General features: G+C 45.5%; 9 protein-coding genes, 6 long non-coding RNA genes and 1 other non-coding gene across 36 annotated transcripts in view; 9 read left to right on the forward strand and 7 right to left on the reverse strand.

Annotated features, from left to right (window-relative positions):
- Nucleotides 1–17,423: 17,423 nt before the first annotated feature.
- Nucleotides 17,424–39,835, forward strand: PWP1 (PWP1 homolog, endonuclein). The gene is made up of 15 exons (XM_023631748.2): nucleotides 17,424–17,675; nucleotides 19,872–19,930; nucleotides 20,058–20,242; nucleotides 21,581–21,666; nucleotides 21,768–21,864; nucleotides 24,547–24,657; nucleotides 25,525–25,655; nucleotides 26,274–26,335; nucleotides 33,198–33,294; nucleotides 33,956–34,017; nucleotides 35,131–35,242; nucleotides 36,961–37,051; nucleotides 37,147–37,268; nucleotides 38,594–38,699; nucleotides 39,481–39,835. Exons 1-15 carry the CDS (start codon nucleotides 17,604–17,606, stop codon nucleotides 39,588–39,590), a joined length of 1,503 nt encoding a protein of 500 aa, XP_023487516.1. The 5' UTR covers nucleotides 17,424–17,603; the 3' UTR covers nucleotides 39,591–39,835.
- A 19,168-nt stretch (nucleotides 39,836–59,003) lies between these two features.
- Nucleotides 59,004–92,408, reverse strand: PRDM4 (PR/SET domain 4). 2 transcript variants are annotated; one of them, XM_023631845.2, is made up of 12 exons: nucleotides 92,362–92,408; nucleotides 91,745–92,011; nucleotides 87,991–88,124; nucleotides 85,959–86,144; nucleotides 77,952–78,746; nucleotides 72,221–72,370; nucleotides 70,822–70,940; nucleotides 69,761–69,846; nucleotides 68,984–69,111; nucleotides 68,028–68,342; nucleotides 66,742–66,910; nucleotides 59,004–60,709 (listed from the first exon to the last, which is right to left on the reverse strand). In XM_023631845.2, exons 2-12 carry the CDS (start codon nucleotides 91,753–91,755, stop codon nucleotides 60,397–60,399), a joined length of 2,406 nt encoding a protein of 801 aa, XP_023487613.1. In that variant the 5' UTR covers nucleotides 91,756–92,011; nucleotides 92,362–92,408; the 3' UTR covers nucleotides 59,004–60,396. The 2 variants fall into 2 exon arrangements, with proteins under 2 accessions (XP_023487613.1, XP_023487614.1); XM_023631846.2 differs by lacking the exons at nucleotides 77,952–78,746; nucleotides 92,362–92,408.
- A 10,779-nt stretch (nucleotides 92,409–103,187) lies between these two features.
- On the forward strand, nucleotides 103,188–104,870 carry ASCL4 (achaete-scute family bHLH transcription factor 4). The gene has a single exon (XM_023631280.2). It carries the CDS (start codon nucleotides 103,924–103,926, stop codon nucleotides 104,413–104,415), a length of 492 nt encoding a protein of 163 aa, XP_023487048.1. The 5' UTR covers nucleotides 103,188–103,923; the 3' UTR covers nucleotides 104,416–104,870.
- An 18,591-nt stretch (nucleotides 104,871–123,461) lies between these two features.
- Nucleotides 123,462–143,651, reverse strand: RTCB (RNA 2',3'-cyclic phosphate and 5'-OH ligase). The gene is given in 12 exon segments (NM_001286858.2): nucleotides 123,462–125,736; nucleotides 129,495–129,614; nucleotides 131,009–131,119; nucleotides 131,796–131,984; nucleotides 132,516–132,691; nucleotides 134,077–134,236; nucleotides 135,238–135,394; nucleotides 137,024–137,180; nucleotides 139,247–139,346; nucleotides 140,474–140,541; nucleotides 141,749–141,827; nucleotides 143,470–143,651. Coding segments are annotated over 12 exon segments (1,518 nt in total). The 5' UTR covers nucleotides 143,563–143,651; the 3' UTR covers nucleotides 123,462–125,628.
- A 1,305-nt stretch (nucleotides 143,652–144,956) lies between these two features.
- Nucleotides 144,957–198,111, reverse strand: BPIFC (BPI fold containing family C). Of its 13 annotated transcripts, none has more exons than XM_070254123.1 (23): nucleotides 197,982–198,111; nucleotides 195,164–195,286; nucleotides 194,521–194,719; nucleotides 188,439–189,053; nucleotides 187,946–187,988; nucleotides 187,734–187,799; nucleotides 186,981–187,080; nucleotides 185,788–185,882; nucleotides 178,619–178,742; nucleotides 176,331–176,451; nucleotides 171,450–171,578; nucleotides 170,089–170,244; nucleotides 169,899–169,962; nucleotides 167,614–167,674; nucleotides 164,431–164,522; nucleotides 163,232–163,408; nucleotides 162,019–162,072; nucleotides 161,043–161,213; nucleotides 160,361–160,428; nucleotides 150,048–150,090; nucleotides 147,509–147,572; nucleotides 146,405–146,481; nucleotides 144,957–145,560 (listed from the first exon to the last, which is right to left on the reverse strand). In XM_070254123.1, the coding sequence occupies exons 9-23, from the start codon at nucleotides 178,740–178,742 to the stop codon at nucleotides 145,438–145,440; spliced, it is 1,524 nt and encodes a 507-aa protein (XP_070110224.1). In that variant the 5' UTR covers nucleotides 185,788–185,882; nucleotides 186,981–187,080; nucleotides 187,734–187,799; nucleotides 187,946–187,988; nucleotides 188,439–189,053; nucleotides 194,521–194,719; nucleotides 195,164–195,286; nucleotides 197,982–198,111; the 3' UTR covers nucleotides 144,957–145,437. The 13 variants fall into 13 exon arrangements, with proteins under 13 accessions (XP_070110224.1, XP_070110222.1, XP_070110223.1 ...); XM_070254121.1 differs by having other exon boundaries at nucleotides 197,939–198,073; XM_070254122.1 differs by having other exon boundaries at nucleotides 187,946–188,067; nucleotides 197,939–198,073.
- Nucleotides 198,082–220,236, forward strand: FBXO7 (F-box protein 7). Of its 3 annotated transcripts, XR_011433624.1 has the most exons (10): nucleotides 198,314–198,448; nucleotides 202,070–202,364; nucleotides 206,471–206,698; nucleotides 207,972–208,113; nucleotides 211,195–211,278; nucleotides 214,574–214,669; nucleotides 216,398–216,574; nucleotides 217,601–218,415; nucleotides 218,512–218,549; nucleotides 219,551–220,236. XR_011433624.1 is itself a non-coding variant. In XM_023631612.2 (9 exons), the coding sequence occupies exons 1-9, from the start codon at nucleotides 198,327–198,329 to the stop codon at nucleotides 219,938–219,940; spliced, it is 1,572 nt and encodes a 523-aa protein (XP_023487380.1). In that variant the 5' UTR covers nucleotides 198,082–198,326; the 3' UTR covers nucleotides 219,941–220,236. The 3 variants fall into 3 exon arrangements, 2 of the variants coding, with proteins under 2 accessions (XP_023487380.1, XP_005606626.1); XM_023631612.2 differs by lacking the exon at nucleotides 217,601–218,415 and having other exon boundaries at nucleotides 198,082–198,448; XM_005606569.4 differs by lacking the exons at nucleotides 198,314–198,448; nucleotides 217,601–218,415 and adding an exon at nucleotides 198,513–198,656 and having other exon boundaries at nucleotides 202,222–202,364.
- A 549-nt stretch (nucleotides 220,237–220,785) lies between these two features.
- On the reverse strand, nucleotides 220,786–681,303 carry SYN3 (synapsin III). Of its 2 annotated transcripts, none has more exons than XM_023631109.2 (14): nucleotides 681,169–681,303; nucleotides 644,656–645,117; nucleotides 626,261–626,318; nucleotides 590,601–590,692; nucleotides 532,707–532,863; nucleotides 529,444–529,533; nucleotides 298,156–298,218; nucleotides 253,031–253,173; nucleotides 248,455–248,529; nucleotides 243,972–244,074; nucleotides 239,334–239,468; nucleotides 238,367–238,454; nucleotides 231,829–232,120; nucleotides 220,786–228,596 (listed from the first exon to the last, which is right to left on the reverse strand). In XM_023631109.2, exons 2-14 carry the CDS (start codon nucleotides 644,964–644,966, stop codon nucleotides 228,464–228,466), a joined length of 1,740 nt encoding a protein of 579 aa, XP_023486877.2. In that variant the 5' UTR covers nucleotides 644,967–645,117; nucleotides 681,169–681,303; the 3' UTR covers nucleotides 220,786–228,463. The 2 variants fall into 2 exon arrangements, with proteins under 2 accessions (XP_023486877.2, XP_023486878.2); XM_023631110.2 differs by lacking the exon at nucleotides 681,169–681,303 and adding an exon at nucleotides 675,310–675,767.
- LOC138921220 (uncharacterized) lies at nucleotides 324,599–327,928 on the forward strand. Its single transcript, XR_011433629.1, has 2 exons — nucleotides 324,599–324,831; nucleotides 327,612–327,928. It is a non-coding gene; the product is annotated as an uncharacterized lncRNA (long non-coding RNA).
- On the reverse strand, nucleotides 327,034–336,962 carry LOC111771002 (uncharacterized). The gene is made up of 3 exons (XR_011433626.1): nucleotides 336,709–336,962; nucleotides 327,583–327,985; nucleotides 327,034–327,118 (listed from the first exon to the last, which is right to left on the reverse strand). It is a non-coding gene; the product is annotated as an uncharacterized lncRNA (long non-coding RNA).
- Nucleotides 460,848–464,345, forward strand: LOC138921218 (uncharacterized). Its single transcript, XR_011433627.1, has 3 exons — nucleotides 460,848–461,135; nucleotides 461,316–461,436; nucleotides 461,727–464,345. It is a non-coding gene; the product is annotated as an uncharacterized lncRNA (long non-coding RNA).
- On the forward strand, nucleotides 469,806–524,314 carry TIMP3 (TIMP metallopeptidase inhibitor 3). Its single transcript, NM_001081870.2, is given in 5 exon segments — nucleotides 469,806–469,926; nucleotides 513,852–513,934; nucleotides 521,627–521,738; nucleotides 522,430–522,551; nucleotides 523,667–524,314. Coding segments are annotated over 5 exon segments (636 nt in total). The 3' UTR covers nucleotides 523,865–524,314.
- On the forward strand, nucleotides 537,042–539,171 carry LOC138921219 (uncharacterized). The gene is made up of 2 exons (XR_011433628.1): nucleotides 537,042–537,606; nucleotides 538,158–539,171. It is a non-coding gene; the product is annotated as an uncharacterized lncRNA (long non-coding RNA).
- A 46,835-nt stretch (nucleotides 681,304–728,138) lies between the features above and the next one.
- On the forward strand, nucleotides 728,139–747,997 carry LOC106782721 (uncharacterized). The gene is made up of 7 exons (XR_011433723.1): nucleotides 728,139–728,230; nucleotides 728,493–728,634; nucleotides 729,014–729,129; nucleotides 729,218–729,383; nucleotides 730,415–730,531; nucleotides 742,328–742,490; nucleotides 745,853–747,997. It is a non-coding gene; the product is annotated as an uncharacterized lncRNA (long non-coding RNA).
- Nucleotides 747,998–783,943: 35,946 nt separating this feature from the next.
- On the forward strand, nucleotides 783,944–785,678 carry LOC111771048 (uncharacterized). Its single transcript, XR_002804659.2, has 3 exons — nucleotides 783,944–784,056; nucleotides 784,409–784,572; nucleotides 785,132–785,678. It is a non-coding gene; the product is annotated as an uncharacterized lncRNA (long non-coding RNA).
- A 15,784-nt stretch (nucleotides 785,679–801,462) lies between these two features.
- LARGE1 (LARGE xylosyl- and glucuronyltransferase 1) overlaps nucleotides 801,463–1,153,433 on the reverse strand; it is a 540,210-nt gene continuing 188,239 nt past the window's right edge. For 3 of the 5 annotated variants that reach the window (XM_023631102.2, XM_005606571.4, XM_005606570.4), the window contains exons 3-15: nucleotides 1,101,054–1,101,355; nucleotides 1,086,214–1,086,296; nucleotides 1,070,684–1,070,807; nucleotides 1,036,833–1,037,004; nucleotides 926,396–926,500; nucleotides 890,022–890,134; nucleotides 888,086–888,211; nucleotides 855,062–855,217; nucleotides 838,996–839,159; nucleotides 828,938–829,216; nucleotides 810,824–810,970; nucleotides 805,410–805,605; nucleotides 801,463–803,066 (exon numbers count right to left, since the gene is read on the reverse strand). In XM_023631102.2, coding sequence (XP_023486870.2) covers nucleotides 802,869–803,066; nucleotides 805,410–805,605; nucleotides 810,824–810,970; nucleotides 828,938–829,216; nucleotides 838,996–839,159; nucleotides 855,062–855,217; nucleotides 888,086–888,211; nucleotides 890,022–890,134; nucleotides 926,396–926,500; nucleotides 1,036,833–1,037,004; nucleotides 1,070,684–1,070,807; nucleotides 1,086,214–1,086,296; nucleotides 1,101,054–1,101,355 — 2,165 coding nt within the window. In that variant the 3' untranslated portion in view covers nucleotides 801,463–802,868. The remainder of the gene's footprint in view (nucleotides 803,067–805,409; nucleotides 805,606–810,823; nucleotides 810,971–828,937; nucleotides 829,217–838,995; nucleotides 839,160–855,061; nucleotides 855,218–888,085; nucleotides 888,212–890,021; nucleotides 890,135–926,395; nucleotides 926,501–1,036,832; nucleotides 1,037,005–1,070,683; nucleotides 1,070,808–1,086,213; nucleotides 1,086,297–1,101,053; nucleotides 1,101,356–1,153,433) is intronic. The other 2 variants (XM_070254456.1, XM_070254457.1) reach the window with 1 other exon arrangement.
- LOC111771150 (small nucleolar RNA SNORA76) lies at nucleotides 1,147,955–1,148,092 on the reverse strand. The gene has a single exon (XR_002804817.1). It is a non-coding gene; the product is annotated as a small nucleolar RNA SNORA76 (small nucleolar RNA).

Consider the following 1,153,433-nt stretch of genomic DNA (forward strand, 5'->3'; position numbering starts at 1 on the left):
GTTCCAAGCCAGTCCAGCCCCTGACCAGCCTTGAGACACTGGGCAAGTTAGTTTGCCTAGTTTTCGTTTTCCTCTTTTGAGAAATTGAATGTAACTAACAGGATTGTTGGGAGGATTAAAGGAAATATTTTGTATGGGTCCTACACAGTTAGTAGCAGAAAAAAGGTATTTCCAAACTTCTAAGACTGAGCAGAGAGAAGGAGAAATTGACGACTCGCACAAGGAAAGGAAGGTTAATGATTTTGCCCATTTCTAGAACTTTCTACTGCAGCAATTCCCATGGTGGTTTGTGATTCTCTAAGATTTTGCTACTTAGTCCAGGGGATGTGGAGAAATTCCCCCAAAACAGCTCCATTGCGAGCCAATACTGATGGCCTAGAGGTTAAAGTTCACCACTCTCACCGCTTCTGCAGCCGGGGTTCACTTCCTGGTCACGGAACCACGCCAGACGTCTGTCAGTTGCCTTGCTGTGGTGGCGGCTCATATAGAAGAACTAGAATGACTTATCACTGGGATATACAACCATGCACTGGGGCTTTGGAGAGAAAAAAAAAGAGGAAGATTGGTAACAGGTGTTAGGGCCAATCTTTCCCTACAAAGGAGAAAAAACCCAGCTCTATTGCAATCCTAGTTCCTAGCACTGTCAGTGATCAAGAAGTGTTTAAGTCAATGAAAGCCAAGTTCAACTAGATTTTCTTTCATATAAATGCTATAAATATTTCATATATTTTCATAGAAATAGTAAACATAAACTATATAATATATAGAAATACTAAACATACTTTCCTATAAATACTATATTTACTAAATATTAGAGTTGCAGGGACCAGCTCTCCCAAACTCCTCATCTACTCAGAAATGTGAGACTCAACATTGGTGACTCATATGACATGAGTCTAAGGCCTGAGGCCCCACAAATGAGTGAGCAGACAGACCCGCTGGGGGACTCTCCGTCCAGCGCTGGGGACCATGGCTCCTTGGAGAGGAGGAGTATAGCCACAAGTCCCCAAATGAAACTAATTGCTAGATGTCAACTCCAGAAAAATCCGGATCGCTGTCCTCATCAAGTCAGCAGCTAAGTCCATGTCCTTTGCTGCCCATTGAGTGTGTGGACACTCATCCCCCTGCCCTCCACTGAGAAATCTCCCTGGTGAAACTTCGTGTCCTTTCTGTTCCTCCCAGCCTGGCCAACGCCTCGAATCAGGCAGCACGTGCCTTCGGACAGGGCTGTTGCAGAAGCCGCTGTGATGCCTATTTTTTCACCCTCTTTAAAAATAACCCAGCAGATTTTAAACTTCCTGCCTGGTGGGAAAAAAAAATAGAACTCGCACTCAGCAATCACAGAGCACGTTATTTCCCATTGCTGATGAGGCAGGCAGATAATGAGTGCCCTGCGAAAGGACACATCTCCGAGTTTAGCTCTGAATGTGAAAAGACAATCTGTCTGCCTGAATAAGCAATTAAAAGAGATGCCCCAATGTCATTGGTGCACTCTTTGGATGTTGCTTTTCAGAGTTAACCTGCAGATGAGTGAAGTTTAACGCCATCTCACACCTCTGGGACTAGGAGCTGCAAAGAGAGGAGGAGGGTAGTGAACAGAGGGCTCTGGGCTGGGCACCAGATGTCAACTCTGGTCGCGTTGCTGCCATTGGCTACTTGGGTGACCTTGGCTGGACCTCTTCTCCACTTTGGACCTGTTTCCTCAACTCTAAATGGGAGTCTTTCTGAGCTGATGTTCTCTGCACCTGCACTGGGACATGTCACACTTCTTTCACTACATTCGTATATTAGAACCTTGCAGTAACACTATTTAGTGTGATAGAACATTCTGGATTGCATCCAGGAAGACTTAGGAAAAGGAACCTCAGATAATGATGATGTCTTCGGTAAAACAGGCAGGAAACTGAATGAGAGCCTTACCACAAGGCTGCAAGGATATTTTATTATAAGGATGCGTCTCACCAGATCATAGCTTCATGACTACCATCTCCTTTCTGTTTTGGTTTTTTTTTTTCACTTTTTGTTTTTAAATAATTTTATTTTATAGATTCATAGGAAGTTGTAAAGATCGCACAGAGAGGTCCCGTCTACCCTTCACCCAGTTTCCCCCAACAGTTACCTCTTAAATACCTCCAGTACAATATCAAAACCAGGAAACTGACATTGGCACAATGTATGTGCATAGTTCTACACCATTTTGTGACGTGTGTAGATTTGTTTAACCACCACAATCACTATTCCATCACCACAAAGATCTTACCCCCTCCCTCCACACATACCATGCCCAACCCCTGGCAACCACTGGTCTGTTTTCCATTTCTACAGTTTTGTCATTTTGAGAATGTTATGTAAATGGAACCGTACAGTAAGTGGCTTTCTTCACTCAGCTCAGTGCCCTTGAGATCCATCCAAGGATGTTGCAGTTATTGAGAGGCTGTTCCTTTTTATTGCTGAGTAATATTCCCCAGTGTCTCATCTCCTTTTAACCAAGTACACGGGAATGGCAGGAAGTATGGCAGTGAGACAGCACGGCTCTGGCAGCCAACTCTGGTTATAGCTCCCAGAAAACAAGTATGTCTCCTGAGAGCTGGACATGACTTTCTCATCCTGTAGCATCAAGAGGAGACTGTCCTATGATGTTAGTCCGACAATTTGGTGTTAGTGATGGATCACAGAGATCCACTGCTCCCACCTGAGCTAAATGGCTTTTCGGCTCTACAGTGAGGTCCTTCTGTGATTGACTGACTTTCCCAAACATCTCACGGATGGCGTAGGGAACACTTCTCAAACTCAATCTGTAAGCACATCCCTGGGGATCCTGTTGAAATACAGGTTCTGAGTCAGTGGGGCTGGGTCAGGCTTGAGACTCAGTGTTTCTAACAAGCATCCAGGTGATGCTGATGCTGCTGGTCCAGGAACCGCTCTTTGAGTAGCGAAGGTGTAGAGTATTGACAAATAGAAATGGCAAGCAATAGGATATGCTGGAGTATAAGAGGAAGGCATTTGGTGTAAACCTAATTTGGCCTGACTGCTTTTTTCCAAAAGGGCCTGAAATGGCCATCAAGCACGCATTGTATATCTGCGTAAACATTTGCCATGTCCCAAAGACAAGAACAAAGGCCCTTAAGATAAAGGTACAACTCCCCCCTCCCAACTTTGGCATTTCCTTAAGGATAAGCATCTTTCCTTAGGCTAGGAACTGACTGCTGTGCTCACCTGTGACCACCCAGCTCAAGACAACAGACCTGCCACCCTGCTGTGTCCACCGAGCCAGCAGACCTACTTGCTGTGTCCATCAATCGCTGTGCTGACAGAGCAGTCTGGTGACTATTGTAAAAGGGACATTTCAATCATATGTGAAACATCCTCTTTGAGGGTATATAACCACTCTGTACACCCCACTTCTTTGGTGCCCTTCCTTCCTTCCTTCGGGAAGAAAGGCCCCAGGCCACGGTCCTCACATTTTGGCTCAGAATAAACTCACCCAAATTTTCATTTATAGATTGGTTATAGATTATTTTCGTTGACCGTATGGAGGTCAGAGTTTCCTCTCAAACCCTGTCTGCTCAAACCGTGCCAGACCCAACCTGTGACTTTTGTCCTGTCACCTGGGCTTTCTGGAATCTCAACCTCATGGGTTATTATGAGCCTTTCCTTCTGCCCCAGACCGTGAAAACATTTTAACAGTATTCTGAGAAAATCATTTGAAAAACCTAATTTTTTCTAGGCAGAGGGTTCAAACAGTCTGAATGAAGCCAAAGGAATTACTCACACACAATCCAATTCTACCCTCACTTTTTCTTGGTCTGCCTTTGGTCTAAAGCAAATGTACTTATTTCATAGGTGTTTACTGATGGCCCAATATGCATGAGGGATCCACCTCGCTGTTATGGCATTAAGCACCCAAACTCTCCCCCTTTTATTCTTCCTTTTTCTGTCAGGGTTCGCAGTAGAGGGAGAGGAGAAAATTCTTGTTTATTTTCAGACTGTTTTCTGTACTCACAGAGGCCCCCTGGGAGTGGTAGGGACACCCGGGAGGATCAGGAAGGGAACAAAGACAGCTGTCCCTTCCACCTTCACTTCAAGGTACTTTGATTGTGGAGAGCGTTGAGCAAAGCATCTGGTTCAAAATGGCTGCCGGGCGACCTTGAGACTTGTCAGCATTTGCCATGGGGAACGCGCGAGTAGAGAAGAAGAAAGAGTGGCAGGATCACATCCATAAGGACTCATTATTTTCTTTCCTTGTCAAGGGAATGACTGTATTTTCAGCACTTCAAAGGAATCACTCTCATACATTAAAGATTCTAGTTGGGGGTCGGGGGAAGCTCAGACATTGTTTTCTGTTGACCAAGGCATAAGAAAGTAAGAAAGTAGGTAAAGTCTGTTTTTCTCGAAATTCCTTAGGTCAGGGAATGATTCCCTACCCCCGGGATGTGAGGATTTCAGTTGACCAGTGAGTTTAATGTAAATCAGCTGAGTGATGTGGCTTCTCAAAAGAGTTAATTTAGTGATAGGCTCCATTAATAGAAGCAGGAGCGATAGAATGAGGAGGTGATGGTTCTCTCTGCACTGGAGAGATCCCTGCTGGAGTTGTGCATTTGGTTCAAGGCCTGGATGAGTCAGGGTTCCTAGCGGCAAGCCACTCTGGCTAATTTAAGAAGAAAGGGGATTTAGTCAAAGGTATTAGGTGATTCATACAGTTGTTCAGAGGGCTAGAGAAACCATTTCAAGGTGGAGCTTTTGGGAATAACTTACGCACCGTGACACAGAAAAGGCCTGATGAGGTCATTGCTGCCCCCAAATACTACCAAGCAGAAATTAATAACAGCAGTTCTGCAGGTACCAGGAGCTTTCCGGGAGTACGCTGGTGCTGCAAACAGCAGTACACTCCTGCGTCAGGAATTCACCCTGCCCCGGAAAACTCAAAGCCTCGCGTGCCCCTGCACCACCAAATGGAGCCCCCATTTCCTCATGTTCCTTTCAGAATCAAAGTGACATTTCTGTGCACCGACCAGCAGAACTTAGGTCCTGTGACTGCATCTCAGCTACAGAGGAGGCTGGGAATTTCCATTCTCTCTGCTACGTTCGGGAGCCAGAACTGGTACCACGGGACTCCTACAAATATAGAAAGATGATGAGGAACCACGAACATGACAGACGTCCCCCATTCTTAATGAAGGTCACAGAGAAATGGCAGCCTCATCAGAAGGAAATAACCAGACAGCGAAAGAACAGCTGAAGGAGCTGGGATGTTTGGCCCATAGAAGGGAAAACTTGGGTGACCGGGATGGTTGTTTTCAAATAGCAGACGTTTCATAGATAAGAGGAATTTGCCTCATTCAGTGTGGGCACAGGGATTACAGCTGTTCCAGGAATGGACAATTCAAGGATTCAGAATTCACCTAAGTGTAGATAAGAACTTTTCAGTCAGAGCAAAACCTTCCAAAGATGGAATGAGCTGTCACGGGGGTAGTGAGTTCCCCATCACAGGAAGCATTCAAGAAAACGCTGGTCAACCACTTGATAGAGATTCAAGCAATAAACAGGGGTAGAATGTAAAGGTCCCTTACAACTCAGGGATATTATCATTATTCATTCTCTTTTTCTGGTATTAATCACCTATTTGGCCTCAGAAAACAGATCAATCTTGATATATCTTATGTAGAATTTGTAATGACCCCCCGGCCTTCATTTTTTTGCCAGTGCTGCATTTTATTAAAACCTGCCACTCTATTTATCCTCATCAAGTTAGGGAGGCAGCAGTTCAATTCATTATTCTTACTTACCTAATACAGAGAGAAGAGAAACAGTCTACGAAACCTCACCAGCTGGGAAGAAAAAAAGTAGCTAGAAGCAATTTAGTCACTGCAAATGTGACTTCTTTTTATCAAGGAAAAAAATAGATTTCAGTAAAGCAATCAAGTCAGGGAAGGGCCGTTTTTGAGAGTAGAATGAAATCCAGGTATGTGAAATTGCACATGTCAACATTGCATCTGTTATGCATTTTTTAAACCAGACTCAATAGAGAATAACCATGAGTCGTGCATCAGTTTGGCCACAAGCGCCTGGTGAGTGAGTTCCGCTGTCAGCCTCAGTCTTCCCACCTCCAGAATGGGAATGTCACTGCACCACACAGTAGGTGCTGGAGAGGCGCTCTCATAGCCATGGTGGGAGGGAGGGAGAGCTCTGTCAAAATGCAGAACGCCATGTTTACCAACGGCTGGGGAAGCAGGGAGAAGCAAGAGGGAAGCTGGGGTCTGTCCCTGCCTGGAGCTGGCTGCCTCCAGTCTCATCTCCAATTGGTTAAAGCCACCTCCCCCTCAGCCCCAGGTCCCCAAAGGCCAGCAGTGGCTCTGTCAACCATCCAGCCCGGAGCAGCCTGACAGCTCACCTCTTTCTACACTGTTGAGCTTGAGGAGTCCTCCCCTAGCTTCCAGTTTGATTCATGACACTCTCTTGACAGCCTCACTCCCTGGAGCCCCCCGGGGACTCCAGCGTTTTGTTCATCTCCTGCGCTGAGCTCTTAGGTAGGAATTTCACTATGTGACTGTCAGCCGCTTGTCACATTTCATCCTGGAGGCAATGGAAACAACACTCAAGTATTGCACACACCCTGTACGTGCCGCATCAGAGATGCATCTGTGTGACTGAAATATCATTTTCAGTACTTGGAAGAGTGGGGTGTTTTCCATTCTTTTTTATTTTGCAATCCTCTTTCATATCTTTGAGTTCAGAAATTGGCATGAAAGGACAGGGCCGGTTTTAGAGAATGATTCCCTGACAGATGAAAGACCACCACAGCTCCATCCTGTATATGCCTACCACGGAAAGACGCTCTGCTGTGTACATAAATATGAAAACAAGTAAAACCCGACATTGCTCTGACTTGGACGTTATAGTGAGATCTCACATTTATTGAGCCTTTATCATGTGATAGACCCTGTACCAAGTGCTTTATGTGCATTATCTCAGTCCTCACAACGAATCCTATGTGATGAGCATTGGTATTCCCATCTTACAGATAGGGAAACTGAGGTGCAGACAGCAAGGCTAAGAAAGTAAGGGCAGAGCTGGAATGTGGACCTGTGTTGGTCTGAGCTCTACGCCAGCCCTTCCGCTTTGTCCCACCTCGTTTATAATTTATAATGCCTCCTTCAAAGAGGGGCGGGAGAGAATTAGATGCTCCTCTCCTCTTCACTGCTTTAAGAAAATGACCATTCAGATAACTACTCAGAAGAGGAAGAAAAAACCTTAGGGGCTCAGACAAAGGTCAATCTTGGGTATCTGTGGTGAGCTGTTATGCCAAGGTCAACTCCTTCTGGATATAGTCTTTTGTTGTGTTTTGTTTGGGGGAGAAAGGGGTGTTGAGTGGTGTATGGGTTCAGTTCAGATTGACCGATATTTAATGGGCATTGATTGTCACTGGGAAGAGAGATGAAGAAGATGGGGTCCCTCAAGGTGCTCCCTGACACACACACACACACAGCCTGGGGACCGAGTTGCTGCCAGGCCAATGCTTGCTGTGAAGTGAGATAGTAGGAGGTGGGCAGACAGCCTCCAAGCACCCACCACTAGGACCACCCCCACATCTCTTTATCAGATGGGCCCAAGGTGACTGATTGTCATGCTCAGGGGGCCGCTGGTCAAACGGGAGATGTGATTGGCCCACTATGCCTCTGAGCCAGCATCTTTCCTGATTTGGATTTTTGGCTTTTATTGGGCCAAGGTCCCACCAACCTGGATCCTCAGTCTTGCTGATAAATAGAGAAAGCATCTGGGGAAAGTTCCCTAAAGGCTGATTTCACCCCAAACAGCACTCAGAGGTGGGCCCCACTTCCCCAGGGGCACACACCCCACGAGGCATCACCTGGCCTCTAAGACTCGCTCTCCATTCCCATGGGGTGAGGAGAGTGTGGCATGCTTGTGTTAACACAAAGCCAGATTTATTCCTCTTTCCAGGCACAGGAAACCATCTGAATTTGGGAGGTTTGGTTTTTTAATCTCTTGTTAGAGCCGAGAAAGACTTCAAAGACGCAACTGCTTCTTAGAGCTTTTTGAACAAGAAAAAGATGAAGGATGCGCGTTCTGTGGCCCAGTTGCTGCAGCGTGCTGACCAAGCTTCTTCCTTTGACTTCCCCATGGAGGATGCAAGGTTTGTTTGCTTTCTGTTGCTGAGACTGCTATGCAACGTTTGCTGCTACTATAACCTTCAGAAGCACCCCAAGAATAAACCACCAAAAACACCTCAAGCTTACATGGGCATTCTAGTTTTTTCATGGTTGTTGGTTTTTCTCAACAAATGGGCCAGTTTGAGCTGAAACACAGTTCTGTTTGCTCCCATTTCCTATTGTACATACAGCATCTTCATCTTAAAAACATCTGTATTCAGGGGAGCTAGAGCACAAGGGCAGATTGAGAAAGCCCAGTACATGCACAGCTTTGTGGGGGTTTTTGCTTTTTAGGGTATTTTTTAGCAAAACCAGGAGATAGGTAAATAGCTCTGATGTCGAGGCAGTGGGAAGTCAGGACGCTGAACAACTTGTGGTTGGGGTGTGGACTCAGAGGGGTCCTCAAGCGGCTTTCAGAAATGCCAGCCTTGAGTTAGCCCGCCCAGCCTTTGTCTGACTTCCTGTGGGGGGGTCGTGTCGCTACTCAGCCCTCACGCGGTTGTGTTGAAGGCAGGGGACGGCTCACTTAGGGAGGATACAACGTGAACTGAGGATTGCTAGGACTGGGCAAAATCCTTTCATCGTCCGATGAGGAAGTTCCAGTCCCGCTGCTGCTCCTTTGTGGCTGCTCCTACTGGGACTGAGAAAAATAGCACATAGAGACTTGAGCACTGGCTCAGGAATCAAGAGCCAGCCCCACACTTCACTCACTCTCGCTGTTGTTGGCAACTCTGGGCAAGTCAGAGAACTTTCTGCTCTGCCGCTGTCGCTGCATCTGTGTAAGCCTTGATAGCTTTTCCTGAAAGAAGTGCTCCACTCCCCTTCTTCTCAAAGTGGGCTCCACAGACAGGAGCAGTGGCCTCGCTGGGAGTTTGTTGGGCATGCAGAATCTCACCCCTCACCCCAGACCTACTGCCCCAGAATCTGCGTTTTAACCCGAGGCCCCGGTGACTGCAGAGCACACCGACGTCTGAGAAGTCCTGCGGTACTCTCCCAGGCCGCTGTGACCGTGTCAGGCTGTCCTGCATCTCTCAAAGGACCCTCCTCCAAAACATGCCTGAAAAGACAATCTACATACGATCAGGACTCGGGGAGCAGGCCAGGGTGGGATGTGGGAGAAGATCCCTAAAATGTCCCATTTATTCAGCTGTAATAAGTCATTTTAAGACCTCTGTGTTCTCTGAGACATTTTCTAATAGTCATTTGTGTTTCCTTTTACTGCCAATAATTTCTCCCCCGACTGGAGGTGTGAGATGCTTTCAAGGCTGCTGTGAGCATCTGATAAATTACCTTCCCCCCATCGGATGGCTTCTTTCCTGCTGTCTCTCTCCAGGGGCCGTCATGAGAAATCTTTGGAACACTGTATTCGCAATCACCCTCTCCAGCCACCTGTTTCTGTGGATAGCTTTAGGAATTAGCTTCTTTAACAAGCATTAGAGAAAAATCATTCCATTCTGGGGAAAGCTGACACAGAAAGTTAAGGGTGTTTTATAAAACCACATACATATGTGTGAGGTTTGCCAAAAGCAGCTTGTGTCCCAAGTGGGACAGACGGGCCACGCAAGGGGCAGGAGCCGAGATGAGGACTGAAGGCAAGGAAGTGCGAAAGGCTTGAAAAGGATGTTTGAATGGTACATCCCAGGGGGACATCTCAATCTGAAACGTTTTCCTTAGAAGTGTCCTTGGAGAGCATAAAAGCGGTGACAAGAAACTGATTTTTACAGAATGCCCCAAACTCCTAGGGTTTCAGCCTTTAGATTATGTCTCTATTATTATCCCTATCGACGAAACAAGGCCTTTTCGCTGGTACGATAAAGCAATTCTTTTCACCCAAAGGAGACCAAGGCCCTGCTTACAATGCAACGTGGACGAGGAGAATGGATCAATTACCCAGATAATTCAAGGCCAACCTCCCACCCCAACTACCTCTGCACACAAGCCATCATCATGGCCTTTTCCAAAAATATCTGACCAGGGGACTTAACCACGTGATTGGAACTTGCTTTAGCAAACCACCCACCCTGCGACTCCCCCTAGTTACTCTACGGCAGGGGCCCTCAGCCAGGGGGAGGGGTATGATTTTGCCCCTTGGGGCCTTTGGCAAGTCTGGAGACATTTCTGGTTGCCACAGCTGAGGAAGGGGGATGCTACTGGCATCTGGTGGGCAGAGGCGGGGACGCCAATAAACATCCCACAACGCACAGGACAGCTCCACCAAGGAATTGTCGGCCCCAAACGTCAGTGGTGCCGACGTTGGGCGATCTGTTCCAGGGAGGCGGGTTTGAGCCTCCGTTCACTGCTCAGCACGGTGGTATTGAAGGAATTTGGGTCAGTACTTCCTCCCGCGGTTTCCTGGATCCCAGGAAAGGCAACCGGAACAGTCTCTAGAGATGAACTCAGATTGCCCCGCTCCCCAGAGCCAAGCCTGGCCACATCCAGCTGTGTCATCAGGGGGCTCCTTGGGCAGCACAGCCCGCTCATTGACATTTTAGTCTCCTGTGAGATTTCTGGGGTTTAGCCTCTCCCAATCCCAGCACCTCGGCATAGATCGGGGCCTCTGGGAGGCGAAGAGAAACCCAGGTCGCGTCCATTTCAGAACCTCCAGGGATAAAAATGAAGAAAGGCAAAAACAGGATGATAAAAATTTCAATTTATTTTAAATATTTGCATGTAAGAAATTAATACGTCTACCTCCAAATAATGGAATGCAATATACTTGTACCACTCGCAACAGAATTACAGTATTTATAAATTCATATATTAATTCATAGTGCCCTACAGGCAGGGTTGCCCATAATGGGATATAATCTTATACTGCACAGTGAAAGGTTTCTTTCTTTCAGTCCTGTGTGTGTCTCTGTAAACTCCAAATATACCTTACTTGGAAAAATATTAAAGATCTAAATTTACAGCTCTTTGAGGCTCCCCTTTGAGGAGCAAAAGGTCAAAGGCAGAAAATAATGTTAAAATATATAAATTGAATACTTACATTTTATATATGTATAACTGTATATTTATAGTTCAAACATATAAATACTTAGTATCCTGGGTAGTATTCTGAGTAAAAATATATATATGTATATAATCTCAACCCTTTGTTGTTGTCAATCCCATTTTACAGACAGGAAAACTGAAATGGAGAGAAATTAAGTGATTTGCCTAAGGTCACATACTTTACAAGTAGGCATGTAAGTGGAATCACGTATGTAAGTAAAGTCAGGATTCAAACTGAGGGAGTTTGGCTCCAGAGGCCACACCCTTAACTCTTTTTTTTTAAGAAGTGGATATATTTCCTCTTTTTTTCTCTTATGCTTTTTTGGTGAGGAAGATCAGCCCTGAGCTAACATCTGTTGCCAATCTTCCTATTTTTTTTTCTCCCTAAAACCCCAGTACATAGCTGTATATCCTAGTTGTAGGTCATTCTAGTCCTTCTATGTGGGATGCCACCACAGCGCTGCTTGATGAGTAGTGTGTAGGTCGGTGCCCAGGATCCCAACCAGAGAACCCCTTGGCGGCCAAAGCAGAGTGAGCAAACTAAACCACTTGGCCATGGGGCTGGCCCCCCTTAACTGTTTTGATATACAGCCTCTCAAAAGGAGAGACGCAGGTTCCAGAAGATGTGTAGAACCATAGAATGGCCTTAGAAAGCATCTAAAGAGGTGGCACACTGCAAAGCCAGCAGTACTGGTGCTGGAGTCAGATCTGAATTCTAATCCTGGTCTGACCACTGTTAGCTGTGAGGTTCTGGGCTCCTTGCTTAATCTAAAGCCAGCTTCCTCAGCTGTAACACGGGTGTGGCAGTCCCCACGTGCTCAGTGAGACTGCGTTGGGATCTGAGGATTAGCCCAGGAGTACAAGGGATACACAGCTATGCGATGATAAAACTGAGGCTCAGAGACAGTGGGTTGCCCAAGGCCACACAGCAAACTAGTGACGGGGGGCACACCTGGTCCAGTATTTGTACAACATCAGCTGCTCTAAGCCATTTCATATATCCAGCCCCTTCCATCTCCTAACAGCATCTTTATCAAATTGCCCATCTCAGGCTCCAGAAAGGCTTCTGCTCACCTGCAGGGCTATGCTGCCATACACAGTGGTCTGTGCCAAACTGGATGAAGTGGGAACAAGCAATGAGAGAAACTGCTGTTCACAATAAGTGGGAAAAAAAACGTTCAAGGTCCAGGCATAATCCTGGAGTGTCCACAAGGTGGAGCCACACTTCTACATTCAGGGGTTCCCCAATTATTTTCTAGAGAAGAGCATGAATTTGGCTCATAAGCGAGGGATTGAGAAGGTTCAGTCATTCACTCACTCCCTCATTCATTCATTCAAGAAATATTACTGAGCACCTACTCTGTGTTAGCTACAGTGACACAATAAACACCGTACTCATGAACACTGTACATAATTAGAATCTGACACCTTCTCTGCTTCTGTAGTGAACCTCATAGCCACGCAACAACTACATCATTCCGGTCACTCCATCCTCACCAAGGGTCCAGAGATGTCATTCTTCCATTTCTTCCTCAAATATTTATTTGGCATGTATCTCCACCAAGCTCTGGGAATAAGATGGATCAGACACCATCTAGCGGAGGGGACCAACACATGACCAGTGAGCGCTCAGCCTGACCTGTGTAATGACCAATGTTTGCAAAGGCTGGCTGGAGGAGCCCACAACTCATCTGCAGGATCCTTTAAAATAAAATCCTTTCTCCTTTGGCATCCTGAAGAGGGGGATCAAAAACTTTGCCCCACCCATCCTTCCCCTGCCTCTTGTGAACATTTGCGTCCATTTCCCTGTCCCCTCAGAAATTTCTGTTAATGCCACCTGGATGGGACTTGAGATGCCAAGGATGTGACTGATTTCATCATATCTGGGGTTTGGTGAAAGCCCTCACTCTTCCTGGACACACACTTCTGCCTCCCCTTCCAAAAGAGGCTGTGTGTGTATAGAGGGAACCGCCTAAGACTGAAGTCGGAAGACCCAGGCCTGACCCCCATCTTGACCCTTATGTGACGTGTGGTCTTGGATCAGTCATGTCCTTTCTCTGGGCCTCAGTCTTCTCATCTGTGGTAGATTAAATATGGCCACAACTTCTTTACAGACACTCCCATCAGGAGATGGCGTGTTTCCCCGCTTGCCTCCATCCACCTGGCTCCCCACCACCTCTCTGCCTGTCTCCTCTTTGTTCATACTGCTCCACCTTCACGTCTGGGATTGTGATCCCAGAACCACAGCTGGTCATCGGGAGAGAAATTGCAGCAGAAAACCAAGGCTTGAGTTGGAGAATTGATGGGATTGAAGTTTCGCTTTAAAGTACACAGTCAAGCTAGGTGAAACAGAACTACTCTTCGAACCTGGGGAAAGACAGTCTCTGGTGGAAGCAAATGGTCAGAAACCTCAGCTGTCACCTGAAACTGGATGGTGAACAGGGTGAGTGAGTCACCAACCAGGTTGCTGCAACCACATGTGCTTGCCTGTCTCATTTTGTTTTCCCTTGGCTAGACACCTCTGATTCTCCAGTAAGAGTCTAAACTCCTTGGTGGGGAAGGACTGGGTCATGTTCATCTTTGTATCTGTCTGCCTCCCAGACAGAGCTCTGCACAAAGATGGCAGAGAAATGTTTGATGAACGTTGTGAGCCACAGTTCTTCTTGCCAGTCCACTCCTGGGAGCAGTACCTTAATTTTCTTCTAGAGAACTCTCTCTTCCCCAAGCTCACCCGTGTGCTTCATGTAAGAGCTGACTTCCTCCCTGGCTCCAGAGCTGGACACACGGCTGAGCCCTCGGCAAGCAAAACCTCACTTTCTCCTGGCCACAGTGACTGCTTCAGAAATGGGCAAGTGACCATTCCAGAACTGAGGAGACAAATGAGACAGAGAAAAGCAGGGATAAAGGCAAGTGCTTTTTTGCATGGGCTGCAAGTGGTAAGGATGCTGCCAGCCTGAAGCTGCCGAAGGCCTGAAATTAGTCTGGAAGATGGAGACAAAAGATGGAAGACAGGTCAAACCATGATGACATGGTTTAAGCCCCTGGATCCAGCTGTGTCTGAAGCCATTTACGTCACTGGCTTCTGGAGTCATCCAAGCATTTAAATCCCATGCCCGGCCTAAGGCAATTAGAGTTGGGTTATCTGTCACTCGCATCCAAAGACATCCTGACAGACAGAAAGAACAAATGAATGAATCTACCAGAAAACTTGTGGCATAGAGGACAGGATTCTGTGCTCAGAGTCAGGACCGAATCTTGCCATTTATTAACTATGTGACACCAAGCAAGTCGCCTAATGCCTCTGGACTTGTTTAGAACTCTGATATCATTCATTTATTCAACAAATATTTATTGGCATTTATTGCACCAGGCACCATGCTAGGTGTTAGTTCTACTGTGGTGACAAAACTCTCTTGGTTCCTATTCTTAAGAAAATGGAAATGAAGTTCAGTTCTAGAAAAATAAAATTCATATTTGTACACCTGATTCGGTCACTGTAAAATCGGTTTGCGGCGATGTCTCTAGCACTTGGTAACTGGAAGCTATTATTATTCCTCCAACTCCTTACCAGCTAATATTGTAGGGTTAGCCAGAGGAGGAGCAAGACCCAGAGCTCGGATAATGGGGGAGGAGGGTACCACAAACTCACTTCCTGCCCAGCGCTCAAGGCCAATCAGAAATCATGTTTTTGAGCCTAATTACACATGGCACTGAGCTACAGGGTATAACGAGAGCCTGGCACGGGCCTGGGTCCAATCCTCTGGGACCTTTAACTCTAAGAATAGCTGACATGCTACCAAGTACATTTTTTCTGGCCTCTGGCAAAGAGACTTTTCTGAGTTAAATATGCTCATCAGTGTTCCCAGGAATCAGGCTTAGAAATGGAGTTACCTAAGCTCGATCTCTTTCAGTTCTTCTTACAAGGAACTAATAATGCCAGCTGCAGTTGGATTTTCATTTTTAAAGGGAATTTACAGCTTGAGTTGAAGTGGAAGAAAGTCAGATATAAGCCCAGTAAAAGAGTGTAAGTTTGGCTGGTCCAAGATAACCAGCGTCGTGTTCTACCGTCTATTTAATTTATTCATTGATTTAACAAATATTTATCAAGTGCCCACTCTTCATTAGGCACCATCATGGAGTAGCAGGTGGTTCATAAGGAGACAGCCCCCAGAGGCAACAGATGCAGAGGCAAATACTCAAACACAAGCCCACTCCCACGTACCAAGTGTGCACACCTGACTAAGTCCAGCCAGGTGTTAATAGAGCAGCCTCTCCTAGTAAATCAGCTCGTGTGCTCTATTCTAAATATAGCACAGGTTCTTGCCTGTACCAGTTTTTGTTGTTGCATGAAAAAAATGACCTCAGAACTTAGCGGTTTGGTACTTAATGCCACTGAACTCTACACCTAAGGTATGGTTAAAATGGTAAATTTTATGTTTTGTACATTTTGCATAATAAAAAAATTATGGAAGGATCCAAAAAACTTAATGGTTTACAACCATTTCACTATGCTCTCAGATCCTAGGGGTCAGAATTTTCAACTGGGCGCAGTGAGGAGGGTTCATGTGTGCTCCACGGTGTCTGGGCCTCAGTTGGGAAAACTCGAAGGCTGGGGTGAATCAGTGTCTGGCCACTGGAATCATTTGGTTCTTTCATTTACGTGTCTGGCTTGACACAAAAAGTAGGACTGACTACCAGCGCACCCACATTTGGCCTCTCCATGTGGTTTGGCTTCCTCATAGAATAGGGGCCTCAGGGTAGTCAAACTTTCCATATGGTAGCTCAGAGCTTCAAACATGAGTGTTTCAGCAAAAAAAGATACAGCAAAACTTGCATCCCGTTCATGGATTAACCTTGGAAGTGTCACTTCTGTCATATTCTGTGGGTCAAAGCAGTCATAACCTTACCCGGACTCAGGTTTGGGGGGTGGGTAGAATTAGACTCCGTGATTTGATGGGGGAGTATCAAGATCACATCCTGTGAAACATATGTGTGAAGGAGGATACTGCCATCTTTGAAAAATATAATCTGCCATACTGTAACCTTTCTACACGGACCAAAAGCAGAGAAACCAGACTCAGTTCAGAGAAAGAGAGCTCCGGAAGTGGCCTTAATGAACACAAAACGCACCCACCCAAACAATGAGCAGTTCACTCCTGAGAGGATCCCGCCTCAGGCTGGTAGAGTGCCAAGGGCATCAGGCCGAGTGTAGAGAGTTGGTGGTGTCTAGTTGTAGTTCTATTAGTCCCTGTGTGTGTGATCTCAGGGTAATAAGGCTTTTCATCACTGGGACCTCTAATTTCCTCATCTGTAAAGTAGAGTTATCATGGTTCATCAGTCTTGTTGTGAGAACAAGTAAAACATTGTATGTGAAGACAAGTTTGTGGCAAACGTGTCCACAAATTGACCCCACCGGTGGACGGCCCACTTTGACAATGCAATTGGGGAAGACCATGCACTGCCAGTTTATCTTTGCCACCAATCTTTCCACAGAGCAGCTACTCTCCTGTTTTTGCCTGCCTGTCTCAGAGGAAGCTCAGAGAGGGCAAATGACCCAGACAGGGTCTCACAGCCAACAGAGAGACCAAAACCAAGATCTTTCTGGGATGTTAAGACTTTCCATCTTAACGTCCTCCAGCCACTGACGTTTTCTAAAAGGTGACTCTGACCTTAGCTGAAAAGCATGTCACAGTAGATTATATCCAGGATCTGGAGTTACACTGCCTGGGTTCATATCCTAGCTACACCACTTACTAGCTGTGTGACCCTGGGAAAGATAATTATTGTTTTCCCATGTGTACAATGGGACTAAAACTTCCCACACAGCATTAAGAAATAACCAAGTTTATAAAAGGCACTTAAAATTGGCACTATATAGTAGTGCCAAATGTTTTAAGGTGAGAAAGTAACATCCAATAACGTAATTAAATGAAACGGCGATGATATCTCCTTGAAATGACAAATTCGTTTTGGAGAAAGCTTTAAAAAAAAAAAAAACCACCATAAATCGCTACCATTCGTCAGCTTTAAGTCTATGGAACTGCAGGCAAAATAAGGGTGGGTGGAAATTTGCCCCTGACAGATCCCTACAATTCTCATTTTATTTCTTTTACTTATTGGCTCCACGAAGCCCGACAGACACCATCACAAGCGAGCCAGTCCTGAAAACCCGATTCATGCCACCCCACGGAGCACAGTCAGTCCCACGTGGATTCCTCTCCTGGCTGCTTCCGCTTACAACTCTTTCCCCGCCCGCTTCCCTTTCGGCGCCTTCGGATGACGTCAGAGCGGGCACCGAAGCCGCAGGAACCGGAACCCGCGCCTGCGCTCTGCCCCGGCGGCGGCCCCTTGGACGGCCCCGAGCGTGCTGGCCGGAGGGCGCGGGCGTCCCAGTCCCGCTGCGTCGAGTCGCTGGCGTGAGGCGTCCTTGAGCTGAGGACCATGAACCGCAGCCGCCAGGTGACGTGCGTGGCCTGGGTCCGCTGTGGCGTGGCCAAGGAGACGCCAGACAAGGTGAGGCCTGGTCGCTCGGAGGAGGGGGAGCGGCTTCTCCTGCAGCATCCTCGGTCCTCCGGCCTGGGAGACCCGGACCTGGAACGCGCGGCCCTGGCCTGCCTGCTGTGACTGGCGGGGGTGAGGCCGGCTGTGGCCTGATGGTCGTGATCGGGCTGCGGCTCTGAGGGTCTGGGTCTCCGGGGGCTGGGGAGTCAGCGGCTGCGCCTCCTCACGGCCCCTTCCCCCAAGCCCAGCCCCAGATACGTACACAGTTGGAAGGGGGCCGATTGTTGCTCGGAGTGGGAAATCCACCCAAAAGCCTTCTTGACGACAGCATAGCTTCACCACCCCCCAGTGCGTCTCCAGGCATAACGGGAAAAGGGAGCACAGAGGTGAAAACTTCACTTTCCGCTCCTCTGCGCGGTGCTGGGAGGAGTAAACTGGATGAAAGCTGTAGTGTAGGAAGACTGATGTGGGGGCTACACTGTCCTGAGGCTGGGAGCTGATTGAGGGATTTCCTGCGGTAATTCAAGGGAGGTGTTGATGGGACAGTTGAGGATGAGGGGTAAATGTGACAGATTATGAGGGGAAAACCTGCAAGAGTTGGAGAGAGTCCTGTAGCAGAGATGAAGATTACTTAAGTTATTCAACAGGTACGTCTGAAGTGCTTTCTGCACGCGAGGCATTGTTCAGGGTGCTGGGATAGGCATGAACGAAACAGAAAAGGCCCCTGCCTGTACGGAGTCCTCACGTGGTTATGTGATTTGTCGGTGGGAATAGATGCCGTGAAAGAAGTGAGGGGGTGGGGAAGTTTGATTTGAATGTAACTGGGCCGGTGATGACAGAGATAAGAAGGTGATATGAACGGTGAGGGGCTCCCTCATGAGGTTAACAGGAATGAGGGATTAGAATAGCCCAGTAAATGTAAATTCCACCGGGGCACACGCTGTTTCATTTGTGAGTTTTCTCTGGTGTTTGGCTCACAGTAGGCACTCAATGCATATTGATAGAATAGGAACAGAAAATTATATTTAAAATGATTGAAGGAGATAACAGCTGTTATTAAAAAGGGACGTACAGCCTTTAAAATTCTTGAGGAAAGTGATTTCCAGACGTTTCTACACATTGGAATCACTTGGGGCACTTCAGAAGATACTGATGCCTGCGCCTGCTCCCAAGTATTGTGGTTAATTGGCCTGGAGTGTAGCCTGAAATTTTTTTAAAGATCCCCCAGGTGATTCTAATATGCAGACAAGCTTGGGAACCATTGCTTGAAGAGTTTATAGGAAGAAGAGATTGGATTTAGACTGAAATCCCAGAAAGGAAACTCAGACCAATAAGAGAAACTAGAAAATAAGTATCTTTTGATTAAACTTAAGAACCTTTAGTTTCTGGAAGTGTCCAACAGTGGAAGGTCAGCGCTCAAGAGGATTTCCGTATTTCTGGAGGCATTTTAGTACAAACTGGGTGATTGATTCACTCCTCATCAGTCAGCAGGCCTCCCTCCTGTGGGCCGAGCCCAATGACAGGTCGGTGTCTGTTTTCCAGGAGCTGACAGTTTAGTAGTGATAGGGGTGTTTTTAAAGGTACCAAAGCTTTGATTAGGTGAGGGAATGCCCGTTTTGAAGTAAAGAGAGTGACTTCAGTTTTGAAGAGGATGCCCAGTAGAGAGTCTTATAGGCAGCTGGAAGAAATGGAACTGCAGAGTAGGGTGAGAGAAGGGAAAGTCTGGAGTAATCAGTTCAGAGGTGGTAGTTTTAGTCTTGAGAATGAATGAGCTTTGCAAGGAAGTGACACCCTGGTGAGGGAATTCTTGGCAGTGATAACAGGGGAAAGAGCAGAGGACCAAGGCAAGGGTGGGTCTGTTTAGGAATACCCACAGGGAAAATGGGGAGAAGTGGCCCAGAAGGAGTCAGAGGAATTGGAAGAAAATGAGATGGGCCCCGACACAAGTCAGTCTTTTCTGAAGAGGCTGGAGAGAGGTAGAGCAAACTGAACATGATTTTTGAACAGATTCAGGTGGGAAGGGATCTTAATTGTAAGGACCTGTAAAAACTCCCTTTACGTTAAATTTAGAGAGTGTGGACTGATAATTTGATTCTAATGATGTCGCTTGAAGTTGTATTTTACATTAGTTTGCAAACTGCTTTTTAATTTAAAGACTTCTAATGATTTCCTTAAATATATTATAATGGCATGTTTCCTCTCTCATAGGTAGAGCTAAGTAAAGAAGAAGTAAAACGTCTCATTGCTGAAGCAAAGGAAAAATTACAGTAAGTTTAGGAATGTTGATGTCTGTAGTAAAGTCCAGAAGAAATGCAAGTCTTAAATAACGACGACAAGGCGGTCTTGTTATTGAATGGTGCCCTTTGGGTGACTTATTTTCCTTTGTTTACATAGAGAAGAAGGTGGCAGTGATGAAGAGGAGGCAGGTGATCCTTCAGAAGATGGCATGCAGAGTGCACGTACCCAGGCACGACCAAGGGAGCCCCTGGAGGATGGCGACCCAGAGGACGACAGGACGCTGGATGAGGATGAGCTGGCTGAGTACGACTTAGATAAATACGATGAGGAGGGCGACCCAGGTTAGAATTCACTCACTTCTGCTGGTTTTTAATCCCAAACTCAGTGCATGAGATCATGCTTCTAGTGTTCCAAAGCTTTACTCTGAGATTTTATTGTCCTTTATGTCGGTCAAATAATCTGGCTCAAGGCTTGAGCAGACAGAACATTTCCTAAACTAGTTTAGAAAATAAACTCTAACCCACTAATCTCAAGATCTAAAAAAAAAAAAAAAAGTATATTTTATTACAAGTAATGAGTATAATAATCTATAACTCATTTTTCTTTATGTGCAATAATGAGAGAGGAATTATTACCTCCGTTTTACAGAAGAGAAAACTGAAAACTCCGTTTTACAGGAGAGAAAACTAAACTGAGGCTTAGAAAGATGGACTCACTTTGCCAGTGTCACATGGCTGGTGAATATGGAGCTGAGTTTGGAGCACTCTCTGGCTCTAAAACCTTCGTCGTTCTTGGTGTACTTCATTAGCTGCCGAGGATAGTGTTTTCCATGGGACTCTGGGTTGTGGGCCCCTCACCTTGCTACTGTCCTGCTAGGACAGAGTGCCCTGGGAATACAGAGAAAGGAAGGGTTAACCCAGCCAGGAGAAATGGCCTTCAGCCGCAGCTTTTTAATATTCTGCACACCCTGCAGATTATTGGTGCTCTCTCATCCAGTAGAAATTCTCTTCTCTGTTGCCTGTCAAATGTTTAAGACCTATTAATCCCGACTCTTTAAAGTAGCTTCCCCTAACAATTAGGAGTATTTTCCTTTTCCTGAGTTTTTTGTTACTCATTATTACTCTCTGTCACCCTTACAGATGTGTCATAAGAGAAGTCTATTTTCAAGTAAGTTTAGTAAAAAAGGCATATAATACCCTGTTTCAGATTCATAAGGCAAGTTATTAGCACATCAACTGTTCTAAAAAATCTTGCAATAGAGAAACGTGTTTAACTTTGTGAAACCCATCACTTTTCAGTTTTATTTGACCGGGCAACCCTTATTTATTGTGTTGATTCCAGTGTTTTAGGGTAATTTTATTTCCAGGTCCTCAAAGTCACCTCTCTGTGGCACTTCTGAATGATTACAAGGAGCAAGCAAGAGAATCTGAGCAGAGTTCTATTTCCTAAAAGGGAGTTTCCTTGGAAGATTGTGAATTCCAAAACTATCAGATATCCATTCCAAGGTCAAATATAAATGGCTTTTAAACTTCTGTTTATTACCCCCCACTATTTCCTTTCCCAACTATGGATGATCCACAATTAGTTATGAAATAGATCTAAGTCTAAAGATGGGATGCCTTAGGAAAAAAAGCTTCTGTCAAAATGACTTACTCATTTCAATTTATGAATTCTTGTAGATACTGAAACTCTTGGTGAATCTCTCTTGGGCCTTACAGTCTATGGGAGTAATGATCAAGATCCTTATGTGACTCTGAAAGATACGGTAAATATTTACATAGCTTTTCTCATTGTGCTCCTTAAGTGTCTGAAAAGCCTTACCAGATGTCTGCTTCTAGTTAATGACGTTTTTTTCTCTCCACTCAGGAGCAGTATGAACGTGATGATTTCTTGATTAAGCCCAGTGACAATCTCATAGTCTGTGGCAGAGCTGAACAGGACCAGTGCAACTTAGAGGTGCATGGTGAGTGAAATACATCCCTTACTAAAAGGTTCTCTCTTTAAGTGATATTAAAATAATATCCATAATAGTTACTGTTAGGAATTTTTAGGCACCAGATCCTGCTGTCTCTCATTTAAGTTGGTTACCAGCCTACAGATTTCCTGATTATTGTGCCTGGGCATCTGTAGTCTTGGTCACTTTGCTGCCTGACTTTATTTATGGAAATAGGTCTCCTGGAACGTTCTAATAGGGGTTTTTAATCTTAAACATTTTTGCCAGTTTTTCACTTTTCCCTCTATTAGAGAAAACCTAGAAGTAAAACTATGAAGAAAATTGGAGGAAAAATGACAGTCCCATTCCCCTGAGGTGACTTGTTACCCTAGGTTTTTACTCCGGTCTCTTCTGGCTGCCTTTTCTTTCTGTGGCGAAGATGATACTCAATAGTTGAGATTTTATCCTGCTTTTTTCACAGTCATCTCAAATATTTCCCCTTTTGCAAAGCATTGTATTTTCATGAAAATTCAGCACAGAGGGCCACATTTCTCTTGTAGAACCAAAACATCTTGGTCAGCTTTCCCAGCTCAGAGAATGTTTGCACCAAAGCCGGAGGTGAATGCTTTCAATCTGAAGTAGGCATTGATCGGAAGTTTTCTTTTTCATTTGAGTTTTTAAATCAGATATGTTTTAATGTTGATATTTATTAATTCAGCAAACATTATTTGAATGACTGTGTTCTTAAAAATAGAGCTTCGAAATGTCTGGAATATCCTGCGTCCAGGTTTTCCCTTGTTTTCCTGCCTCTGCGCACACATCCCGAGGCCCGGCCCTCCTTGCCGAGACATTTCCCTTCCTCAACAGTCTTCTGTTCGCCTGTCTGAAAATTTTGAAGCTTTAAAGCGATTTTAGGCTAAAGCCTTTTATTATGGGAAACACAGTTGCAAAGTTTGAAAATTAAAACCTTTAGGTTGAATGTTTATTGGCATCCTCTGGGTTACTTTGTCGCTCATTCTGTTTATTGGCTTGGATTTCTGTAACTCTTCAGGTCTTCAAGGCTGCGTACAGGAAGCCCATAGACAAGGCTGTTTTAATCCTATGGCCCACAGTGATCTATTTATAAAATCAAAAAGGCTTTTAATAGCATACTTCAATGTGAAGTTATTCTCCTATCTTTGAACTTTTTTTTTTTTTTGGAGGAAGATTAGCCCTGAGCTAACATATGTTGCCAATCCTCCTCTTTTTGCTGAGGAAGACTGGCCCTGAGCTAACATCTGTGCCCGTCTTCCTCTACTTTATATGTGGGATGCCTGCCACAGCATGGCTTGACAAGCGGTGTATAGATTTGCACCCATGATTCGAACCTGCAAACCCCAGGCTGCCAAAGAAGAATATGCGAACTTAACCACTGCGCCACCAGGCCAGCACCTGAATTTTTTACGTATTTCAAATGAAAACCATTTTGGTGAAATTTTTAAAAGACTGATTCAAATTTCAAAAATTGGAACTCTTATTACAGTTTGTCATGATTGATTTTTATATATTCTTATATGAGAACTTGTAGTCATTCCTTTGAATTTAGTGAGTATCAGAGAGGAGTTGAGAAAGTAAAGTAAAGCATTATATTCCTACTTCCTTTTAAGTTGGGTCATTAAAGATATATTTTATTTGGTGTGAATCTCGAAGTTATCCGGCATATCTGTATTCAAGTATAATTTCAAAATTGCATTCTAAAGCTGATCTGAACGTTGATCTGACATGGTTAAAAGAACATTGTTTTAAAGTATTGTCATCATTTTATTTAAAATGGAAGCTGAGTACATTGACCATGGTTGAGGTTCTTGCAGGATCACAAGCAAGCCGTTTTGACGTGCATTCTCACTGTACAGTGATCAGTGAGATGTGAATCACTGTGCTCAAACATTACATGGAGTCTCCTGATCCCAGGATCTATCCAGACGCAGAGGGCTGAAGAATTAAAGAAACCCTTAGCTCATCTTATCATTGCTTCTTTCTAATAAAAAGCATATTGGGGGGAAATTTCTGATTATTTGGGCTCTATTTTATCAGTGTTTCACTGTATAATTTTTTAAAGACTTTTTAGTCATTGATTTTAACAATATTTTAGCTCTTTACTATTATAACTGTGAATGATAAAAAGATAATTCTTTTAGTTGCCATATTCCAAAAGAATGTTCTCAAGAGCTTTATTTGTTGTTGGTCTTCATAAACTTTTTCTAAATATTAAGTCATTTTTGACAAGCATTTATATTTCTAAATATGAGTTATTTCTCTCCAGTGCTGTTTTCTGTTTGTTCTTCCTGACTTAGAACCAAAGAGACCTCTAAAAGATAAAATAATATTGAAGTTCTCCTGATGGAGACCTTACGAGCAGTTGTTTTTTGTAAGGAGTGAACCAGAAGATAGGAGCACTTCAGCCTGGGAACATGCGGTGGAGTCTCCAAGCAGATGTCAGCTCTCTGTCAGTGTTCCTAGTTCCTTTTGGGGCACACCAGCTGATGGGACTGTAGTAGACATGCACAATTTCTACCTAGTGGTATCAACTTTGCGATTTCCTTTTAATGTCATCAAGTTTGTCTCACTTTAAGCGTGTGGCTCCCGTAAGTTTAATAGGGAGAATCTGTTCTTTTGAGTGCGATGTGATTTCTTACTCTGATGGAGTAAAGTCTCTTTTCCTGATCTTTCCAGTTTATAATCAAGAAGAAGATTCTTTCTACGTACACCATGATATACTGTTGTCTGCATACCCTCTGAGTGTGGAATGGCTCAACTTTGATCCTAGCCCAGATGATTCTACTGGTAATTAGAAAACTTCAGATTGCTCAGTGGTTCCTAGTCCTTTGTGTTTTTCCTAGCCTCATACGTTATGTATTCTGTGTGAATATTTTCAGGATTATTGATGTTTTATGAAGTTAGTTATTTTAAGTTATAGTTATATAGTTTTTAGAATGCAATCACTTAGTTGTTTGGGGTCTGTCTCCAGACTTTAGATAGGCTAAAGAGGCAGCCGCTCCACTGTTGGCAGAAGGACAGCCTGAAAGCATTTTGGGGGCTGCAGAACCGTGTGCAGGTCTCATAAAAACCTGGTATAAAATGGCGTGATGTGTCTGTGTTACCAGGTAGAGTTTAGTGGCATGACCTCTTTCAGAAAACGTCAAGTAAAACCAAAATGAAGAGAGAATTAGATTCTCAAGTTAGTCTTTTTAGCCCCAACTGCACACTACTAGTTGCCCCTGTCCTACTTCTTAATGAGGGTAGAAACTAATAATACTCTTAGCTTATATCTCATTTGCAAAGCTTGTACACACTCATGATCTGCTCACATCCTCATCCTCGCAACAGGGTGTGAGGGCAGAAGGTGGTTTTGTTCTCATTACCTAAGTGAGGACTTTCCGGCTAAGAGACTGAGCCCCCATCACTCAAACTGCACTCTGGGGACCAGCAGCACAGCACTGGCATCACCTGGCAGCTGGTTAGAAGTTCAGACTTGGGGCCCCACCCAAGACCTGAAACAGAATCTGCATTTTAACAACACTCAGATGATGTACACATGTAGGAAAGTTTGAGAGAAATTGCTCTAAGCCATTACTCAGTTAATCTACGGTGTGATGTATTTCATTGGAAGTTACTTTTTTAAAATCGTAAATACGTCATTTCCTCCTGTAGGAAATTATATTGCTGTGGGGAACATGACCCCTGTCATTGAGGTGTGGGACCTTGATATAGTGGACTCGCTGGAGCCAGTCTTCACCCTTGGAAGCAAGCTATCAAAGAAGAGGAAAAAGAAAGGAAAGAAGGTAAACAAGTCAACAGATATTTAAACTCAAATGACAAACAGAGATAAGCTTACTAGGGCTGGGGGAACATAGGCTTTTTCAGTTAGACACTTTTGGTGGAACAGGAGGGGTAGTTAATGAAGCTACTGTAGTTCCTAGCTTTGAAAAGCCATTCAAGGAAAAAGTGATTTCTGATTGCATAAAGCTCCGTTGGCACCTTATTCATCCTTACCAAAACAAATTACTCAGGTTATAATTCTCCTGTATACATAGTAGCTATTCACTCTGATATACTAGTTTTGAACTTTAAAAAAATTTCTATTTAGCCTTTAGTACGTTGAATTCTGAATATCTGTGTATTAATTCCTGTAGCTTTTTAAACTTAAATGTGAGGGGGATTGGTATTTATAGAATTACCACACCTGGATTAAGAGCTACTCTAGTTTCTTCCCTGCAGAAAATATTCACCATGAATCTAAAGTGACAGGGGGACAAGTTGTTTCTTTCTCTGGGTCTTCAAGTTTGCTTAGATCAAGACAGTAATCTTAATATTTAAAGAATCTTTCAAATTAACATACGATTTTATTTTGGGAGGGAGATTTTAATACAAAAAGTAATTAAATCAAACAATTATTACAGAGTTCCTCAGCAGAAGGGCATACTGATGCAGTCCTGGACCTTTCTTGGAATAAGCTGATCAGGTAGTAAGCACTAACATTTGAAGGATTGTTAAAGACCATAACCATTGTGATTTTACCTCCTGCCGACCCCTGTCTCTCCGTGTTGTGCACTGTGGGTCTTTGTGTGTGTGTCTTATTTTCCCTTCCTCCAGCATACGCTGCTTGAAGGCAGGAGCTCGGCTGTCTGTCACCTGGCATCCCCTACATCACCTGCCAGCTCTTGGCATGCTAGGTGCTCACATTTGGTGACCGAGTGCCCTTCTCTCCAACATCACTGGAAAAAAACTGTCCTGCAGTGCCAGAGGTGCAGGAGAATTGTGTTTCTTCATGGAAGACATTTTTCTCACTTTTCAGTTTTCACAAAATCTCATCCACATATTTTTTATTTAATTGTGAAATATACATAACTTAAAATTTACCATTTTAACCCGTTTAAGAGTACAGTTGAGTGGACATTGTTGCACACTGTTGTGCAACCGTCGCCACCATCCAACTGCAGAACTTTTTTTATCGTCCAAAACTGAAACGGTGTACCCATTAAACAATAACTCCCCAATCCACACTCCCCATGGGCCCTAGTAACCACCATTCTACTTTCCATCTCTGAATTGACTCCTCCAGGTCCCTCATATAAGTGGAATCATACAGTATTTGTCCTTTTGTGACTGGCTTATTTCACTTAGCACAAGGTTCATCCATGTTGTAACATGTGGCTGAATGATATTCTGTTCTATGTATATACCATATTTTGTTTATGCGTCTGTCAGTGGACACTTAGGTCGCTTCCCCCTCTTGGATGTTGTGAATAATGCTATTATTATCCACATAGCTGTGAATGAATAACATGGATATGCAAGTATCTGTCAGAGCCCGTGCTTTCAGTTCTTTTGTGTATATACCTGAAAGTGGAATTGCTGGATCATATGGTGATTCTATTTTTACCTTTTCCTCCCACATTAAAGTTCTCATTGTATGAGGCTTAAGAATGAAAACATTAAAAAAAAACCAAAAAACTTCTGAACACTACACCAAGAAGAGCACTCCAACAAGAGTAGGAATCAGCAGAGGACATGCGTTTTGTTACTCAGACCATTTTACTGGAAATCAAGGTCCTCACTTGTAACAATGTCAACAGGTTATTCCTCACCATAATCCTAAATTCTATGCACCAGAGTATGGGAAGTATTTTAAGTAGCATTCTGCATCTTTTCAGGAAAGAAAGGAGAACCAGGGTCTAAAATAAGATTGAGAAAGAAGAGTTAAGGAACAAAGAATGTGTGGCATTGAAGTCAGAGATTGACTGTAATTACCTTTTTGAGGAACCGCCATACTGTCTTCTGTAGCAGCTGCACCAGTTTGCATTCCCGCTGGCCGTGCACGAGGGTTCCGATTTCTCCACATTCTAGCCAACACTTGTTACTTTTGGGTTTGTTGTTTTATTCCAATAATAGTCATCCTCATGGGTGTGAAGTGGTATCTCATTGTAGTTTTGATTGGCATTTCCCTAATGAATAGTGATGTTGAGCATCTTTTCCAGAGCTTACTGGCCTTTTGTATATCTTCTTTGGAGAAATGTCTTTCAAGTCCTTTGCCCATTTTTGAATTGGGTTGTTTTTGTTGTAGTTGAGTCGTAGGAGTTCTTTATATATCCTGCTAATTAATCCCTTATCAGATTTATGCTTTGCAAGTATTTTCCCCATTCAGTGGGTTGCCTTTAACTCTGTTGATAGTGTCCTTTGCACAAAAATTTTAATTTTGATGTGGTCTAGTTTATGTTTTCTTTTGTTGCCTGTGCTTTGTGTTATATCCAAGAAATCCTTGCCAAATCTATTGGCATGAAGCTTTTCCCCTAAGAGTTTTATAGTTTAGCTCTTAAGTTTAGGTCTTTGATCATTTTGAGTTAATTTTGTATACAGTGTAAGGTAAAGGTTCAACTTGATTCTTTTTGCATGTGTCATCCACATATTCTTTATACTTATCTTTAAACAGTAGTTACCCAAAAAGGCCATTTTCCTGATAGCATATTTGGTTTGAGGGGCTACTAAGGCAAAGACGGTAAGCATTAGGTAAAGTACAACTTATTTGAGGAGTAAGAACAAACTGGATACCCAAGGCACATTTTCTTAGCGTTTCCATCACACTGGACACTCGGGGATTGTGAGCGTCCTGAGGAGGATCCCAGAGTGCTGGCTTACCAAAGGATTTCCTGTCTTCTTGTTTGTGTTCAAACCTCTTCAGAGTTACAACAGTGTGGGGAAATGGACCTGAGAAAGTGGTTTAGGTTAGTATTTCCCAAACTTAGCTGCAAATCGGAATCTGCTGGGTAACCTTTAAAGTACCTGGGCTCTAATCTCCCAGGATTGAGTAGTAGATCGTGAGCACTTCAGATCATGCCAGCTTTTTTCCTACTCAGTGAATTTCAAAGCTTCCACCATTCAGTCCCATATATAGGTCATAATGTCTCAACTCCTTGGCATTTCATAGATTAAGTGTTCATTTAAATTCCCAATAACTAGTTTATTTATATACAATGCCTGCCAACAGCAAAAAGTTAAAATTTCATAGTACATTTTTCATCCTAGTCATTCCAAAAACATCTGAGATTCCTCCCACATTAAAGTTCTCATTGTATGGAGGCTTAAGAATGAAAACATTAAAAAAAAAAAAAAAAAACCCAAAAACCTTCTGAGCACTACACCAAGAAGAGCACTCCAACAAGAGTAGGAATCAGCAGAGGACATGCGTTTTGTTACTGGGACTAACAGGAATATGTGGTGTGTTTTTCTTTTTGTTTTGTTTTTTTAAGTATCCCAGGTGACGCAGATGCTGCCAGGCTATAGGCAAGTGTTTGGGCTTTGTCTGAATTGGGCCTGGTCCTGACTAATGGGCAGATGAATGAGATCGAATAATAAGTGTCCCAGGCTTTTAGGAACCGCTCTTCCTCACTGTCACAGTAATCACATGTGCTAAATTCTTCTCATATAGCAACTGTTACTCTGACTAACTGAAAGTTCGTTCCAGCCCCTTATCAGTATTCCAGCTGGTTCATGAGTTCCTTTCCCCGGCCACACTTCCCTAGCTCCATTTAGACACTTAGCAGCCCCTGTACTCCTTTCCTGCCCGCTCTGCAGGCACATCTCTTTGACTTCAATGCCACACATTCTTTGTTCCTTAACTCTTCTTTCTCAATCTTATTTTAGACCCTGGTTCTCCTTTCTTTCCTGAAAAGATGCAGAATGCTACTTAAAATACTTCCCATACTCTGGTGCATAGAATTTAGGATTATGGTGAGGAATAACCTGTTGACATTGTTACAAGTGAGGACCTTGATTTCTAGTAAAACGGTCCCAGTAACAAAATGCATGTCCTCTGCTAATTCATCCTCTGGTTGGAGTGCTCTTCTTGGTGTAGTGTTCAGAAGTTGTTTGGGGTTTTTTTAATGTTTTCATTCTTAAGCCTCATACAATGAGAACTTTAATGTGGGAGGAATCTCAGATGTTTTTGGAATGACTAGGATGAAAAATGTACTGTAAGTTCGCGTGCTCCGCTGCAGGCGGCCCAGTGTTTCGTTGGTTCGAATCCTGGGTGCGGACATGGCACTGCTCATCAAACCATGCTGAGGCAGCGTCCCACATGCCACAACTAGAAGGACCCACAACGAAGAATATACAACTCTGTACTGGGGGGCTTTGGGGAGAAAAAGGAAAAAAATAAAATCTTTAAAAAAAAAAAAGAAAACCAGCTACCGAACCATTATAGTGGGCAATGGGCCATTTTGGTGGTACAGAACTACCAGACTCCATGGAGGAACTACCAGACTCCATGGAGATGTGTACGAGCTGCTCTCTTAGGTCAACGACAACGAAAGGCACCAACGCTATGAGAAAAGAACAGATATAAAAGAGGAAATAAACTCAGTGGAGTTGCCAAATTTATTAAAAAAAAAAATACTATGAAATTTTAACTTTTTGCTGTTGGCAGGCATTGTATATAAATAAACTAGTTATTGGGAATTTAAATGAACACTTAATCTGTGAAATGCCCAGGAGTTGAAACATTATAACCTGTATATGGAACTAAATGGTAGAAGCTTTGAAATTCACTGAGTGGAAGAAAGCCAGCATGATCTGAACAGACGTGATCCTCCTAAGAGCCCTTGCATGTCTCATTGAAACGTGAGTTATGAAACTGAAAGTAGTTCATATAATGGACATAACTTCTTGAGGAAATAGTATCCAAAAATGAACCTGTCAACATTTTATCTTAACAGTATGTTGGTTTTCTGAACAAAGACTTGATTCTATGTCAAGCTGTTTTAAAGCTGGATGTTGAAGAATGAGTTCCAGTGTCAGGAGTACGTGTCTGTATCTTTACAGGGAGAAAAGGCAGGCAGCTGACGTTTGCCAGGGGCCTGCTATGCTCCGCTCACTCAGCCAGGTACCTGCACAACAGCCCTTGGAGGTTGGTTGTATCCTTCTCATCAGCAGGCAAAGAAGTGTGACTGACAAATTTTAAGTCTTACAGCTAGTAAGTGGCAGCACCAAGCACCCATTTCAGGTTTCCTGGCTTGAAAGCCTGTGTTCTGTGGTAGAACTACAGTTTTGGCACTTAATCCCTAAGAGGTAGGCATATTGGTTTTTTCCTGTTAATAGCATTTAATGCTTTTAAAAAAAAAAAAGTTGAGATATAAATTCACATATAAAATTCATTTTTTTAAAAGATTTTATTTTTCCTTTTTCTCCCAAAGCCCCCTGGTACATAGTTGTGTATTTTTAGTTGTGAGCCCTTCTAGTTGTGGCATGTGGGACACCGCCTCAGCATGGTCTGATGAGCAGTGCCATGTCTGCAGCCAGGATTCGAACCAGCGAAACCCTGGGCCGCCACAGCAGAGCGCGCAAACCTAACCACTTGGCCACAGGGCTGGCCCCTAAAATTCACTCTTTTAAAGTGTACAATTCACTGGTTTTCAGTATATTCACAAAGTTGTGCAACCATCACCATTCTCTAATTCTGTAACATTTTCACCAATCCAGAAAGCACTCCACGCCCATGAGCAGTCACTCCTCGTCCTCCTGTCCCTCCAGCCCCTGGCAGCCACTGATCTACTTTCAGTCTCTGAATTTGCCTATATGGGAGATTTGCTAGAAATTAAATCATACAATATGTGGCCGTCTGTGTCTGACGTCTGTCGCTTAGCGTAATGTTTTCTTTTCTTTTTGAATTTTTTTTTTTGGTGGAAGATCAGCCCTGAGCTGACATCTGCTGCCAATCTTCCTCTTTTTTTGAGGAAGACTGGTCCTGAGCTAACATCTGTGCCCATCTTCCTCTACTTTATATGTGGGATGCCTACCACAGCATGGCTTGTCAAGCAGTGCCATGTCCGCACCAGGATCCGAACCGGTGAACCCCAGGCCGCTGAAGCGGAACATGTGCAGTTAACCGCTGCACCACTGGGCTGGCCCCTAGCATAATGTTTTCAAGGTCCATCCATGTTGTAGCATGTATCAGTGCATCATTCTTTTTTATTGCAGAATAATATCCCCCTGTATGGATATACCACATTTGTGTATCTATTCACTAGTTAACAGACATTTGGGGTTTTTTTGCCTTTTGTCTATTACGAATAATGCTGTTGTGAACATTCGTGAACAAGTGTATGCATGGGCATACGTTTTCATTTTCTTAGGTATTAAGAGTGTAATTGCTAGATCACACAGTAGTCTGTACCATTTACATTCCCATCAGGAATGTAGGAGGGTCCCAGTTTCTCTACATCTTACACTTGTGATTGTCTTTTTTATTGTAGCCATCCTATGACTATGAAGTGGTAGCCCATTTTTTGATTTTCATTTCCCTAATGACTGATGAGGTTGAGTTCTTTTCACATGCTCATTGCCCATTTGTATATCTTCTTTGGAGAAAAATCTGTTCAGATCCTCTGCCCATCTTCTAATTGAGTTATCTGTCTTTTATATATTCTAGATACAAATCCTCTATCAGATACATGATTTACAAATACTTCCTCCCATTCTGTGGGTTGTCTTTTCACTTTCTTGATGGTCAGTTGCAACACGAAAGTTTTTCATGTTGATGATTGTCCAATTTATCTGTTTCTTTTTTTGTTTATGCTTTGGTGTCATATGTAAGAAACCATTGTCTAACCCAGTGTCATGAAGATTTATACTTGTTTTCCTCTGAGAGTTTTAGACTTTTAGCTCTTATGTTTAGGAGGTCTGCTATCTATTTTGAATTACTTTTTTTGTATAGTGCAAGGTAGGGATCTAATTTCGTTCTTTTGCATGAGGATAGCCAGTTATCCCTGAACCATTTGTTGAAAATACTGTTCTTTTCTCCATTGAACAATGGATAATCTTAGTGCCCTTGTTAAAAACCAGTGACCATAAATTTGAGGGCTTATTTCTGGAGTCTTCATTTTATTCTCTTAATCCTTATGCCAGTACCACATTGTTATGGTTACTGTAACTTTTCAGTCAGTTTTGGAATCAGGAGCTGTGAACTTTCCAACTTTGCTCTTCTTTTTCAAGATTAATTTGGCTGTTCTGGGTTCCTTGCCTTTCCATATAAATTTTAAAACCAGCTTGTCAGTTTTCTGCAAGAGTCAGCTGGGACTGGTTGGATCTGTAGACTGCTCTGTGGATGGCAGTGTGTCTGTTTTAACATTTGTCTTCCAATGCCTGGACGTGGGCTATCTTTCCATTCATTTAGATACTCTTTCTGTTAACAGTCTTTTATAGTTTTCAATATGTCTCTTTTGTCAAATTTATTTCTAAGTGTTCTTTTTGATCCTGTTGTAATTGGAACTCTCACAAGTAATGCTTTTGGTTTTTACAAGATTACCTGACTTGTTTCCTCCCGTTCTCAGAAATGTGCTGGCAAGCGCATCAGCTGACAACACTGTAATTCTGTGGGACATGTCCTTGGGGAAACCAGCAGCGAGCCTTGCTGTACACACAGACAAGGTATGGTGATTTAGTGGATAAAAAGGATTCTAAAAATATGGCACAAATATTGGCTGCAAATAATCACAAACATTTCTATACGGCTCTTTGTGAATTACAAAGTGCTTTGACATGCTCTCACTGGATCTGCACAGAGCTTTATGTGATAGTTGTAATTACCCATCATAGAGATACAAAAATGGGTGCAGAAAACTGAACTGATTAGGACCCTTAGTGCTTTGTAACATGTTGACAGAGGCTCCGAAAAAGGGAAAGGGGGTGTCAGTCACCAAATAGGGTGAAAGAACGTAACAGATCCATTCTCGTCGAACTCAGGGATCTAACATGCCGACGCACGCTGTGGGACTTCTGCGGCATGTGAAGCTTCCTGGAGAAGTTTGACCACTCCTCTTTTTTCCTGTGAATATATTTTAACACATGAGGGACATGTGTATTATGCCAAACACATTTTGGGGAATGATGCATCATATTTTTAAGTGTTATCCTTTATTCAGAAATAGGTTTTGTCCTTCTGATTATGCACTACACTTTGTTTCTTTAAATACTAAGTTTCAAAGGGAAAAATTTATAGGAACACTGCCAAATTGATTCTCACCAAATATTAGGCAGTTTTACCAAAACCAAACAAACAGATCTGTTCATTTATGTTTCCTCCTTTTAGGTCCAGACTCTGCAGTTTCATCCGTTTGAAGCACAGACTCTGATTTCTGGATCATATGATAAGTAAGAAAGCATTTCAGGAATTATTGCTGCTGTTTTTATCCTCTTGAACTAATTCAAAAAGTATCACTTTATGCTCAGACAGACTGTGTTACTGAGGCGCCTATGTGTTGAAATTTTTATTTTTGTCCTTTTCAACTCTGGTCCTTTCAGTCTGCAAGATAATGTGGGTCTGTCATAATATAGTTCCTAACTAGCAACTACTTTGATTTTTAGAGGGTGTATGAATTCACCTTGCTGTGAAACAGGCCATCCCAAATCAGTGACTTAAAACAAGAAACATTTATTTCTTGTGCCTCTGCAAGAGTGAGCTAATCTAGGCTGGATTCAACTGGTAGCTCTGCTGATCTTGGCTTGTTTGGGCTGGGCCAAGGCGACTTGGCTCTCCTCATGTCTCACATCCTCCTAGGAGCAGTGGGCTAGCCCACACATGTTGTCACGGCGAGGTCAGAAGCTCACGCAGTTACGAAGCCCTCACGCGATGTAAGCTCAGAACTAGTGCATTTCTGTCTTCTTCTCTTGGCCCAAACAGATCACACGGGCTGGGAGATGAACTCTTTCTTTATGGGAAGAACTCCCACCTCACTGACAGCATGGATGTAGGCAGAGGTGAAGAATTGGGCCCACTACCGTCCACCACAGGGGGGTTCCAGTCATGGGTGTGCAAAGAGTGATATGTTTACATTTTTTAGATGGAATTCATGCTAAATTACAAAAGTGTATCCACTGGTTCCCCCAACACAGTAACCTGCTGGTAGAGAGTAAGTGTGGCTAAGACTTGGGTTTTCTGGCTCTGAGCACTGCCGGGAAAGGAGAAATTAGAAATTGTCCTGGTCTTTTGGAAATAGGATGCATCTTATCAGTGGAGGATTCTGCCTGGAGAAGGTCAAGGCCACTGTGACATCCAGAGCCACCAGTGCCTTCAAGTGACAGGATCAGAGTCCCTAATTTGTGGAAATCAACTCATCTTTTCCTCTTTATTTTAGACCCTTAAAATAGGCTTTAAATAATTGGATCTTGACTTCACAGCATTTTCCTCTTACCATTTCGTTATAAATTTAAAGCCTGTAGGAGAATTGAACTCTTAAAACTTGAGCTTTGTCTGAATGTGTCCAGGTCAGTGGCTTTGTTTGACTGCCGCAGCCCTGAGGACAGCCATCGAATGTGGCGGTTCAGTGGGCAGATCGAGAGAGTGACCTGGAATCACTTTTCACCGTGTCATTTTCTGGTAAGACTATGCATAGTATTATTTTGCTAATCCAGGTTACTAAGGACTTACCTTCTTTAATTCCATTATAGCGAGAGTTTCTAAAAAGAGTCTCTTTTTCTGTACTAACAGTGTGATGTCCATATTTGAATTTTAGGGTAAAAAAACGTATTTTTAACGAGAACAATGGATCAGCCACAAAAAATACATGTAAAATGATTTTATACAGGATGAAAAACATGTACATGATTTTGCTAATTTCCAACCATTCCAAAGTGTGCCACATTTTATTTTAGTTATTGATTTTGATCATTTTGTTAGTATGTTATTTGAAATATTAAGTATGGTTAATATTCTTTTGATGTTTTTTTAATGGTTAAATCAGTCCAAGAAGATATCCTTTTATTTAAATCCTAATACTTAAATGCAGCTCCAGTAATGAGAATGGTAGCCTACTTAGTTAATATAGCACTATCTCCCAGTAGGAAAAAGTAAAAGATTTTTCTGTAAATACCCTTAATGTCTGTAGGGTGACAGTTTTCCATGCAGCACCCAAAGATTCCACTGATGTTTCAGTCCATGGAGAAATACAATCTCAGCTTTCATCCAGAAGGGAAGATTAATTAAAGAAATTGTGATTTCCTAATTGTCCTAATGTAAATATGTAGTGTTTTTTAATTAAGGGAAAGAGTTTAATTAAAGGAAAGAGTTCTTTAAAAAACAGCTTTCTTCAAATACGTGGACAGTTTTAATCAGGTTCCCGCCCTGATTCTAAGAACTCCTGCCCTAGCTCTGCACAGACGTGTGTGCAGTTCCAGCCGAGCTGCCTGACGCCAGCTTCCACTTTACAGTTATCAGGAGTGAAGGCTCAGTTGTCTTTGGATGTTGTGTTGCACTTTGGCTCTTGGTGGTCAAGCACACATATTCCCTGAGGTTATTTGCTAACCAACGGTCCTCGGTACTAAAATCACAAATATGTAGGGAAATAGGGAGTAACCACAATAAAACGGTGTCCCTCCTGCCCTCCAGTCTCACATGCAGAGACCCGTCCTCTCCTATTTTTGTCCACGTCCACAGCCCAGCCTTCACCACTGCATCAGTTGTCATTGTTCCCTCCCTTTTTCCTGTACTGGCTGTTGCTCTCGGCCTGTTTATAGGCTCAAGTCTCTCTCTCTCTTGACTAGGTCTGTCTTCTAATATCTTTATTTCCTCTCCCTTTCTTGAACATCTAACAACCACCGTAATCTGCCTTTCAGTCCTCATCTGATTGAATCTCTGCCCAAACACTGACGTCGTTCATTACGCCTTTCTTCAGAAGCCCTGTTTCCTGGCTTCTGTGACATTCTTCATCATCCCTTCTGCATCTCTGATTCTTTCTTCTGTGAGCCCTTCCTCACCCTGTGCCTTAAGTGGCCGTGCTCTCCAGACCTCGGCCCTCAACACACTGCTGTGTTGATTCTGCACTCTAGGGCACGTCCCCTCTGTTCCCCCGGAGTCACTACCATCTCTGCTCCCACATCTCTAACCCCGGTGCATACCACTGCCACAGCTTCACACTCACAGCCAGCGCCTAGCAGACGTGTCAGACACGGCTCATCCGCAAGTACATTCTTTATGTGCATGTTGAATAGCTCCTCGGGTAAGTCAGGTATAGAGCTGCTTTTCACTGTGACGTAGACTCTACCCATTGCTAAACACTGTCGTCTAGTGTCACCTTGCCTGTCTTTTACTCTTTCCAGGCCAGTACGGATGACGGCTTTGTATACAATTTGGATGCACGTTCAGATAAGCCAATTTTTACACTTAATGCACACAATGATGAAATCTCTGGTGAGCAAGAATAGTGTTGTGTTTCTATTAACTTCTGATGAAGTAAATCTGTATTTCAAAGTGAGAGTCTCTGAACCAGTCTTACCTGCCTTTAGGTCTTGATCTAAGCAGTCAGATCAAGGGCTGTCTGGTGACGGCATCAGCAGACAAGTATGTGAAGATCTGGGACATACTAGGAGACAGGCCGAGTCTGGTTCACTCCAGGGACATGAAAATGGTAAGAATCTCCCTGAGCACCTTTGTTCTCTGTTTTCTGTTTCTGACCTGTATTGTTTGTATTTGTCTAGACATGATTGCATTAAAAGATATGGATTTGTTGGGAAGTTAATTGTGAGCTTACTCAAATTTGGGGGGGTGTTTTTTGGGGGAAATCAATGACTATCTGGTTCCTTTTCCAACTCACATAATTAACAGTTGCTTGGTAAGAACAAAGATGGGGGGAGGGTTTTCTAGGACACAAGTGGAATGGCCACATTTCTTTACCCTAAAATCAGGGCCAACCCAGGAAATCTTGAACCTTTAGGACTCTAGCTGTTGGGGTCAGTTTATCTATCACTGCCTCTTTGCATGACTAGCTCTAACTGTACTGAAGCTGATTATAGTAGCAAATAATTGAGAAATAACTAAAATTCATTCATTCAGCAGATATTTATTGAGCACCTAGTGTATGCTAGGCACTGAGTTATGTACATTACAGACAGAAGACTGCACAGCTGTTTACAGTGGTGTGTGCGTGAATATTTGGAAAGGCAGGTTGCACAGGCAGTTTTTATAGTACCATCTCATGCTTGTATCGAAATGCTTAAGTGCTCATATTTAACTCTAGAAGACCATAATCCAAAACATCAACACTGCTTATCTTGCTGAGTGATTTTTCTATTTGTTTATATTTTCTATAGTGCATATGTGTTATCTAGTAATAAAAATGTAAATGTTAAAAAAGAAAAGTTTAAGGGGCCGGCCCAGTGGTGCAGCGGTTAAGTTCGTGTGCTCTGCTACAGTGGCCTGGGGTTCGCCAGTTTGGATCCGGGGTGTGGACCTACACACCGCACATCAAGCCATGCTGTGGCAGGCGTCCCACATATAAAGTGGAGGAAGATGGGCACGGATGTTAGCTCAGGGCCAGTCTTCCTCAGCAAAAGGAGGAGGATTGGCAGCAAATGTTAGCTCTTGGCTAATCTTCCTCAAAAAAAAAAAAGTTTAAAAAATGACTTAATAGTGATCTCTGTTATCATCATTGCTTTAAAAGGAGAATTAAAGTTTCTAGGAATACTTAGCAGATTAGATTTATTAGGAAAGCCTTAATAGAATGATAATGGAGATGAGAGGCCTGAGTGGTCAGAGTGTGCAGACTCCTTACAGGACGTCCATTGTGCTGATATTCCTTCCAACTTGACTGAACTGCCTTTGCTGGAGGCTTCACAGAGATACTGGGGAGTTGGTTTTGCGTAACCATTCAAATCATAGGTTCTTGTAGACAGAAGTGAGATCACGATTAGGGTGCTCTAGAAAGACTGAAATCACTGACTTTCTTCTCCCCAGGGTGTTCTCTTCTGTTCTTCCTGTTGCCCTGATTTGCCATTTATTTATGCCTTTGGGGGTCAGAAGGAAGGGCTTCGGGTCTGGGATATAAGCACAGTCTCTTCAGGTAAGGATCTTAATTTCCTGCTCTCTGAATGACTTCTGTAAGGACTAACACAGAACGTGTGGCTTGAATACATCAGGTAGATAGCACAGTGGATCCAGTGTTCACCCTGTGCTGTAGTGTGCTTAGGAAGTAGACAAGATCAAGTGTAATTTGGAAATGTTCATGTTCACAAATTTGGTCTTCACACTTTAAATGTAGATCATTTATCTTATGGGAAAGCTGAAAGGAAAGACAGCATGAATGGCCCTCCCCTTCTTAGTTCCCAGTGTCAATAAATCTGCCTTTTCTCAACAGAATCCAGCTGTACTGAGGCCAGTCCCCTCCCTCGAGGGAGTCTGGCTGCTTATTTATTATTTTGAGGTAGTCTGGTTGGTCCCATGAACATGGAGGATATAGTCCCACTATCTGATTCCTGAATCTTACCTCCCATCTAGAAAAAGGGTCCTCTGCTGGTCATGATACAGAGAAAGATGAAAGAAAGAAAATAGGAAACAGAAGTAGAATAAGGGAAGGATGGAGTCACTGTTATAAGGGATGGGACACATCCAGGACAAGGTAAAGAAAGTACCCAAAAAAAGTGAGTCAGTTTAAAACATAACCTCATTCAGAACATTAACTTGGACTTCTGAGTTGGTTACTTACTTTCCTATTTATGAAGCTTTAAATATATGTTCATAAACAAAATTCCACCCCAGGGTAGAGAACCTCATTGGTCATTTCTACATTTTAGTCTCTTAATTCTCTGATCTGGTAGTTTCTTAACTATTTATTTGTGTTTTAGTAAATGAAGCATTTGGAAGACGAGAGAGGCTTGTTCTCGGCAGTACAAGAAATTCATCTATTTGTGGCCCTTTTGGGAGCAGGAGCTCAGACATACCAATGGAGTCTTAAAGAAGATCATACATTTCCTGTTTTGTTACTGTAACTGTTTTAAAAAGCTGCCTAGAAATGTTCCATGTGTAGCTACAGCCATGCAGTGACTCAAACAAAATTCTTTTCCTACTGCCTGACATTCCTCTCTGCAGCTATGGTGGCAGCACAAACAGGGCTGGTCTTTATGCTCACCTTTTGAGTGTGTGGTATAGAGAGCTCCTGTTGCATTTCTTGGAAAGGATAATAAAAAAGGTTTCTAAAAATTCCTTAAATATGCCATCTGTGTCACAGGCAACCTAAGTTTATAAAATAAGTAGTAATTTATAGAATTGAAGGAACTTATCGAATTTTAAAAGAAGAAAATCCTGTAATCTTGAAAGATGGGTAAACCTAGGCCTGGAAAGATTGTGATTTGGCCAAGATTTGTGGCACAGTAGGCCACAAACAGAGGCAGGTGCCCCAGAACTGCACTGTCCTAATGTTCATGGTTTAGAAGTCTTTTAAGTGTTAAAAGTCGCATGCCTTTTTTTCCCCTAGCATGGTATTCACTGTTATCAAAGAAAAGAGGTATTACATAATGATAAAGAGGTCAATCCAACAAGAGAATATAACATTTGTAAATTTTATGCGCCAAAAGTAGGAGCACTAAATATATAAAGCAAATGTTAACAGACCTAAAGAGGGAGAGAGCAATACGATAATACCTCACTTTCATCAATGGATAGATCATTCAGACAAAATCAATAAGGAAACACTGGCCTTAAATGACACGTTAGACTAGATGGACTTAACAGATATACAGAACATTACATCCAAAACCAAGAGATTACAAGCACACATGGAAAAATCATGTTATACCACAAAACAAGTCTTAATTTACTAAGACTGAAATTATATCAAGCATCTTTTCAAACCACTATGGTATGAAATTAAGAGTCAATTACAAGAAGAAAACTGGAAAATTCACAAATATGTGGAGATTAAACAACATGCTTCTGAACAACCACTAGGTCAAAGAAGAAGTCAAAAGAAAAAAAATACCTTGAGACAAATGAAAATGGAAGTGCAACATACCAAGACTTAGGGGTTGCAGCAAGAGCAGTTCTTCACAGCAATAAATACCTGCGTCAAGAAATAAGAAAGACCTCAAATAGACGACCTAACTTTACACGTCAAGGGACTAGAAAAAGAACAACAAAGCCCAAAGTTAGCAAAAAGAAAGAAAGAAAGAAAGATCAGAGTGGTTTAAATAAAATAGAGACAGAAAAAACTAAACCAAGAGCTGGTTTTTTGGAAAGGTAAACGAAATTGACAAACCTTTAGCTAGACTCAGTAAGGGAAAAAAGACGACGCAAAGTAAGAAATGAAAGAGATGTTACAATTGGTATCACAGAAATACAAAAGCTCCTAAGACACAACTATATGCCAACAAACTGGACAGCCTAGAAGAAATGGAAAATTCCTAGAAACAAACAACCTACTAAGACTAAATCATGAAGAAATAGAACATCTGAACAGACCAATTACTAGTCAGGAGATTGAATCAGTAATCCAAAACCACCCAACAAACAATGTCCAGGACCAGACAGCTTCATTAGTGAATTCTACCAAACATTAAAGAAGAATTAATACCATTCCTCCTTAAACTCTGCCAGACAACAGAAGAGGAGGGAACACTTTCATTTTATGAGGCCAGCATCACCCTGATAGCAAAACCAGACAAGGACACCACAGGAAAAGAAAATTACAGGCCAATATCCTTGATGTACATAGATGCAAAAATCCTCAACAAAATATCAGCAAACCAAATTCAACAATACATTAAAAAGATTATATACCATGATCCATTCAGATTTATTCCAGGGGTATAAGGATGGTTCAACATCTGCAAATCAATGTGTTCTACAACATTAACAAAATGAAGGACAAAAATCATAGGATCATCTCAGTAAGTGTGGAAAAAACAATTCAAATTCAACACCCATTTATGATGAAAACCCTCAACAAAGTCGGTATAGAGGGAACATACCTCAAGGTAATAAAGGTGATATATGACAGGCCCACAGCTAACATCATACTCAATCCTGAAAAGCTAAGCTTTTCCTCTAAGACCAGGAACAAGACAAGAAAGCCCACTCGCCAGTTCTATTTAACATAGTAATATTAAGCAGGAAAAATAAATAAAAAGCAAATCAGAAAGGAAGAAGTAAAACTCACTATTTGCAGATGGCATGATATTACATATAGAAAACCCTAAAGACTCCACCAAAAAACTGTTCGAGCTAATAAATTCAGTGAAGTTGCAGGATACAAAATCAATATACAGAAATCTGTTGTGTTTCTATACACTAATAACAAACTATCAGATATTAAGAAAACAATCCCATTTACAATTGCATCAAAAAGAATAAAATACCTAGGAATAAATTTAACCAAGGAGGTGAAAGACCTATACACTGACAACTATAAAACACTGATGAAAGAAATTGAAGAAGACACAAATAAGTGGAAAGATACTCTGTGCTCAGGGATTGTAAAAATTAATATTGTTGAAATGTCTGTACTACACAAACCAACCTACAGATTCAATTAGAATCTATCAAAATTCCAATGGCATTTTCACAGAAATAGAACAAACAATCCTAAAATTTGTGTGGAACCACAAAAGACCCCAAATGGCCAAAGTAATCTTGAGAAAGAAGTACAAAGTGAGAGGCATCATGCTTCTTAATTCAAACTATATTACAAAGCTATAGTAATCAAAACAGTATGGTCTTAGCATAAAAAAAGACACACAGGTCGATGGAACAGAATAAAGAGTCCAGAAATAAACCCATGCCTATATGGTTAATTTACAACAAAGGGACCAAGAATATACAATGGGGAAAGGATGGCTTCTTCAATAAATGGTGTTGGGGAAACATGACCACTATCTTACACCATTTACAAAAACTAACTCAAAACGGATTAAAGACTTGACCATAAGGCCTAAAACCATAAGACTCCTAGAAGAAAAGATAGGCAGTAATCTGGACATCAGTCTTAGGGATAATTTTTTCCATCTGACACCAAAGCAAAGGCAACAAAAGCAAAAATAAATGAGACTACATCAAACTAAAAAGGCCTGCACGCTAAAGGGAACCTCATCAAAATGAAAAGGCAACCTATGGAGTGGGAGAAAATATTTGCAAATCATACATCTAAGGGGTTAATATCCAAAACATATACAGCTCAATAGCAAAAAAAACCCTCAAAAGATGCGCAGAAGATCTGAATAGACATTTTTTCCAAAGAAGACATACACATGGCTACAGGTGCGTGAAAAGATGCTCAGCATCACTAATCGTCAGGGAAATGCAAATCAAAACCACAATGATATATCACCTAACACCCGTTCAGAATAGCTGTTATCAAAAAGCAAGAAATAAGTGTTGGCAGGAATGAGGGGAAAAGGGAACCCTTGTGCACTATTAGTAGGAATGTAAATTGGTGCAGCCACGGTGGAAAAAAAAAAAAAACTACCACATGATCCAGCAATTCTACTGGGTAGAATCTACCTGAAGGATCTGAAATCACTAACTCACAAAGATGCCTGCACTGCCCTGTGCATACAGCATTGTTTACAATAGCCAGGACACGGAAACAACCTCGGTGTCCACCAGTGGATGAACAGATAAAATGTGGTGTATATATACAATGGAATATTAGTGATAAAAAGGAGGAGATCTTGCCATTTGCAACAGCAGGGATGGACCTTGAGGGCTTTATGCTAAGTGAAATAAGTCAGACAGAGAAAGACAAACACTGGATGATCTCACTTATATGCAGAATCTAAAAAATTTTTAAAAAAACCTCACAGATACAGAGAACAGATTGGTGGTCGCCACAGGTGGAGGGTGGGCAAAATGGGTGTAAGTGGTCAAGAGGTACAAACTTCCAGCTATAAAATCAATGTCCTAGGGATGTAAAGTACAGCATGGTGACTATAGTAATAATTCTGTTGTATATTTGAAAATTAGTAAAAGATGTTCTCATCAGAAAAAATGTGTAACTATGTCTGTGGATGGATGTTAATTAGACTTATTGTGCTCATTTTGCAGTATATACAAAAACATCATTATGTTGTACACCTAAAACTAATATAATGTTATATGTCAATTATGTCTGTTTTTTTTTTTTTTAAGTGAATCTGAACCAAAAAGTAAAGATGTGCCCCCTCAGGCAAAAGACAAGGTCACTATATCTTGATCGCCTCTGTGGCAGCCAAAGTCTTTTACTACTCCCAAATGTTCTACTTCTCCCAACACTAACTTTCTCTCTACAACGAGTTAAATATAACAGGAAAGAAAGAATATGACAATTGTATTAAAAGAAAATCAAACAGCCTCTCATAGGTTTGGTTTCCTAGAACTCTGGAGTAGATTAATTGGGGGGCACTTCCTGAAACAAAACGTGTAAGGAAATTGGGGAAGCAGAATTGGGCAGAGGGAGAAGTTGAACTGGGATGAAGTTTGAACAGACGTCCTGTTCACATCTCTCGCCCTAAGGCTATTATTCTGAAATAACTTCACAGAACTCCTGAGCTGAGGCGCACTGGCTGAGCCCTTGGACCCCAACATGAACCCGTCACGTGGTGTGGGCTGCCCCAAGAATGAGCACTCACCCCAGGCAGTGCCATAAGCTGAGAGCCACTTCCAGAGAAGAATTCATCTGTGAGCATCAGCCAGCACCTCTGGAAAGAGCCTCTTATTCATGAAAGAGATCCTGGTGGTACATCTCAGCATCCATTACACAGTTCAACATCTATTTCCACAAATGCCAGACTAAGAAATGCAGATCAATAGACAGAAAACCCAGAGGCATTGCAAACTAAGTCACTGAGGAAATACTGCACCAATAGCCAGGAGCAAACGTAAACCCACAAAGTAGAACCTGGCAGTTGGAACTATTTTTTCTCTAGGAACGTGTGGGTTCCAGAAAGGTGGCTAAAGGCCTGAGAAGCTGAGCATAGATTGTTTTTAATCACGCAGTGCTAGTGGGAAATGAAACTGGTATTGAGTGGCATCAAGTAGGTGGTGCGTGAATAACCCCCCACGGCTTTGAGTTGGCTTAGAGGTAATGACTAACCAGAAATTATTGCTCCCACAAACAGACTGAAGACCAGTTTTAAATCATCTGAATTATAACTCATTAATGTAATCCAGGATTGCTAATACGCTTAGTTGCCTACCAAAAACACAAATGCTCCCTGGAGGAAATAACATCTTACTGGGCCACACCTTTTATCATTTTTGATCTGCAATAAACAGGGCATAAAAGTAACCAGGTATATAAGGAAACAATAAAACATAACTGAAAACTGAAAAAATCCCAGACAATAGAAACATACAAGAGATCCAAATAAAGGAGCTCTCAGAAACAGATTTTGCAGTAACTATCTTTAATATAATCAATGAAATTAAAAATTGAGAATTTTAGCCAAGAACTAGAAATTATATTTCAAATGGAAAATCTGGAACTGAAAGACAATAATAGGAAGGACAAACTTAATAAATGGCTTTAACAACAGATTAGATGTAACTGAAAAGAGAACTAATAAAAAGATATGTAATTCTCTAGAAGGAGAGAAGAAAAAGCAAATAGGACAGAAGCAATACATATAAAAATATTGGCTAAAAAGTTTCCAAAAGTAAATAATGAGATCAAACCACAGATTTGAAGGCACCAGTAATCATATGCAGAATATACCAAAGAAAACCCCATCTAAACACAATAGGGTAAATGGCTGCAAACTAAGGCACAGCCTAAGGCACAATGATGGCAAGGCAAAGAGGAGCATATTATCTTTAAAGGAGCAAGAAAGCAACTTATAGATGACTTCTTAAAAAAAATAATGGAAGCTGGAAGATAAAAGTATATATTCAAAATGCTGGAAGAAACAGTCAAATTTTAGTTCTATACATAGCAAAACTATCCTTGGAGAACACAGGAGAAAGTTTTTTTCAAATAAACAAAACTGAGAGAACTTCCTATCAGGAGACACAAACTAGAATAAATAGAAAGGTAAATATTAAAATAAATAAAAGAGGGGCCAGCCCCATTGGCCGAGTTCCCGCGCACTCCGCTTTGGTGGCCCAGGGTTTCACTGGTTCGGATCCTGGGCACGGACATGGCGCTGCTCATCAGGCCATGCTGAGGCAGCATGCCACATGCCACAACTAGAAGGACCCACAATTAAAAATATACAATTATGTACTGGGGGCATTTGGGGAGAAAAAGCAGGAAAAAAAAAAAAGATTGGCAACAGTTGTTAGCTCAGGTGCCAATCTTTAAAAATAAAATAAAATACATAAAAGAAAAATAATTCTGTGATAAAGAGAAACCTAATCTAAAGAATGAAAGTGCCCAGAAAGTATACTTGTCCATACGTTTTTCTTGATCACCATGACCTAAAACAGGGGTTGGCAGATTCTCCAAAAAATAGCCAGATAGTAAATATTCCAGCTAGCTAGCTAGTTGCATCTGTCACAAACTCAACTCTGTGGTAGCACAAACGTAGCCACAGACAATACAGAAACAGACATGAAAAGAGAGAGAGAGAAGAGGCAGACTGTTCATTCGTTCTCAAACACCAAACGCCTCTTCTGGGCCCGGGGCTGTGCAAGGCAAAGGGAGACTCAGTGTGAATAAGAAAAGTCTGCTCTCCACCTAACGGGACAGTCCTAATACAGATTAAGTTTTCTAATTAAGTGTGAATTTTACCAAGCAGTACAAATGAGTTTGATTCATGAGACTCCGTCTTAACTTGGTAGAATAAAAGAGCTATCAGTTCATGAACCATTACTGTTTCCCCTGCAATTCATGAATATGACTTCAGTCATTTTAGTGTGAACCCTGCGGAACGTCATCCCAAGTCAGACACTGGTAGAAAGGGGCAGCAACTTGGCTTCACCAAAATCTCTCTTTCTAGAAAGGGGAGCAGCTTGAAGGATGGAGTAATTATTCTGGTTTTCTTTAGGTTTTAATTAGATACCAAAACAAGTCACAGATCACTAAAAATTAGTGACAGCTAGAGGGAGACTCTGTTAGCTTTGAACTCCATAGTTAATTTTCTCTCGAATTTGATGTTTTCTTCTAAAAAGAGTAGCTATGGAAAATTCATCTTTCCTGGACTTCAGTTCTCGGGAAAAGACTCAGCTATGTAAGAAAAATAAAGAACTTTCACTGTTTTATGTAGATATATGGCTTTCTTAAACATACGTATAATAAGAATTCATACCAAAATTTTTAATGGTAAAATAGGGTTGACACTTCTATCTCCAACTTGAAAGTACTAGGCCTGATGAATGTCAAGCAGGGGGGCATGTTCAAAGCCAAGAGAATGTGCCTCTGAAGTTGCTGGTTAGAGTAGATCTGGGTACCTGGGATCAGAATGACACTGGCGTGTGCTTGCAGTTACTCCTAAAAGCCAGCACAAGCAGTGGGTGAGACATCTGAGTAGACAGGCAACAGACATGGTCAAGCCCTGGCAGGGAGGGGCGGCCACGGGGACTCAAATCCAAGTCAGGATTGCAGATTTAAAAGGAAGCTCAACTGTGCCATCTGGGCTGAGAAAAGGGTTCCATCACCTACTGTTGAAATGCCCTGCTCTTCACTGTGGACAGATCTGAGCCTAAAGATTTGTGGCCTGGACAGAATGCCTGTCTGGCAGGGAAAATGGAAGAACAAGATTATTTTCATCATTGAGGGTTTGTTGGTGATTGTGTTCTCATTAGGTAGCACACAAATGCTATGCAGCTGATCATGTCTATCAAAGTGAAAAACTGATACTAACTTTAAAAAAGAAATGGATGTAGATATAGGTAGGCTCCAGTTAATTATATCTTGGAATTCAAATTCACTGAGACCAATTATTTATAAAGCAGAAGTATCAACTTATTTTGAGTGAGGGGGTATTATACAGGTGTAACCATAAGGTCTCAACTGTTCAGGACAACCCCGACTACATGTTATAAAGCTGTTTTCAATAAAGGTGATATATTAAATGTAGTACATACTTTTTTCCTGGTCTTTTGAAGGCAAGAAAATAAAACAGAAAAAAATATATTGTCAGAGCAAACATCCAGAATTTGGATTTGACAATAACTCATTCTATCCTTTCATTTCTAGCTAGGATAGGTTAGCTTGTAATGCTCTGCCACAAAAACAAGAAAGGCTCAACAAAGTGCATGCAACATCTATTTGAAATCATTGGAGAGTTTCTAAGGCAGCCGAGACTAGAGGGGCAAATATGCTGGGAGTAGGGACATGCAGATAACTGACCTAGGCTGGCTTCCTTCTCAGGCATTTACTAATTTTTATGTTGTGTAAGGTGAGAAACTAAAAGGGGAAAAAATGAAGTGAAAAGTGCAAGAGAGCATCTCACAATACTGGAAAAACAAAAAGTGAACTTAAGGACCTCAAAGAGGGAGGTCTCTGAAAACACTTCAGGCTCTCATTGTGACCCCTGGAAGGCTATACCCTAGAAGCTGAGGCGAACCAGAGGCAGAGCCAGCTTTATGACATCTGAAGCCCAGCCTTAAGTAAGATCAGGTCTTGACTGGACTGAGGTGTCCCTGCTCTGGTTGTTGGCCAGAGGATATGGCGAATCCCTCTCGAAGAGGATAATTTCGTCCACACTTTTTCTACAGTTTTTCATATACAATCTCCAGCATCCCATCAAAAATTACCCAGCGAGGTCCGGCTCTGTGGCCGAATGGTTAAGTTCGCATGCTCTGCTGCGGCGGCCCAGGGTTCGGATCCTGGGCGCGGACATGGCACTGCTCGTCAGGCCACATTGAGGCGGTGTCCCACATCCCACAACTAGAAGGACCTGCAACTAAGACATACAACTGTGAACGGGGGGGGGGGGGGCGGGGGGGTGTTGGGAAATAAAGCAGAAAAAGAAAAAAAAAAGATTGGCAACAGTTGTTAGCCCAGGTGCCAATCCTTAAAAATAAATACCCAAAGGAAAAAAAATTACCCAGCATACTAAGAAATAGGACAAAAAGAAACAGACTCAGAAGAAATTCACACAATGGACTTCTATTGGACATGAACTTTAAAATAGCCAACACTGATACATCTAAGAAAGGAGAAAACAAGATTGAAAATTTCGCCAGAGAATTGGAATCTATAAAGAATCAGATGGGAATAATAGAACTGATATATTAAATAGGGAATTTTATATATGAGATTACTGACAAACGAGACACAGGTGAAGAAGGATCAGTGGACTTGAGGGTATTTCAATTATAAATCCAGACTAAAGTACAAAGAGGAAAAAGTATATAAAAAAGCATGAGATGCATATCAGACATGGTGTAAAAGTCCTATATGTAACTGGAATCTGAGAATGGGATGAGAGAGAGCAAAGTTCAAACAGATGATGGCTAAGAATTTTTCCAAAACTGATGAAGACCATCAAGCCAGGAAGCACTTGGGTAAAAATGCTTCACATCACTGGTCATGAGGGAAATGCAAATTAAAGTCACAATAAGATCTCTCTCTGCACCCACTAGAAAGGCTGTAATCAAAGATACACATGAGCAAGTGTTGGTGAGGATGTGGAGAAGCTGGAACCCTCATACATTACTGGTAGGAACGTAAAGTGATGTGGCCACTTTGGAAAACAGTTTGGAGTTTCTGAAAAAGTTAAACAGGGGCCAGCCCTGGTGGCCTAGTGGTTAAGTTCGGCATGCTTCACTTTGGTGTCCTGGTTCAGTTCCCGGGCGTGGACCTACACAACTTGTTGGTGGCCATGCTGTGGCAGTGACCCACATACAAAATAGAGGAAAACTGGCACAGACGTTAGCTCAGGGCAACTCTTCCTCACCAAAAAAAAAAAAAAAAAAACAGAAATTTACCATACAAACCTGCAATTCCACTCCTAAGGAACAGAAATGAAAGAGAACACAAGAGAAATGAAAACATGTCCACACAAGACTTGTATACAAATATTCAGCAGGATTACTCATAATGGCCAAAAAGTGGAAACAACTCAAACATCCATCAGCTGGTGAATGAATAGACAAAATGTGGTATATCCATCCAATGAAATTCTGTTCTGTGATAAAAAAGGAATGAATTACTGATACATGCTGCAACATGACTGGACCTTTAAAACATGCTAAATGAAAGAAGCCAAACACAAGAGACCACCTACTGTATGATTCCATGTATATTAAATTTTTAGAAAAGGGAAATCTAAAGAGACAGTGGATTAATGATTTCCTGGGACTAAGGGTGAGAATGGGGAGTGACTGAAAATGGGCACAAGGGATCTTTGGGGGGTGATGGAAATACTTTAACCATAGTATTACAGTGATGGCTAGACACCTCTGAATATACCAGAAAGCATTGAATTGTATGTTTTAAATGGATGAATTTTATGGTAAGTAAAATATCCTCAATAAAGCTGTTTTGTTTTGTTTTTTTTTAAAGATTTTATTTTTTCCTTTTTCTCCCCAAAGCCCCCTGGTACATAGTTGTGTATTCTTCGTTGTGGGTTCTTCTAGTTGTGGCATGTGGGACGCTGCCTCAGCATGGTCTGATGAGCAGTGCCATGTCCGCACCCAGGATTCGAACTAACGAAACACTGGGCCGCCTGCAGCGGAGCGCGCGAACTTAACCACTCGGCCATGGGGCCAGCCCCAATAAAGCTGTTTTTTTTTAAAGGTGAAATAAAGATATTTTAAGACAGAATGTCTTAAAACTGAGAAAATTCATTGTCTTCAGATGTACATTAAACTTAGGCAAAATGAAAATGATCCCAGATGGGAACATGGAAAGGCACGAAGGAATAATAATGATCAATATGAGTAAATTTAAATAAATATTATTGGGGCCGGCCTGGTGGCACAGCAGTTAAATGCGCATGTTCCGCTTCTCGGCGGCCCAGGATATGCCAATTCGGATCCTGGGTTTGGAGATGGCACTGCCTTGGCACGCCAAGCTGTGGTAGGCGTCCCACATATAAAGTAGAGGAAGATGGGCATGGATGTTAGCTCAGGGCCTGTCTTCCTCAGCAAAAAGAGGAGGATTGGCAGCAGTTAGCTCAGGGCTAATCTTCCTCAAAATAAATAAATAAATAAATATTATTATATAAAACTACAATAATAATAATGTTGTATAGGACTTAAAATGTCTATAAAGTTAAAATGCCGGACAATAACATAAAACTCTGTAAAGAGACGAGTAGAGTATTCTGTGATACCAACATTCTTTCAGAAGGGATAAAAGCAGTAATTGATACCATGCTGTAATAAATCAAGGATGCATGTTGTAATCTCTCAGCTAACCATGAAAGAACACACAAGCCAAAAGTGGGGAGAGGGAAGGAATAATAGATACCTGATTAATCCAAAAGAGGTAAGGAGAGAAAAAGAAATATAGTATGGGTGGAACAAACAGAAAACAATAGTAAGATAGAAGATTTAAACCCAAGTATATCCATAAGTATATTATATATAAATGCTCTAAGTAATTAAATGGCAAATTATGCAAATATATAAAAAATAAAACATAACTATATGCTACTTACAAGAGCCATACTTAAACATAAGGATACAGAAAGATTGAAAGTAAAAGTGGAAAAATATATGCTATGCAAATACCAAAATTAATGTGGTGCAGCTATTTTAATATCAAAGTAGGCTTTAAGGAAGGACTCATTCGAAAAATAGTGTCCTTTTTATAATGATAAAAGGATCAATCCAACATGAAAGATACATTTCTAAATTTTTAAACATCCAGAAACATAGCTTCAAAACATAAAGCAAAAACGACAGCACTAAAAGGAGAAACACAGAAATCTACAGTCAGAGGGGGAGATTTTAATATACCTTTCTCAGTAAATGATAGAACAAGCAGAGACAAAAAATTCAGTAAGGATAAAGGCCTTAATAACGTGATTGTCAAGTTGACTTAACTGTGATTCATAGAACACTATACCCAAGAATAACAGAATACACATCACTCTTTTCAAGTACATGTGGAACATTCTCCAAAATGGATCATATGCAGGGCTGTGACTGCTGCAGGACATCAGAGCAGCATTCTCGCCAGGCTTTAAGCCTAGGAAAAATAAATTCCAAATGGGTAACTGGGAGATCTGCAATCTGATACCAGATTGTTTGAGCCTTGGAATCAAAGGCTGGAAGGGAGTATCTTATCGAGCATGAAGGCAAGGGGCTTAGGAAGGCCCGGCCCTCGCAGGGATGGAACGCCATCTGCATACCTTACTGATTGTCCTTAAGATGCTCCCCAAGTGAATGACGTGGGATGGGCTGGTGTGCTTCGGGGGGATGAAGAATAGAACCTTTGGACTTCGGCTTGCGTGTCCCTGCAGGCGTGAGTTCTGGCTCTTGTACTTGCTTGAGGTTCTTTACCTCCAAATAAATATGTGGTGATCCGAGGGACCTCACCTCAGTCCCTTGAGGCTGATGGTCCCCTGTCCCATTGAATAATACAGATTGTGTCCTGTCTATTAATTCCGTCCGTCCCTTCGGCTGGCTGCCTAGCTGGTCTCGGCAGCATGTGACAAATTTTAAAGAACTGAAATTATTCAGAGTAAGCTTCTGATCACCAGGAAATTAAGCTAGAAATCAATTTGAAAAGATCAACTAGGACGTTCCCCAAAATGTGGAAATTAAGCAACTCGTTTAAAAATAATCCACAGTCAAAGGAGAAAGCACAACAGAAATTAGAAGATATTAACAGAATGACAATGCAAGTATGACATATAAAATCTTGTAGGATGTAACTAAAGCTATACTGAGATGATTGATAGCCTTAAATGCATATTAGTAAAGAAGAAAAAGAAAATCAGTTATTCAAGTAGCTGTCTTAAGAAGAAAAAGAACAGGGGCCAGCCCGGTGGCACAGCGGTTAAGTGTGCATATTGTGCTTCAGCGGCCTGGGGTTTGCCAGTTCGGATCCCAGGTGGGGACATGGCACCGCTTGGCAAGCCATGCTGCGGCAGGCATCCCACATAGAAAGTAGAGGAAGATGGGCACGGATGTTAGCTCAGGGCCAGTCTTCCTGAGCAGAAAGAGGATTGGCGGCAGGTGTTAGCTCAGGGCTAATCTTCCTCAAAGAAACAGAATAAGAAAACAGCAATTTAAACCCAAAAATGTGAACAGAATAACAAAGATAAGAGTAGAAATCAGGGAGCTGGTCCTGTGGCCGCGTGGTTAAGTTCGTGTGCTCCACTTTGGCGGCCCAGGGTTTTGCTGGTTCGGATCCTGGGCACAGACACAGCACTGCTCATTAAGCCATGCTGAGGCAGCATCCCACATGCCACAACTAGAAGGATGCACAACTAAAAATACACAACTATGTACCAGGGGGCTTTGGGGAGAAAAAGGAGGGGGGAAAAAAAAGAAGATTAGCGATAGTTGTTAGCTCAGGTGCCAATCTTTAAAAAAAAAAAAAAGAGTAGAAATTAAATTTTGTAGGCAACATACAATATAGAAAATCATCAAAGCAAAAAATTGATTCTTTAGAATACTAAGAAAGTTGATAAATTTATGAGCAATACTGATCATAAAAAAACACAAGTTATCAACGTCAGAAGCAAAAGAGGGGACATCATTACAGATCCTATAGACACTCAAATAGTAAGTAGATACAACTTTATGTGACTAAATTTGAACGTGTATATAAAATGGACAAATTCGTAGAAAAACATAACTTATCAAAACTGATACAAGAAAAAATAGAAAATCTGAATATTGCAGCACACTTCATATTCATCTCTAACTGCCTGACAGACATATAACTAGGCCAGAGAACCAGGGAGTTATCCATGACTGCCCTGAAATAATTCCTTCCCTCTTGTTGCCACAAGGCTGATACAGTGATAAACCAGAAGCAGATATTTACAACACAGGTTGAATTCACTGCTTCAACAGATTTCTTAAGTGAAAATTATAATATTTGGGGGGAAAGAGCGCAAACCTGAAAAGTGGAATGGTGATATATGAGAAGATTCCAGTAACTCCAAGTACCCCAAATCCCAGACTTCCCTGGTGAAAGCAGCAGCCCCTCCCCATCTAATGAAAGCAGTTCTGCCTTTCCTGAGCGCCCTGGAAAGACCACACCAAAATAAAATTCCAGTTCCCCTCGTTTGCCACTCTTACCACCTCTTATTGCCTCTGACCTATGATTAAGCTAAACCCTCAAATTCTAATTCCAAATTCAAACCTTAGAAAAGGTTTACATGTCAACAGAATTCCAAGAATTTCCTAACTCTTGAGGAATATATGTCAAAAAGATTCTGAGGATGCTAGCCCAGGGGAGGAAAAACATAGTTTATATCAGCCTGTATTTACTGGTATGGGTACATTTCACTGTAAGTGATCACAGGTGATGATCGACCCCGTGTTCCAGCCATGGGTGTCAGGGACAATTCTGTGCCCCAGCCTCTAACAGTAGCTGGACCCTCGCTGCCCTGAGGCCCAGCCGGGTCATAGAACTAATCCAAGATCCCACTTCCTTGAAGAGCTGTTTCCTGCAATGTTTCTCTTACCAATTACGTGATCAGCATTCTTCTTTTAGACAAGAGTCCCCTTCAGACTAGTTTAAGCAAAAGGAATTTATTAAGCAGTATAGATAGCTCACAGAATAACCGGAAAGGCTTGAAATGGAGTCTAGGCTGAATTCTAGGAATGACTCTCCAGCCCATTCCTCAGAAATGAGCTTGCAAAGTACAGCTGCTGCTTCTACGATTGAGAAACTACCTGCCACGTAAGAAAGCCTCCATCTGTCACGGCCACCAGCTCCAGAACCGCATCCTCCTTGGTAAGATCCCAGCCTGCATGATAAATAGAAGCTGCAGGCCCCGCTTCTCTCCCCACATAACTGTTCTGAATCAGTCTCACACAAGCGCATCTGATCAGAGGAACTTTGGTTTTCTTTGGAATTTTAGCTCTAAAGGAATCTGGGAAGCGGTTTTTAGCTTTCCAGCCTGCAGCACAGGAAAGCATGATAAAAGGGGATTGATAACCTATAGTATCATCTTTGTACAATTCAAGTTATTATACAGATATAGATAACAGATGAACAGACCACATGCTTTTTCACGTAACAATACATCTTAAGGATGTTCCTATGTTAACACATGGATTACTTCATCCGTTTTCACAGCAGCACTGTATCGCTAGGTTTGGATGTACCATAATTTATTCAACATTTCCTTTCTGGAGGACACAAGTTTCTTCCATCTTCACTGTTAAAAATGCTGACGTATTCCTTCAGCCTAACCACACACCTGTAAGAAAGGACTAGAATCCTTACCTTCCCTTTTTTTCGCATCTGTGGGTGCTTGTGGGCTTGAAACTGGGTTTCCTGGTCACAAGCCATTGTTTTTCTTTAAATATGCACCTCTCTCTCCCACCCCCTATTAAAGTTTATTACAGTTCCTTTCTCAAAGAGAGCAAATATATGCTGAATGAATGGATCATCCTCCTTTTCCCCAGCTGGGAAACACTGTTTGCATTTTGAGAATTTCAGATGCAAAATGGCTTGGCTCGTTTTCCTTTTTGCTACAGCATATCTGGGTCAGACCTCTTGACAAAGTCCCTAAGAGAATATTATGTCATCTCTCATGCGTTTGAATAATTCATTTTTCATAGCTGAGTGCCAGTTGTCTCTAACCAGTTAAGAACAATGGCCCACAAAGGTGCTCTCTGCTTATAAAAGGACATTTCACAACCCCAGGCAAATATGAGCTACTATAGGCACCGTGTGATGCACCTGAAATAAGGTGTCAGCACAGCAGCATTAGATTAACATGGGAGAGAACCCTGGGGGAGAAATATACACAATTTGAAAAGTGCTCCCCGGAGCAAATCACTGAACATGAAATGTAGGAAATCTTAATTTTTCTGAACTTCATTTTCTTTATCTATAAAGCGGGGGTAAAACCTACTTTCATAATGCTCTATGAGGACTAAACAATGCTAAACTAAAATATACTACTGCTGTCACAGCCCACATCTGCAAGTAAATGTGTCACAAATGCCCCAGACCGTGTTAGCTAAGGGCTGGAAGCTGTCACTGACCAGTGATAGATCATTTGAGAAGTAAACATTCCCCAAGTCAGTACCTTTCTCCTTAAGAGATTTTCTCTCCTCATCCTGGCCATAAACCGACCTTGATAAACTCTTACACTCCCCCAAAGGCCATCTCTAGCCTGTGCCTTGGCAAAAGCACGTGGCAGCACGAAAGCGGGGGTGGGGGGCCCTGCCGCAGAGCAGCAAACACGAAGACCAAAGCTCCCTAATTCCTGCATATAAATATGCTGTGTGTAAATGCAATAGTTTAGATGTTCTGTGCGGTTTCCTTTAAAGGCTTGTAGCCTGGATATCCGCCATGGAGAGATCCCAATTTTAAGTGAGCCACTACTAAAGAATCGATAAAGCTTGGTGGGTTAGGCACGGCCAGCCACTTACTAGCTGTGTAACTGTGTGCCAATTACTTAACCTCTCTGCACCTCAGTCTCTTATGTAAACGAGGGCTAATCACAGGCCTATCGTGCAGACTAAATGTGCTATTATAAAGCATTGAGAACAATGCCTGCCACAAGTAAACACTGTCACTGTAATTAAAAACAATCAGGGGCTACCCCGTGGTATGGTGGTTAAGTTCAGCAAACTCTACGTTGGTAGCCTGTGGTTCGCATCCCCGCAGGGACCCACACACAAAACAGAGGAAGATTGGCACAGATGTTAGCTCAGGGCGAATCTTCCTCAGCAAAAAAAAAAAAAAAAGCAAGAAAAATAAAATAATCAAAAAGCAGCTGTTGATTTGGTAAACTAAGTATTCCAAAATTTTTAGTCCTGTATCTCAAATGTATTGCCTTGAGCTTTACTTCACTGTACCACAGATCCAGGCTTGTCTTACCCACTTTTCTTCACGAGTCTTCTCAGACTGCTCCACTCCTGCTCCTGGGTTTTAATAATACTTGTACCTTAACACTTGCCATGGTCTGACTTGCATTAGGTATAGATGTCTGTTATCTGTGTCTTGCGTGGTCCCCAACATGATTCTCCTGTGGACTGCTTCCAGATCACTGGGGAGCCCAGGAGGCTCACTGGTAGGCCTGATGCCGGCCTGGACACCTGACGTTTCTCAGCTCCTCAGGTGACACAGCTGTGCAGCCAGGTGTCGGCAAGACCTTGAGGTTCCAGAGGGCAGGAGCAGAGTCCTGGTGTCTTTTCTGTTCCCCTACAATGCCTTAAAATGCGCCAGCGCTTAATAAATGGTTTTTGAAAAGAAAGTTGTCTTTGTCTGAGGACTACACAGGGGGCTTCATGACTCTCAAGTGTGTTTATTCGAGAAAAAAGGAGCAAGAACATAGTTGAGGAGCAATTCTACCCCCTTCAGTGATACAGAGATCTGCTGGGGCACTACACACCAGCTGTTCCTGCTATTTATGTTGCTCATTGAGAACTTGTAAAATCGAGATTAAACTGTTAACTCACTATTCTGGAAGCTGCTCCTCTATACCCAATCATCCTCAAGATGCTATGTGTGGTTGGACAGTTTGCCAGGGCTGCCGCAACAAAGTCCTACATTTTGAGGGCTTAAACAACAGAAATCAGTTTTCTCACAATTCTGGAGGCCAGAAGTTTAAGGTCAAGGTGTCAGCAGAGTTGTTTCTTCTGAGGCCTCTCTCTCCTTGGCTTGTAGATAAAATCTTCTGTCTTCACGTGGTCTCCTTCTGCGCATGTCTGTGTCCAAATTTACTCTCCTTATAAGGACACGAGTCACATGCAGGCCCTAAGGACCTCATTCCTAACGTAATCACTGCTTTGAAGACCTTATCTCCAAATACTCATTCTGAGCTACCGGGAGCTGGAACTTCAATATATGAATTTTGGGGGCACGCAGTTCAGCCGCTAACAGACAATAATCACTTGTACACCTGAAGATACGTGTTCTTGAGCATTTGACTCTAAGATGGAGCTTGGTGACCAGATGATGTAAGTTTACAGACACGACGAGGGGCTGACACCTTCTGGCATGTTTATGTCCCTCAAGACCAGGAAGTGTGTATACAGATCAAGATGCTGAAAGGGCTGAAGGAGACTCTAGTTCCTGTCACCTTGCTGCCCTCTGATGTGCTGAGGACCTCCGTTCAGCACCATGCAGGGTTACAAGCAACTCGCCTTTTAAGGAAGGAAACGCCAAGCATACATACACTGATCTACAAGAACACAACAAACTAGTTTCTGGGCTTTGGACTTGAAAACTGAAATCACGCCAGCTTTATTTGCATGACAAAAATCTAGTGCTTCCTGGGTCATCTAAAGGCATTTTTTTTAGGATAGAAACTTATGCTAGGCTCATCTGAAACTTCAGAACATTAGCAAATGCTGTTTACTGTATGTCGAGCACTGCGGTAGCCCTTTACATGTACTAACGAACTTAACATCAAACAGTATCAGGAAATGGGAACGCTCATTATTCTCTATTGACAGCTAAGTAAACAGAGGCACAGAGAGGTTACATAACTTGGCTAAGGTTACACACCATCGTGCAGCACAGCCCAGACTGGAGAACCTTCAGCAGGGCCCCAGAGCCCACACTCATAATAGCCGGCCTCTCAACGTGACCAGCTACCCAACAACAGACTCCTCCCAACAGCAGCCAACAGAGAGGCCACCCGCAATAGGCAGAGAGGGCTGAGTAAAATCTTGTCAAAGGGCAGTCACTAATTTATTCATCTGCAAGGATGACTTAGAATCTGCCATTTAAGTGTGAGAGGTAAAAAACAGAAGAGACACTGTGATAGTAACAGGTACATTCTCACTTAAAATGTCTTCTAGGCTTCCACTTTTTTTTTTTTTTTTTTTGATATTAGGCTTAACTCTCTTGGGCAGCATTTCAACCAGAGTTGGGAAATGAAAACTTTAACTCAGCATGAGCTACAGAGATAAAAGGAGAAAGGGAGCTTGTAGTTCCAGCACCGACAGGCTCCTGGAACAGGCCTGGCGTGCCACTAGGGTGCCTTTGGCAATATGCTGAATTCATAGCTGCCCCAGTCCCACCAGAGCTGCCCTGACGGAGGCTTCAGGATCCAGGGGCAGCAGCGGCCCCTAACCACCCACAGCACCTCTTCCCCTCCCTCCACTGTAGACTGCCACAGTTCTCCAAGGACTAAGGGGACTATCTTAAGGAGGAAGAGGACAGGAGACGAGAGCTGGAAACGCAGGAAGCATGGTTTGTCTAAGCAATGTTATGCAGAAACACATTACAATATGATCTCGAAGCTGTAATATTCAGAAAATGCTTTCCTCTAACCATGGAAAAAATCAAGTTGTACCTGATTTTTCCCTATAAAATTTATTCCTTTCCTTCTTCCACAAAATGAGATTACAAGGGGAATCCTGTATTTTAAAAAAATTTATTTTAATCCTTCCTAGAGGAATACAGATTTGAATGAAATACATTCATTCCATAAATACACTAGCAGCAAAACCTTCCCACCAGCATTCTCTCTGCTCCAGCCCAGAGCTGTGCCTCAGAGCAGGAGAGCATGTCCCACCAACCGTCACCTTAAGGATGTCTCTGCTTCTTGCTGAAAGCAGGATACGCACAGGAGAGACCAGGTCAAAGACAAGATGGATGGACGAATTAACTAAGCTGGGACCCTGAAAACACACCCATGTGACCGTTAAGCCTTCTGTGCCCTCCAAATCCTTTGGCATCCACCACGCTTAACTGATGAGGTCCTTCACCACAGGCAACTGGCAAGGTCTAACTTTGCAAATGCACCAATGTGTTTGGAGTCATTTGTCATTCTGAGTTGGCAACATTTTAATGGTGTCTTGTTCCTTTTCATAGGGTAAGCCAGATAGAAAGGATCATTCTCTCCTTCCTTCCACAGGCCGAGGTACCACTTTGCCAGCTGAGTCCACACGTGCCTGTTGTCAGATTATCCAGCAGACATACTGGCTCACTACACCTCCAGGTCCCCTTTGTCTAGGGGCTGGAGGCTCTACTGGAGACAGAGAGAGACACGTATAAACCTACAAAGATCAGTAGGAACAATAACCAGGTGACTAACCCTGCTTCCGTCACAGCTAGTTTGCTGCATAGCAGCCCGGAAGTCTCCTCTTTTCTTTTCTTCTCTCCATTATTGCCTATTGCCTGGCTGCTCCTTTTTTATTTGCCCTCCAGGCACCTGCTGAAATTCTGGGAAGATCTATCCTAAACTCCCAAACAGCCAGGAGAGATTAAAGCAGGTAGGGCTCTAGACTTGTTAGCTGCAAAGCTAACATTGCTGTGTTCCAATACGTTCTGGGATGAGCTGAGTCATAATAGTCTGAACAAAACACCAGAACCACAATCAGCATCAGGATGACTGTGAGGCAGGGAACAAGTCTAGAGGGCTACAAGTCATAGAGCTGGGAGGAAAAGGGAGTAATGGAAGAATTTAAAATAAATCGGATTTGTTTGGGCAGAGGGCAGCTTTGACTCAGGCATAAATGAATCGCCCAGATTATCATTTAAATAAAGAACAGACTTCAAAAATTGACACCTTCCTCCCCACACATCACTTAAAAATAGGACACACGCTCTCTTTTCCCAATCTGTTTCAGAGTGTTTTCATTAGGATACTCCTCTTTAAGTGCTTTCTCTATTCCCCTTTAGTCTGTTTTGTCTGTTGGCTGGAAGGAACTCAGAAACCGTTTTATATAAAAACCATTGCAGTGGATAACTGGTTATGTGTGTTTTTCCCTTTTGTATTTTCCGTCCAAGACAGCTGGCTTTTCTTCTATTTATGAGCAGAGAGGGACTCCTCTGCCGCATACACAGCACTGCTAAGCCGACAGTCTTCCGGCCCCACCGAGTCCGCCAGTTCTTCCTCCTCGGAGTCGTCCTCCTCTTCCTCCTCTTGAGCTGAGGAACTGGAAGTGGGCCCTTTGCAGGTTTTCAGGTGGCGAGTGAGATGATATTTGGTTAGATAAGCCTTTGTACATTTTTCACAGACATAATCCCGTTTTCCTTCGTGTGAATTGAGATGTTTCTTTAAGTGATTTGTTCTCAAGAACAGCTTATCACATTTGGGACACTTGATCTGGCGTTCTCTGAGGAACACAAGAAAAAACATTTGATTTGGGGTTATAAACGACAACTGAGGCACACACTCTCCACACCCTCAGGCCTTTGTCAGAGACGCTCTACCTGTCGAGAATCACACTTTTTTATATGAGCTGTAGCAGAAGATCATAAAACATCTGTACAGTTGATTTTGCCCGTTTTGGAACTCTATGTCAATGAGATACTATGACATGCATCTCTTTTGTGTTTTGCTTCTTTCACCCAAGGTGTGTGTGAGACTCACTCCGGTTGCTGTGAGTATCAGTAGCTTGTTCCCTTCCAGGGCTGTGCGCTACCCAGGAATACACCACCACTTCTCTGTGGTCCTGGATTTGTCTATTGTTAAGAGATATTTTGGTGGTGTCCAGTTCTTTATGATCGCAGGCAAGACTGCTACGAATATTTCTCTACTGGTATGTTGGTTTGCACATGTATGAGTTTTTCTAGGGCATACGCTCAGGAGCAGTACAGCTGGATCCAAGGACATGCACATCCTCAACTAGATAGGGCTCAACTATTCTCCAGTGTGGTCATATCAATACACACGTCCATCACCAGCCGACTGAGAGTTCCTGTTGCCCTCACTCCAACAACTGGAACACTGAAATTTGAAACTTTTTGCCAACTGGCCACACACAACAGTATCTCACGATGGTATGAATCGTAGGCCCTACAACAAAAAATTATTCTGCTTAAAAGGTCAGTAGTGTCACAAGGTTTGAGTAACCCTGGCCTAGACATTTTAGAGCTGAAAAGAACCTTACAGATCATTTAGACCAGGAATTTTTACACTCCTTTTTTGAGCAGTTGTATATCTTAATAAAAGCCCAATATGTGAAACAGATAAGAGCAAGTTAAAACCCTTGTTTTGAGGTGCAGTGGGAAGTTCTGAAGTCTGGTCTCCTTAGCATTTCTGCCACATTCTCTCAGAAGACGAGAGTGAAGGACTCTGTGGAGCTACAGGATGTGGAAAACTAAGTCCCTACCTTCATGGAGCTTATGTTCTAGTGAGAAGTTACACTACAGACAAATTAAAAAATATATAAGGTGCTATCAAATAGCAATAAGTACTACGGAAAAAAAATGAAGCCAGGTAAGAGGGATGGAGTCCTATTTTAGATAAGATAGTCAAGGAAGGCCATTCTGAGGAGATGACTTTTGAGCAGAAACTTGAATGAAGTGAGGGAGGAGATAGGGAGATACCTAGCGGAGTTTCCGGGCAGAGGCAGTACAGTGCAAAGGCCCTGAGACTCGAGTGTGTTTAGTATGCTGAAGTAGCAGCAAGGGGAGGGCCAAGGTCACTAAAGCAGAAAACGAGGAGAAAAGTAATAGAAGATGAAGTGAGAGAGGTAGCCAAGTACCACTCCCACATCACGGAGGGACGTCCACGCTCTGGTAAAGACCTTTCAATCCAAGTTGACAGAAAGCACTGGAAAATTATGAATGGAGATGGGCACAATCTAACATACTTTTTTTGTTTTTTTTTGTTTTTTGTGAGGAAGATTGGCCCTGAGCTAACATCTGTTGCCAATCTTTCTTTTTTTTCTCCTTCTCTCCCCAAAACCCCAGTACATAGTTGTCGATCCTAGTTGTAGGTCATTCTAGTTCTTCTACGTGGGACGCCACCACAGCATGGCTTGATGAGCAGTGTGTAGGTCCTCACCCAGGATCCGAACTGGCAAACCCCAGGCCACTGAAGCAGAGCGTGCAAACTTAACCACTTGGCCACAGGGCCAGTGCCCTGACTTAGGTTTTAAACAGACCACCCTGGCTACTATGGAAAGAATACAGCGTTTGTGTGTGTGTGCACCTGTGTTTATCTGTGTTGGGGAAGTGATGAGAAGAGAGAAGAGTAGAAACAGGGAGGTCAGCTGCAAAACTAGTGAACTGGTTCACACAAAAGATGCTGGTGGTCTGGACTAGGTGAGGGCGGAATGAAGAAAACAATGGAAGATTGAGTTAAGGATGACTCCAAGGTGTTTGGCTTGAGCCACTGGAACGAATAATGGCGGTGCATTTACTGAGCTGGTGAACACTGGGGGAAAATCAAGTTCGTATGGGTAATATTAAGAGTTGAGTTTTGGACATGTCAAGTTTGACATCCAGAACTCAGGGATGCTGAGTGAATGGTTAGCTATATAAGGCTGGAGATATAAATCACAAAGGTGGTATCTAAAGTTATGCAACTAAGGCGATGACCCAGGGAGTAAGCGTCACCGCTCTGGCTCTCAAGTTCCTCTTTCTCAGAGGAAGGGCAAGGCCAGATTCTGCCATATGGCTTACACTCTCAGTGAACGCTGTGGGAGAGGAACTCCTCCTGCATTTGGTTTTAGGGCTGTAGCTGTTTTCTTTTCTAAGGAGATAAACAGAATGAACTCCAATACTACTATAACCATTTTGAAACGCCTAAAAGTAAAAATATAAACATCTGAAAACTTTACCAATGATCTCTACAGGAAGCCTAAAGTCTCATTCAAAAATATTTTGAGTGAATATTGCTTCTTTTGTGAATGACTTACACTAGCTTAAAGTCTTGACAGTCCAAAAACTTCTTTCTATCCCACGGGAGCTTGGCAAAGAGGCTTATTATATTTCGTCATGCTGACAAACAGTCCAGACCCACATTTGAGAGAACTGTTTTCATTGGCCGATACCTGAGGAAGCCAATTCTCAACCCAAATGGAGAGAAACAGTTTCACAACTAATCTCAAAATAATTTATATTGCATTATGCTGTGAAGTGTCTACAAAAAAGCAAGTGCAGAGCCAGCCCTGACGGCCTAGTGGTTAAAGTTCGTTGCTCTCACCACTTTGGCGACTCAGGTTCATTTCCCAGTTGCAGAACCACACCCCGTCTGCCAGATGCCACACCGTGCTGGTGGCTCACATAGAAGAACGAGAAGGAGTTACAACTAGCATATACAACCACGCACTGGGGCTTTGGGGAGGAAAATAAAACAGAGGAAGATTGGCAACACATGTTAGCTCAGGGCGAAAATTTCCTTGCAAAAAAAAAAAGCAAGCAAGTACAAATTTAGGCATCACTTGAAAGAAGAGAAAGTCAAGGAAAAGAATAACTCCACTTTATTATATACTGAACAGATCATATCTGAATACTGTGCTCACTTCTGGGTACCAAATTTGAAACTAGGTGATAACACAGGATAAGTTGTAGAAGTTAGGGACATTTGGCCTGATGAAAAAAGGGTTTAAAAGAAACATGACAGTGATCATAAGCATAAAAGCCTGTCAATTTAAAGAAATATTAAACTTATGTGCACCATTCCAGAGGGCACACGTAGAATGGAGAGAGCGAGGCTGATATAAGTTTGATTCAAGCAAAACTTTTTCTCAAAATCAAACCGTGTAGTATTCAAGAAGAAACAATGTAACCACTTGCCAGAGACACTGTGGAAACAAGTCTATTTTCTGGGTGAACTCAGCAGCTCTCAACTCTGGCTGGACAGAAGAGTCACTTGGGGAGCTTTTTACAAATACTGTACCAAGGCCAGGGCTCTACCCTCGCTCAGTCAGAAACCCTGGAGGTGGGGCCCTGGCATCAGCTGTTGTTTCTCACATTTCCCAGGTCAGTACTATGAGCGGTGTAAGAAGGTGAATATTTGTGGCTCCCCCCAGTTCCCACGTTGAAGCCCTAACCTGCCATGTGACGGGATCTGGAGGGGGGCCTATGGGAGATAATTAGGTCTGGATGAGGGCATGAGACTGGGATCCCATGACAGGATTAGTGTCCTTACGAAAAGAGCTAGCAAGAGAGACCAGAGCTTGCTTGCTCTCTCCACTATGTGAGGACTCAGCAAGAAGGCGGCCATCTGCAAGCCAGGAAGAGGGCCCTCATCAGAACCCAACCACGCAGGCACCCTGATCTTGGACTCCCAACCTCCAGAAGAGAAAGAAAACTAATTTATGTTGTTTACACCAACTAGTCTATGGTATTTTCTTATGGCAGCTTGAGCTAATACAAGCAGCTAGACTAAATGATCCCAGAGTTCTCTTTCAGCTCTAATAATGTAAAGTCTTATATAATATTTGATAATCTAATTTCTAAGATTTCACACTAATAGCAAAACTATTGAATGAAGACTTTGTTTTAAAAGGTCACTTTGAGGGCCTGCCTGGTGGTGCAGCAGTTAAGTTCGCATGTTCTGCTTCGGTGGCCCAGGGTTCGCCAGTTCGGATCCCGGGTGCAGACATGGTACCAATTGGCAAGCCATGCTGTGGCAGGCATCTCACGTATAAAATAGAGGAAGATGGGCACGGATGTTGGCTCAGGGCCACTTTTCCTCAGCAAAAAGAGGAGGGTTGGCAAGAGATGTTAGTTCAGGGCTAATCTTCCTCAAAAAAAAAAAATAAATAAAAGGTCACTTTGAGAGTTAGGAATGTAGATCCAGGCTCCTTAGATGTTTCAGTGTTTCACGTTGCACTGTGATTAGGAATCAGACAAAAGAGCTGATATCAAAGTATTTATCTAAACTCTACAATAAGAATATAAAGTTTCCAATGAAGATGGAATTCTAAGAGTACCTCCAGAATATAAGCTAATGTTTTCTCCCTCTTCTAACACTTGCTAAAAGCTCACAACCACAAAATCTCTTCCCTTCTCTCTCCCACTACCATGATTAACATAGGCTAGGCATTTAATTACACTTAGATTAATGCAATAAATTTCTAATGGGTCTCCCAATATTTGGCCTTGTCCTCCTTCAATCATCCTGTACGACTGCCAGGGTAATTTTCATAAAAATGGACACCTCACCAGGACATTCTTTTCCTTAAAACCCTTCAATGCTTGTACAACAATGTGAATATCCTTAACATTACTGAACTGTATACTTAAAAATGGTTAAGATAAATTTTACGTTATGTGTTTTTTACTACAATTAAAAATACACACACACACATACATAAAACAGAGAACAGTGCCTGGCACACGGGGAGGAAAAATCCTTCCATCGTTGCCCATTATATCCAGAGTGAAACGTAATTTTCTTAGTTGGATAAAAGGCTCTTCACGATGTGGCTGCTGCCTCTCTCTCCATCGCCCTCTCACATGCACCCTGTGCTCTAACTATAAAGAACCACTTGCGTCCCAGCCCTTTCGGCTTCTGTGTTTCTAATTATGCCATTCCCTCTGTCTAGAATACTCTCCCCATCCCTTCCCCTTCTTGGCCTCCCTGAATAATTCTAATTTATCTTCTTTAACACTTAGCTCAAACCACCAGGAAGCTTTCCCAGGACACCTCCAGGCTGGTTCGGTGACCCTGTTCTACAGTCTTTCAGGATCCAGTGCTGACTCTAACAACTGCATCACAGTATGGTAAATGTTTACTGGTCTGATTCTCTTACTGGACTTTGAGCTCTTTAAAGACAAGGGCGGTGTCTTTCATCTCTGTATGTTCACCACTTAACACAATGCTAACCTTCAAGGAGGTACTTAAAAATATATTTGTTAGGGGCCAGCTCCGTGGCTGAGTGGTTAAGTTCGCAGGCTCCACTCCGGCAGCCCAGGGTTTCACTGGTTTGGATCCTGAGCACAGACATGGCACCGCTCATTAGGCCATGCTGAGGCAGCATGCCACATAGCACAGCCACAAGCACTCACAACCAGAGTATACAACTATGTACTGGGGGATGCGGGGGGTTGGGGAAGAAGACGAAGGAAAAACAGAAAGAAGACTGCCAAAAGATGTTAGCTCAGGAGCCAATCTTTAAAATATATATACATATTTTTGTTAAATAAATGAGATTATATTTTGAAAATATGAATAATATACAGAGAGAAGTGAAAAATAAAGAAAACAAGTGAGAACTCCCAGGACAAAACCAAAAACTTGGTTTTCCAACCCTTATGTGGCTGTGTGGAACACAGGAGATCTCTACCAGGGTGACAAGGGAGGAGACAGACACTGACTCAGCGCTTGCAATCCCTCAAGCTGGCAGGTGTGGCTGCAGCCACACCATGGTTCCCCACCGAGGAGCATCCTGGCTGCAGGGTAACTTACTGTGTATGGATGAGCACATGCTGCTTGAGGTCCTGCCTCCGCATAAACAGCTTGTCACAGTAATCACACTTGAGATTCTTCTCGCCCGTGTGGATAACCATATGGGACTCTAGGTGAGCCTTCTGGGTGAAAGATTTGTCACACAAAGTACACCTGTAGTTCTTCTGACCTGCACATTAACCCAAATGATGACACTGTGAATAAAACACCACCAGCATTCTCAGGAACAGGCACACGTATGGCATGTGGCAGAGGCGGGATCCAAGCAGACCTGACTGGCACTGGAACTGCACTTTGTGGGGCTGTCTTCCTAGAACCACGCAGGGCCGCTGAATTCACACACCACAACCAAAGCTGGCAAACCTAACAAATCTGACCTCCTGCTGGGACAGCTTATCTAAATAGATCTATTTTTAATGTTTATAGCTAACAGGTTATAAAATCTGGAAAAAAACACCCACTTATAATTCTAGCTCCCAACCTAACTCAATTATTTAAAATAAAATCTTATAAATTATAGTACTCGTCTATAGGCAAACATTTTTACCACCTGTATTTTATAGTTCTCACTCTTTCTTAAACATAGAAAATGACTTCATAAACCACAGATGAAATAAAAATCTTAAGAATGCAGAAATAAGCTTAGTCAGGGGTTGGCAAACCTTTTTTTAAAGGCTAGTCAGTATTTTGAGCTTTGAGGGCCACAGAGTCTCTGTTGTGACTACTCAGTCTTAATGCAAAAGGATAAGGATGAATTTTACTTTCAAAGATTTGGAGAACCAATGACCCAGCCAAGGGAGCTAAAACCTCACCAGTTATTTCGTATTTACTTATGAAAAAAATAAGTGCTAAAAGAAAGGTTGGTTTGCCTGGAATTTAGAAAACGGAAACTCCAAAAACAGATTTTGGTAGTGTTTATTTAGCAATATTCAAAGAAGGGAAATTGGCTCTGGCCAGTGACCAGGGGCGAGCTCTAAGGGGAGGCTCAAGCTGTTTCTATAGAATTCCCTTTGCTTTAAGTTAAACACATGGATTAACTTCCCAACTGTTGACTGCATTTTCCCAGTCACCTTCAAACGATGGTGGGGGCACCTGCAAAGTGGAGCATCGTAACACCTGGAAGTAACACCCTCTGAGGAAGCGCATTATCCCACAGACGCAGCCCCAGGCAGGATTCGTTCTCTAACATCTCATCTCAACTCTACCTGAAAGACCAGCTCACTGCAAAGCCTTTCACAATTTCTCATTGTTGCAAAATCCCACTTTGATGGTCCAAGATGACTTACCTGTATGTATCTTGAGGTGAGTCCGCAGGTTGCTGGGATCACTAAAAGCCTTGCTGCAGAAATCGCACTTGTGGGGCTTCATCCCCATGTGGCCCATGAAGTGGACATGAAGTTTGGAAGGAGAGATAAAAGCCTGGGGGCACATGGAGCACTTCCACTTCCTTTCTTTGCTGTGGCTGGGCCCATGGCTGCTGCTGTGGCCCTGGCTAGGGAGATGGTTATGGATGTGGCTGGTGAGGTGGGCTTTGAACTCTGTATAGGAACTGCATTCCTTGCCACAGTTGCAGAGGTGCACATCCGGGTGCTCAGGAACACCTTTAAAAAGAAAAACTAATCAGTGTCTCCTGATACTTAAATTTTAAAACCGTTTCTTGATATTAATAATTGTTGCTTACAATTCTTCCTCCTACCAAAATTTCCAGCCTGCCCACTACCTGTAAAACTAAAATGTCTTATGCAATGCTCTAGTCCCAATATCTATGTGCTCAGTACTTAGAAAGCACTTGGTAAACACTGGATTATAAGCCATCTTTCCTAGGCAAAAAAATCAAAACGTTGTAGCACACACACAAACTCTTAAACATCACTTGTCATCATGACACAGCGCAAAGAAAAAGCCCATGAAGGTTAAACCAATTTAAGGAGCTCTGCTGCCCTTTATGAACTTAAATTAAAAGGGTATTGGCTCAAACAGCAGCCTCAGGAACTTCAAATTCCCCAAATCAAGGTCCTGACACAGGAGTTCATTTCAGAGGAATCTGCTTGGTCAATAAAATTCAGCTTGTGAAGAACCTCACAGATTTTAACACTGAGAACATATAGGTAATATCTTGCTTTTACATACACAGAGGTTTGTGATTTGCTTCAGCTCCCATGTAAATCATTGCCAAAGCTTTACTTCTGGTCCTCGGTGCTTTTACTATGCTAGAGTCATGACTAGTCTTACGTTAACTTACCAATCTGCTGAGCATAATCTCGACTGTAATAAAAAAGCAGCTCGTTTTCAGGAGGAATATCTTGTGAGGTGCAGAAATAGATTTTTCCATCGTGGGGATAAGCCACCAAATTCTGCTCTTCCCGGTTCCTAAGTTATCACATTTAATAGATAAGTATATTAATTTTGAAATATATACTAAACACATCATATCTCTATAGTAAAATCCTATATGAAAACTTAGATATAACTATTCTCTGGGTCATTTTTCTAATTCCCTATCTCACCTATTAGGAAGGACTTGTACAGAGAAAAGAATTCTTACTTCAGCATATCAGTTCAGTACATCAGATTGCCCTTTATAGTCAGAAACACTAGAGTCTGCTACTGGAACCAAGAAAAGTAAATAAAATGAAGTCTTAAAAAAGCAATATGACTGGGGCTGGCCCCGTGGCCGAGTGGTTGAGTTCGAGTGCTCTGCTTCGGTAGTCCAGGGTTTTGCCAGTTCGAATCCTGGGTGCGGATATGGCACCACTCATCAGGCCATGTTAAGGCAGCGTCCCACATGCCACAACTAGAAGGACCCACAACTAAAATATCCAACTATGTACTGGGGGGCTTTGGGGAGAAAAAGGAAATAAATAAAATCTTAAAAAAAAAAAAAAAAGAAAAGCCTTAGGCCTTAAAGTATGTGCAGATACTAGTGTAACTCGGATTCTTTGGCTCTTCCCTATTTTACGCAAAGCTTCCTATCGAAAAACACCTGAATCGTAACTATTTTATCTAAGACCACTCTTACCTAGCTTTGCGCACAAACATCATCCAATTACATTCATTTTCGTCAGTTGTAATGATGCAGAATTCCAGGACACCATTGTGGTATATCTGCCAACAGAAGGGAAACATACATGTCAAATGAACTGACGAGCGATACAAAATGCTACTAAATTTAAGCTAGCAATAATCTATTTATTTGGCAGTAGGTCCCAGCTTTCCTAGTCAGCGTGAAAATACATGGCTGCCTTCTCATGTTTGTCATTTCACCAGTCCCCCTATTTCTGGCAATAAAGACCATCAGAGACCTACAGTTACTGCTCAGTGTATAGAATGACATTGTTCTTGATAATTTACATTTTGGCTTGAATGGAACAGACCAATAAAAAGACAAACCTGTCCACTTGTCTTCATCACCTACAACATGGTGGCACTGAATGGAGATGAAGATCAGAGAACCATCTCTTCTCATTATTTTTCCAATGGACCTAGCATTCTTCTATGTTCTTTTAGATACCAAAATTCAAGTCCCCAATGCCACTGGCACCTTACCTTTCCAGTTATCACAAGACCCACTTTCCTCTCACTTCAATTCTGGCAGCATCATTCCCAGTCTGGTGACCAAGACTCTATATAAACATCTTATAGGAATAGCTGCTTATGTCAAAACCTTGTGTTTCTAGCCCCTCCCATTAGAAAACTAGAGAAATAATCTTAGCTTCTAATTCTAGAGTTGCTTCCCAAGCTAAATATTTGAGGAATGTTTTAGTTGATTACAAAATAAGACTTTCATCACATAAACAAAGTCCATGGCCTCAGCTGCCACAAGTAATTAAAATGAACAATCTTTGGGTTATCTAACAAAACGGAGACCAAAAGAGTTTATGTTCTATATTCCATAGCTGGTGTTTTGCTTGTATTATAACTTGGCTACCAAGAACAGAAAGGATGTAATATTAAATAAATAACTGACAAGCGAATGACACTGTTATCAGTCTTGGCTAATTCTGACTTTCATATTGCTTTTAACTATCTCATTATAATAAAAACATCCAAAAGTCACAGAAGAGTTCCATAAACACTGACCTTCCAGATATGGTTAACTGCCTTGTCTGTCCATTCTGCTACCTCCATAGAGTGACTCTGCTGGCCAATGAGGGGCCCAAAGCAAGTCCGCACAGGAATGGTTTCTCCAGTCCACACACCTATCAGTGGGAGGACACCAACCACACAATCAGTGATTTAAACATCTAACAGGCTAGAGAAGAGACAGTAACTTAACTCATACAAAGAATCTTATTTTCAGTGACCCAACAACTACTGATATTCCAGCATTCCTGACAGGGAGCCAAGTTTTATGGATTCTCTACTGGAAATACGGAAAATGTCACGAACAGATTACATGGGGCTCAGAAGAAAATGCAGAGTAAGATGCAGTATCAGGAATTCCCGAACCCAGTTTTATACACAAGGAACCAAATCATCTCCTTCCAAATGTCATTTTGGAGTTAATACATAAAAAAGCCCAGAGAACATTATTCTGTTACAAAAATATAAAGCAATTACTACAAAATAAATCAAACTTCTAAAATCGTCTGTACTTAAAGCACTGCTCTAAATTATCTAAGCTGTTTAATGCTTTCAATTGACTCATGCCCAAGCTACAGCTGAAAAGAAGAATAAACCCAGATTCCTATTTTCAAAGCAATGGCACAGTAATTCAGAAACCATGTTAAATGCAATTACGGGTAAGCATACTCTGGCAGTCTACGTTCTTTATTTCTTTTTCCTAACAAGTATTAGACAATTTACAAACATTCGATCTAAATATCTTTTGTGATAAATGGTTATCAGTAGTGAATTTTTTTTTTCCTTAAATATTGGCACCTGAGCTAACAACCCTTGCAAATCCTTTTTTTTGGTCTCCTCGCTTTTTCTCCCCAAATCTCCCCAGTACATAGTTGTATACTCTAGTTGTGTGTCCTTCTAGTTGTGGTACGTGGGACACCGCCTCAGCGTGCCCTGACGAGTGGTGCCATGTCCACGACCAGGATTCGAACCAGCAAAACCCTGGGCCGCCAAAGGGGAGCACACGAACTTAACCACTCGGCCATGGGGCCAGCCAAATTTCTCATGTTTCTATAAAAGAAACGAAGTTTCAAGGAGTCTTTTGTCATAATAACTGTTTGTTAGTGGGTGGTACAGCTGAGAGTAAAAGTCAAGTCATCAGAGACTCAGGCCAGCGATCTCTCCTCTATTCAGTTCTGATTCTAAGAAAGGGCAACTTTCCCAGTAATGTTTTCAACTTGATTTACTGCTATCACCATGGAACAAAACAAGTATTCCCTAAAAGGATAAACCTTAAGCCATAAATTGACTTTTGGATCAACGAAATAATCACTAAATTATACACATCCACTTTTACAACTCTATCCTACAAAGAAAGAAGAGACCTGATGGGGTTTTATGGTTCCAAGGTTCTTACCAACTTCTGCTCCGACAATTGACTGGCGGAGAACAAGTTGCTTTGGGAGAGAAAGCCTTGCTCTGCTCTCTATTGGAGTGTCAGGAACAAAAGTCACTGGTCCGTGATCAGGGCAGTCTGAGGGATAGGCTCGGTCACAGAGAGTACACCCTGTAGATGGAAAATTTGAGAAATACAAATGGTTTTAGTTCAAGCAGGCTAAATTAGCAGCTGCTTTTTTTTTTTCTTTTTTTTTCCGCTGAGGAAGATTCTCCCTGAGATAACATCTGTTGCCAATCTTCCTCTTCTTTTGCTTGAGGAAGATTAGCCCTGAGCTAACATCTGTGCCACTCTTCCTCTATTTTGTATGTGGGTTGCTGCCACTGCACGGCTGACAAGTGACGTAGGTCTGTGCCCAGGATCCAAACCAGCACACCTGGGCGGCCAAAGCAGAGCATGCCAAACTTAACCACTCGGCCACTGGGCTGGCCCCACCACCTGCTTTTTTACTTAAATGCTAAATTACTGGTTACTAAAATGTAACCAGTAAGAAGCAAGGTTCCAGTAGAAATACTCTGATCAAAGAACACCTTTCTTACACTAAGATACGTATCCTCTCTTTTATCTCTCTTCAGCAAGATCTGAATTTTTTTCTTTTTATCCAGCAGGACAAGTTTCCTACTCAGTGCATAAGAGAAAGACTGATCAAAAAACAACACTACATTACTTTACAAATCAAGTACATTATTCCTTATATTAAGCAGGTAAGTAATACCTTTAGGTATGATGTTCTAAAATGCGAAAATTTTCAATTCTACCAAACTATCAGAGGAAACTGAGTTGAAATGCTGTTAGTCATGCAAAGCCAAAACAGATGATATTACAGGAGAACGGCACCCGAGCCAGCTGCACCATGTGCTCCCCTGCCTCACTACCAACTAGTCAACCAGATTCTGACGGCAAACTCTTTTAAGACAAAAAAAAATTGCAACCTGCTCTTTGGGACAGCAGGTAGAATCAGGTTCTTGCAGACACATTTGCCTAAAATTCTTAATTTTGTACAGTTCACATGGTCTTTCTTTTTGCATTGTCAGAGGTGACTGCCTTCACATATTATTCTCTACGCTTACTACAACTGCACTTTCACAAGCTTATGAGTGTCCTCCTTCTCCATAAATCTTTTGCTCTATTCTCTTACTTTTCTTTCTCTCTGTTAAGGAATCATATTCATGACCCTATTAGCCAATGACTGAGTTTAAACTTTCCCAATTCATTCACAAAACAGTGGCAACATATAAAACCTTAGAACCACAGCCACCCGAGTGTCTTTTTTCCTAAGCAATGTTAGAAATTTCTATTTAAATGGCATAAGATATCAGCAAGTTCTCATATTTAGACAAAGCAGCAATAATATTACTTCTTCAACTACTAGTTGATTAGAAATTCTTTGAATATCAAAGCTATAGTAATCAAAACAGCGTGGTACTAGCACAAAAACAGACACACAGATCAATGGAACAGAATTGAAAGCCCAGAAATAAAACAACACATCTATAGGCAGTTAATCTTCAACAAACAAGCTAAGAACATAATGGAGAAAGGAAAGTCTCTTCAATAAATGATGTTGGGAAAACTGGACAGCGACATGCAAAAGAATGCAAGTAGACCATTATCTTTCACCCTGCACAAAAATTAACTCAAAATGGATCAAAGACTTGAAGATAAGACCTGAAACCATAAAACTCCTAGAAGAAAATATAGGCAGTACACTCTGACATCGGTCTTAGAAGGATCTTTTCAAATACCACGTCTACTCGGGCAAGGGAAACAAAAGAAAAAACAAACAAGTGGACTTCATCAGACTAAGGAGCTTCTGCAAAGCAAAGGAAACCAGAAACAAAATGAAAAGACAACCCACCAACTGGGAGAAAATATTTACAAATCATATATCCAACAAGAGGTTAATCTCCAAAACATACAAAGAACTTACACAACTCAACAACAAAAAACCCCCAAACAACTCAATCAAAAGATGGGCAGAGGATCTGAACAGACATTTCTCCAAAGAAGATATACAGATGGCAGACAGGCACATGAAAAGATGTTCAACTTCACTAATCATCAGGGAAATGCCAATCAAAACTATACTAAGATATCACCTTTTACCTGTCAGAATGGCTATACTGACCAAGACAAGATGGAGAGGATGTGGAGAAAAGGGAACCCCTCATACACTGCTAGTGGGAATGCAAACTGGTGCAGTCACTATGGAAAAGAGTATGGAGATTTCTCAAAAAACTAAAAATAGAAATACCACATGACCCAGCTATCCAAAGAACTTGAAATCAACAATTTAAAGAGACTTATGCACCCCTATGTTCGCTGCAGAATTATTCACTATATGCAAGTGGAAGCAACCCAAGTGCCCATCAACCGATGAATGGATAAAGATATGGTATATATAGACAATGGAATGCTACTCAGACAAAAAAAAAAAAAGGAAAATCGTCCCATTTGCAACAACATAGATGGACCTTGAGGGTATTATGTTAGGCAAAATAACAGACAAAGCAAGACAAAGACCATATGATTTCACTCATATGTAGAAGATAAACTAACACACAGACAAAGACAACAGCTTCATGGTTACCCGAAGGGAAGGGGGTGGAAGAGTGGGCACAAGGAGTGAAGGGGCACATATATATAATGACTGACACATAATAATGTACAACTGAAATTCCACAATGTTATAAACTATTATGACCTCAATAAAATAAAAAAAGAAAAATTCTTTGAATATCAGATTAGAGATCCACTATACTCAATGAGAATTGATTCTCCAATGCTTTTAACAAGGACAAACACCTCTAAACAGAGGAGTTTCAGATTTCATACAACAAAAAAATGCTTAGAGGTTCTCCAAAGACATATAAATGGCCAATAAGTACACGGAAAGGCATTCAACATCATTAGTCATTAGGGAAACACAAACCAAAACCACAGTGAGATGCCACTTCACACCCATTAGGATGCCTATAACAAAAAATAAGTGTTGGGAAAGATGTGGAGAAATTGAAACCCTCATACACTCATGTTGGGAATGTAAAATGGTGCAGCCACTTTGGAAAACAGTCTGGCAGTTCCTTAAAAAGTTAAACATAGAGTAATTCCGCTCCTAGATATAAATCCAAGAAAATTTAAAGCACACATTCAGAGAAAAACTTGTAAATGAATGGTCATAGCAGCATTATTCATAATAGCCAAAAAGGAGAAACAACCCAAATGCCCATTAAGCGATAAATGGATAAACAAAATGTAGTATATCCATACAATGGAATATTATTGAGCCATGAAAAGGAATGAAGTACTGATACATTCTACAACATGGATGAGCCATGACAACATTATGCTAAAAGAAGCCAGACACAGAAAGCCACATATTGTATGATTCCATTTATATGAACTGTCTAGAACAGGCAAATTCATAGAGATAGAAGGTAAATTTGCGGTTAAGGGAGGGAATGAGGAGTGACTGCTACGAGCTTTCTTTACGGAGCGACAAAAACGGTTTTAGAATTGGATAGTGGTGATGGCTGCACAAGCTTGTCAATATCCTAAAAATCACTAAATTGTACACTTTAAAGTATATATGTGAATATCTCATTTTTCATTTTTTTTTTAGGAAGATTAGCCCTGAACTAACATCCTCCGCCAATCTTCCTCTTTTGGCTGAGGAAGACTGACCCAGAGCTAACACCTGTGTCCATCTTCCTCTACAGTCCTCCTATGTGGGACACCTGTCACAGCATGGCTTGCCAAGTGGTGCCATTTCCGCATCCAGGATCTGAACCGGCGAACCCTGGGCCGCCAAAGCAGAACGTGCAAACTTAACCACTGCACCACTGGGCCGGCCCCAATATCTCATTTTTTAAAAAACACACTTAAAAGCAAGAGGTTCTACTTATGCACTTAAAAAAGGATCAGTAGGCTCATTTAGGACACCCGTTACCTTCTTCTAAATTAATGAACCTATATTAATGACATTCCTAAATTAAAATACTTAAAAATCACAAATTTGAAACTTCCAAGAGGTCTCCCCGCTGCTTGGCTTCGGCAACACCACAAGCTTCCTCCTACTTTCCTGATGCTCCTCTTCAGTCCACTTTGGAAACTCTTCCTCTACTGCTGCATCTTAGTGTCACTAGCCCTCTTGTCATTCCACACTCTTACTAGATGATTTCACCCCACTTTCATGGCCATGATTAACATCTTAATGCTGGGAAACTCTACATATTTCCAGTCAGACTCTGAGCTCCAGATTCAGCTTCTCATTAGACATCTCTACGGGGTATCTTAGACACTGAAATCAACATGTCCAAAAATGGACTCACCATCATCCTCAAAAAAAAGATGCTCGACGACTCCTCCATCATTCATTCTCTTAAGGAACAGTACCACTATCCACCCAATTTCCCATGCCAGAAACCAAGGTTTTCTGCCTAACCCTTCCCTCCCCCAACTTCATTCAATGAACAAGCTCTACTGAATTCTCTGTAATATCTTCCACTTTTCCTCCATCTTACTACTTCTACTATGGGTCAGAAAATCATCACATTTCACTTAAATTATGGCATCATCTTCCTTACCTGTCTACTACCCCTAACAAACTATTATCTTCACATTACAGCAGAATCTCCCATCCCAACTCTCACTCCGTTAACAACCTTGACTGCTGTTAGAAGCCCTCTGTGTTCTGGCTTCTACTTCTCTCTCATCACATACCCCTCTCCTCATCCTCATTTTACGCTTCAGTAATTCTGAACCACTCACGATTCTTTTAGTTCTAGTCACTTATGGGTGCCAGTTCCTGTCTGGGACACTGTTCTTTCTGATTCTCAAATGTGAACATCTCAACGGCCAACATCCTTCTCGTCCTTCGGGTCTGTGCTAACATGTATGCTGCCTCCCCTGGTAAGTCTTCCCTGCCCCTTTCACGCCCTCTTAGATGCTACTCGTCAGGCTCCTTTGGCACCTTGCACTTAATCCATCTTCATGCTTCTCATACCATATTACAATAGCCTGTTTACTTGCCTATGCTTCCCATGAGGCTCTAACTTCCCTAAAGGCATGTGCTATCTCTTATAGTATGTTTTCTCCCCAGCACCTAGCAAAGAAGCTGGCATATACAGTAAGCACTCAATAGGTTTCCTGCATGAATGAAGCATATAGTGACACCAACAAATTGACTGTTTTTATATTGCTTTTTGTTATTATTGCCCCCAAAAAAGAACTTGTATGTGCCTAACTATGGTAACTTATATGCTTCCTGAGGGAAAAAAAAACCTGCATTGGTATCCACCTACATTTCTCCATGGGGATAAAAAAGTATACATGATCTAATAAACTGTGTCTTATGTTGAAAAACCACAAAGCATGTCACACAAAACACCTCACTGAAGTTTACTCATAATTAACTCTATTTGTGAAACCCTGGGAAATATCTTAAATGTTACTGGGCTAAGCTTATCTATAAAATACAGAAACGACTGTTTCCTTACTTCAGTAGGATGCTGTAAGAACCAATGAAATGCTTCTCTATCATCTGGCTTACCTGACTAAGGCAAAGAAAAGTCCACAGTCTAGTTACTTTCTATAATCCCTTAATCCAACACCTGGCTCTGTGACTAAGCCTGTTGGGGATGAGGGCCCTTTCTACCAATATTTCCAAAAGAAAAAGGCTAAGCACACTCACAAATTGTAAACAAGGTTGCCATATTTTCCTTGTTTGAATTGGAGTCTTCCATTTGCAGTGAAGGTGGTACAAAAGAAAGACTGTCTGAAGATACATCTACATGACCTGTCCCCATAGCAACCTCCTGGGTGATGGAGGAGACAGCCACAGGTTCTAGGCTTAGGCCAACTTCATGGAGGGAAACAGATTCTAGGGAGGCGAGGTTGTGTGAGGTAGAGAGTGCCACGCTTACAGAGTTGGAGCTCATGGCCACGGTGTGGATGGAGTCACTGAGGGCACTGTCAGACATCCCGTTGACCCGACTTGCAATGTGGTCTGTCTCCATGACCACAGGCAGCTCCAGGCCATTCCCATGAATGGGTATCACACCACCATGTCCTACAGTGTCTGCTGCAAGGCTGTTGCTCACAGAATCCACAGACAGAGGTTCATGACTTCTGGAGCCATTTGGGATTTGGGAATGCTCGCCTGCAACACCGTCCATTGTAAGCTCTTCTGCCATTCCATCTGTAGAGATTGGGCTGGTAACCCTAGAGACGTTCTCCATAGTGATTGTTGTGTCCAAGGCCACCTCATGGCCATCACTGGGATGAAGACTCTGGGCACCATGTGTGTTCACAGAGCGAGAGTCTATGGAAACAATGCCTGGTTCTAATCCAACATTTCCATTGGACTGATAGGGATCTAGTGCTGAAGGGTTATTGGCGATAGATAATGCTGTATTACTATCAACATTTATGGAGTTGGGGTGGATGTACTGAGGAGGTGGTCTGTCAGCTAAATAAGATAAAATGCCTGAGAAAAGGAAAAAATGAGATATTAGAGACTTTTTAGTACATTGTTAAATATAAAGAATTCCAAATGCTAGAATTTGTTTTCCTTACAAATATAACTGAATTAAAAAAATCTCCTAGTTACTTCTTTGGCTTAATCAATATATATATTTTATAAATAGCAACATACATATACCATAAAATAATCTTCTACCTACTTCTTTGGCTGAATTGATATATATACTTCAAAGTAACAACATAAATATATCATAATTCAATTTTTCCTGTGAAATGGTAAAAAATTAACTATGTTCCTTTGAAGTCACTGGAGGTGCTGGACCCCCCAAGAGGAAGTGGAAGGAGGTAAGGGGGTCTCCTCTCCCGCCCCAGCGGCAACCTAGGGTGCAGGACTGCATGCAGCTCTGAGAAGAGAGGGGGAAGGGGCAGCTCTCTGCAGGGACTCCTTAGATCTCTGAATTGCCCAGAGCCGTGGGTAAGCTCCACAAAGAGGAGGCTAAGCTATTGTGGGGGTGTCTTCATTAAGCCAGAACCCCAGGAGGGCAGAGAGAGAACACCCAGGGACCGTGCACACCAAAGAAAGCATCCCTCCCCTCACCCAGTGCACTAGCTCGGCCAGTCGGCCAAAGCAAGGGACCCCCACCAGAGCACCTGCGCATACATTAGTAAAGCAGTAGCTGTGCAGGCAATCACAGGTGGCCCTGTAAGCACAAATTCCAAAAGAGAGACACAGACACCAGAAATCGCAGAAGGCTCAGAATACACAGCTCCTGTCCACCCCTCAAGTGGTGGCAGGTGGAATCTGTGACCAGATACTACCAATGTGGTAAGGTACAAACCTACCCCATCAAATAATATGAGGAGGTATATAAATACTCCAGACTAGAAGGAAAATGACAAACACCCAGAAATCAATACTGAAGGCACAGAAATTTACAATCCAAATGACAGAAAATTCAAAATAGTTACCATAAAACAAATTACAAAAAAATTAAGTAAGATAGTTCAATGAAATCATGAATAAAATTAGTGAACAGATGAAATTCTTCACAACAGACTGAAATTATAAAAGGAAAAAATCAGAAATGTTGGAGATGAAAAATACAATGGATGAGATAAAGAAAAATCTGGAGTCCTTGAATAACAGAGCTGATATTATGGAGGAGAGAATTAGCAATTTGGAGGATAGAAATATAGAAATGCTTCAGATGGAGGAGTGAGAACTAAGACTAAAAAGAAATGAAGAAATTCTCCAAGAAATGGCCAACTCAAATAGGAAATGCAACATAGGGATTACAGGTACCCCAGAGGGAGAAGGGAGGGAGAAAGGAGCAGAGGGCTTGTTCAAAGAAATAATAGCTGAGAGCTTCCCAAACCTGGGGAAGGCGCTGGAAATATACATAAGAGAAGCTCATAGAACTCCTAATTACATCAATGTACAAAGACCTTCTTCAAGGCATATAGTTGTAAAACTGACAAAAGCCAACAAAAAGAAAAAATATTAGGGGCCAGCTTAGTGGCATAGTGGCTAAATTCACATACTCCGCTTCAGCAGCCCAGGGATCACAGGTTTGGATCCCAGGTGCAGAGCTAACAAACTTGTCAGGCCATGCTGTGGTGACATCCCACATAAAACAGAGGAAGACTGGCACAGATGTTAGCTCAGCGACAATGTTCCTGAAGCAAAAAGAGGAAGATTGGCAACAGATGTTAGTTCAAGGCCAATCTTCCTCAAAAAAAAGAGAAAGAAAAAATATTAAGGGCAGCAAGGCAGAAGAAAATAACTTCCACAGGAACCCCTATCAGGTTTTCAGCAGATTTCTCAGCAGAAACTTTAGAAGCTAGGAGAGAGTGGAATGATATATTCAAAATTCTGAAAGACGAAAACTTTCAGCCAAGAATACTCTATCCAGCAAAAATATCTTTCAGTTATGATGGATAAATAAAAGCTTTCCTAGATAAACAAAAGCTGAGGAAGTTCATCGCCACAAGACCTCCTCTACAAGAAATGATCAAGGCCCTCATACCTGAAAAAAAGAAAGAGTTTACAAAGCCTTCAGAAAGGAGATAAACAGAAAAAATCAGAAAATTGCAGCTATCAGAACAGGTTAGCAAACACTTAATTATAACTTTAAAGATAAAGGGAAGGAAAACATCAAAAGTAACTATAATCTCATCATTTTAACTACAAACTCACAACACAAAACAGAAGAAATTGTGACAACAACAACTTAGCAGGGGCAGAGGGTAGGGATGGAACCTGCTTAGACTAAGGAAATAAGAGGCTACCAGAAAATGGACTCTCATCTACAAGATTTTTTTTATACAAACCTCATGGTAACCACTAAACAAATAATCAGAAGAAAGACACAAATGATAAATAAAGAGAAAACTGAGAGAACCATCATAGGGAATTACCAAACTGAATTGGCAGTCCAAAGTAGCAGTAGGGGACCTTAACACCCTACTTACATCAATAGCTCTATCATCTAGACAGAAAGTCAACAAGGAGATAATGGAATTAAATGAAAAACTAGACCAGATGGACTTAACCGACATATATAGAACACTCCACCAAAAACAGCAAAATACACATTCTTTTCAAGTGCACTTAGAACATTCTCAGACAGACCATATGTTGGGAAACAAGCCAGCCTCAATAAATTTAAGGAGACTGAAATCACATCAAGCATCTTTTCTGATCACAATGCTATGAAACTAGAAATCAACTAGAAGAAAAGAGCTGGCAAGGTGACAAATATGTGGAGACTAAACAACATACTATTGGACAACCAATGGATCACTGAAGAAATTAAACAATAAATCAAAAAATATTGGCAGACAAATGAAAATGAAAAGACACCATACCAATTCATATGGGATGCAGCAAATGCAGTCCTAAAGGGGAAATTCATAGCAATACAAGCCCACTTTAACAAACAAGAAAAATCTCAAATAAGCAACCTTCAACTACACCTAACAGAATTAGAAAAAGAAGAAACCAAGCTCATAGTCAGCAGAAGGAGGGAAATAATAAAAATTAAAGCAGAAATAAATGAAATTGAAACCAAAGAAACACCAGAAAGGATCAACAAAACTAAGAGCTGGTTCTTTAAGAAAATACACAAAACTGACAAACCCTTAGCCAGACTCACTAAGAAAAAAAGAGGGAAGCCTCAAATAAGTAAAATTAGAAGCGAAAGAGGACAAATGACAACAGATACCACAGAAATACAAAGCATTATAAGAGAATACTATGAAAAACCATATGCCAACAAATTAGATAATCTACAAGAAATTGATAAATTCTTAGACTCATACAACCTCCAAAAACTGAATCAAGAAGAAACAGCAAATCTGAATAGACCAATCACAAGTAAAGAGAATGAGACAGTAATGAAAAACCTCCAAAAAATAAAAGTCCAGGACCAGACAGCTTCTCTGAAGAATTCTACCAAACCTTCAAAGAAGACTTAATACCTATCCTTCTCAAACTATTCTAAAAAATTGAAGAAGATGTAACACTTTGTAACACATTTTACAAGGCCAACATCACCCCAAACCCAAAGCCAGAAAAGGGCAACACAAAGAAGGAAAACTACAGGCCAATATCGCTGATGAACACACATGCAAAAATCCTCACAAACGGAATACAGCAATACATTAAAAGGATCATACACCATGGTCAAATGGGATTTATACCAGAGACACAGGGATGGTTCAACATCTGCAAATCAATGTGATACACCACATTAACAAACTGAGGAATAAAAACCACATGATCATCTCAATAGATGCAGAGAAAGCATCTGACAAGATCCAACAGCAATTTATGATAAAAATTCTTAAGAAAATGTGGATAGAAGGAAATTACTGCAACATAATAAAGGCCATATATGATAAACCCACAGCCAATATCATACTGAAAGCCTTCCCTCTGAGAAGAGGAACAAGACACGGGTGCCCACTCTCACCACTCTTAGTCAACATAGTACTGGAGGCTTTGGCCAGAGCAATTAGGCAAGAAAAAGAAATAAAAGGTATCCCAACTGGCAATGAAGAAGTGAAACCTTCAGTGTTTGCAGACAACATGATTTTATATATAGAAAACCCCAAAGAAGTCATCAGAAAACTATTAGAAATAATCAACAGCTACAGCAAAGTTGCAGGTACAAAATCAACTGACAAAAATCAGTTGCATTTCTACACTCTAATAACGAACTAACAGGAAGAAAACTCAAGAATACAATTCATTTATAATCCCAACAAAAAAGAATAAAATATCTAGGAATAAATGTAACCAAGGAGGTCAAAGACCTATACAATGAAAACTATAAGACATTAACAAAAGAAATCGATAAGGACATAAAGAAATGGAAAGATATTCCACATACATGGAGTGAAAGAATAAATATAGTTAAAATGCCCATACTACCTAAAGCAATCCACAGATTCAATGCAATCCCAATCAGAATCCCAATGACATTCTTCACAGAAATAGAACAAAGAATCCTAAAATTCATATGGGGCAACAAAAGACTCCGAATAGGGGCCAGGCCAGTGGTGCAGCGGTTAAGTTCACACGTTCTACTTCTCGGTGGCCCAGGGTTTGCCAGTTTGGATCCCGGATGCAGACATGGCACCACTTGACAAAAAAGCCATGCTGTGGTAGGCGTCCCACATATAAAGTAGAGGAAGATGGGCATGGATGTCAGCTCAGGGCCAGTCTTCCTCAGCAAAAAGAGGAGGATTGGCAGTAGTTAGCTCAGGGCTAATCTTCCTCAAAAAAAAAAAAAAAAAGACTCTGAATAGCTAAAGCAATCCTGAGAAAAAAAGAACAAAAGATAGAGGCATCACAATCCCTGACTTCAAAATATACTACAAAGCCATAGTGATCAAAACAGCGTGGTACTGGTACAAAAATAGACACACAAATCAATGGAACAGAACTGAAAGCTCAGAAATAAAACAACACATCTATAGACAGTTAATCTTTGACAAAGGAGCTAAGATCATATAATGGAGAAAGTTTCTTCAACAAATGGTGTTGGGAAAACTGGACAGCGACATGCAAAAGAATGAAAGTAGACCATTATCTTTCACCCTGCACAAAAATTAACTCAAAATGGATCAAAGACTTAAAGGTAAGACCTGAAACCATAGAAGTGCTAGAAGAAAATATAGGCAGTACACTCTTTGACATTGGTCTTACAAGGATCTTTTCGAATACCATGTCTACTCCGGCAAGGGAAACAAAAGAAAAAATAAACAAGTGGGACTTCATCAGACTAAAGAGCTTCTGCAAGGCAAAGGAAACCAGGAACAAAATGAAAAGCCCACCCACCAACTGGGAGAAAATATTTGTAATTCATACATCCAACAAGAGGTTAATCTCCAAAATATACAAAGAACTCACACAACTCAACAACAAAAAACCCAAACAACCCAATCAAAAAATGGGCAGAGGATCTGAACAGACATTTCTCCAAAGAAGATATACAGAATGACAAGAGACACATGAAAAGATGTTCAACATCACTAATCATCAGGGAAATGCAAATCAAAACTACACTAAGATATCAACTTATACCCGTTAAAATGGGTATAATGACCAAGACAAAAAATAACAAATGTTGGAGAGGTTGTGGGGAAAAGGGAACCTTCACACACTGATGGTGGGAATGCAACTGGTGCAGCCACTATGGAAAAAGAGTAGGGACCTTTCTCAAAAAACTAAAAATAGAGATACCATATGACCCAGCCATCCCACGACTGGGTATTTATCCAAAGAACTTGAAATCAACAATTCAAAGAGACTCATGCACCCCTAGGTCCACTGCAGCATTATTCACTATAGCCCAGAAGTGGAAGCCACCCGCAGAATGATAAACGGATAAAGAAGATGTGGTATATATAGACAATGGAATGCTACTCGGCCATAAAAAAGACAAAATCATTCCATTCACAACAACATGGATGAACCTTGAGGGTATTATGTTAAGCGAAATAAGCTAGATAGAGCAAGCCAAACACTGTATGATTTCACTCATATGCGGAAGATAAACTAACACACAAAGGGAACAGATTAGTGATTACCAGAGGAGAAGGGCGTTGGAGGGTAGATACAAGGGGTAAAGAGGCATATTTATATGGTGACTCACAAATAATAAGGTACAAACTGAAATTTCACGTTATAAACTATTACGACCTCAATAAAATAAAATAACGAAAATAAAAGGATAATTGTGAAAACTATGTAGCAGTTGGGGAAATGGACTACGTAAAAAAAGAGAAAATATTCAGTGAAAAAAATAAGAACACACAATTCTACAGAAAGTATAGTCTTAATCATGAAAAACAGTAAAAACCTATACACCAAAATAAAAGACAGGAAGGAAGTACACCAAGATGGATGATGGGACTAAGAGTGGTTCCCTTCCCTCCTTTGCTAAATTTTCTGAGATGACCATACAATACTTTCATAACAGAATAAAAAATTCGATAACTTTAATGTATAATAAATAAATGTGGTTGGCAGCAATACAATTGCAGAATTATAAAAACTGAACCAAGCAGATCCTGGAAGAAAAAAAAGAGAAACACTGTTTATACATCCTAAGAAATTAAGCTTCGGAGCTGGCCCAGTGGCATAGCAGTTAAGTTCAAGCGCTCCGCTTGAGCAGCCTGGGGTTTGCTGGTTGGGATCCCAGGCACAGACCCATGCACCGCTTATCAAGCCATGCTGTGGCAGCCACCCTACATATAAAGTAGAGGAAGATGGGCACGGATGTTAGCTCAGGGCCAATCTCCCTCAAAAAAAAAAAAAAGGAATTAAGCTTAGTCAAACTGCTATAGTAATAATGTGTTACCTGTGCATTCTAAGAGGAAAAGTACATAAACAAAGGGGTTTTTTTTTTAGCTTTATTGAGGTCATAAGAGTTTACAACATTGTGAAATTTCAGTTGTGCATTATTATTTGTCAGTCACCATACATATGTGCCCTTTACCCCTATGCCCAATCCCGAACCCCTCTCCCCTCTGGTAACCACAGACCTGTTCTCTTTGTCCACGTATTTTACACAAAGATTTTTTCCCCCACCTAGAGATTAACATCTAATAGTGACAAACATAAAGTGTTATTCAAGTCTTCAAGAACTGAGGTTAAGAGTTGGCTCTCTTCTTTCTTCTAACTTCTCAAATAACTGTTAAGACTTACCAGGTAGAATGGTTCTGAAGTAACTGCTCTCCAGGTGGGGGTAAGGTGGTGGAGGTAGGGTGTAGTTTCTTTCAGGTAACCCACACATCACCCCTCGATCCCCAATACCCATTGGGAGCATCAGAGACAAAGCAGAAGGCAGAGAGCTCAGGGAGGGACCCAGGTTTGGAATTGCCACGGGCAGGCCTACAAAAAAATGGTTTTTTCTCAATTAAAAGAAAGTAAGTACTTAAAAATTCTCTGTGTAATCACTGGCTGAACTCTTAGGAAGGTTTCCACATACGGGCAAAATTCTCACCTATTTGCCCGTGACATCCCCAGAGAGGTAGTACTGTGTAGACACCCACAAACAGGTCTTAAAGTTAGTTCTCAAGTTAGTTCTAAAATGCCAGGTTGATCCTCCACTTGTTTGTATTGCTCTTAAATAACAAGACATTTCATTAGAATTAAAAACCTAGTTTAAATACGATTTAAGAAAACAAATTATATAGAGATAAAAAGAACGGGAAGAAAATACATCTAAGTTCACAGGAGTGGTCTCTGAGTAATCATATTACACATTTTTTTTTCACATTTTTTTACTTTATTATATTTTCTATTTCATATGGTGAGAATGTTTCACTTTTAAAAATTCATAGATATGCTTCTATTTGAAAAAAAATCTTATTTATTTATTTTTCTGCTTTTTCTCCCCCACACCCCCCAGCACATAGTTGTATATTTTAGTTGTGGGTCCTTCTAGTTGCGGCATGTGGGATGCTGCCTCAACATGGCCTAATGAGCCGTGCCATGTCCGCACCCAGGATTCGAACCAGCGAAACCCTGGGCCGCTTAAGTGGAACGCGCGAACTCAACCACTTGGCCACAGGGCCGGCCCCGAAAAACAATCTAATTTAAAGGTAGATGTAAAACTGTACATACATAGTTTCATACAGCTTTCGTATACATGCTGTACTCCAGGATTTAAGAAAATTTAAACCTTAGAGTATATCTACCTTGGATTATATCTATCTGCAAAGTGCTGAAGTGACTTACTGTGCCTAACTATCATTAACGAACACTCACCAATTTAGGCAGTGCTAATTTGCATTATTTTTGGAAGCGGCAATATTTCTCTAATAGGCTTTTCTTCCTTAACGAGAGTGTCCACTAAAAGGAATGCCTAAGAGATAACCAAATGGGTTAACAACTTATAAAATTTTTTTAAAATTTCTTTTGTGGACACTTAAAGGAATGTGAAGAGACCCTAGTTTAGATGAACGTTATTGAACTGCTGCGTTTGGTAATTAAGCAGGTAATTCTCTGTAGAGAACTATTTAAACAACTTATACTCAAACATTAACTCCTATTTTGATAAAGTCCAATATATGACAATGTTGTACATCCTTAAGAATCAATAGCTTACCATTTTAAGAATCAATAGGTTACCTGTTTCTTTTCCATTTCAACAGAAAAAGAAAATTAAACTAGGCAGATAAAAAGGTTTTAAAAACATAGTGATGGGGGAAACGACCTTTTCCTATACTCTGATCCTCTCCAAGCTGAGGCTCATGGGGAGTTCCACGTGGAAGCTCCAACTCTGGTCCCTCCTTTCTCCCCATAATTCTAGGCCTGGCACACCTGCAGTTGTTGCCAGTTTCAAGGTAGTGGAAAGTAAAGCTCAATTTCTCATGCTTTCTGGGCATAGATTTTAGAGAAACTTTGATTCTCTTCTATTAACCCAGGGACAGAGTGTCAAGAGTATGCCCAGATGAATGGGTAATCCTAGATAAAATGCCAAGTCAATTATGGCTCTAGACAAAAGGTCACCAGCCCAAGAAGAGGACTATGAGGACAAAGTGCCACTCCTGTCCACCAGGACTCCGGCCTCTACAGAGATGTTTTCTTCCATTATGTTACCACACGCAGAACCGCCATTCCGACCTGCTGGCATCTCCCTTACACTCTTAAAGGGGCTCTGACCCTCTAGGCTCCATTTAGACTCAACAATGCAGTTAAGTGTTGAATTCAGCCGCTGTCCCTTACCACTCACCTGGGGCAGGGATGGCATTGTGAGTGGGTGAGGCAGCCAACCCCAGGTGACTTCCTGAGACTGGCAAGGCATTGCTCACAGAGGATGAAGTCAGTTGCTCCATCCCCACTGGGCTCAGGTTCATCTCATTCATCCTAAGAAAGAGCATATACACAACTAGTCACGCAAAAAATTACCTCAGGGACTCCGTTTAAGGTACAGAGGAACCTGAAACAACGCGGGTGGGGAAATGGGACTTTACCAACTATTACTTCATTTTTTATGCTCACAGCTCTCCAAGATAGCCAGTGTCATATCCTTTCCACTGATGGGAAACTGGGATTCAGAGACGTTAACTCACTCAGCCAACGTCATACAGCAGAAACAGGATTTAACTCGGGTGTGCCTTGTTCCAAACCCTATGCACACCATCTAAAGCAAAGCTGGCAATCCTTAGAGCCCAAGGGCAATGAGGGTGTGTTTGTTTTTTTAAATCACTCAAGTTTTTTCTTTCATGATATTTCCTCCAACTGGCTACTGGGACTTTTATAGGCAGTTTGAATTTTTACTAACTCTTTTTACCAGGAGTTAAAGTGATTCTGGATCTGAATCCGATTATCAATGATGTAAAGAAGATTCATATTTTTTCTATGGATCAGCACTTTATTAAAAGTCTGTATCAACATCTTAATAATTAATTAAACTTTGCTACATACTTTATAAAAATTACTTCATATTCTCTAATTCTTCAAAATAAGGTAGATGAGGAAACTGAGGCCTCAAAAGGGCATGTTCTATGCCCCAGATCACACAGCAATTAAGTGGAAGAGCACAGATCATGTTGCAAAGTACTGCCAAAAAGTTTTCCAGGGGCCAGCCCTGTGGCCTAATGGTTAAGTTCAGCGTGCTCTGCTTCGGCGGCCCAGGTTTGCAGGTTCAGATCCAGGGCGTGGACCTACACCACTCGTCAGCCATGCTGTGGCAGCGACCCATATATAAAGCAGAGGAAGACTGGCACAGATGTTAGTTCAGGGCTAATCTTCCTCCAGCAAAAAAAGGGGAAGATTGGAAACAGATCTTAGCTCAGGGCCAATCTTTCTCAGCAAAAAAAGTTTTTCAATACACCAAATTCTTTTTCTTCTACAGACCATTTTCAGCAGGCTGAAGAATCTGAGAATCACCTTTTCTGTGCAGTCTATCTTGCATTGCCATTAACAACATCAGACTAAGAGTAATACTATATACCTGAAACTCATACAATTTAAAAAAAGTAAGACTGATTTGAACAAGACATCATAGGAAGTTGTTATCAATAAGTATTAGTTCCTATATTAGAATTTAGAGACTGCCATATTATAAGCATTATAATTTCAAGAAGCTGGCCTTGGGGCTGGCTCGGTGGTGCAGCAGTTAAGTGTGCACATTCCGCTTCAGCGGCCCAGGGTTTGCCGGTTCGGATCCCAGGTGTGGACATGGCTTGCTCGGCAAGCCATGCTGTGGTAGGCATCCCACATATACAGCAGAGGAAGATGGGCATGGATGTTAGCTCAGGGACAGTCTTCCTCAGCAAAAAGAGGAGGATTGGCAGCAGTTAGCTCAGGGCTAATCTTCTTCTTCAAAAAAAGAAGCTGGCCAATAGGCTATCCAAAGGAAGTCATCAATGACCTCCAATCCTTACACTGAATAACAGTAATGCAAGTTCTTCGTGTGCCTGTGTACATGGGAGCGTACAGAAGAGGGGGGGGAAATCAAATGGGTCTACTTGTTCCTCAGCAGTGAAAGCAAACCTAAAGAGGTTTTTAATTCCAAAAAATGGTACATCAGCCATCAGTCAACCTGAAAATAATGATAGCTAACACTTATTACTCCCTTACTACATGTGTTAAGCACTGGACTAAGTGATCCACATGTAATTATCTTGCCTAATCCTTCTGACTACTGTGAGGTAGGTATTTTTCTTAACCCCATTTTAGAGATGAGGAAACTGAGCTTCAGAGCAGCTAAGGAACTTAACCCAAGATTACATAACTACTAAGTGGCAGAGTTGGGATTTAAATCTAGGTCTGCCTAATTTAAGAATCCCAAACTCTGAACTACAATTAGAAAATGATGATTACAATAAAAGAACCCATTTTGCCTTTTGCGCAGTTCCAATACATCAGGATCTGTGTATTTATATTGTGGGCTATGTTAGAAGTCCCACATAGACCTGTTCCTGCACTATTCTACACCCACAGGCTTCAACTGTATCCGTGGCCAGGTACCTCATAAAACTAAGCTCCCAGATATTAATAAGGTGTACAAGGCCAACTGAGTACAGTACCCTGTATAGAGCAGGCACTACAAATATTTATTTAATTTGGATGGAGCAGTCCAATCTCATCCTTACTAGAAAGCTAACTAGAAACACATGGCCAATGACGTACATCTTATGCTAATAACAGTATTTAATTACACTATAAAAGAATGCAAAAAATCCTGATAGCCTAAAAGAACCAGAGCTACCTTAATTTTGAAAGTTTCTGGGTTTGGGTTGGTTTAAAACAGACTTTTCCCGTAACTTTTTATAGCTATAAAAATAACTAAACCTCTATCATCACCGGAGTACTAATGACCTACAAAAAATTAGTTACAATAATTTTTTTTAAGTCCAATTAAAAATCTGTAGCTTCAAATTCCATTCTGAAAATTCCTGAATATTAATCTGTGCACCTAACCTCGAGATAAAAATCAAAACGGTGTTTCTAGGTTGACTCCCAGGCCTTCTCAAACCAGTTCAAGCCAGAGTTTAATGTGAGAGGCTCAGCAGATTTCTGCTTCGTTGTGAGTCACTAAAATGTGATGACCTCAGCAGCCATAAACCAAAGGTAACTAGTATCCCACGGAAAGAAGGCCGACGGAGGGAATTTACAACACGAGCCTCACAAGACTCTCATTCTAAAGTGCAATTCTATTCCAACTACCTTTCTCATACAGAATTCCAGGAAGCAATCTTAGAAGGGCCAGAATCAAGACACTAAGCTACGCTGTTCTTCCCTACTCATTCCTCGTAGAAGCACTTCCTTCATACTCGTACACTTTATGTGCGTGTTTCTAACTGACCTGTGTATGAACCATTTGCCAGCTGCTGGTCTTAGAACTCTAGGATGATAGATAAGAAGCTGAAACGCAGCCACTTCGCAATTTCAATAATTGCAAAGCCACTGGACAATTTCAGTAATTCGAATGAATTCGTTTCACCTTTCTTATCCTCCACTACAGCCTAGGAAAGGGCCCTAAGAGAACGACACCTAACTATTTCTTTGACATCCTTCTGTACTGTTCTGGCATGGTACCATAAAGTACTTTAAACATCAGCACGAACCCTGCGGGATTAAGAAATTAACTTCTCCACATGGCCACCCCAGTCAGACGGTAACCAGCACAATTCAAGGGGAAGCATGGTGAGGAGCTAAAAACACACTTTGGAATCCAGATAAAGATATTATTAAAACGTTCAAATAACTCAAAAGCGTAGGCTAAAGGAGTCAACGAGCCAACAATCAACGTGTCGCTATTTGGAACAACTAATCACATTTGGAGTAAATTAGGGTGAATGAGTATATTCGACCCAACCACTAGTTTCTGGATTTCTTGCTCCCTTTGGGACACAAATCCACTTGGAAATCGCACCTGTAACTTTCCCAGTGGCTCCCAAAACAAAGGCTCTCTGAACTCCCCTTTGCCAGATGTTTTCCAAAGACGTCCCCAGCGCTGGGCCCAGCAGGCTACTCACCTGTGATGCATCTGCTTGAGGCCAAGGGTCAGAGAAAAGAGCACTCGGGCGGCGGAGAACCGGCATCAGGGTTTGCGTTCCAGGGTTACGTGCTACCGCATCTTGCTTACAACCGCTGCACGCACGCGGCCACCCGTCCCCGGGGCCGCCCGGGGCCGCCCGCCTCCTCCCGAGGGCCGGCGGCCGCGCACGCCGCCGCGGGACGGGACATGCCGGGGGACACCAGGGGCCTTTCCTCCAGGAGCGTCGGGAGCGGGGCTGCCCAACCTGGGGAGAGGACAAGGGCGGTCACCAAAGCCCGGGGAGGATGCAGCCGCCGTGCCCTCGCCGCCGGGGAGCCCAGGCGCTGCGGACACCGCCTCCCAAGGGCGGCCCCCTCGCCCGCCGGCAAGGGGCCCGCAGGCCGGCCGCCCTCGCCCCGCCCCGGCCGGGCCCGCGCGCAGCCCACCTGCTGGCCGCGCGGGGGGCGCGCGCGCCTGCCCCACCGCTTTGTTCCTCATCCGGGCAGAGCTCGCCTCGGGGCCCTCCCCGCCCGCTCGACCCCCGCGCCCCGGGGGCCGCTCGCCTAACGTTTCCCGCCCGGCCTGGCCCAGCCCGCGGTCTACTCCGGGCCGCACCCTCTGAGGCGCCTTTCCGGCTCCGCTGCCACCCTCGCCGCCCGCCGCCCCGCCCCTCGCGCGTGCGCCCCTCCCCGCCGCCGCCGCCCGCGGAGCCGCTTCCGCGCGTGCGCACCGCGGGCTCCCCGGCCGGCGAGGGGCGGGCCGCTAGAGGAGAGCCCCGCGAGCGCCGCGTCTCCATCCGGCCAGGTCGAGTCGAGCGCCGAGCCATCGACCCACAGTTGCTAGGCAACCAGGGCCGACGTGCACGGAGGGCGTGGCTCTTGAGTCCCCCAAATCCTCCGGACTAGGGTTTCAGGCTTAGCGGCGTTCCCCTCCAAGGAGAGCGTGAGTCCTCGCGAGCCCGCCGGATTCGAAATACGCACTTAGCCCAGCGATGTTGGCGGTGTTGCCGGGAAGGAATTGGGATTGTATCCCGCGTATTTTTCACCATCCCTTACACCTGAAGGTTGCCCACTTTCCCTGCTGCAAGTCCTAAAAGGTGGTGTTTGGAATTTTGTACAAATTTCCTTCCCCTTCTTTCTTTGCCCTTCGTTCCCTCCTGCATGGCAGGCACTGTGCTAAACTCAAGGAAAAGAGTCCCAAATTCACAGGAATTGGTCCTTGAAACAACAACACACTACCTGGTAGCTTCCACACACCAGCAGAACAGCAGAGACCCCTGAATTCCTCCTTTCATTCAGAAAATATTTATTGAATTACATCTCAAACATAGGGATACGAAATAAGGCTTAGGTCTTTCTGGACCTTCAACAGCTTGCAGTCTAGGGGGAACTGGTGAGTTTTGAAAATTCAACCTCTTATGAAAGGCAGAGGGACGCAGGAGAGCCAGGAGTGGTGCCAACCCACATCATGTTTCCCTTCCTTCTCGTAAGGAGAAAGCACATTCCAAGTGAGGGAACTAATCCCTGAGCATTGGCAGGTCACATTGGTTTTGCCTTGTTGACAACAAAGAAATCTAAATCAAGAAAGTGATCATACCACGAGTAAGTGAGAGACGATATTCCCTAAAACGCCACTTCAAACCTGAGGCTTAGAGAATGATGATGTGTCTTACAAAAGGCTGAATGATTCCACTCTGGTTTTCTATGCCTGTTCATTCTGAACAATTTTATTAATATCAAAGCTGTAGGGGCTGGCCCCGTGGCCGAGTGGTTAAGTTCACACGCTCTGCTTCCTTGGCCCAGGGTTTGGCCGTTCAGATCCTGAGCACAGACAAGCCACTGCTCCTCAGGCCATGCTGAGACGTCGTCCCACATGCCACAGCTAGAAGGACTCACAACTAAACATATACAACTATGTACCAGGGGGCTTCGGGGAGAAAAAGGAAAAATGAAATCTTTAAAAATGTCTATATATCAAAGGTGTATGTAAAAATTAGATCAGATATATGTCAGAGCTAAAACTACAATACTTATAGGAGAAAATCTTTGTAACCTTGATAGGACACAAAAATTAGGAACCACTAAAAAATTGGCAAATTGAACTACATCAAAATTAAAACTTTTGGTCTCAAAAAGACACTGCTGACAAAATGAAAAGTCAAGCCAGAGACAGGAAGAAAATATTTTCAAAACAAACATTTGACAAAGGACTTCTATCTGGAATATATAACAAACCCTTTGAACTCAATAATAAGAAGGCCAACAACCCAATTTTTAAAAATGGACAAAATATTGGAATAGCCACTTCACTGAAGAAGATACATGGATGGCAATTAAGCACACAAAAAGATAAGCAACATCATTAGTTATTCAGTAAATGCAAATCAAAACACAATGAGGTAACGTTACATACCTACTAGAGGAGCCCAAATTGAAAAAGACCAACTATAGCAAGTGTTGGTGCAGAGACAAAGCAACTGGAAGCCTCCTCATTTGCTGGTGGCAATGCAGAATGCTGCAGCCACTTCAGAAAACAACTTTGCAATTTCTTATACCATACAATTCAGTAATTACACTCCCAGGTATTTACCTAAGAGAAAATAAAAATATATGTACAGGGGCGGGCCCTGTGGTGCAGAGGTTAAGTTCCCACGTTCCACTTCCGGGGCCTGGGGTCTACCGGTTCGGATCCCAGGTGCGGACATGGCACTGCTTGGCAAGCCATGCTGTGGGAGGTGTCCCACATATAAAGTAGAGGAAGATGGGCACGGATGTTAGCTCAGGGCCAATCTTAGCAAAAGGAGGAGGATTGGCAGCAGATGTTAGCTCAGGGCTAATCTTCGTAAAAAAAAAAATACATATATAAATGTATACATACATATATGTATGTATACATATATACACATATATATATGTGTATATATCTACAGACAAAGACTTATAAACAAAGGTTCATAGAAGCTTTATTGGTAATAGCCCCAAGCTGGAAACAACCCCAATGTCCATGAACTGGTGAATGAATAAACAAATTATAGTATGTCTCATAGTGAAATATTACTCAGCAATAAAAAGGAACAAGCTATTGATACATGGATGAGTCTCAGAAGAACGACGCTAACTGAAAGAAACCATACACAAAAGACTACACATTATATGAGTCCATTTGTATGAAATTCTAGAAAAGACAAAGCTATAATATAGAATGTAGGTAAGTGATTGTCAGGAGTTGGGGATGAGCAGGAAGAGGATGAGACTGCCTGCAAAGGTGCATAAGAGAACTTTTAGGGATGATGGAAATGACCTTGGTTGTGATAGTGGTTACACAACTGCATACATTTGTCAAAATTCATCACATAGTACATTTAAAATTGATGAGTTTTATTATATGTAAAAATACATCAAAAAGTAGATTTAAAAAAAAAAATGATGTCAGGGTCAGCAAAAATTGAAGCAACCTATCCCATTCCACAGGCTAGATTCAGTCCATTGTATGCTCTCCCATCATTCTTATCTTTACTGTAACAATTGTTTAATTTTCTATCTTGCCAAATAGATTTTAAGCTTTGGAAACAAAATCCATGTCTATTTTAGTTAGTGCTATATGAGATAGCACAATACCAAGCACATATTAGGTGCCCTATAAATATTTGTTGAATGAATGAAAGTCAAACTGGCATATTTCTAAGCTATGTTTATTGACTCACATCTATTTACTTAGAGAGGTACAGCCAAACGGATGCCCAAAGGTTCCCTAAGGAGCTAGTTGAAGGTCACTTGCCACTTTAAGAAGACACTAACATGCCATTAAGACAATTAAAACAGGGGCCGGCCCCGTGGCCGAGTGGTTAAGTTTGCACACTCCGCTGCAGGTGGCCCAGTGTTTCGTTGGTTCGAATCCTGGGCGCGGACATGGTACTGCTCGTCAAGCCATGCTGAGGCGGCGTCCCACATGCCACAACTGGAAGGTCCCACAGCTAAGAATATATACAACTATGTACTGGGGGCTTTGGGGAGAAAAAGGAAAAAATAAAATCTTAAAAAAAAAAAGACAATTAAAACAATGAGAAAATTACTGACCAAACAGACGGTAGAAATGAAGAGTATTGCTGCTGTTTTCGAACTCAAGTATTAGAAAGGCTGTGAAACAAAGATGAAAGGTTGCAATTAAGGGCAGACCTTAGATATAATTGTATTTAAGACAAAGCAGCTAACAACCATTAACATTTTGCTAGGTGGCAAAGACAGATGCAGAGAACAAATTACCTTTAAACATTATCTTCTGAGCCCTAAAGACAAGGACAGTGATGGGTAAATTTGGGCCTGGATTGGGCTGCTCAAGACATCTTGCTTTCATTGACTGTAATTAAGGATTAAATCCTGCGTCTGATCTCTCATGTTAAGGAGGGTCTGGAAATTTGACTTTACTGTAAATTGTTGTTACAGTAAATTGTTGGTAAACCTGTTCTTTGGCATTCTTGGGATTCTCCTCTGTAAGCCTGATACATTTATAATTTGTTGTATTAGGTTCTAACTGACTCATTTCTTTATTTAATATTTACAGAAAGGCATGGAAAGAGTTTATTCAACAAATATCTGTTGAGTACCTACCGTGTGCCAGGCACAAAATACCAGTCCTCATGGAGCTTATGTTATAGATAATAAACAAACAAATAATTAAAGTATAAAATATACCAGATTTCAATAAATACCATGAAAAAAAGTATGGCAGGGAAGATAGAAAGTGCTCCAGGATAGGAGCTGCAATTTTTTTTTTCCTGAGGAATATTCGCCCTGAGCTATCATCTGTTGCCAATCTTCCTCTTTTTTTTGCTTGAGAAAGATTTGTCCTGAGCTAATATCTGTGCTAGTCTTCCTCTGTTTTGTATGTGGGTTCCCAAGAAGTGGTGTAGGTCCACACCTGGGAACTGAACCACAGCCACCGAAGTAGAGTGCACTGAACTTAACCACTAGGCCACAGGGCTGGCCCCCGCAATTCTAAATAAGGTAGACAGAGAAGTCATCGTTGAAAAGGTAACATTGAAACCAAAGGAGCAGAGGGAGTGATCCCTGTGGACATCTAGAAGAAGAGTATTTCAGTCAGGGGGAAGTGCCAGTGCAAAGGCCCCGAGGCAGGGGAATGCCTGGCAGGTTTGAGGAATTGCAAGGAGGCCAGCGGTACTAGAACTGGATTGTCCAATATGGTAGCCACTAGCCACAGGTGGCTCTTGAGCCCCTGAAATGTGCCTGGTTCAAACTGTGTAATCATTGTAGGGTGGGAGAGTGATTGTGTTAATGGCCCCAGTTCGTCACTCCTCTTGGGAACCATGCCCTTTGCAAGGTGACTTTATTGTTCATCCCAGAAAGAGTGGGGCCTTTTTTTTCTGCCCCTTGATTCTGAGTTTGTCATGCCAGACGTGCTAGAATTGAGACAAAGTCAGCCTGAAGTACTGCCCCTCTGCCTCAAGAACTAATGAATGCTTATTGTTTTAAGCCGCTGAGTCTTGGGGTGGTTCAGTCGATGGCCATTCTGATGAGGGTGCTTGCTTTTCTTGGATCCACTGATTTTCTGCTCTGATCTTCGGAAACCGTTACATGGATAGAAAAGATTAAGCACTAGTATTGGAACATTATTTCTCTTGGGTTCGTGTTGCAAGTACCCGGTTTAACTCCGCAGGGCTGCAGAATGGTGTGTTTACTAAATGTAGTGGATGTGGAACCAGAACTGAGATACTCTTGTGCGCTCTGTCAACTCTTTGGACTTAAAAAACAGAACATACATGGGGATGAATTAAATTTTTCATATTTGAAGGAATCATACTCATTTCAGTGGAGGATCACCAGCACTGTTCCTGTGGAAGGAAACCTGGCTCTGCTCAGGCTTTGTGTAAGACCCCTCTAGTTGAGACTGATCAGGATAAGAAATTGGGAAGAATGATCTGTAGAGTTTAACCAAAGAAATTTCGATGTTGATATCTTTGAATTTTAACCTACAAGGGTAGAGTTGTTTAAACTTTGGGTTTAACTTATCCCTATCAATTTGATAATGGGAGATTTCTTTCTTTCTTTCTTTCTTTTTTGGTGAGGAAGATTGGCCCTGAGCTAACATCTGTTGCCAATCTTCCTCTTTTTGCTTGAGGAAGATTGTCCCGGTGCCAACATCTGTGTCAATATTCCTCCAGTCTGCACGTGGGATGCAGCCACAGCATGGCCTGATAAGCAGTGTATGGGTCCATGCCCAGGATCCAAACCTGTGAACCCCAGGCCACCAAAGCAGAGCGTGGGAAACCAACCACTTACGCCACTGGGCGGGCCCCAAGGGAGGTGTATTTTTAAATTTGGAGTATCACTCTACCGATCGCATAACCTCTGGCCGGCCATATTGGAATGGTCTTCATTAGAGAAAGGAAAAGAATCAGGAATGAGTTTTTGGCCTAGGGACCACCAGGCTTTGGGGCCAATTTAACTAATGTGTTGTTCTGATCTATTTTAAGGGGCAAAGCAAAACTGCCCATCTGTGATTCTAAGATGATACACAAAGGAGTGGTAGCTGCCATTGAAGGAGGCTGGAAACTGGGGAGGGAAAGATAAGAACGTTGCTAATGGCCTCGAAAAATCCCAAAAGCAATGATAAAAGAAATCTAAGAAGTAACTGAAAATTTAACTCTAAAGAAGTTCCATGTGGCTTTTAGGATGAATTTTAGCAAATCTTCAAGGAATAATTTCCACCTTTTACAGATGTATCCAGAACCTAGAAACAGATGTAAAGCTACGTAAATTATTTTTAAGAGTTTGAAATAACACTGATACCAGAAAAGGAGAGCACAAGAAAATGAAACTCTGAGCCAACGTAACTTGGGACTGTAGGAACAAAATTTCTAAAGGAAATATTAACAAATTGAATCCAGCAGTATATTAAGACAATTACGACTCCATAGGGTTTAATCCCAAGAATGCAAGACAGCTCATTAGCAAATCTATTATTGTAATTTACTGCAATAATAAATTAAAGAAGAAAATACTCATGATTATCTTCACAGATGCATTTGATAAAATTGAAGAGCCATTCCTGATAGTATTCTTAGCAAACTAAGAACAAAATTTTCTTAATTTGACAAAGAATATCTCCTATATGGTGGAACATTGGAAACTTTCCCATAAAAATACGAGGATACTAGCTATTCCTACTACAATTACCATTGGACTGGAGGTCTCAGGCGATGAAATTCAATAAGAAACATAAATGAGTTATATTAGAAAAGAAGAAAGAAAACTGTCATTATTAGCTGACAATATATTACAGTTTAAGAAATCCTAGAAAATCTTCTTTAAAAGATAACTATTAGAACTATCTTGAGAGGGTCTTGTTTCACAAGTGTATAGATTTATCAAATCTGATTGCATTATATATTTAATATATGTGTGGAATTTATCTCAAGTAAAAGCCATTAGAACTAGTACGAGAGATCAGTGAAATGAGTGGATTAAAGATTAACATGGAATAAATCAATAGCTTTGAAAAATAGAAAAAAACTCTATTCACAACAGCAGCCAAACCTAAGAAACATCTGGAGGTAAACGTAAGAAATGTGTAAGCTCTACATGAAGAAAACTCTGAAACTTTATTAAAGGGCAAAAAAGAAAATATGAATAGATAAGTTCTATGATCATATAAAAGAGATCCAGTGTTAAACAAAATGTCAATTCTCTCCAAATTAATCTGTATATTTAACACAATCCCAATGCGAATCCCAAGGGTTTTTTTTCCCTCATGGATATTAAAAATGCATGTTGCTTCCTTTGCTCTTCTTTTCCAAATCTGGGCGTCCTTCCTCAACAGCTCTTCCAGATGAATTGTAGAGTTGGCATCCATTCTTCAAGCCTTGAGTTTGGTGTCTTTTTCTAATTCACACCAAGTTGCCTCATGGACAATGAAAGGCTTTGTAAAGCTTGTAGTAGAAGAAGGTAGCCTTAAACAAGAGAGAAAAGATAAAAATCATAAGGAAAGGATTAATGCATTTGACTCCATTAAAATTTTACATTTCTCTATGACAAAAGACTGCACAGACAAGGTTAAAATGCAAACAGTCTTTGAGAAGAATAGAAAAGATGCTAATAAATTGTACCTATGTATTTGTGGTTCTTTAAATCTCACTGTAAATTATATTATCTTTAAAATGGAATGTAATTACTCTACTGCATGACAATTTGACCTTCAGTTTACTTTCTTATCTGTTTCTCTGAAACGTAATATAGAATGTCAACTATGTCGTCAGGCAAACGTATTTAGATGAAAGCAATCACGTGGCTGGTAAATTGCGTCTGGCCTGGCGCACTATAGAGACCTGATGGCCTTGGGCTTCCCTGAGGGTGAAGGCTTTAACTGGGCTCTGCTGGGGCTCCTGGAAGCTAAGCCGGTGAAGTTGTTACAAGAAATACTGGCTCCTGATGGGTATGAGATTTCTAAGTCAGGCCAGCTGCCACACCAGTCTGATTAAGTCTTCGTTCCTTGCACCTGAGCTGTCACTGGGCTGCAGCGAGGATTAGAGGAGGAGCAGCTGTGTGGATTGCTGCCGCGATTACTGCAAGGACTCCCAGGATGGTAGAACGCCTAATTCTGCCCTGCTCCAAGCGGTCCTTCCTGACCTATACCCTTCCAAACGAATCTGACGCCAAATGTGGCCCATGGTAGTCTCATGAGTCTAGATATGTAGTTGCACCTAAGAAGCCCCTTGGCGGATGTTGCACATGGTAATACAGACAGTTTATACCTGAGCTATAGAGACAAGGACTAATTTGAACAAAATCATGTTAGAGTATCAATTTGAGATTTAGTCAACTACACCTGTGAGAAATCTTCTTTCTAGCCAGGTGATAATATAGGCTTTCTTGTTCTCCTTTGTGGCCGCTGATGCAAATGGCAGGTATGGGGACAGAAGGGTGTGTACGCCCCTGTGCCACGAACCTAGAAAACCAAAATCTATAATGTGATATCAAATATTTCACAAGAAGAGCCAATTTAAGTCTCTGCATCTCTCATGTTTCAAGCAAGTGACGGAGACCTGTCTGAGTTTTAAGGGCGGACCTTGAATGTACACAGCCTGATCCTTCGTGAATCCCATTCCCACTTTTACAAGCAGATCCGAACAGGGCTGCACAAGCCTAGTCCCAAGTGTCCTTGGCAGTTTAGCGTGTCTGTAACTTGATCTAGCCAGTCTTACGGGAGACGCCTTTAAAGTGGGAGAGAACTGTTTGGGTCAAAACTGACTGGAGAATGAGTGCGAGTCAGAACGTTCTCTTTTGATCTTTTATCTAACAAGGAAGGCAGAGCCTGCCCCCTTCACATAGTAAACAAGTACCTCTCTCCCTGGAAAAGCCACTGATTTCCAATGCATTTGTGCCTTGAAAAAGTATATGAAAAACTGTCAGCAGTCTTTATGACCATGTAGATGCATCATAACATTACCTGGACCCTATAAAAAGACCAGTATAGGATCTGACCATTTTTCATTGTGGTATTAGTAGCAAAAAATATATATATCCTGTAGATATGTTTTCCTCAGAGACAGAATTTATAAGAAGCCAAAAAAACCTGGTCCAGGACCTTTAAATTATAGTGATAAATCTGTGGGTTTGGGTCAGATCAGGGTGTCACTTGAGTTTTCTATAAATTTTCCCTTATTATTTTAAACTTCATTAGATTAAAAAATACAAAAGTAACACGAGCTTTTTCTGATAAGTTAAACAGTAGACAGATCCATAAAGAAAAATGAACAACCCCCCCTTTCCCAGTGGCACCCTTTTTAGACAACAAATGACAAAAGTTTAGTCTTTCCACTTCACTCTCTGTGCTCAGGCAAACACATATACAGATATGTACATCACGTAGAATAGTTTGTTTTAACTTCACACTGCATATGTTACTCTGCAATTTGCTTTTCTTCACTTAACATTATGGACATCTCTGCAAGTTCTTACATATAGCTCGAGCTCATTATTTTTAATAATAGCATAATATTCTAAAAGTATTAGCCCTTTCCCTATTGATGGACATTCAGGCTGTTTCCTTTTTAAAATCACTACAAACAATGTTGCAATAGATGTTATAGTTTGTATAAATCCATACTGGTGCATTTATTTTTGTAAGAAAATTGTAGGAATTTCTCAGGTCAAAGCATAGCAGCGTGTACCATTCATTTCAATAGTTATTCTCCTCAAAGCTGGTAGCAATTTATGCTTCCGCCCCTTCTTAAATCCTTGCCTGCCCTGGACGTTAGCAATCTTTTTAATTTTCGCCAATCTGAGGATGAAAAATGGTATTTCTTCACTGTTCTCCTTTTTGCTCCCCTCCAATCAATTCTCCAGTCTGCAGACAGTGAACTTAAAAAGCAAAATCTTATGACGTCACCTCTCTGCTCAAAATACTTCATTTATTTTCGTCACTCAGAATAAAGGCTAACATCTTCGAGATGGCCAAGAAGCACCTTGTGTCTAACAGTCTACCTGCCTCTCTGGTGGGCTTTTCTCCCAATAGGAGGGGCTTTCTTCTGATCTCAACTTTGCTGAGAAATCAAGATGGCATTTTAGGTCGTTTGCCAGTACAAGCCTCATAGGGAGCTACGCCTTCTAAAATGTGACTAACTTATGCCTGAAAGGAATAATTATTTCTATTTTATTTGCCTTGATGGAAGTGTTCTTCCAGTTGCTTCGGGCAGATCGCTTAGAATAAACAGGGAAGCCTAGGACTTGTCAAAACAACATGTTAGGACGACACCTTGGCTCCTGGGGAATAGGCAGAAAAATCTGATCTTAAATGTAGGGGGGTTTTGCTTCTCTTGTTTTTTAAGTTGGACTTTTAAAGTAGAACCTGCCTTTAATGTGCTGGTTTGTAGAACAGGAAATCTGATTGTCAGTGTGATAACACATTCTTTGACATTAACCAGTACAGTTGGATTTTTAATGACACTTTCATCTTCAAAGCCCTTTACCAACACGGGTGGATTAATTATTCATTTTTTGGTTGTGTGTTAAAAAGACAAGTCTTCAAAGCCATCATCCTTTCTCCTTAGAATTGGGGCTCTCCACCTTTCAAATGTTGCTTTCCTGCCCCCAAGGGAGAAAATAAATTGCATCTTTTTAAGACAAAAAGAATACAATAGAAATATACTCTTTACACTATGGACAGATGATGTCCTTATATCCTGGGTGGGATTAGAAGAGGTCGGGAAGCAGTGTTTAAGCTGTGTTTACAGTAAGCACGGTGAGAAATAACTGGCTAAAACTGTTACTGCTGCGTCTTTTGATGTGCTCTTAAAAAGTAGCACAAATACATAAAGCGATCTGCGTTCAACATAAGTTGGAGCATACCATACGGACCCTTATATTCGTTGCTCAAGTATATTTCTTTCCTGTTCCCTTCAAATAATGTCTAATCGGGTTTTTAAAACATTTGGTTTTGGAGAATAAAAATCTCAAGCCTTCCCTGGGGTCCTCCCTGACTTGACACATCTTATAACCACAAGGGAGCAGTCTTCCCTTTGATGAGGTCTTCCCTCCACCTCCCCAGAAATGAAAGAGCAAGTGTAAGTTTGCAAACAGTCTAAAAGCTCTTCCCATTAGCCCTGGACGCCGGAAACCACAAAGAGCAGTCAAGTTTTGATTTTCAAGGAGAAAGCCTCTGGTAAACTTTCGCCCAGCCGCCAGATCTGTGGGTTCCTGGGAGGAGCTCTTCTGAAACCTTGAAGATCCCTACGCTCCTGAAGACCCAGAGCGGTGGATTACAGTCAGTGAAAAGCTTGGGTGCCTTCGGAAGATCACTGTGTTTGGTGAGCTCACATTTCTAGGCTAAGGAACCGACCAGAGGAACTCCTTTTGTTGTCTTTTGAAATAAGAAGATCAGAGAGGAAGACGAGGTTCGAAGTGTGGATCAGTGCGTCCTAAATCTTTGCCGATCACCTCCGTCTGGATCTTTATAAAAAGATCCAGGAGTGCAATGAACTTAGGGAATCATGCCGTGTTTCCTTCAAGCCTGTTCTAGAACCTAGCTTCCGCACCCCGAAACTTCTCCGGAAACAGACCAGGCAGTCTGAATGGACCAGCATCTCCGCTTGGAAGATTTTTCAGTCTCATCTTTTCTGCTGAAAGATTCATCTCTTGGGTGATTTGTTTGCTTTTTCGCCGAATGATGGAGAAACGTAAAGCGGCCGGCCTGCTGGCTTTGCCATCCCACCTCCTCACCGTGCCCCTGGGCGTGCCGGGGACCATGCCCCGCCTCCCTCCGAGGGACCCCTTCAGGGTCTCCTTGCGACTGGACGCCGCGCGCTGCGCCCCGAGACAGCCCTACCTGCCCCCGCCGCTGGACGGCGCCCTCGAGCCCGCCTTCCTCCGCAAGCGCAACGAGCGCGAGCGGCAGCGGGTGCGCTGCGTGAACGAGGGCTACGCGCGCCTGCGGGACCACCTGCCGCGCGAGCTGGGGGGCGAGCGTCTGAGCAAAGTGGAGACGCTTCGCGCCGCCATCGGCTACATCAGGCACCTCCAGGAGCTGCTGGAGCGCCACGCACGGGGCCAGGAGGGCGCCGGCCCCCCGCGCAGGGCCGAATGCAACAGCGACGGCGAGTCCAAGGCGTCGTCGGCGCCTTCGCCGTGCAGCGAGCCGGAGGAGGCGGGCAGCTAGCCGGCGCTGGACCCCGGAGGGACCCCCGCGCCCGCTGCACGGCGCGCCTTTGGAGCCTGGTCTAAGGGTCTCTCCGAAGGTGGTTTGCATTTTTAATCCGGTTTGTTTTCCAGGACTGAATCTTAGGAGAAAGGAATGAGCGTTTTAGGGGCAAAAAAGGTATTTTGACGTTCTGGTTGGTTCCCTCCACTCCTCCCTTATTGTTTATGTGCCCTGCAACTCAAAGGTGCTTATTAAGGAAATTCTTTTCCTGTACTGCTCAAATGCAAACCGTACCAGATTCTGAGCGCCTCGTTCTAAAAACGATTCATCTAAAACCTCAAAGGGCGATAACCAACGGAATTTCCCGCAGTCAAGCGGTATGGGTACATGATGTACATCAACGTTGAAATCAACCTTAACTGAAGAAGAGCTTTCCAAAAATAAATAAATAAAGGACAGCCCCTAAAAAGAAAGGAGCGTTTTCTGCATTCCTTCCTTTGGGAATTGTGTTAGAAATTTAATTGACGCCGTGCTTTGGGTGAAGGTGACTCTAAGCTGACACCTGAGAACACATTTGCCGGAGCGTGCTGCTAGGCCAGTTCATGCTGTTGACTGAATATGTGAATTTGGTGCTAGAGAAGGCGTCCTATATTTGATAGATCCTGTTTTATCAAAAAGTGGCCATTTGGGAACTTCATAGCGTTTAGCAGATAACGTGTGTTGGTGTTAATGATCTCTTTGGAAGAGAACTCCGACTTGTATGAAAACTTATTTTTCCTCTCAGTTGTCTTTGTCCCTTTAAAAAAAATTTTCCTTTTCTTTGCATCCCCCGCCTTGTAGTTCTCACTCTATCTAACCTTTGGTTAAATTAGTGACACTGTGACAAAAAAAAAAAAAAAAAGGGAAGCTTAGATGGTTGGATGGGATAGACTGAGGTTGGTACGTTCTCAAACTTTTATCATTGGTGGGCTTCCCGGTATATTGAAATTATCTTGCAGTGTAGGCTTGTTCTCAGTCTTTTAAAAATGCTTAATTCTGGTCACTTTTTTCTGAAACAATTACAAACTCAGTAGATAAATCAAATGCTTAGTGATAGATAACGTTCTCTAAAATCATTTTTTAATTTGCTGAATTGCACTTTCCACGCAGGCAGCTTTGGTATGGGGTGGGGGTGGGCCCAGGAAATGGAAAAGAACGGAAAACTAACAAGGGCTAGCTATTTCAGGGTATTATTTCACTTAATCCCCATAGTGGCCCCCTGTACCCCCTTTTTACAGATGTGTCAACTGAGGGAAGCTAATATTCAGTGAACATCTTTTACATGGCAGAAGTTTTGTTGGGTGCTTTTCACATCTTGTCCTATTTAATTCTCATAAATCTGTGAGGTGGGTATTACACATATTGTGTGGGTTAAAAAAAAAGAGGCTCAGAGAGGTTACATGCCTTGCCCAGCTTAGTATTACCAGGATACGCTGAGCTGAGGTTGAGTCCAGAGTCAGCCTGACCCAGAGGCCAGGCTTCCTGTCTCGCTTACCGTGCCCGCCCTTGCTGTCATTTGCTAGTTGGGTGATGGGACAAATGTTACTTAACCTCTCAGCAACTCAACTTCCTCATCTGTACTATTTCACAGGAGAAGTGGAGATTAAGGAATTTGGTCATCTGCAAGGTACTATGCAATGATAAATTAGTAGTGTTATCACTATGTGGAGAAAGTCCTATTGCTTGGTTCTGCGGAGAGCAAAGCCTGCTTAAAGAGGATGTCTAGGTAGACTTAGTGTGGTTTCTTCAGTGTTTCAAAAGGAGGACAGACTAACCACATTCCACTGCATTTTACCTTCTATTTTAAGGTTCTAGGGGACATGATTTGACCTGTGGAATGCTGAATCTGTGTTAAAACGTATAATTACTAATATTTGCAACGATGAGTTATAATGGACTTCTGCTGTTTCCAGCTGTGCAGATAAACGCTGTGCAATGATTCATGACCAGATTACTTTTTCTTGAGAAATGGGTGGAGTCTTTTGGTTTGAATGAGCAAGAGGTAACAGCTGTTTTTTCTTGCCCATTGCTTGGTTACAGCCTCACACACTCCTGTGAGGTCTCCATGTTGGTCTCCAGGCTGGTTGTTATTCCAGAGAGGGGTTTGAATGAAGCAAGCCTAAGTGAGATGTATTTCCTAATTAGGGGGAAAAGGTGGGAAAACACCCACAGTTCCCTTCCTAGCGGAGTTGGAGCAGAGGCTAATTAACCAAGTTGTCGAGAAGCTTGAGAGAGGTTTTTTTTAGAATTCTTCCATGGGCAGTAATAATACTCTCTGTCCCTTTATGCTGCTTCAGCCGTGGGCAGACACCTGGCCGTTCTCCTTCCTAAGGTAGGAACAAGAATAATACAGGAGTATATTTTGTTTGATCGCTACAGACTATGTAGTTGCTTTTAAATGCAGGAAAGAAGATTTTCACTTACTTCTTTAAGATAAATGTATAAAATGTGTGAATAAATATAGTTGGCTGAGAGGAGTGGTTTCTGAAGAGGACAAAGGTAGTTTTAAAGAACTTTATTCTGAATAAAATGCCTTGAGAGACTTTTAATGTGGTTTTGTTTGAAGCCCTATTGAGAATAAGGCAATGATTTTGAGAAACTTTTTGAAAAAAAAAAATAATAAAATCCCATCACAATCATGTAATTTTCTTGAGAGAAAAAAAAATCGGGCAGTTTTTCTAGACCCTTTTTGATGACTTACAGGAGGAGCACCGATCCGGGAATGAGAACTTGTAAAAAGTTCAGCCTTCCCTTTTCCTGTGAATGAAGACTCCCAAAAAGAACAAAATTAATTCCCAATAAGTTATATAGAAGCAACAGAGTGAGGGGAGTTTTATGGACGTGATGCCTTCACGAAAGGAGAAACATTTACATGTCCTTCAAGATCTTCCCTGTCTTTTTGGCCACTCAGCCCAGACGTAGCCATTCATTATACTTTATTGCTTTTAGAATATTCCCTGTGGTTCATAACCCTGATTCATTGCAGCGACACCCCAACCCTGTCCGCAGCGTGCAAAGAAGAAGGGGCTATGGCAGAATGTGTCCTGGCCTAGGGCTTGGGCCAGCTCTGCCACTCGCCCACCTGGTGATCTTGGGCGAGTCCCTACCTTGTAAGATCTCAGTTCCCTGTGCTTGGACATGTGAAGATGACACTGCATGATCTTTTAGGCTCTTCCTGTTCTAAAATGCCATTCATCTGGCACGTGCAGAGTCCTAGACTATGGGAAACAAATGTCAGTCGGACATGCTCACTTCCTGCCACAGAGTACAGCTGCTCTGTTTCTGCATCCTCTTTTCCCACTAGAAAGATCCAGCCTCAGGTCTGCAGTGCACTCTTTTTTGAGTCCTAGTGGCTGTTACAATGTCTAATTAAAAAATAAAAATGAAATCCTAGCTTTATAATTTTTTATTGAATGGAATTTGAAGAATCTTACAATCTGGAGGGAAAATGGACCCATTTCTCCTCAATATGAGGAAAAAACGTACAAGTGGTGTAATTGATGTCCAAAATGAAAAATGCTATTAGGATACGGGAGCGGTTCTAGCTTCAAGTGCATAGAACACTAGGAGGAAAGGCTTTTGGGAAGGCAGCCTTTGGCAGGTGAAAATGGAATGAGAATTACAGGCAGAGGGGCCAAGCGGAACAGAGGTGCCTAGAACACAAGAACTGTGTTCAGAGAGTAGAAAAGTCGAGTAAATAGGAGACTACAAGTGGTGGCTGCAACAAGGTTATGGAAGGCCAGGCTAAAAAAAACTTGAACTTTGTTTTTTAGACAATGGGGAACTATTGAAAAAAATTTTTGTTTGTTTGTGGTTGGGAAAGAGGGTGAGCTGTTCAGGGCTGTGGTTGAGGATCCCTCGGGTGGCAGCAAACAGCAGGCCAATAGGGTGTTGCAATCCTTGAGAGAGGAAGTGAGAGCCCAAGCTGAGGCTGTGGCAGTGGGAATGGGAAAGAAGGGATAGGTTGGCAGAGGACGTGGGAGTAGCATTGGTAGATCTTGGTAACTCAGAGGATGGGGTTGGGGGATGAGGAAGAGGAAGACGTAAAGAAAACCCTAGTGAGTGCCTGTCAACTGAAATTGGGAGCACAGAAAGAGCAGTGGATTTCAAAGGTACGAGTCTTGTTTTGGACATACTGGGTTTAACATACTGATAGGCTGCTGCTGTCCACAAGCAGTTGGAAAGGCTGATGTCGAGGTCAGCAGGGAAGTTAAGAAAAGCTGCAGGTTTGAGAGTCATATATAGGTTATAGATGAGATCTCCCAGGGAGAATATCGCTGAGAACAAGAGAAAAAAGCTGCCGCCAGCCTGCATTGAAGGATTTGCCAAAGAAGAAATGTCTTTGAAGAGAACTAAGTTGGAAGGAGAACCAGGCTAGTATGAGATCATGGCAATTAAAGGAGGATGTCATTTTATAAGAAGGAGGGAGTGGTGGCAGCATCCTGTGAGTCAGAGGTGTCAGGGGGTTTACGTGTGAGGGGAACCCATTGGATTTAGCCATTAAAAGATCACTAGAGAGCTTTATAAGAGCAAAGAAGGGACAGGATGAGAAAGCAGAGGTCTGGCTGAAGACTGCCCATTCAAGATGCTTCCCAGTGAGTGGAGAAAGAGAGCTGGGATGATGGAAGCAAAATTAGATGGAAGGAAAGATGGGACATCAAAGATAGTTCTAAGCCTGAGATCTTAGAGGCAAAACAGTTCTAGTCAACTCAGAGGTGACAAGGCTTCGTGGAATCTGAAGTGGAGGTGCAGGTCCTAGGAACTGGAGAAATGAATGAACTGGGTTGGAAAGAATGAGTTAGAACTAAGGTAGGTGTTTAAGTCATTGAGGAAGATGGGGCAGGGCCTGCCATTGGCGGATGCTGGTGATGAAAATGAGAAGAGGATTGTATGAAAAGTGTAACTCTGTGGGTTTAGCGTTGTTCCTGAGGTACCGTCTGCTTTCAAAAGCACGGAGTTAACAGTTTTTAATGACTTGGTTAAAAAGTTGGCACGAGGGGCTGGCCCCGTGGCCGAGTGGTTAAGTTCACGCACTCTGCTGCAGGCGACCCAGTGTTTCGTTGGTTCGAATCCTGGGCGTGGGCATGGCACTGCTCATCAAGCCATGCTGAGGTGGCGTCCCACATGCCACAGCTAGAAGGACCCACAACAAAGAATATACGACTATGTACTGAGGGGCTTTGGGGAGAAAAAGGAAAAAAATAAAGTCTTTAAAAAAAAAAGTTGGCACAAATCTCCTCTGTGATGATACAAAAGTTTAAATGATATCCGTATTTACTCCATATTTTATCACTTGGTGACTATAAGTAACTCTGGAAAGTTCTCCAGAGTTTATTATATAAGATAATGATAATATACGCAGCACATCTTGCCCTAGCGTCTGGCAGCAAATAATAGATGCTCAATAATTTATTAATTTCCTTTTGTCTGTGGTTTCTGGGGCCCCCAAAAAAATACTCTTCTCATGTAGCACAGCTTTGACAGCACCCGGTACAAAGTAAATGCAATGGATCAAGGACTGGAGAGAAAAAAGAAAATAGCACCTTTGCTCCTTTGGCCTAGCACGTTTTGATCTGTGGGCAACATAACTTCAACCCTGGACACTTGAAGGTAATGCTCAGCGTCCTGGCTCCAAGTGCCCTAAGCCTTCAGTGAATTTGAGAGCAGAGACCCACCAGGCAGGGGGAAGCATTTCGCAGGCAAGTCAGCGTCCCCCAGCTATAACCAAGCCGACCAAGGTTTCAGATGGTGCATTTCAAAAGCTTTCCGAGCTATTTCTGTCTAAACAAAGGTTTCTTCAAAGCTCCCAAAGTTAATATTGTCGTCTCCAAAAATGGATAACAATCCCACTTGTCGCCCTGGGAATGAGACTTTTGATGGGAATATGCACTGGTGGAATCCTTCTCTGCAGAGTAATCACTAAAAAGGCAGACTCTACCCCTAGGCGAGCTTTCTCGACCCTGCTCTATCAGCCATCGCCAACCCTTTCATCTCCGCGTCAGGCGGACCAGCTGCTGGGAGAAGGCAGAGGGCCTGAAGTTGCTCGATATTTTCTTTATGGGCCCATGAAACCGTAGAACTATTTCCAGCTTTTTGATTATTATCGCTGAGTTGGGGATGTGTTTGACTTGCAGGCTCTCTGGGTGGTGAGATTGGTTTTTAATCCTTTCGTAGCTATTTAGCCGCGTCTTTTGGTGAAAATCTGTCAGCGGCCTTTTCATGTTGAATTACTCACTGTCATTAACCGCGGCCCAAAGAAACCACAGATGCTGCAGGAGGAAGTACATCCAGACGATAAAACTCTCCCAACTGGTTTTTGCCTACAGAGCAAGCCTTGAGGGGGCCACTCCTGAAGGCGTTTCTCATTACCCTGACAGTGGAAAAAATCTCTGAAGGAATCCTGTCTCAGAGTCATAGGACTAGAAAGGGCCTTGGGAAATTACCTGATTCAACCCTGGAGTTTTAGTGAAATAAAGGATTAAATGATGCAGGGCAGAAGCTTATCTGTTCTCTTAAATGACCTCTCATGACAGAAATTCTCCGCCAGCTGACGTTTCCTGAGGGCCTATTAGATGGCAGGCTAGCACATATATGTATTATTCTCATCTGATCTTACGACTGTCGACGAAAATAATTCATAACCAATCTATAAACGAAAATTTGGGAGAGTTTATTCTGAGCTGAAATCTGAGGACCATGGCCCGGGGCCTTTCTTCCCGAAGGAAGAAAGGGCACCAAAGAAGTGAGGTATACAGAGTGGTTATATACCCCCATACAGGACGTCTCACATATGATTGAAATGTCCCTCCCACAATAGTCACAACATTGCCCTGTCGGCACAGTGCTTGATGGACACAGCAGGTAGTGGGTCTGCTATCTCAGAGGGCGGGCGTAGCAGGAGGCAGGTCTATTGTCTCGAGCTGGGTGGTCACAGGTGAGCGCAGCAGTCAGTTCCTAGCCTAAGGAAAGATGCTTAATCCTTAAAGAAATGCCAACGTTGGGAGGGGGAGGGAAGTTGCACCTTTATCTCAAGGGCCTTTTCTCTTGCCATAGGGAATGTCTAAAGCAGATATACAATGCATGCTCAACGGCCTTGGTCAGGCCATTTTGGAAAGACAAGGTCAGGCCAAATTAGGTTTACACAAAATGGCTTCCTCATATTCTCCAATATATCCTATTACTTGCCATTTTTATTTGTCACGACTATCCTAAGAGGTATGTATTATGCATCACTTCCATTTTAAAGATGAGCAGACTGAACCTTAGAGAGGTTGAGTAATTTATCCTACAGATAAGTGGTAGCAACCACGTCTGGTTGGTCTTCATCTGTCTATCCATACATTCATCAATCAGCAAATATTTACTGATTGCCTACACAGAACTTAATTTTGGGAAAAAGAAGAGAGTTAATAAATAAGCATAAATATGTAATGTTTCAGGTGGTGATAATGACAAAGAAGAAAAATAAAGCAATAATTTTTATAATTTAATTACTTTTCATCTTTATTTTCAACCAGTATTTCTTCTCTTTTGCCTGTTCTGAGACAAACCTGTGCAGATTCAAATAACTGGATAACTTTTTTTTTTTTTTGAGGAAGATCAGCCCTGAGGTAACATCTGCTGCCAATCCTCCTCTTTTTGCTGAGGAAGACTGGCCCTGAGTTGACATCCGTGCCCATCTTCCTCTACTATATATGTGGGACGCCTACCACAGCATGGCTGGCCAAGTGGTGCCATGTCGGCACCCTGGATCTGAACCAGTGAACCCTGGGCTGCCAAAGTGGAACGTGTGCACTTAACCCCTGTGTCACCAGGCGGCCCCTGTTTTTTGACTCTTTAAACGTCATGTCCCATCACCCTTAAGCACTCCACTATGTATGTCTCCCAAACAAGGTCCAATGTGTGTTTTTTCCATCACCACCAAGCAATTCTCCAATTCTCAGTGGACACCGGCTGTTCTGCAATTTAACTCAATCCTGACACTATCTACCTGGAGATAGCGTCAGATCCCACAGGTTAAGAACACAGTCCCACACGACTGTCCCCACTTCAGGTGCAAATCACAAGTCCAGCTTGTTACCTGTGCTTCTGACCAACAGGCTGTAAATCGGAAGTTCCCATGACCCCCTCCTCAGGTTCCATTAATTTGCTAGAGCAGCTCACAGAACTCAGGAAACCAGCTTACTCACTGGATTACTGGTTTATTACAAAGGATATAAATGAACAGCCAGATGAAGAGATACATAGGGCAAGGTCCAGAAGGGTCCTGAGCACAGGAGCTTCTGCCTTGTGGAGTTTGGGGTGTCCCACCCTCCTGCCACATGCATTGTTCTGGTTCACCAACCTGGAAGCTCTCCAAACCCTGTCCTTTTGGGTTTTTAATGCACGCTTCATGACATAGGCATGATTGATTAAATCATTGGCCATTAGTGATTGAACTCAATCCCCAGCCCCTCACCCCTCCCTGGAGGTCGGGGGTGGGGCTGAAAGTTCCTCTCATCACAGGGTTGGTTCCCCTGGCAACCTGCTCCCATCCTTAGGGGCTTTCCAAAAGTCACCTCATTAACATAACCTCAGGCATGGTTGAAAGGGGGTTGTTGTGATCACAGGACACCTTTATCACTCTTATCACTTAGGAAATCCCAAGGGTTTTAGGAGCTCTGTGCCAGAAACAGGGATAGAGACCAAATTTATATTTCTGATTATAAATCACAATATCACACGAACACTACCCCGCATACCCACTAAATCAAGAAACCAACCTTGGCACATCACTACTGACCAATTGACAGATTCTATTCAAGTCTCACCCGCTGTCCCAACAATGTCAGTTTTTCCTTTTCGGTCCAGGATCCTATCCAGGAGTGTTTATTGCCTCTAGTTGTCATGTCTTTTCAGACACTGGAACAGTTTGTCAACCTTCCCCTGTCTTTGATTTCCTTGATGGTTTTGACCATCCAGTCCTTCATCCTGTAGGAGGCCCCTCAACCTGAGTCCATCTGATGTTTGCTCATGACCAGACTCAGGCCATGCATTCTTGATGGGGGCACCTTAGAGATGGCGCTGGGCTCCTCTCAGTGTCTCACACCAGGAGTCGTGACTTGTCCCACTGTTGGCCATGTTTACCGTGGTCACCTGGTTAGGTTGGTGTCTGCCAGGTTTCTCCACCTTCAATTCACTATTTTCCCCTTTGTAATTGATGAGTATTTGGGGGAGGGGGAGGTATTCCGATATTATGCCAATATCCTGTTCTTCATCAATCTTCCACCAACTCGAACTTAGTATTCATTGACAACTCCCATCTGCGTCAGTCACCCCACAGTGGTGGCCAAATGTTGATTCTCTATTTCCGTTAGTCCTTCCGTATTTATTAGTTGGCATTCTCCTATAAGGAAGAGCTTTTCCTACTCGCTCATTAATTTATTAGTTTTTATCACTATGGACTCATTCAGCGAGTTGTAACCTATTAATATTATTTATTTTTGTTAAGTAATGTTCCTAATTGTTCAAATTTTTCCTTATTTGAAGGGGGTGGGGAAGTCCCTTTAAGTTGGTTCCTTTTGACATGTCTCCATCACTCATTGAGCATTTCATTATTTTCTGGCAAAAGAAGGTGTTCGAGTCTTTCTCTTTCTCTCTCTCTTTGTCTCACACACACACGGATTTAGCAAGGATGACTTCAGTAAACCCCGTGAATTATAGGCAAACTTGTGTGATGGTACATTTTTCTGGGGAGAGAGTCTAGCCCAGCTTTTATCAGATTCTCAAAGAAAGTCTCTAACCTCTGACAGTGTAAGGACCACTGCCTAACATCTCCGGGAAAGCCTGGCAATTCTTTCGGATCTGCCATTTTTCCGGTTCCTTCTTATTGGGTAGCTCAGAGGGGCTTAGCTCTCTTGCTATCTCAGTGACTTCCATTCTAAAACAATCTCTCACTTATAGGAAATGCTCAACACATGTAAGCTCTCAGGATTATTAGGGAGGATTCTTGTGCTCCGCGTGAGTTCCCTCAGGGTCTGAATACATTAGTGGAATTTCCAGTTCCCCTGGCTGGAGAACTTAGTAAGATAAAAACAAAGATAAAGGGAAAAAAAGCTGTTGCCTTTTGGACAGGGTGAGGAGGCAGGTGTTAACTTCCTGCAGTGCCCTGGGTGGAGGTCGGTCAAGTCGTCTGAGCTCAGCAGCACTGCGCCTGGCAGCCCTGGGAAGGGAGACGTCTGGTGGAATCATCCAGATGGTCCTGGCAGCCTCAGACTCTCCTGAGGTTGGTAGTGGTTTGGCTCTTTCAGGAAAGAGGAAAACACACGTAGTTCCAGACCTCTCCCACCTGAGGATCTTGCTCTCTCCCTCCTGAAAGGCCAGAGCAAACTCCATGTTCAGTGAGGCGTGAATGCCTCGTGGCCTTCATTTCACTTCACAGACTATTGCTGGAAGCTTTCTGCAGGCAGGACTAGGAGGGTTTTTTGTTAATTGTAAGACAATGTGAGATGTGGGAAAAACTCTCAACCAAAGGTGAGAGCCCTTCCCTCTGGCCCCAGCTCCTCAGCAGCATGCTGTGTGAGGCTGGACAAGTTACTTGAGGTCTCTGGGCCTCGTCTGCTCATCTGTCACAGGCAGCTGGAGTATGGGTGGTCTAGCTTCCTTCAAGCTCCGCATTATGTAACTCTATCTTATTTAGCTCCTGTGGTATTTGAGTTTTCATGTTTGTCCTGTATCCACATGTAAATGAAGAGCACCATTTAAACCTGCTTCCTCTATGAGAAGAGACTTGCTTCCCTTGTTCTCTGCTGGGTCCCCAGGCGCTGGAACAGAACTTACATAGAGCAGACACAGTGAACCAGGCAGGCACGGTTCTGCTCTCATGGTGCTCACATTCTGCTGATGATAAGCGCTGTGTAGAGAATTCAGCTGAGCTGTTGGGTTAGAGTAACCAGGTGGCTGGTCAGGGAATGCTTCTTGTAAGAGGTGAGATTAAATCTGAGATCCAGAGCTCTGTGGATCTTGGCAAAGTGCTCCAGACAGAGGAAATAACACTTGCAAGGGTCTGAGTCCCACATGAGAAGATAGAGAGGACCAGTGTGGTTGCAGTGGAGATGAAGGGGATGAAAGTTTAAGAAATTAGAGTAGGGGGCTGGCCCAGTGGGGCAGTGGTTAAATGTGCATGTTCTGCTTCGGCGGCTGGGGGTTCCCCGATTCAGATCCTGGGTGCAGAAATGGCGCTGCTTGGCAAGCCATGCTGTGGCAGGCATCCCACGTATAAAGCAGAGGAAGATGGGCATGGATGTTAGCTCAGGGCCAGTCTTCCTCAGCAAAAAGAGGAGGATTGGTAGCAGTTAGCTCAGGGCTAATCTTCCTCAAAAAAAAAAAAAAGGAAATTAGAGTAGATGGTAGTCAGATGATCAGATTATATAGAACTCTAGGAGAAGTAAGTAGTTTGGATTTTTTCTGAGCGCACACACACAGAGGCTGTCGTATGGAGAAGGACAGATGGAGAGCGGGTGGGCAATGAAGGATAAGAGGGGAAACTGTTTAAAAAGAGGTAGCAATGAAGATGGAGAGCAGGGAGCAGAGTTGGGACACATTTTGCAGCTGGAGTGAATAGGACTGACTGATGGATTGGATGTGGTGTGAGGAGGAAAGAGAACAACCCAGGCCAGTTCTACCCCGATGGAAAAAGGGTGGGACTGAGACCAGCGGACAGCTAGGTACTTTGCCATAGTTCAGGAGTTGGTGAACTCCACTTTTGGCCCACTGTGTCTTTTGTAAAGAAAGTTTTGTTGCTCATTCCTTTGCATTTTGTCCACAGCTACTTTTGCACTACAACAGCCTTTCATATCAAGAGACAAGTCTGGAAGATTAGAACTTTTCCAAATAAAATCGTGGTCCTATAAGTTAAAAAGAGGAGGAGAATGGAAACCAAAAAGGTGAGATAGCCATAGGGCCCCAGCCCTAGAGACTCTGTTCTCACTGGGGTGGGGCCCAGGATTTTTATTTTATTTATTTACCTATTTTAAGGAAGAGTAGCCCTGAGCAAACATCCGTGCCCATCTTCCTCTACTTTATATGTGGGACCCCTACCACAGCATGGCTTGCCAAGTGGTGCCATGTCTGCACCTGGGATCCGAACTGGCGAACCCCAGGCTGCCAAAGTGGAACATGTGAACCTAACTGCTATGCCACCAGGCCGGCCCCAGGGTTTTTAGTTTTACCAGCTCCCCAGATGATTCCAGTCATCAGCCAGGTTTGGGAACTACTGGCCTAACAGTGGATGAGTCATGGGTTGTCGAGAGCAGAAGGGGAGACAAGAGTGAGTAAAATGAGGGCAGGAACATGAGGGTCCAACTGCATATGTCTTATCCACAACTCCCGTCAGTTCTGGGATTCCCCCATGTGTGCGAAGGGAAAGAAAGGGCAGGAGAGAAAGAGGAAATGGCAGGCAAATATACTAAGATTCAAATTGAAAGGCAAGTAATCCTGGGGTCCTGGTAATTTATGTGGCATAAATGGTATCCAGCTGGCCCTTAGAGCTGCTGCTTGTCATATGTGTCATTTCCACTCACATTTCATTGTCCCAAGCAATCATACGGTCACGCTTGAGTACCACAGGGCTGGGATAGAGTCTCATGTAGGGAGGGGTACTGAATATTTGTGAACAATAATAGAGTCTACCACGTTGGTTGTTTGAATGAAATGATAATCAGTCTCAGATGTGTTTTGGCTTTAAGCTGAGTTATCTGGGTTGTTCTTTTACTCACCCTACATGTTCTGGGTGAGGAAGGGCTCAACTCTGCTCACAGTTTGCAGGGCTGATCTGAGTGAGACTTTGAGATGCTTTCCAGAGGAAAATATTGTTCCTCCCGGGGAGAGCTCAAAAGGGATCCTCATGCGTGGCTGAGGTGAAGGCTTTGAAACAGTTTATAACACATGTTATAAAGGTCCAATTTTCCTTCACTTCTCAAAAACTCTATGACTAGATCCAAATCACTTCAGAAAAATGACTTAATCTTCCTGTTTTCTCATATGTTTATCTCTTCTCCGATAAGGTGGACTGTACTGTTGGTTAAGTAAATGGGACCAAGCTTAAAGGGAAAAGCCACAGTGAAGGATGTGGAGCGTAGGCATATGGAGGAAGTAGGCTAGTGTAGACAATAAAGCATGAGTTTTTGAACAGTCTTGGTTCAAATTCCGACTCTGCCTCTTGTGTGATCTTGAGCAAGTTACCTACCCTTTCTGAGTGGCTTCCTCATCTATGGACTAGGCATACTGTCTGCCTCATAGAGTTTCCATGATGGCTTGATGACACAGTGTTTGCGAAGTGCCTGCCCCTTAATAGATACTCAAGAAGTGTTAGGTGTTGTTTTTACTGTTATCTAAAGAAAGCAATGAATTCAGGAAATGAGGAGTGGCACCAGATGTTCTAAATCTGGCGGCTTCCCGGATTGGTGTTTTGCCTTTGATAAGCCTGTTCACACATCTGTAAGACAGGGAGCCATCAGATGCGTCACTGCCATCACTGTATAAAAGCCCCTTGTGATCCGGTTGCTCGAGGACTGGATTCAGTCCAATAGACAAGTACCAAGACCAGCTTATGATGTATGTACCTAATCGACAGAAGGGTTCACAGTGATCTTCTATGTTACGTGTGGGTCAGGGTCTCTGAGGAGGCCAGGTGATGTGTTTGGATGCAGGAGTGGTCCATCTTACTCAGACTGGCTGAGTTGGACTCCCAAGAGCTACAGGCACAAAGTGGCTGAGAAAGATTCTCTCACAATGAATAGACTCTTGAGAGGGCTACAGACGCAATGGGAGGTTTCCCTTTTCAACACTGAGGGAACTACCACCAGGTGGGTGAGACTGGCAAACCCAAGGTTATTTCTGGCCTAGTTCAGTTGCTAAATCTGGTAATTTAAGAAATAAAGAAGTACAAATATTCAAAGAACATTTTTAGTTGAACCTACACTTAGCAAGTTGAGCTTCCTGGGGATTTTTCATGGGGTTTGTACTGACGCGAAATCTTTAACGGCATAAATCATTTGAGAATCACATGACCACTACTTTGAGGACCTTTTCAACTCATGCTCTTCCAAAAGTTTGGGAGGAGAACATGTACTCTGTTAGGGCAAACAGGTGTAAAAGGAGAATAGTGTGCAAAATGGGAATAACAGCGTCTACTTCATAGAATCGTTCTGAGGATAAAGTGACCTACTCTATGTAAAAGGCTTAGACCAGTGCCTGGAATATAGTAAATATTCACGATGGTAGCTGTTGTTGTTTTTATTATTAAAATAGCCACTTTCCCTAATATGCTATTGAAACTACATTAGTGATTAGCTGATCACTAAATCCAGCGGCTCTTTCTTAGGTCTCCTTTTTCCTGCAGGATCAAACATGGTTTCTTGAGAAATTTGCCCCCATTGATCAGCCCACACTGTTTTATAATAGTCTATATATCTGCTCCCTCTTGGCCCCACCAAATGGTGAGCCGTGAGGGCAGGGGCCACGTCACTAGCCCCCGGCATTCAGGACAGAGCCTGGCTCATTGTCGTGCTTAGGAAGAAAGAGCCATCGAAGCAAAAATGGTCCTGTTTGCTGTTGTGTCGACCTCGGCTTCTCTTTCTTCTCTCACCCCATAAGCAGAGCTGTAGCCTAAGGTTCATTCTCAGCCTATTTCTCATCTCTAAACTAGTTCTTTTGCAAACCTCATTTTCTCTGAAATCTAACGATTCATTTAGAGTCTCTCTTGTGAATTCCTGTCACGCATCTTCAATTGCCACTTAGATGTCCTATAGCACCTGAGATTGAATGTGTTGAACTCAGAGCTCACGGCCTTTTGGAAATCAGTTTTCCTCAGCACATCCCTGTTTCTGAGAGAGGAACCCTCCTTCTTTCACAACCCTGATGCGGGGTCGGTGAGCCGGGGAGTCGAAAGAAAGATTTCTTAGACTCTCAAGATCTGGCAGTAGTGCTCTTTTATTTAGAGAATAGTATAGAATAGCATGGGGACAGGACCCATGGGCAGTCGGAGCTTCTGCTGCCCCAAGTTGAGGGTTAGAGCTAAATTTAAGGCATAGGTATGTGAGTTATCTCTTTACGAGACAAAGAAAAAAAGTTAATATGGTACCAGTGCCGGTAGGGTCCGGCCATTGGGCGATCCCACAACTTTTAGATAAGAATCAAACCGGATTGAGTAAATGGCAGAAGTCACCGCTCAAATATTATCTTCATCTAAAGACAAAGGAGGATTTTGGGGTGGGGGGTCAGTTACATGAGGTTGCCAGACAGTAAACAACTTAAGTTCTTGCCTTCCCCATTAAGAGTTTCCAGAGATAAGGCCATCCTCTCTTCCTCCTGGCGCAGAGAGGGAGGCATGGAGATTTCCTTCACAAATGCAACTGTCTCTGATCAAAGGGCAAGCAAATTCCACTCCTCGGAGCCTGGTTCTCATCTGCAGTTTTAAAATTAAGCAGCCTAAAAATCCTCATCAACCCTAGGTGCAAAATTCTGGATTCTGGGGTGGAGGGCAAAAGGGGTGATTAGGCTCACATGTGAGGGGATGGACTATAATTAGTTTTTGGGTGGTGAACATGAAGTAATGTACACAGAATTCGAAATATATTATGATGTACATCCGAAAGCTATATAATGTTATAATCCAATGCTACTGCAATTAAAAAAAAAAAAATTAAATTTGAAAAAAAAAAAATTGTGGATTTACTGTTGACTCCTCTCTTTCTGGACTTCCGTCATCTTATCACTGTACCAGCCAGGAATCTTGGTTGCAAGAAAAATCAGCTCAAACTGACTTAAGCATAAAGATAATTTTTTTTCCTCTCGCGTAACTGGGATGTCCAAGGGTATCCTGCTTTTAGGCTCAGATGATTTGAACAGAGGAGTTCAAATCTTATGTTACAGGAGCTCCTGCTTTTTCTACTCCTCAGCTCTGCCTTCCTTCACGGGGGCTTCATTCTCAGGCTAGTTTGCTCATGTGGCGAGATGGCTGTCAACAGGCCCAGGCCTACATCATAGCCTTGTAGCAACACCAGGGGAAGGAGAGCACCTTGCTCCTGGGTGAAATAGAATAAGTCTTAGGATTAGCTTTTGTGGGGGCCTGGAATTGGCCACCCCAAGATATGTCTCTTTGGCATGATGATTATTTGGGGCTGGTTACTTTGCAGACAGGAAAGCAACTGAAAAGCAGAATTTACTTACCCTTTTGTTAAGAGACATTTACATTTGTAAGGGAAATCTCCATCTGTAAAAGTGCCTCCTTCTCTGTACCAGGAAGAAGAAAGGGGATGACCTTATCTCTAGAAACTCTTAATCAATACCAAAGGCAAGGACTTAAATCTGCACAATAATCTTATTGCTGTTTCTGGTAACCTCCTGTAACTGACTCCCCCCACCCCCAACATCCTCCTTTGTCTTTAGCTGGATATGATATTTAAGATGGGGGCTTCAGCCATTTTGGCGAGTTGCTCAGCTTGCCTGAGCCTCTCCCAGGTATACATGTTATAAAGCTTTGTTTAATTTTCTCCTGTTACTCCGTCTCATGTGAATTTAATTCATTCTCCGGCCAGACGAACCCAGAGAGGGTAGAGGACATGTCTTCCTCCTCGACACTTTTATTCTAACTGGATGGTGTACCAATTCCTCAAGCAGTTCCTGGGGCTGAGGGCTGGGGGTGGAAGAAGTGATGCTGAGTATCCAGGTTTTGAGTCCAGGGGTGGAGTTAGCCCTCCCAAACCACATGAACAGAGATTGCGGCTGGGATGGTTCTTTAAGAAACATGTGGGTTCTATCACTAGAAGAAAAGAGGATTTATGTGTGGGAGGTTACCAGCTAAAGAGATGCCTGCCATAGTGTGAGAGATGGCAGGTAAGGATGTGAACGGGTAAGAGAGGAAGGATTTTAGAGCTATCCAGGAGTTAGAATTGTCAAGATTAGATGAGGGTAAGAGAGAGGCAGGAGTCAGAGATGACATAATTTCTGGCTTAGGGGATGGTGGGCGGTAGGGTCTTCCCTGAGACTGGGAACAGATTTTAAAGAGGGAAGGATGATGAGCTGAGTTTACATGTCGATCTTGAGATGCTTGTGGGACCTCTAGGTGGAGATGTCTAGCAGATGTGGGTGGGAGGGATGCATGTGGGGTTGCCAGCCATAGGTGATGGTTGAAATCATGGGAGTGGGTGAAAATGAGCCATGAAGGAAGCGCATAGTGAGAAGACCAGGACCTAGCCCAGAGAAAACGTTTTAAGGGAGTGTTTCAAGAGTGATTAATAGTATCAAATACTGCAGAAGGCAAATAAAAATTGGTCCATCTAATTAGCAACTACAAGTTAACTGATGACTTTGGCAAGTAGTTTCATCGGAGTGGTAAGGGCGTAAACCAGGATTATGGAGGATCAAGGACGGGATGAGAGACGAGGAAGTAGAGGATTAGAGCAAAGACATCCCTCTGAAGTAGTTGGCTGTGTAAAAGATGGACCATAATTGTCTTTTCCCCAAGCATGTATTCTTGTGCTTATCAACACGTAAATTGCTGAGTTGCTTTTTGCTTACAAGTATGCACATCTGGTCCACACTCTAGACTAGACTGTGAGTTCTTGAAGGTAGAGTATGACTTATCTTTGTGAACTTCATTCGGACCTAGCACAGTGTTCTGTCCACGGGAAGAATACAGTTCTTGTTAACTGATAAAACACGATCTGGAGTCCAGAGCAAAAGGGTCTCCTGGCATCTGACTATCCAGTTTGTCTCCCATTCTGGGAAAGAAACATGTAGCAACGGAGGTGAGGCAAACTCCAGAAGACCTTCTTAAGCTAACACTCTAAAAGTGGGCAAATGTGACAGGGTCCTGGAGTCCCGGGAGGCACTCAGTGTTTTGAGGGCTACCTGGCATTTAGTTACTGATTTGTCAACTAGAAAACAAGGCCAGAGGGAGGCCTGTTTTATATACTTTCATTAAGCAGAATAAAAACTTCACAGCTCATCACAGAACCCTTTGTGGTGGTCAGGATCCCTGACCCGCCTCAACAGGCCAGCCAAGAGGGCTAATTCCATTTAAAAGAAATTTTTGTGAGTGCTCCATGTTAGAAGTCCCAGACTGGACTTGGCCAGTTCTTGTACTGAATAGGAGAAGCAGCATGAGATGGTTAAATGAGGCCATGTGACATCAGGAAAATGGCATTAAACCTGGGAGTCGAAAGACCTGGCTCTCTACGCCTGGCTTTGTCATTAGTCGGGTGCCCCTTGGGCAAGCTGCTAGACCTTTCTGAGGCTGTATTCTAATTGGTCATGAGGGGATGATACCTACCTTGCCAACCTCATTAAATCCCAGTGAATGGCTCACATAATCCTCCCTCCCTACCTCATTCATTTAGGACTAAAACCGTATGTAAAAATGTTGGGTGAACTGCAAAGCAGGATGTGTGAAGCACCTAACTATATGCTTGGCATTATTTACTACATATCTGCAAGGCACAACTTCAATCACCACTCACTGCTCTGGAACACGTCCCCCTTGCAATATTACCCTCCTCTTGGATCACTGATGTTTCAGGCAACAGTTTCAGAGTGAGATCTTTTAAAGATCAGAGTCTATCCTAATGACGTGGCATACTCCAAGAAGTCTGATTGATAATTAACAGCATCTTCATACTTAACTGATCCAGATGGAGACAAATCATGCTCCCTGGACAGCATGAAAATCCCATATGGGCCAGCACTGGAGCAGATGCAGAGAGAGTAAGGACACAAGTAAGAAATAAGGCCAGTGTGGTCTGAGTTGTTCTTTGGAATATCAGGCAGAGAGTCATAAACATTTCAGCAACATAGCTGATGCTTACAAGCAATTTCCAGAAATAGGAGAGAAACTTTATAATGAGCATGAGGGAAAAACGCAGTCTTAAAGCAGAAAAAACAGGAAAAGTTAAAAAAATGTTTGGTTAACTTATGCTTAAGTTTTCAAAGTTATCTGAAGATCAAAATGGGAGTGTCTTAAGATCTGCAAGATTTTATTCAATATTTAAATCTTTACTTTCCTTGTTGCTCCAGGAAATACTCACAAAATAAGAAAATAAGTGTGTGTTCATATTTTATGTCTCATGAATTGGTTTTCCCATACATATACTGATAACACAAATGACACAGGCCATCATCAGTGTGTGAATGTCAGTGCTTTTGAAAATATTAATTATAAACCTACTGATTTTAGATGCTCTAAAAAAGGACCAAGATGTGCACAGTAATAACACTCACCCTCCTGTGTGAAAGAACCCGACGGCGCCTCATCAGAGGGCATTTCCAGCCGTGTTCACGTGCACAGCCATGAGGTCTTTCTACTCAGGAAATTAAAACACCCGCTTACTACAGCTTCATTCGAACATTTATTTTTAAGTGGCTTTTTTGCCTCAAATGGGAAAATAACATCTTTAGAACAAGGAAAACAATGTTTGTACCTTTCTTTTTGAACTCAAAATATTAACCATTACTTTCTATGGTCATTAATATGGTCAAGTTTGCTGGAAATGCTCCGCATAACAAAAGCTTCTAAAGCAGAGGTCACTGCATAAACCATTCTTCTTTTCTCCTCCTCACCTGCTCCCCTCACTTCCTTGAAGAGTAACTTTCAAAGCATCTAATAAAATTCAACGTACGTATTTAAGATGACCCACTACATTTCTTGCACTAACATCAGTTAGTTTTGGGAGTGGACCTTGCTCTGAATTAGTTGCAGATGACATGCCATTAGGCAGGCCCAGTTAGAGGGAGTCTACACAGACACTCCTCTCCAGAGAATCTAAGCACCTGCCAGAAGCCTGTTTCCCATCTGTAATTGCCCCCAGCCTTCACTGGTAACTTGCACCCTTAGGTCACCCGCGCACAACAGTCAGTGGCCCAGTCTGAAGGCTTCTGTCCTCACTGCATGAAGGTCTCTAACTTCTCTATTGATGTTACCGAGTGCTCTGAGTGCAGACGGGCTGTGCCATTTCACATCAGACATTGTTGGAGGAAGTCTGCTTTTCTCCAGCCTTCCGCACAGCATCTACAGAAACTCTAGTGGGGGTTTGTATTTTAAGTTGAAGTTTTAGGACAGAATATTTTCTTAGGGCGAGTTTCTGAAAGCAACCTGGGAGAAAATCAGAAAACAGCAACACTGTCCAAAGTGGATCAAGTACAAATACTCATTGTCCTAAGCTACATAATACTAAGCACAAAATATAAACAACATATTGCAACTTTATTAGATTTTTCTATTTTACCGGCTGTTTGCACTCAACCAAGGCCTTAATAATCTCTAACTTTAACATCTTCGAGGTGTCACAGTACATAATGTGAAATCTCATTAGTGGCACAAGACTAGTCATTCCTGTCAACACAGAGCAACCGTTAATGTCACAGCTGTGGTCATTTAATGCTTTTATAATAATTCGATAACAAATGAAGAGATATTTAGTATTATGTGAGAGTTCTCTGCTGCTGCTAAGTTATTATTCAAGGAAAGTTTGCAAGACCAGGCCTAATTAGTGACAGATACCAACTGATGCCATTCTGCAGGTAAGTCAAAACTCTGCCTTGGACTGAGAAAGGCAGCAAGTCTATGAAAAATTATTTTCTCTTTTGCATCCCTATTCCTACAGCTCCACACACATCCCCTCCTCAGTGTGTTCCATTATCCATTCATCTGATATCCTGATGTGACCCCGGGGGGACTCTCCAAGAAAGAGTGGTATTAGGGTTTTGCCCAGTGAAGGGCCCGGGGGTAGATGGGCGGATGAATGGACAAAGTGACAAAAGGAGGGCAGAAAGGAAAACATTCCAAAACTTTCCTATTTAATAAAATACTCTTCATGACATCTCTCAGGATGTAAACAGAGCTTGGTGTAGAGAAGTTTATTCTGATGATTAAAGACTTTATGACTGAGTAAGGCAGTTTCTTAACCTATCCCCACTTCCTAATAGATTTTCCTAAAAATCTGTGGGACAGTCCGGGAGGGGGCAATGTGCCCCCCCCGGAAGGCTATTTTAAACACTGGCTCCTGAAGCGGCAGCCTCCCAGTTGGCCATGTGGGAACGGGCAGTTACAGCTGCACGCTGGAACCCGGAGGTCTCTTAAGTCTGATGTCGAAGACCGCGTCAGTCCACTTCCACTTCAGCGAGGGCCAGTGGTGTCGGGGGGCCGTGGCCAGAGTTCTATCCCTTGATAACAGCAATCGGCCTCAGTTTAATGGCCTTCTTACTGATGCCAGCATCATGGCAGGTGTTCACCACATCGGTCACGTTCTTATAGGACTCAGGAGCCTGCAGGGGAGGAGTTAAAAATAGTAAAAGTCTAGGTAAAGTGGAATCTTTAAAAGCATTAAACTTCATCATCTTAAAAAAAAAAAAAAAATGGGGGCCAGCCCCGTGGCCAAGTGGTTAAGTTCGTGCGCTCTGCTTCAGTGGCCCAGGGTTTCACCAGTTCGGATCCTGGGCGCGGACATGGCACTGCTCATCAGGCCACGCTGAGGCGGCGTCCCACATGCCACAACTAGAAGGACCCACAACTAAAAACATACAACTATGTACCAGGGGGCTTTGGGGAGAAAAAGGAAAAATACAATCTTAAAAAAAAAAATTTTAAAGCATTAAACTTCACTTCTAATTCACGAAATGCACATTAAAACAATACTAAGGTTTTTTTGCCTATTAAATAATTAAAGATTAAAAAGATGATTAAGCTCAGCGCTGGTAAGGGGGTAGTAAGATAAATACTCTCATTTAGTTTTATATTTTTTCTGTATTTCTCAAAATTTCCCTAAAGAATATATATCACTTGGATAACTAGGAAAAGCAGTAAATGTAACAGAACAAAACATATACACCAATACCCAACTGGAAGGAAATAAACCAAACCATCCTGTGAGTGGTAATATCTTTGGATGGTGGAATTATTAGCAATTCTGATTTTCTTTCTTTATATATCTGCAGTTGTCAAAATTCCTGGAATGAACATGTATGACCTTCACAGTAAGGAAGAGTTTGTAAGCTCATACATACAACACTGTATGTACGTATATATGTTTCTTTATGTAGACACACACAATTTATTTCTGTTTCTAGCAAGACCTCCCCCCTGCATTCCTACCCACACTCACCATCTTGCCACTATTAGAACAAATTTCATCACACACTCCCTTTATCCCCATTCATGTCAACACAGGAGTCTCAAGCCTCCCAGACTGATTCCCATGGGGCTCCCGACACACCCCTTTCTTGCCCATCTCTCCATTCCCTTCCAATTTCTGAAACTTTTCCACTGTGGCCTCTGGAAGTCCTTGCACTGACTCAAGTGCAGAATCCCCTCCTCCTTCCCTTTTCTGAACGCTCCCTTCATCTTCTTGTTTTGCTGAAACACGGATCTCCCCTGAAGATGTCACTTCTGCCTCCAACCTTCTGCAGTGGCAGCTGTTTTCTCTCCCACACCGGGTCGTGCCCTTAGGCCCAGCAGTGAGACCGGCGTCCTTGCTCTTCATGGTTGTTTCCACACAGTTCTCCCTCCTTCCTCCCTAAGCACTCCCAGTTTTGAGTCTTGCGGCCGTCATTTACACCAGCTACTACCTCTTCTTGTTGCAGTATCTGCTAGAGTCTGAATCACTCTCCATCATTACTTGAAGATTTCTAGCTCCTGGCTCACTGTCACCCTCTCCTGCTATAATTCTGAATGATTTCAATATCCAGAAGATGATGCTTTCAGTTCCTTGGCTTCTTGGTTCCTTGCTTTCTGCTCCTTCAATGCTTGTTACCTCAGCCACTCGCTCCCAGGGTCATACCCCAGACCTTGTCATTACCACTGATTACAACTCCTCCATAACCTCAGTTTCAAGTACCCAGGCTGGTGATCATGGCCCAGGTTTCCAGCTCCCTCCCCCTTATGCTCCATCTCTAACAGTCCTTTAACCCCATGAGACTTACAATCCCTTTGCAACACCCTCAACAACCCTGCTTCTTTCACTGTGCAGTACTTGCAACCCTGATTAAAGGTAACTCAACATCTATTTCACACCTGCATCCATACAGTTGACTGTAGTTGGAAAAAACATTTAACCACTGAATTTAGCTCAAGCGGGCCCTTGGTGCTGTCTGGCAATCACCCAAAATTTCACTAGGCCAATTTCTCCTTCTGTCTCTTAGATGACTGTTTCATACTTTCTCCTGCAGCCTCACTCTCAGTTGTTGGCCCTACTTCCTATTAGGCTGAAAAAATAGAAACTGCCAGAACAGAATCTCCATAAACCCTCACCTTCTTTCCTGACGACCTGCATCTGTACCTTCTCTCTTTTTATTAAGGCTGAATTATGTGAGCTCTTGAGGGCTCCTGAGCACCAACCCCATCTACTTGTACATCAGACCCCATCTCTTCTCATCCAACTCGACTACACTGCTCCAGTAATTCCCTCTTCTTTTGTGCATCACCAGTCTCTCTTCTAGATTCTTCTCATCATGCAAACACATTAGTCAGATCACGTTACTCTTCTGCTCAAAATTCTCCAATGTCTTCCCATCATCTCACTCAGAGTTACAGCAAAAATCTTTTTGTAAAGGGAAAAACAAAGACCCACACGATGTGGTGCCCCCTAACTCGGACCTCACCTCGCTCTTGCTTGCTGTTGTCACATTGGCCCCCTTGCCGTCTCTCGAACATCCAAGCATAGTCTCACCTCATGGTTTTTGCTCTTACTGTTCTCTCTGCCTAGAAAGCGTCCCCCCAGATCCCCACACAGCCTGTTCCCTCACTCCCTTCAGGCCCTCACTCAAACATCACCTCACTACACCTTATCAAAGCTGCACTCGCCCCCAACGGCTCCCTGGCCGTCTTTACTTTGTGGCACTTGTCGTCATCTAACTCTCACCACACATTTAACACTATACACTTTACTATGTGGTCAGTTTCACAAGGAAGGGATTTGTGTTAGTTTTGTTCACTGCAGTATCCCGAGCACCTAGAAAAGTACCTAGCAGTACTTAGAGAACAGTACCTATAGCAGATGTTTAATAAATGTTAGCTGAATGAGTGAATGAAAAAAATCATTTGTAAAACATGCAAGTAAAAAATATACCAAATGTTAACAGTGGGGGTATAGTGGAATCCTAGATGGTTTGTTTTCTTCTTTGTATTCTCCAAAACCTCTTAATTAAATGTGTTATTCTTAAAATCAGGGAGAAGTTGATAGTTACTAAAAAATAAGGTTCTGTCATACTCTTTGACTGTGTAATTCTACTTTTGGGATTTCACTCTAATTATTAAAACATCTGGGAAAAAAGCTTCATGCATGAAGATACTCATTATAACTTAATTTTTAGTAGCAAAATTTGGAAGTTTCTTAAATGTCCAATATAGGCAGAAACTTACGGTATTTAGCTGGTAGACTATTTAGCAATCATTAAAAAGTGACACAAGCAATTTTATAATAATGTGCTAAATTAAAAAAAGGACTACAAAATGTTTGTAAACTATGATTGTAACTAGTTTTAAAAAAAGCATTTAGGGAAAAAACTGGCAATAAATATCCTGAAAAAGAAGGTAAATGTTGGGGCACTGACTTTCTGGAGGATTGTTTTTCTTTTCTCTTGAACTTCTACAATGAGTTATGCTGGTTCTAATTTAAATATGTACATATGCGTACATATACATACATATAATTTAAACAAACTCTTTGCTCCCTTGTGAATCAAATGAAACTGTTTCCCCAGAAATTTCCCCACTGCTTTTTAAATTTGTTTTCAAATTTAAACAGAAGTATAGAGCTGTGCAAAAGAAAGGTTAAAATGAGTCAGCTCAAACTATTTTTAAAGCTTAATATGTAGACAGAGACTACACATGAAAGGAAAAATCATTCTTATGGACTTGGCTTGTAATTAATCTCCATACAAAATAGAAGAGAATGATAGACTGTAATTGAGGATATTTTAAAAAAAATCCAACAATTTCCGTTAGCAATAGCAAAAATTGCCATCTCTGGGCACTAGCATAAATCATAAACAATCTTACACTGAATATTTACCAAAATTTCACTTACCTCCTCCATAACTAGTTTGGGTGAGGCAACACGGATTGCAATTCCCATATCTGCCAATTTGTCTAACACATCCTGGAAATCTAAATTACGTCGAGATTTTGCTCTGGACAATGCACGGCCCTAGAATGGGAAAGGAAGCAACTTGACTTCATAGTTCTAAGCTATAAATTATGTTCAATCTCAGCAATTATCTAAATCCGTAGGATCATATGCTTTTTCCTTGACTCCTTTTAAACTAAAAAAAGAGTTAAAAAGCATCTTTTTCTATTTTATCAACCTTATTATATGCCTTTTGTTATAAGCCTCATCATATCCTTTTGGAAAACAAATTTCCATCTAGACAAAGCACTTAGTATTTAAAGATTTAGTTTTGTGTTTCTAATTACTATTATCAATTCAATAAGTATATTAATTTTTAATTGTAAACAGTATTCATCACAAAAACTTGGTGTTCTTGGTGATTTAAAACAGTTTCTCAACCTTAGCAGTACTGACATTCTGGACCAGATAATTGGTTGTGGGGACTGTCCTATACATAGTAAATTGTAGAATATTAGCAGCATCGTTGGCCTCCAGCCACTAGATGCCAGTAGCAAAACTCCCTCCCCTGCTGTGACAATCAAAACTGCCCCCAGACACTGCTAATGTGCATGTGTGGGATGACCTTGGTTTTGATCACTGGGTTAAAATTAGGAGTTGGGAGGCAGCTGGAAATGAGAAAGGATCAGAGGAAAAAAGCACAGTTAAATATATTTGTGAGGGTCTGTCCAGGAGAAGGTATTCTAGACAGCTTCCATTTTCCACTCCATCACTAGCGAAGTACTTTGCTGGCTTATATCAGGGTTTGGCAAACTGATTTGTAGGCCAAAGCTGGCCTACCACTTGTTTTTGTAAATAAAGTTTTATTGGAACACAGCAATGCCCGTTTGTTTATGTTTTGCCTATGGCTGCTTTTCACTCCAATGGCACCATGGAATAGTTGCCACAGAGACCATATGGTCCAAAAAGCCTAAAATATTTACTGTCTGGCGCTTTATAAAACAAGTTTACTTAGAAGATAAGAGGTAGCACGCCGAAATAGAGTACAGTTTGTGCTTGGGCTCTGATTTGCAAATAGGGCATATCTCCCAAATCTTGAGTGAATCCACTCAATAAGGAGCAAATCGTACAAATTACTAGGTCCGGTGAATCACTGAGATAAGCAGTGATACAAATTTGCATCAGTTAAAGTTCTATCAGTTATGCTAGTGTGACAATTTCTCAGTCTGGATTTTGTGTACTTGCGAAGATTAGGAATAGTCCCTAGTCCCACAATGACCCCACTAAGGTAGAATACTAGGTGACCTCAGTCGGTTCACTACACAGCATATATTACGGGAATAAATTCAGGAAGAAGATAAAACAGACCCAAACTTCAACTTTGTTAATGCTCAATTGAGTACGTTTACATGTTAAAATGCGAAACAACGCCTAAATGGAAGTGAGCATCTCTAAGAAAGTTTCTCTTTTCTTACCGCTCCATGACAGGTTGTTCCAAAGGTCTCAGTCATGCCCTGTTCAGTGCCAGTCAGAACATAACTACAGGTTCCCATGGTGCCACCAATGAGCACTGGCTGTCCCGTGAGCTGAGGACGCACACAAATCACACGTTAGAATGAGCTTCTTACGCCTGAGCTTTAAATTCTCCCTTGCCCTGGAGAGCTGCAGGAGAAACCCGGGCCTCGAATGCACTGTTCTCACAACTATACTAAGACATTACTTCGATTCTTTGCTAACTGAGAGGGGAGAGAAGAGGCAGAGAGTGAAAACGTGAGGACTACGGAGGCAGCAGAAGACAGACTAAGTGTAAGAGCAAAACAAAACTCAAACACACGGGGAAGCGACAGCAGGAAGATCCTGAGCATGGCGCCTGCCCTCTCCAGGCTTTGGTTCCTCGTCTGTGAGAGGGGAGGTGGCAAAGGGTCTAACTCTATCACAGCCAGACACCAAAAGGTAAGAAAAATGAAACAGACTGAGTTTAATCTTAATCCTGTCTTCCAATCATTCAAAGTTCTTAGGAAGATAACCTTAATTCACCTTAACTGAGTAAAGCATTCTCATGCAGCATTTTTTAGACAGCATACTGCAAGCACAGATGATGGGGGAGTCACTGCTCCAGAGAAGACCGGAAATCACTGTTCTCATGGATGACAGATTATTTTCTTTTCACAATTGCTGCCTTCCTGTTTAAATTCATCCATATTTAGAACTATCTAAATCATGCCCCCACTGCTTAAAAACCACAAATGGCTTAGTACGTACTTGGTAATCAACAGCAATGAGGGGATGGTGGGGAGGGAAAGCCCGGGTGGATCCCTTCCTGTGCACCAACAGTGTCCGCTCCTTTCCGTCCACTACATGCTGTTCGACTTTGGCAATGTTGTGAGAGACATCGTAGATCACATGTAGGTCCAAGTCATCGGGGGTTGTGTTGAAGACTTTGGCAAAAGCCTAAGAGAAAAAGCCAAAGTTAAAAGCAGCCAGAATCAGCTCGTTAGAACTTACTTGACTGTTTTCCGCTAGTCTGTTCCTGAATGGAGTGAGGGATTTGACAGTTAGAAAACAGCAGTATTACTAGGCGTCACGTAAGAGACAAAAACTGTCTTTTAGTCCACACAGCAAATTCCACTCCCTAACTCCAGCTGTGGATGAAAAGCTGCTTGGCTCCTCTTGATCATCCTCGGGAACTGCTTCTTCCTCAGCCTTCTGAGTCTCAGGGAACAACACTTCTACCCTCTCTGCTGCTCAAGGCAAATTCTAGGAGTAACTGTGGCCTCTCCTCTTCCCTCATTCCCCACGCCTGACAGCCGCTGAGACAGTTTAAGAGGACAGCAAAAGCTTGGACACTTTGCCACTATCTTAAATATTTATTAGATAAATTTCTAAAACCAAAGTCCACAGGCTTTGATTTGACTATGCTATGCTTTAAAGCACTTAACTTCACCAGGAATAACTCGGAACTGAAGAGCAACCAAACTGTACCTGACGGGTTAAGAAGGTCATGGAGGAGCGGTTGACCCAGGCATAGTTCCCAGCCGCTGCCATTCCCTTCAGGTAGTCCTGACCCTCCGGGGAGGCGATTCGAGCACAAGCCAGCTGACGGTCATTGACTATAATCTTGTCTCTCTTCATGGCTTTTTCCATAGCTACCAGCGCATCTGGAACAAGAGAGCAGCAAGTCCAAACCAGCCAGCTTTCCCTTTATAACTCAGATTTACTGCAGAAAGGTAGGCTACACTCAAAGCCATTCTATAAAAAGACAAGTAAAACACAACTTTCCCTTTAAAGTGTTTCTGAGTTCATCCGTTTGCTTGGCCAACACACATCTATTGAGAATCTTCTCTGTCAGAGCTGTAACAAAACTATGTGGGTTACAAAGACAACACCTGCCCTCCAGGAACTTCTAAGGGAAGGAGATGTGTATATTAGTAGCAACAACAGGGTCTTAGTTACTCCTTTCCTGGCATGTGAATGAATGGAATAGAAGCAGTAAAATACATTTTATTACCACCACAGTTTTTAACAATAACTCTTAATAACTTAATATAAGAGAGTTGAGACAAGTTGCTAGATCTTCTGCAGGAAAATCAAATCCATGACAAAGTGTAGACAAGTACCCAGCAGAAAGTTCAGAAATACTAGTCAATGCTCCATATATTTCCTAGATTAAATATTCTAAAGGGCCAGGCTGGCATGAATGATTAAATTCCCATAAGATGAAATGTACATACACGGATGAACTATAAAATGCAATTTAAAGTTTATAATAAGTTCCATGTGTCTCTATAACTTTTTATATATTCATAAATCCTCTCACACATCCTACAAATCATCCAAAGTGACCTATACATCAAAGTGACCTATTTCCCTGCCCCCTGCTTTTGTTCATGCTGTCTTTTGCCCATGAATATCCTTTGTGTGTGATTATCGAAACTGCAAACGTTGCGTGTCCATGAAGCCATCACTAAAATCTTTTTCTTAACACTTTTTCTCTTCTATATTTTATCAATTACTGTCTTCTGTCTGTATTTTTTCTTTTTAATGAACATGACGTCTCTTTCATGTAACAATTTGGGGGCAGACTCCTTGCCAATTTCATCACTGAATCCACTGTAACACCTAATCTTGCAGTATAGGTACCTAAGAGATATTTGCATACGTTACAGACTCTACTACAATTTACAGTCTTTCTTGCTCTTTCATGGCCGGATAGTAATAGTAATCTGTAAAAGTAAACACAATAACTGGGGCCAATATTTATTGAGTACTTACTAACCGTCAGGCATTGATATAAGTACTTTAAATATATTATTTCATTTAATCTTCTATGACACCATCATATGAAATTATTATTCCCATTTTTTTCAGATAAGAAAGTTAAGGCCTAACGAAGTTAGTTTGTTCAAGGTCACATTGCTCGTCAGGAGAACCAGGGTAAAACCCCATACAGTATAGTTCTAGCTGTCTCTCTCTTAAATCTCTATACAGTTCCCCATAAAATGTACATTTTAGCATCCAACCAAAAATTAGGTCCAGAATATACCTGTGGCTACTTGGTGGCCCAATCCTCTGCTTCCACTGTGGATCATCACACACACTTGTCCCTTATGGTCGATGCCCATTTTCTTAGCAGCGTACTCATTGAAAATCTCATCCACAACCTGGATTTCTGCATAGTGGTTGCCTGCTCCCAGGGTCCCCAACTGCAAATGTAAGAATGTATGATAAAATAGCTTCTATTCAAGTTAAAAAAAAAGTCCATTTAAAAAGCAAATAGATAAAAACAACTAATAACAAAAATATTCACATAGAGTTTTATGTAACAAAAAAATTTTTGAGCCTTAGAAATGCTTCCTTCATTTTAAGTAATACTCTACACAACAAAAATAATGTAGAGCAGCTCCTGAGGTTTAGTGTATCATTATCTGCTTGAGGTACACACTTATCAGAAGCTTCATAAACCAAAACTCAGACCATAATGGCTCACAGAACGTTGTAAACATGGAGAGAAGGGTCAAGTTTTGGGATGAATTCTGGTGAATGTTGTCTCTTAACAAGGTCCAAGTTTAAATGATTTTTGAAACATTTATGAGTTCTGACACCTCCCATTATCCATCACTGAAAGAACAAATCCTGTAACTAGTGCTAACAGATGATTTAGGGAACCAGAGAATGGCAGAGCTGGGAGAGCCTTTAGAGGTTGCCTAGGTTTAACTATCCCAGCTTTCAGCTGAGAAAATGAGACCTGGACAGGCAAGAGAGACCTCCCCAAGGTCACAGGGAATGAGTGGCAAAGCCATCACAATTAGCGGTAAATTTCAAATATCTGGTATATTCTTATCTCATGGACACCATAAACTGATAAAGACATCTTGGACACCAGAAAATTTTCAGCCAAATCTGTAGACTGTCAAAGTATGTACATATGCAATTTTGGCATACATTTTAAGCCTTATAATCATACCCCATTTTTCCCCCATCCACCTCTAATTCATGATATCTTGTTTTATTTTATGAACATCTGCAAGCTCCTGACAAGTTTTTAAAAGAGTAAGAACGAAGCATAAACAAACAAATCTGTGTTCTTGTTGATATACTGTGAAAAAACCTGGGGATGTATTTGCTACATATAAGCCAGATTTTTTTCCCCCAACAAAAACAAAATATGAAAAATCTGAACAAGTCGCCCCTCCAAAAGTGTTACCTGAGGGAGGCCTCTTTTTTTAGCCCTCGCAGAGACCTTATTGGGGTCAGCTTGCAGCATCCTTCCATACTCCTCACAGTGCTCCTTGTCTTCCGCCCAGGCATAGCCTTCTCTTAGGGACCAGTCCACACCCATCTCCAAAGCCTCCTCCAGGTCTCTGAGCGAGTAAGAAGGTGCTGTCATTTCACAGTCAAGGCTGATCAAAACCTAAGGACGATCGCATCTCAAAAGGGCAGAGGAAAACACCACATATCCTGACTACTGCCTGGGTACCAGGCCCTGTGTTCGATACTGTTTATGCTCCTAGCAACTCTAGCTTTTTGAGGAGAGCAGTTACATAAAAACTTGCAATATAACATAGTAAATGTCCTATTAGAGATGATTATAGTTCTTGATATTTATACAGCCCCTTGTACTTTTCAAATCTTACATTAGATTTGCCTCTCTGGTCCTGAATTCTATGAGGTGGTGATTAAGCAGCCAAAGAAAATTTCTAACTATAATCAGATATCACTATCTAACATTAACTTTACCACAACTACTGTCTTTCATTAATAATTTATGAAAAATTACAGTCAAATAATAAAGCTATCTAAATGTCCTGAGGTGACACAGGTTAAACTTTAAGGTCTATTCCCACCCTCACAGAAGTACTGTGCAGCTTTACTACACCTGCATTTTGAAGCTGAGGTGCACAACACACTAAACTCCTAGAAGGAAAAAGCCGTGATCTTGATCTAAGGGCGAGCCCTCTTCCAAAACACGACCAGGAGAGATTACCTTGTTCAATGCTCCCTCCCCGCTACAGCTCATTTCAAACATTATTTATTACAACATTTATTAGATTTATTTATCAGATGAAATTCCCATCTAAAATATTTGTAAAGATGCTTGGAATTTATTTATAAGTTCCATGCATGCTCTTCAAATGGGACTGCAGGTCAGGGACGACATGAAATCAGAGAATGAGCGTCTTCCAAGTGTATCAGTTTTACTGAAGTTTTTTCTTGGTGGAGGGGAGCTGTATAAAAGAACAGGTAATAACTAAAAACACGTTAATAGTAATGTATGTACATGTACTTGAATAGGATGCAAAATCCACGTGAATTTTAAAGATAAAACAGAAGATGTTAACGAAACATACTTGTTAAGCACACCCTTCTGCAAAGTTTAAGATGCACAGCTTTACACGAACTACGACACAGTATAGTCACTGGCTAGCTCAAAGGCAATTACACTATAGCCTGATATTTAATTCTCTACTTTGGAAATACATAACATCTTAGTTGAAGAACACGTTCAGTGCTATCATTCCAAAAGGAAGGTCATGGATAAGTAATGGTTCACTGACAAAAGGCAGTGGGTCGAGCATACAGACTCTAAAGCCAAGCCATCTTTGATTTGAATCCTGACTTCACCTACTAGCTTATTTACTATTATCTCTTTAAATTTCAGTTTCCTCTCTTGCAAATTAGGGATAACGTTAGGATTATTATCTAGGTGAAATGATACGATATACATACACTACAGCACAGTGCCTTGCACAGTAAATGTTGGTGGACATTATTCTAAATTCTACTGCATGTCAAAGGTTGTTAAAAGGAACATCAGTTGACTAATGTCTCCAATAAACGGGCTGGACTTCATGCTTAAATAACCAATTCATTGCTACTTCCTGAAAAGTGACTGCATAATCCCCATCTCCTAAGTGTCCCACTGGAAATTAATGTGAGGGTCATGTGGTTACCATCGCTCTTACTCCATTTACTAGAACTTGTGCTCTTACTTGGCATTCATTGGGATGACACCTTTTGAGCCCACTCCAACAGGAATGTGGTCAAACATAGCTTGGGCAAGCTGCTCCTTCACAGGCTGGACATCACTTTCATCTAAATTGGTTCTTAGCAAGCGGACACCACAATTGATGTCAAATCCCACGCCACCTACAGAGAGAAAAGTTAGTCAGATATTAGCAAAACCAGGTAGGGCACTGTTACCTGTGGTTTTCCACCATTAGTGTAAGGCTTAAAAGATAGCCATCCTTTTAAAGGTAACTACATTTTAAAGTAACCACCAAAGTGGTTCTCTGAGGTGAAGTGTGACGACACCAAAAGAATTCAAAGTTCCATACATATTAAAGGTACTTTGTAGGCCAGGGAGGCAGTAATTAACGAGACAATGAGTAACATCTAGACTAGAGATTAAAATGTGTATTACGTGCTTCCTTTTTCCTTGATCACTCTTGTTGGGGGTTTCTGAATTCTACTAGTCTTTTCAAAGAACAAACTTTTGGCTATGTTTCTCCTTTCTATTGTATATTGTTTCACTAATTTTCCTTTTAATTATTTCCATCTTTCTACCTTTTTTGGGTTTAATTTGTTGTTCTTTCTCTAATTTTTTGAGATGGATGCTTAGATATTGATACTTTAGTCTTTCTTCTTTTCTAATTTGTGCCTTTATATCCATACATAGCATTAACAGTAAACCACAGTTTTTAAACGTCTTTTTTACTAACATTAGTTAAAATTATTTTGCAGTTACTATTACTTTTTTGACTCACGGGTTATTTAAAGGTATACTGCTTAATTTATAAATATATGTGCATTTTTTCAGGTTTTTATCGTTGTTAATGATTTCTAAACTTAATTCCACTGTGGTAGGATAATATCCTCTATACCAGTGGTCCTAAGTGTGGTCCAGAGATCTTTCAGGTCTAAAAGACATATTGTAGAATAAGGCTAAGACATTATTGACCTTTTAAATTTATTCTCTTGAGTGTACAGTGAAGTTTTCCAAAGGCTACAGGACATGTGATAATGTTTGTTCTGATGAATAATGAAACACGTACTTGTGTATTACTGTCTTAAAATTTCTCAGTTTTAATTTCTAGTAAGGTAAACATTGATAAAAGCCTTTGAAATCAACCCTTAAAAATTTTTAAGACTGTAAAGGCATCTTGAGTCCAAAACATTTAAGAAGTGCTACTCTATGATTTTGATGCTTTGCAATTTGAGATCTGCTTTATGGCTCAGCACATGGTCAATTCTGGTAAACATTCTGTGTGCACTTGAAAAAATGTGTATTCTACAGTTCTTGGATGCACTGTAATGTGTGTGCATACACAAGCATGCACGTTTATTAGAGGTCCAGGTGTCAAGTTTAAGTGGATTGTTCAAATCACCTATATCCTTACTGACTGACATCTGCAAGTACCTCAAGAGAAAAACAGTGCTAAATGTTGGGCTCATGTAATTGCACTTTTCCTCTGGATCTTAGCCTCACAAATTCCTATTGCCTTAATAGCTTTCCTATGCTTTCAAATAGATGTGTCTGGTTTTTTGTTTTATTTTTAAAACTTTATCCAGCCTTTCTTGCTACTCTTGGCAGAGGATTGGTCTGAAACAACCTTGTCCACCACTGCTAGTGGCAAAACTCTCAAGATATAATAATTTAAACTTTCACTTTTTTTTTCAGACTTTGAAAGCAAAGATACCACTTCTGACATGAAATAATTTCAGTGAAAGCACCCCCAGCAGAAAAGATGTACACAATTAGAGGTAAGTAACAAGGATGATAACGTGAGCAAACGCACCAAGTACATGCTGTATGCCCAGCACTGTTTTAAGGTTTTACATAGCTTACCTTGTTTAATCCTAACAACAATGCTATGTGGTAAGTAACATCACTAGCTCCGATTTGCCCAAGAGGTAGCTGGGACACACAGAAGACACATAATTTGCCAGGGAAGTGTTTCAGTTTGTTTTTTACTCTATGTCTGGATAGTGTTTGGCATGTAGTGCGGGTTCAAATAATTTTCAATAAACGTATGCTTTATTTGATATTTTAATAGCCTCTGAGTGTCCACAATTAAGTCAGTAAATGAGGAAAAGAAATGATAGAATATGAGATTGAGAGATGCAGACACAAAAAGCAGCCATGTCTGTTTCAGAAAGGCTGTGATTCAGAGAGAAGCTACGCAGCTGACAGGAGACGGGCACAGTGACCTTACCTGGGGATACCACTGCTTCAGGGTCATTCATATCAAAGGCTGCCATATTCCCAATAGCAAACCCGTAACCTGAATGGACATCAGGAAGCCCAATAGATCGCTGGAAGAGAATTAGAAAATGAAATACAGCCTTCTCAACCTGGCACTCTGGTTACCTGATACTAATTCCCAAATGGCTGTGGACTGAAGTCTTCCCCAAATCAAAATTCTGTTTCCATGAAATTTTCTCTGTTGGTGGAAATTAGGTATAAAAACTCCTAACTGTAAAGCTAAATATAGTGGGAAAAAACCTTTTTATAAAGTCTGACCATAAAGGAAACTGAAAGCAGAAAAGCCTCAGTATAACATTACATAGGACTACGACACACTAACTTTAATGTATTGTTACATTTTAAAGATGATCTTTACACAATGACAAATTGTGGTTATGTCAGGTTAAGACAAGGAAAATATCTGAAAATTTATACAGGTCCTTAGTGTTTAAGCAATCATAGACAAATGTAATCCATTTGATGGTAGGAATATTGTATACTTTCTATATCTGGGGCCCAGAAAAGGATCCTGACCCAGGAAGGATACAGATCAAACATGGTAAGGACATATTACAGACACCTAGACACTTACCAGTTCCTTAAATGTACAAGCCATGTCTTTTCATTTCCCCCCGCCCCAAGCATAGTAACTGGCACAAAGACCTCAAAATACGTCTGTTGAATGGATTTATTTTAACATCTTTCTCTATGGTGGAATATGAATGTTAGACTGTGGAGGCGGCCCACATGTACTGTCCAGCTCTACCCTTGTTATTGCCACTGCTTTCCTTTTCCAATCATGTCCAGAATAGCTACACTCTTCTTTCTCCCTCCTCTCAGTCCTAACCCTTAAACTTCTTTCCATTCTTTCTCCCATCATCCTCCTGAATGGGGCCACAGTGAAACTTTCAATGGTGGTGCACTGATCCAAGAATAAAGAAGTATTATGACAAAGAAACAATAAAACAAACACTACTTCAAAGGTTCTGTAGCGCTTACAGATTCTAGCCAAAGGCAATGAGAAACTAAGTTACCCAGACTCAGTTAGTTCTTTAAGTCCCACGGTTATTTCTAGATGTTCAAAAGTCACTGTCTAAATGACATCACTATCAGTTGGGTGTGGCCATTCATCCATTCAACAAACTTCTAGACTAAAACAAAATACAAATGATTAAAGCTCTGAACACAAACTCACATGAACGATCCCAGGCAGGGCTGCCACATTCCCAATTTGTTTCATGGCTGGCAGGAAGCCACCAACACCTGAAGACAAAAATTCAATATTAGAAAAAAGGACACATTTGACTTTTAGCATTAAGTATATTTGTATGTTTCTAGATTGCACTGAATGAAGGAGTAGTGGTTAGGACTACTCAAACAACAAAGCATAAAAGGATGTCTGAGATGGAAGCGGGAAGGGAGCCTCTTCAAAAAGGCAGCACATGCACAGGAATTAGTGAGGGCGACTACACACCACAAACATGCTGTCAGTGTTCTGTGCAGACCACAACAGGGTTGCCTGCAAATACTGTCCTGGGATATGTAACACATAACTACTGAACGTTGCATCGTCAGCACAAAAAATGTATTCTTTTCAATAGTTCATACTACTTATCCAAAAAATCAACTCTGGTTTTATTCCAATTGACAAAGAAGGGCAACGTGGAAGAACGGGGAAAACACCGGATTGCAAGTCAGGGGTATGCGGGTCTAGTCCTAGCTCTGTCACTTGCTGTGTCATTTCAGACAAGTCAGGATACCCTGGTGGGGAGGGGGCTGAGATTCAGTCTGTTGAACTAAAAATTAAAAGGGTTAAAACTAGATTTCTGGTCTACCATCACCATTAGAGCATCATATCATATTAGAGCTTTATGTATTTATCTCTACCTGTCACTGCAGTTCTGCAAGATAGGTGTAATAAACTCTCGTTTATAGACAGACAACTGAAGTTCAATGAGGCCAACCAGTGTACTGGGTAAGAATACTGCCTTTGGAATCAGACATGCCTGGATTTAATTCTGGCTCTGTCACAAGAAGCTGTGCAACCCCAGACAAATTAAAATTACTTAACCTCACTGAGCCTTGACTTACATTTCTATAAAATATAGATGATAATATCTTCCTCTTAGAGTTACTCTAAGAATTACATAAGATAATTTATGTAAAGCAGCTGGTAAAGTGCCTGGCACATAGCAAGTACACAATAATACCATTTGGTAGCTCTTGTTATTAGTGTCCAAGGTTAGCAGTGACACCGACCAGGTCCACCCAGCTCCAAAGGGTTTCTACAAAGCCAGGTGGCTGACAACGTGATCACAAATACCTAACCGTTTTTTGGTCTCATTTCAAGTCTTGGTCATTCCTTGGTAACATTTTTGTGTTTTCAAATTATAGTTATTTGAATTACCATTTTTTGGAGGCCAGGGAAGACACCACTTGTACTGTCAATGTAAAACACTAACATACTTACCACCACCTCGACAGGCATTCCTTAATTCCTCAAACATTAATTTTTCCAGAGCATCATTCACATAGAAAACTCCTTCAACCTGGTACCAAAGAAAAGGAAAAACCATGTCGAGCACGTGAACACAATATATAAGCATTAGACAGAAAACAAACACCGTATGCAATATTCATTTTGCCTTACTCTTTATAAAACACTTTTCTATTACCTTAACCAAGCAGAAAAGTTCCTATCAAAAACTACAAGGCGGATCCATCTTTAAATATATCTTAAAAATGTATTTTGCAAAGTTCACAAATTGTTTGGCTTATTCTCCTCTCAAAGCTACACTTAAGAATTCAACAGGTAAAATATTTTCTGTGTGTGTGTTAACAAAAGTCTTCCAACTACGCTCTCACTAAGGCCAAAAGGTCTCAGTCCTCTTGTGCTTCTAAGATATCAATGGGTTTTGAAGAAAGACAAATCAAAAACTCAAATTCTAAACATAAAAATGCCGTTATCTGACCTTAGTGTACTTTACCTGTGCTCAAGATAACAGCACATTACACGTTACCATGTCCTATGCTGATTTACAGATCTATACTCATGTAAATAGTGAGTAAAAACATTTTAACATGTAGCTATGTGGCTGTGTGCTCAGTTCTGGAATTCATATAATTTAAAGAGGATAAAGAAGCTTAACAATAGAGGCATACGAAGGCAGTGGAGGACATAATCATGTCAACACCAAAGGCCAGAACACTTTGATCAGAGATCAGAGATTATGAAGGAGCAGCAACCAGGAACTTTTACTAAACCTCACCAATGCCTTCCTTCTTCACTTTAATGGAAAATAATGAGCACGAATGGCCATGAAGCCAGAAAGATACAGGAAGCCCAAGATTTCAAACTCTCTGGTACTGGGCTCCCAAGTCGCCATCTGGAATATGTCATCCTGTCAGAGGAAAAGATGGGCACTGGACATCAAGTCCTGGCTGTGTTTCTTACTAGGCGGGTAGAAGCAGCTGTGTCACAAGCTGTGTCCTTCTACATCACTCATGGGTGGCCATGCTGTGGCGGCCAGCCACATACAAAATAAAGGAAGACTGGCACAGATGTTAGCTCAGGGCAATCCCCCTCAGCAAACAACAACAACAACAACAAAAGGTCCTTCTGCGAAGAGAATATTAAAAACCCCTTGCCCTGTGAATTTGCCAAGCTGTTATGAAGAACAAAACTGTTCTACTAAAAACCAAAGTGGACCAGTGAATGCTAAAAACTGGGTTCAGCGACCACAGGTCTATAAATATCACATAAACGACCAGCATGACGCAGAAGGACTAAGTTCCAGTTCCAGTAACTATCTCCGGGACTGGCTGTGCTACCCTGTAACACAGCATTAACGTCTCTGAAGCTTAGGAAATGAACGCATGATACGGCGCATTTATGAGACTTAAGGGTGAAAATGCTCTGCAAACACCAATATCCTATTTCCTCGGATTCCCCAGACACACTCCACCTTGCGGGTGCCGGTGGTTTGGGACCTCTCCAGCAGGGAGGTGGGGCCGGCTAGGTCAGGCAGCCACGAGGCCGAAGGGCGGGGTGGGAGGGACGCCGCTGGGGGCGGGCGCGGGCCCAGGGCCACCCAGGCACCGGGAGGGCGAGGAGGAGGCCGGGTGGGCAGGGAGGCGCCGCGGGCCCCCAGCCGGCAAGGCCCCGCCACCGCTCCTGCTCCCCCGCCTCACCTGCATGTTGGGCACGAAGCCCTTCTTGATTCTCCAGCAGTTTTTATTGATCTTGTCCAAGAACTGCAGCTCATCGTTATAGCTGCGACTCATGGCGGCGACCACGGGGGCGAAAACTCGCGGCTCCTCTTTGAAGAGCAGCTGCCGCGCTGTCCCGTTGCCGAATCACCCTCTTCCTGAACTCATCGCGCAGGCGCGGCCGGCTTGGCAGCAGGACGGGCGACGGCAAGCGCCGAGGCCCGAAACTCGCCGCAACGATCGCTTTTCTCGCAAGTTTTTGGGTACTTGCTAGTTGTTCTTTCCTGGGCTAAAAGCTGAGCTAAATCCAGTAGTTTTTTTGTATGATCTAGTTATTCTTCGTTTCGGAAGTGCTTTTCAGCACTGAAAAACGCACTGGATCTGGATCAGATCCGAATGCGCTAACGAATACATCTATTTGGAGTTTCGGCAGTGAGGGGACAAAGGTGTCTGTAGCTGAGAAAGAGAAAGATGCTTAAGTAAACACAACTGAAAATTCCTAGTGTTTCAGCATGAATTTGGGGACACACACTAAATAACTTTTCTGTCAGAAAGGAGCATTCCAAAGAACGAAACGTGACAGTTGATCATTTATTCCAACAAACACGGATGAGGGCATCTATTATGGCCCAGATGTGCCGCCCCGAAATGAGGAGATGGCAGTCCCTGTGGATAGCAAGGGCTTCCCGGTCCAGACTTCTTGATGACGAGTACTCTGTGATCATACTTTTGTACACAGTGTCTCCTGTTCAGAGTAATAAGTGGGCTTTAAGAGATTTCAGGTTCTCGTCCGACTTCTTGTAAAGAACAGCGACTTTGGAATCAGAAAGACTTAAGGTTCAGTTTCTACCTCTGTTCTTTACCAGCTTTGTGTGACTAGTCTCTCTTAGCCTTTGTTTCCTCATCTGTAAATGAGATCATTATTCTTCGGAGAGTGGCTGTAAAGATTAAATGAAATGACACTTGTGAAGTAACTAGCACAGGGCTTGGCGTACAGTCAGCACTCCAGCCGACAGCTCTCTTCCTTTCCCTCACTGGATTGTCAGTGCTGCAAAGTTAGCGCGTTCTATTCATTTCTTACATTATTCATATGGGTTTCCCTTTCCTCCTCTTCTGCTCCAATTTTACCCCATTGATTAAGTCCCCTAACAACATTAATATCATCAGCTATGAATTATCTAGGTTTAGTATTCTGCACTGCCATTTCATTTAAGCTGGGAGGGAAAACATCCTAAAACTTATAAAAATGATACAACTTCCAGAGCCTCCTGTGATTACTCTGTTTCTTGCTGGAAAGATCTAAGAGGCAAGGTATTCCCTTTTTAAATCAAGCCTTCAAATCTGTACAACTTCAGTTTTCATCAGTGCTAAAGACACTAAATTCTCTCATCTCTGTCTTATTTTACTAAAAAAAAACAAAAAGAAAATCCAGGGCAGGAAATTTCTCAAATAAAAAGACAACATTGACATCGATAGAAAACAATTTTAATTAAATACAGGGGACGGTTACAGTAAATAGAAAACATAAAATCCAACATGTAGGGAAGGGGGGCCCTAGAGAGCTGAGAAGGCAAGAGGGATCCCCACAGATGACAACTGATGCAAATCTGTACGAAGAGTTCCCCACGCACCTCGTCAGAAGTGCATGCCTCACTCTCTGCCCCAGAACCTTATAAACACAGGAACACACAATGTGCATTCAGACATGCACACACATTCAAACATCCAGCCCTCCAAACACATGGAGACACGCCCCCCCCCCCCCCCCATTCAGTTCTTTAACCCAGCTGCCTTACTGTACGTCCCTGAGGGCTTGAGAAAGAAAACTTTCAGTCTAAGCGATTCACAAGGGCTTTACAATTCCAGCATGTACTGTCTTCTCCGTCTGGGTTTACAGTAGCTGTGGGATTAAGGGCCATTTACTTCCTGGAATGGACTCCAAACAGGCGATCAAGGGGCTGGCTTCCCACTCAACTGTCTGCTTATCAGATTCAGATCTGCCCAACCAGGGAAACTTGGCGGCTGCTTTAAGGACGTTTCATACTTCAGGTTGGTGGAAATCAAAAGTAAATCCTGCAAAGGATGCAACGATGAAGATAATGTCAGATTTCGGGCACCTGCAGCCAGAGGATGTCTACGTTTGCCTGAGGGGTGAGGGAGAGATGGCTTCTGTACCAGGTCCTACTGTGTCACACCCTCCCCTACCTCTGTCCCCCTTTGTGAGTGCCTCTGACTTAGGAACAGGCCATTCTGGATTCCTGTCACCTCTAGGTGATTTAAGCAATTATAGCAGGGGAGGTGGGGAGGGAAGAGGGAATGCAGGGTGGTGTATAGGATTGGAGAATTCCATCAGAATCTTATTTCCACCTCCCCAAACAAAAAAACGACAAAACGGAAGAGAACAGGTGTTCTGAAGTTTGTTAATAATAACTAACCAGGAAACAGCTCACAACAGATGCCTGAACAGAGCAAGGTCTTTGGTTCAGGCTAAGGTTTACCGACAGAGAGAATCAGAAAAGCCAGTCTGACCTTAGCCATACACTTTTCCAGCTACATAAACCTCTTCCCCTCGCTGAGTCCTACTTTCCTCACCTATGAAATGGGACTAATAATCCCCGCCTTATAGGTGGTCTTGTGCAATAAAAGAAAACATGCTGGAGTGCATCTTCTTGTACTGTGGTGTGAATAAATTTGGCTGTGAAGGGAAATTAGACTTGCTCTGATTTTTAAACTCAAGTTTAAATGCTTTTCATTGTTAATTGCAAGCTTTAAGAGCTAAACATTTTATTGATAAAATCCCAGGGGCTGGGAAAAAAACAAAGCAGAACAAAATAACACAAAAAGTAAGCAAAATAGGAAGAGACTTATCCTACAATGAAAAGAAATGGGGCAGTTAAGAGAATATGCGCATTCTTACCTCAAGCACTTCGACATCAGAGTTGACGAATGAGATTTTGTGTGGGTGGGGCAGAGGAAATCCTTGCTGCAATTTTGCTAAAATATAGAACAAGATGTAAATTAATTGGGCATGGGCACAGAAGTTTTGGCAAACTTTTTAGTAAGGGACTAACATGCAGCTTTTTGATAATCTCTCTTTTCATTCTTGCTGGTTCTGTGTTGTCATTCTCTCTGGTACGCCTCTGGCATTTTCCTGGAAGAATGGCTAATTAGTCCAAGCTTAACAAACATACACCTGCAGCCATGTGCATTTGGATGGCAGAAAAATGCTGGCAACTTGTCCAAGTTATATTTTGAAAATACCTCAATTAGTGGGTCCTGAGAACACTCTGGTCTCTAATACAGAATGTATTTTAACCCAGCCAAATGCAAGATGCTACAGTTTGTGAACAAGGACAGTGCAGGGAGAGGGTTAGCATTGTCATTCATTAAAACTGTGTCTTGGGCCGGCCTGGTGGCACAGCAGTTAAGTTCGCACTTTCCACTTTGGTGGCCCGGGGTTCGCCGGTTCGGATCCCAGGTGTGGACATGGCACCGCTCATCAAGCCATGTTGTGGTAGGCGTCCCACATATAAAGTGGAGGAAAGTGGGCTCAGATGTTAGCTCAGGGCCAGTCTTCCTCAGCAAAAAGAGGAGGATTGGCAGCAGATCTTAGCTCAGGGCTGATCTTCCTCAAAAAAAAAAACCCCCAAAACAAAAAAGCTGTGTCTCTCCAGATGGAACTTGCACAAGAACCACAGAGATAGCCCCTAGGGAGAATAATCTCATTTCTGGCTGACCTGAAGGAGACACTTTACTGCCTAAGGAGAGTGGTTTCAATCTCCATAACTCAGCCAGATGTAGCTGTTCCTGTTGAGCCTGTAAGTAGGGTTGCTAACATGGCTTGGACCTGGAATGACTAACTTCACAACCATATCGTGGATGGTACAAACTTTGCACATTCTGGCGTTGGCCTGGATTCATAACAACTCTCTAGAAGTACAAGCTTCAGGGAGGAAAGTCCCAAATAATCCCCAGCATTTAGCCAATGTCAGAGTCACACTCTTTCCCAAGAACCCCTTACCGTTGGCCAGTGGGAGGACTCCGAAGTGGATGATGGAAGACAGAATATTCTCGAACCTCAAGACCTAAAATGAAAGGGGGAACCGGATCAGTTGCCAAATCAGCACTTTCCCAAACCTTATGGGGATGGAGAGCAATAACCAGCATCTCCCCATAGAGATGGTCTAGCTTTCCAGACACCGAAAGCTTTTTTGTGGGAAACCATATTACAGAGTTCCCCAACTTTTTTCCCTCCTTGAGGATGGACATCTTGGCTCCCCTCTATGCTGGATCATGGTGACAACAAATGCATAGCGATCCCATGGTGGCAGCAAACATGGCAGCTTAGATATCTACCAAGTAAGACAATCTAGAACAGTGAATGGATTTCTCAATTAGTAGTTTTCCCTTAATTTATTGGGAACCCTGGCCACAGGAGTTCCCTTGCATTATATTATACTCTGAAGTTAATGGTGTCACCAGCTATCCAATTTATCTTTAATAAACTATGGTGGTTGTATAATCTTAGCAAAGTGTTGGTTCCTGAGAAGATTCAGGTATTAAAAATAAATGGACTATGATGAACATCAATTCATTCAAAGAATATTTTTTGAGCATCCTATATGCTTAGCAACAATAAGAACCTCTTTGCAGCTTAGCAATGGTGGCTCTGAAGGCACACTTCCTAGGTTTACCTTTTGTGTTTTTTTTTTTTTGACCACTTTACTGTGTGAAGTTGGGAAAGTTACTTAACCTTTCTGTGCCTCAATTTCCTCAACTGTGAAATGAAAGTAATTATACTAATCTCATAGGGTTGTTGTCAGGATTAAAGAAGTTAATATTATGCAAAATCCCTGGTATGGACCAATGTCATTTTTTCAGAAATTCCATGGTTAAGACACTCTCTTGTTAATACTAAGCAGTTTATCTAGGTCTTTCTGGAAGACTTGGAGTCGTTTAGCCTCCTGTCTGGGCTCAGGAAATACTATTTATGAGAAAGTCAGATGAGCATTCTGATTGACTTTAGTCTGTCATCTACCAAATGGCTATGCCCTGGGGGTTGGGGGGGTGGCTAACAGTGCATGAGACAATACTGATATTTTAGACTTCAATATCTGGCATGAAAGATATGACTTATTTTTCAGCTTGTTGACACTATGCTACTGGCTCCTAATCTTCCCGACCTAGAAATCAGGATGCCTCTGTACAAATAAACAAACATTTTGTCTGGTCTCCTGGCTAAATTCTCTGGCTTCGTGGCTCTTTCCCCAGATCTATTCCTCTCTTAGTAGCTGTTTCTGTTGAACATGGTAACAGTCGAATCCAGAACTCATCATGTCTCAGGCACTACTTTCTGGGAGGTTAAGTGACTTGCCCAAGGCCACACAGCCAGTAAGAGGGAGTTCATTCTCACAGTTTGGCCTCAGAGTTTGTGTACGTAATCATTATGTCATACTGCCCCTTGACATAGACGTGGCAATAAGTGAAATTAATTTTTATAGAAACGATGGCCATCATTTATTTAACGCCTACCTGGAGTCAACGTGCTAAGTGAATTTCACAGGTACTCCCGGCTCATCCTCCCCGCGTCCCCAAGGCTGTAATCCCCAGCTCCATACCCACTTGCACTGCCTATTGTCTTGCTCTGATTTATTTTTCTCTACAGTGTTTTTAAGCACATACAATATAGATTTGCTGTCTGCCACCCCCACCCTGTCACACACACAGACACCCACTCACACACACTCTAGAATAGGCTTCCCGGCAGTGGCACTACTGACATTTGGGGATGGATTATTCTGTGTTGTGGGGGCGGTCTTGTGCACTGGGGGAGGTTTAGCAGCATCCTTGGCCTCTGCCCACCAAATGCCTATAGCATCCCCCCCACTCCCCAGGATGTGGCAGACAAAGATGTCTTCAGACATTGCCCAATGTCCTTGGGGGGCAAGATCGCCCCTAGTCGAGAACCACTGCTCTAGAACATAAGTGCCATGAGGCCGGGGACACCACTTACTGATTTGGCTGATTTTCCCTAACTTGGGGGGAAGAGATTCCCAAGTCACATGTTGGGATGTCCTCTTCCAATCAGGAGGTCACCAGGCTGGGCCCCCCAAAAGGTATCTACACCACCAGGCTTGACCTAATTTTAGGAGATGGGTAGAACGCCTTCGAAGAGCAAACTTAATCACGGCCTTGTAATTGACCTATAGCTTCGTCCTTCGGGAGTCTGCATCTTAAATTCACTCTAGAGCATTATTTTATCCTGAAAAACAAATCTCCCCAAAATGTCTGTTCTTCCAACATTACACAATGTCTTCACAGTCTTCCGAGTTCTTAAAGTCTTTCTGAATAGATAAAAGCGAACTGGAGAGTTCCTCTCTTGTTTGATAGTTAGTGGATGTGGTGGACGAGCAGCTACAGAAAGAATTTTAAAGTTAAAACCTAGACTTGTGGGGGAAACTGAGTCACTAGAGACACAGAAAACAGTCACCCGGCTACCAGACAGGAGGTTGCTCATTCTTTCTTCCTGGACAGGGAACTCCGAGAGCTCTGCTTCCTACCTCAATACTGCCGCGGCTGGACTCCGGCAGGGACAGGCGGAATCTGAAAACAAAACAACAAAAACCAACAGGAAGAGGTTAAAGGAGGGAAGATTTAAACACAGCCCTCTCAGTAGGAAAAAAAGAAAAACAAAAAGGAAAGGGGATTTTTTTTTTTTTTAGCTCAATAAACTCTATTTTAAAAAACAAATACACACAACTTGGTAAGGATATAATATTCTATTACATCTTTCCTTTTTTTTTTGAGGAAGATGTGCCCTGAGCTAACATCTGCTGCCAATCCTCCTCTTTTTGCGGAGGAAGACTGGCCCTGAGCTAACATCTGTGCCCATCTTCCTCTACTTTATATGTGGGACGCCTACCACAGCACGGCCTGCCAAGCGGTGCCATCTCCACACCCAGGATGCAAAGCGGCGAACCCCAGGCCGCCGAGACGGAATGTGTGCACATCACCACTGCGGCACCAGGCCGGTCCACATTACATCCTGACCTCTGTATTTGCCGCTTAAGAAGCAGAGCAGGGTGGCAGAAGGCCTGGATCTGTAATGGGGATGGGTTCCCCACGTGCATTTCCTAGATGGGACTGACGGTTGGCGACTTGGAATGCAGAACAACCTTAAGGAACACTTTTTGGTTTACAGCCACACCACCCTGCATGCACCCAATCTTGTCTGATCTCTGACTACGCAGGGTTGGACCTGGTTAGTACTTGCATGGGAGAAACACTTTTCAAGTCTCGCTCCGAACTCAACCTTGTAACTTCCCTAAGCCAGGCTAGTCCCTTATTAATAAATATGACAATAACAATGATGATGGTAATAATGTGATGACACTGTATGACATGCAATGTTCTAGGAGCTTTATAAACCTTCTTTTTGTTGTTGTTGTTGAGAAAGATTAGCCCTGAGCTAACATCCACCACCAATCCTCCTCTTTTTGCTGAGGAAGACTGGCCCTGAGCTAACATCTGTGCCCATCTTCCTCTACTTTATATGTGGGGCACCTGCCACAGCATGGCTTCATAAGTGGTGTGTAAGTCCATACCCAGGATCTGAACCTGCGAACCCCGGGCTGCCAAAGTGGAGTGTGCAAACTTAACCACTACGGCACCTAAATATTCTAAAATTTAATCTTCACATTGAGCCCATGATAGATGTGATTATTATCACCCTTTTTGCAGACAAGGAAACTGATGATCCGAGAGGGGAAATAAATTACCTAAGTCACTGAGTCAGCAACTGACAGATCCAGAAGACAAATCTCCACTTGACTCTAAATTCTATGCTCAGTCTAGGCTACACCTCTCAGAAGGCTGTCATATCTGTAATACCTGTGTCACTTTTTTAAGCTGCTCAATCATAACATATAAGAGAAACGTTAGCTATCTGCCATGAGAGGCAGGGCAGTGTAATTGTTAAAAAGTAGGGACTCAGCCAAATGCCTGAGTTCGAATCCCATTTCTGCCTCTTACTAGCTGTGTAGACTTACTCAATCCCTCTGGATCTTAGTTTTCTCATCTATAAAATATGAATAAGAATAATACCTACCTTACAGGACTATAGTGGAGATTGAATGAAATAATGCACATGCAATGCTTAGAATTGTTCCTAGCACATCCTTATCACTCTGTAAGAGTGAGCCATTATTATCCCTAGAAGAAAGGCTAACAGCTGGGCCAGCATGTAATGTCCTTGATATTCTGTGTCAAATACCAATCGAACACTTGGTCCCAGTACAGGGAGGGCCCCTGCCCATTCGGTAAGGGTGGGTGACAGCCTATCTGGATGCTTGATATTTTGTGGGGATTTTCATGAGAAAGCTGAAGGCCAACACTGCCTCTTTCTCAGTTCGCCAAGGGCTGACCCATAGGTAGTCCTCCCAACATACACACTTGGTTTTCAATGCAATAGTAACAGTAATAGGAAGCAATAGCAATCGACAGGGAAGACCCCTTCATTTTACAGATGGAGAAACTGAGGTCAAAGAGGGGACATATTGACAGCAGATTTGGACCGGAACGCTGATCTGTTGACGCCCATCCCAAAGCTCCCTTGCATTACAGGATGTTGCCTCATCTTGCAGCCCCTTAACTTTTTATGGATCATTTTTGTCCAGGTCTGGAGCCTCATTTCTGCATCATCCTTCTAATGGATCTCCCAGTCTCCAGTCTCGATCCTCTCCAATCCATCTTCCACACCATCCCTGGCGGGAGCTACGTTACAGGCCTGTCTGAGGAGCACATTCTCCTGTTCGAAATTCTTTAACGGCTTGTGATGAAGTCCAAGTCACTTATATAGCACACGAGACTCTCTGTATCCTGGCTCCCAGTTGCCTCTCTGCTGTCATCTCTTTTCATTCTCTGCCTTGAATTTTATACTCAGTAACCCTGAACTGTTTAGTGCTATGCTGTTTTGTTCATCAGGCACTATACACTGAGCTTAAACAAATGCATGGGCTTCAAAACACATACCAAAAAAATCCCCAAAAATTAAAATTAATAAATGCCCACAACAAGTAACATTATGGCCACTAGTCACTTTAACTCAGCTCCACTCATAGTTAGATTTAAATTATATTTAAGCTGGAATGAATTTGAATATATGCAACATATTTTGGGCTGCAGTCTCCGAAAAGATATGGAGCCTCCCGTAAAGATCTTAAAACAACTGTGAGGAATTTCCTTGCACAATCCATCATACTTTCAGCCTTCGTGCCTTTTCATTCGTGCTCTTCCCTCTTTCTGAAATTGCCCTTCTCCTTTCTTTTTGACTGCTTAACTCCTTTTAACTGCTTAATATTTAACTCAGATCTTACCTCTTCTAAGAATCTTTTTTTTTTTAGATTTTTATTATTTTTTAGATTTTAATTTTTTTTCCTTTTTCTCCCCAAAGCCCCCCAGTACATAGTTGTATGTTCTTAGTTATGGGTCCTTCTAGTTGTGGCATGTGGGATGCCACCTCAGCATGGCTTGATGAGCGGTGCTATGTCGGCGCTCAGGATTCGAACTGGTGAAGCCCCGGGACACTGCAGCAGAGCGTGCGAACTTAACCACTTGGCCACGGGGCCTGCCCCACCAAGAATCTTTATGTTATTACATTTCAGGATCAGATATTCCTGGAAGAGGAAAATTTGCTTTTTATCAGCCAATATCATGTTAGTATGAACTAGGTTTTGAGATTGCTTCAAAGTGACAGCTAAGAGTAAGAACTGGAAGGACCGTGAAGTCTGACAAGGATCAGAGACATTATCAGTGGCACTGTGGCTCAAACTGATCTCAGTGGAAAGTGAGGACCAGAATCCTTAGGGCATCTTGAAAGGAAGTGAGCTGAGCAGTTGAACAAACTCTTGAAGGCACTGCTGGGGAAATGTGAGGTGGATGCAATCTCCTGGTCACACCACCTCTTACGATGGGCAGCCTAGACCAGGTTAGAAATTCGGCCTACATACAGTGGAACACACTGTGAGCTTTCTTTCCTTTCATCATAACCGCAAGCCATGATCGGCCACCTCAGGACCACCTGCTACGAGCAAGCTTGCCTGGGGTTTCCCATGAACCAGACTAGCCTTTCCTCCTAAGGCCATCTTACTCTGTCTCTTTCTTAGTTCTCTAGGCACACTCCCCAGGTTAGTTTACGGATGCGCCTGTCGCACTGACTGCAGAGAAACGGGGGGAGCAGAGCAAGCCCTCCCCACCCAGGTTCTGAAAACACGCAAGCTCAACTCGGACCACTAGATGGCGACGGAGTTCAGTCTTTGATATTCTATCCTCAACCAGGCCCCTAACCTGCTATTTAAAGTCCTGCTACTAGGAAGTAAGTTTTATCACAGAACGACAGAAACGTTGGGAGAAAGTGAGCTCAAATAGCCCTCCCTTGCAGACACATAAGAGTATAGCCTATTTTAAAAGTTTTGGAGAACATTTATTGTCCTGGTTGAAAATCATGCTGACGTGCAAATTCTTAAGCAGGGCAAAAGGCCCTTCGTGCTCTGGGTTGATACAGCAAATACGACATCATGAAGGTCAAGTGGACCAAAGCATGGGCACTCACAATGCCACTCCTCCAACCCTGTGGCTAGGGAAGACATTGAAAATCAATCCTTGCACTCAATGCCCTATAATAATTGTTTACCTCGTTGCCCTCTGACTATGAATTCCTTGAGGATAGAGATTCAGTCTTAACTATCTTGGTATTCCCAGGATTGAGCACAGAGCATGGCACACGTAGGCACTTAGCGTTCATTCATTCATTCATTCGTCCAGCAGATACTCATTGAACACCTAATATATGTTAGCCCTGGGACAGGGGTTGGAGAGACAATTGTGAGCAAAGCCAGACACAGTCACTGTTCTCACGTAGCTTATAGCCTAGTGGGCAGGCAGACATTAATCAAATAATGCCACTGATGAAAGTTTAATTACAGATTGAGACAGATGCTCTGATGGGAAGAAATAAGTTCATTGAGGCAAATGAGAAAGGAACCTGATCTAATTTGGTGGGTGCAGGAAGCTTTCCAAGAAAGGGAAACACGTCCTTGAGCTGACATATGAAGGATGAGTAGGATTAAAAAGGGGGAAGGAAGTGGGAAGGAGTCCAAGCAGAGGTTGCCAAGGCCCTGTGGAGGGACCAGAGAGAGCTGGGAGACAGTGCAGCAAGATGATCCTGGACAGGCAGACAGGGATTGACCAGGCTGGGTTTTTCAGGCCTTGTTAGACTTTTGGTATTTATCCTAAGAGCATGAATCTCTGGAAGGTTTCTAAGCAGGGAGAGGATGCCTGCGTTCTGTACAGATCACTCTGGCTGCAGTATGGAGAAAAGACTGGCAGGCCAAGAGGTTTCCCAGGTGCTCGTTCTATGCTCAGTAATGTGAAGAACTTAATTTATTTCTATATTTATGAGGGATGGAGAGAAGCTGCATGTACAGGAAGCCATTGGAGAACAATGCCAAGTGGTGTGTATTCAGGTGCTCCACTGTGGGTTACACCCCACTTGACTTGCTGCAGGGATTCTGAGAAGGTGCGAAAAGGTGAAGAAGTCAGTGTGGGTTGGAGGGGGTGTGTGTGTGATGTGGAGGGAAAATAAGTCGCTCTTTGAGAGAAGCCCTCTCTATACTGCCATGAACAAGCACTGTACCATGTCCCTTAGCACCCATATTATAACTGCCTGTTAATCTGAGTGTTTCTCTCACCAGGCTGTGGACCTGGAAGGTAGAAACCATTATTCTTCTCTCTACTTTTGTTTGTTTTTTTTAGAAAGATTAGCCCTGAGCTAACATCTGCTGCCAATTCTCCTCTTTTTGTGGAGGAAGACTGGCCCTGAGCTAACATCCATGCCCATCTTCCTCTACTTTATATGTGGGATGCCTACCACAGCATGGCTTGCCAAGTGGTGCCCTGACTGCACCCGGGATCCGAACTGGCGAACCCGAGGCCGCCGAAGTGCAGCGTGTGAACTTAACTGCTGCGCCACCAGGCCAGTCCAACTTGCTACTCTTTGTATCAAGAAGAGTGCAGAGCACTGTTAATGGGTGCTCAATAAACTCTCATTGTATGGACGTACGGATAAATGAGCAGATAAAGGAGATGGGTGGGGGAGCGTTTATTGGAATCGGGGTCACTTTGAGGGTGAGCCGGTCTAAAGCAGAATGTTCATTTTAGGGAGCTATGGGAAGTGAGGTTGGCCGGCCTGACAGGTAGGACCAGTAGTTGAAGAGCTTGACAACCCCTGGCTGTGGATTTAACGAAAGGTTTTAAGGGGGAGAATGTGTTGAACCTGTTCCAGTACTAAAGGACCCTCTTGATGTGAAAGAGGTCCCCAGTGTTTTAACTGCATTGCCTCCTGCAGTCTGGAAATTCCCCCAACAAGTCAGGGAGAAGGGGAAGAAGTCACTTGAGGTTTCCTCCTCTGATGGGGACCACCCTGCAGGGGCATTCCTCTGCCCTGGCTCCCCAGCAGCTCAGAGGGAGGGTGGAGATGGAGGTCAGCCCGGTGCCACACCCGAGCTCTGCTGACCTGTCCAAGCATCATTCCAACAGAAGCTGAACCCATTCCCGGACCTGTGTTCCTTTCTGGGTTTCTCTTCAGACGGCTCATGCTGGGAAATGTGTATCTGCCCAAGCTGGGAGGAGTGGAGCTCGCTGGTGATTTGATCTGCTGGGAATCAGATATATTTGCATTCTCTGATGGTATTGTGTGTGAGGGGTTGCAGGGCGTGTGTGTAGGTGTGCGTGTGTGTGTGTGTGTGTGTGTGTGTGTGTTGATGGCAGTAGAAGGTGCAGTTTCGGAGCATCCAAAGCCTCAATCGTGGCAATGTCAAAAAAAAGGTTCCAATGTTCTAAATGGTTCAACAATAACATACATTTGATTGCTTTGAGCTTTGTATATGATTAAGAAAAAAAAGTTGGAATTGAGTCTTCTGGACGAGGACCAAAAAAGGGGAAAGTATGGTTTAACCTGGCCTCTGAAATAATCTCAAAAAGTCTACTATGTGGACCAACCTGTATCGGGGTTGCCTCCAAATAGAACTGTGCTTGGAACACGAGCCTCAATTGCAGATAGAGCAGGAAGAATCTGGTTTATGACTTTGAGGGCCAACTCCACAGCTTTTGAGAGCATCGTGACTTGTCATGTCTCTTGGGACTAATTTCTCCCTTTTCTTTGGTCAAACTTTGATCTTAGAACGGGGAAAGAGAATGCAATACTGCTACTAGTAATAACAAACATTTCTTGAGCACCGATTTTGTGCTGGACACCGTGATTTTCACACAATATCTCATCGACCCATACAACCACTCTGTGGAGAGGTGCTCTATTTGCTCATGAGGAAACTAGTACGTAGAGAGGTTAATTAACTTACTCATGGTTACACAGCTAGCAAATGACTGAGGCAGAATTCAAACTCACATCTGCCTGACTCCAGGGCCTGTGCCCCTAATTATACCCAAATTTTAAGTAATCGCCATAGTCAACATTTCTTGAATGCTTAACATGCGCTTTGCGTGTATTAATTCATGTATTCCTCATAATAACCCCCTGAAGTAGGCTCTATTCTATCCTCATTTTATAGAGGAGAAAAAGGAGGTCCAGAGAGGTTAAGTAACTTTCCTGAGACCTCACAGCTAATGAAGCTGGGCTGGGATCTGAACCAGCTAGTCTGACTCCAAAACCCATGATCTCACCACCTCTCTAAACTCACCACGCTGGACCTGCCTCTGCTTTCTACATCTCATGTCTATGTGGCCAGCCCTGCGCAGCTCCAGAAAGAGACACATTGAGGCAGGGGAGGGTTGGAAAGGCCGTGGTGTTCTGGGGAGCCGTATTTGGAGACCCTGTGTTCCCTGGTTCTTCTCAGGGATGTTTCACTGATCCCCACCCACTGCCCACCTTTTCCTGCTGTGTGTCTCTGACATCACCTAAGCCCAAACCAGCTCATCCTGAAAAGCAGGACTTGCAAGCCCGGGAGTGGCGGGCTGGCTGGGTGGCCTGGGTGGGAGGCAGGGCGACTGCTCTTGCTGCCAAAGGCTACTGCTGCTCTCCCAGCACAGCCTCTGCTCCCTGGCAAAGTCTTGCCTCTTGGTTTGGCTGCCTGAGGCCTGAGTGATGCTGGGGCCCACCCGCCTTGCCCACAGTCTGCTGCTCAATGCCTGAGGTTTGCTACAGCCCTCCCTGCAGGAGCTACCCTCAGACTCCGTGCCTGCAACCCAGGCAGTGCTCAGAAGGGCCCTGTGCTTGGTTTAATACCATGCTGTCTCCATCCTGAAATTTATCACAATTTTTGAACAAGAGGTCTGTATTTTCATTTTGCACGGGGCCTTGCAAATTATGTACCTGGTCCTGCTCAGACCCTGCTCAAGCCTCAGGGCGCAGGAAGCCTCCCCAGCAAGTGAATCTAAAGGAGATTTCTGGGGAGGTCAGCGGACACTCCAGGAAGACAGGAGTCCTACCTTCAGGTTAGTGTCCACAAGGTCATAGCATGCTTGTGGACCGTAGGAAGCCGGAGAATGGAGTCACACATGTCTTTGGATGATGTGAATGTAACAGATTACAACCAGTTTTTCCAAAGACTCCCATAAACAAACATAACGCCCACTGAATGTGCAGTTTCCTACTAGCAGGAGCATCGGAGATGAGGCTCCGCCCAATTTAAGCAGAGAAGCAAACCTGGCCTCTGCTCCTCGAGGTCTTCCCTCCCTGCCTGCCACGAGCCCGAAGTCCCATCCTTATTAAATCCTTTCTTCGGATCTGGCCAGTTAACCAGCCCCCCGCTCAAGGGCAAATGTTTCTATCTTCTCAAGAGCTTGCTGCCTCAATTAGCAGTCCTGCCCCGCTTCCCCCGTCACTCCAGATTTCCAGCCTCCCCCTTCCCAGAGCCCTTTCTTCTCAGTCTTCAAACAGATGGAGGTCTCACCTGTACTCAGTCCTGCTGCTCAGGCAAAATGCACTCCAAATTCTCTCCTCTCTCTGGTGGCCTGGCTCAGAGACTGCCAACTCCTCACCTTTTGTCCTCTCCCTCCTCATCTCTTGCTCTCTGGCTTCCATCCTCTCAACTATTAAAACAGCCATCCTAAAGATCCCCCATGGAGGTTCAGAGTTTCATCAGCCTTGATCTTCTGGAAATAGGGCCACATTATGGCTTCTGGGGGCCTGAGGCGTTATTGCCTTTGGGAGCCTTTCCTCCATAAAAAAATATTAAAAATTATATTTGAAGACTGTGTTGTTGTAAAGATAAGTATAAAGACAAGCTATAATATAATCTGGTCTGGATTGTATTGTATTGTTTTATTACTTCTTTTTTTTCAAGGAAGATTAGCCCTGAGCTAACTACTGCCAATCCTCCTCTTTTTGCTGAGGAAGACTGGCCCTGAGCTAACATCCATGCCCATCTTCCTCCACTTTATTCATGGGACGCCTACCACAGCATGGCTTTTGCCAAGCCATGCCATGTCTGCACCCGGGATCCGAACTGGCGAAACCCAGACTGGCAAGAAGCAGAACATGTGCACTTAACCACTGCGCCACCGGGCTGGCCCCTCTTTTATTAATTCTTATTTTAAAATTTATTAAAACATTTTCATGGCGCCCTAGACTATTGCAGGCGCTAGGCACACGGTCTTTTAAGCCTAATGGAGAAATCAGGCCTGCCTTGGAAGGCTGGGTAAAGCCTGGTCAAGCCTTCTTGAAATCTTTTATCTCTGGGAAACCATCCTACCTTTTTTTCGTTGTTGCTATTATTCTTTTATTGGGAAAACAATACAATTACAAAGAAAACTTTAAGGAAAAAACCAGTCTCAAAATCTCATAGTCTAATCCACTTGTGATTCACTTCCTTGTCCAAATGGAAAACTATTTCACACAGCTGGCTGCTGTGTTTATGGAGTTCTGTGTTCTGCTTGTTCCATTTAATATTATTTTATGGAAAACGTCTTCCATGATTCTACAATAGTCTTCATAACCATCTAGTTGACTTCAGGTGATTGAATGGATTCTCCCCTCTGTTGGTTTCCTATTCTGTTTGGACTCTGCTTTCTTTGTCTGTTTTACAGCTTCTTCTTCCTCTCGTGGATTTAGTCTGGGCCATCTGATCTTTCTGTTTATCCCTCCCAGGTCGTTTGGTTCATGGCTTCAACTATTGGCTTTATAGGGCTGAGGAAAATGGGCTTTGCAGACGGTTGTCCTGAATGGCAGGACTGGTCCATTGATCTATGTACATGACCTGCTCTAGCCCTTTCACGCTGCGTGGCTTGCATTTGTGAGCCAGCTAAGCCATGGGGCGCAGTCTTCTTAAACTCTACATTCTAGTGATGGGATCAGTGTCAGAGACTGAAGGTAGCTCAGAGATGATCCAGTCTCACTTCTCTCTTTCACAGATAAGGAAACTGAGGCTCAAAGAGGTTGATAGGCTCGATCATGGTTACAGAAGCAGCAAGCAGGGATTTGAAACTTCATCCCTTGACCTCACAGTTTCATGCCTTTCCCCCGTAGCACGCTTTCTGAATTTGTCGAGGAGGAACTTTAATTTACATTGCTGTACCATTAGAATGTACATTTATGTTACGGAATTATATTTACAATTATTTTGCTGCCCATTTTATCTTAATATTATCCAATGGGAAGAAGAAAAGAAAAACTTCGCAATGCATTTTGTAGGTAAGTCCATACCTTGAAATTATCTGGAATGTTAGAGGAGAAGCGCTTAGGGGATTCATGCTCCATCTGGTGGAAACGTCACCCGTTCTGTTAATGTTCACTTTGTCTCTATGGCCTGTTGATTCACTTATTACTGAGGTTTCCAACAGTCAAATTATTTAACCTTACCTGTTCAGAGACAATGAGCAGATGAGTCTTTGTCCCAAAATAACCAGGCCAACACTGGTACTAGCAACCTGCAGACAACAAAAACATTCATTACCCAGAGGAGTGACTCTGTCCATTTTGGCCACAAATATGATTTCCTCTACTTTCTCTCTTATTCTTGGAGATATTGGAAAGAAATAGCTCTGAAAATGTTCTTTCAGGTGGGGAAACTAACTATAAAGACTTTTGGTTTAAGGATTTCCTTTACATTATTTTTCTATTTTCTCCTAATCTCTCTTCTCTATGTACCGTGTGTGCGTGTACGTGTATGTGAGACATTTCACTTAGGTTCATTGTATTAATCCCTTTCTATTGGGTTGCGTTTGGCCTTCCTCTGCTCGAATAAACTTGAATTCCACCTTGACTGATTTTGAGGACAGAAGAAAGTGAGCTCTCAACGTAACTGAAGCAGAGGGAAGGGCACACAGGCAGTGGAGGAGGGTGGGGAGCTAGTTTACAAGGTATGGGGCATGAGCACTGGCCTCCCCTCCCTCGCCCACTCCAGTCTCAACCCTCTGCTCACTTCTGATTGACGTATCACATCCCACCCCTCCAAACACTTAGCAGACCACTGCTGGTCAGAGGTCTGCTGCGGAAACAGGATTGGTATCCACAGGCTGCCTGCCTGCCCCCAGAGACTTACAAAGTCCATGGAAACGATGGTTTCCGCAGTCGAGTTCTCGGCCTGGGTGAGTATGATGATGGAGGCAGGGATGTCCAGGGTGAAGTTACCCGGCAGCAAACTGATCACAGGAGGCTCCGTTGCCATGATCCTTACCATGAGAGGCTGTGACAAGATGTAGATCTCTGCCAACTGCGCATGTTCAGGGAAAGAAATGGAGACCGGGGAGTTGAGTTGACGAGGGGAGATCACAAACTTGGGGTGGCCCATGGCGATTAAATCTTACATCATGCAGTTAGATAGAAAAGAAGCTCTTTGATCATAATAACAAAAACACACAAGAAACAAATGATAATAACAGCTGACATTTACTGAACACATCCTGTGTGCCAGGCACCACGTCAGGGCTTTCTGTATCATCTCATTTAATCTCCACAAACTCCCTGTGAGGCAGGTTCTGTCAGAATCGCTGTTTCACAACTGAAGAAAGTGAGTCTTAGAGAGGGGAAGTAATTTTCTCAAGGCTCCAGGTGAGTAAGCTGTAGAATTGGGATGCAAATCTAGGTCTGTCTGACTCACGATCCTGGCTCTAAAGCCAGGGTGCCACAGGAGCCTCTCTCTGTTCTCAAGGGCGAACCTGAGCCTTTCCGGACGCCATGCCCGACACTCAGAGCTAGGAAGGTGTGATACTCACAGCTGCTTTGCCAGAGTTACAAACATGGGCGCTATTCCTTCATTTCCCATTTGGGCTAATTATTTTAAGGGAAGTGGAGCCTTGTGGGAGGAAGAGTTGATTTATTTTGTAAACGTACAATGCCTTACATAGTAACTTGTTCAGTAAATATTCGCAGGTATTTTAAGAAAAGAAAAAAGCTCTTCAGAATGGAAAGATGGACTCAGGTTTGGAACAAAAAGGAACATAAAGAACCCACCAGAAGTAATTGCAATGAAACCAAATATACTATCCAAACCAAGGGGTCAAGCCCTGAGCACTCACCCGAGACAGCATGCTGCCAAGGCCTTGAGAGTTTGGAATCAAATGGCTGGAAATCTGGAAAATCAGGATCATGACGTCACTGTAAGGTTTTTACCTGGGTTGTCTTTTCAGGGAAAACCTAGCGTTCCCTTTAACCTTTATGAATCATGAGGCTGTTGCACCAAAAAATGTCTAGTGCTTGAAGGTGACTGATCACTTTATAGCCTAACCATAGGAAATCTGAGGCCCAGAGAAGTAAAGTGACTCGTCCTGAGTCACACAGGAAGTTACATTCGTTTTTGAGTAAGTGCCTTTTAACCTTGGGCACATTGTGTATACCACATATGTATGATCAACGTGTAAACATTCTACAGTGGTTAACAATAAGCCTTGTGTTCTTGCTTTCATTTTCAGAGATTACTGAGACATAGGATGCTCAAAGAATTTATCTTCACAGATGAGTATTTTTTAAGTCTGAAGCCAGAAGTATCTCATTCTCAGCACTGTATGGTGGCTGGTGCTGCCACACTTAGCATTTTGAATGCAAGATTTGTAACTACTTGTATAATTAAGACCCATAGAATGAAGATTAATAGGGGATGCTCAATAAGAGTTGTTGCTTGACTGGCTGGAGAAAGCGTTCTCATTATAAAAGTGAGGGGCATGGCAAAGAGAATCAATGACTGTCTGTGATATCACTGGTCACTGGAGATACATCAGTTGCAATTACCAACAGGAGAAATCTTGATGTTGGCATAACACAGAATAATACTAATAATGATAATAAGCAACACTTACAGAGCACTTACTCTGGGCTAGGCATTGGTCTGAATGTTCACATATATTTAAACCTCTTTAATGCCCAAATCAACCCTATGAGTATGGAATTTTTATTCCCCTTTTCCAAATAAGGAAACTTTGGCACAGAAAAGTTAAATAAATCGAAATTGCCCAAAGTCACAGGTAATAAGTAGTGGAGGGGGTCTTGGCATTATTTAAGATCAATCTAGAATGGTAATATCATAAAAAACTGAAATTAGCAGAACTGGAAACCCCACTCCCCAGCTAAGAACAACACTCATTTCACGATTCCTTCATTCATTGTCCTGCTAGGAGTGACGGTCTAAACAGGCCCAGGAATAGAAACTATGACATTAAAAAAATCCCGTAATGGGATACTTATAATAAGACTAAACATTTGTGCTGGTTGTCATCATCCGTTAATTCTCCTCACCTCTTTTGTGGAGAGAGTGACATTGAAAGCCCCAGCTGTAAAGTAAGCAAAGGACGCAGATTTAAAGAAATACTTGGAGAGTCCGATGTAGAGCATAGAGTCACTGCGTTCTGGGAGCACAATAGGGACCGGCGAGAACGGGGGGTCGGTGAGGTTTTCCAACGGGTAGAATACACCCTGTGGGGAACAAAGAGAAAGACCAGTGCATCAGATGAAGACCCAAACGTGCAAGGCTACAGAAGCCGGACCTGCTCAAGTCACAACAAGGAAAATACTAGAAACTCAGGAGGGATGAGAAAACAACAAGGCCTTCTGACTCCTTGACTAGTGACTCTGTTTCAAAGCTCTGATGACGTCTTGAGCATATCTGGGCATGTCTGTCCACCCTGGGGTGGAACACAGTGAGAAGTTCCTCATCAGTCCTTTTCTCAGAGAAAGGAAGGTGGGTGCATATAGCAGGAGGGGACAGCTCTAACAGTTCCTGAGGTGCCATGTCGTGATGTCAAACTCTTGACCTTCAAAATCTGTGACTGCTGAGCATTGGGAGCCATAGAAAGACTCAGAAGGCCCCAGGGCTCTATAGGTTTAAAGCATTTTTGTGGCATTCCTAATGCTGCCCTTATTAGCTATTGGGTGTTATTACAAAATGCTGTCCTGTGTAACGTTTAACTGATTTGAATGACTCTGAGTGATTGAAATATAAGCATTTAAAATAACAATGATATTAACTTTGGGGCAAAACTGAACAGAAGGACAATTAATCACTTTTCTAGAATTAGCAAACTCCATTTTCATATGATAATTGCCCTGACAGAGGTTGCCGGCCCTCCGTTAAATTAACTAACCTGAGAGTTAGGAATGCAAGTATCAATATGTGCAATCTACTGATGTGTTAGTTCTAATAAATGCAGACCTCTCTACTGGCTGCCTCTTAGCCTCAAACCTTCTCCCAGAGACAAAGCCACAATGAGACTTTTCTTGAAGAAGGCAGACATGTGTTGTGCAATTCAAACAATCATTTACCAATCAAGAAAATGTTCAACAGTCTTTTGAAAGAGCATAAACATGAGGGAATTGCTTGAAAGCAAATTAAATTATTTGAAAAGTACGTAGTTATACTTCCTTCTGCACATAATATTTATTCCTTGAAAACTGGCTGTTGATAGCCAGGATGAGGGCTCTGATGATGATAAAGTTACCTTCAAATTCAGGTCAAGGTAATTCTCAGTAATTTCTGGAGAACTGATTAGGGAATAATCCAGCAGAGTATAGTTGTCAATCTTGGTTAAAACTAAATGAAAAAAAAACAAGGAAAAAAAATTTACATGAGTTAAAGGCATAGTATAACATATGATTAATGTTTATCCAGAACAATAGAATTTTAAATTCTCTTTCATTTAAAATAACAATTATCCTATTTCCTAAGTAATACATGCTGACTTTTCAAAACCCAGGAAAAGTAGATAAGTCAAAAGAAGAAAGTAAAAACCCTTCTTCATCACATTATCCCGAGAGAAACCTCAGTAAAATTTTGGTATACCCTTTTATGCACACGTGTGTGCACGCGCACACACACACACACACACACACACACTGCATATATATTTCTTTTTAAAAAAGAAAATTAGACAAGCAAAAATCACTTAACAACATTAAGCCAAATATACTAGGTTGGTATAACGAGAGACTTTCAAGTTCTATGTTATAGCCTTCCGTGTAGTTAGAACTTTATTTTTTACAATGAGTATATGTATTACTGTTGTAATTAGAAATAATTTTTAAAACGAAATATTGAGAAAGAGAGAGAAACACATACAGGAATAAAATTCCCTAAATTGGAGAGGCCAAGAAAATTCTTGCATACTACTAATTCAATTCATTTTTCGTATTATCATTTGCAGATCAAGGCAGAGGGCCAGGGGACAGTAGGCGGGGTTCATAGGAAAGAAGGGTTTCAGTCTGAGACAGGTGCTATGTGTAGTGGTGTAGGGCTCGGGCTTCCAACCCGGCCTGGGAGAGCTGCTTTCCTGACCACAGCCATGTGCTCTGTGACATGAAGACTTCCTCTCTGTTCTGGAGGAAGGGACCTGAGTACATATCTTCTCTTCTTGAATGCCCTGTTTGGTTTATTCCATAGACCATGATGAGAAACAAGAGGAGATGAAGTGATTGGCCAAGGTGAGAGAACAGTATTACCCTGTATCACTACAGTTTTGTAAGATGCTTTCAAATTCACAATCTCAACGGATCCCATCACCACACTGTGAGGGAAGCGGGACCATGCCCATTATACAGGTGAGGGAAGTAAGGCTCCCGGAGGTAAAGAAACTTGCCCAAAGCAAGCTAGGACATGGGAATCCTCAACTTGTTCTTTGCTCACATCATCTTCTTTTTCTTTCCCTACGTCCCCAAGCCATTCTTTTCTTTTTCATCCATCCGCATCTACTCATGAATCCATTTGTCCAGCCACCCATCTCCTTTCATGCCTTCATCAATCCAATATTTATTAACCTAGAGAGGGTTAGGTGCTGTGCCTGGTGCTGGGGACACAGAGATCAGTCAAAGTCCCTGCCCTCATGGAACTCATAGTCTGGAGGAAGAGACAGACATAGAAACAGGTAATTCTAATACAACATAGTAAGAGCAGATCTGAAACTGAGCTCCTGACTGTCCAACTACAAACCTATTCTTACGGTCTTCCCCATCTTGGTAAATGGTAATTCCATTCTTCCAAAATTCTAGCTGCTCCGGGTAAAAACCTGGGGACATGGCTGACTCCCTTCATGGCCCACATTCAATGTGTCAGCACGTACCACTGTCTCTACCTTCAAGGTACATCCAGAACCTGATGGTGTCTCAGCATCTTCATCAATCTGTCCAGGCCAACTGCCATCATTGCTGATATGGGTCACTGCCTCTTAGGTGGTCTCCCTGCTTCCATCCTTGCCCCCTTCATGTCTCTTATGAATAGACAGAAACTGGAGTAATCTCCTTAAAATGTAAGTCAGATCATGCAAGGCTTGCTCAGAACTCTCCAAAGACTTCTCATCTCAGACTAGCAGCCAGCCTTCACAACCACCCCACCTACAGAGCCCTGAAGATCTAACGATCCCCTTCCCCCTCTCTCACCTCATCTCTTGCTGCTTTCTCCCTTGCTCCCTCTGCACCCAGTATGGCCTCCTTACAGTTCCTCCAACACACTTGGTATGCTCCCGCGTGCGCCTTTGGACTTGTGGTTTCACCTACCTGGAATGTTCTTCGTCCAGATCTGGGGCCAGCTCACCCCCTACTTCATTCAGGTTCTTACTCTCACATGACCTGCTCAGTGGTACCTTTCCTGGCCATGCTGTTTTAAACAGAAACCCCTCCCCAGCTCCTGCCCTGCTTTATTTTTCTTCTAACCACTTATTACAATGATACCATGAACTTTACTTATTATCTTGCTTGCTGTCTGTCTCCTCCCACTAGTCCAAGGAAGGCAGGGATATCTATCTCCTAGGCTTACTGCTGCATCCCCAGCACCAAGAGCAGGGCCCAGCCCATTACGGGCGCTCAGTAACTGGTGAATGAATGGAGGGAGTGCAAAGAGAGAGATACGTGCAAATTGTCCTGTGAGCACACAGGAGGCAGAACTTTGGGGTGCAGGCTGTCAGGTAAGAGTCCCTGGAAGAGACTGTGCCTGAGATGAACCTTAAAAGAATAAAGATGAGTGGACAGGACAAAGGATGATTGAGGGGTGGGGAGCGGAAGGGACTCTATCCTTCAGGGCTGAGCACAGTGCTGGCCAAGAAATAGGAACTCAATATCTATCAAGTAGATAAATGGAGGGAGGAGAGAGAAAGCACTTCGAGGCAGAGAGGACAGCAGGAGAGAAGGCAAGGGGTGTTAGGGCAGTAGAAGCGGTTTGATAGCTGGAGCAGAGAAAGGTGAAAGACGAAGCTGAGAGAGGCAAGTGGGAGCCAGAGCCTGGCAGGCGGGTCTTGTAGTTCATGTTAAGGCGTTTGGACTTGATCCTGAAGACAGCGAGGAGCCCCTGAGGGCATTAGAGCCAGGGGATAACCTGCTCAAGACTAGCATTAATCATTCTGAAGAGGATGGATTTAGTGCCAGAGCTGGGATTAAGGCTCATGAGAATTTAATTCTCTGACCCGCACCTAGACTCCGGAAGGCACCCCTTCCTGCAGTGAAGTCGGTCAGCAGCAGGAAAGAGCAGGCTCTATTCACAGGCCGTGTGCTCCCATGCACCTTCCCACGGCTCTAGGCGGCAGAGCGTAAAGCAGACTGGAGAGCCGGAGCTACACTGCATTGAAAAGGACACCTGAAGAGCACCAGAGTTTGAAGGTGGAAGAGAACCATCCAGAAGCAACAGTTCCAGGACTCACCCTCCAGCACGCTGAGATTGGCATTCAGTGCTTCCACCTCACTTGTGATAATGGGACAGAGCTGGCCGTAAAAGGAATGAAAAGAAAAACATGCAGGTTATCATATTGTGCTGGAAACCTCTACTTATGGGCCTAGACCCTATAAACAAAAGCCCTCTGGTTAGGAGACATTCTGCTTTTGGTCATCAAGACTTTCCCTTAAATAAGTTGATGCCTATAGGCCTCAAGTTACCTATGTACAGGCGGTATGTCATTGCTAAACTTCATAGCAACCGGGACTACACCCAGTTAGCCCCATAAAAGAATGAGCCCTTGGCTTTCCTCCCTGTAGCATGACACGACATGTGCCCCAGTCCATGCTGGTGCTGTCACACCTGAGGAACCTGCTGCTGAAGGGCTGTACCTTTCCTGACCGCAGAGGGCATGCGGCCGCCTCCCGCCTCCCACCTCTGCGTCAGTAGTGCTGTGCCCTGCTGGGAGGGGCTAGAGCTGTGGCCTTTACTTTCCCACTGGGCTGGGTTGAGAGCCCATTAGGTCAGACATCTATTCAGATCTACTTAGGCCCTTTGGAATTAGAAAATCAATCTTGAATCAGACTCAAGCACATCTTCGGGAAGGAGGAAGAGTACCAACATGGATGGGTCTGCCACGTGCCAGGTGTGTGCAAAGCACCCAGGATGTGATTATTAGCAGAGGCCCGGGGGCCTGGCTGCCTGGGGTTGAATCCCTTGGCAAGTTGCTTGTACTCTCTGTCCTCAGTTTCCTCATCTGCAACATGGGGATGATAACTGTATCTACCTCATCAGGTTACTGTGAGTAGAAATCGAGGTCATCCACGTAAAATTGCCCAGCTCGTAGTCAGCATTCAGTAAACGTTAGCTGTTGTTGTTTTAACCCCATTTCATCCTCACCGCAGCCCTGAGAGGTAGGCACTACTGTCCCCTCTACAGATGGGAAACAGAAGCTTACAGAGGTTAAGCGAGTTGACAGGGGTTACATCCCTAGGTTTTGAAATCTGGTCTGACATGGCTCGACAGCTGTGGTCTGAGCATGCTCTTCATTTTCCAGCAGCACAGAAGGAATCCTGGAAGCAAAGGTCTGTGATCTCCGAGTCATATATAAACTCCAGGCAAACTTAACTACTGGCTTCTTGTCAGAGCTCAAAGAACCACACCTCGTTTCAAACAAAGGAATGATCTCATGTGGGGTCTTGAAGGTGACAGCCCTATCTAATTCCCAGTCACTCTTTAATACGCACGTTTGCTGGCACTCAGCCTCTGTCAGATGAGGATGGAAAAAGACCGTGAAGCTTCAGAGGCCCCTGGCCAGCTGGGCCACCTCGTTGGACAAGCTGCTTGGTGTCTTTGCATGTTGATTTCCTCACCGACATTCATTAAGCACCTACTCCCTGCCCAGCACTGAGCTGGGCACGAGGGGGATGGAGATGGCCAGACACCATCCTTGCCCCTCTGTTCTAGAAAGGGGTCTCCGTCTTTTCCAGTCCTCCTCATCCCTCTCCTTGTCTCTCCCAAAATATAAGCAAAGAGCTCAGGGAAGGTATGATCAAGTTGGAGAGAGAGCACACAGCTAATTCGGTCTTCCCCTTTCCTCAGACACTGACTTCTGGAATCAAGATACCTGTAGCTTTGGAAGCCATCTTAACTTACACTGTTCCTATTGGCTGGAAATATCCTTTCTTCTTCCTCATTCCTTATCTATCCAAATCATACCTATACTTCCAGGCCCAGTTCAAGTCCTGCATCCGCTAAAAAATATCTCCTAGGATTCTTCCAGGCTCTGTTTATTTAATTCTTCTATTTCTCTGAACCCCTTCAGTTCCACCTAATGATCATGTAAATATGTACTAAATTCAAGTACCTCTTCTGTTATTGTTTCACAAGCCCAAGTCTGGTCTTCCTAAAAAGATAAGTTTATTCCTTTTTCTTATCCTGAACAGACCCTAGCCTAGCGCTGGGCACGCAGTAGGTACATGAGAAATAAACTCTCGTTGATGTTTCCCCACGCTGCGGCGAGCAGTGGAGCGAGGGAACGCTGTTTTATTTGTCTCTGCATCCCCAGCAGCTACCACAATATTTGGCACACAGTAGGCACCTGGGAAACTGTTATTAAATTGCAAAGGATAATGTGTGTGAAAGTGCCTTGGGTGGTGCCTAGCACACAGTAGGTGCTCAGTAAAGGTTTACTGACCCCAAGGATTAATTAAAGCATGGTAGTACTGCGGCTGATGGCATTTCACCATGGTTGTGCAACCTCTAAAGACTTACTATTTCATTTAAGTTCCTTAAAATGGGCTTCTCCATGGGCTCAGCAAAGGAGTTATACAGGACTCTAGGAAAAAAAGACAAAAACAGGGCTTACTCAGGGATCATATCTGCTGGTTATAAACCTCCCCTAGGTGCTGCCCAAGAATCCAGCCCCAGACTAGCGACGGCCCACCATGGTGCTCTCACTCACTTGAGTTCTCCAGAAAATGAGACTTGGGCGTGGCTCACTTGGGCGTAGCAGTCTTGGAGCTTCACTGTTGGCTGACCAAAGTCATTTCGGGCCAGGATAAGGACACCAGTGAAGTAGACCCCAGAGAGAAACAGATCAGCTCCTCCTGTGTCTTGGCTGTTGAGAGAAAAAGTGCAAGGTTATCCAGGCAGGCGTGGTGACGGATCGTTTCTCTGATGACCCACAGACTCTAAGTTTCTGGAGGTCAGTAACTTTCTCACCTCTGGATTCCTGGCACCTACAACAGGCAGGAGCAGAGTAGCTGCTGAATGAATATTAACTAAACAAATGAAGTAACGGATATCCGAATGAAGACAGCATTGGTGACCTTACAGTTATTTCATCCTGAATGCTCTTGCCCGCAGGGTGATTGAGCACCATTCATATAGAACGCTTGTTTGGAGAGAGAACATGGGGGTGAAGTTGGCCACAACTTATTGAGGAAGAGCATAGATGGCGAAGCGACACTCAGATGTAGACTGTGAACTCCCTGAGGGAGTGGACTGTGTGTTATTCATCTCCATGTCCCCAGGACTCAGCTCATGGCCTGACACAGAATAAGCATTCAATATATGGCTGATGAGTCAGCGAAGAAATGAATGGACACTTGAATCTATGTTACTTATAGAAGAATATGTCCTTTTTCTACAGTCTACAAGAGTTCTTGGAGTTCATGAGATGGGGATAAATGGTACACAGTAGGCACTCAATAAATGCTTGTTGAATGGCCAAGTGGATGAAGGAATGTGTTATCCTGGGGCACACACCAAGGCTAGACCTAAACATTACACCCAGGACAGTGACTTGCACATAGTAGGTGGTCTGTATGCATACATTGAATTTGCTCCATCCCTTCTGAAGGAGGCTGCAAACGCCTCTTGAACTGGGTTCAAGATGACTATCATCCTCCAACCTCCTTGTGAGGTAAAAGGGCTCCTTTTCTGTCAGTTGCCCCTACTGATGGGGAAGTGTATTGAATGATTCGCTTAAGATCATATGGTGACTCAGTGGGGGTCTAAATTGTTGAGCACCTGTCTGCTCCTCCAACCGTCAGGGGCTTCTAGCTCTTAGGAAATCATAAAGGACATTTTGATGGGTTGCTCTGCCTTTAAGGGAAGGATGATTTTCAGCTCCTTCTCTGCTCCCTACTCCCAGCAGAGAGATTCTGATTTAAATCTCTTCTGGGAAAAATGCTCTGGAGAAATATTGTTAACAGTTGATGGAAAGAAGCCTAACGTCAAAAACATCAGCAAATTTATAAACTTTCCATTTTTGCTCAATTCCCCCCAGAACAGCAGCAGACTTTCCAGTGGAATACTCACAAAAGGGGAGACTTGACTTCCCAGTCTGTGCTGATGTTGGTGGTGCCATGGTTGGTCAGTACCTTGATTCCTACCCCAGGCACAAATGCTAATGAAGTATTTGGAAATGAAAAGGCATTGATTTTTATGCTGTAAAACAAGAAACAGAGGTGTTAGTGTAATTCTTCTGACGCATCTCTAAGTAAGGCAAAGCCAGAAATGCAGTGCAGAACTCTCGACAGGCAATTGTGAATTCCTATAAAGGAAGGAACGTCAGATCTGCCGTGCTGCCTCTGGGCACTGCCTTCTAATTCCCCTCACACCCTTGGCAGGGAGACTCTTGTCCAGTTGAGGGAGAAATGAGAAAGTTTAGACACAAATTTGTAAATAATCAATGGACTTCTTTAGTTTCTTTAGAGACAGAAGTACAACGTTGCCATCATTATTTTTTCCTTCAGCTATTCCACCATTTCTAAATGGTAGGGGGGACACTAGTATTTGGATGGGACAACTATTTTTTGTAGAAGACCATAATACACATTGCAGGATATTTGGCATATGTGTCAACTAAATGCCAGTAGTGTTCCTCCCCCCCAAATCATTGGGACAATCAAAAGGGTGTCTTCGTCCTATTCCCAAATGCCCTCTATGTATCTTCGCTAGTGGAGAAACTTATTTTAGAGCGCTAACTTCCCCTAGGATTTTCTGAGCTGTCAAACACTAAACTAGGAGGCAGTGGGTTGCGTGTAATCTACATAGGTAGATGGCCACATGCATTATGATAAGTTATCATTATGAACATAGATGAGCGATCACTACCTGCCAGGCACTGTGGTAAGCACTTCACATGCATTAGCTCATTTTTAACCCTCACAATAATCCTATGAGGCCATTACTGTTTTTACAATATGCACTCAGAGGTGAGAAGATAAGGAAATTGGCTGAAGTCATATACATGTGGTAGAACCAGACCTGGGTGCCTCCTCAGCCTGTCTTCAGACTGTGTTCTTCACCAGTAGGCTATGCGACGTCATATATTGTGCAAAGGGCACTCGACTTGGAGCCAAGTGTTGTGTTGGCTGTGTAACCTTGGGTAAGACACTTAACCTCTTTCAGTCAATCACTCAGAGGAACTGTTACTCATGGGTAGTTTGGGAAGACCAAATGAGATCATCTGTATATGGTCATTGCACAAAAGAGAGGCATTCTTATAAAATAAGATTAGAAAAAATTTAAAACATAAATGAGATAGCTGAGAAGAAACGATTATTTGCTCTTTCCTTTATTTTGCATCCTTTCATATCTATTCTTTGTCACACATCCTGAGTCCCACTGTGGGAAGAGGATGGTAGAGATTCCTTTAACACATCTTGGAAATAGTTTCATTTTGATACATATAGGTCTAACCCATTCTTTGTAACTACAGTAGAATATTCCAAGCTGTAAATGTATCATTTTAAAAAAAATCATCCGTTTGTTGGTGGACATCTGGGTTGTTTCCAGCATTTCTGGATTATAAACAACGCTACAACGAACATCCTCATATGTGTTTATGTACGTGTTTCTCTAGGGAGGATGCTGAGAAGTGGAATTGTTGGGTTCAAGGGCATGCAGAAACAAAAGGTCGTTGTAAATCAACCTATAAAATAGCACTGTCCACTAGACATATGATGTTGTGTGAGCCACATATGTAATTTAAAATTTTCTAGTAACCACATTAAAAAAAAAAAAGGAAAAGAGGGCTGGCCTGAGTGGTTAAGTTCGTGCGCTCTGCTTTGGTGGCCCAGGGTTTTGCTGGTTTGGATCCTGGGCGTAGACATGGCACCACTCATCAGGCCATGCTGAGGCAGCATCCCACATAGCAGAACTGGAGGGACCTATGACTAGAATATACAGCTATGTACTAGGGGTCTTTAGGGAGAAGAAGAAGAAAAAAAAGATTGGCAACAGATGTCAGCTCAGGGCCAATCTTTAAAAAAAAAATAAAAAGGTGGGGGTGGCCCCGTGGCTGAGTGGTTGAGTTCGCACGCTCCGCTTCAGTGGCCCAGGATTTCGCCTGTTCAGATCCTGGGCGCGGACATGGCACCACTCGTCAGGCCACGCTGAGGTGGCATCCCACATGCCACAACTAGAAGGACCCACAACTAAAAAACATACAACTATATACTGGGGGGATTTGGGGAGGAAAAAAAGCAGGAAAAAAAAATAAGTAAAAAGGAAAAGAAACAAGTGAAAGTACTTTTATTAATTTTTTTAACTCAATATATCTAGAATATTATCATTTCAACATGTAATCAGTATAAAAATTATTAATGAGATATTCTATTTTCCTTTTTCCAAAAAAAGTCTTCAAAATATGGTACATATTTTACATTCATGATACACCTCAGTCTGGACATTGCATTTGCACCTGAAATACTTGACCATATTTAGATTTGACGTTTTCAACAGAGAAAAGTAAACTTACTCAAATTGTTTCAAGCACATTTAAAAGATTTTCAATAACTGAATCACGTATCAGTTTTTAAATTAAAACTAAATAAATTAAAAATTAAGTCACATTTCAAGTGCTCAATAGCCACACGTGGCTAGTGGCTACTGTTTGGACAGCATGGGTCTAAAATTATTGTACCATTGGGGGCCGGCCCTGTGGCGTAGTGGTTAAGTTCCATGCACTCTGGTTTGGCGGCCTGAGAATCTCAGGTTCAGATCCTGGGCATGGACCTAGAACCACTTGTCAAGCCACACTGTGGCAGCATCCCACACAAAACAGAGGAAGATTGGCACAGATGTTAGTTCAGGGCCAATCTTCCTCACAAAAAAAGTAAAAATAAAAACATAAAATTATTGTATCAGTTTATCTGACCTCGCTAGCAATGGATGAGAACACCTGTTTCTCCTCATCTTTACCTACACTTGATATGATATGATTCGTCCTGGATTCTTCTGCTGTGGCATTATCATCATTGTAATTAAATAATTAATTTTGTAAATATATATTTAACGTCCATCTCTTTCACGAGACATTAAGGGCAGGGGACATATCTGTGTTGTTCATTACAAAATCCCCTATGCCTAGAACAAAGCCCTAGTACATAGTAGGTGCTCAATAAATACTTGTTGAATAGCTGACTTTATTACAGACCAGAGCCTGTCAGGAACTTTCCCTAGACCACTGGGCCTCTTCCTCCACAAAAACCTCTTGGTTTTATAGAATGTTATCCTTAACAGTAGGGAAATTAGTACTCCAAATAATTGGAGTAGCAGGGGATTATCACTGGATTGATAAAGCATTGGGGCAAATTGCAAATCACAGAGAATTCCTCACGAAAGCTTGACTGTCTGCTAACCTTTAAGACTGTGTGCAAGATGGACAAAGACATCCTCTTGCTACATTCCCTCTGGGGATCTTAAAGGCAACAAAGGCAGAGGTTGCCAGTTGCTGTCTGAACATCCATTTCCCCTTCTTCTTTCCTAAACTTTCTGGGATTTGTTCGGGATGACAAAGTTGTCAGGTAGGAAAACTAATTTCCCAGTCTCCCTTGCTTATATATATGGCCATAAGACTAAGTCTTGTCCATTATTGTATAGGCAGAATATTATTAGAGTGGAACTTCAGGAAAAAAACCTCATTGAAGAGGAAACTAACACAGCTTATAAGAGCCCTTTATCCTTGCTTCTTCCTTCTTCCAAGAGCCTGAAATCTGGATTCGATGGCTGGGCTGCAGTGGCCATACTGGACCTTGAGGTAACGTTGAGGATAAAAGCCAGAGCTAAGGATGGTGGAGCAGAAAAATATAAGAAGGCTAGATTCTGATGAAACTGTGCGGCTTCCATAGGATTCCTCCACTGTTTCCTTTGAGCTTCTTATTTGTGAGACAATCTTATTTGTAAGACAAAAATGAACCCCTATTACATCTAAGCCATTGTAATTTTCTGCTACATTCAACTGAACTTTATTCCTAATTCATGGAATCTCAAAACTCCGGGCTGGGTGAAACAAGAATATGAATCAATGTGTCAATTCCATTGTTCTGACAATGATGTCCTTATGCCATCATTACGGTTATCAACTCATACTTGTACAGCAGTTTAAGTTTTATAAAGTATCTTCATATTTGTTACACTATCCGATTTTTACTGTTTACTGATTTTGACTTTTGGTTTTATTACCGTAACATGGAAGAAAAGATTATGGCTACCACCAGAATTCTTCTTAGGAAGAGAAGTTCGTTGGTCAGGCAATTACTTTGAAAAGCATTTAGAGCTTAAAGGAAGATTCTTTGGTACCCAGGAGTGGGTGGAACTGCTATGCATGAGACCAGGGGAAGAAACTCTCGTTGTTCCAGAGAAGGAGAGAAAGTCTAGACAGCAAGAAGGCAGAAGGCCATGTGCCCTGTGACCCATTCTTATGACCTCTGAAATCTTGACTAAACTTCACTAAAACAAGACAAGACTTGACGAGAGTAGATTTATTTTTGAGACTGTGGTTGAATTCTGCATCTAGGTTTATGGGGGTGAGTGCAGCAATGAAATGAACAAGAATTTCATTTAGAATTCAAGGAGCAAGGTGGCCTCAGCTGACATCTGTGTTGAATTGGACTTCTCACTTTAGGAAAGAGACCAGGACATTGAGACACCGAGCAGATTTGCCAGGTGCACACAACTGGTGTGCAGCAGAGATATGATGTGGACCCACGTGTTCTGACCCAAATGCTCCACTCTTTATCAACTTCATGATTCTATTTCTTGAGTCATTTGTCTGAGAAGCCTTTCACGAGAGGTTGTTAACCTCTTCTCTGAAGGTGCTGGTGTTACACCAGAACACATGGTGGCATATTCACAACCCTGAGATTTTAAAGATTAATTTCACTGCTGACAATTCTCTTCTCTTTTACTTACTTTGAAAAATTGTAGTTCACATAATCAATCTTCAGAAATTCAAGAGACTCATTACCCTTTAAATCTGGGATTTTTCTTTCTTTGACCATTTGCTCAATTATCTCCCTCCCAGCTTGAACACCTGTGAAGGAACCAAAGAAGTATTTATTGATAATGACAAAGATGATAATGATGTACTATCATTAAACATACAAGTGAAATTTATCCAGTAAGACATGCTCTTAGATACTTAGAAAACAGCAATCCTACAAAGTGAGTATTATTGTCCTTGTTTTATAGATGAAAACACTGGTCCTCTGGGAGGCTAATGGAATTGCCCAAGACCCCAGAGCTAACAGTATGAGAGATTTTCATTATGTGGCCAGGGCTAAAGAATGTTATCCCAGGACAGTGTGAAAGGAAAAATGCAGGGGCGTAAATAATTGATGAGATGAAAATAATAATAGCTAGTTTGTATCAAATGCCTGTCTATGCCAGGACTGACTACACTGTGCACACTCTCTCCTTTGATCCTGACAGCAACCCAAGGACACAGGTGTCATTATCCTTTTTTTGCATAGGGGGCAGCTGAGCTCAGAGAGGCTCACTAGCCTGCCCAAGAGCCCACAGCTGGTGAGTTTCATTATCCAATGCTTGGAAGAATGGGAAGCAGAGGACAGAGCACAGGTTTTGAGATCCAGCAGAGCAGACCTGAGTGCATATCTTGCCTCGGCCCCTTACTAGTGTGTGACTTGGGAAATTTAGTTCAGGCCGTCTGAGACTCAGATTCTTCCTCTCTAAAATGACTACACCTTCGTTGTAGGGTTATTGTTGGCATTAAACCAACCTGGGGCCCTTTAAGCACATTTTGAAGAGGCTGGCCATGGTGGACACTCAAGAAATGTTCTGACCTCAAAGCCTGTCCTCCACCATGCCATGCTCTATTTCCACAGACGATCTCATCTGACCCTCACATCACATTAGAGGTAGGCACCCTGTTAATCATCATTCCCACTGTCCAGATGAGAAAACCCACTTGCCCAAGGCTGTGCAAGGAGGAAAGGGGCAAAACTGAGATTCACATCCATGCGGACTGACTTCAGATCTGCTCTTTTAACTGCTCTGATCTTGAGGGTGGAATAAACTGTTCTCACAACTTTAATACTGGTACAAGATATCTATTTCTGATATTCATTTCTGTGCACATCAGCACATCAATACAGTAACAAGACACAAACACATACAGATATATATACATAGATAAACACACAAATACATTTCCTGTATGTATTTCTACATACATCACGGTTCACATAACAAGCGTGCAAAAGGGATCAATTTTAGATCCTCTGTGCCAGACAAGGTACTGGGGGATGGACAAGGAGTTTCCCAAAGACCAATCTTTCCTCCTTGCCTTCCCTCCTCCCGTCCTTTATTCTCCCCTCTTCCTTCGTTCCCTCCTCTCTCCTTGTTCCTGCCTTCATTTCTTCATTCATTCGTTTGTTCCTTCCTTCCTTCCTCCCTCCCTTCCTTTATTTCCTTTTTGGTATAGCAGGAGAGGCATTTCTTGGTTACACTTAGGTATTTCTTGGTTAGACAGCAGTGCTTGGGTTGACTGCTTTAGTTAAGGAGGAATGGGAGAGATCTATCAACCTACATTCAGCTCATCGTAGGAAAACATTTACAGGAGGAAAATAGGCCCATACACTTTGATTTTGCAGTCCTTTTTCTCCACACAATCTGCCCCCACCTCAACTTAGCCCAAGGACCGTCTCAAGCCAACATTTTTCTCTCCCTTGTGTTTGTAAATACCTCTAAAGGAGTTGTTAATCTTTCAGTGTCTCAGACTCCTTTGCACATCCAGGAAATGTTGTGGAGCCTCTCTCAAGAAAAACGCACAATCATCACTCATAGTAAATTTTGCCCACAATTTCAGGGGAATCTAAGTGCCTTTTGAAATCAAGCCTTTTCTGAAGCTCTAAGTTGCTGCTTTTACTCTCAAATCTCCTTTGCTCTATCCTGTAACACATTCTTCTTTAGAACCCTGAGATGCTCATTGTGCATGCCTGTGGGAGGCAGAGAGAGAGTGAGAACCTGTGGCTGTGTTCGGCTATCCCTCGCATCAAGTTGATTATTCTTTAGGCAACACTTTCTTCCCAGCCATCTTAGCAGCTTCTGCATAAAGAACTGGATCACTCCACAGTAAAGCTGGTCTCAGTCACGAGACAACCCAATATGAACTTCTGGGTTTGAGGTACAGACTCCAACGAGGGGGCCTGCAGCCTGGCTTCTGAAAGCATCTGACTCACCATAGTCCAGAGCCCGCTGAGTAGCCCTTGCTTTGATTCCAGGGTGAACGGTCTGAGAGGACGCGATGTGGAGATTCCACAGGAGGAAGTATCCCCAGAGGACGTGGACAGTCTTTTCATGCATCTGCAATTAACCAACATTTATGGTTCCTTCATTATTCTTGACTTTCTCAATGGTCAATTCCACTCAGCATTTTATTGCTCACTTCCAGATCTTACTCCATCCAACCATCCGTCCACCCATCCATCCATCCAGTAATCACCGATTGAACACACCAGAACATGTTCTGGGTGCTGATGATGGAGAGATGATCTATGTGTGGCCCCTGACTTCTGCTTCCCACAGACTAGAGGGTGAGTCAGATACACAAACACACACACATAGATGATTATAACACACTACAGTACGATGCAATGCAATACAATACCAGAGTCTTAGAGTAAACATAATGATTGGGATATGCCCCAGGAAGGATACTAGAGTGGGGGTGGGGGATTCTCAACAGTTTTAGAATAAACAAGTCAGTGGTTTAGAAAGATAGCCTTAGTGGCTGTGAGGCAAACACCCATATGCTTAAAGACCCTTGATGACTCTCCTTTGCCCATAGGATGCTCTTAGCGTGGCAATCGGGGCCTTTCACAGTGGGCTCCAAACTTTTTCCTGGCTCCTGTCCCTCCTCTCCTGTCAGGTGGTAGTGTTCTGAGCTGGCCATGCTGAGCTATCTGCTCTTCTTCAAATTGCCAGTTCTTTCATGATTGAGGGGTTTTTGTTTAGCCCTTCCAGTGTAAACACACATGCATGTACATATTCTCTATCTCTCTCTTCCTTCTTCCCCCACCCTCCCCTCTCTCTGCCTCTGGGTCACATATCCACTTTCTGTCTGGTGAATGCATTTCCCAGGGCCAGCTCCACTGTCCCCTGGGCGATAGTCTCCCTCACCATGTCATTTTGCACTGGGCGCATCCCCCCTCCTCTATGCTTCCACTACACTTTGTACAACACATAGGCATCCATTTGAGCATCATTTGACACACACTGTTGTCTGATTGCAGGCAGGCTCACCGCTTCCGCCACCACCTCCACCACCACACCAAGCTGGAATCATTTCACGTGGATGTTTGCATAGCCTCCTGACTGGTCCCTGCTTCCACCCTTGCCCCCTTCTGGCTGCTCCCCACACCACAGCCAGAGTGGGCTTTTAAAAATGAAACTCAGATCTTGTCACTCCTGCCTCCTTCCCCATTAAAGCCCTCCAGTGGTTCCCCATCTTTTTTTTTTTTTAAATATATTTTTTTTATTGAGTTAATGATAGGTTACAATCTTGTGAAATTTCAATTGCACATTAATGTTTGTCAGTCATGTTGTAGGTGCACCACTTCACCCTTTGTGCCCACCCCCCACCCCACCTTTCCCCTGGTATCCACTAAACTGTTCTTGGTCCATAGTTTTAAATTCCTCATATGAGTGGAGTCATACACAGATTATCTTTCTCTTGCTGGCTTATTTCACTTAACATAATTCTCTCAAGGTCCATCCATGTTATTGCAAATGGAATGATTTTGTTCTGTTTTGCAGCTGAGTAGTATTCCATTGTATATATGTACCACATCTTCTTCATCCATTCGTCTGTTGCTGGGCACTTAGGTTGCTTCCACGTCTTGGCTATTGTAAACAGTGCTGCAATAAACATTGGGGTGCACAGGACTTTTGGGATTGCTGACTTCAAGCTCTTTGGATAAATACCCAGTAGTGGGATGGCTGGATCGTATGGTAATTCTATTTTTAGTTTTTTGAGGAATCTCCATACTGTTTTCCATAGTGGCTGCACCAGTTTGCATTCCCACCAGCAGTGTATTAGGGTTCCTTTTTCTCCACAACCTCTCCACAGTGGTTCCCCATCTTAACCAATGTGAAAGCCAGAGCCCTTTCACCATCTATAAGGCTTGGCCTTGCTCCACACCTCTGCCTTCTCATTGACTTCCTTCTTTAACACAAATGCCTGGCTCACGTGGCCCCAGTCTTACTGGCTCACTTGATCTTTCCTGAACAGTCTAAGCAGCCAGTATCCCAGGCTCTTTGCACTTGTTCCCTCTGTCTAGTGCAGTCATCCTCCAGATAACCACATGGCTAAGTCTTTCACTTTCTTCAGCTATCTCAAGTGTTATCTCAGTGAAGCGTTTCCTAACCACTCTATACATAACAAGGACCCTCACCCACGACCCTGGTATTCTCTATGCACCCCCCCCCCAACTTTATTTTTCTCCAAAGCACGTATCACCATCTAGCATAGTCTATAGTTACTTATGCGTTTATTGTCTGTCTCTCCTACTGGAATTTTCAGACTTCATGAGGAAGGACTTCAGCACCTTGAACAGCATCTGGCACATAGTAGGCAATGGGTAAATATTGAATGACTGATTGAATGAACGTCTCTTCCTTGAGACTGTGAGGTTGGCCAGGTATGCCTTCTGAGTTCCCACAGCACTCAGGGCAGTCCTTGATCTTAGTATGCAGCACCCTGTATTGTGGTTGTCTTCTTCACTTGTCTGTCCCTTCATCACGGGGATTGTGTCTTACTTCTATAACGCCAGAGTCTAGCACAATGCCTGGCACATAGTAAATACACACAAAAAATCTTAATTAAATAAACATCTTCTCCAAGGAGAGAGATCACATCTTCTTGACTGTTTTATTGCCAGTACTTGGCTTATGGTAAATGTTCAGTGTGTATTTGTTGAATTAATGGACTCAGTGAATTAATGCCATCCCATTTTCTTGTTGAATGAAGCACAGGTACCAACAGCAACAGTGATGTGGGTTTCTTTTAATGACACCCCAGTGAGTAATACATTCACAGGCCTTGTTTCTAGTTATGAGAGTTTACAATCTGGGTGAGCTGTCATTGCTGCCTTCACACATGGCAAAGACCCAGAGGGGACAGGTACCCACCGAGTTAAAACAAAAACATGAAACAAATCAGAGAAGCATTTGTGGGGGTGGTCAAGGAAGACGAAGTTGTGGCAGCCATGCATTTAGACAGGGGAAGGGGCCAGGCCAGGTGGGGCAGGGAAGGATTCAAAGAGGAGCTGGGATTCAGGAGTAGTCTGATGAAAAAAAAGGTCATTGTAAGAAGAAGTGTGAATGTGTGTGTGTATGTGTGTGTGTGTGTACTTGGCCAAAATAAGTGAGAGGTTGATTAAGTGAGAGGTTTGATAAAGGGGGTCATGTGGGCTTAGGGGAGAAGCCATAGAGGTGGGAATGGGATGATGTAGACAAAGGGGTATTGCAGAGAATTTACTTGAAAGGAACAGAGCAGTGTGACCAGGCAAGGGAGTGTCCAAGCAGGTCTGTTGCCCCTCTATTTTGGGCTTTTGTGTGAAATGGAAAAAGCTGCTCTCTGGAGATATACCTGCCTTCTGGCACAAAGTGGGGTCAGTGGAAAGTGTTTTAGGAAAACCCCACAACAGCATATCCAGCTTGGTGGACAGAACAGGGGGCTGCCTCACTCCCCGGTTGGGCTGGCACGTTGGGTAGTACGCAAACTGCCCAACTCGTACGGTGGACTTGTGCTCAGATTACTGAATGGTCAGGTGGGTATTTTACTGGAGGGCCGTGAGGTTGAGGATTGGGGTCTTGACCTGCCTGTTCTGTAGTGTATAAGTCCACCTTCAGGTCTGAGTAGAGGCTGGCTTGGTCAACCCACTTACGTTTCTCACCTGATTTCCCAGGAGCCCCTCTGTACCCCGCTGTCCAGACAAACTGAATTCCTGGTCCATAAACACATGCTGTGTTTCCTGGCTGATGCCTTTGCTTATGCTGTTCCCTTCACCTAGGCCTGTAGAGACCTTGCACATCCTTAAGGTCCATTTTAAACATAGCCTTCTTTCTGAAGCCATTTCTGATTTTTCTAAGCTAATCTCATTTCCTTTTGAACCCTTGGTCAAAATATATATTTGTTCATGCATGTATGTTTATTTTCTTGCTTATCGTCTGTCTCCCCTACCAGAATGTACACACTGTGAGGGCAGAGACCTCATCTAGTTTGGAGGTCCTGAGCCTGGCTTAGTGTCTCAGATACAGTGCATGATTGATAAATGTTGGTAGAATGAATCGGTGAATTAATAAATGAAGAAATAGCCCTTACTTCACTTGAGATTATATTATAGTTCTTTGCAGAGACGATTAACAAAGCATTTATAGACTAGCAGAGTGTATGCAGCCATCAGAACAAATGTTAACCACAGTCCTGGAGCAGGGTCCAGGAGATCAGGTACTGGATCGTGGGGCAGACAGGGGAAGTCTTGGAGGAGTGGTCACGGGGTAGGAGGGAGGGGACTCAGGGTAGTGAGTATTTACCATTAGATTCTGAGATAGTTCAACATTTTTACCCTGCTACGGCCTTATGCATCCACTGTGATGCTTCACCCCTGTGGAGTGGGTTTGGGTTATAGAGGACAATCTACAAAAGAACCTGGGGGCAGTACTGGGGGCAGGGCTGGGGGGGGGGTGGCTTGAGGATGATCAGGGTGCAGACGACAATAAGGGAAACAGAGGGATGAGAGCGAGAGCTGAGGGGAAGGGACTCAGGTAGGAGAGGGTCTCTGGCCAAGGAATGAGTGATCTGAGGGTGGCAGGAAATGTGAGGAGAGGGACAAGCAGATGTGACGTCGTTCATGCTCAGAGGGATATGAACAACATCTTATACATGGTTAGAATGGAAGCAGGAGCAAGGTGCAGTTGCCATCGCTTCTAGGACTTTCTTGATCCTTTACTTGTCCTGGGAGTTGTCAAGGGGTCCAGGAGAGGGAGAGAGGCAGGGACGGATGGGACCACAGGAGTGAGGGGAACACTCCTGGGGCTCAGGTTAATGGCTACTTACCAATGGTATAGAAGTATTTCCACATTTTAATAAAAGTATTTTAACATTTAACTAAATTTAACAAATTAGATGTCTAGTCACACGAATATCACTGTAGGCAAAGAATTGTAAATGGATGTGTCACACCAAGAGAGCCATAAGACGGATTTTTTAAAAAGAGGAAAACATTTTCATAGCAGTGGAAAGCAATGTGAAAGAATGTTCCACCAAAAAGTCTAGACCCATTAGACTGTATGCAAATTAAGGTAAAAATTATATCTCTGCCTGGCACATAGTAGGACCTTAATAAGTACTTGCTAACTGACAAACTGACTGGCTTACCAGATTCTAAAATAATGAATGTGTATTTATTTACTATTTACAAAACTCACAAGAATCTTCGAGGTAGATGTTACTCTTATCATACCCCTGTTTCAGACATGTGGACAGAGGCTTAGCGTGTGAATGACCTGTCCAAGATCACATTGTAAGTCAGGGACCTGGGAATCAAACCTTGTCCTTCCGGCTCTTAATTCCAGTGCTCATGAATTTTTTCCCTTTAATGACTTGATAAGTTCTAGATTTTTCATTTTCATCTGGGAATTTCAGACAGCAGTTGCTTCATGTCATGTTCTATGTGGAGAAATTCATGAAGCATCTGGAATTTCTCAAGCATCAAGGTGCAAATCCCTTTGTATTTTCTTGGGCACAAATGGAGTTTCTTTTTTTTTTTTTTCCTGCTTTATCTCCCCAACCCCTCCACCCGCCCCCCCACCACCCCGTACACAGTTGTTTATCTTAGTTGCAGGTCCTTCTAGTTGTGGGATGTGGGACGCCGCCTCAACGTGGCCTGACGAGCGGCGCCACGTCCGCGCCCAGGATCCGAACCTTGGGCCACCGCAGCGGAGCGCGCGAACTTAACCACTCGGCCATGGAGCCGGCCCCTGGAGTTTCAAATTCCCTTCTAGCAGCAAAAACCCGTGTTCCCTTCTTGGTTAAAGGAAGTTTCTGAAGTGCTCTCTACTTTGATGGAAGTCCAGGAACTCAAAATTGCACATAGAAAAACATATTTTTCCTCTAGAAATTTTATGAGTGAATGAAATCACTGGGCTATAAAGGGATGGATTGTATGTCACTCTAAGTTGAATTGTTTGGTTAGGATGATACTTTATGGGCAGAGGAGGAAAGAAATCTTGTCAAGCAAGATGACTCCTAAAAGGTTAAGTAATTTGGCTGACAAGTAAGGGCAGGGTGAGTTGCCTGTTAAAAAAAGGGATCCAAGAAGATTTAAAAACCCTGCCAGCAAGTTACCTATTTTGTCACATCTGAGGAATGGCTTCTTTCCAAGATTCAAAGCCTCAGAAGTCATTACATTTCTATACCAATATATGGACAGAATAACACTTCGAAATTAAATGGCCCTTGCCTGAGTCATTCTGGCGACCAGAAACGGGAAAACTCTAGCACAATTTAATTCCTGAGATTCACAGATCTACTCATCATTACTACTCATGGAGGAGAACATTGACAGACTCCGGAAGAATTGATTAAAGGGGTGAGGAGTGAATGAAATGTAGCCTTCAAAACAGAGGCAAAGGTTGAAAAATTAAGTTCAACAGGCTAAGAGAAGCCTAGAGTATAAGAATATGCCAACATAATGGTTAAGACAAGTGTATGTGGAGTCAAAATCAACAGGCATATATGGGCAGAATTAGAAGAATATTTCAAGGGATTCAGCTCACACATCTGATTTTATAGCAAGATCTCTAATGACAAGGACCTTGAAAATTCACGCCAAGTCTTTCCTCCCAAAACTTCACGCTTAACAAAGACAACCTAAACAGTTCAGGCAAGTGGGAGGGTCATTTGCTCTGGCAGGATCTAGGTCACTGAAACGGTTTAGGATGGGGCTCCAAAGAATAGAGACCACAGCAGCTCCTTAGTCCTAACCACCCTGGTTGAGAGACAAGTGAGCATTTTCTGCCACTGTGCTGGGTTCCCTACAGAAGGGGAAGCAAAAACAGGTCCAGACTATCGAGTGACCCTCTTAATATTGCTGAATGATGCAAAACTCAACATATAGTCCAAACTAACTCTCTCGTTTTTCTTAGAGTTGTTCACAGTCTTCACTAAACCTCTTGCCTAAAAAGCCTGAGTGAGCATGACTTAAAAAACAACCAAACAAACAAAACCCAGATAATAACAACTCAGGATATGCGACAGCTGATGTTCAAGGTGTCCAGCGGGACGGTAATTCCCCTTGGGAGATCCAGCACCGGCAGAGACTTGACATTTGTTCATGATTCTTACCTCAAGCAGAGGAAGCGTCCACAGCTGGGGAGCACCTTCTATTCCCTCCGACTTTGAAGTCGATGTGTTCTCCACTTGAGCTGTGAACTCAGCTGCTGTAAGGACAAGATAATTAAGTCTGAATCATCTAGAGGTGGATTTTTTTTTATGCCTCTTTCAAAAGGTGGGACATAATTGCTTCACTTCAATTACCCAATGGCATGAATGAACACTACAGTCTGTACCTAGATGAGCAGACAATGCCACCTATGCAATAATTACCTCCTTGCAACATAGATACACACACACACACACTGACACACTTGTGAAATGGTTATGGCTACTTTACCAGAAAGATTCAGTCAAGAATTCCCACGTGTTGAAAAAGGTGTCAAATTGCATTGAATTGGGAGAGGAAGAATTTTCCTTTCTGAGATAATCAGCTGGCTTCTACTAGTCAGGGTGCCTGCAGTGGATGGCTCTACTACTGCCCAGAATACCTTTCGGACTTTTGGTGGATCCAATTCAGTCTGAAAGCACGAGGCTTGATAAGCAGGCTGACCTAGTTACCATCTTTCTCTTTCAGGGTAGGACCACAGATAGCATCTCTAAGCGTTTGCTCATTTTCAGAAGGTTATCAGTCGCTTCCTGATCCGGCATTCCTTTGATGTGAGTTGGGTGGGTTCGTCAACTATTACATAACTTGACATCTTTAGATTCTGACCCCCATCCCTGCTCCCATGCCCCATGTTTTAGTCATTGCATTTTAGATGGCCAGGGATCTGATTGCACGAGGTGTCTTATGTCTTATTTACAATTTTCTGGGTAAGATAGGGTGAACAACCGTCCTGGTTTTCCCAGGATGCAGGGTTTTCAGTACTAAACACCAGGCAGTCCTGGGAAAACTAGGAAGACTGGTCGCCCTAGTAAGAGAACCAGGCTTGTGCACTTGGCATCGTCCGCACTTCTGATAGCTTCTCAGTGTTCTCAGCCAGTGTAGCTTGAGATACATGTACCTGTTTAACTTGTTTCCTTAGGGGTAAAATGGGGCTAAAAATAGTCTCTACCCCGATAGGTTCTGGTGAAAGAAAAATGTTGATAATTATCTTAGTCTGTTTGTGCTGCTATAATAAAATATCACAGGTGAGTCTCAGCTAAGCTAAGCTTATAAGCTAAGCCGCATAGCTTATAAACAACAGAAATGTATCACTCACAGTCCTGGAGGCTGGGAAGTCCAAGATCAAGGTGCCAGCATGGTCACATTTGGGTTAGGACCCTCTTCCTGGTTTATAGCCAGTGCCTTCCGGCTGTGTCCTTACATGATGGAAAGAGCAAGGGATCTCTCTGGAGCTTCTTTTATAGGGCACTAATCCCATTCATGAGGGTTCCACCCTCATGACTTAAGTATCTCCCAAAGGTCCCACCTACTAATACCATCACCTTTAGGGGTTAGGATTTCAGCATATGAATTGTGAGGGGACACAAACAATCAGGCCATAGCAATAATGTACAAGAATATGCTCTTAAAACTGTAAAGTGGGGGCCGGCCCAGTGGTGTAGTGGTTAGGTTTGCATGCTCTGTTTCAGTGGCCTGGGGTTTGCAGGTTCAGATCCCAGACACGGACCTACACACTGTTCATCAAGCCATGCTGTGGCGGTGTCCCATATACAAAATAGAGGAAGAGGGGCACAGATGTTAGCTCAGGGACAACCTTCCTCAAACAAAAAGAGGAGCATGGCAACACATGTTAGCTCAGGCCAACCTTCCTCACTAAAAAACCCCAAAAAACAAAAAAACCCAAAAAAACAAAATAACCGTGTAAAGTGCTGGGAAATCATATTCATTAGGATTTGGCCATATCAATGGTGATATCAGCCTGCAGACACTCTCCTCATAGAATCATTTATTGTCAGTCATCATAGAGGAATCCATTCATTAAATCAACAAATATTTATTAGGTACCTACCATGTGCAAGTCCTCTTCAGCAAAAGAGACAGAATCCCTGTCCACATGGAGCTTATGTTCTAGCAGCTGGAGATATAAAATAAACAAGCAGACAACAAAAGAAACAAAAATGTAAGGACTATGACACGTGCTGTGAAGGAAAAAAGGGACTGAATTTGGTGGGGTGGACTTGTAATCGGTAGGGTGATTGTAACTGAGGGTGGTGTGCTTACTTTGTTAGGATGATCCAGGAAGGCTTCTCTGAGGAGGTGATATCTGAACAGAGATCAAAGCATTAGAGGCCAGGCAGGCAAAGCATTGGATGGAATGGGCCAGCAAAGGTGGGCCAGTGAGTCTGGAATGTTGTAAAAATGCAACATGACTGTATTTGCCAGCAAATGCTGGCAAAAATGATGGTATTAGACGTCCAAATGGTGATATCAGGTGGGTGGTGGAGTTTGGGGAGAGGTTGGCTAGGAAATACAAATTTCCAAATCGTTATCCTAGAGGCGGAATTAAAGCCACGGAAGTGGATGAGATCCTCTGAGGCTGTTTCCCATGGTGCATGGGCTACTGGAGGGATGCGGAACAATTTCAGATGCTACACAGGTAAACACTTGAAGTCACATTGTGATTATTTTTAGAGTATTAGGAATAAAATACAGGACTAGACACAGAAGAAGATGAATAACATCACACACGACACGGGAAAAATTTACAAAGTACCTCTAAGTATGTCTGTCTTTTCCTCAGGGTTTTCCCTAGACGGCAGCATCAGTTTCCTCCCTCTCTCTCTCTCAGTCTGTGTCAGGTCCTAGCTTTCCTCTTATCTCTTCTTCCCAGAGCAGCTTCTCAGCTCTTCCTCCTCCCCTGCTCCCCACCTTCATTCCTGGCCCCAATTCTTTTCTCTTGTCAGAAAGATTCAGATCTTGCACAGTCTTTTATTTGCATCTCACATCCATTAGCCAGCTGCTTAGGACCTGCTAGATTTAGAAGGAAGCTGAAACTGTAAAACAACAGTATCTTTCCTGATGCAAACAACTAATTTTTCTTTTTGTCACAAGAGACCTGAAAGTCTAATCATATCTTGTTGAAAACCCCAGAGCCATTGCTGCGTATTCCAGGACTGTTGGCCCAGGGTCTGGGCAGAGTTCTCAGGGGGGCTGGCATGGATGAATGATGAGGACAGAGAATGTGAAACGTGGGGACCTGTCCTGCAGTCCTGGAGGGCTCTTGCCTCCTGGAGCAGTCCTTGAGCAGGTCTCACTGGCCCTGCTCTGCCCACCACAACTCTGGGACCTTGGGAAATTTACTCCCTCCTCGAGGTTTCAGAGCCATCATCTGTAAAAGCAGAGACCACATTTACTTTGATGAGTCATTATGAAAATTAAAATAAATGAGTTAGCACATATTAAGTTTTCCATACCGTCGAAAATTAGATGCGCTATTGTATTTCCTTTGTTTTTATTTCAAATTAATAATTTACAAGCTATTTCAAATAACGTTTATTTTTAAGAAGTATACAAAATTTAGCTTTCATGGCATTTATTTTTTTACAGTTACCTTCTACTTGGAAATTAATACAAAATTTTCTCTTAATATAGCTTCCCCTTTTAAATAAATTTATAAACATTTTAAGAAGTAGGTTGATTTACGGGAAAAAAAGTAAATAATAGTACAGCTCATGTGGGACGTGGAAAAACTTTGGAAAAAGGGGCTCAAATAATTGGAGTTTAGGAAACAAAGATCTAAGAAGAGAGTGTGGCTAGTCTGTTTTATCTCATTTGGAAGGGGCCTTAGAAATCAGCTCATTGGGCTTCCTTTCTGTTCAGGGAAACATTTTAGGGCAAATTTGCCAAATTCGTCATTAACAACAACAATGACAAAAGCCAGCAGCACCATATCCAGTTTCACTATTTATTTTAGTTTTCCAGATTTAACTCAAGATTTGCTGGGAACACCTGCTAATCCAGCCTACCCACGATGGCAATCTAGAATGCAAGATTAATTGTTTCACTTACTAATGACTGACAGTGTATTAGTCTCTGCAGATCAAGGGGCACCTTTAATTAAAACTCCAAAAAGAAAAATTGTAATTAACTAGGTAGAATAATTGTTCATTAAAGAAAGATGTCCAGATACAGTGGGAAGGAACTGAGACCCCAGTTCTTAGTTTCTAGAGTGTCTGGGCTATTCCCATACAGAAAGAAGCTATCTGAATCCAGACTTCTTTTGGAACTTGGAAGACAAATTATGTTATTCTTTGTGGGAAACAAAAGCAGGAGGGGACAGGGATCATGGGTATATGGGGGGATGAGCCAGATAAGGCAGTTTTACGGCAAAACACACTTTGAGCTCTGATTCCTTATCTCCCTCCAGCATTTTGTGTTTGTGAAATCTGGTGAAAAGGAAACCCTGAGACAGATATAAGAGGTAGAGAGAAATAAGAGCTAACAAATATTGAAATGTTTGTTATGCTTTGGGTGCTATCCATATATTAACTCATTAAATCCACACCAAGACGGTATGAGGTACTAATACCATCTCCATTTTATAGATGAGGGAACTAGGAGGGGAAGTGATTGCCTAAGCTTAGGGGTCAGAGCCAGTAAGTCATGGAGCCAGGATTCAGGACCCAGGTGTTCTGCTTCCAGGAGTCCATCCTCTTGACCACTATGCTAAGCTGTCTTTTTAGGAAGGTCACTAAAGGGCAACCCACAGCCCAGGGGATGCAGAAGGTGAGGAGAGAGAAGGATGCTGTTGCTAGGCAACCCATCTGGTTTTCCAAGCTGCTAATTGAATCTGTGTAAGTAACACAGATATATGTGTATGTTTGAAATCCCTAGTTTATTCCCCACCAGAGGAAGCTGCCTGGAGTTTGTGTGGCTCTTGAGAGAGATGAGTGACCCTACAGTTACTCGGCAAGGGCTGGGAGAGGTCTGGCAGAATCATCTTATCACCTGGCAGCAGCTCCCCCGCCCCTCCCACTCCGTCCCAGGCCACACTCTCCTGAGTTCTGTGTGATGACGTTTCTGTGTAGTGACTGACTCAGACCATGGCTGCATCCACCAGTCAAATGCGGGAATGGTTTATGGCAATGACTGCCTCTTGGTTTTCAAAAATATACAAACCCACTTACCTCCACATATTATGAGTTATCTAAAAGGGAATTAAAGTTAAAAATGAATTTAAATTCACGCTAAATTTTAAATGTACATACATATAACTTTTTATAAGACATGAGACATATTGTGGAACCAAGCAAACAAGATCATGTGACACAACTCTGGAACGTCTGGGAATCACTGGTGTGAGCCCAATTCAAACAGACAAGGATTTCTCCACATTGGTGCTCCTGACATTTTGGGCTACGTAGTTCTTTGATGTGGGGGCTGTCCTGTGCATTGTAGGATGTTTAACAGCATTCCTGGCCTCTACCTACTAGATATTAGTAGCACCACTCTTTTCTGCCCCACTTGTGACAAAAACGTCTCCAATCTATGCCAAATGTCCCTTAGCAGGCCTCAGTCGAGAACCACATAAATAAAGTAGGTATAGTAAAGCATCCTATCCAGCCCTTACAGTAGAAAATGGCGTTCTTCTTCAGGAGCAGATTCGAATATTCCTAGGAATATTTTTCTTAATTACCCAATAAATATGTGAATACATTCTCTTGGTAAAAGATTCAAACAATACCGGTTTACACATCAAACTGAGAAAATCCTTACCATCCCCCCCTCCCCACTACATCCCTGTCTCCCGTAGGCCTCTTTCTAGTTTGCTTTCCAAGAATAATATTTTTATTTATTTCTCTCAGTGGGTTCCAGAAACTTTCATTTGGTCCGCAGATAGGGTTTTAAGCATTTCAACAACTGCTGAAGATTCTTTTTCTAACTTGCATGGTTTTAATTTCAACTCATAGCATTTTTTAAGGCTCATTTCCATTTCTCACCAAGCACAGACACTCAAAGTCTTTTAAAAGGTGTTAAAAAAAAATACCCAAAACAACTAGAGCAAGACCACATGGTATAGACCAGAAGTTCTCAAAGAGTGGTTTCACAGCAGCGTCACCTGGAGATCATCAGAAGTGTAAATTCTCAAGTCCCCCTCCAGACCGGCTAAATTAGAAACTCTGGAGTCGGAACTCAGCAATTTGTGTTTTAAAAAGCCCTCCAGGTGATTCTGAGACACGTTAACATATGAGAACTATTGGTATGTAGTTTCAAGTTCAAGATTCAGGAAAATGAATTGGAATTGTAAGAAAACACCCCAACAAAGGTCAACCCAACTTCCTCTGTCAGAGACTTTCTCTGGTAGAGACAGAACGAGGGTCTTACTTTTCCAAACAGATATATTAAGAACTCAGAGACAAGCATGAATATATTCATATCATCTTAAATCTTGCTTAACCAGCCTTCACATTGGAAGTGGGGGTTGAGGGGTGTTGAAGATGGGTAAGACCTGCCTTTCCCCTTGAGAAACTCATAACCTAGGACTGGAGAAAGCCTGGTGTACAAATAATCGCACTGTGAGATGATGGATAACACTGAAAAGTTGTTCCAAGTGCTCTTGGAGCAAAAGGAAGGAGCAACACACTCTGCCTGGAAGAAGGGAAGGAAAGGTATTTCAGGTGGAAGGATCAGCATGTGCAAAAGCACAGAGGCACACAAACCAGCTGGGGGGAAAGGATGTAATGGGGAGGGGGAGAGGATTTTGGAATAGTGCAGTGTGAGTAGTCTGTAGGCGTCACTGGGCAGACTGAAGAAAGTGGTTTCCCACTAGATTATGAAGGGTTTTTGTCATGCACAGAAATTTTATTTTTACCCAGAAAACTAAAGGAAACTCAGCAATAAGAAAATAGCACAATTAAAAAGTGAGCAAAAGATCTGAACAGACATATGGTAAATAAGCATAAGAAAAGATGTGCAGCACTGTCATTAGGAATTCAAATTCAAACAATGAGATACAACGACACACCTATTAGAATGGCTAAAATTAAAAAAAAAAAACAACCTGACAATACAAACTGAGGGTGAGGATGCAGAGCAAGAGGAACTCTCATCCATTATTGATGGGAACATGGAATGGTACAGCCTCTTTGGGAAACGGTTTGGCAGTTTCTTATAAAACTAAACCTAGTCTTACCATATGACCCAGGAATAGAGTTCCTAGGTGTTTATAGAACTGATTTGAAAACTTAGGTCCACATAAAAATCTGCACAAACATTATAGCAGCTTTATTCATAATTGCCCCAAACTAGAAGCAACCAAGATGACCTTCAAGAGGTGAATAAACTGTGGTCCAGCCCTACAGTGGAATGCAATTCAGCATTAAAAAGAAATGAGCTATGAGGCCACAAAAAGACCGGGATTAATCTTAAATGGATATTGCTAAGTGAAACAAGCTAGTCATGAAGCCAGAAAATGCTACACACTGTATGATTCCAATTATATGACATTCTGGAAAAGGCAAAACTAAAGAGCTGGTAGAGAGATCAGTGATCGCCAGGGGTTGGGGACTGGTTGTGGAGGAGGGTGACGCATGGGATTTTTCAGGTTGGTGAAACTATTCTGTACGATGCTATAATGTTGAAATAAGACATTAAGCATTTGTCAAAAAACACAGAACTTTACAGCTCAAAGAGCAAACCTTGATGTATGTAAATTTAAAAAAATCACTTAGGAGATTGGGGGATCCAGGATGGAATGCAGAATGTGACAAAATAATCTCAATGTATTACAAATATATGAAACAACCTTGCTGAAGGGGATGGGGGAATAAGGTGCTGACCTGTAGAACTTTGGAAATGACTGGAATTTGTAAGACTAAAGGCAACAGGAACTTGTTTAAGCGCTGTACTCTAGTTGATAATGTTGTTTCCCGCAGGGTTATGTGTTAAGAATTCTGAAACCACTATACATGTATACCGGAATTAAACAACTAGGTAAATAAATGGATGGTGGATGGTGGCAGCCAGGTTTGTCACAGTTGGATTGGAAGGTTACAGATAAGTGAGGGAAGAGGCCAGAATGATCCATGTGGTAATGGATTAGAGCTGGAAACATCAGAATGGAGTCATGCTTAGCTTAACACAGATACAGATGGTTACATATAGAAATAGTATATGCACACAGACATCTCCTCACTCTGTCAGCTGAGAAGGCCTGGAAGCAACACCACCTCAGTAGCAGTGAGCATACCTAGCCCCCAGATCTTGATTTCTAAAACCATTCTCCACTAAAAAGAAACAAGGCTCCTTGGAAAAATGGCTGATTCCAGGGTTGGGACATGGTATAGACAAAGTGATCCTGGAGCATCTTGTAGGGCCATAAAGTAAGAAAGTGCTCAAAGACAGAACAAAAGGGAACAAAGGGACAAAAATCCACAATGATGTGAAATGGATACAGGAGACGACTGAAAGATCTCCCAACGGCCACAGCTGGAAGAACGGGAGCAAATTAAACAAAATGAAGTAGTATTGGATTATAAGCCAAAGTATAAAATAGATATATCCATACTGATACAAATGATTGAATAAATAGAAAATAGACAAATCTCCTGAACAGAAAATATTAAAAGAATTTATGTAAATACTCCACCTTTAAGAGGTGCAGTGTAACTTCCACTCCTTAAGTCTGGGCTACACATAGTGATTTTCTTCCAAAGTGTACGTAGTGTGAAAAGGAGAAAAAAGAGAAGAATTTCACGGTGGAGAAGCCGAGTGATCAGGTTCATGCCAACAGCGAGAAGTCATATTGATAGTAGGTACTGCTGATAGGATGTGATGTGATGGGAACAGGGCTTTACCTCAGTGGGCCTTCTCCCGTGAGCACATCACTTCCGTCTAATCACGAGAAAATCCCAATGGAGGGACATTCTACAAAATACCTGACCAGTAATCCTCAAACTGTCTAGGTCGTAAAGAAGCAAGGAAAGTCTAAGGAACTGTCACAACCAAGTGGAGCCTAAGGAGACGTGAGTGTAACGTGGTGTCCTGGATGGGATCCTGGAAAAGAAAAAGAACATTAGGAAAAAACTGAGGCAATCTGAATAAAGTACGGGCTTTACTTAATAAAAATGTATCAATATTGGTTCATTAAGTGTGAGAAATGTACCTTACTAATCTGTTACTAATAGGGAAAACAGGAATGAGGTATATGGATCTCTCTTCATAATAATTCCATAAATCTAAAACTGTTCTAAAACGAAAAGCTTATTAAGAAAAGCCCCAAGAGAGCCAATGAATGGAGTCGCACAGTAGAGTGACACCATCCCTTTGTTGTATGCTATGAAATGGCCCATTAAGAGAAAAGCAATTTAAATTGCCAAACTTTTGAAAAGTTGCAGTGCCTGTTTCTTGCTGACATTAAGGTGACATCCTGAAAAAAAGAAAAAAAATTCTCAAGGAGGGAGATAGTTGAGAGAAGGGATACGTAATATTCTCACAGACCTTTGAAGTTTTGGAGGATCCTCACTTTAATTCTTGGCGGTCCTTGAGAATGCTCTGGTTCTCTTCCAGGACCCTCCTGCACTCCTGTGGTTGGACTACTTCTGCCATCCCAGTGGTTACACTCTATTGGGCAAAGAATTGAGACAAGGATCCCAGGTAGATTAGTTTTTTATTGTTGCTGTAACAAATTACCACAAACTTAGTGGTTTAAAACAAAAAACAGAACAAAAGGTATTATCTCACTGAATCTTTACAAAATACCTGTCTGATATATTCTTGTCACTGTTTTCATCTTTATAGATAGTAACTTATCCAGGTTTACATAGGACTAAGAGGCTAAGAGGTGGACTGTGGTAGATGGTATCCAAAGACGGCCACCATATCAGCCTTGCACTGCTTCCTCTGCAAATACCATTTCAGAGAGAAATAAACTTATATCTTGTTTAGGTCACTGTTACTTCAGATCTCTCTTAGAGCAGCGGAAGCTATATCCTAACTAATGCAGCCTTGAAACACAATCATTCTCCAAGTTCTATTATTTTTACTTCTGTAACATTGTCCCTGCCCATTCCATTGTCTTCATTCTCACTATCATTCCACTAATTCCTTTCTTCTCTCAGTTACCAAAAGAGCCTCCTGAGCTGGTCTCTAATCCATCAGTTCTCAAAGCAATTTTGCATCCTAGGAGATATTTGGAAAAGCTTAGCGGCATCTTTGGTTCTCATAAATGGGGGAGGGGAGTCCCACTGGCATTTTGTGGACAGAGACCAGGGATGCTGCTAAACATCCTACAAGGTACAGGATAGTCCTCCACAACAAAGACTTAAGAGGCCCCAAATTCAACAGTGCCAAGGTTGAGAAACCCTGATCTAATACATCCCCCACACTCTACCAGTGAGAGATTTACACTTCAGATCTGACCCATGCCCCTTGTGGTATACACCTGTCAGACTCATGGCTTCCTATCATCTTTTGTACAGCTGCCTATTTTTGGGGAAATTCCAATATTATAAGTCTTGCCTCCCTAAGGAAGGAGTTTGGACCCCAAATTCCAGTCATATTTGCAGCCAGGACTCAGGCATGGGTCTCCCTCAACCAGATCATCCCCATGAGCCTTTGATTTAGAAGTGAGAAAGGTGAGGAAAAAGGCTTTTTTGGAAGCTTGGCATTTTCTTGGTGGAAGAGGCTGCAAAATCATGTGGCATTTGAAGGTGGCAGCCATTCCCCAGTGGTTTCTGGCAGTGGTGACAGCAGTTTTCTCCAGGGTGAGGTGGGGTGGCAGCAGCAATCCCAGTCATGGTAGTTTCCTCATCAGGCCAGTTCTTCAGTGTAGTTCCGAGCTTCATTCCTGGAAGCTTACCTAGAATGTGTCCCCAATCCTTTGCTTAGACCAAGGCTCTTCTTTATCTGAGATGTGTCCACTCTATCCTTCGCTCTGGCCACCATGAGCCACCCTGGTCCTGCCACCCTTCTTCAATCCCATATTGCTTGCCACGAAAGAACTCTATTGGCACAGCAACTCTTCTGTAGCTAACCCAATCCCCAGGACTGCTCTTATCTCTGTCGCAAACAAGACACATTTTACGTTCTACGACAAGAGTTGATTCACTCAACTATAAGCTCTGCAGGGTTAGGAACACATCTTTTCAGTCTTTGGGTTCTCAGCACCTAGGATATTATCTGGCACAAAGTAGGTGATCAGCACGTTTATGTACTGAATGAAAGTCAGGATGTGGACAAGTACTGCCACCTATTGGAAGAAACTTTATTCAACCTTTTTATAACGATTTGGACAATGGCTAGCATCCAAGGATGAAACTTGATGATGCTCTCTTCCGCATCTAAGTCATCACCATCATTATTGTCAGACCCTCCATGGTAGCCAGCCTCCCAGATGGCCTCCAATGATCTCTGTCTATTGGTATTGGTGCACTTGGGTTGATTTTTGATCAATAGAATATGACAGAAGTGATGCTATGTGACTTCTGAGGCTAGATTATAAAAGACATTGTGGCTTCTGCCTTGGTCTCTCTGAGATTACTCGCTCTGAGGGAAGCCAGATGCCATATTATGGGGACACTCGAGGGATCCTACGGGGAGGTCATGCAGTGAAAAACTGAGGCCTTCAGCCAACAGTCACGTGAGCGTGCCATCTAGGAAGCAGATGCTCCAGCCTGAGTCAAGACTTCAGATAACGGCAGCCTTGGCCTAGGTCTTGACTATTGTCTCGTGAGAGACCAAGACAGAACCACTCAGTCAAGTCATGCCCAAATTCCTGACCTGTAGAACCTGTGGAACAATCAATGTTTATTTTTTTAAAGATTGGCACCTGAGTTAACAACTGTTGCCGATCTTTTTTTTACTCTCTACTTTTTTCTCCCCAAATCCCCCCAGTACATAGTTGTATATTTTAGTTGTGGGTCCTTCTAGTTGTGGCATGTGGGACGCCGCCTCAACAGGGCCTAGTGAGTGGTGCCACGTCCGTGCCCAGGATCCGAACCCTGGGCCACCAAAGCGGAGTGCGCGAGCTTAACCACTTGGCCACGGGGCTGGCCCCACAAACAATGTTTGTTTTAAGCTGTGATGCTATGAGGTGCTTGTTATGCAGCAACAGGTGACATACACTCTCCGACAGAAATCACGGACTACAAGCTGTTGTACCATTTTGCTACTGTAATAGAAGGAAACCACCAGAGCCCGGGCTCAACCTAGAGTCACGGAGGAAACGGGGTAAGAGTCAGGCACATCTGCGCCTCGCGGAGCGGCGAGCCCTACCGTCTGCAGCATCCCTTCCGGCGCTTACGTGCTCCAGGCACACCTGGAGGGAGCCGGCACTGCCACGGCGGCTGAAGAGCCGGGAGACCCGTCCCGCGGCACCTCGGCGCCTGCGCACTGCGCCCCTCGCGCTCCCAGGCGGCGCCGTTGCGCGCCGAGTCATCGATCGTGAGTTCCGGAGGTGCCCGGCTCGGCGCAGCCGCCCCTCTCCCGCCGGCGGGTGGGCTCCAGGGGGCGCCCTCAGGAGCGCGGCGGAGCGCTCGGGTTCCAGAGACCCGCTAGCCGGACGGCCGCCGTAGCGGGGCCTTCTCCCGGTGACGTCTCAGCACCCCCCACAGCTCCGGGAGCCGCCGCCGCCGGGTCCAGGCCCCGGGGCCCTCCCGCCGCCATGAAGCTGCGCGTCAGGCTTCAGAAGCGGACCTGGCCGCTGGAGATGCCCGAAGCGGAGCCGACGCTGGGGCAGCTGCGCGCGCACCTGAGCCAGGCCCTGCTGCCCACCTGGGGGTACAGGTAGGCGACCGCGGCGGGTGCGCCTCGGGGCCCAGGGGGTGGGGAGGGCGGGTGGCGCGGGCCCGCCCCGGGCCGTCACGTGAGGCGGGCCGGGCCCCGGGGACTGTGACGCGCAGGCCGGCGGGGAGCGGGCGCGGGGCTGTGGTCGCCGGGGGCCCGGCTGCAGAGAAGATGGCCCGGCGCGCGGGAGACTCGGTTCCCGTCCAGGGTGAGCCGCCCCCTCCGTGTTTGCAGGAAGGGAACCCAGGGGTAGGCAGGGATGCGCCGTCCTCGCGCCCTTTAAACGTCAAGTGGGCAATGACGGGCTTGGCTGGGCTTAGGGATTGAAGTTTACCATCTCCAGCAGTTGGAGCATTTCCGGGGAAAAGTTTGGAAAGTGCTGGAAGGAGTTAGAAAGCGGCCCTCTATTCGAGGCCCCCCGTAACTGGTACCGCTGCGGTCTTAAGAGTCGTGGAGTGGTGACGGGCAGGGCGCCGCGGGGACCCTGACCCACCCGCTGCAAAGTTTTCGTGTGTTGGCGTGTTTCAGATCTTTTTATTTTCCTGGGCGAGATGATGCTCTTTTGCTAAAACTAAGGTCAACGTTGGCCTTAGGTGTTGACCCTGAAGAGCTTGCAGTTTGGGAGCAGTGACGTTGAGAAATAAAGGATCACGTTCTGTTATTAATTTATGGGTCCGCAGATGAGGCTGCTTTGTTCCACCGAGGGCATCTTCTGGGGACGATAATCTGGGAGTTAGAGGGACGAAAGTAAGGGTGGTCCTCTTCAAATATTCAGCTGTCGAACTTGGAATTTGAATGTGCCAAAAATTGAAAATGTTCGCTGGGGTTTTTTTAGGTGAATTCTTCAATAGAAAACCTTTCTGTTAATTAAGTGGCTCCTTTTCTAAATTAATTTTAGGGAATTAAGTAAAATGACGCTATGTTATGAACTTCTTATTCTTTCATTTTTGAGGTTAAGGCATTGTTGCGTTAAAAGTAAGCCCGTTTGGTATTGACATAACTCCTTTTAAACATTATATTAAGTGACGTGCCTATTGTTATTTCTTGGTATTAAACATAAGTGTTCTGCATACTGACATCTTTACCCCACCACAGATTTTTCCAAAATAACTTCTCTTTTTAAAATATTTTCATATATATGTGTGTATATTTTATTAGTATTATTTTTTAATCAGGTGGGACAGTCTTGAAAGGATGTGAAACCCAGTATGACTCTATTTATCCAAGAACTCAAGTTAGTTTCTCTTTCAGGTTTGTTTTTACAGTTGAGGCTGGTTAACTGGAAGGAATGTAAGCTTCAGCTTGTGAAAGGAAATTTTATTCTTCTGAAAGTATGTTCATTTTAGAATAAATTGGCAGTTTTAAAATGTGTCCGTATGACATTATTATTTTTAAAGTGTCTTTGCTGAGCAAGTGGATCTGGGGTTGCTGTCAAATATTTTTAAAAGTCCTGAAGTTTCTAGGATGGCATTTCCTGATGAACTTAATTGTTTTTTCACTTTTTCAGAAAACAGAACAATTTTTTAACCTCTCTCTTGGAAAACCATATATTGCTTTAGAAATAGCGCTTTCCTTTTTCTAAAGGGGAGGAAAGGCCAACATTTTTATTAAGCAGACGATTCTCTTTGCATCTTCTATAAAGTAGATATTTGAGCGAACATTGTACTTGATACCGTTAAAAAAACAACCTTTCGCTGTGACAAATGATCCATAAACACACAGTTCATTCGAGATGCTTTTTCTTTTTTTCTGCTGAAGTTGGGATGGTGTTTTTTCTGGGTAGCTGGCAGATTTTCAACCTGTATCAAAGCGTTTTTTAAAAGATTTAATTTAATTAATTTTTTATTGGGTAACATTGGTGTATAATATTATATAAATTTCAGGTGTACATCAGTATATTTCGATTTCTCTGTAGATTACATCATGTTTACCACGCAAAGACTAATTACCATCCATCACCATTGTTATCAAAGTATTTGAAAACAGAAGCATAGGTACTTCTTTTCTAATAAGCAGGAGTAGTTTCTAAAACTTTAATAATTTCCTTACCAAAGACACTTTAATTGGCAAGAAAAATGTATTTACATGTGAGAGGAAAACAGTTGAATTATTTCGAGCACTTTTGAAAATGCACCATTGTAAAAAAGAATAAGCAGAATATGATTTTCAAAAGACTCTTCCTTTGTTAGCTGCGAAAAGTTAATGAAGTCAGCATTGCTGAGTGTAAATATTCTTTAAATTGTTCTACAATGGTTTGTTAATTAATCCTCACCACTGTGTAATGAATTAATGGTTATTTTTTCAAGGTCAGATAATCTGTGATGCAGAAGGATGGGAGTTCATTGCTTCGGGCTAATTGGAGCTCTTAGCTTGGTTAGCAGTGGGTTTTTAGATTTGTGTTGTCTTCCATGGAAAAGACATCATAACTGATCGTCACTAAGAAGGGTGAACTTGAACTTATCAGTAGGAGGGATGAATTTCTATTCATCTGTATACACTCATCTAGCTGTTTGTGATTATGAATATTCATTGAGGACACGGCTCTCATATTTTGGAACCAACATAAGTGAACTGCCTGTAAGGAGATCGAATAGGTAGCCCTGATTTCAGTCTCATCTTGATCTTGCCGACTGATGTTTGTTGGTTGCGTTTATTCCACAGATACTTTTATTTGCCAAGTGCTGGAGATACAGTTTTGAAAACTAGACAGACAAGATACCTGATCTTATGAAACTTAAATTCTAATGGTAGGGGTGGGGGAGAGAGATGATAAACAAGTATGATATTTTTCAAATAGTAGAATTATAATAAAATAAGACATGAGAATAGAATAGAGTGCTGGAGGCTGGATGGAAGGCAGTTCTGAAGAGGTGACATTTGAGTTGAGACCTGATTGATGAGAAGGAGTCAGTCATTTGAAGATCTGGGAGATCACATGTAGAGGCCCAAAGGCTGCGATGAGGTTCATCTGTTCTTAAGAACGGATGGAAAGCTCATAGGAATAGAGAAGAGCGAGTGAGAGGATAGATGGCGCAAGGTGGGTAAGGTAGGAGAAGTGGGTAGGGGTCAGATGTTGGGCTTTCAAGGCGGTGCTAAGGATTCTGTTCCAAGTTCGGAGAGAAGCTGTTGGAGAATTTTCAGCAGAGGAATGATGTGATACCACTTATATTTTAAGAAGACTATATTTCATTGACTCTCAGTTGCTGTCAGTCTTAAGATGCACACTGTTTCATGTAACAATAAATGAAAAAATGCTGTCAGTTAAGCTATGATAATATCATTGATTTTAAGAAGCATCTCTGTTTCAAAGATGTTAAAATATAAAAAATTAGATTAGATTTGATGAAAACATGGATTAATGATGCAGAATTACTGTATCCTATCCCCCAGGCTAGAATTTTAGCCATTAGAAATCTATAACCTAGTAGCATTCGGTGATAAGAATGAATAATTTTGATAGTCTTTCCAAAACTTGGGCTACCTTCTAATTTTTGTTTTGTTTTATTTTCATAACTTAGTTTTTCTAGGGTCATACTGTGTACCTTATTTATGTTCCGAATATATTACTGAGGGTAATGGTAATAGGTAGCTCTTACCATCCTTATCCATCTTTCTTGGCAGTTCTGATACCCGGTTTGCAATTACATTGAACAACAAGGATGCCCTCACTGGAGATGAAGAGACCTTGGCTTCATATGGGATTGTTTCTGGGGACTTGATATGTTTGATTCTTGAAGATGCCATTCCAGCACCTAATTTACCTTCATCCACAGATTCAGAGCATTCCTCACTCCAGAATAATGACCAACCCTCTTTGGCCGCCAGCTCCAGTCAGTCCAGCGTACAGGATGAACAACTGAGTGATTCATTCCAAGGACAGGCAGCCCAATCTGATGTCTGGGGTGATGACAGTATGGTGAGTATTAATATCTAGACAAGAAATAGGGTAGTGGGTAAATCATACTGAACACCTTGGATGAATTCTGTACCAGTCAGGATAATTGTCATCAGTAGATTGCAGATTATATTCTTATAGAATTTTTTTTAAACTACTAAATGCCTGGACCAATATTGGGCTGACATTGAAGAACCCAGTTTTTACCTATTTATTTTGTTCAGACACTCACTCCTTCAAAAAAATTATCCTTTGGCTTCTGTTGTTGCCTCTAACCTCATGATTCCCAGCTTTGCTTTTCTGATCTACCCAACTCATTAAGGCTCTGTGTAGTCCAGTTATTTGCAAATGATTTGCAGGATATGTATACCAGGATTTAAAAATGCCAACATAAATTTGAAAATATATGCACTGATGTTCTCTTCTTCCCAAACCAGCTGCCCTCTCTTGTCAGTGGCACTGCTTTTTTCCTGAGCTTAAAACCTTGGAGTGATTTTTGACTCCTTACATCCAACCCCTTAACAAGCCCTGTCAGTTTTTCCTTTCCATTCCAGGCTTCCAGTGTCTGTTCTTCAGTCTGCTTTCTAGCTTCATCATCTTCCTACACGTCTTTTATTGTGTTGTTCCCTTGCTTTTTAGTAACTCTGTCATAGATACACCTCCGCTCATAATTTTTGAACTGAAAAAGACCAAATATCTTTAATTCAACCCTGTCATGTTACAGAGGAGGAAAATGGTGTCTCTCCTCCTGTACCTAGTTTTTAAGGCTTTCTGAGAACTTGCCCTACAGCCTTCCCAGGGCTAGTTTCTGTTCTGCCCTCCTGTGCACTATCATCTCTAGTCAGACCAGACGCCCTGTCGTTCTCCCTCTACCCGCCAGGACGTTCACACGCGTGCGTGTGCGCACACAACCTTGTGGCTGCTTCATGTCCTTGCCGTTCACCCAGCCTGGAGTCCACTGCCTTTCCTCCCTCTCCTGTCTGTATCTCTGCCCACCTTCCAAGGCCCTGCCAACCACAGCCCAATAATTTTCCTTAATTTCTTTGTGTTAATTGTCTTTATTGCCTTATAAACACCTCATATTTATTATCCTGCCTTTTGATTTCTTGTATGGCACAAATGGTCACTTTTATTACTTCTTTTTTGATGCCAATACATATGCCCTCTTGTTAATTGTTTTGTGTGTGTATACTTATCACTTCAACTTGATTTTTCTTGCAGACCTTATACATTTATGAATATGAATATTCTTAGTGCCAATTATGGCATTAAGTGTAGACAGATACTAAAAATACTTTTGAGCAGATTGGTAAATTATGAAAATTATCTATGTCCAGAGTTTTAGTGATAGTACCCAGAGAGATTAAGCAAGTTAAAAAAAAGTTTTACAAAACTCAAAATATTTTTATGACTTTTTAAAGAAATTATTAGGTATGTCTGTGTTTCTATCTCATAGAGGTAATCTAGGGAATGAGTAAGAATATTTGACCACATATTTAAATTACGTTTCTGAATTTTTTTTTGCTGATAGACTCATTCAGAAATTCTGGTAGAAGGGCCCATTCCCTTTATTTCTGTGTACTGTTAAAATTGTCCAATAAGATGGAACTTTTCTTAGTATATGTGATAGTTACTTTGCTAGTTTCCTCTTGGAAAGTTTTGAGAAATTAATATTGCCTCAAGTTAGTAATTTCCATTCCAAAAGCATGTTGTTTGGTATTCTAAGACTTGTATAGGGTGACTGTAAAATCTTAGTGTGGAAACTGAGCTGGAAATCTCATAAATAATGCTTTAAGTACTTGAAACAGTACGATCTGCTAATTAAATGTAGAAGAGAGCATTAGAAAAGGAAAATGGGTGTGGCAAACTTGAAACAATAGGAAAATTTTACTCTTCTAATTAAATGTAAGTTAATTTTCTTGTTTCATTATATTTGGGAATTCATCTAGTACCTGTTGAGTCTTTAGTGAGAAACAGGGATAACATAATATCAGACCCATGTATTAGCTCTGAACTGCATTTCACTCGCTTGTTCCAGGCATTTGTAAATGACATATGGTCAATGATCTGTTTAGAGAGGTGGTGCCAAACCTTTCCTTTCGTTTCAACGTGTGTGAAGATGATAAATAATTGTATCATATCAGAATGGCTCAGAGAATGTCAGTGGTTCTCGTGGAGTGGGAGTAAGGTTTGATAAGCTCACCAGGGCATCCTGATATCTTCCCCTCATGTCATTATCAGTTTAGGCGAACCCTTTTTTATGTTTTTTCCACGTATATTCTCTCCCGCATAACTGTCAGTAAGTAGTAAATGGCCAAAAGTTAGGCATAATAGATAGGTAAGAAGCAATGAGCCTGAATTCTTTGTGATTTAGTCAGTTGCTGTGTGGTTTTAGTAAGTAGTTTCTGTTTGCTAAGGAATGTGATGGAGCCTCTTTTAGGCAGTGTGAATTGTTGTTGGCCTCTAGTTTCTAACATAAATTTGAATCTTTCCTCTAAGCCAGCAGGCTCAGGTCCTCAGGGGTTGTGGAAGAACAGCCTCCTGCTCCCTGGCAGTTTCCCCCCTTTCTCTCATACTGTGCAGTTTTAATTTCCTCTGCCCCTTCTTTAATGGAAATAGGAACTTAAAAAGAAGAAGCATGTCCTTTGCCTTAAGAATTGAGCTAGCACATGCCTAAGAAACAGACTTTGTGAACAAAATTAACGCAGGCGACTCAGACGCATTGCAGCAGTGTGTCATGTCTAAAAGCCCTGGACTGCGAGTCTGGAGGCCTTGGTTCATTTCAGTCTTTTAGTAGCTAGTAACCTTGATTATGCTGTTCAATCTGAGTCGTAACTACAGCATGTATAAAAAGGCAACATCGTCTGTCGTGCCTGTTTTATAGAATTTTTGTATGGTGCAAATGAGAAAAGATTCAAAAACAAAAACATTATGAAGTTGTAAGATATTATCCTTAAGCATTTGTTCAACTAACAGTTATTCAGTACTTCCTATGTGCCAGGTACAGTACTGGGGTTACAGAAATGGTGACACACAGTCTCTTCCTTTCTAAGCTTGCGGTGATGGTGGGCTGTAGAAGTGGAGTAGGAAAACTGCAGTACAGTGTGACCAAGCGCAACAGTCGAGGCCTTTGCAAGGCAGAGTGGTAGTCTGTGTGACCTCTGGAAGGGTGGGGAATACTAGAGTGGAGAGGAAGCGACTAGCAGAAAGTGCACTTGATGCAGAGTTAGGGATCAGGTCATGGAGGGCCTCGTATGCTAAGCAGTTTAGGAGTTTGGACTTTATTTTGTAGGCCTGCAGTTCTCAGTGTGTCCTCTAGGAAAAACTTGTTTCGTGAGATTATAAGTAAGTGTTAAGGGGATACTGAGCGTTGAGGGAAGAGGATAGTGTTTCTTGGCTGAACGTTATGCACACTTATTATTATTATGGGATTTCTTAGAGCTTTATATGCCAAAATGTATTTTGTGAATATGGAGGGTGAGGTTAGGTGGCTATAGCATGTAGCATTTTCCAAACTTATTTGATTGTAGACCACTTTTTTCCTGAGAACATCTAGGGTCACATTCTAAAGCATGATTTAGGGAAATGCTGCTGTCTGCATTGGGGAAATAGGGGCAAATTTTAAGCTTGGACATAGGACATAATTGGATTCTTAATTGTTAAAAAACTGGCAGCAGTGGGTGGAATATATTGGAAGACAAGAAAGTGGAGTCGGGGATACTTGGGGAGGCTGTTGCTGGAAGTCAGGAGATAAATGAGTCTGAAGGAGCCCCTTCCTAAGCCAAGGGAAGGGCTGGATTTTAGATGGATTTAGGAGATAGATTCAGTGCAAGTTTGAAGACTGATCAGATTGGGGGTGGGGTTTAGTAAGGTAGAGGGAGGAGTGTAGGATGATTTCCAGGTTTTGGGCGTATCAGCCAGGATTAATGGAGATAAGGAATTCTGGATGGAGGAGTAGATTACAGGCTTACTTATTTAGGAGGACTTGCTTAAAATGTCTCCCATTTCTGAACCCAATAATGGGCTTTGGCTTTGAGCACCAATCTCAGTTCACTTTAGGATACAAAATATACTGTGTAAAAATAAAAGTCTACTTAATGAATTCATTGTTTTGTTATCCTTTTTAGTTGGGGCCTAGTCAAAATTTTGAAGCTGAGTCAATTCAAGATGTTGTGGACACGGAAGAAGGCACAGGTTTCTATCCCTCAGAACCAATGCTCTGCAGCGAATCAGCGGAAGGACAGGTGCCACATTCATTAGAGACCCTCTACCAGTCAGCGGACTGCTCTGATCCCAATGATGCCTTGATAGTATCCTTACATCTGCTCATGTTGGAGTCGGGTTACATACCTCAGGTAAGACTACAAGCAGAACAAACATCTTGTTGGGGTTTAAGTTTCCCATTGGGAAAGGGGCTATATCAATAAACATCACTCGGGCGTTGTGCTATTCTAGATTTCTTCATTAAATGTGGTTAGGTGTTAAATGGAATGTGCTGAACTCAGTGGTGGGCATACAGTAGGCAATCAGTAAATGTTCCCTTCTCTCTTTCTGTTCTTTTTTTCTCCTTCATAAAGACAGAAGATTATATATGAAGATATGGAGATAAATGTGGTCAGCAGTGTGGATTGGGCATGGCTAGATAGATGGCTCACTAGGTTATTTTTTATGTTAATGGCTCTATGAATCCCAGAAAGTTAATAAGATGCAGTTTGGAAGAGGGACATTGCTCTTATGCTGTCGTTGCTTACCTTCATTCATTCATTCTCCATTTGATGACTGTCTACCAATGTCACGTGCAGTGCTTTGTCTGTGCCCTCAGGTTGCTGATGGTCCAAGAGTGGGAGAGAGAAAGTAAACAAACCATTATGCTATATTGGTTAAATCCTAGGAGAGACATATACAAATATAGGATGCCAGAGATTCACAGAGAACATTTAGAGTAGAGTTTCTCAGACTTTATTGTGCACAAGAATACCTGGCGCTCTTATTAAAATGCAGACTCTGTTATAAGCCTAGAGGGGAGCCTGCAATTCTGCATACTTCCACACAGTAGTCATGCTGCTGGTCTGTGGGTCATGTTATGAGTAACAAAGGTGTAGAGTAATTCACTGACCATTGAACACCTGCAGCGTGCCATGCGCTGAGCCAGGAATCAGGATGAGTCCGTAAGTTGAGAGAAACAAAAAGAAGATTATGATGTGTTATGGTAAATAACATAATAGAAGTATGCAACATTAGAAATACGAACAGAATGTTAGGGGATAAAGGAGAGGGAATGACAAACAGGATTTTTTTGGAAAAAGGCTTCACAAAGGAAGTGATATTTGAGCTGGGGTCTTGAATAATGATATGGCTTTGCTAGGCACAGAAGTATCTTTGAAGAAAGAAATCGGTCCCTATCTCTGATGTTATTTTATCTATTTGAAGAAAAATTTTGATGGAGGATAATATATTGTAACATTTTTCTATCAAAATTTTATTAATACAATATTAATGATTTGATAAATTTTATTAAGGGAACTTTATGGAATGCTTATTTCTCGATAAGTTAGAGGCCTCTTGGATTTTTAATCTTTTTGGGAGTAACACCTTTATTATCTGTTTCCCTTTCATTTCGTTGCCCAGGGGACTGAAGCCAAGGCTGTGTCCATGCCAGAGAACTGGAGGTCAGGCGGTGTGTATAAGCTGCAGTACACGCATCCTCTCTGCGAGGGTGGCTCTGCTGCCCTCACCTGTGTGCCTTTGGGAAACCTGATCGTGATCAATGGTAAGTGGATGGCATAGTTACGGGTGTTAGTTTGCGACTACTTAACGTGTTTCTCCCTGAAGGTTTTATAGCCACTTCCGTGGTTGGCTATCATGATGTAGTTACGAGTCTTCTCAATTTTGCGTAATCCCTAGTCCACTGATAACAGAAGTCTGAAAGATTATAGAATACGAGGTTGATGTTTAGGTAAGCATCCTTCACTCTTGGGGCAGCCACACTCTGTTGCTGTCTTAACTTTGTGACTGTTTTGCTTTAGGGGGAGTTGTGATAATAGTGAGATGAGTCTATTACATATGAACTCTTTTTTTTTTTTTAAAGATTTTATTTTTCCTTTTTCTCCCCAAAGTCCCCTGGTACATAGTTGTGTATTTTTAGTTGTGGGTCCTTCTAGTTGTGGCATGTGGCATGCTGCCTCAGCATGGCTTGATGAGCAGTGCTGTGTCTGTGCCCAGGATCTGAACCAGTGGAACCCTGGACCACCGAAGCAGAGCGTGTGAACTTAACCACTCGGCCACGGAGCCAGCCCCTGTATGAACTCTTTGAAGAACACTTTTTCTTTATGTCTGTGGATGGCTTTTTTATTTATTTATTTTTTGGTGAGGAAGATTGGCCTTGAGCTAACATCTGTGCCAGTCTTCCTCTACTTTGTATGTGGGATACTGCCACAGCATGGCTTGATGAGCAGTGTGTAGGTCCATGCCCGGGATCTGAACCTGTGAACCCTGGGCCACAGACTTAACCACTACACCCCTGGGCCAGCCCCTGTTTTTTGTCTTTTTGACTGAGGTCTCAGACTAAGAGTGGTAAGAGGTGAGATTGAGCTGGGGTCTCTTTTTACCCCGTTTGGCGTCTCTGAGCAGTAATGCATAGAGACACTGCGAATGGTTCTGAGGCCTTAGAATGTGTTTTATTCCTGCCCTTCCTCCCTCCCCCACCCCCGAGAAAGTCACTCTGCGTAGAGTTTCTTTTTCTAGTTTTCCCCTTTATATTAAGAAATTTCACTGGGATAGCAATCCTTTCCATTTTTGTATTTCATTTTAGCTCAGATGCTACCCAGAGGTCCATACCAACTACCGGCGGTCTGTGTATTGAATAGTCTCGTCATCACACATCCTGGAGATCCATTTGAGTGACGAGAATTTTTGCTCCGTTTTGATTTTGGGTTTATCCTTTTAGCTAGATGGGAGGCACTGCATGCTCTGCCTCGGCTCCGTGGTTTTCAGCATGTTCTGCAGCCCCTGGTTTCTGCTGCGAGGGAAGCAAGGAGGAGCCTTAGTAAAACCCCTGTCGCCACTTAAACCTTGAGCAGCATATGTTTGTCTCTTTCATTTATTGAAGTTCCTTGTAAGATTTTGTTTGAAAAATGTTTTTTTCCTGCTAAAATTTATTTCGAAAGCCACTGACTTACGCTGTCTTGATCTTTGAAATGAAAGATAGTTCTAGGGGCCGTCCCGGTGGTGCAGTGGTTAAGTGCCCACGTTCCTCTTTGGCGGCCTGGGGTTCGTCAGTTCGGATCCCTGGCGCAGACATGGTGCCGCTTGTCAAGCCATGCTGTGGTAGGCGTCCCACATAGAAAGTAGAGGAAGATGGGCACAGTGGTTAGCTCAGGGCCAGTCTTCCTCAGCAAAAAGAGAGAGATTGGCAGCAGTTAGCTCAGGGCTAATCTTCCTCCAAAAAAAAAAAAAAGATCTAGGTCCCTATTATGTAATTTCTGCTATTTCCTTTTAATCACTAGATTCTTTGAAATGTTATTTAAAAGTCTCAAGATTTCAGCTTTCATGGCTTTGGTGGTATTCCACATTTGTCAGGACATTTCTATCTGATGGCACTAGGACCTAGCAACTTCCCTAGAATTGTTCCCTAGCAACAATACATCACAATCAGCAAATGTAACTTTTAGTTGGTCATTCTTATACACAGAGGGTCAACAGTTTCTGCCTTCATCTGATCATTCTACATCACTTCATAACTTGCAAGGTTGAAGTCACCAAATAGTAGATGTGAGGTGGTAATTTTGCCTCAATTTCTTATAAAGGCACTCTAACAACATGTTTACTAGTTTCAGGATACTTAAAGAAAATAACTGCTAAATGTCTTGGTGATTTCTCAGCTTCTGATATGTTGTTCCCTTGGTCCTGCTATTTTTGGCAAATCAGCTGCTTGCAGACTTGCATGGCAGACAGCCATTCCAGGCTTGATTCTTTGAAAAGGAGCAGTGTGTCCTTAAATCTTTCTTTCACCCCACACATCCTGCCCAGTGCACATATGCAAGAGCACATCACTGGCTCTTTCATGGAATGAGATGAAGTGCGCCTTTGTGTATATGAATAAAATTGAACCCTCTGGTGATGTCAAGAGTATTGGTCCTTCAGGTCTAGAGAGAGAGGATGCTGTGAAAACTAGCAGGATTCTTTTAATAAACAAGGGAAGACTCATTGCCAAAGGTTAAATAAAAAATAAATGGAATTTTTAGTGACCTCATTAGCTATAAAGATTTTATTGTGTTCAACTGTCTCCTATTAACCTTGTTGCATAGCTTTCGGTTAGTAATAAGGTCCTGTTGGTAATATGTAGTGGATTTTATATAAATGCTCACTGTAGTGTTTTTTTGTTTTTTTTTTTTTGGAGGAAGATTAGCCCTAAGCTAACTACTTCCAGTCCTCCTCTTTTTCCTGAGGAAGACTGGCCCTGAGCTAACATCTGTGCCTATCTTCCTCTGCTTTCTATGTGGGACGCCTACCACAGCATGGCTTGCCAAGTGGTACCATGTCTGTACCTGGAATCCGAATCAGCGAACCCCGGGCTGCTGAAGCAGAACGTGCGCACTTAACCGCTGTGCCACCTGGCTGGCCCCATCACTGTAGTTTTTAAGGTGGTGTTTCAGAGTAATTTTACTTCATGTGATGGCTAGTTTATACTTTGGACTTACTGTGAGGGAAGGCAGTAGATATTGAGCAGTTTGTTTTGTATAATGTGTCCTTTGTATGTTGGGGACAAGGAAATGCAAACCCATTCTTAAAAACAAAGGCAATTGATGAAGTGACAAAACTTTTTCATCATTTTTCTTCTGCTTATTTACAGCTACACTGAAAATCAACAGTGAGATTAGAAGTGTGAAAAGATTGCAGCTGCTGCCAGCATCTTTTATTTGCAAAGAGGAACTAGGTAATATAACCATGATTTAACTTTTGGGGTGAAGCTTTGAGAGGTTCACTTAAAAAAAAACAACTGAAAGGTAATACTCAAAAGACTGAAGATTTCTGAATGAGATTAAAGCAAGTACAAGACAATGTTGCAGAGTTTCTGTTTCTTTCCTGTTTTTCTTAGGGTCTTGGAGTGCTGAATTATGTTTCTACTGCAATTATGGAATGACACTATGGAAAATAATGCATTGCACACTATTGATGCTTTATCGTTTCTGAATTAATCTTTGTGGGTTTTCCTAGCATTGTATTTAACCAACATGGAGAAGATGTGTGTTTTGTGGAAACCATACAGTCCAACTTCATTATTGAAGATTATTGGAGGAAAAACTGCACTCAGAATGTTTGCTTAAACCTATATAAACTTGGTTGCTATTTGATGCAGATTGGAACTTTACCAAAAGTTTGCATTCCAAGCATGGTTTTGCTTCTATTCTGTGAAATTGTTAATAGATACAAAGAAGGCAAGTTTTCTTTTTTCTTTTTTCAGTTAAGCCCAAAGTCTCCGAGGCTGGCAGGTGGTTGCAGGGGAAGCGATGGGGTAGAGAGGGACTAACAGCTTCTAAGTGCTTGTTTCGTGCTGGACGTGTGCCTTTACAGTTGCTACTCCACTTCATCCTCTGAGTAAACTAAGGAGGGTGGTGTGGCATGGTGGGGAGAGGGCGTTTACAGCAACATCTTTTAAGGGAAGCTGCCTAGATCTAGACCTTTGCTTTGAAGGCCTGGAGACTTCCCCTTGTCAGTTCCCATGGAGATCAGGCCCTGAGAGACTAACCCTGATAGGAAAAGGAGACGGCAGAATGCATGCTTAGGATGGTCTCTGAGCATTTACTGTCATACTAGACCAGTGTTTCTCACCCTTTTTTTCATTATCAATCCCCTAAGGAGCCTTTGTATATGTTTTTCCCCCAATCATTCTCCTCCGTGATATTTTGACACCATAGACATACTGTATATTTGTTTGTATACACTGGCCCTTAGGAGCGACACAAATCAATGTAATAGCTGGAGGTTTTTCCCCCAAGAACCAATTTTTGCCCTATCTGGGGTATTATTACCCCTGTTGAGAATGCATGAAGTAGACTGATAAATCTGTAAAGAGGGTCTTACCTTTAGGATCAGGAAAACTTGAAATTTGTTGGCTACAACACTGAGTATTCATCTCCATGCTAGGGAGCACCTTGCTACGGGAAGTGGAAATAGTCTACATGTTATAGCACTGGAGGTTGTTATGCCCATTTTATAGATGAGGAAACAGGTCTAGAGGGGGTTAAATTACTTTAAGGTTACAGAGCTAATAAATGGTAGAATTTAGCATTGGAATAGATTGGACTCCTAGGCCTGTTTTTTAAAAACAACTTTTATAGGAATGTAGCTCAGATTTGTGTTCTTTATCTGGTTTCTGTTAAATAAGGAAGCGGGAAAGGGGAGGAAGAAAGTTAATACTGTTATAGGTTTATGGACTAAATTAATATAGTATTTTTAATATAGTACTGCTCATTTGACAAGTCATTTTAATTTTTACTGTGGCTTATAGGATAGTACCTAGTACATACTAGGTACTGTTATTTATCCTTTTATTTATAAGTTCCTAATTACTTTTATAATAGGTCACTGGAGGAAAAAATTTGTTTAAAGAAAATGTTTTCACACTTGAAAAAAGGCCATGAACCAAAATGATTTTTAAAATATCTTGATATTTGATTTCAACTCAAAATTGTAGTTCATGCAACAGAGATTTAGAGTTTAGCTGCATATCTTTTTTTATTATCAATCAAGTTATAATGAGTGTTTTATTTATTCTGGATAGTGAAATACGTAAGTATGGAATGGGGAGGGAGCAAGCATGAACTGATTATCTACTCGTATAGTAGGCACTGTGCGTGGAGCTTTAAATTTTAACCACTCTTCTCTGGTGCACTGGTGGTGTCTCCTTTAAACAGGTGAGCAAACAGGTGTGGGTCAGAGGGTTCAAGGTTATACACTTGGTAAATAGATAGGAAAACTGAAGTGGGAACTTCAGGTGCAGTTTGACGGTGCTTCCCATGCTGTAATGTACATGTCAGTCACCTGAGGATCTTGTTAAAATGCAGGTTTGATTAAGTAGGTCTCTGGTGGGGCCTGAGAGTCAATAGTTCTAAACAGTTCCCAGGTGATGTCGCTTGTAGTGATCCATGGACCACACTGTGTAGCAGCTTAGAGGCTAAAACAAGTGCTCTGGGGCCAGACTTAGGTTTGTATCCTGCCCTGCCACTTACTGTGAGACCTTTGACGGGCTCTTGCTACCTTGTCCTGTTTTTAAATGGGGATAATAGTATTTCTCTCTTACTTGGGGAGAACTGCTGATTTGAAAGAAAGCTTGAAAAATGCGTGACAGAGATGCTGATGCATAGTCATCATGTGATAAATACTATTATTATTCTGCTAGGATCTGAGCTCCACAAGAGCAGTTCCCCACTGTACCCCCAGTGCCCAGGAAAGATTCGTAAATATTCAGTAAATCTTTGTTGGGTGTGTGAATCTCACACCACAGTTTTTCCTACTGTAATTGTAGCCTATGAGCTATATAGGTTGGGTACAGCTCTATTAATTTGATGATATGGGATTTTTATTTTTTAAATGTTTTTGGAGTTGGAAACTGCTTTGTTTTATTTCTTTTGTTAATTTTTAAAAAATTTGTTTTACTTTTTTTATCAAGGTAACATTGCTTTATAACATTACATAAATTGCAGATGTATAGCATTGTATTTCAATTTCTTTGTAGATTGCATCATTTTCACTACCCAAAGACTATTATCCATCCCCATACACGTACCTAATCACCCCTTTCGCCCTCCTTTCTCCCTGCTTCCCCTCTGGTAACCACCTATCCAATCTCTGTCTCTTATGTGTTTGTTGTTTTTATCTTCTACGTATGAGTGAGATCATACAGTATTTGACTTTCTCTCTCTGACTTATTTCACTTAGCATTATACCCTCAAAGTCCATGCATGTTGTCACAAATGGCAAGATTGCATCTGTTTTTTTATGGCTTAGCAGTATTCCATTGTGTATATATACCACATTTTCTTTAGCCATTCATCCCTTAATGGGCACTTAGGTTGCTTCCAAGTCTTTAGTTCATGTCTGTCTATGTAGGAATTATTTGTGAAAATTTATTTACTGCTTTGATTTGGTTTGGCAGAAGTAGAGGACACCATTTCAGATTTTTCCACTTGATTCTGTGTTTTGATTTTTTATTTTAAAAAATATTCTAGGGGAAAATGTAGCCAAGATATACAAAGATCTTCAGAAGCTCTCACGTCTCTTCAAAGACCAGCTGGTGTACCCGCTTCTGGCTTTTACCCGACAAGGTGAGAGGTGATAAACTGTTACAGGTTGAATGGCTAGAACAAACAGTAAGTTTATGTACTGTGCTCGTCACTTTATGACATACGACTCTTTCCTCTTTTCTCCTTCTAGTGAAATTCTGCTCTTTTAAGAATAAGTTTAAATGTTAATTCCTTAAATATTATTCATTTCTGCTTTATATTTCCACAACATTTTATACGTATCTTTATTGTAGTTCATTTTCCAGTGTATCATAATTGTTGATATGACCTGTTTCCACCAAAGGTTATGAATACCTTGAAAGCAGGGAATATGTCTTACTCACTTTTGTGTTCTCATGGCCTTCCACAGGGGCTGGCCCATAATAGCTGTTCAATAAATACATAAGTAAATAATATAGAGGTTATAAATTGAGTAAGTTTTTTTTAAACAATATTTATTGGGGCTCTATGCTAGGTACTTTGGATATTTCACAGGCATTCTCATTTAATGCTAACAAATTTGAAGTAGATTTGATTTTGTAGGTGATGAAACTATAATTCAGTGAGTTTTATAATTCACTCAAGATCCTGGTATTTGTCAACTCTCTCTTATCTGTGTTGTAGTTAAAAATATTTTAAAATTTGAGTGACTCGAAGTGGACATTTATTTCTTCTTCATGTACATATTTTGTGTGGAGGAGTAGTCCTTGTCCAAGATGTGTTCTTCTTGGGACAGAGGGAAAGGAGAGTCCATGGCCCAACCCTGTGTTGGTTCTTAAATCTTCTGCTCAGAAATGATATGCCACTTCCACTCACATTCCACTGGACAAAACAAGTCAAAATGGCCAAGCCTGATGGTCGTGGGGTGGAGAAGTATAATTATAGGGTAGAAAATGATTGAGAATCATCATCCACCACAGTCCTTTAGCTGGCATATAATTTCCAGCTTCTGAATTTATCTACCTTCCTTTTTTTAGCCTGTTAGACATCAAATAATAGTAGTTGCTAACACTTGAGTGCTTATTATGTGCAAACATTATTCTAAGCACTCTACAGTCATGTGTCACCTAACAACAGGGATATTGTTCTGCGAAACACATTGTTAGGTGATTTCGTCATTGTGTGAACATCATAGAGTGTACTTATACGAACCTAGATAGTATAGCCTACTACACACCTAGGCTATATGGTACTGATCTTATGGGACCACTGTTGTATATGTGGCCCATTGTTGACCGAAACATGGTTATGCGGTACATGACTGTATATGTATTAACACATTTAATTCTCAACTCACTGAGGTAAGTAATATTATTAACCCATTTTAAAGATGAGGAAATTGAGTTAGAGTTTAAATAACTTGCCCCAGGGCACACAGCTAGTAAGTGGCAGCATTGGGAACCAATTATAAAAGCCAATGAATTACCCATTTTCTGAAGTTGAACGGAGAATTTTTTGTTGCTTTGAATATTGCTTGACACAAAAAGAGGCCATTGGCTAGTATGTAGAAATTGTCATAGTTAGTTATTCTGCATTAAAAAGTATTTGTCTTTCTACTAAAACGTAAAGGGAATAAGGGGCTTAGAGTTAGCAGTAGTGATGTAGTCACCCTGGGGTTGAATGTTCATTGTAGGTGACATATGCTTGAATAATTGAGACTGCCATCTAACCTGTCACCTCTTCAGAAAGGAACGAGTGGCGACTTTTGTTGGCTGTGGGGGCAACCAGATGTTCTTTACTCACTGCTGCCTGTTCTGTTTTTCCTTTTAGCACTGAACCTGCCAGATGTGTTTGGGTTGGTAGTCCTTCCATTGGAGCTGAAACTACGGATCTTCCGACTTTTGGATGTTCGTTCTGTCCTGTCTTTGTCTGCAGTTTGTCATGACCTCTTCATTGCTTCGAATGACCCACTTCTATGGAGGTGTTTATATCTGCGGGATTTTCGAGGTGATTTCCCTGGTGACATATTAACAAGAAAAGGGCTCTTTGTTATTGAGGTCTTAATTACTCAGTTTGCCAAAAGTTTTCTGTTGCAGGCCTTTTTTTTTTTTGAGTTGCAAATAATCGTAACATAGCTGTATTGTAAAGAGATTCTAAGCTTCATATATCCTGCCTATGTTCTAAAAACTCTCCCCATTCATCTTTGTATTTTCCATAACACAAATAGCTATTAGACCAAGTAGACTATTTCAGGATAGGAAAATGGAAGTAAGACAGGTTCATTCTCTCTCTATAGATCATCCTTAGTATCTGACTTAGAAATCTGCTGCTTTTCTAAACTCCTTCCATGGTTGTGACCAGTGTGCAAGTTAGAGAGCCCCGCTCCACTGTGGCGTGCTGCTGGGGAAGCTATGTTTCTGTGTAGTCACATCTGCAGTGACCTGGCGATCATTGCAGCGGTGATGACGGTGGGACTTGGGGATGGGGAGAAGTTATCTAAAACGTGAGAGACCTTTGCCTTGTGTATCAGGATTTCCCGATACAAGGCTGGAAGCCTGATTGTGGAACTTACTTTCTGCCACCACCATTTTACTATGTATCAACGTTCTTTTAAACTGTGGTTTGAACCTGGGGTGGGTCATGAAATCCATTTAATGGATCATTTAAAAAAAAAATCAGTATGGGTTTCATAAAATAGTAAACTTCTCTTTCAATTACATATATGTAGGTATATACTGTGTTGCAATGTAAAATATTTGTGGTTCACATCAAAAAAGTTTGAATGATGGTGCATATATGATAACATAACCCCTATCAACTATAAAAATCTAGTGGGTAGATGCCCTTTTTTTTTCCTTAAATAAGAGTATCAAGTAGAATCATTTGGATTGTTAAAAACCTTTTTTTTCTTTTAAAACTTCAAAATTTAAGAAGTGTGAATGACCTGGTTTTCCCTTTTCTTCCTCCTTGATTCCTAAGTTTCACTTTATTCATGCCCCTGAGTCCAAAGTTTAAAATGTTGTTTTGTTCTAGGAGGCAGCAAGTGTCATCTCAAAAAATTTGAAAAAGCTTAAAATGGAAAGACCAAATGACCAACAGTTATGGAAGAACTAACCCAAAGAAAACAGGCTGTGATAAAATACTCATAAAAGGAACAGAACCCTTTTCCACGTCTATTCACGTTCAGTTTAAAGTACAGCCTGCCTCTGTCCGTCTCCAGACTGTGGTCCTCAAGCTCGTTTGTAATCCGAGTGTTCCGATTTTATCATGAATTTCCCTCTGGATGCAACCTTACCGGCCGGAACCTTTATAAATCTTCCTTTTGTGCCAGTGTAATAACTTCTAGAGAAGACGTCGCTACCTTTTATGCGAACTCTTCATTAGACTTAAAGTTGAAGGGGTTCTTCTTTCCTCATTTCACATATTTCAAGTAAATAAGCACATTAAAAAATACTTAGTCATTGTCATACTTCTGAAAGTCGAGTCATTCAGAACATGATTGAGAGAAAATAACCCAAATATGGAGAAAAGCCTCAAGTCAGCTTTACGTAGTGACCAGACGTTCAGAAGTTGTCACCCAGTTTGGTGTAACGTGAGCCTGGAGGTTAGAAGCAGCCGACACACCTACTTGAGACTTGGGGTGGGGGGGATGTGGTGGGACAGTTAGTGCAGGGGGAGCAGCCTGTGGCCCTCTGCAGCCCTGAGGGAGTCACTGTTGAATTGCCACGGAGCACAGAACCTTGACGATTGCCCTCAGCCATCAAGAGGGCGTTCGAGTTAGGTTCAGGGAAGTCTAAATGATACAGTGCTGGTGAACAGATGATTCATCTTCCTCTTGTGCTTAATGCGTAAGTTTCAGTTTCCTGGGACAAAAGCAAACCTGCTGTTGAATGCTGGCTGAATGAAGCGTTTTTAAGTCCATATTTCTTGTTTTTCCTTTGTAGATAGTACTGTGAGAGTTCGAGACACAGATTGGAAAGAAGTAGGTATTTTTAAATATCAAGGCTAATGTTCATAGCTCAGAAATAACTAATGAATTAATACATTAAGAGCATATTTTCACTTTTATTATTATATAATGAAATCTGTTTTCATTAAGTTTGTTGCTAATTTTCAGTAAATGAAAATGTTTTCAAGTTTTACCTTCGACTTAGTCCTTACTTTCCTGTAATTACACAGGAAGAAAATCTTAACACAATGATTATTTTTCACTTTTACTTAATATAAAACATTCTCCGTTCTTCTTCTGTTGCAAAAAATTTTTGAGTTTTTTGCTGGAGTAGTCTGGCCGTTCAGCTAGTGAGAATAGCGCATTATGAAAAGAATAAATACATTGTTATATTTGCAGATGCTTACTATCAAAGACATTGACAGGACTGAGAAAAACTTGGGACGAAGGACTAGAGAATAGTATTCAATGAAAGTCCTCAAATGTGTACGAAATACGCAGGATTGTTCTTTAGGAATATGTTCCATCCCCTAAAATAGGCATCTAATTTTTGTCGTTTAAATCGGGATCCATTGGGGACATAATTTAGGTGAAAAAGTGAATTTAAGTGCTGCCCCCTCAATACTGTAACTTTACATTTTGTGGCATGGTATTGTCAACAAATATTTAAATTTCCCACTTTCAAAAGAGGCTGATTTAAAATTGCTTATCAACTTGAGGGCTCTAGATTTTAGTCTTAAAAGTACATGTCACACAGTTATCCCTACTTTGGATTTATCGTTACTCCAAATTGGCCATTGCTCTGTTGCGGTGTGATTAAAGAACAGAGTTAATTTGGCATTGTATTCAGAGCTATGACTTGATTCATGCAGATGGAAACTGGTCAGAGTTCTCTTCTGGGCCCTGGTTTCTTTGTTTGTTGCCTTTGTCATGTGAGAAAAGAAAAGTGTGGATAGATCTATACAGTGAAGGCAGACTGGAACTTCGGGGAAATATCCAATCACTTACCATATCTTGTTCTTGTTTTTCTACAGCTATACAAGAAGAGGCACAAACAAAGAAAAGAAGCTCAGAGAGGGCGGCATGTGATGTTCCTGCCATCGTCTCCCCACCCCCTTCCATTCTATCCCAACCCCTTGCACCCCAGGCCTTTTCCTCCCAGCTCTCTCCTTCCTCCAGGAATTATTGGTGGTGAATATGATGAAAGACTAACACTTCCCTATGTTGGGGACCCAATCAATTCACTCATCCCTGGGCCTGGGGAGACACCCAGCCAGTTCCCTCCACTCAGACCACGTTTTGATCCAATTGGCCCACTTCCAGGACCTAGCCCCATCTTGCCAGGGCGAGGTGGCCCCAGTGACAGATTTCCCTTCAGACCCAGCAGGGGTCGGTCAGCTGACAGCCGGCTACCATTCATGTAATTGATTCATGATGTCACTTCTGGAGCTTGTTTTGGTTTTGTGTTTTAAAGCTACGGATGTCATCTTGTTGGGGTGCTGATCCCTAGTGTTTTCTGCTTGTGGTGTTGAGAAATGCACTCAGAGAAGCTTTTCAGTAGATGTACTTAAAGCTCCAGGGGTGGCACGGCCCAAAGGTTACTGCATGATGAGGCTGGCCGGGGGATAGTTGGCTGCTGACTTCCCTCTGAATTCCCCTCTAGAATAAAGGTGGTTCACTGATGATGTTCTGTACCAGATTAAAAATAATTACATGTAAATTACATGGCAGTCTTGATTTTTATTAGAGAAAGATATGTAATAAATATTCAGAACAGCTTCACAACGTTACTTGGACATTTCAGAATGATCAGAGAACCTATTCAGTGTCATCAGATTGTTGTAGGGGATTATTTTTAGTGGCACCCTTTCTTCAAATGAGATTGTTTGCAGAAGGCTGCTACATGAAATGAATAAAAGCAGAGCTGATTTGGTTAAGCGGGACGTGGGGGGTGCTGTGGACAGCCGCCAGCTCGGTCCACTCCTCCCTCTTTCTGCAGCTCTTCCCCAGGTTCCGTGGGGAACCTTCCTGGGCTGGAGCGGCGCTGTTGACGACCACTGGGTTATAGGGACTCTCGTTTCTGGCTTCTCCTGGAGTGGAGTTACAATTTGTTTTCCTTGTGTTTTGAACCCTCGGTGCCTAATTTGTAACCTAAGTAGATGACATCTTTTAAGGACAAAGTTTTACTGCTTTTTGAGTGCTCGTCAGGAACTCGTTCTTCAAAGATGGCCTCTTAGTATTTGAAGAACATGCTGCTTTTAAGACTTGATACACAAAATTCAAGATTTATTTTTCCTACAAGAAAAAGGCCAAACACCAGTGTCTTATCATACAAACAACTATAGAAACATGCTGTAGTGACAAATTAAACTCTGAATCACAACACAGGAATAAAACAGTATCTGGAGAAAATATTTAGGAATATTGCCAGTGTCTTCCTGCTTTTTAAAAAATCTGTTTTGCATATAAGGAAATGGCTTGGAATGTTATGTGCTGCAAGAATGTTTTGAGTCCTACATACATGTGAAAATATTTTTTTGTTGCTACACATATAGTCGTTTTTATTTCTATCACAGTGAAGAAAATTTAGTCAATAATATGATTTCCCAGAGGCCATGTCACCTTTAGTAGCTTACTGTATATGTAAAAGATTGGGGCTGTTGATGTATCTTTCTGTGGTATTTTCTAATATCTGAGCTGTAGGACAGCTTTTAAAAAACAAGTGTCCACTGGGCTTTAATTGGGCCTGGGCTGAAAGAATCATCCTGATGCTTTGATGGGTCCAAATATATCCTAGTTCCTCAATACATGTCTTTGTGACCTTGTAATAGTAGGTTGCAGTGTGCCGGTGTGTGGGTGTGGGTGGACATAGTGATGACCAGAAGCACCAAGCACTATAAAAATGAGTTTGCAAAATGCAGTCATTTTTGAATGGTCCTCGAGATGTCCATGAATGGTGCTGGTGTCCATGGATGCAGGTTCCACTTTCTGACCTCGTCTCAGACTTACTGGCATACGTTACAAATCTTAGTTTAGGATGTTGGCCGTGTGCCATACACCTAAATTTGCAGTCCTTGTAGTAATTCATTCTAAATTTTTAAAACAATCCTCAAAGCTTTTCCTCTTGAATAGCTAAATTTATCGTTAGAAGCCTGTAAAATCCTACATTCTTTTCATTAGACTGAGACTGTTGAGTTTTTATATATTGCTGATGTATAATGAGAACGAAATCATAGTTTGGCAGCAGTCCATTCTGCGCATGGTTTTCTGACATCAGCTTAATAAACTGTAACGGAAGCAGGATAGTTTAGAGCCTTGTGGTATGCGTTTTAGTAAGATGCGGGTCTACATCATTGGCTTGTAGCCTTAACGACTTTCTGTGGCCCCTTATTTTCCCCTTTAGTTATTTTTATTAACAGGAGCTTGCTCTCCCCCACCGCTTCTCACTTTATAAATGAAAGATATGGTTTGGCATGACTGGAAATCAAATCAAATCATGGGAGGCATCTTCTCTTTCCAACTTAAGATTTTGTGATTCCCTGTGGAAAAACAGTTGAATTCTGCCCTCTGTCACCTTGCTTGGCTCTTTCCAATTCCTGAGATCACTGCTCAGCTTACTATCTCGAATCCTTATTCTTATGGAGCTGGACACTCCCCACTTTGCTCCCTACACTTGAGGCCCAGCACCAAGGCCTGCCTTTCTCCTACCCTGGACGGTCGCTCCTGAATCCCAGAGCCTCAGGGAGGAGCCGGGCAGGTCCCTGTTTTCTGCTGTGCCCTATGCACGGTTAGGACTCCTCTGGATAGGCTCTGCTTCATGTGGAAGATGTGGAGTGGGTAAGATTATTGGGAAGTACTAGGTAGGTCACATAAAATAAAGGTTTAATCTTAACTAATTTAGATACCTCTCTGGGATTCCCCAATAGGTGATAGCACTGAAGTTTCTGCTATTCCATAGCAAAACAGGTAAAATGTTAATTGAGAGGCAAGGAAATGTTAGTTTCTGCTCAGTGAAAGACCATAGAGAGCAGAGACTTAAAACATGAGAGTTTGGAAATTGAAGTTAAAATGAAGGGACCAGTCAGAATAAAAATAACAGAAGGTATTCAGGATTTTAAAGGATCAACACACATTGTAGAAGGAATCTTTACTTTTAGATTGGCTTTCCCTTAGAGGAAAGTCTCACTAATTTCAAAAAAACCTTTCCCAGCCATTTTCAGCCTTTCCTCTTGGCCTGCCGGTTGAGAGAGCTTGGAGTACATGGGCTGAGTGTCCAGGTTGCATCTCTTTCGGCTGCATATGTTGTCTGGAAACACAAGGGAGCCTCTGTGCATTGTGTTCGGTTAATGGACTGGTTTCACTTGCTTGTCGCCCAACCTTCTAATTTGTCTCCAACCAAACCAGAAGTGCCGCCTTCTATTAGAGTCTAAACATTAGACTGTAGCCCTGAATGTAATCAGTGACCACTTGGGAGTCCAGGACAGCTTTGACCCTCGTCAGTATAGTCGGTAAGCAGCCAGCATGCTCTCTAGAAAGAAAAACCTGCAATCCACGTGAAAGTACTCTTGGGCCGTGAGTTAGTTCTCCAGTATATTTAAGGTACCACTTGATTCTGCAAGGCTGACTTAACTAGCTTGAACCGTGACTCCAACCTGCATCCTTTCACCAGTTCTAAACACATAAAATGAGTCACCGGCCTGTTTTATGAAGTTGGATGAAGCACAAGAACTCAGTCTACTCTCCAGCGTCCGGAGGGGCAGGGCTCGGAAAGGACACTGTGTGCCTGCGGGATGGCTCGAGCTGGTTGGGAAGCTCTGCTGTGGGCCGCTGTGCGGTGTATGGTCTGGACGGGACTCCTGGGTCCTGGGTCTCTGCTGTACAAGCTTTAGCATTGTCCTGGCCTCGCCACAGCCGCCTCTGACCATGCTGACAATGACACCTCGTCCCTTTGGCTCCCCGCCGTGGCAGCCCTGCAATCAACTCACCTCTTTGTGGGCTGTGCTCACCATGGGGTTCGGGAGGTGGTTCATGACCCCCAGTTCTGCTTGCTCCCATTCCTTCTCAGACTCAGTTTAGAGTCTGAAACCTCTTTCTGAGGTTAAAAAAACTGCCGTAGATTTTCTTCAGCTTCTTACCTGATTTTGCTAATCTCCCCATTGGTTTAATTCTATTCCTGGGCAAGTGACTTCCTCTCATTGATATTCTTAGAAAGCAGCCTTTTTCTTATTTTAACACTTTATTCACATTTTATTAATTTCATAGTTTTCTTGGAAGGCCAACCGAAAACATGTCTGGAACACCTACTGTGTGCCAAGCCATGTGCTCTGTGCCTTATTCTCATAGCTCATTCATGAAATGAATGCACCAGCTGGCTTTCCCCTTGGACACTTTCACAGCAAATTCAAATGAGAACTTCCAGAATGTGGTTGATGAAGTCAGCTCGTGGGCTCTGCTACTGTATTTGTCACCATCTAAGTGAAGGCCCATCGCCCCTGAAATTTCAGAAGGGTAGAACTCACTGCCCCATCAGCAGGGACCGAATGTTAGGAGGGAACGGAGTAATGAAGAGAGCAGAGAATTGATGGAAGAGAAAGGGTGTCTATCCCCGTGTCCCTGGAAAGCTGACTGCGCATTTCATCCGCCTGCAGTACCATTTTATCCTGCTGGTGGGAAAATCTGGAAGAAGACCTTTCCTCTGGCTGGGGGAGGTGTCCACGAGGATGCAGTGTTGAATCCGCCATCTTTGTGCTATACATTGGCACAAACCAAATGGATCTTTGTCATGTTCCAGCCTCACCAAGTCAGCTCGGAGGCAAATGCTAGCCCTTCTTTGGGTCAAAATTGTGAAACAAAGCAAAAAATGACTAATGCGACCTTTCCGAATCTCTGTAGAGTGACTCCTCTCCCCACTTTTTGTCTTTTCCCATTTCAAATTGTCACAATTATTAAAGGTTAAATGTTTGGAAGGGACATGTGCTAGCCTATGTAAGAAAACAGCCCATTTTGGGGACTGTTTCTCCACAAGACCATTCTTGGTCTCTATATTCATACACATGGGAGACCAATGGGAGAAATTGTTTAAATGTGTTGGGTATAAACTAGTGTTACGTCATGGGTCATCTGGCATGGTTGTAAGAATCAGTATGCCTGGCCTGATAAAGGAGTTTGTGCTACTGTAGTCAGTATCTGGGAGATGAGTTCGAATGCTGAGATGCTTTTAGGGACAAAGAACTGAATCTAGGAAAGTGGGAAAATTTAAGCCACGCGGTCATTGCTTATGGAGCCATTAGTTTTGCTCACCAAAGGAGTGGGTCCCTGGCTGTAAGCATCCGTATCAATACCCTTTCTCCTGCGGTGGCTCTCCTACACAGCTCGGCTCAGGGCTGCTGGTCTGTCTTGAATATGCATTCAAAACACTTGGGGAGACTGACAAAGATACATGTTCTGGGCCATATGACCAGCAATTCTGTCTCCTTTGGTCTGAAAGAAGCCAGCTCTGCACATAGCCAGCTCTGCACATGGCCAGCTCTGCACATTGAGAAAATTTGTCTAGCCTGTCACCACTTCGTTGTGTACTTTGAGCTGCGTTTCATTACTAAATGAGAATCAGGTGAGATTGACTTCTTCTGCTCTTAATCTCCAGGGCAGAAGAGTGACACCTGCCTCAAGGATTCCCTGTGTTCCTAACCTCCGACAGCACGGGGCTTCATGGTGTCACACCCTGCCCTACAAGTTTTCTCTCACCCCTTCATTCAGAATGTAGAACAGCATTATTTCTTTGAAAGATCTGCCCCTGAGTAATGTGGGGAATATATAGATATATATTTTAAGTAGAAGAAACCAAACTTCAAATCATGTAACTCTTTGTGCTTGAATCTTACAATAGGCTCCTAGGGGCAGAGCTCCAAAGTCTTTCTACTAGGGCGACCTCAACTGCATTGTCAGGAGAGGAGGGAGGAGCCCTAGAACCTTTACGCCTGAGGCTGGGACTGTGGCTCCCTCAGCATGTGACTTCTCCGAGTGTCTTCAGAGGGCCCCTAGGAAGCGAACTAGGAACTGAAAATTAGGTGATGGGATTATGGGATGTACATTTGTCAATTTCCAGTGATTCTCTAGGCATGTTTTTTTGTGTGTGTGTGTAAATGGGACTCCCAGGATCCTTGACTGGGGTGGCTAATCACCAAACCTCACATTCTCCAATATTTCTACTCTTCTGTTAAATTTCTTTTAACAGAACAGCTTTAGAAGGTAGCCACGTCTGACATTTCGAATTTCACCTCCATGTCTCCTTTCCTTCTGCCTCCCCTGGCTTTCTCCAGAAGTCGCTGGGGAGTGGTGAAAGAATGACATCAGGCAGCAGGAGAAGGACGAAGAAGAAAAGTTCTATGGAATTACAGACTGTCTGATCTCCCTACCCTCAGCTGCCCTCCCCAAAGCATGGGTGTGGGTGTGTTGACCCCAAGGCCCACCCCCACCCACGTTGGGGGTCGAGCAGAATGTGTTGAGAGTAATGCCTGCAAAGTAGCAGCTCCATCTGTCTGACTGTCCACGGGCCATCGCAGCTGCCCCTGGGAAGCATTTCTGGCAGCTCCTGGCCGGCCTGGTTCTGTTGCATTGCAGAGGCTGAGCAAAAAGGAGGGAGGTGTGTCACCGGGCAGAGGGAGCTCCAGCCATGCCGGCAAGGATTGTCCCACAGACACTGAACCAACGGAGCACAGAGACAGAATAGAGAGGACCAGTTCACCACTCACCTGGCACAGTGGCCGTTATATTTGCTGCTGATCCTAGTCAGTACCAGGCAGACCCAAGGCTACCACGGTCTCCAGCTGCCAAATTATGGCTCTCAATGGTCACTGGCAACTGGATCTAACTGATCTCTCTCAAGCTGGAGCTGCTACTTTTTATTTTTTGTTTTTGAGGAAGATTAGCCCTGAGCTAACATCTGTGCCCATCTTCCTCTACTTTATATGTGGGGCACCTGCCACAGCATGGCTTGATGAGCAGTGCATAGGTCTGCACCAGGGATCTGAACCAGTGAACCCTGGGCCACCAAAGCAGAACACATGAACTTAACTGCTGTGCCCCTGGGCCGGCCCTGGGGCTGCTACATTTTACTGCATCCAAGACCAGGGGTCCTGAACAAGAGAAAGAGGACTTCTGAAGTAGCCTAGGTTTTCTTGCTCTTAGTACTGATCTGATCATGAAGGAGGAAAGAGGGCAAGTCAGAAGAGGACAACTCTGAAGGCCAAGTGGATCTCTGACAGCCAGGTACAAAGCCAGACTCTGGATACTGAGCCGGTCTCCAGCTACTAGTCTGTTGGGAAGCCCGCTTGAAGGCAGGTCCTTCTGAGGTCAAGGGTTCTAGGCGACCCAATGCACAGAGAAGGAGGAGGTCTCTGGCCTTGTCCTCACCACACCAATCTGGCTCTGAAGGACCAAAGGACTGCTTTTATGCCCCTGGGAGCCTGGATAGGTCTCAGCTGATTACCAAGCAGTCTATATCTCTTGGGGATGACCAGAAGCTGCTCCAGGCCACGGACACTTTCATTTCTGCCTCCCTCTCTCCCTTCCCTGTGAAGTGAGGCGAAGACACATCTTGAGTGGCAAAGCGGGCCTAGAGGGGATAGCCTGGCTCTGTCCCAGTATTCCGGGCTCCGTGTGGGACCAGGAGGCTGGTCTGGCACCTACAATGGCTCTAGCACCAGGTGCTTGGCGGTTTGGGACAGCCCTGCACCCCGTCTGGTCATGGGGGGTAGTCTGTTATAGGCAGAGAGCTTTGGAAAGGGAGTCAGGACTACGTTCTCCAGCTCCGCAGTTAAATTGTTAGTCAAGTTCGGGTTAAGCAAAGTTAAAGCTAATTTCTTTACTGCAGGAATCCCAACAGACTTTGACGTGTAATGTGTAACATCAACCTCAAAAATAGAAATAAAAACAGTGTTTCCTAAACATGCGTGACCATGAACCCCTTTTGTAATCTTGTAATTTGTAATTTTGTAATTTGTTTGTGAAATGCCGGCCTAGAAGCTACCATCATCACACTCTCTGATCCTGTGTCATCGATCTGCTGATTCTCTCTGGTTCCTCCTATGCTCTTGAGGAGGAAACCACATCCTGGTGGGAATTCAGAGAGAATTCCTGGTGGTGTAACACAGAAGGGGGGAGGAGCCCTACCCTACCTAACGCCCTCCTCGGAAGTGGAGGGCCTTTCCTCTGCGGGGACCAGGAATGACTCCTAAAGAAGCTGTGGTCTGCTCGTGGCTGTCCAGTCTGGGCATGAGCAGCATTCTAAGAGTTTCCCTCTGCTTCTGTTGTGTTCTGAAAGGCCCCACTTGTCACACAGGATCTGGTTTCTTTCCATTGTCCTCGAGATCCCCCCGATGGTCAGGCCTGGTGGGGCCTTGCCTGCGGGTCTGAGGGGCCGTCTCTTGAGCCTGGCTGGAACTAGTGTGGGTCGGTGGTAGGTGCCCCTGGCTGGGCTTTTCTCCTTTTGTTTGCAAAACACTGTCAAAAGATTATTGCCTCCTAAATTGCTGAGGTCCCGACTACAGAGTCTGCATTTGATGTAGAGGGGGACAAGCCTTAGAGGAGACCTTGGCCCAAAGGCAAGCAAAACACCAACAAGAAGTGTGAAAAGTAGCCACACGCAGACATCGCACTTGGTGGTCTGAGGCAGGGAAGCAAGCATCCGGGGAGTGGGGTGATATGACACCCGTCTTTAGGGCCCATTTTGAGGAACCTGGAAGCTCTCAAAGGCCCACCACTCAGCGGGACAACACTGGAACGTCACGGCAAAGGAAAGTGGGGACACGTAAAGATACTCAGCTGCTGGGTCAGAGGCATTTAGACAGTACATTCTCAGGCCCTCCATTCTGTTCCCATCGGGAACCAAGGCTGAGAAGGAAGACGAGGCAGGAGGCGGGAGGGTGTGACGAGCAGCCTGCACGGGGCTAGTCTGAGAAGAGGCTGGCGAATGACTTCCTCAGGTTGCGGATGGTCTCGGCCTTGGCCTCGTCCTCACTGGGGGGCCCACGCTGGGACGCATCAGACGTGCTGAGGCTGTTAGTCAGGGACTGTGATTTGCTGAAACAGAAAGGCGAGAGGGGTTGGGAGCGACAGGGCCTGGACCCCCAAGGAAATGAATTGTGGGGGTCTTGCCTGGAAGCCAGCTGGGTGAGCCTGGTCATCAGGAGGATATTAAGACCAGAAACCAGACACCCCAACGCTTCCGTGACTGACATCACACACATCACTGAGCCTGCCATGTGGTCATGGGTACCCTCCTTTTTTAGGTACAGAAATTGGGGCTCATGCAAGTGATAGGGGAGCAGCCAAGGCTCACATTTTCCACTACACCAGGCTGCTCAGAAGGCAGGGTTACTAGAGAGTAACTTGACCACTCTCCTGCCTGTGTGCACAAACCCGCTTCGTGGAGGGTAACGTGCTGGCTCAGCGTGGGGTCCTGGCTGCTCCTCCCGGGGCTTCCAGCACGAGTCCGGGAACCAAGAGGCCTGTGTTGCAGAGCCCGCTCTGCCATCTGACCCCTCTCGCCGTGGGCAAGCAGTGTACTGCTCAGGCGTCCTCTACCTCGTGGGTAAAAGGGAGGGTGGGTGTAGCCCGCCACAGGCCCTTCCAGCTGTCACTCGGGGCTTCAAGTCCCCCCGCTTCCCCAAAGCCTTTGCCGCGGATTCCAGCCTGCTCTGGGATTCCCACGGTGCCTGCTGTTCGGGGCGCAGCGTGCCAGCCTGCAGCAGCTACTCGCTGAGCATGCCCTTTGCGCTGGTCTAGGGCCAGGGGCCGGGCTGCAGAGTTGAACGTGACTCAGGCCCTGCCCTCAAGAGGCTCACTGTCAGGGGTGGTGGTGATACAGCTGTGTCACGAGTTTAAGAGATCCATGCACAGTCTTGTCATCCCATTAACAAATCGAAATCCTCTTCAAAACAGGGACTATCTTTTTCTACTCCTCGCTTGTTCTGCACGGGTCCTTATCCAGCACTAGGCAAGGAGCGAGTGTTTGATAAACACCTGCTGACTTGACTTGAACCAAATAATACGTGAGAGCAGTAAACCAGGAGGTTTAAGTGTTTCTAGCCAGATTACCATAATGTCAGTGTCCAAACCTGGCTTAAGTCCCACAGCCCTTGCTTGTCCTGGCATTACCTGGGCTGCATCTTCTCACATGGTGAGAGGCTGTCACAGATATGCCTGTATAATGCCAGCAGTGTTCTAAGCACTGACTGTGCATAAACTAATTTTAATCCTTATAATAACCTTGTAGGGTAAGTACTATTGTACCCATTTTGCAAGTGAGGAAGTATAAGCACAGAGAGGGTGAGTAATTTTTCTGAGGTCACGCAGCTTTTAAGTGGCAGAACTGGAATTTGAACCCAGGTAGTCTGACTCCAGAGTCTGTGCTGTCAATCACTATGCCATTTTTCCTGGAGGGCTACTGGTGAATATCTATCAATAAAAATGCATTTATCCTTTGATCCAACAATACCATTTTGCAGGTATTTTCTCTACAGCTGATCCTGCACACATAAGAAATAGCGTGTGCTCAAGGTTATTCACTTTAACTTCTTTGTAAGAGCAAACTGAATTTCTATTTATGGTAGATTAATTAGATAAATTACAGTACAACTATACAGTGGAATACTATACAGCTGTGAAAAGGAGAATAATGAACTCAGTGGAAGAGCTCCAGGATTTATTGTTAAACGTAAAAATCAAGGAGCAGAATGGTGTGGATAGCGAATACCACCATTTGTGTTAAAAAGTGGGGGGAAAGAATCAGAACATATATTTTTGTATTTGCATAAGCAAACACTGGAGGAACAAATACACAAGGAAGTAACAAAAGCGGCCCCCTCTGGGGAGCAGGACGCAGGAAAGCATTGGATGGGAATGAGGTGGGAGTAAGGCTTTTCAGTGCATACTTCTGATATCATTGATATCTTTTAGCACTTTGAACCATGTGAATGTATTACCTATTTGAAACAATATGTTTAGCATGACCTGTGGACTGGACGTCGTGTGTTCAATTCTAGCTCTTCTACTTACTAACCGTGGAAACTTGGCAAGTTATTAATCTCTTTCTCTGATTACTCATCTGTAAAATGGGGATAATAATAGTTATTAACTCCTAAGCTTGTGAGAATTAAAAAAAAGAAAACCGACTAGGTAAAGTGCTTGGCACACAGTAGGAAGACAACAGAAGCCAGTGGTGAAACTATGATTATCCATATTCATGTTTGGAGTTGAAGGAAGGGAGAAACTTTCCAAAGAAAACACATTTGGGATCTTTCTGACCTCAAACCAAGTGACGGGGTCGGGAGGAAAGCGGATGTGCATGTGTATCGTGTTGGTTTGTTTACAGAAATGATGACGACCGTTCCTCCCGGCTCTGTGGTCTGGCCGTTTGCAAGGTGACGTTGCAGGTCCTCCCATCAGAAGTCCACTTCCCCACCTCTGGGATCCGGGCTTGGCCATGTAACTTGCTTTGACCAAAAGCATGAGACGGAATGAAATGACATTGTGAGGCTTCTAAGGCTGGGCCTCGAGAGGCCTTGAAGCTTCTCCTTTACCCTTTTGGGATGGAATTCTACCATGTGAGGAAGCTGGGCCCGGCCTGCTGGAGGACGAGGCCCACAGAGCCAGCCAACACCAACAACCAGATGTGTGTGTGAGGCCCTCTCAGACCATCCAGCCCCAGCTAAGCTGTCAGAAGACTGCAGTCGTACGAATGATCCCAGGAGAGGAGGCTTGCTAGACTTAGTAAATGAAAATACAGGACATTCAGTTAAACCTGAATTTCAGATGAAAAACAAATACGTTTTTAGTATAAGTATATCCCATGCAGTATTGGAGGATGTGCTCAGACTCAAAATTATTCATTGCTTATCTGAAATTCAAATCTAACTGGGCATCCTGTATTTTATCTAGCAACTCTGCAGAAAGAGACCAGCAGAAGAACCTCCCAGCTGAGCCAAACTCAGAACAGATTGCTGGGCCAAAAAATTATGAACAAAGGAAATGGTGGTTTTCTTAAGCCACTAAATTTCAGGGTAGTTTGTTATGCAGCAAGAAATTACAGAGGCAGGTGCATATGGAGGATCATGGTGGGGCCTAGTCTATACTCTCACCTGCTGAGCCCTGCCTGCCCCCCAGTTTCCATCCACTAGGCCCGTTGCTGCCTATTTAAGTCTGGGTGAGGCCTCAGTGGATCTTTGTCTCTGGGTCCCTGACCCTGAGTCAGCCCAGCTCTGCCCACACCCCAGCTCCACCCTAGACCTTTCCCAATTCCCAAAGCACTTACTTGAGATGCGGGTGGGGTGGTGCTGGCTTCTTGGATTCTTCACCTTGTTGGGAGGTGCTGCGGCCTTGAATGGGGGGCCGGGGCTGTGAGGCGAGGGTGGCGCCTGGCTTGGAGGCCTGGTTTGGAGAGCTGCCACTGGATGCCCGGGACAGCTGTGGAGAGCCTGGCGATCTCTGCTGCTGTGGAGATCCGGACGGGGGGCTCAGGGGCTGCTGGCCTTGTGGGGAGAGCCTCTGCTGGGAGGGGCTTCCAGACCTCGCGGGCTGAGGAGACGGAGATTGGCGAGGGCCCCCTACAGGGCAAAAAAATTATTACACCCCCATTTTTCTAGGATAAAGACGGCTGTGTGCCAACATTGCTTCGAGGATGTTCATCACAGTGTTTTTTATAACGGTGCAAAACTGAGAACAGTATAAATGCCTGACCATATGGGAACTGATTAGGGACATTAAGATACATCCATGTAACAAAAGACCCTGTGGTCATCATGTATGATGTGGCTGAATAGTGCTAAATGACATGGGATATTGTTGACAATATATGATAAATATATACTGCTAAACAAAAAAAAAAAAGCAGCTTATAAAACAGCACCTATGGTTTGATTCCATCTTGGTGTGGGGACCTGGAATTGGCCACCCCAGGATATGTCTCTTTGGCATCAGGATTATTTGAGGCTGATTTCTTTTGATAAGCTGGGACAGGGAAGGAGGCTCTGAGGAATGGAACTTGCCCTTCGTTAGGACACATTTACATTTGTAAGGTAAATCTCTATCTGTAAAGGTGCCTCCCTCTCTGTACCAGGAAGAAGAAAGGCGATGACCTTCTTTCTAAAAACTCTTAATCAATACCAAAGGCAAGGACTTAAATCGGCATTTTATTGTGCTAGTCTGGTAACCTCCTGTAACTGACTTCCCTCCCCCTCCCAACGTTGGCATCTCCTTAAAGATTAAGCATCTTTCTTTAGGCTGGGAACTGATTGCGGTGCTCATCTGTGACCCCCCCCCCCACCTCCGCCCAGCCCAAGGCAACACACCTGCCACCCCACGGCGTTCACTGGGACAGCAGACCTATCTGTCGTTTCCATCCAGTTCTGTGCTGACAGAGTGGCCTTGTGACTATTGTAAAAGGGACATTTCAATCACATGTGAAACACCCTGTTTGGGGGTATATAACCACCACGTGCACCCCACTTCTTCGGTGCCCTTTCTTCCTTCGGGAAGAGAGGCCCCGGGCCATGGTTCCTCATAAAGCTTTGTTTAATTTTCTCTTGCTATTCTGTCTCATGTGAATTTAATTCGTTCTCTGGCCAGACGAACCCACATTTGGGAAGAGGAAATGTCTTCCTCCCCTACATTGGCATATATGTATAAAGCCATGTGGGGGCTGGCCCCGTGGCTGAGTGATTAAGTTCGCACGCTCCGCTGCGGCAACCCAGGGTTTGGATCCTGGGCGCCGACATGGCACCGTTCGTCGGGCCACGTTGAGGCAGGCACCCCACATCTCACAACTGGAAGGACCTGCAACTAAGATATACAACTATGTATGGGGGGCGTTGGGGAGATAAAGCAGAAAAAAAACCAAAAAAAAAGATTGGCAACAGTTGCTAGCTCAGGTGCCAATCTTTAAAAAAAAAAAAAGCTATGTAAAAAAGCAAGGGTGGAAGGTTACACAGTAAAATCAGTGGGTCTCCAACTTTAATGTGCATGGGAATCACCGGGATCTTGTCAAAATAAAGATTCTGATACAATAGGTCCGGGTGGTGTTATGGACTGGATTGTGTCCACCCCCAAGCCCCTCCTGAATTCATAACTTCAAGTCCTAACCCTAAGTGTGACTGTATTTGGAGACAGGCCTTTAAGGGAGGTAATTACCATTAAATGAGGTCATGAGGGTGGGGCCCTGATCCCATAGGACTGGTGTCCTTCTAAGAACAGAGAGACACCGGGGTGTGCATACAAACAGAGAAATGGTCACATGAAGGCGCTGTCTGCAAGCATGAGGAGAAGTTTCAACCCTGCCAGCACCTTGATCTTGGATTTCCAGCTGCTAGAACTGTGAGAAAATAGATGTCTGTTCTTGAAACCACTCAGTCTGCGGTGTTCTGTTACAGCAGCCCAAGCCGACTGATACCGGCAGGGTCTGTGATCCTGTACGTCTAAAAAGCTCCGAGGTGATGCTTCTGCTGACCATGCTTCAAGTAATGAGGCACTGAGCAGTGATTACAAAAGTTGGGGGCCGGCGCAGTGGCATAGCACTTTGGCAGCCTGGGGTGTGCAGGTTTGGAACCCAGGTCGGACCTATACACTGCTCATCAAGCCATGCTGTGGCAGTGTCCCACATACAAAATAGAGGAAGATTAGAACAGGTGTTAGCTCAGCGACAATCTCCTTCAAGCAAAAAGAGGAAGACTGGCAACAGATGCTAGCTCAGGGCCAATCTTCCTCACACACACACAAAAAACAAAAGTGGTGGGATTCTGAAGGATTTTAATTCTCTTTCTTTTGCTCACTGATGCTTTTCACACTGAAGATACATTACTTTGGAAACAATGAGAAGAATTATCCCTTACTTTTGGATAGCTCTCCAAACTTTTCTAAGAACTTTCAAAAGCAATATATCATTTGATTTAGAGAGAGGCTGGTCAGAAAGATACCATTCTTCTCATCACATAGAGGTGAGAACTGAGCCTCATTAAGGTTTCATACCAGAAGGAGCAGCCACTTACAGCTGGCAGAGGATCTTGGCTTCTCCCCGTCATTGCACAGAGCGTATCACCTTTTACCGACAAGAACAGGGGCAGCGTAAGCTTGGGGACGGCTAGCCACCCAGAAGTGACTTTGAGTGGAATTCCAAAGCCCTGAGCAAATTAGCAGCACTCTCCTCACCGTCTAATCTGGGGTGTCAGGATTGCGAGGGTGAAGTGCATCTTGCCAGAGCAGACTGGCTGCCTGCTGGTCTCTTCTCCCCAGGACACGCCTGCTCCAGGGAGAGGGAGATGCATCGTGGTTATTCTCGCCATGCTTTGTAGACATCACTTTAGATGGTTAGGGGACTGAGAGTTAAAAGGGGCCAGAGCCCATCTCTGTAGGCCTTTCATAATGTGGCCTCTACATCTGAGCTCCACAAGTCTCTACTGAGCACCGGTTTTGTCCCCGGCCTGTGGCTGTGCATCCTCGGAACAGCTCTGTGAGTTAGGCATTATCATCACCCCCATTTTTACAAAGAAACTGAGTCCCAGATATACTGTGACTTGCTCAAGGTGTCACTTCTAACTAGGAGAAGAGTCAGAATTCAAACCTAGCTCTCTTTGACTCGAAAGCCCTGTTTTGTTTTCTCTTTTTTCCTTTCTTTTACTCTACCACACAGGGCAAGATCTTTGTGCAAATTAAGAAATGAAGAAAATTAAAAATCTCCAGGTGGAGACAGCTCTGAGCCAGGCGCAAGGTGAGGAGGACTAGATTTCAGCCGATCTTCCCCTTCAGATGTCATCTCACCGGGCACATTTGCGGAGGGCACGACCTGCATGTCTGGTGGCCCCACACCATCCTCCAGCAGGAGCCCCAGGTCCTGACTCAAGCCTTGCCATTCACTTGCTCTGTGACGTGGGTAAGTCACTTCTCCTTTCTGAGCTTCTGGGCCCTTGTTTGTAAAGTGAGGTCGTTGGAATAGCCATCAAACATCCCTCCCAATCTGGACAATTTTGTGAGCCTGGCAACACTTCCTACGATGGAACGAATTGCGCCACCAGTTTGGCGTGTGGCTTTGATTCTTTACCTTTTCATGACTATCTGTCCCAGGAGACTGGAGGACCACTGATCTCAAACTCAAACACCGATAGGGCCAGGCAGGTACATAAATAAATAAAACAACTGAGTGTCAGAAAAACTATGGGGCGTTAAAATTTTTTCCCAACCTGAGGTAAAAACATAGTTCAGAGAACTCTTTCTCGAAAGAAGTGCAAGCGTAAAGAAAATAGCAATTTTCTTAGTGACACTAGGGAGGGGTAGGGCCTGAGGCAAATGGTGGAGGCCTTGCCCAGCGCAGCGGAGCAGCTGCTAGTAAATGTCAGCGGACAATTGCTATGTAGGAACACAGGCCCGTTGTTTCTAGAGCTTCTGCTCTATCAAGAGAAGCTGGAAATCTAGATGTTTATGTAAAATCTCTTGATTTTTAAATGTTTGCTTACTTTTTTGTTTTTTAAACCCACTGCAGGTCAAAGAAAATATCTATTTTCTACTTTTATCTTAAGTACCCCCTACTCCCAGAGCCGACAATCTTGAAAAATCTGGATACTCGTTCACTCATTAACTATTCGTTGGGTCCCTATTATACACCTCGGATCCATCAAGAGACACTCTAGTTATTTCTTTCAGCTTCCTGTCAAAGCAAACAATTTAGTATTTTTTATTTGGACACATACAAAAAACCTTAACATATATAGAACGTACTTGCCTAAGCGTAGGATGGGTGCTCAAAAACGATGAGGCTCATTAAAAGAAAACTTCACTTTACTGAGTTGAAAATGAACAGTGAGTTCAGAAACCAGTTAATAATGTGATCTTGTTATTTTGAGAACTCAATGAAAGCATTGTTTTTTAATTAGCCTTGTTATTTTAAATCTGCATGTTAATTCAATGAGCATTTTCTTTAATTATCTTAATTAGTTTTAAATGGATTGTTTTTCAACTCACTAAAAGTGTGTTTGGCCTCATGTCTCTTAAAATAATATCTCTTTATCAAGTATGTCCCTACTCTGGGCTGGAGAGGAAACCAGAACACAGCAGCTCTCTGTTTTAAAAGGGCTCTGTTCAAATGTGTTTTAAAAAGTCAGTCCTGAGGCAGAGGCACAGCCAAGAGGCTGGCAGGGGGAGGAATAAGCCATTTTTGCACATTTATAACTCTAGAATTATCTAGAGTTAGGCACGAGGGCAGTGGGGCTGAATTAATTATAAGGTTTGTTAATGATAATAATCATTAATAATAGCTAGGAAGACACAAGTTAATAGTAAGTTTTTAATTGTAAAAGTTATATAGTTTTTTCTTCTTTTTTTGTGTGGAAGATTGTCCCTGAGCCAACATCTGTGCCAATCTTCCTCTGTTTTGTATGTGGGTTGCCACCACAGCTTGGCTTGACAAGCGGTATGTAGGTCCGAGCCTGGGATCTGAACCTGTGAACCCAGGCCACCAAACTGAGTGTGCTGGACTTAACCACTATGCCACTGGGCTGGCCTTGTACAAATAGTTATTAATAGTAAATATCAGTAGTAAGAGCTAACACATAGTAAGCTTTAGCTCTGTGCTGGACCCCTTACTAACTGCTTCACGTGCAATATCTCATAGACAGCTCCCCAGAACTAAAGAGGGCAGCTGTTATTTCCTCTTTTATCATTGGGGAAACTGAGGCTCAGAGAAGTGTTGTCAGTTGCATAAGACTGTGAAGGTACTGAGACATGGAAGAGAATTCAAACACAGGTTTATCTGCCTGAAGAAGAATCCCAATGTTCATTTGTCCACAATGGAATAAGTTATGCGATTTCCCTCTCCTTGAATGCTTTCTGCTTTCCCAAGAAGAGAAGCTGAGACAAAAAAAAAAAAAAAAAAAAAGATGAATGGGGCATTTTATCTAAGACCTGTGGAAGAGAAGCCATTTAGTGCCCAAGGCCGATTTTCCCGTGAAGCAACGAATCCGTTACTTTAATAAAAGCAGCTGGGAGGACCACCACATGATAGTGATGCTTTCTTTCTGATGGGTTTTAGAGCAGATCCTTAAAAGATTTCCGGGAAACTGCCTGGCCTGGCTTCTTGATGCAAAGCTGCCCTGAAGCTCCGCGCAAAAAAGGTGCAGGCGGACTTTCTTCCCAGGCTGGCAGGCAAGAGCACCAAGCAGCTGACATTCCGCGAGAAAGTTCGTTATTGCTGCGCGTTCTTTTCCTCTTGTCATCAATAGTTTATCCATTTTCTAACAAACGGTGGCATTTACATAGCAATGCTGGAGTACCCTTTGAGGAACAATTTCAGTCTAAGAGGTTAGATAGAAAGGTCCTTGCTTCCTTCCTCACGCCCTCCCTCTGTCTTTCCTTCTCACTCTAGCTGCTTGGCTCATAAGTCTATCATCAGGCACCACTAGTGGCTAAGAAACAGACACTTTCTAGAAGATCTGAGAGGCCAGACTTGTCCACCTACCACTTTCTTGTGCTTCCTTGGACATCCGCCACTGCAAAAAGGAAACACTGAGTTTTCACGGTAGAGGGGTTGGGAGGCTGAAAACGAGAAAATCGATGGGGGAAGTCCCTAGCACAGTGCCTGCCACATATTAGGTACTTTCTGTCTTCCCTTCCTCCTCTCCTGACTTTTAGGGGGTGACAAACCTCACAGTCTCATTCATTCTGCATATGGAGCGAGTGCACATATTCTGTGGATAAAGTATTAAGACGGCTTTTTCCAGAGTGCCTTCTGGAAATCCCACATGGATCCCTCAGTGCATTGCAACATCTTCCCTGGATGGTGTCTCTCGGTGGCTTGTCATGGGTCCTACCTTGGGTGGGTGGGCGTGCCTGGGGCTGTCCAAGCGGAGGCCCCAGCTGGGCTGGCCCGGGGGATTTTGCTGGTTTAGTCTGTGGACCCTAGAGCAGGCGAGGAGAAAAGAAGCCTGTTGTGATCACCACAGCCATTTACTTCCTGGGCGGCAGGGCAGGATTAATAAACATCTTTTCATTATTGAGGTGAAACTTAGATAAAGTGCACAATTCTTAAGTGTACAGCACAATGAATTTTTACATGTATAAACATCCATGCGACCACCACTCAGATCAGGACAGGACATTTCCAGTGGAGAAGGCAGCCCTGTGTCCCCTCCCAGCCAGCAACCCCCTCAAGTATAACCATTATTCTGACGTCTATTATCTTGGATTTGTTTTTGTGGAGAAAAAGAGGAGCAGGTTTTGACAGTTGCTTTTCCAGAAAGCTGGAGAGCTGGCAAATTCTTTGGAGAATGGTCTGGTAATCCATGAAGAGGATGGTGGGGTGGGGGGAGCTTTGCGGGAGCTTGTTGAGGTTGGGGGATGGGGAAACGGAAGACACAATAGTCTCTATTGACTGGTGCCCTGGGAGCACACGAGGGGCATGTGCGTACACGGGGGCGTGCATGCATGCACACAATCACACACACACACTGCTCCCTGCTCAGGCCCAGGATGGAGGGCACAGAAGGGACAAATGGCTTCTCAAGTTCATAGTCTCTGCCCACAGATGCCCAAAGCCCAGTTGAGAACAGGTTTTTCTCCCCAGGGTGGTGGAGGGAGGAAGGGCCCCTCAGCCCCCCAGCTCCCCTGTCAGGAGAAGGTGGAGGCTCTCCCTGGTGCCCAGCCTCCATCCACAGCCCATTCCCTTCTCCCCACAGTGGTCCCCTCCTGGGGTATCTCCTTTGGGTCTGGGGCTCCCCATTCCCAGACAGCCCAGCATGTCTCCTGGCTACAAAGTCTCCTTGCTCCCCAGGACCTCACCCAAGGCCTCAGTGGCGAGGGCACTGTGCCGCCTGGCATCAGGAATTGGCTCATTTTGGAGACAACGAGGTCGGCCATCAGCTGTTTGTCCTCTTCCACGTGCTCGCCAATCAGGGGCATCGAGCTGTCCATCACCTGCGGAAGAGAAAGGAGGCCTGAGGGACCCCTAGCTCGGAGTAGCCGGGCAGCTGGGCAGGGCGTCCCAGCAGCACGGGCTCAGAGCTCTGGACAGAAGTGACCACTAGATGGCGATGTTCTCCACGCAAACACCAGCCCGGCGCCTGCAGCTGGGTGAGCCCGGCGGCGCCCTCCAGTTCCCGTCAGCTCAGTCTAATCCACTCCCTGGATTCGGTTCACTTCAACCCACATTCGCGGCACTACAGAAACGCCACCGAGGGCCAGGGAGCTTTTGCTGACCTTTTCTGCTCTTTTCTTTGGGGAGCCAGTCTCCGGCCCCTCCTTTCCCGCTTTGGCCCCTCGCCCAGGGTCAGGGCCAGCCTCCTGAACTTTGGCCCAAGGTCAAGGCTTTCCACAAAGCCGGAAGCAGTGAAGGTGGGGGTTCGATTATGACAACAACAAAAATGACAGGGGCTGGATTTGACCCGGGGTTCAGAGAAGAGGGAAGAGGAGAGGCCTGTTCTCCCGGGCTCGCCTGGAGAACTCCTTCCCCAGCAAGCAGGCTGCTTCTCAAGGCAGGCAAAGCCTGAGGGGTGCATTTACCCATCCTGCTCTTTTTGCAGCTGGGAAACTGAGGCCCAGAGATGGGAGGGGACTTTTCCAAAGTCACATGGGCCAACGATCTGGGTGGTTCTCCAGTCACTGGCGGCTGCAGAAGGTCTTGGCAGCCCCTCTCTCCTCCTCCGCTGTGCGAGTCCAGTCCTGTTCACCCCCCAGCCCACCAAACGCACTGTCTGTTTCCCCTTTACCCAAGCTGGGGACTCACCACGTCCTCTCTCCCATCCAGGTCCTTATGCACGCTCTTCCCTCCGCTCCCTCTTTACCTGGCTAACTCTCATCCATCAGGAGACACCCAGCGAGCCTTCCTCTGGGAAGCCCTCTCTGACTGAGCAAGCTCTGAGGAGCCGCCTCTCGTCTGTACTCCTGCTGTCCTCACTTTGGTCGTCCCACTGGAGAGCTTACCCCACAGTGCTGTCATCTCCTGTTTACTCGTGTCTCCCCAACCACACTATGGGCCCCTGAGGTCAGGGATGGGCCCTGAGGCCTGTTAAACAGGTAAGCCCTCAATGACTCCCTGTTGAATGGAGGACTAGAAAGTCCTGTCACAAGTCCTGCTCATAACGATCAGGATCCTAATAAGTACTGTATTTTATTGAGCACTTACTATGAGCCAGACCCTGTTCTAAGCACTGGGTGTGGATGATCCACACACATCTCGGAATAACTCTTGGTGGAGGCGACTATCATTATCTTCATCACAAGGATGAGGAAACTGAGGGTCAAAGCAGCAGCAAGGTCAGGGACGCATCACTAGGAAGCGCTGAAACAGCTCCCTGTGGTAAGAACCGGGAATAGGAAAGCCGGGTTCCAGGCCTGGGTTCTTCTACGGGCTTGCTGTGTGATCTTGGGCACGTACTTTTCCTCTGTGGGCCCACTGTTTTCCTCAACGTAAGCTGAGGGGTTTGGGCAGCTGGGAAACCCTTCCGGCTGGGACTTTTAGGGACCCAATGTGGTTGGGAAGCTGGAAAGGAAACTCAAGGATGTGAATGCTGATTCTTGCACGGTCCTGAAAACTGTCCTCGCATTGAGCTCCTCATGGGCTGGGCCTGGGTCCTTGGCATCCTGGATCCCAGTGCCCGGCACACGGACAGTCTCTCGGTCAACGTGGGCCGAGCTGAGTTATAACTGTGGGGTGTGTCTAAATGTGCACAGGTCTGTCCTTCCCCCTGACGCTGCCCACCCCTCTCTGTTCTGGTTTCTGTTTCCGACGTTCCCTGCAGTGGAAAACAGCCACCACGAGGAACCTGAGGTCAGAGGATTTTGGAATCCCCATGGTGGACACAGCCTAAGGAAGTGGACACTCTGGTCTCCCCAGGGAAACATTTTTCCAGTGAGCAATGTCACTCTCTGGACAGGTCATGGAGGTCAAGTTCAAGGGTCTTTCCCCTGAGTATTTCGCTGTGAGGATCTTCACAAAACATGTCACACAAATTTTGTGTTCTCACCACAGAGGTGGATGAAGAAACCAGTATTTTTGCATCTCTTCTGCCTTTTTTTCCCAGCTGGGGAAAATACCTTTTCTCTTCCCGGTAGCAAGCTCCCCATCTCCCACCATCCCACTCCAAACCCCAAAACAAGGGAATCAATGCTGTCATGTTTTTGAGAAAAAAAAAAAAATCTGAAAAGCCATCTTTTTTTTTTTCCTGGAACATTTCTGAGAAGTCGTTTTCTCGTTTTTTGAAGTCCAAACCCACTAATTTTGCCTTTTGTTTTTACGTGAAAGGGCTTTCATCCCTGGCCCTCCGAGCGTCTGGAGGCAGGCAGTCTGGGCCCACGGGTTCAGAGTTTTGCTTCCTAAGAGGCGGAGCCCTTGGGGGAGGAGATAACGCCAATGCCAGGAGAAGGGGCGGAGCCAGGAGAAGGGGCGGAGCCATGGGCCAGGGCTGAAGAGGCCAGGGTCCTGCATCTGCTGCTCGAGGGTCACCTCTCTGGATGGAACTCCGGGAGGCAGGGTCCCTGCTCCCTGGCTCGGGGCCTGTGCCCGGGGTGGGGATTCGATAGTGAAGGAACAAATGAATGCTTGTGTGTGTGCCAAAGCTGAGTTCATGTTGGTGGTCCTGTGAGGGGGTGCAGAGGCAGGAGGCAGGAGGGTCTGGAGAGAGGCAGTGCCCCGGGCAGAAGGCCGGGGCCCACCCTCCATCTGAAGCTCCCAGGGCCTCCTCAAGAAGGTGCAGACTGGTCCCCCAAGGGGCAGCCTGGCTCTGGCTCGGAGGCAAGTGTGCAGGCCAGATGCCGGCCCCTTCGATGTCTCCTCTGAGATGAGGCCCCTGTAGGAATTTCGGGTACAGTGCCCAGTGGAGGCCAGAGGGACAGCGGTGCCTGGACTCGGGGAGAGCTGTTTCCAGAGCAGGACTGAACCCGCAAATACAGATGTACTCCTTGTGGGAGCTCCCCGCCTTTGCCAGGAGGGGGAGGGACCGTGTGTGCCCTGGGCGCCCTCTCCTGCCCCTCCAGGGGTGGCCACTCTCCGGGCACAGGTGTTAATGCCGTCCTGGCAGGGCTGCAGGACAGCAGCAGGGCTCCCACCCGACGAGTCGGCTGCTGCCGCCATGCTGTGGGGCCCGGGGAGGGGCGCGGGCATGCGGGCCTGGAGGATGCACTGGCTCCTGTGGTCACCCCGGCCATGTGCTTCCCATTAGCAGCCCACACCCGGGGGGGTGCAGAGCCCTCCATCACTGGTCTTGGCCTTGTGTCAGTGCTGCCCCTCTGCTGTGGCTTGAGGAGAAGGCCATGGGAGGGGAGGGCTGGGAGGGCTGTGAGTGCCGAGACTGAAGCTGGGGGAGAAGGAAGAACTCTGCGGAAAACCGTGGAGAGCCCTGAGCTGGGGGGGGGGGGGGGGGGGGGGGGGGGCGGGGGCGGCAGGGAACTGAGGAGGGGAGCGGAGAATTGTGGGACCTGGAGACACAGAGGGGTCATGGAGGAGAGGGGCATTGTGGGATAGAGGGAGGCATGGAGAGGAAGTTAGGGGAGAGGCGGATCGTGGGACCAGGAGACACAGAGGGTTCATGGAGGAGAGACGGGGATTGTGGGATTGGGAGAAACACAAAGGGGGATTTATGGGGAGTAGAGGAGGACTGTTGGATCAGGAGAGAAACGGGAGGAGTCACGGAGGAGAGAGGGGGATTGTGGGACTGGGAGAAGCATGGAGAGGAAGTTGGGGGTGGGGCTGGTGTAGGACCACAGAGACGTGTCGGTGGCAGTCCTGGAGGATGGCAGGGGGTGGTAGGGCTGCAAGAGGGTTGGGAGAGAGGGTCTAGGACCCACAGCCCCTGTCGAGCTTCTCTCTCACAACCATCCTTCCCTCCATCCACACCCCTGCAGGGCTGTCCCCTTTCCTAACCCTCAGTGCCCTGCCATTACTTGTTTGTCATCCTTCCCTGCCGGCCTGCACACCCCACGTCTGTCTTGTTCATGGCTGAGTCTCCAGAGCCACGCCCGTGCCTAGCCCACTGTGGCCCCAGAGTACGTGTTTGTTGAATGAACAGACGATGGACTCCCAGCATGGTGACCAGGGAAGTGTGCCCTCTTTATACACTTGGACAGGGAGAAGATTTAAGAGGCCTAGTGGGACAGAGTCTTGCCCACTCCTGGCCTGATGCTCCTCCCCTACCCTTAGGCCCACAGATTGGGGAAAGTTGTCCAACCTCATGCCCGGGCCTCTCGAGGCGCCTGGGTTCTGGAGCTCAGAACCCCCGGGCACGAAGGCTTTAGATACAGCTGGCCGGGGATGGGGAGGTAGTGGGGGCAGCAGATGAGAAGTCTCTAGGGGGAACTGCACACTGAGGCCTGTGCTGCGTGCGCCCCGTCACAAGCCAGACCACAGAGACCACACTCGGGGGCCTTCCCTCTGGCAGGCCTCCCAGGAGCTGTGGCAGTCCAGCCTCCTGCTTCATCCCTCACCTCGATGATGTAATCTCTGCCATCCTTGCTGTGGACGGCCTTGACGGCGCAGATGTCCAGGCCGCCAAACATTTCTGAGCAGCTGTCTACCCACAGCCTGTACCTGCAAGGATGGACAGACAGACCATGAGCGTTAAGGGAGAGGGAGCAGGGAAGAGGGGGCAGAGGGAGAGAGAGGCAGAGAGAGACACACGGAGACACAGAGGCACCCGTCAGAGATGGAGCAAGAAGGTAAGAGATAATGAGAGACAGAGATGCAGCAAAAGAGAGAGAGACACAGAGAGAGACAGGGAGGCAGAGGGAGAGACAGGGACACACAGAGGGAGGAGCAGAGGGAGAGGGAGGAAGGCAGAGAGAGAGACAGAAGGGGTAAAAAGGGAGGCAGAGACATAGATGGGCGGTGAGACAGAGACAGAGAGAAGGACAGAGGAGAGAAAGGGAACCAGGAAGCCAGGATGAGGGGGAGAAGGAATGAGAGTTGGAGAGGTCTCAGAGACATGGCCCCCAGCCCCACCACCCAGAACCTTCCACAGTAGTAGGGGGCTTGCCTTGACCCCCTTGGGAGCCATCCCGGACACCCAGCCACCCCTGCAGTCCTTTTCCCTTGAGAAAGCTGCTCAAGGCTTCCAGAAATACCTCCCAGGCCGCCTCCCAGCCCCAGTGCCCGGGTCAGAGGAGGGACAAAGGGCGCATTCTCCTCTGGGCCTGGGGGCGGGCAGCAGGGCTGCCTGGCGGGCTGCAGGGCTGGGGGCCTGGCCCTCTGGAACTTTGTTCCCTTTCCAGCCACTTGATGGCTGCAAGGCCAGTTTGCTTTGCAGGGGAAAGATCTCAACGCTGGACTTTGACCCTGCAACAAGGGGATGGTTGTATCCGGAGAGTTCTTCCGGGCTTGCACTTGGCTTCCCTTCTGGTGGCTGGATTTGGGAGTCACAGGGGACTTTGTGTCGACGTTCTGGCTTCCATCCCCACTCTCCAGGGTCACACGGGGCATGCCTGCTCTGAGATCTATTTGTGTCTCTGAGCTATAAGGCCTGGAATGAGGAGAGATCATGGCTGAAGTGCTCTTAGAATCAACTCTCTCATCTTATCTGCCAGTGCCTATTGAAGTCCAGAGAGGGAGAGTGGCTTGGCCGTCACACAGCAAGGCAGTAATAGAGCCAGGATTACTGGGATCTCCCGACTCAGTCCAGTTCTTTCTTTCCACTGTAGCAAGGAGCACAGGAGATCACGGAAGTAAAAGGAAGGATGAAAACTCACGCCTTTTGAAGTCCTATTATGCACCAGGCATTCTGTGGGGGGTGGACTCCTCATTCTCTCTAAGCCCCACAACAATCTATCAGGAAGGTTTAACCCATTTTACTGATAGGAGGCTGAGGCTCAGAGGTTACTAAGTGCCTGTGCCTGCTTCCACACCCAGATCCTGTCTGACCCCACAGTCCACGCAGGCCACTCTTCCTCTCAGCTGGAGCGCATCCCAGCCTGTTCTCCCTCAGCGTGGGAGACCGGGGCCCCGGATTCTTGTGTTAATTTCCTCAGTAATTTGGTGTGACCTCTCTCTCTTGCACCTCTCTTCCTTTTCTGTAAAATGGGGAGGCCTGATTCCGGTTGTGCATCAGAATCACCAGGAGAATTAAGCAAATACACAAACAGCTAGATATGGGGGGCTCCGCTCCACGTGAGAATAATCTCTGTGACTTTTTAAAGCTTCCCATGTGATTCTGACATGCAGCCACGTTGGGGACGACCTTTGGTCCTTGGAGCTCTGAGAGCCCCCTGGGATCTCTGATCAGAGTCCCCGTATTTGTCACCAATGGCTGAGTGGTGGGGCACTTCCAGCTTAGGGAGACCTGTGCCCTGAGACACCCTCACAAATCAGGTTTCTTCTCAAGGGAAGATGGGAGTCTGGACTAGGCCCAGAGGCAACTGGTTTCTAGGGGCTGTTTGCGAATGATGAACTTCCAGGTGAGTTACTGGCTGCACCCCATGGGGCAAAGGCCCCCTCATCCCCCACCAGGGCCAAGGAAGGGACTTCAGGGTGGAGCTGTGTGGGAGGGATGGAGAACATGGGGTGGGTGCTCCCCTCCAGCCAGGTGGAACCAGCACCGAGCAAGCAACATCATTGGTTTTCCCAGGAGGCAGGCTACTTGGCGAGCAGGTGAGCCAGGTGGAAGGAGGGCCAGAATCACGGGATTTATGGGCCCCAGGGAATTTTCCCCTGTGGGGATGGAACTGGGGAGCTGGGCCCCAGACCTTAGGGTGCTTCCCATGACTGTGCAGAAGGGAAATGAGTGCCAGGCCTGAGCAGACCACTCCCATGGGACGCCCCTGCAGGGAGGGCCCCTGTGGCCTGGGACAGAGCAGAGCCAGGGAGGTGCGGCCTGCTGGAGACATCCATGAACAGGTCATGAGGCAGTGGAGAACACCGGGCTCACATTCTAGAAAGGCCATGGAGAAAAGGGCCACGGCTGTCCCATGAATGCCCACTGGAGGAAGGATGTGACTGCCCCAGACCAAGCGTCTCAGTTGTGCCAGGTAAGGAGCACAAGCCCTTCGAGAGGAGTTAGCACAGGTGGGTTCCCAGGGTGAAGGGAACAGCTCCCACCTGGGGTTGCCAGGAAGGGAAGGAAGCCATGTTTCCTGGCCCCTCCCTGCCATGGGCCAGTACTGGGTCAGGTCCCGAGCCTCCCTCTCTCATTCAGCCCTCTGACTTGAGTATTATTACCTCCACTTCACAGTTGAAGAAGTTCAGAAATATTAGTTAACTTACCCTAAGTAACACAGCTTGGAAGCGGCAGGACCACTCCCTTTCATTCATGCTGCTTCCTCAACTCAGAGCCCCTGAACTGGAAGTTCCATGAGGGCAGGGACCATGGCAGTCTCGTCTGCCACCATTTCCCCACCTGCCTCAATTACTGCCTCCCAGCTGGTGCTCGACAAATAACCAGCAAAGAAATAAAGGAATGCCTGCCAGCTCCTCTTCATTCTTTACGACGTGATTCTGGCACCACCTCCTTCAGGAAGCCTTCTCTGACCTCACGCCTCCCTAGCCTGCGTTGGGTGCCCCTTCTCTGCGCTCCCACAGCCAGCACCCAAAGCTCACTTTGACCCTAACATCACACTCCACACTCTTGGTCTCTTCTGTTAGCTGGGGAGCCGGGAGCGGACCTGTTGCTTTAGCCGGCACAGCGTTCATTTTCCCTCCTACTAAAGTCTTCTTGGTATTCCTTGGCCTTAAATCCCTTCCTAAGTCTCATTCAGTCATCCTTGCCAGAGCAGGGTGGTCCTGCTCGCATCTCTGGGGCGGAGACAGGACATAGGCCTATCCAATCACAGCCTTCCAGCTCCCTGGGCCATAGTGATTGGTTCAGGCATGATCATGTGACCTAAGCAAGGCCAATCAGTGAATAAGGCTCAATTCAGGCTTTGATTGAAATGGTTGGGCAAGCAGTTTTCTTTCTGCTGGACTCGGCGCTGTCAGGGTGTAACCCTGGAACCACTGTGGGCCACCAGATGAGCCAGCTAGCTGGAATGAAGCCACCATAGAAGACAGCTGAAGTGAAGTGGGTAGAATGAGTTCTCCAGCCTTATCTGGAGCTGAGCTTCTGGAGTTGTCATTGCCACAAGCCAACAAATCCCACTCTGGGCTCAAACCAATCTGCTCTGTGTTCTGACACTTGCCGCTGATAGAGAGTTCTTAAAGGGGAGGATTACATCCTTTCATCTTGGCCTCTTCAGGGCTCAGCACAACGTGGCATGCAGTAGGCACTCAATAAGTGGTCACTGAACAGGCCTTTCTGACGCCAAAGTCCACACTCTGTCCCAACAGTCGCACACTTGCATGCAGAGGTCACTGAGCATGCAGGAAAGAATGCGTGTGTGCTGCTGGCCCTGAGGGCTGGTGACTGGCCCTTCTGCAGGTGGGGATGGCTCACAGCAACGTTAAAGGGCGGAAGACCGGAGGGAGTTTCAGCCAGAGCACCCCCGTGACATTCATGATTCATAAAATCCACCTCTCCCTCCTCACGCTGGGATGGAAGCAAGTCTGAGAGAAGAGTGGACGTTCCAGTAGCCCTGGTGGTGCCCTACGAGCATGCTTCCATGCAGCTGAGAGAGCAGGGAGGGACTGGGGAGGACGCCGTGCTCTCCCTGCAGCAGCTGGGCAGGGTCGGAAAGACCCCTGGGACTGGAGTCTACACATCAGGTTTCTACTCTCAGCTCTGTCTTTGATCAGCTCTGTGACCCTGCACAAGTAACTTTTCCTCTCTGAACTTTCTTCTCCCATCTGTAAAATGGGGTTAGTATTACACCTGCTCTCCAGGTAGTTATGGGCAGTAACGGGGACCATGCTTAGGAAAGTGCTCTGTTGGTGTTGAGATACTGGCCAGAGGGTGAGGTAGCATTCTTTACAGGCTCCTTGTTGTATCCCTCACCCATCTCCCACTGTGGCTGGCATCTCTCTCTATACACCTCCTTTCTCTCTTACCTCTCTGTCATGGCCACCTGCTCCAGCATGGCAGAACCTGTGTTGGCCTTCCAGTTTCCAGAGATGGAGGTTCTCCTGTACCAGAACAAATAATAGAGTGAGGGCATTAGGGATGCTTGGCACTGATTTGCTTTCCTTCTTTGCTTTGGCTGTTAGGAGGCTCTGATTCAAATATCTGGCTCACATTATGTCATGTATTCTTAGCCACACAGCTTTATTTTTCTGTTTTTATTTCCCTGTATGTTGATTGCCTTATTTATTGGATCTTATGTATCTTTTTCTAAGCCACCTTTGAAATCTAAAAGTTAAGTTAAAAAATGGCTACACCATCCGATGAAATCCTTTAAACCTTGGCCTCCTGTTTCTGAGAAGGAGAACTAAGGCAGTATAGCCCCTGGTGATTCTGGAATTTTTTGAGAGCCCTAAAATGTAGGAAAATGATCCATGGAGAGAAGTGATTACTTTTCTACGGTAAGGAGCACGGAGACCTTCTGCCCTCGTCACCCTCTCTGTTCTCTTGCCTTCTCTGCTTCAGCGACAATTGACCTTTCTTCCAATGCCCATGGCTCTTTCCTATGTCAAGGCCTCCACACACCTCCCTCCCTTTGCCTGATCCAGCCGTTGTCTCCATCTTTGCCTCCCTAAGTCCTGCTCATCCTTCAAGTTTCATCTGAAATGTACCTTTCTGAGAGTCCACATTTCCCCAACAAGAGTAGCGCCCCTTACACTATACCCTCTAGTAATGTTTAGTAATGCTCGTTTCACTTGCAATGACTGCTTTGGTGTCCTGTCCTTCCTGAGGGCAGGGGACATCATGTTTGACTCAGCCCCTGTACCCCTACTCTCTAGCGAGAGCTGGCATGTGGTAACTACCTACTAGGAAAGGGACTGTGTATACTGGGGAAGAAATCCAGACAAACTATCTCTAATGGCATATCTGGATTCAGCAAAGACTGAAAGAATTTGAGTGAGATGGCAGAGGTGAAGCGATTTGTTTTGTGGCCAAGAGAAGGCATGTGGCTGAGATTAAAGGGTGAACCAGGGAGAGGAATTACTGCAAAAATACATCTTTCTAAAAGAGAAAACAAGGTGTATCTGAGGGCAGCAGATGCTGAGAATAAATGGTGGCCAATAGGAGCCATAGTTACCAAGGGTGCAGTGATGTTGGTAAGCTTTATGTCAGGTCTGTTTACTTCAGTTCGGCTCAACTCAATTCAATTCAATTTGGGAAACACTCACTGAGCCACTGTATGTCCTGGGAATTGGATTAGTCTGAGTGGGCAGAGATGACCTCTTTCTCAGGCTGCTCACTACCTAGAAAGGTGGACTAGCCTAAAAGCAGAGTATAGGCATGGTAGGGTTAGCAATATACATGAGTGAAGAGCTTCCGGGAAGCAAGGGAGAAACCAGTCACTTAATGTGACCCCAGAAGGTAGCCGCTGCGAGATACCTTGAAGGATGAGTAGGATTTGGTATAGTGGGATCTGTATGGTGGTGAGAGAAGGTAAGAACTGACTTGAGTCAGACAGATGTCAGTTTGAATCTTGATTCTAGCATTTTCTAGCTGTATAACCATGGACGACATCTCTGAGTCTTTATTTTCTCATTGGCAAAATGGGAATAATTACAGTACCATCTTTGTAGGGTGGATTAAAGGAAATGTGGATTAATGGAAATATTCCCATAAATCTCTTAGTCCAGTGGGTGCTACTATTATTTCTCAGTAAGTGGAGGCAAGAAAAGAAGACATCCCAATGCCAGAAGCAGCAGGAACACAAGCCAGCTTGCTCTCCTTCCAAGAAGATAATGATAGTGACAGCTGATGTTTAATGAGTGCTTCCTGTATCTGGGGCCTGAGTCTAAGGACCTTATAAGCACTGGCTTATTTCATCCTCACAAAACCTAATGAGATGAACATTATTATTATCATCATTCCCACTTAGTGGCAGAAGCCACCAAACCATATCTGAGCAACTTCATACTCTTATCCATGACTCTCCACAGCAGAGCCTGTCACAGGCTTGGGGATAACAGTCAGTTGTCCCACATGTGATGCAGCCACTGGAATGTAGACTGTGACAAAAGAATCTGCCTACATCACAAGGGTATGGTGTTGACTCCCTCGTTGAAGAGTGTGGCGGTGGGTGGGAAAGTGCTGACTTAAGTAACCTTGGGAATGAGTGGTGGCTGTATGGCTAAATCTAGAAGGAACTGTACATCAGCCCTGTACTGTAGTTGGTAAAGCTGTTTCTTATGGGGCTACAGGTTAACAGCTCTGTAACTGTACCCGTACACTGGGATTGGACAGATAAGAAAATTGATGGCGGAAGGTGGGAGCCAGGCCTTTCCCTGCTGGAGTGGGAAGTTATAGATAAGCAATCCGGGAAGGTTAAAATGAATCGTGTGCTACTAGATGAAAGTCTGAGGCATCACATGAACTCTATTTAGCTTTAGCTATAGATGGATATATATAGAAATAATTACAGATATGCATGTCTACACGGGTTGAGTTACACACATATACTTCCTAGCTCTGTCTGCTGAGAGGACCTAGAAATGACGACAGCCCAGTAGCAACGAGCACAAAGGCCCGAGTGCAGGGCAGGAAGTGGGTCAAAAAGGAGGTTGAATGGTCAGGGGTAGAGAGGGCATTGTATACTGAGGTCTGACACGAACCCCCTCCCTGGGATGTGGGCCAACCCAGGGTCCAGGAAACGCCATAACTAATGACAAATTGGAGCTGTCAGGGCAGAAAGGCCCAGCATAAAGAATGCGGCAATGAGGTAATCCTCGAGAAGAGAAACTGGGACAAGGTGTCCTCAATGTCAAGTGGAAACTCTAACAATGAGGAGAGGAGGGAAATGATATCATGATGGACAGTGGCGGCCACAGGAATGCACTGGACTGCCACCCGGGAATGTTCCCTAACTTGGAAGGGATGGAGAGGAGGCGATCTTATCACCCTGAGGGCATCTGAGCGTAGTGACAGGTCTGGCCTGGCTCATGGGTGCAAGAGAGTGATTGGCAGGACAGGGCAGAAGTATTCCTTGAGAGCTGGCTCCATCCCTTTTCTGGGAATTTCCTTACAGGTCCACCACCCGCATCTTCTCCAATTTTGCAGGCAATGGCAGAGTGGAGTAGTTGCAACAGAGACTATACAATCTGCAAGACCTAAAATTGCCACCTAGCCCTTATACAGAAAAAGTTTGCTGACCCCTGGTCTAAGCAATCCAGGTAGTCAAAAGCAGCCTTAGATAATACACAAGTGGATGTGTGTGGCTGTGATCAATAAAACTTTATTTACACAAACATGCAACAGCGGGATTTGGCCTGTGGGCTGTGGTTTGCTGACCCTGACCTAGAGTATGACTCCACCACACAGAAGCCCATAGCGGGATTTCCAAGTGTCCAGAGCCAGCCGTTGCAGTCCTCAGATATGGAGCTGTGCACACAGTTAGTGCTCCATAAATGCTTGGCAACAGGCACTGGTAGGCTTTCAGGAGGAACCAACAATAACATTCCAGAGTGAGAAGTGGGCCTTGGAGCAGATAAGACCTCTCCAAAGATGGAGACCTCCCACCTATTCAGGAACTCCCACTCATCCTCATAACCACAGCTCCAGCCTGAGTCACCCTTGGCCCGAACTGCCCCGGGGCTGAATGTGTGTTGGATTTTCTGGCATTTGATCCTTTTCCCTTAGTCACAGCCCCTCTATTTCCACTGGGGAATGACCCTGCCCATATTGCGTGCCATCCTGGTGGGACTCTCCATACTGGTTTTCTGCCTTTCTCTAATCAATAACTTTGTGATCAAAGTTGGACCAATCGGCACTGTTTCCATGGAACCATAATATCGAGTTAAATCCTGAAAGTGATTAGAGCAGATTCACTTCCCAATGGGGGATGCCCTGAAGATTGTCTATTACTTCTGGCTACTCAGATTCCTGGGGCTGCCCTGGATCCTAATATGGATCCAGGCAGGTCAGTGGTTTGTTTTTTAAAGTTTCTAATCACCCATCGTTTTCTAATAAAGTCCTTTAAAAAGCTCCACCAAAATAGTGAGATGTGGTTTCTGTTGCTTGCAGCTAGACAAATCTGATATAATCTCCTAACTGGTCTTATTGGTTCCAGAGAACTCTCTTTGCAGCTGGTGACCCCAGAGCCGTCTTTTTATAAGTACAGATCAGAGGATGCCACTTCTCTGCTCAAAAGAGAACAGAAGAAAATCCGAAACACTCAGCAAGGCATTTAAGGCCCTCCTTGATTGGTCCCCAAGTTCCTATTTCAGTCTTGTCTCCTATGACATACACCCCGAATATACTTGAAGTTCCCCCAAACATGCTAAGCGTCTTTCTTCCTCCGGGGGTAGACAGATTTCTACCCTGGGATGAGCTGTAAAGAACATTAGGCTTCAGCTGTCCTGACCAGAGAAGAAGGGCAGTAGAGGAGACAGACGGGAGAGTCATGGGTGTGCCAGTGGAGTCTCTGGCCATCCTCCCTGGGCGGAGGAGACAGGGCTGGACATGCACCCCCTCCCATCCTTCCTCCCAGCTCCCCAGCCCAAACTGCGAACTCACATGTAAGCCTTGTAGTTGGACCCGATTTTCTGGATGCGGATGTCGTACTTGGAGTCGATGAAGGCCTCCGTGGTGGCGTAGGTCTTGGCCATGGCCACCATGCTGGTGACGTCCTGGTAGTCATGCTGGTTTTCTACTTTGATCTGTGTGGGAGGATGAGGAAGTGAGTGTCACCCACCCAGCGTTCACGGAGCACCTCCCCAGTGCTCCTTATACAGTGACCTTGCGAAGGTTGCCTGCCTGGCAGGGGAGACAGACATAGGAAACAGGGCATTCCACTACATCCCTGTGGAAGAGGAAGGGAGCATTCCATTTGGTTAGTCAAGGGAACCTGTATAGAAGAGCGAGCTCAGAACAGGGTTTGGAAGGGACTACGGAGCAGGGGCATTCTCCGGAGAGGATGGAGGATGGGCAGAGCAGGAGCTGGAGCAGCCTCATGGTGGGCGGGGACAGGCAAGTGGTTCAGACTGGCCAGTGGGGCAGGAGGGTGGGGGATGGCTGAAGGGGGTCATCAGGGGACAGATCATGGAGGGCCTCAATAGCTTTGCAAAGGGGCTAGACTTTTAGCCTGAAGGCTCTGGAAAGCCACTGAAAGAAGGGGAGGAGTTTAAATAAGAAAGTAGCCTAATTTGTGTTTTAGAAAAATCGTTGGAGCAGTTGTATAGAAGGTTGAATGGAGGGATGTGATATGGGATAGAGAGCGACCAGTTAGAAAGAAGGGAGTGTGTATATGTGTATGTGTGTGTAGGGTGTGTGCATGTGGGTTGTGTGTGTGGAATTTGTGGGAGGTGTGTGTGTGCGGTGTGTGGGGTGTGTGTGTGGTGTGTGGTGTATGTGTAGTTTGTGGTATAGTATGTGGTGTGTTTGCATGTGTGTGATGTGCATTGTGTGTTGTATGTGTGGTGTATCGTATGTGGTGCTTGTGTGTGCAATCAGTGTGTGTGCGTGTGTGTGTGCACGTGTGTGCGCACGCACTGGGCAAGGCTAGCTCTGCTTGGCCAAAGGCCTGGGGAAAAAGCTCACACTGTTTACTGGGCTGAGGTCAAGAACACGGGGTGGTGCGCTGGGGTCCGGGAGACGTCCCAGGAGAGCTTCCAGGGCCAAGTGCAGGGGACGAGGCCAAGGCTCCATGATAGCGATCTCAACTCAGAACAGAGGCTGACTCCCAGCAGCTGTGGACAGCTGGGTGGGTGCCCCCTCCCCTGTCACCCTCACCAGACAGCAGAGGAGTTCTGACACTGGGCCAGAGGTGGGCAGAGCCCAGATCCCTTGGAGGGGCCAGGTGGGGGCTGGGTAGCCTGTCTGTGAGGCTGTCCTGTCCTTGCAGCCTGTCCTTCTAGCCCTTTCTTCCCTCCCTTCAAGTCTCAACAGTGGCCTGACAACTCCATCCCTCCATGATGTCACCCACCCACATCTGCCCCAACTTCACAACTTACAAAGCATCCTCATAGCTCTCCCGTGGGGCCCAAAACAGGACTGTGAAGCAGGCATGGTGGGCATTATTATGGCCAATTAACAGATACGAGAACTGGGATTCCTTTCTGGTCCAAGGCCCTGTAGCAGCTAAGCACAGAGCCAGGAACAACGCTCAGGACTCTGAAAGCAGGGCTGTTCTTTGAGCCATCTCAGGATATGTACAAGCGCAAGCCTGCTGTTCCCCCTGAACAGATCATGACCAAGGAGGAGACAGAGGCTTGGCAGCCAGCTTTTCTCTCTTCTCCAGTCTCCGGGAGCCCCAGCCTCGCAGCGATGACTCTGAGCCCCACTTTGCAGAGAAAAGAAAGGTGCCCAGGCAAGAGTTCCCTTTTTGCCATCCTTTTCCAAGCTCATCAGCTTTCCCCCTTTTTCCTCCCAGTGGCAGTGGCAGCATGCCTCTTCCAGCTTGTGGTGGAACCTACCCTCTGTTCTAAGTCCTCCAAGACTCTGACTGCTCGCTGTCCCCTCCTCCTTCAGTAATAGGACCCCTAAGTTTTATCTAGGCATTAGTCTGTCAGCTAAAGATTGCTTTGTTCCAGTCTCCCTTACAGGTAGATGTGGCTGTGTCTCCAAGGCTGGCCAGTGAAAATGTGAGTAGACATAATGTGAGCAACTTCTGAGTGGTGCCTTTAAGACAAAGGGAATCCTCCTTTTCCCTTTTCCTTCTTCTGCCTGGCTGGGATGTGGACATGATGGTGGGAGCTGGAGCAGCCATCTTGGACCACAAGATGGAAGCCCCATGTTGAGGGTGGTTGGTTAATAAGGTGGAAGGAACCCGGATCCCCGACACCATGGAGTCCTCCCTCAGCCCTTGACTGTGTAGGCTCAGACTCTTACGTGAGAGAGAAGTAAATTTCAATCCTTTGAAATTCACTATTATTTCAGTCTTCGTTAAAGCAGCCCAGCTGTATTCTGCTGTGTATTTTTAGTTTCTTGCTCTTCGTTGATTCTTTATCCTTGGATCAACGTGATCATGGATCCACTACTCTCAAATTGTTCCTGCTTTTCCATACCTCAGTTGCTCACTGCTCTCTCTGTCTCTACATCCTTGTTTCCCACTCCTTCCTAAACCCACCCTCTTCCGATTTCACTCCCCCTCGCTCCACTGAAACGTATTTGGCAAAGGTCATCGCTGACCTCCTCATTGGAGAATCCAGCAGACCTCCTTTGATCCTCATCCTGTTTTAGCACTCCATGGCATCTGAAATCGGTGCACTTTTTGAAACTTGGTTTCCAAACCACTATTCTCTTCCTTTTTTTCTAGCAACTTCTTCACAGTCGATATTGCCTCCTCTTCCTCCAACTGTCCCTTGGGTGGTGATAGTGTTTCATCCTCAGCCAACATTTGGGACCCAGTAGAGAGAGTTAGAGCTCCCCAAATGGAAGAACAGGTGTGAGAGCCTACAGGACTTCTGTCACTGGGTGGCTCTGGAAAGGACCAGAACTTCTTCTGCACGTTGGTTTCCCACACAGCACAGCATACCCTGCAGGCTGTCTCAGAGACTTCCAGGTGTCCACAACATCCATTCTCTTCTTCTGTAGTAGTGAAACACCCCAATCTGGGGGCGCATGACCACCCACAAAAGTAGTACACTTCTGCATCTCCCTGGCACTTGTGTGTGGTCATGTGGTCATGTGATCATGTTTTGGCCAATGGGATGTGAGCAGAAGTGGGGTCTGAACTTCTTGTTGGCTGAAGTGTGTACTATCATTGACCTTGTATCTGAAGGGTGATACCCCAGGAATGGCTGATCAACAGGATGGAAGGAGTCTGGGTCTTTAAACTCAAGGAGGATCCACACCAGCCTCGGGCTGCTTTGCCCAGACCATTAAGTGAGAAAGTCCTGGCTTGTTTAAGCCCCCTTAGGTCTTTGTTATAGCAGCTGAACTTTATCCTAATTATTACAGGAGCCCTAAGTAAATATTTGTTACATGCATCATGCATGCATTCGTTTGTTCACAGGATACACAAAAGAGAGCAAAGAAAGACAGTATAGACATGGTGGTTTAATTAATTACTTAGTTAATTAATTCGTAGTCAGCCCAACCTCCCTTTGTCAACCCCTCTCTCCTGCTGTAGTCTGGGTGGTTTGGGGTGGGGGCGCTCATCCTGCCCTCCCCAGGAGTGAGGACGTAACCTAGGTTCCTTGTACGTGGGCTCTTCCAAGCCCCAGGAGAGGCCTCGGCCCAATGTTCCTGGCAAATTTTCTGTTATTTTCCTTACAGAGAGCCTCCCAAGTTTGTAACGTCCGGGCCCTATAAAACCCCGCTCCAGCTTTGGATCCACCCACGTCTCTGTCCTCGTTAGACTGTGAGCTCCTCGAGGACAGAAATGTGTCTCGTTCCCAGCCGTGACACTGGTGCCTGGCACGTTGCAGAGGCTCCAAATGTGTCTGCTGGACTGAATTCGAGAAGGCTGGATAAAGGTCCACTCCCAACTTGAGAGGGGCCAGGGGGGTGGAAGGGAAAATATGGAAGCTTAGAAAAAGGCAAAGAAAATGTGTCTCAGGGAAACATCACTTATAAGGTGAATTTTTCTGTAAATGCTCGGACCGGAGTCTGCACTCTCAGAGGTTTGTGGCTTCCATCGTGAGCCCTTGAGAACATGAAGTCAGGAACCCAGGAGAAGAGGGCAGGTGGCTTGGAGCCCAGGGGCGGGTGGGTGCTGGAGAGGACTCTGGGCTGGTCCTCAGGCATAAAGTGTGGGTGGGGTGAGGGTATTGAGGACGGGCAGCCATGGGGATGGTGAAACGGCTGCTGGCCTGGGGAGGGAGTCTTGGCACTCCGCTTTATTTACTCGCTGGAAACCCCTCCAAGTGTTCACAGAGACAGGCTGAAAACAGGAAGCCTTAAATGAGCTGTGACTCAAGATTACCCATCTGCTGCTCTGGGGACCTGTGACGGGGCCACCGTAAACTCCCTGTCTCTGAAGACTCACACCCACGTCCCGCCTCCCCTCCCGCCTTCTCCCTTCCCTGCCTCTTCTCTTCTTTCCCTCCTTTCTCTGCCTCCCTCACCTTCTCTCTCTCTCTCCTCCTCCCACGCCCCCATCCTTCCTCTCTCCCACGCTTCTTTACCTTCTCTCCTCCTTTCCTCTTACTGTTAATATCATCTATCTCCTCTTTGTTTCTTTCCTTCTTCATTTTTCCTTGTTGCTTCTTTCTTCTCTCCTCTTTCTCCAATCTCTCCCTCTCGCCTCCTTCTCTCCCTCCTTCTGTCAACTTTCCCTGACGCCTTCTCAGTGTTTCTTTCCATCTCTTCTTCATCCCTGCCTGTCTCTCCTACCCCCCTCCCCTTGTCATATCCCCATTCAGTTCCTCACACTTCGCCCTTCTCCTGACTTTAGAATTGCTTTACCTCCCTCACGTGTGCACCTGGGTGTGTGTGTGCACATGTGCTCCGTCCTGAGGGTGAGCAGAAGGAGAGAGTAGAAGCAGAGAGGGAGAGAACCTGGACAGAGGAGTCAGGATGCAATTCTGAATCTCCTCCATGGGATTCACCCCGAGGTTTCTGTTCCAAATTCCAGCCCAGGATGGGAAAGTCATCTTCTACATTCTCAGTAGGTTGTCCGCTATTTGCTTGAACACCCCCAATAACAGGGAGCTCACCATGGGGCAAGGCAGCTCATTCCACTTTAGAGAACGTGTTTTACTGTATATTATATCAAGAGTGAATGAATGCTCCCAATGATTGTTCACGCAGGCTAAGTCTCAGGCTTCTGCCTTGTGTCTGGTCTTCGTCTACTTAAAGAAAGCCACCCATGTGTGCCTAAGTCACTCTTGTCTTTAACCCACCCTAACATGAGCTGGTCCAGACCCTTTGCTACCTTGAAACACTCTCATTTGATAATCTCTTAAATGTTGTGGTGCCCAGAATTACACACTATTCTCCAGATGAGGTTTCACCAGCTGAGACTGGACAAGACTGTGACCTCCGTCTATCTCTGGGATACATCTGGCACAATCCTGCCTCAGGGCCTTTGCACTTGCTGTTCCTTGCTTGCATGGCTCACACCCTAACTTCATTCAGGTCTCTGCTTCAGCATCACCTTCTCAGAGCTGTCTTCCTTGACCATCATATGTGAAGTTACCCCTCCCACCCAGTGCTCCTCATCTGCCTTACCCTGCTTAACTTTCCCCCATAGCACTTCCACTGCCACTTCACACCATTATCTCTTTACTTGCTTGTTGTCTTTCTTCCCTGCCAGTCCACTAGCACGTAAGCTCTGCAGCAGCACCGCTGTGTTTCAAACACCCTATAACAGCGCTCAGTAAATTTGTTCAGTGATTAAATAAATATATCTAAGTATTTACTGATATGTATTGAGTGCCCATTATATCCAGATAATTACTGAGTACTTTTCTGGATACGGTGCTGGGGGCCGGAGATGCAACAGGGAACAAGAGACTTATGTTTCTTATCCAAAGGGAACTTTGACCCCATTAATTGTCTTGCTCCTATTAGTACAGCTAAATACAATGTTCGCTTTTCTAAGGTCCATATGGAGCTTGTTCGAAGCTAACATCTCTGGATCATTTGGAAACACCAGATCCTCGTCATCCACAGCTCTCTGGGCTTGGTCTTGAGTGGCTGTCGTCCATTTACCCCTGTAGATGTGGAGCTCCCATGTTTTCACCTGTCCTGTCATCTTCCAACATTGATGTGTCATCTGCCCGCTAACAGTCCCTCTCAGCTGCGTCGCTCATGACTTTGGCGCACTCTTCCTACACCGAATTCCAACTGTTGGACCTTATTTAAGTCCCTTCTCTGAGCTTTCGTTTTCTTATCTGTTAAATGTGATAATAATAACTACCATGTAGGATTATTGCCATTTTTAAATGAAATTATAGTGACTGTCAAAGGACCCACCTAGCACAGCGTCCGGCACCTTGTACGTGCTCAAGGAAATTGGTTCTCTTTAGCTGGATGACCATTGAGATTCTTTGCTGACGTTAAACCATCAACCAACACTTTTTTTTTTAACATAGTTATTTACACAGTTCATCCAGTTACAAATCTACCTCCTGTATAACTATCCGGACTGATGAGGAGAAGTTCTCCTTTTTAGATGAATTCCAGCTAGTAAAATGCAGAAGGACTAAGAGAAGCAGAGCATCATCCTTCTGCAGCACGCATCCTAATGCAGTAACGGATCTGGGCAACAATGATCCACGCCAAGACCATTGGGAGAGGCTGATGGGGAACTTCCTAACGTGTGGATCGGGCAGACGACGCCTGAACTCACAGATCAGTCTCAAATCTCAAAAGAGAGGCAGTCGGACATGGTTATGTCTACAGATATGCAAGAGAAACACCCCCTACCACCTAGGAAGTGTTCCCGCCGAAACTCAGGACCTGAATGAGATCGAGTCTACAACCACCGATTTAGAGAAAATGCGGGTGATGGAGGAACACCTTGTGCCGTAATCAGCCAAATTCAGAATGTAGGAAATTCGACAGGAAAATGGCCCTTTTTTCCTTCCAACAGATAAAGACAAGAAAAAAAAAGACAACAAAGGGAAATGAACTGTCATAGATCACAAGAGACTTCAGTCATTCCAGCCATGTGAAATATGAAGGCCTTGTTTGGATATAACGAAAATAAATCAGTTACCGAGGGACTGTTGAACACTGACGGTGTGTTCGATGATATTAAATAATTATTGCTAAGTTTTTAGCTGTAATAATGGTATTTGGCTATGTTAAAGAAAAGAAAGAAGCCCTTATGTATCAGAAATATGTCTCGAAATCTTTACGGATGAAATGACGTGAAATTTGAGATTTGCTTTAAAATCATCGGGTGAGCCACAGAGACAGAAAGTAGATGAGTAGTTGCCAGGAGCTGAGGGGAAGGGGGAGTGAGGAGTGACTTCGAGTGGGTATAGGGCGATGAAAATGTCTGGGAGTTAAATATTGGTGATGCTTCCATCTTGTGAATATGCTAGAAAACCACTGAATTGTATACTTTAGAAGGACTAATATTATAGTATGAGAATTAGATTTCGTTTTCTTTCTTTCTTTCTTTTTTTCGGTGAGGAAGATTTGCCCTGAGCTAACATCCGTTGCCAATCTTCCTCTTTTTGCTTGAGGAAGATTGGCCCTGAGCTAACGTCTGTGCCCATCTTCCTCTTTTTTGTATGTGAGATGCTGCCACAGCATGGCTTGATGAGTGGTGTGTAAGTCCATGCCAGGGATCCCAACCTGTGAACGTTGGGCCGCTGAAGCAGAGATGTGAACTTAACCATTACGCCACCAGGCCAGCCCCCTAGATTTCATGTTTTAAAAATGAAGAGAGTATCCAGTAGTGTTTGAGAGGAAGTGAGGAGGTGTACATAAAACAAAATTGGCCATCACTGGATAATGGTTGAAGTTGGGTGATTGGCACATGGGGATCCAGTTTACCATTTTGTCTTCTTTTGTGTATATTTCAAATTTTCATAATAAAAGGTTGAAAAGAAAGCAAGAGTAAGGGAGAAAGACAAATAAGGATGAGGATATAAAGTTGTGCTTAGAATGAGGTCAAAAGTGCATATGGTAACATCCGGTCGGGGTGTGACCCTCTTAGGTTGCGTGCATTGCAGAAAAGAAAACTTTGGTCAGTAACATGATTCAGTTTCTCTCAGAGGAGAAACAACCAGAGAGAATTGCAACCATTCTTGGAATTAAAATCAGCATGACATTCTCCTGGTCTCCTGCGATAGAGGACACCGTGACCTGTAACAAATTCAGCCTCAAAATGCTCTCCACGATTGGATGTTTCTTATAATACCCCCTGGTCCAGGCTCATGTACTTATACTCATGCCTTCTCCTTAAAGCATGATTCGAAGAAAGCAGTTGGCCAATAAAATGCAATCCAATGGTCACTTTGGTCCATTTTTATAGTTTATTTTTTATTTGAAAAACTAATATATATATATATACATGGGAAAAATAGGTCAAAGATGTAAGAAAGGAAATCTAGGAAAAAATAAGTCTCTCTCCTAAGCCTCCCCAAGCCTCCTAGTGATAAGATTTCCTTGTACTCTTTGGGGAATACCCTATGAATATCATAATGTAATAGGATGTAAGATGGGTCTCTTCCTGTCTATGACAGTTAATTTTATGTATCAACTTAGTGGGGCCATGGTGCTCGGTCAAACATTATTCTGGGTGTTTCTACGACGGGGTTTTGGATGAGACCTACATTTAAATTGGTGGACTTTGAGTAAAGCAGAGTGCTCTCCATCATCTAAGTGGGCCTCATCAAATCAGTTGAAGGCTTGAATAGAATGAAAGGCTGACCTCTCCCAAACAAGAGGGAAGTCTGCAGCAGACAGACAGCCTTTGAACTTGGGCTGCTGCAACATTGCCGCCTTCCTGGGTCTTCAGCCTGCCAGCCTACTCTGTGGATTTTGGGCTTCCTGGCCCCCATAATCGTATGAGCCAATTCCTTAAAATAAATCTTTCTCTCCCTTTCTCTCTCCATTTCCTATTGCTTCTGTCTCTCTGGATGACCCTGATGAATGCACTGTCTCAGTTAGAGCTGAAGCAAGAAGATAAAGATGCCACCTCCCACAGTGAGCTGCGACAGAGGCCAAGAACTGATAGACTCACCCACGTTGACATAACAAGATTGGGTTGCTGGAGATTAGACGTTTTGGGATGATGATTTCTTTGGAAAAAGTTGCGCCAGACCACCCCTCCTTTTGATACATCTGGTAAGAGCTTCAGTGGGACACTGAGCAAGACTGACAGGTGTCTGAGCAGTGAGTGAGGCTGGCGCGCTGGTGCTGGATCCCTCCCAGGCCACCTGCAGCTAAGCATCCCAGCCTTCGGTTTACCCAGGTAAGCATGTGAGTGCTTCCTCTGGCCCACGGTGGGCTGTGTGCGAGAAAGGCCGGCTTGAGCCATTTAAGATCCTGCATGGAGGGAGCAAGCGGCAGAAGGACAGACGCCGCCACCTCCACTGCTACCATCCTGGTCCAAGCCACCATCATCCCTCATCGGACCACGGCCATCATCTCCTTTTAAAATTCCTCTTGTGCAAGCCAAACCTCAGACTGATTTCCTCAGAATCTCTGGGCATGGGCCAGGTCATCAGTGTTTTGGGAAGCTCCCCAGGCCGATGTGTGCAGCCCAAGTTGAAAAGCACAGCCCCGTATGATCTGGTTGCTGGTCATCTCTCTGGCATTCAGCCGATCTTGTCCCTGCCTCATTGCCTTTGTACTTTCTATTCCCTCTGCTTGGAACAATTTTCCTGAATACCTTCCCATGGCGCTTTCTTCAGGTCTCAGCCCAGATCACCCTTCAGTGGAAGCTTTTCCAACCACCTGGTGTGAAGGAGCTATTCCTCCCTGCCCATTCTGGGAAGTCTCTACTGAATTACCCTGGTTGTTTATTATTATTATTATTTTTATTTTTATTATTATTATTTTTTTCTTACAACCTTTGACTATCTGAAATTACTTATCTGTTAAGGTGTTTATTGTCTCTCTTCTCCACTAAAGTGTAAGCCCGTAAGATCAGGGACTGCCTGTGTCTTGCCAGGGAGGCAATATAATAGAGTATTTAAGAATGTAAGCTCAAATCCCAGCTCCATTATGTATTAGCTGTGTAACCTTGGGGAAGTTACTTAGCCTCTCTGTGTGTCTCACTTTCTTTATCAGCAAAATGTGGATAACTTGTTGATGTAATGTAGCTACTGCAGGGGCCAGCGCTGTGGCCGAGTGGTTAAGTTCATGTGCTCCACTTTGGCAGCCCAGGGGTTTCCTGGTTTGGATCCTGGGTGTGGACATGGCACCGCTCATTAAGCCATGCAGAGGCAGCGTCCCACATAGCACAGCCAGAAGGACCTACAACTAGAATATACAACTATGTACTGGGGGGCTTTGGGGAGAAGAGGAAGAAAAAAAGAAGATTGGCAACAGATGTTAGCTCAGGTGCCAGTCTTTCAAAAAAAGAAGTTATAAAAAGATTAAAGTGGCTACTCCACATCAGATGTGGATAACTTGCTAGATTATTGTTGAACATTGTTGTTGAGCATTAAATGAGATACTACACGTAAATGAAAGAATGTTGGCTGGTTACAAGCATTTAATGTGAACTATTGTTGCTATCATTCCCCCTTATACCCTTAACGCCCAGCAGAGTGCTTGGCACACAGTAGGTACTCAATAAATATTTGCTGAAAGAGTGAATGAAGGGGCCAGTCGTGGTAATAGCTTGTTGAAGAAAGTCTAGGAAGAGGAAAAAGGAGGTGCAATGGCCCTGGGGCCAATGCTGCTGGTTGAAAAGAGACTCAAGCAGTAACAGAAAACTGAGCCTCAACATCTTGTGGAAGCTGGGGCTAACAAGCATTCATGCTCGAAGACGGGCGATCCTATCTCCTCTTCGAGGTGAATGCAGGGGATGGGGCCAAGATCGTTCCCAGAAAATGGTTTGGAATTAATCTGGATGCAGAGACACAAGAAGAACTGAAGTCCACTGCCCTATTTCAAAGCCTAGAAACACTTAAGGCAAGTGTGACCCGCGGCTCACCTCCGCCAGATCCATCTCCATCCAGTTCCCTTCCTAGAAGGCCCAGCGTGGAGCATGCTGCTTCCTGGTGTGATGGCCCAGACACACTTGGTTTCAGACAGAGATAACTAGAGGAGGCAATTTACCGAACCAGGTTATTTACGAATAAGCTAAAAGCTGGGATGTTCTTTACCAAAAATAATAACCATGGCTTCAGAACGCTTGCTCTGTGGTCTCTCTTTCTGGCAATAATTAGCTGGCAGGGCCAGCTGGATATTTAGGCCACTCCTGGTTCGAGATAATAGAACCATACCCCAGCTCACAAATGGATGCTTGTTTTCCTCTTTTTTGCAACAGAAAGGCATGCATCCAGCTCATTCCAAAGTGGTCTCTGTTCATTAAGAAACCAGTTCGATGTGGGGAAGAGGAACGCGCTTAATCTCTGTTTTACCTCCCAGGAAATTTTTTCCCATCTTGCAGCAACTGGAATCTCAAGGTGGGATTGGGTCTAGGTTCCGTGTGTATGTCCTTAATGTCAGGTGATGCTCACAGAGTCCAGCTCAGAATCGATTCCCAAGCTCAGCATCAAAAGCTTAATGGAGGTAAATGGGAGTTGCCCATAACCTAATGCAGATGTTCCCAGACTTTCTGGGTTCATGGCACCCACCTCAGGAATTATTTCACGGCATTCCTAGGCCAAAAGAATACCAAACAGTTTCCTTTATTAAATAGTTAGAGCTAAATAGCTTAATAAATATTTATGTCCTAACAACTTAGTAACTGGAAAAAATCAATGCACATAATATTTTTATTTCATTCTCAAATAACTGCAATTACGTCTAACGGGATGTGTGTGCTTGCTGGGCACTGCGCAAATTCCCAGACCTTAGAATCAGATGAGACGCCGTCACCCTCATTTCCTGTTCCGCACTGATTTTCATACGGTCCTTGCTTTTTAGCGCAATCACCACCAAAAATCCAGCTTTGCAAAGATGCGACGTCATTGAAAGGAGCATGTTGATGTAATGTCGAAACTGCGAACTACCTCGGCTAGTCATTTGCGTGGTGTGTGGCAGATGTTGAGAATTGCTGTATTTCCCCTGAAAATTTTAAATATACTCTGCTGTCCCAGGGCGTCTGGGTGCAGGGTTTGGGAACTGTGGGCCTCATTTATTGCCTTTGGCATTCTCCCCTAGCGGTAAATAAGAGAAGCCTCGGGAAAGGCTCGCCTGCTCCTCATTTTAAACGTAGGTCTGAGAAACCCGTGGGGGCGGAATATCCAATAAACCCATCGCTACTTTAAACCAGTCCAGACTGTAGGAAAATTAAAAGGATACTGCGCTTTTCAAGATGGTACAAACTCGCTGGGAGATTAACTCATCAGGACCAAGTTCTTAGTGCAAAGGTGGGTTAGTTAGAGAGAGTGGAACAGTCCTCAAGCGTACTTGAAATCAAATAAACGTGGTGCAAGTGCTCCATCAAACAGACAAGCGAGGCACCGTCCCCATTCTTGAGGACTTTGCAGTCCACGGGAGAGGCAGATACACAGACAGACAATTCGATAGAGGGGGGACCGTGCTACAGCCGGGGCCAGCGCAGGCTGCCGTGGGAGGGCAGCAGAGGGACCCATCCACGCCAGGGTGGGCGGGGCAGGGAAGTTTCCAGACGAGGTGATGGATTCCATTCCAACTTTCTTCGCAATGATTACCAAGAGGAGGATGAATTGAAATCCAAACGTTTTTTTCTCTTTTAAATCACGAAATGACAATTCCTCGTGGGTGTTGGCTTCAGGCTTTATAGCTCATTATTTTCACACTCGTTCTCTCACAATATCTATTTCCCATGGAGCACTATGTGCCAGGAGCTGTGTTGCACAGTTTGCGTATATTATCTCATTTAATCTTCAAAGACAGCCCTAAGGGTTTCCGGCCCTGATGTACCCACACAAAGCCCTGTCTCTGTAAAGAACTATAAAATGGAAAAAAATTTATGAGGCAACTGTTTCGAGGCAGTGGGAACAGGCAGTACAAGGCTGCGATCCCCGATCCCTGAGAGGAGGGAAGCCCAGGAGGGGCGCCCCTGTTCATCCCCTTTCCAGCTGTGTCTCCTGTTTCTCTGCCCCGGCCGTGACATTCCCACAGGCTGTCCCCTGGCTCTTCTTCAGCAATCCCAGCTCTTCCCTGCCTTCGTGCCGTTGCGTCTGCTGTTCTGTCTCCCTGGAAGCTTCTTCCCTCTGGTTCCTAGCCTGCCTGGCTCATTCTCATTCTTCATGTCTTTGCTGACGTGTCACCACCTCCGAAGCTGTCCCTGATAACTCCAGCATGTTAGTCTTTCAACAACCTGTTCCTCCCTGCCGGGACTGGGTAAAGTTCCTGACCGCGTATGTATTTGCTCACTCGTGCGTTGTCAGCCTCTCCTCCTACACCATGACTTCCACAACCAGTGCCTAGAATAGCACCCGGCACGCAGTAGGTGCTCAATAAAGAGCTGTCGAATGAATGAAGGAAGGAAGGAGGAATTAGATTGGCCCCTCCCCTTCCTGGGGCAGACGGGGAATGGGGAGTTAGGAGGAAAATGGGGAGAGAGGGAATTCCTCCTCCCATTTTACAGAAGTTATGGGGCAGGTCTGAGAAGGCTTCGTGAAGGATTTGGGACTTGATGACAGCCTGTGTCCGCTCAGTAAATCATCTCAGTAACCTTGAGAGGGAGACGTTGTCCTCATTTCACAGCTGAGGCTCTGAGAAGTGAAGGACTTGTCCAAGGTCACGCGGCTAGTAAATGGACGGGTGGGGACTCAAATCCAGGCCGGCTGAGTTCAGAACCTCACAGTCTATTCAAGACGCTGCCTTGCTTTGAAAGCAAAGGATTGAGGTAACTTTTCTCTTTTCCTATCTTTTCTCTTTCCTATCTTTTTTCCTTTCCCCACTCACCCTTGTCGGGCTCTTCTGCAAGCTCTACTGACAGATGGACTTGAGCTGCCAAAGTGCGGTTCCCGAGGGCACGATGGAGCAGATGCCCAGACTCTTCCTGGAAGGACCTGGGGAGGGCGGGCTCTACCAGCCAAACTCCACAGCCAGGGTATGCCCCAGCTGGAGACTCGGCCCTGATGATTCAGCCCAGGGGCCCCTTGGCCAAGGCAGCCTGTGCCAGAGGACCCCGGCCGGCTGACTCACAGGGCAGGCTGCCACCACCTGAATCACCCGCTCCACCTCTGGCTGGAGAGAAGAGGCAGGGGCGCTGGGGTGGGGCACTGGGCCGGGACCAAGTGACTCATCCCGTGAATAAATAATAATGAGGATTGTAATAACAACAATCATGGATAATGACAGCTACCTTTAATGAGTGCTTTTTATGTGCCAGGTGCTATTCTGACAAATATATTAATTCACTCAGTCTTCACAACAATCCTGTGGTAAGTACTATTATTTCCCCATTTCACACATGAAAAAACTGTGACCCAGCATGGTTAAGTAATTGGCTGCAGGACTTAAAGCTGGAGTATGGAAGAGCTGAGATTCCAACCAAGGTCTGTCTGACTCCAAAGTCCAGCCATTGGTTCAACAAATGTTTATTGAGCCCCTACTGTAAGCCAGGCACTGTGGTAGGCACCAGGGACACAATGACGGGGCTGGATGAGAAGTTAGTAAACGAATAAATATACTATATATTAGGTGGACATGCGTAGTATGGGGAAAATAAATTAGACTAAGAGGGGTAGGGCTACCTAGGGGGGGCATAGGGTGGGGATTTCATATAGAGTTTGTTGGAGTCCTCCCTAATAAGATACGTTGAGCGGAGAGCTGAAGGAAGCTAAAGAATGAGTCACAGGCCTATCCTGGGCAGAGAAGAGCAAGCGTGAGCCCTGAGGTTGATCTGAAATTGCTGAGGGAATTTGATGAGTCGCAGGGAGGCCAGTGTGGATGCAGCAGCAGAGTGGACCAAGGCCAGAGTGACGGATGTAGGTCAGAAGGGTGGGGAAGGGTGCAAGTCACGTGGGGTCTCAGAGCCATTGGGAAGACCTTAGTCCTTACTTCGAACGATGTGGAGATCCAGGGAGGGTTTGGGGCAGGGGCATATCATGATGTGACTTATGGTTTAAAAGGATCGCTGCTGTGAGGAGACCAAAACAAGGGTTGAAAAGCAAGGTGACGAGCTGGAAGGCTAGTTTAATAACACAGGTGAGTGACGACAGTGGCTTGAACCAGGGAGGTAGATTCTAGAAATATTTTGAGGGTAGTCCTGATGGGTAAGACGTGGGATGTGAGAGAAATGCAGGAGTGAAGGATGGCATCAAGGTTTTTGCTTGGAGCAATTGGAAGGAGGGATCCCTCACCTCCTCTTTGTCCCCTCCCTAAATGGGGAAGACTGTGGAAAGAGTAGGTTTGAGGGAAAAACCAACTACCCAGTTGTGTCTACTATGAGGTCCCGGTGGACAGTTGGATGTACAAGTTCAGAAGGGAGGGCTCGCCCAGGGGTTTAAATTCAGGAGTCATGGCTGTTAGATGGTACAGGAAGCTGTGGAACTGAATGAAATAGCCTGTGGAGGGAGGTGAGATAGAGAAGGGGGCAGAGGATTGAGCCTGGGACCCCAGAGTTTAGAGGGTGGGCAGAGTAGAGAGAACCAGCAAAGGAGGGTGGGAGGGGAACTTGGGGAGCTTGAACTCTCTCCATGACACCGTCCTGCTTGAAAAGCCAAGTGGAGCCGAGGCTCCCCAGAACTCTGGACTTTTTCTGTCCAGGAGAATGAGTCTGGGGGGTCCTTCAGGGGCCACGCAATCGCTCATCAGCTCTTTTCTCATCCTTAAGGTGTGTCTAGGCCCTTCCCTCCCATCCTCTCTCCCTCTGTCCTCCTTGCCTTTCTTCTTGACTGACTTGACCAAACACAGGCTCACACCTTCCTTTATGTCCCACTTGTGCCTCCTCCGTGCCAGGCGCCACGTTAGGCATGCAGGTGAACATTGTTGAGAAGATAGGTAGACCAAAACAACTAACTGAAGTCAAATAGGATAAGAGTTGAAGCAAAAGTGTTCCAGAAACTTAGAGGCCAGGGCAGAATTTCTCGTGCTTGTATGGTTTACAAAGTGGCTTCATGTTAAATTCTCTCGTGTGGTTGCTGAGAGGAAGCCAGGGGAGTTCAGAGCAGGGCATCATGGGAAGGACTGCCATGTCCTCCATTGACTCCATCATCAGCTCCTAGCAGAGATAGAGTGAGGCCAAGACAGATCCTCTAAGATGGTTGCTGCCTTCTCTAGTGGATGCTGTGGTGTGCTACCTGAATGCTGCCTTCAGAGTGGAGGTGCTCTGGTGTGGTAGCTGCTGACAGTCACGGCTGAACCTGTCTCCAGGAACTGCCCTCAGCTGAGGGGAGGTCTTGCCCAAGTTTATACCACAATCCCAGGGTGGCCCACATCCAATGACTGATTGGTGCATGAATTCAACAGCCTGGCCCCCTTGCCATGTTTTTGGAGAATTCTGAAGGGCCATCTCAGCTCTAGAGCTCCCTGTGGGATCAACTGAGGTCCCCATTGTAACCACATTGTGGTTCAACTTCTCCATCTGCCTAATCCTGCTTCCCTCACTTCCCAAGGTCATGCCTCCAAGTGCAGAACCCAGTAAACATCCCATATCAAATACCTATCTCAGAGTCTTCCCAACATCCACTGTCCCTTTCCTCCATCTTAACAGAACCCCCCATTGTGTTTGGGTATCTACCCCTCCTCAGGGGAATTGACCCCACTCCCAACACAAGAGGTGGATTCTGATCTTAAGTCAATCAGAAGGCGGTGCTCCTCTCTCAATGACCCAGGGATGGACATGTAATAAATTGGCTCAACTGGAAGAGAACGTCTTACTCCACAATGGAGGTGAACAGGGAAGCGCGAAGAATGTAAGCCAGAATGCCACTAGCAGCCAACCCAGGACAGGAGAACCTGCCCGAGAAGGAAGGTGAGCCTGAGGCCAGCCAGCAGACACAGAATGAGCTGAGGACCTTGGTGACTTCCTGGAGACGCTAATCTCCAGGCTTCAGAGTGTTTAAGCCAGTCTGAGGTGGAATTTTCCATTACTTGCAGCCAAAATTATCCTGATACAGGGTCGATGCATTTATGGGCTCCTGACTGCCCAAACCTGCTTGCTCACCCACAGGTATGTCTGCCGGAAGGTGTTCTCGCTGCGGCTCTTGTCTGAGGCAGAGTTTTTCACTCTGAAGGGACCTGGGGGCCCTGAGTCCGATTCCTCAGCAGCAGAGGACTTTCAGGTTCAGGGGAAGCTATCAGGAGAAATCTCTTATTTCCAAACTCCTGAAGTTTCCTTGCATGTGGAGGGAGCAACTCCCCTGGCCTGTCTGTGCCTTGTCATTCACTCATCGTCAGAGGGAGTGACACACCCAAATCAGAGGGTTCCGAGGAGAAACGGGGCCCATCCTCCTCACCTTTCTCTTTGGGAGCCGTCTTTCCCACCAACAGCATGCCATCTTCTCCGCCTCCCAGACTGTAAGTTTTTCAGGTCAGGCCTCCAACATGGGGAAGCCTGAGGCAGCCCAACGCTGCCTGTTTTGATGGGTAAGTCTGTCTAGTTCTGGGGTTCAGTACTGAAGCCCATTCGCCCTGACCCCTAAGCCACATCCTTCAATATCTTTATTGGTCCTAAGGTGATACACTTGATTTTTCAGATTCCCTCCTTTTCCTACACCAGCACCTCGCATGGAGCCTGCAACATGGCTGCCTGGTTGGAAAAGCATCTCGTAGGAGCAAAGTCAAGGAGGAGGTGGGTAGATGACCTTTAATGCTCCTTCTAATCCAAGACCCAAGGATTCTATTTTCTGACAAAGGGAAGTGCCTCAGTTCTGTTGAAGAGGTGACTTTTTGTCCCCTAACACTTAATTCTGAAAGGCATTATTCAGTGCTTCCTCCTAAGAGACCTTGCACCATGAATAGCAAACAGCGCCATTACTAGAGGTTTCATAAAAGTTGTGGAAACTTCCCCCCGCTCAACCAGAACCTCCCTCCTGCCCTTTCCCACCTTTCTTGCCTGACCCCCGGGCTTTGCGGGTGGAGGAGAGGCCAGCAGGCTCGTCACAGAGCTCATGAAGGTTTGCTTTTTCCTTACTTGAAGTGGTCCGTAGTCAACCTCCCGTTTGGGGTCTGAGAATGCGACCTTCAGGGAGGGCACCGTCTCGGTTGGCTTGGAGGAGCGTTACTCCCTGTGCAATGATTGCCCCTCTGAGTGACAGGCCCTGACAGAGAGCCCGTCTCCCCTGGGACCTCTGCCGAGCATGCCCCTCTGTCTGGGCTTTCACAGGGAGTGTCCCGACCCTGAACTTGAGGCTCCCTGTCAGCACTTCTTAGTTTAGCTGTTCCATCCTATTCTCTTTTCTGCCCAACAGGAGAAGAAAGGAAGCCTGGGTGCCTCCCAGACGGGATCGGATTCCGGATCGTTTGTAATGAAAACACCCCAAGCCAAGCAAACACAGCAGATGCTCCCTTGGCTGTGGTTATTATTTCCTCCTCAGCATAGACCTTCCCTCGCCTCGGGCCGTGTCTGCAGGTGAGCCACCCAGGGTCCCTCCTTCCCTTTGTTGGGCTGGGGGTGGGGGGCAAGGACATATGACCAACCAAAAACAAAAAAAAGAACAGAGACCCAGGAGGCCCAGACTCCAGTTCCAGCTGGGAAGGGATCTCACCGGGTGACCTTGGGCAAATAGTTCCTTCTCTGAACTCTTGACTTCAAAAATTAACCGGGCTGGCTTAGGTTATAAAAGTAAGCCTAGAGCAGCATTATTTACGACAGCCAAGATATGGAAACAGCCGAAGTGTCTGCCAGTGGATGAAGGGATAAAGAAGATGTGGTATGTATACACAGTGGAATATTATTCAGCCTTGAGAAAGAAGGAGATCCTGCCATTTGCGACAACATGGATGGACCTTGAGGGCATCACGTTAAGGGAGAGAAATCAGATAAATCAGACAGAGAAAGACAAATACAGTAAGATCTCACTTATAAGTGGGATCTAAAAAAGCTGAACTCATAAAAAAGGAGACTAAAGTGGTGGTTTCCAGGGGTTTGGGCGTGGGGGAATTGGGAAGATATAGTTGCAAACGTGCAACTAGAAGATGAATACGTTCTGGAGATCTAACACACAGCATAGCGATGATAGTCAACAATACTGTATTATATGCTTCAAAGTTGCTAAGAGACTAGATCTTAAATAGTCTCACCACAGAAAAGAAATGATAATTATGCGATGTGAGAGAGGTGTTGGCTACACAATGGTTGTGATCATATTGCAATACACAAGTGGACCAAATCAACACCTTGTGTTGTGCACCTTGAGCTTACACAAAGTTATATGTCAATTATGCCTCAATTAAAAAAAGTGAGTTGAGGTTGAGTGTGGTCTTTGAAGCCAGACCACCCGGATTTGAACTCTGGCTCACCAAATGCCAGGGGTGAGGGGGTTACTCCAACTCTTTATCTTCCAGCTCCCTTGACTGTAAAGTGGTAGTACCCAGCTCAGAGGTGCTCTAGGTAAGAGGAGTAGGTTAGCCCATGTCCAGTCCTCAGGCAGTGCTGGCACGTAGTATGCTCTCAGTACATTCATTATCAGCATCATCATTATTATTCCTCAGATGCTCGCAGTCTGTAGGGGAGTCAGGCAACTGAAAGGGCTCTAGTGACTTAACATAGACACTGTATGGGCGCAAGGTTGGGGCAGAGGTGGTCACATCCCCTGAGGGAGTTGGGGAGAAGCTCAGGAAATTCTTGAACTTGAGCCGAGTCTGGTGTTGATGAGGCTGACATGGGTATGGTGCGCTCATGGAAGATAAAAGAAGGAGGGAAAGGCAGAGAAGCATGGAACAGTCTGGCATATTGGGGACTGGAGAGGGCTGGGTGTGGCTGGAGCACTGGGTGTGAAGGAGGCGTGTACTGAGAGAGGTCCCTGGAGGATGTGGTGGATCCTGGTGGATCTTGCAGGCTTTTTGCGTGGACAACATGGAGCCACTGTTGAGTTTTAAGCAGAGGAGTGATGTAGCCAGTTCTGGGTTTTGGGACCCGTGCTTCAGCAGCCACTGTGGAAAACGGATGGGAGGGGCCCGCGAGGAGGCAGAGCCATCATTTAGGCAGTGACCGCTGTAGTTTAGACCAGAGTGGGAAGAGAGAGGCAGAAAAATACAGGAAATCCTCAGGGGGAAGCGACAGGCACAAGTGGATGTGAGGGGCCCGGGGGGAAGCCAAAAAATAGAACTGTTGGCTGAGGGCTCACCACGTGGCAGCCATTGCTGGGAGTCCTTCACACCAGGACTCCTGCCGTGTTGCAGATGAGGAAATGGAGGCCCCGGGAGGGCTAAGTAACTTCTTCAAGGTCGCGCAGCTGGTGAACAAAAGAGACGGACACCCATCCAGCAGTCTGATTTCAGAGTCCCACCTGAAACCACTGTGCAAGGTCGCCTCTGTGTAAGAAGGAGGGCCTTCCACACACCGGGCATCGTCCTAGGTAACTTGCCCAAGGTTACTCAGCTCGTAAGTGGCAGAGCTGTGATTCAAACCCAACCAGCGGAGCTCCTGGACACACTTCTTACCGCTACGCCACATTGCGTTGGGTGTCACTGAGATACAGGTGAGACCACACCTGTGTTGGGAGTGGATGCTACTCCCTAAGGCATCGCTGTCCCTAGAGCCACATGTGTAATTCTACGTTTTCTAGTAGCCACATTAAAAAGGAAAAAGAGGTGAAATTAATTTTAAGAACATATTTTATTTAACTCAATATATAAAAATTTTTTATCATTTCCATGTGTAATCTTTATAGACATTATGAATGAGATATGTAGGTTCTCTTTTTTGTACTCTAGTCTTTGAAATTGGATGTGTGTTTTACACTCATGGCTCATCTCAGCTGAGCCACGTGTCCAGTGCTCAGTGGGCACGTGAGGCGAGTGGCCCCCGGCTTGGACAGGGCAGGTCTGAGGGATCTACACACAGTGAGAAGGAGAGAGGGGCACGTGGACAGGAGGGTGGAAGGGGGCCCGCAAAGGAGACACAGAAAGTCTGGTTGGGAAGAAAGGAGGAAAGGTGGCAGGGGTGGTGTTCCAGAAGGTAGGCTGGGACTACGTTTCAGGAGCCAGGTCAACAGCGACAAATGGCCAAGTCGCAAAACAAGGGGCTTACAATGTTATCATGTTTGTCTATCCAGACGTCATGAGCGATCTTTGCCAGGTGAAGTTTTGGGGAGCGGGGTGGGTGCTGATTTAGGGAGCTGGAGAGTGAGTGGAGACAACAACTACAGGCTCTTCTTTCGAGAAACTTGGCTGGAAAAGTGGGGTAGGAGAGGCACTCAGGCTCGATGAAGACATATTTATTCTTTCAAAATCTGAGTGAGACTTGAACCCGCTTCATGTTGAAAAGATGCAGCTGAGAAGCAGCGCGGAGAATGGGGGCGGAGAGGAGGAATGGCCGGGGAGCCGAGTCCCAGAGGATGTGGGTGGAGAGGAGGACCAGAGCTCAGAGGTGGAACAAACTCTGAACAGGAGGAAAGACGCCACTGAGACAGGGCGGAGGGCTGAGGGAGGCAAGGGTGTAGGAGGATGTCCCCGTGGGAGGGCAGAAGGCGATGAGATGATGTCTGCCAGCATCACTGAGTTCTGTGACAGCGGCCTGTGACCTCTTTGTGGGAGAAGGACATGGGGCTGGAAGACAGCAGTGAAGTTCTAGAAACGCCACAGTGGGGATGGGAAAGGCAGCCGACCAGGGAGATGTAAAAGCTTTGCCAAGACCCGCTGGGGCCCCGCTAAGCTGAGACGATACACGTGGAGTTGCGGCATCTGCTTAGTGGAGGGTTTTCCCCAGTGTGCTCAGTAGTCTGGGCTGAGGACACATGAAGGGCCATGGCAGGATCCTCCGAGGATGGGACTTCCAGGGCAAGTGTGACAGAAGGACGAGGTAGATGGGTCATTTCTTCAGCACATATGTGTTAAGTGGCTGTTCTCTGCCGGCGACTGTGCTAGGAGCCGGAGAAAGTACACGGAGCCAAGTGAGACAAGATTCCTGCCTCCAGGGAGCTTATGGGAATGTTCTCTCCAAACTCTCAGTTGGTTCTTGACATAGAAGGGGAGGAGAAGTGTTATGTGTTGGGCCTCGGCATGTCTGACAAAAAATTGCGACTTACTGAAGTTTAACATTCCACACGTGGAGCTGACGTGGTCCACTGTGTGGCCAGGGGACAGGGTGGCTGCTCTGGACAGTGGGTACTGATCTTGAAGTCATGGGAGTAGGGATTACCATTTCCATATCCCTGGATGGGACTGATGAGGCTCAGAGAGGGCATGTGACCGGCCTCAGGTCACACAGCCAGTAAGTGGGAAGATTGGGCCCAGAGCCTGCCGCTTTTACTTCTCCGTATTCCCAAGTTGCTGGAGCCCCAGGAATAACAGGTTTGTTGAGCCCTTTGTGAACGTGGGTTCCCTGCCTCCTTCCTTCCTCTTTTGCCAACCCCGGTTTGGGCCAGAGCCATGGCCATTTTATACACAGATGGAGATGTGAGGACGAAGCTTGCTAATGAGCATGGCCCTCAGTTCCAGAGTGGACTAGACAGTCATAGGTGAATAAAGTCCTCTGGGGGGTTCCAGCCCCTCATGGGAAGGGCAAGGCTCTTAGCGTCTCCCTGGGCTGCAGGGCAGAAGCACAGTCCGAATTTGCTTCTAGCTGTCCTAAGGCAGCTCTGCTCTGGGGTCCCGGATGATGTCAGCCTGCACTCTCTGCGCCTTTGCTCTTGTCTCTTTCCTTCCTGGAACGCTCTCCTTGCTCCTGTACCTAATAGCTACTCATCAAAGCCCTAAACCCATCGCCTCCTCCAGGAAGCCTTTCTGGTCCACTCCAGCTCCTAGGAATTTCTCCTTCCCCCTATGAACCCCCACAGGTCTCCATACCTCTTTAATTGGCTCCATACCCAGTTAATTCTGAGCATGTGCTCATTCACTTAGTCCACAAATATTTATTGAGGGCACTGTGCTAGGCACTGACAATACGGTAATAAAGAAGACAGATACAAGGGAATCTTCTAGTGTGGGGAGGTGGAAAATAAATAAGCAGATAGATAAAGAGGTGGTTAGATAGACAGGTAATAAATAGGTAGGAAACAGCCAGCTTGTAAGTGCTTTGAAAGATACAAGCAGGAGAGTGCGATAGAGGATGTACTGAGCTGTATTGATCGAATTTTTAGGGAGCTCCTGAAGTCGACCAGTCAGGCCAGGTTTGTAGAATTCCATTTAATAGGATTTGGGCTGTACTACAACCATGTTTTTCTTTTTTCCCCATACAAGTCACAAAGTTGTTAGAAAAATCGGATGAAATTCTGCAGGCAGCACAATGAAAGTATAGACGATGGGGTCGGGCTGATCTGGGTTCAAATCCTGGCTTAGGCACTCAGAAATGCCGTGACCTGGAACGAGTTCTTAAATCTTTCCAGGGCTCGATTTCCAAATGCATAAAATGGAGAGGATAATATTTATACCCAACCTCACAGAATTGGGAGGATTAGAAATTACATCTCTATGTCTGTATCTCTATCTAATCTATTAATCTATAATCTATCCACCTATTTCTCTAAGTGATGGTTATTACTACATGCATAAGAGTTCTAAAAAATACGGAATGGCCCACAAGTGAAAGGCATTGCTGCGAGCCTGGATGTGGGAGTCAGGCTTTACCGCTTACCAGCTGTGCGACCTTGGGAAATTTCTTACCTTCTCTAAACTTTGAGTTTCTCACTTGTAAAGTGGGCTTTATAATAGTATACGCCTCACAGAGTTACTACAAAGATTTAGTGAGATAAACCACGTGAACAATTTGAACAGCGTCTGGCCCAAAACAACGAATGTAGGCTGCTTGTCATTAACCCTAACTAAGTACCTTTACGGTCAGGGTATCTGGAGAGTTTGTAAAGTCCTATATACACGAATACAATTCAAGCTATTGCCTTTACTTTTCCGGCCCTGGTGGCCGATCAGTTTTGGGTGTGGGGGCTTCTCCCCTGGTCGTCTACGAGTGGTTTTGAGAGGGGCCAGGCTGCAGGTGTGTCGTCAGGTACAGCAATGCGCTACCCAACGTCGCTCACGTGCAGATTCTGCGGTCGATTAAACATGGTATTGAACGCTCCTCCCTCCACACGCTGCCCTTTTAGGGAGGGTTTGCAGACCTGCTGACTTTCCTGAAGGACTTGGGTGATGTCTGTCCACAGGCAGACAGTGGGGGAGGATGCCGAGAGCGGGGTCCTGCCAGGGCATGGCTAGACTCCTCGTCTGTCTGGCTCCCTTGTGAAACACTGAGATATTCAAGGCCATTGTAAACATTTTTCAAAAACAAGGAAGAGATTCTTTTCTGTCAGTTGGGATGTGACTCCCTGGCAAAGGGGATGGCTCATTTCACCAAAGTTACAGCCGTGAGAGCGCTGGGCTCAGGTGTGGAAAAATGGGAGTGTTTTCTCATTTAAAAAATTTTAATTTTGGGGTCGGGTCTGTGCAGGCTTCTCTCCCAGGTAGATCTGCCTTGCAGCAGGGGAAGAGGGTGTGACAGGATGGTGGGGGAAGTGGGCAGGGTGCTGAGCACTCCGTCCTGGGTGGGCCGTCCTCTGTCAGTCTCACGTATGGAACGAAGGACTCAGTACCTCACGATGTGCTGGGACCCGAGAGGGCACCTGTCAACCATCTCATTTTGCAGATGGGGCAATTGACATCTAGGGAGAGGCAGGTGACGTGCCCAGGGTTGTTCACGAATCAAGGACCAAGATGGCTCCGAGTCCTTTTAGCACCAGGAATGCCAACTTCTCTCTACCAGTGTGCCACAGTGGTGCGGTGTGCACGACATTGGTGGTCCACAGGATGACTTAGAGGGTACACAAATGAACGTTTAAATTTTAACAGGTAGATATTTATTTCATTGTGTGTATTGCAAAAAATTATCTGGCCCATAAAACTCATAATCTATGATAGTGACATAAAACATCACTTAAAAATACATTTATTTAGGGGCTGGCCTAGTGGCACAGCGGTTAAGTGCGCACGTTCAGCTTCGGCGGCCCAGGGTTGGCCGGTTCGGATCCCGGGTATGGACGTGGCACTGCTTGGCAAGCCATGCTGTGGTAGGTGTCCCGCGTATAAAGTAGAGGAAGATGGGCACAGATGTTAGGTCAGGGCCAGTCTTCCTCAGCAAAAAGAGGAAGATTGGCAGCAGTTAGCTTGGGGCTAATCTTCCTCAAAAAAAAAAAAAAGAAAAGAAAAAAATACATTTATTTAAGCAAAGAGAGAGGGAGAGTGTATGTGTGTGTGTGTGGGTTGTTAAAAATGTTGGATAAATAACAGAACGGGTGACCTGTGGGGTTGTTATAAATCATGACTACAGTCCATCCCATCTTTAGGGCTTTTGGTGCTTCAGGGGGAAGAGTGAGGAGGCCCTTTTAGGTTCTCCTAAAATTTAGTATTTTCAGTCTGATTAGGAGCAACCCTCTGCCCACCCTCCCCACCTTTCAGCATCCTCTTCTTCATCTCATCCTCTCTTCTACTCTCTTCTTCTCTATCTCCCCTCCCTTACCCTTGTCCTCTTCCTTCTGAGCCCCAGCGCCCAGAATAACCAGCAGTGGGCAGTGGTAAAGGCTGGCCCTGGGCTCACCTGCGAGCAGTCCCCTGTCCCGGGAGCTGGGATGCATACGGAGCCTGGCTGCTCAGGGGCAGAGCCTTGGGCCTTTCGCTCAGCCTGTCCCCAGGAAATTTCAAGCTTACCCCATCTATTTGCCTTCTTCCCAGGGCTGCCTAACCTGTGAAACAACTCAGCCTGAGACATTACCGGGTTACAGCGGGTAGTATATAACCAGCAGCCTCCGCCTACAACCCCTGGTCTATGACAACGGTACGTTCACAGGCCTTCAGCCATCCCAAAGTCAGAACTAAAAAGTAAAATCGAAAGCCTGCGAAGCTACAGTGACATATCATTTTCACCCAAAGTCTGTAGTTGACCTTGGGGTTCACTCTCTGGGCTTTGACAAATGTATATTGACATGTATCCACCACTATTGTCTCGCACAGACTCCTTTCACTGCCCGAGAAGTCCCCTGACTCTGCCTGTTCATCTTCCCTCCCCCTCGCCCTGAAAACCACTCATCTTTTTCCTGGCTCCTTTCCCTTTTCCAGAATGTCATAGAGTTGGCATCATATGGCATGTAGCCTTTTCAGACCGGCTTCTTTCACTTGGTGATATGCATTTACGTTTCCTCCATGTCTTTTCATGGCTTGACAGCTCGTTTCTTGTTAGCGCTGAATAAAATTCACCAGTTGTAACACATGGACCACTCTAGAGGAGGATGTTGATAAGGAGACAGACTGTGCACATGCGGGGGAAGTCTCTACTTTCAATTTTGCTGTGAACCTAAAACTGCTTTAAAAAATAAATTCTATTTTAAAAAAAGACTGTGAAAGGTGGCCTTGTTGACGTGCAGGTTCCAGGCTAGAGTTAACATAAAATAAATGAAAACTCTCTTTTCCTGGTCTTTCTAAGAGCAGTGGTCATCGGGCACTGACTATGAGACAATAATTTAATATGCATCGAGTGACTTCTAGAATCGAAACCTCAATGAAGACAGGGACTTTTTTCTTTCCCCCTGTATGCTCACCACCCAGTGGCCAGACTACAAACCAGTTCCTGGACTTCATGACTCCAGCTCCAGTGCTCCTCTGCTCTCTGCCCCATCCTAACGGCCCCTCCCCGGTTCCAGCCCCAGGTCTCAGGGCCTTGAGTGCCACTGCAGGTGTGAGGGCATTTGGGTGACGGCATCCCAGGGGCTCTACCCAGAAATACCAGCTACGTCTGAGGGCTAGATGCAGTGCTGTCTTGAAACTGGCTCATGCTGCCTTATGAGAGGCAATTGTTAAATATCTAGAAATGTTGTGAGCCAGTTATTAAACCATTGTTAGCTTGAAATTGTCCGCAGTGGAAATATTTACACCCCAGGCACTACAAACTAGGGCTTTTTTTCCTCCCCCAGAGAGCCAGTTTGCCAGCACACCACTGGCTGGAAGACAGCTTGTGTTGACTGTTTCTCAGTGTTCCATGGAAGGATTTGAAGTGACGCAACAAACGTTTGATTATTGTTTTGTTAAAATAAAATATTTAAAAGCTTGATTTTGAAGCATCCAAAAACCACGCTCCACTGTTTGATGGATATTAACTCGGGCTGCCTGGGCAATGCTTTTTCGCGCAGCCCTCAGAGTAAGGCTCCTCCTTCCATCCTGGTTTATTTGGAGCGAAACCTGAGGTTGCAGAGCGAGCTGGTGAAACGCTGATGATTTTCTCAAGACTGTGCTCCTCAAGGGCGCAAAATATAAAGACCAAGTTCATCAAAAGAGCCTCAATTCAATTATATCTCAATAAAACTGAAACAAAAAAATTATGCTCGTGGCAAACAAGATAATGGAAAGAAGACACTCAGGGTTGCCTAATGAACTTGAGGATAAATGCTGTAAATGAAAAGTTATACAGTGAAATTACAGCTAACATATGCTACTTTTACGTATGTTAGAATTTCAGCTTCCATGGAGGATGTCATTGGAAAGGAGAGTTCTGATGTCGCCCAGTCAACTCATGTTACACTTGAGGAAACTGAAGCCCACAGAGGGCTGAGGTCACTTTGCTTTGGTGGTGCACCCTCTGGAAAGGAAAAGGAAGGGAGCAAAGTCTGGAAGGGAGCAAGTTAGGACTCCTGGCTCCCCCATCCAATGCCCTTTCCTCTGTGACGAAGGAATGTGTTCAAATTTCATTATTTCAGCAGGGTACAAAATCACCATTGTGGTAGGTGCCAGAACCATCTGAACTAAACCCAGGCTCCCTATGGTGTTTCATAAATGTGCACTTACAAGGGCCCACATGCCCTGGCCCTGCTGAGCACTCTGACCTCATCACCTACCACCTGCCCCCTCCCTCTCTTTCAGTTCCTAGAACTTGCCAAGCTCAAAGCTGCCTCAGGGCCTTTGCACTCGTCATTCCCTCTGCCAGCAAAGCCCTTTCTGCAGACAGTCACATAGCTAGCGCCTTCTCATCGTCTCTGTTCCCTTGTCACCTCCTCAGAGAGGCCTCTCTCGATCATCCAGTCTAAAGCAGCTCGTTCACTACCCCTTCATATTCTGTTATGTCACCCTGTCTCACATTCTTTCTTGCACTTATTATGGTCTCAAATTATCTTGTAGTTGTCTATACCCCCCACAAAAATATAAGCTCCGTGAGAGCAGGGACTTATCTGTGAAATTCCCTGTATCCCTTGCTCCTTGCACTCAGTAGGTGTTTGGGAACTATTTTGTGAATGAGTAAGTGGATGCTGACCATAATCCCTGGGCACTCTTTTGACCTAAGGTGTGGTTTTCAAACTGGACTCCCTGCAGTCTCGAGGTATCTCCGAGAAGCCTTAGGGGCTCCTTCTTTGGCGGGATGGTCCCATGCAAGGAGATAGTCGGATGGGACCCTAGGTCTTCCTTTATCTGGGGCTGCTCCACATGCATCTGGTTTATATATTGAGTATTTTCACTGTGCATTGGACAGAGGGCCCAGACACCAAGGAGCTGGGCCGGGCCATTGCTGAGGAAGCATTGGGCGGAAGCTTGGGCTCCGGATCTTCAACCTGATACTTGGAAATTGGTGGATGGGACACAGGTAGAGTAAGCGTTGCTATTGAAGGGTCCAAATTGTCCAGGGGTCCCCCGCAGAGTCTATTCGGGAGGATAGTCTCTTTGGGAGAATGGTGGCCTGATTCTAAGTTTTCCTCAGCCTCTTGCCCCTGAGTCACAAGCTAGCGATGGGCCAGCGGATGCTTTCTGCTGAAGCCACATGTGCGAAACTTTTTCCGACCACGACTTTAAACATAACGTTTGCTTCTTCACTCACCGAGAGAGCAACAGCCTTGCTCTCTGTGGCCTCGTTAAATGGGATTCTATTTTCACAGCACTCACTTTTAGAACATTCTTCTCCGCCGTTCCAAGCTCTCGGAGAGACAGCCTGAGAGGCTCTGCTGATAAAATGGCTCTGGGCACGATAGAGATGGCGAGATGCTGAAATGAATAGCAGCTTTGTTTATTTGGCATTGGAACAGGCGAGAGGAGCTATATTTTGAAAAAATAAATAAAGTTCCCCTTCTCTCCACAAGAAAAAAAAACCTACTCTGGCTGCATGGCCAGCAACATAATTTCCCTCACAGAGCAGAACAAATGCGGGTAGCCTGAGATTAACTTTGGGAGAAGAAATTAAAAAAATAAAATAATTACGGGGCGGGCGTGGGATAGGGCTGAGAATGGGTAAGATCAAGAGGCATTGAGATGCCTAATTAGAGAGCCAAAAATAAAAAGCAGCAACAGACAGTGTATGGGTCTAGTGATATATATATATATATATATATATACACACACACACACTAAGGCATTCATATATACATCCATATATGCTACATACGTCTATATATACTAAGGATATACTAAGATTATAGACATCTACACACACACAGCCTCCTAAATATGACTGGTTCCCCTCTCTGCAGACTTGGCCTGTGTTTCCTTCTCGTGGTGGAGGGCAGATAATAATTAATAATACTGCCATTTTCTGAGCACTCACCGGGTGCCCAGCTCTGTGCAAAGTGGCAGGCGCACACAATAGCAGCCATCATCATTCTTCCCACTTACTTAGCTTCTCCGAGCTTCAGTTTTCCCTTCCGTAAAATGGGGATCATCAGATCGTCCGCCTCCTAGAGCTATTGTGACATTTTATATTTCAGACAATGCTCAGAAAACATGGAGCACAGGGCCCGGCACCCAGCAGGTGCTCAGTAAATGGTTCGTGATTATTATTACTGTTGTTATGAACTCAAAATGTTGAAAACGGAACTCATCATCTTCCCCCTCAAGCCTGTCCTCCTCGATGTCATATCTCAGTGATGGAAGCATCATATTCTCAGTTTTCTTCTCCTGCCCGGCGTCCAGGTGGTACCTGAGTTCTTTCAGTGCTGCTTTTCCCATATCTCTTGGCTGCATCCTTGTGCCCTTCCTCGCTGCCTGGGCTCCTGCCTGGGTTCAAACCCTTATTTCTTCTCGGAATGGCTCCAGTTTCTTCCTTCTGGGTCCCCGGGGGCTCTCACCTCCTGCCTGCTCGCCCCCACTCCTCTCATTTCTCACTCTGCTGCCAGAGTGTCTCCTACCTTAGAAATCCAACAAGGCCCATTCTTTGCTTAAAATCCACCAGAGAGTCTCTCTCTTACTTAGAAGATAAAGTCCAATTGCTAGAGTGCAGCATAAAATGTGTCTATGATGAACCCCTTCCCGGTCTCACCTGCTCTTCCAGGCCCCACTCCAGCCCTGTGAAATCCTGGCTTCACATTGGCATCACCTGGAGGTAACACAATGCCAGGGTTTGGGCCCTACTCCAGCCGATCACAGCAGAGTCTCTGGGGGTGGCCCTGGGTAGGGGTATCAACTCAAAGCTTCCTGGGTGCTTCTGATGCACAGCCGGGCCTCAGAGCCACTGCTCCCACCACACCTGGCAGCTTGCGATGCTCTCCTGGGCCTTGACACCCTTGTGCATGTGGGTCCTGCTGCCTGGGATGCTTTTCTTGGCTTTATCCACCTGCAATATGTCTCCTGATCCTTTGAGATGCAGCTGGAGTTTCCCGCCATGTGGAAGTCTTCCCTGGTACCCCTCAAAGGGGCTCCCATCCCCCCGACATTTCCCTCTCTTATTCGCTCACATGGCCACCATCTCTATTAGAAAAAGTGCTCCTTGGAGGAGGGCCCGTGTTGGTCTGCTGCCTCAGCTCAGTGCCTACACACATCACAATACTTGTTCTTTGGACAAATGAATGAATCGTTGGTGATTTCCCCTCCATCATGGTTCAGTTTTATCTAGACTCCCCTCTCAGCCCTTGGCTGGTATTTCTGCTATAGGGTTTACTTCATTCTGCTTTGATCATAATCAATTGTCTACATGATTTCTTCCACCACTCCTCCCCAACTCTCCAGCCTTACTTCCTATGACTTTTCACCTCAAGCACTCACTCCAGCCCCACTGGCCTTCTGCCTGTTCCTTGACCACACAGAGGCAACTCCTGCCCCAGGGCCTTTGCACATGCTCTTCCCGCTGCTGTCAAGCTCTTCCTCCAGGTGTCCACATAGCTCATTCTCTCCTTCCTTCACATGTCGACTCACAGAAAGCCTTCCCTGATCACACCCCCCAACATGCCCTGTCCCTCTTATCCTGTTTCTGTCTTCAGAGCCCTTTTCATCACCTGGATATCACGGTTTTATTTGTTTATTCTTTTATCTTCTGCCTCCGCACATAGGATGTAAGCTCCATTAGGATGGGGGCTTTATGGGGCTCACTGTTGCTTCCCCAGTGCCTAGAATAGTGCCTGGCATGAAGAAAGCACTCAGTAACTATTTCTTGAATAAAGGAATGAGTGAACATGCTTTGCTTTCCAGGGAACCAGTACTTTTCAAACTGTGGGTTTGAAATGGGTCATCAAATCAATTTAATGGGTCACAACCAACATTTTAAACAATGAAATAGATTGGAACAGAACATATCAGAATGGCTTGCACATAGAAAAGGCAAGCATTCTTTCAAACTCATCTCAATATATATATTTAATATGTGGGAATCAGGTAGAAAGGCAAAATGTATTATTTATTATGGTTGCTATACAAATTTTTGGAAAAGCATTGCACCAGACCAGGAATCAGCAAACTTTTTCTGTAAAGAGTACAATGGTGAATATTTTAGGCTTTGCAGGCCACAAAGACTATTTAACTCAGATGTTGTAGTGTGAGAGCAGCCAGATGGAAAGCAGACAAATGGGCAGGGCTGTGTTACAATAAAACTTTATTAACAAAATCAGGGACTGGATTTGGCCCGTGGGTGGTAGTCTGCCAAGCTCTGCCCTAGATGTACCCTAGGATGTTTTTCGTGTGTAAATTCCCTGCATTCAGGAGCCACGTCTTTTTCATCTCTGGATCTTAACCAAGAGTCCTGCATCCCAGGGTCTAGCCCCTTCTTGCACATAACAAGTGTTCATAAATATTTGCCAAAAGATTCAATAAATATTTACTGAGTCCCTAACTCAGAACAGCAGGGCACCAAATCCTTCAATGTTTGTTGAATGAATACAAGAACCCTTGGCTTCAAATTCCCCAGAGCTTAACCCCTCTTCCAACCCTTCTGAAGGCTGAGACCCAGAGCCCAAAGGATGTCCTCACCCTGGCTGCCTGGGTCATGTGCTGCCAGGGGTCGGAAGGTGATGGGAAGTGATGGGAACAACAGAGGATCTGATGGACTGTTTAGGGAACTGCCTCATTCTCCCGCTTATCAGTGTGCTGGTTCCTTTCCTTTGCTCTTCCCCTTAATAAATCAAAGCTCCTTCTGTTGTTATGGAGCTCCCGGGTCACTGGCTCTTCTGCCCGCTTGTTTCTAGAGTTACAGTGTGGCTGTGAGATTGAATAGAAGGGAAGGGAGGCACCTGACAAGTGTCAGCTCTGAAAGGCAACACCTCGGCTTCCCAGGCCCCTGTGCATTGTGCGGGGTGGAGGAGGGGCCTTGCCGCTGTCGAGGGCGCCGGCCCAGGCCAGGAGGGGAGGTGGAGTCCGTGGGTGCAGCCTGTGCCCCCACAAGCTTTCAGTCCAGCAGGGTACGCTGACCGGGTTCAGAGTTGAAGATGACTCGGAGCGGGGGTCTGCAAACCACAGCCTGAGGGCTACTGCTGACTTCTGTGCGGCCCGTGAGTTAAGAGTGGTTTTTAAATGGTCGGAAAAAAAGTCGAAAGAAGAAGAATATTCCATGACACGTGAAAATTACATAAAATTGAAATTTCAGAGTCCATAACTGAAGTTGCATTGGAACAGTCACGCTCGTTCATTTGTGTCTCGTCTGGGGCTGCTTTCACACTGCGGTGGCAGAGTGGAGTAGTTCCAACAGACCACATGGCCTGAAAGTCTAGAATATTTACCGTCTGGTTCTGTACAGAAAAAGCGTGCTAACCCCTGACTAGCATGACTGGCTGACATGGACCAACAGCATTGACATCACCTGGGAGCTTGTTAGAAATGCAGATTCCCAGGCGGGCCCCACCCACGCCTGGTGAATCAAAATTCCCATTTTAACTGATCCCCAGATGACGTGTAAGCCCCTGAAAGTGTAGAAAGCATCTAGGTCCTAGAGGAAGTGAATTACTATCTCTTAAATATCTATAAATTCCTTAAGTGCTTTGTTTCAATCAGTGTGCAGGGCGAGCCCTCGCCCACTGGGGAGATTTATTAGGGCCATTTTACAGATGAGAAAACAAAGACTCCACGTCAGTGGCTGGGCCCAGTTTACACGCTTGGGAAGTGGCTGGGCTGGGGTTTGGACTCCCAGGTCTATTGCACAACCTGTGGCCTGAGGCTCCACGGCCCCCTGCAAAGACTGGGCAGGACCACACTCAGAGTCTGAAGTCTTGCCCAACTGGGGATCCAACAGATGTGTTTTATTTGGCCTGCATGTTTCAGAAGATTTTTAAATTAGTTGCCAATGTATCAGAATCAGGAGAATTCATATCAGAGACCCAGGGAACTGGCCTCTTATGAAAGAATCAGATGATCAGGCCGCCCGGGGCTGCACGGTCTCCCAGGGCTTGGTCCGCCTGGGGCTGAGTTGTGGTTGCCCGTGGAGGCTGGCCTGGCCTTTCTGGGTCCTCACGGTCCCCATGTGGGCTCTCAACTCATTACGGTAACTGCCTGGATCAGTGGGCATCTGAGTTCGTGTCCTCTGGGTGTGCAGAGCTGCGTGTGAATCACCTGGGTATCTTATTTTGTGTGTGTTTTTTTTAAAGACACTCATTTTTTTTTCTTGAGGAAGATGTACCCTGAGCTAACATCTGTTGCCAATCTTCCTCTTTTTTTTTTTCTCTCCAAAGCCCCAGTGCATAGTTGTATACCCTAGTTGTAAGTCATTCTACTTCGTCTGTGTGGGATGCTGCCACAGCATGTCTTGACGAGCGGTTTGGATCCTGGCACGCACCCAGGATCCGAACTGGTGAAACTGAGGCCACCAAAGCCGAGTGCAGGAACTTAACCACTCAGCCACGGGACCAGTTCCTGGGCATCTTGTTAAAATGCAGACTCTGATTCACCAAGTCTGAGGACAGGTCTGCGTGCTGCATTTTTAAGGGGCTGCTAGGGGCTGCCGGGGCTGCCGGACCTTCCACAGGGCACACTTTGAGTAGTAAGGTTGTTGAGGAGCTCAGCCTGTCTGACTTCACCGGCGACACTCACTTGGCCCGTCACCCGGAGCTTCCCAATGGCGCCCTTGCTGCTGCTCCATGAGGGGTGGCCGAACGTCCCAGGCCCTTCCTCTCAGCTCCCACCCGCCTCCTCCATCAACCTCGCTGAACCCTCCAAATACCGCCATTTCCTACAAGTGTCATGAACGGCACTCGCTGTCCTCCCACACAGCCTCCTTTGCATCTTCTGGCCTCCGTCCTGGAGGACCAGGTATTGGTGTGAAGGTTTCTTGTGGCTGGAGGCAGGAGTTGAGGCAATTGCGAGAACAGGGTCTGCCAATAGTGTCTCGTTTGTCTAGAGGCTTCGTAGAGGCTGCTGATAATTGTGTTCAAGTCATCTGCACACCTGCCCCAAACACTTGTGTGTGCACGAATGCATGCACACACACACACACACACACACACACACACTCCAAAACATAATAAGCCTGCTGTTTGCCTGCTTCTCTGGTTCTCCCCTGCAAACAACCCTGGCACTGCCGCCTGTCAGCAGTGATGCCAGCTGTCCCCAAGTGGAGCTCCTTCCAAGAAGCCAGAGATGTGGCTGGTTTCACTTCCAGGAAGCTCGGGGGGTGCAGTGGCCTCAGTGAGGCAGGCAACCCCTGCCTGTTCTAGGACATCATTTCTCTTGCCTGACAGTAGGAAGAATGGGCTGTGCCTGCACGTTTTGGCCAAGGAAGGCCTCTGTGGACACACAGGCTGGGTTCCAAAGGGGCTGGAGGAGCTCTCTGGAGGCCGCCCTCCCCCGGCACGGGCACCAGGACCGGTGGACAGAACGCACAGCCTTCACAGCACGCAGTGCGCAGCCTGTGCCAACCCTTCTGCCTCCTTGACCTCTGCTATCCCATCTGTTAAACGAGCGTCGAGATAGCGATACCCGCCTCAAAGGACTCTGGGCTGTGCAGGCTCCCAACCGTGGAGGTATTATTTTGTGAATTGTATAGGACAGTCTAACGTTGGGGAAAAAGCAAGGAGCCCGTAGTCAAACTGGAGTAAATGATGCAGAGTGGTCCCCACCCCAACAGGTGATGTGTGCCCCCTCCTCTTTCTAGGGGGCTCCTATGGGGATGACTTCTCTGGCTTTTGTTACGTGCGATGCCAAGATGGGTCAACAGACATGGCCAGGAAAATGGAAGAAAGAGAAAGGAATTCTTCCTGCTTCTCAATGTTTGTCAGTTTAAAAATATTCTGTTTTTCACAGAGGAGCTGTGTGGTGAGTGTACACAGAGCAGGTAATTCATTCTTTCCAGATGAGTCTGTTCCTGTGCCTCTGTTCCTCTTTACGAAATGGGCTCCTAGGCGGTGGGGTGACACAGTCTTTAAGGCACAGTGGCAGGGCGACAGTCTACTTTTTCTTCTCATTCTCTTGCATGAGCGTTCTTGGTCTTGGCTTCAGGCCTGGGGTGAGGTCAGTCCACCAAACAAAAGCGCTTCCTATGCAAAGGTCAGTGCTGGTCTCCGAGGTACTGACATGTTTCTTGGGTGGAGTCCTGCGAAATTCTTTGTAAATCAACTCTCCAATTAAGTTGGCTGGTTGCCTGCTAATGGGAAGAGATGATTCCACCAGGCTGTTCCCGACGGTCCCAGGCAACAGAAGAAAAGGGCTGAAGGACCTGCTGACCTTGGTTCGAATCTTGCCCCCGCCACTTCCCTGTGACCTTGGGCAAAATGACTCTTGGAACCTCTGCCAGGCTGGGATCAGACACCCATCTCAGGGTGCCTCTGAGGGTTAGAGGAGATGTTGAAAGCATGCATCCCAGCTCAGGGGTGCTGGGGAATTCATTCCCTGCCTCTGTTCCTTTGTTCCTCCCATCTAATCTGCCTTGGGTTATCCAAGAGAAGTCAGGGAACTGCTCCAGGTGACAATGCTGGCAAATGGCAGAGCTCCGATCCGAAGGCAGGGAGGTCTCAGCCCGAAGCCCACACTCGCTCCTTCTCTCACTTCCCCATCTCTCATATACATGGAGCTTCATTCTTTTTAATGCACTTCTGCTCACTAGCTGTCCCAAGTGACTAGGTGAGGAAAATCATGTATGTTGGATCTATTTGACACACTGCATTTATGTGTTTAAACGACTTGTCCAGGCGGACACTGCTGGCCCCATGGAGTGTGGGGCTGACCGGAGGACCCAGATTTCTAAACCCAGACCAACACTCTTTCCAGTGAACCAAGCATGGTGCAAGGATGTGGGGCTTGGCAGAGGGGTGCCACCATTAGAGATCTTCGCCCTAAATCCCATTAAGAAAAAAGAGTTGACGATCCAGCTGATTTTGGTCTTCAACATAACAAATGTCAGGCCAGACAGAGTTATAAAGTAACTGTTTTAGTTTGCTTCTGTTTGTGCTTAGAATGATTTCGGTGTCCAAAGGAAGATATGGACCTTTAGGACTCTTTATTGAATATGTGCATGTGTGATATATACACACATATGTACAAATAGTATATGCACACACAGTTGATTCTCGTTGCGTGTGGTGGTTATGTTCCATAATGGTGCAGCAAACACCGAATTAGTGAATACTGCACCATCGCTCCTAGAGGGAAATTTAGGGTTCGGTTCCTGCGAGCCTCCGGTCACAACGGCTTCACCAACTGATCAATACAGAACCTTGTTTTATGTGTGTTTCCGTTTAAAGGCACTTCATTTAACATATACTGTTGATTCACTAATGTTGAATTCATAGGCATCAGCTCTATAACTCATGCTTGTGTGAAGCTCATCGATCACACCTATTTTTCTCCATAAGGCACATCGCAGCCTTCCTGCACCCAGAAACACTAGACAGCACTTCAGTGCTACACTTGGGGGCCATTTCAAACAACGAAATCACCAGCAAGAATGTGAAAATGGGGCTCCAAGTAGACGGAGAAGAGGACTTGTTTGCGGCATGAGAGCTGAAAGGAGAGGGCAGAGCATCGCCTTCTCGACCTCAGTTGGGAACATGCGTCTCAGGCGACCCAAACTACTTGCTGCCCTGCACATGCCTGTGAATGACCAGGAAGAGTGGGGAGAAATGATTTTGGGGTTACAAATAAATTTTAGCGAGTAGCTGAATTCGTAAATATGGAGTCCGTGAATAACGAGGATCACGGGTATATACTGTGCTTCTAGAGAGGATGGCCTCGTGCTGAGGCTCTGAGAAAGGGCGTGGTGCTTAAAGTTTTCATTAAGGCATAAAGCACTGGTAGATCCCCTCCTAAGGACCATTTGGTCGAGAAACAGAGAGGAAATGAGCCCAGTGGTCATCTAAAGGGAGTGGTGGGGTAGGCGAGAGAGAGGACATGGAGGGAGGTGGGAGTTGGGAGGGAGGGCTGTGGGAGAGTGGGATCCCTTCCTTCTCCTCCCTTGGCAGGGACCTTGAACCTCCCTGGAACACCTTGCAGGCTGGAGCCTGGCCCCTGCTCTCGCTTGACTTGGCTTCTGCTGAGCACGAAAGTCAGGGTGGCTCTCCTCTCTGGTGGTCTCCCCGGTGCTGGGGTACCTTCCGATTCCTTAGCTGTTCCCCTGGTCCCACACCTCCATGTGCTCATCTTCTAGTTCTCTCTCTCCATGACTGTGTTATTGGGCCACCTACTCCCACTTAAAAAGCAGATAGTGCTGGGCAGGCTCATTAAGGGAGTCAGCCCAAGAGATGATACCAGAGTCCAGGTGGCTTGGAGCCGATGACAGCAGCAGCCATGGCCGAGCAGGGGTGTGCGAGGCGTCTGGGCTGCTGGAAACATCGTATTTAGGGGCTGCCACCTCGACCCCCTAGAACAGACAGGCTGTCCCCAGGAGGGCCGCCCCCCGTCACTCACCACTCCAGGCATCTCTTGGAAGGGCAAGAAACCCTGTGCATGCTGGGAGAAGTGTTGGGATCTCCAGGGCTGGGCTTATTAACCTGTGACCTTGGCAATGCCTTTCACCTCTCACTTCAGGCGCTGAAGCCAGACTGCCCAGGGTTGTACCCCAACTCTACCACTTACTCCCTGTGTCTCAGTTTCCTCATCTGTAAAATGGGGGTACCCAGAGTACCTACTCCTAGGGTGGTTATAAAGATTGCACTCACTGAGTGAATGTATGTGAAGCACTCAATGCCTACGCAGAGAAAACTCTACAGAGCATTAGCTTTTATTATTATTGTGGTTATCATTATTACTGTTCTTATCTCTAAAGCATGGAATGGGGCCGAATAATCTCAAAAGTCTTCTTTCCCTTCCTGTCCTGTTATTGAGATGCTCCCTCGCTGTGTGGTCTTGGGCAAGATCCTGTTCCCTGGGGCCTCAGGTTCTTATCTTCTAAATGAGATGCTGGGACTCAAGCCTGCAGATTCAGTGAAACCATGAAACTAGGATAAGGCGACTCCCAGGGTGGGGTTAGCTTGTTATCTCGGCCCCTCCTGGGGATGCTGGTGAGACAAGCAGTTAAGTAATCAAAACGACAGTTTCCATTTGCAGTGGGTTTTTAAAGCTCGCTTTCACTGAGCATTTATCAGGCACCCTCCTTAGCCTTGGTTGATTTATTCTACCATCATTACAACCTCAAGAGGGAGCTATTGTCCCCATATTAGAGATGAGAAAATTGAGGTACAGAGAGATTAGGCAACTTGCCCAAGGACACACAACCAGGAAATGGTAAATCTAGATCCAAACCAGGAACTCTGATTCCAGATTCTACAAACTTTACCCCCACACTGTACTGGGAGTTGGCCTTGAAGTTGACTTCTAACGCTATGGTGCTAACATGATAGGGTGGCATTCCTTTCAATGATCTGCTCATAGTCTTGATTAAAACCACAGATCCTCACCATTGGGAGATAATGTAGGAGTCATCTCCAGGGTGTCTTAACCTCTGGAGGGAGTCATAGACCCCTGCGAAAAGCTGAAAGAAGCTATGGACCCCTTCCCCTGCAAAAAGGTTCACGCCATATCCACACATAAACGTGTGCACAGAATTGTCTCAATTTCAGGGACGTTCAAACATCTCAGGTTTAGAATCTCACATGATGCTTCATTTCTCTTGAAACTCGCCAGTGAGTATTCGTCTCTTCTCCCACCCTGCGCCGAGGAGAGCCTCCTACCTAAGGGGCTGTCCATTCCACTCACGTTCACCTCTGATTGTCGGAAAGTTGCTTCTCCAACACAACTGACATCGGTTTCTCCTAACTTTGCTCCCAGCTTTGCCTGCTAAATTTTACATTGAATCAGTCCAATCTATCCTCCCATGACAATTCTCCATGTTTCTGACGATGCTGGCCACATTGTCTCCAGCTCTTCCAGGCTCAGTTCATTTTTCCCTGGACACGCTCCTGTGCAATGGCTCCCTCACACACCCAGAAAGGCTGTACGGCCCAGGACTCAGTGCAATCTTCTGTCCGTGGGCTGCCCGTGCAGAGCAGAGCTCTCACTGTGTCTGGGTATTAGATCTCCATTAATATGTCCTAAGACTGGGTTACATTTTTAAAACCTTATTTTATTTTGAAATATGACACATATATGGAGACTTGCACAATCCAAAAATGACACTTCAATGAGCTATCCCAAAGCAGGCATCCACATCACCATCATCCAGGTCAAGAACTAGAACTTGGACCACTCCTGCATCGTTCCAATGACCGCTCCTCCGTCCTCCACAAAGGTAACTTCTATTCTTTTCTGGTAATAAAGTTCGAGCTTTTCTTAAAAGTTTTATCATGTAAATGTGTATCCCATTTAACACTATCGTTTAATTTTCCTGGTTTTGAATTTTCTATAAACGGAATCAGATAAATAGGCGTTCTTTTATTTCTGATTTATTTCACTCAGTGCCGTGTTTGTGAGAGTCATGCACCTTGTTCTATATATTGTAGTTCATTCATTTTCATTGCTGGAAACGTTCCATTTGTCTGAATATACTGCAATTTATTTATCTATTCTATTAGTAATGGGGCATGGGCTATGTCTGGGTCTTGGCAATTGTGAACAAGCTCGCATAAACATTCATGTACACATGCATACATTTAGTCCGAGTACACCCAAAAGAAGAACTCCTGTGTAACTTAGCTTAGCAGATAATATCAAGCTGTATGCCAAAGCAGTCGTACCAATTCACACTTTCACTAGCTCTGTGTGTGTGTGTGTGTGTGTTCCAACTGTTCCATGTCCTCACCGACACTTAGGATGATTAATCTTTTTTTTCCCCTAAAGATTGGCACCTGAGCTAGCAACTGTTGTCAATCTTCTTTTTTTCCCTCCCTTCTTCTTCTCCCCCACTGCCCCCAGTACATAGTTGTATATCCTAGCCGTGAGTGCCTCTGGTTGTGCTATGTGGGACACTGCCTCAGTGTGGCCTGAGAAGCGGTGCCATGTCCATGCCCAGGATCTGACCCAGTGAAACCCTCAGCTGCCAAAGTGGAGTGCGCAAACTTAACCGCTCGGCCACAGGGCCGGCCCCCAATCTTTTTAATTTCATGTGTTCTTGTGCTTGTATAGTGGCATCTTGCTGTGGTTTTAATTTGCATTTCCCTAATGACTAATGAAATTGAGCTCGTTTTCATGTATTTATTGGGTAACTTTGGATTTGAGTTTTCGGGAAAACTTACTCATCCAACTCATACTGAACTTGTAGCCAAAGGGAATAAAGTCTCTGACGGATGATGCTGTTTAGTTATATCTCCCTTATTGACTTCAGTGGGATTTTGAGTCCCCAGAGCAGGGATGAACATTCTTTATAATAATGACAGCTGATATTTATTGCGCACCCACTGTGTTCCAGGCACCAAGCTATGTGTTTGATGTGCATAAGCTCTCTTAGTCCTCACAACCAGCTTATGTGGGTCATACTATTACTATCTTCATTTTACATAAGAAGAAGCTAAGATGGGGGAGGCCAAGTGATTTACCTAAGGTCTCACAACTAACAAGTGGTGTTACCTAGATTCAAGTCAACACCCTTATCCACTATAACACACTGCCTCCCAAAGATGGAAACATTTGATTACATTTAAAAAAACTTGAAAAATGGTTAAAAGCTGAAATTAAAATGGACATGTAACTGTCAAATGGAGAAAAATAGTTGCAAAGTATGACAAAGGATTAACGTTCTTAATATGTAAAGAGTTTTTACAAATTAATAAAAGGACAAGCATCTCAACTTAAAAAATGGTCAAAACTTTCTGGGGTCAGGTAAATCTGGGAAATTCTGCCTGCTTTTTCATGTTCTTTTCCCCCTAAGTTCTGCACTAAAAACTTACTTTAACACAGAGTTTCTGAAACATTTTTGACCAAAATAGACTTTTTCATCCTGAAAAATTATAATTCTTTGGAAGAGACTTTGAAACAGGTTGCACTCTATAATAACCACTGCTTCCTCTGATTTCTAGTCTGCTAAAACTTCCAACAAAGGAAATGAAATTAGTTTTGTCCAGAGTTTCTCAACCTTGACACTATTGACATCTTGGCCTGGATAATTCTTTGTTGTGGGGCCATCTTAAGCACTGCAGGATGTTCAGCAGCATCCTTGGTCTCCATCTGGTAGATGCCAGATGCCAGTAGCCCCTCTCACAACCCCAGTTGTGACAACCAAAATTGCTTCCAGACATGGCCAAATGCCCCCTAGGGGCAGAGCCCCTCTTCCCCTCGTGAGAACCATTGGTCTAGCCTGGCTGATTTCCAAAGGACTCATGGTGCTCCCCATGATCACCTCCTACCTGTCTAGGTGCTCCTTAAACTGCACAGCGTTTCACTATATCTTGATTTCCGTGCCTTGTGACATCCGCTAGTCTTTGCTTAATATAAGAGGGTATTGGTCCATCTCTTGTCTTCCAGTCTTTCTTGTTTGTTAGGATTCCTTAAATCTCCAGGCCCACCAAACCATATGCAGTTCCCCTGACGTGGAACTTCTTTCCGTCTTTCCATCCTCTGGGTGGAATTAGGTTCTTTCCTTAAACCCTCAGACTCCCTGCACAGTCTCCTATCAGAGCCCCCACAACACATTATACTCATTTATTTATGTGACTGTCTCCCCAATTTCTTGAGAGCAGGGGCTGGTCCCGTTCATCCTCTGATTCTCAGCACAGAGTAGGCATCAATTAACATATATGAACAAAGGAGTGAAATATAGTTGAGGATGGGTCAGCGATTTCATCCACGGGGCCCTAGGTGGATTTCCAGAACACTGAGGTCATCAACAACATTTTCTCGGTCTCCTCTTAGGGACGTTCTCCTTGCTTGCCTCCAGACAGACAATCTTCCTTCTCGAGAGAAGGTGGAAGTACCTTAGAAGATACCAGTTTTGTTTTTCTCCTTCCCAGCCATGAACATGACATCATCTGCTCAGTCGGCATGTCCAGGCCATTCCTGATAGTTTTCTCATTTGAAACAGAAAGAGAAAAGCCCTTTTCCCTTGATCTCAGCATTTTTGTAAACCTCAGTTTATTCCAGTCGGTGACATTTTTTATCCTTGGAGATGTGTCCTCTTTTCCATGTTTTGGGAGTCTCTTTTGGGTCTGAGTTTCTCAGAACCACCCCCCTCTCCCCTAATCATTGCGTCAGTCTCTTTAAGTATTTCCTTATTTTTATTCCATGTCTTGGATTATTTTAAACTTTAGAAACAGAATTTAATCCTTGGAAACTCCCTAACTTTTCTGAAGTTGTCCAAGATGGTGGCAGTGGGTGGGAAGAATGAGACAAGTTTGAGAAACATTGATGAAGGGAAACTGACAAGACTTGATGACCATTTGGACGTGGAGGAGGGGAGACGACGCCCAGGTTTCTGTTTCGAGAACAGAGGGACTGGTGGTTCCTGCTGAGGAGATGGTCCCAGGAGGAGGAGGAGTGGGGGAACAGGCTGTCTGGGAAGATAATGGACGTGCCCTGGGACATTTGGAGTCTGAGGTTTCCATGGGAGACAAGGTGAAGATGCAGAGGAGGTGACTGGAGAGAAGAGCCTGACGCTCTGAGTAGGGAATGTGATTGCGGGCTGTGGCGTGTAGATGGCTGCTGAAGCTGAGAGAGTAGATGAGCACTCAGACAGTGTGTGCTGATGGAACAGAAGCCCTAAAGATGCTGCAGGAAGAAAAGAACTTGAAGGAGCCTGTGAAGGAGTGGCGGGAGAGAGAGGAGGAGAGCCAGGAGAGGAGCAGGAGTCGGAGGCCACTGGAAAAAGAGTTTTGGGACAGAAGGGATGGCCGGCAGCTTTCCATGATAAAGAGAGGTCAATTCAGATATGGACAGAAGAGTGCCCGCTGAATTAGCAGCAGAGGGTCATTGGGGACCACAGGGAGGGAATGGATGGGGAGTGGAGGGGGCTGCAGCCAGATGGCAGGGAGTGGAGGTGGGATTGCGAGGACTGGTAGTAGGGAACAGACACAGGCCGGATCTAAAGGGGGATTCACTCATTCATCCACTCAGCCAACAAACTGAGGGGCTACTGGGCACCAGGGGCCGTTCTGAGCCCTGAGCCACAGTAGCGGGCAAACAGGGAAATCTCCCTGTCCTCACGATGTATGTATATTAGGGAGATGTGGTATGGAGAGAGGATTTGTTTTAAAGACGGTTATTAGAAGCATCATCATTTGCCAGATGAGGAGGCCAAGAAAGGTTAGATGGCAACTCGCTCAAATTCACACAAATGTCAGAGCTGGAGTCAGGGCCTGATCTTCCTGGCCCTTTCCATTCTTGCTGCCTGAAGGGGATGGAGTTTAGGTGGGAAGGCCCAACGGGGTGGGGAAGAACAAAGGAGCAGGGTGCAGGTTATTTACGGCTGGGCTGGGCCTATTCAGGCAAGATCTCTGCTGGCTCCTGTTGTCCTCTATCTAGGCACCCCTGTGATGGGCCTTGTTCTTGGGCTCAGGTCCCTCCAATGGGGATGCAAGCACTGAGATCCACATGTCCTCCTTTGGTTCTCTTTGAGCCAGAAGCTTGAAAGGTGGCCTGAGGTATCCCCTCCACTCTCCCAAGCTCCCACCCCTCTTAGTCAGGAGTAAATCTCCCTTTCCTGTGGGCACGCTGATCCCTATGGTTGGGGCGGGGCTGAATACATCACAACATCCCGGCGGGCACGGGAACTCAAACAAGGCTGATCAATGTCCCTCCATCAGATCAGATATGGACATGCTGGAAAGAGACAGGGTCTTTCTTCCTCTGGGATAGTGAGCTTAGGGACCAGGGTGGGCCACCCACAGCCATCTTGACTAGCTGAAGAAAACAGCAAGTAGAAATGAACAGAACCAAGAAATAGAGAGAGAGACTGAACTCTGCTGGATCCAGCTCTCCCAAATCTACAAAGAACTATCCCGGACTTCTGGATGGCTTGAACCAATGAATTATCTTTCGACCCTGAATTTGAATTGCCTTTCTACACTTGAAGCTGAAAGAATCTGACCAATACAATTTGTTATAATAAGTCGGCGGTGACTGTGAAAAATATATTATTTACTTTTGCAGAAGCAAGTGACTCCAGGGGCTTTCTCCATGGAGCCATATGTACTCGCCACCTTGTAGGTGCTAGTCCTGTAGGTGATACGGAGATGAATAGAACATGATCTCAGCATAAATCGAGATGACGACAGGAACAAAAGAATCACTGTCTATAAAACGCTTTCCATCCATTTCTCTGAATCCACAATCATAGGAAATAATTAACTACCAATTCCAGGTAGGGCTTGGTAGGTGCAGGCTGAGCTGGAGAGGTGTTCCACGCTAAGGGAGCTCAGAGGAGGGCTGGGGAGGGCAGAGACTGTGTGCTGGGTTCCTCTAACACTCTGCTCTGGGGGCCTGGGCTAAAGAGGGGGGAACACAGGGAGAGGGGAAGTCGTCAGGGGGAGCTGTGTGAGTATTAATGTGAGCAGAAGAGCTGTTTCTCATACCTTTCCCATTCCGGCGTGGGCGTGTCCCAACTTGACCACCACAGGGAAGTGCGGGGCTGTGAGCTGAAAGAGACAAGAGGAAATCACTCATTAGCATCCCAGGGCATCCCCACCAAGGGTCTGCGCACGGCCTCTTCTGCAGAAAGATTCAGTCATCTGACACTCCAGGAGTCCCCCAGAAGAATGCTCTGACAGGTGGTCACCCTGAATGCCAGCCCTTTTGGAAGGAAGGGCTCCGAGCACTTAAAACCAGCCTGCCTGGGGCATCCACCAATTTAGATGCAAGCTGACTGCTTTCAAATCCTGGCTCTAACACTCCTGCAATCTCAGACAAGCTACTACGTGGATCTGTGCCTCAGTTTCCTCATCTGTAAAATGGGGAAGATGAGTACCCACCCATAGAGTGGCCGTGAGGATTAAATGAGTTATTACACATGAAACCCTTACATTGTAAGTACTCATTGAAAGGAGCTTCGAGGTTCCTGTCACAGTTCTGCCTTACATTGTTCCCCCCAACAACCTTGGAGTATCTGGAAACTCTTATTCTCTCCCCAAGCCTCTCCAAGCCTATGGGATTTCTTACTAATAGTGGTCACGCCCACCGCAGGGACCGGCATTTATTGGCCACACTGTGTCAGGCACTGTGCTGAGCGACTGCCCTGTGTTATCCACTTTAGAGAGCTATGCTTTTCAAGGGCCGGATGGGTTCCCTATTGTATGTCCAGCTCCCAGAACATTGCTTGACCCAGAGAAGGTGCTCAATGTGGAAGCTGTGCTTCAATCAGTGCTCTGAGCAAGACCTACAAGGCGCGCACACTTCCCCAGTGATGCAGAGGAGGAGAGCGGGGCTGGAAGGCTTGGTGCTTGCCCACGCCCTTGGTCAGGTAGCTAGGAAGGGGGGAACTTAGTTATTTAGTAATAATATCACTCCCCACGTTGGCTCAGCCCCAGCCAGGGGTAGTCATGTCCCACTCTCTGTGGTACGCAGTTATCTGTTCTGGCGCCTGTCGCTCTGTCCTGGATTGTCCCCTGACAGTGCTGTCTGTCCTGACGCTCTGGGTGCCTTGAGAGAAGGAGCCCAGCTGTTCCATCTTGGTGCCCAGCGCCCAGCCTGACACGGAGGAGCTGCAGTAGCTGCTGCGGAAAGGCCTGCCGTGGGTCACAAAGCCATTCGATGGACTTCACCTCATTTCGCCTCTGATCTCATTTCACAGATAAGAAGATTGAGACTCAAGGCAGCTGCTGGGAAGGGGCGGAGCTGGGACTGGAACTCGGGTCTGTCAGACCCCAAGCCGCATGCGAACAGTGTCCTCGAAGTTCCAGCCCAAGGGCTTCCTGCAGTAGAGGCTCAATAAAAAATTCCCCTGATTTCAGGCTAGAATGGACAATATCCTGGAATCTAGAGAGAACAAATGCATCTTTAAAAAAAAGGCAGTATTTGTTTTTGATTCCAAAAGCAATATGAACTTACTATAAAAAGTTTGGAGAATATGATAGGTGTTCTGTTGCTATGCATAAAGAAGACAATAAGAGTCACCCTTGGACTTTTAACAGTTGTGGTGTGTTATCTACTGATCTTCTTCTTTTTTTTTTAATCTATTTTTTCTTTTCATTTGTTCTGCTCTATAAATCTGGGTGTATAGTGCATATCCAAATTTGCTTCCTGCTATTTCCACTTAATGTTATGAGATAAGCATGTTCCCAGTGGTAATTATTTGTCAGTTTAACAGTTATTATGAAATAATCCACATATGAAAAAAGAAAGACTTAGGAGCAATATCATGGGCATTCCCCAGCTTGGGAAATAAACCATCGTCCAAACAGTCGCAGCCCCTGGGGTACTTCTTTCTTACCACCTTCCCATCCCAGAGGTAACCATTATATGAATTCCGTGTTTATTATTCCGTTGCATTTATTCCTATTTTAGCTATTACATATAATTCTCAAGCAATATATATTACACATTTTAAAACTTTATGTAAGTGGTTATCAAAAGAACCTATTCCTCAACAGCTTTTTTCATACATTATGTTTGTGAGATTCATGTATGTTGCTATATATAGCTCTGATTCATTTTTTATTGCTGTGTAGTATTCCATTTTAGGAACACATCACCATTTGTCCGTTTCCTGCTGGTGAACATGTAAGTCATTTCTATTTTGCCAATTATAGAGAGCACTAGTATGGACATTCTTGAACACAATCTCTTCTGCATCCATAGGGGAGCTTCTCTGGGACACAGGCATGGGAGCAGAATTGCTGGGTCAGGGCAATGCTCGTCTCAGCTTTGCTAGAGATTGCCAAATTGCTCGCCAAAGTGGTTGTACTGACTTCTGCTCTCATGGGCAGGGAAAGAACTCTCAACACTTTAGGTTGAAAGACTTAAATTTGACCAACGTGTGGGATGTGAAGTAGAATGACTGGGTGTGTTTTTACCAAGTGGCTTTTGTTCCCCAGCAGAATCGTCACACCTACCCATGCACTCACAGACCCTAGACACCCCCAGCCATCCAAGAATTGCCCAGGTCACTACTGAGGCTTCCCCTCCATCTCATTTAATGTGGAGCTTCAGGTAAGGGGAATAGGCACTCTCTCTCTTCCCCTCCCCTCTCCCAGCCTGTTCCTTTCCCCACACCCTCATGGGTATGGGAAGGAACCTGGATCTTGGAGTTAAACTTACTCTGAACCTTAGTTCTCTAACCTGCAAAATGGGATGAGAATGCCTAATGCACAGGATTGTTGGGGGAAGAAGAAATGAAATGAGGAATGTAAAGCAGCTAGCGCCACGTGGAGGTTCAAACCCAAAGTGCAAAGTAGAATGGAGGGGAGGGAGGGGCTCACGCTGGCCTTGAGGGGCAAGAAAAGGAAGGCTGGATGAGGGAGGAAGGAGAGCAGAGACCCCAGCTTGGCAGCACCTGGTGGTGTGGGAGAGAGGAAACTGAGTCCAATAAAGGAAAATCAGGGGACTACACCAGGGAGAGTAATCAGAGGTGATTACAGCTTGGCAATTTTAATCTGAAAGAAGCTTAGCAGCAATCTTTTCTGGCCCCCATGTTACCACGTGGTGGTAGGTAGAATTTCTAGGAATGCTCCCCAAGATGTCCCCCCTAATCCCTGAGTCTGTCAGTGCAATGAGATCGTCATATAGTGATTGTTCTCTGTTATACGGTACAGGGGAACTTAAAATAGGGAGGTTATCTGGGATGAACTAATCGGATCACGCGAGGCCTTAGAAGCAGAGAGCTTTCTCAGGCTGGCAGCAGAAGAGGAAGGCAGAGAGATTCAAAGCATGAGAAAGACTCAACACACATTGCTGCTTGGAGACAGAGCTGCCTCGTGAGAAGGAATGTGGGCAGCCCCCAGGAGCTGAAGGCAGCCCCCAGTTGGTAGCCCCCAAAGAAGTGGGGACCTCAGACCTACAGCCACAAAGAACTGAAATTGGCCAATAGCAAGACTGAGCTTGGAAGGGAATCTTAAACTCCAGAGGAGGGCGCAGTGAGCCAGCATCTTGATTTTGGCTTTATGAGACCTGGAGCAGAGAACCTGGTCATGCCATCCTGGACCTCTGATCTATAGAACTGTTCTGAGATGCTAAATTTGCTGGAGCATCAACAGGAAACTAACACGTGTCCTCCTAGAAACTAATTGTTTTCATGCTACTGTGTGAGTAGCAGACCAGGAGTCAAGCTCATGGGTTTTGATCCTCAATCCAGCACTCTCTCTACCAAGGCACCCTTCCCTGGGGACCATAGGCATATCCAGGGTGCAGCAAATGCTTTCCCCCGATCATAATGATCAATCAAACACTATCCAATCTAGTCAGTTCAGTGGGTGCTGAGTGAGTGAGAACTATGTGGCTGGCTCTGTGCTTTGTGCTGTGCAGGACACGCAGAAAATGGAGATAAGATTTCTTATTCTGGAGAGGCGGGCTATACAATGAAAGAGCAGAAAAGGGCAGCATGGCAGACAAGGCTGGGCTGGGTGGAGTCGTGAGCAATTCTCTATAGGAAATGAAGGCTCCAAGAAGGATTCTGAAGGATGAGGAGGTTGTAGGTGGGTGGAGGGCAGGCTCCACATTCCTCATGGGGTGAATGGTGCAGAGTCCTGTGGTCTCCCATGGTGGGTATCTAGAGTCTTCATGAGCTCTAACGAACAAAGACCCATAGGAAGCAAGCATTTATTTTATGATACTCAATATGAGTTTATCGGTAACAAAGTTATTTAGGACATGATTGCTAAATAGAATTATATATTAGAACTGAGTGCCCTTTTCCAGCATTCTTAAATAAAATTGGAGGAATATATTAATTGTCAGAAATAGTGGGAGTAGAAATTGTATCTGGATTTATAGGACGCGGAAACTCAATCTAGAAGAATCTGAGAGTTTACGGTAAGATATTTCAAAGAAAATACTTCAAAAATTCGTTTAAAGCAGTGAGTTTTCCTGATCCTGGGGGAAAGTTTCCTTTGCCATTTTTTCCTTTGGTGGAGAACAGCATTTTTTTTTCAGACCAGCTGGCAGGGCTGTGGGCCAATGTTGGGGAGAAGGAAAAGGCAATTTGGGACCAGATTATTGGGGACTTTAAAAGCTAAAGGGAAGAGTTTAGGCTGCTTGGATGGGCCATGGGGAAAAAGCTTGGTTCTGGAACAGGAGAGGGACCTGCCCGCTGTGGGCAAGATGAACCGTATTGGGAGAGACGGAAGGACCAGGGACTAATTTGGAATTGATTAGAACCAACACAAAGTTGGCTGTAATCCCAGTCTGGACTGGGATGGGGATGGTGGAGAGAATGGGGGCACTTCCAAGAGCTTTTCTTTTAAGTGACACTTTTTAAATGAAATAATTCTGATCAAATGACCATAGACATTCAAGATCAAGATTGTCCAAAATCTCACCCTCTAATCAAATCAGTGTTAGTTTTGGTCCACATTACTTTATAATCTCCTTTACACGTCCAATAAAAAAAAATCCCCAAATATTCTGCAATAATATTAGTGACAATTTTATATCTATCTTCTTACATAACCTTACACCGTAAGTTTTTTCTATTTTTGCCGCAAACTTTTTTTCTTATACCCCTTCCCCACTCCCCAGCCCAGGTAACTCATCTCACCTGCCTGCTGTGTCTGGTGTGTATTCCCGCCCATCATCATTTGCCATGTGAGTCTTTGCACACATGTGTACACATACACGGTTGAGACTGATCTTTGTTTTTTCAAAAGTGGCTCTTTTCACTTAATTTCATACCATACACACACCCTGCCTCCTGTGTCAATAGATACAATCCTAACCCACTAGATTGAACAGTTTCACAATATTCCACAGGACTCGTGTGCTACAATTCCTCAGCCATTTTCCTATTGATGGACATTTCTATTATTCTCTCTCTCTCTCTGCTGCTACAAGCAAGACTTCACTAAACATCTTTGTACAGAAGTCCTTATAAACTAGAGTCTGAATTCCTAGAGGTCAGGCTTTTCAAGGGGAGAATGAGCAGAATTTGGGGACTTTCTAAAGTCAGTTGTTAGAGCTCAAGAAATGAAAGTGGGTGCCATGGTATTGCACACTGGGTGGGTCCACCCACGGTATAATCTCTCAGGCTGGGAACAACTATATTTATTGAGTGTCTCATAAAGGCCAGGAGTGGTACCAGGCACTTTATATATGTTAGCATTCTTCCCCTGCCCCATGTGATAGACAAGAAATCAGAGGCAAGCCATCTGTCGGAGGTCAGCAGTTAAGGAACGGTGGAGCATCTCCAGTGCCACCCTTGTCTTCTCCGCCTTCCCCTCCCTTCCCTTCCCAAGCCGTTCAAATGGATTTCAAAGGCCATTCCCACTTCCACTCATTTGCCACATGCCATCCCCTCCCCAAACACAGACAGGTCACAGAGGACAGAACACATCTTGCTGGCTATTTTCTCTCTTCCCTTCCCAACAATAGCTTTATTGAGTTCCCCTGGGGATGTGGAGCCAGCACCAGTCTCTCACAGGCTCCCTGGCCCGGCTCACATGCCCCCGGGGGCTCCAGAGTTCAGCACCGCCCAAAGGCGAGAGAGGCTGCTGTCTGGTTAGCAGGGGCAGCTCAATTTTTGAAACCAGATCCCCACCCTGATAAGGGTCCTATTCAAAAGTCTCCCAAGACACCAAAATGGGGGCGGGGGGGGCCCAGTGCTCATGCTGGGCATTCTCTTGGGGAGTTGCAGTCAGAGCAGTATGGGCTCACATCAGCACTGGATCAATCTCGTCTTCAGGCCACGGAACTGGAGAACCAGGCCCTGAGTGGTCTGGTGCAGCTTCCCACTAAAGGAGACAATTCCCTCTACATCCATGACTCTCTGGAGATTCAGCTATGTACAGTGTCCGGTCCAAGGCCTGGAAGAGTCTGGAGGAGGAAATCAAGGACGAAAGAGTTCTGGGAAGATTCCAGGATGAGCCGGGCCTCTGTTCCATGCCTGTGAGGCCCCACCTGATCTCACTCTTTTCTACCTCTTCAGTCTCATCTTGTGTTTCTCTCTCTTCCCCACCCCAACCTCTGCCTACCGGTTATGTTCCGACCCACAGACCTTTCAGTTCTTTACTGAATGGGCCATGCTCCTACCTGCCACAGGGCCTTTGCACATGCTGCTTCCCTTTCTCTGAAAGACTCTTCCTAATATTCTCTTCTACGCCAATCCCTTCTCCTTGAGGTCTCAGCTGAAATACTCTGTCCCCAGGGAGTGCTCCCCTGACTACTGGTCTGAAGTAGATGCTTCCTGTCATCTTTATCACATCTTCACAGCACTAGCCACCATTCGTAATGATGCATTTATTTCCTCATTGCCCGTCTCCTCCTGCCCCTTTGGGTGCTCTGACAAAGCCAGGTGCTCTGCTCATTTTGTTTCCCGCTGCATCTCCAGGCTCCTCAGAAGGCCCAGCACGCAGCAGACGCCATGTATGCGGCATATTTGTCGAACGGGTGTCAGACGAAGTCTCCCGTGACAGGGAGAGGCGTCATGTGCAGACAGGCAGAGTCTGAAAGAATCTGGGGACAAGTTGCTGATACAGTGGGTTTGAGCAGAGGCTTGTTGGGGAAACAGTGAGATTTCGGGTGGAGATACAGGGAGTGACAAGCTTAGGGGGCCCCTATACCAGAGGTAGGAATTCAGACTGAATTCCACGGGCCCTGGGCGGCCGTGGAGGGTTTGGGTGCGGAGGGTAGACGTGGACAGAGAGGTTGAGGAAGGCCTTACTGGAGGCCATGCTATCAGCAGCTCCCATCTTGGGAGCACTTACAACATAGCAGACAAGGTGCCCAGCACTGCCTCTGTCGCCCCAGGTAAAGCTCCTGACACTTCTATGGGGTGGCCCCTATTTTATCCCCGTTTTACATACTACACAGAAACGGAGGCCAAGAGAGGGGAGGTTTCTTGCCTAGGGTCACTCAGCAAGAAAGTGGAGGAGCTAGGGTTTGACCAGAGCCTACTGGCCTGCGACCACACGGTGCTGCTCCTGGATGATCCTGCCGCCCATCAGCGAGGGCTTCCCGTGCCCAGAACTGTGTCCACGCAGTTGATTTGATGGGGCCGGGGGGGGGGGGGGTGGGGGCAGGAGGAGGCCAGCAGACTCATTAGCACGGGACCAGCGACTGTCACAACCAAGCAGTTCACGGCATGAGCTTTGGAGCCAGAGGACCAGCCAGAGGACACCCAGCTCCATCACCTGTGGTTACGAGCCCTTGAGCAAGTCCCTGACCACTCTGTGACTCAGTTTTCTCATCCGCCAAGTAGGAAGGTGGCTTGAGGAATTGACGTTATAAAAGAAGTTGATCACTAAGTGGTTACTGCTAGTGAAGAGGCTTAAATCGAGTTAGGGGATGGCCAAGGCCTGGCCCGTAGTAGGACAGCAATTTATGCTTGCTCCCATTCCCTTCACATCTGGGATCTCAGGGACACGGGGACAACGGTGGGTAGGGGGCGTCAGAGGCTGATCGACAGGACTGAGTCACTCCTTGGTAACAGGAAGGGGAGAGGAGAGGGGAAGGAAGCCCAGGTTGTGATCAGGGAGCGTGATGAAGCCTTTGACAGACCGGATACAGGGTTTGTTATGGGCATTTTAAAAAGACTCATTCAAAAGAGAAACAGAAACATCCCGGCGGCTGCCTGATAAACCTTTACCTTGGTGGATGGTGTCTGACAGGCTCTCCTTGGAATTTAAGCCCTGCACGCAAAGACATTCCTGTCTGGAGGGAGGACAATGGACAAGATGTCCTTTCACAGTCCTTTCCAATCCTTTAATGTTATGACAGAGCTATGACATGCCACTCAGATGACTGAAACGTGTCAGGACAAAACTCCTGACCACGTTACAGGGCTCTGTAGGAGGAGGAGCTCCTGCCTTCTTCCCCAAGCGCCTCTTCCCCATGCTCCCGTCAGCCTCCCTGTCCCAGCCTTACTGGCTTTCTTTATGACTCTGATACTAGCTTTGCTCCCTCTGGCCACAGGGCCTTTGCACATGCTATTCATATTGCCTGGAGCTCTCCCTAATCCTTCCATTCAAATTGAACCTCCAATCTCACTTCCCAAAGAAGCTGGCTCTCAACTCTTTGTGTAGGTTGTAGCCTGCTCCCCTCTTTCCCCTTAACATTTCTGCCATTTTTCATTTATCCATGTGATTGCTGGATGAATGTCTGACTCCCTCCCTAGACTGTAAGCTCTCTGAGAAGCTGTGGGTCTGTGTCTGTTGTTGCTCATCTCTGAACTCTCAGCCTCTCCTGAGTTACAGACCCGCCTCCTGAACCTGGCCCCCATGTGGTCCCACAGGCATCTCCAACTTGGCTTTTCCCAACAATCTTATGAACTTCTCTCAAAAATGCTCTCTCCTCTTCCTGTATCCTGACCTCAGTCAACAGTCCACCCTCCACCTGGGTGCCCAAGATAGAGATCCTGTCTGCCTTCTTCATTCTAGCTACCCTAGATCCAGGTCTGGCACACAGGAGGGGCGCAGGAAATGTTTGCTGAAGGAGGTCTGTGGTGTCACCGCCCCGCTCAACCCCCTCTGCCCTGAGCATCACCCCCCTGAACCCCCATGATCACCTCCTCCCCTTCATGTGTCTTGGAAAAATACTGGAAGCGTATTTAGAAAAATTAAACTAAACCTGCCCTACCAAAGTACAAACATTCCTTTCTCTTACATTTCCTGTTTCCCTGAGAAACGGAATAGTCAGAAGTAAACACGCTGATAGGATGGCAATATTTGTCTGCAAAGATGCTTTTCTCGTTCTCGCCGTGTGATGTTTAGGGCACAGGACAGGCTCAGGCTGCCAGCCTGTCTCCCGCGAGGATTCTCCTGGGTGAATTCACAATTCAGACAACATCCCAGAGAAACTGTGCCCCTGAGGAGGGTCTCAATGGTCTCCGGGGCCGAAGACCATGAGTACAGGCCATTACAGAATTTCACCCCCCAGGTTTTCCATCATAATTCACTTTTATTCACAAGCTTGTTCCAGCTCCGTCTCTAGGTGGGGAAAAGCCCCCTTGACAAATCAGATGATCCCTAATACAGGGAATTATTGTTCCTCTTCCTTGTGACTTCAGAAAATAGCTAAATAATAATTGCACTACTTCAGGATCCACATTTCTTAGCTTCAGTTTTTGTTCACAATGTAATGTCTTTAAGATTAGAAGTAAATGTAAAATTTTGGTTAAAGGTACTCTTGTTGATGTTGCAAAGAACAAACACTGCTTACGCGGAGCCATAAGCAAAGGGAGATACCATTTCCTCCGGTTCAGGGAAATTCTAGTTGTGGGATGTCACAGAATGAGGAGGGAGAGGAAAGGCAGGCGTGGATTTAAATGTTAGCGTCACTTCCTACCACAGCATCCTCAGGCCAGTCTCCTAGCCCCTTGGGTCTCAGTTGCTTTATCTGGAAATGCATCAGGCGCACCAGCAAGTAAGGGTGCTGTGAAGATTTGAGTTTGCGTGTCAAAGACATGCTACTATACCTGGGTCCGAGCCGGGAATTCTCTGGGGGTAATTTAAACTAAAATTTCCTTAAAATGACTCCAAAAAACCCCAAATTACCACCTGATGCAGCGATGGACATTTTCCTTTTCTTTTTTAAAGCTTTCCTTTTTGTCCTACATATTGTAAAAATCTGCTTAGAAATTATTTTAAAAATTATCATAAATTGATATAATGGATTGAGCTGACATTCCTTATGGCCAGAACGACTCTATGTACTTATTTTCGTTGCAGAAATGTTCTCAGACTTTGATAATTGCATGCTGCCCGGTTTTTATCCTCTAAATCTTGCTTAACCTTTCATTTAATTCAGTGAGATCTGACCTTTCGCAGCCCCAGTGATATTGCCTAAGTTTTTTAAAAATAACAGCTTTCTTGAGATAGAATGCATACCATAAAAATCACCCTTTTTAAAGCGTACAATTCAGTGTTTGTAGCAAATTCACAGAGTTGTACAACTCTGATCGCTATTATCTAATTCCAGAACACTCTCATCACTCAAAAAGAAACCCCACACCCATTACCAGTCACTCCCTAACTCATCTCTCTCTCCAGCCACTGGCAGCCAACCATCTACTTTCTGCGTCTATAGATTTGCATATTCTGGAAAATCATATAAATGGAATCATACAATATGTGACCTTTTGTGGCTGGCCTCTTTCATTTAGCCTATGTGTTCAAGGGTCATCCACGTTAAAGCACATATGAGTACTTCATTCCTTTTTATTGCAAATAATATTCCATTGTACGGATGGTGCCTGACTTTTAAATATATCTTGGAATGGCCTGGATGTGTATTTCCAGTGACTGCAAACTAGGAAGGCAAACGAATGTCTTAGCAAGTTTCAGTGAACAATAATACTACTTTATAGTAGTATTATTACTATATGAACTACATATAATACTACTATATGAACAATAATAATACTTTGGCAATACCATGGATGGGAAATAATTACAATATCCGGCTGGGCATCTCGTGGATTTATAACACTTGGGAGAGAGGAGGATATTTTCCTGGGAAACCAACGCTGGCTTGCAGGTACTTGCATCCTGTGTGTGTCAGACCTTGTCTGCCTCGTTCCCCACTGTTTCTTCAGTCTTTGCAAGCAGAGGGCCCGAATCAGATTGTCAGTCCAATTATTGGAGCAAGCAAGATCTCAGCTTCCGGCACATTCTTGCTGACTTTGTCATCCCATGAACAAGTTGATAAAGAAAAGGGCTAAGAAGGAAGAATGTTTAGGAGCCAAAGAAGGAAGTATCAAGAAACATCGGTATTGGGTACCCACGAGCAGAGCAAAAAAGAGAAAGTTATCTCTGGTTCCCCCTCCTCCTTACAAGATCATTGTCCCTTCTCTTCTGGAAATGACCTTAATTCTCCAAACGCTCATGGCTGACTTTGAAGCAGCTCAGAGAGGAAGTTTGAGGTGTGCATTTTACAATCCTCCAAACAAAGCTACAATTGTGATTGCCCTTATACCTTTCTTTTCGTGTGTTTTTGTTTGAGCTCCGTGAGGGCAAGGCCGCTATTCATTTTGTTCATCATTTGCCCAGCACATAGCAGGCGTTTTGTAAGTATCTGACTAAGTTTGTTGAGTGAATGCAGAAATGTAGAGTACTGAGAGCTGTAGAAACGTTAGGTGCTATTATTACTAGTACCACCAGCATCAGTGTTATTACATATCGATGAGCTGAGTTTAGAGGTGCCCTCTCCCCTCTCTTGAACTTCTGCCACGCCAGGTGACTGGTATTCTCTTGGTGTTTCTGTCCTTATTCAGACCCTGCTAGGGCACCCGCCCTTTCTTTAACCTCTCTTTCCTGCTTCCTGCCTCTCTGGAAGAGGCTGCAGACCATAGTGAGCCCTTAAAGGAACGGGCTGCCTGGGCTGAGCACTGGGCTCCACCACTGCTGAGCTGTGTGTTTTTGGGCAAGTTACTTCGCTTCTCTGTGCCTCAATTTCTGCATTTATAAATAGTGCTAAAAGTAGTATGATCCCCAGGGTTTAAGTGAGTTAATATCCATGGGCACTTATTTGGGCCCAGAGGGAAGGCTAGACTCCTGCTGGCTATGGGTGTTTTGAGTGTAACACACCGCTATGCTTGCAACGGCTGCTCTGTCGCCCTTCCACACTGCTCTAGGCTTTCCAAGGTGACACCTGCCGAGAGGAATCTGGGTTTCCATGCTCGAGGCTGGCAGGGGTTTAATGGGTCACCCGTGTGGGCGTAAATCTGCAGCAGATGGATGTGTGCTGGCAACAGGGAGGATGTCTCGAGGTGACGGCTCTGAGACTGAAGGGAAAGATGGACGAGGGTCATTCCAGCTCCTTCCTGGGTCTGGGGTCAGGCAGCTCTGGACACAGTGGAGAGATCTGATGACCCTTTAGGGTCATCCCAGCCACTAAGATGCCCCACTCTTCTTCATCACGCTGTAACAGGGTCTCCAGCTTGACCTGACAGAGAGAGGAGCCCCACCCTCCCTGAGTGGGTTGGACGAGGGAAGGGACCCAGCACAACACAGCTCCTTCATCGCCTTGAGGAGGAAGGTGAGCCCGGAGGGGCGGAGCCCCACACAAGGTCACGCCTCCAGCTACCATCCTTCAATCTCTGCTTTGCCCCGCCTTGTAGTCAGCACTGATGAGACATAAAAGGCGGCGGCCGTTGCCTCCACTTTACAAATAAGGAAACTGAGGTGCAGAAAGAAGGCAGTTGCCCAAGGCCACAAAATGAAGCTGTGAAACCAAGCTTTCAACTGCAGAGGGAGGGTCCCTTCCAAATCAGGATTACTTCTGTCCCAGCCTGGCTTCTCCACTTTTTAAAAAATTTCTTTCATGGAACACAGGCTGTGCCTGCCCTGTGGAAGCAGCTCCTGACGCCAGGGAGCCTTTTAGTCTGAAAGTTCCGGACAAATGTTGAAAAAGCCCCACCGTTTAATGAGGAAGGATGGTGGGAAGCTTAAAAAAACACACGTACCCTTTATGGGGAGTTGACCGTGATAGACACTCTGCTCAGGGCTGACGAGCGGTTCCCGTGGGAGCCTCACAACAGGGACCACAGACACACAGTCACAGTGATGGTAAGTGGCAGGTCCCGGTTCCATCTCAGGGCTGCCTCCTTCTAGAGGCAGGGAGAACGACCACCAGGTGGAAACCCTGCTCTCCTCTGGGGAGCCGCTCTATGGGAATGCACGCTCTAATAAAGGGATGCTATGGGTCTCAAAGCCTGGCCGTGACGCAGGGTTAAACCCAGCTAACATCACCCCAGGGTTCAGAGAAGAGGAAGACAGTCTCTTTTCCCACGTGCCTGCAGGGAGTGGAGATCTGGGGAGAAGAGGGCCAGTCTGGGGTTCATGCTCATCCTCCCATGCCACATGGCTGGGCCAGAGGAGGCGCCCCTGCACCCCTAGAGAAGGGGTGGGGGCCTAGGCAGGCCTGGGACAGCATCTCAATGCGACAGAGCCTGGAGTCTCCGTAAGTTCTTCAGGTGAAGGTGTGGAAGTGGATGTAGCTGAAAGCAAAGCCTTGAGACCCATCCTGGGTCATGACTGGCCTGCATGATGGAGACTTCCAGGAACACGAAGTTCCCAGGGATGCTGGATGACTAGAGATCTGGGCCAGTCCTGGGGGGCGAGGGAAGCGCTCCTTTGCACCCGGCTGGGAGGTGGAGGGGGAGTGACAGGGCCGAGGGTCTGTGGAGAGGACCCCAAGGGAAGGGTGCAGGGCTCCCAGGACTTGCTGTCCTGCACGGGGGAGCCAGAAGGGGAGGGGTGAGCAGGAGCCCTGGGGCAGCAGAGCTGGTCCATAGCTCTCCACTGCAGCTCAGCACGAGCAGGGAAATTTCCACCATCTCTCGGTGAGGGGAAAACAACTAGGACCCAAACTGACACCAGGACCTCGTGCCAAAGGGCAAGACCTGTCTCTGGAGTGGGGGCTCCTTGAAGGGAGCGGTCGTGCGGCCACCGACGACAGAGGCCCACAGTCATTCAGCGTCCACGTGTGGCAGCTCCACACATCTCATTTAGTCCTCACAAGAACCCTGTCGTGGTGCCGGTACTCTCTCTAATTCACAAACCAGAAAACCAAGACTGAATGAAATCTCTTGCCCAGGTTGGCCGAGGCCAGAATCCATGCTTTGGGACCAGACTGCTTTTCACACAAGCCCTGGGGGCCACAGACGACTCAGGCCCCACCCTCAAGGGGCCCCCAGGCTATTGAGGGCAGCAGATTTATAAAGAGTGATTTTTGACTCAACGAGGTAAACATTCAAGAGAATGATGAAGAAAATGCTGTAGAAGCAAAAAAGAGTGAGTGCTCATCTGCGGGGGAAGGGGGGTTGTTGGAAGAGGTGTCATGGACAAGGGGACTTTTGCATTGGGCTTCACCAGTCAAACAGGAGTTTGTCAAATGGAGGAAAGGGCGTTCCAGGCAGAGGCATTCACAAAGGAAGAGGCACAAAGGTGTGAATGTTCCTGGAGGACTCAGCAAATACCAGGGCCACCACAAGGGTGAGAGGTCAGTAGAGGGTCATCCTGGGAGAGCGGTGCTGGCTGGGGTTTCACATTCGAGACGTTTCACTCAGATTTGGGCTCTTTAATGCTCTCTCCACACAGTCGTTGTCCTATGTGTGTGTTTGTGTTAAAAACATTGGTTTGTTAAACGTACAAATTAAAACTGTGCCACAAATTTGGTTATCCTATTTCGGAATTTTTAAAAACAAACCTAGAGTCTCAAAAAAAAAAAAAAAAAGGCTGTCCTCATCTTTCAGAAGTACATTCTGAAGTATTTTCACATAAAAGGATGTAATGGCTTGGATTTGCTTTAAAATAATCCAGTGTGGGGTGGGGGCTTAGAGGTGACAGGACTGGGCCTGTATTGAAGTGGGGTGATGGGTGCATGGACATCCATCTTCCTGCTCTCTCTACATTTCTGTAATAAAATGATTTTTTAAGAGAGGGCCTCCCTCGCTCTGAGTGGTCCTGGGGAGCCCCGGGGTGTCCCTGTCTCAGAGAGAAGGAGGAATAATGGGGAAGGAGGGGACGCGGGGCTGAAAAGTAGATTGGAGCGAAACTTGTACAAAGCCTTGTAAACTGTTCTGAGAGGTTTGGACTTAATCCTGCAAGTGATGGGAAGCCCAGGGAAGAATTTTAGTAGGGCAACGACACCGTTAGATTCGCACTTGGAAAAGAAGACTTTGAGCTGGTGTCCGGGAGATGGAAGGGGCACGTGCGTGTGTGTTCACGGAGGTGGGCTTGGGGTCCGGCGGACGGCCTGGCCCAGGGCCTGCAGACGGCAGGTCAGCTGTGGATGTAAGTGGTGGACCTACCTTCTCCTCCATGCTGCCTCCAGGCTGTGCCACCAAGGAGGAGCCCAGCTGAGTCAGCTGGCCATGGGACAGAAAGGAGGGATGGACCTGAGCAAGGACTCTAATCTTTGTCTTCCCAACATCACACTCTATGGTGGCTCCTTGTCACAGCAAGTAACTGCTTACTGCAATATGTCAATAGAATTACTTACTGAGTGTCTCTCTGGCTAGATGAGGTGTAGCCCGACCATACCCACCCACCTCCCTCCTTATCCCCAGAGCTGGCACGATGCCTGGCAATAGTCATCTGCTGAGTGAATGGATGCATAGCGCAAGGCTGTCTCTGATCACCGAGTCTTTGATGAATGAACGAATCCAGCACAGCACCTGACACACAGTAGCCCCTCAACAAATGTCTGTGGGTTGGACTGAACTGATGTGAAATTGGAGGACACGGGTGCCGGAGCGGGGCAAGGAGAGGTCGGATCTCTCCTTAGGAAAAAGCAATTTCCTCTCAGCCCAGGAGCTTCCAGAAAGGCAGTGGTTTCTAAGCCGAGAGGGGATGGGAAAAACCAAACCAGGCACAAGATTTGTTCATTAATATGTCAACCCTCGAAACTTATGTCTCCATTTCTCTCTTGGCTCCTTGATGAGGTGCTTCCTCCATTTCAGATGGATGGGTTTTCTTCCCCTCCTTCTAAAAAAAGCTTCTAGATGCTTTTAAATTAGGCAAATGAGCAAGGGCAATGTTCAATTTTTCCTCCTTTCATTTTGAAAACGTGCGGCGTGCCAAAACGCCTTTGGACGGAATGTTCAGGGGCTGCGTAATAGAACAATGGAGACTGCCAAGCTCCCAAATCACTAAGCAGACTGGACAATCTCAGCCCCTGGGACTTAGAGACCCTTGGGCCAGCACCATGAGTCCCCAACAAGTGAAAAGATGGCCCATGGCCTGGGTTCTCAGCAGGAAAGGATGCCCTTACCTCGAGGGACTGGAAATTCAAAGTGGCCCCAGCTCCTTGAGCTCACCTCTCTAGGAGCTGCCTAGTGATGGAGGAAAGTGGGTCCTCTTCTGTACAATCTCAGGAATTGTTTTTTCTCTGAGCTCCAGTTTATACTCATTGGTAAATGAGGGGCTGCAGAGGGCCAAAGAGGCTCTGAATGCAGGTGTCGCCTCCCATCTCTCTGCTGGTCCTCTCTCAGTGGAATCTGGGAAGTCTAGAGCCTTGATACTCAAAGTGTGGTCCCCGGACCACAGCATCATTATGGCCTGAGCTCTTGTTAGAAATGCAGATTCTCAGGCCCCACTCTAGACCTACTGCTCAGATTCCACGTTTTAACAAGATGCTCAGGTGAGTGTGAGAACCACTGCTCTACCTAATCAGATGATCTTGGCTAAGTCACTTTACCCCTTGGCTTTAATTCATACATTTATAAAATGAAAAGTATTCATTTCAATGGCATCTAGATCAGAAGCCCCATAAAGTTCGAGTCCTGCTAACAATGATCAGACTTAGACTCCAAAATGTGCATGGGAGTCCCATCCCTGTTCTGAAAAAACGAGTTTTGAACTGATCAGATAATCAACCGATGTGTGCTCAGCGGAGGTCACCGGGCCAGGCTGTGTTAGAGTGGTGTGGAGGTATAAATGTGACCACGCATCCTGGAGTTTCCAAGGGAGCCCCATTTGAGAATTTTGTGTCACGTTGTCAGCCCTTCAATTCCAAGTTTTGGTTTGGAAAATACAGGCTCCAGCAGCATTAGACACCGTCTCAACTCATGGCATGTTGATTGCATCGATGGTCCCAGGCTAACGATTCCTCTGTGTCCATAACCTTACAATGTGACCTTAAACAAGGAATGGAGTCTATTTCCCAACCTCTGAATCTGGGATGGCCTGTGGCTTTCTTTGGCTAAGACTGTGCACCAGAATTGATGTCAGGGTTCTGAGCCTACTGCCCTCGGGCACAGCATGAGGACAGCGGGGAAGTCTCCCTCTGCTGTGCCACTAGTGTCGAAGGATGGGTACCGCTGCTTTAGGATGGTGAGGCAGGATGGAACTGTCCTGAGGGCCACAAAAGCCTGGGTCCTGGTCACTTTCATCTTTTTCTGCCTCTTTCTTAGGGCAGGAATGAACCAGGAACACACTCACACTAAGATGAAAACGACTTTCTTCCATTTTTAACCCTTGTTAGATATTTTAAAAGGGGATCAATGACTTTGCGAAAAGACTGGAGCTCTAATTTAAAAACTCTCAGCCCAAGAGGTAGGCAGGAGAGCCTTGATTTTGTGGCTGCTGCTCGCACATGGCCGTGTGGGTGGTGGTCTGTGCAAGGGCGCCTGGCTGAGGGGGCGAGAATGGGGACTCAGTCCCTGCTTCCCTGGCTGAGCCAGGCACCTGGGATGGCGACTGCTCCAGCCTGCAGGGAGAGCTGCTCTTTTCCAAACCCTCCCCCTTGTAGGGGTGTGCTTCTTTCCCAGCTCACTCCAGGTCTCCATATATGTTCATCTCTGCTCCAGAGAGACGGATAAAGGAGCTGTGGGGATGGCCGGGAAAGGCTTGTAGCATCTATTGGGGATCAACTCTGATTATTGTGGCCATTTTGCAGATGGGAAAACTGAGGCTCAGCGAGATTAAGAAACACGCCCAATTTTCCCCAGGTGAGAAGAAGGGGAGCAGGCATCCCGGCTCAGATCCATGTCACCATCCTGACGCCCAGGTGAGACTTGCCCGGGTTGAGAGTGGTGACAGACAGGCCTGAGTCCTGGACTCAGATTCAGCTTCTCCCGCCTGAACTTGACACCTGATTGCCTGCCCTACGGAGCGGATGGTGTGAGCTCTGTAAGTACAGGCTGGTGAGGGGGGATCTGAATCTCCACAAAAGGCCCTGTTTACTTACAGGCTCACAGCTGGGCTGGATTAGTCCAGCTTCGTAAATAGCTTTCGAAAACCAACGGGCTGGAAAAGTCCAATTTGTCCTGGAGAATGCACAGAGGCCCCACCCACGCTCATCCCGGTCTCCCTGTGCCTGACCTCTCTATTCTGTGGCCCGTCTCCACCTCCTTCTCTGGGCTTCAATTAAAAAAAATCTCTTAGCACCTTTTTTTCCACTTCTATCCCTACCTTTGTCAAACTCTTGAAAGACCACATTGGAAGGGAAAAGCAGAGAAGAGGAAATTCCTTTTAGGTTGAGCTTCCTGGATTTCCTTTTGCTTCCTCCTCATTTCTGTGAGGCCTACCTGGATTGGTTTGAGGCCTGGGTCTTGAGAAAACGAGGGGCTGTATGTGGGGCCAGAAGTAAAGCCCAGGGCTCCTTCATTCCCAAGGGGCAGCTGAGTGGGGGCCCCGGTGGCCTCAGAGGAGGGCAGCTGGAATGTGTTTTCTCACAGTCACACTTTGGTTAACATTCCAGAAAGTCAGAGCTGGGAGGGACTTACAGATCAGTGAGTCCAAAAGGCTCTGACACTGGGCTCCCTCGCCGGGCTGCGAGGACGCCATGGATTCCAGAAACTGGATGCAGAAATGTTCCTCTGTTCGTGCAAGGAATTGCATTTTTCAGGAGAGCCTCCATCAGCTTCTTCTGTTTCTAAAAGGGGGCTGAGACACTCCCCCCTAAACGTTAAGGACATTGGATACTTCTAGTTTATCTTGTATTTTATGCAGAAGGGGAAACTGAGGCCTGGAGAGGGGAAGTGTCATGCTCAAGGTCACTGAAGTGACCCAGCTCAGATTAGAGCCCAGCAGAAGTACAGTTTAGGCGTGGTGGTGGGGGGGGGGGGGGGACTTTGAATACATTTTCCCAAAGTGGGGCCTTTTCAATAGTGTTTAACCACAAAAGGTTGAACCAGATAGTTGTTAGCAGTAAGATAAACGACGAGCAGAAGCATGAAGGCAAGATTGTGAACCACGGGGGAAGGTAGTCAAAGGTTGTCAAAGGATGGATCCTTTTCGATATATGACACACACCTGCACCGATCAGTGGCAGTCCCCTCATCCCCACCCCAGCCTGCCCGCCAGAGCCTGGCTAGCGGACCTGGAGATGCCCCTGGATCCCTGGAAGCCAGGAGTGTTACTTTCCAGTACATTGCTCTTTCCTCCTTGCCATTAATTCAGCCAATATTTATTGATTTCTCAACTCTGTACCAGACGCCAGGACACAGTAGTGAACAAGGTCCCTGCCTTCATGGAACTTCCTCGAATTGAGAAAACTGGTGACATCTTTATAATAGTAAGAGTGACTTGGGTCGAGTGTGGGGTGGCACAACTCTGTTGGAAAAAGGCTCTTCCTTGAGGTTTGAGGTGCACCCTCCCTCCCCAAGAGAGGGCTCTGACGGGAAGAGATGACACTAATGCTCATTTGTTTCAGAGTCGACATCTTCCATCTCAACAGGGTCCCCGAGGTTTTTCCTGACTCCAAGGACACTGCAGCTTCCCAGCTTATAACAAATGATGCTCACGAGCATGCCAGCCCTTTCCTTCTATGAGGCAATCCTCCGAGGCCTTTGCCAACATAAACTGTTTGGCCTTCTGCCTTGAAAGTTGATCCCCTTCCGAGTCTGATTATTGCTTTTCTGAAACACGGGGACAATGACATCATTGCTCCCTCCCTGGCTTGGGGATTTGATGGTCAGCATGAAGTCAGGGTTTGGAAGAGTGCCTACTGTTTGCCGATGCCCAGGGAGGCCTGGGGTGGGGCCCCGGAGTTAAGCAAGCTTGTGAGGGAGGCGTGGGCTCCGTGAGGTCCCCAGAGACTGGGAGGGGGTTCATTTTTCAATCTGCTGCCGGCAGCCGGGTCTGCCCTGCTGTACACAGGAAGGGCAGCATCCTGATGAGGGCTGAGCTGATGTTCAGTGGCTATGCACCTGCCTGGCTATACCAGTTGTCAAAATATTGAAATACTTTCATTCCTCTTGGTAATCATTTATGGGGATGCCCTCCTGCCATCCCAGCTCCCCTGGCTTTCCCCTGGGCCAGCTCTCCACAATTTCTGCTATCCAGCACCTCCAGGGACGTGTCTACCAGTCCAACAATGGTCAGTGCCTGTGCCACACTGCAGATGAAGAGTGTGGCTGCTACTCCTTGCAAAAGGATGTGAGGACTTTGGCTGGTCCTTTGGAGGCCAGACCCCTGCAGGAAGGCACTGGCATGTGAGTTATGGGCAAGGTCTGCCTCTTAGGCTCCCAGGCCTAGACCCTGCCAATAGGAATTCCTTCTTGCTGCTGCGGGGCTCAGGCCTTGCATAATCAAGGGTTAACGCTTCCTTTCCCGGAGGCTGGAAGGTATCTCAGAGGTGTTCTGGTCCAGCCCACTCTTTGTACAGAAGAGAACCTGCTGCTCAGAAAGAGGAAGTCATCTGTTCAAGTCAGGAAGTTGGTGACCGATCCCAGCCTTCTGACTCCCTTAGGTCACAAAACCCAAGGGAAAGTCTACTCTACCCAGAATAGTCTGAACTTGGGGAGAAAGATCATGGATGCTGAAACGGTCTACTTCTTCCATCTAGAGCACAACCTTCCCAAGAACAAAAAGCAGGACAGTGTCATGTAGTGAGGAGACTCTGGGCCCCAGATGGCAAACTTGAGTGCTCAGGGGGAGCAACGAATAACTGATGTCAGCGGGAAAGAGGTGGCATCATTGCCACAATGCCCTAGGTGAGCGAAAATCTTGGCTTCAAAGACCATGAAGACATTCCAGACTTTCTCTACCCCTTGTTGGCTCCCTTCCTGCACCCATGGTCGGTTCAGCAGAACAGCTGACATTTTCTCTAGTCTCTGGTGAGAGGATTTCAGACTTAGCCTCAGCAGGGAGTCAGTCACACTCCTTTTACTCAATAACCTGGCAGATACCTAAGCAGAGGTCTCCACCTGGCAGCCCATGGGCTGAATGTGGCCTGCAGATCTATTTCATTGGCCTACTCAATGTTGTTGATTTTTTTAAGTTGAATAAGTTGCCAACATTTATGAAGTGGGAGATTTCATCTAAAAACTTGGACACAGGGCTTTTCTTGAATAATTGTTAGGGATCTGGCCAACCATGTGCCTGTGTTTCTGCAGGCAAGGCCAGCTCCTTTTAGACAGAATACATATTCCTGTTTGCCACCGCCCCCACCCCGACCCCCACCGTTTGATTTAAGGATCTTAGTCATGTTGTGGGGAATAGACAAAGACACACATGGATAAAAGGGGAAAAGCCAAATACGCTGTGTCATATGAAAGGTTTCAAAAAGACAGCTCACATCTGCTTGGGGAAGGGGTGGGAGGACGCGGGAAAGGCTTATGAAGGAGACAGTGTTTGAGATGGTCCTTGACGGATGACTAAGATCTCAATGGATGGGAATTGGGTTGGCGTAAAAGGAGGAAGGAGCGTTCAGACAGGCAGAAGGAATGGCTTGAGAAGAGGCAGGGGTGGGGAGGAGGGTGTGTGCAGAGGCTGTGCATGCAGCAGAGGGTGGCCGGCACACAGAGGCAGGTGGCGGATGATGTGGGACCTAAGGTTGGAAAGATGGCTGGAGCCATGCTTGGGAGAGTTTTGATTGCCCAGGTAGGAGCTGGGATGCGATAAAGGCTGGGAACCCCAGTGAAGTGTAGACATGGGAGGGCTTTATCAGTAATTTACACCTTCAAGTGAAGGAGGACTGACAGCTTGTTTTCCAAAGGGGAGGAAGGAAGGGAGGAAAGCAGATGGGCATTTGAGCAGAGGTGGGAGGGAAGGGGACACTGTTGACATGCTCCAAGCAGGGAATGGCGGAGAAGGGAGAAGAAGTATGGGAACACGGAGTCATGAAGTTGCCATCCTAAGAATCATGGAATTTCCAATCTGGAAGAGGTTTGGAGATAGCCAGGTCAACCCCATCATGTCACATTGGAGGACACTGAGAGGCCCGAGACGGGAGTTGGGGGACATGAATCCTGGGAGTGTGTGAATGTGTGTTGCAATGATTAAAATGTTGATTTCTGCCTAGAACAGACCTGGTAAAATGGAAAGTAAGGTCCCCACATGGATGGTTGGTTGGTTATAATTTCCGAGTGAAAGTGTCATGCCTCGTCTTCCCTCCCTTACTCCCAGGGAGCCCCTCTCTGTGGAGGAAGCCCCCAAATGAGGCACTTATGTCCCCACGTGGGCTCTCAATTCCCATATAGGGCCCGACACTGGCTCAGGAGTTGGGGTCCAGTGAACCGTGTGGCTCCCCCTTCCTGCCTCCCGTCCCCCGCATGCCCAGGAATGTTAGGTAAGTGGGCGGTGGTGGCCAGGCAGGCTGGTGGCTTCCTGCAGCAGCGGCAGGGCTGGGCATCCGAGCTGGCATCGTTCAAGTTCACCACTGCTTTCTGAACATTTGGGAACACAGGAAGGGCTGCGTTTTTTAAGCTCCCTTTGTTTTCAAGGAGGGTCCGGAGCCCACGGGGAGGAGAAAAACAAAACCAGGAAAACAGATGACTTGCTTTGCACAGACAGTGTGTACATTTGCTGCGGCTTCTGTGAGTCCTAAGGCACCCCATCCCTGTCCACATATGCGCCCCTGCACACGCAGACACACGCACACCCCTGCACTTACACCTTCCGCAGGCGCACAGAGCAGGCACGCACACCTGGGAGCCGAGACTCTGTCCACGCAGACGCCACCCAAACCTTGTAACAGAGGGACAGCCACACACACAGACGGGAAACCCAAACATGCACTTCTAGAAATGTGGAGATCCCTGTGCACAGAGATACACACAAGACCCCCAGATACACAGCAGCACACGAAGACACCCAGAAATGCGGACACACACAAAGGCACACTTGGAAACTCAGAGACAGCCATTCTCACACACACACACACACACACACACACACACCCCATACACATACACACATGAACACTCACGCACTGATCTCTTCTTTGGACCCCCGGCTCCACCTGTACAAACACAGAGGAGTATTTTTCCAAGGGGCCAGGGAGCCAGCTGGCCCCTGGGGAACCTCTGCATCTTTAAAGAGCCTCGCGGCTCTTGTCCTGCACACCCCTCAGCCCGCTGCCCCGCGGCCTCGGGCTCACAGCCCTCTGGAGAGAGTGGGCAGGCAAGATAACGTTTCAAAGGCTCCCCAGTGCAGAAGACAGCAAGTCCTTTTACCTTTCTCCCTTTCCCTGTGGTGTTTGTGTTTCTAGAATGTTCCACGCAGTGTCCTCATTTAATTGACAAGTTCGAATTCTTCTTTCACAAAGTAAACTCCTTCTGATCGAGGAGAAGCGACGGGAGGGAGGCAGGAGGAGGCCCCAGGGGGAGGCGTCAGGGGCTGTTGGAGCGGCCGTGTCATCTCCCTGGCGTGGGGGAGTTCTGTACAGTGCCGGGTTGGTGCTGATAAAGGGTAGCCCCAAAGGGGCTGGAGAAAAGAGATTTGAGGAGAAGATTTTAGGGGGTGGGGTGGGGGCTCTACAGTTCCTCTGACACCAAAACCAGAAAGGAAGATGAAAAATCACTGGGACCTTTAGCTTCTCCGTCCTGTAACCTGTGCTCTTCCCGGGGGTGTTTTTCCTTTGGGGTGGGTTCAATTTCCTTAATTGAAATGGAAACGTGGGGGCCTCTCTCTGGAGGAAGAGGCTACTTTCTCCCTGAGGAGAGACCCAGTGAGCTGTGGGGCCCCCTAGGCAGGGGACTAGAGCCAGCTGGATCCCACACCTGGGGTCGGTGGCCTTGCTCGGCCTGTTAGAAAGAATCGGTGGTTCTCCAGGAAATCTGGAAGGTTAAGGAGCTCGGAGCCTGGGAGATGGAACATGAAGCCCCCAGATGCGGCTCTTCCCAGTGTGCTCCCCAAATCTTGGGTGAAATCCAGTCTACTCAGGAACTGCTTAGGGTCCGAGTGTGGGGTCCGGGTCAGCGACAGCGGAATAGCAGCCCCAGCGGTGGCAGTGGAGGTTTCCCAATCCATCCTCCAGGAATTTGCATGAATCTCCCAGGAGACTGTGAAACGCATGAAGGTCCAAGAAAATTACCTCTCGATCTCAGAAAGGCAAAGAGAGAGGCCCCCTGACATCTGGGCAACATATGTCAAAGCTTCTGCAAACTCTAAAGTGCTGTGCAATGCAAAGATTTGCTACCCTTGTTACAATATGTACAAAAACCATCATCAGAATGTTCGTGTTGAGTGGTTGATAATTATGAACCTAATTATGAAAGAGGCTGAAAAGGGCAGACTCCCGGCTCAGAGCCCCGGGGCAGCCAGCTCGGGCTTTCTCCGGGAGGCAGCGGATGGGGAGTGAGGAGGTGGTGGGTAGGAGTTTGCTTCTTCCAGGAGCCGCTAACCCGCCTCTAACAGCCAGGCCCCAAACAGCTCCCCCTTCTCTCGCTATCTTCTCTGTCATCCACAGGTTTGTTTAAACACTCGCTCAGTGTTTTTCTTTCTATGTTGCCAGAGCCGCTCCCTGGGAGTCTCTGTTGCAATCCTTCTTCTTGTCCAGCTCCCCAGTCTAAGCATCTCTCTGCACATTCTCCTTCCAAGCTCCTCAAAGCAGGACGGTGCTCCTGACTGCTGACCAGGAGAGGGAGGCTGCACATGGGCTGCTCAAGAGCATGCGCCCTGCGGAGGCATCGGCCCCAGATGGGACATTGAATGGGGCGCCCCAAACTCAGTCGTCAAAATAAATGTTGCAGTGCAATATTTTTAAAAAGAAAAATCAATGCAGATAAATCCATGATGGACGAAATACCGACGTTTTAAATAAAGGCAGGATCCGACCCTGCGCTTGCAACCCCCTCCCTCACCCCCTCGCCCCCATCCTGGCCCTTTCTAGATTTGACTCTTCGCTCGCGTCTTATTAGCTGGAGCCCACTTTTCTTTTTTAAAAAGTTGATGTATAGTTGACATCCTGTACAATGAAAACCTAAATATCTCAAGAGTACACCTCGATAATGGCTTACATATGGGTACAGCTGCGTGAGCACTGCTCGATCAAGATATAGGACCTTTCCATCATTCCAGAAAGTTCCCTCTCAGGATGGCCTTTCTTGCTTAAAATCCTTCAATGGATTTCTGCTGCTGCTGGAAGAAAGATCAGACCTTGTCCTGCCTCCTTCAGGGACTGCTGGTGTGTGTCCTACGTTTCTATGAAAAGCCAGATACGGGGTGTTTGCTCGGAAACTCCGGTCTGTCCAGCACACCATGCTGCTGAGGCTCTCGAGGCCACTTGACCCTAAATTTAACAGCAACACTGCTCCCCAGCCCGACACTAACCCTTGCCCGAGGAGCATTTTAACGTGCCTTCAGAGGCCAGAGGACGTTTGAGGTATCATTTTTTGCCCCCATTTTGAAATCCTCAGCTCTTTGGGCCCTTAGGGCATCTGAGCACATCTTAAGCCCAGCTCTGCCTAAGGCTGATGACTGGGGATCCTCAAGTTCCTTCAGGGGCAAGGGGAAGAGAATCGAAATCCACCTGCAGTCAAATAATTCACAGACCCTTAGAGCAAGAAGGACCTTTGGAAATCAACTGACACAGCCCTGGGTTTTCCAAGATGGGCAGTCTTAAAAGCACTGTGTCTTTCCTAAGGTCTCAGTCATAATTACAGTTTTTATCGAACAGCTACTACATGTCAGACATCAAAGTGCTTTACATTCATTATCTCATTTAATCTTCCTAGTCGACGAGATGGGCACTGTTAAGATTCTTGTTTTATGGATGAAAACACTGAGGCCCAGAAAGGGTAAGTGACTTGCTCAAGGTCACACAGCAACAAGTGGCGACGTAGTGTTTGAACCCAGAGTAATCAGACTCCAGCACGTCTACTCTAAAGCCTGCTTTGCCCAAGCCAGAGCCCTTTTTATGCCACCAAAGGCAGGGAACGAATAGTCTAGGAGGCGAAGAATTTGCTTTTGGCTCTCAGATGGACTTCCTACAAAAACAAGTCAGATAGTGAAGCGCCAGGATCCTGTCGGCCCTTCTGCTGGTTCACCAGGCGCCAGCGAGACGCTGCAGATCGGCAGATGGAGGCTGGCCCAGACAGATAAAGGTGTTACAGCAACTCTTGGACCGACGGCTCTGTTGCACAATGTGGGGGTGTTGGGGGGTGTGTGAGTGGGCGTGCCCCCAGATCACCAGGCCCATGCGGAGCCCTGGGTGTTCCAGCACCGCAGCTGGGATGTGATGGGAGGAGGGGTGACGGCCCTCCCAGGACACTGGAGGTGGCAGCTTGGTGTTAAGAAAGGAGACTTGAACTGGCAACTGGGACATGGGGTCCCGCTCCCAGGGGCAGCGTGCGGTGGCGGTTGGAGCACCTGCTCGGACCTTTGGGATCCCAGCCCTGACACTTTCCAGCTATGAGACCTGGGGCAGGTTACTTTTTCTTTCAGGGTCTCAGGGTCTCATCCATATGTGAGACTGTGTTTGTCAGGGCTCAGCATCTGGTAAGTCCTAAATCAAGGGGAAATAGCAGCATGTGACCTTGGGCAAGAGACTTTGCCCTTGGGGCCCTAGCTTTTTCCTCTGTGAACTATCGGGAACGGGCCAGATGATCCCCAAGGTTCCTTCCTGCCCTGAGGGTTTATGACAGTGCGTCTGCAGCTCTGCGCTCCGGGGTTTGGGGCAGGAAGCTCTGCGCTGGGGCAGGAGCCCTCCAGGCCTTCAATGCTGTTTGGCAAACACCCTCCTGAACCTTCTCCTTCCTATTTTTTTCTCAACTTGGCTCAAGGGTTGATTATATTCCTGGTAGAGAAATAAACCAAAAAGCCGGGGCTGTCGCCGCTTCTCTGTGTTTTCCTAATCTCGTTTTCTATTTATGTAACGCGCACGGGGTTTGCAAGACCCAGGGGCTGCCGTGGATGTCTTTGGCACCACTTCCATTAGTTCACTGTGTAGTTGTGGATAAGAATCCAAAGCCCCTCATTTGGCCAGAACTCGACAGTTTAGACAGTGGTCAAGAGCGCTGGCTGTGAAGCCACAACCCTCGGCTTCTAGCCCAGCTCATCCACATAGCCGCGTACGACTTTAGGCAAATTACTTCTTCCAATCTGGGCCTCGGTTTCCTCATCTACCAAAGGGCAGAAATAACCGCGCTTTGCCCCCGAGGGCTGATGTGGGGATGGACTGATCTGACGTCATGTAAAGCCCTTGGTGGCAGGCCCATAAAAATAATTAAAGTATCGGCTACTAGTTTTATGAAGCACTGCATATTTATTTTCTGATTTGACATCCCTATCGGCTCCATCAAGATGGTATGATTTTATTAGCCCTATTTTTATCTGAGGACACAGGCTCAGAGGGGCCGGGCACATAGTTAGAAAGTGGGAGAGCCCCCGGTTTCTACCCCAGGGTCTCTGAAACAAGAGAGGCCATTTTCCACTGTCCTCCCAGGACCTGAATCTCTGTGGAGTGACGGGGCGGTCCTGGATCCAGTGCCCCCTAAAGGAAGGTTGGTCCCAAGTGCTGAGGCATCAAGACAAGATGGGGAATCCTGGTGGCCTGGGAAAGCCTTTGTGCTGCGGGTGGCACCCTGAGAACAGTGGGCTTGGACATCCTGGGGGAGGAGAGGAAAAGGCATGGCAGGAGGGAACTGCCACTGGCAAAGGCCTGGCTTCAGGGATGAACTTAGCCTATGGACAGGACAGTCCAGGCACTGCCTCCTGGGGCAGAGGGTTCTTGGAGGCAAAGTGCAGATGATAAGAGTGGAAGCAACACTTACTAACATTTACTGAATGCTTATGAGGCGCTCTGCTGAGCACTCTATAGGCAGTAACATTAAATTCTCACAACCACCTTATCAAGTAGGACCAATATTATCCCTCTTTTACAAATAAGGAGACCAAGGCACAGAGAGGTTAAGTAACTTGCCCGAGGTCACAATGCTGATAAACAGCAGGGCCAGGATTCAAATCCAAGTGGCAGTCTAGCACCAGAATCTATGTTCTTAACCACTGTGCTGACCTGCCCGCTCAGTAGGAGCATGATTATCCAAATTCATGATTCTCGGCATCTCCTGCTACGTGCTGTGGCACTGAGTGAAAATACTGGTTCCTGTGTGCACAGAGGCGACACAGACAGAGTACGTTATGGGACAGGGGGTTCAAGGCATCCTGAGAAGGACTTTAGGCTGAGATCGAAACTGCATATCTGACCACTTCACTCTTTTGTTAATTTCACTAGGTGGCCTCCAGCAACACAGGTGTTTGGGTTCCCTCTTCATCCCAAGGGGTTTCCCGGCTATCCTGGCTTTTGCTCCCCTGTTCTCCTTTTACTCTACTCACCACCTAACTAACCCCTACTCATCTTTCAGGACTGCCCCCAGGCATTGCCTCCTCCCCAGGGAGCCCTCCTTGGTTTCCCCAGGCTGGCTTCCACGGCCCGCTCTGTGCTGTCGTTGAAACCTCTGCCACGTCCACCTTACCACTGTGGGCGGAAACGATGTCTATCGGGAGCTCTCAGCTGTTGTTCTTAACTTTGTATTTCTTACTTATCTATAGTTCAATCAATCATCTATCAATCTATCTATCATCTCTCTCTCTCCCATCTTCTATCTTCTTTATTGTCATCTTCAGAATCTGGGACTGTATTTGGTCTATACTCGGGGACTAGTAGATGTTGGTTGAAATAAGTGGATCTGGATTCCCAGGGACTGTGATAGAGGGAGACATTTATTCATAGCTGATGCTGCGTCAACCCACCGACTTCATTTTCTCCACCCAAATCGGGGCATATCTGTAAACAACAGGGCCAAATATTTGAAATCAGGACATCCAGGGAAATCAGAGCAAATATTTGACAGAAGCTTTCAAGGTCCCCGGTATAGTTCTGGGCTCCAGCTGATGGTGAAGTTCCTGGCATCTGGCTCAGGGCAGTGCCGGATGGAGGAACAGATCACCTGATGCAGAAAACCCACAGCTGGAGGGTTTCCTCCAGGAGGCTGCCTTCTAAACCAGACGGAGGCGATGGGCTTACTCAGACTCCAGGATAAGCCCGGCAAATTTCCTGCATCTCCCCATCTGAACCCCAAGCTTACGTTTGTTTTAACTGAATTCATGCTTTTCTTTTAAAAAAATTTAAGAAAGAATGAAAATAGAGAAAGAAAGACCCCTGCTGACCGCTTCCTTGTTTCCGATCATGGGGCAACCTCCCACGGCCTCCAGCAATACAAGGGTTTTTGAGCTTGGAACTCAACTTACATATTTTTTTCCCCTCAAATTATTGATAGAGAAGGACTCTGGAATTTCTGAATATCTTCCCAACTGAAATGAACCATTTTCCATTCTGAGGAAGCCCGCTGAGAACCCTGAGGAGGACCGTTAGAAAGGCAAAATTATTTTGCTGGAACTGGTATTACAACCTTCCCCCAGCCGCTGGGGAGGAGAGAAGATGCAACTGAGAAGTGGCCGCCCATGTGACAGGCCATTGCTAAATGGGCTTGACACTCTGACCTCCCTTCATCTGCACTGGGGTTGGGTGATGCTGAACTCCGTCTTGGGGAGAACCGTGGCTGAACATTCAATACAGTTGGAACTGAACAGAAAAGTTGGCTTGGGGTCTTTGTTTTGTTTCATTTTTCTTTTCCTTGGATATCTCGAAACCCTAGAAAGAGAAATGGGCTCTTTCAATGGGTGTCAGGAAATCTGGACCCTGGGCTCAATTCTGCCACTGACTTGCTGTGTGACCCTGGACTAGCTGCTCAACCTTTCTGGGCCTCAACTTCTTTATCTGTAAAATGAGGTGGTTGGATCAGACATGTGGTTTTCCTTTTTTTTTTTTTTTTTAAAGCAATGGATCTCTTTTTGAAGAATTCAAATTGTACTCAGTGTCCTAGTATGTAAAACAGATAAAAGTGGACCTGTTCCTCCCTGTCCAGCCCCCACCACGAGCCCGAGTCACCCTGAAGAGATTGAAGTGCACAGTCTGAGAACACTGAACCAGAAACAACAACAGTTGTTAACAACAGTTAACATTTACTGGACACCGTTCCATTCTGCACGGGGTGTTTGGGGGGTTCTGAGGTTCTAAATCATACCAGTGTGAACTGTTGGTAACCCACCTTTAACCAAACACAACCTCTCAAACCAGACTGCTCGGTTTATGTCCTGACATTCCTGCTTGCTTGCTGTGTGACCTGGCGCAAGTTGTCTAACCTCTCTGTGCCTCAGGTTCCTCATCTGCAAGATGAGGATGATGATGGTCCCACCTTCGTAGGGAGGCTGTGAGGATGTGACAACGTCTTACACACATGTGTTTACAGCTGGGTACACAGTCTACACTGTGGACATGTCGGGTATTACCGCTAATCTCCACCTTGTCCCTGGGATTTCTTAGGCTGCTTTAATGTCCAGGGATCAAGTTCTTTCTCTTGGGTGAGAGCTGTTGTCAGAACCTGTTAGCTCTGTACTGGACGCTGCTTTGCGTGGCTCTCCGGAGGGAGGGAGAAGGTCCCATTCGCTTCCCTTCCGTTGATCCGCCTCTTCAGTCTCATGTCTTTCTGCCTCTCCCCTCTCCAGACTGTGAGTTCTAGAACCACAAAACAGCTTGCTCTCCGCAGGCACGCAGGCCTCCTCTTGCCTCTTTACCTTTGCACCTGCTGACTCTGTGCCGGAAACGCCCTCTTCCGCCTCCCTCTGCCTGGGGAAGGACCGTTCTGTCTTCAACTTTCAGTTCGGGCCTCACCTCCTCCAGGAAGCCTTCCCTCTCACCCCCAGGCCACATTAGCTGCCTCCTCTGCCCATACTCCCAGGATGAACCTCTGGCATCTCCCATTTATCACGTATATTCTTACCTGCCTCCACACTAGACTATGAGCCCCTTGGGGACAGGGGCTGTGTTTTTTTATTGTGTGCCCAGAATTGCCCCAGTGCCTGGCACCAGGCAGCTGTTTAGAAATGTTTGATGAAATGGTATTAATCTCACTTGGAGGAAAACCTCCTTGAGGGATGACTTAGAGTTTCTAGACCAGTGGTTTTCGAACTGTGTTCCTCAGCGCACCAGGGGTTCCATTAAGTGGGTAGGGAGGGGCTGAGCGGGTAGGACGCCAGCCCCCAGCCCCTCACCATCTCCGTAAATACACTCGTCCTTGTCAGAGCACAAGGATTCATCTCTGATTTAGATGACAGAGTCAGAAGAGGTACTGTGGATAAGCACTGGGCTACAAGTCAGGAGGCTCTGTTTGCCATATAAGCTGTAAGCTGGGTGCACCTGCGGTTTGGCTCACCTCTCTGTCTCTTTGTAGCAATATGGGGGCAATCGCACCCATCTCTCAGACTGGCCGCGAGGGTTAAATGTGGTTCTATGCCCTCATCATCTGTGAGAAAAGCCTAAATCAATTGTGCACAAGTGTCGACAAATGGCAATTGAATCTCAGGCAGTCGGCAGGGCTGGCCTCCATCTGACTTGCCATTTGAAAGTGGAACTCCCCTGTTTAGGACAAGCATTAGCTCATTTGAGTCCAGCACTTCAAAGTTCCTGGGGAGTGTCTTAAAATGAGTATTCCAGGCCTCTTCCCAAAGCGTCTGATTTAGAGGGTCTGGAGGTCCAGCAACCTGCATTTTAAACAAGCACCCTTAACCCAGCAGGTCCACACTCAGTGTCTACCCAAGAGAAATGAAAACACATGTCCACACAAAAAGCCACACACAAGTGTTTATAGCAGCACTATTCATCTTAGCCAAAAGGTGGAAACAGCCTAAATGTCCATTAACTGACAGATAAACAAAATGTGGTATATCCACACAAAGGAATGTTATTCAACCCTGAAAAGGAATAAAGTACCCACACGTGCTACAACATGGATGAACCTTGAAAAGATTATGCTATGTGAAAAAAAGCCAGACACAAAAGGCCACAAGTTGTATGATTCCATTTATATGAACTGTCCAGAAGAGGCAAATCCATAGAGACAGAAAGCACATTAGTGGTTGCTTAGGGCTGGGGGTGGAGGGGAGGAGTGCATGGAGTGACTGCTTCATGGGCATGACGGTTCTTTGCAGGATGAGGAAGATGTTCTGAAGTTGAAGGCGGTGATGGTGGCACCGATCTGTGAACATACTAAAAGCCATCGAATTGCACACTTTAAGTGGGTAAATTGTCCAGGATGTGAATTATTCTCAGAAAAGCCAAACAACTGCCCTCTGAGGGAGGCGGGGAGACCCCACTGTTTGAGAAACCCTTTTTTGGTTTCCCAAGTTAAGCAGCGCTGGATTCACGGGGGTGCAGATGGCCTCTCCTTGGCCCCCAAAGATGGGAACCCCCAATTCCAGCGCATTTCCTCTGGAAAGCCTCCCACGGTCCTTCTGGTTAAGGATTCCCTCCATTTTCCAGAAGGGTGATCACAGGCACAAAGCTGTGAACCATGGTCAGTGTCTCATCCCAAGCTTTTTTGATCAGATAGTCTTTCAAAACAATTTGAGGGTGCATCTCAATATATGACGTTATTTGTGGGTTTTACCTACTTAAAAATTATTATACACGTATCACTACGTGGATCCATTATGAATGTGGTAAAGTATGCACGCAGTTTACATTTTTAAAGGTGAGCTTAAAAAATGGAACAGGGAGGGGCTGGCCTGGTGGCACAGCAGTTAAATTCTCATATTCTGCTTCGGCCGCCCCGGGTTCACCAGTTCAGATCCTGGGTGAGGACCTACATGCTGCTTGTCAAGCCATGCTGTGGCAAGAGTCCCACATATAAAGTAGAGGAAGATGGGCACAGATGTTAGCTCAGGGCCAGTCTTCCTCAGCAAAAAGAGGAGGATTTGCAGCAGTTAGCTCAGGGCTAATCTTCCTCAAAAAAAAAGGAAGGGAACAGGGAAACCTTCTTTGAGGGGGTGGGATTTGAGCAGAGATCTGCATGAAGCTTATTCTCACACTTTCTTCCTGCCACCTAACCTCCTCCCACAGGGGTCTACTGACATCCTCCGTTGGAGGCCCAGGGAGTCCTTGAAATCCTTGAGTGAGGTCTCTAAGAATTTCTAGGAGGGGAATTAGAAATGTGCGTGTAGGGAGGCAGAGCAGACTCAGAAAGGGAGGACAATAAAGGACAGAGAAGGGACTGCGGGGAGAGAGCTGTAGGGGAAAGGAGTCAGAAGGACCCATGTTGAAATCCCAATTTTTCAAAGCTCTGATATATATATAGAGAGAGAGAGAGAGAGAGAGGAAGATTAGCCCTGAGCTAACATCTGCTGCCAATCCTCCTCTTTTTGCTGAGGAAGACTGGCCCTGAGCTAACATCCGTGCCCATCTTCCTCTACTTTATATGGGGGACGCCTACCACAGCATGGCTTGCCAAGCAGTGCCATGTCCGCACCAGGGATCCGAACCAGCGAACCCCAGGCCAGTGAAGCAGAACGTGTGAACTTAACCACTGAACCACTGGGCCGGCCCCAAAGCTCTGATATTTTACTAGCTGGGTGTACTTGACCTTGAGCTTAGCCTCCTCCTTTGTAAAATGAGGATAACAATCCTTACCTTATAGGATTGTTCAGAGCGTTAACTGAGAGGCTGAGCTTAAAGAAAGAGATAAGACAGATGTTGGGAGGAAAGAAATATGAGAGGAGGGAGATGGGAGACAGAGCTGAGTTCCATGAACATATACTGAGTGCCTCCTGTGTGCCAAACTGTGCTAGGCAGGGGGTACGAAGATCGGATGGAGTCACTACCTTCAGGGAGCCCGCAGTTTATTAGGGGACAGGAGACAGAAAGACCACACATCCTGACGGTGGGGGGGAGGAGGCGGAGGGGAGGGAGGAGGTGGAGAGGCAGGGAGATGCCCTCCACCATCCAGGAAGCCATAATTGAGAATAAAGGGCCTTCTTCTGGGTGCCAGGTGGCGGCTGTCCCGCCAGGTGAGAGTCAGGGGCCCTGGGGGTGCCTTTTCAGCAGGCCCTGGCTCCACGCAAGGCTCCCAAATGAATCCCTTCCAGCCCCAACATGGAGGGAGCCCGGCAGCCGTGCAGAGAGACAGACACACACGGATACATGCACAGGAAACAGAGGGAACCGCTGGGCAGATTATTTTTGTTTTCTCCTCACCACCACCAGAGCAATCCGTGACATTCCTTCCCCTCCTAAACAAACACGTTTGTGTCCTGGAGCCTGCCAGGAAGTGAAGAAATTCCCTCTGGAATAGCACAGGCGGCCTCTCTCCACCGCGGCCTCCTCCCTCTTGCCATTCCTGGGGAGGCTGCGTGGGGGCCTCCCGGGGTGATGCCTTCTCCACTTTCTCCTCTTTTTCTGGCTGTTCCCGGAAAGTGGAGGGAGTTGGGGAGAAACTGGGTCCAGGTCTCTGTTTGGAGTCTCTGTTCCTCTGTACCTCGAGAGTTTCACTCACCCCAACCCCAGCCCAATTCTGGAGAATGATTTCAAACATTGTGGTGTAAAGCCATTAGTGGGTAGGATGATGGTGAGAGGTGACAATGTTGGGAGAGGAGGTGTCCCGGTCCTGAGAGAAATGAGAGAAGGTGCCGACTCGGGAGAGGCTCAGAGCTAAAGACGAGTGTTTTGGGGGTGACATTCCTTCCTTCAGAACATTTTTCTCACGAAATTAAGAAAAAAGAACAGGAGATCCAGAATCCTTGCTGAAGCCAAAGACTAGTCAAGAGAGCGCCAGGGGGCGAGGAACGGAACGGCAGAAAAACGCCTCCTTGTATCTTACATTTGGCTGCTTCAACTATTTGCCCTGAAAGTAGCATGGCCTTTCACGTTTGTTCGATGTTTGTGAGGCTGGATAATATTTCTGAAAAATTAACTGGCAATTTCTTTTCACTCCGGTTTGTCCTCTCTCTCTTGAGACCCTCCCCCATTTGAGCCACTTGGCTGTTCTGTGGTCACTGCTGTGGGAAAGGGAAGCGACAGTAGGAAGTAGAGAGAAAAGGAAGCACCTTCTGGTTTTTGAGTTGCAAAAGTCTAAGTCCTTAGGAAAACCAAAATGACTTTTGGCATAGTAGGCCATTGATTTGGGAGGAATATCTCTCATTGAGTGGGAGTAAGGCTTCTCGCCTCTGAGAAGAGGAAAAGAATTTCCTTGTCTGGGGAGAAAGGGGAGATGTGGAGATAAAACTGTATCAGTGGATATTTGGGGCAGGAGGAGGCGACGGGGAGGTGTATCCTGCTTCTGGAGCATGAGTCCTGGGGTGGGCGGCAAATCCCAAGGAGGTTTTGTGGGATGCAGGTGCAGAGGAGACCTGTGCACTATTTTCTGGTAGAACTGTGTCACTGGGGAGGCAGCAAGATGCTAGAGAAGAAGTGGCGACATGGAAACGTCTTGGTGGATGGAGCCTCTCACAGAATTCCCTGTGCCTGATGAGGTCTGAGAATGGCAGAAAGAGTCCTGTGCATCCAGGAGGGGCACAGGAGCAGCAGAGAGACCTGAAAGGGACTACAGGGATGGAATTGACTGGATTCAACCTGTGTGGACTGTCAACCGAGGACTACAGAGCGATGGACATCTCCGTGGATGCCAGTTGGACCAATGACATTGATATTGACCGTTCCCTCTCAATACCTTGGGACTAACTTAAGCTCTAAAACTTTGGCATAACTCTAGGAGAAGGTGAGAGAACCCCAGATTGACTAGGTTTTGTCCATGCCGGTGCTTGAAATAGAAAATAAGCTGCACCCTAGAAAAATCCAGTTCCATTTCTTGAAGAGTTTTCCTGGGATGATGGTGAACTGAGATTCTTACCCACATGCTTGCTTAGTGTTGGCAGTTTTAATAAAGACTTACATCTGAGTTTTCAACATTTCTCGAGCACGTCTCTGAAATTTTGGGAATAATAGATCAGTAAAGACAGAGCAGAATGTATTACAAGAGGTGCTCCAAGAGGGTTGCAAATACAAATTGCAGAAGCAGGAGGACCTTGAGAAGGACGCCCCAGGCCCTGCAAACTCTGAGTGAGGGTTTTCTCAGGTTTCAGTGAAAGACTGAAGCACTCCTGCTGGGACCGCCTTTGTGAGCAGAGTCTGAGAAGCAAAGAAACAGTGGGAAGGATGGAGGTGGATGCCGCAGGGACACAGAGACGCATCACAGTGTCCTCACTCTCCTTCGAGTTCTCTTTCAGAGGAGACGGCTAATGGTGGATGTTTCAAGCAGAGCAGTTGGTGTGAGTGGAGACCTTGGGTCGTGGGAGGGATTTTTGGTGAGCAGGTCTGCCCAGACAGTAAGAAGCCATCGGGATGAAAGACAAGGGCTGACTCTCCTCAAGTCCCCTGTCCTGCGTGGCTGGGGAACCATGTGAACCTTACCTGGGGCTGAGTCAGCCTGGGTCTGCATAACCCTGCAAGTGCCCAAGACTTGGAGCTGGTCTGGTCACCTGTTTTGTGTGCTTGGGTTTTCTCTCTTCCACTTATTCTCTATGTCATAAGAAAACTGGCCTTTGCCCTTGGATGACGCCATCCAGAATGCCCCTCCTTAGGTCTATGCAGACTAGATCCAAGGGGAAGCAGAGAAGGATTGAAGGACCTCTAGGAAGGCCCCTTGGTGGACTTTTCTCAGAACCCACTGAGGGCTCTTCCTGTAAGGCTGCAGGCATACAGGGCTGGGCTGGGGCTCCTGGCGGCCCCTGCAGTGGTTTTTGGTGACATCTAGCTATAGCGTCAAATAGATGGAAGGACATGGTGAGAAGGTTATTGCCTTTTCAAGTAATGGCGGAGCCTTCAGCCGCCTTCAAGGGGAGTCTCGGCTTGGAGCTCTTTAACACCTTCGACCCCTGCAAGCTTCTGACTTTCTCTCGGAGCTCCCGGAAGACAATAGCATCTAGCATGAATTTCATAATGTTGCTTTGTTTTTGTAAACCTCGGGTGACCTTCTTTTGTTTATGTCAGGAGATACTGGTTTTCCCTTTAGGGTAGTCATATAGAGCTTCTTTTATAATACACTTATTTAAGTTAAAATGGATCAAATGGAAGCAATAATCAATAATTATGAATTATAGTTATAGACAATACATAAATATGGTAAAAATTTTAGAGGTTGTGACTGATGATTGAAGTTTGAGGAAACTTGGACTTAAACTTTTGGTCCCAGTGAGAGCCTTGTCCTCAGAGGATTAATGGAAAGAACGTAGAATTGGTGCAATATACTTTATTTTGCAAAACCGTCTTGGGGACACAGTGGCGCGATGACCTGGGGCAGGTTGATTAACTTCTCAAAGCTTTGGTTCCCTGAGCCTTAAAATGAGAAGGTACTACCACCCACCTCACGGGGTGGCTGCAAGGATCAAATGACAGACGAACACAGGGTACAGGCTGAATAGCCAGCCCTGGTAGTCTAGTGCTTAAGATTCAGTGCTCTCACTGTCGTGACCTGGGTTCGTTTCCCGGTCAGGGAACCACACCATCCGTCTGTCGGTTGTCATACTGTCGCAGCTATGTGTTGCTGTGATGCTGAAAGCTATGCCACTGGTTTTTCAAATACCAGCAGGGTCACCCATAGTGGACGAGTTTCAGCAGAGCTTCCAGACTAAGACAGACTGGGAAGAAGGACCTGGCCACCCACTTCCAAAAAAATTGGCCGTGAAAACTCTGTGAACGGCGGCGGAGCACTGTCTGATGCAGCGGCGGAAGGTGAGAGGATGGCGCAAAACGACCGGGTAGGGTTCCACTCTGCTGTCCACAGGGGCCCTGGGACTCGACAGCACTAACAACAAATAGGCTGAACACAGAGCCTGCTGCACAGCAAACACTCAAGGGAACAGTTATGATTTTTGCTGTTGTTAGAAAAGCACCCTTAAACAGGGAGGCGCTATCCCGCAGTCATTAGTCGCTTATACGATGAGTGTGAATTTACACTCTTTCTTCACAGCGAGTTTTCATGAGCCTGCAGTGAAACCAAGAGGCCCCTGGGTGTGGAAGAGAGTTAGGAATAAGGAAACAAATATTTCTTCCCCATCTATTGTAGTAGATCGCATCATTCTTCCTAACTCTTCACCCCTCTCTCTATTGATACCTTCTGCCTGGTGATTTTGTAGTTTCTTCCACTAGAGAAGTATACTTCCCCTGTCCTTAATTTTGGGCTTGGCCCCGTGACTTGCTTTGGCCAACAGGAAACTAGGAGCTGTGATGCAAACGGTGGTTTAAAATGTGCTTGTGCTCTTGGGCGTGGCCCTCTTGTCCTCCTGCACTCGCCACGCTGAGACCATGCCCCCGCTGGCTTGCTGGTCCACTAGGAGCCATGCCCAGTGAGGCTCCATCTAGATCAGCTAATTCCCACCCAACCAGCGAGAACAAGATTAATGGTTATTTTTTAAGCCACTGAGTTTTGGAGTGGTTTGTTACCCATTATAATTGTGGCAATAGATGTTGGTGGCCCTACTACGTACCGGCACAGGCGTTGTCATTTAGGCCTCCATTCACCAGTGAAGAAACTGAGAGTTAGAGAAGCCCTCCTGGTCCAAAATCACCCAGAAAGGAAAGAGTAGAGCGTGGCGGCAACCCCCTTCTGTCTGACGCCCGGAACATGCTCTTTCCACTACATCATGGAAGAATGGGGTGGTGGGAGGTGGAACACAATGTGACTGGTTTCACAGCTGGGCTTGAGGCCGGTCCCGTCTATAGTCATCCCTGAGACCACACTGGCCAACATCATAAATCTGGGATTGTGACATCACGGGATGACTCAGGCAGGAGGTGGCAAGTCAGGGAAGCCCTGGTGAAGGGCTGGTCAGTTATAAAACCTCAGTCTAAATAGGGATAGGGCGGTAACATTAGTAGACAGGGCTGGGCCACAGAAATGGGTGGTTTGGGTCAAATAATGACTTGAAATTTATTTTGGAAAATATTTTCCCAAGTGTCTCACTGAGCCTTGTGGGAAGGAGAAATGGATGAGGAAAGCCACGAGGGAAAGCTGACAAGGTTGAGAAGGCATGATCAGAAGGGCTTGATTTCATAAAATTCAGAGCGTCCGATGTTCCTGGGGGCAAACTCCTACGCATCATTTAGAACTCTTCCCCTAAATCTCCTGCCCTATGATCTGTCCCTATCGTAAGACAACCTCAGTCTCAAACCCCTCTGTTAATTCTTCAGTGATCACAATAACAGCCAACATTTACTGAATGTGTACTAAGCGCCAGACACTGTTCTAAGCACTTTACACCTTTATTTACTTTCTCAATCCTTACAACAACCCTAAGTGGAAGATAGTCCTACTAACCGATTTTACAAATGGAGAAAATGGAGGCACAGAGCAGTGAAGCGAGAAGCCCAAGCTCACACAGCTATTAAGAGACAGAGCTGAGATTTGAACTCTGAAGAGTATGGTCTGAATTGCTATGCTGGGTGTTTATCGCACAGTACCGTAATGATCTGATTCTATTATTAAAATGAGATAATGGACATCAAGCCCTTGGCTCATTGCCTAACATTAGAGAGAGGACAAAAATATTATTATAACACCAAGTGTTACTACACTGCTACGGACTGATTTTATCACCTTATAAAAGCTGCCTCCATAGGTCTCCTTAGGGAGGGAAGTCTTTGCGGGGAAAGAACTTTGGTAGGTGGTTGAGATAGAAGGAGAACCTCCTAACGGCCTGGGGTCAGCTGGTGCCAAGGCCTCAGGGTGGCAGGGAACCTCTGCATAAGAAGATGAGGTGAAATTGGAGATTTTGGCGAACTGGGAGGGGGATGGGAGAGTAGGGAAGGCCAACAAGATGGAGGAAGACGGCGTCAGGAGACGAGAGCCCTTACCTGGGACCTGGCTGGGAGGTCGGTGAGTGTACAAAACACACCAGCCTTGGTGGGAGAGATTGTTGATTGCGGTGGCAGCAGGAGAAAAGGCTGAACCTGGTGCTGGGGTTCATGTGTTGTGGGATGATGGCCACGGGGTAGCCAGTGCCCCAAACAAAGACGGTGGGTACCGGAGAAGATGAGCCTACCAGGCATCAGCAAAAATCTGACAGGGCCGAGGAATTTTCTTCAGATCCTAAAGGGTCAGGAGGTCTCCAGCTGACATCTGGGTAAGGTTGTCACGACCAAGGCCGTTATTAGCATTCGTGTCTCTCTTGATAGAATGCACGCTCTGACAGGCATGGCTGCGCTGCTCATCCATCTTGGCTTCCCAGGGCCAGCTCAGTGCTTGGAAGTCAGCAGGGCTTTGACACACGGTTCTTGAGTTAATGAAAAGAAAGGATCTGAGCTAAGGATCACCGGTGCCTGCTCAGATGTATGCCAACCCAGCCATTCTTGATAGCTCGCCGCAAGGAGGTACTTTGGACATCTCAGTTTGTTAATGTCTGAGGTCATGGATCTGCTTGCCAGGTTCCTGGCTCGGTCCATGCTTCCCTACTGATGCCACACCCAACTCCATCTCTGGGCTCACTCCTTAGACTTGAATTTAAGTGAGGTGTTATTTGGGCCTTGTGGCTGCCATTTTCTCCTCCCACCTTGGGCTATTAGAACAGTGATTCTCACCTGGGGACAACTTTCCCCTTCAGTGGATATTTGCCAATACCCAGATATATTTTAGGTTGTCACAACTAGGCAGATTACTACTGGCGTCTAGTGGCAGGGAGCCAGGGACGCTTCTAAACATGCTATAGAGCATGGGACAGTCCTCCATCTTGGCCAGCTTGGGCTGCTGTAACCAAATGCCATAGACCTGGTGGCTTAAGCAACAGACATTTGTTTCTTGCAGTTGTGGAGTCTGGGAAGTCCAAGATAAGGTGCTGGCGGATCCGATTCCTCGGGAGTGCCTTCTTCTTAGTTTGTAGACAGCTACCTTCTTGCTGTGTGCACACGCGGCCTTTCCTAGGGGTGTGAGTGTGGAGATGGAGAGAAATCTCTCTCTCTTCCTTTTCTTCTAAGGACACTAATCCCATCACGGGGGTCCTAGCCCCTTGTCCTCATCTAAACCTGATTATCTCACAAAGTCCCCACTTTCAAATACCAACACATTGGAGGTTGGGGCTTCAATGGGAATTTTGGGGAGACACAGACATTCAGCCATCACACCCCTACAACAAAGTTACCCAGTCTAAAATATCAATAGTGCCGAGGTGGGGAGACCCTACATCAGCATGTTGTGGCTAAGAACAGACTTACTGGAAGGTAAGAGAACTAGTTTGGGTCCAGATTCTGCCACTTCCTTTAAGACAGAGATGAAAATTGTATCTACCTTTTGGGTCATCGAGAGGATCAAATTGGGTCTGACCAACAACTGGCTCCTGCCCTCTCCTCCCTGAGTCCCTACCCCAACACACACACAATGTATGACTGACAGCCACATTTCTCCATGGTCCAGGGACAACAGACCTCATATGGGTTCATGTGCCTCCAGGTCCGTGTGTTACTGGTTCAGAGGCCAAGCCTGGAGAAGCTAGTTCTTTGCCCCATGAGCCATGACGTGCTTCAGCCCTTCCATGCACCCAAGCCTGGGATGTGGGCACCTTTGCTGGAAGTGACTAATTATCTTGCTTTAATTGTCTTACATCCTGGGGCATAACTAATTGTGAATGCTAATAGTTATATGAGGCTAAGCAAATGAGATTTATATAAAAATCTAGTTTTACTAGAGCAAACATTTTTTGGGTGGGGGTGGGGGAACAGGTAGCTCTATTCTAAGAAATAGAAGCTCAGTCTCACAGAATTTATGCTATAAAAATGTATTGCACGTTGACAGCATGTGAGAACAGGAAGTGACGTCAGAGACCATCTTGTCAAACCCCCTCATTTTACGTTTGAGAAACTGAAGCCCAAAAGGGAGAAGAAACTTTCTCAGGGTCACACCCTAGTTAGTGACGGAGAGAAATGGGAACCGAGGACTCCTGACACCCTGTCCAGCCTGTGTCCACCCCACCATGCTGGATCTTGCTAAAGGGCGTCCCTATCATGTTAGATGACAAAGAAGGGATGATTTCTCCCTAAATTTAAGTTCAAACTTTACCCTAAACAAGAATTTGATTTCCAGAATCATCGCCTGCATTGGGGCTTTAATTGCAGGTCTTTTTCCGTCCCGTGGCCCGGAGGCAAGACTGAGGCAGGCCCCTCTGTGGGTGCCCCGCTCCATACATAAACACATGTCTGCCATATATACACAGGCTCACACATTTGTCATTCCTTCCCAGAATGACTTAATGATTTCCATGTAACCAATATGTTGCAGCTGTTGGCTTCCTTCAGGCTGAAGCACTCAGAAAATCATCAGTTATCAAGTTGCATTCCCGCCTCTGCTTTTTCCCAGCCCCGATACATTTTCTCCCTCTTTCCTTTAAAAAAACAAGGTAAGGAGAAAGCAAGAAAAAGGTAAGAAAACAAGTTAAGAAAAAAATATTAGGACCCTACTTCCAACCAAATTCAGAGTTAGCGTTCCTGGGGAGGGTCTGCAGGACCAGGCTGATGTATTTTTGTGGGAAGCTTCTAGTAGGAGACAATTTTAGGTTGCTCGTACATGGCAGACAGCTTCCGATCAGGAGACGCAGGAGGTGAAAGGTTGGGGGTCGGGAGGTGGGAAGTGCGCTTTGGAGAGGAAAGTGTACAGAGCGCACATGATCAGAAAGACTTGAGTGCAAATTCTGACTCTGCCCCTTGCTAGCTTTGTGACCTTGAGAAAATTGCTCAACATCTCTGAGCCTCAAATTTTTAATCTGCAAATAGCACCTGTGCTTATTGGGTTATCGAGGATCAGAGTGAGTGCTCGACAAAGGTATCTGTCTCTCCCTCCCTGTGTCCTTCCTCATCCCTTGATCTCTGGCTCATGGAATGGAAGAGGTAGGTATGTTCTGTGAATAAGTGACACAGCCTGGCCTTGCCCACCACTTCCAGAAACTGCTTACCTGGACCAGGTGCAGAAGACCATCCTGTCCTGGCCTTAAGGCCAGCTCCTGGGACACACACTGGGGGCTGTAGTGCTCAGGGTGTTTCCTCCTGGGCCCGAGAGATAACACTGGTCACAGCAACAGGTAAGCCAGCCAGGAGCAGCCTGGACCCACCAGGTTGCCTAAAGCGCCTATTGTCTGTTTCATATTTTCCAGTTGCCTTACCACCACTCCCCTCCATCCTCACTATTTTTCTCGGCTGTGCTATTAGTCTCAACTTCATCCTGCTCACTCTGCCGCATTCATCTTCTCAAAGCCTGGCTCCAGTCTTACCCAATTAAAAAAAAAAAAATCTGCCAATGGCGGCCTCCTCAAGTGACCCCCAAATCAAGTTCCTTGGCTCTGCACTGAAAGCCTTTGCAATCTGGCCCCAGCCTAATCTTCCCCTGGCCTCTTCATGTCCCCAAACTCCATCCACACAGGACGACTTGCCCCATGCTTTCCTGCGTCTGAGCCTTCGCCCCCCTGTGTCACTCCCAGACGGGCCTCTCTATCGAGCCTTTGAAATGCTGGTCATCGGTCAATATCCAGCTCAAAGTATGCTCCTTGGGATGCTGTGCCTGGCCCCCGCCCTCTTGTTCAACAGCCATTTGCAGCTCGCTGCTCTGTGCGGGGGGCTGGGGTCCACCCCTTGGACCATCCCACTGCCTGTCCCTTACTCCCTCCTGACATTTACCACTTTCCACCTCACGTTGTAGTTACCTGTGCGTAAGCTGCATTTCTCTGACTACATTGTTAGCTCTTCTAGGCCAGGAAAGTAAGCCTGGTCCCTCTCCCCCTAACCAACAGGTCAAGCATAGAATAGTGGAAGACGCTAGGCCTTGAAATCATATGGAACTGAGTGCAAACCCCAGTTCTGCCACTTCATGACCGTTTGGGTAGCATCCTTGAGTCCAGCTGCCTGCCCATCTTTAAACACGGAGCCAGGACTTTTGAGAAGATGAGAGGACAGGGTATCTGGAAGTCCCCAGCAGGGGGCAGACCTACAAGGAGCATTAAGTTTCTTTCCTTCATACATGGTTTGGAATGGCTCATACACTGCCTTGCATGGTTTCGTGAGTGTCTCTTGTCCTGCAAATTTCTGGCAAGTAGGTCTTACACTCCCCTTCAGGACAGGGGTTATGAGTCAGACAAGCCTGTGCTCTGTTTTGGGCTATCTCATGCTCGTGCTGTTTGACTCTGGGCTAAGGACTTCTCAGTTTGCTCATCTGTAAAATGGGGAAATGATACACCCCCCTCACAGACTGTTAAGAGGATTAAATGAGATGACATAGACCCAATGCTCGGCCCATGGTAAGTGCTCGGTAAACACTGGCTGCTCAAACCAGGATCACAGTTTTGGAGACATAGTAACGCGGAACGTCCTCTCCTTTGCGTCCCTGTGCCTTGCCCAGCATGTGCTTGTCCTGGGGAGGAGGAAGACTTCCCCAGTCCAGAGTCGAAAAGCAAGAACAGGAGAGCGACAGGGGACCGATATCCAACTTTTAATATTCAGAGCAGGAGTTTCTGAGTCTTTTATAGGATCATAGTATCCAGAAAAAGACTTAGAAAAGTTATTTTTGATGTTATTGACATATGGGGAGTGCGAGGTAGGGTTTCTTTTAAGGGAGAGTGGGTATCTCTTCCGTTTTTAAGGTTGAGCCACAAGGCTGAAGGTCCATGGAAGGAAGACATGATGTAGGGAAGTCCCTGCCAGAGAGGACGAAGAATGAAGTTGGCTTTCTCCGCCGCAAGGGATGGTGGGAGGAAGACAGAAACGCAGAGGGAGGGCCCCGTGAGAAGCTGGAGTCAGACACCGCCTCTGAGCTGAAGTGCTGGCTCAGGGGACCTTGTTGGGTTGAGGAGAAAGCTGATGAGGAGGGAGGGGGGCCTCTGCCCCATTCTCGTTTGCAATTCTGGGAAGAGACCCCTTGCAGACGCCCTGCCCTCACTCTGTGTCAGTCTTGGTCTGATTTGCCCTCTGGAGCCAGCTCAATCCTCCTGTGATGGGGAAAGGAACCAGAGGCTTCCACAGCTACCTGAGGGGGGTTGAGAGCTTATTGGAGACTCAGCCTGGGGCTCCTGAGGAAGAAGCTGGCTGCCACCAGGCCCAGGTGACCCTTCAGCCAGGGGGCCATTCACATTCCGTCTGCCCAGGCTGGAAACTTGCCCAGGCAGACCTCAGGGGCATGGGCAGCACCAGCGAGAACAAGGCGGGGCTTGGTCAGCAAGGGCAGCAGGCCATGCTCCTGGGGGTCTTGCCTGTGCTTGGGGCACAGACAGGCTGGAGTCGTGCTCCACGGTCACTCGGCAGCCAGATACCCAGGACAGGATCAGGCTGCCCACTCCTCAACAGTGGGCAGCCTGACATGGCCGGAGTTCAGACCCACAGCACCCAGTGGAGACCAGGCAAGGAGCATCATGAGGTCAGGAGACCTTCACTCTCTCTCCCCGTGCCTTGCCACCCCCAACGCTCCAAAGACACAGTTGGCTCCTATATACCCAGACAGCAGCTTGGGGAGGAGAAGGGGGGAAGGTAGAAATTTGAAAGACTGAACATTTACCTAAAGGGATCAAGTCATCCCAAAGAGACAACGTCACCTAACTCTGCTGGGGAGTCAGACCTGGGATGGACTGACTCCCCCACTGAAAGGAGGCCATTCAAACCACAGAGCCCGAGATGTCATCAACTGACAAGTCGAGGTTTCTCCACCGTCGACGCGGCGAGGAGGCTTATGAAATTCTCGAACAGAAAGAAATGACATTTTTCTTTGCACATCTGAGTGTAGCTATAAGCCTGCCACCCAGATACACAATTGTTATAAAAGGTAATAAATAAAAGGTGTAACAAATTCTTGTAAATGAATGGATGCAAGAAAGAATGTAGCATTGGCTGTAAGACTATTTCTTAGTTCTCGCTAAATATTTGCATTATACTTTCTTCAGGGTCTCCGGAGCACACAACGAAATACAAGCGATTTGTATCAGAAAACAACACGCACCAGAGCATCAGCCAATAGCTAGAGTAGACAGCAGACTAATAGTCTCACTAAATATGGATTAAGTCACATATTCAGGAATAGACAGGTACTATTCTGGGGGACTGTTTCCGAGAACTCCCTCATATGACATCCACTTTTTAAGTTCATTACGAAGTTTCAGAGTTCACTCACTGTCCTCCGTGAGCCCAGGCAATGCAGCTCGGTGGGGAAGTAGGAAAAAAACATCTGAGCCTCCTCAGAATCTAGCCTATGTCGTTGCCAGGCACAAGGGTGGGTGTTGGAAAGCCGGGGTGTGTGCAAAGATGATTAACTTCCCCTGCTGGAGCTATAAAAGACTACAAAGGGGACATTGAGTTGGACCTTGAAGAATGAGCTGTTGTCCATCTGACACAGAAGGTAGGGAAGAGCTTTCCAGGTATAGGGAACAGTATGTGCAAAGGGATGGAAGCATGAGGAAGCACAGTGAATTCAGTGCTGTAACACTTGGCCATATCCAGGGGGACAGACTCAAATAAGAATGCTGTTATTAGATAATGAGTGCTCACGGATAATGCACTTTGCATGTATTAAACCATTCTAATCGGATGACAACTCTGTGAAGTAGATAATATTATCCCCACTCCATAGATGAGAAACTGGGGCACAGAGAAGTAACCTGCCCAAGCTCACACAGCCAGGAAGTGATGGGACCAGGAATCAAACCTAGGCAACATGTCCCACTAGGGTAACCATCTCTCCATATTATCTCATTTAATCCTCACAGTGATGCTTTCAAGTTCAGAGATGTTCGTTAACATGCCCAAGATCACACAGCAGGGAAGTTGAGGAACAGAGATTCTAGCCCAGACAGAATCAGAGCCCACTCCTAACCCTGTACCCCACAGCTTCCAGGGCACTGACTGCTCTATGGTGAAATTGCTAGTTGATAGCTGAATCCCCCTGTAGGCCTTGGGCTACTTTAGGTGGGCCCCATGCATAATTGTTGGCCATTGTGTCTCCAGCGTCCAGCACAGTGCCCCACCCATAGAGTATTTGCATTTAAACCATTAAGAGGCAGTCCCCTAAAGTCACCAAGAGCCCAAACTCCAAACCCAGCCTCTCCGGACTCAAATCCCAGCTTGGCCAGTTCTAGCTGTGCAGTCTTGGGCAAGTTCCTCCCCCTCTCTGTGCCTCAGTTTCTTTATCACTAAAATGGTGATAATAACAGTACCAACTTCATCAGATTGTGTTAACCGTGTTAGCACATATAAAGCATTTCGATGAAACTCTCATGTATAATGCATTCTTTGTAAGTGTTTACCAGCATTCTTGGCACCACCCAGGCCCCTAGTGCCTGGTTCAGGGAACAGGGAGACATCATATAACTAAAATGACAGACGGATCTGTAGTTCAGCCCAGCAAGTCTGGGGCTGAAGAAGACAGGAGAAATTCAGCCATCCTGGGCGTGTGTGATGACAGTTGACAAAGACGGTGTCTGGCTTGATCCTGCCTTCAGAATGCTTAGCACTGGGTTCTGGATCCCACTTGTCTCTGGATTACATGGGTCTCTCTTGCTGTGCCATATGCTGTATGCGGGGATGGGTTAGGGAAACAATGCAGGTTTTAAACATTATCTCCACCACATAGTAGTGGAGTAACGTCGGGCGCGTTCCCTAATCTCAGCTGTGTCCGCGGCAAAGTGGGGATTATATAACAGCACCTACCCTGTGGGGTGTGAATTCAGGGGAATAACCTAAGTATCTGGCATCGTGCTGGCACAGAGCAGGTCCTCAACAAATGTTTGTCACCTCCTCCCCTCCCCCTAGCCTGGTCTTTGCATCTTATTCATCGCTGAATTTCCCATAATGCCTTGCAGAGAGTAAGTGCTTTACACAATGCTCGATGAGTGCACGAAGGAAGGCTTGTTAAAGGCCCTGATTTGAGGACATTAAAGGGAGCTGCGGGGGAGGAGGGAGGAAGAAGGGAGAGTGGGTGGGGAGCGGGGGGGGGGGGGGAGTGGGGACCTTTCCTTTTTTACTGTAAACACAGTCTAAGCCAGGCAGAGGGAGAATAAAGGCAGAGCCTGGGGGGGAAAGGAAGGCAGTCAGGGGGGCCGCCAGAGTCTGGAAGAAACCAGAGGAAGGCGATGGGCAAGATGTGGGTGAGGGCTCCTGGGTGGGCTGTGCTGGCAGCGCAGCCTGGGCTCCCTGTGCTAATAGCCAGCGTGTGACTTCCCGGGAGCCCGGCGGGTGGGTGAGGAGCAGAGCCCCCAGCGTCTGGGAAACAGGCGTGGGCGAGCAGGGCTGGAGACCGAGCTTGTGGGTAGGAGAGGGCTGCGGCCCTGCAGGAGGCTGGGCCTCGGGTCACTGCGGTGGTAGCTAGGCACAGGTTGACCCTGTCCTGGCAGGTCAGAAGCCGGGAAGCTGACATCCCCTCCTTCATTATTAAAATATGCATCTCGCAAGCTTGTGACGGGTTTTGTAATGTGCACAGCCTTCAGGACAACTATGGAGCGGCCCATCTGATCCATGAGGCATCAGGATGAACAGATGCCATTACCCCATGTGATAGATGCGGAGGTTCAGGCGTCGATGGGCCTTCTGGTCAACATGCAGTAGGGGTATGCACAAAGATAAGGGCACAGTTAACTCCCCCTGTGCTAAAAAGGAGACATCAAGCTGGATTTTGAAGAATGAGCTGTTGTCCATCTGAGGGAGAAGGTAGAGAAGGACATTTCAGGCACAGGGAACAGAATGTGCAAAGGGATGGGAGCATGAGGAAGCACAGTGTCTTTAGTGATAGTAGCAGTAACTATTGCTCACGTACACTGAGAGCATATGTGTGCTGGGCACTGTTCAGAATGCTTCACACGCTGAATTTGGTTGATTTTTACAACAACCCATTCCAGTAGATGCCCCTGGGATCTCCATTTTACAGAGGAGGAAGCAGAGGCACAGAAAACTAGGAGTTTTCCTTAAGGTGACAGTGATTACAAGGGGTGGAGCCAAGTCTGGAAGCCACTCAAGACAGGCAGACAGTGTGATCAAGGTGTTAAGGGTTAGGCAGGAAGGGATGAACCATATGGCTGGAGAGGTGGAGTGGGGCCAGAAGATAATGGAAGATGAAAGTGTTTTCTACGGGAAATAGGGTGCCACCGATGGTCTAAGCTGGGGTTTGTTGGAAAGCTCAGTGTGCCACATGGCAGAGGAGGAACTGGAGAGGATGACGTCACTGGGGGTGTGAGGAGGTGGCCAGACCCTTTATTCTTACATGTGGGCCAGACTGCTCTTTCCATCTGGATGACCACCACTTACCCGGAGCTCAAGTTCACACACCATCAGGACATGGGTTATGCTATTTCACAAGCTTTCCCTGGGACACAAGAGCTGTCCATGGCCCTGTGACATGACTGTGGCACCTTCTGCATCACATTCTGTGTGTCCAGTGGCTGTGTGTCAGCTCTTGCTAGATTGCTAGCACTCTTTACCTCTTTAATCCTGCACGAGCTAGGATTCCTTACTTCTCTGGGAGCACAGCCCCTTACTGAGTCCTTGAAAACGTATTTCAGAAATTCTCCATGGAAACTCTTCCACGAGGTATAACTCCAGACAAGCGCCTGCTCTAGACAAATGTGCTGCCTTGCTTTCTTCCTCAAACAAGCGTGGGCTGACCCTGCCGGGCAACTGTAGTAGCAGGTCGGTCGACACGGCTACCAGTGCCAGCTCTGACACCAGCTGTGTGACCTTGAGCAAGTCACTGTACCATTCTGGGATGCACCGAAGCAAAAGGAGGTTCTGCTGGACAATATAGACATTGTCTATATTCTCCTCCAGCAAACAATGTTTGCTGTTCCTAGAACTTTTCTTTCAAGGATCTGATTTCATGCACTCATGCAACATGCATTTGTAGGGCCAGGCACGGTGCTAGGCGCCAGGATGCAGTAGTGCAAGATGGAGCCCTTGCTATCATCTGGCTGGTTGTTTACAGTAATTGATGCCATTTAACATCTGAGTGCTGAGCACCGATACCTTGCTGGCCTTCTGGTAGAAGTTATGAGAGAAGATTAAGATCTGGCGTCTGCTCTAAAGCTTTTTATCCAAATCCACCTCCTTAAGGGGAACCCTCTGCCTGCTGAATATGGACAGGGGAGCTTCTTAAAAGGCGCTCCTTCTACCCGTCCCCTGTAACTACAATCAGATAAGTAGCCACGCCAGACTTTTTTCCAGCGTTGCTTCCAGGTCAACCCATCTCTGATAAGTGCCCCAGGAGCAGTAGAGTTGTCACCTGGCCACGGCCCAGCGTGCCCACAAGGTGGCGGCATTCTTGCATAGTCCTAACAGCTGGGGTCGTCGGGAAACAGCGCCCTCTGTTGGCACGGAGGGGAGAGACCACTTCGTCTCTTAGAGGGGTGGACAGTAGGTCCATCTCCAGTGTTCAGTCAAGGCACTGACCTTCTGGGAAGTCCTGGGGGTGGGGGGATGGTGGTTGGACAAAGGAAAATGGCACTAAAGGCTGCCTTCTCAACCCAGCAGACCTTTCTGGATGCCTTCCCTGAGCTCCCCTGTCCCCAGGGTGGTGTTTGATGGTCTCCTCGGGGCCCCTCCACCAGAGCACTTGCCAGATTGAGTTTGCAAGATTGATTTACCTGTCTTTCTCTTTCATACAGCTGGGACCATGTCCATCCCCAGACTGGGGATTAAAGCTCTCTGGTGAATGAATGAAGCTTATTCCTAGCAAGAACTTAAAAGAGACTCTCACGGGAGCACCATCATCCTGGTGAGGGCATCCTGGGCCATTAATATCCTTGTGCTGAAAGATGGAAAGTGCAAGACGAGAGATGGAGAGATGCAGTCCAAGACACCCTAATGTGAGTTGCTGGTGGAACATCTATGTTTGCCCAAAAGATGTCAGCCTTGACCACATCGGCCAGAGAATCAAAGTGGGGAAGATGGAAAATCCAGATCTGGCTGCGTCTGGTGCCCACTGGAGAAAACTGTGGCCTTTAATCTGGGTTTTTCCTTCACTTCCATCTCTAACCAGGAAGGGAGGCATGAGTTTTAGGGCTGTAAAGGGGTCCACCAGTTGGAACAAGCAGGTCCAACCTGCTTCTCTGCCACCTTCCGTTCGGGCCCCTCCGCCCTGCCGCCTGGCACCTCCACCTCCGCTGCTGGAGCTCCAGCAAAGAGGAAAGCAGTCAGAGGTGCTCTGAAGGGCCCAGCTTCCTTGCATTCCAGCCTTGGCCAAAGCCAGCCCGGGAACAAGTGGAGAGCCCCTCTTGGAGGAAGTGATTCAGAAACCGCCATGGCCTGGCGGCCCGCCGTGACTCACAGCACATCAATGGGGGAATTGTCTGCGAGGCCGAGAATACCAAAGCTCTTTTCTTTCCTTCCTTTTTCTTTTTTTTTGCTTTCTTTTTTGCCCTCCCCTTGGCGGCATTGCGCAACATCAGGGCTGCCCAGAAACATGTGTTTCTCATCATTGGCTCCAACAGCCGCCTTGGAGAACTAGGGAGAAAACAAGAGTGAGAGGGAGCAGACCACGCGGGGAGCTACAGCAATTAGGGGGGGGCTTCTCTTTCACCACACCCGAGTCCTCTTTCACCTTCTCCATCAACACCGAAACCCAAAGAGCTCTAGGAGGGTGAAGAATGGAATTTTGAATCCGAGAGCAAACTTAGAGCATGTCTCTTCCAATATCCTTACCCACAGATGAGGAAACTGAGGCCCCAAGAAGGGAAGTGAGTGGCTTGCCAAATACCCCATGGCCAAGTTATAGCTTGCATTTTGCTGCGCCCCTGTGTTTTCCTGTACCCCAAATCAGGAAATGCGGTTCGACAAAGAAGGATTTTTTTTCTTGAATAGTGAAAAATGAGAACTCATACTAAGTTTCGTTATAAATCTATCAATTATCCCTCTCTCCTTATCTTCCAGTCTCGGGAAACTGGTCTGTACCAGGTCACTTGTGAGGTCATTGGCAGAACCGACAGGGCTTTTTGCAGTCCTCAGTCTGATTGGCTGTCTTTGTAGCGTGTGACAATCATCCGTCTGTTCTCCCCACCTGTCAGTCCCCCTTCTCTTTTTCAGCATCCTTTGCTCCCCCTCTGGCTCTTCAGTGTCCCAGTCGCACAGGGTGCTTCCTCAGCCCTCTTCTCCTCTCACTCACGTCCATATTCATGTTTTCAGCGACTACCAACGAGGTGACAACTCCCAGATCTTAACTACAGCCATTCATCTTTTCCGAGCTAGAGATGTGTATATAGAGCTGCCTTCTCAGCGCCTTCTTTGGATGCCCCAAACTGAACTCAACCATTTCCCCCCAAAGTTCTTTGACTACTTGGATTTTATTGCCAAGCAACTATGGGACAAGTATAGTTAGCGTTTCAAAGCATGTGCTTTGGAATCTCCCATACGGGCTTGACTCCCAAATATGCCACTTAACTCCCTATGGGGCCTTGACTGAGTTACCTAACCCTCCAATTTCCTCATCTGTAAAATGGGGATAATAACAATACCTACTTCATAAGGCCGTCATTAAGAGGAAGTGCGTTAATATAATAGCATTAGCACAATGCCTGGCGTGTAGAAAATGCCCAATGAATCCTGGGCTATTTTTATTATGCATGTCAGCACCCTCCCCATGGGGCCACACTGAATTCTTACCATTTCTTAAAGACAATAGGCCCTTCTATGATGCCAGGCCATTCTCCTGGTTTAGGATGCCCTTCATACTCTTCTCTGAGGCAAACTCCTACTCACCCTTCAGACTGAGTCCAACCATCATTGCCCTTGTAAGAAGTTAGAAGCTCCTTCCTTAGTTCTTGCAGAGCGCTTTGTACCACTGCCATAGCATTCATTACACTGAGTCCTAATCACCTACCTCTCCAGCCTCATCTCTCAGTGCTTCCTCCATCACGTTGTGCTCCAACTGCGTATGACTGCCCAAGATAGCCACATTCTTACATATCCAGATGTCCTTCCATATGCTGCTCTCTCTGCTTGAATGGTGTTTCTTTTCAGGCCACAATATCCTCTAAGAAGACACCTCCTCTGAGAAACCTTTCTGGGTTAGCTTCCTGGGTTAGCTGTCATTTCTTTGCGCCTCCATAGTGCCTTCAATGAGTTTCTATAAAATACAACCCCCTGTACTCCATTTTCAATGCCAAATTATCTGTCTTCTCCATGAGGCTTCACTGTGTCTAACTCATAGCAAATATTCCCTGAACACATGCTGTGTACCAGGCACTGAGCTGGGTACTGAAGTGAATGAATGAATAAATGAATTTTCTGTTTCAACGTCTATTCTCCTTCCAGACTGTGGGCTCCTTGGGAGCACACTAAAGATGCTGAATGAATAAAATGAGAGGAGATGAGAACTGTCAAGGAAAAGATCCACCAATGGTCATGGGCCAGGCGTTAGAGAAGGGCTGTTCTGATAGCGGTATTCATTCCACAAACGCGAGTGCCTGCTGTGTGTCACAGACTGTGGTAGGGACAGGTGCTATAACAGAGCAAGGCGCTTCACAGTTTCAAGACAGACAAAGACAATCAAGCCTCATGGGGCAGTGTGATCAGTGCCGCAGTGTTTGCAGAGGGAGACAGACAGCAGAGTTGGCTTCCTGGGCAGTTGCACTGGTCTAACATTCCGAAGGACCCTGTGCTTGGTTTAATTCTCTGCTGTTGCCATCTTGAAATTCTTAACAACTTCACCTTTGAACTTGTGTTTTGTAAGTGATGACAATGGAGTGTGTACATGAGCAGAGGAGATGGGTGCAGTATGCATGTCCACCGCTGTTCCCTGTCATCCCATTTGCACATAGCGCCTTGATGCCCCATGAGCATAGAATCTCAGTGGATCTGCAACGCACGGGAATTCAGCGAGATTCAAAGCGAGTACTAGGTAAGTGTGTTACACTTACAGCTGAGTAGACAGGGAGCACCGACAGCCCCAAGAGGCCACGCTTTCTGTTTGAACCAGAACTTGCTTCTATTGCAGAAAGAAGGCAAGGGTGTTCTAAGAAAAACAAACCAGGAAGGCTTCTCCTCTTCTTTCTTATTAGCCAACAACTTATGCTGAAAATGATGACACAGAAGGAAAGAGAAAGATAAGGGCACCCGTGATTCCTTCTTCTAGCTAGTCCTTCCTTACTCATCAGTAAGCCCAAAGTAGAGGATGTTGGTAGAATGCACGCATATCAAGAAGCGAAATAAAACAGCTGAGTTAGTTTTGTGCTGCATTTCCACTATTCTGGTAAGAAGGAAATATACGTGCATGTGTTGGCTATGAAATATGAATTGTGTAATTTTGTTGATTCTGCGTATGAAATGCTCTCAGTTTTGCTTTTAAAGTTGGCATTGCACAATATAAAAGGAAATGGTAAAATTCAATCTAATAATTAAAAAATTTATTTATTTGCTTTTGGTACTTTGAACGACAAATAAACGTAGCAAATAAAAAACACCACAGCAAGTTGAGAGTGAGACTATGGAAGAAAGGAAAAAACTTTATACTTTAGTATTTTTTTTAATTGCTTTTTCTCACCAAATCCCCCAAGTACATAGTTATATATATTTTAGTTGTGGGTCCTTCTAGCTGTGGCATGTGGGACACCGCCTCAGCATGGCGTGATGAGCGGTGCCATGTCCACACCCAGGATCCGAACCGGCGAAACCCTGGGCCACCAAAGCGGAACGCGTGAACTTAACCACTCGGCCACAGGGCCGGCCCCTACTTTAGTATTTTTAATGGCACTTTTCCCCTGCATTTTGAACAAGGGACCCTGAAAATTATGTAGCCAGCCCTGACTGAGTGAGAGGGAGGTGTCTTTGAATTTTAGCCTTGAGTAGTGGATATGAAAAGCATCTCAGGGGTCCCCTGGCCAAGCCGCCTCTGTTCACCACCCACCATATTGCACGTGAAGAAGCTGAGAACTCGAGGGAGTCTCAAGGTCACCCAAGACACAAGTGTATAAGCCAAGACTGGAACCCAGGTTGCCTGACCCCATTCCTTCTTAGTCTAGTGTTCCAAACATAATATGTGCTTTTCCTCCTGTCAAGAATCCCATGTTAGGACTTGGAAATAAGATACTCTTTTGCTAGTTAAACCATCCAGTTGGTACATGGAGGATGATATGCTAAGTCATGTGATTTCCATCCAAGGCAAGGAGGCTGGACCGGCACTTGGTTAAAAGTAATACATTGTGTTCAGGGGAAAGTCAAGTGGTAGCGTTTTAGCCCTCATCTTTCTTGACTTAGCAGTGGTATTTAATCACTTGCTCTTCCTTCAAACTCTTGCTTCGCTTGGCTTCCCATGTTCACCTCCCTTAGTCTCCATTGCAGGTTCCTCCACATCTTCCTGGCTTTGTAACATTGCAGTGTCCCAGGGGACAGTTCTCCAACCTTTTCTCTTTTTCTGTCCAAGCTCATTCCTTTAATGATCTCATCCAGTCTAATGACTCTTAAAACTATCTACATGCTGATGACTCATCTATTTATATTTCTAGCTCTGACCTCTCCCTGAATTCCTTCAAACATATCCGACCGCCTACTTGACATCTCCACTCGGGTGTCTAAGAGGAATCACACGTTTCATATCCACATCGGAGCCCAACCCCACCCCCAGCCCCAAACAGCTCCGGCCTCAGTTGATGGCAGCTCAGACCCTCCAGTTTCTCAGCTCAACCTTCGCGTTGTCCTGACTCCACCTTGTCTTTCACAACCTATGTCCAATCCACGGGCAAATCCTAAAGACGCTGCCCTTGAAATACATCCAGAATCTGAGCATTTCCCACCACCATCCCCGCCTTGCCTTGGTCCGAGTCATTGCCATCACTCACCTGGATTACTGCCATTACCTCTGAACTGGTCTCCCCACCCCGTTTTAGCCCTCATCTCCCTTTCAGCCAGAATGATCTCCTTAAATCGAAGTCAGACTATGTCACCCCTCTTCTCCAAACCTCCAGCTGGTTTCTCATCTTGCTCTGAAAAGCAGCCTACACCTTACACCGGCCACAGAGCCTATGGCATCCAGTCCTGGGGAATCTGGCCTCCCAGCTCTCACTTGGCCCCCTCATTTGCTCTCCCGCTCTGCTCTAGCCACGTGGCCTCCTTGCTCTTCCTCCATTTCCCCAGACTCTCCCATCTTAGGGCCTTGGTCCTTGCTGTACCCTCTCCTGGAATGCTCTTTCCACAGAAATCTGCCAGGCTCACTCCCTCACTCCCTACGAGTCTTTGCTAAATATCACCTTCTCATGAGGCCTTCCCCAATCACCTTATTGAAAACCGCAGCCTGTTCCCCTCCCCGTGCACATTCTCTTATCACCACCTAACATGCCATATAGTGGCTTTACATTCTGTTGATTGTCTATTTTCCCCCATTAGAATGTAACTGTGTATTTCTCTATTTTTTTTTTTTTTTGAGGAAGATTAGCCCTGAGCTAACATCCGTGCCCATCTTCCTCTACTTTATATGTGGGACGCCTGCCACAGCATGGCTTGCCAAGCGGTGCATGGATCCGCACCCGGGATCTGAACTGGCAAACCTCAGGTCGCCGAAGCAGAATGTGCAAACTTCACCGCTGTGCTACCTGGCTGGCCCCTGTATTTCTCTATTTTTGCACACTTTTTTCAAGAGTCTGAGCCTGCCCTGCTGAGGGCTGGGCCCAGACCACCTTATGGCTAACCATTTGCCATGGGATAATGGACCACTCAGCCATGCCCCACGAGCCTCTTTGAATTCATATCCCAGCCTCTACCTGGAACGCCCTCTGCCTGTTTCTCTGGGTTGAAAATCGTGCCATTTTTCAAGGTCTGGTTTAACAACTCATCTTGGCCCCCCCCTTCCCTGACCTTGAGTGACCTTCACTCTACAAGAAAACGAAGCAAAATACAAGACAGGTAAGACCCTTCATGTGACTGCTCATGGAGATAAAAATGAAGACACACCAGAGCATATACTGGTATAGATTTGGAAGGCAATCTGGCCATTTAGCAAATTAAAATGTGCATACCCTTTGACCCAGCAATCCACTTCAAGGAACTTATTCTACAAAAAACTCGAGCAAATGTACAAAGATATGTGTGCCAAGACTTTGCAACACTTTTGTACTGTCAGCAGGGGCGGGTTTAATAGATTTTAATTCTATAGACTACACCATGCTGATGGAAAAATACGTCAAGATATTTATTAGGTGAAAACTAACTGCCAAATAGTATGCACAGTATTATCCCATTGATATTCAAGAAAGAATGGTGGGAGAAAGGGAAGAAGAAAGGAAGGGGGGAAAGAAGGTGGGAGAGAGGAGGGAGGGAGGGAAGGAAGGGATGAAGGGATTGTATGTTATTCTGGGATTTAGTTCTAAAATATGAGAAGAAACAAAAGATACATATGATCAAAATTACCCTTGAAAAACTCTAACATCACCTATAAAAGATAATGCAATTTTCTTCATCTCTCAATGTGTTCTTCCAATATTGGAAAGAATTTCTTGTTTTTTCATTGCGCACGAGATAAAGTAATTATTAGACTGTATTTTGGGGCCATGCTGCATGAAAAATATCCACTCTGTTGTAAAATGCTAGAATGTCCCTCAGTCGGTATCAGTTCCTGTGGGAACAGCAGGTCCACGTTTCTCTTCCTGGGCTTCCCTCCGAGTACACGTTCATTGAGGGGAAAGGATGGAGGGATTTCCTGCGTTATCTAAATTATTTATCTCTGTCTCTCTCCATTTCAGTCTGTCTTTCCTCTGAGCATATTAAAGACGTGTTTGGTGTGACTCTACTGGATGTACGTATGTGCTATTTGCTTTTTACTTTATACTTCTTTTCAGTGTCTGAATTTTATATGAGTATGTATTACTTTTATATGACCAATCTCATAGCTGCAGAAAATAAAGTATACATCAAGATTCTAAATTAGTTTATTTTTAAAGTAGTTAATTGTTTAGAAGTATTAAAAAGACAGTGTGGAAGTTAAATCGTTATTGTCTTTTCAATGAGAATCACAACTGGTTTTGTTTCTTCTCCCTCCCTGCCTGCCTTCCTCCCTCTTCCCTCTTTCCTCTCTTCCCTCTTCCTGCTTCCTTCCTTCTTACCTTCCTTCCTTCCTTCCTCCCTCCCTCCCTCCCGCCCTCCTTTCCTCCCTCCCTCCCTCCCTCCCTTGTCCCTCCCTTCCTTTCTTCCCTCCTGTGGTTTTCAATGTTGTTGGAAGCTGCTAGTATTTCAAGGAGGCAGCAAGTCACTTGCAGAACTGATGTAAAAGGACCAACTGAGCACGGTATGAGGACCATCCAAACATAACACACACAGAGTACACAAAAATGCTTTGGGTGATCTATTTAGGGATGAGGGCAGGGAAAAGGGAGTCTGGATTGTCGCTTCACGTCATCCATGTGCCCTCCGGGATCTTGCTGCCTGCACCATGAAAAGCCTCAGTGTTCAGATTTTGCTGCTGATTGTCCCCACTGGCTGCAGAGTGGCCCGAGCTCACGGTGCCCTATGTTTCCAGGACCCACATAACCGCAAGGACTCACTCTTGTATTTCACACACTCTTACACTCTCCTGGAACATAGTAGGCACTTAATAGTTGGCATTGATTGAGTTCTTATTCTGATATGCTCGACCCTGGGTTACCTGACACAATCTCTCAAAAATCCTATGAGGCAGGGACATAAATCTATAGTTTTCAGATAAGGAAACCAAGTCATAGACAGGTTGAGTGATTTCCCCAGGCTTATAGGTCTGGCATTTGAAATCAGGATCTTAGACTCCAGGGCTAGTCCTTTTAACCACTATCCTGTCTCCAAAAACTATGTGTTCAATAAATAAATGAAGGATGAATGGGTCAGGCCTGCCCTTATGAAGGTCAGTCCGAAGATATTTCTCTAATAAAATGGGGGTGGGAGTCGTATGTGTAGGAACTGAGTCATTCACACTTTCTGGCTTGTCATCCCTTAGGAGCCAGCAGGCTGGCTATGGTTAGGGCCAAAAATCTTTGGGGAAGAGACAAACTGAACCCTGGAGACTGTTCCAGAGTTCTCTAACAGATCCATTTGGCCCCAACCTCCAAGTGATGTTCATTCTACTCTTCCCAGCTCTGCAAACTACTAGTTTGGAGTCATAAACACTAGTTGTGTGCAAAGAAGGCAGTGGGAAAAGAAGGAGCTGTGAGAAAACCACTCTTTCCACTCGGCAACAGTTGGAGTAACCACTAGAAAGATGGCAGAACTGTTAAAAGTAAAAACAATAACAATAATGGTGGGCATGTTGCTTTTTTAATATCTGTTCTCTTCTTCTTCCATGGTTAGAGAACTACTAATTTGTAGTTGTGCATATGGCTGCCCAGAGTCTGGGCCAGATTTCCCAGGCTCATTTCAAATTAGATATGGCCATATAACTGTGTTCTGGCAAGTGAGATTTAAGTTCAGTGTCATATGACAGCTTCTGAGAAACTTACTTAAGGGGGAACTGACACATATCTTTCCCTCCTCCTCTTCGTCTTTTCCTCCTTCCTGCTGGCTGAAATGCAGATGTGATGGCATGGAGCAGCCAGATGGGGCCATGAGGCAAGTATATTGAGATCTAAATTTTGTAGATAAGAAAACTAAGAGCAAAATGAAGGCAATAAGCTGGAAGGAGCTTGAGTCCTTGAGGCCTTCATGGAGCAGAGCCACCATACTAGCCTTGGACTGCCTACTTCTGGGCTTCAATGCACAAGAGAATTAAACCTTCATCATATTTAAGGCATATTATTTTGGGTCTCTGTAACTCATACCAATTAATCTACATCATCATGGTTTCTTGGAAAGACTCTAAATTAATACTAAGAAGACTTGTTTTATTTCCACCCTTGCCTGTAACTTATTATATACTTCCCAGTTCTCTTGTCCTAATCTAGAAGTTAGAACTAAATATAGCTCCTTCACATGCACTGATTTCTATAGTAAAATATATTTAATAAAAGAAGTGGATGCCAAAGGTGAGGGGATATGGTTACACTGTTGTTCTCTGGCTTTGGGTCACCAGGGGGAAGAGACCTCACTTTAGTCAATTAATTGAAGTGCAAAGGAGAGTGTACTGTTTCACAAAATCCAAGGGAGGCTTAAACATTCAAGCTGCAGGAAGCCCAGTGATGAAGCCGGGCCTCAGAAAAGCTGGAAACAGGGGTTCTCTGCGTCCCTTAACTCTCCTTCTCCGTATTTCAGATTCAGTCTCTGTTGCAGTGGACTGGCTCCTAACACCAGGCAAGTTTCACGGCTTACAGCCGACAAGGATGGTTCCCTTTCTCCATTCTGTTGTCAAGACTCTCAGGGAAGAACTCCGAGTGGCCTGTCTTGGTTCAGCTGCTCTCTCTGGGGACCAATCGGTTGTTGCCAGAAAGCATGTCGTGCAAGAGGACGGCTCCCGCAGAATGTGCACGTGTGGATTTCATACAGCGCGGAGAATGAATTTCATACGATTGAGCATGTGTTACTGTCGTAAAGAATGATGGGATAAGTGTTTGGAGTAACGAGGTAAGCGTAGGAAGTCAGGAGTAGGATCCCATGAGAGGATGGGCACTTTCTAAAAAGGTGAAGCCGGACAGCACACCCCTCAGGTGACCACTACAGATGATCAAGAGTGATGAGAGCAAGTTCACTGGTGATGGAGCAAAGCATGGTGGGCTTGGGGGGAAGTCAGGAGACCTGGTTTTTTGCCCTGGCAACAGAAAGCTATTGGGCACAGCTCTGTCTACAGTGGGTCACAGTGTCCATGAAGTGATGAGGTTAAACTAGCTTGAGTTTGCTTGGTTGTTTTCAAAGTTTTTTTAATTTCAGAGGTTCTTGGGGTCGTGGGTTGGGAGCTGAGGATCCCCATTAGATCTTCTTTCTATTCCCCACAAAAACATACTCACACACTGACACACTCACTCACACATACTTGCTCTCACATACACTTACACACTCACCCACCCATTCACACACACATTGAGACTCACACATTCACACACACTTACTCTCGTATCTACTTACACACATACACTCACACATACACACTTGGGGACCATGAATCGTGTTTGTCCTTCAGAGTTTGCTGAGTTGGATGATCTCAAGTGTCCCTTACAAGTTCTAAATTTCCGAGGAGCTATACAAATTGAGAACTGTCTGGGGCTTTGAGCCTTAAAGTCTAGAGAACAGCATTTGATAGAGAGAACAGTAATAATTATGAAGGTCCTAAGAGAGGTCTAGGACTTTCCGCTCTCCTGTGCTCTCCCTCTCTTGTCTGCCGTAGCTGGTGTCCTTTCACTAGTGTGGAGGACAAGGCATAATCTACAGACGCCTGGGGAGCTGCACTTATGAAGAAAGGTCGGTAGGAGCCCTGTGTATACACAATATCTTGCCCATCTAAGGGCATCTCTAGCTCTATCTTTAAATATATGTAGATTAGGAACAAAATAAAGATGTATAGTATTTTCTGGTTTGGGACTATTTTCGGGATTGACAGTTATTAGAGAAAGCCAGCCCTGGTCGTCTAGGGGTTAAGATTCGGTGCTCTCGCCACAGCAGCCCAGGTCTGTTTCTTGGTCAGGGAACCACGTCTCCCATCTGTGGGTTATCATACTGTGGAGGCTGCATGTTGCTGTGATGCTGACAGCTACGCCACCAGTGTTTCAAATACCAGCAGGGTCACCCACGGTGGACAGGCTTCAGCGGAGCTTCCAGACTAAGACAGACTGGGAAGAAGGACCTGGCCACCCACTTCTGAGAAAATTGGCCATGAAAACCCTGTGAACGGCGGCAGTGGAGCATTGTCTGATGTAGCGCTGGAAGGTGAGAGGACGGTGCAGAAAGACCGGGCAGGGTTCTGCTCTGCTGTCCACAGGGTTGCTAGGAGTCAGAATCGACTCAACAGCACAAGCAACAACGAAGGAAAGAAACTTGGGTGTGGGATTGGAGAGAAAGTTTGATTGTCTTGGAGAAGGCTGGGAATGGGTTTTCTCAGAGTTAAGTTTTGGGTCAGGAGTCTTCTCGCCTCGAGCACTGTGCGTTTCCCATGTGTCTGTTGCTTGGGGCAGGGACGACCCTGCCATCCCTCGCTGCTCCCTCCGATCCCTCCACAGGACACGATTCCCCTCTGCCTGGTGAGAAGACAGATTCTCCCCAGCACAAAGCCATGCTGTCTCGGGCTGGCACCTTCCTGCGTGGGAACTCAAAGCCACTGTCAACAGCCCTTTCTTTCTCTCTGCGGCCTGAGAGCCAGGGAGGCGGCCAGCTGGGTGGTTCCCACATTGAGAAACTGGGTGGGGCCTGGGGAGCCCTTTGGCCTTGCTTGAGAAGCCAGACCCAGGTCCCTCCCTGGGAATTCTATATAATGTAGAAATGGCCAGAGAAAGAGAGCTTTGTGGAGAAGGTCCCCTCCCATCAGGCCAAGACTGGTTTGCCACTGACACTGATGTGGGTGGAGAAAAGTGGCTGGCTGTTTTATCAGGGCTTGCACTTGGCTAGGCTGGGGCCCGATCCTCTTTCAAGAGCCCCAGATGGTGTGCAAATGGGGCAAAAAGGATGTCCATGGAGATTCTGACGTGGATCCCCTTCTGGGCGATGTGAAAAGACAAACCCAAATCCCCCTTTCTCCTCCAGGGAAATAGAGGAGGTTCAGCAAAACAAATGAAGTTGCTTGGGATTGAGGGGGGTGTGGGATGTTCTTTGGCAAAGGGGCAGGGGTGTCATGCTTTGGAAAGGGGGGTGCTCTATGGATAGCTGGTGGGGGAGAGAGAGGAGGAGAAGTCTCCATGTATTAGACACTGTGTCAGAAAGGGAGATGGAGAAGCCATCGTCCCCTCTTCCTGAAAGGGACCCAGCAGCCTGAGTCAAAGATTGCCCACCCAACACGGTCAAACAGGACCCTTACCACTCTGGGTGTTTGGTCATTGCACATGGATGACATGACCGAGTCTGTCTTCCGTGTTCCAGGCACAATGCATGAGTGATTTCCCCTGACTCAAGGAGCTCTCTGTCTAGGACAGAGGGCAGACAAGCCAACAGGCAAATAAGATACAGCACCATGATAGAGGAGCCCAGGGTGCTACAGAGGTCCCAGCAGGGGGAACTCACCAGGACTTGGGGAGCCAGAAGTCTTTCTGGAGGAAGTGAGGTTTTAGCTGAGACTTCAAGGATGAATAGGGTTACTCAGATGAGGGAAGCATATGGGAAGTATTCTAGACAGAAGGAATTGCACATGCAAAGGCTTGGGGATGAGAGAAACATGGTGAGCTCCAGGAATTCAATATGGCTGAAGATTTTACCATATGTAAGTTGAGGAACAATAAGAAGATGCCAGAGAAACAAGACTGAGCCTGATCATGCAGGATGGTGCCAAGGAGTCTGGACTTCCTCCTGGGAGCAAAGGGGACCCCCCGATGAGTACTGAGCTCCAGGGGCATGAGCAGATGTGAGCTATGGGAGCTTCACTGTGACTGCCTTCTGGATGTTGGATTCAAAAGGGGTAAGACTAAAGGCTGGAGGCCATTGCTGAAACCCAGGCAAGAGATGGTGAGGACATGAGGACCAATCTAGGTCTGGCCATCGGCTCATGATCATTTTATGACTACCCTCTCTCCTAGTTGATGCTGGGCAGTGTGACAGCTCCACTAGAACTTTCAAAAAGCTGCCAGGAGGCACTGTCCTCCCGGTGTTACATAAACTGTCAGTGGCAGTGGGAGGTGGACCCCAGATGAGGGGCAGGCTGGATGTGGGGGTGGGGGGAGGGCAAAGGGGGAGTCAAAGATGATACCAGGTTTCTGGCTTAGTAGAGATTGAGGTTTCCAAACTGCAAAGTATACCCTTACGGATCTGATGAAGCCAACTCTGCAGCCCATCCACCCCTAAGGAATGGTTCTGGAGTCGAGGTCGGGGGTGGAAGGGACAGGGGAAGGCATGTTCCAATAAAGAGAGTGGCCCCAACAGAACGACGAGACTATGGTTTGCATATTTATCGCCTGTCTCTCCCACTAGGATGTTCGTGCCAGGAGGGTAGAGACTTTGTGTTGTTCTCCATCGTACCTCAATTGCTACAATAATGCCGGGCGCCCAGGAACTCACAGAAAGTATTTGCTGAGTGGAAAAATGACAGAGGCTACAGATACAGGATCAGGCGATTTGCCATTCCAATTGGTGGGATAGAATGATTAGACTCTTTTGAGATGTCACAGGAATGTCATAAAATGGCTCTGGTTTCATCACTCCCTTTTATCAAAGGGTGACTAGGATGGCGGAAATGCCCAGGACGGGAAGAAGAAGGACGATGGCATATGTGTGCACAGAAGAACATATGAAGCGCATAGCCTAGACGATAAGTAAGTTCATACACACGCAATGATAACCTAAGAACAATTGTTTCATTGTTGCCATCAGCATCATCACCATCACTAGCTTTGACTGAGACCTAGTATGCACCAGGAACCACACTCACAGGCACTTTATAGACATTATCTCACGTCCTTGTCACGGTAACTTCATGGAGTAGATCCTGTTGTGAACACAGGTCTCTCTGATTCTGAAGCCACCTTCCCCCTATTCTGAGCTCCCATCTCCTGTAAGAAACAAAAACACGGTTGAAACAGAGATGATGGGCAGAGAGAAGACCTTGAGATGTCCCAGGAGGCCTCCAGCTCTGTCAGCGTCCAATTGGGCTGAGAAACTGGGCTCCAGCCCCCATCTGGCTGGGCAGTCAGTGGGAAGTAGCATCCCCTTAGTTGGTTTCTTTATCATCCACCCTCCAGGCCTTGTCATATAGTTTCCAGGCCTGACAAAACACCGAGACATCCCCACATAACACAACACTTAGTGTCTTACCAAAAACATGCCCAATTCTGAGCGCCCCACTGGGAAGAGCCAGGAACAGGTGCCTGTGATGTTCCCCGTGGGGGTCAGAGGGTGGCCACTTGGGTTGTTTTCCAGTTGCCTCGGTTTGGGCAGCTGAGGCTGGGGCAATTCTGGGGCCGGGCAACTGGAGGATGGCTGATGTCTAGGGTGCTGGGCTGACACCGGAGATGTTATTAACAGTGTGCTTTGTGCCACCCTGCACCCCTACCCTGGCCCAGATCATTGAATTTCTTCCCTTTGCACCCAAGGGCAGCCTCTACAGAGATGAGTCCCTCCTTTGGGGGAAGGAGGTTACTGTGGAACCTGAAATCGAAGGTGCCGCATTTATGAGTACTAAGCTAGAAGTTGGCTGGCTAAGTGAAGGCTGACAGATCCACTTGCCTGCTTGAGTTCTTTTTGTTCTCACCGCAGACTTGATGAAAACTTCCCTGAGCTAGTGGCGAGGGGGGAGGCAAGACTGCAGACAGGGCCCAAGTTTGGGGGGCAGATTGCCACCTCAGCCCTGGGATCCCCACGTGGGGCCAGAAGCTGAATCGGGGCTCAGGTGTCCTGATTTTGCTGTCCTATAAGGACCATGAGTGGATTGTCCAGCAGGAGGAAGTACTTGTCCCCAAGACATTGCTCAGCTCTTATCCAAATTGCTATTGTGTGATCAGTCCTACCCAGTGGTCCAGGACACTCTTAAGCCCCCAGAAAAGTCTCTGACGAAGAGATGGTGGAGTGAAAAGGGACAGCCCCAGCTGGATCAATACCTGACGGGTATCTCCAATGACAACCCCCCATGATCTCCCCTGAGGACCCTCCCCAGCTCCTGCCCCAGTGGCATCCATATCAAAAGCAATATTGATCGCCCTTCATCAAGTGTTCCACCTTCAGAGCACGGTGTGTCACTTGGTGAGGAGTTTCGGGGGATGTCCACAGTGCTTGCCCATCGAGGTGTGTCTCAAGGATTGGAAGCCAGTCATCTCCACTTGAGAAGGACTTGGGTATTTAGAAGGAGCCGGGCAGAGCCAATAGGTCCCAGACAGCTTGGCACCTGCAAGATTTATCTGGGCACTTGTCAGGAAACTGTCAGCCCGTTCTAGGGAGTTTCCCTATCTGCGAAGCCCGGAGGCGCATGAAAAGGGCCCAGTGCCAACCCAAACTCTCCATCCGGCCTCCTTCTCCATGCACACACCAATCATAATAGCGTCCATCTTCTAACACCACGCCTGCGCCAGGCCGAGCGCAACGTGATCTCACTTCGTCCTTCCAACAACTATACACAGCTGGGGATTATTCTCCCCCTTTACATAGATGAGGAAACTAAGCTCAGAGGCTAAATATATAGTAAATGACAGACCCACGACGATTCGAACTCCAGCCAGTCTGGTTTCAGAGCCCAAATACTTTGCAGTTAATTCAACAAATTCTTATTGGACACCCCTTGTGGCAGGCATGGTGCTCGACTCAGGGCATCAGGGATGAAGAGCATTGTCCCGGCCCTCAGGGAGCTTCCTGTCGAATAGACTTTTCCTAGAAATTTCAATACACCCTTGAAAATGCTACAGCAGAAACGTCAGCACATACAACTAAGGGCTGAGAGGAGGGAGGGACTCACTCTTTCTGAGTGATCAAGGATGCTTTTTTAGAAGCAGAGATCCTCGAACTGACTTTTAATAAATGAGTAGGAGTGTGCAAGGGGAAGAAAAACCTTCCAAATGCACTGGTGTGTGAAACATACATCCTAGGACGTTTACTGCACCATTGTTCATGGAAGACTTGGTGGGCTCGCTGGCAGAAGGGTGGCTGAATAAACTATGGTCAGTCCACACCAAGGGATATTTTGAAACGATGAAAAGGAATGGGTGAGAGTCATATCAAAATGCCCCAAGATTTGTTGAGTGCAAAGCAAGTTGCATAAAAGTGTTTTGCGTGTATGTGTATGTATGGACACACACATCCAGACACGTTGATGTGAATTCAGAGTAAGAGATTCCCTGCGGGAGACACGGCATGGTCAAAGGCAAGGATGGAAACCACTGTTTGGGGAACTGCCAAGAGCTCAGTTCTGCTGGAGTGTCAAAGGAAGGTGAGCCCTCGGAGGGAAGCAGGAGGTTCCCAGGAATTGAAAGGCAGGTGTGGTTGGAACCACGGTTTGATTTGGCAATTGGATAGGCATCTTCTGGTGCTGGCCTGAGCTGGGGAGACTCAAGGCTGGATTCCAACAGGGATTTGGTGCTGCCGTGGTCACAGTCACACGGAGGGGGTCGGAACTGAATTTAGAATGGGAGACAGGGGTGGTGAAGCAGAGGCATTACGTCAGGAGAGTCCAGACATCTGTGGCCCAGCCCAGTCCAGCACAAACTCCCTGGGGCTCTCAGAGTCCCTTCCCCTTTCTAGACCTTTATCTACTCCCAACTCTCTCAAGTTGTGGGGTGTCAGATCCCACATGACATCCTGGTCACACCCAGGCAAGATCCTTCAGCCCAGGCAACACAATGAGCTTCAACCACATCTCTGTCCCCACTGCTCCACGGAAAATGCTCCTGCTAAGATCATCAATGTCACCAAAAGACCTTCTTCTTCTTATGCCTTCCCTCAAAAGCGTCTGACTCAAAGGCTGTGCCTTCCTTGCCAAAATGCTTTTCACTCTTGACTGTGTGACAGGACACCCTCCTGGTTTTTCTTCTCCTTCGCAGGCCTCTCTTCCTTGATTTTCTGCGCTGACTTCTTTCTTTATCTGAAGTCTCAGTGCTGCCTGCTCTCAATGTGATTCTGAGCCCTCTGCACTCTCCTGAGGGGATCCTATCTAGTCTTTTGGGAGGGGGGCCAAAGAATGTTTTTTCTTATTCCTCTCTGGCCACGAGGAGGAAAATTTCCAGAATATTCTGAGCCTCTTGCCCCACTCTGTCCTACTGAGATGGAGTGTGCTACTTGGTGAGCTGGGGCGGGGAACTACGCTTCCACAGCAGTTTTCTTAGTGCTTATTGCTCTTTGAAATTATCTTAATTCTCTAGATCTTTCTTTTCTATTTCTGCCACTAGGATATAAGCTCCATGAGGACAGGAGTCTAGTCTGTCTTATTCGTCACTGTATCCTCAGCACCTCAATGCCTACACATAAGAAGAGTTCAGTAAATATTTCCTAATTGAATGAATGAATACATGATCCTTAGTCCCTATGTCTAAAGGGTCCTTCTTTCCTCAGGGAGGTGTCAGGATTACTAACTTCTAAACCACAGCTCCCTGTGGCCCTGTGGTTCTTTGGACAAATCTCTCATCCCAGCCAAGTCCTCATATGTTTTTCCTGCTTTTCTGTGGCTCCAGCTCAAATGCGAGCTTCTCTGGGCAGTCTTCTTTCATTCTTTACAGCAGAATTATTCACTCCCTTCTCTATGCTCCTATAGCACTTTGCCTCTGCCTGAATTCTTGCAATTATTTAATTCTACGTGATAGTAGAGTTTGTTGTTTCCTTGTGTGTCTCCCCTGCCAGACTGTAAACTCCTTGAGGACGAAAGCCATGCCCCACTTTTCTCTGTATTCCTCCCCACTCCCACCCCCCCCGCCAGCAACAGTTCAGTGTGTCTTTCCATTCAATGTACCTTTTGAATGGGATGGAATCTGGCTGACAGTACGTCCATGGCATTGCTTGCACAGACTGGCCAACTGGTTTACCTGCTTTGTCCAACAAAGCCTTCTTAGGTCCAGGTTGACTCTCTGTTCCAGAAAGCAATCCTCTCTGCTCAACTTGCCAGATGTGTTTTGTCCTTTTGGATTCAGATTTTCCTATTTGTTTAGACTTATAAATTTCAGTGGCCAAGCTACAAGTCCAACTCCATTCATTGTCCTCTCTCTAATGCTCACGGCATATTTCCAAATCATCATCTAAAGTCAAGAATCAAAGGATTGCCAAATCCATTTTTTTCTTTTTTCTTTAGGTTCCTTCCACGCTTCGAGGCTGTCACTAACATCAAACATCCCAGTTCTAGAAATGTAGGCTGGGCAAGACAACTCCTTCCATCTCCAGAAGAAAGTTGTGAAGTTCAGCAAAACATGGTTCCTCTTCTTCTTCACACATCTTCTCTTGTTGAATTCTACTCTTCCTTTAGGGCTCAGCACAATGTAATCCTTTCCAGGTTTCACTTACCTCTTTTGTCATAATAATCTTAGCATTTATTGAGCACCTACTGTGTGCCTGACCTTGCCCTAAATGCTTTCATCTACACGACTGCTAATCTTTCCAACAACCATGGACACACATATTATCCGATTTACCATATGAGAAAACCAAGACTCAGAGAGGCAGTGGTACTCAACACTGTTACCCAGCTAGTGTGTGACCAGAGCAAGACTGGAATCCAGCTCTGCCTGACTGCAAAGACTGTGCTTTCTCCACCATATTAAGGTGTCAGAACCGCTGCTGACTCAATCCACTATCACATTATTCAACAAATATTTCTTGAACATTCCTATGTTCCAGGAACTGTTCTAAGTACTCAGGATGCAGCAAACAAAATCCCCCACCTTCACAGAGGTTATATTCTAGTGGAAGGAGATACACAAAAATGATAAGCAGAATAAAAAGTTATGAAGTAGTAGAAAGTAATAAGTGGTATGGAAAAAATAGCAGAGTGAGGGGGATAGAGAGTCCTGAGGGTGTGGAGTGGTAAATGCAATTTCAAATACAGTTGTCAAGGAGCCCCATTGAGATAGTGATGTTTGAGCAAAGACTTGAAAGAGGAAAGACAGTTAGTCATGTAAGATTGGAGAAAGAGTCTGGGGAACTCAGTCTGGGGACAGAGCATCACAAGCAGACAGCCTGTGCAAAGGCTCTGAGGTGGGAGCTCGCCTGGCCGATCGAGGAATGGCAAAAAGGCTAATGCAGCTGGGTGGAGAGAGCGAGCAGAGGGTATAGGAGAGGACGGCACAGAGGTAACAGGGGCTGGGATGGTGGAGAGCAATGGTTCTCAATCAGGGGCGATTCTTACCCCCAGGGGATATTTGGCAGTGTCTGCGGACACTTTGAGTTGTCACAGCTCTGGAAGGGGAGGTTACTGGCATCTAGTGATTGAAGGCCAAGGATGCTGCCAAACATCCCACAGTGCATACAACACCCCTCTCCCCCACAAAAAGAATTGTCCAGCTCCAAATATCAATAGTGTTAAGAGTAAGAAACTGGCTCAGAGCCTTATACGACTTTGGCTTTTGCTGTGAGTAAGATGGGGCCCCTTTTGAGGCTCCTGAACAGAGGAGGGACATAATTTGATTTCTATTTGACTCTGGATACCATGTTGAGAATAAATAGACTGTGGGGAAGGGGCAAGGGAGGAAGAAGAGATCCAGCCTGAAGGTTACTGCCATGATCCAGGCGTGAGATATGAGTGACTCATCCCCCTCTACGGTGGAAGGTTCTGGAAGCCAGGTAGGAAGGGAATTAGCATTACTGAGCACCTAGAGGTTGACAGGCTTCACATTCATTTTCTTTGTAGACTGTATCTGAGCTTTATTAACCTTAACACTTAGAGTGGAGTTTGGCTATTTAAGTGGTTTGACACCTCTGAATGCAAACTAGGCTTTGAGAAGAAAGAAGAGAGTGCTTTTATTTCACACCTGCTGACCATTCAGTGCTTGTTCTGGATGATGCTATTTCTCCACCAATAGAGCAGATGCCTAGGCTGCAGGTAGGCACACGCCCTTCTAGAGGCACCTGAAGAAACGTCTTGGAGATGCCCAGGCGGAGCTCTCCGGCAGTCCCCTTGTGTTATCCATGCAATAGAAACGCCCTTGGGAAGTGTCTTGATGAGGTTGTCTGTTATACATTCTGTTAAAGATGTTTGCACTGGGCATCTGGAGCCAAGCAGTTGTTGCCATTCTTCCTGCCAGAGCCAAGCCCTTGAAAATGTCTATATTAGGGTCTTTCCACCAAAAACTCGGAGGTCATCTATACAAGAGTGGACAAGTAGAGGAGAGGGGGTTGCAGGGGAGCAAGAAGCTGGGCCAAGAAAATCCCGGAATGGTGACTCATAGCAAGTGGTGATGAAGAGTGAACTTGTCTTGGTTGTGCCAATGATGTTATTCATGGCTACGTGAATACTGTGGTCCCTCTCTGCCTCTGTCAGGAGAGGACTAGTGCAGTAGATGATGGTGACGCACCTTTTCTCCCTCTTTATTGCCAACCACACTCCTAGGACAGGTGCTCAGGCTGACCCAGCCCTTCCTTCTTGGAACCCTCTCCTTCCAAGGCTTCCATGGCCACACACTTTTTATCCTCTCAGCCCCAACTTCTGCATAGAATGGCTATGTTAATTTCTAGGGCTGCTGCAACAGATCGAACAGCTTGAAAGAGCAGAAATTTATTGTCTCACAGTTCTGGAGGCTAGAATTCTGAGCCCCCTCTGAAACCTGTGGGGAATCCTTCTTTGCCTCTTCCTGGCTTCTGGTGGTTTGCCAGTGATCTCAGGTGTTCCTTGGCTTCTAGCTGCATCCCTCCAATCTCCGCCTTTGTCATCACATGGTGCTCTTCCTGTGTGTCTGTCTTCACACGGCCATCTTCCTATAAGGACACCAGTCATATCAGAGGTGGGACGCCCCCCTGCTCTAGCAGAACCTCATCCTAACTTAACAAATTACATCTGCAGCAACACTGCAGTCACGTCTCACTTAACAACAGAGATGCGTTCTGAGAAATGCATCGTTAGGTGATGTCACTGTGTGAACATCGCAGAATGCACTTACACAAACCTAGATGGTCTAGCCTACTACACACCGAGGCTCCATGGTAGTAATCTTATGGGACCATCATGGTACATGTGGTCCATCATTGACCGAAACATCATGATGTGGCACATGACTGTATTTCCAAATAAGGTCAGCTTCTGAAGTACTGGGAGTTAGGACTTCAACATATCTTTTTGGGGGAACAATTCAACCCTCGGTGATGCCCTTCTCCACTTTTCCCTCATGGTTAGAAGTACATGAGCAAGGCGAGAGAGCCTTGCAGACTCTGAGGGAATTCTTAGGCTCTCTTGTTATTGGGGTCTTTGGTGAATGGATGGATGTAGATCTCTTAAAATTGTTGCTTTGCTGAGTTAGTGTTTTTTTGGTAGCTATTATTCCTTCCTAAGGGGAACAACCCCTTCCCCACCCCATGTGGTCCTGATGCGGCAGCAAGCATGATGGCAGATTCCCTGATAACAGTGGTCAATCAGAGGGCTGCATGCACCTGGGCACAAGGACTAATCCATTGGTGAGCACAGGACCCAAGAAGGGATAATCAGAGTCCTTCCGTGAAATTTTGAAATATGGTGTCAAGAGGGTGGGTCTCCCTTTCTTTTGAACACAATTGGACTTGGCAGAGGGCTTCTTGTCTGCCACATAAAGACTGATGCAGGGATAAGCAGGACAGAGAGAGGAGAGAATGAGAGCACCCTGATGACATCATTTCAGGTCCTGGATCCAGCTATGCCTGAAGCCATTACCTCTGGGTCTGAGATACAGGAACTAATGAATTTCCTTTTCCTCTTAACCATCTCTGTTACTTTCAATGGAAAGAGTTTATTAATTCAGCTGCCTTCCACCATCATCAAGCTCTTTTCAGAAAGAGGACCACATCATCACCAAACATTGCCATTAAGACTAACTCTTCACAGCTCATGGCACTTTGCAAAGCACTTCCCTGCACTTTAAAGCATTGAACTATGATCGTACCCTCAAACTCTGAGACCTCAAGCAGTCTATGTATTTGGCAAAATGCCCTTTGCACTTTTTTTTTTTTTTTGCATTAATGGCTATTTATTTAAATCACATTGCTACACATTCATGAACAAGGGTTCCTATGCAGTAGAGAAAACTCTAAATTAGGAGTCAGAAAATCTGGGTTCAAATTTCCAGCTTTTCCAATTGTGAGCTGTGTGGCCATGAACAAGTTACTTGGTTCCTCCGAGGTTCAATGTCTCCGTGTAACAGGTGCACTCAATCCTGCCCCACCTACGTCTCAGGATGGTTAGAAGGGTGAAATGAGATAAGGCCAGAGCTGGCAAACTATGGCCCTGAGACTGTTTTTGTAAATACAGTTTTATTGGAACGCAGCCACGCCCCTTCATTTACATATTGTCTACAGGCGCTTTCTCAGGACAACGGAATTGAGTAGTTGCTACAGAGACTTTGTGGTCCCACAAGCAGAAAACCAACATTATATCAGGGGCATTTTCCTATTCCATTTTCTATCCGTCCTTTTCAGAAGAAATCTACCAATCCCTCCTCTCAACAAGGCATGGTTTCTGTTGACAGAGAGGTTTCTTCATCTGCCTCCTATTTCCCACCTGGAAATCTCCCTGAGGGAATCTTTCTAAAGTGATAACATCCAGTATTGGCAAGATGTGATGGATGACGAATGATGAAAGTGGGGACAAACTTTCTGGAGGGCAATTTGACAACACTTTTCAAAAGCCTTAAAAATACATCACCCCCCCTTGACCCCATTATCCCACTTCTAAGAAGTCATCTTAAGAAATAAGCAGAGTTGAGATGCATCTACAAAGTTCAGAAATGATGGTGGAATAATGACCTAAATTACCAGTATACTATACACTCAAACTCTTGTTTTCAAAGACTCTTTAATAATATGGGGAAAAGGTTCTGTTATGGTATACTAAAAAAAGCATCATAAAAAATGTTATATATAGTATCATCCCTAAATGAGGGATTTCAGTTATATATAGCATGATAAAACAAGGCTAGCAGGAAGCACACTCAAATTTAATGGTGATTTTCTCTGGATGGTGGAATCACAAGGGGATTTTATATTGTCAGTTTCATTTTTCTTTCAAAAATTTCTTTTTCAATCAGAAAAGGAATAATTTAGTGAATAATTCTTGGTTGGATAAACTTGAGAGATAGGTAATGATTTGAGCTGCCCTCTTATCATGACCTCGAGAGAGGGTCCTCCCCTGAACCGGGCCAGGCAGGGCATGCACGCGAGTGGGAGGGGACAGTGTGACCACAGCCCCTCCAGGAGCAGTTCAACTGACCCCGTCTCTTATCAACAGTATGATTAAGAATTGCCTTTCAGAAAATCTGCGAAGTCACGTAGCCAGAGCATGCACAAAAGAAGAAATCATGACCTGAAACAAACTTGGAACTAAGGATCCTCTTCCCCATGGAACCCAAGGACCAGGACACAACTAGAACTTGAAAGTCGGACTCTTACCAGAAGTGAAGGATCCCTCATTCAGGAAGATCTGGTGTTAAAATTCCTTCCCCACCTCATCAAAAATGTTTAGAACCCCATCACAAAGGTTTGGAACCTCATCATAAATGTTCAGGACCCTGTCATAAATGTTTAGAACCTTACCATAAACGCTTGAAGCCCACCAACCAAAACCTGTCCCACCAGCGTGTCTGTGTGCCAGCCTGTTCTCCCTAACCTCAAATTTTGCCCCAAATCCTGAATCAGCGAGACAGATCTGAGGCCACACACCCTCTGTTCTCCCTGCAGATCAATCTCGCAGAATAAAGCTGATCTCTTTTCCCAAATGTTGATGCCATAATTAATTGGCTATTTCTGTGCATGGGGCAGAGACCCCCAACTTTGCGCGGTAACGATAGGTGGGCACCGGGGTGAGAGTCAGAGCTCTCCAAAGCATCAGCTGCTACTCAACTCCTGCTGACCATTGCCATGTGGGGATCTGATTCAGACCCAGTGCTGTAGATCTTTTTTTCAAGAAAATCCAGAAATCTGGATTGTGACGGGAATTTACCAATGATTAAACTCTGTGTGGGTCAAATAGAACACTTACGTGTCTTGAACCCAGCCTTCAAGTCACCCATTTGATGTGACTCCATCTAGAACCTGATGGAGAACCATGAGACTTTAGAGCTGGAAGGACAGTTGCAGCTGATCCAGTCTAATTCCCACATTTGATTTCAACGCTGTGAAACGTCTTATCCAGGGTCACGCAACTAAATATTGGCAGAGCCGGAACTAGAACAAAGGGATTCTGATTCTCAGACCAGTGCTGTTTTCTGCCATGCCATTACTGAAATGGCATTTTTCCCACCATCCCTGTCCTCCTCCAGCTTTCCCCATCTCAGGGAACTGGCATCAGCACCCCATCAGGTGCCCAGGACAGAAGGCTGGGTGTGATCCTTGGCACTGATTAAGCACGAAGACCCATTACGTCTACCTCCTAAATATATTTTGTATCCATCCCGTTTCTCTTTCTTTCCATCGCTACCACCTAAGTCCCACTGCAAAAGCTTCCTAACTACTTTCTGATCTCATCACATCTCTGCTTAAAACATTTCCTGGTTTCCAAAATTTATAAGACCCTGCATTCCCCACCTCCCTCTTGGATCCCATATTGTAGCTCTCTCCCTCACTCCAGCCTTTCAGCAACTCTACCTGTCATTTTCCTCACCTCTGAAGGACTTCATCCACTCCATTCCACTTGTCTGAAATTCTCTCTCCACATCGCTTCTAGTGTTAATCCTAACTGATCTTTGAGGTCTGAGAACAGTGCTGGCCCATCCTAAATGCTATACAAGTGTTAGCTCTTGTGATTTTTCTTCTTATCATCTTAGCCCAAATGTCACCTCTTTGAGGAATGCTTCCTGGGTCAGGTCATCCCGTGATTCACCTTCATAGCACTGAGCATAATCATGGTTCAGTAAGGAACTGCTTTTATTTGTTTCCTATCCACCGCCTCCAGGAGACTTCAGGGCACCCCCAGGATAAAGGCTGTGTCCGTCTTATTCAAATCCAACTCTTTATATCCCCAGTGATTGTCAGAGCGCATATTATAACACTCAATAAATTGTTGACTGACGCTAAGTAAATGCTTGTTTATATTTGGACACTTCTATCAATCAGAACATCCAGTGAAGCCTTCAACATCACTTCCATGTTGGCCATTTTACAGATGAGGAAACTGAGGGTCAGTGGGCCAATAATTGACTCCATAGGTCTGTGGCACATGAGAATATAAAACCCCCATCTCCGAGACCTTTGCCTGGTGTCCTGTCCCGTGCTTCTGGTTCTGATGGCTGGGTGGATATTTGACTTCTGCTATTTCCTAATTCAGAACTGGCACACATATATATTTTTCAGAGGCAGGAAGTCTCGCCCCAGGGGAATGCAACTTGGTTAACGTCTGGCAAAAGAGAAATATTTTTTCCCTTTGTTAGCTGGCTCTGGGCAGCCTGAAAACTCTTGATCCTCACTGTCTGCTGCTTGGGACCTAATGACCTGCTTTCAATCCCTTTTAATTATGGGATTTCTGATAGGAATTCAGAAAACAACTCCTAAACCCAGAGGCTTGGATGCCAGCCCGTGTTTCATCTCCACGTCTCTGCACTCGGTTTTGCAGAAAGACTTTTTCTGCCTGGCCCTCAGGCAAGCCCCGTCGTCTGTCACGCCCATTCCTCTGGAACTCCCTACTTGGGGGCCAGCTAGCCATGTTTGTTTCCCAGCTTACTTTCTGGATGGAGCGTCCCTTTGCCTCCATGCTGGGCTGTATTTTCAGTCCTGGGGCTGTCCTGAGGCGGTCTCGGAGGATAAAATGCCTGGGCTGGTGTCCCCTGAGAGGCAGCCTAAGATAGTGGCCTGGGAGCGAGCAAAGCCTGCCTTGAGTCCTTGCTCTTCCCAGCATTAGTGCTGAGGCCTTGGGCAACTGCCCTCAGCTCCAAGCCTCAACTTCCTTAACTATAAAATGGGAATGATAATGTTTCTTTGAGGGTTAGTGGTGGCAACACCCAGCAAATAATAGGCACTCAAAAAAATTCTTTTCTTTCTTCCTGTGGCTTTTGGTAGGGCTAGGGGTGGAGGGTGGGGGCGCGTAGAAGATTGTAGAGATGAGTTAGGGAAGGGAGAGTCTCTGCTAAGATTGGCAGCTGAAAAGTCCAGTCTAGGGAAGTGGTGAAGGCACCCTTGCTGGGTGTTGGTATGAGTGCCAGCGAGGGGCAGAGAGTGAACAGCCTCTGGGCATTAGAGCCAGACAGACCTGGTTTGAATCCCAGCTCTGCCAGCTAATAGCTGGGTGGCTGGGTGACTGAACTACTTGGAGTCTCACTGGCTGCATCCGTAAAATGGGAACAAGGATTCCTATTCCGTGGGGCATCCTTAGCACTGGAGCTAAGACCCTGGAAGCCATTCATTCTGCCCAGTGACCTTTGCTCTGGGATCTTCTCCCACCCTAAACACCTAGGGGCCACCTGGTCCTGAGTTTGTGCCAGGGGATGTCCTGGCACAAAGAAGCATTGGAATTCACACCCGCTTTCTCTGTCTCCTAAATAACAAAAATTACAGCAGTTCCCGTTTATTGGGTACCCGCTGTTCTCAGCCCTTTTTTATATGTGAGAAAACTAAAGCTCAGAGACTGTCCCTTGCCCAAGGTCACCAAGCAGGTTGATGAGAGCTGGACTGTCTGGTCCCAAAGCCCATCCTCTTTCCCCCACACCCACCTCCTTCCTGACCCCCTTCTCTCTGCTCTGGGCTTCCTGGATTCCTGAAGCTCAGATGGACCCAAGCCAGCTGTTAGGAGCTTATTTGGATTGGGGCCACTCCTACAGGAGGAGCAGCTTCACCGATTTTCCTGCACTCATGGACACCCTTCCAGCTCCCAATGCCCTAGATTCACTTCCTGCGTTGTTCCAGCATGTCAAGCAGGAGACGTGGGGTCGGGGGGCAGGTTCTCCCGTGCCCCTCCACGGGGTGGATCAGGTACTCCCAGGAAGGCAGGGGCTGACAAGTTAAAGATTCCCAGGGAGGGGCAACAGGGAGCGTCCTGATTTGGGGGCAGAGGCCACTCTACCTGTTTCTTCTGCCCACGTGGGATGACAATGGCGTATGCGACTGCACCCTCCAAAGGGGGAGAGAGAGGCCCGCAGGTATGACACTCCAGAGGCAGAAGCCTGGACTATCGGAAAGAGGAGATGGCATTGAATTTGAGCCCCACGGGATGGGGAGGGTGCGGGCTCAGACTGCAGAGGGAGCCAACATGGCGATGAAGGGGGAGCGCGGGGGTGGTGCATTGGTGCAATTAGCCCCTCCTGAAAGCTGGGTTTCTCAGCCCATGGCTGCTTTCCTCATTTCTCCTCCAGAACTTCCCCTCCTCCCTCTGCAGTCTCACAGAGACTGACCAGTGGGACCTCGCTGGGAGCTCAAGCCTCCTCACCCATACCCTCGACTCTGTGAAACATCAATGCACCTTGATGCAAAATCAGGAAGAAAACCCCAGCCCAGACAGGGCTGTGCTTGTCAGACAGGCCAGGAGAATGCCACCCGTGAAGGCCAAGCTAGAGGCAGCTAGTGATCCTCTTGAGCTACTGTTTAGCTGTGAGGAAGAACTTCCCTTTGGGGGAGAATTCAGGAATGAGTGGCTATGGGTGCTTGTAGTCCTTTCTTTCCTGGGAGGCTTGAGAAAGAAGCCAGGGGCTCATGTGTCCGCAAGGTTTAGGAAAGGTCATGCTAACAGAAGGGAAGTAGATTTTTGCCGTCTGGGAAAGTGTGGACATTTTTATGTCCACCTGGAGCCCATCTCAGGGCATCTCAGTGAAACCAGTGATGGTGGAGCTGGGGATGGGGAGACTTCTCAGGAGCCCTTTAGACTTGAGGACAAAGAGAGAGGAAGGGAGATATGGGGGCAGCTTGGCTGAAGTGCCCCCCCAGAATGCTGTGAGCCAGGCTGGGGTCTGTGATGGAAAAGGGGGCACTAAGGATAAGTGGAGCCTGGATCAGAGAGAGCGGGACAAAGAGGAAGGGAGGTAGCCACCATGTTAACGTGCCCACCAACAGGGACAGAGTCTAGAAGGCGTCTTGAGGCCCTTACTACGTTCTCCAAAAACCGTCCCTCACCACTGTGCACCGCGCAGGCTCCTGGGGCCACATTTCTATTCCTGGACCTCAGACCCCTGGCTGTAGCCAATCGGACTAGACTGGACCCTTGACTCCTGCTGGCCAATCAGATGGTCTCTCTCGAGAATCCCTAGCAGCCAAGGTGGGTGGGTGGGGGGGGGGGGCGTGGGAAACGAGCTGAGCAGGAGCACAGTGAGACCCTGAGAATCGGCCTCTGCGTGCCCGCCCTCCTGCTGGAGCTCAGAAGATGCCAGCCGCGGTCCTCCCTGCCTCCCCCTGGAAACGCCCTCTTCTTTCTGCTGTGTTCTTTCCAGACTTCTGCATGGCTTGTTAATTAGCATGCATCCATCCCAGGGAGGAGCGGACCCAAACTTCCAGCGCCACACTATGCGCTCCCATTGCCCCGGCACTGCTCATCACTTGTGAAGAATACATGGGCTTGTCCGCCTCTGTTGCCTCTGCCTTGTCTGCCTGATCTGTACCTCGAAAAATTCTTTAAGGCCCAGCCGGCGTGTCATCTACTTTCTGAAGCCTTTTCGCACTCCCTCAGGCATAATTAGTTCTTCCATCTTGTCACCGTCCAAAGCCCTTTGTACACTCTGCCACTGTGGCATTTTTCATATCGTACATGCTTACTTGATATTTAAGTTACATTTCAAAATACAGATATAACACGTTTTCTGTATAAAGTGAAGAACAGAATTCCTCTCCTCCTCCAATTCTTCCAGCATCATCCCCCAAAGCTAATCACCATTAGCAATTTCTTGGGAGGGCTTCCAGAAATTTCTATGTCTAAGTAAACATATATGAGGATGTGTTAGGTATAGTTAGTTATTTGATCCTAAATGGGTTAGATAAAGTTGTTTTGCAACTTGCACTTTTCACTATTGGGCATCTTTATTTTTGTAGAAATGCACGTTATGTTTACATTAATGCTCTATCAATATATTTAGCCTAAAATCTACCTTATTTTATTTTTTAAAAATAAAATACTTAATTATATTCAAAATTAAATTAATTCAAATTAAATTAAAAAATAAAATACTTTTGGGGGCTGGCCCCGTGGCCGAGTGGTTAAGTTCGCGCGCTCCGCTGCAGGCGGCCCAGTGTTTCGTTGGTTCGAATCCTGGGCGCGGACATGGCACTGCTCATCAAACCACGCTGAGGTAGCGTCCCACATGCCACAACTACAGGGACCCACAACGAAGAATATACAACTATGTACTGGGGGGCTTTGGGGAGAAAAAGGAAAAAATAAAATCTTTAAAAAAAAATAAATAAAATATTTTTTGACTTTGTTTTCTATCTTTTGCTACGTGGTCTCCTTTCCTAGGATCCGTCCTCCTTCCCTCCTTCCTTCCTTCCTTCCTTTCTCCTCTCCCTCCTCCTTCTTCTCCTTCTTCTCTTTCTCTCTCTCATTTTATTTAGGAGGTTTCTTCCCCGCCCCCACCCCATTCTTCTAATGATTTGGAAGGTTTATAGTCTGTTTCTAGTCCTTGAAGTGGTCACCGTTATAACTTTAAACGGTATACTGGAACGTGAATTTCTTGATTTACCAATTTTATCCCATATCCAATCCACAGTCTCCGCCATATGAGATGTGAAACTCGGGGTATGTGTATGTCTCCCCAGATCTCTCCCTCCACCACTGTGGTGGGTTAAGCTATTTCTTTTTATGCTGCTGTGGTTTAGAACATTCCCATTCTGTTCTGTAACCGTAACTCTCACGGCCGTTAGCCTCAGGTCTCCATTTAAGTGAATTATACTGTTCACCACCAACTCATGCATTTCCATTCCTAAATTGGTAATTTTGATATATCTTTTGGGGGACTAGATTTCATTACCAAATCCCCTACGTCCTCATGAACTTGTGGGTGCCATTTTCCCTCAGTCTGTGTGTTGGTGAATGTCTTTCAGCTTTTATACAGTCTTGAGTCACTTAACGACACGGATGTATTCTGAGAAATGCGTCATTAGGTGATTTCGTCATTGGGCCAACATCATAGTGTGCACTTACACAAACCTAGATGGTACAGCCTACCGCACACCTAGGCTATATGGTACTAATCTCATGGGACCACTGTCATATATATGGCCCATCATTGACCTAAACGTCACTATGCAGCACATGACTGTACATGAAAGACAACCATACTGGCTATCAAATTTAAGAACACGCTCATTACCTCCAGAACTTTGTACCCATTGCTACCATGTCTTTTGGCACTAAATAATAAAGTTGCAGGCCAGCCTTTAGATTTTTCCTTTGGAATATCTCTTGATCTTACTATGTGAATATTCTCCATCAAACTTCTGTGATACATTAAGGCTATTTTTGTGTTCTGTAGATTCAGGCATTTCTTTAATCCAAAAAAAGTTTTCTTCTATAATATCTTTGAATATGTTTGTGTCCCATTGTTCTCTCCTTTTCTTCAGGAATGCCCAGTATGCATATTTAAATACCCTTTGTATTTCCTGAGTATTGCCTTCTATTTTATTTCATTGTCTTTATTATTTTCCCTTTGTTTTTCACTTTTTATCCCTACTTTCTATATTACTGGGTCTGCTCTCAACTCAATAAATTCTACATCTTGCTGATGCTAATTTTTTCCCCCTATAAGAGTTTTATTATTATTTTCAATTTTTTCACCCCATGTTGGATCCTGTCTGCTTATTTGTAGCTTCACTGTGGAAATATTTTACTCTGGTCTGTTCTTTTTTCAGGGATGTAGTGGGGTGGGATAGGGGAGTGAGTGGGGGCTGCCAGCCGATTCCCCTTGAGTTTCCTGCCTCAGAATTTTTTGCCAAATATGCTGTGCCCTGGGGGGTGCATCTATCCTGGTTTCCAAGCATCCCCACAGGGTTGAGTCAGTGTGGGTCATGAGGAAGACCCACAGCTCCTGTGTCATTTAACATTTATGCATCTCTTCCAGCGATTAACTGCAAGGCTGAGTGTTGCTTCCCTCTCTCTTCTACCTCACCTCTAAGACATTTCAGGGATGAGGGTCACGGTTGAAAAAATAAAACTAGCTACCCACATAGTGCCTCCTTTGGCCCTGTCTCCCTTGCCCTCCCACTCTGTGGAACTGAATCACTGTGGGGAACTTCATTCTTCCACGGCCCACCCACACCTCTGCTCCTTTGCTCTCCAGCAACTGATCATTTATCCAGCCTTTAGGGACCCTCTTTCTTACTTTCAAGGAAATCTGGCAACGTATATGACTCCTCTTGTTGTCTTTGTTGATGAAGTTCAAGCTTCGCTGAATGTGGCAGATACATTTTAGCCTCTTGTGTTTGGAGTTACATTAGCTTCCATAACAAACAACCTCACCTGCAACTTTCAATGGTTTAGCAGGATGTAAGTTCATTTCTCGCCTGCGTAAGAGTCCAAGGCAGATGTTCCTGGTCTGTGGGCAGCCTGCCACATGGTGATACTGGGGCCTCAGCCCCTGCTATTTTGTGGGATCTTGGAGGTTCCCTACCAAGAAAGATGAGGAGGAGGGAGGGAAGGAGAGAGGGAGGAAGACAGAGAGAGAGAGAGAGAAGGCACACCAACCTCTTAACCACCTTGGCCCAGAAGTGACACATATCACTTCTGGCCACACTCCAACTACGAAAACCAGTCACATGGCTCATTGAAATGCAATGAAGAGGCTGGGAAATGTGGTCCCTGCCTGGGCAGCTGTTCCTGACGACCTACTCCTCTCTATCACGGAAAGCCAAGAAGGAACTCTGGTAAGAAGTTAATCATCTCAGTCCCATAGCAATTTCCTAGTTTTATTGAAGATGGAATTTTCTTGAGTATTTTCATTCTTTGTGTTGCTTTCAGCAGGTTTCAGAGAAGGGAGTATAGTAAACATCTTTAACTTGTTTACAAGTCTGTCTCTCCCACTAATGTGTGCTCTCCTCTAAATGGGGGCCATGACTTAACCGTTTGATGTTTCCCAGCACCCAGCATGATGGCGGACACAGAGTAGATGCTCGATAAATGCTTCTTGGATGAAAGAATGAATGAAATTCTGTCTTAAGTGGGAGAAAACTGTTCTTCCTACCTTCCTCGTTTTCAACCTAATCTTTCCATCCTCTCTCTCTCTTCTCTCTTTAGGAGAAAGGAAAGAGGAGGGATGGTCAGGGCTGCTCCATTCTCTTTTCCCACTTACCTTCCTATCACACGGTTTGGCTAAGGGCTGTGTCTCCCATCTCCCTGTACTAATTCAACCCTGACCTGGAAGAGATCTGGTTAGAGCCTGGCTCATGGCTCAGCCAGCTTCATGCTGCCAAGTCAACATTTAAAAATGTGTTTCCTTGCAGCTTGGCTGTAAGATTTGACACTGGGGAAAGAAAAATCTCTGTCTGGGGAAACATAACTCACTGGTGAGGATGCTAGGTGTGCTACCACTTCAGCTGGTGTTAAAAGTCACGGACATTAAGTGGGACTAGGGTGTGGATCAAATATGTGTGAGGGAGCCTGACCAAGGAAAAGACTCTTTCCTGCTTAAAACGCCCTGACCTAAGTTGTCCACTATATTCAAATCTGCTTCCCATAGCAAGTTACTTTTCTGAAATGGACAGTCTCCTGGAAGGGGCATCAATATAAAAATAGTAGAATAGAGTAGCTACGAGTTCAATCATTGGAATCCAATTGACTTGTGTTTAAATCCTGCTCTGCCATTTACCGGCTGTATGACATTGGACAAATTGCTTAAGCAATTTGAGCTTCAGTTTCTTCACCTATAACACCAAGATAAGAATATCTATCCTGCTGGGCTGTTATGAGGATGAACTGAGTTCAATCTTAGACATGAAAGAGATATTCAATATTTGTTGCATGAATAAATACCAAACGTACATAAAGTTCTTAACCTAGTACCTGGCTCCTTATAAGCAATCAATATAAGATGGCTATGTCAGGAATGATAGGCTGGGTTTGCTGAGTTTGCTGTGATAACAAAACTCTGAAATCTCATATCTTAAAACAAGAAAGGTTCACTTTTTGCTCCTACTACATGTCCAGAGAGGGTCAGGTGGGGACTCTGCTCCAAGTAATCCTCAGGCTGGTGGGACAGCCACCACATGGAATGCTTTCAGTCACTGTCCATTAGCAGGCAAAGTGTATTTCCCTCTCTTTGATGCCGAGTTTGGTCATCTGACTTACTCTGGCCAATAGGATATTAAGAGACTTGAAGTGAGTAGACACCTGACAAGCTCTTGAACATTTCTGCTTGAGCTCTTGCAACTGCCATCAACGTGGGAACATGCCTGAACTAGCCTGCTGCAGCAAGAGAGACATGTGGAGCAGAGCCAAGATGCCCCAGTCACTGAGCAAGACCAGGCAAGATCAGAAGACCCTTTTAGCCAACCCCAGCTGACCCCAGATTCATAAACAATAAACAATTACTACTGTAGTTGAAGCTCAGGGGTTGTTTGTTATTCACCATTATTGTGGCAATGGAGAATTGATTTCCCTGTTTTGGCCTTGAGCTGTCCAGTACACAGGCCTCTGCACCTCTTCACAGTCCTCAGAAAAAACCTCAGATGGTAGATTTTACTGAAGACTTTAAGGGGAAGTCTAAAGGGCATTTGACACCACGTAACTTCATGAATTTCTACTCAGCATGGCCTCTCTCCTCTGTTTCTTCGGCTGAGATGCTAACCAGGGCTTCTCCTTTACTCTTCCTTCACACAGGACACTTATTCTCATCTGTTCATCCCCTCCCTAACATCTTTCACTCTTTCTTCCATAGAACAATTCAAACTTGTTCCAGATATTCCAGACCCGAGCACTTGGCAAAGGCTTCTGTTTGTGGGAACTACACTCCTTACGAGCCAGTGGTTTATAAATAATAATAATCCTTGTTTGTTTTTCTTCATCATTAGAAGCCCCTTGAGGGCCATGACGGTGCATTAGTAGTTCTGTTATCCTTAGTACCTAGCAAAGCTCCTGGATCATTTTAGGCAGTTAGTAAACGGGTTTGGAAAGACTCATTGTTATTGGAAGAATTCTGGAGCATCCATACCCTTAACACCACTTTCTAACTGAGAGCTACCTATAGAGAGTAAATATTATTTATACTGTCTGTAGGTAAGGAAGATATGGGACATTAGACTTCTGCAGTTATTCAGTAATGTAAGACGGGAGAAAGTGGATAACGTGTTCCAAGATGGCAAGGTGACATTGTCTCGATTTTATCCACACAAGGTCATGAGGCTTCAACAGGTCATCTAGTTTCAAGGTCAGAAAGCCAATAAGAGGTCCACTGGAGACAGGCATCTGAACCTCTTACTTTCTCCACTAAACCAGACATTGAGCCTTGGCGCTGGACACTCTGAAAGTTGGCCTGGCCTCACGCAAAGCTTGGCCCGGGGTCTCTAGTGGCTCCACTGAGCTTGGCGGGATGCACTGACAGAGTTGGCCCAGAAAGGCTCCAGGACAACACCCAAACTCAGCAGTGCCCCCGGCACAGAGCATTTTGGGGCCTTTACCTGACACAGAGCAGCGTGTGGACAGCCCTGGCATGTGGACTGAAGTTGGTTCTGACAACCCAGGGCTGCACACCCAGGCTGGGTGGCTGGATTCCCCAGAGCCAAGGCCTGCTGGGCTCGGTTCAGGAGAAAGGCTATTGCCAATGGGCTGGGAGATTTAGCATTCCATCCCTGCTCCTTTAATCCCCTCTGCTCAGGAATGTTCCACTGCAGAGACAGCAGAGGTTGCGGAGACAGGAGGTGGTGCCAAAAGGGAGGGGGTGGTGGAGACACAGCTTTGTGGGACTTAGGGTGATGCGTGGCGGGGCTGGGGGAGCTGGGTTAGCTTCAACCACCGACTCCCTGTGTGACCTTAGACAAGTCACATGCCCTCTCGGGACCACATTTCTTCATCATCAAAAGATGAGGATATACTAAAAATATGTTTAAGATTCATTTCAAGATAAAGTTCTAAGATTCTAAGGGCTGTTTCAGTTGTGAAGTCCAAGAGGGGATTTTCGTTTTTAATCTACAAGGCCTCTCCAGATTTATACAAGCACATTTGCAGGAAATAGAATGTCTTAGTGGGACATCAGAGGGACAGTCCACCCCTCAATTCAATTCTAGGATTTTAAGCACCTCGAGGCAGGGCCGATGACTCATACTGCCCAGCACATAGAATTCTTCTGAATGCCAGAAATGGAAGGGCACTTAGAGGTCATCTAGTCCAATCTTCCCTAGTTTTAGGAAGGGGAACTGAAAACTGGACACAAGAAGTTATTTTCTCAACATTGTATGATGAATCTCAGGCCCAGAACTTGGGTTCTCTGATGCCCAGAATAAAATTCTTTCTAATAATTAAAATTTCCATCTGAAATTTCATATAAGGCCTCTGAATTCCAAGGCTTTCAGATGCTCCATCTTTTAAAACATGTTTGGCTCTTCCGTCCTTAGGGCAACTTCCAGGGTTAACTCAGAGATTGACCATGGAGACTGTGAGAGTCTTAGGCTTATGTGAAATCCGTGAAATCCAAAGGCATGTGTCCACTGGGGATCCTGGCGACTTCTCCAAGGCTTGGACAGCAGCCACCCTGTCCTCCTGCATAGCTGGTCACTGCTCTAGCTCCAGGATAGGACACGAGACTGAAGTTGACATGGCATAAGCCCTATTGTGAACAAGAGAGAGTCACGGCCCCCTACTGATGACTAACATGCTAATTTGAAAAGTCTGCTGCGACCAGAAAAAACAAACAAGAACAATGAAATTTAAGGCAAACTTTTAGACAACCAGGAGGCAATGGGAAGCTCAGAAGCATGAAGGAAGGAAAACCAACATTCGTCGCCCCTTTCACAAACACTCACTAAGCACCTACCACGTGCATCCAATGTGTCAGGCACTTTGGGGGATACAAAGAAGAAAGAAAATCAAGCCTGCCCCCTAAAACCTCACAATTTAAGGGGATTAGACAAACACTCATATGGCTAATGGTTCCAGGCAGTAAGTGAAAAACCTCTCATCCATCCCCTGCAGCTTTAAATACCATATAATATTAAGCAGCTCCAGCCTGGATCTCTCTTTTGAGCTTCAGACCGGAATCCTACACAACACCACTGCTTGAGGTCTCACAGGCAACATCACTTCTTCAAACAGAACTTGTGGTCTTTCACCCCAAATTTCCATTGTGCCGTTAGAGTAAACGACACTACAATTTACTCAGTTTTTCATTCCGGGGTTGGGAGTCATCCTTGATAACTACCTCTCCCTCATCAATCCCTCACGTCAATCAATCACTGAGTCCTGTAAATTCAAAGCATTTTAAATAGGCCTCAATCTGTCCCATCTTGACTGCTGCTTCCCTGAGTGTAAGCCTACACAACCTCTGGCCTCAACAGACTCAGAATTGGCCATCCAGAATCCACTATTGCTTCTGATCCACTCTGCACCGAGTACTTCTGAATTTTTTTCAAACACACATTTGATTCGCTCACACTCCTGCTTAAAAAGTGTCAATGGAGACTTCTGATTCCACAAGAGAATGATTTAAGTGTTATGGGAATTGTGCTAGAACCACAAGCAAGTAGAAAACTTGGAAGAACATATAAAACAACCTTTTTTCAGACATCGGACAACAGGCAGCGCAGGACTGTGACCTCTGAGAGAAAAGAAGCAAACTGGGTGAGCCCTACAATTGCCCCAGCTTACTGCTTGCAGCCACTTTCCAGGCTGCAGCACGGGGAGGGGGAATGGAACAGAACCTGACAGTATTATGAGTTAAGAAGAAGAAAGTTAAGTTAGAGGATGCTGAGACAACTGGAATTTGTGGGCAGAACATTGAAGAGGAGGGAACTACAGAGAGAGAGGCAAAGAGAGATGGATCCCAAGATCTTCAGACGGGTCCCCTTGTATCTTTGACCGAATACTGATCTGAGCACACATGAGAGGAAACTCCTGGACATTAGGGGGAAAACACTGGAAAGTAGTATGCTGAACAATTCCCCGGGCCCACACAAGGATGGGAATAGTTTGTGTTCCCAACAGCCAGTGCAGAGAAACCTTGTCATTCAGAGGCAATGAATAGAGTCCTGAGAAGGAAGGGTCACATCTTAGTAATGAAGTTAAATTGGTCCCCAAATAAAGGCTGATCTAGATACATCACAGCAAAGCTTAAAAGAAATCCCCTAAAAGATAAAACTAACCCAAAGTTTCTTAACTAGTCATCAGTACAAGATCCAATGCTCTTGAAATACAAAATGCCAATACAAAATCCAGACCCCAACAGCAGAAAATTCACAATATTTAGCATCCAATAAAAAAATACCAGGTGCTGTTTTGTCTTTTCATTTTGTTCATGGTTTCCTTTGCCTTGCAGAAGTTCTTTAGTCTAATGAAGCCCCATTTGTTTACATTTTCTTTTGTTTCCCTTGCCCAAGTAAACATAGTATTCGAAAAGATCCTTCTAAGACCGATGTCAGAATGTATTGCCTATATTTTCTTGTAGGAGTTTTATGGTTTCATGTCTTACCTTCAAGTCTTTAATGCATTTTGAGTTAATTTTTGTGTTTGGTGAAAGATAAGGGTCTACTTTCATTCTTTCACATGTGGCTGTCCAGTTGTCCCAACATTGTTTATTGAAGAGAATTTCCATTCTCCATGGTATATTCTTGGCTCTTTTGTCAAAGATTAGCTGTCCAGAGATGTGTGGGTCAATTTCTGGGCTTTCAATTATGTTCCATTGATCTGTGTGCCTGCTTTTGCACCAGTACCATGCTGTTTTGATTACTATAACTTTGTAGTATATTTTGAAGTCAGGGATTGTGATGCCTCCAGCTTTGTTATTTTTTCTCAGGATTACTATAGCTGTTCAGGGTCTTTTGTTGCCCCATATGAATCACCAACTGGGAGGAAATATTTGAAACTCATATATCTGACAAGGGGTTAATCTTCAAAATATATAAAGAACTCACACAACTCAACAACAAAAAAACAAACCACTCAATCAAAGAATGGGCATGAGATATAAATGGACATTTTTCCAAAGAAGATATACAGATGGCAAACAGGCACATGAAAAGATGTTCAGCATCGCTAATCATCAGGGAAATGCAAATCAAAACTACAATGAGATAGCACCTTACACCCAACAGAATGGCTATAATTATCAAGACAAAAAATAACAAATGTTGGAGAGGATGTGGAGAAAAGGGAACCTTCATACACTGCTCGTGGGAATGCAAACTGGTGCCGCCACTATGGAAAGCAGTATGGAGATTTCTCAAAAAATTAAAAATAGAAATACCATATGACCCTGCTATCCTACTACTGGGTATTTATCCAAAGAATTTGAAATCAGCAATTTGAAGAGACTTATGTACCCCAATGTTCACTGCAGCATTATTCACAATAGCCAAGAAACAAAGTGCCCATTGACTGATGAATGAATAAAGAAGATGTGGTGTATATGTATACACACACACACACACACACACACACACACACACACACACAATGGAATACTACTCAGCCGTAAAAAAGACAAAATCGTCCCATTTGTAACAACATGGATGGACCTTGAGGGCATCATGTTAAGCAAAATAAGCCAGACAAAGCAAGACAAACACTGTATGATTTCACTCATATGTGGGAGATAAACAAACACATGGACAAAGAGAATAGATTAGTCATTACCAGAGGGGAAAGGGGGTTGGGGAGTGGGCATAAGGGGTAAAGGGGCACACATGTATGGTGACAGATAAAAAGTAAACTATTGGTGGTGAGCATGATGCAGTCTATACAGAAACTGATATATAATAATGTACACCTGAAATTATACAATGTTATAAACTATTATGACCTCAATAAGATAAAAAAATTTCCAGATATACAAAGGAGAAGGAATATATGACCCATAACCAGGAGAAAAAAATCAATCAATACAATCAGATCTAGAAAAGATAAAGATGGGTGAATTAGCAGAATTATTAAAAAGGTCTTATAAGTCTTATATATATATACGTCCAAAGACACAAAGAAAAATATGAATGTGGTGAAGAAATGAAAGGAAGATGTAGAAAGAATGTACGTGGAACTTCTAGAGATGAAAAATCCACTATTTGAAATGAAAAAATACATCAAATGAGATTAAAAGCAGATTATAACTACAGAAGAGAAGATTAGTGAACTTGAAGAATCTAATATAAAATATGGCGAGAAAAGGAAAGCAAACAGTCCCTCAGTGAGCCACAGGACAACATCATGCCGTCTAACATATGTGTAATTAGAGTCCCTGAAGAAGAGATGAGTGCCGAAAAAATTTTGAAAATCAATAGACAAATTATCCCAAATTTGATTGAAATTTTAAACCCAAGAAGCTCAAAAAACCTCAAATAGGAAAAAAACGTAAGGAAAACCATGCTGAGGAACTTATCATCCAATTGCAGAAAACCAGTGAGAAAAAAGGAAATTTTAAAAACAGTCAGAGAAAAGGACACAGTAAGAACAGAGAAACAAAGACAAGAAGGACAGCAGACTTCTCGACAGAAACCACATAGGCCAGAAGAGAATGGAACAATGTATTTAAAGAGCTGAAACAGAAAATGGTCCAATTAGGGTTCTGTATCTAAAAAAAAAAAACTTTAAAAATTATGACAAAATGAAGACTTTTACACATCAAAAAGAAGCTGAGATAATTCATCGCTAGCAGATCTGCATGAAAAGAAATATTAAAGGGAGTTCTTCTGGCAGAAGGGAGAGACCCAGGGTAGAAAAGAGAGACTGAGAAGAAGAGAGGGGGTAACCGAGGGGCAGATGGAGGATCTGAGCAGGGAGATGGAGAAGGCATTAATATGCAGCCAATTGGCGTCACTCGATTGACTTAGAGCCCTTTGGTGCTGAGGCTGTCTTTGCCTTCTGAGCAGCCATGCTCACCTGCACCTCGTGGTTTCCTGTTGCTTCTTCTTCAGGAGAGTCCTGCGTCTTGTCCCAGCCCTGCTCCCTCTTCTCCTCTCTGCTCCAAAATCACTCGCCTCAACTGTGTTGGCCCTTTGCCTCCTTTCCTGACCCCTGTCACTCCCTGGAGGGCTGCACACTCCTGGCCTCCCTCCTTCACTTCTCCGAGAGGCCATCTTCCTCCCTCTGCCTCTGTTGTCATCCCACCCATATTTGAATGCTCATTCTCCCTTTAGGATGATCTCCTTCTGTGACTTTTGCTTTTTGCTGTCTTCCCTTCAGCATCTTTTGAGTTTTTAATATGAGCATATATGACTTCAATAATAATAATAACATTGATAAAAACTCAGGTTGGGTAATGCATGAATGAATGAATGAATATTCCCAATGGTGCAAATTCAGAATCTACGAGCGGATGTGAACGTGCCTCTTAACCTCCCCAGGAGCCGTGGGCACCGGCCACGCAACTGATGAGGCCCTCGTGGTCGTGCAAGTCAGGAAAAACCCAGGCCAGATGGAGAAAACTTGAGTCATCTCTTTCACCCCCAGGCCTCGCTGTGGAACCACTAGTTACTCTGAGAAGTATGGGACTCAGCATTCCTTTTCCCAAACACCCCTTGCTCAGAAGCTGGCAATCTTCACCCCCTTCCCAGGCAACCATGCTGTCAAGCCTTCCCTGTGCTCAGGGCCACTGCAGTAAGAGGGAGAAGCAGGGTGTGAGTCTCGAATTGTCCAGGCTTTACTTTTTGGCTCTGCCTTTTATTTGTCTGTGTGCTTCCAGGTAAGTAAATTTTATCTTCCTGAGCCCTGGTATCACTTCCTGTGGATTGGGGATAATAGTACCCACCTCTTGCGGCTTACGTGAGTCCCAAATGAGATAACAAGTGGGTTATCCGGTGTGATACAGGAACGTTTCCCCTTCCTCCTCTCTCCATCAGTTAGCTCCAAGTGCTGACGGTTCGGTCTGCTCTCTCCCTCTTGGTATCTCCGGAGATAATGCCTTATTCCCGGGTCACCATGGAGGGCTGGTGGGAACCGGGTTTGGAGGCACTGTGTCTAATTTCCATAAATGCCCCTGGGCTGGTCACATCACCTACTGAGGAAGCATCTGTCTCCTCTGTAAGATGGCACAACTGCACCTACCTCATCGGGCCAGCGTGAGAATGAGGAGGGAATACGTCTGTGAACTCATTCTGTAAATTGCCAGTGCTCTGCAACTCAGATGAAAAACTACACTTTAGAGCCATCAGATGATCTACTCAGGACCTCCTCATCTGTGATATTACAGCTTAGCATTCACATCTGAAAAACGGATTACTGTTATATATGAACGAGAGTCCAGTATATACAATTGTTAACAACATCTACTGACAAAAGAGCAGCAATCTGTGGCAGGCAGTGGTGTGTCCAGGTCGGGGGTGGTTGGCACAGTCAACGTGGATGATGAAGGCTATTTATCACTGACGTTTAGAAATGTTGATGTGTGGGGATCATAAAAAGCAAATGGACTGTAGTCAGCTTTATAATGGTTTTTAAATTATCTTCAGGCAATGCGGCCCCTTCTGCCTGCACCCCGGGTGGACCATTCCCACTGCCCTTGGGACAGCACGGGTGGCAGGCTATCGAGTGGGCAATTTCAGAAAGATTCTTCCATTTAACGTTCGTGTCAACCCTGGGAGGGAGGTGTGCTTCTCCTCTGTCTGTTCACAAATCAGGAAAATGAGGTGCAGTGGAACACCCTTTCCCAAGGTCACCCACCCGGTGGTTCCAGGGGAACACAGCTCCAAAACCATGCTGGCTGAGGCTCAGATGGCCTCTAGGAAAGCATCCAGGAGGGCCCTTTGGGGACAGTGTCTGGTGGCTGGGAGAACGTGCTGCTCAGCTCACTCCACAGAAGCAACTCGTCTGAGGCAGGGGCTGACTTTCATCACGCTTGCCTCCCTCTCCTCCCCTTTACGGCTCTTTCTAAGAGCAGGGTACCCAGTCCTCCACACAGCTGGGGGACACACCTTAAAAAAACGTTAAAAAAGGAGCAAGATGCATGCTTTGCTGGCAAGGAGCTCCGGTCAACACTCCGTCCTCCTCAAGCCATTTCCTGGCGTGCGCAGCTTTGGCCCAACGATTCCCTCATGCTGCAGGAATTTCACCACTGTGTGCACAGCCCAGATCAAGCTGCTTTGGTGACTACGTGCGGGCCTGGCACAGAAGAGGGCAGCCCCCAGGCCCTGCTGGGCAACGAGGCCAGCTGCTGTCTTGTGGGAGCAAGCGGAGGTTAAGAGCCGCAGTGAAGCCAAGGTCCCAGGAGTGTGGCTCTGGCCACACCATGGTCAGGGCCAACAGGCCTTCTGGAAATGTCCCAGCTGTGGCTTCATTCTGTGCCCTGGGGAAGTGGCCGCTTGCAGGCCCTCCAGGCTGAGAGACAGAAATTTTCTGGATAATTCAGGCTCCAAATCTCTCTCTGCCTTCATACCAATTATTCAGGGTTATTGTGGGAATTCTGAGGAATGGCTTGAACTGCATCAAACTGTCGTCCGTGAATAGGAACCACCGCTTGACTGACCGAATCCTAAACCAGACTCCAACATTAATTTTCCATAAATGCAATTCAGATGGAATCAATGTTGTTTTTGTTTTTAAGCACAACCAAACCCAAGTGCATCGGTTAGAACTGAACCAAACCTCTCAGTGTTCTAAAATTAATGGACCAGCACAAAATTGGAAAATAAAAACATTTTTTGAATGAAAACACCATTTCATTGGGTTTGTTGGACTGGGATTTTTTATGTCTTTAAAATATGGGAGATAATCCAAATATGGAAATAACAATTACTCATTGCAAAACATCCAGAAAAATCAAAACAGTTTAAAGACGAATGTTGTCTGCAATCTCACCACTGGGATATTTCCACAACTTTTTTCAACCCATTTTGTCCCCCTTTTTACATAAATTTGATTATATTATACGGGTTATTTAATCACTTCCTCTTTTTGTTAAGAATATCTCATGAAAAACTTCCATATTAATATACAGAAAGCCACATCATTATCTTTATTGGTCGCGAAGTACTCATTGGCTATATCCTGGTTTATTTCACGAATTCTCTAATGGGAGTTATTTAGGTTACATCCATTATTCTACTTTTACAAATAATGTTTCAGTGAATGGCTTTGCAGCATGAATCTTTGCACCCTGGGCTGATTATTTTGGATAAGCTATCAAAATGTTTCTAAGTCAGAGAATATACCTATTTCTTACTTCTCATACTTATTTCTGGATTTTTTCCCCTAGAAAAATCATAACAATTTCACTGCCACTATCAGTGGATAAACATGCTGATTTCCCCACGCCCTAGCTATCACTGACGTGCTCAAGTTGTCCGTTGCTCTATCTGTCCTTCCAGAACTGCAAAGGGAATAGCCCCATCCACAACTGTGGGGTGATGAAATGTCCTAGTTTGTCCACAGCTGAGGAGGATCCTGGGACTTGAGATTTCCAGTTTTAAAAGCTGGACAGTCCTGGGAAAACTGGGATAAACTGGTCACCCTACACAACCCTTGAAAGCCACACAGCCAGGATTTTTGTGAGAAGCCCTCTTGCCCCAGTGCTGAGGTTGGTGGAGCTTTTGGGCCAGGAGTGGACCCCTGGGCTGAGCATGGCTGATCACTTGTTATGAAGAGAGAATTGGAGTCAATCAGATTCGTTCTCTTGGGAATTTGCCTTGGGAACAAGCAAATAATTTATCAGAGAGCAGCAGGAAATAGGTCTGAAAGTTCATCAACTAAAGAGTGGACAAAAGAGGTCAGTTAGCCACACACCAGCCAAAGCAACGTAGGAGAAAAAACTAGGAGTAAGGAAGAGGAGCTGGCCGTAAGAGGCAGGCAGAGCAGCAGAGTACCTGTGTTGCGTTAATGCAGAAGCAAGATTCTTCAACGTTCCCGCGCTTCCCGAGGGCTTTCCTGCCCCCCTTCTCTGGGTTCCTGAGCAACTGTCCTCGCAATAACTGCTTATGCCCCCTCTCTCTTGTTAACTTGCCATCACTCGAAGGAATCTCAGTTCCTTGCAAGCCAAGAGGCCTGCTCAACCCTCCTGGGTACGATCCGTCACTTTCATCTTTGCCAACCAACACGATTGGCCAAAATGGACTTCTCATCTAATTTTGTTAAAACTTGTAGATCTTGAAGAATACCAAGTTTGAACATCTTTTTGGAAATGCGTGCTTCCAGGATTTAGTCTGTGGGCCGGGGGCAGGTGAGGAGTGAGGCACAGGAGAAAACTCGCTGGATCCTCTGATGGGCTGATGCCTGGTCTTCAGAACGGCAGCTGCCTCCCCTTTCCAGCGCTGCCTCTGGCCTGGTAGCCTGACTGTGGTCACGTGGGCACCTGCCCTACTTCCAGGTCCTTCTGGCTTTTTAACCTCAGTCCGATAACCTCTCACCCAGATTAAACCCATCTCTGTAGCTGAGCGGGAAGAACTTCACCCTGATCTTCCAGCCAAGGCTGCCTGTGCACCGGCTCTGTCCTCTCCGAGGAGCCCTCTCTAGGTATCCCACAGCCAGAGGCTTCTTTTCACTCCCATTTCAGCTCAGATATCGCCTCCTCAGAGGAGCCACCCAGATTGTCTCATTTAATGTGTCTTCCTCCCCCACCCCACGCACTCTCCGTAGCATTACTGTTTTCTTTTCCATAGAAAACGTACCACAATTTCATATTATATGATTAATTTTTATTGTTTGTCTCCCTCGCTAGATGTCAGCTCCTTGGCACTTGTCTAGCATGTTCTGCTCACTGCATTCCCAGAGTCTAGGACAACCCCTCGCAGGTGAGCAGGTATGGACTGACTGAGTTAATTAATTAATGACGGGGGAAGAAAATTCCTTGCAGCAAAGTGGGTTGGCCCCCTTATCCTGGTCAGCCTGAAGGGGACAGCTGGTGAGCTCCCTAGCTTACAAGTCCATGTGATTTGAGGTCCCAGTGTATTTCTAAGGACATCTAGCATGGTTTGTCATGCTCTGGTGGCTTCCCACTACGCTCGGAATAAGCAGGCCTGCGGCGCCTGACCCCCGCTCATTTACCCAACATCACCTCCTTCCCTGGGCCCCTTTCTCACTCTGCTTCAGCCCCACTGGCCTTCTCTTTTGAGTTCCTTGAGTCAAGCTCTGTTCTTCCTCTGGGCCTTTGCACACACTGTTGCCTCTGCTTGGTATGTCCTTCCCCTCATTTTATCTGCAGCCCAGAGAACTTTTATGTGACCCTCACACCAAAGTACCCTCCCCTTGGGCTGGGCCTCCATCACTTCCTTCACGGCATGTGTCCGCTACTATATTTCCTTATTCATTTGCTCATTCGCTTTTCTATCATGTGACTCTCCCCTGTTCCCCTCCCCACAGATTTTAAGCTTCATGAATGGAGAGACCATATTTTCATTTTTTGTCCATCACTATCTCCTCAAACTCAGAAAGATGCTTGATGAATATTTATTGAATGGCTGAATGAATGAATGAGCTACTTTAACATCAAAGCCAGCCACTGCAGTATACCATCTCCAACATTTAACTGACTTGCTGTCAATAATTCTGTACCTCAAATTAACTCATTCAGTCACCAGATAATTCCGCACTCCAATCATCTTCAGGGGTACACTGGAAAGTTATATGCTCAAGGTTAAAACACTGTGTGCTTTACAGAAAAGATTTTATGGGTTTCAAGCTTTCCCTACATTTAAAAGTTTTCTGCCCCTAAAGCTTCCGGGTTGTGTAGGGAGCACTTTCGGGGTCCTGTTTTGCTTCTCCTGCCTTCACTGGGCTCCTGCTTATTTCTGGAGATCACTTGGGCTCTGTGGACGGAGCCTCCATTCAGGCTTGACAGCATGTTGCAGCAAATAGATGCTCCCGGGAGCAACCAAAATCGGCCTCAGTATCAAGGGAATCCACACCACAGAAAGAAAGATTCTGGACACATCTCCTCGGGGCGACCTTCCCGGGACCCAGGCATCTGAGGCTAGCAAGCAGGCTTCCTCTAGCGTGAGTGTGGGGAGCACGGAAAGACTGTGGCCTGATTCTGTATGCAGCTCAGGATAACGGTCTTCTTGCAAGGGAGAGCATCTTTTCTTGTACACCCTCCGCTAATAAGGTTAGCTTTCCTTTAGTGGAAAAGTCACCAACTCTCAGTTATCCAAGCTGAGTTTGGATTTCAGCTGAAATAATCTCTTTTTAAGCAGTGAGTTCTGAAGATCCTTCGTGCTAAGTGGAAAGAGAATCACACAGGAGCTAAGGGGCCCAGATTCTAGTCTGACATTCTGCAACGGACTGCTGTGTGACTCTGGACAGGCCACTTCCCCTCTGTGGGCCTCAGTTTCCCCATCTATAAAATGAGAGTTAGTCTGCCTGGTCTAAGGGCCTTCTGTGTCAGTTTCGGTGGTTTTCAATCCTGGCTGCAGGTTAGAATTGCCTTGGGGCATGGGTAGACCTCTGGTGCTGGCATTTTTAAAAGATTTCCCAGGAAATTCTGAAATCTGGGATGTTCTGCAGTGTCAGCCCATGGCAGAGATGACAAGTAGTAAGAAGACAGGATGTGGACCAGCTGAGATTTTTAGTAACTCCTCTTTTATTTTCTAGAAGGGTCTCTGGCAACTCCAGATGTCTAGATTCTAAGTATAGCTCATGATCTGTTGACTAATCATTTTACAGACTCTTCTAAAACTATTTCCTAAGTCTTGTTGCAAATACTCCCCCATTGGACATTACAGTCCCTGATCGAGATGGGCATTGTGCTGCCATTTCCTGCCTCTGCGATGCTGGGAAGGAAAATTCTTTGATCTTTCATGTCCTCATTTGTAAAATGTGAGTAATATTTGTACCTCTTCCAGGGTTGTTGTGAAAATTAAATAAAGTAATGTACATGAAGCCTCAACATCATACAGGGCACACAGTAGATGCTCAATTAATGTAGGTTCCTCTCACTCATCTCCTTTGGCATTTAGTTAAAGAATCTTTGCATAGGACAGCTTTCCTCAAAGTAAGTTCCATGGAACACTACTTCCCATGAGATGATAAAGGTATTTTATGGCCAAATACATTAAGAAAACCTGCATGCCATAGTTTTTTCTTGAAGTGAAGTGGTATTCAGGAATGTGCTGGTAAACCAGCTCCCTGAAAAAAACAAAAGCCCAGACTCATAGCATTTGCTGATTTCCCTGGTGTCAATACTCCCATCTTGACCCATTTCAGGTTAGCAGTGTTGCATCATTGAATGTAGAATTGGGAAGAGATGTGCAGAATTGGCTGTCTTGAGCTGGTAAGAGCTGGCCTCAGCACACTACTAAAATAATTGTTAGCATGCCATGGTCTCTGATATGTCCTGTAATAAATAAACCTATTAACTTTACTTGGCTCAGTGTTTTCCAAATATGTTAGACTACGGAACGCTCTGTTCTCATAGTACTTCTTGACATCTTATGGAACTAGTGTTCCATCAAAAAAGTGGAAGTGTGGTCTGCGCAATTAGGGTCAGGGTGCAAGGAGCGGAGTGCAGAGCAAAAAAAGGCCCCAGCCTTCATCTTTAAGGAGGAGACACAACTGACACACATGGAGTGACTGGTGAACAACAGCTGAGCTGGAACTGAGAAATACATTGAGGGTCTGACGCTCTGTGCAGAGAATGGGCCCTGGGAGGGCCAGAGCCGACAGAACCCTCTGCAGGCGGTAGCTGTCAGCTGAGCCCGAGAGCACAGGAGGGCTTTGCAGGTGCTGGAGAGGATCAGAGGAGAGAAAGGCTACTGTGAGGGGGCAGAGCCTGCACTAAGACCCGGGCAATATAATGAGCATGTGGTTGGTCACCCACCCCGACCCCATCCAGTTTCCTTCAGGGTCTGACCTGGAGCAGTTGGAGCACCCATTCCAGAGACCAAAGTTCTCTCCTACATCAATCCATCCTTTCAGGGGCCCCCTGTCTCCCTCCTTGGGCATGTTTCTATGCGCCCATCTCCTTCATATGTCTGTGTGTATGTGTGTCTAATTGTCTGTGATTTTGAGGGCTCCAAAAGTTTCCTTGGTGGAATCCCTTGAAGGCTGGAGAGTTTAATCCTCTTCAGCGACAGAAGGTGCTGGAGCCCAACGTGGAACCTAAACTCCATACTGGAGGTGAAGATGCCCTGTATACTCTAGAGCTCCATGACGAGCTGAAGGTGGCCCCACCAAATAATAATAATAGCTGTTACTTTAAAAAAAATTGTGGTAACATATATATAGATAACATTTACCCTTTTAACCATTTTTAAGTGTACACTTCAGTGGCATTAAGCACATTCACATTTTTATGCAACCATCAGCAGCATTCATCTCCAGAACTTTTACATCTCCCCAAACTGAAGCTGTGTACCCATCAAATCCCAACTCCCCATTTACCTCTCCTGCTATTACTTATTGACCATTCTTTAGGTCCTAAGCACTGTTCTAAGAAATTTATATGTATCAACTCATTTAACCCTGATAGCACCCTACAAGGTAACTATCTCCACTTTACATAATGAATGAAGAACTGGAGGTTAAGTGACTTACCCAAGGCCATAGAGACAGGAACGGCAGAGCCAGAATGTGAACTCAAATATATCCAAGCCCTGAGCCCATGATGCTATGTCTCCTGTCTCCTTCAGGGCCAAGGCTGGATTCATCCCAGAGTCAAGAAGAGGAAAGACCTCCTGTGAGATCCCTTGAGGCTCTTAGGTGCATAGGGCTGGAACCCCTTTGTCTTTGGGGGACCAGTACTTGACATCATCCATCCCTCCCATATCAGATGAATGAGGCCCCCAGCAGAGGCAACCTGGATTAGCCAGGCCACCCTGAGCAGTGAGGGCTGTGTATGGGGCTGGGAGGGATTCTGCACCTCTGAGAGGTGTCAGCAAGAAGCACCGGGACAGAGTGGGGCCAGGTCTGGCCATCACAGCCTCTGAGGTGGCTCTTTAATCAGGGGATGGTGATGGGGGATTAAGGGTGATGTCAGAGTTGGGCAAGCTGGAGGCTGGGGCCAAGGAAGTGATTGGCAAGACAAACTCTTGGCAGAGATGGCTCTTTCTGCACTTGGAAACAGCCATCTCGGAGCCACCTCCGATGCACAAGAATAGTCAAGCTGGAGAGTGGGGACAGACGTGAAGGATTCTTGGCTGTGAAGACAGATTTTTGGAATCTGAGTAGCAAGGCCTGTCAAACGCCCTGCATTGGGGATCGAAGCCTTGGTCTCAGATCCTGTATGGAGACCTATATGGCCTTGCTCCTTTGGTGGCCTCGTCTTAAACTTTCCTGTTTGTGCGTGCAAATGTGTGTGTATCTTTGTGAGTTCAAAATGTCTAATAATGAGGCTCTCTGTAGCTATTTCAGACCCAATCACGTCAAGGCCAGACAGAGATCTGAGGCGACTAGCTTGTGTTGTTTCCTGTCAAATTCCTTGGCCGTCTTGGAATTAGACTCATGAGGTTAGCTTACACAGCCAGGATGTCTTTCCCAGCTGGAGCAGGGTGGAGTGGAAAGTGATTGATGCTGTACTGCTCCCAGTCTGGCTAGTAGGCAATGACTACAAAGGGGGCACAGGCTGGAGAGTCCACACCCTGGTCACCCTCATTCTTCCACATCTACTTTCTGAAACCCTCCTTGCTGTCCTGTCCTCTCCATCAGAATCTCCCCAGATTCTGCCCCATCAAATAAGTCAATCATGGTGTCCACCATGTCCATCAGGCCCTTTGAAGGAAGACTGCTCTGTCCTCAGTGTTCTGCCAAGGAAAAGATTCTAGACTGTTTCTTTGAGCAAGAGGTGGTCACTAATAGATATCTGACCCAAAGGCAGCCAAGCATACTAGGAGACAAGATCAAAGGACTGAAAAAAACAAAGGAAAAAGTAGACAATATAAACAGATCCACAGGTGGCGATCCATATGTTAGTGTTACCAGCCATAGACTGTGAAATAACTGACTAATATGTTCAAGAAAATAGAAGAAAAGGTGGGAAATTTTTACATAGAGATGAAACTGATGAAAAATCAACTGGAAATTCCAGAATGAAAAGATGAAATAACTCATTTTAAGTACCCAAAAGATAGGTTTAACATCTGTTTAAATAGAGTTGGAGAAAGAATTAGTGAAGAGGAAGATAGGTGAGCAAAACACATCTGTGACTGGGTCATTGCTCTTCCTTGGATATTTTCTATGATTCTTCATTACTTACCTGATGGCACCCAGATTCCCTATAATACTCTCCAGTCTCATTTCTCTCCTACATTCGCCTGTTCTTCATCTGCATAGGAATGAATACTTTGTGTTCCCAAACACGTTGTGCCTATTTTTGCTTTTATATCTGCTCTTTTTTTCCAGGAACTCTTTCTCTATATTTCTGGCTGGTGAAATCACACTTATCTTTACCAGCTCAGATGTGACCTCCTCTGGGAAGCCTTCCTCAGGCTCCTCCTGGTTCTTCCCTCATCCCCTCTTTGAGGTACTGGGGGAAATTCCTCTAAAATAGCTCTTAGCACCATGTATAAAAATTACTTAATATGTCTATTTCTCCTTCTAGAATAGGACTTCACTAAAGGCAAAGCACATGTGTTTATTCATCTTTTTAATTCAGTTCCTACTATAAGGCTGGGTACAAAGTTGGTGTTAAATAATTATAATAAGTAATGCAACGACCAAATTATGTTAGGGTCCCACTTGAGTATCTCACTAACCTTTAATACACTAATCCTGGTGATACTGTGACTTGATGTTTAATATTTTCACTGGTCCATTTGTCCATTTTCTTTCCTCTCCACCTCCAGAATATAAGCTCCATGAAGGCAGGGATTTTCTTTTTCTGTTCTATTCACTGTTGTATCCCAAATGCCCAGCATATAGTAAGTGTTCAAGAAATGCTCATTGAATGAAGGAAATACTCCTTCTAACACCCTAGAGAGGAAGGAGGGGCAAGGGGACCAGCTAGCTATCGAGCTTGGGCACTTTGAGTCCACTGAAAATTGGACACAGATTGGGCTTCAGGAGGCAGGCAAGGCACCCAGAGGAGAAGGGAGAAGACCAAAGAGGGAAGCTTTGAAGAATAGATGTGTGACTTAGCACGTCTTCTGGAGTCCAACATTCTCTAAGTCCTGGTCCTAGCTATTTAAGGAAAACAGACAGATGAAGATCCTGAACACAGAGCATGGGATATTGCAATCACTCTACTATTGTTACCTTTAGTGTATTGTTTGACCATGGGTCTGGCTTAGGTTTGTCTTCCAGTTCGGTCACAGATTGTCCTGTTCTTTCTAAGCCCGTTGCACAAACCAGGCTCCATCCTTGTCCTCAAGTACCTACTAAATGCTAGTAGTTTATATGTTTCTTCCTATTTAATCTTCACCCCATGCCCATGAGGTTGATATTATTGGTGCTGGTTACAAATGAGGAATCAGAAGCTCAGAAGTGCCCAGCGACTTATCCAAGCCCTCCCCACAAAGTGAGAAGAAGAACCAGAATTTGAACTTAGGTCTTTTTTGTTACTCAAGGCTCATCACCCCAGCCTGCCTTGCCCAAGGTCACATGCCCAGTTGGAGTGTGTGAACCAAGGCTTCTGGGCCTCAACCTAGTATTATTGTCACTGTATGATGGACAGCAATGTCGGGATTCTCAGTGATTGCCACCAGTGTGCTCATTGGACAACTGAGAAGACTGAAGCCCAGAGTCCACCAACCAGATCTTGTGGCCTCAAAGCCAGTGGCCGTCCCATTGTGCCAGCCCACAGCCGGCACCTTGGCAGCCCTCAGAACAAGGAAGCTATTGTTCTTATTAAGTCTTGCTCAATTTGGCTTCCAGGTCTAAAACGAAAAGAATTCAGCATGATTGGAAGGCCCACAGCTCAGAAGCTCCCCTCCCCAAGGCCCTTCTCAACCACCTATGGGACTCTGCCCTTGTCCCCTCCCTAACCTCTCCACAACCCCTTTCCTCTGCTGGTGAGACAGCTCTGTGGCCCCAGAGAGAAGGGGAGGAAAAGGCCCTGCAGTGCAGATGTTCACATCCGGGTTCTTGGGGTTCTTGGGGGCTTTCCTTTGCCTCCTGGGAGCTCAGAGCTGCAGCTAGGGCCAGAGAATCTGTTTCTCATTAGCTGTACTTTTGCTGTGAAATGAAGAGCTCTTTGAACCTGTGGGAGCAAGAGAGCCATTTACACCCCTGAGAGGACAGGGACGCCAGACTTGCCAGCACATTCCTTCGGTTCCTTTTATCTCCTGGGTGGAGTTCTTGGCAGGCGGCTGCTGCTGCCACCTCCCTGGTGCAGCCATGGGGAAAGGTGGTCTGTGGGGTGAGCAGGAGGGATAGGAGGTGATTGTGCCCCTCTCTCAATTGCGGGAGGAGAAGCAGACACCCACCGGAGTTATCTATCCCCTTTCCTTGCTCCCATCTTCTTCCAGATACTTCCTTTGTCCTGAGTGGCTTCAATAAAACCCCCAGAAATCATTCTTCTGTCTCTGTATCTGTCCATCTGTCTATCTATCCATCCATCCATCCATCCATCATCCATCCATCATCCATCTATCATCCATTCATCATCCATCCATCGTCCATCCGTTCTATCCATCCATCTGTCATCCATCCATCCTGATGGGAACTTGTGAGTCTGGGTTCTCCCTCATTTTACCAAGGGGGAAACTGAAGCTGAGAGAGTTAACTTATTCCAGTCACACAGCAAGTTTCATGGATTTATTTGACAAATTTTTATTGAGTGCTTTCCCTGTACCGGATCTCCACTTCTCCTGCCACTATGATACAGCCACAAAAACATACACACGTCTCAGCCTTCATGATCATTCTAACGATGGGGGCAGATTGTGAATGAGTGAACAAATAAGTGGACATGATAACGTCAGATTATGGTAAATGCTCTGAAGAAAACCCAACAGAGGTGTTTCTTGAGAGGAGTGGTTGGGGAGCAGGAAATGCAATTAGACAAGGTGGTTGGGGAAGGCTTTCTGAGAAGGTAACATTTGAACTAAAACTTGAGTGATGACAAAGGGTCAGTCAAAGGAACAGGTGACGGCAGAACATTCTAGGCAGTGGAGTCACTTGGTGCAAAGATCCCGAGGTGGGAATGAGCTTGGCTTGTTTGAGAAACAGAAAGAAGGCCAGTGCGGCAGGAGTAGATGAGCAAGAAGGGGGAGAGTGGTACAAGATGAGGCCTGATAGTTACGTACCTTCCAAAGGGTCTGGAAATCATGTAAGGAGTTTAATCTTTGTCCAGATGGAAGCAATGGAGGGGGCTGACACGATCATATTTTGTGTTCTCAAAGGATCGCTTCGGCTGTGGTAAGAACAGATTTGAGGGAGGCGGTGGGCAAGGTGCATGTGGGGAGGCCGATTGGAGGCTACTGAGGTAGACCAAGCACAAGACGATGGTGGCTCCCACCATCTCTCACCTGGCCCGTGGTGGTGGCAGCCAGGTAGACAGAAGAGGGCAGAGTCAGGAAACATTTGGGAGATAGAGTCAAAGAGTTGACATCATTTGGTCATGGACTGGAAATGGGCTGGGAAGAAAAAAGAGGGATGGAGGGTTTTAGCCTGAGCAACCTGGGTAGACGGTCATGACACTTAATGAGATGGGGGAAGACTCGGAGGGACAGGTTTCAAGAGGGAAATCAAGCGTTCTGCTGGGGTCGATTAAATTGGAGATGCCTCTTAGATACTCAGGTGGTGCCAGGAAGGCAGAAGAATAGAAGTCTGGAGTCAGTGGCCAAGGCTGGTCACGTAGAAGCCCATACACAGGTGCCGCGCACTAAACTCACAGGGGTCGGGGGAGGCACCCAGCCCTCCCTCAGCCTGCCCTCAGCCCTCCTGCCCGCCCACCTGGCTCTGACTCGAGGCTGCTAAGAAGGCCCTGGCCTCCTCCCTTCTAGGCCAGGGAGGGGGCTTTGGAACTGTCAGGATTTCCCCTGGCGTGGCTGCCTAGTAGAAGCAGACCTGGGTGACGGTGGGGGTGGAGGTGGGGGCAGGCGGGGGGTGAGGAGGTCAGACTCCTGTGGGAGTAATAATAACAATAATAAAAGCCTCTGTTAGGAGACTGCTTATCTTGTTGCTGAGCTTTTTCACAGGCCCAGGGAGATTAGCAGCCTGGGTCCGACAGCCCCATTTTATAGATGAAGAAACCGAGGCTCCACAGAATCCAGTGAGGTCTCCAAGGTCACCCGATGATGGATCCAGGACTCAAACCTGGGTCCTCTCAGACCAATCTGACTGTGCTCTGCTCAGGATTAAGCTGTCTGCCCCCAGAAAGGTCTTATTTCAAGAGGGCTGGCAGAGGGGTCCTCTGAAGCCAGACTCCAGGGTTCAAATCCTGACTTGACTGCTTACAGGGAACGTGACCGGGGGGCAAGCGAGTCAGCCTCACTTCTGTGTCCTGTCTATAAAGCGGGGATAGTACGTGTGCCCACTTCAGAGCCTTGTGACGACTGCAAAGAGAATCGATATCACAAAGTACTTAGAACAGCACAGACGTGCCACACATGCGTGCACTACTTCTCTATAATTACTTTTCCTACACTGAGCAGACTCACCCGGAGACCCGGGAGTGCCTAGAGCCTAGAAGGAGGATCCGACCCCCTCATGGAACAGATGGGGAAACTGAGGCCCAGAGAGGGGAAGTGAGGCAGCCTCCCAAGCAAGTTGGGCCCGTGAATCTGGCTGCCAGAGGAACTCGCTCTACTCCCGGAAAGTCACCTCCCGCCAGACTGTCTGTTCTCCAGGAGACGGGCTTCCAAGCTTGATATACCCTTAATTCATGTGGAATTTCTGCTCTGGGCTAGGCTCCCCGGAGGAGCCCCTCCACCCCTTTATGAAAATAGAGTGGAGTCATTCGGCAAAACCTCAACCTAATGCTTTTAAGGAACTGGCAGGTTGAAATAGGAAACTGTTCTAAGTCGAAACCACAGAAACAGCACATGATTGCGGGCTGGCGGCTGCTGCCTGCATCCTCGCCCGAGGCCCAGGGACTGGGGGAGCTGTCGGCAGCGCCACGTGAAGGGGCCTCAGGAGCCTGGCCTTGGTGCTGCTGAACGTACATGGCCATGTGACAGCAAACACCACATCTCATGGGCATAGTATTTTCAGGTCAAAGCAAGGTGAGGTGGCCCAACAGGCTACCAGCTTTAAAACATGGAATGCCAGCGTCAGATCAAAACTACTCTTTTCTGTGTAAGCCCCTCATGCTGTATCTGTTGAAACGGAAGCCCAGAGAGGGGAAGCAACTTTCCAAAGTCATCCAGCAAAGAGTGGTGAAGCAGGGAAAGAATCTCCATCTTCCAGCACCTAATCCGATGTTGTTTAACAAAATCCCTTTGCTTAATATGGCCCATTCACCCCTTCCAGTATAGAGTAATTGCTCCAGAGTATAAACTCTGTGTCAGAAGACCAGAGTTCAACCTAGGCTCTGCCTTTTCCTAGCTGGGTGGTCTTAGGCAAGTTACTTAACCTCTCTGTGCCTCAGTGTTTTGTTTTGTTTTTTAATAATACGGGAGGATAATAAGATTACTTACCTATTAGAATTTTGGAAAGATTAAAGGTGATAATCCACATGAAGCTCTTAGTATGGTGCCTGACAAATTGTAAGAGCTCAATAAGGTTGTTATTTTGTAATGTATTAAATGCCCAGTAAGTGCCAGCCCCTTTGCCCCCAAAGAGCTATGTCAAGTGGGGGAGACACAAAAGTGAATTTTGATAGGTTGCTAGAAATGCTATGACAGTGGCAAGCAAGGATGCCCTCACCTAGGTGAAGGGCCTGACCCCATGAACAGGCAGACACTGAGAGGAGTGGGCAGGGCAAATATTTGTCAAACAGTGTGCATGGAGATTAGAACTCAGGTCCAGGGCTGTCTTCCCCCAACATCAGGTTTTTTCCTGCTTTTGAGGATGATGCCAGTAGGACATGCCTTGGTTTCCCAGGAGTGAGGATACATTGCACAGACCCATCCCGACTCTTTCGCCTGCCACCTCAACTGTCTGGCTAGTGCTAGGATGTCATTTGAGGCCATAAAACAGAATCTATTTCTTACGAAGTTCAGCACAAAATTTAGGTTCCAATCTCTACATCTAAAAGTCCACTTACTTGGTGTAGGAGACAGAACAATGATGTCTACAGCCTAATGTCCAGAAGCTGTGAGTACGTTCTTACATGCCCAAAGGGATTTTGCAGGTGTGATTAAATCGAAGGTCTTGAGATGGGGAGATTTTCTCGGATTATGTGGGTGGGCGCAATGTAGTAACAAGGGTCCTCGTAAGAGGGAGGCAGATGTGAGGATGCAAGCAGAGGTTGGAGCGATGCTAAGAAGGGGCCATGAGCCAAGGAATGCAGGAGGCCTCCAGAAGCTGGAAAAGATGAAGAAAGGGATCTTCCCTAGAGCCTTTGGAAGGAGCCAGCCCTGCAGACCCATCTCAGACTTCTGACCGCTCAAACTGCAAGAGAATAAACTCGCACTGGTGTAAGCCACCACGTTTCTGGCAAGTCGCTACAGCAGCCACAGGAAACTCATACACGTAGCCAACTTTTGGCCTGACGGCTTTAATCTGACCTTGGCCGTCTCAGCCCTGTCCTTTGTTATGGGTAGTTTGGGTCTTATTTTTAGCACAATCCCGAAATAGCAACAAGTGCTGCTGAGTATGACATAAGAGGCCCTGCTCCATCTGGTTCCTTCCTGGAACTCGCCCCCCTTCACCTCTCTCTTATCCTAGGAGAGGGTCGGGGGAGAAGGGGTATGTACAAGGTGTGCGATGTGAGCTCTCTTCTCCGTCTTTCCTATGACATATTCAGTGAAGCCTAGACGTCTCACTAATAGCCCCGTGTGGATTCTTTTGGGAGTACTCAGAGGGGTTCTGAATTCTGTATCCATGTTGACCTTAGAGGGTCACGCCCATGAGATGTGGTCTTTGCTGTCATGTGGCCAGATATGGGCAGCCATGACAGCAGAGTGTGTACAACACAGGACTTGGAGGAAAGGCAGGTGACACTGGATTACCAACACAATGAGGCATTGTGGTTTGGTTATTGCTAGTACCGCTCACAGGTCCCCCACCACATACACCTGCATCAGTCTGCATTTTCCTACATGGGAGATAAGGTGGAGGGGGCTGTAGGAGGATACGGTTAGGAAAACAGAAGATGGAAAGGCATAGAATGGCATTTGGGTTCTTCCGGTCTCTGTCTGGATTACATCCTCAAAGGAGAGGGGACGTTAGAGGCAAAAGCCAATGGAACTATTTAAGGGCAACTTTGAGACTCGGGTCACAGCAGAACTAGCCTCTTGAGTGGTCCCCTGGCTTCCACTCTTACCATCCCACAACCTCTTCTCAACAAAGCACCCAGAGAAATCCTCTAAAAATGTAAATCAGATGGGGTCCCTCCCTGGTTTACCATCCTCCAACACTTCCATTAAACTTGGAATGAAACCCGAGCTCCCTATCACAGCCTGTCCTTTCCTGCCTCTCCAGCTTCATCTCCCACCAGCTCCTCCCTGTCTGCGTGCTCCGGCCACATGCAGCATGCTCTGTGCCCTGAGCACACCAGCTCCTTCATTCTTTAGGGCTGTGCCTCCTGCTCCTCCTTCCCCTGGAAAGTCCTCCCTTCCAGACCTTTGCATCTTGGTTGCTTCATCTAATTTGGATCTCAGCTCAAGCATCACTTTCTCAGTGAGGTTGTTCTTGACCATTTAGCTCAGTTTGGTCCCCTACAACTAGATACCAAAAGAGACTTGGAGCCGGTGGCTTATTCGCAGGGTGATCCCAGGAAGAACATGCGAGGGAGTTGGGAAAGTGTAAGCCAGCTTCTCCACCAAGAGATGGAGAAGTTGGCTCTTGCCTTCCTTGGTGCAAGGTTAGCCTGAGGGTGGTCAATCCCTGTGTTGGCTGAAGCACGCTCCTGTGGTACCAGAGAAAGCCCTCAGAAGGAGAGGTGGGGAGATGCAGGTGGGATGATGTCTATGTACCTGGGAACTGACCACTGCAGGTACCAGGGAACTCAGAGGTGTGCCGAGGAGACGTGGGCATCAACAGTGTCTACCATCCTATCTAGAGCTTGTTCACCCTGGCAGTCTTACGTCTTTTCTTTCTATTTCTTATCTCTATCGGAAATTTTCTTGTTTATTTATTCAGGCACATTGTTTACTGTCTATTCTTCACACCCCAACTAGAACATTGGCTACACAAAAGCAGGGACCTATCAGTCTTATACACCATTCTCACCCCAGGCCTGAGAACAGTGCCTGATACAAAGTAGACCATCAATAAATATTAGTTGAATGAATGAATGTATGAATGAGTGAGTGAATGAATGTATGAATGAATGAGTGAATGAATGTGCTGCTTCATGACCCAGGTACAAAAGCACGTTCCTGGTCCTATAGGGCATTGACTCCAGGCAGCCATGTGGCTGATGTATGTAAACCAGTGGAAGGCAGAGACAGCGAGCGAGAAAAAGCTAACTGGTGCCCACATACGATTACAGCTGATAGGCTGTTTTATGGGCAGATGGGAGGCACCTTTGTGGAACCCTCCAAAATGATGGGGGACTGCACTGATGGTGACGGAGATCCTACTAACGTGTATTCAGGAGATTTCAAGCCAGCAGTCACTCTATTAGTAAGAGTACTGAGGGTTGTACAAACACTTCCTCTTTCAGTAAATTAAAGTGGGTTCAAGGTTATCCCTATAATGACATCATTTTCACTGACTCGCCATCCAATCTACTTTCGTGAGTGGCAGAGAAGAGGCTGAATTTACAGCAGGCACTCGCTCAGCAGGCAGGCCAAGCATGATGTATCTTATCTGTGCTGCAGAAGGGCGGTGTGTTGAATGTAATTGGAATCCCTTCTCTTCCACTGGCTTGGTGAGCGACCTTGGGCAAGTTACACTACCTCTTCGAACCTCAGTTTCTTCTTCATTCATCTGCAAGTTGAGAGTGAGAACAACTACCTAATAGGTTATTGTGAGGATTTAATGAGATACTGTCAGCGGTGCTTAATAGCGTGTCCTAACGTACGCGGGAGTCCACAGAGAATGACCGCTTTCCATAATACTGCTACTCATGATGATGATGTTGATGATGCTGGTAAAGGCTTAGATTGTTCGTGTGCACAGTGTGCTCAGGCTCCAGACTACACTCCAGGATACATGATGGCTGCCCTTGGAATCACAGCCCATCAGCACTGTAAGGGAACTTAGAAGTTACCTAGTCTAATGTCCTTGGACAATGACATTGTCTAAGACAAGAATAGTCATTGTAACAGTGGCTACCATTTACTGAGGGATACCATTTACCAATACTGTTGAGTATTTTCCATCCCATTGGCCCAACTAAACCTACTAAAAGGTGGCTGCATCAGGACGTCTTAGTCTGGTACCGTCAAACATTCAATTCCACTGATTCCCTTCACGCCGACACTTCTAAGACATGTGCTAAACAGCCAGCCGCGTATGCCGTGGCCGCATGTTTCTGCTTTCAGAGAATGGATCAGACAGGCAGATTCTAGGATTTTCTTATTTCAGCTGATTTTCTCATCATGACTTAATAGTTTGGCGTTCTGACCTCGATTTGGTTTCCTATAGATCTTGATGGGAGAAGATGAACTGACAGCGTCTTCAAGAGTGTTCTGGTCTAAGTGTTAATTAACTACATTTCTCATTTCACTTTTATACTGATATAATGTTACTTGTGTAGCGTTGTGAGTTTAGCGAACATGTATCCACTCCTGAATGACGTATTTGCTCAGGAGTTGCTGATAAATTTGGGTTTTGGTGCCTCCTGACTCACAGAAACTGTGATGTACTAAGTGGGTATTGTCTTAAGCTGATAAATTTGTGGTAATTTGTTATGAGGCATAGAAAACTAATACAGATCTCAAAGCCTTCCTTGTCTTGCCTTTACCTACCCACCAGCCACATCTCTTGCCCTTCTCCCTTTCACTGTGCTTCACCTTCTTGAATGAGCCCCTCTCTGGTTGTACACGTAGTAGCTCTGCCTGGAGTACCCCTCACTACCCCTCACCTGAAAGACTCTCTCTCATCGTCATGTGTCACTATAAACATCACTTTCCAGGATGGCCTTTTCTGACCCCCTGGACAAGGAATGCTACTTGATACATGGTCCCAGAGCCTGCTGTACTTTCCTCTTTGTAACATCCATTACAGTTGTAATTACTTGTTAACCAGCTGTCTGCCCTGCTGGCCTGTGAGCTCTGTAATGGCAGGGACCCCATCTGCTTCACTCGCTTTGGGGTCCCTAGTACCTCCTGAGGCACATAGTAGGTCATCCACGATATCTGTTCAGTGGAAGAACGAAGGCAGCGCTGTGTGGGAGAAGGGTCTCAGATTAAGAGTCAGGAACACAGACTTCCTCTCTGACCTCTACCCCCCCCCGCCGCCCCCCCACCGCTGCGGGACTTGAGGTCTCTTGCCATTTATGCTTCAGATGACATTTTGGAATTGAGATTCAGGAACCCTGGGTGTTGGAGGCATCTCTGCACCCAATGACTGGGCAACCTTGAAAAGGTCACTTCCTCTTTCTGGATCCTCCAGCTCCACGATCTATAAATCTGGGATGAGGCTGCCGGCCACGGTTTCTGGGGAAGTTGATAGAGGACAAGTGAGGTAATGCCCAGGAAGTTCTCAGAAAGATACAGCTCCATAAAAGCCTATGGTCAGGCTTTTCGATTCAAGACACAACCCAGGCTCTTGGCTTGGCCAACAGTGATGTAAAGGCCAGTGGTGAGGTCACTGCCAAGGCTGAGAGGCCTTGCCAGTAATGCCATGGCACTCTGCTACCCAGGCCTGCAGCTGAGCATCTGTCTTATGTCGGAAGTGGGTGTAGGATCAAGACCAGGCTTGACTAGACGATGGAGTCTTGTGGGCTAACTCCCCCACACTTGACGATAAAGCCCTTTACAAGACTTCCAGATGTTTCTAAATACATGACTGAGCTATAAGTAACCAGAGGCAGTAGTAAGATGCCGTAGAAGCCATATGGTGTGATATTTAGGACTAGAGGCTCTGAAAGCAGACTGCCTCGGCTTGAAAACCAGCTCTACTGCTCAACTGGCTGTTAGTTAACAAACTCTCTGGGCTTCAGGTTTCTCATGTGTAAAGTGGGGACTAATTAGGATGCCTATGTGCAAAGTTTTGAGGGGATTACCGAGAAAACCCATGCAAAGAGCCTGGCACAGAGAAGATGGTTAATATGTGTTAACTGTTATTATTATTGTTGTCGTTTTGGTTTTATTGAGTCCCTTTAGAGCTGCAAGCACTTTGACTTGCTTAATACTAATGACAAACCTCTGTTTGGGAAGTACTTCCAAGTACATAATCTTATTAACCTCTTTAGACAGTAAGGCAGGGACCCGCTTGGAGAGCAGCTCATGCCTCTTGCTCAAGGCTTCATCCCAGCACCTAGGACAGTGCCTGACACATTGCAGGCTTCCAATGACCCCTGGTTGAACCAGTGGATCTAAAGTTCTATACAAGAAGTCTCAGGCAGAGGGTATTACTGGTACCATTTTGCAAATGAGGATATGGAGTGATCTGCCCACAGTCATCGTCACTGTGAAGTTAGATTCCAACCTGCCTGACTCCAGATCTGACCCTCTTTCCACCACCTTCTGCTTCCTGGTGACTCACCTAGCTGAGGAAGAGGGAGCAGGCAACAGAGTGAAGTGACAAGAGCCTTCTCCTGTGCCTTCTCTTCGCACCACAATGGCATTCAATAGAGTCTGCGCCAATTCACTTGGTGAACTGGTTGTCCTTCTGAAGCCAGAAGGACAGGTTCAAATCCCACCAATAGTACTTCCCAGCTCTGTGACCATGATGAGTCACTCAATCTCTGCGCCTCCTTATCTTATCAGTGAAGTGGGGATTAATGTGCCTACATATCCTATGGGGTAGATCTTGCTGCCTGATCTATAGATAGGGCTGTTTCACAGGTGGGTCTAATTACTCACTTTTATGATAAAGAACCACTTATCTTTATGATAAGGATCACATGTCTCTTGAAGGTGGGAACCATGTCCACTTACTTGACCAAGCTTGCTTAGGACCTACAGATAGGAATCATATTCATTGAGCAACTAATAGGTATCAGGCAACTTGCTTGGGGATTTAGATATACTGTTTAATATAATCTTGACATCAACTCTGCAAAGGTGTTTCTATAAGTCTTATTTTACACATTGGACAAAAACCTGAGGTTCAGAGAGGTTAATAAAATTGTCTAAGCCTTTACAGCTGGTAAAATGATTCAAACTCGGGGCAGTTAAACATCAGAGGCTGTGCCTTCTCCTCACATCACAATGCCATTCAGTAGAGCCTGCACCAATTCACTTGGTGAAATGGTTGACCACTTTACATGGTGGCAGAAAATAGGGGACGAGATAGATGGAAGGAAGTGGCCTCCAGATTTCCAGCTCCTTGGAAGGGCAAATCAAAGGCCACCGAAGGAAGCTTGATTGATGGTGTCCACAGCAGTGAAAGCACGAACAGAACTTTATCTTGCCTAACCAGGCTATGTCAAGGGGTGGGGTGGAAAGAGGGCAGCCATATTACACAATTATGATGACGCACAAAACTTTCTTGGGCCTAAAATGCTTCCCAAGTCCCGAGGGGAATAGCATTGTGAATATCTCATTGTACCCATGGAGGAGGAACCAACAAAGACTTCTTATCTTCCAGCTTCCTATGTCAGGATCAGAATTATCTCTGACATTCTGGGCTGTCATGAGTTCTCCTTTGGCTGTCTGGGTGCAAGGGAGCGGTTCCTTGTAGCTGGCTCTTGGTTGTTAGCCAACGTTTAACATGGCCAATGCCTGCTGGAGCTCCACCTTTGCTTTATCTGTGGTCTCCTTGAAGGGCAGCCTTATATTCCTCATCTCTGTGTTCCATTGTCTGGCATCGGGCTGAGTCCAAATCACAGAATGCTGAACCAAAGCCCAAGAGTTTGGCCAAGTACAAATGACGAGAGCCCATGTGATGTTCTTGAAGTCCTCGAGATGGGCATCTCAGATTGGCCCAGCCAGGTTGCTGGGCAACAAGAGCTGAAGGCTGAGTGTTAAGGCGGTGGACCATGGCCTTCCTGAGGACACTCTGGACACGGAAGGACACTATAGGATTGCAGGCCACGCTTAGTCAAAGCCTGGTTGAGAGAGCAGAGATTTACAGTGTGGAAACCAAAAATTGACAATTAGTCTAAAGAGCCAGCAGCCAAGATTGCGTCGAGCAAAGAGCCAAGACTCTAGAGGAGATGTGATCTGAGTGAGAAAAGGTCCAGAAATAAACGAAGATTGTCTAGGGCTGATGCTGCCGTGGCCCGCGGGTGTACGGAGAATGGCTGAATCTGCTGCCTTAAAGGGCCTGAGGCGGGAGAACAGGTGCAATCCCTCGTCTGGTGTCTGAGGGTCAACAGCTCAGAGGCATCTCTGCACATGGGAGCGATCTGAAAAATCCCTGAGCCCTGACGAAGCCAGTGAACGACGTGTAGTAGATATATGATTGTAGGATATATCTTAGGGAGCGTTCTTAGCCTATGGACCAATGCCTCCCCCTTCCCACCAACTCAACTGCCCCTCTTTATCTCCAGTGGCAGGGGGTGGCTGGGGAAAGAGGACAGGCAGCTGCTGCTTTGTGCAACACGTCCCCAGCCGTCTGGCCTTCACACTTGTGACCAGGTGGGCATGTGACCCAAGCTCAACCAAGTCTCTACCCTGGGCACTTGGAATTGATGGGGGGAAAGAGAAAGAGATCGACAGACAGACAGACAGACAATTAGTCTGTGACGCTAGGCAGCCATGCTTCCTGCCGCCCAGGTCTGAGAAGCAAAGGAACTTGAACTTCAAGGAAGCAGGAGGATAAAGCAGATGCACAGAGTGCGCTGAGACCAGAGATGAAGGGAAAATCTGACCACGTTTCCTGGTTCCAGACCATTCCTAGGCTTATTGTTGCCTTTGGATTCCGTGAGACGTTCTCCCTAGGTCTTAGGCTAAATCCTCGTTTAAGTGTGCTTACTTATGTTGCTTTCTGCTACCTCTCATCCAAGAGTCCCACCTAATACCCTCCAAGCATCCCCTCCACGGCCTTTGACTCCCCCAGCTCAAAGTTGCCTCTCAGCGGAGAAGTGGGCTTCAGCCTCCATCCCACTCTCCTTCCAATGTGCCTACCTGTTCCAGAAGAACCGGGAAAAGCTAAAACTACCCTCCTAGACTTTTTTGGAGCTAGGGCTCCATGAGTGGTTTAGGTTTCCCCGACCAGGTGCGCCTGTGCAGGTTCAGGAGGCAGAAGTGGGGGAAGGCCACACTCCTGCTGCTTCTGCTCGGCCACTGGCTTCTTCCGTGGAAGCATTTACAGAGGCCCCTGTTTCTGTCGCTAGCTTCATGTGTGTTGAGGGGCAGGATGCGAGGCATCTGCTTTTGGCAGGCTCTGGCATCAGACAGACTGGGTTCGAGTCCCAGCTCTGCCACTTCTGGCTGTGAGACCTTGGGCGAGCTATTTAACTTCTCTGTGCTCTCACATCCTCATCAGCAAAATGCAGATAAGGATGGGATCTATGTCACAGGGTTGTTACAAGGATTAGCTGAGGTAATGAAAGTGCTTAAGGAAGTGCCTGGTGCATAGTACATTCTCAGTTACAGCCAGCTGTTATTATCACTATTTCTACCATGAGCAGCTCAAACCCAGAATGTCACAGTGGGAAGCAAATGAATTTGTGTAAATCACCTAGCATGGGCTGGAACATCATCCCATCCCCTTTCCAACTTCCCTTTACATCTAGCCCTGGAATTTGGTGGCTCTGGGTGTTCAGATGACCTAAAAGGCAGGTCTCTCTTGTTCCCAGCATAGCTGCTAATGATCGTAAGAAGGCGGCCAGACCCAAAATTGTCAGCCTATGCTGACTCCTCTGCTGCCTCCCACGCTGGCTTGTGAGTCATGGTCAGCAGACCCTAGCACCCAGAGGGGTCACTGGGTCCCCTAGCCCAGTGAGGAGGAGCTGCCTACGTTTTTATCCCATTATGAGCTAATATCTGGGGCTCCCACTCATGTCGAGGATTCTACCGCTCCAGCCTGCACCCCAACTTGGACCAGGATGTGCAAAGATGAGGCAGAGGCCCAGAGGAAGGGAGGATGGAGAAAAAGTGCTCCTGGCCAGCAAGCCCTGTTCAGTGGGCAGAGCAGGGGCCAGACCTGGCAGCACATCTTAGAATCAGAGTTAGAACTCATTTAGTCCAACCCTCTCATTTTTTCGTTTTGTTAATTTTTACATCTACTGAAGTGTAATTTACATGCATTGATTTTAAGTGTTCCGGTCCATGAGTGTGGGCAAATGGATACACCCATGTGACCATTCTCATAATCAAGATATAGAACACTTCCATCACCCCCAAAATTCCCTCGTGCCTTTACAGTGAGACCCTGTTTTAGTCAATGTTCTCCAGAGAGACGAGCAAGGATATTTATGGATATACATGAGAGGAGAGCCATGATAGAAGTTGGCTCATGCAATTACAGAGGCGAGAACTCCCACGATCTGCCGTCTGCAAGTAGGAGACCCAGGAAAGCTAGTGGTGTAATTCAGTATCGGTCCAAAGGCCTGAGGACCAGCGGAGCTGATGGTGTAAAACCTGATCTGAGTCTGACCAGGAAGGCCAACATCTGGGGACAGAAGATGGATGTCCCAGCTCAAGTAAAGAGAGCAAATTCACCCTTCCTCACCTTTTTGTGCTATTTAGGCCCTCAATGCATTGGATGATGCCGGCTGCATTGGTGAGGGCCAACTTCTTTACTCAGTCCGCTGACTGAAATGCTAATCTCTGTTAGAAACACCCTCACAGACACATCCAGAAAGAATGTTTTACGACCTAGCTGGGCATCCCTTAGCCCAGTCAGGTTGACATATAAAATTAACCATCCCAGACCCCATCACTCCAAGTTGGTTGCGCCAGGCAGCCATTTATCTGCTTTCTGCCACTATAGGTTAGTTTTATCTTTTCTAAGTTTCGTAAAAATAGAATGACATAGTATGTACTCTTGCACCTGGCTTCTTTTACTCAACATAAAGTTTTTGAGATTCATCCATATTGTTGCTTGTATCAATGGTTCATTCTCTTTTGTTGCTAAATAGTATTCCAGAGTATAGAATATCTACTCCTTCATTTTAATAATTTTACCCAACATTATTGGATCCACGTCAGACAAATGCAGTGCTAATGTTTTGTGCAAATTTGCTCCCTGAGTCCCACAACCATCTGATAAGATAGGCACCATTAATATGCCCTGTTCATGGATGGGGAAACTGAGGCTCAAGAGAGATAATGTAATTGTCTGAAAACACACCATGGGTAAAAGTTAAACCAACATTTGAACCAAAGCAGTCTGACTCCACAATCTATATCTTTAAGAATCACGCTCTACTGTCTCCCATTTTACAGATGGAGAAACAGAGGCAGGGATGGACAAAATTTGATCAGCATTACGCTGCAAGTCAGAAGCAGAATATTTGCTATTTTGAGAAGCCAAGGGCCCAGATTCCCAACATATCCTGTAGCCTCCTTTGAAGGAGACCCAAAGACTCTGCCAGTCCCTTCCTCACTCTCCTGAAGCTTGTGCATTCTTCAATGTCAAACTCAAATGCTACCCCACTGTTTACTCACCAAACACGGACTGAGGACCAGCTCAGGGCCAGGCAGTGTGCCAGACCCTGGTCACACCAGTAAGGAAGCGGACACAGCTCTCTGAAAATAAATCAATGGGTCCAAAAAACCAGCTACAGAGCATAGAAAGGAGAGAATTTCAAACAACAGCTCAGGGTTTTGTGTATGCTAAATTCAATATGTTCAATAATGTTACAGACCCGAAGAGCCAATTTGAGCTGAGCACTGGACCCAACTAATATTTTTATAGAACAGTCATAATAGGTTATATATCATATTGGCATATAATATGTAACACATGGCCTATTATAGGCCATGATAGCCTGGTCCTATGTCCTGTCATATTCATCACCCAAACCTCACAACAACCCCACGAGGGAGGTACTCTTAGCATCTCCATTTTGCCAAAGAGGAAACTAAGGATCAGTGGGGCTCAGTCACGTCACCGAGCCATTCTTATGAATCTTTTCTCTTCATAGTCTCATTGTTCCCAAATCTTTTTGAAATGAGATGAGGGAGCAAATCTATTCCTACCCACCTAAATATCGTGGCAGAGATGGTATTAACCACCATACACCCCGTGCTTCTCTACCTTTCCCATCCTCCCCTGAAGTCAGGCGTGGGCCCTTTGACCAGCTCTGGCTGATGGACTATGAGCTAAGGGGCTGGGTGTCATTTCCAGGCAGAGGCAGTTAAGAGGTCATGCAGCCCCTTCTTTCCTGCGGTGGTGACCGTGGAGTCAACATGTTCCAGATGGTGTGGTCACCAGATGGGGAGGACTGCCTGACCCATATCCGATGTCACATGAGCAAGAAGTTAGCCTTTACTGTGGTAAGCCACTGAGATTTCAAGGGTTCGTCTGTTGTAGCAACTGAGCATTAATTACCCTAATACAGTCATAATAACCACAACTACTATTACTAGTTTAATGTTTACTCTAGCAGGCACTGTGCGCTAAGCACTCTACATCTGTCCTTTTCTTGAAGTTCTTCTTATCTTTGTAGCTCACCTACGGACTTGAGAGGCACGGGGTCTCCAGTCCGCTCTATCTGTCACCAACCTAGGAGGGAACGACCCTCCCTGGGAGGCAGAATTCTCAGGCCTAAGCAACTCCATTACCAGAGGTAATAGAAACAGTTGCACAAGGCTGAAAAACACACTCCCACAGTGTGGACACTATGTCTCTTAAGTTGAATCCACACTTATTTCATCAGGAACGAGAAACACAGGGCCCCCACGGGAAATAGAAATGGAAAGACTTTTGAATATACCGGATGGAAGAGAAAAGCACCTCATTGGCGGAATCTCTCCCCCGCCTCCCCCCACGGGTAGATGCAGAGTGCCAGAATGAAGCCCTCACCGCATGGCTCTGGATACAAAGAAAATTCTTCCTGAGATCTGATTTCCCGTAAGAGCACATCCCATCAGGTTATTCCCTGTGGGCTCCCTACTGCTCCCAGGATAAAGCACGACATCCAGGGCTCCCAGTCTAAGTTCAAAGGCAGGGTTAGGCTCTGGAGGAAGGGACTTGTGAGCCAGTTTTAATAAACGAGTAGGAGTTTGTCTGCCAGAGAAGGGAAGACAGAGCACTCCAGGAAAAAAAAGGACAGCAGGTGAGGGTTGGGTCATCAGAGAGCGGGCGCGTTTAGGAACTGTCAAAAAGCTCAGTGAGGCTGGAGCATAAGGTGTGACAGAGGTGAGGCTGGGGACTGAGGGGGGGGACCACATTGTGGTGGAGAACCCACCGCAGAGAAGGCCGATCCTGGTCCAGGGCAGCCTGTGACCTTGAAGGGGAGTGGGTCTAGTCCTGGGGTCAGTTAGGAGCCCGCCCCCCTGCAGATATAAGCCAAATCTTCTAACGTAACCTGCCTCAGGTTGTGAAGGTGATATTTTCATCCCCATCTGCTCACTCTTTTTCCTTATTCCTTAATTAGTGCCGAGTTTTGTCAGGGAAGAGGGGTGTTACTTTACGTCCCTTCAAAGACCCCAACAGCAAGTACTACTTTCAACTCCATTTCACAGATGAGGAAACTGAGGCTCAGAGCCCTGCAGACACTCGAATCTGGCTATATCCAGGGCTGATATCCAGCCGATACACACAGGTGTGGCTGCACCAGCTGTTAAAATATCCAGATATTTCTGTAATGGTTGCTAATTAGTTGCTACCCTGACTACCCCCCACCCCATCCCATGATCCAAAAACTAAAGGGATAACATCAGGCACAGCAGGGGTTTTCCGAGCCTGCTGTACAGCCATAGCTGACTGGTCAACTCCTGGGCCATGGCGGTTTTTAAATATTTTGAATTTTATCACTCTGGTTACATGGCTGATGGATGTAGAAATAGAGTTTGAACCCAGGTCCAGCTGGTTCTAATGTCAGTGTTGTTTCCATGCTATGAGTCACTTCACACCCAGAACAAGTGGGGACAGTCCTGCCGGCCCCTGCACATGCCAGGCCACCACGGGGGCCGAGGGTTCAGCTTTGGAAGACATACATTGATTAAGGACACGAAAGATCTGGAATTTGTCCAGAGGAGAGGCACAGGGCTGAAGGGGACTTGAAACCACATCATATAAGGAGAGGCTGGCAGAACTGGGGTCGTGAGCTCGGAGAAGAGATTTCCAGGGGACATGAGGCCTGTCTTCAAATATTTGAAGGGCAGTCATGTGAAGAGGGAGGGAACCTGCACTAGTGGTTGGAATAACCAGCCACTAAGTCCTCACGTGGTCACCGGGTAAATCCTTTCTGGACGCCCATGCTTTGCAGGTGTTTAACCAGGCCCGGGAGGTCCAGCGTTGAAAACAAACAAGGAGCTGCCACCAGTGGGGGAGACAGACTTGTGAAGACATGATTACAGTGCAAAACGAGAAGTACTGGAGGAGACTGAAACCCTTTGGGGAGCTGGCAGAGCTCCTCGAGGACATGGGTTTTGATCTGAGACTTAGAGAATGTGTAGGAGATTGTCAGTCAGAGAAGGGAAGAGAGAGGGAACAGCATATGCAAAGTAATGGAGTTGTGAAACAGTCAGCAATGTTTAAAAATAGGTGAGACCCGGAGCGCGCCTGGAGCCTAAGGCTGGGGGTAGGGGTGCAGCTGCAGACGACGGGTGTGAGGAGTCTTAGGCGTGGGGCCATAACCCCGGGGGCAACGAGGAAAGAGCAGAGGGATGATCTGATCAGAGTTGTGTCTGCAGTGACTCAGAGTTGAGCTCAGGTCAGGAGGAAGCTTGCTCCCAGTTAAACCTTCCAGAGGTGAGGTGGGGTGCCCAGGATGTGATGAGTTCTCGTCACCGAGGCACTCGAGGGCAGACGGGAGGGCGGCTTTGAAGAGAGTTAGCCAACAGACCTTAGCATCCAAAGAGTGGTCACAGGCCATGACCTTGATGGTCCGTGCCAACCTTGGGCTTCTCTGAGAGCTAAAAATCACAGTCTCATGGGGGCAGGAAAAGGGATGGAAGGAGAGGGTTGGGGGCCACGAGGCTGAGCCCTGTAGATAAATGTTCCCATGTGGGTTTGGGTGAATTTTATTTCCAGGTGGCTGAGAACAAGAGAGACTCTGGCTCTCCATCCTGGGCCTCAAGAATAGGTCCCAGGGTCTTCCACCAAAACAGTGGGGAGAAGAGGGGTGGTGCCGCGGAGACGGTAACAGGCTGGTACTTAGGGGAACTGGTCAAGCATTTTACTCTGCTCGACTCATTCAGTCCCCACACAACCACACACAGCAATACTACTGCCCCCATTTTACAGATGAGGAAACTGAGGCACAGAGTGGTCATGCTACTTGCTGAAAGTGCCAGATCTGTGACTCAAGACTGAGGATTGTGGCTCTGGAGGTCATTTCTTAACCATTATACCATACTAGTCTGTGCCCTTCCCTTGTGGGTCACACTTTTAAAAACTTACTAACCAGAACTCTAAGCATTAATACAAGCCTTTATTCACCAACGATGAATTAGCGGGAGACAGTGTTCACTCTATGGACGAATTACTCACAGGGTTTCTTTAAGGAACATCCTCCCAAAGTCTGGTGTGGACCAGATTATAGAAAAGTGTTCCAAGCCCCACTGATAAACTTTAAAGATAAAGCCAATCTGAAATTCATTTTTTAACCCAGATATTTATCTTTCTCATTTAAAACTTTCCATTTTACCAGACAGGAAGTTAAAATACCACAGAGCCCAGAGTGGCTGTTGGGCCCGGGCTTGGCTCTCATAGGGTCTTATGGAAACTTCCAGAAGACCCAGAGGACAGAAGGGCAGGAGAGCTGGCTCAAATCAAACCTTCAATACTTGCTAGCTTGGCAGCGGAGGCAAAGGGAGAAAGGTCAGGAGGAGTGGGAAGGGACATGGTCATTGTCACCACAGAAGCTGTTGCCTGAATGTCTCCTCTGGGCCAAGAGCTGACTCGCTCTGTCTCACTTCACAGATGAGGAAACAGAGGCTCAGAGAAGCAAAGCGATTTACCTGAGGGGGCCCAGCGAGGAAGCAGGGCACCGGGAAGTGAATGTTGCTCTGCCCGAGTGCAAAGCCCATTTCACCTCCTTGGGCTGATTTTCTCAACCGCAGACAGTCTACTCCATTGCCAGGTCTCCCACAAGGCACAGCGTTCTTTAAGATATTCCATCTATTCGCGACATTAACAGCAGCACAAACAACAAAAACAGCTAGCATTGAAAAGTTACCAGGTCCCTGGAACCGTTCTAAGTATTTTGTAAGTATTAGCTCATTAAATCCTCACGAGAACCCTGTGAAGCACAACTTCCATTTATAGAGGAGGAAACAGAGACCCTCAGTGACTTACCCAAAGTAGCACAGCTAATTGTATATTAAAAAATAACGAATAGGGCCAGTCTGGTGGCATAGTGGTTAAGTTTGCATGCTCCACTTCAGCAGCCTGGGGTTCATGAGCTTGGATCCTGGGTGTGGACCTACGCACCGCCCATCTAGCCAAGCTGTGGCAGTGACCCACGTACAAAATAGAGGAAGACGGGCACAGATGTTAGCTCAAGGCCAATCTTTCTCACCAAAAAAAAAAAAAAAAACCTATGACAAAAAAGAATAATTACAAATCAATCAAACCCTTTGTATTAATCAAAGACCTCTACAACTATCAATCAGTTGATCAATATGAGATAATCAGCATTTTTAATGCTAGCTGTTTCAGTAATCCCCTGCATGGGTATAAAGGGATGATGCATACATGGCTTTGAGAAATAGAGGAAATTGCTAACTGATTCCTAAGGGCTGGTGGAGTGGGTGGGACCGTGTTGGAAATTGAAGTGGTCTAATGCCTAACCTGTTCTGGCTCTGATTCTGAGCATTCAGTGTCTCACCAGCAGGACAGGACGAAAGGAACAATTCTTGACTGGCCTCTGCAGACAACTCCGACCTGTCCCAGTGCCCCAAGCCAGCTGGTAACCTAGATCCCCTTCTAATGAGAGGGGCAGAGGGGCAGTGCACACAGGAGAAGCAATATAAGAGGCAGGGGAGAGGGAGGGAGCATCAGGAGAAGAGCGGGACAGAGGAGAGAGGCTGCAGGCTGGGCCAGCTGTTGCTGCTGGCAGCCACTGACCTGCTAGAGAAGATGTAAGTCTCATGGGTTCTGAGAATGTCACCAAACTGGCTGCATGCTTGAAAACGAGAGCTGCGGAGAGAAAGCACTTTCCCACTGCAGCAGACGGAGTGGGCTGTCGGTATCCCCAGGCTTCAGGTGACCAGGGTCTTTAGCTCCCTCACCGTGGGCTCCAATTAGCACAGGTGAGCTCGAGCACCCACCTGGGCTGTCAGCTTCTTCCAGCTGCCCCCACCATCCCTGTTCCTTCTGTCTCGGAGACTGGGCAAACTGAGGCACCCGGGGGAGGTGGTGAGTTGGTCTTTCTGGGGTTTAAGCCTCTTCTTTGGGGCCCCTTTTCTACTTGGTGACATCTGGAGGCAGCAGGTGTCATGGAAAATCCAGTTCTGGGGGTTCAGGCAGACCTAGGTTGAAATCTCAGCTCTGTGTACTTCCAGTTGTGTGATCTTGGGCAAGTGAACTTCTCAAAAAGAATAGGATGCACTCTGCCAGCTTGGGGAAGGGATTATTAATAAGGTGACCAATTTGGTGCCCTCTCAGGCCACTCCTTGCTCTCGCTCCCTCTCCTCTGTGCAAACCTGCTGTCAGAGAGTGGCTGGTACATCACTACCCTCCCCTCAGGAGTTGGGGACCAATGAAGCCCAGATCCTAGCTCCTCTTTGTGTTAATAGAGAACAAACAACTCTATGAATGTGTTTACCAGAAGTTTAAGCAAAACTCTTTTTCTCTTAGGGGCCTCATCTTTCTCTAAACGTGGAAATGGGTGGCAGCCCCAGATGCTTCCTGAAAGCCTTCTGAGTTTGGGAAGCTGGGCCTTCCCAGGGGCCCTGGCCCACGCCAAACTGTAATAGAAAAGTCACTCGTGGAGACAATCGATCTGTGACGTCTGTTCCATTCTATTCCATCTCTGCTTACTGAAGGCCTAGCACCTTAGACCCAGCACTGTGCTAGGCACCGAGGGAGCCAAGATGCTGCGTAATAACAGCTGCAAGTCAGACCCCTGATTCACGGACGGCTCACTGCGTGCCCACTGTGCAGAGCTCTTCACCATACTTCATCTTTAGGGCCCAATCCTGCCCCCATTATCGCTATATTACAGGTACGTCATTGCTCAAGCACATGACTAATAGGCAGAGAAGGTCCAATCCCAACCGGGGTCCAGTTGACCCTCAAGTCCACACTTTCACCCAAACCTCTATGGTGAGTGCTTCCCCTTTAGTGTAAGACACATCGCCAGGAACCAGTGGCTCGCCATGTCAGTGAGAGGACAGGCACCAGCAGAAAACAGTCTGAGAACAAGCAACAACAACAATGGCAATAGCAGTAATAGTAATGGTGTGGCTATTGCCTGTGCAGTGAGGCAGCCTGGAGGGAGGACCAGCAGGGTGGTAAAGACAAACAATGAGCTGTTGGGAGCAGACAGTGGGAAAGCAGGGGGATAAGGGATTGTCCAGGAAGGCTTTCTGGAAGGTAGAGGAAGGGACAAAAGTGCACTGAGTGCCCAGTACCTGCCAAGCTTTGTCTAGGTCCTTTAGAGAAGTAACTATTACAGCCACTCAGGGAGGGAAGACTCATGCTTCCCATCTGGCGGGTAAGGAACTAAGGGCCAAGGAAGGAAGTCCAGTGGTCCAGAGGCACGCTGCTATGAATGGGAGAAGCCAGGATGGGAACTCAGCTCGTGGGGATGAAGGGCTTGTTGGATTTCTGGTCCTTTCCCTCTCAACCCTGAGCTCCCAGCACCCAGCTCCACATCCAGAGCAGACAGAGCCTGGACTTCTGCTTTTTGCTAACATCGACGCCTGCTTCTCCATCTACGCCCTCTGATCATCTTGCTTGGGCCTGCTGTGAAGTCACTGCCCATCTGTCCTGCAAGCTGATCCAGCCTCAGGTCACTCACCTGGAGGGCTGGACTCCACCGTCCCTCAAACCAGATGTTAGGGGATGGAGCGGCTGGGAGGTAGACCGTCACTGACCAGTGCCTCCTGCTTGTCTCTTCTCTGGAACTTCTCTTTCCTTTCTTGCCAAGGGAATGCGCAGCTTTGAGCAGGGGCCCGGTCAGATTTCTTGGTGGCTCCCCCCTCCCACTGGCCCAGGAACTGGGGGCTGGGAACCAGAGAGTTCTGCAAGAGGCAGCCACTGTGCAACTCTGGGCTGGTCATAGCAAAGCTACGTGGTGCCTCTGGATACCTGCATAGCCTTCCTGGGAGGAGAAGGGACAGGGAGGAGAGAAAAGAGAGACAGAGATGGACAGATAGACACCTACACACACACACAGCAGAAAAAGAGACAGAGAGACAGAGACAGACAGAAAAGAGAGAGAGAGAGGGAAAGAGACAGAGAGAGAAAGGATGGTGAAGAGAGAGACAGAGACAGAGAGGCAGAGAAGTACTGGAGAGACAGACTGAGAGACAAACACAGAAAGAAAGAGGGACAGTCAGCTGTGAAGGCAGGGACGAGAGGGATGATGGAGGCAGGACCAAAAGGTAGAAAAGACAGAACAAGTCCAGAGACCACACTGAGCCACGTGCCAACTAGTAATTCCTGCTTCTTAGAAGGCACTTTTATAAAAGGATAAGAATGACGGGGAGAAGAGGAGACGGTAAAGAAATATTTCCACACTCCTAAGTATTAAAACGGACCTCCAGGTGGAAATCATGACGTTGACGCAGGGATCCCTAACTTCTGAAATCAAGTTCTCAGCTCCACGCTCACATCTTAAAGATTTTGTCCAGCCTCAGTCTCCTTGTCTGTAAAATAGATTAAATGATAGCTGTCCCACAGGGAGGTCTGTGACAGCCTGTGAAAACTGTAAAGTGCTGTGCGAGGATAACAGGCAGAAGAAAGGGGAGCTCTAAGATTCTCCCTCTGGATTTATGTTTAAGACCGATTGGTGTCCTTTCCCAGGGAGTTGCTCTGATTGGAAATGGATGCCCAAGAAGAAACACTGCTCTTCATAAAAGTTGCCCAATATTTCCAGCAGCCCTAGCTGGGTGACCTGAGAAAGTTGCTTTGGCTCTCTGAGCCTCTTTGTAATGACAACTGGATGAGATAACATTTTAAAGCTTCCTGTAGTGTGGAGTGTTGACAAGTCTATGACCACAGGGAGGAGGAGGTTCTAGTACGTGACGGCTTTCCTATTTGGACATGACTGGGTGAGGGTTGTGCTCCTCTCAGATGTCGCCTCCTCCAGGAAGCCTTCTCTGATTCTCCCAAGCAACAGACAGTGCCCTCCTCTGGGCTCCCAGTCATGGCACTACCCTATCCTATTGCACCGTACTGTCTTTGTCTGTGATGTGACTGCTTCTCCACTAGGCTAGGAGCTTCGGAGGGCAGAGACCATCTTGCTCATCCCCTGATCCTCGGTGCCCAGCACCTGGCACAGAGCAGAGGCTCTGGGGCTGCTTGTGGACTCAAATGGGACTGAACTGCCAGCCCGCATTCTTTCCCATTAGGCCAGACCTTTTCAAGGAGGAAGGGCTGGGGCCAGCCTCAGCCGCCGGAGGCTTTGGAAGCAACCTTTGGACAATTTGTGCTGTGCTCCGAATCCTTTCTGGGAGTCAGCTGAGATTCCAGGGCAGCTGAGAGCCAAAAATGGGGGGAGGTAGGCTTGCTGGCTGGGGAGAGCCTGGGTGGGGTGGGGACAAGAAAGGAAAACCAGCTTAGCATAATAGCTAACTTTTCTCCAGCATTTGACGCTTTACATAATATTTCCACATCCACGATTTCATTCACGCCTCATGGGAATCCTGGGGACTAAACAGGGCAGCTTCCAATATCGCAACTTTTCTTTTTCAATTGAGTCGGACTAGACTGAGAGGTGGAATGACTTGCTGGGGGCCACGCAGCCACATCTGAAGTTGGGTCTTTGGACTCCAGGTCTGGTGTTCGTGTTTCAAAACCAAGAAAAAGGTGGGAGGTGGTGTCCATGAGGTCTGGATTATTTTCCTCATTCACTGGTGGCTTAAGAAATTGTTTAGTCTTTCTTAACCCAAGTGTATTAAAAAATGGTTATAATTGCGACTGCCATTGATTGGACACTGGTACAGTGCTTTGTTGCAAACACATTATCAGTATCGTCTCCTTTAATCTGATCTATGACCCTATGAGATGGGTTCTCTTACTAACCTCATTTTACAGACGAGGGAAGTGAGGCTCAGAAGGAAGGAGGAACCAAATGAAGATCACACAGCCAGTGAGTAGCCTAGATTGAACCCAAGAACTCAGATTCTAGAGCCTGAGCTCCCAATCACCCCGCATCCTGCTAAGATTGCATCCTCTGTGCCAAGGCTGGAACCCTGCAGCAAGCGGCCTCCAGCGCCCAGAGATCAACCCAGGAGCCACTGTCTGAGGGGAGGCATGCTCTTGGCTCTGTTCCTCCAGATGTGGAGACTGACCTGCCCTGGGCCTGCCATGGCCACTGATTTCTGTGATTCTCCCCTGGGCCTGGCCAGAGGGAGTGTACATTGGGCACAATTTGCAGAGCTGGGACAGCACAAAGTTAACAGGTGCAAGGGAGAAGCAAACTGAGGCCTTGCTCTCAACAGCCTGTCCCCATCACCAGGAGTCCACCAGCCTGGGCACCGCCTCGGGGCCCGGGATTGTGGTGCAGTGGAAAGAGCTTAACGTTGGGATCAAACAAAGCTGGGTTCGAATCCAGCTCTGAAACTAGCAGCTGGATGCCCTTGGGCAGGGTAGGTAACGGTGTGAAAAGGGATAGCATGGAGATTAAACAGGACAACCTACCCGAGGTGTCTTACAGCAGTAGATGCTCCATAACTCTTCATTCAAGAGAGAGTGGCCCAGAAAGAGCATGGGACCTGAGGTTACACAGCTCTGGTTTCAAACGCTGGTTCTGCCACCTTCAAGCCCTATAAGCTTGGGCAGATGGCACCCTCTCTGAGCTTCAGCTTTCTCATCAGTAAAACAACGCTGACAGCAACCACCTTAGAAAGGACTGTTGTGAAAGCAAGAACTAGCGGGGGTATGATCAGGGTGCAATGAAGTGTGTCTAACACCAACAGTAACAAAATCGATTCCTCCCCTTCCTTTCCTTGGAGTGGGGAATGGCAGTATTCATTCATTCATTCATTCATTCATCCATCCATCCATCCAACATTTAGGAATGCTATCTATGTTACAGGCCCTGGGCTCATTCTTGGGGAAATCAAGAGGAGCTCCTAGGGCTCACTATCTTTGGGGAGGAGACTAACTGCCATGTAGATAATCGTGACACCACGTGGAAGATGCCTAGACTGACAGAGTTGTGTGCAAAGTGCCTTTACCAAGCTAGGAACAGAGTGACAACGGACCCACGCCTTATCCTCTGCCAGCATGGAGGCAGCCCATAAGCGACACAGGGTCAACCCCAGCGGAACATTAGCAGTGCCCGCTCTTTGGCTCAGATGCCTCCCCAGGAACAGTTGTGACCTTTGTGTCCCCCAGTCTTCCTGAGCCAGCCTATGGCACTGTTCTGGCTTAGTGGATGACCAGAACTCCATTCCGGTGACATTCTTGGGTCCCCTTTCCTGGGCTTCCCTGCCCTGTGGTTTATTGAAACCTCCGGGACATTCTGCCCCTCCCCCTAATTCCCTCTCCAAACAGCTGTCCCTGCTCTGCTCTCTTGGACTGTGTCACTTTAGATTTACCTGAAGAGTCCTGCTTTCCAGTACTGTAGGCCTAATCCCCAACCCAGCCTCGCTCTGGCAGATGATAGGCATTAGCAGGGTTTGAAATGTGGTCGGAGACAGGAGCGAGGTGAGCAGTCCCAGGTCAAACTTGGGATGCCAAGCTTCTCTTGGGGCAACTAGTCAGGGCCAAACAGGCATCTGTTTGATGAGAGTCTGAGGACGTCCCTGTATGCAGTGAGAGCCAACACTCGCACGTGGAATTCAAGAAAACGAGCCAGGATTGGAGAGGGGACAGGGTGGTGTCAACATCCCGAGTGGTATCTTTCAGAAACCCATTCTTTAAACACCCACTACATGCTGGCCCAGTTCTAGGTGCTAGAGATACAGTGGTGAATAAGGTAGATGAGGCAGGAGACAGACAATAGACATACAGATATGTCATTATATAGTGTGTTAGCTGGGCTATGGGCTACAGAAAAAAATAAAGCAGAAGAAGGGGATAGGGAATGCCACAGATTGGAATGAGTTCAAGTTAAAATGGTGTGACCAGGGAAGGTCTTGAGAAAGTGATGAGTAAAAATCTGAACTGGGTGAGGGGTAGAGCCAGGTGAGTATCTGGGAGATCATTCCAGGCAGGAGAGAGCAAAGGAAATGGCCCTGAAGTTAGAGGACACCTGTGGTGTTCAAACTACAGCCAGTGCCTGGGCTCCTTTGGCTCTGAGTCCCTTTCACGTTGTGGGGATGAGGTCAGAGAAATAATAGAGTGGCGTAGAAATAACAGGAGGTGTAGATCATGTAGTATCTGGTTGGACCCGGCAATGACTTTGCCTCTGACTCAATGTGAGATGGGAGGCACCGGAGGTTTTGGAGCAGTGGAAGGGCAGATCTACATTTTTCAGGGTCATTCTGCTCTGCTGGGCATATACTGAGTGGATGAGGGCAGGAGAACAAGTTAGAAGGTGACAGCAACAGCCAGTGAGAGCTGGTCAGACCCTGGATGCTGGACAGATTTTGACAGTAAGGATCGTAGATTGGCTGATGGATTAGATTGGGAATGAGGAGGGACAGCGAGAGAAGGAGCATTCTGGTAAGGCTCCAAGGTTTGGGGCGGAAGACGGAGCTGCCTAAGTTACCTTGGAGGGGGAAGCTGAGGGAGAAGTGAGTTTGGGGGGCAGATCAGGAATTCAGTTTCAGACAAGCGAACTTGAATGCCTATCGGATGTCCCAAGGAGACACTGCATAGCAACCTTGCATACACGAGCCTGGAGTTTTGGCTTTTAAAACCATGCCACCGCATGAGATGAACAAAGGAGTCAAGGTGTGGGGACAGGTAGAGAAGAGAAGAGGACAGCACTGAGCCCTGACCCCAGCCCCCAGCCAATGTGAGGAGGTAGAGAGATGGTCAGGAACGAGCAGAGGAGACTAAGAAGAAACAGCCAATGAAGCAAGGGGAAACGAGGTACGCGTCCCAAAGACACATCTGATAGATGACTGTTCTCCAAAATATGCGAAGAACTCTTAAAACCCAACAATAAGAGAACAAACAACAAAAATCTTAAAAATGGGCCAAAGACCTTAACAGACACCTCACAAGAAAAGACAGACAGATGGCAAATAAGCATATGAAAAGACGCTCCACATTGTATGCCATCAGGGAAACGCAAAGTAAAGCAACAGTGAGACACCACTACACACCTATTAGAATGGCCAAAATCTGGAACACTGACATCACCAAATTCTGGCAAGAGTATGGAACAACATGAACTCTTATTCATTGCTGGGTATAATGCAAGATGGTGAAGCCACTTTGGAAGACAGTTTGGCAGTTTCTTATGAAACTAAACTTACTCTTACTACGTGACCCAGCAATGCTCTCCTTGGTATTTACTCAGATGAGTTGAAAACTTACGTCTACACGAAAAAATGCACATGGATAGCAGCTTTATCTATAACTGCCAAAACTTAGAAGCAATCAAGATGTCTCTCAGTAGGCGAAAGGCTAAATAAACTGTGGTACATCCAGACAATGGAATATTATGCCGTGTTAAAAAGAAACGAGCTATCAAGCCACAAAAAGATGTAGAAGAAACTTAAATGCATATTACTAAGTGAAAGAAGCCAGTCTGAAAAGGCTACATACTGTGTGATTCCAACTATATGACATACATCTGAGAAGGGGTTAATTTCCAAAATATATAAAGAACTCACACATCTCGACAACAAAAAAGCAAACGACCCAAACAAAAAATGGGCAGAGGATCTGAACAGACATTTTTCCAAAGAAGATATACAGATGGCCAACAGGCACATGAAAAGATTTTTGCTAATTATTAGGGAAATGCAAATCAAAACTACAATGAGATATCACCTCACATCCATCAGAACGGCTATTATTAAAAACACAAGAAATAACAAGTGTTGAGGAGGATGTGGAGAAAAGGCAATTCTCGTACACTGCTGGTGGGAATGCAAACTGGTGCAGCCGCTATGGAAAACAGAATGGAGATTCCTCAATAAATCAAAAATAGAAATACCATTTGATACAGCTATTCCACTTCTGGGTACCCAAAGAACATGAAAACACTAATTTGAAAAGATGTATGCACTTCTATGTCCATCACAGCCTTATTCACAATAGCCAAGACTTGGATGCAACCTAGGTGCCCATCAAGGGATGAATGGATAATGGATAAAGAAGATGGGGTATATATATATATATATATGTATACATACATACATACATATAATGGAATTCTACTCAGCCGTAAAAAAGACAAAGTCATGTCATTTGCAACAACATGGATGGATCTTGAGGGTATTATGCTAAGCAAAGTAAGTCAGAGAAAGACAAATATCATATGATTTTACTCATATGTCGAAGATAAACAAACAAACACATAGATATGGAGAACAGATTGGCGGTTACCAGGGGACGGGGGTGGGGAGGAGGGTAAAGGGGCGAAGGGACACGTGTACATGATGTGGATGGACACTAGACTACTGGTGGTGAACACGATGCAGTCTATACAGAAGCTGAAATATAATAATGTCTACCTGAAATTTACACAATGTTATAAACCAACGTGACCTCAATAAAATAATTTTTAAAAATCACAATATGGCTTTCTAGAAAAGGCAAAATTACAGAAACAATAAAAAGCTCAGGGGGTTGCTGGGGGGACAAGGGAAGGGAAGGGATGAATGGGCAGAGCAGAGAGGATTTTTAGGACGGTGAAAATATTCCGTATGATACTACAACGATGGATACACACCAAGCCCGAACCATGATGTAAACTATGGACGGGAGATTACGATGCATCAGTGTAGGTTCATCTTTGGTAACATATGTACCACTCTGCTGAGTGACGTTAACCATGGGGGAGGCTATGCAGGTGCGAGGGCAGGAGTTATATGGGAAATCTCTGTACATTTCTCTCAATTTTGTTATGAACCTAAAACTGCTCTAAAAAAATAGTCTTTAATGAAAAACAGTTTAGTAGATACTGAGTAAATATTTGTTGAATGATTGCCTGAATGCAGGTTCCCTAGGCAGTGGACAGAATCCTTTCTGAGCGGAACTCCAGGAACATCAGTAAGCCTTTATTATGCACTGACTGTATACAGTGCCAGGCTTCCGCTCTCTAAATATGGGTCCATGTCCGCCAGCCACCCAGGGCTGCTGTTTCGGAGCCACTGACTCAGTTTAGAACATCCTTTTCCCTCCTCCTCACCTAGCAGCCTCCTCCTCACTTCCAAAATCTTGCTCCGTTATGAGCTCCCCTCCTCCACGGAACTACGTGTGATTGGGCTTGCCTGTCTCTGGCCCCAGCCTCCCTGTGGTCTCCTCAGGACAAGGACGCAGATCTGAACTGCCTGACTGCAGTTCCTTAGGTGTCTTCGTGTTCCTACATTTTTATTTCTCTAGCGCCTCTCATTCTACCTCAGCAAATGATAAAAAAACTGCTACTACTAATGCTGCTGTTGTTGCTGCGGCCATCACTACTACTACTACTGTTACTACTGCTAATACTACTATTACTACCATTCCTATTACTACTACCACAACTGTTACTACTACCACAACTGTTACTACTACAATTACTACTGCTACTACTATAATTACCACTACTAACACTATCACTGCCACTGCTACTACTATGATTACTACTACCATTGTTACTACTACTACTACTACCGTTACTACTGCTAATACTACTATTACTACCATTCCTATTACTACTACCACGACTGTTACTACTACTACTGTTACTACTACAATTACTACTGCTACTACTAACACTATCACTGCCACTACTGCTACTATGATTACTACTACCACTGTTACTACTACTACTACTGTTGCTACTACCCGCCTTTTTGCTGAGCACTTGCCAGGTGCCAGCTCTCCGCCACCCCTCTCCAGGCCTCATCTCACTGAATCCTCACAGCAGCCCTCAGAAGAGCCCTCTGGTTCCTAGCTTGCACACAACCAGGGAGCCCATGCTCTTGACCAATAATTTATACTCGCTCTGGAGTCCTGATTCCTTCGTCCATCTCTTCTGCATCCGGGAGAGGCTCTGAAACAGAGACGGGGCCGGGCAAAGCTGAAGCACAGCGTGCGGTGGACACCCCGTTTTGCTGTGGGGAGCGCATGAGTTGGCTTCCCTGATGCAGGGGTGTAGGAGCAGAGAAATGGAGGGAAGGGAGTGGAAGCTCCAGGACCCATCAAGGCGGAAGCTGAGGACTCTGGGGAAAGCCATGGCTGCTTAAGCCATGAGAAGGGTGAGGGGTTGGGCCCAAAGAACATGGATTTCCTCCTGGTGGTGAGCCCAACCTGAGAGCCCCAGCTGAGGTCGAGAGGAGCCCCAGGGCCCCCAAGTAAGACACATGCGACAGAAGTGATCGGCAGCACTGCTCCACCCATCTCAGCCTGAGCCCTTCTCTCCTCAAAGCAAACCAAACACTGGAACCTGGCAGGGTCAAGACCTTTGACATGGAAAGGTCAAAGGTCATGGGTCCTGCAGGCCTGTGGATGCTGGTCCTGTGACTTCTAGTCAGGCAGTGGGTGCTTCTTCCCAGTCCCAGGACCAACCCGAGGGGTCGGCATTGGATCACATGCAGAAATTCCCAATTCCTGACTCAGGCTGTCTCCAGAGGCGCCTCCGGAAGACCTTGACTGCCCTGTGACAATGACACGTGGGGAGCTTCCTGGGAAGGGTCTCGGGGAAGATTGGCTCCAGCACAAGAAGGGCTCCAGGGACCATCAGACTCCCCAGCAGGGGCTTACACTAGTGACTCCGGGGCCCGTCAGAGACCTCCGCTGCGCCCCCTGCTTACAGAAAAGTTCGCGTTTCCGGCATCCGAGGTCCCCACCACCTTATCATTCCCATCTACAGAACCCATGCTCCATGGTGAACCCCACGCTTCAAAAGCTTCTCTATTCTTGAGCATCTGCTCTGTACCACACACTTTAAGGCCATGTGACCTTCATCCAGTCATCCATTCAGCAAACACAGCCTGAGGGATCACCCTGGGCCAGGCGTTGTTCCAGGCCTTGGGCTTACAGGAGCGAACAAGTGAGATGAGGACCTGCCCTCATGGAGCTCACATTCTGGTGAGGAATCATCCCCATTTTACGGGTGAGAAACTGAGGCTCAGAGAGGGTGATGGGCTGTAGGCAGCGGAGCAGTAATTTGAACACAGGAGCGTCTGACTTCAAAGCGGTTCCTTTCATCCTCATACTTTCCCACAACCACTTGAAGCCCCCAGACCGTGGTGGTGGCCTCACCTCTCGGGCTTTGCATGAGCTGCCCTCTCAGCCTGGAATGCCCTCCTCACCTCCTCACCAAGTAGCTGATACTTGTTCTTTCTTCACGACTCTTCTCAAGCCTCACCTCCTCCAGAAGCCTTTCCTAGCCCCTGCTCCCTCCCCAGACACCTCAAGTTGAAGGCCATGGATGGAGTCCCTCACGCTCTTCTTTGACTGTCAGTCTCCACTGGAAGGCGGGTCCCTGTGGGCAGGACTGTGTCTCCTCAGCTCCGAGTCACCAATGTCCACTGTCACACGGGGTCAGGAGCCCCAGGCCTGTCAGCTCAACCTCCCCCTCATCCTAAGACGCTTCCCCACGGCTCAGCCGGGCATAGTTGGCAAACCACTTCCCTAGAAGAAAGTCTTGATGCCTGCTGGAATAAAATGGCTCTGGAAGAGCTGACCTGACTCTCTTGCCCCTCAGTGGGAGCAAGGCCTCCCGAGCCAGCCTGGACAGGAGGAGCTCCCATCTGAAGGCTTTGGGACCAAGGGTGCCCTGTAGGGGGCGCTGCAGGAGAGGGGCTGTCTGGTGGTGGGCGCCTGTGTTTCCTCTCACTTCCCTACACCCTGGTCATCCTTCCAGTCTGGACTAGTGAACATTTCCCAAGCCAACTGGGCCATCCTCTGGGGCTGTAGACCCTGTGCCACGTGAAGATTCAGGCATTGAGCAAGACAAGCAAGGATCTCCCGGATCTGGCCTTGTCTTAGCTCCTCCACCTGGCTCCCCTCCCCTCCCTCAGATCTACGTTATGAATTCTGACAGCTTCTCCAATGTTTTCTGAACATACCTCGCAGTTCACACTGTGATGCCTTTGCACGTTGGCACTCACTGAAAGGGAAGTTGAGCATCTCCGTGTGCCGTCGATCAAGCCCTTGTCCAGATTCTCCAGGCTGAGAAACTGCTTTTCCCAGTGACAGGGCCTTGGGCCAGGGCCAGAGAGGACTCCAGAAATTCTCTCGATCTTAGTCACTTTTCTCCCCATGGACCCCACAGCTGGCCAGAGCGGGAAGTGGAAACTCCCTGGCGTAGGGGGCCTTCTAACCTCTGCTCTCTGTGTGAGGACAAGGTGGAGACTCAGCACGACTCCGCTTCCTTCCCTCCCCAGACTGGCTGTGGGATGGAAGGGACAGGAGTGCAGGGCAGGGGCAGAGGTTTGGAATCCGTCTGGGGACTATGGGGAAGGTGGGGGAGGTCAGAGGAGGGAACTAACATCTAACATTTACTGAGAACTACTGAGGCCCAGTACCACTTGTTTTAAAGATTGGCCCTGAGCTAACATCTGTTGCCTATCTTCCTCTTTCTTTTCTTCTTCTTCTCCCCAAAGCCCCCAGTACATAGTTGTACATTCTAGCTGTAGGTCCTTCTAGTTGTGCTATGTGGGACGCCACCTCAGCATGGCCTGATGAGCAGTGCTAGGTCTGCGCCCGGGATCCGAACCACTGAACCCGTGGGCTGCCGAAGTGGAGCACACAAACTTAACCACTCGGCCACGGGCCAGCCCCCTCCATCCTAGTACCTTTTGCAGAAGCTATCTTATAAACCCCAAATGCCACCGTAACCCTGACAAGGTAGAACTATGCTAATTCCCATTTTGCTGAGGCTAAAACCTAGGCTCAGAGACATAAAACGGCCTGTCCGAGGTGGCATGCCCAGATTCAATCTGGGTGGATACTCCTGTCTCCTCCACCTCTTTGCCTCCAGACCCACCGCACTGCCTGTTCCAGAAGCAGAAGGAATCTTGAGAGCCCTTGAAGACTGATCCCAGAGCCATGGAATACTACATCACAAGATCACCTCGCTCTGGTCCAAGGTGCTCCCTTTACCACATAGGAACAAAGGCCAGGGTGGCTTTGCCCAGTTTTAACACCACGAAGTGGCAGAACCAAGATTCAAATTCACATCTTTGATGCCGACCTCAGTGCTCTCTCCATTCAGCCATCTACTCTAATGAGAAGCAGCTTTCTTGGTCAGGAAATCATGCCCTAATCTACTCCAAGTCCCATAAGCACAGCTTCCACCCTCTGTCCTCAGGTGAGTGACAAAGTGACAAAGAAGAGCTCATTGCCCTTCTGCTGTAAGCGGTGACCCTGCACCTACTGCCGTGGCCCCACCCCACCTTCTCACACCCAATGCCCCTTTCTGTAACCAATATCCTGTAATGCCCCTTGTACAATGCTGAAATGAAATTTTATACCTATATACACAATGTTAAAAAATTAATACAGTGCCCTGATTAAAATATAAAGGAGAAATTAAATAGAAATAATTTATAATAAAATTACATGCTTCCCTTTGTAAATACTGGCCCACGGCTACACTGGAAGACACAGTGAAATAGTCTGACCCCTGAAGTTCTGCATAGAATCGCCATGAATTTCACGGATTCCGACGTTTTATTAGCAACTCAAAGGCCAGGGGTAGGGTTGCTGTGATGACATGATTTTTTAAAATGATCAACTACTCTTGGTAAGTTTCAAATCAAACAAAGTGGAATCTTCCCTGAATTGACAAAAACTCCCTATTCAAACGCTCTGTGTTTGAATTTAATGTGGAGTTAGGTTCTAGGTTTGGATAATCATAAACCCACTCATATCTGGTGTCTGGCGGGATACTCAAGGGTCCTTTGGGATGCGGGACAGCTCTTGGCTGTGCAGGACTGTCCCGTGCACATCTCTGGTCCTTCCCACTATGTGCCCATCGTGCCCGTGGCTTGTGAGGACAATCAAAAGTCTGCTCACCAGTTTCCAAACTGCACTCTGAGGGACGGTACTGTCTCTGCGGAGAGCCACTGATCATGGTTTCAAGCCTTCCTCAAAGATTATATCCCAACCTCTTAATGTCTTTCTAAGCTGTCCAAGCCCTGTATTTAGTTGTGGAGTCCAGACGGAAGAGGCAGCAAGCAAAAGGAAGCAGAAAGAGTTCCAGAATCAGTTGGGAAACCAGGTTACCTTGCTTACTGCCCTATTTCCAGGCCTACCTGACACATACTAGACACTCAATAAATATTTGTGAAAGGAAATTATTCGCTGTGCGGCCTTGGGAAAATTATTTAACCTTCCTGACCCTTAATTCCCTCACAGTGAAAGGATGGTCATACTCGGGGGCTCTGGAGAGGATTAAATGAAACCAAATGTGAGAAAGCCCAGGATGCATAGAATGAGCTTGGCAACAAGGAGTTGACAATGAAAATCCCAATCCTGGGATGATTGACTGGTATGAAATTAGGGATCACGGAAAAGCTAATAGAAGATTGTTTTTGAATCAGCCTCTGACAAGACTACTTGACCTTTGGGAAAGGTGGTTCCTTCCGACCTCGAGATCCGGCAATTCTGAGGCGCTTGTCTAGACAGAGCTGGTGGTGAGGAGAGAGGTTCCCGCCCATGCCTGCCTGCCCCGTGCACGCCCACCACCGGCCAGCGCCTTGCACATCCCTGAGGCCCTCTTTCACTTCAGTCTAAACATTCCAGAAGGGAGCTCTCCTTCTGCCCCACAGTTCAGGTGAAGGAGGAGAGAAGCCACGTTTCCTGAGCACTTCCATGTGCCAGGAGCTTTACTTGTCCCTAAGCTACACCATTACCTCTCCTCCCCACAATGGGATGAGGTGGGGAGCCATATCCCACACTGAGGAAGTGAGGCTCAGAGACGGTGAGCGACTTGGCCAGGGGCTTGGAGTGGATGTGGGGTGGTGCCTCTGGGAGCTGGCCTTCCTTCCAACACAGCAGGAGAGGTTGACAGAGGCACACGCAGGGTACCCGTGGGCACATCCACGCCCAGCCCACTCCCCACGGTCCTGGGATTCACCAGGCAGAGAATTTGGTTCCTCTGCCTCCACCACTCATTCAGAGGGGCAGGGTTAAGACAGAGCGGGAGAGAAGAAGGGGAAAATGTCAGAAGGCCTTGAATGCCGGGGATACTGGGAATGGACTGGGACTGAAGCAATGGAAGGATTTGGAGTGGGACAAAAGAGATGCTCAGTGAGATGCTTTAAGAAGCCTCTACGCACAGTGATGGACCAGGAAACTTCAAAGCTGGTCAGGAGGCTGCAAATTGACTATTTCTCTCAATCTCCCATTTCTCTGCCCTTTCCCCCTAGCAAGGGGAGCTCCCAGGGCACATGGAGGCCCAGCCAGCTCTCCCACCCAAAGAACGGCGGCTGCCGCCAGCCTCTGGAGGTCGGGGTCCACTGACTCTCTGTCTTCAGTTCTAGCCTGGATTCTGCACAAAGGTGCCGTGGGACCCGGGGTCAGCTGCTGCTGTTCGTCTGGCCTCGGTCTCCATGTCTGCAAGATGAGGGGACTGGACCAGTCGATTAGCAAGAGCTTTGTGTTCTTTGCTTTTCATGGAGAGAAGAGCCCAGGGCAGTAATGGGACATGAGTGAGAGGCAAGGTGTGGCCTGTGGAAGCCCTGTGCACAAGTCGCCAGAAAGGGTGGCAATTCCCAAAGGAAGCCCAGCACATTCCCAGGATGTCAGGCCCCAGGCGCAGGTCACTCCAGGTTCTTCTCCTATCCTGGGGAGAAGGAAGGGAAGACAACAGCAAGGTCGGGCCACCCAGAGGCCCTGGGACGCGGCCAGCTTGCCTTTGAGGGTTGGCAGCCCAGGGCTGAGCACCACTTAGAGAGACTGGGCGGGTTCTTCTCTGGTGGGGGGGCCTCGGAACCCCGAGGATGAAGCATGATCCCAGGGAGGTTGGGTCCTGCAGGCTCCTTTGGTGATGACAGTGCTTTGTTTCTTTGGAAAGGCAACAGAATTCCTTTGGAGCAAGATTTCCTTCCTCCATGTATTTATTTACTTTTTGCCGAGTGATTCAGCGAAACAACCTCAAAACCAGTCTCCAACGGGAGGCAGGAAGAACCAAACCCTCAAACATCAATGTCCCTGTGAGGTTTGGCCTTGTGGAACTTTCCTTAAAATAACTGCATCAGGAGGCGATCAGGGTGGGGTAGGGAAACCTGAAAGCAGAGTCCTGTGGGGCTTCTGAAGGACTCAGAGAAGTGGATTGACTCCCAACAGCATCCCAGTGCCTTCTCACCACAGCGAGGGCTTGGATGGGTGTCCTAGCATTGCTTTCCCCATCTCACGGATTCCAAAGGGTGCCATCTTCCTGAAGAAGGAATGAGCCAGGAGGTTGAAATGCATGATGCAAGAGAAGCGACTGGAATGACAGGCACTGTGGTTGTACCAGCGGAATATGAACTGGAACCTTCCTGCCCCGTGTCCGTCTGTTCTTCAGCCAAGCTCTAATAGATCCCAATTCCTGATGCAATGGCTTTTTCCTTTAATTCAGTGGGAAAAACAAACAAGCCCTAAAGTCTTTCTCTTTGTTATAATGCATCTCAATTGGAAACAGGCCAACAAGATAAAAGGTTGCGGCGGAAATATTGCCAGACTGGAAATTGAGGAGACATGGGTTCTATTTCGGCTTTGGCATCCCATTCAGCCATGGGACCTTGCGTAGGTCACTTCCCTAAGGACACAGAAATCCCCAGGTTCTGGGAGACCTGGTGTCTAACCAGGAAGTCGGGTTGGATCTGAGAGCAGAATTGCTGATGGGCAGAGCAAGGAAGGGCGGACTTGGGGGCACGTCCTGATTCTCCACTTACTGGCTGGGTGATCTTGGCAAGTCAACTCCATCTCTGAGCCTCAGCTTCCCCTTCTGTAAAGTGGGGGACAACAGTAGCCATCTCAAAGGGCTGTTGTGATAACCAAAAGTGAGAGAATGCGTGGCAAAGTGCTCAGTCAACTGGAAAGCATGAGTCATATCTGAGAGATTATCTTTACTCTAAATACTTAGGAACAAGGAGTATCAGTTCTCAGAGAGATCAAGGTTAAATAATAATAGCTACTATAACAACAAGTATCACTACTGAGTACTTACTTTGTGCCAGACACTGAGTACTTTAAACGTATGAACTAATTTAAATGTATGAACTCATTTAATTTTTTTCAAGTATAACATATATATAGTAAATGAATAAAGTGCCCTAATCTTAAGATTCCTGCTTAATGAGTTTTTACACTTGTAGATATCATGTGAACTCTTCACAAGAGCCCTACACTGTTTATTCCCATTTTACAGATGTGGAAACTGAGGCAGAGCTGGAACTCAGATCCAGACAGTCCATCAGCATGCTGTTAGCCACACGGTATTGACATGGGGATCCAGCACATCAAAAGAGTGGCTGGGGTCCCCAGTGGCTGGGCGACTGAGAGGTCCCCGTGAAGCCACTGGGAGATTCTGCCCCAGCAGGAACCTTATATTTACTTCCCCAGGTGAGGAAAGCCCCAGGTCCAAAACAGAGGGCAGGAAGTAGGTAGGAGTCCAGGGCAGAGAAAAAGCAAGTTCAAATAGTCAGGAAGACTGTGAGGAGAGCAGACAGTTGCTGATGCTGGTCAGGGAGGGTTTGACGCCTAATGTCTCCAAAATTTGGTGTAGAAGATCCAGTTCTTAATTAGCTTTCCTGATGCACTGGCAGAGACAAAGATCAAGCACAGAAATGGCATGTCCCTCTTTCTCTGTAAGCGCTCGCCGCACCCAGTCTGGGGCCCGTGGCAGGTGGGCCGCTCATTTCCCCATGGACCTCACTTCCTCTCAGAGTCTCCACTTCACCGTCCGTCAATGGGCAGCCAAAGGCTGTGCTGTGTGCTTGGGAGGGAGGCACCCATGGCCCCACTGCTGGTGATGTCGGAGGAATCAGGGACCTGCTCTCAAACGACAAGAAATGGACCTGAACCACAGCTGGAAGGCAGCCTGGTGTCTCAAAAGCCCAGAGCTGGAGGGCAGGAGGCCCCGGCTCTGGCCTCGCATAACTCGCACTCAGACCCGATCTTGAGGAAGTCGCATCTCCTCTCTGAACCTCGGTTCCCCCCACTGTGGAAGGAGAGGCACGAACAAGATGACAACTGTCTTTTCCACTTTAAAATGCAGTGAAATTTCTACCTTGTGATGGGCGAACCCAGTGAGATTCTGAGCTGGGCTACGCCAGCAGGCTCAGGTTCACGTGCTGTGTAAATACTGGGGGTGTGGGGGGAAGCAGTGGCAGGCATCCCCCTGTCTGTCTTCATTCTCATTCCCGCCCCTCCATCCTCCCTTGTAGTCTCTCTCTCTTAGAATCTCTAAGACAGTTGCAGCTTGGCCATAAACATCATCTCCTTATTTGGAGGCAGGAAGTTGCTCCCCTCCCTTTTTGTCCTTCCAGGATTCCCATCCCACAAGTCCCCTCTATTCAGTTTCCTGCTTCCTGAGGGTCTTTGAGCTGGTGGGGGGGACCTGGATTACAATAATTCCTCCCTCCTTTGAAAGCGAGAGCGAGTGTGGATTGCGTGAGCCAGAGGGTCAGAATGAATACTCGGAGGGAACGGGAAAGGCGGGGGCCAGGGTCAGAACAAGCCAGTCCCAAGAACCTAAAATTAGCTCTGGGAACTGGAATGTTAGGGCTCCAAGGAACCGCGGCTGTGAAAGGAAAGCACAAGACAAGGAAGGAAAGCGCACCCCGCCCCACACCCACCACAAACTTCGCTCGCCTACTCCATCTGCCCTGGGGTCTCCACCGCCTGGAGCCCACCCCCACAATACCTCTGGCCAAGTCCACCAGGCTGCTCAGTGGGAATCCCCCGCCCTCCGCATGCTGTCGTTTTCCTCTCTCGAGACCGCAGAACAACGCGGCCTCCGATTCCTGTTAGAATGAGGTTTAATTGGAAACAGGAAAGTGGAGGACAAGTTGGGCCTGGGGTGGTGACGATAATGAGAAAATGACAGGTCCATCCAGGCGAGAGGGTGACAGCGGAGGAGGGTCACATGGCGAAGAGGGCGCACCACACACTGGAAGACCCCCTGGGAGAGCCGGACATGTGGGAGAGAGGGCAGCCGTGCTGACAAGGGGAAGTGGCCTGGGAAAGGGCTTGGGGAAGGGGAGGGGAGGACGGAGGTCTGGGGGGTTGTGCACCGCTTTGCACAGACACAAAGATTGGGTGTTTAAAAAAAAAAAGCACCACATACAACTGTGTGTGTTTCCAAGTGACGGGAGCTCATGCATCAAACACAGGCCATGGGGAAGAACCTCTGAGAAGGACAAAGAACCAAACCCGAGACCAGACACACTGGGAGCGATCCCTTACAAGCTGGGCTTGAGATTCCCGTCCTGGAAACCCGGGGCTCCACGCACTAGGCTTCCTTCTCCAGCTCCTGGTCCACAGGAGAGAGCTTGGTTTTCAAGGATGTTTGCTGAAAATGGAGGAAGCTCGCACCTTTGTGGTGTGGAGATTGGGGAGAGGTATTCAGAGCCATACAGATCTGCCAACCTGTATGGCGAGGAGGGCTGGGTGTGTGTGTGCAGGTGGGGGGGGGGGGCCCTGTGAAGGGGGATAGGGTGGGAGTGATATCTGTTGACACCTTTTGTCTTTCCTTGCCCCAGGCTCTGTGCCAGCAGCTTCTCTTGCTCTACTTTGTACATTACCTAGAATGCAAGCTCCAGGAAGGAGAAGCACTGGAATATTTTCTTGACCAAGGCATCCCCAGCCGTGCCACAAAGCCTGGCACATAGCGGGCCCTCCACAACAAGCTGCGGAATGAACACGATATTCACAAAAGCTCTGCAAGGTCTGTATTCTCCTCCTCTTCTGTAGATGAGGAAGCTGATGCTCAGAGAAGCAGAAGCATTTTCTCAAGCTCCCACAGCAAATAAGAGCCAAGATTTGAATCTCTGCAGCTCCGAAGGCCAGGCCCTGTGCATCAGGCAGCCAGCCCCATCCTTATGCAGTGCTGTTTTTAGAAAGTTACCTGATTTTGTCCTGCGTTCCCCTCGCTGGCTCCATGGGGCTTCCCCACTTTTGTCATGCCCCCAAGAACCAAATGTCTCGATGCTTTTCCCCCGGTGCCCAGACTAAGACTTCCAGATATGCTTTCATTCATCCTTCCTCAAGAAAATGATCAGTCCTTCACGTCCTTCCTTCAGGGGTCTATGCTAGTTATGTGGCCATGGGTAATGAAAGACAGATCCCAGCCAAATGATGTGCCCACTGGGCTATCATCCCAGATTAGAGTTAAATACACTTGCATGAAAATACATGCTTTATGGATGCAATTCTGACGGATGTTTGGGTATCTGTAGTAAATTGTTTTCTTCACCTCTCTTCCCTTTCTCACCCTTTCTTCTTTCTCTCCTTCTTCCAACCAATCGTATATTTCTCCCTCCCTCCCAAATCCAAGCTAGTCAAAGGCCTGCGCCTTCTGGAATAGAAGGCGTCCTATTCTCAATTTGTCAGCATTAACTTAATCCTTACTGTGTGTCAGGGCTGGCACATGTGTTTGTACACCTTCCACTCTGCCTGCTCACAACTCCTTTTCCTCTGCTTAAAAATGTGCTTGGGTTTTGCATTTATAAATAAAGCCAAGAATTCTTTTGATCTCTTAAGTGATCTTCCCTTCTTGTATTATCTCCATGTCGCTTGAAGGAGTGTTCTCTGGCTGCTACTTTCGTATCCCCTGAAATCCAGCTTCTGCTCCCAGTACTTTCCTAAGATTGCTCCCCCAGTACATTGCTGGTGACTTTAGATACACACACAGACACACATACACAGAATTTACTTGTATGCTTTGTCTTCCCTCATTTGAGATCTTCGTTCTGATTGATTTTTCATCTGACTGGAGTACATCCCTAAGTAATTCTCTCAGAAAGGTAGATGGATGGTATGCTTTGAATCCTTATATATTAGAGCCCCTTTAATATGAAGGTGTCATGGCTGGGTAAGGGAATCCTGGATTACATTCATTTCTCTCATTTGTCTGAGAAAGCAGTTCCACTGTCTTTGAGCTTCCAGGACTGCAGAAGTGTGGTCTGGTGCCAGTGTCCTTTTTCTTTTGTAAGTAAGCTGCAATCTCTCTTTCTCTGAAAGCTTTTCAGGTTTTTCTTTACTCTGGAGCTCAGAATTGTCCCTGGATTTTGTCTTTGTACTTATTTTATCACTAATCTTTCTAGGGCTCAGAGATCCCCTTTGATCAGAAGACTCAGGTCTTTCTCTAGTTCAGAGACATTTTCTTCTATTATATCTTTAAAGTATCTCTTCTCATCCAGTAACCCCTTTTTCTCCTACCAAAGCTCTTCTTATTAGCACATAGGTCTCCGGGTCTTTTCTTTTATGTCCCTTATGTTTTTCTCATGGTTGCCTTTTCTTTGCATTTCTGCTCAGTACTCTGAGAAAACCCAGTACTGGCTTCCTTCTGGGCAAATCTGGGGTCTCTCTTCTTCTTCCTGACCTCCCTGAATGACTTCCCTTCCTTTTCTTTGAACTGTCTCATTTCTAGGCTTGAGGAAAAACACGCCTCACCCATGTTTTCAGCTCCTTTCTCGGCCTCTTGTGATGGATCCATTTCTTCTTTCTAACCCCTAATGTGGAGGTGCTTCCCGAGTTTATGCCCAACCCTCTTCTCTTTATACTTCCTTCCTTAGAGACCACTTACCTTCTCTGATGGCCACCACTTTGCTGATGACTCTGCCTTTCCCCCACACCTTCTCCTGAGCTCCAGGTCGTACATACAATCACCTGCCTCCTGGCCATCTCATCCCACAGGCACTCAAACACATGTTCAAAACTGGTCTTGCCCCCCTCCTTCAAATCTCACTCTGTTTCACCTTATTTCGCCCTCAGCTGCAAGGGTGATCCTAGTCTAACACACGTGAACACGGCTGGAGAAAAACAGGACCATTCACTTCAGGACTCAGGGCTGCCGTGTCATCCTCTTACACTTCCCTGCTCCATCCACTCTCCCACTCTTAGGAGACTATTTAGCATTGTATCCTTCCTTCTCACACTTTTAAAATGTCCTCCTCCTCCAGGTTCTCAGTGATAATGACCTTGCTTCATATTTCATTGAAAACATCAGAAGCAATCAGAAGAGATCTGCCAAAGCTCCTGCCGACACATCTACTCACCTCCCAGTATCTATCGCCGTACACTGTGCCTTCTCTCTTGCTCCTTTGGATGAACTCTGCTCCTACTCATGGGAACCCATCACTTGTGCTCTAGATAGCCTTCTCTTTCATCAGTTCTAGGACATTGCTCCACCAATTTCTCCTCTCTCTCCTGCATCAACTTTTCTTTTCTGATTGGATATTCCCATCTTCATTCAAACACGCTATTGTAATATCTCCCTAAAAAACAAAAACCCTTGGGGCCAGCCCCATGGTGTAGTGTTTAAGTCTGGTGTGCTCTGCTCTGGTGGCCCAAGTTCTCAGGTTTGGATCCTGGGTGTGGATCTACACCACTTGTCAAGCCATGCTGTGGCTGTGACTCACATAAAATAGAGGAAGATTGGCACAGATGTTAGCTCAGGACTAATCTTCCTCAAGGAAAAAAAAAGAGGAAGTTTGGCAACAGATATTAGCTCAGAGTGAATCTTCCTCACCAAAACACAGGAAAAATAAATAAATAAAAACCCTTTCTTGACCCTATATTTTCCTCCAATTACCATCCAGTTTTTCTATTCACCTTTATAGAAAAAAGTCTACACTTCTGGACTCAGCTTCCTCTCTTCCATTCTCTCTTGAATTCACTCCCACACCTCTCCTTGTGAAGGTCTTCAATGACTTCCACGTTGCTAAATGCAATGATCAAATCTTAGTTTACTTTACCATTTTACTCAACCAAGCAGCTGCATTTGACATAGTTTCTCACTCCACCTCCTTGAAACACTTTCCTCACTTGGCCTCTGGGACACTACTCTTCATTCTCACCAGCTGCTTGATCTCAGTCACCCCTGCAGATTCTGTCTCATCTTCCTGACCTCTGGGCTCTGCTCTTCTCTACCCACACTCTCTCCCATGGTGACATCATTCAGTCTCATGACTTTAAATATCACTATATACTGATGACTCCCAAATTTATATCCCTGGACAATCCTCTCCCTCTACCCCAGATTCAACTGCCTCTTTACCATCTCCACTTGGATGCTTAGTAGGCGCTGCTGGTTTAATATGTCAGCATTCAAACTCTGATTTCCAATTCCTCTGACGGCTCAAGCTGCAGACTTCCCCGTCTCAGTTAAGGGTAACTCCTTTTATTTGATCAGCCCCAAAGACTTGGTGGCAGCCTTAACTTTTCTCTTTCTCTCATATCCTACAAACCATCTGTGGGCAATTTTGCCAGCCACACCTTCAAAATAAAATCAGAACTGACCACATTTTACCATGTCTCTTGCTGCCCGCCCTGGTCCAAGTCACCTTCATTTCTCTCCTGGATCATGGCAAGTACTTCCATCTGCTTTGTTCCTGCCCTTGCCCCCCACCAGTCTCTTCTCCTCAAGGCAGACGGAGTGATGCTTTCAAACGTAAGTCGAATGCCACTCTTCTGCTCAAAGCCCGGCAATGACTTCCCATCTCACTCTGAACATAAGCCAAATGCCTTACTGTAAACCACGGGGGCCTACCCGACCTGCCCCTGGCCATGCCATCCCATCTCTGACCTCATCTCCTGCTCTTCCCTCTCACTTTCTCTGCTCTCTTGCTGCTCCTTGAACACACCAAGGATGCCCCCATCTCAGGGCCTTTCCACTTGACAGTCTCTTGGTCTAAAATCTTTTCTCCTAGATATCCACATGGCTCTCTCTCTCTACCTTTGTTCATGTGTCTGCCTCATCAGAGAGACCTTCCCTCACCCATCTATATAATAGAGCAACTTCCTTATTCCTGGCACTCCAAATTCCCCAATTAATAGGTGTGGGACCTTGAATCAAGGTTCTTAACTAATCTATACCTCACTTTTCTTCTCTGTAAAGTGGCTATAATAAGAGCACTCATCTTTTAAGGATGCCATGAGGATTAAATGAGTTAATCCATGTAAAGTACATAGAATATTGCCTGGCACATAGTAAGTGCTCAACTAAATGGTACCGATGATGATGATGATGATGATGTAACCAGCCTGGCCCCATGAAGTTGTCCACCACACAGATGTTAAAATTCTACAAGTTGAGTGCCAGAAAGAAAAAGTCCACCCACAGATTTAGTGACAGAGAAGACACGAGAAGCAGCCTTCTAACGCCCAGGTCAGGCTCTTGGCACCTTCCACGTTGCCTCTGTTATTCAGCAGACCCTGCCCAGGCCAGTGAAAACAACACCAGGTGGACAATGGGCTCCAGGACCAAGTCTGCCAAATACTAGCTGTTTGACATTTGGCCAGTTTCCTGACCTTTCTGAGCCCCAGTTTCCCTGCTTTAAAATGGAGATGAGATCTGCCTGCCTTTCTCGCAGGGGAGGATCACACAATGTACTGATCCCTAGAACTTTGATGCCCGGACTCGGTGTACGATTGGCCATTTCAAGTACCACAACAACAGATGAAATTTCCTTTGTTCACGCTCAAGCTTGCGGACACTGCAAAAGGATGCACATCTCACTTGGAGCAGATCACCCACGAGCTTGTGTGGCATTCGTTCATTCCCATGACAAACATTCACTTATCAACACGTTTGTGCTAGTTTTACCCATCAAGGAGGACACCCAAAAATTAACGTATCTCTGTTTCCCTGGTCAAACTTCGAAAGAGGAGGGAGAGCACACTTCTTAGCGAGCTGCTGTACGAGGCTCTGGGAGCAGAGCACTTCAACTTGGGAAGGATGGTTGCTTGCACGAGGCCCAATAGGATGCCTGGGGATCAGTTTTAGCCCTGAGAGGATGGCGCACAGTTCTCCTAGGACATCTGGAGAAGCCATCAAGCCTGCAAAAGAAGGTGCAGAAAGGGCTCTACACTGGAAAACAGAACTTGTCTGCTGAAAACCTCTCTCATTCTTTCTGTCCCTGAGGACACCGCTGGGCCATGGGGGAGATAAAAGCAGAACCAGAAGGTCAAAAACTGTTGCAGATGTTGGTGTTATTTTGTTTTATTTTTATTTTTTTGCAAGGGTTGGGGGGGGGGCAGTGTGGGACATAGGCGGCCCTAGGAAGAAGAGTTTAACAAAATGGAGATGGTGTGGGCCAGAGGGAGATGGAGACTGAGCTGAGGGGCCTCGAGAAGGCAAATTCCGAGGGTGGGAGCTGAGCTTCCTCATCTTTCTAGAACAGTGCCAGCAAATTTGTCTGTAAAGGGCCATGTGACGTGATACGCTGAAAATGCCACGGTTCCACCCCCCACACCCTCCCCCCAAACGTAACCCATGAAACCTGTAAATGTGCCTTAGTTGGAAAAAGGGTCTTTGCAGATGTGATTAAGTCAAGCATTTTGAGATGAGGAGATTATCCTGGATTATCTGGGTGGGCCCACATGCCATCACTTGTATCCTTACAAGAGGAAGGCAGAGGTAGGTTTCACATGCACACAGAGGAGAAGGCCCCCTGAAGATGGAAGCAGAGGTTGGAGAGATGTGGCCACAAGCCAGGGAATGTGGACAGCCCCCAGAAACTGGAAGAGGCAAGGAAGGGACTTGCCTCTGGAGCCCCCAGGGGGAGCGCAGCCCTGCAGACACCTCGATTTCACCCAGGGATGCTGACTTTGGACTTCCGGCCTCTAGAACTGTGAGGGAATAAATTTCTGTTCTTTTAACCCACCCAGTTTGGGGTACTTTGTTGCGGCAGCTCTGGGAAACGAATACACCCCTTATCTCGCTAAATCCTTACAGTGACCTGGGATGTGATAAAATACGATCACTTACTTTGTGCCAGATGGTGTTCATTCAGTACTCCCAACAGCCTCACAAGGCACGTTCCGTGATTGCCCCATTTTGCAGATGAGAAAACCACAGCCCAGAGGAGAGATGAGCTTTCCTAGGGTTACCCAGCAGGCACCTGGTAGAGGTGGACTTTGAACGCAGGGGTCTGACTCCAAGTCCCGTAACTCGGGTCACCTTGAGGTGAGCGCTCTGCCCCACAGCTGGTGTTCTGTCTACTGAGCCACACAGCCTTCAGCATTTGGTTTTACTGTGTGCTCTCCACGATCCCTAAGTGGCCTCGTCTGGGATCCCGTGGGGACCAGATGGGACATAGGACGTGATAAGCATTCAGTAACCTGTAAAGTGCAGTCCTAGAGGGAAGCATACGAATTCAAAGTGGAAGCAAGGCTGCCCTGACCATTGCTCTGAGGGAGCTGGGGGCCCTAGCAGCAGAAGCCACTCCCGTCCCCCAGTTACACACAGCAAAGTCCCTAAACCAGGGAGTGCCCAGGTGACACCACCTGGAACCACCCATGACACTGACCACAGAGATGGTCACTGGACATCACGGCGTCAGTTCTGCAAGCCTGAGTCTGGCCTTGCACCAGTGCATCAGCACCTCCTCCCCTCTGCCTTCCCCGTAGACTTCCAGTTCAGACCCGATCTCTCCCAGAATCACAGAATTTCTTTCTCTGTAATGACTGCTTTATTCCGCAGAGAAAGAGCCATTAAGTGACCTGTCCCAGGCCACCCCGCTAGTCTGTTCTGTCCAACAGGCCCATTGTGCCCCAGCTAGTGGGCTTCTCGTGGATTTGCGTATTCTCAGCAATGCCTTCATTCCAGGCAGCTGGAAATGCTGTCTGGCGGGGAGAATCCGAGAAGAAGGAAGCTGGCAATGGGCACATTAGATTTCATTTCAGGGCCTGGAGCCAGCCTGACTCTCCTTTTACCAATTATTATCACACAGAAACCCGTTTAGGAAGAAAAGCCCTCACTCGGCACACGGCTGCTCCTGTTGACACAGAATAATCAATAACCATTCTACAGATAAGAGAGACAGGGAGTCTCACAGGAGCCAGGGTGAGGATCATAACCCGGGAAGGGCTTTTCCAGAAAGGAAGAAAGCATTCTGGAGAAGCATGATTTTCAGTACACCCTTGTATCTTTTTAGAACAAAAAACATACATTAAATACACCCAGGATACATATTCATCAAAGTTTCAAAGAGGTACTTGGTTGCAAGTTAGTGGATCAACAGAACCCTGAGGTCAGGAAAGGGACTGATACTGGGCGTTACTGACAGGGCGATAGGCGTAGGAGGGGAAATAGGCCTTCTTATCTTAAGAGAGTGCCTTCTTTAATGTTACAGCAGATGTACAATGTATGTTTGATGGCCCAAAAGTCAGCCTTTTTAGTTTAAGACGAATCAGTTTTAAACCCAAATAGTTACCCCATGTACCTCAATATGTGAAAATTCTTGTCATTCCCAGTGCACTGGGAAGACCCCAACCTCAGTGGATTTGTCAGAGCCCAGGGCGCCAAGCCTGTCCCGCCATTCAGTCAGCCAGTCATCATTTTTGCATCCATGCATCCCACATTCACTGAATTCATTGAGGTTCTGTGTGTCAGACCCTGTGCTGGTGCTTGGGACATAATGAATCAAAGACAGTCTTTATCCCAAAGGAACTCAGAGATTAACAGGAGGAGAGACAAGAAAATAAATACTTGGTGCAATCCCGAAACTCACACATCAGCTTTTCATGTTCATGATTTTTGCCATTTTCTTGTAACAGTTTACTATTAATATTTACTTTGTATTTTCTCTGAGTTGACTTATTTTTCTTCTCTTACTTGAATGCCAGCTTTGGGTTTATCCTAAGCAATAATATCCATGAATTCATGGATTTAATTTGCTAATTAAATTTTTTATAGTATATATTGTACTAAAAAGTCAACTATTGGAAAAGTTCTTGGAGGGGCCGGCCCGGTGGTGCAGCAGCTAAGTGTGCACGTTCCCCTTTGGTGGCCTGGGGTTCGCCGGTTCAGATCCCAGGTACAGACATGGCACCGCATGGCAAGCCATGCTGTGACAGGCGTCCCACATATAAAGTAGAGGAAGATGGACACGGATGTTAGCTCAGGGCCAGTCTTCCTCAGAAAAAAAGAGGAGGATTGGCAGATGTTAGCTCAGGGCTAATCTTCCTTGGGAAAAAAAAAAGAAAAAAGAAAAGAAAAGTTCATGGAGATGACACCTAAAACCTGTGGGAAACACTAAATTATTGCCAAAGAGGGAGGGATGTGTTATAATAGAGGTCTGCAGGCTGCCACACCAAGAGGAAAATGCTTTTCTCCTATCGGTTCCCTGCTGGTCAAGACACTTTAGGGTTAACGGGTTGATAAGCAGCATCTCCAGGCAGGAAGTTTTACGGCAGGAAGCAGATAATTCTGTGCTCTCACCCGAGGATCTTAGAAGCATTAACTTTTCAATGTTCACGTCATCTGAGGGAGAGACAAGGCCATTCCCATTTCCAGTCTTCTAGACCAGAGGCTACAGGCAAAGGGGATCTGTGATATGAGACCACATTTTTCAAACTTCTGTTTCCATCAAGACCCAATGACAGATGGCTTTCCCGTGAGAGACTGTCTTATGAGTTACGCTGGGTGGAGTGTAATCCTCAGGGCTTGCATTTAACTGCAGCCTCACCCAAGAAAGCACATTGAAAAGCAAGCAAAACAGGATGGCACCATTTAAAAGATCGTCTTGAACACGATTTAATTATTCCTTAAAAAGGAAATAATAAACAAACTCCAGGACTTTCACTATCAATAACAAAAACTTATTTATAACACTCCCTTCCAAACAAATGGAATACACCAGCATATTGGGGTGCTGCTCATTGCCTGCATTAATTTACTCTGCAAATGTTTACTGAGCACCTTATGTGCCAGGCCTGTGTTACACACTGGAGATACAGTGATGGCCCAAGAAGGACATGGTCTCTGCCTGCACGTGGCCAGTGAAGGAGGGTGATGTTAATCAAATTGTCATCCAAATAAATGTAAAATATGATGTGGGCTACAAAGCATCCATACATTGTGCTGGCTTCTAATGGAGGATTTTGATCTGGTCTTGGAGGTCAGAGAAGGCCGCTCTGAGCGAATAACAAGGCTGGGAAACTGTGGATGAAAGACATGGATTACTACTCCCTCGTCATTAAGTTTCTTCCCTGAGCCAGGTGCTGTCTCATTTAACCCTCACAGCGACTCTCTGAAGTGGGCATGATTAGTCCCCCTTCACAGGAGAGGAAACCCTGGCACAGAGAAGTGCAATGACATACCCAAGGGCACAGAGCTGGCTAGTGGTAGAGCTGGGTGTCAAACCCAGGTCTCTGTGACCCTCACACTGTGCATTTGCCCAAGACACATTGCCTCCCCAGGAAATGCATTAATAGGAAAAGTATGATTACCAGCTGTTTGCGCTTTGCAGATTACAACTGTGACGTCATCTACACCAACTCCTTTAATCCCGAGTACCAGCAAAGACATACGTTGGGCAACAACTGGCACCCCCACCCTACAACAGGATGACCAGGGCAGAAAAGCAAAACCTGGCAGAGGGACCCGGAACAACGTGCTCCCTCTGACGGGAAGGCTGCGCAAAACTCCACGATCTGCCTCCGGCACTGCCACGTCCCATGCAGGAATGACATGCTCTCACTGAGCCCCCTGAAGCCTTCTGCCTTGATTTCTGTTTTCCTTTGCCCACCTGCCTGAGTACAAACTAAACAGCCGCCAGCTCACTGGTGTGGGATGCTGAATCTGGTTGGTGCTGTGCTGAACGGGGCTGAAATTTCATGGGCCGCCGCTGGTCCTGGGGTGATGAGGAGGTAAAGGAGATGGGTGTCTCCGGAGTGTGTCCTGGGGAGTAAGATTACAGATGACCCGGAGTCCTGTGGCACAGGACGGTAGTCTCTGAGGGCCCCTGCATGCTGTCGGCCGCTCTGGTTTCCGTTTCACCTCTCTGCACACCTTGGCCCTTTTCATCTAAGTGTTAGCTGAGCATCGCTGGCTAAGAACCCCGGAAATTTCTGTCCCCATCTCCACCCTTGGAAACCTCACCGCAAAGACTTTTGTAATCCACCAAGCACCCTGCAAATGGGAGCGATTACACCTTGACCTCAAATATTTACTGTTTTTGTTACTGGCTAAGAGTCTGGGCACTAAAATTGCACGGCCTGGTGGGAATTCTGGCTCCCTAAGTTATCAGCCGCATGAACGTAGACAAGCTCTGAGCTTCCCGTGCCTCAGTTTCTTTGTCCTTCAAATGGGGGCAATAATATGAAGCACGCCATAGGGTCGTATTATGAGGATTAAATGACATAATGTGAGTAAAGCACTTAGCAATCCTCGGCATAATAGAGCTGGCTGCTGTTATAATTATGAGTTATTATTGCTTCTATTTCTTTTCTTCCTTCCTTCCTCACTCTCTCCCTCCATCTCTCCCTTTCTCCTTCCTTCCATCAATTGTTTTTTAATTCTCTAAGTCGCTGGAACTACCAAGACCCACAAGACCCAGTTGCTCACTGTCTTGCCCGAGTCCCACAGCCAGAAAGCGGACTAGCTAGGAAGACTCAACTTTCAAGGTCTTGCTCTTTCTTCATGCCTCCCTGCTCCTGCCTCTCACCCTGATGGTACCTCCCATGACGGCTTGCCCACCCACCTGCTCAATGAATCCTTGAGGGTCTGACTAGGTCAGGATTAAGGGCACAAGTCTTAGAACGAGACTACAAGGGTTTGAATCCTGGCTCTGCCGCTGACAGGCTGTGTGGCCTTGGGCAAGTTATCTAACCTCTCTGGGTTTCAGTTTCCCCAACTCTCAAATGGGATTAAGATAGTGTGTTTGCCTCACAGGGCTGGGCTGAAATTTAAAGGAATTAATAATAAAGTATTTACATCAGTGCCTGGCACATAGTAGGTGCTACTTAAGTGTTAGCTATTATTATTATTGTTGTTGTTGTTGATAGGCTGAGGCAGGGTCTAGGCACAACAGCTATTTAAGGGTTTCTTGGCTCCTTTTCTGCTGCATTTTCCCTTCTCTAGGGGCTGCCGTGGGATTCTTGGGCAGGGGGTTAAATTTCTGAGTAGATCTAAACAGCCCATGCTTCTTTCCCTCCTTTTTCTTTTCCTTCTCTTGAGGAATGACTTTCTTTTTTAAACAGAACAAAAAAGCATCAGCAAAGAATGATGCTTTCCCTTGATGAGTCCTCCCCTTCCTATTTTCTCAAAGGGTTAGGTTTTTTTTCCCCCTCAAAACTATTTCTGAAGGAAAATTCCATAACAAGACAGGAAACAAATGAGTTTTCAGGTCTTGTAGTTCTAACACAAGCAATCCGGCTTCCCTCAGTCTGTAGATCTGGGCCTCGAAGGATGTTTAGGAGGTAGTTAATCCGTTCCCCAGGATCTCACCGGATCCTCCTCAGGGCCAGTGGGACCAGAAACCGCCATTGCCATTATACAGGTAAGAGGGCTAAAGACCTGGGGAGGGGAGGGGCTTGGTCTCAGTTCACAACAGAGTCCGACCCTCTTGATAATTGAATCCTTGTCCTATGGCTCCCTTCCTACATTTTCTGAACTTCTCACATGGTCACTAAGGCATAGGCCTGGCTCCTTCTTTGCTTTCTCTCATGAGTACACATTTATGTTGCCTGAATGCCTGGCCTAGGAGTTCATGGTGCAGTCTGGGGCCTCGAAATAGGAGTATGACAAATAACAGAACTACAGCTTCAGATGGAGAGGCAATAGGGAGTGGTAGGGACTGTGGTGGGCAGGAGCACACTTACCTAGTCTAACCTGGACAGCTGCTCCTCAGCACCTGCTAATTACGCCCTGGCTAGGTGGACTCAGAGACTCTGGGAAGCCCTAAATCTTCCACTTGTAGCTTTTACACTTTGGTTCTAGCATCTTTTGGGGGAAACTCAACCATGTTTTCTAACAACTGACAATCCCTGCTGGGCATGAAATCTGGAGGCAGACTGCCTGGGTTCAACTCCCAGCAATACTACTCAATAGCTGTGTCAACTTGGCACGCCACTTGAACTATCTGTGCCCTAGTTCCCTTATCTATAAAATGAGAATGATAATGGTATCTACCTTATAGGGCTGTATGAGGGTCGAATGAGCTAACATATGAAAAGTCCTCAGTTAAAGCAATATAAGTGTTTATTATTATTATTATTTCCCTCTCTCCCAGGTTAAACTTTTTAAGTGCTTTTAACTGTTCTCCATACTCCATGATTTTTAGGGTTTTCTGATCTCTCTGTTTGGAGGGCGAGCCAATGTAGCTCCCACGATCCCCTCCTCTTGGTATTCACATCCTTGCATGATTCCCTTCCTGAATGTGGGCAGGGGCGTAGGACACGCTTTTGACCAATAGAACACGGCAAAGCTGACAGGATGTACGTGATCACGCCACTTAAGACTGCAATGCTGGGAGCAGACTCTCTTCTCTGCTGGCTTTGAAGAAGGAAGTTGCCACACAGTGAGCTGCCCATGGATGGAGTCCTGTGGCGAGGAACTGAGGGTGAACTCCAGCCCACAGCCAGCAAGAAACTCAGTCCACAGGCAAATGAATGTCACCAAAAATCACACGAGTGAGGAGGTAGATTCTTCCTCAGTCGAGTCCCAGATGAAACTGCAGCCTGAGTCAACATCTTGATTGCAGCCTTGCAGAGGACCCAGTAAAGCCTTGCCTGGACTAACCGTGAGATAATAACCGTGTGTTGTTTTAAGCTACTAAGTGTGTGATAATATTATCACACAGCAATAGATAACTAATGCAGTCAACTAACCACAAGGATAATTCTCCTCTATCCTCCCCCCTTTGGAAACTGTCTAACATGTCACTGGTCTGCTTAACACAGGAGTCTTGGAATAGAACAGTGTATCACACAAACAGCCATTATCTGAACGTTGCATGAGGCGTGGCCATAAATAACATCACTGCTTTTCTCACTGGCATAAGAGAACAGATGTGCTTGTTCATACAAGAGCAGAGCTTGAGCCCTTACTGTGTGCAAAGCACTGGGCTGGATGTCACGAGGCCAAGGAGTCATCTCTCTGGTCTCTGCCCTCCTCACCTGGTACAGGTGATACCTTCAGCTCATCTGTTTTCCTCCTAATTCTCTTCCCTCTTTGTGTTACTTTTCTCCATCAAAGAGGAGAAAGAGGAAGAAAAAAGCAGATGAACCACCTGTTGGGGGGCGGGGCAGAGTGGGGAATGCGAGGGAGCATCCAGTACCGCTCTGCGTTATGGAGGGTTATACCAAGATTCTGTGGCTTACAGTGGCAGAGCCAGGGTTAGAACCGTGCCTTCTGACACCTAGCACAGCGCTCTTTCCTCAAATTAAAACCTGCTATTTTCTTCCTTGCGAGCAGTAAGAGGCTGACATTGTGGTCCCAGGAGGAATTTTGGTGCTAGGTGCCATCAGAGGGGCCCCTCCTTCCTTTCTCTTTGCTCTGGGGCAAATGAACTTGCTTCTCTGAACCTCAGTCACCTCATCTATAAAATGAGACTAATAATACCTACTTCATAGGGAGTCCAGGAAGACTGTGGGATGATAGCTGTAAAGTGCACGGCTGCAAGCAAGTGTAAGCTCCCACGATTCTCTTCTTTCGGGTGGATTTAAAACTCTCCTGCATCCGACTATGCGCTCAGTCACCGAGCAACTAAATTGTGCCTGACACCTTCCCAGAAGGCATCTTCTTGGATTAAGGATCCAGCAGAACTTTTGCCTCACCCAGGCAGTCTTCTCTTGTTACCCTAAGCGAAGGAGCCCCCTCATGCTCCCCGGCTCCCAAGTCACTCAGTTTTCTTGTCTTCATTGCACTTACGACCCACTGAAATGGTTCATCCACTTGTTTCCACACCTACTATCTGCCTCCACCACACAAACACAAGCTGTGAGGATGGACCCGGCTTCTGTCCTGCTTGCTGCTCTACCCCAGTACCCAGAACGGGGTCAGATCTGGCAGAGCTGCTCAGTAAATAAGATGCGAATGAATGACAGAGCCCGTCTTGCTTTTTCCTACGAGAACTGGCCTGAAGAACACGGAGAAAGAGAAATCCAAGGAATTCAAACCACTTCAAAGAAGAAAAAGTACAGCCTCTAGCAAAACACGCTCCCACTTACTTATTGTGCATTCTCCACGGCCCCAGCATCCCTCGGCAGGGGGTATCTCATTCAGTTCCCCCGTGGGCCTTATGAGGCAGGGGACCTTAGTGCCCCCAGTTCGTAGATGAGGAAGCTGAAGTTCAGGGAAGAGAAATCTTCTGTATAAATGCACACAGTTAGGAGGAGGCACAGTGAGATGTGGAATGCAAACCCCGCGTGCCAACTCCAGGGGGCGAGCTGCTTCCCATGGCAAAGCTGATGGTGGCCTTGTGATTAGGAAATACACACTGGAATACTGAAGCATGAAGGCGCATCATGTCTACTCATCAACAGTTGTGCATGTGTGCGTGTGTGTGTGTGAGAGAGAGACAGAGAGACAGAGGGAGAGAGACAGAAAGACAGAGGGAGAGGGCAGTGAGGGAGGGAAGAGAGGAAATGTGGTACTACGTTAACATTTGGGGAATCTGGGTGAAAGGTATCTGATGATGCTTTGAACTATTCTTGCAACTTTTCTATAAGTTGGAATTACGTCAAAATAAAACACTTTTTAAAAAGCCGATGGTGGGAAGAAGACACAAGTCGTCTATTGGTGAGGATGGGCTCAGATGGCACTTGGTTAGAATGAAGCAGGGAGCCGGGCGAGGCTGGACAGACTCTGGGCCCAAAGCCCAGGCTGAGCACTCAGGCTTTGTTGGGGAGGCAGTGCACGAACACTGGGAGGGGCAGTGACAACACTCCGCTTTTAACCAAGTCTGCCCATCCTCAAGCACCCCAAAGGCTTGACAAGCCAACTTCTGCATGCAGTTGCTTATTCCTGAAGTTATCCACAGGCCGGCACACGTACACGGTCAGGGATGGCATCTTTCCCTCCCAGTGTGGTTTCCACTCAAGGTCCGTGCAACACGCCACCCTCTCCATCCCAGGACAGGAGGGGACACTGTCATGTAATCGTCCCCTGGGGAAGTGGAAGCAGACACCCTCTGCACATTCCAAAAAGTGCCCAGAGAGGGTAATTAACTCATCTAAGGTCACAAAGGTGGCAGAATTTGGACTAGAACACCAGTGTTGTGGGTTCCTATCAAGTCCTTACATTCTTACTTCTTGGTGCCGCCATCACTATATCATCAAAGGGCTCACGGTTAACCTTGAGTCCTGGTTCCTTGCCTTGAAATACAGACACCCTCTTTCCACTATTTTCTAGAGTAGCTGTCCATGGGAGAAGGTTGTGCATACCCATCCCAAAATATGGGCTTTGAAGTCAGACACAATTTGCTGACGTCACTTCCTATGGGATGACCTCAGGCAAGTGAGTTAACCTCCCCGAGCTTGTTTTCTCATCTGAAAGATGAGGACAATGATGTCTACCTTATTGGGATGTTGTGAAGATTCATTATCTTCAAGTATTTATTGGACACTGCTCCAGGTGCTGCAAGTAGAGTGGTGAGGGCCCTGGCCTCAAGGAGATTCCATTCTAGTTGGAAAAGACAATGAATACAAAATAAACACATACGGTTTTTTCAGATAGTGATAGGTACTGAAAAGAAAATAAATCTGGAACGTGGGACAATGGGAGGTACCGGGACAAAGGGAATGACCAGGGATGGTTGTGCCACTTCAGCTAGGACAGACGTCACTGAGAGGTGATAGACATCTGAGCTAGAAGCTGAATAACAAGAAGGAACTGGCCCGTGGCAAGATATGGGGGAGGCTGAGCGAGAAGGAGGGCAGCCCCGGAGCAGGGCCTGAGCTCGGCTTGGTGAAAGGACGGAAGGAGGCCAGCCAGGTGGGCATGTGATGAGCTCGAGGGAGAGCGGGGGTACAAGGGCAGTGATAGCAGGGGCTACGTAGTGCTGGGTAATGAAAGGGGAGGCATTTAGCATTTATTTTAACTGCACTAGGGATCTACAGCGAGGTTTGAGCAGGAAAGTATATATGCAACATTAGTCCAGGACCTGGCAGAGGGTAGATATTTAAGGAAGAATAGCTTTATCATTGTTTATCATTCCTAGGCAGCACCACCAACCATTACAGACTTCCAAGAGGTGGGTGGCCCATGCATATCTTCCTTCTAGAGGCCCGGTGCCTGGAAGCACCTGCCCAGGGAAGGGCAAGAGCAGAAGGAGCCACTCCTGACCCCTCTGACTTCCTCCCTCCTCGCCACCGTCCCCTCCACCCCAAAGCAGATGCCAGCCGCCTTTGCCAGGCTGAGGGGCAGCCAGGGTAGGATCGCTGGGCCCCCTCCAGCTGGCTCCAGCTCCAGGCCTCCGAGCCGCCTTCACGTTGCCGTAAAAATGCAAAGCATTCCAGCCATTTTAATTACTGGGCGTTGCATAAGCCGGCAACCAGTTCATACAAAGGAACAACAGACAAAAAAATGATTTTTCAACATGCCTTCAGCCTCTCCCCTCCTTTTCTGCAGAAATCAGCCTCCAATCACTGGCTCCCAGCCTTGAAAAGCACTCCAGGTATGCGCAATCTCGCATAGAGTTTGTTGATGTAACATCAGGAGCTTTTTTTCTCTAAATACTTGAGGCAAAGGCAGTTCCAGCTACCTTCGAGCGGTTTGGAAAGTTCCGGGTCATATTCTTACTTCACACGCTAAGACTGTCGCAGGGGTTCCATATTATACACACCGAGAATTTTGTTATAAAACAGAGTTCAGTGTGCAGGGAGTCTGCCTGGGCACCAAGGCAGGGGGCTTTTAGTTCCTGAAATTCCAAAATGACCTCATTAGAAGATTTTTCCAAAGCTTGAACCCCAAACACAATATTCCAGTAACGCCTGGATGTGGAGAAGATTTTCTTAAAAGTTTGTAATGTGACTAGAGAAGACTTCAGGTTTCCTAATTCTGATTTTTCAGTGCTTCTGAACTCTTTCCTCACAAATAATCTAGCAGTTTGTTGAGGACCTACTATGTGCTGAGTTCTCAGAAGAGAAAACTCAATTAGCCTTTGTCAATTAACTCACTTTCTAAAACAGGGAAAATGACACAGAAACTGACAATCCCAGCGTAGCCCGATGAGTATCAAGTCAGAGATAACCTCTGATGGGTGGCACGCAGCTTGAGGGGAAGGAGAGGCTCCTTGTAGGGGTTGATGCCTAGTAATAATACTGACAGAGTCCATTCATTGATGGCTGACTGTGCCAGCATCCTGCTAAATCCTTTCCATGTATCATCTTGTTTACTCCTCACAACTCTGTGAGGTAGGCACTAATGCTATCCCTGTTTTACAGAAGAGGAAACTGAGGCACAGAAAGCTTACTTGACTAAGATCACACAGTGAAGAAACAGCAGTGGTGTGCTGGTAAATATTTAACCAGTGCTCCAGGACAAAAAGCCCTCTTTGTAGCATCCACCAATTGCTATGGTGTAAATACTCCCATCATGGCCAATTTTAAGTTACTATGTGATGTCACTGAATGCGGAGCTGGGAAGAACATGCAGAAGCAGTCCATTATATAATATTTCCACCATGCAGATACAATAGATGGAAATAACTTCAAAGCATCAATAGCAGTGTAATGTAATAAAATAATTAAGAAGTGATGAGTTTTAAGTATTCATTACTCTTGTTTTTAATATAATTTATTTAACTGTAAGTTTATATAATTAAATTTGTAATAATTGCTGTGATTAACAACTGTCTTGCAAAATTCCAGAAATTTAACATCAGCTCTCACAAGGCAGTGTGAGCCGGCTCCAGCACACCACTGGGGGCTCCAGAACCTCACTCTTCACCCCTCTAGACAAGTAAGAGGTAGGCAGACGAAAGGAGGAAAGAGCACGAACGAAGACCGAAGACATGGCTACGAGAGAACAGAACCACAATAACATTTAGTATTAGCAAAATGTTTTCAACCAACGCCCAGAGTGCAAGGAGGTGGTGAGAAGCACAGAATCGAACACCGAACTTCAAATTCTGGTTCCACCATTTATTAACTGTGTGATCTCGACCAAGTTACTGAACCTCTCTGTGCCTCAGCTTTCTTTTCTGTGAAATGGGCATGATAATAGTTGTGAGAATGAAATACATTTATGCCTGTAAAGTACACAGAAGTGGGCCTGGCACATAACAAAGACTCAATGTTAGTGATTTATTATTTAATGGTTGAAATTACCTCTGTGAATTAGATGCTTGTCCTCACTTTATAGAGAATAAATATAAGTTTAGAGAGAAGCTTAGATGGAGGAGATGGGACTCAGACAAGTGTTCCGATTCTAGCTTCTGTGCTCATGCCAAGTGTGGAAATCACCTTGACCCCCCTGAGTACTGTCTTTGGGAGGCTTGCGGATGGACTCACTGCCCGCTCAGAGTCTCTTCTGATTCACGTTCTCACACACACCTTGATCCATGGGTGCAAGGCATTCTGGGAAGGAAGACCCACCTGGTGACAGACCCCGGGCATCTGCCCCAGGATCCTTGTATTTTCTGCATGTTCACCTTCTCCGTGAACAGGCAGGCCAGCAGGGTGGTTAAAAGCATGCACTCTTGGGCCATTCTGCTCTGATTCAGATCCCTGCACAGCAGCAACCTGGCCACGAAATCCTAAGCAAGTTATGTAACCTCTCTGTACCTTTGTTTCCATGCCTGAAGAAAAAGGATGGTGAGGACAACCCCATCGACCTCACAGCTCTTGCTATAAGGATTCACATGAATTAATATACACGAACCGCCTAGAAGAAAGCCCGGCACCCAGTAGGTCCTCTATAAGAATTAGCTCTTGCCATCAAGTTTTTCTTTTCTTTTCCTCCTCCTTTCTCCCCTTCTTTGGGTATTACTTACATGGTCAAAGGGGATATGGGAATATGCTCTTCTTTTTTTTTTTTTCTGCTTTCTCTCCCCAAACCCCCCCTGTACACAGTTGTATATCTTAGTTGCAGGTCCTTCTAGTTGTGGGATAGGCTCTTCTTGAATAAACACAGATCATAGACTGCTTGAGGGCAGGGGTTAGTCTCATTCATCTCTGTACCTGGGGGCCACACCCTGGTACACACGGGCTCCCAGTGAGAATTGCTCTGTGCCAGGTACTATGTCAAGGGCTTTATTCACATTCTTTGTTTGATCCTCATGAAGATCCTATGAGGCATGAATCTCTCCTCATTGTATCGTTAGACATCTGAGGCTCAGAAAGGTTAAGGAAATGGTTTAAGGTCACAGCGAAAAAGCGAAGACGGATCAAAACCAAGATTTGTTGATATCACAAGCCTTGGTCCCTAATCCCCTTGTCAGTCTGCCTTCCAGAATATTCCATGGGAAGTTTTGAGATCATAAAATCCAACACTCTGGTTTTACATTTGAAGAAAGGGGGTTCATTGATTTATTCAAGGTTACCCAGCTATTGTGTATGGCAGAACTGGGACAAAAACCTGGTATATTGCTTCAATCTCCTGCTTGAAATTTCAGAAGGAAATGAAGCCACATTCAGTAGTTGTTAAAATGTACCGATCAGTATTCTCTCAGCCTTCCTCTGGATTCTGGGCCCTTTCTTTGTAATACAAATGTAATTTTCCTGTGGCATCCATCCAAATTCCAACTAAAGACAGGCACACCCACACCCCCAGGAATGGCCTGCCATGTGATTTCTCCTGCCTTCTCTCCACTGCAGACCAGGCAGAGCAAGAGACGCATCTCACTTGTCTGCTGATAAAGCCCCCTCGCTGGCCCTTGGTGGGGCGGTACTCTCTCCCTCTACTTGGTTGCATCGCACAATGATCAAGAGTTCTGAGCGCTCCATTGGAACCCCAAAGACGAAGAGGAAATCACCAGCACTTCAAACGCCCCCTTGAACCTATGGGCAGAGCGACTTTGCAGTTTCCAGAAAGAGCACTGGTTTGGAAAGAGACCTTTAGGTCTGAATTACAGCTCTGCCACTTCCTTGCTTGTAAGAAACTGGACATGCAGTTTAACTTCTTTGAGCCTCAATTTTCTTACTACAAAATGGGCATAAAGTAATGTCTGTTATTTAGGGTTATGAAGATGAGAGGAAATACTGCCTTGAAAGTGCCTTGTACATAGTTGATACTCAACTAATATGAGTTCCCTTCTTTGTTTCTTGTCCTAGAACCTTTTTCAGCATATCATCCTAAGGTTGATGAATGTTACAGGGAAGGAAAATGATGATTTACTATATCTTTCTCATGAGATGAATCAGAGAAGCCTGCAGTGATGGGAAGATTGACAAGGTAATAAAGTGTCTGATCTCTTGTTTTGCCTTTGCCGATAATCCTGTGTGACCATATGATAGTCTTCCTTTCTGGGCCTTTTTCCATGTCTGAAAATGAGGGGGGATTGGATTTGGTGACCCACAGTTCTCTTCTAGCTCCTGACTCTCTGTCTTACCATAATATGGGTTCCCAAACATCTCCCCACTCCCCAATTGGGGGACCCAGCTCTGTCGCCTCATGGCATGCTTGACCCTCCTGTTGTAGTTTGCACCAACCACCATTGTTTTCTTGTCTTTCTCTCCCACTAGACAGGAAACTCCTTGAGGGCAGGTCTGTGCCTTGCTCACCGTTAGACCCTGAGTGCCTGGTGTGGAGCAGTGGACACTCAGTGAATGTCTGGGAATATCTGAAGGAAGGAGGGAATGAAGGGAAGAACCCTGTCCCTTTCCTCCAAAGAGTTGATAATCATACTGCGACACACAAACTGTGCGGCACATAGAGACCGTGGGTGGAGGAATGATAATGAAGGCCCCATCCACGACTTGGAAAGAAGGCTGGCTGTCTTCTGAGTACTGAAGCCATGCATTCACACACCCTGCAAGTGCTTAGCCATCTGTGATTGTAAATCAAGACATTAAGGGTAGGGCTCAAAATCCAGAACCCAAACTAGCTGACAAGAGGGTAATCACTGGATGGAGACTGCAATTTAAAACACGGAAACCAGATGGATTGTAATATTCCCAGTGCAAAAAGTCTGGGCAAAAGAAGGGAGGAGTGGCAAGCTTGGAGCAGAGAACCAGGAAGACCCAAGGGCACAAAACTGGCAATGTGTGTCCAGCACTGTCATTGTCCAGCAAGAGGGGCTCTTGCCAGTGGGCGTGAACATTGTCACTCCCTTGGCAAGAGCCTTCGCTTCAGGGAGAAGGAGAATTCCGAAGTATCTCAGCTGAAAGACCCTTCTTATGTGATGACCTCAATCATACTCACACACTAAAGTAACCTTCTGATGTGAAACTAGCTTGGCACAAAGCTTTCTATGATTATCGGGAGGAAAATATGGGGATCACGTTAACTTCAGTGCCCTAGCCTATGTGACTATTAAATATCTCATGGGAAACAAAGACAATGGAATTGTGGTTGGCTTGTTGGTCTGCTATGAATCATAGTGTCCCTGGGACTGCTCAACTCTGGGAACTGAATCCAGTTAAGTTTCTGGACCCAAGAAGCTGGATACCAGAACCTCTGTTATGGTGACTTTGAGAAGGTGAGACTCTGATCACCCCCACCCTTCTTTTCCCTGTCACTCATTGGTTAGCTTATTCTTTCAACGTTTGGTAAGTGTCTAGATGTGCAGGTGCTGTGCTAGGCATCAGAGAAGCTCCTGGAATTGCTTGCTGTCTAGAGGAGAGAAAATCATATCAATCACTAGGGGCAACAGACTGAGGGAGGTGCTGGGTGGAAATCTGGGGGAAATTATGTGAGTGGGAAGGGAATGAGAGAGGAGAGGCCTCGGAGGGGTGGTCAATTCTGTTGAGGGAAAGAGACGGTCAAGAAAACATCCATGAGGTGGTGACTCTCACTGAATCCTGAAAGATTAAAGAATCCTGACAGATGAGACAGAGACGGGTGGGGAATATATCGGGGGAGGGTGGATTCCAGGCAGCGTGCAGTGTGAACAAGCCTCGGAGGCATGAAACTGATACCCGGAAATAAAGGGCTGGAGATGGGAATGAGGTTATAGGTTTGGAGAGATAAGCAAGGACAGGGCCCCAGGGTGTAAGTGTGGGGATAGCGACCACGATGTATTCCATGTGAATGGTCCCCCGGGAAAAGCCTCATCACAGAGGACCTCATATGCCTTTCTTTGGAGTTTAAGACTGTTCAGAAAGCCGTGGAGAACAAATGGATCATTTTAAGCAAAGGACAGCATAATTTCAGATTTATCTTTGAAAAAACTTTACACGGGCAGCAGTGCAAAAATTGAATTTGCTAGAGAAAGACTCTGGACAGGCTGCCCAATTACATGACTACTGAAATTGTCAGGAAAGAATCGACAGGGGCCTGATCCAAGGCAGAAATGGTGTGAATGGAGAGAAAGGGATGGTTAGAAGAGGTGTGTGGAGTGAGAATCTATGGGACTTGGTGAATGATGGTGCCATTGGTGGCAGTGGGTAACATTGCAGGGGGGCTGGGGGAAAAGACAAGGAGTGTTGGACCCTTGGAGTCTAAGGAGGCCATGGAACTTCCAGGTGAAATTATCCAGCTCAGCAGGATGTGGCTGTGTGCAGTGCCCATTCCAGAACACACAGCGTGGTGGTAGGACAACCAGGGGAGAGGGTGGGGTTAGCCGGGAGAGTGTGGAGACTAGATGAGAAGGGGAGGCAGCCAAGGACAGAAAATTGGGGAACACCTACATTTTAGTGACAAGAAGAGCCTGAAGAGTCTGCCAAGAAGACTGGGAAGGTACCCAGTTGGAGAGGTAGAAAGCAAAAACCCAGAGAAATTGAGTCTCAGCAGCCAAGGAAGAAGGCGATGGATGTCAAACGCCCTTTGGCCATCTCCATAGCACTGGACAAGTCAGTTTCAGCTCCAGCAGGTTCCCCTGGAGAGAGCTCAAGGGCCTTGGCAGAAACAGGATCTCCAGGCCAGTCTGACAGGAGACCAGCCACACGTCCATCCCATTCCCACCCAAGCCACAAGGGCACCCGGTGGAGACACGCGTGTGCGTCTTCTGTGCAAAGCCAAGCACACAACCTTCAAAGAAACCACAAAGGAGCTACTCATTTTTAAAGGAAAAACATACGAACTCCACAGGCATAAGGAAGACATTAAGACAGGGTCGAGGAGAATTTCTCCCTCTACTTCATATTACCCTGAACAGAAATAATCGACTGACTGAGCAAATAGTCATTAAAAAAAAAAAGAAAGGCAAGAGCTGGCATATTAATTCTGTTTGCCATCTCCCACCACCCCAGAAACCTGGGGCACAAAACGTCTCTACACAATGTGCACGTGTGTTTTCTGGCTTAAAATCCCTGGGAGGGGCTCTCGGGGGAAAGAAAAGGGAAAACCTCAGGATTGAGATGAACACAGCAAGAGACCCTTACTGAGGGGTCTTCACTCCACGGCAGGGCTGGAAAGGGCTGGGCAGGAGATGCTCTGCAATTTTACTGCCATGAAATTGGCTCCAGATGGAAGGGAGGGAAGGTGTTTACTCCCTGTCGGTGCCAGACGCAGAGAGAACCTGAAGCACCTACCCTCTTAGGTTCGTAATTCCCCAGGGCTGGCAGCAACCCCACTGAGGGTCTGGCCCGGGCCCATGGTGATGGGTGGACCAGGCTGTCTATTGCTTGGAAAAGGCTCTTTTGAATGTAATGACTTTCAGATGGACTGTGGGTTTGGGGGAGGCATTGTGGCTAGGAGGGGAAGGTAGGGAAGAAAAGAGGTGTTTCCCTCTGAGGCAACAGAAGTGACAGTCTCATCAGTGCCTTCTCCAGGTTTAATTACCAGAGGCCAGCTCTGCCCTGGAAGAGGGGCACCGTGGCATCCTCTGCCGTGTTCCCAGATCTCCCAGGTGCCCCCCAACTCATGATTCACAAATATGTAGCTTCCAGAGAGGATGTCTCCCCTCAGGCTGACATGTGGCCAGCTCGGGGGTGGAGGAGCTGGGCAGCTGCGGACCCAGACAGGATGCTGACTGAGAGCTTTGTGGCCATTGCAGACGGGAGGGGTGAGCTTCACCCACTCAAAGCACCCGCACCCCACTGACTAGTGTGGAATTGTGCCTCTCCCACCTTCTCCGCGAGACTGGCGAGAATGCCGGCTGACGGAACCGGTGTTCTCTGGCTTACAGCGCCCCCTAGCACTGGTCAGAGGGATAGGGCTCCACGCAGTTTCCCAAGGACTGCCACCTGCCTGTCTGAAGACCCACTGGGAAGGGGTGGCTGGTGCCAATCACTTCGACTCATTTAACCAATACTCACTGACTTCTTTGTCACCAACATTCAATCTCTGTGTTCAAGGGGCTTACAGTCCAGAAAGGGAAACAGATGGGCCAACAATCACATTACAGTAAGGTAAATCGTGTGAAGGAAGAAAGCACAGGATGCTGTAGGGATACATGCGAGGGGGCTGACAAAGACTGGGCAGGGGAATCAGATAAGGCTTCCTGGAGGAGGTGACATTTAAGCTGTGACTTAAAGGCAGTATAGGAGTTCAATGAATTTTGGAAATAAGTTATGGGGACAATAAAAGACATATTTCCTGTCTTTTTAGCGCTTATGATCAGAGGCAAATGGACAGATAAACAAGTAATTACAACAGGGCTCTATCAGATGCCTTTGCTGTCACAATCTTTGTTTTCAGCTTGAGTCTTCGAGGAGAGAGCAGAATAGGAACTCAATAAGTGTTGATCAAGAGATTGATGGACGGGCTTCACTTTCAGGCACATTCGATTTGTCTCAAACCTTTTAAATGGCAAGATCTATCTTCCCTTCAGAAACACCTTGTCCTTGAGAATTTTCCATGGAATCTTAGACTTTTTGAACCAAAGGGGATCTTGGGGACCATTGAATTGTATCTTTCATCCAATAAACACGGAAATTGAGGCCTGGACAGGTAAGCAGATTTTTCCATACAGGCAACTCTTCTGCAGCAACCTTTAAAGCAAATCTCAGGTCTTTTGCTTTTTTTTTTAACCCCAGCGTCTCTGGTTCCCCGGGAACAAAGTTTTCATGCGTCTCTTTGCAGCGATATGTTCGGAATGTTTTCAAAAGGTATTAGATAATTTAGAAAGGGAAAAAATAAACACATAAGAGATACACTTCTGAGGAGTACAGAGCTGTATTCATTCTGATCGGCTCCAAGAGAACTATTCAGTCAGTGCAGGTGGAATTCCCGATGTGCTGGGCACTGTACAAAGAGACTCTGAGACAAACTGGTCTACTGATCTGAACTGCAGATCCAGGACTGTGAGTGGCTGGGGTTTCCATGGCCAGAATGCAAGCATTAGGTCACAGGCTATTGTCTTAGGGAGACTGCAACACAAGCTCGGCTCTGCCGATAGCTGACTGTGAGACTTAGGGCAAATTCCTTCACCTGTCTGAATGTCGCTTTCCCCACCTATAAAATGAGGATGGGACGTCTCTGAGCTCCTTTTTCAGGACTTCTAAATGTCCATGAGAGACTTCTCATAGATTCCAACGTCCTATAACTTGACATGAAGGGGGCGCGCACGGCCTCTCCTTTCCTAGAGAAGTTTCACAAAAGGGAATATCGGGTCAGCCTGGTAGGTCTGAGGACAGGCCAGGCAGATTTGGCAATTTCTTCAGTTCTTCTGAGGTTTATAAATCTATCATTGTTCTTAGCTGTCAAGAGAAAGTGGGAGAGCCAGTCTCTTCCGTCTTACTATTAGCCCCAGGTCCATTCCATCCAGCTTATAAAGTGGCCTTGAAAAAGCAATTCTTACATATTATTAGATCCATGGACACCGTGACATCCTGATTGATGGCTGTGAGGTCTGCCTGCTGGAGGGGCTGACCCTGGCAGTAGGGCCCTCCTCCACCGGGATTCACCGGGCTCACTCTTTCTCTTCCTCAAGATGGGGACTGAGCTGACCTCACACGGGTGGGCAGATGCGAGTTCCCTCAGGTTAGACATTAGGGAAAACTTCCCACCTGAAAGGGAAGCTGAATACAAAGATGCTGCATGGACCAGCTTAGGATAGGGAGCAAGAGGAAATAAACCAAAAGGCAATTTTATTATCTTTCAGCTGGAAAAACAATCAGATGACTCTTGCGCTTACGTAATTAAGTACGAGCCGTCATCAAATGCCTCAGATGCTTCTATACAGAACCTGCTGCTCAAAGTTCAGCAACAGTTATACGTCTGATACTCATATTCTGGGTAAGCCTTCCCTTGGAGAAAATATTGGCATTTTGGACAAAATCATAAAGTGAAAGGAAAATAGAGAAGAGAGGACCTCTCTCACTTAAGATGCTTATCCAAAGTGGATTTGGTCTGGAAAGGCTTATAAAACCTTCCACATGACTGGCACGGTGCAGGCATAAGCGAAACTCTCAAATCCCACCAAGCATGCCCTCATTCAACCTGTAGCCTTGGAATGGCCTCTGGAGGGTCCATTGCTCAAGACTCACCCGGCTGGGCACGCCCACACCCAAGTCCTCTGGGACCCTACTTTGTGCAATGAGGGCTGAAAAGCTGTGTGGGCACGTACCTCAGACCTCAAAGCGCTTCTCGTGTGGTTGGGGAAGTAACACAATCATCCCCCAGAAAACAATGAGCAACGTGCTGGAGTAAACGTCCACGGAGGGAGAAATGTCTACGGGTCAGACTATAGTCAGAGTCGAGGCCGGAAGGGTCCTAAAAGTTGCAAAGGGGACAAGATAGGAAAATGTGGAAACTAGATTCCCTTCCTTACAGCTAAAATTTCTAAGTGGGGGCAAGGAGTTTAAAAAATCTTGGAAATACCATTTCCAATGAAATGTTCTGCTTCTGCCCTCCCGATGTCACTTCTCCGAGGTGGAAGCAGAGAAGTTTCTGAGAAAGAAGTTGAACTTGCATTTCTGAGCAGTATTCCCAGTGCTTATTTTATTCCAAACGTTTAGCATTTCTGCAGCCAAAACATTCAAGTCTCTTTCTAGATGAGATGAATTGGGAGAGATAGGGGAAGAGGCTCAGGAGTAGAAAGATAGACACTCCAGCTGCAAAAGGATGTTTGCACAGCAAGAGCGAACGGCGGCGGCTAAAGTCCAGGGAAATAAATGTTGCTCTTAAGGTGGAAACAAGTGAATTGAGTTCCTGGCTGGTTGCCAAGTCATGTCACCTTTCTGCGCCAGTTTCCTAATCTGGAAAGTGTGAATGATATTTTGTGTTTTTCCTATCTAAGAGGATTCTTGTGAGATATAGCGAGGTGAGGTATGGAAAATATAAGGCAGGATCAAGATGTTACTTCATAATGACAGTCCTAGTATTAGTTAATAGCAATCATCTATTAGAGCTAGTCATCTAGGATCCTGGATAGTTCTCTAGAATCTGGTTTTACTCCAGGTTTAGATCGGTTCACTCCCAAATTCCTTGCTGGACAGTGGAGACCCGTCCGCCCTAGGTGGGGTTACCATTTTCTCTGGCCCTGTCTACTTGTTTTTCAAATAACCTCAGGGTCTTTGCACTTGCTGTTCTCTCTGGTGGTCTCTCCTCCCAGATCACCACCTGACTGAGCCTTCTTGTTCACATCTCAGCTAGGAAGCCTCCTCTTCAGAGACTTTCTCTTATTATCCTATAGAAAGCAGTGCACCCCTCAGTCATTTCTAACCCATTACTCTGTCTTGTTTTCTTCATAGCACTGCCACCATCTAAAATTACCCTATGTATTCATGGATTTACTGATGGATTGCCTGCAAGTTCCATGGGCGCAAGGACTCTGTTCTGCTCATCCCAGCATCCAGAACAGTGTTTGTTGAATGACTTCACAATTTACTCCCGGTGAGCCCAGGGAAACGATCGTCTATTACAGCCAGCTCCCGAAGGCAGATGGCTTTCTCATATCCAGGAGAGTCCGGGGCAGGGGTGGGGCAGTTGGGGAGGTAGGTCATCTACCTAGTTCCTTCCCTTCTGGCCCTGCTCCTTCCAGAGAAGGCGGACAGTTAGCCGCTTCCCTAGCCTTTCTACCAGGCGCAGTTAACGTCTCCAGGACCAGGGCCCCTCTGACCTGTCAAAGGGTTGGTGCTGGGGTAGGTGGTCGTTGATTCTGCTTTGGGTCAGAGGCTCCCAATGGGCAGGGTGGGCGTGTGGCGAGGGTGCAGGCGAGAGGGGCGCCGCTCGGGGGACACTCGGTCGGAGGCGCGCCCCAGCCCACCTACTCGCGCGCGCACAGCCGCATTATTCCCTATAAGGATCTGAACGGTCCGGGGCCGCCCCGCCCGGTCGCCCCGCGCCCCCGGCCCCGCCCCCTTTTCGGAGGGCCGATGAGGTAATGCGGCCCTGCCATTGGTCGGAGGGGGCGGGCCCCGAGGGCCCCGCGGGGGTGCCGGGGGGACCCGCGCTATATCACTCGGCCGCCGGGCAGCGGCGCAGAGCGGGCAGCGGGCGGGCGCTCGGACGGCTTCTCCTGCTCCTGCTCCTCCGGCTCCGGCTCCGGCTCCCGCTCCTTCGCCCGGAGACACCTCCTGCCCGCAGAGTCGTGCGCCAGCGCCCGGGCAGCCTCGCCGCGCCCCATCCCGTCCCGCTGGGCACTCGGGGGACAGCGCGCCCGAAGCCAAAGTTGCCCCGCACGGCCGGGCGGGTGAACTCGGGCTGCAGCGGCCCCGCGGGCGGCGCGCACCGCAACTTTGGAGAGGCGAGCAGCAGCCCCAGCAGCGGCCGCGGCGATGACTCCCTGGCTTGGGCTCGTCGTGCTCCTGGGCAGCTGGAGCCTGGGGGACTGGGGCGCCGAGGCGTGCACATGCTCGCCCAGCCACCCCCAGGACGCCTTCTGCAACTCTGACATCGGTAAGCGCTCCTGGTGTCCCCGCCAGAGCCCCCGCGGTGCCCGCTCGCGCGCTGCAGCCCGGACTGGGTCGCTGCGCCGGGTGGCGTGGCGAACCCCGCTCCTTTTCTCTGCCTGGGCTTAGGGTGGGGTGGTGAGCCTCAGTTTCCTCGGGCTGGGGCTCTGGCATAACCGAGAGGGGAGCTGCCCTGCAGAGAAACCCCACACTGGCCGAGTGAACTGCAGCTTTTGCTCTCCTTTTAGGGCGTGAGGTCCCTACCGCTCCTTTGACATCTGGAAAATTTCCCTTTTCACTATTGCAGGAGGAGGGGCTGGAGGAGAAGGCTGGGAGAGAGGGTTCCTAAAACTTGCAATGCCAACTAAAGTGCTGGGATGTTAAGTAGTTAAAGGAAAAACAAAAGTTGCCAGCCATGTGCACAGAAAGTTGCAGGAGAAACTTTCAGTTCTCTGAGTTTGCATCATCTCCCCCGTCCATGAAGTTCATTCTTTTCATTGAGACCCAACCCAGCCTCAGCTTCCCAGGCAAGTGCTAACCCAGCTTCTTGGACTGCCAAGTCTGGGTGGATTTAAGGAGAAAAATGGGAAGAAAGCCGTGGGGTTGACCTTCCCCCGGAGGAACTGTATTTGACAGTGTTGATAGCAAGCAGGAGGTGGCGTGTGTGAGGGATCGCTTATCACGTAGCTGCGAGAATTTGCAGGAAGGCTGTTTTTTTTTTCCCTTGAATATGTGTGGGGAGGGGGAGAATGAGCAGGAAAAATAGATTTGTCATCAAAAGAACAAAGATGCCCAGGGTCACATCGTGGTGACAATTCCAAGCTGGACCTCGAGTCTTGATTAGAGAGACTCAGTAAGAAGCCTAACCAGTTTTTATCAAGGGCTTCCAGAGTGTCCTGGGAGAGCTTGTCTGGGAGTGTTCGGGACACTTGTGTTTGGATGGCCAGAGGTGGAGGAGCAGCTGGAAAACATCTCTCTCCTCCTTTCCAGCTCATAAAGCATGCAAGTCCAGTGGCCTCTGCTGTGTGTGTGTGTGTGTGTGTGTGTGTGTGTGTGTGCGTGTGTGTGTGTGTGTGTGTGTGTGTGTACGCACGGGCTGGGGGTGGGGTGGAACACAGTCTGGCCGCCCTCTGCCTGTGTCGATTCAGAGGTGAAGAATGGAGCGTGTGTGTTTTAAGTACAGTCATAAAGGGGAAGGAAAATTTTCCACTGGGTCCTGGGTGAGGGCCTCCACAAGTGTGCTGCAGGGGAGGGGGGAGGAGACCGGAGCCTGGCAGAGGAGGCAGCTGAGGTTGGGAGGGGCGCTGCTGGTGGGCCCAGCCAAGCCTAGGAGAAGTCAGGGAGGTGGCTGTGGTGACCAGGAGGTCAGTCCAGTTGGCAGGCGTGGGTGTTTGTGTGACCTGGGGTCACCCTTGTTAGAGGTCCCCTGGGGCTCATGTTGTACGCACTGCCCTTCCCTCTCCCGGGGGATTCTGGCTGGTCCCTGGGTTTGTGAGTTGCCTGGGAGGATCCTTTTGGGCTGCCTGAGGCCCGGAAGGGTTTTCTCCCTTCTCCTTTGACTGCCCCCACCCAAATTCCACTTGGCCTGTCCCATCTCATCCCTTGGTGACATTCCCACCTGAGTCATGTTGGGAGCTGCTGCTGCTGGCGGTGGTGGGTTCTGGTCCTGCTCAGTGAGGAGCACACACTCGGGGCCAGGGCGCTGACAGGTGGAGTCAAGGCGCCCTCTTCTGCTTGACAATGGCTTGGATGTGTTCACTGGGATTGTTTTGGGTGTGTGGGGAGAGGGAGACCTCATGCCTCCCCCCTTGCCCTTGACTTTGGGATTTCCACCCTGGAAGGTCACCAGGGAACAGTGGAAACAGGAGCAAGGAGACCCTGCTTCCAATGGGGGCGCTGCTTGACTCAGTTTCCTGTTTAGCTTTCCTGCTGTGGGTCTGGGCTGATGCAGAAAGTTTCTTGTGATTTCTCTGGATTTATTCAAGAATAAATCCCCCTGCCACCCTCTTCAAGAAAGGGGGCCCAGAGAAAAGCTGAGTTACCAGAAAGTATCCAAAGCCCAGAACATTGTGGTAGCAAGAAGAAAAAAAGAGACAAAAAATCTTCGATGCCCTGGCACCGATCCAACACTGTTCTGCCTGCGTTTGGTGCACTGCACTGGTGGCAAGGATGAGATAATGCTTTTAAAAATGGGAGGTGTGGATGTGGGCTGCTTGCTTGTTGACCTCCGCCGCCTTACAGCACCCTGCTGGTGTCCAGTAGGTGGCTCCCAGTTTTCCCAGCTCGCGGCCTTTCTGGTTTACGTCTGGGTTGAAGCTCTGCTCAGAAATGTGTAGGAGCTCCCCATTCCCCGTGACCTCCAGGAGCCACCCCCAGCCAACGCTGTAGCCCATTAAAGATGCTCAAGCCAGTCCACCAGCTTCTAGAACCTTCTTGGCTGTTTTCTCTTCGTGACCAGGTGCCGTGTTGCTGGGTGAAGGGCACAGTGTCCTGGCTTGGCCCTTGTTAAGGAACCCCCCGTGGCCTTCCCTCTCCTTCCTCCTTATCCACAGGTGTCTCTTTTTGCCTTTCTCCCCCAAAGCCCCCGGGGACTTGCATTGCCTTCTGGGTGAGGAGGAGTTAAAAGGTGTTTCTATGGCAACTCCAGGCCCTGCACCCTAGCGAAATGTTTAGGAGAAGAATAAACTACATGCTGGCTTATAAAACATACTGTGGGGAAAGAAAAGGGCTTGGCAGCCGCCACAATGTCTATGGCCCCCTCCCCACCAGCCATTGCCCCTGAAACTCTTGACAAAACCTTGCCTCGGGAGGAGGGGTGGGAGGGAGCTAGGAATGAAGGAGCCTGCCTCAGCCGGGCAAATCCTGCTCCAGCAGCTCTGTCCAGCCCAGGAAGAGGTGGGCAGTGCCAATTTTCAGAGCCTTCTGAAAATCAGGGTGTGCGTGTGTGTGTGTGTGTGTGTGTGTGTGGTTTCTGCAGGGGGGCCGGGCGGTAGAGAGAGAGAAATTTGTTTCAGAACGCCAAGCCCTCCTCTTTCCCTCCCTGGCAAAGAGGAATGAGGCTGTGGGACGGAGTGTTGGGGGCCTGCCCCCTGAGCCTGTTGGGAATTCGAGAGCGAGGCTCTGCTTGGGGGCCCGCTGCCAGCCCTGGAGGATGGTCCCTGGATATCTGCGAATTGTTTTGGCAGGGACCAGTGCCAGTGGATTCTTTCAGTATCAGATCTGAGGTTGTGGTTTTAGCCAAGAAGCCATTTGCAAAGAAGTCAGATCCATTGCCTGTCACTCACACATACACAATTGCACTCTACACCGGGCTTTGTGACTTAAGGAAAATAAAAAGGATCAGACTTCAGAGAGGAGCTGGCCCCTTGGGGAGGGGTCCCAGGCAGGCTGTTGACCTCTTGGGAACCTTGGAGAGAGGAGAGCTGCTCTTCACAGGAAGAAGGAAGGGACATCTCAGACTCCCACTGGGTGTAACCACTTCACAGACCCTGTGTCTTTCATCCACCCAGCAACCTTAAGAGTGGTATTATGCCAATTTTTCAGATGGAAAACACTGAATCTGAGAGAGGTTGTGCTTTCCCAAGGTCCCCCAGCTACTAAATGGTAAGGCTCGGTTCATCCTTAGTTAATGCCATTCTTCAAAAAGTTTTCAAGTTGCATTTATCTTGGATATTCTAAGGCAGACAACCCCTCCTAGGACGGAAATGGAATGGACAGTTAACACTTGAGAGTGCTTTATTTATTGACCTGAGAAGTTTTCATTAAAAATAGAAAGATAGCCAAAATGGCCAGCGGTTTTAATTAAACATCACTTTATGGGAGGGAGAAATTATTATTATTACTGTTATTATTATATTAGGGTATAAATAGAGAAAAATAAAGGAAAATTCCTAATGTTCTTCGGCTATTAGAACTGGAAGAGACCATCAAAACCACCAAGTCAAAGTTAAAAAATGGCTCAGTTTGTCTCACTGAGGCCCCGGGGGATAAGGACAGCTAATGGAGACGAGACATCTTGAGCTTGCATACTCCTCCTCTTCCAGGCGGGGATGCGTTGGGGCTGCCCAGGGCGAGGTGCCCAGTCTATGCAGACGGCCAGTGTGGTGGAAGAAAACCAGAGGCAGAGTCAGGAGACGGGGTCCTGGCTGGCAGGCGAAGGTGCCTCTCCCACAGCTCTGTGCCCCTGTCGCAGTCCCTGGATAGATAAGGCTGGAAGCATGGCCACAGGAGTGGCTTGGGTGGAGGGACTTTTGTTTGTTTTGCAAGAACAGCAGGAACCATTCAGCTCCACTGCTGAACGGCACATTCCAACAGGTTCATTAATTAAAAACAAAAACAACAACACAATTCTCCTTGCGTTTGACTTTTACCATTCCAGCCGGTATGGACAAGGAGGCCCCTTCTTCTAGGCTTTGTCATAGTCAACGCCTGCGTGGCCTCAAGAGGCAGGGTGGGGTGGTGGAAAGGCCGTGGGGCGGGCAGAGCTGGGCTTCATTCCTTCCTCTGGGGCTTGGTGGCTGTGTTGCTTGGGCATGTTACTGGACGTCTTTAAGCTTTCGTTTCCTCATTTATAAAAGGGGAATCATAATTTGTTCCATTTCAACCGTTTCATTTTATTCTACATATTTAAAGTTACAAGTATTATGTGAATACATTCCATGTCCATGTGTGTATCTGTGTGTATATCTATATCCATCCATCCATACTCCATCCATCTATCCATCACCCATCCATGTCTATCTATCTATCTATCTATCTGTCTGTCTGTCTAAAATCAGATAAGGGGGAAGTCTTTTTTGATCACTTCTTCTAATTCTAGCTCCTTCTCCAGACCATTTCCTCCCTGTGCATTTACATACATAGGTACCTATAGAAAATTTATAGTAGTTTTTTCCCTTAAAAACATGAATAATAGAACACTATAAATAGTGGAAAACCGTATATAGCATTCTGCTTTTTTTTCATTGAACAATGTATATTAGAGATTGTTCTGAGATATACGTATGGATCTAGTTCATTCTTTTTGTGTATAGTATTCCATAGGGTCATAATTTTTTTTTTTCCTTTTGAGGAAGATTAGCCCTGAGCTAACATCTGCCACCAATCCTCCTCCTTTTACTGAGGAAGACTGGCCCTGAGTTAACATCCGTGCCCATCTTCCTTTACTTTATGTGGGATGCCTGCCACAGCATGGCTTGCCAAGCCGTGCATAGGTCTGCACCCGGGATCCGAACTGGCGAACCCCGGGCTGCCGAAGCCGAACGCGGGAACTTAACTGCTGCACCACCGGGCTGGCCCCTAGGGTCATAATTTTAAAAACCTAATTATGGAGTGATTACTATGGGCTAGGCATCATTCCATACAATTAACATGCATTAACTCATTTAATTCTCTTAATAGTCCTGTGAGGCAGCTGTGTTACTGTTGTCTCCACTTTACAGATGAGGAAATTGAGTCTTAGAAAAATTAGGTAACTTGTTCAAGGTTACTACAGAGCCTGCATTTAAACCCCTGCAGCCTGGCATTAAAATATAATCAATACTATCTATTAAATTACATTACATTATATTATATTATACTATATGTTATATTGTATATATTACTATATACTATTATATTGCTATAATAACATAATATCCCTATAGGTATAGGTATATATCTATTTAACCATCCCCCATTGATAGATGTCTAGGTTTCTAACAGCTGTTCACCCTTACAAAGAGCACTGCAACAGTCATTGTACAATCCTCTTGTTCACATGTTACAAATATTTCTCTATGGGAAACATACCATTGGAATTATTGCGCATAAGTAAGTGCATTTTACATTTTAATAGTTCCTGCCAGTTTGCCCTCCAGAGTGGCTGTGTTAACATAGTTCTTTTCAGATGTGCAACATGAAGCGATGGAGGAACTATTCCGGCCCTGTGTAATACTTCCATGCTTCTCTCAAATGGGAAAGCAATCTATAATTTTTATTGACTTTCTAGGGTTTTTCCTCCTTTCGCTTATCCCTTTGTCCCTTCTAAAGTGAGCAAACTTAGGGCTACTTAGACCAAGTTGAGGGAGCATTGTTATAGGGAGCGAGGGGCTTCAGTGCCAGGAAAGCTGTGGTCCTTGAATTGTGGCAGTTTGGAGTAATTCAGTTGAAGATGCTGTGGTTCTTTTGCTTTCATAATAAGCAATGGGCCTTTCGTTCCATGAAGCTGTTTGACTTTGGGGTTTCACATGAACCCACGTTTAAGCATATGTGGCTATATTTTGAAGACACAGGGCACAGGGTTTTGTTTGGTGACTCAAAGATGCCCCATAGTAGACCGGCCTGGCCCAGTTCATGGTGGCACCAGGGGACTCAACCTTTTGTCACCCTACTCCCCTTGTTGTTGCATTTGGATGGCACTTGGATGGGAGTGGTGGGATGGCCATGGAGATGCACATGGACTGTGGAGAGGGAGGCAAGGTGGCTCCCAAACAGGAAAGATGCTGGGGTCTCGTCAGTCATTATGGGAGCAGCAAGGGCTGGTTTAAGAGAGAGTTCACTGTCCTGATTAAAACCCTTCAGTGGACTCTTGAAATAAAGTGTCATAAAATGACTCTTACAAGGACTGATCTGGCCCCTGCCTAATTCTTCATCCTCTCATCACTGCACCTTCCAGCTCCAGCTGTTCATGTATTCTCTTTCTGGCTCTTGGCCCATGCTGTCCCCTTGGTTTTGAACATTCCTCATTAACTTCTCATTCTCCAGGTCACATGCGGTCCCATTTCCTGGCCCACTCCTTGGCATTGGTGCGGAAGAACAGTCACGCCTTGCCCAAATTTTAAACACGTTGAAAAACACCATCTTTAGTAAAAGCCAAATTCTCCAAAGCTATGTGGGAAATTCCCAGAGGGGGCCATTCTTGGGTTGGGCGAGACCTAAGGGCTGTGTACCACCCAAAGGGATGCATCTAACCCCCCTGAGAGGGGAGGGACCTGCTATGCTGTCTACATTACTTGATAAGCCCAGTCCCATCTTCTGGACATTATACTCCACCACCATCCCAGAGAAAAATGTAGAGATTTCTAAATGCCATCCCAGCAGGAGAGGACCAAAAATGATAACTACCTTTCATTGAGGTGCACTTACTATGTGCCAGGCACTGTACCAAACTCCTTACTTGCATATCCTGTGAAGTGGGGACTGCCCATCCCAGCTGCCTGGTGAGTGATTTGAGGCTAGAGAGGTGAAATCCTTATCCAAGATCACACTGCTAGGAAACAGACAAGCCGGAACCTCCACTTGCTTGGTCTGTCTCCAAAACTTGTATTGCAAATTAGTCTCTTATATAGACCAAGGGCTGGGAATCTTTGGACGTGGGAAGTTGCTACTCCTTTGCAACTTCCCCCACCTTGGTTTTCTGATGCCACACTGTCGGGGGTCCCCTTGGTATGCTTCTCTGATTTTTTCTGTAGCCAGCCTCTCCAGCCCTTGCCTCCTCTGCTACCCCCAATTTTATTACAGTACAGTCCTAATGAAAGCAAGCCTGGAACCCCATTTCTAATTTCTATCCCAGTGCTCTTTCCACTGAATCAGTGGTTCCCAGCCTTTTCAACACCATGGACTATTGGCTATTAATTTTCCGTCAGTGGGTTCCATGTTTGGAAAAATTATCCATCACTACTTCATGTGTTGAGTGTTGATTATTTTTCCATTAGAAGAACTAATTAAAATATATCTATAACGACTGATACTAGCCGGTCATTATTCTGACACAGTCAGCTAGTATGTCAATTAATTGTAGCCCAAAGCACAGAAACTTGGTGCTTTCTTAAGCCTGGGGAGCATTCTCATGGGCTGTTGGATGACTGTAGGGTATGGGTTGGGCTGGCTTACTGAAATGCTGAAAATAGCTCATGGAGCCCTTCGTCATCACTGTTCTTCACACCTCTGAGAATGGCCCTTTAGTTTTACATGGGTTTACCATCTCTCCTCCTTGTGGGCAGGTCCACACATTGACCCTCCCTTGCCATATTCCTATGACCTCACAGTGCTGAGAACGGGGCTGGCGGAGGTGGCAGGGAAACAATGTGCCCTCGTTGGGTTGCACACCCTTTCAGAGGAGGTGACGTGGCTTCAGGTATTGTTTTCCTGTATTAACCTCTGATAGGCTGGAGCAGATGAATGTTGATTCTAGCTAAAGGGACTCGCTAAACCGTGTAAGACAGGAGGTCACCTGGTGTCTTTCCAAGCTGTAATGGAACGGAGGCCTTTTTGCTTCGTCGCTAAAAAATTAGAGTCTAGAGGAGGCGAGGGGACCCATTGAACCTTTCCTGTCCATTTATAAGCTCTCTGTGAGGCTGGGGTGGTTTGGCTGCCCCAGAAGGGATGGTCCCTGCTGCCCAGCACGCAGTTCTGATTCACATCGATGTAAATCTTATCACCTAAGGGTGGCATGCACGGCACAGAGAGTGGAGACGTTAAGTGTTCCCAGGCCTGCGGCCACCTGGCTTTTTGTGGGGGTGGGGAAGAGAAGGAGAGCTGTAAGATTTGGTCTCAGAGCCCAAGGTAAAGTTCAGCGAGTGGAAAAACAGAGCCCTGGGAGGACAGGGGGTGGAGGGGTGGGGAGAGGGGAAATCCTGAGCAGACCAGATCATTCTGGAACCAGAGACCTTAAATATTGCCTGCAGTTACCCTGCCCCCTCCACCCAACTTTGATCCCTCTGGGAGTGGGGGCCCCAGGCATGGAATCGCCCAGTGGCCTGCAGAGAAGGACTGTTGCGTTCAGAAATCTTAGAGCTCCTGCACTCCCCAGAATAGGGCGTGGGGAAGGCGAGCCTTGCACCCTGGCTCAGACTTCACGAGGATGTGGGTTCGTCACTTGAGGGATCATGGATATTTGCCTAAACTGCTTCCGGTTCACGAGTTAGGAGGGGTCTCCTTTTCACTTAGACTTTATCGTTGTGTATAGATGCATAACCTTTGAGATTTGGAAACAGAGCAGCTCTGGTGAGCTCTGCTGCTCAGAAGCTTGGGCCTCAGTTTCCTCATCTGCAAAATGGGGGAACTAATAGTATGTAGTACCACATTGGGTTGGTGATTAAGTGAAATAATTCATGGACAACGTTTAGCACATGGTAGCAGGGTTGTTCAATTATATGCAAGAGCGGGTATTCTCAGTTTATTTTTTGGTGAGGAAAATGGGACCCCGAGGGGCGATGTGACATTTTTCAGGATCACATACAGAAAGCTGAGTTTCAAAATCATGGTTGTTTGACGCCCCCCACCGCCCCCGCCATCTGATGCTTTCCCACTTTGTCACACTGCCTCCCACAGGACAGAGAAACAAACAACTAAGTTCCCTACTCTGTATTTTCATAACTCTCCGCATTTTAGAGTCTTAAGTTCACTTGATCTTATTTGATGATCACAACATCCCACTGAGGAAGGCAGGACGGTGGGAGTCATCGTTCCCATTAAACAGATGTCAATAGTGAGAATCGGTGTGGTTCTGGAGCATGGCCACCAGCCCATACATGGACTTGGGAGTGGAACCCATGTCTTCAGAGGGCAAGTCCTACACTCTTTTCAAGGGTCAGGTGCCGCCCTTTCCTCTCTAGACCAGCACTCTCTAGACTGCTCTGGCATGTTTGCCTCTGATAGGCACAGGTCGAAGATGCTGGGGTAGCCAACGGGAGGGCCTGGGAAATGGACTGATACTATGATACGGATACTGATACTGATATGGAAATGGGTAATACTGAACTTGGATGTCAAATCCATGCCCCCTGTCCCTGTCTACACCCGGGGCTGGGAGATGCAGCGTGGGGCACAGGAGTGAGCACTGGCCTCAAGTTGGGACACCTGGGTTCTAGTTCTGGTTTACCACTTGATTGGGGAATCACCTTGGTGATGTCAACCTCCCTGGATTTCAAGCTCTTATCTGTAAAATGGCAGGATTGGTTCTATGTGGCCTGTACACATATACATTTTTCTCACATCTATTTATAGTAATTAATATTTTCCTGAATGCCTACTATGTGTCCAGTGTTTCTGGCTCTAAGCTCCCTTGGGAGGGGCTCTCTAGCTGAATAATTGAGCACTGAAATCCATCAGCGACACCTTTTAGGAGGTAACTTCTGTAGAAAAATATGGTCTATTAAGATAAGAGCCAGGACTCTGTGGTTGTAAAAGTGGATGAGGGCTTCGACTGAACAAAACCACTAATGAGCTGACATCCTTTATCGGATGACATATTTGACCACCAAACTTCCTGTTGGAGCAGAGCTGATTTGCCAAACAGATAGCAACCTTGCAGACCTAGTTGATGGCTAGAATTAAAAATCAAGGTCACTTTGGTGTCTGTCATTGATCACTGAAGGGCTTAGTAAAAATTCTGATGAACCCCATTAACACCACTACAGAAGCTAATGGACAAGAGGTGGGGTTGAGAATCAATACTCATCAAAAATAAGGCCTTCCTGATCCACAGTCCACCTGAGCAGTCCCTGGCCCCAGCAAATTTGGTTAATGGGTTGGTTCAACCATCTGTAGCTGAGAAGACTTCTCTCATGGAAGACCAGCTCGGATGAAGACCTGTGATGAAGACGTATGGGATCTGATGGAACGTTTGTTTCCATGAATGAGGAGGGAGTTTGGGAGCCCTAAGCTCAAACCTATGTCCTGTTGGGCACCCACCATCCAGTCCCCCTCCGCAACAACAGGACACAGACCACCAAAGAGCCCTCCACTGTAGCTTCCTGACACAAATGGCCACCAGGACTGAGCAATGTGGAGAACCCCAACATCCCAGGTTGTTCTCCAGGGTGCAGTTCTGAGCAAATGGGTACCGGGGAAAAAGGCTGCACTGAGGCAGGCAGGTGTAGGTGTGAGTTCTAGTTCCTTCTTTGATTGATTCTCTCTTTGCCTGGGTTTCCTCACCTGTCATCTAGATCAGATCACAAACCCAAATGCCTACAGAGGCTAGTCACAGAAGTTGGATGTTTGCATATGAAACATATTGAAATATTACTCACTTCTACCAAAAAAAATATACATGTGTTCCCTCAGTCTCTTCCCACTTTGGAGAATAAATGGGTACTAAAAGTTATTTCTTTGGTATAGACAAATAACAAAACAGTGGGCAAATGTGATGATAACTAGCAACGTATCTTTGGCTTTGGAGTGGGGGAGGCAATAGAGAATGGTGGCAACTGTGGCAAACAGAACAGTTCACATCCTTTCTGAAGGGGACAGCTGCTGTCCAGCTCCAGTCTGTCAGAATGTGGGTCCAGTGTTGCCAGATTTCCAGTCTCTTAGGATAAGCTAAAAATCCAAAATTTTAGTGTGAAATTTTCTGATTTTTAAATGCTGGCATAATTAAAAAGCAACACACACACACACATACACGTGTATGGGCCACAAAAAAACATGTCCCTGGGCCCGATTCAGTGCTGTGGGTCATCAGTTTTGTGACATAGAGTCCAGATGATCTCTTGAATTTCCTTTGGGTTGTAGGATCTCTCAGTGAATAAGACCAACTGCTTTTTCAGGCAAAGCAATGTACCCTATCCTCAGTGTCCCCAGAGAACACTGCTCATAGGCTTGTTATTGCACTTTCCACACTTTCTGAGCCGGTTAAGAGCACAGATGCTGGCGTGAAATGCTGGTTCAAACGTCTGGCTGCATTAATTGCTAGCTGTATGGTGCTGGACAACTCAATCCTTCTCAGCCTCATTTTTCTTATCTGTAAAATGGAGTGTGCGATAATAGTCCTCTTAACCTCACAGGGTTGTGGCAGAATTCATTGAGATAATGGGAATCACAGGCTTGGCCCGAGGCCTGGCATGTAGTAAGGGCTTGATAAATGTCAGCCATCATATTATTACTACTTAGTGCCTCCCCCCAGATGGTGAGCCAGCTGGTGGACAGCGAGTCATGTCTTACTCACCAGCTCATTGCCTGATGCATAGTAGGCATGCGATAAAAGCACCTCCAATGAATGAAGACTTTCAAGAAAGAGAGCATTCCAGCCTCTCCAGGCCATAGGGCACTTAGCTCTCTGTGTGTGTCAGAGAGAGAGAGAAAAGAAACATCAGTCTGGACATGCTGGGCACTGACCAGCTCAATGAGAAAAAGCTGTTGTAAGCTGCTTAGCGTGCTCAAGAGTGGCGATTGTTTTGGAAAATGAAACAAAAGCCCTCGCCCGTCCTTGTCTACCAGAGAAGGCAAGAGACGGCTGGGGAAACCGGAGCGCAGCTGCCAGACCTCAGGTGCGGACAAGTGTGCTCACATCATCGGGCGCCTTGGCGGCTTGACGGGTTTTATTCATTGAGGGCCCCTCTAAGGCAGAGGAGATTCCTGGATCTCTTAAAATTTAATGCCCCACCTGGATAGTTAACATCTGTGTTTTATTCTCTTTTAAAAAGTTAACCCCAAATAGTTCAAATTCCTTCTGGATCCCTCAGAGAAGAGTTTCTTACCGGGCGACTCACAAGGAGGGAGACAGAAAGGGTAAGGCTAGACCAGCACTGTCCAGAAGAAACAATTGTTGCGAGTCACAAAAGTAAGCCGCATATGTCATTTTAAATGTTCTTATAGCCACATTAAAAAAAAGGAAAAATAATCAATGAAATTAATTTTAGTTCTATTCTTAACCCAATATGTCCAAAATATTATTTCAACATGTCATCATTAAAAAAAAATTGTTCGCGAGATTTAATTTTTTTTTTTTAAAGACATATTGTGGTTTCCCTTCTTTTTGGTGGAGAAGATGGGCCCTGAGCTAACATCTGTTCCCAATCTTCCTCTTTTTTTCATTTTTCTCCCCAAAGCCCAAGTACATAGTTGTGTATCCTAGTTGTAAGTCCTTCTAGTTCTTCTATGTGGGACGCTGCCACAGCACGGCTTGATGAGCGGTGTGTAGGTCCACGCCCAGGATCTGAACCGGCGAGCCCCAGGCCACCAAAGTGGGGCATGCAATCTTAACCACTAGGTCAGTGGGCCTGCCCCAAAGATTTTAAATTTTTTAAGTTTTTGAAATCCAATATATATTTTCCACTCCCAGCACATCTCAGTTTGGACTAGTCACATTTCCGGTGCTTAATAGCCTCTGGTGGTTAATGGCCACCACACTAACAGGACAGTACAGGTCAAGATAATATTTGTGAATGCAAAGCATCCTTTTTTTCCCCTCCTTCTAGTTGTTTTATGAGTTGTGCACAGAGATGTGGGGAAACTGGAGGTGTGTTGGGGCTGATCAAGGCTCTGAGGCTACTGACTCCACTTGGCTGCAAGAGACGTTCAGGCCGTGTGGGTCCCAGGGTAGGGAACCCGTGCTCTGTGACACTGTAGAAGCCATCTGACTCAGTGCTCTCACTTGACAAGTGGGGCAACTGAGATTCAGAGAGTTGGAGTATTTTAGCCTAAGAAAGCTGGAACTGGAATAAAATTAATGATAATATTTGGTAATATCTAACATTTATTGAGTCATTTTTATATTCCAAGACCTTTTCGTGCATTGTCTCCTTAAACTCTCATAACCACTGAGTCAGGAGGCACTAGTTCCTGATCTGCAGATGAAGTACTCTGGGCTTAGACGAATTAAATATTAAAGCAGCTAATATTTATTGATAGCTGTTCTAAGAAGTTTATATACATATATATTAATTCTAGTATTTACTCTAAACCTACATATTGGGAATTATCATCCTCACCATCATTCCACTTCAAAGATGAGAAGACTGGGGTTGAGAGAGGCTCAGTCACTTGCCTAAAATGCAGCTCGTATGTGGTGGAGCCAGGATCTGAGCCCAGGCTGCCTGACGCCAGAGCCCGAGCTCTGAATCACAGATTATGCCCGAGGTCGCCCAGCTGTGCGACGGCAAAGCTGTATGTGAGCTGGTTACATCTGTTCCCTGGTCCACGGGCTTTCTTCACCGACTTGACTGCCTGGCTCACACTCCCCTTGATTCCTAGCACTTTCTGCCTCACTGTGCTGTCGGTAAGGACCAGAACAGAGAGGCTGCGGACTTCAGCACTGACTGAAGGGTCCAGCAGAGCAGGCACATCTCCTCCGGCTTGGCTGATTCCCAGGCTGGTCTAGCCCACGAAGCCAAATTCCTGGCCCGGTGGAGGAGGGTGGGAGGAACACTTGTCCATCCTGCCTTCCCTGTTGGGCGAGGTCAGTGTACCAGGTTGGAAAGTGGTATCTGTCTAATTGCAGGGGGGGGCGGTGGCTAGGAGGATTAACACTCTTTAAATAGACACCAGAAAACTAAGAATAGCCTTGCTGCCTGGAAATTGATGGGTATCCCTGACCACAGGCCATCCCCTTTAGTAGATGCTCAATAAATGCAGGTCAACTACGGCATAAACAAATGCTAAAAAGGGGTCATTGGGGGAGCCCTTAGCCAGGAAGACTCTGTGCTCTGTATAAAAAGAACTTCGGCTGGAGGTCATTTGAGTCTCCATGCAGGCCGGAGACCTCTGCTACCTTTCCTTGTCCACTGTTGTTGACTTGAGGCCAACGCCTTTATTTTTGGCCAGGGGAACGGCAGGCAGTGGAATGCCAGGGAAAGACCAGTTCAGTTTTATTTTTCCTTATCTTGAGCTTGTTCCCTGCTATCCCACTGGGCTAGAAAGAAGGGAATTACTTCCTTTTGTCCTATTATCAAGACCGTGGTGTTCCCTAAAGAGTACTGTGCAGATTCCAGGCCCTCGGCACCTTAAGATGGAAACCTCCAAATTTGCCATCAGGCCTTGATCCGTCCTCTGATGTGGAGCTCCTGGGTCCTTACTGAAGGCTGCCTCACTGTCTGGCTCAGGAGAACTGAGGTTGCCTTCCTGGTAGAAATTCTGCACCACCACCTCTTGTAATTCATCAGGTGGGCTGTGAAGACAGGGGCAGGAAAAATTTCTTTGTAACTGTGGGAAAGCCTAAAGCAGTGTTTCCCAGGGTTTGATCCTCCGAATACCAGTCTTAAGAAATGTCCTTTCGGCTGCCACATGTAGGAAAGCTGTTTATTGTCTTCCCCTCTTAGAGATACGTGCAGTGACTATTAGCATCGCAAAGGCTCTGAGAAGTCCTGCAAAGGCTCTGAGAAGTCCTGCAGCATGCTAACCTATTTAGCTCTGTTTAATCCAGTGTTTCCTAAACATGTCTGATCAAGGAACTAATTTTTCCCTGAGAAGCATGGATTCTGAAAACCACTTTTGCCCGTTTGTCTGCCCTGTGCTTGCTGGGCAGGGAAGGGGAAAGTAAGAAATATCATCAGCATTATATCCAGGGAAGCTGCTCATGTGGGATTCCTAAACAGAAATGGCTGCAGTAGTACGAGGGGGCACTTATAGGGGCTGGAAGAATAAGGAGGAAGGTAGGAGTGACCCTTCAGGCCAAATGTTGGCCAGACTTAAGGATCCACCCTATGCCCGTGACTTGTGTTCTAATCCTAATTGACTCAGTTCTAGGCACACATCAGATTTTTAAATCCTAGTACCTTGTTTATACATTAGGGGCTTGGTGGAAGGAACATGTGGCTGGTGTGACGGTGAGGGATTTAAGACTTGAAGGCAGGGGACAAGTACTGTGGAGAGAAGGTGATCCGTAGCAAGGGGACATTCCCATGTGTCCCCACCCCTGGTCCCTAAGTGGTCTTAGCCTAAGCTCTCAGCTCTCTGCTCTATCTTTCTCTTAGATGAGCATCTTAACCATTGTACAGACAGGAGCCTCTCTGAGAATCTGATTAAAGCTGTACATCCAAATTTCTAGACTTTCTGACACCCTCCTGAAGGCTGTCTGTCATCATCTCCCATCCATCCACTTCAGAACCCTTGTAGAGAATCCCTGAGCTGGTGACGGTGTGTTACAGCAAAACGAAAACCAAAACAAACAAAAAGAACCACCTAACTGAATCCGAAACGGTCTGAAAGTTAGTGGTGCTACAAATTCGGCAGTTGGCTTGGAATGTTTTGGTGAATGGACCGATTGATGGACGGTTTGCATCAGTCCACACAGGATGTGAGGTGGCGGTCGGAATTCCATGTCCTAGTTCATGGCTCTGGGCAGAGCAAGGATGGATGCTCCCAGCCTGTGCAGGACGTCAAATACATTCACATTTGTAGCAGAGGGGTCTTGGCTAGCCAGGATCCTGGGGGTCCGCGTGGGAGTGTAGAAAATGGGGCCAGTGTCCCCAAGGGAGAGGGCCCCAGGCCTGGCTCTGCTCCCTCTGGCGGTATGATTCTGGGTCCCAGTCGCTTCCTTTTTGAGGCCCCTTGAGGCAGTTAATGAGAGGTCTTGGGTCCTAAGCCTTGACCATTCAGAGTCTGGCTTTCAGGGTATTTAAGCAGAGAGGGAACGAAAGAGAGCAGGGTGGGGCTGGCGGAGGTGAAAGGCTGGGCGTTTGCCCACCCACCCTCAGGGCTGGGCCCCCAGCTCCTGCACCATTAACTCCAGTCGGAGAAGCCCGCGTGCCTGTGGCAAGACTAGGAGAAGCCTCAGGATGAAACTCTGCCACCTGGGCCTGGAGAAGGGGCCGGGGCTGGCGAGGGAGCAGCAGGTAGGGCTCCAAGGCCAGGAGGAATGTGGGCTGGGAAACATTCCCTGTCATGGGGCTCTGACGCCAGGGCCACCGCCCGGTGGATTCTGAGCCAGCGGGGTCACTGGGCCCTGCCACTCCTCCTTGCCCCCTCCTTCATAATTTCCTATTTCCTGCCTCCTCCTCCTCTGACACGGGTTATAAATAACCCCAAGGCCGGCCTCTGGGCTTAAGTCTAGGTGAGCCAGAGGAAAGTGGAGGGGACGAAGGTGCAGCTGGATCCTGCCACTTGGCCGGGGGGTCACAGGGTTTCAGGTTGCCCCGGGGAATTTTGTCTTCTTGTTTTTTCCACTAGGGAGTGAGGTAGCGAAAGAGGGAATAATCTATGTTGGCTTGAGGAGGCTTGCCCTCCCTTGGGGCGGTGCTGGGTTACGCCTGCAAGGAGCTGCCCCTCTGCTGGCTGCGAATTCCAGGGCCACGGGGCTGGAGAGGCTCAGAGAGAAGGCATCTCAGGATACTCGGAGGACTGGGCGCCATGTTGGCAGGAGCTGTGGCCTCCTTCCCAGGCCCAGCCTGATCCCAAGTGGGAGGCCAAACATGCAGAAGGCTGTGTCTCAGTTTCCACCTTCTTCCTCGACTGTCAGTCATGTTGTGCATTGAGACCACCAGGCACGGGCCTCAGTGATCATCATCTCCCAATCTGGCCATCTCCCACCCAACCGGGTACCTGGCTTCCATGACTGTGTAGTAGTCCTATGAATACATTTGCTGTGGACACATCCCTTCCTTGAACAAAGATTTATTGAGCATCTGCTATGGTCCGGGCACTGGGTGAGGTGCTGAGCCCACAAGGATGGACTGGCTATGGCCCCTATTCTCAAGGCCAAGGCTCAGCCTGTCCCCCTCCCTCCTCGACAGCTCTAGCTTAGACAGTTGAAGACCTCCAGGAAGCACCCTCAAGGGGCCCCGTTTCCCACCACATCTTTTGTTTTTAAAGGTTCAGAAAAAAAAATGAGGGATTCTGAAGTGGCCAGTGTATCAGCTTCCTTGAAGCCCACTCATTGCTTGACCTTGTCTTCTGTCCCTGGGCCCATGGGAAGTTCTTGCCACCACGATGGCTTTCTGTGGTACCCATCCTACCACAAGGCTTCCTTGGAAACCCATCAACTTATTTTTTTTCTGGAACCCAAGAGCATTGGGACCCTGGAGATATTTTTCGGTGTGGTGTGTGGGGCAGGTTGCCAACACCTGGAGGGGGTGCGTTTTTCTGATTCACATAAAGGTGCGATGTAGGTGTTGCTCCTGGCTCATCTAGGGGAATGAGACCTCTCGCCTGGCCAGGCCCTCTTGGAGGCTGGCTTTGTGCCCAAGGTCATCCTCATTCCCTCTGGGCATGACAAGTTATTTTCCAGCATCTCCTTCTTTCTCTGGTGTGTACGTAGGTGTGTGCGCCCTGCCCTGCTCTGCCCATCCACCCACTCTACTAGCACCATTGGCAGGCCTGGCAAACCTGAGCCTGGGGACAAGACCTGGCATCAGGGATCAATGGACATTCTCCTTGTTGGTATTTTTTTTTTTTAACCTCCTTTACTTTTAGGATGAGGGGCAGTCTTCAGAGTTAGCCTGAGATTTTTCCTGACTCATATTTCATTGGAATATCTTGATTCTGCCACATGCTTGCTTGGGGATGGACACAGGCCCCTGGGAATTGAAGACCTGGCATCACCACGACCTGGTTTCCTCTGGGTGCCAGAAGCACCTGGGACTGAGGTGGGGGAGGATTTGGGGGTTTGGGATATGTTCTGGGTAGAGGGTTGCAGAAGCTCGCGCACACCTATTTGTCATCCAGATCTATAGCTCTTGGCTCTTGCAAGAAGGAGAGGAGACTCAGTCCTGAATGAGAAGTACTGGATGAATGACAAGAGGCAGAGCAGGTTTTGCCAGACATTGCTAATTAATTCTCTCACTGCTTTTTTTATAGATGATAAAAGTTAGGGAGAGACATGTTAATTGGCTTCGAGGTCCCTGCGCCAAGCATGACCAATCTGAGAAATCCAGGTGACCTCATGCTTTTCCAACTCTCAGCCCTGCACTAGAGGATTTCATGTTTCTGGGCATGAAGAATCCTTTCGTAGGGATGGTTGGAGAGACAGTGGAGGGTGTTAGAAAGAGATGGAACTTAGAGTCAAATAGGCTTGAGGTTGAATCTCAGTTCTGCCTTTTACCCATGGGGTAAGTTTGACTACTGTGTAAATTCTGAGCCTCAGTTTCCCCAACTGCAATGGGCAAGATCCCATTTATCATGCAGGGGCAATGTGAAGGTGGGTGAGATATGTCAGCAGTACCAGGGGCTCTCGGCCAATGTTGAACTGAGGCTCAATTTGAAAAGCATGTTCTTTACTTTCCAACAAAGGTCCGCTCTCTCTCTCCTGCTGACTGCCACAATGGCATCAGTGCTATGCTAACAAAAACAGAAGCCAAAAAAAGGTTGGTGTGGCTCTTGTTGCAGGTAGGGTTTATAAAAATGGATCTAATGGAGAAATCAAAGAAAGGTAAATGACTTGGTGAATGGAGATGGATGGAGATCTGTCTGCTCTGGTCTTAAGGCTGAGATCAAAGAACTAAGAATGTTGGATCAGATGGAAAAACAGAGGCCCAGAGAGGGGAAGCCCTTTCCCAGGTCACACAGCTGGCTGGGGAGTGATTAGATTCCGGGCTGGGTATTTATCACTGCCGCAGGTAGCCCTTCTTATCACCTTATGCCCCACTCAGTGGAGGGACACTTGGAGGAGACAAAGGGAGCCTTGTGTGGCCCCCTGGCACTCCCAGCCTCAGGCTGCCTGCTTCTGATTACTGGGAGAGAAGCTGCAGCCCCTCCCCTCTGTCCCCAACTCCCAGCAACTAGTTTGTTTCGTGCGCTGATGCATTTGGGGATTTCCAGATGATGTCCCTGGACTGGGCAGAGCATTGTGGGAATCCTGGCGCTTGCACTTCCCATCCTCACAGAGTGTGATCTCTCACCTTTATAAGCTGCTGCTGTATAAGCAATTGGTGTGACCTCGCTGGAGGACAGTCTGGCCCCAGGAATCAAGAGCCTCAAAACTGTGGCTACCTTGTAACCAGAAATCTCATTATCTAGAAATTCAGTCCAAAGAATAATTAAGCAACAGGGTCCATGGCTGCATGATTTATAATGACACACACAAAAAAGATTAATCTCAGTGTCTATCATAAATAGATTGCTTAAATTATGGTGCATTCATACAGTGGACTACTGGATAGCCGTGAAATAGCTTGAAGTAGTCTCTATGTATTGATGTGGGGATATTCCCATGATGCACAGTTGAGTACCAGAAGCCAGTTTGCAAGGAAAAAAAAAAAAAAAGATATGAATATGTATATAGATGCTTAGAGAAAAGTCTGAATGTCTATATACCAAAATATCAGCACTAGTTATCTTTGCTTTTGCAGATTTTGGGTGATTTTAATTTTGACCTGTATTTTCTGGAAAATAAAATTTCACAATGGTGACACATTATTTTTACAATCAGATAAAAGAACAATGGTGGGAAAGCAAGGACTCAGCAGGTCCCCTGGATTTGGGGCTACAGCACATTGTGGGAAGCCAGCAGCATCCTGCCCCTTTCACTGGTACTCACCTTTGGCTCCCAGGGGAGTGCCTATGTCCTGTGGTCAGTTCCCTGGGAGCCCCTATTGCCCATGTGTCCTGCTCTTGAGGACCTGAGCTGGATTTCCTCTGTCTCTGAGGGACCTGCAGTGGGTGGGACCTGCTGGCACTTGCCACAGGGATGCAGGAGGGGGTGTTCCCACTGGGGGCTATGGGTGGGGTGAGCTTCCTCTGCTTCTCTTCTAAATAGATGAGCCAGATTTGTACCTGGGGGGTTGCCAAAGAGAGTTACCTCTGAGAAACCAGGATGCAGTGGGCCCTCCCTGTCCTAAGCCAGAAATAGCCAGGGTCCTGGGGCTTGACACAGAGCTGGCCAGGCTTGGAGGGGAGTGGTCTGGGACTGGGTGAGCAACTACCAGCGGGAATAGCAACTGGAGAGAAGGAGAAGCATCACCAAGAGCAACTTGGGCCACAAGGACTGGGCTCTGGACACGGAGCCTGATGCCGGAAGAGATTTGGTGGGCTCTCATGGGGGCGGCACTCCCCCATGAGGCGAAAAGACCTGGGTTGCACTCATATTGGAATCCTCAGTCATCCGTGCTGTCTTAGAGCCCCCATCGCCACACCTATGAAACGGGGTACCCCTACAATCCCTTGTCCCATGGTGATGGCAGGGGAAGATCTTTTGACACCTATGGATGTAAAGAAGTGGCGTCTGATAAAATCAGCACAGAGAAAGGCCAAATGTCACATTTAGAAACTTTAGAGAGCCCTTAAATTCCTCTCGAATACAGCACCGTCTCTCAGGAACTCCGTCTGAGCCGGGTCTTCCTTCGGCCTTGGTACAGATCAGTGCTTCTTTGGGGAGCAGCCCCGGAGGGAGCAGCTGGGTTGTTTTGGGGAGAGAGGGGAGGCACAATCTAAGACCATCACGTGCTGTATCTTTGAAGCCCAGAGTCATACAGGGACTGGTGCCACCTGAGACGGCAGAGCCATGGCTGAAGCTCATGCAGGAATCAGGGATGGGAGAAACTGGGCAGATCTTTTAAAATTGAGAATATATATATATATATATTATAGTGAAATATACATAAGTTTATGCCAAACAGAATCACTGAATTCAGATTGGTTCGAGGCGTGTGTGTATGGTGCAAATTCCCTATACCCATATAGAAGGATGTTACTCATTGTTGAATGGGTTATTATTATGTCTGACTTCGCAAGAAACGTTCCGACCTGTTTCCTCTCTTTCGATGTCATTCTTTGGCTTCAGGACCAGTGTTTGAGGCAAATGCCTTTGCTACTGAGCAGAGAGGAGAGGCCAGTTTGCATTCTCTCTTTGACTGAAGGAGATGCTCTCTACCTGTGCAGCATGCTAAAACTGCCCATGACAAGCAGAGAGCTTTTGTAAGTAGCGAGGGGCATGCAGAGGCAGGAAGGGAACTTGTTTGGGGAGGTGGCCTTGACCAGTGACTTTATGGCATAAACAGTTGGGCTCCTCTTAGCCCTGCCTGTCCTGGGATGTTTACTCAGGCCTTATAAAAACTTTGAGAGAGCAGGCTAGGTCCAACGAGGCAGAGAAGGGATGACACTCAGAAAGACAGGATTTCTTTCAGATTTGATCATCAGCTGGAATAGATAGCTTAAGGACAGGGGCTGAGGGTGGGAGCATGGGGGGAGGCAGGAGTGAGCCTGTGGGACCTGAGAAACCATGCCTCATGCTTCCTTAGTTATGCCCAGAGCAAGACTTAGGTATCTGCAGAGTAGCCGGCTCCTGAGTGGGAAGCGTCTGCTGACTTGGATTCAAATAATATTAAAATGGCAAGTTTAAAAAGTGGTGATAACTTCCGGATCCAGAGGCAATTATCAGGTAAGTATGCTAAGATGTGTGTATGTGTACATATATGTTTGCATATACATAAATTTATATGTATATATGTGCATGTATATACAAACACACAAGGATGTTTCTCATAGAGTTGTTTATAAAAATGTCCAATGAATTGTTGTATATCTATGCAACTGAAAACAATACAGCTATTCAAAGGGATAAGGCAGAGCTATATGGACTGACATATTAGGATTGAAAAAATCCAAGATCACCAACAAATATGTCCTATATGATTCTATTATGGGGGAAAAACATAGGCACAGCTTTATATGAGCATAGGCAACATTCTTGAAGGTAACATATGAATATGAAGCATAGTTATAACTGGGGAGTGGGAATTTAGGTTATTTAAAAAAAATTATCAGATGGTTTTCTTTTTGTTTACTCCTTTTTTCCTGCCAACTTTTCTTAAGTAAATTTATATTACTTGTGTAAAAAAGAAATAGCACAAGAAAATAAAAAGCATAGAGAAAGCCCCAGAAAACGTATAGCTACCTGTGGACCAGAAGCTGCAGTAGAAAAACAGACATCTTGATCTCATTTTGTCAAATTCCAGCTGTGAGGCCTCAGGAAATTTCAGTGTCCCTACAGATGACAGGCAATGAGGTCCTGAGAAGTTAACACAATTTTTTTTTTTAAGATTGGCATCTGAGCTAACAACTGTTGCCAATCTTTTTTGTTTTTCCTGCTTTTTCTCCCCAACCCCCACCCCTACCCCAGTATATAGTTGTATATTTTAGTTGTGGGTCCTTCCAGTTGTGGCATATGGGACGCCGCCTCTGCATGGCCTGACGAGCGGTGCCATATCTGTGCCCAGGATCCGAACCGGCAAAACCCCGGGCCGCTGAAGCGGAGCGCAAGAACTTAACCACTAGGCCACGGGGCCGGCCCCTAATTTTTTTTTTTTTTTAACTAGATATTCAGTACATGCCATCCTGTTCATGATTCTCTTCTGTGAACTTCCTGGCATTTCACATAGTATTCCATTTTAGCTGGAATACACCTTACTGTGCATCTTCAGGGACCCCAAACATTTACTGAGCACCAGGGTGTCCACTATTGAGCCCGAAGCTTGTCACCCCGAAGGAGTGAGTGAGTGAATGAAGGTGGGCAGTGAGGGGGTCTTTTCAAGTCTGCCCTCCCACTCAGTCCCCATGACAGCCCTGCGAGATCCCTGCTGCTATCTCTTAGTCTCCACTTAAGGAAACCTCGAGATAGAGACAGGATTTGAATCCAGACGTCCGGCTTCCAAGCCAGTGCTCCAAACCCCTGCAGAAGGAAGAGGGCTGGAACTCCTGAAGCTTTAAAACCTGCTTCTCTGAGCCCCAGGATGCCATCTCTCAGGGCGCCAGGGCTGGGTCATCACCATCCTTGCAAGGGGCCACTCTGAAATAAAAAATCCCTAAGCGAACAGATCTCTAGCTCTTCTCTTTCCTTCCCAGTCTTGACAGCGAGGCCAGGAGAGAGGAACTTTGGCCAGGAATTCAGCGAGCGAATTTGCGTGGAGTGTCAGCTTCTCCGCATTGCTGGGTGTTAGCTTACCCCCGTCCGGCACCAGCCCCAAAAGCAGAGTCAGGCGTGGCCGAGGGCAAAGCTCCCGGGTTAAATATGTGAATTCATCTAGGCCTGGACAGCTGCATCGCTCAGGCAAGGCAGAATCTGCTGCCCTACCCTATTTCCTTGAAATCCATACAGGGATACAGTTCCAAATAGTTGGGTGCCAGGCCCTGCAAGCTCCTACTTGTAAAAATGGATTTGAAAACATGTGAGGATACATACATACCTCCTCCTGTGCCTCTGAACTTTTCTAGGTGTCAGCATGAGTCTCCTGGGAGCCTTACAGTGACCCTGGGAGGTGGGCAGGGGAGGGGTGGTTAAGACTATTATTAATTACCTTGCTATCACTCCAGTCTCCTTTCCAATCTAGTCTTCAAAAAGCAGCTAGAGTGACCTTTTTAAAATGTCATTCAGATCTCGGCAATGCCCTGTTCAAAGCCTTCCAGTGGCTTCCCAATTTCTTAACAAGTTCTAGAAGGTTCTGTGGGACCTGGCCACTGTCCCCCTTTGCCTTGCTGTGGTCACATTGGCCTTCTAGCTGTTCCTTGACTGCTCTGGCCTCCAAGTTTGTCCCTGTCTCCTGGTCTTTGAACCTGCTGTTCCCTCTCCCTGGGACACATTTCCCCTAGATTTTCATTGCCTGGCTCCTTTTCATCATGAAGGTGTCCACTTCAATGTCACCTTCCCAGAGAGGCCTTCCCTGCCACCCCTATCTTAAAATACCACCCACCACGACCACTCTCTAGTCCTTTTTTGTGGTAGCATCTGACATCAGTTGAGTATTCATTTATTGTTTTGTCTGTCTCCTCCATCGTTATTTTAGCACCAAGAGAGCAGAGACCTCATTTGTCTTGTTCACTGCCTAGAACATACTTGAGACTCTAAAATTTGTTAAACGCATGAACGAACACCCTTTGATAGTTGAGGAATTGAGGCTCAGACAGGTGCAGTGTGTCCTGCCCCAGTTTACCCAGCTAGTGAGCAGGACTCCAACTTAGTTCCTGTGCTCTGGCCTAGAGTGGGCAACACTCAAGAAGGAAGGTTCTCCCAGGGCCCCTTAGGAGCAGACAGCCTCCCAGGACAGCATTCTTTTATGTTGATGGGAAGCAGCAGATCCTTCAGAGATACAAGCTTCTGGGAGGTTCTGCTGTCTGTCAGCTGCTGTGTTAGAGAGAGCCTCGGAAGGAGGTCAGACAACCAGCCCCTGGCCGAGTGGGGTGCACCCAGGAAGGAAGGACCAGAATTTAAAGAAGCTTTCCTGCCCATCTAGATGAGCTTTCTGGATCACAGGCAGGGCCATATGGACTCATCGATTTTTAAGGGCCTTTATTCAATCTCTTTGCTTCCCATCTGGGGAAACAGGCCCAGGGAAGGGAAGCGACTTGCCCAAAGCTACCCCACGAGTTAGTGGTCCAGGCGGCTAGCGCCAAGGTTTCCCAACTCAACCAGGAGTTCTTGTCTACCCATAGCAGATGCGCTGGGCTGGCCCTGGGAGACAGAGGGCATCATCTCCCTCCCACACGCATTGCTTCCATGTGTTCCACTCATCAGCACGCTGGATTGAGCCTTCCTAGAGTCCCAGATTCACTGCTGGGGCTGGCAGAGGGGAATGGTGTTGGGGCCGAAGAGTCCATTGGCCAAGCAGTGGGGAGCTAGTCACATAAGTAAATTCACACTCTTCCTATCTTGTTAGGGGTCTCCATGATGGGGAGGGGGAGGACAGACACAAGGATTGCTGAGGCAACTGGGTCTTCACCTCCCCACTGCCCCGGAGGTAGCCTTGGGGGTGGGAGGAACCCCTTGGCTTGCTCCCGTAGTGGACTTGAACTTGGCACCAGGAACCAGCTGAAACTGGCACCGTGGCCACCCGCCAGAGTGTACTGCTGAAGAAGAGGGGGCAGGGGTAAAAAAGGAACTGCTAAATTCAGCTCGCACTTCTTGGCAGCCCCCCATCCCCCAACCATGGCTGACTTCAGTCCCAAGCCACAGGGGCATGAATTGTGGACACTGAATTGTTGAACATTAAAACTGGTGCCCTCTTTGATCTGAACCTTCCTTTCGTGATCACGCCTGGTGGTTCAAAGAACGGCCCCCAGCTTACTGTTTCTGGTGGTGCTGGAAGAATACCCATAATTGTTACCAAACAGCGTGCAGAGCAAGGAAACACGTCTTCTCTGCCCAGCTGGCTCCCAGCTTGCACTTCATTACAGAGGAGGCCATGGGGCGTGGGGCGCCCTTGCATTTCAAAATCTGCACCCACGTCTAGGCTTACTGACCTGGGGATTGATGGGTGCTAGATGCTCTGTCTGGCCAGCGTCCCTACCATAGCAGGCCCGTCCCCCTCCTGGTTCATGAAAAGCAGCCCCGGTTTCCTTCAGACCCTAATTGGACCTCGTCTGGCCTTCGCTCTACCACAGCCTCCCCACGGAGTGCTGGCTGCTGGCCGTTCCCTCCTCCGGCCAGAACAATGCCGGACTCTGGCCTTGACCCTGGCCCGAGCAGGCCTGCCAGCTCCATGGCTCTCAGGCCTCACTTTGCACATCAGGGCTGGCTTCCCACACCCACGGCTTCTCCTCAAGGAAGATTTGGGGGGGGGGGTACCCACACACTCTGCTGGACCACTTTGGGCCCGTCCCAACTCCCTTGCCCCCTGGGTAGAAGGGACTGAGATGTGACCCTGAAGGACTTAACTACTCATTAGCGTTTCTAGTGATGTTTCCTCTCCCTGTCTCTTGCACTGCTCTGGGATCTTCATTCCACTTGGACTCATACCAGTTAATGTCTCTCGCTTCCACCTGACCTGAAATTGCAATGCCCTGAACAAGAGTAAGTGGGGCAGCCGACATTTCGCGAGGGAAAGGTTGGCAGCCAGGCTGTGAGCTCGCAAAGCCCCATATGGGTCCCGGCTAGTACTCTGCATTTCCCTTTCTCTCTTCTTAGAACTGCTTCATTCTTTCTCCTACTCCCCTCTGGCCTCTTCATTGCCTTGGGAAAGAGGACCTCTTGTGAAATCATGATCACTCCCACTGTTTACTGAGAGGTCACTGCGTGCCCAGGCTCTGTGCTGAGTTCCTTACGTTCAGTGTCTCACTTCATCCTCACAGCAACGTTACCGGGCATCTCCACTTCCAAGGCTAAGAGGGTTAACGATTTGCCCAGGAGTTTACAGCTGTTGCAGCTGAGTCAGAGCTGCGATTCAACCTCAGGTTCTTTGATGCCCAAGTCCTCATGTTTTTGACCACTGCACTGGGTGTAGAAAATGCACTGCTACAGAAAATGTGGCTAAACCCTGGAACAGAAGACCCCTGGGAAGCTGCCTTTGGCCTTTCTATTGAGTGCCCTCCAGACAGATCATGCACAGGCAGTTGGGAACAGATAATGCAAGTAAAAGGAATTCCCAATGGAAAACACCAGAGGATCTGCGAGGCACCCCCCACAGCTGTGTGTTTGCCCTTCTGAGGCCTGGAATCCCAAAGCCATTTCCTGTACCCAAGGCCTCGAGAGCCAGAGCCAGTCACACGGACCGAGAGTGTATCCGCCTTTCGCTTCTCGGCGGCCTCTCCTTCTCCCGGTGGATTCTGCAAGGTGTTTCCTGTAGATCTTGCTGATGGTCTTTGCTGGCACGTAGCGAAATCCGCCCAGAACATCACGATCTGTTGCCCTCAGCCTGGACAGGGTTTTGTTTTTGTTTGGCCTTTTAAAAAAAAAATCTTTTTTTTCCAACCAGGGGCATGAGGGCAGGAGGGAGGAGGAGGGAGATGAAGGTAAACATATTGACAGAGTGAAAAATAGTGAATATTCCTTCTGTTTCAAAAATAGAAAGCTGCAGGGCTGGGATGCAGTTTGGTTGGGTTCAGGCTGGACTGAGGTTGAAGTTGGGATCCAGAGGGCAGCTTGACCTTTCTGCCTCGAAGTATGCCCTTCCGGGGGTGTGGGGCCTGAGGCTGGGTAGAAGCGAAGAGAGCTCTCTCCTGATTTAAAAAGAGGTTTTTCTGAGCAGCTCAAGGAGCATTTGAAATAAGCCATCCAGGGAAGATGGTGCCCCTGTGCACAGGAGAACTGGAGGGCCCCAGAGGAGAGGTGAGTGGTTTAAAGTTACTTGGAACATGTAAAGAGTGAGCCGGACGATCTACCTATTAGATCCCTGTCTTAGCTACCTTTAAACTAAATCATCAGGTCATGGGTAGCTGAATTTTGTCTCCATGGATTTGGGATATCCCCGCTTGGTATGTGTGAGGTCATTGGAGCACAGTTCTCACGGAGGTGCCATCCTGGGACCGTTTTTATTACCTTAGATTAATATACATTTGGGAGATTAAGGCAGAAGCCGTCTTCTCAGCACTCTCGAGAATTCTTCTGTGGGCAGATATGGGAACAGACAGAGCAGGAGACCCTACCTGGCGTTAATGTCAAAGTCCGTCCGACCCTCCGTGGCATTAATTTCCAGCACTCCCATAATGTACTTTAACCACTGAAATTATTCCAGGCTTACTTAAACTTTTGGAAATAAACTCTTTGCTGGACTATCAGCCTGAGAAATAGGATGTTACTGTAAAAGAAAAAAAAAAAGATAGTGGCTCATAAATAAAACAGATTGGTGAGAGCCATTCAATTGTGCAGTCAATGGACCAGGGCGGGGTGACTTGGGAGCCAGTTCTGTACTTGCTGCGGTCCCTAGTGTTGGCAACTGAAAATCATCTAGACAGATTACAGACCAAGAAAGACCCTTAGGACAAGGCCAGAGGAGGCACCTGAAGCATCCTGATTACTTACTCAAGTTTGATCATCTTTTCAGAGACGTGATTCTAGACCCAACAAAGGGAGAGAACATGGTCCTGGACCATTACCAATGGAGAGAGTAGAACCCAGGGGAAATGCGTGAATTAGAAATATAAGGTGACGGCAAAATAACCTTAGCCTCTTAGGTTGTAAGGGGCCCCAGAATACAGCCGGTCCAACTCCTTCATTTTTCAGAATAAAAAACACTCTCCAAGGTGGAAGTGATTTGTAGAACTCACATAACAAATGAATGGAAGACTCAGATAGAGAACCCAGCTCCCACGCTTGGCCCGTTGCTCTTCCTGCTAAAGAAATTATTCCTTTACTTCCACTCTCAAATAGGTACAATTATTTAGTGGAGTAGGTAGAGTTATTTATTAAATCATGTCAAAGCTGGGAGACAGGATCTGTTTTGAGAACACTAGGCATTTTTAATGGATGGTGGTGAAGACTGCATTGCCAGTAGTAGAAAGATCCAGAGTAGGGAAGGTGAAGTCTCTCTCAACTTTGTACACTGAGTGACAACCCCTGGGAAATGTGTGTTCATCCCTGACCAACACAATGAGAGAGCTAAAGGCCCCGAGGGAGACCAAGATGGCGGGGGGACTTGGAACTACTTCAGAGGTGGGGAAGGGCCATCAAAATCTATGAAAATCCTTTTCCTGGAGACAGTTTAGGGAACATGACCACATTCTTCCAATAGCTTGTTTTCTGTAAGCCTAAGATGTCAACTAGTTTGGGGAAGGCCACAGAGAGGCAGTAGAAAGAAGAATTTGGGTGGAGTCAAAAATGGCTCCACATGGAACAGGCTGACTGAGGTTACAGATGTTTGCATAGTTGCCAGATTAATCCTGGGATGAGACCATAGAAGAAACTCAAAGGAGGTTACACTGAGTGACTGTGAAGGTCCCACCCAGCCTAGAGTCTGTGGCCTATGACATGTGCCCGTCCCAGTGTGCTGTGGTCAAACATGTGCTTCTGGAAGGGAACCATGACCCAGTGGTGAGAAGCTCCAGAGTCAGGCTGCCTGGACTGGCATGCTGGTCCACCGCATCCAGGTTACATGACCCTGGGAAAGTCACTTGTTCTCTACAAGCTTCAGTTTCTGCAGGATGGGGCTAATAACAGCACTTACTTTATGGAGTCTTAATGAGGCTCAAATGAGATAGTACAGTAAAGCATTTGGCACTGAATGTGCATAGTCACATTGGATATGGCGTCTATTATAATTAATGACTATTATAATTAGCACTATAATCAATGACAACAGTATTCTTGTCAATAGGGAAAGTTGGGCACTGCCCCCAGTGACCATTCTCCTGCTTTTCATGGCAGTGTCTGGCCAAACGTGTTCATCTCTGATACCCTCATTACTTATTCTCTGAGTACACTGGCACATCAAGGAGAACATGTCCGTCTTTGCTCTGTGTTATTCCAGTTGGGAACATGTATGAGCACTGGTTGGGGATGTGCTTCAGAGAGTATGTCAGCCCACCTGTTAGTAGAAGCCGCCCATGGACAGGCTGAGTAAGCAGCTCTGGGTCATATGTGGCAGTCGCTCTGCGACGCCTGCCAGCCCTCAGATGTGCGGCAGAGGTCAGGGGAGGTTGCCTGTGCTGGGGATGCTCTGTGGCATGGGAATTGGCCTTGAAGGCGGCCCAGCATCCAGCAACAGAGCTAGCTGTGGTCAAGCACATGCACTGTTTATCGGGACAGCCCTCCTTCAGAGAATGCAGCCAGACAGATGCTCTGTCGGGAGAGGTGCACTCTGGGTAGTCCACAGAACCAGAAAACGTGACTGAGTCTGGTCTGGTGCAGGGTGCCATCCCGGCAGCTGGACAGGGACCCACATGGGATCTGAAAACCACCGGTGGAGTTGTCCACCTTCCTAAATCTCATTGGTCCCATTTGGTCCACAGGCAACTCTACTGAGAAAGAATGATCCTGCACATTGGGAAGTGACTGGGGGTGGAAGGGAAGAGGGGCTTGTGTTTATTTTGGAAAACTTGTGCCAGGTGGTTTCCATCTTTATTATTTTCTGTCCTCACAAATATACTATCCACCTTTCTTCAGAATGAGGAAACTGAGGCTCATAGAGTTTATGTATCTTGCCCAGCTGGGACGAGTTGGTGGGCTGGGTTCAGAAGTCCATTCTCCAAGACACTCAAGCCTGAGCATGGCCAGCGTAAGCTTATCAGCACAGGACCAGGTGGGGGCTCAGGGGGCTGAGGATCCTGGGCACAGAGAAACTGTGCTGTTGTGCACAGACCCTGATTGTGGGACAGTCCTGAGAAGTCCCCCATTTAAGCTCCTATCACCCAGAGAACCTGATGTTTTTTGGGGTCAGGATGAGCTAATGGGCCTCCTCTGCCTTTTGCCAGGCACAGTTTTCAGTCCCTTAACCACATGACCTTGGACACTCCAGGCTCAGTGTGACTGCTGTGCCCTTGTGCATGCTATTCCCCCTGCCTGGAATATTCCCCTTCTTTTCTTTCCACGATCAAAACCGAACACATTCTTCTTGGTCAGCTCCTGGGGGTGCAATGGGCCATGGAAAGCTGCAGCTAGATCTAGCGGGTGAGATCACTGCACGGCAGAGGAAGACGGAGCGCGAGATTCTTGGGAAGCCGTCAGTAGGTGCTAAGATGGAAAAGACATCTTCTTTTACCAGAAACTGTGTACTAAGCACCTACTGTGTTCCAGGCACTATGTGAGATGTTGGGGATATAATGGCAAGCAAAAGAAGTCGTGATCCCAGCATAACTTACTGTGTGTGTAAAGAGACGTTATTCAAACAAATGCACAAACATATACTTACAAACTGGGGACTATGCAAATATATAACAGGAGTCCTGTTCTAGTCTGAGGGGCCAGGGAAGGCTCCCTCTGAGGAAGTGTCCTTTGAGTTGACATATGAAGGATGAATGGGAGCTGTTAGGCAAAGGGGAGGAGAAGAGGGTTCCATGTGGAGGAATGGCATGTTCAAAGGCCCTGAGGCCTTGCAGCTGAGCAGAGTTGGACCAAGGCTGCCCATCAGGTATCCAGAAAAGGCTACTTGTCTTCCTTTGTCACTCTCCTTGGTCCTAAGGCCTGTGCTCCCCACCCCCATACCATGGATGGGCCTTAGGCCAATTACTTCTCTTTTGCGGAGTTAACCCCACCTGAAAGTTCTCACCCTCTGTAGCTTAACTCAGTCCTTCTCTGATAATTCAGCCTTGGGAATTTTCCTTTTCTCTGCATTTCTGATGCATTTGACGTGTTGGCTGATTGTTTCAGATTTGGGAAATATCGAGTAGTAGAAGATATGCTTTGCTATGAGGTGTATGTGGGTTTAATTCCTAGCTGTGTGACCTCTGACAAAGTTTCTTATCTATCTTGAGTCTTGTTTTCCTTATCTAACCCAATGAAAATCATGCTCGTATCTTACAAGTGAGTTTGAGGAATTAGATTTAATAGGCATAAGATGCGTCTCTTTTGTTCACCGCGGGTTTCCCCCACCCCACACAGTGCCTGAACTCCTAGTAGCCGCTCAGGAAATATTTCCTGGCTGAACAATAGGCTCGGGCAGTGTGGGTTGTATTCAGAAGGTCTTTGGGGGAGGGGGGGGTGTGTGTCTTTTTCTTCGTTACCGCTGACATCATGTCCCCATCATGCTGTCAGCTGGGCCAGGTTGTTCACAGTGCCCAGGGATTGGCTTTATAATTCTGCCATTACTCACTTTGACCAGAGAGGGCAGCATTTAGCATTCTTTATTTATATTTTCTTTAAAACAGAGGTTGGCCTCCTTGAAAGGCACTTGACTCTTATCTCCAGGCCCTGCTCCACACCCTCAGCATTGGCTATCCCTCATAACTGTCTTGGGGCTTGAAGATCTACAGTCTGGCCTTGTTTATCCTCATACCTGTTTCTGCCTGGACACTGAGGTGGTGAACTGGTGCGGAGGCTCTGAGCGTGCCGGGCGGGGGAGCACCTGCTTTCAATGTGACCCTCCCAGCTGGGTCCACTTAGTGTCCACTGTCATCCTGGCTGAAGTTAGGTAAGTTAAAGAGGGACGAGAGAAACCTTGGTTGTTTTAAAATCCACCTGAAGGGTAAGTTATAAACATACAAGGGTCCTCTTGGCTTCTGTGCTGTATAATCCCAGAGAGAGACCAGAAAGCAGACATTGCTGCTTGTTCAAAACACAGCAAAGTTTCCCGCCCATCCCTGGTGCATTCTGAGAACAGATTCGCTGTCTGTCTGCAAAGACACATCTGTGGGTCTGGCGTGCAAATGAGGTGCGGTGGGGTGAGGGGGGGGTCCCTTAGCTTAATGGCCCCTTGGTTTTCCTGCTCCTGGACCCATCCTGGAATTGCTCAGCTCACCCAGCAAACAAAATCCCAATTAGCAGAAAAATAAAATACTCCAGACAGCTCCTGAGATGTTGCCAGCTGTTCTGGTCCCACAAACTGACCTGACCTGCAAGCTCGAAGTTCTGAGAACCATTCGTCGGCACGGTATTTTTCTGGGCACTGCTTCAAAGAGGCTGCGGTTGAAGACCAGGCTGCTATTCTGGTGGCCTCTTGTGGGGGATAAAGTTTCCCATGGGCCCCCGGGGAGGGCTGGAGCACTTGGCGGGGGGTGGGTTCCGAGCACCTCTGGCCGGTGTGTCCGCATGACCATGAGCAGGTCGGCGCCTCTGAACTTGAGTCGGGTAGAGCTTTCTGGAGGTCAGCATGCACCCTAGATTCTGGGATGTGCTGGAGCTTAGCGGGTCAAAACATGCAAGGCCAAAACCATTCTAAAGGTTAAGGGGCTTGTGGGGTGGGGGTGGGGGAGACAAAGATTCATTAAATCTTGACTCTGAAGATCAAAAATGGGATTTGAACTGAAAGGATGTGAATAGGACCATTGGTGGGCCTGGTGCAAAGTAGGGCAAGCCTGGACTTGTTTCTAGGGATTTTCGAGGCTCTGGGGGCCTCCTGTCAGCTGACCATTCAGGCACCCATTTGGGCCCATTATCCTAAGGGACATGGCAGGGTCAGAGTGGCAAGTTCATCCCTGCCTTCAAAGAGTGGAAACCCACCTGAGCAATGGCACGGGTTGGATCAAGACCCAACCTACAAAGGTGGACATCCCTGCCTACCTCTTGGCTTCCACCTCTCTGCCCTTTGTCACACTGTCATCCAGCAGATGCTTTCCATCACTCTAATGGGTCAGGCTCTCAGCCTCCAGGCCTCTGCTCCCTCCTCTCCCTGAGGCCTTGTCCTTCTCTTTCTCTTGGCTGACCAGTGGTGATTTCTCAGATCCCAGTTCAGGCAGTACTTCTCCCCCAGCACGTGCCCATAGCACCTTCCAGCCTGGCTGGGTGCGCCTGCTGCATGCTCCTCTGGCTCCCTGGACTATAACTGCCCATCTTTTTGTCTCATAAGACAGAAATAAGCTTCCTGAAGGTAGGGACATTGTCTACCAGCTGATTGCTGAATCCCCAAGACATAGCAGAAGATCTGAGGCACAGAGACCCTCAAACACTTCTGAGTGAATAGTGAATGAATTAATTCCAAGGACCCATGACAGGAGGGGAAGGAAGAGGGAGAATGAGGAGGAGAAGGCGGCCCCACTGACCTCCTGCAGGATGCTGCATCTTGGGTTTCTCATCTGCAGGTGGAGTCTGGGTACTTCCCCTCTGCAGAGATATCGATGTGTTAACTGGGGCCACCTGTAACAGGATCCCACAACTCACCTCTCTTTGGATGTGAATCTTCAGTATTTGGGGATCAAGGCCCCTTTTGGCTTCTCAGATCACACTCTTACCAGCCTCTCTCTTCTTTTATGGGTGACTGTTAGGAACTAGGACTCCTGACCCCTCGCTCCAAGAGCCTAAACATGAAACCATCTCTGTCTGCCTTCATTGTATTACCTTCGATTCCCTCCTGCGGATTCATTCATTCATTCAACAAACATTTTGGGAAGTCCTGCCACATTCTAAGTACTGTGCCAGGGGCTGGAGTCCCAGATGCAGCCCCTACTGTCTAGTAACTCAGGCTAGTGAATGCCAAGGAACTGATCATTAAGGAGAACATGTGCAGGAAGAAAGGAAGCTGTGCAGAAGACAGGAGGATTAGGTTGGCCTGGGATGGGCAGAAGGCTTCCTGGAGGAGGTGGCATTTCATCTGGGTGGGTCTTGTAGGAAGACAGATGTGTGGGCAGGTGTATGGGGAGGAAGTCATTCTCATGGAGACAAGGGGAATCACAGGACAGGTCAGTATAGCGGGCGTGGGGGTGTGATGGGGAGCCCTGGAAGCTTAACAGTGGTAGGACTTGGGGTGGGGTCTCAGCTCCAGAGAGCCGTGTATACACTGATGAGCTACTCAGGATAATCCTGTAGATGCTGTGAAGCCAAGGGAGGTTTAGGTGGGGATGTGTGTGAGGTTGTTGCTCTCATTTGTTCCTGAGAGAAAGAGGGAGATGATGGGAAAAGGACACCTTTCTCACTTTTTGGGTTTGATATTCCCCTCCTGACTATGCCTTGTGGAGTGCAAGCCTCAGCAATTCTAATCGTGCTTGGTGAACACACTGGGGCAGTCACCTTACTGGCCTCTTAGAAACCCAGGTCACAGAAACACCGTCTCCCTTCGAAGATGGTCCTCACTCCCCAGGTAAGTCAGCCCCGAATCCAGGAACCAGCCAGCCTGGGACTTTGGCCCTGTCCTGGACCAAATGATCCATATCTTTCTCCCAAATTGGCTGTGGCCACTGGAAGAAATGGAGAGTGGCTGACTTTAAAAGTGGTCAGATTAGAAATGAAGTGTATGCCTAGGTAGCGACTCTTAAATTTTATCTTTTAATGTTTTAACATTTGAGGTCATCACTTAAAACATGAAAGGGAGTGAGATGTAGATTTTGTCTGTGTTCCTTTTGGGATAATCTCGATGTTCCAGGCATCTTGACCTTTCTGGGCCCATGTCCCCTTTCCTCCCTTCTCTGGCCCCTTCATCTCATACAACAGACGTCAGCTGGGCCCCTGTGTGTCCCCTGGCCTGCTCAAGCAGAAATTCCCCGTGCTAACAAGGCGAGGAGAGCTAGAAGCCGGCACGTGCCCCTTCTCCTCCTCTGCCAGGAGGCCTAGCACGGGGCACCCCCAGGACAGCCTTGCCCGAGGGACCCCAGAACACAAGGCAGGCACTGAGAAACAAGAGTCTCTGTGCAGAGAGAGGTTTTAATATCCTCCCGCTTTTAATAGCTTTCCCTGAGATGGAAACTTGGGTTGAAATGATTTGCAGCTCTCCAGATTTTTCTGAGTGTGTGTGTGTATTTGGGTTTATTTTTAGCCACAGGGGTTCATTTCTTGCCAAAAAACCTGCTTAAATAAAACCAAGATTAATATTTTTACTTAACGGAAAGAGTTCGGACAAGCTTTGAACTGGAGACTCCCTGTCTTGATGGAGAGCGCATCTAAACTGTCTGGCTGCGGCTTTGACATCAACAAAAAGGGCCTTTGAAACTGATGAGAGAAGTGCCCTCAGGGGACCAGGGTCGGATGCAGGAAGAGCCTATTTGCAAGACAGCTCCGAGGAGCATTCTTCCTCACACAGGCTGCCCTGCACCCCTCACGTTCTCCCCGGCCATTTTCCCGGAAAGGCAGGAGGTCAGATCTGCCCTGGCTTTGCTCAGAGCCGGGCTGGGATTCAGCCTTGCTCCCAGCTGCCTCCTTAGCCCCTCCCCACCAGGTCAGCTCCAGGCTTCTGCTTCCTCTGGATGCAGATAAAGCAAACTGAATCTCTTCTCCAGGATGGGCTGAGGCCCAGATCTCTGTCACCTCCAGGGAGCTCCTGACGCCCCTCCCTGGGACAGCCTTCACCCCTCTTTGTGGCATACCCGCTCTTTGTTCTTGCTCCATCTGCTGTGTTTGCCAGACTTGAATGTCCTTCACCTGTTTCCTTATTTGTCTTTCTTAACTCTGACCCCTGAGTTCCTCAGGGCCTCATTTATCTGCCGGGGCCCTGTGAGCGCAGCACAATACTCAATAAATGACGGCCGAACACATGTGTATCTGACCCTGCGGACTGAGAACGGCCATTATCCCTTTCGGATCAAATAAGGCTCAGAAGCACTTGGTCATTTGCCAGAGCTTACCCAGGGGAGTTATCTATTTTTTAAGTGGCCCTCCCTGTGTGTGGCACTTTTAGCTTCATGTGTTCAGCGGTTACACATCAGGGGCCTTCTATGTGCCAGGCTCTCTTCTGGTTGCCCCGGCTACAGCAGTTGGTAAAACAGAGACCGTGCCCTCTCATGAGGCATATGTTCTAGTGAGGAGAGACCATCGTAGGACAAACAAGTGGCTATATCATAGGGCAGGGGTGGCCCGTGCGATGGAGCACGGTACAGCTGGCCAGGGGACATAGGAAATGCATGGGGAGGGATGTGAGGGGATCACGGCAGGCCCCCTGGCCAGGTCATGTTTGAAACAGGCAAGGGAGGGGGCCGTGTGGCTACTGAAGGGAGAGTGTTTCAGCAGGGGGACTGCAAGGACAGAGGGCCTGGTGGGGCGTTTGGGGTGACACAGTGGAGCAAGCTGCCAATTCCTGAGATGGGGAAGGCCATCGGAGGCCCCGGTGTGGGTGAGGGCCATTATCAGGAGCTTGGTTTGGGATGGTTGAATTTGAGATATCTTATTAGACTTCTAGCTGTACAGGTAGACTGAATGTAGATGCTTGGATATGTGTGTTAAAGGTCATGGGAGTTCTGGGTTGGAGGTTGCAAAACTGTGGGAGCTGTCAGTTGTACAGATGGGATGAAAGCCACAAGCTGGATGTGAAGAAGAGGAGGATGGAGACCCCACTGCTGCCTGGACCGAGCACCATGGAGCTCATAACACATAACAAGAGCTCCTTTGGTGGAGTCGGGGAGGGGGCGTAGGTCATGGCAAGAACCTGTCTAGGTTGGTAATCATCAACCCAATTTATAGTCTGGGATGGGAGGTGACTTGCCTAAGGTCACACAGTGACAGGGCAGTGACTTTATCCAGGCCCCACGTGCTCCGAGCCTGTTCATTCCAGTGTATCACAGCCACTTCTCCAGGGGTTTTCTTGGTCTGACCTATCAGCTTCTGAGTCTTTTTTGAGGGTCTTTTGGGGTTTGGGGTTGTGGTGACAAATAGACTGGGAACCAGAAGGACCCAGTGAGGGTGGGCTTAATTCCTAAGGCTCCTTCCTCAAACATGGACATCATCGAAGTGTCCCCAAAGAGGCAGCCGCTAATTGAGGAGGACATTGAAAAGGGCCGTGGAGGTGGATATTAAAGATCCTCAGGGGAGGAGGAAATGCTGAATCGCAAGAATTCTCTTGGGTCCCTTGCCGGCTTCCTCTGATTAGTGCACTTAAGAATCTACAAGTAATCACTGACAGCAACCTAACAGTCTATCATCTGTTTCGCTTCAGGGTTACAAAGTGCCTTTTTACATATACATTGTCTCATTTGATTAATCAGTCTAACTAACCTCAGCCTTAGGGATCAGTGAGTTTTTGTGGTTTCTAAGTTATTTTTCTCCCATGAAAGCCTTGCTGGGGAGCACAGTATGCTAAACAGATGATATTCTGTTATATCGCTGATGGTGATTCCTTGTCGATTCTTATTACCAATCAGAGGATGTATGCGTGTGAATGATTGGGAAAGGGCGGTGGCGTGGTCAAGGGGATGTGGGGATCATTGGGGGCTTATCGGGGGATCCTTCTTCCTAGGGACCACTCCTCCTCTCTGATCCTTAGCAGAGCTGATAGTGGGGGTGGAGAGGTGCAGAGAAATTATGAACTATTTTGCAATCAGTACAGATCTCGTGGGAAGGTTTTTAGGCAGTCTACTTTCCTGGGGGACCCACCAATTTTTTTTTCCCCCACTGGGATGCAAAACTGCCCTTGCGGTACCTGATAGCTTTTTTTTTTTTTAGTTGGAAAATGGGGACAATTGTAGCCACCTGATAGGGTTATTGCGAGGATAGAGCAAGATTGCATGCACACACTGCTTGGCACATAGGAGGGGTTTCAAGAAATGGTAGTTGTCGTTATCACTGTGTTCTACTTCCTTCCCTCTCCTCTAGACTTACTGATGTGATGAAATGAAATGCAGGGAGCTGATGATTGATTAGCAGATGGGTGGCCGGAAGAGCATGGAAGCCTGGCTTTGCCTTTCTCAGACAGGCTGCAATGCAGGCTGTCCACAGTGCACAGGATCAGGGTATTGCTTAGTGGGCTGAGCCAGACGGGCTGTGAGGTCTCTTGCTTATCGTCGTTGGCCATGAGCACTCTGGCTTCAGCAAAGACCCTTCCTTTGTCATCCTGTGGGGATGACAACCGGGAAATAAACATCTATTAACTATTAGACAAGCTGGGTTACAGGCTTCCCTCCTTCCTTGTTTCTGGTGGGCTTCCATGGGGGTGGGCATCATTTTGACACTCCCAGACCCCTCTTTTCCTCCAAGTCCAAGCCTAAGAAGACAGGTGAGCCCACAGTCCAGGCTTTTCTGCCTTCCTAGATCCTGCCTGCTGGGGTCCCGTCTGAACAGCCTCCTCCCTGGGGTTGACACTAACAGTGACTTCTGTTTTGGGAGAAATTCATTCTACCTGCAGGCAAGGTGTGACTTATTTATCCTCACTGTCCTCCTGAAAACATATTTAAACCAGCAAAATCATTCTCCAGGGCCTTTGGAGAGACAGGAATGGGGCTCTGTGTGTGTGTGTGTGTGTGTGTGTGTGTGTGTGTGTGTGTGTGGCAGTGGTAGCATCTGACCCGCTACATGGCTGAATCAACTCCTGTATCACGGAGAGCATCTGTACGGCCCCTGACAGGATGCTCAGATGAGCAGAATCTGGAGTCCTGAGTTGGTGTACATTCATTCAGTTAAGGGATCCTTGATCTAAAACCCAGGCAGACTTGGTCTTCCAGCCTGCCAGTAGGAAAGTCCAGCCACCAGCTTGGGGTAGAAAGGTCTGGATTTGATTGAAGATGGATGGTTGGCAGGTGGAAGGAGAGGGTGAGGGGGGCCCAGCTCATGGGTGTTTTTTCCCCATCTGAATATGCTGGTGAACAGCAATAACATGTAATTTCTGGACACACCCGTAAGCTGTATTGGAAGCTGAGTCCTGTTTGCCATCAGAATTGGTTTTTGTTCAAAACTCGTGCTGGTTGTGGTCTATATTACTATGGATGGAGGTGCTAGCAGGCAGCACATAATTATTTTTGGAAAGGATGTGCCTTGTTTCGCCTATGTTTGCAAGCTCTTATTAGCCTTTCCCCTCAAAATTATTTAAAGAAGACAAGATAATTCTATAGAAATACACCTTTACACCTGGAACCTCAGGTGTATGATGTATTTAAGAGGGCCACACCTATATTTATAGATCTACGTGCCAATTACAGAAGCACACAAAGCCTGGTCTGTTTCTTCTTACATACTTTTAAGTTAAAATACTGTTTCCTCTGTTTTCTTTTCACCTCCTTATCCCGATAAGTCCACATTCCCTTCTGAGGAGCATAAGAAGCTCCAAGACGGAGACCTGGGCTGCACCTCATCCTCCCCTTTCTCTGACTGGTGCTTCTGTACCTGGGAGATGCACCCTCTAGCCATGAACTTTTAAACTCTGTCTTCCCACTAGACAGCCCTCGGTGGACGTAGGAAATAGGACTTCTATTTCTTGTACCTCCACCAGCACCCAACCCAATTTCCCAGACACCAACCCAGTGCACGCCCACATTGGTTTACCCACACACGGGTAGACGGTGTGGGGGCCACTCTCACATGGAGGAGAATAAAGAAAACCTGTGTCCAGCCCAGCCCATCTGTAAAGCTGGCTGCTAGCTGCCACATCAAGGTGGCAAGAACGGCCCGACGTGCTGCCAGCTCCAAGTTTGGAAACCATCTTCTGTTGTTGGAGAACCGCGACCTCCCCTCCCCTTTCTCGTCCACTTGGCCCCAGGGCCAGCGAATGCCTCGGGAGCACGCTTATTGCCAAACAGGAAAGTACAAAACAGCACGCATTTGAATTGCAGAGGAGAATCTGAAGTAAATAAAGACATATGAATTCACAGACCAAATAGGCAGATTTGGGGCTGGCCGGCGATTCTGCTTTGGAAGGACTATGGGAATCCATTTGGGAGAGCAGAAGGTTATTTAATTTTAGTTCAGTTTAGTGCAGTTTTGTTTTTATAAGGAAAACACTGGGGTGGCCTCTCTGCTGGGCCGTCTTTGCCTCAGTCTTTCTGCACCATGACCACGGGATCTTCTTTGGGCCTGGGGGGCTGCTCTTGGGTTACGCGTGGGTGATGAGCTGGGACAGGTACCTGTGAGGGAGTGAGTGTTCCAGGCCTGAAAGCATCTCATGCGTTTGTTTTGACCAGTTCACGTGTGCTCCCCCACCTCTCCCTGAAATTTCGCAAGGCCAGAGCATTTTGATGAGCTGGCCTTTCTTCTCATCCCAGGGCGTCCTCCCAGGCCTTCGCTTACAGTGCATGTTAGGAGCCTAAGAATGCTCAGGATGGACAAATAATGACGGAATTCATGGTCCTGGTGGTCATGCTAATGACAGTGACGGCAAACACATGCGGCTGGGGATGGGCCACCCACTGTTCTCGGGGCTTATACTTCACCCTCACTGCAACTTTAGGAGGTATTGTTGTTCTCATCCCTGTTTTACAGATTAAGAATTGAAGGCACAAAGGGGTTTAGTAACTTCCCTAAGGTCACACGGCTCCAGTGCCGGGATTTGAACCCAGGCAGTCAGGCTCCAATGCTATGCCATGTTGTTGCTGCTCCGCTAGTAACAAGTACATCACTTATAAGCCACGTGAAGGGCACTGGGCCAAGACAATCAGAGAGATTTAGGAGGGAAGAGCTCCAGGGACACTGGGGTTTGCCTGAGGCCACATGGTAATGGTGGAACTCAAACTTAAATGTGGCTTCTTGACTACAAAAACACACTCTCTTTTCACTGAACTATTCTCAGATGAAAAGGTTCCAAGCCCAGGCCATTTCAGGGTAAGGAAGGAATTGGCTCGCCGCGCATGCAGAAGCTTCCAGAAGTACCCAGCTTTATGGGACAGGTCTGCTTATGACATGTTATGTCTAAATGAAGTCAAGCCATTTTTGAGCCAGGAAAGGGTAGATGTTGCTATTTAAAGGAACCTCTTTTGCTCCCCCCCCCCCCCCACCCCAAGGCAAAGACTCACTCCCTAGTCTACCTTCTGTGTTAATGAAGAAGCAGAAGATGGAGCCAAATCAATTCAGGAAGAATCAATAGGAAAGTCCTGGCAGATATGCTTTCTGCCCAACAGTTAAGCTGTTACAACTTGCCTGTGGGAGTTAATGTAGAGGAAATCGTCCCTGGGCCTCTGGGAAGATGGCTCCCTGCCGAGGATGCTGCTGTGAAGTTAGACGCAGAGGTGGATGCAGAATCTTGAGGGAGCTTGGCCTGAGATCTTGCCAACCTCTCGTTTTTACAGCAGACTTGGAAACAGCCGCTCACCTCCTCCCAGTTTGAGCTGCCTCTGCTAAATTGCTAACTTTGCCAATGGGCTCCGTTTTTGCCATCCTTGGCCAGGAAGGTCTGGAGGGGCTGTTATTCATCTGGGTCTTGACTTTACGTCTGACTGGGAGAGTAGGATCCAAGCTCATTTGGGGGGAAACAGGACAGAATCCAGTTGGGATGGGGGAATTGGTTCCTAGTAAAGATTATTTTAAAGAGGTTAGAGTCGAAGAATTGAGAAACGTGATGGGACATCCAAAATGGGGAAGGATACAGAGCTACCAGAATGGATAGAGGGGTGTGTATGTGTGTGTGTGTGAAGAGTATTCTGCTTAACAAACATTATTTAAGCACCTACTCTTTTTTGGGCTAAGTGCAACCTGAGGTGGGAAGGAGTGACAGGATCTTAGAGCTGGAAGAGTTCAACTTGTGATTCAAAATATGGCTCCTATACTTGCAAAATCCATTCCCTTCTGGTTAAGGTCCTAGCAGGAGAGCATCTGGCTCCCCTTGATGGAGACTTTCTCTGCCCCTGTGGCAGTACCACCCCCGCCCCACCACTTTCGTTGCTAGTTCTTGTTATTAGTTGTCTTTTTCTTGGATTGAGCCAATGAATATGACTTCTCTGCAATTTCTGAATTGTCTTCGAGACCCGTCCATTTGTTCCTCCATGTGCCGGTTTTATGAATATTTGAAGATAGCTATTGGGTGCTTCTTTTTCGCATAAAATAGGAAGAGAAGACAAAGCCTCTTATAATCTCAAAGCCAATCCCTCCTTCCCCGTGATCCCACTGCTTGTAGTAAATGCCTCTCTTCCAGCCTTCGTCACACTGGGTCTGTCTAAGTATTTTCGCCTTCATAGTCAACTAATAGTTGCAGAGCAACTCCTTTCTGCTACATTGTAGCAAGAAATTTCATAAGATCTTCTCTTTAACCCTCATTCCAATTCTCTGACATCGGTAGAGTTACACCCTCTTTACAGATGAGAAAATTGAGGCTCAGAAAGAGGAAGTGGCTTCACTTCTCTGTCAGTTTCCTCATCTGTACAGTGTGGATGCTAATACTGCTCTCGTAAGGTGGTTGTGAGGAGTAAATAAGTGACATGTACCATTGTACCTAGTAGGTGTGTGATAAATGGGAGCTACTTTTCTGGTGACAATCCTTCCACAGTCAGCCCATCTCATTTTTGGCAATGACGATGATAATAATGATGATATTAATAACTTTTATCTAATGTACACTACATCCAAGACATGGTGCCAGGAGTTTCCCATGCGTTCTCTTGCCTAATCCCTTCAGTTGAGGAGATTGGTACCGTTGTTATCCTGGTTTTATAGAAGAGGAAAGTGGAGGCCAGAAACAAAGTTGCTTGCCCACAGTCATAATGGCCATAGAGAGAAGAGCTGGGATTGGAACAGTTTAGTTGGCTCCTGAGTTCCCACTTCCAACTGCTCCCTCCTCCACCACACCCTAATTGAGCTACACTCTGCTGCATCCCTTGCCATCTAAGTGCTGGGTACTGAGGGCCCCATTGGAATGCTGACTGGCGCAAGGAAAGAAGCTGGGGTATATCACAACCCTGTGGCCATGTCAAGACATGGTGAATTATGCGTGCAAATGAAAAGCCCCAAATGAGGTGGCGCTCAGGAAAGGGTCCTGTAGAAAGAGAACAGGTCTGGGAGGCCATGTGATTATCAGATGGGCAATGGAGGGAGGGCAAAAGGCTTTAACGGGAGAAGTAGATTTTGGATTATGGTGAAACCACAGAGTCAAGAAACTCCTCCAGGGGTGAGTGCAGCCTAGGAATTTCCGGAGTCGGCAATTGTGAACATTTGGGGTAATTAACTCAAATGATGACAGCCTTCCTTTTCTCCTCCATTCCTCCCCCCTCCCAGTGTTTCTCATCTGAATTCTCGCTCTTATAAACACAATCATCTATTCGAGTTGGCTCAGAGGTAAGAAAGCAATTCCAGGCACCCTAGGGGCTGGATGCCCAAGCTGAGATGTGGTCTCTGATGTGGTTCAGGCCTCTCTAACCTCCTCGCTGTCTCTGTCTTGCCTTTTTCTGCAGTGATCCGGGCCAAGGTGGTGGGGAAGAAGCTGGTGAAGGAGGGGCCCTTTGGCACACTGGTCTACACCATCAAGCAGATGAAGGTGAGTGACAGCAGCTCAGCTCCAGGAGGGTTCCTAGTTTTTTGCCAGAAGAGTCCTGGCCAAGGGAGGCAAGGTGGGTGTGCATTTGCTCAGTGTCTGAGTCCCAGACCCAGCCCTGCCCCGCTGCTGGAGAGGGCATTGCTGAGGCAGCAGAAAGGGATGGGCAGGGAGTGGGGGAATGATGACTCCTTCATCCCAGAGCCAGCGCAGGTTGAGTCCTGCAGAGGTCATTGTTAAGAGGCTGGGTTCTGGCGCCAGACAGCAGACAGTTTTGTTACCTGCTAACTATGAGACCTTGGCCAAGTCACTGCTTCTCTCTGGGCCTCAGTCTTCCCATCTGTAAAATGAGGAGGTTGGACTAGATTGTCTTATGGGTTCTTCCAAGTTCTGACTTTTTGAGTTTCAACGATGCCTACTGGTCTGTGCAGTCACGAGTTGACAGTTCAGGTTTAACCCCTTGAGTCTTTACACGAAACTTTTGCTGATCACAGGAGCCACACCCCGAGGTGGGACGCACCCTCTTTCCTGATTTTCCCAGCTGTAATGCTCTTCTTGCATCCCAGCTAGTTAGCACCGTTTACTAAGCCTGTTCATACAATCGAACAGATTCCTGAGCATACTAACATTAGGAAGCACATTAAGGAAGCATGCTTAAGAAAAAGAACATCAGATTTGAAACCTAGAAAACCTGCTTCCTGGTCTCAGCTGCACTCCCACGTGGCTCACTTACCTTGGAATCGTCCCTTTTCCTGTGCTTCAGTTTTGCCATCTGGTAACAGCATGGCGTTGGGCTTGTGCCCCTAACAGCCCTTCCCTCTCAGGCATTTCAGGATTCCAAGTGTCCCAGGACACTGACTGTGTTACTTCGAAGCAAGAGCTGCTGTGGGTGCTGGAAGGGGAAACTTACATTTGGCTCAGCACAGAGGACGGGGGCTTTACCCCGAATAGCTCAGCAGCTGGTCCATCACCCCAACTTTTGTAAGCACCTCCCTATGTGCCGTGCTCTCTACCAGGAGCTGTGGAGGCCACAAGGAAGATGCGCTTCCATGCTTAGGAAGGAGAGAAGAAACCTGTGCGAGAATCCTGAGACGCTCACGACAGGGTGTGCTCAGGTCCCGGGGAAGTGCAAGCCCCTTTGCTCACCGCTTACATCTGCATCCCCAGCAATTAGGGTGGGACCCGGCGTGCCACAGGGACTTGGCAAATGCGTGTCCATCTAATGAGGGAATGAGGGTGAGACCCCACTGGCCTGAAAACTCCCCAGAGGAGACCAGCCTTGGTGCTCAGATAGAATTGAGTGGGGGGAGTGACACAGCCCACGAGTGGTACCCAACCATCCCGGAGGCAGCTGTGCGGGCCTCACTGTTCCTGCGTCCTGAGGCCTGAGGTTAGCTGTACTAAATTTGTGGAACCTGTTGCTTTGGATTCAATTTTGGAAACATCCACAGCCTTCTGGTTATGTAATATCCAGAGTCAGCCCTGGCCAGCTGCCCTTGGCTGCCCAAGCTAGGTCATGGGACCAGCTTATGTCTTCAGACGGCCATGGGGAGAGAAGGGTGGGTGGAGGGGGGAACCAACAAGATCAACAACAACCCAGAAAACCCACTGTGCAACCCCTGGCAGCTGGCAAGCGGATGCCAAAGCACATTAGACAAAAGCAGAGGTTCAGGAAACACATTCCCCGCCTGCTCTGGAACAATCCCTCATATTATGAGATACTCTGTGGCCAGCAGAGAGCTGCCAGGGGAAGAGCTGGGAGGCAGTGGCTCCTAAGCTTGCCTTGCTTCCCTGCTTCCTTCAGGACCAGGGTGACCAGAGGCCCTTCCTGTGGGCAGAATGTCCCATTCCCTGCTCACTGGTGTCAGACCAGCCACTGGGGGGTGTTTAGAGGCCAAATGACATTTATTCACCCATCAGCTTCAGAGTGTGCACACCCACTCCCAGGCCAGGGGTCTCATGCTGTCCATTCACCATCCTTCACCCGGGGTCATGGAATCAGGATGCCGGGCATTAGGAAGGAAAATCCCTTGTTTTACATCTGACAGAGGCTCAAAGGGGAAATGACTTGCCAGAGCCATGCTTTTAATTCAAGGCAGATCTGGTTCCCAAGCTGAGGTGTCGGGATTCCTTCTCAATCCTCTATGTTCTTTACATGACTCCCCAAATCTCCCTGCCATCTTACTTTGATCATCAATTACTACCTAATGCCTTTTATTAATTCTGCCCCTCCTACCAGCCCAATATTAGATAACCCATAGAACTGGTCACTGTCCTTCCATCTCAAGAGGCCAGTGGATTCTGCTGGTCTCTGGGTACCGGTCTGCTAATCAGAGTGGGAGTAGACCATCTGACCCCCCACCCCACCCACCCCCTGTGCTTAGCACTGTGCTTTGAGCTATGGATACAAAGATAAAATTTGTTATAATGAATGTAAGACTCCATACGAGTAATGTTTATTGAGCATTTCCTGTGCGCCAGGCATTCTGCTCAGCCTTTGCACCGACAGGTCCTCACAACACCCTATGAAATGGATACACATTATCCTCTATTTATAGGTAAGGCAGTTGAGCCTGGGAAAGGTTCTATAACAGTCCAGCTCATGGGGCTAGAAAGTGGCAAAGCGGAGTGAAGCTAGAGAGCCTTTGCCAGCAAAGAGATGACACAGCAGTAGTGCTGATTCAGCATTCCTGCCCACTTTGGGGGCTCCCCCCACCCCGTTTGTATCTAGTTCCCTTGGGGAACAAAAAGAGGTTAGCTTGAGTTTGTAGGTTTGTCATCCAGCAGTGTATCTCTTGACTTGCAGCATCCTGCAAAGGGTGTATTGAAAACTCTTTGTAGGAGGGAAGGGGGAGAGGCCAGAGAGGAGAGCCTGCAGGAGTTTTGGCAATGATCCCTCAGCGGCTTTGTTCTAGCAGATTAGAGAGTCTACCCAGAGAGGCAGACGGGTTAAGCAAGGGCTCCCTTCGAGCAGGACGAAAGGAACTCAGAGAACGTGAGAATTCGAGCCGCCCTGTCTGACCTCTCTCTTCTCTCTCAGAGTCCACCCCTGCCCCCCGAACTTCTCACCCAGATGAAAGGTGGGCAGATGCTCTTCCATATGCTAATTCTAGAACCTCTGGTCCACCTCTCGGGCATATTTTGAGTGTGCAGAGACCCACAGGTGTGTAGTGGAGTGGAGGGGGGGGGGGTGTATTTGAATGTTGAGGGAGCTTACTGCAAAGCCAAACTTGGAGATTAGCTGGAGCTGAAGTGCTGGGCTATGGTGCATAGGTGGAAGTTTCCAGAATTGGCACTCTAATCTATTGAGACCTTATCTCCTATCAGGACCATGAGAAAGCAGTCTGCTTTCCAGGAGCTGTAGTTTGTGCAGTGGAGACATTCTTTCAGGCTGGCTGCAGGGGACAGCACGTGGGGAACATTATGTCCCAGCTAGTCCTAGGAGGGTCCCATGGGGAGGTCCGCTGGTCATGTGCTTTGCATGTCCTGACTCTGAGCAGGACAGATCTGCTGGGCAATCAGAATACTTGGCCCCCAGGAACTTCCTTCAGTGGTTTGTCTAATCAAATGAGCAATAGCAGGGTCTCGCCTTGAAGCTCCAGCTGGAAAGCTTTGTGACTTCCCAGCCCACAGAGAACTATTGAGCTAACTAATGGAACCTCCCATTGCCTGTAACTCTTTATGGTCTAGGTCTCTCCTCTAGCCCTCTGCAGAGACTGCCTCATTCCCACAGGCTCTGCTCCCCCACTAGACAGCCCGTTCTGTGAAAGAAAGACCATACACTTGGTATCTCGGTCAAGTCGCCAAAACTCGGTTGCTTGGTCTGTAAATGAGAATAAGTTGTGGGTTTAAATGAGTTCGCGCTATAAAGCAGCATGCAGCAAGGTGCTGGTCTTCAGCAGGCATGCCAGAGATATTTGACATAATGGTGACATTTCAGGGCAGCAGTGTAGAGTGAAGACCAGATATTCCCTAAGAAATATGCAAATCCCCCAGACTCAGAAACTTCTTTCTCACATCATGTGTCCCATCACCCTATAGGAAGCTAACTTCTTAGAACTTTGTGTAGATACTACCAAGAAGCGAGGCCCAGAGGCTTGTAGACTCCAATGTGAGATAGATACACGTGCGTGTATGTGCGTGCGTGTGCATGCGTGCACACACACACACACACACACACACACACACAGAATGGAATATTACTCAGCCTTGAAAAAGAAGAAAATCTTGTCATTTGTGACGATGTGGATGAACCTGGAGGATAGTATGCTAAGTGAAATAAGCCACACACAGAAAGACAAATACTGTATGATCTCACTTATATGTGAAATCTAAAAAAGCCAAACTCTTAGAAGCAGAGAGTAGAACAGTGGTTCCCAGGGGCTGGGAGGTGGGGGAAATGAGGAAGTGTTGGCCAAAGGGTACAGAGTCACAGTTCTGGAGATCTAATGCACAGCATAGTGACAGAATAAGTTCTGGAGATCTAATGCACAGCATAGTGACTCTAGTTAACAATACTGTATACCAGGAATTTGCAAAGAGAGTAGATGTTAGGTGTTCTCACACATGAAAAGGTAACTATGTGAGGTGATGGATATGTTAACTAGCTTGATACTGGTAATCGCTTCACAGTGTATACATATATCAAAACATCATATTGTGTACCTTAAAGAGATACACTTTTTATCGGTCAATCATACCTCAATAAAGCTGGAGGAAAAAAGAAAAGAACAACCTGCCTATGTCTGAAGTTCCGAACCAGCTTTAACTCCTTGCACTAAGAGGTGAGGTCGGGCAAGACACATAGGAAGAAGACTAGATCCTTTCCTCTGCTCATTACGAATTTTACTGTGACTCGTTTTAAACTAACTTTTACTAAATGTTTTGTGCCAAGTGCTAGTCTATGTCATTTAATTCTCAAAAACTCCTTAGGAAGTAAGTACTTTGCCCCATTTTACAGATGAAGAAACCAAGGCCCAAAGAGGTTAAGTAACTTTGCAAGTGGCTAATAAGTGGCAGAGACAAGACTGAGACTCTGGCTGTCAGTCTCCAGAACGTGGGTTTACCGCTAATCCTCCATCACATTGGCTGGATTAGATTATCTTTAACACCCTTTCCAATTCTGAGATTCTAGGATTCTCTGGTTTCAGGACATTATAAACCCATTATAACCTTCCTAAACTTCTCAAGCCAGTTCTGGGTCTCTGTGATGACAGACCTAATGATACTTTTAGGATCCATATTTAGGTCAAGATAGAATTATTATAAAGAAAAGACAACTGAGTGAGGAAAAAACTGCCTTTACCATACATTTCTCATATTATTTTCAGAATTGACCCTAAAAGGCAGCGCTGTGTTTGTCAGACCCAGTTATCTGTCATTTATTAAAATCTTCTTCATGCAAGTGCCAGAAGCCATGTTAAAACAAGGGTTCCTTCGAACTCAGAAGTAGCAGTGACGTGAAGCTGGCTGCGGCCAGTTGAGTTCATAGTGAGCAGCTGAAGTCACCGGCCTCTAAGCAGAGGTTTGATTTCTCACCCATAAAGCAGAGAGGAGATAAAGGGGAAAGACTGATCTGGAATGAACTGAGATTCCAGTAGGCTGGGCCCCAAACACCTGGAGCAAACAAGAACTGAGTTGAACCATTTGCCCAAAACTCAAGGAACATCCACACCCACATGAGAAGTCACCGGGCACAGGAGTGAGCGCAGGGGCTGCTGTTGGAAGGCTACTCGTGATGGCATGCACACAGCAGCACTCTTACGCATGGTTCCTCTTAAAGCCAGAGAGACACCATCCATCACCGAGGAAGTGGGGGGTACGATTTGACACACCCCTGCTCCCCTGCGGCATAACCGAACACCAAGTGTAGACAGCACTTCTTGCTCTTGGCTGCGTTTCCTCCTTCAGCTGGCGATCCCGCGGGAGAAGAGGGTGAGGAAGGGAGGCCGGGTAAATGAGAACCATCTGTACTGATGGTTGCACACAATTAGAGCAGCGCGCCCCTTACACAAGGCAGAGGCGCCCCAACTCTGTAGGTCCAACACACCTTCTTTGATGGCAGAGGTCCTCATGGACCACCTACCCCCGGCCAGCCAGTCGCCACTTAAAAGAAGATGAGGAGGAAAAAACAGCCCATTAGACCGAATGGAGGCACTTAAATGAGACACCAATGAGGCGATGTCTGGCTTTTTATTAATTACCATAAGTAAATTAATAACGCATGCCAGGACCTAAAGGAGAGACATTGTCCCATTGTAAACCCTTGGGATAAGCCCAGAGACCACCAGCTGTCCAGGGCCCATGTGCTCTGAGCACTGGGGGACAATGGGATTGGGCAACACCTCGGTAACCCCTGCCACCCCTACCAGCTCACACCGTAGCAGAGTTGTCTCGACAGACCCTCGGAGACTTGAGCTGGAACCAACAAGTGGGTTCAGCTTCTGTTATGTTCACATCAGTGGCTCTGAGCACGTGCTGATAAAGGAGGCACAAGAGCCATAAATGGCATTTGCCTGTGTCAGACGCCCTTGGGCATGAATTTGAGAGGGTGCACGGGGAGCCAGCATGGGATAATGGTTAAGGGCCTAGACTCTGGAGCGTATTCTCCTGCCTGGAATCCCAGTTCTGCCATTTGCCAACCGTCTGGCCTTAGGCAAGCCACTTAACCTGCCTGAAGCTCAGGCTCCTCGTCTAGAAAATGGGCACAATAGGCCCCTGTCTCCCAGGGCTGTCATGGGGACTAAATGGGTTAATATGAGCGCAGGATTTCTCAACCTTGGTAGCACTGACATTTGGGGCCTGATAACTGGTTGCTGTGGGGGCCGTCCTGTGCATCATCGGCTATTTAGCAGCATCCCTGACCTCTACCCACAGATGGCAGGAGCAACTGCGCCACCTCTGAATTGTGACAACCAAAAATGTCTCCAGACGTTGCCAAATGTCTCCTGAGGTGGGAGTAAAATTGCTTCCACTTGAGAATCACCATACTAGATTATGTTGTAGATAAAAATGGCCAAATAGCAATTTCCTACAGTTCAACCCAATAATTATAAAGTGTTTAGTTGAAAACCTATGAATTTTATATACATGTTTATATACCCCTTTATCGGGGTAAAGGAACCCAGTGCTTTCATCAGATGCTCAGAAGAATAAAATCTTGGAGCGTCCCGGGCCTGAGCTCAACTTTTGCCAGCCAAACAGAATTTCTCCCAGAGTCCGCGTCTATAAAGTGGCCATAATAATAGCTCCCTCCTAGGGTTCTTGTCAGGATACGGTGAGGCGGATGTAAATGAGAAAGCTTTCATACCCTGGAAAATGGCCCAGGGATGTCACGAGAATGCTGGCTGCGTGTCTTCTCGGAGCTCAGGTCTGGAGGTTGACAAGGCAGGCAGGACCCCCTTCACAGCAAATTCTCTGGATTTCTGAAAAGGTGTTGGGATTTGAGAAAACTATGTGCCTGGAGGAGCGTTGTGGGGGTGTTGGAAGGGGAGGTGTGACTGGCTGGATGAGAAGGTACCAACCCTGGCTCAGACGAGAGGAGAACAGGACATCTGGAGTGAAGGTCCTGGGGTGGGCAGGTCGGTGACCATCCAGGAACGATGGCTGATGAGGGCAATCTGATGCCCACAGACCAAATGACAGCGTGCTTTCTGAGCCCTGCTCCTCCTCTCATGACATTCCTTCTGCCCACAGATGTACCGAGGCTTCACCAAGATGCCCCATGTGCAGTACATCCACACGGAAGCTTCCGAAAGTCTCTGTGGCCTTAAGCTGGAGGTCAACAAGTACCAGTACCTGCTGACAGGTAACAGCCAACTGTAGCATCTAGGCCAGGGTTTGGCCAAGGTCCACCATTCCTTCACTTCAGAAGGGTGGGAAGGAGTAGTTGACCCAGAAGTGTCCTTAGGAGCTTTGCCACATGCCCAGTGGATTATAAGGAGTAGCCAGTGTTGAGTCTATCTTGCTCGGCCAGCGGTGGGAGCTTGAGGCCCTCCATGGAGACTGGGTTTCAGTCTTGGCTCCACCACGAACGCCATGGAGGACATCTAGTTTTGCCATTTCTCAGCTTTGCTATAAATAAAAAGTGATTGCCTGTACCTGGTCCTCTCCACCTCTCGGTCAACCTATCAGGTCTATCTTTGAAAGTTACGCACCTTCAGGCAGTCAGCGTAGGAAAGGAGAAAACAAAACTGAAACCAAAGAACTATTGACGAAGGAAGTGAAGCACTGGCCTTAGTCTCAGCTCCAGCGTGTCATGGGCTTGAGACCTTCTGCAAATCGCTTCACCTCCCTGAGCTTCATTTTCCTCATCTGGAAAATGGGGATGCAGTTTGCCTTAAAAGTTGTTGGGGAGGATGAACTAAAAGCCCAGGACTGAAAGGTACTTAGCATCGTCCCTGGGCTAAGGTGGGTACTCAGTCGGTGAGAATTCTTTCCCTTCTGGCTGGACTTGGGACAGAACCACTTTCCCCTTGTCATCCTCTTTCCTCCTCTAGGCCGTGTCTACGACGGAAAGATGTACACAGGACTCTGCAACTTCGTGGAGAGGTGGGACCAGCTCACCCTCTCCCAGCGCAAGGGGCTGAACTATCGGTATCACCTGGGTTGTAACTGCAAGGTAAGCCCCGGGGAGGGCCGGCAGGGGAGGTGCTGGCTCGCAGCCCCAGAACGTCAGCTCGTGCTCTGCTGGGCGCTGGGCGCTTGTGCTGGGAGGGGCACGCGTGGCTGGCCAAGGCAGAGGGTCAGGTCGGAGCAGGGGCACTAAGGAATGTTGCCCCCAGGCTGAGCAGTGAAGAAAGGAGGCAGGGGAGAGTGCCTTTTTGCTGTCATCTGCCACCTCCGTGCTGCCCACTTGGCAGCTGCTGGGATGTGAGGGCCCTTCAGCATCCCCGGCCCCTCCCGCGGTGCAAGGTTATGGCAGGTACGGGATCTTCACACTGGCAGGTGCTGCGAAGCAGTCCCAACTGGGTTCACTTGGGCAGCTGACTCATTGGCGGTTGGGGCCGGCTGGCACAGGACTGCTGATACCACATGTGCAGAAGGTCACTCTTCAGCCAGGCCCAACTCCTTGACCCAAGCCCTGGGCCGAGACACACAGCCTTCCTGCTGTGGGAGGGAGGTGGGCCATTCTCTCACTGAATTCTCACAACTCGGTGCAGTTTTAATTATGACTATCCCCATTTTGCAGGTGAGGAAATAAAGGCTCAGAGAGCTTCAGTAACTAGCCCTAGGTCACACAGCTCACGAAGTCTGATTTCCAGCCTAGGGCAGCTGGACTCCAAAGTTTATGCTTTAATCTTTCCTATTCCTCAATTCCCTACCACAGCTGAGAGTTTCATCCTTTCCTGTTAGCATTTGAGAGGAAAAAAGCTCACTCAAATGTCTAATTCTACCACTTTCTGACTGTGTGACCTGGAGCAAGCTACTTAACTTCTCTGAGCCTCTATTTTGTTGTCCATAAAAGGGAGATAAATCTGCTATGAGAGTTATGGAGAATAACATAGAGGCACTTAGCAGAATGTCTGGTACACAGAAGTTGCTCAGTAAGTGTTAGTGAATGTTATTTATATTATTTTCACTAAGGGACTGGTGTGGCTGGGCTCCACCTGAGTGGTCCCAGGTTCTGAGACGGGGTCTGGAGGTCTGGAGACTGGGGCAAGCCTCAGGTCTGGGTCGGCCATGGCGAGCATCACGGCCCGAGTCCACCAACCCTTGGTGGTTATCTCATTGCAGATCAAATCCTGCTATTACCTGCCTTGCTACGTGACCTCCAAGAACGAGTGTCTCTGGACCGACATGCTCTCCAATTTCGGCTACCCTGGCTACCAGTCCAAACACTACGCCTGCATCCGGCAGAAGGGTGGCTACTGCAGCTGGTACCGAGGCTGGGCCCCCCCGGACAAGAGCATCATCAATGCCACAGACCCCTGAGCACCAGCCCCAGCCCCACCTCACCTCCCTCCCTCCCCACTGAGCTTCCCTCGGACACTAACTCTTCCCAGATGATGACAATGAAATTAGTGCCTGTTTTCTCGCAAATTTAGTACTTCGAACACTTAAAGAAAAGTCTATGCTGTCATATGGAGTTTCTTTGGAACCATCCTCCTGGCCCCACCCTACTCCTTCTCTTTGGTTTTGACATCACCTATTTCCACCCGGGAATTTTTGGTGCCATGCCAAAAAGAATGAGGAATGTACACGCCTCTTCTTCGTGAGAATATAATCTATATTTTTTTAGGAAAACAAAAATCGAGAAACTACCCCATTTGGGCATTGTAATACCTACTGCTTTTCCTTCTTCCCCAACTCCCCATCTCGCAGACCCTCCTGCTTTTGCCATTCTTCTCCACCACATAAAGGACACAGACCAGGAAGTTGCTGAAAGGCCAGCTGTTTCAGGATCAGTCAAGGGCAGCGAGCAGATAGACTCAAGGTACGCAGAAGATCTTACACCGAGGAGATGCTACTGCATGTCCTGACCAGACTGTGTCTGTGTCTGCGTGTACCATTGAGGGACGGAGGGAGGAAACTGGGGAGGGTCTGAGATGATGCAGCAAACACACACTCAATTCCCCCAGCCCAGTGATGCTTGGGTTGACCAGATGTTTCTGGGCCTGGAGCAAGCGGCCAGGCCAGAAGAACAGAACTTTCTTAGTTGAAGACTTAAACATCTGCCTGAGGTCAGGAGGCCGTTTGCCTGCCTTGTACAAAAGCTCAGGTGAAAGACTGAGATGAATGTCTTTCCTCTCCCCACCTCCCACAAGATTTCCTCCTGGAAAACTTTTCAGGAGATTTGGCCAGGAGCTTGCCTTTATGTAAATTGGAGAAATACACACACCGCACACTATCCACAGATATAGCCAAGTAGTTTTGGGGTAGAGAATACTATTTCCAAAGTAGTGTTTAGTTCACCTAGGGGGATGTGTTTGTATACACATGTGCATATACCCACACGGGGACATAAGCTAATTTTTTACAGGACACAGAATTCTGTTCAATGCTGTTAAATACGCCAATAGTTTAATCTCTTCTATTTTGTTGTCGTTGCTTGTTTGAAGAAAATCATGACATTCCAAGTTGATTTTTTTTTCATTTTAATTAAAATTTGAAATTCTGAACACCCTTGGCATCCTTCTAACTGGGGTCGTCTGACCTCTACCCCTCTCCTTTTCTCGTGCTTCATGTTTGGGGCCTTCTTTGAACTGCCTTACTGGCTTGGCTCAGATGGGAGATGAGAGTTAGTGTGGGTCAGGGGCCTGGGCACAGGAGGGAAAGCGGAGGGATATCCTGCCTTGGCTAGACAGCTACCTTTCCTGGGTTTGGGGACAGCTTGCTCCCCTTCCCTCAGCTCACTAGGGGGTAAATGCCACCTCCTGAGGTCCTCACCTTATGGAATTAAAATTCGCGGTCACTGGGGAAGCCTGACTTTGCAATCAGCTATAGGGTTTTTGTTGTGTTTTTTGAAATAAAATTATAATATAAATTGTCCAATGAAATAAAATTATTTTAAGTTTTAGTGTTGAAAGTGAGATGCCGAGAGTAGGTGACAATGGATATTTTACAGAGTTGGGACGGTAGGATGGTGACATTTAACATGATTGCTCTTGTCTCTGTCTCCTTTTTTTAGATTATGGGTATTTATCCTCTATTAGTATTTGTATCTTCAGTTCATTCCACTTTAGGAAACGGAGCTGCCAATTGAAACAGGAGAAAAAAAAAAAAGACGCAGACAACACATTGTGATGTCTGGCACACACACACAAATGCCCAGGCAAGGTGTTTGGCAGAACCCCAGAGCGGGAAGAGAGTGCAGGCATCCGGTTTCCTTGGGATCGATTTCATTACATTGTACCTTTCACATTGTGGTCATGCCATTTGGCAGACAAGAAATGGGAGGCTTTGCCCTCTCAGTGGGGCAATGTGAGCAGAAGGAGCTGAGGTCAGAGGGCCAGTGGTTTTAAGGGGTGAGCCCCAGACTTGGTGTTTTAAGACTTTTTTCATTTCGACTTCAAAATCTTGCAAGGTGGAACCACTGACCCAACCCGCATAGGTGCTCTTCCACAATCAGACATCAGCGTGTCCTCTATGAGGCATCCGGCCATTCTTGGTCCCTGGGGGGGTCCCCTCCACTCACACAAGGAGGGACTTGGGGTCAGGCCCGAGCATGAGTCACCTGAAGTTTCCCTGCGGAGTAGAAAAGTTGGCAAAACCATAGTCCCATCTGCCAGGCCCTGATGAGGAGAACGGCAGGTCCTGGGCAAAGAAGGGTCCTTTGCAAAGCGACATTGTCGGAGGGCGGTTTTTGAGCTTTCTGTAAGCTATAGCTTTGTTTATTTCACCTGTTCACTTACTGTATAATTTAAAATCATTTATGTAGCTGAGACACTTCCGTATTTCAATCATATTGCGAGCGTTTTATTTTGCTAAATCTTGTGTCATGTGTAGGCTGTAATATGTGTACATTGTGTTTAAGAGAAAAACAAAAATAAAACCCACATGCCGCCATTTTCCTGAATCAAATTCTATAGTGGAATGGAGGGTGAAACACTTCTGTGCAGGCAGCTAGACTGGCCAACTGGGGAAACCAGGAAGAGCTAGCGCTGGAGATTCCCCCAGCCTCCTCCTGTTGGCATCCCAGGGCTTTCTGGAGTAGGAAGGAGGAGGGAAAAAATAGCAAGCACGTTCACATCCTTGCTCTGTATCAACTGGCCCTGGGCAGACTGCTGGTCATTCCCATTCTTTTTCCCCCTAGTCCCTTTGTCCACCCAATTGGGAAGCCATGATATTTCCTAAAAATCCAGGGCCATGGGGGCTATGATTTCAAGATCTCTTGGCCTCCCCTGGCCATCTCTTTTGCCTCCCTATCCAGAGAGTGCCACACCCAGGCTCTTGCCTCTCAGACCAGTGCTGCATCTGGCCAGGGTAGGAAACGCTAGGAAACGCGGGTCCTTTACCCTCATCCAGACCCAGACCTACCACATGGTGGTCCAGCCATAGCCCACGGGCACCATATTTCATGCTGTGGTTCTTGAACAATTAAAGAAGCAAATGACTTATTGGAACAGCTCTGTCTTGGGGATACTGTGGCCCCCAGGAGACAGCACCCTCCCCTGCCCCAGCCATTCATCTTGTGCTTGACGATCACCAATATGGATTACCCCAAGATGACACCCAAGTGTTTGGCTCCTGGCTACCTAAAGTAAAAAATCACTAAAATAATTTTACAAAAGAAAAACACTTTGGAAATCTGACAGCAAAAGCAAAACAGAATGGGGGAGGAAGTAGGAAGGGGAGTGTGGATATCAACACGTGAGAGGTGCTTGGGAAATGTGCAGAGAGGAAGAACTTAGAGATGGTTCAGGCTCTGAGGGGAGGAGCTTTGTAGATCCTCCTGTGCCCCCTACTTCCCCATTAGCCAGTCTGCTATCCTGAGACCCAGAAGTGATGGAGAGAAACCAACCAGAGAAAACCCTGTCTGGAAGGAATGTATTTGTTGCTAAATTTTGTAGCACTGTTTACAGTTTTCCTCCATGTTATTTATGAATTTTATATTCCGTGAATGTATATTGTCTTGTAATGTTGCATAATGTTCACTTTTTATAGTGTGTCCTTTATTCTAAACAGTAAAGTGGTTTTATTTCTATCACACACCTGCAGTCTCTCACCTTCTTGTGTCCTGACCGTCGTTGCGGGTTCTATAGACAGCAGAGGACCTTGGAAGCCGGTCCTGTCTGCCTGGCTGCAGGCCATGCACACTCCCCTCCCTCCACTGACTTCTATGGTGTGGGCCCACCCTGCCCCAGGCCTTTCCCCAGGCAGGAGGAATTTCAGGAGGCATCTTTCTGGCTGCTAATCCAGCCTTGACCTGGCTCCCTGGGTTCAGGCCAGGGTTCTCCCCAGTTCTACAGAATCTGGATCTCTAATTTACCTTATTAGTGGTACAGGTATTCCCAGACTGGGGCCCTGACTTAGCCTCCCTTGTTTTCTTCCTAAGAATTTCAGCCTGGTGGAAGTGGGAGGGGAAGGCTGTAAACAGCAGTCCTCGATGCCAAATGCCTGCCTGAAATTCCCAGTGTGGCTCGGCCGAGTTGGGTATGCCAGGAACTCATGAGGCCCCACTACAGCCGGAGAGCCCCCCGCCCCCCCAGAGCTTACAGCTGGGCCTATCACCCTCAATGGGCTGCGCTGGTTGATGGCACACCCCTCACCCAACTTTCATCCCATCGTTGACAATGTTCCAGGTTCCAGCTTTGCCCTTATTTTACAGGTATTCTACGTTGAGCGTCTACTATGTGTTGGGCACAGGGCTCTTTATACACGTGATTACATTAAATCTCAACAGCCTGATGAGGTTTTGCCACTCCCATGCATGGTTTTCAGCTGAGGAAGCTGAGGTGCACAGAGCTTAATTTCACTGCCCGAGACCTAGGAAGTAGGCAGACGTGGGATTCAAACCCAGGCTGGTTTGATGATAGACCTCAAATTTCCTCCACTGTGTTGACACTTTATTGGAATAGGCTGGGTTCCCCATGCCCTTCTTATTCCACCCAGCACAGCCTGGATCCCGTGACTCTCAATGGGTCAGACAATAGGGAAGGATAATCCATGGGCAACCTCTCTGCCTGGTCAGCCTGCTCCCACCTGCAGCCTGCAGCCCTACCCATCAGTGACTCCAAAGAGAACTGTCCGGTTCTGCTGCCTGAGCTTGGGATTCCACACACAGACCTCACTCCCCAGCTGGGACTATCAGAAACCCTGTTAACTGTCCTGTTCCCCAAAACTCACATTCCTCCCAAGGCAACTTTGGGACCACAGCCTTGAACTCCTTTGACCAGTTTGAGAAGACCACCAACCATGTAAACAGGCACGTCATGGGCTATATCCAGCTGCCGGGAACTCCTCCGCCCATCTCCTTCCGGCTGCAGGATGGAGAGCTCTCCACCCCATTCAAAAAGACGTTAACCTCTCCCACCCAGCTATCCTCCAAATGGGAGGCTATTCCACGTACCAAGCTAAGCTCCAACTACCTCCCAGAGACATCCTCAGGTATATTCAAACGTCAGAATGTAAAGAGGACATGAAAGAAAACTGTCCTCCAACAATCAATGCAAATCAAATATTACTGCTTTTATTAAAATACGAGTTGAAACCAGGTCCCACAGAGGGCTGAAGGGAAATAACATCCCACATTGACAATCTTTTATCTTTATATCAACCTTTGGCTCCAACATGCCAGCTCAAGTTGTCCCCTGATTTGCAGAAAATTCCCGATGTCCCAAGGAATGCCGTCCACCTTTGTCACTTGCCCTGCTGCCTGAAATTTCACCCAGAGAGATCCCTCTTTCCTTGGGAAAGCCAGGCATTCCCAGAGGACGTCACAGCTCTTCCTCAGAGCCAGGTGGTCAGGGAGCAGCCCCTGAGCCCAGCTCCTCTGTCCAGAAGGACCGAGATGTGAACATCTGTGTTTGTTCCGTATCACAAAAATAAGCAGAGTAAAAACAGGCACTCACCATCGGCTTATGGTTGGGGAAGAACGTTTGCTCTACAAGTGGGAACTTCTCAGGACCCAGGGAGTGGAAGATCTTAATGAGCTGAGAGAACTGGGACAGAAGAGGAGAGAACATTGGTCAACTGTTGCTACCTGGCATGGCGAAACTGCCCATGTGATGCCTTAGGCATCTGACTGCTCAGAGCTAAGCTCCAGTGGGTCTTCCCAGCCTATGGGATAAAAGCCAGAGTCCTTGGCTGGACATTCATCCCCTCCATCATCTGGCTGCATCAAGCCCTTCCTTCCTGCCAGACCACTGAGTTCAGCTCAATCACATTTAACGAGCATTGACTAAACCCTCGGCATCTCACACAAGCATTGCTGACATTCACACCACGGCCCCAGCCTTCAATGCCCTTCTTTCTCGAGAGGCACAGCGTGTAGTAGTTTATGGCGTAGCCTCTGGGTTCAAATTCTCCACCACTTACTAGCTGTGCAACCTGGGAAGTCACTTTAGGTTTCTGAGCTTCAGTTTCCTTATTTGTAAATGGGGAAAACAGGACTGTTGTAAGGATTAAACATACTGGGTATTAAAAGCAGTGCCTGGTCCATAGAAGTACTCAAATGTTAGCACTCAAATGTTAATAATAAAGATTTTCACTGCTTTTGCGCCCCTCTTGTTTCCAACAGCTCAAGCTGCATCCCTTCTACGCTGTGCTGCTCCTGCTTTGGCACTTCCTTGTTTTGCCATGGAAGGAGCTACTGTCCCCAGAGCTGGGGGTAAGCTCCCAAAAGGCAGGCCTTGGACTCATTCTTCTCCACCACCTGACACCACTCAGCATCCTTGGGAGCTCACTTTGTGCATGACATTGCACTTTAATATTGGGGCACCAAGCTGAACATGGCAGACCAGGCCTTGAGAGAAGACAGACTGTGGGCAGATGGTGGGGATACCAATGTCTTGCTGGAGGGAAGCAAGGGAGGTTGTGGGACCTGGGAGAGGGACAGAGGGGGCATCAGGATGACTACTTGGAGCAGATGACATAAGAGAAGGAGAAAGGGCATTCCAGTGCGCAGTGAGACTAGTGTGTGCTGAACACACTCGGGAGCAGTTGCCATGGTTGTGGCCTTGGGTATGGAGGATGGTGACAGAGGAGGCTGGAAGATGATCCATCACAGAACACCAGGAGCCTTAAAGGCTGGACCAAGGAGCTGGGAATTCACCCAGAAGGTGAAGGGGAGCAAGCAGGGAAGAGCAAGGTAGATTCTGATCGGAAAGAAGGAATAAACTGCAACTTGTGGCCTCATGTGGATGCCCAATGGCTAGAGGAGGAGCCAAGTCTTGTGCCAGACAGGCTTGGGGTAACTCAACACTACGAGCTCAGACAGCGAGAATGGGGTAACTTAGGAAGGTTCTGCATCAGACCAGTATTGGTCTGCAAACTCTTGGGCTGTGGCATGCAGCTGTGGTGCAACATGGAGTCAACTTAGAGGGTTAGCAAGACCTCAGAAATATGGGAAATGATGGGGAAGGGGTCCCTCACTTTGCAGATAAGGAAACGGAAGTGCAGAGAAGGAGAGGAATTCCCTGATCAAGCACCCGAGTTTGGGAGATGCCCAGCTCCACCACTTACTATCAGCTACACGCGTCTCAATTTCCTTATCTGTACAATGGAGATATTACAAGTACCTACTCGTCAGGGTGGTTCTGAGGATTAAACACAATATGCGTGTTAAGGGCTCAGCGCAGAGCACAGTTAGTGCTAATGGATGATAGCTGCCACCATCGTGATGACGATGTGGAAAATGAGGAGGGTGGGCTCATGCTATCTAGGACCCTTTTTGAACAGTGGCACTTGAATCTGGGATGTCACAGGCCAAAAACCTCAGTTAGGGCAGGATGAGAAGGAGACCAGAGCTATGGTAATAGTGGTTAAAGACCATCCCTATCTATTAAAGTAATGCACAAATTGATTCAATAAATACTGAATGCCAACTCTGCAGAGACCTTGTTCCAAGCACTAGGGACAACAATAATTGTCACCATTTACTGAGTGTGTATTTGATGCCACCCACTGTTCTAAGCACTTTACATGTATCAACTCATAACCCTCCCAGGAAGGCCCTATTATTATGGTCATTTTACAAATATGGAAAATCAACTCAGAGAGGTTAAACAAGTTTCTCAAGGCTACACAGCTCATACATGGAGAAAACTGGACCTAGGCAGTCTGGGTCCAGAGCCCATGTTCTCATGCACTGCCCTCCCACCAGGAGACCACACAGAGAGACAGCTAAAGAAGAGACAAGCTGGCTAAGAGCTTAGAGCACACTTCCATCCATCAACCTCCACGTTTCCTGTTCCCCTTCTCTGCTTTATTTTCCCCTTGGCAGTTACCATATGTCATATTACATATTGGGCATATTTATTAATGTACTAGGGTGCCCCTGCTCCCTAGAATGTAAGATCCAAGGGTGGGAATTTTGGTCTGATCCGCTCACTGCCATGTTCCTAGGACTTAGAACAGTGCCTGGGACATTGTAGGTGCTCAATAAATATTAGTTTCATGAATGAATTCCTTCTAGTAGGGGAGCCAGATAATGTACAAATGAATGGATAAACAGATCATTCCAGGTAGAGATAAGTCTTTGGGGGAAAATAAAGCAAGGTAAGAGATTTGAGAGTATTGGGGAATAAAGGGGTGGCATTTTAGGAAAAGCCTCTCTTACAGGTAACATTTGAGCGGAAACTCAACAAAATCAAGTGAATGAATGAGACTAATGAATAAAAGGCGGGGGAATCAAGTCTTGGGGGTTGGAAAGCGATGGCTTCAAGTTCTGGTTTCACCTCTCACCGGCCAAATGACCCTGGACAGGCCCCTTAACTGCTCTGAAGCTGAGCTTCCTTCTCTGTAAAGTGGAGCGATGATGCCCATTCACATGAGAGTGATGGCAGGAGCACTGGGAGGCACGGATTTCTGGTATACAGTAAGTGCTCAGTAAATGAAGTCTGCTGTTAACATGATGATCTGATAGAATATTGCTAAGAAGAATATGGTACCCTTCTTACCACTAATATTATGATAACATAACACTGTATCATAATATATTATTATATAATACTTGTTAGGTGAGAATTATAAGAAGGGGTCTGGGGTCCGAGCGGCTGATTCAATTGCTCCTTTCATTACTGAGGCCTCCATGCTGGGGAATGGGCCCATTTCAGGGCTGGGTGGCCACCCGCTGCTCCCACTTTGCTCCAGGTCAGCCTGGCCCGTCACCTACCACCCAGGGCTTGCTGCAGAAGTTGTACACGGAGTAGAGAGAGTTGACAGCGGGCAGCCCTCCATACTGGAGGCCGATGACCAGGCTGCGGTAGTCTTCACCCAGGGCCATGCTGTAGGCGTGCTGGCGGACCAGGATGAAGTCTGGCTTGAAGGATCTGCCAAGAGAGGGGCCGACAGCAGCGTTACCACACCGTACATTGATGGAAAACCAGGGCATCAGGGACAGCACTGACCCAGCATGTCTGCTGCCCACAGGGAACCCTCAGTTCAGAATGGGGATGGGGTGGGGGAGTGCGGATGAGGAGGGTCAGATGGAAACACAGCAACTACCAAGTAAGTGGAAGAAAATAACTCACTATCTTCTGTTCTTTTTCAGTTGTTTTCTAAATTTTCTATATTGAACAAGTATTTTATTTGCAATCAGAAAACAATGTATCAAATAAGTCAGTGAAGATGCTGCAATTTTACTAGGCACTGTGGTGAATGCACATATCACCTTACTGAATCCACACAGCTGCCCCAGGACATGAGTACTGCTGCCATCAACTCCATTTTATAGATGAGCAACCGGAGGTTCAGGAAGATGAAGTCACTCCCTCCAAAAGACGCTCAGTGGGTAAGCGGCAGGGCCAGGTCTATGCAGGCTCATGGCCCTGTTCGCCACCACCATGCAGCAAGGCTTACCTCTCATCTATTTCAAATGTGTCCTGTTCTTTTCAAGTAGCAACCTCTGGAAAGCAGTTAAGAATACTAATGCAATGGTGAGGACATGCCAAGCTCTTTGCTAGGTCCTCCTGGAGATCCGATCCTGATTGATGCTCACAAGCAGACCTGGATAAGCTCGGGATTATGTCCCCAATTTATAGATGGGAATACCGCAACTCAGAGAAGCTGTGAACTTCCCCAAGTCACAAAGCTGGAAGCAGGAGAGCCACATTTGAACTCAGGTCATTGGGCTCCAAGTCCATACACTTTTCCCTCCATCACACGGCTCCAGGTGGATTCACACATTGTTTTATTCACACCGTGAAGGATCCATCTATTTCAGGATTCCTCACGTGTAAGTCACACAAGAAAATCAGCCTCACGTTAGGAGGCGGTTCACACTCAAAATGGTGTGATCCATTTGGCTCACCCAGAGTGGGCCCTTATAAGGCGTCAGATAAATTGCATCTCCTTAAAATAATTCAAATGTAAATTAAAACAACTGTCAAAGGAAAGGACTCTGCTCCCCTGAAGACAGAAGGAAAGAATGCGCTGCAGGTGCAGACGCTTCTCAGATTGTTGAGCTTGGGCCTCATTGTGCACCCCTCCCAGGGTCTGGAGCCGCGGGAGCAGGGGTGTGATAAGCACGTGTGGAAGGAATGAATGATGCACATGAACATCATCTCCTCATCCCCAAAGGAAATGGCAAGGGTCTTCCCCGCTAAGTTCTCACTCATGCCGACGGGGACCACATGGACGGTGACAGCGCAAGTATGGCTGACACTGTGCTCACAGAAGTGGTCAATCATGTCACTTTGTGGTTAGGATTAGGGTTGGGTTAGAAGCTTGGAATGGCTATGCCTGTGTCCTTATTGCATTCTTAGAGATGAGCTAGTCCAAGTCGAGAATTTTACAGATGGGGAGACCGAGGTCTGCAGCAAGGCAGTGACATGTCCAAGGTCACCAGGGAAAACCGTGGCAGAGCAGGAGGTCACGCCCAGGTCCCTGCTCCCACTTTCCTGTTCTTTGGGCTCAGCTTTGATGCCTCCTACAGCAACACAGATGGAAGGAAGAGATGAAGGTGGTGCGCATGTGTCTCTAAGGGGACAATAGGGAGCACTGTCTTGAAATATCACCATTTTCTGCTTTTATCTGGTTTTTAAAGTAATGCGTGTTCCTCATGCAAAATATGAAGTTAAATAAAAATTTGGAAAACATAAAGAAGTAAACAAAATTACCCATAATCCTCAACTCAGAGAAAATCTCTAATAAGCTTTCTATGTGCATGTTTCCTTATATGCATATTACAATCCAATTACCTATTTTAATATACATAATATGCATTCATACTCATATTTGATTTCAAGCTTTCTAGAAATTGTGATTTTTCTGTTTTCCACATATAGTGTGAGCATTTCTTCTACTATCGAAATCTCTTCAAAAATATCACTTCTAACGGCTAAGAGTCCGCTGAATGGGTATGCCACAATTCAGTCAACCGACCATCTACTTTTATCAAGTGGGCTGTTACCAATATTTCACACACATACATCTCTGCACACAAATCAATGCCTTCATTTTCAACTATTTCCTTAAAACAGATTCTAAGAATTGGGATCACTGGGTTAAAGGGTATGAACTCTTTTTTTCAGGTATTCAAAAAAGTACCCCCTTTTAAAGGCGCCCGTCACCAATTGCACATGACAGCATGCATCTCACCTCAGCCTCACCAGCATTGTGGTTTTTAAAAACTACATTTTTCAATTTGATAAGCAATTTTCCCCAAAAGATACCCTGTATCCCACTGCTGTTTTAGTTTGCACTCCTGATTTTAGTGAGATTGAGTACTTTTATTAACCATTTGCATTTTCTTTTCTGCAAAAGTCTGCTCACATCTTTCCCCATTTTTAAAAACGGGGTCTTACTGTTTCCTCATGGATGGAGCTCTGTACTATATCAGGATGCTTCCTTTTATCTGTCGTGTGTGGCAATGTTTTTACTAGTTGTTTTCTTGTCTTTTCATTTTTTTTAATGTCCGTGCATCTTAAAAAAACACGTAAACACATTTCCTATTCCTTCCGAGTCGAATCTATCAGTCTTTCCCTTTTGATTTTTCTCTCTGCTTTGATGCTCAGAGGCTCCTCCGGGGCCTGGATTCTGACAACGGGATGCCCCCTCCTCCTGGGATGTGGTTTCCCTCACCGACAGCAGTTGTGGTAAACTTAGTGTCTCACTACGGGTAACTCCACTCTGCTCCAAGAGGAAGTAATTAAAGGTCTCATGCTGGCTGGCCTGCCAGTTTGTTACTGCTTGTGCAGAACTCAAAAGAGGCACAGAGCCTAGGGGCGAAAAATCTGGCTACCTCGAAAAAGAGGGTGCCCTTCCAAGAGGAGCATCCAATGGCCTGTCCTGGGATACGCCAACTCCAGTCCCAGATATTATGGTGCTTTCTCACGAGGACTTCTAGAACTCACCGCTAAACTGGAACCTTTTTCATTCTTTGAAATAAGAGTAGTGATCACCTCCTCTTTGTCTTTAAGGATCTGAAAATCCACCTCAAGATTCCATACTCAAAGTGCTCTTTCAAAAGTATGCATCACTTCCCTGTTTAAAACCCTCTGAAGGCTTCCTCTTTCTGACAGCAGAGCCTCAGCTCCTTACGATGGCTCAAGGCCCCAGCCTACCTCTCCATCCTCACACCTACCTTTCTCTCCTCCCTCACCTCCACTAGAGCCACACTGACACCCTCCCTTCCTCTAATTCTCTCCCTGGAAGCTCTTCTCCCAAATTGTGCATGGGTGTCTCATTCTTATCACTCTCTCATCAGCTCAAGTTCATTTCCTCAAAGACACCTGTCCTGTTCACTCCATCAAAATTTGCCCCAATTCTCATGGTGTCCTATTTTCCTTTCTTCACAGCTCTTGTGACAATCGTATTTCTCCTGTTTATCTGTTTAGATGTTTCTTGTCTGTCCCTTCCCTCTAAACACATCAGCTCAGTGAGAAGAGGGGACCTGCCCATCTTGGACAAACTAGGCCACCCCAATGTTTTTAAATGTGTGATTGAGTTAATGAACGCACGTATAAAGGAATGAATAAATGAACGGACACAAAGTGGAATGGCCACTGGAAAAGGGAGGGACCTCTTTCCTTGTGGTCCTAGAGAAGAGAACGAGGGCTGACAGCCACGTTGCCACGAGACACCACGTGGCCTCTAATAACCAGGGGCTGCCTTACAAGCTAATGAGTTCTGTCTTCCTGGAGATATATTAGCATCACCAAGAACGTTTTAACTCCAGGGAACTCAAGTTGGACCCCACGACCCCTCAAGATGCTCAGATATGATATGTAGAAAGATAAACACTTTCTTTGAGGGATATATCTGGGCAAACTGGGCATGTGTTCCACTTCAAATCCTGCCATTCACTGCTACATAGAATGCACAGGGTCCTGACAGCCCGGGGTTGAGGGGTTTGCAAGGAATGCAGAGAAATTAGTGGCTCAAGCCAGGCGACCTGTGGCATACGGTTCCTCCCTCCATATCCAGCACCCCAGGTTCTCTATCTGGTCAGGGAAGGGCCAAGTCCTCCATGTCACCCCAGCATCCAAGGACGTGGCTGCCAGCAGTTATCAGGCCCTGACAGTGGGCTGAGTCCCCTGTCTGGAGGCTGGAGATCCTGAGATGACCCCTGTTTTCAGGAAACTCACAATTTGAGAGGACTTGGGTACGATTCTAAAGGACAAGGAATTGCTAAATGAACAAATGAATAAGTGAGTGAAATAATAGAGGCATGTACAAGGTATGAGAGTGGACTGAAGAGTGTATTCAACTCTGTCTGGGGGTGGGTGTGAATGAGTGTGTGCTGGAAGGCACGGGGCTTGAGAGAAAAGGAGCGGTTTGTCATGTGGGCATGGTTTTGCGGGTATCTCAGGTAAGGGATCAAGACCTGCAGACGAATGGATGGACCCTCGTAGCAGGGAGCATAGTGGACAGTGCTGGTTTTTGTTTTATCTGCTCAGTATCCTCCTTTTCTTTTTTTTGAAAACAGAGCCCGTGATAAAATCTTCTCCAATCAAAGAACCACATTTCCCTGGGCAGTAACTGGTCTAAGGATTGCATCTCTGATGTAAAATGGACCCATCAGAATCTCTCTGAGTGCTGGGAGAGGGGAGTGGCCGGCTGAGCCACGTGAGGTAAACTGGGGTTGACGGACACCATTTTCTCCATATGTGGAGGGATCCCATCGGTAGGAGAAGTGCCACTGAGAACAGAGACAGGGAGGGAGGCAAAAGCCCTGTCTACATCAGTTGAGTCCCTGAATCCTGCTGAGCCTGACACCAGAGCCCTCTCTATCTTCTGAGTTATGTGAGATAGGAAGTATCCTGTTTTGCCCGCAGTAGTTTGAACTGGGTCTGTTGCTTGCCATCACTATTGCTCTGACTGATATCAGGAGGACGTGGCAAAGTGTGCACCTGATTAGATGGCTGAAGTGTAAGGTCTGATGAGGTGGTGGCAAGAGATGAGGTTGGGCACAAAATCCCAACAACTCTCATGAACCCCTTCCCGCCCTTTGGTCTCCGCAGCCCCGCTGGGCCCAAGCCCTGTGCCTCTTATGCGTGGGCAGGACGGCCTCCTTCAATGCTACACAAGCTGGCACATCCTGGCTGCATGCTGTATCTGGATTTTCTTGTTATTTCAGCTTTACACTTAACAGGAGCAGTATTATTTGGGTTTCTCATTGCAGGTATTTCTCAGAAGAGGCTGGCGGCGCTGGAGAGGAAATCAAGGACAACGTATAATTAAATAGTAGAGATGGGACAGGTGATGTGTTGCAGGGACATTACTGGGTGCTTCAGGCAGCATCAAGACACGGGGGGCCAAAGGCTAAGTGACTTTTAACCATGGGAGAAGTGTAATAATTCCCTCAAATATGCCGAAGCCTGTGGCGGCAAGAACAGCTCTTGGCTGGGCTTTGCCTGGGACCTAAGTTAATAAGCAGGAGCCTCATTATTCTCGGCCGCTTGACTGCTCTTTGTAATGGTTCCCTGTTCCCCAAGAGCTGGGTTGACAAAGGGGGATGCGGATGCTGATTTTGTTCACATGGCTGACCCATCACCCCAGCCCTGACCCCAGCCATGCCTGGGAAGGCTCTGGACTTTCCGGCGTCTGCGCCCACCAGTAGAGAGACTTCAGGTTTTCCTCTTCACTGTCTCCACACTCCCCACACCCCTTCTCCATGTCCCTCCACATCTGAAAATTCAACCTCAGGTACCGAATCTGGGGGAAGGAAACCAAGAGAGCTGAGCAAACCAGCAAAAACAGGTGTCACAAGGAAAAGGAGAGGGGAGATCAAAACATTGAATTGGTCTCCACACTCCTGAAGGCTTATGGACCACTGTCCCTCTGCAAAGAAGGGAGCAGAGGAGATGTGCACGCTTTGCAGACGGAGCACTTCAAACGGGCCATATGGAAGGACTTTGGGAATTAGTGATGCTTCCCGCCAGTCCGAGGACTGCAAGAAATTAGTCCATGCCGAAAAGAAATTAGGTGGCAGCCAACCAAGAATCTGGCAAAGAGCGGACAACAGGATGCTGCATGGAGGCCTGTGGGGCCCGCACGGCAGCTGCCAGCTGCACGGCGTGTGACGGTGGGGAAGGGGCCCAGCGGGGTTTACGGACAGCAGGGCTCTCTGATGAATCCCAGGGCCCTCTTTGTAAACTACTAGGAGGTTAATAAAACACAGACATGAGTTACCGGAGGAAGTTGACTTCCTCATCTCTCTTCTCTGCCTCAGAATCTCCGTCTCTTTATCCTGGTCTCTTCCTTCCCTTTCATTCCAGAAAAGGAGTCCTCATGGCCCCATGCTTGCTCCATCCTCCTCCTCCACCACCCTGGGGATCCCACATGTTATGGGCTGAATTGTGTCCCCGAGAAAGATACGTTGACATCCTAAGCCCTGTTACCTAACCTTATTTGGAAATAGGTCTTTGCACATTTAATCAAGTTAAGATGAGATCATACTGGAGTAGAGTGAGCCCTACTCCAATGATGGGTGTCTTTATAGGAAGAGGGAAATGTGGACACAGACACACAGAGAGGAAGAGGAGAATGCCATGTGAGGAAGGACTCAAAGACTGGAGGGATACGCCTACACACCAAGGAACGCAAATGATTGCTGGCAACCACGAGAAGCCAGGAGGAGGAAGGCAAGGACCCCCACTTCGATCCTTGAGAGGGAGCCGGGCCCTGCTGACACCTTGATCTCAGACTTCCGGCCTGCAGAATTGTGGGAGAATAAATTTCTGTTGTTGACGTCACCCAGCCCATGGTACTCAGTTACCGCAGCCTTGGGAAACGGACACAAGGCACATCCCCAATATTTCCTCTTGCTGGCAGCTTTCAGAGCTTTCTCGCTTCCTTTGTGCTTGTGTGTATCCATCCACAGCCCCCTCTCCAGTTCCCCAAACCATGATCTCAGCGCCAACAATAGGAATACCCTCTCTTCAAGGTTGAAAACGAATCAACAGTTAAGCGATGCTCATGTCTACATAAGAGAATTAACAAATCGACACATCGAGAAACGCATGGAGACTAGTTTGGAAGGTTGTTCATCAAAATGCTGACCGGATTACCCTGAAAGGTGAAATGGGGAAAGGCATTGTTACATTCTTCTTCAGACTTTGTGGTACTCTCTGAATTGAAAAAAAAAGAAAAGCACAGAGAAGTTTTATAAGCAGGAAAAAACAATGAGGTTATCTTCATTTTGGAAAAAATGATAGATGTAACAATGATGTCACATCATGGAAAATGCTTTTGGGACAATTTCACATGGATAAAACAATAAAGAAGAGAATCTGTGTTATGAGAAAAGCGCTATAAACATGATGGGCTTGGAAGGGGAGATGGAACATTGCTCATATGTTAAGGTGGTGAGGCAGCAGGTGATTTCTTTTATTCTGAAAAATTTCCATTTTTGTTACAATGTGGTTTGGGAGTTAACCAAAACTTCCAGTTGGCGTCACTAAATAAGTGGACGTGAAGCAAGTCCCCTCCACTTGGTCCGGCAGCCATAAGCAGCCTGTTCTCTTCCTTCCATTGCTACACCTGTTGGACAAGCCAGTCTATGCCTGCCAGCCCCCATTCCCAGGTCCCCATCTCCATAACTCTCTGCATCTGGCTGCCAGCGCGCTTTCCACCCCAGCGACATCGCATTGAGGTCACTCCTAAATGCCAGACTCTGAGATGAAACGGGCTCTGCTATGCCCCCTTTCCCTGACTGCTAATAACAGCTAATGTCCTACGAGCCTCTCTTCTAAGCCCTCTGTGTATCTCCACTCATTTAAGCCTGAACAGTCCTATGAAGCAAGTATTATTATCATCCCCATTTTCCAGATAAGGAAACTGAGGCACAGAGTGGTTACAGAACTTGCCAAGATCACACATCTGTTCATGGTGAAACCATGAGTCAAACCCAGAAGCCTGCTGGCTCCAGAGAAGGGTTTCCAAACCTCTGGACTTCTGACGTTTGGAGGTGGGTCATTCTTTGTTATGGGGGGGCTGTCCTGTGCCTTGGAGGGTGTTAGGAACATCCCTGGCCTCTACCCACTAGAGGCAATAGCACCCCCGTGCCCAGTTGTGACAACTAAAAATGTCTTGAGACATTGCCAAGAGTCCTCTGGGGGGCAAGTTCCCTCAGGTGGACGACACTTCTGTCCTCAGTGGGCTCCGTGGCATGATCTCCATCCTCTCCCTCCACACCTTTTCCTCCCTGCCTTGAAGATGCCCTCTCCCCTTGTTTTCCACCTGCTTCCCTCTGGCTCCTCACTACACCATCTTCTCTCCTCCTGTGACTCTTCTGCAAGGCTTGGTGTTGATTCTCTACCTCGTGGAATCATCTCCATTCAGTGGGTTTGCCCACCTTGTCCTCACAGGCGATAGCGAAAATGACTCTGATTTATAGAGCACTTCCTCTGTGCCAGGGATCATTTTTAGGCTTTTAATTATGCTATCTTTAACCTTCGCAATGACCCTATAAGGAGGAGAGCGTTTTCAAGAAACGAAGGCACCAAGAGATTAAGCACAGCAAGAACAAGGTCCACAGGAGACGTGCTTCAAACCCAACGTGCATAACAAGCACCGTGCAACCAGCACCACCCACCCACCCGGCTGCCTCATCATCAACTCAGCTCACTGTGCCTGGACCCCACGTCATCAGTCTCCCCGAGTGTGGCTCTCCTGGCTTGTATTATCCAAGATGCTCCCAGGAACCCAGGATCTGTCACCCTGAAGTCATCTGCGATTCTTCTCTCGACACCCCCTATGTAAGGAGCCTAGGATTTTTCCCTACACTTCTCGCTCGCTCCTCTCACTCTGGTTTTCCCTTCCATTGCCTCATGCCCAGGACACCTCGACAGACCCTCAGCTCCTAATGCCCAGGGTCACAAGTCCCTCATCTTATTCTTCTCTGTAGCACAGGGTCTGACTCCGAATCCAGACTGCTGGGTTGTGAGTGAGTTCCCTGCCTCTGCCCCAGGGATGCCCAGCCTAAATTCTACAGAGCCTGAGAAAGTAACACCAGGGCTTAGTGAAGCGGGCCCCTCAGCGCTATTCCTCCAACACATTTGTTACTGCCGTTCAGGCAATTCCGAGTCCTAGTTACTTCTACCTGTCTTGTTGACCCATCCTCTCACCTTCCGGTTCTGTATCAGATGATGCTCTGCTGCTATTACACAGCCAAGTTTTTCGGAACTGGGTGGCCAAGTCCTTCTTCCTAGTCTGTGTTAGTCTGGCAGCTCCGCTGAAACCCATCCACCATGGGTGACCCTGCTGGTACCTGAAATACCAGTGGCATAGCTTTCAGCATCACAGCAACGTGCAGCTGCCACAGCATGACAACTGACAGATTGGTGGTGTGGTTCCCTGACTGGGAAATGCACCCGGGTCGCTGCACTGAGAGCGCCGAATCTTAACAGCTAGACACCAGGGCTGGCCCTTCTAACACACACTCTCTTTGTTTCCATATTAAACACATAGGAATATTCTTAATTTCCACAGTGCTCCCTCCAACCTCTTTCGGAAGCTTGCACATCCCTACTCTATCTTTCATTTTCCCACTTTTGATAACTTGAGTACAAGAAACATTTCATTTTCTGTCGGAGACCACAACCTCTGATAAATGGCAGCTAACACAGGCCTCTGTGGAGAGCAAGGAGGAGAAGTGGGGGCTGGTGAAGCGAAAAATGGCCTGAGCGCCAGCCATTATGGCCACACAGGAATGAGGTCCCATAGCCCTAATGACTTTTTTAAAGAAGCCAAAATCTAGGTATTCATATGAAATTCGCAATTACCTAAAAGTTGATGACTCATTCGAAAGAATTTTTTTAAATCACCATGAAGGCTGGCACCAAAAACAAATGAAGCAGGACCAGTATGGGAAAAATTCCAACGAAACTCAAAGCTGCAGCTTAACGGGGCGGTTGCGACCCAACTCCAGCATATGGTGGCCACGTGGAAAGACTCGGTCCAGGTTTACCAAATCCTCTGATTTTTTCAAATGAAGCCAGAAACCTGTCTTTTACGTGAAACCTTTTGTTTCAAATCTCTCCTTTTAAAAAATACTGGTCCACATTGTATGGGCAAACCAAACTTGTCTGGACAGGGCATGTGGCCTGAAAGCAGTCACTGCGTGGTCTCCATCTTGGGGAGGTAACTCTCCCTCTAACAACCTATTCTGCATTCTGCTCCTGGACTAATCTTAAAATCCTGCTTTCCTCAGGCCACCATGCTGTTCAAAACCCTCCCGCAGCCTCCACTGCCTACAGGTAGGAGTTCATACTTCTTTTCCTGATGCTCAGTCAGTGCTCCCCAGAAGGCCGTCTGGGCCTCCTCTTAGCTCCATCTCATCTGCGCTCCTAAGAAACCCTTTTGCCCAGGTCCACTGGCCGTGCCGTCTTCCACACTCATCTACCATCCATTCATATTGCACTCTGCCACACCAATCCCCATGCTTAGGAAATTGCCCCTTGAAAAGCCCCCCAACTTGAATCCCACTTCCTCAGCGATTTCTCTCTATCCTCCATTCCTGTCACCCTCAGCATGTCTCTCTCACGTGGAAATTACCCACACCACATTTCCTGACAGCTCACAAGTCATGGCCTCTTACTGAACTCTTCACCTGTCGGAGGTTGTCTCCAGCTGGGGGCAGGGGTCTTGCCTTGCGTCTCAAGTCTCCTCTCCACACGGCCCAGAGAGACCTTTGTAGGACACACATCTGAGCATGTCACTCTCCTGGACAAAGGATTTTGGAGGCTGCCCACCGTTTGCAGATTGAAGCCCAAAAGATTCAGCATGGTACAGGAGTCTTGTGTCTGGTATGGTTTTGGTCTACTCCTCAAGTTCCGCTGTGGCCATCCCCCATCACGCACCCTACCTTCCCATGCCATGGGACGATAGCTGTTCCCTAGAAGCCGCGATCTGTCTCTCGTTCGTAACTCTGTACGTACTTGGGGAAAATGAAAGGGACAGTATTCAGGGGGATCCTTCAGAGGGAGCACTGTGGAAATTAAGAATACTCCTATGTGTTTGATATGGAAACAAAGTGAGTCCAGGAATGCTCTTGCCCATCTTCCTGCTTTTCCTGGGCTTTCAAAGCTCGCTCTTAATAAATCCTCCCATGTAGAATGGGCTGGTACTATTTACTTCCTGGGATAAAGTTAGCCAACACACACACACACACTCTGAAAACAGTGATGCTCTCTGCAACAACCAGGGGTTGCTATACACCTTTGTGGATCCTTCCCTGTGTGGCCAGCAGGTGCCCAGCCTATAGGAGGTGCCCATGTGGAAATGAAGTGTGCGCTGGTTTCACTTCTCAGGGCCCTGGCCCATCTAAAGGAAACAACTAGCAGAGAAAGAGGATCAGAAGATGCCAAAATAGCACGTGGAGTGGAGGGAAAAAGCAAGACACAGTTTAGTCCAGTTCTGCCCCATGGGCACCTGCCAGTGCCGCTTCTCTCTGGGCCTCAGTCTTCTCATGGGTACAAAGAGAGTTGGGCTAGGTGACCTCTGAGGGCCCATCCTGGGATGACTGCCTCCAATTCCAGACTGGGACCCAAGGCTTTCCACACCCGTTGTATCTCCGTGTATCTGTCCGTGTTCCCTTGTGACATTCTGTCACGTAGCAGTAGTTTATAAGAATCGTGATTACTGACTCCTGGGGACTTGCCAAGTGCCAGGCACCTACAAGGGGCTTTTCAAGCCTTATCTCATCGAGTCCTCACACAGAGTCCCCGTGAAGCAGGCACTTCTCTTGGGCTGGGTCCCCTAGAAGCGGAGCCCAAAACAGGCTTCCGAAAGCCTGTGATTCACGGAGGGAGGGCGTGTGTTGAGGAAAAGCTGTAAGGCGTGAGGGAAGCAGGACAGGAAGAGGAAGGGGCCCAGGAGGAGTGTAGTGGTGGGTCAAGTCTAGTCTTGGCCTCATGCACAGGGGGCCCCGGAGCATCAGTAGTCCCACCAAGTTGTCCCACCTTGAGGAAAGAGGACTGAGTGTCCCCAATATCAGTCAGTTACCGACTCCCCTGATGGGAGGGGGCATGGTCATGGAGGAAGTTAGCCTTTGGGATGTCTCAGGGATGCAGTTACCGTCAGCAAAGGCTGTGGAGAAGGCTGGAGGTACAGCCGTTACCACGGCACTCACAGCACTGGGGGATGGAAGCCCTGGCTGGCATGGCACAGGTGGTCAGAGAACCACAGCATCTGTACAACATGTTAGCCCACTCTGCAGATGAGGAAAACCCAGACCTGGAGTGATTACACACACCCTCAAGGACACAGAACTACCAAGTATAGAGGTCTGTCCTATTACGTACAAATCACATCCCCCATAAACACTCCTCACTCCTGAGGGGCAGGACCCATGTGCCTCTGTTTCCCCAGCACCCAGAATGGTGACTGAGCACTGAGATGGGCTCAGCACGGCTGAGTGTGTGAGCTGCTGCTAGCCAGGGCTGTGGGACTCTAGTGGCACATCTCTGTGAGGCAGGGGGCTTAGCCATCTCCCCACGCAGGGGTAAGGTGGGGGCCGCCCCAGTCTCTGCTCTCTGACAGCTGCCTGGACTCCAAGCGCTGTCAGCGGCCTGTTCCACGCCGGGCGGGCCTCCTGCCAGGCTGCCGCTGCTCCGGGAAGGGGAACATTATTCATCAGGGAGATAAGGCAGCTGATGAGAGATGGGCCTCAGAGCAGCTGTTCCTCAGCAGCGGCTGGAACGGATGCTGGAGAAGCGGAGGGGAGGGGAAGATGGGGGGAAGCCCATTTCGAGATAAAAAATGATGGTACTGCTCGGGGGTGACGGGAGAGCACATTTCTAACTGAGGCTGGGCACTCGTATATACTTAGACCCACTGCTCTCCCCGCAAATATCCATGCCTGGCAAGCCACATAGGCGCTTCTGTCAGGTTAACTGTTGAACGAGTCAGGGACTCTCTTATCAGCTCACTCAGCAAGAAATATCCACCTGGTGGGGTGCATAGCTCCCCAAGCTAATTGCTCAGCTCAAGAAACTTGGGGCCAAGCAAAGCAAAATGCTCCTAGCCTGGCTGCGGCCCTAAATCACTCATTTCCTGCCCCCAGGACACTCAGGTGGCAATGACTTCAGGGGGGCTAAGTCCTCGGGGTCTCCCCTCATTTGTTAAAGCTGGCCCGCACACGGTGGAATTTTCCAGATTGGGGTGCAAGTGTGGGTGAGGTTTCTTTATTTTATCTTTTGCTTTTTGTTGATTTTTTGAAGGGAGCCATTAAAAAAGGACCCTGACGGTTTCCTGGGAGAGAAGAGAGAGTTGGATGTGATGGTCTGTGAAGGGAAATGAGCTCCCAGGTGGGTTCACGGACAGTGCCCGAACTCCTGACTGTCTTTCCTGACGGGCTCCGGCCACCTCTCCAGCCTCCTCCCCTGCGCATCAGTCGCCTTCCTTTCTGAGCACACTGGAGGGTTTCCTTAGAAGCCAGCGCCTCCCCTGGCCCGTGCCCTGCAGTGGACTTTCCCACCCTGAGTCCTGCCTCTTCCGTAGCAGGAAGAGGGAGAGAGAGGCATAGAGGGGTCTTTAAAAGCCTCAAAACAGCACAGTTTTGGCACAAAAGAAGACACACAGATCAACAGTACAGAATCGAGAGCCCAGAAATAAACCCACACATCTGTGGACAGCTGATTATGACAAAGGAGCCAAGAACATACAGTGGAGAAAGGAAAGCCTCTTCAATAAATGGTGTTGGGAACACTGGACAGCCATGTGCAAAAGAATGAAAGTAGACCATTATCTTACACCATGCACAAAAATTAACTCTAAATGAGTTGACGTGAATGTAAGACCTGAAACCATGAAACTCCTAGAAGAAAACATAGGCAGTACACTCTTTGACATCAGTCTTAGCAACATCTTTTTGAATACCATGTTTACTCAGGCAAGGGAAACAAAAGAAAAAATAAACAACTGGGATCACATCAAACTAAAACGCTTCTGCATAGCAAAGGAAACTATCAACAAAATGAAAAGATAACCTAACCATTGGGAGAAGATATTTGCAAACAATACATCTGATAAGGGGTTAACATCCAAAATATATAAAGAACTCATGCAACTCAACAACAAAGAAACAAACAACCCAATTGAAAAATGGGCAGAGGATCTGAACAGACATTTTTCCAAAGAAGAGATACAGATGGCCAACAGGCACTGAAAAGATGTTCAACAACACTAACCATGAGGGAAATGCAAATCAAAACTACGAGATATCACCTCACGCTCATCTGAACTGCTATATTTAACAAGACAAGAAGTAAGTGTTGGCAAGGACACGGAGAAAAGGGAACCTTCATACACTGCTGACGGGAATGCAAACTGGTGCAGCCACTATGGAAAACAGTATGGAGATTTCTCAAAAAATTATGAATAGAAATACCATATGATCCAGCTATTCCATTTCTGGGTATTTATCCAAAGAACATGAAAACATTAATTTGAAAAGATATTTGCACCCCTATGTCCACTGCAGCATTATTCACAATGGTTAAGACTTGGAAACAACCTAAGTGCCCATCAATGGATGAATGGATAAAGAAGATGTGGTATGCACAGTGGAATACTACTCAGCTATAAAAACGATGAAATCTTGACATTTGCGACAACACGGACAGACCTTGAGGGCGTTACGGTAAGGGAAATAAGTCAGATGGAGAAAGTCAAATACCGTATAATTTCACTCATAAGTGGAAGATATCAACACACAAACACACAGAGACAGAGATTAGACTGGTGGTGACCAGAGGGGAAGGGAGACGGGGGAGGGCAAGAGGAGTAAAGGAGCACATGTGGATGATGATGGATGGCAATTAGATTTCGGGTGGTGAACATGACGTAGTCTACATAGAAACTGAAATATAACGATGTACACCTGAAATTTATATAATGTTATAAAACTATGTGACCTCAATAAAAAAACTATCTATGATATTATACTTCTCTTTATAAAAAAATCTAAAACAAATGTGGCAGAATGTTAAGAATGACAAGCAGGGTCATGACCACACGGGTAACAACAGTTAAAGTTCATTAAGTGCATAGTGTGTCTAAGGCACTTTTGTCTTTTTAAGAGCTTTACCTCAATTAATCCTGACAATTACCTCTTGAGGAAGGTGTTTGTTTTTTTTAAAATAAGACAGAGGCCCAGAGAGGTTAAGTAAGCTTTCCAATGTCACACCGCAGAGCCAGGTAGCCTGGCTCCAGAGCAGGCACTCTTAATTACCTCAGGATTTGGGTGTTTGTTCTATTATTCTCTGTACTTTTTGTATGCTTGAAATGGTTTAGAATTGTTTTTTTTTAAAGGATCTGAAGTAAATACTGCAACGAGTTAATATTTGTTAAATTGTTGTGTTCAACTATATATGTTTAAAATTATTCCAAGCTTTAAAAAATATATGTGAATATTTCAAAAGAAAAAGAAAAAAGGCTCCGTGTTGTTACCCCTTCTCCTCAGAAGCCTTCTGGAGGCTGCTGAGTCCCCCCACCCCGCCCCCTCTTCCTTTAAGCTCTCACTCTCTGTACTACTCTCCATCATGGCCCTTGTCACACCACATCCTAGCTGTGGATTTACTTTCTTTGTCTCCCTCTGGGCTATGAACCCCACCAGCGAAGGGGGACGTTGGATTTATATCTCTATTTCCAAGACCTGGCCTTTTGCAAGGAACATGGACGCTCCATAAAATTATTCAACTAAATGGAGCCACTCCGGGGCCCCCACGGGTGAGGACTGAGCAGCTGATGGAAGAGAGGCTGTGGAGGGCGGAGGGACTCCTGCCGGCCTTGTCCTCTCTGCTGGAGACATATGGCAATAATTTTGAGGAGTATCACCCAGCCAGGGTTTCCAGCATAAACGCTTCCAGCTGCACCTTCCACTGTGCACAGGAACTTCTTAAGACAGGGTCTTGGCTGCCTGCAGCTCAGCTCACATGCCCATCACAGAAGTGGAGGGCAGCCTTCGAGGAAGCCGGCCAGGTTTTACTCAGTGTGTCTTGAACTGTGACTCTGTGCTGGTTTGGCAGTTGCCAGATCAACCCTGTGCACTTGGCTGCTTCATTCTAGCTTAGGGGCTCTCGATCTTAGCCGCACCTTGGAATCACCTGGGGACCTCTCGAAACCATTCATACCTAGTCCTTCTCCCTTTTCCTCTACCCCCCAATGTTCTGATGGGATTGGCCTGAGGCTGGGGGTTTTTAGAAGCTCTCCCAGTGATTGTAACAGACAGCCAAGGCTGAGAAACTCCTGAAAAGGCAGCCAGTAGGTGAACTGTGAGGGCCTCTTCCTTCAATGCACTGTTACTGAGCATCTATTAGGTGACTGGCATTGAGGAAGGAAGGAAGGAGTTTGAGACCTCTGTCCCATGGAACAGCTAAGTGGAGGAGAGAAATGATTTAGCTGGTTTCAGTGTGCAGAGATCAAACAGCCAGCCTGGGAATGGTAGGGTCTTGCTACCTCCTAAGTCTGGGTAGGACATCAATGATTGATCACAGCCTAACTTCCTGCTGAGTCCTTAGTGGTGGCTGCTGGACAAGAACAAAGTGGCACCTATGTGCACAATACATGGGTATGTTTCCCCAAGGTTAGCGGAGCGTGGATTTATTCTTTCCCCCGCTGAGTAGGACTTCCCGTACCCACGCCAGCCAAGAAGCACGTTAGCATGCAGTGATCACGTAAACCAGGTCTGGCTGAACCTGGGCCACGTTTCTAAATATTTAACTAGACTAACAAATTTCTAACACTGCTGGTGCACGGACTACTCTTTGAGAACCGCTGGTTAAGGCAAATGCCAGCTAAAACACATGAGCTCATTTCATCCTTCCAGTAACCCCAGATGTTGATTAGTGGAGTGTTTAGGGCATGCACTTTGTGCTCAAGCCCTGGTTCTAGCACTTAGCAGCTGTGTGATCTTGGAACACCAGCTAGCATTTCTGTGTCTCAGTTTACCCATCTGCAAACACTAGGTTGGTAACAATAACACGTACCCGATAGAGTTGCTGCACGGATGGAATACATCAATCTAGATAAGGAGGTGAGGCCAGCGTCAGGCACACAGTGAGCCTTGGATTAAAGTCAGTGATGTGAGCTAAATCTTGATGCTGCCAAGTAGGCAGCATTTATTGTGAGACTTGCCAGAGTTTCTATGCATACAATTTTTTTAAAAATGTCTTTAATATCTTAAAAATAGGTAACTCACGTACGTGAGATCACATACAGCAGTTTTCTTCAAACCCACCCAATCCTTGATGCTTTTGCCTCAAGGTAGTTGATCTTGAGAGCAATGTCCATGTTGTAGGTTCCCCAGCAGGTTTCACAGCTTTCCTGCTGTTACGGGCAACCTGGCTTCGCACAGTCCCTCCATCCCTTAATGTCCCCAGTGGGCCCATCCATGGTGAAATTTCTGTTTAGGGTCTTGCGTCCACCTTCCAAGTTCCTTTCCTGTACCACAATAGTCCTGGCAATGAACTTCAGAGGCTTTTCCATGACCATGGACTTCAAAGTCTTCTGTAGACTGTTCTGATTCTTGTTTTTCTACTCAGCAAGCATATCTTGGAAATCATTTCATATCGGCACAAATGGAGACGCTCTTTTATTTTTAATCGTATCTCATTATATGGCTATACCCTAATTGATGTAACCAATCCCCTACAGATGGATGGTTAGGTTGTTTCTAATCTTTAGCTATGAACAAACACTTCAGAGAATAAAACTAATGTTAGCATTCACACAGTTGTACACCAGCAACTGCCTTCCACCAATTTTGAAGGTACTGCAGTGCAGACAAGTGTTTAGAACTTTACACACCATGAGGTTGAGTGCAAAAAAGACCTCTGATAGTATTTGCTTATATCTTCAGCATATAGGATGATTTTGGAAGCAAATAAGAGTGATGACTAAATCAATAAAGAAAAGGTATCACTCACATCACTGAGATGGGGCCATCACAGGGGTGAGTAAATCAGAGGCTCAGTGTCATCTTCAAGGACCTAAATGCTTTGTGCCCTCCTGACTCTTATTCTCAGGGACGGATTTTGTCCTCCACTGTCTCTTCACATCATCAGTGAGTCGCCCGGGCTCCTGGGGTCACACCCTCATGCCTGTGAGAAAAGAGCCCTTTTCTTGTGTTGCTTTTAAGAACTGTGGTGGACTTTGCAGAATCCTGGCAGACGCCTCACTGGTCAGAACTGTGTCTCAAGCCCTTTTCTAAACACATCTCTCAGTGGGAACAGAATGACCACAACTGGCTGAAATGAACCAAGATTCATCCCCTGGTACCAGGGAGGGGCCTGCGTTTCTTAGAAGTCTATGGTCATCAAACCTCTGAATAAACTCAGGATTTGGTAGGCAAGAAAGAAGGCAGAGAACACAAAGTACACAGCACACCTTCTGAAACCTTCATTTTCATGGGCGACCATATATTGCTCTTTTAAAGAACTGGCTCACAGGATTATGTGTTTTAAGAGAACAATACTGTGAAGTATATCTACGAAGACACATATGGATCAATTTTAAAAGGCAACCATAACTTTAAATCTGCTACAAGGCTTTAATGAGGTCTGGCGGACCTAGTGACACAAAGGACTCTTGACTTGGAATCAGAAAACACAAGCTTGAGACCCTGCCACTTCCGCGAGGCCCGGGGAACCTTTCCCCAGCTCTCCAGGCCTCTGTTTTTCTCCTTTGTGAAGATGGCAGATTGGAGAAAAATGAGGTGTTGTGCATAGAGGAAAAGAGAACGGGCTTTGCCGTTATGCCTGACTTAGAATCCCAGTTCCAAGAGCTGATTTGGACCTCAGTTTTCCTCGTAGGGAAAATGGTGATAAAAATTTGCAATTCAAAGGGCCGTTTAAAAAATATCCTTTATAGAGGTATAATTTGCATAAAATAAAATATACCCACTTACAATGTACAGTTTGATGAGCTCTGACAAATGTATCCGTGCACATAACCATCACACCAGCCAAGATATTTGCGTTCATCACCTGGAAAGCCTTGCACCTTTCTACGGCCGAGCCCCTCCCCTGCCCTTGGCCCTAGGCAACTGCTGATCTTTCACTGACTGTAGAGGTTAGTTTTGTCTGTACTAGAATTTCATATAAATGGAATCATAAGGTGTGTAATTTTTTGTGTCTAGCTTCTCTTGCTCAACATAATCTCTTTGAGACTCGTCTGGGTTACGTGTGTTAGAGGATGGACTGGAAAGCAGCCCGCATGACCCCTGACTCCTGGTATTCATGCCCTTATATAATCCCCTCCCTGAGCGTGGGCAGGACCTGTGACCTGCTTCTAGAATGTGGCAAAGGTGATGGACTGTCACCCTCATGATCACGTTACATCATATAAGTCTCTGGCTCCCTTGCTTGCTTTGAAGAGGCAAGCTGCCAGGTTGTGAGAGGACCTATGGAAAGGGGCCTGTGACAAGAAACTGCTGGCAGCTTCTAGGAGCTGAGGGTGGCCTCCGGGCTGACAACCAGCAAGAAGCCAGAGCCCTCAGTCTCACAACCACAAGGAAATGAATTCTGCCAGCAACTCGCATGAGCTTGCAACTGGTTCCATTGCCAGTCTGGCTTCCAGATAAGAACCAAGCCCTGGAGGAAAGCCTTGCAGAAGACCTGGCTCAGCGGTGCCCAGACTCCTGAACCACAGAGACCGTGAGCTAATGGATATGTGTTATCTTAAGTCAGTAAGTTTGTGGTGACTTGTTATGCAGCATAGAAAACTAATACACGTCTCCCAGTAGTTTATTCCTTTTGATCACTGAGAAGCATTCCATCGTGTGGACGTACCACATCTTGTTTATCCATTCACCAGTTGATGGATATTTGGATTGTCTCCAGTTTGGGGCTATTACGAATGAAGTTGCTGTGAAAATTCTTGTACAAGTCATTTAGTGGACATGCTTCCCTTCTCTTGGGGAAAAACCTGGTAGGAGAATGGTTGGATTCTATGATACGTATATACTTAACTTTATAAGAAATTTTCAAACTGTTTTTCAAAGAGTGGTACCATTTCACCCTCCCACGAGCAGTGTTTGGGGGTTCCAGTTGCTCCACATGCTCGCCAATGGTCTGCATCATCAGTCTTTTTAATTTGATACCTCATTATAGTTTTTATCTGCATTTTCCTGATGATTAATGATGTCTGGCATCATTTCATGCACTTATTGGCCACTTTTTGTACACCTTCTTTTGTCAAGTGCCTGTTTAAATCTTAAGGTGTTGCCATCCCATAGGGTTGCTCTAAGAAAGCAATATGTAGGTAATGTGATTGGCATTTTATAGGCACTAAATAAAAGAAAGCCATTAGTATTTATATTATTTTTAAGGTCACTTAAGAAATAAAGTTCTATGATTCTATAAAGGCCCCCAAAATATACTTTTAAGAATGTATTCTAAATCCTTGGCCTGAAGAAGGGGAGACGGAGAAAGAGGAGAGGTCAAATAATAGAAGGGATGGAGCAGGCGTGCAAGAGCCCCCAAGATTTGAGCTGGAGGACTCCATGGGCAGGAGGTATCGGCCGATGTAGGGGTGATCAGGAATTTTGCCTTAGAGATGCTGAAGTTGAAGGGAAAACTGGTATCCAAGTGCCCTCATCGCCTTAAACTATGGTGAGTGCTGAGGCCCCAGCTCTGCCAGACCTGCCATCCAAAAGGGAGCCCAACACCTCTATTTAAAGCAGCAGAGATTGCCAGCATTTTCTTGCCATCTCAAGTCTGTTAGTGCCTGTGTTGGCCCTGCGGTTGCTGGGGCGGGGGCTGGGGGACGGAACTAAGCATGTGGGAGGGGACATTATAGGAATCTTGGGACAACTCTCTATCAGGGATGCTAAAATTAGCACATCTCCCTCCTCTCTGCTCCTCCTGGCCCAACTCGAGTTACTCACCTTTGCCCCAAGCTCCATTCCTGGGTTCTAAATACTTTGCTTCAAGGGGCCTCATAAGGTTGGTTTTCTAAAACCTCTGGAGATGGGTAAGGGCAGTGACTGTGCCCAACGAGCTTCTCAGGACCCCAAATTTTCCCCAAAAGGAAAAACAACTTTTATAGGGATTTTTCTGTTAATAAATGTGACACATGCTTATTTAAAGAAAAAAAATAGCAGAGAGCACAGCAACATAGAAAGGACAGGGTCAAACAATGCTGTAGTCCCAAGATTCAGAGACAATGTTCATATTCCAATCTATTTCTTCCCATATTTTCAATATGTAGACGTAACTATAAATGCAGATGTTTCCGAATAAAATGGAATTATACATACAAGCCATTTTCTAATCTTTTTTCATTTACTATTTCACAGCCATCTTTTCATGCCAACATGTAAACAGCTACACCTTTTTATTGACTACCTGTATTCTATACTTGATGGGTACTTAGATTTTAAAAAATTGTTACAAAGAGTCCTGGGCAAAATACCCCTGTAATATATCTTTTGGGCTTTTCCTGACTTTTTCCATACCAGAAGTCTTTAGTAGGGAACATATTGGGTCAAAGGCTATGAACATTTAAATTTATATTGTCCTCCAGAAACCTTGTATTAATTTTCACTTTTATCAATAGGTTATTGGAAGGCCTCTACTCTCAGAAACATTAAGTCAGTCTGTTTAATCTTTTTGATTCTGAAAAAAAAAGTGTCCTGGTTTCCTTCCTGTATTCTTTGATAATTACTGCGATTTAGCATCTTTTTACTTATTTGTTCACAGCCCATTTCTTATTTTTGGTGAATTACATGTACATCTACTGCTTATTTTTATATTGGGATATTCACATTTGCTGATTTATAAGAACTATTTACATATTGGGGTGGGACTCCGCCATAATTTGCAGTATCCTCTCCAAATTCCTTATTTCTCTGAATAGGCTTTTTCCTTCCAAGGGGGCTGTGGGGTTGAGGTTATAGAAAGGTCCAAGGTGGTAGCCAGGAGGCATTCTAGCTTTTCTGGCTCTTACTGTCCCCCTGGTGCGAGATGTAGCAAAGCTTCTTTGTGCCTCCTGGGATGGATGCACACAGCTTGCAGTCCATCCTCCTGCTAATGTGTCTTCTTGTCCTGCAGAGCATGGAATGCTGGGAACTTATTTCCCAGACTCCCTTGTGGCTAGGATTCTAAATATAAAGCAGATTTGGCCCAATGGAAGCACCTGCTGAACTTTGGAGAGCAGAAGTGAGGCGGCGGTCATCTTCCTGCCCGCTTTGGCTGTTCCCTGTTGGCAGAGAAGTTTCTGGAGGCATGAGCAAGTGTGTCTGTGGTTTCTCCAGGGCCCTGCTCCAGGTTCTTGGGTGCCGAGAGGCAGCTGAGGTGGCAGCAGCTGCCAGATCCTGGGTCTCTGAATCCCAGCTACAGCAGAGTGCTCTTTAACTGAGACAATGGCCATCTGGTGGGTCACTTCCGCAGAGCTCTAGAAGCTTCCTGGAGGCCCAGACTGGAGGCCACTTCTCCAGTCCTTCCAATGACAGTCTAGATACCTAAATCCCTATATTAAGTTCCTTTCTGCTTAAAAATTCCTACAATACTTTCTGTTGCCCGCACTGAACTCTGATGGATTTTTCTAGTATCTCCCATGGCTTCTAAACCCTGCCAGTTTTTTGTACATGCACAGGTTTTTTCTCATCCTTTTCCAGGCACAGAGCAACGTCCTCCTCTCTGCAGGCAGACCAGAATGTTCATTGCAGTGCCTCCAGCATCCTCTAAGAATTTATATAACTCTTTGCACGCAGGTTTCTTTGCGAATGATATAGTAGAAATGAATGAGTTTGCCATCCTGCTTGGGTTCCAATTCTGGCTCAGCCATTCCTGCTTAAGCAAGTTGTTGAGATTCTCTGTGCCTCAGTCAGCTTATCTCTAAAAATCTTACCATTGGGATGCCAATGCCTGGTACAGGGGACTGTTCTCAAGGCCATGCATGCTAAGACAGCAGCAGGCACTCAAGACCTACCTCCATATAATTCACTCAGCCGCCTTTCCTTGTATTAGCATGACCCTAGGCAGGTTACCAAGCCCTCTGAGCATCAGCTTCCTTCCACACAAACCAGGAACCCTAACACCTACCTCATAGAATTGCTGTGAAGATCAGAGGAGATGGTACAATTGCAAGTAAATTCCAGTCTATGTAAAAGGCATTATTTGAAGACGAGGCATTGTTTGAAGACTACTTTTTAGCTAAGAACAAAAGCCATACTATGCACAATACAACAAATATTTGCTGTGCACCTATTCTGTGCCAGGCCGTGTGCTGGAAGCTGAGAATATGGAGGTAAACAGGATAGATAAGATCCTGGCTCTTATGGGAGAGTGGGTGGACAGACAAACCCAAGTGAACACACATATACAATTGTGAACTGCGATGAGTGTTGCGAAAGAAACAGTTAGGGGTTTGTAAGAAGTAAAAGCTGGACGCTGGTAGAGGAATGGGAGAGCTTTCAGCTATAAGATGATTAAGTTCTGGGGATCGGAAGCACAGCATGGTGACTATAGCTGGCAATATTACATACCTGAAAGCTGCTGAAAGAGTAGATATGAAATGTTCTCATCACACAAAAAATGATAACTATGTGAGGTGATGGATGTGTTAACTGACCTTACTGTGGTAATCACTCCACAAATATATATGTATATCAAATCATCATGCTGTACGCCTTAAACTTACACAATGCTATTTGTCAAATATATCTCCATAAAGCTGGAAAAGATGGGGAAAAAAGAAGTGGTCTAGGAATTCATTTCTGAGAAAGGGACATTTAGGCTGGTTTGTCACAGCTGCCCTCAGATCATCTGCCCCATCTCCATGCTCGTCGTCAGGAAGTTTCAGGAAGTAGAAATGTAGATCTTGGCCAGGAAGTTGATGAAAAGTTCTTTGCCCTTGGGTTATCCAGAAGGCTTCAGGAATGCTGGCTTGTTACAGCCTGGAGATCATCTGGGAGAAGCTGCCCATTTCTGGAGTGGAGTCGGCGGTGGGGAGAGATGGGTGAGGAGTGAGAACTTAAAGAGGCGAGTTTAAGGAAAAAGGAGAGGAGAAGCTTAGAGAATATGAGAAATGGGAATTAAGAGAGAAGCTTGGGAGAAGGTGTAGCTGCTTAGGATACTAGGAAATGGCCAGGAAATCTGGAATCTATTCCTGGTCCTTACAAAATAAAAAAGATGGGCCCTGCTTCCTTCTGGAGGCAACATGGTGGAACAGAAAGAAGCTGGATCAGGGCTGACCTAGGTTGTGGTGCCACTATGTGGGGCTTCTCCATCCGTATACGGGAATAATCATGTCTGCCCTGCCAACCTCCAGGGTTTACCATGCACTCCACCTTCAGCTAATTATCGGGTAGTGACTGGTATCAGGCACAGTGCCAGGCGCTGGGCTGTGGGAGTGAACGAGACGCAGTCCTTGCCCTCATGGAGCTCGCAGAGTGTGGGAAGAGACTCATGTAAAGATGGAGACTGCTAAAATGATAAGGGACATGGTAGAAATAACACAAGAGCACAGAGAAGGGAGGCCTACATCAGTCAGGAACAGGTCCCTGGAGGAGTCGGCCCTTGAATAGAGTCTCAAAAATGGGGTGAGTTGTGCACTTCAGTGGAGGAGATTGGAAATCTCCAGTGAGAGGATGCTGCTGCAAACACTTGGTACTGCATGATGGTACGTGTGTGGAGAAGGAGCATTTTCACTCCAGAGTCAGCTGACCCTGACTAGTTCACCCTCCACATCCTCCACATGCTGCTCCCTTGGCCTGGAATGGCCTTCTCCACCTGGTCTGCCTGGCAAATACCCACTCATCCTTTCAGACTTGGCTCAAACATCACCTTGTTTGTAACGAAAGCCTTTCCTGAGCCCTGCAGGCGAGCTGGCCTCTCTCTCTGCTGTGCTCCGCTCTCCCTTATACTCTGCTCTCTCATAGCCCTCAGGCCCTCGATGGTGCACATTTGCTTCCCAACTTGGGTTTCCACCAGGTTGGGAACCCATCCAGAGCACGGATGGTTCTTGTAATGGTATCACACCCTATTACTGCGACAGTCAGATAGTAGGCGCTCAGTAGGTATTTATTCAACTGGATGAGTCTTGATCTAGAGTGGGACTAGATCCTGATCCCCTGTTCCTGGCCTGCTTGTGTATAGTTTATCCTCTGATAGTCTCCGTCTTGTAATAAATACCTGATGCTGGGAGCTAGGGGCTGGTGAGTCACTGCTGAGAAACAGAAATGGAAAGAATCATGGGGTGAGGGCTTCAGGCACCAAATTGTATCCTAGAGAATAAAATGTCATTCTCTTTGATCTATTATAGAAAGACGGAAACAGTCCAGGGTCCCAATTCTGACTTTTCTATTACTGATTCTGTGACTATGCACAGGTTACCATGACAAATGCTGCTGGTTGGCCCACCCAACAATTCAGCCTTCTCTTTTGTCTTTTCGGGATTGTCAAGGCTGGACAGCCAGATACTTAATTTTCCCACCTCCCCTGTTGCTAGTTCTGGTCATGTGACCCAATTCTGGCCAATGAGGCAAAAGTGGAAATCTGTGAGGGTCTTCTTAAACAGAAGGGGAATGAAAGGAGAAGAGCTCCCTGGCACCGCCTCTTCTTCCTGACCCGATCATTGACACCATTTCTTGGACTATGGCAGCTAAGTTGGGATAGTGTGATGGTTCCTTTTATGTGTCAACTTGGCTGGGCCATGGTGTGCCCAGATAATCTGGTTAAACAGTATTCTGGTTGTGTCTGTGAGGGTGTTTCTGGATGAGACGAACATTTGAATTGATGGACTGAGTGAAACAGATTACCCTCCCATTGTGGGTGAGCCTCATCCAATCTGTTGGAAGCCTGAAGAGAATAAAAGGCTAAGAAAGAATTCTTTCTCTCCACCTGACTGTCTTTGAGCTGGGACATCGGTCTCCTCCTGCCTTTGGACTCGAACTTGGACTGGAATTTACACCATTGGCTCTCCTGCTTCTCAAGACTGTGGGCTCAGGTTGGAAGGACATTATCAGCTCTCCTGGGTCTCCAGCTTGATGACTGCAGATCTTGGACCTCTCAGATTCCATGATCGTCTGAGTCAATTTCTTCTATCATGCATGTGTATATATATATACATATTGCTCCTATTGGTCCTGTTTCCCTGGAGAACCCAGACTAATACAGACACTGAGGTGTTGAGTATGAGAACAGAAAGTGAATATGCTCAGAATGGCCAGGCAGAAAGACAAGAAGAGCCTTGATCCTCAACATCAAATCCTCTCACTGCTCCCAGTCGGGAAATGCCTACATCTAGACTCCTATCATGTGAGAAAAAGAAATGCCTTTATTGCTCACACTGCTACACATCAGGTTTTCTGTTACATGCAGTGAAAGCATTCCTGACCCACTCAATTATCTCACATCGCTGAGCCTCATTCCCCCAGTTACACAATGAGAGTAAGACTGGGGATGGAAATGGCCTTAAATGAAACCATCAAGCATTTTTGAGTGCTTCCCAGATGCAGGGTTCTGAGCGAGCGGCTCTAAAGGAGGCAGTGGAGTCAGTGGCTAAGAGTGGGGACTCCGGGCCCAGATCACCTGGCCTGGAAGCCTAGCTCCACCACCCACTTAGACATTATTTAGCCTCTCTGTGTGTCAGTTTCCTTGCTTGTAAAGTAGGGATCATAGCAGTATTGTTTAATAGGGTTGTTGGGAGGATTCAATGAACTAATTCACGTAAGGCACTGAGAATAGTGCCCGGGACATAGGAAAATGCTCAATAAATGGTAATCATTGCTAAGAATTAGACACGGGTTAGGCCCTTGGGAGTTCAGAGTCCAGCTTGGAAGTCAAGAAACAGACACCAATACAAATACGACACTGAAACTTTAAAGATGTACATTTCATGATTGAAAAAAGGAAGAATCCCATTATTTCTTTAATTCTAAAGCAGTTCATTATCATATGAGATGGGAGGCTAAAAACTTATTTGCCTTCAAGGAAGATTTAGATAAATCTGTGGATGACAAACCCATAAGAATAAGCTGATGAAAGAAGCAAGGCATTTGGGGCATAACCTCAGGATTTGACATTAATTGTAATAATATAAAATAGCAAAAGATAATACTTTATAGCTTTTTTTTTTTTTTTTTTTACAGTTTTTAAAGTATTTTCTTGAATTCAAACAACTTGGAGAGGAAAGGGCAAATACTACGTGAAATTCTTTCCAAACCTGACCTCCTTGTGATTCTCACCTCATTTAATAATGGGCGTAATTCTCGTTTTACAGATGAGAGACCACGGGCTTATTCTGAGGCTCACAGGAGACGAGGCAAGTGAACACTCTTAACTTTTCCAGAAACAGCTTTTAAAAAATGCACAAGGTTATCACCACGTGGTGGCTCAGAAATCATGTATTGTCCAGTGATGTTTGGTAACTTGTCCTCCCATTGCAGCCCCCTCAAAAGGGCCCTATAGCCCTCCTCATGGCCTTGTGTAACACACCTCTCTCTGAGAGACCTCGGGCTGCAGGCACTGCCCCTGGGAGAACCTTTTCTGGGTCTCTTTGGGTCTGCAAATTCTCCATCCCTATCCCTGGGGCCAGGCAGGTTGTGAAGGACCTGCTCTCAACCCCACCCTGGCCAAGCCACCTGTCCAGCCGCAGAGCACCCGCGGCCCTTCAGGAATGTGAGCGCCTGGATCTGGCGCCTGCCAGCGTGAGATAAAAGTGCGCTGGCGGCAGGAACATTGCTTTCCCCTCCTCTGAGGTCTCAGATTCCTAAAGCATGAATCTGCCTCTAATCGCATGGGATCTGAGGCCCAAACTCGAGGAGCACCGCTTACTCAGGGAGGTGCTTCAGGAGCCAGGCTGTGCTGCAGGATGCTGTTTGGGGGCTATCCCTGCTCGGGAAGGGTGTCCTCACATTCCTGGAGGAGAGCTTTCCATCATGACAACTACACAGTTACACGTAGAGGAGGTTCCCAGGACGTCCCAAAAGGGCAGGGACTCTAAACCTGCTTTCACCTCTCAGCGCCTGCAGAAACAGCGGCCGTGGAGTCAGTTGGACCTGAATTCAAATGGCCGAGAACACAGGCTCTGGAGCCAGCCTTCCTGGGTTCAAATCCCGACTCAGCCACTTCCCAGCCCTGAGATCTAAGGAAGTTACTGCCACGCTCTCTGACTCAGGTTCCTTTGGGAAAACGAAGAGAATAACAGTACTTACTTCATAGGGTTCTTAAGAGGATTTAAGTGAGTTCCTGAAAAATGCCTGGTGTGTCAGTAGCACACAACAAATTTCAGCTATTTTTGTCATTTGCCCTGTGATGATGAGCAAGTCTTTAACCTACCTGAGCCTCAGTTTCTCCATCTGTATAATGGAGATAACAACATATGCCCCGAGTTCACTCTCTTCTCTCCCTTTGGTAACACTCATCATGCTTGCAATTACTCACGGATGTCTGTCCACCTGTCTATGCTGCACATGCTTGCCACAGGGCTTCCTAGAGTGCCTGGCACGTGGCAGGTGCTCAGTGAATATTCACTGAATGAAGAAACGGCACTGTTGTCAGCACTGAATCAAACAATGATAGGCAGTTTGGTCTGACAGAAAGAACACTGAATTCACTGTGTGTTCATGCATGTGTGTTTGTATGTGTGTGCACACGTGTGTCCTGGGGAGGGAAGGATTTGGGCTGGTGTCCTAGCTTAGTCCTTAGTACCTGTGGGACCACTGGCAAGTAGCTGACCTCTCTGAGTTTCAGCGTCCTCAGCTGTAAAGTGGCATTGGAGTATTGACCTGGTTAGGAAGATCCAACAAGGTAAGCTATGGTAAGTGTTGAGTCCTGTGCCTGGCTCAGAGCAGGTGGCCCACAGGCAGCAGCTCCCTTCCCCACTCTTCTGATTTCTATGGACTCAGCCAAATGCACAATAAAAATGACAATAATGAACATTTCTTGAGCTCTTACTGTGTTCTAGGCACTGTGCTAAGAGCTTTATTGATATAACCTACAGTGCACTGGTTTTGAAATGGGACTTAGGAGAAGAAATCTTTCTGTATGCAGGAGTCGGGTGGGAATTGAGGCAGCATCTACATGTACTTTCGTAAGACTGAGAAAATGTTAACTTTCTCTATCAAAGGAAGACTGTTTGTAGGGAGGGGCAGCTGGTCTGTGATGGAGATTATGAGCCCACCACTGGCCCTCCATGTGGCTTTATCTGGGGCAGCTCTGATTATCCACATAAGCTTTTATTGGGGGAAAAAAAGGGTTCTTCTGCTTGAAATAAAAATAAATAACGTAAAAAGGCTTGGAAACCCCTCATATAATGGAAAGAACATAGGGCTGGAGTTAAAAATCTGGCTTCCTGTCCTGGTCTTGATACTAACCAGCCCGAGACCTTGAACACTTTAATTCCCCTCTTGAGCCTTAGTCCCTTTATGGGTAAAATGAGGAGGTTAGCTGGGACAACGTCTGAGGCCTTTTTTAGCTAAAATACTCTGAGAGAGTGTGACCTTCTGGCTCTTTCTCCAATGGAACTTTCCAATCAAAACCCAGAGACTGGTCCATAAAAATGAACTTGAGCCAAGAGAGGGTTGAAATGGAATAGATCTTAGGCTGCCACTCCGCCCGGGACCATCTTCACAGGTGCTTGTTCTGAGCAGATCCTCTTCCATCTTTAGTCCTAAAGGAATTGCTCAGATCTGGGCCACAGCCAAGTTCTAAGAAATTTCCTGACAAAATTCTACTCATCCTTCAAAATCTAGTGCAGATGTCATGGTTATCTGTTCACTCAATAACTATGTATTAGATACCTACCATGTGCCACACACTCTTATAAGGGATATACAGTGGACAAAACAAAACCCATGTCCTATATATTTTAATGGGAAGAGCTTTTTCTAACCAACTAGTCCTTTGCACAGACTTCTTGAAATGGACTACTATGTTGTAAATTATATGCCAGCCTCCCTATTAGACTATGCTCTATGAGAGCAATAGCTACATACAATCCTTACTTCACTCCTACTTCCCCTGTTGAATGCCTGGCAGATAGCCGGCACTTAACATACATTTTTTTCCTGAGGATATAAAGACCGGAGAGTGTATACCATAGTCATTATCACCCTACCCCAGACAATTAACTGACATTTATTGACTATTTTTCCTGGGCAAGACTCAGAGCCTAATACTCTCCTACTTAGATGCTAAGATGGCACATTTGATTATTCGATTAATATCTGTCCCTTGCCCATGACACTATAAGCTACATGAGGGCAGGGAATATGTCCATACGGTTTACTGATGTAGCAATAGCATCCAATAGATGTATTTAGCACCTAGTTAGCACTCAAAAATGTTTGTTGAATGAATGGGTGTTAGGGGATGGAGAGGAAAATGCAGCAGATGTAAAAAGATGCAGGTTGTGGTCTTCAGTACTAGTCAATCTCATTGGGTCCCGGAAGCATGGCAGACACCATGGGCTTAGAAGGCACTTATGAACATGAGTTGACCTTCTAGTACAGTAACAAGTGCTTGAACGTTGATTAAGACAGCACTGTGAGCAACAAAGTGGCACATTCCGGGTCCAGATAAGTGTCAGGAAACGGGCTTTGGAGCCAGAGAGATCTGGATTCAAATCTCAATTCTGCTACTTACTGGCTGAGTCTTGGGTGGTACTTACCCCATCTGAACATCCGTTTCCTCACTGGGAATATGAGCCCTGAATGAGCAAATGCACGCCAAGCACATAGCACAGTGTCTGGCTTTCAGTTGATGCTGCATAAGTGTCAGCTCTTATTATTTCCTGCTGCCAAAGCAGATTCCACTATTCTTCCAGATCCAGGCCACTTTCCTTAGTCTTGGAGAACCTTTCCCCAACTGCGCAGCTTGCCACCATCCTTCCTTCTTCCAGCTTCTCTCACAAGGATCGGCCATGCATCTTGATTCGCCTGTTTCATTTTTTTATTTGGCAAATACTTTTATTATACCTACTATGCACTATATCCTATTCTAAGAGCTTAACAGATTTTTTCCCAGTTTTAATGAGATAGAATTGACATACAGCACTGTACACGTTTAAGGTGTACAGCATAATAATTCGAATTACACATGTCATGAAATGATTACCACAGTAAGTTTAGTTAATGTCCATCATCTCATATAGACACACTAAAAAAAAAAGAAAACAAATTTTTTTCCTTGTGATGAGAACTCAGGATTTACTCCCTTAACAACTTTCATATTTACTGTATGGCAGTATTAACTATAGTCATCATGTTGTACATTACATCCTTAGTACTAACTTATCTTATAACTGGAAGTTTGCAGATTTTAATTTCTTAATCCCCAGAGCAACCTTCTGAAGTCAGTTACCATTTTACAGATGAGGAAGCTGAGGCCAGGGAGACTGCAGTTACTTGCTCAAGGGCACACGGGAGTCGCATCCAGGCAGTCAAGTTATCAACGCTGCATTTTGGAACCGAAGAGCCACATGGCTTTCTGCCTTACGATGTCATGTTCTGAGCTGAGCCCTGCCTGCTAGAGCTGAAGTTGTTGGAGGGAGGGACAGCCAGGCATCTGAGTTCTTCTGAGGAGAGCAGAGCCACAGAATAGTGCAGCCCCCCTCTTAGGAGGGGCCCAGAGATCCCTATAAGAACTGGGAGGCTGCACAGCTTCGTTGGGGAGGATGATGAGGGAACCAGCAGCCCTCCATCTCTGCTCCAAATTCTCCAGCAATGGGAAGGGAACGGAGGCACATTCCATGCCACCTCCTAGGTTGTTACTGCTGCCAACACACATTTATTTTGCATCAGCACAGGGCTTGGTGCTGGAGATAAAGTCTTGAGCAAGACATACACAGCCCTTGAATCCAGGATGGTGTTGGAAGACAAGCAAGGACACAGGCTGTTTCAAAACAATGTGATGAGTGTCGCCCATGCGGTCCCCAAATCCCATGCTTGGCTGAGTTGAGGGAGAGTGTAGCCAGAGTGGACTTCTAAATGCAAGAGAGTTTCAAGAGGGAATCAGCAAGAAGGGTGAGAGTTGTCCATGCCAAAAATATTTCCTGGGGTGAGGTGGCAAAACCAATATTTCAGGCAATATTGGCTAATAACTCCAAAGCCTGGAGACAGAGGAAGCAGTTTGACATAGCTTCTCTCATTCAATCCCCACAAACTTGTGGAAAGTAAATAGCTTTTTTCTCTTTTTTTTTGGTGAGGAAGATTGGTCCTGAGATAATATTTGTTGCCAATCTTCCTCTTTTTGCTTGAGGAAGATTGTCACTGAGCTAACATCTCTGCCAGTCTTCCTCTATTTTGTATGTGGCATGCCGCCACAGCATGGCTTGATGAGTGGTGTGTAGGTCCATGCCCAAGATCTGAACCTGCAAACTCCAGGCTGCTGAAGTGGAGTGTGCGAACTTAACCACTACACCACCTGGCTGGCCCTGTAAATAGCTTTTATTAGCCCATTTTTCAGATGAGAAAATTAAGGCTCAGGAAGTACCTTGTTCAAGGTCCCCCTCCTAATAAGTGGTAGAGCTGTTCACTCCAAAGTATCCATATCAGGTTCTGGGAATAGAAGCTTCTACAAAACATGCAAATAAAAAGATGATGGAGCTAGCAGGAAGATTTACAGACCTAGGTTCTCATGGAAGATCTTGTACCCTCTCTGACCACAGGAAATTTACCTGAACTTTCTGACCAACAATGTCCATATCTATCACCATCTGTTGCAAGGTCATTTTCACTTCCATTGGCATATAGAGCAGAATTGAATATGCCTCAAGTCAGAGAATGCAAACTAGTAGCCTGGATTAAATACAGCCCTGGGAGGCAAAAAGAGCCAGTGATTTTAGACATACTTTACATATATTTAGAGCGGTTAATAACTTGCCCAAGTTTGCATAGCTAAAATGTGGCAGAGCCAGGATTTAAACTATGGTGGTCTGGAGTCAGTGCCCATAGTCTTAAGCAACATCCTCTCTACTGCTTTTCAAGTACAGAGAAATGGCAACTGACTCTCAGTCCCCATGTCTGGGAGACATTAGGGAGTGGTGGGAACTGCAGTAAGCTACAGAGTCCACGCCCTAACGAAAGGAACACTCCTGTGATTGACCTTGGGTAAGGCCAGTGAATGTTGTGTGTCCCAATTTCCTCCTCTACAAAATTGGCATATAATTATACCTATCTCATAGGGTTAGCTTGAAGACTAAATTAATTAATGTGCTTAGCACATAGTAAACATTATATAAGCATAAGTTATTACCGCTGTTACCATCTGAGGGGTGACCTTCATCTTAAACATTCAAAATGTCCACTTAAATATTTTACTAGGAGTTGGGCAGGCCACTGAGGATCAAGTTATGACAGCATCTCTGGGGCCTTTTCCTCTTCCTTCCGAGCAACACTGGGGCTCACAGAGGGGCTAGGGAGAAGAATCAGGGTCTCCAGGCCACAAGCCACAGGCTTCACGCATCAGCAGCAGCCTCCAGAGCTGGCTGCGGTAGCCCCTCAATGAGCTCCTGGTTACCATCGGCCTCTAGGCTGAAAAGAATGTGAGGTGCAACGGGCAGCCTTCCAGGGACCCAAGAAAGGAGGCCTCATCCTTTCAGGATGTCTCAGGCTTCAGATAAAACCCTTCCTGTGTTCCAGCTCATAGCTGGCAGGGGCAATCGGCAATGACTGATTGCAACGGGTGAGTTGTCAAAAAGATGTGTGTGTGAACCAAACGCCAGCTAGCTGAGGCAAAACACCCATTCAGGAGGCTGGTGGGAAGACCACCAACTGCACAATGGGTTGTTTTGCACCTACTATGTACTCGGCCCTGGGCCAGGCATGCAGGAGGTGGTGAAGTTAAATAATGGTGGCAGTTCACCTGTTTCCTCCTTCTGAGCACTGGAACAGCCATTATCCCTCTTGATCCTTGGCACAATCCTACAACAAAGCAAGCCTCATTTCCTGCGTTTAAAAATGGGAAATAGAAGAGACTTGTTCAAAGTTACAAAGTGTAGCGGAGACTGGATACTTGTTGGCTAAACTTGTTTCCCTTTTCACCTGGGTACCTAGCTGGACTACATTTCCCAGCAGCCCTTGTGGTTGGGTGCAGCCATGTGACTGAGTTCTGACCAATGGAATGAATGAAATGCTGGTGATAATGATGTAGGGTTCTGCCAGGCCTGGCCCATAAAAATCTTTCCAAGCAGTTCTCTACCCTCTCTTTCTCATCTGCTAGCAGATGCAGACAGCCTGCAGAGGATTCTGAGGAACTAGGAGTGATGGAGCCACGAGATGGAAGGGGCCTGGCTGGACTCCCGAGTAACCAACTTTGCTGAAGTTCTGCCAGATTGAACTCTTAAGTGAATGAGAAATGGGCTTCTTCTGTGTTAGGCCATCTAGTTTTTTTTTTTTTTTTTTTGCTTTTCTACAATAGTTAGCCTACCCCAATATACACAATTGGGGTATACACAATAAAACCAGAACTTGGGTTTTAGATGCATTTTCCCTCTACATCTAGTAGTTTTTCTACCCTGTTCCCAACAAGCAGACAAAACCCCTTATGCTTGTAGGCTCTTCGGATTTTACAAAGCCAATAGACAAGAAATGGGACAGCATCTTCCTTCCGCACCACTAACCATTGAGCTGTGACTCTCATCCACTGTGGGAAGCTTTCAGATGGGGTAAAGTGCCTGGGCTAGCCACAGCTCTGTACCCATTAGTTCAGCCTTTCTCAACTAGTTCTGGGACAAAATTAAGCCCCAGTGTTCAAAGGCATCCTTTGTACATAATGAAGTAACTTCTCTCCTGTCCATCTACAATGGGACAAGTTATGTACCGTGCCTGGGAGAACGACGAAAACAGCCACTCACATCATTTTCTGTGTTCTGTGATTCACACGAGGATCCCTAACTGCAAGCCACTTCCTCTCTCTGAGCCTCAGTTTTCTCATCTAAAAAACCACAGGGTCGGGGCTGGCCCGGTGGCGTGATGGTTAAGTTCATGTGCTCTGCTTTGGCGGCTCAGGGTTCACAGGTTCGGATCCCAGGTACGTACCTAGCACTGCTCATCAAGCCATGCTGTGGCGGCATCCCACATAAAATAGAGGAAGATTGGCACAGATGTCAGCTCAGGGACAATCTCCCTCAAGCAAAAAGAGGAAGACTGGCAACAGATGTTACCTCAGGGCCAGTCTTCCTCACAAAAAAACAAACAAATCAAAAAAACCACAGGGTGGAATCAGGTGAACTTGGAGTTTCTTGCCAGCTAGAATTTGCTATAATCTCATTTTAAAAAGCAATATTCTGGGCCTAGGATGGGTCAGGCACTTTTCCATGTTATTTCAGTTAGTCATAAAATGAAGAGGGATGCAAACAAGGTCTTGGGGAGAAATAAAAGGGAAACTGGAATTCCCCACCATTAGTTGTTTTCACAAAGTCAGTATTCAACAGACTTTAGGTGAGAGGGAAACTGACGCAGAGCACCACTCCAGCTTGTGACTTCACCGGGCCTAGCTGGGAGGACAAGAACCTCATGTGCAAAACCAAGAAACGCCCTCATGACTGGGGCACAGAGTCTAAATGGTCAGGTGGCGGGGGTGGGGTGGGGGTGAGCAGAGGGGAAGACATCTACCCATCTCCCCGCAACCTGCCTCAGCTCCCTGACTCTCCACAGACACAATTCCGCTCCGAGCACTTGCTGTGTGCCAGACACTAGTTTGGCACTTTGTCTTCACGCTTCATGTAATTCTCACGGGAGCTCTGCCAGGAGGGCATGACTGTCCTCTGAAAGAGGATCCAAGAGGCACATGGATATTAAGCCTCTTACCCAAGGCCCCCACGTAGGTGAAAATCACCAGAGCCGAGGGATGTGAAGTGGGTCGGGTGGCTGCAGAGGCTGTGTCTCTTCCTTTGCCTCTGCTCTCCTCTAAGCACAGCTCTGTCCCAAGCTTCCGGCTGTCCTCACTTCCTAGTCCTCACTTCCTAGCCCTTGAAGAACAGATGCTGGTGTCCTGCCCTTTGACAGTCAAGAATCACAGGGTCAGATCTCCTGGGGAAACCTCAGCTTGCAGAGCATCCCTGGCAGAGAGACCCCACATTCAGCTGAGGGGTGCAGCAGGGTGGGCATCTTCAGCAGAGCCCTGGGTACCTGAGCTGGGAAGTTCCTGAGACAAGAGGGCCAGAGGTTTGCACAGCTGGAGGCCCTGGGGAAAAGCCTGAGAGCAGCTGAAAGTAACTGACCCCATCTGGAAGCAGAGCCCCATCCAGGGCCATGGAGGGAGGAAAGGAGACAGGAAGTGGCTGATCTGCTTGTTCTCAGGAAGCCGCACGGCCTGAGAGAGACGCCTTTCCCTGGAAACCAAAGATCTGGTCTATCTCAGCGTGTGCTCCTGGGAGCTCTCACCTGGCGTGTCGGAAAAGGGGATTCTTGGACCGCAAATGGCATGAATCCCAATCCCTGGGAGGGGGGGACAGGAATCTGCATGTAGACAAGCTCATCAGATAGTTGTGATGCTCACCAAGGCTTAAGAACTGAAAACCCTACTTCTCTGAAACAGCTCTACCTCTTTCTTCCTTAGATGCCCTACTCATTTCTGCCATTTTGCTCCTCAGTCACCCTTAACCCCAGGAGAAAAACAATAGAGAGGTTAATATCTATTGTGTGCTCACGATGTGCCCCACTCTCTTCTAAGCACTTTAGATGCATTAACTCACTTAAAATCCTTAGAGCATCCTTATAAGGTAGGCATTCTCATTAGCCTCATATTACGTATAAGGGAACTGAGGCACAGAGGGGCTAAGAAATCTAAAAAAGCCACACAGTAAGTGGCTGGGCCTGAATATGGACCCAGGCAGTCTGACTCCCAAACTGGAGCTCTTAACTCCTGTGGCACACAAACACTCTGGGAGGTTCTATCTATTTGAAGATCTACTCAGTGCCAGACCCTGTGTCCAGGCACTTCACGAGTTCAGCAAACATTACTTGAACGTCTACTATGTGCCAAGAATGGCTCTGAGCTCTGGCCGGGCTGGGACTAGGATGAGGTGAGTGTAGCATCCACCTTGGGCACAAAATTTGAGGGAGAGATGCTCAAAAGTTCAGCAATCAAGATAAATAATATTTTAATGCAATATTTAAAAAAAAACAAATGGGCAAGCTATAGCCCATGGGCTGGCCACCTGTTTTCATAAATAAAGTTTTATTAGAGGGGCATAAAGTAGGAAGAAAATACTCAAAAACCCATGTCCTAATGGAGCTCAGGTAAATGACATCATCCAGCCCTTACCATCCATGGCCCCAAACGGCAGCTATTAACATCACCACTGTTTCACGTAAACTTTTCTCCCTATGGGCAGCTAACGAGGATGCAGGCTGACCGCATGCCAGACACTGTTTTTTAAGTGCCTCACAAGTAGTATTTTATTCTTCAGAACCTCCCTTTAAGGAAAGGATCATTATTGTCCCCCTTTTACAAATGGTGAAACTAAAGCACAGAGAAGTTTTATCATTTGTCCAAGGTCAACACAGCCTGTGAAGGGCAGAGCTAGGATTTGAACCCAGGCAGCCACACTCCAGAGGCCACACCCTTAACCAGAGGTTAGCAAACTCCAACCCAGACGCCAGATCTGGTCGAATCCAGCCCAGCATCTGATTTTGTGGATAAAGTTTTATTGGCACACAGTTACATTCATTCATTTATGTATTGTCTGTCTGCTTTCATGCCACAACCACAGGGTGAGTAGTAGTGATAGAGACCGTATGGGCTGCAAAGCTGAAAATTTGCTAGCTGGCCTTTTACAGAGAAAGCGTGCTGACCCCTGCCCTTAACCACTGTGGGACACCCTGTGATCAGCTCTGCTGCTTAGAGAGTGGAGTAATGCCCACAGTCAAAAGGAAAGAGAGATGTGATCTGAACCCAGCTGTGTCTCTGAAGACCGTGACTTTTCAGCTCTGCCTGGTTATGTCCAACCCCGCCCCCACCCCACCCCGCCCCCTGCTCTACAGGCGCCAGCGCCTCCTTGTTTCCCAGGGTTTAGCACGCTGCCAGGCCCAGGGAAGGTGCCCTGCAAACGTTTACTGAATGACTGAATGGATGAATGTGAGCATATCACGTTGCGATGAGGCCAGTCAAGCCTAGAGAAACAATTAGACGGACCCTCCCTGCCTGGGAATGTCCAGCCTTTCCGTTACACCCGTTACAAGCCAAGACTCTTGGGGTCTTAATTACTACGGTAACCTGCCCTAACAGACTAAATTAACAGGCAGAGTTTGAGGCTGTCTTAATTACTTTTGCACCTACTATGCCGCCCATCCCAAGAAAGAGTTTCTCAATGGTCACCATCTCAATCTGATGATCCGTCTCAACACCCGGTGGAAACTGCTTTGCCCTTGACTCCAGAGGTCAGGGTCCCAGTCTAAGGACCCAGTCTCTTTTTTCTTTTTTGGTGAGGAAGCTCATCCCTGAGCTAACATCCATGCCAATCTTCTTCTACTTTGTATGTGGGATGCCTCCACAGCATGGCTGATGAGTGGAGTACGTCTGTGCCTGGGATCTGAACTCACGAACCTGAGTTGCCAAAGCAGAGTGTGCAGAACTTGAACCACTTGGCCATGGGACCAGCCCAGGACCCAGTCTTAATTAAAAGAGTGGGGATTTGGGAGTTGGAGAAATTTGGTAAAATCCTGCGCCTTCTCACCCACCAGCTGTGTGACCTTGAGCAGGCTCCTTCACCTATCTGAACTTCAGCTCCCTAACCTGTGCTGTACAGTTTCCTGCAGAAGGAGGATCTGTGCAAAGCTGCCCAGCACCCAGCAGGCCTCCGGGGACAACCACAATTCTGTATGACGGTGACGGAGACGGTTTAGGAGAGCTGTCTGCTGACAGACCCCAAATCCATTATGCATGTTTTATCTTGGTGCTCCCAGGGTCTCGAATAAACAATGTCTTCATCCAGTTTTTAAAGGACACTAATTCCGCCTCAGGATAACCACCCCCTCCCACCCCAGCTGAAATTTGGCCGGCTCTGTGCCTGGCCGCTGGCCTGAATTTCCAAACACTGTTGGTTTAGCATTTCTCAAATGTATCCCATTAACACTATGAACCTGTCAGCCTCCTCTCCTCTCTGAGCTCAGGTCTGACCGGCGCAGCGAGAGACAACGGAGCCGGCAGTGCGAGGCCAGCCTCCGGGACTCGCCTTTGTGAAGCAGGGTGGTGGCGGGGTCGGTCCTCCTGGGACTGGGGGCACCTGTCAGCTTTTGCACGGGGGGTGCACCCAGGTTAGACGCTGACACAGGCGCTTTGCTCGGAGACTAGGAGAAAGTGCACTGGAATGAGGGGCTCCAGGAAATGTGAGCAAAATACATTCCCTGGGTTGCCACTTGAGGGGAAAAACAAGACCTTGAGCGAGCGAGCGAGGCTTAGCAAAAGCAACAGCTCTGGGAATCAGGAAATAGCTCTGCCCTCGCATGGTCTCCAACTCACTCGCTGTGCGTCTTTGAGCAAGATCCTTGCCCTCTCTGTAGCATATTTATTTAATGATGAATGGGTTAGGCTGGGCCACGTGTTTTTAAACTCTTGCTTGGCAGCAGAACTCTTTTTCAAGCAAGCTTTTACTTGGAATTTTAATATATAAATAGATGACAGTGGATCTGATTCTCTGAGTGAAAGTGGTGGGGTGGGACAGGGGGAGCTGGCATCCTGCTCACTCGGACCCTCAAGAATCTGAAAGAGACCAGGAGGCACCTCTGTGGAACAGGGTTTGAGAACCACACGACATGGTGGAGAGCTATAGACGTTCCTCCTGCGTTGGCAGCCTCTGAGCCCGGTAGCTGCAGCTGACACTGCTGACAACAGTAACGGCTTTTATTTATCGAGCACTTTCTTTGTGCCAGGGGCCAAATGGGACTTCTCCGTGTTTTACTTTGAGAGTCAGTGGAGAGCCCTGGTTCAAACCCCGACTTCACCAATTTAGCAGCTGTGTGACCCTAGGCAAGTTAGTGAATCTCTCTGTGCCTCAGATTCTTCATCTGGAAAATAGCTTGTGCAGAGGATTAAAGGAATTAATCTCTATAAAGTGCCCAGAACAGTGGCAGGCACATAGTAAGGAACTGGCATTAGCCATTTTTATCACTTCTGCATAAATTATTATAGCTAATCTTTATAAGTGCTGCTCCATTTCACAGCTGAGGGAAATGAGGTTCAGAGAGGTGAAGTGAGTGTCCCTAGGTCACACAGCTAGTAAGTGATGTAAGCTAGTAAGGAAAGAGGACCTGAATCCAGGTTTGGTCAACTACACAGCCTGTGGTCTTAACCCCCAGCCAAAACTGCTTTGCTCTTGACCCTAGAGGTCAGGGTCTTGGTCCTCGTAATTTGCTTATGGAGTTCCAAGCCTAGATGGAAGAGTCGTTAACGAGGGCTACACTGATTTATGCTTCCAGGAGCCCTGGTGTCAGCAGGGTCTGAAATCTGGGTATCATAGTGAATGCAGATCCCAAACAGAAAGGAGGTGCTTGGTAGCCAGAACCCAGGGCTCTCTGACAGTCTTTTCTCCAAGTCATAGTCTCCAGCCTTTCCTACTGACCTATAAAACATCTTTGTGCAAATTAGAAAAAGGGCAGAGGCAGCCCCAAACTAGAGCACAGGTGAGCAGAGAACAGGCTTCCAGCCCCCATTTGGAAGGCGCCATAAGCCTTTGAGCAGTGCACAATCTGCCCAACCTTACACAATGACCCTTACTCTTCTCCTGCCTCAGTGTTTGGTGGGGAGAAGCCCGGGGAGAGAAGTAATTTGGCTGGATGGGAGACAAAGAATGGTTTTTGCCTGGGCCTGATGCATGTGAGAGCACCGGAGGAGGGGAGGGAGCATGGAGGCTGTGCAGTCAGGAAGTTCTGTGAGATCGCCCCGAAGCAAATGCAAGCTGTGGAGTCACTTTATCTCTTTATGTTTCTTTCTCTCCTGCACAGAGGGTGGTAATAAAAGATGGCTGCATGGCTCTCTCTGGGGAGCTGAATGGGAGCCAAGCCATCATATGGTGAACAAACGCTGTGCTTGCCCAACTGCAGAGCTGCTGCGGCATGTTATTAAAATGGCAACAACCTCCCCCCGACCCCTGACCCGTGGAGATGGGCAGCCACCAGCCCACCCACCCAGAGAGCCCCAGTCCCCTGCCACCAACAGAGGCCCTGACGCTGGCTCCAGCATTAAGAAAAAGCAGGCGGCGTGGTACAGTTGCAAGAACACGGCTTTAAACGCAGGCAGGGCCGGATTCAAACACCAACTCCAGCCCTCATGAGCTGTGCCACTTAGGGTAAGATACTGACTCTCTCTGAGCCTCCATTTCCCATCTATAAAATACAGCTTATTGTACTGACTGTGCAGGGAGGATGAAAGAATTAGAAATAAGAAATGCAAAGAGCCCAGCACAACACCAAGTAAGTGCTTAAAATAGCTACATATGTAGCTACTAGGACCCGTTAGTTTTTCTATTTTCTTGCTGGTCCCCTTGGGTCAAGTTACAAAAGCTCTGAGAGCTTCAATTTCTTCATCTGTGACATGGGGACAAGAACATAAAGTGACACAGTGTACAGAAAGTGCCTCACAGAAAGCCCGGCCCAGGGCAGGCGTTCAGTTCACCCCGACTGAATGTGAAAGAATGAATATGACAATGGGAAGAAGAGAAAAGGTGTCAGGATGCTCAGCTCTTTGTGGGGCAGTGGGCGTCCTGGGATGGCGTTTTGTACAGGTAAAAATTCTCACTGTTTATTGGCAGAGGCAAAAGTATTTATCAGAGTGTAATGTGTCCCAGGGCCATAGCTGTGTTTCGTGCTTTGGGGAAAAGAAATAACAACAATAATAGCTAAGATTCATTGAGAGCTCACTATATGGCAGGTACTATTACAAGCGCTTTTTGTGAATTACCTCTTTTCATTCTCTCAACCACACCTTGGGTTAGGCACTATTATTATCTCCATTTTGTATCTGGGGAAACTGAGGCACAGAAAGGTTCATCAACCTGCTCAATGTAAGTAACAGAGCTGATCAAAAGTTAACTGAGTTGGGGCCAGCCTGGTGGTGTAGTGGTTAAGTTTGCATGCTCTGCTTTGGTGGCCTGGGGTTTGTGGGTTCGGATTCCATGTGTGGACCTACACACTGCACATCAAGCCATGCTGTTGGGGTGTCCCACAAACAAAATAGAGGAAGATTGGCATAGATGTTAGCTCAGGCACAATCTTCCTCAAGAAAAAAGGAGAAGATCAGAAACAGATGTTAGCTCAAGGCCAATCTTCCTCACCAAAAAAAAAAAAAGTTAACTGAGTCAAGTGAAGAAATAGGTCAGGTAAGCATACAATAGTTATGAAATGACACAAGACAGACTAGCCATGACCAACGACTCAATCACGTGGGAAGAAGCATGGTATAGCCACTAAGAGCATGGGTTCAGAATTAGAATTAGCCTGCCTGAGTTTAATCCTGCCTCCTCCACTTTCTCAGTGACCTTAGGCAAGTGAATTAGCTACTCTGTGACTCAGTTTTCCCATCTGTAATGTGGGGACAGTGACAGGACACATCACGCGGAGTCATTTTGAGGACTAAATAAGAAAACACATGTAACTCATTAGCTTATCACATTATATGGCAAAAAGGAAGAGCTCAACATATGTTTCAAAGCAAAAGAGGACAACAGGAATTTCTAAAAGAGTAAGCTTGGGGTTTTACACAAAGGATGGGGCTCAAACCCAGCACCCAACCAACAGTGACCAAGTACCACGCTAGGTGCCCGCTGGCTGCAAGGATGAAAGCCACGTGACCTCCACCCCCCCACCCCCCCTCCCCCCCCCGCCCCAGGACCTCCCTGTCGGGAGGTGGGGAGGTAGGTTCAAATGCAGAAAATAAAACAAAGGCAGGAGGGAAGAATCAGTCACTCATTCTACCAGGATGGGGCCAGCCACCCTTCTGGGCACTTGGGATGCAGTGATTTGCAAAACAGACACGATCCCGGCCCTCCAAGAGTGTATGTTCTGTGCTGGAGATGGGCTGGGGGCAGGCACGACACAGCAGCAGGATGAGAGCTGTTGAAAGATAAAGCAGGGGGCACAGAGATCCACAGGGGAGGTGACGTGGGATAAGACGGTCAGAGAAGGAAGTGGTAACGTTTGAGCAAGGCCAAAAGTTCTTATCTGGGAGAAAAGCTTCCCAGGCTGAGGGAACAGCAAGTGCTGTTCCTGTGGACAGGAGAATATGCTTGACCTGTTTAAAGAACAGCAAGAAATAGGAATGGCTGTGTGGCTGAGGGGGAAGAAGGTGGAGAGAGAGGGGAAGTCCAGACCATATGGCGCCTTGCAGACCACGGTCAGGGCTGTGAGTGTCACTTGAAGAGGGATGGGAAGCCCTTGGAGGGTTTTAGACATGGGCTGCGTATCTGAGTTAATTTCAGAAGAAGCACTCTGGTTGCCGTGCGGAGAAGACACTGAAGCGGGACACGGAGCGTCGCCGTATCCTCAAATCCTTTGCCGCTCCTTTCATGGAGAGGTAGGGTCTCTAAGTCTAGTTTTCCCCTGTGCCTGTCTTTGGCCACTAGAATGTGGCAGAAGAGATGCCGTACTTCCAACTCTGGCCCTTATGACAGCCACACCTTCTATCCCTCTTGTAACTCACCCTCTTGCAAACCAGCTGCCACATAAGAAGGCTGATGATCCTGAGCCGTGTTGCTGTGAGGAAGTGCAATAGCCACGTGGAGAAAGAGACCACATGGAGGGGCATGGAGGCATCAGACGTGAGCATGAAGCCTCCTTGGACCTTCTAGCCCAGCCAAGCCACCAGCTGAATGCAGCCAGGCCAACAATGCATGCAGCAGAAGAACCGTGCAGTCGAGCCCTGTCTAAATTCCCGACCCGCTGACCACAAGGAAACAAAAGGATTGTTGCCACCAGACTTTGGGGCAGTTTGCTACACAGCAATTGACAATAGACAGGAGAAATGGCAGAAGCAAGGAGACCAGTGAGGGGGGACACTGCAGAAATCCAGGTGAGAGAGAAAGGTGAGTTGGTCTACGGTAGACATGGTGGCGGAGAATCAGAAAATGCTGATAAGAGAAAAAGTTATACACACACACACACATGCACACCATTGTCATCAGCAGCAGCAGGAGAAACTCAGGGGTCCGGAGACCCTACATCCCCCAGTGATGGTGGCCCTGGTTCCCTCTCTGATGCTGCCACTTCCAGTGAAGGGCTGATTGCCCAAGGGGTGACTTCGTTGTCAGAAACTTACTTCACTGCCATCAGGATAAACACTACAGAAGGTAAAAGGGTATATTCCAGAATGCCAGGAAATAGGTTGAATGGCACAGAAATAGCATTTCTTAACAAAAGGAAGAAATGTCCCAGAAAAAATTGTTTATCTTAATATAACATCTAACGTCCATACACCACTTCATAATTTTTCAAATATACTCATACACGTGACCTCTTTTGATTCTATCAACTGTGTGAGAAGTTGGAATTCCCAGTCTCAACTACAAAGACTCAGAAAGAAAATAATGACTCTTCTAAAGCCCCACACTCAGCAACTGGTAGAGCCGGACTCTGAGCCCGTAACTTCTCCAGGGAAGTTCAACTTTGTGCGTGTGTGTATATTACTGTTGCTAAAATGTCCACATTTATTGTAAAAGTACGAAGAACAAAGTCAAATAACGTATCATCCTGTGCCTTAGTATCTGCCTGCCGCTCTTCCTCACAGGCTAGTTGTGCAATGGTTTTTAAAGTGGGATCTTTGAGCTCCTGGTCTTGGAATTTCATAGGTTAGAGTTTGACAACATGCAGATTCCCGAGCCCCACCCAGGAATCAGACTTTCTGGTAATGGGCCCTAAGCATCTGCATTTTAATAAGTAGGGCAGGGCGTCCAAATGATTCGCCTTCATGGGAAAGTTTGAAAGTCACTGAACCAACGAGCCCTCGGGAATCAGATGGGCATGCTTAAATGAAGAGAGTCTGAAAACAGTTTAGCAAACTGTGAATGGATCACTCCACCATGTTGCCTGGGGTGGGGAGGGGCCCCAGACAGCCTCCCCCTATCTCCCCCTTCCCCGAGGCTCACCCTGGGGAGCCAGGAAAGGAAGGGTGTGAAAGACTAGTCGTGGGTGGAGGGTGCGGACGGGGCCGAGTGAACACTTAGCACCCGCCATGTTTCACGCACTAGCAGACTTTTCCTCTTCTGGTCCTCAAAGTAGGCATTATTGCCATTTTACAGTTGAAGAACCCAGGCATCAGGAGGCGAGGTTGCTTGTGCAGGCACTCAGCTAGGGAGGAGTCAGGGTTTGAACCCAGGACCGCCTGACACCAAAGCTACTGTTTTTTCCAGTATCTAGCTGTGCCTTCCAGGTGGAAGGATAGTGTGATATGAAATCATGGGAGTTTGAACCTCACTCCCATCCTCATCAGCTGTGTGACCTTGGACTAGGCGTCATGCCTCTCGGAAAGGGTTCCTTGATTTCTTTCAAAAGAGGGTGAAGTTAACTGCCATTGAGAAGTCCCAGGTACCCAGTAGCCTTTTAGTAAAAGGGAATGGCTTCTGAATGAGAAAAGAACAGGACACCAAAGCCAAAAGGGTGAAGGGACCATTGGAGCAACTTCTCCCACAGTGGACTGTCAGGTCTGGAGCAGGTCTGTGGGGGGACAGTGGCGTGGGACCCCCGCTGGAGCCATCCCTGAGAGCGGCTGCAGCAGGTGGGAAGGTGCGCGGGGTTGGCCAGGGCTAGCCGGTGCCCCCGCAGGTCTTTCCCATCCCCAGTTTCTAGGACTCTGGGAATCAGGAGCCACACTGTTTTTCTCCATCTGAGCGCCGCTCCCTCTCCTGGGGGAGTTGGCAGATGTGCCGCCGGCCTGTTGGCTGGAGACGCATGGGCAGCGGAGCCTGGCATGTCTTTACAGACTCTCACTGTCTCTTTCTTGTGCTGCTTTCTTCCCGTTCCCACGCCCCACCTCTGCAAGTCCCCAGGGATCCTGCTTTCTCCCGCAGTGGCGAGGGCAAAGGCCCTGGGCGAAGAGATAGATCGGGGCCTTCCCCCTCCAAGGCTGCTCCGCTGGGACCCTCAATGACTCATTGTCCCTGCCTCCCAGACCCCGTCCCCTCCTCCCGGGGAGAGGAGGCGGAGGGTGTGTGCCGGTCAGCAAGTCCGCGCCTGGTGCAAGCTCCGGCTGGAGTCCTCACAGCCGCGAGCCTTTTACTTTGCAAAGTTGTGGGGTTCCTATTCATTGGAAGAGCCGGCCGGGGTCCTGAATGCTTTCAGCAAAGATCTGGGCACCGTGCCAGACGCTGGGGGTACGATTTGGAAAAACAGCCCTTAACCTGATCCTCAAGGCAGGTCCAGGCCAGTGGGAGACATGAGAAGAAAATAATGATCATCACCCTCCAGAATCGGTCACCATGCAGGACGAGCAGCAAGAAGAGGAACACACAGCCATTGGCTAAAGGCTGGTTCATTTGTTCATTCACTGAACAAATACTAATTGAGAACCTGATACGGGGCAGGCACTGTTCTCGCAGCTGGGAATACAGTGGGAACATAACAAAGTCCCCACCTGCATGGTCGTCTGTTCTAGAAAATAATACAATAGAATAAATTACACATAGCATATCTTATCTATACCTACAATATAATATTGCATATATATATAGCATAATAGAGAATATATATATAGAATACATATAATAATATATATATTCTATACATAATATGTAATACAATATTTATATAATCTATTAGATATGCACATTAATACATTATATTAAATATATTAAATATGCACAATTATATATAGTGATGCATACTTTAATATATTATATATTATTATATTATACTAATGTATATATCTAATCTAATTACACAATAGCATATCTTATCTACATATAATATATTATTATATATTTTAATTATATTATATTACTGCATCTATCTAATCTATCCATCATCTTCTATCTGCCTATCTATCTATAATTTCAGGCAGTGATAAATGCTTGAAGGAAAAAATGCACAGTTGGGCCTTGAGTGTGGGGACGGAATGGTCTGGCTGGGTCTCTGAGGAGGGGGCATCTGGTCAGAGGTTTGGAAGGCGGGGAGCGTGAGACATGGCAACATCTGCAGAAGGGTTCCAGGAAGGCGGAGATGCATGCAGACGGCCCTCCAGACGCCACTCGGCCTAGTTTACACACACCACTCTCTGAAGTACGATGACTTCTTCCCACTTTACAGATGGGGAACCAAGAGTCAGGAGGGTGGAGAGACTTCTGCAGGGCCACACAGAAGGCAGAGCTGGGGTGGTCTGCTCTGCCCCCAGAGGTGGGCTCTTGGCCTGAAGCCACGCTGCCTACCTGGGCGAGTCCTGGATGCGTGAGCACAGAGGAGGGGCGCCAGACTCAACCTCAGGGGAGAAGGCAGAGACTGGGACGTGGAAGCACGACCTTGATGGACCTGAGGAGTGCGCCAAGCCAAGGGGGCAGGAGGGTCTCTGCCTTTCTTCTTCGCCTCTTCTGGCCCCAAAGCTGTCCCTTCCCTGGGTGCATGTCCACGCAAAGTCAAGAGAGCTAGGGACGCTCCTCCCTAAATCCAATCCCGTGATTTAGGTTTCTGCACAGAGAGGCCTTCCCTGCTCGCCCCACCTCACATGCCAGGCTCTCTTTACCTCCGCTGCTGTTTCAACCACCTCACCATCTGCCATTAGAGCACATATTTGTTTACTTGTTTGTGGTCCGTTTCCCGCCGCTTAAATCTGGGCTCCACAAGAGCCACTGTCTGTTTGTTCTCTGCCGTATCCTCTGTGCCTGGCGCATCTTTAATGAACGAAGGAAAGGAAGGTAGGAAGAGGCTCAAGCGGTGTGTAACCATTTAGGAGAGTTAAAGGGAGCGTTTCCAAACAGACACAGGCGCCGGGAAGCGAGAGCAGAAACTGCGCTCTGTAATATTTGCTGGAGCGTGCCTGGGACTCCGAATGTGCTCAATAAATACCTATGGAATGAATGAATATCTGGACTTTGAAATTCCGAGTGCAGGAAGCTCAGAAGGCTCTGGGCAATTACGTGTGAAATAAAGAGTAAGGACACATTATTTATAATGTTCTTTCATGGGACGTTTGAGAGTTCCCAGGATAGAGACTCAGGAAAGTCGAGAGCAGCTCCTGGCTCAGGAGCTGGTGTGCCGGGAGCATTTGGCCAAGTCCCCCTCCTCCCTTCTCCCAGCCACAGTTTGCCCATCTGTAAAATGGGGACACACAGAAAACTGGAACGGACTCCTCTAACTCTGGACCTCTAGGATTTTATAAAATATCCTCTCCTCTGGGACAGGCTCATGTATCTCCTAAACATCCTCACTGGGAATAGTAAGTCTGGGGTGGGTACCAGGGGGAGTTTCTGAAAGTCTTTGATGCCTTTCCTCAAGGTCTTGTGTTACTTATGCTTTCTGGCTCCCTCTTTTCAACCCTCTCTGAGGTCTGACCTTCTAATGAGCGGATGCACATTATCAGCCGCTGTGGTTTGAACGGGTGCCTGTAATTTAGTGTTGCCTAATGCTGGAGCCCGAGAACAGGCCTTGCGTAATTAGGCTGGGGCCTCATTAACGTCTGCCTCCTTGGGTGTTTTTCATTCTTGGTTTCTGCTGTCCTGCATTTTGAATCCCATCTGTCTGTATGGACACGGCTGCCCTTTTTTTTTTTTTTTTTTTTTTTTATTGCTCCATTGTGGAGCCAGGCTTGAATCCGGGCCCAGAATGGCCACGGCCATCCACAAAGCATGAATCTTAACATGCCCTGGAATGGCCCCTGCTCTGCTTTCTAAATAGGATTTTGCAACTTTACTGAGAACCTGGATGTCTGGCTTGCTTTTAAGCACCTCGAGCTGGCCGACAGTCCACCCTTAGTTTGGGTGTTTGACAGAAACCAGAGGAAGGGGCGCTACCAATTTAATTACTGCAATTACTGATGATTTAACCAACTCGTGTGTAATAGTTGGCTATTTACAAAGCACTAGTAAAATCTGACCTTGAGCACAGTCTTGGTCTGTTTGGTTCATTGGTGATTTCCTAAGAGAGTTATTCTCTTTCTGTGCCATCCTGCCCCCATGCCACTCATCTCTGCCCTGCCCTGAGCCCCGGGAGGCTGACCTCTGCAGACAGCATCGACCCTGCTCTCTTGCTGGCTGGTCTCTGCTTGGCTTGGGCCAAAGCGAGGCTCCAACAGGACACTTAGGGCAGGGGAAAGAAGGGTGGTGGTGTTGCTTCCCAGTGCCCACCCTGCTCCAGGGCCACGACCTTGGAGACAGCTGAGCTCCTCCACAACTCCTGCTCAAGTCTAGATGAAACCTACTAGCTCTAGTCTAGGAATCCTGGTCCTCGCCTTGTCCCTTCATCCCGAGGGATGACAATGGCTTCCTGCTTTTATTAGATACAGGATGCCTCATGTCCCCTACCCCCACACACTTCTCCTAAGTGGTTCCAATTTACATTCCCACCAACAGTGTATAAGGGTCCCTTTTCTCCACATTCTTACCAACACTGTTTATCTTTTGAGTTTTTGACAATAGCCCTTCTAACAGGTGTGGAGTGACATCTCATTGTGGTTTTGATTTCCATTTCCCTGATGATTAGTGATGTTAAGCATCGTTTTATACCAGTTGGCCATTTGTACGTCTCCTTTGGAAAAACGTCTATTCGGGTCCTTTGTCTATTTTTTAAATCAGGCGGGGTTTTTTTGCTATTGAGTTGGCTGAGTTCTTCATATATTTTCGATATTAATCCCTTATCAGATACATTGTTTGTAAATATTTTCTCTCATTTTGTATGTTGCCTCTTCATTTTGTCGGTTGTTTCCTTTGCTGTGCAGAAATTTTTTTAGTTTTAGTTTAATTTTCCTCCTGTTGTTTATTTCTAGTTTCATACAACTGTGGTCTGAAAAGATACTTGATATGATTTCTTTTTTTTCCCAAAAGATTGGCCAAGAGCTAACATCTGTTGCCAATTTTCTTTTTCTTCTTCTCTCCAAAGCCCCCCAGTACATAGTTGTATATTCTAGTTCTAGGCTCTTCTAATTTTGCTACGTGGGATGCTGCCTCAGCATGGCTTGATGGGTGGTGCTAACTCTACACCCAGGATCTGAACCCGTGAAACCCTGGGCCTCCGAAGCAGAGCACGCAAACTTAACCTCTCGGCCACAGGGCCAGCCCCATGGTATGATTTCAATCTTTTTAAATTTATTAAGACTTGTTTTGTGTCCTAACATGTGATCTATCCTGGAGAATGTTCCTTGTGCACTTGAGAAGCATGCGTATTCTGCTACTGTTGGGTGAAATGTTCTGTGAATGTCTGTTAGGTCCATTTGGTCTAAAGTGTAGTTCAAGCCCAATATTATCTTATTGATTGTCTGTCTGGATGATCTATGCATTGTTGAAATTGGGGTATTGAAGTTCTCTAATATTATTGTATTGCTATTTCTGCCTTCAGATTTGTTAATATTTGCTTTATATGTTTAGTGCTCTGATGTTGAGTGCATATATATTTACAATTGTTATATCCTCTTGATGAACTGACCCCTTTATCCTTATATATATATATAAGGATATATATGCACTTATGTGCAATTCAATTATATAATGTCCCTCATTGTCTCTTGCTACAGTTTTTGACTTAAAGTCTATTTTGTCTGATATGAGTATAGCTATCCCTGCTCTCTTTTGATTTCTATTTGCATGGAATATATTTTCCATCCCTTCACTTTCAACCCATCTGTGTCTTTAAAGCTAAAGTAAGTCTCTCGTATGCAGCATATTGTTGAATCTTGTTTTGTTTTATGTTTTTAATTTTTCAGCTACTCTGTGTCTTTTGATTGCAGAATTTAATCCATTTACATTTAAAGTAGTTATTGATAGGCAAGGACTTCCTATTGCCATTTTGTTAATTGTTTTCTGACTGGTTGCAGTTCCTTTGTTCCTTTCTTCCTCTCTTGCTGTGTTCCTTTGTGATCTGATGATTTTCTGTAGTGGTACACTTTGATTCTTTTCTTTTTCTATTTTTGCTATAGGTTTTTGCTTTATGGTTACCACGAGGCTTACATAAGACATCTGATAGTTATAACAGTCTATTTTAAGCTGGCAACAACTTAACTTTAATCGCATCCAAAAACTCTAACCTTTTACTTCCCCCTCCCTACATTTTATGTTTTTGATGTCACAATTTACATTTTTTTCATTTACAAAATCACTGCAGCTAATGATTTTTAACACTTTTGTCTTTTAACCTCTATACTAGAGTTACAAGCGATTTACGCACCATCATTACAGTTTTAGAGTATTCTTAATCTGACTAAATACTTACCTTTATCTATGAGTTTTATGCTTTCTATGTTTTACTTTATTAATTAGTGTCCTTTCATATTTCATTAAATGCCCACTGTCTAACAGTCAGATGCTTGGATCTCTTCAATATTTTACTACCAAATGATGGTTGTGCATGACACTCATAATGGGGAACTCACTGTCTCTTTAAGCAGCTCTGACTATGAAACAGTTTCCTCTTTGTTAAAGAGGTAGTTCAGTGCAGTGGTGACACACGCAGGCTCTGGGACCACACTGCCTAGGCTTGAATCCTAGCTTTGCCACTTCCATCAAGTGGAGACCTTGATTCCATTATCCAACCTATTGGTGCTTCAGCCTCCTTATCTAGAAAAAGTGGATTATAATAATGCATCTTATAGGGTTGTTGAAAGGATGAAATGAGTTAATCCATGTTAAGTGCTTGGAACAGTGCCTAGCACGTAGGAAAGGCTACAAAGTGTTTGTTAAGTAAATAAAAATTCATGAATTCTGTATGTGCAATTCAAGCTGGCTTAATCAAAAAGGGATTTTTTTTTGGCTCAGATTTGGAGATGAGTCTGGATCCAGGACCTTGAATAACATTGTCAGGTCACTGACTCTCTCTCTCTCAGCTGTGTTTTCCTTTGCCTTGGCTTCATTCTTAGCAATCCTTCCCTGGATGAGAAAGAGAGATGGCCATCAGCAGCTGCAGGCATGCATCCCACCAGCTCAGCAGCCCTGGGAGAACACATGTGTCTCTCACCTAAGAGTTTCAGCAAAAATCTCACAATGACTTCTCATTGGCCTGGTTTGGGTCCCAGTGTAATATTCCGATTTTAGAGCTGTTTATGTACCATCAGCTCCAGACACTATACAGACTGCAAGTTGAGGAGGGTCACCCCAGTGAAACGTCTAGATGCTGTTCCCCATAGCAGAAGGAATGAATGCCAGAGAAAACCAGCAGTGGTCTGCTGTACCACCCATCCTGGTCACCTTTCCTGAAGGTGCTCCCCAGGAGCGAGACTTCAGAAAGCCTAGGCCTTACTCATAATGTACACTTGCAAGTGCTTAGTGGCATTTTCAATGCAACACCTAAGTCTCTTTGAAAGAATGTACTGCCAGTCAAGAGCACGCTACTCAACATTCCTACTTGGCAGACCACAGCTAGGGCTTGGAGTAGCACTATATGCCTATGGAAGATTCTCCTGACTCCCCAGCTGCAGGACACACTGTGAGTCAGGCTGGAGCTACCTGGTTTGTGTGCATGTTCTCGCAGGGCTGTAACCTGTGACTTGCCAAAACAAGGTGCCTGGCCGAGATTGTAAGCACTAACCTGGGCATGGACAGGAAAAATCTCAACAGTGCCATGGGTTCCTGAACCCAGAACTTTAGCTATATTGGTGCTGCTCTCACATCCCTGACTACAAGGTATAGTCTCCCACCAGCATCACTAGCAGCATCTGGGAGCTTGTCACACCCCTGCTGCTCAAATTGAGGTCTGCAGGACTGGTAGCATTGGCTTCATCTGGGAGCTCATAGGAAATTCAGAATCTCAGGTCCTACCTGGAGACCTAATGGATGAGAAGCTGCATTTTAACAAGCTCTCTGGGGGAGGGGGGGGGGGTTGTATGCACATTAACACTTGAGAAGCACTACTGTCTTAGATTTTTAGGACTACCTGACCTAAGTACCACGAACTGGATGGCTCAAAACAACAGAGATCTATTCCCTCACACGTCTGAGGCCTGGAATCCTGAAATCAAGGTGTCAGCAGGGTTGGTTTCCTCTGAGGGCTGAGGGACAATCTGTCCCACGCCTGTCTCCTAGCTTCTGGCGACTGACGGCAATCTTTGCCGCTTTATGGCCTGTAGATGCATCATTGCCACCTGTGCCTCCACCACCACATAGCATTTTTCCTGTGTCTCCAGGTCCAAATTTCCCCTTTTCTTATAAGGACACCAGTTGTATGGGATTAAGGGCCCACCCTACTCCAGTATGATCTCATCTTAACTTAACTAATTACATTTGCAATAACCCTATTTCCAAATAAGATCACATTTTGAGGTACCAGGGGTTAAGACTTCAACACATCTTTGTGAGGGGGAACACAATTCAACCCATAACAGCTGTCTTCAAAGCCTGCCATTCCCAAATGCTAGGAGACTGACTAGCTGATTAAGAAACGCTTGGAACAGTTTTGTAAGTTTACATTTGTAAACAATTTTTATAAATTCAGGAAGAAGATGGTATGTCTAGAATAGGCTTCGGATGTCTATTATCCCAAGGGGATTCTTATTCAGACAGCACATCCAGCAGGATCCTCAGCTTTGCAGATGCCCCAGCCTCAGTTCAGGGCCACTGTGAGAGCAATCTGGGGAGGTTTTCCGTCAGGCTTCTCCCAGAAATCACCTGGGGAGTTTAAAACTAATGATACCTAAGTCCTCCCATCAGAGATTTTAGTGTAATTGGTCTTTCATGTTCCCTGGGCATCAGTATTCTAAGGCACTTCCCAGGTGATTCTAGTCTGTAGACAAATTTGAGGACTAACGGGATAGATGTTCTCATTTCTACATATTACAAAAGAAGACATAAGCACAAATAATTGCCCAAATGAACATATACAGATTCCTAAATATTACATTTTATGTTTTTTACAGTTCTTATGGGCAAAATGAGACTACTGTGAGAACCAATGAACATATATATCTAGCACCATTCTCAAAATCTCCCATGATGGAGGACTTGTTTATTTCTCCTCATAGCTTTGCCAATTGTTGATGTGTATTTTGAGGTATTTTTATTTGGTGCTTCTAAATTTAAAATGATCTCTTCTTGGTAAATGAATCCTTTATCATAACGGATTACTTTCTTTTCCCTAGTAATGCTTTTCACCTGCAAGTCTATTTTTTCCCCAATATATATACAGCTACATTGGCTAGTTTTCTTTTGCCCAGTAGTTACATTAGATATATATATTTGCATCTTTAACTTTCAGTTTTCCATATTCTTGTTTTCAGATGAATCTCTTGAATAGAATATGGTTGGATTTTAAAAAATCTACTCTGACAGTCTTGCTGTAGATACTCTGTAAATTAGAGAATTTAGTCCATTTACGTTTAACGTAATGATATTAATGTAATGATATCTATTGGTGACATAATAAATATTTAACAACTCATAGGGGACTTTGTGGAGGCTGCAGTTCTCACAAGTAAGCAGGAGAAGGCAACTCCAGGGGACTCATAGGCATTTACAGCCTTGAAGAGACAGGGGGAACCAGGCATTGGCTCTCGGGAATTCTACTACTGCTTCCAAGGCTGTGTCTCTCCTAGACATGCCTAGACATCCTCTGACCATGGGAGGAACAAAGATATGGGATAGGGGACAGAATGGCGACCTGGAGGACAAAAGAGCAGTCCAATGACCATGCCTATCTATGGAGTGAGGGTGGCTGAAGGCATTCGGTGGGCTCAGAGCAGAGGCTACTTATCAACTTATATAGAAAAATTTCAATATTTTAATAGCCTGTACTACTATACAAGCCATTCAGAATGATATCAGCCCTGCTGATATATTTGCATTTAAATCTACCATCTTTTGTGTTATTTATAATACCTGTTCTATGTTGGTTTTCCCCTCCTGTCTTTATTTCTTTTATTTTTTCCCCTCTCTTATAGTTTTTAAGTACTACGTTCTGTCTCTTGTTTTTAGTAATTACCCTAGAAATTACCTCACACATCTTTGACTTTTCAAAGCCTGTTATTAATACATTTACTTTCCTCCCTGACAATACAAGGGCCTCAGAACACCTTAATTCCATTTACCCTCAACCCCCACTAACCTACTGTCATGTATTTTAATCCTTCATATATTTTTAAATCCATAAGACCTTATTACTATTATTGTTTTTTTGAAGACAATGTTTATGAACATTTACCACCTTCTTTGCTCTTCATGTCTTCTTGTAACTCTACGTTACTCTGGGATCGTTTTCTTTCTGCCTAAAGCACATACTTTACAATTTCTTTTAGTCAGGGTCTTCTCTTTGTAAATGAGAAGATGTGCCTTCATTCATAAAAGACATTTCCCTGAGGATGGAATTATAGGTTGGCAATTATTTTCTTTCAGCACAATGAAGATGTCATTCTACTCCTGCTGTGTGGGAGATGCCAGTCAGTCTGTTACTATATAAGAGTAATCTGCCTTTTTTTCTCTGGCTACTTTTAAGATGTTTTTCTTCATCTTTCTGCACTTACACTATTGTGTCTTGGCACAGAATTCTTTTTATCGATCCTGCTTGAAATTTATTGAGCTTCTGGTTTTCGTGATTTGGTGTCTTTCTGAAAGATTCTCGACCATCATGTCTGAAAATACTGTCTCTGCTCCATTCTCTTTTCCCCTTTTGCAGACTCTGATTAAAGGAATGCTAGACCTTCCCATGAGATCTATCCATCTCTTCTACGCTTCCAATCTTTTTCTCTCTGTGCTTCAATTGGGGTAATTTCTTCAGCTCTACCTTTCACTTCATTAACACCTTTTCAAAAGTGTCTAATAGGCTGTTAAACACAACACATCTGATAATTTGGGTTACTATAATTTTCATTCCTAGAACCTATGTTTGGTTTTTTAAAAACTTGGTTGTGTCAATTTTCTAGTTCCCTATTCCCTGAAGGTATTTTTAAACCTGATTTTTTTCAACTTAACATGTGTGATTTTTTCTTTTAAGAATCTGTGTGTGATAATTCCAGTATCTGATGTCTCTGAGGGTCTCTTGCTGTTGTCCATTGTTCCTGTTTCTTCTCATTCCTGGTGTCTGCACCTGGTTATCTTTGACTGTGTGCTAGCTATTGTACAAAAATGGTTTGAATAATTATTTGAAGCCTAGGATGAAAATGGCTTCTTCTACAGAGGAGTTGCTTTTACTTCTGGCATGTCTGGGAGCACCATCAACCAAGTCTAATGTTTGAGGTTCCCGGGAAGGCCACTCAAACTACGATTCAAGTTGAAATTACTAGTAAGGGCACATCTACTTTTAATTCACATTCACCTTGAAGGCATTGTCCTTCAGGGTCTCAGCTTATTGTGGGGAGGGTCTACCATTACATTCCCCACTCTGAGTGGCCCTGGCTGTAGATTTCTGTCTCCCTTACCCCTGCTAGGCTATCAAACCCAATTTTAAAATTTGCTGGACTTAGTAAATACTCAGAAAAAAAGGTAGCTTTTGTACTCATTGATCTCTCTGGGTTTCCATTTCCCCATCATTTTCTTCCTGGTAATTCCTTACTGTCATGCCAACTCTGTGATGGCTTTGAAGATAATCATTATTTAAAGCCAGGTTTTAAGTTGTTTTCAGTGGAAGAGTTGGTCCAAATAATCTAGCCACCTTTATTAAAAATAGAAGCCACATAATGTTTTTTTCATACACAGTAGGCACTCAGTAAATGATTTTATTTGGTGATTTTATTTGGCTGAATTAGTTGAATTATCATAATTTCCCAAACATACTCCTCTTTTTTTTTTGGCCTGTCTGCATTTACAAAGACTGTTTCCTATTCTCAGAATGCACAGTATGCCCATATTCCACCATTTAACAAGGCTCAGAACAAATGCCACATTCCTCTCAAAGTTCTTCCTGTTTTCTCTACTTCCTCAAATCTGAATCCTATTTTTTCCCCATCCAAACCCTCAGAGGACCTAGTGTGTATCACTCTCTGGGTACTTAACTAGATAGACATATATTAATACAACTATTTTTCTCTCCTGTGGATTTATACTTTCTTGTCATTTCTGGGCTTCTGAAGAATTCCCTCACTTCCCCTCCAGCTCAGCATATATTATAAACAGATTTTCTGGGAAAATATTAAATCTAGTACTTTTAGGTTTGATGTCCTGGGGTAGGATTCTCTGAACACGTAGTCTGCCATATTGCTGGAAGCAGGATACAGCTCATTCTAATAAACCCCCACATTTGTGCATACTGTAGAATTCACAGGGTGTTTTCACATACAGTCTTCCACTTCAGTGTGGTTATCATCATGCTGCTGATGAGAATCAGAGGGCAAGAGAGCCTAAAGAACATGCTGAATGGAGCCACAAAGCCAGAAATGGAACCCAACTCTTTTCTCTGCAAGCCTACGGCTCATTTGGGGATGCCACGGTTTCTTCCTCATATTATTGGTCCCCCTAGCCACTCCTATCACAACAAGACCTGGAACTCCTGGGAAGAAGACAGTCTGTTTGTGGAAGTGCACGTAGTGGAGGAGTCAGGTTGTAGGCAGTAGATAGAGTGGTTGCTTATGCGAGGCATCCCATAAACACCTCTCAAATGAAGATTTTTCTGTATCTCCATCCTCCTTACCTCACCACCTTGGTCCCATTCCTCACGACTTGCATGTCCACCATACAGCCCCCAGTAACATAGGCAGCTAGGTTCAACTCTGAGAATTCAGCCTGAAGGAGAAAGCAAAACAAAAAAGGGTTCATCAAATACTAATGATGCTAATAACTACTAACATTTATTGGATACTAACAGGTGCCAAATAAATGTTTATACCGCACCTGAAACTTAGGACGTTTGCAATATTATTTACTTCCCTTTTTGAAAGATGAGGAAGCTGAGGTGCAGAGATGCATGGTGACATGTCCAAGGTTACATAATTAATAAAAGGCAAAGTTGGATTAAAACCCACGTATCTCTGATTCTAGGACTCATGCTTTTAACCACTAGTAATTTCCACCTCCTTGACGACGGAAGACACGACTCTAACTCCAGGACTAAAAGAGGCCAAAAGCTGTTCAATATGGCATTTGCTCTAGACTTCTTCAGCTTCAGGCTCAGCAGTGGTATGGCATGACAGCTAAGTGATCACTCATCAGTGTTGACGGGCCCTTCTCAAGTTATCTGCCACCTGTTTCCTTTTTTGGTGGCGGCCCATCCCTTCACTCCACACATATGGTCACAATAGAAGCAGCATGTTGGTGCACTGAAATACTGGTCCCAGTTGATGGGGTTGGCCCCTGACCCAGGGTGGAGGAATATGATGCCCTTCCATTAGATTTGAAACTGCTGCATGATTCATGCAGTGTCTTTCTAGGGAGTTGTGTCTATAATACACAAACCTGGGTGCGATTGGGGACCATGTTTTCTGCCATCTGGATTGGGGAAGCACAAAAAACCGGGGGCGGGGGGGGGGGGGAGATAGGGAGAGAGGGAGAGAGGGAGAGAGAGAGGAATGTCACCGTCACAAAGAGAGGGGCAGAGGCAAGAGATGAGAATTGCTCTTGATGTTTATGGGCCAGCTACAATCCTACCCTTGGAATTTATGAGATACTTTCGCATTCTCATAAGTTCATCTTTTAGTTTTCTTATTTGTTTAAGCTATATTTAGTGAATTTCTGTGGCTTGCGACCAGAGTCCTGTGGAATACACACATCCCTTCTACCAGTTGCATGCTTCCCTGGGGATGGCGATTTGATGATGTAACCATCTGCATGGGTTTCCTAGGGCTGCAAGAACAAAGTACCACCAGCAGGTGGCTTAAACAGCAGAAATTTCTTTTCTCGGCTCTGGAAGCTAGAAGTCCAAAACCAAGATGTCAACAGGGTTGGTTCCTTCTGAGGGCTGTGAGGGAAGGATCTGTTCCAGGCCTCTTTCCTTGGCTTGTAGATGGCCTTCTCCCTCTGTGTCATCACGTTGTTTTTCCTCTCTGTGTGTCTCCTTATCCAAAGTTCCTCCTTTTATAAGGACACCAGTCCTACTGGATCAGGGCCCACCCTAATGACCTCACTTCAATTTGATTACCCCTGTACAGAGCCTATCTCCAAATAATGTCACATTCTGAGGTCCCAGGGGTTAGGACCTCAACATATGAATTTTGGGGAGACACAATTCAACCTGTAACCCCATCTTAGAAAGCATATAGGACAAAACTGTGCCTTATATGCAACAGAGGTCAAAAGCTATTTCTCTGACTTAATGAATACAAAATAACTGCTCACATATATAAAACACTCACCGTGTGCCAGATACCATCCTAAGCATTTTACGCATATGAGCTCATTTCATCCTCACATTCATCCCGATGAAAATACCGAGGCACAGAGAGAGATTAAATAACTTGCACCATGTCACACAGTAAGTAGCAGAGCCAGGACTTAAACCCAGGCAGGCTGGCTCCAGCCTGTACTTTTAACTGCTGCCCCCATTGCCCCCACTGTTTAGCTAAATAAGGCACTGGATGGATTACAACTGGGAATTTTATGGACTTAAAAATAACCCATTTAAAGAGAAAAACAAGCTTACATTGAAGGAGAACATCACTTCATGGTGATTGAAATATATCGCCTTGGAAACATTTACCAGGAATGATGACCGATGACCTAGCCATCTCCCTAGATGGCACTAAAGCAAACCCAGAGTGCTTATGTTTCTTGCTCTAATTAATAACCTCATTATGCTGTGGCCAGGTGAAAGGCAAAGAGCCCTGTTAATGAGTCCAGGTTAGTAAACAGTGGTAACGACCTAGTTATTATTCTAATGCCTTAAAAACTCAGTCTCATCATGTTTAAGATACTTCATTGGCGAGATTACAGAGAAAAATTAGCAAGAAAAGTTGTTGCTTGTGTGTGTGGAGAAAAAGAAGTTACAAGAGAGTTGCAACACAGCATAGCTGAGCACCAAATATATGAAGAAAGGGAGTGAATCAGAATCTTGGATGGTAGACACTCTGACTCAAAGCTGGCAAAGACCCAGGAGCTGTCTTGCTGCCCAAATGGAAAGAGAAATACCTGGAGAGAAGACACAGTCGGGCTTAGATATACAAGCTGGAAGTTCATCTTGTTCAGATCTGGGTGTCTAGAGTTATTCCTAGTCACGGTTTATGAGTAATTACAGGAGGTAAATGCCTGGGTTGTAGGGGAGAAAGCCTCTGCTGGATTAAGCACAGAGAGCTGGGATAGCAAAGAAGGGGCATTCTTCTGTATTTAACTTTCTAAAAACTTCAACAACCATGGAAATGAACAGAGAAGCATCCAAGCTCCTTCTTCAAGATAGCATCATGACCCTCCTGGGAGAATCTTAAGGAGCAGCCAATTTTGAAGAGCCTCAGAGCTCTCATAGACACTGTAGCGGTTGAACTGACCACCCCCCCCCCCCCCCCCAAATATCCCCATCCTAACCCCTCATACCTGTAAATGGGACCTTTTGTGGAAGTAGGGTCTTGGCAGATGTAACTAAGGATCTCAAGATGAATCCATCCTGGATTAGGGTAGCTCCTAAATCCAGTACAAGTCCTTATAAAAGAAGAGAAGAAGAGACAGAGAGATACAGGAAAGAAGGCTATCTGAAGATGGAGGCAGAGATTGGAGTTCCACCGTCAAAAGCCAAGGAACACCAGGAAGCCGGGAGAGGCAAGGACAGATATTCCCTCGGAGCCTTCGGGGGGACTGCAGCCCTGCCAACACCTTAATTCCAGATTTCTGGCCTCCAGAACTGTGAGAGAATAAATTTCTGTTGTTTTAAGTCACTAAGTTTGTGGTAATTTGTTATGACAGTCCTAGGAAACTAATACAATAATTTGGGGAATTGGATACGATTTCAGTATTGCATGCAAAGGCATCAGGGTTCGAAGAAGGTCAATGTGGTTAGCCAAGCCTGCTTTATCCACTTCACCAAACATAAACATATGCATATAAATACACACATACACCCTCTCCTGCACACAGACACAGTTACACACAAAGTAATACATTGTCTATGCACCTATACTGTAAAACACTATCCTCAAAGTCACAGAAACTTTGTGCAGATGTTAACCTTTTGACCTCAAAAACATTTTGGTCGCAACTGTTTTTGACGTGCTATCTGCTTAAATACTACACATTAGGCATTATGGTATGGATAAAGGAATATTCAGAGAGACTGCATTCAAAAGTAAGCTGCTCAATACACTAAGCTGATGAGTTTGGTCAAGTGACCAGCTGCTTTGAATCTCAGTTTTGACATATCTAAAACGGAGACAATAATATCGACAATACCTATCTCTAAAAGTTTTGGTAAAGATTCAAGATAATGTACATGAAATGCTAGCAACAGGAGTGAGACATGGAAAGAAGACCTCTGTAAACAGTTGCCATTATTATTTTCAAATATTTCATTGTCTTGGTGACGATACACCAAATGTGCAAAAAATGGTGTAACCAGAAAAAGAGCAACACCTTCAAGTATTTATAACATAAACATTTTTTTAAATATTGAGGTATAAAATATAGAGTAAGGACTTCTGCTTATGGCCACAATGAAGTAACAGGGACTATATTTACACTCTCATCTTTAACAACTAGAAAACCAGACCAAATACATTAAGTAATAGTTTTCAGACATTGGACAACAGGCATTGCAGGACTATGACCTCTGTAAAAAGGAAACAGACAAAATTACGCCTATGATTACCCTAGCTTACCGCCCGGAGGCAGTTTCCAGGCAGTGGAGAAGTGTGGAAGAATGCCAACAGAGCTCGGCAGCTTCAATTAGCTGAGGAGTTAGAAATTAGAGTTCAAGGAGGTCAAGGTGGCTAGAACTTGCAGGACAGAGTATAGGAGAACACACTGCACGGAAAAAGACCACCAGGGAGACCTGCAAGCCTCTGGCTGAGGACTGATCGGAGCACGCATGAGAGTAACCAAGGAAAGAGACATCACAAAGGAGTAGCCTCAGCAATCTCCAGAGCTCACACAGGGCCAGGAATAGTTTATGCTCTCACTAGACAGAGTGTCATGATTTTATAAGATGAGTAGGGTCCTCAAAATTTAGTAGTGGGACTCAGTTAGCTCAGGACTACAGCATGGTCTGGATCCAGGGTGACAAAGTTGTCCTAGTTTGCTTAGAGTTTCCCAGTCTTAAAACTGGAAGCCCTGCTTCCCAGAAGTCCCCTCAGTTCTACTTTTTAAGTAGAAGTCTCATGTCCTGGCAACCTCCTTAGTCCCAAGCAGACTAGGATAATTAATCATTCTATCCTAAGAAAAGCTTCAAAACATGCCCTGAAGGGAGCAAGCTTGTTTAGAGTAACTTGACTGCATCCCCAAACAAAGTACAACACTATTTAAAGAAATATAACAAAATCCAGCACATGATACATAAAATCTGCAATGTAAAATTTATGGCACTTGACCATAAATTACCAGGCATGCAAGGATGCATGAAAATATGACCCATAATAAGGAGAAATCAATCCAGAAGAACAGATCCAGAAATGAGGGATGATGGGAAGAGCAAAAGTGAAAGTTAAAACAACTACTATAAATATGTTCCACTTTCTCAAGAATGTAGAGGAAAAAACATTAACATGACGAGAAGTGGAAAATTTAAAAATGAAAAAATAGAACTTCTAGAGATAAAAATATAAAATCTTAAATGGAAAATGCACTGTATTAGATTAAAAGCAGATTAGACACTACAGAAGAGAATACTGGTGAACTTAAAGAGAAAGCAATACAAACTATACAAAATGACAGCCATGCAGCCGGCCCAGTGGCACAGCAGTTAAGTGCACATGTTCTGCTTTGGCAGCCCGGGGTTCAAATCCTGGGTGTGGACATGGCAACACTTGGCAGGCCATGCTGTGGTAGGCATCCCACATATAAAGTAGAGGAAGATGGGCATGGATGTTAGCTCAGGGCCAGTCTTCCTCAGCAAAAAGAGGACGATTGGCAGCTGATGTTAGCTCAGTGCTAATCTTCCTCAAAAAAAAAAAAAAGAAAAAAATGAAGGCCAGGAACAAAAGCAATGAAAAAATAAAGAGCCTCACTGAGCTATGAGATAATATCAAGCAGTCTAATTGTGTAACTGAAGTCCCAGGAGCAGAAGAGGGAAGAACATAAAGAAATTTTTAAAGAAAAATGGCCAAAATTTTTCCAAATTTGATGAAAAATATAAGCCCACAGACCCAAGATATTCATAAATCCCAAGTAGAAGAAACATAAAGAAAATCATACTACAGCATATGATAATCAACTTACTAAAAACCAGTGATGAAGAGGAAAAAGCTTCAAAGTGGCCAGAGGGGGAAAATATACTTTATATAAAGAGGAACAAAGATAAGAAGGACAGCCAACTTCTTGTCAGAAAACAGCAAACTAGAAGACAGTAGAACAACTTTAAAATACTGCAAGAAAAAATTTTGTCAACCTAGAACTTTACATCCAGCAAAGTTATCTTTTAAAAACGAAGGCACACTAAAGACTTCTTCAGGCCAACAAAAGTTGAGAAAACTTATTGCAAGTCTGAACAATGTTAAAGGAAGTTCTTCAGGCAGAAGAAAAATAATACCAGGTGGAAAGCTGTATTGGCACAAAATGAAGAATTTTGCATATGGTAAATATAAAACATAGTTTTTTTTTCAGTTTTAAAATCTGTGTAAAAGACAATTAAGTATTTAAAGCAAAACAGTAGCACTGTATTATGGGAGTTTATGACACATGTGGAAGTAAACTCTATAACAAGAAAACAAAAGATGGGAATGGGAAACGGAAATACACTGTTAAGGTTCTTACACTGTATGTGAAAGGATATAATATTATTTAGACATAGATGTTGATATATTAAAGACATATCTTGCCAACTTTATAAGAATGCCTCAAAGAAAGAGGGAAAGCTAAAATAAATGCAGTCAAGTTCATAAATATGAAGTTGACAGCTCGATGATTTTTAATTGACTTACACTTATATAATCAACATCCAGATCAAGATATGGAACATTTCCAGCATCCCTGAATGCTCCATCATCCTCATTATAGCGGATATCAATTCTCACACCATGATGCTATCAGTTTAACGTCTTCCATTTCCATAGCTTAGTTTTGCTTGTTCTTGAACTTCATATAAATGGAATCTCACAGTATGTTCTCTTTGGTATTTGCCTTCTTTCACTCATCTTACATAAAGACAAACTGTGAGATTCATCCTTGCTGTTGTGGTTTTTATTTTTATGTAGTGTTTCATTGTCTGGGTATGAAAATAATATATTTATCCATTTGGCTGATGATGGACACTTGGACTAATTTTAGTCATTGGCTATTAAGAAAAAAGTTGTGTACATTCTTGCACATCTCTTTTGGTGGACATATACACTCGTTTCTCTTGGGTATACACCTAGGAGCGGAATTGCTAGGTCATAGGATGGCATATACTTAGCTTTAGAAGATACCATTGAAGAATTTTCCAAAGCGGTTTAGTCGATTTAAACACCTATTAGCGATATGAGAATTATAGTTGTCACGTCCTCTTCAGCACTTGGTGTGGTCAATGTTTTTAATTTTAGCTATTCTGAAGAGTGTTCAATGGTAGCACACTGTGGTTTTAATTTGCACTTCTCTGGTGACTAGTGATATGGAGCACCTTTTCATGTGCTAATTAACAATTTAGATAATCTCCTTGGTGAAATGTCAGTTCAAATCTTTGTCCCTATTTGTAGTTTTTGTTTGCATTTTTCTTATTAATATGTAAGGGGTATGTTAAAATATATTCTACATACAAATTCTTTGTTGGATACATTCATTTGCAAATTTCTTCTTCCAGTCTGTGGCATGTCTCTTTACTTTCATATTTTTTAAATGAAGACTATATATACATATATATTCATATAGATAAAGTATAATTTAATAATTTTTAGAGTTAATGTTTTTATTTTATCTAACTTAAGGAATTTTTGCCCATCCCAAGGTCAATAGTGACTCTCCAATGTTTTCTGCTGAAATTTTACGTTTTATATTCACATTTAGGTCTATAATTCATCTAGAATTAAGTGTTTGTATAAAATGTGAGACAAGACTCAAAGTGAACTCAAGGTTCAATTTTTCCATATCGTTATTCAAATAACCGGGCACTAGTTATTCAAAAGATCGTTCTTTCCTGATGGAATTTCATGGGTGGCTTTGCCAAACATCAAGTCATTTTATATGTGGCAGTCTATTTCTAAACTCTCTATTCTATTGATCTATTTGTCTATCCTTGAATGTGTTTCAAGTTGTCTCAATAACTGTAGCTTTACAGTGAGCCTTGACATCAGGTATTATAATATTCTAAGAACGAATCAACCCAAATAGTCCCCAGCAATAACAGGTCCAAAGACAAGGTAGGATGACCACACCCCTTGTCCCCTCAACCTACTGATCAGAGAAAACATCTTCCTACTCACCCATTCCAAGATACCCACAGACACCGGGCAACTGGACCACCTCAAAGGCTCTTTCCTGCATAAACTGGATGTTTTCCGAGTGGCATGATTGTCTGGACAGAATGAGCTCTATTATTCCCTGATCCAGACTGCAACTCACCATTTCAGCCAGACCCCTCAAAGAGCCCACCAGGAAAATACCCAACTTAAAGGTAAAAAAAAAATAATAAAAATCAAGAGCTCAGCCACTCCAGCTTTGCTGACAGTGCAAACAACTCTCACCAGCTTATTAGCGTGGCCTTCTGGTTGGGAAGTTAATAAATGGAGAAGCACAAGCACTTCTATCACTTTGGGTCCTCACCTAATCCAAGAATGGTGCCTGTGGCATTCCGCTATTGCCATACGCACCTACTCTACAAATTTCTCTTTGCTTTATAAGTGAACTTTCAAGTTTCAGCACAGTTCTAAGCATTCCCTATTATTTTAACTTCTTCCCACTTTGTTGAAAGCTTGAGCCCACTATCTCATTTGCATTTCTTTTTGCTTATTTGTTGGCCAGCAGAGGCATTTTAAAGAATTTCTTTCCCTTATTTTTTTTTTTTTCCTTTTTCTCCCCCAAGCCCTCCAGTACATAGTTGTATATTCTTCGTTGTGGGTCTTTCTAGTTGTGGTATGTGGGACGCTGCCTCAGCGTGGTTTGATGAGCAGTGCCATGTCCGCGCCCAGGACTCGAACCAACGAAACACTGGGCCGCCTGCAGCGGAGCGCGCGAACTTAACCACTCGGCCACGGGGCCAGCCCCTCTTTCCCTTATTTTTAACAGGAAAAGCAATGTCATAATGTATGGCTTTGGAAAATGAAGAAGGCTGCATGTGATCTCGATTGCCAAAATTCTGTTTTAGGAGGGAAAATAGCCATGTTATATGTTAGTAGGACATTACATCTTGATGCCATTAAAGAAAGGCAGGTTTTCACAACATTACGCATATATGTATGTATTTTGTTTCTCTTGTTAAAACCAGGTGTGGGAGGTTTTCAACATTGATCTCAATGGTAATCGAAACTTCTGGACTATCTGAGTGTTCCTATTTGTTTCACTTTTATTAAACACGTACCTGGAGGTATAAAGGAATTGGCCTTTAAGTCTGGGGACAAGGGTTCTAAATCTTGGATTTTACATTGACCCAGCGTATGACCTTAGGCAAACCCCTCACTCTCTCTCCACTTTAATTTTCTTCATCTTTAAAATGAAAGAGTTATCATCAGTTGAGTCCATTATCTCCATATTCCCTTTCATTTTTATAGATCTCTCTTTCTCAACCAGTGTCCCTCAGTTATCACCAAAGGAAAAAAAGTCTATTATCATAGCACAACTTATGAAAAGGAATGCCAAGCAATAATATTTTTGTTAAAATGCTGTTCACTGCTTTATAGGCAGCTTCTGACACACAGTAGGTATTCCAAAAATACTTGTAGAATGAAGTGTTATTTTTATATTTTACAGATAAATGGATACCTACACATGCTAAGTAACTTGCCTTCTGAGACTCTTTCCATTGCCAGATCCACTAGATCATGGAATGAGGATGGTGTTTCCAGGCAGAGAGGAGGGAAAGACCCAATCTAAGTTTCTATGAATAAAAGCACAGATGAGAACACAGAGCTAGTCAATGGGTCAGTGGAATAGCGGGTCAATGTCTTTTGTATCTGGGGCATGGAGTATATGGAGGAACATAATGTGAGACATTATGTTAGGTTATGGGCTAGAAAGGTGGGCCAGATACCAGTTCATGATGCTTTTGACTTCCCTGTGAAGGAACAGGGATATCATTCTATAGGGCATTAGTCTTCTATGGCTACCACAACAAATTACCACTAACTTAACAACTTCGAAAAACACAAATTTATCATCTCACTGCTTTATAGGTCAGAAGACCATATGAGCTAGGCTGGTTCCTCTGTTCTGGGTTTCACAAGGTCAGCCATCTGGGCTCTCAAGGAGGCCCTGGGAAGAATCTGCTCCCAAGCTCATTCAGGTGATGGGCAGAATTCAGCTCTTTGTGGTTGTAGGACTGAAGTCCCCACTTCCTTGCTGGATGTCAACCGGGAACCTCACCCAGCTCAAGGTCATCTGATTCCTTGTCATGTTACACTCTCCATCTTCAAACTAGTAGTGGCACATTGAGTCCTTCTTATTTTTCTAACTTTTCTGCCACACTTCCATATCTAGCCAAAGAAAGTTCTCTGTTTTAAAGGTTTGAGTGGTTAGACTGGGCCCATTGGGATAATCAGGGATACTCTCCCTATCTTAAGGTCCATAACTGTATTCACATCTGCAAATCCCATTTGAGTAACATTTTCTCAGTTTCCAGGGATTAGGGCGTAGACATCTTTGGGGGGCCATTGGGAAACACTAAAGACTGCAGAGGAGGAGAGTGATTAAATACTTAACCACAAATATTTATGCAGCACTTCCTAAGTCTCAGGCTCTTTTATCAGGACTAGATATGCTTGGAATCACATCCACCAACAAAATCTCTTCTATAGCCCCCTAGATCAGAAGGAGATACAAGCACCTGTTTATAATTAAACTCATGTCTAGTTCCAAAACACACATGCATGCACATGCGTGCGTGTGCATGCATGCACACACACACACACAGGAACGAGATGGAATGCATTCACTCTCCTGTAGGGTCTTTGGCTGCATTCTCACTGGAACTGGCACCTGGCAAGCATGTGATGCCAAGTAGATAGTATTACTGAAAGCATGGGGTATTCATGTTTAGTTACTAATAATTGCATTTGCGATGATAATGATATTGATGACAGAATGGAAAATGGTGATTGCAATCATTATGACAGTAAGTTGAAAGATGCTATTAGACCCACAGATTGATGGGAAAGAAACTGAAATTGGGACTTGGAATTAGATGACTGACTGGAATGTACACAAGAAACCAAGAATGTGTGGGAATGCAGAGGTAGGAGCTATCAGCCTTGACCGTGAAGCCTGACTGAAGAAGGATTTCGACACAAAGAGATGTTGTCCAGAGTTCCTGAGAAAGGCAAGACGCTGGCAGACAGATTATTCTGGAATCCAAGGGTGGCTGATAAGATACTGGAAATTCCTGTCAGTTAGTGAAGACTACCTGATCCGGACTGTACCCTTAAACACGTAGAGCGTACCCCTTTCCACAGCCTTAGACACTTTGTATATTTTGCAGGAGGAGAGAGAGAAAAAGACAGAGAGACAGACAGACAGCTACCAAGTTCATAAGAGAAGGTGGGCAGCATCGGTACCTTTCCTAATGTAGCACAACTTCTGACCCTCTTTCCTGGTCTCTAACCCTTCTTACCCTCCCTCATAAAGAGGAACTGTTAATCCACCGGTCAGGACATCACAACGCTATAGTCAATAGCGGGCAGAGTCATTGCTAGGTTGAAAAGCCAGGCAACCATGTGTGATTCTGGCTTCCATGGTCTGCTCCTCGGGAGCTGAGTGTCTGCTGATCTGGGTGGGTCATCAAGCTAACTTCCTCTCTCCTGCCTTGTAGCCCCTCGAAGAAGCCAACTTCGGCATCCGTCTTCCTCTCTGCCACTCTCTCTTCCATGAGTTGGCAGCAGTGAACTCTGATTCCCAGACGGGCAAGATGGCCTGCTCTCTCTTCTCAGAATTGTGCTCACTGTACCTAAGGAACTATCTAGTAATAATAGCCACAAATTTAGTAAGGAACGTCCACAAATAAGATGTTGCCTTAAAGGAGGGTAAGAAGTGGCACTCCTTCAGTCTAGAGCCTAAACTGAGAGATTCGGGCCAGCTTGAGCAGAGGCCCCTGCCCTGGGGTTGGTGGGCCTAGGCCAGCTAACTTGTAGTGGTATTTCGACTATTATTTGCTATTCCTCCTTGTGTTTTGGGCTACCTTAGGAACGTGGAAATGGGTGGTGGTGGTGATTGTCGAGGCAGGATTAGGGCATTCCTGAATCCTCCAGCAAGTTATCATCAAAATTCCACCCTAATCCCTAGGAGATTGTTATGTTTCCTCTTGGGAACGCAACCGTGTCATTAACAAATTCCTTTTAAAAAATCAGCATTCTGTGTGTACTACGATCTTCTTCAAGTCTTAAGTTCCTTCACAGGGTCTCACAGAGTCTAAGAGACTCATTGAAAGGATAAACAACAACAGAAATAATAATAAAGTAGCACTAAACATACAAACCCTAAGCCCTACACAGCCTATACGGTCCCACGAGATTTAGACTCTGACGACCTCCTTGACATAGCCTCCCACCATCCCCTGTCCCCAGTTCTGACTCACGCTGCCGTGCCACACTGGCCCCCTTTCCATTGTCAAACACACTGCACAAGCTGCAGCCTCCTGTCCCCCAGCCGCTTCCTCACGCCACTCACACCTCATAAATATTGACGTCCCTCCCGTCTACGTACCTAACTGTCCATCTCTCTCCCTAGAATAGGAGCTCCGAGGAGGCAGAGATTCTGTGTTCTGCTCACGGCTCTCTCCCAGCACCCAGACCAGTGCCTGGGTTACATCACTGAACGAACGAATGCCCATTTCACAGATATCAGAGGTGAGGCCCAGGGCGGCAGAATGACTTTGCCCAAAGTTCCACCCTGGTAATTACATCAGCTGGGATGTAATTATACAAACACAGGCTAACCCCGTTCACACGGCACCAAGTGGCTTATTTGAGGTGATGCGGGTTCTAATGCGTAGAGCTGGGCCGACTGGCCGGCCTTGGGTTTCCCCTACGTGTGGCCACCCTCATTTTCACACCTTCCCGTGTCTTCTCTGTGTCAGTTTACAGCCTCTGTCAGGGAAGCCACGGGCCCTGCCCCTCCTTCACTCTGCCTCTTTCAACTGCCCCGCTGCTGGTAAACACTTGGCAGGCGGCCCACGGCCTGCTGTCGGCAAGAACTGCTTCCTGTCGGTTTCCCAGCACACACCGTGTTTTGAGCTCCGAGGGCCTGGTGGGCTCAGTGACTTCCTTGGCTGGCATCTTGGGGCTGAGCTCTTTTCCACCAGTACAGACTCACCTTGCAGACAAAAGAGGCTTTGACAGTCTGCAGACTCACTCAGTGGCAGATTCCAGACCAGGAAATCTCACTCAGGAGCACGGTCTGGCATCTCAGCGAAGGCCTGGGCCACCCCGTCAGGGTGTGCTGCCCGGCAGGACCGCGTGGCTGCCATGCTTAGCACCCAGCTCCTGCGGGCAGAGCAGATGCAAAGGCACCTCTGCTCACCCCTAAACCATAACATGCCTCTGTGTGTGTGTATGTGTGAGTGTGTGGGGGGTGTGTGGGTGGGTGGATGGAGAAGGCACGGCAAGGAGAGAGAAATACATAAAACATATCAAAATAAATATAAAAATACAGGAAAAAGTAAAATGATAAAACCCGCATTCCTAAATGTTCAAGAAATGGAATACCCAAAATTAGGTAGAGTTTACCTATTACGAGAAAAAAAAAATCAACAGCAGTGATTTTCAGTTTAAGTAAATAGTGGTTTTTGGAATCAGACCGCATGACTTTGAATCTGAACTCTACCCCTTACTTGCTGTACAGCTTGAGGAAAGTTAATCAGTTTTTCTATGCCTCGGTCCCTTATGTGAAAAATGGGCTAAGAATGGTGCTTTCCTAGGGCGCTTGTGAGCATGAAATGAATTAACCCACTTAAAAGCCCTTAGCAAGGTGCCTATGTGAAAATAAGTATGTAATGAATGTTAGCTAGCCCGGTTATGTTATTTAATTTGATCATTACCATCACCTCTCGGTAGGAGGGAGGTATTAGCACCCTCATTAAGGGGTGAGAGAACTGACAAGCAGAGAGAAGAAAGGACTCAGCCAAGATCACAAAGCTACTGAGCAAGAGAGCCAGAACTTCATCTCCCATCTGACTGTGTTCATCCATCCATTCATTCATGCAACGACTTATTTTTGAGCAATTACAAAGCCAAGGGTAGGACCTGATGACGGCAGTGAAAGTAAGAGACAAAAATCCTGTTCTCATGGAACTTTGTCTAGTTGGGGAGACAGACCATTAACAATAAACAATATGTCAAGAGAGGAAAAATAGATCCTGGTAAGAGGATAGAGTGCCGGGAAGTGAGTGTTACGGCAAATAATGGGGCCCAGGGGAGGTGGTGCTTGATCAGTGATATGAGCAGAGGGAGCAAACCATGCCAATAAGGAGAGGGGGCTTCCAAGGCAGAGACAACAGCAAGTGCAAAGGCCCTGAAGCTGGAGCACATGCGCAGAGTTCAAGGAACAGCAAGGAAGCCATTGTGGCTGGAACAGGGCTAGTGAGGGGGTGAGTGGAAGGAGACAAGGTCAGAGAGAGGACAGTGGACTAGATCATGGTAAGGATCTGGTAAGGATTTTATTCTGCATGAGACGGTAAGATGTTAGCACCATCACCATCCTCATCACCAACATCATCATCTTCACTAATGTCAATGAAGATAATGATGATCCATCATCACCATGACCATCATCAACACCATCATCATCACACTTGGCAATACAAGAAGTCAAGGAGTCAAGTTTGAGAAAAATCACCAGTAGATGCATCATTCTGATTTTTAAGGAATTTCTTAATGGCTAAGTTTTATTCTCCGAAGTCTAGATGTACATTTGTCAAGGGTTAAGGTGGGGTTTCTGAGGCTGAAAAACAGAGGACCCAGGCATGCCCTAATTCTGTCCTGACAGTCACCCCTTCCTGCTCAGGTTCCCGAGAGAGCTGTACACACAAGAAACAACAGCACCTATAAACCTCAAAGTAGAACATCCATTGTCCTTCCCCACCCCACCCCACCCCCGCCCGCCAAGGGAAACCTCAAGGGTGGAGAGAGCTTTTGATAATGTCCTGAGGCTGGGGAGGGTGTTCATCGAAGGAGAGAAGGAGAAGGAGGGATGGGGGTGGGAGGGCAAAGGAGGAGGAGGAGTCTTTAAGGAGGACAGACATGTGGGACCACCCCAGCTTCACCTCTCCCCATGTCCAGAGCTTTTATAAGGTTAAGAGACCTAGAAACCAATTTTGCCACCTGCAACCAATTGTTGGTACCTGCAACAGATCTGGCAAATGTTCCAAGATTTGAAGCCCACAGCTTAGCTACACAGAAAAGAATGATGGTTCATGTCCCCTTGACGTCGTCTTCTCCTCACTGCTGAGCTGGGCTCCACATGTTTAAACACCATTCTGCTGAATGGTCAGAAAAGTGTGTTTACAGAATTAAGCCAATTAGATGGGAAAGTCTCCCCACGTTTCTCCAGATGGCTGATGGACAAGTTGGGGGGCTTGGAGATTGGGATGTGGAAGCAAAGTCCACTGAGGGGCAGTTACGCCCGATCAGATCAGGTGGGCGCGAAACTGAAGGTGCAGCAGGCGACTGTGGCTGGAGCTCCGGGAGGAAATGTTTGGGGTGAGACGAGGCGAGGGATGTGGCACGCACCACCCAGCTGGGAACAGTGAGGGGACATACCAAAGGAGCTTAAATAGAGCTGATGTAATTTAATTTCCGTAGATTTGTTTCCAAATTGAAAATTGAAAGTTATTATGTGATGACAGGAACATCTATCAAAGCTCTGAGCAATTCAAATGCTCTATCCTACCTTAACGCTTTTCCTTTTTTCACTTTAAAGGTTTAAAACCATTTTCAGGGTTGTGGGAATGAAAAAAGCATTCAACCTTCCTTTTCTACACACTGTTCCCCACGGTGTGGACCTCGCCTTCTCGTCCCAGAACTGCCTCTAGCTGTCCCTCTGTGTCTCCTCTCCCTCTATTGAACCCAATCTGCACATCCGGGGGACAGGCCTGCACCCCCAGATGGGGACCTGCCACTTCCTCCCACTGGGGCCTCCAGACACATGGCCAGCTTTGAGCCCCAGACACAGATGCCCTGCTGTTCCATGGCAGCTCCAGCTCAGGCTGGAGACTTTGGAAAGTCCAGCATTCAGGGTGCTAAATGCCATGAAGAAAAATAAGTCAGGTAAAGTTGTTGAAAGTGATAGAGAAGTGTGTATGGGGGTGCCAATTCAGAGAGGGTGGCCAAGCCTCTCTGAGGAGTGACCTTTGCCCAAATAATCTAAATGCAGTGGGGGCATGAGCCATGTGGAAACCTGGGGGAAGAGGATTCCAGGCAAAGAGAGCAGCAAGAGCAAAGGCCCTGAGGCAGGGTGTGCTTGCTTGAGTTTTTCAAAGTTAGTTTTCACTGTGGTAAAATACACACGACATAAAACTTACCATTTTAGCCACTATTTAAGTGTTTGGAGGCATTAAGTGCATTCACATCGTTGCACAACCATCACCACCATTCATCTCCAGAACTCTTTTATCATCCTCAACAAAAATCCATAAAACACTAACTCCCCATTCCCCCTGGCCCCTGGTAACCACTACACTACTTTCTGTCTCTGAATTTGACTGCTCTAGGTACCTCATATAAGTGGAATCATCCAATATTTATCCTTTTATATCTGGCTTATTTCACTTAGCATAATGTCTTCAAGGTTCATCCATGTTGTAGCACATGTCAGATTTCATTCCTTTTGAAGGCTGACTAATATTCTATGATGCGGATATACAGTCATGCACCGCATAACAAAGTTTCAGTCAACGATGGACCGCATATGTGACAGTGGTCCCATAAGATTAGTACCATGTAGCCTAGGTGTGTAGTGGCCTATACCACCTAGGTTCATGCAAGCACATTCTGTGATGCTCACACAATCACAAAATCACATACCGATGCATTTCTCAGAACGTATCTTCATTGTTAAGCGACGCACGACTCAACCACGTTTTGTTTACCCATTCATCTCTCAATGAACACTTGGGTTACTTCTACCTTTAGGCCATTGTGAATGCTGAAGCTATAAATGTGGATTTACGAAGATCTGTTTGAGTCCCTGCTTTCAATCCTTTTGGGTATATACCCAGGAGTGGAATTGCTTGGTCATATGGCAATTCTATGTTTAACTTTTTGAGGAACCACCCACTGTTTCCCACAGTGGCTGCACCATTTGACATCCCTACCAGCAATGCACAAGAGTTCCAATTTCTCCACCTCCTCACCAACGCTTACTGTTTTTGGTCGCTTGATTTTAAGGAACAGCGAGAAGGCCAATGTGGCTGGATCAGAGTAAGCCAGAAAGACAGGGGCAGGAAGAAGGCCAGAGAAGTCTAACCACGAAGGGCATAAAGCCATGGGAAGGACTTTGGCTATTCCTTGGGGCGAGACTGGGAGCCTTTGGAGAGATGTGAGCCATGGAGGGTCATAATCCCATTTCCAATAAGCAAGCTAAACCACGTGCTTCCAGCTCCAGAAGCATGGGGCCTCCAAGGCGAGCACAATCGTCCTTCCTCCCAAGCTGCCAAAGGGTTAAGTAAGTGCAAACACCGGTAAATGCAGCGAAAGGAGAGACTTCCTTCCCCTGGCTGACACACCTGATGCAGGAAGCAGGCTTGTGCTCCCTGGGAATGGGAGGTCTGGCCAGACTTGTGCTTCAAGAAGAAAATGAACGTCGCCTGGACACAGGATGGCTTAGCACTTCCCACGTTGGTTTCTGAGAGCTACTGAACAGCCTAAGGCCCCATCTGTTTTCAATCTCATTAAAAGGGCCTCGTGCGCTGGCGTCTATTTAAAATAATGCACACATGGAGTTTCTAAAATGAAGAAGAAAAAAGGCCTGTGCGGACCTGCCGGCACAGCTCATGTTTATTTTGGAGCAGGTTTTGGGAGTTCGGAGACAAGACATAGCTAATTTCTCTTCCCGAGGTTGATTTGCAAGTCCCCGTAGGTTTTTGCTCCAAGCATTTAAGGCAGCTAGGTATGAACCGGTCACCGGTTCCAAAGACCTCTGTGAAATACCTCCAAATTCAGCCTGGGCTCAACAAAGGGGGCGCTCAAGGGCCACCTTCCCCCGATTCCTTCTCCTCAATAGGGACTCATGTTTCTAAAGGCCAAGTTCCTCTTCTCAGATGCTCATTTTCTTCCCCAGGGGCCACAAGTAGTTCCAAGACAGCATGACCCAACTAGGACTCAGAGCCCATGTGACCTTAATCCCCAAATGGGGCCTGCAAGGGGCAGTGTCATGGAAAAGGACCCCCCTGTGCTCACGCATTCCCGTGTCAAGAAACAAAGGCAAGGAGGTATCTCTGTCCAGGTTCCGGGGAGCAGGCAGGCCCCCGAGCTGCTGAACCACAGACATTCTTGACCCACAATGGCACGTGCAGGTCCAGTGCCACAAATAGCTGCCGGAGGACATTTCTGACCTTGCAGATTCAGAGAAAACACCTCATAAATGCAGAATCACACCCACAACCTCATCAACCATGACCCCACAGGTCTGAGGACTTCATAAATAACTTCCCCTAACCCCAGAGAGAGAGATGTGCAAAGAGGATACAAAAGAAATGAGTGTGTCAGAGGTGGCCCCGCAGGGATGGCTCATGTCATTTTCTACACCCTCACACCATCTTTGACTCTAAGGAGCCAGTTGACCTTGTTTTCACTTGGTGGTAGCAATGCCCAATGGCCGTGGTGGCAAAGGTTATCCCAGTAGAAACAATGACAGAAACAGCAGGAACAGAAGCAAAAATAGGAGAATTAGTCGCTGTAGATTTCAGAGAAGTAGAAACAAAAGTGGTGACACTACTAAAAGATGACCAGTCATACTGGGACCAGATGTGGGAGCTGTGTGAATACCACTGGTCATGCCAGTAGCAATGTAATAATTACAATATACTATATTTATAATTTAACATCATAAATTACATTTGTATTTGGATTAAAGTTTATCATAGTTTTTTGAGTACTTACTATGTGCCAGGCACTGTTCTAAGGGCTCTGCATGTGTTAACTCAAGTAATTCTGACAGTAACCCCATAAGGTAGGTCCTATTATTATGATGCCCATTTTATAGCTAGGAGCACTAAGGAAGGATGAGATTAAATATATTTCCCAAGGGCTCACAGCTGGGAGGGGACAGACGGAGAATGCAAACACAAGCAGTCCAGCTCCAGGGTCCTTGCCCTTAACTATCCAACGAGGCTCCTTCCACCCCATGGCAGAACCTGAGGCAAAGGAAGCAGCGACTGGAGGTCTGGTAGAATGACAGCAGGGGAATTGCTCTGAAGAGGCAGTCTAAGGACGGGCCTCAGATGCTGTTTCTGGACATTCAAAGGGTTCAGGGTCTTCCAACTACGCCTCAAACAGAGTATTAATTTCTATTTTTTAATTTGCTTAAATATTGTTTTTTTTATATAATATTTAATCGGAAACAAAGGAATTCTGTTTTAACAGACTGTTAAAAAGCAGCAGAGGGGCTGACCCAGTAGTTATGTTCGCGCACTCTGCTTTGCCAGCCCGGGGTTCACCGGTTCAGATCCCAGGTGCAGACCTACACACCGCTCATCAACCCATGCTGTGGAAGGTGTTGCACATATAAAGTAGAGGAAGATGGGCACAGATGTTAGCTCAGGGCCAGTCTTCCTCAGCAAAAAGAGGAGGATTGGCGGCAGATGTTAGCTCAGGGCTAATCTTCCTCAAAAAAAAAATAAAGCAGCAGAGTGGTGAGGCCTTGGAGTTGGATGGGAGTATTCACTACATCTTATTTATTTTCCGTATGCTGGTGCTTTGACACCATGGGGTCTTGCCGACACTGGAGGGACTGCCCCTCACAGAGTTGGCCAGTTCCGAGAGACAGTAAAGGACCTGCCATAGAGAGTGCCCTTCAAATGCAATCCAATCCAGAACCACACTCCCAAGCTATATTGGGCTCTCAGCTCCAGGCTGCTACGCCCCTGCCCTGATCACCCCAGGGCCAGGTACCAGACAACCAGGGACAGACCCTACACCCCAGAGTCCACTGAAGTTATTCAGCCTAGCCAATCCTCAGCCTGCTTACCCTGCCTCGCCCTTTCCTTGACGAGAAACCATAATAAAGGCTCTTGCTCATGTTTTCCCTGCATTCTTACTGCCTCCTGACCAGCCCTGGTGCTTCCCCACATGGCCCCCCAATGTGGCATGCTGTGCTCCCCGGCTTTTAGGGGACTATGAGTACAATAAACTTCTTTCTTCATGGCTGTCTTCTCCATGTCTGCATGTCTTACCGTGCTCGACTATGACAGATCCCCAGGCCCTTTACACAACAGGCTTGCTCCAGCCCCGTAGGGCTGCAACTGGCTCTGGGCCTCTGCTGGGCTACTGTGGACACATCTACTGGTGTGGGGTCATGTTGCAAAAATCACTGAGCATGGGGTAAGATAGACGCAGGTTTCAATTCCATTCTTGGAACTTCCCAGCTGTGAGACCTTGGGGAAATCACAGAAACTTCTGCCTCAGTGTCTTTGCCCTTAAGAATGAGGGAGAAGGTCCCTCCTTGTTTCTGTCCCAGTGATGACTAAAAGGGGGAGTGAAGAGGAAGTTCCTTCGGAGTGGTCTAGGAAGCCCACATCATCACAAACTGGATTGCAATCTCCTGACTTTAGAGTCCCAGAGGGCTCCCCACGCAAAAGGAGTAGTCTTGGAGTTGTTTCAGTCCATAACAGGCTTTCTCAGCCTGGGCACTATTGACATTTTGAGCTGGATGATTCCTTGTTGCGGGAGGCTGTCTTGCGTATTGTAAGATGTTTAGCAGCATTCCTGGCCTCTACCCACAGATGTCAATAGCATTCTCCCTTGTGACAACCGAAAATGTTTCCAGGCATTGCTAAATGTTCCCTGGGGGACAAAATTGCCCCTGGTTGGGAATTACTGCTATAGAAGAAGGGCTGTTAACCTCTCTCCCTCTTCTCTTTTCTGCTCCTCCTTCTTTCTTTGTCTCATTCTCTCTCTGTCTCTCTCTTTCCCTCCCCTCCCCGATTCTCTCCCTGCCTCCCTCTCTTCTTCCGAAGATGCTCAACAGTTTGCAACCCCAGGTAGCCCTGCCGATCATCTGGGCTCTAAGGAATACGATCAGAAAACAGTTGCTCTAGTACACAACTCCAGGATAGAGATCGCCGGAATAGAATTCAGAGTTCTGTCCTCGGTGGGTCTTGGTTTGATTCCCATCTTATATTTACCGACTAAGCTCATGTGTCCAGGATCCAACCACCTTATCCATAATTTACCATCCTTTTCAAGTAGGCTCGTATCAAACCCACAGAATGTGAGAACTGAAAGTTCCTTTGGGGTCACCCAGAGGGTTTCACCTTGCTGCCAGCTCTGGTTGCTGTGCGCAGAATAATGAGGCTGCCCTAAGCTCAGCTGGAAAGTGAGCTTTCATTGAGCAGTGGTGTCTGTCACAGCTGGGGAGGGCTGGGGGCAGAACATGCCCTGTGCATTTGCCAGTTCCTCTTTTTACAAATGAATCAACCCAGATCCAGGGTCCCCTCTGATTTAACTAAAATGGACCAAATTCTTAGAATGTGCTGAGCAGAGCAGTATTGCTCTTTCTATCTCTATTTTGCAAATAAAGAAACTGAAGTTGAGAACATGGAGCCACTTGCCCGCAGCCCCATAGGGAATAAGAAGCAGGGCCAGGATTCGATCCCTTGCTCTTGGGAGCCAGGAGTTCAAATCCTGGCTTTGCCAAATGTAAGCTGCATTGCTGGACCTCTCTGAACCTCAGTTTCTTCATCTCTAACGGTAATGATAACTCACAAGGTCACCGTGAGGATAAAGTGAGGTTAGTCACAGCAAAATCCTGGCAGAGTATCGGGCATGTATGTGTGTGTGTATAGTGAGTGCTTAATATCTGGGAGTCATTATTATGACTACCACTATTATTGGTATTATGAAATACTAAATTTCATGAAGGTGTTTAGGGGAAAAGAAGCCGAGTTCTAAACTGATGAGAGACCACAAAAAAAGGAGTGGAGAGAATTAGGTTTCAGAGACACGGGTGAATGCATAAACAGTTAGGTATGTGGATGGATGGATGGAAGAATGGACAGATGGATAGAGACTCATACAAATAACATTTTTGGGACCTGAGATGCAGAACCTAAGGGAAAGCCACTGTAAACAAGAGGCCATCTAAATTAAGCATTGGCTCCTCCAGAGACTCTTGGGGACACCAGTGAGCAGATTGAGGAAAAGAGAGGTGGTGAGAAGGCTGGGCTAGTGCTGGGTTGGTGTAGCCTAAAGGACTTTGGCCTTCATCTCATAGACATTGAGGGGACTGGACCATGGAGAGCGAAGGGAGGCAGAGAGACCAGAGCAGCTGTACAAGAATAAGCAAATTAAGACTAGTGATCAAAACCTAGTTCTGTCCATGAACGCAAAGCTGGGGTTCCTGGCACTTGGCTGGCCCAGCCAGGGGAGGTTCAACCTCTCTGTTTCCCTTGCTTTTCCTGGCAGCCAGAGGGGTGGGCGGCCAGTCTCCTCCCTGTCTGGACAGAATGTAGGCCTCGAGGTGGGGTGGTGGGAGGTCACTTGGTTCAGTTCCATCTTAAACAGGCTGAGAACCCATTCATGAGCTCATGAGGGGAAGCTCACGGTTGCTGCCCAGAGTGCAAAGAAAGGTTCCAGCAGCACAGATAACGGGAGGTCACAAAACCCAGATGAGCTGTCTGTGGTCTCCAGGACAACTGATCTAAAAAACTGCTGTAGGCCAGAGGAAGAAGCCATCATTCCAGGTCTGGCTGGGCAACAGGTGAGTTCAGGGGAAACTACAGGCTTTGGAACGAGGCAGACACAGTTCCAATCATAATTCTGCCCCTAACTGTGCAAATCGCTATTCTACCTCTCCCAGCCTTAATTTCCTCCTCTGGATGATGATGAGACTTACGGCTCACGCGCTGCCCAAGGACTAAAGACAGTGATATGCAAGAAGCATTAGAGCTGGGCTTCCACTGTTAATTCTCCTTCTTTTCTTTAACACATACTCAGAACTCCCCAAATGCAACCCTGGATGGGACTCAGTTCCGTTTCCTGTCAGGCGCTGCCCTCTTGTCATGGCCAAGTTCTTCCTCTGAGAACGCCCGAAGCCAGGCTTGACAAGGAGGAGACAAGGGTAGGGGGTAGCTTGGCTTTACAGTAACCAGCAGTGCAACCTTGGGTAAGGAAGTGCATCGTGATGAGCCTCAGCTCCAGAGAAGATGGAGAGAGGCGGTAAGATGCGGGGATCACTCGTGTGGGCTCCAGTGCATCTGGAGCATCACATCTCAGTTCTGCCACCTGCCAGCTGTGTGGCCTTGGGCAGGAAATTTAACCTCTCTGAGTCTCAGTTCCATCAGTATTTACTGGGTGGGGTTGCAGTGAGGATTCAATGAATTAATGAAGATAAACTCTTAGACAGTGGCTGGCACATTGCATTCACTAAACAGTAATGTCAAGCATCGCTCTACCTATATTGTGTCATTGCTTCACCTGTGTCATCGGTGTCAGACTAGCGCTTCACCCGTGTCATTTACCACGCAAAAGGACATTTGGGTGGGTCTGTCTACTGTGAAGTTCTTAGCGTAGATGTAATATTTTCTCTGTAGCGTATTCATTTTTCTCTACTTTAGATAAGTTTGAATGATACTTATGGAGCACAGGTTATGTATCTAGGTACATGGAGCACCTGCTATGTACCTGAATGAGTGTGCGGTGCTAGCTCACCCACCACATGCTACCATAACACTGTATCTTTCTTTTATTGCTCCTAATGCAGTGAGTAATTATGGTGTGTGTGTGGGTGTGTGTGTGAGATTATGTGATCAATATCTGTCTCTCCCATTAGACGTTAAGCTTCCATCAGGTCAAGACTACAGCTGTTTTGAATCACCATTGTAGCCCTAGCACCTAGCACATAGTAGGCATTCAATAAATATCTGTAGGATGAATAAAGATACAGTCCATGTTCTCTATGACCCCAGAGTCTAGAGGGAATGATAGGCAGGTGAACTAGTAATGTCAGGGTAATCTGGTAAGTGTACTGGTAGAAACGTGCATGAGTTTCTATGAGAGATTGGATAAGAGGCACCTTGTCCTGCTTGGATAGAAGTGGTGGTCGGGGGAAGCGGAAAAGAAATAACAGCTGAGCTAAGTCTTGAGGAATTTACAGCAAAGTTTGGGAAAGGCTGGCCCAGGAGAAGAGACTTGAATAAGCAAAGGCATGCAGATGTGAATACAAGATGGCAGGTGGGGAACCACAGCGGGTTGCTAGGACTATGGGCTGAGGTAGACAGAGGAGGGGATGAGGAGGGAAGGCTGGGCAGGGGCTGGCTCACAGAGGACCTTGTAGGCCAAGCTTGAGTCCCACGGAACAAGTCTAATGCATAAGCCAGCCCTGCACACATGAAAAGAAACGCACCACTTCTTCTCCGGATTTTACTTCTCCAGGATACACCTCCCAGGTAAAATGGCAACTGGAGTTAGACTGAATTTCAGCTCTGCCGCTTGTGAGCTGCGGGGGCCTTGAGTAAGCCACATAATCTCTCTTAGCCTTAGTTTGCTCATCTGGAGAATGGGGACACCTACAGTATCTACTCTTCATAGCACAGTGCTGAGGATTAAATAAAAAAATGATACGAAGTGCTCAGTGTATGCCTGGCACTTAGTAAGCACGTAATTAGACACTGGCTATTATCATGGATCTCTTCAGGGCCCAGGCTGCAGAGTTGACATCTATATGACAACACCATCCATGGAAATTCTCTCATGTCACCCTCTAAACACCCTGAGAGAAGTGGTCCAAGACAGGTTCAGCTTAGGCTGAATTGTATTCTAAAGTAAGTAGTGCCTTAGAAAAGCTCCTATGTGATGTTAAAGATAGACACTGGAGGACATATAAACTCATTCTCAGATATCAGCCTCCCCTCGCTTTCCCAGGCAGCCAGATTGGATACGATCCAAAAGAAGTCATTTCAAAGCATAAGTCCTGTTTATGTGTCGGCCCCACTCCCCTCCTCAGGAGATTCTGGTCAGGGTGGGCTGGGAGATCCCATAGACAATCTAATAGATTAATTTCCAGTTTAGCATAACAGCCAGACAGATTTTTGTGGTGAAGGCATCCAAGTCAATTAAAAGGCATTTTTCCCTGCTGTGAGTTCAGAAGTCCCTCCGGTTTGTTCCAGCTTTCTGGGATGTTTCATAATAGGTTCCACCCTGGGTTAATTAATAACCCTTGATTCCTACCGAAATGCAAAGGCTGAAATTCTGTGTGTAAGCGCATCCAGGCAGGGGCTGCTGGCAGGACCAGGGTGAACCCAGGGTGGGCTCCTCTCAACAGGGAGCGAGCCGGACCCCGAATGGTGGAGATGACGGCGGAGCTGGCAGCAAATGTAAAGAGCGGCCAAGCAAAAGCTGAAGGTCAAAGCTGGAGAAGTGGCGCGAGGAGGGGCAGAAGGAGGCAGAGGAGGGAGATCATAAGCAGTCAAAGGAGTCACACCGCCAGAGATTAGGGAGGTTGGTAGTAAGTTGGAATGTGGGGTGTGAACTGGGTCAAGGCAAGTGGCTGGGAGTAAGGTGGTGACTAAGATGTGGTTGACAGTGGCTTGCTTTTATGTGATGCCAGCCAGCTCTGACACATCCTGTGGGTCTAGTTCCATCCTCTCTGTTTTAAGGAAAATAGGTCATCTCTTCTATTCTCAAATACAAGTTACAGGAATGAGAATAAAGCTTGAACGACTAAAGAACACAGGCGCAGGGATACGCATGTAGTCACTTCATGCCTATGAAGGCCTTTCCATGGGCCTCATTCCCAAGCCTAATATTCAAGGATAAGATGCCTTTTCACCCAACCCAGAGCTGAGTTTCCCTGCCTCCAGTCTCCTGCCTCCATTCCAGCCCAGTCCATCTTCTAAAACCACTATCAGCATGTGCATCCTAAAATGAAAACATCATCACATCACTCCATGGCTTAAAAAGTACAATAAATAGACTGTCTCTGTCTTCTCTTCCAGCTTCATCTCCCATCGCCTCCTCTCATGCACTCCTTACTCTGGTCATATTTCCCACATGTGACAAGCTAAGATTTAAAACACGCTCTTTAGCTGGAAGGCTGCTGTGCACATCTGCCCCCTTCTCGGCCTGACACTCAGCTAATTCTCTTTTCCAAACCCCCACTGAGCATCAGCTTCTCTGTGAAGGCTTTCCTAAGAACGTCTCAAGGCAAGGTTGGCGATCCCTCTTCTGTGCCTCACCGTGCTTTGGACAGATCTCTATGACAGCCCTCACCCCGATATATGACAGTCACCGCCCTCAAGGTCTACCTTTCCACCAGTAGGCAAACACTTTGGAAGTGGAGGGCTCCGTCATCAGGGCCAAGTACAGAGCAGGTGCTCAGTAAGTGTTTCTTGAATGAAGGAGCAGGTTGAGATAAGACAAGTTCTGTTTATTTTTTTATTACACATCTCTCAAGAAGTTAAAGGACTTATTGAGTTCTTCTTCAAAGCTTCTACTTAATTTCCACTGGAGTCTCATTTATCTATGACACTAACAGGGGGCAGGGAACATGCTGACGGAGAGGGGTGGCAGTAAGGAAGGGTAAATTATAGAACATAGCAGGTAGAAGTTAATGAACTATGAGCTGGCCTGCCCAGTGCAAGAAGATGGACTCACTTTCATTCCCACCTTTTATCTTCCCACCGTTGGTTAAGGTGCCAATGAGTGGGACTGCCAAACCAGGATGCTAGAGTCTCCTCCAGCAGAGAAGACAAGAAGGGCCCCCAAGGATCGTCCAACCAGCAAAGCAGTCCCAGTTGGATCTAGAATCAGTGGGGTTCATCCAACCACGGTCTCAATATTCCTCCAGCCCTCACCATTTGGAGCTCTTCTTTGGCATCAGCTGAGGCTCAGCACGCCATCCCAGACTTCCTCAAGAAGAGGGCCTCTTGTAGGTAAACATGGAAAAGACGAACTTCATGACTAGAAGATTAGATTACTTTGTTGGGTATTAAAACCATCAGAAGGGAGTAATGGCTTCTTAAAAGAGGAAGACAAAAAGATAACACTGGCAGGTGGAGAAATGTACTGAGAACGACAATGACATGGGAGACGGGAGCCTGGTCCTCCACACTTTGGATCCAACAATAATGCGGTGAGCGTGCTAGGTCTAGTCACTTCCCCTCTCTGCATCTCTTGGCTGTTAAACAAAGAGGTTGGATTGGATGGTCTCCAAGGTCCCTTTCTGGCTCCACCCTTCTAAGACTATATCACATCATCTATTCCCTCACACATTCACTCAACAAACATTCATTGAACACCTTGACCGGGAGCTGTGATATCTCCAACAAGGAAAATTAGAAGTTTATACCAGGTGCCAGTTGAGTACCACATATCAATGAGAAATATGATTGGACACATACGTAATTAATAAAAACACACATATAAACATGCCATTTTATATTTCTTACCCCTGCCCCTGACTACACAGCAAACTTCTTTAAAGCATGGATTATATCCTTTCCATTTCTGAATAATCCCAGATACTGACACCTAGAAACTACTCAGGCAACATGTGTTCAGTGATGGGAAAGTGACAGTAAAAACAGCTACTGACACTTATTGAGCACTTTCTATACGCCAGCCTCTGCTTTGAGGTCATCACACGTGGTAATTTCTTTCAACCTCATGACAACTCTCAAGGTACATCTTATTATTACTATTACTATTTTCATTTTACATATGAGGAAATAGCGGCACCGAGAGGTCAAAATACTTGCTCAAGTTCACTCAGGAAGCGGCAGAGCCCAGATTCAAACCCAGGAGGTCTGGCTCCAGAGTCTGAGCTGTTATACTAATCATATAATCTAAAGACACAGAGCTACACTTAAAGATAAACAGTGAACATTAACTCTTGGGGGAAAACAAAGAACAAACAGAACTGTTAACAGGGGAACTACGCAGCAATAAGCCAGAAACATCAAATGATGAGTAAGAGTCTCAGGGTTAGTCAGGAAAGGAGAGGTCTTCGGCTGGAAGAAGGTCTCACAAGAATTTGTATTTTATCCAGTAGATCCAAAGAGTGGGGCGAGAGAGGAAAGGACAGTGAGATACAAGCTCAAGGAACCCGAGCTAAGAAAGGCAAATGAGCTTGATGGAAACAAATTCGAGACCCAACATACACTCTGATAGCTTGACTTTGGTTAAGAACTATGGCCCCGGAGTCAGCTGAGCCTGGGTTCAAATCCCAGCTTCCCCACATTCTTACTGCTGTGTGACCTTTCCTGGGCAATTTATTTAAGCTCTCTGAGCCTCAGCTTCCTCAGCAACAGGCATATTGTGTGGGTTAAAAGAGTTAATTCACGAGAAGCACTTAACATGGTACCTAGCACACAGTTCATGTTCAATAAAAGTTTGCTACCATCACCAATACTCTTGTTTCTCCATTTCTCTATTGTCTTCTTAAATTGGTAAGCCTAACGGTAGATCCAAGATGGCGATAAACAGACAGTAATCAACACCACGGTTAAGGAGAGAAACACTTGCTCCTCTAATGAGTTATGTTTCAGCTAATACATCCTAGTGTCCCATCTGCTTTTTTCTATTCCCCCCAGCTGGTTCTTAGATTTGAAAAGAAAAAGGCCTCCATGGAGACCTGCACGCTTTTAAAAATAATACAAAACAGAACGTCTGAGGTCAGGGTAAGCCAAGCCAAACAAATAAATCTTGCAGGATTGTGTTAACAAAACAAGGCTTAGTGATGAGAGCGGGTAGAGTTCTGCCGAACTCAGCCCTGCAGAGAAACGCCCAGCTCTGGTGAATTTCAAACACAAGGAGGTCAAATGGGAAGATCAAATTATGGAGCACTTCAGAGTTCAGCATCAATGCTCGGGCTGTAACTAGGAGAGCATTCTGCGCAGGATGGACTCCAGAACCCATGGGTCACACGGAGTCCTAGAAATCCAGACCAGAAGGGTCTTATAGATCATCTGTACAACCTCCATGGAGGGTAATTTGGCAATATCTATCGGGATTTTAAGTGACCTGGGAGGTAGACTCTGAGATGGACGTCAGCCTGCGGGAGGTTCATTAGCAAGTGCTCAGGGGGGAATCACCCCCACTGGAAGAAAAGAAAAGGAAGGAAGAACTGGAAGAAGGAGAAGGCGGGCTGTACTCTGTCTCGGCAGAAGCCTCTGCCAGCCCCACAAAGAGCTCTGAAGCTGGGATGGCTCTTCAGGGTTGTCCCAAATTGGGGTAAAGGAGCTGGGTCTTTCTACCCTGTGCCAGGCAGTGATTGAGAGCAGCTGCCCCCAGGAAAGAGCTGTGACCTTGGGCGAGGCAGCTCTCTCCACCTGAGGCACTTCCAAAAGAGGGCTGACAGCTGAGGGCTGTCTTCTGGTAGCAATTCCAGCAGCTGGAATAAAGTCCTCCATTCCTCAAGGTGCATTAGAGCAGCCACTATACGCAATGCTTTTGGAACCAGTTATTCTATTTCTAGGAAGGAATCCTACGGATATACTAACAAATGTTTGAAATGACATAGGTTTAGTACTGTTTATAACAGTAAGATTATGGAAAATAAATTATGGGATATCCATATGACAGCACTCTAGGCAATCATTAACAAGAATGAGGCAGCTCTCACGGAATAAACACATACTCTCATGGAATAAACTCCAAGATATATGAAGTGAACAGTCAGAGTGCAGAATAGTATGGCTAAGCACAATGGTATGTGTGGGTGTTGAGCAACTAAAGGTGATGGGCTGTGCTCACTGTCTATTGCCACTCAGCCCCACACCCATCTTTCTACATTTTCTCCTGCACTATGGGGGCTGAAAGCCTAAATCTACACCTCCCAGATTCTTCTGATACATGGTTCCAGTTAATTTCTAGCAATGGGAGGCATTCATGCAGTGAAGGAAGTTAGGAAGAAGGTAGCAACTACCTTGCTTCTGGCGGTAGCTACAGAAACTCTACCAACAGCAACAGCAGATGGGGAGCAGGTCGGTGACAATTCCTGCAGTATCAGTGGGTTTGCAGGCTCATGGTTCTCCACTGGCCATGGTGGCAGTCCCAACAGCAGCAGTGGCAGTGACAACAGTGACTGTAGGATTGTTAGGGCTCTGGGTAATATGCGGTCCCATTTTTACTCGCCTGCAATCAATCCTCCTTATTAAACCCTCCTCTGAAATACCTGCACCACTACACTTCTGACCAACTACCATTTGTGAAAAGCAAAGGAAAAGAAACACATATGTGTATTAGATCATTGTATTTAAAGTCTCTCCGGAAAGTTGCCTAAGGAACTAGTGATAATGGTTAAATGAACTGATAAACAAAAGGTTAAGGAGAACTAGGCTGGTGGGGGTAGGATAGGAGGTAGAATTTTCACCAGATACCATTTTTTAACTTTTTAATTTTTGACTATTTGAATATATTAATTTTATCCAAAAAATAAATAAAAAAAAATAATAAAAGTTATCTCTTATTAAGTACATAAATTTGTGTGAAATATTCCCCAAATTAACCATCCAATTTCTGCTGGAGTATTCCAGCACAGATGACTCCATACCTACCAAAGGGACCTGGCCCATTCATCATTATCAGCACTGCTTAAGAACGTCTGTTGCGATCCACCTTGTTGTAGGTTGTACCACTAGCCTGAGCTCTGATCCCAGTGAAACAATACAGGGTTGTGGTTCAGCACACGTGCAGATGAAAACTGCACTCAAATTCCTCCTCTATCGCTCATTTCAAACAGCATGTTTAACCTTTCAGAGCCTCAGTTTCTTTATCTGCAAAATGGGGAGAGCCATAGCATCCATCTCAAAGGGTTGTGGCGAGGTTGAGAAAAGATTGTGCATGTAAAGTGATTTAACCGACACCCTTGGTTATTGTTCTTGATATCTCCAACAGTGGCAGAAAACAATGTTGGACAAGAGGAGAGCCCTGAAGTCAGACTGGACGGGTTCAAAAAACAGGCTCCTGCCAACTGTAAGTTGGGCAACCTTGGGAAAGCCACTTAGTCCCTCTGAGTTTCAGTTTCTGTAGGATGGAGGCAACGGTAATGCCCATCCAACAATAAAAAGCAGTTAGCCTTATCTTGTAAGGACTCAACATATAGTAGCTCTTACTATTTTCAATCCACTTTTTCAGGTAGTAGATATTTGCAAAGAGCAGACTGGTCCTATCAAAGACCTTTCTTTCTTTGCACTGAACATCTCCACTTCCTTACACTGATCCTCTTTTCTCATAGATGTGAGTCTCCACTCTGTACTTTGATAATGCAGCCTGAAGTGGCATCAGATTTGGGGTTTGTGACAACCATAACTATCGTTCACTGAGCACCTAACATATGTGCCAGAAGCTCTGCTAAGGATAATTACTTACACTAACTCATTTAATCCACACAATAATTCTAGAGGGTAGAAATTATTACCCTCATTTTTCAGATGAGGAAACTGATGTTTAGAGACGTTATAAGTGGAAGGTCAACACAGCTAACATATGGTGGAGATGACATTTTTCTCCAGTCTATCTTACTCTGGAGCCATAATCTTAACCTCTACACCATACTTCCTCCCACAAATATTAAGAATTTATTCAACTCCAATCTTAGGTCTTTTTTTTCTCCTTACGTGATTTTAATAAGCTAAGTGTTCCCAGTCTGGCTCCTCTTCAGCTGAGTTTTTGAATAGGACCTTATATTGTATCCCCCATTCAATTTGATCGTATCAGATTTAATCCAGCATATTCCCTCTCATTCAGCTTCAAGGGATCTGCAACTTTAATCTGATGAGGTGCTATTAAGAAGGAGGAGGAGAACAAAGCCAGGGGCAGAGATTTTTGGCAAGCCGTTAGATGTATTTCCCTCAAGGTATTTCCATCAAGTAGTCATTTCCTAATAGGAGTAACGTTCAACCTTTTACCAACCCACCAAACTGAATTAACATCCAACCTCCATTTCTCTATTGTTGACAATTATTTCTTGAAATATCACACGGTCTTTATGGTTTATATCTGCAGCAAATGTCCTTTCTAGGAAAGGTTGCTCCAGAAAGAATTGTGGACGGAAGGCTGAAGTGGGTATGAGAAAAAATATACATGATGGTCTTGAGTGTTTAAAATACTTTAAGGGAAAAAAATCCCACTTTTGCTTCCAGAAGACATTTAAGCTGAGGAAATAAAGGGCAGAAGATGAACAGGATTCCAACCAACAGCCTTCCCTAGGATCCACCTACACCCACCTGAACCCATCCCAACTGTAATATCACACAACGACGGGACTCAGAGGGAGCCACTGGCATTCGTATATGAATCTGTGACTTGTCCAGCTTCCTTCCTCGGATTCAAGGACAGGGTCTTCACCTCCTCTTGCCTTTCTCTCCATCTGCTACAGCGAGGCATCGTTGTTCCTTACCCCTTGGTTCCTCCATTAACACCAAGGAAAGACTGACCATGGTAATTTCCGTCTTTTTTTCATTAGAGAAGAACGAAGTCTGAGGCTCTATCTCACCAAGTCCTAGTCCGCTGGTATCTCAGAACTGTGAGTTTACTTGGTGTTAACCCATTCATTAACCTCAGTGCTTAGTCCCACAGAGGCGTCAATTATACTTATGGAGTAAAAGACCCTTTGCCTCAAGTCTAAACAGAGGGGAGCTTGACGTGCCAACCACCCTGGCCGGAACCTCTCAGTCCCTACTAGGACAGTGCCGTGAGGCTCTGCAGAGCCAACAGGGCATTCTGGGTAATGGAATGCAATATGGCACAGTTCCCCTGACTGGCCACCCCAGGGTTTCTTCATTCCTGGCCCTGCGAGAGCCCAGGCAAACAGTTTTTGAACTGGGGGGAAGAGGGTGGAGAGAAGGGGCGGAGGCTTCCTCTAGGCCAACCACAACTAACTCATTCACTCTGTCCAGCAAAACCCAGACAGTGCAATTATTGGTTAATTTGGCCTTCAGTTGGGAGACAGACATCCAAAATGTGAGGCCAGCTCAGACTAAACAGTGGCTTCCATCCTAAGACTTTTCTCAAGAGCTAGAAGCTGCGTGTGAAATTCCTGGGGGGTTGCTTATGTGACCCACCCATTGATCCAGATGGGAAAAGACAAACGACTCAGACTCCAACATGGGTCTAGGAAGGCATGTCTTCCAGGGAAAAATGCCCAAATGACCTCCTAATTGGTCTCCTGGCTAATTTGCCTTCCGGCTTCCATGGAGGGGGATGGCTGGAAATCAGGATGACTCTAAATTAGCCAACATTTTCCAGTGTGATTGGAGCCCTCACAGACTGGCTGAGAGTCCCTATAGCCCTCCGATGAATTATTCTAAGGGCAATTCCCGCCGACGTTTCTGCTCATAGATTTTGTACCCATAAGTTGGGCCAGGAGTAGCACTGAGATAAAAGGGTAAATTAATACATGCCTCTGGGGTTGTCACCAATGGGACGACACAGGGAAGTTAAGCTGGCTGCTGAGCATTAACCAAATGGTTTATGAAAAACCCAGATTTTTGAGGGTAGATTAAGGAGCAGTGATTTATCTCCCTTGGAAACTGAGAAGCAGCCTGGAATCTGTGGAATCTATCAGTTATTCATTCTGCAAATATTTTCTTCAGTTCTAGTAGGTGCCAGGCCCTGTGCTACTTAGCAGAGCAAGATCCAAGCAGCCATGGTCCCCACCTTCATGCAAAGAACCCTACACCTAAATATATGCATAAGGACTAGAGAGGAAAAGTTGGGGTGCTATGGAAGTGATTCACCAGGTTAGCTGATTTAGATCAGGGTGTGAGGGCTCAGAGAAGGAGTCTTTGAGGAAGGGATTTAAACGCTAACACTTCAAAAAGTCTAATTTGCCTTTTTAGAAAGATCACTCTGGATTTAAGACAAAAATTAAATTGGGGGGCTGGCCCCGTGGCCGAGTGGTTAAGTTCGTGTGCTCCGCTGCAGGCGGCCCAGTGTTTCGTTAGTTCGAATCCTGGGCGCGGACATGGCACTGCTCATCAGACCACGCTGAGGCAGCGTCCCACATGCCACAACTAGAAGAACCCACAATGAAGAATACACAACTATGTACCGGGGGGCTTTGGGGAGAAAAAGGAAAAAATAAAATCTTAAAAAAAAAAAAATTAAATTGGAAGTGGGTGAAGACATGGAGTTGGGAGGCTATTGGTTAGGAAGATTGGATGAGGGGTGATGATGGCATATCCAAGGATCTAGGCAATGGGGATGAAGAGAAGTAGAGGGACCAGAGAGATACAGAATGTGGAGTCAATAGGATTTGGTACTGAATGGGTATAGTGGTGGTTTCTGGCTAAGGTCGAAGGTAGATGGTGACACTCTTCACCGAGACAGGGAACTTGGGAGGACAAGTAGGTTGGGGACCAGGGGAAGATGATGTGTCCTGTTTGGGAGTCAACCACACTGGACTCCCCATCATTCCATACCCTGTACTTCTGGTCTCCTTAGCTTTGCTCATACTGCTTCTTTCTCACATACTCTTCATGTCGCCATCTGCAAGTGCAGAAATCCTACTCATCCTCCCAGATCCATTTCACATACCGCCCCCTGCTCGGAACCACTTCTGACTCCCTCAATTAGTTGTGGCCTCTGCTGCCCATAGTGCTAAGTCTGGATCGCTCTTTCCTGGACTTCACCTGTGTTGAGGTTCTGTGAAGACCTACCTTGCCTCCCTTCCTAGACCACAAGCGTTTTGGACAGAGCCTCTGCTTCCACATCCTCGTTGTCCACATGTTAGCTAGCTAGCATAGTAGACGTTTGACAAATATTTATTAAGTGAGTAAAAATAACCTGCTCTCTGCCATGGAAGGAAAACCAGTAGACATTGGACTCAGTTGAAAGCCACAGGATCAAATTGAAATTCAAGCTGTAGGTGTCTTAATACTAAGCCAACTCAACTCTGATGCTCAGAAAGGCTTTCTGTTCCTCCAACACACCAAACTCAAAGAGTGCTGGAAGAGCCATAGCCCTCTATTCTTTTATTATGCTTTTCTGAGGTCATCTTATAGCAGGGACCTTTTCTATCTTAACTGCTTGCCTGTGGTGATGATGATGATAATAAATGGGCAACATTTACTAAGGGTTGGTATGTACCAGGCAGTGTTCTAAGTACATTTCATGGACTAAAAATTGATGCTTTTATGACCCCAAGTGTACATATGAAGAAACTGAGCTGCAGAGGGCTTAAGTGTTGCTCAACCAAAGTCACAAGGTTAGCTGGGATTTGAATCTAGAGTCTGGTTCCAGTGCCCACGCTCTGACATGCTCTCCTAAGGCCAAGCACAGTGTTTGGCACTGAGTAGGTGTCTAACAAGTGCTCACTGAATGAATGGGAGGAGCCCTAGATCTGGTGACTACAAGTTCTAGTCCTAATTCTGCCAGTGACTTCCTATGTAGCCTTGAGCCACATGTCCTTCTTTCCCCATTAAATGAGGGGTCTGGATATTGAAATTGGTGGTAATAACAAGAGCCAGTATTTGAGATTCTAATTTCTTTTGAAGTTTTAAGTAATTTAATCCCAACAAAAACAATACAAGGAAAATGGGACTCAGAGAGATGAAGTCACTTTCCCGATATCTAGAAAATGAAGGAGTCAGGATTCAAACCCACCGTGCTCCCAAGTTCAAGTGATTCAAGAAGCCTTTGGGACCATGCTGGGGATGGGAGGAGATGGGACAGGATGGAGGAGACAGACTTTTGGGCTCCCCGTGCCCATTTCCATCAGAGAAGCTCTACTTGTCTCTATTTTGTAGAATGGGATCCTACTTAAGATTACCTTTGAAGAACGGTTCTGCTGCTAAAACAGAAAGGGTTGAAAACCATTGGGCCAAATAATTCTGGAACTTAATAAGACTCCAAAGTATCAGCCAGGATTTGTCTGGTAATCTTGGCTCATTATGGCTCCAGCTGTAGAAAAGGTCAGGACGATAGCGCTAAAGACTCAGCTTCAACCTACCTGCTCCACTCGGATCTCAATCTCTCCGTTCACCTTTTTCCCATGGAAGTACTTGGCCCTGTGAAGGAGAGGAAGAAATGATGACGATTCTGAGTAAGGATGCAGACCGCTTTACTCTTTCCTCCCTCCTGGCCTTACCCCCAGAGGTGCATATCCAAACATTCTCTATCTTCCTGCTCTCTCTTCCCACCTTGACTGTTGATTTTCTCAATATTTATCCACATTGTGTGGGAGAGAGGAAAGAGTACTGTATGGGAGGACTGGAGACTCAGGTTCTGGTTCTGCTAAGTCATTTGACCTCCCTGTGTCTCAGTTTTATCCTCTGTAAAAGGAAGATATTAATACCTGCATAATGTATTTCTAAGGATTATGTTAAGGATCAAATGAGATAAAGAATTCTATATAATAGTGCAGAATTATTTTATTCAGTTACATCCTACGTACTTCAAAAAGGACTTATTAAATTGATCTATCCATCTGTTCATTTCTCTATTTGTCCATGTGTCCAGTGAAGCACATTTCATCTACCCCTTTGTCCATCCATCCATCCGTCCACCCTTCCATCATCTTTCCCCTACACCCCTACATCTGTCTTCCTATTATCAGTAAATGGCATCCCGTCTACTCAATTACTCAAGGCAGAAACACAGACATCATTCTTGTTTCCTTTTTCTCTCTCTCTATCCCCATTGATTCTATATTCTAATTATTTCTCAAATCCATCCATTTGCCCATTTTTCTCTATAATCACCCTAATTTTGACCTCCTTCATCTCTATTCTCATACAGATTCTCTTTTCATACTCTATTTTTCTTTGATAGCACTTACTACAATTATAATTAGTTATAATTAACAACTGTGTTTAGTGCCTGTGTCCCACCAAACTATGAACACAGTTCCTTGAGGTCAGGAACAATCTATCTAATTCATCATTGTATTCCCAGCACCTCCCAGAGTGCTTAACACATACTAGGAGCCCAATTAATATTTGTTGAACGAATAAAGATTGAAGAGATAGGTGAAGAAAAAACCCCACTTGTTGACTACTTACTCTGTGCCAGAAACTGTGCTGTTGGCTTTAACCTGGAGTCTTTCTCATTTAACACTTACAACCACCACCATGACATGGGTATTATTATTTCCATCCTATGGACAAGGAAACTGAAACCCAGAGAGATGAAATACTTTGCCTACGCACCTTGAATCTTGGTCTCCTAATTCCACATCTATGTATTTGTTCAACCCTGAAAACTAGCAGCGAATGTTGGGGTGCTCCTGGGTTTAGATGTCCTCCCACAAAGCAAAAGTAATAAAAGTTTCCACTTGCCCTTTTTGATTGTTGGTGTGATGAAAACAATGGTTCTTAGTCACTTGCTGTAAGCATTTCCATAAACCTTCTCTTGGGAAGAGACAGCTCTTTGCTCCCAATACCCATCCTCCTCTTTTCCCACAATGAGAGACTTTATAGATTGACACCAAAAAATGTATATTCCAACTCTCCATTCAGCTAGGTGTGTCACAAGGTTGAGTTCTAATCAATAATTTACAAGCATGACACCAAAGAAGCTTCTTCGTACTTTCTTCTTCTATTCTTTTCCCCAGAACATCAACATTGCCATCAATTTTTCAACCTTCCATTTGTGAAAGAAAGAATCCTTTCTACAAGTTCTCTGACCAAGCTTCGTCTGTCTGCTTCCAAAGTCTCTCTGTCTACACTTAGCCAATGCCAGTGGAATTCATCTCTTTCCAACACCGCCTGAATCACTGACTGACAGCTCTAATACTAACGTCACCTTTGCTTACAATGTTCACAGGCTCAGGTGTAAACCAGGCAGGATTTTAGTGGGACACAAGCTGTTAGCGTGACTTGAAAGCAAGATTTTGGTTTTTTTCTCCCATGATGGTCTTAGACAAAATGTGTGTGCAGCCAGCCTCATGCAAAGGGAGCCTTTTCACATAGTTTGTGAATTTTATCACCAATCCTTAAAGGTAGTGTCGCAGACTCCAGACACTGTGATAAGCCCATCTCTAATATTTGTGGGGCCTGGGGCAAAAGAACAAATAGAGGCCTATGTCTCATATGCTTAAAATTTGAAGTTGATAAACAAAGCTGGCAAACATTTAAATAAAACAGGTCTGTCTTCCTTCCTGGACAAACACAACTTCATAAAGACTTGGAAGGGTCAGAATTTCGACTTCTCAGAATTCTTGGAGTTCTACCCATAACATGGCGGAATGGGGCTTGCCAGCTCCTGGTTGCCACTGTCCTCCTTAATTCTCTTCCCACCTCCTCTCTGTCCTGCACCGCTGGGGCTTCTTGTTCAGGCTCGTGGATAGCCTAGGCCATGTGGCCAAGCTTCTTCTCCTCACTCACGCCCTCATCAACAGTCGTCCCTTGGCCATGTCTTGGGAGAGAGGACCAGGGAATTGGCCTACAAAGGCCCTGGAGTTGGGTCTGGGTCCCCTTAGGCAGGGAATTCTAGGGTTCAGGGTCCCCAGCACATGGTCTAAGGGTGAAGTTTGCAGGTCCCTGGTACAGCGCCCTCCTTGCTATCAGGAGGGGTATAGCAAAGGGCCAGAACAGGACTTAAGTCAACGTTCCTCTAGCTTAGATTTAATAGAAGTCTTGGGTAGGCCTGGGACCTCGGGATGGTAACTCATGAGTGCCATCACTAGTATTCTGGAAAAAGCATGGATTTGGAATCATACAAGCTTGGGTGAAATCTTAGCTCTCCTACTTACTCACCACGTGTTCTAAGACAAGGAACTTAACTCCTCTAGGTCATATTTTTCTCATTTGTCAAGTGGTGATAACATCTTCCAGCCAAGGTGGTGGTGAGAAATCACTTGATCCTCCACACAACAAGGCATAGAGTGTAGTGGACACAGGGCTGGACTGCCCAGATACAATCCCAGGTCCGCCATGCACTTGCTGTGCAACCTTAGGTAATTCACTCAACGTCCGTGTGTCTCAGCTTCCACATCTGGGAAGTGGGGATAATAACAGTAGCTATCTCACAGGGTTGCTGTGAGGATTAAATGAGGCAAGACATAGAAAGCACTTAGAACAGTTCCTGGCACATAGTAAGCGCCAAAGTATACAGCCCAGGGCCTGAAACGGAATCAACAACAACAACAAAGAACGATTGACTGTTTACTCTGTGCCTACGGGTGCCGTGTAGTGGGGACCCCCAAATAAAACATCATCTTGCCCTCATGGAGGTTACACAACACAATAATGACTCACCTCACTTTGATCTGTCCCATCAGTGCAATAAGTGATGGATGATGATAATAATAATAATAAATAGACAACATTGGTATTTAAGGCCTGCAAGCCCCTTCACACCCCTCCCCCTATTTGACCCTAATGTCAGCCCTGAGAGGTGGCAGGGCAGGGAGCAGTCCTCACATGTTCCAGATGGAGAAGTCCCTGTTCAAAGTCACACGAAACCTCTAAGTGGCAACAGTGAGTTAGATCTCATGCTTTCAGATTCAGTCCAGACCCTCTGGGCCCTTCATGATCCAGACCCTGGCGACGTATAGCCCATTTTTCCTCCAGTTCTCCACCTACCACGTGGACACACTCAGCTTTCTGTGATCCCCTACACATGTCCTAGGCTTTTACTCCTCTGGGCCTTTGCATATGCTCTTCTCTCTGCTTGGGATGGCTTCCTACTCTTCTCTGCTTGGCTGCTTCTCTCTCATATTCCAAGATCCTTCCCTACTCTATCAAGCTTTCCTTGAAAGCGCCTCCCTCACGAGGCTGGGCTAGATGGCCCTCCTCTGGGTTCCCACAGTGTGCCACACCTAACAAGCATCATAACACACATCACTCCGTGTTGGAATTACACAAGGTTTGTCTGTCCCCTGCCCCCCATCCACCTAGTCTCTGAGAGCCTGGAAACCTGAAACTGCATCTCTATGCTCACTGAATCGCCAGTATCCGGCACAAAATGCCAGGGCACAGGCACATGGTTAACAAATGTTTGCTGACTGGGTAAATGAATAATGTCTTCCAGGGACAGGCCATAGGGTAGCCCGTCCTTGAGACACTTTACTGCCATCTACTGGTACACTGTTATAATACACTTACCAATATACTCTCTGGGGTCATGGTACAGTGTCCAACCTGAACAACTGGCAGCCCTTGGGCTTGAGCCTATCCTGGAACTCAGAGCACTTTGCACTACACCAATACCACCCAAGCAGCTCTGGCCTTCACAAGGCCCCACCTTCCCAGAAGAAACACTTGTTTTGCCCATCTCTGGAATTTTTACTGCAGAGCCTGGCAGACAGACTCAGGCTGAAGCTGAGGGTCAGGTGGTCCATCCCCCTGCCTGGCTGGGAGTCAGAAGTCTGTCTCCTGACGGGCCACACAGACTGCTGCCTCCTTGCCGGGGGCTCATTCAGGCTTGAGCTGCCTTTGAACAGTTCTGTCTGGCAGAGGGAAGGGTAGGGATGGTCTGGAATTCTAGATGCCTTGGGGGCTGGGGTTGCTGCCTCTGTAATTGCCCGGCTGTTTGACCTCAGGCGAAATGGACAATCCCACCATGCCTGAAGGCTGCATCTCCATAATGGGACCACTTCCTAATGCCCTAGTATGTTTATTCTCATAACGAGCTCCTTCAATATCCTGACCAATCCGTCAAGCCCTCAGCCTTGGGAAGGGGGTGGGGGCAGCTCTTGATTCCACCAAGCTTCCATCTCTGTGGGTGGTCTCATTTTTTTACCGCCACATCAGAGGCACCAGGAAGGAGAATATTATAAACCCGGTGCCGCCTGGGGTGGGAAATCCCTAGTTTGGGGAGGCGGTATGTGGTGTGTGAGAGAGATTTATGAGGAGCGGGTACCCAGTTCTTTCCTGGCTACAGCAGGAGCAGGAGGAAGAGGAGAATTAGCACAAACAGGATCCACCTGTGTCCAACCAGCGCCCATCTAATAAATCCATCTGGGATGTAGAGTCAATGCGGCCAGGTCTCGGCAATGCCCTGCCCAGGGGGTGGGGTCAGGAACATTCTGTCTCAGGCACAGCTGTGTCCCCACGGGTTGCCCCTCCTGGGGGAGTGGATGGTGAGGGCGGAGAGGCAGGGATCCAGTTCCAGAAAGAGACTTTTATTTTTCTGATGCAAGAGGTCCGTTGCTCATTTGTGGCATGGACAGAGGCAGGTGGAGATGGGCAACGGACCACGCAGGAGACTGCTGAAGGTAGACACCCTCAGGCCTTTCCCAGTTAGCAAGATCAGGAGAGTCACGTGGCAGCTTGGATGGATGGACGCATGGCAAAAGCAGGCACTTAGAACACAGAGGTCTAATTTGGAGATCCAATTTTAGCTCCATCATTTACTCCCACAAATGAGCTAACCCTCCTGGCTCCTTCCCACTGCAGAGGGGACCCTCCACTGAATGGGGCAGGCTCTCCACACCTCCTTGCCATTAGGGGACTCTAGTGAATTAGGAAGGGGAGAAACCTCTGAAGGTGACAAGATCCCTTGCACCTGCACAGGGATCTGTGAAGGTAAGGAACTGAGATGCACGAGGGCCCGAGCCACAGGATGTGACAAATATCCCCTCACTGGCTTCTGACAGCAATAGGGAAGGAGATTTTAGTGGGTAGGTCTGGCCACAATTCACCTCATTTATTCATTCCCTCATTTAACCTCTATTTACTGGGCACCCTTCTGGGCACTGGGCGGAAGGCTGATAGAGACCTTGCTCTTGTGGAGCTAACATGCTCTTGGAAAAGTGAGAAAACTAAGCAGGTGAAAAAAGAAGTGCTGAGTGCTATGAATACAATGCACAAAGTGATAGAGGATAAGAGGTGGGGGGCAGGGGCGATGTGACTCCGGTTGGTCAGGAAAGGCTTCTTGGGAAGACACTCAGCACACCTTGATGGACCACCTACTACGCCCCCGAGCCTGCAGGCCCTGAGGAAGTAAGTATGAAGACAACATAGTCTTGGCCTCAGGGGGCTTCTACCTAACAGGAGGGAGAGACACATTAATGGACAATGACCACACAGAGCATTAGCCTGAAGATCCAGGTCAGCCCACAGAAGGGACACCCAGACCAGTCTGAGGGCCAGGAGCTGCTTCCCTGGGGAAGCAGTCGAGTTCATCCATCATTCCACCCAATATTTGGTACCTATTCTTTGTCAGAGCCAAGGGCTGCAGAGATGAATGTGAGAGGGTCTGGATGTGTTTATTCTCAAGGGCAAATGAGTTGGGCAGGTGCTGGGGGACTGAGGCGGCTGACGAGTTCTCCTGGGGCATGTCCCTAAGTGTGCAGGAAAAATGAGGGGCAGGCATAGAGTGGAAGACCTAGCCTTCAGTTGGCAGCTCTGGCACCTGCTACACGATTTCGGACAAGCCACTGCTTCCTCCTCTGCAGAATGGTGGCAGGATGATCTACCCATAGGGTTGTCATGAGGATTAAATGAGGATGCAGATTTGAAGGCCTCTGGGAACCTGCCAAAAATGTGCTGGCAAGTGGGCTGTTCACCGGTGGACTGCCGGGCAGGACTTCATCTCTCTGGGTGGGTGGGAGCTGCTGGCCTTAGAGACGGACCCAGGTCCCGTCTGGCTCTGCTGTTTATTTCCTAGGGCCTCAGACAAACACCAACCTTCCCGAGCCCCAGTTTCATTTGTAAAAATAAGGACATGACTGTGTCTGCCATGAGGCCCCCATGAATGACATCCCTGACACACGGCAGTTGCTTAACGTTCATCTCTTTCCCTCTTGTCCTTAAACAGGAAGATAGAGGGCTGACATCAGTTGGGTGTGTCCCTGGGGAAGTGACATGTCACTTCCTCTTTCCAAGAGGAGGAAGGAGGCAGTATCTTCCTTGCTCTAAATGGAACTCCTTCTTCAAGTCTAGAGTGATGGAAACCTGGCCTGGCTGCTCCCTGGGAGCTCCTCTTCCTCCCCAGCACGGGCCTTTAGGGTCAACAAACTCATCAGTCACCCACCCACTGTGACTACAGAAGTGGGGCTAGAATGTTATCTTCTAGCCACTACCCCTCTTCTTTCCAAAAACCCAACACTTTGTCACCCTCATTCCCACAGATATCGCAAAGTCCACAACCTTCATTCCACAAAGAGAGTTAACATTGAGAGGGCTAAGCCATTTCGTCAGCAAACATATAATGAGCATCTACTAAGAGCCCTACATGGGGAAATGCCCATGAGAAAGGTAAACACTGAAAGGTAATTCATACCGAGATGCAAGTGACTAAAATCCAATCATTCCACAAAAGGGGTTTAGATGGTATAAGGAGGATGAGAAGAAGGGGACCAGGAGAATACTGAGTGTTTGATTTAGAAAGGGAGGTGGGGTCTGTCAAGGTGAGAAGGGCAGGGCAGAGAAGAAGGCTGAGAAAAGTTATTTTCTCTCCCTCCATCCACTAATTCTTCCATCCATCCATCCATCCATCCATCCATCCACTTATCCATCCACTTATTCATCTGTCCATCTACTTATCCATCCATCCTTCCATCCATCCATCCATCCATTTATCCATCCACTAATTCATCCATCCATCTATCCATCCATCCATCTACTTATCCATCCATCCATCAATCTATCATCCATCCATCCATCAATCCATCCATCCATCAATCTATCCATCCAACTATCCAGGGTCTAGCATGTGCTCAGCACTCTGCTAGTCCCTAGGAATTGCATTCAACAAAACAGCCCCCTTTCCATCTGGTGCTTACAGTCTAAACAAGAGACAGGCCCAGATGAGGAGCCAAACTGAATATTTACCCTGACTCCTGTCTTCTTTATCAAAAGTTGCCAAGGGGCAAACCTCACGGAGTCCACAGTCTTGTTTTGTTAGATTTAAATTGTATATTTTTAATTTTAAAATAGAAAATTCACATAAAAAATTCAGATTTCTGGCTTCCCTTGAAAATCCATAATGGCAACATCAGGCCATTATTCTTACATGGTAAAAATTCGCTCCGTGGTTCTTGTGTCAGTTGCTGCTGCCTTCGGGGGGGCGTCAGTTCTCACACCCACCACAGTCCCCACTGCTCCCTGTCGTCTCTCTGGGAGCTAAAACCAAGTGGCAGATACATTTGTCCTAGAGCTTGTGCTGTTTTCCTAATAGCAGAGAAATACTTCTCTATGCCTGTGCCTTTTCCTACACCTGCCCCTTCATGCACCGACCGCCTTGTCTCCTGTGAGCAGCTGCACAGGCAACCCCTAATTTAGCTGATTCCATTCCGAGGATGGCAATTAGCTCAGCGCAAATCTTCAGGAAACCCTTTCCCTTCCTACAAACCCAGGGTGGGAGGTCAGAAAAATGGACACGAAGCACCATCCCCTCTCCTTCCATCACAGACGGCCTCCCTCCTGCTGAGGAAACGTGTCCCAGGCAGGCTTCCACAGGCCCCGGGAGAAGAGACGTTCTGTAATGAGGCTGGCATCTGCCCAGCGACCTGCCTCCCCCAGGGCAAGGCAGTAACCGGGCGGGTGAAGTCTGCAGGAACAGGAACAGTTATTGCTAAAAGAGCCCATGGCATGTGAGGGACTCCTTCGAAAGAAGGTCACCCAGAGGGTCTGGGTGAGAAAACCACATTTTGAAAGATGAGGAAAGACTCCTGAGTTAACAGCTGAACTCCTCAGAGAAAGGCAAGGCCAGAACAGGAAAAATAACCAAGACACAAAGTCAGAGAGGAAAACAGGAGAAGCTTCAGGTCCAAGACTCCTTTGAGGGCTGTAGGCTGACCCCTTTACAGTCTGAGACTCCTTTGCATTTTTCCTCCCAAATGGCCAGCCCCACTGTGCTTGAATACCTGCATGTGACAGGGAGCTCACTCCCTCACCAGGCAGCCCACTTGATCTTTGGACAACGCTCCCCTTCTGTATACTGAGCTGAAATGTGTCTGCCTCTTGGTTTGCCTCAGTGGTCCCAGTTCTACCCATTGGGAGCCACACGAAACTAGCCCTCTAACTTGATGGCTTCTAAACTTGGCTCTTCATTATTTAACAAAAAACATTTTTCCAAGTTCTACTCTAAATAATCTGATTCAGTACATCTGGCGGGACATTCAGTACGTGTGGCCTGTCCTGCATCTGTTCTGACTTCTTCTAGTAACAGCATTTGCATTTGCACGGATGGCACCAAGCTTCTCTTGCACAAGGTCTTGGTGGGACTGTCCCCAGGACACACTGTGGATCAGCCAGGTTTGCTCCTCCCCGAGAAATGTGATTTTTGGACAGAGAGGCACAAGGCTGGGAAGACAGAGAATCTGACTTCTCCAGAGACTGTCCACCAGTCCTTGCCTCCTCGATCCCGGCAGAGCCCTGGGTCCCGACCTCTCCAAAACTCAGGTCTTCATGTTTTCTTTTGGCTTCTATGAGCCTCCCACATATTTCCAATAAATCCCCATTTTGCCTAAGTCAGCCAAAGTCCATTTCTTTTCCTTGCAAACAGAGAACTCTACCCAATACAGAAGGTGTATGGTAGTGGCTGGGAAGCTGAATGTCATTTGATGGAAATAGTCTTTTGAGGACAGTGATCTTAGTCCATCGTCATGGTTTGACTTATGAGGAAGCAGGCCCAGAGGGGAAAGTGGCTCGGCCAAGATCCCACAGCATCAGCAGAGAAGGGAGAAATTAGGAGGAAACAGCATCCATCAGATGTCCCCCCACCTTCCCTTCTGCTCAAAGACATTTCCCCCGGATTTTCTAGCCACAGCTTCAGAGGGTGAAGACTCTACCGGGACGGGAGACAACTCCTCACTGTTTTCCCCCTCCCTCCCTCTCTCCCCTCCTGAGCCGGGTAGGAAGCGGCAGGGCCACCGGGCCTCTGGATTGGATGGCAGGAAGACCTCACGGAGAGAGGTCAGTACTTGAAAAATTCCTCAAGTCAAAGGGCTTTGGGCTTGGGTGCCACACAAGGCCCTCACTGTGTGCGCACATTGTCTCCCTGATAAAAGGGGCCGGGCCTGGGAAAAGGGAGCCCGTCTCCAGGCGACTGGGCAGGCGGCTGGGGAATGCCCCAGGCCCCTCCTCTCCCCCAGGCACCAGGGCAGGAGGCGAGGGGGAGGGGCAAGGGGGCCCAGAGTGAGAGGGATGAGTCCAGGAGTTCAGAGCCCAACCAGGTGGTGCTGGGTGGCCTCTGTGGGACTGTGAAGGAAGCGAGGAGGAAGGCAGCCTGCTTGTCTCCCACTTCTTTCCACCTCTGCGTTTCCCCACAGGACATAGGCAGAACCTGTCCTTGTTCAAGGAGAGTTTTAGGGGGAGGGCAGTGGTAGGGAGAAGCGGAAGGATTTTGTTTCCTGGAGCCAAGGGTCTTCAACAGAGAGGTGTGTGTCTCAGCTTTGAGCCCCCACAGCTCTTGGAGGAGGGGACCGACTCTGGCCCCCATCTTCTCATCTTCAGAGTAGAGTGTCTGCCAGCCTACCAGCATCCAGACGCCCCTCCTCCTGGGCTTCTGGAAGACAGCCCTCAAGCATATCCAGCTGAACTGAGAAGCATGCCAAGTGGCTTCCTTCCCCCTGGCTCCCTATGCTATTATATTCACCAGCAATTAGTAATTGCAATTAATCGTTAATAACAGTTACCATTTCAGTGCTTGTTATGACAGGCTAAGCCCTCTACAAGCCCCACCCATGCCATCATCTCTAATCTTTTCAATGACCCTTCAAGAAAGATACCCCACGGTCCTGTCTTACCGCTGAGGAATGTGAGGGTGAGGTGAGACTTGCCCAAGGTCACATGAATGGGAGGGAAAACAGGGACCCAGGCAGTCTGCCTCCAGACTGTCCACTCCCTGCTGGTGACTGACAGTTCTCAGTCCGCATGACAGGCAGGGAAAGCTGCTCCCTGAGAGTGGGGTGAATTGGATGGCCTGGTTTGGCTCCCCAATCAGAAAGCAAGAGAGCTCAAATGCCAGCCTCTCTCTGGGCCCATCTTAGCAGGGCTGGGCAGTCTCTCACTGCCATCCCCCATAAGGAGGGTGGCCAGATAAAATACAGGACACCCAGTCAAACTGGAATTCCCGATAAACAAATAACTTTGTAGCATAAGTCTGTACCAAATAGTGCATGGGATATACTTCTACTGATTCATTGTTTATCTAAGTATTACCTGGGCATCTTGTATTTTATTTGCTAAATCAGGCAACTCTACCCAAAAGCCACTGCGGGTGATGCCAGCTCTGAGTTCAAAGCCCCTGCAGGTGGCACAGGGGAAGCAGAAGGTCTTGCTCACCCTGGGGGCAATGCCAGGATGCCCAGCAGTCCTCACACCTCCACTCCAAGCAAGCTGAAGCAGTTCAGCCCCTATGGTGGAGGCTGGAGACACGGAGTTATCAGCCGGACGGGTAGGAGGAGGGGAGCTGTGGGGATAGCATGGACATGTGGGGTGCTCTTCCTGAATTCCAGCTGCCCTGGAATTCAGTGTTTTCTGAGACACATTCTCCCCCAGGGCATCCTCAATCCTGAACTTTGCCTTAATAATAACCACTGCCTTGGCAAGAGCATCCATTTATTCATTAAATCACCCATCTGTCCTATCTCACCACATGCCAGGCATTGTGCTAGGCTCCGAGGATACAGCAGCTAAACAAGGGTGGCGTAAGCTCCACCCTCCTGGAAATTATGTTCTAGAACAGACCAAGCACATCACAGGGAAACAAGCCGCGCACATGGAAAAGGAGAGGCACAAAGCGCTCTCACTGGAGCCTCTTAACATCCCTGGGCACCCAGTGGCATGGGAAGGTGGTGGCATTATGATCCCCACTTTACAGATGGGGAAACTGAGACTCAGAAGGGAAAAGTGGCTTGGACAAGACCACAGAGCTGATGAGTGACAGAACTGGGACTTCCACCCCAACCTGCCCCCTGCGAGCTCTCAATTCTCTGCACTTCGTCTTCTTTCCCATTTCAACTCTCTTGGGAAACATGTCTGACATGTGTTAGGAAATTACATCTTTAATATCAAAACACAGGAAAAAAGAACAGAAAAGATCCTGTCTGAGCTCCCTTGGTGCTTAAAAAAGAGGAAAATATTCCAAGGGCAAATTAATTCCAAGGGCAATTGCTATGAAGGGTCCAATTTCCAAACCTCTGAGATCATGAGTGTCTGGATGGCCACAGGAACCCCCTGTTCTCCTGGCCATTCCTGCTGCCCGAGGCCTCCAGCAGGGCAGGGCCGCCTGGCTTGAGGTGGGGCGCTTTCCTCTGAGGGTGAGGTCACCGGGACCCTGTGCTCGGCCTCAGTGTCGTACATGGAGTCCTGCCACCGGCTTCCCTCCCACTGCTCTCAGATGCTGGGTGTGTGTGGGCGTGTGTACCCGTGTGAGGCTGCAGAGCCCTGCTCCACAGGCCAACATCCTCGCTCAAAGCACAGGAGGGCCTGTGCTCAGGTGGGACAGGAAAACACACATGTCCAGGATGCTCTGAGCCAGATCCCAGAGGCCACTGGCATCTGTTTTGATTTTGGGCCCAGAGCTTCAGTTTTCTTTATTTATAAAATAAGAATAGTCGTAGTACTCCATACGGCTGTTGGGAGGATTAAATTAGAGAAGCCACAAAAACCATTTAGCACGATATGTGCTCAGGGAAAGTGCACAAATGTTTGCCAAATGCCAATGATGAAGACAGGACCCCATCCTCAGGCAGTTCCTGGTTTATTCCTTAGCGTGTTCATTCATTTTTCGACCCCGACTTTCCAGCATCTACTTCGTGCCAAACACTGAAGCCCCGGGTGGTGGTCAGGAGGAGGCGTGGACCCGGAAATGCCATTTAAGAAGTTAGTCCCGTGCAAGACCCAGGCTGGCCACTCTCCTGTTTGGGCTCCTGGAGCAGGCGCAGGGGCTCTCTGTGCTCTGCTTCCTCACCTATGAAAAGCCCCCCGGTGAAATCAGGAAGGGCCAACGAGCAGTGGCGTGTTGGCGAGCAATGGCGTGTTGGCAAGCGCTTAACAACCGGCTCTCTGGGGAGCCCTGAAAGCCGTGCTTCGTAGCCTCTGCCAATTTCCACGGTCTAAATGCTCTCACCGTGGCCACTGTGCCTTTCTCTGTTGAACCGAGTATGAGATGCGAGGGAAAAAGAGGATTTAAGAACGCAACCAAGGTCACTCCTCAGTTTCACTGTCACACCCCTACCCGTGTCATTACCAGTCACTCATACCCTCCAAAGTCACTCAGTCAATCAAGAGATGTTTTCCGAGCACCTGTTATCTGCCTGCCCTGTTCTTGGCGCTGGGATACAAAGACAGCATCCAGGAGAGGGTGGGTGGAGGTGATGGTGGGGACACAAATGATCACACAGCGTAATGGCTCTCAGTAGATCCAGAAATGCACAGGTGCTTTAGTGGGTATCATTAGCCATTACTCAGTAGGACGGTGTCGGCCGATATGCTCCAGGCCGGAAGGATGGCAGCTGAGGGGTGTTTCAAACCAAGAATACCCTTTTCATTTCCTCCCCAACAAATAAAAGAAGAAAGGAACCATAGGGAAGGTAACAATAGGTCGTTGTTGAAATGGAATAGCAGACATTCTGGGAACGAGGCCATGGTGAGGTGAGAGGAGAGGAGAGCCAGGGTTCCAGAGGACACCAGGGGAGGGGCTCGGGCAAAGCCACAGCTGCTTCTCTTCCCCCATCCCCCACCCCCACCCCAAGCCCCATCCAGAATCCAGAGACCTTGTGGGAAAAACGGAGAGTAGGCAGTTGTACCGAAATCCCAACCTGGTCATGAGCAATCTTTTTTTGTCATGTTCAATGTTTTGATTTTGAAAAACCTGGGGTTTTCAAAACCTGGAGTTCTGGTACATTCTGTGGGCAATAGTAAAAAATGTGCCTATTTTTTTTTTTTTAACTATCTCAAATAGCAGCCCTACAGTTCCACTAGTATACAGAAAAAGAAAGAGCCAAGATTTTATACACAGGTGAGTAAAAACAGCAACACCTCAACTGTGTGTCTATATGGCTGACCCCTGAGAAAGGGTGCATCTCGGGCCCATTATGCCCACCAAGAGTCATCCTGATTAGACTGGGTGGGGGCAGTGACATGTGCTAATTGAACACTTATGCGTGTTGAGCATCAGGGACATAAAGCAGAATAAGACATGGGCCTCGTTCCTGCAGAAGAGTCAGCCACCTAACAGCCAGTTATAACACAGTGTGATATGTGCTGCCAGGGCACCATGAAATATGTTTTAAGTTATACAAACAAGGTAGTTATTAGCACTGTTGGCAGTGTAGGGTGTATCAGGGAATACTTCACAGAAGAGGTGACACCCAAGCAGGCTTTTAAGGATGAATGGAAATTGGCCAAGGGAACAAGATAGGGAAGGGTATTCAGGGAGAAGGGAACAGAATGTGCTAAGGCCAAAAGATGTGTTTGAGAACTATATGGTGTTCGCTATTCCTACAGAAGGAACAGCAAAGCAGGAAACGGAGCTGGAGCCAGAGCCATAGGGAGGGCAGACATGCTTATGGGGACTTTGAATTTGAACTTGAGGGCGGTCATCCACCACCAAAGGATTATAACAGTGGGAGCAAAGTTTGCTGGCCTGTGCTCAGAAAGATGACACCTTGGTGGCAACATGGAAGGTAACCAGGAGGCAAGGTCAAGACTGGATGCCTGAGGCCAGTGAAGCTGCTGGAAAATTCTAGGCAGGACAATTAGTGGAGCGGCAGTAGGGCTGAAGAAAAGTGAACTTGAGATCCAGTTCTTTTATTTCTCCTTTCCCTTGTGGCTCTCGGGACTGACTGATGTCCCCTCATCGCAGAGGACAGCACCAACTTCAGTTCAGACCGACTACTGAGCCAGACGTTATGTGGGGCTGGGCCAAAGCTCCCCAAACACCCTTGCCCTGGCCAGGTTCACCCCAAAAGGTGGTGAGATCTTAAAACACTTCCCATGAGTCCTTCTTCCCAGCAAAGGTGGCCTTGGGACCCTCTGTTTCTCCTCAGAAGGTGAAAAGTCCTTCCTCCTAGGTCACTGGCCAGGTATCAGATCGTCCTTGGGGGGCCCAGCTAGCTCCCCGGGTCTGCAAGCTGGCCTCAGATAGGACGGGAAGAGTGAGGGGTTCAACTCCCTCACCCACAAGAAACCTGATTCTGCAGAAAGGCCCTGGACCTGGAAGGGAAGGGCAAGACAGAGGGGAGGATGTGGGGCTCAGAAGGGAGAAAAGGCAGCAGCATTGTTCCTGGTGGGGTCACCCTCCGTCCAGACGGTGGGCCCTCTCTCCCCTCATTATCATCTCAAAGGGGGAAGAAAGGGGCTGTGTGGGCCAGCTTCTCCCTCTTTAACAACTTCTTCCTCTCAGGAGACAGTCCGCACAATGAGGGAGGGGCTGACCCAAGCAGCCCAGGCTGTGCTAATGCTGCTCGGGGACAGTGGGGCTAGCCCGCCACCTGCCGGCCACTCCTGGTAGTGGCGGATGCGTATCCCTGGGAGCTCTGCTGGGGAGGATGGAGAAGCCATGGCAGCCAGCATCAATTTGGAGAAAGTCGGGAAAGTCCTGAGATTCAGAGAGGTTAGGAAGTTCATGAAGAATCTCGGACGGAGTTCTCCAACAGAAGCTGACGTGTGTGTGGGTAAGAAGTCTCTATCACAAACATCCCACAGAGACAGAGCCAACTTCCACGTGAGTTACCGAGCGTCAGGGTCTCACTTCCTTTTTTACGCACTGAGGGGCCAGAAAAACATTGCTGGTCTCAAGACCTAATTAACGATTGGGCATATGAGGCATGATCAAAACAGACTGAGAGAAATTCCTCTGGCCAAAATTGTGTCCCCCACCAGTGTGCAGCCTAAAATTCACACATTGGTCATCCCTGTGGAGGAGAGACTGAAGACCAATGTCAAATTTACACGGTACCTGGCTGAAGCCATTCATTGCATTTCAACCTCACTTACTGTGCCCTACACTAGACTCACACCATATGGACGCTGCGGGGACAGAGACCAATACGACCCAACTTTATCACCGAGGGCCAGCAGGGAAGAGTGACCAGTAGAAGGCTCTAGTGCAAGGGGGTAAATCCTAATCCATTCTACCCAATATTGGGCATGAAGAGATTAAATAGGCCTCCTAAGATGGGCTGCTGTCAAGGTGATTAATGTTGCACAGGAGGTCACAATAGTCTGCAATAATGATACACACTTAAATAGCACTTACTGTTTACCAGACACATCCTAAGCACTTTCACATTAACTCAGATTTTAACTCTATGTATATATATTAACTCCACAAGGTAGGTGTTATTTTATTTATTTTATTCCCATTTAGGTGCAGTAACTTGCAAAGGTCATATAGCTACTATGGGGTAGAGATGGGATTTGAACCCAGACAGTCTAGCTCTGAAGTCTGAGTTCCTAACCAGGGTACCATCCCATTTATTAGCTTAACCTCCATACAGGAAGGAGCTTTTCTCACAACCAGGTTTTTAAATACCACCCCCCGCCCTGCCAATTCCATATCATGGCAAACCTGGACTGAGCCCAGGATAACACAGTCAGCAGAGTAAGGTCAAGCACTGGGTTAAAGAGAAACAGAAGACTACAAAGGCCATGAAGGCATTGTGATCACCGGGTGGACAGGCACAGGACCGCGCAGGCCAGAGAACGTGGGAGCAACACCTCTGCAGAAATCAACCTGGAAGCTCGAAACCTAAAGATGGTGCTTCACACAAGCACATAAGCAGAGATGCAAGGGGCTTCAGGAGGAGAGCCTTCAAGCAAGCAGCAACAGCACAGATGCTGCAGACCGGCTCAGAACAGAGGCCATACATGTGACCGCCCCGGGTAAGATGCAGTGATTTCCTAACAGGACAGGAGAGACTGCCGTCTGAACAGTCTTTAATGCTGACCATATGGAATATGTATTATAAACTACAAATATCTCCCAATCCAAACTATAGGCTCGATCATTTCCACCCTGAGCGAACATCTCAAGGAATGAATGGGAGTGTACACACGCATGTAACAATGACAGAGCCCCTGGCTGCTTAGTGAACTGGATGCAGGAATTTGTTCATTTCATACATATTTACTGAGTGCCTGTTACACAGCAGCCTCTGGAGACACACGCATGCCACCTTGCCCTCCAGCCGCCATGACCGTCCTTGGGTCCACTGTCAGAACTCCTCTGGTTCCCACCCATGCATTCCTTTGCCCTGGATGGGGTGCTTCCATATCTCCACCCGTGGGCTTACTTCGTGGACTGCAAAGTCTGTCTCCAGCTGGATTGATAATATTTTTCACCCCTCTCTACCAACAATTTGGAGTAAAGGTCTGTTCTCCAACTGCAGCTCCGTGTGAGCGGCACCTGTTCACCACTTACCTGAGCCCCTGAGGCTGGGACTTGCACTCTGCTGGTGCTCGGTAACTATCCGTCGAACAACTTCTGCCCATGACTTTGACACAGTTGTCCAGTCTCTGCCCTTGGAGAGCTTACCATCTACTGGGGCCTGAGAAGAGGCTGGAAGGTACATCATCTCCGCCCACCTTTGGTGTTAAAAGGACAAGTTCTGGAGCCAGTCCAGGAAAGAGCTGGGGTACAGACTCACGCAGACTGGTCCCAAGGGTTTTAGATAAGGACTGTGGACTTGTCCACATTTACCCTCATAACCTCACTTCATGGAGGGAGGGGAGGCTGGCTGAGGCTGAAAGAAGTTAAGCAACTTGCCAGAATTATTTTAGATTTAAAAAATTTTCCGTTTTTAGAAAGGCAATACAGTGCATATACCATATGCTATATTAACACTTGCAGTGGGCTCTGGGCAGCACCCCACAGCAAACACATGAAGATGTTTGCAGCAAATCATATGAACAAGCACAGTCAGTGGCATAATGAAGATTATTACAGTCTCGCTTCCCTTCAGGTCAGGCTTTGCTGCCAAATGGATTATAAAACATTTTCTAGGGGCTGGCCTGGTGGCACAGCAGTTAAGTGCACACATTCTGCTTTGGCGGCCTGGGGTTCACCGGTTCGGGTCCCGGGTACAGACATGGCACCGCTTGGCAAGCCATGCTGTGGTAGGCGTCCCACATATAAAGTAGAGGAAGATGGGCATAGATGTTAGCTCAGGGCCAGTCTTCCTCAGCAAAAAGAGGAGGATTGACAGCAGATGTTAGCTCAGGGCTAAGCTTCCTCAAAAAAAAAAATTTCTAGTTTTCAGGGGTTTTTGGACTTTAGATTTGCAGGTGAGGGGTTGTGGATCTATACATGCCAACCCTTAGGAGAGAGTGTGGCACAAAGTGGTGACTGCCACGCAGTAGCCATGCGGTAAATGTGTTTCCTTCCCTCAGTCCAGTCTCTGATACCGCAGAACCTCTCATAGCTCCACCCCTCCCTCCCCCCAAGAGAGAGGTAAGCCCCACCTCCTTTCTTGCCCCTCGGTGAGAGCCCCTGCAGACTCCGGCTTACCAGTCTGTGTGGGCATCATCAATCACCAACAGGATCCTGGGCCTTTGAACAACAGGTGTGGAGGGGCCTGGAGGCTCCATCAGCCCCGAGGGGGCCTGTGAGGTCTGCTTCATGGCACTGGAGAAGGAGCTAAAGAGGCTGGATCCTGGAGAGGAAAAGGAGGCTGCCAGGGGCTGGGGGTGCCTCCTCTCCATGGCCGGGGAAGCCGGGGAGCTGGTGGAACTGTCTGGGCGCTGCAGGTCTGTCATGTAGCCATTGGGCAGGTTGGCCACGAAGCTGCTATCAGAGAGTCGCCGCCGGAGGAAATTCATGGCTGTGGATGGACGCGATGGCTTTGTTCCTACTCAGACTTGTCTAGGTGAGGCCCAGAACACAGGCTGCCGGGGATAGGGGGCGGGAGGGTCTTGGGCCCCCAGAGCCAGGGGGATCCTGCTCCAGTCGTCCTCAGCTGTCCTTGCTTACCTGTGGCAACAAGCCAACACACACATTAGTGGAAACGCCCCCCCGTGCCTACAGCAAGCAGAGAGGTCACCTTCCTGCCCCACTGCTGGGGGCAGTGTAAAGTGGGACATCCTTGTGGAGAGGAATTTGGCAACATGTAATTAGAGCACACCCTTTTAACCTACAATTTCCATTTTCTGGAATTCTATCCCAAGAAAGGAATCTGAGTTCCAGAAAAAGCCTCTTGCACAAATATATTTCTCAGAGCATTATTTCCACTAGCAAATTACTGGAAAGTATCTCAGCATTCGATCACAGGAGACCAAATAAATAAACTACAACACGGTCACGGGGAAACCTTCTGTGGCTATTAAAAAAGGGGGACTTAAGAAGGGATTTTAGTAACATAGAGTAAATTTCATGCTGTAATTAAATTAAAAAGATCATGATACAAGATTACAAGTACAGAATGACTACAACCCCATAAATGTTGAAATAACAAAACTTTGGAAGCAAAATCCATCGGAATGTGAACAGCAATGGGTAATGCGATTTGGGTAACGCAATGACATGGTTTTTTTTTTCTCTTTCCACTTACCTATATTTACCAGATTTTCTAGAAGATATATTGCTGTGGACTGAATTGTGTCCCCCAAATTCATATGCTGAAGCTCTAACCCCTAGTGTTCTCGTATTTGTAGGTGGGGCCCTTGAGGGGTGATTAAGATTAGATGAGGTCATGAGGGTGGGGTCCTTGTGATGCAGTTAGCACCCTTGTAAGAAGAGACACCAGAGTTTGCTTTCCCTCGGCCACATGAGGACACAGGCCAAAGCCAGGAAGACAGCTGTCACCAGAAATCACGACGGCACCCCCATCTCAGACATCCAGCATCCAGAATTGTGAGAATAAATTCTGTTGTTTAAGACAGAGTGTGGTATTTTGTTACGGCAGACCGAGCAGACTGATAAACATATGTATTGCTTTTCTGAACAGAATAAAAATAAGTTTTAAAAAAACCCAAATGGTTCAAACGACATCAAAATATCCCACTGGGAAAAAGGATTATTTAAACCATGTGATTCAACCCCGCTTATATTATTTGTTAAGATTATTTTATATTTTTGCTGGGGTAAAATTTACTTAAGGTGAGACATACCGTACGTAAGCATACAATTCTTTGAGTTTGGATAAATGTATACACTGGCACAAGATTTATTATATTCCTGTTACCTCAGAGTGTTCTCTTGTGCCCCTTTCTGGTCAATCCACACATCCTCATAGGCAAACCCTCTTCTAACATCTGTCACCATATATTAATTTGACCTATTCTTGAACTTCAGATAAATGTAATCATGCATTATTCTTTTGTGAATGGCTTCTTTCCCTCAACATAATGGATTTGAGACTCAGCTATGGTGTGCGTCAAGAGCCATTCTGTTTGTTACTGCTGAGAAGCATTGCACTGATGAATAAACCACAAATTGTCACTGCATTCTCCTGTTGATGGACATCTGAAATGTTTCCAGTTTGGAGGGTATTGTGAATAGAATTGCTCTAAGGATTTTTTACTTGAATATTTTTGTGCAGTTGGGGGGGTGCTTTTCTTTGGGAAAATACTTATGAGTTAATTTGTTGGATCATATTGTAGGAATATGTTGAACTTAATAAGAAACTGTCAAAAAGTTCCCCATAGTGGTTGTGCTATTTTGCACACTTCATTTCAGAGTTCTGGTTGTTCCACATCCTTACCAACATTTGGTTGTTGTCTGTCTTTTTATTCTTAGCCATTCTCCTGGGTGTAAAATAGAATCTCACTGTGTTTTCAGTTTATTTTCTCTGATACCTAATAAGGATGAGCAACTTTCATGGTCTACTGGCCATTGATACACCTTCTGTGAAATATCTGTTCAAGTCTTTGGCCCATTTTAAAAAGGAGGGTTGCTTATATTTTTGTTATTTATTTGCGCAAGTTCTTTATACGTTCTGGACATAAGTCTTTCGTGAGATATGTATATTGTGAACATTTTCTCTCACTCTCCGGCTTGCCATTTCATTTCCTTCGTGAGCAGAAGTTCGACAGAATAAAATAACTCTTACAAAAAGTGAATTGTTACTTGAGATAGAAACACCCAAGTGACAAAAAAAATCATACCCTAGGATGAGACCACACTTCCACATTTTGTTATTAGGAATGTTTTATATATACATGCAAAAATGTATATAGGCATATGTATACATATTTATTTGTACATATGTGAAACTTGGTACATATATCTACAGATGTTTTGCTAAACAGAAATTTAAAATTTTATGAAGTCCAATTTACCAAATCTTTCTTTTATGATTAGTCCTTTTTATGTCTGCTCTTAAAATCTTTACCAACCCCAAGGTCACAATGATACTGTCATAATTTCTTATAGAAGCTTTATAGTGTTAGCTCTTCTGTTTAGGGCTACAATCCATCCAAACTGGATTTTTGAAGGGTGTGAGATAAGGTTCATTTATGTAGTTTTCCAGAGCTATTTATGAAAATATTTTTTGCCCAACAACTTGCTTTCGTGGCTTTGTTGGCACCAATGGACTGTACATGTGTGGGTCTTCTTCTGGACTCTTTATTATGCTCCATTGATCTGTTTGTTTATTCTCACACTGTCTGGATTACCGTGGTTTTACAGAAAGTCCTAAAATCAGGTAAAGTGAATCCTCCAACTTAGACGTTCTTTCTCAAGCTTGTTTTGGGTATTCTATGTCCTATCTTCGTATGCATTTTAACGTCAACTTGTATGAAAAAGCCTGTCGGGATATTGTTGGGATCACATTGAATCTATGGCTCACTTTGGGCAGAACTGACATCGCAACAATATTGAACTTTCCACTTCATGAACATGGTAGAGCTCTCGACTTAGTCGACCTTCTTTAGTTTTTCTCCAAAATGTTTTGTGATTTCCAATATAGAGGTGTTGCACGTATTTTGTTAAACTGATTCCTAACAATTTCTTCTGGTTTTTTTTTTGAATGGTATTTTAAAAGATACTGTTTTCTAAGTTTCATTTTCCAATTGTTTGCTGCTAGTACCATATATTTGCCAATTATTGTCAATATACTGACCTGATAAATTCAATTATTGTTTCTAGTGGTTGTTGACAGATTTCTTAAGATTTTCTATTTAAACAATCACATCATCTACCGATAGAGACATCTTTCCTTCTCCTTTCCAACCTTAATGCCTATCATCTCTTTCACTTCTCTTATTACAGTAGCGAGGACCTCCACTACCAACTAGAAATGATGAAGGCAGACACTTCACCTTGTTCCCAATCTTAGGGCGAAAATGTTCACTATCTCCCATTAAGAAGACGTTAGCTGTAAGTTCTTGTAAATGTACTTTATCAGATTGAGACAGTTTGCTTGCAGTCTTAGCTCGCTGAGAGCTTTTATCATGAATAGATGTTGAATTTGCCAAGTGATTTTCTAAATTGATTGAGAGGATTATGTTTTTAAAAATCATTTATTTGCTTACTGTGCTGAATTACATTGATTGACTTTCAAATGTTAAACCAAACTTGCATTCCTAGGATAAATCCCACGTAGTCACAGTGAATTAACCTTTTTACATATTGCCGGATTCGATCTGATAATATTTTGTTGGGGATTTTTGTGTCCACCTCCATGAGAAAAGTTGTCTGTAATTTTCTTTTTTGGTAATGTATTTGCCAGGTTTTGGTACCAGGTATTGACCTCACAAAATATATTGGGAAGTGTTCCTGCCTTTTCTATTTTCTGAAAGAGTTTATGTAATATCGGTAATTTTTTTTCTTAAATTATTGGCAGAATTCAATAGTGAAGCCATCTGGGGTGGATTTTTTTCTTTGTTGGAAAGTTTTTAATTATGAACCAAGCTCTTTTATAAATCTATTCATAGTCTCTGTTTCTTGTTATTTCAGTATCAGCAATATGTGATTTCAAGCAATTTGTCCATTTCATCTCAGTTGTAAAATTTATTGGTATAAAGTTGTTGATAATGTTTTCCTATTATTCTTTCATTTTCTGTAAGATCTGTAGTGATTTCCCTGGTTATTTCTGATACTGGTAATTTGCTTTTTCTCTCTTTTTGATTAATTTATATTGCTAGGAAATTATAAATTTTATTAAATCTTTTAAAGAATCAACTTGCAGGTTCTTCTATTTTCTCCATTATTTGTATTCTAATTCACCTTCTTCTGCTCTTTATTACTTTCTCTCTTCTCCTTACTTTGGGTTTAAGGGTTTAATTTGTTCTTCTTTTCTCTAGATTATTAAGAGAAAAACATAGGTCATTAATTTTAAATCTTTCTTCTTTCTAATATAAGCATTTTAAAGCAATGCATTTCCCTCTATGCACCATTTTAGCTGCATCTCAGAAATTTGACATGTTGTATTTCCATTATCATTCAAGTTATTCTTAATTTGTGATTCTTTTTTGACTCCTGTATTATTTAAACATATGTTTAATTTTCAAATTCCAGTGTTCTTTCAGGTATTTTATTGTTATTGCTTTTAATATGATTCATTTGTGTTTAATGAACATAGTCTATAAGGTTTTAATCCTTTGGCATTCATTGAGATTAATTTTATGCCTCAAAATGCTCTATCTTGACGAATATTCTATTTGCACTAAAGAAGAACATATATCCTGCAGTTTGGGGGTGTAAAGATCTATAAACATCAATTTATATTGTAAGTCAATTTCCCCAGCCAGGAAGCTGGCTCTGCCAGGATGATTTGCAGGCAGGAGGTTTACAGGAAAGTGTTCCCATGATTAACAACTGTGGGCAAGCGTGAAAAGCAGAAATGGGCTGAAAGAGGGGTGGAACTGGACACAGTTTTAACAGAGGCCTCAGTTGATCTTATGGGGAGCAAGGAGCTGGGGCATCTCTTTAGATTTCCTCATTTTCCAGCCACTCTGCCAGCCTGTACTCTGTCCACTGACTTGTCAAACCAATCAAACTGCAGCTTCTGCTTGGTTCTAGCTGCTCCACACCATGTGCACTGGGAGTGCTTTCAGGGAAGAGCCATAAAAACATGGATTTCACATAGTGGGTGTGGTTCCCTTCTTTCAGGGGTCAAGTCCCCTCCAGATTCTACCTACTTTTAGTTTCTCTCCAGGAACCCCAAACAGTTGTTTTTAAATATTTTATACTAAGTTTATAATTATCTCCTATGAGAGGGTTAGTCCAACACAAGCTACTGAGTCATTCCTGGAAGTAAACCTCTTCCGTTTCTTAAATACTGGATGGAAAAGTTAACAAAAATGTTAGAGTTGGAGAGTCCTTAGAGACTATTTAACAATCCCTTCTTTAGGAACTCTGGTCAACCTTACACTGGTGGGAATTCTCCACCTTCAGAAGAATCACCTCATTATCTTCTAACCAACTCCAATGTTAGTCAGAGGCTCCTCCTGTAACTTCTCCCCTCTGCAGGCCCCAGGGGAGGTTATAGTCAAGTAAAGGGAGGCAGATAATGAACAATGAACAAATATTTATGGATCGGGGCAAGCGCTAGTGAGGAATACACAGAGTAGTGCCATGGAGATCAACATAGGGGAGGGTCAAGGAAGGCCTCTCTGAGGAGGTGACCTTTAAATTGAGACATAGAAGATGAGGGGAAAAGGAAGTGCATGTGCAAAGGCCCTGAGGTAGGAACAAGCTAGGCACTTTTGTAGAATAAAGGCCAGCTCAACCAGGAAACAAAAAGGAGATTTTTGTAAGAGAATGCTTAGAGAAGTAGAGAGGGGCCAGATCATGAAGGGCCATACTGAAAATAATTTTGATTTTAATCCAAGTGTGAAAGTAAGCCAGTGGAGGCTGAAAAACAAGAGAGAGACATAATCTAGTCTAGCCAGCCACTGTGTGGGAAACAGACTGTGGAGGATGTGTATGGAACGGCCAGACAAGTTAGGAGGCTGTTGCAGTAATTTGTGTCCTTAGACATGAAAGAAGAGAGTTGGATTACGCAATTTGTAAGGTGTCCTTCTGTTCCGTGAGTCACTCACTTCTTGTGCCATTAGACTCTGGATATCTCTTCAATGCTAAGCTTAATCTGATGGCAGGACAAGGCGGGGATGAGACGGATTCTGGGAGGAAAAGAGGGGCAGGAAGAGTCTCTAGGACTGAATCCAGTGGGCTGGCGCAGTACTCAGCCCCAGGCAGCCCCACTAATGGCCACTAGAGGGCAGGAGTGACCGCACCAGACAGGAAAAAGAAAAAGTACTTTACAAAGCAACTTTGCAAGCTTACTTCATGGAGGATGTGGCATGAAGGGAGACTTTCCTGGGAAGGGTAAAAAAATGGCTGGAGTCTTCTCAGACTTGGTGGAGCCACAAGACAGAAGTGAGATGTAAATCACAGAGACACAGGTCTTGCATCAAAGAAGGAAAAACTCCGTAAGAAGGAGAGCCGCCCACAGGGGCACGAGCTACATTGGGAAAAGACGAGCAGTTGATCAGCCTGGACAGGAGAGTCTCATAGACACTCCAGATTCATTTCCTTGCTCATCCTCAGATGAATTTATGCACCTGGGCCCCCGAATTCCGCCCAGAAGTACCGCTATCCATCCACTGACTTAGGCCAGAAACCTGAGTCTCATACTTCGCTCCTTCTTAACCCTCACTGGTTTCAGCCACTCAGTCACCAGGCCTTGCCAATTACGTCTCCCCAAACATCTCTCATATCTTCCTCTCCTCTCCATCATTCCTACCATAGTCTTGCTTTACGTGCTGCTAAACTAAAAACCAGGCCAAAGACCTTAACAGACACGTCACAAAAGAAGATGTACAGATGGCAAATAAGCACATGAAAAGATGCTCCACATCACACGTCATCACGGAAATGCAAATTAAAACAACAATGAAACACCACTACACACCTATTAGATTGACTACAAGCTGACAACACTGACAACACCAAACGCTGACGAGGATGTGGAGCAACAGGAACTCTCCTTCATTGCTCCGAGAATGAATGATAGTCCAGCCACTCTGGAAGACAGTTTGGCAGTTTCTTCCAAAGCTACACATATTCTGACCACATGATCCAGCAACTGCACTCCTTGATATTTACCCAAAAGAGTTGAGAACTTATATCCACACAAAACCCTACAGACGTAATTGCCCAAACTTGGAACGAACCAAGACATCCTTCAGAAGGTGAATGAATAAACGAACTGTGGTACATCCAGACAATGGAATATCATTCAGCAATAAAAATAATAACAATAAAAAAATGAGCTAGGAAGCCATGAAAACACATGGAGGAAACTCAAACGCATATCACTGAGTGAAAGAAGCTAATCTGAAAAGGCTACATACTGTATCATTCCCACCATATGACACTCTGGAAAAGCCAAAACTATGGAGATGGTAAAATGGTCAATGGTTGCCAGGGATTGCAAAGGGGGTGGGGGTGGGGTGGTGAATAGGCACTGCACAAAGGATTTTTAGGGCAGTGAAAATACTCTGTATTACTATGATGATGATTACATGTTATTATACATTTGTCCAAACCTATAGAATATACAACACCAAGAGTGAACCATAATGTAAACTATGGACTTGGGGTGATTACAATGTGTCAGTGTAGGTTCATCAATTGTAACAAACGTTCCACTCTGGTGGGGATGTTGATAACAAGGGAGGCCATGCGCTTAGGGGCAGGGAGCATATGAGAAATCTCTGTACCTTCCCCTCAATTTGCTATGAATCTTAAACTAAAACTATGTATTACTGAAAAGAAAAAAAAAGAGAGATCCTTCAAGTGTAAGACTTCTGCCAAAGCCAGGCTAAGGACCACCATGGCCTCAGTACTCTGGTGCTGGACCCAGCTGGACAGTGAGTGAGCCTGAAGGTTAAGCTCACAGACCTTGGATCCAGACTAACTGTGTTCTAATCCCAGCCCTGCTACTTACTACCTTCACGGCCTCAGGTAAGCTTGCCCACCTCTCTGTGCCTCAGTTTCCTCATCTGTAAAATGGGACTAGTACCTACCTCATAGGGTTCTTGAGAAAATTGTGTCTTAATATATGTAAAGTATCTAGAACAATGCCTGGCCATGGTGAGCAATCCGTGTTAGCTGCTGTTATTCTGACTGCTTTTTAGACAGTGAGTTTCCCAGATCCAGAAGGTTTGACAGTGGGGACAGCTTTGGTTTGGGAGGCGATGTGGCAGGGGCTGCACTATTTATACGAGAACGGGCTTTGGACAGATCTAACTTTGAGACCCAGTCTGCCTCTTGTGGCTGAGTAATGTCCTGGCCACAGATTCTTTTTTTTTAATTATTTTATTAAGGTCATAATGGTTAATAACTGTGAAATTTCAGGTGTACATTATTATTTATCAGTTTCTATATAGACTGCATCGTGCTCACCACCAATAGTCTAATTTTTATCCATCAACATACACATGTGCCCCTTCACCCCTTTTGCCCACCCCCAACCCCCTTCCCCTCTGGTAACCAGTAAACTGTTCTTTTTGTCTGTGTGTTAGTTTATCTTCCACACGTGAGTGAAATCATACTGAGTTTGTCTTTCTCTGTCTGGCTTATTTCACTTAACATCATACCCCCAAGGTCAATCCATGATTCTGTCTTTTTTATGGCTGAGTAGTATTCCATTGTATACATATAGCACATCTTCTTTATCCATTCATCACTTGATGGGCACTTGGGTTGCTTCCACGTCTCGGCTATTGTGAGTAATGCAGTGAACACAGGGGTGCATAAGTCTCTTTGAATTGTTGATTTCAAGTTCTCTGGATAACTATCCAGTAGTGGGATAGCTGGGTCGTATGGTCAGGCCACAGGTTCTTAATCTGTGAAGTGGGCCTACTTAGTAAATCTCTGCCCTTCCTACTCCACAGGTGTTTGAGCAAACTTCACTAAACATTTAATTTTTTTTAAGTTAACATAGAGTAAAATTGACTTTTGGGTGTACAGTTCTATGAATTTTAATAAGTTCATGTTCCCACCAGCACAAGGAGGGTACAGAACAGTTCCATCGCCCCACATGAAACTGCTTTTTCATCTTTAAAGCAGTCTGCAAATGTCAGTGGCGTGGTGTTTCCCAGACTGACACCTGGATCTCCTATAATGATACATTGGATAAAGAATATTCCAGGCCAGGAGCATTTCTTAGAAAATAAAGGAAGAAGATAAATTCCAATGATTGAACTTCCTGCTCATCGAATGGCTTTGCACAGGCTGTTCCTTCATCTGGAACACTCTTTCTACGTACACCAGCATGGCCCAGCCCCTGCTGTCCCTTAGATCTTTGGCAAATGTCACCTTCTCAGCAAGGCGTCCCCTGACCAAGCACAGTTAAACTGTCTGGAAGCTCAGACCTCTCCTACCTTACTCCACTTGTTCCTTTTTCCATAGCATGCATTGCCTCCTATAAACTACATAATTTACTTATTTTGCTTACTGTGGACTCTCTGCTCCCTCTGATAGAATGCAAGCCCCTCGAGAACAGAGATCATTGTCTGATTTGTTCCCTGATGCATCCCAAGCACATAGAAAGATGCCTAGCACACAGTAGGGGCTTAATAAATATTTGTTGAGTGAAATGCTTTCGAAAATAACATGAATGAAATTAAACGATCCTTGCCTTCTGTTTGTGAAGACTAGATGTGTGGTTACATAAAAGAAAGCAGCCATCCCAGTTCCTGACAACAAGCCTAAATTGAATCCAAGTTGGGACAATGCGAAGGACTATCTGATTTCATTCCTCAGTGAGTTCATCCCCTGTGTAAACACACCAGGACTCAGAAATTCTCTCTCCATCTGCTGCTCAATGAGCGCTGAAAGATTTCCTTTCTCCTCCCCCATTAGGAGCCGGCATTTGGGTAATTAACAGCTGCTAGAACTCTTTCTGCAGGAGCAGACAGTTTAAAAATTCATGGAGACAACATGGGCTGGGCTTCATCAATATATTGATGAGCACAGGCAGCGTGGGAGTCTAGGGTGAGCCTGAGAACCCAGGGCGTGTGCCACTCAAGTTGCAAAGCTAAGAGATGCTTAACTTCTTGAAAACATGTCAATCGCGCATCTGCTGAGGGAGCAGCGCCATTTCCACATACAGACCTGCTGGGCCTTTCACCCTCAGAGCTCATTTCCAGCCACATCTACATGAAAGTGTGCACTGTCTTTGATGAGTTCAGATCCACTCACAGAGGCCTTGATCTCCGTGAATGGCAACACTCTCACTCCCACAGACACCGTGGGTCCCCAGCCAAAGAGGATTCGGGCTTCGGAGCTAGGATTTGTCAATGAGTGAGGCTTCCTCACCAACGACTCCCTCCCTTTGTTGGAGAACACCCCAGGGTGCCAGGAAATTCTGTGGGATAGAGTCTCCTAGAGATCAAGAGAAGTGAGAGTCTTCCATTCATTCGAGACCTTCCTCCCCAAGCCACAAATGCCAAAACAGGGTCCAAAATAATGGTCATGTTGACAAACATTTACATCTAGCAAATTAAAGCTTTTAACCTAAAGTCATAAAGCAATGATAATTGTATTATCCACAGAATAATCACAGGGTTTATTTACAAACAGAATTTACAGAGCTCTCCAGGCAGTGCTAGGTAGGATCCGGACACAAGCTTGGCGCTATCTGACAATCATGCCGGCTTGCCTCTGATTTACCAAGACCTTCCTCGGAAGGTCACATCAAAAACCTAAACGGAGGCTCTTGATAACCTGAGGCCTGGAGCTAAATGGTCATCTTGGGCCCCTCTGTGATTGCTGCCCACGAGAGGACCTTCAAAATAAATTAAGGTGATCTTTAGTGACGTTAACTTGCTGTAAAATAAACCCTAGGTGGGTTTTTGAGGTATATTTTTCAATATTATTTCTAGGCTTTTTCATTCTAAACTGGGGCCAGACAGGGGCCCACCTTGGTGATCATCTAGAATGCTGGCCCCCCTGGGCAAGATCCGCTCCTGAGGGTGCCCAGCTCTGCCTCCGTCTCCGCTTCGTACTCGCGCCAGCCAGGCTCGACCCCAAAGGCACCATTGAGCTCACGGTCCTCTAGTTCTTCGGTTCTTCTTCCGTCCTCCATGGATTCTCTCTTACCTGGCTCTGGGATCCAATCCCATCTCTCTCCTCCCCTCATTGCCAGGCCACCTTCATCTCTCACAGGTGCAAGTGCTACAGCCCGCAGGAACATCTTCCCTCTCCAGTCCCTTCCTCACCTCTCGGGCACTTAGACTAGACATATCACATCACTTCCTGCAGAAAACTTTCCGGTGGTTGCCCGTGGCCTCCAAGATAAGGTCCTTCACATTCAGGCTTGAAACTCCAGCCCTCTCACCTCCTGCTTGGAGCAGACCACTCCTTCCCCACCCCGTCCTCATCGCCCTTCTCTGCCTAAAGCTCATCTGTTGACTCACTCTTCAGGATGCCTTCCTTGAACCTCTGCTCTACAGACGCCAAACGTATGGGGCTCGCTGAACGTGGCGGGCCCTCTGTCAAGGACCACTCTCACACATGCAGCCATCTCCGCTTGAGACAGCCTTTTTCTCCTTCGCAGCACGGTTAACTTGTCTCTCCTTCCTTCAGAACTCATCTCCTACATCACTTACTCAGGACAGCCTTCCTGACCAGCCCCAGCATGCTCCAGGCTGGGGAAGTTCGAGTTCCTAGAAACCACTCTTGGGTTTCTTTCCATGATAGGCTGATTGCTCAGGTCTCAAACTCTAACATGCTCCCCTATGACCTGGGATGCTTTCTAACAACACAAATTCCCAGGCTTCACCCTCAGAGGCTCTGACTCTGTAGGGTGGAAAAATGGTCCAGAATCTGCATTTAACCAGCTCTCCAAATGATCCAAACGATTTGCCGCAGTTGGTCCGTGCGCAGCCTTCTGAGAAACGCTTCTCCAGACCAGATCTCCAAAATGGGAAGTGCACCCTGTGGGGACTTCCAAGAGGAGACATTGGACCGCAGGAAAAAAATTGTTTGAACTCTTATTTCAAAATCTTTGATCTCTCTCCTAAATTTCTTTTTTGTGTGTACCTTTTATGGACACAATATATTAGTGAAGTATTCATGATTTGTAAAAAAATAAATATGCCAATTTCATAGTTTCAATTATCAGCCACAAGTCTTTACTCCTCCCAGGATCTACACAGTTTGCAAAGTGACTTTGCGGTTCCTTCCGCTAGAAGCTAAGTGACTCCTTTGCCCACTGACTTTGGGCCCGGCCATGGGACTAGTTTTGGCTGATGGAATAAGGGAGACCTAACCGTGCACCACTTCTGCGCCACGGACCTAAGAGACCCCATGTGTTTCTACTTGCCGTCTTGTACTTCTGCCATTGCCGTGACCTGTCCATGGGTTGGCCCAAGGATCCAAAAAGGAGGAGAGACTCATGAAGACCTGGGCTGGAGCTGCCCCTCAGAGCCACCCAGATGAGCCCAGCCAAGATTAGTCAACTCCCAGTCTACCTGAAGAGATATGAGCAGAAAAAACGCTTATCACCCATGCCATTGAGAGTTCATGGCTGTTTGTTATGTTGTGGCTCCTGATACAGCGATGATTGGTTCAGACTTCAAGGTCACTGAGGGGAGAGTCTGTATTTCAGCTCTGCATCCACAGCAACTTGTGGGCCCTCAGTAAATAATGAAATGAATGAATGAATGAATGAATGAAGGGAGTCTTTCTTTATTTCCTGAGAAAATTCTAATCAATACTCTCTGTGGCTCTGTTTGAAAGGATTTAGGATTGACTCACTTTTCCAAAACCAACTACAAGGGCTGAGCTCCTGGAAGTCCTCATGTCACCTTTTCTGCCAGTCAGACTCTAAGCTTAGTGTCCAAGGATAGCCCAGGCTCACGTATAATCCTGAGTCAAACTACTACCCCTATTACTCCTAAAATTAAATCTCTGAGTGGCCCAAGGGCTGACCTTGGCCTGGATTCTTTTCTTTTCTTTGACCAGTTGGGCTCTCCATTTCACCAGATCCCACTGTCCAATTTCTCCCTTGAATCTGTAAGTGGGGTCCTGGAACCCTTCCTCAAGGACTGGCCCTGCTGGGGTCCTGTTGCCTCTGGGAGGATCAACCTCACAACTCCTGAGAGCATCTGAGATGCCTAGAGGTACAGCTGCCATGCCCATCTACCTGCTTGGAAACACAAGCCCTAGCCACTTCCAGAATCAGAGCTGACAACCCTCTGCCCCTTCCATCTCTGCCAAAGAAAACCCAGAAAGCCTCTGTGTCCTGATTTTGGTGAGAAAACCTGGCTATTGTATATATTGGGAAAAATTAGCGTCCAAGGGAACATCTTAGTCTCTGGGACATATCACTGTGGGCTGACTGTTGCCCATGCTCACAGCCCTGGAGCAGCATCTGCCTGAAGGTCTTCCTGCCCAGACTTCACTCTGCAGCAACAGACCAGAAAACAGAACACTTGGATTATCTCCAAATGAAGTCAGGAAGGTCTGAGGTTTGGCTAGGCCGCTGAGGTGCAGAGTGTCTGGGAGAAGGGGGATGCAGTGGGAGTCTCTTGACATTGGGCAAGAAGGACCTGGAATATTCCCCCAGCAGAGCTCCCCGTGCCTCATCTTGCATGGGGCCTGCTCAGAAAATGCAAGTTGGGCAGCATCAACTCCATCCATCTACAAAGGGCACTTGCAAGGAGGCTCCTTCTTGGAAAAGGAACCTGGACTTTCCTTCCTTCCTTCCATCTTCCCTCCATCACATCTTCCTTCCCCTCCTGCTTTTCCTCCTTCCTGGTTCTTCTCCCAATTCTCCATCAAATCAGAGCTACTGCTTTTTCAGGAACTAATTTTGAATTTGAAAGGGACTTGGGAGTTGATACTGTTTCTTACTCAATTCAGAACTCCCTTCTATAGTGTTTGCGACGTAAAATTAATTGCTATCATTCGCTGAGCACCTATGAAGTGCTGCTAGAAGATATCTGTCTATATATTCCAATTCAGATATTAATTAGAATCCATCATATAGGTACCATCATTTCCTTTTAATGAATAAAATGATACCCTCGGAGGGGTTAAGTTACTTATCCAAGATCAAACAGCAGGTCAGTGGCAGGAGCAGAGTGTTCCTGTCTATGTATGACAGTGCCTAAAATTCTGAAGTAGAATATGAAAGAGGATCCAGTTCAACAACCTCATGTTATGAATAAGGAGACAAGAGCCGAGCAGAAAGAAGTGAGTTTCATTTAACATGGGATCATTCAATCACCCTAACAACCTTAGGAGATATCAACCACTGTTAACATCATCTCCACTTTATAGATATGGACACTGAGGCACAGGGAGATGAAGGTATTGCCCAAGGCCTTATTAAATAGTGGAGCTGGGATCCAAGCCATTTCATTCAATGGTTTCAGACCATTTCAGACCATTCAAACCAAGCAGTCTGGGTCCTGGGTCCCATTTTAACTACACTATCTTGCCTTCCCAAGATGCACACCGGATCAGAAGCAGCCAAGGACAAGCATCGAGGGTGCCCTGTAGTGACATCCAGGAACCTGCCCCGTCCTCTCCAGTTTTGTTATCAGCAGGGACCACAGGGGGAAATCAAATTGCACGTGAGTGGAGGGAGCAGAGTGGCATGGCATCAGGATTTCATCGTGCTTATTATAGCTCCCTCCTAGTCACTCCTGGGCCCAGAAGTCATCTCTGCAATGCTAATCTGCACCAGCTTCAGAGAGAGCCATGCTGCTGGCCTTTCATGTGACCTAGGGGGAAGCTGAGAACGCAGCTGCCAGTGCGACCAGCAAAGCATTTGAACCCCTGCTGCCCAGCAAAAGGCAGACAGTCTTTTCAGGGCAACTGTGGTCAGATTGATAGCACTTAATTTCCAGCCTGCAGGCTGGGTGACCTATGATGCTGACTGGGCAGAGGGAAGGAGTATGTAAGCAGGGAGTCCATGCAGGTACAGCCCACGTGGAGGGATGATAACAAGGTGATGAGGGTGGCGTTGGTGGCGTCGACTACCTTTTACTGAGCCTCTTCAAGGAGCCAAGGACTGCACGGATGGCCCATAGATGGTCCCCGACCTTCACAACAACCTTGCCCAGGAAGTGCTAACACTCCTATTTTACAGAGGAAGAAGCTAAAGTCCAGATGAGGAATAACTTACTCATGGTCCCTCAACTTGTAAATAATAATTACAGTTCCATCAGGCACGGGTCGAAGCACTTGATACATAGTAACTCATGCCATCCTTCCTCCACCCTCATGAGGTAGGTGTGCTGTTCCGACCTGCACTGTACAGATGTGAACACTGAGGCCCAAGGTCACACTGCTGATAAATGGCAGAGCTGCGATTCAAACCCAGGCAACCTGGTTCTGGTGGGCGTGGTCCCTCCATGGTATGAGGATGCAAACCCCAGTCTGTCTGGGGCCAGAGTGTACTGATTTTCCATCACATTGTGGGCCCTCTGGCCTCCATGAGCTGGAATCTGTCTTCTTGGGGGCCTTGCTGCTTAGTTCAGCTATACAGGGCTGCTTAGAGTTCCCTGGCCCCCATGCCCTGCCCCCACACCAGGGTTTCACATCTCTGCTCCCTCTGCCTGGCATGACCTCTTTGCTCTCCTACGTTCTTCAGCTGGTTCCTTCTGACTCAGCTCATCTCCTTCTCCTCTGGGGAGGCTTCCCTGACTCGTCTCACCAACCAATTAGGACTAAGAGAGCTCTCTGTGCCCCTGCAGAGCCTGGTGCATGGCCGTCACTGCGGCTTTGGGGAGGGACTAAGTCTAGCTGCGGACTCATTGAGTTGGAGATGGTGGTAGACAGAGCTGGGCACCCAGAATCAAGCAGAGCTGCCAGTATTGCCAAGGTCTGGGAAGCAGATGTGGCGTTCCTTCCTGCTGGGTCAGAAAATACAGGGAGCTGAATAAGTAACTTTCTTCCTATAGACAAAGGAGACCTGTGGGAGGCTCCCTGAGGCCCAAAGGGTTCCTGAGGATGCAGAGGGAGGGCTGCAGTGAGGGGGACCACCAGCCACCGGGAACACCTGGATGAAGCCATTGACAGCTGAGAGAGTGAGAGAGACAGAGACAGGGAGACACAGAGACAGAGAGACAGAGAAAGAGGCAGAGAGTCAGAGACACAGAGAAAGAGAGAGAGACAGAGAGACACAGAGACAGAGAAGAGAGGCAGAGAAACACACAGAGAGAGACATGCAGAGACAGAGAGATAAAGAGGCAGAGACATAGAGAAAGACAGACAGAGAGACACAGAGAGAGAGAGAAACAAAGAGAAGATAGATACACAGAGACAGAGAGAGACAAAGACAGAGACCAAAAGAGAGGGACACACACAGAGACAAGATTCGAAAGAGACAGAAAGAGAGAAAGATAGACACAGGGAGAGAAAGACAGAGATAGAAAGAGACAGGGATACAGGGAGAGAGAGAGAGACAGAGAGACACAGAGAGAGACACACAGAAAGACAGAGACAGGGAGATGCAGAGAAAGAGAAACAGAGATGCAGAGACAGAGAGAGACATAGAGAGATAGAGACAGAGAGAAGAAGACAGGGAGATACAGAGAGAGACAGAGGGGGAGAGACAGAGAGGGAGAGACAGATACAGAGACAGAGAGAGATAGAGACAGAGAGAGCTAGGGACAGGGAGACAGGGAGACAGAGACACACAGAGAGAGATGGAGACAGAGACAGAGAGAGGCACACCACCGCTGCGCTGAGGCTGTGAGGACCGCAGCACTCAATCTTATCACCTTCAGTTGCCCACGGCCTCCCGCCGCAGCCTCGACAGGGCAGATGGCCAGCCTGGCAGGGCTGCTGGCGCCAGGTGCGCCCTAATGAGGAATTTAGCAAGTTCACTCTGGAGAGCACCGTGACACTATTAGCCATCTTCAATTTATCGTGTCCAGTACAGAGCTCCTGATTTCCTGCCATCTCCCCTGCCCCAAACCACCACTTTTCCATCCTCCCCCCTCAGTAAATACCCACCCAGTTGTTTAAACTAGATTTGTGGGAATAGCCCATGACCCCTCCCCCTCCAGCCTTCCACACCCAGGCCATCATCAACTGTGTCTCCAACACAGCCCCTCAACCCACCTACTTCTTTCAACTCCAGTCACCGCTAGGGTCCAAGCCACAGTCATCTCTCACCTGGACCAACGTGGAAGCTCTCTTCTGGCCTCCCCGCCTCCCCACCTGCTCCCTTGCCATGACTCCTCAACTCCAGTGGCCCCACTGGACTCTGGATGGCATTCAAGCTTCTTTCATGGCCTGTGGGCCAACATCATCTGGACCCCCTTCCCCCTGGCTCACTTTCTACAGCCAAACTGGCCTTCTTTCTATTTCTCAAAGAGCCCACCTCACTCCCCAGCACCTCTGCCCTCCACCCTCAGGCCTTTGCACATGCTGTTCCCCTGGTGGAATGTTCTTCCCTTCCCACTCCCCTTGCCACCTCCTTGTCACTCAGGTCCCACCTCCAATGCCACTTCCTCAAAGTTGTTCCCCGACTGCTCCATTTAGTGTTGACCTCAGTCCCTCCAACCCCACCAACTATATCTTCTTCCCTTATCCTGTGCATTTGTAGTGGGAATGGTTTCACTTCCCGCCAGACATCCCCATGACCTTGCCCACCTAGCCCTCTATTCCTGGCACCTCACATAGGACCCAGGTGCAGCACCGTGCACGCTGTTATTTGGTAATTACACTCAGTAATTGTCTGTTGAAGGGCTCCAGGACCCTAGGCAGGTGTGGGTTGTGCCCTGGCAGAAACACGGTTACCTAGTGGGGCTGGACCTGGGAGGAGGGTGCCTCTGGAATCACACACAACCGTGCGCATGGCACCCCTGCTCCCACGACCTTGCCTGATGGGGACACTGGCACAGACAAGGAATTGACTTGTCCCAGGTCACTCAGCAAAGTGGAGGCCAGGCCAAGCCCAGAACACAGCTCTCCTGAGTCTTTAGCCAGCGTTTTTTCTGACTCCAAAATTATTGCAATTAAAATACAAGATTCTCAGGGTCTCAGTGCCTCCCTGCTAGTCATTCACTTCACCCTCTGCAGACAGGGGGACCTTCTCTCCTAAATAACAAGATAACAATAACCTCCATGTGGCCGCCTGCTTACTCGAGGACGGAGCTGATTACAAGCACCATCTCATTAATCCTTGCACACCCCTGTGAGGCAAATACTACTCTTAACGTCATTTCAAAGATTAGGAAACTGAGGCTCAGAGGGGTTCAGCAACTTGCAGAACCTCATGTGCCAGGTAAGTGGCAAATTGAATCTTGCTTCTAGATCAGCCTAGCTTATCTCCAGATGCAGCCTGTCAACCACTGTGATACCCTGGTTTGCTGGCCCACCCTCCTCCTGGCACCAAGCATCACTAGGTACCCCTTGAACACCTGGTGTCTACTAGGCGCACTCTGTGGCCGACTCTGTAGGGCCTGTCGCCTTGGAGAGCCTGAGACCGGGCACTGGCTCAGAAAGTTCCGGGAACACCCCCTCTTGTAGGCTAGGGACACTGGCAGGCTCACTGCTCACTAAAGGAGCAGGTGTGGGCAAGGCTAGCATGCACATGTTCATCAAAGGAGGGGGGCTACCACCCCCTACTTGTTGTGTGACCCTGACAATAATGATGATGATGATGATAGCATCTAGTATTTATATAACCCTTCCTATGTGCTAGGTACTGTTGGAAGCCCTCTTTGTATACTAAGCCAACTAGTCCTAATACAAATCCTTCATTATCATCCCCTCTACACACAGAGGAAACGGAGGCCCAGAAAGGGAGAGCAACTTGCCTAACCGCCAGGTGATTCAGTGTGGAGTCAGGATTCGGCCCAGAGGGCTTGGATCCTCGAGCCACACTGTCAGCATCCCCCTCGGCAGGCCATTCCATCACCCAACCACCCAAGGTCTTCTTCTCTCATTTGTAAGATGAGGGGTTCAATCCTGAAGAATTCAGATGCACATCTTTGATTCTCACTTTCAAGGGAAGGAACAAGACACAGTAAAGTGGTTTCTTCCCCTGCTTTCCTTTATCCTGATTTCTTTTTTTTTCTTTTAAAGATCGGCACCTGAGCTAACATCTGTTGCCAATCTTTTTTTCTTCTTCTTCTTCTTCTCCCCAAAGCCCCCCCAGTACACAGTTGTATATTCTAGTTGTAGGTCCTTCTGGTTGTGCTATGTGGGATGCCACCTCAGCATGGCCTGATGAGCGGTGCCATGTCTGCGCCCAGGATCCAAACCAGCGAAACCCTGGGCCACTGAAGTGGAGCATGTGAACTTAATCACTCGGCCACAGGGCCAGCCCCTATTCTGATTTCTAACAATACTCTTCAGACTATATTAATAACCACAACGTGGACTGAATTCTTGCTACTTGCCACACACTTGGGGAAGCGCTTCACCTGCACTCTCCCTCCCTTCTGTACTTCTAGCAATCCTATGCAGATGGTTCTAGCATCCTGATTTTAGAGCTGATGCATCTAAGGCTCAGAGAGGGTCAGTAACTTGCCCAAGGTAACACAGCAAGGAAGCAGCTACACTCCAGACAGGGTGGTCTGACTACAGAGTCTGGGCCCTTACCCACAAGTTTCCACATTTCTCCTCTCTCCTTCCTCCTCCCTCTTCAGGAGCAACTGAGCTGGAATGCAGGAAAGGTGTGCCCTGTGCGCAGTGCTAGCTGGGGGCTGAGAGGGAGTGATACTGAATTAACAAATGAATGAGCAGATGAAAAGAAGGAAAGAAGAGGGGGCAGAAAAAGAGAGCAGAAAATCAGGATGGAAGGAAGGAAAGAAGAAAAAGAATGGAGTGAATAAATAAAATAATAAAAGTGAATAACGAAAAGAAAAAAAAGGATAAAAACAGAAGATTCAGAAAATGAAAAAAGAAAAAAGGTATAGATTAGAATGCCCGAGTTGCCTGTGAGCCTTGAGAAGTGGCTGGCTTTAGCCAAGCAGCAGTAATGCCCCCTTAGGCCATTCACTATGATACCTAATGGTTGATGACAGGCGACAGAAGGAGGGAAGAGCCAGCAGGAAGCAGAGCTTTCATGTCCTGGCATCAGGCTTCCACCGAAAGATCCCCAGCCAGCCTCTTAACTCCTTCCAGGGTGCTGCCCACTCTTAAAGGCGGTCTTGTTCACAGCCGGGACGGAGATGGCTGCTGAGGCAGGCTCCTCCTCCAGCCCCTGCAAGAAACAGCCGTTCCTGCCGCCCTCAGTGGTCCAGCTGATGAAGAAGAGCCAGACTTGCCTTCATGGCTGCTGATGCTCTCTTTCACCACCACTGACTTTTTTAATCACAAAAAGCTTTTTCCACATCCTTTCCCAGAGGGTTTGGACCTGCCTGGGGGCAGAACTCTCCTCAGGATGCTAGGAGACAGAATGTGGCATGACACTGGGCCCATGGCTCCCCCGTCCCAGAGGCCACAGCCCCTCCGTTACTGGAGAAGCAGCAGGAGGGGAGGGAAGAATGGAGCGATCCCTCAGGCAGCCTGTCAGTCATCCCATTTTACAAGTGAGTCAAGGTAGGAATCCTGGCCAGGAATTAGGTTAGAACTCAGGCGTTCTCACCTTCCTGAATGGTTTGAACATTACTTGAGGTAGTGAAGGACCCCTGAGCTGCTGGAGGAAGCCCCAGGCCCATGCTGGGACTTGTCCTGCCTCTCCGCCCCAAGGCCCCAGGACTCTGTTCTGCAGAGCCTGCAGCAGTAGAGCAGAGAGCCCTGGCCAGGAAATCAGGCTTCAAGCCTCCCCAGTTCACCTCCCAGGGCCCCTTTCCCATAAAAGGTGATGCCCCGCCAGGGTCATCCTCATCACCATGGATGCGTACTGGCGCACAGTGAGCCATTCTCAGCGCGCCAGGCTTGGTGCTGAGCAGCGAGGGTCTCTTTCCAGCCTCCCGGCAATCCTGGGAGAAGGGCATCCCCAGCCCCATTTCAAGGACAGAGAAATCCATGTTCAGGACGTGAGAGGACCTATCCAAGCCAGTACCCATGGAGCCAGGATTCCAATTTAGGTCGGCCCCACCCCAGAGCCCGTGCTCCAAGCTGCTATCCCACAATGCCTCCAGGGAGGTGTTTTAGCCTCTACGTTTGTATATTTACTTACAATCGCGCTCCCTCACCTCTTCTAGCTCCTCATTCAAATACCCCTTTTTAAAATTGCAGTCCTTCTTCCAACACCCCTTCCCCGGTTCCCTGCTTCGGTTTTCTCTGTAATACCCGTTGCCATCCAACAATACACACCTAACTCTTGTAGTGTACCATATCTGTGCCCCGTCCTCCCCAACTTGAATGTGATCCCACGAGGACAGGGATTTTTCCATATCTTTTTTAGCGTCATCTCTCCAGCACCGACCAGAAAGGGCTGGCCCTTGGTAAGCATTTAAAAGACAGTTGTGAATCAAAGAAACTGAGTGAGTCCATCTCTTGTACTGGTGATGGCTTCTTAGATGCGCCTAGATTATAAACTTTCTGAGGAGGGGATCGTACCAAATTCGTCTTCACATAGCCCCATAACAGAGAAAAGAGGTTTATGCTGGGTGTGGCATGAATGAAGGGGATGCCTTGACACTCCGTTCCTCTCTCTCAACCTCTCGCTTAGATATGCATAATCTCTTCCATGGACCACTGAGAACCCCTCCTTCCTGGGCTCCCTACATCCAATTAGCTCTCCTCCCAATCCATTTCCACAGCAGAGACTGTCAGAGACATTTCTAACACACAATCCTGACGTCACCGCCCAGCTCAAACACGGCAGTTGCTCCCCAATGTACGTCTGACTCTTCCATGTGGCACTGAGACCCTCTCTGACCTGGGCCAGCTTCATCTCCCACCTCATCTCGCACCACAGTGCCCTTGCACGTTATGTTCACTAACACTTGTCTGCTCACCTGCCCTGTGGCCTCATGCCTTTGCACATGCTGTTCCCGCTTACTGGAATGCCATCCTGTTTTATTCTCCTCTAAACCCCTCCCCACCCCATTGGATCAGTGACTCCGTTCATCTTTCAAAACTCAGCTCAGACATTCCTCGCTCAGGGAGCCTCCCCTGAACTCCCTCTCCCTCCACCAAGGAAACTTCAAACTCTCCCAGATCACGTCCACTCCTTCTGCACCGTCGTGAGGTTTTTTGCACAGCAAACCCAACAACCCAACTGCAGTGGACTGAATATTTGTGTTCTCCCGAAATCATATGTTAAGGCCTGATTCCCCGACGTGATGGTATTTGGAGACGGGGCCTTCGGGAGACAATGAGGTCATGAGGATGGAGCCCTCATGATGGGATTAGTGCCCTTATAAGAAGAGACCCCAGAGACAGCTTGCTTCCTCTCGTCCTGCTGTCTGCCACATGAGGACGGCCACCTACACAGCAGGAAGAAGGCCTCGCCAGAACCAACCAGGCTGGCACCCTGATCGCGGACTTCCCAGCCTCCAGAACTGTGAGAAATAAATGTCTGCTGTTTAAGCCCCAGGCTGGGGTCATGTGTTATAGCAGCCTGAACTTCCTGAGACACCAACACAGTTGAGAACCTCGAAATAAGGGGGCAAGGGCTCCAGATCCCCAGTTCACAGCATCCCTCTCTGAACTTTACAAAAAGGAGAAAACCTCTTTCGTCAGATCCTATTGGTTCCTCCTTAGGAAACAATATTTGGTCATTTGCCTTCTCTGACTTCAGCCAAACAAACGTGGTAAATCAGGAAGATTTGCTGGAGGAAAGTACTGGCTGCTTGAAGCAGGGGAAGTTAAGGAAAAGGACAAATTTGGAAGAACTCTGAAAACATAATAATCTAGAGCCATTTAGTTTAAGAGCAAACAGTCTCACACATAACAACTTTTAGGAGCATCATGATATTATAACACTTTATGTTGCTCTTTCAAATCTCACAAAAAATATATCATCATTATTAACCAGACAAGAAAAATAAAAATAGTAAGTTTTAACTCAAAGGCTAAAATCAAAAAAGAAAAATCTTTTGACATAAAATTTTATTATTGAAGTAGTCCCTACATGGAATAATTCTGAGAATAACACGCAACAGTGACTGGTCCATAGTAAACACTGTATGTGTGGTATTGCTGCTATCACTACTTCTCCTCCTTCTAAAACTCTGAAGATGCTCCTAGAAGGTTTATGCATTATAATAGTTCAAAGCATGGCCTGAAGTCAAAACTACCTGGATTAATATCCCAGCTCTTCTACTTCCTAGCACCGTGACCTTGGGCCAGTCACTCACCTTTCTGTGCCTCAGTTTGCTCATCAAAAAACAGGGCTAATGATTCTATCTTATCCTTAGGCTTGTTATGAGAATGAAATGAGTTAATCCATGTAAAGTGTCTTGAATTGTGCTTGGCATGCAGTGAATGTGCAGTAAATTAGTAGTTAAGCCACAGGAAGATGTAGCTCCGGCGTCCTTGGAAAGGAAGCAGGATGATGTGCAAGAAGGAGAGGCAGAGTCTGTGAGCTTTGAGGATGCCTGACGTGGTCCCAAGTACAGGGCAGCCTTCTGCAAACCTCTGCACACAACACCCCCAGCCAGCTCGTACCCTATGGCAGCAGCTTTCCTCAAAGGCGTTTCATCACATGAAACCTTAAAAGCACAACAGCCACTCTGCACACCCAGCTCTCAGACTGCCTGGTACCTTTCACCATGGCAGGCCCCTTGTTAGTAACTAGGGAGCTGAGGAGTAGCTGCAATCACTTCAGACTCATTGAGCACAGGACGTCACGTGACCCCCACCCATCACTAACAGACATGCACTCTTTGGTCCATAACCATCCTCATCACCCAACCTATACTTCTCTAAGCTCCAGCCATTCTCTATCATTCTTCCAACCATCTGCTTTTCTCTCTGCCTGGCTGCCCTTTCCCCAGCTTTCTCCAAGTCACAATTCCTCCCAAATACTGACACCCCCACTTCCAACATCACCTCTTCTGTAAAGTTATCCCAGCTCCTCCAAGGGTTTCTCATAGTGTGCTCAACCACTCACCTATGCAGAATGATTTGTGGTGCTTGCTAACCATAGACCAGCTATTTTGGGGGTGAGAGCCCAGCCAGCTGCATTTTCAACAACCTCCCCAGCTGATTCTTATATATGCTAGAGTTCGAGAGCAGCCATCCAGACAGCTGGCCTTGCAAACCTTAAAGATGGCCATTTCTCCGTCATCTGTGCTCCCCCAATACTTTCCACACGAGCTCTGGGAGCACAGCCGGTCTTATTCCAGGTAACCGCTTACAGTAAATCTCCTCTCACTAGACTGAGCGTTACTGCAGGGCAGAGACCATGCCTGAATTAGATTTAAATTCTCAAGATTTAAATTCTCAGCCCCTGCAGCAGTGTTGCCATCCTTGATGCATCTTTTCCCTCAATTCCACATCCACCCATCACCACGCTCAGATGGTTCCACTTTCAAAAGACTTCTTGATTTTGACCTCTTCTCACCCCTTCCTCCCCAATAACCTTAGTCCAAACTACCATCATCTCTCCCCATGGACTACTGCAATAGTCCACTCACTGATCCTTCTGTGTCCACCCCTGTCCACTACAGCTTCCTTCCCACACAGCATTCAGAATGATTCGTTAAAAACAAGTTAAATATTTCCAAATCACATATTCAAGAAAGCCCTGGTATCCAGAAGACATAAAGAATACTCAAAACAAGAAACACAAAAGCAATTTTAAAAATGAGTAATAGACCTGGTCAGACACTTCATCAAAGAGGAGATATAAGGATGGAAAACACACATGTAAAAAGATATTCGACATCATTAACCATTAGGGAAATGCAAATTAAAACCATAGTGAGATACCACTATACTATTAGAATGGCTAAAATAAAAAATACTGAAAATGCCAAGTGCTGACAAGGATGCAAAGCAACTGGAACTTTCATACGTTGCTCCTGGAAACAGAAAATGGTACAGCCACACTGGAAAACAGTTTGGCAGTTTCTTATAAAGTTAAATGTAAATTTGCCATACGTCCCAGGCATCTGACTCCTGGGCATTTACCCTAGTAAAGCAAAAATGCATATTCACACAAAAACCTGAACACAAATGTTTATAGAGGCTCTATTCATAATTGCCAAAAGCTGAAATGACCCAAGAGTCCTTTGGGGGTGAATGAATAGACTAACTGTAGTCCTTCTATACAATGGAATACTAGACAGCAATAAAAATGAACAAGGTATTAATACTCACTACATTGATGGATCTCAAAGGCATTGGGCTGAGAGAAAGAAGCCAGCCTCAAAGGTAACATACTGTACGATTCCATCCACACGACATTCTCATAAAGATAAAGCGGTAGTGACGGAGAGCAGAGCTGTAGTCGCCAAATGTCAGAAGTGGGGAGCCAGTGGCCAAAGAGGGAGAGGAGGTTTTTGGATGATGGAACCATTCTGCATCCTCATTGTGGTGTTGGTAGTTCCACGAATCTATACACATGTTAAAAGTCATAGAACTGAACACCAAAACAAATTTACCATATGGCGATCTAAAAAGTAAAATGAGTTAAAAGAATAAGTCAAACCACGTAAATTCATTGCTCAAAACCTCCAGCTTGGAAGAGAGTCCAAACTTCACTCCACAGCCCAGGAGTCCCCACCAGACCTGGTTTCAGTACCTCTCTGGTCACATCTTCTCAAACTCTCCCTCGGTCCTCTCTACCTACCCTGAGGCTCACTCGCTGTTCCCTCTGTTTGGAATTCTCTTCCATAGCTATTTCTCAAACCCATTCCCAAACCTCATTCAAGCCTACGTTGCAATATCAGATCCTCAGAGCAACCTTCTTTAGCTGGCTTTGCTATAAAGGCATCTTCCTGTGCCCTTCCACTGCTTCATTTTTCGTCATGGCTCTCATCACTAACTGATCCCACACAATGTATCTGTCTTAAGGTTACTTTCTATTTCCCCACCAGAATATAGGATCCACCAGGAGAGGGATCCTGTCTGCTCTGTTCATGGATATGTCCCCTGCACCTCGGACGCTGCCTGTCACAAGATAAGAACTCCCGTAAATATTTGTTAACTGGATGAATGAGTAAACCTAAGAGATGAACATTCAATGATGAAACTCCCAATGCTTCGAACTCGGAGCCATACTTTGCCACCCCTCAAAGCACCTATCCGGGTGGCCCCTGAGTAAAGCAGCCCCAGCCCAGATATTTGATTCAGCTCCTGGTGTTTTAAAAATGGATTAAGGGGACCGGCCCAGTGGCGCAGCAGTTAAGTTCACACGTTCCTCTCCGGCGGCCTAGGGTTTGCTGGGTCGGATCCCGGGTGCGGACATGGCACCGCTTGGCAAAAAAGCCATGCTGTGGTAGGCGTCCCACATATAACGTAGAGGAAGATGAGCACGGATGTTAGCTCAGGGCCAGTCTTCCTCAGAAAAAAGGAGGAGGATTGGCAGCAGATGTTAGCTCAGGACTAATCTTCCTCAAAAAAATAAATAAATAAATAAAAATGGATTAAGTTCAACATCTCCCTTCTGAGCACAGCTTTCTGGTGCCTGGTTAAGTAAGTGGCCTGAGGACGAGCTAGGAGGGGGCAAGGCTGCAAGCATGCATTCTTAGAGCAACACCACGTGAGGTTTCCTGAGGGCTGGGAGAGAGCCACCTAGAATGCCACTAATGTGGGCAAAGAAGTTTGAGGTGAGATTGAAGAAAGAAAAACCCCCACCTCTCTGCAACACCTTTTAAGGAGAAGGAATAAATTAGCATTTATAGACACCTACTCTGTATGTTCCAGGCGCTCTCGAAAGATTCGCATTTAATCCTCCATCCGCCCCTCAAGGCGGGTTCTATTGATCCCATTTTCATAAGCGAAAAAACCAAACAGAGAGGTTAAGTAACATGCCCAGTGTCACACAAGGAGAGGTAATGCCTGGTGTTTTAACTCAGGTCTGTGCAGCTTCCAACCTCATTCACGTCCCACTTGGGCTTTCAGAAGCAACAGTCAGGGGCCCCAGGGTGAGCACTGTCCAGAGGAGTGGAACAGGACACGCCAACCTCAAACAGGACGTGCCCACCTGGACACAGGTGACTGGTTCTTATCTAAAATTTTTCACAGACCAGCCTAGACAAGTCGGCTAAAGCAAGCTGCTGATTCTATCTCATTTAATTTTCATTCCCATTAAAAAAAACAGTTACCATGGACGAACGTATTAGAGGCTGTTTATCCAAGCAGAACGGCATCAACCCCACAAGCAGGCAAGACTGCCTGAGAATTCTCTAGCCCCTCACTCCATGCCAGTTAGAAATTGTACAGTGACCTTAAAGACAGGACAGTAGGAAGACCCAGACAACTCATATAGAATTTCTCTTGCTAACTCTCTCTTTTAGTCTAAACCAGCATTTCTCACACTAGTTAGGATAGATGTTCAGGGTTGCATTCACAAAAACCATGTATAATGCAATTTTTTGGCAATTAAAATGTTTTCAAGAGTATTTTTGGCTATGAGTGATTTTTCACCCCATACTACAGCTTTGGAATCTAAAGAAGGAGTGAGATGCAGCTTATGATCCCCCAGGCCTCCTCTCACTTCCTCCTGCTTGATAGATAACCAAGAAATCTTAGATCTCGAAGGGAAGTTAGAAGGTACCTTTGGCAGAGCAGCCAACCCTGAGGGTTACCACCCACTTCTGATGACAGGGGCATAGAAAGGGAAGTCTTACCCACTGGACAGCTCCCACCATCCGCACACCCTCCATCTATCTGCTATCTGCTCCCCTCCGACTTCTACCCAATGCTGCTGGCTTTGCTCTCCAGCCCTGCAGAATAATTATAATCCCTCTTTCTTAGAATAATCATTTGAATATTTGAAGCCTGACATTAGGATGATTCTTTCTTAACATTATAGTGATCAAGAAAAGAGTCAAGCATCTGAACTGTGCTTTTTAATAAATATTTGATGGTTTTTACTTCTGGGTGTACATCTCTGCACATCCAAAATATTGACACCCACCTCTCCTAGAAGGCAGCTCCACCGATTAATTAAGCTCCACATTTTGTGAGCTGTGCCCTAGAAACATGCAGCTTAGTTGGGAAGACAGAACAGAGACCACAGGTCATGTGGCAAGTGTTCTTACAGTGGTATAAATTAGGGGCCAGCCACGTGCAGAGAGAATGGTCAGAGTCTCAGCCCATCCACTGGGAAACACTGGTCACCTATGAGCTAGGCCCTCATGAGGCACGGCTTGCATCCTGAGACGCCTCAGGGAAACTGGCCAGGTCTCACACTCGGCTTGCTTACCACCCCCTTTCACTTCTCAGACACCTGCCACAATGCCAAGCACAGAGTAGGGGTTCAAAGAGTCTTACTCCAACCCTCTGGCACTTCAAAAAGGCCTGGAGGTAAGAATAGCTAAATTCAAATGATCTCAAAGTTCTCAAATGAAAGTTTAAAGAAAAACTCATCAACACAATTTCAAACACCTAGGACAACGAGGCTTGGTGTCCATCTCTTGCTGTCTATCGACTCACTGAGTGACATGGAACCAGTCACCTCACCTCTCTGGACCTCCATTTCCTCAGTTATAAACTGAGAGGCCTGGTCCAAAGGATTGTAAGGTCCCTTTTGGACCCAGAGTCCCCTGATTTTCTACTGTCCCAGACAGTAAACTGGGTAATCCACAATAATCTGGCTGAACTAGTCGATCCCAAAACCAGTGCGTGCTTTCTACTAGAAAGAAGAGCACACCAGGAAGCAAAGGCAGACAAGGATTCCAGCTTCATCCCTTCCATTCTCCTGCCACGTTCTGCCACCCCAGTACCTTCGCCTGCACAGCTTTAAATACCAGTCTCAACAGGTACAAAGTGATGAACTTGGGTAAGTCACGGAAGCTCCTTCAGCCTTGAATTTCACATCTGTTGGGTGGGGTTCATTCCACCTATTCCCAGGGCTACTGGGAGGGTGACATGAATTAAAACATGTGTAAAGCTCGAGCACCCAGACGACACAGGCTGCACGTCCCTTTATTCAAACACGTTTCCATCCAACCCACTTAATTGACAGACTCAGATTCCAATGGCTTTCCACAACCCAAAGCACAGACAGACAGAGCCAGAGGGGCTCTAAATTCAGCTAGTCCAGCTCCCTCCTACCTCTGTGATTGACAAATGAGGGAACTGAGGCTCAGGGACACACAGTGACCCTCTCAGGGACCTACATGTTCTTCAGCAGCAAAGCCTGACCCAGAACACAGAGCGGCAGACGCCAAGGGTCATACAGACACAGAGAGAACCCTCTGCAAGCTCCACCTTCCCCAAAGAAACTGAGAACTCTCCGCTCATAACCAAATTCTGACACACAAAAATAACAGAACTTTTTATTCATGTATTTTTCGGAGGGTTGCAAGGGAGAAGTGGCATCATAGTCTGACTATGAAATGCAAGGTTTCCTTGAATTACCTCTGTGAGGAAGGCAGAGCTTCTGGCTAGCGGCCTCTCCCAGTTCCTCTGCGCCCCTCCCCCTCCCCACTCTGCTCTTTTTCAATTTACACCTTGAAGCAGACGTGCTTGCACTGGATCCTCTCTGGGCAAGGTGAGAAGTCTCGGGCTGGGGCAATAATCCATACTCCATTAAACACAAACGAGAAAATCATCATAACTGTGCTATCCATAATACAAAAAGAATTCCCCTCTCCCCCGACAAGAGCTCCAGTATGGGACAACCAGGAAAGTGCCCAGATTTATTAAGGCGCACCGATAACTCAAAGGTCAGGGACGCAAAAGTCCCCCCAGGTGACATGATCAAGATCTCTGAGATCATTCAGGTGTTTCTGGAGAAAGCTCACCCCAGAGTCTACCAAGGGCCACTTGGCTGAGCGAGAGCACTGCAGAGGGAGTCAGACATTATAAGGAGGGCCTGGGTTACAGCTGGCTCCAGGCAGACAGCCCTAACCATGCTCCCCTGCTGCCCAAGATTCCCAGAGTGAGGCATCTTGACAGAAAGCTACACGGAGAGCATGCTGGTTTATGGCTCCTGGTCAGCGCACTCCCAGTCAGTGTCTCCCAGAACTCGGAGGGCCCTAATTCAAGCCTTATATTGTGCACTGGAGCAAACAGACTCAGAGAGGGAGACCATCGTGCCCAAGCTCACACAGCATGCTGGGGCAGCCACACGATGGAGACTGCGGCTGACCTTCAGTCCAGAGCTGCTCCCTCCCACTGCCCCAGGGCTCCTCTCTGCCAAGCCCACTCCCTCTTCCAAAACCCTGGGCTCACCTCCCGGGTCTGAGGATCCCGCCAAGTTGAACAATGCTCAGAAGCAGGTGGCGGTTTAGCAATTCATCCGGTGGGAGCTCTGCAGGCCAGAGCAGCTGGGGCTGTGCCTGTCCCCAGTGGCAAGGAGAGACTGCAGCGGGGAACTTTGCAAGGGCTCTCTCTTCCCCAAAGGACCCTCCTCTCCTCCTCCTCTTCCCCCTCCACCCTCCCCCTCTCCCTCTGCTCCTCCCCCTCCTCCTCCGTAGTACTACGGAGACATGTGCTCTGCTTAGAAGGAGGTAAGGAGGAAGGGGCAGCTGCTTATTGGAAAGGGAAGGGCAACAATCTGCTGAGCCCTGCTGTACATTCACACCTAGCAGAAGAGGAATGAAAAAAAACAGCTCTATCTGCTGCCACAGAATTATTAACCCATGGGCGCCAGTCTGCTGCTCACACAGCTGAAGCAAGAGAAACAATACACTTAACCAATGGAGTGCCAGCCAAAGACATTACATCATCGGTCAGCTCCGTCATTGGCTAATAATTCCTAGAAGGCAACATTCTGCTTCTAGCTGCTTAACCCTTTCACGTCGTCACAGCCATGACTCAAGTATTTGGTCTCAACCAGGGGTGTCTGGACCTTGCTTTTATCAGGATCATCTGGGGTGTTTTCTAAACAGACAAATTGCTACGTTCCATCCCAAACCATCTAAGTCAGACTCTAGAAGGAGCATGGATATCTGTATTTTAAATAGTGTACAGAGTGCGGGGACCATTGGTCTATTCAGAAACTCTTCCTCTCCACGAGATAAATGAGATAACATTTTTCTGAGCATTTATTCCGTCCCCAAGACTTTACTACACATCTCTTTTATTTCCTACACTGAGCAGTGGACGTTGGTGGCTCCATTTCACAGGTATCAAAAGTAAAGTTCAGACAGAATAAGTCGCTTGATCAAGAGATGGAACCCGGCTTTGAAAGCCAGGCTGTTTGCACCCTACCTTGCTATTCCTTTGAAGCTCCCACTTGACAACAAGCCAAGCTATTTGTCTACTTATTGCCTCCAGGATCATAGAAAACAAAAAAGGCCCTCTTGATGAGCTGGAAAATGCCACTAACCTTGCAGAACTGGGGAAGGAAGAGAATGGTGAATTCCCACAGCAGGTATTCAGAGATCATGAACCCTCCAGAGAATCATTCTCTTTCTTAGGCTCAATCCTTCCGCTTCTGCTGCAAATCTCAGCTTAGCTGTCACTTTTCTCTAAGAAGCCTCCTCCCACCCTCAAACCTGCAATAGATGTCCCCGCGCCAGGCTCCTACGGCCCTTGTGTCAGTGGGCTGTAGCTGCTTATTTATTAGGTAAATTCCACAAGATCAGAGCCATTTCTACATTCTCCACAAACACATGCCCAGCACAGTGCCTGCCACATGTGAGAACTCAACCAGGACTGTGGAAATAAGAAACGGAAGGAGGGAGGGAGGGAGAGACGGAGGGAAAGGCTTTGCTGAAGTTCTAAATGGCATCACGCTGAGATGGGAAAAGCAAAGGGCTGGCAGCCAGGAGATCCACATGAACAAATTGTCTGACTTTGGCCAAGTGCATTGGTGGGGAGCCTTGGTTTCCTCAGTTGAAAATGAGGACAACAGCACCTTCCTCGTAGGTAGTCATGAGGATCAAATTAAAGAATGATCCAGGCTCCAGTGTGCTCTTCTACACTCTCTCCTTAGATCTCCTCCATTTTGTTGGCTGACATCTAAGTGCTGACAACTCCCATATTTCTATCTCCAGCCCAGACATCCCCCCTGGTCTCCATGAGGATGTCTAACGGGCATCTCCATGACAGCATTTGAATTTTCTCTCTAACCACAACCTGCTCCTCACCCAGTCTCCTCCACTCTGTGGTTGGCGCCCCCATCCACCCAATCTTTGTTTTTAGGTGAGGTGAAATTCATATAACATAAAATTAAGCATTTTAAAGTGTATAATTCAGCGGCATTTGGTACATTCATAATGTTGTGCAACCAACACCTCTATCCAGTTCCAAAACATTTTCATCACCCCCAGAGGACACCATTTACCCTTTAAACAGCCATACCGCATCTCCACCCCCGCCCCCCCCCCCCCCCCCCGGGCTAAGCCCCTGGCAAATACCAATCTTCTTCCTGTCTCTGTGGATTTACCTATTCTGGATAGTTCATATAAATTGAATCATACAATATGCGACCATTTGTGTCTGGCTTCTTTCATTTGGCACGTTCTCAAGACCCATCCGTGTAGTAACATGTATCAGCACTTCATTCCTCTTTAGGGCTGAGTGCTATTCCCCTGGAAGTATACACCACATTTTGTCGATCCATTCACCTGTCAATGGACATTTGGCACCCCTCCAGTCTTAAACCATAAGCCCAAGGGTCATCCTTGATCCTTTCCTTTCCCATATTCCTGACATATGATGTATCAGCAAGTCCTGTCCATTTATATCCCAAATATATCTCCAATCCTTCTACATTTCTCCAACACCATTGCTATCCTGTAGCCAAGACATAAACATCTCTCTCACCCAACTCCTAATTAGTGACAGGATCCCATTCTCCTCTCTTCTCCATTTTTCACCTGATAGTCGCATAAACTATCATCCATGCTCTTCAGCAATACTTACAAGCACTTTCCTTCATGGAGTTTGCCTCCTGGAGGCATGACACACAACAAACAAATACATACGATAACATCAAGTCATTACTAGGCTTAAAATCCTTCAGTGACTTTTCATTGCACTTTGAGTAAAATCCAAGCTCAGTATGGCCTTCCAAGGCCCCATCTACTTCTCCAAACTCACCTCAGGCTGCTCCCCAATCACGCCGGGCTCCATTCCTCCACCTTAGGGTCCTTGAACAAGCTGCTCTCTTTGCCTCTTGATCTTGGTATTGCTGGATTGTTCTTATCCCTCAGATCTCAGTGTAAACGTCACTCTTGGGAGTGACCTTCCCTGGCTACTCCGTTATGTAGATTCCACCCTTCATTCATTTTACTAATTCAAGAAATATGCTAACCACTGTGCTCGGCTCTTAGGACAAACCAACTTATGATCTCCCGGAGCCTTCAGTCTAGTGGAGAGCGCCAACAACATGGGAGTAAATAAAATGGATGAACGGACGCATGAAGGGGGATACAAGGGAGGGGTACACAGGATGGTCCAAAAGGCCATTCTGAGGAGGTTATATTGAGACTGAAGGATTGGAAGGAGTCAACTGGGAAAAAGGCTTATGACTCTCTACCGCATCCCGGCTATGCACTGCCACGTTCCATCCTTCAGTGCTTGCTTCTGAAGAATCAAAGCATTTAATGTCTCTCTCAGTCTCCCCTAACAGACTGAACTGTATCCCCAGCACGTAGGACGGCACCCACCATTCGGGAGGCACTCACTCACTGCACATTCTTGAATTAATAATTGATTAATTAATTAATCGAGCCACCAATGAAATCACTTCATAGAGTGTAACAAGTCATATAGTTGTGATTGTTCTTGCTGTCATTGTTATTATTTTACGGCCAAAGGACACCTGGTCTGTTGGGATTTGGAAAAGACTGGATTGACTGTAAAATGAGAATACAAGTACCCTGGATTATTACTGGATAACTAAGAGAGAATGCACGTCCATAAGAGGCACTCAGTAACAGGAAGTAGTAGTCATTGTGCCTGTTATTATTAAAAGGTGATGATAAATTAAAGGTTCTTTCCTCACAAAAGCTGACTTTCTCAATTCAATCTCCAAAATTCATTTTCAGACGTACTGAAGAAGTTTAAAGGCAAGAAAAACGAACACTTTTTAAATGCCTGCTCTGCACTGGGCACAGGGCAAAGCACTCTGTCAGTCTTCTCATTTACTTCCTAAGCTCATCCTCTGAGCTGGCTGCTGCGGGACAGCTCTCAGTGCCCCTCCAGGACCAAGGCACTCCTTCCTCCCCCAGGCCCAGCTGCCAGGCGTGTTGGCTGCTCCCCGCTCACGGCTGAGCTCCTCTTCAGGAGCTGTCCTGCTGGAGGGACACCCAAAGTTATGCCCCCTCCCTGGGGACAGCCTGCACCCACTGGCTGGTCCACACAGGGTTTCAAAGGCCCCCTGCCTCAGGGGATCAACCGAGGCCACTCTTGCGCTACATCAACATCAACTTCTCTCTCTGCCCAGTCCTGCCTCCCTCCCCCGCCTCGGAGAGCGAGACCATGCCCACGAAGCCTCCCACACACAAATCTCAGAGCGTCTGAGTCTTTTCCAGGGAACCCGACCTATGACAAGTAGGTATGATGACTTCCTTTTAAATCAGAAAAATGAGGTTCAGAAAGGTCGATACTGTCCCCAAGGCACACAGCTAAAGTGACTTTCTGGCCTGACTCCCCAGCAAGACTTTGCTCTTCATGCAGCCTCTAACATCTGAGGCAGCGTCTCTGTGAGACAGATTGGGGAGCCGAGGGAGAGGGGATGACCAGAAGATAAGAAAAGGGGGGCAGAGGTACCCTTCACAATCCTCTGGGGTGCATCCCTGATGACAAGGTTGAGGTCCAAACCTCCAGAAACAATATAAAAATGACCTGCAGGTTGCAGAAGCAAGCAATAGCGGGCAACAGCTCCCACCGGAATGAATCCATGCCCGGAAGCCAGGGAGCAGAGCTCCTGGGCAGACCCAGCTGCCTTAAGGGGCCAGAGTATTACAGCCACATCTGAAATGGTAACTACAGCTGCTTTCTACCGCTCCAGTCTCCATCTATTTTCCACAGAGCTGCCAGAGGGACTTGATCCCTGATGAGACTTCTTCCACTGCCCTCCTTCCTCCCAGGACAAAAATCTAAATAGCCTATAGCTGCATTTTCAGGCCTGTGCATGTTTTAGCCCCTGCCATGTTGACAGCTCATTTCCTACCCACAATAAGCCCCAGTCCTACTTGACAACGTGATGGAGGATTATCTGATGTTTTAAGTCAGGATCCTGGACTTTTTCAGTTTCTTTACCTTTGCACAAGAAAATCTATCGGGAATTCCTGCTATCCCAGCAAGGCTCCCCGACCCAGGACTCCCCAACACACACACTTCAGCCTGGCAAACCCTGCTGTCCTCTAGTCTCCACTCAGTGGCCACTTCCTCTCTGAAGCCTGCCTGGCTGGCTCTGGGTCCTCCTCTCTCCCGCGTGCCCCCTGTACTACAGTGCACTATAATTGTTCTTCCTACTGTCCTTCTTATCCCAGGAGCTCCTCCAAGGTCCTTCTTCGGGCCGCTAGTGCTTAAAACAGTGTCTGGCACACAACAGGAGCCCAATAAATGCTGGATAAATACTAGGGGCGCCGTATCAAGTGCTGGTCTCTAGGCTCCTAGCTTGGCCAGGGAGCTACTGTGAGATTTTTTCCTGCGCCCCAGGATGACTGGGCATAGGACACAGCATGACAAATCTGACCCCTAGGCCCCAGGGCCACAGGTCCTTAGGGGTCTGAAGAGCTAGGTTGGAGCAGAGGTCCGGTCCCTGCGGTCCCCGGGTCCCCGCAAGTTCCTCCCCCGTCCCCTGGCGCTGGGTGAAGATAATCTTAGGAGCCACTATCGTGAGCACCTCTGGCTCCCGGGCCCCTCAGGCATTTCTGGCACGCGGGTCGGTCTGTCCCAGGGCGGGCCCGGAGCCGGGCAGCGGCAGCCCGGGGGGGAAGAGCAGCGCGGCGGCTCCTCGCCTGCCTCCCGGCCCCGCCGCGCGCCCGCATCCCCCGGGCACCGAGCAGGAGGGAGCGCTCGGGGACGCAGCCGGGTGCGAGAACGCCCCAGCAGCCCTGGCTTGGGCGAGGGGGAGGACTCCCTGCTGCCGGAAAACCCACGAAGTCTACTTCGCTGCGGGACTCTGCTTACCGCGCGAGCCGCCAGGAGCCGGGAGCCCGCTGGGTGGCTTGGCCGCTGCGCCCGCCTGCGGAGCCGCTCCGGGTCCCGAGCTCAGCCTCCGCATCCACCGCGCGCCAGCGTCTCCCCTCGGCGGCCCGGCCTCCCCGCGCCGCGGCGCCCCATTGGCTGGGGCAGCCAGGCCCCGCCCCGACGGCCACGCCCCTGCCACCCCTCCCCGGGTCTCCCCACCACCCGCCTCCGCAGCTCGCCACCGGGGAAAAGTTGCTTCTGGGCTCTGAGCTCTCACTTGGCTCAGGCAGCCGAGTGAGGTGATAACGCGTCCCGAGAGCTTCTAGACGCCCCTCGGGGAGTGCGGAGAGTGCAGCGTCCTTGGAAGCCAGCTTTGAGAAGCCACCTGACCTCGCTGGACCTCAGGAGGCGCCTCGGAGAAACCGGGCAGCCACTATCCGCAAATGTCCCAGGCAGTGTGCTAGACACTTAGCACCAAAAGAGCAACAGGGTGAAGTCTATCGCCCTTATGGAGTTTGCATGGGGTGGGGGTGGGGCAGGCAGTATGCAAGTAAACAAAGAAAGAAAGAAAGTAATGTCGGATTGTTAGAAGCATTATGGGGGGCGAGGGGAAGGTGGCCATAAATAAGAAAGGGGGCCAGGGATGCTATAAATAGAATAGTCTCCAGAGGCATCTCGGGAAGGCGATATTTGAACAGAGAGTTGAAGGAAAAAGCAATTCCGGGGCTGGAGGAAGTGCCTCGTCGACAAGGGAACAGCAAATGCACCGTGGTTCTGAGTCTGGACCCGGAGCCTAAGATGGCTGAGTGTAGAGACCTGGGGAAAGGGCGCTATGGCCAGGGGTGGACCAGAGCTAAGTGGTGGAACTGTGTGGGCCAACGTGAAGAGCTTCAGTTTTGTTATAAGGACAAAGATAAGCCATTAAAGGGTTTTTTTTCTTTTTTTTGCGGGGGGGGGGGGGCCGGCTATGACAGTTTTAAATGACCACTCTGGCTGATGTGTGGAGAATGGATGTTGGAGGAGAAAGAAGGGAAGCAGGGAGACTAGCTAGGAAGTGTCTTAGTTGGCTTGGGCTCCCACAGCAAAATACCACAGGCTGGGTGACTTAAACAACAGAAATTTATTTTCTCACAGTTCTGGAGGCTAGAAGTCCAAGATCAAGGTGCCAGCATAGTCTTTTTCTGGTGAGAGCTCTCTTTCTGGCGTGGAGATATATGGCTGTCTTCTCCCTGTGTCCTCACGTGGTGAGGAGAGAAAGGGAGCTGGCTCTCTGGTGTCTCTTCATGTAAGGACTAACACCATCATGGGGCCCCTGCCCCCATAACCTCATCTAAGTCCAATTACCTCCCAAAGGCCCCATCTCTGGACACCATCCCATTGTGGGTGAGGGCTATAACATGTGAATCTGGGAGGGCATAATTCAGGCCATAGCACGAGGCTATTGCAGAAGTCTAGGCAAGAGATGATGATGACTTAGACCAAGGTGATGACAGCAGAGATGGGGAAGTGGACCCATTGAAGTATATTTTGAGAATATCAAAAGGCTTGATGATGGATTGGCTTTAGGAGATGAGGAAAACGGATAAATGAAGAATGACTCCTGGGTGTTTAGCTTGAGCCACCCTGGAGCAATAATGCTATTAGTAACATGGAGAAGGAAGAGTTTGGAGGCAAAGGGAAATTAAAGGCTCCAATTTAGACACAGACAGGAGTGCTGGACTCTCTTCAAATGGTTTTACGTATATTAACTAATAGTCTATATAATTCTCATAATAACTGTTCGATGGAAAAGTACTCTAATTATCTCCATTCTACAGATGAGGAAACAAGGTGCTGAAAGGTTATGCAACTTGCCCAAGGTGATGGCTGAGTACGCAAGTCTAGAGCACAGGTGATATATCCAGCAGCTAGAGATAAGCACTGGGGAGTACCCTGACCTGGGACTCTACGGGGCCACCTAGAGGGAGCCTGCAGCGTGAGAAGAGAGGAGAGCCAAGGGCTGAGCCATTGGAAGGGTCTCTTCCAGCACCTCCACTTACTGCATGACCCTTAGTAAGTGACCTCAGTCAATAAGGGGGACTGACTCAACATTAGTAACTAGAGGGAAGAAGGCTAGCTCAGGGCTTGCACACTGACGGGTACAGGCAGTAATGTAACAAGTGAAGTTGGTCGGGTGTGATAGAACAGGGAGGGGTGGGGACTGTGGCACCTTGAGGTGTCACACTTGCCTAAGGGGGCAATTGTTTCTCAGCAACACCTGATTTTTGCCATATGGGAATATGGACCCTGAGTTGCCAGATGCTCTGATTTTTATCAAAGGGCCAGAAACTCAGATTATGTTAAATCTCCAGATTTTTTAATGTTGGCAATTAATTAAAACTTTTTTTTAAAGGCTGTGTGGGCTAAGACTGTTAGGAAAACCAAAACCAAGCTTTGGACCTTTGGCTACTAATTTCCACCTCTGGATTAGACAAAAACTCAGATCCTTTCAAGAAACTCCCTCACAGTTTCTGTCCAGACATGGATGATGACAATAGTGGGACATAAAAGCATGCAGGAAATCTCAACTCAGGCACCCAGCATAGTCTTTGATGGCGTTGGCCGGCCTCTGCCTCAACCTGCCTGGCGTATCCTTTCTAAACTTCAGTTTCCCTATAAAATTCTATAAAATTCCTCCGAATTTTAACATTTGGAGTTATATCATCATAATGGTTTTTAAAAAAACTATTGGTTTTCAAATATGCACAGGAAAACTGCTTGGGGAAAAATGCAAAGAGTGTTCTTGTCTGGGTCTAAATTTAAAAGGCCTCACTAGTATTAGTTTTAAACAAAGAAGAAAAGAGGAAACAGGGAGTGAGATAGAGGTTTAGATGAGAAACCAGGCAAATGATGGCATGCAAAATTATTTTTTTATTGTACTATGAATAAGAAAAAAAAGGCAATTAGATGCAGGAGTGCTTAATGGTTTCTATTAAAAATTCGATGTATCATAGCCAGTTAATATATATCACCAACGGTTTTACAATAATGAGATTCTCCCATCATATATTGGAGGTCAGCTGCATTCTAGCGTTATTTATTCTTATGTGCTGGGCTTATGTAATGAAAAGAACCTGAAAACAGATAATTGCTCTCCATAGAGTGAGTCCCTTTTGTCCCCACTTGATATATCATTTAAAGCTGGAGAAACAGCTTGTGACTTTATAAATCACTGGATTTTGAGTAGGAGAGTGAATGTGGGGTTGGGAGCCAGGACACCTGACCTGCAGTCATTGAACAACCTCTCTGATTCTTCTTCATTCGTAAAATGAGAGCTGGACAAAAGGTGGCTTCCTAGAAGATATTTGTATTCATGCCTCCACATTCCTCTTGGGGGAATTTTTCATTATGTGGAGATCTGGCAATTCCCAGAGCCAGATCCTTCCATAATTCGCCATCTTCCAGTCCCCAAAAAGTCCTTGAGGCAGGCATGCCACCTAAGTTAGGCCAATTAGATGTTCACTCCTGGGACTTTGTCTCTCCAGAAAGTGACAAGGATAGAGAGAGAGAGATTGGCCATGAGATTTATCAGTGTGATGGTGGCAGTAAGAGTGTCCTGAAGAGGCTGGACCAGTGGTTGCTGCTCAGCCATGAATCTTGTTGGCCAACCTCCAGAATTCCCTCAGTTTCTCAAGCCTGCTGCTTCATGCCATCCTTATCCTCCATTCAATTTTATTTTGTGAATCCCCCATCTCTGCTAAACTCCCTTCTTGTGTTAGCAGCCCAAATTGTTTCTCTTGCTTTTAACCGAGAATCCTGATGGATCTAGGAAGGAAAGAAGCACATTGCATCATAGGACCCTTTCCCTCGGGAACAATTCATTGCAGGAATTTGCATACACGTGGATGCACACATGGCGACAGGCAGGCACATCCTCTCACCACTCAGTAGGAAATCCAACCACACAAGGATGTTTGTTTTTGATAAGAAGAACCCAGATCTGCTATTCTTAACTGATCTAAAAAAAAGTGAGCAAGTCCTTACGATAACACAAATATCTGTAGAAATAAGTCCTCTTGTGTGTAAATTTTGTAGTTTGTTAAGTCCTTTCACATATTTTCCCTCATTTCATAGGCACTCCTGTGAGGTAGGCAGATTAGATAGTATTCATGGTTTATAAATTATTTAAAAAATAACTATCATTTTTTGGACACTTTTTGTGTACTGGGCACTATGCTAAATGCTTTACATACCTACATACCAACCCTATTCAGGAGATATTATCCCCATTTTATAGGTGAAGAAACTGAGGCTTGCACAAGGTCATATAGGTAATGCATAGTTGAGGTAAGAATTCAAACTCAGTTCTGTCTGACGACAAAGGCCACACATGATTTTTTGTGTGAGTGTGTGAGGAAGATTGGTCCTGAGCTAACATCTGTGCCAACCCTCCTCCATCTTGTATATGGGGCGCCAGCACAGCATGGCTTGGTGAGGGCTGTGCAGGTCCATGCCCGGGATCTGAACCCGCAGCCCCCCAGCCACTGAAGCAGAGACCACGCGTGCTTTGAACACACACAATTTGATGTCATGTGAGAGCTGGTGAGTGACAGAGCTGTAACTGGAATCCAGTCCTGAGTCAGGAAAGTTTCCATTCCACTCAGCCACGGCTTGTTCAAACTTGCCCACAAGGGCAGTGTTGCTTACGGTTGTTCATCCATGGCGAGATTTTTTAAGATTATAGGAAAGATCTTGTAATATTTTCCCCTCTCTGCCTATCATGGTGCCTAAAATCCACACAATCAAAAATGAATTGTTATGTTTGAAGATTGGTGGGGGGAGGAAATGCAATTATGCCTCGAGGGGGAAAATGCTGTCTTATCAGAGGGATGAAGTGAAGGGTACTCCAGTCTATCCATACGGGGTTGATGCAGCAATCACTTCACTGTGCATATGTATATCAAATAATCGTTTTGTACACCTTAAATATATACAATTTTTGTTAAAAGAATTAATCAATTTTAAAAACATAAAAAATAAATTTGGCTTTCAAAAAATAAAAAAAGTAGGAGAACTTTTCAATTTCACCTATTTCCTCTTTGGATTAAATGAATTCTTTTAGGAAGATGTGGACGTAGGGCATAGAATAAAAGAAAGTCTGAGAATATTAATTTACTCCTCATCCTGAGACAATTCACTTTATCTCTGAACCCTGGTGAAATGAGGGGAGGGTTCAGAAAGTTCTGACGTCTCTGGTTCTTTTCTAGAATCCCTAGGTAAAGGCTCAGAGGTGACAGACCCAGGTCTGGAGCTGAGGCGGATTCTTAGCAGAAGATTTGGAGAGGTTTTATTCCCTCTTGTTTGTAGCACAGAGCTTTTTTGCTGACATTGCAAAAGATTGTCATGGCAACCAGGGAAATAAGTTTCCAAGTCCTTGGAGCCCCCCTTAAGGGGAGGCAGATGTCAGTGAGTGTTCCTTTGTGATTAAGGGCTCTTGAAGGTTTTAGCTGATCAGGTCACTTTCAAGGTAGTGTTCTGATACATCTGACTCCACAACTCACCAGGAAGCAGCTGCAGCGAGGCGAAGAGACCAGCTCCGCTGGGACAGGCAATGAAAACACCTAGGCAGCGGTCTTCACCAATGGCTGCACAGTAGGATCAGCTCTGGGGATTAAAATGCACCAATGCCTGGGCCCCTGGTGCCCCAACCAAATCAGTTGACAGGGCATGATGCCTGGGTATCAGTAGGTGTATATGTTGTCAGCCTCCCAGGTGACATCACTGTGTAGTCAAGGGATCCGCTGAGCAGGAGTTTGAGTTCCAGGTCCTCAGCTGCCTGTCTGGCTGTGTGGTCTCAAGTCAGTCTCTTCACTTCTACAAGATTTGGGTTCTTCGCCTTAAAACAGGTTTATGTAACTAGCTTTGTAGGACTGTTGTGAAGCTTAAACGTGAACATGCCTGGCAAAGACCGGGACCTCCAAATTAGCTGCATTTGAGTTAGAACCAGCGTGGGATTGGGAAATTCAAAGCCACTTTCTTTTGGATTAAAATCTCACTCTCCACTTCCATTTTGAGTTTCTCAGGTCTGTCAGCACAGGGACACAACAAAAGAGCTACCCCTTCCATGTCATCTTCCTTTCTTCCTAAACCCCACCTAATTATGACTCTGCATAGGTTGATCTCTGCATAGATCCCTGTCATTTCGGCCAAGCTTGGTCACCAGAAGAATAGCCAGGACCCAGTAAAAACTGTAGTGGTTAAGAACATGAAAGCTGAAACTAGACCGTCTGTGTTTGAATCCTTGCTCTGCTACTTGTTGTGTGACTTTGGGGAAGCTATTTGCCTCAGCTTCCTTATCTATAAAATGGGAATAATAACAATAATACCTACCTTCTGTGGTTGTGTTGAGGATGAAATCTACTAAAACACATAAAGTTCTTAGAGCGTGCCTGGCACATAGTAGGTACTCTTCAAGTGTTACCCATTTTATTTGCATCAAAATGATCAATTCCTAGATCTCCCCAAAAACTCACATACATCTTATTTAAAGCTCAGTGAGCACATCCCTTGATCTCCGGGTTATGAAGAAGTGTGGAGCCCAGCATTAAGCACCACTGGTTTCTATCTTATTTGTCCCAAACCACAGCTGTTTTATTGGAGTAAGAGGCATGGGTTTTACAACAGCATCCATCAAGCTGGCGTCTGCCTCTGTCCCCACTCTCCTGGAGCCAGCTATGAAGACAGCAAATGTGGTCCTCTTGTGCCTCCCTCCTTCATCTTTCTTCTCCTACCTCTGACCCCTTAGAGATTTTGGGATGACTGTGGCATTCTACCCTAGCCCATATTCTCTGGCAGGTACCCATATTGCAGGCAGACCTCTTGGAGAATAGTGAGAATCACAGTAATTGTCATCATCATCATCATCATCCCAACAACCCTGAGAAGTAGGCACATACATTATTACTGTTTCACGGATTATGAAAACTGAGACCTCCAGTGGTAAGTCAACTTGCTAAGATCACACAGCTGTTCTAGAAGGCATCAGGGATTTAAACACATGATTCAGAGCCCTTCACCACCATGCCCTCTGTCAGTTGAGCTCTGGGTCACTTCCCTGGAATTACAAGCCCTTCTCCAGCTTCCTATAGTATAGGGATTTAGCCCACGTTCCCTGCCTCTTTAGTGCTGCTAGCAACAGTTTTGTTTCCCTGATTCCTTCCTCCCCAGGTCTGACTGATGGGCAGACTTGGCCTCCCCACCTTCTCTCTGTCTTATTACTTCTGAAGATAATTTCAACTGTCCACGTTAGTCTGAAGAGGTTTAACTCTAGTTATTCCAAGGTAACAAACACTGGGAGATTAGAAAACCTTCAGAATCCTGTCAATTTCTTGTATTTGAATGGTAGCCCAGTAAGGAAAAAGGAGAAGGGGCTTTGAAACCATACAAACCTTGGTTTGGGTCCCAACTCTGAACTTCCTAGCTGTGAGACACTTTGTGTGAGTCAGTTTCCTCATAAAATGTTGGTTCACAAACTGGCCCCCATACACGGAGGGCAAAGAGAAACTGAAGAAAGAGGCAGACCACTCCTGATTGGTAGATGGCAGCTTTAATAAGCAAGGGAACTTACGAGGCTAGTGTGGGGGGCCGCAAGACAAGCAGATCTCTGCACCCACCCGCTACAATCTTCAAAGTTATGCAGAGGCCTTAACTGGGTTTAGTTATGTACGCAGTCCAGACAGTCTCAACGACACCTTACTCTCAAGGCTGTGTCCTTGAAATAGCTTCAGCCATGGGAACAGTGGGGGGAATGTACATTCCAAGGACACGGAAGCAGGTAAGGAGCATCCGATTGCCCAGATCCAGCTCTTGGGTCAACCAGTGGTCACGTCCTCTCCATGACCTCCCCCGACATAATAATAGCTGCTTCTCAGGGTTTGGGGGCTGAAGGAGCCATTAGCCCTGGAACAATGGGTGTGAACTACTCGAGTATCCTCTGAAGTTAGGGTGACCACACTCAGAGAAGATCAATTTAGGACATATCCTTACCAGATATTTTCCAATCCCAACCTGTTTTCCAGTTTAAATTTTATCTATTCTGGTCCTCATTTCTCTGAGCCAGTACCAAAATCTACATTATATCAAGCATGTACTATTTGTGAGGTCCTTTCCAAGGCATTTTGCATATTTTATTTTATTTGACTTAACAGAACCCTCTGAAGTTAGAGTTATTATTGTTCAGAGAAATGAACTTGTTTGCTCAAGTTCTTACACTTCTTTGTTGGGTAAACTCATTAATCCACGCTAGTGGCTCCATGTGTCTTCCTTATAAGATAGAATATTTATGTTTTCACGAGAGCCTAATACTTTTTCCCAAAGGAGGGCCACCAACAAGGGAAGTCTCGGGCACTGTTGCAGGCTGGTTGGGGTTGTGCTTCAGGCTGGGCCTCCGGCCACCTTTCAAATAAGTCACCTTCCACTTACACATAATCTCATCCCTTCTGTGCATTCTCTATTTTCCAGACCCATCTGTTCCTGTGCATGTGGTATTATTCAATCAAGAAAATATTTTATCTCATATCCTCTTTGCTGTGGAAGGAATAATTTGGCAGGAGTAACCCTCAAAAGACCAATGTGCATCAATAGAAAAGATTTGAGGCTATATCAAAATTAAAAATGTTATATCCCACCTTCCAGCTATTTCTTCTCTAGGAACCTTCCCTAATGACAGGTTTGCTCATGCGCAGAAAGGGGCATGTACAGTACGAAGATGTCCATCATGGCATGATGAACCACCTACTGTTCAACGGCAGGTGAATGGCTAAGTGTAAAATAGCATATCCATATATGTGGAATACTATAAAGTACTAAAAAGAGTGAGGTAGGGCCATATGTGCTAATAATGGTCAAGGAAAATTGCTGAGTGAACAAAGCAGATTGAAAAAAGTGAGTATAATATGTGTGTGTATATCTATCTATAGATAGATGTAGTATACTTATATAGACGTATAGTATATATAGACACACAGTCATACGTTGCTTAGCAACAGGAATACGTTCTGAGAAATGTATTGTTAGGCAGTTTCACGGTTGAGAGAACATCATAGAGTGCACTTACTCAAACCTAGATGGTATAGCCTGCTACACACCTAGGCTATACGGTGCTAATCTTACAGGACCACCATTGTATGCGCTGTTCGTCACAGACACAAACACCATTATGGAGCCCATGACTATATCTGCATATGTTCGCATTTTACATTTTTAATTTTATTTGTATATATGTATACACATAGTATCTATATCTGTCTATCTCTATACACACACTATACATACATATGTGTGTGAACACACACACACGTATATATACTGTAAGAGCACAAAAAAATTGCTACCAATGGTTATCTTTAAGGAAAGCAAGGAGAGAACCTCATTATATGTGTGTTTGTGTGGGTGGGTTTCAAAGGGATCTTTAGCCTTATCCATAATGTTTAAGTTTGTATGAGACTATAGCCATATTATTGATATAATTAAAACAATTTAAAAACCCAAACCTTTGTATTTTCTTTTCTAAAAACAATTTGAACAATGCAGTACGATATTTTAATGTGGGAAGTTTGAGAATGCAAACTTGGAAATGTTTCCATATTTAGTGCTGTGCGCAGAAGGAAGAGCCCTGACTGGGAGTCAGGGTGTCTGGCTGTGTGACCTTGGGTGAGTCACTTGCCCTCTCTGGGTCTCTGGCCCTCCTCTTTAGAGTGAGGAGTTTGGACCTAGGCAGTGGTTTTCTTTTTAATTTTTTTCTTTTTCTTAAGGCTGGCCCTGAGCTAACATCTGTTGCCAATCTTTTCTTCCTCTTCTTCTTCTCCTCCCCAAATCCCCCAGTACATAGTTGTATATTCTAGTAGTAGGTCCCTCTAGTTCTCCGACATGGGATGCTGCTTCAGCACGGCCTGATGATCAGTGCTGGGTTCCGCCCAGGATCTGAACGGCAAAACCCTGGGCCACCCAAGCGAAGCACATGAACTTAACCACTTGGCCACAGGGCCGGCCCCAGTGGTTTTCTAACTGAACTGCCCAGTGTCCTAGAGTTTCCAGAGGTGGCTCAGGAGCCATTGCAGGGTGTGTATATGTAGGGGAGGGGTGTGGTGCAGGGCTTAGATAGACAGAGAAAGAGATGGGGGGAAGAAGAGAGGAAGAGAGAGAGGGAAGAAGGAAAGGATGGAGTGAAGGAGGGAGCAAGACAGAGAAAGCTTGTGAGAGAGGGAGGGAGGATTTCTAAGATTCCATTCAGCTCCGCTATTCTGAGCAGAGGCAAGTTAACGGGAGAAACTAGATGACTGGATTAAAATCTTTGTGTGAGTGTTGGGGGATGGCAGCAAAGAGGATCCTAGCTGAATATTTCTGACTTGTCATCAGCTCAGACTCCAGACATCTGGCCCCATGGTGGTCCCTCCATGATGGACTTCGAGTCCTTTATGTGGGTCAGAGCACACATAAGAGAGAAGGATTAGCTGAGCACCCCTTCCATGAGTCCGTGAGCCTGGATGCTGGAACCCCTAGGGCTGGCTCAGTGCACTGGGGGAGGGGGCTCCCTCTCCTTGCTTTCAAACCTCTGGGAGAAGAGTAGAGTTTAATTTCCAGAGGCAGACTATTGTTTTTTCCCAAACCATCTCCATCTGGACATCAGAGAAGTGACCATCACATTCAGTGAGAGGATGCATGTGAAAGCACTACTTGGTCTATGAAACGTTGTATAAAAGTCAGGCATGATTTTCATTACCATTACACAGTGGCGCAAAAATATTTGTTGAAAGAGCACATTCTTCTGGCTTTTCCTTTCAAAGGAAGAAGGAGGTAACAACAAAAATTTACCTTGGCATTCCTAGAGACCTGGATTCAAATCCCAGCTTTATCACTTAAGTGGTGTATGTGATCATAAGCAATAACAATGTCAATAATAATAATTATTATGCTCTTATGTACCAGCCTCTGTGCTAAGTGTTTAATAACTTCCATTATCTTATTTCTTTCAATGACACTTTGAGATAGGTATTAATATCCCCATTTTACAGCTGGAGAAACTGAGGCTCAGAGAAGCTAAGAAACTTATGCAAATTGGCACACTTTATAAGTGGCAGAGTCAGGAACTGAACCCTGATCTACAGTTTTTCCAAAGCTCTGCGCTTAGCCTGTCTAAAGGTTTCCCTATCTGCTGACTTCAGTTCTGCCTGTTTTCAGGGTGACCATGGGGATCAACTGGGCCAATTTAATGACCTGTCCTGTAATTCAGCACCTGGGATGTACATTGAAAGGCAGCTAGAACAGAGGAGACGGTAGTTTTTTACACGGAAGAGAGCAGGAGATTTAAAAAAAAAATTTGTATTGTGGTCTAAATAGTTTATAACATTGTGAAATTTCAGTTGTACATTAATATTTGTCAAACATCATATAAATGTGTCCCTATACCCCTTGTGCCCACCCATCTCTCCCTTCCCCCGGTAATCAGGTAATCACTAAATTGTTCTCTTTGTCTATAAGTTTGTTTATGTTCCACGTATGAGTGAAATCATATAGTGTTTGTCTTTCTCTGTCTGGCTTATTTTGCCTAACATGATGCCCTCAAGGTCCTTCCATGTGGTTGTGAATGGGACGATTATGTCTTTTTTATGGCTGAGTAGTATTCCATTGTATATGCATACCACATCTTAAGATCTTTTATTAGCCATACCAAAACACGCATCTGTGCTTGTGATTTTTGTGATAGGGTCACCTCCTTATGGGTGGGTGGGATTGTGCACAATCCCCTGAGATCATGCATGAGGAGTTTTGCCACCTCCAGAATGGAAATTCTTTTTCTTCCCCCCTCCAAATATTTCCCATTAGGCTGCTCTATCAGCATGATGGGAAAAGAACATTCAGGACAGGTGGAGTTACAAATTCTGCAATGCACTACTCTGGCTATGACCACTGCTCCCAGCATGAATATCTCTGCTCGTTCATTTATTGCTCCTCTGGGAATTGGCAATCTCCATCACCGTGTTGCCAGGCAACCAAAACAGCACCTGCATCAGAAGGTTGACAAACCAATCAGGACACTCAGAGGAGGAGCTTTACCTGGTTGGCCTCCAAGTTGGAAAAAGGGCTCTCTGGGATGATTTGGGATCAGGACTGGGGCTGCAGGAATCAGCACCAAAGCTGGAGGGAACTCAAGAAATCTGAGACCTTCCATTTTGAATGGCTAAGTGGGGGCATGGTTGGGTGGGAGTGAAGTCTTCAAGGTCACGCAGCAACTCTGAATCAGAGCCAGAAGGACAAGTCAGATCTGATTCCTAGGCTAGTGTCTCCTCCCCTGTACGTCATTGCCATCATTTCAAAACTCATGAGTGGGACACCATCTATGTATCGGGGTCTCTGATTGCTAGTGTGGGAGATGCAGAATGCATTTAGACGCTATTCCTCATTCAATCATCTAACAACTAGGTATTATGCTTCCATAATCGAGGCATGGTGGTTAGTAGAGCATGGCAGTTAAGGGCACAGGCCCCCACAGTCAGATGGAGCACAAATGGCAGCTCAGGTGCTTATCACTTACGGGAAAATGCAGGTTACTTAGCCTTTCTGTGCTTCAAGTTTTCTCAAATAACATGATGGGAAGGATAAGAATAAAAGAAATAGCTTATTGTGTTATTGTTATGCCTAGCACAAAACAGGGTTTGATCAATATTGGCCATCCTTGCTAATAACACATGAGCGCTTGAGCTTGGACTCTGGAACCAGGGTGCCTGGGTTCAAGTCTTTGGTTCTTCCTTGCACTCATTACATGATCACTGTCAAGTTACTCACAATTTCTACGCTTTAGTTTGCTTATCTGTAAAATGAGTGTTATCATAGAATGTCATAGCTTCAGTATGGAGCTAAAATAATTTAATATACATAAAGTGTGTGGAGCGATTTCCAGCACATAATAAGCACTCTATAAATTTTAGCAAATATGATACATCAACAAGTATTTATTGAGCAGTTGGTATGTACCAGGAACTACCCCAGGAGCTGGGGACATAAACATGAACAAAATAGGCAAGTCTCTCTCAGTCTTCATGGAGCCATGACTATTATTTCTTTCTTAACAATGTCTGTTTAATTCTCGATTCCCACAACTAGATTAATACCATCTTAAAGGCAGGGGCATGGGAACTGTGCCTGGCACAGGGCCTCATATGTAGCCCATGTTCAGTGAATATTTGTTCAATGAATGCCTGGCACTGTGCTAGATACAGGATAGTGGTTCTTAACCAGGGAGGATTTTGTTCCTCCAGGGAATAGCAAACAATGTCCCGAGACATCTTTGGTTCTCACAACTTTGGGGCGGTTGGGGGAGGTGGTGGTGGTGCTATTGGCATCTAGGAGGTAGGGGCGAAGATGCTAACCATCCTACAGTACGTAGGACAGCCCCCCATCATAAAGTATGATCCAGCCCTAAATGTCAATGGTGCCAAGGTTGAGAAACTCTGGTGGAGATCAGAGATCAATAAAGCCTTGTAAAGACTCCTTGCCTACAAAAGCTCGTGGTCTAGTGAGACCATAATAATATAGCACATCGAGTTCCGTGTGACAGAAGGGAGAGAGCACTGTCAGGACATAGCGAAGAGCACCCGAACAGCAGAGGCTCCTGGTGGAGCCTCTTCCAGGACAGGTATAGTCTTCAGGCAAATTCTGGCTGTGCTGCGAAAGGTTCCGGGACTTGGGGAACGTGAGGGGAAGGGGACCAGCATGAGCCAAGGCTTGGGAATAAGAAAGGGTTTGGTTTTGTTAAAGTGCAAGAACAAGAGTGGGGAGCAGAGTCTTGGGCAGGACATCATGGGGGATCCTGTGGTGCATGGTGTGGCAGTTGGGCATGATGTGCTCAGCCAGAACTTCCCAAAGTCTGTTCTCGAAGCACTAATCCTTCAAGAAGCGTCAAAAAAGAGCCACAAAAAACAATGAGGAAGTTCTGCACGCTACTCCCACCTCTTTTGGAGATTTACGATGCTCGTTGGTATATAGTCTCTGACAAATTCTGCATTAAAGAAACTTGATTTATTTCATTTACTTTAACCCAGAACCTCCCAAAGCTATTGACCATGAAAACTTCTTTCCCAGACGTCTATCCCCATGAGGTCTACAGACCCCTCTCAGGGAGGAGGAGCCACAGGAGAAGTATTGATTGTCTTTAAGCAACACAGTGGCTGGATTTGCGTTTTGCTATAACCTCCCTGGTTCCTGTGCGGGGGAGGTTCAGAAGCTAAGAAACGTTTACACTTGTTGTTAAGGCACTTATCACGTTGCAGTGATTTATTGACCCGTGGGCTGTCTCCACGACTAGACTCAGTCCAGGAATGTATTTATTAATCACTGTGGCCCAGAGCCTAGTTCAGCCTGGCAGGTAGTAAGCACTGACTACAGTTTTTTGAATGAATGGGTATTGTTTTCAGGCATTGTGCTAGACACCGAGGCGAATAAGAGAGATGCAATCCCTGTTCTCATGCAGTTAACAGACCAGCAAGCACACAGTAGCACTTTATACATGTTTATGGACTGACCAAATGAGCATAAATAAAGCAGAAGGAGGCAAAGATCACAAATAAGGCATAGCCTGGGAGTCTGGATTTTGATCTAGTTTCTTGGCTGCTTCTGATGTCCAGCGTGTTTGAAGCACTGTGCTGCCAAGTACACATGATGTCTCTTTGATGGGCCAACTGAGATCAAGACCTCAGCCTTCTTAACCTAGCTGTTCCTGACTCTCACCACTCTGGGCCTTTAAGCTGCAGGACTCACTGCCTCTGAGCCATCACCTGCCTTTCCTGATCCTGCTTGGATCCTCTGAATGGAGCCTGGAGCACTAGGGGCCCCTGATAGCCCAAATCCTAATGGGAACCATCTCTACTTGACCGTGAGGGAGATGTTTGTTTCTGGTTTCGCCTCTCTGCACTCCCCCCAACACTCAGGACTCGCTCATGGAGTAACACTCTGTGCCCGAGCCTAGAAGAACGTCTCTAAGACCTGCCTGAAGATACCTACAAGGCAGAACGCATTTATGTTTTAGTGTAGGCTGTGAGCACATTAAAGCTCTGTTTTGTGTTTGATGTGAAATTAAAAAAAAGAAGATGATGAAGAATACTTCATGGTCTTTTGAGAGAGACTGTGAGGTTTTTCTTCATTTTGTCCTGGAGAGAATTTATGGTGGAAATGAAAAAAAAAAAGTCCCTGACTGACTAGTTTGTGTGGCAAGTGGAATCGTTTTCTTAAGGGGTTGGTCAGAGAGGGAAGGGTTGTGATTGACTTAACCGGTAGCTCTCAGATTCTGACATGTGGATAAGCTTCACCAGAGTCATCTGAGAAGCTTATGAAAAGGTCATGCCCAGGCCTCACCTGAGATCTGAATCAGGGTCCCCACAGGTGAGACACAGGAATGTGCATTTCTGAAAATATTCCCTGGAGATTCTGATATATAGTCCAGATTGGTAGGTACTAGACTAACGTAGAAGGGCAATGGACAGCTTCTCAGTCTGGCGTAATATCGTCCTCTCATTAAGTCAGCTCCGACTCTCTCCATCCCAACTCTAAGTCTCAGCCCAGCATCACCACCCCAGGCCACAGTCCATAGCCCCAAGATCCTTTCTCATCACTTCTTGGTCCCAGCTCATGCCAGCGAAGGTTGCTCACAGTCCTGGCTGCCAAACGCTGTTCTACAGAGCCCCAGGGCTGGCCCCCGTTCCAGCTGCACCCCCCTGTGAATCCTCAGCACAGATATTTCTGGGCTCAGGGAGAAAACCAATTTTCCTGCAGCTGTCTCAAGGGATATACATTTCCTATCATTGGAGTTGGTAATTTTCCTGATGATGCGAACATCGTGTCAACCCTCATCCAATTTAAGCAGGTCATCTATTGACTGGCTTTTCTTCTCCATAGAGGATAGAGGTGGTAGTGAAATGTCTCCTATTTCTGCTCAGGAAAAGACTGAGGATTTTGTTTTATTCCCTTTTAAACTTTATTCTCAAAGTTTAAATAAACTTTGCTGATATTTTCTCATTTGCCTTCACCAACAACTCTTAAGTAGAACAAAGGGCTTGCCTTTAATAGACTGAATGGGCTTACATGTCCCAGTCTTTGCCCTTAGTGAGTGGGGGTAAAGTTCTAGAGCTCGGTATACACATATGTAACCCTAATTATTGGACCCCAGATCAGTCTCTAAATAAAGTCATATTTTAAAATGTTAACCTGGCCATCAAAAGGAGCTTTAAATTATGTCTGGCTCTCTTGATGACCAATAAACGGAGTCCATGTTACAACCTGGAACAACTTTCTAAAACCCGCTCTAATCCTCCTCTCTGTTCTTTCTCACCCCATGGATGCTCTGGAACCCACCCTCATGAAATCCCTCAGACTCTAACGCCCCAGACCTTGCAGATTTTATTTTTATTTCTTTTTTCCCTTTCTTTTGGATCTCCAGGCCTGTCTCTCCATTTACATTCTTTATATTCTTCTGAATCTGTATCACAAAACCCTAATAACTGGAATAGCAAGCCAAAACTCCACTAATTGCAAGTAAGCAAAGTAAAAAAAACTGTTTCAGTGGAGGAAAGTAGAGGATATGAAGGCCAGGAATATGTACACACTAAGAAATCTTATCTCCTTTGCCTGTGTGTTTGGGGTATTGTCTGTACTACAGATCGCAGTCCTGTAGAGAGCGGCTGTAATAGCATTTCTATAGCCCTCCCAAGCAGCATGAGGGCATTCAGATCTCCTCTCTCTCCTAACTAGAAGCTTCCTTCCTTGTTCTTTCTCTCTCTTTTTTTGTCTTAAGCTCCTCCAGATCCAATGTCTGCTCATTCTGGTGATTCACGTTGTGTTATTATGCTCTGGACTGATGTCAACAGGAAGGTAGAGTGAACTGACTGAATCAGCGAAGGTCTAGGTTAGCATTTGTAAATGTTAGGAGGAGCCAGCATGGCTTTGTTTCAAGTCTTCTTCTCCACTCTTCTGCTTTATAGCCTGGGTCTCCTGCTCGCTCCCTGGGACCTCCTTCCACCTCTCGTTCTCTTCCGTAGAATTCCACTCTTTCATATATCATTGTAACAAGCAGTGAAATATCTTTGATGTGATTCCCCCCACCATGATCCTGATCACAATATAAGCATCATCTGAGCAAGAAAGAGCCTTAAGAAAAATAAATAAATGAAAACTAAGATATGATTTAATAGTAAGCAGATCCACAGAGGAGAAAGGATCCTCTGTTTTAATCTTCTGTCTGGGAAGTAAGTAAAGAGGGCGCCCACCCCAAGGGCCTGGACTACTTTATGTCTGGTCTGGCACATTCTTTATATATCTGACATTTATTGAGTCCTTATTATGAGCCAGATACTGTTCTGAGCACTTTATACCTATTACCGTTTTTAATCATCATAACATCCTCATGAGATGGTTATTGATATTCCCATTTTACTGATGAGTAAGTCCAGGCTCAGAGAGATTAAGAAACGTGCCCAAAGTCCCTCAGTTTGTGAGTGGTGGAATCAGAATTTAAACCCTAACCACTGCAAGGCTGTGCTGTTCACCACTATGCAACACTCCTTCTCTACCTCCTCACCCAAGTTGCTGATTGGATGCTTTACCAAAATGTAGTGATAACCACATTCCAGCGAAAGAGCTGTATTTCTGCAGCCTGAAGAAGTAAATGTTTGGGAAGGAGGAAGATATGGCAGCTAATATGTGGTGGAGATGGAATTTGAGGCCAGTTCTTTCTCCAAATCTCACGGCTTTTTAACATTGGGGTAGTTGAAGAATTTCATTGGCAGCAACAAGGAAAATCCTTATGCCAATCTTCAGGGGGATTTCCTTCATTCTTTTTCTCAAAACAATGTATTTCAGGGGCCGGCCCTGTCGTGTGCTCCACTACGGGAGCCCAGGGTTTCACTGGTTCAGATCGTGGGTGTGGACCTAGCACCTCTCGTCAAGCCATGCTGAGGTGGTGTCCCACATAGCACAACCAGAAGGACCCACAGCTAAAGTATACAACTATGTGCTGGGGCTTTGGGGAGAAGAAGAAGAAAAAAAAAAAAGAGGAAGATTGGCAACAGATGTTAGCTCAGGGACAGTCTTTAAAAAAAATATATGTATTTCGTCTCCCTAGGTGAGTCAGTCACCTGTGCCCCCTTCCCTCTGCTTCTGCTTGCCACAGTTCTACGCCATGTGACGACAACTTATCTCATTATTCCTCCCAGTGCCCCAATGAGGAACTATAAGTAAAACAGCCCTCATTATGTAGAAGAGGGGACCGAGGCTCCGAGAACTTTAGTAACTTTCCATGATTACATAGCTAGTAGGTGGTAGAACTTCAATAATTGTTGCAAGGATCTTGGAGGAGAAAGACATGGTGATCCTTATTTATATCATGGAGACTTCCTTGAAGAGCTTTGCACTGACTATTATAATAAACATAGTCTTGAGTGATTAATTCTATAATTCTATATTCCTTCACTGAGTCACATTCTCTTCCCTCTCAGCCTCTCATAGCTGCTCTAGCTGAATGGGATTAGAGAAGCAAGCCAATGGAAAGTTTTCCTTCCAGGAGCTCGGGGGACTATCCACCTAAATGTATCTTCCAGACAAGATGATGTCATCCAGATTAGACATGTCCTTGGAGACTGACAAGACGCTTACTGTGAGTGAGTCACCTTCCTTTGGGATGTCAGAATTAGGCAGCATCAAATCTAATAAACATTGATAGGCCGGAAAGAATTCTAATGTACTCAGTGAGGTCAAAGAAAGTCAGTGTCTGAGGCAGAGGCAATAGTAACTAGGATCTGTTTCTCCTCCAACGAACCTTGAAACTTCTCTCACCCATGCTTTCAACTGTATTAGAAAATATGCCTGAAGTAGGAAATAATAATATTAGGAAATAAATCTTCCTAACAGACTAAATAAGGCTTCTTCTGGAGCTTAAATCAGAGTACCTGACTTCTTCCTTGATTTCTACTTAAGGAACTGTCACCACATACCAACCACACCCATGTCACTGAATGTACACACAATTCTTCTGCTTGATGGTGACAGTACTCTTGAGATGGGATGAATTATAAATAGACAAGTTCTGAATACTTAGTTCCTAGCTTCAGCTCTGCAGCCTTGTGGACGTAAATGTCCCTCTCTGTTCTGGGGACTTGTGTTTGGTAATTTCTAGGATTCTTCCTAAGATCTTTTTGAATAGCTAATGTGTGTACGTGTGTGTGTGTGTTCTAGAGTACCAGATTTTCATGAATTCTAAAAGGAAAACTTCAGATCTATTTCCAGTGCCAATAGGATTTGTCTGCTGTCCCTGGTGCTGAATTATACAAGACATGAGGATTCCAAGTGAGGATACCTGCAGTTGGAGTGGGAAAGGTAAAAGCACAAAACCAAATGTTTAGACTTCATAAAGACTATAGACTTGGCAAGTAGTAATTACCCATATGCCTATGAGCAAAATAAACACGGACAAGCTTAAAGGAAATAATATTTGTTAAATATAGTAAACATTTGTGAGGGGAAGACCCTGTGTCTCCCCACTTTAGTAATGTATCTCAAGAGCTGGAATGTTACTTGGCCTAAAGTAGATTCTCGGCGAATGCTTTTTGAGTGGATGGTGAATAAATGCAGTCACAGTGCTCAAAAGAAGTGAATGTAGATTTAATGCTCAACAGCAAGGGCTCTGGAGTCAGACTGCCGGCGTTCACATTCTGGGGTGCTACTCACTAGCTGTGTGACCCTAGGTAAGTCATTTCACCTCTATGCTATGGGACTACCTCAAAGGGTTATTATGAGGATCAAAAGACGTAATGTACAAAAAATGCTCAAAACTAAACCTGAAACGTTGAAAGTGCTATGAATTATTGTTATTATTACTTTTTCTTTCCATCCATTTTGTTAAGGATATTTATGAATAATATATACAAGATACATCAACAATGATTAAAATTTATTGAGGGGGACCTGCCCGGTGATGTAGTGATTAAGTTCATGTGCTCTGCTTTGGCTGCCCCGGTTTATGGGTTCAGATCCTGGGCATGGACCTATACATCACTCATCAAGCCATGCTGAGGCAGCATCCCACATACAAAATAGAGGAGGATGGACACAGATCTCAGCTTAGGAACAATCTTCCTCAAGCAAAAAGAGGAAGATTGGCAACAGATGTTAGCTATGGGCCAATCTTCCTCGCCAAAAAAAAAAAAAAATTATTGAGAGCTTATTATGTATCAGACATATTAATTTACTAATTCTTTACAACAGTACCATGATCTATGTACTATTATTATTTCCATTATAAAGTGAGGAACCTCACAGACAGAGAGCTTAAGTAATATTCCCACGGCCACACAGCAATTTTAGAATTAAGATTTGAACCTAGGCTAACTAGGTCTGAAATCTGGACCCTTAAACACAATACTTTGCTGCTTCTCCATATTTGGATTCCTTGACATTGGTAATGTAGAGGGCAGGCTGCATATGGAAGGGGCATTTTCTGTAGATGAGAAGGTGGTGGCTCGAAGAGAGTTTGTAGGCTTAAAGAGAATTTTTGTGTTCAAAATCTCCCTTCAATATTGAGGCATAATAGCCTCACATAAAGCAAGATGAATTTCCTCCATTTTTATCTTTTTTCTTTGAGGGGATAGGAAGGGAAGAGGTTTTTTTCCATTCCTTTTCCAATTAGCACAACTAGTGTGTAGATCCTAAACGCATTCTATTTATATTTTATGTGTTAATCTTGACACAAAGATTAGAACACGTTATGCTTTTTGGTTTACTGCCTTCACCTCTAATCCAGTTATAAAAATGATTTTGAGAATCCATTTTTAGTTTATTGGGTCAATAGTCTAAAGTTGAATACTGAACACTCTTCATTTGAAATTTCACTTGCACAATGACTATAATAAACTGTAGTTCATGTCCAACCAGGATGGATGTGCTTACACACCATTGCTTTGTTTCCATTTCTTTTCAAAACTAGGCTTCTTTTCACAGATATCTGAATTGCATGTACTATTTTCAATTTGCAGCAGGAGACTGGCATATAAAAGAAATAATAAAAGCTACATTATTACGGTTCCAGAAAATAACTGGTAATGGTGTAATCAATTTTCTCAGGGTTATTTCTTTTTTCCCATTTTTGACTGCTAAACCTCCATCCATCTGAATGGAAAAAATGTTAAGCACATGCTGATCGCTGTTGGGCATGGACTAAATGACTAAAGTACAGCATCTTTACAGATAAATTGGTTTACACCTCTCAGTCTGCCAAGCTGTCGTCATGTAGCCATATTCATATGAGCTCTTTTCTCATTAGTCAGTGATGGCCATAGCTGTCATGCATCTTCCGTGAGAAATGTACCAGGGTGCTCAGGCAGTAGGAGCTAACATTTATTAAGTACTTACAATGTGCCAGGACCCATTATCTCATTTAATCCGTGCAACGGCCCACTGCGGTATGTACTGTTATTGTCCCCATTGCATAGACGAACAAACTGAGGCACAGAAAAATAAACTAACATGCTGATCGTCACACTTGTTAGTTGTGAAAATTGATGGCTGGGGTTTGAAGCCAGGCAGGCTGACTCCAGAGTCGATGCTCTGTTACTATGTTCTACTGCCTTCTGTGTACTCATGGTTTTCAAATCCTTACGCATCAATCCAATAGCATTAAATTAGTCTTTATTTTGTGCCAGGGACTGTGTCAGACATCAAGGATGCTAAGATTATTAAGATGCATTCTCTGCCCCTAAGATACTCATGGCTTAGTGTGAAATTTGTGGTAAGGAAGGCAGAGAGAGTCACAGAAAAGAAAGTGACAGACTCAAAGGAGAGGGCAAGGGAGAGATCAGGGCAAGCTCCATGGAGGAGATGGCCCTGGATCTAAGGTTTACAAATTCAGGGCAAATGGCATGTGCAAAGGCACGGAAGCATGAAACTGCATTACACAACACTGGTGAGAGACAGTCCAGCACCAGGATTGAAAGCACAGCCCCTGGAGCCAGACTGCATGGATTTGAATCCTGGCTCTACCTGGTGACGGGGTTGGGGCAAGTTCCTTAGCTTATGTGTGCCTCAATTTCTCATCTCTACAAAGAAGATGGTAATACTAGTAACTCCCTCTAGTGCAGTGAGGATTAAATGGGTTAAGGCACACAAACCACTCAGAGCAGGACCTCGCATGTTTATTATAACCACTCCACAGTAGCTAATTATCACTCATTACCCAGAACCTTTCCCATTTTTGACGCTTACTAATTCCTCATGGTTATCTTAAAGATAATGCAGAGTAGACTGCACCACATGCTATTATTTCCAGAGGCATCAACCCAAACACAATTTCCTCACAAAACAGGCAAGAAATGGCCTTACCCTCTCTTCAAACATGAGAGAACAGTGGCACTTTGAACTGTCCATTCTGCTGAGACGAGCCCAGCCACTGAGTGCTGCTTGGAGATTACCCCTCAAGGCATAATTGTACTCCGGGCCCTAAGAAGAGAGGGAGGCAGGGAAAAGATGGGTGAGGATGCTCTGCTGAGGGAGAAACCCAGGAAAATTGGTCTCCGTGCTTCTCCCCAACTACGAAATCGTCGGCTTGGCAGGGCACACAAGAGCTGCCGGAGAAGGCCTGCTCTTACGTGTTCAAGAACTTGCCTTTGGGAGCAACCATCCCTCCCAGTGCTGGGTTTCTTGGAACCAGAGGCAGCAGGTATGGGGCGGGGGGGAAGACTTATGCTTAACCTCTCCCTCTTCCTCTCAAGCGTCCCATCAGAGATTTTGGAATAACAAAATGCAGTGAAAATCACATCATAGTTACTTCCAGGAAACCTGGCTTCCAGTCCCAGCTTTGACGTTAACTGGGTAATCATAATGGCAAGAGCTGATAGAGTGACTACTATGTGCCAGACGCGGTTCTAAACATGTTACTTTCCTCAACTCATTTATCCTCACAAGAGCTCAGTGATTTGGTACATGCGTGAGTTGGGCTAATCTAGGTTATGCTGTGATAACAAACAACAACCAAATCTCAGCGATTTGTTTCTTACTCATATGTTCATTGTCTGTGGGAATTCTGTTCCATGCTGTCTTTACCCCAGGATCCAAGCTAATAGAGTGGCCCCCATGTGAAATGTTTAGATTTCATGTCAGGGAAAAGGAAAGGGTAAATCATACGTTGGCTTTTAAAAGCTTCCACGTGGAAACCACACAAGTCACTTCAGCTCACATGTCATGGCCATACCTAACTTCCAGGGGGCGTGGAAGAGATGTCTTATTATGTGCCTGAAAGAGGAGAATCAGAATATTGGTGAAGAGCAATGAGGCGACCATAATACACTATTATTACCAACATTTTACAGATGAAGAAACTGAAGAACAGAGAGGTTAAGTCAGTCACTCAAACTTACACAGTTTGTAAGTGGCAAAGCTGGGATTGGAACTCAGGTGGGCAGCTCCAGAGACTTCTTTGAACCATTGTGCATAAACCTTTTCCAAGGCACTAAACATGTCCAACTTTCAGTTTTCCCATATGTAAAGATGGGGGAAAACCCCCCCTTACTTTCATGTCTCACAAGGATGCACTTAGAAGTCATCCATCCATCCATCCATCCATCCATCCATCCATCCATCCTTGCAGAAGTTGGCATATCTACAATGTGCCAATTATTGTTCTAATTGTTGTGAATTGATAGCAAATAAGACTAAGTCCCTGTGTTCATGGAGGGTACATTCCTCCACACCCCATGAGGCATAGGGTAAAGAATAAAATGAATAAAGGGATGAATCAATGAACAAGGTAAAAATAAATGCTCTGAGCTCAATAAAATACAGTGATATTGCCATGGTCTGGATTATGTTCCCCTAAAATTCATACATTGAAGCCCTAACACACAATGCGATGGTATTTGGCAATGGGGCCTTCGGGTGGTGATTAGAGTTAGATGAATTCATGAGGGTGGGGCCTTCACGATGGGATTAGTGGCTTTATAAGAAGAGGACAAGAGAGAGAGATCACACTTTCTCCACCATGAGAGGACACAGTGAGAAGGCAGCCATGTGCAAACTAGGAAGAGGGTTCTCCCCAGAAACTGAATTGGCCGTCACCTTGATCTCGGACTTCCCCAACACCAAAACTGTGAGAAATAAATGTGTGTTGTTTAAGCCACCCCGTCTATGCAGCAGTCTATAACAGCCTGAGTAAACTAATTACGAGTATGAGAGAAAGTGACTGGGAGACGTGGTTTGGATTGGGATCAGGGAAGCACAATCTCAACAAGTGACATTTGGGCTGAGTTTATCCCATGAAGATCTAGGGAGCAGAGAGCATTACAAGCAAAAGGCTCTGACGCAGGAATGAGCTTGGCATGTTCGAGGAACAGAGATGGTCAGAGTGGCTGGAGTACAGGGAATGAGGAGGAAAATGGTAGGCAAGAAAGGTGCAGAGGAAGACATGAATTAGACCATAAAAGAAAGATGGAGCCCAGTGATTTTCAACCTTGTTTTTGGTTAAAAACCCCTTTGGGAATCTGCTGAAAGCTATGGACAGGCTCACCAGAAAAGACCACACTTATACATCATTTTACACATAATGTCAGGAATTTGGCAGTCCCTGATCCTCAGGTCTATCCGAACCTCAGATTGGGAACTTCTGAAACATGCAAAGACATTTTGAACACTACTTAGAGAAAAGGAAGAGAGAAAGAAACTGACACTGTTTGCAAGCTTTCTCTGTGTTGGAAACTTTGCCAGTTACTTATTTAACATATTTTTCATTATCCCCTTTGATAAATGATGAAACCAAGAGTTAGGGATGCTAAGCAATATGCTTAAGGCTATACAGGTATTAAATAACTGACAAAGAATTTGAATTGAAGTTGGCTTCACTCCAGAGACATTACTATTATTAAATGTGGGGTCTAGTTTCACCCCGCCAAGGATATTTTTATTACTAGGTGAAGGGTCTATATTTTCAACCAGCTGAGGGAGTATCCGTTTCCTTTTCACTGGCTCTAGCTGAATAGCAGTTCAGATTCTAAGGTTCCGTTTCTTTACTGCCACGTTGGTTATAATGTCAGCCTTTATTACTCCCAGCAGAGCAGTGAAATATAATCCCTATACCACTACCAATGAAGGCAGCATCACTCTATCCACACATGCTCCCTTTGTGTGCATGCCAGAGGACCTGCTCCAAGACTTTTCCAGCGGTTTAGTATTCTTCTCAAAGGACTCATTTGCTGAGCATCATCTTTCTTAATTAGGGACCCAATGTATTGCAGCTGATCCTTTGAACAAGAGGAGAATGGAGACCTAAGAAGGAGGCGTGACTATTCATTTCACGGTAATCAGCTTTGAAGCTGCTTGACAATGGATATTGATTTCCTAGTGCCTGGAAAATCTCCTGAGAGAGGTTTCTGATCTCAACCGCCTGAGCAATCTATGCATTTCCTTATTCACCCACCATACGAGGCCAGGAAATGGCTTATCATGCAATGACAAAGAAGCTACCTTCTCTGGAAGACAGCGTGCAGGAGAATGATTGGAAGTCTCCTCCTAGACCAAGATGAAGGAGGAATAGTTTGCAACAGACAAGGTCACAAACCACTCACTCTCCATTTTCCTACCTCTTATAGCCTTATGTAGAAGCTAACACTAGCTATCCTTTTTAGAACACACTCTAAACATATTATTTCCAACCAAAACACTGTTCATGTTATTACCCCTTTTTATGGATGAAGAAATTGAGGCTCAGAGATGTGAGTTACTTTTCACAGTGTCGCACAGCAAGTAAAAAGCCTGAGCTGAGAGTTGAAACCTCTATCAGTCTCAGTCTGAAGTCTCTGTTCTTCCACTACGCTAGGCTGCCTTGTTTTCCTAGATATGCATTTTCCTGCCTTGACTTTCCTCTTGCTGTAATTTTTTGAGCCAGTTAAGTCAGCATCATTCAGAGATAGTGATGCCTTGTTGGGGAAATTTGGCTTCCTTCGGCATCTTAATCAAGGTATCTGCAGACTGCAATAGAGCTAGGTTGCAATTCTATGTGTTGCCAGTAGGTGTCACCATCTTATGTAATGTGCTATTTATTCAAAAACGTTTACTGAGCACCTATTTTGAAAGGCTCTATTGTAGATGCCAGGGATACAGTCGTGAACAAGGCAATCTCTGCTTCATGAAACTTATATTGCAGTGGGGAAATCTGAACCATAAACAAATATTTAATATAACAGACAGCAATCAGTGGAATAAATAAATGCTAAAATTTACGGCTTCAGGCTCTGAAATTAATCAACTGTGTGAATTTGAAATATATTATATGTGGAAGGCCTGAATCTAGCGACATGAAACCAGCTGCCATACAATAGAAGAGTTCATCTCTCGAGAAAGGCCTGCACCTGACCCCATTCAACCAACCGGTGAAAACAATCAGCGTTCCCATTGCCCCAGTGAAACAGATCAGGAAAGGAAAATCTCCAGGGACTGCAGTTCACAGAGTCAGCTGCCTGAGTGTCAATCTTAAAGCCCTCTACCATCACCTATAAATAAGTCCCAATCCTAGAACAGTCTACGAGGCTCATGATGATCACACTGACCTCTCCAGCTGGATCCCGGGCCACATCCTCCTCACACTTTACACGCTAGTAAACCAGATCTGCTTTTCATCCTCATGTAAGTATATTATTTCACCCCTTCAGGGCTTTGTTGACCGCATCCATTCCAATAGAAAGCCATTTTTATTTTTTATCATTTATATAGTCCCTACTCCTCTTTTAAAGCCATATCCAGCTGTCACCTCCTCCAAGAAGTCTTCCTTGTTTCCCCCAGTCTGAGTTAGGTGTTCTGTCTGAGACCTCTTCCACATCTTTTGGATTCCATCACTTGACTCCACCTTGTTTTACAATAGGATGTCTCTGTGTTTTGTATTCTTCTCGAGGAAAGGAATTAGGCCTTATTCTCCTCTATATCCTCTTTGATTAATTCAGCACTGTCCAACAAAAATGTAATGAAAGTAATTTTAAATTTTCTAGTAGTCACACTAAAAAGTAAAAAGGAACAGGTGAAATTCGTTTTCCTAATGTGTTTTACTTAACACAATATACCCAAAACATTACCGTTTCTACGTGTAATTAATATAGAAAATAAACAGTGAGATATTTTACTTTCTTTTTATGACACTAAGTCTTCAAACTCTGATAGGTATTTTTTACTTACGGTACATCTCTACTCCAGAAACTAAATTCTCATCAGAAATACTTGAGCTATGTTTAGATTTACTAAACTTATTCTCAAAAAGTATAATTGCATGTTCAAACTGTTCCAAACATACTTAAAATTTTTCTAAAAACTCAATTTAATATCAAAAAATCATTTTTCTGTGATATTCAAATCCACATTGACAAAACTGGCTCATCATTTTTAGAACAACTAACTTGACTTTGAAAGTACAGCCATTTCAAAACTGTGTCTGCCCACAATAAATTCATTAACCTGTGTCAACTCAGTGTCAACAGTGGGTTCAAAAAGGTACTGCATAAATTAAAAGCAGCTCTAAATTTGCCAATAACAATAAAATAGTCTTCAAATTCTTCTTGTAGTTTTTGTAGCCAAACTACATAATTCTGTCAATTAAAATATTCTGCATATTGATTATCGTTGGAGAAATGTATAAAATAATTTTTATTGATCTATGTAAGAACTTTTTTTTTAAGATTGGCACCTGAGCTAACATCTGTTGCCAATCTTCTTTCTTCTCTCTTTTTTTTCCCTTCTTTTCCCCAAAGCCCCCCAGTACATAGTTGTATATTCTAGCTGTAGGTCCTTCTGGTTGTGCTGTGTGGGATGCTGCCTCAGCATGGCCTGATGAGCGGTGCCGTGTCCCCTCCTGGGATCCGAACCCGTGAAACCCTTGGCCCCCAAAGCAGACCAGGCAGACTTAACCACTCGGCCACAGGGCCAGCCCTCAAATTTTTTTGATTAATATCTATGATGTCAGGTGACTAATTTACTCAATTATTTTTGGACTATTGAGAAGGAACTTCTTATCAAATTCACCGTATTTACTGTAAATATCTCTAATATTATCTATCATCTTTTTTTAACAAAACTGAGAGCTTCTTTGTTTTATTCTGCTGCAGTAAATTGCAATTGCCATTCACTGTAAAATTTCCAATATACTTTCTTCCAGTATCTTGTTTTCTTTTCTATTCTGATCACAGTATCAGCTTCTGCATCTCCATTCCATTCTGCATCAGTAGCCTGCTTTTATTTTAAATTTTAAAACATTTTCGGTAATTATCTTTTATTTTAAAAATTGTATTATAATTAAAATAATAGCAAGTATTTCAACTTAATTTTCAATTAAGATTTATCACAGTACTGTTATCACAGTAACTGGAGCTGTAAGCATAAAATATTCCAAGAAATACATTACAATGTTGCATGGATAGAAAAAAATCGTTCAAATTGAATCAATCCATTTACTCCAACTAGATCAGTAATGTGTTTATGTGCATTAGAGGGAATAATACGTGCACCTGATAAGTGCATTACTCTTTAACAGCTCTATCTTATGCAACGCAAACCTGAAGTGGAACGTCCTTCTACCAAAACAACAAAGCCGTGTTTAATAGAAAAATACTTTATATTATTTCCATTTGAAAATTTTAATTTAGGGGCAAGCCCAGTGGCATAGTGCTTTAGTTCCCATGCTCCACATCAACAGCCCGAGGCACATGAGTTTGGATCCCGGGCATGAACCCACACATTGCTCATCAAGCCGTGCTGTAGCAGTGACCCACACACAAAATAGAGGAAGATTGGCACAGATGTTAGCTCGGGGCCAATCTTCCTCACCAAAAAGGAAAAAATTTAATTCAAAGTAATGAAAACTAAATAATATTAAAAATTCTGTTCCTTAGTAATAGTAGTCCTATATCAACTGCTCAAAAACCACATGTGGCCAATGGCAACTATATTGGACAGCACAGGCCTAACACATTGTATGCAATCAACAAAAATCCTTTGAATAAATAGGCCCACATATATATCTTTCACTAACTTTACATTTGAAGCCTAGAAATTAAGATCTAAATATAGGTGCATCATACTCAACTTGTCTCTAATCTAAGGTCAATGGTACAGAGACAGTATCTGATTTTTAATAGACTAGTGGGGATTCTGGAGGGTGGCGTGCTACAGACAACAACCTGGAGTTGAAGGCAACGTGGTGTAATTCAGAAAAGCATCGGACCTTGGGCCAGATGATGGGGGTGGAGTCCCCTGTGTCTGTCAGATTTCTCCTGTTTAAAAGAGACTGCCTAAATACTCCACATACTTGCTGTGAGGGATCAAATGAAAATATTTCTAAGTTTTAAAACGCTGTCCAAATGTTAGTGTTTTTGTCTTGTCTGTGACAGTGGGAAGTCTGTCTCGGGCTGAAGGCTACACCATTGAGGAAGCATCTGAGTCACAGACAGCGGGACAGCTTTGTTAAGCACCTGGGGCAGCCCATGCTCTTGGCAGACTATGCACAGGCACCGTCCATACCAGGAAGATGTCTTACTATTAGCCAATCACAGTTACACATAAAATTCAGAGACGAGTGCTTAATTGTTCTTTATATTTTTCAGGCAGAGGAACTGAATAGCTAAGAGTGCAGGCTTCTGAACCAGGCTACCTGGCCTTGAATCCCCGGCTGTGCTAGGGCATTTAAGATTTAGGATTTAGGATTTAGCAGCTGTATGACTTTGGGCTCATTAATTAACTTGCCATGCCCCATTTTTCGTGTCTGTAAAATGGGGGTAACAATAGACCTGTCTCATAGGGTTGATTGAAGAGTGAAACAATCCTTGTCAAGTGTTTAAAACAGTGTGTGGCACATATTAAGCTCCCATTAAATGATTAATGACAGTTACATCCATGCTGAGGGCACCGTGGATGAGTTTCTAGGAATTCTCTTCTTTTTATGATTTTTCTCCATCTACTTCCCCACGAATCCCTCTGTCCTCTATACTGTATCTGGTTCTAACCTAGGACATCACAAATCCTTCAGATTCAGCTCATCATTGGAGCAGACAATAAGTTTTCCATTTTCTGCAGAATGGAATATCTGTTAAGACAACTCTCCTTGCTGACTTTGACCATCGTTCCCGGCTGAATTTAGGTGTGTTATCATGCTAGGTAGGTGTGCCTCTTAGGCTTACCAAAAACCTTCTCCCAAGAAGGAGCGTGAGAACGAAAGGAAATCTCATTCATTCCAAAAATATTTATTGAGCACTTACTTTGTGTCAGACACTGTTTATGTGCTTGGGAGTCAGCTGTGAACAAAATGGTAAAACAATTCCTGCCCTTGGGAAGCTTGCGTCCTAGTGAGGGGAGGTGGGCAACAAATAATAGCATGATGAATAAGCAAAAGATTCAGCATGTTAGAAAATTATAAACGCCATGAAAAAAATTGAGCAGACTAAGGTGGAATTGGAGGTGTGGGATGTACAGGTGGGAAATAATTTTCAACAGAATTCTCAAGGAAGCTGTCATTGAGACTGGGGCACTTGGGCAACTACTTGAAGGGGGCCAGGGAGACGAAATAATCACAGGGTTATTTGGGTGAAGAGTGTGCTTTGAGAAGGAACAGCCACGGGAAATTTCCTAGGGTCGGGTGCATCTGGACTGTTTGAAGCATAGCAAGGAGACCATCTCGTCTGGAGTGCAAGAACAGAGGTGGGGCTGTAGCATGTAGGCCCCTGTAGGACATTGTAAAGACTGTGACTTTTATTTCCAGTAAAGTTACTTAGGGGTATGGAATGTATGGCGCTAGAGTTACCAATTGCGCAGTTATTTGAAGTCAGATTTGGGCACTGAGAGTATAAATAGACCACAAAATTGGATTCTCTGAGCTATCAGAGGCCTTTCAGAGAACCGAGTTCTCTTGCTCCTCAATCCTTGAATTTCTTCCGCAGCATTGCCACCACAGAATCAACTTGCCTGTTCTTGGAGACCCTGACAACAGGGAGCTCTTGTCTTCCCAAGACAGCCCATCTTTCTAGTTCTGCCTGGTGGGAGAGTCGCTCTTTTATTGAGCTGACGTATGACTGCCTGTCATTGTCACTCGTCACCTTTATTTCTGCCCCCAGAGGCCTTCCAGCATAAGTCTAATCTCTCTTCCTCATGGCAGCCCTTCAAATATGTGAAGACAGCTGTCGCATCCCCAGAGTTTTCTCTTCCCGAAGCCAATAGTCTCCAGTTCCAGCTATCACTTCTCATATGACAAACATAGTCAACTTCTGCTCAATCTCCTCTGACTCTGCTCCAGATCTATTTGATGCCCAGAAGGGAGCCCACATGTGCCTGCCTGGAGAAGACCAGGCCAGAGCCATCCCATCCTTGGCCTGGACCAGGTTCTGGGTGGTAGTGCAATGAAGGGAAAAGACTTTGGAAGTGATCGGCAAGGATTCGAATCCCAGCTCTGCCCCTTCCACGCTGTGTGGCTCTGGAGGGAGGTATAGTCTCTCTGAACCTTTATTTCTGCATCTGTGAAGTGGAAGTGGTAATACCAACTGTGGAGATATGTTGCGAGAGTTTAGTGATTTGATGAATTTGAGGTTGTTTGGCACCTCATACAGGCTCAAAGTTGATTTTTAATCTCTTCTATACCTTTCACAGTATTTTCCTCCTCTATCCACTTAGCATTTTATTCCCAGAGCCAAATCTCACAAAATCCAGCCTCCTGAGTCCCTAGCAGAAATATTCTTTACGCTCTTCTTTTAATTCCTTAATAAAAGATACATAGAGTCTAGAGGGGTTTCCCCCCCTATTTTTTCAGCAAATTAATAAATACAGTGGAGAAATTTAATTGGCCCAACGTGCAGCCCCTCAAAGGCTGTAGAGGTGGTTTTGGGAATCGTTCTAGTGGGCCATGGGCAAGAACTGTGGGGAGGAATGGATGGAGCGATCCACCTACGTTCTGTCTCCTAAACTCGTAGCAAACAAAGTGTGTTCTTATTCTAAATCCAGGAGAGTGGACTCTTTCTTTGTAGTTTGGTATAAAGATGTAACCAGAACTTTCTAACCATCGCAGAGCATCATAGACACAGCTCCGCAATGAATATGACTCTCACTGCTCATCTGAAGCTGAGGGATAAGGGAAAACACTATCCTTAAATGGTCATATCTATTCTGATGTGGAGGATAGGGAGTTGGGGAGAAGACTGTGGCATATCTGGGCCATTCTGAGGACCGGCTATTTGGCCAAATCAAGCCGTCCTCTCTACAATCCTGGTCAAGAGGCTCCCCATCTCTTGCATGAACTATGGCACTAAGCAATCTCCTGACCAGAGCCCTGCCTCCCGTCTCACCTCTAGTTCTCTCTGTGATCTGCTGATGGCATTACTCTCAGAGGCTCCCCTGGCAATCAGGTTCCTACACACTTCATGCTCCAGGCTCAGCGGAAATTCCCAACCTCACACCCAGCCCCCTCTCAGCTGTAGTCTTTCAAAATTATTTGCCATCCCTAAAAACGCCATTCAGGTCCAAGCCTACTATCCTTTGGATGTGCTGTCAATTCCTCCTGAAATATTCTTGTCCACTTTTTTGGTTAATGAATGCTCATCCATCCTTTAAGATCCTACTCAAATATCACTTCATTTATGAGGACTTCCCTGGTCCCTTCAGGAAGAGTTTATTACTCCTTCCCCTGTGGTCTTACAACACTTCGCACACACTTCCATTGTCTAAGTCACGCGTTGTAATACAATGAACTGTTAATACCTCTGTCTCCTCCACCACAGGAGGAAGACTCATCTATTGCTTTCCTGGGGCTGCCATAACAAACTACCAGAAACTGGCTTAAAACAACAGAAATTTATTCTCTCACGAAGTCTGAAGTCAAGGTATCAGGGCCAGCTCCCTCTGCAGGCCCGAGAAGAGGATCCTTCCTTGCCTCTTCCAGCTTCTGGTCGTTCACAATCCTTGGTGTTCCTCAGTTTGTAAGTGCATCACTCCGATCTCTGCCTCTGTTGTCATGTGGCCTTCTTCCCTGTGTCTCTGTGCCCAAATCCCCCTCTCCTTTCTTTTATAAAGACACCAGTCACTGGATTAGGCTCCACCCTACTGGTCACCCAGGATGACCTCACTTTAACTTGATTATATCTGCAAAGACCCTATTTCCAAATAAGGTCACATTTACAGGTGGGGAGGATTAAGACTTCAAAATATCTTTGAGGGGGACACAATCCAACCTTTAACACTAGGTTTTATGTGTTTGTGTATTGTCACTGCCTGGCATATAAGAAGTGCATAAAAATGCTGCTTAAACGATGCAGGGATAAATGATGAGTGAAAGGAAGAAGGAGTTATCCCAATACGCACTCATTCACCATGTGCCTCCATCTACGCCACGCCCTGTGCTAGGTGCTGAGTTGACAGAGAGAACGAGATGTGGCTTCGACCAACATTCCCTCTCCACGATGTGCCTGAGCTTCCCAGCCAAGTATCTTTGCAGTCCTCAGCTCAACCCAAGTTCTTTAGCTTTAAATAGATCTACCAGTGTGTCTGATGCCAGAGTGCTCATGACTAATTCAGGACCTTCCTGGCAGCGAGGTTAGGGGTGTGGGAGTCCAGCTGGGACCCCCTCACTCCCCTAGGAGCAGTGGGTCCTGCTGCCATTCAGCGGGTGTGAGCATTTTACTCTCTGCATCTAGACACAGAATAAATACGTCAGCTCTTTTAAAACAAGTGCCCACTTCTCCCCTCCTATTCTGCCCTAAGTTTTATTTCCTGACTCATAAAATGGGGATAATACCCAATTTCTCACGATTGCTGAGATAGTCGACATGAAAGTAATGTATTAAGCTATTTATTAGTATTTAACATTCAAACTTTATTTTGATGCATATTTTTCCTAACCCTGTTTTCTCGCCCCTTTGTAACGTGACCTTGCAGCTTCTCCTATGAAAAGGTAGAGACTAGTTGAAAAGCACTTAATGTTGGCACTCGCTCTTGTGGTTCTTGGCAGTCTTTAAAAAATTTCTTTGGGGACTCTGAAAAATGGTGGACCCCACTTTCCTTCTGGACAGTCCCCAATAGTTCCGACATGCTCTTGGAGTCCAGTAACCTCAGATATCCTGAACCTTATCATTAGTGCCATATTCACATATTAATGGGTCTCTTTCTTCAGACTATGTGCATTACTGAGCAAATCAAAACTGGCCATGGCTTCTGGGGACCCTGGGCCTAAGAACAGTTACCCTTTGCATAGTCTGCAAACACAGCCTGAAACAGTGGTGGATACACATGCTGATTAAATATATCAAAATAAGCACCCTGCTTATAAATTAATCGCAGTTTAGAAAGAGATTTTAAAATTATATTTCAACTGACCCTCATGACAGTCCTGTGGGCCAGGATGGAGATGCTATCCCTTTTTATTTATGAAGAATCTGAGACCTAGAGAGGTAATGCTACTTCCTCAAGATCACACAGCTAGTGTATTAGTTAGTGTTTGCTGTATAACAACCATCCCAATACTTGGTTTAAAAACCACAATGATTTATTAGCTCATGTTCCTGCGGGTTGGCAACCTGATTTGAGATCCTGTGGGTAGTTCTTCTGTTGGTCTTGCTTGGGCTCACTCAAGCAGCTATAGTCCACGGACAGGTCAGCTGAGGACTGATTGTTTTAGGCTTGTCTCACTCATGTGTCAGACAGTTGGTGCTGGCTGCTGGTGGGGGGATGGGGATCATTGGGACATATGTCTCCAGTAGACTAGCCTGGGCTTATTCATACAGCAGCTGTCACAGAATTTCCAAAAGCCACAAAGGCAAGTACTAATGTTCAAGTGTTTTTCAACCTATGTTTGTGTGGTATTTACTACTCTCTCACTGGTCAACGCAAATCACATGGTCAAAGTTATATTCAAGGAGTGGGAAGTGCCTCACCTTTTGATGGGAGAAGTTGCAAGATCACCTCACAGGGGTCAAGAATACAGGGATAGGAAGACATGTGTCTGTTTTTACGATCTACTACAGCTACTAAGTGGATGGGAACTAAAGATTATTCAGTACTCCTCCCGCTTTGGGAGAGATACAGGAATGGGCTCAAATAATGCTCGGCTGATGGATGTCTTTTTTTTCTCTTGCTCAACGAGTTATAATTATGATTCTGCCCTATGTGTATAGCACATTACAATCTTACAAACAGGTTTATCTCCTAGTCCACATACAGGCACATAAATGAGGGCTGGTTGTAAACAGGCAGCATGAGAGGTGCAAGCTGAGAGAAGGTGTCAACCCAGTTGCTGGTTTGGGCAACTAGGTCTGCAGGAGCTGGGACAATGAAGACTGACAAAGAAGCAGGTCATGGGGAGTGAGGGATAGACGGGGAAAAGGGTGGGAGCATGGATGGCAGAGTCAAACGGTGCCATGTTCAGTGGAGGGACTGTGAGGATCTCCAGCGAATTATCCACATAAATAAGTCACCGAAGCTCAGGAAGGACATAGGGGTAGGTGATGTCAAGCTGGAAGTCATCTATGTAGAAATGGAAAATTTGTTAGAATTCATTTGATGGTGATTGTTGGAACATCTAATTCACGCTACCCTAAAACAAAACAGTAAAAAAACGTGGAGTTTTGAATTCTATCAACAATATCACTGGAACGTCCTAGAACAGTCTTGCTTCGAGCATGGTTGGATCCAAGGGTCCCAATGATATAGTCGAGTCTTGGTCTCGCTCCAACTCTTTGCCCTGCTTTCTTCTGTATGCTGGCTTTAGTCCAGGCAAGTTTTTTTCCCTAGATCGTAGCAGCATGCTCTCAATCAATCACTCATTCATGATATTTTATCAGTCCATCCAGACTCAGAGGACATAGTTTCAGGACCTGTGCTAGGCAAGCCCAGGACACCCCCAGGGAACCCTCGGGAGGCGTCTGGACTCATTTGGCTTGGAGCCTTCTGGACCATCTGCAGGGTTTTAAAAGTATCTTGGTCCATTCAGTGGGATGACTGGTCATATTTAAATCACAGTTCTTTTTCGGGAGCCAGCTGGCTCTAGTTCTACTCTGGGCAAGGCTGGGGAACCCCAAAGAACTCTCTTGAGGTTAGTAGTAATGGAATCCCAGGATTTCCCACAAAAACAGAAAGAAAGAGGGAGTGTGTGCTTAAATATCAGTCCTGGGTGCCTTGGGTTATTTATGCCCCTCACCTGGGCCCCCTTACCTTGCCTCCTGAGACACAGGATGGATGAGATGGTCCACGGAGGGAAGACGGCCCTGGAGGAAGGGATGGCCAAAGATGAACCTTGGGAACATCCACATTTAAGCGGTCAACAAAGAAAGAGAAAACAGCGAAAGGAAATGAGAGAGGTCAGTGAGTTTGGAGGAGAATTAGGAGAAAGCTACTTCATTAATCCCCTTTCCAGAAGAACCCCAGAATTCTCAGACATGCTAACCATCTCTTGCTCATTTGTTCTCCAGAGTCCTCTACACCAGACAGTTAATTTCTTTAGAATGTTAAGTACTTCACCAGCTGCTGTAAACAGCCCCAAGGTGCACATCCAACACCTATCATGCAGATTAAACTATTAATATGGAGGAAGGGAGAGACAAGAAGAGATAATCAAGTTTAATTCGATTTTTTTTCCCCCAAGAAAAGTATAAGTTGGCAAGGAGTGCTGTGTCTTAATAGCCTCTGAAGGTACACCTATCCATGAGAATTAGCCTATTTTCTCTAGATTTTAGGATTAGGAGCTCCCACGCCTCCTACAAGCTCTTTTGTTTTCTTGATTATTTCCAACATGCCTATGGCTAACTCAAGAATTAAGAGTTTAGGTCAAGTAAGAGGAAGGTGAGTGCGCTCATTCTGATTGTCAGTTTCTTCATCTAAAATAATGGGTATAATACCACCAAGGTCTCAGGGATACTGTACAAATTAAATGGCACAATGTTCGTCAAGGGCTTGGAATGGTCCCGGTATACGGCAGCCAACTTAATTACACACTAGCTACTGCTAGATAACTAGATACAGGAAACCCTTGGAAGGTGTCTTTCATTTTTCTAGCATCTACCATTGGCTTTCATGAAGCTTTTGTTGAAGTAAGACCATACACAAATAAGCAAGTAAAATATATAGCCTGTGTAGGGGATCAAAATATATCACCCCAAAATACATCACTTTGACATAAGGATTATTTTGAGCTAGAGGCAAATGAGAAAGACGTCTTCCAGGAGCTTCCCTTATCTGGCCAAAGGCAGAAACTTCTAGAAATGAGGACTGCCATAAATCCCTTCTTCCAGGGACATTTCCTGATCATGAAGAAGACAGAAAATCAGCAATGAGACAGACCTGCACAAACAAACCTTTCTCCATTAGTTTCCTGCATGTATTACCTTCCCACAGTTTGTCACCCTTGGGAGTCTAAAACTGTTTTCTTTGTCTTGTCACTTCTCTACACATTTATTGTTTTTTGTTAAGATGCTATATGCCCAAGTCCTAACCACCCCTTTGAGTTACTCATCACTGGGTTTCTCCTGCACGTATGCATGCTGCACGTGAATAAAAGCTGTTTATTTTCCTCTTGTTAATCTCTGTTTTGTCAGTTTAATTTGCAAAGCCACAGCAGGGCCTCCTAGGAGGGCAGAGGAGAAAGTGTTTTCCTGCCACACATGTGTCAAATGGGAGTAAATGATTTGGAGAAAAATAAGGTATGGAAGATGGATAAAGAGTGTGGAGGAGGAGGGTGGTAATTTAAAATGGGAAGGTAGGCAAGTGGTGAACATTTTTTCCTGTTACTTACAGCTGAGGGTATCCTGAGGGCTATAGAAGTTGCCTAATAAGGCTTGCTTGGTGTCTTCGTAGACCTTGCAGTTGGCGGTGAATACAGATGAGTAACCAGAAGATGATACTACCTATGTGAGCACAGGAGAATGCACAGACTGCTGAAGAAGCACATAGGCATGTCGTGCAGGCGACAAAATCGGCCAGATCCTGGAATGCCCTGTGCTACGATGTCTTGCCTCCACTAACGCCCTGACCCAAGCCAAGAGGAGACAAAAATCCGCCACTATATTCCCTTAACACAGCTGTTTCAAGACAAGACTCTCTTGACGAGACTTTACAAAGGGTTATAGGATCAGAGTGAAATAAACACAGAGGAGCAATGTCTAGAATCCGTCTCGTCCAGTATGGTAACCACCAGTCACATAGCCCTGGTGGTTTAGATTTGGTGCTTTCACAGCCATGGCCAGGGTTTGTTTCCAGGTGAGGGAACCACACCACCCTCTGTTGGTTATACTGTGGCAGCTGTGTGTTGCTGTGACGCTGAAAGCTGTACCACTGGTATTTCAAATACCAGCAGAGTCACCCATGGTGGACGGGTTTCAGCGGAGCTTCCAGACTAGACAGACTAGGAAGAAGGACCTGGCCACCCGCTTCTGAAAAAATTGGCCAGGAAAACCCTGTAAGCAGCAGCAGAGCACTGTCTGATAACAGCACCAGAAGACGAGAGGATGGAGCAAAAAGACCGGGCAGGGGTCCACCGTGCTATACACAGGGTGGTGAGGAGTCAGGATCCACTCGGCAGCACTAACAACAAAACCATACGCTGCCATTTAAAACAAAATTTATCAAAATTACATAAAATAAAAAATTCCTTTCCTCAGTCATACTAGCCGCATGTGGCTAGTGGTTACTAGATTGGACAGTGCAGCTAGAAAACATTTCCATCGTTATAGAAAGTTTCATTGGACTGCCCCGGCCTGGGGAGTATGGATCAAGCAGTGGTAATCAAATTTGAATGTGCCTCAAATATGAACCACCTGGAGATCTTGTTAAGATTTTGATTCATTAGGTCTGGAGGTGTCCAAGATTCTGCATTTCTGATAAGCTCCCTGGTGGTGCCCACGCTGTTGGTTCACCAGTCACCCCGTAGGAGCAAGAACTCAGAGGTTGGGGCATGGTCTCCAGAGCTTGTAGGAAACAGATGGTGGCCAGGGAGCTTCCACATTAACTCCTTCCACATCCACCCTAGGTCTTATTTCTCCCTTGAAGGGAGAAGACAGTATATTAACTCCACTGTCCCTTACTGGAGATTCATAGCTTATGGACAAGTGCGTGGGCTAAAGATTCAGAATGCCTCTGTTAAATTCTTGGCTTTAGGATTTACCAGCTGTGTGAACTTGAGCCAGTCACTTAACCTTTCCGTGCCTCAGTTTCCATCTCCAAAAGATGGAAAATAATAATATCTTAGAATGTTGTCTGAAACTTTGTAAGCGCTCTATAAATGTTAGCTATTATATTTACTAATCAAATAGATTTGGTTGCAAGGCACATTTTCTCATATATCCACTCTCTGCTAGGGACTAGGAAATATAGATACGATCAAGACACAGCCCCTGACCTTGAAGGGCCCCCAGGTAGGATTGTAGGTGGCTGGCACTGGCATCATCTTTGGGAATGAGATATTCTGTACTTTGTTTAATAAATAAATAAGACGTCTCATGATGTTCGATGCACATTTCCATGAAAACCTATGCTTCTCTTTTAACTTGCTGCTCAGTATTTCTGTTGACATTATAGGGCAACCCTGCTTAAGGCTTAACTAGTAAAACAAGGTACCTACGTATGCAACTGGGAGATATGTCAGCAGGCCCAGTCTCTGCACAGTGCTATATGCAAAAAGGAGATGTGCTGTAACTAACATTATTATGGGAAATTTGTGTTTTTACTGGTTTCTCCTAAAGGGTCCCCAGAGGATGTAATTTATAACTCAAAGCAGTGCTCCTTAAAATCTTTTTTCCCTACTCCTCTGAATTCCTTTTCTCGTCTTTCTGCCAAATCTCTACCTGAAATCAAGCCTGTGATACTTTCCTGTCTCTTTCTCCCGGTTTCCCACTCATGTAGGAGGCCCGAACCTTGCCTCTCTCCTCTGCCCATCCCCTCACTCACAGGTTGTTCCCTCTGACGCCCTCTTCCTCCAGTCTTGATGTTCACAGCCCCACTTCCTTTCTGAGAGCCTGCGCTCCTGGCCCTCTCCACATCTTGCCACCCGCTGGGAGAGTATGTGTGGCTCTAGCTCTCACTGCTTCCGGGTGGAAATCTGTTTAGTTCCCAGATAACAAAGGAGAGTTGAGAAACTCACCCTGAAAGCAAAAATCCTTCCTCTGTAGAAAGGAGCTTGGAGGGTGAGGCAGACAGAATTGTAAGACGTCCCCTAGGATCCCTGCCTCCTGGTGTACATGCCCTGCATAATCCTGGGGACCTTGAGCATGCTGGATTTTACTCCTTTGATTGGGTTACGTTATATGGCACATTGACTTTAAGAAATGGAGATCATCCAAGGGGACCTTGACCGAATCAAGTGAGCACTTTAAAAGCAGGAAGTCTTCACAATATGACACTGGCATAGCTATGGACTTACTTATTAGGCAGTGGAACAGAATGTAGAACCCAAAAGCAGATCCTAGCATATATGATAATTTAATACTTGACTAAAGTTGTGATTTTACCAGATGAAAATGGTGGGTAATTTAATACATGCAGCTGTCACTATTAGCCATCCAAATGGAAAATAACATTGGATCTTGTTCATAAACTATTCAAACAAACCTTCTAGATTCATGGCACACATAAAGGTAGAAATAATAATTGCTTTCCAATATAACCTAAGAGACTACGTGTACAATCTAAGGGAGAGAAGATCTTAAACAAGACTGGAAATGCAGAATTTATTAAAAATGTGTAGATATATTTGAGTCTTTAAAATTAAACTCTTATGGCAATAAAACCAAAGATAAAATGAAAAAAAAATCACGTAATGATACTTCAGTCATTAATATCTACAATAAAAAAAAGAGCTCCAGCAAGTAGACAAGAAAAGATAAATAACCCAAGAGAAAAATGGTTAAAAAATATGAATAGTAATTTAAATAAGAGAAAATAACCAAGAAACATGTGAAAATGTTTCAAGGTAATATAAAAATGCATATTAAAATAATAACATAATCCCTTTTCTCCAAAGAGACTGGAAAAAAATTAAAAACTCTTATCTTTAATTGTTACTATGGATGTAGGGAGATACATACTCTCAAACATTGCTGATGGTAATAGGAATTGCTATAACCTTTTTAGAAACAAATCATTGAATTATACATATACTAAGTTCAATAGTATATATATATAGTATATACTAAGTTTAATAGTATATGTATACTACTAATAGAATATGTATAATTTGTAATTTTCAAATTGCAATCTACTATATGAATGCATAATGTGCATTTATATTTAAAATGTGCATTATTTAAAAAAATAGACCACATGGCAAAGAAAAAGCAAACAAAAGCAGAGGGTTTTCTCTGGTTGGTTAGAGAGATGTGCTCCTACAGGCCTGGAAAAAGAAGCAACAACCATGTTGTGAACCACTCATGGTGGCCACATAGCAAGGAATGAGGGTGACCTCTAGGAGCTGAGAGAAGCCCTTGACAAGGAAACAGGGTCTCAGTCCCACACCCACAAAGAACTGATTTTGACCAATAACTTCAATGAGTTTGGAAGTGGCTTCTTTCCCCAAAGCATCCAAAAAGGAACGCAGCCTGGCCAGCACCCTGATTTCAGCCTTGTGAGAAGAGACCTGGGGAAAGACCCCAGCTATGCTATGGCTGGACATCTGACCTGGAGAACTGGGGGCTAAGAAGCGCGTGTTGTTCTAAACCTCTGAGTTCGCGGTAATTTGTTACCTAGCAAGTAACCTAGAAAACTAACACAGAGGGAGAGCGGGGACAGATTAGATATGGAAGCTCATACATGAACAATTTTTGTTTCTGTCCTAGATAAATATATTACTGGTCACACAGAGCAGACGCTAAGGGCTGAATGGAACACGGATGGTAAGTGGTGACAGAGGCCAGTTGAGGGGACCTGTGGCAGTAAGAAATGCCCCATAGGAGAGGGTCACCATAGGTGCTGATGGTGGATGGTAGGATTTGGTAGCTGGAGGGAACAAGGAAGCCTTCAGGTGAGGAGCTGATCTAAGGAAAAGTGTGTGCAGGAAGATGTATGCTGTGTTCCGGGAAGAGCCAGGAGGCTGCTCCAGACCTGCCTGTCTTCCCTCCTTCCTTTCCAGATGACTCGCTGAACAGGTCATGCACTTTCACACCTCCAGGAATTTGCATGTGCTCCTTCCTCTGCCTGTAACTCCCTTTCCCCCTTTCCCGCTTGTCTTTCAAGACCCAACCCAAGCCTCCTCTTCCGTATACCCCGCAATTTCCCAATCTCAGAAAGGCTAAGCCCAAACCCAAGGTTTTATAGCTCATAAATGGAAGCTGACACTCCAACACATTGCTCATTCTATTCCACAATTAGTGAAGAAAGAACAGAAACTCTTTGCTAGGTCAATAATCAATCTCAAATTCAATTCTTTTGCCCAATTCTCATTTCCAGATGGCAGATTTTCTTAAAGAGGGGCATACCCGTAACCCGCCAGGTTGGCGGCCCCAATTCTACAGGAGCCCCTGGTTGCAGATTTCTAAAGCAGCTGGAGCTAGGAGTTGCTGCCTGAGGCCCCCAATGAGAACTGGAGGGCCCCAGGCTCTTCCCACGGGATCCTTGATCATGTTCTCAGTTCCTCCTCCAGAAACGTGGGGCTAAAATAAGCCCAGAGGCTGAGGAATGGGTGAGTCAGAGCTCTCAGAGTGGAGCAATCACTGCGAGGCTGCTCCTTGTAGAAACACCCCCCTTGAGCCTGAGTTGTTTATGCCAAGAGCTGTAAGGCTGAAAAATGAGCTCTCCTAAGACAGGCTGGCAGCAGGCCCCCTTCCTGGAGATGGCATGGTGCTTCATAGCATGGACACTTTCTGTGCCAGTATAAAGGGAGGGGCACATGCCCCTCTGAGCCTAGAAGCCTGGTGACAAAGGAGGGGGAGCCTGGGCTGGAAGCCAGGTGACATGAGGTTTACTCCCAGCTTCACTGCTTGCCAGATAAGTCAGATCAGGTAACACCCATCACCCCTCTGAGTCTCCTTTTTCTCAGTTGCAAAATGAAAACGTGAGCCCAGATGATTTTCAAGTTTCCCTCTGGCCCTGGCATTCTCTCGGTTTATCTGAGTCACCCCTCAGGTGCCAGGTCTCCAAGCTCACTCTCAGGCCCCGGTCAGTGTGGGACATTAAAGGTGGAGAAAGGGATTCTGACGTGGCCTGTGGCAGCCATTGCTCTACTGAGCCAGGCTCAAATGGTACTCGCTGATCAGGCACCTCCACTGTGCAGGCATCCGGGAGTTGACTGGGGATGCAGAGGTGAAAGAGACAGGGTCCCTTCCAGAGCTCACTGTCCAGCAGGTGAGAGTGTGGACAGAAGACGTGGACAAGAAGATGACCAGCTGTACAAATTCTTTGCTGAGTCCTGATTGAATGATACACACGAATAGCTCAGAATGAGGAGGAGTCCACAACAGTCCAAGTGGGAGGGGACTTCAGCTGAGAATTCACTTCTGTTGCTAGAGTTTCCCCCAACTCAGTCAAAAGTTGTATTGAGAAAGAGGTCAGTAGGAAATGACCAGAGAGGTCAAAATTCATTTTCTTCCAATGATCCAAAATTTTAACATCTATGTAATTTTCTCCAGGCAGCGAGAATAATTCCAGATTGGTTATGCATCCCGGTGTCTCCACATAATTGAGAGAAAAATCATTCACACACAGTGATGGGGGCCACTCAACCGAGAAAATTTCCAATACCAAGAGCAAGAGACTGAATAATTCCTAAGAGTTAAGATGCTATTCCTATTATGCTCGCCATCTCATATATTTACCACATCCAGCACTTCCAAAATGTCTTTCAGTCATTTGAAAACATTTATTATTTATGACATTGCATTTTAAACCATATTTAAAACAAATCTTAAAATTTAATCACATATTTTAATATTCTCAATCACCATGAGACTTTATCTAATTTTATGATTTTCTCAGTAATGAGATTTTTTGGCTTTCAACTTTTTGTTTTGAAACTTTAAAAATAAAATAAGTTAAAATTAAGATATGCATACAGAAGATGAATAAAACATACATAAAGAAGACTGAATAAAATGTTATATATATATATATATATATGTAATTATTTATATAATTTAAAGTAAACACTATATAACCACCAATCAAGTTATACGGTTCTATAGATTCCCTTCTTTCCCATGTAAGCTCATCTAAGAGGCATGTTTGTCATTTGTAACCATAGCTGTAACACAGCAGATGAAGCATCTAGGAGGTACCTGGTACACAGTTGGTGCTCAATAGGTGCTCATTCCAATTGTGATTCAGTGATTCATTCAATAAACATCAGCTGAGTTTGTATCAGGTGCCAGCTCTGTATCAAGCACTGGAGAAGGAAAGATGGCTGGGATGGGTTGTCCCATCCTGGGACTGAGAGGGAGACAGATGTATAAATAGACGAAACTGAAATTGACTACAATCCCTGCTAATGGAGAGCTCTGCCCAGTGTTTCCCGGACACAGAGGAAGGAGTGATTCATCTAAGAAGGAGCTGGCCAATCAGCATGGGGGCAGGAGAGCTGCTTTTTCCACCACAGGGAAGAGCCTGAGTGGGGCATGGAGGCCTGGGTGAGCCGGGTGAGTCAAGGTGCACGGTAGGGAGGGCAAGATGAGAAGAGGGGAGAATTGGGGAGGGAACCGGACTTTTTCCTCGGGGGACAGAACAACTGACAGTCCTATCAGTGCATCAAATCTAGGGGGGCAGTTCCCCTCACAGTGGGGTGCAAGTTTGGGGCTCACGTAAAAATATCTTTCATCATCATGTGACAAATAATGATAATTCACAATTTTATAGAGGCTGCTGGGCGCTGCATAAGCATTATAACATTTAATCGCCACAAAATCCCCTGGGGGATATACTATTATTACTGAGAGGCAGGAGAATTAATTATGATGACACATGCTCTGAGGCTGCGCCACTTGCATTACAATCCTGGCTCCCCACTTACTAAATGCGGACTTTTAGGCAAGTAACTTAACCTTCCCATGTCTCAGTTTCCTTATGTTTATAGTAGAGTAATAAAAGAGCCACTGTGATGGGGTCGTAGAAAGGATTAAATGAAATTCTACCTGTAGCGTGTTTAGACAACGCTTGTCCCGTGCATGCCGTTTAATGGGTGTTACCTCTTATTGACCCATTTCACGGAGGAGGAAGTTGAAGCTTGGGGAGAGAAGGCCATGTTTCCAAGGTGACACAGCCAGCAGGTTAAAAATTCTGGATTCAAACCTAGGAAGTCTAACCAGAGAGCCCGAGCTCTTTATCATCAATCAAGTCAGCTTTGGTCCCTCAAGTGTGGGTGGATTTTTGACCCGCTTAACTCTGTTTCAAGGACTTTCTTATTTGCCCTAAAATGTCCAGCCAGAAGGCGATGAGGGCATGATAATCTATTTGTCATTGCCCCCCTCAGGAAACTGATTAATTAATTAATGGGTTTATCAAACATTTATTCATTGGTTGAGCCCTGCTAAGTGTCAAGCACAGTGTTTGTCATTTCACATGAATTATCTCAAGTCCTCTCCACCGCAAAATCTGCATGACTGTTCCCATTTTATAAGCGAGAGTGTTGATGCTCAGAAGAGTTAAATAACTCGTCCGAGACCACACATGTGCTGTTGACTTCCCGACGTCCACTCCATCTGCAAGGGCAGGGCTTATTAGTCCGAGCTAATCATACAAATTGTATCCCAATTTACAGTGGGAGAACGCAGGCCAAAGCCAATTAATACAGAGGATTCCGTTGGCCACGGGATTAGTTCAGAAATGAGCATCAATTTGAATAAAAAAGATGCAAGAGAAAATTTTCTGTGGTTCTACAAATATTGTCGTCACTCTAGAGACAGCCTCAGCAGGAGACGATCTCTGGCACAGTCGTGCGTGGATTGAGGTCTGCAGGTGCTGCGGCCACCTCACTATCAGCCTGAGGATGACACTGGTGCAGGAGGTGGGCATGGCCAGGAGAATAAGTGACCACTGGATTAAGCCAGTCCTGAAGCTTCCAGCTCTGTGGGTCGGTGGATATCCTTATTGTTCCAACCAGTCTGAGTAAGGATTTCTGCACAGCCAGCAAGGCAGGGAGCTGGGCTGCAAGTCCAAGTCCAAACTGGGGCACCTCCCCAATCCGTGCCTCCCGACTGGGCCTGGCTGCAGACATGGCTCTTCTACCCAAGTTGTTTACCATCTGGCAGGAGGCTCTTGGCATTCTGCTCTGGTGGCAGATTTCATCATCAGTCACAATGCCAACGAGATGGTGGTTTGAGTCATTGTTTATCTGTTGGTCCAACTCTTCCATAATAAATACGCATCGCTTAGATAATAAAAACAACAAAGGGGAAAACTCCATGTGAGGCTGAGATAAACAAAAAAGCTCTGCTAGAAAAGAAGACTTATCTAAAGATAAAGCTGAATGATGTGTGTTTTAAAGAATGCTAAACAGACAGAGCAAGGCTCTGAGCCTTTTATCACAACGAGGCGCCAGTTCCCTTTGAGACCTGATTATTAATCAAGAGGAGCTGGGTGTCGCTATTATCAAACTTCCCTGATTTTCTTCAATCAGTAAAGGAACTTACATCAGAATGCCCTAATCAACACAGCTTCTGGGGGCGATGGGTCCAGCTAAGAGAGGTCCTAGGACTTTAAGAAGAGACGTCCTACAAATTCATGTAATTCTCAAGACGGAGAAAGCCAGACAGGAGATCAGCCATCCATTGGAAAGTTGGTTGAATGCTGTGTTTCTATACAGATTTGTCCACCTCCCTCGCTCAGCAGTGAGATCTTCAGGCACAACGAAGCTCCCTCTCCACATGGAAGAGAGCTCCTAACACCCAGGGCTAGGCTCAATGTGTGTGAGGTTGTACCATAGAGACAGAGAATGATAGAGGGGGTTGAGACCACAGAGAGTGGGGCCCTCTGAAGAGGTAGAGGGTCCTGCTCAGCTGCCAATCAGTTCTGGGGAGTTAGCACCAGCTTCCAAGAGGGGCGGAGTCATTTTGGGAAGAGGAAAACCGTATGAGTCAAGGTCTTTGGGAAGCTGGTGGAGTCTGTCTGTTGTAAAGTTGCGGTACAGGCTGTTTTAAGGCTTTGGTTAGCCTTAGGCTTTCTGACTTTGGTTCCTCACCTGTAATATATTCAAATGCCCCCGCATCCCATGTTAAATGGAATTTATATATTATAATTTATAAAATTGTTATAAAAGCTTTTTAAAAGTTGATATGACACATTTTGTAGACACACTAAGTGAAACATTTATTAATTTACATGTTATTGCTTTCATGTTTCAGAGCCAATAATTCTGTATTTGAGATCTCAAAGATTTCTCTAGGCCCTTGCAAAGCTTGTAGGCCCCAGCTACTGTTACCATGGAGCCTGATAGATGAAACAGCCCTAGTGGACGAGAAGGACGGTTGTTCCTCTGCTGGGCAGGTAGGCAAGGAGCAGATATATTCAGCTCTGTTTTTCTCAGTGCATGGAAAATGGAGGGCAATCACGGATTGTGAACAGATTGATGCTCAGATAGGAGGGGAGGCTGGGGTCAGATCAGGGCTGGCCTTTCGGGAAAATCGGGGGGGGGGGGGTGGTTTAGGCCAAAAGCTATGGACACAAGGGGGGGGCCATCCTACACAGGAATCCCCTGCATTTTCCTAATTCCATCTTTGTAGGTTTAGGGCAGTTGGCAACATAGATAACTTACAAAAACCAACTCTCTGTGTCAGGTGCTGTGCTAGTCCCTTTTACATGTAATGATTTCAATGAAATCACAAACAACTGTGTGCAGTAGGTGGCATCTTTGTATATTTTACAGATGAGGAATCTGAAGCTGGACAGGGGAAGGGACGTGGAGAAAGTCGCACAGCAGAGCAGGAGCTCAAAGAGTTTTGTCAGACACCAAGGACCCAGTCTTTCCTAGAAAGTTTGCAAGTGAGTGGGTGAGTGTTGGTTTGAGGAGGGTGAGGGAGAGGAGGTGAGAACTCCGTGGAGCTGGTTTCTGGAACCCTGGTTTCTCCAGAGCCCTGCCTCCTTGGTAGATTTCCTTTCTGCTCTCCTGCAAGTGCCCTGCTGAGCCTCTGGGTAGACCTGACTGGGTTGCCCCTTCGTTGCCAAGGACGGATCATCTTGCTGGGCTTTCCCAGGGGCATTAATGAAACAGCTCCTGTGGTTGCAGCCACACAAAGGTAGGCAAGGAAATCACTCTGATTCAAAAAGCAGAAACTCACTCTCCAGCTAGAGCCCGGTTCCTGACCTTCCCCCACCCCCCCGACCAAGGGCACAGGCTGAGATTCCTTTTCTCCCCATTTACTGGATTCATTCCAGCCTCGTAGACAAGCCCTCCCTCCAGCCTCGTTTACCTGCTGTTGTTTTTAACTTCAAAACAGTCATAGCATCAAAGCACAGAGGAAAGATCAGTGTCTGGAGTCAGACAGACCTGCGCTCTACATCTCAGCTCTGCCACTTGCTAGAAATCTGATTTTGAGCAGGTCGCTTGAGGTCAGCTTCCTCATCTGTAGAGGGTTTGGGAAGAATTAAATGATGCAATAAAAGCCTTATGAATGCATTCAATTACCTGGGAATTCATGTGCTTTTGGAGGAAGTATGAAGCAGAGAAGCAAGACAGATGCCTTTATTTTCTCCCACGGATGAGGGTGGAAGGCAAGGAACAGTGTTTGAGCTGAAGAACAGACAGTGCAAGGCATAGGACAAATGAAGTCTAATACAGGTGGATCACAGACTATGGGGAAGGGATTAGGGAGAAGTAAATTAAGGCTTGAGAGCTCAGGCTGATCCAGATAGTTCAAAGCCATGTAAGTACTTAGCACGTTATCATAAAAGATATGAGGAGCCACTGAAGGGTTTTAAACAAGGGACTACCATGACTTATGTTTTTATAACTTCACTTTTCTGGGGTAGAGAATAGATTGCAGGGCGTCAAGGCTGGAGACAGGCGGCCTGGTTAGGAGGCTGGTGAACCAGCCCAGGTGATGGGGTGGCAGGCTTGACTAAGGAGATGGAGGTGGGGATAGAGAGAAGTGGACGACTGTGCCGTTTGCTTGTTCTGTGGCTTCAAGTGAGCTATTTAACCTCTCTAAGCCTCAGGTTTTTTTCAGTCGTTTCTTGAGGATAATAATAGCATCCTCATCCCAGAGTTGTTAGGGGATTAAATGAGATCATGCACACAGAGTACATAACGGCATCTGCTCATACCCAGCACAGTCAAGATGGAAGTAATTGCTGTCATCGCTCATGGTGGAAGTAGTGGTCCTGGAAACATTACAGGATGCTCTCAGAGAATGCTGCTGTCACAAAGGAATGAAACGAATGGACAGTGAGTACAAGAAAAGGCCCTCTGCAACAATGAAATCCTGGTTAAAAGGTACAATGGTCCTGGTGAGGAAGGAAGTAAGCAAGTGGGGAGAGTTGTTGTCTAAAGAGGTCAATGTGCCAGCTTGGTGAGCTCTCCTAAGAGTGAGGACACAAGGAAGATGTGTCCGAAAGGTGGGTCGGGGGTGGGCAGGCTGGAACCTCTTTCAAGAGGGTCAGGAAACAAAGCCCGAAAAACACCGAGGTTTGTGGAAGGGTTTTTTGTTTGTAGAGAAAGCCCACAGAAGAAGTATAACCTGTGACCTGAGTCCTCCCGCCCCATCCTCCCTGCCAGGAAAACTCATAGCTGAGTCAGGACGGTGCGAGCTCAAACTGGTGGGAGGAAATAAAAAAAAAAAAAAATCCAAGAGGAATGGAAAGATGGTGAGACAGCATCTTGCTGTGTTAAATGTGTTCAAGTCTCATTGCTCAGACAAATGGCATGTGAGGATTCATTTCAAAATGGGAATGTTTTGATTGTTTTTGCTGATTTTAAAGGAATATATGCTCATTATAAAACTCTCAAACTGGGGACTATTTTGAGCGCTAACTTTGTGGCAGGAACTTGGCGTAGAGCTTTATATGCATTTATGTCGTTTAATTATCACTCAAACTTATTTTGTAGGTAGTATCATTTACCCATTTAACAGCTGGTGAAACTGAGGCCAAGAGAGGAGCAGTGACTTGCCCAGAGTCACACGGCTATTTCTGTGACTTGCTAGCTATGGAAAGTTACTTAACCTCCCTAAACCTCGTTTTTTCCCAATTGTTTAGGGAGATAATAACCAAACTGTGCACTCAGACACTGGAGCTGTACTCTGTTCAGAACTGGATTCTGCAACTTACTAATTTTATGTCTTTGGGGAAAAATCACATAACCATGTGCCTCCGCACCTGGTCTGTGAAATGGAGATGTTAATAGGACCCGTGGTTGTTGGGAGGATACAATTAGCTAATACACGCTAAGGGCTTAGAGCAGTACCTGGTGTGCAGTGACTGTTAGCTCCCAGTAATATGCCTGGTAGTGGTTAGTGTTCCTATGCTGTTTTGCTGGGACAATGCCACTTATCCTACAAGGTTCAATAGAGGGAAAAGAATGGGTTTTTAAGGGCAGGCAGATCTATTCTGAGGATTAAAGGAGGTAACACCTGTGAAACAGACCAGCGCCTGGAAAAGGGGAAGTGGTAGGTCCATGGCAGCTCTTGTGATCTGTCGACTCTCAAGCACAAGCTCTTAGCTGCTCTTTGCTACTTCTTCACGCTATGTTATTGTGCCTAAAATCCTATCATCCAGAGGAGCAGATCGTTAATAGCTTCTTGTGCATCCTTCCATACTTTTGAAACAACCACATAAACTTGTTTCTGTGTGATTTTCACTTTTGACTACGGGTTAGATATAGCGGGTGTGGATTCTAGCTTTGGCACATAGTAACTGCATGACCTCAGGAAAGCTACTTAGCTGGCCTATGTCTTAGTTTCTTCATCTGCAAAATGGGAATAATAATATCTATCTCACACAGTGGTGGTGAGGACAAAATACAGCCATTTAAGGCTCTTAGAACCTTGTCATGTAGGTTTTAAAAGACAGTCGTTTAAAATAGATACCCCACACAATACCCAGGGCAATCCTTGTAAATCAGATCGTGTTGCTTTCCTGCTTAAACTCTGAAATGTTCCCATTGCATTTGGAATTAAATTCGTATGCCTTACCTTAGTCTATGTGAGGGTTTGGGTGGCCTGGAAAATGTTATTTCCATTCTCCACCTGAGTTCAGGACTGAGGGAGCTCTAGATAAATATCTCTTGCAAATCTCTGTGGAGTATGTGGCTTAAATCTGTGGAAAAATAGGTTGAAATCTGTGGGAATGATGGACTGAATTGTGTCTCTCCCAGTTCATGTGGTGAAACCCTGACCCCCAATATGATTGTATTCGGAGACAGGGCTTCTAAGGAGGTAAATAAGGTTAAATGAGGTCATAAGGGTGGGGTCCTAATCCATTAGGACTAGTGTGCTTCTAAGAAGAGGAAGAGACACCAGGGATGTGAGTGTGCACAGAGGAAAGACCTTGTGAAGACACAGCAGGAAGGAGGCCATGTGCAAAGCAGGGTTCAGCAGACCCCGACCCTGCTGACACCCCGATCTGGGACTTCTGGCCTCCAGAACTCTGAGAAGATAATTACGGTTGTTTAAGCCACTTAGTCTGTGGCATTTTGCTATGGGGGCCCTAACAAACTAATACAGGAGGTTTGCGAAGGAGCACCCAAGAAATAATCTGATTGACAGGTTCGTAGGCAGAGGCAGGTAACCTCAGGCTTCCTCCCTAAGGGTTGCCCATGTGAAATCCGTGGCAAAGAGGAGCAGAGAATGTGTGCCTCCCATGGGTACCCTGGATGCTAAAGAAGAGACAGGAAGGACTAGGGTTCATTTTCTCAAAGTCACACACTGGTTAAGTCATCCTCCTTCTAAGGAAGAGCCGGTGAGGGACAGAGGGAGCCCAGAGCTACTTCTCCAATTGCAGTCTCCTCATATGAAGTCATGAGGAGTGGGGGAGATGACTTTCCCTACTAAGAACCTACAAGGCCGAGCATGATGGGCCTCTTGACTCTTCCTCTAACTTCATCTCACCTCCATTCTTCTCTTTCACCATACTCCAGGCACACGAATCTCCTTTCTGTTCTGAGTTCTCTCAAGCCCTTCGTCCACTTCAGCTTCTTTGCACTTGCTGTTCCCTCTGCCTGAAATGTCTCCCTCATTCTCATCCTTCAGGTCTCAGCCCCTATGTCACCTTCCCAGTGAGCTCTTTCCCTAATCATCTGCCTTCAAGTGGCCACCTGAAGTTACTCTCTAGTTGAAGGTCATGCTATTTAATTCCTTCCTTGATAGAACTTAACCGAATCTGTAATTACCTTTTACAACATTTTATGTGCGTATATATTCTCTGTCTCTCTCAGAGAATGCCAATCTTCCGAAATATCTGGAATATAGTTGGTGTTCAATAAGTTGGACATGCAAGTTGAGAAAGAGGCGAGCAATTCCTGACATCCAGGGGCTGGCCCGGTGCTGTTGGGGAGGGCTTGGTGTTGCTATGAGCCAGCTTGGCACTCACAGCCAGGCCTGTTGAACCTAAACAATGTCTTAGATACACCAATAGCAGGCAAAGTCACTCTGTAACTGTCCTGGGACAAGATAAAAACAAGATCACAAAAATCACCAACATCCTGACTAATATGAATGACGGCTGCTTCTTTTCCAATTACTGCTTTAGCCTTGCCCTGGAATTCCCTCCCTACAGACAAGATTTATTAAGATATTTAAGCATAAAATAACTTTTGCTTCCTGATGACCTCCAATCCAGAGCAAAGCCTCACTTCCTTAAATCCTTTCCCAAATCACACAACCAAAGCCAAATCCTGTAAGTCCTTTCTAAGAACCATTTACTGAGACAGTCCACAGCTCCCCCAGTGTCCCTCCTTTCTCAATGCAGTGATCAATAACCCCAACTTATTCAACTATAGGTGTGTCCCTGGTGGTCTTTGGCTGGAGGGCATTCACAATATGAATTGCAATTTCAAGGACACATCTGGCTTCAGACTCATCTGGATGTACCAGTTTACACAATGTATCAGGACACTGTCTTTCCCTCCATATTTTAGATCCACAGTCCTCTTGTGTTGGCTTCATCTTCTGGTAGGATCTTTCTTTGTAGCAGGTCAGGTGGCCACTGGGACCCCTAGCTCTACATCCTTACAGTCTGTCATGCAGATGAGGAGAAATCTACCGTTTTTCAGTGGCCTAACATCAAAACTTAAAATACTCTGATTTTCTCTGCTTGTTTAGATACTTACCCCTAGATCGGTCACTGACCTGGAGGGGGGTGCACTGGTTGGCCAATCTGGGCACAAGCCTGCTGTTGGGGTAGAAGAAAAGCCCCCTTGATTGTCAGTCCCATGAGGTTTATGTGGAGTGGAGGAAGATTGCTTCCCATATCAGAGTTTGGTTAGGAGAACAGAAAACGCTCCATATTTTATAAGCAGTAAGGGATTTTATATGGAGAATGAGATGCTTATAAAACTATAGTGAGAGCCAGAGGGAAAAAAATAAAAGAAGGTTTCAGCTTGTTTTCAGTTATGCTGCTAGTTTTCAAAGCAATCAGAAAGGCAAAGGACCTCAGGAAACAGCTGACAATGACTACAGACACCCTCGGTCCTGATGTGGGTGGTTCACAGGAAAACACCCAGAGGCTCCTCAAACTCTCACGTCTGCTGCAGCCCACAGATCTTCTTTCTGTCTTTCTGTTTCTAAAGGAGCGGCAATTATCTACCTATCTATCTATCTATCTATCTACCTACCTGTCTGTCTGTCTATCTATCTATCTATCTATCTATCTATCTATCTATCTATCTACCTATCTATCTATCTATCTATCTGTGTATCTATTTATATCTATCATTATCTATTCCAGTCTTTCAAAACTTGTGGAAATTCCTCACATTGGCAGACTAGTTGTCAGGGACTCTGGGGAAAGCAGTTCACATTCACAGGTCTCTGGCCTCTATGACACAGGAGGGGGGAATGACATTGACTTGCCAGCAGATAGTCTGGCACAGATCCTCAGAGTAAGGGATGTTGGACAAATGACATGTACAGTACCCTTGGTCGTAGATGCTGTAAGTACTTTTCTCAGATTATCCTTTTTTATTTTTTTAACTTGTAAGGGTTCAAAGGAAGCTTAATTTGTTTGAACAGCTTTGGGGCTCTTGGGAGCATTGAGGAGACTGGATTCCTGAGGATACAGGAAAAAGTTTCCATTTTCAAATAGAGGCGGACACTGAAAGTCATGAACTACAGTTGGTGAGCTTGCTGGAAATTTTGGAAGAGTGTCTAGATAGAAATACCAAGAAGATGGCTCATGAAGACTTGGAAAATAAAACTGATTGCAAAGCGGCGTCAGGGGTTTACTAAGAACAAATCATGCCAACTTCTTTTAGTTGTTGGTTTGTTTATAAATGAATTACTGAGGAGATTGCTAGAGACATAAGGCTGTAGATTTTAGTGTGGCATTTACCAAAATCTTATTATGTCTTTGTGAAAATGACCAACCATTGATGGTATTACTGCTGAGTGGAATCATTAGTGAACGGCTGTGTCCTGAGGATGCTGACTAATGGATCAATGTCAACCTAGAAAAATGGTCTCTGCTAAGGAGTCCTGGGTTTGGTCTTATCTGGTTCAACATTTTTATCACCGTTTCATGTGAGACCATTGATGGCCCTTTAATCAAATCTGAGGATGCAGCGAGCCAGAGAGCGAGAACAAATGGGTTTTTGATAGAATCAGGATTCACAAAACGATCGATAGATTAGCATGAAAGGAATGAAAGAATAAGGTGAATCGTGCTAGAAATAAATCTAAAACATTGCCTCTAGACCTCCAAATGCTACCGTGAGGGCAAGTGAAACGGATGGGTTAATAGCACACTCTGGGAAAAATGACTAAGGTCTTGTCTTCATTGTAAACTACCTGAGAAAGCTGGGTCACACGGAACTGTCAAAATGAGGAAATGACACTTTGGGTTGCATTTATAGAACTGTTTTAAGTAGAATAATGCCATGCACATAGTATATACTCAGCAGATACTATTTAAAATAATGCACGATTTAATGTTTTCCCTGGAACACTATGTTGAGTAATTCATGCATTCATTCAGCAAGTATTTTTTGACAATTAGAACTAAGCTCTGGTTAGGTGCTGGATACACATTAGTGAACAAAGCACAGATACAATCTCTGCCATGGGGGAGCTGAAACATTTATTGAACATCCAATACGTACCAGACATTGTGTTGAGGTTATAAAGACAAATATAGTTTGTGCCTTCAAAATTTTGTTAAAGAAACATATATGAACATATAATCACAACCCAGAAATGTTATGTGTCACTACAATGCTAGAAAGAGGAGTGGTTCTGAGAAGGGTACAAGGAACTCAATATAGAGGGGTGTCTGGGAAAGAGTTGCCATCGACGGGACATAGGTGGGTTGTTCCGTGTGTGCATGTGCTGGATAGATACTTGCTCATTCTTGGTACCCACTTTTAGGAATGTATCCTGAGTAAGGCAACTAGAATTGTGGGTAAACCTCGAACCTCTATCCTATAAGGTAAGAGAGGCAGAACCTGGATTTTTCTTTGAACCTGGGGATAAGAAATCCTAGGAGGAGAACCAGCATGCATGGGCATGCAATATGTGATATGGCATTACATAAAATGAAGAATGGTCTAGCACTGTGTGGCTGCAAAGGATGACGTTAGGACACAGCTGGAAGTTTCAGGGCAGCAGACTTGGGGTCACACAAGGAAAATCTTTCTGACAGAGTAGTTCATCAGTGGAAGAACATTTTGTGGTGGAGGGGGTTCCTTCTCATTCGAGTCACTCAAGCAGAAGCTGGAGAGGCCTCTTCAACATGTGATGAAGATTGACTCATTGATTTGTGTTTTGGACTGAATGGCCTCTGAGGCCAGGTAGCCCTGAAATTCTCCTGCTTTTATGAACTTCCATATGCCGCATTTAAAAGTTCTTATCATGCCTTGCTACTTTGCTCTTTGTGTATAAATCATTGCTTACTTAACTCACTTATGAGCCTCAGAAGAGGGCTGGAGGGTGTATTGGCGAAGTCAGGGATTTGAAATTTGTGCCAATACCAAAAAGCCATGTTCCTTTTGGGCAGGCTGTTCACTTACTCTGCAACTCCATTTCCACATCTACAAAATGAACATAATAAAACTTATCCTGTCCTTTTGCTGTGAGGATAAGATATAGTAAAACATCTTGAACAGAATAACACACACCGTGGATGTATATTTCATGGTAGTTACATTTTTCCCATTCTTGTATATTGCTATCCCTTTGGCGTCTGGCATTGAAGAATGCACAGATCAATTCTGTCTCCAAAGATACTTGTTGCATGAAGGCCAAATACTCATTGAAATCCTGTGGCTCAAAAAGTCAGAGAATCAATGGTCACTGATTCCTTCCCCAAAGCGAGGAGGATGTTGCTCTATACTCTGTTCTTTTGTAGCTCTCTCTGCTCCTTCTTTGCATTATTCTTTCTCTGGCTCTTCGGTGTTTTTCACTTTAGGTTCTGAAGCCGCTTGGGTCTAGATCAGTGGATTCTGAGCACCCTCTAGGGACAACAGAGGGATGTGTCTCACTTGAGAGAAGATTTTTCTCAGGCAGTTACTGGCACAAATGAAAAGGGCCAGGAGTAAGAGAGAGGCAGAGGGTGGGAACAAGCATGGGAGGATCCAGCTTTTCTTAACCCACCCCTCCCTCTCCATGCACTTCTCTGGCTGCCATCTCTTATATATCCACCTCCCAGGTGGATCTGAAGACAGTGAGCCACCTAGGATTCAGAAAAAGTATTCCCTTCTATTCTTGAGCACAGGTAGTCAGTAGAAAGTGTGTTCCAATGAGGCCATTACTGAATTTCTAGTGAATTCTGAATAGACCAATGACTCAGATCTAGGGTTAAAGATGATGCCTGAATTACCTCCTCTGAACATGTTGGCCACATGTCCTGCTCAATTGCCAGAAGGGAGGGGAGAACTTCCTCAAGCACAATGAACCACAGAAAGCCATTTTAATTATAAAATGCATCTCCAAATTTGTCATCTCCAGTTCTTTCTCACACCCAGCTCTTTTAAAGTTTCACACCAATTCTGTCCCTAAATAAACTTAAAGAACAACAACTTTCCGTACAAATGATGGATCATTATGTCTTCGTGCCTCATTGACCTTTTAGTATTGTGGAATGTCTCTACTGAGAGTAATATTTCTCACCAAATTCTGCTTTGTCAGATGTTAGTATAGTCACGTAATTTTTTGCAAATAATTACATATTGTTCTGTTCTTTTACTTTCAATATAAATGTGCTTCTGGAACACTGGCGGCATGTATGCTAGACTTTATCACCCGTCCCACATATATCTAACAGTCTTCCTCCCCCCAATTTTTCCTCTGTTCCTCAGTTTGAATCGTTCTCATTTTCAATTCACTACTCCTTCGTGCTTCTGTGTGTGATCTGCCACCAAACCCGTCTGCCGATTTCAGCCGTTGTAATTCTCAGATCAAGATTTACCACGTGACTTTATTGTTACGGATCCCAAAGCCTCAGCTGAAATGTTCAATATTTTCCTGCATATTCTTAAGCATAATAATCAGAGTTGTTTAAAGTTGCCTTCTAATGACTTCAATAACTGAATTATTTGAAGCTATATTTATTTCATCTAGTGTTTCTCTTGGTTTTGGGAGAAATTGTTCTTGTTTTGATTTTGCCTTTTTTTTTAATGCACCATAATGTGTAATTAGATGTCAAATTTTGTGGATGAAAAGTTTCTTTCTCACAAAGTGTTCCACTTCCTTGTGGCAGGCAGATGGAGTATCACCAGGTCACCCAGATCCTCTTAAATTCTGCTTCCAACTTTTTTTGAGATAGTGTATTTGGCTCGTGTGTCTACTCCTGGGATGTGGCCTTTCTGGGGTCTCTGCAGAGAAAGCTGCCCTTAAAATATATTTTTTTGCAGTTCTCAAAAGAAACCAAGCATCAGGACACATGGGAGCTGTGGTGCATGTTACAGAACTTCATGAATTCCGTGCACGGTCACTTCAAATCATCAGAACACAATGCTTTGTAATAGGAAAGCACTATAAACATCTAACACTAAGTACATATGTCCAAGGACAAAACTAGGATGCTAACCAGGTATTGTCAGCTATTCATAAATATTAAAATTAATATTATTTACTATATGAATATCCAATTTCCCCTCTGTTTCTACTAATTAATAGGGATTTACAAGCAAGTTTTATAACATAAAGTTACATTTTTGGATTAGCTTTTTGGCTGATAACTTTTCTTTCCCTTACTCCCAATACAGTATTTTTCTATAATATAACTTTGCCCCTATTTTTTCAATGATATAAATATTATTGCTCCAAAATTACTACACATCTTGTCAGGAGAAAATATATTTTTTTATATATGACTTTATGTTCATGCAAGGATCAATAGGTAGTTCCTTGGGATCCAAATGTATTTCTCCTGAAATCGTAGATCTCAGAAAGTAAGACACCATATATTTACAATAAAACAAATCCTACATATCAAAAATGTCTCATGTATTCTATTCTAAGTCTTCCTCTCCAATACCAGCTATATTTCCAGGGAATTCTTCCCAAAATATTTTAATTTCAGAGCAAGATTTACTCTTAAAAGCAGGTCTCCTTGAGAATGGGAAGAATGCCGTTGCTCCCCAGCCTTCTTAATTTCCATAGGGTAAAGGCCCAAAGAACACGGTTGGGTGCCTTTCTCATAATCTGCTTCCTGTAGCTTAGACTCCAGCCGGACCCTGACCCCTCTCTCCAGCTGCAAGATGGCAGTTCCTGATGCTTCCTCGTGGCCATCCTTGGCCTCGGGTTGCGTACTTCTGATAAATACGCCATTCCTCATGAGACTCACATTTACAGAGCGCTGGAACAGCTCAAATTCAAAGCCAACTTTGTACATACCAGGGGCGGTCCAAGCAAATACTCCATTGGAGACGTTGAAATGGACTTGAATCTTATAACGGGCTTCTTGGAAGACAAGGGGCTGGAAGGGCGCTGGGAGGGATCCAACCAGCTTCACTAGAAAAGGAGATATTAGTGGGCATGGATGCTTCTCAATATTTCCTTCTTTTCCTATTGGCCCTCGTTCTCCAATGTAACCAGGAAGTCCTGGATTCCAAAATAAACAGGAGATGGAATTAGGCAATTTTGAAACCATACATTTTATGCTCAACATATTTCTCCCTCCCTTTCTACTTTCTCCTTCCAATTCAAGGCTCAGCTTAGCATCATCTCTCCTAGGAAGGCTTTTTTGCCTTTTCCTTATTGGGTGAGTCTCTCTCCTCTGTGTCCTGGTAATAGCAGGACTTTGTGCTGACTTTTGTCACAGCCCTCAAACCACAATGAATTGTCAGCCCTCTTTTAAATGCCTGATTCCTTGACTGGGCTGTGAGCCTGTGCTTTACTCAGTGTTGTATCTTAAGCGCCCACACAGTGTCTGGCATATAGTTGACAGTCTATACGTGTTTACTAAATGAATTATTGAATAAATTCATGAATTGCTCTTTCAAAGTTATTTCACATCCATGCCCATAGGTTTTCATAACTTCAAACATAGATTTAAAGATGAATATTGGGATATATGACAGAGAAAAATATAGTAATCTAGGAAGTACGTTCTGTTGGAACTAAAGGACAACTTAACAGTATTTCCCAAATTTACTTCATTAGAATCATTTGTAGAGACACTGAAAAAGAAAATAGAGTCTTGGCTAGTGCTTGGATTTTCTGTATCAGAATCTCTGGGGTGGTGTCCAGGAACCAACATGTTTAATGAGCTCCATGTTTAATAAGGTCCCTAGGTGAGTCTGACGCACAGCCAGGTTCGAGAACCCCTGTTTAGGGCTCATGCTGTTCAGCAGTTTTCAAAGGGGCTCAGTGGTAGGTAGATCAGATATGTTGAAGAGAAGAAAGACCTCCAGCTTCCTGGTCCACGGGAGCTCATCCGTATCAGCACTGTGTAGCGATACACACGGACGATACTGACTGAGCAATGCGCTAACTCCCATGGACTAGACAAGTAGCAGATGCTGTTTGTCTTCGTCCCTTTGGGCTGCTAGAACAGAATACCACCGACGGGGTGGACTGTAAACAAGACACTTATTTCTCATAGTTCTGGAGGCTGCAAGTCCAAGATCAAGGTACCAGCAGAGTCAGTGTCTGGTGAGGGTTCACTTCCTGGCTCATAGATGACTGTCTCCTCACTGTGTCCTCACATGGCAGAAGGGACAAGGGAGCTCTCTGGGCTCTCTTTTATAAGGGCACTAATACCATTCATGAGGACTGCACCCTCAGGACCTAATCACCTCCCAAAGACTCCTCCTCTTAATATCATCACACTGGGGATTAGGGTTTCAACATATTACTAAGGTGGGGGGGGCATAAACAGCCTACAGCATGGGTCAAAGGTTGGCATATGGTGCTGGCAGGGTGAGCCCAGATAAAACCATGCCACTCTCAGGGTGCACCTCTGTGAGTGCTACAAGGGTACTCTGAGAGGTGTGTAGAAGGATTGTGTAGGCATCAGTGAGTGTCCATGTTTCTTTGTCCAAAATACATGACAGAAACTATTTAAAACCTTAAATATTAAAAATTAAACAAAATGGATCATGCCAACCTATTTCTTATGACATGTTCCCTAAGTTCACCGTCCTCGATTTCCCTTCTAACATATCAACATGGATTCTGTCCTTGAATATTTTAGAACTGAGCTCTTATTTTATTTCAAGCACAATTAGAAATCTTTTCCTGAGGATTTTTTATATGAGAACCGCACATTAACTATGCCAAAATGTGCTCATTATATTTCCCATTTTGAGTTGTGTCAAAACAAACATCTTCTAGTTTAGTCCGTTGATTTTAAGAAAACTACTTTAAAAACTAATTTTAGTTTCTATTGTCTCTAAGAGGTAAATGTGGTGACTGCGTGAAATGATGTGGAGGAGTTTCATATACTGTTAAGGGCAATATAAGTAAAAAGTATTATTATCTGCCATTTTAGAAGTGAGGGAACTGAGACATGGGAAAACTAAGTGTTTTGACCAGTATCCCACTTGTGTGGTTAATGTGCTTGATCATAACTCTCCTTGTGCTCTATCCAGACCACCTCTCGTTAAGAGAACTTCTTCATTCAGGCTCCCTGTTGAAGCGAACTCTGCACATTGGACCACTGGCATGTCTCTCCCATTTCTAAATGATGGGTGGTGGAAAATTCAGTTCTGCCCCTCCACAACACTGCAGCACGGCCTTCAGAACGCAAACTAAGTAGGTTTCTTTTCTGACTTCACCATTCACAGGCAGTGTGACCATGGGCAAATTAACACACCCTTAAACCACGGGAAGTCAAGATGGATTCAAGGTTTAGAGGGGATCTAGGTAGTGTATTCAGGAAAGAACTTTCTATCTCTTGGGTGTCCTAGAGGATGGTGCTGGAGGCTCTTTCCTTTTCCCCTTTTGGTGACTTGGCAAGGAGATGCCTCAGCAGAACTAAGTTCACTCATTGGAGACACACAGCTCTCTAACTGATGGCTACAGCAGTGAACGGAAATTCTCCTAGCTAAACTCTAGACTAGTAAGGTTATTCCTCCAGCCAGGAAGCTTTCTTTGTTACACAGGTGACAGACCGTTTCCTCTTTCTTTCTGAAATTCCCTGTAACTTTGTACAAAGTTATGTATTCCTTCTACTGGAATAATTTCCTTGGTGCTTCCAGGGTGGCCAGGGCTGTCCACATACTTCTAAGCAGACCAGCAAGAGGATAAAGGAACAATACACCATGCTGATCCATCTGTCTGAACTATTTACCCCAATAAACCCTACTTTACATTTATACTGCATGACACACATGTGTATGTTTGTGTGTGTATGTGTGTGTTCCTGACCCTTGCAAAATATGTTGCACATCAACCAGAGCTGGAATTGCAGGTCTCAATTCTGCTTGCACTTAAAAAGTCATCCAGAAAAGGGGCTGGCCCCGTGGCCGAGTGCTTAAGTTCACGTGCTCCACTTCAGTGGCCCAGGGTTTCACCGGTTTGGATCCTGGGTGCAGACCTAGCACCGCTCATCAAGCCATGCTGAGGCGTCATCCCATATGGCAGAATTAGAAGGACCTACAACTAGAATATACAACTATGTACTGAGGGCTTTGGGGAGAAGAAGAAGAAAAAAAAGACCGCCAACAGATGTTAGCTCAGGACCAATCTTAAAAAAAAAAATCATCCAGAGAGCTTTTCAAATGTACAGATACTTTGGGCCCTCTCCAAAGTTGTGATGTGGGAAATGTGGGGTGAGTTCTTGGCATCTGATTTAAAAGCTCCCAGCTGACTCAGTGCCTTGAGAAATGGAATCTGTAGCCATTATCTCATGAAATGGCTTGCTCCAGGGGTCACTGGCCATCAGGGCCACTTGGAATATTTCCCTGGGTCTGTGAACAGTTCAATCCAAGAGAAACAAGAAAAGGTAAACAGAACAGATGAAATCATTTCTTACCTTCCTGGCCAGGTGGACCTCTAGGAACGGGGGGCCCTGGAAGTCCTGGGGGTCCTTCTTCACAGGACTTAGAACTTTCTGGAGACCCAATACCAGCCAGGACTGATAGCACAAAGAGGGCCCATAACTAGCAACTTAGAGCAAAAAAAGTAATTAATAAATTTCACAGAGACTGGATGTTGACACCACAGCTCGTAAGATAGCATATTCCTGACTCTGTCGGAGAGCAGTAGATACTAAGAAGCCAAAGAAACAAACATTTATTGGCCTGTAGGTCCCTGAAATGCCAAGAATCACTGGCAGTGAAAAGACTTAATTGTATTATATTGTCTTTTCAAATTTTGGCCTTTTGGTCATTGCTTAAGTTGAAATTTTCAACTGAAATTTTAAAACTGTATAGATATCTCAGTGTGAAAAACTACATTTTAATTTTCCCATTTGTCTTAGATCTTTATTTTGGTTTTTTTCTCCACTCATAATTTTTTTTCTGCTTATGGTGTGTGTGTGCATGCGTGGGTGTGTGCATGCATGCGTGTGTGTGTGCGTGCACGTGTGCATGTGTGTGTAATACTCTGTGGAATGGACTGAGGGAAAAAGAAGAGAGAGAGTGAGGAGGGCAGTTGGTAGACAAACGAACGAAAAAGTAGAGTTTCTCTGTTTTCTTAATTTCTGAAAATTGCAATCTAAATCATTAAGTACAACATAGTCTACAAGAGATGTTTCTTTTTTCATAATCGGTTAAAAAGTAAGATTGTTTAAGGAAAGAATTGGCAGGACCCAGTGCAAAGAATGTAGGAGGAAAGAGAAAAGAGAGACAGTAAACGGCATGAAAGGGAGAAATTATCAAATGGAGGAAAGTCACAGCAAATCACAGCTGGGTAGAGAAAGAGAAAGGAGCAGAGGGAGATACGGAAAAACGCAAACAGAATCTGAATGTATTAATGTATGGTGCAATGCATTACATAGCTGGCTGATATGAACTATAGACATCATAGTATTAAAATGTAATACATTTCCAAAGCAAATTATAATGACTTTTTTGCACCATCTGCTCTTCCTCTTTATTCATGTCATGGAGTTCCTACATTGATTTTTATAATTCAGAGTTGTTTCCATACGGGGACACGAGTATTGGCCTCAGTTTGGCTTCCCTCATTGCTCCCTTCTGCTTCAAAATCCATTGGCAAGGCTGAAATGAAATCTGTTTCTTTGTGCACCGTTATGGTGGAATTGTCATCTCCTGGGGTCGTGATGGGCATAAATTAGATTGCAGAAGAAAGTGCTTTGAAAAGAGCTCTGAAATGGTTTATTGCATTATGGTAGGCGTGAATGTGCAATTGTACCTGAGAATCCCACAGAGAGGGCCCTTAGTCTTTCTCCAGGCATCCGGACTTAAGGATGGAAGGCCATTTGCTGAGTTTGGTTCAGCTGTCCTTTTCCTGTCCCATCAACTTGATTTTCAACATTTGGGGCAGTGAGTTTATTCAATTAATTACTCCAAATATTTGGATTTTGTTTCCCTCCTGATTTTGATGATGGGATTATATTTCAACTACAGCGTATTAGGAAAAGTTGGCGTTCCACATTAGGAACGTCCATCCACCCAGTTTGTGCAGCCTCCATGAAGCCTCATGGCCGAAGCTGGGCCTCCAAAGCAGATGACATTTGATTTGTTGCTTCTCCTCTGGCCTCTTCTCAAACCCAACACTGTAGGCCACGCTTTTGAGATTCCAGGGTCACAGACTCATCTGTGCTGAAAGGCTCATAAGCGTCTATGTTCTAATTGCATAACTTTACAAAAACGGAAATAGAGAGCCAGAGGGAGGGAGGGACTTTTCCAGACAAGTCACAGTTAAATCCAGGTTGATAACAAGAGTGCATAGCCTGACTTCCGGCCCAGGAGATTCTCCTTCTGCTTGCTCCCAAAATCTCCAGACACTTGGTTGCTGTTGTATTTTAACTCCTCTGTCAACATCCTCAAATTAGCCATGAGGCTCCACCCTCATGAGCTAATTACCTCCCAAAGACCCCATGTCCTAATACCATCACCCTGGGGATTAGGGTTTCAACATCTGAATTTTGGGGGAACACAAACATTCGGTCCATAGCATGTGCTTATTATGTGCTGACTCTCTTCTAGGTGCGAGGAAGCATCCATGAACCAAAAGCTCAAAGATCCCTGCCTTTAAGAGCTGCCATTCCAGTGGGGAGAAACAGATAAGTGTCATAAATAAGTAAATAATATAGAATGTAAAAAAAAATTACAAATCACAATGCGATCCCATTTCACATCCACTAGGATGGCTATAATAAAAAAGACAGACAAAAACACATTGTGGCAGGGATGTGGAGAAATCAGAATCCTCATACACTGCTGGTGGGACGTAAAATGGGACAGCCACTTTAGAAAAGTTCCTGAAAAAGTTAAACATGGAGTTACCATATGATCCAGAAATTCTACTCCTACTTATAGACCCAAGAGATTGAAAATATGTCTACACAAAAACTTGTCACAACTATTCATAGCAGCATTAGTCATGATAGCCAAAAAGTGGGAACAACCCAAATGTTCATCAACTGATGAATGGATAAATAAAATGTGGTATATCTATGCAATAGAATATTATTCAGGCAAAAAAACTAATCAAGTATTGACATATAATACAACATGGATGAACCTTAAAAACATTACGCTAAGTGAAAAAAGCTAGACCCAAAAGACCACACACTGTATCATTCAATTTATATGAAATGTCCATAATAGGCAAATCCATACAGACAGAAAGTAAATCACTGGTTACCAGGGGCCGAGAGAAGGGGGAATTGGAGAGTGACTGCTACTGGGTCCAGATTTTCTTTTGGGGATGACGAAACTGTTCTGGAATTAGCTAGCAGTGACACTGGCACAACTTTGTGAATATCCTAAAAATCACTTAATTGTACACTTTAAAAGCGTTATTTTATGGTATAGGAATTATTTCAATTTTTTTAAAAAAGGGTTATGGTTGCTATGAAATAAAAGAAAAAATAGAACAGGTTAGGGGTATATGGAGTGAGTCAGGCAGGCAGGTTGCAATTTTAAATAGAGTGGTCAAAATAGTTCTGAGAAGAGAACATTTAGGCAAGAATTTGGAAGGGGTATGGGAGATAGTCGTGTGATCATGAGGCAGAGGTCTTCCAGGCAAAGCAGAGAAGCAGCGCGCAGGAGGGAGCGTGCCTTTGGTGGTTGGGGAACAAGAAGAGGCCTGTGTGGCTAGAGTGAAGGAAATAAGGCGGTGGGGAGCGGTGCAGTCAGATCCTGTTGGGTCTTGTAGGCCATTATCAGGACTTTGGCTTTTACCCTGAGTGAAATGGGGATCCACTGAAGGATGTTGAGCAGAGGAGTGACCTGATCTACCTTATAGTTTAAAGGATTACTCTGGCTGCTGTGCTGAGAAGCATAATAATTGTTATCAATTAGGAGCCAAGATCTGCTCTGGCATGAAGCACTGGGATGCTGGGAGAGAGAGGAATACTCTCCCTGCTCCAACCCTTCCTTTAGGAACCCCTCCCTGACCAGTGGACACAGGGCGCCATTTCTATAACTCCTCTCATGGTTGTGGGCAGGGTCCAATCCGAGTTCAGGGAGAGTGTCACGCCTCCTTGACGCCAGCACTTCCTGAGGTGGACAGACCGTGGCCATCTTCGCCTTCCAAATAGACCTGGACTTCCTCCTTCCAGCACTGAAACCACATGGCAGCTTGGCCTTTTAGGCAGAAGAGCCCCCGAATGGGAAACAGACATTCCTGGATTCTCTGAATAAGGATTTGAAGCCATGAACTTCATTACCAGAAAAGATATAAACTTAGATTTGACCCCAAGCCAATAAAGGAAGACATCAATTTCTTGGACTTATAATAATTCCTGCCTTTGGAAACTTTTCTGAGATCTAAATGACCTAAAATATGCTGTCTGGTGCAGTGGAGATCCACAGTGGCTGCTCAATAAGCAATAGTGCCGTTCTTCGAGTCCCTCTCTCCTTTGCCTCATTTTCCTTTGGCTCTGGATCCTCAGAGAATGTGACTGGTAACTGGAAGCCCCAAGAAATCCCACAGCACTGACATCAGTACCTCAAATCCGGCCGCCTTAGAGACTGACAGCCAGGGTCCTGCCAGCTTCCCCAGAAAATGGCTGCCCTGAGGAAGAGCATTGTGAGAAGGAAAGATGGCACCTAGAGGGGCAGCGTGGATGGGAGGGGAAAGTTCCTGGACAGCAAGATATTAACAGGAATTAGCTAAGTTCTTGTCCTCTCTTGGCTGGTGATAGTTCATTTTTGTATGATAGCAATAGAATATGGCTTTAGAAAATAGATTGGAGGTAAAAAAGAATCTCTGAGGAGTTTAGCAGGCAAGACAGAACTTAGAAAAATAGATTCTAAACTCTGTCTGTGTGTGTCTGTGTGTTTGTGAGAGAGAGAATGAGAGAGTCCTGGTGATATGAGATGCTAATTCAGAAAGACAGGTTTCCACTTTCTCCTCTCCAAACAAAGTCAGATTTTTTATTCCTACCCTTCATTAAAATTCAGTGCAGGCTGCATAACTGTCATACATGTTCCTCGAGCGGGATGATTAGAGTCTTAGCTCCCAAGAAAATGATGGCTGAAAATATCTGGCTTCAAAATGAGCCTTTCCCCCGTGATGGGTGGACAGCGCCACTCAGTGTTCCAAAGGGGAACTGCAGAGCAATGAACCTTTTCTTTGCAGACTCATCTCTTGCTCAGTCAATTCCCAGGTGTGCTAACGCTATCTATATTTATCGGCTATGGTTGTGAAGGCTTCCCCGGCTGACAACGCTTCTCACTGAGGGATGGAGAGATTGTTTATAGCGAGGGGAGAGTGTCATGAGCTGAAACTGAAAAAGCAAGCAGAGGTGATGAAATACAGGCTAAGATGAGAACCCCCTGGAGATGCTCATTATTTCCCCCAGCATCTCAAGCATTTTGGGTTTCTGTTACTTTCTCCATGCTTCCCAGAATGCTTTCCCCATCCACTCCACCTTGCCAATGCCTACTTCTCTTGGAAGGTTCAGCTGGAGCATCTCCTTCTCTATGAAGCACTGCCTGACCACCACCCCCTGCCCTTCTCTGGTGGAATCATTTCTTTCTGCCCCCACCAAGTGCTCTTCCCTTTACACTTAAATGTGTGTCTCAGTGTTGATCCCTTTGTCTGGCATGTAGACTCTAGGTCCTGGAGTGTGATGGACCATGTCTTATTATGCTGTTATGTCCCCAAGGATCAGCAGGGGATCTTGCGATTAATATTACCAAGTCTATGAATGAGCGAAAGAATAAATGAACAAAGGGAAAGTATGCACATATTGTTTTGAAGATTCAGATTAAAAGCTCTTAGGGGCAGAAAAATCATTGTCATTAGGCAAGAGGGAAGAAATACCAGAACCCTGAGGCTGGACAGAGCTGAAAGCTAACAAGGAGGGATAGCAAGTTGCAGGAAAGGGAGAGAGAGCTATTTGTGTAATACTAAAATTAATATAATAATGATCATTCTCCTCATTATTTCAGAAGCACAAGAGAGCTGCAGGATGGCTTATGGTGAGATTAAAGGCCTGCAATTCAGCAGATCACTGAAACCCTTAAATAGGATTCTAACTTTGCATTTCATGAAAAATAAGATATATTTAATATATTTATATTTCTAAGTATAAGATTTCTTGCTTGGCAATGTCTCATTTGATGGACTCGTCAGCCACCCAAGCGAGAAACCTTCAAGACATCTTCAACCCTCTCTCTCCTGAATTCCCAACACCCAACTCATTGTCAAGGTCAAGTGCTGTAACCCCAGAAATGTCTCTTAAGTCTATCGGCTCCCGTCCATGCACACTGCCAGCACCCTGGCCAGGCCCTCCTCGTTTCTCACTGAGACAATTTTGACAGGCTCCTGACCTGCTCGGCTCCCATTTTCCCCTTTCCAATCTATCATCCATTCCAAGATCATTCTGTCAGAGTCATCTTTCCAAAACACAAATGTCATTGTGACACTCCCCCAGTGAATATTCTCACTTGTCTAAAAGATGAAGCCCAGATTTCTTGGTGTGGCACAAAGGACTTTCGGGATCTTCCCTTTGCCCACATCATAGCCTCACTCTCTGCACTGCTGGGCGGCATCCTCAGTTCAAGGACTCTCAGAACCAGTCATGCCCCTTCCATCCTCCAAACACTTACACTTCTCCACACCTTCGAACATGCTGCTTCTCTGCCGGGAGTATCCTTGAATCTCTTTTCAAAGAAGCCTAAGTTAGAGTCTTCCTTGGAGACTCAGCTCCGGGAAGAGACCGTCCCAACTTCACAAAGCAGAGGTGGCCCCTTCACAGCTGTGTCCCCACCGCTCATTGTTCATACACTTATTCCTATATGTTTACGAGACTCTATTACAGAAATTCTTAGGTTCTCTTGGACGTATCTTGGTCACCTCCCCACTGGCTGAAAGCAACTTCAGGGAGGAGGCGGTATGAAGCTTTGATCTCTTTGTAGTATTCATTTCCAGCACTGGGATGGAATACGGCAAATACTCAAAATGTGTTTGTGAAATGAATGAGTAAAGCATTGAAAACAAATGAATGGGCAGGTATGAAGGAAATATTAGGGAGGAAATCAAAGCTTTCCCAGTCTTGTAGCTCATGGTCACAACAGTATTCACGGGTCACTTGCCCCCTGCCACCCCCTCCACCTTTCCCCATTTTTTCCATTCAAGACAATACTCATTCCTGAAGATCTAGCTCAAATGCTCCGCCCGCCAAGCTCCATGATTAATCAACCTGCAGCTCTTTGCTTCTTGGCAATGCTCACAGGACACGCATCATTTGCTACTTTTTATGAGAACATTTTCATTAAAAACATTGAGAAACTGTTATGTCCAGGCACAGTTCTAGATGCTAGGCACAGAGAATTGGACAAAATAGAAAAGGTCTCTGTTCTTTTGGAGCCTATATTTCAGTGGGAGAAGATAGATAATAAATACATCAACAAACAAATAGAGTTTCTGTCTTTTAAGGATGATAAAACTGGATAATGTAGTCATGCATCCTTCAGGATTCTCACTTGCAGCCAGCAGAATTCACCTTCCCAAAAGGGGGATTTATAAAACAACGTTAACTCAAAAACTCTTGGGAAAGGCTAAAGGAACAGGCTCTGGTCAAGCTTATCAAGGACTATCTCCCAGAGCCACCCTGAAGAACTGCCTACTAAGTGATCCTCTGCCGGTGCTCATTCCAGAACCGCATGGTCAATATGGCCTCATCAACGCCTGTCTCTGTTCCTTCCAAGCCCAGAACTACAGTGCATTCACAGAAAAGTGGCAGCTGACCTCTAGACCACGATACATGCAGAAGCTCATTGAAAGATTTAGTACTAGCTCCAAGAGAGGAGAAAACATTCGCTGAGATCTGATGACCTTTTATGACTTTTCCTTTCAATTTTCGTATGTAAGTTCTCCCCTCCTTATTGCCTTAAATATCTACAGATTCACGTTTTTAAGAGGGAGTTTTTGCTTTCAATGACCTTTTGCACTGGGACAAAAGCCTTTAGCCACTAACTCCTTTGGGACAGATCACTTACTAAGGGTCTAGAACAAATTACCAGCCACCCAAGGACACATGTGCAGATGTGCGCGCCTGGGCCAAAAAGAAGTCATGTGGAAGACGTAGGCCAGTCAAATGGGCCCCTGCTCCTCTGTAATATTCTCTTGGTATAAAGTGGATGCTGTGCCGACTGAGAAACTCTCATAAATGGTTTATTGAACTGTCTGTACTACATGGGTTACAAGACAAAAATGACCTTATTTTTCACCCATCACTCTTCAAACAAGTGCTGTTGGCTCCTTTCCTGCTCCTTTGTGGCATTTTGGGTAGATCTCACAGTTTTCCAGACACTTGATCACATTAAACAGTCCAGCCCGGTTAGCCCAGTTTGAAACTTTATTCTTATATCCAATTCAAAGCCTTTCCCGTCTCCACCAGCCCAGACCTGCCTTGCACAGTGGGGAGTGGACCCTTTTGCTTCTCCTTCTTGTCTCTTCCCCCTTCTTCCTGATGCTTTGGACTTCTCCAAGATTATGATCTGAAAGAGGGATTAGAGGAAAGTCACGAAAGCATATTTACTTGGCACCGTACAGTTGGTGGTTCTGCCGTGGCATGGCGGACTTCCAAATAAGGCACATATTTCAGTGCTTCCAGAGGTCCCTGGGGCCTCCCCACTACACAGGTCCCTGATGTGGGAGGACCCTTTTGACCTGACCTTCCCCAAAGGGTCCCCTCCCTCCTGTCCCACAAGATACACTCCAGAGTACCTTATTACTATGGCTCCCCTCACCTGCTTGTAGGTGGGAAGGAGGGGCACTGGCAAACAAGGTTAACACTGGCTGACTCTTGATTTCTGTGACCCGCTGAAGATTCACGATTCTTGCCACACCAGATAGTGAGAATGCAGACTGCGCTACTTCCAGCCCCTCTGCTCACCCTGCCATCACTCTACTTCTTTCTTTGTCCCTTACACAAATGCACACAGAGGAAGGAAATGGAGAAGCATTGGTCAAAGGGTACTAAGCTTCAGTTCTGCAGGATGAATAACTTCTGGGGATCTAATCTACAGCGTGGGGACCATCGCTAACAATACTGCATTGCAGACTTGAAATTTGCTAAGATAGTAGATTGTAAGGGTGACCCCACAACAAATGAAGGAAAGGAAGAAAGAAGGAAAGAAAGAAAGAGAGAGAGAGAGGAACAGTGAGAGAAAGAAAATGGTGACTATGTGAGGTGACAGATGTGTTAATTAGTTGACGTGGTCATCATTTCACAATATATCAAAATATCAATTTGTACACCTTAAATATATAATTCCTATTTGTCAATTACACCTCGATAAAGCTGAAAACTTTTTAAAAACAGACACAGATGAAAGATAGGCAAATCCACTGCTCCGGCAGATATCCAACAGGGATGGCAGGCTTCCATCTTTCAGGCACATGCCGTCTCCGCCAGTGGTTCTCTCAGAGCACCCTCTAGTTTGATTTGGGTGAGGAGTGAGCACTGTAAAGACAGGAGGGGAGAGGAAAAAAATACAGCCTTTCTCCCCTAAAGGCAATGATTCCATATTCTAACAAATTCTACTTGGTCAAGCCACCATTTTCAAGTTTCTACTTTTTTTTTATATAGACTGGAGAGGGCATGGATGAGTGTTGGTCGTAGGACTGGCGTGGCCTCATCGTAGAAAGCCTGGAGAGGAAAGTGATGCCTCTGCGCTGCAGTGTGGGATGCCTGGTGCTCATCATGCTCAGTTTCAGGGCATCAGTTTTCCGTCTCAGCAGCAAGTCCATTTTCCATCCTATTATACTTGTTCAGATGCAGGCAACCTAGAAGAAAGAAAAATTAAGGGTGAAGATCTTAGAAATGGAAGGCCAACGAACTGAAATCCACGAAAATTTTACAGACCATGTAGAATACGCTGGAAGATCTCCCTCTATTTTTTCCTCCTGGAAAATAAGGACATGTCTGTTCTTTTCACCATGCATGGATGTTTTCTGTTTCAAGCCATCCAAGTCTTTGAAGCTGCTTGAGTTCCTTAGCAGTTCACAGGAGAAGTACATGGTAACTACGTCACAAAGCCGAAACATCATATTCTTTGTAGTCAACTGCATTCCAAGCTAGCCCAGTATGATGGCCATCGGAAGTCTCTGAGCATCCTTCTGCAAAAATAATGGCAAGAGAATCTATGGCAACAATGACCGCTCTTTCCTGATCACCTCTTTTCTTTACAGTTTCCATTTCCTAGCTGTCTCCCTATAGGTTTTTCCACCATCAGCCATGCAGAACTGAAACTACATCGGTAGCAGATGGGGTCTATAGTCATTGTGCCTTCCCCACTGGCGGTCTTCAGATCCATTGCGCGTTATGTGACTCACACAAGATGCGACATAAAATGAATGCTCAGTAGATAACATACAAATTGAACTCAAACATAGGAAAATGTGGTGAAGTGGTGTCAGTTCCTCCCCCAAATTCCACTGACTTTCCTTTATTCTCTTTTGTTCATAAAAGCAAGTACCCAGAGTAGATTTCAACCATGATTCAATTGATAAACATTTGCTTTACATACAAAATCCGGATTCACAAGAATAGCCTACAGCAGGGGTTCTCGATCTTAACCTCGTCCCTACATTAAAAACACCTGGGGAGCTTTCAAAACTCCCAATGCCCCTGCCACACACCTAACCACTTCACACAGAAGATCTTGAGGGTGGGACCAGGGATCAGTTTTTAAAGCTTTCCGGAAGTTTCTGCTATGCAGTTAAAGTTGAGAAACACTGTTGTAAAGTAATCCAGAGCTGTGTGCTCCAAATCCAGGAGTCTATTGCTTTTCTTTTAATTCCTTCTCAACCTTGGTCCTTGAGGAGGGGTCCCTGACTGTCCCCCCCTCCCAAACCTCCACGGACCTTTGGGAAGTAGTGACCTGATCCTCTTTGCCCCTCTATGGAAAATGCCTTGGAGAAGACAGAAACCCGAGTGGCACAAGGGTGGCATCTAGTGGTGAAAAGGATTTTATTTTCCAATTGTCCCATTCCTTGAAAAATTACAGGAGAAAGTCACGGGTGGAATCCAGTCTGTGCAGCTCCTTGCATTGGCGCAGCCAGGGTTTTCTGTCCCATGTACCTTATGATGCTCTGGGAAGATCACCAGGATAAACTGCATTCTCGGAAACCTCAGAGAGGAGGTTTTGGGCTTTGCTGAACTCAGTCTTCACCTGCGCCCTGCCAACAGACCCACTGTGGTGTTCTTCCCAGCCCTTATATCACTCCCAGGCGTGGCCTGTGGCCCCTTGCCTTGAGCCTGGCACCCATACCACCTATGCTTCCCCTGTATCACCCCCTGTTGCCACTGAGGAACTTGAAGTGCTCGCACACACATTGGCTCACCCGGCCGGGCGCCTCAGGTCACAGGCAGACGAGAGGGGTGTTCCCAGATTCTCAGCTGCTCACAGGCTCTCCCCGTGCTCTGTGCCTCCTTCCTCTGATACCGCTGCTGTTCCCCCAAAATGTGGGGGAGTTGATGCCCATGGACGTTATATTGGTTTGCTAGGGCTGCCATAACAAATGCCACCGTGGGGGCTTAAACGACAGAAGTTTATTTTCTCACAGTTCTGGAGGCTGGAAGTCCAAGATCAAGGTGTCGGCAGGGTTGTTTCTTCTGAGGGCTCTCTCCGTGGCTTGTAGATTGCTGCCTTCTCCCTGTGTCTTTATATGGTCTTCCTTCGCTGTGGGTCTGTGTCCTGAGGTCTTCTTATAAGGACACCAGCCATATTGGATTGGGGCTCACCCTAATAACCCCATTTTAACTCAGTCACCTTTTTAAAGGCGCTGTCTCCAAATACAGTCACTGTCTGAGGTCCGGGGGTTGGGCTTCAACTTATGAATTTTGGGGAGGGACACCATCCAGCTGAGAACAGGCCACCAATATGTTTGGCCAATATGAGAGATGGGATCCAGTAGATAAATTCTTCTCCCTTCTTTCTCCCATTGACTATTTGGAGATATAGTCATATTAGGCAGCCTCTCTGAGGATGACCTCGGAGACCATGTGATCTCCTGGCCCCTTCCTTACACAGCTGTGGCCAGCTCGCTAATGCACTCTGTTCTATTTGCTCTCCCTCCATCCTTGCCACTCATCCCCGTTCACCTCACTCCTACTTCCCTGAGATAGTGCTCCCTAGTGAGGTCTTTGCATGTAAGATTTTCCTTCAGGTTCTATACTCTAGTGAGCCCAGTCTTTCATATGAAATTCAGTTTCACCAAGCTAAGGCACAATGAGAAGTTTCTGGGCATTGATGCTGCAAATTTTCTCCGCTCTATCGTGAAAGATTAGTTCCATGCAGCCAACCTTAAGTCCTTTAATATATACAAGACGATACAGAAATTTGAAAACATATGAGACATGGTACTTAGATAATACAGGGCTTTTCAAAGAGGCATAGGTAAAAAATTGATCTCAACACAGTGGAAAATTATTATTATATTCTTATAAATAGATTTCCAAAAACTCAAAATACTAAGAATCATGAAAGGAATAAACTGAAGATGCTGTCACAACAATTATGAGATGAGAATGAGAGATGAATCCATGGACTTAAAGAAAGCTCTCCAGAAGTGATGCCTGGAAAATAAATAGGGTTAAACAAGTGGAGATGTGGAAGAAAGAGAGAAAGTTCCAGGCAGAGGAGACGTGTGAGTGAAGGCATGAGGTTGATAAAGCTTGGGTCCTGGCGGGAACTACAGTCAGTTTTGTTTGGTGGAGGGTAGAGGACAAGGCAGCAAGTGGCAGGGGGTTGATCTGGAAAGGAAAGCACGGGCTACACTATGAATGGCCGTGTACACCCAGATAAGAGCTTGGGTCCATCCTTGGGGAAGGGAACGAGGAGCCAGTGGAGGGTTCTAAGCAAGAGAGGGGCAGCAGGAGATTCACTTTTTAGGTAAAGTGCTAACAATCCCTAAAAGATGGATTAGAATGAGATAAGGCTAAAGACAGGCAAAACTTATTAAAACTCTATAATAAGTAGTATAAGGTGGTATTATCAGTACAGGAATGGGTCCATCAGTCTACATGTCTGTCTCTATGGTGGTACCACACTGTTTTGATGACTGTTGCTTTGTAATAGGTCTTGAAATCAGGAAATGTGAGCCCTCCAACTTAGTTTTTATTTTTCCCAAAATTGTTTTAACTATTCAGGATGCTTTGAGATTTCATATGAATTTTAGGCTGGACTTTTCCATTTCTGTAAAAAGAATGCTGTTGGGATTTTGATCGGGATTGCATTGAATCTGTAGATTGCTTTGGGTGGTATTGACATCTTAACAGTATTAATTCTTCCCATCCATGAACACAGGATGTTTTGTAGTTTTCATTGTACAAATATTTCACCTTGGTTGGGCTTCTTCATAAGTGTTTTGTTCTTTTTGATGTTATTATAAATGGAATTGTTTTCTTAATTTCCTTTTCAGGTTGTTTATTGCTGGTATATAGAAATGCAACAGATTTTTATGTGTTGATTTTGCATCCTGCAACTTCACTGAAATCGTTTATTCTAACAGTTTTTGGGTGAATCTTTACAGTTTTCTACATATAAGATCATGTCATTTGCAAACAGAGGATTTTACTTCTTCTTTTCCAGTTTGGATGCCTTTATTTCTTTTTCTTGCCTAATTGCTCTGGCTAGGAGTTCCAAAACTATGTTGAATAGAAATGGAAAGAGTAGGCACCCCTGATCTTAGAAGGAAAGCTTTCAGTCTTTCACCCCTGAGTATGAGGTTAGCTGTCGGCTTCTCATATATGGCCTGTTTTATGTTGAGGTAGTTTTCTTCTACTCCTCATTTGTAGGGTATTTTTATCATGAAAGAGTGTTGAATCTTGTCAAATGCTTTTTCTGCATCAATGCAGATGATCATTTGTTTTCCCTTTCATTCTGTTAGTGTGGTATATTATATTGATGGATTATCATATCTTGAAGCATCCTTGCACTCTAGGAATAAGTCCTACTTGGCAGTGATGTGTAATCCTTATAATGTGCTGTGGAATTCAGTTTATTGAGGACTTTTCACTCAGTTCTTGTAATGGTTAATTTTATGTGTCTACTTGACTGGGTCGCAAGGTGAACTGACATCTGGTCAAACATTTTCTGGGTGTGTCTGTCAGGGTGTTTGTGGATGAGATTAACATTTGAGTCAGTCCACTGAGTAAAGTAGAGTAAAGTAAAGCCCTCCCCAGTGTGGATGGGACTTATCCAGTCAGTTACGGTCTTAAACAGAACAAAAAACCTGACCATCCTGGGTAACAGGGAGCTCCTTCTGCCTGCTGTCTTCAAGCTGGGACATCAATTCTTTTCCTGCCTTCAAACTGGAACTACACCATCAGCTCTCTTGGGTCTCCAGCTTGCTGACTGCACATCTTGGGATCTAGCCTCCATAATTGCCTGAGCCAATTCCTTATAATTAAGTCTCTCTCTATATATATACATCCCACTGATTCTATTTCTCTGGAGAACACTGACTAATACAATATTCATCAGAGCTGAAGTTTGTAGTTTTCTTTTCTTGTATTATCTTTGCCTGGCTTTGGTAGCAGAATAATGCTAGCTTCATAGAATGAATTTGGAAGTGTTCCTTCCTCTTCAATTTTTTTCGTAAGAGTTTAAGGAGGATTGGTGTCAGTTCTTTAAACTTATGGTAGAATTCTCTAGTGAAGCCATCTGGTCCTGGGTTTTTTTTGTTGGAGGGTTTTTGATTACTGATTCAAACTCCTTACTAGTTACTGGTCTGTTCAGATTTTCTATTTCTTCATTATTCAGTCTTGGTATGTTATGTGTTTCCAAGAATTCATCAATTTCTTCTAGGCTATACAATTTGTTGGCATACAAATGTTCACAGTCTTCTCTTACAATCCTTTTTGTGTGTGTGAGGAAGATTCACCCTGAGCTAACATCCATCGCCAATCCTCCTCTCTCTCTTTTTTTTTCTTGAGGAACATTAGCCCTGAACTAACATCCATGCCAATCTTCTTCCACTTTGTATGAGGGATGCCTCCACAGTATGGCTGATGAGTGGAGTAGGTCCACACCCGGGATCTGAACCCACGAACCTGGGCTGCTGAAGCGGAGCATGCAGAACTTTACCACTTGGCCACGGGGCCAGCCCTGTTATACTCCTTTTCATTTCTGTGGCATTGGTTGTATTGTCTTCTCTTTCATTTCTGATTTTATTTGAGTATTTTTTTTCATAGTTAATCTGGCTAAGGATTGTCAATTTTGTTAATCCTTTTGAAAGACCAATTCTTACTTTCACTGGCTTTTTTCTCTTATCTTTCTATTCTCTAGTTCTTTTATCTTTGCTCTAATGTTTTTTATTTCCTTCCTTCTGCTAGATTTGGGTTTAGTTTTTTTCTTCTTTTTCTGGTTCCTTGAATAAAGCTAGGCTGTTGATTTGAGACCTTTCTCGCATTTTACTGTAAGCATTTACAGCTATGAACTTCCCTTCTATCCCTGCTTTTGCTGCATCCTGTCTATTTATAGATTTAAATTGTTTTATAATTAAATAATTGCAATGCATTCATATTTGTGATTTCATTTCTTCCTCACAGCTCATCAATGAGGTAGGAAAGTTGAGAACTTATAGACTAGAGATAAGAAAAAACTGTAGCTCAAAGAGTTGAGTACCTTTCTAATGATCACACACCTTTAATGTCGTGCATCCAGGATTCCAATCAAGGTCCGCCGACTTCAAGCCCAATGCTCTTTTCACTGTAGCTCTGCCCTCTCTTCCAGCCCACCCTCCAGAAAGCTCTAATATTCCGAAGCCCCTAAGAGGGGTGACATTCCCGAGGGATAATCTCAGCCCACAAATAGCCTTCTGAGACCTCATTATCTCTTGCCCAATCCATTGCACGAGCCTCCCCACAGGTTCTTCCAACGGCAGCAATATTCTTTCCAGTTCATCTCATGCCAGGTTAATACTCCTGAACCAAGCATTCCTAACAGCCCTTCTGTAACCAAAACTTCTTGATTAACTTCTTGAATTTTCTTTGTTTGCCTGACATTCAAGGCACCATCGCTCACCTACACTCCGACCACATTGTATGCCCACTGCACATTCTCTCCTCTGACGCCATGAATACTATTCTTTCTGCCTAGAATGCCCTCCCCCTGTACCCCCACATGCAAAATCCTCTCCATTCTCCAAGACCCAGTTCAGAGATCAATTCTTTGAAGCCTTCACTGATCCCAATGTTTACACATGATCTCTCCCCTCTTCCAAATAACCATAACCCTAGCTTCTCCTTTCTCAGGGCACTAACAGCTCACTCCCTTGCTGTCCCTACATGCCATGGGCTCCTTGGGGACAGGGTTCATAATAAATAATAGCTATAATGTATTGGATGGTTCCTGTGTGCCAGCCACTGTATATGCAGTGTTACCATCATTTGCAACCTGATGAGGTAGGTGCTATTAGCTCCACTTTAAAGATAAGGACAGTGAGATTTAGAAAGGTTCAGAAACTTGGCCAAGGTTACATGGTGTAGCAAGGAGAGCACTTTCTGCAAAATTCATGTTTCCACTGCCGTAATACAGAGTGGTTGTTTGGAAGCAGGTACCCAGCCTGTGACTATTTCCCAGCCTCCCTTGCAGCCAGGTAGGACATGTGACTGGTTCTAACCAATGGAATCCAAGTGGAAGTGATGCGTGGCACTTCCAGGCAAAGGCATTTAGGAAGCAAGTGTGCCTTCCAGCCCCTCTGCCTTTCTCTGCTGTCTGGTTGCAGAGGACTCTAAGAAGGACCCAGGAAATGGGAGACTCCTGAGTCTCTCTCACTATACCCGCCAACCAGGAATGTCTACACAGTGAGAAACATGTACTCAACCACTGAAATTCTGGGGTTTATCCAGCAGCTGGCATTACCTTAACTAATTCAAACAGCTAATGAGAGGTGGAACTTGGGTTCTAATCCAGGAAAGCTAATTTTAGAGGCTACGATTTTGATTACAGAAATAATATGAAGATATGAACCTATATCTATAGGATCGAAAGCCACCCTTCTAATCACTAAAACCCAGTGTCTCTCACAATGTTGGCAAAGACCCACGTTTACAAGGCTTACTTGAGGTGCCTGTAACAGATGTGGACTCAGGACCTCACCTCAAATTTTCTGAATTAAAATTTCTAGTATTTGTGACAAGAAATCTGCAATGTTAACAACCTCCCCTGGAGAACTGGGTGTGTGCTCACCGTTAAGAAACTCTTCTCCAAGCTATACTGTCTCCTTCATAGTGGTTAGCATAGTGCTTTGCACAAAGTGGGGACCAAAAAGCATTGCATAAGTCAGTGAACAAAAGTGTGAGCCAATAGGGCATTTATTTGGAAAAGGACCCCAGACCTTCCATACCTTCTTGACTCCAAACCCAGTGCCACTTCCCCAAACCCAATCAGACAGGACTCCTTAGGATTCCTTCTCAAGTTAGGAAGGCATTAAACCATTGTGAGAAATGGTCCTCTGCTGTCCTTGATTACGGAGTTTCTCTTTCAAGCTGCCAGAACTCAGATGCCTTGCCTGCTAGACTTATTGTCCAGCCTGCCCACGGAGCAGGTAATTAGCCTGAAGCTTCGAGCAGCAGTTAAGGTCAAACTCCCCCACTGTCACCAGGGACAGTTTGTTCCCAATAACATCTTTCATAAAGGACCCGAAATCCTCCCCATCAAATAGCCTTAGTCCTGAGAAGAGAAAAAAACTTTGAGATTGCTTTCTAATAACAGTCCACGGTAACCTTGATTTTTGTTGTAGCATTCTCTGCGGGCTGGTAACCTCAGGGACCATCCAACTGATGGCGAATTTGATTCAATCTTGAATTCCACTACGGTGGGCTCTGGGGAGAAGTGCTAACCCGCCTTAATGGAAAGGGACATAGAAAGGCCATCTTTGGATTTGTCAGGTCACGCACAGCTCAGGCAGCACAGAATTTATTGAGTTTGCTGCCAGCTCAAGCCATTTTCTCAAAATGACATTCTCTCTAGGGAGATATTACGCTAATGTTGTTAGAAGCTCAGAGGTTAGGTTATAAAACCATATTTGTCTGCTGTTATGTCAACTTTATTTTTTGTTTTGTTTTAATGGTTGTTTAAAATGTGGAAAAATCAAGGAAGAAAAAAACCCCACATCCAATAAAAAGGCTAAAGAAAGAACGGGAGGCAAGTGGAGAGTCAGCATAGAAAAAGAGAGTGGAGTAAATAAAGAGATGGATTAAAAAAGATAAAAAAAACAGTAGTGGAAGGGGAAGACAATTTAGGTCCTGCCTCCCTCCTTTTTTATTTGAAGAGAGCATGGGCATAAGCTTTTCACTTTCCTGACCCAAAGAAATCGTCAGTGATTCTGTTTTTTTCTTTCCTCTGAGCCTGAAACAGGTATTGAAGGATAATCTTAGAAAGTTTCAAATTGCCTGAGCACAGCTCTGAGGCCGTCCATAGATACTGTGAGGCTGGTACTGTGCAGCGGAGGGTGTAAGCACACAGAAAGGATCAATCTCGGGATCTTGTACGTTTTAACAGCCCATGCTGGCTGCCTTCCTCCCTCTCCCACCTTCTCCTGGAAAAGCTTTCAGCTGAGTCCTTCATGCTCACCCGCTTAGAAATACAGTGGCCCGTAATCTCCTACTACTTAGGGCACAGAGTTTCAGCCTCGCATGGGTAGAGCAGGGATTCTGGGCTCTGATCTGCCTCCATTCTTCTCTCTCCTACTCCCACAGGAGGGAGACCCTGAAAAACTGGAACATCGGGGAAGACTTCCCATGAGGCCCGCAGGTTTCCATGCCCCACCACACCTTCCTTGCCATACACACCTAGAAGAAGAAGTATAGGGCATCTTGCTACCATCAAGAAACTCGTTAAAATTATAAAGCGCAATCTTCTGCTCAACACTTTGCCCTTGTTAAAAAGAGAAAGGAAAGAGCAAAAAGGAATTAATTGAAAAGGCTATTTCCACATGCAATTCTGGTTACAAATACCATGTTGTTTGCATCTCTAGCAAGGTCAATTATAAACATCCAGGGGAAATGGCTGTGCCATCTCTTCCTATATCTTCACTCTCTCGCCACTGCTGTCTTGGTATTCTTCTGCAAGAGGCTACCTGCCAGTGAAGGTCAGGACAGTGTTTTCAGGTCAAAATTTTGCTTCTTCTTTAAAAAAAATGCTAATTATAAAAGATGAGTATGGTTTGATGTAGTCCACTTGTTTATTTTTGCTTTTGTTGTCAAACCCAAAAAGATCACTGCTAAGACCAATGTCAAGGAGCTCATCCTTTATCTTTCCTTCTAGGAGTTTTACAGTTTTAGGTCTTCCATTCAAGTCTTTAATCCATTTTGAGTTGATTTTTGTGTGTAGTGTAAGATAGGGATCAGTTTTGTATCCTTCATTTGCATGTGGATATCCAGTTTCCTCCAAACCATTTATCAAAGAGATCATTCTTTCCCCACTGTGTATTCTTGGTGCCTTTGTCATAAATTAATTGATCATATATGTCTGCATGAGTTTATTTCTGGGCTCTGTATTCTGTTCCATTGATCTCTGTGTCTGTTTTTATGCCAATAACATACTGTTTTGTTTTACATAACTTTATAATATAGTTTGAAGTCAGGAAGTATGATGACTCAAGCTTTATTTTTCTTTCTCAAGATTGCTTTGGCTATTCAGGGTCTTTTGTGGTTTCATACAAATTTTAGGATTGTATTTTCTTTCTTTTTTTCTTTAAAAGACTTAATTTTTTCCCTTTTTCTCCCCAAAGCCCCCGGTACATAGTTGTATAGTCTTCGTTGTGGGTCCTTCTAGTTGTGGCATGTGGGACGCTGCCTCAGCGTGGTTTGAAGAGCAGTGCCATGTCCGCGCCCAGGATTCGAACCAACGAAACACTGGGCTGCCTGCAGCGGAGCATGTGAACTTAACCACTCGGCCACGGGGCCAGCCCTGAGGATTGTATTTTCTATTTCTGTGAAAAATGCCATTGGAATTTTGACAGGGATTGCATGGAATCTGCGGATTACTTTGGATGGCAGGAACATTTGAGTAACATTCCTGCCCTTTTTTCCCCACAGGAGGCAAAATGACATATTAGGGAGTTTTCAGACCCTCCTTCTTCCCCCTATATGGGATCTGCCTACCTGGATGCCTTTTCTCACCTGCTCCCTGCTGTGTTGTAAAGGGCCTGCCCTATCCGGGAAGGCCTGTGAGTGGGGAGAAGTTGTGCCAGTGTCAGGACGAATAAGCACGTCTGACTCGGGGTTAATTAGCAAGAACACTTTGCAACAGGCCTGATCCACTTTATTCCAGTTTCATCAGTATCAAGGGTGACATTTTGACCACTATCTGCCTGACTTCTTTGCCCATCTCTCAGGTGGAGAAAGTAGACTCTTACTTATTCAGTTCCTAAAACCTTGATGTCAAGGGGCAAGGCAGAGCCATGACCAGAAAATGGTCCACGAATTTTGATGGTGGGAAAAACCCAGATCAAAAGGAACAAGACGCTCAGTGTGATCAGCTCAGGTTTTTGCCAAGGGTGGCCCTTCCCTGAGACACTACTTCCATCTACTGGAAAATGGTCTTAATATGCCGATTTAGGTAGAACAAGGCAGTTTACTAGCATCTGCCTGGAAATTGCCACGATTCAGGTGCAAATGGACAATGCCTAAGATGAAAGTGACACCCTCCAGGGTACTGCAGTCCCCAGTGTGTCCTCCAGTCAGAGCCAGTAAATGTTGGTGTCCTGCACTATGTCAGGGGACAGGGGACACACATACACCGGCTTCCTTCTTCCCTCATTCAGTAGAAGCTGCCTTCATATAAATCAGCCCGTCAAAGACCACCAACCAGATTGACCTTGCCCTGCTGTGACTCAGTTTGGGCTCAAGGAACCATACATGTCCTGTCTAACTGAAGATGTCCAAATTCTGCAGGGACCAACCTTTCACAGCATTCTATTTTAGGTTGTGGTACAAGATCTTTCTCAGAACTACCAAGCACCCGGACCTGCAGCTTTTTATTGCTAAATGCCAGTCACCCAATCCTGAAACAATTCATTCATTGATGCTCACATGGCCCAGCCATTGGTCAGCATCCTTGGATGATCACCACTTTGACACTCCCCATTGGCAACAGCCCTAGCATAGAGGGTACTCAAAAAGCTGTGGAATGAAAGGATAAATGAATCCATTCCCCAAGTGTGTACACAGTATAGCTCCCTCCCTGAGTCAGATTTGCCTCAAGTTTATTCACTTGCATATTACCTTTGTGACTTCTTCCATACCCATGTTCTGCCAGTACTATTATATTGTTGGTATATTCCTTAAATTGCTCACTTTTTCCCTTAAATGTTTGGAGCAAAAATCCTAACTTGAAGAGATGCTTTATATTCTAAATGAAAAGCATTCTCTGTGTGCTATGGTAAAATGTTCAAACCTCACATCACCAAGAACCATGTCATGTCTTAACTATTGTGCAAATATCACAGTTTGGGAAGCATTGCCCTAGGTCCTGGGGTCCACTGTGACCTGAATCGAGATCCAACAAGCTCCCTGGTGCCAGCTGAACAATGCATCTGATCCCAGCCTGCAGGCCTTGTCAAAGGCAGTACAGATTGTGACACTTATTAGCAACAGGACAGGGAGAGCTGCTGTCTAGAAGAACCAGAAGAGGCAGGCCACAGGCTCACAGGCTGCCGACCCTCTTCAAAGAAGACAGAGCCAGGCCTGCCAACAAGAACAATTATTCAGAGTCGTTTGTTGGGAGGAGAAAGGGGAAGAGATTTTTTTTTCTTCTTTTGCAGGAAATGCTTAGGTGAGCATGGACCCTGCTGGGTGGGCAAGTGCCTGCCAGGACGCTGGCTGGAAACCTGGAGAATTCCATACTCCACACTTCCTGATGAAGTCCCCTCAGCATTGGTTGTCAGGGCTGTCAAATGGCTCATTGAGAAGGCGTCTGCTCAGCATCCCAACAGAACATACTGCTTCCCTATATCTGCTTAGTTGTCAGGGAACAGGTGTCCCTGGGTGGTGTAGCCCTGGGCAACAGAGAGACTAGCCAGGAGAGGCAGCCCAGAGTGACTGGCTTAGCAAAGCCGTGGAGGCTGCTCTGGACCTAGGAGCAGGGCTGGAGGAAGCCGCCACCCTGTTGGTCCTAATTCTGGGATGCCTTGGGAGTACGTTAGTCCACAAAGGATCGAAAATTAAGGGGACAAAAATGACCGATGATTTTGAGCATCTGCAATGTGTAGCACTGTGTGGCTGCTTTGGGGACAGATACCGTATGTCCATCATTTACAAAATTTTAGAGCAAGCCTTTATTTTTTTATTTTTTATTTTTTTTAAAGATTTTATTTTTTGTTTTTTATCCCCAAAGCCCCCCAGTACATAGTTGTGTATTCTTCGTTGTGGGTTCTTCTAGTTGTGGCATGTGGGACGCTGCCTCAGCGTGGTCTGACGAGCAGTGCCATGTCCGCGCCCAGGATTCGAACTAACGAAACACTGGGCCGCCTGCAGCAGAGCGCGCAAACTTAACCACTCGGCCACGGGGCCAGCCCCAGCAAGCCTTTATTTTTAAATACCCAAATAATATAAGCAGTCATCCTGCAGCTTGCTGGAAGGTCAGGGCATTTCCCAGGCATTCCTGAGAGTTCCCAAGGACCACTTGATGTTCCAGAAACCCATTTGTTGCTTGTTACCTCTCCCTCTGGGATGCTTTCTGAACTGAAGTCCGTTCACGTTGGCTGGCTCAAAAATCATATCTCCGTGGTGCCACCAGCCTCTTGGGGCCACTTTGCACATTGCCACACACAACTCACCAACAGAGCAGATGCAGGACCCTCCTTGAAGTCCCAAAGCACAGCAAACGCAAGGTTGCCATGCTGGATGCGACTGACTGAAGTTTAAGAATAGAATGAGGACACAGTACTGCAACTGGATGTCTGTTATCCCTGCTCCTAGCACACTGCAGCCCTGCCCCTGCCCAGGAGGCTCCACCTGTCACTGTGACCCCGAGCCGCTGACCTCAGGCCATGATGTGGGGGCTCATTCTATCCAGACAAGAATCTTCTTTTTCAAGTCCTGTCATGACAATTCCAGCCCCCTCCTCTTTCTCCCATTTCTCAGGGCTTTACAAGAAGAAGTAAAAAAATTTTAAAAATAAGAAAATTAATCACTGGAGATACACCACCCATGATAAAGAGAGCCCTATAATTATGAAACAGAAAGTTTGACCATCCAGTCTAAAGCAGATGCATTAGAAATTTGCCATTTGTCTTTACCTCTGAGTGTCTAAATTATTTATGTATGTATGCATGTATTTCTGTATGTATTCATTTATTTAGCAGACCAGCATAATACCTACTGACTGCCAGGCACTGTGCTGTCCAAATCTTAGCTCATTTAATCCTTGTAACAACCGCATTAGGTAGCATCTGCTTTTATCCCCATTTGACAGACAAAGGCACTGAGGCACAGAGAGCCTGGGTGACTTGCCTGATGTCACACAACCAGCAAGTAGCAGAGCAGAATTTAACCCAGGTCATTTGGTTCTGTAGTCAGTGCTCTTAACCACTGGACCACGCTTCCCTGCAGTGGGCCCCTTCCACACAGAGAAAGACACAGTCCCAAAGATAAGCCCGAACTTACATGGTGGGGCTTTAGAAAAGAAATGCTGTCTGGTGTGTCCCCTTTTCCCGCCATCAACGGTTCAGAAATATTGTTGTCTAGATATGGAACCCCTCCCCCAATTACACTCTCTAAATTCGTCTTCTGAACAACCCTAGTTGCTAGTTATATTTTCTCTCCATTTTAGAACTGGGAAAACTGAGACACAGTAAGTAGTGGAGCTTGGATGTGACCCCACACCTGTCTGACTTTAAAAAATATGCTCTTTTCACAATACAGAGCACTGTATCTACATGGTGCTACCAAAGATAGTTTTGAAATTTGCTTCATTTTAAACCTTTTATCTGCAGTTCAGAAGGAGAAAAACTAGATTTCAAAGAAAAGCTTCCTGCAATGATCAGTTGTGTAAATGGTGTGCTTGGAGCCACATGTGAAAGAAAAGAGCAATTTGCCACAGTTCTAATCAGAGATGGAAACCTCTGGGCTGGGCGCCTTCCTGCACAGCTCCCTTAACATGATTCCTGCCTCCAGCTTCTCTTGCTCATCAATCGTTCGCTCACAGTCACCGAGGATCTCGCTCAAGTGCATTCTTCTTCTCCAAATAGGATGATGATGATAGTGATAGTAGTAACCTCAACATATTTCTATTCATTCAATGGATATTGATGTAGGTGCTCACTAGAGGTGCTCATCTATCAGGATGCCTGGATTTGAATACTGGCTCCACCACTTACTAGCTATGTGACCATCAGCAAGTTATTTAACCTCTCTGTGCCTCAGTTCTTTGTTGTAAAGATAAAATGGAATTATCTATGTGAAGTATTTAGAGCAGTACCGGGCACACAGATAAGAGCTCTATAAATGTTGGCTGTTATAGTTGTTATTATAATTTGCCAACCATAGTGATAGGTACCAGTGACACAGATAAAAGATAAACATAGTGTAGCTGCAACTCAAATTAAATCATTTTAACTGAGATGGAAGTGCCTCCTTACCATGACTGCTATGTCGTTAGGCAAACATTAGATGGGGGTAAATATTTACTCAGCACAATGTTCTGTTTCTTGACTAGTGCCTCAAAATCAGAGGGATGCTATGGAAGCGACTCTGAAATTAACCCTGTATACTTTTTAAACATTGCTCCATCTAGAAACTAAGTATCCATGATGCCAGGTGAGGGCAACTTCTGATAATGTGTCAGACTGAGCTCATGTGGCAGGGCTTCCTTTGTACTACAAATACTGGCTAAATTAAAACCAGAAAAAAAGAGTACTCCGTAGCCTTTTAAATAGATACACTTTCTGTGTTATACTAGTCATGTGCCTGGCCTTATGTTGAGCTCAGATGGAAGAAAAAGAAATATTTTGATCCTAGAAACAAAATAAGAAACTGAGGCAAGAGTGTTAAGTAAGAAATGATGCTGCACTGGTCCACAGGGTTACTACTCTTCTATATGAGCTGGTGACTGGGATTTTGACAACCACATAAGGGCAAGAGATTTGGCTTTGGAGAGAGAGAAAGAGAGAAGGAAATTGAGTTGTAGTGGAACCCTGGCATAAGGCTGGGAGCCTTGAATGCTGTTCCATATGTAAAAAGGAGATAAAAGTTCATTCTTCAGCTCAGGGAAGTTCCTCTGTAACTGTGGGTGAGAAAACAAAATCACCACGAGAAATATAAATGTTGAGCTTGAAGCACATACGGTAGGTGATGTGAATTCACATTATTACCATAATTCAGAAAACTCCAAGCAGGAAATAAAGGCAAAATTTGTTTTGGAATTAGTGTGACCACAAGGATCTTAGCAGCTAAAAATTCAAAACCTCCCTGTGAAGATGCTTCCAGGACACATGGGCTCCCACAGAAAAAAACAACATCACCTGAACATGAGTTTCCAGCTAAAATTATAAAATAAATAAAAAATTATCCTGAGGGAAATTCAGCAGGTAATGAGGGGAGAATTAGCACTCACACAAAGTGAAAAAAGAAAACAACCTGAAAAAAGATACATAAAATAACAAACAATATGTAAAATAATTAAAGAGACAAAAAGATAAAGCAGAAGTTATATATGAAGACAAAGAGTATGAACCAAAGAATATGCATATTTGAAAAATAATCAAATAAAACTTTGAGGAATAAAATATATAGTCATTACGATTGAACACAGCATGGTGGATTTAAATAGAAGATTAGATACAGCTGAAAAAAGAATCAGTAAACTGGAAGATAAACCTAGGGAAATAAAATAGATTGTGTCACAGAGAAATAAAATTATGAGGCATTTTTAGATGAAGACATAAGAAGAAGGCCCAAGGACACATTTAATAGAAATTTCAGAAAGAGGGAATATAAGAATTCCAGAAGGAGAGAATAGAAAGACTGCAGGAGAGGCAATATTTGAAGAGATAACGGCTGAGAATTTTTATGAAATGAACAAAGATGGCTTGAAAAGGCATACTGAGTCCTGAGAAGAATAAATAAAAACCAACCCATACCTTGACACATTGTGGTAGAACTTCTGAACATCAAAGACGAAAAGAAAACCTTAAAAGCAATGAGAGAGAAAAAAAGATTACCCTGTAAAAGACTGTGATTAGATTGACAGAAGAGTTCTTATGAACAACAGAGACCATAGAACCGTAGAATGATATCTTCAAAGTTCTTAAGTAAAATAACTTCGGTACTGGACTTCAGTGCCAGCTCCCTTATATTCAAGAGCAGTGATGAAACACTGCATTGGTGAGCATCCTGGAGCATAGGTGCACAGACCAGCAGATTAAAAGGACCCTGGAAATCAGAGTGTAAACCAGTATTTATGGACCTAGAATTTCCCAAAAGAAAATAAATGCATCTTTTTCTTTCTAGAAAAATATACAAAACCCATGGTAGATAAGTTTGAGCTGATTTTAGATTCTTAATTTCCTCCAACCTCTGAGAGCAAATCCCTACTCAGTAACAGGCTGGGCTCATATTATGGACAGCCGATAGAACTGGCCTGAGAGGCTCTGATGGAAGACACACATGGTTGTCTGGACTGGTCAGGAGAACTTAGAAATTGTCACAGATCTCAAAGAGCTTACAAGATACTGAATGAAATAGGTCAGTTCATAATCATTATAAAGAGTGAGTGTTTTGGGCTGGCCCCATGGCCAAATGGTTAAGTTCTTGTGCTCTGCCTCAGCGGCACGGGGTTTGCTGGTTCGGATCCCAGGCATGGACCTATACACCACTCTTCAAGCTGTGCTGTGTGGCATCCCACATAGAAGAACTAGAATGACTTCCAACTAGGATATACAACTATGTACTGAGGCTTTGGGGAGAGAAATAAAAAGAGGAAGACTGGCAACAGATATTAGCTCAGGGCCAATCTTCCTCACCAAAAATAAATTACTTTAAAAACAAAAAAAGAGTGCGTGCTCTCTGAAGGAGGAAAGTGGGATGCTATGTCCACACAGAGAGCAGATGTTTAATTCCTCGCTGTCTCTGGTTCAGACCTAGCTTGACATACTAGGTCTTTCACCATCATGTCCTGTCATAACTTCTCCTAAATAATCCTTCACTAGTTTCCAAACTAACCCTCCCCTCAAAATGGTCCGTTCACTAATACTTGAAAACAAGTCACGTTTTAAGAACTATGTATTAATAAATATTGGTCATCTGCTGGTTGATCCATTGACTTGTTGAATAAACAAAGCAATTCATATCTCCTTAGGTCTTGGTATCCCAGCTGTGCTAAACCACTGTGGATAGATTATAGCACCAGGTCACACATAGAAAGAGAAATCTTCTCCATCATACAAGCCAGGTGCCCTAACCTCCAGGCTCTGACAACTTTCATTGACCAGTGTAGTATAGCACAGGAGGTTAGACTGAAGCTTTGGAACCAGGTTTTCTGAAATCTAATTCTGATTCTACCACTAGCCCTGTGACCTTGGATAAGATATTTAATTTCTTCATGTCCCAATCCCAAACTATAGGAATAAAATTAAAACATAGCTCAAAGAGTACTTGCAAGAATTTAATGAAGCAATATGTGTAAAACGGAAATGTGCCTGATACATGGCACACGCTCAATATAAGTTACTGTGGATTGCTATTATTTTTATGAACACTTAAATCACACAGAACAAGCAAGAAACATCTGCTATTCAAGTTATATATTATTGCAGGTAAGAGAAGGGCGTCTAAATGAAGATTTGGTGAGGATCATAAAATCTCCCAGTTTTCTGTAACTCTACACGGACTCACAAAACATTAAGGAACTACTGAGACTAGACATCAGGCCTCTTGATTCTCAATCTACTACCCATTTAATTAACTCCATCATTGCTACAATCCCAGCCTCCTGGCTCAAAACCAGCACTTTCATCATTTTATTATTATTACAACAATTACTACTATAAATACTTAGACTACACTTACTGCTATTATCGCTGCTCTTACTATGACCATAACTAATACTGCTGCTGTGCCATCCTCGCTGCCTCACTAGCAGAAACCATCTATGCACCCACTTTGTGTCAGACACGTAAAAAAAGTATTATCTCTAATCATTAGAGCAACTCTGCAAGAATTGTATTTATGGCCCCATTTTACAGATGATGGGATTGTTAAGTAACTTGCCCACCTCTCACAGCCAGTGAGCAGAAGGCTGAGGATTCAAACCTGGATCTCTCCAGCTACCAAGATCATGCCTTTCCCACTTCACCAGTCCACCTCTCTACCTCAAAGGTATTCGAACACAATAGAACAGACTTTTACTAGAATTTTACAGCTGTTTCTCTCAGCCTGCAAAACAGATTGCTCCCAGTTGCTGAGCCTGACGATTGGTGCCAATTTGTCAAAATGCCAGTGGCGTTTTAATGATTTAGAAAAAGCACAGGCTGATGGCTTTTTCTACACCCAGCAGATGCCTCTGTTTGAAGAACTGTAACAGCATCAAAGTGGAGCGCACCCACTGACTTGCAATGATTCCCACAAATGACAAGTCCGTGGACATTATCTGGGGACCAGGGGCAAGGATGAGCTCTGTCATGCTCATCTGCCCGAGAAAGGGAACAAAAACATGTCTAAGATAAAACTACCATGGGGCTGGGAATCTGGCAGAGGAGGACCTGAAAATTAGTTTAAGATGAGTCCTGTCTCCCTTCTGGTATTTGGAAAGCCTTGCCATTCAGCTTTCTCACATTGGCTTCTCCGTTCCAACTCTTGGCATGATTATTTAGATGAAGTGCATCCCTCAATGATGGCCTCACTGGAATCTAATTGACAGAAATGCAAGGCAGTAAAAGGAAGACAAAAGCTGTGCAGCATGGAAGCCGCAGATAAATGGGGTCTGTTTGCAAGAGGGGGTGAAAAACGGGAGAGTGATGGCAGCCATTTTGTAAGGTGCTTGACTTATGGACTCATAAGTCTTTTAGAACTTGGCAATCGTGCTTCAAAACAATGGAGAAAAATGAGAAAGCGGCTGCACACCAAATATAACCTACCTTCCTGAGAGCGGGAAGCAGGAGCCCATGCTGATGCCTCGTGTGGGGTTCCGGTGCCCATGCATCATCGGGTCTGGGGGATTCTCAGGCCTTGGAAGCCCCTGCAGAGCTTCAGAGGCAGGATGTGCTTTGAATTCTGAGTTATTACAGCTCATTCAAATTCTCGTTTTTTCCAAGGGTTGTTAAGCATTATCAGGAGCTGGTTTTCTAAGGCAGGTCCAGACATCTGAGCATATGAGGGAGCAACGAGGAATTCTGAGAGGCTCCAGGGAGAGAGAACATAATGAGGGTGTACGAGTGGTAAACTTCCAGGGAGAGCGAGCTGCCTAAGTTAGGTCGATAGCATGCACCTATGTGGTGGTGATGATGATGACGACGATATTGATGATGACCATACAATAATGGCAGCTACCACTCATGGAGCACTTACTCCGTGCCAAAACTATGCTAAGAACCTCCCTACGTGACAGGTGTCATATGTCTACAGGTGTCATGTTTTCTCCCACCACCTGTCCTCCCTCTGGCTTCCATCCCACATCCTTTGTTTTCAGCACCCTCCCCCTCTTTATGTTACGGCCTCAGGATTGAAAATTCTAGGATGTGAAGGCGTCAGACCATGGAGAAAGCATGATGAGGTGACAGAGGTACGGTTACAGATGGGAAAAACAGTTCCCAGATGAGGGCTAAGGGAGACAGAGGGGACACAAGACTTGGGTACCGGTGAGGGTGTCTAAGAAAAGACTCATAGCTGGACACCCTGACAGATGGCTATATTAGTTTTCCAGGGCTGCCATAAGAAAACACCCCAGACAGGGTGGCTTAAATGACAGCAATTGATTTTCTCATGATTCTGGAGGCTAGAAGTTCAAGATCAGGGCATCAGCAGAGTTGGTGTCTCCTGAGGCCTCTCTCCTTGGCTTGTAGATGGCCGTCTTCTCCCTGTGTCTTCACACGGTCTTCCTTCTGTGTGTGTGTGTGTCTGTCCTAATCTCCTCTTCTTACAAGGACACCAGTCATGTTGGACTAGCGTCCATCCCAATGACCTCATTTGGACTTAATTATCTCTTTAAAGACCCTATCTCCAAATATGGTCCCATTCGAAGGAACTGAGGCTTAGTACTTTAACATATGAATATTGGCGGGGGGGGGGGGCACAATTCAGCCCATAACAATGGCCTAAGGGACAAGAAGCACAGTAAAACCACAAATAATTGGAGGAGTAGAAGGGAAAGTATGAGGGATTTCCTAGATCCTCTTTTCCAAGTAGTCTAGCAAAGCAACCAGACCCCGTAGTAGAAATGGATGTGTCGCATCTATTCAGGAAAGCATGAACTCACCTCACGAAGTTTGTCAAACCCAGAGTGTCCAAGCCCTTTGTACCAAGAGCACAGAGAGGTGGAGGACCTAAAAAAACTGTCATCAGGAAAAGGGAAAATGAAACAATGACACGCCACCTAAGATCAGACATGAACAAGGACATCTCAGAGAATATCAGCATGTATAGATGTCGATAACCAATATTGCCAAACGTCTATGTAACCCTTACTACATGCTGGGCACTGTTACAGGCACTTCATTTGAATTAGATCATTTAACTCTATCATCAACCCTACACAAAAGCTACTATTATTACCCCCATTGCACAGATAAGAAAGCTGAGTCAGAGAGAGAACTTGCCCTAGGTCATGGGCAAGGAAGTGGCAGAACCAGGATTCAAACCATAGGCCAAGCTCTTAACCGGAGCTAATATTAATCACTGCCCAACAATATGTTCACACTGATTATAAAAAGATCAAAATGCTTCTACATCTGTTGGCATACAACTGCTGGCCCAAGACTCCCGAAAACACTCTTGCTGCCCTGTCCACCCAGGCTCCTCCCCTAGGACCCCTCGACTAGAACCCACAAACTAAAAGGTTAATTCCCGGGTCCCCCAGGCCACTATTTCTGCTCTACAGGTCCCATCATTCAGAGCACTGGTGAGTGCTTGTGCCATAGAGGCTGTTAAATATTTTGAACACTATTCCTGCCTTATACCCCTGTATTATATGGCCCGTCATGGCCCCCATCAATGCCTTGGTGCTAGGAAACACAGTACATCCTTCAAGATGGGCTGCAGTAACAGCCTCCGCATCCAGTGGGTTCATCTACAAAAGTCTTGGTCGTTCTACATGTCCAACATGTGTCAGTAAGGAGTCTTGGTTTATTGTAGTCACTAAGGGATCCAGCTGATGAAGTCTCCATCCTAATGTGTGCTGGGAGATGGAGACTGTGGCTTTTCAAACACTGACTCTTAGTGCTCCTACCAGGAGGTGACACATGCCATGTCTGCTTACATTTCACTGGGCAATGTGAATCACATGGTCATGTCTGTCTTCAAAGGGGCCAATCCTACCACATGTCTGGAGGAAAGAAAGAGGAAATGTTCGGCCAAGAGCACTAGTGACTACCACACAGGCCCAGCACTTAGTGACAACGCAAAGGAAGCTGAGACCACAAGGGTTATGAGATCACGTTTCTGATGCAGGGGATTTATAATAAAAAATCAAGTTCCAATGAAATAAGTAATTGTATTCAAAAAAACCCTGAGTTCCCCAAGTGAGATTTGTACATGCTACACATAAGTTATTTCATCAAATAATTACAAATACACTTTGAGATGTATATTTTACTCCTGTTTTATAGATGAGGAAACTTGGCTCAGAAAAGCTCAGTAACTTGCATGAGGACACTAATAAATACTACAGCTGAGATTTGAACTCCTGTCTGCTTGACTCCAAAACGCTTCCAACTTTACAACACGTGCCGTCATTTATTCATTCACTCAACAGTTATCTATTGAGAGCCAACTATATGTCAGGCACTGTTATGGAGCTGAGAATACAGCAGCGAACAAGAAGCAGCTCTCTCCTGCATGGATGTATCTCTAGATTATTATGTTCCATTGCTCTATTTGTCTCTCCTCACATCAATAACACTCTGTCTTGATACTGGTAAGTTTTGAAATCCAGATTATGTCCTCACTTTTTCTTTAGTTTTCAAATTGCTCTGTCTTGTCAAAATTCCTTGTATTTCCATATATATGTTAGAATAAGCTTGTCCATAGTATTTTGATTGGAATTGCATTGAATTTATAGATCACTTTGGGGAGAATGGACATGCTTACATATTGATCATAAAGCCATCGACTTTGATGAATCGTTTTTTGTCCATTTCTAACCCATTCTAGGTCTAGGTGATACTTATTTTCTGCTTGTTCCATATTTGAACGCCCTATACTCTTCACTTTGTCGTCCAATTAAACTCAGATTTGTACCAATGCTATCTCTTGCCTTGATATCTCTTACCTCCCCTCTAATGACCCATCCATAACTTATGTCCAAGATTGTGGCTTGCCTCCTTCTTCCTGAGTGAGTGCTGCTCAGACCATCTGCTTAGTATTATCACCTCTCTGTCTTGGCATCAAGGCATTCTCATTTCAAGCTTCCATAGGATGCCTTGACATCATGAGAACGGCCATCTTGCCAAGTCCCTAAAAAGCTTCACCTGGCCTACAAGCCGTTGCATGGTCAAGCTCCTTCATACCTCCTAAGCTTCACCACTTAAACTCACTGTCTTATACTCCTGCTTCAGCTGTAATGAGCCACCAGTAGTTCCTTGAACACATGTGCTCTATCTCATATCTGGATCTTTGCACATCCTATTACTGCCAACGGAAACAATATGTTCCCCCAGACACACCCACTCCGCATCCGGTCAGCTGTGAAATCTCCCCTGATTCTCCAAGCCTGGTTTAGATGGCCACTCTCTGAGCTCTGATAACAACAGCTTGCAATTCCTCATGGCAGCACTTACAAGACTGTGCCCCTTGAAGGCAGGGAGTGGGTCTTTCTCATTCTTGAATTTCCAGCATTTAGCACAGTGCCTGGCACACACAAAGTTCTCTATCAATATTTGTGAAACGAATAGGTAAATAAAAGAATTAATAATAAGTACACACTGTTAGTATGTCCATGGTGTACTCCTAGGGGATGGGAATCCTGACTCACCAAGACCTTGAGGCAGTTAAGTACTGTGGTGGAGACAGGTGACTCATTCTGCTCCCAGCACTTGTTAAAAATATCCCTTATCCAAATTCAGTTCATAGGCACTGATCAATCTTCTATTCTTACTGCACTTCCCAAGTATATTTCTTAAACTGAAACAGAAATGTGTTGGCTGGTTGCTACATTCTTAGCCTATTGATAGATAGATTGCACATAGTAAATGAGTATTTAGGCTCTCTACTTTTTAAAGCAATCTTATATAATTTTGGTTGACATGGATATAATCTCAGAACTCTTGCTGGGAACTGAAAGAACTAAGTCTCTCTCTCCCTTTTTTTCATATATACATTCCACAGAGAGGGAAGTCCTTAGTTCTCATGTTTTCCCCCACAGGGCCTAAAATAGTATGGAACACCTTGATGGTGCTCAGTCAACATAAGCTGATTTAACAATCAGCAAGACTGAGAACTAAAATCTAGGGACATGTATTACGTTGCTAGGGCTGTCGTAACACAGTACTGCAAACCGAGTGGCTCATCGACAGAAATATATTGTCGCCCAGTTCTGGAGGCTAGAAGCCTGAGATGTTGGCAGAGTCACTTCTTTCTGAGGCTGTGAGGAAGAATCTGTTCCATGCCTCTCTCCTAGCTTCTGGTGGTTCGCTGGCCATGTTTGGCATTCCTTGCCTTATTGCAGGCATCACACTGATCCATGCCTTCATCTTCACATGGTGTCCTCCTTGTGCATATTTCTGTGTTCAAACTGCCCCTATTTATAAGGAGACCAGTCACATTGGATTAGGGGCCTGTCCTACTCCAGTGTGACTTCATCTAAACTTATCTAATTACCCCTGCAATGACCCTGTTTCCAAATAGTCACATTCTGAGGTACCCGGCGTTAGGATTCACTATAGGAATTTGGGGGATATAGACCTCGGCACCTACCACTTGCAGACTATGAGATTTTTAGCATCTCAAACACTCTGAACCTCAGTCTTACTCATTCATTCATTTAACCAATTTTTACTAAGCTCTATTCTTTTAACCAAGCACTGTCTAAGGTACTAGGGATCTAACACTGATTGAACAGAACAGACACAGTCACTACCTTCGTAAAGCAGGGATCCAGTGGGGACTAGAGATAATTAAATAAGCATTAACAAGCAGTTGAGATAAGTGCCATGAGGTAGAAATGACAGAATTAAAGGGGAGCATCGAACAGAATCATCTAACCTTGTTTGGGGACTGGGGTGAGAGCTGTGAAGACTTCCCCTAAGAAGTGACATTTAAAGTAAGCCCTTGAGGATATGCAGCAGTCAGCCAGTGAGCAGAATGTAGAACCAAGCTTATGGGGTTATAGGGAAGATTAAATTGGATAAAATAATTTAGGTAAATATTATCCTCCTGCTCCCATTTACTCCAACGGATTCAACTCTTTTTTGATTCTATTGTCATTTATGAAGCTGCTCACCGTGTACCAGGCTCTGTGTTGACTTCCCATATCTTATCTAATTTCTTTATGACAACCTCATGAACACAACTCTTAAAGTGCTATTATCTTTTAATAAATGACCACAAAAACTATCCCATTTTGGACTAAATTATGCAAAGTGCAATGGGAAAACACAAAAAGTGTGAAAATCTTTTGCTAACGGTATATTGTGAAATTATAAGCCATTATTATTACTTCTTCGTTACATATTTATGTCTGAACACGATGATTAGTGTAGCCTGCCGTTTCGTTAATATTTTAGATGCTGAATTGGTGCCACTGAATTTGTGGTCCTACAAATATCTTCCCTTTTGTTCTTTCAAGAATTCCGTCAGTTTAGGTCTCCTTCCCATCCACACTTATGCAGTTCATTTTTAGAGACTAAATACACACATTTTCATGTGACCCTACACAATTTTCCTTGGTTGATTCGGACACTTCATTCGAGTCTCTCAGGATAATACTGAGTCCTGCTTTTGTCCTTCACATGAGCTCTTTCCCAGTAGACTGGATCAGTTTCCCTTCTGAGTGCATCTGAGATTCTGCTAATAGGATAATGGCCTGACTTTATTTCCTTTGCTTCTGCTGAGTCCACGTTCAGGAAACTAGAGCCACTGGCAGTTTTCACCTGTCTTGAGCTCCTGAGAAGATACAGGGTGAAGCAAGATTCAATAGCCTTCTTCCCTCCCTTTTCATAGGTGGGGCTTATTATTAAATCGTTCTCTCAGACTCCAGGACTTGGTGGTCTAGTCATGACATTTGGGTCCTTCCTTCCGCCCCGATTCTGAGGGCATCCTTAAGAGGACAGGATGCCTGTTCCTGTCACAGCACATCCCATTCCATGTCCTGACTTCCCTATTCTCCCATCCCGTCATCCCCATCCCTGTGCTGAGGGTACACCCCCTGCCCACAGTGTCAGAGATCAAAGCCAGGAAATTATTTTGTTCACACTCTTCAAATTAATTATAATTAATTACGCTTTGTATAGAAATCTCATTGTTGCTTAAAATCGCTACATTCTTAAAAAGTTTTATGCATACCACATGGCCATAATATAACATTTTATATCATTTACATCCTTGGGGTGATTGTTTACATTTATTAAATTTTCATTTTTCAGTGTTAGGCTACCATGGTACATTATGTTCCAAAATGGCCTTTAAAAAATGTACCATTGACTCAAAGTACTTCTTTGAAACATAAAAGTAATGAGAATAGTAATGATATTATAAATGTAAATTGTGGAAAGACCGCCATACAATATAGAGTGAAGAGAAACACAAAATAATATTATAAATATAAATTATGGAAAGGTCTCTATACAACATAGAGTGAAGAGTAAACCTTCAGCCAAAAAATATAAATATAAACTATAATAATAAGTATCTGAAAATGTATTTTATTGAACTTGCAATCTATTTGCTTTTCTCCTGCCAAGAAACTGTCAGTTTTGAATCCTTGCAAATTCTGGCAGATAGCCACAGAAATGAACCATTTTCAAATAAAATAGTGACCTCTTTGGTAATCCAGTCAAGTTTTTTCCCCCAGTCCTTGCACCAAATAATGCTTGCTAGTATGATATAAGTGAATTTTATGTTTATATAAAATTTTATCTTTATTAAAATATATATATATATTTTTTAAAGATTGGCACCTGAGCTACCGTCTGTTGCCAATCTTCTTCCTCTTTTTTTTCCTTCTTCTTCCTCTCCCCAAAGCCTCCCTGGTGCATAGTTATATATTCTAGTTGTAGGTCCTTCTGGTTGTGTAAAGTTTATATTTTATAAGTGAAGGTAGAAAAGAATTCAAAACTCCAGAGGCATTATTCAAAATATGTACCAATCACACCATTGCTGAAAGTCCTGTTGAACTAATCAGAAAGTTAATGAAAATTTTGCAGAATTCTTTAATCAAAGGACACTTTTGGATGTTACATACTATCAATGGTAAAAATTGTGAAGAGAAATTACTAGGTGTGAATTTCCAGCATAAATTTTGCTTTACATGTAGATCAAACCACAGATATGCAGAGTGTGAATCAACTCCTTGAATATGTGTAGTGCATATATGACAGAGACGTCTTCAACTTTTTATCATTGGAAGCCTGTGCCATCAGAAGACTTTTTTCATTTAAATCAAAATACTTTCGTGAGCCATGAGGAAGACTGTCCAAATGCACTGGCATCCAGACCAACAGTGGACACAGACTTTCTTGAATATTTTATTCACAGACACTAATCAGTAGGCAACAATATGCCTCCCAATCTTGATCCAAGGTTGAAAAGAACTGGAAATGTTTACTGTGATTGAATCATAGCCAATATATGTGCATATTTTCAGCGTGATGTGTGGAAAAATGATTGGCAAATACAAAACTCCATTTTTTTCAACAATACTGACACATCATGCTTGATAAAAAACAAAATGTCCTTATTTTTTTAAGTTAAGGATAAAAAGAAAACATTTCTTTGTGACTTGATTACTTCAATTGTGTAGAATGGACTGATGTATTTCAAAACTGGAGTCATTATCTGCAATAATCTGTCATTTCAGAGCTAAGGGATTATCATTTCTAACGTTCAGGACAAGATATTAGAATTTCTTAAGACCAAACTGTGAAGAAATTCTTCAATCATAATGGCTAATAATTTTCTTCCATTGTCTGAGGGAGAAACTGATGATATATTATTGATGATGTTTGAAAAAAATCACATCCAAATGCTTCCACAAACCTTGTAGAAATATTTTCAAGAGACACATTCAACCAAAGAATGAATTGGCATTCATCTTTTAAGTTGAAAGACTAGTTCGAAGTTAAAACTTTGCATATGATGTGTTTATGTCTAATGGAACATGGAAAGCAATCCTCAGTGATAAATCTATTCTTTCTGAGTAAACGTTTTATTTGAAGATCCATAATTATCTAAATATCCTTACAATAATGAATTAAAATCTTCCAATTTAGAAGGAATAAAGAGCAAAAAAATATATTGATTCTGGAACTCAGATCTGTCTCAAGCTATTCATTATCGAGATGGATATAGATAACGTAAAATTGGTGCCTTGTGTGCCACAAATCCCCATGAAGTGGTCTGCAAATGCTGAGAAATTAAGACACACTGTGCTAGAAATTCTGACTTTCTGTTTCTTCAGAAAGCCCCACCCTTGGAACAAGGAATTACCCTGAATCACAGACTGTTGACTAAGTTAACATCAGTGCTCATTTTTGCCATTTCTTTTTTTTTCAAGATTAGAAACTCATCTTTGATTTTTGACCCATGACTCCATCTGATTGCTTACTGTTGCTCACTACCTGGGTCCTTGACCATATTGAATATCCTAGAGCCAACCGCTCCATCTTTGGCAGTATGATAGACTACTTGTTCCCTTGAGTATAAACTGCCTATGTGCTCCTTCCGGAGCTCATTGTTAAGAAAGGTCTACTTCTTCCTTACTCCTGATGGGTCCTTCCATGTGGAGGTAGCTCAGCTAGTGAAACCCACACTTGGCCTTAACTATCTTCCTTGATCAGATTTGTGGTTTTTGAAGAAGAAACTGGGCATGAGTAACCCAGTGCCTTTCTCTCTTGTTTCCTCTTGGACCACGCCAAACATGGAGCAGAGGTGGCTCTCACATGGGCAATCTGGCCCACGTCCAACACTGCCTGTGACAAGGTGGCTGAATCTGTCTAATTCTAGGTGTCAGTATCAGGGATTCAGGCGGCCTGCAAATGTGTCACACTTACCAATATCAACTTTTCTTGGTAATAAATGTGGCATTTTGGTTCTCCCTTCACCTAGTATTTACACATCTCTCAACTAACTCAAAGTGCTGGAAAAGGGGGTGCTATTACTTACCTCTGCTCAAATTCCAACACCAGTCTCTATTGCCACATTACTTTCCTCCAGTGCTGTCCCACCTCGGTGACAGGAGCCTACGGTCCTTCAGCTCACTCCTTCCCCCCACCAGCTGGGAAACAATATGCTTGGACCTCAAAGAAGCTCAAACTATGATAAGACTGACAATTAGTCAACCACCTCTGTCTCTGGTGATTTACCCAGTTATGAAAACATTTAACAACTACCAGCCAGGCCACATTACTCGATCTTGTCCATAAGCTACTGGAATCCATTTCAAAGAGTTTGCTGAAATTTAAATTTGACCAGTTCTACCAGACTGGTCAAAGTATCGAAAAAGAAAGTGAGGCTAGTTTATTCTGAATATTTGTTAATGCTCCTAGATTGACGGTAAAGCCGAATCTTACATATTTTTATAATCTCTGTGTCTGCCATGTATTGCATACTCAATAAATATTTTGACAAATGAATAAATTAATTAATAAAATAAGCCTTTGATAACTCCTAATTATCTTTTCATTTTATAAATGTTTACAAGCTCTCTTTTAAATGATAATTCCTTTCAGTTTTTTCTTGCTCTAATTTAAATCTCATTAGGATATATTTCTAGAATCCCTCCTTTTTACCTCATTGGTAAAACAGAACAATGTTTACCCTCCCCTAGTCTTCCAGCCTAACTTTCCTTCTCTGTCATTTCTTTTTCTTTTTCTTTTTTTCTTTGTGAGGAAGATTGGCCCTGAGCTAACATCTGTTGCTAATCTTCCTCTTTTTTTGCTAGAGGAAGATTGTCACTGAGCTAACATCTGTGCCCATCTTCCTCTATTTTTCGTGGTACGCCACCACAGCATGGCTTGATGAGTGGTGCTAGTCCGTGAACGGGATCCGAACGTGTGAACCCTGGGCTACGGAAGCAGTGCATGCAAACTTAATCACTACACCACTGGGCCAGCCCCGCTTCTCCATCATTTCTTAAAGAGCAGAAACATCAGCTCTATCAACATTTTATTAATACATTCTGTGCCCTGAGATGTAATTATTCTGGTTCTGAGAATTTAAATGCATTTAAAGCATATTAAATTCTCTCTTATTATCTTTTATCTTCGGGGAAGTATCCTCTTAAAGATAGCTTTCCCACCATTTATTGTTAGGAATTATTCCCCTTGGCAGTAAAGCAAAGGAGGAATTGAGTCATTTACTATTCTCTCTTTCATGCGTTAACATTTTACTATCTGCCCAAAGAAGTGAGTCTTTATCTATGTTTGTTTCCTTAGGAGCATTATTTACGACTTTGCCAGCCTCTCCTCTTCCTGGCCATATTCTTTTGGGTTTAATAATTTGTTGTTGTTTGGCTGCGATTCCCTTCTCCTGTATTTTGTACATGTGCTTCTATTTTAAAATAAAGCCTAGGAGACACATTTTGAGGTCATGGCCTTTCTCTGAGAGCCCACGGCTAGATTTGGGGTTTGTGTGAGGTCATTATCGTCCTTGACCACAGTCAACTGGACAAGGGACGAACAGCTGGAATGTCAGACTCTCGCCGCAGTTTGGAGCTGAGACTGAATTGCTGTTTTAGTCCCAGTTGGCCACTTGAATGGAGAGATTAGGACCTCAGAAGTAGTGAAATGAAGTATAGTGGGACTGCACACAATGAAATGGTGAGAGAGGAGAATGGAAAGACGTATAGAGATGTGAAGCCCAAGAGATGAGCCCCTGATGGTTTACCAGGTCCTCATAAGTTATGGAAGGATAAGTCTTTGAAATTTCAATTGCATTCTCTGCTCCTCACTACTTCCACTATGAGGAGGTGGCTGGAGCATTGATATTCCCTTGACTCTCAAACGTTACAGGTTAGAAAGCAAAAGCCGCAACAACACAGAGAAGCACTGTGGGGCTGTGGGTAGTGGCAGTTCTCGAGTCAGGTCATCTGCTTTCGGAGAATCTCGTGTCACTTCCGGTCTGTGAGACCCTGGGCAAGTGGCTTCATCACCCTATTGTCTCATCTGTTAAATGGGGATAATACTGCCTATCTCATAGTATTGTGATAATTAAATTAACTAAAAATGTAAAGTCCTTGGAACAATTACCATCCAGTCATAAAGGAACTAATACGTGCAAGTTATTTTTATTATCTTAGTTTTTTTTCCAAAGCCCAAAACTAATTGAAGAGCAGCACTGCATGTTCCAGAGGGTGAAAGGAGAGAGGAACGCCGCCAAGGACTTGGAGTGTGTCTGGAGGAAGCAGAGCAGGTAGAGAGTAGAGATTAGAATGGCCTGGAAGGGCAGCAGCTTATGCAACGTTCAGAAGCAGTATCTGAGGACAGAGCTGATCCTCGGAGGGGAGGGAGGGCTGTCACAAGAGTCTGAGACAGAGGAACACTGCTCCCAAGCTTCATCAGACGTCCCCATGCCAGAGGATGGCAGGGAGGACAGACTGGGGTTTCCCAATTTCTATTCTTTTCTTCTTTTTAGTAAAATATGCCAAATTTTAGCTGGCCACCCATGTAAAAAGTGGCTGGATTTTTTTGTTTTATATGAGAAGGGAAATAGACTTCTATCTTCGTTAAGCCCGTGCTATTTTGCTTTTAATTTTTGTATGCAGCCAAAGTGAATCCTATCTGATTCTGCAAGAAAATAACAGAGCTTACAGATCCAAAGTACAAACTAGGACAATGGGAAAAATGGAACAATGGGTGGAAACTCTGAGGACTGTTGACAAAAGACTGGAGAGGCCTCTTCTGTTCTCGGGGGCTCGCCTGGACAAAGGTGGGCAAGGATGCCCCCAAGTAACCCAGATTTTATATCCCTCCATATTGGCAAAATGGGAGAATCAAAACTAGACATAAGTCGATGTAATACGTCTCACAAATCTGAGTTTATTGTTTGATAGTCACAATCACAAAAGAGGCTTGCTGCCCTTGGGTTTTGTGATTCATTCCAAAATCCTTTTAATGTATTCCTCTTTATTTGAGTTTTTCAAGTTAATTCAAAGTGATTTGTTCCTTGCACCCAAAAGGACCCTACCTAGGACAAAGACCCTACGTGTGCAGCCACATTAATTTCTTAAGGTGTCTCTTTCTTTCATCTCTGGCTTGGAATATTTTAAATTATATTGTCAGATTTCATTTTTAGGGTCCTTCTGTCTTATGTGTTTTGCTTTTTTGAAGAGTCAGTTCCTGGGATCCTGTCCATTTTTTTCTCACGTTCGACATCTGCATTATCAAAGTTTAGAGCCTGGGGAGGTGGGGGCGGGGGTGGGGCTTCCCCGCTTCACTCTCTGCTGGTCCAGGCTGACCTGTTTCTTTCATTTCATCGTTATTTCCAGATAAGCAGTCAGTTGTTCCTTATTGATCTGAATCCAGTCCGGAATGGCAGTTCTTGCTGCTTCCTCTACCAGCTGAGCGGAGACCATCAGCGAGGCAAGCCAAGAACTTAGCATCTGCAATTCTTCCAGCAGTTAGTCCACCTAAAGCTGCAGAGCTCCTTGAGTCTTTCAAATGTGGTTTTTACACCTCTGGGGGACAATAGAAGAGATTCTTCGGCATGGTGTGGATAACGCCTATAGAGACTGCCTTTGTTATTTAAATCATTCACAGAGCCCATTGTTCTTTGAAACTGGTCGACTGTGCAATTGAACTGAAGCCATACACTGAAGTGGCGAGAAGGAACACAGAGAAATGGGCACAAGGAGTGTGAAACTCACAACGCCCACTTTGCCATGGATTCGCTCTGTGATTCTGTACAAGCTGCTCTAACTTGCTGGATTTTACTCTTGCCATCTATAAAATGGGGATAATTATGTCTCTTCTGGATAGCTCACAAAAGTGTCTGGTACGGTGCTTGAAAACATAATGAAGTTCTGTTCGAACGGACGATATTGTCATGATCTTAATGTGCCCCAAATCCCAGCCTCCCATTCCCATATTAATTATTGTTCCAGCCATGCAAAAGGAAGAGGAGGAAAGGAAATGAGCATCTCTTGAGCGCCAAGTATGCACCAAGTACCATGCTAAGGATATTACATGTGCATTTTCATTTAACCTTCCCAGAAGCCCAGTGTGGCATATATTAATGTATATTTCTGTGTTCATTTTGCTCATAAGATCCCAGGCATTTAAGTGATTACTTGCTTGAAGTCTCATAAATGGCAAGTTTCAGAGACTACATTCAAGTTTTAGGTTTACTCCAAAGTTGGTGCATGTTTGTATAAACCATACACACAGAGGTCAAAGGAAAGGAAGGTAAAGGAATAGGTGGTTGGAATTCCAAGGCCATCTATTTTTTTTAAAAGCATACACTTGTGTTTTTTTGTTTTCTTCAGTAATTGCAGTATCTTTATGGCATAACATGGATTTATGGAAATGGAACTCCAGAGAATTTACACCTCTAGGAAATATAAGCTGTCTACAAGAGCTAATCTTTTCACCGTCATCCAGGAAACCAGTTAAGTCCTAAGTTTATGTCACTCCTTTGCTCAAAGCCCTCCAGTGGTTTCTCATCTCACTCTCTATAAAAGCCATAGTCTTACAATGGCCTACCAGGCCCTATGTGGTCTGCCCCTCCCACCCTTTCTTCTTGGTCCTCATTGCTTATCATCATTCCCCAGCCCACTCTGCTCCAACCATCCTTGCCTTCTTGCTAACCCTTCAACCTGCTGAGGATTCTCCTGCCTCAGGGTCTTTTCATCAGCTGTTTCTTTCTACCTGGACTGCTCTTTCCCAGATATCCCTGTCTCACTTTCTTACTTCCTTCAAGTCTCTTTTTGAATATCACCTTATCAGTGAGGACTTCCCTGAACTCTCTTTCACACTGCAAGTACCTCTCTCCTCCCAGCCTTCTCTATGTTAAATAAGCCCTTTTGTCCCTGCCATGATGAGGAAAGGGACCTCCCTAGGAGATAACACTTCTCCCCACAGAACATAGAAAGCCTTTAAACAGCTCTCAATAGCATAGAAACAGGACAGGCTTTAGAAATCATTGCAATCAACTCTTCCATTTTATAGATGGAGAAAGAAAGGCTCAGGGAGGGAAAATGACTTGCTTGAGAAGGAAAAGCTGTGCAGACATGGGTCTGGGAAGAGAATCCAAGTTCATTCATTATTATTTAACAAATATCTATTTAGGATCTACTATATATTAGGATCCTGAGCTACCCTGGTGAATAAAAACAGTTTTAGTTTTTACCTACCTGTAGAGTTTACAGCCTTATAAGAGAGGTAGCCATTGAACGAATTGTTACATAAGCAAATGTGGAAGTCAACTGTGACAGGTGTTATGAAGAAGAGGTAATTGGTGTCATGAGAGCATAGTTTGGGGGGTTGACTCTGACCGGGAGGTCACTGAATTCTTTCTTGAGGGAGAGGTGCTAGACCTCAGAACTGAAGAATGACTGAGAGAGAGCTGAATGAAGGAGCAAAGACCATTGTAGGCAGTGGGGTAGAGTGCAGTGTGAGATGAGGTTAGAAATGGAGGTAGAACTTAGAGTCTACAGCATCCTATAAGCCATGATAAGAAATTTTATCTTTAGTCTAAGAAATGCTGACAGGTTTATCTGATTCCTATTTCCATTCCTTACCTTTATTGGCACTGACAAATACTGTTAAGGATAAGTCATAGAGGAGGCAGATTCAATTTCTATTTATATCCGTGAACCATTCAAAGGGCAAAAAATAAACTTGGGAGAACAATTCTTCAGTCCATTGCCGCATCATATTTTCCTGGCCACCTCAAATGCCTTTTGTTTTTCTGCAAGCCTGATTTGTGTGTACACTGTACACACACACACACACACACACACACACACACATGCTTTACATGCAATTCTTCATTTTGGCAAACAATGTCTTGACGTTCCTGATACAGGAATAACAGAGCTTACTCTGATTAATCTCATTTAATGCTAATTAGTTTATCCACTTGGGTCATTTGATCTGCAATTACTTGCTGTCTGGATGCTGAAAATAATGCCCATCCTGCCTTCTATAAATGATGGTAATTCTATTGAGAGGTTTCTCCTGCTGTTATGAAGTTCCACTCTGTGGTTCCAGAACATAGAGAAGACCCAGGAGCACCATTAGTAGCCACTTTGGAGGGTTTGTGATGCAACCTGTTTGGCTGGTTGAACGTTGCTCTTCTGTAAGAACCATGTGTTTCTGATATCTGGGGATTTCTTGGCCCTCCCAGAGCTAGCCTTTCATATGCAAATCAACCAATCCAAAGCTTACATCCTTACCACCTCCTTTATGGAATTCCTACAGTCTGGACTGCTATTCCCCTGCTCCGGTCATCCCATGGCCAAGTACAGACGATTATAGACAACTCTGACTCCAGAGCCCACTGAAATGATTCAAACTAGCTAATCCTAAGCCTGCTTACAATGCCTCACCTGTTCCTTCCCTTGGAAACCACAATAAAGGCTCTTGTCCACATTTTTCTCCCACTTCCTCTGCCTCCTGACTGATCCTGGTGCTTCTCCAGGTGGCGCTGCGTGGGGTGGCATGCCTCCTCCTCTTGGGAACTGTGAGCAAGTATCTTTTCAATGACAATCATCTCCTGATCTGTTGGCCTCATCATACCTAAATAATATAGAACCTACATTTTCAAACATCTTCCTCAGACTCTCTTCTTTCATTTCCTTCTGAGAAATCCCACGTGAAATCCCTCTGGCCTCCCCAGGGCATGCACTAGTGGAAAGGCATGGGTTTCAGAGCCTGGCAGATCTAAATTGATTGCCCTGTTGCATCCTTACCAGTTGCAAGCCTGTGGGTCTTTTGCATCACCTCTTTGACCCTTAGTCCCCCACGCCCAGACATGAGGATCCCGGCATCTATCTCCCAGGGTTGGTTGAGGATTAAATTAGATAATGCAGGTCATATACCTAGCAAGGACCTAGTGCACGGTGGCTGCCTAACACAAGTTAGTTCCCTCCTCCCTTCAGTATCTGAGACCCTCCTCTGCCGTCTGCTTTCTGCCTGTCAGTTTCATTGTTCAGTCAACCAGGAATCTTGAAGAAAATCCGAAGATGATTTATTGCAAGCTTTTCAACCTTTGCTTCCTTTATTTGTTAGCCTCCAGCCAACTAGAGCCTTCTATTTTCCCCTCCACAAGCCCCTTGCAGACACTGACAGGGTCTGAGAATGTGCTTCTGATGAACTCCTTGGACCCGGCGCTCTCTCTAGCTGCTCTCTCTTGCCGATGGCTTGTCAAAGAGTGCTCCCAATGGTGCAGAACTGGGAGTCAGGCCTAGATTCCGGCTCATTCTGCTTCTTATGCGTGACCTGGGGCAAGTTGGTTAACCACACTCAGCTTTCACTTCCTCATTTGTAAAATCAGGATGGAGGTGTACACGCTGCCGAGGTCTCAGGACTGTTGTGTGAAGCAGATGGGATGATGTATGTGAGAAGTGTAAAGTGTAAAGTGTTGTAACACCAGGAGGGACTATAATTCAAAATGCAGAGGCATTGGGGGCCGCCCTCTGTTTCCCTCCTCTGTGTATACTGTGCTCCCCTCTCTGCATCCTGGTATCCTTATATCCTGCCCCTACATCCCAGGCCTCTCACTGCCCAACCCTTCCTTTCTCCCTCCCATCTCACCCGCTGGTGGCTCTCAGAGTCACCAGGAAGTCTTCAAGGCCTTTCTTTCTCCCTTCTCTCAAAGATCTGTAGAGGAAACACCTGTGAAAGGGGCAGGGAAAACCACAGGGAAGATGAAAGGAAAAGAAAGCAACTCTGTGTGTGTGTGTGTGTGTGCACATGCATTTACTGTCCCAGGTCCAATATCATGCAAACTTCTTAGCCCTGGAAGGTGGGCTTACAAATGAGGAAATGGAAGCTCAGAGCGGTGCAACAACCAGCAGGGAGGAAGCCCGTCCAGGATTCAAAATGAGGACTTTTTTGAGTCTGATTTCTTGACAACTCTGATATCTTGCTCCCCAGGCAATAAGTATTTATTGAGCGTCTACTAGGTCCTGGGCACAGTGCTAGGTGCTGGGGATATCACTTCTTTCTAAAGGAAAACAACTTCCACAGGACCACCCTCAGGTTACAATATAAAAATGATCCCATTCAGCCAATCACAGGAAGGAAGCATCTCCCTTGGAGCCAGTCCTATTCCTGGTGTTCATTTCTGCTCTCATACATGACCCTGATGGTTTCTCTGTTCATCTTCTGCACTGAACAGGGAGCGTCTTCTGTCCTCCTTCAATGCCTGTGGGGCTGAAGCCAGCATGCACACAAGGTTCTCACTGAATGTTTGTTGCATTTAATTAAAGAAAAAGGAACATCCCTGCCCCACCCAGGAAGAGAGTGAACCCAAGGGTATGAGAGAAAAGATGGTGAAGGAACTGCTGGGGAATAAAGATGTCTGTAGATTTCTCCTTTCAGAAATGTCAGTGTTGTCAAAAAGAAATGTTAGTGTCCAGTGCATGTTGGGACCACAGCGAGTACCGCCGAAGCCTGGCAGTACCCAAAGAAAGAGCAGTACCGTCTCTGCGACATCTTGTAATTTACAGTGAGCGTGTAAATTTTTGGAGCTCCCCTTTGTGCTGGACAATGTGCCAGCGATGGGACACAGTGGTGGCCCTTTCTCTCAAGGGGCACCCAGTCTAGCCCGGAGAGAGGAGAGCGACGGTAATCACTTGGTTGTGCCAACCAGAGGCTTCTCCACATCAGTGTTGTAACTGATACTCTCCTAGTTTTTCTTTGATTTTATCTTCTATCTTGATGGAAGTCTTGCAATGTTTAAACTTCCAGAGAACGATGAGAACTGGGACTTGCATAAGTGCTCTGGTGTTCTCACTCAGACTCTTGTCTCTTCTTTATCCACGCTCTCTCCTTAGACGATCTCGTGCTACTGCTGACCCAAGGCATTGGGACCACTTTTCTGTGCCCCAAATTCAAATTGGGTTTCCAAAGTGGCTCTTGGAAGGAAAGTGTGTGATAAGATTATTTCTTTTATAAAAAGTATGGGAAAGAAAAAAGGACCCAAAGCCAAGAGTACAAAACAAAATGAAAGAAGAAGAAAAAAACCATTCAAACCGAAACAAACACTCAACCCTGTAGCTGATTCTAGAATTTCCATGAGGTGAGTATACCTCCGACGGCCTGTCAGCGTGTTGAGGTGTGAAGGAAACGAGTCCTGGGATCAGAAGACTGTGACTGCTTTGCCATGAATTTGGGAATTAACTCTCTTTTAGCCTCGGTTTCTTTTAGCCACGTCTAAAATGATTCGTCCTTTCACTAAAGAATTAAACTGTGCAGCAACCAGCAACGAGGCCGGTTGTGGCGTTTGCCCCAGCTCCTCAGGACAAATGCCCCAGAGGAATATCTGTTTCAGGGATGTTCATAATAACTAACCTCTTGGCTCCCTTTTCCTACACGGTGAAGCCTGAAAGCAGAACTGGAAGAAAACATTCATGAAGAGTTCTCAGCAAACGATGCTTTGCACTGATGCTTCAAATTGACACGGATATCCACTCATGTTAACTCCTTTAATGTTCACAAAAACCTTAAGAGACAGGCAGGAGGTTTTTACAGTTTTTTACGGTTGAGTAAACACAGGGCAGAGATGCTAACTCGTCTCGCCAACACCTGGTGCTTAAGCGGTCCCGTGGAGATAAGGGCTCAGGTGGGTCTGACCTGAAGGACAGAGCTCTGATGACCAGGCCACACTGCCTCTGGTCTGGGACATTCTAAAAGAACTTCTGGAAATTCTCCCCACTGCTTTTCTTCCATCAAACCCTTCCTGGGCACATGGCCAGGAGAGTCACGTTCTTTTCTGTTTAAGGCCTGAAGTCGGTCATGGCTGGGGTCACCAGTGGTTGTTCTGCAACCAGGAGACACAGGTTTGAGAGGCCCCTGGCCATTGCTCTTCCTGAGCACACTAGGTGATGCTCATGTCATCCCACCTCCCCATGGACTGGTTCCTCCAGAGGCAGGCCTTTGGTCCTCCCCACCTCTCAAAGTTAAACTCAAGCGTTACCTCCTTAGGAAGCCTGAAGTGATGCTCATCTGTGCCCCCAGCATTCTGTGCCTCTCAGTATAACCGATTATTTCTTCTTCTCTCAAGGGCAGAGGACTCACTCTACAGAAATCCTTTCTTTGACACAGATTCCTATCAGAAGTCCCTTGCTATGGTAGGCGGAATTCTAAGGAGGCCCTGAAGTTTCCACCGCGCATGCCTTGTATAGACCCCTCCCCTTGAGTGTGGGCAGGACGTGGGAATACGATGGGATATCACCCCACGATCATGTTGCCTTCTAATAGACACTGTCTAAGCAGGCTGGAGGGAGAGCTTCTCCTGCTGGGTTTGAAGTCGTGAACTGCCATGCTGCAGAGAGGACCCCCTGGCAGAAAAGGCTGGGTGTGCTCTAGTTGCTGAGAATGGCCACGGGCCAACAGCCAGCCAGAAAGTGGGGTTCTCAGTCTCACGACCACAAGGAACTGAATCCTCCCAACAAACAGGGAGAGGACCCTGAGTTCCAGATGAGCCCCACAGCATGGCTGACACCTTGACTGTGGCCTGGTGAGACCCTGATCAGAGGACCCAGCCAACTCCTATCTGGCCTCCTGACCCATGGAAACAATGAGGTAATACATGTGTGTTGTTTTAAGTCACCTAGTTTGTGGAATTTTGTTGCACAGGCACAGAAAATAGATACACCCCCTCAAAGAGATTAAACGCACGGTGAGGGATCTGTTATTTCATCCCCTCAGGCAGGCAGCAGAGCACGGTGGTTAAGAATGGGAACTCTGGGGTCAACCTGCTTGGGTCCAAATCCCAGCTCTGCTACTCACTGTGTGACTTTGGACAAATTACTTAACCTCTCTGTGCCTCAATTTGCCCCTTTGTAGGATAGGTAGTAATAGTACCTGCCTTAGGTTCCTACTTAAACTAATTTACTATTGATGGAATAAATGAAAAGCAATAAGAAAAGTTAATATATATTGAGGTATATGAGGAAGCCATTTGGTTTAAAACCAATTTGGCCTGACCTTGTTTTTCCAGAATGGCCTGACGTGGCCTGTTGAGCATGCGTTTTACGTCTGCTGCAAACATTTACAGTGTCCCAAAGCAAAGAACGTGGCCTTTAAAGATAGGGGAAAATGCCTCCTCCCCCTGACCCGACATCAGCATTTATTTAAAATAAGCACTTCTTCCCAAAATCTAGGGTCAAATGACCTGCTGTGTCCGTCTTGTGACCACCGACCTGCTGTGCTAGCCAAACATCTTGCGACTGAGGTAAAAGAGAAAAAAAGGTGCTCCTTTCCTATTTGATGTCTGTTCCTTGTTCCAAAATGGCACATAACCATGCTGTTCACCTCAATTCTCTGGAGTGCCTCCTACCCTGGTGGAGGTCGCTTCCCCTGGGCTATTGTCCTCAGACTGGCTCATATAATGAACTCACCCCGATTTTGATTTGTAGATTGATGATGGATTATTTGTGTTGACACTATTGAACTTACTAAATGGAAAACACTTAGAACTATGACCGATGCCTAGCCAGTACTACCCAAGGGTTTCCTAAAATCATCGGTAAATCAAAAACAAAACAGAATCTGTGTTTAGAGACACAGAAGATCAACCGCCTCGTATTATAGACTTAGAAACTGAGCTCCAGAGAGATGGAGTGTTTTGTTTGAGGTCGGAGGGATAGTTCTAAATTCACAAACTACATTTAATCCTGAAGGTACAGGCTCCTGGAGTCCACAGGATAAAGTCACCTCCTAACCCATTCATGGGGAAGTCAGGGCTGAATCAGGGTCAAGAAAAATGGGGCAGTTTCAGGCCTCTCCATGCGAGGTGGGACACTTAAATCAGGTTTGCCTCCTCGTTCTTTAGGACAATGAAGTCCTTCTTCAGGTGTGACAAAGACCCTCTCCTTGACCAAACGTTATACAGGCTCCTCTGAGCCCTCTTTTCGACTTGGTCCTCATCCTGTCTTTGGGAGCCCAGCCCAGTCTTAGCAAAGAATCCTGCTAAGTCAGTTGCATAAGAACCCTCCCCCTGACCTATGATAGCTGATCACCTTGATGTTGGATCAAATTCTTCACTCCCTCTCTTTTGATGTATAAGTCAGTCCTTGACTTGCCTTCAGCAAGAATTCCCCTTCTGTTGACGTATCCTCCTAGTGGATTTCCAACTACCCATCCCCCACTCTGCTCATTGTGTCTAAATCTCCCTGGTACTCAGAGTTGAGCCCAATCACTCTTGACACCTCAGCAGTCTTGACACCTACCGCCACAGTCCTGAGTCAAGTCTTCTGTACCATTTTAACAAGTGTCAATCAATAATTTTTCTTTTAACGGGTGTCCTCTGTCTTGGAAGCCTTCTGTGACCTCATTCTGGAGTGAGCACCCTCTGCCAAGCTCCCATCACACCCCGGGCTCCCTTTCCCATTATCTCCCTGTAGGTTACTATCCACGTATCTGTCTGTCTTCCCCACTGCACTGGGGGTCCATGAGGGCAAGAACTACGTCTGACTCATCTTTGAATTATTACCGCCTGGCACAGTTGCTAAATCCTAGTAACTGTTTTTTTTAAACAGTGAACCAATCAGTTGCTTAAATGGTGGGTTTTCTGCAGTATTTAATGATAACTGCTAAACACGCTCTCAGGGCCTCTTGAATATTTGGAAATAACCTGATTGATTATTAAGGGTATGAAGAGTCCATATTATGTGTGATCCATGAGCCAGTAGCCTCTGCACCACATGGGGGCTTGTTAGAAATGCACTCTCAGGCTGCACGTACTGAATCAGAATTTAATGAGATCCTCACAAGTCATTCACGTACACGTCCAAGTTTGAGAAGTGCTGGTGTAGGCCAAAGAAAAAGAAAAAAGAAATATCCCCCATGACAAGGTTTAGTCTTACTATTAAGTTCCTTTCAAAAGCAAAGATTCTATAATCTTGTGCTTATCTGAGTCTCTGGGAAACAGTGCGGACAATTGGAGCATCATGAGCTTTGGAGCCACACAGATCTTGGTTCGATTTTCAGGGCTCTTATTTAACCTCTCTGAGCTTCTGTTTCCTTATCCTTAAAATGGAGATGACACTTACGTCATACTTGCTATTGCTGATTAAATGTTGCATATTGTTCACCAAATGTTCCATTCTCGTTCTTCTCATTTCTAGACCCATCATTGCCTGCGTTATTCACAATGGTTCATGAATACCAAGCAGCAGCATGAAAGGACTTAGACTCTAAGGAGGGAGACCGTGTGCTCTGGCTTGGTCGAAGACAGGCTTGGGAATGTCACATGAGACTAGCAGACAGACTCCTGCCTGCTGATTCGCCTCAAGCTCATTGTCGCCGTACTCCACACTCACTTCACTTCCATCCACCCAAACGGTAGCGAACTGTCCTTGGAGTCAGAAAAAAATAGCATTTGAGATGTGGCTCCACTAATTACTTAATTTCACTGAGACTTGGTTTCCTCCCCTATGAGAATAATAATCCCTCTTCTCATGGGATTCCTATAGGCAACAGAAGCAACACGTTTAGCATGCCAGCACATAAGTGCTCCTTACCTGGCAGCTGTGATTGGTGACAGGTATCTCTGAACAATATTAGAATGTTCGAAGCAGATCTGTTGTCAGACATGATTAAATAGAGGTCTTTCATCAGTCTTTTCTGCTGGATTAGACATGGATTTTTATGTTTATAGGTTTTAGGTTTTATGTTCTAAATAACTCAGAGTTGAAGAAATGCCCAAGCTCAGAATTGCCTTTTGTTTAGGAATATATACAAGTGCACTAGACTGCAGAGTGCCTCTCTGATGTAGGTATTCCTGGGGTTTTGGAATCTGAGAGGGACCAGCCTGGTATGACACAATGACCGTGGACCACCAAGAAAACAGAGGCTTTTGGGAGAGACTTCTGAGGGGAGGTTTTGAGGCCAGACGGCCAAGCCACTGTACAAAAAGAGGGCTCTTCGCCCTTCTGATCGGGGGTGTTGGTATCACTGGGGTGGGGTGGTTTTCTCTCACCTAGTGAGAAGATGTTTCTGAGCTTCTAAAGGTCTGAAGATTGGATGTTGATCTTAACATTCATGGGGAAGAAAACCAACTGCTCAGTTCTATCTAAGGATAAATAGTCTTCGGGGAGGGTGGAATTATTCATGAACTAGCTAGTGTGGGTCCATACATAAGGAAGTTGGGGGAAGGTAAGAATCCCCGTATTGTTGTTTTAATTTATCTTTTTCCTGGTGGATCTGGGGAACTGAAAAAACTAAAAAGGTTCACATTTGTATCCATGCATAATATACAACCATCCTAAATCCACAAAGCATTTCAAGGAATGAACATGTCTTAAAAGTTGCTACAAGGGCCGGCCCCGTGGCCGAGTGGTTAAGTTCATGTGCTCCACTTCAGCGGCCCAGGTTTCACTGGTTTGGATCCTGGGTGCGGACATGGCAGAGCTCATCAGGCCAGGTTGAGGCAGCGTCCCACATCCCACAACTAGAAGGACCCACAACTAAAAATACACAACTATGTGCTGGGAGGGATTTGGGGAGATAAAACAGGAAAAAAAAAAAAGATGAAGATTGGCAACAGTTATTAGCTCAGGTGCCAATCTTTTACAAAAAAAAGTCTTAAAAAGTTGCTACAAAACTTTTAAGCAGGTAGAAGATGATCACTGTCATTGTCTGGTGACAAGGCAACTATGTGGGGTTAGTGAAGTGTCCTGTGATGGTAGGTACTGCCACAGGTCACGCCTATGGGACTGTCTCAGTGATGCATATGCATACACCTCGATGGTGAACCTGCCGAGTCCTGGCGTCTTTAACACCACCTGCCATAAAATTCTATCACATTAAATGCTATGTAATATTAATGAACTCAAAAAGTCACATTTAGGGGCTGGCCCAGTGGCACAGCAGTTAAGTTCACACGTTCCGCATTGGCGGCCAGGGGTTCACCAGTTCAGATTCCTAGTGCGGACATGGCACTGCTTGGCAAGCCATACTGTGGCAGGCATCCCACATATAAAGTAGAGGAAGATGGGCACTGATGTTAGCTCAGGGCCAGTCTTCCTCAGCAAAAAAAGAGGATGATTGACAACAGATGTTAGCTCAGGGCTAATATTCCTCAAAAAATAAAAAAGGCACATATACATATATACCGATTTTATGGATTGCTCTGTACCTATTTCTCATTTAAAACATTAAACTAGCAAAACAGCTGTCTGTACTCTATAAAAATGTCATTGTCATAAAGAACAAAGAAGGACCAAGGAATTGCCCCTGATTAGAGATTATAGGCAACTAAATGCAATAGGTCTTGGATTGGATCCTGGAATAGCAGGCAGGGTTGGGGGTGGATGAGGGGGTGTGGCCTGGGGTTCTCCAGTTCGTATCCCGAGTGTGGACCCACACACCGCTCATCAAGCCTTGCTGTGGTGGCGTCCCACATAGAAGAACTAGAAGGACTTACAACTAGGACACACAACTATGCACTGGGGCTTTGGGGAGAAACAAAAAAAGGAAGATTGGCAACAGATATTAGCTCAGGGCCAATTTTCCTTACCCCAAAAAAGTATACCTTAAAAAAAGATATTAAAAAATTTAAAAAATAAGCTTGTATAAACCTTAAAAAATAAAAAGTCATTTGTATAAAGACATTATTAGAACAACTGGCAAACTTTGAATATAGATTGCGTATTAGATGATAGTATTCTATTACTATTAAATTTCTTGAATTTGATCATTGCATTGTGGTTATATAAGAGAATGTCCTTGTTTTTATAAAAATACATACTAAAGTCTTCAGATTTAAAGGAATGTGACATCCACAATTCACTTTCAAATGTTTCAAAAAATATTATAGACAGAGAAATATAAAACATATGTGGCCAAACGTTAACAACTGGTGAATCCAAGGAAGGGTGTAAAAAAGTTATTTCTATCATTCTTGCAACTCTTCTGTTTGAAACTATACATTGAAAAATAAAAATAGGGGCTGACCCAGTGGAGTAGCGGTTAAGTTCATGTGCTCAGCTTCAGTGGCCTGGGGTTCACTGGTTCATTTCCTGAACATGGACCTACATGCTGCTCATCAAGCCATGCTGTGGTGGCGTCCCATACAGAAGAACTTACAACTAGGATATACAACTATGTACTGGGTCTTTTGGGAGAAAAAAAGAGGAAGATTGGCAACAGATGTTAGCTCAGGGCCAATCTTCCTCACCCAAAAAAAAGTATACCTTAAAAAAAATATTAAAAAAATTTAAAAAAATAAGCTAAAATAGTTTACATGAGTGTAATAAGGTGAAACCTATCTTAGCATTATCTGTTTAGTTTTCAGCTAACTAGATAATTCTACATTACATGAAAGTAGACTGTGCACGGTTCATTGTTGTATTCACAGTGCCCATCTCAGAGTAGACGCTCAATTAATTACTGGTGGAATGCAGAAAGAAATGATAAAAAGTGCAATGAGATTATGCCATCACAGGCTTACGTTCTTCCTCTGGAACCACAGCAGCACAACTTACCCAGGAGTCTGTTGAAGAGTTTTGCTCTGAGCAAGCTCTGCCAATCATTTCATGGCATCGTTCTGGCCTCATTATCAGATGAACTTGGTAGCACACCTTGGGAAACACTTTCCCAGAACTGATCGACATCCTTTCATTACAGAAGATACTGTCTCTTAAGACTATCTGAGTGTGTTGGGACAAACCAATGACCAAATCCATCAAATATTCACAATCAGAAACCCTACATTTTCGTGGGGCCCCATTATCTCCCTTCAGATATCACCAATCGTTCCTTGGAATTAGACGGCACTCACTAAGAACATCTTTGTTAAATGGATGAGAACAAAGACCGTGGTATCCCTGACACTACAGTCTATGGGTCTGAAACTCCTTAGAATGCATTTGGGAGACAACTGACATTTCATAAACTTTAATGGCATTAAACTGGAAAAGAAGCCCTTCCGATTAAAAAGCAAGAGAAAAAAAAAATATCACGATGAACTACAAGAAGATATGATGGTATTAATAGCCCAGAAGCCAAGCTGATTTCAGTATCATATGAGGAGACGGCCACATATAGTGGAAGGACATGGGTTTTTGAAACTAGCCAGATTTTGGTTCAAATTCCAGCCATTAAAATCCTGTGTGATTTTGGGCAGTTTCACAATCTCTTTCAGGACTAGTTCCATGAGCTAAATAATAGAAACAGAAATACCTTCCTTATATAATGTTGCTGTGAGGATCCTTCAGCGCCAACTCCCATGCGAGTCTTGGCTCGGTGCATGGTAGCTCTATAATCTTCACCAAGAGTGGGAAGGAGCTGTGTCTGAGAGGGGATTTTAATCATGTTTCTTCCACGAACACAGGGATCCTTGGTGACCACAAATGAAGCCTTAACTCAAAGACAGTAGAGTCTTTGAAAGGAACAGAATTAAAGTAGGGTCTGTCCTTTCATGATGGGGTACAAAGAAGCTATTAGTCAATTCAGCAAATATGTGTTCTGTAAATCAGCCCACGGCATTCGGAGAGGTCACTTGGAAGCAGCAGGCTGAGGTGCCGTCCAAGGGGGAGTTTAAAATTTAGAGTTTCTACCTGTGCCTTGTAATCTAGGAAATAACCCAGGAGAAGCAGTCAGGGGTTCAATTACTGCCCCCTAGAGTCGATCTCAGCCGTCTGAATATGATTACAGGTTGCCCAGGTCTATTTCAAGTGAGTTTTCAGAAAGTCCATGAGCTTGGCCAGATTCAGAGCATCTAGGAGATGTTGCTGTCTAGGTTGCGTGTGTTATTGGGTGGATGTTGAAGACTAGAAACCTAATAATCTTCCTACAGAGGTTCAAATCCACAGGTCTGCCAATACTTCACATCTGTTTCTTTCTTATTCAGAAGGCAGCAGTGTTGCAGGTTATGTGGCTTTGGACTCAAACAAGTAGGCCTGGGTTTAAATTCTGGTTCTGCCATATAGCGACTATGTGAATTTGGGGAACTTACCAGAGCTCATTCAGTTTGCTCATCTATAAACAGTAATATCCACTTTGCAGTTTTGCTGCAAGGATTCAATGAGCGAAGAATGCATGCAAAAGGTCCTTTCACATAGTGGTTATGAAATAAATTTTAACTCTCCTGGAGACTGAATATTATGGGGGATAATTTAGAGAACTCTGTCCTTCCTCTCACCTGAAAGTCAAGATGGTATTGACTTACTTAAGGATGAAAACATCAATGTGACCCATTTATACACTTGTTTTACCCTAGGTAAGTGACATGAAGGAGTCAACATTATGGCCATGGCCTCTGCCCAAATGGTTGCAGCCCACTACATGCGAGCTGGGACTGGCAGTGAGCTGCGGCTCCCAACATAAGTTCTGGGAATTCACGCTGGGGCTCTGCAGACCTCAGCCTCCATCGGATCGGCAGCCTCTGTGTTGAACTTGGGCATCAGCCAAAATTTGAGCTCTGGCCTTAAGTGAGATTGTCTTCAGAGTGTCAGGCACCTGTCTGGGGAAATAGGATTTTCTCCCATAGATGTGGAGTGTCAGTTTCTGGCTTTAATAAATTCAGTGTACATGCAACTATATCGTCCTCCAATTTATACCTATTGTCTGAAAGTCATTAGCACCTTCGATCCTTCTCAGAGGTAACCCAGGCTGGATGATAAATTATATGGTCACTACTATACCCATAGAAACGCAAGTGAAGGCAAGGTGACTGGGCATGATTTAGGTGCCACAAAAAACTAAAAAAAAAAAAGGCTCGAGGGAATTAAAAATTGATTCTTAACATTGAGGAACCAGTGTTGCTAGCATATTTTCACTTGGATCAAGTAGCTGGTAATGATTAATTCAAAAACTGTATCAGTGCAACTATTAGCAGCGGTCTTCTCCAGAGAAGGAAGGGAAATATTGAGTGTGTGTGTGTTGTACATAAGGGAGGGGAAGACTCGGTGGTGTGCTGGTAAATGTTTAACAACTAGCTCTTGGGGTGGTGTACCCTGATTTGTGGGGTTTTCCAAATTCCATGGTGTAGATACTCCCATCATGGCTATTCCCAGCTGTAACTGTGACGTCAGTGAATACAGGCGTTGGAAGGGATGGATACAATAAGTTCTCGTGAGCTAGGAGGAGCTGACTCCCACACACCAATGGAGAACACAGACTTTAACATGTGCTTTGAATGCTTTTGTAATGTTTAGCTTTTTTACTGTACGTATGTTCACTGTATGTATTACTTTTGTAATATAAATGCTGCATATATGCTATATATGTAATATATGTATGTATATGTGTATACATTTATATGCACACACACACACACACACATAATCTTACCTACATCTGTGTGAGGATTAGTCCTAATAGTTTTCCTAAATGTTTCCATAAATGTGAGTGAAATATCCGCTTGAGACATACCATATTGAGGGGGTCTCATAAACCAGATTGTTGCAGGGTTTCAGATGACCACCAGGACAAAGGGTGGGGGTGTTCACGTTACTGTTGATTGCCCTGGTTCACCTTGCTGGCTCACATCTGGTATATAAAACATCTGGCTTCGACGCTGAGACAGAAGCTAAATGGAAAATGTGAAAATGCTTCGAGGGTTAGAGAATAAAGGGAGATCTAACCTCAGGCAAGGAGGAAAAGAAGATCAAAGTTCAAATGATGAGAAAAAGAAAACAAGGGAACAGAAAGTGTAAAGTTGTCATTTATCGATTTCGCTTTCTACACTGAAGTGTGTCTCAGTAGCTTCTTACAAGAGTGGGAGGGGGAGTGGGAAGAAACAGTCTGTACTTTCTTTATTGAATGCAACGTTCGCTGGTCACATTGCAGCTCCGAACAAACAGCCCGGCAGAGACTAGGGCACTGACTCTTGTTCTCATCAATGTAAACACGACATTAATATTGAAGATTCAAGAAAATGGGTAAAAAGTCCAGTGTCTCCTCAATCTGTGAAACGGTGAAGGTGCTCGCCTACCCTTGGACACATTCCAAAGGGCGCGTGAGGCCCTGACCTCGTCCCAGCTGCAGTTAAATGGGCGTGAACACAGAGGAACCCAACACGTTCTTCTGGAAAGTCCCCGAACGGACATACGAATCTTCAGAACTGGGCTCGCACGAATCATTAAAGTTCTTCTAAAGGCCTGAGAGGTTCGTACCTTTTGTCTGCACAGAAAGAGTCCCTTCAAAGCCCTTGCTCCATGAATCAGTCACTGCCAATAGAAAATGTAACTGGTTGTAAAGCAGTCGATCTTTGTATTTCTGCAGTCCCCATCGTAGCCCCTGGATTCTGGAGAGTAGGGAACCCAAGGTCATGGGGGCCTCAGCGATAATCCTGAAGGAAGCTGCCCATGTTGAGATATTGGCTGAAGACTCTGGTCCTTCCTGCTGGACCACTGCTCATAAAGGGATGTTGGTTGTGGAGCTGATTTCCCCTAAAAGATCAGATTTTCTAGTTTGGATTCCCAGACCAAAAACAAACACAAATTAAATCCCCCAACACAAAAATAAATCAAAACAAAACAAGAATGATCTTGAGGATAAAGAACCAACCAATTCCACCTCTAGGTCGCGCCAGGTACAACGTCCCCATTGGGTTTTTCCAAATGGTTGGTTCTGATCATTGGTTTGCCCTCCCCATGGATACCCAGCTAGATTGCAGGGCAAAGCAGACAGTTGCTTCTGACTGAAGAGGGATTTTTGCTTTTACTCCCTGGGATGGCTAGCCCCCAGCACCCTGACTTCCCTTTCTTAAAAAGCAACAAGAACATCCTGAAGCCTTGCTTAGTTGTGTGGCTCTGTGCTGGTCCAACCCCGTTGCTCCCTCTCACCCCTCCAAGAATGGCCCATTCTTGAAGAGACTGTGTAGAGGAAGGATTTTTCCACCTTCTGGGAATGCCAGGTCATGGAGCAGAGAAGGGCTGGCTGGATCCTTGTCCCAGATCTCTGTAGTGAGGGCAGCTTCGTTGGGCCAAAGAAACAGATAAAAACAAACCAAACAAGCAGTGCTCCATTTTGAGTTTGAAGGCTGGGCCCCAAACAGCAAGTGGCTCTCCCCCTGTAGAATGTCTCTCCCTGGTGGCGGGCTTCCTGGTGCTAGCTGTTGTTCTCGGCCGTGAGATATTTGAGGGCGGCAAAGCCGTAGCGGCGGGACATGTCCTGCTGAAACTCTTCCTTCAGGGTTTTGAGACAGATGCGGTATTGCTTGTTGGACCGGAACTTGGTGATGTCGAAGCTGGGGGCATGAGGCATGTGGATCATGTAGGCATTGGGTAGCACGATGAATTCATATTCCTGGAAGAAGACGAGAGCAGCGTAAGCACGTGCAAGAAGCTTCAGTCATGTAGGATGAATGCCCAAGTGGATGATCGAATGACTAAGTGAATGAATGAAGTGGGGAATGACACCAACAAACAGGGCAGCACCATGGAGAGCACAACCATGTTGGAGCGGGGAGAGTTCAGGGCTGTTTCCATGACCTTGGACTTCTCTGAGCTTTTGTTTTCTCACCTATAGTGAAAGTAATAATACCTCCCTTGAAAGATGACCAATAATGTATGGATAGTGCTGGGCAGGGCTCATGGCCCATGACGGTTCTTGATAAATGTGAGCACACACCCATGTGGTTGCTCTAGAATGATGCAAGCTGTGAGAGAATCTTTCGCTCAATTAAATGACATCTGTTTACGTGATTTCGCATTGATCAGATGTGACAGCCTCAACAGATTAGTACAAAAAGAGGGGACAAAAAAGAAGTAAAGGAAAAAAAGGTTCCACTGGACTGGAGCTCATTGAGAACAAAATCCTCAGTAAAAGTCACAGTGTCATATGGTACCCTCCACTTGGCAGAATATAGATGAAAACTCAGACCAAAAATAAAAGGCCTCTGAATAGCCAAAGCAGGCGACACAAATTTAGGACATGTAACTCAAAGGAGAACCCAGCACATCTCCACCCAGAATCTATGCGCTCTGATTTTGGACATGATGTCTGATAAACTTGGGTCATCAGTTTCCCAGCTCAGAGCAGATCAGAACAAGCTCAGAAAGGGAACATCAGGACGGAGAAAGGCAGCTGTTACAGATGGAGGAATACTGACAGCAGCCAGAAATGACAGCTGATGGGGAGGAAGGAGTGAGAAAAACCACAGCAAGGAAATACAGCAACTCCCAGAGCTTAGCTGTCTGGGACATTTCGTGTGGGGACAGAGAACCCTATCAACCCCACCAGCCCCTGCAGGTGTGGCTGGATTACCTGTCAGGTGTGTACTCATTATTTCTTTAATCACTGGAAAGGGTAAAATTATGTTTGCCATGTGAATTGGCAAAGAAAGGAAAATATGCACTCAATTTTCAAGAGTTCTGTCAAAATTGCTGAAAACAAAGTTCAGGCCTCAGGGCTGGGAAATTAACTTTATTTGAACCAGTTCATATCACCACATTGCTGGAAGCATGAATATTATGATATTTCTTTTCTTTCAACCAGAAGCTGAGGCAGACGAAACATTTCTGTCTGTGAGCAGCACTGAACCACCTCCAAGTATTATTGAAAAAACAGATAATAAAGGTCATGCTTTCTATTGTTAAATATGGACACTATTCTATGACCTTCTACCTATATCAGTGGTTCGCAACCCTGGGTATTTATTAAAATCACCTTGGACTGCTCTCAAACACAGTGAAACTGTTGGAAAGTTCTCCAGGTGATTCTCAGGGCAGCCAGCACTGAGGATCCAACCTTGCTTTTCCTGAATTTGGGGTGCTCTTGTCAGGAAATATATACACTGTGCTCCATGAGGAGGTGCCTGGGAGAAAAGCATACAAGAAGAAAAAAGGGTGGGGTGGAGGAGCGCGGGCATCCTCCTCCTAATTTAACCAGAGAGGTTTGCTTTTGGCTTTTTAACATAGTGGTTGACAAACTATGGCATGTCTGGCCACTGCATGCTTTTGTAAATCGAGTTTTATTGGAACATAGCGACACGAATTTGTTTAGATACTGTCTGTCATCGAACTATAATGGCAGAGTTGAGTAGTTGAAAAGGAGACTTGTAGGCCCCCCAAGAGCCCCCAAATTTATTATCTGGTCCTTTACAAAAAAAGTTGGCAGCCCCCTGGTTTAACCTATTAGAATTCTGCAGGAGATTCCTTTTGAAGTAGGTGTTCAGTGAGTATTAGTTGAATGAATGAAAGGGTTTCATGACTAAACACAGCCTAAAAATCATCAGTCTTTTAGCTGTAGTGTGGAATACTTAGCTGCATGCTTTGTGTCATTTACATGGAACTCCCAGGATGCCTTGTGTCAATTATATGACTCACAGGCAAAGTGATGAATGGGCATTATTTGCTTGTCTTCATCACTGGGTTGAGTCAGGATGAGGGAGTGACACGGTTTGTCACTAGGTCCTGGCCAGGAACCCAACTCTCATCCAAGGGTAGAAGAAAGAGGAATGGTTTGGGACTTAACAGCCCTGAAAATTAGTACTGCCACATCCCCATTCTAGGTCCCTTACCACGTCTTGTTCCCTCTCAGGTCTCTGCTTTCTTATCTCCAAGGTCCCCTTGCAGCTCTAAGACCTAGGCCTCTCCTCCCTCCCTGTTAGCCCGCAGCACCAGGTCCATGATGTCCCATTCTTCTCACCTGCGCATCCAGTTCCATGATATGAGCCACCTTATTCCAGCCAAAGCCCACAAACCTCCGGTCGTACTCAGGGCAGTCCCGTCTGACGACAACGTATGGCTCAAAATCAGCCTCCCACTCAACCCGGTAAGGCGTGGTGGCGGTCCGCCACTTGGCAAAGTTTGTGGGTGCATGGCCTTTCGTCCAGACATGGTACCTGGGACACATGGAGAAAAGCCATTGGGTGGAGAGAAGGAAGCTGAGCTTTTCAAACGCTGCTGATTTGGAGGCAGAAGAGTTATATGCTGATAAAGTCCTTGTTGTGGGTTGCGTTGTGTCCCCCAAAAAGATATGTTCGAAGTCCTGATCACCAGTATTTGTGAATGTGATCTATTTGGAAAGAGGGTGTTTGCAAATGTAAACATGATGAGGTCATAGTGGATTAGGGTGGGCTCTAATCCAAAGACTGGTGTCCTTATAACAAGAGGGAAATTTGGATACAGAGACACACAGGGAGAATGCCACATGAAGACAGAGGCAGAAATTGAAGTGATGGGTACACAAGCCAAGGAATGCTCAGGATTGCCAGTAATCACCAGAAGCTAGAAAGAGGCAAGGAAGGAGTCTTCCTTAGAGCCTTTGGAGGAAGTAAGGGCTGCCAACACCTTGATTTTGGACTTCTGGCCTCCAGAACTGTGAGAGACTAAATTTCCGTTGTTTTAAGCAACTAGTTTGTAGTATTTTGTTATGGTAGCCCTAAGAAACAAATGAGTCCATTATCTCCATCTTTCACTAACGAGGAGACTCCCACTATGAAAGGGTAAGTGAACTTCTGGAGTGCTCTGTGTCATTTATATGGAACTAACTGCAGGTTAGTCTGTATCAGAGCTATTCCTACCAGAGACTGCTGTGGAAGGCAGAAGTCTAAACTGACCCTGAATGACCCTGCCTTTGCTAATGTCTCTGCCTTGAGGCAGAACCTGTGAATACAACACCACTCCTGTAATTATCTTACATTACATGGTGAAAAGGATTTTTGTAAATGTAATTAAGGTTACTAATCAGCTGACTTCGGGTTATTTAAAAGGGAGACTATTGGGGTGGGCCTGACCTACTCATGTAAACCTTTAGATCTGGGTCTGGAAGAAAGCAAAGAGCCATGTGTGAGCTGCCTATGGGGACCACCTGGCAAAGAACCAGCAGGAAAACGGAGACCTCGGTCCTCCAATCACAAGGAAAGGAATTCTGCCGACAGCCAGTGAGCCTGGAGGAGGACCACATGCTCTGGAAGAGAACTGCAGTCTTGCCCACACCTTGATTTCAGCCCGTGAGAATCCAGCCATTCTGTGCCTGGACCTCTGACTCTCAGAGACTGCGAGATAATTTGTATTGTTCTGAGCTTCTAAATCTGTGGTAATTTGTTATACAGCAATAGAAAATGAATACAACCATAAAAGAACAATGATAATAAGCTAATATTTATTAAGTACTCACTATATACTGGTTATATTGCAAATGCTATACCTATAGTTTTAAATTCTTATAATTTACCCAACATCAAGTTACAAATAGTAAGAGGTGGAGCTGGGATTCAAACTTAAGCAGCCTGGCTCAAGGGCCAGGACACTTAACCACCGTGCTGGGTTACCTCTTTTGTATGTTGCTGTCACTCACTCTCTCTGGCCTATATATAGAGCAACTAGTCAATGATGTACAATAGCAACTTGTACACTAAGTCGAATAAATGAACGAATGAATGAGTATCTAAAAACTGGAGAGGCACCTAAATCAGAAGCCAGTTAGTGGGGCAGGAGGATGCCTCTGGAAGCTACAAAGAGATGGCAGGATGCTGGGAGTCTATTGAAGCAGCAGATATGACTTAAGAGAAATGGGTTAGGGGAAAAGAACATTCTAGAAAGAAAAGCTTCATAAAATGAAAGCAAGATGGAAGGATGGGAACCCAACAATTTAGCTGTCGGGGGAAAGGAGCTTGGAGTCCTGGGTTCCACCTCCACCTCAGGGAGGGCTCTCTAAACAGGGGAGGGTTTGAGTAGTGTTCAGTGTGGCTTGTGGAACCCTCTGGTTGGGGATGCGGCTGCTTCTTTATTTTGCTCCTTCACCACCGAGGCTGGACATCCCCGGGACCCTCAGGGAGCCGTCCAGTGTGGTTGAATGGGCACTTGCCCACTAGGTGGCCTTTCAGTAGGCTGTGTGGTTGGGTGAGATGGCCAGGCTGGGGGAAGGCAGGGACTTGAATTTCCGCCTCCACCAATTCAGCGACCTCTCCCAAAACCAATTTCACTTGAATGAAAGAAAAATGAAAGGTGGAGGAAGGCCACTGGAACGAGTGTGAGAAGGAGGGATATTGCAAGATGTTGGGACTAATCCAAAAATCAGGCTGGAAGGAGTTGGTTTCCCATTTGCGAACTTGTGGAACAGGCAGTTTTGACATCTGACACCTTTGACAGCACTGGCCTAGCACAACCGACGGACGGCTGTGAACGTGCATTAGGTTCAAAGCACAGCACGCTGGAGCCACTGCCCCAGGGTTCAAACACCGCCTCGGCCACTTAGGAGCTATGGAACTTGTACAACAAAGCATTTACACTGGGCTCTACTCTCCTCTTGTGTCCACTCGGGCAAAGAATACCATCTTCTTTAACTGCTGAGGAGCTTAAAAGAGAATGTTTGTAAACAGCTTGGCACAGTGCCGGCACACAGGAGGTTTCAATAACTGCTCTGTCCCTAACAGGCAGTGTGACAAGGTGGCTAAAAACACTGGTCCTGGTGCCAGGCTGTCTGAGTTTGAATTCTGTCGCTCGATAGGTGCAGAGAAGTTACTCAACTCCTCTGTACCTTTGCTTCCTTCTCTTGGTAAAACAGATAATAACAATACCTACTTCATGGATTTATGACAATTTATGTGGATTAATTCACAGAAAGTACTCAAGAGCAGTGTCCGATACATAATAAATCCTCAGAAAATGAAGATAGTCTCATTTTGTCCCTTTTTTTGCAATTCGTGGTGGTCTAACTGTTAGTGACATCAATGTATCAATACTCATCTTATTTGTCCTTCATCTTTAGAATCTAAACTCTCGGCCTATTATGATGTGAAAAAGAAGAAAAAAGAGAGGGGGACGGGGACAGCTGGGTCAGTTCTGTCCCCCTGGGTGGGGAGGCAGCTTCCATTATTCAGCCCGGAAGACTGACAGCACGGCGAGTGGTGGGGAAGTTACAGTTGACCTGCCATTCAAATAAACCACAGCCTGAAAATGCCCCGAGGAACCTACTGTCCGACCAGGATGCACTGGACCCCAGAGCTTGCTCTCTGAGATCAGCAACACCAGGTAATACCCAAAAAAATAGTGATGAGAGAGGTGTCCAGGGTGTACCCTGTAGGATGCTACTTTGAAGAGATTTGGGGCACTTCGCTTTGAGCAGTGGCTCTCGAACTCCAGTGTGTATCAGAATCACTTGGAAAACTATTTTTTAACAGTCGGATCACTGGGTTCCACCTCTAGACTTCCCGACCCAGTAGGTCTGGATTGGGGCTGGAGACTCTGCCTTTCTTAAGTTCCCGGGGGATGCTGGTCCTGCTGGTCCTGCTGGTCCGGGGACCACACTCTGAGAACCGATGTCCTGGAGGATTAGCAGCCGTGTGCATGACTGCCCTATCCAGGTGCAGTGGGCAGCAGGTTTCAGCTGCTAGGAGGTTTAAGAGGTCATCATGTGGAGGGAAAGTGACAAAAGCAATTTCTTGGAGGGGAGGTCTGGAATTTAATATTTGGCGCGGTAGCTTGTGAGCCTCTGGCCAGAGCGGCAATCACGGACACAGCAGGCCACACCCCGGCTCTCAGGCCTTCACCTTGAAATGAGTTCTCAAATCATGTGGGGATGAAGATGGAAGGAAGGAGGCCTTGGAAATTTGCCAGGTGGTCAGCCGCCAGGCTCTGGCGTCTGTGGGAGAATCAGACTGAGGTTTGGTCTGAGAGTCCAAGTTTTCCCTACTTCTTCAAACACTGATTGGTAAGAAAATTCAGGACTTGATCAGCGGTCCAGTGGTATTTTGGTTCAGAGCTCTGTGGTTCCTCAGACCTGGGCTGAACCCAGGCTCTGCCACGTACTGGCTGTGTGGCCTTAGGCAAGTTATTTAGCTTCTCAGAGCCTCAGTTCCTTTAACTGTAAAATGGGGCTAATAGCACCTGCCTCATGGATTTGCTGTGAGGATTAAATGAGTGGATTAAATGAGCCTGGCACACGTTAAGTACTCAATAAAAGGTAATTACTATTTCTTTCTGAAAAGAAAGAAGGATTGGTCTGTGGGGCTATTAACTCTTTCGGGTCACTTTCCAGAATTCCAGATAGCGGAAGAAGGCTGGAATTTGAGTGCTGGCTCCATCAGGGCCCCTCCACTCCTCTGTTTTTCAATCTGTGTAAAATGTGAAAAGGGATACTCTCTGAATTGTTGAATGAATAACCTATCTCATAAAGTTATGTTCACAAAGTTTGAGAAAACCTTCTAGGAACTTATAGTAACTTGATAGTGGTACGAAAACCTCAGTTATTATTACAATCTTTTCAGTAAAATTCAGATTGCCTAGAAATGTACATTGTTTAGCTCCAAGGAAGCGTGGGCCATTCTTTGAAATGGAAGGCTCTCTTTAAAATAGGAGCATATGGAAGCAATGGTGCCCTCTTCAGAATGTTCTGTCTAGAGACCCACAGGACTCCTGCTTCCCCAGGGGTGTGACACTTAATGCGGTGGCCCATCCTAGAAGACGGACCCCATTCGCGCCTGGGCAGTTGGACAGACAGGGAGGGTAGCCCCTCTAGGTTGTTCCTGTAGGACTCAGGGGCCTGAGAAATCAGGACAACGATGGGTTTGTTTGAAACGGTCACCTGGGCAACGGGAAAGTCAGCTTCCACATCTGCTGTGTGCAACCCTGAAGTCACCTTAATGACTTTGGTTGTCGAAGCCACGGCTGCCCATCCCAGGCCTGAGGACCTTGCAGAACAGACCGCTCACAAAAAAAGAAAAAGGGTAACAGCAGTGATGGTGCTAATAGGATGAAACCCACTTACCAAATGAATGAATGAATAAGCAAATTAAAGAGAGAATTCAGAGCAGGATATAGGGTCAGGAGCCTCAACTGAGTAAAACACAAAAAGATGAAGCTGAACTCCCTACTCAGCATCCAGATCCTTCCATCTGGACACGTGACGTCTATTACCCATGCACAGAACAAGTACACGGCATGTGAGAAGACAAAGAATATTCCAAACACGTAGTTTGGGGCCAGTGGGGCTTTTTTTGGCCTTAAAATGGTCTGAAGCTAGCAACAAACTTCTGGGCCAACAGCTTTGGCATCTGGCTTCCCAGGAGCGAGAAGGCCTCTGGGTGCCCCCAGGGGACAGCAGTGTGGGCTACTCACCTGAACGTGAAGAGAGTCCCCATGTCCAGCATGGACAGCAACTCCGCTTTTGACTTGGGGAACGAGAGCCGGTATCGCAGCGTCTCGAATGCGGGGACGATCATCGCCTTCTTGGTATTGGCGAGGTCGAGCTGGATGACAGACTTCCTGATAAGAAAGGGGAGGCAGAGAATGGGTCCCGTGATGCCGAGGAAAGACCTATCCCACGTGAAGGCAGGGAGGTGGTTGGCACAGGGAGGTGGAGGAGAGAAAGCCTGAGTTGACTTCTCAGTTTAAAGATGGGGATACCGAGGCCTGGGGAGGCCCAGCATTTTGCCCAATAACACTCAGGAGTCAAGTCAGAACTGCTGCCGCTGAACCAGAGAGCAGAGTCTTCTTGGGGGAGTGAACGGAGGACAGGCCAGACAGGAGGGGCTGAGGGACCCTTCCTCCCTTTCACAGTGTGTGTGACTGTCAGAGGCAAGTGCAGAAGGCAGGTCTCCGAGGATTCACACGGATTGGAGCCCAGCCTGTTGGGACCACCGGGCTGACCACACACTCTTACTGCATCGCTGGCCCCATGGGAGCAGCTAGATCAAAGCTGACAAGCGAATCACCGACCTGGGCATTTTCTGGGTGAGGTGACTCGTCAACTCCATGACTCCTCCAGACCCCGAGCCTTTGAACTAGCCAGACCCGTCCGGGCAGCCAGCACCCAGTACAGTGCATCACTCATATCCCACTTATGGGTGGAAAGTCCGCCATCCTCTCACTCCTTCCTGCCTTTGAGCCTGGCCTTCTGCTCCACTCCTCTGAGACCCAGCTCCTACGATTCTGGATTTATCTACCTAGTCCCAGCTCTGTGGCTATCACTCGGAAAGCGAGAAAGGTCCAGAGAGGGCCATAGAGCATGAGGTTTGTCATGAACTCAGACAGGATTTGAATCCTGGCTCTGTCACTTTATGAGTCTTGCCACCCTGGGTAAGTAATTTAGCTTCTCGCTACCTCACTTCCTCCTCCCTAAAATGAGGCAAGAATATTTCCCTCCTGGAGCTTCTGTGGACACTGAACAAGGTAATATGAACACTGCTTGGCACAGCTGGCACATGGCAGGCTTGTAGCAACAAATGGCCACTATAATATGGACTGCCAGTGCCATCACGATTCCCTGGCTTGATCTTCCGTGATCTCTTTTGGCCATGACCTTGGGACTTCGTTCTGGCTTCCTGCTCAGACCACTGACCCTTGGGTCTCTGCCAGCATGGACCATCTGCTTGTTCTCTCTAAAGGAGAGAAAGCAGGCTCCCTTGGGGTACTGTGAGGCATTGAAAGGCATTTTGTAAAATACTGGAAGAAGCAGCTCTCTGTAGCGATACAACTGCTTACTGCTGTATTATTAAAATCACTTCATTCAACAAAACTTTGAACCTGGGCATAAGCAGGGACTAAGGCTGGTCTGCAAAGAGTAGTCACGCTACCTGAAGTAACTGTGTCAGCCCAGGCCAGCGCGGGCCACGAGCAGAGAGGCAGCTCAAGAAGGACGTCAGCAGGGTTTCGTATCAATGACTGATGAGGGGGAGTCCGGACCAGGTCAAAATAAGCACAGCCCTCAGAAACCACCCTTGATTAAGGGGTCTCACCAGTTCCCACTGGAGAGGAGGTGGGTGAGAGATGGACTGAGGTTCATTTTAGAATCTTCTGAATATACTCGTAGTTCACTCTTTATAATTATGCTCACGTCAACTATCTACCAAATGTTATATGGCCCTCATGTCACTATTTCAGGGGAGATTCAAAAAGGATGACACCAAGATAGAATCCGGGCGAGCTATACTTAGCCAATTGGAGGACGGAGGTCTAAGTCAGCCTGCTCCGGCCTGCATTCCTCTCTCCTTTTGTCTCTCTGAACAATGACTTCACAGTTCTCAACACCCAAGATTCCCTCATCCGTGGCCAGGCATTCATATCAGTCCTACATTAGACACAGAGCTGGGGCTCGTCACCTTTTCTCCAGGAAAAGTATTACCCTATCTCTTGATTCTGGGTGTCGGGGATGGGACATATGGGTCTATAGAATATTTTTGGACCCACCAGATGGCCAAGCCCCTGGAACCACCGGGGAGGAGGGGAGGGAGGTATCCCAGCATTGAGGGGTGGTTGCTGTTCATTCACCCATCACTGAGCACCTACTGTGTGCCAGGGACCATGCTGGGCACTTGAAGACACAGAGTGAACAAAACAGCCGAATTCTCTCCCTGCTTGGCACTTACATTCTTGTCTTAAATGTCTCAGGATGCTGAAGCCCAAGACTGCATTTGCAGCTAATTGTTTTAAGATATGAATGCTATGGAAATGGAGTGGGAGGCTAGGAGGGCTGAACTATGAAGAGAATGGGCCAAGTATACATACACACACACCCCCCACCTACAGAGATCTATAAATGTGGATGTCTCTATCTATATAAGCCCTCACAGCCCCTGTACACAGTGGCAGCTCCCAGAGCTATACTATCCTACACGAAGCCCTGGCCAGGGCAGTGTGTTCCAGAGTAAACACTTGACTCAAGCTGAGTAAATCAGTTTCTCACTCTTGGGAGTTTGAACAGAGATGCAGAGACTGGAATCCCAAGGGCTGACTTGCATTAATGTCAAGCAGCACTCGAGCGGCTTCTGAACTGCTGCTGCAGAGGGGCCCAGAGCGGTCTGGGTTAATTATGGTCTCAAGGATTGGTTTTCCAAAGCCTCCTCTGATTCCATAAGAAATGCCACTCAACTGTTTTCTTGTCTTGTTTTCCTCTGATTTCTTTTCATTTTCATTAAGCTGCCTACTGTTGGTTTCTGTTGCTTGCAACCAAATCACTCTGACCAAGATATTGAAAAAGGCTCAGAGTCAGCAGACCCGGGAAGCAGCACGCCTTAGAAAATGGAGTCCTAGAAAGCCTTCTTTCCCCACTGCATAGAGACCGTCAGATTCAGGAGTGCTTTCTGCAAACTCCCTTTAATCTCACAGACACACACACTGCCAGGAACATGGATTAGTCACTAGATAGGTCTATTTCAGACTCAGTTCAAGGAGATTTCCATACTGGTCTCATTATGAAGTTGTTCAGCAATAAAGTGGCTTCAGGGTACTAACTCTGAGTGCATCTCCTCATTGAGGTGGCCGTGGAAGCCGGGGCCCTTGTGTACTGTGTCATGTGAGTACACCCCACCCCCCCAGGGGCTTGCCGACCACCTAGGGTTGCACAATTCACTGCCATCATTTATCTAGAGAATGAGTCCTGCAGGGGATGGAGTGTTTCAAAGGTAGAATCTTCTGGGAACAGAGGGGCAGTACGGTGAGATGAGAAGGCTGGACTGGGAGCCCAGGGACCTGAGTTCTGGAGCCAGCCCTGACAAGCTGAGTGACTGGGTCTCTTCATTCATTCCTCTTAGATGGCTAAATCTAGTGATTAAAACTGAAGATTTTGGAAGGCAGCTTGGTGTAGCAATCAGACAAACCTGTTTCTAGCTCTGACTCCACCACTCCTCCTGGACACATCACTTTCACCATTCTGAGTCTCAAGTTCATGTTCTTATGAAACATTCTGACAAGGAAAAGCACAAGTGCATGTGGAAGTGCTTGGTGCAATGCTTGGCACAGATTAAGCACTAGGTACCTGATGATTATGCCTGTGGTGGTTAATTTTATGTGTCAACTGGGCTAGGCTATGGTGCCCAGCTGTTTGGTCAAACACTTGTCTAGCTGTTGCTGTGAAGGTATTTTGTGAATACAATTAACATTCTGTGGATTTCAGACTTGACAGTCCTCACAATTCCTAAATAACTATCTATCTATCTATCCATCCATCCATCAACCCATCCATCCATCCATCCTATTGCTTCTGTTTCCCTGAAGAACCCTGATTGATACACTATCCTTGCTTCCTGTTCAAGACTCCTTCAAAAATATTCACAAACCTACTACAACATTTTCAGACTGAGTAGCTCTTAAAAGAAGCCTCAGGTATCTACTGAAGGAATTCAGAACCTGCTAGTATAAGAAAAAGCACAGCAAATACAAGTGACCTGGAGCCAGCCAGCATTGGGCTCCAATCCTGCCTGCCACTCTCTCTTAAGACCTTGGGCACGATGCTCAATTCTCCTGGTCACAGGCTCCCCACCTGTAAAACGGAGATGACAACGCTCACCTCCTATCAATCAGGATTGCTGTGAGGACGAAATGAAACGATCCCCCCAGAGCCTGACACAGTGCCCAACTTACAATAACCGATTAACAAATGAGCCCCCTTCCCTTTCGGGCTCAGCTTACTGGTGGGCCTGTAGCAAGAGAACGGGCGAATGCGGAGGATTCAGAAAAGGCGATAGATTCTTACAAGCAGGAGAGATCTTTGGCTTGCTAGCGTGCTTGTCTATGAAAACAGAGTTTATTAGATTTCACTCTCCAGCCAGCTCTGAGTCCTTCTTTGTGTCAAAAACAATTAAGGTGTTCCAGACAGAGTAAATTCACCCTCTTCCAGCCTGGAGGAGCTGACCAGAGCGAAAACTGTGAGCTGGGCAGCGTCCATCTTTGAAGTCCCTGAGTGTCCTCTCCTGGGCATCTTCTTCCCTCAGCCTCTCAATTTGCTTAAGTACGCAAAGACTTCATAGCCTGTTTTGCTCCTACCTGGTAAAGCTGGTGAGCAGGGGAGACAAGGTGAGTGAGTAGCGAGGCTTCCTACGCCAACTGAAGGGAGGAGGTGGGCAGGGACTGTAGACTCTCACGGGGCTCAGTGTAAAGTCAAAGAAACAGCACAAAAGGGGAGACTGTTAGGTAGATGGGCTCCCTGGTGTTTAAAATTACCAAACCCCAAGACGGATCCTGGCAGTTGACTGTGCATATGCACACACACCCCCTCTCCCTCCCCCTTCTTTTTAACCCTATCCTTCACCCTAGAGGCAAGTCTCTGTCACCAGGGAAACAGCCCAGGTGCCTGGCATGAAGAGCTTATGGGAAAGTATCTCAGAGAAATAAGGAAGAAGGACGTACTGCATGGCTCTTACGACTTCCCCTCATCAGTGGTGAAGACAAGGGCCCTGGGGCCGGGCTGCTGAGGCTCACATCCTGGCTGATTACCTAACCTCTTTGTTCCACAGTTTCTGTATCTGTGAAGATGGGGATGGTGACGACAGCATGAACCTCAGAGGGTGTTTGTGAGGATGCAGTGAGTTCCCATATGTAAAGTGCTTAAACTGCCTGGCAGAGAATAAGCACTCCATGCATGGTGGCCATCAATAGGATTGCCTGCCCACCTTCTCGTGTCGGTTTGACTGCAGTCACAAAGGCTGGCATCAATACTGGCCTTTCCCCACTGTCCGAGGTCCAGCCAGAGCCGACTGAAGCACTTTATTCTTTCATTTGTTCATGTCCTCACTCATTCCACCCTGTGCCAGGCATTGTGTAAGCACTTGGGATCCATCAGTGAATAGAACAGGCAGAAATTCCTGTTCTCATGGAGCTGACATTTTAGTGGGGGTGGGGGGAGAGAGACAATAAGAACAGTGAGTGAATTGCATAGTATGTTAGAAAGTGAGAATTGCTGTGAGAGAGAATGGAGCTGGCTAAGGGGCGGTAGGAAGGCGAGAGGTGGGGAATGGGTTGCAATTTTAAATACGGTGGTCTAGACAGGCCCCATGGAGAAGGGATATTTAAGCAAATGCCTGGAGCAGGTGAGGGAGCCAGTCATGTGGTGATCTGGGGCAAAAAAAGGCCCTAATGACAAGAGCACAGCAAGGAACAGGGAGGGTACCTAGAAATGGGGCAGGAGGCGGCGGGGCGGGGGCGGGGTGCTGCAGATCATACAGGGCCTTGCAGATCATTGAAGGTTGTGGTGGGCAACAGAAATTCCCCTCGCTCCCCACAAATATCCAAGCCCTAATTCCAGAAACCCGTGGGCATCTTACCTCACATGGAAAAAGGGACTTTGCAGATGTGAGTAACTGAAGGATGTTGAGATAGGAAGCTTATCCTGGATTGTCTGGGTGGGTACAATGTAATCGTAAGGGTCCTTATAAGAGGGAAGCAGGAGGGTTAGTGTCAGAAGAGACAAGATGATGGAAGCAGAGGCTGGAGTGATGCAGCTGTGAGTCAAAGAATGTGGATGGCCTCTAGGAGGCAAGAAAACAAATTCTGCCCTAGGGTCTCCAGAAAACGCACACCTGCCGACACCTTGATTTCAGCCCTGTAAGACCCTTCTCAGAGTCCTGCCCTTCAGAACTGAAAGATAGTACATCTGTGTCGTTTAAAGCCATCATGTTCGTGGTAATTTGTTACAGCAGCCACAGGAGACTAACACAGAGTTCTTGGGATGGTACTCTTAGTGAGATGAGGAGACACGGAGGAACTCTGAGCGAGCAGTGAGGTGATCTGTCTTTCACATTAAAAGAATTCCTCTGGCTGCCGTGTTGATAGCAGACTGTAGTGTTGCACGGGCAGATGCTGGGAGGTCATTTGGGAGGCCCTTGAGGTAATACAGGTAAGATATCCTGGGTCAGTATAACAACAATGAAGGAGAGAAGAACTGGCCTGGTCCCAGAGCCAAGAGGATGTCCTCATCCACTGGATGTGGGGTGTGAAAAAGCAGGAGCAAAGGATGACCCAAGGCTCTTGGTTTATATAATGGGAAGGCTGGAGTGGCCATCAACTGGGATGGAGGAGTACGCTTTTGGGGGAAGATCAGAACTTAGGTTTTGAACAGTTCATTTGAGATGTTTATGAGAATTAAGTGAAGATGCTGAGGAGGCTGGTGGACATGTGAGTTCTGAAGTCAAGAGACAGGGCTAGCTGGAGATATTCGGGGCATGAGTGGCAGATATATTTAAAGTCACGAGACGGAACTATATCACCAAGGGAGCGAGGGTAGAACGAGAAGAGAAGTGGCTGGCAATGGGAACTACATGGAGGGATGATGAGGCTGAAAACCAAACTGAGACAGTCATGTATTTCTATAAGCCAAGAGAAAAACAGTGTGTCCCTAGGGGGGAGTTATCAGCAGTCAAATGCCGTGAGAAGTCAAGTAAGATGAGAAGTGCGGCTGACCACTGGATTTTGGCAATGTGGAGGTCACTGGGGCTTCTTCCTTGGTCACTGGCACCTAGAAGAGGACCTGAAGCACCAGCCAAGACCAGTTAATGGGGGTGTGTGAGGGCAATGGCCATTTAGAGGAGCATTCCCCTAGTTCTGCGGAAACAAACTAAGTCAACACGAGGGCAGATTGAACCGCCATGTCACCATGCTGGCCCCTCATTTCCCATCCCGGAACATACTGGTGGCCAGACAGGGGCTGGCTACAGTGGCAGAACCAGGGATGTTTAGAGAGGCCAGGATAATCGACTGAGAAGTGGGAACCTTACATACCACAAAAACATACAACCTCGTGATAAGCACCTTTGTCATAAAAAACATTTGGTTTCATCTTCAGTGACTAGAGGTCTGGGAAAACTGACTCGCAAGCTTCAGAGGGGAGGAATTAAGTAAAACCCCATGACTAATACCCGACCCTTAACAATGAGCTAGGGGCTAGGAGAAGAGGCCCATGTTTTCCAATTAGACACATCTAGGGGCCCTACAAATGGTCGCAATTTGCCTGAAAATGGGATTCGAAGCTTCCATCAAAGGATTAACTAACTCCCTTCTCTCTACTCCTGTGCATTCTACTCTACTCAGAATTCCCTGAAACAAAATTCTTCCTCTTTCACTTGGTGTAGATTAGGTATTGCCCACCCAAGCTGGTGTCGTCTTCACAGAACAAAATTAAAAAAAACCATCTACCTCTGATGTAAAGAAAAATGAGGAAGCCCAGTTGAGTTCAAACAGGAAGAAGTGGTTCTGGAATTATCTCCTGTTTAGATCTGCCTATATTGGGCGGGAGGGGGCAAACTCAGACAGCTGCGGGGCCAGGGCACGCAGGATGATCAATGGCAGTGGACACCAGACTTCAGTGTTGGAGAGACAAAAGGGAGAAAAGGGCAGAGGATGGGACGACCCGGGAGTCCATGCCCGGCATCTTTATGCTCTTCATGTCCAGCTGCGTGGCTGCCATATGGGATCGTGGAATCAATGCGGCCAGGTATTCTGATGTTTCAAGAGAAGCCAACTAAAATTATTTCCAACAGATGTAAGGGCTGGATACCTCTCAGGGGATGGCAGTTTGAAAGGAGGCTGAAGAGTGAGAAAAAGAGCATGATCTTTTACATCAGATGATGTAAATGCTATCTTAACTCCATCACTTCACTAATTGTCTAATCATGGGCAATTTTCTTAACTCTCTCAGCTTTTGTTTCCTTATCTGGATAATAATAAATACTTCATGGACTTGGTTATTAAGAGAACTAATATATTCATTAATTGATGAATATTTATGAAGCCAGACATAGATGTTGGGTACAGAGCTGAATGAACAGATAGAACCTTTGTCCTTACAGAGCTCAAAGTGTAGGGAGGGAGGAAGGCAGAGGTGTAGGCACTCTGGTGCCCCGTCATGAAGAGCTTCCCACCACTGTGTTCTGACTAAGAAGCAGGAGCTAGCCATTCAGGAGAGGGGTTCTAGGTATTTGCAAAGCTTTGGAACTAAGAAAGCACATAGGATGGGAGAAATTAAATTTCTTAGAGCATGCCCGGTACATTGTACATGGTCAATACATCGTAACAAAAAGTGCTTTCGTGTATTCAGTAGCAAGCACTATGCATTACTTCTCCAATCACTGCAACCTACGACAAAGGTACTAGTGTTCCCAGTTTACCAATGAAGACATGAAAACTCGGAGAGGTTAACTAATTTGCCTCATAAACAGCTAATAGTTACTCTCATCAGATGATAATAATCATTATCTTCTTAATTAAGGCTGCACTAGCTTAGAAATAACCTGGAAAGATCAATAATTGCAGGATCTATTTGGGCCAAGTCTGTTAATATGGTGACTCTGCACTCCAGCAACGAGCTCCTTGCAGTTCACGGATCAAGGCAGCTGGTTGGGAGAGTGGCTAGGAACGGAATGGAGGGGGATGGCAGCAGGCTACTGTCTGTAGGCTTGTGCTCCTTAAATGGCACTCTCCTCCCCAGGGCAGAGCCTACCTCTTAGCAGCTAACTGGGGCAGAGGCCAGAACACAGGCGGTGTTTGGAGATGCAGAGACACGTGCACCGACCTCTTGGCTTACTGAGCTTCTGACACTGACGATTTCCTTTCTTTACAGCCCATGAGCTTCTCAAACTACCATAGTCTACCGGTTGACTCCTTGGATTTGGCCAAGGTCAGCAATGTCTCCAACACTGTCAATTTAACAGACTTCTCTATTCTCATCTTTCTTGACTCCTCTCTGCCTTTGGTGCTAACCACCACTCCCTCCGCTCTTAGCTTGAGAACACCATCCCCAGCTTCTGGAGGGCATCTTCCCACTCTCTCTGGCTTTGATCAGGGTCATTGCTTTGTGCATCAGCCCTCTTGATGCTGGTTACCATTTGGGTACCTCTTGTTGCCTCTGCTCCTTGAGTGGAAGTGGGGGATCCTCCATCTCTGCCCACGTGCGCTTCTGCTCCTGTAATAGAATTGGCTGAACTGATTTCTTTGTGGTGCTGCAGTGAACAGCTGAGGCCAATGCTGACAAGTGACAAACTGCTGGCAACCACAGGCCTCGGGCACTGGGGCTGCTGTCAGAAGGCCAGGAGAAAACAAGACTCGTCAGCTCTCAGAGCCCTGGATTTCTACAGCCCAGCTCCATAGCCTCAAATGTCAGAGATCCCACTGTTTAATCAAACCTGAGATGTAAGAAAGCCAAGCGGTTCTCGTACAAGTTCCCCGGGACTCACTCATATCAAAGATATATTAAGAGGGCATGGGAAGAGGGAAGGAAACTTGTGCCGGAGTGTACACCTGTTTCAGAAGCCCCCGAACAGCATCACTCCTCACTCTTCGTGCACAGCCAATGAGAGGATTTTGCCTCTGCACCTCCCTGGCCCACCTCTGCTGGCTTTGATGCGTTGCCCTTGATGACGGTCCTGCCTCTTCTTTGGGACTGGCTCATCCTGGGCTGCTTCACTCACTGGGGATGGTGGGTGATACTGGTGGTAATAACATGCAGATTGCTTGCTTATGAAACTATCAGCTCTGCTAGGCTTGACATCAGAGACGAGCCTTGTTCATGGTTCTGTTTCTAGCTCCAGCACCGTGTCAGCCAAATAGTAGGCACTCAATAAATGCACAGGGAAAGAGGGAATCAATCTGTAGTTGTCATATGTGGGAGAGAGGATGGTTCTATAAAGGCCCTTTGTAAATGACAGAGAGCTGGGTTGAAATTGTAGTTCTGCAGCTTTAAATACTTAGGACCTTTGGGCAAATTTATCTTGTGCATTTTAATCTTCTCACTTGTATAATGGGAATAAAAGCACTTATCATTGCCTAGGTTGTCATAAAAAAGATAACATTTGTCAGGGGCTTAGCACAGCGCCTGGTCCATGGAGGGCACTTGTAATCACGTATTTCTTCCTTCCTTGGTCCTTCACAGACTGTAGGTCATGCATATTCTCCTGTGATGCTCACAAGGAGTACATGGGCACCGTCGGGGTGATCCCTGTTTGAAGAGAAAGCTGAGGGATGGGTCCGAGATTCACCCATACTTTTCTGATTCCAGCTTATTCCTGGAACTGGTGTGTGGGCCTGGTGCAAACTGAACCCGTGAGTGAGCTGGCAGATGGTGAGGGGCAGCAGGGCTAATGTGGTCACAGATATTATGAATCAGTGAGGGGCAAGGAAGGGTGTTTGTGTGTGTGTCTATGCATGTGTGCATGTGCGAGGCTAGGAGAAGCCCCTTTGCCTCCAGCTGCCCCCTACACTTCTTTAAACTGCCTAGCTTCAACAGTGGTAGATGTAATCTTGACTTTGAACCAGAGCCATGGGAAACCATCTGAATAACACCTCTGAGGACTTAGCAACCTACCTCAGGGCACAGAGGAAGGAAGAGCAGAGTTAAGCTGTGCTTGTTATCTGCGCTGATAACTGATAATGTGGAGGCAGACCAGGCACAGCCCTCCCCGGCCTCTCCTCCCATCCCCTGACATGGAGGCCAGGTAACAGGGTTTGCTCTGATTCTACTACAGTCGCCTAGGAAATGAGTTCCTGGTGGACAGGCTGCCAGGAGATGTGTGGGGACAACAGCAAGGACTTGCAAATGAGGGCGATAAGGCTGCCCACAGAGAGTGTAACCATAAAATACACACATAATGGATGTGGTCAGAGATAGGCAGAATCATCTGGAGAGCCAGGAGGGCTCCCAGGCCCCAGCAAGATGGGGTAGCTCCTAAACTGATGGTATTAACATATCCAGAGAGAGAACCTGTCAGTCAGAGGGGGTAGAAAAGGAAGAGAAGCTAAGAATGAGCTTTGGGGGCAAATTAAAAAAAAAAAACCACACAACTATAGTTTATGATGCCACCCTCTGTGCTATGGGCTCCATATTCATCATCTACTGTAATTGTCAACATCCCTATTCATCCCTATTTAATGACCCCGTTGCCCGCTGATGTTTACCTAAACATCAGGGAGTGTTTTCTCTGAGATGGCACCGTGTTAATTGCAGGCTGTGGGCCACAGGAGGGGCAGTCAACAGTTCCGTGGTTAGACGGGCAGCTCTGGAGGAGACTGCCCGGATTCAGGTCCTACCTGGACACTCACCAGCTTCTACTCTCGAGTAAGTTGCATGCACACCACAGTTCTCTCCTCTGTGATATGGGGACAGTATTAGCACCTGGGCTGTGGGGTTTTGTGAGGATTAAAGGAATCATCTCACGTAGAGGTTAAGACAGTCCTCCAATACGCAGCACGCACTTGATAAATACAACCTGTGATGATGGTCACGGCCATCCCGAGGATGGTGGAGATGTGCCCATCAGGCAGCTGGATCAATAAAGAGGTTAAGCATAGAACACCTCTGAATATGCCCAGGACACACTCGTTGTCCACTTGGTAATGCTCTGCTTGTGAGCATTACTTAGCCTAAACATTCTCGTCTGTGAAATGAATTATGGTTGAGGTTAAATGACAAAATCCATGCGAAAGTGCTTGTAACAGAGCTTGGCACACAGTAAGTGCTCAATAAATGTTAAATGTTATAGAGACAGTGGAATTAAAATGATGAATTAACCCAGGGAAATGCCACCTGGTAATGTCCCTTGGCAGGCAGCCAGCTGGCCTTGCTCAGTGCCACCTCTACCTGGCCTTGTTCAAATTTCTGCAGTCGTTCAACAAATATTTATAGAGCAGCCATTAGGTGCCAGGGGAAATGTGATGGGGGAGGGTGGTTAGATGTCATCCCCGAGAGAGCAGAATAAAACTGAAATTTGTCATTCCCATCCACGGTGAGAATATTAGTCCCCGCCGAGGGTGGCACGTTTGTCCCCAGAAAGCAAAGGCAACGTTTGCAAAACAAAGCAGAGACATTTTGAGCCTCAGGCATTGAACACAGAGGAGGATTCTGCAGGGTTAGTGAAAGAGCTGAGACCTGCCCCAGGCTTCTGGACGTGGAAAGTCTCAGCTGAGGGGAGCTGCCCAGGCCTCCCACCTTCGATCCTTCTGCCATTCTGGAATGTTCCTTTGAACATGCCATGACATTTCATGCCTTTACATCCATTAGTCCTTCAAGCCTAAAGTCAACCACCACCTCTTTTCGAGGCCTTCCCTGCCCACCTGCACTGGGTCATCTGCTTTGAGATCCTTTATCCTGTCTCTCTGTATCTGTAATGATAACAAGAAGAGCAGCAGCACTGACAGCTGGAGCGCCCCCTAGAATGTAAACTCCGTGAGGGCAGGAATCTGGCTTGTGCTGTTCACCGCAAGAGCCTTAGGGCCTAGAACAGTGCCTGGCCACAGCAGACATGTCATATATATTTGTGGAATGAGGAGTGTTCCAGGCATTGTGCTGGGTGCTTCCCAAATCTTATTACATTTAATCTTCCCAGGACCTTAAGAGGGAAGAAGTAATACAATCCCCATTTCATAGACGAAGAAAGTGAAGTTAAGCACCTTTCCCAAGGACAAGTAAAGGCTGGGTGAGGAGTAGTCAGCGCTGAAATGCAGGTCTGAAGGAGTCCAGGGTCAGCACTGTCCCAGTGCAGCACACAGCCTGGCACACAGCAGGTGCTCACTGAAGATTTTTTTGAATGAATGAACACGAGTAGATAGTTTCTCATTTTATAAGAAAAAAACCAGAGATGGTTCTATGAAGTTACCCTGGCTGCACTGAAGGTGGCAGAGTTTGCAGTGGCAGCGGTTATGGGTGTGAGCTGGCAAAGAAGTTCAAGTCTGAGTGCTGTGAATAGGCCAAAGGCCAGAAAACTAACTCCTGTTGAACACCTAATATCCTCCCACGAGAGGCTACTATTACCCCTTTATTAATTGAGGAAACACAGCATTGGGGAGACCAGTAAGCTGCCCCAAGTCACATACTTGATAAGTGTGGCGGAACGTGGATTCAAAGGCAGGTCTGTGTGACGTCTGCCATGCCCACTGAATCCCACTTGACATTTCTCCCATCAAGAGTGAAAGCTGTGCATCTTCAAGCTCATTCTTTAGAAGAAAGAGGTGAAGGGGTGGGAGAGAGATTTTAGTGAAACTCTGCAGCTATGTCCATGCATATAACTGATGTCATTATTTTCCAATTGATCTGTTTGTTTTTGCTGTAATCTTAGCTGGTTGCTAAGCAACTACTCAGGGAGCTATGATGCTGAACTTTTTTTGGTAACCAAGTAGGCCCCCCAAAAAGGGTGATATGAGTAAGTATTTGGGGGTACAATCAGCTCTTGTATCCTGGGGTGAAGAGTGATCGGGCCTCTTCCATTAGTGAGAGGCCACCTTCCTCCTCTGACACTGACAGGGAACCTCCCTGGGGCCTCAGTTTGGTCACCTGTAGTAGCACTTACTTCATGGAGAAGTGTGACAAATAGGGGCAATATATACAAAGCAGCTGGCAGGGCTGCTGGCACAGAGTAAGGGCTCAATAAATTGCAACTATCATCAGTTTTAATATCAATATTTTAACAAAGCTTGAGTAGAGCATGTTGTTACATAGCCATGCTGAAAAAGTCAGTCTCTAGGAGGGTCCACTGGCCTTGTTGGGGTCCACAGCTACCCTAACCTCATCCCAAACCCAGGATGTAATACTGGTCATGAAACACCCCTGCTTTTAGTGTTTGGATCAGAAACAAGTCCACACCACTCACTGGAAGAAATGTTCCTTGAGTCAATGTCAAGCCAATATGGTTATCCTCATACAGAAAGGACAGTGCACATTTATTTGAGGCTTATGAATCATACCCATTTCCAGTTCTCAAAATTCTGGTGCCTAGGCGTTATCTAGGTCAGAGGTCACAAACTGGTGGTCTGGAGTCGGGGTAGAATTTTCTGTTCAGCTAAAGACACGTTTGGTCTGGCTCCACAGTTTAAGTTTTTTTAAAAAATTAATCGTCCACATTAACAATCAAAACATACGAAAATCTTGATTTCTAGCTCCTCTTGAAAAATGTGAAGACCTTAGCCCTGACCCTTCTCCCCGCAACCCAGACCAATAATTCCCCATTTGCAATGACTGAGATGGGAGCTATGGTTTCCCTAGTGAAGGATACTCAGCATTCTTGGCTCCATCAGGCCAAGATCCTAGTAAGTCCATTTCTACATTTTACAATGAGGAAAAAACCAGAATTGCTGGAAGTCACACAGTTCGCTAAGGCAAAGAGTGTGATCGGGAACAAGGATTCCTGGGTCTCAGCCAGTGCCCCAGCCACTGAAACACTCAAAAGGTAATGCCATGATATCCTGCTCAGGCCATGAAGGATGTGGGCACAGCAGACCAAGACGGGGCCGGCATGAGAAACGGGCCAAAGCAGGCAGGACTTCTGGGCACAGGCATGGAAAGGAAGTCTCAGGTGGCAGCATCTGAACGAGCTTCCCCGTCTTCCCTTTCAAAGTCCAGACACCGCAGCAGACAGTTATTGATTTCAGCTGCAGACTCTCTCTGGTCCATCTACCTGCCTCCACTGCTGTTTCCAATCCCTTCCCCAGGCCTCCATCATCTCTCACTGGGATTAGGGCAAGAGTCCCCTAACTTAACTCCCCTCCTCTGGTCCCACTGATGCGATCCTTCCATGATGCAACTAGAACGATCTTCCTTAAATGCACATCCAACCATGCCATCCTCTCAGTGATGCTCCCTTGCCCCCTGCCTCATCAAGTCCGGACTCCCCAGCACATTTTTATGAGAAGTCCTGTGGGACCCACCCTGGCTTATGTTTCTGGCCACGTCATCTCTTTCTGTTCTCCCCATCAAGGCTCTGGAATGGCTGTCTCCCTCTACCCAGAGCATCGCCACCTCTACTGGCTAACTCTAACCAGCCTTCAGGCATCTGTTTAGATCTAACTTCTTCAGAACATCCTTTCCTGAGCTCCCTCCACCCCCAGATTAGGATAATACCACCCGGACACCCCCATCACAGTACTCCAAGAACTTTATTGAATTTGCCTCTTTAATTAACTGTTGTTCCTGCTGGTCTATAAGTTCTGGGATTCACAGATCCTATCTGTGCAGTTCACAGACACGGGGGAGCACATAGTAGGTGCCTTATAAATGTTTACCCACTAAATGAATGAAAAGATGAATGGATACTGTGGATGGAGGAGAAAAAACAATCAGGAAAGTCACTCTATCTTTTCAGTCTAGATGGGCAAGCCACTTCACTTCTCTGGTCTCAGTTTCTACAAGTGTATTAAAAGAGGACTGGACCAAGATCATTTATTCTCAACCCAGGGTCTCTGGAATCCTATAGCGCGTGTGAAGAAAGTAGTGGAGTTTTAGGAACAATTTATAATATTTCAAAGCCTCTGAGGGGAACCACACACCTTACTGTGATGAGCTGGCTAAGGCCAAGTAAACCCTCAGGGGGGTCTGCATTAAGAAAATGTTAATTAACGGGCAACACCAGGTACCTCACATGGACTAAGGTCTTCATGAGCAATTCATGACGTCTTTGATCAATACAACATAGGGAGACAACATAAAAACACAGTCTGTTCACGTGTAAGGCTTTTCAGAACATGATGCTCATGAAGTAAAACGATTAAATAGTGCTTGGATGGGGAGAGTAGAGACCACAGACTTTTAAGATTGGGTGAGTTTACTATTAACTGGTTGGAGTGAAGGCCCCTCAGGTGTTCCCGAGAAAAGCCCCAGAAGGGCAGATGATGGGCCGTGGTCCAGTCCTGAAGCTCTCTCTTCTTGGCTGAGGGAGGCCCTCACCCCTCCCATCTGTTCCTCTGGGAGCCCTGCCTGACACCCAGAGCCTGTCAGCCTGCAAGCGGCTGAGGTTTCAGAATCTACAGGAATCCGGGCTGAAAGCCCTGTTTGGCCACATGGGGGCGCCCTCACTCCACACACTGGGATTCCGAGGCCCAGCTGGAGAGGAAGCTGGGGTACTGATCGGTTCCTAGAGCCCCGTGGGGTCAGAAGATGGGGTTCTCAGTGCTCCCTACCACATTGCTCCTGGGGAAGATGCCTCCTATCCTCCCTGCCCCGGGGTTGCCCAGTTTGCTGTTCTTAACAGAGATTGACTGGAAGGGGCTCCTCCTGCTCACAGGGGAGGGGTTGATGCTATGAACCCCCAAAGAACCCTGGAAGGAAACCCGATTTAGAAGATGGACGGAGAACACAGCTGCCTTCCCTGGAGGGAGCAGGACAGGGAGCACACACATGTCACATTATGCTCTGCCTTCAGGACAAAGTTTAAACTCTTTTGGAAGCTCTTTGAAGAGTGAAAGAGACAGAGATAGTAAGACAGAGAAAGACAAGGAGAGAGAGAGACAGACAGACACTCACATGCACACACATGGAGGGAGGGAGGCCAAGAGAGAAAGAAATCAGATTCTGGCCCATCTGGGAAAGCCAGACACTCCAGAGCAGCCAGACAGGTACGCAGAAGGGGGACCTGCAGACTGGGAGTCCGACAGACACTGGTTCAAATCCGAGAGCAAGCTCTGTGGACTTGGGTGGGTTACTTTGCTTCTCTGAGCCTCACTGTTCCCCACAGTAAAAGGGGGGTAACCATGTCTGCCTTCTGAGCTTGACGTGTGGATCCAGCGGGATAATTAACATGTGCAAACCACCCCTCATGGTACCTGGATCCGGGCAAGCACTCACTTGGTAGCAGAGAGAATTCATGCTGACAAATGACAGTAATAAAGGATTTTAAACAAGTGTTTGATCATTTACACCTTGTGACTCTAGTTTTCTCACGTGGGGACTGTACGGCTATATGAATTTGAAAGTCCCTTTCCATTGAGGTTATTTATCATTCCATCATAAATGCCACTCCCCACACAGCCAGCTAAGCCTTTCACGAGCAGAGTGCTCTCTCCCACCACTGGACACCCGCCCCTCCACGCCGGGAGAGCTGGGAGGGGTCACTGGAGCGTCACCGAGGCAGCCTTGGATGTGACTAAGCACATGGCTCTGGAGTCAGGCTGGTGGTGCTGTGATCCTGGCTCTCACTTGACTAGGCATGTAACCTTGGCTCCCGCAGGCTCCCATTGGAAAATGAAGATGATAATAGTACCCAAGGCAGGGCCTGGGCGGTGAGGGGATGAAATCCTACTCGTCATGCACTCAGAACAGTGCCTGGCACTCAGCATGCACATCAATAAATGTTAGCCATTGCCATCATGGAGGTTTGTTCTACAGAATAGGCAGGGATCTTTCTAGAATGGTTAGATGAAGGTTGTCTGATCCAAAATGAGAAGAGGGATGATACGTTTTCATAGAAGCTATAGAAAGAGTATTAGATTGGGAGACAAAAGAGGTTTCCTAGACCAAGCTCTGCCACTAAAATTTCATTATGAAAACTGGGGTTCCAGTCTGTTCATCGGGCAAACGAAGACCCTTCAGGCCCCTCCAAACCCGGCAGCCAGGAGCTCTATCTCTGGGTGGACTTGGGCATGCCCCGTCCCCTTTCTGGGTCTTGGCTGCGCCATCTATAAGAGGAAAGAGTCGGACTGGATGATGATCCTAGGGGGCATTCTGCTCCCGGCACCGCACGAGCCTGTGTCCCCGTGGGTCCTCACCTGAGGTACTCATAGAGCCCGTACATGGGCAGGAAGTCGATGTCGGACAGGAACATGTAGGGCGTGCCGACGTGCTTCATGGCCACGTTGCGCAGCAGGTTCACAGGGTAGAACTGGCCCTCCTTGTACACGATGTGGTAGGCCACGTTGTGCCGGCTCATGAGCACCTCGGAGCCCTGTGCGTAGCGCAGGAACTGCTGGGCCTCGGCATCCGACAGGTAGAGGGCCAGGCTGATGGGCCCCTCCCAGTGCTTGCAGATGGCCTCGAGCATCTGGAGCCTGGAGGAGACAGGGGAGGTGAGCCACGGGGGAGGTGAGCCACGGGGATCCGACCCCATCATCTGCCCAGCCTGCTGGGGGTACTCTGCCTCCATCCACACTCGGTGGACCAGGTCTGAATCCAAATCCCTCCTCTAAACTTTAATCACCATGTGATGGGGGCAAATCACCAAATCTCAGTTCCTGTATCTATAAAATGGGTATAAAAACACTTACCCTGCTGGTTCTCATCTTTGTCTACCTCCAACTGAATGAGTGATATCGAGAGTTACATGTCACTATAAGCCTTTTCTTTTCAGACTCCTTCTCTTTTCAGCGGGGGGTGGGGAAGATTATATTAATGATGTAAAGATGCCCTTCCAGCTCAAAACTCCTAGCCCTCTCCTTCACTCTCAGCAAAGGCGTACGACAGCTCTACACTCTCCTAAAGCAGTGGCCAAAGCATCTCCTAACGATGTGGCCAAACTGAGGCCATGAGCTACAAGGAGCATTAAAACAAGCAGTAAGAAGAGGAGTAATAATAACCACAGTTATCGACTCATCACCATGCACCGCATGACTTTCCAGAATTCTCCCAACAACCCTGTGCACCAGCTGTCATTTTCCCCACTTTCCTGATGAAGGAATTGAGGCTCCAGATGTCTGGTCAGCTTTGATTCCTGGACGTGGCCCAGACACGTGGAGATAGGTACCTGGACAGGGCCCTGGAGACGGTGAGAGGAAAATTACACCGGGTGTTTGGCAGAGGGGATGGAAAAACTACATGACTGCTGGGGACAAAGGGCGCCTGGGGTGAAGCTGTCTTCATTTTCAGAGCCCTTCCTGCCCCAGGGCTCCAGCCAGTTCTGCAGGGCCATGTGACAGGCCCCCAGCCACGGAGAGTGGAGGAGGAAGAAGTCCAGAGAAAAAACAAAGGTGCTTCCAGCAGAGACGGTTCTGCAGAAATGTCTGAAGCGAAATCTATAAAGACGTTTTTCTTTTCAAAGGTACTAGAAGTGCCTAGTATATAAAATCTATGGTTAAGAAACAGCAAAAACCTATTTCAATTTTTTTCCCCTACCCAGCAAGAGGTACATAATCAGCAGACTCCTGGTCAGAATGCCCACTTTATTCGGACAATTACCAGGAAATAGACTCCATGCATTTCCATGCTTTTAAACAAAAGAAAATGGGCACCCCTATCTGTGCCAATGGTTTTCTTGATGGACTTTCAGTCGTTCCGTGAATTGGTATTGCCCGGATTTGCATGCTCTTTCCCTAGGAGGATTAAGATATTCATCGGGGTAAAATGTCCTCCATTTCTTATACTTTATAACACTTGTTAATCAAATTGACCAAAGCCGGTTTTTTGAAGAGGCATGACATTCTCCACAATGCCTAATCTCACAGAAATTTGTGTTTGGCCTCTGCTGCAGGGCCCTGGTCTCTGCTGGGCTCTGAGAATCTGGGGTGTTGAACCATCCCACCTGTACCTCAGTTTCATCGTCTGCAAAATAGCGGAACTCTGAATTTTGAAGGGAGGGCGGTTTGTCCAAATCCTGTGAGATGTGGGGAGCAGAAGGCAAGAACAACTTCTAATATGTGGCTAAGAGCTGCTGGAGGGAGTGGCATGTAGGAGGCATGTTTGCTTGTGAAGAGAGGCCAGCTTCTGCCATGGATTCTCTCTTCTGCCATTGGCTCCATTTTGGACCCTGTGTCTGGGTTTTCCAAGCTGGGAGCAAGCCTGGCCTGGGGCAGCCCCTTCTTTTGAGCTCTGCAAAGTGTTTAGAGTGAGAACAGAGACACAAAATACCTAAGGCTCTCAGGAGAAAAGTGCTGCTGATGTCACAAACATCACAGCCACAGGGGCTTTCCAGCAAATGGGGCCAGATGTTCCGTGGAACCTCAGCGAGCGAGAACTAACGATGACACAACCCACTTCTGTTTCTCTGCCACCGGCCCCGATCGCTCCAACCTTTTCTCCCTTAAAACCAAGCTTTCTGCAGGACCCGAACAACAGTGACAAACAGGTTTGTCATGATGATGCTAATATATAAAATGGGATAATGATACAATAAATCTCTACCATTTATCTGCCGCTTACAGTGTGCCAGCCACATTTTGGCTGTTATCCTTTTTAACATTCACAGTAACTCTGTAAAGTTGAGATTCTCATCACTGTTTTGCAGGTCAGGAAGCTCAAGGAGGTGAGGTGACTTTTCAAGTCACATAGTCCCAAAGCAGAGGAGCTGGATTCACACCCAGGTCCGTCCGACCCCAGTGACGAGGACCCAGACCATTATTCAATATGCACTCAAGTTAGGCTGAGGAAAATGTCCCCACATATCTTCTCCTCATTGCCTGTGTCCCAAACAAGAATGTGTTCTCCGCTGCGTGTCGGCTTCTCTCTATTCCTTTCACCTCCTCCTCAGTCTCTCTTGGGTCTGCCTCAAAGATCCGCCATTCTCTTGACCTTTCTCTGCTGTCTCTCCCCACACCCGTTCCTGAAGATTCACCCCTGCGTAGCTCCTGTGGACCCCCAGTTCTGTGCCGAGTCTCTATTCTCTTACATAGGAAGACAAAGCTCCTGGCACAGCAAGGACCTGAGCCAATGGAGAGTCTCTCAAGAGACAAAGATTAATTCTAAAACTACAGAATTACCAGTTTGGAAAGAGTCAGAGATTTTTCAGTCTGATTATACCTTTTTTAGGATGAAAGAGCTCAGCCCCAGAGAGGGGCGTGACTTGCTCAAGAGCACATGATGCGTCAGCGGAAGGGCTAGGACACACAGTCCTGACTCCTTCCTACGCTTTCCTCCACCTCCCCAGAGAGCCCACCATCGCTTCATGCTGGGAGGAGGAGGGCAAAGGCTCAGGAGAGATGTCTGGAAGATCTAGACACGGGCAGAGGTTACCCCAGGAAGTCCTACTGAGACAGGAAGGCGCACGCAATCTGTGTGCAGGCACAGAATCTGGGAGCAGGCAGGGAAGATGGCGAGTCAGAACCTAAAAGAGCAGGGTTGGAAGGAATTCTAGAACCTCAGTCAGCCCAAGCAACCCAGGCAGGTGGCCACTCAGCCTCTGCTGTCATGGGAAACTCACTCCCTACAAGGCAGCTGATTCTAATCTGGCATGCAAGAGCAAGGTGGCCTGCACGGTACAGCAGGTGCAACTGTGGGTCCTGGGGTCAGACAGACCTGGGTTTGAACTCCCAGCTGTGTCAGCATCCCTGAGCAAGTGATGATGGCTCTCGAGCTTCCATTGTCACATATGCCTATTGAGGATAATAACGCCTTTGTAGATTAAAAAATGGCTCTAAATCATTCCTCTCTCTCTAGCTACATCCTTTGGCGATATCCTCCCACACTGATTCTGGACTGGCCATGTCACTTGCTTTGGTCCATGGGACATGAGCAAACATGACACAAGCAGGGATATTAAAAAGGGCTCGTTGGTGGGCTTGCCCCTAGCTGCCCTGGGAAGCTTGTGACTGCCACCTTGTGACTGCAAAGTGTTTGTCGCAAACTAGATAAGCAGCACTCAGCCTATGACAGCACGGGTTCTACTTCCGCCTTTCAAACATGTACTCCTCCAACAAATACTTATCGAGTATTTGCACCAGGCAGGTATTGCGCTGGGCCCCAGAAAGAACAAGACAGACAAGGTTCCTGTACCTCTGGAGCTTCTTTCTAGCAGAGGGAGAGGACAATAAGCAAACCGAGATAAATTCAGAGGGAACTAAGAGCTACAGAGGCAACTGGACAGGAAACAGGATCAAGAGGAACGGGGGGCAAGCGCTGGCCTGGGAAGGCTTGCCGGGGAGGTGAAATTTGACACCTGGATAACGCGAAGGATCTGGCCTTGAGAAAGTCTGGGTGAAAAGCTTTCTAAGAAGAGGGAACAGCCCCTGGGATAAAATTTAGCTTAGCATGTTCAAGTCAGAAGAAACAGGACCAGTGGGGATGGAACACGGGCGAGTGAGGGACAAACAGATGCTGGTGAGCAGGCAGGTGCCAGGTCACATGGGCCTCGAGCATGCTGGGAGCTGTACCACTATTCTAAACGTAACGAGACATCATCAGAGTGTCTCAATGATGTGACCGGATGTGTAACTTTTAAAGATCACTCTGGCTGTTAACATGGCGAATTCCCTTTCACTCTCTAGAATGCTGCTTTTCAAACATAAGCAGGCTCAGGATCACCCGGGAGGTTTATTACAACACAGATTCCTGGGCCCCACTCTAGAGATTCCTGTTTGGTAGGTCTGGTGTGGGGCCTGAGAATCCGTATTTCTAACAAGCTCCCGGTGATGCTCTGCTGCCTGTCAGAGCAGCGCGGCTCTCAAGGATGGGACCCTGTCAGCTCAGCTCACATTCTCTTTCCTCCACTCACAGGAGACAGGGAAAAGACCATCAGCTCCTTGTACTAACTACAGTTTAGTATGTCCACGACTTGGTCAAAGGAACACGAAAGAGCAATCATCTCTTGGCCAGGCGCAAGGATGCTGTGATCAGGATTCCTCCTGACCAGCCCGCTCTGTCCTTTTGACCATGCTCATCTGCTGCCAGGACGGGAGGGAGGTCTCCTGAGCGGCTGGGAGAGGAGCAGACCTTTGGCTCCACAGCTGTGGCAGCAACATTCATTCTTGCTGAACGGAATTCTAGAGGGAGCCGGGCCCAGAAGCTGGCACGCCAGCTGTTCTAATTTGCTGTGGCATTCACGTAGGGCCTACCTCTGACTCGAAGGTTTACAAACACAGCCAAAATGTTTCTTCAATTAAAAATCAATGCAACAGGCACCCGTCAGCCTGCTGTATCATAACTGGATGCGGAGGCCGGAGCGGAAGGGGGGATTTCTACCATCTTCATCAGCTTACAGTGCCGCTTTCTAATTTTTGATGATGTCCTGCGAAGTGTCTCTCGTTAGAGTGTGGAATTCCTTGGGTTCTCTGAGGTATTGTCGGGATGGCAATCCGTGTCACAATGCGTTAGGGGGGAACATGTGCCTGCCACGCTGGGGAGCGTGTGTGCTTTGAAGGGACGGCCTCTGCGGTTAGTGTTTGCTACAGATCAGAGAGGTGTGGGAGCTTTCTTTAAGGCGGGCTGTGAAGGAAGGTCCTGCCAGAGTTTCTTGCAGCCCAGGCCAGGGGGCTGCTTCCGGCCGGCAACAGAAGGAGGGGCTCTGTTTTGCCTGTATTCTTTTGTTGATAACAAGTGTAGACAAAAGGATAGATCTGGGTTGTTAATAATTTAAAGTTTTCTAATTGTTTGTAATTCCAGATAGCAAATTCCATAACCAGCACAGAGGTAAAAACAACGACAACAACAACAACAAAAACCCCAAAAAACATTAAGGGAAGAAAAACTGATATTTGTTGCACACCAAGTACTCAACTGGGCACTTTCCAGCCTCTTGTTATATCAAACCTAGACAGCAATCTGTGAATGTGACAGTAGCATCGCCACTTCACAGATAAAAAAAGTGAGGTTCAAAAAGCCTAAGGAACTTGCCCAAATTCACACAGCTAGTGAGTGGTGCAACTGGACTCGAAACGCAGGTCTTTCTCTCTCTTTTTTTCCCACATCACGTTCCCTCTCGTAAATACCCACCGTGTGCAGACACTGTGGTCAGGGTGTGCAGATCTAGTAAATACGGGCCAAGGGCTTTCACAGAGCCCTCGTTTAATCCTAACCAGGACACTAAGAGGCAAATATTTTTAATCCTCTTTATAGAAGGACAAAGAGACCCACAGGAGTTAAGTGACTTGCCCAAGACCATGAGCTGAGGAGTAAAGGAGCTGGTGGGATTTGACCCCGGAGCTCTTTGTAAGTCTACTGTCCTTTTGTGCAATACCACAAATATTAAGATTTTGGCCAACAGTGCCCGCATCATTGAGGGAGCCTTTGAATGCACACCCAGGGCGAAGTCCTTGGCACACATGATCTCATCGGATGCTCACAACAACCTTAGGGGAGAGCTACTGTAATGATCATTCCCAGGTTACAGATGAGGCAACCGAGGCTGAGAGAGGTTAAGCGACTCGTCCCAGGGTCAAACTCAAGAAGTGGCAGAGCCACAAAGACCTCACAGTGTCTGACTCCAGGGACCAAGTCACTCACTGTCGGGCCACTTTTTATTGTGATTAGAAAGTATGTCCGATCTCTTTGTCTCCTTCATTTTCGCTCAAGTTTAGAGGCAGCCACTGGCTATCAAACTTTTTGTTTTTTTAAAGATTGGCACCTGAGCTAACAACTGTTGCCAATCTAATTTTTTTTTTATTTCTACTTTTTCTACCCAAATCCCCCCAGCACATAGTTGTATATCTTAGTTGTGGGTCCTTCTAGTTGTGGCATGTGGGATGCCACCTCAGCATGGCCTGATGAGTGGTGCCATGTCCATGCCCAGGATCCAAACCAGCGAAACCCTGGGCCACCACAGCGGAGCATGTGAACTTAACCACTTGGCCACAGGGCCGGCCCCTGGCTATCAAACTTGATTCAGAATATTTTGCTGATATGATAAGGATGCATTATTAGGAGGCGTGAATGTGACTGAGGAGAGCCAGGGATGCTCTGAGAGAAGGGAACCTGGGATTATCTAGAACTCATCCTGGGCAGATTACAGTACCTGAGCTTCAGGGACCTCACTGAGGGGCCTGAGGTGCATTTATGCGGCCTGGAGAACAGAATACCAACTAGACCATCACGGAGTGTCACTATCAAGGACTAGATTTTATTTTCATTTTAAATGGCACAGAGGAGAAGGAGAAAGAAATGTGAAAAGAGGATTGTCATGGCCAGGTGACTTTTATTGTGCTGCTTGGTGCGGGAGAGCGTGTGCACCCAAACCGAAAGCTGGGTGAGAAGCCAAAGGGACGCAGAAGGTTAGGGGTGACTCTGGGACACTGGTTTAGGTCAGCCCCTTAGGGAGCCTCACTGGGAGCCTGACAGGTTTGAGCTGGAAGGGCTGGCAACCGCGTCTGGTTTCCCGAAGCCCCTGTGTCATCCAGCCCTGCCCACTTGGCCAAGTTCACCTGCTCTCCTCATCTTCACCCACACTCAACCTGTGTGTGCCCCATGGGCCTGCTGTCCTTTCTGTCTTGTGAGTACGCTGCGTGCTCCACCTCGGGGAGCCCTCCTTCTCTCTCTGTGTGCTTTCGACTGTCAGTCTACTCAGCCTCCAAGTCAACGCGGGGGCCGCCTTCCCTCAGACACATTCCTCATCTTTTCCTTTTTCTGTCCCAGCTGGGATGGGGGCTCCTCCCATGGGCTCTCACAGCATCTCTCTATTATACTGACTGACCTGTTACCTGTCTGTGGCAGCAGAACTCTAAGCTGGCCAAGACTCCTGCCTCCTGGCGCATATGCCTTATACAGCTCCATCCTTTGAGTCGGAGCAGAATGTGGGAATATGATGGACGATTACACCTGTGATTATGTGATAACAGACTGGAGAGATCCTCTTGCTTGCTTTGAAGACGTAAGCTGCCACACCATGAGAGGGCCACACGGCTAAGACCTGAGGGTGGCCTCCAGGAGCTCAGAAGGACCCCAGCCAACAGCCAGCAAGGAAGCGGGCACTTCAGTCCTTGACCTGAATTCTGCCAAAACATGAATGAGCTTGGACATGGACCCTGACTTCCAGAGGAGATCCCAGCTCCAGCCCACACCTAGATTTCAGTCCTGAGACCCCAAGCCGAGGACCCTGCTGACACGGATCCAGACTCCTGACCCACGAAACTCTAAGACAATAAATGTGTTTTTTAAGCTGCTAAATCTGCGCTAATTTGTTATACAACCAGTGAGAACTAATATGCTGTCTGAGCCCTGAATACACTATATTCTCCTTCAAGGGCAGGAATCGGCTCTTCTTATAAATATTCCAGGCCCCACAAAAGCCTGGCACACAATAGTAATAGACGCTTACGTAATATTTGCTGAGTGGTCATGTGAATTTTGGAGACGAGAAAACAGGCCGTGAGAAGAGAAAGACCTTGCTTGAGATCACACAGCCGGTCCAGGATGGAGCAGGTGCTAGAACCTCTGTGTTTTCCCTTCCGTCTCATTTGTCTGTACCTGTCACCTGGTAGGTCAGCAAGTTCTCTGTGCTTCTGCACAGGAGTCCTGGAGGCCTGTAAATCTCCAGGAAACAACCAGCCAACAAAGCCACTGGATCCCGCCAGCGATCATTCGCTAATAAGCGGTGGGACTCAGGGAGCCAGGAGTCTGCTTTCATAAGCCACACTCAACACGAGCCATTCCCGGATGCCGGGTTCCGGTCCCTCCTCGGAACTCCAGACCACTGACTGTACGTGAACTGTCTCGTGTCTGAGTTTGTGTTCCTTCACTTGTTTGCTCATCCATCAATCATTTGTGACTAATAACAAGTGACATTTACTGAACCCTTAATATATGTGCCAGGGACTCTCAGCCCTTTACAGGCATTAACTCATTTAATCCCAAAAACAACGCCATGGAATCTCATCCAACCGCTGGACAGGCATCTCTGAGGTGGCTCAAAGACAGAATGAGCCAACCAAACTCCCTTCCTAATTGAGGGAGCTGAGGCGGGATGACATGAAGGAAATCGGGGCAAGAGCAGCCACTGTGGGCCATGTGTAAATTGAAGAGGATGCTGGTCAGCTGAGGCGGGAGAGGGGCACACAGGACCCAGATACGGAAAAACTGCATAGCCCTGAATGAGTGACCTCGGAGCTTTGAATCCATTCGTCTCTTAGCAGCCAGAGAGACGTTTTCAAAAGCATAAAATAGACCACGTAACTTTGTGTAAACTTCTTCAATGACTTTTTGCCACAATTAGAATAAAATCCAAATATTTTATGAGTTTCTAATGTCCTATAATGTTAATCTCACGCTACTTTCCTCTCAATCCTCTGCTATGCTTCAGCCACACTGGTCTTCTATCAGGTTTTTGAATCGGCAAAGCCCTCCCCACCACAGGGCCTTTGCACTTGCTCTCTCATTTGCCTGGGAAACTCTTTTCTTGCAACTCACATGCCTGACTCCTTTTTTCATCCTTAAGGTCTCTGCAGAAACATCCCCTCCTTAGAAAGACTTCCCCTGACCGTACCACCTAAAGAAGGCCCCTCACTTGACATTATTATCTATCTCAGTTGCTTCAAGGCACTTGTTGAAAATATAATCATTTTCCTACTTATTTACTGTTGTTTATACCACTAGCCCCATGTTCTCAACCCTGGCTGCACACTGTGAACTTAAAACAATGAAAGGTCTCCAGTCCACAAAGATTCCTACTTAACTGGTCTGCAGTGGAGCCTGAACATGAATTTGTTTCAAAAGCTCTCTAGATGATTCAATTTGTCCCCAGCCAAGGTTGGGAACCAGTGCAGTAGACTCCAAGCCACAGAAGGGCAGGGGTCAGGTCAGAACTGCCTGCTAAAGGCTCGATGATGGTTGTTGCATCAGTACACGTACAAGGGAACAGCATGCATCAGTACATGCAACAGAACAGCAACTGCTTTCCAGTGGCGACTGTCCTTCCAGTCTATGTGATTCCCTAGAATGCACCCTCTTTTCTTGGAGGTGATTTGAGGAGAGCTCTATTTTTTAGAATCAGTTCTTCCTCTATCCTCAACAACCACCACCACCACTAAAAGACAAGAGCCCCTGGTTTTCAGGGCTGGAGAGGGGAGGAGACGCAAGCCCTCCCTCATTAGGCTTCAATATTCTAAGCCTGTGAGGCCATCGCTCCCTTCTCCATCAGACCAGGTGATGGGCAGCAGGGAGGGGACTGTGAGGAGGGCGGGCCCATGTGCCATACCTGTCCATGGAGAGCTGAGCGACCAGGGTGACGTCCGTGTGGTCCGAGGCGGGCTCATACTCATAGTGCAAGAAGTACAGGTGGGTTCTGTGGACGGTGAACCGCTCTCGCCGGAACTCGTAACACAGGTCGTCCTCATCCAGCTCAGAGAGCTGCTTCTGGAGCTGGAAGGTAGGAAAGGGGGTGTGAAACAAGAAGGAAAGCCCCGAGGGGCCCCAGAAGGTGCAGGACGTGCCCCGCCCTCCCGAGTCTGTTTCCCACTGGACGTTGTGGATGGGCCACACAGAGAAGGACAGCATTGCTGTTTGCATTTTCCTCTGCAATTTATTCTAATTGCAAAAAGGCCACGATGAAGGGCAGCTGAACCTCACCACCTGAGACATGGGTCCCCTCTGAGCCGAGAATGATAGTAGTGATCACTGACAAAGGTACAATCAATCACAAACTCCTTATAAACAAACAATGTTCTCCTAGGTGACCCAGCACAACAATTTTCTCTGACAGTCTGACTTCACTAATCTGCTAGTGGCAGTTCTTTATCTAGCTCTACCCTTCTTCCTAGCCACTGGTGAAAGGGCAGGCCGACCTGCTAATAGGGAACTAAGCACTTGGCATTTGACATAAGCAGATGCAGAGACACGGGTATCCAGATTTGCCGCTACGCAGCTGCCCGACATACAACCATCTCACGTAAACCCCACCAAACCCTGCTAGGCAGGTGGGACGATGTTTTATAGCTGAAGAATTGCAATGAAAAGGTAACGGAACTTCCACAGTGATGGGAATCAGATCAGAGGATGTGTGGTCCCAGAGTGAACGGACCGGGAAGAGGCAAGAGAGCAGCTTTTTGGGTGACGGACATGTTCTATGAATAATTCAAGGCATGATCGTTACATGGGCGTGCACATTTGTGAAAATTCAACAAGCTGTACACTTAGAATGGGTGGTCTCATCATTTGCAAATTATATTTCAATAAAATTGACTTTTAAAAAATAGTAATTTGCCAAAGGTCACATGGCAGGTTCCAATATTTTTTCTGCTGCATCAGCCTTGTGCATCGCACAATGCTGTATAGTTGAACACAGATTAAAGTTTACATGACTAGAGTTACTGACCTGGCTGACTGTAAGAGAACATTTTTCCAAGAAGAAGGTATATATATTTTTTAAATCTCCAAACCAACAGTGTCGTCATCAATAAGAAATTATTAACTCCCTTCTGCATAACCGTCTAGCAGTTAAGACCACTGTCTTGATAGATTAAGCGACGGCATTTTTTCTCAGGCTGTGTGCTACGGCAGACGATTATATTAACCGCTCCTAGTCCTCACCCCTCTCATAGCCCTACCCTTTGTCATATGACTTTCCCTACAGCTTACTAAAGAGGCAGAGCCTGCCTCGCTAACCTTTGAATCTGGGCTGGACTTGGGACTCGCTTTGGCTGACAGAATGGCGGGGAAGCAATGCCCCAATCCTGAGGCTAGGCTTCAGAGGAAGCGTGTGCTTCTTGCACCTCTCCCATTACCATGAGAAAGTGCCTGGGCTAGCCTACTGAAGGATGAGAGACACCTGGAGCAGGGCGGAGTCGCCCCAAGTGCCCCAGCCACGGGAGCCCAGCAGAGCTGCTGCAATAAACACTTCTCCTTGTGTACCACGATGGTTCACGGGTTTGGAGCAAAAGACAACAGACACAGCGCCACTGGCATTTCGTGGGGGTTGCTTTTCCATTATGTGAGCCTGTCCTACCTATCACAGGATGGTTAGCCTCCAGGGCCTGGCCCAATAAACGCTTGTAGCATTCTCCAGGTGGCTGTGTACAACTCCAAGGCACCCACATATTTCCAAATGCCGCGTGGGGAATCACTGAGATCCAGTGAGCTATGAGACATTCCCCACTATCTAAGATTTTTAACTGCTAAAAAAGGATGCAATCAGGGATACTCTTTAGCTTTTCAAGCCCAATTTGACGTCCTTGCCTATTTGAAGATTCCAGCTATGCCGACAGTGTAACTATTCTAAGGCCAGGAAACTGGAATTCTCATGCCACCTAAGATCCCATGAGCCAAGCAACCCCTTCTGACCTGCAGGATTAAGCCCAGATCCTCAGTGATGATCATGTACTCTCTCTCTGACTCACCGATCCCGCATTCCCTGTACTTGCACCAATGATCTCTCTGCTCCCCAGACCTGCCTTTCCTCCAAACCTCCGTGACTTTGCATATGCTCTTCTCTCTCTGCATACCCTGCCTCACCTCACCCACTCTTCTCCACCTGGGGACCTTCCATTTACCTTCCAAGATTCAGCTTAGATGCTGCCTTCTCTGTGAGACCTTTGCTGGCCCTGCCAGGTTGAGCTGTTCCATTTCTTCTCTGAGCTCCAAGAGCACTCAATTCACTAACTCCACTAAAGAAAGCACTTGTCAGTTTGAACTGAAATTATTTAAGGGCAACTCCCCCGGGGAGACTGTGACTTCCTCCCACTGCCCCCAGCACTGGGCCTACTGCAGGGCAGGTGCCTGTCATGCTGCATGCACGAGAAACACGTGCTGCACACAACAAGGCTGTCGTCACTGTGACCTTCAGGCCTCTCTTTCTAATTCTCCTTTTGTATCCCCTAATATTATGCACGGAAAGTGATCATTCTGAAGCCCACTATTTGCTCCTGTATTTGCAGTTCAAGGGTCTGTGATGGCTGAAAAGGTTCTGAACAGCACGCAAGCACGCGCCAGGCTCCGTGCAAGGTGCTGGGCGCACATGACTCCCTTTCCTCAGAGCCCTCCAGTGAGGCGTGTGCAGCTTCATTTGACAGCTGAAAAAGCAGTTTCGAGATCCTCAGGTCCCTCAGGGAGGCCAAACCTGGGTCTGTGTCCCTCCACCATCAAGCTGCCTCTTTAGGAAAGATGCTCGTTCAGCCTCAGGTCAAGAAGCAGACGCATCACAGTGACTGAGGGGACCTGATCTATCGCACTCCTGCCTGTGCCATCTTGGCAAGTGGGTGAGTTAGTTAAGCCTTCCAAGCTTCGATTTCCTCAACTGTAAAATGGGGATATAATAGTAATTACCCCAGTGGATTGTAGGGGGACGCTGAGATTCTGTATAGGAGGAGTACCATGTTTGGGGTGAAATAAAGACTCAACAGATATCACATTAGGAAAGAGAGACCCTTGGGCCCCTGAAGACAACTATGTGGATGCTTTCTCTCCCCAAACATCACCTGAAGGAGATGGCATGGTGAGGGCTGGAGAGAAGGGACGGCAGGGGCTGGATGAGCCTCTGTTGCATGAGTGTCAGTGACAGTCCCTACGTCTTTCTCCTTGAGGAAACCACAATGTTGCTCCCAGGAGGAAACTTAACCCACTGAGACCCTCCTTCCCTTTCTCATCCCCACTGCAAAAGAACACAGCGATTATCCTCCTTTAGAGAAGAAACATCTGCAAAGTTCTTTGCAAAAGCAGGGATGTTTGGGGGCGGTTTGCTTGGTGTTGTGTTTTTAATGTGTTGACAGGAGTGCATGGCTTCCAGTTCAGCAAAGAGAGGAGCAGGAATGTGTGGGGGGATGTGTGTGTGTGAGCGTGGCCGGGGATGTCTGTGTGGTGAAAAGGGTCTTTCTTTAACGAGACCTCAAAGGAGAAGGTTATCCTCATCGTGTGAGAAGGAAAATTAGTGACCAGAACATGAGAAGTGCATGTGTATATGGGGGGGGTCTCTCTTCCCTCTTATGCACATCCTTGAGTGAGGGGAGAATGAGATTCCAAGGTAAATGATTCCAAGAGGCATGTGCTAAAAAAAAAAAGCACCCATTTAGTGGATTCCTAAAGGCAGGAGCTGTATCCCATTCTTCTTTGAAGCCCCTGTACCTAGACTATCTAGGGCGTCTTGTATGCTCAACAAGCCTCCATTGGATGTTCTCAGCCAATGCATATTAAGAAAGGGAAGAGGGCCCAATGAAAGTGCTCCCAGGACTACCCAAGTATGGCCTGCTGTACAAGGGAGGTCTACCAGCAGTCCTGGGGGGTAAGGAGCCTCCATCTATGAACTTCATGGTACCAATAACGTGGTTCAGTGGCATCCACATCCCAAGGTCACCTGTGTCCATCACAGTGCTTAGGGGTGGGATCTAGAGAATACTGCTGTCTATCAACCACACGGCGTATTGTGGAAAGCACATCAGGTATGATGTCAAACATGTGATGCTGGAGTCTATGGGACTCTGGACCAACCAGACGCCTTCCGTAAGCTTTGATATTATATTTATTGTCAAGAGGGTGGTTTGCACCTTTGCTCAGCTAATGTGGACTGAGCACCCACTGTGAGCAGGTAGAGTGCTAAATGTTTTCAGGTGCATGGCTTAATTAATTTAATCCTTCAGCACACATCTCTGTTCTACGAAGGAGGAAACTGAGGCTCAGAGGGTTTCCATAATCTGCCAGTTACACAGCTAGACAGCAGCCGTCTGGATGGGGAATCCAGTCTTCGGACCTCACACCAGGGACATTTTCTCAACACCACTGCTTTTCTCCCGGGGGACGGATGTGAGGATCAAATGAGCTGGTGGAAGATACAATGCTCCGTGAACAAAGCAGGCCATAAAAATGCATATGCAGTATAATCCCAATACAGCAAAAAGACAAACAAAAAACCACACAGAAAACAGACCAAAGGAAACACATTACGACGTTAACAAAGCTTTTCTCTGAGCGGTGGATTCACAGATGAATTTTATTGGCTTCTTTATACTTTTCGGTACTTAACTAATTCCCTACAATTTTCTCAAATGAGCTAATGCATGTAAAAGGGCTTTGCAAACTGTAAAGTGCTGCAGGAACCTAAGCAATGTCATTATGATTACATTATGCACCTTTTCAAATTCTAATCTAGGACTGCTTATTGCTGACTGCATGGCTGATGTTATCTCAAGGGGGAGACTCGAGCAGCTTAAAAACTGCCTTCTTTCCACCCAGGGTACCAGCGATTTCTCCAGGGAGATGCTGAGCTGGAGGAAAGGTTTTTTTCATTAAGAGAGCCTGAATGCTACCACACTCTGGCCACACCACGGCGGGGAGCAGGGGGCTCCTGACAAGCCAGTCACAGAAACAAAAGACAGATTTCTCTTGAGTTAAAATGCATTTGCTAAATTGTTTCTTTGGGCAGCCAGCTGAGGCACAGGGAGATTTGGACTCAGGGGAAATGGTCCTATACGCAGTTTGCATTTATTTCTTCCTATCCTTCAGGACAGTGGCCTAGATTGACCTCTGAGCTGCCAGAGATGATGGCTGGTCCTGCATGAGGATCCAGAGGGGTTGGAAGTGTGTCCCTGGGCTCTGGCTGAACGGACTTCTGTTCAAAGTCAGAAAAAGGTACACAGAGAGATTACGGGCATAAGTGAAGACTGAGACCCAATTCCTTTGATGCTCATTTTCTAGGTGACCTTGAGCAAGTCATTTCTCCCAATAGTAAGATAAAGAGGCTAGGCTTCATAAAATAACTTTAAGGATCACATGCTTACAGGCCAGGTAACGTGCTGAGAGCTTTAGAGGCGTCTTCTCATTTAATGCTCACAGCGACTCCATGGGTTAGGGTTTGCTATCAGTCCTGTTTTTGAGATGAAGACGTTTATCATCTGGAAGGTTTAGCCGCTTGTTCAAGGCCTTATAATGAGTGAACAGAGCAGCTGAGATTCAAACCCAGGTGTATCTCCTCTGCATTCTTGTATGTAATCAAGTCACTACAATGCCTCGGTCATCAATCTCTGGGCATATTTCTAGTTCTAATTCGAGATGGTTCTATGACTGTAGAGGACTAACTGATGTCTTCCCCTCAGTGGCAGAGACCTTCTGTGCTCACCATTATTCACATTCTCCCCTCTTCCTGGGAGCACAGCTAGGCTGTATTTCCAACCTTCCTGCAGTTAGGGGTAATTGTGTGTGCAAGTTCTGGTGAGTGGAATGTGGGCAGATTCTGGCTACTGCAGGGTCCCCTTTCAAGGCTGGCTCATGCACAATCCTCACTCTGTTAAGAGCAAGAGCAACCAGTAGATGAGTTTAAGACTCTGTGGAGGGAAGAGCCACAAGATGGAAGGAGTCTGGGCCCCTGAACCTGTAGAAAAGACACCTGCCAACAGGAACACCCATTTGGACTTTATGTGAATAATAAACTTCTTGCCTGCTGAGCCCATTTTATAATTGCTCATGTTCCCTTAACTGACATGCCCACTAGAACTCTTCTAGCTGGGAGGTGATGAAGACTGAGTACAAGGGACCAAGTAAGGCATCTCTGGGGCCACCCATTTCTTCTTGCGACATCTCCCCATCTGATAGCTTAGAACAATGGGTGGAGACATCTGATGGGTAAAATAACACTCAAGAATGTTGCTTTATACTTTCAACTTGCTTTCACTTTTCAGCGGCCTTGATATCCATGACTTCACCTGTTCCTCCCAAGGTCTGTATGAGACAGGCCCTACTGCCCTCAGCTGACAGATGAGGAAAGCGGGCATCAGAGGTGTTCTCAGAAAAGCTGGGGCTCTAACTCACCTCTCTGGCAACCCACTTCAGAGCTCTTCCCTGTGGTTTCCATGAAGCAGTTAAGTTTTATTAAACCACACAGACAGGCAGAGAAAGATTACCAGCTCATGGGTAGCCTGCTGTGTGTATCAATCAACAAAGGTCCAGGAACCCAAAACACTTTTTACCAACAACACCAAACCATGGGCCCTTTTCATTCTTTTGTGGGAGGGGCGAGGCATGGGCTTAGGTCTGTTCAGTGAAGGTTCGATCTGCCCAGCGCTGATCTAGGCTGTGAGGAAATGAGAAAAAGGCATGGTCTCCTCCCTCCCAGGTATCAGTATTAATTTGTACACTGCGTCCAATTAATAGGCCCTGACTTGATGCCAAGCCCTGTGTTCAGAATGGGGAATGAACCCAGCTTCTGTACTTAAATTGTTCCTATAGTCTGGGTGGGGGAACAATGAAGCAAGATAGCAATTATAATAGTGTATATTCCTAATACAAACAGAACTTAATTTTGGGGGGCATGTGCCATGCTGAACTAAGCTCCTGACCTGTCTTACTTTATTTACTCCTCATTAAGCCTATCGGGTTGGGCCAATCATGATTCCCATTTTACAGATGAGAAAACCGAGGCACGGAGTGTTGACGTAAACGGCCTGAAATCCCACAGCTAGTGGTCCCGTGATTCTTCACAAGGCAGTCTTGCCCCAGAGCTGCCCTCTTACGTACTGCACAAGGAGGCAGTCGGTGGAGGAAGATTCAGGCAAACAGAGGAGAGGGCAGGGAGCTGCTGTAGAGGCAGAGGAGGGCAGGGCATCTGGCACAACCAGAACCTAGGGGCAGGAGGGAGGGATGTGTGCAAGCTGGAGCTGCACAGGAACAAAGCAGACACTCCACAATGGCGAGCCTCTGGCCCAGACGGCCACTGAGAATCTCGACCCCATGGCTCCTTCTTTTATCCCCTCCCCAGCCTCCCAGGCAAATGCTGTGATCCTTCAGCCTCTGGGACTTAAGGCACCTGTGGAGGGTCACTCGGGACTGGCCGTGGCCAGCCTGTCACAGGGCTCTGGGTGCTGCCCACCGTCTGATTAAAGAGCTGGTGACACGCGGCTCGCACGTGAGAGCAATAATGCATTCTGGCTTTTCTCTGGGGTTTCTCCGGGATACAGCTGTTTCCACAAAGCCATCTGCTCCCTGGCATTGCCGTGCAGAGTGATGCCGTAAAGCGTTTACTGAATCTGTTTATATGTGTCTTATTTTTAACTTCTAATTGAGCCACGATGAGGCTGTTATCTCTCCCTCTTAGTGGGCTTAGTATCAGGGAATGCGGTCCCGCAGGTGGCCCATCGCCCTTGTAGCCTGAGGCAGATGTGCGTAGGAGTCCTCGTTTCAGAGGCAAGGCAGGGATCCCAGAGCAGTTGGAAGGGAAGGTGACCAGGATGAGCTTTCTGGCCAACGCTTGTAAGGACACTTCCTGTGGCCTGTGGCACTCAGCACACCTTGACCCCTTCAGCCTCATAACAGCCTGGCATGGGTTTCTCTACTAACCCTTTTATAGGTGAGAAGACCGAGGCTCGTGAAAGGTAAGAGTTACGCCCAGAGTCAAGATCTAGTCCCAGGGCCAGGGTTCCTGATTTCAAGTATGCGGGACTTTCTAGCACACCACAAATGCTTCCAGAAAAGGACTTGTAATAGTTCATTTGTTCCACAAATTTACGGAGCACATACTAGGTTCCAGGCATAAAAATATATTGATGAATAAAACAAATAAAAATCCTTGCAGTCCTAGAGCCTCCATTCTAGTGGGGGAGACATAATCAACAAAGTAAGAAAGTCAAGAATATGATACATTGATTGGTGACAAGCGATGGAGAAAAATAAAGGCAGGAGCCTTGGGAGATAGGAGTGCTGGGTTAGGGGGCAGGGGTGGCAATTTCATTTCATTTTTGTTTTTTTGAGGAAGATTAGCCCTGAACTAACATCTACCGCCAATCCTCCTTTTTTTGCTGAGGAAGACTGGCCTTGAGCTAACATCTGTGTCCATCTTCCTCTACTTTATATGTGGGACGCCTATCACAGCATGGCATGCCAAGCAGTGCCACGTCCGCACCCGGGATCCAAACCAGCAAATCCCGGGCCGCCAAAGCGGAATGTGCGAACTTAACCACTGCGCCATTGGGCCGGTAACAGGGATGGCAATTTCAGATCGGGGATGTTTCACATAGTTGTAGAAAGACCACTCAGCTGTGGGTCAAGTTTGATACCAGTTAACAGTGCTGCCACCAACCCATCCTATGATTTCAATTCTCTGAGCATCCTTTTCCTCTTCTATAAAATGGAGATGATTATCGCTGCCTTGCAGGGTTTGTGAGAGTAAGAACGATTATACAAGTAAAAATAGCTAAGAGAATCACTGAACAACTTGTAGTTATTGTGTTCATTTTGAATATGGAGTTACATCCACTTGAGAAGCACGGCCCTGCCTTGTTACTTGCGTGTCGGGCCGACCTGGTTTCCATCACGGCCCCACCATTGACGTGCTGTTTGAGTTTGAGCAAGTAACTCACCTTCTCTGACCTTTGGTTTCCTCGTCTGTGAAGTGTGACTCATAATGCCTACCTCCCTCGATTGTGGGGAAAATTAAAGTTGTATTTCCCCGCAGGAAACCGCCAATTGTCAAAGGCCAGAAGAAAGCAGAGAAAAGTCTTGAAACAGCACAGAGAGCTGTCCAAATGCAGGTGACGCTAGAGTGACGAATGCCTAGTGCAGAGAGGCCCAACAGGCTTCAGCATCTCCAGTGTCATTGCTTGGAGATTGGCACTGGTTCCCCGGAGCGCTGTCTTGGCGAGGACACTAGGGTTGGGGCTAAGCCCAGGCAGAAAGAGTGGGGTCATCAATTAGTGATGTCTGCTGCGGGCATGGGATAAGGAAGCTTGAAGTCTGCAGACACCGTCTATTGACTCACAATTCCATATAAATGTGAAAACTCATTGGTGCCCATCTTTTTTTTCTTTTTTGCACTTTTTGGATGCTTGCTGTTTCACCGTTTAACTTCTAATACGACAGTGGGTAATTCTTTTACCATTGGTCTTTCTGACTTCAATACCATTGGTTTTTCTTTTTTCGGCTGCCAGGGGAAGGATGAACATGGAGGTGAGCCCAGAAAGGGTTGTTCTGAGGCTGATAAACTGAAAGTGACAGCTGTCAGAAAGGAATCTGCGGAATAAGCAGCAAATCGTCCGAGGCCATTTCCTGCCAGGATAAACAGCATCTTCCCTGCTCTGGCCAATTCCCGCCTCCGCAGCCTACTCAGTGCAACCTTAGTCATCGAAAATTGTAAATTGAGTTTAGGACACTTCGGTTACTAAAGGAAGGGCATGTGCTTTAGCAAGATTCCCACCCAAATTGGTCAAAATATATGTATTTTAATGGTTTTGCATTTAACAAGGTGAGCTTCCTTTATCTGGAAAATTCCCTTGGGTGGAGCAAGGCCCTCGTGATGATAAGGCATCACCCTATCAATACCAGGTTTAGGAAGAGTTGTGTTTCTGAATAACACACTGCATGGACACACGCTACGCTATCTGCTGGGCTGTCAGGGACAACGGGGGTTGTTCTTATGTTTCATTGCTCCGAAGACAGGACTCAGATTAACGGACTCCTTACAGAAGGAAAGATTTCAGTTCAAAATGGGGAAATACGGGTTAGCATCTGGAGCTTTCCAACAGTGGGATAAGCCACCGGAGGTGGTGAGCTCCCTGTCTTTGGGAGGATTCCAGCAGAAGCCAGATGCAAGCCTGCTAGGGATGCTGTAGAAGGATTTTCATATGGAGTAGGGGGTGGAGAACATCCAGGATTATCTAACTCCATTCTGTGGAGCCCCGTGGTTTCTTGGATACACTTGAGGGGCTGGGTTGCTGAGGAAAAGGGAGGGAAATGCTGATGTATAGAATTCTAGTCTCCATCGCTACCTCAATCAAATAGTGATAACTAATGCCTACTGAATGCTGATTGCTGTACACAAATTAAAGTGTTGGTTACAGGGAGAGACGCCCACACAAACTATGGGACAGGAGTGGCTGTGTCCCCTCAGCTACTGTCACTCAACACCACTGATGGAGCCTGCTCTTCGAACCAAGCCGTCTTATCGTAGAGTCAGGACCCCAAACAGGGGCTCTAAAATGGGGGCCTGCTCCTGCTATCTTAGCTCCTTACTGCAGAGCTGAATCCCCCGACTTCCTTATTTATTTATCCTTTTTGTCAGCAAGGCCAACCAAACGACCTCTCCTTCCTACCTGGAGTCTCCCAATCGGTAGGAAACCCACCTGGGATTGTTTGAGGCAGAGCAAATGCAACCGCCCCTCCCATGCTTCACAGACAGATTTCTGTGTGACTCTGCAGGCTCCTCTCTCTGCCAGGCCTTCCTAGGAGAAATGTTAATAAAACCCCAAAACCATTCATGGAACAACAGATTTGAACCCAACATTAGATGGGTTGGGGACTGTGGTTTATGAAGAAAATGCATCCCAATGCACACTGTGTTCCTGGGGCCGAAGTCCCATTTTTGGCGACTGAACATAAATTATCCATGAAACGCTATGACAAAGGCATCACTGTCGCCATTTATCAGACAGCGAACCCGAGGCTCAGAGCATTCATGCGACTTCTCTGAGGTCATATGTCTATTAAATGAGTGATCTGGGATGACTAGAGAGCTCACAGTCTTATCATCACTATCACCTCCCTGTGAAGAAATAATAATGCAAAAATGAGGCCGTGCAGTCCTTTATGGTTCTCACATCGCCTTCATCTGAATCTGAATGTGCCATGCTCGTGTTTACCTCTGGCCCCCACCTCTTGTGCTGCTCCCTCCCCACCACTAAAAGCCCATTCTCCCGACCCCATCCCCATCACGCCTCCTTATTCATCCTTCAAATCTCACTTCCTCCAGGAAGTCTTCCTGGATGCATTTTCTTTCCCCTAGTGTGTGAAATGCCCTTCTCACGTGCTCTCAAAGCAGCGCCACTGTCCCAGCGCTGTGACTAGATAACAACCCCTGCTTGTCTGCATCCCTCATCAGACGGGGAGAGCCAGGCTTCCATCTGCAAGGCTTCCTCTGGATCACTAGCCCCGTGGCCGGCAGTTTGAAAGACCATCTGCCGAGTGGATGAGACTTAGATAGTGCCATCCGAGCCCTTCCCCACCTGGGATCTGCAGTCCAATGAAAAGGTTCTTGACTTCATTTCTTTGAGACTACCGCCATCTGTGTACTTGTCACAGCTCTAATGACCTCTTCCCACAGAGCTGGGAGCATCGGGCTCTGGGCTGGATCCAAGATCTTACCCTTTCCCTCTGGTTGTATCTGCAGATAACACTTGACACGCTGCAAAGAACCAGGGGGTGGAACTCCCCACAGAGTCGCGGTTCCAGGGGTGTGATGTCCAGACTCCCTCCTTGCTCCAGGCCCCGCGGGCCGGCCCGGCCAGAGGAACCTGGCTGGAGCAGGGCATGGAACCCACTGTCTTGCTTCATGAGCGCTAGCTGCACCTGCTCCCCTATTCTCAGCACCCACAAAACAGCCCACCTGTTCTCTCCATCCTCACCACTGCAGCGCAGGTCAGAGCCCCAGGGCCATCTTTTTGCCTGCCAACGGTCTCTAAGTGGTCTCCCTGCTTCCAGCCTGACCCTTTCAACGTATTCTCCACATGGAGTGATTTTTCTCGAATGTAAATCTGACTGTGATTAAAGCCCTTCGGTTGCTCCTCACTGTCGCAGGATGAAGTCTAGTCTCCTAAGCACAGCCAGGGCCCTTCCAGTCAGCTTCCTCCTGGCCTCTCTCCCCACACCTGTGCCCGAGTAGACACACTACCAGCATGTTTTCTGTCAACCCTCTGCTTCATCTGCTCTGCCCTCTACCTAGCTTCATTACCTACCTTCACTCTTCTCTCTCATTTGTTCCATTCATTCAATAAGCATTTATGAAGCACTCACTATGCACTTACTTCTACTCTAGGAGAGGGGACCCCAGAGGTGAATGGTACAGGCAATGTCTCCAATCTAACGGTCTTATAGTCTGGTCTCATATTTGGGGAAAAAAACTAGGAACAACTACATGAGCCAAATAATTGTGGATAGTAGTGTATGCTCTGATGAAAAGAAAATAGGGCACGTCCCAGAGAGAGACTCAAAGGTTACTTGAGGCTGGGGAGCGTCTAGGGAAGTTCCTGAAGATGCCCCATCTGAGACGTTTAAACCCCGGGCAGGGTGTTCCAGACACTGGGAAAGCAGGCACAGAGGCCTGCCCGTGGGAGTGAGCCTGGAATGCAGAAGGAACAGGAAGGTGGTGGGTGTGGCTCCTCTCCTGCCCGGTGGTCGAGGGGAGGGCGTTCAAAGAAAGGTGCTCGCTTGTTCACGACTCTCTCTGTATCCAGACTATCCTCTTGGCATCTCTAACACTTGTTACGCGGCAAGAGACTTCACGTACTAGGTCTGGGTCAACCTCTTATTTCAACCCCAGTGCCCTGCACGGTGTCTGGCAGATGGCGGGCATTCACGTGTGCTTCCTGAGCAAATAAATGCAGACTCGGATTCCGAGAAGGACCACCGAGGACTTCTGCTCCCGGTGACCCACCAGGGGAATCTGGTGGGAGGAAAAGCTGGTGAGTCATCTATAAAGGGAGTCCCCCTTCGTAAGACACTGAAGAGCGCGCCACGGGAACTCACTGATACGGATGATAAACTGATGGGTTTGTCCTGCAAGGCTCTTTATATGGCCTCTTCAGGGGAGGGAAACAAAAAAGAGGCAAGAGAACAGCTTTCATTTAGCGGTTGGAAAAAAGTGCCAAACGGGCTCTCAAATATTGATGATGATGACAAATACTGATCTGAGTAAAGAGAACTGAAGGAAAAACCACAAGAACACAGTGTTTGCTGCAACCTCTAAGTGCTTCCCAGAAGTGGAGACAGAGTTCAAGTGCTTAATGGTTTTCTTTTCTCTGTCATCAGTGGTAAAGAAGGGCAGACACCGAGAAAGGCATGGAGGGTGACACGGAGAAGGGCCGGAGCTGGGGGCAACGCCACTGTGACTTGGGGGCCAAATGACAGACAGTAGGGGTGGCCTTGTGACCAGTCGTCCTGATAAAGGCCAGGTGAGTGCATGCCTCCAGACCTTCCACAGATGCCCTTTCCTACCACTGGGAACCTAGAGGGTATCTTGTGACATCCAAGAAAAGAATATAAACAATAACAATAATGGTAACCAAACAAAATTCTGATTCTTAATCCAGTTCACAACATCCTTCCACTCTGGCTCCTGCTCACCTGCTGCCCAACTGTCTCCCATGCCCTCCTTCCCCACTAGCTCCTGGGCACACGGGCCATCCTTCAGTTCCTCACAACAAACCTGCCCTACCTCAGGGCCTTTGCACCAGCTGCTTCCTCCATCTGGAATGTACTTCCTTTGATCCCCCCCCACCCCAGATTTATTGAGGTATATAACTGGTACACAAAAAATTGCACGTAGTTAATGTATATAATATGGTGAGTCTGGACATACAGATACATGCATGCTACTATCATCACAATCAAGGTAATAAACATATCCATCACCTCCAAAAGTTTCTCTGTTCTTTTTCTTTTTGGAGTGAGAACGTTTAACGTAAGACTAGCCCTCTTAAAATTTTTTTAAGTGCACAATCCTCTGTGAACTATAAGCGCTATGTGGTACAGTGGATCTCTGGAACTTCCTCACCTTGTATACCTGTAACTTTGTGCCCACTGAACAAAAATTTCCTCTCCCATCCCCGGTAACCACCATTCTGTTGTTGACTTCTATACGTTTGCCTCTTTGAGATGCCTCACGTGAGAGGAATCGTGCAGTACGTGTCCCTCTGTGACTGACTTATTTCTCTTAGCCTAATGTCCTCCAGGTCCACCCATGCTGTCACAGATGGTAAGATTCCCCTCTTTTTTAGGGCTGAGTAATATTCCACTGTGTAGGTACCGCATCTCCCTTCTCCCTTCATCTGTCAGTGGGCATTTTCTTCTTTCCCCTCTTGGCTACTGTGAGTAACACTGCAGTGAACATGGGGCACAGATACCACCTTGAGATCCTGATTTCAGTCCCTTTGCATCTATACCCAGACGCGGCATTGCTGGATCACACGAGAGTTCTATATTTAATTTTTTGAGGAGCCTCTGGACTATTTCCACAGCAGCTGTTCCAGTTTCTCCACATCCTCGCTAACTCGTTATCTTTTGTTTTTTTGATAACGGCCGTTCCAACAGGTACAAAGTACGATCTCATTGTGGCTTTGATTTGTACTATCTCTTGCTCTTCTAAGGCTGGCTGTTTCTTGTATTCGGGTCTCAGATTAAATGTCACCTCCTCAGAGAGGCCCTCTCCGACCTCCCAAGGCAGTGGAGCTGCCCAGCTGCTCACTAATATGTCACGATGTAGCACTTGCCACTGGCTGATAAATTTTCCCGACAGTTTGTGTACTTATTGTGTCTCCCCTACTAGAATAACAGCACCATGAGAGCAGGGACCGTGGTTCTTTACCAATGAATACTCAGTGCTCAGAGGACCACCCTCTGTAAATGTTTGTTGACTGACTGAATGAACCAGTTACTTCTGTGTGTAATACTAAGGGTCAAGGAAAGGGCAGGGAAATATTTATCGAGCATGGCAGACACTGAGCTAGGTGCTTTACATGCAATTTCTTGCTTAGTCTCAAAACATCCCTATAACAGTTTTTCATCCCCATTTGACAGTTGGGAAAACTGAAGCACAGAGAGGTTGAGTGACTTGCCCGAGGTCACACAGGTGGTAACTGGAAGGGATTAAAGTCAAAGCCAGGTCAGCCTGACCCCACATGCCCTGCTTTTTCCACTATAAGGCGCTGCTTCCCCACATCCTGCTCCTCAGAACTTCAAATCAGTCTCAACTTTTTGCACGCTGTGTGACCGTGAGCAACCTGCTTCACCTCTCTGTGCCTCAATGTCTTCAACTCTCATTGAGGGGAAAAAAGAGGGCTTCTGTGAGCAGCAAATGAGATACAGCATATGAAAAAAAATTATAAACAGTGAAGAAACAGGAAAATACAGTAGATGTTAGCTATGCCTGTGACCACTTACCTAACACTATTTCCACCTGTGCTAACCCCTAGAGGAGCCAGTTATTGCGAAAATCTGTGATGCCACCCCATGCATTGACCACACTGAATCCCAGGTCTTCCATGTGGATGCCAAGACGCCCACGAAGACCTCGAATTTCTGGCTTTGGAGAGACACCTTATCTGTGGTTTGACCGGGGGTTTTGCTCACTCTGATTCCACTTCCGACTTTACCTTGTCTGGACCAAGCGTGCCCCCTCTGCATCCACAGTGATGAGCAGAGACGTCCCCTCCCCACCGCCAGATGGCAGGTTCCCAGGGCGGGGATGGCATCTAGTGCTCCTCGGGCACGCCCTGAGCCTGGCACGGAGCCGGCGCACGGGAGGTCCCTGGCGGGCCAGCCGAGAGGCCGCCCCTGCCCTGCCGAGCCCGCGGGCCACTTACGTTTTCACTGTTGACGTCAGCTTCGCTGGGGCAGCCAAACAGTTCCCGCCGCAGGAGGTTCCCGTCGTACTCCAGGAAGGTCAGGTAGAGGTTGCGGAAGAACTCCACATGCTTGTTCTTCACCCGAAGCTTCTTGGGGGAGTTCCAGTGAATGACCTGGCAGGGCGACAAGGGGGCAGTCAGGCCGGGGTGGGACCTCGTGGCTGCAGGAAGCGCGGCTGGGCACTGTTCTAAGTGGTATCTGTGGCTTGCCCATTCATTCATTCATTCATTGGTTCAACATTTATGGTAGAGTGCTTAAGAGTAAGGGTGCTGAGGCCAGACTGCCTGCATTCAAATCCCAGCTCTGCTCTGGGTAGCCATTTAATCTCGGGCAAGTTACTTAACCTCTCTGTGCCTCAGTTTCCTCATCTGCCAAATGGGAACCATAACAGCTCCTGCCTGTGCCAGCGTCTAAGCTTTCGTCTCTCAGCTCCAAACTCGCTTTGAGATGCTGAGGCAGGGACCTGCGAACCCTATCTCTGCTCTGCCAGCCGCTCCCTGTTAGGCACACGGGGCCGGGAGAGGGATACTGTGAGCCTGGAGGAGGAGAAAGGAACTTGCTCCTTCCTGTTGCTTTCTGCTCCTCTGAGCATCACGCCAGCCTCCTTTCTTCATCCCAGCAGTGGCACTTCCTTCCTTTAGCAGCAGCAAAATCCATTTTGCAGCTTTTCCAATGCTCAGAAGCAGCTTCCTTGTCCTCGCATCCCCGCCCACTCCTGCTGCCCCTGCAGCTGCCCGGTGACCAGAGGTCCGGGTTCCCGCCCTGAGTTATCATAATTGCACTTCTTCCCTCTGTTCCTTCGGCTCCAGGGGTGGTAACCATTTCCTGCAATTTTCTATTTTTGCTTTTTTAGTTACCAAGTCAACACTTTATGTCTAGTTATTATTTTTAAAGATTAAATTCTCTGTTCAAATAATTGCTATGGTTTGTGCCTCCAGCCAGGACTGACAGATGCGCTGTCTCACTGAGCTGCTGAGAAATCAACTAGTTTACACATGGAAAGCATGTAAGTAGTGCCTGGCCTAGGAGGAGCGATCAATAATTGCTGACTATTAAGTGCCTACAGTATACCGAGTTGGGAGATGGCAAGAGGCCCCGGTCGGCAGCGCCTGCCCTTGGCCAGTTATGGTCTGCTGGGGAGATGTGTCCAAAAACAGGTAATAGAAAGAATAACGGAGAGAGGATCAAGAAGAAATGGTAGCTCTAGAATGCTCAGAGAAGCATCTAGAAGGAGAGGCCTGTGTCAGGGTTTGAAGGATGAGCAGGAGTTCTCTGGACATATGGGGCCTGGGACAGAGGGATGGTGGTGACACAATCCAGGCAGAGGGAAGACGCGTGGGACAGTGTGGTTCATTAGGAAATGAGAAGTCATGTGTTGCAGTTGCCTGGGTGGGACGGGTGGGAGATGTGACCGCAGAGGAAAGCAGGGGTAGTCCTCGCCTCACGGGGACCACGCTCAGAACCCAGATTGCATCACTGGAGAGTTTTCAGGAGGGGGGAAAATGACTAATGCTGGGTTTTAGGAGGATGACTCCGATTACAATGGAGAAGATGTGAGTGGCAGGGTGGGAGGCCCAAAAGTCTCCACTTTTGGAACCAGAAATGCCAATTATGGGTCAGCTGTAATTTCCAGTGGGCACTGCTCACCCCCTTGGCCAGGGAGCTGTCTGTCAGCGGACACTTCCTTGTTCCACGTTGTTTTACATTCACTGTCTTCTTTTAATCCTCACAACGACCCTAACAAGGAATGCGATTTTAAAGATGAAGAAACTCGAGAAGCAACTTGCCGGGGACCACAGAGCTGGTAAATGTGGGAGGTAGGATTCAAACTTAAACCTGAATAAATCTGAGTCCAAAACCCACGTTCCTTCCTCTCTCCACTGTGGAGAACAGGAGGAACCAGGTTTTAAAAGCTTCCCTTTTCATGCTTTGTCCCATTACAGAGGAAACAAGATAGCTCTCACTTTCCCTTTCCAGCCTCCAAGGCAAGGCCCTCTCTCTTCTCCCACACCGGGCAGAAGAGCCGATCTGAGCACTGAGACTGAGGAATAAGGCCAGGTAGCCAGAGCTCAGCGACTTCCTGGCTCCCTCCTTCGGCAGCATTCTGTCTGTGAAAGCCTGGACAGGGTCTGCCATCTGGAGAGGGGTCTGGAAGACCCATCTCCCACTCCCTCAGGGTCCCATAGATGTTAGGCAGCAACGGCCCTTGAAGCTGGCTGGGTAAGTACTGCTGTGCAAGACCAGTTCCCTCTCTCCTGGCACAAGGAATAATAGGAAACCTATTTGGTCCAAACCACATGCCCTGCCCTCCCGTGACCAGCAATGGCATAACAGCCCACCAAGAACCGGGGACGGCAGGCCAGCCGAGGTTTGAATCCCGCTGTGCTCTTCACTAGCTGTGTGTGTCCCTGGGCAACATGTTTCATTTCTTGGGACCTCAGTTTACTCTTGCAAGGTGGGGATCCGTAACCTCGACTTTACAAAGTCGTTAGGAGAGTTAAACGGATGTCTAGCACAAGAGCCTGTGTGTCAGGTGGTTCCACAGACGTGGGTTCTCTCCTCCCCTCAGAGCTGGGGCCACCAGCCTGCAGCGCCAGTGTCTGCCCACCTTTCCCCTCCTGCCAGCAGTCTGCTGCAGCAGTCAGGAAGGAAGCAGGCGTTCAGCATCCAGGAGAGTGCAGGCAAGGCCGGCACATCCTCCTTGGAAGGAGGCCACTCGGTGGCGCTTGCATGTCAGAGAAGGATGAGGTACAGGATGCGGTTTTCTTCCTGTGCCTTTTGAAGAGTGTAAGAGGGAAGACTTCCCCCTGAGAATACACCCATCCTGGACACGAGAAGGTCCTGGGCCACGCATTAAAATAATTGCATGCGAGTGGTGTCACTCACACTCAGGGGGGATCATGTCTTCGCTAGGAAAGATTTTCCCAAGTGCTGAGCTGGCACGAAGGCTGATGGATGTGTATCTGACTCAGGAAACCCGGCCTCCTCAACAGGGAGAAACTGAAACTCAGTGAAAATAAGGGCTGGCCTATGGGTCCCCAGACAAACAAATCTTAACTTACTGTGTATAAATCTGCCAGGCATGGGATACACTGTCTCAAATCCTCCACTAATCCTCCATTTTAATCCTACTGTCTGTTTTATGGAGATAGTACTGACTGGCCCGTATCCCAAAGCTGGTAAGTTAGAGCTGAGCCACGCAGCCAGCTCTAAGCCCCAACCCCCAGCTTCCCAACTGCTACTGGGTACCGCGTCAATGGGCTGACCACTTCACAGATGAGGAGAGTGAGGCTGACAGAGCAGAGGGACCTGCCCAAGATCACATGGTGAGTTTGGGCGAGGTCAAGGCTAGGATGAGTACCCAGGGCTCCCGGTGCCCGCCGGCCATCTCTTACTCCATCACGTCTCATTCTGTTCCATGTCCGCCCAGGGATCTGGGTTGGTGTATCGCCTACAGCAAATGCTGCTGTTATATAAAAAGCAGCAAAGGTTTAAGGAAGGTAGGGGGAGAAGATGATGGGACATTAACAGGCCAAAGGGATTTTGCAAAATACTTTGCAACCTACTGCCCTCTTATAGGTAAGCCCACTTAAAGTCTATTAATGTATATTGATACTTACCTTTTTCTCCTTAGGTGGTTTTTTTTTTTTGAGGAAGATTAGCCCAGAGCTACCTACTGCCAATCCCCCTCTTTCTGCTGAGGAAGATTGGCCTTGAGCTAACATCCATGCCCATCTTCCTCTACTTTATATGTGGGACGCCTACCACAGCATGGCTTTTGCCAAGCAGTGACATGTCCGCACCTGGGATCCGAATCGGTGAACCCCCAGCTGCCAAGAAGTGGAACATATGAACTTAACCACTGCGCCACAGGGCTGGCCCCTCTCCTTAGTTTTTAATCATCAGAATGCAGAATACTCCATTTTCCTGTGCTGGGCTCTAGTGAAATAAATCATAGCTATTGTTTACCTAATACTCATTATATGCTAGATATTAGGCCAGGGGTGTGTGTGTGTGTTCACATTTGATCCTCAAACCAACCTAGTAAGGTTGTTTCTGTTATCCCCATTTTACAGATGATAATCCTGAGGCTCAGACTAGTGCAGAATCACTCAGCTTGTAAGTAGCCAAGCCTAATACAAAATCAGGTCTGCCTTGCTCCCACATCTGTTTCTTTCTGGTACCTTATTCATTCATTGACCAAATTTTAAAATAAGCACTGGCTATGTGCCATGCACTGAAAGGGGCTGTGAATTCAGAGATGAACATAACAGATTATGGCTCTCTTTCTGGAACTTACAACTTAGAGAGAGAGGCAGACACTACATAACTGCCCATTTTAAATTACAAGGATGATGTGTGCTTTTAAAGAGATGTTAAAGAGAGGTTGCTCGTGATTGTTCCCAGGCTGGGCCACGTCAAGTAAAAAGAAACCAAGGCCCAGGACGACAAAGTGACTTGCCCAGAGTCACACAGCAGAGGGGGAGGTCGAGCCCAGCTCTGTTTCCCGGGCCACTGCTCTTTCCACTAAACCACGTGTCTGCTGCTGAAACTCCGACTCAGGATTAGTCCCGCTGATAATTTTGATCAGCGCTTGTCTGATTACTGAGAAATGTCATTTCCTGGTCCCCTGAGAGATGGAATCACCCATTGTGGCAGCTTCAGGGCAGCAAGCAGGTGGTGTAGATGACATTTACTGACAAGCTTTCACACACGAGACGGAGTGACACTGGGGAATGTGCCCAAAATAGAGTTTTGTGAGGAGCTAGTAAGTAAATGTGAGTCAACGAGGCTTGTGGAGAAAACCTCTCATAGCTTTTTCTGTTTGCTGAGGCACAATACCCTAGTAATAATAATTATTATTATTAGCAGCTAACAAATAATGGATGTTTGCTATCTGCCAAGCGCTGCTCTGAATACTCCTTTTGTCACAGCTCATTCGTTCTTTACTCAATACTATGAATGATGTTCTCATTATCCCATCCCACAGGTGAGGAAAGGACGGCAGGACCCCCAATTTACACGGCTAGAAAGTGGGGGAGTCGGGACTTGAGCCCACAGGGATAGAGACGGTAGGAATCTCTCTTATTTCTCCCACGTCTGTAATCATTAAATGACTTCCTTTACAGAAATGAACATGACAATTACAGAAGATTACGGGATTAGAAACGAAACCTGAGATCTCATCAAGGTGGTGGCATAGGCGGACTCTGAACTCACCTCCTCCCATGAACACAACCGGGTTACAACTATTCTTGGAAAAATTATGCCAGAAAGAGAACTGAAAACTGGATAAAAAGAACCCCCACAACAAGGGACAGTCTTGAGTGAGGGGGAAGAGGCAGAAATTCCTTCTGGAGGGAGAAAAGCCAGCTTCATGAGCTGCAGAACTTCAGAGCTAAGCAGGAGCCACCCTAAGGTATGCAGCCTTCCCTGGAGAAGTGGGGACCTGAGTCGGGGCACATTACCACTATAAGCATCCTTCAGACTCAGCACAACTGAGACAAGTGTCATACTATCTGGCTTCCCTGTCTACTAACTAAATGGGGAACAATCCCAGAAAAGCTATCAACATAAGCAGAATAAAGCCAGCTCTTAAAGGGCTCACACTCAAATTCACCCATCTCAGAGAGCAACCTAAAAATCACCAGAAAGAAAGGTGCACAGTCCTTCAGGGAAAAGAGACTCACTGCTAGGCTCTGGGTGGATCTTGGTGAGAGGTGAGACCTCTCCAGAGACTGAGACATTGGTGGCAGCCATTGTTGTTACCTAGTTCAGGCGTGCTGACACAGACACTGGCAGATGCCATCAGAATTCTTTCCCTGGCCTGTTAGCCCAGGGGTTTGCCACACTCACTAGAGTACAGATTTAATCCAGTTCAGCCAGGGCAGGCAGCCTTCCCTATGGACTGGCCCCACCCAACAGCAAACCCTCGGGCAACTTTTCAGCCTGCATAGACTGGGTGCCTGGATCCTCTAAAGGCAGGCAAGTGTGTCCGCCTCTGTGGGGCAGGGCCTGGGTGAGTACCAGGTGAACTGTGGGGGGCGTGACTGGAGAGGTGGGGGCCTCTGCAGTGGGGCAACTGGGTACACTCCAGTGGCTCAGGAAGGGGCCAGCACTGCGATGACATTGTGTGTGGAACTGTGGGGGGTGGGGCTTATCAGTGGCAGAAGACCTGTGCTTCACAAACAGCCACAAAGCCTGAAACAAGTGGGTGCTCCCATGCCTGGGATCAGCCCCTCAGCTGCAACCCTAAGAGAGGTGACAACAGCCTTGCAGGCCTGAGGCCTACAACAACTGTAAGCCCCTGAGCCTACCAATCAGCTGAACTGGGTGCCTACTCATTTAACAGGAAAACTGCAACAGGAGTGTGTTATTAGACCTTTTAGCCACTGGTGCTACGGCTCCCCAAACCTGATTTACAAAGAGCCTGCCAGGGTGGGAAAGACTAGACTCCCTGGAACCTGCAGTAAGAGCAACCCTGCCACAGCAGAAGGACACAAGCAACTCACACAAGGGTCACTCCTGGAGTGATGAGAGGGAAGCACACTGCTGGGCCTCAAAAGGCATCTCCTACATAAGGCCACTTCTCCCAGAACAGGAGACACAGCTAACTCACCTAATACATAGCTATAAGTACAGAGAAACAGGCATAATGAGGAGGCAAAGGAATACATTCCAAACAAGGGAACAGGACAACTCCCCCCCAAAAGAACTAAACAAAACAGAAATAAGCAATCTACTCTACAAGGAGTTCAAACAAAAACTCACAAGGATGCTCACAGATATTGGGAGAAGACTGGATGAACACAGTGAGAACGTCAACAAAGAATTGGAAAATAAAAAAAGGAACCAATCAGAAATGAAGAATACAATACTGGAAATGAAAAATTTACTAGAGGGACTCAATAGCAGAGTAGACGATACAGAAGAACGGATCAGTGAGCTAGATGAAAGAACTCACCCAAGCTGAACAGAAAAAAGAATTAGGCAGAATGAGAACAGTCTAAGGGAACTCTGAGACAATATCAAGTGCACTAACATTCATATAATAGGTGTCTCAGAAGTAGAAGAGAGAGACAAAGGGGCAGAGAATCTATTTGAAGAAATAATAGCTGAAAACTTTCCTAACCTAAGGAAGGAAACAGACATCCATATACAGGAAGCACAGAGAGCACCAAACAAGATAAGCCCAAAGAGGCCCACACCAAGAAACATTATAATTAAAATGGCCAAAATTAAAGAGAAAGAGAGAATCCTAAAAGGTGCAAGAGAAAGGTAACAAATGACACACAAAGGAAAGCCCATAAGGCTATCAGCAGACTTCTCAGCCTAAACCCTACAGGCTAGAAAAGAGTGGCACGACTTATTTAAAGTGCTGACAGGAGAAAAACTTACAGCCAGGAATGCTCTATCCAGCAAGGTTATCATTCAGAATGGAAGGAGAGAGAAAATGTTTCCGAGACAAGCAAAAATTAAAGGAGCTTATCACCAAAAAATGAGTTCTACAAGAAATGCAGAAGGGATATATTTAAGTGGAAAAGAAAAGACCACAAATAAGGATAAGAAAATTATCAAAAAAAACCCCCACAAGAAACAAAAAACAAACCAGCCAATAAAACTGCTGGTAAAGACAAAAATACAGTAAATATAGCAGACCAACTAACTATGAAGATATTATGAAGGTTAAAAGGCAAAAGTACTAAAATTACCTATTTCCATGATAAGAGGGTAATGGGTAGACACACACAAAATAAGAGATTAGATATGTTTTCAAAAGCATAAAATGTGGGAGGAGGGGGGTAAAAGAGTAGAGATTTTAGAAAGAGGTCTAACTAAAGAGACTATCAACTCAATATAGATTGCTATATACATAGAATATTATATATGAACCCCATGGTAATCACAAAGCAGAAACCTATAATAAACAAATAAGTAAGAGGAAAAAATCAAACATATTACTAAAGAAAGCCGTCAAACCACCAGGGAAGAGAGCAAGAGAAGAATAAAGCAACAGAGAAGAACTACTAAAACATCCATAAAAAAAGTAACAAAGTGGCAATAAGTACATACTTATCAATAGCTTCTTTAAATGTCAATGGACTAAATGCTCCAATCAGGGGGCTGGCCTGTTGGCGCAGCAGTTAAGTGTGCACCTTCTGCTTTGGCAGCCCAGGGTTTGCCAGTTAGGATCCTGGGTGCAGACCTATGCACTGATTGTCAAGCCATGCTGTGGCAGGTGTCCCACATATAAAATAGAGGTAGATAGGCATGGATGTTAGCTCAGGGCCAGTCTTCCTCAGCAAAAAGAGGAGGCTTGGTGGCACATGTTATTAGCTCAGGGCTAATCTTCCATAAAAAAAAAAAGGCATAGGTGGCTGATTGGATAAAAAACAAGACCCATATTTATGCTTCATACAAGAGACACACTTCAGACCTAAAGACACCCACAAACTGAAAGTGAAAGGATAGAAAAGGAGACTCTATACAAATGGCAAAGGAAAGAAAGCTGGGGTAGCATTACTTACATCAGACAAAATAGACTTTAAAACAAAAACTGTAACAAGCGCCAGAGAAGGGCACTACATAATGATAAAGGGAACAATCCAACAAGAGGATATAATATTTGTAACTATCTATGCACCCAACATAGGAGCACCTAAATATATAAAGTAATTATTAAGAGACATAAAAGGAGAAATAGACAGTAAGCCAATAATAGTAGGAGAATTTAATACTCCACTTACACCAATGGATAGATCATCCAAACAGAAGATCAATAAGGAAACACTGGCCTTAAATGACACATTTGGCCAGATGGACTTAGTGGATATATATAGAACATTCCATCCCCAAACCACAGAATACACATCCTCACATTCTTTTCAAATGCTCATGGATCATTCTCCAGGATTGATCAGATATTAGGCTACAAAACAAGTCTCAATAAACTTAAGAAGATCAAAATAACACCAAGCACCTTTTCTGACCACAAAGGTATAAAATTAGAAACTGACTACAGGAAGAAAATCAGAAAAATCACAAAAATGTGGAGATTAAACAAAATGCTACTGAACAACAATTGAATCAATGAAGAAATCAAAGGAGAAATAAAAAAATACCTGGAGACAAATGAAAATGAAAATATGACATGCCAAAATCTATGGGATACAGCAAGGCAGTTCTAATAGGGAAGTTTATAGCAATTCAGGCCTACCTCAACAAACAGGAAAAATCCCAATAAACAATCTAACGGTGCACTTAAAGGAACTGGAAATAGAAGAACAAAGCCCTAAATCAGCAGAAAGAAGGAAATAATAAAAATCAGAGCAGAAATAAATGAAATAGAGACTAAAAAAAAATATTAAAACATCAATGAAACCAAGAGTTGGTTGTTTGAAAAGATAAACAAAATCAACAAACCTTTAGCTAGACTCACCAAGAAAAAAAGAGAGAAGGCTCAGGTAAGTAAAATCAGAAATTGAAGAGGAGAAATTACAATGGACACCTCAGAAATACAAAAGATTATAAGAGAATACTATGAAAAGCTATATGCCAACAAATTGGATAATCTAGAAGAAATAGATAAATTCTTAGAATCATACAACCTTCCAAAACTGAATCAAGAAGAAGTAGAGAATTTGAATAAAACAAGCACCAGTAAGGAGATCAAAATAGTAATAAAAAACCTTCCAAAAAATAAAAGTCTAGGACCAGTCAGCCTCCCTGTTGAATTTTACCAAACATTCAAAAAAGACTTAATACTTATTCTTTTCAAACTCTTCCAAAAAGTTGAAGAGGAGGGGAAGCTTCCTAACTCATTGTACAAAGCCAACATTACCCTGATACCAAAACCAAACAAGGACATCACAAAAAAAGAAAATTACAGGCCAATAGCACTGATGAACATAAATGCAAAAATCCTCAACAAAATACTAGCAAATTGAATACAACAATACATTAAGAGGATCATATACCATGATCAAGTGGGATTTATTCCAGAGATGCAGGGATGGTTCAATATCCTCAAATCAATCAATGTGATACACCACATTAACAAAATGAAGAATGAAAATCACATGATCGTCTCAACAGATGCACAGAAAGCATTTGACAAGATACAGCATCCATTTATGATAAAAACTCTAAATAAAATGGGGATAGAAGGAAAGTACCTCCACATAATAAAGGCCGTATATGACAAACCCATAGCTACTATCATTCTCAATGCAGAGAAACTGAAAGCTATCCCTCTAAGAACAGGAACCAGACAAGGATGCCCACTTTCACGACTCTTACTTAACATAGTATTGAATGTCCTTGCCAGAACATTCAGGCAAGAAAAAGAAAGAAAAGGGATCCAAATTGGAAAAGATGAAGTAAAACTGTCATTATGTGCAGATGACATGATTTTATATATAGAAAACCCGAAAGAATCCACTAAAAAACTTTTAGAAATGATAGATGAATATAGTCAATTTGCAGGATACAAAATCAACATACAAAAATCAGCTGCATTTCTATACACTAACAACAAAGTAGCAGAAAGAGAAATTAAGAATACAATCCCTAAGGGAAACAAAAGAAAAAATAAACAAGTGGGAGTTCATCAGATAAAGAGCTTTTGCAAGGCAAAAGAAACTAGGATCAAAACCAAAAGACAACCCACCAACTGGGAAAAAATTTTTGCCTATCATATATCCAATAAGGGGTTAATCTCCATAATATGTAAGGAATTCACACAACTGAACAACAGAAAAACAAACAGCCTGATCAAAAAATGGGCAGAGGAGAGGAACAGACATTTTTCCAAAGAAGATATACAGATGGCCAATAAACACATGAAAAGATGTTCAACATCAGTAATCATCAGGGAAATACAAATCAAAGCTACACTAAAATACCACCGTATGCCTGTTAAAATGGCTATAATCACCAAGACTAAAAATAACAAATGTTGGAGAGGGTGTGGAGAGAAGGGAACCCTCATACACTGCTGGTGGGAATGCAAACTGGTGCAGCCACTATGGAAAACAGTATGGAGATTCCACAAAAAACTAAAAATAGAACTACCATGTGACCCAGCTATCCCACTACTGGGTATCTACCCAAACAACTTCAATCAACAATCCAAATTAACATATGCACCCCTATGTTCATTGCAGCATTATTCACAACAGCCAAGACATGGAAACAATCCAAGTGCCCATCAACTGATGATTGGATAAAGAAGATGTGGTGTATATATATATATATATATACACACACACACACACACACACACAATGGAATACTACTCAGCCATAAAAAAAGACAACATCATCCCATTTGCAACAACATGGATGGACCTGGAGGGAATTATGCTAAGGGAAATAAGCCAGACTGAGAATGACAAACAGCAGATGATTTCACTCATGTGGAATATAAACAAGCACATGGACAAAGAAAACAGTTCAGTGGTTACCAGGGGAAGGGGAAGGGGGGTGGGCACAGGAGGTGAAGGGGAGCACCTTTGTGGGGACAGACAAGAAATAATGTACAACTGAAATTTCACAATCATGTAATCTATTATGAATTCAAATTTAAAAAAACAGACACAAAACTTTGATACGTCACATCTAGTTATGACAATTTTGAGCACGATCTCTTTAAGTGAAGAATAATGAATTATATTGGAGAACTTGATATTAACAAGTAAATAAATTCCAGCTAAGAAAAAAAATAATACATCCCATTTACAATTGTAACAAAAAGAATTGAATACCTAGGAATAAACTTAATCAAAGAGGTGAAAGATCTGTACACTGAAAACTATAAAACATTGTTGAAAGAAATTGAAAAAGACACAAAGACACGGAAAGACATTCTGTGCTCTTGGATTGGAAGAATTAACATAGTTAAAATGCCCATACTTCCTAAAGCAATCCATAGACTCAATGCAATCCCTATCAAACTTTCAACAACATTTTTCACAGAAATAGAACAAAGAATCCTAAAATTTTTATGGAACAATAAAAGACTCCTGAATAGCCAAAGGAATCCTGAGAAAAAAGAACAAACCTGGAGGTATCACACTCCCTGATTTCAAAATGTACTACAAAGCTATAGTAACCAAAACAGCATGGTACTGGCACAAAAACAGACACACAGATCAATGGAACAGAATTGAGAGGCCAGACGTAAACCCACACATTTATGGACGGCTAATTCTCGACAAGGGAGCCAAGGGCATACAATGGAGAAAGGAGAGTCTCTTCAATAAATGGTGTTGGCAAAACTGGACAGCCACATGCAAAAGAATGAAAAGTAGACCATTATCTTACACCATGCACAAAAGTCAACTCAAAATGGAGAAAGGCTTGAATGTAAGACCTGAAACCATGAAACTTTTAGAAGAAAAGATAGGCAGTACACTCTTTGACATTGGTCTTAGCAGCATTTTTTCAAATACCATGTCTGACCAGGCAAAGGAAACAGAAAAAATAAACAAATGGGGCTACATCAAAGCAAGAAGCTTCTGCACAGCAAAGGAAACCATCAACAAAACAAAAGGACAACTTAACAATTAGGAGAAGATATTTGCAAACCATATATCAGATAAGGGGTTAATATCCAAAATACACAAAGAACTCATACGTCTCAACAACAAAAACCAACAACCCAATCAAAAAATGGCCAAAAGATGTGAACACAGATTTCTCCAAAGAAAATATATGGATGGGCAACAGGCACAGGAAAAGATGTTCAACATTATTAACTATCAGAGAAATGCAAACCAAAACTACAATGAGATATCACCTCACTCCTGTCAGAATGGCTATAATTAACAAGTCAGGAAACAACAACAAGTGTTGGAGAGGATGTGGAAAGAAGGGAACCCTCATACACTGCTGGTGGGAGTGCAAACTGGTGCAGCCACTATGGAAAACAGTATGGAGATTCCTCAGAAAATTAAGAATAGATCTACCATATGATCCAGCTATTCCACTGCTGGGTATTTATCCAAAGAACTTGAAAACACAAATGCATAAAGATACATGCACCCCTATGTTCATCGCAGCCTTATTCACAATAGCCAAGACTTGGAAGCAACCTAGGTGTCCATCAAGGGACGAATGGATAAAGAAGATGTGGTATATATACACAATGGAATACTACGCAGCCATTAGAAATGATGAAATCTGGCCATTTGTGACAACATGGATGGACCTTGAGGATATTACGCTAAGTGAAATGAGTCAGAGGGAGAAAGTCAAATACCATATGATCTCACTCATAAGTAGAAGATAAAAACAATGACAAATACATAGCAACAGAGATTGGATTGTTATTACCAGAGGTGAAGTGGGGAGGGAGGAGGGCAAAAGGGTGATTAGGCACACGTATGTGGTGATGGATGGTAATGAGTCTTTGGGTGGTGAACATTATGTAATTACACAGAATTCAAAATATATTACGATGTATACCTGAAAGTTATATAATGTTATAATCCAATGTTATTGCAAAAATATAAATAGATAGATAGATAGATAGATATCAAGGGGGGAAAAAAGAAAAGAAATGATACCTACTTTCCCCTCCCAAACATAGGGACCTCACCCATCCCTGGGAATCGAAGGCTGCAGGGTGATTCAGGACTTCCCAGACACACAGGCTGGACCTCTGGCTCTGCAGGAAGCAGAGAGGGAGGCATCCAGGTTGCATGCCAAGTGGGCTGCAGAAGCTGCCAGGCTTCAGGTTCCCCAGAGGTGTGATCTGACTAGATCTGAAATGTCTGTACAGGCTGAGTCTGTGTGCAGATTTCGAGTCAGCCTGCAGCGAGCCAGAGAAACTGACGGAAATTGATTACTGCCCAGGAACCTCAAACATCATCTGGGAAGACGGCGGAAGTCAATGTGATGAAAGGAGAAACGAGAAACTCCATCACCCATCAAGGGCACAGTGAAAAGCATTTCAAAGGCAGAAGCAAGACCTCTGTACAAGGACAAGGCTATATGGAAAGAGTTTAGCCAAAACTTTGGTTTCTAAAGTACTTAGAACCCAGAAGGTTCATAAAAATAATTCATGGTGAGAAAGTGCTTAGAAATCAGAGCCTGTGTGCAGATGCCAGGTGAATGAGAACATGGGCCCATGTCTTCCAAGTTACTGGGATAAGGGGTATTTGGAAAGTGGGTCTCTGTCTCAAGACCTCCACTGACTTTCTATGATCCACAGAATGACATCTATCCTCCTTAGCCTGGTAGTTAAGCCTGTCACAAACTGGTTCCCATTTAAATCCCAGGTCTATCTCCAGGCTAAAAGCACTTCCTGTCTTGAACCTGTCTTTCATGACTTGATAGCTTTGCAGGTGCAGACGCATGTGAAGGACGGGCAGGCCTTCACATGATAGAGAAGAGGATGTTCTAGGGAGGGGAAAAACTTCTAGCCTCACTTCTTCTCTACCATGTAAACGCCTGCTCATCGTTCATGGCTGAGGTCAAATGCACCTCTCTCTTGTAAATCTTTCCCCGACCACTCATGGCAGAAGGTTGCTTCCTGGTATGTTTTTCTCTTCACTTCATTCTTCATTCCTAAGGGAACATTAATTTTGTTTGTATTTGCAAAGTTCCCAGCTCCTGTGAATGGATCATGATGCATTTAAGATCTAAGCTAATCATGACGATCCTAGTCTCTGATTTCCTAGACTCCCTTACAGCTAGAGGTGACCATGTGACCTAGGATTGCCCCAAGAGATACATGGGGAAGCACCTATGTGATTTCCTAATAATAAGATTCAGGTAAGCTGCCATCCTCCTCCCACCCCACTCACCTTTCTGTTGTGAACAGAGATGTGATGACTGGAACCAAGACAGCCATCCTGTGACTTCAAATGAGGGAGAGGTCAACACATTGCCTTCTAGAAACCAATGTCTATAGCTGCCTACTCCAGAATTCTTAGGTCAGAAATTCAGAGCCCCTATTTTATTTTAAGCCTCTGCATATTGGGTTTTCTGATTCTTTTTGTAAGCATTCCTAATATAATACCCAAGGAGGTTGCTGAGTCTTTCCTCAGTGCTCCATAGACTCTTGCACTTAACTGTATTAGAGAACTCATTGAACGCTCTTGTAGTTATTTATTTACATGCCTGTACCTGGTAGCCTTGGAATGCGAATTTTCGGCCTGGCAGGGAGCATGACTTATTATTCTTCTTGAGTGCCACAGTACCTGGCAGGTAGTTAGTATTCAATAGCTGCTCTTTGGTTCAAGAATGGAAATGATCATGATGACATTCTCAATAATCCTCACATTCTGTCTGTCTACAGCAAATCAGTTATAAAAGCTGTACTAATGGGGCTTTAGGTTGGAGAAACATATTTCCCTTTTCTTTGTCTAAGGGCCAAACAGCTTGTCATTTTCTCTTGAAGGAGTTTAAGCTCCCTCTGTTCTCCCCTTGTTTGGTATTTCAACGAGAAGGACAATAGTCTCACAAACCCCTTTCCTTGTCATCTTCAAGATTACGATGCATGTGGAAAGGGGCGAGCAGACAGACCCACGTGCCAGTCCCAGCTCCCGCACTTATCAGCTGGGTGGCCTGACTAAGTTGTCTAATATCACGGAGACAGTCCTCATCCATAAAAGGGTCATAACAGCGACTGCCCTGAGGTTTGTGGTCAAGTTTAGGACTGATGGGTTGATGGACCTGAGGGCTATTGCACATTCTTGTTAAATTAAAAAAGAAATCTGGTTTTAGTCTTCACCAAACAGCCAGCTTACTGATAAGGAAGGCTGGATGAAAACAGGGCCTCTGTGCAGGAAGAAAGAATAACGACGAGATTTAACATGAGGACCTGCAGCTGTCGCGGCCCGGGGCAGAAGGGCAGGATGGGTACAGACAATACAGCCCAGAGAAGATGCCATGCCAGGGGCAGTCTCCTCCCAACCAGACCTCAAGGAGAGCCTGAAGAAGGCTATTCAGGAGGGCAAATACGTTAAGTTGGGTTTAACACTGTAGGCAGAGGTGAGAGAGTGCTAATTGGCAGGGGAGCAAGGCAAATTTCAGCCCTGCTTCTTCCCAACTCTGTCACCCAAACAACTTAATGTATTTGAATCTCTATCTTCTAATCTGTTACAAGGAAATAATAATATCGGCTTGTGAGGACAACGAGACAAGAATGTAAAGGAGTCTACCACGGAGCCTGGAACAGACTGGTGCTCAGCACGTGTGAGCCTCTGGAATACACAAACTCTGCTCCCATGGGATGTTCTCTAAAGTAAACAGCAGTATCCCTCAGTCTCTATTTAAAACCTGGACTGTTGGCTCCTTGAATACAAGACCTGTGTTTTGTCCAACTTTACATGCACAGTGACAGGCCTGGTCAATGTTTGCTGACTGCCAATGGAATCCACTCCAGCTTTTTTATTCCCCCCATCAACTGCTGAATATTCTATTCCATCTCTCTTCCTTCTCCTTCCCTATTTCTGACAATTACCAGGTAGTGGCTATGAAATCAAAACAGTGTCCTTGATACTCAGACTTCAAGTCACAAAGACTCTGTGACTCCTTTTACACAGCTTCCGGTTGCTTCTTGGTTTTCACAAGTCCCAGGAAAAAAAAAAGTTCTCCCCAGACAAAAATGCATCATTACCCAGGAAAAGAAAAGAAAACAGACCAAACTCAGTGATTATTTAGATCCCTCATCTGGAAAATGTAGACACTCCGGCCAGTGCATGATTCTGAGGCCCTGTTCTACAGCCTATCATTTCTTATTTTTCCCTGCCTGACAAGGTAGAGGTCGGGGAGAGAAAAAAATGACCACAGGAAAATGGAAATCTTTGATAATACTCAGGGCTGCGAGGGTCATGAATCCACGAGATCTAGCTATATGCTCTAACTTTCATCGTGTTCAATGTTTTTGGTTCTTTTTTGCTATAAAATAGGGGTAACAATCGATTTGAACCAGATTGTGGTATGTGTGAAGGATTCCTGATGGACCAGTGATAGCAGGAAATGGGAAAGTGATGTAAACGGTGTAAGAATCCTCAATGAATGTGGCCTTAATGTAGCTGTTCTGCAGACTCCCAATGTAAGACGTGTGGATGATTACCAGCACTGTATTCTTCCTCTCTCTACAGAATTAATTACTAAGACGTTATCCACATTTCACTGAGTCCCCACGGTGTCCTCCTGGGGAATGTCTCCATTGATTCGGGGAGGGAGGACAGGGGGAAGCGGGTTCCATCTCTAGAGATCACATGGAATCTTCAGCTGAGGGGTTCTACAAGACTGGCTGAGGAGCAGCTGGGTATGAAGTCTAGGGGAGTTTTGCCAGTTTGGGGGAATGTTAGTAATGCCCTTGGTGCACGGGCACCATATGATCCACTGCTTGGAAACTCCGAGAGAGACAGCTAGCAGCCGGGTTTCCAGCAGGTACCTTCCATAGTGGCCCACGATTGCTTTTCCGTGTGTCCTGCATTGTTCCTTCACAGAACAAGACCCTGCCTTCCTCCTATGATTCTAATGGGGCCATGGGTCATGGCTGCTCTGCCTGAAGCATGAGCATGCGACTCAGGCAGAGAGTCATTCCTGACTATTCCTAAGAACATAGAGATTGGTTCAAGCATGGGCATGTGTCCCATGAGGGGTCAACAGAGTCATTTTGCAGACTCATGGAGAGAAAGAGGGTTTCTCTCTTCAACCTCGGATCATGAATGCTGGTCATGCTTACATTACCCTGCTTTGATTTTTTCATAGCACATTTACTAGTGGAAATGACCAATTGGACCACTTGTTTTCTTATTTGATCTCTGTATTCTGCCCCAGAATATAAGCTCAGGGGGAGCAGGGCCCTGCACTATCTCATTCACTACTATATAACCAGTGACAGAAACAGTGCGTGGCTCGTAGGAAGTGTGCAATGCATATTTGCTGAATGACTGAGCTCTACATACTGACTGGGGGGCTGTCACACTGGCATAACAGATAAAGTGGAGGCAGAGAGAGAGGGAAGAAGGGAGGCAGAGATTGATCAAGATCGATTGAGATGTGTTACATCTCTTAAGCACCCATATCTAACTGTGTCAATGCAGATGGGGTGATACGGCGCCCTCACATATAGAGCTGATCTGTACTGAGGTTGAAAGCTGCCTAGTAAGAGTTCTACCAACCATACTAACATCTATTTTTAATGCATTAATATTATTTAATAATAACAATAATAACATTTAACTGATAATATTTAATAATAATATCCAACAAAAATAATAATAATATTTAACAAAACAACACATGGCTTAAAAAGAGTCCTGCGTTATAACCCAAAGTATAAAAGAAATATATGTGACTCCATATGAATATAAATAAGAGATTTAATAAATTAATAAATAAACAAAAATGAGGGAAAGAGATAAATCTCCTTACAGAAAAACCCCAATAATCTAGGCAGATGCTGCCCCCTCCCCAGAAAGTGGAGCTTCATCTACCCCGGCAGAGTGGGGCGGACGTAGTGACTCACTTTCAAACAATGAAGTAGGAAAGGGGAAAACAATAACTTTACAGTACAGGAAGCTGGCAGACACTGCCCTAACCAAGGGAGGAACGTCAAGCAGCCCTAGGGCTGTGGCGTGCGGAAATCAGGTCCTTCCCGACATGATGGGACGAGGAGGGCACGTTACTTCTGTGATATTCTTTCGAGCAACCTGTAACCTCAGTCTGTTCACGAGAACGTACATGGGGCAAGCCAAATTTGAGAGACGCTTTATCAACTACCTGACCAGGACGCCTCAAAGCTATCAAGGTTGGTCACACCAAAGAAGGAGAGACTGAGAAACTGTCAGAGAACAGAGGAGACTAAGGGAACAGGAAATTATGGGAAAACTGGTGAAAAGCAGCTAAAGCATCAAGGTTAGTTAACAGCAATACACCAACGCTCGTCTGGAGCTTTAACAGGGTCGCCATTGTTGGGTGAGGTGCTCACATCAGAGGAAACTGAAACTGGATGAGGGGTACACGGGACTCTCAGCACCACGGGAGTCCTACAGAGCAATGACAGATTGAGAATACCAAGAAGACAAGCTCATGTGACCAGCAAGGAAACAGCTGAGCTGACACTTCTGCTCCCAATACCACCTCTCTTAGCCACGGTCCCAAGTACGGAAATGCCTACCTAATTAGATCTGACAAGAAGCTGGCAAAAAAAATTAAAATTCTCAAGACCATTTCAAAGATGGATTTACAACCACAATCGTTAAAGAAGAACTTCACCCCAAGTGTATATGATGCCTTGCGATATTATTTCATGTTAGTACAGAGAAGATTAGCAAGACGTTTAAGAACAAAGAATCTGGAAGACGGAGACGAGCCCCCACAGCTTTTTGATGATGTTTAAGATCTTGTGACAGTCAGTCTAGAACTTTGCAATGTTTTGCTAAACGCCAGGAAAAGAGTTTAGCAGTCTCTTTGGAGATTTCCTATAGAAAAACAAAAGATAATAAAATCCAATAAGGGAAACACTTGTTTTTCCTGCCTGGGCAAAAATGCCTAAAAAAATACACGAAAGATAATATGGTTCCAAAACAACGTATATTCCTTTGTCAGCAAATATTGTGGGAAGAGTCACAGAAGGCAAATGCTGAAGGCCTGAAGAAACTTGTGTCAGAACAAATTACACGGGAGATTTCCTATAGGGTTTAATCAGAGTACAGAGGATTTTGATGTGTGTCAGCTTATGCTATTAGCAAGATTCTCTTTAGATAATGAAATACACAAAGAACAAGTTTTCAGTGAGCACTCAAGGAAAGATGCCCTGGAGAAGTTATATTTTGAACAGTAAATTCCTACTTTAATGATACGTGTGTTTTCTGGAAAGTGCATACCTGTAATCACTGAAGATACTGTTGCTTTAATTGGAATAATAAAAGGATTTCGAGTAAGGTGACAGAGCGAGTGCCCCATATTGAATTCCTTTATAGCATTATTGACAGAAAAGTTTGCATCAAAGGCCTTGAAGCCAGCATGCACAACTGGATGTCATTGATTTGGTTAATTTTATAAAGGCAAGACTGACTGTATCAGGGAATTTTTACAATACTTTCTACTGACATGAGGAATGACAAAGAAAATCTGTACAACATAGAGCTTCGCTGTTTAACTCAGGGCACACGTAAAGATGATTTACGTATTTTTGTTTTTATGAAAAATGGTTGCCAGTGGTATGCTATTTCACACATTTAAAAAAAATTTCACATCTTTAATCTGACCATTCAAGGTAAAGATGATAAATGGGAAAATAACTACTTTTAGAAAGAACCTGTGATATAAATAAAGCTTTTAGAAAATAAATACTTAAAACTGTTTGCATCGGGGCTGGCCTGGTGGTGCAGCGGTTAAGTGCACACGTTCTGCTTTGGTGGCCTGGGGTTCGCCGGTTCGGATCCCGGGTGCGGACATGGCACCGCTTGGCATGCCATGCTGTGGTAGGCGTCCCACGTATACATTGGAGGAGGGTGGGCACGGATGTTAGCTCAGGGCCAGTCTTCTTCAGCAAAAAGAGGGAGACTGGCAGCAGTTAGCTCAGGGCTAGTCTTCACCAAAAAACGAGAACAACAAATAAAATTGTTTGCATAGTCATGGGATTTTGAGGTAAAAAATGATGTTACTTATTAAAACTATCATTTCTACATGCTTAGAAACTTCAGTGGTTCAATATCCTTGACCATCAAATACTGCTTAATTGGTACTTCCCTCTCTCAAAATCCTTTTCTTCTTGATAGAGGCCGGATTACCCAGGGAAGTGTTTCTTACAGTGGGCTTCTAAAGAACCTATCCCACAAGGTATTCCAGGGTCAAAGGGGTCTGCTGTGTGTGTGGACAGAGAATACGTGTGGGAAACGCTGGGATCAACTAAATCAATCCGCTTTCCTTGCTGCAGGACTCCACAATTTGGTATCTGGTATATAGAGTACAGAGAACTCTCCTCTGCCACCCCCTCCCCAGCTCTCCTGTTTTAAAGGAATCTCCTTAACAGTTCTTAGAAGCGTTTGGATACATACTCCAAAAGGTGCTATCACAGGGGAGATCTTCCAGAGGCATCCCTTTGCTTCTAGGAATCTTGTTGATGTTTCCAAGAATCACTGCATCTGAATGTCATCAGCTATGTGTAACAAAGCCTTTGACAGGTACCTTAAATCGATAACACCCAGAGGAGTTAGGTTCTGAAAATGACCCTACAAGCACAGAATGGGTGAGGTTGTGGGAAGACAAACGACTAAAGCTTAAATGATCCAAAGTCCCCTCCGCCAAGCATGCCCTTCTCCAGCCCAATACTGGGGCACAAGATGATATGCCACAAACCAGTGCTTAACCGCGGCGAGCTACTTTCCCTCTGTGGGTTCCTATTTCCTTCGAGTGTGTGAAATGAGAGCATTGGAATGGATGAGGAAGAAGATCTCTTTGGGGGATGGCCTGGTGGCATAGTGGTTAAGTTCATGTGCTCCCCTTCAGTGACCCAGGGTTCTCAGGTTTGGATCCCGGGAGCAGACCGACAGACTGCTCATCAAGCCATGCTGTGGTGGCATCCCACATACAAAACAGAGGAAGAGTGGCACAGATGTTAGCTCAGTGACAATCTTCCTCAAGCAAAAAGAGGAAGATGGGCAACAGATGTTAGCTCAGAGCCAATCTTCCTCACCAAAAAAAGAAAAAAAAATCTCTTATTTACATGTTTTGTCCACCAGTTGACTGAAAATTACTCCGAGAGAGAGTGGCAACAATACCAATGTATCATGAATAATAAGAACACTAGGCATGTCTTACAGCCTGGTACTAACTGCTTTATCTATCACCCCTTTTAATCTTTACATCTTGTAGAGTGGTGACTATTTCCCGGCTTTCTCAGATGAGGACACTGGTGAAGAGAGGTTAAGGAACCCAATGACAGCCTCACAGCCTGGCCCACCGTGGGTGCTCTGCAGTGTTTGCTAGGTCAACGAGCAACTCCATGAGCCACAGAGCAACAGTGCCAACAGACAGGCTGCTTGAACAGGGGCCAGCTGCCTCGTCTTTAATCTGGGGACTCCTGGAATTTACTAGCCTGGCGGTGAGCAGAGACAATAAAACACTGAGCGCCCTTGGCCTCGGGTCATGCAGTGAAATTAAACAGGCACTGGCCTGAAGCAAAGAGAAGTCTGGCTGGGAGGTGGTAATTCTAGATTTTACATCTTCTCCCCCAAAGCAACTGTTTTTTCTTCCTCGATCCATCCTAATCCTCCAAAATCAACCTTACCATTCATCATTCTTATTACCCTCTCGCTGGTTCCCCCACCTCATTTTTCACTGTAGTCTGCTTAATGATGGCGTGCTCGATATGCTAATACACGGCGGCCCCTCGTCTTCCTCAAAAGATGTGAAAACTGACACCTCTCTAAGTATTATAAAATGTTTTAAAACTTGAGTTATGCGCTACTCCCTTTATGCAAATGCTACAGATTGCCTGCAGGAACATACAGCATTTCCCCATATGGATGGTGTGCTTTCTCTTGTTTTTTTCTTCTCCTTTTGGATTTTTCTTTTAAGTGCACTCGGTTCCCGATTCATGAATGGATGGCAGTCAAAAATTCAGCCTCTGAGTCTGCTGCTTACAATTTGAATTTTCTTTCAAGGAGTGTAACAATGTTATATTCAGGGTCTCTGTTCTGGGGTTAGGTCTTAAAAAACCCATTTAATCCAGAGAAGGTTCACAGAACAATCCTACAGAATCATTCTCTCATGTGAAATGTTCTCCTGGGAAAACATATTCAGGTGGGAACTCAGCCCAGTGTCAGAGGAAAGAGCTCTGGACTCAGTGTTGGACAGACACGAGTTTGAACCGCAGCTGTCACATTTTGCTGTGTGATTCTGGGCAAGTAAGTGACTTAATCTGTACAGCCCTTAATTTTCTGATGTATAAAAAAGAGACCAAATAATAATCGCCTTGTGAGACTTTTGTAAAGATTAAGTGCCGCCCTGCCTGGAACACCATTCCCACCCAATCGACCTGAACAACTCCATTTCATCCTTTGAGGTCCTGGTTCCAGCTTGCTTCCTTGGAAATGTATTTCCTGTCAATCCCAGAAAGGCATCAGTGCATTCTGGATAAAGGTTTCTGAAGCGATGGTGCGGCCCCGTTGCTTGCCTACCTGGCACCCAGTCCACCGTTCCCAACCTGCATGTGAATTTCCACCTCTTCCTTTTCTCCAGGGGCACGTGCAGAGGAGGAACAGTGGTTTCGACAGCAGTGGGAAGACGGGCAGAAAACAAGGAAGGAGTAGAGCTTGATGTCAAGACTCAGCTCAGACCTCCTAGAGAAATCCCTCCAAGACAGAGTGTGTCACATTCCAACCAGACATGGGCTTCCTCCTGCCCTCTCAGCCCCTTTATTTCCTTACGTCACAGCGCTTAGCAGGCTGTAATGGAATTTTCTGTTTATTTACCAGTTACTTCTCACTAGACTGTGACGTTCCTGAGGGCAGGACCTCCAGCTGACTCAGCTCAGGGGCTCCAGGAACTCTTAGACACCCAAGGACGGAGCCCTCTGCTTGCCACTTCCTGGCCACTACCCCCTGTTTCCCGGCAGGCCTTCCACCTCTAACAACCCACTGAAGACTCAAGGACTAGAACAAAGTTTCACAGACTCTCTCCCATTCCCCATTCTCTGAACCAGCACACAGTCCCTTTGCTGATCCCCTAAGAGTCTGTGCTCCGGCTGAAGGAATAAGAAGATGCTCCTTTGGGTCCTTCTCTTTTTGTTTAAGACTCAGCCGGGGAAGGCTGAGTCATCAAGCCTTAGGACCAAAGAGATAAAAATGAAGGTCTTCGAAACACAAAAGACTGAGAAAAAGTCAAGTGCATTTCTACGGAGCACTCAAGGGGCCTGGCTGAGAACCGGGCCAAGAATAACGGCCTCCATTTTATCGAGAATGTAACCGAGCCGGGGAGAGGTTAAGTGATTTACTCAAGTCCTTCAGCTGGCAAGAAGTAGAACTGTCATTAGAATTTACAGGATTGCTTGGCTCCAAGAGCTTATACAGTTGTTCTGCCTGCTTAGTGAATCCATTTACCCCCTTAGAAGTTCTCTTAACCAACCTATACTTAGCACAAAGTTCTCTGTTGACACCCAGGGCAGGCTAGCTGCCCAAGGCTTCAGTAAGCTCCTCTCTAGTAGCATGTGGGAGCACGTCTGCTCCTCCACACTGAGCTCTATGCTAACCAGGAGGGAGTGTGTTTGTTACCAAATGCGTTTTTATGCCACCTGTATTCCTAATGTAATTGGAAATGTAATTAAATATTCTCTGAATTAGCTGAGTGCAAAAAGAGAGTTGTAGTTCCATGAAAGGCAAGTTAAACACTCTGGAACAATTTGATAAAAAGAAGTCCCTAAAAAACCTGGCTGTTGGATTGGGTGTAGGTGAGATGACTATAAAAGAGCAGGGAAAATTCAAAAATGCAGGACTGCCCTTCAATTGCTTTGTGAGAGTCCTTAAGGTCTTGCCCCACTTTAAAGGAAAGGACCCTGAGAACCATAGAAGATGCATAAGGAGAGTCATTTATGCAAGATCATACAGCACAATCAGCAGACAAAGGACGTGGTCCCTGGATAAAAAGACAGGCAAGTCAAAGTTAACATTTTTATGATTCTTGCTTGAAGAATCAACATTTTCAATCAGCTGACCCAACACAGGTCCCCTGTGTGTCTCACAGGTGGGCGTCTCAGGTTGGCCACCCTTTGGAGCAATAGACTGAGAGCTGATGGACAGAGCAGAATTCACAGTACATCTGTTTATTCCCCAGGGAGGAACATAATAACCAGCAAATAGGAGGTCCTTCATAAATGTTGGATGATGGGTGAAATAAAGGATGGCAGGAAGAAGAGAAGAAAGATAAGAAAAAATGACAAAGATATACCTTTACCTGGACTCTGAGGCCTAGGGTGGCCTGGAAGGACCTACAGACATCCTGCATTCCTGGACCAGGACTTCGGGTGCCATGGCAATGACCAGGTACTGATACGACCCAGAGGGTGGGGCTCACGACTGCCAACCCCTCTCTCAAGACCTTTAACCCTCCGTCCACCTCCAGGGCAACTCCTCTTTTACACATTAGCTGTATTTTGGGGTTTTGTGTAAGATTTTGTTGATAAGATATTAGTGGATAAATGACTTCCAGATCCTTATTTAGGTTTATCTAAAAAGATACGTGTTAAATTTGGTTTGACTCTATCTTTGTGGTTTTGCTGTTTGATAGAAATTCCTCTCCTTATACATACAGTAGGCTGCCACAGAGAGTTGACAAATTATTTTGTTTTACAGGATCAAAGTGACAATAATTGAGCGACCACTGAGCAATACCAAAGTGGCGTAGCCATCTGCCACACCAACACGTAAGCTCTACGTGACCCATGGCTTGGTCATCTTTGTTTCCCACCCATCACTAGGGCCACAGTGCCTGGCATATAGTAACTACTCGATAAATACAGGTGCGTGAACGCACAGGTATGTCTGTGGTGGGTAGATATGACACACTTACTTTCACTTGAAGACCTAGCTTTGTTGGCATCTACAAAACGCCTCAGTTGAAAGTCCACAAATGAAGAGTCTCATCTGATTTCTGGAGACGTTTCTTTTCCTTTCTGGGGCTGCCAAGTTTGAGGCTCTCAGGTACCATGCCAAATATACCGGCTTATGAAAACCTGTCTGGTTTCTTTAACGAAATCCATATTAATCCTCCCAAGAGCAACCAATTTCACAGGACACCTGCTAAGGATCCCCTCCCTGCCCTGGATTTTTTTTGTTGTGATAAAACACACAAAAAATGTACCATCTTGACCACTTTAAAGTGTATAGTACAGTGCCACTAAGGCCACTCACTCTGTTATGCAACCATCACCACTATCCATCTCCAGAACTTTTCCATCATCCCACACTGACAGTTGGTACCCATTAGCTCCACATTTCCTCCTCAGCCCAGCCCCGGGGAACCACTCTTCTACTTTCTGTCTCTATCAACATGACTGTTCTAGGTATCTCATGTAATTGGATTCATACAATGTCTGTCCTTTTACGTTTGGCTTATTTCACTTAGCATGTCTTCAAGGTTCATCCACGTTGTAGCACGTGTCAGAATCTCCTTCCTTTTCAAGCCTGCCGAGGTGTTTAGTTGCACTGATTTTTGTGGAAGGTTCATATTTTTATTTTTGATATGAAAATAAGACTTGAGAGTTTAGAAGTCTCCTGTGCCCCTGCCTGGTCAAGAAATGTCATTCATCGTGAGGATACAGGCAGGGCTTCAATCTGTCATCCCCTGCTCACTGGGAGCTGAACGTGGAGCGCTTTCTCCAGAAAGTCATCCACTTCTCAATTTTTGACCAATTACTTCCAAGCCCTAGATTGTAGAATATGCAGTACTTCAATTTTACAGTATGGTGCCAAAATATTTTTCCAATTTGGTTGTATCCATTTATACTGCTAGCAATAGTATCGGAGATTTTCTACTGATCAAATGAGACTTGATAGTACCACTCTTCCAATTTGGTGGGTGGGAAATTCTTCGTGGTGTTAATTCTCACTTTCCTGATTAACAAAGAGGTTGTACATCTTTTCAACTGTTTATTAGCCATTTTCTCTGTAATTCAGTGAAACGACTGTTATATCTTTTACACATTTTTCTTCTTAATTCGTAAGAGTTGTTTATATATTTTGTTTACTAGTTCTTTGTCAGTTAGAAGTGTTGAAAATATCTTTTTCTTTTGTCTTTTTGATGCTACTTCGATGGAGTTGTTAATTTCAATGTGGTTGAATTGATCGATCCTTTCATTTATGATAGACGCTTTTGGCGTCTTCTTGAATAAATTCTTCCCTATTCTGAGGTCATAGGCTAGTTACCTAATTTTTTTAAAATAAAGGTTTAATTTGGCCTTTTATTTAAGCCTCTAATCCATCAGAACTGATTTTGTGCACGGTGTGAGACAGGGATCCACTATCACTTCTTCCACATAGATAATCAGGTGTCTTAGCGCCACTTGTGGAAAATTCCATCGTTTCTCCAATGGCTGGGAAGGCCACCTCTTCACATATCAAATTTCCAAAAATGTGAGGATGTTCTTGGGCTCTCTCTTCTTTTCTCTTAACCAATTAGCATAACCCTAAGTAAAGGCTCAGCAAAAGTTTGCTGTGGGTTTTCAGTTGATACTATTTACGAGTTGTTGTCATGAATGAATGGTCGATTTTATCAGATAATTTTCCTGCATCTCTTTAGATGATTATATGGTGTTTCTCCTTTAATCTATTAACATGCTGAATGACACTTGTGAGTTTTTCAATGTTAAATTACTCGTCTTTCCTGGAATAAACCCAACTTGGCCATGATGTATTATCTATTTTATATATGGCTGGGTTCAGTTTACTAATATCTTGCTAAGGATTTTTGCATTTATATTCATGAGTAAGACAGGACTGCATTTTTCCTTTCTTGTACTCTCCTTGTCTGATTTTGGTATCATGGATATCCCGGCCTCATTGAATGGGTCAGAAAAAAAGTTTTCTTAAAATTAGAAATATCTTTGATTATTTAAAAAAAAATTGGTAGAGCTTTTCTCTACTCACCATCTAAGGGTGCCATTTTCTTTGTAAGAAGGTTTAACAGCTAGAAGATAATCCAGACATTATAGTTTTTCCTAAAGTCAGTTTTGGTAAATTATACATTGCTAGGAATCTGTTCATTTCACATCAGTTTTCAAATTTAGTGACGTAATTTGATCACAGTGTTCTCTTATTAGCTCCTACAATTCTGCTTTATCTGTTGGATCGAAAGCTCCGCAAGGTGAGAGATTTTTGTTTGCTTTAATCTTTTCTGTATTCCTAGAATTCAGAAGAATCACTGACTCAGAAACATTTGGAGAAGGAACAAACGAATCTACATTTATGCCCCCATTCATTTATTGGCGAGTTTGCTGGCTTTTTCTCAGCGAGTCCTGCCATAGCTTTGTCTATTTTATTGGTCCTTTTCAAAGAACCAACCCTTGACTTTGCTGAAGAATTTGTTGATCAATTTCTGCTTCTATCTTTTTTATGTCCTGCTTTTATTTTCTTTGAATTTATTCTAACATTCTTTATATATCATCTTAAGTTGTAAACTTGGCTTATTAATTTTCAAACTTTCTTCTTTTTAATATAAATTTTAAGGTTATAAATGTCCCTCATGTTTGTTCCATTCCACAGTCTTGGCATGTATTATTTTTATTTCCATTCAGTTCTAAGTAGTCAGTTTCAATCATGATTTTATTTAGAATCATGAATAATTTAGAAGTGTGCTCTCAATTTTAATCAAATAGATTTTTAAAAAATCTGATTGCTACTGTGTTCAGTATACTGTGCTCAGAGAAATATATATACTGTGTTCAGAGAAATACACATATAACAAAATTCTTGAAATGTACTGAGATTTGCCTTATGCTCTAGTGCATGGTTACTTTTTAATAAACGTCTCACATGAGCTTGAGAAGGACGTATATTCTCTGTTAGGTACAAGGTTCCTTATCTGCCCAAATCAAGATTTTTAACTGTGTAGTTCAGATCTTCCATATTTTCTAAAAATTATTTTTTTCTGTTTGATCTTTTAATATTTGAAAAAGATATGTTAGAATATTCTACTATGAGAGGAGACTTGTCAGTTTCTCTCTGGTGTTCACAGATACGCTACAGCATGAGATGTATATAACTTTAGAATTCTTGTATCTTCTTGGTGAACTTTTGAAGTTGTGACCATCTCTATAGCTACCAATGCTTTGGCTGGTATCAAGATACTTATTCCAGTTTTCTTTCGGATGATACTTGCCTGATAATCTTTTTTCCATAATTTTACTGTCAACCTTTCCAGGTTTTTATGGGTTAGGTATGTCTCTTGTAAACAGCATATGTTGGATATCATTTCCTATTTAATCTGGCAATCTGTCTTCTCATCCCCAAAATTAGTTTATTTGATTATTGATATATTCGGACTTATTTCTATCATCTTGGTTTCCTGCTTTCTATTTTCCCCCACTTTTTCCATGCTGTTATTTATTTTTTCCTTTCTTGTATTCTAATTTTTTTAAATGACTGAGATATTTTGGTTGGTTTTTTTTTTATTTCATTGACCATCCTACTCACCTTAGATTTATAAGTTATATACCCTTTTCCAATTCTTTTAGAGCTTAACCTTGAAATGTTAGCATGCCTATCTAGCTTAGCAGCTAAAGTTAATACCTCATCCCCCTCCTCAACAAAACAATGATCTCAGAATAGTTTACTTCTAACCACGTCCCTCCTGACTGGCATGATGTCATTGTCTGATATTTTAGGTACAACCTTTTCAAACCTACAAATTTTACATTACTATTATTTAGATGTTGTTTGGAGTTCCCACATATTTCTAATTTGTTTGTTCAACGTTCCTTCTAGAATCTGGAACCACATTCCTTATTCCTAAAGTACAATCTTTAGAAGTCTCTTTGCATCAGTATGTTGGTGGTAAATTCTCATTGTTTTTGCTCATCTGAGTATTCCTCTCTCATGCCTGAAAGATTGCTTTGCCAGGCAAAATTGTTATTGTCTCTCAGCACATTAAAGATATTATTTCTACTCTTTTCTGGCTTCTACGGCTGCTGCTAAGAACTTTCATCACATACGTGCAATTTCTTTGTAGAGAATCTGTCTTTTCTCTCTGGCTATATTAAAGTCACTTTTCTTGACGTGCTGTAATCTCACTACTGTAGGTCTCCGTATGGCTTTCTCTTTATTGAACCTGCTTGGTAAATACTATCCTTCTTATATCTACGAAGACCATTTAACAGTTCTGGAAAATTCCTATTCGCTACCTCATCCAACAATGCCACACTTCTAATTTTCTCTATGACCTCCTTCTGATAGTCTAATTAGACATATCCCAATTTCTTCTCTTTCAGTTTTTCTATCTCTTTTTCTCTCTGTGCCGTGTTTTGGGTAATTTCTTCAGATATTTCTTTCAGTTCATTAATTCTCTCTTCAGCTGGGCCTAATTTACTGCTTAACACATTCATTTAAGATGTAATTTCCATAATTATATTCTTCACTTCTCAAAGTACTATTTGATCCAAATAGGTCTATTCATCTTTGAGACTCTGTTGTTCCTCCATCCTACTTTCAATATTCTTTATTTCTTACACAGTAAAATTACTTATATAGGCATATCTCAGAGATATTGTGGATTTGGTTCCAGACCACCCCAATAAAGCAAGTCACACAAATATTGTGGTTTCCTAGTGCATGTAAAAGTTATGTTTGTGCTATACTGTAGTCTATTAAATTTGCAATAGCATTATGTCTTAAAAAAACAAAGCATATATCTTAATTAAAAATACTTTACTGCTAAAAAATGCAAACCATCATCTGAGCCTTCAGCGAGTCACAATCTTTTTGCCAACGGAGGGTCTTGTAAAAAACACAGTATCTGCAGAGCTCAATAAGGTGAGGTTATGCTTGTACTATGTGTTATGTCTGATAAGTCTAATACCTGCAGCCTTTGAGATTTAATTCTCCAGTCTGCCGTTCCTGCTCTCTCTCATGGTGGCTTATTTCCTTGTGTGTTCAGTGATCACTGATTGAGAATTCATTTTTCTTGAAACTCCACCTAAAGACTTCTGGTCTTGTTTTTGAGAGTATTCTTCCAAATCAGATTTCTGTTGATTTCTGCCAAATGCCTGGCAAATTTTCACTTTTTTCTTTATATTTCTGCCCCACCCATATAATTGCAGCCCTCAAAACAATATGAGCAGAGCTTGAAATTAGAAATTCTCAGGGGAAACATTTCCCCCTTATTTCATCTAAAACCAAGGATGAAACGCAACAATCTCTATTGTCTCCTTCTTCTCTATGAGTTTTTCAACTTTCTATCCAGTGAGGATCACTCTTCACGGATCCTGACTTTATGCAATGGTCTTCTAATTGTCTTTCTTCCCATTGGGACCCAAGTCTCATCCATAACCTTGCACTAGAATAGTTACACATAGGGTTTGCCTGACTTCGATTTAGGCCTCTGGTCCCAGTATAACTCATGATAGCATTCCCTCATTTGAACAATCAGGTCTATAGTTACCTACCTTTAAACCAGGCTCCTGGCCACCAAGGATCAGCACATGCCCCTAGGAGCAAAGGTCAGATACAGCTGCTTTTTGTTTATCCTTTTAGAGTCACACTTTGTCACTGTTTCTGGCCTCTGTTTACTTCATTTATTTCACGGACTGATCAACTATGCATTCAAAACATTAAAAATTTTCTTATCCAGCATATTCAGGGATGGTTTTATTTGCCTCCCCTTTGGACTTCTAATTTATGCTATTCTTGGAAATATTCCTGTGTATTTCATCTATTTTCCTTGCGGCTAACAAGTACATGACATATTGATGGAACTGCATAAACGCCGATTAAAAGAATGAATGATACAGGCACTTCTGCCTCATTAAATAGTTTCTAATACTTTTCAATGAACTTCAAGGGCATTAAATCAAGTTTTTCCTTTTTGACTCTGTAATTTCACTCCTGGGAAGGTGTGAACTTTAAGCCATTCATTGTGACACAGTTTATATTTGTGAAAATTTGAAAACAACTAGGGTAACAGAAATGGGTAAGTAACGGAAGGGTATAAAATTCCATGTCCGTCATGACTATAAATAAGATATAATATGCATGTGTGGACATGGACCAGGAGCCAATTAGGAAAGACTGACTTACCAGGAAGGCAAGGTTTGGGTTCCTTTTCCCTTCTGAAAACTTGCAATTCTCGTTACTGGAGTGCCACATGGGCAATGGATATAAATTTTAAATGAAGTAAACTCTATGGATGCATATATCCACTCCATCTTTGATACAGGCAGAGGGGTAAACACACTTGGTGTCAGACAGGCCTGGGTTCAAATTCTTGATCTGACATTTAACAGTTGAGGTCAGTTCTTCATTCCTCCTATGGTAGGCAGGGAATTCTGACACATCCCTTCACTCTGGGCTCAGCCATATGGCTACTTTGGCCAATAGGCTATCAGCAACAAGGACTCAAGGTTTCCTTGCGTGCACTAGGGCTTCCTCTTCCACCTCTGCTTTGCCATGACAACAAGCCAGACCGGCCTGCTGATGGGATATGGAGGAGAGCCAAGCTGCCCCAGCCACCGGCCATCCCATCTGAAGCTGACCACAGACATGTGGTTAAGTCAGTGAAAATCAGACAACCATCCAGCCAACCTGTAGAATCACCAATTAAATAAACGGTGTTGATTTAAGCCACTGTTAGAATAGTGTGTTACGCAGCATCACCTATGGCAGCAGATAACTGATACATCCCGTCTTCTTCGTCTGTCTACTGCCAGGACCTACCGCTGTGTTTGGTACCTAGAGACCAATGATGAAAACTTTTCTGTCACTGTCCCTTCTCCCTGAGGTAGAACGAGACATTTATGCTTGCATCTCACCCTCCCCACACCTACAATAGTGCTTGTGATAATTTTTTTTTGCATTTATCTCCGTACACATTTTTCAACTCGGCTAAGCCATAAATGAGTTGAAGGTAGCAAGTAAGTTATTCATATCCATATCTACGGCACCTGGCTCAGCGTAGTCCCTCAATAAATATTTTTGTTTGAACTAAATAACTGGATCTGGGGAGCTGACATGAACCAAAACAGCTGGCAGCAGGCGGCAAGACAAAGAACCACACAGGCTGGTTCTTATGCTTGGAGGCCTTATGCTTTCCAGAAAGCCTAAATGAGAGGGAAACAAAAGCAAAGAAGAAAAGAGCATCTCTCCTGCTCTTCTGCGCCCTTATCTCTCTCACCACACTGCACACAAAGCTCAGAGCCATTCATCCCCATGAAGAGTCCTCCCGATGCAGCTTTCCTCCGCCACCCCGGAGCACCTCACTCTACGGCCGCAGACGTGCCCGACGCCCACAGAGGCCTGTCTTTACCTTTAGATCAGACACGTCTCTATAGCACTGCTCGGAGCGGGTGTGGTCCGACAGCTGCACATTCCAGAAGCAGGGGAGCTTGTGCACGAGGAAGGGGTTCTGTTTGATGACAGCGTTGAAAATATCCTGGGGGAGAAAACCCACAGACACAGTCAAAACAGTCGGGCGGGTTCCATTTCTGATGCTGGCTCTCGAGGCCCCGTGTCCTCTGTGCAAGGGCTTCTCTTGAGCCTCTTGCTCTGAACACAGGCTGGCTTGCACTGCAGGGCATTTCCCTCACCTCTTATCTCTAGGAACCAAGCAACGATGTTCGGATGGAGATGGGGGAATGCCCCATGCTGACTTGGAGCTCATAGGTCCCGCTGCTCTTGCCACACATCATCCGGCAAGTTTACGTGGGGGCAGATGGGGAGCATCTTTTCCACCCGAGCTGAGCCGGCAGATAATAAATGAAGTCACTTTTCCGCCCCTCTTCCCACCTCATCCAGGAGCCCCATGTCATCCATCCTGAGCCTCCTGGAGAGGAAACTGCATGATGACAAGTGGCTCTGCTCATTCAGGGGCTGAGACAAATTATAGATCCTGTTTTCAGCAGCTCTTCCTGGGGCTTTTGGCAGACTCGGTGATGGATGCATCCTGGGTTCCTGCGGGCCATGGTGCCCGAGTTTGCACTCCCCATTTCCAAATCCAGCTCTGACTTTCCTGAGGAGGCCTTGCCTCTTTCGGGCTCTTTTCCAAGCTCCCGTACCAGGCCATACTTATTAAGTAGCTACTGACAGGTGGTGCTGGGAGGTGAATTATGGGCCTTTGCAGCAGGAGATGGCTGAATAAACTATCATCATTGGACGTGGACATGCAATTGCTAGCTTTTGGGGACACACTCGAGTCATTGTGACCTGACTTAAAATATGACAATGGAGGACAATTTTCCCCTCAGGTTTAAAACAGCTACCTGGGTAATTTTTAACTCATTCATTATACCATATCTCATGTTTGAAAAAGGAAATTAGTTTCTGGCTGCTTGGGAAATACTGAATAATAACAATGCTAAAAAAAATAGTAAAGTAACCCTACGGACTTTCTTGTTTCCTTTTTATTAGAAAACTTTGCAAAAATTCAACGAATCAGACAATTGCACATTGAACAATAACACAGAGGTTGCTTTTTCGATGAAAAGGAAAGGATAAAATGTGGAGAAGCCAGAGGAATCATCTTTACATTTCAAAACGGCTATGTGCACCACAGGAAACCTGAAATGACCCTGGTAGATCAAGGTCAAAGGCTCAGGCCCCTGCATTTCCTAGTCAAAATGAGAAATGGGGTTTTAATGAATTTTAGTTCATAGTTTGGTGGTGTTCATGGACCTTTTTCAGATTGCATGGATTAAAAGTTCCTACAGCCAGGCAATTTGTCCCTTACATTTAAATGCATTTCCCTTGAGGACGGGGTCATGGTATAGGATTGAAGCAAAAGGCTTTGTTTTAAAAGTTAGGCTCTATTTGCCAGAGAGGCAAATGAAATCTTGTCTGGGAAATGTGCTGTGGCATTCTGGAATCTCAGGGAGTAGGCACGGGGCATTCCACACTGAGATGAAGATGCCAACCTCCTCTTAAACACCAAATTATCATTTAGTTATGAGCCTGCTTCAATAAACTATGAGCTCTCTGAGGCCAAGGTCTGTGTCCTTCATTGATCTCTGGAATCCTATTTCTGAACCCAGTCCCTGGCATACACAGTGTGCAGTGCAAGTCTGCTAAATGAACAAAGAGAATGAACTGAGTTGAGCTGTTGTCTTAGACTGGCAAGTATAAGGCAGATCTATCAAGTGTACAGTCACAAAATAGGTAGGAAATAATTCCGATCCATTCACTTTCAAGTTTGAGAAGGAGCACCAGGGCACTCAGGAATAACCATGCCCTCTAACCTGGCCACTCACCTGGTCAGCTAAGGATGTGGAGAGCATGCCCATCAGCTCCCTCTCTGCGGTCAGCCTCCACATCTGCTCCCATTTCATCTTCCGCAGCTTATCTAGAAGCAGCAGGATCACCCCTGGGTAAGAGCATTGGATGGAGAAGGAAAAAACAATGGTAAGACAGAGAGCCAGGCACACCCATCCACATGTTTTGGAGATAAACACACCTGGGTTCAACCCGAGGCTGTGCCAGTTACTCCGTATGAGACTTCAAACAATCTCTCTGAAACATTGTCATCGCATGGAGCACGTTAATCCAGACCTCAAAGGCTGCTGCAGGCACTAAATGAGATGGGCAAAAGTGCCTAGTACTTTCTGGAGATAGACAGTGACGATGGCTGCACAACAGTGTGAATGTGCTTAATGCCACTGAACCGTGCACTTAAAGATGGTTAAAATGGCATATTCATGTTATGTAGATTTGACCACAATTTAAAAAACAACTTACCACTGCACATTCCCTGTAAGCATTAGATTCTCTCCTAGGCTTTTCCCCAGAGAGATGAGAACCTATCTAGGTTTAGCTGATGGATGATATTTGCACAAAGCACGCCATTTATCTTTACAGACAAAAAGCAGCTCCTCGATGACTTTATTCTGGGTAAGTCTTGCCAATTTGCTTTATACTTACTGACAAGCATATGAGCTCATTTCAGCGTTCCTGATTTCCATAGTCTACTTGAGTCCGCCACAATCAACACATACGTAAACTATGGTGAAGGCAGCGCTGATGCTGGATCATTAAGATGAGCTCCAAAAGCCTCTGGGCTCATAGAAGCTAATAATAAGAGGTTGTTGCCTCTTCTTCTCCACTTTCTTTTTTTTTGTTATTAGTATTTATGAGGAGGGACCTGGGTGGATGGGGGATTGTGTAGCGAGGAAAATTGCCATTGTATACCCTTCTGTATTTTTTAAAATGTTAAAACAAATATATTACTCAGGCAAAAATAAACTAACTAAATAAAAATCTAAAAAGAAAAGTACATTGTGGCTTAGTTGAATGACTTAGAAGCAGCTGTCTCCTACCAGGTCAGTTAGAGCATGCAGAGAGAACACAGAGCAAAGAACACGAAGGGCCAAGAGAATTTCCCCAAAGGCCACTGCAGTTAATTTGGTGGATGGAACTGTAGCACCCATGGGCTCCCCAGTCAATCCTTCTCAGCATGCTGAGCTCAGCAGAGCGGTCGGTGGAGAAAACGCCAGGCAGTTGAAAAATGAACTTAGTTGATACCTAGTACCTACCTTTCTAAGACTGTTGGAAAGAAACTGATTCCCCAAATCACACATAAATGCCAACTCTGAGACTTTTGACTTATTCCAGTGGCGCCTATCTGGAGCGAAAAGTATATCTACTACTTAGGGAAACGTGTTTGGTCTGGTGAAGTTGAAATAAAAAAATATCTGGCTATGGGAAGAATGGGATAACACACCAATCTGACCTTTTCTGTGAGAAGGGTGAATTATATCTATTGCATATCTCCTGTGTGCTTTGTAAGGCTTTTTGGCACATATTTCACTTATGGCTCACAAGATCACTACAAGCTAGATACTGTCATCCTTATTTTGTAAGTAGGGAAACTGAGGGGCTGAGTAAGACTCTTGAACAATGCACAGTATACGAGTGGCGAAACCAGATTCAAACTCGGATCCGCCTGACTCCAAAGCCAGCGCTTCTTCATCTGCACCACACTGACCAGAGCCCCAGCGATGCCTCTTTGGAGCCTGTGACTCAGGCCAAGACTTTTTCCTCTTTTGACTTTTGGTTTCTACATGTGTAAAATGCAGAAAATGCTACTTGCCCTGCAAACCCAGAAAACTGTCCCGCCCCCTAGTGGTAGGCTGGTAAATGATTAACTCCCAGCTCTCCAGGGGAAGAACTAAAACCAAAAACTTAATTTGTAGCATCTGCCGATTCCCATGGTGTAAATACTCCCAGCGTGGCTGCTTTCAAGTTACCAACGTGACATCAGCGAACGCTCAGGGGGAAGCAATGTGCTCGATTAGCCATCCCGAGTCAGTGTGAGTGAGCTCCAGCACACCACTGAAATTGTTCCCCAAACCCGGGAGATATTTCAGAAATGGTAAAATTCACCACAAGCATATCATTTGATTGCTTCTTTTGGGGAGAAAGGAAAGAAAAATTGAGAAAGTCACAAACCAAGAGAATACAGTGATGGATTCCAGAAAATAGATTCCAACCATGTGAAAGAGAATTTCATTAAACCTTATTGCAGAAACTATTTCTAATTAGCCTGGAGAGATGCTCCAACATGTAGAGAGAATGGGGGCGGGGGAGGGGGTGGTGGAAGCTATAAACAATGATGAAAGATATTTCTGCACATTTGGAAGCTTCTAGAGATGTCAATGGTAGATCTGTCTGTCTCTGGGGACTGAGCTAAGAACCGATGCTTTTAAACGGTGCTGAGACTCGGCGAGTCCTAAGTGGCAGATGCAATTTCACCCTGTCTGCCAGGCTAGTTAACAAAAGGGGAGCGTCTAGAACAGAAAACTAAATGCAGAAATGTGGCATCATTGCACCTGTTACCCAGTCTTTTCTTCTGTGTAATTTTAATTTAATTTTTAAAAGCATAAACTATTTCAAACCAACGGAACACTTCAGAAACTAATCAAACAAATAGCACCTAATTTAATAAATGCTAATATATGGCCACATTAACTGTTAATAATAAAAAGTCATAGATAAAGCAAAAGCTCCTCCATCTCATCCTAGCCCCTTGTCCTTCCCCAAGGGTAACGAGGGTCTTGAGGTGGTTGGGTCTCATTTCTATGCATGTTTTTGTACTTTTATTCTCTATGCATACAGTAATAAACAATATATGGTGTTTTTAGTGTTTCGAGGTGCAACGTTTCTATTCTAATTTACCTTGTCACCCAATGTTATGTCTTTAAGATTGAACTATGTTAAGATTGACCATCTAGTTTATTCATTGTAATCACTTTATCCACTGTATAAATAATACCACCATTCATGTATGCATTCCTCTACTGAAGACATTTTGGCAGTTTCCAATGTTTCTGCTATTATAAACAATGCTGCAGTAAACATCCTAATCCCAGTTCACTGGGCACACTTCTGAGAGCTCAGCTGGGGCACATACAACCTCTAAAGTTGTGCAAAGATTGCTGTGTTGACAGCACTGCCTGTCTTGAAACATCTTGAACCGCTCCATCTTCCTTCTCTCTTACATTCAGGCCACCACAGAGTCTCATGGAGTCTATATTCAAAATGCTTTTCACATCTCTTCTTTCACTCATCCATTCAAGAGTTATTTACTGAGCACCTACTATGTGCAAGCTAACTGAAATAGACTTGTACTGTCATTCTTTCTGACTTTTCCCAGTCTCATGGGTTTTATTCAAAATATGAATTCAGCATGCATTTACTGAATGTAGAACATTCAGTCTTGGCCAGGCCCTTTTGTGGGAGACACACAAATCATTACGATTCAATGCTATGACTGCAAACACTGAGAATGTGCTCGGTTTATTCAGGAACACAGAGGAGGGAGGCTGATGCCAGCCTGGGCTAGGGCTCGGTCAGGCAAACAAGGTGGGGCTGTCTGGGGAAACAACATGGACAGAGGCAGCGTGGCAGGACTGGGCTATGCAGGAACCAGAGTGTGCGACAGCTTGACGGTTGCAACAGAATGCTCTGGAGCAAATGCAAAGACATGAGCTGGTACAGGTGAGCAGGCAATGGATCAGGAAGGGCCTTGTATCTATGCAAAAGAGGTGCTTTCCAGCCATTTCACGTCATTTCCTACACAGAAAATGATATCTTTATAACCCACTGGAGGAGAGGGAGGAAGCTGCTTGTGGCTGGAAGGGCTGATCCCGGCCTCCCTTAGGTGCCCGCAGGGCTGAGGGGATCACTAGCTTGGCACATCTGTCACCCATATGTGCCACACTGGTTGGACAGTCCTGCTGAGGCAAGTGGGAGGTAGTGAAGGATTTTGAGGAAGGGCATGCCCATGACTGAATCTGTTTCAGAGAAACCAACCTATAATGTTGTCTACCATGTCACACTTCCCAGGATGGAAGGCCTCCCGTATCTCAGGGAGCCTAAAGAACAAGCCATAATTCCTTAGCCTGGAATTTATTTTGGAGTCTTGCCACAGTTTACTTTCTTCCCTTTCATCAGACCCTTCCTTCCAGCAAAACCGGCACAAGGACACTTTGTCACTTAAACACTTCTTTCTTTGCAAACGTGACAGGCCAATATGTGACAGCCTGGTTTCCACTTCAGAATCCCAGAATGTTGACTAAATCTCCTTCTCTCCATTCCCCAATTCAACCAAGAAACAGAATCCAAAACAAACATGACAATTTACGATCCGGCTTGTCACAAAGCTTCTGACTTCCACTCTCAGCTTCTGCATTTCAGAGCTGTCGTATTCATCGTCTCTTCTGACTTCGCCACAATCTCAGAAAGGAGACAGGGTAATCATTATTACCGCCTTTGGAGAGATGCGGAAGTGAGTTGTGGACAAGGGAGGTGACGTTTCCAATGTCACAGTGCTGGCAAGTGCTTCCTACTGCCCTGTCTGGAAGAGGGTCTTCATCCTGGAACGTCAGGACTAACGCAGACTGCGTGCATCCCGTGCCAGCAGGGCCAATGGGAAGGATTTCCTTCGTGCCTTGACATTTTAAAAGACTGCTTCACATTAAACAGGAATGCCAGACATGTACTTGGCCAACACAGGCCAACGTGCGCTCACGGGAATCAGAGTTCCCAGGACCCACCGCCTGGCTATATGTGAGCTGCCCTTGACATGTCAAACAAACCACTGGGGACTCTGCCTGGCCTTTAATCTTGGGTCCTGCATTCAGAAGTTATTTTCTCCTATAATTCATTTTAGAGGTATGTTTTGAACACCTCCTATGGTTCTATTCATTGGGTTAACTGTAGACTTAGCAGTTTGTGAAACACAGTCCTTGTTTTCAGGGAGCAAGGCCTTACAGGGATGGGAGATGAGTAACCAAGAAAACACAAAACACCACAGTAGATAGGAGATGTGGTAAGAACGATGGGGGCCAGTACAGGGAGACTGATGGTGAGCCGGGTGTAGAGGGAAGCATTAGGGAGAAGCTTCCTGAAATAACCGATGTCTAAACTGAAGCCTGAAGGATGCTAAGGATTACCTACATGAAGGTCAAGGCAGACAGGCTTCTGCCCTCAGGCCTGTGAATGTCTACCAGGTAGGAAATATCTCCCACCACATTTGAACAGCAGACTTTCAAAGGTAACGACCCATTTCCCTTCTTCTTCCAAAAAAGAGAATTCAAAAGAGGCTACATAAAGTTACCTAGCATGGGTGAAAATGCTTGTCTTTGCTCATAAATCTATAATTAACCGCTGGTTATTCATACAATAAGTATCCCCACGACCTCATGCTGATGCAGTAGAATGAATTCTGGGAACACGGGCAGTTCTGTAGCCATCACAGAAGAGGGAGCTGCACGTAACATGCAAATTGAAACAGACTTAGAAACATAAGCCCTGAGTTTGAGTCCTGATATTACTGCTTTATGAGCAACATCTCTTAAAAAAAACTCACTGGAATCCTGAGTCTCAGTTCCTTACTTGTAATATGGGGACATTCTCACATTAACTCCAAGGTGATTATGAGGATTAAAACATTGCATCTTTAAAAGTATCTGGTATATGCCATGATCTATTATTTCCTACCTTGAAGTAAAAATCCCATGACATTAACAAAAAGGGTACAATAGGAACAGCACTAGATATTGCTGACTTAAAAAAATTAATTGAAAATAAATATCTATACCCAGTAATTCATTCACTAGCCTGGATTCACTCGTCTTTCTAAAAATCTTAAAAATGCCCTTGTGTGTAGAATACACAGGACACTTAAAAATTTTGAAATAGTTTCAGGCCCATATTCCTTCTCTGTCAGTTTATTGTGTCACAACCAGCATGATTAGGAGGTCCCCTGGGGTTTATTCCAAGTGGCAGGTAAGGGATACAACCCACGGGAAGAAAAAAAAAAAAACAAAGGAAAGAAAATCCACAAGTAAAATTATGTGCATAAATTACGGTCTTAAGCAGCAAAGGGGTCTGCTTAGGCTGTTAAACTGAATCACCTGGATACACATTTATACGAGAACCTGCCTGTGTCTTCAAAGGTTCAGAGTTTGCCCCTAGATGGTACCAGAGCCAGAAAACATTTCTAAGAGAAACATAATTCTAACTATTTATTGACCTCACTCCTGTGGTGCTGGGGAGATATTCTAATTCATGATGGTGAAGGCCTTTGGAAATATGAAGCTTATAAATAACAGTTGCAGAATCCATACATTTCCTCATTAAGGTGCCTAATTATCACTCCCTGAACTTGCAGATTCCCACTAGAATGAACACCAATTATGTACACACATGCAACATGGGAACAAGCTTTGTACGTGAACATTACTCAAAATGATGAAAATGGCTCCTTTTGAAATTGGACCCTTTCAAGCTGAAACAACACAGATCTGGCTTGGGGAAGCATGCCCTGAGTCAGACCCTGACACTTCATTCCTGCTGTCAGGGGGACAGTGGTGCCAAAAAGCTTGACTCTGGCCTTTGCCTGGCATTTGCTGCTGCACGATCCGCCCATTTCCATACTTGCTGTCGGGCTCTGGGAGCGCGGAGCGAGCCCTTCACCCTGGAGGCCGGCGCTCTGCACAGAGGCAGCCGGCCTTAAATTTGACAGGGACTCCTGGCAGAGCTGGCTGGGCCACCTGGGGCGGGCAGGGCTTTACTTCAGCCGTTGTGCCAGGAGCATAAGCGACCAACACTAAATAAATGAATAAGTAAATAAAAAATCAAAGGCTTCTCCTGTGAACATCTGGTCCAGCGGTAGGGCGTTTCATCTGCGGATCAGAGGGCAATGTGTCTTTTTCCCAAACTGAATGTGTAGCAATGGCTCGGGAGCCAAGAGGGCAGGGAAAGAAAGGTGAATGTCTATGTAGAGAGGAGAGAGAAAATAATGCTTTTTTTTTTTTTTATGAGCTAGATATTGATTTTACCAATGCAACTGCAAAAGGGAGAACAGACTAAAGATGGCGACAATGCTGATGATACCTACCATTTATCAAGCAATTGCTGTATACTGGGATGCGCTACTTTATTAGATGACCTCCGATTCTTATGACAAACCTGCAAGGTGGATAGAGTTACCCCCATTTTACAGATGAAGAAACTAAGGCTCATATATAGCTAGTGAGTGGCAAAATTAGTCTCACTCTCTGACCTGTGGTCTTTCAACCAGGCCATGCTGCCTCCTGTGTACATGTGTGTCTGTGTACATGCACATTGCTAAACACAGCAAGACCTAGTTGAATCAGTGGCTTAAAGCCAAAACAAGTCTGCTGGCTCCTGGAGGAACAGTAAGTAAATGTCTGAAGGGCACTGAGAAGACCACAGGCCATAACCAGACTGCCTATGTCAAATCCTGGTGGGAGACCAAGCATAAAAAAGGCCAGGAAAGGCAGGGCTCCTCAAAGACCATCCTGTGTGAAACTGAAGCTGCACACGGAAGGTGGGGCCTGACCTAGTGTATGTGAGCATGGGTAACCAGCTGGAGCCAAGAAAGATTTCAGTCAGCACACTGTTTCAGGGCTAACTAAGGTCAACCTTCCCTCCTGTGTAGCACAGAGATCCTCTCTTTCTGCATCTGAGCCCACTGGGCATGTGTCGTACCACCTCTTGCAGGCAAGGAGAACCCCCTGAAGCTTTCTCAGCAAAGGGAGTACCTTAAGCTGGCATTATGAAGACCTTCTGTTTAAGAGAAGATTCCACCACTATCTTATTTCTTTCTTTCCATGCAGCTGGCTAATATGGCTACAATCGGCTTGGTCAATTCAGACCACGTGCTTCCTCAACTCAGGAGGAGAAACTGAGGTTGAAAGCGGCTGCGTGCCTCCTTCCGGCCAGTTCAGAGCAGGTTTCAGAGTAAACCTTTTATTCCCACACCCAGTGTTTCCCAGTGTGTTACATGGTGCTCTGCAGGATACCCATAGGTGTTGTGGGAATCAGGGTGAACGAAGTTAAAAGTTTAGGAGGCGGTGAGTTCAAGAAAGTTCAACAGTGTCGGACATATCAACGCACACGTGAATCTCAAAGGGCGCTGCTGCATCCAACGTTTTCCAGATTCATCTTCCAGGACCTTTTCCTCCTTGCCCCCAGGAATCTGAAGGAATGGATATTGCCTCTTCCCTTCACCTTGATTGCTCCCTGCCTTCTGTCTGCACCTTCTCAGCTCGCCACCTGCACTGCAAGGGCCGTTCCATGAAAATAAAGATTTGTTCCTTACTCCTTCAGCGTTTTCTGTGCTAGTTTGACCCAGAGAAATGAAAGCTGAAGTGGGCACCGAGTGGGCTGCCACGCAGGAGGCTCTGGGGAACAGGCTGTCATCCAGAAATGTTTACGAAAATGATCCTCATAATCGCGACTTTCCTCTGTCTTGCTTTGAAGCGCTAGAGTTCCCTTCTCACATGTGACCCAATAGAAGGGGATTTTATTAAAAATCACTTAATTTAAAATCTCCTGCTGATTTTGCCTGGGACACTTTTGATCATATAAATTGAAAGGTTTTACTTTTTTGCTTTTTAAAGTTTTTCCTTCCTGAAAGCTCTTTGTCAGAGAAAGAACATGGAAATCCTTCTACCCGAAGCCATCCCTGACATGGCTGGGATTTCTGAAAGTGTGGATGGAGTACAAAGGGCTGCTCAGACCTTATAAAAGGCTGGTGGTAATTTACTCACTCGTTCATTCACTCAGTAAATACTGAGTGACTTCTATGTGCCAGGCACCAGATCCACAGAGATGGAAAACACAGTGGTCACTGCTGTCAAGAGTCTGGAGGTACTATGGGTATTCCAATAGAGAGATGTGTTCTGGGAAGGCAGGGCTGGCTCAAAAGGAGAGTGGGGTCAGATCTCATGTTGTGGGGAGTGGCCCTTTAAGAGAACAAAATTTCACCATTCCCCTTTCAAACACAAATGTATTTGGACAAGACTGTGATAGGGCTAAGAGCAGGAAGGGTTTGGTGGCTGGTAAACACTTTTTAACAACACTTGCAGAGTACTTTTATTTTTCTGCTTTAATAAGCAAACTTTTTACTGAAGTATATATTCAGAAAGGTGCACAGATCATAAGTGCACGGCTTGATGAATTTATACAAAGTGAACTCACTGTCGTAATCAGAGCCGAGACCAAGAAACAGAACATCACTAAGAGCAGAATGCCCTTTGCAATCACACATACACACATTATCTTGCCATTATCCCAAATTCTTACACCATAGTTTAATCAATTTCTGAATTTTACATAAATTGGATCATATCGTATGTCCCCTTTTTATGACTGGCCTTTTGGCTCAATAATGTCTGTGCAATCCATTCCTATTATTGCATGCAGGTGTAGTTTGATCATTTAATGCTCCATAATAACCTATAATAGGAATATATCTCATCCTAGTTATCCATTATATTGCTGATGGACATTTGGGTTGTTTCCAGTTTTGAAAGCTGGTATAACCATTCTCAAACACGTCTTTTGGTGTCATATGTCTGCATTTCTGTTGGGTGCAAACCTAGGAGTGGAACTTCTGGGTCAGAGAGAGTGTCTCTGTTCAGCTTAAGTAGATATTGCAAAGTGGTTCTTCCTATTTACACTCTTGCTAACAGTGTATGAGAGTTCCAACTGATCCATATCCCCACTAATAACTGGCATTGCCTGCCTCTCTGCATTTTAGACCTTTTGGTAGGTACACAGTGGTGTTGAATTATGGATTGTAGTTTGCATTTTTTCATGATTAATGACTCGGCACCTTTTCAGATGTTAACTGCCCAGTCGGGTATCCTCTTCTAGGAAGTGCCCATTCAAGTCTTTTGCTTATTTTTCTATTGGGTTGCCTGCCTTTCTCTTGCTGAATTGCAGGAGCTATTTATAGATTCATCAGGCAGAGACCCAATGCTCAGTGCTGGCTGCTTTCCTGAGTAGGTGGTGCCCACCGACTACTTTGCTAGTTTTTGTGGAATCAAAGAAGATTAAGCCGGAAGAAGCCTCAGAAGGTCATCAGATCCCTGTCCGACCCCCATCCTCATTTCCCTGAGGAAAGTGAGGCTCAGAAAGGCTGAGTGGCTCAAAGTAAAACAACAAACACAAAGTAAACAAAGCTCAAGGACCCCCAAAGCCCCACCTCTCCCCTGTGCTTTTCTTTCTCTTCTTCCTCCAACTCTCCACTTCTCTCTAACCCATCGTTTAAACTCATCTGTTTTCCTTAGTCCTCCTAGACTCATTTGTCAAATGAGGGGGATAATTTCTGGTCAACTGTACAGAGAGCTCCTCTTAACCAGAGAGAGCTTTGTAAATAACAAGTTGATGAAAAGTGCCACTGTGGGTTGAACTGGGTACCACAAAAAGATACAGTCAAGTCCTACCCCCAAGGACCTGTGAATGGGACCTCATTTGGAAATAGGGTCTTTGCAGATGTAATCAAGTTAAGATGAGCCATGTTAAATTAGGGCGGGTCCTAATCCAACGACTGGTGTCCTTATAAGAGGAGAAGAGACAGAACCAGATGCACAGGGAAGAAGACCGAACCAGACGCAGAGGGAAGGAGGCCACGTGAAGATGGAGGCAGACACTGGAGTGATGCTGCTGCAGGCCAAGAAATGCCTGGGGCTACCAGAAGCTGGAAGAGGTGAGGAAGGATCCTCCCCTAGAGACTTTGGAGGGTGGAAGTTCTGGCCAACATCTTGATTTTGGACTTCTAGCCTCCAGAACCACGAAAGAATAAATTTCTGTTTAACCCACCCAGTTTATGGCACTCTGTTACAGCAGTCTTAGGAAACCAACAAGCGCCAACTCCTCAAATCCACTTACTTTGCCTAAAGAAACACATATTAATTTCCAAGCACCCTAGGCTGCTGTCTTGGGCCAAACTTATTATTGCCATTTTCCAGATTTTTTGACAAATTTTCAGAGAATCATTAAATCATAGAAGGTAAGTGATTTTGCCCATTTTAGACAGCAAGTGATAAGAAAAACCTAAAGCAGAAACCATGCTCACTGAGCTGTGGTTCTGGCTTTCCTCCCACCCAGGAAACCCAGCAGGGGATCAAGTCTCTTGCAGGACCAGCTCTGAGACAAGACAGCCTTTCACAGCCAGTCCATCCAAAAGCAGGAGATAACAGATACTGAATAAATACACTCTAGCCATGCCCAGGTCACTGCAGTGAGGGTAATCATTGAAGACTTTCCAGCCTGTCTCTTCCAGTAAGAAGAAAGCATTTTCTGGAGCTGTATGGGGGAAAAATAGAGAGTGTCGAAAACTTTGGTCTTAAAATTACCACAGAACAGAATGAAGCATATTATGATGCTTAGAAGCCAGAAGTAGATGCAAAAGCCTAGACAGCACCACAGAGCCTGCCTGGGGGTCTGGAGCCCCACAGACTTTCTATCAGGCACTGAAAAATAACTACTCTCTGAATAGAAGTCAGATCTGCTGACCAGCTTGTTGGCATGGAGATTTTAATTTTTTACGAATAATGAGCCTGCCTCTCCCCACCAGTCTGGCTGGATGCTTCGCTGCACAAGATGATGTCTCATTTGCTTACCAAGAAGGGCGAGACGGCTTGGATAGCCAAGCAATTCTGACCAGTTGAACGTGCCCTAGAGCCCGCCTGAATGCGGAGCTGACGGACTGCGGAAAGGGCAAGAAGCTTTTTGCAATTTCAAAGGTAAACAACGTGAGCCCACGTGGAATGGCACACAACCTGTCTTTTCGTTATTCACTCGTTCACACGCTCAAAGAAAAAACCTGCACTGGGAAACCACCAGTGAGGTGTGTAGAACTCACAGCCTTCTTTACTTTTCACCTCCTATTCAGGAAGTGGAAAGAACTAGCACTTCTGGAGTGTCTCTTAGGGGTCTGGGGTCACGCTGTGTATTCTGTTTGTCCACTCCAGGTCCACTCTCTGCCCTTCTCTGCCTTCATCTGTGCCCTGGCAGACTCACTGCCACAGACTGCATCACCTGGGATCCCTGGTGGCTGTTTCCTGGTTGGAAGCACCAGCCACAGACTGGAAGGTTGCAGGAAGGAGAGGGGATTCCATCCCGGGGCACTGTCGAGTTTGGGCAGTGTTTCCAGCACTGCCTGGGTCCTGTGTCCTGTGTCCTCTCTCACTCCAGCTTCTTTCGGCTGGGCAGCCATCCTCCACGATTCTAGCTCTCACTGGTTTCTGGCAGCATTACCTCTTCCCTTTACATCTTGTTATGGGCTGAACTGTGTCCCGCTAAAATTCATGGGTCGAAGTTCTAACCCCCGCCCAGTACCTCAGAATGTGACTGTATTTGGAGATAGGGTCTTGAAAGGGGTGTTAAAATGAGGTCCGTAAGGTGGACCCTAATCCAGTATGACTGCTGTCTTTATAAGAAGAGGAAATTTGGACAGACAGGTACAGAGGGATGACCCTGTAGAGATAGGGAGAAGACAACCATCTACAAAGGAAGGAGAGAGGCCTCAGAAGAAACCAACCCTGTGGATGCCTTAATCTTGGACTTCCAGCCTCCAGAACTGTGAGAAAATAAATTTCTGCTGCTAAGCCACCCGGGTTGTGGTATTTAGTTACAGCAGCCTTAAGAAATTAATACATGTCTCTTGGCCCAGAGCTGGTGACAGCTCACTGCTTCTGTATTCAGCATCCTTCATATCTTCAATGCTGTCCACTCACCCCATAAACGGTCCCGTCATTAAAATATCTTGAATTATCTGATGAGACGTTGGGATCCTGACTATTACATGTATATTATTTCATTTAATCCCCTGAACTGCCTCCATGAAACTGGGATGGTTCTGGTTTACATTTAAATCAGTTTAAGTAAGTTTAAATAAGAAAACTGAAGGTCAAAGAGGTTACATAGCTAGTGAATGGCAGAGGGGGGATTTCAACCAAGGTCCTTGCGACTCCAGTGGCAAAGTGTGCTGATTCTGATAGACCTGGAACACGCTTAATGAACAAACCATCTCACAGAATCAGAGGCCCAGGGAGGGGAAGGACCCTTGGACATCTAGAGTTATCTCTTTATTTTACAGATGGAGAAACCAAGACTCAGAGAAGGGAGCTCAACGTCCTAAGGTCAGGAAGCTTGCCCAGTGGCAGAATTAGGACTTGAATCTAAGTCTCTCGATTCCAGCTTTGGTACTTTGTGTCGCTCCCCTGACTGGTTTCAGAATGACGGCAAGAATAGAGGCACCTCTCAAGTCTCGTACTTGGATTACCTGGGGACCTGACCATAAACATTAAGGGTCCTAGCATCAATCCATATGTCAGCTCCACATGACCTTGGGCAAGGGACTTAATTACTGCTCTGTGGTTCAGTGTACTCTTCTGTAAAACGGGTATGAATAATGACTCATAGGGCTGTTGTGAGGACTAAGTAAGATAAAATAAAACACTTAGCACAGTGACTAACACACAGGATAGTCTTAATTAAATAATGAGCTACTCCTATCAGCTGGGATAGATTTTTTAAAACTAAACTAAGTTCCTACTGACTTGTAGGCATTGAATTCACTGCTTAGAAGCTGAATAATCACAATAAATGAAGACACTGATAACCAACAATGATGGCAGCAGCCCACTACTGGTCCCCTGCCAGGCCCTAGGCACTGTGCCCACCACCTTTACATCTTATAACATCCCAGAAATGCTGAGTCAGTAACTAAGAAGCTAATAAGTAAGCTCAGATCCAAACACATTTGCATGTGGCTTCCAAGCCCATGCATCTTCCAACACCATTGTTGATGAGATGAAGTCTGACGCGACTAGGACAGGAAACTGGCTGCAAAAAGCACTAGGCAATCCACTCTAGGCCTGTGACTTTAGGATCTACAGTTTTTGTAGACATGTAGAGACAGCCATGTTGGAAGCTGTGGGTGCAGCTTTCAACACAGTCTATGGCACACAGTAGGTCTGCTTGTGACAAGTATAATGACCTGCATTGGTATGGAACTTCAGTGAACTCTGAAGAGCTGGATCTCAGTAAGCTAGTGTCTGGAGCAGAGGAGAGGTTAGAGATGGCCCGTCTGTTAACGTGAATCCCTACAATACTGAAAGCGACTTCAAGGGAAGACTTTAACGGGGTGAGCAGGCAGTTCCATCTCCTTATTTCCTAGCACAGCCATAGTTCTAGAGAAGGCTCTGGACTTGGCCAAGTGCTGGCACTGTAGTGTTGTAAAGACCTGGAGGCCTGAGATGCAGGTTAATTCTGGATCCATTACTTATTTTCTGTATAACCCAGGGCATGTTAGCAAATTTCTATAAAAGTCTCTTTCCTAGTCTGTAAAATGGTTATGGTGATATTACACTTATTTTTTCATTCACCCAATATCTGTTGAGAGATTCCCATGGACCAGAACCCCTGCTGAAAACAGAAATCCTTATCCTCATGGGGACTATATGCTTACAGAGGACAGACAACAAAAAAAGTAAGCAGGTTGGACAGGTAGTATGTTATATGATGCTAATGATAAAGCAGGGAAGGGAGACAGGAGTGCTCAGGCGGGGGGCCTGTTGAAATTTTAAACGGGTGTATTTAAAGAAGCAAAGGCTTCTCTGAGAAGGCGATATTTAAGCAAAGACCTGCAGGAGGCGAGGGAGCATGCCAAGCTGCCGATAAGGGGGAAGAATTCAGGCAGCATCAGCTCCACGTGCAAGGTCCCTGAGCGAGCTGATACACTGCAGGAAGAGCAAGGAGTGCCTGCCTCCTGGGCTGCTGTGAAAGTTAAACAAGATAATGATCCATTCGAAAGATCACATTCATAACAAGTGCTCAATAAATGTTAGCCAGGACTATTAACATTATTCCCGTGGGCCCAGGAAGGCCGCTATCCACTGGAAAGCGACTCCGGCAGGCAGAAGGCAACAGTAAACCTTTGGGGTCTGAACTTGTGCTAATGAATGAGCCTACTGGCTCTCGGCCAGCCTGATTTGGGGAAACCCACAGGCCGTCCTGTTCCTGGGAGAGGATTTCTATAAATTGGATTAGTGGCGCACGCATTGAGTGCTGAGGAGAAAGAAGGAGAACTAAATCCAGCTTTGTCGTGGTGTCAACCATTTAAAAAGAATGTGCAAAAGTACCCTGGTTCAAGCATTCAGGCAAGAGTGATGAATATCCTTGCCTTGATAACTTTTCCAGCATTCAGTAACACAGGAAGACAGAAGGGCGGTGGAGGAAGATGGAGCCAATCTGCATTATCCTTTTAAGGACCTATTTAATGCAGGTGAAATTTCCCCCAGAAACTAATTTCTGCTTCTGTTAAGTGGGAGAGAGGAGGCGTGGTGAACACTGTACCTGTGAGCAATTATCCAGGGTGACTTTTAGCTATCACCATAACCAAAGAGGACCACAGATGGATGGACTCCACACTGGGACAGTAGGAATTGCAAAATAAAGGAATCCAGTGGCTTCCTCACATTGGCCTTTAAGGGCACGCAGTCATCCTAAGCCATGCATACTTTTCTTTTTTTAGTCCTCTTGTAATTGGATCCCTTCAAAACCAATATGGATCTCTAAAATCACGGAATTCTGAGCTCTAATTCAGCTAAATATAATTTTATACTCTTCCAGTACTTTCATCACTTGCTCTTTCTTCCTCATCCCTCCATTTACCCTCTACTCTCTCTACCCTGCATCCTTCCTAGCTTTCTCTTCCGAAGCCTTCCTGGATTGCCCAGCCACCCACCTGCCTGCCTCTTCTCCACCCAGAAGCTAGTCAGTTATAACCCTCATCTTGTTGCTTGACAGTTCCCCGCTAGATGCTGAGTTCTCTAGGGCAGGGATGGTGTCATCTCCACAGACACCAGTACTGATCGCAGGCCCAGCAGACAGACTCAGAGAATGTTTATGAATGAGCTGACAAATAAATGAACAAGTTCAGAAATAAATGCCCTGCCCAGCAGTATCTAACAGAAGTTCATTAATGTTTGCCAAAGGACTAATTGTAAAAAAGGCTTTGGTACACAAATAAACTGGTTAAACACGAAGATCCTAGAGACGCTTGAGAGCGCAGTTTGTCCCGCAGGAATGCAGTTGGGGCCTGTCTAGCCCCTGCCTTCAGCCGAGACAAATCAGGCAATGAGGTCCAAAAACTGATCTTGAGTTAAAGGACTGCGCATCTCCAATCATAGGAAAAGATCTCATAAAGTCTGCTGTCAGCAAGTTCTCTCTGGCTTAACTCCTTGGCCCATCTGCTTCCTCTGGGCCAAAGCAGAGAATGTTGGAAAGAGCTAGGGCTTGGAGTCAGACAGCCTGTGTCTCTGACACTTCCAGGCTGTGTGACCCCGAGATAGTCCCTTAACTTCTCTGCGTCTCTGTGGTCAGCTCTTTTCTCCAGAGGCAAGTTTCTCTTGGGGAATACTCTACTCTGGGCAGAATTGCTTCTATGGATCTTTTCCTCAAATACAAGCTTTTTCCTTTAATTATATAAAGATTTTGAGAACCTCTATTGGTGATAATTCCAAAAAAGGGAGGAAATGAGAGAGTAGGGTGGTAAGGTAAAGCAGTAGAAGGTGCTAGAACAGCCATAGCCACATTCCAGAGTCATCTGGACTATTCCACCTATGTGTTAGAAGCCCTGAGGGGCCAGGGAGTGAGGGTGTGAGACGAAGCAAATATCTGTCTGAGAAATACCGAATGGTCAATAAACACTACTGGGAGTGCCCTTTGTCCCAGTCATCTAAGCCACAATTAGAACATAGAATTAGGAACATGTCACTCATAGTCCTACAATTATATGAACATTTGGTGAGAGGACCAGACCCAAGGTGTGTGTGTGGGGGGGCCTCTTAGTGTGCATGCCAAGCACATTAATAAAGAATTTATTGAAATGAAAGGGGGGAGCCTTAAAATTAGTATGGACCAAGAAATGATAAATGGAAATTATACAATGGTCATTATTACTAATTTATAATGTACAAATGATCACTGATGTTCTGTGTTTACCGCAGTGTTACAGAACAAAACCCCAACTCCACATCATCATAGCACAGCCCAGGAGGTTCTCAGCAAGCCCCCTAGTCTCATCTCAAGTTACTCCTGCCCCTCGCACCTCCACTCCGTGTCAGAACAGGCCAAGCGAGTGCCCACCTCGGGGCTGCCGTGTTCTTGTCGCCAGCTTAGGTACACAGCTGGTTCCAGGTCTCAGCTGAAATGTCACCTCCTCAGAGAGGTCTGTCCCTGATATCCTCGATCACAGAATCCCAGTTAATTACTTTAAGGAGCCATCACAACATGAAATCCCATCCTTTCCTCCTTCCCTCTCGCCTCCCTCCCTCCTCCATAGGCGGGGAGTGAAGATTTCAACAGATGACATACATAAAATACTACAGGGTTAGGAACCCTTGCTTTCAAGATAGAAAGATCTGTGTTCCAACCTTAGCTTTGCTACCGACCCACAGTGAGATTTTGAATAATCATGTAATCCTTACAAGGATGTAGTGAGAATTAAATGAGATAAAGCATGAAAAGCACTTAGCATATGGCTTGGCATGAAGAAATTGCTCAATGAATGTTAGCCAGTGATATTAACACAATACTGGGCCCTCAATATATGTGAATTCCTTCCTTGATCCTCTGTGAAGATGGATGGTCTCTGTTTACCAATCTATGGTTATGTTAACCTGTTAATTTAAATGAAGGCCACTAAAAATCAGTATAAGGGATCTTCGGAAACATCAATAACTTCATTAGGAAGGAACTGCCATTATTCTTCCATATATACTTCCTTTGCCCTATCATCCAAATTCTACAGAATGGCCCGTCCCCCTCTACCTGCAGAAGGTCTTCCTACCCCCTACTCTTTAAACAGTTCATGTGTCCACTTCCCTGAAGACCCATCTCACGAAGCTGCCCCTTAAATTTGACTCCTGTCATTATGCCAGATTTGCATCTTGGATTTTTTCTCATCTTCTCTCCACAGTAAGACCCTGCCAGGACTTCCTTCTTACTACCACACCAACAAGACAAGATTTCAAAGAAGCCTGTGTCTGGAAACATCAGCATTCCCACTTGGAAGCCCATCAAGACCACTCAGTTGTCGTGCCTTCCCTCCTTTGGGCTGCAGAGGTGTCTTGCATGCCCTAAATCTCACGCAGTCTTTACAACAATACTATGCGAAGTTTTCCCATTTGCTACGTTTTCAGGCGTGGACATAGGCAGAGGAGCTGGAACGTCTAAGGTGCTGTGATGATGTGTCGAGGAGCAGAATTTGAGACCTAATTTTGATTGATTCCATAAATGTTTGACAAGTGTACCAGTTATTAGGAAGACTGAACGTGAAAATGCATTCCTTTTATTAGGTAACGTTTATTGAACCGTGAGCATCAGCCAGGGATGACTCTAAGCGCTGGAGAATAGAGGGTTGAACAAGGGAAATAAGACTCTGCTCTTACATACAGAAAGCATCTCACATGGGGTGACTAGAACATGCAAAGTATCCAATCCATGTGTCAGTCCCATTCTTTTCCCTTTATCGTTTGCGCACATCTCTCTCCAGTTAAGAGCGGGGTAAGGTCTCATGCCATTTTGTCCTTCTTTCAGTGCCTATATAGGAAATTACATCTGCATATAATTAAGGGGGGGTGAAGACTCACTGAGTATCTATGCTATTTCTAGATCATTGGGTTTTATGTTATATTTACAACAGCTTACTTAATCCTCACGAAAGCCTAGTAAGAATGTGTTATTATTCCCATTTTCCAGATGTGGAAAGCTACGTGACACAGGCAAGATTGTACCTAACCCAAGTCTGCAGGATAGCCACAAACCATACTCTTCCTGTGAAGCTGCAAACTGTGGCCGGTCAACTTTTTCTAAAAGGCCAGACAGGATATATTTTTGGCTTTGTGAGCCAAAAGGTCTCTGTTGCAACTATTCAGCTTCTGCCATTGTAGCCCCAAAGCAGCCACAGACAAAACAAATATGAACAGCGTGGCTGTGTGTCAATCAAACTTTAATAATGGACACTGAAATTTGAATTTCATATTTTTATGTGCCACAAAGCATACTTGTCTGTTTGACTGTTTTCCCTAAATTATTTAAAAATGTAAAAGCCATTCCTAGCTTGAGACAAACAAAAGCAGGTGGCAGTGAGATTTGGCATGCTCCAACCCCTGCTGTCAACAGGTGAACAAGCATTAGGAAGATACTAAATGGACTTGGAGTAAGATTAAGAAGTAAATGTTCCCTCAGTATCCATGCCTGGTCATTCCAATTTGATCTTGAAGACACAGCCACGTTTTCTACTTCTTTTGTCATGTCCATTGAGCACAGCTAAAGACGAGCCTGTGTGTGCCGTGCTGGGCATGCAGACTGTGCTGAACACACGTGGGCCCAATGAGCAAAGCTCGCCTTGGTGGAATAGCGATGTGGGCTGAGAGATGGGCGATTTCTCTCGGTTAATTGTCTGAGCTGAGATTCTCTTCCTTGCAGCAGTCCCACAGGGCTCTGCTAACCAATGCAGGCTCCTCTGTGCCTTTCTGATTCAAATACATCTGACCTGCTGTGGTGGAATGTCAAATACACTCTAAAAGGAGATCCGGCAACTGAGGGCTCAGGGGGATAAGCGGAGGCGGGGTGGGGGGGGATGTTTAAGCATAAGGTGGATGACAGGAACAGCTCTCAAGGAGACGGGAAGACTAGGAGGCTGGTCTCTCTCTTTATGATGTCACTGGCATTTTTTTGCTGGGTTCTGTCAGTGCCTGGGAAAGTACAGGATAATGGGCCATAATCCAGGCAACAACAGGGGTACAAATAAACCATTGGAAGTGCACCCCCGCACCCTCTCTTCCCTGCAGGCCAAGGACTTTCTCTATCCGGGCACTTATGCACTATAATCTTTTGTAATTTCTCTTAGGTCTTTTTCTTTTTTTATATTTATTTTATTTAACTTTATTGAGGAATAAGTGACACATAATTGTATATGTTTAAAGTGTACAACGTGATGATTTGATATACATATACATTACAGAACGATTACTAATGTCAAGATAATTAAACATTCATCATGTCACGTAGCTAACATAGGTAACTCTCCAAAGCAAATGAAATCCGTATCTCAAAGAGATATCTGCATACCTATGCTCATTGTGGCACTATTGTCAATAGCCAAGATATGGAAACAACCTATATGTCCTTCGATGGATGAAGGTGTAAGAAAATGTGTTGTGTATATATATAATGGAATATTATTCAGCCATAAAAAAGAAAAAAATTCTGCCATTTGTGACAACATGGATGGATCTGGAGAGCATCATCCTACATCCTTCTTGACAGCAGGCTGAGGCCAGGATTCTGGTTTCCCTCGAGCATGCCCAGAGCCTAGCATGGGGCCTGATATTATGCACAGCTAACACTCAAAATATCTTTGCTGAATGAATGCACACAAATTCAAATAGCAATTGAATCCTAGAGGCTGGTGATGGTTAGGAAAGCAGGGTATAGAGGATAATGAAGACAAAGAAAGGTACTACAGTGGGAGTGGGTGTCTTTATAATGCAGCTTTGGAAAAATAAGGGAGAATTCCCACCCAATAGACAGGAATCATCTGCTTGGTTTTAGGAACTATTGATGGAGGGGGTCCCACATCAGAGATTCTAATTTGTTTGAGGTGAACCCTGGACCCCAGGTGATTTCAATGCGCAGCCATGATTCTGAAGTACTGTTCTCAAGTGAGATTTCGAATAATCATGTAAACCTTATAAAGGATGTACTGAGAATTGAATGAGATAAAGCATGAAAAGCACTCAGCATAGGGCTTGGCATGGATAAATTGTGAAGGAATGTTAGTTGGTGACATTAACACAATCTTGGGCCTTGACTACATGGTTATAAGACGGTCCACGGCTGTCCAGCCCTGTGGACTGGGGAAGGGGCTGGACAAATCCCTCTGGGCAGATCTCAGCACCCGCTCTACCAACCTCAAGCACTGGTGCCCTGAGAGGAGACTGGAAGGCAGGCTTAACACTGAGCTCTGTCAGTTACCGGCTCTGCTAACTTCTGAAATCAATTAGCCTCTTTGAGCCTCCATCAGTTCCTCTGTAAAATGGGGATTATGTGAGCTAATGCACATGAATGCACGAGTCAAGTCTAAGAGATGGGGACTGTGAACTCGGGAGACTGCCAGGAAATCAGATGCCTCATCTCACCATAAAATCTGTCTTCAAGGAAACTGTGCACTGAATGAATGCCAGATTATTTTCTTCATGGCGGGAAGATTTAGGATCACATCCTCCCTTCTTTCCCTTCCACTGCAAACTGAACGACACAGGCGTCTGGCTGGCCGGGTCATAGCTCCTGTTATGCTAAGACCTGAGTGAGTGTCACAGAAACCAGTGACCTTACATGGATCAGCAGACTGGGGCAGAAACATTTTCAGGAAATAGCCATTCCCTGTGTCCACTAACAGGCCAGGTCAATTCACTTAGTCCCGGTGCTGAAACTCCAGAGTCAGGTAGGGCGACCCACAGCAGGGGAGGGGCTCTGTTTCACTCGGCCATGGGTCCCTGCTTCGTGGCTTCAAAGGCCTGGCTGGACCTCTGAGTCAGAGCCCATCTGCCTACATGGAAAGAAGCTGAAGTTAGGTTCTGTGTTGGGTGGCTCAGGCTGCTGTAGCAAAACACCACTGGCTGGGTGGTTTAAATAAGACAGATTCATTTCTCATAGTTCTGAAGGCGGAAGCCCAAGGTCCAGGTGCCAGGAGGGCTGCTTTCTGGTGAGGACTCTCTTCTTGGCTTGTAGACGACAACTTTCTTGCTGTGTCTCTTCTTACAAGGGCACTAATGCTGTCTTGAGGGCCCCATCCCCTTGACTTTCTCTAAACCTAATTACCTCCCAAAGGCCCCATTTCTAAATAACATCACATGGGGATTTAAGGCGTCAACAAATGAATTTTGGGGGGACACAATTCAGTTCATAGCAGATTCCTATTAAGCAACTACACTGCAAAATACTGATGCTTCTGCAATTTACAGACTGTGTTCCTAGCACAGAAAACCAACAAGCAAAACACACACACACCTGTTTAATTTTAAAACTGTTTACTTGTAAATATTAGCTCTGTTTTTACCTATCTGACCTCTGACACACTTGGCATTTTCTAATCTATAAAAATGTAAAACATCTATAATGTTTGATATAGCAGTACCATTTCTGAGAATCCACTGTGTATAATGGATACTTGCACAACCAAACAAAGATGAATGCAAAGGATGTTCATGTGTGATGTTATTTATAATGTGGAAGAGAACCTAGGAACAACTAAAATACCAATAAATAGGAAACTAAATAAATAAATTATGGTACATCCATCCAATGGAAAAACTATGCCAGTCTTAAAAGGAAATACAACTTCATGTACCAAGGTAGAAAGATACCCAACATTTTAAGTAAATTGGAGCATGTAACAATTAAAAAGGAGAGGCAGGGCCAGCCCGGTGGCGCAGCAGTTAAGTGCACACATTCTGCTTTGGCAGCCTGGGGTTCGCCGGTTCGGATCCCGGGTGCGCACATGGCACCGCTTGGCAAGCCATGCTGTGGCAGGCATCCCACATATAAAGTAGAGGAAGATGGGCATGGATGTTGGTTCAGGGCCAGTCTTCCTCAGCTAAAAGAGGAGGATTGGCAGCAGATTTTAGCTCAGGGCTAATCTTCCTCAAAAAAAAAAAAAAAAAAAGGACATGCATATATAGAGATAAACAGATAATTATACATGTGGAAAGAGGAAAGTCAAGAATATACTGCAAATTATCAAGAGTGTTTAACTTTGGGGAACGTCATGGGGAGAGGGGATTTCATAGATTGTTATTATTTCAGGGGTATGCTGGTAAATGTTCAACAACTGGATCTCCAGAAAGAAAGAAAGAGAAGTCCTGATTTGCAGTGTTCACCAATTTCCATGGTGTAAATACTCCCATGGTGGCAGATTTCAAGCTACAAATGCAACACAGCTACGAAGAGATAGGCATCATTGAACAGAATTTCCGCCATACAGACACAGCAGATATAAATAACCTTAAGAGCACAGGTAATAGTATAATGATTAGGAAGTAATGAGTTTTGAGTATTTATTACCTTTGTTTTAAAAATAATTTATTTAATGGTAAGCTTATATAATTTGATTTTTAATAGTAGCTGTGTTTAAACAAGCAGTTCTCATATTTCCTGAAAATTTAACAACCGCTTCTCACAAGCCAGGGTTCCAGTACATCATTACAGTACAAATTTCTATATTATTTGTCCTTCACAACAAATGTGGATTTAAATTGTTGTCAAATTTTTTAAAATGTAGCTTTAAAAAAAATATCCTATTCTTTGGCAGTAATCTATTACTCTTATAACAACTGGTAAAGTCTATAAAAGAATTTTAAAGCAATTGAACCCACTCTTTCTGAGGGGCCTACTATGTGCCAGGCTCTGCAAACAGACCTGGTTTATTAAGCACCTGCTATGTAACAGAATATGCATTTTTCATCCACACACCTTCCAATCTCTCCACTTCTCCCCTGAAACACCTTGGGGTAGGTATCTTGACTTGGAGCTTTTTGAAAGTGCTGACTGCTCTCTTGAACATCAAGCCCTGTTGATGAAGGGCAAATGTCATGTGCCTTGGAGAGAAAGGGTTTCTGGATGCAGGCACAATGAAGAATGGCTAAAGATAAGCTGAAAATACAGGTGGGATTAGGGCGCCATGAGCAAGCGGTAGCATGTAATTAACAAAGAGGCAGCAGGATTAGCAATGTGTGTTCAGATGTTAAGAAAATGCTGCCGCTGCTAATTTTGTCCAGCTCTCTAGATCCGTATCCTTTTACCTTCTCAGCAATACTGTGATTTTTCAGGGAGGCCATTTATGATAGACGGTTTGTGTCTCTCCCAAATCCAGATGTTGAATCCTAACCCCCAGTGTGATGGTAAAAGGAGGTGGGGGCTTTGGGAGGTGATGAGGTCATGAGGGTGAGGCCCTCAGGAATGGGATTAGTGCCCTAGAAAGAGACCTCAGGGAGCTCCCTTGCCTTTTCCACCATGTGAGGACACAGCGAGAAGATGGCCAGCTGTGAATTAGGAAGCAGGTTCCTCACCAGACACTGAATCTGCTGGTACCTTGATCTTGGACTTCCCAGTCTCCAGAACTGTGAGAAATAAATTTGTGTTTATAAGGCTCCTAGTCTATGGTATTCTGTTATAGCAGCCTAAACAGACTAAGACGGCATTATTACTCTCAATTCACAGGAGAGGACACAGGGGTTTGGAGAGGTGGCTTGACTACCTCCAGTTCAGGATGCACCAGCAGGAAGTGAGGAAGTCAGGAGGAGCAGCCAGCGCCCCGTTTTCCTGCTTGATAGTTCTGGTTCACCTGGGCAACTGCAGGCGAGGCCCAGCTCCCTGGAAAAGTTTTGTTTCTGCTTTTGGTTTCTTTTTGTGATTTACTTAGCAAAGAGGGAGAAAAACCACGAGAATCTGTTGTCAGAGCTACCCAGGAAATAGAAAGAATCATTTCTAAGGAAAACAGTTCGGGCGAAAAGGGCTCAGAGTGAGAGAAGCTTGGGAGCAGGCTTCTTGCACTTCAGGTCAGATTCTGGAAGGCTTAAATTAAATACACATTCCCTCCTGTGAGGCCGTGCCTGGGGAAAGGAGGAGGCAATGACACAGTAACTCTTCTAGAACGGTGGCTTTTGCTCAGGAAGGTGGGGGATGGGAAATCTTGCCATCTTTTCAGGATGCAGCTGGGAAATCTCTTCAGCAGCTCAGTTTAATTAGAGGCTCCCCACCAAGTCTGATAAGTGTGGGGCTCTTGCTTGGCTGCCTTGCTAGGGTACTTCAGAGAATCCAGTGCTGCCCTGGGCCTGCTGACGGGTGCTACGGCATAGTGTGGGACTAGGCTGGAGCCACACCACTGAAAGATGAAAACTTGGCTCAGGAACAAGACATAAATGGAGACAATAAAAAGAAAAGGGATGCTGGGGGAGGATGGTTTCTCCCTAGGGCTGGGAGGGCAACTGCATATTGTTTAAAAACCTCCCAGCCTGCTGGATAAAGCTGAACTGCCTCTTTACCATTCAGACCTTAGACCTACCCAGCTCCCAGCCTCAGTGGTTACCCTGCATGCATCTCTGATCCCATGCTCTCTATGGCTGTGCCAGGAGGCTTAGCTACCATTTATTGAGTGCTTACTGTTTGCCAGGCATTTTCCATTCACTTGATCTTTCCAGCAATCCTGTGGGTCGATGCTGACACTCTCATTTTACAAGTGAGGAAGGTCAGGCCAAAAAAAAAAAAAAAGTGGGGGTGACGATTTTCCCAGGCCACTCTACTAGTAAAGGATGGACCAGAATTTGGGTTCTTCACTGCTCTCCGTATACTGGGCCTATACTCCACAAGTTGTACCTTTGATTAAACTAAAAACCCAATGTGTGTGCTATTCTCTGCTTGTGCCAGGAATTTCCACATCTCCCAGCCTGGGTACGGGGGCTTGCTGCTCTGTTGACCTGGAATGTCCACCCCACCCTCCCCACCTCCAGTCCTCCTGGCTCTGAAACCTTTCTTAACACATCCAAACAGCCCTCCACTCTAGCTCTCAGTGCTGTGGACACACCCCTCCATCATTGCACCTGACCACATTCATTGCATTTAATTGTCCTTAACTTCCTGATCTTTAAGTCTACAGTGGACCACTCGGGGGATGGGGTGACAGTGATGGAAGCAGGCACTACACCTTATTTTTAATTTCTACTCCACTCCTGGTGCAGGGCCCAATGCCAGGCACCCAGGACCTGTGGAGCACTTGCCTACCAAAAGGGCACACTGTAAGAGCTGGGAATATGGAATGGTGCCCATCAGCAGCTTTGCAAGCTCTCTTCCATACCTAGAAAGGCAGGGGTGAGGGAAACTGGGATTCATTTATTTTTTCAACAAATATTTATTGAGAGCTTTCCATGTCCCTGACAGCAACATAGGAATAAACAGAATAAGATCCTTGCTCTCATGGAGCCTGCATTCTTGTGGGGAAAGATGGGAATATGAGTTTCCCATTGCTGCCCTAACAGATTACTGAAGCAGCTTAAACCATATACATTTATTATTTCACAGTTGTATAGGTCAGAAGTTTAAGGGCTGGGCTGGGTTCTCTGCTTCGAGTCCCCCAAGGCCAAGATCAAGGTGCTGGCCAGCCTGGGATCTTATCTGGAGGTTCTAGGGGAGAAGCTACTTCCAAGCTCATCAGGCTGTTGGCGGAATTCAGTTCCTGGCGGTTGTAGGACTGAGCTCCCCTCTTCCTTGCTGGCTGTCAGCTGGGAGCCTCTCTGAGCTCATAAAGGCCACCGGCGTTCCTTGTCCCTTTGTCCTCTCCATCTTCAAACCAGCAAATACGTCCTTCTCATGCTTCAAATCTCCCTGACTTTCGCTCTGAAATATCTGTTTTGCTTCCCGGTGGAGGAAGTTCTTTGCTTTTAAGGGCTTGCGTGATTAGATTGGGCTCATCGGATAATCCAGGATAATCTCCCTATTTTAAGGTCTGTAATTACAGCTGCAAAGTCTCTTTTGCCATGTCACACAACATAATCACAGGTTCCAGAGATTAAGGTCTGGACGTCTTTGAGGGGCCATTCTGCCCATCACAATAGGCAGCAGTCAAATAATCACAACCGTGTATTTTATAACATTGATGGAAAGCGCAAAGAAGAAAAACAAATTAGAGTGAGAGGATGGAGAGTGTTCTTGGATAAGACAGTCAGGAAGTCCACTGTGAGGAGATGACGTCTGAGCTGAGGACGGAAGGCAGCAATGGGATGAGCTGGGGGCAGCTGGCAGAAGAGCACTACAGACAGGCGGCTGAGGTGCAGGGGTGGGAATGCATGTGGGCAACAGTCAGGAGGCCAGCGTGGCTGAAGAGGAGTGCGTAGGGAAAAGCAAGGCCCACATTTCTGGAGAGATTGCCAAGGCCAGTCCAGGACAACTCCTTTCCCAAGACACTGCCCTTTGCCATGATTCACTCTGGGCTGGTGGCCATCTTTATAAATCCTAGAACTGAGGCAGGAGAACAGGACCAGTTGTGGGGCCCTAAAACTTATTAATGTGAGTCTGAGAGCTCACAGGGCACGGAGGGAAGAAGCGATGGCATTCAGAATTCAAACACATGGAGAAATCTGATTGGAGCATTAGGAGATTGTAGGCAAGGGGACAGACTCTGCAGGGTGAGGAATGGCCTGGAGATGGGGTCATCATCTGAAACCTGGTGAGGGCCTGTTTGCTGGCTCTGACCAGGGTGGTGTGGGGCATGACCCTGTGAGGGGAACACAAACATCCAGGTCCATCCCTGCTCAGGAGCCTCTGCCCTTGCTGTTCTCTCTTCCTGGAATGCTACTATTTTAGATCTCAGCATAGCTGCCAACTCCCCTTCCTTCAACTCTTTAGCTCAAATGCTCTCCTCTCAGAGAAGTCTTCCCTAAAGTATGGCTCTTTCTAGAAGAATCCAACTCACTCCCATGCTTCCCAGAATATCACATTGTCAGGGTTTCTCAAACTCGTAAAGACTGACATTTTGGGCTGGATAATTCTTTGTTGTAGGGGACTCTCCTGTGCATTGTAGGATGTTTAGCAGCATCCCTGGCCTCCACCTACTAAATGCCAGGACCATCCCCATAGCTATGATAACTGAAAATGTCTCCAGACATTGCCAATATCCCCTGGGGCGCCAAATTTCCCAGCAACTCCTGTTGATAACTGCTGCTCTGTTACTGTCTTCCAAACACTTACCATCTTCCAAAATTATTTATTTCATTCAACAACAAATACTCAACGCCTAATATATGCCAGGCATGACTCTAGGTACAGGAAAAAAAGCAGGGAAATAGACAGAAATTACTCCCCTTGAGGAACTTGTCCTCAGGGAAAGAGACAGAAAATTAAAAAGGAAATAAGCAAAAATTATCATAGGAGGGATGGTGATTAATGCAATGGAGAAGAATGAGACAGGGAAGGGTGTAGAGTGAGGCTGTAGTTTGGCGATGGAGAGGCTCATAGGTTTAAATAGGTGTGTTCAAGAACAGCAGGGAAGGCAGAATGGCTGGAGCTGAGTGAGTGTGGGAGCACCAGGAGGAGATGGCATCAGAGGATACATGGGGAGGATTGCTTCTCTCCCACAGTAACAAATCACCTCCCAGGAATAGGGCTTGTTGTTTTGTTCAGTGGCATCCCCATGGCCTAGAAAGGTGCCTGGCAAGTCGCATATGCTAGATGCCTGATGAACTTGTGTCTAAGGAACGAATGAGCCAATGGATGGTCAGCACTGGGGAGGGAGCGCTCAGCCCTAGATATCCCCAACCAACAAAAGACAGCGTTACTGTCAAAAGATGCTGAAGAGCCACCAATTGTCTTTCCCTGTTTGTGAACCTCCAACATAAAAGGAAAGGGAACATACTACCATCTGACATTTATTGATCCAGAGATTGTCCCAAGCACTCTACAAATATCTCATTTTCTCCTCAAAGCAACCCAGTGGGGTGGAAACTCTTCTTGTCCTGATATGATAAAGTCAGACAAGATTGTTAGTTGCCCAGAATCACGCGGCTGGTACCAGACGTAGGCAGGACTTGAATCCAGGATTTTTCATTTCCAGAACATAAGTAATACAGTCTTCTAATGGGAAAAAATGAAATAGGAGCTCGAGGAGCACAGAGTGACCAATACGGGAGGAGGCTGCACACCCCGCAGTCCCTCAGTCTACCTCTTAAAGAACGACAAGAGGCAACCGCTCCTGTAGTCACTGAGCACTGACTGCATGCCCAACCCTGTCTTACATTAAATGTACTAGATTATCTCCTGTACTTCTCACGACAATCCTTTGTAAGGCAGATCCTACAACCCTCCACATCTCATTTATGAATAAACTCAGGCTCAGAACCAGTGACGTGAGGGAACTAGGGCTGTAAGACCACAGAAGAGAAGTCTAGGGTGCGCTAATTTCTTTCTTTCATTTACCTATCTGAAGGGTTATCAGGTGGAGGAGGGAGTAGATTTCCGGTGTGAACCCGGAAGGTAGAACTAAGGCCAAGGGAGGTTCTGGTTCTGGATATGAAGAGGACAAGCTTTGGGTAATGTCACTGAACCTTAGATAAAGGTTAAGTGGAGAGAAGTTGCTGGATGGCAGTATTGCTGCACAGACTTCCAGCTGGCTGACTACCACCCTCCGTGAGCAGGGAGCATTCTCTTAATCACTGACGCCAACCTCGAGGGGGACCTTGAGCACATCACGCCTTTGTGTTGGAGTCAGCCTGTTGAACACCTGCAGCCCCTTGGACTCATGACTCTTAAGAGGGACAGAAACCCTTCTCAGGACAGTCTAGCACAATGAAAAATATTCCTGCATCCCACCTGGGTCCCACTGGACATTGGTGTTTGTAATTGTAGACAACTGTTACAACTCTCTGAGCCTGAAATGAACACTTCTTACAGGAAAGAAAAAGTGCTTTTTCTGTATGATTTTAATAGACACTGAACTTGGAGTAAAAATCAAGGGAAGAGGGTACTTCCTGCTCTCTGATACTTTACCAAGAGTGCTTCACTAGTTTGCAAAAGATTCTCACGGATGGCAAACACCACTCATGGAATCTGGATTGCCAGTACCCCACCAGTCCCATTCCGCATTTGCAGTAATCACACTGCAGACAGTTCTCTCCCGAACCAGGCGTAGAAGCATCTGACTACTTTGTTAGTGCCTTCCACTGCAGTCAAGCCTGAGCAATTACACAGGAAGTCAATATTATTTTATAGTAAATTAATTTCCTTTTATTTCTTCTTCATATTATAGCCAGGGCACTATATTGATTTTTTTTAATTATGTTTGTAGACAATGTAATATAGTCATCTTTGAATTTTATTCCAGGATTGTAAAAGAGGCATTCAAAATATTTGTTACAAAAATCGGGCAAGGCCAAGGGCTGGATAAACAGAAGGCATTTTCAGTATTTTTGTGAATGACCCCAAGTTGAGGACCAAAATGAAGTCAAATAAAATGATGCAAAGATTGGCCTAAATCTGAAAAAACCCACCAGAGATAAATATAAAGTCTGTGGTTTAGGCTCAATAAATCTACTACGGAAGTACAGAATGGTGAACCTCTGGCTGAATAATTATTCATGAAGCTTTTCAGTTAAACTCAAGTTCAATTTGAGCTTGATGTGCAAATGGTAATTAAAGTCTGTACTAGGAGGCTGGTTCTCAAACTTAGTATGCCTCAGAATCACGTAGGGAGCATGTTTAAAATAACGGTTACTTGGCCTCATCTCTAGAGATTCAGATCCACTCTCTCTGGATTAGGGCTTGAAAGGTGACATTTCAGACAGGCATTCTAGGTGATTTAGGAAAGTAGGCAAAGTGTCCAGGTGGAGGCGTGAGCCTCTGACAGTTTGATAACATCCAGAGCATATCACTCAGGCTAGAGTGTCATTCTCAGAAAGAAATTGAAGCCATCTAGAGGTGGTCGACCAATCACGATGGTGAAAGGTTTAGAAGCCATCTCACATCCCATTCCTTCCTATGGAAAGAAGGTTTTGGAGGGCTGCTGCCTGACTGGCTTCAGATACGCAATGACACACAGGATCTTGATTAAGAAGAGACAACGATATGGTGTCTATATCCTTGAAGTAGAAAGATGAATGAAAACCTGCAGTAGAAAATGAGTAGACTTTTCTATTGAACGTGGTGTCAGATGAACCATTTCTAGAATGGCAAGCATCTTTCAATGAGATTATTCCAGAAACCTATGCCAAGAGCTTGGGATACAGAACTGAAAAAGTGATAATCCTTGTCCTCAGAGTTAGTGTAGGGGCCGTTCTTTCCAAACTCGTTTCCATAGCTCTAGGATCAATAAGAGTGGAGAATCCTGCTGGGTTTAACAGCTTTCGTTTTACTTCTGGACTTTTCAGGATCTCTAATACGCCAATGTGCAATCTGAATCTCTAAGGGAGCAACAGAGCACGCAGATTTATCAGGTGTATCTGTCCACAGTTTCTAAACACATATTAAGATCTCCTGCAATATGTTCTGGAATTAGTCTAGAAAATGCCGGTCCAGGATTACTGCAGGGCTGACATTCAACTCTGAATCTCAATCACGCTAGAGGTTCAAGTCATACTAAATTTATTTGCAGATATGCAAAGATATAGTCTTCTCGGAAGAAAGGTTCTTGGTATCACATGTTTAAAAATCATTTTCTACCCAGAATAACAGGCATTCGGTAGCATGTGCTGAACCAACTACACTTAAATCTCGTTTCTCCGGATGCAATTATGACAGACAGAAATCATCCAATCACAACATTCCTTCAGAGCAAGAAGAGGTCTTAGCTCTTGACCCAAGAGACAGGAGGGCTCAAAGAAATGAAGGGAATTGCATAGGGCTGCCAAACGCTAGATGTCAAAGCCAGAGCAAAGGATCAGTCAACATTCCACACTTCTCGTCCCACTAAAGCTATCTGTTTAACAGTTCTTTGACAAGTTGTCAAATGTTTGCTCCTTTTGAATCTCCGCTGCGGAGTCCACCATGGTGCCCAACTTTACTGTGCATCACATTCCACTTCTTCAAGGCCCAGAATTTGCTCCAACCTCAGAGGTGAGTCAGTCCTTGAACGTCCCAATTTTGTTATTCTACAGATAAGGATTCCTAGATCAATTCTTCCTCTCTCTCTAGAGAGCCAGGTCTCCATCTGCCTGTCTCTGGCCTAATTTGAAGACCGAAAGGAACAGGGTACATTTTATTTTTAAATTGTTTCTTAAAGCACATCCTCTGGTTGAATATTATGTCTTTCATCTCGGAGAGGAGACATCTTCTCCTTGAGTAACCTCTGGGATCCTACGCCAACAAATCCCTCGGTAAACCTGCCATCTTCTCTCTACTGGCCTGCCTTCCGTCACTTCATTCTCCTATCACCTGCTCCTTTTAGCTCTCCTTCTCTTCTTTGCTAGTGTTTGTTTTTAAGATATTCACCACCAGCATATGAACTGAAGTGGGCTGAATCTTAATGAGCCTGTCACAATCTTGTTTCTTTAAAAAAAAAAAGAAAAAAAAAGTCCTGCAGACAGCTGAATGCCAGGTGAATGACAGCTTCTTGCACCTAGATGATGAATGGAGAGAATGGTTGGGAATGAGCCCATCTCTGTGCAAGGCTGTGGGAGCTGCCTTTAATTCCACCTGAGCGGCGATAGCGAGGGCCCCGTGCTGGGATCTGCCCGGTCATCTGCAGCTGCTGTGGCTTAGCAGCTCCGTGAAGATGGAATTAAGCTGTAAACCGCTAGAGTAAGAAGGGGGGGTGGTGAGTGGGAGAAGGGGAGTAGATCCTCCCTGGTCTTTTAGGGCTCCGGGAGCTTTGGGCAAGCAGATTGGGAAAGAACAACAAAAAGAGGAAGGGGGAAGCTGGCTGGCTCTTTGCGGGGGAATGTCTACCTTACAAGACAGTTCTAGGAATTAATGAAGATAATACATGGTGAGGTGTCTGGTCTGATGCCTGGTGAATGCAGCTGAACTTGATAAATGTGGCTCCATCTAAATGACCCGAAAACAGCTACTCAGCTAGGCTGCGCTCAGGGGGAGAAATAAAAACTACAACCAACTTCCTAATGCACCGTGGTTTCCCAGGCCCCTGTGGCAGCCTGGGGTGGGATTATCCTTCTCAGTTTGCAGATGAGGAACCCAAGGCTGACAGAGCTTGAGTCACTTTCCAACAGGCACAAAGTTGAAAAGCAACAGAGTCAGGTCTCGAAGGTGGATCTTCCAACTCAAACATCTCATGCTTTTTCTAGGGATTTTCAAAGTAAAACACAGTTTGGAAGCTGATAAACGAACTAATGCCGTCATTTTTTACTAAAATAATATGAAAGGCTAACCTTCTTCAGGTAGTGGAGAGATAGGAGCAAAACTGCTGGGTGGCTGCATTGTATTTGGGGAAAAGCAGAAAACTGACTGACTGTTTCTGACCAGGGTTTAGGGGATCTTAGTTCAACTTAGCCAATCATGAAAACACCATCTTTAAAGCAGGTGGATTCTATCTCTGATAGAATCAGTGGCAGAAAAACGCAAGAGGACACAGGCTAAGATTGACTAAGTACTTTGTGCCGGACACCAGGCGAGGCTCATTGAACAAATTACCTTGTTAATCTTCACGCACTAGATACTATGACTGTTCTATTTACAAGGGAGTGAACTAAGGTTTAAGGAGGTGAAGCAGCTGGGCCAAGCTACAGAGACTAAGTGGTGAAATTACATTCCATCCAGCTCTGCCTCAGTTTCCCAACATCGAACTGAAGGCGCCACATGGGGCTCTGCTGGAGACACCCCCTTTGGAGGCTTGAGATGTCCTGGGATTTGGGGTGGCAGGTGCCCTCCAGCAGAGTCCTCAACTTCCACGAGAATCTACGTGTCTCGATGACTCAGCCACTGATATGTGGCACCGTCCTTAAGTCTTAAAATAACAAATCCCCATCATGAAAGCTAATGCATTCTGACATCGCAGAAATCCTTTCATAATGATCACTTCGTGTCACGGGCTTATTTAAATGGACACATCACTTCGAACAGAGCTTTCTCCCTTCAGCTCTGCCCTTTCAGTGGCAGCAAGAAGGGAAGGAACTCAGTGCCGTGGCATATCAAGTAGAAGCTGGAGGAGGGTTAGAGACCGGTCAGTCTCCTGACCTCACATTCTAAGGCAAACCGGGAGGGGACGTGTCATTTTTGTCACAGTAAATTCCCCAGTGTGCTACATTTTTCTTCTCCCTGCAAACCTGGATTGATGACCAGTGGTCTTTGTTTTACGCAGACAACCACGACCCCGATGCTGTGTCCTCGAGGCACTGCAGTATTTCTCTGTGTGACATTTTCTATTATTTTATGTTGTGGAAGACAGAAACTAAACACACAGCAGGGTTTACCTGAGACCGCCCTTCTCCCATCCACAAACGTGGGTGTCTCCAGCTTTACGAAAGCCTGGGGTGAATGTGTCTGGGATGCAGGCACAAAAGATCAACAGGGGTGACCATGTGCTTCCCAAAGGAAAGCAGGGGGAGCCCTCTCATTGGCCCGCTGTGGGTTCCTGGGGCTCCAGCCTTGAAGACACTGAGACGACAGCTCCCGGGAAAGCTTGCGGGGAGGGGAGGCAGAGAGGCACGTTTTATCAGAGCCGACCCTTGGACCTCCTGCTCCAGGAACATCCTGGAGGCTTCTTACTGGGCAGAATCCTGGGCCCCTCTGCACACCGTTCAAGGGAGAGAGTCCAGGATTCTACATTTTAAAAAAGTCTTCTTGATCCCGAAGACACTAAAGTTCAAGCTAGTGAGGTTAGGTTAGTAGTTAACACAGCAGGTTCCTTACTTATCAGACGACAGCCTTAAACTCGCTAAGCTTTCGTTTCCTATGTATAAATGGAGACAAGAATAGCACCTGCCTCCTGGGGTTAGGGTGAGGATCAGATGAGATTAACACGTAGAAAGCACCTGGCCCAGAGCCTGGCCAACACTCAGCTGGTATGCAGAAGCACAACTTTATCCCTTATTAAAACGCTGAAATACTTCTAAACTGGCTAATAAAGAGCGGCTTCTCTGAGGCCCTTCGGTCTCCCTCCTCCAAATTCCCCACTATCCAGCAACTCAAGGGTTCACGCCAGGCATAGCAGGTGGGCCTCCAGGATGCAGCCCCGGGGCTGTGAAGGGCTGGTGGTTAAAATTCTTCCACTGCAACCTCCGCTGACTGTCATGCCTAGTGGGTGTTACAGGGAAAAGTTACACCGAGCGAGGCATGCCTGGATGCTCTGGCAAATGTCAGCTAAGGAATGTCCCCCAGCTCAAAGGATGGCCTTCAGTACAGAGCTCCCTAACTGCCACCTCTGGCTGCTCAGGACATTGACTCTGGCCCTTTCTTTCCTTGTCCTATGTCAGCTTTGACCCTGCTCTGACCCCATCTCTGACCTCACCTCTGGACTAACTCTCATCCTTTTTCCTTTGGCCTCTGGGGCCCCATGTTTGCATCTGACCTCTCTGGAATCTGACCTTCAGCTCTCAGAGTTGACTTTTGGGCTCTTCCCACTACAGACTGGCCTTAGCCTCCAGGACAGGCTTTACCTTTGGGTAGTGCCATCCCCAGACACCAGCCCTAACCCAGGACAGTTGGTCTCAGATGCCAGGTCTCAGCCTTTCTTGGGCTGACCCAACCTACTGCTCCCTGAGCTCCAAGTTCTAGTAACACAGACTGGAAGTTTTCATCCTTTGAGAACAGGGTACCAAAGCAGACGCAAAAAGAATGGAGGGGCAGAGGCGAAAGGATACAGAGGCATTTCAAAGATGGACACTGGCAGGACCTGAGCCTAAGGCGAGGTTCATTGTTTATACGCTCCATGAGGTCACAGGCTGTGTCTGGTGCACCTGGCATAGGGCCTCACATACAGCAAGCATTCAACAGGCAGTTGTTGAACAAAGAATGAATGAATGAACGATATTATTAACAGAGATGGAAAGGAAAAAGAGGAAACGCAGGTTTCGGGTTACCAACAAGGGAGAACAATGCACTTGATTTTGGAGACGTGGTGTTTAAAGGCTGTGGTGCTCCTAAGTCCCAATCACCAAACATTTCTGCCTTTTCTCCTGGGCACATGGTCAGGATGCACTCGCCCACACCCCTTGAAGGCAGGCATGGCCACATGACATGCTTTAGCCAAGGAAATATTAGCAGAAATGATGTCACTTCTGACCTGAAACTTTCAGAGTCACCAGGACATCTGTTACTTTCCTCCCCGTACACGAAGTACGCATCCAGATGAATTCTGAATACCTACACTGAGCCCAGATCCCGGGCAACTGACGACAGATGTGGAGCGTGAGTTAATGAAAATAAATGTCTGCTGAGTTAAGAAACTGAGATGTTGAGGTTCGTTGTCACTGCAGGATGATCTCTGTACATTAACGGAGCCAAGGAACCTACAGGTCATCCTCATAAAGATGCCCAGCTGGATGCAGGACTGAAGATCAGCCAGGAGAGAGGCTTTTTGGCGAGGTTGCCACAGATTAGCAAGGCCCAATAGCTACTCTGCCCAGCGCTGCAGCACTAAGAAAGAACTAGAACATCAACCGCCCCCATATTGCCCACTGCAGAATTCAGGCAACCAGGTGGCCTTCTTGTATGCTTCAGCCCACCTCCTCAGCCCTGAGGAAGGACACTGAGTCCTCACATCACCCTTTGTAACCCCCATCCCGCCTCCCTCATGATTTACCTGTGTTGTAGCCCCTTCCAAGGGCAGGCCAAGGGCGGTGATTTTTCCACAGGTTTCCAAGGTACCAGTCACTCTGGTTCTCTACCAAGCCCAGGACCTGCTGACCTGTGAAGGACAGAGAATGCAAAGGTCTTAAAAGAAGCTGAGCCAAGGGGATCAGTATAATAACAGAAATCATCCTTACAGTAGCTTCCAGTATTGGCAGTTTTTATTAAGTGCTAGGCCCTGATTTAAATGCTTAACTTGTATTAACATATTTATTTCTCACACTTATGCAGCCCAGCCATTTTTATCATTCCCATTTTATAGAGAAGAAATGAGGCTACCCAGAGTAGTTAATTAACTTGCCTAAGGTCACTCAGTTAATCTGTGATAAAGCCAGAATCCCAAATCATTCATCCATCCATCCATTTATCCATCTGTCTGTCCATCCATCCATCTGTCCGTCCACCCATCCATCCACCCATTTATCTGTCCATCCATCCATCCATTTATCTGTCTATCTATCCATCCATCCATCCGTCTGTCCATCCATCCATTTATCTGTCTATCCATCCATCCATCCATTCCTTAACTCATGCAACATGTATTTATTTCCTGACGTACTATCCTTCAGGTGTTCCAGTTCTAATCTTTCCCATTGTATATTAATTTACTAGCTTTCTGGGCATGAGATGAGATAATTTTCTCACATCAGAGAGGAAGAAATGACCCTTGGTTAATGAGATGGGAGCCCACAGAGAAGAGCCACCTTTTGGCCACCTTTTCATGGTGTTTTTAACTCTCATATTCACTTTATCTTGTGTCAACAAGCATCACGTCAATGCAGGAGTGTTTTCTAGAGGAATAATGGCGCCTCTGTCCCCAGAGCTCGGCTTTGATACTGGCCTCAGTCTCGAGGGCACTGAGGCCAACGTCGGAGGTGAGTCAGGTCTCTTAGTCAATTTCTTAGCATCTTAGGCGAGTCAGTCACTCACCTCAATTTCTTAGAGCATCAACGTTCCTGAGACTCAGGCAGGAATAAGTCTCCAGGCCTTCTAAGTAGGACAAGTCGGGCAACAGAATCAACTACCTTCTGCCAGACAACCCTATGATGCCATTTGCAGAAGGCGTTCTCTCGAAATTCTTAACACCACCATTTTACAGACTAAGAAACTGAGGCTCACATAGAACCGTGATTGGCACAACTAGAGATGGAGCCAGGATATGGATCTATATTTGTCTGACATCCAGGTTCTTTCCACTGTCTCAACGCATTATTGCTTAACTTTCTAACAAATATTTCAGGGAGGAATTGTAAATCCACATTTTGTAGAAAGAGAAACTGAGGCTCGGAAAGTTTAAATAACTCACTGAAGGTCACACGCCTAATAATCACTGTGTTCCCCAGCTAACCAATGCCTCCTGGAGCTAAAATCCTGATACTGTTGGCGAGTCTGAGGAATAAAGACCTTTCTGACCAAATGAAGGCCCAGCAGCATGTTAAGAAAACACAGTGGTTCTCCTGGAACACCACACTGGGTGATATAGAATCTCCTTGGTGTGATGACAGCTCCCTGAAATGATGGTGTGTGGGTTTGGTGTAATTTATTTGATCAATTTATCGGGCTCCTATCTAAATCATCACCCCAGAACAAATACATAAATTAGAGGCATGGGAAAAATACTACCTCCCACTTTGTCACTGTATATGATCGTATCCAAAACTTGGAGAGTCCCTCAGAAAAACGCATCACCAATTCAGGAAGTGCAAGCGCCAATCAATTCTACAGGCAACAAGCTTGGGATGTTTGAGCAAAACAATTAGATCTGAAAGGCAGGGTGCCTTCGGTTGAGAAAACAGCGAGCCGGGTCCCGATGCTGTGACCTCATTAGAGAGCTCAGTTAATAAGCGCACCCCGAGGTTGGGATGCAAAAGGCATGTGGGGTCCTTAGGGAGCTGGTTCATTATAACTAATGACCCCAGGTTGGTATCACAATGTGTTTTTTTTGGTATGAGGAAGTGTGTCATGTGCCCAGAACTGACAAAAAGGGAATAAGATTCCATTGAGTTTAGAGTGGACATCTGAATCTCCAGTACTTCTGTAGCTTTTCGAAAGTCCCAATTCTGTATTCTGGCATTCCATGCTTTGTATTCTACCTCAATCTGCTTCTTTAGGCAGATTCTCCAGTAGCCACACTTCCTTCCTGCCACACAAAAAGGCAGAGTTTTGTTGCTTGTGTTCCCATCTCTGCGTCTTACTCCTATAGCTCTTGCTTAGCAGGACCTGCCTCTGGCCCCTGCCAGCTTCGGTCTGTAATCCTTTAGGGCCCAGCTCGAAGCTGCTTATGAACACCCTCAAGTCTGAATGATTACTTTACCTTCACTCCCACAGGAGAGGGGAGACATCTCTCTTTAGAACTTCCTCTGGGTATTTTTGCCATCAGCTGACGTATGCCCCGTAAAGGCCAGCGTGGGTGACGTTCAGGCACACCCACACCTCATCTGTAAATATCCATGTCTATATTAGTCCAACGGCGAGGACTGTGTAGTATCTAACACACTAATAGGAGCTAATAAATGTCTGCTAAGTAAATGATGCCTGGTGGGTAAATCTCTCTTGATTGGGAGACCACCAATATTAGTGTATTAATGTCCCCACACTTCTGAGGCTGTAAAGCATTTCACCTGCTCCCCATTCACCAACATCAACACATTCTTCCACTCAGCTCCCGGAACTCTGGCATCTTCCTCACCTGCATGGAAAACTGCAAAGATGCAGGCGCAACACCTAAAAGCATCTTTTGTATCGGTTGCTCTACTGAAGGCTTGAAACTCAAGGTCTTAATCTCCAGAGAAGGAGTAATTTGCATGGTTAACCTGAAGTCACATTATCCCCAAGAATAACACCCAAATTCTCCTTCGCTCAGTTTGCACCTGGGCTGCATTTCTTATGATGGGGGCATGCAGTCCCTTCACGGATGCCAGTCCTCTACAAGGTGAGGAAAATAAAACCCTTAATTAGCAACACGGTAGCCGTAATTTTAATATCCACTGGTTGAGAAAGCAAAGTAACAAACAGCTACTAGGACTTCCTTTTGCTTTTTCAGACGGATTCATTAGCTGCTCTGTTGATGATTAAATGGTAGCTGGATTTTGTAAGTGATTACCCTGAGCTAACTTCTCAAGAGTCCCACCTCTGCAGAGGTCTGTGTCCGTGGACAAGGAGCCATGAGCAGCAGTGTAGACAGAGGTGGTGAGTGTAGACTGAAGCCAGACTCCCTGGTTCCAATTCCTAGCCCTGCCACTTTCTAGCTGTGTAACCTTGAGAAAATTGCTTAACCTCTCTCTGCCTCAGCATCTAACTCTTATGGCTGTTGTGAATTCCCATGTGTTCCATGCTCAGCACAGGGGCTGGGACACATCAAGCGCTATATAAGGAATAGCTCTTTTTAAATACCACCATCCAAGCTCACCTGTGAGCATCTGAAAGACAGTGAGCCCATGCAGTGGCTTTCCTGGGAGGTCATAGGGCGCGACGATTAGGTCTTTCCAGAACTTTGTTTCTCTAAGTGTGGTCTGAGGATTGTCTGCTTCAGAAATAGCTGGGCTTCTCGTTAAAAGTGCAGGTTCCTGGGCCTCAACCTAGAAGTCCATTGTGACCAGGAGCCTACTTCTCCTGACCTCTCTGGTTTCTAGAAGGGATTCCCTGGCTCCTTGCCCCAATCCTTTCTGTCTCCCACGGGCGTGGAATGAGTTACCTGACCAGTGAGTTTCAGAGAGCACTGAGTTTATGAAGCTCAGCCCCTCCTCCATCCCTTCCCAGGAGCCAGCAGAGGGCCCACATGGAATCTTCTTTCCATGCTGTCAATTGTCCAGGGCAGGCTCCCTCCCGACAAGGGTGCAGGTGCCCACCATCCTCTGACAGGCTGGGTAATTCCGGCTCCGGGTTGTGGTGCTATGAATATTCCTTGCAGATGCCCATCGAAGTGAAGCCCTCCAATTGAACTTTTATCCGTAAAGGTGACATTTGCTCTCATTCCTCTGTCTTATCTCTAAATTGGTTCAGAACCTGGGTGATAGTATATATTAAATTTCTAAATAAGAATTCTAGCCACTGGGTCTAGTAATCTGCACTTAAAAAAAATTCCTGGATAATTCAGATGCACATTAAAGCCTGAGAATTATTGCTCAGGGTCTGGAAGCTCTGTCCTTGCTTCACTCAGGGGCAAAGTTCACTTGCAGGGCCACCAGCACACAATAAACTCATGTGGCGTCTAAAGCCAGCTCATAAACCAGCAGAATTCAGTGACGGCCTCCAGTGCTACACTTCTTGAGTATAGGAAAGCAGTGAAGAAAATGAATGCCAGAGCCAGACTGCCCAAGTTCAAATCCTGGCTCCTCACCCTCGGACAGGTTACTTCACCTCTCTGTGCTTGTTTCTTCATTCATTTACAGAGTGGAGTTAATAAATAGTGAAAATGCGGCTGTGCTCTTTGCTTAGTCAAACAGCACCACTAACAGTGCCTAGAAACTAGTAAAATGTTCAGGAAGCTTTGGCTCTTCACTGCACCCAGAATTCCCCGGCCCTATATTCTGCCCCATCTGCCCGGATTCAGGCATCTGCAGTCTGAGCGTCGCCTCCCTTCCTTAGCTGACATGATCCTCCCTCAGCCCAGACTTCAGTTTAGTTTAATATCGATTGAGAGTTCGCTTTGTGTCAGATACCACACAAAATACTGAAAATCAAAGACAATAAAACAGAGTCCTTGCCCTGGAGGCGGCCAGAAGAGGAGACAGATAAACAATTATGAAGCAGCGTGGTCCCTGCAGTGACAGAAAAACACTGATAAGGCAGAGGGACGGAGGGCAGGGAGGAAGAATTGATGCTCTGGGGAAAGTGGGGGATGCCTGCTTGGCGGCTCCTCAGAGGCATCTGCCACATCCTCTCCCTCACCGCAGGTTGGGCCTGCCCCTTCCACACACAGCTCCAAGCTCCCAAGCTTCCTTCAAAGCTTTTCTGATAATGGTGCTGCCCCCCAACACCTTTCTAGGCAGACAGTCCCTCTGGTCCCTGGTGACATCGCCTACGAGACAGGTCATCTTTTACAGCTCTGCCGATCCCAGTTCATCCCGTGTGGCATCTATACCCTGGTCCCCAGAGGTCAAAGTCTAAAGCCTTAACTTTGAGCATGCAAGCACATCCTTGGCCTGCCATCCCCCTGAGAGGTAAAGTCCCAAGGGCTTCCTCCTGGGGAGACGACAGGGCTGCCAAAGTGCTGCCTCCCTCAGCATTCCCCACCACCTGCCTCGCCTTCTTAGGAGTTATTATAATAAAACACTGCGACTAAGAGAAAAGGCTTTGTCATTGCTTTCTGTGCTGGCCCTGTGGTTATGATTAAGTGCTCTGCTCCCTGTCTTTCTTACTCCAGGCACAAGTTAACTTATGAAAATGAAGCTGTCTTCTTTGCTTATTCATACATCACCACTAACAGCCAGACAAGAGCAAACAAGCTTGCTCTTCGGCTGGGGCCCTGGTGTGGGTGTCACCAGCCAGCAGACGGATGTTCCCCAGGCTGGGAACTCCCCTGCTCCCTCCTTCTGTGGCTTTTGGCTCCAGGCAGGGCTCCTGCTGTTCAGGAGGTGAGGCCCCAGAAGCAGGGAATGGTGATGCTCCCCCATGGCACATGGGCATGGAAAGGGCAGGGTGGGCACTGGCCCACCAGGTATGAGGAAGGCAGCAGGGTAAATTAGAGACAAAGGGTTTTTTAACCCAGACAAAACAGGGTTCTAGCCCCAGGTCCGTATGGCTTGACCAACTTCTCTGAGCATCAATTTCCTTATGGAAAAAGGTCAAGAATAGAATCTACCTCCTGCCTGCAAGAATGGAGGTGCAGATCAAATAAGGTAACGTGCAAAGTGCCTGGCTCATGGTGGATGCTTGACTAAAGGCATTTCTCTTGCTCCCTTTAGTGATGGTCATTGTTTACAATGTCTAAGTTTTCCTATTCAAGCACTGACATTACCTGCAAAATTTGGCCCTACTGACCCCCGGTCCCGCCCTGCTGGCCTTGCCCCCACCACACTGCACCTTTTTGAAGCCTTCAGCTCCTGAGACACCAGTCTCTTGGCTGTTTTCCTCCCTCTGAACGTTCTTTCCCTGCCTCCTTCATGGGGCTCCTCTCTCTCTGCCTCCCTTTTAGTGCTGGGGCTCCCTAACTCCCATCCTTGGTACTCTTTTCTTCTTGTTCTCCAGTTGATCCCTGGATGATGGGATCTATTCCAATGACTTCAAATACTATTGATAGGAAGATACCCACCCATCTCCATCCCCAGCTCAGACTACTTTCCTGAGCTTCTTTCTCTTAAATCCAACTGTCTGCTCACCATCTTAATCGGGCTATTTCACAGTGAAGTTCAACTCAAACTGACCAAAACCAAATTCACAATCTTCTCCCCCTAAATAATGGTCTGACCCCTGACATCTTGTTGGTTGATAGCATCAAGATCTAAGTTGTCACTGAAGCTTAGAAACCTTGGAATCAACCTTGACATCTCCGTCTCCTCATTCCTCACATCCTCATCATAATCACATCCTACAGATTTGATCTGCTCTTTCTGCAGTTCATTCCCTCCCTTGCTCTACCCCACCCTCATTATCTCCCATTCCTAGGTTACCTTAGCAGAGTCCTACTCGATCACCCTTCCCTTAGGAGAACCCCCTGCCATTCCATTCTGCTTACCCAGCCGCAGAAATATTTTGCAAGTGCAAATCTGATGATTTTGCTTCCTTGACTAAAATGCTTAAATGCTTCTGGGGCCCAGTATAGGAAGGAAGGATGGATGGATGGATGGATGGATGGATGGACGGACGGACGGACGGATGGGTGGGTGGGTGGATGGATGGATGGATGGACGGACGGACAGATGGGTGGGTGGACGGATGGATGGAAAAAACCATATTATCTATAACCCACCATCCTAGATTATCTGGAACTGGTGAATTCTATCTGAATGGGGTGGAAGTGGATGTGTACTAGTTAAGCTCTCCAGGTAAACACCAGGAACACGTTGCTGTAGCTCTGATCACAGATGCTTCCAGTGCTATCTCCTTTGTCCCACCCCCAGGAAAGCTCCTGGGCACACAGAGGGAGCCTGCCAACCACTGCTGCATATCAAACAGTTGTGCTTATACCAGCAGGTGAATATTAAAATGTTATAACCGGGGGCTGTCCTGAATATCAGCAGAGAAAGCAACAATGCCCTCCCAACCTCATATTTATTCTAATAAGCTATTTTAAAATCGAAAAGCCTTGAATAGGACCATTGAATGCCACGTCTGAGTACAGGACGGCTATAATAAGGAAACCATATAGTATCACATTACCATTTACTAAACATCCTGAAGGAACTGCTCCACAGCCCTAGGTGCCCCCTGCTAGTGGGTGTAGAATAATAAAGCACCTCCTGAGAAGATGCGACACAAAAGGGTATATTTAAACAACCATAAATGGGTTGAAAAGGGCTATTTCTGAACTTGCATGTTTCACAGCTCCTACTTCTTCAGTTCAGCTCCAGCTAAAAGCGCTCTAGGATCACAGAAGTTCACGGGAGCTGCCAAGATCTTAGTCATCACTCAGAACCACGTCCCTTTACAGAGGAAGCCCAGAGAAGGAAGCGAGGCGTTTAGGAACACAGCGTCAACGCAAGAGCTGGGACTCCACCGCTGACTCTAGGCTCGGTGTTTCTTCTATGCAGAAGATTCTCCAGCATGGCTTCCTCTTCTTAAGACCCTTGAACTTTAAGATAATTCTCACCTGGTTCAAATGCTAGCTCTCTACACTTGACTGGTTATCCCGGGGAAACCCTCAGTTCCTCAGTTTCCTCCTCTGCAAAATGGTAAACACAGCTGCTTCATGGGGCTTCACTGGGGCTTTTAACAAGGTTTATGGACCTCGAATTTATCCGCCTCCTTGAGATGGAATCCATATCCTCTCATCAGAAAGGTCCTTTTGTCAATCATTCTGTTCTCTTGGGTTTCAGTTCCATGAAGCACCTTCACTCAATTGTTTCATTGTTCAGCCAGCCCTGATTTCATTGGGAGAAAAATACCCCACCCTTACTGAGCTCTCTAGCTGAGGGATAATCCCTTCTGAGAGGAATTAGAATCTGTGTCACTCGAGAAGGGAGAATTAGGCCGAATGAGCGAAGACCGAAGGAAGATAGATTTTGCTTATTATAAGCAAGACCTTAAGTAACATTATCGACAAAAATGGAAACGAAGCTGCCTTTCTGGGGAGAAGCTTCCGAGTATGGGGCGGTTCTGGAAGAGGCTGTGATTGAGCCCTCATCCAGCAGGTATTCAGTGAGCCTCCACTGTGCACTGGGCTCTGTGCCAACTGCTGGAGACACAGGAGTGAGGAAAGCAGACCCAGTCCCCACCTTCTGGATGTCATGATCTCTACAAAAACCTTCTCGAATGGTTTGGGAACTGTCACCCAGGGCCCATCGCAAACCTCACGGAAGCAGATTCTCCCTGGGTGAGTCCTAGGGAATTTCTTTTCGAACAACAACCTCATTAATTCTGATGCATGACAGATTTGGGGACCTTTGGGAGTGGGAGGTCACCTGCCAGGCATGCTGTGGGAGAGGGATTTCTGCACTGAGCAGAAGACTAGATTTGATGGCCTCAAAGCTTCCTTCCAACCTGATTGTGAGACCTCCTTATTCTAAGCCAGCAATGAGTTTTCTTAGCATCCTCTTCCTTCTGGACCGTCCCCCCATACGTTCTTCTTCCACTTGTGCTGTATGTGTGTGCACCTGCCTGCCCCATGATGGGAGCCTGCTGTTCTCAGGGCAGCCCGTCTCCAGGAGCACTCTGCCCAGGCCCTGGGATCTGTGCTTTCCAGGCATCGTCTCAGAGTACTCTACAACAGTCCCATGAGGTGGGCACTATGCTTATCTCGTCTTTCGGAAGGGAAACTGAGGTTCAGAGAGGGAAAGTCTCTTGTCAAGGGCAAGTGGCTGCGAACCAGAGTCAGGGCTTGTGTTCAGGTCTCTCTGCTGCAAAAGCCAGTATTTTTATGCCTATGTAGACGCACAGTTGGGAACAATCAACAAGGCCTTTCTCCCCCAGGGGAAGGGCTGCATCTGGCACCGCTGTGGGCAGAGCTCCAAAGGACAGGGAGAGGACGGTGGAAAAGCCAGTTAAGATGTATTTGACCAGCCCACCTGCTCTTGCCCACACTGCCGCCTGGGGCTGCAGGCAGGGGTCCAGGACACTGCAGAGTCCTCTGATCCCTGTGAGGCACTCGGAGCTTAACTGCCTTCAGCATTAATCCCAGGGCACTGAGCTGAGAGCACATGCTACCCAGGGGCACCTGAAGAGCAGAAAAGGCAGGCCTGGGACTCAGAAAAGAGTCTCCAATCCAATAAAGGTCCAGATAACGATCCCATCTGCCAAGAGGCAGGAACGAGTGCCCCCACCAAGTCAGCCCCCAGTGGGCTCCCATTAACTTAATTTATGGTTTAAAAACTCTTGCTCAGCCTCAGATAATGATTTCTCTCTTCTTCCTTCCACGATCTTTGGTCTCTGGAAATGGGAAAAACTAAAAAGGAACGTGGGGCTAGCCGCTGGGCTCTCTTCCAAAGCTGCTTTTATCACACCGACTCCCAGGACGCCTGGCTGCCGTCACCTCTCAGACGAGGTCTCCGCTAGGGAGCGGAATTGGCCTGGATCCAGCTACAAATTCCATCCGTGGACTTCTTAGGTCTGTCTCCTTTAGAAACACAATTTATTGACATCTTTTGGATAGTTCGCTCACGGACACTCCTTTGACTCACTCATAATAGTGTCTTGGAGCACCCATCCGACCTTTCCTACTGGAGCTGCAGAAAAAGCACCTGTCTGCAGAATTCTAAGGCCAACATTCAAGTTCTAGCTTCTCCAGTCATTAACTGTGTGGCCAAAAGGGTCAATACTACTTGATTTTTAAGCTTTAGTTTTTACTTCTTTAAAATGGATGATGGGAGCCAGCCTGGTAGCATAGCGGTTAAGTTTGTGTGCTCCGTTTGGGTGGCCTGGGGTTCATGGCTTCAGATCCCAGGTGTGGACCTATCCACTGCTTGGCAAGCTATGCTGTGGCAGCATCCCACATACCAAATAGAGGAAGACTGGCACAGATGTTAGCTCAGCGACAATCTTCCTCAAGCAAAAAGAGGAAGATTGGAACAGATGTGAGCAGGGACAATCTTCCTCACCAAAAGAAAAAAAAAAAAGATGATGATAAAATTCACCCTATTTCCAGCATAAGGTTGTTTGAAGAGTGAAATGAAATATTGTAAACTGCACGACACTGTTCAACGTTAAGTACTATCATCCTCACCAAATATTTCTGGGTCTTATGGAACTGTTACTTAATTTTCCCCCACTTACAGCGTCTCTGAGATTATAGCATTATTGCTCATTGATACGCTACTTACACAGAGGCCAGATGTTGAGCAAACTTAACTCTCTGAAAGATAGACTGGAAGGTGGAAGTCACCAGTAGAGAGGCCCCTGTGGGGCTGAGAAGCACTCAGGAAGCTTTTGAGCACAAAATCTCATTGTATTTCTAAGGCTGGTCCTTGGGCAGATTATAGAGATGTTGTAACGCTCGTTTAGTGAGGAATGATAGGGAGGAAATTCAAGACAGAGATGCTAAAAGGATAAAGATCATTGGCCTGTAACCTCAGTACAGGGTTAGTGAAACTTTCATATTTCAAAGGTCTCTGTCATCACCACGAGGTAAGTCACTCATCCATTCAACAAATATTTATGAAGAGATATTAGAGTCAAGCATCATGCTGGGCTGTGGGGATGCGAGGATGGATAACTCCTGAGACGGTCCCTGTCCTCAGTGGCGCTTACAGACTTGTAGGGTGTTCGTTTGCTAGAGATGCTGTAACAAGTACCACAGGCTGAGCGGGTTACACATCAGAAATTCGTTTTATCATAATTCTGGAGGTTGGAAGTCTGAGATCTAGGTTTTGGCAGGGTTGTTTCTTTGTTCCTGAGGCCTCTCTCCTTGGCCTGTAGATGGCTGTCTTCTCCCTAGGTCTTCACATGGTCTCCCCCTGTTTGTGTCTGTGTCCTAATCTCCTCCTCTTATAAGGACACCAGTCACATTGGATTAGGGCCCACCATATGACCTCATTTTACCTAATTACCTTCTAAAGATCCTATCTCCAAATACAGCCATATTCTGAGGTCTTGGGGGTTAGCACTTCAACATATGAAATTTGGGGGGCATAAGTCAGCCTATAACATAGGACGAGGTCACTAACATCACACCAACAGACGTGGAACTGTGACTCTGAAAGGGCTGGGAGGGAGAGGTCCAGAGTGACATCAGGGTCCCTAAAAGGGGAGGTCAGCTAAGGAGGTTGTCTGAGGAAATCAGGATTAAGTTGAGAGCTGAAGGAAGATGCAAGAGCATCAAGGAAGGGGAACAGTGTGTGTTAAAACCCTGCAGTGGGAAGCTTGACTAGGATGAGGGCTGTGGTGTCACAGAAAGATAGTTGCTGATTGTCCCTGGTTCCTGGCACAGGGCTCCTAAAATCCTTAGAATTTCCTGAGTGATAAGAACATTTTTTGTTCTAATGAGGCAACTCTTGGCAAGCCCATGGACAGCTTCAGGATGGGAACTAGCTGCCAGAAAAGCCAAGCCTTGATTAGAAGCTTGGAAGTTTCAGCCCCATTCCCCTAACTCCAGGTGAGAGAGAAAAGGGGCTGGAGATTGAGTCAATCACCAATGGCCAATGATTTAATCAATCATGCCTATGAAATGGAACCTCCATATACACCCCTAACCTGTCGACAGGGTTTGGAGAGCTTCTGAGTTGGTGAACACACGAAGGATCTGGGAGGGTAGTGGGACTGCAGAGGACGTGGAAGCTCTAGACTCCTCCCCCATACCACGCTCCAGGCATCTCTTCCATTTGGCTATTCTTCAGTTACGTCCTTTATAATAAACCAGTAATAGTAAAGCACTTTGCTGAGCTCTGTGAATTGTTCCGGAAAATTAGTGAACCCACCTGAGGAGGGGGGATGTGGAAACCCCCGACTTTGTACCCAAGTTGAACAGAAGTTGGGTAACCTGGGGGGTCTGATCCTTGTAACTGGCGTCTGAGGTACAGGAGGTCTTGAGCCCTTCAACCTGTGGTGTCTAACGCTAACTCCAGGTGGTAGAGGCAGAATGGAAATGAATTGTAGGACACCCCGTTGGTGTCCTTAGAGAATCAGAGAATTGGCTGGTGTCAGGAGGAAAAATTACCCCTCAAGGAACTAAAGGCCAGAATGGCCAAGACACACAGACCAAGGAGAGGATGGCGGGGGAGATGAGGCTGAAACCGGCAGGGCAGACCCATGGGGCCTGCAGGTGAAGGTCCAGAGTAAGGAGGCTTCCTCATACAGGATCAGCAGGGGGCGCAACTACAGGGTCTTAGGCAGGCAGGCCCATCATGTCACAATACCAGGGCACCATTTGCAAAGCAGACAATGCAAACAGGGCCCCTTGGAGTCATGCAATGTGGTGACACTGTATGTAAGGGGCCAATGTGATCAGAATTCTGTTCTGAAAAGAACATTCTCGCTGCTGTGTAGGGGAATGGATCGGGGGATCTGGGGGGAGGCAGAAATCAAGGTTTTATTTTTCTTTCTTTTAGAAATACCACGTTAGAGATACACAAGCCTGAAGATGATGGAAAAGGTAAGAGCTAGAGACATACATCACGGTCAACAAACATCTCCTGAGGGACGTGCGTGCAGCAGACATGCCTGGGCAGAGGCCATACCAAGAGGCAGAAGCCAGAGCACTTAGCTCCCTTATAATCCAATAAGAGCATGGGCCGTGTGGGCAAAGGGTGCAGACTGTGCCCCCTGTAACCCTGGACCTCCCAGGGCTCAGCGTGGGGTAGAGAGCATCCAAGAGCCCTCTTCCTGCTTGCTGAATGGTACTGCTGGAAGAACAATAATTTAGCCTGTGTCTGGAGCAAATCAGGCTCTAGGAAAGAGGTAGGAAAGGCAACTTAAAGAAATTATTGTATGTGTCTTAGGGGATGTAGAAGAGGTGCTGCTGGGTATGGGGTAAGTATCCAAGGAGAAGGTGGATTGGACTACTAAGACAAAAGGCAGGTGGAACTCAAATCAGCACAGGCAGGAGGAGGAAGGAACGGCCAGGTAGAGGATGAGAGGAGAAAAGTTCTCAGGCAGGAACACTCATGCATGCTCTGGAGTCGGTGTGGCGAAAGGCATGGAATAATAAAACGTATTCAGCCATAACAAGGAACAAAGCACTGATACATGCTACAACTTGGATAAAATGCAGACACATTATGCTCCATGAAAGAAGCCAGACACAAGAGGTCACATATTGTATGGTTCCTTTATACGATATACCCAGAATAGGCAAATGCACAAAGAGAGAAAGCAGATTAGTGGTTAACAAAGGATAGAGGGAGGGGGAATGAGGAGTGATTATTTGATAGGTATGAGATGTTTTTGTGGAGAGATGAAAAAGTCTTGAAACCACAGAGGCGACAGTTGCATAATGTGAATACACTAAATGCCACTGAATTGCATACTTCAACATGGTTAATTGTATGAAATCCTGTGAATTTTGCATCAATAAAAAATGAGGCTATAACTAGCATGGAAGTAAAACCTGGTAAATGCCAATAATATCTTTAGATAGTTTATCCCACTGAATGTTCACCACACCACTGATGCTGGAGCGCCCAGGACTCAGTCCCAGAGCTCTCCCGTTCTCCATTCACCCTTCTGTGTCCTTGGTGATTTTCTCCAGGCCACTGCTTTAAACACCACCTACAGTTGATAACTTCGCATTTATACCTCCAGTCTGACCTCTACACTGAGTTCCGGAATCATAAATTCAACCGCTCACCTGACACTTCTACTTTGGACATATAATAGGCACATCGGACTTGACATGTCCTAGATTGAACTCGATTTTTCTCCTCTGCACCTGCTCTTCCTCCAGCGTTTCCCATGTCAGGAAATAGCACTTCATTCTCTCCATCTTCCCAGTTGCTTAGACCAGAAACTATGGAGTCATTCTTTTTCCCCCAAGCTTTACTGAAGTATAATAAAATTCAGTAGATTCATCTATTTAATAAGTGCAGTTTGACAAATTTTGGTAATTGTGTGCAGTCGCGTAACCATCATCACATCAAGATATAGAACTGTTCCAGATCCTAAAGCTATCCTGTGCCCCTTTTGTGGTCCATCCACTTCCCCGAGCCCCACCTCTAGGCCACCGCTGGTTTTCTTTCTGTGACTACGGGTTAGCCTTTTCTAGAATTGCACATAAACAGAATCACAATCATATAGTATGTAGTGTTTCATGTTTCACTTCCTGGACTCAGCACAATGTTTCTGAAATTTATCCAAGTTGTTCCGTGTATTGACAGTGTATTCTTTTTTATTGCTGTGTGGTATTCCAAAGTATGGATATACCATGATTTGGGGGAAGTCAAGAGTTCTGTTTTTCCTAAGTTAAGCCTGAGATGCATGCTGCAGATTTGGGCATCACTGGAATATGAATGGTATTTAAGAACATGAGCTCATCTAAAGGAGAGGCTAATGGAGAAGACTAGGGGGAGCACTGGGGCACCCCAGTGCTTAGCTGCTGATCAGGGAGGAAGAGAAGCCAGAAAAGGAGTCTTCCCAAATGAAGATGAGCATGGCCTTCCCTGTATAACAGCAGAAGGCTGTCATGTGGTATTGTGTCAAGGGAAGCCAACAACGAACCTGAAGGGAGGGATTCTACTGTCAGTGTATTGGATCTTTCTAGATCTAAAATTCGCAATGGAGCAGTCTTGACTCCAAAGCCCACATTTACTGTCACTCCATTATAGCTGCCACAACCTTTCTTTCACAAGATGCTCTATCTATGGGGAGATGCATAATTGGCTTCCTTAGCATCCTCGGTGAAACACCAAGGTCTCTATCACTCTCACCGCGTTTGGGTTGAAATGCTGGGTGTACGTGTGTCATGATGCACTTCTTCCAGGAGAGAAACCAAAGCCAGTCTTTCTCCATAAAGCCATATGCTGGCCGAGCCAGCCCACTACTAAAGGAAAGCTGAGCCCCAAACCACACTCCTCATTGTTGACAACCTGCAGGCAACTGCTCATGCAAGAAGACTGTGCCTTTCACGTTTGGAAAATCCCCTCTGTATCTAGGGAAACTCTTGCACCAAGAATGAGGCTTTTGTACTTTAAAAAATCCTGGTGCAGCATCACAGCACAGAGTATCAAAGCTGTAAGGGCCGGCGGAGATATCGTGGACCAAACTCTTCCTTTGAATGATGACAAAATGGAAGCAGAGAGGGCCTGATACCTAACCAAAGCCACATGGTGCAAATGTTCCTTTCTTCGTGCTGTCCTGTCTCCTTCGCTATCGCATGATTATTGTCCATTTTGCAAAAGTCAGTTCAGATGTCCCAAGATAAATAACAACAGAGGTATCATATCCTACAATCCTTAAGAAGAATCACCTAGGGCTGGCTGGGAAAGCTCTGAAGAAAAGGGGCGTCTTGAAGCAAGCCCTGGAGGGAACTCCCACATTTCTTTAGTGCCTGTTAGGCACTGGGCTAGAGGCTGCCTTTGTAATCAACCCTGCAGAGTTAGTATAAAATTGTTCCAATTTACAGGTAGGACACCTGAGGCCCAAAAATGGACGTAACTATGTAACTAGCCCAGTTTCACACAGCTAAGCAGTAAGAGATGGAGCTGGGATCCACATGTGACCCCAAAGCCTACATGTTTATTTTCTGTGATGAAGATAAAAGAAGATGACAGGGGATTAAAAGAAGTTTATATACCCAACAGGTGTTAGAGATGGATGAGAGTGATCAGATTCTGAGAATGTATGCATGGATGATTTATGAATTTTGCACAAGTTACCTGTCTTTTGGGGGCATTTCACTGCACATTTACGGCTCAGTCGTAAGCAAGTGCATGGACAAGAGGTGGGTGGCATTGTTCACCGAATGTACAAGTTCGGGGCAGTGTGCCAGACTCTGGGTGACAAACCCGTAGACAAGATAGCGTCCTCCCCTTCAGAAAGGCTGAAGTATTATCAGTGAGACAAAGCATATGATCACATAGAGAGATCGAAACGTGTGTTATAATAGACGCATGCTAACAAATGGCAGACTTCAAAAGGATATTAGAACACCATATAAGCAGAATACCAAAACGCTATTTTTAATATGCTTAAAAATAGTACACCTGGAAAAAACCTCAGCAAGCCTCTAGTCCAACCTTTTCACAGCACAACTGATGAAAGTGGGTTGCAGCGAAGGAAAATGACAGTTTCAAGATCACAGAGCTGAGAAGAGGCTAGAGCCTTTGTTTCTTAAATTATGCTTATTGACTGCTCAATATCAACTTGGAAATGAAAGCTACTGAAATTAATAGGTAGAATGGGGTGTACATGACTCAGACTCTTCTTACCCAACACCCCCAAATGCTGAACAGCAAACACACCACACAAACTACTGGGGTAAAGCAGATGGAGTTTCTGCTACTGAGGCCACTCTCTAGAAGCCTGTTCATTGCTGTCCTCCTTGGAGAGAGTCATCCCTTCGCAAGCCAAGGACAACACACCTATAACAGTCAGCTAATGGTCTTCTCTTGGCACAGCATTAAATCACCAACAATAACAATGCACAAGACCTTGCCTTTTAAGAGTTCTCATGTCCTTTCTGATGGAAACTAAATGGAGGCTTCTAAGTTCAAGGCAGAAAATAATTTTGTCTGGCAAAGTCACAGATGGTTGGCCAGTGGTGGGAGAGGGCAAGAGGCGGGATGCATCTGTGCGCAGATGACCACGAAGCAAAGAATTCTTAACAGGAGCTAGAGACTGCATTCCAATCTAACTTCACTCACTCATTCACTTATCCATTTGCTCAGTCATCCACTCACGCCTTCTTCCAACAGCTATTTATTGAGTGCTGATCATGTGCCAGGCACTGTGCTGGGCTCTGAGTTGGAAACAACAACAAAGTCAAAAAACAGTCCCCACGTCTTGTTGGCACGTTGATTCCAGTGGGGGAGCTAGACCACAAAGAGATATACAATAAAATGCCAAGTGGTACTAAGAGATACCACGAAAGCAAAGTGGACAAAGAGGTAGAGAGTGATGAGGACAGGGGCCAGGGGCCTACTAGAGAAGACAGGGGGCTGGGAAAGCACAGCTGTGCAAACATTTCAAGAGAAGGGAAAGTTTCCTTGCTCAGAGGAATGCCAGGGAGAGAAGAAAGACTGGCAGATGAACAGGAGGCTGTGGTGCTGAGGCCTCTAGGAAAGGGACTCGTGGCAGCTCTGGGGTGCCTGTCCCAGGTGAGCTGGCTGCATAAGAAAGCTGTTGTTGCAGGCTCAATGTGGAACAGATCACCAATTCAGCAGTGAGTGGTGGGTGAAAGTCAGCCTGGGATGACATTTGTCCCTTATTTAGGCGCCAGGCTGCTTGAGAATGAAGAGGTCAGGAAGGCATCAGCTGTGTGGTGCGGGTGCCGGAATAACATTTCAGAGCCATAAAGGGGGGAAAGCAGGCCTGTCGCAGGTACAGAGAGAGAACTGCAGAAAAAGGGCACACTCCTGTGGACCGGAGGTTGAGAAGTTTAAGTGGGACTCCCTTGAAGATGGCTGCAGCTTTCCCATCCTCTTTTCTTAGTCAAAAGTATTACCATTTCAGGGCCGGCCCAGTGGCGTAGTGGTTAAGTTTGCACGTTCCGTTTCAGCGGCCTGGGGTTCGCTGGTTTGGATTCCAGATGCAGATCTATGCACCGCTTGTCAAGCCATGCTGTGGCAGGCATCCCACATATAAAGTAGAGGAAGATGGGCACAGATGTTAACTCAGGGCCAGTCTTCCTCAGCAAAAAGAGGAGGATTGGCGGCAGATGTTAGCTCAGGGCTAATCTTCCTCAAAAAAAAAAGAAAAGTATTGCTATTCCAATTTACTCTATAGCTTACAAAATGCTCATTTGTTTTGCTATACGAAGTTAACCCTGAACACTCTATTATGAGGTCTTGTGGAAGGCCCAATAGAGAGGGGTCAGAGTGATGGATGACCATTTGAAGGCCAGTCGGGGAAGTGCATAAGGCTGCTGTGTGCTTGAGCCATACTGCCTGGGTCCATGTTAAAGTCCTATGGCCAGCCTCTAGCTTTCCCCTAAGGACACTGAACAGAAGAGCTTTATAAAACTCTCGATTGCATTTACTGCAGGGATATTGCTGAGGACACTGTCCACTGCAGCGCTAGGTCAATATTCCTTTTGGGAAGTCTCAGGTGAGAAATTCTTTTGAAGACTAAACAATAAAATAAATGATATATTCTCTTGCGGAGTTAAGAATACTTTAACTGACCAAGTAGACTTTTTACTTTGGCTGCCAGGAAGCTCAGAGCTCAACTGTAAAAAGAGTGTAGGATACAATGATCCTTGTATAAAAATTATTCTATCTTTTCTCACAAGTTGCCTAGAACTCTTTGTAGGATAAAGTAGGCTATACATGAGTAATAAATAAAACAGAGTGTTTGCACAAACACAGGGTCTGTGAGGTTCCTGTTTGTTTAAGCTTCTTGCACAGTCTCTGATTATGATTTGTAGTACATGAATTTTTGAAAATTGTTTCCCATTTTCTAGTTTCTAGTAGCAGGCCAGGGACAAGCTGACTTCATCATCACCATATAAAGGTTTGGAACTTTCTCATAGCTAAGACTTTGAGACGTCCTTTCACTGACTTCCTAACCAGGACAGCTCCATATGCTCCGTCTAGTCTAGAGCAACCAAAATAACCAGTTGTGGTTAGAGTTTATAAAGATACAACTGATGTACAGAGAGCCAATTATAGTGAAGAAGAAAAGAGTTCACCTGGATCCCCAAGGAGCCAGGTCCCACACATTAACCTTGATCGGGAGCACATCTGACTAGAAGACTGCGGCCAGTCCATCCTCCTTCTGTCTCTGGTTCCTCTGTGTCTATCTGTCTGTCTCTTTCCCTTGAATCCTGGATTTTTCATTGGTTCTGGCTAAACTCACACAGGAGTAACTTGGTTCTAACCTCTAGTTCCTACTACCATTTCACTTCCTGTAGCTTCCAGTATATGTTTGGATTCTCTCAAAGTTTTCTCAGAAATCTGAGAAATGGAAAAAACACTCATTTTATCCCTTTCCCAGTGCATTCTGAACATACATCAGAGGGTCTCTTCATTGAGCTATATTTAATCCAAGCAATGGAGTAAGCAACCAAAATGACATAAAGGACCCAACTCACAAAAATCAGAGCTCCTACCTAGGGTCAAGTACTCATGAGGCACAGGCGAGGCAGAGAGAAGCCCAGGACCGCCAAGGTCACGTCCCCAGTCCTTGCTGCACAGAGAAGTGCTCCGGTCCATACTGAACACACAAGGTCTCCGAGCTAGGTACTCATCATCACTTGCACTAAAGGGAGCTATGTCAGGCACAAAGCATCTCTATTTTATACTCCACCAGTTACATACTTTACCTGCTATTGTCCAAAGAACCATGCCCCATAAATCCATTGATTAGATTTGTTAACATATGCTATAACTGAATATTTGTGGCCACCCAAATTCATATGCTGAAACCTAATCTCCAATGTGATGATATCTGAAGGTGGGGCCTTTAGGAGGTGACTAACCCATGAGGATGGCCCCCTCGTGAATGGGATTAGTGTTCTTATAAAAGAGACTCCAGAGAGATCCCTTGCTCCTTCCGCCACATAAAGACACAGCAAGAAGACAGCCATCTGTGAACTAGGAAGCGGGCCCTCACCAGACACCAAGTCTGTTGGCACCTTGATTTTGGACTTTCCAGCCTCTAGAACTGTGAGCAAGAAATGTGTTCTTTATAAGCCATCCAGCCTATGGTATTCTGACATAGCAGCCCAAATGGACTAACACACCATACCAATCCTGGACAGACCAGCTATGTACAGCTAAAAGCAGTCCACAGACAAGAACTCTCATCTATCAAGTACTATTAGTGTGTTTGACAGAAGATCCATCACGAGAATGAGACTTGACCGGTCACCTTTCTCTCTTTCCTGGGTCTGTAAAGGGAGGGAACGGACTGCAATACATTGAGGGCCTCCTGAATCCTTCCTGTCTTTCCCGGGAGTGTCTTTATACTGACCGATGCACAAGGTACGCAGAGCAAAGTTCACAAGGAGCACTTCTCCAGCATGTCCACACATTCTCTTCCCACCCATTGGGCTGTGTGTTTGCCAAGAGTGAGTTGTGGTTGTTCCTAAGCCTGTGTATGCCCATTCTTCCTGTTGCAATTAAGTATGCTAAGTAAATATTACATAAAGTGATTAATTATGAATGTGAAAAGAGAGCTTTTCCTCTGAAAACTAAATTGAATTCTTGAGAAAGATTTGATAATGGGGAGTTACTAGGAAAAAAGGCTATATTGTATTAGACAACTCAGAAAGGTAGTAAAAATCTAGTTGCATTCTGCATTCCTGTGCTTGAGGAATGTCTTTAAATACTAACTCTGCTTTAAATAACTGAAATTGGAAATAACATCACGGGTGTAGGCTAGATAAGAAAAATGCCACATGATGCTGATCAGTGGACTCTAACTCAAAGAAAAGGCATTACAGCAATTCTCCTGTCACACGGCAATGATTTGTTTGTACATTTTCTTCCTATATTATGGCCAGCTTTGTGACAGTCTGAGCAATTACTACAGACAGTATTAGAAATAAGCAACGAGACCCAAGTTCGAGGTCAGGCTTCATGATTCTGAGACCTGGACCTCCATTTTTGTGAAATAATTCCACAAAATAATCCCAAAGGCCCCACTGAGTTCTGACAGTCAGGATTCCATGGCTGCCAACGCCTTCATAGCTGCTTAAGATCTAGACACAATCACTAATCCATCTGCCCCAAAAATCTCCCGCACGATCTAAGGACTCTGACACCTACCTTATTTGCCAAATCAACACTCCTCACTGTTCAATACTTTGGGTACTTTTAATCTTTCCGAGACGCAGGAAGATTTTGGACCTATCATTGTTTTAATAGTTTTCAAACATAAAGTTTTGGCTTGCCTGTGACTTCTAAATCCACGCCTAATCAAAGCTTGGAATAATCCTAAACACCTTATCAAGTCCTTTTTGCTTTTTGTGCTTGATGTTTTCCATTTCAATTAACTTTCCACTGAAGTGTCATTGAATGAAAGGCATCAGAGAAATGGAAGAACCGGTTATAAATGCAACCTTTTAGCCCCTGAGAGATTCTAACTCCATTCCACTTATGCAACCGGTGACGGATCGTGACCCGGTAACTTAGGTGTAAGGCTCCTCATGAGGAATCCTTTTGAAGAGCTTGCACGTGGGGGCAGCTGCAGCTCTGAGCTAATAAAACTCAACATGCTGTCCAGTCACCTTTTGTAGAGTTGGAATAATGTGCCAGGTGAGAATGAAGAAGCCGAAGGGGGCCAGAAAGAAAGACCTGGACTGGGAACAGGAGATCCGATCACGTCAAATAAACTTCTGTGACTTACAAAACTTGGGTAGAGAGAAGCTCTTCTACTCGCATACTTAACAATTTGAGAACTTTCGTAGCTAGCAACAAAGCTAAGCATGAGGGCAAGAGTGTGTCAACTTTGTCCTCCATCAACAGTCACTTGTACAGCATCACTAAAGATTTCAGGAAAAGCATACTGAAGAATGGACCTAATAACAACCTTTCTGGACAGAATTTTTATTCTTTAATAAACATTTAAGGGACATCTATGATGTATGGTGGATAGTTCTTATTAAACAAAAAATGAGTAAGATGTAATTGCTGACTTCAAACATATTACAAATAAGTATAGGAGACATTTATGTGCATAAGAGACATAAGACAATATCAAATGTGCCAAAAATGAACCCTAAGTAAAATCTCATGGAAATACTGCAATAGAGCCATTCTTTGCAATTGAGAGAGCCAGTGCGCGCACAGGGGGAGGTGGCATTTGTGTTCTGTCTTAAAGGCTGAGAAAGATTTTAGTGGGCAGAGTAGTTGGTGGAAGGCCATTCCAGGCTGAGGAGAGGCCTTGAGCATCACAACCACATGGAGATGCACATGGTGAAGGGGAGGCTGTGTGCCTATTGAGAACAACATCATCCTGGCTTCAAGACCCAGCTGAGCTGCTAGCCACCCATGTGACCTTGCAAAGTCCTATTCCCTCTGAACTTCAGTTTGCTCTTTGTCAAATAGAGCTAATAAAATCTACCTGCAGGTTATTGTAAGGACTAGAGATAATATATGTAAAGACTCTAGATGGGTGCCTGGTACTTAGAGTTGCTCAACAAATGAGCTGTGATTTTCATTGTTATTATTAGGAACTAAATCTGGAAAGGTAGATGGGGTTAGCATGGATACAGAAGCCTGATCTTGACTTGTACGCAGTGGTGAGTGGGCTTCAAATTTGCTAAACAGGAGAAGAATATGAAAAATAATCCTTGTCCTATTTATCCCTGAGGATTTTTAAGAACCTCAACAGCAACAGCAAAAATAACAAACAGAAGGGTCCACTAGACACTGCACAGGCCATTTAAAACACATCGCTTCATTTAAGTTTTCCAATAACATGGAAGCTCGATATTATTACCTTGCATTTAACAGAAATGGAAACCGAGGCTCAGAGGAATGGAAGTCCCTTGCCTGTGGTCAGGCTGCTAATAAGCTGGAGAGCTGGGATTCAAACCCAGGTATTCCCGACTCCAGATATGCATGCCTCTTGAACCGTTGAGCATCTCTTTTCATGGCGGATCTAGGGATGTGGTCCATTGAGAAAGCCTTGGTCAAGTGAAACAAAACTCTTCCAACATCAAAGGGTTTGGTACAACTTGGGGTTGTGCAAGAATGGGATCCCACCTTCTGAGAGTTATCTCCTGTATAGAATCCTTCTTGCCCAGCCAGTACATCTGAAATTCTCTGACTTTCCTGCTGTACCTGTCAGCTCAGACAGCCCACTCACTCCATACCCTGACAGTAGGACCAGGGGATGATGCAGGTGGGGTCTTGCTGTAAGCTGGGCAACTGGTGGGTCTGAGCCCACGAAATGGGCAGACGTGTGGATGGGCATCAGAAAGTGCCAGGGAACCTGATACTGCAAGGAAGGCCAAGTCACGTGATCTTGCTACACACACAATGAGAAGGTGCCTTTTCCCTGGGGGCCTTCAGATACATGGACTCATGCTGATGTTGGGGTGCTTACATACCGCAAAGCTAACAGCAGCATCAGAGGATGAGAGGGAATGTTAAAAAAGGGTAAAAAGCAATTTCCTCCTCTAAAAGCCTTCCTCAACTTCGTGGGCCAAATTTAGCTCTCTTGCTGCGCTTCCACTTGCTTCTGGACCATGTCTTCATTAAAATAATTATCTCTTAGCAGTGGCAGGCATCAGGACCCTCTGGGGGAGATTTTTTAAAAATACATGCATTTGGCCACCATCTCAAGGGATTCTAATTTGCTAAGTCTGAATTGGTCCAGGGAATTAGTATTTTTAAAGAGCTCCCTTGTACATCGGTAGCTAATACTATGGAAGATAATATGCTGAAAAACAAAACAACACCCTGGTAGAAAACACCTAAAAATGCTGGATCAAAAAAAAAAAAAAGGATGTATGCATATATGTACCTGTGTACGTGTGTGTGTATGTGTGTGTGTGTGAAAGAAAAAGATGAGTGGGCAAGAACATAAGGCAAATCCTCAGAATCAGTAAAGAACATTGATAAGAAAGCACAAATCCCGAGAGGTAAGGATGCTGAAGACAGAACCTGAACTCGGGAACCTACCCATCACCAGCATCATGAAGCATTGGTTTTAATGAGCCAAACACAGGAAAAGGAGATCAGGACTATGCAAAAGCAGCCTGGATAACAAAGCACAAAGCCAGGATCCCCCTGAAAGTCATCCCCTTGGTGGGTGAAGTAGTGGAGAGCCAGGCCCTTAGAAGGAGAGTATAAGGAAACTTGGCTGTCTTGGCTTTGGGTCTGGGTGAAAGACAGTGATAAAGAGTTCTCTACTGAGACTTCTTAACTCGAGGCCAATCCTCAGGTAGTTTGGGGGCCAGAATTCATGGCTATCTTTTTGATCTGAAAACCACCATAAAACTTGCTGTTTGCCAGAAGTCAAACCAAATTCTCTCTGGAAGACTGTGTTTTAAAACCTGACCTCAAAGAATTCCCACAGATAAATTTACAAAGAACATGAGCTCACACACACACACACACACACACACACACACACACACACAAAGGCATAAAATCTCTCAGGAAATAAAGGCTGCAGAAGTAAGAATGAATTTGACCCCAAAAGACTGATCATTGGAATTATACACACAGAACACAAGGCATATCTGTCTAATATATTTAAAAAAAACAGGTGGTGGTTTTAAAAATGTATCCTCAAATTCTTTCTCTCTCTTTCTGTAAAAAGATAGAATCTAATCCCCCTCCCCTCCTCCACTGAATGATTCATTTCAGTGACTCATTTCTGATGAAATGAGTGTGACAGAAGTGATGCTATGTGACTTCTGAATTTAGGTGATAAAAAGGATACAACCTCTACCTGGTTCATAATCTCTCTCACACAAGCACATGTGCGTCATCTGCTCTCTTTGAGAGACAAATCTCCACGTCGTGAGGACATTCAAGATGCACTATGGGGCTGGCCTGGTGGTACAACAGTTAAGTCCATGGGCTCCACTTTGGCAGCCTGGGGTTCGCCAGTTCAGATCCAGGGCATGGACCTATGCACCACTTATCAAGCCATGCTGTGGCAGGTGTCACACATGTAAAGTAGAGAAGGATGGGCATGGATGTTAGCTCAGGGCCAATCCTCCTCAACAAAAAGAGGAGGATTGGTGGCAGATGTTAACTCAGGGCTAATCGTCCTCAAAAAAAAACCAAAACAAAAACAAAGATGCACTATGGAGAGGCCCCCAAGGAAAGAAAATGAAGCCCCTAGCCTACAGCTGGTCTCCAACTTCCCAGCCACGTGAGTGTACCTTAAAAGTCAACTATCCAGTCACTTCAATAAATGGTGATGGGAAAACTGGATAACCACATGTAGAAGAATGAAATTAGATCACTATCTTACACAACTCACAAAAATTAACTCAAAGTGGATTAAGGACTTAAAAGTAAGAACTAAGACTGTAAAGCTCCTAGAAGAAAACAGAGGGACAAAGCTCCTTGACATTGGTCTTGGCAGAGACTTTTTGGATATGACACCCAAAACACAAGCAACAAAAGCGAAAATTAATGAGTGGGACTATATCAAGCCACAAAGCTTACACACAGTGAAAGAAACAACAAAATGAAAAGGCAAGCTATGAAATGGAAGAAAATACTTGTAAATCATATATCTGATAAGGGGCTAATATCCAAAATATATAAAGAACTCACAGAACTCAGCAGCAAAAAAACAAACAATCTGATTTAAAAACGGGGGGGAGGAACTGAGTAGACATTTTTCCAAAGAAGATATACAAGGTACATTAAAACCACCTTAATGTTACTAATCATCAGGGAAATACAAATCAAAACCACAATGAGATATCACCTCACACCTGTTAGGATGGCTATCATCAAAAAGAAAGGAAATAAGTTAAGAGAGAAGTGTGGCGAGGATGTGGAGAAAAGGGGACCCTTTCAGTGGGAATGTAAATCGGTGCAGCCACTATGCAAAACGGTATAGGGGTTCCTCAAAAAAATAAAAACAGAACTACCATATGACCCAGCAATCCCACTTCTGGGTATATATCCAAAGGAAATGAAAACAGGATCTCAAAGAGAGATTTGCATTTCTATGTTCATTGCAGCACTATTCACAACAGCCAAGACATGGAAACAACCTAAGTGTTCATCTACTAATAAATGGATAAAGAAAATGTGGAACATTTATATATATGTATATATAATGGACTATTATTCATTCATAAAAAAGAGGGAAACCCTGCCATTTGCAACAACATGGATGGACCTTGAGAGCATTATGCCAAACGAAATAAGTCAGAAAAAAAAGAACACTGTTTGATGTCACTTATATATGAAATCTGAAACAGCTGAACGCACAGCAACAGAGAGTGAAACAGTGGTTTCCAGAGACTGTGGGGCAGTGGCGGGGGTCGGATGGATGGGGAGATACTGATCAAACAGTACAAACTTCCAGTTATAAGAGAAATACGTTTTGGGGATCTATTGCACACTCATGTACCACTTAACGATGGGGATTTGTTCTGAGAAACGCGTTGCTAGGTGATTTCATCACTGTGCAAACACCACAGAGCGCACTGACACAAACCCAGATGGTGCAGCCTACTACACACCTAGGCTGCATGGTACTAATCTTATGTGATCACCGTTGTATATGTAGCCTGTCGTTGACCGAAACGTGGTTATGCGATGAATAACTTTACAGCATGGTGATCATAGTTAATAATACTGTATTATATACTAAGTTGCTAAGGGAGTAAATCTTAAATGTTCACACCACAAAAGGAAATGGTAATGATGTGACGTGATGGAGGTGTTACTTAACACAACGGTGGTAATCATTTTGCAATATATAAATGTATCAAATCAACACGTTGTACATCTTAAACTTACACAATATTATAAGTCAATCATAGCTCAATAAAGCTGAAAATAAAACAAACAGAAAACAAAATACCAACACCATAACAGAGTAAAATATTTTGGACGTAAAAAAAGTATTTTGTATATAAAAAAACACCCAAAACAGTCAATTATCCAGTCCAAACTGCCATATGACTGTAACTGCATGAGAGTTCCCAAATGAGAATTACCTAGCTGAGCCCTCCCTGCCTTTGTGTCTGACAGAAATCACGAGATCCAATAAGTGACTTGTTTTAAGTTGCTAAGTTTTATCGTAATTTGTTATTCGTGAATAGATAATATACAGACTACAAAAAGTACAACAAAAAACCAGAAAACTGTCAAAATGACCAGCCAGACTTGAAAAGGCACCAAGTAAAAGGGGCAGAAGTGAAAAATGACTGACACTTGACTGATCAACAGAAATAATGGAAGCCTTAAGAGAGTGGAATAATATCTTCAGTGTGCCGAGAGAAATAACTGTCAACCTAGAATTGTAGATCCAGTGAAAGCATCCTTTAAGATGGCAAAATAACGACATTTTTCAGAGAATCAAAACCAGATTTTACTAGCAGCAGACACTCACTAAAGGAAATTTTAAAAGATATATTTCAAGAAGAAGGAAAATAATCCTAGAAGGAAAGCCTGAAATGTGAGAAAAAATAGTGAGAAAAGAAAATAGGAAATCTATAGATAGAATTTTTAAAATATACCAACTGAAAATCAACAATGCTATCTAATTAATGAAATTAGAACAAAAACACAATAAGCAAGCGCACTTTAAATAGGCATATAATTCAAGAGGAGGTGATTATATAGATAAAGCATTCTAAAGTTCTTATATTGTTTAGGAGAGGGAAGATATTAATTTCAGACTTTAAGCTAAGTATTCATGTTTGGATTTCTAGTATATAAGTATCAGTCTAGTAGAGGTTAAAACTGGAATGAGAAATAAAAACCTATCATCAAACCAAAGAACGTAAGAAAGGAGAAATGAAGTAACCTAAAAAGTGAGACACATAGGAAACACAAGATTGCACGGCAGAAACAACACCAAGCATATTCCTAACGTACACTTCTGGGTGAAAGAAAGACTTTCATACAGAAATTCTAAAAATCCAGCTATATGTCGTTTAAAAGAAAAAAGCTGGAAAATAAAAAGATGAAAAAGATGCAAAAGGCAAATACGAAATATGTCTATTGATAATACACAGAAAAGACTTCAGGGTAAAACATATTACTAGATGGAGTCTTTATATTCTAAAAATTGCAATCTATTGATAAATTATTAGAATCAATAAGAGGGTTTAGTAGGTTTCTGGTAATAAAAGTTAATAATTGCCTTGTTATATACCAGCAATAGGTAAAGAATACACTAAAATATCATTTCCAATGGCAACAAGATATATTAGGTGCCCAGGAATACATCTGACAAAAGATGCACAAGACTTATGGGAAACATCGTAAAATGTTACTGGAAGATATTAAAGAAGAACAAACCAAAAGAATAACAAATCATATTTATAGATAGGAAAACTTACTATCATGAAGATAACAATTCTCATCAAATTGATTTATGGATTACAATCTCTAAAATTTCAATCAAAATCCCAATGTGTGTGTGTGTGTACATGCATGGAACTTGACAAACTTATTCTGAAATACACATATTTAAGAATAGCCAAGACCGTGAACTATATATATATATATTCATCGAACTATACACTTATATGCACTGTATTTTTGTTATAGCCCAATTTTTAAAAGCTTTTAGAAAAGGAGAATGGGTGAGAGGACTAGCACTACCAGCTATCAAGATTTATTAGTAGAGGTATAACAATATAAAGATAATGTGGTACTGACATCAGGATACACAAGCAGACCTATGGAACATAGTCATGCATATGTAAGAACTTAAGGTAATTTGAAAAATTATCTTGGAACAAATGGTTACCATGCACAAAATAAATAAACTTCATATATGAATCAATTCCATATAAATGAAGGAGTTAAATGTGAAAGGCAAAACCCTAAAAAATTTAGAATAAAATATGGAGAATATTTTTATGACCCCAAGGTATGCGTTATTTTCTAAAACCAAATACAGAAACATGCAAGCCATAAAGGAAAACCCTGATAAATTCAACACGACAATTAAGAACTTCAGTGTATCAACTGACACCATAAAAAATTGGAAAGACATGCAATAAACTGAGAGATGATATTTGCAGCATACAAAATTGGCAAAAGCTTAGTATCCAGAACATATAAAGAGTGGCTGTGAATCAATAAGGAAAAGAGGAGCAACTCAATAGAAAAACGGGCAAGAGATATGAAGAAATATTTCTTGAATAGAAAATTCAACCAGCCAATAAACATATTAAAAATGTGCAACCTCAGTAGTAATAGAAAAATGCAAAATAACACGCCAGTGACATATCATTCTTCACTCACTAGACTGGCAAATATTTTAACAAGGAAAACAACAATGATTAAATACTAGTGAAGATGGGTAGCCATGGGAACTGTCATTCACTAGGGTAGGCGTGTACATTGTAACAACCACTTTGCTAAACAACTGGCTGCCACTCGTAAGGTTGAACATACATACTCTATAACCCACTCCTATGTGTAACCTCTCAGAAAAAACCCAGGAGATACATGTGCTAGGAGACGTGTAAATAATAATCATAGAAGTATTACTGAGAATAGCCAAAAATGGTAAACACTTAAGTGATCTGTGACAAAAGAATGGTTATACTGTGACATTCATACATAGCAGTGAAAATCAATGACCTCGATTTACATGCCACAACATTGATACATCTCACTAACACAATGTAAGCAAAAAAGGAAGTCACAGAAGCATATATGGAGAATGCTTCCATTTCCATAAAGTTAAAAGAGGCAAAATAAATAGAATATTATTTGAGAACATGGCTGTTAAACTACAAAGAGCATGGAAATGATAAATCCAGAATAATGTTTAACCCTGGGGCAAAGAGTACATAGGGCTTCAAAAAGTTTGATGAAGGTTTATTTCTTCAGCTAGATGGTGGATACATGGATGCTGGATTTATTATGCTTTAAACAGAATGTAAATACTATACATATTCTCTCCCATGTAGAGTATGTGTTATATATTTTAAATATATAAGCAAAAGCAAAAATGACAACAATTGCTACAAAACACATAAACAAAACCGGTGAGGGGGAGAGAGGGAGAATAAATTTCACAGGGGATTCTGCCAAATACCTTCAGTTGTGTGCCAGCACGTCTTGTTGTCCTATTGAGTGTTGATCTACACATCTGTGTTCCTGTTTCGACTGTGAAGCCAGTGAAGGCAGGGACTGAGTTCCCCCCATGGCCACTTCCCCAGCCCTGGCATTGCTACTGTGCCACGAGCATTTGTTGAAAGGAGCACTAACGGTGACTGCATCCTTCTCGTGTCACTTAAGCCAGGAAGCTGGAAGTCAACCCTGCTTCCTTCCTCTCCCTCACCAACCACAGCCTAGCATCCAAAGTGTATCTGAGATCTAGACATCTCGCTCTGCAGATGTGGCTAGACCAATGGCTCCTAACCGGTTGCCCTGCTTCCACGCTTGTTTCCTCCAATCCACGCCACACACTGTAAACATCTCCACACATATAAGCATCCCTGGAAAGCAAATCAGCTCTCACCAGTGAGTCTCCTACTACAAAACTCTCTTTAAACATAAAAAGCAAACTCGTTATTGTCGCTCACTGTCCTCCAGTCACAAGGGACTTTTCTTTCCTCCGCGGCCACCAGCTCTTTCCCACCTCAGGCTCCACACATGCAGAAATGCTCTCCGCCACCCCCTCCCCTACTCCTCAGGGTCAACTCCTCTGCACTCTTTCAAGCTTAACTTTCTCCTCCTCAGAGAAGCCTTCCTTCATGCCCCTCTCTCCAAAGTTGCTCCCTCTCCTTATTCTCTCTCTCATGTTTCCTTCACAGCACCCATCGCGTTTGTGTTTTTCTCTGGCCTCTCTCTTCCATGCTTGGACATGAGCTTCTGAGGGGAGGCTGTGAGTTGTTATTCTGTATCTAGAGCCCAGAAGTGTCTGGAATCTAGTAAATGCTCAAAAAATATTTGTTGAAGGAAAAAGAAAGGAAGTCTGGATTAAAATGGAAGATACTCCTTAGATGGGCCATGAACCTTAACTGTGATCCTAGATGTTTCTCCTTCTTTCCCGATCCTCTCACTTAAATCCAACACGCACTTTCCCAAGGAAAAGATGCTTCCTTGTAGCCAAGGGCGGCAGAATAACCAGCCCTTGCCTCCTTCTTCCCGAATTTTTGTCTTTCTTCCCCATTCTGCTACACACACACCTTAAGAGGTGGTTCTCTCACACTGATCCTGTTTCTTCATCACTTCTAAAGGAATGACATTATTGTTTCAATGGTCTCTTTCAGTCTCCAAGGGGCAGGTGCCAACTTGAAGGAATACTGGAGACACCCCCCCACCCCCCCCAGCGACCCTTGTGTGCTCACCCACCCAATGGTGGTCTCTGAATCTGTGCAAATTGTGACATTCAGCTCAGCGTGCTCAGTATGGAGATGATCTTCAGAAGGAAAGAACAACTCAAAGGAAATAGTGTTGGCTCATAGGGGACCCGGTGATTATTAGAGAAAGTCCTCTAATCTCATGAACGATTTTCCTAATTAACTGGCCCCTTTTCCCCTTAACTGAGGCATATTCCAATTTTGTATTACAGCTCATTCATAAAGAGGCAGAATCCAAAGAGAAGGCCTTCTGAGTTTTGTTCAAAGGATTCAAATTTAAAAGCAAACAGGTGAAGGATTACGAGAAGGTTCGAGTTTCATTAAGTAGATGTGTTGACGTTACCGGAAAGCAAAGTACAGAGGGCCAAGCCTTTCCATCCCCGGGAACACAGCGTCGCCCGTAATGAATTCTGTACAGCATCGCTTTCAACCCTGCGATATTTCACTCATTGATTTTATTGTCAAATGAAAAGGCACTGGTTCCAAGTGGCATTTAGCAAGACAGACGGAGAGTGACCCAGACTTCATTACTTGGCGTTTGCTCTCTGGATAATTTTAATGCTACATAGGCGGAAAGCAACCGAAGAGCAGGCTGCTCTGAGTCCAACATCTGGAATTGCTTTGGTTGAGTTCCCAGCTACCAAAAGCCTCACTCTTCAGTTTCATCTGTCTACGGAAATTGGCGTAGATCAGCCTAGCCTGGAAACCAGCTCTTCTCCCGTCACTCTGAGGCTCCTAGGGGTGACCCACACGTGCAGACAATAGCGCTAGCTGTGGCAGAAGAGGAGGAATCTGATGGAGCTCAGAAGTGACAGTAACACCTGGGAAGCGTCCCGTCAAGTGGAATTAAACAGCCCGTTCCCTAAAGTGTGGCGATGCTGACGAGTAACCACAAAGAGATGGTCTCTCTTTTGATCTTGTCACTCTCTCATCAGAAACTTCGTGTCTTTGCCAAGGACTCTGCACGTCAACGTCTCTAGCGCTACTCCCTCCTATCAAATGTCATCTGAGTTTCAGTCCCTTAACAGCAACTCCATAGCAGACATTTCAAGGAGGCTGTCACTCAAATTCAACATGTCAAAAACCCAAACTCCTGAGCCAGCCCTGAGGGCCTTGTGGTTAAAGTTCGGCACTCTCACTGCTTTGTGGCCTGGGTTTGGTTCCTGGTCACGGAAGCACACCACTCGTCTGTCAGTTGCCAGGCTGTGGTGGCGGCTCACATAGAAGAACTAGAGGAACTTACAACTAGGATATGTAACCATGCCCCGGGGCTTTGTGGGAAAAAAAGAGAGGAGATTGGCAGTAGATGTTAGCTCAGAGTGAATCTTCCCCTGGGGGAAAAAAAAAACAACCCAAACTCCTAATTTTTCTAACCTAGTCACTGTTTTTAGGCAATATATCTGGGGCCTTGAATTCAATTAATTAACAAATTCTAATCAGTAATTTCTTTGAAAAAAAGGACAAAAAAGGCATAATATAAATTGGCTATTTCCTGGGAACAGGTGCACTGCATATATTATCTATTTTATTTCTCCCAGTAGCTCTCTGGGGCACATATCTTAATCCCTGTTTTTTACAGATGGGAAAACCGAAGCTACTTGCCTAGGGACACACAGCGAGAAAGTGGCAGAGCCAGGATTCAAACCCAGGTTTGTACGATTACAAAGCCCCGTTCTTTCCATTACCCAAAGCTGCCTCCTGAGAAGTCTCAAGGAATCTCATCTCTTCTCTTCTCCAGTGACTCCTTATGAGCCCAGCCTCCATCAGGACCTGCCTCTGACTCAGACTCTTTCTCCAATTATACTTCTGCCTGATCCTTCTTCCTATAATACCACGTTCACCGTCCATCATTCTCTGAGGGTTGTGAGTTTCATTAATTAGAAACCACAGTATTATTAATGGGCTCAAAAAGGAAGATAGCCCTCTCTTGCTGACAGCTTCAAGGCTAAACTCCTTGGCTGGGCTTCAACCTGCCCATACAACCTTCAAGGGAACATTTATTAGGTACCCACTCTGTTTCAGGAAACTATGTCCCAGGTCCTGGGAATATAAACGTGGACAGATAGTCTTTGCCCTTAAAGACCTCAGAATCTGTTCCTTTTGTTCCAAGTTCCCCCCTCTGTCAAACGCACACACAAGTGCCTACTGGCCCAATAAGCCTGGTCTCAGATTGAGCCTCCCAGCTCCCTGTGGGCATGAGCTCTCCTCACCTCCCAGGAAGAGCCCTCGTTCCTCTCTACAAATCTTCCCCACATTTCTGGGTCTTGTTTGAGTTCCGCTTCTCCCATAAGGGTGAGCACTTTCTTCTCTGAACACCCTCCTGTCTCTCTTCTGGTCTAGCCCCCACGTCTAATTAGAACTTAGATTCACTTCCACAAACACTCCCTGAGTAAAAGATAGTGGAGTGTCGTGGAGGTGACATCGGTGGATCTGAGTCAATTAATTTCTGGTTGTGGGACCTTAGCCAAATCACCCAACCTCACTGAGCCTCAGGTTACACTTCTGTAAAACAGGGATATGAAGCAGGTTGTTGTGAGAACTGCATATGATAATACTTCTAAAAGCGATTTCTAAATGTGACGAGATTTGACATTTAAGAGTCTGTTTTCTGGCAATGAGATGTGGATTCTGCAAAGTCCAAAAACAACCCCTTAAAGCATAAACACAACAATAACAATAATAATTATTATTACTATTACATTAATCCATAATAATAATTATTATTTTTTTGTGAAGAAGATTGACCCTGAGCTAACATCTGTGCCAATCTCCCTGTATTTCGTATATGGGATGCCACCACAGCACGGCTTGATGAGTAGTGTGTAGGTCCATGCCCGGGATCCAAACTGTGAAGCCCAGGCTGCCAAAACAGAGTGTGCAAACTTAACCATTATGCCACTGGGCTGGCCTCTAATTATTTTATTAATAATTTATTATTATTATTATTATTATTCTAACTGTTGCTTCTATGTACAAAGCATCTGCTCAAGTTCTCAATGCATTTCTTGAATAATTTCTTACTGCTGTCTTCTCTCTCCAATTGCTAATTTCTTGTGTCTTAGCCATCTCTTGTTTCCTACGACCATGCCTCACCCACAAGAATGCCAATATGTACCATGGTGAATAACTGGTTGAGACCAAACATAAGACTGCCCAGAAACTCTTCCACTCTGGGAGGTGTGGGCCTTGCTCCTTCCCTCTCTCCTACTGTCAGGCCAGCGGACAAAAAGAGGCTGAAAACACTGGGCTGACTTTATGATTAATAAAAGATAAGAAGTGGAGTCTCAGCTGAGAGCCACAGGGAGCGATGGAAAGACCACCCAATCAATTCAGCTACCGTTGAAGGTGAGCAGACATTCCTGACTCAGGGCCGTGGGTTACCTCAGAGTTGATCCTTTTGGTTGGTTTGATATGTCCAAGCCTACTTAACACTGTTTGCAGACGAACATGGTAGCTGTCTGCAGACTTTCCCAAGCACTTTGTGGGATGGTGTACATGGAGAAAACTTCAACAGTTTATGGTTGGTAAAGGAGCAAAAAAGAGAGAACAAGGAGAAGAAAAAAGGAGGATAGCAGAAGGATCCAGCTATACCTTATCTCTTCTTCAGTATTTATTTCTTCTCAAATATCTAGTACAGTGAGGGCACTACTGCCTCGTAGGGGATAGTTTCGAAATCTGTGCAAGTGATTTTTGTTGTTGCTATGATTGGAGGATGCCATTAACTCCATTGAGAAGGTGAAGTCAAGGGATGATCAATATTCTGCAGCATACAGGGCAATTTCACAAAACAAAGAATTGCGCCTTGCCTCTCATGACTTTCAAATAGCTCACGAGACGTTCATTTAAGTGGAAAAGGTGTCAATAACCACCTGTGTATAAAATCTACATCATATTTTACATTTTAGCTCCAAACGTTTCTGTACACGTTAATAGATGCTGAATTTTCTAGCAACACAGCTACTGTGTAAATTGAGGGGAGACTGTACTCTGTTTTGTTTGGCATTTTACCAGTTCTTCATCATTTTGTAAAATAATGACACCAACAGCAGTGCTACCTGGGGTATCTGAGTCACCAACACGACAGACCTGTGTCCTTCTGCATTTGTGGCTGTCACATGCACAGGAATTCTACCTACCGATGATGGCACAAGACTACTCCATCATGTCTTCTAGACTAGTCATTTCTGATCATTAAGAGTGACTAACTGTCCTGAGGGAGATCCTGGACATAGGAGATTTAATCTAAATTGGGAAAGTTTCAGACAAACCTGGATGAGTGGGACATCCTATTGAACATGAACATATTAAAATATACTGTACTTTCAAAGTCATACTACCTATTCTTCTTTATATGTCTCCCTCCATACACACAGAGTGCCTGCCACATGCAAAGTGCTGAATAAATATTAAATAAATGGGAGGAGAGGGAGAGGAAAAAAAAGAAAAGAGGTCATTTTCTCAGAGTTACAAAAATTAACCCTAGTCCATATTCATGATCCTTTGTAGAAACGTGTGGCTGATATCAAGGCTCACCGTCCTGCCTCCCCACAATCTGAAGATATCTCATATTCTTATAGTTTTCTGCAAAGTTGTTCCCTAACACTTCTTTGGAGGGCAAAGTAGGTTGATCTTGTTTTTACAAAGGAATCGTAATAGCACAGGATCACAGATTTTCAAGGAACTTCAAGGTCATTCAATCTGAATAATCATTTTTACCCAAAGAGTCTCAGACATGTACCGTTAGCCATTGGGTATAGCCTGCCTTTTAAAAGGCAACATAACTCAACAGGTGACACAGTTACAATTCCCAAGACCTACTACCCACCAACTTACACTTGGGAAGTTTTGTGTATTGACGTTACATGCCTTCTGCCTGCATACATATGAGTTCGAGACCTTGCTCTATGCCTTTGAGGCACAAGTAAATTCTACGTTTTTGATAAGGGATCCTGAGCCTCACCTTGAATATATGCTTTGAGATAACAAGCAGTAACAAAAAAAAAAATGGTTCTCTATTACATTAAGTTGTAGTCACAAGAGGAAACCAACTAAAGCGTACAGGAAAATAAGGAGAGCACAGAAAGAGCAGGGTGCTGGAGGTCAGCTGATGTCCCCAGAGAAAACTCAGCTGTCAGCAAGATGCTAAAGCTCCTGCACTCAAAACACAGCTGCTTATCTGCAATCTTGAAGCAATTTTGTTCAAGGGAGGAGTGGATGAAAAGGAAGACAGGAGGATGGAAGTGAGGAGCCAGGAACATGTGTTTCTGAAGGTAACATCAGGACTCCCTGAGACCTAATGCCCTCTTCTGTCAAAGCACACTCTCTCTACCCCACCCACCTTTGGGAACCACAAGGAGTGCAACCAGGGAGGGGCAGAAGACCTGAATTTGGATATAGGGAATGATGGAGTCAACTTCCCCGAAAAGAGCTGTAGGGTGAAAACAGTGCGTTTAGAAGAAGTTTTTTTCTGAAATGTTGCCCAGCCCAAGAGTGAAAGTGAATTCTAGAGTTGGACTGCCAGGGTTCGAATCCCTGTTTCATCTCTTCCTACTTGCATAACCCTACCTGTCAAGGCCAAGTTGCGTTATCTCCTCATTTGTTGGGTAAGGATGATAAGAGAATTTACATTACAGAGATTATTCTGAACACAGATGGAGGGAGATAACACAGAGAAAATGTTTAGTCCGGTTCCTGGTCTATTCTGGATACTCAGTATCAGTTAATCATTATTTTTTTATAGCTTTATTAAGATATAATTAACATACTGAACAATTAGTCATTTTTGTAAACAACATTTTTCCTGTCTATATATTATCCGGAGACCATAGTGTGGATAAGCGCAATTAGAGTTATGTTGTCATTTAAACAGGTAGCATTTCATTCCTATCCTGTTCTATACCTCCACCCCAGGGAGCAGTTGGGTATTAATCATGCAGGCCCCAAATTCATGGCAAGGTCACGAGCAAGGAGGGCAGAATCAGAGACCCAAATGGTGACATTAGGGTGTGGATAACAAAGGATTTTCTTCCCCAGTGCTGACATCAAGCTTTAGCTACATTACTTGAAAATGCATTATATGATATGCTACCCGGCTGTTATGGATGGAATGTTTGCATCCTCCCAAAATTCTTATGTTGAAGGCCCAACCTCCAATGCAATGATATTTAGAAATTGGGTCTTGGGAGGGAATTAAGGTTAGATGAGGTCAGGGGGGTGGGCCCTGGTCTGATGGGATTAGTGCCCTTATAATAACCTAACAAGAAGAGACATCAGAGAGCTTATCTTCCCCCCAACTCCCACGGGGAGGAGGCACACAAAGAGGTTATGTAAGCACACAGTGAGACGGCAGCCGCCTCCAAGCCAAGAGGAGAGGCCTCAGGATGAAACCTACCTTGCCAGCACCTAGATCTTGGACTTCTGAGCCTCTAGAGAAAATCAATGTGTAAGCCACCCGATTTACAGTATTTTGTCATGGCGGCCGAGCAGACTAACACACCTGCTATTCCTCAGCTAAGTTTGCTTGAAACGAAGGATGGTGGGGAGGCTCAGGGCAGCCCAGGACATGAAGAAACAATTTCTTGTCAGGGCTGCCTTATGGGTCTGCCGCAAGTTCTCTTTTCTCAAGCCAGGCAGAAATAACTTTCCTGAAAAAAGTTTTCAAAGAGATGAAAAAGAAGAGGTAAGAGCTGCTCTACGACTTAGAGTTTTCAAAGTGCCCCCGGTGACAAAGGGATTCTGTGAGGAATAGTCTTAGAAGAAGCCCCACCAGGGCTTGAGAGATCCTGACGCTTGAGTGTATAGATTCTTCCTTCTCACAGGAATCAGCAGGGGCTCAACAGACTGTAATTAGGATACTTATGCAAAAGTAAAGCAAGGCCAGTGGGTCCCTTCCAAGAAAGCTTTTGCTTGTCAGTCATAAGGAAAGGGGAATTTTCCAATCTCTAAAGCGCTCTGTTGAAAGTTTTCATTTAATAATTATGCTATCTAAAGTTCTTTGTCGAAAGTCCCTCTGTGTTTAGAAATCATTCAGACTTACTCTTTTGGGTTCAACAAAAGATTAGGGAAACTTCTGTCTATCAGTATTCCAAATAAGGTAAAGGAAAATTGCTTGTCCTCATGGAAGCTCAATTTCGTGTCCAAGAAAAACCATACAAGGGATCAGAAAACACCCCCCAGAAGCTTGTCCGTGGTTATGGACAACTCCCCCTAGTCATGGGTATACATCACCCCCCCCCACCCCCCCACCCCCCCCCCTCCCCCGCCGCAAAATGTCAGTGAGCTCCTCCACTTCTACGGCTCAGTTTAACAATTCCACCTTCAAGCAGTGGGCTAGAAGCAGCATGGCTGTGACCTAGCTAATGCTAAGCATTGCAGCGAATGGGTAATAAATGGAGGATTAAAGCCTTTGATCGGCATTTGTCTTTTGATGTCTTACAAAGTCCATTTCATTGCAATAAAAATAGTCCAAATGTCCAGAGAAAGCATCTCAGACTGCCACAGAGTCTAAACTACTCACCCTGTGCCTCATCCAAACCTCTTTCTGCATTTCCCCAACACGCAGCATCTCCAGTTCGTGTGTCTGAGTCGCAGGTCCTATGACTTCTTTTTCCTGGAAGCCCTCTTCTGGGTCCACGACTATTTCTTCTACTTTCTTCAGGGTCAAGGTCAAGGCCCATTTCACTCACCCACTCAGATATGGATTAAGCTGTAACTATGAGAAGTTCAGTGAGCACTGGGGGGAGGGGCAGGAATATGGCGCAATCTCTGCACACAACCACGAGAGGCAAGAGCAGGGACCTCAGGTGCTATTCTTGGGCTAGAAGCTCATCAGGTGCTTGTTAAATGACTGATACTTCCCAAACTGGCTTCCACGGGACACTAGTGCCATGAGGCACTGTGTGTTCATCTACGCCTGCCACAATTTTGTCTCTGAGCTTCAAAATAGATGGAAGTATCCTAAGGCATGACAGAGCTCCCTACTTAAACCTGTTTAACCCAGCATTTCTCCAACGTATTTGCCCGTGGAGGATTTTTCTGGCTAGAACACCTATTAACATCTTGTGTTTTACAGAATGGTCCGGGAACCAGCTCTGCCTGACCAAGTAGGATGAAATAATTGCCGGAGAGAACTTCAAATAAAGTGCCAGAGGGTAAACCTTCTTCCATGCTGCTTTCCTAATTGCAGAAGGATGAAGAGGTCAGGCAGCTCTGTTTGGGAACTCAGTTTTGCAGTTTGGTACCTGTGACCTTGGCCAAGTCAATTAACCTCTGTGAACCACAATTTCTTCATCCGTGGAAACACAACAAAGTGTTTGTCATAGGATTTCTGTGAAAATTAAATGAGATAGCACATGGAAGCCTCTGGAACAATACCTGGGAGGAATTTAACAGGTGCTCCATAAGAGTTCATGTCTTCCCCCTCTTATTTCATGGAATTCCCATAAGAGGAACCGTCTGAGTCACTGACTTGGCACTTCAAGGTGTTAGTGAGTACTGCTGGCTATCTTCTCCAGGGGATGCTCCTTGGGGCTTAGACTGTGGGTCTTCTGAGACTTACACTTTCTATTTGACCCCCAGAATGAAGCAGGTGGTTCAGTATGTGGCTGACATCAAGGACTTCACCAATTTCCTCAAGGAACCTTACGATTTGCATCCTGAGATGCACGTTTCAGCAGCTCCCTCCTCAAGGAAGTTTCCTCTTCACCAGCCTGTCTTGGCAGCAAGATGAGGTCTCTTAACTTCTTTATGCCTGATGTTTGAGGCCAACTTTCCTCCCAGAGCAGGTGAGCTGCAGAAATGACAGGTACCTTTGTGGCCAGCAAAGAGATGATTTGCAGCTGGCAGGGGTGCTCCCATGTGCCCTGCTTGGCACCCTGGAGTTACGCCTGGCATAGCACTTATGGGACAGTCCTGACCTCGTCTCACTTCCTCACTAGACCCTACGCTCTTTCAGCATAGCAACAGGGTCTCATTTATTGGTATCCTCCAACATCCAGCATAGTACCAGGCATGTGATGAACACCCAGAGATGATGGGTGAATGGATGGATGGACAGATAGATGGAAGAAGGAGGAAGGATGGGGGGAGAAAGGGAGGGAGGGAAAGAAGGAATAAAGGAATGAACTGACCTCAATTCTACAGGAATATAAACTCCATAAAAACAGCGCCTTTGTCCGCTGTTAGCTACTGCTGTATCCAGTGGGACTAGAAGAGTGCCTACCACTAATAGAAACCAAATAAATATTTGTTGAATGAACAGATGAGTGATTGAATAAATTAAACCAAGATACCATTTGGAAAATTGGCTATAAATGTTTACTACTCCCTGACAAATCAAATCACTCTCAGATTCCTGCCTGATCCATTTATTCTGCAAAATTATTAGGGTATTTTAATATTCATGCAATTCAAAGTGAGTGGTGAGGGATAGTAACAAAAACGAATGTCTCCTATGGGCCCAGCAATGTACAAAGTTCAGGGAAAACAACAGACACTGTCCTTGTCTTCTAGGAGCTACAAAGACCCAGAACGCTGTCTCACCTGAACACAGCAGGGTGATACAACAGGGGAAGAAGGCAGGCACCCTCAGTGGCTTCACGGATTGCAGAGCAGGGCCGTGCCATCCCAGCCAAAATGCACTCCGCTGGAAGGGCGGAGAGTGACTGTATCAATTAATCCCTTCCTGATCCTAATGTCAGAAATGTAAGCCTTTTATGATGCAGTAAAACAATTTTTATGGGTATTTCCACCCGTCTCATGTCTTGACGTATTTTTTAATCAAAAAGGATAAGACCAAGAAGTCAAGTGGGTATAAATCTCCTGCTCATTTTCCTGGTTCTCTGCCCAGAGAGGAGAGGCGAGCCCCACAGTGCCCTACAGCCGGCTTTAGTGGCTCCTGTCCTCTCTGGGAGTAGTTTCCAGAAAGAAGCCTTATTCCAGTTGTAAACAGCTGGGCCTTGCTTTAAACAACAGACACATTCTCCAAAGGCTGCATGTAAATGGAAACTCAGTAAATCAAATCTCACGTTTCCAATAACTTTAGATGTATATTATCTTGATTTTTGATGACAAAACAAAAAAAAGTGTTCTTTGCATGAAATGTGCAAAGCAGAAAAAAGCACAAACAAGAAAACAAAAATTACCTGCAATCTTATTGCCTAGAGGTAATTTTAGAATGTAATCTTAGACTTTTATTCCATGTTTAGATATACAAATATATATTTTGACAAAAATAGGATAACGGCAGAATTATTATGTAACCTACTTTTACAGCTGACCTATAAATATGTTGTCAACATTTACTCATGTCAAGATGCTACAGTTTATTTACTAGCTCCATATTATTCTACTGTATGGATGTACCAAAATTTAACAAATCCTTGTTTTTGGAAGTTGGGTTTGTTCTAAAATTTTTCTTGTCATAAGCAATGCTAAAACCTTCTTAATCTCATCTCCTATAATTTCCTAGAAATGAAATTGCTATGGCACATATATGCATATTTTAAAAATTAGATATATTTTGTCAGGTTGCCCTGCAAAAATGCTTTTGTGATTTATAATCCCTCCAGCAAGCAGTGTTTACATTTTTCTTATCTTTTCTATCACTAGTACTATATATATAAAACACTGCCAGTGTTTAATTCCTGTTTTATTTCCCGTTTTTCGATTACTTGTAAAGTAGAATTTTTTCATGTGTTAATTAACCTCTCTGTGTTTTCTTCTTCAGCAAAGAACATCCATGTTCTTTGCCCATTCTTCTACTTTTTTGTTATTGATTTGTAGGAATATTTTACATATTGAAATACTGATCCATAATTTTTCATCTATGATGTCCATTTTCCCTAGAGCAGTTTGTTTCAATACTTTTCTTAATGGCATTTGTTTCTTTTCCTCATCCATCCTCCCGGTTTTTCACCTGTAGTCTCGTCTCCTAACTTGTCAAATCGTTATTGGTAAAGCGACACTCAGGCTGAAGAGAAAAACACCACCATTCACTCTAGTTATATCACTAATTTATCTATTGGATGATCAAAGGAATTTTCTTCAAGGTACTCTATCTTGCCCCTTAGAACAACCACCAACCCAGGCAGAGCTGGCAGTTAACGTAGAAATTGGTCCTAGAGAAACCATGCCAGTTCTCCTAGCCAAGTCAGGCAGTGGCAGCCTCATTGAGGACAATGAAATTTTGAGTGACATGGAGGTCACAGACAGTGTGAAGAATCTGGAATCCCTCACAGGACTCACAGTTCTTGGAACAGTAAGGCCACTTCCTGTATATTAAAGAAGGGACACACCAGTAGGGAGATGTTAATCAATGGGTCACTTCCCCTAAAGGAAACATCTTCCTTGAAACTAGAGCTAAAGGACTCTTGTCTCTGTCTGGGGGTGGGCAAGCAAAATGGAAAGCTGGCTCCACGGTTTGTGGCGATGATCATGCATTGGAACAGCTTCCAGATGGTGGCGGTGGGTATGGTGCCCTCTGCACATGGTGCTGAGCAATTAGCAGAGAGACTGCATGTGAGACAGGACAGGACTTACAAGGCCTTGCAGCAAACCAACCACTGCAGCACCAGAAGCTTGCACCTTTTATCGCCTTTAGATTGTTGTTATGCCTCATGTTCCATTTAGGAATATCATTTCCCTACCACTTTCTAACTGCAAAATCTCAATCTTTTTGAAACTTTTGGCTGGTCTGCATCAAGTGCGGCTCACACTTGAGTCAGGGCATTAAGGGTTAAGTGGTATCATGCCAAGGGCCAGCAGGATGGCTGCAGTGAAAATGGGGAGAAAGGCCCCACGGCGAAAGGTCAAATTCGAAGGGCCTCTCTCACTTCTCAGAAAGATGCATTTTTACTTCCAGAGCCACCCTGGAGATCCAAGATTTCATTGTATTAGTGGAAATGCTTTCCTGCACAACCAGCAGTCCAGAAGAGCTTGGGGATACACTGATACGAGGGTGGGGTGGGAGGTCATGCATGACTGGCCACTGAGTTCCCATGTCCAGAGGACTGAGAGCTGCGAGGAGCAGATGGGGAGGAAAGGATGGATGGTAAGAGGATACCGGCAGTGAAGAGGCAGGCTGGTGAAACGGAAGCTCTAGGGACTTAAAGAAAGACGGAGATCGCTGAGAGTGGACAGGGAAGTAGCCACTGGGAGTAAAGGAGGGGACTGCACTGGGATAACGAATGCTTATAATGATCGCTGATGCTTTTAATTATAACCAGGAGGCACTGAGGATCTTGCCTCGTTAAAGAACGATTAAATTATCTTCACTCTGTTAAACTAATGAAGGCAAGCCAGTGGGCTACTGGCTTTTAGAATCCTCTTCAGAAACAGGGATGACACACCAAAGGATTGGAGATCTGGAAGGGGTAACATGCTAGGAGAGAAAATCCTGGCATCCAGTACAGCCCATTCCTTGTGAATTTCAGTCTGCTGCTGGGCAACGCCTGGAGGTCGGTGCAGTCATCACGGTGGTTTGGCAAAGTGAGACCCACAACCAAGATGGCGGCAAGTTTAGATGTTCTGGTAATCCTTGAACTCAGCTGAGGAGACAGTGGATGCAAACAGAGGAGAGCAGTGATTCAGGCTGACGACCACTGCTTCATTCCTACAAATATGTTTATCTCACTGGACTGCGAATGCGACACCTTTCGATTGTGCTCCTCACCAAATAGACAAAGAAATTGGAATGACAGACAACTTGGGGGAGGTTCTGATGTTCAAGTGTATAAAAAATTAGTAAGCTATAGTTCCATTGTTCCTTTCACTTTATCAATCTTTCCCAACAAAATCAAAAAATATTTATGGGGCTAGGTGTGATACAAGAAAGATGAGCCATGCTCCCCAACCCCGAGGAGTTTCATCTTAATGACTATTTAAGGGTCTTCTTTTGGTTAAAACCAATGTCATCATGATTTAAATGCAGGAATGGGACTTACTCAATAAATCTTACTGTGAATCATACTTGGAAAAGGCAATAATGTTTCTGGAAAACAAACGTTAAAGGATGATAAATTCCCCTCTTCCCATCTTCTCAGAGTTTCTGCATCCTAAGGTGGAGCAATGTTAAAGGGTCCGAGGATGCTCAGATCTTAAACTGAGGAGGCAAGGGAATGTACGAAGGCACTGGGGGAGCTTTGAACTGGAGAACACAACGTAGGAGAGGGCTCAGGCCCCACTCTCTTCCTGACTTTAAATTAAGATTCAATCATATGAGTGATCAAGAAGACATGGTATATATACATAATGGAATACTACTCAGCCATTAAAAAAAGACGAAATCTTGTCATTTGTGACAACATGGACAGACCTTGAGGGTATTATGCTAAGTGAAATAAGTCAGATGGAGAAAGTCAAATACTGTATGATTTCACTCATAAGTAAGAGATAAAAGCAACAACAAACAAACAAGCAAACACATAGATACAGAGATTAGATTGGTGGGTACCAGAGTGGAAGGGGGAAGAGAGGAGGGAGAAAGGAGTGGTAGGGCACATGTGTACAGTGATGGATGGTAATTAGTCTTTGGGAGGTAAACATGAGGTAGTCTACACAGAAATCAAAATATAATGATATACACCTGAAATTTATTTAATGTTATAAACCAATGTGACCTCAAAAAAAAAAAAAGAGAGCCAATCATAAAGGTTGTTTACTTTCCTTCTCCCAAATTCTTTCAGTTAAACTTGTCAATAGATGCTGTTTCAGGACTAAAAGCCATGCCCCTCACCTGGTTATTCTCGTTCAATCCTCTTTCCCACAGAGCCTCACCTCTCACACACACCCTAGCCCAATGTAATCAACATCTTTGTTTTTTTTATTACAAAGGTAATACATATTCCTTGTTGGAAATTCAGGAAATAAAAATATACAAAATAGAAATAATTGTAGCCCCATGAATTAGAGATTGGCACTGTTAACATTTTAGTGGAGATTCAATGATTTTCTGTTAATTAGATACTCAGTTATTATCATTATTTTTAATTGTGTCCTGATTTCCCCAAAATTATTATTTTGAATTTGGGTTGTCAGACCACCACCAAAGCTCAACCATCAGCTCCGATGCCACGTTCGCAGGAGGCCTCTCTGATCCACACCTCCCATCTACCATATGACTCCTCTCCCCCAGCACCCTGGCGCTCTCAACCCTCGTAACTCCACCTTATTTTTCACCAGGGCAGAAATCACCATCTAACATACTGTATATAGACAGATGTGTTTTCCTGGGGGAGAATGTAAGCCTCGTCAGGACAGGGATTTCCATCTGTTTTGTCTGCTGCTCTGTCACTCGTGCCCAAGGACAAAGGAATGCTGAAGACAAGTCTCAGTTGTCTCAAGAAAAGCAAGTGCTTCTCTTTTCCCGCAGTAAAGAACTGTTAGGGACGAAGACCACTGCTCCAGACGACGGCCGTTGTAGGTTTGCCACTTGGCTCTTCTGCTAGCAGAGGGGAGGAGCGAAGAGAACAGGAAAGAGAACCGGATCCCTGCTGCCCGTGTTGGCCCTGCTGCTAATTTTCCGATTGGGCTTGAGCATGTGGCTTGTCCACTCTGAGCCTCAGTCTCCCTCTTCTGTAAATGAGAGGGTTGCATGTACGTGATACCCAAAGGCTCTTCCACCTCTTTGTTCTTTGATTTGACACATACCATACGGAGAAAATAACATGAACCCAAAGAAAGCAGGGTGTACGTCTAACCACTACCACGACCACCCACCCAATCCACCTCCTTCCACTGCCACAGCACTCGACAGTTTACAAAGTGCTTTCATTTAGATCATCTCATTAATTTTATCCACTGGCTAATCAGCCCGAGCATCTCAAACAGAGCATCTCAAAATGAAGCACGGAGTGCCCCCAAGATGGCATGACAAACTCAGCAGGTCTAAAGGGGAGAGACAGCCAGAGAAAGATCGAAAAACTCCATCAATGAGATTAAACATAACTTTGAAGAGAGAGAGAGAAAGAGAGCACCAAAAGGCAGGGCAGCTAATATTCACATAATTCATGCACATCTGATTTAGATACTGCTTAGGCAACTGCCACACTCGACCAGTCCCATGGGGATCACACAAACTGGTGTGGATCTAGCCGTACATGTTTACTCCTGGCGCCGCCTCCTCCCCCTTTCTGATGGAGACTGTGAAACTAGGTGGGTTTTTCCAGCTACCACTCCCCAAACTTGTCTTGAAGGTGGCAGGATCCCCAAAAAGCTGCTACTAAAACTCCTGTATCTCATTTAGGGGAATATATCTAGCTTCCTATTGAGTCTATTTACTGGGTTACATGACTGTATCTTATTGCAATTCTGTGACTTTTATCAAAAGGCTAGATCTGAATTGCAGACGCAAATATTCCTTTTCACATTCTCTCCAGATGAGCGACTGCAGCCTGAGTTTATTCTCCAGTCCTCCTAGATTGTTGTAGGTTTGCAGGAGCAAACATCTTTTTTCTTTTTTTTTTTTTTTAGGAGGAGAGCTTTAGGGCAATAGTAAACTTATGCTCATCAAATTATTCATTCATTCACCTGCTCATCCACCCGACAGATCATTACTGAGCATCTCCTATCAACAAGACACTGATCCAGGCAATGGAGATAAAGAATCTCTTTCTAACTGGAGAGAAAGATGCATTTCACTAGCACCAGGGGTTCGAGGAAGACTGCCTCCTGTCCTCATCAAAGGTCTGCTGAATTCCCTGGTCCCCACTCCACATTGGGGATGGAGATCATCAATTCCTCTCACTCTGATTGGCATCAGCCCAATGGGTTTCTCTGCAGCAGCCTAAGGTCTTTCTCCTCTTCTCTTCCAAGTCCTTTCCCCCATAAACTCCCCTCTGGCTCTTTTCTGGCTCATGATTTATTCAAGTCAGGATCTTTGGAGAACACTTTGGTTTTAAAGGCTTTTCCTTCCAGCTGCCAAGCTGGGTAATCAGAGAAAGTGCCTATCCATCTCGCAGAGCCAGCACATGTATCGAATATGCGAGATATGAGAAAATGCTGCAAAGGATGCAGTGTTTGCGCTGTTGTTGTTAAGAAGTGACCTCAGTTAGCAGAATAAGGGGAGAAAACTCATGAAAATCTGGAAAATAAGTCTGCTTTTTTGGCCTACTCTATAGGAAAGCACAGACAGACTTGGATAGGGAATTTCTGTTCTGCTACTCAGTGGCTGCAAGACCCTCTTGGGCACTTGATTTAAAACTTTGAGTTTCAGTTTCCCTATCTGCAAAATAGGCATAATGACATCGCCCCTTAGGGCTACTGCAAGGTATAGCATGAAATGGATGCCACCTTTATTGAGCATTTACTATGGTCCAGGCAGTGTGTGAACCACTCTTACAAACAGAACCTTATTTAATCCAGTCATTCTAACTCCTGTTAGCTTCACATTAAGGTACTGGTGAAGGATTTTGCCATTTCTGTTCCCCAGTAAGAGAGTTTATTAGGAGCGACTAGGATAGTTCTGGGCTTACATACGTCAATGGTGACAAAAGATTCGGTGACATTTCAGACAGAGTTGACCCAAACGTCTAGAGCTGCCTAATATGCTAGCCACCAGTGACATGCAGCTACTTAAATTTAAATTAATCAAAATTAGATTAAAAATCAGTTTTTTACATTGGCCACATCTCAAATGCTTAATGACCAACATGGCTAGTGACTATCTTATCGAAAAGTGCAGATAGAAAAGATTTCCATCACTGCACAAAGTTCTATTGGACAGAGGTGGGAGAGGGCAAATCAGTGATGGGAGGAGCAATAAGAGAAAATTCCACACAAGGGCACGAGCGTCAATTCCACAGAGGCTTGTGGCATTTCAGCACGTTTTTGATAATTCCTCAGGGCTAACAGGGCAAGGCTGTTCTCATTTGGGGGCTGTCCTGACAAAGGACTTTTGGGGCATTTGGATGACTTCAAAGGACAGTTTTAGTAGCAATGGTTACTAATAGTTCAGCACCATTCAAAAGCATTAAATTTTCAGGTCTTTTACTAATTAGCAAAGATTTTTAACAAGCCATACAGAATCCACTCCCATAAGTCAAATGGCTCTCCTACCATTGGTCCTGACAATGTTAATCTTGATAACCTAGCATGAAGGAGCCACTTCCCCAAAATAAATCGTGTGCTAATCATCATGACCTGGGGAAATGCTTTGTAATATTCCCAGATGCAAGGAGGGTTATAGGTATAACCTAGTCTATACTAGTCTATAGCTAATCTATATGAGTGCTCTGTAACACGCTCCCAACCTCCCTCAGGCCACACACAAGGCTCCTTGTAAAATGCAAATGGGATCCCACTGCCCAGCTTCGAAATTTTCACAAAGCACTCTATTCCCTAGAGTACCTATCTGAAGCCCTTGGCTTGGCATAGGATCTCCTTCCAACCTGGCCATAGTTTGCCAAACCTACCACCATCACTCCTCTGCCCCAGGGCCCTAACCACCCCTCTCCACTCAGTCCCCAGGGGCAGCCTCATTCAGTCATCCATTCAGCCAACAAATACTTACCGAGCACTGCTACATGTCAAATTTTATGCTAGGTACTAGCGACACAGCAATGAAGAAAACAGAAAACAAGATCAGATGCCTACCCTCACAGAACTTACACTGCAGGAGGAGAAGACAGACAGCAGATAAAGAAACATATTAAGATATATAGAATGCCAAATGGTGACAGAGGCTACAGACGACAAAAAATTGGTGGTGGTGTGTGGGGATACTTTCTCTATATATAGAGGTTATATCAATTATTTTCTTAAATCCTTTGAAATTGTCATTTACTCAATCATCCACTCAATACACTTGTATTGAATATGCACCATGTGCAGGGAGGTGTTCTGAGCACCGGGGCTGGAACAGAACAGACCAGAGCCCCGACCTGATGGAGCTTACATTCTAGTGGCAGAGAGAGAAGATAAACAAGACAACACTGTAGCAGCTTGACACTGTAGCAGCTCGGATGAAGGGAAGTGCCCAGGAGGATGAGGCAGGTGAAGGGAGATGGGAGTGCCGGGAGGGGCTGGTGGTATTCCCATCTATACAGAAGACGGCTGCTCCTGGACACGCACACTGTGCATGCATGTTCTGCTGTTTGCTGGAATCTACTTTTCCTATCTTGCACACGTGGCCACTCCCTTCTCCTCTTTTTCTTCCTCTAAGTCCTGCCTACAGTAGCATTTTCTTGAGCTTTTCTGATTCTCCTCAAGTGGGTCCTCCTGTACATTGCAAAGCTCTTGATTCACCTAGTATCATGCACTATTACATTATATTGACGTATTTAGGTCTAGGTTAATCCCACTTGGTTCAAATTCCTGAAGGGCGGAGACTGTGTCTTATCTATTTTCATTCATTCATTCCAGCGGCTTTCACGGAACCCCAGCTATGAAGCCTGCCCGGCTTCCCTACCATAGAGAATAAAAAAAGGAGAATCCTTGCTGTTTTGTTCTTCTTTGAAAAGGATCTGCTTTTCTTTCCACCTCATTCATCTCCGACAAAGGACTGATGTGCCATTTAAATGAAATAATGCACGCAAAGTGTTTCAAACAGCATCAAGAACATGGAAGCTGCTCTGTAAACAGGAATTGTTGCTACAATTATTATTACTAATCTAAACCAATTTTTAGTATGTCAACTATAATAAGGTACTGCTATCCAGTACGTTCTTGAAATGCTTCTGATTTTAGTCTCTGACTAGAGTAAGATGAAAACCTAGCGTGCCCTGTCTAGTAAACCCGACAGTGGGTGCTACGGTCCCTGGGAATCCTGTGTAGCTTGTATGCCCACTAAAGAAGACAGCTCATATGTGAAGGCTTTGCGCTGACTTAGAGGTGGTTACTGACCCTCTACATCATCTGCAACACTCTCGATACTCAAATATGGTGGAGAAGCTCTTTGCTTTCAAAGCCCATAGTGCTGACATTTCGGTGGCTCTTTGTCCTCTACCCTGAGCTGCCCCATGTTGTAAGTCTTCTCTTCTGTTCACCTCTTCAAACCACTGCCACCAACTCCCTGCATGCTTTTCCGTCTTATTTCCATGTTTCTTCTTTTTTATGTTGCCTACCTACTGTCCGTGAAAATGGGGAAAGAACCTCAGTAGCTTGGCCAGACAAAACTGCGCCTTGCATCCACATGTCCCACTTAAATAGCTGAGGGACCACCTCGGGCAGAGATGTCTCTGGCTCTTGGGATGTTCTCTTGTAAAGAGGGGACAACACCGGCTTTCAAGGCAGTTGAGAGGATGTACACTGAGCGGATGTATCTTAATACAATAGTGCTGGCACATAGTCTCCACAATTGTTATTAGTACTGTGGTTATTCTACACCTACTGCCAAGTTTTGGGACATTCTGGAAGCTTGATGGCACAAAAATGCTCTTTTCTGAATAGCTGGCCATCTACTTCATGTGGTTATGTAAGACGCAGCTCAGGAGTGATTAATTAGGCATGAGCAGGAACCGTGTTTTTATATATAGCCGTATGTGGCTAGGAAGACTGAGGTCATTAGACCTGCATCTGTGGAGGGTCAGACAGAACCTCTGATAAAGGTAGTTAAAAAGATGAATGCACATTCTCAACTGCGCCATCCTGGCCAGCCAGGACTCAATAATTTAAAAGACAATGCCGGATGCTCATTTCAAGGTGAGAGAAAATTCTGAAGATGAAAGTATCTTCTCAAAACTTCCTTTTAATTAAAGTGTTGGTTGGCTGCATTTCCCCTGAGCTTAGCTGTTTGTCTATGCAGGGGAAATCATGTAGGGCTTTGCTAGACAATAAGCCACTTAATCTGAAATTGGAACTCAATCATAAGTCTTATAGCCTCATTTTTGTGCCCAGCATTGGGTAGGTTTGAAAAGCTTTTGAATAGTATGAATTCATCAGTCTTTTTGGCTAGCGCTGCCTGCATAGCTGAAACTAAGCAAAATTGTCCAATTGACACAGAAAAGAGGAGGAATTCAAGATGTGGCTGAAATACTATGAAATACAGACAAGGTCGGGGTGAAAGAAAACCATTCCAGAGCCAGCTGTAATGCAAAATTTCTGCTGAGATGGGGGATGACTCACTGATGGGGCTGTAGGACTCAATAAATGATAAGAAGAGTTTCAGGGAATTATTTGAAAACAAAATGGATGCAAAAGATACTGTGTTCTGTGCAGAGTGGGTGCCAGAAAAGTGCTGAGTGACTAAATGGGTGATGACAGAAGAGAGAAAAAGCAGGTGACGGATACGTAAAGCAAGACTGATGCGGAGTGGCCAACCACTGGCAGGTGACAGATGAGCCAATGCATCACCAAGGGAGAGGCATCGAAATATTCCAAGCTCCCAATATTCCAAGCTTTGTGCCTCTCTGGCTCAGAGGCACAAAGAGCCAGGAGCTTGGGCTGCAGAAGCCAAGGCCCAGGGAGCAGAGCGGGCCTAGCTTGATTCCTGAATCCCAAGTGAAGCCAAAGGAGGGTGGGAGATAATGTCAGGCATAAACCACCTGCTGGACACTGTGCTCCACCTTTACATATGTTATCTCCTTGGATTCTCCCCCAAAGCCACTGAAGTAGAAAGCAATACCATCTTGATGTTATAGCAGAGGAAAATGAGTCGCTCAGTAAGAAACTATGGTAATACAGCAAGCTGGGAGCAGAGCAGGGACTTATCGCTGGTCTGTCTGAAGGCATACGTGGTGGTACACTTCCAGATCTTTTCAAATTCTTTCACTACTGTAATTCCTAAGAGTCCTGGAGAATGAATAACAAACAGCCCAAATTGGCATGCCAGTAAGTGAGTGATTTCTTTGAAGTCTCAATTCTTATCTTAATCATTTGCGCACATTTTAAATTTTATCTCATAATAGATTTGCTTCTGTTTTAATTGAAAGGTAATGTTTTAGGTTGCTTCCTATATGGAAGGACGTGCTGTTTTTGTCCTGGGAGCTTGGAACAGAGTCTGGCATAATAGCTGGTACCCAAAGGGACTAGGGAGGGCAATGGGTGGGGATGCGCACCCCGTCTTGAAAGGCATCATATTCTACCATGCTGCCTTCTCTCTAACATCCCATTTTCAGGGCAAAATAGGAAATATCAGAGTACTCCATTAAAATCAAAATTATATTTAACGGCTGGGTAAGTGAGGAGAGTAGGAACGTTCTGGCAAATAACTCGAGTATACTCTCTCAAATGGAGAAATGACCTAGCTGTGCTAGCTTCCTGGTAAAACTCATCTCTGTTCACGTGGATACCCTTGTGGGAAGGTGTTTTCTTACATGCCCATGTACATCAGTGTCATTTGTGGAGGCGGCACAATTGCTCAGCCTAATGGTGATGACAGTTGACCCTGAGTGCTGGTCCGCATGCTGGCCAAAGGGCTTCTTTACATGGGTTATTTCCAATTAACCCCTCTCAACAACCCTATGAAGTAGGCAGTACTAGCACACCCATTTTGCAGATGAGGAAACTGAGGACGGAGAGGTTGAACCACTTGCCCAAGGTGAGCCAAACTGGGACATCTTGGGGCTGGGATTCATATCCATGTAATTCAAGAGACTTCATTTTAACCAATGGCCCCAGGTCGCCTGGCTTCTTGGTCCACATTTGCATAGTACAAAGCTAATAAATATCAGAGTGCTCATTCTCTTGATGTAATTAAGAAGCTCTCCTAACCCATTTGCTGACTGGTGCCCTCCATCTTCCGACCGGGTAGCAGTCATGAGGCACTTGGTATTTGCAAAGGAACAGCAGGCGCTCAATCCCTGCTGAAGGTTCTCATCTAAAAGATGCTACTCTGAGCATGGCAATGGCACCCTCAGTTTACCACAGGTACAAGGGTAAATGCCCCGGTGAAGCGTGCTTTTTAAGCTCCTCAGCCCAGAAACCAAGTTTGAGCGCTGGCTCATTTACAGATACTGGTGATGCTTACAGCTGTATAAAACTCTGCCGAGAGAAGGCAGTGCTGCATCATGGTTCAACGATCAGCTTCGAAGCCTAACGGCCCTGGGTGTAAATGTGGAATTTTCCCACTTACAAGTTGCACGGCTCTCAGCACTGAATCTAACTGACATGTCTCAGTTTCCCCCACATGTACAATGGAGACAGCAAGACCTGCCTCTTGGTGCTGTTGTAAAGATTAACTGAGATAAGCTTCCCTAGGTTAAAGGTTACTTGATGGCTTGTTAAATGACTAAAATGACTGAGCTGCCACTAAAATACAACACAGATTAATGTACGTGCAAGTGTGTAGCACAGTGCCTAAGACGTAGGGAGTGTGCGATAAATGATGAGGATGATGATGATTGCATCAAAATATTAGACGCTCTGCTACCACATTCTATTTTTAATTGGTCAGATCAATGACATCAGTGCCTTCCAAATTTCTCCCTTTTAAATTGTTTCAAATTGCTTTGCCACCAGTTTTTCCAATTGATAGTCACAGCCCCCCTGGCAGACAGGTAGCTCAACTGATATTATATAGTCATGCGTTGCTTAAGGATGGGGACATGCTCTGAGAAATATATTGCTGGGTGATTTCAGTGTTGTGCAAACATCATCGAGTGCACTTCCACAAACCTAGACAGTCTAGCCTTCTACACTCCTAGGCTATATGGTACTAATCTTGTGGGACCATTGCTGTCTATGCGGTCTGTCATTAACTGAAACGTCGTTATGCAGTGCGTGACTGTACTCATTTTGCAGATGAGAAATGTGAGGTTCGGAGAGATTAAAGAAGTTGCTTAAAGCCATTAAGTTGGTTGGTATCGCTGTTGTAGCAAAGACCGGAAATCAAATCCTCCTTTTTCCTCTGCTGTTACTGCTTTGTCAACACCTACAAGTTCTGGAAAATCACAATGAAGAAAGACAGCTGGCTTCTGCGGGATCACACAGCAAGTCCATGAGAAGGCAGGAAACTGCTCAAGTCTCTACCCTCTCGCTGTCCTGCCTTTATGCATAGAACTGCACCCTAGAGTTCAGGGGGAGCCAAACTCCACTCAGGAATGCCATCCAAGCCCCAAGTCGAGGAACAAGCGCTGATTTCCTCTCTTCTCTCCGTCCTCGCCTCCGGTCCACCCGAAAGTCCTCTAGGATAGCCACTAACACCCCACCCCACCCCCTACACTTCAGTGACGCCGGCTTCCTTTCTCTCCATCAAACATCACAAACGCTCTCTTGCTTTTTGCATATGCTGTTCCTTCTGCTTAGAACACTCTTCCTCTTGGAGGAGCTGGTGCCTTCTCTTGGCCAAACCTTCGCCATCTATCCTTCCTGACTTTCTGCAGTAGCCTCTTACCCACACCTCACCCATCGCCATCATGTTGCTCTTCTGGCGTCTGTCACAGCACTTCATAGCATGTTGTCCTTCACAGCACTGACCACTATCTGAATTATCTTGCTTATTTATGGTCTGTTTCCCCCAATGAGAAATCTATGCTCCACGAGGGCGTGCCCCTTGCCTGTGTTCATCTTATGCAATACGCAGACTATAGCATAAAAAGAAAATTTTCCACCCCAGCAGCACCTGCCTAGGAGAGATCAAAACTGAAGTTTGCATTTCAATACAACTGGTTTTAAACAGCTGGAGCTGCAAGGAGCTCACGATCACGGCAGACTCTAACTGGACCTAAACGAACGCTCTCTCTTCTTTCCTAGCCAGTGAGCTCTGTTATTTGCTTTTAACAACTTTGTACAAACCTATGAGCTCATTCCATCCTACTGACAACACGGTTTTCAAGCTCCATTTCCCACCTACCCTCCCCCTTTTGCACTTAAAAACTCCGAACTTTTCTCTCTGCCGTCGATTCAGTAAATCTTTTTCATTGGCGTGTGTTCCCTCGCCTGACAAGGAAATAAATAAATTCAACCTCGTTTTGTTTCTTTTTTCATTTCTGTTGCTATTTCTATGTTTTCTTTTTCTGCTATTTATTTTGTTTTTTGCTCTTGTCAATGAAAACAGGACTGCTTCTGAAGTATTCTGAGATACCTGCAGCGGCAGGCTACGGAGGGACGCAGATCCCAGACTCAGGAGCAAGACGGCTGAGTTGCAATCGTGGTTCTGCTATTTTCTTAGGCAAAGGAAGCAACCACTCTCTGCCTCAGTTTCCTCACAACAAACTCAGGACAGTAACAATAATGCCCGCCTCCTGGTGACTGGCCCAGAGGAAGGACGATGGAAGGGCCAGCTCTCATAACTATTCTGCACAATGTCTAGAAAGAGTCTCATACTTCAGTAGAGACGATTTACATAAGATCGCTGCCAGAAGCTTAGGGCCGTATTCTTGTCAGCTTTTCAACATGATGAAACACAGTGTCCAGTATGTCGAATAAATGACAGCAACTCTTCTTCTAGAGAAACCCATGAATATCAATGCAATATATTATTAATAACTTTCAACTTTGTACTAATGCTTTGCTACAGAACTGAAGTTAATATAAGTAGCTAATGTGAATGATAACCAACTTAGTGTCTTAGACGTGTTTTTACATATTTGATCTCAATCTACACCGTACAAAGCAAGGCTCACTGGGTGCTTATTTCACAGACAGGAAAGCTCAGGGTCAGAAATGGAACTGTGGCTTGTCCCTGGCCCCACAGCGCAGGGGGCTGAATTTAACTTTTTTGCTGATTGCATTTCCTTAAACCTCAAGTAAGGGTATCAGTCCTGTAAGCAGAATTGTTCTCTTAGAATAATTTCTAGAATTCCTTAGAATGACTTGGTAGGAGAAAACGAGCTGTGATTAGGATATTTTCTCCTTCAGAACAGTCATCTGGGAGGCTGGATATGTATACTAATGATGCTGCTGTTTTTAGAATTACTGTTGCAGTAGCCAAGTGTCTCAGAACTGCCCTCGGATCCTAAAGCATGTTCTGAACGCCAAAAGGTTGGCATATCTTTCCCTTTGAGAGTTGACTGCATTTTCATAAAAAGCCAAGGATACCATGCACCTCTAAATCTTGTACATAAGATGGGAGGTAAAGGAAGGTTAAGAAAGGTTTGTTCTTTTTTAAAAACAAAACTGACTATAAAACAGACTCGTGTGGTTTAAAAGGTAATTTTGTATTTCACTTTGGGACGATGGACATTTAAAGCAGTCTCTTTGATATGCCATTTTGCCTGCCGTGTTCCACTGAAATCAGGTGAGTGCTTTGTAGTGGGGTGGACTCTGGGGTCAGAGTGGACCCCAAGCCCAGAGCTTTCTGCCCTGAACGTGGTAAAGGGAACGCAAGGGAGGTGATCTGTAGCAGGATAGTGCTTGCAGCTTCGTCTTATCTCCTCTCTCTTCTTCCATTTTGTGGCAGCCACTCAGTTTAGATGGGATTGATCCCACCCGTACTCAAAGTGTGGACCCTGTCTGATTAAGGCAATCAGCCTAACCCACTTATTCAGCCATACGGATTGGATAAGGAGTGGGCGTGTCACCTGAGATGGCACATTTAGAGTAAAGCAGAGGACTTTTTCTCCCCCAGAGGTTAATGAGGAAGCCTGCAGCCCAAGGGGTAGATGGAAACCATGTGCTACTAAAAGGGGAGTCAGCCTGAGGACAAAGATGAAGAATCTTTGAGAAATGAACCAAAGCTCCTCTGACACCTGCAATTACTAAGGTAATCTATTCATTATTTAAGCCCGTTTGGTACAGATTTTCCTATAGCATGACTCCCCTCTCTGTTCCCACAGCATCTTATGCCATCACACCTTACAACAGATACTAGATATGTAAACACAGAATACACAATTTTGTATCACAAATATACTACATACACATTAAAACACACATATAACGTACATCTGTAAGATACTATGTCAATCGGCTTATATGTTTCTTTCTTCTTCTACACAGAAGCTTCTCAAAGCAGAAAGCAGGTCTAGTTCATCTGTGAATCCCCAGGGCATACTTGGCACCCAGCTTTGCCAACAGTTAGGTGCTAAGTGGGAGATGCTTCTCTCAAAAGATCATTCCAGGGGCCGCCCCGTGGCCGAGTGGTTAAGTTCGTGTGCTCCGCTGCAGGCAGCCCAGTGTTCCGTTGGTTCGAATCCTGGGCACAGACATGGCACTGCTCATCAAACCACGCTGAGGCAGCGTCCCACATGCCACAACTAGAAGGACCCACAACGAAGAATATACAACTACGTACCGGGAGGCTTTGGGGAGAAAAAGGAAAAAAGTAAAATCTTTAAAAAAAAAAAAAAAAAGATCATTCCATTTAAGCTTTGAAGCATCTTCAGGCAGCAAAGGAATGAACAAAGCACTTCATCTCCATCTTCCAAAACCTCAAATCTGACCTGTCCAATCACAGCTACACACACCCTTTGACAACCATGATGTTGACAATTACAGAGAGGGAAAAACATCATTAAAGGGCAGAATCTCCCGTGGGAGACCATTCGGACACACAAATTCTAGTGTTTTTGTTAAAGAAAAATAAATCTCATAGCTTCCTGGTTTAGAGGTGGTTATGTGCACGTGTTTATCTGAGTCTGCCTGATTCTAACTGCAGATTCTCTCCTTGCTGACCATGTAACTCTAAGTCTCTGAGTCCTCATCCATGATATGGGGTAAATGAAACCCCCTTCCTGACATGACTGTTGGGAGATTAAATAAAGCAACATGCGTGAAGCCATTAGTCTAACGACTGGCATTATCAGTAACTGGAAGGTATTATTACTAAGATTATTATTACTTTAGCATTTGCTAACACAGAAGCTGATCCAACCAAGTAGCTCCATGGAAATTTGTAGATAAACTAAAGGAAGAGTTGCCATCCTCAGAAGCACTGGAGGAGGAACATTTGCTCTCAGCACAGCTGCCAGCTCCGTGGAGAGGGGCCAACCACCATTCCTGGACCACTGAAAAGATGGAGGCTTCTGGGGGAGCTCACGGAAGGCTTCCCGGACAAGCCCAGGACCCTCCACTCACAGGCCTGGAACAGAAAGAGGAACCAAGAGAGTGGGGAGGAGGTGGAGGGGCGGGCTGTGTCACTTCAAAGAAGCTCCAGGGCTGTCTTTGAGAGGTCCAGAATTGGGAACGATACATTAAAGAGCGGGGCTCAGAAGACGAGTAGATTAGAGCCACTCTCCAAGCCAGGGCCGAAGCTAATGAGGCTTTTCTTTTCACCATCTGTAAAAGTTTATTACTGATACTTCAAAGGCAGCGAGCAGCGCACGGGCTGGCGAGAGGCACTGTTGCTCACGAGAACAGGAACAGGAAACAGAAGATGCTGTCTTGGGGAGAGGGCGAGAGGTCGTCCTGCATCTTTGCTGCCAAAGGAGCCAAGCCTCAGGGGGCGTTAATCTGAAGGCACGCACCTGTGATGATCACAAGCTGGCAGTGGTCACAGGGCGGGAGGAGGATGGGTCAGAGGGAGGATTAACTTTATTATGGAGTAGGAGATGGGCTGTGCTCCCTGAAATTGCCCGCCGGCAGCCCTCAGTTCTGATAAGTGCTGCGAAGGTGAAATGTGTGATAAAAGAGGAGGCATCAATCTAAACATGTGAGGCTCTCCTAAGGCAGTGATGGGAGGGCTGAGGTTGGGAGAATGTGTAGGATCAACCAAGCAAAGGTGGGGAGGTTAGAACGCAGGGAAGAAAGTTCCAGTGTGAAGGAAGAGCATGTGCAAAGGCCCTGAGGTGGTAGGGAGAACAATTCACTCCAGAAACACAGAACACGAATCCTTCTAGAGTGAGCCTGGGAGAGGCAATGTGTGGAGAGATGAAGGTTAATAGGCAGGCAGGCACAGACTTTTGTTTGTATCATTCACGACTTACACCTTTGGCTCCTACTTTGTGCTTTTATAGCACATAGTAGGAGTTCAAGAATTAATGTTCAATGAATGAAAGACTTCCTATGATGCTCTAGGCCCTGTGCCAGGATTTTTATATCCTGTATCTCACTGAATCCTCCAACTGAATGATTCTCACTGAATCAATTCATTTTGTTGATAGAGAAAGAATAGTTGATAAACTCAAGGTTGCAGAAGTGGTCAGCCCCAGAGTTGAAATCCCAATCAGGTAGCCTTCAGAAACTTTACAGCCAGGCTGCTTTGTGCAATGGAGGAAGAAATCACAAGGTGAGTTACTGCACTAGGATAACGAGGTGGGAAGAGTTTGCTCAGAACGCCTAAGACAGGATTCCTGCACTTGCAAAAGCAGTCAAGGACAGTGACTAAGAAACGGTTCAGCAGCTCCTCAAAACGCTACACATGGAGTTACTCCATGACCAAGAAACTGTACTCCCAAGTAGATCCCAAGAGAAACGAAAACAAAACAAAGTCCATGCAAAAACTTGTACACGAATGTTCACAGTAGCATTTTTTTTTTACAATAGAAGAAAAAATTGCAATTTTATGTGAAGACATGATTGTCTGCATAAAAATTCAAGGAAATCTACAGATAAACAGAACTAAGAAGAGCTCAGTAAGATGGCTGGGTATAAGGTCAACATACGAATGTGATATAAAAATCTTAACTGTTATCTCCAGGACAGAAGATGGGGAACAGGATGGAGGACGAGCTTTAGCCAAATGTCTGATGATTGTTTCTTAAAAGAAAAAAAGAATGAGGAGATCTGAAGCAAATAAAATAAAATCTTATTAACAAATCTGGATGATGGGTACAAATACGTTACGTTGTTTTCTCTAAAAAGATGTTTCTGTATGTGTACATAATACATATAGAATGATTTATGCAACATGTATGTGATTCATGAAGGACAACTTAAGAATGAGCCCCGTGACCCCTCCGTTCACCACCTGTACCTTCCTTCTTCACCCTTTGTCTCTCAGCCCAGAGGTAAGCCCTACCCTGGATGTTGCATTCATAAATTCTTTGCTTTTTTTTTTTTATTAAGAATATGATAGTTAACAACCTTGTGAAATTCCAGTTGTACATCATTATTAGTCATGTTGTAGGTCACAGTAGTATTTTTCATGAACAGTCAAAAAGCGGTAACAACCTAAACGTCCACTAGCAGATGGATGGATACACAAACCGTGGCATACCTGTGCAATGGAACATTGTGCAGTCATGAAAAGGAATGTCACACCAACACATGCTAGAACACAGACGAACCTTGAAAACACTATGCTAAGTCAAAGAAGCCCGTCACAAAGGCTACATATTGTATAACTCCACTTGTATGAAATGTTCAGAATAGGCCAATCCACAGACACAGAAAGTAGATTAGGAGTTACTTAGGGCTCGAGAGATGGGGGGGACTGCTAATGGGTATGGGTTTCTTTTTGGAGTGTTGAAAAAGTTCTAAAATTAGATTGTGGTGATGGTCGCACAACTCTGTGACTCCACTAAAAACCACTGAGCTGTACCCTATAAATGGGTGAACTTTCTGGTATGTGAAATATATCTAAAAAAAAAAAAAAATGACTAACAGTTCAAACATCAGAAGCCAGCAGAGTGGACTCTGAATCCTAGCCTGAGTGATCGCGAGGTCACGTGCAACAGGGCAGGTGAACTTCTCTCTCCAGGCTCCAGTTCCCACATCTGTGGAAAAGGCGTAAACCCAACTCATGGGGCTGCCATGACTGCAAAATCTCACGTGCAGTGTTAGCATCACATTTGCCATACGATATCCACATTTAAAAGAATAGAGCAGTTAACAAAACTTAACCCTGACGCGGATGCTGTGATGACTGAAACAACAAATGGCATTCAAAAAGCACAATTAATCACATTTTCAGGCAGATGCTCCGTGACTTAAGGGTTTGCCATCTCTCCTGGTTTGGACGTGGTGACAGAGCTCAGGCGGCCACCCCAGGTGAGAAGGTAACTGGTGGCCAAAGGTGTCAGATGTGAAGAGGCAACGAATGGCTGACCCCCAGAACCAGACAGAGCTGCTCCATTTCTAATGGTTCAATTATAAAAGGTTAAAGTGCTCAGAACCCAGGGTGTTTCTAAACAGCCTCTGTTCACAGACTCGTCAGGACTGAACAGGCACACGGCTTCAAGAACTCTCTGTGCCCTTTCCTGCCCTCTCCCACGTCCTGTGGTGCACGGAGGAACCCTGGGCTTGGGCGCGGACTACGATGAAGGGAAGCAGCAGCCCGCCAGAGCAGCACGGTCTTCCTGTGGCCCATCCAGATGCTGGACTGAGCCAAGGCTTCGGGCTGTTGGGTTTTCAGCGGCATCCCGGGCTTCTACCTGGAGTTGTTGCTAATACCATTATCATAGTAGAGATGAGAGGATCCAAATGGGCTTTACGGATCCCTTGCCAGCTCACACGTCATCCCCACCCCAGAAGGGCTGCATGGACTGAGGATGGGTTCCCCGGAAGAAGAGAAAGCTCACCAGGTCCATTATACACGCCCCAGACATCTGAAGGGTAACGCTGGGAAGAGGGATTTATTCTGCACGGTGAGAGGTAAAACCTGGAACAAAGGGAGAAGCTACAGGAGGAGATGTGGGGCTGAATAGGGAGAACTTTCAAAGGCCAGAGCTCTTTTGAGGCATGATGGGCTGTGGTGAGAGGTAGTGAGTTCCCCGTCATTGCGGGGGGGGGTGTGTGCACAGGCTGACTGATGACCTGGGTAAGGCGAGTGGGTATCCGAGGCCTTCAGGATTCCTTGCCATGCTGAGATTGTATTATTTTAGGCATCAGCTCTTGGTTCCTGTCATTTGGAATCAATTTCCCTTCTCTTCTCTCACTTACCAACGCTCAATACAAATGATGGATCTGACAACAACTTTATTCCCAGTGCAACCTGCGCTCTGCTCTATGATGCAGTGGTCATTCTACGCTGGATTAATTATCGTGCTGTCTTCCTTGCAGGGTCTGCTCCCGTCATCCCAGACATCCCAGGGCCCTGGAGCACAGCAGGAGCTGAATATGTAGGTAAGGGAGCAGCGTCCCCCATGCTTTATAATTACGGATTGTTTCCGCTCAGTTATAAGACAGGGCGATGTATCCTCCCTGACACTTGCCTGACTGCCCTCTGAGATCAGATCTTCCCTGAAGGGAGGAATAGTGTCACATTTCAAACCTCTTCGCCCTACAGGATGCCTTGAACATAGTATGTGCTGCATAAAATTTCTTTTTTTTCAAATCAGAGAAAGACATAATCTTCTTATGCAGGGCTGAGGAGGCAGCCGCTGCTTCTGAATAATTTTCCATTTAAACAACAATAAATGATAATTCTGAACCAGGCAGAGAAACCACACAGCTCCTGGGGCAGAGATCAAGCCCCTCCACCTCAGGGCTCTGGCATCAAGAGACATACAATCACCGAAGTGTCCTTCAGGCACCCTTTCTCTCTGCCTAGGCCAGACTCAACTTGCAAAATACCCCTCAGGGAGGAGCTGAGATAGTAATGGAGCGAGATTGTGTGGTCCCAAATGGATCTCCTTCTTTAGCAAAAATTCTAGCAGAATTTCTGAGTCTTCTGGCTTCCAGCTAGCAAACTGCTCAACAAAGGTTACTGAGCACAGATCATGCACCAGGGCTTTATGCCAGATATTTTGGAGACACTTCAGCAAGAGTCTCTGCTCCCAGAGTACCCACACACTGAAGGCACAAGGAGCAAGAAGTCATGAAGCAGCAGGGGAACTGACGATGACGACAGTGTCACATCCCAGGATCCATGTAAACACAGGCTGTGAGCACCTAGCCCATGGTGACACCCGAGGGAAGCCTTAAGAATGAGCTGGAATTTAGCAGGCTGAAGACATGGGTATCCTAGGCCCCAGGATTAGCTTCTGCAAAGGCACAGAGACCTGAGAGCTCGCGAGCTGTCTGGTTTAGTAAACTGCAAATAGAAACAAAGCGTCTGTGTGGGCAGCTGGGGCTGGAAGTTAATCCTAGAGAGGATCCTGCAAGCACATGGCTAAGGATGCTGATGGTCCTTAAGTGCTTGCCCAGAGGAATGAAACTGGGACACATGCACAACGTGGATGAAGCCTGAAGACATTACAGTAAGTGAAGTAAGCCAGACACAAAAGGACAAATGCGGTATGATTCCATTTTTACGAGGTACCTCGAATAACCAAATGTATAGGGACAGAAAGTAGAATGGTGGTTGCCAGGAGCTGGGAAAGGGGGAATGGGGAGATACTGTTTAATGGGGACAGAGTCTCAGTTTGGGACAACGAAAAAGCCCTGGAGATGGATGGTGGTGATGGCTACACAGCAGTATGAACGTACTTAATGCCACACTGAACTGTACACTTAAAAATGGTTAAAATAGTAAATTTTGTCATGTATATTTTACCACAATAAATTTTTAAAAATATGCCCAGAAAGCATGGAATTCTGGCAGATCCACGTTCAGGCCCACCCTTCCCTAATCTATAGAAGTCTGGGAAACTCAGCTTGTTCTGCAATGATTTGGTCCCGGAATCATACGCCCATGGGAACTGGCCCAGACTCACGCTTTACAGATAATCTTAGCCGTTTTAAAGAACTGTCACCTCCCGAAAGAGGTGCACCTTGAAATCACACAGTTTTCCCCTCCTCCCCAAGTTTTTAACAAACTTTCCTCATTTTATACCTTTGGGTTGAGGGAAGAAAGGAGACAGAGCTGAGACAGCCAGGCTTCCCTTTGATAACTTGCTCCCTCTCCTAATTAACAAGACCCCACACAACTGAACATCTGCCAACTTCAAAAACTTTCACAGCGATGAGCTTTGATCATGGGTGGAGCACACAGGATCTGGACCGAATGGGAGAATTTCGCACAGCCAAAATTAGACACCGTTCCATCCAACTCTGCTCAACTCAGTCCAACCGTCTGAAGACTATGGGGAAAGTCAGCTTTGGGCAAGGCCTCGGGGGGCGGGGGGTGCACAACAGGAGACTGGCAATGATACTGGATTCATAATCACTGCCATCTTGAAGGAGCACCATGAGTTCCAAAGTCATCCTTGCCTTCTTCCAACACACACCATATTCATGGACACGCAGATGGGAGGAGCGTGTTAATTCTAACCTTAAGCATTTCCTGGAAGAAGTTTCCTAGGTCTGGTAACGCAACACTGAAATTTACATATTTGACTTTCCATTTGAAAATCTTCCTTTCTTGGTTTCTCTTCTTTCTCTTTGGTTCTATTCTCACAAAATTCAATGAGAACTGTCATTTCGTGAGCTCATCCAATAATTTCTGTCATGCCTATAAATCACTTTCTGCTTCCCAGAGAAAGTTACAATGTACATCCTGACATCGCCATAGGAATTACGCAGGTGTATCCAAAAGGTTGATTCACAGCTTTCATATATACCTCAACGGGATCAGCTCATCCTGGCAAGCATCAAAAACCACCACCGCATATTATTACTTCCTGTGATCTTGTCTCTGGAGAAGTGCGTCCATCCACCAAGTGCGATGGTGTTTGCATGTAAAGGACAAACACGGCAGGAAAATGTTGAAAAAACTCAGAGTGAATTCAAATGGTGGGGATGTCTTTGAACCACAACAGTTTTCCTCTCTAGAGTCATTAGTGCTAATTACTAACAACTACCCTAGTGACAAGTGCTGGCAGTTACTTAGCTGCTAATTGGCTTCAATTTACCGCTCTGATTGTGTGGTCACAGGTATATATTTGCCTGGGGAGTGAGGAAAAAGAACACGTATATCAGGCTGTAGGCTGCCCTCACAAAAGGCATCACGTGCCTGATGCTCAGCCTACCCCAGTGGGTCTCAAACCCTCCCAGCATCAGAATTACCTGGAGGGCTTGTCAAAGCACAGACTGCTGGGCCCCACCCCCAGAAATTCTGATTCAGTTGGGGTGAAGCCCAAGAATGAGACTATCTAACAAGTTCCCGAGTGATGCATGGGTCCCAAGGCCACCTGTTGAGAACTACTGGCCTCACCCATTCTCAGCCAAGACAGGTTCAGCGTCTCTGGCCTCAGGACTCCCACCTGGAAAACAGAGTCGGCCCAAGAAGAACAAGAGCCATGTAGGTTTCAGAGTACACCACAGTGCACAGGTGAACGGGGCCATGTTTAAGACGTATGTTGAAAGATGGGGATTTTAGAAATGAATTACTTCTTTGTTCCCCCACCCCCCACCCCCGACCCCCGCCAAAACCTAACTGGGCATTTTACAATCTCTCTAGTCTTGCTTTTCATTTGGGCAGAATGAAACACAGAGGGAGTAAAGGAAAAGTAAATGATGCTTATTTACCTCGGCTTCAGCTAGCTACGGCACCTTGGCAATTAGACAAAAGTCCTGTGCTTCACTGCTGGGAGTCATTTTAGCCTAAAGACCCAGAATGTGTGAAGACTATCACAAAATAAAGATTCTAGCCCCTTCCTAGCAGATTAGAGAATAAACCTGAGGAATGAGCTCATTATTTGCCATTCAACAAATTACGATACGCAGACGGTGTGCTGGGAGTAAAGGATATGACCATGATAATAGTAACTACCACGGTACCCCACCATGCACCAGGCAGTGTCAGGGTATTAGTCTTAATCCCTGCAGCCCCTCTGGAAGGATGCGACAGTGGCAGCGGTGTCAGCAAAGGCATATCCAGTGTCTGCTAGGTTCAAGTTTCCACAAATCACTTTGCACATATTTATTTCATCACCACAACAACACTGTGAGTTAGGAACTTTACAGAGGAGGAAACTGAGCCACACAGAGGTTAAATATCTTGGCCAATGCCACTCTGCTAATAAAAGGTGAAGGTAAAATTTGCACCCACATCGCCTGGCTCCCAAGGATGGAGTAACTGCCTCTGCTGCTCAGTGACACCACCCAGGTTTCAATAGATAAGAAACCCAAAGCCCACAGTGGTTACAAACTGACTTAGCTTTGGATTTTGAAGTCTGTGCTACATGCCCCGGGCTCTCCAATGATTGCCATGTGGTCCCCGTTCTTGGGAGGAGGCACATAAAGAAACACAACTCAAGGTGGTGGATGTCATGATAGCGCTATAATGTCAAGCCATCCGTCATGCACAAAGCGACTTTCTTCCTGTTCTACTGATGGGCTATTAAATGACTAATGAGCCCAATCTGGGGCAGCCAGATTTTGCTCCCATTTGGACAGATGTTTCCACATGTGGCAGCTGCACTTGGGCATCTTCACACGCAGCTTTTATTGCTACTACTTCATTATGTTGGCGGTGCACCCACACTAGGTGTACCTGTGTACGCACTTCCTTATGCCTTTATGTCGAGTCATCTGGAAGCTTAATATCCTGGGTGGTAATATTTATTGAGTATCCTTTAAACTGTTAAGGAGACCGAAAGGCTTTGACACCGACAACATCGGTGGTATTTCTCTGGCATTTAAAGAGGTTTTCTACATGTTATCCATGTTGCCACTACAGAGAGCAAAGCAGGAATCAGCTTTGCATCATAAACCCACAGCATTTCCGGCTCTGTTATCATAGCTTGCAAATGTTCTAAGGATTTAAGTGAACTAAGCAGTTGCACCACTGAGATTAATCCCACAAAGATAGGATGACGCCAGTTTAGGGAACAAACTCTCTCAAAGCTGGGACGTTTGCAGGACCCTATGACAGGGATGGAATGCTTCACCCTGGAAAAGGAGTTGGTAGAAGGAATGCATTTACAAGGAGTGTGTCTTCTGCCCGTGGCTGCCTCAGTTGTGTCCTGTATCTCTTATGAGGCAGTTTCTGCTCACTCCATCTCGGTAAGACAAATCTGAGTAATGTCAAGGTTGCTTTTTCCTCATGAAACGGAATGTCATTTTTCTATTTAGTGGTCAGCCTTTCCCCCTTCGATTCCACCAGAAGAGATAGATGGTTTCTGTCAAACTGTCGAGCTGTCAGGGTCACCCATGCACGTGGATGGGACCACAGTGCATGGTCTTGTCTGATCTCTTTATTTTATAGGTAGGAAAACTGAGGCCCAGGAAAAGGAACCATTTATTTGTGTGTTGGTGGGCAGGTCATGCAATTAAAATAATTTCTTAAAAAGTCATTTTTTTCTTTTTTATCAAAACGTCCCGTGGAAAAAAATTCAAAGTCATGGGCAGAACTTCATTATGAGTCAAAATATTAAATTTACCTCTGCTAGGGCCCTCTCTGATGTCAGTGGTTGCATTGTAAAGTGACATAGACCTTTTAAGAAGAAAACTGACAATGTAGATTAAGAACCTCAGGAAAATCCAAATACTTTGACCCACAAATCACACTTTGCTAATTTATACAAAAGAATGAATCTGAAAGAAGGAATGCCATACGCCAAAGAAATTCAACAAAGTCTTAACTAAACCTTCAAAAGATCAGAAACAACCTAACTGGCCCCAAATAGGAGAATGTCTTAAAAAAATAATGATGTGGGGCCGGCTCCATGGCCGAGTGGTTAAGTTCGAGCACTCCGCTGTCGCGGCCCAGGGTTCGGATCCTGGGCGCGGACATGGCACCACTCGTCAGGCCACGTTGAGGCGGCGTCCCACATCCCACAACTAGAAGGACCTGCAACTAAGATATACAACTGTGTACTGGGGGGTTTGGGGAGATAAAGCAGGAAAAAAAAAAAAAAGATTGGCAACAGTTGTTAGCCCAGGTGCCAGTCTTTAAAAAAAAAAAAGAAAATAATGATGCTGTATCACTAGATGGAACATTACGTAACCAGTGAAAGCGGAAGTTATGAAGACCAATAATGCTAAGTGAAAATAAAAAGCAGGAATCAGAAGTGTAATATCTTTAAAAATATACAGGAAAATAAATTGGCAGTAAGTAGCCAAATAGTGGTGATGTCTAGACAGTAGGAGATGCAGGATTCCCGTCTCTCTCTCCTCATTTTCTCTAGTCTCCAACATATTCTGTGATGCACACACTTTAGTCTACAATGAGAAAACACACTCACTGTTATTTTTTAATATTATTTGTAAATGCCAGAGCTAGATGTGTTCTATCACAGTGACCAAGGCTTTGGCAGAAAGAGGTACCTGATACCCAAGGACCCCAGAAGAAGCAAACGTTGCATCCAGATGGCTTTGCCAGTGAAACACAGACAGACCCATGGCTGTCAGGATGTGCTCTGATGTGACCATTAATCAAGTGCTCAAATAAAAGGAAAGAACGAAAAAAAAAAAAAGGCACTGAAGGAGAAGAACCTTTTTGCAGAAAAGGAATCATGCACCGGCTATGAAAAAAAGATTTGTAACAAATGCAGCCAGTTAGTAGGACTAATGAAAGGAGAAACCAGTTTGCATGGCGGTCAACCTTCAATAATTTAAGGGTAATCGAGACTAATTTCTCGGTAATAGGAAAAGGTACCCATGTCTAAATTTTGGCTGACATTCCTTTGTGTGCTAAACGGGCTAACCCTTGTGAACTCAGAGTATTATTGAGAACAGAGTAATTCAGGCACTTTTTGGTTCCTATTCTAGACTGTTCTATGGCCAGGGTCCTGAATCTTACAAATGGCACGCAGAGGATGGAGGTCACCAGCAAGAAAAAGCTTCTGCCCGAGGAAATTAGTAAATGGTAAGCAGGCTGATGAATAGATCCAGGAGGGAGGGAGAGGCAATTCTCAAATAAAGAGAAATAAAACACACACATGCAAAACAGGAAATTAAGTAAAATCTCCCTGGATCACAATAGGATTGACAGGATCCTTACATTGGAAAGGGCAGGAATTCATTTTTCGGACCCTGGAACATTCCCACATACGTGAAAAAGCAGCCTGTCTCAGGGGCTAGAACACTGGCTGGAAGATTGCAATGACCAATGTAGAAAGCTCTGGAGACTTAAAAGTCGATGTCTATCAGGGCTGGCCCCGTGGCCGAGTGGTTAAGTTCGCGCGCTCTGCTGCAGGCGGCCCAGTGTTTCGTTAGTTCGAACCCTGGGCACGGACATGGCACTGCTCATCTAAACCACGCTGAGGCAGCGTCCCACATGCCACAACTAGAAGAACCCACAACGAAGAATACACAACTATGTACCGGGGGGCTTTGGGGAGAAAAAGGAAAACATAAAATCTTTAAAAAAAAAAAAAAAAAGTCGATGTCTATCTATATCTATATCCACACAAAATGATGATGTATATACATACATATGCATGCACATGCATTTATGCATAGACTTAGTACATATGTATGATATCTATCCATATGCACCTCATACAGCCATATATCACTCGGCCAGTCTATGTGTGGAGGAGACACAATCATCTGAGTTCCAACACTATTTAACTGAGTCTGAAACACAGTCCCACAGAGAGCTGAGACAAGCACTTCATTTTATAGAAGGCAAGTGTCAAGGTCCAAAGAAAGTGGCTTACTGAGGCTTCACTGAGGGTGCGAATAACATGGATGAAGAGCCAGCATCATGTGAACAGGAGAACCAGGCACTGGGCTGAGTGCCTCACGCGCAGTATCTCCTTGGTGACAGGTGGTGATCCTATCCCTGTCTACAGATGAAAACAAAAACAAAAGCAAACGGATGATGAGAAGGTATTTGCTCAAGGTCTCAGCAAACAGCAGAGCTGAGATTGGACCCTGTGTGGCGTGACTTCAGAGCACAAGCTCTTGATCCCCAAACCACTGTTGTTGGTAGTGAGGCCTGGATGTTAATCCAGGCCTCTAGACTTTGGGCCCAAATTTTCCTTCTTTTCTACAATTACAAGTGGCTTTTCTGGTGCCAACGGATGCATCGAGACCTCGACAGACAGCACAACCATCCATGCCATGTTGTTCATCCTGGACACCGATAAAAAGGAAAGCTCCAGAGGACAGAGGTTGGTTTGTCTGTGTTCACTGCTGTCTTCTGAGGGCCTAGAAGACTCCCCGGCATGTGGCAGGTGCTTACCACATATTTGCTAAGTCAATGAATTAATTTCGACAGGGAACGGAGAATAAAAAGCCAGAGTTTTCTTTTCCAGAATGTTAGAGCTGGGCTCACCCAGCACACATTCAACAGTAAGACCATTAGAAAAGCTGCCCTCATTTTATAACCTGAAGAACCCAGGGAGAGAAGGTAGTGGTCCCTTGACTTAATCTGCCCAGAAGGTAGTGCTGAGGCCAGGATGGGACTCAGTCTCCTGACGTGTAGACAAGAGCATCTCCCACAACAGCAGGTTCCCAAGGAATACCTCACAGATGAAAGGGGCCCTGATGCACTTGGGAATCAGAAGTCCCTGTGGCCTGGAAAGTTTGTGAAACTCAATGCATATTAGCATATAAAGGGCTCCGAGAAGCCCGGAAGTCAAGAAATCCAAGTACCTTGTTTAATCCACACTGCCTCCCACATACTTGACCTCAGAACCCTCCTACACAACAGCTGATAACAAGCTCTGGAAAGGAGTACATTTCAGCATATTCTTAAAAATCAGTGGTGAACTTGGCCTCTTTTACACCAAGGCGTTTTCTCTGTTTCATGTTCAGCATCCTGAATCTTACACACGGCATCCAGAAGGATGGAGACCAGGAGGAAGAAAATGCTTCTGCTTAAGAAGATCAGTGATGAGCAGGCACAGTCAGGAGCAAACCCTCAGCCTCCCCCTGAGCTCTCAGCCTTGGCTTCCCTTAACTGGATGGCAAAGAGCTCTCGCACGGGGCACCCCACAAGAACCAAGCAACAGCTGCATACCTGGCACTGTGCTGGGCCCAGAGAGTACGGCAGGGAGCAATGCCAGCCGAGTCCCAGCCCTCCAAGAGCTGACACGTTACTAGGGGGAGAATGGCAATAAATGATAAACAAATCAATATATAAACACATAGTGAGCATGTCTTTGTCACAAAGGTGCTGGGAGAGTGTGAAGGGGTGCTGTTTGAAAGAGTGTTGTCAGGGGAGGCCCTTCTGCTAAGGTGACACCTGAGCAAAAGCCCAAAGGAAAGGAGGGAGTGACCTATAGGACGATCTGGGGACACAGAGTTCCAGGCAGAGGAATAGCAAGTGCAAAGCAACGAGGCAGGCATGTGCCTGGTGTGATGAAGGCACAGCAAGATGCCTAGCAGGCCACCCTGGAGTGAGGATAGGGGAGCAGCCCCACATCCTAGTACCTTGCCACAGCTGGCCTCAAGGTCCTGTGATCTGTGCCGTCACATAAGGCCCCGGGCTGAGAAGACCCCTGCTTGGTTTAAAGCTCTGCTGTTGCCATTTTGAAATTCATATCAGTTTTTGTAGAAGGGGACCCACAAATTACATCGTTGGTGCTGTCCCCCGCTATACCATTCATGGAAGACTGGCCAAGATTACCCTCAAGAACAAGGGCTGATGACCAGGGGAGGCGCTCCCCACCTCCTCCTATTTGAGCACCTCTGGCCCTCGTTCACTAGCGAGTGATGGCAATGGCCCCCAGCAGTGCCCATGAGGACGTCATCCTTTTTGTTTTAAATGTTTCCTGGGACCTGAAAAAGAAAACAAACACTCTTGTGTTGGGGCCTGGGCCTCTCAAATGCCACCAACTCTTTATTATCTACATTAATAAAGGGAATGAGGAGTGTGAATAATTCAAAAGAGCTGATGAAAATCCCCAGCTCTGGAAGGCGGCATGTGGCTTTTTTCCTGCATATTCCCCTTTGTTGTGAATAAGTACTGACTATAATCCCGAGGCCATACAACCTGAGCCACAGGAAAGCAAACCAGATTACCTAGAAAAGCTCCTGTAGGATGACAAATCGGGAAGTGGCTACAAGCTTATGTCCCTCACCACCAACGCTCCCTTCTCCTATCACTACCCGTCAAGGATGGGGACAGGCTCCAAGCTGAAGGACAGTTTCCCTTTAAGAAAATGACGACGTAGGTGGAGTCATTCCATAAAAAAAAATGTACCTAATATACAAAGAATTCTGTACATAGCTTCTGAGGGAGTCTGAGAACCACTACATCTATGAGGACCCCAGAGAAGCACCCCGACTTAGGAATGGGGGTGCACGGCAAAGGACTGGCCCAGCCCTTGCCCTATGTGTGCATACAAGAGATGCAGCACACCCTAAGGAGAAGGGGTGGACTGGGGTCAATAATACTGGCTTCTTCTGGAAAAATCAGGCCACAAAGATGGAGCCCAGGAATTAGGTCCTAGAGATTATAAATGGAATGAAACAAGGCTGAAAATTCACTTTCCTTGCTATCTTTAGATAACTGCAACCATTATAGACTTTTCTGCGATCTGGGGTTCCCTCTTCCCAAGGCAATGGGATCCAGGACAGGACTTGAAGAAATATAGCCAAGAAGACAACCACAGGATAACTCTAAGCCTTAAGCTAAGGAACTAGAATAAGGGCCAACATGTACTGACTACTTTATGCTAATCACCGTTCCGAACATATGACATATATTAACTCATGGGATTCTCACACTAACCCTATGAGTTAGACTCTGTTATCATCATCCCCATTTCATATACAAGGAAACTGACACCCAAATAAGTTATATCACCTGCCCAAGGTCACACAGCCAGTAAGTGGCAGATTCAGGATTTGAATCCAGGCAGAGAGGCCCTTCTCCACTAGTGTTGACTGTTACAGGATCCCATATACTGCCTACCCAAAAGGGCCTCCTGGGTCACCAGCCATGGACAGTGGACGAGGATAGGAGCCGATACGTGAGAAATGAGGCCCATACTCTGCAGTAGAGGGGGTGCCAGATATATCCTGGGGGACCCTGCTGGGGGACTGGTGCAGAGAAAGGGATGTGGCAGCAAACAGTGGTAAAGGTTTAGATTCTGATCATATTTCAATACTCCTAGCAAGGAACACACAGACACCCAAACAGAAAATTCCACTTAGTCAGCTAGCTGTGACGCTCTTTTGGGAAAAAGAAAATGAAAGGTTTCACTTGTTGCCACCTTTCCATGGTCAAACGATACTGTGGTTTTCTGCAGGACGAAAGAAATCCCACAGATATGCTTACGATGGTGAATGAACATCCAGGATGGAAGCACTCCTTACAGGGACCTCTGGCAAAACTCACAGGTCCCTGAGCCGCCCACATGTCAGGAGGACACACATGCCCCAGAGAGGGGCTCGTCCCAAGGAGATGAGGGGCTCCAGGAGGAGAAGGGCTAAGGCATGGATTCCACCCCTAGAGACGGAGGGAAAAGCTCCACTCGGCTCAGGATTTGCAAGTTACACGTAAAAACCACTTGTGCCAGAAGGGGGCACTGTTACCTCTAAAACTCACGTTCGGCTACAGGTCCTGAGGCAGGTTACTGGAGCTGATAAAATGAAGCTCCAGACCCCACAGGGGTGCCCACAGATCTTCCACATTCCCTACCAGACTCTAGGCTCCCCGATTCCACCCGCAAGTATTTTACTTTCTAAATTTTTTAAAAAATCGATGGTTCTTACCTATGTTTCTTCTAAATCACCGACTGCTCTACGAAAGTCTGTCATTTAACCAAAAGAAGAAACTTAGCATTTTAGAAGAAAAAGGAAAAAAAGAAAGAAAATAACTGTTTCTTTCGGAGGCCTGACCTCAACGGCTGCATCACCAGCCCACATTCTGTTTGTTATGTTGGGCACAAAAAACAACGTTTCTAAGTTGTGTTCTCAAGGAAAGGGGGATTTATTTCCTCTTGATATTCATTTAAAGAGCTTTTCTTTTCCTTAGGGTTAAAAAGTTGCTCTGGTGGGCCTTCTCTCGTAGAGAGGCTGAGAGGCGGTTTGTCCATCTACTCCAGGGGTTGGTAAACTGCTGTATACCTGAGATGCTCACAAGTACTTGGTAAAGCGCAGCTTCCTGGATCCCACAGCGACTAGGGAGGAGCCCCCAGGTTTCTGCATGTCCAACAGCATCACATGTAACTGAGACCTCACTCTGCTGAGCAGGGCAGTCCTAAACTACCTTATCTCTAGAACTCATGCCCAAACTAACCCCTGGGGCATTAGGCTGAACCACTGTCGGCTCCCTGAGGGCTTCTCCAGTCCACATCTGCATTCTAATCCTGGCCATGCTCTGCCTGACTCTCTAAAGTTTCTGCATCTTTCTGTCCTGGGTTCTGTAATGTTCTGTGAAACACGGCCTGCCAGAAATTCACAGAATTACTGTGCCAAACACGAGCTATGGCTTTGTGACTTGCTCTGTCTGGGCTTCTCTTCCTTCATTTGTATAAGGCAACTGTTGAGTGCTAAGCATCCTGTTTCCCTCTTTGTCAGTTAGGGAAGGCACACCAACCTGCCTGCTTTATTCTCATCGTTGCACAATTCGGTACCTGAAACAAATGTTTGTATTTCTCTCTTTCGTGGTTTGCATGTGCCCCTCATTACTGGAGGGTAAGCTTCTTGAGGCCAGGGCATCTGACTGTTAGTCCCCAGCACCTGGCAAAGTGGAGTCTTAATGAGTATTCTTTGGTCCTGCCTGCCTGACTGAGAAATGAGAAATTCCACTGGCTTTGAACTTTGAGCTATCTCAGGAATGACTACAGCATGGTGAAGAGAGCGCGGAGGGGGCATATGTGGTTCTCAGAAACCTCATCCCAAAGTAGCACATTGTATCAGTTAGCTTTGCTGTGTGACGAATTACCCCAAAACATAGTGGCTCCCAAGTGTAGCTGGCCTGCTCTGGATCAGGCTGGGTGTGGCCAATCTCCTGGCTGGGCTGTGTAGTCACCTGGTGGATCCACTGGGGCTGGCTACAACAGATGACCTCAACAGCCCTCAGAGGACAGCTCAGAGGACACGGGCTTCTCTCTGCATGGCCTCTCATCCTTGGCAGGCTGGTGAAGGCTTGTTCACATTGAGGCAGAGAGTAAGCTCTGAAGCTGAAACACTTTCAGCTCTCTGTGTGTGTCACAGTTGCCACTGTCCCATTGGCCAAAACAAGTGACAAGGGCAGCCCAGATTCAGGAAGTTAAGACAGACTCCTCCCTTTATGGGAAGGGCTGCAAAGTCACGGTGTAGGACACAGACACAGGGAAGGGAAGAACTTGTGGCCATTTTTGCACACACGCACACACATGCACAAACTTCTTTCCTACTCACATCCTACTGGAAAGTACTAGCAATACAGCCACAAGGGGAGCTGGGAAGTGTAGCCCTTAGCTGCTTAGCTACTTTCCAGCTGTAACTGAATTCCTATGCAAGAGGAAAATGAATTTGGGTGAACAGTTAGCCACCTCTCCTCCAGGAATTTTGTCAATACCGCCAAGTCACAGACCACACGGGCTGTACCCACTGGCGCTCCCACCAGCAAAGCCTGAGAAGGCCTTTCTCTCACAGCATCACCAACAGAGTGTGCTAGGAAACTTAGAGATTTTCACTAATCTGAGAGTTAAAAAATGGCATCTCGGTATATATTTTATTTGCACTACTATTTTCTTTTATTTTGGAGAGGGAGAAGTTGAGTCTCTTTTTATGCCTAAGGACCGTTTGTATTCCCTCTTCTGTGAACTATGTATTCACATTCTTTCACCATGGTTATTGGTCTTTTTCATATTAATTTCTAGGAGTTCTTTGTACATAATTTTGCGGTTAGCCCATTGTCTGTGACGTGAGTCACAAACAGTGTTCTCTTGGGAAATCTTAATGAAGGCCACCACATTCTCCACAGTGTGGCTGCTCTCCTGTTTTAAATGTCATCATCTGTGAGAAGTCTAATAGAGGTTACACCTACTTAGACGTTACGCCATTATTTGCATGGTCCATCATATCATTTAGTTTTTTTTTTTCTGTTTGCATTACTATTTCCTTTTTTTCCTCCCAGGTTAAAAAAATATATTTTTCATTTTGAAATAATTATAGATGCACAGGGAGTTGCAAAATACTGCAGAGAGGTCCCATGTACCGTTCACTTGTTTTCCCCCAATGGCGACACCTAACTGTAGTACAAGATCCAAATCAGGAAACTGACGTCAGTACAATATGTGGATAATGCTATACCACTTTACCATATGTGTAGATTCATAGAGCTGCCACGGCAACCAAGACGCAGAACTGTTCCATTGCCACAAACATCCCCCCCAGTGCTACCCCTTTAAAAATCACAGCCACTCCCTTGCGCTCCCCGACCCCCACCATCTCTAACTCCTGGCAACCACTAATACTATTTTCTTTCTAATCTATTTTCTCTTCACAGTCTCATCATCTTATGAAATCTTCCCTAACGCTCCAAAGATAGGATCAGATGTAAAATTTGTTTACCTGAACAGGAAAAACTTCTGACTCAATTCTGGGACCACATAACATCTCAACCATCATCACATTTCTGTGTTCTCCAATTCTCTCCAACACAGCCCTTTCCAGAATTACCGCAGGTGTCAGACAACTGTCTTCTGTCCCAAAGGTCTTGCAGTCAGCCCATCTCTCTCCTCACTCCAATATGGGTGTGAGGAAATGGAAATAAGTGTTATCCCTGGAGGTCTGAGAAAGACACTTCCGTCTCCCTGGTTGGCTAGAGTCGCTGGTCTCCCAAAACTTGCAAGGGAGAGTTCAAAAGAACCTTAAGTCACAGAGAAGCCATAAATAAAGCTCAGCTCTTTCTCTCCCAGTACATCTACTGAATTTATCTCTGGTTGGCAGAGGTGGTTTGTTGTGGCAAAGAAACCCAACAAGAGGGATTCCAGAGAATTCTGTCTGAAATGCAGCAAAGTTGCTCTGAGATGGTTTAGCATTCATTAATTTAGTACACAGATCTCCTGGTTAGGAAGTGTCTAAATGTTTAATCTTTTGTTTAAAATCTTTCCATTAAGCAATGTGTTGTTGCCATAAAGATAGAGGTTCTATCTGAGTTGAGACAAATAATAATTAGGGCAGGGAGAAAGGAGGACAAGAGTCAAACCTGCCCCATTCTTCAGAAGGTCTCACACTACATGCTCTGCCATCCAGAACAGAGGGGTCCCTTGACATTCCAGCAAGAATATCCACGGCTTGATCCTTTAAGATCAAGCCCCGAGGAATCACGTCTTCAATGAAACTGTCTCCTGCACAAATTCCACCACTGCCACCCTAGGGCCACGGTATCAGGATGATTTGTAGCATAGAAGGTGTGACCTCCAATAAGAGATTGGACATATTAAGAATCTTTATGCTTGGGCAGGCCCGGTGGTGCAGCGGTTAAGTGCACACATTCCACTTCAGCGGCCCAGGGTTCGCCAGTTTGGATCCTGGGTGCAGACATGGCACCGCTTGGCAAGCCATGCTGTGGTAAGCGTCCCACATATCAAGCAGAGGAAGATGGGCACGGATGTTAGCTCAGGGCCAGCCTTCCTCAGCAAAAAGAGGAGGATTGGCAGCAGATGTTAGCTCAGGGCTAATCTTCCTCAAAAAAAAAAAAAAAGAAAAAAAAAAAAAACCAATCTTGATGCCACAGAGACCAGAGCAAGCTGAAAGCTGCGGGAAATAGCCTCTCAAATAATTCTGTTGCACATGACTGAAAGTAAAGAAATACAAACGCAAGGGATATATGACATATGATTAGGATGCAGGCTCCAGATGGGTAAATTTCTCTGTTAAACATCCTGCCTTTAGTTCACAGTTCAACAACTTCATCTCTTCCTGGCTGACCCCTAAGCCCTGGAGCCTCAGTGTCTTTACCCAGCACACTGGACCCATTCGTTCTCTCTGAACCAGTGTCCAGAGTGGCTGCAGTGACAGGAAGATCCTGCAGGCCTTTGCTCTACCTCCATAACCTGTCTGCCACCTGTCGTTCAGCTGGCGTTCAGTGAAGGCACAGGGCATTGGGATTCTTAGCACATGAACGGCTAAGTCTAGGATACAGGCTTGCAAACGGAGCAGCCACTTGGAAAACGGTTTGGCAGTTCCTCAAAATGTTAAACAGCGAGTGTTCACACTCCATGGAATGACTTAGCAATTCTACTCTTAACTCTGTTCCCAAGAGAACTGAAAATATATGTCCACAGAAAAACTACGTATGCGAATATTCAACACAGCATTATTCACGAGAGCCAAAAAGTGGAAACAACCTCAATGTCTATTGGCTGATAAACGCGTTAAAAAATGTGGTATATCCATACAGTGGAATAGGAGTTGGTCATAAAAAGAAATGAAGTACAGATACATGAAAACATTACGCTAGGTGAGAGAAGCAAGTCCCAAAAGATCACATACTGTGCGATTCTATTATGTGAAATATCCAGAACAGGCAAATTCTAGAGACAGAAAGTAGGTTAGTGGTTGCCAAGGCTGGCGGGGAGAGAAATGATGGGTAGTGACTGCTAATGGGTAAGAGGTATCTATTTTGGGGTAATTAACATGTTCTAAAATTAGAAAGTAGTGATAGTGGCACAACTCTTTGAGTCTTTGAATATGCTAAAAATCACTGAATGGCATACTTTAAAGGGGTAAGTTCTATGGTATATGAATTATACCTTCATAAAGCTGCTATAAAAAAAAGATATGGGCTCGGCCAGTAAAATCCTTGAGGAAAGACCCAGTCAATGAATGCCTGCTAAAAAAATTAGTACTTAGCAAAAAAGACAATCAAAACAAAGCTAACCAATATGTTTACAACTCTGGAGGATGAGCTCAGGTAACTGCTCTCTGTGCTATATGTTATAAATGACAATAATGCCCTTCAGCCCACCAGCATCTCTCCCATTCACAGCATGACCCACGGCTTAATCATTCATTTTCTGATATTCAAGAAAATCAGATGCAGGGAGATGAAGTCAGGGAGTTCCTAGGAAGCAGAGCCGGCATCGGAATCTGGCCACTCGGTTAACCATTTATTCCCAAAAGATTTACATGCCTACTATGCGCACAACGCTTGGAGTTCTCTCTTCAAGAGCTTCAAGTCTAATGAGGAGACAGACACGTGAATATTTTATAGAAGTGCAATGTGAAGCCTTCAAAGAGGTCTGTTGTAGAAACAGATGACCCAAGTTAAGGGGAGATGGACCCTGCTTGGCTTGCGGGAAAAAGAACGGACTTCAGAGAGGAGGCGATACTCCATCTTGACTTCGGGCCTATGGAGGTGTTTAGCAGATGAATAAATCTGATACAGGTGTCTGTTCAGTTAGGTTCCAAGACTAAGAGTTTGGCTTGAGATTGGACTTCTGCAGAGCACAAGATCCAGAGGGTGCAGTCACAGTGTGCACGACTCAGGAGAGAGCCTGCACCGGACGGGGCCTTGGGAAGAGCTCACACGAGAACACCCAACACAAGCCCTTAAATCGCAAAGGCCCTTTGGATTGTTCAGGGCAACTTTGATTTATTGTTTTCCTTTACTCTTAGGAAACTAGAACTTTCCATTTCCTGGACCTCCGTCTGTTCTCTTTGTTTACTAATTAATCAAATACTCAATTAACCCACCATTCAATTAAAAAAATACAGCAGGAGAGATGCTGAGAATGTACAGACAGAGTTGCAGACTTGCTCCCATGCAGCTCACGGTTGAGTGCGGTGCTTCTCAAAGCATGCTCCAAAGACGGCACCCACATCACCACGGGAATTGGTCACAAATATGGATCCTGAGGACAAACCCTAGGAGGTCTGGGGAGGTAGACCTGGAAGTCTGCTTTCCCAGCGATGCCCCACATGCTTCTGGGCCGGTAGGCCTCAGAACACACTTTGAGAAAAACTGGCACAGTGACAATGACACCGTCCTGTGATCGGGGCTCCAAAGGGCCAGGTGGGTGATACAGTGGGAGCAACAGAGCAAAGGCGGAGGAGACTTATCTTCCCAGGGGAGACCAATTGTGAGATGACACCTTTCTTAGGTGGGTGGTACTGGGATGGAGATCAGTTCAGAGACTCCTTCAAAGATGAGTCAGCTGTAACCACCACTGTCGTCTTTCTCCATCCAGATGACTTAATGTGCCCCTGTACCACATGTGACAGCTTCTGACCCAGACTCTGAGGGCCACAGAATCTGAGGTTCCCTGGTTCCTTTGTGGAAGGTACAAATCATCTGCCCAGAGGCTCACTCCACTAAAGCAAGGCGACAACACAAAGAAAGAGTAACTGTCTGGCCACTTGGACAAAAGGAACTGTAAAAGCAAAAGGCAAAAATAAGGAGACGGAGAAGGCCCAGCAGAGAGCCGAGGAAGTGGGAACTGGTGTGCCTAGATGATGACGCAAACCCTACCCCAGAGCAGGACACGCCAGCTGTAGGCAGACATGCGTTGCTTGCACGCAAGAGCAGAACAAACATCAGCTTTGATGTCAACGTATTTCTGGACTTGAACGAATTAGCTTGATCATTTTTTTTTTCCCCTGAGGAAGATTCGCCCTGAGCTAACATCTGTTGCCTATCTTCTTCTATTTTGTATGTGGGTCGCTGCCACAGTATGGCTGCCTACGAGTGGTGTAGGTCCACACCCAGGAACCAAACCTGGGCCACCATAGCACAGCCTGCCGAACTTAACCCCTAGGCCATAGGGACGGCCTCAGCTTAATCTTTTTGGGTCCCCCAAACTTTCTGCTCTGTAAAATCAGAAGACTAACATCCTTAGGCTGTTGGAAGGATTAAACATGAAAAAAAGTTCTAGCAACAGACATTTGCACAAAGTGATGTACTCACTTTTTTCTCCTTCAAATATGGGTTCTAGAGGGCCAAATCCCTCAAAATTTCCAATTTTAACAAAAATAGTAGTTAACATTTACTGAGTGTCTACTAAGTGCCAGGTAGTGTGCTAAGCATTCTGCGTATGTGGAGTCATTTAGTCTTTTTCTTTATTTTTCTTTTTTTTTTTGGAGGAAGATTAGCCCTGAGCTAACATCTGCTGCCAATCCTCCTCTTTTTGCTGAGGAAGACTGGCTCTGAGCTAACATCTGTGCCCATCTTCCTCTACTTTATATGTGGGACGCCTGCCACAGCATGGCGTGTCAAGCAGTGTGTAGATCCGTACCCGGGATCCAAACTGGCGAACGCTGGGCCGCCGAAGCAGAACCTGCGCACTTAACTGCTGCGCCACTGGGCCGACCCCTCATTTAGTCTTTAGAGCAATCCTGAGAGATAGTTACTTTTATTATCCCCGTTTTCCAAGGTGGAGAAACTCATCAACTATAACAATTATTGTCCACCCACCATGAACAAGTTACAATGTTCCACTTCCTTTGTCCCACTCCCTAAACATGGGATGGCAACTTTTATTATCCTCTCTTATTTCCTACCCCAGTACCTCTTCTACCAGCCATGCCTTACCAAAAAAGCACTCTCCAAAGAGTTGGAGGAAGAGGAATTTCAAAGGTTATCTTGCACATTTTCTCAGGAGAGGAAATGGCAATCCCTCTCTAAGCCCTGGCCACTGAGCGCCATGATGCCCTGTTGCCTTGGCAACCCAACGCCTTTGCTCTCTCCCCTTCCCACAGTTTATGTGTCCCTCAGGTTGAACCAGCACAGTGTAACCACAACTCCACCACTGAGGTCCATCCAAATGCAAGAGCTGAAATCATCTCCCTGATTTACTCTGGACACCTCGTTACCTACTGGGAATCCAGACAAGAGCCTTTACCAAGTGGACATCTGGTGCCAAAAACGATGGTGGACAATAAAGTAGACACAAGACCAAAAGCCAGGATGCGCATAGCTGTGGCAGGGCGGAAGGCACTAAATACCAAAAAGGAGAAGGGACGTGGTACACAGCCCACCAAATAGCTGAGGGAACTTAGGTACATTGCTTCCCTGATGTCAGCCTTGATCTTCCCATCTGTGAAATGAGGGCAGGGGCTTAGGTCATTTCTAAGGTTTGCTGGAACAGAAAGCATCTCTGATTTACTACAAGACTATGTGGTGTGAGATGCAGGATAGAGAAACAGGAAGCATACAGGCTTCAAAGGCAAACCTCAGCTTGACCACTGACTCTCTTTGCTGTCTGTGTGTCCTTGGGAAAGTTACTTATCCTTTCTGAGCTTCAGGGGAGATACTGTCATCTATCCAAAAGCCTTCCCCCTTCCCTCCTGCTCAAAGAACCAAGTTTTGTATGTAGGCAGCAGGGAGAGATTCCTGACTTCAAGGAAGGCAGGGCTCTCCTTCTCATCAGGGAATGAGAGTTTGTATAAATCAATTATGGTAATCCCCTTCCTTACGAGCAGTGATAGGGTTCAGGATTCAGTTTGTGACCCATTTCTAAAACCGTGAGAGGTAAAGGGAAGTCTGCTGTGGAGGTTCTTACCCTGAATAAAAGGCAGGACCTCCTGAGGAGATAGGCCTTGCTTCTTCCTTCCTGCTTGAGACCCTGGAGTACAGAGAAGATGTCTGGGGCTAAGGCAACCTTCTTGCAACTATGAGGCAAGAAGCATGAAGACAAAAAGCCAATATGCTAAGAAGGGAAAAAAGACGGACAGAATCTTGGATCTTGATGACACTGTTGAGCTGCTGCACAGGCACTGGACTCCCCACCTTCTTAAGGCTTACAGCACTGTTACCTGCAGCCAAAAGCTCTCCTAATGAAATGATATAAATCGCATTTGGCCCAGAACTTGGCAAACCAGAGATGCACATTTCCTGTTGGGAAAGACTGTTTTGCTGAGGCATCTTTTCAAGCTATCAGATAAGCCTCCGAATGATGCTGTTTTTACATTTCTCCACTAAACTAAAAATGAAAACAAAACACTCAGGTGGAAAATTTCCTTCTTCTCCAGGCCTCCGTCTTCTCTGTTCTCACACGATTCAACTCTCTTAGGCACTGAGAAGCCAGGGCGTGTTCACCCTCCGGTGCCCCCGAAGACAACTGGGCAGCTTGGTAAGAGTACAGTCCCCACTCCAGCACCCGCACAATCTGAATCTTCAAGGATGGGGATCAGGATCTGAAAGCTCCCTGGGGGGCGGACTCGGACGCACATTCCGATTTGAGAAACACCAGCCTACAGGATGGACCTAGGATGGGGATGCAATTGTTTGGTGGTCTGGTCTTTTCTCTGCTGTTGGAAGGACAGTATCTTGTTGACTGGCCCTTGAGTACCATAGTGTGCACACCAGCCGTTCAGGCATTGCAGAGACTGACCCTCCACCTAGTGTTTAGCGGAGACAGGGCATTGATATCCAGTCCCACCCCTGATCTTCCCACTAACAGATGTGCTCCTCTGGGAGACTCTCCTGCAATTGCCTGATAGAGCTTCAGCCTCCTCACCTATAACCTGAGACCCAGAACACAGAGCCAGAAGCACTGCACTTGTCACCTGAGACCCCCCACTCTAGGTACAGCACTCTTATGTAAAACTACATCCTTAAATCCTCTGACTACCCAGGGCTGGATACCATTGTGACCTCCACTTCTTTTTGAGGAGTCTAATGGAGATTAATTCACTGGCTCAGGTCACACAGCTGGAAAATGGCAGAATGGAACATGAGTAAGTTCCTATGCTGGTTTTGTGGCTGTGTGCTGCTGCCCCCAGGCAGAGATCCTGATGAACCTGGAATCCTTTTCCTAGAGGAATGTTTGGCCTGGAGCTGTGGCCTGGCAGTTTTGAAGGCAGCCTTCAATTACCTGAAGGGGATCTTCAGAGGAGAATCGCTCAGCCTCAGCTGCAGGGTCTCAAGGAGAGAACTCAAACCAGGGGGAGGAAGCTATACAGACATTGGTTTAGGCTTCGACAAGGTTTTCTCAAGATGCCCAGAAAGAGAGAAAAATGTCTTGCCAGCTGAGCTTCCTTCCAAGAGATGCATGCATCAGAGGCTGTATGCCTGCAAGGCAGGGGTTACAGGGAAGGGCTTGAGGCCTCAGGGGCACCAAAATGATTCAGTAAACTGTTTTAGCACAATTTTGCAATGAACTTAGATGCAGCAGCAGTATACAACTCTGATATGCTTGGGATATAGTAGGCATTTAATTAATATTTGCTGGATGAATGAACGTAACAGAGATGAGGAGGACCAGATATATCCCTGACTTTATCTCCATCACATAATAATTGTATTAACCTCTCGAAGTCTTTCTTTTCTTGTACAATAAGATCCATGGGCTTGTTGATCTCTCAACATCCCATTTTTCCCCACCTATACCACCTGTTACACTTGTCTCTATATAAGCTCTAGGATGGGTCTGTGCATGTAACAGGTGAAAGCAAAGATATACAAGTTCTAAAAAGCAGGAGAGTAGGGAACACCCATTTACTGAGCCCCTACTCTTCTGCCAGGTGCCGACCTGTGTATTTCACATGGATTAACTCAAATAACCCAGGCACCAACACACTAAGGCAGAGATTTTTCATCCCCAATTTACAGATATAAAAACTGAAGCTAAGTGAGGCTGAAGGTCATTGACTCAAGAGTTGACAGCTAATAGGTGGCCTAGTTTTTGTCTGCAAATGATTGTCATCATCATTATTAATAGCTGCTAACTTCTAGGCATCTCGAGTCCTTCTGCTATTTCTAAGACACAACATTCAGACTGTGCTGATTTATCAGAATGAAAGAGAGAATTTAGTCCTAAGACCCTTTGCCCTTATACCATCAATAAGTATGTGTCCATTCTTCTGTGAGTGCCAATCACAGTGTTAGGGACAACTGGCTGGAAAACAGCTGCTAGATCACGTCCAGTTATTAATTCACTAGAAATGGCCTCAGAGTACGAACTAGAATACTGAAGGGCCAATACAGGGCAAGATATGTAACAGATTAGAGCTCACGATGTACTTATTGGATCCGCATGCTTGATTTCAAGGGTTTTCAGTGGAGGTAATGAAAAAAAAGTAAAAATATTTAGAAAAAAGAAACATCAAGCCGATATAGGGACCATGTGAGAGAAGGGGCAAGAATCCAATACATCATTGAGCATCCTGAGAGGAGTGAGGGACTGAGGTCCAGCCACTAGGCATGGGTACCAGTCTTTCAGGAGCTAACAGATGTTCATTTTATGAGCAAAGACAAGAGTTGTTCAGCCTCTTTAGGTACCTATAAAAACCTGGATAATTTTAAGCTATTCTAATAGCTGCCTGACAATTTTATTAACGTTGTCAGCTGCCGGGTGGCCCTGTCCATGCCTGAAAGAACGAGTCCTCACTTGGGACTATTCATACCAGCCGAGTTCTACTCGGAACACCTTCCTGTTTTTAAATCAGCTAGACAATGGAGATGCTGTCTGCCCATATGGGCCCTTGGAAACTTTGCGGCAGGCTGCCTCTGTCGGCATGCAAATCCCCTTCTCAGAGGCAAAGAGGCCACAGGAGCTTTGAAATCAGGCAGCGCTCTGAGCCTCCGTTTCCTAATACAATGGATGCAAAGCACCCAGACTTTGCGGATTTTTACCAGCAATAAGTGGGATAATGTAAAGTGGAGAAAAGTTAGCCAGGGGCCTGGCACTTTGTGTTCACTAAAGGATTGTGCTTCTTTCTCATGAATCTAAAGCCCTTTCAAAGGACCTAGATGGTGAGGCTCCATGTTAAGCAGTGATAGGAAGCTTAAGAATCTCCTGAATTATGCTACTATGTATTATTGTTAGTAATAAGATATTTATGTATTACTGTGCCAAGAACTAAGTTAGACGTTTGTGTGCATTATATGATGTAAGCTGACAATTTTATGAGGGACTAAGTATTGTCATCCCCATTTTATTTGCAAGAAAACAGAAGCCCAGAATTATTTAGTAACTTTCTTAAGACCAAAAGTTGGTTAAGTGCCAAGGTCAGAATCTCCCATCCAAGGATATGCTTCAGTGTTTTTTAATTATTCGTTGTGCCGAGCATTTGATGAGCCCATGCAGTCTAGAAAGGCAAGCTTTAAAAAAAAAAAAAAAAAGACTTCCTCATCTATTAATTGGATGTGGGAAACCCCAGTTAATCCTCTGTCTCCCATCTTCTACTTTCTAGATCTTTGTCTTTTGGTATTATTTTAAGGAGAACTCTCCACCTTGTCTTCTAACTTTTGAGCTTTTTTTTACTGTCAGCTCTCATATCTTTAATTTCCAAGAGTTCTTCCTTACTTTTTGAATGTTCCATTTTTTTTAATTGTGGGATCTTGTTCACGTTTTATGAGTGAAATAGCTGTTTTCACTCTCTGAGGACATTAATTTCAGCTTTTTGAAGTTTTCTGCTCCTCTCTGCCTCATCCCTGCTTTGTACCCATTCCTTTTTTCAATTTTAATTTGTCCTTTTCAGTTTCAAGACTGACCTCTGACTTTTACATGAGTTTTTCCTCAGTGCCCATTGACTCTTCACATACAAGCAAGGCACTAAAAATAGCCTGACAGCTTTGAGTTTGTGGGCGGACTTAACTTTTTTTCCAGCTTTATTGAAATCTAATTGACACAAAACATTGTGTAAGTTTAAGGTGTACAATGTGTTGACTGAATACATTCATAAACTGCAAAATGTTTACTATCAAAGTGTTAGCTACCACTTCCATCTCATCACATAGTTACTATTTCTTTTTTGTGGTGAGAACGTTTAAGATCTACTCTCTCAGCAACATTCAAGTATACAATACAGTATTATTAGCTACAATCACCAATCACATTAGATCCCCAAACTTGATAATCTTACAACCGGAAATTTGTACCCTTTGACCAATACCTCACACAGGTGGGCTTCTTGGCTGTTGGCCTTCACTAAAGGGTGATGAAGCAAGTCATGGCCTTTTCCCGAGTCCATCCATCAGGGTCCCAACACAGAGGGACCCCACGCAGAGGGACCTTAATAAAGGGCTGGCTGGGTAAGTGGGACTATAAATGCCAGAAGGGAATACTGAGAGATCACGTAAATAGCACCTGTAAGCGACGACCGCCATTCCTAGGGCTGGGACAACAAAGCGAAGGGATTGGGATGACTAGACTTTAGGCGCTTGGAAGGGTGGCGGGGGCCCAGACTTAGGACGTGGGCCTCTGAGAAGGGGGCATCACAATGTGGGCATGGAAAGGGGATGGACTGAAACTGGAATGAACTGTACACTAGGTGAGGAAACCCTGTGGGATGGTTTTGCCAGAAACAGAAAGCAGAAAAGCAGGAGCAAGTCCTTTCTTACCTCCAACCTCAGTTTCCCTTTAGTGCCCCTATTTTCAGAACCCCACAAGAGCCACTGGCAACACAGTCATGCATCACTTAATGATGGGGATACGTTCTGAGAAGAGTCATTAGGTGATTCCGCCATGAAAACATCACAGAGGGTTCCACAAACCTAGATGGTGTAGCCTACTACACATCTAGGCTATATGGGGCCAATCTTATGGGACCACTGTCATATATGTGGTCTGTCACTGACCGAAACATTGTTAGGTGGCACACAACTATACTGAAATGTTAGCAGAGACCCAGCGCCGGTATCTCAGATCAGAGTCCAGAAGGGTAGCTTTGAAGCTGAAATTACCTCATGTGAGCACAGTGGTGCATCCCAAATTGTCACTACCAGACTCGTGGGCCGGGCTCTTTCCCCAGAGACGTGCAGTTTCTTGTCTGGCGGATTTGAAGCTGGCCTCAACTCTTCTGAGCTCTGAGCAGAGGAGGAGGCTGAAGGGTCTTCCCTTTTAGGTCACAGACATTCAGGCCACCTCCCTATTCTCACTCCAACGCTTTGCCCCAATCCCATCTGTGCATGATGAGCTATGTCCAGAGCCACATAGGTTCACTGTGTCCCCAGAGAAAAGCTCTAGCTCTGTGTGGGTCTCAGGGAGGAATATCTGCCTGGCTGCACGGGCTGAAGGAAGGGTTAGGCTTCCAACTGTTTCTTACATAGACCAGGGAGCAATTGTTTCACACTCAGACCCATTCCAAACTGCATGTGGGGGTACCCTGGAGCCTCATGGCTGAGCCTCATCTGGGGTGAGCAGAGTCAAGCAGCTCATTTGCTGTCTCATTGCCCAAGCGGATCATGCTCTGTGATGCCAGTCCCAGCTCCACCATCTGCATCCCAGCTCCCCAAACTTACTGACATCCCTTGTCTGCTGTTCTCATCTCCCATTATCTTTGTCCTTCCGAACTTATGTCTTTTTTTTTATTCCTTTCTATTTTAGTGGACTTTGGGAAGGCATGGAAACAAGCTCATGTGTCCAATCTGCTCTGTTTTATAATTCACATTTAAAAAAAAATGTACGTGTGGGTCACTTAAAACACACGTGCAAGCCAAATTTGTCCTCTGGGCCATTGCCGGCAACATCTGCAAGGCATTACAATACTGCACTCTGAACAAGGGAAAGCGAAAATAATTTGGGTCATTTTGCTTGGAAAGAGAAGGCTGAAGAACAAACTAATGGTTGAGAAGAGACCATTCGAGGACACTTTGCAGCTGTTCTCTTGCTCTGAGAACACAATTAAAGGGCGTGAGCATCAAAGTACAACATGAGGGGTTTTAACCAGATATGAAAAATCATCTCTCACCTGCCTTGTTGTGGCAGCCACCCCGGTCTCCCTGTCTGTAATCTCTCCCTCTATAAACACCTTCTGTGCTGTTCACTTCCCTTCTCGGATGGAGAACTTTTAAATACAACAGAGCAGGCATTTGGGTTTTCAATCGTTTATCAATTCATTATGGAATGCTAACCATGCTGGGGCCCGTGCTCTGCACTGGGGAGACAGAATAAATCAGAGAGATGGGGTTCTTCCTCTTCAGCGCTTATCGCTTAGCCAGAAACAAAGACAAGTCAACGGCACTTTCAATAAGACGTAAATCCCACCTGTGATTACCTCTCTTATCTCATCTTCATTTATGTCCAAAGATAAAGTTGGCCACGTGCCAGGTAGTTGGTTAAGCGCCACGTTAAAGTCTATGTACATGATCCTCACTGTAACCCAGTGAGGTTGCTACTTCAGGGAAAATTATTCCCATTAACGCCCATTTTTACATGTGAGGCTTAAACAAGTACATTCCAAAGGCCATTTAGGTATTGTATTAATTTCCGAATTGCTGTAACAAATTGCCACCATCTCAGTGGCTGAAAACCACACCAACTGATCACCTTACAGTTCTGGGGGTAAGTATGAAACCTCACTAGGCTAGAGTCAAGGTGTGGCAGGGCTGCGTGCTTCTGGAGGCTCCCAGGGGAGAATGCAACTCCTTGCCCTTTTCAGCTTCTGGTGGCTGCCTGCATCCCTTGGCACGAGGCCACTTTGTCCATCTTTGGAGAGCATCACTCCAATCTCTGCTTCCATCATCACATCGCTTTTCTCTGCAGTCAGATCTCCCGCTGTTTCCCTTCTAGAAGGACACACTCAACTGTTTGTATTCATGACACAACCTACATCAAACATGTAGGTTTTTTCCTCACACGAGCCAATTCTACGATCTCCAAACACCAACGGGGTGTCTGACAATCCAATTCAATTCTGACACGAACCACCCAGAGTTAGCAGACCCCACAGGTCTAAGCGCTCAGTCCCACACGACTGCGCTCACTTCAGACACCAGTTGCAAGTACTGGGTCCCCAGGTGACCCACACTTCTGTCCAACTTGGCTACAAAGTCAGGGGTTCGCACAACCCTGACTCTCCAGGTTTGATGATCCACTAGAAAGACTTACAGAACTCAGGAAAGCGCTTTACTTACGCTCGATGGTTTATTACAAAAGGTTCAGCTCATGAACAGCCAAATGGAAGAGATGCATAGGGCAAGGCAGGTGGGGAGGGGCATCGAATGTCCATGCCTTCTCTGAGCGCACCACCCTTCCAGCACCTCCATGTGTTCACCAACCCAGAAGCTCACTGAATCCCCTCATCTAGACGGTTTTATGGAGGGTCCATTATGTAGGATTGATTAAGTCATTGGCCTTTGGTGATTAGCTCAATCTCCAGCCCCTCTCTCCTTCCTGGAGGTGAGGGTAGGGTCGGGCTGAAGGTTCCAACCTTCTAATCATGCCTTGGTCTTTCTGGCAGCCAGACCCATCCTAAAGCTATCCAGGGGTCCACTGAGAGTGGCCTCATTAGAATAAAAGATATTCCTATTACCCAGGAAATTCCAAGAAGTTTAGGAGCTCTGTGTCAGGAAATGGGGACAAAGATCTATATATATATTTTAATTATATCACAGACACTCATTACGTACAGAGCTCACCCATATGGTCCGGGACAATCTCCCCATCTCAAGATCCTTCACTTAATCTCATCTGCAAGTCCCTTAGGCCATACAGGTTAACCTTCCCAGGTCTCAGGCATTAGGATGAGGACATCTTTGGCGGGGGGGTATGATTCAGCCTCCCACAGGTAGAAAGAGGAGGGCCTGGACTCAGACCTGAGTCTGCGGCCAAGTATTTAACAACCCTGCTTGCCTGCTCCCCCATAAACCCTGAGCTTGAGCCGCATCCACCATCACTGTGCCCCAAATCTACCCTGCAGGACATTCCTCCATGCCTTTTCCAAGGTGTTCCTTTTACCTGGAATTCCATTCTAGTTAGCCCCCTCACAAACTCCTACTTAACCCTCAAAACCCAGCTCAAGTGCTCCCCCTCTGTATCCTTTCCCTGCCACTCCTGAGGAGAACTTGTTCTCCATCTTCAGTGCCTCCACAGCACTTTAGTAGATTGTCTGCACGGGCAGTGACCACATAACTTGGCAGCTGTTTCTGCTTCTTCCCTTCCCTTCTCCATTTATACAGGAATTCCTTAGAAACAAGAATCCCTCCCTTTCTGGTGCATCATTTAGCATCTTCCATGTCCAACATTACCTGGTGTACAGTAGGCGCTCAATAAATGTTCCCGAATTGAAGCTAGTTAAAAAATAAATGAATTGCATTACCAAGGCAGATTGTACAATCTTCCCCAAAGCTTAATAAAAAGAGAGAATTGAGCCACATTTTTTTCCCCATCAATTTACTGTGCCCAATGCTGAGCATTAGACCAGCTGCTAGGAATACAGAGATGAAAGAAACATAACACCTGCCTGGGAAGAAAGAAAAGCGAGACACATGTAGTGTCCTACTATGTGCCAGCCACTGTGCTCGACACCACCACGCACATCAACTCACTTAAGCGGAGGTCTGCCAGACGAGAGGGAAGCAACCTCAATGGCGATCCCTACGGCCCCTTCCAGCACATGGACTCTAGAAAATGAGTTTATGGTCTCCTCTCTGATTACTGGCAGCTTTGGCAAATTTCAGAATGCTTAATACAGAGTTAAAAGGCATCTTAAGAGAAATTCCAGTCCAATGTTTCTGAAACTAGGGTTTGCAACACATTAGGGCGTTGTGAAAATAATTCAGTGGGTTTGATGAGCCTTTTAAAAATTGAAATACATCAACTAAATTGGAAGGGAAATATAAAAGTTCATTGAACATAGTATGGTTAAGAACTGTTTCATGAAAATATTGGTTTAGTTGCACAGCTACGTAACATGTCTGTACATATATATACACACACATATGTGTATATATATATATATGCATAGATCTACACACATACACATACATGCATATATTCTTTGCATTGTGATGCAAAATGTATTTCTTACTGTAGGATACAGCCAAAAAGTAAGAAAAGTACTCATGGTCCTCTGTTTACACTTAGATATAAATAGCAAGCAAGGGAGCAATGGACACCTGCCAAGCGTTTTAATAAGAGGCCTGGCAGGTAAACAGCCCAAGCCCACAGGCACACGCACTTCACACTCGCTCCACTGCATCCCCGAGGATTGGGGCATTCTTTTATTAAAGGAGCCAATGGGGTTTCCACGTGAGCTCAAGGTGGGTATAGACCTGCTCAATTATACTTCCTTCTATTACCCAAGCTGGCCTGACACATTTATGTGGAAAGTTCCTTTAAATAGCCTACCAGCGGATTTCCTTCTCATTGTCACAGTCAAGATCTGACTATCCTGAAAAAGTCTAACTAAATCCCTGGAACTCTAAAGATGTGTAGTTCTGAGGAAAAAATACAGGCTTGGAAGTGCTGACCTGGGATAAAATTCCCATCTCTGCCACTTGCTGGCCATGTGACCTCAGGGCCCGCATCTGGCGTATGGGCAGTGGGCCTGGCAGGAGGGGGATATCCCTTTAGTCCTGGGAAGACCTACACAAAATAACAAACTCAGTAAACACGCACACCTCCTGCCTTCCACTCCCCTTCTCTTTCTATGAACATTTGCAGAGAAGTTAAAAAATAACCACATGTCAACTACACTAATGAGTCAAGGAGGACGACCGCTGAGAAAACGGCATCTCTCCTCCTTCGGCAAGAGCAACAGAGCCACGTAAATCTCCATTCTGTGGCTGGGGCGCCATGTGCCCGGGCCTTGTTGCCAAGTCCCCCCATGCTGTGTGCCAGCTAAAAGTTCGCAGCTGCCCAAGTGCCAACCCCAGCTCGGCTGTGTGTGCTGGATTCCACGAGCAGCCCAGTCCTGACCTTTCCTGGCATTTATGATGTTGGATTGGATTTTGATCACTGTTTGAGCTCTTGACACAAAATAAACAGGTTGGCACTTTTCCCTGGGAGGCACAAGTGCCAGGATTTTCATCCTGTCTCCAAACACTTCTCCCAAACACTCCGCTGCCCCATCGTTCCCGTGACAAAACAGCCAAGACACATCATCGTTTTGCTGCAGTCGCCAGCAGATTCCAGGTCAATCACTTTGGGGGAGTGAGTCTCAACCCCGGCTGCACGTTAGCATTATACAAGGAGCTTGTAAAGATATGGATGTCCGGTGCCCAGACCAGAGAGTCTGACTTGGTTGGTACAGGGGAGGCCTGGGCATCATTCTTCTTAAAGGGCTCCCCAGACAATTCTAACTTGAAGCCAGTGTTGAAGACAAATTGCATTTGGGAGAAGCGAAGGGAACGGAGAGGTAGATGATGTGGTCCAATCCTTAGGTGAGGCTGTGTGAACTGGCAGAGAAGGTGCCTAGTCTCCCTTGAGGGATGTACAGCACAGAGAGGTTAAGTGGCTTATCCAAGATCACACAGTCAGAGCTGGGACTTGAACAGAGGGCTATCTGACCCTTTTTGCAGGCATGACGTGGCACTGTTGAGCTCAGAGCATCTACAGACATCTGTATGTGAGCAGCCTCAGGGCCATAGCCTTACAATGTTCAAAAGAGAGGGCTACTGTTTTGCTATTCTTTAGAATACCAAAAACAGCTGGAAACGGCCCAAGAATCCAAAACAGAAGGCCTGAAAAGACAAATAATAATACAGCCATACCACAGAATACCAGAAAGCAGAAAAAAGGATACAGTGCTTAACAAGGGAAAACGTAATATGTAAAATGAAATATGTGGTTAAAAAGAAAAAAATTAGTATGCAAACAGTATTATAATATGATCCTAATTTTATAAAAAAATAATTTTTATGCACAGAAAAATGTCTGAAAGGAAATACACTAAAATGTTAACAACATTCAACTCTAGGTAGTAGAAATAGAGGAGGAGTTTTATTTTTTTCGTGCTGATACGGACACACATTGTTTTATTCATGACACACACACATAAAGTGGACCAGTCCAGTGAACCTTAATGATGCCCAAGACAGACCAGTCTGCTCTTGAAAGGGTCTAGTAAATTCTTCTTTTTGCCTCTGGAGATGAAGCTCTTTTCCTACGACCATAATGCGCAGAGGGCATCTTTATGCTGCCTGTCCTCTGTCTTGTCTTGAATCCTCTTCTTACAGTTCCATAAAGAAAACATATTTTCTTCCACAAAATTAAAAAAAAATTGAGAGCCCATGTCACAGGCTATCAATGCCTCTCTAAAACACTAAGTCAGAGAAACAAACATTGGTTGATGGATACCTGCTGTGTGCTGCTATGAAAAGCATCAGGAGGTATACAAAAGCCTGCCTCCCAGTGCAACTGCTTCCAGGCCTCTCTCTAGGGACGGAGGCTAGAATCCAGCACAGATCTGGAAGCCAAATGTGATGTTTTGAGATTCTCGCTGGGCTGAGCCAGTGGGTTATCCTTCACTATTAGGAGATCTAAATTGTCAGAGGAACCCCGTGTTGGGGCCGACTTCATCACTCTCCTTCACTGTGTCTCCATTCCTGCCCTAGACCGTGTTTCATGCCTGGAGATAACCTCAGTCCTTCAAGTCCCCTTGGTGACCCCAGGGCATCTGTGATTTGCTACTTCATAGGAGCAGAAAGGGGAAAAAAGTCTTGTAGAATCCAGAGCCAGAGAGGCTGAAGATCTCATTTTGTTTCTTCAATCACTAATTTTTGAGCATCTACTAGGCTTGACTGGGATACACGTTGACGGCAGAGCAGCAGGACTTACTGGCAGATAGATGCAGGGTGTGAGGCAAGAGAAACACCAAAGGGACTCCTCCTTTACATGGTTCTGGCTCTGCCTCTGACAGTGTGGATCTGTATACGATTCACACAACTGAAAGGAACCTTGAGATCACCAATCAAATCCATTTATTTCTCCAGATGCATTCACTCCTTCACCAGTCATTCAACACATACTTATTGAACAGATATCATTGGATCAGAAAGATAGAGTGACTTGCCTAAGGGTAGTAATGATGAAACAGAGACTTCCTTCCAGGTTAAGCCCTCTGACAACTGCATCACACAAACTAAAGACCTTCTGGACCTTTCTTTACCTTTGCAACAAAAAGCACTGAACTAGTTCACGATCTCTAAGATCCTTCCAGTTCGTACTTTCTACACGTGTTCCCGCCAGTGAGGTCACCACGAAACCTTCTTTGTTTCCGGCTGCTTCAGTACAAGACTGGGAAGAAATTTTACCTTTCCACATGTCACCTTTCCACTTTGACAAACATCGATTTATTTTTTAATCGATGTCCCAGGAAGGCACACATCTAATCTGCTTGAATGATGACACAGTTAATTAGGCCAAACAAGGAAGAAAGCACAGGACAGAGCTCAAGCTGGAGGCACTACCTACCCTGACAGAGGGCAATTTCTCAGGCAAAGTGATTTGTCAAAGGGAAGATCAAGGAGATATTCAGCTAGGCCGAACTTTTAATTTAGGTCACACTCGTGGATAAAGAGACTCTAAAATCTACCTTTTTCACCTAGACAGAATAATCCTCTAAAATGCTACAAAAAATTTGTTCAAGCACCCAAAATTTACAGTTTTCTATTACGGGCCAGTCCTGGTCACCAAGGAGTCAAAGAGAATGCCTCATTTAGAATGAGTTCTATTAGCGAGCGTGCTGCTTAAAGCTGCAAGTGACAGAAATTTAAACTGACTTAAGAAATAAAAAAAGGGGAAATTTGGCTTCAGGCCTGGCTAGAACTAAGGACTGCAATACAATAGAATCTGGAATCTGTCTCTCTTCTCAGGCTTTCAGATCTGCCTCAGTCTCAGACAAAGTGGCTGTGCAGAGAAGAGGTAACAGCCAGCCTGAGGCTGCCGTCCTTAGAAAGGCCGACTTGCAAAGTGGGCCTGGCATGTGTGAACTTGGGTTCCAGGAAGGCTCCCACTGTTCCCTGGTAAGAAAGGCCCACTGTGTCTAAACTGTTTGTGCAAACATTATAGTTTATGAAGGACACTTGCTTTCCTTCCAGGAGGCTGGAGTTTTGGTATGCACCAGGTAGAGGGTGCCCATGTGACCAGCCCCCAGGAAAACTCCTGGGTGCTGAGTTTCTAACGAGTTTCCCAGGTGGACAGCTTTTCACACATGTGCCCACAACTCATTGCTAGAAGAAATAAGCGTGTCCGTGTGACTCCAGTGGAAGAGGACTCTGGAAGCCGGAGCCTGGTTACCTCTGGACTCCACCCCATAAGCCTTTAGTCTCTGCTGATTTTGCTCTAGGTCCTTTCGCTGTAATAAGTCACAGCCACGAGGAGGACTCTCTCTGCTGAGTCCTGAGTCCTCCTAGTAAACCACTGAATCTAGGGGTGGTCTCAGGGACCTCTGACACAGTGGCAAAATGCCTGATGGAGGTTCCAGTCTCACCTCCTCATAGTTTAGCAACTGCAGTGGAAAATCTTCCCCAGGAGTTCCAGCAATAGTGCTTGGCCTAATGCTCATTAGTGCTGATTGACTCAGCTTGGGGCACAGAACCACCCTGAACTGATCACCAGAGCCAGGGAGACGGCTGTGGTCCTCTTGCTGGCAGACTGGGTCACGTCTTTATCCCTGCAGCCAGGGATGGGCTCACCACCCCTTAGGCACACTGAAGTCCAATGAAGACATGGAGAGGCATGGTCTTCGAAAGAAAAAGAGACATTCCACTGATGGTAGTAGAAGGGGGACACGGATGCTGAGCAGGGAAAATAGAACTTCTATCAGAGTGGAGCACAAATGGAGAAGAATCTGCTATAGTTAAAACATCAACCACCACACAACAAAATCACAGAGACAGCAGAGCTGAACTCATTTTCTCACCTAAAACTAAGCTTCCTCTTGTATTCCCCACCCAATCTGCTAAACTAGAAAACTAGGGTCATCTACAAATCTGTTCTCTCTTATACCATATCTTATCTGGACACCCATTTCTAATCTTTAAACAGAACTTGACTATGTTGCCGTATCCTACCTCCACCTTAGTTCAGACAAGGAGCATTTCTTACTTGGATTAACATGGCTGCCTAACTGGACTCTGTTTTGGTTTTCCACCATCCAACCCATTCCCTCACTGCAGCACAACCACCTTTCTATACGGAGAACTGACTGGTCAGTCCTCTTAGACATTGTCAATGGATTCTGTCTTCTGGAAAAGCCCAAACTCAGTGGCGTGGCATGCCACACCAAACCCTCCAGGATTCAGCTCCTGCCTACTTTTCAATCTTCCATCACCTTCCCAATCCATCCTCCCATACACAATCCTTTGTACAAAATATTGCAGCCACAGGGAACTCTCTGAAGTTCAGGTAACATGCCATGCTACTTCATGCATGGCTTTGTGACTTTGGTCCAATCTGTGCTCCCTGCTTGAAACATCCCATCCGTTTTTTTTCCAGGTGGAGATCTCCAGCCAACCCACAAGACCAATTTATCTTACTTTGTGGGGGACGTCTTTCCCAGTCCCCAATGTTAATTACTCTCTCCATGGTGGCACCACCATGCTTGGTACATGCCTGCCTATCTTTTACCAAACTCCTTTCTTTCTTTTCGTTTTGAGGAAGATTAGCCCTGAGCTAACATCTGCCACCAGTCCTCCTCTTTTTGCTGAGGAAGACTGACCCTGAGCTAACATCTGTGCCCATTTTCCTCTAATTTAGGTGGGACACCTGCCACAGCAGGCTTGATAAGCGGTGATAAGTCTGCACCCAGGATCCAAACCGGTGAACCCTGGGCTGCCAAAGCAGAACGTGCAAACTCAACTGCTGCACCACCAGGCCGGCCCCCCACACTCTTTTCTTAGTATTTGCTTTTCCTACCAAATTCTCAATTAGAGTGTAATTTCCATGAAGGTAGGAGTACCATCTTATCCATCCACACAACTCAGTACTGACTTAGAGACTGACAAGAGGTACTTACAAACCTATTGAATGAATCAACAAATGAAAGAGACAGGCTGTGATCCTGGCACTCCCACTTACTAGTCAGAAAATTTGGGTATGTTATTTAACCTTTTTAAGCATTGGTTTCCTCTCTTGTGGAATGAGGATTAGACTATGCGTCTGTCAGGACTGTTGTGAGCACGAAAGGGGCTAATATGTGTAGAACATCCAGACTGTGCTCAGAGTCTGGACTGTACCAACCATCTTATAAAAGCAAATTGCTCGCCAAATGTCCCATCCTAATGTAAGATATTAATAATAAGGGAAACTGGGTACAAGGTAGATGGGAACTCAGTGCTGTCTTCATAATTTTTACGTAAATAGAAATCTGCTCCAAGATTGAAAAGTTCACTTAAAAAAAGAAAAAAGTAAGTTCCATCCCTGCCAACCAACCCTCCCTTCCCCTTCCTCCCAAAGCCCTTCCAGGGCTCCCTCCTTTGTTTATATCCTGGTATCACATCATTTCAAAAATAAAAAGAGGATTATTGGCTGGATTTGGGACATCTTTTCTTTTTTAGTCTTATCAATTTTTGCCGTCATAGGACATGACCTGGGGTCTCTTGACATCCTAGCAGTAAAGAAGAGAAGCCCCAAATCGTCACACTTTCTTTGTCCCTGAGATCCATCCATTTCTAATGGAGATGGTTGTTAATGAAAAAAAAAATTCCTTTGCTTCTGAGGAAGCTGGTGATTCTACCCGGTCCTATGCTGGCTGACAGTGTTCCCTTAAACGGCCCCTCCATCCATCTCAATAAGAAAACTGCACACACAACTATGCCCACTGCACTCTTCCAGATGGGCAAGCCCAGCGCACCGCGCAGAGAAGAGAAGGACTATTTATCTTTCTTGACAGGACATGTCTGTCCTTGTCATATATTGGATGCTGCTAATAATCTATGTACATGCATTTAGCAGAAAAAAAATTTGTGTCCTTGTGATAGTCAGAGAACGACACATGCCAATTTCCTCTCTTTGTGAGTATGTGGATGTGCAGTAAGTTGGTCCCTCTTGTAATTTTGAGGGAAGATCATAAACTCCAGTGGGTTCTACCTGAATCTGTGGTTTTCTATGGAAAGGAATGCATTTGAGTCCGGTTAATTCAATCACAGTTCCCTTTGGTAGCATGTACCCTTCCAGATACAGGAGAATGAATGCTTCTATTTATCTTCTGAAAGAAGAAATTCACTCCTGGCTGTTTAACTATCTGTAGCCTTAGAAGAAGAGGAAATTCACAGTTCAAGCATCTTTGAGGCTAGTGTGGAGTATAAACAAGAAGGGCAAGGAAGTCTGAAGCACACAATAGGAGCTTGAGCAGAGGGAGGATTCAGAAAGTCATTCAAAGGGCACATGGTTAGCAGATCTCCAAGATACGAACTGATAAACAAGCTGTAGAAAGTTCAGATTTCATTTTTTCCTTTCGGCCAGTCATTATCAACCATTTACAACTGCCACCACCACCACCTCACTGACCCTGCTTGGAACACATTTTCATCAGTAATGGCGGGCCACGAAGGATGTGATTCTCACCAGAGAAAGATTTTGCCCCCTAGGAGACATCTGGTAACGCCTGGAGATATTTTTGGTTGTCACAGATGGGGAGGGAGTGCTACTGGCATCTGATGGGTAGAGGCAAGGGATGCTGCAAAACATCCTACAGTGCACAGGGCAGCCCCCTACAGTGAAGAATTATCCAGCCCCAAATGTCCATAGCACCAAATGGAGAAACCCTGCATTGAAGCAATGATTCTCCAGTCACTGGTGGTATCCAGGCCGTTGTTGGGGGATGGAAGTGGGTCTTGGACCTGTGCAATTTGGAAAGACTCTACAGGTAATTCTGATACTGAAAGCCACCTTCTACTCTGCAATTCAGATACTGCTCATAGAACACAGTTGTAAACGATCATCAGGTTACCGCTTGGCTCTCACACTCCTATTAATCCAATTTGGTATATGGACTAAGAGTAGAGCTAACCTTCCTATAAGGCCCCTTTGGCCAAGACGCTTGTAGAACAAACAAGAAAAAAAATACCAGCTTCTTTTCTGAGTTCATGATTCTAAAGATGGGCTTTGTCTTTTTCTCCATAAATTCATTCAACAAGTATTTGCTTCTTGCCTCCTCCCACTATCTGTCTCTCATTGTCAGCCCCGCTAAGTCCCTCATGCTTTTACTTGGTCTCAATCTGCTCCTCCACCCTCACTTCCCCAAGAATGACCTAGCGCAACCCTATCCCCTCTATGCATCCACAGAAGCTACCACCACAATCAAAATCTCCTTGACTCAAGGATGCTGATATCAGCTAAATGTTAGACAAGCAATCTAGCTAAATAATTCACATTAATGGCAGGTAACTCTACATGTTCTCAGAACTATCTGATTTTTTCAAAGAATGATGCATTAGTCACATGAATTTCTAATAGACCAAGCATTAGAGAGCATAACTTGTGTCTAGTACTAAGTACCTGCTCAATAAATATTTATTGACTGTCTGAGCGAATGAGAAAAGATATCTGGACAGAGCAGCTTCCTGTAGTTTTAGGTCTAATCCTTAAGCTTTTCAATCTCTCTCCCTAAAATTTTCAAAACATCCAAAACGTTTCTGTTCCATGACTCCACGTCCCTCGACTTCCCCTCTCTCCATGCCCACAACATATATAAAGATTTGCTTCCAGGAAACAAGCAGTGGGTCTCCACAATGGGAGGCCCATCAGGAGATGGCAACCGTTCCCTACTGTGAGACACAAGCGAAGTATTTACCAAAAATAGCAATAGCACAAATGTCCCAACACCCTGTGGTCACACATTAAAAGATAACCGAGCAGTGGCCTACTAAGACCCCAAACTCCTTCTCTTTGACTGATTCTAACCAGCCTCCCAATTCAGCTCACTCTTGAGCAGTCGAGGGCCCTCCCTATGCTCCCTCTCTCCTCCACCACTCCAAGATAAAAGGAAAAGCTAGAGAAATAATACTGATAAAATAATAACACCACATCTTCTGGATTCTAAGAGGCCACTGATTGTAGGATAGATCAAAACATTTTCCAGGAGAAAAAGACCATCTGTCAAGTTGCTTTTCTAAGTCACATCTCAATTTCAGAAATGGTAAAATGTGAAAAATCCTACATTGAAGAACTGAGATAATAGAACAAATATGTGCAAAGTACTAGGTGAATTACATATTTTGCTTCCGAAGTAGCCTTCCCATGGAGATTGAGAAATTGAAGTGTAAATTGCATGGCAGAGCCAGGCCTCAAACCTAGGTGCCGAGACGGTCACCCTCCACAGCCTGTGCTCTCCCCACTGAGATGCATTGCCAACGCTTTCCAATTAGGACAAAATCCTCTTATTCTTACGTGACCCTCCTCCTGGGGCCCCCTCCTCCATCTTGATTGAGGATATTTGGGGAAATTTCCTTAAGTCATGGAGGACTAACATTGTCTCCTCTAACATCCAGGGCCCCATCCATCCTGAATCTTCTAGGTATGTAGACAGCTGCTTATTGTGATGACGCTGAAATGACTCAGATGTTAGTAACAGCGGCAGCCAAATACTGCTGACGCTCACTCTGCGCCGGCCACTGTGCTAAGACCTTTGTGTGCCTCATCTGTCATCACCCTCACAGCAAGGAACATACCCGAAGAGCATTATTATCCCCATTTTGCCAGTAGGAAACAGAGCTTCAGAGATCTGAATAGCGCCGAGCTTACAAAGATGGTAAGAGGATGAGGAGCAACCCAAAGGAAAGGCCCTGGACTTCTCCGTCCCACCACCCCAAGAGTGGACACTTAAGTTGGGTAAGGAAGAGAGAGAAGAAACATTCACAGCCACTTCTAGAAACGTGTCTTTCTTCTCCTTCCTTAGGAGCCTCCAAGTGTCTTCCAGGTCACTTATCAGAGAGCCTGAGCCCATGTGCACTTAGGAAAGCCACACAATTGACAGAGGTCCCATGTGCCCAGGAAGGGGGCTCCTGGAGATGTATCAGTGTGGCTGTTGTGCCCTACCCCGAGGGCAGGGCAGACACACACCAGGACATGGCTGGCTGGAAGATGCAGCGGTGACATCACTCACTGGCCATGGGCCCCACAGTCAGGGCCTCCTGACACAATGAGGGTGAGCTCTGTGATCCTCTCTCTGACGAATTCTGCTCAACCTTCCTTCTGCTCTTCCCCCTCGCTAAGCACATCTTGCCAACTGCACCTCACTCGGCCTTTGTACTCGCTGATTACAGCCCACCGCTGCCCAGACAGCCTTCTCTTAGATACAGCAAACCCAGCCACTCTCTCCAGGGCCAGGAGCCATGGGATGAGCACCCCCGGATACTACACTGGGACACACCTGGAAGTCCAGCAAAGGAAATTGTAATAACCTGGTGAGAACATCTATTTTAATACCAGAAAGCTCTATTTTCATCCCAAAAAGGAAACACCTAAAGATACCTCCAGCCCATGTTTTTGTTGTAAGATCCAGACCTGCTCATCCTGTCTCCACACATCCAAAACTGATCATCACCCACTGTGATCCATTCTACTTCCCTGGCTCATCGCTGGTCCATGTCCTTTGCTTCCCCCCAAGGTCAATATCCTGCTATAGGCCACTATCACATCTTGCTTGGACAGGATCAGTCGTTAATCTCTTACGTGCTGCCAAAACTTTCTTTCAAGGTACTGGCTTCCTGCAGCATCTTCCAGAGCATCCTCAACACTGCAGCCACAGGGAAATGCTCAAATCTGAAAATCAGAGCATACTTCTCTGGACCTGAAAGACTGAACCGTCTTTCAGTTTCCTTAGGATAAAACCCAAAGCTGAAATTTAAAAGACCCTTCACACTTGCCTTATTTCCCACCCTGCACATCACCTAGAATCATATGATTTGTTCATTAATTCGACTATTTACAAGCACCTACTATCTGCCAGAGACTGCTCCAGGTGCTGGGAACACATCGGGAACAAGACAGACAAAGATCCCTGCCCTCTAGTATTTCCATATTAGCAGGAAAGACGCACAATAACCAGGGGACGCCAGCCAGGTCCCGGGTACCTGGGTCTGCACTGCCGACTGGATGGGGTGGAGCAGCCGTCTTGATAAGTAATTATAAACTGGATTAGAAGTTTGTAATTCTAATTATAATTCTGATGGGTGCTCTAGAAAACATGAAAAGAGCAGGAGAAGCGGGATGGGCTGGTGTCTCAGGTCACAGGATTAAAGGGAAGTCAGGGAAAAATCTCACTGAGAAGCGGAGATTTGAGCCGAGACTTGAAGGGGGTTATAGCAGGAAGACAGGGAGAGGTCTGGGACAAGCATGCCCGGCAGAGTGACATCAGAGCAAAAGACCAAAGGCAGGAGCCCGCCCAGTCTGTTTGAGGAGATTTAATGTTTTTTTCAGTGTCTGTTGGCACACTCCTCTCTCTGGATCTCAGGCCTCTGCGTACGGCAGCCCCTCTAAGAGGGGGCACGGAGCTACTCTCTCCAGACCTCTTCCCTTCAAAAGCCTTCTGGACCCTCCCAACCGCCCGGCCAGGACTGCTTTCCACAAAACGTGCTTCTAGCTCACCCCGAACTCTCCCTTTCCAGGCACTTCCTGCACTTAACGCAATTGTGCATTCAGCTGGATCCAGAATGGAGCGGTTAAGAGCGTGGGCTCTGAGGTCAGCCTGGCTTCGGTCCAGGCTCTGCCACTAACTCACCGGAGGATCGTGGGCAAGACTCTTAAAGACTTACAGGGCTGAATGGGACAGCCCAGTATCTGCACATAAAAGCACTGCACAGAAATTAGCAACGTGAGGGCAGGATGGGGTCTGTCTCAGTTACTCTGTTATCCCCAGGGACTCAAAAGATACTAATTAATGAAAGAACGAGGGATTGGATGAAAATGTGGAAGGCAAGGGAGGCAGGGGGCAGGGGAGGAGGGAGCAGGGAGGACGGGGGACAGGGAGGAAGGGAGGACGGGGGACAGGGAGGAAGGGAGGACAGGGAGGGAGAGATCAGGCAGCCTTATGTTTCTCTAACCCTCAGGATTTCAGCTTGGAGAACAAGAAGGAACAAGAAGGAAAGGAAGAGAATTATCATTTATTAAGTACTGTGCAAGGCAGAGCCATGTCCCAACTCCACCGTCAAAATGAAGCCGATGGGGGAGTTACTACTGTATCATTCCTTCATTTTCATAGAACAACAACAAAAAAGATGCTCAGGGAGGTTAAAACATTTTTCTAAGATAGTAAGAGAAGGTGGATCCAAACCCTAGTTCAGCTGAAAAATAATCAAAACCTCTTCCCCAATTTTTCCAGGAACACAATTCCTGATGTTCCCCCAATGGCGAGCATCTCAGCTCGTCAAATGCGAGAACCCCTCGTCTAAGGAGGGAATCAAAGCGCTAGTTCCTGGATTCTGCATGGAAGCAGAGCGGACAACAGATGCAAAGAAGGAAGGAGAGTATGAAGAGGAAAGAAAGTAGGAGGCCATCACAATTTTCCAAGTGGAAAATCAACGAGGAATGAGAAGTTAAAAAAACAAAACAAAATGACAATTAGCGGACAGGAAGGAACTTAACAATACGACGAGCACAGGAGAATGTTGAAAACCATGGTGCAGATGAAAAAGAAATGCCCCCGCCTCTTAGTGGGACTGCATGATTGATGGACAAGGACCACCGGCGAGCTCGCTCTTTCCCAGCAGAATTCCAGCATCTTCTGTACTGACAGCACATCCCCCACACAGACACTGGCTGCAGAAGTCATTGTACAGCGCTTTATTTCTATCTTTCAAGACTTCTGTTTTTCTTCCCTGCAGTGAAACAGTCTCTCAAGTCTAGGAACTGTCAGGAGCAGATGAGGTGAGTGGAAGCCTGTCTGCGGACAGCTCTGGCTCGGAGGGCCCACGTGCATCTGGCAAGCATCTGGCAAACTTGACGGATGCAAGGTTATGTGGTCGTGTTGAAAGGCCTTCTTTGATTCCATTCATCCCAGCCAAAGTACAGGGCTGCAGGGGAGGGAAGTAAAGCTTCATTTGGAGAGGGGGAGCCAGGGCAAGATAAGAAAGACAACACCTGAAGAAATGTCAGAGTGTTTAAAAGCTCCTTCAAGGCAAGTGATTAGAATCACAAAAGTTCTACACGTATCTTTTCAAAAGTAACACTTTCAATGTTCTTCATATTCAGCTTTTCTACATTTTACGCTTATAGCCACCCCAGCCCCAACGGCTCTGTGAACAGAGCTGCGAGGTAATGGAGCAGACACGCATTAATGATGTCCAGCATTATCCCTTACCCTCGGGCGGGAGTGCTTAGAGAAAATGGGACATGGGGAGAATAATCCATGTTATCTTGTGCACTTCTCACAATGATGCTGTTGGCACCGTCCTCGTACATGTAGGCCCAGAGAAGTGGGGTAACCTGCCCATGGTCACAGAGTCACTGAATGAGACTCAATTCTGGCTTATTCTACTGGACCACGATGAGTGCGTGGGGAGAGCTCTTGGGGTTCACAGCTACTTTAAAGATGATGTTCTGGGAAGTCACAAGCTGGGCCAGGATTCTGGTGACAGGTTTTATTTCTCGAATCCTGGAAAAACTACACTTTCCAATGCCTCTGATTTTGCCTCAATGCTTCTGTTTTCTGAATGCCTTTATCACGTTGGGATGGTCCTCTCCAAACCGGTTTATATCGTCGCTTGGAGTTCTTTCATATATCCAAGTTTCGTCTCTCCAAAGAGACTCTAAGCCCATCAACAACTCCTCTTTTTTCTTTTGTTTTTGAGGAAGATTAATTGAGCTAACATCTGCTGCCAATCCTCCTCTTTTTTTTTTGCTGAGGAAGAATGGCCCTGAGCTAACATCCGTGCCCATCTTCCTCCACTTTATATGTGGGACGCCTATCACAGCATGGCTTGCCAAGCAGTGCCATGTCCGCACCCAGGATCCAAACTGGCAAACCCGGGTCACCAGAGTGGAATGTGCAAACTTAACCACCGCACCACGGGGCCAGCCCCTAACAACTCTTATACAAGGTGTAGGGCGCAGGGTAAAGGGTATTGGATTTAGAGTTGGACTATCTGAGTTCCAATCCCAGTTCTACAGTTTAAGAGCTGAGGCTCTGGGCGAGCAGCTTTGCCTCCCTAAGCATCGGTTCCCAAATCTTTAAAACAGGAACACTGACAGTAATTACTTCATGGGAGTGTTGTGAGGATTAAATGAGTTCACCCATAAAGTGCTCAACAGTGTGGTTGGCACAGAGTAAGTGCTTAAAAATCTTAGCTGTAATTAGTCCACAGTGAGTCATTAGGTTCTTAAAACATATCCAGTGGTGTGACACACCTGCCCGCATTGTGGGGCTATGAGGGTGAGCAGGGTCATGCCCACCTGTGTTTCATAGTTGGTCAGAACATAGTTTTGGGGTCAGAACTTCACACTATGGCAATATGGGCTTTTTAAAGGGAAGGCACTTGTCCTTATGAATAAAAATACTATCTCGAATATTCAGCACGGCTTTCTTCTAAAAGCTTCAAATTATGGGTGTGCATTTATTCTTTATGCCTTCACAACGGCCTCCTCAAATTGCTAACATCAGATGTTATCTCCAAATTTTTGTGCAGGAAAACTATGGCACTCAAGGGGTCGTGGGTGACTCATGATGAGCAGTCACACCTGAACCAAGAGGCAGACCCTGCCTCCCAGGTCAGTGGATGTCCCCTGCCCCACGCCATCAGGAAGCCTGGGGAGAAGGCAGGAGGTAGCAGAAAGAGCACAAGTCTGAAGCCAAATGGTCTGGGGCTCAGCTCTGCTATGCAATAGCTCTTTGAGCACCAAAAGTATTCAGCCTCTCTTGGGCCCACTTTATTTTGCTTTTCGAATGTGCAAAGCTTCTAGCTGAGTGCCTGGGAACAGAAGAAATGGTACTTTCCATTCGCTTTACAAATACTACTGATCTGCCGCCCCCTCACCGTGTCCTTGTGGATGTCCAATTAGGCATTTCAATTTTAAACTGTCCCAAACCACACTCCTGATGTTCCCCATCACCTGTTCTCCCTGCAGGCTTCTCCAAAGGCCAGCTCAGCCCTCCAGCCACCTTGGGTCATCCTCACCTCTGATCTCTTACTCCCCGCATCCCATCAACAGAACGTCCTGACGACCGGACCTTCACAATGCAGCCCTAACACACCTTTCACCTCCACTGCTCCAGCTGGGTCTGAGCCAAGCACGTGCCTCACCTGGATGACTGCAACAGTCTCCTAAGTGGTTTCCCTGCTTCCTCTTATTCTCAAAAGGGCCGCCAGGGTGACCCCGTTAAATCATCAATCGGATCCTGTCACTCCTGCTCAAAGCTGGACAATGGCTTCCCCTATCAGTGAAGGGAGAGGGAAAATCCTCCCAGTGCCCTACAGACGAGGCCTCAGTGACCTGCCCTCAGCAGCCCCCAACCTTCTCCTGGGCACCCTCTGCTCTCACTCCATCCTGTTCCTCAAACAACGAGGCCACATCACTTCTGAAACCTCATACTTGCTGTTCCTTATGCCTAGGACACTATTCCATTCTTCCCCTAGACACCTGGCACACTTGTTCTCCCAATTTCTTCAGTGTTTGGCTTAAATGTCACCTTTCTTGTAAGACCTTCCATTACTAACCTATTTGAATACTAAAACAGCGTGTGCACGTGCACACACACACACAGGCATCCTTCCTGTCATTTCCTCCAGAGCACTAATCACCATCTAATAATCTATATATTTTACTTGTTTGTTTCTTGTCTGTCTCCCCCAACTCAAATACACCCTCACAGGAATAGGACTTGGGTTTCTTTTATTCTTGCAACATTCCCAACAGTCAGAAAACTCTGGCAACTAGTAAGCTCAGTATGTATGACCCAATGAGTGACTCCTAATTCTAGGCACCAATGGCATGTCTGAGGCTCCCTGCTAAGAACTAGTGGCTCTGAAAATCCTCCAGGGGTTGCAGCTGCCTTGATAAGGTGCAGACTGCTGATGTGGGGAGGGAGGCTCAGGGAGCATGGGGACACCGTCAAGAGGCACAGAGCAGCCCACTGCAGAGGTGGAGGATGGGTCTAATCTTACTGGATTCTCCACGTAATGAACGTAGGTAAGGGGGTTTCATAGCACCACTGCTGACTCAAGTGCATATGTGATCTGAACACAAGAGCTGCTGCAGCCCCAGAGAACTAAACAAAACCAAACTGCATCGACGTCACTCAAAATGTTTACAGTGAAAGATGTCAACTACAATTGCCTTTAGGGAGAAGGGAACTCTCCTTCTTGGATCAGAATGTTCTGCGTTTATGGGTTTGTCTGAAGGGGCTTTCTGTCTGTTCCATGACCTGGCTTCTAATTGTTTCGGTTTAGAAAAAAATAATCACCAAAAAAAAGTAGACAAACGAGTGCCATATGGAAAAGGGTAGAGCTTACTTATTTCCTTTTCACCTCTGTATTTTCCAGGAAGATGGGGGCGGGGGGGGGGGGGCACGGGGAAACCTCAGATGTTCTTACACTCCTTTGCTGGTGACAGATAAAAATGTAATGCAGTCGGCATTGTTTGTGAGCACCTTGAAGGCAGGCGCTGTGTTCTGGACGGTTTTAGATAACAGCAGCATCTAATATATTCCTCTGCATGGTGGGGGCCTAACAAATGCTATAAATGAACCAATCAAAGAATGAACAAATGAAATGCAGCCCATTAACTCAGCTCCTTGCCCTCAAATGCCCCCTGCCCTGACCTTGGCCCATATGCTCGGCTCTGCCCCAGGAACTGCCTTGAATCTCAGAGCCCAAACCCATTCCTTGGGCAGCCCTGGAAGCAGCCAGAGCCTAGGGAGCCTTGCCTTCCACAGAACCCAGGGGACTTAGCAGCACGATTGTACTGCGGTTGTTATTGGCTACAGGAGCCCACGAGCACCATGGCAGGTCCTAGCTGGGACGGAATAAATGTGATTTCCTAGCTACACCGCTACAATTAGCAGCCACCTGTTCCAGTGATGTTGCTGAGTTACATTCATCCAAGGGTAGCTCTGTGGGCACAATGCAGGTTGCTTCTCTCGGGAAGCAGACTGACATGAAGTTAGCACGCAGCAGGTTAATTTAGAGAGAGCTCCTGGAGCAGCAGGTGTGACAGGGAAGGGAAGAAAGCAGGACTGGACACCCGAGGGAGTGCCACAGCAGATCCTGCAAGAGCCCACGTTCACCAGTCATTCCACCATGTGGCGTGCCCCAGGAAGGGGGCGTGGCCGCGGGCCCCTAACTCTCTTGGCCTGAGGCCATCCCCAAAGGGAGCTGAGGGCCATCTGCAGGCAGCGATCCCAGCAGCTGGAGCAATACATCCTTTATTCTCAAAGGGGAATGTGGGCGTCCGCTGCACACACCTCTACTATCGGGCGGGACAGAGCATGAGGACCACCTCCTGCATGGTGCCCTCCTGGCTGCCCTCTCCGACCCTTTCAGGAGATGGGATAACTCTCACTTCCCTCCACTGCTCATCTCCTTATTTCCAGAGCCCAGTGCATCGCCGGACACCCAGTAGGGATGCAGTAAGTGCCTGATGAACAAATACACACTGAATACTGGATATGAGCATAAAAATATGAATAAAATGCGATGTAATGACAAAAAAATAACTGCCCCCAAGGAGTTCAATGGGATCAGAAAAACAAGCAGAAATGATAGGGGAATTTAAAAAGAGATGCACATGGAAGCCAACACCTGTGCATTCTGGTCTCAACTCTGCACCAAACCCTGCATCCTGTCAAGCTTCAGTTTCTTTATTTCCATAATAAAAGGACGGATCCAAGCATTCTATGAGGAAGGGATTAGAAAGCTGAAACACATTCAGTTGCGACAGTTTTGCTAAATGATGTCTTTATTAGTGTCATTATTTCATTATTGACTTGTAAGGAAAGTAAGTTTTGACCTAGACAAGAGAAAGAGTCCGAGGGTCTGAGTGTCTCCCCCATGATATGCTAAGGACTTTTTTTCAATTAGCTCAGAGCTAAAAGGCTCCCAGAAGGAAGCAAGCAAAGGCTGGAGTGAGCAAGGAATTCACCCTTCTGTCCATGAATGGAAACAGAAACCAACTGGAATATCCTGTGATTTATGAAAACATGTGATTTAAAATCACTAAGTAGTATCTCACCTTCACAGGATAAGGAGTTATAGAGAAGAGGCAGCAGGAATCTTAAACACAGAAGCCAGAGTGCAATTAAAAAAAAAAAAGAAACAGAAAAAAAAATCTCACTGCCAAATTTCTCTCATTGTTTTTGTCTAATATAGAGAAGAATTTTAAAAATAATGCAGTTTTAAGGAAGACATCTGAAAGAGGGGTATTAAAATAACAGTCCAAGAGTTGTGCTAACCTGTCACTTCTCTTAAGTATCCACAACCAGAGTGAACTACACCTATTGGGCTCACAATTTCCCACAGACACTCTCCCACACCTTGGGGCATTGACAAGAGCCAAATACCAGCTAAGAAGAAATGACCCAGACCAGAAGGGACATCTTGTAATGCCAAACTTATACACCTCCTTAAAATGATAAACCACAATGTTAATGAAAGCAAAAGCCAGAAGAACATTTTCAAACACTCTAATCAATAACCATCTCCGTCATCTCACAGGCTTTCTCAGCAAAGTAGCATTTGATAAGAAGAGAAAACCGATAAATGCATGTCTCTACACAAGTAAGTCAACACTCAATTATCTGCATACAAAATAGACACATTTGATATATATATATTTTTTAAGGTCCTTTTGGTTGTGCTATTTGTGATGCCGCCTCAGCATGGCCTGATGAGTGGTGCCACTTTCGTGCCCAGGATCTGAACCAGCGAAACCCTGGGCCGCTAAAGCAGAGCACGCGGGAACTCAACCACTCGGCCACGGGGCCGGCCCCTAATATTATTTCTTACAAAACAATTCAGCAACCCTAAATTGGGTTCTTCCAATGAACACAGACCTAATCTCCTAGTCTACTAAAGAAATGCTAAGAAATCCCAGTTTTACTCTAACACATTTCCAATGGCCGCAGAGTTGATACTCAACTGTATTTGCAATTCCTTATCCGTTTCATTAGCATGACCTTATCAAGAGTCAACTTCCTATTTTTTAAAAATAGGGTCACTATTCTTGGCAAGCTGTCACCTTCAAAGATAGCAGAAAACATGGGCTACAATTACCTTTGAACTTGTGGAACACAGCCCACAGCTCTGCAATGTCGGTTGCAAATGTGATATCTGTGTCAAGGACGATGACCCTCTCCAGGTTGGGAGGAAGAGTCTTGGTCAGGACGAGCTTCATCAGACCATAAATCCCAGAATAATGTTTGTTGGGGATCCAGGAAACTTCAGACTAGACAAGGTGGCAAAGAGAGGGAGCAGGAGAAAGAAAAAGAAATTACTGTATTAATTTTTTGCATAAACATTATAAATTGCCTGGTACATAAAAAGTATCCAATAAAAATTTGTTGAATAAATAAATGAATATTTTCTTAAAGATTTGTTCATGTAATTCACAGTTTGGCATGTGAAGGTTTTTGGAAGAAAATATTGTATCTGAATCCAGGAAGAAGAAAAGTAATATTTATGAAATAACTATTACATGCAAACACTCTGCTCAGATTTTTTAAAAATAAGATGGTTGTTATTACAGAAATTATATAGGCTCACTGGAGAAAACAAGAATATGCACAAAAGAAGAAATAAAAGGACAAAAACTGAATCAGACTATGTGTATTTTTTGCAACCAGTACCTAATTGTTTCTAGTTAGATATATTTCTTTAAGTTATATTCCATTTCTGTGATATTAGACATTACTACTTAATGATATTGTTAAAGCTTATGCTTATCTATTTGTTTTAAGCTGTAATTGGACGGATTAGTGTTACTGTCTTCTCTTGGTTCTCAGACAAACATATAAGAAAGACCTGCTCATAATCTGTGCAACACTCCTAACTGGGTAGCAAAAGAGGAGAAACACACAAGGAGGAATAGAAATCAACAACCCACGGAGTGCTAAGACTGAAATTCCTCATGTGATATAAAGGAACAATAAATGTCCCACAAGTGGGTAGAATCATTAGCAAGTCACCCACCTTGGTACCACTTGGTACCCAAAAGCAAGGCTAGTAATAATACATAACACCAGTGTGATAAGAATTTTCTAAGGTCCAGGTCATTTATGAAGGTCACTATGGGTAGGGGCCCTGTCTCAGCTGCCAGTGAATCTCCATGGAAGTCAAAGCACAATTATTTTCAAGAAATTAACACTCATAAAGGAATCCTTAATAGAAAATGTGGCCACCTTATCAAGATTCCAAAAACTACTCATCTCTTTTGTCCTTATAATTCCATTTTGAAGACAGTGTTCTTAAAAAAAAAAGAGTCAAACTTAAAAATGAGAAATCCAAGTTTTACTCCCAAAGATGTTCATCAACGTGTTATAAAAGTAAAGAAATAGCAACAATCCAAATGCCCCAAAATTGAATAATTAAAAATGGTATTTTTTTCATTTGATAGCATATTATGCAATGGCTAGAAACAATGTAGATTAAGATGTAAGAAAGTTGCATATGATGTCAAAAGAAAAAAAGTTTTTAAGTTGCTTTTGCTTAATAACCACTATGTATAATCAAACCACACGAAAACACATCCACCCAAATTTATGCAAAGAAAGAAGAAATGCAAGCACAGCATTGAATTACTAATAGCGATCATTTTGGGATCATGGGAATATCACTATCTCGCTCTGTCTCTATATGAACATATATATGTATGTTCATACACATATTTCACTCATCTATACTTTTCAACTTTTTTTTTTTTTTTTAAAGATTTTATTTTTTCCTTTTTCTCCCCAAAGCCCCCCAGTACATAGTTGTATATTCTTTGTTGTGTGTCCTTCTAGTTGTGGCATGTGGGACGCTGCCTCAGCGTGGTTTAATGAGCAGTGCCATGTCCGCGCCCAGGATTCGAACCAACGAAACACTGGGCCGCCTGCAGCGGAGCACGCGAACTTAACCACTCGGCCACGGGGCCAGCCCCCACTTTTCAACTTTTTTTAATGAGCAACTAGTACTGTTGTAAAGAAAAACAAAGTATTACATTCTTCTTAAACGTATCAAGATCTGGTGATGATGGGAAAACAGGAATGCAAGAAGCTGATGTCGGAAAGCTATGAAAAAGGATGCCCTGTGATAACTCATGATCCATTCCATCTCTCAAACTCACTTCATGTTATGCTTTCATCTTCAGTTTATTTGAAAATGTCACCTTTGCTACCGCTATTCTCATCTCAGTTCGGCAATGGTCCTTTGCATAACTAAGTACAATTTTGACCAGGAAAAAAAAGCAAACCTAAACTGAGGGACTACACTCCTCCCGATGTGTCAGTCTCAACAAAAAGAATCATCAACTCTATCCACATCCCTGTCACTTTGTTCCTGGGCAGCATGGAGGAGGGAAAAAAAGAGGTAACAGTTAAAACGTGGACTCCAGCCCTAAGCAAGCTGTTGCTCTCTCTCACCCTCAGTTTCTTTACCTGTGAAATAGAGATGCTGCCGACATCACACAGTTGATGTAAAAAAAAGAGATTAAAGGGGTCAAGTGCTGGGTACACGGAAGACCCTCCGCAAATGTATGCTCCACCCTTCTTCCTGATGCCCCCTCCTTATCTCGAGTGTTTAGGTAGCCAGGCCTCAAACTGCTTCATAAAATGTGTGTGGGGCGGGGATCTCTGGGATATACTAGAGCATTAAACTTTGGGTTCTGGAGCAGACACACCTGGGTTCAGATTCTGACATCGTTACTCAATCGCCACTTCTCCTTGGACAAGCTTGTTCAGCCTTTCTGAGCCTCTGCCATGTATAAAAGACAGTTAACTCTAGCGGTCACTGCATTGTTATCAGTCAGGGTGTGGGTAGAAATAGTCACTCAAACTGGGTAACCTGAGGAAAATGTAATTAAAGAAAAAAAAAAGGACTATTCACTGAAGTGTGTGCAGAATTTAGGGGCAGTAACAAGGAACTATGCAGCACTAAGGGATGGGGAGAGTAAGGGGCCATTTCTACCCAAGGCCTGAAGGGCCAATGCCAGCAGCTGCTGGAGCCCAGAGAGGGCAGCCAAATGAATAAGCCACCTGTCAGGAGCAATGGCCTTCAGCAGAGGGACACGGCCGACCTGTGGCAATCCCACAAGAGGAAACAGGGAGAGATCTCGCCTCCTGTCCACTGGTCCCCTGCTTTGGAGCACCATTGGACAAACCCACATGGAAGCCAGCGGGAAAGTAAGCACCAGGACTCAGCCCTTATGAATCAGCCTCATGGGGCACAAAGCAGAGTGGAGGAGGGTGAGAGACGACCTGGAGAGACAAACCAGCACAGTCATTATATTACAAAGGATGGCAAGATCAAAGCACAATGCCTTATACAAAATAGATGCAAAATGCATCTCTGTGGGGTGGGTGGGTGGATGGCTGGATAGACGGAAGGATGGATAGAAGGACAGATGGCAGAGGAAGACAAGTCATTTGTCTATAATCCCGCAGCAAGCAAGATACAAAGGTATAGTTGGAATCTGCTAGGGGAATGTTTGTGACTTTCCCCCAAACACCATTATCCTCCCTTTGGAGCCAGCTTCCGGACTGGCCATCACCTTCAGATCTGCGACCTGAGAACTGGGTGAGTAATTCCCTCCAGTGGGCTTTATAAAACTCTTTCTCAGAAAGCTCCGCCTTTGGAACTCAGATCGGTTTCTTCTCTTCCCCTGAGAATTTGCCTGAACTGAAGCCGGGCAATCATCGGTCCATGCTGTAGAGCCATGCCATTTAATCAGACCTTTGATTAACTTCTTCATCTATTTCGGTTCCCATCAAGGCAGGACAGCTTGGTGAAGACTGCACACGAGAGTCGGGGGTGAAGCCGTCTAATGAGATTGCCCTGTTGCTCCGCTGCATGTTTCCCTCACATGTCAGGCCCTCGGATGCACCGCGGAACAGTAGGGCTACAGAGATAAATTAATCTCAACATGAGCCCAGGCCTGAATGCCACCCCAAGTCCCCGGCTTAATACATAATCAATTAAGTCAGAGTGTTCAATTAGAGGTAAAGGAAGCATTCAAAAGAGTTTATATTCAGAAGGAAGATCCCAGGAAAGGGGAGAAAACTAAGGAATCTTTTGGGAGAACGAACGTGTGGTAATCAGCAGATACATTTATTATAAATGGCTCTCTCTCACAGAACTAGCATATAACATGCCCTCCTCCCGTCTTCTTCCAAATCCTCTTCCCTCAACTTACACGGTGACAACCTCCAGACGCCACCTCCCTGCTGCCTCAGGCTGGGTGAGGGCTCCTGAGGGAAGTCGTGTCACTTCCTCTTGCCCAGCATGCGATCACGCTGTGTCTAACTTTCCATGTCTCTCTCCTGCTCTGGACTGGATTCTTACTGTGGTAACAACACAGTCATTACTCAAAAAATCTTTGATAATGTGCATGACTGTGGAGTTAGCCAGTCCTTGGTTCAAAGCCAACCTTTGACCTTTTCCGCCACTAGGAGCTGGAGCATCCATAACTGCTTAAGTCCAGGGTCAGTCCAGTACAATGCAAGGGGTGTGGCTCATTGAGCCCCAAATCCTGGGCGTTAGCACCAGTTCCACTTCTAATGAGCCGTGTGACCTCAGGCAAGTCATCTAACCTCTATGAGCCTTAGTTTTCTCATCTGCAAAATGTGGGCTTAGAACATTTGCTTCACAATATTGCTGGGAGGATTGCAAAGCTGCTGGTGTAGTGCTGGGCACCCAGGGGACCTCTGTAAAGCCCACTTCCTTTCTCCTAGTGAATATGTGCCAGCACTATCCAGGCTCAGATGGTCCTGGATTTGGAGCTTGAAAAAAGCAAGAAATTATAGTACCTTTGACACTAAAGGGGAAGCCGGGAATGGAGATCGTTTTGTCATGGGGAAATACGTCACCCATCACCTTTTCCTATATTTCTACATAAATGATTAACAAAATCACAAACTGAGATCCGCTGGGAAACTCAGGGCTTCCACGGGTAGATCTCCAAATTGGACAGCACATCCTTGGTTTCAGGAGGAGGAAAATTGGGTGGGAGGGGCCACCCATGTCTTGGGGCTGTCTCTTGGTACAATCCAGACTGGTACTCATCTCATTCCCATCCTGCAATAAACTTCAATCCAACCAGGGACACTAAGCCATGGGGCCAATGGAGAAAAGACCATCCTCTGAGGAAAGTCACGGAAACCTGGAGGGCATCATGCAGATTTACCCCAGAGTATCCTATAGAGACCACAACACCTAGCAGAGCAATATCCTAGTATGTACTCCATCATTATAAACACGTCAAAAGGCTCATGTAATTAAAACGATCATAAAAATGCAGGCTAGGCTTATCTTAATGGATAGATTATTATTCTTGCAATGGCTGTTAATAATTCTAAGCAGCATGTTCTAAGATTTAATTAGCAAAAATGCAATCGTGCTCAAGAATACCACCTAATGCAGTCACACAAAGGGACATAAGCAATCCAGGTTTTAATGGTTTCTGGTTAAAGTTGAGGGGATGGGGGGTGCTCTCAAGGGGAAATTCACTTTCCAGAAGCTGCCAGTTCCTTGGTGGACAGACCCTAAGGGAGTTTCTATGAAGCGCTGCAAGTGATTCCAAGGTTCATCTGACGCTGGGTGGGCCATAGAAAAGGATTTACTCTGAAGATTTACGTAGGAAATCTGACCAGGGTAGTGAAATGAGCATGGAGGCGAAGGGTTGGAGAGAAGACACCTCTCTGAAGGTGACTGTGTAAAACCCAGGGCATGAAGGAAAGTGATGTCTCGAGGGGGACACCAGGTTTTGGCCTTTGACAGACAGGGGAAAGCAGGACAAGAGGATGGCTTTGTCAGGAAATGGTGCCCATTTCTTCTGGAAGATGATGATTTTCAGGAGGTGTTGGGATGCCCCCAGTCATGACAACAAGAGAATACAATATCTAGCATCTGTTGAATGCTTTGTGGGCTTCAGGTGTTGTCCTAAGAGATTTCTATGGGATCTCTTCCTTAAACCCCTCCAGACGAGTCTAAAGGTTGGGTTAAGTTATTATCCTAGTGCCTAAAGTTTGGGAGAAGAGGACCGCGTCCTTTCCTACCCCAACTTTCAATCCTCCTGCCCTAGACATTCCACTTTGAAACAATGCAGGTGTTTCTCTTCTCCCTTCCCATGGCCCAAGCCACTCAGATGTGCTCTTCACCCCTCTAGCCTACTGTAGGGTCATAACTGAGGCCATGCCTCCATCCAGCCAAATCTTCTTTCACCAAGAAGCAATTTTTCATGGCAATTAGCTACCAAGGTCTTGGAGTTGGGTATTCCTGGCTCCTAAGTCTCTCTGGCCTTTCATTTTCTCATTTGTAAAATAGGGTAACAGCAGCATGCCCTGCTCTCCTTCTAGGAAGTTATTACATTTGTAGTCTGTGAGCTTTCCTCCACCATCCTGGAAATATTTATCGCTCTAAATAGATTTCTTACTCATATCAACATTTTCCTGTGGATTACAAATCACCTTGACACATTTTTTAAAATTAAAAAAAGAAGTCATCCTACTGCACAACGTTTGAAAAGTCATTTGCCTTTCATGTTGTTTCTCAGTCGTCGTCTTGGCAACCCACCCTATGTTCAGAATGTAATTGTTGAGAAATGGAGGGCGAGGAGCTCAGGCGGGCAGGGACTCTGGGAGATCCATGGGGGAGGACTGTGCAATGAGCCCAACCTGGGGAGTCTGACTGGCTGGATTCCAAATCCTGACTCCACCACGTCTACACTGTCGAGCTCATCTCTTTAAACCTCCACCTTCTCACCCGTAAAACAGAGAAAATAAAATCATCCATATCACACAAGGTTTGGAAAAGCATTAAATGAGGCAAGAGAACTAAGGCCATTAGAGGACTTGGCCCATGGTCAGGCCTCAACGTTAGCTTTTAAATTGGTTAACAGCCTTCCCTTCACTCTGGATTCTGACCGCCTGGGTGTGGATCCTGGCTCTCTCACTCACTAGCTGGGCTCCTTTGGACAAGTAATTACTAGGTGCCTCAGTTCTTCCATCTGGAAAATGGCATACTTACAGCACGTCCTCCACAGGGCTATGAGCATTCTCGTGCCGTACATAAGTACTGACTATTGTCGTTCACTGTTAATAGTATTACCAACGATATTTACAGCAACCAAAGACGCGATTCCTATCTACCAGATAAAGTCATCTGTCTTTACATTTACCCTTGCCAGCAAAGAAAAACTCCAGTTTAGTGCAGTTGGGATTATTTCAGTGAGCATCTATGGAACACTTAATGTGGGCCAGGTACTGAGGAGGGGCTAGGGACCAGAGTCCATGATGAATAAAACATGGCTGACGTCCTCGCGGAGTCTATGGTCTAGTGGATATTCATTATCCATTGCTGCATAACAAGCTACCTCAAAACAGAGCAGCTTAACACAGCAATAATTATTTATCGTCTCACAGTTTCTGTGTCAGGAATTTGGGAGCATATGAGCTGGGTGGTTCTAGTTCAGGATTTCTCAGGAGGTTGCAGTCAAGACATCAGTCGAGGCTGCAGACATCTGAATGCTTGAGATGCGCTTCTAAGATGGCTCCCTCAGACACGCCTGGTAGTTGATTGGAAACCTAGTTCCTTGTCACCACCCATAGGGCTGCTTGACTGTCTTTACAACACGGTAGATGGCTTTTCCCAGAGTGAGTAATCCAAGAGACAGCAAGACAGAAGCAGGGACGTCTTTTAAGACTTGGCCTCAGAAGTCACATGGTATCATTTCCGCAATGTCTCATTGGTTATACAGGTCAGCCCTATGCAGTGCAGGAAGGGACTAAACAAGGGTGTGATTACTAGCAGCTGGGGATTATTGGGGGCCATCTGGGGAACCAGCTACCACAGCTGTAAATTACCGTATGGTGTGAACTGGATTATGACAAAGTCTAAGGACGTGTACAGCAGCAGCCTGGTAGGAGGACATTTAAAGGGGAGTGTGAGGAAGGGAAGGAGGATAATCAGAGAAGTGCCTTAAATTTGGTGTTGAAAATTGAGTTTCCCAAATATTGAGAGAAAAGCAGGAGACATATTAGTATCAGTGAAGGCACAGAGATAGAAATAAGCGATCGTGTGTGTGTGTGTGTGTGTGTGTGTGTGTGTGTGTGTGTAAAATAACTACAGTCTGAAACAGCTAGGTAGAGCTTAGAGTTGGAAGTGATGGACAGGCAGGAAAGGGTGCAACACTGGAGACCACTGCATGCCCCGCTAAAGAACACTGGACAATATCCTAGAAACAGTGGGAAGAAACAAAAAGGTTTTCATTAGCAAAGAAACATAACCTCAACTGTATTTGTGGAATATACCTCAGCAACCTATGGAGGAGAAGATTACAGGCAGCTGACAGACTTGAGAACCTTGGAGGGTGCCTACAGAAAATGCAGATTCCCAGAATCAAACGCAGAGGTGATACTTCCCCAGGTCTGGGGAGGGGCCCAGAAATTTGTCTTGTTAACCAGCACCCTATGTGATCCTATAGCAGGTGTCCCCAGACTACACTCTAAGAAACCAAGTCAGCAGATACAGAAAGTACATTATTTCCCAAGGTCTGGTTGGCCAAATCATTTACACTAGATTGCCAACCAGTTTACTGTTCAGAAACAAGACATGAGATAGCCCCAAACTCAAGTGTCCTACTTGAACTTGACATGGTTGGAAGGACAAGGAGAGAAGACCTTTCTCAAAGATTAATAAGAGAAAGTGTTGATGAAAGATGAGGAGTTCTTTAGATAACCCTAAACCTCATGGGCAGTTTATGACTGTGAAGCCAACAAAGTTTCCTGGCTGTCCTTCTCTTTAAACTTAGAAATCCCATTTTTCAATAAAAGCGGCTCTAGGTGAGCTTCTGTAAATTCTACGGAGCCAGTATGAACAGGAGGGCTGAGTTACATATTTCACATCTTCCCACAATGGAAACTTGGAAGGAAACCTTGTAAGAGCCCCCAGCTGGTCTTTACAGGTGACAGTGATCTGTACTAAGTATCAATGAGCATTTACTCGGAATGTACAAGCCCAGCCTAAAGTAAGTTAGCTGGCTCCCACCTGAAATGCTCATTATTCAGAAACCTACTGAGAAACCATCTTCCACAAACATAATTAATTCTAGAAGGATGACAAAGTTACAGTGAATCAAGAGGAATGTGATCATGGAACTAGAAACACATTCCTCCCCTTATCGGTGGCAACAAAGCCCCTTCCTCTCTCAAGTCTGGCAAGAAGCATCCTCTGTGTAGCTTTGTGAAGCTTGGCGGACTGGTCACGGAGCATTCACGGATTGCCTGAACGTTCCTCAGCACTTCATGCTATGAAATGGAGCATTTCAAAGCACGGGGAGTCCTGATTTGTGAACTGGACTGTTACAGCGGTTTAATTTCCTGAAATATAGCTGCCTTCCTAACTAATAGATTTTTCAATGCACTAAAGAGAAAATTGCATTAGCTCCTGAGTAGCCTCGACTTCATATTTTTAGAAGCTGCAATTCTTCTTATTATAGTGCGCAGTATGTATTTATGTATGTGTACTTACCACAGTGTCTGACACAGAGAAGGCACTCAACGGATGGTTTTGAAAAAGTTAAACAATCCATGTACGTGAGCAATGCTTATTCAGAACCATTCTTCGTGAGGGGGATGTTGGTGAACCTACTTCATTCATTCATCATTCATTCGTTCAAACACTATAGGATTGCTTTCAGGAAATTATTGTACAGCTTGGGGAGACATACAAATAATTTCAAAAAGCATTATTAAAGCATTCAGAATAGTGATTTATCTTGATGGGGGTTGGGGAAGTTGGGTGAGGGGATGGGAAAGACACCCAGGTGGCTCTAAGATAGACAGTGTGGTGTTTCATCAGCATATGTCATAGCCTATTTATCTGCAGTCCTTACATGTGTGCATGCACCTGTGTGAAAAGGAAGACCTCACACGTGATGGGGGGTTGAGAACGTGATCCAGAGATAACAAAGGACTTCGAGTTGGCGGACCCACCCTCACCAGCTAAAAGTAACACACACCCCCACACCCTCACACACACATATTCAACTACTGCTCAAAGTGCTTAGAATGGAGATAGCCATTTTGCTTGTAAATGCAAGGGAAAAAAAAATAAAATTCTTAATTGTTTCCCTGTTACTATAAATTTACTCTTCAGCCTGCATTTTTTTTAAAGATTTTATTTTTCCTTTTTCTCCCAAAGCCCCCCAGTACAAAGTTGTGCATTTTTAGTTGTGGGTCCTTCTAGTTGTGGCATGTGGGATGCTGCCTCAGCATGGCTTGGTGACTGGTGCCATGTCCACACCCAGGATTCGAACTGGCAAAACTCTGGGCTGCTGAAGCAGAGTGCGCAAACTTAACCACTCAGCCACGGGGCTGGCCCCAGCATGCATTCTTAGTGGGGCAAAAATTGCTTGTTGTGGGGCGAAAAATCTCAGATATTACTAGAATTTGTTATTAAAACCTCAAGGAGGGGACAAAATTAGAAAAAAAAATCTACAAAGGCTCCTGGGGGGAGGGAGATGATAAATTTTTTTTAAAAGGGGGAGAAACTTTGCTCTACAGGATTAGACGACACCAAACTAGCCACAGAACAGAGAAGTGCGTAGAAAGACACAAATAAATCAAAACCCTTCACCTGCTGAGTCCAGCTGTTCTTCCTGCCTTCCTGAATTTAATCAGAAGGCAGTTTAATCAGAAAACATTACAGTGATCTGTTCTCAAGTTCATCTGGAGATGTGGGCGGCACTTGGCCATGCTCTCTCACCCCCATTCCGTCTTTCCCACTGTCTCCGCCTCCTTCGCATAGAATCATCTAAAGGGCAGCCTCATGGGCTGCAATTAACGAGGCACCATGCTGCTCAGCATTAATGAGGTGCTTTTCATTTTCAGAGGGCTTTGTAATCCTTCAGAGGCAAAGCCCTTGCCTGTGACACTCTTCCCAGCTCCTGAGATCCACTCTGTGGGTCAATTTAGCTCTAAATGCCTGGGAAGGCAACCCTGAGCAGGTGAAGAGGGTTAAGGGAGATGATGAACCAGAGGGGCGGCTTAATTAATATCTGGTTGGTTTAAAAACTGTTTTCTTTCACAAAATACGGACAGCGAAACTCTCTTGGTGCAGTAAAAAGATCCAAAGGAAAACCTTGTCAACATCGATCACAATTTCTCCTCTTCACTGGTCACCCCAGAAAAGATGATGCCTTTACTCAGCTCTTGTAACACATCTAACAAACATTAACCAAAGGTCTTATTGTAATTTCAAATATTTTAATCTTGACCTTGAAACCTTGTTTCAGAGGACTTAGAATGTGATTATATTGACATTCACTCCCCATAACAGGCCTTTACTATTTATATGAAGGGTTGTCAAGGAAACCAGGTGCTGAGTATAGCTGTCTAACTTGTCTAGATTTAGAATTTATCATACATGAGAACGCAGAAGGGAAAGTATGTCACCTTTAGAAACTACTATAGAGGATGCTGTGGGGTACAAGATAATTCCAGTAAGCCTTTACTTCCACTTGGGGATTTGGTTACTGATCAAAGAAATTCCTAATGCTCTAAATCCCCGTTCAGAAAAAAAAAAAAAAATCACCTAATACTGAAACTGACTCATTTATCCAAACATTCATTGTGTGTGCCAAACTCCATACTAGATGCTAAGGAAGAAGAGCAAATGGGGAATGTTCCTATTTTTTAGGCGATCACAGTTAAAGGAAAAGAGTATTATTATATTTATGATAATAATATCACCTTTTTTGAATGCTAACTATGTAAAGACACTATAAGCAATTTACAAATATTCTTTTTTTTTTTTTAAAGATTTTTATTTTTTCCTTTTTCTCCCCAAAGCCCCCCAGTACATAGCTGTATATTCTTCGTTGTGGGTCCTTCTAGTTGTGGCATGTGGGACGCTGCCTCAGCTTGGCTTGATGAGCAGTGCCATGTCCGCACCCAGGATTCGAACCAACGAAACACTGGGCCGCCTGCAGCGGAGCGCACGAACTTAACCACTGGGCCACGGGGCCAGCCCCTACAAATATTCTTTTAATTCACACAATACTCTATAAAGGAAACATCAAGGAAATCATGTGATAGTAAAGATTTATAGGAGCTGTGACTGAAAATCAGATTCACCTCATTCTAAAAATCTTAATAGTTTTGGATACTGACTCAAAACATTCGAATGATCATTAGGCAGTGAAAGCTATATATAAACTCTTCCTAGAATTCTTGGGATGGAGCAACTAATTGCATCTGTAATTGGAAGTAAAATCAGAAAAGGCGAAGGTGACTACTTATGGAGCTAAATGCTTCTTGTACAAATGAACACTCCAACATAGTTATAGTTAATGCAACTAATGAAGAGGCATGGACCTCCCCTTTTTCCAACATCTACAGGAGTTCAAGTGGCCAGTAACATTCTACGAAGAAAATTAATAGCCCCACAATAAAAAGCAGAAAGGGAAGCTTGAAATATAAGTCTAGATCCAAAAAGACTGTTAGAATGGAGTTTTCATTTCTGTTCCTCAGCACTAAAGAGTGCCCCAGAGAAAGTTTCAGCCTCCGATGTCACCTTTTCTATGAACAATGCTGTCAAGGGCCCAGAGCAAAGGCCAACTGGAGTCTAGATGTCCTTCTCCAGACTACTGATGAAGACCAGCTGGAGCCACGGGCCAGCACTGGCTGCACATTAGGATCACCAGGACTCGCTACCAGGCCTGCCCCAGAAAAACCAATTTGGGATCTTTAGTGGTGGGACCTTGTATTGCTGCTTGTTATGGTTTGATAAAGATCACAAGTGATGCTACAGTGCAGTCAAGGGTGGGCCCTGGCATTGCTTTTTCCCGTGTTGCTTTGTGTTATTAAAGCCTATCAAGAGATTCTTACATGCAATCCATCCTGAGGTCCCCAACAATCGGGGAAATGACTCAACCAATCCTAACTTCTAGCTGGGAAACCCAAGACCCAAATGAACGGCAAAGCTCTGTGACTTTGGTTCTTTTTTGTTGTCTGCACAGACACTGTCAAGTTCCTATATACATAGTTGTTCGTTTGTTTTTGATTCTCTGGGGTGGGAATATTTAAGCATCTCAATCTGAAAGCAACAGGAAATAAGGAAATGAGCACTGTGCTCAGAGTTTGAAAACGCAACTTGGAGTCTGGTCAATTCCCATCTGACCCTCAGATTCTGCATCTGAGAAATAGAGACAAAGCCCCTTACTTGTTCTGGGAGACTGAAAACGAGGTGATGTATGTCAAAGCACCTAGCAGAGTGCCTCACAGAATCTGCACTCATGAGCTGCTCGGTAATCCTGCATGTGGAAGTAGGGAATATTTCACTACGTGACAAGGAGAATAAAGGCCTGATCACGGGGAGTGAGCTCGAGATGCCAGTGCCTTGCCACTACGGTGATTTCCTCTCGCTTCTTTATAATGGCTGGTTTTGGAGAGTAGAGCTTATGTATTATGTATATATAATGTAAAGGCAACAAGTACACTCGGGGACACAATGTACGATAAGTAATAACTCCATATTAATAATAATAGGGGATGAGAAAGGGGAGTTTCAGCAGGGCTATTATGCCTATGAATAAGATGTTGATCATCGCTTGCTATTTTCTCTTCAAACATATTATTTAGCCAGTAGTGAGCAGATTGAAAACCCACTGGGGTTCTTGAATTCAGCCTGGCTGAGTGGTTAAATCCAATGAAAATATCCTAGTTAGATGAGTTTTTAGCCAAGGGAGTTGAGTATATAAAAGGATATTTAACAGGTCAGTTTGTGAAGATGCCCATCTTTCAAAAATGATAACAGGATGATGATGATGACGATAATAATAATGTATATACAGCATTTTCTAGTTTGCAATGCAATTTCAACTGTATTATCTCATGTGATTCTTGAAATAATTGTGTGAATTAAGCAAGAAAGGAATTTGTGTCTCCATTTTACATCTAGGAAACTAAGACTTTAATGCATCGTTGTCCAAAGTTTCACAGCTAATAAATGACAGGGTTGAAACTCACCTTGTCTGACCTTCAGGAAAATCACGTTTATGAGGCCCAGGGCCTTCTGATGGCCACGTCATGCTTTGACTTCATCATGGGAAATAGATGGAATTAATAGGCTGTGAAGTATTGTCTATCGTTCTTAAGCAAGAAAACCCACATTTCCACACCTATGTATACCTCTTCCCAAAATCAGGTTGGGGACATGGTGCAAAAAGGGATGAAAACTTGAAATGTTTCCAAGTTTCCTACTGAAAGTGGTCTTTGTTTAGAAATAATTCTAGATTGCTTTCCACGTTTCAATTAGAGAACAACGAGAATCCGGCCCCTTGGTGTCCCAAATGAGGTAAGAGAGTTATAAATGGGTATCACCATGGGGTCCACAAGCAATGTGTCCAGGACAGGCAACATCTGGGTGTTGCTCATGTTTCATGTGGTTGGGAATAAAGAGACATAAATCTATTTAGCTGGTCTCTGACTTTAGTGGCTTGAATTTTCCATCCCATCGCCTTCAAAAGCATCTTAGGCAGGGCTTGCCTCAACAGTGGAGTCATTCCTAATTTTGTCAGATTCTCCTGCGGTAGTTTCCAAGAAGGGGCAATTTTGCCCCCTAAGGGGCATTTGGCAATGCTTGCAGACACTTTTGATTGTGCTACACACCCCATCTTCAGACAGGACAGCCCCAACAACAAAGAATTATCTGGTCCAGAACATCAATAGTGGAGACACCTTGTTCCAAAGTACTAATGAAAACTTACAAAAATGTGTATGGATGAACAAGCAGAAGCTTGATTTGATCTTCGCATGAGAGTACGAGTTTTGCTTCAGTTTTGACCTACTTGAAAACACGACATTATCCAGAGTTAACGAACTACTTTGGAGGAGGAAGGAGGTGGGGGTTTAAAGTGTTCAAAGTCCTCTGCATCCTGACTTAAAGGGAGAAAAAGTGACAACTCCATACCTCCACAAATGAGAATTAAATGAGGCTTATCAATGAAAGAATATAAAGCTTAGACAAGCGAGGTCGTCCAGGGCCCGATTCACAGAGGTCTCTCTTGGCCAGTGGACCCACGGCTGCCCTGCTCCCAGCACGAGAGATTCCACCTTTCCACTGGACCCAGGCACCCCCTCCCCCAGCAGGGAAGCCTCATCCTAAACTCAACTGCACACTGAACCAAGACTCCACACTCCAGGTGCTGGACAGCTGTTTGTAGCTTAGCATTCTCCTCAACACTGCCACCTAAGCCCAGGTTCCCTAGTACCTGAGCCCCAAATGTTAACTTCCCTGGGTCAAGAGCATTCTCATACTTGCCCTACACAAGAAGAAGAGGCCAGTGGATTCCTTCTTCTGGATCACAGCCTCAGGATGTACTGAGCTGTGCTCCAGTGGGGGCACACCTCTCAGCAGGATGCCTAGAGAATGGCACACGTATGGACCTGCTGATCCTGCACTACGCAATTATTTAGGAGGAAAAATCACATTAGTGATTAAAGAAGTATGAGCACTTCTCCATTTTGGACAGCTCCCAGTCACGTGTGTTATACTCCTTACCTACTACCTCTAAGTGGATGTCTAAATGCCAGACGGAACCCTTTCTCTTCCCACTAAAGCCTGCCCCTTCCTCAGTTTCCCCCATCTTAAATAACACCACCAGGCACCAACCAGCTTGATCCAGAATTTGAGGAGTTGAACATGATTCCTCTCTCCCTAATGCCACATCCAACAGATCCAAACCCTGTTAAGTCAGCTGCTAGAATCAATCTGCCGTTCAAGGTAGTCACCTGGAGAGGAAGCAGGCAGTCTATGGAGGTAGCTTTTAACCAAAACACTTCTGTACCTTCTCTTTGGGAACTGGCAGAGCATAAAGTGCTAAGTTTGGAGTAGACGAACCAATTCTATTCTTTCTTGATTTTCTGCTCCTCCACCAAGACATCCTGGCCCCCAGAATCCATACTGTCACTAGGTCACTGGATCTGAGAACCTTAAGATCAGGGCCTTGGGCTTCCTTGTTCATTTTAGCAATGCCCCACAGGGCATCCAGTTGGCACTCTGTTGCAAGATACCTAATAAATAAGAGAAACAGAACCTCAGGAAGGAATTTCATAATGCCTATCCCATCTATCTCCCTCTTCTGCCCTCGAATCCACTGAAAGATCAGGGACATTGATCTTCAAACAGATTTTGCCGCTGCAAAATGAAAGTTCAATTGTTCAAATATAAGGCCAATTAGGTCCACACTCATCTGCTGCTAAGCATGCTTCTCTCTCCCTCGACTGATCTGTAGGAAACTCACTCCGGGACACATGTGTCTCCCCTATATGAGCATCCTTTGTGGTAGATTCACTATTTTTACTGGGAAACTCCCCTAGTACTTTCTAAGATCCTTTGTATCTGGTAGACATTCGATTTGTCTGTTTTTAATTCAAATATGGACATATTGTTTATACGGATACTGAAGACGAGAAGGTAAAAATATCCAACTTTTTTCTTATGGGCATCCTGAGCAGTCCTGGGTGAAAAGTTTTAGCGATCTGGTTTATTAGTTTCTTCTAATATCGAAAGGTGTAGGGGCCGGCCCAGTGGCCGAGTGGTTAAGTTCATGCACTCCACTTTGGTGGCCCAGGGTTTCGCCGGTTCAGATCCTGGGCGTGGACCTAGCACTGCTCATCAAGCCATGCTGAGGCGGCATCCCACATAGCACAACTAGAAGGACTTACAACTAGAATATACAACTATGTACTGGGGGGCTTTGGGGAGAAGAAAAAAAAAAGGTGTAGTCTTCGTACGTGAAAAATAGAAGGAAGTGTCAGGCAGATAAAAGAAATGCATTTCTTTCTTTTCTGACAGTAAAAGTGTAATGATAAGGGTATTAAGTTTTATAGCTAAGCTCAGCAGATAATAAGCAGGCAAAGGAGTTCTGCTTGAGAAAAGGTATTCTCTTCTTTCAGCATTGAAAGCCTGTCATTAATTCATAGAGCAAGATAAAAAGCTCCACGCCTTCTCTCCACACTCATCAAACCCTCTGCGTCTTGATAACGATGTGCCTAGCATGAGGAACGGCCTCCCTTCCCCTGTTCGCTTCTGGAAATCACACTAGCCCCCAGCCCCAGCTCCAAGTTCCATTTCCCCAACCCCATTCCCCATCTGGGGAGCCATCCTTGACTATCCAGCTGGTAACTGACTGGTATTGCACTGTTCCCCATTTCATTAGTTTCCACTAAATTCTTGGAGAAGACATTGGTTTCTCTATATCTGAATTCTCTCAGAATAGTGTGCCTTCAGCAAATCCTTATCTACTGATTGATTTGTACCAAGGTACAGACCTGAGTTGCTTCCGCTTCATCAGGTGAGAACTCGACTACCTATTAGAGTTAGCATGAGGTGTTCTAAGCCAGCCAGTTTCCCTACGCTACTGAGAAAATGCAAACTACTGGCAGTCCATCCACTTTCATGTTGAAGGGGCACCGTCCCCACGTACAGACTAAATGTCTCGGAAAATCCCAACAAAGTTATCCAACCCAAACTCCACATTGGTTAATTCAGAAGTCACAGATTAAAAAGAGAAGGTGAGGGGAGAGCAGTACTTATACATATACACACACACACACATATATATATATAGATCCTCCTTGCTTTCTAAATATGCATTTTCTTCTCATGACAAACCTACAAGGAAGTGTGAGAGATGGTTAGGTGCCTACCCAGAGGCACACTTTGAATCCTCTACTGAGACTGAAACACACAGACAGCCATACAGAAACCCTCACTTTCCCAGTCTCCCCTGTAGACAGGACGAGGGCACATCCACGAACCTGGCCAATGCACCTGAGGGGAAGCCCGCTGCAAGATTTTAGGGAGAAGCTTCCCTCCCTGACAGAGAGAAGGAAGGAGGAATAAGCCTCTTTCTTTTCCTCCCCACTGTCTGTGAGGAGCTGACTGCTGGATTTGCTGTGACCACGAGGAACCCAAGACGACGACCATCACTCTTGGAAGTGCCAACCTCTCCGCTTCTTGCTATGTGAGAAAATGAATAGGTTGTTTAAGTGCTTTCACTGGGGGGATTTCCTTTTTATTTTTTTACTTGCACCAAAAGCGATCTAATTAATGTTAGATTAGCATGTGAAAGACTAGGAAACGGCCCACACAGATAATGCACACAAGAGTCACTGGGGCTGCACAAAACACTGTAAAGCAAGTCCTTAGTGACCTCTCTCCCATTATTCTCTTTTACTTGTCCCACAAAGACACTGCAAATATGATCTAAATAAAAGGAGGAGGCTTGTCAATGCATACAAAGCCCCAAGAACTTCTTGGGTGCTCTTCCAACCAAATTCTCACCCATAAGCTCCTGCGACAAAGATGGCGGTACCCCTGACAGCCTCGACCCACACGCAGGTGCGCTGGACTCCACAGTGCGTGTGTTCTTACATAGGAACACGCAGAGCTGCCCATCGGCTGGGAGAACAACAATGTTTCTCTTCTGGTTACCTATCTGTTTGAAGTCACTATTTTCTCTTTTCTTTTCTCCTTCCCTTCTTTCAGAAGAAGCAGAATATTTTTTTAAAACTGCGCTACCATAGAAATTCTGTAAAATGTAATAAAAGGTAAAAAAAAACCCAACTGGAAGCCCTGTACCCAGAGGGAACCTATCAAATATTGCCATTATGTTCTTCACTTTTAAATAATTATAGATGTCTTTAAATTTGGGAGGAAGTAGCTTTGTGCCTTTTTTTTTTAACTTTATTATATCACAAGTATTTTTAATTTTCATTTATTCAAGCAACATTCAACCTTGTAATTAAATCAATAAAAGTCTTATTTAAAAAAAAAGTGATTTTGAAATGCTTCAAACATCTCATTGTCAGGATGTACCATCATCTCTCCACCTTTTCAGCGATGTTGGGATTTAGGGTGTGTCTAATTTTTGCTTCTGTAAAGGAATAATATCCTGATGAAATCCTTTGACTTAATCTGTATTTCCCCAGGACAAAGAATTTCTTCATCATACTGCTTGTATATATTCTTTAAGAATCTTGATAAATATCACCAAACTGTTAAAAAGAAAAGCTATTCTGATGTTAATTTACAACAGACACTTTCATAAGATTTGGTCCCAATGGATACTTGTCAACATTAGGTAACAGTGTTTTAAAGCCTTGACATTTAGATATAAAAATCTTATTTTTCTATTTCTTCAAATAATTAGTGATGTTGTTACATTAAAATTTTTTTTAACCATTTGCTTTTCTTCCTTTGTGAATTCCTTCATTCTCATCCTTTACTCATTTTCCCATTGGTCTATTTATTTTTCTTATTGACTTGTAAGAGCTCTTTATATATTATATGCTATGTCTGTTTCAAGCATAATTTTCCCAATTTATCACTTGTAATTTAAATTTGTTTCAGTTCTGACTGATATTCAGAATTTTTCCCTTTTTTTTTTCATTTCAATTAATCAAATCTACTAGAGGTTTCCTTTGACTTTTTTTCTTTTCCATTTCTCTTGGGCATATAGAAATTCTCATCCTTAGGTGAAAATTTTCATATTTTTCTTCCAGTTTTGTTTAACATTTCTGTTTTTAAACTTAAGTCTTTAATCAATCCAAAGTTATTTTTTATATCTGGCAATATTCTATTTGATCTCTTCCCAAATGCTCAGTCTTCACAATAACGTCTTTTGCTGCATAATCCATTCTTTCTCTACAGGTTGGAAATTCTTCCTTGAGCAAGGGTAGACAGATACCTACAACTTAAGATATCTCTTTCCTTTTCAAATTCTGCTCCTGGGACACTTCCTTGCTGGGTGGAGGAAAAGTCTCAGCATCCTTATTAAGACTTCTCCATTTGGGGCTGGCCCAGTGGTTAACTTCGCACGCTCCGCTGCAGGCAGCCCACTGTTTTGTTGGTTCAGATCCTGGGCACGGACATGGCACTGCTCACCAAACCACGTTGAGGCAGCATCCCACATGCCACAACTAGAAGGACCCACAAGGAAGAATATACAACTATGTACCGGGGGGCTTTGGGGAGAAAAAGGAAAAATTAAAATCTTGAAAAAAAAAGACTTCTCCATTCAAACATGTACTTAGAGTCAACTATGTGCAAGCATTATGCTAACAATAGGAATAGGGTGGTTAAGAACAGAGGGGTTCCATCCATGTGGACTGCACATTGTAGTGGATGAGCCAGACTTATAACCAAGTTGAAGGTATTTAACAAATAAGTATACAAGGAAGGTGTTTAACAAATAATTACACAATACCAAGTGTTATGAAGAAGGAAATAGAGCACCACACGATGACCTATAGCAAGGGAACCCAAACATTAACAGAATGATGGATCAAGAACAGTTTCCTTGAGATCTAAACTAAGCTCTAAACAACGATGGGGAGAGAAGTGGGGAGGGAAGACTTCTAGTTCAGGTCAAATGGTGAACACGATAACTCAAAACCCCTCTTGGTGATATATGTATATACATATTGCATATATGTATATACAATATTATATGCAATATATATTATATATTACATATACTAATATATGGTATATATTAAAATGTATATTATACATATAGAATACATATAATTATTATGTACATGAAATCATACATATAATATAGAGCCATGCACCACAGAACATTTTACTCAACAACGGACCGCATATACAATGGTGGTCCCATTCGATGAATACTGTACAGCCTAAGTGTGTAGCAGACTGTACCATCTAGGTTTGTGTAAGTACACTCTACGATGTTCATACAACCATGAAACTGCCTAAGGACACATTTCTCAGAACATATCCCTGTTGTTAAGTGACACGTGACTGAATAAATATATATATATATATATATATAACTTAAGTTGGCATAAAAGCAAAACTGCAAGTATTTGAAGTCAGACTTAAAAAAAGTTAGATTATACGTTATTCCTGAATGAAGTGCTGCCCTCAGGGAAGCAGCCCTTGAACTTCTGCTTTCACTGCTGCGGGTGGGGGTACAGGAAAGAGAAGATGAGGTCCATCTGTGATCTGGCTTAATAAGGAGTCAGAGAGAAGACAATTGCATAAAGCTGGACCCCAAATCCTGTGCTCTCAGCATAAAAGTGATCTAGAAATAAACTCCAGCACACAGAAGAGAAAAGCCAGGAAACACTAGTAGTCTTTAGCTTGATGGCAAAAAGTGGCTGCTTGTGGGGAAAGGAGGCTTAAGACTTACTACCTAGAAGGTGTATCATACAATGGCATGTGGTCTGAACTCAAGCCGTCTGTCAGAGCTGACAAACCTCAAATGGAGAACTGAACTCAAAGTAACTAGAACTGAGAGTGCCTCAGGGTCACGGGCAGCAATAAACACAAACATTATCTCAAGGAAACACAGAATTCCACCTCAAAGCTTTCATAAATCAGCACGGGGTTTACGTAGTGTTGTTGTAAGGGTTAAAACCTGGACCCACGGCCAGGCTGAAGGCTCCATTCCTGTTTCCGCCCCTTTCTTGTCTGCACCAGGCTGCCCCTAGTCTCAGGTTCTTCATCTGCAAAATGGGATCACAATAGCACTAATTTTAAAGGGCTGTTGTGAGAATTAAATGAGACAATACATTTAATGCTTAGAACTGCATCTGGGACATGAGAAGTGCCAAATAAATGTTGGTTATTACTATTACTTTATTACCATTTTTCTAGGTATATTGTTGTATACCATCTTATTCATCGTTTAGCTTATTAATATTTTCTCCACTGTTTATTATTAACTTTGCCAGAGGTGTGCCATTTTCTTATACATAGAACACAGCTTTCAAAATTTTAATTTTCTGTTTTTTATTTTTCTTATTTCATAGACTTCTGCTGTTAACATTATTTCCCTTTTCTTTCTTTAGGTCTACACCATTGTTCTTGTTTAAATTACCAAGTAGAATGTGAGACTCATTCATCATCATCTTTGTTTCTGAATAATGAAAGCATTGAGGGCTATTAAAATTTCTCCAGTGACAGCTTTGGGCACATTCCATAAACTTTAGTGTTAAATGTTCCTCTTTTGCTGTTTCCAAAATAGGCTATAATTTTAGTTTTTACTTCCTTTTGGATTAAATAAGCATTTAGGAAAATTCACCACCTTCCTCTAATTTCCAAGTATTCTGAACCTCCCATTTAAAAGTTTATTTCTAATACACAGTTTTACTGCACTGTGGCCAAGAGTGAGGCCTATATTATTTTTATGGTTTGAAATTTAATGAGATTTTTCTTGTGCCCTCAATATATGTAATTTTTTTCATGAATACTTGAAGATCCATTTTTATTTCATTTTATGGATACAAACTTTGATATCTATTGATATTGATTATATTTTTAAAACTGTCTTTGTCATTAACTATATGATTTGCCTTTTTAGTGGCTGAAACTCTCAATATATCCTATACTTCTATAATTTTGCTTTATATATTTGAAAGCCTTCTACTTGTAAAATAACTTGGCTATTATATCCTCTTATGGATATTACACTTGACAATTCAAAATTATTATCTAATTAAGTATATTTATTATGTTTGAATTTGTCTAAAGTTAATATATCCACACATTTGTTTCATCTGTCTGAGATATCCTAATATAAATTTTATTTTTAAATTTTATAAATTATTTTAGGTGTCCTTCTTGAAGATAGTAAGCACATAGTTAAGATACTGCTATTTAAGAAAACATCAAGTCTTTGTCCAATAACAGAAGGGTTTAAAGAATTTATATTTATTAAAATAAATGATGTTAAGGTTTTGCTTCTCTCATAGCATTTTTAAGAAATATTTTTCAGCTTTGAGAAAAAATTTAGATACATTACAATGACCCCCTTTTTTAAATGTACAACTCAGTGAACGCATACAATCTGTAACCTCAACAGCAATGACTTTATAAAATAATTCCATCACCTCCAACAGTTCCCTCATGGCCCTGTTTAGGGAGCCTCCACCACAGCACTCTCTGGCTCCTACTAACTTTTGTCCTGCTTTCAAGAATTTCCTATAAATGGAATCATACAACATGCAGTCTTTGTGCCTGGCTTGTTTTACTTAGCACAATACTTGCGAGGTTCATTCATATTGTTCATGTATCATCAGTTCATTCTTTTTCACTGCAGAGTAACATTCTATTGACTGGATATACCACAATTGTATACCAAATCCCCAGTTGAGGGACATTTGAGTTCCATAAATAAAGCTGCTATGAACATTCACAAACATGTTTTTGTGTGTGCATATGATTTTATTTCTCTTCCACGAATACCTAGGAGTGGAATTGCTGGGCCATACTGTCAATATATGTTTAACTTTTTTAGAAAGTGACAACCTGTTTTCCAAAGTAGTTGTATTATTTTACACTTCCACCAGCAATGGGTGAGAGTTCCAGAGGTTCCACATTCTCACCAACACTTTGTATTGTCAGCCTTTTAAATCTTACCCATTGTAGAGGGTGTGAAGTAGCATTCCACGGTAATTTGCATTTCCCTGATGACTTCTGGTGTTGAGCATTTTTCAGGGATTTACTGCCTCTCCTTATGTCTTCTTGGATGATGTGTCTCTTAAAATATGTTGCCCATTTCTAACCTGGGTTGTTCGTCGTCTTGTTATTGTTATAAAAGTTCTCCATAGATTTCAGATACAAATCTGTTATCAGACATGTGCTTTGCAAATATTTTCTTCCCAGCTTGTGGCTTGTCATTTTATTTTCTTACGAATGTCTTTGGAAGAACAAAAACTGTCAGTTTAGATGAAGTCCACTTTATGTGTATATATATTTAGTTTGTGCTTTTTGTATCCTATTTGAGAAATCTTTGCCTAACCTAAAGTCACTAAGATTTTCTCCTCTGTTTTCTTCTATTAGTTCTATAGTTGTAGCTCTTCAATTTAGGTGTAAATTTCAAGTTAATTTTTGTATATGGTATAAAGTGAGGGTTGAGGTTCATTTTTTTTTGGAAATGGATAGCTAGTGTTCCAACATCATTACTTTCTTCTTTCTCATTTTCTTTGCTTCCTATCTTTTTTTTTTTTTTTTGAGGAAGATTAGCCCTGAGCTAACATCTGCTGCCAATTCTCCTCTTTTTTGCTGAGGAAGACTGACCCTGAGCTAACATCCGTGCCCATCTTCCTCCACTTTCTATGTGGGACGCCTATCACAGCATGGCTTGCCAAGCGGTGCCATGTCTGCACCCGGGATCTGAACGGGTGAACCCCAGGCCACCAAAGCGGAACATGTACACTTAACCGCTGTGCCACAGGGCCAGCCCCTTTGTTTCCTATTTCATACCAACTTTGTTTCATTTGCAATAATCGTCTCCAACAACTTAGTTTTATTCCAATTTGTAACTATAACAGAGGTCACCTTTGAGCATTCCAGAAACATCTTCCCTTTTTTTCTTTTCAGAGTGAAGGGTTAAAAAATACCGTCTGAGTTACCCCACAAAACACAAGAAACTTAGCAGCTTTTAAACCCAACCCACACTTCCCAAGCTGTTTCAAAACGTCTGTGATCAGCCGGTATTTGTATCTGTTTTCAAGAGCAACATTCGGCATCTGCCTTCAGCTTTGCAACCGACTTAAAACAATTATTTACAGATCATTCCATGTGTAACTGCTTTCGGTACATACTGTTTGCCCCTTTGGAACAAGACTTCCTCATTCTTGAATATTCATTTTGAGTACTTTTTTGGTTGGCTGGCAGATGACATAACAGAATCTTCAAGAAGTATACACTGGTCTATGTTTTGTGAGCTCTTGCATAGCGTATCATTTTTTTCTGTTGCCTTTAAACATGAGAGAACTTGGCTGGTATTCTTGGGTCTCCCTCTTTTCTGCTCAAAACTCTGTAGATATTTTATTAGGACATTTATTATTATAGCGAAAAAGCTGAGGTAGATTTTTTTATTCTTCAAACATAATATGTTCCTCTCTACCCCTTGCCTTTTGCATTACAGTGTAGCCTTAAAAATCAAGCTTTACTCCTCATCCATCACCACCAAACCACATGCGGCTGTTGAGTATCTAAAACGCAGCATGTCTGAATGGAGATGTGGAAAATATATATTGGATTTTGAAGACTTAGTATGAAAAAACGTATGTAAAATATCTCACTAGTACTTTTAAAAGTACGGATCATATGTTGGAATGATAATATTGTAGAGCTATTGGATTAAATAAAATATATAACTAAAATTCATTTCACTTGTTTCATTTTGCTTATCTAAATGTGGCTACTAGAAAATTTAAAATTACACATATGATTCATATTTCTATTGGACAGCACTACTCAAGAGACAGACTTCCCAGATTTACATTTTGGTTCCACAATGCTGAGTAATTTCAACAAGTCTCTTTTATAAGCCTCCATTTCCTCACCTGGAAACGGATGAAAATAATTACACTCGCCTCAAGGCTTATTGTGGGGATCAAATGAGATTATGCATGTAACGTTATTGTGCTGGCACAAAATCAATTCTTATTAATGAGAGTTATTACTATTCTTAAAGGAAGGATTTTTTTTTAATCCTTATAATTCAAATATTTTTCTAGGGGGTACTTTGATGTGGGCAACTTATTGCTGATTTTGCCGGGATTGTAGGGGCCCCTTTTGATCTGTATGCATAGAATTTTTTTCAGTTCTTGACAATTTTTCTTGGATTTCATCATCCTATGAATGGACCATCCAACACCTTACCCTTAAGAGCCTGAAGCCCCCGATTTTCATGAACTTTGTACCACACCAGTTCAGTCACTCCATCCCAGGATAACATGCCAAATAACATATGTCATCTAAGACACTGAAGCTCTAACATTTCACTCCCCAAATCCATCCTTTTATCCTTTCAAAATATTTGGCCAAAGACGCCTGTTCTCACAGCAAAAATTTCCTAACCTTATCATAATTTCCATTTCACTCTGCCCATCACTTTCTCACTATCCATGAAATACCTCTGGTCTGTCTTTCCCTTTTCTTTTCTTTTTAGGTCCATATATTCCAAAATACATCATTATAACCACACTCTTGAATCACGGAAGTTTGGTGTTTTTCTAACTCAAGTTCTGGGTAGCTGAGATTTCAATACAGCACTGCCCTGAAGGGCAGAAGAACTAGATTTCAGCATAAATTCTCTGATTAGCAGCATTCTGCTAATTCCTTTGGTAAATTCCTTATTGACAAAAGAAAATGTCATTTCTCTAGCATAGGATTTTTGAGAAGATGCAATTAAATAAGGTACATGAAAGCATTACCTTCATTATCCAGGGGAATGAAGAAGACCACAGCAATGAAAATGGGAAGGAATCAATACTCAGGATGGGGAAAAGGTGGGTCCAGGGACACTTAATTGCTTTAAATGAATTTAATCTCTGAGCCGAGACCAATTACAGCTCCTGGTGGGGCAAGTCACATGCGCAGGTGGGGAATAACTGCTGTACTTTGAAGAACCACAGACAACGGTAGAGACATGAGACAGAGACAAAAGCGAGCACACTCAAGAAAGGCAGCAACTTGGAAACCATTTACTACACAAATACATCAGAAGATATATATAAGTGTCAACTAGGTTTTGAGCGCTGCTATTTGAGATATAGTTGAAGGAATGGGAACGATGAGAAGACTCAGCAGACATGCCAGGTCTTCAAACAAGTGATTGACACACTCTACAGTCCCAAAGTATGGAACCCATGCATTGGTTGGAGGCCATTATCGGCAAAGTTTTGTCCTAAGAGGTGGGTATAGAGATAAAAGTTACAGGGCTTGCCCTCCTGGTTCTCATTATCTGGTGGGGAAGACAGATGAGTTAACAGACAAAGACACATATACTTGCATTTGGTCTTTATTAATACTCAGGACCAAGGGGGGAATCAAAAAGATGAAGACTTCATTACAGAACAAGGTGAATATTTCTAATAGAATTTCTAAATATGGAACAAGCTCCTTTGGGGCGTAATGATCTCTTATCTCCAGAAGTATTCAAAAGCAGAAGATTAATGACCATTTACATAGAATATTATAGAAGAAAGTGGAAGCTTTGCTAGGTGAATACTAAGTTCCTTCCTAATTAAGATTTTATGATTCGCAAAAGGGGACAGGGCCCATTCACTAGGATACTCTGTTACACAAAGAAACATTTGCCTGTGTAAAGTGAACTGTACAAGTGACATAGAAAGATTCTTTTCTAATGCAGATTACAATTTCTCTTGGTTGTCTACAATTTTCCCTGTCTAATATTTAAAAGCCAAAGATCAGTCTTCAAAATACAGAAAGGTATGTTTTCAAACGCATTTCACTTATCCATGTCCCATCTGTGATCTTGCCCTCAACATATGAAGGAAAAAAGCCCATCACAAATGCCAGGGGTGCATTGCTGGCCTTACAGAATCAGCCTTCATATTCACAAACCACATGGAGAATGGAATGACCAATAAAAGGGATAAAAAAAAAAAAGGGAGGCTGGCAACTTTTCCAGATCTGGGCATAATAATTAACCTCAGCCAGCCTTCCTGCATAACCTGAGACCCAAAAAGAGAGAAAGAACAAGAGCAAACATCCATAAACTATTCCAGAAAAACAACTCAAAATGCATACCCTCTGATGAGAGGTCAACAGTCATCTGTTTCTCTGTTGTAGAAAAGAGAAGTTGTGTTGACATGGGAGATTTGGAACAGAGAAGATTAAAGAGGTTAATCACATCCATCTACAATTATATGGAAAGGGAAGGAAAGAAAATAAAGTGCCTACTATGTGCCAAGCACTGGGCTTTTCATTCTGAACTTCATTTAATTGGATTTAATCTTCACCAATAAAGGGGAGCTCGAGCTACCAATTTCGAAAGACAATTAAGCTCTATGTATCACTCTCAGTATTACCATATCATAGTGAACCTGGACAAGAAAATTCTGAAGGTCACGCATAACTTACTTCATTTCTCATTCTTCCGCAGGGCACCTTAGGGAAGATCATGCGCTCCATGAGACATATCCTTTGTCTTCCATCTTTCTTCTGCAGGCGAAGTTTAACTAGAACTGCTCCACCCCATGAGGTGGGGTATTCACCAAGTGTGGTCTCTCTGAAGTATATCCTAGGCCCGGCAATCATAACACACACACCCAATTTTGGGAAGAGGACCAGGTTGAAAAGATTCATATGTGAGCTCTTGGGCAAGTTGCTTAACCTCCCTGGGCCTCATTTCTCCTAAAAAGGCTTTGAGTACTGGCTTCCTTCTAACCCTGAGACCCTATGATTTCACGTTACCATCAGTCCCTCCTAGCTGAAAACGTCTATCATTCGGGAAGCATATCTTCCCAGGAAACAGAGAGGGAAGGCAGCAGTTTATCCATCCCCCGAGCTGTCTCCCAAGGGACAGCTAGGTGTTGAAAGATTGCTGTTATCTAAAGAGAACCTCTGCAATACTCCACAGGGACCAGTACAAAGGCAACTGAGAACGAGTAGGGAGCCAATTTTGAGAGTCAACCATCAATATTTTCTGTAACCATAGTCTTGAATCCTGCTTCATGATCTTTCTGATGTTGGTAACGAGCAGGCATCAGGTCTGAGAGAAAAAGAGATAAATTAGGGCTCCCAGCTAGACAGGTGAATCATGAAACAGCTCCTGCCCCCAGCAGCTTCCCTTCACGAGCTCGGAGCATCCTCACCCCAGTGTGGCAGGAAGGCGACTTTCTGGGCCAACTGGGACAAGATCAGAGGCTGGCAGACATGCAAGGTCTCGTCTGAAATCTAGCAAGGTAGGTATCGCTGATTGAAGGCAAACTGTCCAGAGTAATGACTATTTAGTTTAGAAAATGATCCATGGGTGAGACTGATGGGGCCGTCCCAAAGCTCAGCAGCATCGTTAGTGTGGTACTCTTTTATCCCCAGCAGGAAGCTCCACTCCCAGTAGGCCTTTAAATGGAGGGGTCATGCTTAACACATTTGTTCTTCACGAACAACCAGAAAAAGACCACCACTGAGAGCTTAGAGGACCCTTGTCTAGATGCAATTATAGTATCTTAGCTTAAAAACAGGCCACAGGGGCCAGCCCAGTGGTGCAGCGGTTAAGTTTACACGTTCTGCTTCGGTGGCCCGGGGTTCGCTGGTTCGGATCCCAGGTGCGGACATGGCACCACTTGGCAAGCCAAGCTGTGGTAGGTGTCCCACATATAAAGTAGAGGAAGATGGGCATGGATGTTAGCTCAGGGCCAGTCTTCCTCAGCAAAAAGAGGAGGATTGGCAGCAGATGTTAGCTCAGGGCTAATCTTCGTCAGCAAAAAGAGGAGGATTAGGCAGTAGTTAGCTCAGGGCTAATCTTCAAAAAAAACCCCCAAAAAACAGGCCACAGAGAAGAAAATATAACATAGGAGAAAGAGCATGGATTGGGGCATCAGATAGCTCTGGGTTTTACTCCTGGTGCTGCCGTGTCCTAGCTATGCATGTGATTTGGGGTTAGTTATTTAACCTCCTAAGCTCGGTTTCCTTATCTGTATAATGAGATAACAACCACCTGCTCCACAGAGTTGTGAGCACCTCTATGAGAACCACATAAAACAGGAGAAACAAAGTAAGTGTTCCATAAACAACTGATGTTACACCACAGCCCAGAGGATCCAAAGTCACTGAAGACAGGAATTTTGGGTTTAAGTGCAACTCAACAGCGGCAACGTCACTCCCCTGTGGTTACAGTCTGTTCTCCCTCTTTTCCTTCAGATCTGTTCCCCGTTCGTGTCTCCTGAATCGTACGATCCCATATCTCATCTCATTTCATCTGGAAAGGGAAAAGTCAAATACCGGCCTTGGCATTTATTACCTGCCTGATCTTAGGCAAATACTCTTCAACTCTGTGCTTCCATTTATAAATTATCTGTGAGATGGAGGTAATAAAAGTCCCCTCTCCACCCCACAGGGCTGTCGTGAGAAGTGAGTGACAGCACGTGTCGTCCCCCCACGCTGCACATCTTGAGTGGAGTTCGGAGCACAAAGACGCAGTCGGTCCTGGTCGCCTGTTGATACGGGGACTCAGAGGCCGGAAATGAATGAGCCGTGTAAACATCAGCAGACCCAGGAGCATTTTACAGGCCACAGACACAAGCAGGCTGAGCGATCAGCATTTGCAAATCCACACTAATTGGTCATTATGGGAGAAGCGTACCAGTGCACCAGGAATTTCCCACAGTTCGTTTTTAATCATGCTCCCATCCCTCATCAACTTCCTTTTCCTATGACTCCATTCTCCAGCCTAAGAGATAGAATAATGGGCCCGCAGGAATATTTCTGAGAAATGCCATTTCCAACAGCTGTACCAAGTGGCTTCTCCGAGTGGCATCAGGAGAGGCAGCCGTGTGTGTGTCTGCGGAGGGTACCGTCTGACGTGCTGCCTGATCACAGCTGCAGAACACAGCATGGGCCCATTCTCTCCTGATCTTCCTCCTTCTCTAATGTCAGCTAATGGATGGCATTTTAATGTGTTCTCTTCCTTGTGTACCTGCCATGGAAAGACACTCACCTGTCCCAGGGCTGCTCTGGGGACGTTACATGGGCAGGTACAGATGGAGCTGCCTTATTCAGGCCACCGCAGGGTCACCGGTAGACAAATACCTGGCTGCTGACCCATGCCCTGAGGCACAACAGGCTTCAGGAAGGTGGTGAGCCCTAAGAGTGATAGATAACCCCGTTCCTAATGGCTTCATTATTCTTAGAGACCCAGGTCTGAGTTTACCGTGTATCATTCACTTAGCAAACAATCTCATAGGCCAAGCATCACACCAGGCTTTAGGGGTAAAGGGGTGATGAAACCCAGACATGATCCTGGCCCTTTTGGAGCCTACTGTCTAGGGGAGAGACAGACATTTACCGGCACACCCCACAAAGGCATAAAAGAGTATATTCTGCAATGAGTGTCCTGAAGAAACATAAGCGATCCTATGAGAACATATAACAAAGGAACCCTAGGAGACGAGGAAGGCAGGGAAAGTTTCCCTGAGTAAATGTAGCTTATGCCAAAGAACTTGGAATTAATTAGCAGTGGGGGAAGAGAAGGCAGGCTGGGGTATAGAGTCTAACAGATAGAAGAAACAACCTGTGCAAAGGCCCCCTGGTGGGAGAGAAGGAGCAGAGCAAACGCGAGACGGAGGGAGTGGGCAATGGTGCTGCTGGTGGCGCAAGATGAACTTGGAAGGAGGCAGGAGCCAGACTGTGCAGGGAAATGTGACTCACTTAAGGACTGTGGTCTCTATCTTAAGAGCCTGGGGAAATCACTGAAGGTTTTTATGCAGAGGAAAGGGGATGGCATGGTTGGGCTCGCTTTTGGGAATGGTGACTCATGCTACTGATGAAGAATAGATTTGGGCGAGGAGAAGTGAGCAGAGCAGAAGAGAAGAGACTAATCTGGAAAAAAGCTGCTGTTGTGCTGGGGAAAGATCACAAATGCTTAGACTAGGATGCTGGCAGTGGAAATGGAGACAAGCTAGGATGTGGAACGGTTAGAGACACAGTAGGGAAAGGGACCTATCAAAGGCGAACTCTTGGTTCCGGAAGAGCAACTAAGTAGATAGACAGCGATGCTATGAGGCAGGAGAGGCTCAGGTTGGGAGGAATGGGCAGATCATGGTCTGTGGTTTGTTGAGTGAGACTATGTATAAATTATTAGTACTGTTATCATTATTATTATGGAAAACTTATGTTTGACAAAATGCTTTCATACTCATTGTCCTCACTGGATTCTGACAAGAGCCTCATGGGATCCAGGACTGTGGGAGATAGGTATTTAATTGGTAGGGAAATAAAATATAGCTGTAGGGCATGGTATAGAGGGTAGAGGACAGGACTCTGGAGATAGTATCTTTTAGAACATATCAAATTGTACTTTTTAAAATTCTTTTTATTTTTTAAGCCATGCATCTTCAATTCAAATGGATAAAAATCCAGTATGGAAAATCATGTGCGGCAGGTCGACTGGTTTCCAGTGGGCACGAGAGTCAGTATCAGCCTTTCTCCCTCCCACCCCTATTTCCTCCAAGACCTCATGGAAGCCCTGGGGTTCAAGGAGTAGATTACAGCCCCTAGTGCCTTACTCCTTCAACCTCCCACCTCTCCATGGACTTCGTAACAGGCCATGCACTCAGGAGCACTGTAATACCATGTTGCCTTGGCTGCAAAGGGAATGGGGTATTTCCAAGACTGATGCATTTCAGGCAGGGCCAGGCCTTCCCGGGAGTTATCTTATTTGATCCCTGCCTTGGTGGCTGGCACTGTCCCACATCTGACAGCTGAGAGAGCCAAGGCTCAGAACCCAAATCCGATAGTTTTTCCAGTGGCAAGCCAGGATATGAACTTGGGGTTTGTGCAACCACTTTGACTTCTCTTAAAAAGCAGAGGGCACGGGCTCGCCAGGGACACAGCACACGGCTGCCAAAAGAAAGGAGGATGATGAAGGAGGTAGCAGAAGCTTCCTTCTGCGCCAGATGCTGCCCTTCCCCACCACTGCTTTTCCCCACGGCGTTGGCGCTGAGACCCTGGGAGACAGAGTGGCTTGCTTTCACCTTAATTAGCACAGCAATTTGCTAAATTTTGTTTTTCCCTTTTTAAGAGTGTTAATCAATTTTAGCTCAGAAGAGATTCAAATGGCACACAAATTACCACAACATCCCCGAACGCTAAATTCTGAACATCTCCATCAACCTCAGAGCCTGAAATATGGGACAAATCAGAAACTCCAGCCAGCATGTCTGTGATCTATTTAACATGTTATGGCTCTAAAATGAAAAGCTAATGGCTTTATGAGGTTGGGAACAAGCAATTTGCTAGAATCAGCCTCACCTAGGTGTTTAGTGCTTCCCAAGGTGACTGCAAACAGCATCAACGTGTAACTGCAAAGTTACATGTTCCTCTAATAACAGCAATTTGTTAGATCCACAAGCATTCCAGGGTACCAATGATGCACCAGAAATACAGTAAAGACTAGGATGCGGCCCCCGTCCCCATTAAGAAGGTTCTATACTAAAGTAGTAGACAGGCAAGTGAATAAAAAATGTCTTCCTCCTTCCTCGAGAAGTCGGGGAAGGCTGTCAGAGGAGGTGGCAGTGCAGCTGAGTTCTGAAGGATGAGCAAACTTGTGACAAGCTAAGCGGAAGGGCACGTCAGATAGAAGGAATCGCATACGCAAATACTCAAATATAGGAGAGAGGGCAGAGAGAACCAAAGGCACTTTCCTAGAGCTAAGTGAGAGGGTGGATTTGCAGGAATGACAACAGATGAGACTGGAAGAAGAATCAAGAGCGAGAACATTCAGGACTTCTTAATCAGACTGTGAATCTCAATCTTGATGCAGGCAAAGTGGCGCTGCAGAAGGATTTTAAGCAAGGGAGTGACATCACCAAATCAGTCTCATTTGGTTGAAACTCTCCAGTACATCGTAATCCTTAATATTTATTCAGCACAGTCTTTGAAAGCACATTCACATACATGCTCCAATTTCAGCCTCTTAATTACCCCATGAGGTTAGTATTACAATCCCTTTTCTACTGATGAGAAAAGAAACCCAGTAAAGGTATAGGTATTTCCTCTGTGTCTTATGACCAGTGAATGACAGAACATGAACTCAAATTTCACTGGGTGACGGAATTCTCTAGATAGTAGTACCACAAACCTCTTTCAGATACATAGGAAGCTAATGGCCTCCAGCTTCTACAGAAAAGCCTTGGTGGCCAGAGCTGCACAGACCAACATGCATTACTGTGCTAAAGGAGTGGTCGCTTGACTGCTCTTGATGACAAAATCAGATTCAGGTGGCAAACCACCTCAGTCACACCCTGGGCATTTCCACTTGGGAGCTGAGATGGCTGCCAAGGCTGCAGTCTACCAAACCATGAACAAGAAGAGCTTCCATCTTGAGGGACCTGGGAGGCGCCCCTCCCTCCCGCCTGTACCTTGAGCTCATCTGCGTTGTAGAAGTCCACACGCACGGCGGGCACCATCCAGGTCTGGAAGAGCGTCGCCAGGATCTGCTCCGCGATGGAGTCGGCGATGAGGTGGAAGTGCAGAGGGTTCCGCCTGCGGGAAGGAGAAGCACGAGGGTCAGGAGGAGAAGGCAGGCCTTTGAATTCCAGCCGCAAAAGCGCTCTTATCAATTCGCCACGTGCGGCCAGTTTCTAACAGCCCTTGTGAAAGTAAATCAGGCCTGTTATTAAACCAGTGCTGACTGGTGAGGATGTCAGAGCAGAAAAGGAGAGAAGGAAGACCTATCCCCCAAACTCGGCATCTCAGAGGTGACAACTGAGGACCAGACAGGGTAGAGTCGTTGGTGACACCATTCAAGCGAACCGCCACACCTCTGCACCGCTGTTGCTTCACTCCCCAAAACAGTGAGGAAATCTCCTCCCCAGGCTGCCGTGTCGAGTGGATGAGATAATATGTGCGATGTATAACGCATGTCAATAATAAACACAGCTGGGATAATAATAAATAGCAGATATGCCCTTCTGAGGGACTGCCAGGCACAAAGCAATAGTTCAATCCAGAAGAGGTGCTATCATAAATACTATTGTGCTAGTAAAAATACCAACATACATTGTAATACCCTTGACCTCCCTGAGCTCACAGTCAAGTGGGGATGGGGACAAGTAAACAGGCGATCGCAACCATTCAGCACCTCTGGGAAATCTAAAGAAGAAAATGACTTGTTCCCTCTAACCTCAAGGAGCTCGTACGATTTAGAGAGGCGATCCACAATCAAACATACACCTGAAGGGGAACATGACAGTGTGATGATGACAACAGGACACAAAGTTCCATGGGAGTAAAGAAAAAGAAGGGCTAATTCTGATGAGTCAGAGGGATGTGGACAAGTTCAGGCAGCAGTGCCCTATAGGATAAAGATGACTTTGACCGCAGTCAAAGGGAGAGGGGACCCAATCCAGGGAGAATCATAAGGGACTATGGCCCAAGCCCAGAGTGTGTTGAGAGTGTGGTGGGGGGAGGAAGTGGTTAGCAGGGTCTCTAAGGTTAGAGCAGAGGAGGAGAGAGATGAGAGCACACAGGAAGCAGAGCAATGAATGCCCAGCTAAACAGTCTGGACTTCATCAGGGAGACATGGGGGACCAATATGACCTGGCTCTGAGCTCTCAGCCTCCTGTGCTGTCACTCCCCAGCCCTGTCCTAAGTTCTAGACACACATCTCTCATGCGCCATGCTCTCTCTACCTGGGCCTTTGCATATTCAGTTTGCTCTGCAGGAAACCATCTTGGACATGCTCATTCGACAAATACTTATTGCACACCTACTACCTGCCAGAAGAAGAGCAGGATGCTGGGGACACGGTGGTGAGGAAGACACACCATCCCTGCTCTCGTGAATCTCACGGTCTTGCCCTCTCCTTCTTCCTCCCTCTCCCTTCACACTTCCCATTCAGCACGTGGTTCTCTCTTACCCAGACTTCAGTTCTGAGGGCCACCACCATTTGCTCCTAGTCCTTTCCTGACGGCCCATGACTAGGTCAGGGGCCCTTCCTAACAGACAATATCTCAGCACCATGCACCCATCTTCAGGTTGTGATCGCCTGTTTACTTGTCCCCATCCCCACTTGACTGTGAGCTCAGGGAGGTCAAGGGTCATGCCAGCTATATTCAGATGGATAGCCCCAGGATCTAGCCTAGTGCCTGGAACATAGTAGGAGTTCAATAAGCGAATTGAATGGATGGTGGGTGATGGAGAGCGGACAGATAAGGGGAATAAAGGTGGACACATCATTTAGGAGATTAGACCAGAATGTGAAAAGAGAATCTATTTAAGACAGTGTCTGAGGAGGAGCAACAAGGAGAATGAATCCAAAGGGATTTCAGGAGAAGAGATCTTAGGTATGGGGGAAATGAGAGGAAGCAGCAGAGGATTACACTGGGATTCCTGGGTTGGTGGTGATGTCTCCCGGATGGGAGATACAAGAAGGCATACTGGAGAAAGAAGATGGGTTTGGGACTGGGTGTACCAAGCTTAGGGTGAGGGTGGCAAAGCCAGGTGGAGCTGGATGGATGAGTCTAAAAATGAAGGAAGTTATCATCCAAGGCTAACCTGCCAGAAACATAACAGGTGCTCAAGGCTGATAAACTGAATAAATGAATCGAAGAAGCAATCAGCACGGCACAACTTCTCCAGGGGACCCACTGCCTGAACACTGCAAATGCTCCCATTAAACCACCTACACCCGGGGGAAGGGGCATGTCTGCCCTATAAGAAGCTTCGCTCTAGGAAGCTGCCAGTAGGCCTGCGTGATGATTGGTGGTGTGAGGAGGTGATGGTATTTGTTTATTGGCCAGTGATCTGCCTGAAGGCTAAGGCAGAGGCACCGAGTCAAAGTCACAGAGGGTCCATATATCCCTCAGTGTTGGCACAACCACCTTCCTCACAGGAGCCACAATGGAGTCTCACGTATCGAGAATGGATAAAGGTAAGCCTGCATAATTACCAGCTTGCATTTTTATCTACAGTGGAGGGATGGTACGATGGTGTGGAGTGACAATACCAAACAGATCAAGCTACTTATATTTGCTCCAACACATCATGCTTTCCACATGTCTGCATCTTTGCTTGTGCTGTTCCCTCTCCATGGACTACTCTCCCCCTACTTGGAGGGCCCGTGAGTTCCCATCCACCCTTCAAAATTCCCTTTTGAAGTCATCTCCTCCTGGAAATCTTCTTTGCGCCCGTCCTTGTCCCTTTTCCTGCCAACTCAGCATCTCAGATGAAAAGTGAATCTAACATTTACAGCATGGCATTGTGATACATATTCAAACACCTGACTCCCTGTCTCCCCTGTGAGGCCCCCGAGGACAGGAACCCTCTATTCATCTCCATCCCCAGTGCCTAGCAGAGAGGCTCGCACATCACGGGTGCTCAACAAACACTTGTGGGACAGAAAAAGAAAGCCACGCCCCTCCTGTGTCACTGTTAACCTCACCATACGATAAAAACAGTCGATGGCACACTGCACATCAATTGTTCCGAGTTGGGGCTCCGCTCCAGAAGGTCTGGGTTGGAAGCCTGGCTGAATTACTGAGTGACTATAAGCAAGTCACTTCATCTCTCTAGGCTTCAATTTTTTCATCTTAAAACAGGAACAATAATGGCAAGTAAGCAATGTTACATGGGGTAATTGTGAGAATTAAATGATATATACAAAGTGCTTAGTAAATTTCCTGGTGTGGTAAGATTTCAACATATGTTAACTATTGGTATGGTCTGTATGTTTGTACCCCTGCCACCCCCGTTAATATACTGAATCCTAACCCCTAAGGTGATGGTATCAGGAGGTGGGGCCTTCAGGAGATGTTTAGGTTGTGAGGGCAGAGTCCTCCTGAAAGGGATTTGTGCCTTTATAAAAGGGGCTCCAGAGAGAGAGCCCTCCCTCTCCCCCCATGTGAGGGCATGGCGAGAAGTCAGCAGTCTGCAGACAGCGAGCAGGCCCCACCAGAACCTGACCACGCAGGTGCCATGATCTTGGACTCCCAGCCTCCAGAAGCATGAGAGATACATTTCTGTTGCTTATGAGCCACCCAGTCTGCGGTATTTTGTTATAACAGCCCAAACAGACTAAGACAACTATTACCAACATTAACTTAGGAAACTGTTATTTTCTCTACTGCTTTTGCACCACTTTTCAAATAAAGTATTTTCAATTAGTTCCTCCATCCACAGACAAAAACAAAAGAGGTGAACAGATAAACATCCAACCAAGAGCTACCAAGCAGCAAGTAAATGTGAGAATAATAGGGCTTTAGGCGATGCATGAGCTCAGAGTCCTCTCTTTAGGCAGCTATCAACCTGGTGGAGACAGAGAAAGAAAGAATACAAACAACCAGATAAATGTTCGAACACGGTGTGCCAGAACACTGGGATGCCACACGCAACTGCAAAGTTTGGGAATGGCATACCTCCCAGGGAGCCATTTGAATAGACTGACAGAGACAGTAAGTGAAAGGTACCTTAGAGTTGGATGGTGCACAACCTCCAGGACCGTATGGGATGGCTCTTCAAGGAGGAGCATGAAAGTTACAGGGGTGTGAGGATGGAAGAGACCACTTCTCACTAGTGGAGAATCAAGAAGTTTCCATGGACTTTGTGGCAATTAAACTGAACCTTTGGGTGGGAAAAGGTGGAGGATAGAGAAAGGCATTCTGCAGGATGCAAGAGAATAAGGAAAGAAACAGGAGGGAAAGTACACAGCATGTCCGTGAAAGAATAATAGTCTTATTTGGGTGGATCATACAACATTTACATGGACACCTATTGTATTCCAGGAGTAGGGAGGATAAAAAGAAAAAGAGAGAGAAAGTCCTAACGGCAGGCTGGGCCAGAGTGTGTGAATTCCTAAGAACCGTGATTTCATTCTCTCAGAGAAAGAGAGCCAGACAAGGTTGGGGGCGCTCGGCAGGCAGCAGATCAAAGCTGCAATTCAGGAGGTTAATCTGGTTACAGAGGGGAAGATGGACCAGCGTGGGTGAGAGAACAGGCTCTTGGAGGAGGATGCCGCAAGCATTCCTATGAGGCATTCCCCCTGCATGTTCTTCCTCTGGTCCATTTAAAGTCTCTCCAGTAGGAAGAGTAAATGCAGAAAGAAACTCAGCTCATCTTTAGGGCAAGACTAGGTGTTTGCATTGTCAAAGGGGTCAGTGCCTCATTTGTCTCCCTCATTCGAAGACTATGAAAACACTTACTCAGAGGACATGAGGGCCCCAGCCCAGGAGACCACTGAGTCCCTGGCAGGTGCCCACACTGTCTCAGCAATCGAATACAGGCTAACCAGCAGTGGCTCGAGTCTCATTCTCCGGCGACGGAATGCGCAGAGGGGCCCTGCTAGTGCGGTGCCCTCCGTACCATCATGAGAATGTGGGTCTCGTCACCTGCACCTCTCGGTGGCCACAGGGAAAGCACCTGAAAACATCATCCAGACCACTTTTCTTGGAGCTTCTGTCTGAGCCAGAACGTGTCCCTTTTGCTTTAACTTGTAAATCCAGCTACCAAGCAGATGGTCCGACCTTCATACCCCTCAGAATCAAGACGGCCCCAAATACAACCACTCTAACACACCAAGTGACTATTTTGGAGCGTGTGCTTAGTACCTGTCTCTCCTCAAGACTGTAAGCTCCATGGGGACACAGAGTCGTGCAGCCAAGCCCCTGAAACAATGCCTGGGATATGAAGCAGGGGCTCATTCTGTCCTCTTGGCCCCTTAGACACGCCCGTCCTCCTGAATTCCCCACGTAGGTGAAAGCTGCACTTCTCCATCCTCACAAGCTAGAAATGGGAGCATCATCTAGGCTCCTTGCCTGCCACATCCCACACACCCAATCAGTGGCAAGTCCTCAGAGGCAGATTAGCTTAATGGTTAGGAGCTGGGTCCCTGAAGCCAAACTGTCTGGCTTCTTACTTTGGTCTGTCACAAACTGATGTGACCACAGTCAGGCTTCTTAATCTCTGAGTCTCAGTTCCTTAATCTGTAAAACGGAGTTTATAATAACAGCTCTTACCTCATAGTTGGTGTCAGATGGACCGAAGCACTTAGAACAGTGACTTGCAGGCAGTAAGGACTTTTTGTAAATTTTAACTATTACCCTATCTGACCTTCAGTGATAGCTCATGAATCTATTCCTCTGTCTCTGAGCTTGCTCTCTCCAACCCTCCATCCTGGAAACCCTGTGCTCTCACCACATGATCACACAGTCCCCTGCTGTAAAACGTATGAAATCCAGCCTCCCGCATGGGGCTAAGAGGACCTTCCAGGATCTCACCTCGTCCACCTTTCCAGGCTCATGTCTGCCCACTCCCTCCTCGAACCCTGCCCTCCAGTCATTCTCTTCCCCAGGCTTGCATGGGATCAGCTCCTACTCCTCCTTCAGGAGTAAACTCAAGTGTCACCTCCTCAGGGAGGACCTCCGTGGTCGCCCCATCCCAAGTGCTCCTCTCTCTCCCCCATCGCTCCCTGCCCCATTGCCCTGTTTGGTTTCTTCCCAGCACTTACTAGAACTGGAAATCCCCATAGTCCTCTGCAGGTCTATCTCCCACTCTCCACTAGAATGTGAGCTGTCTAGGGCGGAGGTGCTCTAGTTTCACAAAGGAGCTGCTCTCCTGTTTACTCTCAACAACCCCAGTGCTTAGAAAGTGCCTGGCCATGGGTGCAGTGCCAGGAGTAGCCATGCTCTCCTGCAGGCTTGTGTTCATGCTGTCGTCTCTTCCTCCACCACCCACACACTGCTGGCTAACTGCTTCCAGCCTTCTGTTCTCAATTTAGACACCACGGCTCTGAGGAAGCCATTCCCCTGGGCCACATGCCTTTCTTCATACCTCCCACTGAATTCAGGGCTCAAAACTTAGATGTCTGTAATAATCCACTGACTATTCACTTCTCTGTTCCCTGTTGGATGGAGTCTTGGCACTGGGAGCTGCGTGTTGTTAATATCTTATTCCCAGATTTATAACAGTTCCTTGTAGATATAACCATCCAGTAACTGTTTATTGAAAGAAAGAATAAATGGACAACGGAATAATTACCAAAGAGATCCAAATGCCCTCACAGCTTGACATAATTACCTGGAAGCTAGGTGAAAAGCCACCTCGAAGAAAATGTAGGAGTAAATCTTTTAACATTGGCTTAGGCAATGGTTTCTTAGATATGACAGTAAAGCATAAACAATGAGAGAAAAAACAGATAAGCTGATCTTCATCAAAATTAAAAATTTTTGTGCTTCAAAGGACACCATCAAGAAAGTGAAAAAGATAACCCCAGAACAGAAGAAAATATATGCAAAGCATATGTCTGGTAAGAGACTTGTAGCCATTATATATAAAGATCTTTACAACTCAAACAATACAAAGAAGTAAGCTGAGTAAAAACTGAGCAAAAGATTTGAACAGCCATTTCTCAAACAAGATATACAAATGGCCAATACGCATAAGAAAAGAAGCACAACATCTTTATTATTAGTCACCCATGAGACATCGCTTCATACCCATGAAAATGGCTAAAATAAAAAAGACAGACAACGACAAGTGTTGGTGAGGATGTGGAGCTACTGGAACCCTCATTTGTTACTTGTGGAATTTTAAAATGGCTGTAGCTGCTTTGGAAAACAGTTTGGCAGTTTCTCAAAAAATTAAGCAGAGTTACTACTGCTGAGTTACTGAGCAATTCCACTCCTAGTTATATATAAAAAACATATGAGAACGTATGTCCACACAAAGCTTGTATACAAACCTATATAGTAGAATTATTCATAATAGTCAAGAAGTAGTAACAACCCAAGTGGCTACCAATTGATGAACAGATGACCAAAATGTGGAATATCCATACAATGGAATATTACTGAGCAATGAAAAGGAATGAAGTATTGGCACATAATACAACATGAATGAACCTTGAAACATTATCCTAAGTGAAGGAAGCCCACACAAAAGACCAAACAGTATACAATTCCATTTATACTCATGCACCACATAAAGACATTTAGGTCAATGGCGGACCCCATATACAACAGTGGCCCCATAAGATTACTACCATAAAGCCTAGAGGTGTAGTAGGCTAGATCATTTACGTTTGTGTAAGTACACTATGATGTTCACACAACCACGAAATCACCTAATGATGCAATTCTCAGAACGCATCCCTGTCGTTAAGTGACACGTGACTATACACGAAATGTTCAGAATAAACAAATCCAAAGAAACAGGAAGTAGACTAGCAGTTGCTAGGGGATAAAGGAAGGGGGAAATGGGGAGTGACTGCTAATGGGTATGGGGGTTTCTTCTTGAGATGCTGAAGAGAGTCTAACATTAGATACTGGTGACGGCTGCACAACTCTGTGAATATACTAAAAACCACCAAATTGTATACTTTTACAGACTGAATTTTATGGTACGTGAATGACATCCCAAAACTTACTGGTTTGCCGGAGATGGTGAGTGACGTTCTGACCTACGAGTTTGGGAGAAAGAATTAGGCCTGGTCTGCTCAGCTGTTTCTGGGCTTCTTTCTTGGAGAGCTCTGTTGTACAGTAAATGGTTTGCCTACGTGGGAAAGGCCTGCAATTGTCCAAGTGGGCCTCTGACCAGAAAGTAAATTCAATTCACGGGGACAAAAACGAGAGCCCGATTGTACCCACCTCTAAAAGAACATCCTACAACTCAGGACTAACGGCAATAAAGGTCAGATTTCATTCTCCATGTGTGACTTCTCTGATTTGCATTCAGGAAGGTAAGAAATGGTTTTAATGAGAGGCTCTGCAAATTCCAAAATCAGCCAAAGGTGAGGAACCTCCATCCTATTCTCTTTTATTTCAGAGGGAAATTAGCAAGAGGTAGACAGATGTTCAGGACATAGCTCACCAAAGGGAATGTCACCAACGGAAGATAGGAAGACCTCATTAAGAATCACAAAAGGAATAATTTTCTCCATATATGATCCAATGTTATTTAATTTTATATCTGTACAACATCTAAAATAGTCTTTTTTTTCTTTTCCTCCCCAAAGCCCCAGTACATACTTGTACATTCTAGTTGTAGGTTCTTCTAGTTCTTCCCTGTGGGATGCTGCCACAGCACAGCTTGACGAGCGGTGTGTAGGTCGGCACCCAGAATCCGAACTGGCGAACCCTGGGCCGCTGAAGCGGAACACATGAACCCAGCCACTCAGCCACCGGGCCCGGTTCCCTAAAATAGTTTTTTATACCAGTCACAAGTTTATGCATTTTGGGAACATGCTTTAAGTCTATGAGAAAAGGCTTCCACCTGAACAGGCTGGCTTGGGTCCACATCTCCATACACAACAGGTCCCTCACATAGCTTGCCTGGTTTCAAACAACACAGACATTAGGCCTGTTCAATATTCAGACCCAATCACACTCTCACAGCAAAGAGAAAGCCAGTATATGCTTCAGCTTCAGCAGAGCCTGCAGACTTGGCTCGTAATGAGCAACACTCTTGCTGCCTCTGGTTTCCTTAACTGCTCCCCTGTTCCAGGTTGGGATGCAATAAATATGGTAATACAAAGAGGCAGAGATGATTAAACCCCAGCTTTCTCCCTGCCTCTCCTTTCTTATTTTGTCTAGAATGTGGCACGGTCCCTACAAGGCAATCCAGGGTCTGTTTTTATTAAAATATACAGGGACACCTGAGCCGAAATAATCCTTAATTATTAAGTTTATAACGGAATTGCAATTTTAGAAAAAGAACGAGCCTGTGACAGCAACTCGAAGGCTCAGGGACTCTGTTACACTCAGAGATTTAACAGAACTCATTGCAGAAAAACAGAGCAGCCAGAATGAGGGTTTGTCAGTGTGAGTTCTTGGTTTGAGGGAGGACAAGTGGCCTTGACAACGGGGGTAAATTGAAACACAAGTCAGTATCATGTCAGAAAAGCTCTCCATGGGAGAAGAACAGAGCAACTTTCCAGAAAAATCAAAAGGCCTCGTGGTGTAGTAAAAGCAGCGCGGATTCCAGGCTTTGCTAGAGCTGGAAACCCAGGAACATCACTTACTCCCCTGTGACCTTGAACAAGCTATTTGACCTCTCCGAGCCTCAGTTTCCTCATCCATTTGTGGGGACAATGGCATTTACTGTACTGGGTTGGGATGAAGTTCAAATACAAAGGCCTGTGTGACACCTGGCATCTGAACCACAAGAATTAGTTCTCTTTGGTTTCACATATACGTGCAGGACCAAATAGCACAGATCTCTTACCTGTGCACAGATTCTACAGGTCTATGCTAGTTTCTTTTCTTCCCCCCAGCTTTGAGGTAGAATTGACAAAAAAATTGTATATTTAAGGTGTACATTAAACATATAATAAACATTTAAGGTGATGTTTTTATATAGCTAGACGCTGTGAAATAATCACCACAATCAAGCTAATTAATATATCTATCACCTCATATAGTTATCGTTTTTTTTCTTTTCTTTTTCCATGCTATTTTCTTAAGTCTTACTAGAATGCTAATGTCCAGGCCTTATTCAGCACCTCAAAAATACAGCCCTGGCATGGGATGAAGATGATTATATAGATCACAGTAATGATAACAATGTCTGCGTGGTTCCCCAAAATGATGATTAAAGATAAAAATGAGAATAATGATACTCCAAATGGTAACTTTGTTTTTAGTTAAGAGCTCAGATTCTGCAGCTAAATTGACTGGGTTCAAACCCAGCCCTGCCCATCCTCTTTGTGACCATGAGCCATGACTCAACACATTCATCCTCAGTTTCATTGTCTGTAAGATGGAGATAATAACGGTACCCACCTCGTGGGGTCACATGGGCATTAAATGCATTAATATCTGTAAAACACAGAAGAGAGCCTGATGCTGAGTGAGAACTGCATTTGTAAGTGTAAAATAAATACTATACAAAAATATTTCACATAGATTCTCTCTCTTGATATTCAAAACAGGGCTTTAGGTGAGGTTGGGCAACACGCCAAAGCTCTAAGAAGTATCATGACTTGCCTAGGGTCACCCAGCTCACAGATGGCAAGACCAGAATCAGAACCTGCTCCCGTTTCTCTGTTTGATTTAAATTCTGGGTTCCTTTCTTCACAATCTGCTTCTATAATAAGTTTAAGCCTGAAGAAGCAAGATGACAATTCAAGGCAGATACAGTCACCAATATGCTATTTTATCCTCCACGTTCTTCAGGGGCACAAGTGAAGTTGAAAAAAAACCCAGCTGGGGGCTGGCCCAGTGGCATAGTGGTTAAGTTCGTGCACTCCACCTTCAGTGGCCTGGGGTCCACAGGTTCAGATCCTGGGCACGGACCTAAACACCACTCGTCAAGCCATGCTGTGGCAGCATCCCACATATAAAACAGAGGGAGACTGTCATAGATGTTAGCTCAGGGACCATCTTCTTCAAGCAAAAAGAGGAAGACTGGCAATAGATGTTAGCTCAGGACCAATCTTCCTCAAAAAAAACCCACAGAAACAAAACAGTTGTTTGATATGCAAAGTAAGGAAGACCACCCAGCTTCTTCCCACCAACAGGGCTGCAGAGTGTGAGAGTAAGCACATCATCCTAAGGGACAACCCTTACATTTTTACAAGCTGGTCTACCTTCCTGCCCAGGAGGTAAACACTTAGTTACTAAATAAACATATTTTTTTCTGCTCACTAAAAGCTCAGTTTCCCAGAAAAGCAGCCATATTTCCCAGTTTATTTGCAATTAGGATTGGAGTTACAAACATGCCCCAAATTTTTCTGTAAACATCCTTCCATCTAAGTGACACAGACACATATTGTGCTATTTTCTAGCAGGGAGACCTTCACTCACACATACCCTGTATTTATTTTTTTCTCATCCACCTTTTTTCTTCACCATAGAGGTTGCATAATGAGATGACCAAAAGGATAGGTAAAGAGAAAAATGAAAGCAAGATCACTTTTCTCTCAACCACCCCCAACACGACATGCAAAAATGCCACTTTAAAATTTATTTTCTGCTAGTCTTTCACCTCCACTGTATTTCGACCATGTATGTGTGTATCCATAGGCATGTGACACATATGTGCCTCTGTTTATACAGAAGAATGATATTATGCATACTTTTTGCATTGCACTATCACTTATTTTATATCATAAAACACCATTTGTCCACGTTATGACATACTTTTTAAAACCAACCAAGAAGACAGTTTGCTATAAGAGGACGTTCCATTATTTAGTCTTCCTGTTTCTAAGAATTATACCAATTTTTATGATTATAAGTAATGTTTTGTAAAAGCTTTTTCTGTAGCTAAGATTATCCCTTTAAGATAAGAGTCCTTAAACTAGTTACATAGGGTCAAGGTCTCATGCAGAATACTTTGAACTTTCTTTCCAAAAGATTACAGCAATTTTCAGTCCCAGCATCAGTGTATGACAGCGTTCATATCCCTCTTTTACTATCTTTTAAAATATAGTGTACCCACTGTCACAGGCATACTGCAGGAGTAAAATTGATTTGATGTAGCAAAGCCAGCCTTAAATAAAAATTTGCTGAAAATCTTGTCTGGAAAAATAAATCTAATTACTGTAATTAACAGTGAAAGCCAAAAGAAGCATCCAGCACCACTATTATTATTTTATTAATAACATTCGGAAGGTACTTCATTTGTCAAAGTATTTTATAATCATGTATTAGTTAATCCCCATAACGTGCTCTGGAAGCAATGAAGCTATTTATAGCTGGACTTTCTGAGCCGAAAGTCTTTCAAAAGTCTTTTGTCTTCATATCTCAACTCATTATCACCAGCATATCAATTCACAGAATCATTCTCATTTAGAGAATTTCAGGGATGGGAGGGACTTAAGTGGTGATTTGGTCCAAGAACATCAAGTAGTCAGTGACGTGGGGTGTAGAATGTTCGTAACACATCGTAAGAATTTGCCTTCTTCTCAAATCCCCATGCCTCCGTGTGAGTATGGTATGCCATCAGCAACCTAGAATAAAACTACTGCTATTTTTAAATTTAACATCTTTGTGCTGCACAGTTACTGCAGGAGTAAAAGTTTATACCCAATAGGATTCTTACCATTTCAATAACTATTGGAATCACTTGGTTTGTAGCTAAAGCAACAGCGATAATATTTATACCCAACACCACCAGAAGTTTTTATGCCCTTAAAATCTGCCATAATTGAGAAATAGCATAATTGACTATCTGTAATCATGCAAATACTCTTCTCTAAAAAGGGGGCTTCTTTTTTTTTTCAATCCGAAAGGGATCTAGGTTCTTCAGTGGTGACAAGGAATAAATACATTAAGGGCTGAGAACCATTCACCTAATTTAATGCTTAGCCCAGAAAATGCCTGGTTTCAAGCTGCAGATGAAGGGTGCAGAACCACAAGGGTCTCGGAACTTACACAAGAGCTGTGATGAGGTGGAAAGAGTGTGTCACCTCCCCTCAAAAGATGTGGGGTAGAGCCCCACTCCAGCATTCTTTATGTGGCATTCCCATTTCTGTCTTAGATGTACAAGCGAAACCCCAAGGCCAACTGGACAGAGCGATGAGGTGGAACTGAGAGCCCGCAGCACTAACTGTGACCTATCTGTGGGTTGCTCACCTCTCCCAACCCCCTTGCCCTCCCCAGGAGCCAGGGAATCAGATATCCTGCTAATCCACTAGCTGAGTGCAGGCACGCAAGGGCCCTCAGCCAAAGAACTACCCAGATAAGTTCAGTACAAACAGCCAAGCTAATAAATAAATGTGGCTTCCAACCAAGTAAGTTTTGGGGTGAACTGATTTACAGCAAAAGCTAATTGATATAAGAACTCAAGTCTAAAGAGTTAAAAAAAAAATGACCTGCTGGAAATCATTCAACTATATAGTGGCATAAATGTGAAGTCAAACTAAGTCCGAGCTAGATATATTAGTTCAGTCATTGAATAAATATATCTTCAGATTATTTATTAACAAAGTCCCCCAGATTCACTTGTTAAACAAGTAAACATTTATTGAGCATATACTACATGTTAAGTACTTTGTTAAGATAGTGGGAACACTGAAAAATATGGTATGGTTTCTGTCCCCTGAAGTCCCACATTCTACTGCAGAAGATATAACATGAATAGATAAATGAAATACAATGTAATAGATGGAATGATAGAAAGACGCACAAGGTACTATGGGCTGGTAGAAGGGAAGCCCCAACCCAGACTGACAGGTTCAGGGGGGCTTCTCACTAGAAATGATGCCTCTGTGAAGTCTTAAAGGATAAGAAGAGTTTTCCAGGTTGGGATAGGGGAAGAGGTGGGAGGGGAGAAACAGGCAGACAGAGCAGCTTGATGAAAACAACAGGCAGGGTCCCCTTGAGAGGGTGGGAGCAGGTCGGTGTTGCTGGAGCATGAAGTCACATCAAGGAAAGGAGACAGACCACGCTGCCGAGAACAGCATCAGATCCACGACAGTCTCTGTGCCAAGGTAAAGAGGTCCCGTTCTCTCCCTTCGACATAGGAGAAGCCAATGAAAGGTTTTAAGAAATCTGATTTGCCTGTGTGAAACATCGTTCTGGCATTAAAGAGGATGGATCTGGGGAGACAAGAAGGACTGGAATTGAAAAATATTTAAGAGGGAGAACCTCGAGGCGAGGCTGATAATAGACGGGCTGGTTGAGGGACCGAGAGAGAAGGTGGAACCAAAGATGAATGCCAGTTTCTTACAGGGTTGGCACGTCTCAGCTGTCTACCATTTCTCCCATCTCTGCTGATGCCAGTGACAGGTGGATTCGGGGATAAAACTTCACACTGATCTCTGTTCCGTTGAACTCTGAGAGCTTGTCATGACTGTTCCTAGTACTGAGAACCTTCTGGATCCTGACTCGGTCATCTGATCCATTTCCATACTGTTGGCTACAGTTGTGAACAAGATCCATTCAAACGTTTGGTGAGAATTTAGAACAGAGCCAAAGGCACTGGCTGGAATGATAGATTCAATTCTGGATATGCCCCAAGTATTTCTAGACATCGGTCAATCGAAATAGTGAAGAAACAGAAGAAAAGCCCTATAAAAGAGTAGACGCAGGTGGCAGGAGTTGAACTTGGAGAAGAGCTGACTCAGGAGTGGCAGGATCACTTCCGGGTGGAGAAGGGACCTACCCCCTGTAGGACTGGCTCCACAGGGATCCACTAGGCCAATGGACATCATCTATAGGTTGGAAAATTTCAGTTTAATCTAAGGCAGGACTTTCTCATGGTCAGAAATGCCCAGAGGTTGGACAGGCTACACTGGAATAAACAACCTGTATTAGTTTGCTAGGGCTGCCATAACAAAATACCACAGGCTGGGGGCTTAAACAACAGAAATTCATTCTCTCAGAAGTCCAAGATCAAGGTGTCAGCAGGGCTGGTTTCTTCTGGGACCTCTCATCTTGGGTTGCACATGGCCATCTTCTCCCTGGGTCTTCACATGGTCTTCCCTCTATGTGAGTCCTCATCCTAACCTCCTCCTCTTATAAGGACGCCAGTCATACTGGATTAGTGCCAACCCATATGACTTCATTTTAATTGAATTACCTGTTTAAAGGCCCTCTCTCCAAATACAGTCACATTCTGAGGTCCTGGGAGATAGGACTCCAACAGACATATTTTAGGGGGACACAATTCAGTCCATAACACAACCTGTCAACAGGGATGCATAAACGGAAAGATTTGGAGGCTGTCAGGCAAGGGAAACCAGTGAAGAAATCGAAGCATCAAATTTGGGGTATCCTTGAACGTCCTTTTAGGTCTAAGAGCTACAATTCTAAACACTGTGAGACAGCACCCAATGACTGCCGTTAAACGTTATTAACACAATAATCTTCCCAGGGTCTCAGACAAAAATCACATTTTCATGGCAGCTTAAATGACCGATGAGAAACGTGCTTCTTATTTAACCATTGCCCGAGGAAACATGCAGGCAGGTGGTTACACGCATGAACCCACAGAGCACAACACTCACGCTCACCTGTGGAACAGGACAGACTTGACCAAGGTGACGACATCCCGGCTGGCATTATATCCGGCACAGACGATAGCAACGTGGATTGTCTGCGAAGCAAAGAAAACAGGGTGAGCAGTTAGACAGACAGAAAGCGGCCTTCCCAGTCCTTCCAACCACATGAAAAAGAAAAACTGCCCCTATTTCTTGTCGGGAATCATTAGAAAACAAAGGGCACACAGTCCGCAGCTGTGGAAAATAACTCGAGTCAGTTTTATTAAGGCCTTTTTAATCGGTTTATGGAGCTATCATCATTTGGAATCCATGAAGGCTCTTTTCAGTTACATTTTGGGGACGAGAGAGATGGCGATGGGCTCAAAGAGGCAAATGGTGAGTCCCCTGCCTCCAAGCTGGAAGACAAGGACAACTGTTAACAAGAGAGAAGAAAGACATATGCCCTGAAAGGATGAGTTGACAATCAGGTATCTCAGACTGAGAGGTTACAGCTCAGCGGGCCGGCCCCATGGCCGAATGGTTAAGTTCACGCACTCCGCTTCAGTGGCCGGGGGTTTGCTGGTTTGGATCCTGGGCGCGGACCTACGTACTGCTCATCAAGCCATGCTGTGGCAACATCCCACAGAGAAGAACTAGTATGACCTACAAGCATGTACTGGGGGCTTTGGGGAGAAAAAAAAAAAAAAGGAGGAAGATTGGCAATAGATGTTATCTTTGGACCAATCTTCCTCAACAAAAAAAAGCATAAAAAATTTTTTTAAAAAGTTGCAGCTCAGAGAGTTCAGGAAATGTTTTCACAAGATGTCTCAGGTTAGGGGCAACCTGAAGCAGGGTAAAGGGATCAAGGTTCACCAATGGGCCCCACCAGGATATCATTCAAAGGATTGAACCCGGGCAGAATTGAAGGAACCTGATACACCATCTCAGTACCAGGAACATGGGCCCCAGACATGAATTCTGGCTCCGTCTTTTAACCTTAGGGTGACTTGGGTTAGTGTCAGGTGACTCACTGTAACATTAGGGCCATGACGCACGTCCCACAGGATGTCATGAAGTACATGAGGGAATAACGCTAAGAGCAGAGTACGATGATGGGCACATTGCATTCCAATCATAGCAAAAACGTCTTTGAGAGCTGAGTTTCCCAAATGGGGTGCCTTGGTGTGGCGTGAATGAACCACAGGTGATGAAGACACCCATCTCCTCAAGTGAGATCTCAAGGCTACCAGGCAAGGCTGGTCCCCTCAGACTTTCGGTACCCTCCACTATCAGCCACCTTTCCTACTTACCTCCGTGTGCCATATAATTATTCTTTAGGTGTGTCATGACCTGGGAAAGATTGGAAAGTACCACTCCAGGGCACCCCATAAAGGAAGTCACCCAGCCTCTCTCAAAACAGCTTGAAGAACGGAGGGTCCATGCCTTTTACTAAAGCACAGCCTTCCTTGAATAGAAACCTGCCTCCTGATCCACACCCCAGCCTTGTTCTGCAGAACAAGGATGCGCCCGCCAGCACCCAACAGTGAAATTAAAGGGAGGGTTCTTGGTAGATGCCTCTTCCTTTTCAGAGTTACTTACAGCCCTTCCTCCGATGGCACGCCTTCCAGACTCCTGTATCCTAATCAGCCACTTCCACAGGCAGTTCTAACATCCTGGTCATTCCCACACAGGCTTCCAGGACAACGACTTCTGGTTCCCAGGCTTACTTCACCCCCCTACCTGCTGACATCACCAAGGGAAGTTTAACCATCTCGGGAATGAACCATCCCACAGCCTTGAATCCACATCTCTGACCTCTTCAATTCCAATGGCCTTCACTCCACCTTGGCCATCCACTCTCAGTGCCAGAAGCTGGACCTCAGCTTCAGCCAGACCCTCATTGTCTCAGAAATCCTGACATCCTGGGCTCATCACATCTGCAGGATTCTTAGAGCCTTGCGCCCACGACACATGCTCCTCGCCCTCATGGAGAGTCCCAGTCCGCCCTATCAGCCCCACCTTGTACTGCTTCCCTGAACGAGCATCCCTCTCTACTCTTAGCTCCCTTATGTGTTCAGTCCTCACACTCAATGTGCAAAGCTCCACCCTTGGATCAGGGCTACAGGGTCTCTCCACTGCTGCTGTACCTGGGGGTCAAGAAAGAAGATGAGGGGAGATGAAAGAGAGAAAGAAGAGCTAATACTTATTGAGCAAATGACTACATTCCAGTTCCTGTGCTTACACGTTACACAGATTATGAGATCTCAGTTTCATGGCTATATAAAACAGGTATAGTGTCACTATCTCAGTATCATAGCTGAGAAAACTCAGGCTTAGAGAGAGGGATTCAGATTCTGGAGCCGAGATTCTTAACCTTGATGAGGCATGAGAAACACCCAAAAGATTTTCAAAAAGCATGCTGTACCCCAGCCCCACCTCAGACCAATTAACTCACAACCTCTGATGCCCAGGATCTTAAAATACTCTGCTACAAGGCAGTGGTTCTCTACAGAGGGTAAGTTACTCCCCACCCCCGCCTAGAACATTTGACAACCTCTGGAGTCATTTCCGGTTGTCAACTACTGGGGATGGGCAGGGCTACTGGCATCTGATGGGGAGAGGCCAGGGATGCTGCTCCATATCCCACAATGCACTCGGCAGTCCCCCAACAAAGAATGATCCTGCCCCAAAGGTCAAGAGGGCTGCTGTGACAGAATCCTGTTTTTACGAAGAAGACAGCAGGGTGTGGGAAAGCTCGGCTTCTCAGGGTACTAATGCTACCTCTTCTCGGTCTAATTTATGCATATTTTAATTTCTCCACCTGTAAAACGAAGACTCCATTGCTTATCTCTGGATAACATGTCCAAAAGACTCAGGATGAAAGACTGTAATTCGGATGCAACTGTCACTGTGTAAAGCATGAAGGAAATGAAGAGAAAAATGCCCACACGAGAGACAGAATGAGGATGGGGACAAGAATGACTAAGAACATGCTGAATCAGCCTCTTTGGAATCGCAAATATTTAAACACGCGGCCTCTGAGATATCAAACTCTGTCTCGGCTTCAGGGTTCAGGGACTTTTTTAAATGGGTCCACGAAACGTAAGCACAGGCACGCGCATACTCAAACGTTTTACATAATTTTCCAATCTCTTTAGTTTCATCCAATACACCGAATAAATTCATCATCTGGAGCCACGGCAGCAAGGCCCTGATGCCCACGAGAGCAGAAAATCAGAGGGTCAAGAATATGCTCTTGGAAGAGTTTCGGGTGGTCCAAATCTTGAAGGTGCAGAATCGACGAGTGGGGCGGGGTTGGGGTAGGCATGGGGAGAGTAGGGAACAGGGGTGAATGTTCCTTGAAGAGGAGAGTCACAAAAATGGCCTCACAACGATAACTTTCAGTTTTGAGGCTGTGAAGTCCAGGTTTTCAAGTTTCTCACTGTGCCGTGGCTTAAGATGGCCACAGCTACTTGCACATTCCTTCCATCAAAGGGAAGAGTCTGAATATCAGATTCTGTGACATCAGATCACTGATTGGCCTGGTCATGAACGAAGCCTTCCTCCCCATACTTCAGAGATGCCATACCTGCCTTTATTGGTGACAAAGACTGGATGGAGGGGGGATGACGTTCTTATCTGCTTCTCCAGTCTCACTCTCCACCCTTCTCCAACTTGCTCTGTGCCCCAAGAGCCTGACCTTTATAGACCAAATTAACTGGGCTCCTACGGTCTCTGGTTTCTGGTTGAGTTTGGTCAATGGGAGGCCCCAGCGGGAGTCCCGAGGGCATGAGGAAGGAGAGGTCAATTTCCCCCACTCCTATCAGAATCCCTCTCCCACACTTCCCATTCTTGCTGGTTTCCATAAGGCCTCCCGCCTCCCACTCCTTCAGGCCCAGGGGTTGCAGAGACTCTTCCTAGAAGCTTCACCACCCTCATCCGTTCCCCTTAACCCTGCCCACGCCTTTCGAATGTGCCATCTGTTTCCTCCCAGGATCTGACCAACTCCGATGACCCTTCCTCAACCTCCATTTGTCTTGGCAGCTGGAAAGGAGGCAGTGAAGACTCTGCAGCATTCACAGATACATTGCTAACGTGACACAAGGCAGGAGGGCACCACTGTCACAGACTCAAGAATATCCAAACTGTTATTTATAAATTTTACCGAGCTCGACCAAGTTCTCAGACACATGGACTGCAAGGTTCTAAGGAAGCCAGGAAGGCTTCCCGCTCAGCCCCTTGGTCCTGAGTATGGTGCTCAGAACACCTGGCATGTCAGCAAGCCATGCCTGAAGACAGAGGTAAGAGGGCGCCACAGCTGTGGCCTGGCCTTCATTCCTGGCACACTGAGGTCGAGGAAGTGACTGCACTTTCAGGACCTGTAGGAAGGACTCGGGCACGACATGAGTGTTTTTGGAGTCTCCGATGTGCCAGGCACTGTGCTGGGCTCAGACGACAGAAGGGTAAACCAGTCCTCGCCCAGTGGGGTCAAGTGAAGAGGGAGAAAGACAGCAAAGCAGACAACCCCTCGCAGACTGAGAAGTCTCCTCTGATGGCAGGCTCAGTGTCCTTGTAACCCAGAGCAGCCTACATCACGGAGACCAAGAGGATGCAGGGAGAGTGCCCGGAAGGCGAGGGCATTTTAAGGACTGGACCAGGGCATCACGCCTGACATTCAGGACCAGCTGGGATTTGTAACTCTGTGCTTGTCAGTCCCCACGAGAATCCCGAAAAAGAAAGTTCTCCATGTTCTGCACCCTCCCTCCAACCCAGGAAAAATCCCATAGGGTCATTTTCTCATATACGGATGTAGGGAAAAAAGTATCAGGGTCCCAAAAGAAATTCAGACCAAACTAAGGGACGGCAGGCAAGCGGTGGCCCTGGCAGAAATAATCAACACTCAGCCCAGCCCCGCTCCCCGAAACAATGCCATTAGCAGCGACCCGACCCAGAAGGCATGGTGTTCCCTTCAGGGCATTCTGCCTGGGGGCACAATTTAGTGAAAGTATCTCACATCAGGGAGACTGCCCGAGAGAGGAACAACGGATTCAAACACGGGCATCTGATGTGCTGTGAAAAGTCAGGCTCAGCCCAGATTCTGGACTGCAGCTGCAGACTCCTATGTTGGGGACAGGGGGCAGGGGTAGGGGAGGCAGGGCCTCCCAGGGGACAGATGCTACCCTGGCAGCCTGGGAGAAACACACAGCTGGGGGCAGAGACAGAGGCAGGTTAGTGGGGAAAACTGACAAGAGTGAAGAGACCTGGGTTTGAGCTGCAACTTCAAAGCTAAGTCGCTGTGTGACCTTGGATCAGTTACTTAACATCCCTGAGCCCCAGCGGCTCGTCTGTAAAATGGAGATAAATATGGGTGCTCTGGGGCTGGGAAGATCAGACAAGTGAGCGCAACAAGGTGCACCTAATGAACTGATGCTTATTCATGCTCACTGAAGGCATAAACCTCCTAAGGAGAAGCATCTCCCCACTTGAACCTCCTCATCTGTAAAACAGGGACGTACTACTACTCACGCTCAAGGGCTGCTGAGGACAAGGTGGCTCCCAAACTCAGACGTGCAGCAGAATCCCTGGAGGGCTGGTTCAAACAGAGGGCTGGGCCCTCCCCCAGGGCGTCTGATTCAGGACATCTGGTGCGGGGGCCTGGGGAGTGCCTGCATCCAAGTGATGCTGATGCTGGTCCAGGAACCACACTTAGAGAAACACTGTTCTATCTAACCGCTTTGAGGAGTGTCTCTGGTCAAAACTCAATGGATGTTAGCTGTGACTAGGTTGAGAGAGCGTAAGGGATGTTCACAGAATCTACTTCCAATCCGTCTCCAATGGAGAACACCACTTCCCCTTCATTTGTATAAAACAAGTAAAGGCAACATTCACCCTCCAGCCACGCTCACTCTCCCCAGGCCTTGGAACTCACGGCTCTTCCAGGGCACGAGAAAGACAAGGGGAGGAGAGGGCAGGATGCAGGCTTCTCCCACTGTACAAAGAGCACAGCCCTGGAAATCCGGAGAGCCGGATGATGGCCCAGCTCTGCCTCTGGTCAACTGGGTGACCCTGGGCAAGTTACTTAACCTTTCTGATCCTCAGTGACTCCTCTATAAAAGGAGGGGTTTAGAATGTCTATATACAGAGTTTTCCTAACATCCACCGTTTTCCAAAATTCAAGATGAAGAAAGTGAGACACAAAATGGCCAAGTAACTTGCCCAAGGTGCCAGGGCTCAGCAGTCGGTGGGAAGGAACACGGTTGAGTTTAGAGTCCTGCCATTGAACCCACACTACCTGGCCTCAACAAAACACAACTCCTAAAATAAAAAAAATTAAAAAAAAGAAAAAGCAGTAGGCCAGCCCCGGTGGTCTAGTGGTTAAGTTCAGCACACTTTGATTTGCTGGCCACAGTCCAGTTCCCAGGCACAAACCTACGCCCCTCTGCTGGTGGCCATGCTGTGCTGGTGGCCCACATACTAAAAAATAAAGGAAGACTGGCATGGATGTTAGCTCAGGGTGAATCTTCCTCAGCAAAAAAAGAGAAAAAGAAAAAAAAAGTATGGCTAACACGCCATCTAAAAGCATCTTATAAACCTCCAGGGTACCTCTACCTTCTTGGGAAACCACTGATCGATTTGCTCTCAATACTGAGCCACGGACCCAAAAGACAAAACTACCTCAACCCTATAGAAAACAGAAGTGGACGTCTCCTGACAGTAATGGAAGCCAAGACGTCAGGGGCTCAGCAAGGAAAGTGGAGACTCAGGGGCTACAGGGCCTAGTGTGAAGACAGGAACGGCCGACCTTCCAGGGCGACCCTGACTGCCTCCTCCACAGTCAAGGTCTACTAAATGGACCACAAATGAACGAACCATCCAGCATTCTCCACCTCGCACATTCCTGGCCTGCTTTAGGATTGATTTTCTCGTGTTATCAAGAAAACAGAAACCCGAGGAATGAGAAACCCAAATGTTTCATGGGAAACATATGAAAGGGTGACACTGATTTTGGGGAGGGTCAACAGAAGTTTAATTGATAGGCTGGACCCGTGTCTGGGGCAGGAGGGTTGTCTAAATACAGCCCGATGCTGACCCACCACGGTTGGCATGTGTCACACCCCCACCTACTGGGCCTCTGGGTGACCTGGCTGACCCAAAAGGTCTACACACATTAGCCAAACAGTCAATCAGTCTACAAATGTGGATTGAGTGCTACTGTGTGCCAACTGTAGGTGCTGGGGATACAGCAGTGAGTAAATAAGACTGAATCCTTGCCCCTTACAGAGGAGCTGATATTCTACTTGGAGACACAGAAAATAAACACACAAATGTATATGTAATTAAAATACAGAGCATGCTAAGTCCAGGATGAAAAATTAAGCGGAGCAAAAAGAGGGGCGTGTATATGGGTGGGTGGTGAGTAGGGCGAAGATTTTAAACTGGGGTTGTCTGGCAGCCATCACTGTGAAGGCGACATCGGAGCAAAACTGAAGTGGGTGAAGGGATGAGCCTTCAGGCATCCAGCAGTGCGCTCCAGGCAGTAGGAGGAACCCTGACATACACAGAGGTTCGTGTGCTTCAGGAACAGGGAGGAGCTGCCTGGAAAAGAGGCTGCCGCGAGGAGGAAAACGAGGGGGTGAGACCAGAGAGGGTATGTGGGCAGACCCTCTGGAGCTCACAGGCACTTGTAAGGACTTGGCTTTTCACGTGTGTGAGGAGAGAAGCCACCGGAGGGCTCAGAGTTGAGACTTCTATTTTATATATTATATAAGGTGACATATTTTAAAAGGATCACTCAAGCTGCCAGTCAGAGAAATTCTCTGTATGTGTGTGTGCATGGGGGTTAGGGGAGCAAGCAAGGAAGCTACTGCAATAACCCAAGTGTGGTGGACGCTGTGACACGCTGTCCGAAGGCCCCTTCAATGAGATGTGTGTTGCCCCGGTTGCTAGGAGTACTGTCGGCAGGCAGCCCTGAGCTCTCACATTTTCAGGAATTGCCTCGCCGTAGAAAGCCACCCTTCCAAGGTCAGCCCCTTCCTGAGGTGGCCACACCCAATGAACCCCACAGCATCCTCAGGTGCTGGCCCCACAGACACGCCTTCATAGACCGTCTACAGGTGAAACTCATCTCAGGCTGTGCTTCACAGCACAGTAAGCCAGGGGCACTTCAGGAGAGGGAGGTAGGCGGACGTGAGAAACGGCCAGATGGGGTGTATGTTCACAGTCCTTTGTGAGCAGTTCGTAGTCAGATTCTCCAGTGGAGGAAGCAGACTCTTACAGGTATTAAGATTTACAAGCTGTGGTGAGGATGTGGAAAAATCAGAACCTTTCTGCACTCTTGCTGGGACTGTAAAATGGTGTAGCCACTATGGGAAAGAGTAGGGCAGTTCCTGGAAAATTTAAAATAGAATTACCACGTGATCCAGCAATCCCACGTGTGGGTGTCCAAAAGAACTGAAAACAGGATCTCAGAGAGAGCTCCACACACCCATGTTCATAGCAGCACAATCCACGATAGCCAAGAGGCAGAAGCAACCCAAGTGTCCATTGTCGGACGAATGGATAAACAAAACGCAGTACACACATACAATGGAATATTATTCAGCCTTAAAAAGGAAGGAAATTCTGACACCTTCTACAACACAGACAAACTTTGAGGACGTTCTGCTAAGTGAAATAAGCTGGTCATGAAAATACAAATACTGTATGAAACTTTGACGAGGTATCTAAAGTAAGCAAACTAATAGAAACAGAAAGTAGAAGGGTAGGTGCCAGGGCCTGGGGGAGGGGTAACTGGAGAATTGTATAACCGGTATAGAGTTCCAGTTTGGGAAGATGAAAAAGTTCTGGAGATCCGCGGCACAAGAACGTGAATGTACTTAACAGTACTGAGCTGTACATTTCGTTAAGAGGGTAAATTTCACCTTGTACAGATTTTTTTTTTTAACCACAATTAAAGAGAAAAGACTTAACCTGGATCTGTACTAGGTAGCCTCACTAAGCTTAAGCTTCCCAATCTATAAAATTAGGAGGATTAAAATGATTTCATGAGCTAACAGATGTCAAGTTCAGTGTCTGGCACCTACTCCGGCACGATAAATAGGAGCAGATATGATGAGTGTCATTGCCATCAGCGCCCCGCCCCCTTCTTCCATATTGCCCATGCCACGATCAAGCGGAATGACTCACTAAGCTTTCTTGCTTCCACAATGTGCCCTTGGTCTAGGCTGCCCTGGTACTTCCCCTCACCTATCAACCTCTTCCTCATCTTTCAGGATATAATACCACCTCTTAGGACCTCAGTTTCTTCACCTATAAAAAGGGGTTAAGAAGCCGGCCCGTGGCCGAGTGGTTAAGTTCATGCGCTCCCCTTCGGTGGCCCAGGGTTTTGCCGGGTCAGATCCTGGGTGCAGACCTAGCACTGCTCATCAAGCCATGCTGAGGTGGCGTCCCACATAGCAGAGCCAGAAGGACCCAAAGCTAGAATATACAACTATGTACTGGGGGGGCTATGGGGAGAAGAAAAAAGGGGAAAAAAAGATGGCGGCAAAAGATGTTAGCTCAGGGCCAATTTTCAAAGAAAAAGGGGAGGGGTAAGAAATGCATCAACTCATAGGGTTGTTGCACAGATTCACTGAGATGACTCGTGTAAAGGGCTTACAGCCTGGAATCCTGTAAGTAGTAGATATGTATCAGCAATTATCATTTATTATTATTATTACTAAGAAAGTTTACAGTATGCTGGAGGCTCTACATTCATGGCCTTGAGCCTTAAATATTCTCAAAAGCCAGGCACCAGGTTCTTTCTTCCTGCCCTCACTCCCACTCCCCTTCAAGTGAGAACTAGGATAGTCTTTCCCCCACTGTTGAAAGGAGGGCTTTCAAAGCTGCCCAGTTTCCTCTGCTCTGTCAAATGTTGGCACTGCCTTTATCCTCTTCCAAGACAAGAAGGCAGAAGACACAGGAATGAGGAGATGAGGTGCTAGAATGGTCATCTGGGTTGTAGCAACCTTAGACAAGAACTTTTCGTTTTCTCTGCTTTCAGTTTCATCATCTTTAAAATGAGAAGGTTGCATCTTTGTTGTTGTTGTTTTTAATGGCATGCTTTCAAAAGTAAATTTTACAAGAGAGTGAGATATACAAAGCAGAAGAAGGCCAGCCTGCTCCGATATATGAGAGCACAGACAGGAGGCTGTCACAGATGTGGTGCGACCATGGTGTGGTGTGGCAGCCAGCCACACCGCAGAGATGAAGTTCAAGACTTAGAGTTCAAGGCTTAGAAGCAGAGAGATGCTTCTTTAAGGAGTGGTCTGACATCAGAGAGCACCATTCACCGAACTTTCCATCATAACAATATCAATTGTGGAAGTTTTAAAGTATATCCACAAATTCTTTGACATTCCTCCCATTGAGAGATGGGGTTTGTGTCCCTTCCCCCTTCAGAGTGGGTGGGCTTTTGTGACTGTTTCCACTAACAGACTACTCTATCAGCAGAAGTGACACTATGCAATTTCAGAGCCAGGTCACATAAAGGGCTTCTGTTCTGCCTTGCTTGCTGGAATACTTGCACTTAAAGCTTTCAACTGCCATGGAAGCAGCCGACTGGCCTGGAGCCACCATGTTGTGAGGAAGGCCAATCTAGCCACGCAGAGAGACCAGATGGAGGAGCCCTGAGTCTACAAGAAGAGAGACACTGCGCCAGCACCCAGTGCTCCAGCCCTGCCCTGTTCCAGCTCCAGCCACCAACTATTTGTATGAGGGCCCCCAAACCAGAACCATTCAGGTAAGCCCTTCCTGACTCTCAGGCCCAGAGAGACCATGAAAGCCAATAAAGTGACTGGTATTGTTTTAAGCCATCACATTTTAGATGATTTATTAGGCGACAACAGGGAACCTGAATACCCACAGTAAGCACACGTGACATCTGTACGGAGTTAGTTTCCCACCCACTATCTCATTTCATCCTCACGATAGCAACGGGAAAAACATATTATTATTCTCATTTTGTAACAATGAAAAAGACTCTAAGACAGTAACTGAATTGTCCAAGGTCACATGACTAGCGAAAGGCAAAGCAAAGATTCTTGGTCAGGAACTCTGAGCAGTTCCAGCGATTTTTCTCCTGTACCACAGCTAACTCCAGCAGAGACCAGAACCAGAAATGCCAGAAAAATACACATATCTGTACACACACAGGCTCAAGTGGAGATCAAAGAGAATCATCCTGCTCCAAGTCCCGAGGCCCACAGAAACCAGGCCCTCACTGAAGCAGCCTGGCCCTGACAAGGGAAACATGGAAGAATAAATGCGTGGCCGTGGGAAGGCCACGTACTCAGGGAATGGTAATAGGGCACAAGGACTGGCGAGGGCCCGGTGCTTCTATCACCGGATATCCTAGCTGACAGCCTTTGCATCGTTACAGAAGGGTTTTCAGAAATACTTGTCATACCTCAGAGAAGTTTCAGCACAACAAGAGATGATGGCAACGTCCTTGGTTACGAAGCCCTGCACTCTGACAGCATGTCAGGAGCAACTTCAGCACTTGTAACCGCCAAGTCTCACGAGGAAAGGAGGCTTCTATTTTGACTTCACTGACTGACATTTCAGGTTTGCCTCTATGGCTTTTTCAGGAAAATCTTGAAAGACACCATGTGATGGAGACAGAGGAAGCATACTGCTAACGGGGATGAAGCCAGCCTCTCAAGGTAAACGTGCACCCAGAGTAGACCACACTGAAATAAGATGCCAGCAGATCAAGACTTTCAAATTCATCTACAGAAGCTCTGAACAGGACCAGGGGTTCATCACAGATGAATTATACCAAAAGTAACTTCTTAAGGGTCTAAGAAGTAACATGATCAAGAAACACAGCGAAAGAAGAAAAAAATAAAACCTAATTCTCAGGTGCATGTGAAAAGAGTAAAAACTAAGTTACAGTTTTCTGAATTGCTACCTTACCTTTCAAAGAGCACAGAGATAAAGAGAACCCCATCATGTAGTTAACGTTGCCTTAAAGCAGTGGTTCCAGTGTCTGTTATCTCAGAATCCCATGGAGAGATTTGTTTGATAATCATATTATTGGGACCTACTCCCAGAGATTCTCAATTAGTAGGTCTGGGGTGGGTCCCATGAATATGCATTTTTGATATGTAATTCTAATGCACAATCAAGTTTGGAAACACCCAGGTGACACAGAATTTTCACTATAATAGTAACATCTTTCCCTCTAGTTGCAGAACTCCAATGTGTTAGTGGAAAACACGGCTTCCTTTAATAAAATCTATCTTTTCCAGGCTCCCTTGCAGCTATGTGACAGCTAAAGGTAGCCCAGTGATGAAGTTCTGCTGATGAGTTCCAAAAGGAACCAACTGTGAGATGTCTAAGACATGTTCTTAAAGGAAGGGGATATGCCCCACCTTAATACGGCTACTTTCCTGCCAGGTGGGATGCAGACGACATGGCTGAAGCTCTGACAATCATTACGGACTAGGAGACGACCTTGAGAATGTCACTCAAGCAAGCTGAGTGAAAGATAAGGGAAGTCTGCATCCCCAACATGGACATCCCTTCACCAAACGCCTCCAGACTTTTTAAACATAAAGAGAAAAAAGATGCAAAGCCATTGTTACTTGGGATTTTTTGATCAATCACAGTGAAACTAAAAACTAATACAACTACCTGAGTTCACCTAAAGTTGTGATATTCATTGTCACCATTCAAACAGTATGAGGCAGGAACTTGGTTTTACTCCGTAATTTACAAGTGAGGAAACTGAAACACAGAAAAGTGATATAACTTGCTCAGTGCCACACGGCTCTCAGGCCAGGAGTGCACCAGGATTTAGACTCATGTCTTCCAGTTTCAAAAGCTAATAAGCTTTTGCCCACACTATTTGCAAGGCACTTGAGGTAGAGCCCTCTTTAGAAATAGGATGTCTCTCTCAGAAAACTGAGCAGGGGAAAGAAGCCACAGGCCAGACAGACTCCAGCAGGATGAGAAGTCTCCCATTTTCTCTCTCTGATATACCTGTGTCTCCCCTTCTTTTCCTTTTCTATTTTCCACCTCCTTGATTCTTAGTTCTTTAAGGAGGCCTGAATCCTAAGAACATAAATACACTCCAGGATAAACTTTCCTCCCCCTGGGCCTTCCCACCTAGTTAGCAGGGTTCTAGCATCTGCTCTAAACCGACCCCATGACCATAACCTGAGGGCACAGAACCTGCAAGAAATCAGGTGATTTCTTGACTGGATGAATGATGATAACGCAGCACAGCCACTTCCCCACCCAGGTTCTCTGTGTTCGCCCGACTGACCGATGGTCCGTGTCCTGAATTCTTTCCTGCCGTGACAACACTTGGCTTCACATTTGCCCTCCTCATACGTACGTCCCTCACTGGATATCCTCCGTCCACCTCTCTCCACCTCTCCACACGTCACCCAGGTTTGAGAAACCCTACCATCCCCGGGGCTCTCCCCAACCATTCCCGTCTAAGGGCTCCTCACGTCCCAGACCTTCCACAGAACTGAGTCTGCCACACGAAATGAGCCCTCTATTCCTCCGTGACAGACTGTGTAGTGTCACCAACATCAGTAACAATCCCATCCATGTGAACCGCGTGTTACAGCGTGCAAAGGGTTTCCTCCTCAGGGAGTCTGCAGTCTAACATTCAGAGAATATGGGCAGGAAATGGAACAAAGAGGTAATACCCGTATTTAACTAAAAATTTTAAAAAATTACCTATAATTGAAAACGTACTATGCCCCAGGCACTATTTGTGGCTTTACATGGTCATCTTATTTAATTCTCACGAATACTCTGTGAACAGGTATTATTTCCTCAAATTTACCGACAAGACATCTGAAGTTCAGAGAGGTTAAGTAACCTGCTCAAGCACTCACAGCAGAAACCGCCAGGGCTGGAATATGAACTCAGGCTTGTCTGTGTCTCAAGAGGCCTCACTTTCAACAGGGAAGCTGTAACTCTTGTCCATGGGAACTGGAAGCAGCAGGTCTGGGATGAGGATGCATGCGTGCGTGTGTGTTCAGTGCACATAGAAGCACGGATGCACCGATGAGGGAGGTGAGGGGCTGGAGAGAGAGGAAGTGGGCAAGTTTCCCAAAGGTCCAAAGAATTACTAAGAAAGCAAGAATATTCTAAAAGGAGGGAGGAAATGATATTAAGCTACAAACGTTTAAATCACAGCCTTAGATAAGCACCAAGTTTCTGGTTCTGAATTGCAAAAGCTGTTCATAAAGTAAGAATGAGGCCTAAGGGGAATGCCCAACAGAACCACAACTCCAGGTCATCATTCACATCGTAGTCTAAGCAACAGGGATCCCCAGGATGACAACCGGGTAACTGGGTATAGAAATCCTGAGCCTGTCAAAATGAATGGTAAAGCAATCAGCAGTAGGTTCTATCAGTTTGCTCTTGTGTGTGTGTGTGTGTGTGTGAGGAAGACTGGCCCTGAGCTAACATCTGTGCCAATCTTCCCATATTTTGTACGTGGGATGCCGCCACAGCATGGCTTGATGAGTGGTGTAGGTCCAGGCCCAGGACTCAAACTGGGGAACCCAGGCTACGGAAGCAGAGAGCACAGAACTTAACCACTCCTCCACTGGGCTGGCTGGCCCCTGCTCCTCTTAACATGTCTGTGGTGTAGGCCTTCTGGTCCCCATTTCTCAGATGGCAAACCCGAGACTCAGAAGCTAAAGAATCTGCCAGCCCAGACCACAAAGTTAGTGATCGAGCCCCAGATCCAGACTCAGGCTCGAGGCAAGAAGGTCAGCTCTTTCCAGGCACCGGCGGCGCTTCCGGGCGGCATTCGCAAGGGGGTGGGGGCCACAGGGCCTTGGGACGGCTCCAGTGCTCTTTACCTCGCACTTCTCCACGACCGGCTGCTGCCCACACTCGGAGCTGTTGCCCGCCACGATGCCGGCGCGGAGGTTCTCGCTGTCGCCAGTGCCCTCCTCCATGGAGTAGGTCTTGGAGTGGTTGCCGCGGCGATGCGCCGGCGCGCGGCCCTGGGCCAGGCTGAGCTGTCTGCGGAGCGCGCGGTTCTCCTCCTCCACCTCGCGCACGCGCACCTCCAGGCTCTCGCGCTCCCGCTGGCTGGAGGCCGTGTACCGGGGGCTGTGGGGCTGCGACTCCAGCGGAGACAGGGACACCGGCTTCCCATCTGAGGGTGCGGAAAGACCAGGGAAGAGTTAACCCCGAATGAAATGCACGCAAGCCCCTGCACGTACCCCAGACATCCATTCCTACATAGGGAGGCTCCTCTCATAATCCCATTTGTGAGGGAAGGCAGATGGAAAGTGAGTCACAAATAAATGCATCCAACTGGGAACAGAGTTGAGAACAGAATGACTTACTAGGGTGATAAAAACATGCTGTCGAGAGAAGACAATGATAATATAATTTTTCCTAATTAAATGCATTATCTTCTTGTCCCTACTTGGCATGTTTCTAGGTAGATGTTGTTGTTATCAATAAAGTACTATGAATATAAAGGAGGAGGGAAAGCAGTAGGAGGGAGAGAGGAGAAGAAAAGGAGAAAGGAGGGGAGAATGAGTAGGAGGAAGTGGAAGAGAGCATAAAAGGAAGAGAAGGAATAAAAAGAAGAAATATTAAAAATGACCAAGTTTATTTAGGTCTTCCTATGTGAACTCCTATTCACCCTTCAAAACCCTGTTTCCAAAGCATTACCTCCAACAGGAAGCCTTCTTCAATTTGCCGGCAAAATATCCGTTAGCATATTCCAACAGAATTTTGTACATTGTGCTAAGAAAAACACGTATCTGTCATACTGTATTTGGTAAATTACTTTACCAAATGTTTCCTATGAAGATTGGGAGCTTGGTAAGGACATAGACTGGGTCTTACTTATCTTTGTGGTAACAGCATAATATCTGATACACGTTGGAAGGGTGGATGCAGGTGTCTGTGCCAGGAGTGAAATAATTATGGGCAACAAGGAAAAAGGAAGTAGAAGTGTAATCAAAGTTTTCCCAAAAAAAGTTACCATTAAACTGAGAGCCAGCCACACTCCATTTAACAATCACACACAGAGAGGATATGTAGGTGTCTCAAAGTTACACAGCCAGAATGCAGTGGTGTCAGAATTCATACCCAGGTCTTGCTTACACCTGAGTCTGTACACTCTACTTAAATGCAGTTTCATAATAGACTATATATAGAGAGCCATGGATTAAAAACCAGTTACTAATGTAAAAATTCCATCTCCCAAGGATACTTAGCGTCCCACCTTATATACAGCAGGCGCTCAGTGCATGCTTACCCTTGAGGAGCCCCAGCAACACAAGACACACCTAACGCCATCACTGCTCTGTTCCCAGACTGCAGAAACCCCAGGGTCCAGCTGCACACTGGCTGACCACGGAGCAGAAATCCCATCTCTAGAAAATTGCCTTCTCAGCCACCTACCAAAAAAACACTCCTCTTTTTCCAGACTTCGAGCTTTTCTCCTTCCTGCCCAGACCCCACTGAGCTTCCACACTGTCCCAGAGAGTGTGTGTGACTCACAAAACTTGAGGATCAAAGAACGTGATGAATTCCATCCTGCGGGGCTCGCTGTGCTGCCATTCTGCCCGGGGCCTTTGATGTGTCTCTGGGCCTTCACAAACATGACTCCTTTTTTTCCACTCTTAATCACCTCGGGGTTAAACGCCTCAGCTCTTGGTCCTCTCCTATCAATGCGGCAAATATGACTCACTGGATTCCACTGCCCAGGACAGAGGATCAAAGGCCGAGGCCGCGTGCGTGGGGACGTGAAATCACAGGTTGATTAGGGCTGCACTGCGACCGAGCTGGCCAATTACAAGCTCTGACCCAGGCTTTTGAAACCCGTCTCTCTGTTTGGTACAACCAAGTTAGCTCCACCAAAAAGAATAGGCAGCTAACGGCAATTGTGTTTTCTCAACAGACATCGACCCTCAGAGCAGGGGTGGGAAAACATGAGCATCCAGCTCCCAGCAGCCGGCAGAGTTATGCATTGTGTCACGTCTGTTGTGTACCTGCACATGCCGGGTAGTTCCCGCAGACAACGTCTTAGGTTATCACGGCACAAGCAGGTGGCCATTGGTGTCCCCATTACGGATGAGGAAACTGAGACTCTAAAAGCTTAAACTGTGTTCCCGCTGTGGTGCACTGGGATTGGAAACAAGGTCTCCGTGACTGCATGTGGCCATGTGCCTGCATCTACGCACTGAGTTAGAGGTACAGATGCTCTGGGGCTGAGTGGGGCTTCTTTCTCATGAAACGGTTTTAGAGCATTTGTGCAGGAACCCAAGAAGCTGTGGAAGCCCGCGCCAGGGTCCCAGAAGCTCCCAAAAATTAGCAACAAATGAGACCTATAAGTTTGTTCTTTGGAGGTGTTACTTAAATGCTCTGAGCTTCCGTTTCCCTTCTGTGACATGGGAGCAGGAATGCTAACCTGGCAAGAGTGATGGGAGGCTTAAGACACAGAAATACAAACCACGGAGCACTGTGCCTCTCATTGGGAGGCACTCAGTATAAATTAGTTCCTCCAACCCCTTCCCAACGCGGGGTAAGGGACATCGTGGGTAAGATGGGTTGATGATGTAAATTCGGGTGTCAGAGGCCGTAAATTTTCTGAATCCAGGGCTGTTCTCTGAGTGGTATAAGGAAGCAAGTGGCCAACAAACCCTGACCTACTCTGCGATGTGGCATCTCTGAACCTTCTTGCCTTTAGCCTTAGGCAGGTCAAAGTTCATCCAAAGGCAAAGAGGAGGAGCAGGCAGGCTTCCCATGGGGGCTGATCACCTCCTCTAGCTCCTCTCCCCAAAGCCCCACATCTTACATGTTTATACTTCTTTGATTAGGGGCTTATAAATAAAGGCATCATTATGTAATCCCTGAGCAATCACACTTCCAGGGCTGCTGCTGGGCAAACGCTATCAACATCCTGGGTCCATTTCCAACTTGCTTTAGACCCCAAATGGTTTTGACCAAACTTAACTCTCAAAGACTTGCGGGTGTCTTCTCCACTTTAAACCTCTATAGATTTGTCACCAAGGAAGACACACAAAATACTAAACGCCAGGCCTCCAAAAGGGGAACTCACGTAGGAAAAGGCAACACTCATGCTGTGCCAGAGCCTGGCAGGTAAGAAGTGCTCAGTAAACAGCAGAGTTGTAATTGCTGGTGTGTGTGTTTGTTTTAAAGGTCTGTTATCTTCAGGTGGCCCCTTCCTCTTCCTCGTCCAGTTTCCATTTCTGAAAAGGAGTAGAGTAGAGATGTGCTCCAGGCCCCTCTTGGCTCTAACTTTCGATGGCCTCGTTGTGCCAATGGACCCTGAGCCTCTAACCCAGCTGACAATGCTACCTGGCCAGAGTGGATACAAGCAGGGCCACTGCTCTGCCAAGTTCACAGCTCATTCTGGTTTTATCCATCCTGCCTCTTCTTTTTTTCCTGGAGGACTCAGCTGTGGCTCCTGACCTCTTTGTTCAGGCTTCTCCTAACCCTCAGGGGTTGGGGAGAGGGGAGGGTTAGGAAGGGAAAGGCCGTCCCTCTCAGATGTGCTCTGCAACGCTCTGTGATGTCTTATGGGCTCCGGTCTCTCCCAGGAAGACTCCCCGAGCTGTGTGCACAGGTCGTCATTATAAAGCTCATCACACGGAATTTTATGGCCTATGGGAACAACGGCGCCCACACCAGGATTTCTGAAACCATCAGTGGTCAAGAAAGAGTCTTTTCTCCCAAGCCATCCTCGATAAAAATCTGGCCCTAATACACATGCCTAGTACATAGCCTGCCCCACATGCAATTCATCACTTGAATTCCACAAATCGGTCTATATCCTGTTCATCAAGACAAGTCTCCTGATCACATGCTTGATGCACGTCCAAATTACTCTAGAAGTTTCTAAATGCCTACTCTCAACTTCCATACCTATCTTGTTACAGACCAGTAACAGTTTAGGGGCTGGGATGGTTCATTTTATGCATCATCTCCACTGGGCCATGGAGTGCCCAGATGTTTGGTTACATATTAATCTGGGTGCTTAGGGATGAGATTAACATTTGACTCAGGAGACTGAGTACAGCAGATTGCGGCTCCTAATGTTGGTGGGCCTTACCCAATCAGTCAAAGGCCTGAATAGAACAAAAAGGCTGATCCTCCTCCAAGTAAGGGAGAATTATGTCTGCCTAACTGCCTTCAAACTGGGACATTGCCTTTTTTTCCCCTGCCTTTGGACTTGAACTGAAACGCTGGCTCTTCCTGGGTCTCGAGCCTGCCAGTCTTTGGACTACAACTACGCCATTGGCTTCCCTGGGTCTCCAGCTTGCTGACTCACCCTGCAGATCCTGGAATTTGACCATCTCCATAATCACGTTAGCCAATTATTTATAATAAATCTTTTTATACACACACATACCCCCACCCCTCATCAGTCTGTTTCTCTGGAGAACCCTGACTAATACAGGGACCAACAACAGTCTTGTGATTCCACTTTGAATGGCAGTGCCCGATATCTGGTCTCTTCATCCCCAGGGCCTGGCACACTACCTACATTTGCCAAGTGTTTGAAGAAGAGATGAAGAGAAGGACTACCATCTAGAACTTAAAAAAGAAAAAAATCTTAAACTACCAGCTACTTAAAAAGTGACCTTATTACAATATTGAATGCTGGGGGACGAGGGAAAGATAACCAGGAAAGCAAATAAATCAAGTAGAGTCATAAGAACATGAGATTTGGAATAAGAAAGAGCCGAGTTTAATTATAGTTTTGCCACTTACTAATAAATAACCTTAGGCAAAGCACTTAACTTCCCTGTGACTCGGTGTCCCCACATGTAAAATGGGGACATGGGCGTGTGTGTGCATGTCACCTGCCATCAGGCCTAATCAGAGTCAATACTCAGATTTCCCCTTTCCACCCTCCCCGCTAAATCTGGAGGCACACACGTAAAGACAATAGCAGATGGGGTCCCTCATTTCTGAGCCCCTTTATCTTTGTTTCTCTATTATGTTTCCTTCCAGGTTTCTATTTTTGGATATACACAGTCTATTTGTACACATGGAGCATCTCTCTGTCACATAATGCCTATATGTGTTGATCTGCGGTTCAGCCCACTTTGAGTTTAAAATGCCAAAGGAGACATTATTCAAAACCTTGGTTGACCAACATCTTCCTCCTCCCTTGAAAACTTTTCAACAAACATGGATTTAGCATTGGATTTGAATCTCTCAATCCACTTGAGATGAATGCTCTGAATTAAGAATCAAAACATCTAAGGTTCCGAACAAAGAAGGTAAACTGAAAATCAACCTCTGTGCAGTACAGTGACAGAGATTAGGGACTTACCATCTAAAACGTCCTAAGTGATGATCTGAATCAATCTGCGCGCCCTGAACATCCCTGCATCCCTCCAGGGTACTGGCGCCTCACACTGTGTGGGACATCCACCATCACAAATGGGAGGCAGGGCCAGGACCTGGGTGGGCCTCCCAGCCCTGAGGCCACCCTTGTAGGGGCTCATACCAGCCCCTCCCAGGGGTGAAGACCTAGAGCTCTCCAGTCAAGAACCCCAAAATCCTGTAGTCACGCCCAGAATTCAGGAAGGCTGGCCCCGTGCATCATTCTACTCATGATGAAGACAGTGCAGCCCTAACCTTTATCTAGCAAAATCTCCCTACGTACAATCTGTCACCATGGCCTGCCAATTCTTCCTTCTTGAGACTTGAAGCACTTGTTTCTCTTATTCTATTTCAAACATTTCATCCCAAACCAAGCCTTTTAATCTTATCCTAAGACAGGGCTCAAACTTTTTTCTGTAAATGCCCAGAGAGTAAATATGTTTTACTTTGCAGGCCATGGGGTCTCTGACGCAAGTACTCAACTCTGCCATGGTAGCACAAAAGAAGCCACAGAAATATGCAACATGGGGGCATGGCTGTGTTCCAATAAAACTTTAATTACAAAAACAAGTACGGGGCCAGATTTGGCCTACAGGGCCTAGTTTATGGACCTTTGTCCTAGAACATTGGTCTCTGGTTAGTCTCCCTGACTCCAATCTCTACCTACTCTTGCTGGCCTCACTCATAGGTGTCGGGGATACTGCTCTTCATGATAATCCTATTCCCACCACATTTTGCAGTCTGATAATGTACAGAAGCAGCTCCATCTACTTCAAGGTCCTTCATCAAATTCAACCAAGACTTAGTCAGCTCCTATTGAGTACATGTCCAGAATTCGGAGGCTGTGTGTGTCATCTCATTTTGATTTATACGATACCTTAATGAAGTGGGTGTTCTCACTATCCCTATTTGAATGAAAAAAAGAAAAAAATGAGAAATGGACACATACTTAATTTGTTCAATGTCATCCCAGCAGCAAATGGCAAAGGGAGAGTCTTGAACCCAGAGTCATTGGCTCCAGATCCATTGCTCTGTTTGCCCCTCTCCAAACAAGTCCAGCTGAACTTGTTGATGCCCCTGCTTCATCCCCTGGTCCCCTGGTCCCCTGGGCCAGTGGTTCTCAATCCCGGCTACCATTACAATCCCTTGGGGAACCTTAAAAAATACCAACGTGCATAGCCCTCAACCCAAATTAGCTCAGAATCTCTGGAAGTTAGGGTCTCATCAGCATTTTTAGAAGCAGCCACCCTCATGGGATTTCACGTGTGTAGTCGAGGTCGAGAAACACGGGCTTAGGCATTTCCCCCATCCTCTGCCTGAGACGCCATAAACCCCATTTGCAAGCACACAGTTTGCTTCTTGACGCAAATTTAAGGAACTGGCTTAGACGCAAAGGAGGTCTGAGCTTTGTCACGCTTAATCCCAGCACTGCTCTGACCCTGGGCCCCAGCTTCCTTGCCCACATCTCTTAAGTGCATTCTTCAACAGCTCCCACCATGTGATCCAGGACCTCCCTGATTTCCTAAAACATAGGCCACTTCGTATTCCAGCTTCTCCAAGCCTAGAGCTGTTTTCTTCCTGTGAATTCCCCTCCTTCCAGGATGAGGGCTCTTTCCAAGGCAGGGCCCTGGTACTCCACCTGCCAGACCTTCCAGCTTCCCTGACTTCCAGGCTCCTTTCTCTCGACCAACAGGTCACTTCATGCCAATGATTTCTCCAATTTCTTACCTTTCACATTAGGCTGTGTTCATTAAGCATGCTGTTAATCTTTTTTAAACACAATGGCTTCCTTTTAACGTAAAAACCTTACACCCTCCTTCAATGCATTCTGAAATTGCAAAATAAATTAAATTTGTAGCCAAAGTCATTTTAGAAAAATTTAGAAAAGTCAGTTTGATCTTAAAAGTCTCACATTTTAAAATGTTTTTTTAAATTTTGATCCTTGGATGTCCACGTGACGGCTGGGTCTGCTCCCATGTCACAAGCTCACATGTCACTCTTTCATGGCAGTGTACAAGTCAAGTAGGACACAGATCCAGGTGGAGCCATCTTTGCAAGTTCTAGAATTGTGGAATCAGATTTGCTGTGGGGAGGAAAATGGCAGGGATGACACGCAAAGGCTGCTTGCTTGCGATGGGGTAAACAGCGAATGTTTTACCCAAAAATTCCCCGAAGTGATTTTTCTGGAAGTCATCTTTGGCAACCAAAGAAAACTTGAGTTCCAACTAAGACCTTGGAGATCTTCTGGCAAAGACTGAACGACAGCAAAGAAAGAGTTCCTTACCAGCTTTTAAAAAGAATTTGCAACCACCAGGCCAGGGAAAGAAGCCTAGATTTGTTTCGTCATAATAGGCTAAATGCGATTTGACTTTTTTCCCTCGTGAAATTATTTTCCAGAACCTTGTCTTAAAAAGCTTCATTCAGTCAAGAAAATGACGACATTTTTAGCACCAATTTGCTGTATCCATCGCCGGGTTTTGGCTGTAAGTGCCTAAGTGTCTCCTAATGAGCAATAATACCAGTGGTTGCCCCTTGAAACTTCTGGTTCAATGATTTCAAAGCTTCAAATGTTTTTTTGCCAAATATCCTAAGTTCTGAAAGTTTGAGGCAGTTGGTCTTTGAACTACTGTGCTCACAGCAGAGTAACGGAGTCTTCAGTTTCTAAATCTGGCCAATCTTATTTCTCTTTGATGTTCCAAGGAGTCTTAAGTATAGACAGAAGGACTTTGTTAGTAGCATTCAAACCGCCAACAAACAAGGCAAAGGATAATGCATTTGGTGCTCTATTTTTTATATTAACTGAACGACTTGACAGCAAAGTTAAGTCCTTCTCTTAGATCACCAAGTGATTTAGAAAACAACCAGTGGAGGGTAACAATACAGGGCATCCCAGAAAATGTGAGTTGATATTCATTCCAAATCAGGAGAATTGACCAGTGTATGAAACCATCCTCAATTCACATTCCAATCATCTTCGATCACCCTCTGCCCCCATTTAGCTCCTTGACTTCCATCACCTTTTGCATAGCCTCAAAGACACCCAGCTTTACTGGTGGTCTCCAATGGTTGAGCTTGAGAAAGCAGCCTTCCTCCTTCCACCACATCTTGAGCCATGTTGCATACACTATGCAAGCAACAGTTGGACATAATCTCATCCATTGGTAGAGGCACCAAATCTAAAAGCAAGACAAACATGATGACTTCATCCTTTGCAAAGCACAAACTCAGCATCCTTACTTGGGTCATCAACAGTTATCAACATGGCCCCTGAGTGTAGAATCAGATCCAGAAATATTCTAGAATTTCATCTTAATTTTCTCTTTGGCAGCACCGAAGATGAAAGATTTCCTAAGTGTTTTTCCACTGATCTTCTTTAACCTTAGCAATAAATGTGTTATTTTATATGAAATATTCATAGCCCTTATAAAATTCCACTAATATGTTCCAAGAGTGGCAAATCATATGTGATGGGGAGAAGTATATTTTATAGTGAAAATTTTCAATGAAGTTTGATTTTTCTTTTCTTTTTGGTAAAAGCTTGTTCACATCCAGAGAGCCACATGGGATAATTCTTTAGCAAAGTTTTTAAATTTTATTTTACATTCATCACAATAAGGATGTTGAAAACTCTCCTTTTCTAAATATGTGAATCCATGTTTGCCATCAACCTCAAATTGTCATTCTTGGTGGCCATATTCATTTACCAAAAAGGATTTTTTTTTTTAAATTGGGGAGTATTGACAACAATGTCTGGTTCAGTACAGAGGGATGCAAGATGTCAATGGCAGGCTGCAATGTTTCAGGACTCCAGAAAAATCAGCAAAGCCCTGGCCTATCCTTTCCTGCTCCTTTATCCTCCCAGTGCTTCTAGATCATCTTATTTCAGGGGTGGAGTTTCAGAGCGAAATTCAGATCTATGGAAAAGAGTTACAGACTCTTGTGAAAAGGATCCAAAAGAAAGACTGCCATACATCATGAATATGTCTCTACTCGGACTGCATCCGAGTTGAACCATGGTGCCGTCTCCTCCTAGGCACGGAGGAAGACTACCAAATTGCGCGCTCAGACTCAGCTATTCTCCTCTGTTTGGAGGGCGGTACTCTCATGAATGCCCTGGGACTGAAAGGGGAAAATCGAATGCAAAACATGATTACGAGTCTAGAGTGTTCTTCAAGTGCCACGTCAGCAATGGTGGGTCAGTCTGCTTATCTGACCACTGCACCTGAAATGACGCACATGCCAAATCCAAGCAGAAGTTCTTTTCCTCTGTGCTGCATGGAAGTGAGGATTAACACAGGGGAAAAGCCCTTGCTCTCATCTTTGGTGTTTCCAGAGGTCTAGTGTCAATGAGGACTGGCTTGATTTGCATCATATTTTCTGGGCGCTCTGACATACCTCATCTCCTCTACAGTTAACCAGCTTTCAGACAAAGCCACTGTCCTTCATGCAAACCTCCCACTCTTTGTGCGACCCTCTGTGGATGTCACATTGTACACAGGGCACACTGCACCAGGAGAATCCAACTGTGGCCTATAGTGTTCACAAGGCAGTTAGACCTGATGAGATACTGAAAGGAAGGGGTGGAAGGGAGATCAGTGGAAAGAGTTACCAAAGACAAGTAGGGCTCTTTATTTGTATCTGTCAAAGTCAGCAATGGCTATGGAGCCAAACAACAGCATGAGGAGCTGCCATAAAGAATATTCTAACACATTTCAAAAAGAAAAGTACTTCTGTGAATGTGGTTGATTCCGTCAACAGCATGCCTTTCCTGTAAGCTGCCACATCACCTAAATCAATGTTATCATCCTCAGCTCAATTGCAAATTAAAAACAAGAGAAAACAAGCAAAAGCCTGCCCGAACATCCCTTCCCTATAAAGGACTGCCCTCCTTTTCTCTCTCTTCTTTTCCTTTCTTCACAGTCGCCAACCTCCCTTATCAGTTTGACTGACTTAAAATCATATTCCAATTCCCCTGAGTACTTATATTGAAACAAAGGAAAAAAAAGAAGAAAAGTAAAACCATTATCATTCCTTTTTTTACCCTTTCCTGACAAATTCAAACCTTCCCTTAGGAGGAAAGCAGAAAGGAAGACTGAGGTTTTATCGGGATGGACTGGGGGAGGGGGGAACACGGAAGATCTTATCAGGAGCTCAGAAACAACAGGAGATAGAAATAACGCTTTATCAGGATGGGCCCTTGGCAAAGAGAAGACATTGCCAAGAGCCAAGGGCAACCACAGGTTTGGGTACAATATTGTGCTAATACCTATTAAGCAAAACCTGCCATCTCTACTTTTGATGGATTGTTATTTTCTTCCAAGTCCTACTCCTGGGATAATAATGATTTTTTTTATAAGGCACTTCAAACCGTATCATAAAAGCAAGATGAATAAAACCAAGGACTCTCTAGTCAACTCCATTGTGAAGCCAAGGGAGGATTTTCCTTGGCAAGTTGAGAGGAAGCAGGGGTGTGGGTGTAGGGAGCAGTGACAGACAAAGAGGAACCCAGAGATGCCTTGATGGTGGAGCTCCAGTGCAAGATCCCAATTCCTGGCCCCAAAGAGAAGAGCCCCTTATAGGATGGAGGCCTCAGAGGCCATACCAGGATGGGGATGAGCAAGTGTTTTCAAGCCTTTGTAGACTTTCTGAAACTGCTGTTAAAATCTCCTGCCTTTCTTAACTCCACCGTCTGGCCCTGAGGAATATCTTGGAAAAAATCAATGATCTTCACCAACAACTATTTCCAGAGCTCTTACACATGCAAGCCCCATGCTAAGTTCCTGGGTAGCATGACTAGCGACTGGAATAAGCAATAAGAAACTGTGCTATTTCCTTTGCAGTCTCTGTCACCTGGTGGGTTACTATTGACTCTCCAATGTCCGGGTGAAAAACCCCTTTTGGGAACCCTTCTCCAACCTGCCCAGGGAGAGTTGGCTGCTCCATTCCTCTCACTAGATTTCCTGCAACCTCCTACATCACAGACCTAAGGTAGTGGCTCTTACCATATTTGCTTTTTGTTTTTTTTTTTAATTTTTTTTAAGATTTTTATTTTTTTCCTTTTTCCCCCAAAGCCCCCCGGTACATAGTTGTATATTCTTCATTGTGGGTCCTTCTAGTTGTGGCATGTGGGATGCTGCCTCAACATGGTTTGATGAGCAGTGCCATGTCCGCGCCCGGGATTTGAACCAACAAAACACTGGGCCGCCTGCAGCGGAGTGAGTGAACTTAACCACTCAGCCACGGGGCCAGCCCCTCTTACCATATTTGTGACAGCTGCTTATGCAACTTGCTTCACACTGTGACATCCGTTCCCTCAACACCTCTTCAGGGCGGGCATGGTGCCACTGAAGGCAGGGACCACACCGAATCACCTCTGTTTCCCAAGTACCTCACACAGTGTCTATCAGTAATGGGCATGCTTATGCGCCTGCAACATTGTGGAAAAAGATGACAACTTGGGATGTCCCCACATCCAAACCAGAACCCTGGATTCCTACCTCCAAAACCTGCTTCCCCTTTCAGGAGATGGCATCATTACTGCTCCCACTGCACAGGCCAAAAACATAGGGTTCAGTCCTGAATTTCTTCCCTCATGTTCCACATACACTGCATTAGCAACATATTTGAATGTTGGCTCTACCTTCAAAATACACCCAAATATCAACACTTTCCACCACCGCTCCAGTCCCTGGTCCCCCATTTCTCACCTAGACTCATGGAACAGCCACTTAACCGGCCACCTTGCTTCAGGCAGTCTACTCGCCACTCAGCAGCCAGGTGACATTTAGAAATGGTTATCAGACCCCATCGCTCACCTGCTCAGACCGCCCCCTTATAGCTTCACGTCAAACTAAAAACAAACCCCAAATACCTTAGGGTGGAATACAAGGCCCCACAAAACTCCGACCTCAGTTATCTTTCTGAGCTTCACATGCTCCTCTGCTCCCTCAGTGCCCGCCATGTTGGCCTCCAGATGCTTCTCAGTACACCAAGTGTTCTCCCACCTTGGGGCCTCTGCACTTGCTGTTGTCTTTCATCCTCTTAATTAGGAAATCTCCTCAAACACCACTCAGAGAAGAATCTGTAAGCCTGCCTCTAAAACCTCATCCCTGCCCACCCTCTCTCTCACTCCTTCTGAGACAGGAACCAGCCTAACAAGATAGGGTCATCCATCAGCAAGGCGCCTGGCCTAACAAGATAAGGCCCCTAACCAATCGGCAAGCTAAGAGAATCTGGTAGACACCACCAAGATCCACATTCCACAACCTCGGGACTTTCCAGGGCTTATGACTGCACCCTAGCACCCAGGAATCTACTGAAGGTGACCCTAGCCCCATTAGCATAGTGATTTTTACTATGCTGGCATGCTAATGATACACGCAACACATGTGGTGGCATGTTGAACAACAGTGCAAGCACAAGATAAACCCCACCTCTCCATGCCATGACAAGGCCTTTCTGCCCAGCCTTTGCCTCATAAAAGCCCCACAATCTGGCTCCCTAACAAGCTGGTCACCCGCCCATTTCCTTTCTGCGCTGGCTCCCTTGTGCTTGCCCTGTGCACAAGCTAATCAACTTTTACTTTTCTACTCCCGTTTGCTGTCTCTCTTGATTTCTATACTGGGGGACAACAAGAACCCAATGCGTCAGTAACACTCCCTCTGGTTATTCTCCATGAGCACATCACAGCACTCCCCCAAGTATAAATTTGTTTCCTTCTTGTTTGCCTGTCTCCACCCCTAGAAGATAAGTTCAATAGTGAAGGACTCTTTTGTGCATCTGTCCCATCCGCCACTATATCTCCAGGGCCTGGAACCAAGCACATGTAGGCACACAATAAATATGTGTTGGACAACTAATTCAATGAATATTAGCAATTACTGGAATGGTTCAATGAGGAGAATTAGGTTTCAAAGGAGGATCACCATTTAACTCCTTTACCAGCCACCCACTTTGGCTGAGTCTCACCCATTATCTTAAGTCCCAATCTCTGAGGTAGGTTTTATTGTCCCCATTTTAAAGAGGATGAAACAGAGGCTCATTGAGCTTAAGGAACTTTCCAAGAGTTACTGCAAAAAAAGTAAAAAGACCAGGTTGAATGGACACCCCCTCAAAAAAAAAAAAAAAAAAAAAACAAACCCTCTTTTCATTCTACCTTCTACCTCTAAATGGCTCTTTCCAGGAAATAAAGGTTGCATTCCAAGGTGACAGGCAGGGGACACCCCACACTACACTTACAAGAAAGACAAGAAGCAGGATAGTTGGCAATAAGAATCAAGAAAGTAAGGAACTGAAGAAAGAAGAATCGTAAGGGAATCCAAATAAAACCATTCCTAACAGCCAGAGGACACAAACATGGCACAGCTGGAACAAGCGAAGCTGACGAAGCAGTCAGACTATCAGACGCCCCGAAGGGGAAGCGTGCACACAGAGCAAAGGAGAAAAGCTCCTCCTCTCTTGATCTAGACATCCCAGTACCCTGCCTTGAAGTCACCCTGTATCCTTTAAAAAGCATGCCTATAGTTGTCTAAGCTGGAAAGCTACGGCAGGGCGTCCATGAGGCCATTCTTTCCAGAGCCGTAAGCAATCCTGCTGCTGCAAACAGAGATGGATCTATTCCGCCTTCTGGAGCCTGTAAAAGAGAAAGGAGGTGGGGGCAGGGGAAAGATGCACACATGATAATAACAGGGGTCAGGAAGACTCAGCTGCCAGACTCCGGCCAGACAGGAGATGGGAAGAACGCGGGGAATCAGAAAGCTTTGTCTGCAATCACCAGAGTATTCAGAGGCTGGTCGGAAGCAGCAGTATCCAGAGGGGCCTAGAAATGGTTAAATCACAGTTTCTCTCCTGATGAGTAGCTTCAGCTGCTCATCAATAGAATCTCCAGCTGATAATTATTAAGTGAAACTTGGGGCTTCCATTTGCATATGTAAAGCACACTTCCCTCCTCAGCCACAATGGGAGGGAGAATGCACTTCCTGATTGTGCCGCTCAGGGGGAGGTTTGGGTGGGGTGGGGCTCCAGCCCGCTTTGCATGTGCTTCTCCACACTAATCAAGGCAGATATTCAGCAGAAATGAACCCCACATCCCAAAATATGCCATTTGTCAAAATCCAGAGCTCAAATAAGAGATCTCTCTCTCCAGATCTGAGAAGGATGCAGTCTACCACAATACGTGTCTATAAGGAATGTGATTACCCGGTCCGGCGCATGCAGGCACCCACGAACACACCTGGGTTGTTTTACTGGATGATGGAACGGTTATTACTTTCTCCAAAATGAAGGCTTCTATCCTCCTCATGTCTTCCTGACACTTTTCAATCTTTGCACCTGTCGATTAAGAAGCTTCAGCCCCAAAGAAGCCAGAAGGAAATGCAAACAGCATCAGATTCCAAGGATCTGATTGACTTATCTCTGTGATGACATTTATCTTGGCTGGCGAGGAGGAAAGAAGTTACTGAGCACATCTCTCCTCCCACAGGAAAAGAGGCCATAGAGGGAAAAGCCCTCGCTCCCAGGAGTACAGCGAGGACACTGTCCTTAGCATAGCTTGAAAAATCACGGACTTCAAATACCAATGTCATTTGTAGGCACTACGACGTGACTGTCATAAGGAAGCTGCCAGGGCTGTCTAAATTTACAGGGTGTCTAAAATTATACCCATGACATTCTAAAAACAGAGACAGGACACAAAACAATATAAATTATTAACTCAAGGTCTCATCACCCTTGGTTAAGTTTGTGATCCTCTTGGTGCCTCAATGCCCTTATCTGTAAAATGGGAGTAAAGATTCTGCAGGAACCCTCTTACACAGCATCATTAGGGTAAGTCCCTACTATGAACATTTTATTTTACTTTATAACCTATAAACAGGCATTAATTTGACAATCTTTGTCTTTGGTGAGGAAGATTGGCCCTGAGCCAACATTTGTTGCCAATCTTCCTCTTTTTGCTTGAGGAAGATTGTCCCTGAGCTAACAGCTGTGCCATCTTCCTCTACTTTTTGTATGTGGGATGCCACCACAGCATGGCTTGATGAGTGGTGTGTAGGTCTGCATCTGGGATCTGAGCCCGCGAACCCCAGGCCAGTGAAACAGAGTGCAGGAACTTAACCACTGACAATCTTTAGATGTAGGGCTAAGGCCTTTTCTATAAGATGGTGCCCACTGTGTGAAAATCTACAACGCCTTTCTTGCTTAAACCACAAAGAAATTGCCAAACACTTTTGGCTTGGGTATCTTTCAAGTACAGCAGAAACTTAAGAGACATTCGTGAAGTAATGAGAGTACAGAATTCCTTTCGTATTTTTATCCTTCCCCTCATTTTTTAGTTGCCTTGCTTACATTTAATTTGACAGCTGTTGTTACAGCAATTGGCCTTTAGGTCATTGTTCCAAAATACACAACTTAGCTGTTTATAGAAATGCTTCTTCCTGCACTCATATTTCACTGCTTTATGTAATAATTAAATGATATTAATTAATTATATGGTAAAGATATACCACAATAGGCTTGGTAATATCTTAAAATGACTTTTGCTAAGCATGCAGTTCAACTGGTGGGATGAATAATGCCTAACAGTTCTAGAAAGTAGGCCCATAGCCAGGAAACTCCACATGCAGTGGGACTGAACAGTACTTTGACAGAAGGAATGGAGAACTGCTTGGCTATTGGGTCTGTTAATTGGAGGTGAGTTAAGAATCTTCCACTGAGTACTTCCCTTGTGGTATTGTTGGGAAGAATAAATGAGATAATATGCAGCAGTCACCTAGCTTCCCTTCCTAGGTATGAGATAAAGGATTGGTAAAAGTTCTTACTACTTATCTTATTCTATCAGCCAAGTCACTTTTCCCATAAACCACAGATGCTGGCTCTGAAATAAACTCCCAAGTACTTCTGATTAAAATAATACTCCCTTACCTTGGTAGAATGCTATGAGCCCAATTTGGAGCATCTGCGGATGTGCTGGGCCATTGACCTTTCATGTGAATTGACAGAGGTAGAGAGGGGACCGGGACGGTGCCCAATCTACAGGAGGCAAGTGAGATCCAGAGACCCACAGGCATTTGCCTATCCTCTCTGGGCATGTCGGGAGCAGGACCAGAAGGAGAACGGAATTCCCTTGTGCCATTCCATACTCCCTGAAATTGCTTCTAGTGCATATTTTGCTGCTTTTCATCATCTTTATAACTTCAGTAGTACTACAAGTATTTAATGATGTGAAAAGGCGCATAGAAACAGATCTTCCCTTGCAGTAAAGAATGGTCAGCAAAGAAAAGATTTGAAGCATCTACGTAGACCCCTCAGCTGACCTTGTCCTTCCACATGAAACACTTCAGCAGACCTTGAGTCCTGAAGCCTCAGGCTGTGTCACTAAGGTCTTCAAAGCCCACACAGGTGCAGCACAGGTGAGAAAAGTCTCCCCTTGCAGCAAATGAGGAGAACGAAGGAGGAAACAGAAGGGTTATCAGCGGGGCACACCTTGTGCAAGTAATTTAACACCTCTGAGCCTCAATTAACGGGGAACAAACTTTTCTGCCTACCTTACAGGGCTATTCTGAAAATGCATTTTCAAAAAACAGCCTATGGGAAAGGCTTAGGTAAGGCAGGGAATCGTACAGGAATGGGACACGATGTTCTTAAGTGAAGATACACAGGACTGCATTGGGATTACTATTACTGTTATTATTGGCCAATGTTCATGCCCCACATTATTTAATTTAGCAGTAAAAACAGTTATCTGTGGCAGATTATAGCATTATCATCTCCATTTTATGAGGATAAGGCAAAACTCAAGAAAAACAATATCTACAGAGCTCTCAAAAGCCACTTGAGTTATTTTAGCCTGGTGGAGGAAATGGTCACCCTGCTTCCTTGATATTTATCACATCAGAAGTCTCCTGGATGCCATATTAGTTCCAGGAACAGACATCAGAAATATATATAAGACCAGTGTGCAGGCACCTGCATGACCACCAACTGCTGGCTGTGGCCTGGAGAGACCTTTCCCATTCCTCTGGTATAAAACCCATGTTCTGCTCGCTCCGATAGGAGCCGTGCCACAGTCCATCACCTCTAGATTAAATGGCTGCAGCACAACTGTATTTTCTGTAACACTACAGTATGCTGGGAGTTTGAGCCATCCGGCAACTTAATATATTTCCCTCTAAAGGTAAAAGACAAACACATTTGAAGCAAGCTATGCTCACAATTTCTGAGGCAAAGAGATGTGTCTATGGGTCAACGTCTGGTAACATGAATAAATGCAAAAGGATCAAAATGAGCTCCACTGTGATTTGTGTTATAATTCATGAGGCCGTGGGATTGTAACAGGGAGGTCCGCAGTACGCAGCCAAGGAGCATAGGCGGTCATGGGGGGCAAGAGACACTGCATGTCCCTAAGGTCAGGCTTTCACAAAAGACATCCTCTCAGAAATGAAAAGAGCCCTGTACTTGTCAACCTGTCTGTTTGGAAGTGTTATTTTGATGTCCTCCTGTCCACAAGCTCATTCACAACAAGATCCAATAGGTTAGTTACTCACTCATTCATTTAGTTCGCACATTTGTAGAGCATCTGCAATATGACAGTCACTATACAGGCCCTTTCTCTCAAGGAACTTGAAGCCCAGTGGGGGGAAAGTCAAGTAAAGATAACATTACAGTGCAAAGAGATAAAGAAGTAGGACTAAGTACAGTGCGCTCAGGAAGTATGCAGAAGCACCTCTGAGCTCAGTCTTTAAAGGTTCAGGGAAAACTTCCAGGAGTATCATATCCGTGCTGAGAGCTGAAGGATGAGCACCGAGAAGCTGGACTGAGAGAAGTATTCAAACAGAAGAAACAGAATATGCCAAGGCTTAGAACCACGGTTCCCACACTGTGTGCCAGGGTCCACCAGGGTGCCCCAGTAAACCCACAGGGGCACCACAGGATATTCTTAAATTTCCAGAGAAGCACAGCAATTCTCAGTATCTGCCACTGCCTCAACTACCAGCTCAGGCTGGTTCATTGTTTCAACATTTGACTGTGCTACGTTCCATATTTTTTGCACGGCTGGGTTTTCAGAATTTGCTCTGACAAAAAACAATAACTGCATGAAAATCAATGTGCAATAGCTGTCCAGTCTGATTCCAAGGTCTGAGAAGTTGTGCAGTGCCCAGCAGGTAAACACATCACATAAGTAAATAACTGTGCTTATTTAAGAGTGAAATAAAATATATCTTCCTTCACTTTATGGGTGTGTTTTTTTCAAGTAGCTACTAAATTTTTAGGACATAAACAATAAATGGAACAGTTAGGTATTTCATCTGGCCTATGGGTGGAGTGAAAAAATTACTAAGACACCCAAGGAATGAAAAAATCTGGGAACCTGTGGTTTAGAGACTGGAACCAGTGCTTACAGTGGACATGAAATACTTTCCTATGAGGAGGGCAAAGTGGAGCCGGTGAAAGAAGATGCTAGCAAGACAGATGAGGCAGCTCCCAGGGGGCCTTGTAAGCACAGTAAAGGACTTGGCCTTTACTCTGAGGCCAGTGGGAGTCACCAAAGAGTTTTAAACTTCCCTGTTGAACAAAATGTAACACCACCTGAGTTTCACCGGACTTCCCCAGTCCTCAGAATGAATGCTGCATTTCACAACCCATTATGTGGATACCACACAGCTGACTCCACAATGAAGAGTGAAGTCCAAAGCCAGCCCAGTCCTGATGAGAGCCATTATGAGGTCTCTGTAGAACGGCTTGCAATTCCACCTAACCCACTGAACCAAAGGCAAAGCTTGGTGTAACATGTAAAACGCTTTACCAACAAAAGGCATCATTATCTAGCATTTATATACATGTGTGTTTCATATCCTAACTCTAGTCAACCTACAGGGAATTTAAGTCCTACCTCAACCCTTTGCATGGCAGACTGTAAATATCTCCTTTTCTTATTTTATATTAATGCTAATGTTTATGCTTGGTTATTCCTCTGATCCCTAGAGCAACTTTTGGGCACAAAGCAAAAGAGCTATACAGGGAAATCTGAACTGCTTAACTTCAAGAAGTGTTTTATCTATCTGGCATCCTGAAACAATGTACGTTGTCATTTCTCTGAAGTATCATCTGAGATTTTAAGAATGCTGACTATTCTTGTCTGCATGTGTGATCTATTTGGTGATAAAGAATATTGAAAACATATCTTCTAAAATATTTTATATGAAGGTATTTTTCCCTTGAAAATGTTATGTTTAAGAAAAGTTTCTCACCGGGCAAGGAAAAGCTTTTGTCAACCTAAAGCTAAACGGGTTATTATTACCCAACTTTGCTGGCAGTTCCGAAAGTTAGAAAACAGTAGGGTATTGGGTAATCAAAAATCATCACATCTACCCTGGGTCTTAGAAGAAGAAGGAAGAAGAGAGATGTTGCGAAGGGTATCCTAGAATCAGTGCATGGCAGAGGAGCCAGGAGCCCACCTGGCATCTCATGCCCGCTCTCTCATACAGAGAGGATAGAAAATCATCAGGGGACCAGGGGACTTTGGCCTGTCCCAAGATCTCCCCCAGAAAAACCTACTAGCTCAAAGCCATCCTATAGTTACTAATCCTTCCACCTCACTCATCAGTACCACAAGGAGGGAGCTCGACCAGTGCAACAAGCCCAGCTCTCATCTCACCCGTCACTCAGTCCTTCCTGGGAAGAGGAGTCTGTGTGAAGGATGTGTGCATGCTCAGCCTGGCCCACTCCCCTGTTCTGCCAGGGTCTGTGTGCCTGTGGAGAGCATGTGCCACATGTTCCCAGGGACCAGACCTGACATTGTTTGCTATGCTGCTAAAACCCTCTAGTTTGGGTGACGAAATAAGTCTACCTGGTTGAGACACATTGATTCTCCAAATGGTTGCTCTTTTTGCTCTCTTTCTGTCTCGTCCTGGGTGTCTCTCAATCCGTTCTCACCTCAGACAGAGAAGAGAAGAGTATTATTTATTGATCCCTAAAACCTTAACACTAGAAATAAGCCTATGACCCAAATCAGCTACAGAAAAAGGTAGATTTGAGAAACTACAAATCATTTGCATTTAACAAATATAATATGGAGCACCTCTTATGTGCAAGACATCATGGTGGGTGCCGGGGACACTCGGTGAAGAAGGCACACAGGGTCCTTACTTGGGTTCTATTCATAGTTCATCTGGAGGTCAATCGACCACCTAATTAATTATTTAGTTAGAAGTGTGATAAGGACAAACTGCTGTGAGACATGATATCAAGATTCTCTGTCTTGGTAAATGTTCTCACCTCCTGGGCAAGCCTGAGACCCAGGAACCACGCTGAATGTCACTCCCAAACCACAACATAACTAATCTGTCGTCAAGACCCAGCTGTTTGGCCTCCCCAGTCACCTCTCAGGTAAACCAGATTCTCTCCACCCTGACTAGCAACTCCACATGCCAGACTCCCAGCTGGTCTCTCCCTCTGTCTATGGCAAGAGCTTCCAACTGATAAATAAACATAACACAAATGTACCAGTTTTAATTGTTCAATTCGGTGGTATCAAGTGCATTTGTACTGTGGTGCGACCATCACCACCATCCATCTCCAGAACTCTTTTACCTTGTAAAATTGACACTCCATACCTATTACACATTAACTCCCCATTCCCCCAGCCCCTGGCTTTCCCCCAACCTTCGATTTTCTGTCTCTATGAATTTGACTACCCTAGGCAGCTCATATAAATGGAATCATACAAAATTTGTCATTTTATGACTGGCTTATTTCGCTTAGCAGAATGTCCTCGACTCACACACTTTTGATTTCCATTCTATCTACAGCACCCGGCATACTTGCTGACGTCTGGCAGGGTCTCAGAAAGAATTCTGTTTCCTTGTTTGTTTAACAAATTAACACAAGAGTAGAACCTGACTTGGCCTGGTTTAGGAAAGGCAAGCCTTGGAAAGTGAGACTTGATCCAAGAGCTGAAAAATGAGCAAGAACTAACTAGGCAAAATTCAGAGAGGTAGGCTCTTCAAAACAGAACGAGGGGAAGTCAAAGCCCTAAGGTGAGAAAGAGGGGGGTACCCTTGGGAATCTGAAAGACAAACAACAAAAAATATAACAAACCAAAGGCCAGTGTGGGTGGAGCAGCATGAATAAGGAGGGGGTCCAAGGGACGGGCTGCCTGATGCAGCAGGACCTGAAGTCCTGGGCAAACTGAAGCACTGATGCAGTCTGAAGACTTCAGACCCCAGGAAATTCTAGTGTAAATGGCATCATACTTTTGAGGGACTTGCCAGAAGGACTGTCTCTAAATAACTCCCAAGGCCACTTACCCCACACAAGGATTCTGTGTAGGGCAATGACTCTAATTTCTTTATATGCATTATCTCAACCCCCCAACAGCTCTCTGAAGGCCATATTATCTCCAATTTAGAGGACAGTAAATTGAAGCTAAGACAAGTTAAGCAATTGGCCCAACATCATTCAGCTGGTAAGTCAAAGGGCCTGAGGTTTGGATGAAGACCTGTCTCCAATATCCATGATATTTTCACCAAAACAAGTGAAAGCCTGGATTTGTTTTTTTCTCAAATACTCATTTAAATTCTTATTCCAAAAGACAGTTCCATGTTTTTATGCATTACAGACACGAGCAGTGTAAGTTGTAGGGTGATATTTTGGTAACAAAAGATATTTTTGCACAAAACATCAAAAAGTGGTTCATGCAGATTCACTGCTCACTGTAGTTGAGAGACTCAGGGCACAGCTCTGAACTTCCCCAAAAGAGGCCAGATTCTGCAGATGAGACCAGAGAAGCAGGTGCAGTCAGTCAGAGGTGAGAGAATCCTCTGAGAGATGTCACTGCCCACACCAAGTTCTCTGCACAAGCGAGGATGTCCGGCAGGTTAAATCTACACGTCTCACGGTTACAAATTCAATGGCAAGAAAAAAAAAAAGCTAGCTAACTAAAAATGATTTACAAAGACAGTGAAAGAGAACTGAGAATGGTATAAAATGTACTAGAAAAGTATGTGAAATCCAAAATACATATCAAAGACCAATAAAACTATACAAGAAAATCAAAAAGCTAAACTATACAATAATATCCAACATGTCTATTAGAAGGACATTCTATTACTTCTCACTGAGACTGTAAGATTCTCAAACAGAGGTTGGGAAACTTTTCCTGTAAAGGTCCAGATACTAAATATTTTAGGCTTTCTGGGCGACAGGACCCCTGTTGGAACTACTCAACTGTGCCACTGGAGCTCAAAAGTAGCCAAAGATGGCTCACAAATAAAGCTGTGTTCCAATAAAACTTTATTTACAAAAACATATGGTGGGCAAGATTGGACCTGCAGGCCATAATTTGCCAAGCTCTGTCTTTGAAGGTCAAGAACAAGTCTTCTCATGTCCTTCAAAGCAGTGATACAGAGCTTGGATGGCACACAGGAAGGAAAATTAAAATGCTTCCTAAAGTTGTATTGATTGTTCATTAAACTCCACTCTGTGAAGCAAATATCATTTATCCTCACTTTACCAAAGAAGGAACGGAGGCTCAGGACCTTAAATAATTTGCACAGGGCCACTCAGCTTGTAAGTGGCAGAGGCAGGCACAGAATCCAGGTGTGCTTGGCTTTTAGCATTTAGATGATTTTCACTCTGCCGTGTGGCTAACTGCTTAAGGATGGAGAAACAATCCCTTTGGGAAAATGACAGGGGAAGATATGAAAATGGTCCTCAAGATGTAACAATTCTCAATGGGATTCAATCCGCCATCTTTCAGGTGCAAGGAACAGAAACTCACTCAAACTGGCCCAATGAGAAAAAGGACAGTTTACCATAAACGCATAGAAACTGTATAGGAACAAAGTCCTCGGGTTCTTGTAGGACCTGGAAACTCATGGAAAATGAGGCAGCTATCTCTCCACATCTATTTCTACCCCATCTCCCTCCATACCTTCCTCCCTCCCTCCATCTTTCTCTCCATCTCTCTGTCTCTATCAGAAGCCTGAGAGTCTCTCATTTGTGCGTTCTCCCTGCTCCACCAGCTGATCTCCTCTGCTGGCTCACAGGTGCCCGCGTTCACATCTCCAGTTGACACGAGGACAAGTACATCTTTCAGAGTGGTACCATTGCCCAACACCATCCTCTCCCTCCACTCTAGACTCACAGCTTATGCTCAGTCTCTCTTTGTCCAAATTCTTGGGATGAAGCAGCCAGTTGGTCACAAGCAAACATAGAGATTAACCTAAGTGTGAGTCACAGGTGTGTTCTTAGTTAGATCAATCGTGGCCAAGGATGGAGCCTGTGGTGCTAAACACATTTAGGGATGCAGAACCACAGGTAAGATCCAGCTCTCTGAGAAGGGGAGTATACACCTGAACATGTCTAATATCAGAAAAAGAGAAAGGATGTTTGGGATTTACAAACCTGAGAGAAACAGCAGACAGACTGGAGGAGCACAAAGCCAAGCTGGAACAAAAGAATTACTTAAAAGAAGTAAGACAGGTTTACTCAATTCAGGAAGAATCTGGAGGACTTAGAGATCGAATGAGAGTGATAAAAATGATCACGTAAATGAAAAATCCAATATGCAAAACTATAAAAATACAATTGTGGGGAAGGCTGTTCTTACTTTATATAAAGGGGGGGGCTATTCAACAGTTGTGGAAAGCTGCTTTTTATCCCCATAAAGGGCAGAGTGAAAGGGAACAAGAACGGAAGCAGGGGTCTCCTGTTTGACGTAAAGACGCTATCAGTAAATTCTAATGGGGCAGCTAATGGGCACAAAGCATCTGAACCAACATAAATAACTCAGTATAAATAATCACCTGCATGTCCACACAGGACATTTGGGGCAGGAGGGATAACTGACATTTTTCACTTTATATAAGACTTCACTAAGGAGATGCTAGACTAGGAAACCTCATTATTTTCTTCAATTTTTCTATCCAAATGGCCCTTAAGAGATGACAAGATAAATCTCTGCTCAAGTTCTGTTTTTAGCATTAGCACCAGAACCACCTCATTCTTTCTTTTCTGCTTCTCCAAGCTGACCCAGATGTCTCAGCGTTTCTCAATGATGCGCTGAGATCCGAGGAGAGCACAGTTATTAAGTGGCACACCCTCCACAAATCCATAGCACAGAGCCCTTCATAACCGCCACGAGGAACAGGCACATCTGAAACAGTTTCGCCTCATGATGGCCTAGACATTGTCGGGGGAAGAGAGCAGACATCCTCATCTGATCCCTTTTCTTGATATTCTACTAATAAAAGCATTGATCACTGGGGAAATAGTATCAATGCCTTAGGGCAGTGAGATTTCACAGCAGAATTATCTTTAGAGCTTTGTAAAAAAATATTTGCCAGGACCCTACACACAAAACTCCAATTCAGCAGGTATGGGTTGGGATCCCAGAACTGGCCATCTGCGGAACCCTCCAGAGGGTTCTGTCATACAGTCAGCCTTGAGAACTGCTGGTTTAGGGCACGAAACACTTCAACAAGGACACACAGGGACTCTGGGCAGGGGAAAAAGCAGAGGAGTAAAGGATCTTCATGGGCCAATGAGCTAGGCTTGGAGCTGCTTGTCCAGCACTGGGGCAGGAGAACGTAAATAGAGCCACTGAGCTACACATCCAAGGGGCGGCTCACGAGAGGCCTGAAAGCAGAGTCCCAGCGGAGACGTTGGAAGAGAACGCTCATTTCTACATTCGGTGGGAGGAAGGTCTGAATGGACTTGGAGTTTCTTTGAAACCCCATGAATCTAGGATCCAAACAGGGATAGAATGCCCTGAGGACCCTGAAATGGTTTTCCAGGCCGATGTTCAGGTCAAACATGACAGAAGATTCTGAGTTCTACTACGCATTTAACCTCACTGCTTTTCCCTAATGTGCGTTCCCATCTCTTATTTTTCAGAATTCACTCCCAAAAGACTCCAAGGATATTTTAAAAATGAACCCCCTCCCCAAATACACCTCCTTGAACTGACTCTACAAACACGTGCCATTTAACTAACGTACAACTAAGCATTCAGCTCTGTCTAGAACACTCTTTCTCCAGATTTCTCCATGGCTTACTTCTCACTTCAGTAAAGTTTTGGCTTAAATGCCACCAGCTCCGAGACACCTGCCTTGACCGCTCAAGGCCAACAGCCTCTCACACTGTGTACTACTGGTTATCTCCCTTCTCATTTTTCCTCATAGCACCTACTGACATTACATTTTATTTACTATGTATCTCACCCCTTAAGATATAAGCTTCCTGAGATCCAGGAGTCTGTTTTGCTCAGTTATCTCCAGCGTCTAGAACAGTGCCCAACACCAGGTAAGTACTCAACTATTCACTGAATGAATGAATGTATGACTAGGTCTTCTATGTGCCAGCCACTTTGCTGCTACGGACTATTGTGCGCCCCCCACACACAAGTTTATATATTGAAGTACTAACCCCTAGTACCTCAGAATGTGACATTATTTGGAAATAGGGTGGTTGTAGATGTAATTAGTTAAGATGAGGTCACACTCAAGTACAGTGGCCTCTAAGCCAATATAAATGGCGTCTTTATAACATGGGAAGTTAGGAAAGAGACACACACATAACAGAATGCCATGTGAAGGGTGGAGTTTGGCCACCACAAGCCCGGGAACTACCGGAAGCGAGGAGAGAGGCTTGGAACAGATCCTAGCACCTTCAGAGGGAGCACGGCCCTGCCAACATCTTGATTTTGGACTTCTGGCCTCCAGAAATGTCAAGATAATAAATTTCTGTTGTGTAAGTCACTTGGTTTGTGCGACTTTATTATGGCAGTCCCAGCAAACCAATGCCCAAGGAATCCAAACTGAGGCAGTTGCCTTCCAATCTAGAGCCGTTCACAGTTGCCATTCACACCACCCAAGATAATGCACTGCAGGTCATGCAACCAGTTTCAAAAATTGGGATTTCTATGGAGTCTCTGGACACTGAGAAAAGGGAGTAAGTACTGGGAGTAAGTGAACATGTCAATTACATGACCATTCCAGGGGAAACACACTCAGGTGAATTCAGAGGTACAGGTGTGCCAGTGGTCTCTTGCCTGGACCTTTCTAACTCCAGAACTGAGGGGGGACGCCAAAGGAGATCTTTGATAAACAAACCCATACTGATCAGGCTTTACAGGAACCACCAGCTGAGAGCAGCTCTCACTTTGTCCATATCATGCCTTTGGAAGGGACGTGGGAAACCATCTGAACAGCTGTGCCATCCGCCTTGTTCCCAATGAACAGACTCTTGGCTTTTGGAAAGGGCAAAGCCCGCCCATGAGTGTGAAAGATGCGGATTCTTCTTGTGTCTAGCAAAGAGAACCCTGACTTTCAGATGTCTCATTGAGACATTACCCAGAAGGCAAGTCATTATTTCAACTCAGATGTCTTCTCAGAATACCCCCATGTCATCTGTTTCCAAAAAAATGAAAAGATGATGTTGTTGGAAATGTCATCTGCCTGTTATGCAGAAGCAAAATCAAAGTGCTCTTTGTGTTAAATGTGACTATCATCGCACTTGAAATCCAGAGCACAAATGTTACTAATACCCTCGGCAGTCACCCACCCAGTTACCAGCTGGAGGAGGGTGCGAAGACAGATTCAGACTTCTTAATTTTGCCGCTTATTTTTTCTCGTTAATTTAAAAATATCACAGTGTTTTAATTGCACTCAATTTAATGTACTATACCTGCCAGTTCCAACACACTTCATTATTTATATTGCTGGAAAAGCACTTAAAAATCAAATTGCATAATTTGTACTTGTAATCTTTAAGGTAGATTTACATCTGAAATTGTCAAATAGCTGTGGCAGCATTGCTCTGAATATTAAATTTTAAACAAGTTGTCAACCCTTAAATACATGCAGAGAATAATGGGAATGGGTCATTAGTTATTTGAGTAGGTAGCTATAAAAAGAGGAGTTGAAAAGTCAATTCATATCTGTAGTTGTTAGAAGCAAGCGGTCCAGGGTAGACTGCCCGGGTTCAAATCCCAGGTCTGCTGTTTATTAGCTTGTGTCCTTAGGCCCATGACTTAAACTTTCTGTGCTTCATCTTCCTCTTCTGTTAAACAGAAATACCAATACCACCTACCTCAAAGGAGTGTGGTAAAGATTAAATCAGATAATATATGCAAAGCTGTCTGAATGATGCCTGGTATACAGTAAGCACAGATGAAGTGCTTGCTATAATAAATATTTCCTTTAGTATTAATAACTACTACTATTTGTACAATAATAGCAAGAGTAATAATTTCCTCACTCTGTCAACTACATTTCTATCAAATATTCCCTTTGGCATTTCTATTTCTCAAATATAACGGTGGGTGGGGTTCCACGTGTTCTCTAAGTGTTTGCTAATTTGGAATTTTCACTTTGATAATCCTTTAAAAATTTATAGAAGCACATTTTGGATCATCCACACAGCCATCTTAACGGGGAGCCCAATGTCACCGCCCACTTTTGTACCTGTGTTCAGGGTCACGCTAGTCCCAGGTCATACCCACTCCCTTAACTGTCCAAGCTTAAAGGATGCAGTTACACCTCACATAGGCCAAGAATCTGGTGCGAAGCGGTTTGGGGCTTTCCGGTGGGAACAGGGGAAAGAAACAAGGAATAAGAGACCGTCACGTGGCACACAAGCTTTCCAAATTCTACGCCACAGTGATCCATCCATATTCATGCCAGGAGAGTAAGACTGCGTGACTCGACATATTAAAATCATGTTGATAATTTGAACGTTTTTTAAATTCTGCAATTTTGTTAGAAGTGTTATATAAATCTGTGGTACTCTTACTATAGTTTATTCAAGATATGTCTATAAAGAGGTTGCACCAAGTTGCACAAGAATATAATGAAAATAATTTATGTCAACACAGTGAAAATTGTGTTCCTTGGGAAAGGAATCACAAGATACTGTCGTTGAAGCAACTTAGGCCCAAGAGATCTGTACAGAAAAAATGGCCTATGATCCAGCCCTGGGCTCTCTCTCCTCTCCCATGCTCCTACCTCATCCTTCACCAGAGCGCCCACACTACTCCCTGTCACCCAGGCCTCTACTATTTCCCCAGGTGGGAAATTCGTACTCAACTCTCAAGTCCCCCTCAACACCCACTGTGGGAAGTCTTCCTGACTCCCCCGCGCAGAAGCTAGCTCTTCTTGAAGGTTCTGCTGGGCTTCATGCAGTCTTCCATTTCTTTTTTTTTTTTTTTTTTTTTAAAGATTTTATTTTTTCCTTTTTCTCCCCAAAGCCCCCCCGGTACATAGTTGTGTATTCTTCGTTGTGGGTTCCTCTAGTTGTGGCATGTGGGACGCTGCCTCAGCGTGGTCTGATGAGCAGTGCCATGTCCGCGCCCAGGATTCGAACCGACGAAACACTGGGCCGCCTGCAGCGGAGCGCGCGAACTTAACCACTCGGCCACGGGGCCAGCCCCATGCAGTCTTCCATTTCATCAGCTGTCTCTTTATATGAAATCCCCTTTGGTCGCATCCGCATTCTCAGGTAACGGTAAGATCCTTGAAACCAGAGACCATGGGTCTTTGAATCGCTGCATCTCCAGCAACTAACGCAGTCTGGCATACAGCAGAAGCTTGCAGAAAATACGAGGGTGAGTGGATCACTCCACTGCCTGCTTGCCAATACGTCATCTGAGCCCAAGAGAACACCAGAGACATGTGGATCTATTCCACTGAGACTCAGGAGGCCAATTCTTAGCTCAAAGTGACACCAAGAGCAGGTAGCAGAGCTGGAAGTTCAATCCCAGCTTTCCTGGCTCCAACCTACTATGTAAGAGTAACAATGACAATGACACCGATAGAAATAATAATAGGTAACATACTACACCCTCCTATGTAACAAGTATTGTGCTAGGCACTTTGCGTTTTTATTTTATTTTATCCTTATAACACCATAAGATGTATGCTGTTATTACCTTCACTTTTAAGGGAGGGGAAACTGAGGATCAGAATGATTAGGAACGGTGCCAAAGTCACACAGCGTCTAAATGGTATAGATGGCATTTGAACCATCTTCCCAGAAGGTTAACCATACACCTCTCTGCAGCCTTTGATGAAAAGCCCAAGCGTGGGCCCAGAAGTTCTAGAATAGAAGAGAGGGCTTACCGAGGGGAGAGCCCCAGCAGAGTCTGGTACATGCAGCCATCTTTGCATTACCAGTGGTGGTCGCAACAGTTGTAACAGCAGCAAGATGGCTCTCGCCTGAAGGTTGTCCTTTGGCATGGAGGCCAGTAGGGCGGGGAGGTGCAGAGAGTAAACCATTTTGAGATACTAACATAAAGGTTTTATAGTGAGAAGCTCTTTAACAAGACGTGAAGCAAGATTTAGTACCAAATGTGCTTGCCCCTAACTCGGCAGCCTCAGAAATCATCACGGGTGGTACACGTGGTGAACGTGGGATGCGTTGGGGAAGGAGTGTTGTAATAACACCTCTCTCTGGAACTCCTTCTCTCTGGTGCCTGCTCCCTTCTCTGCCCAAGCTCCCCATCACCAACACCTTGACAACAAACACAGAGAACAGAAGAGAATCATGGTAGAATTGTTGAGGCCAAAAGAACGCCAAGAGCAAGAGACTGGCCCCAGGCTATCCGTGTGTTTCATTATCCTCATGTCCCTGGCACCCACAGGCACGTCCTACCCTCAAGAAACAAGACTGATACAGGAGAAAGAGCCACAGGGGACCCCTCAAGAACCTTTCCTTGGAGGACTAGTCTGGTGAGTCACTGAGTTCCTGCGTAGCAGTGTCTATTAGCAAGGGGGTGGACCATTTAGGGACACTTAATGGCTGCAGGGAACCCCATGAGGAACTGTGGAATTTCAGGACCTAGCTCACCGAGGGTCACTGTGTCTATGATGATAAGTTCCTCACTGGTACACCCAGGGGTGAAATGTTGCCAAGCCAGTTAAAGCATGGCTAAGAAGCAGAGAACTCTTTATATAATGCTGCCCTCACTTCCTTGTAACCCCACCACACTCCCCCAGGATGTCAATCCCATTTGTTCCCCACAGCTGTATTCTCCCCTTTCTACCCACGCTTTTTCAGCCAAGGCACTGAACTTTTTACTTCACTTCTTCAAGGTGCCAGATGATGTCTGCTGAGGCTCCCTGTCACCTTCGTTTCCAGGATTTCCAGGCGCCAGGGGTGGAACCACTAGGCATAGACCAATCATACTTCTCCAAGCTCCTAACAGCAGAAATTTCCCTTGGGATGAGCATGTAAGCAAAACACATCCAATCCGAATAATTTCTTAAAATGTGCACACAGGGAGAGGGGTGGGAGGGCATCTGGCCCAGGAATGCATCTGGGGGCAGTTGGCACAGGTCCCAGAGATGAGAAGAAGGGTGAAGGCAACGTAATCGGGACCTGAAAACCCTTGGTACTATGGGAGGTGATGAGCAAATGTGAGGGGGCATGAATATGCAAAAAGCACCCACAGCGATTCTGTCTGAAACACTGAAGGCCGATCCTCCTGGAGGCATCTATTAAAGCACGAGGAAATGCCTACAAATATGAAATAAGCAGCAGATGCTATCAAACTGCATTCAAAACTGCAGCCCTAATACCCAAATTACGGGATCCAAGAAAACCCCACTGGGCCACTTGGGGGAACAGGGGTTTTCTGTGTTTGACATAGTTAAGGCAAAGTCATGCAGTGTTTCTCAAATACAGGAATAATGGCATCGGAATCAACTGTGAGGTTTGTCAAAATGCAGATTCCTGGGCCACCGCCCAGGCCGACTGAACCAGAATCCCAGGCATCGGTCTCAAGAATGTGCATTTTTAACCAACCCCCTTGGTAGTTTTTATTCCCACTAAAGACCAAAAATACTACTTATATATTGGAATCAGACAGAACCGGGTTCTAATGCTGACACTGAGGATCAGGACAGATCTGATCTCGTCTACACAATGTCCCTGCTGGGGGCTGAAAGTGGGTCTGATAGACCCACATGCCCGTACGACTATAGGGAACCAAGGAACAACCCTGAAACCAATCAAGCAACGTCACGCACACAGCACTGTCACGGAGCCTCGATTTTCTCAGCTGTAAAACATAGACGATCCCAGCATGATTCTCCCACAAATCAAACAAGAGGAGACAGATGTGGAGAGCAATTAGCAGAGGGTCTGGCACAGGATAAGTGCTCAGAAGATGATGTATTCATCTATGATAGCATCTATCGACCCATCTAATCTATACAGAGTACATATAAATTTACTGAGTGTAAAAACAGAGGCAAGAGAACGTGGCAAACCACTGTCCCTTCTGTGGGTACCTGAACACTGAACCCATCGAGAGCTCAGGTATACAGCGGGCAGCTTGGTCCACAGCTGTCCAAGCCCTGAGACTCAATGTTTCCTCTCATGAACTAGAACTTAGGACCAGCCCTGCCTGACTCCTCTTTCCCTGGCATATGCAATCCATTATCAAGTCCCATAGGTGACACCATATACCCCGAATTCCAACACTTCTCAGCACCTCCACTTGGACCACCGTGACCCGGACCAGCCCCACCTCTGTCTTGGGGGACAATAGCCCCCTTCCTGGTCCCAATTGCAAAATTCCTTCCAGCCAATGCTCTCTCGACACAGCAGGCCCCTGCTCTGAGACCACTGACGTAGGGCTGCCAGATCTGGCAAATAATAATACAGGATGTCCAGTTCTGTCCAAACTAAACAATTACCCGTGGTATATCTGAAATTCAAATTTCACTGGGCATTCTGTATTTGATCTGCAACTTCATATCAATGGCTTGCTATTGCACTTGGAACAAAAACCAGACTCCTTACTAGCATCTGTGAGGTCCCACGCCATTGGCATCAGCCTAACTCTCTGTTCTCATCTCTTCCTCCTTGCTGCCCCTCGGGTGCGTCAATCTTGATCAGCCTCAGGACAGCTACACTTGTCATTCCTCCATCTGGGACACTCCTCCCTCCTATTTTTAGCTCCATCCTATCACTCCATTCCGGCCTCTGCTCCAAGATGGACTCTTCAAAGAGGTCCTCTTTGACCTCAAACCCCACTCTCCACCCAGACCTTCAGTCTCCATCTCTTTACCTTGCCTGGCAATTTTTTATAACATTCATTGCTAGCTGATAGAATTTCTTATCCACTCCCCTTGACGGGAAGTAAGTTTTATGAGGACAAAGACTGACTTAGTCATGATTGTATCCTCAGAGCTGAGAACAATGGATAGCACACAGTAGGTGCACAATACACATTTGTTAAATGAATGCATAGTCGAGGAGGTATTGTATTCCACTCCACTCCCGAGAGCGACACCAGGAACTGTGCCAGTCCAAAACACCCCAGCAGGTGTTGTTGATGTCTCAGTTACATCGTGTGCTGGGGAAAGTGTGACAGGACGGGGCGGGGTGGGGGGGGAGGAGGAGGAGGAGCATGTGGGGCCGATCCTCCCTCTCCCATGGAGGAGGTGGGAGGTGGGAAGAGGATCTATTTGTCAGGTAGGCCCAATGCCAACATGAGTGCTGCCCACCTAGAGTAAAAATACCCCAATACGAATTCTTGTCCTGTTCTTCCTCGAACAAGGGCCCTCACAAGCAGCTTCTCTCTTGATGGTAAACAATCAAACGACACCCTTGCAGAGACCTTCCACATGCTCGTCCTCTCCTAAGGTTCACCACAACCACATGCTGAAGGTCGTGTCCTCATTTTACTGAGGAGGAAATCAAGGTTCAGAAAGGTTAAGTAACTTACCCAAGATAACACAGCTAGGAAGTCAAGTCAGGATTTAAACACAGTGAAATGCAGCTAATTAAGCATACTGACTCTTGAGCCAGACCGCCTGGGATGAAATCCCAGCCCTGTGCCCGCCCTCTCTACCACCACGTCCAGGCGTCTGCAAAGTTGCAGTAGGAAGGTATCGCCCGGAGATGCATTGAAGAGTAAATGGGTGAGTTCTAACGTGCTGAGAGCAGTGCCCGGCATGTGGGAAGCAGTACCTATGTGTTCGCATTTCTGTGAGCTCAGATTTTTGAAGTCCAAATCCCTTGCATGTTGCATTGTTTTAAACCCAGACCTCTGGCTGCAAAACCTGTGCTCCCCCAGCCTCCTTCTAGGCCCCATCATCCTTTCTTTCTGGACCGGAGTCTCCTCACCTGCGAGCTGACAGCAGTGGCCTTGCTGGTCATGCAGCCTCCCGTGCTGACGAGCTGGGATCCCCAGGACTGGTCTACTTCCTTCCTTTCAATTGTTAGGGGCAAATTAATTGGCCCCGTTCCACCTCCCTGATATTTCATGCCCTCTCTGAACCTCCTTCAGTGATTTGTCTCAACACTGGCCCCAGCTTTGCAAGGTTTTATGCTTTTCCAGAGCACATATCCAAATGTAAAAACACTACGTTAAGCACTGAGCCCTGGTTTAGAGCTCCAAGCCAGTAAATTAAAAATTATAGTTCCCACAGTAACCATCTCTCTTCCTACCGTGCCCATATTTAGAACTGTGTGCTACTGTACAGGCTGACAAATTTACTGCCGCATGTGTGTGTCTGTGTGTGCGTGCACGTGTCTGCCTAAGTTATGGGGAAGGCAAAAATTCCATCTCAGAACTTTTCAGACACTGGGGAGATGAAATTCTCACCACAGTCCTGCGCTAGTCATCTCCTGCCTGTGGTGCGTTTTTTCTAGCAGGAATAAGTACATACCACACCTTGACGAAGGCTCAAGGAGCCGCACTCCATCCTCGGTCCGTGTGCACCCTGGAACAGGAGGCCCCGGGCTAGCACGATTCCTGGTGCTCATGCTCATGCCCTACTGTGTGTCAGAGGGCTGCCTCCAATCCCTGCTGGGGCTTTGGGATTTGGTTTGGCATGTATCAAGACCAATAAAGAGCGAGAGAGATGAGAGGGTGGGGAAGAAAGAAAAAAAAAAAGAGACCAAAAAGTAGAGCAGACCCAAAGAAAGGGGAAGGGGTGTCAGGCCAAATCCCCAAGAGAAGAGAATAAGCAGAAGTGTAAACAGAAAAAGAAGAAAAAGGGACAATTAAAATGGAGAGAAAAATGATACGAAGAAATAATCTTTTAAACACTGACTATGTGCATCTTTCACAATGCAGATAAAGAGCTTTCACTCACAGATGTTCAATAAACATAAATAATGTCCCTCATTTCTCCATGTACTAGATGCTTCCAAGGGTAACCTTGTCGTGGTGTGCAGGGTAGAGCCAGGCAGACTGAGTAGAAACACTGGCTTCACCATAAAATAGCTATGTGACTTCCAGCAAGTTGGTTGATCTCTCTAGGCTTCGGTTTCCTCATCTATAAAGGGGATAACAGTCTTGCCTCATGAATGGCCTGAGGATTAACTGAGTGCCCACATGTAGAGCCAGTAAGTGCTATATAAACATAAGGGCTATGAAAGTTGTAGTGATTGCTGTTATTATCCAGTCCTCCCAACGACCCCAGACATAGGTATCTGCACGCCCAGTTAACCCTTGAAGATGCTGGCACCCAAGTTCACATACCCAATCATCAACAGGAGGCAGAACTCAAACGCGCTCGATAATCCTTTTACAGAGACCACAGGGGAGAGAAAGGAGGGAAGGAGAGCAGGGAAAAGAGGCAAGAAAAGAGAGAAGCCCCTTTCCACCCTGACATGAAAGGGAGACAGTGAGAAGGCAAAGAGACTAGAGAACAGAGAGAGAAAGAGAGAGAGAGGAGAAAAAGGGCAGGAAAGACAGCTCTTGAGACCTTCTCGACAAAGGCAATCAAGTTGAAGGTCAGCTTTTGGACCAGCTCCATCTGGCATAGTGGGTCCTTCTAGCCAGCAAGGCAGCACCATGTTGGGGTCCCACACACCCACCTCCCCCCAGTCCCATTTGGGCTGTACCCCCCACACAGCATCCATCTACCCAACACTCTCCTGCACTTGTCCAGAATCACAGCCCCAGTGCACAAAACAAGAACTCACGTGGACTGGGCCCTGGAACCTTCTCAACAAGCAAGATGGTTCTTTCCTGGTTCCAGAGGCTGCATTAGAGCTGGTGAGGCAGCAGGCCCCACAGCCCTCGCCTCAAGAGGGCCCCAGGTTGAGAGCACAGCCCCAGCAGTGGCACAAATCATCCTTTGGCTAGAGAGCAGAGTAAATTTGCTATGGACATTATTCAAAGAAAATAAATACAGAAACCCCACAAAGGCGCCGTTCAATTGCTTTGCAAAGTCCAGCTGCATGCCAGCAGATGTGGAGGCAGCCACAACTGCAAAAGGTTAATCCAATTGACATTTGGAGGGAGGGAAGAGGAGGACAAGAGGTTCCTGGCAAGGAAGGGTGGCTTCACCCTTTTCTAAAAGATGAGAGAAAGTAGGGAATTAAAAAGAGATCTGTTGTTGCCCTGATACTACCAGCCATGCCCATGACATTGATCACAGAGAGCAGCAGCACGACTGCGTATTGGATGTGGTGGTACCACTGGACTCATTTCTCACCAGCAAACATTGACTGTGTGGTAAGAAAGCTTGTGAGCCCGAGACTGGAATACAGCTCTTCACAGGCCAGGAGGAGGCAAGAGGGCACACAAGCAAAATACATGCCTGTCGGCTCACAGCCATGCATCATCCATACTGACTCCAACATAAAAAGTGGCTGAGCCCCATTAACCTCCCCCAAGTTTCCCAATGTGTCCTGTGGCCCATCGCAGCTGGTTTCTAACAAGCATTTGCAAAGGCTACAAATCTTCTCAACAATTAGCCTCCTTCTAGTCTCTGGGCCAGTCCCTTCAATGGTTCTGACATGGAGACAACAGGTGAGACCCCTAAGCAACCAGGAAGAGCCATGGCCTGGCAGGGTCAGCCCCTCTCTCTTCTCTAGGCAGCTCTGAGGACTCCACGGGAGCAGCTGTCTTCTTCCCTCTGCACCTACATTTCTCCTTCTCTTCACAGTGAGGAGTGTTATAATATCTGTATTATACTTCAAAAAGCAAGCATTTCCCTTGTCGTTTCCATAATTCATTCCTGAAAGTAAAATGTTTTGTGCCAAAAAGCTACCACAGAACCAATTCCCCATGATTTTTTTTTTTTTGGAGGAAGATTAGCCCTGAGCGAACATCCATCTCCAATCTTCCTCTTTTTGCTGAGGAAGACTGGCCCTGAGCTAACATCCGTGCCCATCTTCCTCTATTTTATATGTGGGACACCTGCCACAGTGTGGCTTGATAAGCGGTCTGTAGGTCTGTGCCCAGGATCCGAACTGACAAACCCTGGAATGCCAAAGCAGAGCCCGCGAACTTAACCACTGTGCCACCAGGTTGGCCTCAATTTCCCGTGATTTTATATGAGAAAAGTTATAATTAAAATTATAAATTAAAATTATAATGAAAACTTATTTAATGCGTATGTTAAGCCAACTCCCTCCTCCCAATTTCCCAAAACGAAATGAAGACATCACAAACATAAAACGCCTTGTAAAGAAGTGACACATTCTCTTGTTAGGATGAGAAATGCTTAAAATGCTGCTTCCGATCAGAAAACCATTCATGCGGCTGTCGGTGAACAGCTTCTGTGCACACAGCCCTTCTCAGTACCAGCAACACCCAAGACCCCATCCCCATCTTGTCAGGGCTTAGAGGCTTCTCAAAATCTCTACATGTACATGATTCTGATTTTCTACCAATTGTATCTAGTAAGCAACTTAACACTTATTACATTATTTTGTTAAAAATATTACAGTCATGAGCCACATGAAATTTCAGTCAACAATGGACCAAATGTACGAAAGTGGTCCCAAAAGATTAGTCCCACACAGCCTAGGTGTCTAGTAGGCTATACCATCTAGGTTTGTGTAAGGACCCTCTATGAGGTTCACACAACGACGAGATCGCCTAACAACGCATTTCTTGGAACACATTCCCATAGTTAAGTGAAGCACGACTATATGTGGATTTTTGCAACGTAAAAGTAAATTTTCCCTATGTAAACATCACCCCAAAAATGCGGTGTTTAGACACGTACGTTTTAGGAAGTTTGGATAATAGAGAAAAACAGGAGGCAGCAGCATTATGCACAATCACCAAAAGGGGAAAAACCCACATGTTCGTCCACAGGTGAACAGATAAACAAAACGCGGTACATACGTACAATGGAATATTATTCAGCCTTAAAAAGGAGGAAAGTTCTGACACAAACTACAATATGGATGAACCTTAAAGACATGTAAGCCAGATACAAAAGGACAAATATTGTATGATTCTACCTATACGAGGTACCTAGAAGAGGCAAATTTGTAGGAACAGAAATCAGAACAGGTTACCAGGGGCTGGGGGAGGGAAAATGAGGAGTTACCGGTTAATGGGTACAGAACTTCTATTTGAGGTGATGTAACAGTTCCGGAAATGGATAGTGGTGACTGTTACACAACATCGTGAAGGTACTTAACGCCACAAAGTGTACACCTAAAAATGGACAAAGTGGTAAATTTTATGTTATGTATATTTTAAGACAATTAAATAAGAGGCACTCTACTAGGAAAATGTCAACCCAAAGGCCTGCTGTAGGGTGTGTGTTATCAATATCCGGATCTAGTGAATTTTGGAACGGGGCTTTCTTGGTGACACAGCAGCTTGTTAAATGGCACGCGGAATGTTAGAAAAGAGCTCTCATTGGTGAGAGAAGGTTTTCAAGAAATGTGGACTGGCTAAAGTATTTTAGAGATTCTCTCCACCTTTTCCTCAACAGACTGAAAATCTAGAGAGATTGGAATCACCATCCCTGGCCATGGCATCCTGAGAGTGATCCCGAAGCAGTCTTGATTCCAGCCACTGTTTGGAAAGACTTCTGTTTGCCTTATGCCAGCCACTAGGACAACAGCCATGGTCCCTGTCATATTGCCATGCCTGCCTCTAGTGACCCTTTCTGCAAGATGATGGCCAGGACACCCAAAAGGACAGAAGGCAGAGACATCATTGGTATTTCTAAGGTCGCCTGAGTCACTTGGTGCCTACTGATTCATGAATGTACTGAGGCTGCGGTAGGAGGCCAATTCTGCCACCTCAAGCTTTTTGGCTGCTTCTGTTACCTACAAAATCAGCTAAGATTTTTGTATGACCAAACTGATTTAGATAAACTCACCAAAAAATAAGCAGAAGGAGGTAGTCCCCCAGGCTCCCTTCCTACTATAAAAGTTTACACCTATCCTTATCTCAGAAATGGCTAGTTGGAGTCTTTGCACGGCTGGCACTGACTCCAGGGTGGAGGAGCAGGGATGCGGACAAAGAAATCAGAGTTTCAGACCATCATTACAGAGGGAGAGAAACAGATTAATTAAGTACTTATTGGGCATCTTCTCTGGGTGCTATATGCGGACTATATCCCCGATCCCAGCTATTTCAGTCACCTATGTTTTAAGTCCTTTGTGCTCTCTAGCCAATTCAGCAAAAATCACTTCATTACATAAAGTAGAGCCAGACAACTGAAGTGACTTTCTCAACAACTAGCCACTGCCTGATGCAGGAGAGGAAGGAACCATATATTCTATGATTTTTTAAAAAGATTTCTTCCCTAACATTTTCTTATGAAAAATTTCAAACACACCATAAAGGTAAAAGAATTCTACAGGGAACACATATATCCCCACACTTGCATTCCGCCATTAACATCCTACCATACTTGCTTGGTCCTATCTACCTATCCTTCTATCCATCCACCAACCTATTTTTTTTAATGCATTTCAAAATAGTCATCAGCCCACTATTCCTTTAGTATTATAGCATGAACTAGACTTCAATAATGTTTATATTTTTTTCTTTTGAGGAAAAAGGCACATGCAATGCAACTTACAGACCACTAAGTGAGTTCTGACAAACGCATACACCTGTATAGCACAAACTTCTTTCAAGACACAGAACATTCCGGAATGATGACAAAATTTACTCAAACTCCTTCCCAGTCAATCTGTGCCTGCATTCCCTATATGGAACCATTTTTCTGATTTATTTCCATTATAAGTTGGCTCTTTCTGTCCCAGAACTTCATCTGCTAGGAATCAAAGTACCTACTCTTTTGGGTAAGCCTTCTTTCACAGCATAACATTTTTGCAATTCATCCATGCTGCTGCATTTATCAGCTGTCCGTTTCTTTTTATTGCTTAGTGAGTGACACATCACTGGATTAATACCAGTATTCGTTTATTTTTTTTTTTTCTTTTGAGGAAGATTGGCCCTGAGCTAACATCCATGCCCATCTTCCTTCATTTTATACGTAGGATGCCTGCCACAGCATGGCTTGAGAAATGGTGCATAGATCTACGCCCGGGATCTGAACTGGCGAAACCTGGGCTGCCCAGGTAGGGCACACGAACTTAACTGCTACACCACCGGGCTGGCCCCTCTCTAGGACACCTACTGTGAAACGTAGTTTCCACCAAGCGGACACACCGTGAGATTACAGAGGCAAAAATGAAGACCAGGAGGTGCACCATCTCTTCTGCCGCCTCTGTCTTTTCTGGCAAGCATGAGTGAGAAACAGTCGCTTCTTTCCGAGGCATCTGTAACTAGATCCCGAGCTAATTGAGTATCCAGTTCTGAACTTCATGAGTATCAAGAAATACGGCGCCCGTCCTGCCCACACAGACCCCGGCAGACAGGGTGTGGTCTTCGCAGGAGGAGTTCTCTCAGTGGCTTCTTAGCCACGGCATCCCTGGTGGTCTGGTTCCGTGTGGATCAGAGAAGCGCTCCGTGCAGCTCTGAGCCCGTGCCTCTAGCTCTCCTAGAATTCTGCAAGGCACCTCGTAATGGCAATAAGTCCTTTTCTGTTTAAACTCACGCATTCTCTTGCCTGTAACTTAACTCTAATAGGAGAGTCCCATGGCTAATTACCGGCAGAGCTGGGATCAAGACCCAGATCTCTGTTCTTTCTTCCACGGTGTGCTCCCAGAGTCTCCCTTTCGACAATGTTCTTCAAAGAAGACAGACTTGAAAGGCCCGTATTCTATTTTGAGAACACGCACCGGGAATGAAATGTTTGTATTTCTTTGTCACCGCTTCCTCCGCCGACTGCCCCACACCTGCAGTTACGTCTACCTGGGTTGGTTAAACCGCTGCTCGGGAATCAGACACCTAGGTCCTTCCTAGACAGCACAGTGGTGACAGCAATGAGCATTTTTTTTTGGCCTGTGCCTCACTACTGGAACTGAATTAATCATTTGTTTCTTAAAAGACTAAACTCACTCCAGTAAACAGAGAAGGGTACCATCTGCAGTGGCTTCTCACACTTGCCTACATGTGGACAAACCCTGGACTTGGAACCCAAAGATCTGGAAAGTTCAACTCAGCCACACCCCAGCTTGGGCCATTTATTGAACCTTTTTTGAGCTTCCCCTGCTCCAGCTCAACCAGCTTCCTGGTTGTGATCAACATGTATTTGGTCATTGTCCCCAGTTCCTGGCACAGAGCCCCTAAAACCCTTAGAATCTCTGGAATGGTAAGAGGGTCTTGAGTATGCTAATGAGATGACCGGTGGCCTGGAACCCCTAGCTAGCTTCAGGATGGGTACGGGTCACCAGAAAGACCAAGGCATGAGTAGAGGGTTGGAACTTTCAGCCCCAGCCCACCTCCAACCTCCAGGGAGTTTTGATGGGGGTCTGAAGTAAGGACAGTCTTGTGGGACTGAGCCCTTAACCTGTGGGGTCTATAATAACTCTGGGTAGTGTCAGAACTGAATTGAACCGTAGGACACCCAGCTGTTGTCCAGAGAGTTAGAGAACTGGTGTGAGAAGAAATCCCCATACATTTGGTATCAGAAGTTTTGTAGGTAAAAACATTCCAAGACTAGCTGTTCCTCAAATAAGACAAGCACGCGCCTGCCTCAGGACCTTTGTACTTGCATATAGTGTGTATCCTCATTTACACTCCAGCATCTACTCACAAAGCCTTCCCTAACACCCAGCATTCCCTGTAGCACTCATATGATTCAATCTTTTAAACCTATTTCTTCACTGACTATCCTCCCAGGGAATTTTCCACGGCAGTATTCCCAGTGCCTGGAATGATGACTTACAGTAGGACCTCAATAAATTATCTGAGGAGTGAATGAATGCTTGCCTGCATGTTTAATGAGGACCCAAGGTCCTCATCTATAAAACTGGGGTCACGATGCCAACTGTGGCTCACCATCATAAATATTAACTGAGACCATTTATATGAAGAGCCGCCACAGTGAAAACATGTGCCCAGCATGTGGTGGATGTTTGAAAAAATGTTATTGAGTCTAAGACAAACAGTTTTTCACATTCTAACATTTCGGAAGTCGAGAAGCCTCCGGAGATAACTGGGGACCACACAGCAGTGATAACATTGGAGGGGTCTCTTTTAAGGCTCTGCACCAAATGGTTGTGGGAAGGGGCAGGAGGGGACGGAGAACCAGATGCGGTGGCAACAGTCCTGAGAGAGAGGCCAGGGGGAGGCGAGCTGCACAGAGCTGCAAAGTGGGCTTCAGCGCCTTTGCGGGCATCTTAGAAGAGATCTGAGGCTCGCAATGGTTTTGGAGGATGGCACAAGGTACAGAAACACAGGTGGCGCTGACACCGAGTCAAGAAGAGATTCAAAAAGTGAGACTCGATATGAATAAGGTTTAGTAACCCCTGAACCAATATATTTGCCGATGTTCTCCCATATATGCAGGCATAGCAGTAAAATATAATAAAAACCCATCTAATCAGGTCTAAATGGGCTCTTTCAATAGATATAAAAGATTCAAAGGGATAAGAAACCATTGTGCCACTGTTTAATTAAAAACCTTTTTAATTCATTGGCTTTATATAAAATAATGGTGTGTGCTACAATTGGCAGCATCTGAGATTAGGTCAAACAGGAAATTTCTTTGAAAGAAAATTGGGAAGAAGACTCCAAAGCACCCTCAATCCCCAATATTTCTCCATTGGTTCATCCACTGACTTAATTTCCCTGTTTTGAACTCCCCATGTCTATTTTCAGGCCCGACTTAAATTGCAGGTTTCACCTGAGGAAAGCAGCAAATCGGTGTGTTTCTTGAGGACAGTGGTTCTCGAAGGCTTGTCCCCGGACCAGCAGCGTCAGAATCATCTTGGAACTTGCTAGAAGTGCACATTCTTAGACTCCCCCTACCCCCGACACAAGACCTACTAAATCAGAAATTGGGGGCAGAGGCGTCGTTCTAACAAGCCCTCCAGCTGACTCTGAGGCACACTAGAGTTCAAGAAGCGATGCTCTGGGAAAAACACCTACCACCGGACACCCTCAGCTCGATCGCTCCAGTTTAACTTACTCACTGAAGTTTCTCTAAAACGTCCTGGGAATTCATCGTGCGCCAGGCACTGTGCTGGGGGTCGAATGCAATCTGAAGAAGTAGTACATGTCCAAATGACTAAATAAAATACAAAATGGGACCAAATGCAGGCTGACGGAGGTGCCAATACCACGCTCTGTTCAGGGGATGGATGACTGATTCTAACTCAAGAGTCCTGGTGGGCTTCTCGGAGGAGGTGGCAGTGGAGCTGGAACTTGTAGGGTGAGGTTTTGGACAGCTTTTCTATGACAGAGGGGAGAGACACTCACACTGAGGAACTAGGATGAGCAAAGGGCCTGAGCGGATTCAGAGCCCTGTGAGTACACAGGGCTGTCATTCAGCTGCACTCTACGAGCCTGATTAGTTCAACACTCCCCCCTTTGAAGTTCTCCCCAGGGATCCCACTTGTGGCAAGGACTGCCAAGTTGCTGAGCCATATCCAATCTCCCTTTTCTGCATAGGAACAGCACCTGCTTACATTCAAGGGGACAAAATAACCAGAGAAAAAAACTACATCTTACAGCCTCCATGGCAGCTAAGTGTGGCTGTGGGACTTCAGAAAGGCCACTCAGAGGCGGTCTGCCCACTGAGACATGTGCCCGTCCTGGCCTTCTCCCTTGCTTTCTCTTGGCTGCTGGCCTACAACAAGGACGTTGATGCTCAAGCGCCATATTGGATGTCCAGGTGCCTCAGCCTAGAGCTGAGGATGGCAAGGCTGAAAGGATTCTTAGAACCAAATGACACCATTAAACCACTGCACCACCCTACCTCCTGCCAACCTCCTGCCCTCTTGGATGTGGGAGAGAAATAAACTTCCCTCCGGTCTGTTATGGGGACCTGCTGTCATATGCTATTGAGTCTGTCACTGACACGCTGCTCTATTTCCATCGGCCTCCTTTTAAACTGAACAGCTCCAGGTTCTTCCTCCTCCTTGGCTGAACACCTTTACCCCCAACTCCTCATTTTCCCCTCCATCTACTGCCATTCCTCTGGAGAACATCATCAGAGACCCAGCCGACCCTTTAGCCTGACAGCAAAGTAAGGTACCATGCTGATACCCAAGCATCTTCACCCCACGGCGCCTGCATTCCCCTCTACACCCTCACTGCTCAAAGTGTGATCTGGGTACCAACCACATCTGCATCACTTGGGAGCTTGTCAGGAAAGCAGACTCTTAGGCCACCCCAGCCTTAGGAATCAGAGGCTGCATTTAACAAGATCCCAGGACATCTGTATGCCTACTACAATTTGAGGGACACTACTGTGGACATCATCGTCCTCACCCACAGCTGCTGACCTCCAGGACATAGATTGGGAAATCCATTCTCTGGCTACACCCGCCTGTGCCTCAGGTCTCTGGCTCCCTTGTCAACCTTTCCTACAAGCTTAAAAGCAACCTAAACTACCCTGAATTGCTACTCACTCTTCCCTGAACGAAATAATTACTTTCACACTTCCCTGCTTTTGTTTCTATTATCCCCTCTGCCTTTTGCCCTTCAAAACCTTTGACTACCTGTGGATCTCTCACTCACCCTTCAGTGCACTGCCAGGTCAGACACCACCTCCAGACCAGGAGCATTTTGGGGAGAGGGACTGAGTCTTTCCTGTCTGCAAGGTGGGCATCTGGAGCCCACGCCACTTACTACAGTGTGATCTTGAACACGAAGCGCCCTCTCTCTGGCTGAGTTTCTCTATCTGTAAAACTCGGATAATAACGAGACCTGCATTTCACAGGGAAGCTCTAAGAAGTCAAAGAGATGATAAAATGACAGCACTTGGAACAATGCTTGGCATGTGAGAACTACTTAATAAATGCTAGACGTTCATTCCATACGCCAAGCCCTAGCACGGGTGCAGACACGCAGTGGGCACTCAAGACACATTTACTGAATCTCACTTGCAGTTTCTGGACTGACTTCTGTGCCTTCATTTTCGCTGGGCTCATGCATCCACCACACCCACTCTTCTCCACAGCCCAGCAAAAAGCCGAATCCAGCCCCCAACCGGGACATTATTCAGATGAAAGAACATTTTCCGCAGCCATCCCAGTCCTCAGAGCCTCGTCAAGAAATAGAAAAGAAAAGCAATATAAATGTTAATAGGAAATCGTCTATTCGCTTTCACTTAGGTTAATCCGCTGCAGCTCAACAAAGACGGAATGAGACAGCTGAGGGGGCCAGAAAACACAGGACCTGGACATGCTGAAGCTCAAAGGACTTCAGTTCCCAGGAGGAAATGCAATTCCAGGCCAACAAGGCTGCCTGGAAATCAGGACAAAGGGCTTCTCCTTGGGACCTCTCCATGGTGCTAAGTGTGGTTCCTAACCTGGTCCGTTTCCCTGGACATCCATCAACCAGTGCCTACGAAGTACAGCCATGGGTCTACGTGGTACAGATAAGAAGGTGATTACCATTCATTCCCTGTCCCCAAGGACTACTGGGACAGGCAGACAAATAAATCCGCAATTATAATAGTGTGTAATGATGCTACGAAAGGCGTAGGCTGAAGATGTCAGGTAGGCAAGGAGGAGAGGCACATTACCAGGCCAACGGGGCAGGAGAGGGAGGGGGTGCAAGGAAGTCATCTCGCAGAGAAGACCCTGAGGCTGAGCTCTGCAGGGTGAAGAGGAATTAGCCTGGCAAAGAAGGCAGAAATAGGTGTCTCAGGCAGCAACAACACTAGGTAGAAAGACCAGGGAACTATACCAGGGGAGGCTGAATAACGGTCCCCCAAAGAAGGCCACTGGGAACATGTGAATGTTACATTACATGGCAAAAGAGACTGTAGGTCTGATTAAAGATTTTGAGATGAGGAGATGATTTTGGATTATCTGTCTTGGCCCAATGTAATCACAAGATCCTTATAACGGAGATGCAGGAAGAGTCAGCGTCAGATGAAAAGTCAACGTGATGATGGAAGTAGAGGTTGCAGTGGTGCGCTTTGCAGATGGAGGGAGGGGCCACGAGCCAAGGAAAGCAGGCAACTGCTTGAAGCTAAAAAAAGCAAGGATACTGATTCTCCCCCAAGAGCCTCCAGAAGGAGCCAGCCCTGCCAACACCTTGACTGTTGCCCGGAGACTGATGTTGGAATTCTGACCTCTAGAAGCATAAAAAAATGAATCCATATGATTTTGAGCTGCTAAGTATGTAGTAATCTGTTACAGCAGCAACAGAAAACTAATACATATACCTTGTTTGAAGTACATCTTCAGGAACGTTCAAGAAAAATGTCAGAAAAATGAAACCAACTGAGGAGATAGCCACGGGCAAATCATGAAAGGATTTGTGTACCAGGCTGAACTGCCATTTTATGCTCAATGTGGAGCCACAAAGAGAGAGATGATCTACCAAGATTGCCCATGCTACAGCACTGAATCGTCAAAGTTTTAGATCTTAAATCTTAGGGATTATCACATGTCTAATTCCCCATTTTACTGACGCTCATCTTTTTTATCATCAACTATAATGACTTTATGAAAAGAAGGAATAACCTATTGGTATATGTAACTATTTCCAGCCCTCCAAATTCCATTCGAATGTTTTCAAAGCTGCATATCTCTATTTGCAGAGCTATAATTAGGTATGAGTATGGACAGCCGGACGGCACTGGCAATTGGGAGTTTTCTCAAAAATCCTGGCCAGATGATTGCCATATGCCTGAAAAGTCCACCCTCAAAGAGAAGACCCCGCTCGCCTCCAGGAAGGGGGAAGGTGGCTAACACTGAGTGCTCACTGGGGGCCAAAAGCTTCGTGAACATTCCCTCACGGGCTTCTCTCATGAGGGATGACTATCACCATTCTGGCAAGCACCCTAGGTGCTGGGAGGCCCCCAAGTGTTTTGTGACCAAGCCCCATTCCCCAAGTACGGCTGTTGCAAGGCAGGAGCCCATCAGAGAAACCTGGGCCGAGGAGATAATCCGTCCGCCCACGGTCCCACCAGCCTCTGCCCAGTCTTTCTGCCTACACACAGAAAGGCCTTTAACCCTTAAATTCCAGCCAGCCTCCAGGCTCCTGGCCCTTCCAACCCACTACGTGCGTCACATCCTTCCCCACACACATACAGCTTCAGGGCCTCTGTCAGCTACACCGTGTGCCGAATGTCACTTGCTGCCAAAGGATTCGCTGAGGGGGCATCTAAGCAGCCCAGGATTTGAACAAGCTGGGTTTGCTCTGGCACTGCCAGCAGATCCCTGAGGCCACGGGCCTGGCACTACAGAGGTTCCAAGGCAATGCTCAAGGGACTGAGGCACTGATTTCAAAGATCACAAACTCTCTCTGGGACTCAGTTAAAATGGCGGGTTGTTGTCTTTGCCATTGCTCAACTCCCTGCCAAATGGGACACCCCACAAATTGAGGGCCACATACGTTTTCCATGCATCTGACATTCCTCATGGTCAAAGTGGGTTCGATGGTGCTAAAATCACCAAAAATGCCTGACGACGCTGGGCACGTGTGAAGTTTTCCATTTTGAGGTATTTTAAACCGCACCATTACGAACCAGTGTGACAGGCTCCACTCTGCCCTGTTCCACTTTTTCTCTTGGAATCTATATTCAGGGATGGTATATTCCTAAATATAGAATCATTGAGTTAAAGGGTATGCACAATTTATAGGTCTCATGATGAACTGGCAGTTCACTCTCCAGGAAGAGCCATGTGGGTGTCAGCAGCAATTCAGACTCAACAGTCACTGATTGGCCCCAACTCTATTCCAGCACTGAGCTATGCCCCTCCCTTCCGTTAGCTCTTTTCAATATCACACAGGGCCCACTTGGCCCCATCTGGTTGATGAGGAAAGTAAAGTCCCATAAAGGAAAGTGACTTGCCCAAGGCAATACCATTATTTTGAAACAGGGCTGGGAAAAGAATCTACGTGTTGGAATCATCCAGTTCTGTTGTACCTGCTAAAAGGTTCAGCTCTTTGCATTATCCCACACCATCACAACAGCTTTCATTTACTAAAGATAACCACAGGCCAGGCTCTAGACTGGGTACTTCCTTATATACACTACCACATCCATCCACGTCAATGAGGCAGGAATGATGACGATGCTCTGCTGATCAGGACAGCACCTACCGACCACTGAATGCTGAATATGCGCGAGGCACTGCGCACAGTACGTCACATTCATATATTCTTTTAACTCTAGAAATCTAGGAGCTAAGCATTAACATACCCAGTTTAAAGATGAAAGAGCTGAAGCTCAGAAAAGTGACTTCCCTCAAGAGTTCCACAGATTACAGATGGAAGATGCGGCCATCAATAAATGGATCTGGACACAGGGCTGTCTTCAAAACCGCACTTCATCGCACTGCTAGACTGCCCCTAACAGTTAACATACATCAGGTGGGCGGCAAGGAAGATTTCGAAAGAAGACGGAGAGAAAAATCAGCATTCCATTTCGGTCCGTCTTCCCTGAGAGGGACTGCCTGTGTGTAGTTTGATCAGTGCTGTGTTTATGTCAATGCCATCCGACTGGCTGCATACAAATGCGTGTCTCTGTCTTCTGAGGGCTGCTTCCCATTATAGCAAACATGGATCACAAGGCTCAGCCCACGTCTCAGCACAGGCCTCCAGCAGACCGCCTCCAGCGGCTAAAAGGGGCCTTCTCAGAGCCCTGGAGAGAACGGAAGGCTCCTTTCTCAGAGGCACGCTCTGCAGTGCAGAGGCGGGAGCAGAAAGGTGAGAACTCCTCGAAAGCAGAAGCAGCTCAGAATCAGGGGAAGAGCAGCAGGCTGGGAAAGAAGTCAGAGGTTCACGTCCCAGCTCTGCCAAGAACTCAATGTGTGACCTGGGGCAAATAGGTCTCGGCCTCAAGAAGACTAATAAAATTATTAAATAAATACATGATGTCATTTCAGTCTCCGCTTTGGAGCGGGGAGATTCTAGTCAAGACTGACTGAATAGCTTTAAGGAAAGGAAGTGATTCAGCAAATCCAGATAAGACGCCTGAGTCCTAGATCATTTGCACTATTAACCTACCACCTTAGAAGTTCTTTTCCTCAAAATGCACAGACTTTCTGCCCTAAGGCAGCTACCATCACAGATTCTTCCAGATTCCACATCAAGTCGCATCTTGGTATTACCGCAGACTGAAAAAGAAATCATTACTTGCATCACCAAGTCAAAATGCTGTCATCTCCAGGAGATCCAAAATTGATACCCAAGACCAATTGCAGCTGAATCCTGTTATGACTAATAAAGAAATGGGAGGGAGAAGGGGGAAGAGACACTGAGGCTTCCGTCCTCACCGTCCTGACGCTAGCCGGATGTGCCTTTCTCCTTGTCATCCTTCTGCCAAGTGCTCCCGGGAGACCTCCAGGACCACACCTACCCTCTGGCACATGCAGCCTGATCTTTTTACTGCGTGTTCATCAGTAAGATACAGGAAGTGCTCACGTGAAGAGGAAAAGCATTCAAGCTCCACCTAATGAAATTCGCAAAGTCAAGTTCGGCTTGCCAAGGGATGCTCTTTTCATTGTAACTTAGAAAGTCTCCAGGTGTTAACAGCTGGAAATGGTTGGAGGGCTTCTCTTGCTGGGGTTTATGGTGACACTTGCAGCACACAATCAAGACTTTCCAAGCATACAGGACTCCGGGCACACAAGCCCGCCTTTCTCCAATTGAGCTGGCTTCCCAGCCAACCTGACTGACTCCCTGCTCCCAGTTCTTTGGAATGAAAGAACTTTTTAAAAAATCAAGCTGCTTTGGGAAAAAAGTGTCAATTTGTAAATTCCCTACTTGGCCCTGTCTACCTGCAAAGACACAGAAAGTCTGGGGGAAGTACAAGAAGGGGATTTTGTTTCTCTTTTTAGTTTCCAGATGGAGCTGCCTCCCACTGGCTACCCACACACCCAAGTGGCTGATGTCACTATTGTGATTTTAGTAGTACCATGCGGGCCCTGGGGGCAAGTAGCCCCATCAGAATCAACAACAGTGAGCACATCTGAGAAAGCCAGAGAGAGAGAAACGAGGGAATCAACATGTACGTGGCTGTGAAAATGTCCACAGAATCGCCAAGCAGAGATCAATCAAATGGACATTTGTGCACACATGCCAACTGGACTGAGCCAAGGTCTTAAAGAGGTGGAGACAGTTAACCACGGTGATGAAGTCTGAGGTGCTGAGAATGATGCGGCCCCAAATATCACCCCATACGACCCTTAGGATCAAGTCCTTTGGCCATTCCTAGCATGAAGGGCTCAGGATTAATGAACACCATGGCCTGGAGGAGAAAAAAGTGCTTTCAACTGGGCATCCACAGAGTGAAGAGAACTTGCTGACACTGAATGGAGCTGCTATTTAAAAAACAATTTAGTAACATGACTGTGAGCCAGGCGCTGAGTCTGTCTATGGGGACAGAGCACCACAGAGGGTGGCTGCGGTGGTGAATGTGTACGTAGAGACCTGGATGGAGCTTCCAGTCTAAACCTGTTTTACTTGGCCTCGCCAGGATTCCTGCCGTGTGCCACACACTGTAACCTCAACATTACATTACAGGCTTCCTTGAGTCATTCCATCTTTTCAGGTGACTGTCATTGTATTAAGTTCCTAGCACTTCCTTAACAAAGTATCATAGACTGGGCAGCTAAAACAACAGAAATTAATTTTCTCCCAATTCTGGAGGCTGAAAGGCCCAGATCAAAGTGTCGGCAGGGTTGGTGTCTCCTGAGGCCTCTCTCCTTGGCTTGTAGATGGCCGTCTTCTCCCTGTGTCTTCACAGGGTCTTTCCTGTGTGTCTGTGTCCCAATCGTCTCCTTTTATAAGGACATCAGTCCTATTGCATTAGGGCCCACTCATATGACCCCTTTTTACCTTAATCACCTCTTTAAAGACCCTCTCTCCAAATACCTCACATTCTAAGGTACTGGGGCTTAGGACTTCAACATAAGCATTTTCGAGCAGGGGGGACACAATTCAACCCACAACAGTCATTACCATCTTTATCCCACTGAGGAACATGAGATACACAGGAAGGTTAAGTAGCTTACCAGTGGGTCACGCATCAAAAAGCATGATACTGAGACTCGTACCCAGGGTCTAACTAACTTTATCTCAAGCAGTTATTCACACTGAGAATGCCGAAACTGCTCATGGATTAAAACTGCTCTTTGTTGAGCCAGCACCTGCCTGTCATAACTCATTCTCCTCTATTCAGGGCTGTCCAGACACCAGGGTTGTGCAGAGCTACCCATTCCCCATTGCAATGCACCAATTTTTAAAAATCTGCATTACAGGCCATTCAGCTGTGGGATCACAACCCTCTGGGAGGCCCCATTTGATTGATGCCTGCTCTCCAAATAGGATTTCATGCTTCCTAACAGCCTCTTGATGGGGCCTAGTGGCAAACCTTGCACATAGTAGTTTCCCGAGAAATATTTTCTGAATACATGAATGGACGTATGAATGGACGGAGTGGTCAAGGTAACCTCAAAAGACCCTTCCCAGTTTTCAGTATCAGGATTCTGCTCTAGGAGGTGACATTGGGGCTGCTGCTCCACGGCTGAGGATCGCATCTGACTCGAATCAGTACTTCCCTACAGTGTGTCTCCCTTCCATCCAGGCAGCACGTCAGGCCAGCGTCACCCACTGAAACAATGCAGTGATAAGAAGCTGTCCTTGAGAATAATGGCCTTTGCCCCGGTAGAGAATGATAGAAAGCCCTAGGATCAATTAAACTTTCCCCCGACAATTAATCCCAAGGCTACTTTGATGTGCTTTCCTCTTGCCAGATCCCTGCTTGATGGCAAGAAGAAGAAAACTTTCACCATCATTACCTAACTCCACTGTCCCTGTTGTCTACACTCCTGTTTGGAAAATGCTATTGTCATTCAACAAATGTCTGAGTAGCTCTTTAAGGAAAGAACTACCAGCCGCAGTTTCCAAAGAAGCAGAAGACAAGAGCTCATGACGGCAAGGCATTTACAAGCAATTCAAGGAGATAAAAAAATATTCAAGAGTGCAGAATAATGTAATACAAATTGTATTAATATGTGTTAAGCCTGTGAGGAATACCCAGTAACCAGTGCAGGGCTAGAATTTTAAAGAATAAAGGCTTCTCAGAAGGGAAGAGACTGTGAATCGGTGAAGCAAGGAACCAAATGGGAAAGTCAAACTGGAAACCGTGGCCTTGGCCCTAGAGAATGGCCAGGTCTGGGTCTCATGGATGACCATGGGCATGAACTGGCCGGGTGCTGAGCAAGTTAGGAAGAACAGTGGCATCAATTAAAGGCCCAGAAGCCATGCCATGTGTAACGGGAGAAGGGTAACAAGGAGCCGGGCTGGCTGGAGAAGGAAGATGGGCTGACAACAGCAGGATGCAGCAGGTTCCTGGCGGACTACGAATGGTCCTTTCAACAGAGGCATTTAGACTGGATACAGTGAGCACTGGAAACCCATTCAATTACCCTGAGCAGAGGAATAAAACGACGCAAGTGGTTTCTAAGGAATTAATAGCATTCCAACCGCCCTGCTTTGACTGGAGTAGAACAAATCAAGGAAGACGGCCCCAATGACAAGCACGATGACCCAAGGCTGGTGAGGAGGTCCTATATGCTAGGGAAGGAGACAGCGA

Source organism: Equus caballus, chromosome 28 (assembly GCF_041296265.1).
Source record: "Equus caballus isolate H_3958 breed thoroughbred chromosome 28, TB-T2T, whole genome shotgun sequence".
Taxonomy (NCBI): domain Eukaryota; kingdom Metazoa; phylum Chordata; class Mammalia; order Perissodactyla; family Equidae; genus Equus; species Equus caballus.

Excerpts from the sequence above, each read along its gene's own strand:
- PWP1 (XM_023631748.2), top strand. The coding sequence starts at position 17,604 with ATGAACCGCAGCCGCCAGGTGACGTGCGTGGCCTGGGTCCGCTGTGGC. Across the intron at positions 21,667-21,767 it reads ATGTGACTCTGAAAGATACG|GAGCAGTATGAACGTGATGA; the intron begins GTAAATATTTAC and ends CTCTCCACTCAG. Across the intron at positions 37,052-37,146 it reads ACACAATGATGAAATCTCTG|GTCTTGATCTAAGCAGTCAG; the intron begins GTGAGCAAGAAT and ends ACCTGCCTTTAG.
- PRDM4 (XM_023631845.2), bottom strand. Across the intron at positions 72,371-77,951 it reads GGCAACCTTGTTTACAATTT|GGTGTACTCTCTGTGACCGA; the intron begins GTGAGTGTGCTT and ends TTCCATCTACAG. Across the intron at positions 60,710-66,741 it reads CATGTGCTCATCCATACACA|AGAACGCCAGATCAAGTGTC; the intron begins GTAAGTTACCCT and ends TGTGTTCCTCAG.
- ASCL4 (XM_023631280.2), top strand. The coding sequence starts at position 103,924 with ATGATGGAGAAACGTAAAGCGGCCGGCCTGCTGGCTTTGCCATCCCAC.
- BPIFC (XM_070254125.1), bottom strand. The coding sequence starts at position 178,742 with ATGCATGAAAAGACTGTCCACGTCCTCTGGGGATACTTCCTCCTGTGG. Across the intron at positions 161,214-162,018 it reads TTGGCAGCATGCTGTCTCGG|TTGGCAGAGATCTACATCTT; the intron begins GTGAGTGCTCAG and ends GAACATGCGCAG. Across the intron at positions 147,573-150,047 it reads CCAGCCGCGGCAGTATTGAG|GTCTTGAGGTTCGAGAATAT; the intron begins GTAGGAAGCAGA and ends CTTTCATTTTAG.
- FBXO7 (XM_023631612.2), top strand. The coding sequence starts at position 198,327 with ATGAAGCTGCGCGTCAGGCTTCAGAAGCGGACCTGGCCGCTGGAGATG. Across the intron at positions 208,114-211,194 it reads AAACCTGATCGTGATCAATG|CTACACTGAAAATCAACAGT; the intron begins GTAAGTGGATGG and ends GCTTATTTACAG. Across the intron at positions 214,670-216,397 it reads TCTGGCTTTTACCCGACAAG|CACTGAACCTGCCAGATGTG; the intron begins GTGAGAGGTGAT and ends TTTTCCTTTTAG.
- SYN3 (XM_023631109.2), bottom strand. The coding sequence starts at position 644,966 with ATGAATTTCCTCCGGCGGCGACTCTCTGATAGCAGCTTCGTGGCCAAC. Across the intron at positions 248,530-253,030 it reads TCCAACTACAAGGCTTACAT|GAGAACCTCCATCTCTGGAA; the intron begins GTGAGTTCGCAG and ends GTTCTGGTACAG. Across the intron at positions 244,075-248,454 it reads CAGGTGGCCATGACAGAGAG|GTACAGGCTGTGGGTAGACA; the intron begins GTAAGAGAGAAA and ends CCATCCTTGCAG.